General features: G+C 41.6%; 1 protein-coding gene and 2 pseudogenes across 2 annotated transcripts; 2 read left to right on the top strand and 1 right to left on the bottom strand.

The window, feature by feature from the left end:
• Positions 1–399,242: 399,242 nt before the first annotated feature.
• FAT3 (FAT atypical cadherin 3) lies at positions 399,243–1,037,733 on the top strand. Of its 2 annotated transcripts, XM_045790757.2 has the most exons (28): positions 399,243–399,562; positions 537,080–540,388; positions 698,353–698,667; positions 856,521–856,582; positions 911,251–911,565; positions 913,964–914,174; positions 923,061–923,200; positions 936,118–936,393; positions 938,847–939,057; positions 943,934–948,007; positions 951,394–951,590; positions 952,593–952,746; positions 955,055–955,288; positions 974,975–975,364; positions 977,930–978,144; positions 979,393–979,530; positions 980,439–980,582; positions 983,446–983,643; positions 986,696–987,494; positions 998,065–998,199; positions 1,000,053–1,000,210; positions 1,006,974–1,007,442; positions 1,022,198–1,022,351; positions 1,024,292–1,024,947; positions 1,028,417–1,028,530; positions 1,030,657–1,030,716; positions 1,031,276–1,031,311; positions 1,031,941–1,037,733. In XM_045790757.2, the coding sequence occupies exons 2-28, from the start codon at positions 537,097–537,099 to the stop codon at positions 1,032,561–1,032,563; spliced, it is 13,770 nt and encodes a 4,589-aa protein (XP_045646713.2). In that variant the 5' UTR covers positions 399,243–399,562; positions 537,080–537,096; the 3' UTR covers positions 1,032,564–1,037,733. The 2 variants fall into 2 exon arrangements, with proteins under 2 accessions (XP_045646713.2, XP_087724384.1); XM_087868258.1 differs by lacking the exons at positions 1,030,657–1,030,716; positions 1,031,276–1,031,311 and having other exon boundaries at positions 399,437–399,562.
• A 16,934-nt stretch (positions 1,037,734–1,054,667) lies between these two features.
• On the bottom strand, positions 1,054,668–1,057,071 carry LOC123787895 (elongation factor 1-alpha, oocyte form-like; annotated as a pseudogene).
• A 68,761-nt stretch (positions 1,057,072–1,125,832) lies between these two features.
• Positions 1,125,833–1,126,289, top strand: LOC123787896 (translationally-controlled tumor protein-like; annotated as a pseudogene).
• The last annotated feature ends 27,144 nt before the right edge of the window (positions 1,126,290–1,153,433 follow it).

Raw genomic sequence — 1,153,433 nt, 5'->3', positions numbered from 1 at the left:
TCCAGGCCTCAAATGCAGTAATACATTCCCTCAGGTAGAGAGGAGACATCAAGAACAAGGCAGACATTTCCTGTGGTGGTAACCTGTTTACCTTTTTACCTCTAAGGACCCTCAGTGAAGAGCAACCAGAATTCTGAATTTAAAAACAAATCCAAATATTCTTCTTCATATTATCCATGCTGTGATATACTCTTAGCATACGTAAAAACTGAAGAGTATCTGTGTTCACTTCTATTCAATCAATTTGTATAGCATCATAGAATGTTTTAATATTCAGTATTCAACCAAGTATGTTTTAGCTAAGATACTGTTTCTCGAGGGAAGTAGGGATATTTGGTACATTAACCACGCAGAATAAAAAATGTACTTTAAACAAATTTTAAGTTTTCTAGTAGGCACATTTTTTTACAGTAAAAGAAGTCAGTGAAATTAATTTTTACCCAATATAGCCAAAATATTATCATTTCAACATGGAATGAAATATTGATGATATCGTTTATATTTTTTGTACCAAGTTTTTGAAATTTGGTGTACACTTTACATACACGCTACAACTCAATCTGGACTAGCCACATTTCAAGGGCTCAATAGCTACAGGTGGTGGGTGGATACTGTATTGGAGGGTAGCTCCAGTGTCTTCTCAAACTAATCACTAGAAATCTCTCAGTAACCATGTACTAGTCTCTCTGATTCTCTTCTGTTCTTTGCTCATTTTCTTCTCCCTTCAGGACCATCTTTCTCTGATCTTGCTGTTCATGCTTAAAATGAATGACCCATAGAGCAAGAGTATTTAACTCTACTTAAAATCTAACCACACTCAGATGCTAACTATAATCCAAATCCCTAATTCATCAGGAAAAAAGAATCTGCTCCAGTGCCATCCATGTTGCAGCAAATGTTGAGAAATCGTTCTTTTTGATAGCTGAGTAATATTCCATTGTATATATGGACCACAACTTCTTAATACAATCATCTGTTGAAGGGCATCACGGCTCCTTCCACGATTTAGCTATTGTGGACAAAGCTGCTAGCACTGGAGGAGATAATGCTAAGTGAAATAAGTCAAGCAGAGAAAGACAATTATCATATGGTTTCTCTCATCTATGGAACATAAGAACTAGGAAGATCGGTAGGAGAAGAAAGGGATAAAGAAAGGGGGGTAATCAGAAGGGGAATGAAGCATGAGAGACTATGGACTCTGAGAAACAAACTGAGGGCTTCAGAGGGGAGGGGGGTGGGGGAATGGGATAGGCTGGTGATGGGTGGTAGGGAGGGCACGTATTGCATGGTGCACTGGGTGTTATACGCAACTAATGAATCATCGAACTTTACATCAAAAACCAGGGATATACTGTATGGTGACTAATATAATATAATAAAAAATTTAAAAAAAAAAAAGGAAAAAAGAATCTGATTACTTAACTTGCCATGTGTCCACCCCAGTTCCCATCAACTAGGAAGGACAGGAAGAGGTACAATCATCATGGTTATCAGGTTTGAAATATATAGCTCACACCTACAAGAAAGCACTAATTGACCGTTCTCTTGGGATTCCTGCCATGGCTAACATTTTCTGCAGACAGTAGCACCTACCCTTTAATAATAATTGTTAAACTAAGTCAGTGCTTGATCTTTTTTTTTTAATTGAAGACATTAATTGACAAAGTTTATGAAATTAATATCTTAAATCAGGAATCAGCAAATGTTTTGTTGTTAAGGCCAGACAGTAAATATCTTAGGCTCTGTGGGACAAAAAACAAAATTAAGGACATTATATATGTACCGTGTAACCATTTAAAAATATAACAGAACATTAAAATTGGGAGATACAGGATTCTGGTTAAGGAATGAAAAAGTCACAGGGATGAAAGGCGCAGGATGGGGAACATAGTCAATGGTATTGTAATAGCATTGCAAGGTGACAGGCAGTAGCTACATGTGCAGTGAGTACAGCATAATGTATAGAGTTGTTGGATAACTATGTTGTACACCTGAAACTAATGTAACAGTGTGTGTCAACGTGCTCCAATATAAACACAAACATACATACATTCTTAGTTCACAAGCCATGCCAAAATAGGTGACAGGCCAGATTTGCAGTGCAGGCCATAGCCTGCAGACCCTGTCCCACATAATTCTGTCCCTGTCATGAAGTGTACTAAATGATGGACCCTAGGTTTAAGTCTGATTCTTTCATCACCCTGCGAAACCTGCAACAGCCTCTAATGTTAGCAGCATGATGAATTTTAGCTCTGCTGTTCAGAAATTTAAAAGAAAGAGACCATGCCCTGATGCAGCCAAGTGATCCCCATCATTAAGTGGGCCATTCTTCCTCCTGCTGCTTTTAGGTTCCCTACAGTCTGCGCCTTCGAAGGGGCATTTGTCTCTCTCTCTCTCTCTCTCTCTCTCTCTCTCTCTCTCACACACACACACACACACACACACACACACACACACACACAGAAGGTACAGCTACTGAGGAAACGCACCTCTTAACAAGGCACGCCTGGTCACACAGATCCTGGCTTACCCCCAGGCGAGCTATAATTTTCACACTGGCAATTATCCTCACTAGCAATGAATCAAGCTACTTTCCAGGACAGGCAGGAGTACCAGAGTGTCTTCTGTATTTAGCTCCTTGTCTTAGACACATAGCTGAACCTCTCTAAGTCCATGTTCCATTATATGAAAATTAGAGTTGGAATGCCTACCCCACAGGGTGGCTATAAGGACAGAATGACTAATGTGAATAAATCCCTCAGCACCTCGCTTGCCGTACATGAAGCCTCTGAATATGCGGTGGTACTGATAATGCAGCCATGATGACAATAATGGCTGTATGACGACAGTGATGACAGTAGTCATGATTAAAGTTCAGAAAGTCAAACCAAAGAGTTTCTCCCAGGAACACATGAAGCCACTCGACATAGTCCAAGTTCCAAAGTCCTCTGCCCCATCAGCAGACATGCTAATATTTGAGCCTTACTGATATTCAGACCTGGAATTCCCACATCAGTGTCCACTGCATACATTTCCAATCATTCCCACTTCTGATATTTTAGTGAGGGACAGCATTTGCCAGCAATGTATCCCATGAAAATTTAGTTCTGTAAGCTAGACATTTTATACATACATGCGCACACACACACACACACACACACGTGCACAGGCACACCATATCAACACAACCTCTGTGGACAAATGAGTTTGGGAAATATTGAGCTAAATAAACTTAAACATGTTTCCTGAAGCAGACTTTTTAAACACTTTTACTATGATAGCAGACACTATGACTCTCTGTGAGGGAACTAAACAAAAGTATCATTTCCCAAATTTACTTGACAGAGATAGTCTTTTGTTCACTGAGCTGCTTATAGTACTAGCTTTCTTTGAAATTCCATAACAGGCATTTCTTGATCAATTAATATATGGCATGCTTTCTGCTAGAACTATTATTTCATTTGACTCTCAAAATGATCCTATGAGGTAGGTACTATTCTATACTATCAGTCCACAAAGAAGAAAACTCTCAGATAATTCATATTCCCCAAGCTCAGACAACAGACTTTAGATCTGAACCAAGTAATCTGATTCCAGAGCCTGTGCCTCTGATCCTCATCAAAGCATTGAGAAGACCACTATGTGATTTCCTACAGTCCAGATTAGGAGCTAGATAAAGGCAAATCAACAGATGAAAGTGGATGCTTTACACTCATGACAATAACTTCCAAACTCTCTCTCCTTCCTTTAAAATGGCAAACTTCTCCAAGTCCACTTTTTTGCCAGTAGAAAGCTCACCCCACTTTTGTCCTGAGCCATTACATTGAATAATACTGAATTCAGATTCTCAGAATAAATGGCTTCTATTCGGATTGCTGGCTGTCTTGTGAAGTGCCTATGGTATAAGATCATATTCTTAGAGATACAGCCCTGCTTTTAGGTACCACTCAACAGCTGTGAGACCTTAAGCATATTATAAAACTTCTCAGAGGCTCAGTTTCCCCACCTATAAATTCAGAATAATAATAGTTTTGAACAACATCTTTCTAGATATATCTCCTGAAGCAAGGAAAACAAAAGCAAAAATAAACTATTGGGACTACATTAAAAAACAAACAAACAAAAAAGCTTCCATGCAACAAAGGAAACAACCAACAAAGCTAAAAGACAACCTACAGAATGAGAGAAGATATGTACAAATGACGTATTTGATAAAGGGTTAGTATCCAAAATATATAAACAATTTATACAACTCAACACTCAAAATACAAATAATCCAATTAAAAAATGGGCAGAAGACATGAACAGACATTTCTCCAAAGATGACACATATATATGTACTGTGTAACCATTTAAAAATATTACAGGACATTAAAATTGCAGTAAAATTATGGCCAACAGACACATGAAAAAATGGTCAACATCACCCATCGTCAGGGAAATGCAAATGAAAACAACAATGAGATATCACCTCACACCTGTCAGAATGACTAAGATCAAAAACTCAAGAAACAACAAGTGTGTTGGTGAGAATGTGGAGAAAAAGGAGCATTTGTGCACTGTTGGTGAGAATGCAAACTTGTATAACCACTGTGAAAAACAGTATGGAGTTTCCTCAAAAAATTAAAAAAAAAAAAAACCTATGATCCAGTAATTTCACTGCTGGGAACTACCCAAAGAATACAAAAACACTAATTTGAAGGGATACATGCACCCCCACCATGTTTATAACAGCATTATCTACAACAGCCAAATTATGGAAAAAGCCCAAATGTCTATCAACTTATGAATGGATAAAGATGTGATACACACACACACACACACACACACACACACACACACACACACACAGAGAGAGAAATATTACGCAGCCATGAAAAAGACTGAAATCTTGCCATCTGCAAGAGCATGGTTGGATCTGGAAAGTATGATGCAAAGCAAAATACGTCAGTCAGAGAAAGACAAATACCACAAGATTTCACTTATGTTTAACTTAAGAAACAAAACAAGCAAACAAAGGGAAAAAAGAGAGAAACCAAAAAATCAAACTCTTAACTATAGAGAACAAAGAGACGGTTACCAGAGGGCAGTTGGGGGTGGCGGGTGAAACAGGTGAAGGGGATTTAGAGTACACTTATGTTGATGAGCACTGAGTAATATATGGAATTGCTGAATTATTATATTGTACACCTGGAATGAATATAACACTGTATGTTAACTACACTGTAATTAAAATTTTAAGAAAAAGAAAAGCATGCAAACTGGAGCAAGAGTGACATAGCAGGGATAAACTTAAACCTGCTCTAACTTCTTTGAAATGCACATCAATTTCTATAATTATTGGCAACAGATTACTTGTGATACAACTCTTATCCAAGACCATGAAACAATGTGTCCCAACTCAGAAGGTAAAAATCTCTGCTTGTAGAACTTGCCAGAAGAGTTAGGTGGTGATAGGAGGAGCCAATAAATTTGGAACATATTTCCCTGACTACTCATGTTGCTACCTTAATTTTACTTGGCGAAGTAATGGGTATGATTTTTCATTGTTCCCTAATGATGTTTGTATATGCAGCAAGTTAAATTGCAGCATTCAATAAATCCTATGTTCCTGTTCAAATCAAAAAGCAAATAAATACATAAATTAAACAACAAAAAAGTAAAAAAGAATAGTTTTGGGAAGTGAATGAGTATAGGCATGTAAATACTCATGGGACTTAGTAAGTTAATATTTGTATATAGTTCAGTAGAGTATCTGTTCTGTAAATAAGCTTTATGTAAGCAATAGTTAGATAAAATAAACAAATACACAAAGTCTTTAAAAGCACACAGTGACCGTTTGCTAACATTAGATATCGCTATTATCGTGTTAGGAAAATTCATAAAATCTTACCGGTTATAGATAATTAGAAAATAAAAAATTACCTTCATTAATAGAGAGTACCTGTACCCTCAAGTCTTTTGTAACTTGGTTCCTTCTGTACCAGCAAATAATTCTTTTTGTCTGGACACATCAATCATTATTAAAGCCACTGAGAACCAGGAAAGAAAGGAAAGAAACTCCCTAAACCCTGAAATAACTGCTTAAATCCTTTGTACTAAATTTTAGTATTTTGTGGAATAAGAGAATATTCTTGTCATTTACACACAAGACCATGATCTCAGTCACCCGAATTCTCACAGCTCGGCAGATGAGAAAGGGTGCATTAGAAGGCAGATGGCTATATGAGGTAAGCACACAAACCCTAGAAGTAACAGGCAGAGCTAAAAATGAAAAAGAGAAAAACAAAGCTTACTGGATTAGAACTTGATTCAATTATTAATTGCTGTAATGTTCATTTTGAGTCACTGAAAAAAAAGTCACATTATAATCTATACTTTTAAGAAAGCATGAAGTTAAATAGTATAGAAAAATATCTTCCAAAAATGGCTGAAAACATTTGGTCAAATGGTAAACTTCAGTTACACAGAAACTTCACCTTTATTACCCCAAACTGCCCTGCAATGAGATGTCACTGTATTTTATTTGGGTAATGAAATCTTACCACATCGAGAACATGGGTTTACAGTATAAGCTGTAACTTATTTGCTTATTAAATAAAAGAGTGATTAGTTATTTCATTTGTGTAAAATTCTACTTGGGCATTACCTGGAAAATAGTAAGATTTCTCTAAGCATAAACCAAATACCTGGAAAAAGGTGTGCTTATGAAACAAGGTTCATAAAAACGGTAAGTAAAAATATACTCCTGGCAATTATGTGTGGAGGCCCATTCATTAAAAATTGGAAATTTTACCAGGGTGCCTGGGTGGCTTAGTAGGTTAAGTGACCGACTCTTGGTTTCAGCTCAGGTCATGATCTCAGGGTCATGAAATCAAGCCCCGTGACCAGCTCTAGGCTTTGTGCAAAGTCCGCTTGGAACTCTCTCTCCCTCTCCCTCTGCCCTTCCCTTACACTCTCTCCCTCTCCCTCTAAAATAAATAAGTAAATCTTTAAAAATTGAAATTTAACCTTACTTGCAGGGTTCTGTAGGCTCAAATTACAATGGATTAAGTTATTGAACAATATCAAGTTGCTACACAGTGATTATAATGCATAAAGAACTTTCAAGGACACTTTTTAGCCATTATTTCACTTGATTTTTCAGATAATGATTACAATAATAATGATGTTAACAACAGCAGCTATGTGTGGAACACTACTCTACAGTTTTATATGGATTATCTCACTTATTACTTCAAAATAATCCTAAAGGTAAGTATCATTTTACCTAAGAAGAAACAGGATTAGATTAGGTAACTGGTCACCCAGCTAATTATTTGCAGAGACTACAATTCCAACATAAGCAATACATCCTAAATCACAATGCACTACTGCTTCCCAAAACTCTTTAAGTGCTGGAATGTTTTTACTATGAACATTTTTAAGAAAATTAATCTTGGAGCAGTTAAATAATTTCCAAGATTATTACTCAGCAAGTAAGCCCAGGGTCAAACAGAGGCCTTTTGACTAGTGATTCCATGCTTTTGTTCTGTCCTTTTCACCTTCCCAGTTCAAGGAAGCACGTTATGTTTTCAAATTCTTAACTCAAAAAAACCCATCCAAATAAATCCCCACAGCACAGCTATGAAACTCCAAGCAAAGTGATCTCTAGGGTTTATAGGTAAGAACTCCCTAAAAAGCCAGACGTACAGAAGTGACTTGGTCAATGACAGCTGGTGCTCTCTAGCTAAAACACCTTACTCACTCACTCTGAGGCTTTATCTCGAAGTCTGGAAGCACACTCCTTTCTACATCTGATCCCAAATCATCTCTCATGGGCAGACAATTAACATAAAAGTATCATTTACATAAGTCAGGGAGGGAAAGTGCTTGTTATTTTGAGCCTGTTCCTCCTGCTGCAAATATGTCTAAAGGAATGCCACTCCTGGAGAGGAAATTTATAGTCTGAGGACCAGTTTAGAAGTAATAGGGGGGAAAAATCTAACATAATATAAAACATAATCCTCCACCCTCTGTTCCTCTCTGAAGTCACTGGTTGACTTCCCAGCTGAATGGGATGGACAGAGCCACTGGGGGTCATTACGGCTGCTCAGGCTTTGGAATGATTCACAGCCCGTCCTCCACTTACCCACAGATCCTTATTAGACAGCCAAATAATAGACTCACAAAAAATCAAGGCGGCTGGGAAGTATGTTTCCATTTCTGTAGAGGTATTCCCCCACCATTCTATGTAATTAAGACAAAAAAGTAGGTTGTTCATTGAAAAGTCCACCGTGATATACTTCAATGTTTAATTATGACATTCATCACCACTTGCCTTTGACTAAGAGAAATCCTGCCATATTTCCAGAGGCAACTAAATCCCAAGGTTATATTAAACAATGCTTCTGGACTAGGTAAAAACAGCATGGACTCTGGCTATGTCTGGTTCGTTAAAGAGTTCTTTCTGCGGCTCAACAGCGGGAGCCGTGCACTGTGCCATTAGCAGCAACAGTGGTGCGCCGACATCGCCTGTGCGCAGCTGTGTGCGTATGCAGTAGGAAATAGAGAACCCTTTCTCTGCGAAAGCCAGAAAGGAAACAAAAGAGGCTTCCAAATGTGGTATGCTTTCCCATTTTCTCCCTCTACTCAGCTCTTCTGCAGGGCCAAGTGGGAAAGAGGGAGACACAAAATAACATTTCCAAAATTTAATAATTGTCCTGCAGATTAACCTGATTTTAAAAGTCTTTGATGACCCACTGGAAGAGAAAGAATTCTTCTATTTAAAGTGAATCCAATATTTGTAATATCATTTTTATCCTGTTAGAGTTGCTTACTATGGATTCAAAAGTTGCCTTCTGTTAACTTGTTATTTCATAGCTGTATCACTTGTTTTGATTTTAATGAAGAATTTTCACATGAAAGTTAACCCTTTACATTGTATTTCCCCTCTTAAATTGTGAAGTTTGAAGCTAATTTTACTGTGTTTGTTTTTGTTTTGTTTTGTTTTGCTTTTAGTTTCCCAAAGCATCTGTGGAGATCTTGTGTTCAGGTAACCTGGATTTGCAAGCTTTGAGGTATCCTCTGGTCATTGTAACATTGAGTGTACATTAGGGAGTACTTTAGGGAGTTCCTTTAGTTCATTTAATAATATTTCCTAAAAGTGTTATGTTAGGCACAGACAGCAGTTTTAAGCAAAGAGAACTCCTTTGCAACATTTCAACCTTAGATTATAAACTGGGTAGTGGTTCAGATCACAGTTTACTTATTTATGTGTAACATTTAGCCAAATACAAGTGCACTGTTACATGTTTATTGTATTTTTCAATAGTTAGAATGATGTGGTAGTCTGTCTCCTCCTAAAACTGAAAAAATACATATGTATCTCTGAATCAGATACTTGTTTTACTAACCAAAAGGTGAATAATCTTAAATTTAAGTAACATTTGGCCAATACTTAAATTTAAGTATCAAAAGAAGTTTACCACCCATGATCAACATTGCTTAAGACCTGAAATTTAAGGTGGATTTATAAAAACACTGAATGTAAGAGTCAGACCCTTAACTGATTGAGCCACCCAGGCACCCCCAAATATAAGTTTAATTGAATTTTTTACCATTCTTTTTCAATCCAGTTACAAATGCACAGGTTTTTATGATACAGTGTGTGTGTACACGCACACATAGATATTTAAGGCTTTTTCATCTATAGAGACTCTCAGAACTTCTCTGGACCTTGCCCTTCCTGACATCTTTTTTTTTTTTTTTCCTTTTATTTGTCAACCATCACCACACCCTTCTAATGACACCTTCATGGCTTAAATTAGCCAGAATTGGTATTTGCAGCTTGCACCAAGGACTCCTAATGGAAATAATAGTTTTATCACAATCAGTCTCAACACTCTATCCAATACATGAAATAATCCAGGATATTGTTGAAGGGAGGGGTGTGTGTGTGTGTGTGTGTGTGTGTGCGCGCGCGCATGTGTGTTACGGAAAGAGGTTGCTTTTGCGGGGGGGGGGTAGTGGTTGCTTTTTGTTTTGATATTTGACTTTTTAATGCTGACCAAATGGGATTATATTGCTTACAACCACCTGGATGTGAAGTGAGCAGCGTTACTGAATAATATTTAGTTACTGGTTAAACTTAGAGATGCGCCATATGGCTGCTCATTAATTGCTCATAATGATGTTTTAACTACAAATAATTGAAGTAACCAGGCCTTGGAGCTCTCTTAATTTATTTCCCAACCACTCTAGCCATTCTCCCTGATTCCTCTCCACATACCCACCCCACTCCTTCACTCAGCCCATTCTTCCAGGCCAGAATTTCAGCCAGCCACAGGAGGAAGCAAGTCCAAACAACTTCTATTTTCTTGCTTATCCCTTTGTAAGGTAGCTAGCCATTTACCATCTGAGAGGTCAGTCTCACAGAAGGTCTCTGAAGCCAGGATACTTAAAAGGCCAGTATTCTTTTACAAGCAGAAAGCACATGCAGAATAGACACACGAGCTAAATCCTATGCTCTGGGATCGCTGCATTCTCTCAGAAGTCATCAAAGGCTTTTGATACCAGAAAAGTAACTACGGAACCTGCTGTGTGCACACAGGCTGGGTTTTCCTTGAGAAACTGGATATTATTATCAGTATCAGGACTTTTCAACAGTGGGTCATGACCCATTAGTGGGACTTAAAAATCAATTTAGTGGATTGAAGCCAGCTTTTGTTAAATGTTACTTAAAGTTTTGGAATTAGATTCTGTTGCTCTGAAAAAGAATCCTCATTTCATTTAAGCTTCACAAAATAGGCAAAGCTGAAACAAGCAACACTCGCAAAATGCGCCATGAAGTCAATTTTGTGACCGATGCTATGGCTTACAGACATGTTAGCAATGCTGTGTGCCCTCCAGTGGTGCCTCATTCTTGGAATGATCCTGGCTGATGGGGTGATAGACTCATTTGTCCCTCTCTGCTGCTGAGAGTGAGCATGCCGTGAACACGCAAAGACAACAGTCAATCGATAATCTTCGTATATCACTATTTATATTTTTGTGCCCTGGGGTAAGTACCGGACTGCCCTTTCTAGGTATGGAGCTGCAGGTGAGTATTAGGATGATCCTTTTTTCCCAAATGAGGAAACTGAGGACCAAGGGGCTAGATAACTTGGCTAATAAGCAGCAGAGCTTAGAGACCTCTGGTCACTGCAGTGTGATACTGCTTCTTCATGGAACTGGGAAGGGGGTCAAGCCTGTGACCTTGAAGCGCAGCACCCTGTCTATTCAGCTGTGTAAAAGTGCAAATGGTCACGGCTCAAGAGCAAAATGGGGGAAAGAATGTGGATCCCAGATGGTTTTTTGCCCAGATTCTCTTCTTCCTGAGCCGATTTTTTTTTTCAGCCTCACCAAAAAGAACTGTCTTGTGCGGGGTAACTGTAATTTGATTTAGAAAGTTTTGCTGAAACTCTCTCACCTTTCTTTATTCCTTTGTGTAGTCTTCATGATTTCTAGCTCTATTGAATTTCCCGATTATCTTTTGTCTTTTAACTCCTCCATCTAATACAAAACTGGTTCGCTCCAACTTTGAGTCACACTGTTTTCACTTATTAAATCTTCCATTTTTATTTTTCCTACTGAAGGCATTTGTCTATTACAGCTTAAAAATGCCATGACTTGGAGTTAAGATGGCGGAGGAGTAGGAGACACCGTTTTCAGCCGGTCCTCCGAGTCGAGCTGGATAGGTACCAGACCAGCCTAAACAAACACGGAACCAGCCTGAGACGCAGGAAAACGCATCTGGATCTCTACAAATGAACATCTCCAGCGCTGAGTATTGAGGTACGAAGCGGGGAGCCATGAAACTGTGCATAGATATCGGAAGATAAACGGAAGGGGGAGGGAGCCGCCGCGTTCGGGTGCCGGGAAGCGGTAGCCACTTGCACGGGGGAGCGGGCGGACTCGTGGACGGCACCCGCAAAACAGCAGACTGAGACCGTGAGCCGGGAGCGCGCGCCACCAGGCATCTCGCGGAACCCCGGAATCCCGGTGCGCTCACTGGATCCAGACTGAGACCGGGAGATCCGGGAGCGCGCGCGGGCGGCTGGCGGCTGGCGGCATTAGAAACACAAAGGACAGAGACGCGCCGGCCCTGGAAGTGAGGGCTGGGACGCTGGGTGTGGGGCACACATCCCGGGACACTGCAGGGTTGAGCAGCACCAACAGAAACAGAGTTAAAGTGGCCAGAACATCAGTGGAGAACGGGCCGCAATCCCTCTGTTCTGTGACAGAGGCTGAAATTTGGCCGCTGCTGCTCTGACTCTCAGAAGAGGCACAGTAAACCGCCAGGGAAAGCCGCCAGAGAACAAAAGCCTGGAAATACCGGCTCAGGGAGTGCCCATCCCCATCCCCCCTCGCAGGGGACACGGAGACTCTACCCAAAGAGGGCTGCCTGAGTATCGGCGCGGCAGGCCCCTCCCCCAGAAGGCAGGCTGAAAAATCAAGAAGCCCACAACCCGGGCGCCTGGGTGGCGCAGTCATTGAGCGCCTGCCTTCGGCTTAGGGCGTGATCCCGGCGTTCCGGAAAGGAGTCCCTCATCGGGCTCCTCCGCTGGGAGCCTGCTTCTTCCTCTCCCACTCCCCTGCTTCTGTTCCCTCTCTCGCTGGTTGGCTGCCACATAAATAAATAAATAAAATCTTTAAAGAAGAAGCTCACATCCCTAAGATCCCTATAAAACAAGGGGCACGGCCTGGGACCCAGTCAATAATTTGGGCTCTGGACAACCCCGCAACTTCTCCTCATCAGAATGACAAGAAGGAGAAGCCCCCCCAGCAAAGAAAAGACAGTGAGTCTGTGGCCTCTGCCACAGAAATAATGGATATGGATGTAACCAAATTATCAGAAATGGAATTCAGAGTAACGATGGTCAAAATGATGAGTAGAATTGAAAAAAGTATTAACGAAAAGGTTACTGAGAATATAGAATCCCTAAGGACAGAAATGAGAGCGAATCTGACAGAAATTAAAAATTCTATTGGCCAAATGCAGGCAAAACTAGAGGCTCTGACGGCCAGGGTCACAGAAGCAGAGGAACGGGTTAGTGAATTGGAGGATGGGTTAATAGAGGAAAAAATGAAAACAGAAGATGGTCTTAAAAAAATCCACGCCCACGAATGTAGGTTACGGGAGATTACTGACTCAATGAAACGATCCAATGTTAGAATCATCGGCATCCCCGAGGGGGTGGAGAAAAACAGAGGTCTAGAAGAGATATTTGAACAAATTGTAGCTGAAAACTTCCCTAATCTAGCAAGTGAAACAAACATTCGTGTCCAAGAGGCAGAGAGGACCCCTCCCAAGCTCAACCATGACAAACCTACGCCACGTCACGTCATAGTGCAATTCGCAAATATTAGATGCAAGGATACAGTATTGAAAGCAGCCAGGGCAAAGAAATTTCTCACGTACCAAGGCAAAAGCATCAGAATTACGTCAGACCTGTCTACACAGACCTGGAATGAGAGAAAGGGTTGGGGGAGCATATTTAAAGCTCTTTCAGAGAAAAACATGCAGCCAAGGATCCTTTATCCAGCAAGGCTCTCATTCAGAATTGATGGAGAAATAAAGACATTTCAGAATCGCCAGTCACTAACCAATTTTGTAACCACAAAACCAGCCCTACAGGAGATATTACAGGGGGTTCTATAAAAGTAAAAAGGCCCCAAGAGTGATACAGAACAGAAAGTCACAGCCAATACAAACAAAGACTTTACTGGCAACATGGCAACATTAAAATCATATCTCTCAGTAATCAGTCTTAATGTAAATGGTTTGAACCATCCCATAAAACGCCACAGGGTCGCAGATTGGATAAAAAGAAATGACCCATCCATTTGCTGTCTACAAGAGACTCATTTCAAACCCAAAGATGCATTCAGACTGAGAGTAAGGGGATGGAGTACCATCTTTCACGCAAATGGACCTCAAAAGAAAGCTGGGGTAGCAATTCTCATATCAGATAAATTGGATTTTAAACTAAAGACTAGAGTTAGAGACGCAGAAGGGCACTATATTATTCTTAAGGGAAGTATTCAACAAGTGGATATGACAATTATAAATATATATGCCCCCAACAGGGGAGCAGCAAGATACACAAGCCAACTCTTAACCACAATAAAGAGACATATAAATAAAAATACATTAATAGTAGGGGACCTCAACACTCCACTATCAGAAATAGACAGAACACCCTGGCAAAAACTAAGCAAAGAATCAAAGGCTTTGAATGCCATACTCGACGAGTTGGACCTCATAGATATATATAGAACACTACACCCCAGAACCAAAGAATACTCATTCTATTCTAAGGCCCATGGAACATTCTCAAGAATAGACCATGTTCTGGGACACAAAACAGGTCTCAACCGATACCAAAAGATTGAAATTATCCCCTGCATATTCTCAGACCACAACGCTCTGAAATTGGAACTCAACCACAAGGAAAAATTTGGAAGAAACTCAAACACTTGGAGACTAAGAACCATCCTGCTCAGGAATGACTCGATAAACCAGGAAATCAAAAATCAAATTAAACAATTTATGGAGACCAATGAGAATGAAAATACAACAGTCCAAAACCTATGCGATACTGTAAAGGCAGTCCTAAGGGGGAAATACATAGCCATCCAAGCCTCACTCAAAAGAATAGAAAAATCTAAAATGCAGTTTTTACATTCTCACCTCAAGAAGCTGGAACAGCAACAGAGGGACAGGCCTAATCCACGCACCAGGAAGCAGTTGACCAAAATTAGAGCTGAAATCAATCAAGCAGAAACCAGAAGTACAGTAGAGCAGATCAACAGGACTAGGAGCTGGTTCTTTGAGAGAATCAATAAAATTGACAGACCACTGGCAAGACTTATCCAAAAGAAAAGAGAAAGGACCCAGATTATTAAAATTATGAATGAAAAAGGAGAGGTCACGACGAGCACCATTGAAATTGGAAGGATTATTAGAAATTTTTATCAACAGCTATATGCCAATAAACTAAGCAATCTGGAAGAGATGGAATCCTTCCTGGAAACCTATAAACTACCAAGATTGAAACCGGAAGAAATTGATTCCTTAAACAGGCCAATTAATTATGAAGAGATTGAGTCAGTGATAAACAACCTTCCAAATAACAAAACTCCAGGCCCAGACGGTTTTCCTGGGGAATTCTACCAAACATTCAAAGAAGAAATAATACCTATTCTCCTAAAGCTATTTCAAAAAATAGAAACAGAAGGAAAGCTACCAAACTCATTCTATGAGGCCAATATTACCTTGATCCCCAAACCAGGCAAAGACCCCCTCAAAAAGGAGAATTACAGACCGATTTCCCTAATGAATATGGACGCCAAAATCCTCAACAAGATACTTGCTAATAGAATCCAACAGTACATTAAAAGGATTATCCATCACGATCAAGTGGGATTCATACCTGGGATGCAAGTGTGGTTCAATATTCGCAAATCAATCAGAGTGATACATCATATCAACAAGAAAAGACTCAGGAACCATATGATCCTCTCAATCGATGCCGAAAAAGCATTTGACAAAATACAGCATCCTTTCCTGATTAAAACCCTTCAGAGTGTAGGAATAGAAGGTACATTTCTCAATCTCATAAAAGCCATCTATGAAAAACCTACTGCAAATATTATTCTTAATGGGGAAAAGCTGGAAGCCTTTCCCTTAAGATCAGGAACTCAACAAGGATGCCCACTCTCGCCACTATTATTCAACATAGTACTAGAAGTCCTTGCAACAGCAATCAGACGATAAAAAGAGATCAAAGGTATTCAAATTGGCAAAGAAGAAGTCAAAATGTCTCTCTTTGCAGATGACATGATACTCTATATGGAAAACCCAAAAGAAGCCACTCCCAAACTATTAGAAATTATAGAGCAATTCAGTAACGTGGCAGGATACAAAATAAATGCTCAGAAATCAGTTGCATTTCTATACACGAATAATGAGACCGAAGAAAGAGAAATTAGGGAATCCATCCCATTTACAATAGCACCAAAAACCATACGTTACCTTGGAATTAACTTAACCAGAGATGTAAAGGACCTATTTCCTAGAAACTATAAATCACTCTTGAAAGACATTGAGGAAGACATAAAAAGATGGAAAGATATTCCATGCTCATGGATCGGAAGAATTAACATAGTTAAAATGTCCATGCTACCCAGAGCAATCTACACTTTCAATGCTATCCCGATCAAAATACCAAGGACATTTTTCAAAGAACTGGAACAAACAGTCCTTAAATTTGTATGGAAACAGAAAAGACCCCGAATCTCCAAGGAACTGTTGAAAAGGAAAAACAAAGCTGGGGGCATCACAATGCCGGATTTTGAGCTGTACTACAAAGCTGTGATCACAAAGACAGCATGGTACTGGCACAAAAACAGACACATAGACCAATGGAACAGAATAGAGAGCCCAGAAATGGACCCTCGGCTCTTTGGGCAACTAATATTTGATAAAGCAGGAAAAAACATCCGGTGGGAAAAAGACAGTCTCTTCAATAAGTGGTGTTGGGAAAATTGGACAGCTACATGCAAGAGAATGAAACTTGACCACTATCTCACACCATACACAAAAATAAACTCCAAATGGATGAAAGACCTCGATGTGAGACAGGAATCCATCAAAATTCTAGAGGAGAACATAGGCAACAACCTCTACGACATCGGCCAAAGCAACCTTTTTCATGACACATCCCCAAAGGCAAGAGAAACAAAAGATAAAATGAACTTATGGGACTTCATCAAGATTAAAAATTTCTGCACATCCAAGGAAACAGTCAGAAAAACTAAGAGGCAGCCCACGGAATGGGAGAATATATTTGCAAATGACACTACAGATAAAGGACTGGTATCCAAGATCTACAAAGAACTTCTCAAACTCAATACACGAGAAACAAATAAACAAATCAAAAAATGGGCAGAAGATATGAACAGACACTTTTCCAATGAAGACATACAAATGGCTAACAGACACATGAAAAAATGTTCAAAATCATTAGCCATCAAGGAAATTCAAATCAAAACCACACTGAGATACCACCTTACGCCAGTTAGAATGGCAAAAATAGACAAGGCAAGAAACAACAATTGTTGGAGAGGATGTGGAGAAAGGGGATCCCTCCTACATTGTTGGTGGGAATGCAAGTTGGTACAGCCACTCTGGAAAACAGTGTGGAGGTCCCTTAAAAAGTTAAAAATTGAGCTACCCTATGACCCAGCCATTGCACTACTGGGTATTTACCCCAAAGATACAGACGTAGTGAAGAGAAGGGCCATATGCACCCCAATGTTCATAGCAGCAATGTCCACAATAGCTAAATTGTGGAAGGAGCCGAGATGCCCTTCAACAGATGACTGGATTAAGAAGTTGTGGTCCATATATACGATGGAATATTACTCAGCTATCAGAAAGAATGAGTTCTCAACATTTGCTACAACATGGACAGCACTGGAGGAGATAATGCTAAGTGAAATAAGTCAAGCAGAGAAAGACAACTATCATATGATTTCTCTCATCTATGGAACATAAGAACTAGGATGATCGGTAGGGGAAGAGAGGGATAAAGAAAGGGGGGGTAATCAGAAGGGGGAATGAAACATGAGAGACTATGGACTATGAGAAACAAACTGAGGACTTCAGAGGGGAGGGGGGCGGGGGAATGGGATAGACCGGTGATGGGTAGTAAGGAGGGCACGTATTGCATGGTGCACTGGGTGTTATACACAACTAATGAATCATCGAGCCTTACATCGGAAACCGGGGATGTACTGTATGGTGACTAACATAATATAATAATAATAATAATAAAAAAATCATTAAAAAAAAAAAAGAAATTTAAAACAAAAAAAACAAAACAAAACAAAACAAAAAAAAATGCCATGACTTAATGACACCTAATAGATTGAGGAAAAAATTAAATATAAACTATTGAAAACAGCTTTTAAAAAATATATATCATAAAATCACTCTCCGAGAAGGCCCTGGAGAGCAAATTAGATAGATGGCTGCAGTTCAATAAAAACAACTTTGAAATGTATTGGGACCGGGTTATTACATGCTTCTGCTGTGTACAGCCGGCGTATTTCCTCTTTACTGTAACTCGTAAGTTCAAGCTACAAATACTTCCTATTGACCTGAACTTAGTGGCACTTCAGGGTCCTTCTGTCTTGACTGCCAGCTGTTGGCAGTATCTGTTACAGGGATTTGGTAAGGCTTTAAGATGACTCAGATTTTTGTCCACATAAGCCATGTTTTACATTGGACAAGCGGATTTCATTTTATTATGTTATTAAGATCCTAGAGTGATAAGAAAACAGGAGACACAAGCAGGAGGGCAACATGACACAGGGATAATCGTTTGGGTCAGAAAGGCAAGGAGAGTCAGGTTCACATTTTTGTTTCTCGCTACAACCATCTACTTCCCACGTGGCCACTCTGTCCCCCACCTCAATGGCTCTTGCTCCCTATTTCCCTTGTCCTTCACCACTGTCTTCTGCATACTCTCCTTTCTTCCTCAATTTCATCATCCAATTGGGGCTAGGATTGAAAAATGAGATGGAAGCACTGAATAGTTCATGCGGGTCCCCATTTCAAGGTAAACATTCACTTGTTATGTAGACCCTCTCATACCACCAGCAACACTATGCTATGGTTCAAAACGTGGGACCATCTGTCAGAGAGGCCAGATAGCACTGGATACACACGCTCCAACTTTGGAATCAGATGGACTGGGTTCAAATCATATTTCCATCAATTACTAACAGTGTGACTTCAGACAGGTTATATAGCTTCTCTAAACCTCAATTATAAAATAAAAAAACAATAATAGATGTTTCATAGAGTGTATGAAAATTAAATGAGGTTAGAGATGTAAAAGTTTTAATGAATGGCATATTGTAAGGACTTGATGTATGTTATTTGAATATTGTATTACCAGCACCATCACTACTGCACCAAGCCCAAGGTAGAGCTGTGGTCACAACAGCAAATCCACTACAGGGAGGCAAGGCAGAGAGGTAGATGTAATTATGGGAAAGGCAGAGAAAGGTGGGACTCAGAGAGGAGACATGTATGGGCTGTAGGTCAGATGAGGTGGGAGATATGAGGGAGCACTCACCTAACAGGGGTTGAGAGAAAAGAGCCCTGGACATTGCAGGTCCCACACAAACTGGTGAGAGGGCTGCTGGCAAGCACAGGTGCTCTGCCTCTTGCTCAACTCAGAGAATGTAAAATGAAAGTGTTGGCTAAACACACCTCTGATGCCCCTTTCAGCAGGTGGATATCATGGCACACACTTGCGAGTGAGTTACAGTCAGTGAAGGTGTGGAGAAGCAAGAAGCAGGGGAAGAAGGACCACTGCAAGGTCGGGAAAGAAGAAAAAGGGGGCTCAATACATTGGAGGATGGGAGATGTGAGAGGTGAGAGAAATCCAGAAGAAAAATAATAAAAATTGAATGCAAGTATCCCCATTTTCTTTAATGCCAGTGCATTTGTAGAAGGAATTATCCCAGTGGGTCCATTGAGGGTAGTTCCTCAAATACCTGAAGGTATGTAAGGAACTTCCCTCGTGCTAGTAACTTCCCTCATGAAACATAAAATGGGGCGCCTGGGTGGCACAGTTGTTAAGCGTCTGCCTTCAGCTCAGGGCGTGATCCCGGTGTTCTGGGATCGAGCCCCACATCAGGCTCCTCCGCTGGTAGCCTGCTTCTTCCTCTCCCACTCCCCCTGCTTGTGTTCCCTCTCTCGCTGGCTGTCTCTGTTAAATAAATAAATAAAATTTAAAAAAAAAGAAAAAGAAAGAAACATAAAACAGTTCTGTGGGTGTTAGATATGGTATCACCCAGTGGCCTTAGGTTAAGCCCCGCCCCCCCCATTTCTGGAAAATACATTATCCCTAACCCCAATCAACCATCCTTATCTAACATTAGACTTAATTAGTTAAATTGAAATTATTAAAACTTCTAGTTAATTAAAATTTCTATATAAATACAAATAGGATTTAACACATATCGGCTGGCTGGTTCTAAAGAAGAGGCTAGCGAACAGGATTTTTAAATATTCTCCCACAAAAATAACCTTGAATAATTCTTTAGTCCCATAACATTCTGTTGAAAACTGTCTTCCTGGAGCAGTCGAATAGCAGTATTAAAACAGCAATGTGCTTAACCATTTGTCTTTTTTCCCATTTGACTTTTTCCTCTCACACACAAATAAAATGGCATTTGGAACACCTTAAAGTTTTCTTTCCTTAGCTTGCATTGTATTTTCTTATAATTGTATATACGTATATATAAACACGTTGTGTGTATGCATGTGTTCATATTTTTTAAACCACTCAACATTCATGCACTCTTCATCTGGCATCAGATATTTACAGATACACCCTTCTTGACTTTACAGACAACATGGGATCCAAACCAAATCAAAGTAGAGCACATGAACCAGGCTTAGGAAAATCATCACATCATGTGCCCTCCAGGCAATTCTGGTCCATTAACAGGCATATACTGCATTCAGATCCTCTGAGACACAATGAAAATTTTGCTTGGACATTTGGACTTGAATAGAATACTGGACTACTTGTGGTCATCTTGCCTCCATTAAAGAAAGCTTGCCAGATAAGTGACCTAACAGAGAAAACAGGCCTGAGAGATGGAGCAAGAGATGAGCTGATTCCTGTTTCTACCATTTGACCCCTAACATAAAGCTTGAATGAGGCCAGTCTTACCCTTAAATTTTTCAATATACTTTTTGCTTTAAAAAGGACTGTTAATTATATTTATGAGAGTCTATTTCTGAGCTCTCTATTCTGTTCCATTGATCTACTTGTCTATTTTTTCTCCAGTGCCACACTGTTGTGATTACTACAGCTTTAAAGCAAGTCTTGAAGTCAGGTAGTGTTAGTCCTCTAATTTTGTTATTCTCTTCAATATTGTGTCCTTGCAACTTCTGAAAGGCCTTGATTTGTGTGTGTGTGTCTGACAAAGAACAAGTGTTCTAATTATATTTGACAAAGATGCAAAGGCAATACAAGAAGTAAAGATAGTCTTTTCAACAAATGGTGCTGGAAGAACTGGACACCCACATGCATAAAAATGAATCTTAATGCAGACCTTATGCCCTTCACAGAAATTAGCTAAAATGGATTAAAAATCTTAAGTGTAAAACTGAGGACTATAAAACTCCTAGAAGATAACATAGGAGAAAACCTAGATGTCCTTGCGTATGGTAGTGACTTTTTGGATATAACACCAAAGACATGAACCATAAAGGAAAAAACTGATAAACTGGACTTTAATAGCATTAAAAATTTCTATTCTATAAAAGACACTGTTAAGAGAATGAAAAAAAGTGACAGACCAGAAGAAAATATTCATAAAAGGTATATCTAATAAAAGATTTTTATCCAAAATATACCAAAAATTCTTAAAACCTCAAGTAAGAAATTCACCAGATTAAAAAATGGACCAAAGGCATCTCACCAATGATGATATACACATTGTAAATAAATATATGAAAGGATGATCCACATCATATGTCATCAGACAAATGCAAATTATAACAATGACCTACCACTACACACCTATTAGAAGAACCAAAATCCAGGACACTGACTATATCGAATGCTGGTGAGGACGTGTTACAACAGGAACTCTCGTTCATTTACAGTGGGAAAACAAAATGGAATAGCCACTTTGGAAGACAGTTCAGTGGTTTCAAACAACTGTAAATATATTCTTATCATACAATCCAAAAAACTTGCTCTTTAGTATTTTCCCAAAGGAACTGAAAATATATGTCTACACAACAACCTGCCCACAGATATCTTTTGTAGCTTTATTCATATTTGCTGAAACTTGGAAACATTTAGGATGTTCTTCAGGAGATGAATGGATGAATAAACTATGGTACATTCAGCCAGTGTCATATTACTCAGCACTAAAAAGAAACGAGCTATCCAACCACGAAAAGGCCTGGAAGAACCTTAAATGTGTATTGCTAAGTCGAAGAAGCCAATATGAAAAGACTGTATGCTATATGATTCCAACTATATAACATTCTGGAAAATCGAAAACTATGGAGATAATAAATATGCTGGTGTTTTTCAGGGGTTACAGGGAGGGGGAAAATGAACTGGAGGAGCACAGATTTTTAGGGTAGCAAAACTACTCTGTATGATACTATAATAGTGGATACATGCCATTGTTCAAATCTATAGAATGCACAATACCTAGAGTGAACCCTCATATAAGCTAAAGACTTTGGGTGATAATGATGTGTCAAAATAGGCTCATCAATTATAACAAATGTACCACTGTGGTAGAGATATTGATGTGAGGGAAATGAGAGGTATATGGGAAATCTCTGTACCTTCTGCTCAACACAGGTTGCTGTAATTCTAAAACTTCTCTAAAAAATACATTCTATTAAAAAAAAAAGACTGTTATTTTTAAGAGATGAATATCTATACAAATGAGATAAAATGGACACATTAACCTTTATTAAATTTTCAAGTTGGAAGATATACTGAAATCTGACATTAAATCTGTGCATGCTCATACACACATGCACACACACATCCACGCACACGTACAAAGTGGGATGACTTTGAAGTTGAAAAAGCCCTGTGTAATATTTTTTATTTCAAGCATCAGTGACATTTTATTCTTTCTCACTAAAGCCTTGATGTGATCTATTCTTTTTTTCAAACTAGCTTTTCAGAGCTATTCCTATTTCTTAGCTTACCAATGACAATTACAACATTCTGAGATATTCAAAGCATGGCCCTTCCAGCACATAAAGACCTCAGGTTCCAGGAATCTAAATTTTCAGTTTGCCTTTTTATTCAACAGTCACTTTATTTTGCCAGTGATATTTCCTTTGAAAGAAACAGCTCAGACTTTATTTCTATCCAGTATTTTTAGCTAAATGTTTTTCAGGTAGATCACAGGGATAGCTAGCCTCAGATGAGAAAACTGTTCATCTTGAGGATGATCACAGGAACAATTTTCATTTTCAGAGGATTTTCTCTCCAAAATTTAGTATCTTTCTAAATAGCCTCTCTCTGGTGAATAATCCCAGCTGGTATGTCCCAATATATCTGTGAGAAAACATGCACATTTATTCAGAGTTTTGGGGTGCCCCCAAGCACCCATCCTTGGCCTTCCTTCTTTCACTGCACGTTTCTTTCTTGATAATTTCATCTATTCTCATGGCTTCAACTACCACCTAAGTGCTGATGACATGCAAATATATATACCCAGTTCACTGTCATTTTCCAATTTCAGTTCTGAAATTTCTGGGGTGTCCCAGAGGATGCAAACCATTAGCCAGACTCAGCAAGAAAAAAGAGAAAGGACCTCCAAAAAATAAAATCAGAAACAAGAGAGGAAAAGCCACAACTGACACCACCGAAATACAAAGGATTATAAAGGAATACTATGAAAAATTATGTACCAACAAATGGGACAACCTAAAGGAATGGATAAATTCATAGAAACACACAATTTTCCAAAACTTAATCAGGAAGAAATAGAAAAGCTGAACAGACCAATTACTAGTAATGAAATTAAATCAGTAATAAAAAAAGCTACCCAAAAGTCAAAGTCCAGAACCAGATAGTTTCACAGGCAAAGTCTATCAAATGTTTAAAGAAGAGTTAATACCTATTCTTCTCATACTATTCCAAAAAATAGAACAGGAAGGAAAGCTTCCAAAAACACTATATGAGGCCCACATTACCCTGATATCAAAACCAGTATCAGCCACACCACCACAAAGACACCATAAAAAAGAAAACTAACGGCCAGTATCCCTGATGAACATCGATGCAAAAATCCTCAACACAACATTAGCAAAAGCACACAACAATACATTGAAAGGATCATTCATCACAATCAAGTGGCATTTATTTCAGGGACAAAAGGAAGTTTCCAATATTCACAAGACTAAATTGATTCAAAGCTGAAGTCATCACCTTTCTAATAAAACCTCTCTCTAGGAGTCAGGCAATGTATTAGTTTTCTAGAGCTTCCATAATAAAGTACCACAATCTATGTGGCTTAAACAACAGAAATTGACTTCCTCATAGTTCTGGAGGCTGAAAGCCCAAGATCAAGGTGTTGACAAGTTTCATTTCTTCAGAGGGCTCTTTCCCTGGTTTGTAAATGGCTATCTTCTTCTGGCGTCTTCATACCAGTCTTCCCTCTTTGTGTGTCTGTTTCTTAATGAACTCTTTGTATGAGGATACAAGTCATATTGGATTTGGGTTCACCCCAACAACCTCCTTTTAACCTAATAACCTCTTTAAAGACCCTATACAGTCATATTCTCAGGTACATGGGGTTAGGACTTCAATATGCACATTTTGAGGGGATGAAATTTGACCATAACACAGAACATAATAGGATTTTTTTTTTCCTGAGTCGAATACCTGAGAGTGGTGGATCAAGGGCAGGGTGATATAGCGAGAACTATTCATTTCAGGTACACTCAATTATGGGGTGCCTTATATGGAGAGAATATAAGCATAATGATACACCTGACTAGAGGTTGATTTTTTTTAAAGATTTTATTTATTTATTTGAGGCAAAGAGAGTGAGATCACAAGCAGGGGGGAGAGGCAGAGGGAGAAGCAGACTCCCCGCTGAGCAGGGAGCCCCAATGTGGAGTCTGATGCGGGACTCCCTCCCAGGACCCTGGAATCATGACCTGAGCTGAAGGCAGAAGCTTAACCGACTGAGCCACCCAGGTGCCCCAGAAATTGATTTTTTTTTTAATCACAATGTGGTGACAAGTCTAAATAATGTCAGTGATAAAAGTCTCCTCCCTCAAAAACTTTTTCTAAGTCCTAAATAATTACCATAGTTATCCTTGAGTTTTACTAATATATGTGCAAGTTTCAAATTAGCCTATTTAATGATGTACTATAATAAACATTTTATCCTTCATGGGAATTAATCTGAGAATCTCCAGTTACACAGTTGACTCCCAACATGTGTGGATGCAGCTACACTTGTTTCTTTTGAAAGTAACTTTGAATGAAATCATGTGGTATTTGTCTTTCTCTTATTTATTTCACTTAACATGATACTCTCTAGCTCCATCCACATCATTGCAAACGGTGAGATTTCGTTCTTTCTGATGGCTGAGTAATATTTCATGTATATATACACCACATCTTCTTTATCCATTCATCAGTCGATGGACATTTGGGCTCTTTTAATAATTTGGCTATTGTTGAAATGGCTCAGAAGCATTCAAGCTCACATCAGGCACAGTGTATATCCCCATTTCCTATGATAATACATATTCTTGCATTAAAACAGTAGTTTAAAATAAACGACACTAGCAGAGTGATTGAAAAAAACAAAGCAAGACAACTTGGGTGCTTCAGTTCTTTCATTAGAATGAGATGACCAGTTCTCATTTGTGTTAAAAGTTAAAAGTATTGAAATAAATGTGAACTGGATGGTGTAATATTTTTGTTTGGAAAATGCAAACAATAAATATATAGTAAAAATACATAAAATATCTTAATGAGTTTAAATAATGACTTTAAAATTTAAATGTATTCTTTTGTGTATTGTTTTCTAAGTACAAATCAAGAAAGTAATGATGCATTAGTCATTACATGATTATTACTGAAAATGATTTTGTCACATAAGGGAAAGTTTAAAAATTATCTGCTCACATGTGTGGCAACAGTTCTAGAGATGTAACTGCCTGAGAGACATTCATGATCCATCTCTTATTCTCCTCCCCCACCATTTAATGAGCCATACATTCCTTTGGCTCTTGTCTTCGAAGCCTGTCTGATTTCTTCCTTCCTCTGTGTCCCCACTCCATTGGCCTTATTTCAAGCCCCTGCCACGTTTTGTTCAGACTAACGCAATGTTCTTCTGTTTGGTCTTCTGATCTCAAGTTTCACCATATGTAATCATTGAAGAGACGTGGCACAATGATGTTTTGCATTTCAAGGTTAGGTGAGCAATTGTTTGGAGGGCTGTGAGAGTAAATATGAGTAACTATTTAAGGTACAATAGTAATAGTTCAAGAAGGAGATGATACTCCTTTGGGCCAGGGTGGTAGCAGGTTGAGTTAGAGAGGCATGGACAATGGAAGAAATTCAAAGACCATAATCATTTTCTAAGGCTTCCATGACAAAGTACCATAGACTGAGTGTCTTAAATGACAAATTTATTTTTTCAGGTGCCTGGCAGCCAGAAGTCTGAAATCAAGGTATCAGCAGGTTTGGTTTCTGTTCAGGGCTTGTCGGTGGCTATTTTCTCCCTGTGTCTTCACACGGTCTTTACTTACATGTCCTAATTTCCTCTTCTTATAAGGACATCAGGATTAGGGCCCACCCTAATGATGTCATTTTAATTTGACTACCTCTTTAAAATCTCTATCTCCAAATATAGTCATATTCTAAGGAACTGGCAGTTAGCACTTCAACATAAAAATCTGGGGGAAGGGGGAAGCCTGGGTGGCTCAGTTGGTTTCGGCTCAGGCCATGATCTCTGGGTATGAGATCGAGCCCCACACCCAGCTCTGCACTCAGTGATGAGTCTGCTTGAGATTCTTTCCCCTTCTCTCTCCCTCCCCCTCTGCTCTTCCCCCTGCTTGCTCATGCTCTCTCTCTCTAAAATAAATAAATAAAATCTTAATTTTTTAAAAAATTTTTTAAAAATCTGGGGGCAAGAACAATTCAGCCAATGTCAGAAATACACTTCAGAAGCCTACCAGACAATAATGATTAGAAGAAGCTGTGCATGAAATGCACTTATATAGTATGTCCAGTATGCAGTGAGTTGCTCAGTAGACACCATATCAATGCCATGTGTCTCAGACATAACAAACCCCATGCAGATTTCAAATCATGTCATGCTCTCTCATATGTCCAGCCTTCTACTCAGGTTCTTCCTTCTACCTAGATTGTCCTCTGGCTCCCTCACATCCCCACCTTCACCTTCAACTTTTATTTTCCTACTGTGCTCATATTTATCATGTAAGACTCAGTTCAAGTATAACTTCCTCCTTGAAAATTTTTCCCTCTTCTCTTACCATAAAAATATATCACTCCTTCCTTTATAAATGTCTTGTAGCTGGTATGAAATACATAGTGACTAATTTCATCTGGTGGCATTGTGGCAATTATTATAAATGCCTAAATCTTCTAAATCTCCAGCTTCTCAAAGCAGAGCTTGTGTCCTTCTTACTTTACTGGTCAAAATCTAGCAACATGCCCTGTACGCATTAGTCACTCGGTGTTTGTTAGATGAAATAACATATACTAAGTGCACATATAAAGCTATTATCTACATAACAGCTTGCATCTTTGCAAAGTACTTTTATATACAAAATATTCTTTGAATAGCCCAATAAGGACAGTACAGAGGCATAGCAGTATAGTGCAGGGGACAGCTAACTTGTCTGTGAGGCCAAATTTATCCCACCATCTGCTTCTGTATGGACCCTGAGAGATTTTTTTTTTTTTTGCAGGTGGGGAGAAGGGGGCTTATATTTTTCAAAAACATTTAGTAAACTTTTTTCTTTAGAATAATTTTAGATTTACAGAAAAGTTACAAGCATATCACAAAGTGCTCCCATATTCCCCACACCTAGTTTCCCCTGTTATGAACATCTTGCATTACTATGGTATGACTGACACAACTAACATTGAAACACTATTATTAACTAAAGTCAATATTTTATTAGGATTTCTTTAGTTTTTGCCTAATGTTTTTGTTCCAGAATCCCATCCAGGATACCATATTACACTCACTCATCATGTCTCTTTAGCTCCTCTTGGCTGTAACAGTTTCTCAGACTTTTCTTGTCTTTGATGACTTTGACTATTTTGATGAATACTGGTCTGGTATTTTGTAGAATGTCTTCCAATTTGGATCCAGTGTTTTCCTCATAGCTAGATAGGGTTTACAGGTTTTGTGGAGGAAGGACATAAATGTAGAATCCCATTCTCATCACATATCTAGGGTATTGACAGGCTGGTTGCATAACTTCCACTGATGACCTTAACTTTGATCACCTGGCTGAGGTTAAAGAATGGTTTTTACATTACTAAAGGCTGGAAAAATTTAAGTGTCCATAAATAAATTTTACTGGAACCTAGTCATGTTCATTTGTTTGAATGTTGCCTATGGCTTCCTTGATACTACAATGATAGCGGTGAGAACTGCAAAACAGACTCATGGCCCAAAAAGCCAAAAATATCTATAATCTTGCCCTCTGGTAGAGTGGAAGAATAACTGGGTTGAATTGGACATACTTGGGTTCAAATCTCAGCTCTGGCATTACCACCTACGTGATGTGTGGCCAGTTGCTTAATATTTCTGAAATGTGGTTTCCTCATCTGTAAAATGGGAACATTAATGCTTATTTCAAGACTGTAATGAGGATTATAGATAATGTTTATAAATATGTCAATAATTAGTATCTATTACTCATCAGAGAGATGTTATTATCCCCCATTAAACAGAGAAAACAGATTCAGAGAGGTAGAGTGGTTTGCATACTCCCTGGAAAATGGAAAACTGGAGTGACAGCATGATTTTTTTTTTTTATAGGAGCTTCAGCAGACAGAATACCACAAGCTTTAAGCCCAGACACCTCAGTGAGACTCTAGACTCTGGGTCCTGCTAACTATGTGTCTTTGGGCAAGTTAGTCTTCCTCCCTGGGGAAGGTTGAGTTTCTTTATCTACAAAATAAGGCTAACACGTAAGATTTATTACAGAAGACTGGTGTGAAGATTAGATGAGCTAAGGTATATAAATTCACTGTCACGTAGGATAGAGTCAAGAAACATGAGTTCAATTTTTCACTACATCAACCTGCATTTATGACAATAGAAAGCCATTTGAATAGTGCTTCAAGAAAAATATTAAAAAGAAGGCAAAAACACCAAAGGTAAAAAAAAAAAACAATAGTCCTTTGCTTATCTCTTGTTTTGAATTATCTGCTTTATACATTTTTCTATGAGCCCAGACATTAGGATGACTACCATATATAAAGCATGGTGGACAGAGAAATGAACAAGACGCAGCCCCTAGTTGCTGGAGTTATGAACTTGAGTTGATCACAGGTATAAGACTGAGGATGCATACTTCCTGTGAATTAAGAAATCCATAACCAAGATATGATTATAAATACATTTCATCACGTGAGATGCTCAGCTTCTTGGAAGCACTTCACAATTCCTATTGCCCTTACCTTCTCTGAGCTCACCTCCAAACTATCCGTGTATCATGATATCATTCACACATATGCATGCTCTTGCAAATTCTTCTTTACTTCCATAAATGCTTTGGAGACAGCCCCATCATGGTTAAGAGGTTAGATTTAGAGTGCGTCCTAGAGAAGGTTTTTATTTTCTTTCTGGATCCTTCCTTGGCCTGAGTGTTGCCACCAAGACATTGCAGGGACTTCTCTTGGATGGTGTAGTCATTTTCTTTTTAGATGCTCATCAAACATTAAAAATATTTTGAAAAGAGTAATATAATAAGTAGTCCATGAAAAAATGTTTACTTTGATCAACAAAATAGGAATTCAATGAACTTTTACCTCTATCTCACTCAGTGTGCAGAGTGCATGCTTCTTTAGGACAAAGATGTGATCGGTTTCCATCTCTCTTTTATCCCCATGCCCAGAACAGATCTTGCACATAGCAAAGACTCCACAGATATTTACTAAATGATCACCTATATGGCAGCCAGAAGGAAAAGATTTCCAGTGCCCAGTGATTACTATATGACTTAATCATCATACTGTCATTTTCTTTCCCCTTTTTTCCCTTCTCTGAATATCTAGAATACATATTTTGTGTCATTCCAGATGCTCAGTGCTAGAATACAGTGATTAAGAAAATAGATACAGGCCTAACCTGTATAGATATTATGTCACATGGGAGGAAAGAGACATTTAAACGTGCATTTACAAGATAACTTGGTAAATGCTGTGATAGGAAGCATGAGGTACAAGAGACGCATCTAATGCAGACTCGGAGGTAAAGAAAAGTTTTCTAGAGGATGTGACCTAGCTGAAACATAAAGAATGAGTAGAAGTATAATCCGAAGGCAAGCTGGAACCTGCCATGGCCCACTTTACTCATGGAATCACAATCAGAGATTGTACCTAGTACAGCCCATCAACAAGTAATTAAAAATGAATTCTAATCTTTACTTACATCTCACAAAGAACATTAACATAGTCTAGTTCATTATGCACAGCACACATCTCAAAATACAGTATGCTCTCCTTCCCAATTCTGCAATCCTGCAGTAAATACAAAGCTATATAAACTTAAAAAAATAAAATAAAATCTCCCTTCAACATCAGACTCTCCATTGCTTTTATGTGCATGTGTCTCAGGCTACACTCCATTCTCCAACATAACTGCAAGACTCTCAGCAATTTCTACTTCTGAAACACCAGCAATGCTGGGTCGTTTTAGTAGATACATGACTAGTTCAGCCTGGAAAAAAGTTTGTGTTAAACTCTGCAAAATCATTCAGCTTCAAGAAGATTCACAAAGAGGACCTTTGACAAATACAGGTTTCTGGTAACCTTAAGATCATAAAACTAAACTATGAATTTCCAGAACTTATGAAAAAGCTGCATTTAAACAGAACAAAAAGTAATAACATGGAACTGAATGAACTCAGGAAAATGATGATTGGGTTTTTTTGTTTGTTTTTTTGTTTTTAAGAAAAAAGATGAGTGTTTTTAATGACTCTTGTTCAAAACATTGTTGGTTCCCCTCCCCATGTTTGCTCTTCCACATTTAAGGGAAACTTTTTCTCTTAATGATTCCTCTCTTGCTAAATGAGATTCTTAATTAATTAATTAATTACTAATTATTAAAAATAATTGCCAATTCATAAATTCCCACTATCATTATTGGAATTAGTCTTGCTAATGAAAGGTGGTAGATAATAGAGGAATAATCCAAGCAGAAGAATCATCTTGGGGCACTGAAGTATCAGTACAATAAGAGCATGGCATGTACAGTGCAGAGGGACAAGAGAGGAGATGAAGGACACAAGTAGGGTCCCTATCAGGTAGGCCATATTAACTGTGCTTTAACCAATAAACATAACTAGAGGAGATTAAGATTATTCTATTACTTTCAATTGATAAGACATTGGCCTCCTTAGTGAATGTTATCCCGTATCTTCTAACTTTATCTCATTTGTGAAAAATTTTAAATCCAAGTTGTAGAAAATTAAAAATAAATTAATAAAGTAATAAATAAATAAATAAATGTCCTTGCAGTCACTGGTAGCAACAATATCTCAGCCAGCTGTGATCAGCTGTGGCCCCCTCTGGCCTTCTGTCTCTGTTGCCTACATTCTTCTCAGCCACATTCCTTCTACACCAGCTTCTCTACTGCAGAGAACACACCTTCCATGTCTATTCCAAAGTGCCTTCAAGGAAATGTCATGACAGCTGGCAAAATGAACAAGTGTTTTACAAAAAAACTGAGCAAAATTAACCCAAATAGAAGCTACATCATTAAATAACTCAAAGGTATTTATAAATATGAAATAGCTCCTTAACAGCTTACAATGCGTGCTCAGAGTTCAATGATATCAGCCCATGGTATCTGTCTTACATGGCCCATACATCATGTCTCCCACTTATGCTTCTACTTTGATTTGTGTGTGTGTCTGTGAGCACCCCAGGTGTACTGAGGCTCTATTTCTACCAAATAGATAACCCTGGTCAAGTCTCCTAAATGTAGTTTCCTCACCTATAAAGTGCAGATAACAACATGGAAGTAAGAGCAGAGTGAAAGGATTATTGTGTAATAACTGTAGTATGTGAAATACTTGGTACAGGAATTGACTGATGAAGCCCATGATATGCTAATTTCCTTCCCTTTTCTTTTTTGACAGGTGGAAAAAGCAAAGTCAACTTTTTGTCTCTGCTTCATTCTTCAGAAAAAGAATAAATGTCTGACCTTGATTTTCACCATAGAGTATGCCAAGTGGTCTGAATGGATACTGTGCTATGGAAATGCCAACTCTTCCATGGGGCAAACTGTCACACATTTGGACAGCATACTTTAAAGGAATATATTGCCCTAAAATGCCACCTTTCACCTCCATTGTCAATTCTGAGTATCCGTTGCCCTCAGAATGAAAACATCTGTGAAGCCATTCTCATCCATCATCCATCCATCCATCCATCTTATCAGTCCATAATAAATTTGTGAGAGGCAACTGGCTGGAGTTCAGCAAAGGCAAAGCTTCACTTCGGCTCCTAAAAGGCCAGGTAGAAAGTCCAAGAAAACAGTGGGTTCTCCATTTCTCTCATCTGCTCTGTACCAGGCTATGATTCACGTCACCCAATTCACCCAATGTTGTATAAACACAAGACAAAATACTTCATAGGGATTGATCTATGTTGTAAAACATGGGTGCGACTTTGAGAGCAGATGGCAGGGAAGGACATTCTAAGTAGAGGAGATGCCGTAAACAAAGGCCTAGAGGCAGAAGAAAACACGACACTACCTTGAAACAAGGATTAGCCTAATATAGAAGATGTAGTGCAGAGCAGCTGTAAGTTTATATGGCGGGAAAAAATAGAATGGCTATTCTGAAAAAGAAAAACAAAATGAGAGAAATCAAACTACGTGATTTGAAGACTTACTATAAAGCTACAATAATTAACTCAAGATAAGACAGTAAAGCTTTGCTAATACCAAAGAGATAGACACATAGATGAACAAGAAAAAATTCAGAGTCTAGAAATATACCTATACAAATATGGCCATTTGAACTTGGACAAAAGTATAAAAATAATTCAATTGAGAAAGGATAATCTTTTCAATAAATGGTGTTGGAACAAATGGTTGTCCATATATAAAAAACGAACTTTGACCTAAACCTCACACATTTTATAAAGTTCAACTCAAATCGTAATTCTAAATGTAAAACATAAAGTTATAGGACATTTAGAAAAAAATAGGAGAAAATCTCTGAGACATGGAATTAGGTAAAGAGTTCTTAAAAATGACACAGGAAAAAAACTGATAAACTGAGCGTCACCCTAATCTAAAGCTTTTGGTCTGTCAAAGATACTTAACGAAAGAATGGCAAGATACAGACTGCAAATTACATACCCAACAATGGACTTTATCTAGAATATATAAAGAATTTTAAAAACTCAATAATAAGAAAACAAACAACCTCACCAAAAATGGGCAAAGGTCCTGAACTTTGAGAATATAAGAATGGCAAATAAGAACTCAAGAAGTTCAACATCGTAAGCCATTAGCACAATACAAATTAAACACCACTGTTGTTTTTTGATTTTAAGTAGGCTCCACACCCAGCACAGAGCCCAACATAGGGCCTGAATTTATGACCCTGAGATCAAGACCTGAACTGAGATCAAAAGTCAGATCCTCAACCAACTGAGCCACCCAGGCACCCCTAAAACCCACTGTTTTAATCACTATACCATCCCTATTAGAATGGCGAAAATAAAAATGTTAAAAATATCATGTGTTGATAAAGATGCAAAACAACTGGAACTTTCCTACATTACTGGTGAGAATGTAAATTGATACTGCAAAGTGAGGAGTGGCTGACGATTGGTAATACTATGTGTCAATACAGATGGGCCATGGGTGCCCAGATATTTGATCAAACATTATTCTGGATGTTTCTTTGAGGATGTTATTGGACAATATTAATATTTAAATTGATAGGCACTGAATAAAACAGATTGCTCTCTATAATATGAGAGGCCCTCATCCAATCAGTTGAAGGTCTTAGTAGAACAAAGACTGACCTTCTCAGAGGAAGAAGAAATACTGCCAGCAGACTGCCTTTGGATTCAAACTGCAATTCTTCCCTGCATCTCCAGTCTGCTGGCCAAGCCATTAGATTTTGGACTCACCACGTGTCTACAATCATGTGAGATGTGAGTCAAGTCTTTAAGATAGATAGACAGATAGATGATAGATAGATAGATAGATGACAGATAGATAGAAAGTAATATAAACATACACACATGTGCATACATATAAATGCATATGTTGTGCATGCACATTAATATACATATATGTGTGCATATGTATGTGGACTGCACATACATATACATATGCATGCACACACACGTTAAATGCAAAAGAATGAGCGATAAGTTTCTGAAAGTTTCCTTAAAGGAGCTGAGTGGTTAGTCACTCATTTACCCAAACCACAGATACTTTTGAGGTGACATGTGGTGCATACTCTTACCAGCCAGGGGAAATGAAATTGTCATGGAAATCAGCCTACCTTTCTGAAACTTAGAATTTAAAGCCTTAAGCTATGGGAATAAAATACCTAAAAATTATTGACATTTTCACATAACCTCATACTTGTACTTTTGCTAAGACTTTGATCCTCCACTCTTGTTCCTAAGCACCAAGAGTTAATAGGAGTCCTGCATGGCCATTAGTGAATGGGCTTACTTACATGAATAATGCAGCAGAAGAGACATTGCTGTCTTTATGTCACTCTTTCACTAAGCCAGCTGCTGGCTTTAGCTGTCATTTCCAAGGACCACAAGATCAGCGAGGATTATGTAACAGGACTTCCTGACAAATAGCACTGAGAATCAATAAAAAATGATTGGTCATTTAGCATAACATACCTTGGAACAATAGGAAGCTTCCCAATTGGTAACAGCTCGACTATGAAGCTCTGGTTTTTAATGCAGCTTGTTGAGATGTATCTCAGGAGCCATCTCTTGGATGACTGGATCTGTCATGGGTCAGAGAGACAAGGATTTACTTTAATGCCATAGACACTTGATGATGCTGTGGTGCTGTGATAACAAACAGCTGTTTGCAGCAGCTCTGCTTGCTGGCTGAACGGGCAGGCCCTTCCTTGGGTTTTGGAGTTGCTTGCTAGGTGGGCGAATACAAATTTTGAAGGGGAAGACTTTCATCTGCCTTTAAAAGTTATCAAAAACTCACTTCTTTCTTATCCTCACCTAGGCAGTGGGCTCATGAAAGTGATTTATTTTTGAACAAGAATGATAGGGATGGATAGTCTTATTTTTCCAACATTCTGTTACTCGGAGAGACTCACTATTCCCCGAGTCCACTCAGGCAGATTTTCCTAGTCTCTACTTCATTGCCAGCCTGAATGTATGAGGAAGCCCTTAGAGAGACAATGTGTTGAAATCCAAAGAGCAAAGCCTCTGGAATGAGAAACAGCTCTGACTGAATTCTGGCTCTGAGACTTACAGACACGGGAATCCTTGGGCGAGTTACTTACCCTGAGCTCAGCTGCCTCATATAAAGGAACAATGGTGATACTGCCTTATAAGGTAGTTCTGAGCCTAAAAAAAAAAAAAAAAAAAAGTATATTAAAAGTGCTGTCACATCAAAGGCACTCAACAAGTACAGATTATGATTGTTTTATTGAGGGTCATAACTGGATGATCCCAGCTTTTCCAAGTTACCTTAGGCCTGGGAGTGGTCTCAGGAAACGGGAGCATTCCTTTGTGTGGGGCATCTCCTTTCTCTTAAACAACTAGGTGAAGATATAACTGACTGCAGAAGGGTCATTCTATTTTTTCTAGATGACAAGTTTAGTGATCTGAAATGAGAAAGTGCCATTCTTATTCAAGAATTTGTTTTTTTTAATAGAATAAGTGTCCTGTTAGTTTCATTAATGAGGCTCCACTAAATTTAAGTCAATAATTTATCCATTGAGGGTTACTTTGCCTCAGACATTTGTGTTAATTTGTGAACAAGACAGATATGATCATCACCCTTATAAATCCTCAGTTTCATAAGGTTTAGATAAAAATTAGCACACAATTAAAAAATGTTGTGAAACTGGCTACAATAGACAATATGTAGAATGCTATATAAATGAAATCTCAGACCTAAGCAGAGGGTAGGGGAATAGTCACATAAAAGATAAATATGAGTTATTTATCTGTTGGGGTGGGGGGGGTCATTATTCCAGACAGAAGGAACAGCAAAGGGGGTGGAGCAACAAGAAAATGAGGAGTATTTTCTCTGCAGAGTTGAGCTGTGAGAAGATACAGCAGGGTCTTCTAACTCAGGAGCTTGGACTTCATCCTAAGAATAAAGGGAAGCCATTGGAGTGCTTTAAGCAGGGGACAGGCACAATTTGATCTGTGCTCTAGAAACCAGACCATGGTGAATGTAGGATGAAGAATGGATTCAAGGCAGCAAAGCTGAAGGCAGCAAGACAGCTAGGAGGCTGAAGCAAGCCAGGAGAGAGATGGTGTTTCACTAGAGAAATGGCAATGGGATCTTGGAATTAAAAGGGCTTCCTGGGTAATATCAATTCTCCATTGTGCATAAGTCTTAGCAAATTTTACCAGTTAAGTTAAATATTTTAATTACTTGCAAACACACTTTATGAGTTTCATTTTAACTGACAAGGCATCCTCACACAAATAGGCTCTAGCTAGGGAATCATTTATTCAAAAAATCTGAGAACTTTTTATCTTGATCAAGTCCCAATAGTTCATTTTTGCTTTTGTTTCTCTTGCTTTTGGAGACATGTCTAGCAAGAAGTTGCCACAGCCAAGATCAAAGAGGGTGCTGCCTGTGTTCTCCTCTAGGATTTTGATGGATTCCTGTCTCACATTTAGGTCTCTCATCCATTCTGAGTTTATTTTTGTGTATGGTATAAGAAAGTAGTCCAGTTTCATTCTTCTGCAAGTGGCTGTCCAATTTTCCCAACACCATTTGTTGAATAGAATTTTTTCCCTTGGATATTCTTTACTGCTTTGTTGAAAGATTAGTTGACCACAGAATTTAGGGTCCATTTCTGGGTTCTCTATTCTGTTCCACTGATCTATGAGTCTGTTTTTATGCCAGTACCATACTGTCTTAATGATTACAGCTTTTTAATAAGCTTAAAGTCTGGAACTGTGATGCCTCCAGCTTTGGTTTTCTTTTTCAACATTACTGTGGCTATTCAAAGGAAACAGTCAACAAAACTAAAAGGCAACCTATGGAATGGGAGAAGATCATTGCAAATGACTTATCAGATAAAGGACTAGTATCCAAAATCTATAAAGAATTTATCAAAGTCAACATCCAAAAAATAAAAGAATCCAGTCAAGGAATGGGCAAAAGACATGAACAGGTATTTCTCCAAAGAAGACATACCAATGGCTAACAGACACATGAAAAAATACTACACATCATTTGGCATCAGGGAAATACAAATCAAAACCACAATGAGATACCACCTCAACACCTGTCAGAATGGCTAAAATTAACAACTCAGGAAACAACAGATGTGGGTGAGGATGAGGAGAAAGGGGGACTCTCTTATACAGTTGGTGGGAATGCAAACTGGTGCAGCCACTCTGGAAAACAGTATGGAGGTTCCTCAAAAAGTTAAAAATAGAACTACCCTATGACCCAGCAATTGAACTACTACATACTTATCCAAAGGATACAAAAATAGTAATTCAAAGGGGTACATGCACCCTAATATTTATAGCAGCAATGTCGACAATAGCTAAAATATGGAAAGAGTTCAGATGTCATCAACAAATGAATGGATAAAGAAGATGGGGTATGTGTATATATGTGTGTGTGTGTGTGTGTGTGTGTGTGTATAAAGAGGGGGGAGGGAGAGGAATATTGGGTGGATAAAGAAGATGGGTATATATGTGTGTGTATACACACACACACACAGACACACACACATATAGAGAGAGAGAGGAATATTAGCCATCAAAAGAATGAAATCTTGCCATTTGCAATGATGTGGATAAAATTAGAGGGTATTAGGCCAAGCAAAGTGAGTCAGAGAAAGACAAATACCATATGATTTCACTCATATGTGGAATCTAAGAAACAAAACAGATGAACAGAGGAGAAGGGAAGGAAAAATAAAATAGGATGAAAATAGAGAGGGAGGCAAACCATAAGAGACACTGAACTCTAGGAAACAAACAGGGTTGCTGGAAGGGAGGTGGGTGGGGGAAGGGATAATTGTGTGATGGGCATTAAGGAGGACACTCGATGTAATGGGTATGGTATGCAAATGATGAATCACTAAATTCTACTCCTGAAATTAATAATACACTATATGTTAACTAAATTGAATTTTAATAAATAATTAACAAAATGAATCTGTGAGAACTGGCATACACAAAGCACTCTGGACTCACAAAGTTAAAGCTGCCACTATCACACAGGATGACTATACCAATCAGAAAAATAACAGGAATAGAAAGTAAACGTTTGCTGAGCTTTATGAAAAAGTTTTTAACTAATCTTGGTCAAATAAATGAATGAACAAATGAATCCGCGATGTTGGCTTAGGTTTGGCCTTAAAGAAAGAAGATGGGAGGGGAGTCCTGAAAGAAAGAAATAAAACGGGATATCCACATTGAGAAGACGGTGGGTGAAGATACCAAGGCAGGAAAACACCAGTGCTAAGGAGTTTGGAGCAGTGAGGACTGGGGTGGTAAAGAATGACACATGCAATGCACGTAAGAGTTGGCATGCACAAATTTTGGAGGATACAGAGTTTAAAATTCTTTTAAAAAGGTGGAAACACTGGAGGTGTCTGGGTATGAAAATAGGTCAACCAGAGCCAGACCGGTCATGTTAATTGGTTAATTTCTTCTCTTTTTCCTTTATTCTCTTTTAAATTTTTTATTAATTTTTAAAAACCCTTCACCTATTGCCCTTTTCACTCTTTATCTCTCTTTTGCACTCTCATGTCTTGCTATGCCAGTGCGTGTGTGTGCATGTGTGTGCGTGTGTGTGTGCATGCGTGTGTGCATGTGCATGTGTGTGTGCACTTGTTGTAGAGGGTTATCAGGCTCATAATACAAAATCCCTTTTAGGGAATTGATCCCTCCTTGCAAAGTCTCATGATGATTCCTTCCACCTTATACTCTTTCTTGTCTTTGCCTTTTTAAATGAATGCTTCACTTCAAACCCTTCCATGCTTTTTCTCATGCTATGTGGTTTGCGATTCTTCCTGATCAGGCTGCCTTTGTGGTCCACATGACTTCCTCCATCAGGCACAGTCTGGCATATCCTCTTCAGGGCATGCTCTCCACTCCTCATGCTTCTGCAGCCCTCTCCACAGACCAGCACTCCCAATACGGGCCTCAACCTCTGACATCTAGAGGAAAAGCCAACTTCCATGGTAGAAGTGATGTGTATAGTTCTCCCCTAACGAGAAGTAGTAAGAACTAGTAATCAATTCCTTGGGAAACCCTGGCTTTGAAGCAAAAAGAGATTGGTTTCTTTTTTTAACAAATCCCATTAGGGGATTATCCTTCTAAGAGGCAAGACAACTAACTATTCCATGTGTGGTGCTCTTTGAATTCCTCCAAATATCTCAGAAGCATCTTTAAGCAGGACTGCAATGGATTTTTCTTTGGTGAGGAATTGCACAGCAGCGGAAGGAATTTAGACTCTGCCAATAGCGCTCCCTGGATACCCAAGACCTAGTCTAGTGTAACTCTTTTGTATGGAGACTACTGGGATTGTACCTACCTGATGTCTCCACATATCAAATATTTCCTTTAAAGAGTGGAAAATCTGGCTGCAATATGAAAATGGAGTACAAGAGGGCCTTAATATTTCCTGACCCCTTTCAAATTAAGACACACACAGAGCAAAGCTTTTTGGTCTATGTACTACATCCTAGAATAGAGCTTTATAATTGCCACCAGTTCAGCCGATGCTTATAATTCACTGTGTGCCAGGCCGGGAGAATCACCGGCAATAAGGAAAGATATGGTCTCTTCTCTCATAGGCCTTATAGTCTAATACCAGAAACAAGTAAATGAAGCCACATCATAAGGACTGTGAGAAGTGCTCTGATTGCTGAGTATAATGTGCAGCAGGAGCAGAGGGAGAACACCCTTTTGTTAATAAGTACTACTGATGGCAGAGAGGCTTAGAGCACTGGGAGATAGACGGGGTCAAAATTTCAGCTCAAAAACTTCCTATCTTTGTGACCTTGGACATATTATTCAACCTCTCTGTGTCCAGGTTCTTTATCTGTAAAGTGGAGATGAGAAAATGCCTGTCTTATGAGGTAGCTGTGGGAATTATTGAGAAACTCCATGGAGAGGACGTGGCATAGGCTTGGCATAGAGACAGTGCTCAAAAAATGTCAGCTAATTTATTATGTTTATTCATGCTCCAAACACTCTATTTGTCCCACCACACCAAACCATTTCCGGGATCCCCAACACACTGTCTCCCTGCATTTTTTTTCATATCGGTTCCCTCTACCCTAATGCCCTTTTCCTCTGATGGCATGTATTAAAATCCTATCCACCTGTATTGGTTTCCTATGGTTGCTATAACAAATTAGCCCTAACAAGGTGGCTTAAAACAACGGAAATTTACTCTGTCACAGCTCTGGTGGACAGAAGTCTAAAATCAAAGGGTCAACAGAGTTTCACTCCTTCTGGAGCCTGCCAGGGACCCTCCTCCAGCTTCTGTGGCTGTCCACATTTTTTTGGCTTATGTCCACATCAATCTCTGCTTCTGTGGTCACACTGCCTCTTTCTCTTTTGTCTGTCAAATCTTCCTCTGTCTCATTCTTATGAGGATACTTATAATTGGATTGAGTAGGCCCCACCTTGATAATCCAGGGTAATCTCCTTCTCTCAAAATCTTTCACCTCATCACATCTTTTGCCATATAAGGTAATCCTCACTCTTTTAACATATAAAGTAATATACAAAGATTCTAGGGATTCGCACATGGACACATCTTTTGTAGCCAATATTCAGCTCGCTAGACCAACTCTTAACCAAATAAATGCCACTTTCTGCATGAAGCCTTCCACGATAGCCTCCAGTTCAAAGTAGTCTTTCCACAACCTGAGAATCTATAGAAATTTACTTTCACAAGTCTTAACACATTATTCCTTAGCCTTTAATAATTATTTCTCTGCAAATCAAATTTGCCCTACCAGACTTCTTGATAGTTAGACTACATACATTTAAATTTCCTTTCAACCTGAACAGTATATATTTCTTTTCTTTCAGTTCTTTGACTTTAGAGACCACAATGTTCAACTCTATATGCCTACTACCAAATTCTTCCACATATAGTAGATGGAAGTAAATCTTTGTTGATGAATGGATCACTAGATAGATGGATGTGTGTATGATTGATGTTTTCAGCTTTTGAAAGTAATGTTATTTCAGAAGCATCCAGAAGCAAATATATTGACCACAATATTTGAAAGAGTGGTTCTGTGAAAATGTAATAAAAAAGAACAGCTTTCTGACATTAGGTTGCGATTTTTGGATTCTGAATAATTTCTCTGCATATCATCCAGAACAGCAGATAATTTACCAATAGAGCATTTTCCCTTCATGTCATGTAAAATGGAAAATGCATGTTCTTCTCAGTGGCTGGCGACTCCCTTCCTCCTTGGGCAATGCCAATTAACACTCTAGGCATTGGCTTAGAGTTAGGGAAGTCCACTTCGCAGTCGGCAGGACACAAAGCCAAATCACAGGATCTGCCTGCTGCCCAGCTAGTTCTAATTATCTGTGATCATGTTGAAGCCTGGAGGGCAAATTGTAGTTATAAAGTATGTGTGGTAATAAAGGTGTCCTCGATTGGACCATCGTTTTGTAAAGTGCAAGCAGTGATTGATCTGACAGGCTAAACCACAGGCCATCTGCAGCCTGTCTAAAGGATATGCCCAGCTCGAACATCAGACTCAGGCTCCTGTCCACCTTGAGCTTTTGCCTGAGCAGCTGGAAGGAACACAGGCTCATGGTGCTGTGAACCAGCTGCACTTTCACTCATAAGCATCTCAGGTGAGCCCTGAATATGCTGATCTGTATCTACTGCTGCTTACCAAGGTCTCAGTACTCGAAAGACTGTCTCATAGCTGCCCAGCCTTTGAATTTGATCTTTTAGGTGTGGTAAATACTTCAAGAGAGAATGTGGACATACCGGGAAGGAAGAACTCACGAGACTCCATATAGACCTTGGGGGCTCCAATTCCAGAACCTTCTCTGGGCAGGCATGGGCATGAACCTGACTGCCAGGAAGCACAGAGCCAAACACAGAGTTCAAGCCTCTGTCTCTGGCCTCAGTTGATAGTCTTGGCTCTAATACCCCAACCCCTCACACTTCGGCTTTTGATTTTTTTTTTTTTTAATATCTGTTAAGTGACAGTCAATACTATATTGTACGGCTTCTCATGAAACAATTCTTTGGAAGTAGAAGGCATTTAGAAATATAAATAAATAGAAATAAAAGCAAAAAGAAATAACACAAAGCTCTTTTCAAAGGTTAAAATGTGGACAGTGTATTTTTAAAAGAAGAAAGCCTGCTAGAAAAAGAAGTAACATTGGTTTAAAAGAGGCAGATCACAGTTCAGCTCTGCCATGAACTGTGGGTCTTTAAAGAGGCCAGTCGTTTTCCCGGAGACCTGTGTCTTCTTTTGTCATTTAACAAACATATTCAAGCATCTGCTATGTACCAAGAACTGTGCTAGAAAACATCATAATAGCTGACATTTTCTGAGGATCTCCCTATGTACCAGAAATGTCTTCTACAAACATTATCTCATTTGATGTCACACCAACTCAGTGAAATCAGTGCTATCATCACCCCATCTTAAAGATGGGGGAATTTACATTAAAGAGTTTGCATGGTGGTAAGCTGTGGAGCTATAATTCAAACCAGGCTCTAGGGCTCCAGAACCCTGAGCTCATACAATGGACCACCTTCAAGGAGCCCAGGACAGACAACCACAACATTGTCTGGGGCAATATTTAGGAAAAAAAACCTGAGGAAAGGAAGCAAAAAGAATAGATTTTTGAAAACGTGTTTTGGTAACTTAGAAGAAGAGAGATTAGTGAAAAGATACAACAGAAAGGAAGGGGAAATAAAACCTATGATGACGGTGCTGAGGAGTCAATTATAAATCCCACCATAGGATGCTGAATGTTCCTCCCATATGTGTAATGACTGCCCATTTATTACTTAGATCTATGCACAAATTCCTGCGGTACCAGCAGGAAATCTCCAGAAACATTTTTGATTGCACCATAGCCCTGAATGTTAACTACGTTAACAGGAACACATCCCTAAAAATGTACTCTGCCCTTCAGAAGAGATGTTTGACAGCTTTACCTTGACTATGTGACAGTTCTCTATTCACGGTTTGCATTGGAATATTTGTACTTTTCATTGGGAACAGATGGACCATCAGTTTAACCATGAAAATGAACCCAGGCATAGCAGCCAACAGTATCGTGTCAAAAGAAGGCAAGTCCCCAGGAAGCATAGGAGGTGATGGGCGCTAAAGCTAAGGGAAGCTGCACACACAGAATATGTTTTTCTGCCCATCTGTTATTTGCTGAGAATTTCGTTATTTTAATACACAAGGCAGAAGAGTACTTTCTTTATAAACCATTCCTCATTTTTTTCAAAGATTATTTATTTATTTGAGAGAGAGAGATAAAGAGAGTGCGCAGGAGGGATAGGCAAAAGCAGGGGGAGAGAAAGTCCCAAGCAGACTCCCTGCCCAGCTGGGAGTGGAGCCCAACTCGGGGCTCGATCTCATGACACCAAGATCACAACCCAAGCCAAAGCCAAGAGTCGGTTGCTTAACCAACTGAGCCACCCAGGTGCCCCTATTCCTCGTTTTTTTAATTGACGTACCCCTGACACAATGTTACTTAGTTTCAGATATAAAACTATGCCTCATTTAAGGCCCAATGTGAACATTACCTCCACACTGCTGCCTTCTATGGCTGAAGAGTTGATTAGCCTCACCAGGGCTGTGTAACTTCTATTAAAGCACTTATGTCATTTGTTATATTTAATTATACATTTACAATCTGCCTCCCCGAATGGATTATGAACCCCTGATACATGTACACTCTCATAAAAAGAATATGGGTGTTAAAGTCAGAAAGATTCACCCAGGGTCGGAACTGGAAATTGGTAGAGCTTAGTTAGTTAACCTTTTGAGCTTTCTTTTCTTCACCTGTCAGCTGGAGATGGTGATATCTACTTATTAGAGTTCACGTCAAGAGGAATTAGGAGAATATGTGGGAAATGTTGCACATTTCTAGTTACTCAACAAAGGATAACTGTATTTTTATTATTCCTGTGTCCCTGATGCTAAGTGCCACAGAATATGTATGCCCCTAAAATGCCCATTATTAACTAAATGAGTACCACTTTCCTGTGGCTGATAGATTAATCGATATCATAAAACTACACAAAAACAAAGTGAGCATTGATGAAATTTGTCCTAAGTGGTCTTCCATGTCTTGGTGGTTCTGTTGTGTATGTCAAGGTTACCGGAATGAAATAGGAGTCCAGACCTCCCTCTCCCTTGGCATCCAATGCATTCGAAATTCTCTTCTTCTATCCTCATAGCCGTAAATTAAAGTAAGCACTCACTAGAGAGTGCCTCCAGTTCTAGGCTGCCCTGGAGCAGCACTGTGACCTTAAGCAAATTATCCAGTTTCTATCTTTAAAGGGGCAATAATAAATCTTGTTTTATAAGAATCTTATAAGGTTTGAATTTGAAAATGTGAATAAACTGCATAAAATATATTATCAATGTAAACCTTTTCTTCCTCCTTCCCCCCCTTCCCCACCCTTCTGATAAGCTGTTCTGATAAAAAAAGAAAAGACGAGAATAATTGATTCAGCCACATCAAGGTCAATGACTAACAACTAATTGTTCAAAATTTTTCCTTTTCTAGTCCCCGCCTCTTTGGTTTGCTTCTCCCCACAGCTGAGACCACTGAACTCCCACATGCATATTCAGACCTGCTCCAACTCCTAGGAGTGCCCTGCTTTCCTGCTAGGAGGATTTAAACACCTCTCTCCCAATGTGGGGTCAGAGGATGGAAGGAAAAGAAATCATTCACAAATCCACCCATCCCTCCACTCATGCCATCGTTCAGTAAACACTTAAGGAAGAGATATCATGTGCCAGGCTCTGAGCTAAGTATTGGAGACGCGAAGATACATACACAATAGTAGTAATAATAATAATAATTAATAATAACAACACAGGGCCCATGCTCTCAAGTTGCTCACCATTTAGTGAAGGAGACAGAAATAGAAGCAGACCAAGCAATGCAGCATGATGACTACAATGCAAGAGGCAAGCTACCGTGGGCAGATGCTGGAGCTGGGTCTGTGTCAGGCACAAAAACTGCAGCCCATCAGTCCCCAACCCAAGTGCTACTTCCTGTTTCTGAACTCTGTCTCACTCATGGTCTTGCACCCTGGTGCCCTGGGACGGGGTCCTACTTTGCTCTAGTCTACCTGGCTCCCGGAGACTCGAGTCTTTCCCTCATGTCCAATCCCACGATTAGGGCCCACACCGTGTTAACAGGCCGCCCTGATGTTTCGGCCCCTGCCTGGATTCTGACACTGCCTCCCTGGAGGCCTCATCAGAAGCCTGCTGGACACATCTGGGCTCTGCAGCTCTGTTAGCGTTACCTTAACATAGCCTACACACTCTCCTGCCGCACAAGGATTTCTCTCTGCGCTTTGTTTGTCTCCTCCATCCTCCCCACCAGCTCCAAACGCATCCTGACAACTTGAACTCTGAGAACCACCTACAAGGAAGGTGAGTGTTACAGCTACCGAGGCTGGGAAACAAGGACTCTTTGGGATTCTTTCCCATTACTCTCCTTTCCCTATCGGGTGATAGAAAGCATTCAGGATCAGTCATTTCTGAGTATTTGCTACATACCTGACACTGTGGTAGACACTGGGGAGATAATGGTGAGTGAACTGCACAGACGTGGGACTCCTGCAGTCACATCTATGACCCAAACCCTAGAAAGAGCTCTTCCTAAAGTTATGAGCAATGATGGACATGGAGGGGAGTAGTTAACTCCAGTGTCCTATGGCACAAGAAAAAAAAGAGAAAGAGAGAGAGAAAGAGAGAAAGAGAGAAAGAAAGAAAGAAAGAAAGAAAGAAAGAAAGAAAGAAGCTATTTTTGCAGAGGTCCCAGTATCTGCAGGTATAAAATTAAATGAGCTTCTTTCTCATCTTTACTCCCTGTTTCTTCCCCCTCTTAACTCTCTGATTCCCACATTCTCTTAGGAGAGACATATATTAAACGTAATTATACTTTACAAAACTTTCAAGAACAGCTGTGATAAGTGCTAAAAATAAAAAGTATCTACTGTATGCCTGGCATCGTGCTATATACAAAGCCCAAAGAAAGGTACATTAGAAGCAATTTCTGCCCTAAGTAGCTCACAGTATAGAAAGAAAATGCAATATAAAAAGTACCATAAAATAGAAATTATAGAACACACTATGTTCAACTGATTGATTCCACTGGAGAGTGAGATGTGGAAGGAGATTTTACATATGCCGTGAATCCAACTTGAGGAAGCAAGCCCCACATTAGATACCACTGATGTGGAATCATAGACACCTCGTCACCTGCACCTATATATCGGATTAGCAACACTCCGGACATATCTCAGTGTCAAAGCATTTCTCAAGAAAAACTGTATTTTCAAGACCTTCACATATCTATTGGAGAAGAGAGAAGTATGCAGCTCTTACCCATTTTAAAGAGCTGCCATTTGCCGGTGCGAACATTTTGCCGAGCTTCGTGCTAAGATATAGGATTGTAAATAACTCTCACAGCTGGCCTATACTGTTGCCCTTCGTATTATCCAGAGTTTTCTGATGAAGAAACTGAGTTTCAGAGACGATCCTTCACTTGCTAGATCAAGTGCCAGGCAGTGACAGAGATGGATTTAAACCCAGGTCTCTCTTCCTCCAGAGTCCCAGCTCAGTCCTGCTGCACTTTGCTGCCTTGAAAGACTTTCTCTATCCCCTCCCAGCTTTGTCTTTTGTTTAGTTTAGTGTTTCTTTGGTAGAATTTGGTGCTTTAAATTTACATTATTGCGTATTTACTCCTGCTCAGTGCTCAGCTGGGGACTCTGACCAAAGCAAAACCTCCTCTCCCAGAGGAACTTAGTCATTTAAATGGATCCCACCACCATGTAATTAGAAAACACGGCCCTACTGGTTATCAGGGGCTCCAGCCTGTCTTTCATTTGATAACTGAAACCTGTCAGGAGCACCTGTTTATTCTAGGCACTGGGGGCACAGAGTAAGAGATGGCCTGACCTCAAAGGGCTCCTACTCTAGCAGTGGGGAAAACAAGATATTAAGCTAACAGAATCATGAATGCAATGACAGGAATGTGAAGGGGGTGCTATGCAAACCCAGGTATGGGGGGCACGGGGTGGGCAGAGAAGGCTTCTTAGAAGAGAAGGCACTTGCATGGAATCCAGAAGGGTGAGGAGAAACTGGGTAAAGTTGGGGGTGTGTTGTAAGGACATTCAAGGCAGGAAGACAGCCATGTATGAGGGCCCTGAAGAGAAAGTCTCTGCTGAAAACAGGAGAACCACGCCTAGATTAGTATTAATTTTTCTAACTCGTTAGACAAGTGTTGAGCATAGGGTTAAGAAAACTGGCTTCAGCATTAGGCAGATCTGGTTTCAAATTTGGCACTCTCTGCACCTCGATTCCCTCACCTATAAAATGGGGATAATACCTATTGTGAGGAATGAAGGAAATCATGCAAAACCGCAGAGTTTAACAACGGTAAGCATTATTCATGTTGTTCCTGGCACTTCTATATCACAGGGTGACAGAGGAGACCATTACCATCCGATTAGGGACTTATATTATATGCTGTTTCAAGCCATAAAATACTATTGCAGAATCCCCCTCATAGTCTCCAAGGGAGGATATGGATCAGCGCTGTTTATGGTATGAGAGCCATAATTCTCCTGTGATCAGGCCAGACACATCTATGAACAACGCATACAGGAGCAAGCAGTAACTGACATCCAGTTTTGCTTTGTTTTCTAAGAATTGTAATGGCCTCAGCTTCCTTCCTTCCTCTCGGTGAGCTTGAGCAGAACAAAAACAGAATTTATTTCATTGTACTGCCAACACTTCATTTCATTTCCCTGGAATAATTCTCTGGGCACATCCTTGGCTGTTTCTTATTTGTCAGTCCTCTCCCAGTGCAGCTTAGGAGATCTTAGAGGAGTGAAGCCGAATCAATATTGGAGCTTTATGTGGGCCCTGGAAAAGCCCTGAATACACAGCTGAGGCCCAAAGCTGCCTTGAATGCAGCCCTGCCCCACTGAGTAGGCTTCTGACCTGGAAGTGAGGCTGGGTGGCAAAGGCTACTCCCCTGTGGTTCGCCCAAGGCCCCAGAAGAGCCCCAGATGCCTGGCATTCAGAGGTTATAAAATGGCTGTCTCATACTGACCACCGCTACTGCCATAACCCCCACCTCAACATCTGGATTTGCCCTGTCACTTACCAGCTCTGAAGTGGGAGTCAGTGGGCATGAGTTCTACAGTCTTAGCTCTGCTGTGTGACCTTAAGCAAATCATTGATTTCTCTGGTTTCAGTTTTCTTTCCTGAAAAATGGGCCAATTGGGCTAGTAAGTCTAATTCTGTGCTATTTAGAAAAAACAGAATGTTCTTGTTCAGTATTTCAACAGCAATGTACTCATTCAATAAGTTATCCATTCATTCCGGAGACATTAATTGCATACTGACTCACACCAGGCACTCTGCTGGGAATACTCCTGAAAACAGTATGTTTCATGGACTTTGCCACTCTTGCTGTCTTGTAGGCCAGTACAGACACCAACAAAATTACATAATTGCAAATGTAATGAATTAACATAAGGCAAGAAGGAAGTAAGATTTACTCTTTTCTACTCTTCTTTAAAAAGAGCAGGCTTGGAGGCTTGCATGGAGCGTTGAGCCCTATGCACAAAGGCTCATGAAGATGAAGTGGGTATGTTTAGACAGGCACAACCTGAGGAGAGTCACTGAGGTCCTAAGGAGATTTGAAACTGGCCACATGAAGAACTCGGAAGTATAGCCAGGGGAGAGAAGACCTGGTAGAGGGGATGGAAATTATTTAAAAAAAAAAAAGTCTTCAAATAATTAAAGGATTGTCATGTGGAAGAAAGATTAAACTTATTCTAGATGGTCTCACAAAGTAAAATTGTGACTAGCGACCAGAAGTTAGAGAGCAACAGATTTGGCTCACAATAAGAAATCTCACAAACTTAATATGTAAGAGAATGGTTGTTTCGGGAGGTAGTGAATTCCCTGTCACTGACAGTGTTGAAGCCAACGCCAGACAGATGACCATAAAGGCAGAGTGCACTTCACTGTAGTGAGTATCTAGACAAGGAGTCAGCAGTCCATCCACAGTGAGTGCAGGAAGGAAGGACTAATCAATAGATCAAGGCCCAGAACACATAATGGTGCTTTTCCGGGCAGGGGGTTCGAGGGGGGTGCTGAAAAAAATTACCTATACAGTTTCTCCCATTTTGAGAATCTAGAATTCTATAGATCTATGAGTCTAGTAGAAGTTTGCTGGCTGAAGAGGGACTTCAGGAGTATAAAGGAAGTTCTCATCATACAACATCTTTATCATCTGCTTGAAATTGCCAAGACTCTCAATTTCTGAACTGGTAAAATGGGACCAATGATACTTATATCATGAGGTGGGTTTTTTAAAGGCAGAAGAGAAGTTCCTAATACAGTGGGCTTAAATGAATGAATTCATGCAAAGCATTTAGAATAGTGCCTGGTAGATGTTCATTGTAGCTTTGGGTAATGGGATTTTGTTCCTTTTACTAAACTCTGGAGACCTGTAGGGGAACAGCACATTAACATGGTCATTACAGGAACCTTAGGGGGTGAGTTGGTTGGGGAAGGAGAAGGAGCGAAAGAAAGCCTGAATTCTCGAACTGATTGAACTTGAGATATCTGAAAAGTCCCAGACAAAAGAAGTGTCCCTACCATTAGAACAGATGGGGAAACTACAGGAGCTTGGGCAGAGATGAGAAATAGGAAAGAGAAAATTAAAGGCAAGTTGCCAAAGCAATCTTCTGTGTGTGGACTAAGTGGACTGAACTAATAAATACACTTGTTGACTGTGCCTCAAAGACGTCTCTCAAATCTTATTCTCTCCACTTGCAGAGCTGCTGCCCTGAGGACAGAGAGAAAAAACACAGGTTAAACCAAAGAAGCAGGAGCCAGAGCGAGCAGGCAGGGTCAACAGTAAAGGTAGGAACCTAGAATGATTTCCTGAGGGGTGAGAGAGTGCGTTGCTGCAGACCTGGGTTACACAGTGAGAAAGGAAAAAGGAAAGGTGTTAAGCTGGTTCAAACTACTGTAAAATCTTCCATTTGGTGCCACTTGCCTGCTTCCGCCCATCCTCCACACTGCTTAGGAGAATGGATTTGTAGGAAAACAAAGCTGATTATGTCTGCTTAAAACCTCCACTGAGCTCCCCCTGACTGTAGGATACACGACAGATGCCTTAGCTTGGGGCAGCCCAGTGCTACATCCCAGGCTTCATCTCCTCCCTCTTCACCTCCATCAGAGCATGCTCCCATCCATGAGGCACATCCCATTATCCGGAGCGCCGTCAGACCCTTTCTGGTCTTCCTGCCTTTACATGTTCCATTCTCTCCACCTCGGCCCATGCTTCTGCCCCCACACAAACCCATCCTCTTCTATGTTCTTCCTTCCTTAAGATTCCATTTGGGAAGCCATTTGGGAAGTCTTTGTCCAATACCTCCAGCACCTCAGCCCAACGGGAAGCCTCAGTAGAGCTTGTTTCTCCCAGAGTGCTCTTCTTCACATCTTTACAGAGTTTTTAGCATGAAATCAGAGTCTCACTCCCCCAGTTGGTAAACATACCTTCAAAGACAAGGGAGTATATAATTATATCCCAAGTGCCCAGTGTGTGCCTGGCATTTAGTAGGTGTACTCTAGATATTTGTTAAATAAACGACTGATCAAACATTCAGAGTCAACTTCTTGCAAGCAAGACTCTATATAAACAAAAATAAGACTGCTTGCATATCTGCTATAATTTGTAATCTCTCTTTTATTTGTTCTCCCTCTACCTTTTTAAATTCGTTGTACATTTGTACATTTATTTCAGCATCACTAGACACTTATTCATCTCTTTTGATTTAATTTCTCCCTCCATAGATCTACTGTGCATGGACATCTTGGCCACAGAGCCTCTCCTTCATAAATATCTGCTGGATGGTTTTACTGTTTGGATGCCGTCAACATTTTAATGGAAAATGCTTTAGAAGATGGCTCAATAAGCTGCATCATTTGCTCACACTCAAAAGGGACTGAGATGTGTCCATCAATAACAACTCCCATTGCATTAAAATATAGATTAAAACACATAAAAGTAAAATAAACTTCATTTAGACTTAATAAAATTTAATGCATTTTTCAAGAGTGCCAAATATTTTCAAAGGTGGACACTTTCAGAAAGAGCTTCCCTGACAGGAAAATGTCCCTCTGGAGGTTTGTTATTGGGATTCAGGATTGGTTAGTGACTTTGTTCTCATCATTTCATGATTTAATGTGCTAAAACTGACAGCTTTATATCTGGATTTTTCAAATGGGCAGCCGCACTCCCTCAAAGGGAGGAAAAGGCACAGACCCATCCTGGGCCTGAAGGAACATGTGTGTCTTGAGAGCCCCGTGCCTTAATTTCAAGCTGATGTTAATGAGAGAAGCAGGGCAGACGGGGGGGGGGGGGAGAAAGCAGTGCTTGTACACCATTCAGACCCAACTCACTCTCACCTAATTGAAAAGTGGAGCTGTTTCTGGCTTCCCTTAGCACACAGCCCGGATGAGCTGACATGTGGATTCCCTATTAACTGCTGCTGCCTGTGATTTCTGTGATTTAAGAGAGGAGCTGACTATGTTTTTCACCACATTAATAGCAGTGAAATGTATGATGAAGTGCCATGCTCTTTTCTAGGACCAGCTGCACTTCCAGCCAGACTCTGTGGATGGAGGCCCATGTGACCTCATGTTCCTCAACTGTCTCTCCCCCATTGACAGTGAGTGTCACGTGGCCAGCAGCTCTCTGCCCACCTGGGGCCCAATCATGATCATGACCACACTGGTGACTGCGCAGAGAGATAAGTGCAGGCTTCACAAGCCACTGGGTAGATTTTCCAGGAAGATAGAACAACTGGAATTCCTGGCCTTGCTGACTTTTCTTTTTTTCTCCTTAATGTTAGGCTGTGCAGGAAGCGTCTTCAAATCACTCCTAAGGCTTTAGAAGAACATGACTGCAGTTCTAAGAAGCATCTGAGGCCTGTCATAGCATCTGTCAGTAGTATGCCCAGGCATAACAGCATTAGGCCAGTGAAAAAATAAAGAGAAAGACAGAGAGGAGACTGCACATATTCTCAGTGGTTTTCTCACGCCGCCTCTTGTTTCTGGGTAGATCATAATGCCTTGTGACTCCAGGATGTTGCAGAAAGGTTTTGCTTTTCCTTAACGATGTGGACCTCTATAGGTACTTGACTGTACATACGAATGTATAAGCACATGTATGTACATCACTCATGCACACAGGCATAGCTTTACAGTGACATCCAAGTTAAGGAGCTTTCCAAACAGCTGTGTTGTGTTTCCCCCAGCATATTTCTGTGGGTTGGAATTACACTGTGGCATCATCTGCTTCAGTGACCACAGCCTGCATCTAACCATGAGGACCACTCAGAGATTTGACAAGTGCTACCCACACACAACCCCACTCCCTGTCCTAGTTGTTACTGTAAAACCTGAATAAGGAGATGGCATCTGAGCCCTCCTCTTCATCTTTCTTGACATTCCAGTCCCACATAATGTGAAAGATCAGGCTGAAGTTTCTAGAGAAAGGTAGGTGTGTTAATATCCTAGAGCTACCATGACAAAATAGTATAGACTGGGTGGCATAAACAATAGAAATTCATTTTCTCATAGTTCTGGAGGGTGGAAGTCCAAGATCAAGTTATTAATAGGTTTTGTTCCCCCTGAGGCCTCTCTCGCACCTTGCAGATGGCCACCTTGTCCCTGTGTCATCACACAGCCTCTTCTCTGTGTGGGCAGCCCTAGTGCCTCCACCTCTTCTTATAAGGACACAAGTCATCTGGGGCTATAGGATCCCATTCTAAAGGTCTTATTTTACCTTAATCACCTGTTTATTTTTAAGATTTTATTTATTTATTTATTAGAGAGACAGAGTGTGTGAGCATGAGTGGGGGGAGGGGCAGAGGAGGAGGGAGAGGGACAGAGAATCTCTCAAGCAGACTCCGCTAAGCATGGAACCTGATGTGGGTCTCGATCCCATGACCCTGAGATCATGACCTGAGCCAAACCAAGAGTCAGATGCTCAACCAACTGAGCCTCCCACATGCCCCCTTAATCACTTCCTTAAAGACCTTATCTCCAAATACGGTGACATTCTGGGATACTGAGGGTTGGGACTTCTACATATAAAATTTGAGAGGACATAGCTCCATCAATAATAGCAGGCCTCTTCAGTGGACTACAAATATCACCATCAAAGTTTTATTCAACTTGAGACTGCTGGCTTTTGGAAGCTCCACGTTTTGGCAATGATATGCTCTTTTAAATCATTCTATAGATACCTAGTTTAGGGCAATAGTCACTGTCTCTTGTTTGTGGACAAAAGAAAACAAAAGACCAAATTTTAAGTTTAGTTCACTTTATGTTTTGTAAGGGGAATATGCCAAGTGGCATCTTTTTTAATGAAACCATTTGGAAAGTATTGCTTGTGACTAAAATAATAATTTGAAAAGAAATGCAGGCCATCCCTAGTATGAAACTGGAGAAGCTCTCAGAGCTATATTTTTCTGACTCATTGAAATTTCTTCATCTGTTGTCCTGCCTGCTCCTTTATCCCCAATTCACCTGTGGTACTGAAGAAAATAAACTTTTAAAAAATCCTTCTGCCATTTTCTCCAATCTACCTCAGATATTCAAGGTTAGATACACGTAAGATTCTTAAATAAGTTACAAAAGACTTCTTGGAATACTCCATCACAGTAAGATATTTTCCTCCTCTGTGCCGCCTCAATCATAATAAATTAATTATCATATATTATTATTATAAAAACAAAAGCAAAGCTGCTATTGCTGAGTTACAGACACTTTGCTAAAAGCTTTATATTTCTTATCCAATTAATTCTCACAACAGCCCTATGAAACACTGTATTATCATTATTCCCATTAAAAAGATGAGAAAACTCAAGCTCTGTTCATGGTCAAATTCTTAGCTACTTGTTTTCTCCTTGTCCCGAATCTGTCCAAATCCTGATGGTCCAGCAAGTCAGTCCTCCATCCTACCATTAGATTGTTCTGGTGATGAGCCTTAAAATGGCCTAGGTCATGTTTGCTCAAAATCCTTCACTCCACTAATCCAATCAAGCCCAAGGTCCAAGCTGGTGCACCGGATTGGCATCTTCTTAACTTTCCCCATCTTCACATGCAGGAATGTCTGAAGGCTTGAGCCTTATTAGGGTAATTTTTTTTAAGTCTTGTACTAGCTGAGATCAAAAAGAATTTTGATAAATCAGGGTATTTTTCACTACATAGGTATGGAAAAATCTTGTTATTAAAAATCTAATGAACAAGAGATGTTCAGCTGGTTAAGTTTAATATATTTCGCTTTTTTAAAAAGCATCCAAATAGAGCAGATTCTTACATTAATGTCCCAATAAAAAATAGAACAGAATCTCTTACAGAGGCAGAATGTCATCAATAAAATAAAGATATTATCTATAATATTTAGAGGTCACCAGGGCCTTTTTCAAACTCTAAAGCCCTCCCAAAAGGAATTATAGTTGGTGTCCAAACCTTCTGATGTTGTCTTTCTTTGAAGACACCACTGCTCTGCTCTCCTATCACCAAGACAGCCCTCCCTGAGCATTAAGATCATTCAGGACAACCTAATTGACGCTGAACTTCTATTTGTTTACTTATTGTGTGTCTTTATTCACTTTTTCCCTTCTAACAGAAGTGATGTCATCACTCATTCTGGATCCATCTCCTTGAATCAGGGATGAAAAGTGATACTATCTTAATTATACGAAGGTATGCAGAGGGGCTCATCTCTCCATCAAAATTTCCTGCTTCCTCACACTGTCTGGTCTAAAGAAACTAGTGAAAAATGTGTGGGCATTATTAAGATCATTGAGTACATTTCAAAGCTAGAAGACTGCTTGCTAATTGGCGTTATTCAATACGTTCATCTCAATGTTGACTAAAAGTTCAGGAATAAGAACTGCAAATAAATAGGTATTTATTAAAATGGTGGGAGGAGGGAAATCACATTTCTAGCAGGTAGGAACACTGCTCAGAGATTACATATGGCAGTGTGTAAATTTACACAAACTTATAAAAATGACTTAACTGTATGTAATATAACACGAGGTGTAGGCAAGCTCAGCCAACACCAGGTGTGTGGCACATGGGAGAATATTCCATATTGCAAATAAATTCAAGTGCGTGCCCCCAGTGGAGAAAGTAGAAGTGCAGACCCCATTATTATTAATAGAATTACTTTCTGCCTCACATCAAAATATTTTTTCCACATTATCCCAGAGCTGATAGTCACAACATGCACGTTTTGTATCATTTCAGTAGATTCTCTTGTCATCTCCCACAGCTATGAAATGTCCACTCACTCAGAGTTCAATTATTAAAATGTATTTGTCAGTACTCCAGTAGCTATAAATCAATGTTAGGCACCTCAAATGGATATGTTTTTGGTTCAGGGTATGCAGCGTGAGTTTTTCTCTGTACATACAGCAGGGAGAGGGAAAGAATAGAAGGAAGTAGGCTCTACTTCCAACTGATTAGAAATATTCCCACACTAGAAAATTCCAGAAAACTAGAATTCCCACACTTACTATGTCCCAGGCACTTTTCTAGGTGCTTATGTTAATTTATTTGATCCTTGCAACAAACCAACTGGGAGTAGAATTATTATTATACTATGTTGCAGATAAAGAAAGCAAGGCACACAAAGGATTAGTAATTTTTTTAAAGATTTTATTTATTTATTTGACAGAGAGAGAGAGACAGCCAGTGAGAGAGGGAACACAAGCAGGGGGAGCGGGAAAGGAAAAAGCAGGCTCCCAGCGGAGGAGCCTGATGCGGGGCTCGATCCCAGAACGCCAGGATCACGCCCTGAGCCCAAGGCAGACGCTTAACGACTGAGCCACCCAGGTGCCCCCTTTTTGTTTTGTTTTGTTTTGTTTTGTTTTGTTTTGTTTTGTTTGTTTGTTTCAGGGCTACAGGTCTGTGACTCATCAGTCTTACACAATACACAGTGCTCACCACAACACATACCCTCCTCAATGTCCATCACCCAGCCACCCTATCCCTCCCACCCTCCTCCACTACAGCAAATCTCAGTTTGTTTCCTGTGATTAGGAGTCTCTTATGGTTTGTCTCCCTCTCTGGTTTCTTCTTGTTTCATTTTTTCCTCTCTTCCCCTATTATCCTCTACCTTGTTTCTCAAATTCCACATATCAGTGAGATCATATGATAATTGTCTTTCTCTGACTGACTCATTTCGCTTAGCATAATACCCTCTAGTTCCAGCCACATCATTGCAGATGGCAAGATTTCATTTTTTGATGGCTGCATAATATTCCAGTGTGTGTGTGTGTGTGTGTGTGTGTGTGTCATCTTCTTTATCCATTCATCTGTCCATGGACATCTGGGCTCTTTCCATATTTTAGCTATTGTGGATATTGCTGCTATAAACATTGGGGTGCATGTGCCCCTTCGAATTATTACATTTGTATCTTTGGGGTAAATACCCAGTAGTGCAATTGCTGGGTCATAGGGTAGCTCTATTTTTAACTTTTTGAGGAACCTCCATACTGTTTTCCAGAGTGACTGCACCAGCTTGCATTCCCACTAACAGGAGGGTTCTCCTTTCTCCGCCTCATCACCAACATCTGTCGTTTCCTGACATTAATTTTAGCCATTCTGACTGGTGTGTGGTAGTAACCCATTGTGGTTTAGATTTGTGTTTCCTTGATGCCTAGTGATGTTGAGCCCTTTTTCATGTGTCTGTTGGTCACCTGGATGTCTTCTTTGCAGAAATGTCATTCATGTCTTCTGCCCATTTCTTGATTGGATTATTTATTCCTAGGGTGTCGAGTTTAGTTCTTTATAGATTTTGGATGCTAGTTCTTTATCTGATATGTCATTTGCAAATATCTTCTCCAATTCTGTCAGTTCTCTTTTGGTTTTGTTGACTGTTTCCTTTGCTATGCAAAAAATTTTTATCTTGATGAACTCCCAATAGTTCATTTTTGCCCTTGCTTCCCTTGCCTTGGTGATGTGTCTAGGAAGAAGCTGCTGCAGCTGAGGTCGAAGAGATTGCTGCCTTTGTTCTCCTCAAGGATTTTGATGGATTCCTGTCTCACATTTAGGTCTTTCATCCATTTTGATTCTATCTTTGTGTACGGTGTAAGGAAATGGTCCAGTTTCATTCTTCTGCATGTGGCTGTCCAATTTTCCCAATCCCATTTGTTGAAGAGACTGACTTTTTTCCATTGGATATTCTTCCCTGCTTTGTTGAAGATTAGTTGACCATAGAGTTGAGGGTCCATTTCTGAGTTCTATATTCTGTTCCATTGATCTACGTGTCTGTCTTTGTGCCAGTACCACATTGTCTTGATGATTACAACTTTGTAATAGAGATTGAAGTCTGGAATTGTGATGCCACCAGCTTTGGTTTTCTTTTTCAACATTCCTCTGGCTATTTGGGGTCTTTACTGGTTCCATACAAATTTTAGGATTATTTTTTCCATTTCTATGAAAAAGTTGATGGTATTTTGATAGGGATTGCATCAAATCTGTAGATTGCTCTAGGTAGCATAGACATTTTAACAATATTTGTTCTTCCAATCCATGAGCATGGAACATTTTTCCATTTCTTTGTGTCTTCCTCAATTTCTTTGATGAGTATTCTTTTTTTTTAAAGATTTTATTTATTTATTCGACAGAGATAGAGACAGCCAGCGAGAGAGGTAACACAAGCAGGGGGAGTGGGAGAGGAAAAAGCAGGCTCATAGTGGAGGAGCCTGATGTGGGGCTCGATCCCATAATGCCAGGATCACGCCCTGAGCCGAGGGCAGACGCTTAACCGTTGTGCCACCCAGGCGCCCCTCGTGAGTATTCTATAGTTTTCTGAGTACAGATTCTTTGCCTCTTTGGTAAGATTTATTTGTAGGTATCTTATGGTTTTAGGTGCAATTGTAAGTGGGATTGACTCCTTAATTTCTCCTTCTTCTGTCTCCTTGTTGGTGTATAGAAATGCAACTGATTTCTGTGCATTGATTTTGTATCCTGCCACTTTACTGAATTCCTGTATGAGTTCTAGCAGTTTTGGGGTGCAATCTTTTGGGTTTTCCACATACAGTATCATATCATCTGCAAAAAGTGAGAGTTTGACTTCTACCAAAACTGAATCAGGAAGAAATAGAAAACCTGAGCAGACCCATACCAGCAAGGAAACTGAAATAGTAATCAAAAATCTCCCAACAAACAAGAGCCCAGGGCCAGATGGCTTTCCAGGGGGATTCTACCATTTAAAGGAGAATTAATACCTATTCTTCTGAAACTGTTCCAAAAAATAGAAATGGAAGGAAAACTTCCAAACTCATTTTATGAGGCCAGCATTATCTTGATCCCAAAACCAGATAAGGACCACGCCAAAAAGGAGAATTACAGACCAATATCCCTGATTAACATGGATGCAAAAATTCTCACCAAAAGACTAGCCAATAGGATCCAACAGTACATTAAAAGGATTATTCACCATGGCCGAGTGGGATTTATTCCTGGGTTGCAAGGTTGGTTCAACATCCGCAAATCAATCAGTGTGATACACTACATTAATACGAGAAAGGACAAGAACCATATGATACTCTCAATAGATGCAGAAAAAGCATTTGACAAAGTTCAGCATTCTTTCTTGATTAAAACTCTTCACAGTGAAGGGATAGAGGGTATGTACCTCAATATCATAAGAGCCATCTATGAAAAACGCCAGCGAGTATCATTCTCAATGGGGAAAACCTGAGAGCTTTTCCCCTAAGGTTAGGAACACAGCAAGGATGTCCACTATCACCACTGCTATTCAACATAGTACTAGAAGTCCTAGCCTCAGGAATCAGACAACAAAGAGAAATAAAAGGCATCCGAATCTGCAAAGGATTAGTAATTTACCAAGGTCACCCCTAATGGTAGGTGGAGCCGGGACTGAGCCTGGGTGATCTGGCTTCAGAGCTTGTGCATCAGCACTCCCATCCTATAGAAATGGCCAGGACACACCCACTACTCATCTATTTGGAGCTCCAAGTAGCACAAGAAAAACATGAGAAAACTAGTCTCACATCAGAACACCTAACGCATGTTCCCAAATCTATCATCAATTCAATGCACGGCCCTGGAAATGCCTTTTAAACTCCCTGACGAATAGTGTTGTTATGAGAACACATAATAAGGGTGAAACATACCTGCAGGGCTTTAAACACTATAAAGATACAAAGGGTCAAACTTATTGTTTGTAAAAACATAGCGTTAAGGGGAACATTTCACTCTACGTCTTCTCAAACTTCATTTATTTAGATAGTGTTGTCTTACCTCTAATATAGATACCTAATATTTTTCTGTAACTTAGTTTCTAATATTTAAATACCTTCTGAAGACCCAACATGAGGAAAAAAATCATCTAATAATCTACATCTAATTTACATAATAAGTAAATAAAAAGCAGTTATCTACATACTACCTACAACCATCTCACACACAACCAGGGGGAAAAAACTTCCAGAGATCTATTACGGAAAATATACATATATGGAAATCTTCTTATTTTCTCTTTTTTTAATTTTTTTTTCTTCTACCTTTCTTTCTTTTTTTTAAAAATTCTTTCCTTTATTCCTTCTCTTCACAAATATTTAATGAGTATGTACCATGTGCCAAGCAAGGTTCTGGAAAACTAGAGAGAATTCAAAGTAAAGTATTTCATCAAGTTCGCTTCCTACCATAAAAATAATGAACTAACAAAAACTAGCATTTAGTATGACGGCAGAGGCTCTAAAGCAAGTAAAATGAAGTAAAGAGATAGAGAAGTGGGTGTGGGGAGATCTTCTCCATCCTTTCCAGATCCCCTCTGAACCCTTTTCCACATGCTTCTTCCAGTTTGGGTTCTGCCAGTGGGAAAGGCTCTGGCAGGAGATGGCAGAGAAGAGTAAGACGGAGTTTGGGGGCGGGGGGGGGGGGGCTTGAATTCCCACTTCCTCTCTGCAAGGCCACTGGGTGGGGAAGTGGGCCTCAGTGTTCCCGACTCAGCTCTTTGCATGCTGGTCACTAGGACCTGATTGCAAAGGGAATGGGATGCTGTTTTAGATGGGGGCGGGGGGACACAAGTCCTCTTTGAGATACTGACATTTCTCCTTTGAAGCAAAGAACACTGAAAGACAGAAAATAAGATAAACATGGATTTTCAGTAACCCATAATCCAAATCAGATTTATTTCCTTCTGGATCCCTTGGATACAAAATTCAGAGAAAAGCCATCACAGAACCGAGGAGAGTGAGCTCAGGCATGCAAATTAAAGGCAAGAAAAGGGACATTGGAAATGCAGAGACATTGGAAAGTCAGAGAGAAAAGCAGCTGAGACAGAGGGAGAGTGCAGAAAGACACAGAGATGCTTCTTAACGGAAGGTCCAAGTCCTCCGTGGCCTGGTCTAAATCCTCCACTCCCAAGTTAATGAAGACCAAAGATTCCCAGGATCTGAGGATCTGGTTCATCTGGAACATACAGCTACCATATTGTTACCTGCACATTAAGCTATACTTTTGTTTTTAGTTTTCCAAGAAATGCTACTTGAAACTAAAAAAAAAAAAAAAAAAATAGTTGAGATTTTTTTGAGCTTGAAGTATTCTCCTTTCAATTCCCTTTGCTTTAGTTTCTCTTTTTCCTTAATTTTTTATGGCTGGAAGAATGTAATTAATTCAACATGGTTGCTTAGGGACATTTTCCAGGTCCTACTAGGCAAACTGTAGACATTTATTCAAAATTGGGCATAAGGAACAAAATCTCCAGTAAATAATTTATTATATTTGATATTAATTCCTCTAGATTATTTTACTTTTGTGAAAAACACATACTAGTATTCTTAATGGGAAATATTTGTAGCATCACACACTTCTGGGATAGCTTTATCACCCCACAACTTGTGCTTAGACAAGCACAAATTGGAGTTCAGCATCTCAGGGTATTATTCTGAAAATGTGCTCATTTGACAAGGTTTTTTAAGCCTTATGGACTTTACCCAGAGCACAGTAAATTGAACTTTCTAGGATGAGAGAAAAATACATTTTTTATATTACTGTTATCAGGAACCTGCCTTTTGGGAAGCCCTTCACTCTAAAATTGGTCCCCACTCATTTGACCAATCTTCTGTGGTTAATCTGAAATTTTAAAATGTATGTTTTGCTGAATTTTGATATGGCAAGGGCTCTTTATTTTTCTAAATAACCACTCTGAAAGAATGAGCTTGCAATTTAAAAACTAGTACTTATTATTTCAGAGCTTTCTAACGTATGACTCATAGGCTGAGGGCTTGCCACTCAATCACTTTTGGCTAGTGTGAACATTACCTCCCGAAAATCTACAGAAATGTTTATACATGCTATGTTAACTGTGGGCTCTTCTGAGGATTGACTGGAAATTAAATAATTTATGACTTTTTCTTTTTAGTTTGGATTCCTATAAATTAAAGCAAAAATAGAAATTGTATTTTTAGAGTAAATTAGAGTGTACTTTAAAAAATGTACAACAGCAAAAAAAAAAACCTCTTTGCCACATTTCACAATAAATAAAATATTGTTAACAAATGTGCCAGTGTTTCTCTGGGCAGTTTATATTTTATTTGGGAGTTTTCATATAAGTAAGTAATCATAGAAAATGTGGCTTTGCTAGCTCAGACTTTGGAGCTGTAATGCGCCTTAAAAACTATTTACATAAACTCTTCATTTTACTGACAAGAATACCTAGAGCTTGAAGAAAGGAGTAAATTGGCCAAGAATGGCTTAATCTCTTCTGAATTTATAGAGAGGCACCCTGGAGCCTCTCTCTCTGCCCTCCTTGAAGCTTTGATGAGGATAATTGACGTGGGTCAGGCCAGGGAGAATCACTGGCAGGAACAGCAGAGACCCTCAGGGACCAGTGAAGGAGAAGATATTATCCGAGGTGACACTCTAAGGAGATAGGACCCAGTAATTAAAGCTGTCCATTGTCCCACCTAACTTTAACAGGGTCCCAGAGCTGCAGTCACCTCTTACAATGAATCTGATTCTCTGCCTGACACTTCAGTATAGAAGCTAGTGTTTGGTTTACACTTTATAAAGCTTTCCATACAGCTGTGTTGAATGGTCACTGCACAAGAGTGTTCACCCACAGGGGCAGATAGAGACTGAAGCTTAACATTCCCATCACCCGCTCACTAAGACATGCTTTGTGGCACAGGAACATGTTGAACACTGTGGAAATACCAAGTTATGACCTCTACAAAGGGGGTGCCCTAATTCACCTATAGAAGTCGTATGAGCTGGTGGAGTCCTGGATAGATTACGATTTGGAATGTCTTGGAAAATCTACCTTTCAAGTGGGTATCTTGGCTACATGACCTTCATTAACAAAAACTCTGACTTTTTTTTTTTTTTTTAACTTACAGGAGTGAGAAAGAGGGCATCTATCCCTTCTTCTTTATGCCAATTCTTCATAAAATTTCTAAAGGAAAGTTTGGCTAGTTGGCAGAATGTACAGGGCCCTCCACTGCCATTATAAACCATCACTGTTGGATTTATAACCAGGGGCCATTTTTCATATTCCAATAATGATTATTTCTATGAGATACATATACTGTGGCATTTTCTTAAAGAAGGCATTTCTACAAATCCATGCCCTTGGACATGTTTTAATGCTTCAGTTGTGTTTTGACATTTTCATGTCTTCATTAGTGAATTCCTGCAAATCTCTTCTCCTTGAAACCACTGCCTGCCCCCACCACCTCTCTCAAGAGCCATTTGCTCACTGAAGGATTAGGGCAATTTTTATTACTCCCAACAATAAAATAATGTGATGTCTTTCTTTGTATGAACTATGAGGGCATCCATTATTCCTATGTATCCTCCCATCATGTTGAGAATTCAGTCAGTTTAATTTAATTAAAACCATTGAATCACGGAATGTTAACCCTGGAGCAGTATTTATAAAGTGACAACCACATAGGCAGGACATTATGCATTGTGCCCTCCTCTGTGGCCACCATGTACTTTCCCAATTTTCCCTTCATTTCCCACCCACTGAAGACACTCGGCAGATACTTCTAGGATGTGTGGAGTAACAGAATGAATGTATAAAATAATTACTTTTCTTTTCATCAATGGCACTTTCAAGACCCCCAGGGTGAAACTGCTCCATGAGCACTGTGGCTCCATAAAACACACCAAAGCAACAGGAAAACCCTGAAAGACTCAAATGGAGCCACATGGAGCTAGAGCCACATTCAGCTTGATCTCAAGCTCCTAAACCCCACATTTGCCTGCATACTATTTCTGCAACTGGGTTAGGGGCCCTCTGGAGCAGCTGTTGTGAATTCTGGCTACTAATCCTAGGTATCCAAAACTCTCCTTTCCATCTGCCACTCTCCCCCACAATCTAACAAACCTCATGGGTGGTCATTAATACCTGATCTCAACCTTGCTTTCCTCTATTTTCACCTCTACCAAGGTCTCCAAATCACTTATATTCCAGGCTCTTTATTACAATGTATTAGGAGGGAAAAAAAAAAAAACAACCACTCGTCAGCTAAAGCACTGATCGCAACTAGGTGAGAAGGATGATGGGAAACAATGAGGTGGGCAGAGAAAAAAATAGTAAGATCAAATTAATTCCAGATTGCTGTCTAGGATCCTTTGTATGAAATGGACATGAGATTCTGTAACACTAGAGCTCTGATTCACTTCTTTACCATAGACACTAAAGTCGTCTCTGAAGTAATAAGTGCTTTGTTGGCCTGAGGGACTTAGTACAACTGGCACACCGGCCACGAAACGCTGTGCAGGCTTTCTGAGTGATCAATCACCTCAACCAATTTTATTGATGGTTATGATGACTACCCATACTTAATCCCCCCCATACACATATATAAGAACTTTCAAGGGCAACTGTGGGGAGACAATTCCACAACGTTCTTGTAATTTCTTCTGGTCATGTAACCAATGGAGTCAGGTAGCTTCTCTACATGTCTGAGATAAACTTGCCTGCTGTAGGCTCAGCCCCTTTCCAGAGTTTCTATGCTGGGTAGAAATAAAGATCACATGTGCCCCTCCACTCCTCTACCTTCCCTCTTCCACATTAACTTAATAATCTTACTGATTACATTTTCCTTTTCATGAGGGTGTTGAGATCTCTGAGCAGGGCAGAATAATTGATTCTCTACCCTAAGTTTCGAACAAATTGAGAGATGAGTGAAAGATGGTGGTCAAAATAACCCTTTATGACTAGTAATGGCTAAAGTAGAGATGTAACCCTATGAGAGCTACATAGGCTTCTCACTACTTCACCTCAGAAGAAGTCAGACTCACTCTTCTCTACACCCTCCTCCAAGTCCCAAGCCATGCAGGTAAGATTTGCAAAATGGAAGGGCAATGAAGAACCCCTGTTCCCTATGGGCTTGTTCCCAAGGGGAGTTGATGAGCTGTGCTTTATTCTTCACATATTTCCTAATCAGATTAGGCCACTGGCCCTCCCCAGGGTGCTGAGTGAATAAAGGAGTGGAGAGAAGCCAGAAGTATTTAAGGAAAATCCCTTCTAATGTAAACCAGAGGTTGGGAAGAGGCAAATTGACCAGTGGCCAACCCTACAGACAGAAACTGATCTGTTTCTAACTTTACATTCTCATCTAGAGTGACTAGCCTATCATTTTTTGGTCTATTTGGCCCTTCCAGGAGCACTTTCTGCCATTTCTGAGATAGAGGCAGCCATGGGCAATGGTTTTATTTCCCCTTCAATAATGTTTACTTCTGAACATTCCTGGCTAATTATACCACTTGGTCAACCAAACCAGGCTGGCCAAACCTCCCACAGGAGCCACTGCAGGAACTGCCCTGAGACTACTCACTTCAATAGCCTGAAAGCTGATCCACAGCCATGGCTCAGTCTAGCCCTTCTGGCTCAGTGCATGGAACCCTATTCAGGCTGAGCAGTTAACTTGTTCAGAGCCATGCCATTGCCCAAACTGCTACTGTGGCATTAATTTCACTCCTCAGTTGAGACAGCCAGTGTATGAGCTGACACACTTAATACCTCCACTGTCTTCTGTAAAGCCCAGCTTGGTAGATGGCAGGATCACAGTGTTAAGTTCCTGGGAGTAAGGAAGAATGAGGATAAGTTAGACTGACATCCTGATCAACATGCTCAGTCTGTATCAGGTAAACACACCTATAGATGTGTTGTTAGTTATCATAGCTATTTGTGTATTATGCTATATTGTACATTTCCTTAGGGCAGGGAGTGATGTCACTTTACTTTACAGTCTCTTTTCAGTGTCTTGAGTGCTTCTTTCAAGAGAAAGGACATGGTGTGTCCTGGAGTGAACATGGGGTGGGATTCAGCTCCCCTAGCGGTTTGGGGGCTCATCCCTCCACCATCCAGAGCTTCAGCTTTCTCATTTGTAAAACAAACACATAAAAACTACCCCCATGTTTGTATGGCAAGAACTGAATGAGATTACTTATATAAAGCACTTAGCACACTACTTGGAACACAGCAGCAAAAAGCTGGACTAAATTCTTATTATGATAATCTACCATACAGCCAAAGAGGTAGCCTTCAGATTCACACTTTGGGTATTTCTAAGGCAAAAATTTTGACCAAGGAGCCAAACCATCAAAGAATAGGCTTTACTAGAAATGCCCAAGTTATAATTCATTCTTTGCCCTGTTCTCTAGTCTTGACCCTCTTTCAATGCTACTAGCCATTCAGTGGTGCCATTTTACAGTGGAAGCAGAAATAGGAGCCATGTCAATGTGAGATTTCCAGGAGGAAATAAGAGGAATAAGATTGCATAGCTTAAGAACCTACATGAAACAGGTGCTCACAATTCACTCAGTTAAAAAGTAGCAGAGCTGCGATTTGAACCCATATCTGTCTGCTCCCAAAGCATTTACTCTTCCCACCAAACCATCTGCCAGGCTAGTTAGTAGGTGTCGTTCAGATAAACAAACATGGTTTCCATGGGGAAATAAACAGAGTTCCTAAACTAATGGTAAGTCTAAGTATACTGAATAATAAACTCTTACTTCCATAATATTTTCTAAGCAGTCATGGAGTCATGGGGGGGGGGCTATCAGGAAAATGGACTGACTATAAATAAATCTTACTTCTTTTATTTCTGCCTCCTCAATATTTATTCCAACATCCTCCTCAACTGACTTCCCTGCCTCCACAACAGTACCCTTCCAAAGCATCCATATTTTAAATACTATTGTATTTTGCTACATAGTAAATGCTGAGTAAGTACATGCAGGATAAAAATCTCTACCTATTGCTTATAGCCAGCATATTTTAAATTAAAATCTTGCCTTTATTCTCTCCTTACAACATGTTGATATCTCTTCATTGCCTTTAGGTTGTTGGAACTCATTACACTCATCTGTAATCACAATGTATGTTCAAGTCATATTGAACTATTTGTATATCCTCAAACATGTTCTTCCTTAAGATCTTTGCACATGCCTATTCCTGGAATACTTTTCCCACATTCTCTTTGCTTCCTATCCATTTATTTCCCATCCATTTAATATAGAAGGAAGCCTTCTCCAAACTCTTATAAGACAAGGATAGGTAACCACGTTTTGCTTTTTTGTGAACCTCTCTGGTGGTATTTATCAACTCTATCCTCCCCTTATCTACCTATTTCCACTAAACTACAAGCATTTTAAGAGCAGCTATTCTTTCTGGTATAGGTACTTTTGTACCTTCGGCCAGCACTGACTCTAAGCTCACTAAGGGTTTGCTGAATGAACAAATAAATCAATCAGTCACTGAGCAGGGTCACAGACATGCATAAGAAAGTGGCTGGGAGAAACTGGCAGGACAGTATATGCACACTGGAGTCCAAAGTCCTAAGACTGTTCACCCTGATAGTTCCCCAGTCTTTATCATTTCACACATCCATCTCCCAGGGAACTTTTAGACCATCTGTATCAACAAGAATCAAATCAACAAGTAAGGAAATGAAATGTATTTGTTGAATTAAATTTGAATTGAACAAGTAGGAACTTTTTTTAAGTCATAGTCTTTATATTCAACACTATAGATCATTTTCTATCTAAACAATAAACTAGTAGAAATTATCTAGGAAGACATTCATTCAACAAATATTGAGTGTCTTCTCTGTTTCAGCTAGGCAATGAGGTTATAAAGGTGAATAATACACTACCTCTCTGGGCCTCAGTTTCCTCACCTTAAAATAAGGATTTTAGAAAGTACCTATCTCATAGAATTACTGTGAAGAGGAAATGAGTTGATTCATATAATTGTTTAGAATAATGGCTGGCTCAGAGTAAGCATTCAATAAATGTCAACTATGGTGAGGTGGTGATGAAGATGAGACAAGTATGATAACGAGGATGGTGCTACCACGAGCAGCTTACAGTCTCATGGGAATGACACACGTGACTGAACCACTGTTCTGCACTGTGAAAGCAGCATAGAAGAGGAATCAAAAAGGGACAACAGTATAACAAAGAGAGCAATTGGCTCTGCCTAGGGCTAGCAAAAAAGATAAAACTGATCAAAAAGGCTTCACTGAAGAAGAGACAAATCTGAGCCTTAAAGAATTAATAGGAAGCAACCTAAGGGTCCATCAACAGATATGCAGATAGAGAAGACGTGGGGTACACCTACATATATGCACACTGGAATATTACTCAGCCGCAAAAAGGAATGAGATTTTGCCATTTAAAACAACATGGGTGGAGCTAGAGGGTATTATGCTAAGTGAAATGAGTCAGACAGAGAAAGACAAATACCATATGATTTCACTTACATGTGGAATCTAAAAACAAAAAAATGAATGAAAAAAACAAAATGGAAACAGACATATAAATAGAGAACAAACTGGTGGTTGCCAGAAGGATTGGATGGAAAAAATAGAAGGGGATTAAGAGGTATAAACTTCCAGTTATAAAATAAATAAGTTCAATGGTGTAAAGTACAGCATAGGGAATATAGACAATAATGCTGTAAATTTGCATGGTGACAAATAGTAACTACACTCATGGTGAGCATTTCATAATGTATATAAATGCTGAATCACTGAGTTGTACACCAGAAGCTAATATAATATTTTATGCCAATTAAACTGTAATTTAAAAAAAAAGAATTAGAGTTTGCAGGCAGGCGAAAATCTTGTCTTCAGGTTCTTAAGGATCTCAATCCTGTTTTTAATCCTTCCTATAAGAAGGATCTTTTCCATGTATGAAGGTCTTAACAGTTGGGCAAGCTCATCAGGAGAAAGACAAACACAGAGGTACAGAAAATAAGTCTCCTCCCCACTAAGGTTTATTTGTCTATTACAATTTTTCATAAAATGATTTTAAAGTATTTCAATAAAACATGTTAATTAGGTTGAAGTCTGGATATATTTTAAAATTTAATTTTTTTAATGGCTCACCTATCAAAAAGGGATTAGCTATCTAATTATTTTCATGGCACCTATCATAGGTATCTTCTTGCTTTGACAAATGCATTCACTTTTAGGCAAAACATATGTGCCAAGAAAATTACAGTGTCTGTCAAGCATGGAGGAATCTGGAGTACACACTTTGCTATGAAAATCATACGGTGTAGAGTTTAAGAATATGGCCACTGTCCTAAGATGAAATTTGTGGGTCCTCATGGAAATGTTCTGGCTCTTTTAACTTGGTATTCACTGGTATTAAAAAATCATAGATACCAAGCCAAAGAGGGCCCCTCACTCCATGCTGTTCCCTGTTTTACTTCTAACGTGAGGATTACAATAGCGGTACTCATATCCCAGGAATGAGCTTTTCTGCTGCTACAGCAATAAACTTATTTCATCTTTAACAAGTATGGAAAGTGTGATGATCCAAATAGGTCCCCCTTTTCAAGAGGACAACTACCTCAGAGCCAGGCTTGTGAAGCTCTGTAGGTCTTAATTAGCCTCTAGTATCTTCACCCTTTCATTTGGATGTCCTCACTATCTAAAGTTTGTTCTATTGCTTTCTTTCTTTATTTTTACGATGTAAAGTCATTATAAATCCACAGCAAATAAACTAGCCAGAGATTAATACCAATGGCAACAATATAACAACAGCAGACATAAAATATACAGCTGGAATCCACCATAAACAGGCGAAACTGAGCTCCAAAGAGTGCTTCACTATTCAGTTCATAAAAGGCTGAATGCTGTCAGCTCAGCCACAGGAGGACAATCAAACTGGCTTTCCCGGACAGGCACAGCAACTCATTGATCAACTCTGTCACTTCAGAGAAAGTTAGCAAAGGGAAATAGATCTCTCTCCTTCCACTCTGGCAGTAGGAAACCAGGGAGGGCAGGGAAAGAGAGAAGAAGAGGGCATGATGTGTAAATGTTAAGGCAAAGCAGCCGGGCTTGTGGAAAACCATGGGGAAATCTCAGACGAACCTACCCTGGGATACACGGTATAATTCATCACTCACTTCATGGAACCCTGCCGCACCATCAAAGCCTGATCAGAGGTGGCTTGGTGATGCAGCTTAGAGACCAGGAGAGTCAGGACCACACTTTTAAGTTAGTAGTCAAATATGAAAATATATACTTACAGGAAAATTAGAAAGTTTATGGCAATAGGATTGTTTCGGGAAAATCTAAATACTGTGGTTGGCAAATCCACTAAATTTTCCAAACAGATTACAGTATGTATAAAAATTGCTGAGGGTAGATGCTCATTTATTTCATTCATGGATTTATTATATGTAACTATATAACTGTGTAAGTGTGTACATACACACACACACACACACACACAATGTGCTAAGACTTTTGCTAGGTACTAAGATTAAGACTTCACACAAAGCAGAATGAAAGTGTGGAAAAATAGAGATAACCTATGTGTTTTGAGATTTGTTCAGGCAAGAAGCTTGAGGGACTCTTGAAAGAGCATTTAAGCTGGATCTTAAAGCCTAAGATTTTGATAGGCAAAATGGGAGGCAACAGAATGTTTTAGAAGAAAAGCACAAGGGATGCCACAAGGCTGTGAATGTGCATTCAGGTAGGAGCAGACCAATAAAGTTTGAGATCAGGTATGCAGAAGGGGGCAGTGGAAGGTAAAAACAGAAAAGAAGGGTAGGAGCACCACATTAGGACTTTGAAATGCACCCTCTAGGCAGTGGAAACAGTTACAAGTTTGTGAAAGAGGACATGCTATGTTTTAGGATAATAGGTATGTATCAATACAAAGATCAATTACAGGAGTGAGACTGAGACTAAGATTACTTAGGAGGTCACTGTGATATCACAGAAAGAGGGATTAAAAGACAAAATAGATTGAACTAGTTTATCCATTAGATCTGGAGTTTGAGGGAGAAGAGAGTTTTAGGTCTACGCCTCTCAAACTTTGATATGTTTGTGAATCATTGGTCTTGTTAAAGTGCAGATTCTCATTCTGTAGGTCTGGGTGGGGACGAAGATTCTGTATTTCTAACAAACTGCTTGTTCGTTCATCATACTTTTGAGTAGCAAGATTTTGGACCACCCCAGGTATACTATCCTCGTGAGGCTGGCTCCATGATGTTTCATTGAATGAGATATGTTTGGATCAGGCGAAGATACTGACTCCATTACTGGGCTCTCTTGATGTGAGGCAACCCAGACAAGAGTTAGAAATTGGATTGTTGGGGCGCCTGGGTGGCACAGCGGTTAAGCGTCTGCCTTCAGCTCAGGGCGTGATCCCAGCGTTATGGGATCGAGCCCCACATCAGTCTCTTCTGCTGTGAGCCTGCTTCTTCCTCTCCCACTCCCCCTGCTTGTGTTCCCTCTCTCGCTGGCTGTCTCTATCTCTGTTGAATAAATAAAATCTTAAAAAAAAAAAAAGAAAGAAAGAAATTGGATTGTTTTAAACATGAAACTAAAGCTTGACTTAAAGAGTTGGAAATCACAGGAGGGGAAGGAAAGGACCAAATCGGAGCGGATAAGATTGTCCAGGCAGAAAGACTGGTGAAACAGGAATTAAAAACAGTGCACTAGCGGAAATCAGGAACAAAATGAGCACTAAATAATTACTCATTGATGGAATGAACGAATGTGCCTATATTTAAAAAGCAAATGGAAAATAAAGAAGGATAAACAACCAGAAAAGAGACTGAGAAGGAGCAGTAGAGAGGAGCAAGACCGCTGAGTTACAGAAGGCAAAGGAGGGAAGGCGCTTGCTGCACAGGGAAAGCTCAGCAATGCTAACTGTCAGGGAGAGCTGGCATGGTCTTACATGAGGCTGTAGTGGCCGATGTCCTGTGCCACCCAGACCTCTCCACGAATGAAGCTCTCGTGCTCCCAGCTGCTGAGAAAGTTGGCCCTGAAGACTCTCAGCTGAATCCTTTTCTGTGACCTACTTTCCTCAGAAAAGAGCAGCCCCACCCAAGTTTACCCCCCCCCCCCATAACAACTGGGCCCTGGGAGGATATATCAGCTGAGATCTTTGAGCGGCTCCTCCGAAGGGGCACCCAGCTGGTGAGAAGCTCACAGGAATCAGCTGAGGTCCTGTTGAAGCTGTAGGACAGTCCCGTTCCTCCTTCTGCCCAGGCCTGCTGCCTTCACTCCCTCCCAGGTGGTGTTTCTAAAAGCACTCCCCAGTAAAATTTCATCGCAGAGTCTGTTTCCCAGAAACCTGACCTCAGACAGATGTGGAGTTTATTCCTAGAGATTAAATTGCAGAAATCATTCATATTTGGGGCTGCATCTCCCTAGGCCTTTTCGTGAACTGCGATCTCACTCGTTCACCTCAACTGCCCTTTTGAAATTGTACCAGTTAGGTGCTGCCACCCCATATGTGCAGAACAGCCTGGCAAATGTGGGGGACATTTGCTACAATAAGGTCACATTCCCAGCTGTTGTGTCATGTCTTCCCCATCTTCTTTCATCCTCCCCCGCCTCCTTATTTTGCAGAGAGCTGTTTACGGTACAAACTCCCCCCTTCCCTGTTTCTATTATCCACCTGCTGTTGCAGAAAACTGCCTTTATCTTATGTACTCTTTAAAATGGAAGGACAAGCGGCCCACTAATTAAATTTGCAGATCAAGCTAAAATGAAAGGCATAGAAAAACCACTAAGGACCGGCAAGTAACATAAAGGAGCTGCAGAGCTTAGAAATATGGGCAGGAAATTACCAAATGAGCCTCAGCATGGAGACCTGAAAGCTAATCCAGCTGGAGGAAAGGAACCTGAAACACAGCTATTTAAATTTCCAGGGAGAAACCTGGATAGCAAAAGACCAGCAAGAAAAGGGAAAAAAAAGAACAGGAAGGTGATATTAGACACTTCAACAAAAGCTCATGGTGCAGTGAGCAGAATAAAAAACAGGGTGCATTTCTTGGCTGTATTTTAAGTCACATTACCACACATGGCTGCAAGGTGATCCCTACGTGGAGCTGCCATGTGGTAGAATGAGTCTGGCTTCAGGTGCGGGGATAATAGAGTGAAGTAAACAAACAGGGGCCATTGGAAGACAGGAACAGAAACAACCGATGGATGGGAGCAACTGAATTAGGAGAAAAGGAGATGGGTTTGATGTACGTAATCTCATCTGGTGCCGAGAGAGTAAAGATGAAGACGAGCCCAGGAACAACATGGGTCCTAATGAGGAGAAGCCTCGGCTGCAGTGTTGTTTGTTAAAATGGGACTAAGGCTGGGAGAAGAAAAGGCAGTTTTGAAAAGTTGACAAGTACTCTCAAATGGGTGGTGACCATGGCACAGTCATCTGAAGGGAGCTGTAAGAGAAGCCTTGTCGATGATGTACACTTGACCATGAAAACAACTTTTGGAGGTCGAGTCTGAGCCTAAGACCAGCTTCGGACATTCTGACAAGGTTCCATCATTGATCCGGGGAGAGTTAGTTCAGATGACATCTGGTCTCTTTTCTTATTTTTTTACTAGATTCAAGAAAAATGGCTGAACAAGTAGAACGTGTGTCTAGAAATACAGTTGATGTTTCACTAGCCTGGAAGCTCATATAGGGCTGGGACCTTGTCTCATTCATCTCTGTATCCCAAATGTTTAGTGTAACAGATACGCTTATTCACTGCTTTATGAATGAATTAATGAAGGAAAACTGGGACCAAAAAAATACATTCTTGCATGGAAGTTCCAGCCCACATTTCTGGCAGTCCACAGGCTCAGCACTTCTGGGGCTCTTTGGGAACTTTCCCCAAAGAGGTTGTATTCAAGAAAAAGATTTGTGCTTCTCTTGCTGTCCTGGGCTCAGAGTATCCTTTCTCAAGGGGTAGAAAACCCCTCAGCATAAGGTTGGGCAGGCTCCCACATTTAAAAATTAGATAGCTTCTTCCTTTCTAAAGTCCAAGTGAGAAACGGAAGAAGTTGACGGGAAGTGTTCATTAATTTATTGAAAAATGTTAGGACGCTGTATAGTTTAGCAGTTAAGAGCATGGGACTAAGAGCCAGATGGCGAGATTTCAAATTCTGTCTCTGCTACTTCCTAATTGGGTATGTCCTTTGGCAAGTTATCCAACCTCACTGCAAAACAAGAATAATAATAGTTCTTGATGAATGAGGTTGTTGTGAGGATTAAATTAAATAATCCATGTAAAGAATTTAGAAGAATGTTGATCAGTAAATCTTTCCTCTCTTGTGTGTGTGTGTGTGTGTGTGTGTGTGTGTGTGTTGAGCACTTACCATGGGCTAGGCACTCCTATACATTCTCACACACTGAAGAGACAAGGTATTAGTCAGACTCAAAGCAAGGAAGTAAGTAAATAAAAACTATAATTTCAAATAGAGATAGCTCCATGAAAAAAATAAAATGACATGAGGTTCTAGAGAATGACTCAGGTGCCATATTAGAGCAGCCAGAGAAACATTCTGAGAAAGTCTGAGCTGAGATCTGAATGACTACCAGGAGCCAACCATGTGAGGATCTGAGGCAGAGGAACACCACGTGCAGATGCTGCCTGGTGGAAACAGGCTTGTAATGTCCAAGGAAGACAGAGTGACCAGGCCTTGTGACAAGAGAGAGTATAGGTAGATGAACTCCAGGAGGTAAGCAAGGGCCAGAGCATGGGTAGAGCTTCATTACCCAAGATAATGACTTTGCATTTTTGTTTTAATGCAATGGGAAGCCAGTGGAGACCTCTGAACAGAGTGATATGATCTGATTCGAACTTTAAAAGGATCACTCTGGCTTCTGTGTACAGAGTAGACTATATGGTCCAAAAGAAGAAGCAGAAGGACCAGGTGCAGATGACTGGATATTGCAGAATCCAGATTAGAGTTAATACCATTTGAGCTAGGGTATAGCACTGGAGAGAGAAAGAATATGATAGGTTTAAATATGGTTAGAATGGAACTAACTGGACTTTCTCATGGATAAGACAGTAGGAAGTTGAAAATAGAACCTATTAATATCTTCAGTGTCCAGCACTTGATCAAGCCCAAAATATATAATTTTTTTTAAAAAAAGTTCAAAACAATGATTATATACAGTGCCTGCCTTTAATTAGTTTCCAAACTGTATTTCTCAGGATCCTGGCAGGAAACAGCATCCCACTCAGACTTTAATAAAGAAATAGTCTACAGAGGCATGAGCAAAATGAAAAGAACCAGCAAGGAGGGTGGAGAACATGGAAACTATCAAAAGTGAGAAGCCAGCACCACCTCTACATTTGAAAAGGCAAGGAGAGGAAATAATATTAACAAGGTCCAAGTAAAACCTGGAGACATGGAACTGGGCCACCCAACAGGAGGTGTAGTCCCAGAGGGACTTTTCACTGCCATGAGATGTGGCCCAGAGCACAAAGGATGTGAAAGTTGAGAGTAAATGCTTTGACCTCTCTCCTCTCACACTTTAATCTCCAGTTACTGCCTCCCATACCCAAACCCAACTGGAATGCAGACAGCAAAGAGCCTCAGTGATAATCTGAAGAGTCAGCCTCCCCAGAGTACAGAACAGGATAAAGAAAATCATAGGATGGATATGGGCGCACTGAGAGCATAGAGCAAAAGGAAAATTAAAGCATATAAACATACAAAATTGTTAAAGAAGAAAGAAAATATAATCCGGAACCAAGTATAACCTACCTTCAGGGTTTTTACACAGGCTCAACCTAGACCCAGGCACTGTCCAATTCAAATCCTTCCATGCAAAGCACCCAAGTATACAAACAGATTTCCCTTCTTCTCAATGTAGCCACTACCTGGTCTATTCCTTTGCTTCCCCTTTAAGGGTTGGGTGGGGGGGAACCATGGCTACAGAGGGTCTTTTAATATCCTTGTTGCCTCTGGGGCAAAATGCAGTTTTACTTCCAGTGACTATGGGGAAACATACAGGGGATAATACAAAATAACTAGCACAGGGAAGTTGTAAAACTCAGAGTTTTGGGATGCCTGGGTGGCTCAGTCGGTTAAGCATCTGCCTTTCACTCAGGTCATGATCACGGGGTCCTAGGATCAAGTCCCACGTCAGGCTCCCTGCTCAGTGGAAAGCCAGCTTCTTTCTCTGCCCCTCCCCACCTCATGCTGGCTCTTGTGCTCTCTCTCTCTCTCTCAAATAAATAAATAATCTTACAAAAAATCCAAGTCACAGTTCTAACTGCCATAGCCATGGGTCTATGGTGCCCAAATCCCTGTGAGACTATAAATGAAAGACCCAGGGACCTCTGTCTTTTGCTTTTGTTGTCTCTCCATTTCTCTGCTTCGACATAAAATCAGGTCAGTATCCCCCTCCCTCCCAGCCTAGATAACACATAACTCCATATTTTTTACCAAAAAATACCCACCTCATCTGACCAAAGAGCTAGAAAACCCCTATGTCAGGCTGCCATACAACTGCTGGTGGAAAACAAGTTCCCAGAACTCTCTGGGCCCCAATTCCTCTCGCCTATATCACCATCCTTATCCAAATCCACGTTTCACCCAAGGGCCTAATGCTAAGCAGCTGTGCACGTTCAGATCCCAGTCTCTGAGGAGCTCCTTGTTTTCCCATGGAATGTGACTTGCCTCATCATCTTACAGCCTGCCTCCACTTTGCCTTCTTATCACATCAGAGACTTGAGGACGCCTGTGTGCACAATAAATCAATGGCATTTTAAGCTTTCCCTGTGGCCTCAATTACTATGCATCTTGGTGCAGCTTGATGTGCTGATCATGTTTATGACTTAACCTAAATTCTTAATGCTCCATCTCAGTGCAAAGAAATGGGATTTTTTATGAAAATGTAACTTTTGGCTTAGCCCACCAGACAACAGCTGAATATGTCATGAAATCCTGTTAGAGTTTACTGCCTAGACTATAAACTCAATGAAGACACAGATCATGTCTGCCTGGAATATTACTATATTCCCTAGAGCCTATCACCATACCTGGTATACAGTTAGTGCTTAATAAATATCTGTTGAATACTGAATAGCAAATTGTTTTGCAAATGGCATTTTCTAGCACCATTACTTCCTGTGCCACCCTAAGTTCATGCGCGGGCACACACACACACATTCGCACACACTCATTCATTCTTCTTACTCATATATATAAGATGCTATCAGTGCTACTTAAAGCCATGTTTAGCTCAAGGCATCAAGAGAGTTATCAATGGAAGAAGGCAGAGAATATTTCTTTAGAAGGATAAGGCTACAAAGCTTTCCCTTGGCAATGGTCCCGGGAATGGTACAACCCCCATCCCTCTCTAGCACTGTCTCTGCGAGTCCAGTGAATCTGTGCTCTGAGAGCCCTTGCCTGTTTGCTTCCTCTCCACAATTAGGGGGACAAATTCAGTTCAGTCTCTTCATTCACTACTACCTTTGCTTCATCAAGTTTTTAATAGAGTAGGGCTTTTCCTCTGAAGGAATTCTACGATCTTTATTGGACTCTCCAGAGCAAATATCTTTATGTCTTTGTTCCAATCTTCCTCTCCCATAAACCCTTTCCTGTATCTCCTCCTTCATCCCACATCAAGGCTCATTTTGTATTTCTTTCACCTATCCCCACCCCTAGCCCCATCTTTACCTTATGGTAGATATGGTCCCTATGTAGTGATTATCTTTGCCTTGCTTAACTGCATATTTGTTTCATAACTAGACTATAAACTCCTTGAGGAAATGCTCTGTCTTTTCATCTTTATATTCCCTCACACATATGTTGCCTCCAATCAGAAATACAGTCTTCTCTTTGGTCCCAGAGCTGCTGTTTCTTTCCAGCTTTGATCTGTCAAAATAAATGTTATTTGGAAGAGGAATCTAAAAATAGAAAAAACAAAACAGTCAGGTTGAGCCCATGAAAGTAAAATGCTCCCTGAGAAGTGCACTTGCAGAGCTCTAGGTTAAATGCTATTTGAATCCTGGAGCTGGAATTCCTCTGGGAGTTCTTGCCCACCTTCCTCAGGCATTGATTGGCCAGTCTTGGCCCAACACCAAAAGCAGCATGGTCCCTGTCTCCGAGCAGCACAGCACAGCAGGCTAGTGGCTGGGCAGAGACAGCATGGATGTATTAACAGCACCCTCATATCATGGCCCATGAAGATACCATTGAACATACTGGGTGGCAAAGAAAGCATCAGATAATATTTAGAAAGAAAGAAAAAACAGAAAAGACAAACCTTGCATTTATATAAGGCTTCATATCAAAGAGTAGTTCCATTGTTACAGCCAATATTCACAATAGCTCTGTGAAGCAGGCTGGTTAGTTATTATCCCCCATTTTATAGATGAGGACACTGAGGATTAATATTTTAATTACTTGTCGAAGGTCACATAGCTATACATGATAGAGTCAAGTTTCAGAACTAGCCCTCTTGACTCCTAGACTTGAAACCACCATGCAAGTTTCAAATCTTTAGGGAAGATTTGAGAGAGGAAATGAGATTTTTCCAAAAAAAAATTCTACTTCCTAAGTAATGCAAGTAGGCAAGGAGAGTGGATATCATAGAAATGGCCCTCCACGGGGACAGAAGACTAAGAAACTTCTCATTATGAATTCCAAGGTCAGGCCTCTGAGATCCACGTTTGAGTTTGTGGTGCCACTTAAAAACAGAAGCATGTGCACCTTGTTGCTTCAAATTTTACCTGAACTGGGACTATTCCATAAACAAAAGCTGCCCCAGAACAATGGAAGGCTGTTCACAGCAGTAACCAAAATGCAGATGCCCACAGGAGAGAAGCCCTATTCTCTCCCAGACCTCGGCAGTAGAAGCCAACCAGCCACTCATTTATCTTTAATACTCTAGCGCCATAGCCCATCTGCTTCTACAAAGTAACGGATAATTTATGCAATTTCCTTATGTAAGATCTTAAAGAATGCCCAATGTAAACCTGCATATTTTCAGGCTCTGCTACTTAGGAATGTAAATTATTTACTTGTTTGCCTTTGATATGTTGTTATTAGATCTCGTTACCAACAATTGGGATTTCCTGTAAGAGAAAATTGTACATCTTTCCTATGAAGATACATTTTAATAAAGCATAAAAATTTTCAACCCTCATGGGGCGCCTGGGTGGCTCAGTCGTTAAGCATCTGCCTTTGGCTCAGGGCGTGATCCCAGCATTCTGGGATCGAGTCCCACATCAGGCTCCTCCGCCAGGAGCCTGCTTCTTCCTCTCCCACTCCCCCTGCTTGTGTTCCTTCTCTCGCTGGCTGTCTCTATCTCTGTCAAATAAATAAATAAAATCTTTTAAAAAAATGTCAACCCTCAATTATTCACACTTGTATAGGGAATACTTAAGATTCTATTCACCAGAAGAAAAAAAAAATCTATGCAGAGATATATGCCTGTATTTTGTTGCCCTGGGGAATAGCACGAACAGATTTGCATAGCCAGAGAGGTTGCTAGGTCTGAGACTTTATCCCTCTTCTTCCAATCACCTGACTTCTGGCCTTTAAAAATTGTTGTTATGTGTATGAATTTGAGATGAGGATGACAAAATCCCTCATGGTGTCAAAAGAATGCGATTTGCTAATCTGAAGTAACTGAAAGTTACTTGGACAGAATTCACATTCATTCAGGTGATAAGCTGTACAAAAGGAAACTAGGAAGACACTTTGAATTCAGAACATTGAAGAGAAATTGGTAGAAGTTTGGGAGCTTGACTAGGACACCTTAAATTAGTATTTAAACATATTTCTGAATACCAGCAGGGCCATGAGAGAATCTACTATAATTCAAAGTCTAACGATACAGAGCAGCCTAGGATTTGAGCTAGACCACCTTGCAATTATTCCACCTTCACTCATCGAATGGCAAGCATTAGGTGGATTCTATGGGGAAAAAAAACAGGATAAACAAATAAATACTTGGGCCCAGAATAAGCACACCAAAAGGTAAACTGTTACATTTGGCTGAAAGTTAAGTATCTGGAGCGAGGGGTGAGAGTCAAGCCTAGAAAGACAGGCGGGGAATGTCTCAGGAATCCTCCAGCCCCCTTCAGTCTCAGTGGTTTGCTAGACGCAATAGCAGAACTCACAAAATTTGGTGTACTCTAGATTTCAGTTTATCACATCAAAAGCATACAGATTAAAATCAGCAAATGTTAGCTAATGCATGGGGCAGAGTCCAGGACAGACAAGACAAGCTTCCAATTGTCCTCTCCCAATGGAGTCTAAGGGACAGCACTTAATTTTGTTGGCAACAATGTGTGTTGGCCAACCAGGGAAGTTCACTCAAGCCCTGATATCCATGTTTTTATTGGGGATCAGTCACACAGGCCTGGGGCACATGTCTGATGACCTTAGTATCCAGTCTGCAGCCCCTTCAGAGGTCAGACTGATAGACAACACAGCCCAAAGTGCCCACCATAAATCACACTGTTAGCACAGACTTTCTGTGCAAGGCCCCCAGATATTAAAAAAAAAACACTCTTGTCAGGCAGGATAATCTAAGGGTTTAGGGGTTATCTTCAAGAGACTGTCAAGGGCCAGTCCTTTCTTCAGAATGTACAGGGTTGAAGCACCTCAGATCAGCTTAGTTAACCCTTTACTGCACGGGGGTTAAACCATGGAGAGCTTCATGGGAAGCCTTGAATGCCAGAGAGGGAACAGACAGCTTAATCTAATAGCAGAATTTACAATGGTTAAAGGAGAAAAGGTCGAAAAACTAGAGGACCAATTTCAAAATTTTTGTCCTTATTCAAGTAAGATATCTTGAAAAAGTATGAGTTCCAAGGAGCATTTCTAAGCAGAGGAATTACATGATGACATCTATGTAAAGTTCAATCAGGCCACTATGTATAGGACTACACTAAACAAGCAAGAACAGGAAAGCTTCATTCCCAACATATTAAAACCTCAGTCAAGAAAGCATAGCAAACCCTCGCACAGCCCATTACTTGTACATAGAGATGATCCCAGCATTTGTTAAGAGGCTATGATAATTGGTCTCTTGAAATGATTTCCAACTCCATGTGTCTAATATGTCTACTAAAAATAAATGTTGTGGTAATATAATAATTTTTAAAGTAACTATTTTTCCTGATTTCTGTTTCTTTTTTTCCATTTGGCTTGTTTCACCATTCCAGCAGTCAAGCTGTTTTCAAGGACTTAGGAAATGGCTGTGATGGTCCCAAGAAGAGAGAAGAGGGAGAGAGAGAGGAGGGAGGCTCCCCTTTGTTTTTTTTTTGTTTGTTTGTTTGTTTTAAATTTTATTTACTTTTCCAGAGAGAGAGAGAGAGAGAAAGGGCACAAGTAGGGGAAACAGCACACAGAGGGAGAAGAAGGCTCCCTGCTGAGCAAGGAGCCCCAATGTGAGGCTGGATCCCAGGATTCCGAGATCATGACCTGAGCCAAAGGCAGACGTTTAACCGACTGAGCCAGGAGTCCCTCCCCTTTGATTTTTATGCATTAAAAGTTTAGGCACTTGGAAAGGTACATATATAAATACATATACATATACAAATAACTTATAATTATATATCTGCATATATAAATAATACGCAAAGATATAAAATATTTTTACATCTATAAACAAGTTAGCCTGACCCAGCCTTCACTCTCAAGGATACCCTATTGAAGGGAAAGGAAGTCAGAAAGGATAGTACAGTCATGATTCTTTGTGTGAGGAGCTCCAGAGGAGCTCTGGTAGCTGGCTTGTGCTGCAGAGGAGAACTGAGCCCCACATCCTAGAAGGATGGAAAGAAGCATGACTCCATGGTGCCTAGACAGGTTCTCATAGACAGGACTTAGAGAAACTCAGAGACTTGCCTATATCCCAAACATGGTCTAGAAGAATGACATACATGCCCCCAAGAGTGGCTGAAATGTGGTAAAGCTAGTGGCCAGACAGGAAGTTGCCATTTAAAAGCAAATAGATGTCTCTAGGAACTCCTGTTTGTACCTCTGACCAAGCCCTTGATGGAACAATAGGGGTGTCCAAGGAGGCCTGCATAATTATATAACAAAGAGAACCCAATGTGCCCTGTCTCATAATGCTTTGCTACGAAATAAACTCCCTGGGATGTAATGAAGTTCAGGGAAAATGTTAGAATTTGACCCCCAGATTAAAATTAATTTTCTATCACCCTCCAACAGAGTGGCACATTAAAGAAACTGTGGGGCTGTGGGGTTGTAGGAAAAAGTTAAGCTCTACTTCTCATACATGTTGTGGGTCTAGACCTACACTGATTCTATGGTTTCCTTACAGCTTGTAAGGCGTGTCTCAGCTGGTTTGAAGTATGCTCCCCCAGCACCCTGTGCCTGCTAGCCTCCAGCACATCCTACATAAAACTTGAAGAAGTTTTTACGAAGAAGAACATTCTGAGGGAAGGAATTAGGTCTCATATACCTATCTTCCATAGTGCCTCGCAGAGTGACTGGGACATCTGAATGGCTTAGGAAACTTGATAAATGAATACATGTTATTTTAGAAACACAACAAGTATGGGAAACTGAAGTGGGTAAAAACAAACCACAATGCTGCCCATTATGCAAAGTTATCCAATCAGGTTTCTGCCAAATTCCCAGTCAGAATTTTTTAATGCAATTTGACAGATTTGGTCAGCAAATATATGAATCAATGAGTTGTTCGAGATTTGAGTGGACACAGTCTGACAGCCAGTGATAAAGTAAACCTGACAAAGGTGGAATTTTTATTTTTATGATGTGGGAAATACATGCTAGGATGAAAAGGCCCCATTTCCATTAGAGCTTATGGAAAATAACTTCTAGGCTGCCAGGAGTTTCACTTCTGTGGTGAGATATTTCCAACTTTCTCTCCTATATATGTTAGCTTCTCATAGGTTCTAGTAGGAAAGACTTCAAACACACACACACACACACACACACACACACACACACACTTCATCACAAGGTATTAGGATAGGAGCTGTATAGAATTCATAACAATCAAAGAAGAAACATGGCAGAGGCCAAAAGAAGAAAATATATTACCCGAATTTATAAAAACAAAGTAGTGTCCAACCTATGGCTGAGGAGCAACACTCTTGGGAAAAGGAAATGAGGCAATGTTCCTTTACCATTTTGCAGACTGCTGAAAGGCAAATGTATCCTTCCAAAGTTAAATATCACTCCTTTTTTTTCCTTTGAGTCTAAATTTAACTTTAATTTCTGATCGAACTAACTGCCTGTAGAATGACAGAAATTCATTATCATGTAGAAAAGTATTTCTCTCAGTGGCATGTACCTAGGAGAGGAAGAAAATTGAACAGTCGCATGAAAACCACAGGCTCAGGTTCATGGTGAGTTCTTTGTGCACATCCCAGAGGGCTGTGATTTATTAATATATCCAAAGTTTCTCCATAATTTCTTAGATGGATATTTAGCTGAAAAAATTAAATATTGCCACAGAGTGCCATTGGAGGAATAATCGAACCAGTTCTGATTGAGTGAGTATTGAGGTGTGCACTGGGCTGAATTTTAAACAAAGCTTAAATCAGGCATTTTCCATTTTACCCTTATGACACAGGTTAAACACACCCCAAAGCTGCCCTTCCGTGCCTGCACACAGAGGTCCCTGTGGGGAGACATGACTTCTCTCATCATTTCCAACGCCCTCAGGACTCCAAACCCTGTTTCTGGCAATAATTTCTCCAGACCAAGAGTAGAAGGTATAGTTAGTTGTAAAGCCCGTCATGACATTATAGCTTTAGAAGTGCAGTGAAGGATAAGTTACTCAACCTCCTATGTGATACTGAAATCCCTTCTGTATAATTGCCAAGGAATCAGGCAGTTTCTATGCAGCTGAACAAGTAGTCCAGGCCACCTTTTAATAGGAACCACTTTTTTTTCTAACACTTACAGTTATAATGGAAACTTTATGTCATAGGTCGTTATATTTGGGGAAATCAGCTTCTGATGATGTTACAACAGCAACATCAGTATTAGCATTGGTGTTTTTAATGTGCCAAGCTCAATGCTTTTTACAAATCCAAAATTAGGTACAGAGTAAATACTTACTTATTTTATGTTATTAAATATGAGTTAGAATGCAGAAAGAAATCACAATAAATTACAAATTTGAAAAAATTACAAGTACCAAAGATATAACAAAATCCAATAAGCATAATATTTTTCTTAAATACCTTCACCACAAGTATCTATAATATGCTTATTCTTTATCTAAACTTCATTTTCTGGCTACACTCTCTTTGATCACAAAATTTTGATCATATTTATGTGACAATAATTTTATAACATCTTATATGGTGATGAGAGAGTGAGAATTTTGTCATTCCTCTAGCATGGTTGATTAAAATTTGTTTTTATAATTTATAAATTAAAAAACCTTTTTTTAAACACCTCCACAACATGTTAATGGTAACATCAACAAAATTTGTAGAATTGCTGTCATGTTTGGGAAAATCTGGATCAAGTTCCTTTCATGCATGATCTGGAAGACTCCAACCTGACTTCTGGCTCCATACATGTCAAATGTTTCTCCTCCACCACACACAAAACACATAAACTTCTTTTTTTTTTAAAGATTTTATTTATTTATTTGACAGAGAGAGACAGCCAGCGAGAGAGAGAACACAAGCAGAGGGAGTGGGAGAGGAAGAAGCAGGCTCTTAGTGAAGGAGCCTGATGTGGGGCTCGATCCCAGAATGCTGGGATCACGCCCTGAGCCGAAAACAGACGCTTAACCACTGCGCTACCCAGGCGCCCCAAAACACATAAACTTCTATCTATATTGCTAACCTGAGGACTAATTTTTCTGTCATCTGCACTGGAAAATTCTGAGACAAAAACCTTTCCTCATTCTCTCCATTCCCTCCTTCTAGGACTCCTGTTAGCTTTGCATTAGACACAAACATTCTACTTCTCTTTTCCTAATATCCACATCAAACCTGTAGGAAATTTTGGCTCTGCTCAAAAATATACCCAGGATCTCATTATTTATCTTTACTTCTGCTGCTACATCCTGGTCCAAACCACATCATATGTTTCCTAAGTTTTTGCAAGTTTCCTCACTGATTTATTTCTCCATTCTACTCCTACAGTTTATTCTCAAAACAGTAGCAAAAAGAGTCATGGTAAATATATTTTTCAGATGATATAACACCTAGTCAAAACCTTCCAATGGCTTCCCATTTCACTCAGATAAAAGCTAAAGTATTTAGAGTCCCACAGAGTCCAAAAACATCCTCCCCACTCCCAGTCCTGTCTACCTCTGTGGCTTCTTGTCGCTCCACTCTGCCCACCAGTCCACTCCCAACTCATGGACTTCCTTCTGGCTCCTCCTTCTTGCTCCTCTCTCATGCCAAGGGTGTTCCCAATCCTTTCCCTTTGCCCAGGAACCTCTTTCCCAATGTATCTGCATCACTGACTTCTCTTCTCAGGTGTCTGCTCCGATGTCAGTTCTCCGTGAGGATCTTCTTGACTACTCCACTAAAACTGCATGACCACACTGGCTCTTCATCCACACTTCCTCCCATATATCCTGCCCTATCCCAGGACAGTTACCAATATCTGAAATGCTGTGGATTTAGTTACCAAGGTTCTTTACCATCTGTCTCACTTTCCCCAGAAAGTATACACTCCAGGGAGGACAAGTTTCCCCCTCCCCTTTCAAACATGCAGAAAAACGGCATAGATGTAGATGATGCTCAGTTTACTAGTGTTTGCAAAATGAACACATGCATTCTCCATGTCTTTTAAACTCTCTTTCATATTTGTTTCCTTTTCTCTTTGTGCTCCATATTGGTTACTTTCCTCATACAAATCTCCTGTTGTATTGAATCTCTTCAGTTGTGCCTAACATGCTGTTCGGGCATAATGATTTAACATTCAGCGTTGTTTTCCAATTTTGTCTAAGTCTTTTAATAATAGCTTTGTTGAGATATAATTCCCATATCATAAAATTCATCTATATATTTTTATTTGATCAAGTTTTGCCATTTTTTCCACTCCATTTGGAATTTTTCATAGTAACCTATTTTTTCATTATGCTTTGTATTATTTCTTTTTTTTTTAAATTACTTTAAATGTAACTTTTTATAGGCCTTCATATTTTCCCATTATCTGAAATTCTTGGGTTGCTAATCCTCCAGGTCATTGTATATTGTATAGCATGTGGTTAGTGATTTTTGTTGTGAGCTTATCTTCCCTGCAGAGTCTTTCATTGTGTAGAGTCCATTTGTTCTGTGTCCCGGGAGCATCCCTACAACAGGCTTTGCATGTGCATCTGCCAAGAGCTCTAAGGCTTTCTCTGGTTCGGCACCAGACTCACATTAATCTCACAAAAGCAGTACTACAAGAACTGGAATCCGCATCCACCTATGAGGGAGCCTTGAATTTAGGATTGCTCATGGGTAACTATTGCTTTTTTCCCCATTCAGAGCCAAAAAGTCACACTTTCAACAGCTTTATTTTGGCTGGTAGAAGGTGTTTTTCTCGTCATCTTTTCATATGAGGGCAGCCTTCCCAGGACCTCAACTCTGCCTATACAAGGCTCCCTCAGGGTCTCTATACTTCCAGCTTGAGCATTTGCCTGGTTTTAAATTCCTTCTTTGTTTCTAGCATGTGAGAATTTCCACTTTTTCTTTTGAGCTCAGATTTTTTTTTTTTTGGTCATGTTGTATGCACCATTTCTATATATTTATAGTAAGGGAGTCTCTGTTAGCCCAATCCACCATATTGGAATTAAAAGATAACAGTTTAAGTATTTTTATTATTATTCATAAAAATTAGTAGAAATAAACTCCAAAAGAACTTAAAACATCAACCTCAGCATATTGAATAAGAATCAATTAAAAAATCCAGGTTCTAGAGCTAGACTACCTGACATTGAATTCCAGCTCTGCTTCAACTTGAGTAAATTTGACTATCTGTGCCTCCATTTCATCAAATTTAAAATAGGGATAATAACAGCATCTATATTTTAGGGTTTTCTGACCATTATATGATTTTGTTATGCTTAAAGAACTTAGAATAGCACCAGGAACACACAGTGAATGTTGAGGAGACTTAGTTGATATCATCATCTTCTTCATCATTATTGTATTAAGTTCTGCACATGCAATCCATCCCATATATTTTTTTGTGAGCCACTTACAGTCAGATGTCATATTCTTTTTGCCTACAAAAATGTCTGGCAAATAATTGGTATTTCTAAAATATTTGTTGAGCAAGAGTTGTTTTATTTATTTATTTATTTATTTATTTATTTATTTATTTATTATTTTTATTTTTTTAATAATTTTTATTTTGTTATATTTGTCACCATGAGCAAAATTGCTTTAAAAAAACATTTTAATCTATTCAAAATAATGACACATTTTTTTAAATCCATGCTAGTAAAAACCAAAATATTAGGGGCTGTTTATCGTTGCTCAATTCATACTATTCTAGTTCTCAGTTTTAATCATATTAAAATAATACCCTCCTAGATAAATCACTCAGACAAGTTCTATTACAAAACTAAAGAAGATTATAACTTAAAAATTCAATAACCAAGTTATTATGTGAACAACTGGTGGTAAGTATTTAAACAAATTAAATTTAACAAGAATATACACTTGATATAAACATGGCTATAAACAGAATACAGATGAAAAACTGAAAGATGTATCACATACAAATAATGTATTAATAATAATCACTATATCTAAAATCCCATGTTATACACAAAAACAAATACAAAATGGACTAAAGACCTAAATGTAAGACCTGAAACCATAAAAACCCTAGAAGAAAACAAAGGCAATAATCTCCTTGACATCAGCCTCAGCAACACTTTTCTAGACATGTCTCCTCATCCAAAAATAAACTTTTGGGACTCTATTAATCTAAAAATAATTTTATATTCTTTGTAGAATGAAAGTAACCATCAACAAAATGAAAAGGAAATCTACTGAATGGGAGAAGATATTCGCAAGTGATTCATCTGATAAGGGGTTATTATCCAAGTACACAAAGAACTTATACAACTCAACACGACAAGAACCACACAAATAATCTGGCTAAAAATGGGCAGAGGACCTGAATAGACATTTGTATGAGGAGACATGAGGAGACATCACTTTATACCTGTCAGAATGGCTAGAATCAAAAAGATAAGAAATAACAGGTGTTGGTGAGGACATGGAGAAAAAGGAACCCTTGTGAACTGTTGGTATGAATGTAAACTGGTGCAACCACTGTGGAAAATAGTATGGAGTTTCCTAAAAAAAAAAAAAAAATATATATATATATATATATATACACACATACACACACACACACATATACATGATTCAACAATTCCACTACTGGGTATTTACCCAAAGAATACAAAAACACTAATCTGAAAAGATACATACATCCCTATATTGACTGCAGTGTTGTTTACAATAGCCAAGATACGGGAGCAACCTAGGTGTTCATCTATAGATGAATGGATAAAGAAGACACAGTATACACACACACACACACACACACACACACACACACACACACGATATTACTCAGCCATAAAAAAAGAATGAGATCTTGCCATTTGCAACAACATGAATGGACCTAGAGGGTATTATGCTAAATGAAATGAGTCAGACAGAGAAAGACAAATACCATACCATTTCACTTATATGTGGAATCTAAAAAGCAAAACAAACAAACAAATGAACAAAAAACCAGAAACAGACTCATAAATACAGAGAACAAACTGGTAGTTGCCATGGCGGGGGGGAGCAAAATGGGTGAAGAGGAGTGGGAGGTACTGCCTTTCAGCTATGGAATAAGTCAAGGGAATGAGAGGTACAGCACAGGGAATATAGTCTATGGATAGATAGATAGATGATTGATAGATAGATAGATAGATAGATAGATAGATAGATAGATAGATAGATATGGAGACTATATATCTATAGTCTCTCTCTCTATATATATAATATATATATATATAATTAGTAATAAAAATTAGGAAGTGGGTAGGGGAATGGTGACAAGACTAAGACATGTAATTTTCCTCATTTTTTTAAAGAAAAGTTAAATAGACCAGACCAAAATTTTTCAAATTGTTCTGACTCTAACCCACAGTATCATACACATTTTTCATTACTCTCCAGCACAAACATATGCATCTTTCTTGTCCAACATCTTGATGTACATATATATTTGATTGTAAGATAAAATGAGTTCTTAATGTGGGCCATGGCTAAAAAGATTTGAAACACATTGCACTAAATTGGTTTTATGTCCCACTATTATGTTATGATGCACATTTTATTTTATTTTTTAAAGATTTTTTTTTTATTCAACAGAGATAGAGACAGCCAGCGAGAGAGGGAACACAAGCAGGGGGAGTGGGAGAGGAAGAAGCAGGCTCATAGCGGAGGAGCCTGATGTGGGGCTCGATCCCATAACGCCAGGATCACGCCCTGAGCCGAAGGCAGATGCTTAACCGCTGTGCCACCCAGGCGCCCCTGATGCACATTTTAAAGAACAGTAAATTGGACCTTGTGTTTTCTTGATTTTGATAATTAAAGGTATGTTGATTCAAGTGTAACTTTACAAACACATCTTTGAAGTAGAATTTTTATAAGGATGTGTAGGATGTATTTCAGTAAAAGAAATGAGTCAACAAGGAAGCATAAATATAAAGCATAAATCAAAATGTAAAAATCAAATAAAACACATTTGTTCAAAATAGGTGAAAATAGGTTAAATGCCCAAATGATAAGACAAATAATCTGTAACTAGGTTCAAATGACCTGATCATGTTCTGCTAACAACAATAACAAAAATCAACAAAAGTTTGTGATGGTCTAGTATAAACACATTAGAAAAACAAAAGAAAAAATATGGTTTAATATAGTGAAAATCAGCTCTGGTAGAATTCCAGAGAAAATTCAGTACAAAAGACAAAGGATATGTTGTACAAATTAAGAGTGCAATTCAGATTAGAAAAAAAAAATCTATACTATATATAATTAATAAGCTTTTATTACTTTTATAGGTCATTTATATAAGATGCTTTTATAAATCCTATTGTATTAGTTATCTATTGCTGATTAATTATTCCAAACTGAACAGCTTAAGCAACAAGTATTTATTATGTCATAGTTTCTGTGGGTCAGGAATTCAAGAGTAGTCAGCTAGGTGGTTTTGGCTTAAGGTCTACCCCCTAGGTTGCAGTCAAGATGCTGGTTGGGGCTGTAGTCATTTGAAGCCTTCACTGGGGCTGAGGATTGACTTCCAAGATGGCTCATCCACATGACTATGGATAGAAGGCCTCTGTGCTTTACCCTTTGAGCCTTTCTGCAGGACTGCTTGAGTGTTCTCAGAACGTGACAGCTGGCTTCCCCTAAAGAGAGCGATCTTAGAGAGAAGGAAAGGCATAAAATTGTGTTTTATGACCTAGCCTTGGAGATCATATACAATCACTTCTGCTACATTCTATCAATCACACAGAAAAAATCCTGAAACAATGTAGAAGGAGACAATGTAAAGGCATGAAATTTGGAAGCAGGAATTATTGGAGCTCCTCTTAGAGGCTGGATACCCATCCCCCCAAAAAATAAAACCCAAATTCACAAAGGCTGTTAAGTTTCAAATCATAAAGTAAAACATACAAAATAATTAAAGATAAAGAAATCACTAAAAAAAATTTTTTTTAAGAAAGAGCAGGAGGGAGGGGCAGAGGGAGAAGGAACAAGAGAATTCTTTTATTCTTTTATTTTTTTAATTTTAATTTTTTTTATTATATTATGTTAGTCACCATACAGTACATCCCTGGTTTCTGATGTAAAGTTCGATGATTCATTAGTTGCATATAACACCCAGTGCACCATGCAATACGTGCCCTCCTTAATTCTTAAGCAGGCTCCACACCCAGCGCCCTGCTGGGCTTGATCTCACCATCCTGAGATCATGACCTGAGCTGAAATCAAGAGCTGGACGCTTAACCAACGTCAAACTCACTAATAATTTTTAAAAGCAAATATCTTAAATAATATCTGCCAGATTATTAAAAAAAATTGTAAGTCTGAAAAGCCAAGTGCTGCTGAGGTTTAGGACTGACAGAACTCTTATTAAATAGCTCATAAAAGTATAAGTGACTTCAGCCACAGTGGAATTCAGAATTATCTACTAAATTTCTAAGTATCCTAAGATCTATCAAAACACCAGGGTTCATTCAGTTCTTCTGATTGCTCCATAGAACTTCTCGCTCTACCCTAGTGGACTTCTTGCACCTGAGGACTTGTCCAAGAATATTTTTAGCCACATAATTTGTAACAGTAAAAAAACAAAATAAAACAAAACAAAAAACAACTAGAAATAAGATAAGTGGTATTTGTTTATTTATCTTTGTGTATTGAACTATGATTGACTTTTAAATTTCCTTTTTATAGTTCCTTATTTCTGAAATTTACTGCTATGGAATTATATTAGAAACAAGTAAAAATCCAATGGCTATAAATAATATGAGTAAAAGGAAGACAGAGTTAAAAATAAGGGTTTGATATGAATACTTTCTGATACAATGCAGAATATATTATCCCTTAGCTTTCTGATCACATGTCGAAATGTAAGAAAAAGGTTCAAGTTTAAATCCAACTTAATAGTGCTCGGGTGGCTATAGTGACCTTGTTTAAGTGTCAACTCTGGGGATTAAAAGGCCAAATTGAAATGCAGTTTTGCGATGACCCTGGACCTAATAATGGGGTTGACACTAAATAATGAAACCTTTCCCAGAAGATACAACATTTCCAAACCCTGCAGTTCTCAGGAGCGACTTTGACTCAGACTTCCTGGAATCTAGAATATATACAGCTATTATGCCAAAAATAATTTTCAAACACCTCAATGACTTATAAAGTGTGGTACCTGAAGGCATCACACATCTGTTGCTACGGTTATGAACTGGCTGGATGGGAAACAGCGAGGTGGCTAAAATGTGTTCAGTGTTCTACTTCCCTTCTCCACACCCTCATTTCCCGTGCTTTCTCCTACACTCTCTGCTCAGTTCCACCTTTCCTTGCCATGAGCCCAAAGGGACTTAGCCAGTATGGTCTTCCTGCTTCGACTGGCTCTGGCCCAGGTCACCCCTGACGTTCCTGGCATAGACCTGGTGACTCAAGGGCTAACATCCCTTGGGCATGGCTGGTATTAATGCATGGCAGGCTCCATCCCTCTTTGGTTGCTGCAGGCCACCTTCTGGATAGGAAATGCTTCTCCTTTTAGAGGGATGATGGGCCTTCTCTCCTACTTCATGCGTTTCCACTTTCCTACAACTTCCCTAGGGATGTAAATTCTTGTTGATACATTCTTCAAAATAAATCATCGTAGAGTCTAACAGTGGATATAAACAATCAAGCCCACAATTACTGTCCATTGTGATGATCATTTAGCATAACAGCTAACATGTCCAGAGCCAATGTTCCAGGCACTGTCATAAGGGCTTTATATATACTAGTTCAGTGAAGCAATACAAAAATTTAGCATTTTGCAGGTGGGGAAACTGAGTCGCAAAAGGTCTAACATCTGAGTCTTTGCTCTTACACAGTACCTGATATTGCTAGGAGCACTGTGGAAGCACAGAGCGGGTACATTAACTCATTCCTGGGTTTCCCTCAGAAGCTCTAAGAAGACAATACAAGCAACAGAATTTGAACAGCATCTCTCACTCCATGAAACACCAGGGTTCATTCAGCTCTTTTGATTGTCTGGACAGAGACCCCTCCCTTCTCACTCACGGTAAGCTACCACCCCCACAGATGCACTCTCAAAGAAAATAATCTTCCCTTAGACAAAAAGGCTATTCTTATAGCACAAAGGTGGATGACCTGGTAGGCTCTCCAAATTAGTCCTCATTGTCCACTTATAGGAAATGGGGGAGGCAGACTTTCAATAGAAGGATATCCCACATGATAACAGTTCAAATTCCCTCACTCTCAAACAATTCTTTCATTGTGGGATATAGCTCTCTCTCCATCCTGAACATTTGAGAGTAACAACAACAATGCAGCATCAACAACAGCATCAATAATTATATTCCTCAGTTACTGAGCACTTTCTGCGTGCCAAATACCACGCACATCACATCAATGATATCTACAAATCCTCCGAATAATACAATAAATAGGCCTTGGTTATTATAATTTTACAGATGAATAATCTTAAAGAAGAGAATAAATAATTTGTTTAAAACACACAAAATATTACTCAGCCATGAGAAAGGATGAATACCTACCATATATATCAATATGGATGGAACTGGAGGGTATTATGCTAAGTGAAATAAATCAATCAGAGAAAGACAATTATCATATGGTTTCTACTCATATGTGGAATATAAGAAATAGGGCAGAGGACAATAGGGAAAGGGAGGGAAAACTGAATGGGAAGAAGTCAGAGAGGGAGACAAACCATGAGAGACCCTTGACTCCAGGAAACAAACTGAGGGCTGTGGATAGGTAGGGTGGTGGGGGGATGGGGTAACTGGGTGATGGGCATTAAGGAGGGCATGTGATGTGATGAGCACGGGGTGTTATATGCAACTAATGAATCGTTGAACATTATATAAAAAACTGATGATGTACTAGATGTTGGCTAACTGAATTTAAATTAAAAAATAAAAAAGAAAAAGAAAAAATGAGCAAGCTTAGAAGCATATGTTGTACTAAATTGGAAAATACAGTCTTAACATAAAAACTCAAAAATAAAATAAAATAAAATAAAATAAAATAAAATAAAATAAAATAAAATAAAATAAAAAATAAAATCACACAGATAGCAAATGGCAGAGCTACAATGTTATAAGGCCCATCTCCAAAGCCTGTGCTCATAACTGTTTCATATACTCCCTCCCTTTTGTCCTTTACCAACTCTGGCACTCCTTGTTTGAGAACACTGTGCCTGGGGGCCAGCAGCCTCCCACTCCAAATAAGCCCATCATTCTTGCAGACGTGAGTCCTTTGAGCCCTATGGCGCCAGTTCTGATAAATTCAAATCCCAAAAGAAGACACAAATTTACTTTGTGTAAATTGGTTCTCAAGCACTTCCCAAAGAGATGGTCATACTGGTTTCACAGTTCTTTGTGGCTTTTCACAAAGAATTTTCCCAGTTTTCCAGAACTAACAAATTGCTCAAACAAGTAAATAAATGATTCAAAGAAAAGGAGCTAATACACCTTCAAACATTGGTAAGAAACTGTGTATAGCTCTAGACGTCTATCAACTAATGTCCGGAGCTCTCAGCATTCATTATTTTACTAAGGTCCAACTCTTGGCCTTCAAGCCCATGTTCCAGGAACACTGACATATCCCCACTCACTTCAGATAGTGGGCTGTTTCTGCCATAAGTTTTTCCTGCCCCCAAAAGGATTGCTCTTCTCCCTTTTAGACATTTTCTGCCTATCTGAACCAATCCATTTTTAAGGCCCAGGTTAAATTCATCCTTCTTTATGATACCTATCCCAACCATCCCATTTGGGAAACAACTGCTTTCTATTTCACACAACCACTGAATTTTCTGTAAGCTTTACTACACTGTCACACTATGGTATGTATACTGGTTGAGAGTTATTTATAAATATGCCTCTCTCTTTTACTGTATTTTAACCTCCTTATATAAATTTCTGTGTGTGTGTCTGTGTGTGTGTGCTTGTGTGTATGGTTTTATCCAAGGACCTTCCCGTTCACAATTTCTAGCCCATAGTAGAGAGTTAAAATAGATTTGCTAAGTAAACAGAGAATGAATGAATGAATGAAATTTCTCCCTAGTAACCCTTATTAAGATTAAGATTAAGAACATAAATCTTGGGGCGCCTGGGTGGCGCAGTCGTTAAGCGTTTGCCTTCAGCTCGGCGTGATCCCGGCGTTATGGGATCGAGCCCCACATCAGGCTCCTCTGCTATGAGCCTGCTTCTTCCTCTCCCACTCCCCCTGCTTGTGTTCCCTCTCTCGCTGGCTGTCTCTATCTCTGTTAAAATAAATAAATAAAATCTTTAAAAAAAAAAAAAGAACATAAATCTTGCTTAAGGAATTGGCTAAAAGACTAAAAATTTCATCTCGAGTACACATTTAAAAAAATACACAGAGAAAGAGAAAGAGAGAAAGAGAGGTACAGATATAAATAAATATACACACTTTCTAGTCAGAGAGCAATAATAATTAATACATGATGATCGGCATATGCCAGGCACTGTTCTAAATGCTTTACCTATGTTAACTTATTTAAACCTTACAAAACCCTAAGAGATAGATACTATTATTATTTACACTGTAAAGATGAGAAAAATGAGGTACAAAGAGGTTGGTAATTTGTTCAAAATCTCAAAGCTGGAAAATGGTGAGTGAGTTGAGGCCTGCATTCTGTGCTCCTCCAGGCTTATTGCCATTGTTGATCCATAGAACACTGAATGTATGAGCATTTAGTTACTGCACTGATGAAGAGGTGAGAAACACCATTTATAGTACATTTGATTTCCCATACTTGTCACAATGGAACTGCTTGAGGCCCTTGGCTCTTTTGCTAAACTTTGTCATCCACCATCATCCAAAATAAAATACTATAAAGACTCATTATAATACTATAAGAGAGAAAAATCGCAGCAGAGTTGATAAGGAAGATACCTTAGGACACCTCTAGGTAAAAGAGACTTGTGGACAAGCCTTAGACCCTAGCATGTACAATTCAGCATCAAGAGAGCATGGGTGAACTGACTCCACTGATAAGGATATTTGCTTAAAGGTAGCAATTCTCTTTTTTTCCAGGTCTCTAAAAAATTATCAGCCTTTGGGATCTTTTAAGAACTGTTGCTTTTCAGGCCAGGAGAACCTGATTATTTAGGTCATGACCTCAGCAACCTAAAGAGAACTAGAAACTTTTAACTAAGCGTTAAATTCAGAATCAAAGAATTATAGAAGTCTAACTCCATCAGTACTTTATGAGAAGTGTTTTCCCCCCCTTTATTTTTCTTTGAGTCCCTATCATTGTCACACACACTAGCCCTCAGGCTCCCTTTCAGCATTGTGAATTAAGAGACATTCTGCTTCAGAAACATTCTGAATACACTACACAAGATAGGTTCTCACTTTTCCCAAATGTGGTAGCCTGTCTCAAAGAGGGCCCCCAATGATCCCTGCCTCATAGCATTCTCAGTCTTCTGTAGCCCTTTTCCTCCACATTGAGTGGGGCTGATTTTCGTACATCATAGGATATCATGGAAATGGTGGAATGTGACTTTCAAAGCTAGGTCATAAAAGACACTGTGGCTAACATCTTGCTCTCTTCTGGATCACTTGCTCTGGAAGAAGCTAGTTGCCATGTTGTGAGAACACTCAAGCAGCCCTATGGGGGAGGTCTATGTGGCAAAGAACTGAGGCCTTCTGCCTACAGGCAGCAAAGAACTAAGGCCTCATGCTAATAGTCAGCAAAGAACTAAGGTTTCATGCCAATTACTGTGTGAGTGAGCATTCTTGGAATTGGATTTTCTAGCCCCAGGTCAAGTCTTCAGATGCCTGTAACTCTGGCCAACATCATAACTTCAACCTCATTAGAGACCCAAGCCAGAACCACCCAGGCAAGCTATCCCTGAATTCCTGATCTAAATGTTTATTGTTTTAAGCCATTAAACTTTGAGATAATTTGTTATACAGCAATAGGTAACCAACATACAATTTTAGAACTGATGATTGATTTTGCCAATGCCTTTTTTATGCATTCTTACATTTTATCCTCCCAAGAAGTCTTAAAAGTACTGTTATAGCAAATTAAGGCTAAAAGTAATTGCAGAGCTATGAAGCGCCTGAATTGGCCTTGAACCCAGATCTGTCTGCTGCCAAAGTCCAGTTTCTTAACCATTATACTGAATCATGCAACACCCTATTTTTTTTAAATGACCAAAGTAATTCTGCCAGAACAGATGCTTATCAGTCCAGCTATTGGTCTACAAGGATCCCTCATAACAGGAAATTTAAACTTTTAGGCAGAGTATTCAGTGTTTCAAAAGATTGCCTATGGTTTTACTAGCTTATTAACTACTGTGAAAAAAATAAGTACTTAATACAGCCAACATAAAATTCATACGGTCTGTATTAGGTGCTGGGTTACTCAATAACCTTCTCTCTCCATAGTCACTATGGGACTGTTATCTGAGGAAGTCATTATTCCAATACCATACATTAAATTAGACTAGTCTTATGAGTTGAGATTCAGCTGCCAATAGGAGGGTTCTTTTTAATCACCACACTTTTTTTCTTATTTAGGCCAAAAGCAACGTCAACTGATAATCATCATAAGCAGTGTAAGATCATCCTAAGTGAGAGAGAATTATCTAGCAGGTTCACAAGACCTCCAGAAAGAATAATTTCTAGGTTTTGCATTCCTAGCTCCCTATCATTTGTCTACAGAGGTGAGGAGTCCAGCAAGTGCTGACTGACAGAGGAGCAAAGCAACTTGTCAATAACACGTGAGAGGAAACAAATGTGGTTTTAAAATACTAATGATGATGGGACACCAGGTGGCTCAGTCGGTTAGGCATTTGCCTTCGGCTCAGGTCATGATCCCGAGGTCCTGGAATCCAGGACCAAGTGGGGCTCCCTGTTCAGCAGGGTCCCTGCTTCTCCCTCTCCCTCTGCCCCTCCCTCCTTCATGCTCTCTCTCTCTCAAATAAATGAAGAAAAAAATAAATAAATAAAATACCAATGATGATGAGTAACCTTAGCTAGCCCTTTTAAGTTTATAAAATCTCTTTACATATATTTGCTTTCAGGATACTTAATATTCTGTAAGAAATTATGACAATGTCAGAGGTGATGTAAATGTCAACTATTATTATAACTATGTTCTACGGAGGAGGAAATTAAGGCTCAAGGAAATCAAGTAAGTCACTCTAAGTCACTCTAGTCACAGAACCTGGAACTCAAATCTGGGGCTTGATTTCATACCCAATGCTCTCTGCAGAGACTACTTATGTGTCAATCATTTTCGTACATGTCACTCAGATGGCTTGCCGACAGTAGACCCTCAATGTATTTTAGCGCTACTGATAATGAGATGCAGGTCATAATGCAAGGGGACCAGGAAGGGGAAGTGGGTTTTCACGGAGGCAATCCTACTGCTTGCTTTACTTCCCTCCTTCCTTCTGTGAATATTGAACAAGCAAACAAGAGATTAAAAAGTAAATGAACTGTCATGAAACTAGATTCCAGAATGATGCCCAAATAGAGACACATTTTCTCATCTGCTTTGTTTCATTTTCCTTGTTACAAATGGTGTGACTGCTTCATGGAGAATTATGCATAATAAATGGATAATGTATTATAGGCATGTGGGTCATCTTGATACTCCTTCCTGCACATTTCATTTGAATAATCAGAGTGAAAGGTGGACTATGGCAGCATGGATATCTCTGGCTGGGCCCTTCCTTTCTGATCATTCTCATTTCAGTGCAGCACGGCTTAGGTAATAAACAGCTCACAAAAGCAGTTGCTTTCATTCAGTTCAGCTATATCTGAGCCCATTAATTAAAGCAGATTCCCAGATAGTCTCATGATACTTACATGAGGACTAGGTCGCATTCTATTTTAAGAGGTAGACTGCAATTTAAATGAAGGTGAGGGTCCCTTCTTTTTCCTTCCTTCTTCCTCCCTCCTCCCCACTCCCCTTCTCCCACAAGTAGCACAGACATTGTTTAATGCCTCATTGCTAACAGTAAAACCATCTCATTCAGAGTGCTTGCTCTGGGCTTTTCCTATCAATTTGTTTACATGAGTAAAGGTTTTTTGAAGAGCTAATAAACACTTTACCTGCATTCCCTTCATAGAAAAGTAGCATCTGAGCCTAAACACAGGGACAGTCTCATAAGTCCTGTGTGTGTGTGTGTGTGTGTGCGCACGTGCACACATGTGTTGTTTTGCAACTGTACCCAAGTGTGCATCCATTTTGTTTATAAGGTTACTTACAGAGAGATTACAGCTGTTTATCTTTTCATTCTTTCTTACTTTAGAAGGTAATATTTAAATACGTGCCTTTTCTTAACAAGGGGGAAAAACACACTGTGAGAGACCTTCAATTTACATTACTTTGTGTGGATGGAAACATATACTGATAAAGAAAAAAAGCACATTTCTATGAAAATATAAGTCTAGAAGCTGGTCTGAATTGTCCAGCATCAGTATTATTTCTTACTGATTATCATATTTAAGTTCTTTCTTTCTTTCTTTCTTTCTTTCTTTCTTTCTTTCTTTCTTTCTTTCTTTCTTTCTTTTTCTGTGTTTCATAAGGTTACCTTATTCTCACTAAAACCAAATTACGCTTTTTCTCCAAGGGAATTAAGTTTTTAGAACTATGTGTTCAAACTATTAATATCCAAAGGACTCATGGTGAACCCACAACAGGCAATTCTGATATAAATTGTACTCTCCATGTAAAAATATAGTCTTCAGCTATTAAGTACAACGGATGTGGTTTCTGAGTGCATGTTTAAAATGATTTAAATGCTTCATAATATATGACTAAACTTAAATGAATACACTTAAAATACTGCAAGCACATTCATTAATTAGAGTAACCTTTAAACTTCTATTGTTAACTAGAACCCCATTTTGAAATTTGGACTAAATTTTCCACGGCTTATTATAGTTATTATAGCTTATCATTGAGATGTGATATGCTGGAATTCCATAAGCACATACAAATTGTTCAGCCCTAATTTTCTCAACGGCCAGCCTCCCTTAGTATTTTCATATATTATTATACAGCCATTATGAAAGCATAGCATTATATTGAATTTGACAAATGGTTACTTTTTAACTATAGAACTAAAACAAGACTATAACAAATGTGTTCAAACAAAATGTGTTTGTAGACACTAGCCTACATTCTGCCCTGATGGTAAAGGCAGTCAATATGTTACTATCAAAGTTAACCGGCATTTGTACTTGCAATCAAATGATGTTATGTCTATGGAATATTCTCCCATATTATTTTTCTATGTGTCAACAAATGGATATTTGAAAGGATTCTTATAGAATTAGAATTGATCATGAGCGATAAGTAGAAAATGGAAGCAGAGCTCATCACAACAAGTTCACTCCTTAATCCTCCTCACCTATTTTATCCATCTCCCTACCTACCTCCCCTCTGGTAACTATCAGTTTGTTCTCTATAGTTAAAAGTCTGTTTCTTGGTTTCTCTCTCTTTTTCCTTTGCTCATTTTTTTGTTGTTGTTTCTTAAATTCCACATACAAGTGAAATCATATGGCATTTGCCTTTCTCTCACTGATGTATTTAGCTTAGCATTATACTCTCTACCTCCATCCATGTCATTGCAAATGGCAAGATTTCATTCCTTTTTATGGCTGAATAATACTCCATTGTATATGCCACATCTTTTTTTATAACACTGTATGTTAACTATACTAGAGTTAAAATAAAATTAAATAAAAACTTTAAAAAATAAAATATAAATCATGATACTTCATGACTGAAATATTGTGACAAATAAATCAAAACTGTGAGAATTTAATGAAATCAAACAATGTATGTTAAGCACTGTACCTTGCTCCTATTAAACATAACCATTTGAAATTTTAAAAAACAAAAGAAAAGAAAAAGAAAATGGGACCAGAATCTGTGGCAGAGGGGCGCCTGGGTGGCACAGCGGTTAAGCGTCTGCCTTCGGCTCAGGGCGTGATCCTGGCGTTATGGGATCGAGCCCCACATCAGGCTCCTCCGCTATGAGCCTGCTTCTTCCTCTCCCACTCCCCCTGCTTGTATTCCCTCTCTCTCTGGCTGTCTCTAACCCGTCGAATAAATAAATAAAATCTTAAAAAAAAAAAAAAAAAGAATCTGTGGGAGAGTTCCAGAGATTGGCTTTGTGACTTCAGAACTATTCTCACTAGGGGCACCTGGGTGGCTCAGTCATTAGGCATCTGACTTCGGCTCAGGGTGTGGTCCCAGGATCCTGGGATCAAGCCCCGCATCGGGCTCCCTGCTCCACTGGGAGCCTGCTTCTTCCCCTCCCACTCTCCCTGCTTGTGTTCCCTCTCTCGCTGGCTGTCTCTCTGTCAAATAAATAAATAAAATCTTAAAAAAAAAAAAAAGAACCATTCTCACCAAACAGTAAAAGCAAAATTCACAAAGATAAGTTATTCAGGACTTTTGAAAGAACATTACAAAAGATTAGGGATCATTCGTTTGTAAAACTTCACTTGAGCTGGTTGACTTGAAATCAATACGATAATTTTACAAAAATTGTCTTTTTAAATCCTTGCATCATGTTTTTAGAAAGAGCAAGACAACTTTATAACTTTAATAAACTGAGTATCACTTAAACATTGTGTGGGGACTTTGCTTCATTAGTTACTAAGCATCTGGGCTTTAGAGTTAGCTGGACCTAGTTCACACTTGAACTCTACACACAAGGCAGTAAACCTGGAGCAGGCTATTGATTCTTTCTCAGCCTTTATTTCTTCATTATGCAGATGGGGACCCAACAAACTTCAGAGGGCTTTTCTGAGGCTTAACTAATACATGGTATACAAAGGCTCTATACAGAGTCTTGGCACCCAGTAAAATACAAAATAAAAATTATTATAATGGCAGTGAGGCTACTTACCAAATTAGAAGTGGCCCAGTCATCAACAAATATTTAAATATGCTCATTTTTATTTTATTTCATAAATAACATCACTTCAAGTACCACATGATCTGTCACAGAACTCTGAAAAGGTAACACCTAACTCATGAAGAAGTTACCCAGTATATAAAACTAAGAGATCTCCTTCTCTGAGCAGTATATGACACACAAATGCACACACACCTGCAAAGAGTAATTCCTAATTTCCTGTAAATGCATAGCTATCCCAAAAGAAAATCTTAAGAGTCTACAATCATGTTTTCATGAAGGGGGTTAAAAATTGTAGATTCTACTCTGCTAACTCATGTTTCTTACCTGCTTAAAATACAACTCAGCTGATATGTTCCAACCAGCATCGATTTCTCTTCCACCCTAAAGCTCCCTCAGAACTTAAGGTAGCTTGAGGTTATTTTTTATTGTCCTTAAATATAATAATGTTCAGAGTCAGCTCTGACTTCTAATTTTAGTCACTGGCTTGATGGTTGACTTGGGATAATTATTTAAACCATCAGAGCTTTTGTTTTCTTATTCAGAAAATGGTCATAATATTTCAAGGATTTTGTGAGAGTTAAAAAGAAATTCATTTAAAAATATGCCACTGTTCTACACACAGTGAATTATGGTCTCTTTTCTTTAATGAACAGCAATGGCTTTGCGGGGTGTCGGGTTGACCAAGCTAACCTATGTTCCTAGAATCCCCCTTCTAGTGTGTTTCCAGGTACGGTGAGCTACAAGAGATATTTTTTTCAGGGAGTCAAAGAATGGAAAGTAGCAGCCATTTTTGTGACATACATATTCTCCCGATTATTTAATCAGACTCTAGGTCCACTGTGAAAATGTTTTACTGATGTAATTAAAGTCTCTAATCAGTTGACTTTAAATTAGATTATCTTGATGGGCCTCAATCAGTTGGAAACCCTTTTGGAGACTGCTTTGCTTTCTGAGAGAGAAATAGACAGACACGCCTACCTGTGGATAACAAGCTCCAGCTTGTGTCCGTGGAGTTCAGTCTATTCATGATCGTCCCTTCCTGACTGCCTTATGGACTTTGAACTTCCCCCAAATTAATTACATAATATGAATTAAATAGAGAGAGAGAGAGAGAGAGAGATTCACTATATGTCCATATACAAAGAGTGATAGGTGTGTGTGTGTGTGTGTGTGTGTGTGTTTACACTACTGGTTCTGAACCCTGACTGATACAATATCCAATTTGATGACTATCTTTTTCATTTTATTTGGATACCACCACTGTTCCTGGTACAGAGGTGCGATGCTGAATAGAAGAAAGGAAAATTTAGATTCAAAATGGAAGAATGTCCCAAGCCAATGCCTTAGCAGTATGCAAATGTCCCAATGTCCCAATGTCTTCACAGTATGTAAACATAGCCAGTAATTTAATCTTACATGTGCAAATGTGAATGAAATTGTCGCCACATTGTCTACTGCATAATAAAGGCTCAACAAATTTTATCCCTTTCCTTCTCTCCCTTCAGCTCATAAGATTTAGGAGGAATAAAATGAACTATGGCATACATTTTACTTTATTAATTTAGGGGATACCTTTTTAGAGCTTACTATGTGCCAAGCACTGTTAAAGGGATTTACAAACATTAACTCATTTAATCTAGATATCAATCCTGTGGCATAGATACTGTAATCATTCTATAGATGAAGAAACCTCAATAGGGAGGTTAGGTAACTTGCCTAAGGTCAGGTAGGTCGCAGATTAAAACCTGGGAGGTGTGGCTTCAGAGCCAATGTGTTTGGCCAGTATGCTACAGTTTGTATGTGAAAACAACAGAAATTTCTAAAAGTATAAATACAATATAAATATAAAATATTACTGTATTAGTTTGCTTGGGCTGCTATAATAAAATACTTCACAGACTAGGTGGCCTAAACAATAGAAATCCATTTTACCATCATTTTGGAAGCTCGAAATCCAGGTTCAAGGTATCTGCAAGTACATTTTTTCCTGAGGCCTTTCTCCTTGGCTTGCAAATGGCCACCTTCTCACTGTGTCCTCACACGGTCTTTCCTCTGTGCCTGTGTACCCCGGTATCTCTCTTCGTGTCCAATTTTTTTCTTGTTATAAGGACACCCATCAGATTGGATTAGGGCCCATGCTAACAGCCTCATTTTAATTTAATTATCTCTTTAAAGGCTACATTTCCAAATACAGTCACATTCTGAAGTACTAAGGGTTAAGGCTTCAACATATGAATTTGGGGGGAACATAATTCAGCCCATAACAATTACTGTTGCTGGTATATTATTACTGCTCTAATAATAACCTGCCTACATTAGGCATTCACTAACTGTACAGTGAGAGACTGAGCAAATGAATAGATAAGTGTGGAATAGCTCTTCCTGAGCTGCACTAGGGTCTCTGATCATTCCTCTATGATCTGAATTCTGGAAAACTGTAGATCATTTTGTTATTTCCTACCTAATCAATACCATATCTTATCTGGGAAGATTTTAAGAAACTGAAGAACTGGATGTTTATTTATTTGACTTTAAATTCTGCTGCTATTACCAGCCAAAGTGCCTTTTAACCCAGTGAAAATGTGGTCCTCAGAAACCTATGAGTTTCAAAGTTGTCATAAGAGAAATTAGTGCCTTGAGGAGCCTGAGAAATTTCCTCATAAGAAAGAGAGAAGTACGGCAAAGGATAACTAAGAAGAAAGATAGCACCAGAGGGTTTTTCAAAATGTGTCTGAAGCTGGAACAATAGATAGGGGATAGGCAGGGTGGCTTGTAATTTCATTAACTGGAAGACTGTACCATTTTTACTGCTCTAAAGAAAGGAGACTCTCCTTGAGCATGGCGTTCCAAGCTTCATGTTCAAAGGATGGAACTGGCTAATTCAGCAAATGGTTCTCTGTTTTATAGGTGAGCAGCACAGGTGTAAGGACTATTTTCTCCAATATTCTAAGAATTGTTCTGCTTAACATATGGAAGAGAAACCCTGAAAGGTTATATAAGGGCCTACATGGAGGAGGAAAATGAAAGAAGCCTCCATTTACTGAGCACTTGCTATGTAGTCACTGAAATAGCTAATATTTATCACACATTTAATATTATCCAGTCACTCTGTTTTTCACAGGTTTGCTCATTTATCATCACAAGAAGCTTGTAAGGTAGATGCTATTATAATTCTCATATTACAGATGAAGAAAGGAATTTAGAGAAGTAAAATATCTTGACCAGGATATAAACAGGATTTGGACCCATGGAACATAACTCTAGAATGCCTTGCGCTTAAAGATCTTAAGACAAATGTCACCATTATCTCACTTGATAATCCCACAATACTCTCCACAAAAAACACTGCCATCATGCCAATGAAGAAACTAAGCCCAAAGAAGGCTGGATAATAATTTGCCTTCATCACACTGGAAGTAAATCACAGAGCTGGAATTCCAGGCATTTGTAACCCCAAACTCCTTTTCCAAGCATGCTTTTCTCTGTGGTTCTCTCAGGACTAGTGATTGAGAAAAATAACAGCAACATTAAAGCATCATTTCATTCTTTGGCTAAGAAAGCACTGTATCCTAAGTAAAAGGGTATTTCTGACTAGAATATTTATAAAGGTTAATGAGAAACAAAATGAACTGAAAACCAGCAGGGAAATAGTCCCAGCTGCAAATACCAAACTTATACATATCTAACTATATAAGAAAATATTCCAAGCAGAAAGTCAGATTTTTTCATCAGATGCAGGTGAATCAGCTAAGCAACATTTTTACCATTTTCTATCTGTGTTTTGAGGTTAACTGAATGTTGGCAAACTAACTCTACCTAATCAAATATTGTTACGTTATGACGTAGGTGCTCAAAAGAGGAATTGAAGACTCAACTGCCACACTGAGGAACTTCTCACAAAATCAAGAAAAATAAATCTGTGGTTTCTCTCATCTTCTCCATTAAAATTATAAGGGTGTTTTAGTTTTTTTTTTTTTTTTTTTTTTTTTTTTTTCCAGAAGGTGGAAAGGAGATAAAGAGGGATGGAGTCACTTATACCTCTTTTTAATGGAAGCAGGCTTCTGGAAAGCTGGCAGCATGCACCTGATAGAGGCCTCCTTTTCACCACATGTACTGTGTGCTCATGATTCATAAGCGAAGGCCCTGGGGGCATCTGTGAGCATCAGGTTGGGCAGCCTTGATGATCACAGTGATCACAAATCTTCAAGTTTGGGGAGGGACCAGAGTGACATAATAGCATTGATCCAAAGTGAGCAGAGAATCCAGGGCAAATTCCCTTGGCCCGCGAAACATCTCTCAACAGGTTTCAAATCACTCTCTACCTGCCATGGTTGCTGGGTTGCGTCCATCTGTTAAGCTCTCTTTTATGAAGCCAGTTCTCTCTTATACTTATACAAGGAAAATGAAAATCAGAGGCAGTCGTATAGGTCACAGAGCTGGCAACTAACAGGATTCCTTGTCTATCAGACTAATGGCATCTTCTTTGTTAGCCACATCTGCCCTAATTTATTACAGCTCCCTACTTATCAGACCCAAGACATTTCAGTGTCCTAAACACCTAAAAACACTGCCATCCAATGTCACTGTCTTTCTCCTCTTTCTCCCCTTACTTCCCTATGGCATTCATCATCCTGCCTTCCCTATTCCTGTTAATGTCAGAGACTTTATACTATGTCGTGCAGGCTCAAAATCAGAGGCAGATTCAACTCACCTCCTTGTCAAGTCCTGCTAATTCTGCTGCTACAATATCTTCAGAAATCATTCCATTCTAAGCATCCTAATTGCCAACATTAAGTTTAGGACACCATCTTCTATCTGCATTTAAACTATAACCAGGGCTTCCTAATCTCTCCCCTCTCTTCTAGCCACATTGCATTCTAATTCATCCTTCCTCAAATCTATCCTTACGTGGCATCCAGATTAACACACCATCCTTAACATGTCATCCCTAACATAACATGCCTTCCTAACATGTCATCACATCACTCTCCTGATCAAAAACTTTTTATCCAAAACTTGTCTAAGTGAGTTCTCCTGTATCCCACCTCATTTTAGAAGTCATAAATCAAATTTTCCATGAATATAATATAAGTTGGGTGTGATCTTTTTAAATTCATTAATTTTGCTTATAACTTTTAAGTGGTACATCTTATTTCTCTTAATTTTCCTATCTCCGACCCTCCTATTTGTAATTTGATATGAGGCCACATCACATTTTCTCAGCTTTTATGATATTTAATAGTTTCTTTACCCAACAGGTAATCCATAAATATTTATTTCCACTGGGTCCAACTTAATCAAATAGACCAGAATTAAAGTGTCAAGGCCTGCCTAGAGCTAAATCCTTAAATTTAACACATAACACATTATGATGCATCTGCTAACTGCTAGGCTCTGAGTGAGATGCTTAGGAAGAAGAGGGAGTAGGACACATGTATGGGTCCTGCTGTTAACCACATCCACTCCAAGGGGAAACAAGTGAGGATAAAATTATTAGACCAGGTAGACTCAAGGAAAGAAAACCAAGATGGGCCGGAAGAGAGAGACAAATCAATGTCTTGGGAAGGCAAACTGACTTTCTTTAAGCCAGCTCCCTGGTGGACTGCCTGATCCATTACGTTTTAGAGAGCTGGGAATAAATAGTATGAGAGTTCTATCTGACATTCATTTTTGAGGAAGTACACATTGCTTTTGTCTTTCCCTACAAGTTTCCTTCATGTGGACAGTGTAAAAATGGCATCCCCACTTTCAAGCTGAGCAACATGCTTTCATCACATGGGCCCTAGCAAGGAGAAATCACAGGGGGCAAACCAGTTTTCTAATGTAGGGAAACTCACCCTTAACAGGTTAATACAGTAGGAGCTCATGTGAGAGGGATAAGAAAGGGGGCACATTACAAAGGCTACAGTATCGCAAGTAATTCATATAGTTGTGTTAAAATGGAAATCGCATAAATATTAGATGTGTGCTTTTCCGGGTAAAGGCCTGCAGACCAAATTGCCAACAGGAATGAATTTTAATGACTAGTTTATAACCTCTGAGATGCTTGAAAATCTAACACAGTTGTAGTTAAAATGTAATACTATTATAGCATCAGGGCAATTAACAATTCTGCAGGGAACGTTCCCGGCCGAAAATTTAAGTTTGCCTCACATTGGGAAACTAAGCTCTTTCTGGTCATTTAAGATAGAATGTGTCTAATTTATTGATCTGTAAATGTTACCAAAATATTTGACCCCAAATATTGAATCATATTACTAAACAATTCAGTCTCTCCGTGGGATAAATGTAAATATCAACATAAAAACTGACATTTCTACTGGTTTACAGTTTCCCGTTTTTATGAACACAGTCATTTCTTTTTAAATCACTTGGGTCTTGAAAGCACAGTTAGGAAAACATTACAGACCCAAAATGCAGGTGCCAACAGAAGCGTTAGGTCACGGAATGGCTGCTTTGCAGCCTGAGCACAGCTTCATTTTCCATGTTCTAATGTGAAGTCCCTCGGTAGCACCTCCATTAAAAAGTATGGTTTGGTAATGGTTTGCTTATTAGTACGAGAGCAACTCCTGATATTATATAGACTTGTAAAGAGTTAGTCATGACTGCTCTTAGCTTTCACTAAGATCAAAAACTATATCTCATAAACCTGTGGACGATAGGGAGTGAAAAGAAAATGGCATTTAAATACCTACCTCGAAATATTCTTTTTCCTGTTCAGAGAACATGAAATCAATGCTTCATGTAAAATCAAAACTAAATTTATCCCTCAGACCCAGGGCTGACCACGTACAAAGGAAGCATACAGAGCCGTATATATATTCTTAAAATTCCAAATTTCCACCATTTAAGTTATTCTTTAGATTAAAGCAGCTTGTCTTCAAAAGGTCTCTCTTAAAATAAAATTATATTTTCTCTGGTGAGTCACCCATCTACACCCTTCTATTAGCATATTTTAATGCCAATTTTATGTCTCAGTCTTATAAGACAGAAGGACTCTAAGAGATTGACTGCAGAATAGGTAAGTCTTGTTTCAGAGCAAAGAGGCAGAAAGCAATGGGCTGGAACATGGCATGAGGGTAAACCAAGAAGGCAGTTAAAGATCAGGTTAGAACCATTAACAGTGTAAGCCCTGAGTGCAGGAGAATGCTTAAGGAAAAGTGATTTCCATGGGAATATGGGGCGCACAAACAAAATGTACCCAATTTGTAATACTGCCCAGAGGCAACCATGCTAAATTCTCCATGAAACCTTAAGAAGCCATAGGGAGTAAAATGTACATGGAATATTAGCTATAGAGTGATCTACCAGTAAAAAATGCCCCAATTAAGGTGTTTGGCATTGGTCCTAGAATCCAATGTTGGGAGAGGCAATCTGCCATGAGCTGGTCGTACTAAGAAGGCAAAATATGAATGCTCTTAAGCATTTCTCAGAATTGTTTTGCAGTGAGCAACCATGAAGGATGAAAACAGTCTCCCTCTGGGATTAAGAGCACACTGTTTACTTTTAGCTACAAGATGGTGAATTCCCCAAATTTGATGGTCCTTGGCCACAATGAAATCTGAATATATTCACAGCATCCATGTGGGTCCTTATCACAATGCCCTGGTGGGACTCGAGGGACAGGGGGAGGGCAAGAAGAACTGCCCCACCTGCTGATGTTCATGATGCTTGCTGTACCACGAGTAATAAAAAGTTCGTTGTCTCTTACCCAGCAGCCTTGTGTCTTCTCAGCATCCATTAAAACAGACTAACAAGTAGAGTTAAATCTCAGACCTCACACCTAGGAACTGCTCAACAAAAGCAGCCATTATTATTTTTAAAAGTACGCATTTCAACAACTCTAGGAGAAGACGTACTAAGGAAGAACTAAGTATACATTCCAGCAGTTGAAATTAAGGATAAAGGTTTTAAAATATAATCTTTACACTGCAGTACAGTAAAATTCGATTAAGCAATCAGTGACTAAAGATTATTCCTTCCTCCTATCAGTGTAAAAGTACAAAATCAAGTCTACCTTTACTGTCAGCTTCATGTACAGCCTTATACAATTCGGGACTCCTTATTACTCTAAAATTTTGCTTCCTTTATTAGCATAGATAGGATTTCTTACCATTCTTAGAAGTAATAAAAACAAATACTAATATGCCTCCCACTGTTCTAAATACTGTGTAATTATTAACAATTCAATGCGTATAGTATCTCTATGAGGTAAGTACTATTATTATTACCCCTATTTTACAAAGAAAATGAGGCACAAAGAGGTTAAATAACTCGCTCTAAGAAGCCAGCTGATAAACAGCAGGGCAAGGATTTGAACTCAGGTAGTCTGGCTCCAAAGACTGTGCTTTTTTTTTTTTTTAAGATTTATTTATTTACTTATTTATTTTAGAGAGAGAGTGAGAGAGAGAGAGAAAGTGAGAGAGAGTGGGGAAAAGGGAGAGAATCTTCAGGCAGACTCCCCACTGAGCACAGAGCTCAACACAGGGCTTGATCTCAGGACCCTGAGATCATGACCTGAGCCGAAACCAAGAGTCAGACACTCAATGGACTGAGTCACCCAGGCACCCAAAGACTGTGCTCTTAACTAGTGCATTATAAGTCTTTTTTTTAATTAATTAATTAATTTGTTTGTGCGAGTGATCACAGAGGGGCAGAGGCAGAGGGAGAGAGAATCTTAAACAGACTCTTCACTGAGCGCGGAGCCGGAGCCTGACCAGGCCCAATCTCACGACCCTGAGATCACAACCTGAGCCATAACCAAGAGTCAGATGCTCAACTGACTGAGCCGCACAGGTACCCCCATTATAAGTCTTTCTAGAAAAAAATTTTGTTAATTATGGGCTGAAAAAGGAAAACAGTTTTGAATACCTCTTGTGCCATTTTTATAAAATTATTTCACATAAACTTCTCCTTGCAGAGAAAATATTATCAGCATTTTTACAGATAAAGAGGACACATAATTCTGCCAAAATCACAGAAATAGGAAGCGGGAGAAATCAGAATTTGAGTTCAGCCTTCATATATTCCAAACCCTGTGTTCTTTCTATTGCACAATGGTGCCTTCAAGACATTTAAAGAAAAGGCTATGGATATAAGACAATTTTTTCCAAATGAATAATATAAGTCCTTTTTGACTTAAACCGAAATGGAAACAAATGGGAACTGTTCAAGTGACAAGGTAATCTTGTCATTAGATGCTTCCTATATTATCTGAAGGTTTTTTTTAATATGCCTGACTTTGTACAGGGGAATTCCATTCCCTGAGTATTTGCCAATCGAGTTACTGCTCTTCCATTTTAACAGGCACTTTGTTTTTAACCCCATACTTTAGCATCACATAATTGGCAGTGCACTGGATCCTGTGACTAACTCTTTATTAAGTATCTATATTATACTGGTACTTTAACCTGTCTGGGGCTCACTTAACATGACGGAATAGTGGAGCTTGAGGAGATTCCAGAAACAATTTAATCTCTCATCTTTGAGAAAGTCAGGGTCCAGAGAGGCAGCTGACCTGCCCAAGATTACACGAAGAGGTAAAGGTAGTTCTGGGTCCAGATCACTGAATCAGCTCATCACTGAGATCTCACAAGACCTCCATTCCTGTACTTCTGGGAACTTGTGAAATTCTTCATCTCCCAAAGTTTACATCCATCATAAAATCTCTCAAAATGACATCTTTTGTCCTCAACTTCTTTAAAAAAGTTTCCCAAACTAAATCAAAATATTTTTTGCAAGTATAGAAAAATGAAAACTCACATATCCAGTATCTAGAGCCACTAGCTGCTAACACTACATTTGTGCTCACTGGGCTTTGGTTTTATGTATTTACATATGAGTATGTTCGTGTACATGTGTATGTGTGTGCATGTATACATACATGTACACAAACATATTTTTGTGCATGTACAGTCAATTCATGACACTTGATATAAATGTGTTCCATAAAGTCACTGCAAACACTAAATTAGCGAATACTGAGCCATTGATCTAAAGGGAAATACAAGATTAGGTTCCTGTGAGCCTCTGGTTAAAATATTTTCATCAACCAATCAATATATAACCTTGTTTCATTTGTATTTCTGTTTAAACTTACGTTATTTGATATTATTGTAAATTCAGTAACAGTGAACTCAGAGCCAGTGGCTGTAAAACTCATGCCAGAAGGAAGTTTATCTAACATAGGTATTTTCTCCATAAGGCACAACACAGCCTTCTTGAATTCAGGAAGACTAGACAGCACTATAGTATTATGCTTGGGGGCCATTTTAAAGAGGACAAACAAAAAGCAATAAATAAATAAATAAATAAAGTGGCACTAAACATATGATAAAAATGACACTTATTTACAGTATGAGAGCTGAGACAGAGAGATGCCTTGTTGACCTCAGCTGGGCACACGCATTTCAGGATATACAAATTTTTCATCACTTGGCACATGTCTGCAAATGACCATGAAAGCACCGTTAAGTATTGGTCTTAGGGTTACAAATAAATTAACCAGTAGGCAAATTTTCAAGGATGGAATCCATGCATAATGAGGCTCAGCTGTATCTATTTAAATTAAACCACTTAAATTAAGTAGCAAACCATATGACATTTTACACTAAATACGTCAAAGCTGGTGAATTTTGCGCAGTGTAGATCTAAAGCAAAAGTTTACATCAATGCACAAAAATATTTTGAAAATTTTTATAGCCTGAGGGTTCACAAACCTCACACTGTGAGGACCATAACTATCTTTTTTTGGCCTCTTTGACCCGCCTAAGCCACAGCATACCATTCTCAAGTTCATGACCTTCCTAACAGGTAGGGCCAACTGCAGACACTATCTCAGATATTCCTGGAATGATCAACAAAACAGTTAAGTACCTCAATTATCTCTAGGTGCCAATAGCAAAGTTATCCATACGCCTATCTGCCAATGTCCTTTTTATGTCAATTTTGGATTTCATCCTTTGATATACGCTATTTCCCTGAGCTGATCCCCAGTGTCCATGGACCTGACATTTTTCACAATTGCTCTAAAACATGTCCCAGACACTGCAGCGATACTGTGGACTGCAGTAAAGCAGGAAGCAACCTTACTCTGTACCTCAGTCTTGAGCACTGTTTCTGTTTATGCTATATTGCTGACATGGCCACATGCCTCAGAAGCTAGAGCCAAAAGCAGGTACAAAGCATCAGCATTAGTTTCTAATCAAGGCTATCCTTTGGTTTAGCAAGAACTATTGATCATCCCTGGTTTCACCAGGTTTCTGTATCATCCCCCAGACATCATCGTTGAGGAGCAAGGTTGCTGATGACTGCGTGGGAATAAAACACGGAGAGGAAGCATTGATTCTGATCTAGTAAAACATGTATTTACTGAGACAGAAAGGACTTCAGGATTTTAGATTATCTGGATTCATCGTTGATGATAACAGAAGTCTCAGGGTTCTTATATGACTTCTGCTTGGTTTAGCTGATTTGGAGAAAGCTTCTGAGGGCAACTGGCACCATAACTGAAAACTATCTTTGGCTAAAGAGTTTAACAAGGAAAACTTCAAACAAAGCCACTAGCCTCTGCCTCCTCCAGCACCCTCTGGCAGTTTCCCCATTATACCATGAGCCCTTACACAGCCTGCTTTTGTACCTGAAAGTCCTTTGTGTCCCTTCATCAGCTGCCTTTCTCTTTACTCTTTGTCCGAACGACTGAACTCCTCCCAGCCACACACAAACACACACACACACACACACACACACACACACACACACACACACCGATCTCCAGTACTCCATGACCCTATGCTCCCCTCTGTCACAGCATCCTCCACCCTGGGTTGCAATCCTTTGTCCACCAGTCTGTCTCTCACACTAGACTGTGAGCCTTTTGAAGCCTGGTAATGTCCGTGTCTTATTCATCATTTAATCCTCTGTGGCTAGCACAGTACTTAGTACAGAAAAGAGCTCAAGGAATATTTGATGCATGAAAGACTGAAAAAACGAATGAGTGAATTTGAACTTTCACTCGCTCTAATTAGAAGTACCATTTGTCCCACTGGAATGTGTAACCTCTTATTTTATAAATTTGGCATTCTTTTTTTTTTTTAAGATTTTATTTATTTATTTGACAGAGATAGAGACAGCCAGCAAGAGAGGGAACACAAGCAGGGGGAGTGGGAGAGGAAGAAGCAGGCTCATAGCGGAGGAGCCTGATGTGGGGCTCGATCCCATAACGCCGGGATCACGCCCTGAGCTGAAGGCAGACGCTTAACCGCTGTGCCACCCAGGCGCCCCGTGCCACCCAGGCGCCCCTATAAATTTGGCATTCATATAATTAATTCATAAATTTGGTTTTCTTTAAATGCTTGCATATTTTCCCTATCTCCTTGGCTTTCCTCAGTTCCTCCATTCAGGAAGGAGGCTAGATATTAACTTAAGCCAGTTTATTTTTAATTATATGCAAAGTGCAACTTTCCCACATGGCCATAATGCCCCTGTAGGGCAGAGATGCTCCGAACAAGCACCGCCTCTGGGGTGCACAGGAAGACGCAGCCAGGAAATGGCTGCTAATCAACTCACACAACTTCATCACTCCTCAGCTGACTTGGAGGAGTGCTCCATGCTGACTTCTCCTCCTGGAAGGTCACATATGTCCTCTCGATCCGCCAAGCATCTGAGTGCATGTGTGCCTCTTGGGGGAAGTTGACATAGGTCCTAATGAATCAATTTGAGTGAGCGAGGTCTGGGACCCATCATTTGACTTCAGCCACACTTCATCCTTCATGAATCACAAGTGAGCTGCACCAGGTTTTTTTTTTTTTTCAAAGGAATGAAATGTTTTTAACCATTCTGAACAAATCGGTCTCACCAGGCTCCAAAGTGCTCAAACATTCAACTCACTTCTCATAATCCATAATTAAGCCCAAGACCTACTTGGAATGATAAAGAATGATATTTGTACATGCTCAGCAACATTAGCATGGGAAGAGTAAACAGGGAAATTGGATACAGCAAACTCAGCTTCTCAAGGTGAATAAACATATGGAATGATTTTTCTGGCCAAGCATTTGGAGCCAAGGGCAGTTAAAAAAACGCTGGTGACATTTGCCTGGTTTCCAGAAACTTTTAGGTGAGAATTAGATGAACTAAATAAAAATCATGTTAAAAAAATAAGTAAATTAGACCCAGAAAATAGCTGCTCTGCCATAGATTTTTCCACATACATTTTTGCAGGATGGGTTTCAATAAATAACTGATGACAGTCACCATCCTCTTGAACTTACATTTATTTGGTGACCTCCAAGTGCCAGGTGCTATGCAAGGAAACTGTATAAATGCCATCTCATGTGATTCTTCCAACAACTGTTCAAAGTAAGTGTAATTAATTCACCTTTTACAAATGAAGAAACAAGCTCAGAAAGGTAATTGACTTGCGCCTGATCAAAACTATCTGTATTACTCTGTCAAAACTTGCATGTACTTTATCAACTTTGGTTATGAATCAATCATCTTATAATTTCTAAAGATGGGAAAAGATTCTTTCAGGATGGGCAGACACCAAAACAGAGAGAATCCCTGGGAGATGTCAATATCTGAACACATTAATACATACTGAGCTTAACCACCAACACCTATAAACTAAGCATCCACCAACACCTATAAACTGACCTTTATTTGCCACCAGCTACATCTCCAGCTGAGTTCTAACTGCTCATAAAACACCTCTACTTGCATGTTTGCCCATAGCCTGGAGTATGACATCCCCAACCAGGTGACCTTCTTAGCCTCCTCATCCTGGAGAAATAGGTAATCTGTATATATAAGGATTAACCCATGAGCCAGGGTTAGGTGAAGAAAAACAGTGCACAGGGAAACAAGAATTTAAAATGTAGAGCCTACTTGTCTGCACTTGAGAAGTGCCTTTTAAAAACCTGTTGTGTTTCTGCCATGTGTCTTGAAAAAATGGCAAGTTTCCTGTATTTCCATAGTCTGACCTCCAGTACTTCTGACCTTGGAAACAACTCCTCTCTCCTGTGTATTCTAACCTCATTTCAGTTGGTGGTGTCTATTCCTACCCTAACAGGATGACCTGAGTACAGGTCCTGATTGTTCCCTCCCCAGATAGTTTGTTTTCAAGTTCTTGACTGGGGGCACCTGCGTGGCTCAGTTGGTTAAGTGTCTGCCTTGGGCTGAGGTCATGATCCTCATGTCCTTCCATCAAGCCCTGCATAAGTCTCCCTGCTCAGTGGCAAGTCTGCTTCTCCCTCTCCCTCTGCCCCCCCCCCCCCGCCCTACTTGTGCTCACTCTCTCTCTCAAGTGAATAAATAAAATAAATAAAAATAAAAAATAAAGTTCTTGACTTGCACTTCACCCATCTCCAATCAAAACAACAAAGCATTAACAACTTATTGCTATTTAGGGCTTCTTCTCTGCCAGTCAAGCTATAATCTTAATATATACGTATATATATCATAATATTTACATTTTATAGATGATGAAATCAAGATACAAATATGTCGAGTAATTTGCCCGATGTCACACACGTATGTATGAATCCAGAACTGGAACCTGCTACTCATCCTGCTCTAGAGCTCATGCTTTTAACCATTGCTCCACAACGCCTCCCATTGAGTAGAAAGACACCAAACCTAACCCCTGAAAACTGATGGCTATAATAATTATTCTTCCAGTCCCAGGCCAGAATTCTTTGAGATACTTTTGGACCACATCCCTCCTTCATCCCCTATAGCCATTTGTCATCCAGTACTATAATTCTTCCATACAAAACTTCACTTTATTCGTCATTTTCTTTCTAGCTCTTCCTAACCATCATTATTACAATACCATTCTAACTAGTCTCCCCAATTTTAGGTTTTTTTTCCTCCTGCTCCAATCCATCCTACAAATTTGCCCATTTAATCTTCTTAAAATATCATATTTATCAGATTGAAGTCTGAAGATGTATAGTTCTTAAGGAAAAGATTTAAAGGGGATATAATAGTTACTTTTAATCACTTGAAAGATTATCAAGTGAAAAAGGAATTAGTTCTACTTTGTATTTCAGAGAACAAAATCATGACGATCCAAATGGAATAGGGAGGTGAAACTTGAAAAAAAAATTAATCTTGATATGATGAAGTAATTTTTATCCTTTAAAGCCATTCAACAGTGGAACACTTTGCATATTACATTGTGATACCCCACTAATGTGTTCACTCAAGCATAGAGTAAATGACCACTTGCCAGAGATATTTGTATGCCAGGAGGTTGGATCCAATCAGCTCAAATATCTCCTACAACTTTGGGTTTTTTTGAAATTCTGTAATGAGTCCCTGTTCAAAGGCCACCAATGGCTCTCAAATTCACCTCTTACTACCCATCAACCTTGCACCTCAATACTTCCCAGCATAAGCCTCCAGTTGAGGAAAGAAAATTAGTACAGACACACCAAGCTTATCCCCCAGCTCTATGCTTTTGTTTAAGCAGGTTGACCCGCCAGAATCCCTGTCTCCACACCCTCTACCCCATCAAATCATCTTCTTTTGTTAGTAATATAATACTCCTCTTAGAATTTCACCAAGGTACATATTATCTCATTTTGTGCTTTCTCTCCCTCCCTTCATTCAAGTCCTTATTCACCCACAGAGCCTGCCTTGAAGAAAGTATTCTATACTATATATACACTAAACTATATTCTTTTCTATACTGACACCTCTTATATGAGCTCCTAATTTTGGTTTCACCAAAGAATTTAAAAGTTTGCCTGAAAGTATATTCAAATTGTTTTTAAGATTTTATTTATTTATTTGACAGAAAGAGAGAGAGCACAAGCAGGGGGAGTGGCAGACAGAGGGATAGGAAGAAACAGGCTTCCCGCTGAGCAGGGAGCCTGATGTAGGGCTCCATTTCAGGACCCTGGGATCACAACCAGAGCCAAAAGCAGACGCATAACCAACTGAGCCACCCAGGCACTCCTGTATTCAAATATGTATGTGTAAACGTTATATGTGCTATTTTCTAGTAGATGTAATTAACCTTATATTTTATTAGAAACTCAAAGAGATCTTTGTACCAAAAACATTAAGAAACTTTTTGTTTTTCTAGTCACCCTTCAAAATATATCATTTATTCTCTCTCTTTCATATTTTTCCGTTTGTATTCCGCCCTACAATTCAAGAGAATTGTAATTCTCTTGAGGATAGAGACTTTTTTTTTTTTTTGCTTGTTAACCAGCGGCTGTGAATTCTTTTATAAAGGGAGAGCATCATGTCTGTAGCCCAAGTACCTGGTACCTAGCAGATACTTTAGAAATGCTTGTGAATGAAGGCCTGAAAGAATGAATGTCATATTCCCTACTACAGCAAATTTCATTTAACTCTGGTAGCTCTCAGAATATTCTAGATTGGACCTGGAGTCTTCAAAATAATCACTTAGAAGTAGGCTTCTTGGGGTGCCTGGGTGGCGCAGTCGTTAAGCGTCTGCCTTCGGCTCAGGGCGTGATCCCGACGTTATGGGATCGAGCCCCACATCAGGCTCCTCTGCTAGGAGCCTGCTTCTTCCTCTCCCACTCCCCCTGCTTGTGTTCTCTCTCTCACTGGCTGCCTCTGTCAAATAAATAAATAAAATCTTAAAAAAAAAAAAAAGAAGTAGGCTTCTTAATTCTTACTGTACACCTGACATATATAAATATATCATTGTGTTTTGTCAAATTCATCTGCCAGATTATCTCTTTGGGACATTGTAATGTTAGAACTAACTCCACTCACTTGATTTCCTGTTTAAGTGAAGCATCTTTGATATACTTCTGATCATTATATGTCTGTCCCTCTCCTATACTTCAGTGAAAGACCCTAGACATGGAAGTATATAAAGAAGCTCAAAGGGATCTACGGTGATCACCCATGAGGACCACAGAAAGAACATCCTGGAGGCACAGCCTAGGAAAAAAAGTCATTTACCACACAATGGCTGATAGGTTCACCCTGGCTCCATTCCACTCTCATTTACTGGCTTAAAAAATAATAATAATGAAATCCAACTTGGTTCTCTATTCTTAGATAGGTGCTCAATGGAAGATCAATTACGAGGCTTGCCCTTAAGCTCCTAGGAGAGTTCTGGGCACCTATTAGTTTCATTTTTAATATGGATGATGAACTGAGGGGAAATTGGTTCCTTAACATTGTCAACGTAGCTCTGTGCTGAGTACACCATCCAACATTTTATTTTATTTTTTTTTAAAGATTTTATTTATTCATTTGACAGAGATAGAGACAGCCAGCGAGAGAGGGAACACAAGCAGGGGGAGTGGGAGAGGAAGAAGCAGGCTCATAGTGGAGGAGCCTGATGTGGGGCTCAATCCCATAATGCTGGGGTCACGCCCTGAGCCGAAGGCAGATGCTTAACCGCTGTGCCACCCAGGCGCCCCCACCATCCAACATTTTAAAGTGCACTCTCTCTTCACAGAGAACATTGAAGGCAGTGAACTCATTTTTGTAGCAATTCTTTAATAATGGTGTCTGTTATGTTAACAAGAAGAGAGAATGGCTGACTTCTGTTAAAATTTTTCTCTTTACAATAGAAACCATTCTATTTTAAGTATCTAATATTAACATTCACTGAGCACCAACAGTGAGTGGAAACTGTATTGCATATGGACACATTCTCCTTCTCAGTTGCTGTGCTATATTGGTCAACAACAGAATAATTAAGTAAGTGGCAGACTTGCAAATTGAATATATAAAAAGGCACAGACCCAGTTAAGCCTAGAAATGGTCTACAGAAAAAGCAAACTGTCTAGCATCAAAACGCACATGCTTGAGCACTGAACCCTATGCCTGGGAACCTCCTGAAATTGTTTTCTTTCTTTTCTTTTTTTTCGGCATCTGGTACTGACTTTGTAGGTAGGGACCAGACGCTTCAAAGCAATATGTGCTTATTGGTGACAAGTCAAGTCTTGTCTGTTATTTCAGAATGGTGATAAGAACAACCATCACTACTAGTAATAAACTGCATTATGCTTTCTTATGTGTTTTGTAACTCAAACCTCCCAACTCTGATGAGCTAGGGTTTGTTGCAGATGAAGAAACTGAGGTCCATTGTAACTTGCTGGGGATCACACAATGGCAAAGATGGAAATTCAACTTAGGTCTTATGATTCCAAATCCTATCCATTTCCCATAATTTTAAGGATCCTCAGAAAGCACATATTTGTTTTGAGCCCCTGTATGAGCAAGTCACTGATCTCGTACTTAGGAATGGAAAAGCATAAAATTGTATAATAAATAATGGCTCCTCTCAAGAACCTTACAATTTAGTAGGAGTAGTAAGAGAAATAAGACATGACCATCAATATCTTTGACACACGGAAGTGTGAAATAAATGACACATGAGCTTTTCAAATCAGCAGTCATGTACAATCAGAAGAAGAAGGTAGCATGTGGCAAAGGTTTCCTGGGGAAGGTGGTGGATAAACTGAACAAAATTTAGTAATGCACAGAGAAACAGGATGGAAGTATAAAACAAATAAAGTAGAAATCTCAGAAGAATGGAAAAATTTTGCCTGCTACTGTGGAAAGTTGTAAGAAACACATAAAATATAATCTCTGTGCTCAAGAACCTTACAATTAAATTAAGTAGCAAAGAACTACAAATTCAAAATAACTGAATAACAATCTAGGGCATCACATATAATAATTGAATGGTGAATTGTGTGGTGCAGGCAACAGAATACTGATGGTGCTCAGAGAACAAGCTTTGCAGGTCTTAAGTCAAGTTTGTCCATGAAGAGAAAAAGAATGAAGCAAATATTACCAAAGACAGAGAAGAGAGCATGAGAATGAGGACAGAAATGCTTTGGGGATTATTTGTTTTAATATTTGTCAGTTTCAGTGTACTCAATGCACATAGGGCTAGGTATTCATTCAGAAGTCTCAGGGACAGTCATAAAAGTGTGACTGAAGAAAAAATAGCCAAGAAACCATGGTGACTGCTAAGCCTAGAAAAATGAGGCTACACATTTGAACTGAATAAGAAAGTCCTGAAGAAACAATAGAGCTCTGTCACCAGTCGAATAACCTTGAGTAACTCTTAATCTCTGGTTCTCAGTTTTATCATCTATCAAACGGAGCATATAGTGTCCTCCTTGCCTCAATATCAAGTTTGCAGGGAGAATATCATAAGACTTACTGATTTCAATGACCACGCATCTAAGAAACTTGAAACACTGCCTACACTGCAAACAATGCCAAATGGTAGATGGAAGTGCAGAAATACTAAAATACTGCAAACCAGCCAGGCATTCTGATACATCCTGTCACTAATTCGACCACCATTGTTCTGAGAATCTTACTAGATTCCAGACATCATGCTTTTCACCAGGGATTCTAAATCAAAAGAGATCAAGTTAGAAGAATACATAGTTATAAATCTTTATGACTTTGGATTGCCAATGGTTTCTTAGATATAATACCTAAAGTACTAGCATAACATATGACATAAAAGCATAAGATAAATAGATAAAGTAGATTTCATTAAAGCTAAAAACTTGTTTTTCAAAGTACTCTACCATAAAATAACAGACAACCAAAAGAATGGAAGGAAGTGTTTGGGAGTCATCTATCTGATAAGGCCTAATATTCAGATATATAATGAACAATTATAATTCAACAACAAAATGAAAAATAACCTAATTAAAAATGAGCAAAGGATTTAAATAAACATTTCTCTATAGAAGATATACAAATAGTCAACAACATATAAAGATATTCTCAACATTATTAATCATCACAGAAATGGAAGTCAAAATCTCAGTGAGATTCATACTGCTTCATACCCACTAGGATAACTATAATCAAAAAGGTGGACAATAAAAATTATTGGTAAGAATGTGGAGATTTCGGAACCCTTATAGATTGACGGTGGGAATATAAAATGATCTAGCCATTTTGGAAAACAGTTTGGCAGTTTCTAAAAAATTTATAAACATAGGGTTATCATATGACTCAGAAATGCCGTTCTTGAGTATATGCCAAAACAAATGAAAACACATATTTACAAAAAACATGTACTCAAATGTTCTTATTAACATTATTCATAATAGCCAAAAAAGGGGGGGGGTTCACTAACTGATGAACAGATAAACAAAATGTGGAATATTCTTTAGCCATTAAAAGGAAAGAAGTACTAAAAAAAAGAATTAAGTATTTATGTTACAGTATGGAGGAACCTCGAAAATATGCTAAGTGCAAGAAGTCTGTCACAAAGGGCCACATTTTATATCATTCTGTTTACATGAAATATCCAGAATAGTCAAACCTATTGAATAAAATCATGAAATAGACACAGAATGTAAATTAGCGGAGGCACCTGGGAGGCTCAGTCAGTTAAGCAACTGTCTTTGGCTCAGGTCATGATCCCAGGGTCCTGGGATGGAGCCTTGCTCAGCGGGGACCCTGCTTCTGCCCCTCCCCCTCCTCCTCCCCTGCTTGTGCGTGCATTTTAAAAAAATAAAATAATGTAGATTAGCAGCTACCAGGGGCTGCAAGGAGGGAAATGCAAAAGGATTATTAATGGGCATGGGTTTCTTTTTTTGGGAGGGTGGAGTGGTAAAAATACTATGGAATTATATCATAGTGAGAGTTGCGTAAGTTTGTGAATATATTAAAAGCCACTGAGGTGTATACTTTCAAAGAATGAATTTAATTTATGTGAATTTTACTGCAATTTTTAAAAAAGACAGGATTCCTTCTAATTGCGGAGTTTATAACACAGTGGGAAAGAAAAAGAAACAACTGCTTACAATGCAAAACATATTCGTTTTTCAATATAACACACTTCAGTGAGTTGTGTCATACATATAGAGAGATACAAAACAATATTTAATATTTATTGAGCACTTGTTATGCTAGATATTGTTCTAAGCATTTCACATGTTACCAGCTCATTTAATCCTCATGGCAAACCTTGAGTTAAGGATTTCATTTTTCAGATAAGAAAACCAAAGTACAGAGTTGTCAAGAAACTTGCCCCAGATTATACTACATATAAATATTAGAGCTAGGCTTTGATCCCGAGAAGTCAGGCTGTAGCATCCATATTCCTAACCATGAGGCAATACCACTTTCTTAGACAATATAAGGTGTTATATGCAAGAAAAATATTAAAAAGTCTCAGTTCATGGGATCATTGAATACTGAAGTTAAAGTTTATCTAGCGCCTCCTCCTAGTTCATGCCTAAAGTCCCTATACAACACTCTGCCCAAATGATCTTTGTATCCAGCCTACATTGTATATTTCTTGGAAGAGGGAACTTAGTATGGATCCAAACAAATTATTCATCTTTGAATGGCACTGGCTATTTTGAAAGTTCTTCCTTACATTAAGATTGTATGCTTCTTAGAGGAAGAAACTCTCCATTTCTCAGGTTGCCTAGAAGCAGAGCCTGAGATGGACATTTAGATGGAAGTGATTTATTGAGTGCTCTTAGGGATGAACCTGGGAGGGAGGGAAGAGAATGGGATACAAAGTGGAAAGTATTCACACAGCAATACATTCTTGGCCATAGTCATAGGGCTAAGGCTTTCTAGAGCATAAACCACAGCACAGAGTTGTCTGCCATGAAGCACCAATCTGTCATGCACCACAGTGCTGGGGATGGATGAGTAATGTTGGGCAAGGCAGCAGAAAAGGATGGGACAGCTGCAAGCCATTAGCAGGTAACACAGCAGCTGGGGGTAGGGAGAGTGCACAGTCCAGTGAAAGGGGATCTGTGTGGGCACCGCAGTATCTCCTAGACCTCCACAGGCCTAGCAAAGTGGCTGAACCCAGTGGTTGGGACACAGGGTAGAGCCAGTTTTAAAATGTAAATTTACTTTTACGCCCCTTAAGCCACATCACTTGTCATCTCTAAGCTGGGTTCATTATCCAGAAAATGGGCATAATAATACCAACTTCATAGGAGCGTAATGAGAATCAAGAGACGTGAGAAACAAAATGTCTTCAGCACTATGCTTAGCATATAGTTAAAGCCCAAGCAATTATTACCCTAGCAAGTATATATTAAATACCCGTCGATAGGAAATTTTGTCCATTTCCTTCCAAAGTGAAGCAAAAGAAGTTGAATTACTTGTTTAACCCATCGGCAATTTCAAACCTTATCATTTCCAGCCCCTATAATATAACATCTTAGTATTTTCTCACCATAGTTTGAATTCACACAGTGAACATTTGAATTTTGTCCTATAATCTTCTTGCTATTCACTGAAGCCATCACCTCCAGAGGAACAGTCCTTTTCTCAGCTTTGCCTTTTTTGTCCTGAATTAAGTTTTCATTCTGGACTATCAGAAATCCATCAGTGTCTGAATTTTTCCATTGTGGTGTGAATACCAAAGTCGGACTGTGAATTTGTATCCTGCTGTAATAATTTCAAATGTATTCTAGGTCCAAGGGTTATTCCTGTTAAAGGCATTTTTCTAAGAATCTGGTATTTTGCCAGGAAAAGTCCTGTCGTCCAGCTGCCAAAACACATGACAACAAGCATCTGACAGAAAGCCAGTGATGGAGGCTGTTGTCCACCAGACTGGCAGCTCTGCCAATGACAGTGGAACTGGACAGACTGGAGCTTGACCCGGGCTGGGTGAAGCACTGGTGCCATATCACAACCAATACAGAACACTGTGGAGAAAGCCTTCTCAGTCATTAAGGGTGGAAAGGCCCATGCCAACAAGGAATCAGCTGCACTGTGCACAGCATTGGGGGTATATGGCCCAGCCATAAAGCTGCACTCAGAAATGCTGCAGAGATGAGGTCTAGCAAGAAAGCCTTTCTGCCAAAACATGTCCTGGCACTCCAAGGCATGTTAGGTGGCCAAATGACTTGCCATTTTACTATCCTCCCATCCCTAGCATCTTTCCAGTGTTAAATAGTCCTTCACGAGTGTTCTTCCTATGGAGGCTAGTCATGTTCTATTGTTCAAGTATTAATTCATTCATTTATTCATTCAATGAATATTCATTGAGTGCTTTGCAGGTACTAGGGATACCAGGTTGAAGATGGATATAGGATAAAAGCGACCAAAGGTAGGTGATTGAGTTTAACCCCTGACACTACAAACTCTGCCCCGCTTCTGTAATATCTGACTATTTAAAAGAGAAAATCTGGAGTAAAGCCCCTTACTTCAAATACTAAATCAATAATGGTGAAAATGTATAAGGAGAAAATGTGGGACCTTTGCAGTCCTTCTCAAATCACACAATGTAAGCAGCTGGGTATTCAACCTAGAGAAAGGCTAGGCCTGTCTCTGCTTGCACAACATAGAAAGCAGCTTGAAATGAATAAACCCTTGGTAGTGCCCATCTACACCGAAGTCATCCTGCGGAGTCAGCATCCTGTGACTCCATTTCCCACTTTGTGTAATGAGCATGCTCTCCCATGCAAGGCTAGCAGGCACCTGGGCAAAAGGAAATACTGCTATTTGCATATCTAATGGATTCGTTTCAAATTGTGTTTTTCTTGTATGTTTGAAATACCCAGCCAATAATAATGAGATGGGATGTGACAAGTAAAACTCTCCAATTTAGCAAGATTCATTTTCCAAAATCATCACAGAGCATCTGAATCATTGCCTAGCAGAGAAGAACAACATCTGGCAAACAAGCGGTGATGTATTATAATGTTTTTAGCACCATATGGCAATACGTCTTCAAAGTCACCTACAGGTTGAAATGAAAACCTATTTTATAACTACCTCAGGAAAATGAGGGGGCAAGGAATCAAGGGGTGCATTGGATTAATACTACATGGGCACCAAAAACATGTGCTGCTAAATATTAAAGTAAATGTTAACAGAGCAACATGTTATTAAGAGGCTAAAATAACAAGTTGTCTAAAGCTTTTAACCGCTGTCAAGTGCAACAAACCAGAGACATCTATTGAACCACCAGATAGTATTATGCAGGCCTAATTAAAAATGATTATTTGTGGTCAGCCTTAATTAGGATTCTTGCCCTTTGATATGAGAAATAAAATTGAGAAGTCAGTGTCAAATATGAGCTTAACTGTTCAGTGAGTGTTTTTTTCCTTAATTCTATTAGAGAAGTAGACATACAACTCTAACATTTTCTTTCCTTCTGAGAAAGGACAGTCTTGCCCACCCTCTTGGGTGGAGAGAACTGCATGAATTTTTGGAAGAATCTCTGCTCCAGCTCCTCTCCTAACCTATTCCATTGCATGCTACTATCTTCCTAAGCATGGTTGTGTTCCTCCTCATCTCAGATAACCAGGGTACCCTACATCACACCAGTTTGGGGGGTGGGAGAGGAGGTGCAGGGAGGAAAGAAGCACAAAACAAGTAAATAATAGTTCACGGTCTCCTCCCCTACCTTCCTCAAATTTCTCCTTAGAGTTGTCAAAGTCTTCAAAGAGGTACTTACACATCACCTCTCAAATTCTACCCTCAGCAACACACTGCCCTCCACCATTTTCTTCCCCTTCTCTTCTGGATCCCCAAAATGATGCTGCTGTAGGAGCCACCTAAGTCCATGACATTTTCCTTGTTCTAAATGTGGCATGTGTGATCAGTGGCTCTGGCCATTGGGTGACATGTCCAGTGGGCCCAATGGACTTCATCTTCAAGTGTCCCATCAGTCTGCTCTGTGGGCTATGACCCTGTGCTCCCTTGTGCTCCCCATACCTCATGAATTCACTCTTTCAATTTTTACCCACTGTACTATTGTCACATCTTTCCCTAGGTCTCAGGCATGACTCTGTGGAGTTGTAATACCAGAAAACACAATTGACCAATATCTCTGCACACTGATCCTGGCCCACTTCCCTTAAATCAAGCATAAAAATAATTATGATAATAATAATATTCATAATTTGTTAAACTTGTGATAGTTTCCAGGCACTCTATTAAGCACTTTACATTCATTACATCAATCATTATCTCAATCACTTAGAGAAGTTGCATAGCCTATCAGGGCTAAGAAGTCAAGGTTCAATTCCAGGTCTAACTTGGGAGTTTGTACTCATACCACTAATCCCATAGTGCCTTTCATTCCTTAACTTTCTCTTCCTTTAGAACATGTTCTTTTCCAGATAAATCTTTAGCATTCATGGAAATATATTTCTGGAATCAAAATATGGCAAGAAATGCATGAATGAATTTTGGGTGAGGAACACAGCTTAGTTTCTTAAGCTGGGACCCTCCCTGCAATATGAATGATGATTTTTACATGTGTGTTTCTTCATACTTTACAAAGTCTTACCTCACTGGTTCCTCACACCAACTCCCAGTTCTATAAGAAAACTAAATAGTTAGAGCATCCTGAGGGACGAATATCATGTGTTGAATAGAACCTGAGTGCAGGTCTTCTGAGTCCCAGTACTTTGCTTTTCTCAAGTTCTACATTGCCTCTCCTATGCCAGTGGGCAGGCAAGTTCATCCAAAACTAGATTCTCAGGCTTTATTCCCACCAGCTTCCTACATGTATCCTCCACTACAGCCAGAGTAGACCCTGCTACTCCTTTCAACTCCTTATCTTCCACCTCTGAGCCTATGCTCCTGCTTATTCCTTTTTCCTAGAATGTTCCCTGCTTCACTACAGATCCCTAATGCCACTTGGCATGAATGAAGTCTCTCATCAACTCTCTACTGTTTCAAGTTCTCCTCTTGTACTTTTTAGGATGTTGTGTGTACCTCTCAGATGATAATTCTAATTTTAGGGTTATTGTGGTTACTTCAATAGTTGTTTTATAATTTCCACCATTTTAAATTGTAAATTCCCTGAAGGAAAGCACTCAGCCTTATATTCTATACCCCCTTTGCAGTTCCTAAGAGAGGCTCCATTCCTAGAAAGAACACTTAATAGCCATTTGTTGGATTACAGTAACTTTAATTTGTGCTCCTTATTAACAGATTATAGTTATGATCAACTACTATACATTCCATTTGCAATTGAGTCTCTATATTTTCCCCCCAAACAAGGGCAATTTCAAGTTTTTCCAAGCTTTTAATTTAATCTTCCCTTAATGGAGTTTGCCTCCCAGTTGGTTCAATATATTCTCTAGAAGTCTGTCCCCTTATATTTATAACCTTGAAAAACTTTCTTTTTCCTACCTTAAAAAATCTCCTGGATTATTTATTGGGGCTGATTCATATCTAGGACATTTATATTGTTTTCTTATCAAAAGAGAATATCCTATTACACTTCAGCCAAAATATCTTCGTTTTCTTCAAGCTCCAAGTGATTTATGATGTATAATGAATGTATATTTGGGAAAATTAAAGTTTTCCTATAGATCTACCAAATGTATTGGGCATGACTATTTCATAAGTCTTGCATATCAGAAATTTTCCTACCTAATTTTGGCCTTCTACGCTGTGTTCAGTAGCAGCAGACTATGGTTCATAGCCAGGGTGACTAAATTAGCCACATGGCAGACACTTGCCCCTGTAGCAATATTTTACCACCAAAACACAGATTCACTGGTTATTCTGTTGAGAGCTTTTGGTTTGCCAATACATAGAAAGAATTTAGAGAAAGACTGTGGGGGACAAAGTACAACCTTTCAAAATCCTATAGCCAGAGTTTTTTTTTTCCTTTTAATACTTGTTGCTTTTATTTACAAGTTAATTCATGAACATGGTAAGTTATTTACACCAAAGCTATACAAAGAAAAGTGTCCTCCCCCCTCCCCATCTACCTCTCAGTCCCACACTCCAAAGACAACCATTGTTAATGTTCTTGGTAGATTCTACACTGCAGGTTTTGAAGAGAAAGTGGAGGAATTACAATCAGACTCAACAACAGTCAATCAGTAGTTATGTGTTGAGCACCCATTAGGCTCCAGGCACAATGCTAGTGCTGCTAATGGGCCCCACCCTGCTTCATAAGGTTTATAGCTATGGCCAGACAATAAGCAAGGCCTCAGCAAACAGTGTAATCAGTGTTATAATTGTAGAAGCGCCAGGTGCTAGGGGAAATCACAGGCTTCCCAGACGTGGTAAAAACTTTTATGAGGGCTCCAGTAGGGAGAATTTTGTCAGGCACAGAGAAAGGAAATAGTGATCTCTGAGAATAACCTGTGTGAAGCTAGAAGGCATGAGAATGCATGGCAAGCTTGACAAACAGAAAAATGGTCAATTTGGTTACAATTTATGTTTGAAGTAAGATGGGCAGAAAAAGAGCCTAGAAAGGAAAAAGTAAGCCAGTGGCCATTGACCAATGTCCTTGCTATTGCATTGCACCAAGAGTACTGCACATAAGATAATAAGAAAACCTAATTTTATTTTTTTTAATTAAAGATTTTTATTTATTTATTTGACAGAGATAGAGAAAGCCAGCGAGAGAGGGAACACAAGCGGGGGGGAGTGGGAGAGGAAGAAGCAGGCTTCCAGCGGAGGAGCCTGATGTGGGGCTTGATCCCAGAACACCGTGATCACGCCCTGAGCCGAAGGCAGACACTTAACGACTGAGCCACCCAGGCGCCCCGAAAACCTAATTTTAAATAGTGGCCAATTACCTGAACACCACAGTTGCCTAGTATATAAAGGAAGATAAATAAAAGCCATTTCATAGGTTGATTGAGAGAATTAAAGTCAATTACATAATTCATGCAAGTGTGCCTAGCATGGTGCCAGGTAAATACTAATAAAACCCAACAAATGTGAAAAAGAAAAAAAAAAGAATAAAAAAGAACTATTCCAAGCCATTGAAATTTCTTCTGGCACATCATCTGGGCTAGCCTCAACTGCAAAGTTCTGAACTATCAGGGCACTGATCAAGAGGGAGAATGGCCCTCTGCATCCCACACTGTGGGAAATCCCAGAGACCATATTCTCCTATCAGCAGCCTGGTTTCACTTTAAAGACTGGGCCACTTTGAAGAATGTTTAAAGTGTATTATAAAATGACACACTGCTTGCCTCTTAAGGACTGAAATTACTTATGATATTACTAATTGAACAAATGAATATACTTATGCTCATGGGGCGGGAAAAAAGTATCATCTGGAAAGCATATTAAGATCTTAGGCATATATAAATCTGCTTTCCATGCTAGAGTTATAAAACTGGCAAAGGAGTTACTTTTTAAGACTGTTTATACTGTTGCTTACTTTTGTAACCATAGGTAAACAGAAGTCCTAGCAGAAATGTTATTTTAAAATGGATTACCCTCAGAGTGACAGAGTACTCACATTCTTTAAATGGTGGTACTCAGTTTGGCATTTTTACCAAGAATTTCTATGCAGCAATTGATATGGTATAGAAGACTGAAGCATCAAGTAGTTGTGTATTTTTACTCCCTAATTACTACTTAATTTGCACTTCAAAAAAGGAGTGTGAAAAATGAAAGCTGAGTAACAATTAGGGGGTAAAAGACACGATTGTGTGATTCTGACACCCAGCACAGAATTTTGATAGTAAGGGCAAATTAGCTATGACAGTTTGGCCATCTGACCCACTTTGGGCCTAGAGCTAGAGCACTTGAAATGCCAGGAGCCATAGTTTTGAAAGACTTGGAGAGATCAGACTTGATACTGAAATATAAGACCCTATCATCAAGTCCACAGATTTCCACCAGTAGAATCCTACATAACACCTTTAAAGAATTCTGTAGTCATTATCTAGGCACACACACACACACACACACACACACACACACACACACACACAATGCAGACTTCTGTCTAATGTGGTATATCATCTCTGGCATGCTAAAAGTCACCTGGTAATTAATCTTAGCCATGCTGCAGATGATGATCCATCCATTCTTTCATTCATTCAATTTATAAACATTTCTTGGAAATGTACTAAAAATCAGGCAAAATACTAGCCCTGGAGATTCAAAGATAAGTAAGAGATGGTCCCTGACTTCAAGGAACTCAAGGTGTAGTGTACCAAGTACTACTACTAATAAAATAACAATCATCACAGAAAATAACTGTGTTAGAGCAGGGGAGGGTTAAAAATTGATCTGCTTTAGGTGTCAAATGCTCCAGATATGCTGTTGGTAGAGATATAAAAACAAATCATTATGAATGCAAATCTATGATAAATGTGTGACTCCTTTAATTAGAAAATTAAGGCCATTTCCCACCCACATTGACCAACAGAAAACAAACAGCTGATTGAAGTGAATTAAGTATTTAGTGGCTATTACAGATTCAGCAGAGCAAGGAAAAACTTGATTTATTCTTTGCGAGACAGGGTTTGGTGTTTAGGATCTTCTACTCAGCTATACAGAATTGCTTCAACTGCAACTCTTTTGACCTCTATAACCCATGGTTGAGTCCTCTACACATATGGCCACTACTGAGGGATGATGCTGCTGATTTTCAAAAGCTAAGATGAAAGGAGATGAAGAGCACCTGTCCTGGATAAGCACAGAATTATTAAAAAAAAAAAAAGCAAATATGATGTAATGAATGTCACTGCTTGTTACCCAGGCCACTAACCTGTGGCCTTTCTTTGAAATTATAAAAAGGTCTCTGACCACCAGTCAAAAATTCATGGTCGGGTGAAATCCTAAATTATACTCTAAAAAGCAGCACATTTTCCTTTAGATTAGCAAGGAAAAAAAGTCATATTTTTTCTGATTTATTTTTGCTAAATTTTCTTGGCATAATTTGGATTCCAAAAATTCCTTTGAAGTTCTTTTAGAGTCTCCTAAAGCTCTTTCCCACTTTGAATCAAAATACATCTTTTCCCAAGATGGAAGGAAATTCCTACTTCAAAAAGAAGGTTTGAAGATTCAAATCTGGCCTTCCTTCTCAGGGAAAGGCCTGGTTAGAGGGATATATACATGAGATACATTAATAACACACAACTCCTGAGTTATCCAGAGATTTGAAGTTGCAAAAAAAAAAATGATTTTATTAACCCTTTGTTACATAATTCTTTCACACTTAATCTCCCAGGGTGATGCTTACAGTTTCCTAAATGCTCATTCTATGTATCTACAGACGTGTAGTTAGTGATACATAGACAAAAAAGGAACTGCAACACAAGATATCCCTTGCATGCAGAAACTACAATGTAATTGGAAAACTGAAATATATAGATACGATATGTAAAAAATTAAAGACATTAGTGGCATATAGCCTTTTAACAGGCAGCCATCTTACAGACTGTACAGACCCCTCATTTTAAAAATAAGAAAACATAAACCAAGGGGGGGAAAGCCAATACTTTGCCCAGGGCTACACAATTAGTTCATAGCAGAGCTAAAACTGGAATAAGGTCTTCTGACTCCTTTCCCAGGACACTCTAACCTACACAGCATCTTACACTTAAAGAATAGTGATGGTTTAGGATGATATATTTCAAAGCAACCGCTAAATTAACATGCAATGTTAAAACCACACACTAGCAATAAAGAAATTCAAAGAGAAGATCATTAAATGATGAGGATAATGAAGCAAGATTATATAAAGAGATTGTCTTTGTGGTTAATCTTAAGGGAACTATTACGTGCATACTAGTTAAAGGGAGGGAGAAGAGTATTTTTGATTGGAACAATTCAATGCCATTCAGCAAAACATTTTACTGAGTGCTTCTTATATGCCAGGTAATACGCAGTGAGCTGGAAATACATAGTTAATTAAGACAATATCATTACCTGAAAATAATCTAGCAGGTAAACATGCAGTGGATCAAAATTCTGTTGAGGAAAAGTGGGATGCAAGACTACTCAGGCTATTCTGGAACCACAAAGCAGGAATAAATAAACCAGATAGACAATCAGAGCAGATGGCCTAGAAGTAGTAATTTTTGAACTAAGTTTTGAAGGACAGTGGTCTTCAGCTGGACAAAGATTGTAAGAAGGGAAGTCCTGGAAGGGGCGATACAAAGTATAAAGGCACAGAGGCATCAAAAAGCCACGCATCATTGGGAACCTTGGTGCCTGCAGCCAAGTGTCTATGCGGGGAGACAGCAGCGAGTGAGGCTGGAGGGAAACTACAAATGTGGTGATGCATAAAGGTGGCAAGGATGATCTCCAGGAGCAAACGGTCATTTGCTTGCGAATCTTTACCTATAAATGTTATTTTCCTAAGATTCTTAGATGAGTTCAAGACCTCCAAAGGTTTATGCCCAGTGGGGAGAGCGTTAGGTGGGAGGCAGAACATGAGGAGATGTGTGTGCTACCAGGCAACATTTGAACTCAAATCTGAAAAGCATGAGTTACCAAGGCATCCAAAGCAGGGAAATGGCATGATCAGATTTGTGTTTCAGAAACTTCAGTTTGACAGAAGAGTGGAACATAAACTGGCAGGGAAACAGACTGGAATCGGGAGCTCTAATCAGTAAACTGCAACAATAATCCAAGTTACCAGAGATTGGGACAGAAAGTAAAGCAGTGGCAATGCTACAGGAGACAAATGGTACAGGACTTGATGGATAAGGAAATGTAAGATATGAAGGAAAGGATGAGGAAGAGGGAAAAGAATGCATCTGGTCTAACTTCCAGTGGGAGAATGGTGTTGTCATCAACTAAAATGAGAACTTATCAGCAGACGGATAGTGTTAATGCCCCGGAAGTATCTGGGATCTTCCAAGGACTATTTCGAGTAAGAAGAGAGATCGGGGGGAGGGCCTTCTGGAACTTGCTTTAAGAGACAGAGTGATGCTGTGAGGGGAGGTGAAAAAAAGGGTTGGGAGGAAACCAGAAACAAAATACACAAAAACATAAAGGTAGGGAGGAGCAAACTGTGATGTGGAAAGAAATATTGTGAGAATAGCTTAGTTGGAGCAGAGTCTACGTGAGGGATTTGCAACAATACCTCATATAGTGGAGTCCAGTTGAAAAAAGGACTTGGAGTTTGTGTTTGATACAGAAAGCACTGTGGTGCTAGTGAGTCCATCAATTTTATTAGCAGCCATGATAATAATGTCTTTCCCTTGTGCTTTATACTATTTTGAAGTTCTTTCACATTCATTAATGTTCTCATTTGGTACTCATCATCTCTTTGAAAGAGATAGGGCAGGACTAATTATCCCTACTTTACAGATAAGGAAACCAACTCCCTGAAAAGGCTGGGTGATTAGACCTCCCTTACGTAGCAATTAAAGGCAGAACTATAACTAGAATCCTGATTTCTTTTTCCTCCATCAAGAACTCTTTCCAATTTGCAATCCTGCCCAACCTTGCACCTCTGAAGCTCAGCAGAATGCATGGGACAGTCCCAAGGAGAGGCACCTCCCCTCTGCCACTCTCCCAACTCTTCCATGGAGGTAGGAACTATGTGAAGCCATAACTCCCACTTGGCGTCTTGAGAGAAACTGAACAGAACCTCCACTCTAAGTCTATGCTCCCTTCCAGCTGCTCTGGATCCCCTCCAGAAGGGTTGAGTTAGCAGCCACTGTGCTGGTTTTCACATCCTGCCTTATAAATGGCAAACAGCCACTAAACTAGACGTGTGGTGAGCAGGTCTGTTTTAGAGATCACTTCAGGCCGACTCGCAATTCTGCCTAGTCCAATTAACAAGGTGAAAACAAAGCTTAATTCTTCAACACAATCCTGCATGGGCCAGTTAGCACAGCTCTGCCCTGTGGCCACACTCTCAGGCCAACCCCTATTTGCTCACCCTTGGTCAGAAAGGTTGATAGGTGAGGGACTGAGTGAGGGTTGTTACACACACAGAAATCCATTCCCACTACTATAAAAGAAAAGTGCATAATTTTTTTTAAAGGGTCAGAACTTTTGGAAGGAATCCAGAACTCTCTACTGTCAAGTATTTGAATCTGGAGCTAAAAGCTCTGAACTGTGCCTTTTCTATGTTGAAACCACAATGAAGTAACTCAAAATCTGGACAAGAACTCATCAATGTTCCGGTTTCTGCTGTGTGTGATTCAGGGGCTAATGAATTCAGAAAACCAAATGGATTACATTCCTGAATCTCCAATTAAACCTTCTAATGGCTTAAAACTACATGCACCAAGTCCAACTCAATTTCAAAAAACAACCAATAAAATACAACCAAAGTTTTGGATGCAAAGTAAATGAAAAATATATAAAAATAGTAGCTGGAAATGCAAGCAATCATAATCTATGTCCTGCCTAACTAGAATTGGCCAGATGGAGAAAAAGTAGAATGTGGAGAGTAGGTCCACTGAACAGGATGAATGAAGGTCTGTTCTGAGACCCACGAACAAGCAGAGGGATGAAATTCAGAGCAACAGATAAGGTTTACTTGCAAGAATGTATGGGAGAGGATCTTAAAGGAAAGAGAAGCTCATTCATGCAGGTGCCATTGGAACAGGGTAGCCGACTTCATCTTTCTCAAAAGTGAGGGTGTCTGCTACCTATAGCCTTGGTCCCACTAGGTTCCTGAGCCAAATGTAACTGGAAAAACAGTATTTTAGCAGGATCAACCCTCCAGGGGTGTCAGAAATTAATCTTGCAGTCATAGATTCACTGCTGTAAGTCAGTTTGCCTGAAGGTAAAACCTGAGCACAAAATTGCTAACTAATGCTCACAGCATTCACCAATTATGCTGGATTGGTCCAGTCTATATAACTGGGCTTCCAATTCAATTTCCTGTTTCTGATTCCAGCTTCTGTAGAGCAGAGGTATGCGAACTATGGCCCTGGCCCAAAACCTATTCTTAACCTACTTTTATAAATAAGGTTTTATAGGAACCCAGTCACATCCATTTGTTTAAGTGTTGTCATGGCTCCTTTTGTGCCATGATGAGAGTTAAGTAATTGTGTTAAAGAACATATAACCTACAAAATTTAAAATATTTATTATCTGGCACTTCGCAGAAAATTTGTTGGCCCCTGCCATAGTGATTAAAATTGTCCTAAATTTGAGAACACAGAGCAAATGCCTCAACACACTGGGGATTGCTCTTATACATACTCCCCACCAGGAGTTGGCTCCATTTCCCATCCCTCCTGTCTCTAGGTGACAGCACTAAATGGGTAGATTTCTGGAGTCAGGTCCTCGATTTAACCCTTTCAGAAAGCAAGTCCAGCCCAAATCAAGCTCGAATATACCACAAGGCACAAACTGAGCACTTCCATATCCACGGTCTGCCCAAGAAAATTCCCCTGTGCTCCATGAGGCTGACCACATCACTAAACTCTTATTCTTTCATGTTTTAGTTAAGTTTAATCCATGAGGAGCACCTATAGGAGGAGATCAAAGCAAGGGATGAAGATGAGACAAGGATATATTTTCCTGCCCTTACCAGTAGCCCTAGCAGTCAGCTATGCCCTGGAAGCAAAGGTCCCAGACTGTTCAGCTAAAGAGTCCTCTCCACAGAGCTCTCTGTCTCCAGGTTCTTCCAATCATTCCGTCCCCGAACCCCTACAGGCCTTGAGGTATTAATGGCCTCCACTATTACCAGCTCTGTGAACTGTTTTATCTCCTCTTGTCAGTTCCCCACACTGCCCATATCTTTATTAGTAGTCTTTCTATCAAACTCTTCTCAAATTAAATTTTAGGTAATTTACCTTTGGATGTTATTTTAGGGTGCTAATTTTAGGGTGCCATTTATTTCGTCTTAGGATCCTAACTGGTATAGTCATTGGGATCAGGATCCCATGAAACAGACCAAAAATATGGTATTTGGGGATGCGGTTGCTTCTATAACTGTGGAGAACATCTACAACCTCCAGCTGGGGCAACTGGGACTTGAATAATACACAACATTGGTGGCAAGAAAATTACTCATATTATCTCCAGTGGTGGTATAGGATGAAATGCAAATAGAGGGCAAGGCTTTGGGATTATCAACAATCTAGTTGCTATGCGGATCATAGACATTATGGAATCACCTGTCTTCTGCTTATGGCCCTAGACAGCCAAAAGAATAAACAGAGAAAGAAAGAAATTGAAAGCTATACAATGAAAACACCATGAGATCATAAATCTTATGGTAACACAGAAGGATTCCTTTTCCTCCTATAAGTGGACACAGAGCAGCTATGATTGATAATCCAGGGCCTAACTGTAAGACATGCAAAATAGCATTCCAATTGAGAGCTGAATTCCACCAGATCTCTTATATACTGGTTGGGGAAAAGTAGGACTCTGAGACGGAGAACTCTGAACTCCTAAATCTGTTTGAATCATTTTTATTGGCACAAGAGATCCCCTCCAACACACACCATGAAGGAACCTGATTCCCCTGCACAAACTGTTCAATCATGAAAGCTGGGACAACGATTCACCAACTGATGCCAATTTTTCTGAAGGCCCCTACACACAGCATCAATTATTACCTCCAGGTCTATATTTAAGAGCTGAATTCCAATAAAGTCCACACTGAGAAATACATGGCCTTCTATGGGTAAGACAGCCCATAAACAGAAAGACTTCTAGAACCACGCCATTCTGTATCACCATAAGCCTGGAGTTTGTGTTATGGTAGTGGATTCTAAGTTCATTAAATGACAGAAAAATTAAAGTCATGAGTGGCCCCAATTCACTGAGAGGTGTCCATTCCCCTAACATTGTCTCAAAGGTATAGGATTAGCATTAATTAACTGCTAGGTGTTCTATAGTTAATGAGATCAAAATGCCAGAACTTTCCAGGGGCACCTGAATGGCTCAGTTGGTTAATCATCTGATTCTTGATTTCAGCTCAAGCCATGATCTGGTCGTGAAATTGAGCCCCACATAGGGCTCCCCGAGGAGCATGGAGTCTGCTTGGGATTCTCTGCCCCTCCTCCCCAAATCATGCATGCACATGTGCTCACTCTCTCTGTAAAAAAAAAAGAAAGAAAAAGAAAAAAAAAAAGCCAGAACTTTCCTCATAATTTGTAGAAGAAGATGACTGTATTAATCATGTTTTCTTATTTTTTTAAAATATTTTTTCATGCTTTGACATCTAAGAGCTTTGCAGACCCAAGGAGGGACTGACCATCCCAAGATTAGGTGACTCCTAGATACAGCAAATCAGTTGCTTTCAGGCGTACCTTTGATATGCAAGCCAACTAATATAGAGGACCTACCCCCAACCACCTTCTTTATCAAACTCACACAGAAAATCAATATTCCCCTGCCCTAAATCATCCCAGTTAGGTACCTGACAACTAGGAGCTACCAGGATAGCCCAGAGCCTACAGAAAATATTCAAACTATCCAAGCCTAAGCTTACTTAGCATACCTACCCTATTTCGCCCATTTCTTCCCTTAAAAAATGCAGTGAAGGCTCTGACCATGCTTCTCCTTCACTCCTTCTGCCTCTTGTCTGACCCAGTTGCTTCCTCATGTGTCCCTACATAACATCGCATGTCTCTTCCTCTTGGGAACTGCGAGTAATAAAATCATCCTTCAAGGCAGTTTTCTCATGTCTGTCATCTGATACCTGATTAAAACAAAATCCTGGGTCCATTTCAGAACAAAGACCAAAACTTCAGGGAAAGGGAGGCAATGGGATGAAGAGTTTTGTGCTCATCCATTCCCTAAACTATATCTCATTGGATGATACAGAAGTCCTTTTTCTTATTATGAAAGATATTATTGATGGGGGGAAGGCAGTGCTAGTTTTCTGGAAGAGCTTTATGTAGTTGTCTTCTGTATACTGGAGAAGATGGTGGAGACTGCCACACTGGACAGTCCCTGACTTCAAAAGCAGCAAACCAGATGGTGGCACTTAATTCTCTGAATGAAGGTAAGTGTAATTATCACAATAAGATGAGGGAAAGTGGTGATCAGAGCATTCTGACCTCGAGGGATCTGTGGCAATGATTAACTGATCACAGGTTTCCTAGAAACAAAATAGATAAGGAGCCCCCTGAGATGTAGCTTGACACACATAGGTCTGGTGGATAGAAACCTAATTTCACTATCAGTAGTGAGGATCCAGAGCCTATGTAACAGTTTCCAGATCTAAGCCAGTTCATACACCTAGGTACATCCAACTAAGGAAAGGCTGGAGGCTTTCTTCAAGAGATGATGCCAATTACAGGTGTGGGTTTTTTTTTTTAAAGATTTTTAAATTTTGTATTTATTTGAGAGAAAGAGTGTATGAGTGGGGGAGGGGCAGAGGGAGAAGCAGACTCCCTGCTGAGCAGGGAGCCCAAAGCCGGGCTCTATCTAGGACCCTGAGATGAAGACCTGAGCCAAAGGCAAACACTTAACCTACTGAGCCACCCAGGTGTCCTTACAGGTGTGTTTTTGAATGTGAAATTTTCAGTGAATAAATCAACACAGCCTTTTAAATCTGATACGTAACTTTCAACTTAATGAATGCATTTGTTCTCATCCCCATCAGCTTTAAAAAATGATCAGAAACAATTTTCCTTCACATGGCAAGAATAACAGTACATGTTGACTATTGGCCTCAGGGCTATATCAACTTTCCTATTGCCTGTCATGTAGGTTGAAGAGAACTTTATTATATTAACAAATTACAGGGGCGCCTGGGTGGCACAGCGGTTAAGCGTCTGCCTTCGGCTCAGGGCGTGATCCCGGTGTTCTGGGATCGAGCCCCACGTCAGGCTCCTCCACTATGAGCCTGCTTCTTCCTCTCCCACTCCCCCTGCTTGTGTTCCCTCTCTCGCTGGCTGTCTCTATCTCTGTCAAATAAATAAATAAAATCTTTAAAAAAAAAAAAAAAAAAAAAAAACAAATTACAAAACATCAAGCTGGTCAATCACACCAATAGTATTATGCTAATTGGACCTGTGGAAATGACTACATACTTTCTAGGGTACAACCTGGCAATATATACCAAAAACTAAAATACTATAGGTACCTTTGATCCAGTAATCCTAAGATTTTATATTCAAATTTATATAAACACAATAATTGAGTACATACAATTAGATATACAAGCAAGATGGTTTATTGTATCACGTGGCTCAAAAGTGTGAAAAATAGAAATAACCTAAATATGCTAAAACAGAAAGTCATTTAAATAAACTATGGCATATTCATGTTCTAGAAAGCTATATAGGCATGATAAAAGAAATAGTATATATATATACTTATGGACATGGAGAAGATTTTACAATATATCAAATGGAGAAGTATGTTATAAAATAGTTTCTGTATTATGAGAGTACTTTCTCATAAAATGCTTATTTTTTTAAATCTACAAAGACACATACCAAAATATTAACAAAGGTAATTTTCAAGTGGATTATGGGTGATTTTACTTATTTCCTTCATATTTTCTACTTTAACTGATTTTTTAATAATAACTATATTTGACATTTATAATAAAAAAGTAAAACTAATTCCAAATTGGGAAAACAAAAGAGCTCCTTTCCATATGTTGAGTGATAGCTGAGAAAGGCTTGCATGCTCATCAAAGCTGAGCATGCCGAACCCCCAGAGAATTTGACCAAGCTTTTTATAATCTCCCTAGTATAAGACCTAGGTCAACATCTAGGGGTGGACTGAAATTCAGGTGATGACTGAGTCGACCCATCTGGGATGATTGGTGGCACGCAGGAGTAGGGGTGGGGGAAGGCCACTGTAAGTCCTCCCTTTACAACCCCTAAAGTATATAGTATATACTTAGGCCAATGCACCAACAAAGTGAACAGAATCATGAGGAATTGAAAATGGTGAATAAATACAAGGAAGAAAATAGATGTGTCTCTCTGACTTAATGATTCCTGATTCCCAAAGAAATGAAATGTAAAGTTGTTTCAACTTTTGTACACACTTCATTAAGATTAATTTGATCCTACTATATGACAGGCACTGTACTAGACACCAGACATAAAAAGTTGTAGAAAATAGAACTAGTCCTTACCTCCATAAAGCTTGTGACCTAGTGGCCGACAGTCTGACAAAAGGAAATTTATATGCAGGGAAAGTGAGATGGATCTAAGAGGCATAAACAAACAACACTATGTTGGGACGAGTAGCTGGAGAATGACTCCAGAGACTGGTAACATTTAGTCTGATGTCTGAAAAGTAAGTAGGAATAGCTAGTTGAAAGGAAAGAGGGTGTAGAAAGTGATGCTGGGGAATAAAAGGGGGTGAGTCTTCTAAGCAGAGGAAATTTGCAGTTATCCAGTCAAGGTCTTACTCTGCATTATGGATCTTTCTATAAGTACTTATGCTTGAATATTTTTAGCCATAGGGAATTGCTTCTTCCCAAAGTAGTCAATTCCATTTTGGACAGCTTTAGTTGTGTGAAAGTACTTCTTTAAATAGAGTCCCCACATTGCTTCTATAAATTCCATCTATTGGTCTATTTCTGCAGTTAGAAGTTGTATAGAATGAGTCAAATTACTCTTCTACATGATATTCCTTCCAATGTTTGAAGACCATTATCAAAGCCTTTGCTGGCTAGTAGTCCAACAGTTCTTTCCTCCCACTTTTTCAAGATTTAATTTCAAATTCCTCAACATCCTAGTCATTCTCCTCTAGACATTCTCTAAGATGCCAAGGTCCTTTGCAAATATTAAAAAATAAAAAATAATAGCCCAATAAATATTTATTGGTCACACACTACATGACAGGCAATTTCCTAGGCTCAAGTAAAAGCACAGGGAATCAAACAGACAGAGCCCCTTGACCTTGTGGAGCTTATATTCTAGTGAGGAAGATAGAGACACAGAGAGAAAAAGAGTAGAATATGAATACAAATATATAATATTATATTGGAATATGAAAACATACAGTATACTGGAATATGAAATACATACATATATACATAATCTTAGAATATATTCCAAAATATAAAATTCTTGGGTCAAATTGTAAGCAGGTTTTTAAGGCTTTCAGTACATTTTGCCAAATTGCCTTCCAGAATTTTTTCCCAGTTTCATTTCTCACCAGCAATATACAGGATTTCTAACTTGCCACTACCTCAGACTCCTACTTAATCATTTTAAAGTATTTCCAATGTGGCTGATGGATAATCATATCTCATTTTAATTTGCAACTTGCAACTTTTTTTCCTAAACATTTTTTTCCATTTTTTGTGAGCTGCTTATGTATATTCTTTGCCTATGAACCTAAACATTTTTTTCCATTTTTTGTGAGCTGCTTATGTATATTCTTTGCCTATCATTCTAAAAGTGTTTTTCTTTAGGTCACATACTTGTAAATGCTTAATCATGTAATTAAAATATTAACCTTTTCTCTTTCTTATATGTTAAAAATAGTTTACCATCATTTCATAATTTTTTAATGATATATTTTTGTCCAAGATGGTCCTTTTAAGCATGGGTTGTTTAGTAGTCAAATCTATCCATCATTTTCTTCATGATTTCTGGTTCTGGCCTTGATAGAGTTCTTGGAAAATTTTTTCCCCCTGTGTCAGATAAATCTTCAATTATAATTATTCCTGGTCCTTCTATGAATTTTAAACCCTAATATTTAATTAATTGTAATTTAATTAATAATGATATTTTGGTATCTATAATTTATTTTGGTGAATGGAATAAACTAGGAATCTTCAGTTTTCTCTTAGAAAAAACACTTTAATAACATATCCTCATTTGTTTTTAAATGGCATTGATCCTTCTACTATCATTCCGTCTGAACAGATCACATGTAAATCCAAAGAACTGTCCATCCTGGGCTCTCATTCCTCTCTAGCTGTTCTGAGTAGCAGCTGCCTGTGTTAGAGGAAGCATAGCTCTCTACTTTGCCAAGTGCTTCTCTAGTACACGTCTAGTCACCATTCTGGCTCCATATAGGCATAGGAGTTTGGAATTCTGTCCTAGGACATTCTCCTAATTATCAAGTCTTGTTACTCTATTAAATATCCATCTAGCACCTGTCCCCCAAATACCTACATTTCCTAAATATCTTACTGGTATTAGTAAGAATGCCAAAACCTCTGACAATAGCAACAGCAACATCTGTAAATCCAGGGAAGAGCACATCAGGTCTCAGGTCATATGGCTTGGTCTCACACAGAAGTGGATGCCCAATGTTCAAGAAGCTTCTGAACCAACGGGAAGGAGACCATTGCTGAAATGTCATGCAGGTGTCTAATTTGGTTCTACAGAATAAAGGAGAATACCACTAGATAACTATTGCAAGTTGGCAATTTTTCCTCTTGTTTATGTATCTTTCCTATGTATGTACCCAGAGGCTGCTGCTGTGATGTATTCTCTATCAGCCCAGTCACAAAAGTGGTATGCTTGATGCAGGCAAATACTTCCAAGTTCTAGGGAGAACAGAGAGACATCAAAGAAAGCTAGACTGTGGCCTACACCATGATAGTCAGCTATCGGTTATAGGGATTAAGGAAATAAACAAGGAAGTAAATGGGAAACTACCCTCTGTCTTCAGGATGAGCAGCCTAGGCACCTCACATGTTTGCTGAGCTAACAGTCATGTGAACTTGAACAGAGGCGCCTGGGTGTCAGTCAGTTAAATGTCGGACCCTTGGTTTCAGCTCAGGTCATGATCTTGGGGTCGTAAGATGGAGCCCCATGTCAAGCCCCACATTGGGCTCTGCTCTCAGTGGGGAGTCTCCTTGAGATTCTCTCCCTCTATCCCTCTCCCCGTTAGTGATCTCCCTCTTTAAAATAAATAAAATCTTTTTTAAAAAAGAATAAAATAAATGATACCCTTAGATTACAGATGCTTTAGGAAGATGCCTCCTAACAGCCAATTCTCATAAAATAGAAGCAAATCAGTTAATTATACAGTGGATGAGTGAGAAGGGGGTTGTAGAAAACCCCTTACTCAAAAATCCCTCTTTTAACTTGCCAATTGGTCACCAATTATAGCATTAAAATGCATTATCCAGGAATATCTGGTAAAGGATATAATAGTTACTATTAAGAGTCAACTTGGAGGGTGTTTTTGGATGAGATAAACATTTGAATCAGTAAACTTGGAGCAAACAGATTGCTATCCATAATGTGGGTGGTCGTCACCCAATCAGTTAAAGGACTGAATAGAACAAGAAGACTAGTCTCCCTGAGCAAGGGGGAATTCTCAAGCAGACTGCCTTCAGATTTCATCTGCACCACTGGCCATCCTGAGTCTTTACCTGCAATCCTTCAGACTGGAACTCTACCACTGGCTCTGTTGGGTCTCTAGGCTGCCAGCCAACGCTGCAGACTTGGACCCTCCAGGCTCCATAATTTCATGAGCCAGTTCTTTATAACAAATCTCTTTGTAGAGATTTATAAATATCTTCTATATTTTGTATAATAATACACACACACACACACACACACACACACACATCCCTTTGGTTCTATTTCTCTGGAGAACCATTACTAATATGGAGAATTTTTATTAAGAAAAGAAAAAAAAGTCATCATATTTCATTACCAAATTAGCTATTCAGATCTCTAAGTTCTGAAAAAAACAGCACACAAGATAAATAAGTGTAATGGATAAGACTAAAATAAAATAAAATAAAATAAAATAAAATAAAATAAAATTGGTTTGCCCTGAGTGCAGATATCTGAGCATGTGAAAGGCATCAGGGGAATGATGGGTATGGTCAAGGAAAAGGAAGACAGGGATAAAAACAAGGATACCAAAAGCAAACTATTTTATGTTCTTTTCCCAGGAGTAAAGCCTGAAGGTGGTAAATAAGCTGAAATGCCTCAGAAGCAAGCACTACTAGACTGTTCCAGGCCCAATGATAAGAGTTATTTGAGCCACAGACCAGAAATTCATAGATGTTTGGTCTGTGTTAGAGCAAGACCACTGGACAAGAATAGGATAGCTAAAGGAACCAGGGAGAGTGCTCAATCTTTATGAAATCTTATTTAAAAAAAAAATAGGAAGGAAAGGGGTAGAGAAAAATCAATACTAGGCTCTCTGGTGGTCTGAAATGCACTGAAATTATAGTAAAAAGATGGTTCTGTCATTTACCATCTGTATGACCATGGGCAAAGTACTTCTCTCGTCTACATATGATAACAGAAAAATAATTCCTACTCAAATAAATACTATAAATTAATTTATCTAACAGTACAGACTCTCAATGAACATCAGATTCCTTCCTTTTGATCCTAGTATTAAAATAGATATCATGGCATTTTCTCTCTAAAAACTGCCTGGACTAAATCTGAACAAATTTTCTCCTAGCATAAGAATAAATTCATTTGAGCCTTTCGGTAATCAAATGACTAACACATTATGCCCTTCCTACAGAAAGTACTTTGGCATAGGCCAACTCCCACAAACTCGAAGGTACCAACAAAACTAGCTGGTAGAGATTAGTTTATAAATATAAATCACTATTATCCTTCCAGTCCCCTAGGTTTTAAGTCCTACAGATCTTACCTCCACAATGTTGCCCATATCTGTCCCCCTCCCCTTTACCTCATTCCCAAACTAGTTCAGGCCTACATTACCTTCTGTGCTCAATATACCTTGATACTTGGGCTCCCAGATAAACCTTTCTATGGCATAGGTCAAATAAGGTCACAGTGCTGCTTATTCTCCTTCACTGCAAAATGGAGATAATATTAGCGCTAGCTCATGGGATTTTTGTGAGGATTAACTGAGATTATATATGTAAGTGTTCTTAAGACAGTGCCTAATTAGGACTCATGAACTCTTGGCTGTCATTTTTGTTGGTGGTATGACCAACATCATCATTGTCATTGTCATTATTATTTCTTTTACAAAGTAAACAGTAAAATAACATAGCCTTTTATTTAAAAACTTCCGAGAGCTAGTCTCAGCCTATCTTCTCGTCTGGGAAACCTGAGGCAGGGACCCACACACCCTGTAGGAGCAGCATTTGATAGAGATGTGCAGAGGAGTTCCAGGTACCCTGGAGACTCATGAAGAAGCATGTCAGGTATCAGGTAGATCAGAAAGGACACATAAGTGTCAAAGTTTCTGCACTCATACAGAATCTGAATCCCACTTACCAGTCCAGCAAAATGGGGCTGGTGGTACTATTCTGATCATGGCTCTATTATTAGATAGAAGGGGAGGTGGGGTGGCCCTCAGGGTACCTGAGCTCTTCAACACCATGACATTCTGCCTTCTGTACAAGAAGGTAATAAAGACAGGTAAACAGAAGTAGCTCTACAGCCAAACTGCCTGGAGTTGAATGTGATTTCTGTAGCTCATTATCAGTGTGGCTTTGGACAAATATTTAACCTCACTATGACTCAATTTTCCTCTTTCTAGCAGCTGGATAACAATATAAACTAGCTCACAGAGTTTTGTGAAAAATAAATGGCTTCGTACCTGTAAAGAGCATAAAGTAGTACATGGTCCATGGTCAGAGCTCAAGAATATTCAGTATTACTAGGAAGATGATAAATATCTAGAAGGGATAGAGCTGGATCCAAGAGTACATGTATTGCTGATACACTGATCATAGTATGTCTCATTCCCTTGTCAGTACTAAATGATATCAATCTTTTAATTTTTGTAAATCTGATAAGAAACAATATAACATTGTTTTAGTCACTTAGGTTGGGGTACTTTTGTATATTTATAGATGCTTCTTTTTATGTGTGTGAATTTACTGTTCAAGTTACTTATTTTTTTTTTATTTACAAAATCTCTTGCTGTCAGTTGTGCCTGTTTTCTCTCTACGAAAGTGGATGCAATGCTCATGCCCCTGTCCTGTACTTTCCCATCATTGCAGCCTGAAGAAAATGAAAGGACACAAAGACCTTCAGACTATTTTCATGCTGGTGGAACAAGACAAGTCCTCTGGCCAAGCCCAACCAAGGCTTAGAGGCTGAACTCTAGCTAGCAGTAGAATATGTGTTTAACAGACTTGTGTGTAAGCAAGGCAGCAAGACAGTGGCTGGAACCAGCCAAGAATTCTAGATCCTTGCCATGTTTTTCAGAAACACCAGTAACACCTACAAATGTGTGTCACATGTACCTAAGCAAATAAGTACTGAAAGAATAGATTCGATTCATATATCTATTTAGCCAGTTATCCATTGATTTATTTATTGAGCAAGCTTTTACCAACTGCATACTGAAATAACAGCATGGTGTTGGACATCATTCAAGAAATGAGGGAAGTATACAAATAAACCACCTGCTCTTGAAGGAAATTATAATAGTAACACAAACAGAAACGACCCATATGGGTCTCACTAAGACCTCCCATGATGGTGGCCAAGTAAGGATTCCAGAGCTTGCATTTAACTAAACTTCAGGTCATGTGTGGCAATCCTACCTTTGCGGCATGTTGTCAAGACCCCTTCAAAGGACACGAACTCTATAGAAAGAGATATTCTGAGAAAAATAAAATAAAAAATAGCCCAGATTTTTAGCTCGTGATCAGGGGACAATGAAGGCCAAACTTGTGAAAGTTCTGTGATGCCTTCCTTTTCTCTTAATTCCCCACTAGGATTATCACCTATCATTTGGCATTTCCTCCTTAGTATCTCAAATACATTTCAGACTAACCTGTCCAAAATCAGATCATTTACCAGATCTGATGGCTGCCAGCCACTATTTCTTACTACCTGGGATGGCACCACCATCCTGCCAGTCATGATACAAACAAAACAGGAGTCATCTTTGAGCCCACTCTCCCTCGGCCCCATATAATTCACTTCTAGAATAACGTTTCTCCATTCCCGCCGCCATCACCCTGTGTTTCAAGGCAACCTCCTCTCCTATCCCTCTGTTTCTTCTATTTTTATGACATTTTAATTTGTATCTCTACATCCATTCAGGCCTTTCTCTGATGTGTCCTCCATAAGAGAGTCAGAATTACCCTTTCAAAAAGCTTCCAAATGTCCAAAGCTTCCCATTGGAAGGATTAAGGAAAAACTTAGAATGGACTTCCAGACCCTGCACACCCATCACCCTGCATAACAGCCCCCTCACCTTCTACACTTGCCACGGAAGCCTTCTCTTGGTCCATCATGCCCCTGGGCCCCTCCCTCCACACCCATCCTAATTCTCTCCGATGGGCTCTGTACCTCTCTTGTTTATACTGGTCACAGTTGCCATTTTTAATTTATATGTGTAATTGTAGTATTGTCCATATCTCCAAGTAGACTGGAAGTTTCATTAAGGTAGGAACCTACTCCCCCCCTTCAGCTTTATTGACATATAATTAACATATAAAATTGTGTAGGTTTAAGGTGTACAACCTGTTATTTTGATACACTTACATACTGCAAAATGATTATCACCATAGCATTAGCTAACACCTTGATCATGTCACATAATTATCATTTCTTTTTGTGGTGAGAATGTTTAAGATGTACTCTCTTAGCAACTTGCAAGTATATAATATGGTAGTATTAACTTTAATCACTATGATGTACATTATATCCTCAGAGGGGAATATATTTCTCTGTTCACTGTTGTATATTCAGTGCCTAGCCCATGGTAGGTACTGAGAAAAAAAGTGTCACAAAAACAGATAAATGAAATAGTGAGCAAATTATGAAAGGAAATAATACTAAAATGTGCTATAACCTTTCTTATTATTTCTTTTCATTTAGAATATGCTCATATAAATTGGGGTCTGTCTTTCTCTTTAATGTTTTCCTTAGAAAGTATATAGAATTTCATGAACAATTTTTGTTATTTTTTTAAACATTTATTCCAAGCCAGTGCATATATAGTATGTGCTTTTGTTAAAAAGGAAAAAATATAAAGAGGAGTATAAAAAAATGTAAAAGTCAACCACAATCCAGTATTGAAAGATTATTAGCAGTATTTTGATATATATTTTTTTCTGTGTTTTTAAACAAAAATGAAGATATGCTACTAATTTTGTAATTTGCTTTTTCCACTTAATATATCAGAAGTATCTTTTCATTTTAACAAATAGTTTCTACAACATATTTAGTGACTATGTTGTATTATTTTACTTGACCAGGTCATAATTTGCTTTTAGAATATCACAGCATTTTTTCTTTTGCAGCTAAAAATTCTTTGTTAACAATCTTTGAAGTTAAACCTTTATGTTATGCCTTTGTTATATTAATATTTGTTAAATGAAATGCATGGTCCTGGGTAGTGAGCACTGTTTCAACAAAAGACCATACAGAAATTGAAACAGAGAAGATTATCACTCGCAGATCCTGAAAGAAGCATGTGGCATGCCCCAGTGGCCACATAAGAAGACTGAGACAGGGTATAGGCAGAGAGGCAGGATGTGGGGTACCTGTCTTTATTAGGGCCCATGGGTGAAGGCTGAGGTCTGAATTGGTAAATGCAAACCCAAAAGAGCAGGGTTCTGTTAAGCTCCACAGCGGGCTTACCGAAGTGGTACTTAAGGAGAAGGCCCTGGGAGGTGGGAGAGACTGATGATCAAAAGGGCTCTTGGGGCAGTCATATCAGGAACTTATATTTGCCCATGACTCTGTGGGCTAGGCTACAAGCTTGTACATAGGGAGGAGTGTCAGTTTGAGGCCCTCCAAGGTCACTTGGCCAAACAAAATGGATGCCGAAGCAGCACTAACATGAAGTATCTTAGCTAAACTCTTGATACCTTAGGAACACACATAAAACATTAACGTTTTCTTTGGAATAAATTCTTATATTTAGAAATGCTGGGTCAAAAGAGGTTCAAAATTTTAAGCTTTTTACATGCGCTGTCAAAGTACCCATTAAAAAGTTTGTACCAATTTAAGTCTCTACCCAAGACCGCCTGCTTCCTTGCCCCTTTGGCAACACTAGGTATCACCTGGTTTTTAAATCTCTGCCAATCTGACAGATAGATAAATATTGTTTTCGTGTTTCATTTGCATTTCTTCATTACCTGTGGTTAAACACTTTCTCATGTGTTCATTGTCCATTTGCGGTTCTTCTTTTGTGAATTAAACAGATTCTGTTCTTGATACAGGTGGGCGGTTAACAATGTGCAATACTCTAGGTGAAATCTTCGCAGGTGAAGGGGATACGGAGTTTCCATCTCCATATTCGCAATGGTTTAACACTGACTTAGATTTGCTGTGTCTGGTCACTTTAATCTCGCTTAACTTTGCATCAACTGTCACTCCTGCTACTATCTTTACATAGCTCTGGCAGTTGCACTGTACTTACTCCTTCATCTCTTACTTCTCATCTTCCACGGACTAAAATAAGTAAATACATAAACAAATTGAAAAAAAATAGAAAGATTATAATAAACTTGTTAGAATTTTGCCAAACAGCCTGTAAAATGAACTCTGGGCAGCCATCCGGCGCTCAGAGAACTTCAGCTCCTGCTCTGGGTGTTGACTGTACTACACATAATGGATAGTCCCGGTGAATCCATCTGAATGATCAAGAAACTGCTGCTTGTGCCCCTTTTTCTTTCTTGCCAATGGGAACTATCTGAGCTCTGAAGCACCACAAAACTCTGGGAAGTTTTGAGTCAACAATTGTTGGGAAATAGGCCCAATTAGAGCCAAGAAGTCCTGGGAATCCCCTGACAGCTTGTCCACGAGAACCATCTGGCCAAACCAGGGAAAATCAAAATAATTCCTCTCTGTCTTCATCATGAGCCCAGATTAGCAAAGAAGAAAAAATTTCCTTCTCAGGAGGACTTACCACTAAATTTAGTCACTGACTTTCAGACACCTTCACTGCATAAATAGGCTAAGACAGATTGTTCTGAGAGCTCCCGAAAAAGTCAGATAAACTGTAACAAATTTGAAAATGAGCCAAAATAATTAATAGAAACTGTTTCATTGCTGTCTTGTTTCTCTTCCTAATTAATATTTATGTGCACACATTCCAGAGCCGTTGCTGTTTGTTTAAGAATACACTATTGCAATATTGTTGGCTACAGCTGTTTTTGCAATAAGAATTCATTGAGCAGCCTAAAACTGACAGATTAATACCCTGGTAATTAAATTTCCTAAATGGGAGGAGCTATTTCTCTCTTCCTAAAAAATAAACGAAACAAGTATAGTAACAATTATAGGTGGAGAAATACCAAAGATCCTAAAATGGCAAAAGGAGTTTGGGGAATCAGAAAGTATGTTAAGTTTTACTCTTCAAGGAGCTGTCACGGGGTGAAGCCTTACCAGATTGTGAGGTCTTGCTCCTAGGGTAGGGTGGGGCAGGTGTCTATGGGAAAGCAAAGCCATTTGCAGGAGGCAGCATTTGTGTTGGTAGTAAATGCTGATGCCTTTACAGTGACTTTGTTATGACAGCTCTATACTGATGAATCACATCTAGTGCAGCCCCTAATCAGGAAGTTTCATTCATACCAATGGTCATGTGAGCTTGTCCCTGCAGTCAGCCAGTTTTAATGCAGTGGCAAAGAATCCAGAAGAGTCAGGAGTGCCCCCTGGAGTGCAATACCCCTACTATAGCACAGTTAAACTGTGCTTGATCCTCTGCCACCACCCAACCCCACCCCCAGCCACACATGTGGGGAATCCAGTTGTGGTTTACAGTGAAGGCACTAGAGTGACCCCAGCTCCTCCTCCAAACAAATAAACTCTCCAGTTTTCTGCTGGCAGGCTAGATTCGGCTGTAAATCTGAACCAAATTCTAGCATTTTTGTTATTTAGCATTTATATAAAACTTACTACTTTCTGGGTGCTTTGCAATCATTGATTAGTTATTAGCCAGCTTGTGATAGATGAACATGTCATTCCTAAATTATACTCTGCACCAAATAAAGCAGCATGTGTCTCTCTCCTTTCCTCCCCTCTCCCTTCCTGCCTTTCTCTCTCTTTCTATCACCCTCTCCCTCTCCCCTCAACCCCCAAACCTCCACCACCAGTCCATCCTAATCATTCAGGTCAGGGTCCTGGTCCTGTGAGAGGCTCTTCATCCTGCTAACGTGGGAGCTCTGTGACCACCTCCCTTCAGTTGCTCCCTGATGCTACACAGTAAAGTCCCTTTTCATCACCAGCTCTGTCAGTCACACTAAATTGGTAAATCATTTCTCTTGTCAGAGGTTTCAGCTTGGCCTCCCCTGCCCTCCCAGACTGATAGTTGGGAACAAATAGTGCTCTAACCGCCTGTTTATTAATAAAACATTTGCCTCCTCTAACACAAGCAGTAAGTAATTTGAAGTGACATTGCTGTTACGTTCCCAGTTATTTTTCAGTGCCGCTGAGAAATGCATATATTTATCTCTGTTTTGGGAAGCTTGAATTTTACACCTTCGGTTTTTTGTTAAAGGCACTCGTCTTCCCTTTGTAGTCTGCCTGTCTTTCTCAGCTGCCTGTTTTGGTTTATGTGATATCTATAGGTACCTGTCGCTGGGGAGACTTGAGGCAAGCCAAAGAGAAACATTGGACATTCTGAAATCCTGCCAAAGGCACTATGCCACCTTTCACTCCCTGTTCGAACAGGATTTCTTAGCACATCAAGGTGCCAAATTCTAGTCAAGGTATTATTTTGTTTTACCCTGAATGATCCTTGATCTTATTTTACTCTTTGTCTAAAAATTGGTTTAGTACCGATTACACTTGCTTACGGCAATACCAAGGGAGCCTACTGGCTCCAAACGCCTCCTCTGGGCTCAGCATGACTGGTCTCAGTACTGCGTCAGGTACAACCCACCTTTGCTCATCCATGTCCTCCTCTAGGCTTCCTACCCAGCCCCTGCCCAGCTGGGCCTAATACCAAAATTCATTACTTTTTACTGAATTGTCAGGCTATAATTTTTCCCTCTTTTGCTAGATAATGCCAAGAGTTTAATTCAGGGAAGCATTCCTGCAGTATTCCCACTGACTCCAATTAACGTGCATCCATAAGGGTCTAACTTTCTGGCATCCTAATTGCTTATGCCCAGTTTCCACTTAACTAAGCCAAAGAAACAAAACAAAGAACAAAAAACAACAACAACAAGAAATCCTTACCATAAGGGAAACTTCATCAATGCTTTCTATTTCAGGTTTTTAGCATATTGAAGCTTCTGAATGCTCTTTTCCCAGGATTGCAGACCAAAAAGATCACCCTTAAAGCAGAGATCAGTTACATCCATAATACTCCCAATAATACATGCATTAGCAATGCTGCCCACTAATTAGCCAGGACCGTACAGCAAGAGCACACCTTGTTGCTTCAACTGCATACCAAGTAAGCATCTCTTCTCCTCTGAGAAAACTGATTAACATTTATCTCCCAATTTAAGAATCTAGAATGATGTTACAAACAATTACCTCTTGAATCAATCATTATTAGTCCATTTGTTTTTGCAGTGCAACAACACCTCCAAATTCTGGTATTCTAGTATATTTATTAATTTGCTTAAAAAAATTTATTGAGTGTTCACCATTTTGGGGAATGGATTAGATGCTGGAGATAGCACAAAATATAAGAAGCAAAACTATTATGTGGTCTAATGATAAGTTTATGGAAATAGAATAAAAAAGAGGGGTGGTAGGCAGAATAATGTCCCCCAAATTATTACATCCTAATCTTGGGAACTTGTAAAGATATTATCTTACATGGCAAAAGGGACTTTGCAGATAGGATTATGAACTTTGAGGTACAGAGTTTATCTAGGGCCCAATCTACTTAACACAGGTCCTTAAAAACTGAGAACCTTTCTGAAATGTAGAGAGAAAGGGATGTGATAATGGAATCAGGGTAAGAGAGATGCTGGGTTGCCAGCTCCAAAGATGGATAAAGGGGACCACAAGCCAAGGAATGCAGGTAGTCCTTAGAAATTGGAAAAGACAAGGAAACCAATTCTCCCCAGAGCCTCCAGAAAGTCAACAAGCTCTGCAGATCCCTTAATTTTTAGCTAACTAGGGCCCAGGTTGGATTCCCGACCTAAAGTAAGATAACAAATGGTGTTGTTGTAAGCCTAAGTTTGTGTAATTTGTTACGGCAGCACTGGAAAGTAACACGGGAGTTTGTCTGTGTTAAAGTACAACTGTGCCACTCACTAGCTGTGTGATTGGAGCACATTACTTACCCTTCTTAGTGTCTCAGTTTTATTGACTATAAGAATACCTACTTTATAAATTGATGAGGAGAAAAATGGTAAGATGAAGAAGATGAGTCTTCTGCACCATGCCAGAAAGCAATGGGAATTCAGTGAACAGTTGCTGAATATACTGTTGATATGTAACTCTGAAAGTTTTTCACACCAAGTCATCAGGGTTTAATGTAACATCCTGCTGAGTAGACTGAGAACCCCACCAGATCAAAGTAGGTGGCAGAGAGGTAGAGATAACGCAGAAGTGGGAGAAGAGGACCCTACGTGAGTCCAATAGAGATTATTCAGCATTCTGCCTAATTAAATCCTGTTGTTGCTTTTCTTATTTTACTGAAGGCCCTAGGGTGTTCTGTTGCTTGAGCTAGGAGCACTAGTTTTGTGAGAGCTTCCAGTTCACATTCAGCAGCATTCCTGAGTACTCAGCATAGTTAAAGCACATATCTAGCTACATTGTGGTTAATGATTTCTTTCTATTCACGTTAATTCTGACCAACCATGGAGATGCAATGGAGGCAACATCCCAAACACAGAATTCCATAGTAAACAAAGAGTTCTGGATCTCTCAATAATCCACAAGTGTCTCCCAAGATTGGCTGACCATCTCACATAGCTACAGCAGAGATACGATGACATCGAAGTCTGAGCATGACTATGGACTACAGATTTCCAAATAACCAGAAAGCCTTTAAGCTGGCAGAGATCTTAAAAGTCTTGGGATTTAACCTCCATGAAAAAAGGGAGAGGTTCATGATTGTTCAGAGGAAACTGGTGAGTTTCTAAAAGGTGTAAGATGGTGGTAAAGGGCCTTCTCTGTGGGTAATTTGAAGGTTAATAGCTTAAACCTCAGAAACTTCGTAGCCCTTAGGTACCTATGAAAGTCATACTTTACTAAAGTTGTCCCAGATGGAATATATTACTTATTAGGAATAAGAAGTGGAACATTTAACAGGAGAAAGGTTAGAGATAATGCAGGAAGTATTTCTGAATGGTTAAGAGGTTCAGACAAGATGACATCTAAGACAACTTCCAAGGCTAAAATTTTACATATCTCTCAGCCATTTGAGCTTCTATACCCAGAAGAGAGCCAACACAAATAAAAGGTTTAACCTAGTGAGCTATTTTCTTAAGGAACAATATGCAACTCTTAAGTTGTCTTTGTAATTCTCTGCTGGTTTAATGTTAAATCCTAGAAGTAAAAGGTGGCTAACATCTGATGCCTTAGCACATGCAAAATTTCTAACAAAAATGTTTATTTCAAGCTCTGTTGGAAAGAGAGGAAAATAATCAATACTGGCCAAATAAAGCAGTACATATTTGCTGGAGAAACACTATCACACAGGCTGGAAAATAAACTGTTTAAGGGAGAATGAACAAATTTTGCTTTTTATAAGTGATATTAATTATGCAGTTCAAATGCTTTGAGCGTGTACTTTCTCCTTAGATCAAAAACCTTTGCAAACTTTGCAAACTCTCTTCTGTGACCTTCACAAAACAACTGCTCTGGAATTTCCTCTCCCTAAAGCTCCCATGCTCCCTGTATAGAAATAAAAGTCTTATAATTCCATTTCTTCCATCTCTTCTTCTCACTCCAACTTTTCATGCAATTTCCTAATCTGGAAAATCATTTCTTTTTCCTAATGGCAAGGTATTACAAATCTTTATAACCTTGCTTAAAATACGTCACTTCCAAGATTAATATAAAAATGCCTATAACTGAATTATTTGAGTTCTTAATTCTTTCTATAAATGTTAAAATGTTCATTCAAAATAGCCTATGAATAAATTATATTTAGTCAATGTATAATTCAAGTTCCAAAACTAAGAGTTTTCACTGACTCCCTTGCTTGTAATTAGACCCTTGAATATGTGTACAGGTTTGTCAGAAGGATTTCCAGGGCACCATCTTTAGAAAAATTTCCCTGTGTTCTTTTGACCCAGATCCTTTCCTCTTCTTGGTGGACACCATGGATTACCTTTGTTGCCAATAACCACTGAGGGCTTACTGCTTGGATGTACACCGCTGTCCTTGCTGGTTACCATAGCTGCCACAGTAGCCTCAGGAGAGATGATAGAGCTATTCCTTTTTTATGTGGTTCCAACTATAAAACATGCCCTTCCCCTTAATCTCACAAAAGAGAAAGGATCCTCACTCTTAATGAAGGTTAATGGATGGTGCAGGAATAAAGGGAGGGCAGCAAGTAAGACACAGAATGATTTACAACAAACTGCATGATTCCAGACAATCCCAGTGTTCCTTAAAGGGCCATCTCCCTGACGCTCATGGCTGCCTCACTGTAACCAAGTGCAGTTTCCCATCCCCATTGCCAGAAAGGCTCAGGTCATCTCTCTGGCTCGATATCTAGACCAAACTATCTCTCAGCCCCAGGAAAAGGAAAAAGCTTTTTTCTCTTATTTCATCACAAAACCTGGCTCCTGAGTCCTCACTTCCCATGTAAAAATTCACTTCCTTTTAGAGTGATTAACAATAGATATAGTTTGGTCTTTGGAACACCAAAGAAAGTCACACAATAATCTCAAATCTGTACATTTACCAAGGTATTTATTATCATGCTTTAAATTTATTATTTAAATTATTAGCCTAATGGGAAGTACGTTGCTCTAATATCCATCCAGTTCTTTTCAGACTCTCTGCATCACTGATTTAAAAAACACTGAACCTCTAATGTCATTCACATCACAAAGGGTCACCTTGATACATGAGAAAAGATCTAGGTATGACAAGGATTACCTCCGGTTTGTGACCAAACTGAGTGTAGAAATCATGTTGGGCTTCACAATTTTGCAAATGAAAGTATTAGTATACCTTTTAATAATATTAAGAGAAATTTCAAATCGTTTAAAATTACTCATCTGTACAATTTCGACTGATGTGTTTTCATGCTAAAACTCCTCAATGTAAAATTGAAATTCAAAAATTCTACGGATTGTTAGACCAAAACAAGTGACCAAAGTACAATGTTACTTTTTTGGTCATAAGACTGAATAAGTTGGCTTCTAAAATTCAGCAGATTTTTAAAGTCATTATTCAGCAGCATATATCAGAGCGAAGTGGAAAAATGGAAAGGGAGTTAATAATTTGATGACAGCCAATGGTGGACATCTTTACACAGGCTATCTCATTTAATCGTGACAAAAAACCTGAACGGTAAGTGTTATTATTCCCATTAAATGAGTAAGAAAGGTGAGACTCATAAAGCATATGCAATCTGAGCAATGTCAGGAGAGTAGTAAGTAGAAACTTAGGAATTTTTACTCAATTCTCTTTGGCTGCGGGGCCTGTGGCCTATCTTTAAAAATGGATTAACAAAAACCTAGTAAGACATGAACTTTAAATGAGATCTATGGCAGAGGGTAATGTATTTAAACTTTTTGCAAAACTATTTTTTTCGTTTGAGAAACATCCATTGTCAGGTTAGGCATAAATAACTTATGCTCCCTCGTGACTTGGTTAATACGGAATAGCCGACTGGCTCCAGCTGCCTAAAGGGTGCTGTGGGTTCTCTTCTCAAGAACAGATGAATTAATTACAAAAAATTTTAACTGTTTTATAAATCAACTCTGGTGAAAAAAGAACCCATTATTTCTAGGTGTCCTGACACTTAAGTCACTAGAATTTATAACAAATTACAAATACCACACACTTACTAAGTTACTACTTTGGCTCATAAGTCCTGCAAGGTACCTACCTGTGAGGTATATATGAATGAAATTTATGATTTGATTGTTACAAGTGAGGAATGTGTCCTTTGGTGACATTACACAGCTTCTAAGTAATGAAGCTGAGAATCAAATCAGGTTTATCTGATTCTATGTTCAGTGCACTTTACACTGTACCTTACAGAATCAGAAGTTTCAAGCACCATTTAAAATTTGATATGATTGAGAATAGAAGTTGTGTAAATGTATATATGAGAGAAAAATTTAGTCGTGAAGCTGAAGAATCAGCGTGTAGTGCTAAGTCAATGTAACATCAATAGATTTTTTTTCTAAGAATGTTTCAGGACAGAAAGGTTTGCTCGCTATTAGTTGGTGGACCCTAGAGTCATTTATCTTCTAGAAATGGGGAGGTGAGGGGGACACCAGATTGAGTAGTATGCTAAGAAACCAGAGACAAAAGAGTTATATTATTTTTTAAAAATTCAGTAATTTATTTTTCAATGCTTCTTTGCCCAGAGGTTTATGGGCAAAGATACAAAGTACTGTAATATGAAATAATAAATACTACATTCAAAAAGAGCAAAATTCTGTACAAATTTTCAAAAGAAACAGACCCACAAAATGACAACTAGGTATCCTGTGTATGCCTTAAAAGTCAACTGCATAGATTTGTTTAATATTTAAAAATAAACAGACATTTTTCGTTTTTCGGGCACTGCCCTTCTAGATCTGATTTAGAGGCTTAACTAGAGGTATCCTTCAAACAACTTGTCAGAAGGAAAAACATTTTATACATGATTTGGAAACTGATTTAGAAGTGTTAAAATTAGTTATATCCTTGACCTAGTGGTTGATGAAGGTAGAATAGAGTATATAAAACAAGGAGAAATAAAGCAAATTCTATACCAGTGTGTTTCCAATGACTGATATTAAAAGTAGATCAAAAGAGGGGCGCCTGGGTAGCGCAGTCGTTAGGCGGCTGCCTTCGGCTCAGGGTGTGATCCTGGCGTTCCAGGATCGAGTCCCACATCGGGCTCCTCCGCTGGGAGCCTGCTTCTTCCTCTCCCACTCCCCCTGCTTGTGTTCCCTCTCTCGCTGGCTGTCTCTATCTCTGTCAAATAAATAAATAAAATCTTTAAAAAAAAAAAGTAGATCAAAAGAAAAATAAACACATGTAACAGAAAATAATTAAAGGGAAAAAGCAAGAGTGGGGAAGGAAAGGATCAGTTAGTTCATATAGGTTGGCAGTTTAAAGTTTAAAACAATGTTTTTCTTTTATTTCTTTTCTTAACCATTCACAATAAGCAAAATGAAGTAAGTTTCCCTGTGATAGTGATAAAACATACTGGTAATTTCCTGGCTTGATCCTGAATTGTGCATGCAAAAATTTGTCACATAATGAAGATAATTGTGCAATGTGGAAATAAAAGAGAAAGGATCTGAATTTGGGAACACAATTCTTATCAGCTATGGAAAACTTCACTCAGTTGGTTACAAATATTTTTGAGAGCTGTGTGCCACAGAACCATATCCCTGAACATTGATTTTTTTTTTTTTACCCTTGAACTCAAGGCTAACATATAACAAAGTGGCACATGAAGTGAATTAATGTTTATGTGAATTCCTATCATCAACAATAGTACTTACTTGAAGGATTTCCCCTGCCTGCTATATTGGATTAACTAATACCAGACTTACCTCTCTGCCATGAACCAACAAAAACTGGGCAAAATATCTAAGGCTACTGTTTTCAGGCATTGGATAACGGACAACACAGTACTGTAATTCTTGAGAGAAGGGAAACAAAAGAGGTAAGCCTCATGATCTACACTGTTCTCTGCCTGGGTAGATACAATTTCCCAACCACAGCACAAAGAAGTAGAACGTAAGCGCAGCCCAGTGGTTGCTCTGAGCTGAGGAGGTGAAGATCAGACTGGTGGGCTCTTGAAGCATCAGGAAGCTACAGTACAAATTAGCACAGAGGAAGAAGTTGTGTGATAGGAGGCGAGAGAATACCATGGTTGAATGAAGGTGGAGGGACAGAGCATTGCTACAGATCCCTGGACAATGATGTGTTCAGGCTGCATATGATCAGTGTTAAGACTCTGTAAGCCTACCAGACAGTGGCTGCTATAAGGTTGATAATTGTATGGATATATTTTAAGACCGTTTCAGTCAGAGCTGAAACACCAGAATGGCCACACCTCAGAAGTAAGAACCACATTTTGGCCGGTGATGGGTATTAAGGAGAGCACGTATTGCATGGTGCACTGGCTGTTATACGCAAGTAATGAATCATGGAACTTTACATCAAAAGCTAGGGATGTACTGTATGGTGACCAACATAATATAATAAAAAATTATTATTAAAAAAAGGAACCACATTTTGGTCTATAGCTACTCTAGAACTGTCTTGACAAACACTAAACAGAGCTTCAACAGGAAAAAGGAAACCTTCCAGTAATCAGTTGTCTGTCAGAACAGAACTCATGCTCTTTTAAGGAAGACAACATACCCAAGCTCTGCACAATATCGTATCCATGATGTCCAGCATACAATTAAAAAAAAAATCTATCCATGCAAAGATGAAGGAAAATGTGATCTATAATCAAGAAAAATATCAATCAAAAGAAAAAGACTATGAAATATCCCAGATGTTATAATTAATAGATGATGACTATAAAGTAGCTATAAATATGTTGAAGGGTTAAAACACAAGGTGGTCTTTATAAGGGACTGGATAGGGAAATCTCAGCTAATAAATAGAAATTATTTTTCGAAAGCTGAAGAGACATACTAATGCTAAAAATTACAAATTCTGAAATGTTTAAATATTCACTGTTTGGCTTTAATAAATTATTAGAAATAGCAGTAGGAAGTCAATAAACTTTAAGACATATTCATAGAAATTAATCACTCTGACTGAAAAAGAAAGGAACAGGATAGAAAAAAAGGGGCCTCGTTGATCTGTGGGAAGACATCAAGGAGTTTACATATATGCAATTAGAATTCCATAATATAAGAAGAGAGAAAATGAGGTAGAAAAAAGTATTTGAAGGAGCTGCGGATGAATTTTTCCCAAATTTGGTGAAAAATATAAATGTAAAGGTTCAAAAAGTTTACCTAACTTCCACTGATATTCATATCACAGTCATATCTCTTGAAAATAAAAAATAAAGAGAAAAATCGTAAAAGCCCCAGGAGGCAAATGGCACACTATATAAAAGAGAAAAAAAAGAAAGAAAGAAAGAAAGAAAGAAAGAAAGAAAGAAAGAAAGAAAGAAAGAAAGAAAGAGAAGAAAATAGCGATGATAGAAAAGAAATAATGCAGGTCAGAAGACAAAGGAATGCTACCTTTAAATAACTGGAATTTGGGGAAGGGGAGAGGGAACAGAGGGAGGGCTAGTTCACCCAGAATTATATGTCCAGTGAACATATCCCATGAAAGAAAGAATAAAATAAAGACATTTTCAGATGAATGAAAGTTGAAAGAATGGATTGCCAACATATCTGTACCATAAGAAGTGCCAAAAGAATTTTTTCAGACTGAAAAAAAAATGACAGAGGTTGGAAAATGATCTACATAAAGGAAAGAAGAACTCAGACAAGAGTGATTTGTGCTGAAATAAAAGATTAGCATTTTTCTTGTTTTAATTTCTTTAAAAGGCAAATGACTGTCTGAAACAAAAATAACATTGTACTATGTCTTTTAATGTATGAAGAATTAAACTATATGGAAACAATAGCACAAAGGATGGGATGAGTGGAATTAAACTATTACAAGATTTATGAATGTTCATGAACGCTCATGAAATATGATTTTTGAAGAGTGAAGTGTAAAGTGTTTCAATGTAAATTTCTAAGGAGACTGTGATAATTTAAGATTTTATATTGCAATCTTTAGAAAAACTAATTTAAAAGCTAAAAACAATCCAAATAGCCTTTGATAGGTGAATGGATAAATAAACTATGATATAGTCATGTAACTGTTAGAAATTAAAAATAAATGAATTTATCCAGCCTGGATAAACTTTATAAACATTATTCCCCAAAGAAGCCAAACACATATTCTGTAAAGTCTATGGTGATAAAAATCAGATCTGTATTTGCTTGGGGAAGAGGGGAACTCGGACTCCAAAAGAACAGAAGTGGATATTCTAGGACATTGATAGGAGTGATGTTTTCACAGGTATATTAGTTTGTCAAAACTGATTATAAACTGTGCACCTAAAATCTCTGCACTTCATTAGATGCAAGCTGTATCTCCATGAAGTTGATTTAAACAAAGAACACTTTGTAATATAGAGGAAACTAGGAGAATCACAAAGGAAAAGGAAAAATTACTCATAATCCCATCACCCATAGGTAATAATTTAAATTTTGATGTATAATATTTTTGCACTCTTTTTATACAAATTTTTCACATTATAAATAGCATTCTGTGGCCTTTTCATTTTAGACTTTAGCAATGGTAAAAGTGTTTTGTATCAGTAAGTGTTCTGTTCCAGTAATTTATAAATGATTACGCAGTGTAAGCATAGCTGGATTAAAGGTTTGCACAAATGTACAAAAATCTTAAATACAGCAATGAGCATCAGAAAGACTTCCATACCAGCACTGTCACTTAAAAGGGGGGGGGGGCTTCTTTTAGTTTCCATTATCCCTTTGTATTGTTGAGCTCTCATTCCCACTGAAGATTAAACATTAAATCTGCCAAGTGTAACTATTGATATCTTCCTATCTAAAACACTCACTTCCAGGTAATTCCTTTGTCTCTCAGGGTTTCTCCCATCTTGGGTTTCTCCTTCCTAAGATGGTATCTCAACGCAATGATGGCATTCTGGTAGCATTACGTGAGGGGCATCTGGGTTTCATGATGTCTTTCAGATGCTTGCGGTATTCATTCACTAGAGCACAGCTTAGACTGGTCACTAGTTGCCCTTCACTAGTATCTGCGTCAGTATGGCTGGTACCGTCTGACCTTTTGGGAGTCATGTTATGGCCCACTGCCAGTGACTGTAAACCTTGCCCTTAGCTCCACTCTCAATCACATCATTGTACCCTTCTAGTCCTAAATCTCAAATTCTTAAATTCCATTGGTCTTCTTAGCATAACTACATCTTGCTTAAAAAGCCTGAGAATTCTCAGCTGTTCATTCTGCTTTATGCTAGAGTGTTCATGACACTGTGAGATTTCCTCAGCCCTGCGTGCTTTGGCACCTCCCATAGTCATTATTGTTTTATCATTCTGATGGCATGTTGGAAAAGGACTGTGTTGATGGGAATGCCTCTAAGAAGTTTTCATCCTTCCCAGACAATGCCAGAGGATTTAGGATACCAGCCCTGATGTTCTTTGAATTCCCCAAATTTACAAATGTTTCTTCCTCCACTACAAGGATTCGACTACAAAGGGGGGGGGGGGAAGCCCTAACATTTGCTTCTCTACTTTTGACCTCTTCTTCTCTCTTTTAGCTTTATACTACCCACCTGCAATTCCAGGAAGCAAATTTCCCTTTAATAGGTGGCAGAAATCTCCTTTATATCACATCCTCCTCTCAGTTTTTCTTTGATTTTATTTATAGTCAACCTTATAGGCATTGGTTTTTCATATATAAAATCCTATCCGAGTTGAAAGTCTAGCTACTAATTTTAAAATAGAATTGTTTGAAACGTAAAGCAATGATTTCTTATGTCTCTGTTTTCTTCAAAGGGGCCATAAGCACAACCTGAAGGCATATGGAGGAAGGGTAGGGGCAGAAAGAGCCTAGAAGAGAAAATGCATTTGGTCATACGCCAAACAGCATCTGGCTTTAAGTATTCCATTGTTTTCACGTACCAAAATGTGTTTAACCAATCTCCAAATGTTGGACGTGTCAGTTTCTACCCATTTTTAAAAAATTATTATTAAGTTCAAAAAGGGAATTTTAAGAGGACTAGAAACCAAGACTTCTAGAGAGAAGATATAAAGATTAGGTAGGAGAAAAAGCCTGTGCCAGCTCAGCCCCCTTTCTCTTCCAGATGACTTACTGTCCTTACTATTGGAGCCTTGGTTTGCAGCACAATTAAGAATTCAGGGTAGAAATGTGTTCATTCCAGATTCCATCAGAACCTCCTCTAATGAGCTCATGAGTGTTCCTGATGTGTGCCCACTTCCTCATACAAGGCCTGAAATATCTTGGCAGCTTAAGTCAGCGGTTTTCTATCTAGGAAAAAAATAAATAAATATGCTATCCATGATGACTTACTATTTTTAATAAACTAAATGTCAGGCATGGAACTGATAGGCATTTTTGAAAGCATTTCAATCATTTATACTTCTCTTATTGAAAATCTAATTTCTATTGAACACACTCTTCCCCCAATCACCACACCTAATCCATCACCAAGTCCTATAAGCTCTACTTTCAAACTCCTTCTCAAATCTTGTCCAGGGATCTTCATATTCATTTCTTCCCTGAACTTTTGCAAAGCCTGATGACAACTTTTATTCTTACCCACTATAACCTTTCACATAGCAGCCAATCATCTTTTCAAACATAAAGTAGATGACTCTCCTCTTCTGCTTAAATGTGTTGTACTCTGAATAAAGTCCAAACACCTATAGTCTGTAAAACAGTAGGTGATCTGGCTCCTGCCTAGCTCACTTTATCTCGTTTCCTTTGCACATGTTACCCTGAAGCCAAATAGGATTTCTTTGTGCTTCTTGAAGAATCCAGGCTCCACCCTGCCTCTGAGACTTTATAATTGCTTTCCCCTCTGCCTACAAACCTCTTTTCCACACTCTCAAATATAGTAGACTCCTTCCTGTCCACAGGTCTTAACTATCACCTACTCAAGACAAGCCCTTCCTCACCAAAATCTAATTAAAGACTCCTCAAAAAGCTATCTTGTCACTCTCACACTGACCACCATTTGAAGTATTCTTATTGGTTTTATTGTTTATTGTTTTACACCTGATTCCAACAGAGATTTTTAAGGTCTTTGAGGAAATAAATTTTGACGTACTCACTCCTGTATCCCTAATGCTGAGTCACAACTCAAAGTACAAAGATATTTAATAAATATGCGTTTAATGAATATATGAATCACTTTGCTGTGAATCTCAAACCCTCATGATTCTCACAGCCTGGGAACATATTAGAAACGTAATTCCTGTACCCCACCTCACCCAGATCTATGGAATTTGAAATCCTGGTGTGGCCCAGCCATTTGTGTTTTAACAAGCCCCGCAGTCACAATTTTTTTTTATTGTCCCCATTTTACAGGTAAAGAAACTAAAAAAGGTTGAGTTAATAAGTGATAGATCTAGATGCTAACTCTAATGTCCTAAACCTTACCATCAAACCATGCTTCCCTACAGTTCAGGAATTTAAATAACAAGAGAATGAAATTTTTGCCTTCAGGGTCAGTACAATGAGTCAATAATGGTAGAACTGGGTGAAAATGACTTTTTTTTTTTAATGATATGTTAGTCACCATACAGTATATCATTAGTTTTTGATGTAGTGTTCCATGATTCATTATTTGCGTATAACACCCAGTGCTCCATGCAATACGTGCCCTCCTTAATACCCATCACCGGGCTAGCCCATCCCCCCAACCCCCTCCCCTCTAAAACCCTCAGTTTGTTTCCCGGAGTCCATAGTCTCTCATAGTTCATCTCCCCCTCTGTTTTCCCCCACTTCATTTATCCCTTCCTTCTCAGGATCTCCCTGCTATTCTTTATGTTCCACAAATAAGTGAAACCATATGATAATTGTCTTTCTCTGCTTATTTCACTTAGCATAATCTCCTCTAGTCCCGTCCATGTTACTGCAAATGTTGGGTAGTTGTTCTTTCTGATGGCTGAGTAATATTCCATTGTATATATGGACCACATCTTCTTTATCCATTCGTCTGTTGAAGGGCATCTCGGCTCCTTCCACAGTTTGGCTATTATGGACAATGCTGCTATGAACATTGGGGTGCATATGGCCCCTCTCTTCACTACATCTGTATCTTTGGGGTAAATACCCAGTAGTGCAATTGCTGGATCATAGGGTGGCTCTATTTTTAATTTTTTAAGGAACCTCCACACTGTTTCCCAAAGTGGCTCTACCAACTTGCATTCCCACCAACAGTGTAAGAGGGTTCCCCTTTCTCCACATCCTCTCCAACATTTGTTGTTTCTTGCCTTGTCCATTTTTGCCATTCTAACTGGTATAAGGTGGTATCTCAATGCAGTTTTGATTTGAATTTCCCTGACGGCTAATGATATTGAACAATTTTTCATAGGTCTGTTAGCCATTCGTACGTCTTCATCGGAAAAGTGTCTGTTTATATCTTCTGCCCATTTTCTTATTTGATTATTTGTTTCTTGGGTACTGAGTTTGAGAAGTTCTTTATAGATACAAGTTCTAAAAGAACACGGAGGCAAGACACTAGAGCTCTGCCTGGAGTGGTAGGGAAAGCTTCTATTCCAAATTCCATTTCAGGTGTGCCTTTCATAATAAGTGAGAATAAGCTAAATAGAAAATGAATGGCATGGGTGAATCCAGCTACCAGGGAGTGGGGTTTGGGGTGAATGGGCAAAGGAGAAAGGGTAAGTTTGAAACACTACAGAGATGGGGCACCTGGGTGGTTCAGTCAGTTAAGTGGCTGACCCTTGATTTTGGCTCAGGTCATGATCTCAGGGTCACGAGATCAAGCCCCACGTGGGGTTCTGCACTTGGATGGGCAGGGAGTCTGCTCGTCTCTTGCCTTCTGTCCCTCCCCCCAGGCTCCCTCTCTCTCTCTCCCTCCCCCTTCACTGTCTCTCTTAAAAAAAAGGAAAAGAAAAGAAAAAGAAAAAAAGAAAAAGAAAGACAAAGAAAAAGAGAAGAAGAAAGAAAAAGAAAAAGACTACAGAGGTAGCCAGAGCCTATATAGTCCCAACTTATTTTAGCCAGCTTAGGCTGCCATACACATACACAATACCATAGACTTAGCTGGCTTAAACAACAGACTTTTTTTTTTACCCCCCTGAGAAATGGAAGCTAGAAACCTGAGATCAAAGTGTTGGCATAGTAGGTTTCATTTTGAACAAGATACAGTGTCTCTTCTTACAAGGACATCAATCTTACTAAATTAAGGCCCCACCCTTGTGACCGTATTTAATTTTATTTATTTAATCTTGAAGATCTTTTATTTATTTAATCTTAAAGATTTATTTATTTATTTAATCTCAAAGATCTTAAAGATCCTATCTTCAAATACCTTCACACTGGGAGTTAGGGCTTCAGTATATGAACTGCGAAGGACAAAATTTGATTCCTAGTACCTTACTACAGAGTTTGTCTTTCACCCTAAACGAAATAAGGCATTGTTGAAAGATTTTAATAAAAGGGTGATGACCAACAGTCCTCTTCTTATTCCTTCCCACCCAGGACATAACATTTGCATATTTTGAAGAGTAATTCAGTATAATTCCAAAGAAAAGGCAAGTCAGCAATGCAGTCAAGGGCACTCTTACCCAACTGGAGGGTGAAGCAAACTTCTCTCCACCTGTCAGCAGCATCTTCAGTCACTTGAATTCTGCTTTGGCTCCTCTATAAAATTTTTATTGTGCCCTGCTCCTAATTGGGATCTGTGTGTTATTTTGGCATTAAGATTGAATTAAATATCATTTCACATGCACACACAAAAAAACCTGACAAGTGATGATAAAGGGAAAGCTACCATCATAAATTATCTGGCACATGTATGATAGGGCAGATACAGGGAGCTGACTTTTCCAAATGGATTGAGTTCCAGATTCAGAGTTTTTGCCTTGCAGCCATGGAATGATATTTTGAAATGTACATGCATAGAGAATTACATGTCCTGGGGCGCCTGGATGGCACAGTGGTTAAGCGTCTGCCTTCGGCTCAGGGCGTGATCCCGGCGTTCTGGGATCGAGCCCCACATCAGGCTCCTGCACTATGAGCCTGCTTCTTCCTCTCCCACTCCCCCTGCTTGTGTTCCCTCTCTCGCTGGCTGTCTCTATCTCTGTCAAATAAATAAATAAAATCTTAAAAAAAAAAAGAATTACATGTCCTTTGCAAATAATTTGACATATACTTGAGTTTGTATATATAGCAAAACCTGGAAGTGCTTATTCCTAGTTCTTAATATTCAGCCTACATAAGAAGTATTTCATCAGCATATGTTGTATGCTCCCTAAATTAAAGAAATATCACATTATCTATACAATGGCTTGAAAAGAATCTGGAAAAACATTATACACACAAAGGTTTTTAATAGGCATTTCTATACTCAACGTAGTCTTTATAGATCACAGATCTCTTTAATGCACTGTGATTATGGGGCTATGCAAGTTGAGAAGAGGAACCATATCATTGGACAGTATGAACATCTAATTTATGGAGATTTAATTCAGTTGTAAAGAGAAAGCAATGAAAGACATTAATGAGCTCTGATACTCAGGACTACATTGCAAACTATAACACAAGCATGGAACTACATAAAATTAAAACTAGTTTAGCCTCTAAACACTGAAAAATGTATGGTTCATCAAGGGCCATTCTCTTCCAAAGGAAGTTCTTCAGGTTCATGTTGGGTTTCAATGAAGCATGCTCCCAAACTGAATAGCATGAAGTTAAAATCAATTTGCATGTGGACATTCCTGGGAATTTGCTATGAAAAATTGCTTAGTCTCTTGCACTGTTTTTTATGCCATCTACACAGCTTGGTACATTGAGCAAATATACACTCACTGAAAAATATCGTGAGCGAAAATTACCGATTTTCAAATGATTTTCACATAATTACATGCGGGATATACTAACTGAAGAAAACTGCTTTCCCCCCTTAAAATTAACATGAATATAGCACTGGTTTAAAGAAGAAAAAATAATAATAAGCCTGCTGAGACAGGCTCAAAAGACTGACTATTTCCAAGGTAGGAAATAAAGACAGTGCAAGTTCAAGAACAAGCAGGCCACCTTTACTTTCCTGTCAGGGTTTTGTTGTTGTTGTTGTTGTTGTTTATCAGTCTTAAAGCTTCAGTTTTTTTGTTTTTGTTTTTTGTTTTTTTCTATCACCTTACCTTAACCTTCTTTTGTCTCCATAAGTTTCTAAGAATAAGAGCTACAATATTAGTAGCATGGATTAAAATTGAATGAGAACTTGCTATTGTGCCAACTCTGTGCTAAGCTCATCTAGTCCTTAAAACAACCCAAAGAAGTTGGTGCTAATATTTTGGTATTTAACTGAACCTAAGATGCCGTAAATTAATGTATGTGCCTCTACACTGGACCCAGTTGTGTTCTTCATCAGATATGCTCAGTCTTACCTTCCTCCCAAGCCTAGGCTGTTTGTCCTGCTTCCAGGTCCACTGACATCTCCAGCAGTTGCCTGGTTATAAAGATGTGACTACCTAAGCCTAGTGGGGCAGGCGGCCCAGAAAGCAAATCAGTTTTCCAATATGCAGACATTCAGCTTCAGCATGGCCTCCTTCATGTCCACTGTGGTGTGGCCTCCATAGCTCCAGCACTCAAGTCCAATCCACTCAGATCCCTGCAAGCTCTCTTTTCCCCAGTGGACACATCAGATAACAAACCCCAGGCATGGGGGCAATTAAATCAAACTTTGACCAGTGAAAAACAGGACAGAGGAAGGAAATTATTCACCATTCCCCCACACATATCAAAATTCTGTGAGACACAGTGGCTCCACATGGCTTTTCGAGTCACATCCTTTCTGACCTAGAACTATCTGGGTGTTTTGTGAAGCTGTAGTCAGCATGGTAACGGATCCCCTATTTTTGCTTTTACTTATCTCCTTTCCTGACTCACTTTCTTTTCTCTCATACTCTCTGGGACTGCAATCTACACCTTTCACCTCCCCCCCGCAACCCAAAAGAAAATATATACTTTTGACCTCAGGCTCTGTTTTCTAGGATACTCTAGCTGATAGAACTGGACAGGTTACTGATTGTAAGGTGCTTTCTGAGTTCAGAGATGTTAACACAAACTAATGCTTACACAGTGACTCTCAGGCTGTGTTCTGAGCACCTTCTATATAATCAATTGTTTTACTTCTCACAGTCTCCCACTGAGGTAGGTACAATTATCCTACTTAATAGGTAAGGTAACTGATGCTCAGAGTTTATGTAACTTTCCTGAGATCACAAAAAAAGTAATGAATCCAGAAAAGAACTCTGTTCTTTCTGATGCCAACGCATAGGCCTTTCGTCACTATACTACACTTCTACGCCTGCCCATTTCCGCTATAGAGCTGCGCTGGTTTATCTATGAGAGAAAGTGTCAGGTCTAGCTATTAATCACCTCTCTTGTTTTAAAGATATTTCTAAAAATGTATGATACTGAGCTCATCCTTCTCTTCTTAAAATCCCATTATCTTTAGCAAAGCCATTTCTCTCTATTTCATTACACTCAAACCTTTCCCTTCTGAGCACTTTTAGCAATCACCATGTACTGTCACATAGTATCATTTAGAAGAAAGAATTTAAATTTATGGAGTGCTTACTAGGTATGAGGCAGTGTATGAGCATATAGACACATCACAAAATTAATTGCAAGAAAAATCTTTCATTGCAGACACTGCTATTCCATTTACAGATAAGAAAGTGAATCTTGGAGAGGTTAAATAACTTGCTACAATCAGAGTATTTAATAAACACTAGCAATTTCCATTGGTCAGCTCATCATTTTACCACTTTCTCTTTTTTTTTTTCCAGAGTAAAAAACCCAGGTTTTCTATTTTACTATATTCACCACAGTGTCTAGTACAACATTAACATCATCTATGTGAAAGACACTCAACAAATGGCAATAAATGAATGCAATGCAAGTATGCCATTAAATACAGCAGTGAAGGGGAAGAAAAGTGATTTTACTGCAATGGTGATTCTCCTACCAACATATTGGGGGGGCTCTATTGTTTTTAAATTATCTAAAACTCAATCTCAGTGGTCACCTTTCTTGAATAAATAGAAATTCTTAAAGAGATTCAGTATATAATTGCCTCATTATCTTTTACCTTCCTATGAAAACTTTGTTCAGAATTCTAACACTTAAGGGGCGCCTGGATAGCGCAGTCGTTAAGCGTCTGCCATCGGCTCAGGGCGTGATCCCGGCGTTCTGGGATCGAGTCCCACATCGGGCTCCTCCGCTGGGAGCCTGCCTCTTCCTCTCCCACTCCCCTGCTGTGTTCCCTCTCTCGCTGTCTATCTCTCTGTCAAATAAATAAATAAAATCTTTAAAAAAAAATTCTAACACTTAAATATAGCAATCCTTTAGACTTTGGAGAACAATTTCTACATTTGTTATTGCACGTGTACATACTAGAAATGGCCCAATAAATAATTGTTTATAAACAACCCATTATCAAAAACAATCTGCGGATGTCAGGGTACAGCTGATAAATGAATTACCTGGTTCTTTTTAGTCAAATCAGAATTTGTGCTCTCAACTTTCTAAATCCAGTCATTAATTCCTTAAGACAGGCAAGAGCACTAGATCAACACACCCTTTGGTCTTGGCCACAAATGCAAAATCCTAAATCTCTTCTACTACCAACTGGCACTCAGATGTGTATGCAATGTTGGTGGGCTCATGTTGAGCCTTCTACAGAAGCTGCTCTTTTCTTACCCAGAAGAACGTTATTTCTTCACATCTAATTAGTAGGGAAATGGAAATGACTTACTTCAGAAAAGATGGATCCGCTTTCTTTTATTTCATTTTTGTTAACTATGAAGTCATTTTTACCTCATTAACTGCTGTATGTGGCTGTGGAATGAGATGTCTCAGAAATAAAACCCCACACTCTGCAGGGCTTTCCCCAAAAAACGAACAGTATTTCCAACACTACAGAAAAATCCAGGGTAGGTGGGCTTCATAAATTAAGGAAAGGGGAATAGTAGAATAAGAATAATAGTTTTAAAAAAAAAGATATGAGATTTAGATCTCAAATAATGTGGTACTTGACTTATTCCCCATCGCCGATAGCATAAGCTTATTTTTCTTGCCCCTTATGAATCCAGATCTAATTTATCATCCACTAGCAAGATTCCAAGGTCTTTTTTTAGAATCAGTACTTTCCAGGTTTTTCTAATCCATTTAATATCAGTATTGCACCTTATTTTGCCCCATAAGTATCAAATTGCATTTGCCAAAACTGAATCCCATTCTATCAATTTCTACTCTTGTTACTGACCTCTTCAGGTTCCTTCATAAGACTTTTCCATATAGAGCCCCCACTGCACTTCAGCACAAAGCCCCTGTCCTTTCTGATGCACTACAATGTATATGATAAACAGGAACTGTGTATAATAGGAAATATAATAGTCATTCAGCCTCCATACACTCACTAAAGTAATTCAGGTCCCTGGTCACACATCACACATACAGAAATCCATGCCAGGCTATTTTCTTCAGAAGGTATGCATGGGTATGCACCCTGGAATGAATTCTCTGCCAAACCACGGGATTATAAGAAATTGCAGCTCTCAATAACAATTACTGACCTTGCAGACACATTTAGCTGAAAAAAACAAAATGACTTTATTATAAGTTCCCAAATCCTAAAATTAAATATTCTATTAAGCCTTCCAATTCAAGTCTCAATTATCACTCAACATTCTAAGCTTGGATACAAATAAGCATTGGCTTAAATATTTCCTTCCCAACCCACACCACATATTAACTATATAACCCCCATATAAACCAAATGATGCAGTGACTACAATAATCTGTAAGCATAATAGAATTATTTCGGTGATCTGACAGGCTGGTACTCTACAAGAGCCCTAGTCACAGTAATTGATGCTGAATCTTCCAGTTATAGAAATGTATATATCCACTCTGAGTTAATTTTCTAGGTGTTAATAATGATATTAAGTACAGGACATATTTCACGACTATCAGGCACCTCAATAGATGGAGAATAGAGACCACCACTTACATGAAAAAGAACAGTATTAGGATTCAGGAAATGTGGAATGTTTCCACCCCTGACATGAACTTCCTACCTTGCTGAGAAAGTTAACACTTCTCTGGGCTGCATGATCACTAGTAATTACAAAATGGGGCTAGATCATTATAAAAACAGACAACAGTGTGGAATTCTATAACATACTTTCTATCTACTGATATCCACAATAACTTAGTAATACCAGATAACTAATTTTTCATGCACATAACCAGTGAGAAACAAAAGTAACTTCAGAAATGTAGGTCTATGCCTTTTATTAAAAACTTTTTTGGCTTTTTGATAAACCAAATTTATAATGGTAAATAATACCAATCTTATAACCACAGAGTAATGAGCCCTTGTTATATAGAAATAAATCTTGAATTCGACACGTTTCTACTGGTGAAACTTTTCATGTAAAACTCTTACTGTACTTGCTCTTACAGGGGACATGCTAAACAAGAATACATATACTGTGTATATGCATCTAGCTCATTTTAGTTAATGACAACAAAAATACTCTAATTATACAATCTGTGAACGAATAAAATGAAATAAATTAACCTATAAGATTCATATTATATTCTATTTTTTAAAGATTTTATTAATTTATTTGACAGAAAGAGAGACAGGGAGAGAGCACAAGCAGGGGGAGCAGCAGAGGGAGAGGGAGAAGCAGACTCCCCGCTTCACTAAGCAGGGAGCCCAATGTGTGGCTCAATCTCAGGACCCTGGGATCACAACCTAAGTCAAAGGCAGACACCTAACCAACTGAGCCATCCAGGTGCCCCTCATATTTATTCTAAAGTTCTAGTATATTATGCTAACAATTACAACCTATCATATTTCAAATTGATCCACTGTATAGTCCCTTAACAGAATAATACCAAAAGAGACGAAAGAATATTTGGTAGAGAGAGACAACATCCGGCTGTTATTCTAGACCTTCAAAGTAGACTCACTGGAAGCAGATCAACTTGGATGTGATCTACTTGTGTTTCCAGGTTGTGTGGACAGACAGGCAAATCTAATGGTTGCCAGTGGAGAATAGTGCTGCACGAGGGATAACCTCTTGTAGAGTGGACTCTTGGGGAGCTTTGTCCTTACTTTCCACAAGAGGGCAAGGACAGGGTACTGACCTATGGCCTTCCTCCTGGAACCCTTTTCTACACCTGACCTCTTACTGGAGAACCAGAGCCTGTGCCGATTGCTCCCCTCTGACATGGGAGGGTTGAATCAAAGGAAGCTGTTGAGCTTCTGCCTGCATGAGTAGCAGTATCAAGACAACCTCTGCCTTGCTCTTGTGGAAGACTTGCTACCTCAGGATGGATCTAGTCCAACCAGAGGCAGGTGATCAACACTGGGCACTGGACCCTTCGTACCTATATCCTGATAGCCTGATGCTGCTTCTCCTTCCTTGGAAGTCTGGTCATCCAGAAGATTCCTAGTGTTCCTCTCAGGCCTCTGCCAAATGTGCCATTTGGAATACCAAGAATGGAACAATATTTTTCAGTGCCTTTACATCCTCTTTCAACCAATTTTTGAATGATGTATGTATTTGGGGGATGTTCTCAAAGTTTCTCTGCTGACAGCTATAATCCCAATATCATGACCTTTCCCTCCTGAGAAATCAGAACGATCTGATAACTGAATGATGCTTCTGAATTTTCCTGAAATAATTTCTAGCAGAATTTTATAAGTGTACGGGTCCTCACAAGCACTTAATGATGTTTCCTCTCCTTTAGAAAGATTCTCGGTAAATTGAGTGTGAGATACACATTTGTTTGTCTTGATGCAGTAGGACTTGGTGTTCCTTCTGGAGCTTTTACCTCTCCCTTTCTAACTGGGTGTTTTCTAACTGAAGCCAATATTTCTGGCTTGGAAATTTTTCATATGATGTTTTAGTAGATCAATTATTTCAGCTATTTCAGTTAATTTCTTATGCATTTGGTTACCTTTACTCCAAGATGTCATAAGTAAGTATGTAACTCCACCACATTCAAAACTCCCTAAATTATCCTGTAAGAGATCTTCTTTAGATGCCTTCAATATATCTTATTCCAAGTTCCCATGATTCATGTTGTATTCCCCCAAAATAGAGCCACTCATCTCTTTCTCTACTATTAGGAACTTGCTCCATAGGTAGGTAGGGTTTTCTGAAGCTTTTCCCTCCTCTTCAATAAGTTTTCCTGCTCTTCACTTCCATTTCTGAAGTGCTTATGAAAGCACCTTTATGTTTCTCTGAACATTAGAAATTTCTTCCAAAGCCTCTGTTAGCGCTGTCCAAATCACTTCTCCCTTTCTCTGATGGATTTTAAGGGATATTTTGTTTGCAAACACTTGATGTTGATTTTGCTTTATTGAGTCTTCTGAAGGCTGAGTCTTACCTGCAATGTCAGTTACCAGCCAAACTTGTTGCAAACATTTAGATTTCTCTTCTTTCCATCCTTTCTTATAAGAATTTATTTTAAGACAAAGTAAAGAGGTTTAGCTTTTAAGCTCTTTACTCATGGTCTCTATGTTTGCTAGTACCGAGACTTGGTTCTCAGTCAAACTTCTAGTACAGTTAGTTGATTTAATGTCTTCGAATTCTTTTTCAGTGTGGCTAAGTGTATCAAAAATTTGTTGTTTTTCCTTTAGAAGGGCAGACTCCAGTGGCCAGTTCTTTGTCCTTTAAGCACAAAACCTCCACTGTGACTATAAGAGCCACCATCTTCCATAGCATTCTCTGCAGGTCTGGGCCTGGACTAAGACACCTGGGCAGTGCCATTACCACCGAGCAGAGGGGCTCCTGAATCAGTATCTCAGCCCTCAGTGGATCTTCTGAGCCTCTCAAGGTCACTGCTAAGTCATCTCAGTTTACCAGGATCCTGTGGTTAGAACCGACGACAGACTGCTATGGTAAGTATTCTTCCCAGAGCCTCTTTATTGCCTATCTACCAGAACAGACTTCAGTGAAGGTGAGTGAGGGGACAGGACAGACAAAAGCAGTGCTTATCATGTCTTCTTCTCATCCTACTTCACAAAGAGTGTGATCTATCCCACAACTCAGGGATATGGACTAGGCTCTGTGAGCCAGAGGGGACAGCCTACGGCTCTGGCCATCTAAGGCCCTTTTTGGCTGTCTCAAGAACAGAGGAAGTCAATGTCTTTTTATAACTGTCACTCTTCTAGGTCACTGGTTGGGAAGCTCCATGGTGGAGAATTTGTAGGTCCCCAACACTAGCCACTACTCTTCTTTCTCTCCAATATACTTTTTATTCTGTAGCCTTGAAGACATAACCTAGTCCATGATGATCAGAGAAGACTCCTCCTTGGTTTATGTCTGGCTTGCATCGAATTTGTTTGGGAAACAGTTTAAGAGGTTATAAAGAGTCCTACAAGAGATTTCAACACACCTCCCTGATTTTAGCTTCAAAAAATAAGGAAGAAATAATCAGAATTTTCAAATATATTGCCTTTTCCCTCTAATAGACTTTATATTTTTTAGAATAGTTTCAGGTTCATAGCAATACTGAACAGAAGACACAGAGATTTCCCACATACTCTCTGCTTCCATACACACATTGCTTCTCTATTATCAACATCCCCCACCAAAGTAGTACATTTGTTACAGTTGATGAACCTACAGTGACACACCAGAATCACCCAAAGTCCACAGTTTAAGGTTCACTCTTGGTATTGTACATTCTATGGGTTTGGACAAATATATAATGACATGTACCATTATAATACCATAGCAAGTAGTTTCACTGCCCTAAAAAATCCTCTGTGCTCTGCAGATTCATTCCTTCCTCTTCACAACCCCTGGCAACTACTGATCTTTTACTGTCTTCACAGTTTTGCCTTTTTTTCAAAATGTCATATCATTGGAATCATATAGTATGTAGCCTTTTCGCATTAGTTATTTTGCTTGGTAATATGCATTTAAGTTTCCTCCATGTCTTTTCATGGTTTGACAGTTCATTTTATTCAGTGAAGAATAATATTCCATTGTCTGAATGTATTACAGTTTATTTATCCATTCACCTACTGAAGGACATCTTAGTTGCTTCCAAGTTTGGGCAGTTACGAATAAAGCTACTAATAAACATCCATGTGCAGGTTTTTGTTTGGACATAGTCTATTGCCTTTTTACAGATGAGGCATGGAAGCCTTAGAGAGGGCATGTGACTTGCCTAAGACCACCTGGGTGTTAGGGAGTAAGAACAGAATCTGTATGCACATCTGGTCCCCAGGCCTCTGCTCAGTCAGGTAATGACTCGCTATCAGCTGTGTGAAAATGGGGAAAGAGCAATTAATACTTCATAATGCTTACCTGGTTGCTTCTTACAGGGCTTGTTCCAGAACTTAACAAGAAAAGCAGATTCTAAACTAAATTCAAGCACCAGGCCACAAGACTAGCTTAGAAAATATGTGGCCCAAGTGTAGAAGAAACTGCATTTACTGAAATGTAGAGTCCCTGAATCAGAATACCAGCTCCATACCCTTGCACCCCTCAGTCTGCTCACTTATAAAATGGGAATATTATGAAAGGCACCTGGCATGTGATTGAACTTAACTTCTATCCATCATTCATTTTTATCTAGATGGAATCTGCACACAATGAAATACATTTTAACAGTAGCTCTCATCCTCGGTCACACATGAGAATCACCATGGGAGACTTTAAAAATTGCTGATACCCAACACCAGAGATTCATATTTGATTGACTTGGGGTGTGGCCTGGGCACTGGTATTTTTTAAAAGCTTCCCAGATAATTCTAAGGTGCAGCCAATGTTGAGACTATAGTACGTTAAAAGCTAGTATTAATGAGCACTTGCAGATGCTAAACATTGTCACATTAGAAAGCATTTAATCCTCACAATGCTACATGGCAAGTGCTACTATTTTACTCAAAAAGAAATTGAGACTCAAAAAAATAATTTTTCCAAAGTCATGAAGCTATAAAATGAGATTGTAGAGATTTGAATATGGGTCTCTGCCTTTAAAGACCAAGCTGGCAGCCACGAGCTAATGACGTCCACAGGGTCCACAGGTCATTCTTATTATACTGCATGGCACTTCCTTGCTCCTCTCAAAGTTAGACCCACTTCTATGAATTGTTAGCACCATACCCACAGTACAATGTCAACACTCATCCCACTTTGTTCCTAAAAGGCGTTAAGCCAAATAGATTAAAATCCCAAGCCAGCTCAGAGTTGGAGGTGACAAAATTCTCAGGTATTTCACTAGCAGAGACCCAAACAGACTAGATTTCTCCCTAGTCTTCCCAGACTGTACTTGCCAATCACCGTTGTCCACCACTTCATTCCTCTTTCAACCATACCACCCATTGAATCAATCAAAAATTACCATTTGGAATCACTCATTGTCATTCCAAATATATTTGGCAAGAGGAAGGGCAAGGGGAAGGGAATTGGTGGCAAATAAGACTGAATGACAATCACCATGTCAGACTCAGAACCAGGAGGCAACTGGATTAATGTCCAACGCTGGCAAGAAGCTGAGGGTAGAAAACACATTGCCTGACGGTATGCAATAGGTCCCCATTATTTCTAGTACCTGTCACTAAGCATCTGAGTCTCCCCAGCCCAGTTCACTCTAGTTCTTATCCATTGTCTAATGCAAACGTGGTCAGAGAAAAAAATTTTAAGGACTCAGCTACATTCAGAAAACTTCTCCCTGAGCTTCATCTCAGAAGGTTCTCTCTATATTTCTGTGTCTTTACTCCCCATCATAAAACTAAATTAAAAACTTGCTAAGAGACAAAGGGCTACATCAAAAACCTTAAGGCAGTTATGCAGGACAGTAAGGCCTGGATTACCTGGCTTCCTGCTCATTAATATTTGTATCCATCAACAGGAGGGAGAAGGAAAACCCTGATCCATGAGAGCACTGAACCCACTGGAAGACTGACATTCTTTAGCGACTTTTATTGGGGAAGAGAGTGTAATTTAGCGAAATAATCTTTATCTTTGTCATTAGGAAATGTTGGTATGCATTCCAGCTGACTTTATGTTAGTCCTGTGAGCTTGGACAAGTCACTTACTAGGCCTTGGCCTCCTCATATAAATTAAAGATAAAATAACTTCCTACCAGAATTATTGGGAAGAGAAAATAGACTAAAGTATAAGAAGATTCTTGTAAAACACTTGCCATCATAAAGATTAGCTGGCGGTCTCCTGTTGCCGGAGAGACTCATTACCTGTAGTTAAATTAAAAATCTCTACCGCTAGTCACCCTGAAGCAAGCAACAGAGATGCCCAATTGAGAAGCAGCTCGACACAAATCAATGCTGACTATTTAAAGCATCTACCCTAGTGACTTTTGCTTTGGGGCTCTGTTTGAAAGCACTGTATGTTTTCTCATGCATATGCCATGTTTCCTGGGGTCCAAAATCCTATGGGCTCTTTGTTGTTTCTCAGTTTCAACCACTCTCTGTGTTGCTTCCTGGGACTCCTCCAAAAATAAATCTTACATATGCTATATATCTTTTTAAATTCACATCATACAATTCCAAACATACTGTCAAAAACTCGTAAAACATCATCTAGCCATTTTATATGCTGTGGCAATTGTCAAAGATATAATAAAATTAACTTCAATTATGTAGACATTTAGTTTTAATATATTTTAATTGATTATCTATTTTGTGTCAGCCATTATGATATGTGCTAGGAATACAGCAAGACATAGTTTCCATCCTCAGGGGCTCCCAATATAGTCAGTGCTGTAAGATGTAAGAGTTTTAAACACTAACTACCCTTACAATAGCTCACCTTAATTTCTTAATTTGATTTCTGTTTTTAGTGATTAGCCTCTAGGCTTGAAGGATATTGTCCATGAAAGACAGAGGTTTTGTGTTGCTTTGACCCTGTTCCCTTGGGGGCTAGAAAACTCATTTCACCTCTCTTTCCAGTTTACCATCTGTGCAGCGGTAAGATGATCAAGTACTGAAATGACGTTATGTTGATCAGGTTAATGAGATTTGCAGTATTGGACCATGCATGTACCTTCATTAAAGAAACTTGAAATGAATATCCATTCTAATATAGCCATAGCTCCAGTCCCCGTTGATGGCTCTGGGTGACATGTGAAAGGCAAAAGTGAAGAACCTTTACTTAGGAGACTACTGACAAATAATGGCATATCTTTATGAAACCTAATAACTTTGGATTGGCCTCTATGCCAAGAAAGCACTACAAAAGAATCATAGTGTGCTAGAACACGGCTTCAGAGAAGCCAAATGCCTAATTTTGCCATCTCATCTCTTTTTATCATTTTCACTTACAATTCATTAGCAAATCCTGTTTCATCTACATACATAAATACATATATATCTATTTATGTATGTAGATGAATATGTATGTACATATATATATATGTATATATCTCCAGAATCCAGTCACTTCTCACCAACACTCTGAGCTAGACCCACCTTGGTTGACTGCAGAGTCTCCCAACAAAACTTTGGCTTCTGCCCTTCCTCATTATAGCCTATTTGCAACACAGATCTTCTTTTAAAATATGAGTTGGATTATATCGTTCCTCTGATAAAAAACTTCTAACGTCTTTCCATATCACTCCAGTGTCTTTTCATATCACTATTAAATGTCAAAAACCCTTGAAATAAACAGAAGGGGGAATGAACCATGAGAGACTATGGACTCTGGGAAACAAACTGAGGGCTTCACAGGGGAGGGAGGTGGGGGATTGGGATAGGCCAGTGATGGGTATTAAGGAAGGCACATATTGCATGGAGCACTGGGTGTTATACGCAAATAATAAATCATGGAACACTACATCAAAAAAAAAAAGTTTTCAAGGCCTTCAGTCAGTGTTTCTCAATGAGGGTGGTAATGCAATGAAGGGGGCCTTTTATAAAATTCTCCAGGGGAATTTTACTGTTCCCACGAGTAGCACTCTCCTCATCTAGGGAGCAGGGCAGGACTGGTAGATGTTTTGCCATGCATAGCACAGTGACGAATCTCCTTGCCTCCTAGATGACTTTCTGGTGTCCTTGCTCAACACTATACCTCACTTCATTTGGAACTTTATCAAGAATTGTTCTTTTCATGAAATCCTGTCATCAGTGACAATGTCACTCATGATAGTTGAGTTACCATATCACATTTGTATCAGTCTACATTTTTATGTCATGTTTGTGGTGATTCTGACTAAAGGTGAAGCATTTGATGACTTCATTATGTCTTCTAGTGTAATCATACACTAGGGTTTACATGTATTTTTAGAAATTTCTCATATATTTTACCCTTAGGAAATAACATGAGTTTTTAAAAATTATATGTATAAGTAGGTCATATTATCTATGGATTTAGTTTCAGGAAAGTATAGAAGGAAAGTACAGAAGGTATTACAAAACATTTTCTATGGTATGAGCCACTGGGTCTGACAGGTTTGCTTTACATAATCTGGCCTATGTCACTTCTGAGGTCCCCAAGGGCCTGTCACCTCCATCTCCACTAGCTTCCTTATTAGTAATCCAAGCAGAGTATCATCTCAGGGACTTTTCCTGGTTTTTCTTTCTGCTTAAAATGTTCTCCCCTCATATGCGTGCATGGCTCTCCATCTGAGTTACTTCCAGTCTCTGCATAAATCTCACCTGAGCAGTAAGGACTTCCCAGTGCTTTCTTCCTTCCCTTATCTTACTTCTGCAAAGCACTTATCATCCCAACTGACAGTATCTATGTTTTACTTGTATATGTATTAGCTTATGATCTGTCTCTGCCAATTGGAGTATAAGCTACCAAAAGGTAAGGCCTTTTATTCCATCAGTGCCTAGGCCTGTGCCCTGAACATCATGAGTACTCAATATGTGTTTGTAGACTAAATGAATGGTTCATTTTAATTTAAAATGCTAGTTTAAAACATAAAATTTTTAATTTTTAGGAGTCTTATTTTTTTGCTTAATCATCTTTTCTTACAGCATCCTGTTTTTGTTTCATGAATGCAATATATTTTCATGACTTTTCAAAGATTAATGGTAATTTTCATTTGTTTTTTAATATTTTATTCTTCCTAAATTTTCTTTTTTTTTTTTTTAAGATTTTATTTATTCAGCAGAGATAGAGAGCCAGCAAGAGAGGGAACACAAGCAGGGGGAGTGTGAGAGGAAGATGCAGGCTCCCAGCGGAGGAGCCTGATGTGGGGCTCGATCCCATAACACCGGGATCACGCCCTGAGCCGAAGGCAGACGATGAACCGCTGTGCCACCCAGGCGCCCCTAAATTTTCTATTAGTTCAAACCTTCCTCTCATCACCTATGTATCTTTATTCATTCATTCATTCATTTATTTACTATCTTAATCTCCTCATTTCATGTTAGAGACTTCCTCAAATGCCTTGCCAGACTACATTTTTCTGAGTGGGACACAAAAATGCTAACTGGAGGTTCTGGGGGAGGATGGAAAGCAAGGCCTGTCAACTGGTATATGTCAGTGGGAGGTGATCAGGTGGCCAGCTCCCTTCTCAATGGGGATGGCCAAAGGTCTGCTAGTCTTTTCACTGTGGCAGTCCCAGTTCTCCAGGGAAGTTTTCTCTCAACTCTTCCTGAGAAGTATCAGCCTGGTTACTAAGTTCTAGAACAGGGTGCTGCTCAACAAGACTTGCATTAGTCCATCTATTTGCTAGCCCAGGTCCCTGCTCCCCAGTTCTTCATGCATGCTATTCTCTCTAGCCTCTCTGGTTCCATTCCAGTCCAAGCAGTAGCTTATTCTGGGTAGGGAATGAACATCTAGGGATCTAATTGTTCTTTAAAAAGACTTTCAAGCAAATCCCATTTCCAACAAGTCTCCCAGACACACACCCACAAATACCCACACACTTTATCCTTAACTTGTTTCTGGTGGCTCCAATTCCAGGACCTTACTGAAGTTTGTGAAGTAAATCAAAGGGTTTCCCATTGGTGCCACAGTCTGTAGACATTTACCTCTAACTTTCCTCTGTGCCATAGATATATAGAGTTCCACTGAGGATGATGTTTATGTTTTGCCTTTAGCTCTCCTTACTTTGGGTGTAATTTAAGAGTAGAGGAAAAACGTGGAAAGTTCATTATTCAACTATTTTAAAATCATTTATTTCTGTAATGATTTATAATAGCACAAAGTTTTTTGTTTTAATTTTTATCTAATCAAATCTCTACTTCCCTTGTCTTTTTCACTGGTCTAATAGTTTCCGAGTGCCCAATATGTGTCAAGCAATGATTAGGGTAACAGCAGTAAGCCAGATAGACAGACATAGGCTCTGCTGTTACATAAGCTATAGTGCACTAAGGTGACAGACACTAACTTGCAGTTATATGTGTGAGGATGTTATTGAAGGAAAATTTCAGAATGCCATGCAATCCTACAGAAAAGGTGTTTAAGATTACATAACATATAAGAAATGAAGGTTAAACTGGCTTATTAAGAAATGTTTTGGGTTGAGGGATGGAGGTGAGCATGGAGAAGAGAAACAGAACACACAGATAAAGTAATAACAAAGTCAAGTCCAGCAGGTAAGACAGAGCACAGCATATTCAGAGAACTGAAAGGACTCCCTTAGAACAGAAACACGGAGTGGGGAGGGAGAGTGATTCTGGGTAACAACAGAGAATTAGGCAGAGACCAGAGAATCTCTCAAGCTGAATTAAAAATTTAAGACTTTGATCTAAGGGCAATGGATTTTGGTTATTTGGTTAGTATTTGGTTATATTTGCTATCTGTGTATGGATTTAATATTTAATATTTAAATCTTAATCCATAGGGATTGAATTTTTCCACAGGCTTTGAAAAGGGGGTAAATGTTAATTTTCTTTTCAAAACAGCTACTTTCCCAACACAACTTATTACAGTCTGTTCTTTGTTAATTTGCGATGCCATCTTTATCATATATAAAGCTGCTCTATAAACTAAAGCTGCCTCTGAATTGTTTATTCTGTTCATTGATCTATCTAACTATTCTTTCACTGACATCTCAACCTTTAAACTATTTGGCTTTATAACACCTCTTCATATTGAGAGAGTAAGTTTCCCTGAATTAGACTCCCATACAGCTCTGATTTGAATTAGAAAATTCTTATTTGAAAAAAAAAATTACAAATTTTCATACTGTCACTAGAATACCTTGGATCTAAATATAAAGTAAAATTCTATCCCAGTGTGTACAATTACAGAAAATGTAGCTACATTATACACTTCAGAATCATCTCGTTATTAGACAAGAGCAGCAAGAGCAAATACTTATTCAACATTACCACTGTGCCAAGCGTTCTATATGCATCAGCCTAGGTATCTAGTCCTCTTAGTGCTTGGTATCCTTCATATGGTCCCAGTCAACTCTGTTTAGAGACAAATACTTTAATTGTCCCCATTTTGCAGTTGAGGAAGGCTTAGATGGGTAACTTCACCTACTTATGGTTACTTGGCCAAGAGGAAATAGAGCCACATAATTTTTCTGCTTTACCATTTATCTAATATATAACAAGTATTAATTGTCCTTACCCTATACTCCCAGAGCAATCTGTACAAATTTCTACCACTGTCTTTATAGCACTCGTGCAATTGTATTTGTTCATCTGTCCTGACACATGAGAATGCAGGCTACTTATTTACGTCTATGCCCCAGTGCCTAACACAGTGATACCAACTTCAGTGGAACAAATAAACACTTGTTCATTGAATTAACTGTTTACCATTGCTTAAACTGTATCAGAAAACTAAGAAGATGTGAATGAAAGTCAAGGACAGGCATAACGAACAGCAAGAAAAAACAAAATTTAAATCTTCTACACAATCTAATCATACTTAATACTAAATGGCCTAACGCCAGTGATTCTGGTTTCAACCCCACTTCTGCTTTATCTTATGGAAGGTAAGGAATGAACATTAGCTCCAGAGAGAAGCTTCTTGGGGCCAGTGTAGATGTGCTCTAAGGACCAAACCCTAGGAGCAAAAGGAAACCTCCTGTGACAGCTTTGTGCTGACCAATACTAAGAATGTTCTGTGATTGGCAGCTGCAGACTTGAAGTTTATCTAAGTTTAAATCCTGGGTAACTATATATCCTTCATGAATTAGCTGGTGCCCTACACAGCTGTGACCCACAATGAAAAAGGAACTTATTATCTTCAGTTTAGATGTGTCGGTTATATTAGTTTCAGTGGCTTTTTATAAAATTTCCAACTCCTGGCAATCATAGATACTTTATCTTCTCCTCAGGGCCCATAATTATCCTATTAAAACCAATTATGAGTTTTAGTATCTCAGGAAATCTCCATCAGCTCAATAAATGTTTAAGAGGAAACTCAAAGCTGACACCATATTTTTTATTTCTAAGAACATTTCAGATCAGAAAAACAATCCAACAAGCTTTCTTTTGGGAGAGATCTCATCCTCTCATGCTACAGAGAAATGCATTTGTTCATTTCTTATACGTTAAAGGTATACTGAGCACTTACCATGTCCAATTAATGTGTGGTGCACAATGAGTGATACTTATATAAATAGACAATACCCCCGCAGGTGGGTGCTTATAATCCACAGGAAAATGAAAATGCAAAAATATTTAAATTATAATGTGATAAGGAATTTTATAAAAGATGAATCAAGTTCTACAAAAGAACAGAGGAAGAACAGATTCAAATGGTCTTGGTTGGGATGGATGAAGGCTTCATGGAGAAGGTCCACTATGAGATGCCTATAAAGGATGGATGAAAGTTTGGCTAGCAGACATAAGAAGAAAATGTCTATTGAATATGTTCTAACATCTAGACACTACCTATATATAATAGTATAACAGTAATAGCTAATTGTTATTGAAGAGATTCCATGTGCCATACACTGTGCTAAGGGCTTTACGTGCATTATTTCATTTAACCCTCAAACAATACCTTATGAAAAATATTTTCATTTAACAAATAAATGCTTTTTGAATACCTACCATGTGTTAGGTATTGCTCTCATTATTAATATTACTCTCAAAGGTGAATAAGTTGAGGTGTAGAGATCAGTAGACCTGGGATTTGAACCCACATGATCTGCAGTCTCGTAGCAGAGTACTATATAACCTCCCACAGTGAAGTGTTCTAAAGTCAGGCTGTCCAATACAGTAGACACTAGCCACATGTGACTACTGAGCACTTAAAATCTGGCTTGTCTGAATTGAAATGTACCACAAGTGGAAAATATATACATCTTGTTGAAGACTTCATTTTCTTTAAAATGTAAAATATCTTTAATAATTTGCTATATCACCTACATATAAAAATGATAATTTGGGAGTATTGGCTTAAGTATGTTATTAAAATTAGTTTGATCTGGTTTTCTGGTTTTAATTAATGAGGCTACTAGAAAACTACATATTACAAAATTTGGCTGACATTATAGTTTTATCGGACTGCTCTGGGGATTACAAAGGTGAGTAGAAAGATGCCCTCAAGGTGACTGCATTGCAGTCTAGTGGGGGAGATGGGGCTGTGTTTACAAAGTAGCACAATGCAAGGCATGTGATAACTGCCAAAGGAGGACATGGATACTGTTTCTTAAGAGTTTACAGAAGACAAAAATTTCTTCTGACTAGGATAATTAGATATCTTCACTGGTTTGGTTACAACTGAATTTACACAAAATTCCAAATCTGAATATTTTCTCTAACCCACAGGATACCATGGAAATGTGAAGAACTGCTAAAGCCCAAAAGAAACCTCTAAGTGTGATTTCTGATGGCTCAATCAACTACCTACATCGAGAGTGAGAATATAATAGATCAACAAAATCCACGGCAGCTCCAGAACTCAATTAGCTCAGAACTGCTTAGTAAGCAGCAGAGTTCCTTCATCAAGTAAACATTTCTTAAGCTCCTGTCTAATGCCGAGACTAAGATATTAGATTCCACTCATAGTTAACTTACTGGATCCCTTTTGCCTTCGCTACTCACACATTACAGATGTGGTTAGGCAGAGAACTGACCAAAAGGTAGACAACTGGGTGTGAGTGGGGAAAGCAAGAGTCCTATGAGATCCACAAGTTAGTAAGTAGCCTCTGAATTAATTAGATCAACATAGCTCCATTGGGATTTCACTGGTTTTTCATTTTTGATTAATTTGAAAAATCATCTAATTTATGAACCGGCAGGATGTTCTGAAAGATAAACAAAGCTGTCTGCAATTTGAATTTCTCCTGACTTTGTCCAGCTCCAATTTCACATTTACCTCATTCTCTCAATTGTTATGGACTACTTGCTCTTTGACAACTTGAAGAACCAGATGTGCTTCAAACCAAGAGGCCAAATTCTTCTCCTGAGAATTCTCCTCCCTGGGAATTCCTATAAAAAGTGCTATAAAAAGTGAATCTTCCTGGCAGCATTTTGAAGGCGAGCTCTTTGCTCCACATGGCATCAAGTTACCTGGACCATTCAGCATTTATGGTTCTGGAGTTGTAACTTTCAAATGCAAATGTGATACAAGCAAGACTCCTTGACACATGAGAACATATTGAGATGTCATTGTAATTACGTAGGATGTAGACCTGGCCAGCAAGCCAGGACTATGTGCATGCAGGGGTAGTTTGCTTCAAGCCAGTTCTTCTCTCTCCTCAACTCCCGAAGGCCTAGCCAAGAATTGAGACAAACCGCAGTTGTGTGAGCACCTTCCTGGAATTGCAAACACTGACAACAAATTCTCCAGTGTGTGAGCCAATGCTAAGTCCCTGACATATAGTAGGCGTGCTTTTGACTTTAATTCTTACAGTGCTGCTAACTAGACATCATTCATTCTCATTTTAAAAATTAGGAAACTGGGGTACAGAATGTTGGCTAAGTTACTTGTCCAGAGTAGAACAAAGTTTCAAAGACAGCCTTATCTGAACCCACGTCCATGCTCCCAACTGTGGGACACAGTTCTTACCATAATATTTTCTATTTAACGGTGTATGAATGAATGCATCCTGTCCATCACTCCACAAAGTATTTGATATAACTGGGCAAATCAAGACATGACTGTTAGCTATCTGTAAAACGGGTTAATGATAACAGTCCCATCACAACATATGGTTGTTAAGTGGTCAAGTGTGCTTCTTTCTACACGTTTTATTTTGCCTAGTTATTCTCCATTTCCTTCAACAGAGTTTTAGAAATGGCTTGACAAGCTATCTAACTGCTCTAGGCCTCCATTTTCCATCTTCGAATAACACTAGCCTTGTGCTAGCACATGGGGTTGATGGAATGAAATAATGGATCTGAAAACTCTTTACTGCTAGGTGCTATACCAATATGACTTTTCAAGTAAGCACTGCAGCTGAGGAAGAGTTTAAGAATCAAGGGTTTTATTTTATTTCTTCTCTTCACTCATAAGAGAGTAAAGTGAAGACAAATAAAACACTTCATTCCCTTGTTCTAACTTTTAGTTACCCACAAACTTGGGATGTACTTCTTTTAATTAATTCATCATGTTTCCATTGTTCACAACTTCAAGAGTCAAAAAACTGAACAACAACAACAAATAGCAGAATTCATTTCAGAACCTGCTATCTGGAAGAATCTTTCTGGAAAGATAGGTGGATACTGAGTGGTCAGCTTTGGGGATACTTAATAACAATCCCCAAGGTGTCATTTTCTGAACAGCTCCATTCTGTGAATAAGGTCAGAGAGTAAAGTGAAGCCCTCACAGGTAAATATTGAACCAGGTGTTAAAACGCCACCAGACACCATACATAAATAGCAGCTGCTGGAAGGAATGTGGAGATCTCATCACCTGGCAACAGCTCGGATTAAGGCTTCCTCATGAGAGATGGTGGGAGAAGGAGGAAGAAGAAAAATCAAACATCCATGGTGTGTGGCCAGGCCTCCATGTCTGCACATCAAACTTACCTCAAAAATGCAAAAGGGATTACTGAGGGACTGTTAGAAAATAGAAAGACCAGGGAAAGGGATTCTTCTGGAACAGGAAGTCGGAATGGAGTCAGTCTAGACTCTTCTGCAATTCTGATCTTCCTGTAAATGTTTGATGATCCAGAAATGCCAAATGGGGAACTCTGTACTGACATGGCTCAGCTTTTTGTTCTATAAAGTTTGTGCCAGTCACCATGTATGAGAGAAGAGAAGGAAGCTAGCACCTGAGTACCAACCATAGAACCATGTTCTATGTCATGTGCTAGGTAATTAGTTCCCAATATCTCACTTCATTCTTCCAAGAGTAACACAATTACTTCCAAGTTACATAGGGGGAGACTGAGGCTCAGAATGATGCTCAAGTTATGTAACTAGTAATTGATCAAATCAGGATTCAATTCAGGTATCTGTTATTCTAAACCCCATACTTTTTTTGCTTTACCAAATCCAACACTGTCCCAGCCGTAATTATTTCTAATGAAACTTGCCCCATTCCTGCTCACCCACCATGAAGCACATGGTACTCCAACTAGACTTGGCTAGTTTGAACCAAATTAAGCCATGAATCCTGCTCCCTAAAGATTTTCACTGGTAATACTCAATGCTCCATTTACTTTCTCTCTCTCTCTTCTCCCCCCTCTTTGGTACCCAACCAGAATTTAAAGTAGAACTTCTTAAACTTTATGTGGCCACACAGATTAGTGCTTGAAAGGGTTACTGAAAGCAAATAGTCCAAATCTTCTAATGTTACAGATTAGGAAACAGAGTCACTGAGGGATTAAGAGTATTTGCTTAAAGTCACATAGTAGTGAAGATAATAACAGAATCCAGGCCTATGTCGGTTTCAGGATATCTTGAGATTCTGAGTCTTGTAATCAAAGAGTTATAGAAACAAATAGAATATACATATATTTCAACCAGACAATGTTATGTTTATTGTTTCCATCTAAATGGGTGACAACATAGAGCAAACATGTATAATAACAAGGAAAGGTCTAGAATTTAAAGCTAGATATCTGGATTTAAAACTTTTATTCATTTGCTTTGTGATTCAACCCTAGAAACTTTGGTTTCCTTATCTACAAAACGGGAATATTAATCCCCACGTTAAGGATTTTGAGGATTTAATGAAACAACATAGGTAAAATATCTGGCACAGCCTGGTACATAGTAGCCATGCAAAAAGAATTCAGTTTTTCCCCTCACTTCTTACAAATTTAAGAAAAAAACAAAAAGCAGTAATAGCACTGTTGCAGCATTTAATAACTTATTTTTTTCAGCACACTTAAATCCTAGAATTGTGGGTCACACTTGAAAGAAACAAAAAACTCAAAACAATGTTAGACATCTAAACAAAACATACAATCTGATCACTACTGTAGCATAAAAAATTCATATAAAAACATCCACAGTTACCACATTATTTACTCCTGTTGCCATATGACCATCAGCACCATGTCCCCATATGAGTACAACTTTTACTGTCCTAACTATGCTCATCACACACCCACAACACCAAGTTCTCACGTGATTCAGTCAACACTACTTTTCTTTGGCACAGCTTGGCCTCATACTCTTCCTCTTACCTTTTTCTTGCAAAAAATTTCCACTTAATCCTATACCGTATTCCCTGACTCCCTAAAACAGTATATATAGTCAAGTGTAGCAAAAATCAATGTGTATTAATTCAAATGTGGCCATACAACTATGAAAGCAACCTGGTACATGGCTAGGACCAGCCTGTTACTGGGCTTAGTTTGCTACTGGGCTCCAGATAGATCAAAGTCCAAGTCTGGAGTTCCCTGCTCTTCCACTCCCAAATCCTGCTGTCTGAGTCCTAGGTACCTAGGCTAGAAGCCAAGAAATGCACCTCTTTCCTCTTACTACTTTTCTTCAAAATGAATAAGAATGTGTTGTATGATTAAAAAAAAAAAGTACTTCAAGACTAAAGCCTTCTCAGGACACATGTTAGGAATTAAGATTCAAGATTTGGGTTTTTTTATTATTATTATATGGATTATATCTCCAATTTAACACTGTCTTCTTCAATCGGAATCACTGCATTTGACTCACAGCAAGTGTCAGGCCACTCTTTCTTTTCTAGGATATTAGTTCAAAACTGTCTGTGCTGATAATGACAGGAAATTGTCTCCAACTGTGTGTGCTTTGTCTGTTGGTTTTAATTGAGTGTATACTGAACAAATACTCATTGTCACTAAACTAATTCTGCTCAATCTTTCCGGCGTTTTCAGCAGGGAGAATGAGGACCAAAAAAAAGAGGGGGAGCAGAAGGAGGAAAGAAGGCAGGAAGATAGAGAGACAGAAAGAGGAAGGAAGGAAGGAAGGAAGGAAGGAAGGAAGGAAGGAAGGAAGGAAGGAAGGAAGGAAGGAAGGAAGGAAAGGGAGGGGAGGGAGGGAAGAGGGAGGGAGGGAGGGAGGAAGGATTTCACACACTAAGACCCACAAAATGCTGGATGTCATCAGGAAAGACAGTAAAAAAATGGAAAGCATGGTCCCACACTTTATACAGGTGACTACAGGTCACTTTATAGAGACATGGTTTCTTCTCTGGCTCTGCCTCACCTGTGCCCATCCTCCTGGGGCCACTGAGGTCAATCCTCAGAAACTCTAGGCCAGGGAACTCAGCAATAAGGTGGGTCACTGTGAACTCTCTAATCCTACATCATAGTTCCAATTACTGGGCTTCTTTCTTCTCCCCCTGATGAACCCCCACTCTTGCCTTCTAATTCTAGAATTTAGATTCATATCACTTTCCATGGTTAAATCCCTACCTTTTCTTGATTACCACCCAATATACCATTCTTCTAGAACAAAGTTATTATTATGAACTAAACATCATGAAAACTAAGCCTTTCTTATTTCATTTAAATCCTTACAGAATTCATTCAATATAAGTGTAATTATAAAAAGGAAACTGAAGAGGGGGTAACTCATCTAGTGTCATGCTACAGTAGTAAGGGGAGAATAGAATTTGACGTTATTTTTCACTCCAGAACCTATTCGTTTAAACTAAGCACTATAATGTCTCCCTTATTCTTGCCTTGCAGACACTCATAATCTAGCAGTGCATGGAGATAAGAAAATAAGTAACAGTGGTACATGATGACACATACATGCTACATTAACTTAGGAAGGAGCAATCCATTCTTCCTGGGGAAGGGGGAGACTTTATTTTTATGATGAGTCTAAAAAAAAGAGGAGGAAGAAGCATGAGGATGAGCATTCAAGAAAAAAGAAATGCACAAATGGCCAGTAGTAGTTTATGGTTAGAATTAAGGTGTTTGGTAGGAATAAGACAACAGAAGAAGATAAAAGGTTACTGGAGACTGATTAGGGAAGAATGTGAATTCACACTAATAAGTCAGGACGTTGTCCTAGAATGATCATTCAATAAAAATTACCTTTTCCCATAGTTCAGAGAAGGAATGAGAGCTGAGAGAAACCAGAAACAGATAGGCCATAATTACAGTCCAGACTCAGCTGATGGAGCCTGATCCAGGTCTGCATGGCAGGTGGGAGGAGGGACAATCTGGAGGCAGGATTGAAAGTTCTATACCTGATGGCCAATTGGGTTATGAGGCTTGAGAGTAAAGGATGAGTTGAAAATCTCAGTTTAGGCAATAGTTTCAGGATGCTCATTATCCTCAAACTAAGGTATACATCTTGAAGCATTAAAAAGTACAATTAGACCAATGTTAGAAAATACTTAACAGTACAGTATGTTTATAAAATGGGTAAGATCATGAGCAGGTAGTCTAAAATACTACTTCTCAAATTTTAATGTGCATACAAGTGAAAGGAATTTTATTAAAATGTGTATTCTGGTTGAGTAGGCCTGGTTGAGGCCCAAGAACCTGCATCTCTAACTAGCTCCCAATGACGCTGATGCTGAGGTTGGTCCACAGACCACGCTTTGAATAGCAAGGGTTTTAAAATGCAAAAAGGAGATTTTTGAGATGTTTTTAGACAGATGGCTATTATTACAGATGACTATGTAATAGATCAATAAAGAAAACTGGAAGATTTGAGGGTGCGTGGGCGGGGGGGGAAGGGGCAAGATGCATCTTTTTTTGCCAGTGCTGCATGAAGGCCAGCCATGCCTTCAACGAGTGTCCTGAGTGCTGCTTTTGCAGAGGCCACAGGGACTCTGGATGTCTTGGCAGCTCTCCTGGGAAGTCTTTTCAATGTGTGAGATGGAAAGAATGAGACCCACGTAACTGCCGAGTTACTTCCATCACAGCCAAGAACATTCACCTTCTATAGAGTAAAGGTTTCCCTGGCTTCTTCCTTTGCCAAGACTCAAATACTCATACTGGAGATGGAGATGAAAACATTTTGCAGTCAGCTCCTTAAAGAATGCTGAAAATACACACAAGGGAGCTTTGTCCAAAAGTAAATAATTATTGTTTGGCAAGTGTTTACAGCGGTGGATGGGACAATACATAAGTCCTGTTCTCTCTTTACCAAAAACTGCCTGCCAGCTTTTAACTTGCAGGTGTGTTGTTGCTTGTTTCAGTTTTAATCTAGTTTCATAATGAAGGTATTCAACAAAATCACTTTTTAAGAAATGCATGCTAACTTCCACCCAGTGAATTTACTGCTGTTTCTATAAAATTAAACTCCAAGTATTAAAAGTAACTTTAAAGGTCAGCTGAGACTGCCAGTGGTTCTATGCTGATATCCAACTAAATGATCAACTACCTTCTGCTTGAACACTTCCAGCGCTGGATGGCTCGCCACCATTCAGAGATTTCAGTACACCTGAGAGCTCTGCTGGACAATTCTAACTTTCATTTATTAGTCCTAGTTCTACTTTGTAGAGTCACAAAAAAAAATGTAACCTCTCTTTCAAATAATAGTTATTCAAATATTGAAGACAACTATCACAGGCCAACAGAATACACAGCTGTCCAGGTCAAAAATCATTAATTCTTCTGTTCCTCATGTAAAATGAATTCAGATCTTTTCTCCATATGATTACCTGTACTCTAAAAGTACTTTAGTTTTCCTCTTAAACTGTGGTGTTCTCAATCAAAGGGAGAACCCCAAATGAGACTCAGAATAGCGTAAACTAAAATGTGCCCTTAACATCCTTTATACTAGTTACTTCTTTCCACCTTAGGGCATTCTAAGATCATATGAACAAGGCAGAAACAGAAAGAGACTATGGATATTGTGAAAGAAGGGTGTGAGTTCAACGATCTAGTTCCAACTCTTACTAGCTGTGTAAGCAAGTTATTTAACTTCTCTAAGTTTAAAATTTAAATTTACAAAATGGCAAAGATTACACTTAAAAATTAAAGATGGACATGAGATTTACAAATAAATATATGCATGGTGCCTAATGATAAATGCCTGGCACACAGTAGACATTCGATAAACTATAAATATTATTATTAATTTTGGTGTTTTGGTGAGGCATGTCAATCTATATTCCATTTATAATCTCCTGAAGATACTTAAATGCTTTTACATATCACATTTTACTAGCACAACTATTTTATTGTGAAACCAGGAACATAAATTTGCCTTTACCTATTTACCTTTATTTCTTCCAAACATTTATCTATTATTTCAGTCACCTGAATTCTTTATGGATGACAATTCTAGGATAAAGTACTTTAGCTAATATTTTTCTCAACTTTGAACTATATAAAATTCTGATTATTAACTGAACGGCATGTCACTGTTTAAAATGCTTTCAAAGAATGCAAGAACTTGTTTAAAAAGGAACACTACATCAAAAGCTAATGATGTACTGTATGGTGATTAACATATCATCATAATAAAAAATAAATAAAATTTAAAAATAAATATAACAAAAAAAACACATGGCATTGTTTAAAATGTAAAAAACAAACAAAAACTACACACACAAACACAAGGTTGAAGGAAGAGTCCTATGCCTCTAGAAATATCCTTCAGATAAACACTGACCCTTTGAAACTAGAGTCTAGGTAGGAGACTGTGACATCATAATGAAATCCAAACATGTATCATATATACCTAACCCACCAAAGAAAGAAATGATTCTACCATGGATGATTTACTTTTGGTGAACCCATGAAGTCTAATAATAATCATGGCTTCCTTTTCTAAATGCTTAGAACATCTCCCCCTTTTCTTTAAAGATTCTGTCTTGAACAGTTTTAGATTCATAGCAAAATTAAGAGGAAAGTACAGAGTTTTCCCACATACCTCCTGTCCTGATAGCCTCCCTCATTATCAATATCCCCAACCAGGGTGGTACATTTGTTACAACTATTGTTTGTAACAACTTATAATTGATACATCCTAATAACTGAAAGTCCTTAGTTTTCCTCAGGATTCACTCTTGGTGGTGTACATTCTATGGATTTGGACAAACGTAAACGTATGATGACATGTATCTACCAGTGCAGTATCATACAGAGTATTTTACTGCACTAGAATTCTTCCATGCTCCACCTATGCATCCCTTCCCTCTCCTCAGCCCCTGGCAACCACTGACCTTTTTACTGTCTCCACAGTTTCAGCATTTCCAGAATCTCATATGGTTGGAATTAAATAGCAGGTAGCCTTTTCACATTGGTTTCTTTTGCTTAGTGATATGAATTTTAGTTTCCTCCAAGCCTTTTAATGACTTGATAGTCCATTTCTTTTTAGCACAGAATAATATCCCATTGTCTGGATCTACCACAGTATTTTGGTCCATTTACCTACAACATGTCTTCCCAATAATCCCTTTACAATTCTTGCCCAAAATTGAAAAAAAAAAGTCTCTGTCACTAACATGAAACTGAGGGATGATAAGAAAAAAATTACTTCACATACCACTTTCACAGAACGTCTAGTTAAAATAGGGAAGTATTTTCAAATATACACTACAGAGAAAATTATTCCAGGAAGATGTTCCATTTGACAGTTTGGAAATGGCTAAAAACATGAGAATGTCTTGGAGATTTTAAATTAAAAAGGCCTACTAAAGACTCTAAGAATTCTTACAGAAAAAAATTTCAATTTGTTGAAACGGAAAGTTCCTCAATATATTTAGTCACGAAATTATTCTCCTTAGGTCACAGACGGAAATATCCCTTAAAACTTCTTTAAATCAAAGATACTGAGGAATAAATCTCCCTCATACAATAAAAGAGGGCTATTTTAAGTATAAAGTTTGATTAGTTCTGACAAATATATGCACTCATGTGTAAGCACCGCCACAATTAAAGACAGAAAATATTTGGATCACCTAAAAAAATTGTCTTATGCCCCTTTACTCAGCCTCTGAAAGAACCACAACTTCAGGCAACTATTGATTAGATTTCCTTTTTCCAGAATTCCATGTAAAAGAAATCATATGGTATATACTCTTTTGTTTCTGGTGTCTCTACTCAGCATAATGTTTTAAAGATTCAGTCATGATTTTATATATACTGGTAGCTCATTCCTTACTTTGCTGCTGAATAACCTTTAGTATTTCATCAGATGGATATCCTGGAATTTGTTTATCCATTCACCTCTAAATAGACATTTACTTTGTTTGCATTTTTAGCTTTAATTTATTTCTACTTTCAGCTCTGCCCATTTTTGCATCATGTATTTTGAAGCTCTATTATTAGATGTATTGAAATGTTAGGTGTGAATGATGATTTAACCTCTTAATCATTAGGAAAATTCCCTCATCATCATGGTAATATTCTCTATTTTGAAGAATACTTTGTCTGATACTACTATGGCTATTCCTACTCTCCTTCGATTACTTTTATTTATTTTTAAGCCATCTATGGATTCATATTTAAGTGTTATTGCAGATAGTATATTTTTTATGCAGTCTGATAATCTCTGCTTTTAAATGTTATGTTTATACAACATATAGTTAATGTATGTTTATACATCTAGTTAATGTAATTATCAATATGATTGATTTCAATCCAATGTTATTTGTTTTCCATTTATCCCTTCTTTTTTTACTCCTTTGTTTTCTGTCCTCTTTGGATTAAGTGAACCTTTTTATGATTCTATTTTATCTCTGCTATTAGTTTATTAGCTCTATATGCCCTTTTTTTTTTTTTTTAGTGGGTGTTCCAGAGTTTACATTTACATCCCTAGCTTATCAAATAATTTGTCACTTCACATAATATGGTAAAATTTTAATCTCCCCATCCGGCTGTTCTGTGTGTTATTATTGTCACATATTTTATTTTTATTCATGTTATAAACCCTATGATATACTGTGTTTGGTTTTTTTTGCAGTAAACAGTGAATTATCTTTTTAAGAAAAAGAAGAAGAATCCCTAATATTTACTATTTCTGTTGTCTTTTGTTTTTTTTCTATAGATCTATGCTTCCATCTGGTATTATTTTCCATCTGTCCGAAGAACTTCCTTTAATATTTTTTATAGTGCAGGTCTGCCAACAGTGGATTCTCTCAGCTCTGGTTGTCTGAAAAAGTTTTTTATTTTGTCCTCATTTTTGAAATATAGTTTCATCGGATATAGATTTCTAGGTTGAAATTGTTTTTTCCTTAATAGCTTTAAAAATGTCTTTCTATTGTTTTCTGGCTTCCTTTGTTTTGGATAGGTGGTGTGAATACATTCTTATCTTTTCTTTTCCTCTATGTAATTTGTCTTTGTTTGGGTTTCTGGACTCCTGATGGGAGTCCACTGAAATTCTGGATTTGTGTGTTTATAGTTTTCATCAAATAATGGAAATATTTTCAACTGTTTTTCTCTAATATTCTTTTCTACACCCTCCTCCTTGAATTTCAATTACCCATTAACAAAGTTAAATGCCTTGGTACTGTTTAACAGATTACTGGGTCCCTCTTAAATTTTTAATTCTTTTTCTCTCTATGCTATCTTTTGGATTTTTGTTGTTGTTGTTGTTACTGACTTCCAGTTCAGCAATCTTTTCTTCTGTAGAATCTAATCTTTTATTAAGTCCATCCAGTGAAGTTTTCATTTCACAACTCAGCAAGACACCATGTTGTGCCTGACTTCTCCCTCCCTATGCTATGGCTCCTAAATTGCCCCTAGGCAGGAAGCCGAAGCAATCACAGGATACCCCTCGTGTGTTCCCCTTCCCTCAGGAGGCACAGCCTGCAAAGCCTCTTTCTTGTCCAATGGATGAATATAATTGTTTCACGGATTTTACCCAATGTTCTAGCTGTTTACAGTGGAATGGCAAGTCCCATATCAGTTTCTCCTTCATGGCCAGTAGCAAAATCTCATCCTGTGCAATTTTGGGAAATGCTAAACTAGAAAATTTATGTGGATACTTTAGGCCTGTTTTTATATTTCTGAGTCATTACTCTCCAATAATTTATTAAGAGAATGATAATTAATTCATAAGAATTTAAAAATGAGAAGTCTCTAACTTAAATTGGTATTTAATAGCCAGAAGACAAATTGCATGCATATCATTTGAGGAGGAAAAAGCTTAAATTAAGTCAGAATATTTTAAGTACAACTGATTCAGGACACACAATGAGTAATATTATATTGTGTTTAATTTATCAGAAATTCTTACTTCTATATTAAAGAAATGGCTCTTTCTTAGTTCCAAAATTAAAATACTAAAACAGGTATCAAAAAGATCATCCAATATTAGAACTAGAAGGAAATTATGCACAATACCTTCCAAACCTCACACTTTACAGCTTTGGAGTGTAGAGTCAGAGAAGTTAAATCACTTTTTCATTCACCCAAAGAATGCAGCTTGTTATTGGAATTGCCGATAATACCTGATCCCCAGTCTCATGTACCACACAGGATTTATTCCTTCCTCCCTCAAAATTTAGAGTGTGCTGAAATATATAGTGCTGTAAAACTAATCAATATAAACAAATAGTTTGTTATCTTTCTAAAAATTAGAATTATTTTTCAATTATCCTTAGTCTATTATCATTAAACTTTTAATTAAGCAAATACTAGATTAAATTCTACTACATCATCTTTTGTAAACAATTATTGCTTTTACAAAAATCAAGCAGCCAAATTATGGTGCAAAGGAAGTGAGAGATATATTTTTTAAAAACCATTTGTTTCCCCTGCCCACTCTTTAGCACTATATGCTATTACATTGAGTTAAAGTCCTAGAAAATAGTTATTATTTGAGCCCATGGGGAATTTGCAAGGAATTACATTTTTTATCAAGAATCATATGTCCTTATAAAATATCTGATCTCTTCAAGAGGTCCCTTAAGGTTTTATTTTTACAATCTTACTTAGCAAGCATTTAAGCAAATAATTCATCTGACTGAGTTGTCTACATAGTTGAATTAAATCTTGGCAAGCTTGTGTTAGATTAAATAATGACCTAAATGATGTTCAAACAATTCCGAATTAGCTTTCATAAAATAAGCTTATAATTCCCTTCAATTATTACTAACACTCTATTACCTCACCTGCTTGAAAAATGGACATTGAGTTTAAAAAAGAGGAGGTGCCATAGTAAATGTAAGCTAAAAAGTGACCCACAGCTTTTGATCCCCAAAACACTTCCCACTGGTTTTACCAATGCTCCATTTCAGTCTTTCCCTCTAGTCCAGCATTAACTGAAAAACCACTGTTAAAATGCATGTTTGAGACAAAACACATAGCTCAAGTTTGTTATCAGATGGAAAAAGCAGAGTATCAAGCTCAGAGGAAATGAGTTTCCAAATATGCATTTATACATTTTAGTCAGTAGATAATTACTGAGTACCTACTACATGCCACACATTGTGCTAGGAAATACATTAATGTTCAAGCTATAGCGATGATTAGTAATCTATATTATCTGTCCATTTGTCTGTTTAGTTGTTGCCTGTTTCCCCCACTCACCATCAGTAAACACTGGAATGGAAACTCAATCCACACTCTGTAAATCTTGCTCATCATTATATCCCTTGCCACTATATTGGTTTCTGCCATATAGGAGGCAATCAATATTTGTTGATTGATTAAATGAGTGGCACTTCCCTGTCCTCACCAGAGTCCAGTGTTAGGGAGATAGTTGAGCAAGTTGATAACACAAGACACAGTTCAGGCAAGGGAGTGGTTAGAAATTTTCAGAATGTTTTACTACGATCTATCAGTATTCTATGATTCTGAATTTTCTGGATCTTCATGTAAATACTAAAGGAGAATTATTAATTTATATACATATATCAATTTATAATTTTAGTGGTTTTTTCCAGATCTCTATTCCATCCTATTGTCACAGTAATAAATATGCCAGAACAGACATTAGAATCTCAGAACCCAAGAATTAGAGGGGAAAGGAGAAGGAATAAGAGCAATCTGGATGGAATCAGGCCCCGGGCAATCCCTCCTCTTACTTTGGGTCCACCTCGAGGGCAGACTCACCAGTGTGTTCCTTCTCAAGAAAAAAAAATCCAAATTCAAAAGAATTAGTGAATAACACAGATTTTATGGACTATTTCTTAGGAAATCAGAAGAGAAAGTTACACCACATCAAAACATCGTTACCATCACTATTTAATACCTCTTCCCTCTCCCAAAGTACTTCCTCATCCTTGTTCAGCCTCTAGAATATACCCTCTCTGTTGTACCAAGCCATTTCTCACCCTCAATTTGCATGTCCCACTAAACAAAGCAGAGGTCACCAACAAACACCTGTGTTCCTTGGTCATGCCCTTCAAGGACATCAAGTCATCTGGCACACAAGCATACTTTGGGTGCATGGATAAGTTCGATCTGTGTTTATACTTCTTCTAAAGAATGTTTCAAAATAATAGTACGTCTACTTTTTAGCTAAGGAAACTAAGGCTTAGAGAGTATAGGTAACTTGGCTAAAATGGGATAAGGCAAACAGCAGTATAAATTCAAAACCACATGTACCTGTCTCCAAATTCTGTGCTACCTGTTAGTTTCTACATGCTTCATAATAATGGCTACCCTTAATTGAACACCTGCCTGTGTGAAGCACTTGTGTTACACATTTCATCCATATCATGTAATTTAGTCCTCACCCTGACCCAACTATGAGTAATGTTATTATCCCCATTTTACAAATGAGAAATCTGAGGCTCAGCAAAGATAAGGCACTTGCCCAAGCTCACAGAGCAAGAAAGTAGTAAAGGGAAGATACAATCAGATATATTTGACTCCTTCATTTCGTTACATTCCAAGATACCACACTGTTGAAAGAGAACATAGTGATACCCCAGTTCAACATTCTACATCAATATAGTGAGTCCCTTTGCAGGCATTAATGAAAGATAATTTTCTATGTAACCCTTAACAGTGAAAAGGAGCTCACTATTCCATGATCAGGACCACTTCTAAGGAGGAAATAAGTTGCAATAAGAAACTTACTTCTTTTGAGGGACCTCCACACTGTTTTCCAATGTGGCTGTACCAACTTGCATTCCCACCAACAGTGTAAGAGTGTTCCCCTTTCTCCACATCCTCTCCAACATTTGTTGTTTCTTGCCTTGTCAAATTTTGCCATTCTAACTGGTGTAAGGTAGGTATCTCAAGGTGGTTTTGATTTGAATTTCCCCTGATGGCTAATGATTTTGAACATTTTTTCATGTGTCTGTTAGACATTTGTATGTCTTCATTGGAAAAGTGTCTGTTCCATATCTTCTGCCCATTTTTTGATTTGATTATTTGTTTCTCGTGTATTGAGTTTGAGAAGTTCTTTATAGATCTTGGATACCAGTCTTTAATCTGTAGTGTCATTTGCAAATATCTTCTCCCATTCCGTGGGCTGCCTCTTAGTTTTTCTGACTGTTTCTTTGGCTGTGCAGAAGCGTTTTATCTTGATGAAGTACCACAAGTTCATTTTTTCTTTTGGTTCTCTTGCCTTTGGAGATGTGTCATGCAAAAAGTTAAAAACAGAGATACCCTATGATTCAGCAATTGCACTACTGGGTATTTACCCCAAAGATACAGATATAGTGAAGAGAAGGGCCATATGCACCCCAATGTTCATAGCAGCATTGTCCACAATAGCTAAATTGTGGAAGGAGCCGAGATGCCCTTCAACAGACGAATGGATTGAGAAGATGTGGTCCATATATACAATGGAATATTACTCAGCCATCAGAAAGAATGATTACCCAACATTTGAAGCAACATGAACGGGACTGGAGGAGATTATGCTAAGTGAAATAAGTCAAGCAGAGGAAGACAGTTATTATATGGTTTCACTCATTTATGGAACATAAGAAATAGGAAGAACAGTAGGAGAATGAAGAGGGGGTAAACAGAAGGGGGAATGAACCATGAGAGACTGTGGACTCTGGGAAACAAACTGAGGGCTTCAGAGGGGAAGGGGGTGGGGGACTGGGATAGGCCGGTGATGGGTATTAAGGAGGGCACATATTGCATGGAGCACTGGGTGTTATACACAAACAATGAATCATGGAACACTGCATCAAAAACTAAAGATGTACTGTATGGTGACATAACATAATAAAAAATTTAAAAAAGAAAAAGAAAAAAACTTACTTGTTTTGAATCAAAGGCTGCCCTTCTTTATTTTTTTTAATGATTTTTTATTATATTATTTTAGTCACCATACAGTACATCCCCGGTTTCCGATGTAAGGCTCAATGACTCATTAGTTGTGTATAACACCCAGTGCACCATGCAATACGTGCCCTCCTTACTACCCATCACCGGTCTATGCCCTTCTTTAAACTTACGGATTCTATCGTTCTGTTCTAAAGAGAGATAAATAATTTTCTCTAGCTCTCTTTCACAGCATAGCTCTTCCAGTATTCCATTCATTTTCAACTACTTAGAGTGTACTCACCATAGCTATAGGGTGTGCTCAATGCTGTGAATATAATGGTGAGAACAAAGACACAGTCTCTTATAGCTCACTGATTTAAGCAGACACTAATAACATAATTATGCAAATTGATATATAACTGCAAAATGTGATAAGTAACATGGGGAAAAATACAGGAGCTTATGAAAGTGTATTCTAAGGTGCCTTAGTGCAACTGGGTTAAAATGGGTGTTCTGAAAGAACTCCCTGAAAAGGAGATATTTAAGAATAAGAATAAGAATTAGAATAAGCAGGAATTAACAGAGCAAAGATAATTAAGGAGTGAAGCAAGGCAATGAGATTTAGTACAGAGAACAGTATACAAGTCATTGTGGCTAGAGGAAGCATAGGACCTTCCAATAATGACAGGAAGGTCAGTGAGTCTGAACCCAGGGAGTAACGGAGAGGATCAATGAAGTTAAGGCTGGAGAGAAATACAGGATCCAGTTCATACATGAAAGTCTATATACACAGCAGCAATAATTTTGATCTTCAGTAACAACAAGTACATTTGACACACAGATCCTGGTTTCTAATACCATTCTCCAATAAAGGGAACCAAGACTTCCTGGAGAAAGAATTAGAACAGGAAATATATTAGGTGAACCAGTAGCAAAATGTAGTGCCAGAAAGTAAGGAAGTGCTCAAAATAAACAAACAAACATACAGAAGACGATGGATGGATGTCAAAGGGGCACAGGAGCCAAATGAAAGAGCTTCTTTTTTTTTTTTTTAAAGATTTTATTTATTCGACAGAGATAGAGACAGCCAGCGAGAGAGGGAACACAAGCAGGGGGAGTGGGAGAGGAAGAAGCAGGCTCATAGCAGAGGAGCCTGATGTGGGGCTCGATCCCATAACGCCAGGATCACGCCGCCAAAGGCAGACGCTTAACTGCTGTGCCACCCAGGCGCCCCCAAATGAAAGAGCTTCTAATGGCCAAACCTGAAACAATTTGAGCAAAACATTAAAGTAGCATTGGATTATAACCCAAAGTATAAAATAAATATTCATGAGCCCATGCTGTTATAAATAAATAACTTAATAAATACATAAGTGGCAGAGAATAGACACATCTCCCTGTGCAGAAGAATTCCAAATAACTTATGTATATACTTTGCCCTCATGGAAGTAGATCATGACTCCCATTCCTTAAGAGTGAGCTGAACATAGTTAGGAAACTATCGGGGAATGGGGGGGAGGGAAAAGAAGAAATTTACGGAGTAGAAACCTGACAAACACTACCTCAGCAAGGTGATCAGGATCAACACTGACAGACATAGGACACACTAATGGCATGTACCCTTGATATGATGTGTTGAGAATGGAACTTAACTTCTGTGGTCTTCCTTGCAAAACCCATATCCCCACTCTAAACACACACACACAAATCAGATAAATCCCAAAGGTGGGATAGTATACAAAATACCTGACCAGTAGCCCCCACAAATGTCAGGGTCATTAAAAACAAGGAAAGTCATTAAAAACTGTCATAGCCAAGAGAAACTTAAAGAAACAGGATAATTAAATGTACTGTGGTATCCTGCGTAGAATCCTGAAACAGAAAAAAACAAAAAAAAAAACAAAAAAGGACGTAAGATACAAATGAAGGAAATATGAATAAAGTATGGACTTTAGTTAATAATAATGTATCATAATCAGTTCAGAATTGTGACAAATGTAACATACTAATGTAAGATGTTAGTAATAGGGGGAATTTGATGTGAGTATATGAAAACTCAGTATAATCTTTTCAATGTCTGAAAATTTAAAACTATTCAAAAATAATAAAATGTTTTTAAAAAACAGGAAGGAAGGAAGGAAGGAAGGAAGGAAGGAAGGAAGGAAGGAAGGAAGGAAGGAAGGAAGGGGAGAGAAGAAAAGAGAAGAGAAGAGAAGAGAAGAGAAGAGAAGAGAAGAGAAGAGAAGAGAAGGAAAAAAAAGGAAAGCAAAGCAAAGAAAGGGGGAGAAAAAGACCTTTATCTGACATCACAAGCCTGGTCTATGGTACAATCAGGACTGTGGCTTAAGAGTATTTGCATAAAATCACTCTGTAGTAGAAGAAAGATGTCCACATGTCTCTCTAATCTTGCCAGCTCCCTGAGCAACCTCAATGTCCCTGTAAATGATCCTCTTAAAAGCATCCTAGTTTCACAATTCATGAATTTGCTGAACTTCAAAGATCTCCCCCTCCACTTCATGCTGGCCAACCACACACGCCCCTATGAGACAGAAAATGTTTGCTGTAAATACCCCAAACATCCTACGCTTCTACTTCTCCTACTCTCTGAACCCAACCTCCACCACCATGGTAAATTCCTAGTTCTTGTCACTTCCCTGTCATTCCATTCTATCAACTCTCTTCCCACGCTGTGCGCCTCTCCAGAGGTTGCCCAGGCCCCAAGACCCCCCTTTTCCTGCAAATATTCAGCATCACCTCAGATTATCTTATGCTCTTAGCACTCAGCAACTGCTGCTTCCCCAGGCCCCAGGCAGCTGATCTTCCAGTCCTGCTCCCAGAATGCTCAGAGCTATCGACAAAAATCACAGTATTCAGTGGACTGGCTCCAGAATAATAAGATCCCATCTCCACTGGAATCCTAATGGGGTCCACTGATCTCTTTTCTTTTCCCTGAATGGTCTTGTATCAAGTGCTCTCAACTGGCTTCCTAGACCGTTTCCATTTGATTTGAGTCCTTAGCTTACACTCTTCCTCCTTCATTTTCTCAAATAGAATTGCCTCCTGCCTGAGGATATGGTGGCCATCAAACTCTAACTTCCTCAGCTTCCCTCTCCCTGTCCTAGGAGGAACACCCTCCTTAACTCCCATCCTTACCACTTTGTCACCCTCACCCTGACAACACGCTTCCTTCTCTCCACCTTCTTCTCATTTTTCCCAAAAGACCACCTGTCAGAGATCTTTACTGTACCACCTCCAACCTTGTATAGAATCCCTCTCATTTCCTGAGGGGCCTTATCGCCTTAATTACTTTCTCTCTCTTCCTCTCATGACTTCCATGTCCACTTCTTCTTCCTGGCCATCAAACATTCCCCCATCCTACAAACAAGTTTTGCTTAACCTGTATTTGATTGTCAAACAACAATACTGCATTCATTAATCACTTGTAAATTATTCTACTTGACAGCCAAGTTTTTTTCAAAATGTGAGCTGAGGCAAAGAAAAAATACAATAAAGTGCTTCACTGGCAGTGAAACTATGGGCATTACTACTAGTCAAGATGCTCTCCAGATGTCAAGACAGTTTTCATTTTCTATGGTTCTCTAATTCATCTCTCATTTTCTCTCTCTAGAACCTCTGGACAGAGATTCTAACAGAGCTTACTTCATCCTTCTATTGTACTAGGTTGTTGTTGGCTTGCCTAAAATTTTCTTGAGGGAAGATTTCACGTTTTATATATCTTTAACATAGTGTTTTGTGAATAATAGGTATTAATTAATTTTTATTAATTTAATTCCTGAAAACCTTTGAGGCTGCTCTTTTCCTTGTTAAGAAGTTTAAAGAAATAAAAATAAGGAACACAGCCTTAGGGCCTAGATGGTATGGAAAATGATCCCTGCAATTTATTTGATATAGATTCTACATGCTGCCAAGGTAGGTCCTTGAGAGCAAGGCCTATTTTGATGTACATTTTGTACAGTGCCTATGTCAATGGGAATTGATGGTGAATAAATTGAAGGTGAAAGCAATGTGACTAATGGATACAGTGAGGAACCAGACTCCTATCATCTATTATCAGCTCTAGAATTACATAGATAGCCTTTAGCCTCTAACATGGGGGCTCTGAAAGTTAAATTCTTCAGCGTTAGAATAAGACATAATACCTGTACACCCAGCTGATTTCCAAAGGGTTTTGCTTAGTGTAATGGCCACAAAAGAACAAAGTATTGCTCTTTACTGAGCAGAATTAATCAATAGCCCAGTATTCCAGACAGGTCCATACGAATATGACAAAAACACATTCCATCCATTCTTCTAGGTTCCTTCAATCCAAATAGTTGTATTTGTACTCCTCCTTAATTAGAGTTGCTGGGACTTCATAGTTGCTTAATTAAATTGAAGGAATAGAAATTCTGTGATGCCTTTAGGAAAGTGATTCCAATTATAGGGCCAATCTGTCAGTAAGAGTTAAAAGGCCAAAACATTTTTAATAGCAAAGTTTCAGGGAACAAAGGGTGAATCTAATAAGTAGGAGGCATACTTAGTAATTAGTCTTGCTATTAGCTAAGTTTTATAGAAACTGCTCATAGTCTTTGACTTAAAAACTGTGGATGCAAGGCATGGGTATATAATTCAGCAATCTAAGTTCAGATGGCTTGAGTAGCCATTTGGCCTCCATTAGTAACAATACCATACTGAAGTCTCAGCTTTGCCTTTGCTGTGACAGATCAGACATCAAGCATCAGTAGTAGTTAGGTCAGGTGGGGGGGCCCATACTGTTGAGCTCATGCATATTCCCCATCTATGCCACCCTGACTACTCTGTCATTGACCCATTATGAATTTTGGGTGGCTGAGGACAGAAGCTGGCTGGCATTACCAAGAAATGTCACAATATTGACCTTGTTTTTCAACATTTCCTAAGTGATATATGTTCTCTGTATTAGTAATTGACTGCTGCATAACAAATTATCCCAAAACTTAATAATTTAAAACAATACACATTTGTTATTCCAGCTCCTGTAAGTTAGGTGTGGACACTGCTTATACGGGTCCTCTGTGTCATGTATGGGTCCTCTGCAACAAAGTGTCTGCCAGAGCAGCAATCTAATCTGAAGGCACAAATAGGAAAGGATCTGCTTCCAAGCTCCATTGGTTGTTGAAAGGACTCAATACCTTGCAGTCATCATACTGAAGGTCTGAATTCTTTGTTGACTGTTGGTTAGAGACTGCCTTCAGTTTCTGACACATGGGCCTTCCCCCTATGGTGGTTTGCTTCATCAAAACCAGCAAGATAGGGAGAAACTGCTAGCAAGATGGAAGTACTTTTCTTACATGACATAATCTGCAAGTGACATTGCATCATCTTTGCCACAACATATTGGCTAGCTGTAGTAACCAGGCTAGCCCACAGTAAGAGAAGGGGATTATACAGGACATGGATAATAGGAGACAGATATCACTGGGGCCATCTTAGAATCTGCTTGCCACAATCTCCAGTAAGTATTTTCATGAAACACAAAGATCCACATATTTTGTGCCCACTCCTATAGGTCTGTTCACTCACTTCTTCCCTAGACCTGCCTGACTCTTATCGTTCTATATTGCTATTTCCAGGCTACTGACGACCAGCCGAGTCATTAGCTATTTCCCAGGAATAGGTATGGTATTATCCTTACCTCTGACCACTCTCAACAGAGTGTTGATGACCAGGTAATTTTGAAGCTCTACTCACTAAGAGGATTTCCCTTCATGACTCTCTTTCACCTCTGAGTGGGGGCAGAGCACTCTATTTTTAACATATACCAAACATACTAAGAGCTAACTTATTCATGAACCAGGCCCAAATTTTGTTTTGGACTTTTTGTTCTTAGTTTTAAAAATACACTTATTGAGGGGCGCCTGGGTGGCACAGAGGTTAAGCCTCTGCCTTCGGCTCAGGGCATGATCCCGGCGTTATGGGATCGAGCCCCACATCAGGCTCCTCCGCTATGAGCCTGCATCTTCCTCTCCCACTCCCCCTGCTTGTGTTCCCTCTCTCGCTGGCTGTTTCTATCTCTGTTGAATGAATAAATAAATAAAATCTTAAAAAAAAAATACACTTATTGCTTTATTCCTGATTGCAAATAATATGTCAATTGTGAAAATATGGAAAATAAGGCTAAAACAATGGAAATATTACTTGTGACACTGCAATTTAGAGATAATCATGCCTGTGTATATACATATACAAATACATAAATATTTATTACACGTATTTGCAAATACGTAGATACACATACACACATTACATATACATGTTATTGGATCTGGTATTTGATTGGACTGATACAGCTGCTGTTTCATGGACACAGGCAGAAGACCTAACTCCCGGAACAAAGACAAAGAACTTTATTACACAGGGCAAGGAATAATGTATAAAGCCCAGATATTTTACTTTTACTTCAGGCCATAGAGAGCCTGCCAGGCTATAGGTATAAACTCAGGGAAAGATGTCAGCACAACAGACGTAGGCAATTTGGGATTCTGTGTTCCTATTCACGTAAGTTACCACACCTTCCAGACCTGCTTAGGACTGAGTACTAATTATCATTTCTATCATATAATGGATTGTCACTTTACCTACCCAAACTCATGACTTGTTCTGACAATACTCTTAACAGGCAACTCCAGCTGCATGGCCACTTAACATCTGGTGATCAAGCACTTAGTCTCTGTTAAGACCCAACAGCACAGCAGGAACCACATTTTGAGCAGTGATCAGTTCTTGCCATAGATGACATGATCTTGCTCTAGAATTCAGCAGTATGTGCTGACTTTCAACTCAGGCCTTGAGAGATTCCACTCAGCTTTCTCATCTAAGGCTGATTATTTTATTTTTTTTCAGTCCAAAAGCTTGGAGCTGTCTTCTATTTCTCTCTTTCACAGCCCAGTGTATTTTTTAATGTTTTTTTAATTATATTATGTTAGTCACCATACAGTACATCCCCGGTTTCTGATGTAAAGTTCGCTGATTCATTAGTTGCGTATAACACCCAGTGCACCACGCATTACGTGCCCTCCTTACTACCCATCACCGGTCTATCCCATTCCCCCACCCCCCTCCCCTCTGTAGCCCTCAGTTTGTTTCTCATAGTCCATAGTCTCTCATGCTTCATTCCCCCTTCTGATTACCCCCCTTTCTTTATCCCTTTCGTCCCCTACCGATCTTCCTAGTTCTTATGTTCCATAGATGAGAGAAATCATATGACAATTGTCTTTCTCTGCTTGACTTATTTCACTTAGCATTATCTCCTCCAGTGCCGTCCATGTTGTAGCAAATGTTGAGAACTCATTCTTTCTGATAGCTGAGTAATATTCCATTGTATATATGGACCACAACTTCTTAATCCAGTCATCTGTTGAAGGGCATCTCGGCTCCTTCCACGATTTAGCTATTGTGGACATTGCTGCTATGAACATTGGGGTGCATATGGCCCTTCTCTTCACTACGTCTGTCTCTTTGGGGTAAATACCCAGTAGTGCAATGGCTGGGTCATAGGGTAGCTCAAGTTTTAACTTTTTAAGGGACCTCCACACTGTTTTCCAGAGTGGCTGTACCAACTTGCATTCCCACCAACAATGTAGGAGGGTCCCCTTTCTCCACATCCTCTCCAACAATTGTTGTTTCTTGCCTTGTCTATTTTTGCCATTCTAACTGGCGTAAGGTGGTATCTCAGTGTGGTTTTGATTTGAATTTCCTTGATGGCTAATGATTTTGAACATTTTTTCATGTGTCTGTTAGCCATTTGTATGTCATCATTGGAAAAGTGTCTGTTCATATCTTCTGCCCATTTTTTGATTTGTTTATTTGTTTCGCGCATACTGAGTTTGAGAAGTTCTTTGTAGATCTTGGATACCAGTTCTTTATCTGTAGCATCATTTGAAAATATCATCTCCCATTCTGTGGGCTGCCTCTTAGTTTTTTTGACTGTTTCCTTGGCTGCACAGAAGCTTTTAATCTTGATGTAGTCCCACAAGTTCATTTTATCTTTTGTTTCTCTTGCCTTTGGAGATGTGTCATGAAAAAGGTTGCTTTGGCCGATGTCGTAGAGGTGCTGCCTATGTTCTCCTCTAGGATTTTGATGGATTCCTGTCTCATATCAAGGTCTTTCGTCCATTTGGAGTTTATCTTTGTGTACGGTGCGAGAGAGTGGTCAAGTTTCATTCTTTTGCATGTAGCTGTCCAATTTTCCCAGCACCATTTATTGAAGAGACTGTCTTTTTTCCACTGGATGTTTTTTCCTGCATTGTCAAAGATTAGTTGCCCAAAGAGCTGAGGGTCCATTTCTGGGTTCTCTATTCTGTTCCATTGGTCTATGTGTCTGTTTTTGTGCCAGTACCATGCTGTCTTTGTGATCACAGCTTTGTAGTACAGCTCGATATTCGGCATTGTGATGCCCCCAGCTTTGTTTTTCCTTTTCAACAGTTCCTTGGAGATTTGGGGCCTTTTCTGTTTCCATAAAAATTTAAGGACTATTTGTTCCAGTTCTTTGAATAATGTCCTCGGTATTTTGATCGGGATAGTACTGAAAGTATAGATTGCTCTGGGTAGCATGGACATTTTAACTATGTTAATTCTTCCGATCCATGAGCATGGAATATCTTTCCATCTTTTTGTGTCTTTCTCAATGTCTTTCAAGAGTGATTTATAGTTTCTAGAATATAGGTCCTTTACGTCTCTGGTTAAGTTAATTCCAAGGTAACGTATGGTTTCTGGTGCTATTGTAAATGGGATGGATTCCCTAATTTCTCTTTCTTCAGTCTCGTTATTCGTGTATAGAAATGCAACTGATTTCTGAGCATTGATTTTGTATCCCGCCACATTACTGAATTGCTCTATAACTTCTAATAGTTTGGGCGTGGATTCTTTTGGGTTTTCCATATAGAGTATCATGTCATCTGCGAAGAGAGACATTTTGACTTCTTCTTTGCTGATTTGGATACCTTTTATCCCTTTTTCTTGTCTGACTGCTGTTGCAAGGACTTCTAGTACTATGTTGAATAATAGTGGCGAGAGTGGTCATCCTTGTCGTGTTCCTGATCTTAAGGGAAAGGCTAAGGCTGATACTTTTAGCATCACTGGATCTAAAAGGCAGAACTGCTCTTACCTTGTTGGAAAGTCATCTGTTGCTCTGGGTCTGACTCAAAACTGACAGCCTTCTGAGTCACTTCATAAATGGGTTGGAACAGTATTTTCAAGTATGGCATATGCTGTTTCTAAAGCCCAAAAATGCTATAAGCTTTAAACTTCTGGGGAAGATGATGGAGTAATAGGCCCCTAAGTTCACATTGTTCCATGGATACATTTAGATAATAGCCACATCAGTGTAAAAACACTAGAAAATGACCCAAAGACTGGCAGAATGAACTCTCCACAGCTAAAGGTAGAGAAGAGGCCACATCCTAGAGGGTAGGAAGGGCAGACATGCAGTCAGAAGCTAGACAGACCACCAGGACTGTGCCTGGGAGTAAGAAATGCTGTAGGCATGGATAGGGGAGAAAAACATACTCTCACACCAGGGAGCCTGCAAAAAATTTGGCCTTGAAAACCAGCGGGGCTGAAATCTTGAGTTCTTACAATCAGCAGGGCTTAAAACCTAGAACTTTAAAAATCAGCAGACTCATGGGAAAGCTGGGAAGGAAACAGAAAACTCATCCCTGCCCTTAAGGAGACAGCACAATAAATAGTCTTACAGAGATACAGCATAAAAACAGTTTTTTAAAAAATATCTGGGGAAGACAGCAGGGAGATTTGTTTACTAATCTCAGAGCTCTCATGCTAGAAGGGCACAGGTTGTTGGGAGACTTCTCTAGGAACAAAGATGCTGCCAGGCGTCATTATCCCCCCGCCACCCCAAGCCTAGACACATGGACACCTGTAGGAACCAACACAGTGCCAACCCCCTAACTAACTCGCTAACAGCTCTCCTTACCCCCATGTTCTCCTGTGGACAAACTCCCTCCAGCCAGGTCTCAGTTCCAGGTTCCATCCCACACAAAGATTGCTAATATCAGGCATCCAACCCCTGCATGCTTCTGTGGATCCACCCCTCCCCAACCCAGCCTACCTTGGCAGCTCCAGGTCCCCTCCCTCCACCTCAGACGTTGTTGGAGCAGCATGCCCCACCCAACATATTCTTCTGCAGTTCTGTGCTACTACATCTCTGGGGAATACCTGGTCTGACTCAAGCCCAAGGAGGCCCCAGACTGACCCACTAACAACACAGGGACAAAATCCTGCTCAAAACAGACAAAGAGAGCCATTGCTGATGACTGGACTGAAGGCAGAAGTGGCTCAGCCACAATAGCAGTGCACATATAACACACACAGGAGACTCCCATGAAGTGTCAGGTTTTGGTGAAGAGAGGACATTGCACTATAGGGCACTGATGGACCTCCTCTTCATAAGACCACTACTTTCAAGAGCAGGAAACATAGCTGACTTTTCTAACAAATAGAAACAAACAGAGTTAGACAAAATGGGTAGACAGAGAAATATGTCCCAAATGAAAGAACAGGACAAAAATAGAGCAAGGGAGCTAAACAAAATGGAGATAAGTATCATGCCTGATAGAAATTTAAAGTAATGGTCATAAAAAATACGTAAGTAAGTAAGTAAGTAAGTAAGTAAGTAAATAAATAAATAAATAAATAAATAAGAAAGTAATAAGTAATGGTCATAAAGATACTCACTGGACTTGAGAAAAAGAGTGGAGGACCTAATTGAGACCCTTAATGATGAGACAGAATACATAAAAAAGAACTAATCAGAGATGACGAACTCAATAAATGAAATTAAAAATACACTAAATGGAATAACTAGTACACTACAGGAAGCAAAAGAATAGATCAGTGAACTAGAAAACAATCAGTCTGAAGAGGAGAAATAAAAACTTAATAATAAATGAAAGTAGACTTAGGGAGCTTAGCAACACCATCAAGCATAATAACATTCATATCATAGGGATCCCAGAAAAGAGACAAAAGAGGCCAGAAAATTTATTTGAAGAAATAATAGCTGAAAACTTCCTGAATATGGGAAAAGGAACAGAAATCTAGATCCAGGAGACACAGAGACCCTCTAACAAAATCAGCCCAAGGAGGTCCACAGTAAGACACAAAGGAATTAAAATTGCAAATATAGTGATAAAGAGAATTTTTAAAGTAGCAAGAGAAAGAAAACAATTACATACAAGGGAAACCCCATAAGGCTATATGCTGATTTTTTCAGAAGAAACTTTGCAGGCCAGAAGACAGTGGCATGAATAGCTAAATCACGGAAGGAGCCAATATGCCCTTCAACAGATGACTGGATTAAGAAGATGTGGTCCATATATACAATGGAATATTATTCAGCCATCAAAAAGAACGATTTCTCAACATTTGCTGCAACATGGACAGGACTGGAGGAGATAATGCTAAGTGAAATAAGTCAAGCAGAGAAAGACAATTATTATATGGTTTCACTCATTTATGGAACATAAGAAGTAGGAAGGTCGGTAGGAGAAGAAAGGGAAGAAGGGGGGGTAAAGAGAAGGGGGAATGAACGATGAGAGACTATGGACTCTGGGAAACAAACTGAGGACTTCAGAGGGGAGGGGGTAGGGGAATGGGATAGGCTGGTGATGGGTATTAAGGATGGCACGTATTGCATGGTGCACTGGGTGTTATACGCAAACAATGAATCATGGAACTTTACATCAAAAACTAGGGATGTACTGTATGGTGACTAACATAATATAATTAAAAAATATTATTAAAAAAAAAAAAGAAGGAGACAGTGGCATGATACACTCAAAGTGGTGAAAGGAAAAAACTAAAAACTTGCAGCCAAGAATAGTCTATCCAGCAAGGCTATCAGTCAGAATAGATGGAGGGATAAACAGTTTCCCAGACAAACAAAAGTTAAAGGAATTCATGACCATTAAAACAAACCTAAAAGAAATGTTAAAGGGGACTCTTTGAGTGGAAAGTAAGTCGATCATAATTAGGAGTAAGAAAAGTAGGAAACACAAAAGCAGTACATTCATAAAAATCAGTCAAGATATACACAAAATAAAAAGATGTAAAGTATGATACTGTAACCTAAAACGATAGGGGGAAAGGAGTAAAGAATGGGTTCAAATGTAAGCAACCATCAACTTAATACAGACTGCTAAATGCAGAATATGTTACATACAAACCTAATGGTAACCACAAATCAAAAACCAGTAATAGAAGAATAAAGAGAAAGGAAGCCAAGTATGTCACTAAAGAAAGCCAACAAACTGAGAGAGGAGAGCAAGACAAGAAAGGTACAGAGAAGAACTACAAAAACAATCATAAAACAAGTTAACAAAATGGCAATAAGGACATAACTATCAATAATTACTTTCAGTGTAGATGTACAAAATGCTCCAATCAAAAGACAGGGTGATGGAATGGATAAAAAAGTAAGACCAATCTATATATAGACCTAAAGACACAAGCAAGTTGAAAACAAAGGGACAGAAAAGCAGTTATCATGCGAATGGAGGTGAAAAGAAACCTAGAGTAGCAATACTTATACAAACTAGCATTTGAAACAAAGACTGTAACAAGAGACAAAGAAAGACACTTTATCATCATGAAGGGAACAATTCAACAAGAAGTTATAGCAATTTTAAATATTTACCCACCCAACATGGGAGCACCCAAATGTATAAGGCAGCTAATAACAAACACTAAGGCACCAATTTATAAGCAATACAATAATACTAGAGGACTGTAACACCCCACTTAGATCAATGGATAGATTGTGCAAACAGAAAATCAACAAGGAAACAGTGGCTTTGAATGACACACTGAACCAGACAGATTTAACAGATATATTCAAAATATTCTATCCTACAGCACAACACAAATTTTTCTGGAAGTGCACATGGAACATTCTCTAGAAAAGATTACATATTAGGCCACAAAATAAGTCTCAATATATTCAAAAAGATCAAAGTCATACCTTGCATCTTTTCTGACCACAAAGCTATGAAACTAAAAATAAGCTACAGAAAAAAAAAAAAAATCAGGAAACACCAAATACACAAAGGTTAAATAACATGCTACTAAATAATGAATGGGTCAACCAACAAATCAAAGAAGAAATCAAAAATACATGGAAACACATGAAAATGAAAATATAATGGTCCAAAATCTTTGGGATGCAGCAAAAGTGGTTCTAAAAGAGTTTATAGCAATACAGGCCTACTTCAAGAAGCAAGAAAATACTCAAATATACAACTTAAATTTATGCCTAAAGGTGTCAGGAAAAGAACAGACAAAACCCAAAAGCAGGAAAGGGCAGAAAATAATAAAGATTAGAGCAGAAATAAACAAAATAGAAACTAAAAAAAAAAAAAAAAAAGAAAGAAAAAGAAGAAAAAAGAAAAAAAAGAAAGAGAAAGAAAGGAAAAGAAAAGAAGAACAATAGAATAGATCAATGAAACCAGGAGCTGGCTCTTTGAAAAAGATCAACAAAATCAATAAGATTTTAATCAGAATCATAAAAAGAGAGAGAGAGAGAGGACTCAAACAAAATCAGAAATGAAAGAAGATAAATAATAACTGACACCACAGAAATACAAAGGATTAGAAGAGAATATTATGAAAAATTACATGCTAATAAAATAAATAAAACCTACAAGAAATGGATAAATTCCTAGAAACATATAACCTCATAAAACTAAATTAGGAAGAAACAGAAAATTGGAACAAATGGATTACCAGCAATAAATTGAATCAGTAATCAAAAAACTCACAAAAAACAAAAGTCCAGGACCAGAGAGCTTCACGAGTAAATTCTGCCAAACATTTAAGGAACAGTTAATACCTATTCTCAAACTATTCCAAAAAATAGAAGAGGGAGAGAAGCATCAGAATTCATTCTATGAGGCCAGCACTACCCTGATACTGAAACCAGATAAGGACACTACAAAAAAAAAAAAAAAAAATACAGGCCAATAGCTCTGATGAACACAGATGTAAAAATCCTCAACAAAATATTAGCAAACTGAATCCAACAATACATTTTAAAAAAATCATTCACCACAGTCAAGTGGGATTTATTCCTGTTATGCAAGCATGGTTCAATATTTACACATCAGTCAATATGATACATCACATCAACAAAAAAAAGGATAAAAACCATATGATCATTTCAATAGATGCAGAAAAAGCATTTGACCAAGTACACTATCCATTCATGATAAAAATTCTCAACAAAGTAAGTTTAGAAAGAACATACCTGAACATAATAAACGCCATATGTGAAAAAGCTAACATCATACTCAATGGTGAAAAACGGAGCCTTTAACCTAAGGTCAAGAACAAAAAAAAGATGCCCACTCTTACCAGTTTTATTCCACGTAATACTAGAAGTCTAACCACAGCAATCAGACAACAAAAAGAAACAAAAGGCATCCAAATTGATAAGGAAAAAGTAAAACATTCACTATTTTGCAGATGACATGATATATATAGAAAACCCTAAAGAGTTCACCAAAAAACTACCATGACGGATAAATTAATTCAGTAAGGTCACTGGATACAATATCAACATACAGAAATCTGTTACATTTTTATACATCAATAATCAACCAGCAGAAAGGGAAACTAAGAAAACAATCCCATTTATAACTATAACAAAAATAATAAAATATTTACGAATACACTTAACCAATGAGGTGAAAGATCTATACTCTGTAAACTATAAAACACTGATGAAAGAAACTGAAAGCAACACAAACAAATGGAAAGACGTTCCATGGTCATGGATTGGAAAAACAAGCAACGTGAAAATGTCCCTACTACCCAAAGCAACCTACAGATTTCATGCAATCCCTATCATAATAGCAACAACATTTTTCATAGAACTAGAACAAATAATCCCAAAATTTGTATGGAACCACAAAAGAACCCAAGTAGCCAAAGCAATCTTGAAAAAGAAGAACGAAACTGGAGATACCACAATCCCAGATTTCAAGATACCCTACACAAAGCTATAGTAATCAAAATAGTATGGTACTGGCACAAAATAGACACATAGATCAACAGAACAGAATAAAGAGTCCAGAAGTAAACCCACAATTATATAGTCAATTAATCTTTGACCAAGGAGGCAAGAATATGCAATGAAAATAAGACAGACTCTTCAACAAATGGTGCTGGGAAAACTGGACAACAACATGCAAAAAAGAATGAAACTGGACCAGTTTTTTTACATTGTACACAAAAATAAGCTCAAAATGGATTAAAGACCCAAATCTGAGACCTGAAACCATAAAGATCCTAAGAGACAGCACAGGCATAATTTCTCTGACATCAGCTGTAGCAATGTTTTTCTAGATATGTCCCCTGAGGGAAGGGAAGCAAAAGCAAAAATAAACTACTGGGACTATATCAAAATAAAAAGGAAAGAGTAATCAAAGCTAAAAGATAATCTCCTGACTGGGAGAAGATATTTGCAAATGACATATCTGATGAAAATTTATAGTGTCCAAAATATCTAAAGAACTTATAAAACGTACAAAAAAAACAAAACAAAACAAAAACAATAAAAAATGGGCAGAAGACGTGAACAGACATTTCTCCAAAGAAGACATACAGTTGACCAAAAGACACATGTTAAGATTCTCAACATCACTCATCACCAGGGAAATGCAAATCAAAACCATGATGAGCTATCACCTCACAACTGTCAGAATAGCTAAAATCAAAAACATAAGAAACAGCAAGTGTTGATGAGGATGTAGAGAAAAAGGAACACTTGTGCACCGTTAGTGGGAATGGCAATGGTGAAGCCACTGTGGAAAATAGGAAAATGGAGGTTCCTCGAAATGTTAAAAAATGGAACTACCATGTGGTCCAGTAATTCCACTACTGGTTACTCATCCAAGGAATATGAAAAAAGTAATTCAAAAAGACATATGTACCCCTATGTTTACTGCAACATTATTTACAATAGCCAAATTATGGAAGCATCACAAGTGTCCACCAATAGATGCATAAGATGAAGCAATAACTTTATCTTTAAAAAGATGTCTTGATTTGCCTTAGACTACTTTATCATTGTGCAGGTCTCTGAAAGATCATAAAGTTTACTTTCTACTCTCTGGTTCCTTACATGGGAATTCGTACTGCTTGCTACTTCCTACTCACCAAGTCAGATTAACGTGATGTCATCAATATAGTAGACTGCCATGATGTTGGGTGGAATGAACAGGAATAGTAAGTACCAAAGGACTAGATAGTCTCTAGTCCTAAGCCACTTTAGTTAGAGAGAAGGGAAATATAAAAATCAAACAACCATAAATTTTATGTTGTTCTTATCAACTTTACTGTAGGAGCCAAAAAAAAAAAAAAAAAAGAGTTTAGAGAAAGGCAAGAGCATTATAAGTCAGATGCTTGGCTGTCACCAACACTTAGACCCAGAATTATACACAGGCTAAAACACAGATGGATGTGTTGATTATTCATATATGCTATGTATACAATCCAAAGAGTTTCCATATCAGTTGGAAGACCTGGTATCACATAGCCATTTAGAAATCCACATAGAGGCTTTGTCATCTTCAATACATGCTTTCCTAGGTCTCCTCAGAATTTGATATGCCATTAGAGGAAATTGTTTCATGTGCAAGTTTGATGAATCTGGAAGTGGCACACATCTTCTCAAATTCTTTTGGCTGGGACTCAGTCACATAGCTATACCTAACCACAATCAAGACCGAAAAACATATTCTAGCCACAGGACTGATTACATAATTAACAGGACACTGTTCAAAATGAAAATGAGGGAATTCCTGTTCAAAAAGCAGGGGGAAAAAGTGCTGTTAAAGATGCTAAATATAGGGGGGAGGAGTTAAGATGGCGGAGGAGTAGGAGACACCGTTTTCAGCCGGTCCTCCGAGTCGAGCTGGATAGGTACCAGACCAGCCTAAACAACCACGGAACCAGCCTGAGACGCAGGAAGACGCATCTGGATCTCTACAAATGAACATCTCCAGCGCTGAGTATTGAGGTACGAAGCGGGGAGCCATGAAACTGTGCACAGATATCGGAAGATAAACGGAAGGGGGAGGGAGCCGCCGTGTTCGGGCGCCGGGAAGTGGTAGCCACTTGCACGGGAGAGCACGCGGGGCTCGCGGACGGCACCCGCAAAACAGCAGACTGAGACCGTGAGCCGGGAGCGCGCCCCACCAGGCATCTCGCGGAACACCGGAATCCCGGTGCGCTCACTGGATCCAGACTGAGACCGGGAGATCCGGGAGCGCGCGTGGGGCGGCTGGCGGCTGGCGGCTGGCGGCGTTAGAAACACAAAGGACAGAGACGCGCCGGCCCTGGAAGTGAGGGCTGGGACGCCGGGTGTGGGGCGCACATCCCGGACGCTGCAGGGTTGAGCAGCACCAACAGAAACAGAGTTAAAGTGGCCAGAACATTAGTAAAGAACAGGCCGCAATCCCTCTGTTCTGTGACAGAGGCTGAAATTTGGCCGCTGCTGCTCTGACTCTCAGAAGAGGCAGAGCAAACCGCCAGGGAAAGCCGCCAGAGAACAAAAGCCTGGAAAAACCGGCTCAGGGAGTGCCCATCCCCATCCCCCCTCGCAGGGGACGCCGAGACTCTACCCAAACATGGCTGCCTGAGTATCGGCGCGGCAGGCCCCTCCCCCAGAACACAGAAGGCAGGCTGAAAAATCAAGAAGCCCACAACCCGGGTGCCTGGGTGGCACAGTCATTGAGCGCCTGCCTTCGGCTTAGGGCGTGATCCCGGCGTTCCGGAAAGGAGTCCCTCATCGGGCTCCTCCGCTGGGAGCCTGCTTCTTCCTCTCCCACTCCCCTGCTTCTATTCCCTCTCTCGCTGGTTGGCTGCCACATAAATAAATAAATAAAATCTTTAAAGAAGAAGCTCACATCCCTAAGATCCCTATAAAACAAGGGGCACGGCCTGGGACCCAGTCAATAATTTGGGCTCTGGAAACCCCGCAACCTCTCTTCATCAGAATGACAAGAAGGAGAAGCCCCCCCCAGCAAAGAAAAGACAGTGATTCTGTGGCCTCTGCCACAGAAATAATGGATATGGATGTAACCAAATTATCAGAAATGGAATTCAGAGTAACGATGGTCAAAATGATGAGTAGAATTGAAAAAACTATTAACGAAAAGGTTACTGAGAATATAGAATCCCTAAGGACAGAAATGAGAGCGAATCTGACAGAAATTAAAAATTCTATGAGCCAAATGCAGGCAAAACTAGAGGCTCTGACGGCCAGGGTTGCAGAAGCAGAGGAACGGGTTAGTGAATTGGAGGATGGGTTAATAGAGGAAAAAATGAAAATAGAAGATGGTCTTAAAAAAATCCAGCCCACGAATGTAGGTTACGGGAGATTACTGACTCCATGAAACGATCCAATGTTAGAATCATCGGCATCCCCGAGGGGGTGGAGAAAAACAGAGGTCTAGAAGAGATATTTGAACAAATTGTAGCTGAAAACTTCCCTAATCTAGCAAGGGAAACAAACATTCGTGTCCAAGAGGCAGAGAGGACCCCTCCCAAGCTCAACCATGACAAACCTACGCCACGTCACGTCATAGTGCAATTTGCAAATATTAGATGCAAGGATACAGTATTGAAAGCGGCCAGGGCAAAGAAATTTCTCACGTACCAAGGCAAAAGCATCAGAATTACGTCAGACCTGTCTACACAGACCTGGAATGAGAGAAAGGGTTGGGGGAGCATATTTAAAGCTCTTTCAGAGAAAAACATGCAGCCAAGGATCCTTTATCCAGCAAGGCTCTCATTCAGAATTGATGGAGAAATAAAGACATTTCAGAATCTCCAGTCACTAACCAATTTTGTAACCACGAAACCAGCCCTACAGGAGATATTACGGGGGGTTCTATAAAAGTAAAAAGGCCCCAAGAGTGATACAGAACAGAAAGTCACAGCCAATACAAACAAAGACTTTACTGGCAACATGGCAACATTAAAATCATATCTCTCAGTAATCAGTCTTAATGTAAATGGTTTGAACCATCCCATAAAGCGCCACAGGGTTGCAGATTGGATAAAAAGAAATGACCCATCCATTTGCTGTCTACAAGAGACTCATTTCAAACCCAAAGATGCATTCAGACTGAGAGTAAGGGGATGGAGTACCATCTTTCATGCAAATGGACCTCAAAAGAAAGCTGGGGTAGCAATTCTCATATCAGATAAATTGGATTTTAAACTACAGACTATAGTTAGAGATGCAGAAGGGCACTATATTATTCTTAAGGGAAGTATTCAACAAGTGGATATGACAATTATAAATATATATGCCCCCAACAGGGGAGCAGCAAGATACACAAGCCAACTCTTAACCAGAATAAAGAGACATATAAATAAAAATACATTAATTGTAGGGGACCTCAACATTCCACTATCAGAAATAGACAGAACACCCTGGCAAAAACTAAGCAAAGAATCAAAGGCTTTGAATGCCATACTCGACGAGTTGGACCTCATAGATATATATAGAACACTACACCCCAGAACCAAAGAATACTCATTCTATTCTAATGCCCATGGAACATTCTCAAGAATAGACCATGTTCTGGGACACAAAACAGGTCTCAACCGATACCAAAAGATTGAAATTATCCCCTGCATATTCTCAGACCACAACGCTCTGAAATTGGAACTCAACCACAAGGAAAAATTTGGAAGAAACTCAAACACTTGGAGACTAAGAACCATCCTGCTCAGGAATGACTCGATAAACCAGGAAATCAAAAATCAAATAAAACAATTTATGGAGACCAATGAGAATGAAAATACAACAGTCCAAAACCTATGGGATACTGCAAAGGCAGTCCTAAGGGGGAAATACATAGCCATCCAAGCCTCACTCAAAAGAATAGAAAAATCTAAAATGCAGTTTTTATATTCTCACCTCAAGAAGCTGGAACAGCAACAGAGGGACAGGCCTAATCCACGCACGAGGAAGCAGTTGACCAAAATTAGAGCTGAAATCAATCAAGCAGAAACCAGAAGTACAGTAGAGCAGATCAACAGGACTAGAAGCTGGTTCTTTGAGAGAATCAATAAAATTGACAGACCACTGGCAAGACTTATCCAAAAGAAAAGAGAAAGGACCCAGATTATTAAAATTATGAATGAAAAAGGAGAGGTCACGATGAGCACCATTGAAATTGGAAGGATTATTAGAAATTTTTATCAACAGCTATATGCCAATAAACTAAGCAATCTGGAAGAGATGGAATCCTTCCTGGAAACCTATAAACTACCAAGATTGAAACCGGAAGAAATTGATTCCTTAAAACAGGCCAATTAATTATGAAGAAATTGAGTCAGTGATAAACAACCTTCCAAATAACAAAACTCCAGGCCCGGACGGTTTTCCTGGGGAATTCTACCAAACATTCAAAGAAGAAATAATACCTATTCTCCTAAAGCTATTTCAAAAAATAGAAACAGAAGGAAAGCTACCAAACTCATTCTATGAGGCCAATATTACCTTGATCCCCAAACCAGGCAAAGACCCCATCAAAAAGGAGAATTACAGACCGATTTCCCTAATGAATATGGACGCCAAAATCCTCAACAAGATACTCGCTAATAGAATCCAACAGTACATTAAAAGGATTATCCATCACGATCAAGTGGGATTCATACCTGGGATGCAAGTGTGGTTCAATATTCGCAAATCAATCAGCGTGATACATCATATCAACAAGAAAAGACTCAGGAACCATATGATCCTCTCAATCGATGCCGAAAAAGCATTTGACAAAATACAGCATCCTTTCCTGATTAAAACCCTTCAGAGTGTAGGAATAGAAGGTACATTTCTCAATCTCATAAAAGCCATCTATGAAAAGCCTACTGCAAATATTATTCTCAATGGGGAAAAGCTGGAAGCCTTTCCCTTAAGATCAGGAACTCGACAAGGATGCCCACTCTCGCCACTATTATTCAACATAGTACTAGAAGTCCTTGCAACAGCAATCAGACGACAAAAAGGGATCAAAGGTATTCAAATTGGCAAAGAAGAAGTCAAAATGTCTCTCTTTGCAGATGACATGATACTCTATATGGAAAACCCAAAAGAAGCCACTCCCAAATTATTAGAAGTTATAGAGCAATTCAGTAACGTGTTAGGATACAAAATAAATGCTCAGAAATCAGTTGCATTTCTATACACGAATAACGAGACCGAAGAAAGAGAAATTAGGGAATCCATCCCATTTACAATAGCACCAAAAACCATACGTTACCTTGGAATTAACTTAACCAGAGACGTAAAGGACCTTTATTCTAGAAACTATAAATCACTCTTGAAAGACATTGAGGAAGACATAAAAAGATGGAAAGATATTCCATGCTCATGGATCGGAAGAATTAACATAGTTAAAATGTCCATGCTACCCAGAGCAATCTACACTTTCAATGCTATCCCGATCAAAATACCAAGGACATTTTTCAAAGAACTGGAACAAACAGTCCTTAAATTTGTATGGAAACAGAAAAGGCCCCGAATCTCCAAGGAACTGTTGAAAAGGAAAAACAAAGCTGGGGGCATCACAATGCCGGATTTCGAGCTGTACTACAAAGCTGTGATCACAAAGACAGCATGGTACTGGCACAAAAACAGACACATAGACCAATGGAACAGAATAGAGAGCCCAGAAATGGACCCTCGGCTCTTTGGGCAACTAATATTTGATAAAGCAGGAAAAAACATCCGGTGGGAAAAAGACAGTCTCTTCAATAAATGGTGCTGGGAAAATTGGACAGCTACATGCAAGAGAATGAAACTTGACCACTATCTCACACCATACACAAAAATAAACTCCAAATGGATGAAAGACCTCGATGTGAGACAGGAATCCATCAAAATTCTAGAGGAGAACATAGGCAACAACCTCTACGACATCGGCCAAAGCAACCTTTTTCATGACACATCCCCAAAGGCAAGAGAAACAAAAGATAAAATGAATTTATGGGACTTCATCAAGATTAAAAGTTTCTGCACATCCAAGGAAACAGTCAGAAAAACTAAGAGGCAGCCCACGGAATGGGAGAATATATTTGCAAATGACACTACAGATAAAGGACTGGTATCCAAGATCTACAAAGAACTTCTCAAACTCAATACACGAGAAACAAATAAACAAATCAAAAAATGGGCAGAAGATATGAACAGACACTTTTCCAATGAAGACATACAAATGGCTAACAGACACATGAAAAAATGTTCAAAATCATTAGCCATCAAGGAAATTCAAATCAAAACCACACTGAGATACCACCTTACGCCAGTTAGAATGGCAAAAATAGACAAGGCAAGAAACAACAATTGTTGGAGAGGATGTGGAGAAAGGGGATCCCTCCTACATTGTTGGTGGGAATGCAAGTTGGTACAGCCACTCTGGAAAACAGTGTGGAGGTCCCTTAAAAAGTTAAAAATTGAGCTACCCTATGATCCAGCCATTGCACTACTGGGTATTTACCCCAAAGATACAGATGTAGTGAAGAGAAGGGCCATATGCACCCCAATGTTCATAGCAGCAATGTCCACAATAGCTAAATCGTGGAAGGAGCCGAGATGCCCTTCAACAGATGACTGGATTAAGAAGTTGTGGTCCATATATACAATGGAATATTACTCAGCTATCAGAAAGAATGAGTTCTCAACATTTGCTACAACATGGACAGCACTGGAGGAGATAATGCTAAGTGAAATAAGTCAAGCAGAGAAAGACAACTATCATATGATTTCTCTCATCTATGGAACATAAGAACTAGGATGATCGGTAGGGGAAGAAAGGGATAAAGAAAGGGGGGGTAATCAGAAGGGGGAATGAAACATGAGAGACTATGGACTATGAGAAACAAACTGAGGACTTCAGAGGGGAGGAGGGTGGGGGAATGGGATAGACCAGTGATGGGTAATAAGGAGGGCACGTATTGCATGGTGCACTGGGTGTTATACACAACTAATGAATCATCGAGCCTTACATCGGAAACCGGGGATGTACTGTATGGTGACTAACATAATATAATAAAAAATCATTTAAAAAAAAATTAATAAAGATGCTAAATATAAACTTTTAACTTTTTGATACAGTCTCTGTCTCAATTTACCATGGTGTTTTTTTATTTCATATTGAATGTCATTCTAAGAGCTAACATTTTAGATTATTAGCCTGAACTTTGCTATTCATCTTTGTGTTGTGCATCTTTTGATGCAAATATGAGTATTTAATTCATATGTCGAATCACTAAACTTCACAATTGCTTTTTATAGCTTACGTAAGAATGCATATTTTGTTCTTAGCAGAACAATGGAAACAGTGTGTAAAACAAACTCAAGTATTTCAATTTCACTTCTTGATACATTCTGCCAACACTCTACCTTCAGCTTACTGGTGAGTTAGGAAGAACCAAAAGGAAAAGTCACTCTGGGTCACCCTATCTTTCCTCTCCTTTTACATCATCATTTTCATATACGTGGTTGGCTAACATAAGGAAGTAAGATGAGTAAGAAATGATAGCATAGTGTTTCTTTCCATTTATGCTTCTTAGGACATCACCACCTTCTGCTTTCAAAGCAAGTTCAGGTTCAAAGGGTGTCCCAAGGTGGCCTCTCAAGGTTGTCAGTGACCCCGTTCCCTTAGTCACAGGCGTAACACATTTGTCTTATACTTGCTCTGAGTCTCACTGAACTCCCACACATGGTGGGTGCACCAGAATTCTGTGCTTTATGAGGCAACACAAACACTATACGCAACTGGGTCAGTAAGGGGCCATGGATGTGCGTTATTGTGTGTAGCTCCCCGGCACATCTGCATGCTCTATTATCCCAGTGGACTTCATCTACGATTACAGGGTCAAGAATAAAATTACTAAGAAACTGGCGGATGGTGACAACCAAGCATTAAACCAATCACCGAGCCCTGTGAGCATGGTGCCCAGTGAAACTTCAAAGATTGCACACTCATGAAGCCAGCCCTGCCTGCATACCGAGAAAGACGTTAAGAAGAATTTAGTTTTCTGAAACAAAATTTTGTGAAAGAGTTAATGCTTGAGAAAATCTAGGTGCATAAACAGTATAGTTTCTGCGGTTCATTTATTTGCTGTTTACAATTATGAGAGTCGTATACCAATATGCATGCCTAATATATACAGGTGTCAGAACTTTGCAGTTTTGTCTTTTTTTCTAATCTATATGTAACCAGTCTCAAAAAAAACCTCAGTAAATCTTAAAGAAGTGACATTTAGCCTAATCAAACCTAACTGCAGACATGAAATATTACTCCTTTCTATAACATCTATAACATCACTAATGGTTCTATCCATTGTTGACAATTCCAAGCATTGGAGAACTTGTTTATTCTCAGGCATTCCATTTGCAGAAAGTCCTCAACAAAGCAAATCTGCATCAAATCAAGTGATATAAAAATATTAGACTGCATATTTTCATGGCATAAAGCACTGTCCATTATAAAATTTGACTAAGGAAATATTATATTTAGGAACCATCTAGGCAATAATATTGTTGGGAGCATAAAAATATTGTCTTCCATTCATGATTACTGATAGACAATTTGATAATTTCCCAATGAGGAAATATCCTAGCCAGCAGACAGCTGGGGACAGGCAAATGAGCCCGCAAAGCCTGTGGTCTCTAGGATGTCATGTCTTCCATTTTGATGCGCTGGTGAGAGACAATATGAGCAGTAGAAAATGAACAGTGTAGAGTTTAAAAACATCTAAATTCAAATCTCAGTTACACAATTTGTCCCAGGTCTCATTAACTACATGAAGGTAAAGTAGACACTTAAGATCTCTGTCTCTGTTTTCTCATCTGGAAACTAAGAATAGCTACTTCACAGGAATGGTAAGAGAATTGGACAAATCAGATGAGCTGATACACATCAGTGTCCTTTATATAAAATAAGGTGCTATACAAATATAGATACTGTTATACCTTCTAGTACTTAAAGTATATAAGTGAATGTAAATTATCAGCTGGAGCTGAGAGAGTAATTGACTAAAAGCAAACCAAGATATATGAAAAATGAAGGAAAAAGCGAATGAGAGAAATAAATACCGTTAGAGAAGAAAATGTTCTGCCTTCTGCATTGAAGAGTAACATCTTTATACCCAATTTAATGCTACATGTTATCAAAAAAAAATTTTAAGTAAGAAGCAGTAGAAAAACTGATCCTAACCTTACCAAGTGCTTCCTATTACAATATGGAGGCAGAAGACCTGGTGGCCTTACTATTTACCTGACTTATTCTGGGTTTTTTTGTTAAGGATATGGCCAATTTGAGGTTCATTTTTCCCCATCTGTAAAATGGGAATGATAAATCTCTATCTTCCCAAACTGCTGATGAAAATTAACTGAGAAAGCATCTGTGAAAATATACTATGAATATGTGAGCTGTTAGTGTGATTCAGCTCACAGATGGGCTGGTACAAATATTGATAGGATAACAATTCACAGGCTCCACCAGGGGCTGCAGTTATGCTACTACCTATTGATATTTGAAGCATGAACAAGGGAGCAGCAGAGCGATAATCAGGATGAAGAATCTTTGGGAAACTGTATTTATTTCTCTGTAGAAATTACAATTAAGACTTTAGCTCAAGGAGAGACAGTGAGATCTGATGCCATCAGGCTATGTTCCAGAGTTTCGGATTCCCCTTACACACTTGGAACTCGTAATTTCTATTTGACAAATATGGCTATAAACCTGAAACAGGACAAACATAATTAAAGACCAAATGACTGTTCTTTAATGAGAAACAAGCTCCTTTTTAACTCCAACAGCCTTGAGTGTCGCAGTATGGCTCAAGGAGTTTAACATGGAAATACAATTCAGTGGAGAAATGGTGACTTCAATAGAAGCTTTATCACTCTTTAGGTTCCTTTTAAATCTCTCTCTTTTTTTTAAGATTTTATTTATTTATTTGACAGAGATAGAGAGAGGGAACACAAGCAGGGGGAGTGGGAGAGGAAGAAGCAGGCTCATAGCGGAGGAGCCTGATGTGGGCTCGATCCCATAATGCCGGGATCACGCACTGAGCCGAAGGCAGACGCTTAACCGCTGTGCCACCCAGGTACCCCTTTAAATCTAATTCTTAAACCTCGGTTGCTCCCCAAGAATGGGATGGTGATAACAACAAATTCACAGTACATGAACTCTTGGATTGTTTATTTGTTTGCTTGTTTATATGTTTATTGTGTTTGTTTGCTGCATAACATGCTCCCTTTCCCTGGAAAGAGCACACCTATTTCCTTGGGTAGAACTGACTCTTTGATTCTCTGTAGTCTTGGTGAATCTTAAATAAAGTTAATATTTCTTTCTTGAAGGGAAGGTTGGGTGGTTCATGATTCAAGCTTCGCCAATAAGACACTCAGCGTAAAGACAAAGGACTCAAAAAGATGGCTGACCTGACTCATTCTGCAGTGTTATCTGATGAGACTGTGATTAACTCATGTTACCTGATTTCCCAAGAGCTCCTTGTTTACAAACCCTTCTCACTGTGATTCCTCGAATATCCCTTTGGTTCTGTGAGATGACTCATACATTTTCATTAAACAACCTCTGTTTCAATTAGCTAGAATGGGTTTCTGTTGCCAGACACCAAAACTAAAACAAACACCCCAAAATAAGCAAAAACAAAAAAATGCCATGATACCCCAACTTTGTGGTGCTCAGAGGAAATTATGTCAGTCAACTATAAGACTTTGTGGAAACAACTGCTGTTGATTTATTTTCCACTGTGCCTTTAACCAAGGAGACAATTTGAAAGTAAACCTGCCCATCTTTATAAGGCAGAAACTCCTTTATAAGGCAGAAACTGTTCTTCAGTCTCACATAGGAAAGAGCATTTCTTGGTGGCATTTAGACCTGCCACAAACAGAAATTTTGGTGTAGTCCAATTTATCTATTTTTTTGTTATTGTCTCATTGTGCTTTTAATGTCATATCCAAGAAATCCTTGCTAAATCCATTGTCATGAAGATTTTTCCTGTTTTTTTTCTAAGATTTCTGTAGTTTTAAGTCTTACATTTAGGTCTCTGATTCACTTCAAGTTAGGTCACAATTAGAAATTTAAACACTATTATTCAAGAAATCTTGACCTCACTTAGTGGAAGTTCTAACCAAAGTAGTTTAAGAAGTCAAAATCCCTGAATAGGAGCAAATACTGGCAATTCAGGTAGTCCTTCAGGCGCAGTGTATGGAAAACTATGGGTTTGTTAAAGTGTGGTTTGGATACCATTCCACTTTCTTTATAACAACACTCTTGGTCCTTCCATCACTCAAGGCCAGTCCTCCTCCATGTCCTTCAAGATCCTGCTCCCTTCAGACTTCGAACCAACCACCACCAAGGTGTGTGCTGGGAAAGAGAGCTGCCCTTTATGGAGTACCTGCTGTGTGCCAGAAACTACTGTATTATCTCATTTCACAGCATAAGAAAAAAAGTTTGCCCTTATCTGCTCAAGATATGGCTCCATTTAGGGGCTCCTTGGGTGGCTCAGCTGGTTAAGTGGCTGACTTTGGCTCAGATCATGATCTCAGGGTCCTGGGATCAAGACCCATGTTGGGATCTGTGCTCAGGAGGGAGTCTGCTCCTCCCTCTCCCTTTGCCCCTCCCCTGTTCATGTGTGCTCTCTCTCAAATAAATAAAAATATCTTTTAAAAACAAAATGATATGGCTCCATCTGCACTCAAATGAGGAATTCAAAGACGAAAAACCTTTCAAATCCATGTATGCCTTCACTCATTTGTTCATTTACTCTTGTTTTCTGATAACTACTGAGCACCAACTATGCACCAGGCATCATGCTAAGATCTGTAAATATGGCTATAAACAAGTCTACAAAGAATTCAATGCAAGTGATTCATTAAATAACTTCAAAGAAATCACGGAGAATGGTAGGTTCCTATTTGACATTTGGGAGCAAGCAACTCCTCAGCCAAAAAATCTTGGATCTATACATCACCGGATCCTATTCAGGAGGCCATTCCACATTCTTCTTAGATCACTTACAATACATAGAATCAGATTTGAAGCCACAGTGTTTGGAATTTTGATCAGATGAGAGACCAGCTGGTATAAGCATAGGCAGGAGAAATGATACCACACTGTCCCCTGTGGAATCTAGTGACAATTCAATAATGTCTCATTCTCACCCTCTCTCACTCATCAAAAGATGACTGCCCATTAAAATCCAATAAAAACAAATACAGAAGTTCATTTCTTTGCTAACTTCAAAGAGAGCCACAGATGTTACTAATTTCCCACAATTTTGCCACCCTGACTTTGTCCTGCACATTTCCCAGTTATAATCTCCGGCATTGTAAGAATATGTCCTGATCCCTGTATTTTAAAGCACATGTACATTTACAATGAAGATCGCATACGGTTTCATGAAAATTTTTGCCTAAGATAGAGGATGAAAACTGCCCTTTATTGAGGTTTAAAAAAAATTTTTTTGTTGTTCTTGCCCCTCTGTTTCCTTCTATTGTGGTGAGTTTTTGAGGTTTTGGTTTTGGTTTGCTGAGGGTTTTTCTCAAAAATTTCATAGTCCACCTACAGGAGGTGGTGTCCTTCAGCATTTCCCATATGCCGATCCTCCGTCAACTTAGGACAAAAATTAACACTGAACCAGATGACTCCTTTTTATCAGAAAGTGAGCTACACTTTAAGCCTAACTGCTGTCAACTTCACTGGGAAGGGGAGGTAGAGGTCTGTGAAGAAAGGTTTCTTAGAGACAATGAAAGACATCTAAAGTGGATCAACAGGACAGGCGCACCCATACCTCCTGTTTTCTGACACGAACAGACACTTTAGCAGCACAATAGTTTATATTCACAAGATGTCAGGCTATTGAAAGAGTTCTTCAGACTTCTGGAAATATCCCTCTAATGAGAAATTAAAGCTGAAAGAGTGATAGTATCAGAGAGATTTTTTTTCTCTCTACTTTCTTTTGTTTGAGAAACAAAATCCCTGAATACTCTTTTGTGATTGGACTTATTGACCATTTCTGCAGGCTTGGGGGAATTGCTTTACATGACTATTTAGAAGACTCAATTCAGGTGGGGAAGGTTGCGACCTGTCAGCTAACCCATCCTCCCTCAGGGAGAGTTCAAAAGGAAGAAGAGAGTGAACACTGATACGCAGCACTTAGGAAGTGCTGTTTACCTGGGTTCAGAGGTTGCTTTACCTTGATGATACCTATTTTTGTTTATTCAGCAACTGCCCTCCACAAGCACCTGGTCAAGCATTGACCCAACTAAGATTTCAGCTCCTAAATCATAAAAAAGAGGCAGAAAGCAAAGGTAGGTAGAGAAAGATGAGAACAGGTGAATCCAGTTTACCTGATCATCCAGGAATCCTAGGTAAGCCATGGAGAGCCCCCCGCCCCCCTTGTCTGCTTCCCCAAGACGCAAGACATATAAATGACCCAGTGTGGAAATACAGCAATTCAAAATTCAACTTACTTTTCTTCCAAGTAGTTAAGCAAGCTACCATGCAGGAGCCTGATTTGCGGAAATCTAACACATTACAACTCAAATTCATGTATGCCCTCAGAATACATTTAAGATTCTGAGGCTTCTTGTCTATGACCTAGTGTCTGGGGCCTCCTCTGTGACCGGCAGAGATCCTGACTGTCTCATCCATCATGTGTCCCCATACCTGGCACTGTGCCTAAAACACAGTAGAGTCTTGATAAGTGTGTGATGAATGAAGGAAAGAAAAAGGGAAAATAAAATAAAGCCAAAATCATTATCAAATGTGCTATATGTCACTTACTTCTATTAGGATTCTGGGGTTTTTTTATGTTTTGACTTTCCATTTTGTCTAACTTGATAAACTGGGAGTTCAGACGTTAAGAGGTTTTTCTCTGTTTTGATTTTTAGATTAGGGCTGAGGGCAGATATCATAAATTTTTGTCCCCCCTGCTGTTAGTCTCCAGCAGGACTTCCAGGCTTTTCTCTGTTCCTCTATGTTATCACTTCTCTCTCCCCCAACAATGTAAATAGGCCCATGTTTCCAAGAAGAAAAACCTTATATAGGAGCACAGCCATCAGCCCCTATTAGGCAAACCCCTCCATGGGCCAAAGCAGTAACAGAACACAAGAGATGTTCTGGTCATCTCTCTTCTTCCCCTGCTTCTGCACTCTGGGGCCTCACATGCTCTTACAAGCCTAGGAGAATAAGGCAAGCACGAGAGCCTGCTTCCCCTTTTTCTCATTCCAAGTCCCCTACCTTTCTCCTCCCTCCTCCACTGTTTCATGCTCTTTACTTTCTTTCTCTTTCTTGTTCCTGCCCAGTGTGACTGCATTTGTCTCCTTGTTCACAGACACTCCTCTCGTTCCAGGGGCTAGGAAGCACAGGCTTGTTCAGAGTTGTCTTTCCAGATCTCTGTTGTTCACCTCTCCTAAGTTGTTTCCCCCATTCAGATCAAAGCATGGGCAAATTATGTGGCTATCGTCATGATGAAATTGGGATTTTCTTAAACCTCTGCTTCACAAAAATCTTTGCCCATCAAGCGGTCATGACAGTATGTTCTCCTCCTAACTAGCTCAACATTCTATCGTTCGGTCCCTGAAGCAACAATGTAAAAGATCATTATAGAAAGATCCATGCAATTTGTGATGGAAGGATGGACTACTTAATAGATTGGTTCATTGTCAACCAATGTAGTATAATGATAAATAGAATGGACTATGGAGTCAGACTGCCTGAGTTTGAATCCCAGATCTTTATTTATTAGCATTTCTGAGCATGATACTTCTGTTTCTCAGGTTCATCATCTGTAAAAGATATCTAAAATACCTAACCTACAGGGTTGTTGTGATTATTAAAAAAGTATAGATAGATAGATGACTGGTAGATAAATAGATAATAAAAAGGAATACTCCTTAACATTTGGAAGCTGGCCTGGCACTCATAGCTAAGCTTTGTTTTTCTCCTGTTGGACATAAAAAGTCTCACAGAATACTCACTTCAGACAAAGTTACTCTCAGACCATGATAAAGAAAGACAAAGCAAAGCTGCTAAGAACAGACAAAAACAAGGTCACTGTGCTGCCCATAAAATGCAAAAAAAATTCCCCCACCACAAGCCTTGGGTAAAATGAGTAACTGCTACTTCTTTACCAATGACAGCTTTATTCTGGCTCTAATCTCCACTCTCCAAAGATAAGATTTAATGAGATACTAGATCATAAAATTGCCCCTGCTTTTTGACAGCATTCAATTTAGCAGAAATTCCTGCTCCCTTAGTCCTTCCCCCAAATCTCTTAATTGGATCCTAAATCCTTTTCTTCTACCACCCTAGTATTGAGACACCCTACTGTTCCCTTCTCATGTTTTCATGTGTTCTCCCTTTTGGCAACTAGTAATAAACTCAACTTGTTCAACTTCTGGTGTTCCTGGGGTCTTTGGCTGAAGGGCACTGATGATAGATGGATGTGAGAGAGAGAGAAGGATAGTGCCTGTTCGGCCTGCTGGGCATATCACAGAGAGTGTTTTAAAGTCTTTCCTAGCATTATTATTATACATACCTTGAGAATATTAAGTACAGGACAGGGAAATCATGTGCGACATAAGAACCAAGAAGGAGATCCAGAAGGTCAGGCCTATCAATCAAATAATAAGAATAAAGCATGTATCTATGATGGAAAATCAGTCCCAAGACAATGAGACAACTGGGGAAGTGCCAAAGAGCTCAAAGGCATTTGTGGTCAGTAAACAAGGCATATTAGGAGTGTTAACATGGTGCCTGGCACATAGAAAAAGTATGCAACAATATAGCTATTTTTCCATCATCTTCATCAAATGCCCAGGAAACCACTTGGAAATAAGATGTTTGCTCTCTGTTTATATGGTGTGAGTCCATGAAGGACAAGAACACCCTTTGTACCCTGAAATACCACAAGACTAAGTACCTAGAGGTTCTACTTTCAGAAAGCTCTTAGCATTCCTGTGTGTAACCGGAAAGCACAAATATGTTTTTGCACAGCAATCATATCACCGTCATTTGGCATTCTGTGGTATGGCCCATGACAGACATTTGCAGTGTAAATTCGAGTCACATCCCAGCAATTTTGCTATCACTCTTACTGTAAAGTCACCTTGCAGGTTTCCTCTTCGAGGCTGTGCTTATTTTTCAACTTTATTACTAAGCTGATTTGTTTTCCATTTGCTTATTGATGGATTTTGCTGTTAACCAGAAATATTTGTTCAGTGGCGAGTAGCTAGTCCAGGGAATCTTTACAGGACAAACCTTACCAGCTGGCACGAATAACAGGCAAAACTAATGTGGATCCAGCTCACATTGTTCATTCCACAGCCTGTGTTCCAGGCACTTATCAATTTATTCCACTGATAAGAATGGCAAGCTCACAACAAAGTCACAGGGAGTAGAAAACAATATATCTGTGTCCATTATTTATTCATGCCCAAGTCACATGGATGAAAAATACTAACCATTAACACCAAACAGCAATCTTTTATGATAATTGTGCCATTGCTTTCTTTACCATTCATTCCACAGTGTGCTGCATGCAGCAAACAAAGGGTAGTTTGGTGATTAGTTCTTAGTGACTCCTCCTCCAGAGCATAGGCAAGGAGATCAGAGCAGAGTTTCTGACTTCTAATGTCAATACTGTCGGAATCAAATATACACACAGTGTAACTTACTTCACACTAGTTCCCAGGGTTAACAGAAAAAAAATCTACTACTTCACATCCCTCCAAAAAATACTAACTGTTAATATTTTAATGTATTGTAAATATTTTTGAATGTCTGTAGTTTGTTTCACACACACATTTATATAAACATATGTATGGATCGATATGTCTAATTGTAGTCTCAACATATATACAATTTTAAGAAAAAAAATTTTCCCCATCTAGCATATTTTGGCCATATCTTCCAAGTGTTTGACTGGAAGCTCAGGGAATACCCCTGTTATACCCATAATTTTTTTTTTAATTTTGCTCTTTCTTCATATGTTTATTCCTCTTATTGTATAAAAAAAATGCCATAGAATTTTACTGCACCTTTTTCATAATATGTTATATCCCCAAAATACATGTAGCTTTACTTTTTTTAAAGTAGATTTCATCCTCACATCAGCGATAGATCCTGTTTCTCAAAAGACATTTCTTAACAACGTTAGGGAAAAAATCATTCACATAATTGCCTACACAGCAGTAGAAATTTCAATATGAAATCTTGCACTTCCGTGTGTGCCACTGTTTAAAGGAGGAGAGCACTGGCTAAATCTCCACATAGGTAGGCAAGACCTGCAGAGACCCTGTGAGGGACACATGGAGAATCACTTGTATCAATAAGGTAGAGATCACAGTGGGAAAAAATGTGCACAGAACTGGAGGGAGAAGGGTTTAAGGAAAAAGGTGGAACTGGAGAAAAATTTCTCAAAAAGAAATCCAACAACCTAAAGGAACATTGTAGCTTGTTATACAGGTTCCCATGACTGGAAAGGATTAGAAAAGTTTTTCTGTATAATGAGGGGGCAATTAGAGTGAGTTTAAGGCAGCCTTGTTATTTATGATTGAGCAAGGTCAACGTGATTAAGTCTCTTCCATTATTTATAAGTTTGTATGTAATTACTATAAATTCTAGGTGTTTTGTATATTATAAAAGAACTCGTGGTAATGTTATTTTAGATCTTCTTGATGTGTGCATCTGTTCCCCCCAAAATTTCAGTCATTAAACCAAAAATATACACAGTATGCTTTGACACTAATCAAGAGAAAGAGCAAAATAATTTTTGGCATACCAAAATTTTTTGAAAAGTCTATAGGATAGTGAAAAGCCTAGTCACTTTCATTCTCTATCTTTGCTTATGGAAAACAGTTTTTTAAACATTTTTTTAAAGATTTTATTTATTTGAGAGAGAGCGAGAGAGCACAAGCAGGGGGGAGAGGGAGAAGCAGTCTCCCTGCGGAGCCCCAGGAAACCCAATGTGGGGCTCCATCCCAGGACCCTGGGATCATGACCTAAGCCAAAGGCTGACACTTAACTGACTGAGCCACCCAGGCACCCCTTATGGAAAACAATTTTTAAAAGCACTTTACACATCACATTCTTGGCTTGAATCTTCTTCTGAAATATCTCCTTTGGTGACCACTTATAATTAAACACACAACTCTTATGATTATTGTCAATGTTCGCATGTCAATGAGTCCATTGTTAAATCAGCTATAGCCCTGAAATGTAGGCATGAACGATGAAGGAGCCCTCTCCTCTAAATTTGCATGACTAACATATCCACTTTGATGGGAGAGTTAGCTTATAGCATCTGTTTCAGACACATGAAAATTCAATTAAACTATCAGCTATCAGAATTACAGTGGAGCAAATATCAACATAGGAAACCATGACCTAATTATATTATGAATTTTAAACCAGAGATAAAAGCTACATTCCAAGTTAGTCACATTGACTGACTCATTTCCCAGAAAGCTAACAAATACTTTTAAAATAAAATATTCTCTGGAAATATAGGCAAAGGAGAACCTTCTCTTATGTATTACTAATTTTTATCAGACCCCTTTAAAATATAATTTATTAATAACAAAAATTAAGTTTTATTCAAAAAAGATCAGATGTTGGGGCAAGAGACAGGAGACTAAATTGGAAGACAGAGCGCCATGGTTTCTACAGTTTTGCCCTGGGTAGTAAGAAGGACATTGAACCAAGATTTTCACAGCCTTCGAACTCTATTCACACTTGCCCTCTGACTACAAAGGAGAGGAGATGTGCTATTGAGTGTGAGGGACAGAGCCAGTTCAGAGAAACGGTAGATCCTAGTGTGAGGGAAACTACCCAGGCAAAGCTAAAGCTATCCAGCTACTTAGCTAAAGCTAAAGCTATGACACCATATTGGGAGTTTCTTCCATTGGAACTGAGCTAAGGAGGTAAAAAGAGGTCACCTGCCACTTTTCCTATTTAAATTATACATGTAGTTTGGTCACAGAGGTATGCAGCCAACACTGGGAGGTGAAAGCCTAACAGCAAGACAGAGCACCAGAGGCTGGCCACCATGGTCACTGAATATACCAACTAGGGTCTTACCTACTAAGTCTCAGACATGGCACCCTCTCATCTTCCCGGACCTACAGTACTTAGGATTCTATCTTCTTTACTGATTGATGCTAAAAATTGTTTAGTTTCTTACTAAACAAACGACTAAAGTAGTTAACTAAGGACAAAAGATTTTAAGAAGTGACAACACAAGTTTCAAGCAGATATGACTCGCATTCAGAATGAATCGAGCAATAAAACCATGAGTCTTACTACTGCACACAGACATCTTATGTACCCAGTGTTCCAGCCACACTGGACATTTTACATTGCTCAAGCACATATGCTTGTCTCTACCTCCAAGCCTTTACTCATGCTGGCTACTGGTTCTTTGCCAGATGTGCTACTGTGCCTCTTGGCCACCTGATCCATTCCCAAACTTACTTTAATATTTTTTCTTACTTATTTAAATTTTAATTAACATACAGTGCAATATTGGTTTCTAGAGTAGAATTCAGTGATTCACCACTTCCATGCAACACTCAGTGTTCATCATAACAAGTGCCCCCTCCTTAATACCCATCAGCCATCTAGCTCTTCCCCCACCCATCTCTCCCATTAACCCTCAGTTTGCTTTCTATTGCTAAGAGTCACTTATTGCTTGTTTCTCTCTCTCCTTTTTTTCTTTTCCCCCGTCCCATATGTTCATCTTTTTCTTAAATTCCACGTGTGAGTGAGATCATATGGTATTTCTCTTTCTCTGAATGACTTATTTCACTTAGCATAACACACTCTACCTCCAACCATGTCATTGCAAATGGCAAGATTTCATTCTTTTTGATGGATGAGTAATATTCCATTGTGTATAAAAACCACATCTTCTTTATCCACTCATCAGCTAACGGAATTTGGGTTCTCTCCATAGTTTGGCTGTCGTTGATAATGCTGCTATAAAAATGCCAGGATGTGTGTACCCCTTCGTATCTGCATTTTTGTATCCTTTGGGTAAATACCCAGTAGTGCAATTGCTAGGTTGTAGGGTAGTTCTGTTTTTAACTTTTTGAGGAACCTCCAAACTGTTTTCCAGAGTGGCTACACCAGTTTGCATTCCCACCAACAGTGCACCAATCTTGCTTTAATATCAAATTCAAGTGTCTACCAGCACATCATTAACTCCTCTATGCTCCCAGAGCATTTTCACAGTCAAACTATATCACAGCCCCTAGTATACAATATTCTTACATATATGTGTCCTTGGACTTTGTTGATTATGAATTCAATGACAAAAGAGACCTAAGAAAGGTAAATTAATTCATTTAATAAAGTCCTCAACCAAAGTATCTTTAACTGCTCTGGCCTTTAAGTAAGGTAGGAGTACCTGGGGGGAGAAAAAGGACTTATTTCTATTTCCTTGCCTAGACCCTTTTCTTGAGAATGAGGATATCATGTTTCCTTGCTGGAATGGGAGCAAATAACAGGATAGTCCATTATACAAACTGGACACACGTAGGGGAGAAACCACAGTTAATACCCACAGAGGTACTCATGTGTTCAGTTCACTTCCAAGAACTCCACACAATGGAGATGAGGCTGCAGACTAATTCCAGTTTTTCACTCTGGGCAGTTAATTAGAGTTATAATAGACAGGGACTGATATATATAACAATAATCTAAGGATGAAGTCCCAGCTCAGGGTCAAACAAAATCATTTAACTGTGATCACAGCACACAGAACTAATAAAAGTGTGTGCCTATTTCAGAACTATTATAAAAACTAACGAAAACTTATAGCAGTTATCCATTTCTGTAACAGACCATATTGTCCTCTCTAGGATGTATAAGCCATTAAGAGTTGAGCTGACAGAACAAAGCAGTTAGTTACCAGATTTCAATGGAAATAGAATAGTGAAAGTGAGAGAACTATAATCTTCATGGAGACACTGATTTTTTTTCTGCCTATATGTTCATGGCAAATCCTATTTGAAATAAGATCCCTAAAGCCAGCAAGCTTGTAGGTGGGTTGTGGGACTCTTAGCAATCATTCAAGTCCATATGCTTCCTCACTGCTGCTCATGTACATTGTATTTTTGTTACTAGGATTTTTTTTTTTCATTGAAGGAAAAGTGACTCTAGTTCCATGGAATTTTTAATATGTAAAAACCCAGAAAAAGGATCATTAAGAATTGGGTCAGAAGTTCCTTTAAACATATTATATCCTATATTTATCATGTATATCTCTGATTACAGAGAGTTGTCTACACTCTCAGTCTACAATCCCTTTCCTCTCACTCTCTCTTAAACCCACTCAAGATCTTGATCTGTCCTCTTCCATTCTTCTCAAAGTAACCAATGACCTCCATGTTTCCATATTTAGTGGTCAATTCTCAGTCTTCATCTTACAGATTTACCAGCCATTTTAGACACAGCTGATCACTTTCTCCTCCTTGATATACTTCCTTCACCTTACTTCCTGAACACCACTCTCTCCTAGTGTTCCTTCTCCTTTATTGGTCTCTCCTTCTCGTTCTCCTTTCTGGCTACTCCTCCTCACCAGCCTTTATCACTGGAGTACTCCAAGTGTTTATTAGTCTTTACTCCTCTTCCCCTCCCTATTTACTCTCATTCCTTTAGTGATCTTACCTAGTCTCAGAGCTCTATTTACTACTTGCATGCCAGTGAGTCTCAAGCATGCACAAACACTGTAACCATAGCACAAACTTCTTTCCCAAAGTCCCAGACTCATCTATCCCCTGCCTACTCAACATCTCCCTTACATATGTCTAATAAAAATGTCAAACTTCACATGACTACGGCTGAATCTCTGATCTTCTCCCCAAAATCTATTTTATCTCCAGCCTTCTCTCTCCTTGTTGTTAGCAATGCCATCTGTCCATTTGCTCAGGCCAGAACTTAGAGGCATCTTTGACTGATTTCTTTCTCTGGCTCCCACATGCAATTAATCAGCCAATCTTTTTGGCTCTACCTTCAGAATATTAATCCAGAGAACCAAATATTCCAGAAATATCTATGGCGAAAAAGCATAGTTCATAGTAGGGAAATATAATTTAAGCATCACTCCATGCCCATGGTCACATGGATTTCTATATCATGTAATGAACCTAGTAAACAAACTGCAATGTCACCTGAAACTATTGTTTCTGAGTTTCTTCTCTGAACATACAAAACAAAATTAAATTTGGCTTAATTTCTGCTTTATTTTTTTTCTAAATATCTTTCTCCACAGATGCTAATGTCCCACAGCTAGTTCATTACTAGAAATTGACTATTTTTTTCTCCCAGAAGAGCATAATACTATTCATTTGGCACTCCAGAGAACCTATTAATACAATCTAAGGTATGTGAAGATAATCAAGGGCATACCATTTTTAGTTTAGTGTACCTGCATGGTAATTAGCAAGAAAGAAATCATTCATTTGTTTCCATCTCTTACTATTGATGTATTTCTTCTTTCTCTCTTATTTCCTGTTTTCTCTGTATGTATAAAACACATTTTTCATCAGACAGGGGTAAAAAGTTGAAAACAGCGTATAGTAAAAATTCATTTCCACACTCTAATCCATTCAACCAACATATACAATATGCCAGGCTTTGCTAGGCACTGATGATTCGACAGTGGTCAAGGCAGATGTAGCTTCTGTCCCTCAGTAAAACTTAGTCTAGGGACAGTTACAGACGAGAAAATTTACTATTTACTACAGTTTAAGATCTACTGAGATAGGTGAGGAAAAGAGTGTCACAGGAACACTGAATTGAGGATGTCAGCAAAGGCCACTTAGAGAAAGCAACCTGCAAGGTATGCTCTAAAGGATAAGTAGGAAGAGCCAGTGTGTGGGGGAGGAGACAGTATTGTTCTAAGGACAAGAAATATCATATGAAAAGATGCAGAGGTGAAAGGTCATCTTAAACACCCTGGAAGTTCAGAGAGTTTGAAGAAGTGGTAAGGAAAAGAAGAAAACTGGGGCCAATTCTAAGAGAGGGCAAAGGGCCTACACTTGATAGAGAAATCGTCTTAGTCTGCTCAGGCCGCTGTAACAAAGCTACCAGAGACTGGGGGCCTTAAACAAGAAGCACCTATTTCTGAAGGCATCTGCAGATTTGGTGTCAGTGAGGGCCGGCTTCCTGTTTCAGAGACTACCATCTTCCCTCTGTGCCCTCATGTGGAAGAAGGGGCAAAGAAGCTCTCTGGAGTTCCTTTTATAAGGTCACTAATTCTATTCATATGGGCTCCACCCTCATGACCACTTCCCAGAGGCCCTAGCTCCAAATATCACCACCTTGGGGTTAGGATTTCAACATATGAATTTAGGGGGAACATGAATATTCAGTCCCTGAAAGAAACCTGAAGCCTGAAAGTGAACAACCCAGTGTGTGCTTCAGAAAGATCACTCTCATGACACTGCAGAAGACACTAATAGAGGGACAAGATCAGAAGCAGGAAAACAGGCAACAGCTAACGTAATCTTGGAGAGAAACGATGGTGGTCTGAAGGAAAAGAATGAGAAGAGGAATGGAGGTAACAGACAAGAGAGATCCTACAAGTTTGGATAATTGCCAAATAGAAGTTTGGCTGTACAGGAGATCTTAAATTCTAGCACATTCACTCAGCAGCACTTGTTGAGCATCTATTATCAAAGCATGCAAACCATTATCTGGAAACTAAGACCCAAGGAAATTAATTAAATTAATTAAGGTCACACAGATAATTACTAGTATAATAGAGTCTAATATAGGTCTTACAGTCCAGTGATTACAACACAATGTTTTATATGTAAGAATGCTCCAGTTATCTCAATAAAGTGAATTTGTATCTATCCATCTAAAATGCTACAAAAGCAAGGTTATGAACTACAATGTTTAAAGGGAGCTTAATTCTGATCCTTACAATTCACATTTTAGAAATGTAACTTGGTTGAGCACATTCTCTCAAAGAGTTTAAGTCCCTTTGAAATAGGTTTGTATATACAATTGTCTCTCCAACCAAGAAGAGCCTAATACTGTTTGCCAGAGACTGCCTCCAGCCATACCACTCAATTTGGTACAGCCATTAGCAGACAAATTTATCATATACATTAACCTGCTGCCTTGAATGGAAGGTTACTGAAATAATGACTAGGAGTATCAAAATCATGAATAAAATATGGGAATTGGGATTGCAAGTTATAAAGTTCTCTTATCAAGTCTGCAGACTAAAAGCGCTCTCAGCGGTGGTGCTCCCACCTTGGGTGACATAGATGAATAATGACACTGATTTAAAAAAGGAGAGAAGAGCAGATTAGCACGTTGGTAGAATTTTGTTGGCGTTGTTATCAGTTGGATCCAAATAAAATGTGTTAATTTTTCTGTGTTTTCTCAGAGTTCAGTTGTGAAAATGGAGGTGACTAATTGAACAGAAGATAAGAAAAAAGTGAAGATAAAATAGGTCTTTTCAAGAGACAGAAGTGTGGCAAGTGAAAAGAGAGGATATTTTGGTTGAAATCAAATTCTTCTTTGGGCCAAGATATATTTTGGTTTTACTCAGAGGCAGCGAGGTATGGAAAATGCAATGTAATTTGTTGGGATAACATGTAGTGGGTGGAGAAGAAGGTGGAATACTGCCCTGTAGAAAGAGGGGATGCTAAGTTTAACATACAGAATATATGTTTGGACTCCTGGGTTTAATTATCTAGATAAGCCTTGATGAAGCTGTAAGTATTTTTGAACAATTCTGCCAAATATCTCCAAGTTCAGTCATATTTTAAACACTACAGAGAAGCTACCCAATTTTAAAAGGCACCGAATCTCACTGAAGGCATTCAAAGTAAGCTGACTCTGACTGACCCTTGCCAAGAACCTCACTGAGGTTCCATACACAGAAGATTTGCTCAAGATCAACCTGACCTCCTGAGCAGTTCTGTAGTGCTTCACCTGGGAGTCACGTCTTTTCTTTGCAAGTAAGTCCTGGGTAAATTTCTACTTACAGAGGAAGCAAAAATTCACCTATTCATTACTTATTTTGCATGTGAGACTATTCATCTTTGAATTGGGATCTTTGTACTTAGTAAAGAAAAGAATCAGGCAGGTAAAATAATCACATGCATAAAATAGCAAGAAAGAATTTTTATTTTACTCTAGGGAATTAACTGCTTGCAAGCACTTTAAAAGCACCCATTTGTACATTAACGTAAGAATGTCAGAGTGGTCAGTCAACTCAAAGAAAAATGTCCAGTCTCACTCCTCATTAAATCACTAAGAATAGACAGTAAAAAAAAAAAAAAAGAAAATACTTGCTCCTTCTGACATCTACCTAAAAGTTGATGGACTAGGAAAAAAAAATATCTTCTCCCATTCCGTGGGTTGCCTCTTAGTTTTTTTGACTGTTTCCTTGGCTGTGCAGAAGCTTTTTATCTTGATGAAATCCCACAAGTTCATTTTTTCTTTTGTTTCTCTTGCCTTCGGAGATGTGTCATGAAAAAAGTTGCTGTGGCCGATGTCAAAGAGGTTGCAGCCTATGTTCTCCTCTAGGATTTTGATGGATTCCTGTCTCACATCGAGGTCTTTCATCCATTTGGAGTTTATCTTTGTGTATGGTTTGAGAGAATAGTCAAGTTTCATTCTTTTGCATGTAGCTGTCCAATTTTCCCAGCACCATTTATTGAAGAGACTGTCTTTTTTCCACTGGATGTTTTTTCCTGCTTTGTCAAAGATTACTTGCCAAAAGAGCCGAGGGTCCATTTCTGGGTTCTCCATTCTGTTCCATTGGTCTATGTGTCTGTTTTTGTGCCAGTACCATGCTGTCTTGGTGATCACAGCTTTGTAGTATAGCTTGAAATCCGGCAACGTGATGCCCCCAGCTTTGTTTTTCCTTTTCAACAATTCCCTGGCGATTCGGGGCCTTTTCTGGTTCCACACAAATTTAAGGGCTGTTTGTTCCAGTTCTTTGAAAAATGTCATTGGTATTTTAATCGGGATGGCATTGAAAGTGTAGATTGCTCTGGGTAGCATAGACATTTTAACTATATTCATTCATCTGATCCATGAGCATGGAATATTTTTCCATCTTTTTGTGTCTTCCTCAATGTCTTTCAAGAGTGATCTGTAGTTTCTAGAATATGGATCCTTTACCTCTCTGGTTAAGTTAATTCCAAGGTAACATATGGTTTTTGGTGCTATTGTAAATGGGATGGATTCCCTAATTTCTCTTTCTTCAGTCTAATTGTTCGTGTATAGAAATGCAACTGATTTCTGAGCATAGATTTTGTATCCTGCCACATTACTGAATTGCTCTAAACGTTCTAGTAATTTGGGGGTGGAGTCTTTTGGGTTTTCCATATAGAGTATCATGTCATCTGCAAAAAGGCAGCTCACAGAATGGGAGAAGATATTTGCAAATGACACTACAGATAAAAGACTGGTATCCAAGATCTATAAAGAACTTCTCAAACTCAGTACATGAAAAACAAATAATCAAATCAAAAAATGGGCAGAAGATATGAACAGACACTTTTCCAATAAAGTCATACAAATGGCTAACAGACACATGAAAAAATGTTCAAAATCATTAGCCATCAGGGAAATTCAAATCAAAACCACATTGAGATACCACGTCACACCAGTTAGAATGGCAAAAATGGACAAGACAAGAAATAACAAATGTTGGAGAGGATGTGGAGAAAGGAGATCCCTCTTACACTGTTGGTGGGAATGCAAGTTGGTACAGCCACTTTGGGAAACAGTGTGGAGGTTCCTTAAAAAATTAAAAATAGAGCCACCCTATGATCCAGCAATTACACTACTGGGTATTTACCCCAAAGATACAGATGCAGTGAAGAGAGGGGCCATATGCACCCCAATGTTCATAGCAGCATTGTCCACAATAGCCAAACTGTGGAAGGAGCCAAGATGCCCTTCAACAGACGAATGGATAAAGAAGATGTGGTCCATATATACAATGGAGTATTACTCAGTCATCAGAAAGAACAATTACCCAACATTTGCAGCAACATGGACGGGACTGGAGGAGATTATGCTAAGTGAAAGAAGTCAAGCAAAGAAAGACAATTATCATATGGTTTCACTCATTTATGGAACACAAGAAATAGCAGGAAGATCGGTAGGAGAAGGAAGGGAAGAAAGAAGAGGGGGTAAACAGAAGGGGGAATGAACCATGAGAGACTGTGGACTCTGGGAAACAAACTGAGGGCTTCAGAGGGGGTGGGGGATTGGGATAGGCTGGTGATGGGTATTAAGGAGGGCACATATTGCATGGAGCACTGGGTGTTATACACAAATAATGAATCATGGAACATTGCATCAAAAACTGGGGATGTACTGTATGGTGACTAATATAAAAAAATAAAAATTATAAAAACAAACAAAAACTAAGGATGTACTGTATGGTGACTAACATAACATAATAAAAAATTAAACTAAGGCTGTACTATATGGTGACTAACATAACATAATAAAAATTATTATAAAAAATAAAGCTCTGAAGTGAAAAATAATAATAATAAATTATTATTTTAAAAAAGTCCTAGCTAGTTTTCTAATTCAGTAAGAATTTCTTTCATCCCTTTAAGAGTCCTATTATATTTTCATCCATAACTCATCATTTAACTATTTCCCTTAATCCTTCCAGCAACCCTAAAAAAAATACAGATTAAATATCTTCAGGCTGAAAAACCAGATAGTTTCATCTGGGAATTTATTCATTTGACTACTATTTATTTGTCTGGTTTGCTGGAGGTCACACAATGAATAGTTAAAATTGTTGCCAGATCTGGTTTTGGAGTCAGACTTGTGTTAGAATCTCCCTGGTTTACTAACTTGGTGAATTGAGCAAACTTTCTAAATCCTTTGAGACTCAATTTGATCATCTGTAAAATGGGTAATAATAATTACCTACTGCATACTGGGTGAGAAAATGTATGTAAATAGTTCTGGTAGTGGCCTTCAGGGGGGGATTCTAGGAGCCCTTCCATTTATTGCATCCCAAGAGGAAGGAGACCCACTGTTGTTAGATCAGTTTTTACAACATCTTTTTGGCACTGAGCCATTGAGTGGAGGCACTTAGAATTAAATGATCCTTCTTCCTAGTTTGACATCATTCTCTTCTTTATTCTCCCGTTGTATCTGAGTGGGAAGGATACCCAGGGTTTACTTGTTCTTATTATTATTCTCTCCTCCCTCCTTCTCTCTCTCTCCCTCCCTCTCGCTCTCCTTCCCTGCTCTTCTCTCTCCCCCTTTTCCTCACTGCCTCCCTCCCTCTCCCTCTCTCTCCCCCTCCCTCCTCCCTCTCCCCTTTCTTCCCTCTCTCTCTGTCTCTCTCATTCTCTCCCTCCCTCCCTCCCACCACCATCCCATTCTCCTGCATGCTGCAAGGGTGAGGGTATGAGCCCAAGCCAGTTCAGCTCTGGGAGCTGGGGATGCCAACCCTCTTGATTTGTCTCTACCACCACTTCCTGTGCCTGCCTAATTTGTTTTGGATGTTCTTTCCTCCCACTAATGAGAAATACAGAAAGCTCTGGCTTGGGCTTGGGGAAAGAAACAGCCCTCTTTATGGTTCAGCCCAATATATTGGACCAAAGTCCTGAGTAATAAAGGGTTAGTGTGCCCTGCTTTGACTTCTTTGTACATGGACCTTCCTCAGAGACTTTACACCAAGGAAGCAAGGCTAAACCAAAGCTGAAGTCATGTAATCCTTAGTGTTTGGCCAGAGATCACCATAATAACCTTCACAATTATTTCACTATCTGTTACAATTATTAATCCACTATTCGTCTCCTATTCTTAAGTTCTTTGATATGGGGTGAAACTCAGGAATTTAGCTTATCTACATATTTTATGATTTTAATGACTGCTCTCATAGGAAAATGTATAAAAAATTAATTTTAAATTCTTCTTTCTTATTATCAAATAATTTACAATGTAGAACATATTAAGGAAGGATTTTCTCTGTATAATTGCATGTCATCAGAAATAATAATACTGTATTTTTATAATAGATATTCAGACTTTCACTTATTTTCCCTAGTTAATCCTAAATAATGTATTGACTCATGGATTCTTCTTTGACTTATACTCATTTTAATCACAGTCTCTGTTTTCTTATCCCAAAAGCAGGAATAATGGAAGAGTGCTTATTTCCTGGCACTTGGAATTCACTAGATAAGAAAAAAAAATGCTGTGTTTGGATAAGATGCTTTACAGTAAGTTTAATGTGACTGAATGAGGCATGAAGAAACAGTCATACACTTAGACCTTGAGTAAACAAAATAATACAGACATTTCAGTTAAAATTACCTTCTCATTAAAGATACTCTGCTGACATAGCTCTGTTCCAATTGTGGCAAACTTGATTTTATAATCAAGAATTAGACTTATGGGTTTTCCCAGCAAGCTGCAAGATTTCATAGTATCACTTTTAGCTGTATAATCAAATGGCTATAACCCAAGACAGTCAAGCAGTTTTAAAAGGCATCCTTTATACAAAGTCTTTCTAAATTATTATTTTTAAAAAGATAACAGCTCTGAAAATAAAAGACTCAAGAGATAAGATCTAATCTGATGGTGAAGAGATTCAAATGTCTTCATAAAAATAAAGTCACTGACGTACTTGGCATATAGCAGTGGTATTCTGAGATCGAGATACCCTTTAATTTAACAAGCATTTATTAAGTGCCTAAACATTGCAGGCCAGAACTGAACTAGACTCGAGAGATACAAGAACCAATTGGCCATGACTTCTGCCCTCCAGAACGCCCAGTGTGGTGGGCAAGGTTGAAGGTGCACAATACACTGTCCCACACCTGAGGATGGAGGGTAAACTGTGCCCAGTTCAGGAGGATTTTTTATACCATGAGTCACATGTTTCCAAAAATGCTTTCTAGGTAGTAAAATAACTGATGTAAAACTGAGGATTACTTGAGGTGTGGGGAACAAACATTTATATAATTTATCTCATTTCATTCTCCCAGAAAAACCTCAGAGGCAGAATTGTTATAACCTTCTATAGAGGAAGTAATAGAGACTCCATGGCTAAAAAACTGCCCCTCATCACCTGCTAATATGTGGCAGGCCCAGGATGCTTGCCAGATACATCTGATTTCAAAAGCTCAGTTCCTTCTGTTGTACCGCGTGGCTCCCCTTTAATGGTATGAATATCAAGCTGTGTCTGAACAGTGTCTGAGCTTCTGGGAAGGAGAACTCTGGGTCCTGCTTCAGAGGATAGACACAGTAAGTTGATCAAATTGGCTACAAAAGAAAAGACAGTCAAGTGGCTTGAGTGACTCAAAACCTTAATACAGGACCATGTCTTACAAGGTATATGAAAGAAGTTGGCGGCTAACAGATGGACCACATGCACTAACTTGCCATCCTTCCTTGCCCAAAGTGTGGTAACACACTGAAGTAGCTCTAATTACACAAAGGGGTACAGCAATGGCAATCACACTTGTGCATAAGATTGCCCATCACATGAGTCACAACAGATGAAAAGGTGGTGACACACTGCATCTCAACTGCTAGCTCTATGTACAAGTCCAGGGTCTGTGCCTGGTTCACTGGTGTCAGCTCAGCACCTAACACAGTGTCTTCACACAACAGAGTTTCAATACTAGTTGAAGAAATGAATGAAGGAATAAATGAATGACAGCAGCATGCAAAAACCCATATACCGCAACGCAAATTATAAGTCAGGTCTTTCCTTCTCAGTCTGATGATCTGAGGCCACAGGGTAGGAGAAGCTCCTATTTTTACGTCCCGGGAACAACCACAGTTTTCCAGGTGAATTCAGTATCTTCATATAATTTCCCCAGGGCTCAGCTGCAGCACCTGTTCAAAGGGCAGCCTTGATGCCTGCCTCAAAATTTAAATGCCCAGTGGCCCTGAGTATGTTCTGCAAGCTCATCTGGGTTTTATTAGAAGGAGTCACTGCTTTCTGTCTACAGATCAGTGCAGATGAATAAATGATGTAGTGCATTAGTGCAGAGATTCAGAACCTCCATCAGCACATGCTATCTCTCCGCCCCATCAATTCCTAAGCATCAATCTAACTGTCATGGTGAAGAAGCAGAGGACCCACCCGATGCGAAAGAGAATGGGGGGAGCAGTAAGGGAAAGGTGACAGGCAGGGTGTGTATGTGTGGGGAGAAATGTGTGTGTGTGCATTGGGGAGTGTTAGTCTCAATGTGTTCAAGAGAGTTAAAAAGGAAAAAATAAACATGGCAGAAATGTAGTGCGATATAGGAGAAGCATGGACTTCGGTGACACCTCTAACATTTACTTTGTCACATGACCTTGGATAGGCTTAAGTGAACTTATCTGTGAAACAGATCGACTGCACATACCTTCATGGCTTATGGTAATATTTAATGGAGAGAATCACACAAATCTAATGACAAAGTGCTTGGCACTTCACAAACACTAGTGACTTTCCTTTTTCTCCCTGCTGAAAGGGGAAACATCCCTTGCTAGTATGCTCCTTAATTTGGGAGCCTTCTCCTCTCCATTCACCTAGAGCCATTTTTGCCATTACCTAGTCATTAAGAACTGCATTAACAACCCAAACAACCAGGGTGACTTTTCTGGTGAGCTGTTAGAGACATTGCCCATCCTGTCTTGACTGTATCAGAGATACTGAAAAAAAAGAACCCATAAAGCAATGTCATTATCATTTAGACTGTCAGAGTACTTTTGTGTGACACTGGTCATGATAGAAGTGGCTTCCAGGAATGGAGTACAGATGAGGGAGGTAGAATTCCACAGGAATAGGGAATGTGGAATTTGGAGTCAGAACCCCTCTAAAATTTTACTCCACTACCTTCTAACTATATGACTCCGGAAAACTGATTTTACTTCTTTAAGCTTTGGTTATAATATCTATTATATGGGAATAATGATAGTACATGTTTTGCAGAGTTGTTGTGAAGATTAACTGAGATGCTTATGCAAAATAGCAGTTAGTGTAACACCTGGCCTGTGGTAAGCACTCAACACTTGTTCATTTTTATTGGTATACAGCTGATGCTATATGGAGACTTCTCTAACGCAATCCTTTCTTCCCAGTGCAGTTGAGGCAACTGAAATTCAGAGAAGTAGAGGAAGTATCCTAGGTTCTCACACTACCTTAATTTCTTTATTGATTGCACATTCCTCCATAAGAAATTTTGTCCAATCTGCCTAGAGCAGGGAGGCCCCTGCAGTGTGGACAGAGAGCTGGACGAGGAACCGTTGAGAGACAGTTTAAGCAGTGGTTACTCCACATATCAGCTGCACAAAGGGGCAATTCACTTCACCACTCTGTAAATGAGGAGGGTTGACAAGGTGTTTTCTAAGGTCACTCCTGGCTCTGACACATGGATTCCATGTGACAGGCTTGGAGACAGAGAAGCACACGCATCTCATGGGACCTCAGTGGGCCTAACCGATAGTGATGACATTACTGGGATCATCACCCTGCTTCTTGACTTTTCCGTTCACAAGGATGGCCCTGTCATCCCTCTTTCCACAGGGAACTGAATGAGGTTCTCATTATAATTCAACTTCCTCATCTGGAAAAGTATACTCCCAAACACCAATCACGTTTCCATATGTACAAAGAATAATTCATCTCCTCTTTTTGCTTCCTTTGATTTGTCATCTTCAGTCTGGGTTGTCACAAGGTAGACTTCCTTGAATATTTTCAGGCCATATCCACTAAAAATGATCACAAGAGTCAGGGGTTGTAAATACTGAAATCATAAATAACATTTTGAATCCTAATTCTAAGGGCAGACTTGAATTGTACTGTTTCTGGGAAAGGGTTCCCACAATTATACTGAAATGAAATGTGTAAAAATAGTATTTGAGAAATTTGGTTAAATTAGAATACTGATAATTTCATTGCACTGGCACAAATACATTTATTGCCTTGCAGTATTTAACGTGTATTGATGCCTTGCTGTGTCAGGAACGGTGCTAAGAACTTCATAGGACCTATCTCATTTAATCCTTAGAGCATCCTGAGGATACTAGAATTATAATTAACTCCACTTTACAAACAGGAAAAGTGAGGCTTACACTGATAGAGGAAGAAAATCTCTAAGATCACAAAGAGATAACTTGGGCCAAGTTTTGAACCCAGGCCTGTCAGATTCTAAAGGCCAGGTTCTAAATGTTTGAACTACTCTGCTTCCATCTATAGTCATTCATATTTTTATAAAGTTTCAACAACAGTGAGCATGAGATTCTGTTTTTTTGCTTAATATTTTCATAAACATTTTCTGGAAGCACTTGAATTCATATTTAAAAATAAAAATAACAAACAACATCAACATTGCCAGACACTGTACTAACTGCCTTACCATCATCACTCTCTTATTTGACCTTCAAAATCATCCTGTAAGGTAAGGAATTATGAATGTCCCCATTTTATAGATAAAGGAACAAGCTCCGGGAGGTTAAACAACTTGCCATGGTCATAGCACTTAGACATAGCAGAGCCACAATTTAAGCTCAGATCTGCCTGACTGTAGAGCCCCAGCTCTTAACTAAAGCAATACACTGAATAACATTCTGATAACACTAAAACATTCTCAGTTTTCTAAAAGGTGCAGAGACAGCAAGAAGTAACAGGACTCCCTCCAGAAGTGGTATTTCTTTCCAATTTAACCTGTCATTCTGAGCTTCCAATAAAGGCCTAGGACCTCTGCAAACCACAGACAAGATGACAAGAAGCTCTCGTTAGAAAGGGGCTTGTGATGGAAACCACCCAAGGCACCGCTTCAAACAACAATAAGGCCACTGATAACTGTCCCCATGGAAGCCCCCTGGAACTCAAGAGGAAGGTACAGAGAGTGATTCCTTCAGTTTGGCTCCTCAATGATGCCATCTGGTACGAGGCAAAAGCTGCCCGCCAAGGAATTCCACGTGGTCTTTCCATACATACCAATTCTCTCCATTGACAGAGATGGTCTTCCCATCACTTTTTCCAGCAGTTTAACAGAAGAAAAAAGTCAACAAATGCCCACTGATGAAGTCTTGAGCTCCATAGACAATGTTTGTGAAAGAAATTATAAGGAAAGCTCATGAAGTTATAGAAGTGGGCTTCAATCTCTATTATACCACTTCCTACGCACGTCACTTCACCCTTTGAATATCAGGTCTGTCATCTATAAGTCTGGGCAATAACGCCCCTCTCAAGACTGTGCAGGGATTGAGATAATCTACACAAGACAGCTGGAACACTCTTTTCCCATGATACACAAAGAACACAAATTTTCGGCCCTCCTGCCACAGCCACCCTTCCTCATGAACATGCATCCCTGAAGTCAGAAGACAGTCTAGGCCGAAAGACCACAAAAGCTGACTCATAGCCTTGAAGGCTGCTGAGCTATCCAGTGGTACTATACAAGCTATACATTTTAATGGCAAGAAGTACAGCCATATTCTTTGTAAAATCATTGGTTTAGAGACTCTTGTCCAGCCCCTATTAATTTTCTTGTGCAGACGATAAAACAGAAGAGAGCTTGATAGTGCCAAGGCTTCAGACAGCAAAAGCTGAAAGGCAAACTCCCTCTCAGCTGAATTCACTTACACACAGATTATGCTTAAACACAGGTCATTATGCAGGCTGAGATAAGATTTCCAGATGTGCACATTTGGGAGACCAATCCTGTGTGTTGGAAGACTGAAGTGAACTGTGTTTTCACTGATGATGAATGATCTCTTCACCCATGGAATAACTCACACGGAAGATAGGGACGAGCATGTCTGGTCACCAAAGGGCTAATCCCTAGTTTTTAGGCACATGTGAGGCTTCTTTCTTGGCTAAGGCAAGACCCTCATCCATCAATGGAGGGAAATCTGTGTTCTTTAATACTTGAAGTTACTTCTGAAGCTTGGAATGCAGGATGGTGGGATGGCTAGGATTCTGCATCGGACCCTAGTGTTCCCTCCCCTTGTGTAGACTCTGACTGTTTCAAGGAACAAAACACTACCCTTTATCTCCTCTGCTACTTTTTATCCCACTAATAAAACTGGAGTTGTAATCGTGATACCTGTGTCTAATTATAGCAAGGGCTAGGATTATGTAGCACAGTTCATCCATGAAGGTAAAAGCATTTTTCAAAATAGAGTTCAGCCATTCTCTCAAGCTTCTTCCACTCTCATAAGCCAATTCCTGAATGTTAAAATTATTTGAACAGGCACAGAGCATGGTGCATTAATAAATGATCAAAGGGTGTGCATTTTCTAATGTCCCTTTGGCCTCAATAAAGAAATTGGCAAATATTCCATTAACCACAACCCATGAAGTCATTTTTTAAACTTGAAATATATTTCCCCCATCTCATGCTGGAGGTGGGTCACCAGGATAGCTTAGTTTATGCATTTGAAAAGTGGATCCTTAAAGAAAAAGGTTGAGATGGATTATTTATGAACATGTGTAAATTATGTAGTGATTTCATTGAGATTTCTGGGACTTCTATGAAGTGGAATGTCCCCTGTGGTGGCCACATCTCATTTAAGCCATCCATTTCATCTTTTCCTCCACTTCAGAGATTTCCCATATTTTACATTTCACTTTGAAACAATAGCTCATTTGAAATGTAATTTAGAAATATATTTATTATTATGTGTTCTGTGTAGCACAAAATGTTGCTTTGTATATATAAGAGAACCCCACACAACAGGCACAAAGAAAAAGGAAGTTGTACTTAGGAGTCATCATTCATTTATGATAAGATAGGCGGGGACTGGGGGGGGGAGAATAACAATACCAAACAAAATCACAATAGGAAGAACAGTGAGAAAACTCAGAAAATAATAGCCATAAAAACTGTATGTGGCATCATTTTCTAGATGCTTTAAGACACTTTCTCATCTTCCACAAAGGTCAGAGTATTATTAGTTCCATTTTATGGGTAAAACCTTAAGGACCATAAAGTCACAAGTCTTACCAATCCTACATAAATGAATCACTTGCAAATTAGCACCAGAAGTCTGCAAAACAAAGTATTATTTTCATCTCAGCTGCAGAACAGGAAGACAAGAAATCATTGCGTCCCTTTTTTTTTTGTCAGTATTCCAACCCACACATCCACATAAACAAGAGAACATTTTAAAATATATTTGTATGGTTAATCTCCATACTTAATAAATGTATATAAGTACCCTATCACACAAATATCTATATAGATAATACAGAAAAAATATGTGTGTAAAATTTTCATTACAATTTTTGGAAATGACTCCAATATTTAACAGTAAAGGATTATATCCACATAATAAAATACCAAGTAAAAAATTAAAAATAACATTAGAGCCAAATCTTTATTAACACGGAAAATGTTTTTCTTATATTGCTAAGAGAAAAATAAAACAGGCTTCAAACAGTGCTTAAATTGTAGTATTTTTATAAAGAAAAACTATGGAAAATCCTGAGTGATCATACACTAAACTTTAATAGTACTTATCTTTGGTGGTAGAATTATAGCTGATTTTTGTTTCCTTTGTAAATCTCCAGGTTTTCTAATATTATCGTATTGAGCTTTACTATAGTTGTAATTAGAGAAAAATTGCAAACCACATTTTGTGAAGTTGTCACACCCAGTAGTACTTATTCATTAAAGGAATATATGGATTCTGGGTACTCTCCTCTAGAATTTGACAAATTTTGCACCAGGTTAAATACACATTTTGATGCTTTAATCATCAAGTTCAAAATGGGAATATCACATCGGAAAAAGTCCTCTTAATTGTCAAAACACGCATGGATTCTAACATGAACATGTAATGAGGATTTAACTCTCGTTCTATAACTCAAAAGAATTGTGACCTGAAACATATGAGGAGACACAGCATAAGGTTTTGAGGTTATCACTCAATGTCTAAGTTGAATCAATAGTTTAGTTTAATTCAACCAATATTTACTGAATACACAATATATGCCACACACTCCGCTGGGTGAAAGGAAAACAAACATGAATAAGACATAGTCCTTGAAACTCACAGGCCAGGGTAGAAGGCTGTATATACTACAGGAAAGAAAAAGACACTGTGTTAAATCAGAAAACAGGCATTCAAATCATACCAGGGATTGAGAGACAAAGAAGATTCCCTGAAGGATATGATGCTGAACTGAAGAATCAGTAGAAAATGAAGTAGGTAAAGAGAAAATGGAAGATCACTCCAGGCATAGGGGGCTGCACAAGAAAAAAGGAGAGAGAGAGGGAATTGTTTAAAAAGACAAACATCTGAGTCCTGCTAGAACATAACTCATGATGCAGAGAGTGATGGGGATGTAGCCTGGACAAGTAGGCAAAGGCCAGATCTTGTAGTTACTTGGTTATGTAAGAGAAGGAGGGGCTTGGGACAGATGGTGAGATTTGGGATGACTTTCAATAACCTGACTTGGGTACGTGGTTCAGTGAAACCTCTCGCTGAGATAAGAATAACAAAGTAATAATAGTGTACATTTCTTGAGATCTAAATATCTGCCAGGACCTGTGCTAAATGCATTTACATATGACTCACTGAACCCTCACAAGCTTATGAGCCAGGGTGATGCTGAGATGTTAGGAGGTAGTGACTAGAGGCAGGTGAACAGGCTGTGTGGGAGGAGAAGACACTGAAATCAGGTTTAAACATGTTGAGTTCAAAGTAAATACAGAGCCTCCAGATGGAAAGGCCCATCATCAGGAGGAAGCCGAAGTCTTACACTGAGAAAAGAAATTAGGGGCAAAGATTAGATTTGAGAATAATTTGTATATAAGGATTCCTTAAAAACCATGTTCAAGTTGTTGCTAATGTGGGTGAAATTCGTAGCATGAAAGAAGGTGTGTTATAGACAGAAGCCTCGGGTGAAATAACGTTAGAGGGATGTGGAAGACAATTTTTTAAGGACACTGCAAAGGAAGAGTCAATGAGTTGGGGGAGAGAAGGTATCAAAAAAACAAGGCAAAGGCAGTTCTGAGAAGATTAGTACAAAGTTCCAATTCCAACAAGAGTTCAGGTAAGATAAGGACCAAAATATGCCCATTAAATCTGACAACATGAATTCATCGTTGACTACACTGTCAGTGTAGGAAGGATGGAAGCCACACTGTTGATGACTGAGGATTCGAAGGGAAAGGAGGAGGTGAGGCCAAGGAGCATAGAGACTCACTCTACTAAGATGTTTGCATAAGAAACAGGAGAGTGAGATAAACCAGTAAGGTAGGATAGTAGTAGCAGGGGTTTTGCTCCTTTGTCTTAACTGGGCTGGGCAGAACACTGAGAAAAGGTTCTAGTTGGAGAGAAGGAGCTAATCTAAAGGCAGAGAGTAGAAGCTGAAGGAAGGAAATAATTTTTTAATAGACTTAATTTTTGGAGCTGTTTTGGCCTCAGAGCAATATCGAGCAGAAGGTACAGATATTTCCCACATATAGAATGTTTCCCCCTCTATCAAAATCCTGAGCCAAAGTGGTATATTTGTTACAAGTGATGAATCTATCACCCAAAGTCCATTGTTTACATTCGGGTTTACTCTTTGCATTGTACATTATATGGGTTTTGACAAATATATAATGAGATATATCCACCATTATAAGATTATACAAAGTAGTTTCACTGTCCTAAAAATTCTCTGAGCTCCACCTATTCATCACTTTCTCCTCCGTGACCCCATGCAACCACTGCTTCTTTTACTATCTCTATAATTGTACCATTTCCAGAATGTCATATGGTTAGATTCATGAAGTACATAGGCTTTTCAGACTGCTCCTTTCACTTAATAATATGCACTTAAAGTTCTTCCATGTCTTTTCATGGCTTGATAACTTATTTCTTTTCAGTGATAAATATATTCCATTGGCTGGATGTACCACAGTTTATTAACCCATTTACCTTTTGTAGAACATTTTGCTTGCTTTCAGGTTTTGGCAATTATGAATAAATCTGCAATTAACATTTGTGTGGACATACATTTTCAACCCATTTGAGTCAAGGAGTACAACTGCTGGATCATATGGTAAGAAAGAAACTTTTGTAAGAAACTGCCAAACTGGGGGCACCTGGGTGGCTCAGTCAGTTAAGCGTCTGCCTTCGGCTCAGGTCATGATCCTGGAGTCCCAGGATTGAGCCCCACATTGGGCTCCCTGCTCAGGGGGAGTCTGCTTCTCCCTCTGGCCCTCCTCTGTCTCATGCAGTCTATCTCTCAAATAAATAAATAAAATCTTTAAAAAGAAAAAAAGAAGAAGAAAGAATCTGCCAAACTGTCTTCCAAAGTGGCTGTACTATCTTTGCATTCCCACTAACAATGAATGAGACTTTCTAGGAAACAAATATTAGTGAAATTCAGTGGCATTAATGCAACCACATTTTTGTTCAACCATCACCAACTATTATCTAGTTTCTAAATTTTTCATCACCCTGAACACAAACACTGCACCCATTAAGCAATAACTTCCCATTTCCCTGCCCTAAGTCCCTAGTAAATCTGGATCTACTTTCTGTCTCTATGAATTTGCTTCTTCTAGATATTTTATATTTAGAAATCTACACACAACATTTGTCCTTCTGTGGCTAGCTCATTTCACTTAGCACAGTGTTTTTAAGGTTCATCCATGCTGCAACATATACTAGAACTTCATTTCTTTTTATGGCTGAACAATGCTCCATGGTATGGATATGCCAATTTAGTTTGTTAGTTCATCTGTTGAATGGACACTTGGGTTGTTTCCACCTTTCCGCTATTGCGAATAACGCTGCAATGAACATTCCTATACAAGTATCCGGTTTTAAATTCTTGTGATATATATACATAAGAGTGGAATTGCTGGGTCACGTGATAATCTTACGTTTAACTATCTGAGGACCCACCAACCTATTTTGTATTGAGGCTGCAACACTTTACATTCCCACAAGGCAGCCAAATTTTGAAATACAAGCAGGTATTATGCAGGTGAAAAATGAGTAGGAGGACATTCCTTATAAAAGTAGATTTCAGTGTAAAGCCACAAAGGTGAAAGGAAGTAGGACATTCTTGGAAACACATGGCATTCAATACAGACGATCACTACCAGGTAACAGTTACGGAATGGCTGTAGAAAAAGGCAAAGAGCACTCATTAACAGTGCTGTGCTCTTACTAAGGAACTTAAATTGTTTCCACAGAGTAAATAAGATATTTTGAAGAATGTGTGCTTTAGAAATAGTATTTTGTCAATAGAGAATTGTAGAGACCAGGGGAAAACCTAGAATGTAGACAGATAGACTTTATGAATACCAGATCCCGTGGGCTTAAAGATTACTTAAAAAAAGAAAAAAGAAGAGACCTCTCCATCGTAATTTTCTAAAGCCCATAACGTGTGTAAATAAATTTGTTATATTATTTCCTAACCACAGCATGTTATTCTAATCGCTAATAGTCTAAGGAAAGAATCAAGAAATCAACAAGTCAACAAATCAACTCTCTCATGAACCCTATGATCTTTAAAAAACAGAAATTTTCTGAGGCCAAAATAATAACTAAAATCATAAATATGTATTGCTACATCAAGTCAATAATCCAGGGTTCGTTAATGAGGTTGGACCTAAAGTGGTGAAGATGACTTAAAGTGGAGGTAAAGATGGAAAGGAATGGACATATTGATTAACATTATATAAAATTAGCAAAAAAGAAGAGAAATATGGAATGGGCAACATGGTTCCTAAACACCTGATAATACCCTTCATTAAGGGAAGGGAAACAGAATAAAGAGAAGAGCTGAAGGTGGAGCTGGACCAAGAACTGAGTGTTGGTTCATATGTGATTAGTTTACATCTTACTTGGGATTTCCAATGACAGCTATGCATGACTAGATTTCAGGAAACATTATGAACAAAAGATGCTGGGAATTATTAGAGTAAAGTTTGATAAATCTACTACTAGCCCTATAAATGGTAGAACAAAAATTCAAAGACAGATGGATTTGACTCTAAATGTTATATACTTCCTTCCAAACATTCTTACTCCCAGTCATGCTATCATGACCAAGAGTAACTCTTAGCCTGATTAAATCACTTACAAAATATACATAAATGGCAAAAGAGAAGACAACATAAATGAGAATCCTGAGGAACATCAACATTTAAGACTGAGTGGAGGAAATACAGAAAAGACAAAACCAGGAAGATGTGGTTTTACAAACACGAAGTGCTTTAGGGTTTCACTAAGAACTCTTGCCACAGAAAGCGATATTAGGATTGAGAAGTCTCTCTTGATGGAGACCGCTGTGACCTGGGGAGGGCCTTTTCCACAGAGAACAGGGATGAAAGGCAGATTGAGGAATACATGAGGGGGGGAAGACAACTTAGAAGTGAAGGGGAAGGGGTGCCTAGGTGGCTCAGTCAGTTGAACATCTGCCTTTGGCTCAGGTCATGATGCCATGGTCCTAGGATTGAGTCCTGCATCGGGCTCCTTGCTCAGAGGGGAGTCTGCTTCTCCCTTTGCTGGCTGCTCCCCCTGCTTGTGCTCTCTCCTTCTGTCAAATAAATAAATAAAATATTTTTTTAAAAAAGAAGTGACGGGAAAGAGAGAAGGCAAGATATAGAGAATTAGCAAAATAAGGTAAAGGAAGGAGTTTCTTATGATTTTGTTTTATATTCACAGAGGGACAGGAGTTTTTTACTAAGAGAAAGAGTGGCAGAAGTTGGAGAAACAGACCAGAGGAATAAGTGATGAATTGAGTCTCTGGGGAGAAAAAGGGGCCAGAACACAAATGGGAGAGTTAGCCTCCACTTCTTGGAGTCCCCTCCCATCTACCAATATGAGAACGAGATAGAGGGGAGGAGACAAATAAGACTCTTCCCTACAAACAAGTTAGCTGCCTCTAATGTTAACATGGATTGTACTACATTCACCAGACCCTGTGGGCTTAAAGATTACTTAAAAAAGAGAAAAAGGAGAGACCTTAGCATTACAATCCTCTAAAGCCCATAACATGTGTAAATAAATTTGTTAAATTATTCCCTAACCACAGCATGTTATTCTAATTGCTAATAGTCTAAGGAAAGAATCAAGAAGTCAACAAGTCAACATATCAACTCTCTCATGAACCCTGCTGATCTTTAAAAAAAGACATTTTCTGAGGCCAAAACAATAATTAAAATCATAAATATGTATTGCTACATCAAGTCAAACAATTGGAAAATACAAACTCATTAAGAATATTTTAATCATCTCATTACTTCTGTGTCATAGTTGTATATAAATAATTTTAATTGTTCTACAGTTTATGTGAAACATTTGAAAAGACAAATTGTTTTTTTGTGTCTTTTTCCCCCAAGGCAAAGCAGAACCTGACTGAAACAGGGGTACTTCCTATGGGATAAACCTTTCTCAAGGAAATAGGATATGGAAAGGCATATGGATGTGGTGACATTTTAGTTTAATTATTGAGACCACTGTACAAACAACTGTTGTGAATAACAAAACAAGTCTAATTCCAGGTTGCTATAAACACAGAAATGAAAATCTCATCCACAGATGATACCTCTAATACATGATGCTGAAAGTGGCCTTGGAGATTCACTTGTAGTTACCCGCACCTCACGGTCACCAGCCTCTGGGAAAGGGGTGGGAAACAGACGCATTTATCTGAATTGCATCAGCAATCAAGGGAATGGATGGAGGCATACACACATCATCTCTCTCCATCTCTCCTCTCCCTCCTCGCTGCCCTGCTCTAGGCTGGTGATCTTCAGTCTTTGTTTCCAACCTCAAATACAGGAAAAAGGAGTAAGCTTTCCAAAATGACAAATATTCACTCCGAGTTTTAGTCTTTAGCTTTACAATGTACTGCATAATGTTGCACCACTGGCCTCAGGCCTGGTGCGACAAGATGTATTTTCAGAGTTGGTGGGCAGCAGGCATAATGGGAACAGGGCCTTGCTTCACATTCACCAGAGAAACAAGCAAGACACCTCTCTTTTGGTGAACCCAAAAGTGTCACTGCCACAAATCAGCAGAAACTCTCAGCCGATGCAGAGTAAGGCAAGTATTCATAGAAGACGAGTGGTTGATATTTCACTGTGCACACTGCAAGCCCAGATAAAGGCTTCCTGCTTTCATTTATTTTTTTTAATTCCAATCTTCTCAGCAGCCCAAGACTCTTTAACAAATATGCATATTTTACATTTGCTTTTTATAGACTTAGAGAATAAATTCTATGTACATTAATAACATATTTGGCCACTGCTTCCCACCCCATCTCACCAACCATGCCTTTGCTGAGAAGCCAACAGAAAGGCTAACCTAACCCCTGACCAGCACAGGGAAAGTTGTTTTGCATAGAAAAAATATGTCCAAGAATTAAAAATCACCACATTCTAAGGCAAAAAAACCAGAAGGTGATAAAGAAGGATTTTAGCTTCAAATGGCAAAACGAAAAGTGCATGTGTCAGGTGGGCAGCAAAGGAACAATTTTTATTGCATACCCAAAGTTGTTGAAGCCCCTGATGGTAGAGATGACAGTTCCCTTCAAAGATGCTTGTAAGCCCCCCTTTCGCAGAAGGCTAGCCTTCCTGTCCACCCTCTCAGTGCCAGCTCACCCTCCCTCCTATGGTCAGAGGACCTCACTCATCAACCTGAGACAACCTCCCCAGCCAGCGCTCATCATTCCTGAGACAGCGCAGAGTCACCGTTAGTCCAGCATTTTCCAGAACACTGAAAGAACAGCCAGAGGAAACCTGAACCGTGTCCAACACTTGTTCATGCAGTCAGTCAGCCAGTCAGCAGACAATTCACCTGAAAACATGTATTATCATTACGTGCTTGGCACTGTGCTGAAGCGTGGTGAGAAACACAGACACAACTGCTCCCCTGACAGGGCTTACAGTTGAGTGGGATCAACAGGTACTGATCTAGTGAAATAATTCAGGAGCTTTGAGTGCTCAAGACTGTGGGCTCTACTTCCATCTGGAATGGAGTCCATGTGGGGATCGTAAGCAAACCTAGCTCTGAATAAGCTAAATTTGAACTAAGATCTCAACAAGGAATAGGAGTGTTGCAGGATGAGTGCCCCCAGGCAGAGGAAAGTGAGTCTGGAAAAGCCTTGAGGTAGGAAGGAGCGTGGGACAGTGAAGGAACTGACCCAAAGGACTGGAGAGCAGAAAGGCAGAAAGGAATCCAGAGCAGACACTCAGTCAATGTTCCCAGTGAACAGATAACGGATGAGTGAACACATGAATGAATAGGTGTCCAGTTACATAAGTATCCAGCATTCCAGCCATTCATTCACACAAAGATACTCAAGCATATTCCACTTGTTTAGTCCTTTTGACTTCTTCCAGTCTAGTTTTTTAAAACTCAAGTTTAGGGATGCCTGGGTGGCTCAGTCGATTAAGCGTGTGCCTTCGGCTCGGCTCATGATCCCAGGATCCTGGGACAGAGTCCCGCATAAGGTCCTTGCTCAGCGGGGTGCCTGCTTCTCCCTCTGCCTACCGCTCCCCCTGCTTGTGCTCATTCTCTCTCTTTCCGATAAGTAAATAAAATCTTTAATAAAATAAAATTCAAGTTTAAATTAGGAAGTGGAAAAATTAGAAAGGGGGGGAAGAGACTTCCTCTCCAATGTCTTCAAACTGAGCCATGAACCTTCCTGTATTACCACCGTCACACTACAGGACAGCAGTGTGCCAGGCACCTTGTTTGGGGTTTTTATCTATATTATATTATTTAATCCATACAACAACCCTACAAGGTAGCTATTGTTCCTCCTAATTTTTAAAATAAGGAACAGAAAGATTTAGTTACCTTACCGAAGTCCTGAAATCTACGCCTATGCTCTAACCTTTATACCAGTGATTCTCATCCAGGGTACATTTTGCCCTCAGGGGAATATTTGACAATGTCTGGAGACACTTTTGGCTATTGCAACTTGGGGGGAGGGTACTATTGACATCTAGTGAGTAGAGGCCCAAGATGCTGATAAACGCCCTATAATGCATAGGGCAGGCACTTACAACAAAGAATTATCAGATCCAAAATATCAATACTGCTAAAATTGAAGAACTTTGCTTTACACCATTTTGCCTTTGAAAAAAATATATATAGTTTTTGCATCTCAACTGATGCACTTCTCAGCACCTGTAGGGAATTGTAAAACCATTAAATGGGGCTTTCTGACAAATTGTTTACTCTTTCCAGGAGTGAATACAGCACATGGCACATGCTCAGTTATCATATATGCTTATTGTTATTGAAGTCAGGTAGTACAAATATGATAAAGGGAGTCACTGACGTCCACTGGAGAAAGAATATGGGAAATAATTCCAAGGCCAAGTGGCATGCAGTAGTCCAAGGCCTTGCCTCACACTCTGGCACGGACCTTTTCTCTTTATAATCAGATTGCCTATAAACGTTCATAAAGGGGACCTTGTCAAGACAGAATAAAGAAAGCCAGGATGGTAAGATTTAAAATCCTCAAAATGTGATCGATTTTTCAAAATTACAATTATAGTTGGGTTCCTGGGTGGCTCAGTCAGTTAAGCATCTGCCTTCGGCTCAGGTCACAATCCTAGTGTCCTGGGATAGAGTCCCGCATGGGGCTCCCTGCTCAGTGCGGAATCTGCTTCTCCTTCTGCCTCTCCCCCTGCTCGTTCTCTCTCTCTCTCTCACAAAAATAAATACATAAAATCTTTTAAAAAAGTAAAAATAAAAATACAACTATAGCAACAACATGGTCTCCAGAGCAGAATAAACTTCTTCATCTACACTGGAGATTAAAAAGATATTATGTAAAATGGCACAGCCACTTTGAAAAGTGGTTTGTCAGTTTCTCAAGAGGCTAAACAGAGTCATGTGACCCAGTCCTTCCACGCCTAGGTATATACCCAAGAGAACTGAAAACATATGTTCACACAAAAGCCTGTACATAAATGTTCACAGCAGCACTATTCAAGTAACCAAAGAGTGGAGGTGGACCCAGATTTCTGCAACTGATCAATGATTTTTTAATGTGGTCTATCCATACAATGAAATATTTTCAGCCATATAAAGTGAAAATGTACCATATACGCAACAACATTGATGAATCTTGAAATCATTATGCTAATCGAAAAAAGCCAGACCAGATAGGCCATACATTGTACAACACCATTTACATGCAATGTCCAGAATTAAGTAAGTCCACAGAGACAGAAAGTAGATTCATGAGTGCTAAGGGCTGGGGCAGAGGGAATGAGGAGTGAATGCAAAGAGGAATGTGTTTCTTTTTGGGGGGTAATGAAAATGTCCTAAAATTAGGTAGTGCTGATGGTTGCACAACTTTGTAAATATACCAGAAAACACCGAATCATACACCTTAAAGGGATTTCATGGTATGCAAATCATAACTCAGTAAAGCTATTATTAAAAAAAAGACATTTAAAGTATTTTACTTCCTGGGGCGCCTGGGTAGCGCAGTCGTTAAAGCGTCTGCCTTCGGCTCAGGGCGTGATCCCGGCACGCCGGGATCGAGTCCCACATCGGGCTCCTCTGCTGTGAGCCTGCTTCTTCCTCTCCCACTCCCCCTGCTGTGTTCCCTCTCTCGCTGGCTGTCTCTCTGTCACATAAATAAATAAAATCTTTAAAAAAATAAAAAAAAAATAAATAAATAAAGTATTTTACTTCCTTCAGTGATGGGGTCCACTATTATTGATGTTGTTCTTGGTACTGTATCTTGAAAGTATTATTGATTATCTTTGAATAGGTAATTGAGTGACTACAAATTCACTTAGAGATTTTGTGACAAGAGGGTATGGCTTCTTAGGGCGACTTTGCCTGCCCACTTAGGCTCGGAAAGATTTCTCTTAGGTATTCGTTTGCTTTCCTCAAGAGGCCACATCTTTAGCAATATCACCCATTATGAACTTTCCTGGAGATGTCACAGGATCAGACTGGACAGAACTGAAAGCTTTTTAAAAAGGGAAGGCCTTATGTTATTTAATCAAATATCTCTAATGTTTTCCTTGCAATTTTTTAAACTCTACCTACAGTGAGAGTACCTGTTTTCTTTTCTTTCTACATCAATGCTCAAATCCTTTCAGGATTACCAGGAAAACTGTATTTTGAAAAAAACACATATACTGTCAATTTCAAACTAACTCTAATCTCCTGATGTTCCCATCCTAGTTTTCATTAACTACATCAGTGGGGAGAGCTTTAAAGATTAAAATTCGAAGGACACTAGGAACTTTCTAACCTTCACCCTTGCTCAGGAACTAGAGTCTTTGCTTCATCCTCTACCTCACATACTCATCAGCCAAAACCTGCCAGGAAGGGAAGAAAGAGGAAAAAGACCCTTTGATTTCCTCAAGGTCCTTTTTTGAGCCCAGGATGTCCAGTTCTTTAACCCAATTCAGAAGAAAAAGGAAAGACAAGCACAGATAGGTAAGTGGATTCTAAGATTTTAATTGACTTCCACAGCCAAAATAATGACTACAGGTAGAGACCAGGGACAATGGATTTTGCAGACCCTTCGGCAGCTCCATGATACCACCTGGAGCTCTAAAGTGTTTATCACACCAGTGGTCTCAGTGATGTCTGCACATGTAGAGGCTCATGGGACATAAGGTCTTCTTTTCATGAAAATACAGAATCTCATAGTTGTGAGAAACCTAAGTAAGAAGTTTTGTATTTCTTCTCCACAAGTAATTATCTAACCCTCACTTGCATAGCACCATTAATGAGAAGCTCACTACATGGAAAATAATAATTTGAACTTCATTCCCTATTTCAGGATTAATGCAACCAAAATGAAGAGCATGTTCTAGGCTAGACCAAAGTTGTAGTTTTATCTCTTACCATGTAATTAATATTACGATTATTTTTCCCCTGACTCCCTTTCTGTCATTATTCCCATCCTCCCTCTCAGCAAAGCATCATGGATCAGATAGAAAAGACAGAAATGCTGTGTTAGCCCCTCTTCCCACCTCAAGCCCTGAATTCAAGTGCCCAAACAATAGAGCAGGGCAGCTGGTTAGCAAACACTAAGGAGTACCACACAGCCTTAAGGGGGGAGTTTGCTACCATCTAAAATTTATCCAAGAGGGACACCTGGATGGCTCAGCCAGTTCAGCATCTGACTCTTGGTTTTGGCTCAGGTCATGATCTCAGGGTTGTGAGACTGAGCACCACGTCAGGCTCTGTGTTCAGTGGGGAGTCTGTTTGAGATTCTCTCCCTCTGTCCCTCCCCCACTCTGAAATAAATAAAATCTTTAAAATATATCCAAGAAACAGAAGGCACCAGGCTCTGACTGCCTGATGGTTTGAGTGGCATGATTCAGAAGCCTGAGAGCAATCCAGCCTTTGCCCTTGAGAGGAGGTCTTAAGGAAATGTGGGGCAAAGCATGTGTGAGCACCCAGAGAAGACCCCGAGCTATGACACGGCATATTACTGTGTTTCAGGATTTCGTTTAGATTTGGGGAGAGGGAGATTATTTCCTTAATTATACCTTATATTAAATGATCCTAAACTGGTTGAGTGGAAGGAAAGAAAGGAGAAATCAATCCCATTTTTACTGAGAAACTACAATATAACAGGCCTGGTGCCAGACATATCACTAATTCATTCCTCGCAAAAGCAATGACTAAACCTAGAGGTGGAACTGAAGTCTGGGCACTGAGCCAAAACCCAAGAATCTGCTTAGTTACTGAAGTGCTTTCCAGTGCTCACTGTCCCCAGAGGGACCAGTCAGACCAACTGGTGTCAGCTACCCCCTGGCTCCTAGAGGTCTCTTGTCTTAAAGCCACTACCAGCAAAGTGACTTATGCAAGCAACCTAACAAGAGCCCTAATTCTGAGATGAAGAAATCCAAGAGGAATTCCTTCTACATGCTTGTAACACCAAAATGAAGCTCAGAACCCCAAATCAGCCACTCCATGAAACCAGCAAAATAAGCACCACATCAAGAGTCACTATTCTGTCCCTGGGAATCTATGCTCTCTACACCATTCAGTTACTATTTATTGAGTCCTACAATGTGTCAGGTATTGTGATACAAATGGAGCATTTAATGATCAATAAAAATTAGTTTGTGCCTTAAGGAATTCAGACTCTTTTAAGGAGATATGAACACACAGCTAGCTCTCTGGGTTGAGATCTTGCTGAGGGTTGTAACAGAATGAAAGTGGGGTGGTAAGGCAACCTAAAGGATGGACAGATTTAATCCCTACTGAAACATCCAGAATAGCTTCCCAGATCTGGACATTAAGAAGGCCAAAGATTGTAAAGCAGTGCAGAACATTCCCTGTAGACGAGAGAGCACAAGAAAGGCACAGAAATATATAGTATGTGCTAAAAATCATGTGGATGACTTAATTAGAAAGGGCATGTCATGCTAAAATGTTTAGCCTTGATTCATGAGGGAATGAAAAGCCAGCAAAGTTCTTAAATAGCATCTTGACATGATCAACACTATATTCAAAGGTAATAAGCCAGGAAAACTAGGGAGGGCTTAACAGAGGAGGTGACTTTTCAGCTGGGTCTTGAATACTATTTCAGAAAATAAGAACATTAATAAAAAGAAAGGCAAAGCCCCTTCCCTCAGAGATAAGTAAAGACATAAAGGCAGCAGAGCCCAGGGTACATTCTAACAACATCCTGTAATCTAGTTTAACCAGGTTTTAGATGGTACACATGACAGGAGGGATAGAAGCAGAGCATGAAACACCTTGAAAACAAAAGCAAAGTGTTTATTTAGAATTTCTCAAGAGATGCTGAAAAGCTACCAGTGTTTTTGCTTGGATTTTGTTGATTAAAGTTTTGATTAATGAGACTGAAACTGGCAGCCAGAGACAGGAAAGTTTAGAGAAAGACAATGGAAGAGAGGAGATCAAGGGAATGTCATAAACAATGGCTAACTTTTATTGAACACATAATTACTGTTATGTGCATTGTTTCATTCAACATTCACCTATGAGGTCAAAGCTTATTTGATCTGAGTTAAGGAACTAAGCATTTGAGAGAATGACTAAATTTTACTATGGCTCACAGCTAGAAAATAGCAGAGCTGGAGCACAATCCCATTCCATCTGAAATTGTATCTCCAGTACTTAGGATAGCTCCTGACATATGGTAAGGATCTAATAAAAAATGGGTGCTGACTTGTTGACCCATCTCAACTCTGAGGCCTAGATTCAATACTATCTATTCAAAAAGTTTTTCAGGTCGAAACTGATACATTTTTTGGCATCCCAAGTCTATAGATTATATTCATTTAGAAGTATGTCCTGCTCCAAGTTTGGAATGGGGAGGCAGGAAATGCATTTCATTTATCCTTGTATTTCTCACAAGATGCCTAGCACACTCTCTACCCAGAGCAAAAGACCTGATAAATATAGAATGAATGGATGGATGGATGAAGGAGTGAGTAGCATTTGCTAAGTGGTCTACTCTCTATTTTGGCACAGGTAAATTTCAGTGACTTTTCATGAAACACCCAAAGCATACAATTGACTCAGGGTTCTCAATCAGATAATTTCTCCCATCTTCTTTTCTGATGAGAATCTTTATTGGTTGTGACTTAATTTAATCATTGCATTCATATTCTCTTTATAGAAGCCCAGAGGCTCTAAGGTGGTAGGTTCCCTTTAATTAAATTTAATCAAATAATAATGATCTTTAATTTCCTAAAATCGGGATCATTGAGCATACAAGAGGAGGAGGCCTTATTTAATGCAATTTTATGATGATGTTCTTATTTCTGTGTTAAAGGAAACATGGATGGACTAGGTATCCTCACTGAGAGATTTAGTGGAACTGGGAAGTCTATTTAAAAATAACTCTCACATCAGCATGTTCAACTCACTAAAATTTCAGCATCATTATCTTATTTCTTTGGGTCAGCAAGAGCTCCCTTTCAAAATGCAAATGACTCATCAATGAAAGCAAAACCTTAAGTGATCCCTTGCATCTCTTTTATCTTTTCTGTGCAGGGAAAAAGCATACTAATATTTGTAGGCCACCATCTACACATCAGGCATTGTACTACGCACTCTACACACATTACTTCATTTAGTATTCACAACTCTGTGAAATATTTCTTTATTTACAGATGAGAAACTCAAAATCCAAAAGAGATAAGCAGTTGGACAAAATCAAACAGGAAATACTAGAGCTGGGATTCTGAATTTGGTATTTCTGATTCAATAGCTCTTTCTACTTTTTTATGCTGCCGCATCTTTGAGAAAATGGAGTTGTAAGAGGAAAGGGGGTACATGACATTGTAATACAGGAATGGTATGGCATACCTAAGTGTGTGGCAGGGCTATGACAGGAGACTGAACTGCCAGTGGGCATCTGGGGGATCGAGGCGATTCCAAGAGAAAGGGGAGTGGTCACCAAACTCATTGGCCACAGAATGCTCTAGACCAAGTGACTACAGGATGGCTTATGGGTAGTTAATTTGGAAGATGATGCTTGCTGACAAATGCCATTTCTTACATATACAATAAATCATATATTAGAAAAATGCATATACTTAGGTACTGTCTTCTCTCCACTTAACTTCTGTTTTTAAACCCATACATTGAGAGATTTTCCCAAGTTGTTAACATGTTTGCACACCAACCATTATGAAGTGTTTATGGGGAAAAAAAAAAACTTTAGAAATTCGCAGTGTGGATTATGAAGGCAGAATTGAAAGTCTCCAGCCATATGAAAAATTCACCAGCCTTTTGATCTGATTTGGAATCACAGACCTCTGAACTTGTTTCTGAATGATATGTGACATTTGGTCTGAGTCTCACAGATCAAACATGCCCCAGAAAAGACTGGCTTTGGTAAAACACACATAATGTTATAGCTATGTATTGAACTTTAATTCCTTTAATAGAGATGCGTTACATCAGTCTGCATTTTTGCCAAATGCAATTTCTTGGTGGCTTCTCACCTTCAATTTTAGAAAAAGTCACTTTGAGAAAAACTGTGATTTTATATTTTTTGGTGCAAATTAATTCTTCACTCTTAATTTTTATGCCTAGCAATAACTGCAAGATTTTGTGGGGGAGAGGGATTGTTAAGAAAAATAAAACAAAATACACAAATTTATAGGGAAAGGAAAACCTAGATAAAACCAAATATAATTTCATCCCTGACTCATATTTTACATCTGAACAGATTGCCTCTACTCAAGTGCTCCTGCAACATACCCCGATGAGTGGGAGATGGCTCTATTGAAACACATACATCTTTTTGTGGCAAATGCACTGTGAGTTGTTGCTTATAGAGACACCACAGGATCAATATTGCAGGGCACCCCAGTGTGCTACATTATTGTTAACATCCTGCTGGCTGGAATTCAGATTTCCATTTAATTGTGTTCTTATTTAAAATGTCTACTGCACCTGCAGCTGACTTGATCAGTATTAGCTATTTGCCCGGTGTCATGTACATTTATGAACAATGAAAACTTTAGAAAAAATGCCAGCAAAGATACACAGATCATAAATCACAAGATGATAACATCTCACATGAAAAGAAAGTCTCTGAGAAAACAGCCCCAGTGATGTAAATATTGAATTTACCAGCCATGCCATATCCCTACGGAGGCTGGACAATAGGCTGTTTCTTAAATGGCAAAAGGGATGAGCTCTCTTCTTTATCTGTATTCACTTTTCCTTTTATTTCATTCCTGGGAAAGAGAAATGCCAGAGGAGAAGCTTAAAACAGATTAGACTGTGAGTACTGTATATAGGCTATTACATCATAACTGTCTTTGAAAACTCTCAAACAGCTGACCTGTTTATATTACAAGACAGGGTCAATTTCCATTCTAGCGACTCTTTTGAAGTTTGTGAATACTAATGCTCTCCCCAGAATGCTGGCTTTAGAATAAGAGCAATTGAACCATTCAGCCTTCTCTGATGCAATCTTTTTGCAGCTAGATAGGATTCTATACATGGATTTCATTGAGCCACACAGCTTGGCATGATCAAAAGCTTTTCTGGAGCCATCAGTAAATGATGTTTCAAATAATAAAGTCACAATGATGCCTACAGTTTCCACTCTAGTCACTGAGGCTGTATGTATGGGTATAGATGTGTGTGCATGTATGTAACAACAAAGCCACAGTTTTGCTTCTGTTGGAATGCAGAATGATTAAACATCAAAATGAAACAACAGGGTCATTTTCATAGTAAATGTCTGAGAAAGCAAGAAAGGGCCCTATAGCCACATAGAGTACTAAAGAAACTGCTGTAGCTTTGGTGTGAGCAGGACATGGATTTGACTTCCATTGCCACATCTTTCCATCAATGGTAACTCAAGCAATTTATTTGACCTAGGCCTCTGATGCCTTATTTCTAAAATGTGGATGACATCATCAACCTCACAAGGTCATAAGGTAGAATGAATTTACATACAGCAACAACAACAATAATAGTGATTAATACTCATTAATACTCAGGCACTCAACACTCTATGTGCATCATCTCAAACCAATCTTCGTAATAGTATCATGAAGTAGGCACCATATTTATCCCATTCCATATATTAAGAATCTGAGACTTACAAATAAGATTTGTTGGGTGTCTGGGTGGTTCATTTGGCTAAGCAGCTGACTCTTGATTTAGGCTCAGGCAGGGTCATGAGATGGAGCCCCACATCGGGCTCCACGCTGAGCATGGAACCTGCTTAAGATTCTCTTTTTTTCCCTCTCCCTCTATCTCTTCCCACCCAACTCTCGGTCTCAGTCTACCTCTCTAATAAATTAAGTAAGTAAGTAAGATTTGTAGAGATGAATAAAAGACCTTCAATACATACCAATTCCTCTTAAGACAAATCAGATGAGTAAGTTACGACTTTTTATCTGAACAGATGCAAGTCAGTGCATACTTTTAATGGAAAGACTATTCTAATCAACATTTTATCTCTGAATACTAGCAACAGAAGAGACCTTAAATTTTGTGGAGTCTAACACCTCATACCCTAAAGTAGGAACTCAAACATCAGCATCAACTGGTCACCATACTGGTCACCATCTTTAGCACCACGAAGATCAGCCCCACAAACCAGTCTGGTTCCATGTTTGGACAGTGCTCCTTGCTACAAAGAATTTTCACCTACTTCCCTTTATAATCCATCGCCCTCCGGAGCTAAACATTGACCCTTCAAATAATGAAAAGTAGTTCCTTATTTTCTCTAACCCTTCATCAGGCTGAGCATCCCCAGCTCCTCAACTGTTTCTCCTCAACAGTCTCTTCACAATCCTAAACTGCTCTGATTTGTCAATAACCCCCTGAAAATATGACAACCAAATTCTAGTCTCAATATAAACTGCACTCTCTGGGTACTTCAACTTAAAGTAGTTTGTAAGAGTAGTTAGTTTACTGATTTATAAAGGAAAGATATCAACTCCTCTTTGTTTGCCACAATCTGTGTAGAAAATCAGATTCCAGATATTCTTCTCTTCATAACTCAGCCTTCTATTGAAGATGTTACCGCTACTTGCACTTGCACTAGAGAGACCATGCTAGTCAAAGGGAGGCAAATTATGAATTATTTAAATTTTATTTAAATACTTTCCGAGTTTAATCTTCTTCAGCCAGCTGGGCACCAAATGCTTGATAGCTTCAGTTTTGTACTGGCAGGTGAATCAGACACAGAGTTTTCCAATGGAAATACTGACTCTAAAAGCGTAATCACTGAAATTATAATTTGCTCCCTTTAGGGCAGGAAGGGGACCTGAATTAAAGACATATCTTCCTGCAAAGTAAGGGATTCATTTTTTATGGCAATGGTCTCAGGGTTCAAATTGATTAAAATTTTATAGCATTTTTTTCTTTCACTTTGATATAGTAAGAGAATGCTCCAGCTCTATTGTTATCTGGCCACATTACTTTGGGCAACACTACATGTCAATTCCTCATCTGTAAAATGGGTATAATATTTATCTAATCAAGTTTGCTCTGATGATTAAATAAAATACACTATATAAGCATACAAAGGTTTTAATATAATTACCACTGAAAAGGATAATGGGCAGGGGTGGTGGAAACAGGTGGCAAGAGGAAGAAATTAATACTCAGAAGAGGACCTGCCCCTTTCTTTGGGAAAAGTCATGAAATTAATTTTTACTTAACAATGAACTACATCTCTGTGGTTGTTTTCACCTACATCCCTCCAATGAATGTCAAAAGAGTCCTATGACATATGTAGGTCAAGATCCATTATTACCACACTGGACACATAAGGAAAGAGAGATTGAGGGAGGGTGGGTACCAAACCTCCAAGATCATGCAACCCAATGAAACAAAGCTCAACTAGAAAGATTTCCTAACTCCAGAAAGAGCCACAGAGTAGAAAGAGCACAGTCTGTCTACATACCTGGTTTGCCACATATGAGCTGTGTGTCCTGAGATAAGCTACTTGCTAACCTTGTTTACATTCCATAAAATACTGATAAATACTACCTTTCCCAGTCAGGGTACTCCAGAGAAACACAACCAACAGGTTATGAAGATGCAGGGGGTGGGGAGGGTGTGGACATGCGTGTGTGTTGAGAGAATGAGAGAGAGAGATTTATTTTAATGAATAGGCTCACACAACTGTGGGGGCCTGCAAGTCCTAATCTACAGGGTAGGGCAGTGGACTGGAAAACCAAGTAGGATTCCTATATTATTCTTGGGGCAGAATTTCTTCATCTCCAGGAAACCTCGGTTTTGCTCTTAAAGCATTCAATTGATTGAATGTGTTCCACTCACATTATTGAGGGGAATCTCCTTTACTTAAAGTAACTGATTGTAGATGATAAGCACATCTACAGAATTCCTTCACAGTAACATCTAGACTAGTATCTGACCAAACAATTGGGCACCAAATCCTAGCCAAAATGACACATAAAACTGGTTCTCATGCTACTTTACAGAGTTTTTGTTAGCTTTAGAAGAAAAACTGTGCATCATAAGCTCTCAAGATTGGCACAGGGCAATCTGGGAATCAAGGGGGTGCTTAATTCAGACAGAGGGTATCAGGACAGAATTTTCAAAAGAAGACAAGCTTCAGTAGGCCCATTCACCTCTTCCCAAAGTCTAGTCAAGAATGAACCCAGGTATATGAGGCCCGGGGTTTCTACAATTTAGATGCCCTTCTTTAGTAGCTACAAAAGTGACTATTTACAATGAGAAAAATAATCACAATCATTACAAATTTAAAGCAAGTCAGAACAATTTGGTCAACATGGAAGCATACCTTCTTTGTTGTCTTATATTTACTTACTAAAGAATGAAGAAAAGCAAATTAAAAGTTCATAAAATATAAAAGGAAAGCAAATAAGATAAGCACTGAAATCAATAAAAACTGTTTTGACATGGAGAAGAAAATTGAAAATTTATTTTTTTCAGATCATACCCAAGGCAATAATTTATTAAGAAAAAGAGATGAATTTTGAATAGCAGCAATAAACAGACTTCTGGGTTGTTTCATAATCCAATTAATGAAGAGGAGTGAATCATATGAAAACATTGGCAAAAGATTTTAATTTCCTGCTGATTTAATACTTAAATAACAAAACTATCATGCTTTTTTTCTGGATTTTTTAATGCTTGAGATATTTTTCAGCTTTTAGTCATTTGTGCCTAAAATTGTATATATTGCATTATTAAGAACCTTTCCAATAGGAGAGGCCTCCTCTTTTGGCTGGGTATCATTGAGAACAGAATCCTCTATTTATAATTTCATATGGCTCATGTTTAGAAGAGTTTTCTACAGACCAGCTCCTGGTTCATGGCTTCCATGCCTATTAAGCCTTGCTTCTTTTCCACTCCCCATGTACTTCCAGTGGTGGATGCTGGGTATTTGGGGTGTGCTCTTACAAGACCACTTATAGTTCTGAGATTTGGTTTCATGACACCAGTTGAATCAGCACTGTGGCAGCAAGAGAATTCCTGGGAACTGTTTCCACACCAGGGTGACTAGCAATAACTTGGCTTTATAGAGAATTAACTGTGAACCCCATATATATGACCAACTAAATTCAAACCAAAAGTATCCTCAACTTAACCTCCTCTTAACAAGATATCAAAAATGTCATGGCCTCTCCAACATCACTGGACAAGAGGGGAAGAAAGATGAGGGGAATCTGGAGCAGAAATACTTTTGGTTAAAGTATCTAAAAGGATACAAATGCTTTTAGTTAAAATACCTTACTTTTCAAAATTCTATTATATGTAGGATAGTATATAAAAACTGGAACACCTGTGGAGTCCCAGGTGCTTTGATTAGAAGGCTGTCAGGACAGTTTTTTTAAGTGTTGCCTTGTCTTTCATTTTGTTTAAAACTTTTAACCCTAATCGTTTTGTCAATAAATAAAATATTTATTGAGTGCCTACTCATTGCCCAAAACTGATCTGGTTGCAAGAGGTACAGAGTGAGTAATAACAGTCCCTGACTTCATAGGTCTATAAAAGGTGTACTGCAACCAGGTGATTGCAACCAGGCCCTTGAAATTCAAGGGCTCTGAAGCTTAAGCTTCATTAGTTCAATGTAAATCAGCCTATGGATAGTGCAATAATGTTTTGGTTTTTTTCCAAATAGAGAATAGTTTTGAGACGTGTATGGCATCTCTGTATCACGCATTAGCTGGCATCTTAGTCCCCGTCCTTGTTCTTCATATACAGGTAGGCCTCCCTCCTAACTGAGCTCTAAATCTCATGAAGTCAGGGACTGGTACTGCTCACTCTGTACACTCTGTACTTCTTACAACTAGATTGTTTGGGCAATGAGTAGGCACTCAGTAAATATTTTATTTATTAACAAAGTGATTAGGGTTAAAAGTTTTAAACAAAATGAAAGACAAGGCAACACTTAAAACAACTGTCATGACAGCCTTTTAATCAAAGCATCTGGGGCTCCACAGGTGTTCCAGTTTTTATAGCTGCAAACAATTCACTCCAAAACTTAGCAGCTTAAAAAAAAATAATCATTTATGTTCACTCAAGGTTTCTATGGGCTGGGAATCTGGTGCAGTCAGATGGTTGCTGGGGCTGGGGTCATCTCAAAGACTTCATACACGTGTCTGGAACCTGGGCTGGAAGAACCCAACAGGTGGGGCTGAAACAGCTACAGCAACTTGGGCATCTTTCTTCCTCTCCCTTTCCCTCTCCACGTCTCTTCCTGTCTCTGTGTCTCCCTCTCATGCACACTCCTGCTCCCTCTCTGGTTTCTCTGCATAAGTTCCCCAGCAGGCGGCTGGTAGGGAGCTGGACTTGTTAATGTCAGCCTATGCTCTCAAGGAGCATGTCACAAGAAGGAGAACTGGGGGGAGCCATTTTGCCTTCTATGACCCAGTCTTGGAAAACATGGAGCATTACTTCTGTTGCATTCAATTGGCTGAGGCAGTTACAAAGTTTCCCCCCAGCTTTAAGGCAGTGGGAACATAGATTCAAGGTCCTTACATGGGGCATATTAATGTCAGGCATATTAGTTCTAAGTAGATCATCTGGGATAAGAAATACGTTGGTGCGGCCATCATAGGAAATGTAATCTGCACTACAGGACAGAGAGGTTTCTAAATTTACAAGCATTTTTTTTACATAATAGAAATGCTTTATGATCTTACTAATAGCTACTAGCTACCAGCTACTGTTCTTTTTATGCCAGAACACTAGGTGCCCCTATAAGGAAATAAAGCATTGCACATAAACATTGGAATGGCCTTGTCTTCAGGATGCCCATTGGTAGATGATGACGTGTCTCATATGACATATGTGATTTATTGTGGTTTTATAAGTGTATTCTAGAATTCCACACAGCAGCTCTATCTCTCTGTTACCACCACTATTCAATACAGGGTGGCCAAGTTTAATATTAATACACCACAGCTATATACTGTATGTTTGTGTCTCCTCCAAATTCATATGTTAGAATCCAATCTCCTACGTGATTAGGAGATGTACTAGGAGGTGGGCTGTTTGGAGATGAGTATGTTACAAGGCTGAGGCTTCATGAATGATTAGTGCCCGTCTGGAGACCCTAGAAAGCTCCCTTGACTCTCCTCCCATTTGAGCACACGGTGAGAAGACAGACGTCTACGAACCAGGAAACAGGCCCTCACAATAACAAACCTATCAGACACTTGATCTTGGACTTCTCAGCCTCCAGAATGGTGTGCAGTTTATAAGCCACCCAGTCTATTGGTATTTTGTTGTGGCAGCTCAAACTAAGACAGTCCCTCTATTCTACTTCACTCTCTGAGGATATAATAGGTACATCCTATGGACTTCCTCAGATTCCTGGACTCCGGGCTCCTTTGTTGTCACCGGATACTGCTGTAGCAAAAACAAGTATGCAGATCTGGGAGATTCTGCCTCCACAAGCTGATGAGCCTCATTCCTCTAGTTGCTAACTCCTCCCACCACTTCTTTTCAGACTCCAATAAACTGCCATGCAACAGGATACGGGATCTGACTTTTGGAGTGGCTGCCAAAGTTAATTCCCTGTGGGACAAATTGTGACCAATTGCAGACAGGATACAGAAGGGAACCAGCAGATAAATTCCCTCTTCCTTCATCCCACTGATGGTCAGTTTGGAAGCACAGTATTATTTCTCTGGAGAAATTCTGCAAGGCCAAACTGGTGCACCTGCCATGGGACTGACTGCATCTCTAGATCATGCTGTAGCAGCTGTCAGAGTACTGGGTCCTGTTACACTAATTCCTTTTCTTACCTGCTACATTTCCTTCTTCACTCTCAATGCCCTGGAATGACATCTCCCAAATAAAACAGAGCAACTAATTCTTTACCCAGGCTCTGTATTTTAAAGTACCTAGGCTAAGACTGAAACCAATCACATTATCATTATCATCTTCATTTTAAATACAAGGAAAATAAGATTCATAGAATTTTCCAATATCTCATGGCTGAGTGAAAAACAGTATTTGAAATAAGGATTTTTAAAAAGATTTATTTATCTTGAGAGAGAGAGAGCATGCACACAAGTGGGGGGAGGGGCAGAGGGAGAGGGACACAGAGAATCCCAAGCAAACTCCCCGACAAGCGTGGAGCCCAGCACAGGCTCAATCTCACAACCCCGAGATCATGACCTAAGCCAAAACCAAGATTAGCCAACTGAGCCACCCAGGCAACCCTGAAATTGGATTTTTCCTCAACTACGAAGTTCACATTTTTTTTTTTCTTTTCCACCATGTTACTTTTTCAAGAAGTATAGGATGTAGGAAACCTGGAAAACAGGGCTGTAGTCCTAACTGCACTGGTAGATTAGAAAAACACTGAAAATTAGAAAATATAATAAAAATTATTAAATAATAATAACAGATAATTTGTTGAGTCTTTACTATATGCCAGACTTAGTTCGAATTAATTTATATGTAATTTCTTTAATTACAGAAATTCCTTTATGATTTAAGTACTATCATCATCACTGCTTTATAGGTAAGGAAACTAAGGCACAGAGGTTTACTACCAAAGGTTCCACAGATACTAAGTGACAGAGTCTTTGCCTCAGTCTTCCTATCTGTCAAATGTAGACATAACTCCTCTCATGCCTACCTCACAGTGCTTTCATCAAAACTGATAATGAAATAAAAATGCTGGGCAGGCTGGGGCACCAGGTGGTTCAGTCAGTTAAGCATCTACCTTCGGCTAGGACCATGATCCCAGGGTCCTGGGATCAAGTCCTGCACCAGGCTCCCTGCTCTGCGGGGAGCCTGCTTCTCCCTCTCCCTTTGTCCCTGCCCCTGCTCATGCTCACTCTCTCTCTCTCTCTTTTTCTCCCTCTCCTTCAAATAAATAAATAAAATCTTTAAAAAATGCTTGGAAAAATACAAATATGAAGAATCTTTGATACATCTGTCCTTTTGATAAAGGGAGTAAAAGACCAATGTACATACCGTGTCATAAAGCACGTTCTAAAGTGTGATCTTCAGCCAACAACAGGCCCTACCAGGGGTGCCTCCCTGGCTCAGTCAGTAGAGCATGCAACTCCTGATCTCTGGGTTATAAGTTCGAGCCCCATGTTGGGGTAGAGATTACTTAAAAATAAAATCTTTAAAAGAAACAAAACAAAACAAAAACAGTCTTTACCAATTAGAGCCACATTCCCCCAGCAGGCATCAGCCAGGAGTCCACGTTCCAGTGAGGAAAGGGTCTCTGCTCTCCCTCCTGTCTTCAGATCTCAGTCACATACATAGAGACTTCTGTTCCTTCTCTGAGTTCAGCATACCCATTTCCTACCGATTTCTGCTTATTCCAAAGATCACATTATACCAATAAAGGTCACTTAGAAGGAATCATAAATCACCCCCGATCCCATCACCCTAGGAGATTAGCTAGTTTTGTAGGTCTGATATCCCTTTGTTCTTATGCATGAACATTTTTTACACAGTTGTAACTATGGTACGGGAAAAAATAGTTTTATTTTACTTAACATTATAAGATAATTTTTAACATATCTCTAAAGAATCACTGTTAACAAGATTAAGCAGTTACTAGAATAGAATTCCATCCGTAAATATAGTCCATTTTCACTATGAATCAGCCCTGAGAGTACATCACTGCCTAATCAACCTCATCCTAAATTTCTATGAGGGCAGGGACCGTATCTGTCTTGTTCATCTATGCTTTAATAAATCATCTGAAAGCATTTGCCACTCAAAAGTTCCCTTCCCTATATCTCAGAAATTGCTCAAAATCCCATTACATAGCATTTTACATGGAATTTCCCTATCAGCTGCATCACCCAAGAGCACAAAGCAGAATGCTCCATACACATTAGAAGTAAATATCATGGGCTGATTGAAAAGAAATTAACTTTGAAATCACTGCTTAATTATATTCTGCAACTCCATGATCTGGCTTTGTTAGCAGTTACTATAGTTTCCTTCTAAGACCTGAAAATGTATGGAGTGCCTGGATGGCTCAGTTGGTTAAGTGTCTGCCTTCTTTCGGCTCAGGTCATGATCCCAGGGTCCTGGGATGGAGGCCCACATTGGACTCCCTGCTCAGTGGGGAGTTCTCTCTCTCCCTCATGCTGTCTCAAATAAATAAAATCTTTAAAAAAATAAAAATTGAAAATAAAAACTGAAAATGTTACATTCAAATAGCATGTAAATTGTTAAGCTCTGAGGGCAGAGACTGTTTCTTTGCTCTAAAATCTATCCAGTATTAGTATTGCTCCTGCTTTTCTTTGTTTAATCAATGTTTGCATGGAGTAACTTTTCCATCTTGCCCTTTTAACTTACCTATGTTATTATATTTGACATGAATTTCTTGTAGGCAGTGTATTGTTGGGTCATGTTTTTTAACCACTCTGGCAATTTTTGTCTTTTAATTTAATTAAGTTTAAACTATTCACATTCATTACTGATATGGTAGAGTTTAAGTCCACCATTTTTTTCCTTTGTTTTCTGTTTGTTTCTTCCATTCCTTATTCTTGTTACCATTTTTTACCGTCCTATGGGTTATTCAAACTTTTTTTTAGGATTCCATCTTGATTCATTTTTAGTGTTTTGGGTTTTTCTGTCTTGTTTTTTTATTTTTTATTTTTTTCATTTTTAGTGTTTTTGAGTATATCACCTGGTTTAGTTTTCCTAGTGGCTGTTTTAGGTATTACAATATACATACATAATTTCTCTTGGTCTACCGGTATCCACATTTTACCACTTCAAGTGACACACAGAAATCTATTTTCATAGAGGTCTCTTTACATTTCTTCCTTGTTAAATATAATTGTTTTAAGTGTTTCCTCTGAATACATTGAGAACTACAACAGATGTTTATAATTTTTACTTCAATCATCAAATACCATTTAAGAAAATCTCATGAGGATAGTCTATTATATTCTTGTCTATCTGCACCCATTCTGATGTTCTTTTTTTCTTTCTGAGGCTCCCAACCTTTTTCTGCTATCATATTCTTTCTGTTTAGAGAACTCCCTTTAGCCATTCTTCAAAGAGAGGTTTTCTAGCAACAAATTCTGTTTTCCTTCATCCAAAAATGTCTTTCTTTCCCCCTTCCTTCCTAGAGGATATTTTCACTGAATACAGAACTCATGCTTGACAGTTCTTTTCTTTCAGTACTTGAAGACTGTTGCACTACCTCCTTCTGGCTTTCGTGGCTCCAAACAAGTAATCTACTGTCATTCTAATTGGTGCTCCCTTTTAAGTAATGAATGCAGCATTTTTCTCTGTGGCTTTCAAATTCTGTCTCTATTTTTCGAAGTTTAATTATGATGCTCTTTTGCATAGATTTCTTTGAATTTATCCTATTTGAGGGTTGCTCACCTTGAACCTATAGGTTTGTGTCTTTTGCCAAACTCAGGAAATTTTCACCCATTATTTCATTAAATACTTCTTTAATACCACTCTTTCCTCTGCTGGAACTCCATGATATGGATACTAGCAGTTTTGTTATTACACCACAGGTTCCCTGACACTGCTCATTTTCATTCAGTCAACTTTCTCTCTTCAGATTAGGTAAATCCTATTGAGCTATCTTCAAGTTCATGGATTCTCTTCTGTCATCCCCATTTGACTTTCTGAACCCATCCAGTGATTTTTTTTTTTAATTTCAGTTATTGTATTTTCAGCTCTCTAATTTCCATTTGGTTCTTTTTTTTTTATAAGATTTATTTCTTTGCTGAGATTTTCTATTTTCTTCATATATTTCAAGATAATTGTAGAGACTTTTTTTAATTGAAGTATGGTTGGCACATAATGCTACATTCATTTCAGGTATACAACACAGTGATTAGACAACTCTATATGTTATATTATGCTTACCACAAGGGCAGGTACTATCTGCCACCATACACTATTATAGGACCACTGACTACATTCCCTATGTTGAACTTCCATCTCCATGACTTATTTATTCCATAACTAGAAGCCTGTACCTCCCACTCCCCTTCACCCTTTTTGTCCATCTCCTCATCCTCTTCCCCGTTGACAACTATGGATTTGTTCTCTGTTTCTGCTTTTTGTTTGTTTATTTGTTTGTTGAAGATTTTTTGATGGCTGCTTTAAAACACTTGTCAGGTGGGTGCCTAGGTGGCTCAGTCAGTTAAGCATCCGACTCTTGATTTCAGCTCATATCATGATCTCAGGGTGGTGAGATTGACATCTACATCAGTCAGGCTCCATGCCTACTTAAGATTCTCTCTCTTCCTACAGACCTACACTATATCACGTCATAGTGCAATTCGTAAATATTAGATACAAGGATACAGTATTGAAAGGGGCCGAGGGAAGAAAATCCTTACGTACAGAGGGAAAAATATCAGGATAACGTCAGACCTGTCTACAGAGACCTGGAAGGCTAGGAAGGGTTGGCAGGGGATTTTCAAAGCTCTATCTGAAAAGAACATTCAGCCAAGGATCCTTTATCCAGCAAGACTGTCATTCAGAATTGATGGAGAGATAAGGACCTTCCAGGATCGGCAGAAACTGAAGGAATTTGTAACCACCAAACCAGCCCTACAGGAGATATTAAGGGGGGTTCTATAAAAGAAAAAAGGCCCCAAGAGTGATACAGAACAGAAAGTCACAATCTATAGAAACAAAGACTTCACAGGAAACATGAAATCATTAAAATAATCTCTCTCAATAATCATTCTCAATGTGAATGGCCTAAATGCTCCCATAAAACACCACAGATTGAATAAAAGACATGACCCATCCATTTGCTGTCTACAAGAGACTCATTTTGAACCTAAAGATACATCCAGACTGAAAGTGAAGGGATGGAAAACCATTTTTCATGCCAATGGACCTCAAAAGAAAGCTGGGGTAGCAATTCTCATATCAGATAGATTGGATTTTAAACTAAAGACTGTAGTCAGTGATACAGAAGGACACTATATTATTCTTAAAGGATGTATCAAACAAGTGGATATGACAAATATAAATATCTATGCCCCAAACAGGGGAGCAGCTAGATATATAAGCCAACTCTTAACCAGAATAAAGAGACATATAGATAGTAATACATTAGTAGAAGGGGACCTCAACACTCTGCTCTCAGCAATAGACAGAGCACCTAAAGCAGAAAATGAACAAAGAAACAAGAGCTTTGAATGACATACTGGACCAGATGGACCTCATAGATAGATAGATAGATAGATAGATAGATATAGAACACCACACCCCAGAACAACAGAATATTCATTCTTTCGAGTGCACATGGAACTTTCTCCAGAATAGACCATATACTGGGTCACAAAACAGGTCTTAACCAATACCAAAAGACTGAGATTATTCCCTGCATATTCTCGGACCACAATGCTTTGAAATTGGAACTCAATAACAAGGAAAAATTTGGAAGAAACTCAAACACTTGGAAACAAAGAACCATCATGCTCAAAAATGATTGGGTAAACCAGGAAATTAAAAATCAGTTTAAACAATTTCTGGAGACCAATAAGAATGAAAACACATTGGTCCAAAAGCTGTGGGACACTGCAAAGGTAGTCCTAAGGGGAAAATACATAGATATCCAAGCCTCACTCAAAAGAATAGAAAAATCTAAAATGCAGTTTTTATATTCTCACCTCAAGAAGCTGGAGCTGGAACAGAAGAATAGGCCTAACCCACGCACGAGAAGGCAGGTGATCAAGATTAGAGCAGAGGGGCGCCTGGGTGGCATAGCGGTTAAGCGTCTGCCTTCGGCTCAGGGCATAATCCCGCCATCATGGGATCGAGCCCCACATCGGGCTCTTCTGCTATAAGCCTGATTCTTCCTCTCCCACTCCCCCTGCTTGTGTTCCCTCTCTCACTGGCTGTCTCTATCTCTGTCAAATAAATAAATAAAATCTTAAAAAAAAAATGATTAGAGCAGAGATCAATGAACTAGAAACCAGGAGCACAATAGAGCAGATCAAGAGAACTGAAGCTGGTTCTTTGAAAGAATAAATAAGATCGATAAGCCACTGGTCAGACTTATTCAAAAGAATAGAGAAAGGACCCAAATTAATAAAATTATGAATGAAAGGGGAGAGATCACAACCAACACCAATGAAATAGGAAGGATCATTAGAAACTTTTATCAACAGCTTTATGCCAATAAATTAAACAACCTGGAAGAAATGGATGCCTTCCTGGAAACCTATAAACTACCAAGACTGAAACAGGAAGAAACTGATTATTTAAACAGACCGATTAATTATGAAGAGATTGAAGCAGTGATCAAAAATCTCCCCAAAAACAAGAGTCCAGGGCCTGATGGATTCCCTGGGGAATTCTACCAAACATTCAAAGAAGAAATAATACCTATTCTCCTGAAGCTGTTTCAAAAAATAGAATCAGAAGGAAAACTACCAAACTCATTCTATGAGGCCAGTATTACCTTGATCCCCAAACCAGGCAAAGACCCCATCAAAAAGGAGAATTACAGACCGATTTCCCAAATGAATATGGACACCAAAATTCTCAACAAGATCCTAGCTAATAGGATCCAAAAGTACATTAAAAGGATTATCCATCAAGACCAAGTGGGATTCATCCCTGGGATGTAAGGGTGGTTCAAAATACGCAAATCGATCAATGTGATAGATCATATCAACAAGAAAAGAGTCAAGAACCATATGATCCTCTCAATTGATGCAGAAAAAGCATTTGACAAAATACAGCATCCTTTCCTGATTAAAACCCTTCAGAGTGTAGGGATAGAGAGTACATTCCTCAATCTCATAAAAACCATCTATGAAAAGCCTACAGCAAATCTCATTCTCAATGGGGAAAAGCTGAAAGCCTTTCCCTTAAGATCAGGAACACGACAAGGATGCCCACTCTCGCCATTATTATTCAACATAGTACTAGAAGTCCTTGCAACAGCAATCAGACAACAAAAGGGGATAAAAGGTATCCAAATCGGCAAAGAAGTCAAAATGTCTCTCTTCGTAGATGACATGATACTCTATATTGAAAACCCAAAAGACCTCACCCCCAAACTACTAGAACTTATAGAACAATTCAGTAATGTGGTGGGATACAAAATCAATACTCAGAAATCAGTTGTATTTCTATACATGAACAATGAGACTGAAGAAAGAGAAATTAGGGAATCCATCCCATTTACAATAGCACCAAAAATCATACATTATCTTGGAATTAACGTAACCAGAGACGTAAAGAATCTATATTCTAGAAACTATAAATCACTCTTGAAAGACATTGGGGAAGACACAAAAAGATGGAAAAACATTCCATGCTCATGGATCGGAAGAATTAACATAGTTAAAATGTCCATGCTACCCAGAGCAATCTACACTTTCAATGCTATCCCGATTAAAATACCAATGACATTTTTCAAAGAACTGGAACAAACAGCCCTTAAATTTGTGTGGAACCAGAAAAGGCCCTGAATCGCCAGGGAATTGTTGAAAAGGAAAAACAAAGCTGGGGGCATCACGTTCCTGGATTTCAAGCTATACTACAAAGCTGTGATCACCAAGACAGCATGGTACTGGCACAAAAAATGACACATAGACCAATGGAACAGAATGGAGAACACAGAAATGGACCCTCGGCTCTTTGGGCAACTAATCTTTGACAAAGCAGGAAAAAACATCCAGTGGGAAAAAGACAGTCTCTTCAATAAATGGTGCTGGGAAAATTGGACAGCTACATGCAAAAGAAAGAAACTTGACCACTCTCTCACACCATACACAAAGATAAACTCCAAATGGATGAAAGACCTCGATGTGAGAGAGGAATCCATCAAAATCCTAGAGGAGAACATAGCACGCAACCTCTTTGACATCAGCCACAGCAACTTTTTTCATGACACATCTCCGAAGGCAAGAGAAACAAAAGAAAAAATGAACTTGTGGGACTTCATCAAGATAAAAAGCTTCTGCACAGCCAAGGAAACAGTCAAAAACACTAAGAGGCAGCTCACGGAATGAGAGAAGATATTTGCAAATAACACTACAGATAAAAGACTGGTATCCAAGATCTACAAAGAACTTCTCAAACTCAATATGCGAGAAACAAATAAACAAATCATAAAATGGGCAGAAGATATGAACAGACACTTTTCCAATGATGACATACAAATGGCTAATAGACACATGAAAAAATGTTCAAAATCATTAGCCATCAGGGAAATACAAATCAAAACCACATTGAGATACCACCTTACGCCACTTAGAATGGCAAAACCTGGCAAGGCAGGAAACAACAATTGCTGGAGAGGATGTGGAGAAAGGGGATCCCTCTTACACTGTTGGTGGGAATGCAAGTTGGTACAGCCACTTTGGGAAACAGTGTGGAGGTCCCTTAAAAAGTTAAAACTTGAGCTACCCTATGATCTAGCAATTGCACTACTGCGTATTTACCCCAAAGAGACAGACGTAGTGAAGAGAAAGGCCATATGCACCCCAATGTTCATAGCAGCATTGTCCACAATAGCTAAATCGTGGAAGGAGCCGAGATGCCCTTCAACAGATGACTGGATTAAGATGTGGTCCATATATACAATGGAATATTACTCAGCCATCAGAAGGAACGATTACACAACATTTGCAGCAACATGGATGGGACTGAAGGAGATTATGCTAAGTGAAATAAGTCAAGCAGAGAAAGACAGTTATATGGTTTCACTCATTTATGGAACATAAGAAATAGGAAGATCGGTAGGAGAAGGAAGGGAAGAATGAAGGGGGGGTAAATAGAAAGGGGAATGAACCATGGGAGACTATGGACTCTGGGAAACAAACTGAGGGCTTCAGAGGGGAGGGTGGTGGGGGACTGGGATAGGCCGGTGATGGGTATTAAGGAGGGCATATATTGCATGGTGCACTGGGTGTTATATGCAAGTAATGAATCATGGAACATTGCATCAAAAACTGGGGATGTACTGTATGGTGACTAATATAACAAAATAAATATTATTTTTAAAAAAAGATTCTCTCTCTTCCTTTCCTTCTGCCCCCCCCCATGTGCACTCTCTCTCTCTAAAAATATAAATAAATAAAATAAAATACTTATCAAGTAATTCTGACATCTGATTCATCTTGGTATTAGTGTCTGTTGAGTATCTTTTCTCATTCATGCGGTGATTTTTCTGGTTCTTGGTACGACAAGTGATTTTCTATTGTATTCTGACATATTAGCTATTATATTTAGGACTCTGGATCCTATTTAACCTTTTTTTTTTTTTTTTTGGTACTCAGTACCTTTATTAAGGTGCAGCATGAGAACCAAATGGGCCCCGCCAATACCATCAAAGCAAAAGACGGGCACTGACTCACAATGCCCCATAACAAACCGGTGGAACAAACATTCAGCTCCCCCTTAGTCTCTGCTGACTCTTTTCCTTAAAAAATGATGTATTAATAGTCAACTGCCTTACTGTCTCCAAGTGGGAGTAATGATTAAGTCCCATCTTGGGCCTTGCCGCCACCAAGTAGGGGTAAGCAGAGGACTCACTCATACTTTGTTGCTGCAGAGTAGGGGTAGAGGCTCAGCTCCTCAATGGGTCCCACCGACATCAGGTGGGGAATAGGGGAGAATCAAGTCCTTACTACCCTCAACTTACACCACCTCATTCAGTGTCATTGATGCCATATAGGGGTAGGGGCTCAGCTCAGCGATAGATCCAATGACACCAATCTGGTGGGAGAACCAGAGTCCTGCCTGGTTCTGCTGGTTGGGGGATGGAAGAGCAGCTGCCCACTCAGTCCACCAATACCATCTGGTGAGGAAGATAGAGTACTTCCACCTGCTTCTGCCAAGCAAAGAATGGAAGAAATGGTCTCTGCTCCACTCAGCTAGTGAGAAATTGGTGCACGGTATCTGCTTTCACAGGGAAGGGGCTAAGAGGTAGAATGAAAGACCAGCTCCTCTCTGGCAGGCTGAAACTATGAGGAAGGAGTAGTAAGTATGGTTTTTCTGTTGCTGTTTGACTGGAATAAGGTGGGTACTGCTAAAAAGATTTCCTACTTCTAGGCCACCTTTTCCCAGTCTTTTGCCTAGGAGAAGAGGCCTTGCTTGGAGATTGTAGCACCCTGTTGAGGATACATTGGGGGCACTAAGGAAACCCAGGGAACTTACCATAATGTCATTCCTCAAGTCCTAATGTCCCTAGGCAGCCCATCTTCTTCTTTCCACTTTGAGAGTCTTCCTGACCTTGTTTGTTATGTTATGGCCAGAGTTTTTAGTTGTAAGAGGGAGGACCTAGGAGGAATGAGGTTACTTCACCTTGACAGAAGGTCACCTTCCCTACAGTATTTCAGGTATGGATTCTCTCAGTCCTAAGTTCACATTCTACATCTGCCACTTAGTAGCTTGGGCAAGATCTTAAAACTCTTTAAGATTTATTATCTTTGAAATGGATAATTTAATCATTCCTGTTGGAAGTAAATGGTCTTCCCCAATTCTGATGTTTCTTTCTGTATCAAAGTAGATTCATTAACATGTCGGTCCTTGCTTCTCTCCCCAGTTTCTTTTATGGCAGGCAAGGAGGGTGACCCACCTGATTGGTGAGTTTGGAAGGAGAGACTGAACATGTATACTGAACTTCTAAATTATTCTAACTTATCTATGCAGGTGGCAGCAGCACTGGATGGGGGAATGTCTCACAGGAAGGATGGGAGAGGACTGCACGTCTCCACTGGGCATCTCACATCCCAGGAGAGAGAAGCGTGGGCTCTGTATTCTCAGTGTCATTAAAGTGGGTCATAAACTTCTGTCTCTATTTCATTGTAAGATTCTTGAAACTAGCAAGGAATATTCAATAAATACCTCTCAAACACTGACCAAGGGCCAGTGTGTTGCTAAACAAAGACAAATGACAAGATGCCTGCCTTCAAGAAGCACATTGACTACTTGGGAAATTGGAAATATAAATAGTAACAAGCAAATAACCTCTTAAGTGCTATACCAGAACTAAGAAAATATGGTGAATTGAAACAAAAGTGTGGAGCACGTGTAAGCTTTCACAAACACGGTCTAATTAACATAATATCAGGGGAAAAAAAAAACCTGGGGCGTTAATCATAGTAATAACCACAATAGTATACACTAACACTTACTGGGTACCTACCATGATAAAGTGCTGAGGGCTTTCATGTATTATCTCCTTAATTATCAGAGTAATCCTTTAAAGAACATACTTCCCTACCTTCATTTATGGCAGAAGAAACTAAAGCTACTCAGGATCACACAAGTAGTTAATGTTGAGTTCACCAACCTCAAAGCCTATAATCCTAACCAATAGAAGACAATGCCCACTCCATAAATGAAAAAATTAAGGCTTAATTTTATTTCATTCTACATTTCCAGCACTTTACAGCATGCATGGCAAACACGAAGCACTCAATAACTACTAGGCGATAAAAATAAGATAGGAAGGGGAAAAGAAAGGAAGCTCTTTGACTTAGGGAAAAAAAATCATCCATCAGAAAAGCAGAAAGATATATTCCTGTGGCTTGTGGTAGTGGTAGGACTGTTGTCGCCAGGAAGCAGTCATTGAAGGGCAATATATTTGTAAACATTTGAAGTTCTGATTTATCTTAAACAGGGCAGCCTGAATACACAGCTGTATTCATTCCTATATATTTGTTTGGTCTATAAATAATAGCATTGTGGTGACGGTCCAGAGGCTACTCAGAGAAAGCGCTCCTGGGTGACTTATCTCACCCCAAACATCCCAGGCTTCTGAGACCAGGTCTGCATCATAAAGCAAAGGCTTTCCATTCCAGCTGACCTTACCCAGATAGTCAGGGGAACACAGACAACACAGGTCAGAAGAATGACCAAAGAGTTAGAAAATAGAAACAATGGTCAGTACCTGATTATCATTTTTTAAAAAAGCATTTTAACTCCACGAAGTCATATTTTCTATTTCTTCAAGACCATTATGAATTTGAATTGTTAACACCAATTAGAATTAATTTTACCTCTCAAAGAAAATATAATAACACTTTCATTATTTCTCACGGCCTTCTTGTACCATACCCTATATAAGTGTATTCTGGCATGTGTCTGTCTGACGTTCTAAATATACACACTTTATGGGCAAAGGCATGTTGGTTTTTAATTTTTATTTATTTCTTCATCCTTAGTTTCTTGCATAATAAAGATATAAAAAAGCCCATGAAAACTCTCAGTAAATGACTGAGAAATTGATAAGTTACGTAATATTTAAGTATTCCATTTTTCTTCATGTTACCAAATCTAAAGTATTTAGAGATTGAGTATTTTAGTCAAAAGAAAAAATAGGATTTAACCTGTTGCCAGCTCCTCCCTGCTGCTCCTACCCCAATCCATCCAATCTTCTCTACCGACTTCCTGTTCATCTTCTTAAGCAGATTGGGCTGCTTATTTTCTAAAGCTGTACTTTGTAGTACAGTAGCCTCTAGTCACAAATGTCTGTGTACATTTAAACTAGTTACCATTTAATCAACGATTCAATATTTCCCTCCTATTTGCTTCATTTAAGTGGCCAATAGCCTCATGGGGCTAATGGTCACTATACAGACAGCACAGATAGAGAACATTTCCATTCTCACTGAAAGTTCTCTTGGATAGTGCTATTTGAAAGACCTCCTTCTGCCCCCAGCTCTTAAGGCAACACCTTTATCAAGAGTCGGATTCAAGCTTCCCCCATCTATATTTTAAAATGCACACATACATGACTGCTGGGGTTTCTCAGAATAATCTGGAGGCAGGCACAGAGGTGGTAGGAAATGTCTAGGGGACTACTGGTAAAGAAGTAGACTGATGAAAGTGTCTAGAATGTGACTATGCCCCACATGAGAATCAGCTCCCTAGGACCTGTGCCATTTGAGCAATTACATGTCCAGGGTTACATGATTTGCATTCTGATGGGATTGAGGGGGTCAGGTCACAAAACAGTGCGTCTCTCTATTCTTCTCCTAGGATGTGAGGGATTGTGTGTGAATCATTTATATGCTCCCCATAAATATTTATAGAAGATAATATATATGTATGATGTATATATATATATTTACTCTATGCATATGGTTAAAATTCATCTACATTAGACTTGAAAGACCTAATGTTTGCCATATAGAACAACTGTTATGCAACTAGAAATCATTCTGAAGGAACAAGAACAGGGAGGATGTCTTCGCCGAGGCAGAGTAGCCAGGGGTGTGCAGCTAGTGAGCAATATGCCTTTTCTCCAGCCATTTTTTTTCATCCAGCCACTGCTGATGCAGAGATTCGTTGCTGTGACACTGTTGAGTCCTTCTATGTACTTCATCGGGGGATCTCTCTGATTGTCAGGCTGCTCCCTCCTACCCATTCCCATTGTAAGAATGAACCATACCACTTTTTTTTTCAACCAATTTATATTTTTTTTAAAGATTTTTTTTTATTATTTATTTGAGAGAAAGAGTCAGAGAGAGCACAAGCAGGGAGCAGAGAGAGGGAGAAGCAGACTCCCTGCTGAGCAGGGAGCCCAACGCAAGGCTCAATCCCAGGACCCCAGATCATGACCTGAGCTGAAGGCAGATGCTTAACTTACTGAGCTACCCAAGTGCCCCATCAACCTATTTAAATACCAGTGTAATAAGGAAAAAACTCTTTATTGAAATAGGTTGATTTTCAATGTGATTTTTATCTGCCTCAAATGGAAACCTTGCTTCATTATTATTATTTTATTGAATGCTTATGGTCTACTAGGCTTCCTCTATCCTTTAGCTTATTTGATCATGACAATGCTGTACATGAGCAGTACCAGTAACATACCCATTTTAGAGATGAGGTTATTAAAGCTGAGATAAGTTAAGCTCTTTTGAAAGATCATATAGCAGTAAGTTTTAAGACTCTGGTTCAATATGAAGCATATCATTTCAAAGAAGCTGGGAAAGTGGGTGCATTAGGATGGAGGGAAGAAAATCTGGTGTTGTATATCTTAATGATTTATGTTTGCAGCAGAACTGCCACTGTCTAGGGACACTTGTCTATGTGGAAAGGCCATTCGTGCTCTAAACTTGACACTCACTCAGTAGTACACATTCCTGCTCTGTTATTTCCCTGTGGACATGTTCATTTTCCAACAAGTCTTCCTTTTCAGATCTAAAACTGGGATTGTACACAGTAGCAGGGCAGGACATTAGGTTTTTAGATTGGTGAATTCCCTCTGCACTTCACTTAATTTCCTCAGCTTTCATTTTCACATCCCTGGAAAGAGGCACTCACAAATATCCAGACAGAGCAACCAAGCACTGAACCACCTCTGGTTTCAGATAAGATTATTCACAAAGACAAAAGCCTGGAACATTTAACAAATGCAAGTGTAAGCAGCGTAAGCAGCCAGTTCAGTCTACCAGGGGCAGGGAAAATAGATTGCAGTGTCAACTTAATCAATGGTTCATCGCTGTACTTTTTCAGTGCTTGAACCTTATTAGGATTGAGGTTGCATTGCTCAGCTGAAAATCAATCTGGAATTTTTCAAACAGCTGCAAACTGTAGAAATACAATTGCAAATAATTTGATGATTTTTCCAAGCACCTTGGGAAAATCCACACAGAACTAAGTGGGGCTGGTACATGGATGTGCCTCTGGCTGAGGCAAAGGGATGAGGAAGCCAGCACAATGCATGTTGGGGTTCCAAATCCAGGGCAAATTGATTGAACTCATGTTTGACATCAGTTTTGAAGATGCAGTGACTGAACACAGCAGTATGAATGTCAGACTTCACAATACAGAAACTGACTCCAGGCTAAGGCTGGAATAACAGAGCATATACAAGAATTGTAGAGTTTCTATTTGGGCCTAACCTAACATTTAGAAATGGCTTCAGGGATGATATGGATTACCAGGACAAAGGAAAAAAAGAGAAGGGACACTGATAGATAAGCCGACCTAAAAAAGGGATGGAATAGTCTTAGCAAACCTAACCAGGCCACAGGATGTATACACTTATGTGTCTAGCTATAGTTAGCTTGCAGCTGAATATATGACAACAATGCTGAATGCAGACATTAGGAAAAGGGTTTCTGAAGTTTTCGGATACAGAGAATCCCAGAATGGTTAATAGGCTATAAGTATAAAAAGAGAAATACTTGCATTGTGGTTAAGAACATGAACCTTCATTTAAGTGAGATCTGAGTTAAATTCCACTCCACCATTTAGTATAGGTCCTGGTGAGGGACGCAACCTCCTCGAGTCTCAGTTTCATAGCTGTTAACAATGCTAACACTTCCCACCTCTCAGGCTTGTTGAAAAGATAAAATGAAATCATTAAATGTCTAGTACCACAACCAGCATGTAATGCATGGTCCTAAAAGGTAGAAGTTGATGCTATTATTGTGAGGAAGAGAAAAAATACAATTTTAGACCAGGTCATTGTTATGGGTTGAACTGTGCCCCCCCCCAAAACAAATATACATTGAACTCCTAACCTCTGGTATCTGTGAATGTGATCTTATTTGTAAATAGGGTCTTTGCAGATAAAATCAAATACATGAGATCATTAATGTGGGCCCTAATCCAGTATCACTGGAGTCCTTACGACAGGAGAAGAAACAGAGACAGACGTGTACAGAGGAAAGACAGTAAAGAGAAACACAGAGAGAAGATGACCATGTGAAGCTGGAGACAGAGATGGAATTATGCAGTCCCTGCGGATGCTGGAAGAGGCAAAGAAGGTTCATCCCATAGAGGTTTTAGAGGGAGCAGAGACCAGCTAATACTTTGATTTCAGACTTCTGGCCTCTAGAATTGTGAGAGATTAAGTTTCTATTAGCTTAAGTCACCTGTTTTGTGGCACTTTGTTATGGCAGCTACAAGAAACTAATACAGTCATGATTCATACCCAAGAAGAGTCTATTTGGCTGGTATTTTATTAACTGTGAGTCTTAACTAACTAGAGATGCTTTGGTTCAGTAGGAAAGTTCACAATAATTTAGAAAGACTACAAAGTTTTAAATGTTGCAATTTTATGAACAAGTTTGTAATTTTCGATATAGTTATAAGTTTAAAAACATTGCGTTAGTTGGTTCAGGCTATCAAAACAAAATAGTAGAGTGGCTTAAACAACAGAAATTTATTTTCTCACAGTTGTGGAGGCTAGAAGTCTGAGATCAGGGTGCAAATATGGTCAGGTTCTGGTTGACTCTTCCTGGCATATAGATGGCCACCTTCTCGCTGTCCTCACATGATCTTTTCTTGGTGCTATGTAAGAGAAAGAGCAAGCTCTCTGGTGCCTCTTCTTACAAGGCCACTAATCCCATCAGACCAGGGCCTCATCCTCATGACCTCATCTAACCCTAATTGTCTTTCAGTGGCCCTGTCTCCAAATAAATACCATTGTATTGGGGGTTAGGTCTTCAATATATGAATTCAGTAGAGGACATAAATATTTACTTCATAACATATGTATTGAACTAGCAAGCTCTATATTATTCACTTTCTCTCTCAAATATATCATGAGCTCAGATTAACGCATTATGGGAGAGAGGGGACAGAATACTCCCAGTGATTAGTAAGGCATAGTCTCTGCCCTCAAGAATCTTACAGACTATTGGAAGAGAGAGATTATCAACAGCACATTTCAATATAATATGGTAGGTGCAGTGCTGGAGGTGGGCCTGTGGGGCAGCAGCAGAAGTTCAGAGAAATCTTCTTGCAGGAGACACCTGAATTCAGAGAAGAAGCTGTGTTTCATTCCATTTCATCCACGGAAAGCATAGCATATCGCAATCAATACAATTAGTATTTAATAAATACTTGTTGAAGAAGTAAATGAAAGAATAAATGAAAGAGTAAATGAAATTACCATTACCTAGAACACCAAATTCCTTACCACCGAGGATGGTATGTTAGAATTTCATTATAAAATTCTAAAATGTGGGATGCCTCAGTGGCTCACATGGTTAGGTATCTGCCTTTGGCTCAGGTCATGATCTCAGGGTCCTGGGATCAAGCCCTGAGTTGGCTCCCTGCTCAGTGGGGAGTCTGCTTCTCCCTCTCCCTCTGTCCCTCACCCTGCTTGTATGCATTCTCTCTCTCAAATAAATAAATAAAATCAATAAAGAAAAGAAAGGAAAAGAAAGAGAAAGAAAGAAAGAAAGAAAGAAAGAAAGAAAGAAAGAAAGAAAGAAAGAAAGAAAGAAGAAATAAATTAATTCTAAAATGTAAGTTGAAGTACTGCATAGGAAAAAACATTGAACTAGGAATCTAAAGAATAAGTTTTATTCCTCACTGCCTTACAGTAGCCCTGCAACCTTGGCTAAGAGCCTGAGGAAGAATGCATCTGAGAGCAAAGGGTTTCATCCAGTCCCTTTTAGCTCTAAAACTATGATTCTGGGATTCCCTTCTTGGATTTCATCTCAGGAACATTATTAATAACATCAGGAGTGATAAAAGTAACTCCTTACTCTCTGTAAGGTGAAAAAGGACCCAATGATCCAAATAATAGCCACAGGATGTTTGTTGAATTAAAATAGTAAGTAGTATAATGCAAAGGTGCCAATGGGTTTAATTCATTCATTTGAAAGTATTTATTCAAGTACTATTAAGTATCAGGCTAGGTACAAGGTAATGATGTACTGAAATAAATGTGAGTATACATATATATTAATATTATATATATAGATATATAAATTTTTTAATACTAAAATCTATTTCTTCTGAGCAACTTTCTAAAAGGCTTTTTAAACTTTTCAACCTGACTGCTCTGTTGCCACAATCTCATGTTAGCAGTACTCTGTGGAAAGGAATTTCCCCTAATGCTTTTAGTGCTTGGCTCTTGTATCTGAAACATGAGGTTACTGTAATTGACAAAAGCCAAAAAGAGCTTCATAAAAAGCAGCCTTTTTTATTCCCTTTAGAATTTGGAAAATCTTAACGAAATTTCATTCACTTCCATTTTGGGGGGAAGTAAGAATATTTTTTAATTCTTCCTGAAGTCAAGTCCATCCCAGTATCAATCCAGGATCCCTTCCCAGACTTTCCTACACCCTAAAGAGATAATGCCCTAGCCTCAGGTTCCAAAGAATCATAGAATGTTAGTGACAGAGTGACCACAGGGCTGATTTAATCCAACGCCTTCATTTTGCAGATAAAGACCTAGAGGAATGAAATGATTACCCAAGGTATTAAGCTATTGACTTTGTGAGGTTGAGACTATCACCCAAGTCTCCTGACTTTAAGCTACAATTGCTCCACTAAACCATGCAATTGCCCTGTTTCTTTTTTGTCCTTCACATGCCTTAGCTCATAGGTATGGGCATCTGAGAACTCTGTCATGCATTCAACTGGTTTCTATCTGTTTAGATCAAGGGCCAGAAAACTTTTTCTGTAAAGGGCCATCTAGTAAACACTTTAGGCTTGAAGGCTATACGGTCTCTGTAGCAACTACTCAACTCTCACTACAGTACAAAAGCAGCCTTCATGGAAGGCTGGAATGGAATATGGAATATTCCATAGACAATATGGAAACAAGAGTGCCTGTATTCCAATAAAACTTTGTTTACAAAAACAGCCAGTGATCTGGATTTGGCCAGTGGACCATAGTTTACCAAACTCTGGTCTAGATAGATGTGTTTTCCCTACTCCTGATCTTAGAAGCCTACTTCCTCTGATTATCAGGGTGAGAATGAAAGATATCATCTTTCTTCCCTTATTGTAAAAAGAAGATCTTGTGAATTTTATACATTAATTCTACAGAATTAATGAATACTTACTTTATGGGAAAAGAACAAGGGGTAAAATAAGCTCTAATAATAATAATAAGGTATGATATCTATTGAGAATCTATTATGTCCCAGTACTTTTATGTATAGACTTCTCGTCATCCTTACAAAACCCCATGTTACTGCTAAGAAAACTAAGGCCCAGGAAGAGTAGGAAACTCATCCAAGGACATAAAAAAAGTTGTAGAAAGAGGATTTGAATCCAGGCATGCTATGGCTCTTATCACTGTCACCTTCTGACTTCCTGAAATTTTGGGGGATCTGGTCTCTTGTTACAAAGGAAGCATAGTTCTAACCAAGGTCTGTGTTGTCTTCACTTAGTAGCAGGGATTCCCCCCATCTATTCCTCTACGTCTGCTCTCTTGTTTGGCAATAATTTGTATTCTCCAGAGATAGCTGTGTATGACGTGAGTTGTTGAACCAAAAGAAAGTATAGTGATATATTAGTCAAGGTTTCAAAAAAGAAAAAAGGTTAAAAGCCAAAGTACAGATCTTTCAAAAACATGTATCAATCAGTCTTTCAGTTTTTCAGTATGTGTGATTTGCCCACTCACTCTGACCAGCACAGTGCTAGGCACTGCTGTTCATGCAAGCAAGATTTTGGAGCCCTGAGATTAAGCTGTTTAGCTGAGAGAACTTGGGCCAACTGTGGTCCTTAAATTCCACTTTAGTAAAATGAGGGAGTTTTATGTGACACTCACCAAGGCTTAGATGGTCTACTTAATGAGTCTACAAGGAAGGTAAAGTGCCACACAAGCAGCTCTCAGGGTTCGACAATTCTTTAAAGAACTACTTCTGCTCCATAAGGTTCATGTGAAGGATGTTTCTGGGGACCAAAATTTAACTAGGAGCACTGACTTGATACAAAGATATGCAACTGCATATTTCTGTGAGCACACATATGTACATGTTTGTCCAATACTATAATGCAATGTTAAGAACCCAGGCTTGGGTGTCAAACAACCCTGGTATCCTATTTTGATTTTATCACTTATTAATTTCATGGGACCCTGCAAAGAGAGGGTTGAAGTAGACTGGACAACAGGTCTTCTCAAGTTAAAATATAAGAAGGGAGAGAAATAGAGTTGAGGGCATTGGAAACTCCATGGAGTAATAAATCAAAACACTGGTGACTAGAGGGGAGATGTTAGATACAAATAAATAAAAAAAAGGAAATGAAATGAGTAGGAAGACAGTGAGCTCTCTATCCATGGAAGGACTCAAATAGCCTCTGGACATCCACATTTTGAAAATTATTAAAAAAGGAATTTAGTTAGCAGATAACAGTACAATCAGATAGCCTCCAAGACTCCTTCTGACTCTGAAATGCTGTGACCCTAGGATGTATGAAAGGGATTTGTTTGCTTATCCTCTGTTAAGTGCACAAGTAGTCTAAGGATCCTTTGGGTTTAGCTTCCACTCTCCTGGAGTATCATGAAGAGCACTTAGCCTAGCCTTTCAGCATTCCCAAAGGGCACTTTCTTCCTTCCTTAGAGCCCAGACAGCCCCTCATGTTATTTCTTTGTTCAGCATGTATGAAGTGACCTCGAATTCACTATTTTTATAAGCAAGATAGACTGAAAGCTGTCTAAGCGGCTCCTTGGAGTTCCCAATTCAACGTTCCCTAACTTCATGGTCGCAATCCACAAAAGCTTACATTGCTACTTAGTTTTCCCGTGACTAATCAGAACCATCAGTGGAATGAGCTGCCTCTACAAGGTCTGGGTAGTTGGATTAAATACTCTTCCATTGGTTTAATGAAATGGTTTAACAAACCATACTGTTGCACTTTCTAAATCACAGGCACAGTGTAAACCACTGGAAATACAGGAGCCACTTGCCATTAGCTCTTCCTACACCTAGTTCCCAGCATTAGTGTTGTGACTGATAATACCTTGTGTCTGGATCTCTGTGTAGGTGATGCCATCCCTGAAAGCAACAGAGAGAAGCATCACTGCTGGAGCCAAGTGTAATGAGATGAAATGGGATGCACTATCAGCAGTAAAATTACACAAGATGATGTCCTCTCCAACAGGTGCATCTCTGTTTCTGACTTTTTTTTTTTATCTGCTTTGAGAGCCTTAGCAATAAACTGTCCAAGAATGTCTATGTCCAAGCTTTTGGCATGTCCTTAGCAATCACTGAACTCTGTTTTAGAGCCTGCCCATTCCTCCCTACAGATCATCTGACTAAGCATCCAACTCAAAATTCTCCAGAAAGCCTGTGGGGCCAACCTCCAGTTATCATATCCTCTGACTTACCTCCCAGTAAATTCTCTTTACTTGCACAAAATCTGTAAAACATAAGAAAGGAAGTCATTGTATTCAGCTATGTGCAGGCATGTGGGCATGGGCAGTACAGAATTTTTCCAAATGTTTTCTGGCAAACACCTGATAATCCGCCACCTCCGTGATGTTGGCAGCTGAGAACACAGGTAGTGGCTTCCCTACCTGAACATAAGTGTGTTCTGAAATCCAACAGCAGCCCTCCTAATGGTTCCCCAGTCCTTCCAGGTCATGTAAACCTCTCTCTGGGACAAAACTACAGATCCTAGCAGAGCTCATCTAAACTATGACGAGGCGCAGTCTTGAAGGAAGTTAAGTACCAGGAAGGACAGCAAAGCAAGAACTCAAGTATGGGCAATGATACTGGGATACAGTGACCATTCGAAGTGGTCAGAGCAGAACAATGCCTAATAGAAAGAAACCTTCAAAATACGAAATGTGATGACATGCTCTAGCAGTTTCTTAGCTATCCCTCTTTAAACCATCCCGGAATAAAACCAGGATTGTTCTCAGAGACCAGTGAGGAAATAAACTTTGAAGTGGGTGTCAGGAGGCCTCAGTTTTGGACTGCATAAAACTGAAAACACAGAAATTACTTTGTTATTACCACGGCTTGCTTTATTCTTTTCCCGTATCTTTTAACCATTGTGTTGTACAAAAAGCCATGGCTACAAAAGAAATGAGGAATGAAAGCTATAGGGTGTGTTATATAAGGTTCCCTAAAAATTTCTTCAAGGGATTTATTCAGGAAGCATTCTCAGGAGAAGGGGTGAGTGAAGGGGAAAAAGCCAAATGGTTTCATCTAGAGACTAGCTTCATTTGTCACAGGAAAGCTCTGGAGAACAATGTTGCACCACAAAGTTAGCTCCACCTTGCAGCATGTGGGATTGCCTTTATATGACCATGCCAGTGAGACTTCTGCCCCAAAAGAGGGAAGGAGGGATAGCCTCCGAGGTGAAGTGCTCCATGTTAGTCTAAGGCAATTCTCCAAAGAAGGGGATAGCTGTGAACTATTTCCAGCCAACAATCTCAGCAGGTGGGTTATGGGTACCCTTGAGGATTAAAAATATCTGGGCAAGGCCCCACCTGTATTCACTTCAGTTTACTGCTTACAGAACTTAAAACCACTTGTTTCCTACATAAGTTCACTTCTTCTGAGTATAGCTTCTAGAATTCTCATGTGTCTCAATTTCTTGGAGAATTTACAGGAAGATGGCGACTTGGGATGAACTACATCCCCTGCTGCTGCCACTGCTGCTGATGCATAACTGATACTCATCAGTCCTAACTTATAAACTCTGTGTTAGATTTCCCTCCCCTTGGGCCACACTGCTACTAGTCTAGATGGCTTGTCTGAGGGATCACCACAAATTCTCATCCCTAGGGGTCTGAAACCCTGGTTACTATGCTCCTACTAGACAATGGTTGCTCTATGTGTTAACTTGAAATTACAAGTGGGCATGAAAGTACAAGAGATGCTTAAGTGGACTATCTCTATGTTAGACATAGTCCTCCTCGCCTTCATTATGTATGAGTAATCCTACTACCTCATGACAATCAGGGTTAAATACCTCTGCCACTAGGGTGACTCCTTTCTTTGGCTGATGGGCAACTAGCTTGAGGATCCCTAGGTGTCCATATGGCAGCCATAACTTTAGCTTAGGAGTATTCTTACTACATCGCCTGGTGGAAACAATCCCCTCTGGCACCTAAGACCTCTAGGCCCCCAGAGCCTAATTTTGCAGAAAAGGTTTGCAAAAATTCCACAAATGGCTTACAGGGAGTCAAAATGAATGGTGCCATTTCTACTTCCACTCTTTGGTTCTCAGGCCCATGTATTCTACCAGTTGGGAACATAATATCCTATAATGCTTAATGGTTTAAGATATATACTGATAGCACTCCATCTTTGCATGGCGTCTTCTCAAAGCTGGTGCTTCAGCTGTGACAGCAAGAGCTTATTTTCATTGTTCTACTAAGCTGTAATCTTCTGGATGGTACAGTATGAGGTGAGAGCAATGGATGCCACAGCCATGTGCTGCTTATTTCCAAGCTTTTGCAAGCCATCCCAGCATTCAGGGTCCTTCCCAAGGAACAAAATCCTATGTCACAAGAGACTGTTCCCAATACAGATAAACTCTCCCTTATCTAACTTTATATTCTACTCCCCATGACCTAGCATTGATTCACTCACCGATATACTCTCCAGCTCCTGCCAGTATATGTTAGCCCAGTCCTGCAGTTATTTCCACACACAGTTCTATCCTGTCTCAGCAGGAAGGTTAGGTTTTGTTGCAATTTGACCTTAACTGTGCACATGGGACCAGAGGAGGTAAGACAGATCCCAACGTGTCTTATAAGTCTCCTGCCTCCTTTGAAGCCTCTCATAGTCTTCAAGCAAGAGGGCAAGGTGGCAGCACTCTGTCTCCAGAAGCTACTTCTGCCAGCCCAGAGGGTTCCAGGGAATTTGGCAACTCTGGGTTCCTAAGTGCATCTTACCAGCTATTCCCATCCCAGTCTCACAATCTCACTCATTCCCTATGAGGGCCTTGATTTTGGCATAGAAGACTTGCCTCAGCCGAGATTTCAGGCCTCTCTGAAGTTCTGCCCTCTTCTGAGTAAGTATTATTCCTGACCCTCAGCTGTGCTTCCCCTCTAGCTGTTGGAGATAAGACTCTTTTCAAAAACTTCCAACAAAATTCCCTGCCTCTCACTTGGCTTTAAATTGTTGATAGCTACATCTCAGACTGTCATTTTCTCTCTTGAGTGAACTAATGATGCTAAGAACAGCTACCTACTTCCACAGTCTTTGGATTACTATTTCCCTGCACATCTCAAATGTCCAATACAATGCATCGGCTAAAGCAACTCTTCCACATCTATCCCAACTCCAGTTCAACTCAGGCGAATATCTTAGCAACCACACTGCTACCCATGGCAGGTACTATCTAGACCCCACTTACCACCAGTGACAGGGGTCCTCATTGCCATCCAGCCAGTGAGGGATCCAACTCCAGAATCCTATCCCAGGCCCATATACAGTACAAACTGCCTCAGGTCCAGAAGCAGAGCCCAAGAGCAAAGATAGGAGTGCTCTCAAAAGAAGAGCAAGGGAAGCAGGGCCAGGAATAGGACAATTGCGAAGCAAGAATGTAATCACAGCTAAAGAGAAGCATAGATCTGATCCCATAGGCACATTCTGGAACACAAACTGCACCACAGAAGCAATCCTACCCTGAGGCAAGTGGCCCAGCCTCTTAAGCACCCATGCCAGTCTATTCCTGTCTGCAGTGTGCAGTAGGTACACAGGGGAGCACACAGCAATTGCAGATTACATTTAGCCAATGATACTTCTCTAGGGAGAGAAAAGCTATAAATGGTAATCAGCCAACCCTCACAGCAGCTGGGGAATGAGTGTGGGGAACGAAGTAAAGGGGATCTAGGCTGGGCCCAAAGGCATCCACTACACAGGCAGGTAGAATTCTGCTCAAGAAAATGTGAACACTTCTAATTGAATTATTTAGTTATTAATTAATTCATTTTTAAAATTTAATGAGCAGTCACCAGTATGGGGTGAATTCCTTATCACTAGAGAGGTATGATCTGAGCTAGCTGGTCATTTGGAACTGGTGAGGCATCAGTCCACTGGGTTTTGAGGTCCCTTCCACATCTGAGATGCTATTATTGCTCTTCAGTGGTGAGAAAAGGAGTTAGGAAAATGAATGAGGGAAAAAGAGAGGCTGAAAGAAGAAAAAAACAAAAAAAAACCAAGGCCCTAGAGAAGCGGGTACTTGGCTGGAACCACTGACCATGGACAAGTTTGGGGTGCTTGTGAACCCCTGAATTTGTTTGTGAAATACTGTATGAATGGGAGTGTGCTTTTTGCTAGGAAAATAGTCTAGCTTTCCATCATATTCTCCAAAGGGTCTATGCTATAAACAGAATTAAGTGAGAGAGAAAGGGCCCTTCTCAGAGAAGCAGAAATCCCTCACTGGGAACTCCCTAACATATCCATGGCTGAGTTTTCCTTGTACTGTTTTGAAAATGTATTAATTGAATTTCTATAAGAGGAGACTGAAATCAAAACACCAGAGAATAAAGACTGTACCTGATATTCTTCCATATAGCTTACAAGTTTTCGACTAACATTTTGCAGGGCTAGTCCCCCGATGGAAAAAAAGAAACCAAAGTAACTGAAGAAAACTCATTTGTGCTAAACTAAAATGAGGCCATTCCTGGTGACTGTCACAACCCTATCGTAACCCAAGCCTTTGCCACATATATTTTGACTCTGACTCTAGTGAGAGAAAGTTCAAGTTTGGCAGGAATATTACAAGGAGAACAAGGAGGAATCACTTCAGAGGCAAGACAAGTCCTACTGTGGAGATAACGAATTTCTCTGGAATCCAATAAACCTCGACTCCGTGTCGACAGCTCACAAAAACAGGAAAAGGCACGCAGTCCTTGTTACTCGCTGAGCAGTCCCATTTCACGATTCAGCGGTGAGGATGGGTCTGACCTGCAGGACATGCCCTTATGTGATTTTTATTATGACAACACTGATTCGCTCTATTGAATAGACTCATGGAAGGGATTTTATGGTTTATCTAAACGACTTCCTCATTTTACCAATTAACAAGCTGAGGCCCAGAGCAGAGAAGTGTCATGCTTGACAGTGGCAAAGGTGAACCTAGCCCCAGATAATACTGCACAGAAAAAAGAGCTGAGATTCTTAAGCTAGGTTGCCTCGGGCCAAATCCAGACTCTGCCGCTTACTTGCTGACCTGCGGCAGGCCAGGTAACCTCCCAGTTTACTCATCTGTAAAAGGGGTATCATGTTATTGCAGATGTAACAAGTTAGTTCTTAAAATTGCTCTGCACAAACCTGGTATATGGTGAAGGCATAGTTAACATTATTAGCCTTATTGTTATCATTTAAACAAAAGTCACCTGGCTCCGAATCCAGCATTCTGCTCAATAAAGAACACAAGATTCAAATTCTGAATATTTCATCTACTAAATGGGGCATTTTGGACATATGCCCTAACCTTTCTGTGGATTCATTCCCTTATCTGGAAAGTAACAACAGCAGCATACCCATGGAAAAGAACTGTATGAGGACAAAGCAAAATAATGAGCGTAAAGCACCTCACATTTAAGAAACACCCCACTTCCCATGACCCTTTCCCTGAAAGCCTTTCATTCAGAACTTCATATTGTGAGAGAAGAGGGTAAATGGTAAGAACTCACAGAAAATTAATGATTATATTATTTTTATACAGGGTATTCACTTTTACCTGTATCATCGTCATTATCCTCAATCCAAAACTGTGTCTACTATCAACCGAATTTTAGATGAGGAAAACAGTGTCAGGAGACTTAAGGAACTTCCTCAAGTCTGCAATGTCAAGATGCACTAGAGTCAGGAGTCCCAGGCTGCAGAGCTCTGGCCAGTCCACTCCCCTACACAGGGGTAATGGGGAGTTAGCATCACATCCTCAAGACCTGCTCTGCGCTAGGCTGTGAGGGAATACAAACAAAGGGAGAGGACTGAGAATTATCATTATTGGGTGCTCCTATATCCAGCTTCACCAGTGATATCCCATTTAGGAAGACATGATGTCCTATGAGCCTGGAAACCAGCTCCAAGAAGACAGTACAATGTCTCATTGTCTTGTGTTTCAATTCAGCATTGTTTGATTTTTTTTAATACTAAGGAAAGCCAGTGAAGAGGCTCCAAGCTCTGTCCACGTGGATGTTGACTCAGTCACCATCCCTCAAACAATTTTATTAAGTAAACCTTGGGATGAGGAATGAACAGCCAAAATCAATTGGAGTTGCAGAGTCCACATAGGCTATCTGCACAAATATTAAAATGCCTTGAATCCAAAGAGTGGTGTCTAGAATTCACTGGCCACCAGTCCAGAAACCACGAGCTAGAACCACCAGCACCCACATAGATCCAGCTGTGGGCAATTTGGGCTTAGAAAATCAGCTTATCTGAACTGTGAAAATGTTGCTAATTTAGTCATTTCTTGAAGAAACCACAGTTGTTATAACTGTGATTAGGCTGACATGCTCCTAGTGAGCTCCTTTCATATCTGTGTCTACATATTGCCAACACAGCATTTTCAAAAGTAAAAAATAATTATACCCAGATCACTGGTGATAATTTTAGCTATATACATCCACATAAATGACTTATTACCATATTATAATAATTAGTACGTGCATGTTACCTTTCCAAAGGACATTCAAATGTTTTATTTTATCCTCACAACTCGGGACGTGGGCTTGAATTATTATTCCCAATTTATAGATGAGAACGCAGAGAAATTCAGTGATTTTACCCAAGATTACATAGCTGAAAATTCAGGTAGTCCTGAGTGTCTTTACCTAAAAGCTAGCTAGTATGCTAAGAGACCAGATGTTAATGCTCAAACATCAGTTTGCTCACCTTTAAAATGGGGGAAGTAATAGTACCTAAATCATAATACCATGAGGATTAAATGAGATCGTTCATGTAAATCACTTAGAATGGTATCCGAAACATTATAAGGACTCACTAAATTCTAAGTGTATTATTAATATTTCATAGATGTAGCAATGGGCTCAAAAAGCACTAAGGTTCAAGTCCTGACATAATACTTTCTAACTGCATGAGTTTGGGAAGTGCCTAAATATAATATGTTAAATAGGGTTATGTTATTCTTGCCCTACCATATTCACAGGATGCATGACATAATGTAAGTAGAAATGCTTTGAAATTTGCAAGTGCTATGAAAACATCCGAAGTTATTATGTCAGCGCAATAAAAACTCTTGAGGCAGCAGAAAAATACTAGTTAACAAATATTGACTCCTTGCACACTTGCCAGACACTGTGCTCAGTGCTTATAAGCTGAGTCCCTTATCATTCTCACAAAGACCTCAAAGGGCAGGTATTAACATCCCCATCCAATGGACGAATATGCCAAGGCTCAAAGCAATGAAGTAATTTTCCCAGAGTCAATCAACAGTAAGTGATGGATGGGATAGGACCTAAAATGAAATCCAGATCCTGAGCTTCAGCTGCTAAGCACTATACTGAAAAGATGAGCGAGTGAGCTTTATAATAGTGAAGAAAGGTCCCACAATAAAAGAAGAGCATACTTGTATAAATGCAAGGCTCATTTACAATGTATCAATGAAACTGAGTAGATGGGCTTTGCCTGGCCCTGAATGCATTATCAGAAAATAATAAACTACATTTAGCTAATAATTTTGTCATCTTCACATATGGACATTCTCCCCATTTGGGTGTTCTACTAGGGAATCCCAAAGTGATTTCTAAATAATTCTACCTAAGTATCTGTACCTCTTTCAACTAGAATCCACCACTTGAAAGAAAATGAAAACAAGAAAATATCTAAAGACAGTGACTCTCTCCCCCTCCGACCAGGGTATTCTAGGGAAGAAAATTAAAATGCCACTTCAATGGGGAAAAAATTTGAATATTTAATCTTGGGTATTTCAATCTGTTCTTCTGGAACTTGGCAGTATTACAAATTTATTGGCATGTTTTTTTAAGGAAAATACTGTGGGAGGTCCGATTGGATTTATTTTTATATAGCCATACCCCTACCAACCGTATTTAGAAGAGGCCAATCTTGAGGGATGTTTATTTTTTAAAACTCAAAAACAAATCAGAGTGTTTTTTCCTCCTTTAAAAAAAAAAAGTTTTCAATGCATTTTAATAAGGCTCAAACTGTCTTCCTGTGAGTTTCCCTCAAGTTATCCATTTTTAATTGTCTTCAGATCTTGGCACCTTGACGCCATGGATAGGAATTGTGGCTCTGTTCTGCCAGTCACTCCCACCCCCTTCCTTGTATGCTCACTGAAATAAGCTTAGCAGCCATCTGCATCTCCGTGTGGAGGCAGGCTGAATGTCAGCCCTCCCGCAGGCTCTACACAGAAGAGAATTCCAGAAGACCTGCTGGTCTCGCACCCAAACTGCCGTGCCCTTGCCTTGCTGTCTTTTCCTATTAATATTTCAGCACTTGGGTTGCATGGGCTTGGGAAGCCCTTTTGTCTCAGTAGGGAGCAGAAGACAAGCTCCATAGAGGATCTTTTTCCCGCAGACAGTTTGAGAATGAATATTTAGGTCCGACTAAAGAGCAGCCTCCATTACTGACTTTTTGGTAGGCTAGAGAAACTAGATATTCATGCTAAAATTTAAGAAAGTTGGAGGAGAAAAGTAAGGTTGGGCTGAAAGTTGAGTAGTAGGGAAGGATGGATAAGGGAGAGAGGATATGATAAAGAAAGAGGTTAAGGGAGAAACAGCTGAGAAAGAAGGGAGAAATAAAGGAAGACAAAAAGATGTAGGGACTATGCCTAGTGTTGAACTTGAAATCATAAGTTAATCTATAATAGGAAAGAGGGATTGAGAAGAAGGGAGATGGAGAGAAGAAGAGAAAAATAAAGATACCTGTAATGCCTACTATGTCCCAAGCATGTGTTTGGGGCTTTCATATTCACTCTCTCATTTGCTCTTTACCACAATCTTATCTGGTAGGTATAAAGAAAACTAAACTCAGAATGATTATGAAAGTTGTCTAAACTTTCAAAGCTAATAGTAAAATCCAATCCTCACTGGTCATTACATCATCAAACAAACATTTGTTGAGTAGTACCTTATGAAGAGATGCCATACGCTATGCCAGTTCTCCAAGTAAGTGATGTAGAGTTTCTGCTCTCCAGAACCTCACAATAAATTATAGCAGATTTAGGGGCACCTGAGTGGCACAGTCAGTTGAGCGTCTAACTCTTGGTTTTGGCTCGGGTCTTGATCTCGGGGTCGTGAGATCGAGCCCCGGGTCAGGCACTGTGCTCAGAAGGAGTCTGCTTGAGACTCTCTCTCCCCCCCCACCCCTTCCTTTTTCTCTCTAAAATAAATAAATCTTTTAAAAAATTATAACAGATCTATTTGACAATAAGATGGAGTCTAGCCTCACAGTTTAGAAAAATCCATATTATAGAAACCAGTCTCTGAGTTTCAGAATAAAATAAGGAGTTCAGTCTACATTAGCTAGAATGTCTCTTAATTCTTTACACTGTTGATGGAAGTTGCTTGGATGTAGGACTCATGTGTTACTCAGCTTTCTCTCAATCTAGAGATATCTTACTGAGCTCAATGCTTCCCAGAGCTATTAGGGTCAGTTTTGAAAACACCTAGGGCAAACATCAGCAAGATGATGGGCTAGGAGGCCCCAATCCTTGCCTCTCCTACAAAAACAACCAAAAAAATAACTAAACCACAAACTGACAAAAAATAACTTTGGGAAAGCTCTGGACTATAATGAAGAAGCGGCAACTAATCTTTGATAAAGCAGGGAAAAACATCCGGTGGAAAAAAGACAGTCTCTTCAATAAATGGTGCTGGGAAAATTGGACAGCTACATGCAAAAGAAAGAAACTTGACCACTCTCTCACACCATACACAAAAATAAACTCCAAATGGTTGAAAGACCTCAATGTGAGACAGGAATCCATCAAAATCCTAGAGGAGAACATAGGCAGCAACCTCTACGACATCGGCCAAAGCAACCTTTTTCATGACACATCTCCAAAGGCAAGAGAAACAAAAGATAAAATGAACCTGTGGGACTTCATCAAGATAAAAAGCTTCTGCACAGCCAAGGAAACAGTAAAAAAAAAACTAAGAGGCAGCCCATGGAATGGGAGAATATATTTGCAAATGACACTACAGATAAAAGACTGGTATCCAAGACCTAAAAAGAAGTTCTCAAACTCAATACACGAGAAACAAATAAACAAATCAAAAAATGGGCAGAAGATATGAACAGACACTTTTCCAATGAAGACATACAAATGGCTAACAGACACATGAAAAAATGTTCAAAATCATTAGCCATCAGGGAAATTCAAATCAAAACCACACTGAGATACCACCTTACACCAGTTAGAACGGCAAAAATTGACAAGGCAAGAAACAACAATTGCTGGAGAGGCTGTGGAGAAAGGGGATCCCTCCTACATTGTTGATGGGAATGCAAGTTGGTACTGCCACTCTGGAAAACAGTGTGGAGGTCCCTTAAAAAGTTAAAAATTGAGCCACCCTATGACCCAGCCATTGCACTACTGGGTATTTACCCCAAAGAGACAGACGTAGTGAAGAGAAGGGCCATATGCACCCCAATGTTCATAGCAGCATTGTCCGCAATAGCCAAAGCGTGGGAGGAACCGAGATGCCCTTCAACAGATGACTGGATTAAGAAGTTGTGGTCCATATATACAATGGAGTATTACTCAGCTATCAGAAAGAACGAATTCTCAACATTTGCTGCAACATGGACGGCACTGGAGGAGATAATGCTAAGTGAAATAAGTCAAGCAGAGAAAGACAATTATCATATGATTTCTCTCATCTATGGAACATAAGAAATAGGAAGATCGGTAGGGGAAGAAAAAGATAAAGAAAGGGCGGGTAATTAGAAGGGGGAATGAAGCATGAGAGACTATGGACTATGAGAAACAAACTGAGGGCTACAGAGGGGAGGGGGGTGGGGGAATGGGATAGGCTGGTGATGGGTAGTAAGGAGGGCACGTATTGCATGGTGCACTGGGTGTTATACGCAACTAATGAATCATCGAACTTTACATCGGAAACCGGGGATGTACTGTATGGTGACTAACATAATATAATAAAAAAAATTAAAAAAAAAAAAAGAAATCCTGCAAAGCTCAAACACTAAGGACGGCTGCATGTATAAGCACAGAAAACATTTTACCTGCATCACCCTAGCCCTGAGTCCACAGCAGCTCAGTGCCCAGATAGATTTCCTCAGGGAGATTTAATCCCAAAAGGAAAAGGAGAGCAGGAGAAACACAGCAAGCCCCATCACCACTGTGAACGCTTGTAGCCTTTGCTACTGAGGACCCCCCCAGTCTTCACCAATGCAGAATCCGGCTGACAGAGCTGCCCAGAGTCCCCCTCCCTTCATCTCCTCCCCAGGGCTGGAGTTGCAGCTATAGTGAGACCTGCTCCCAGAGACTCTAGTTGCTGCAGCGACCCACTCTCCAGGATCAGGACACCACAGCACCTCGCCATCTACAGGACCAGAGCTGTCACTGCTCAGCAGCCTACCCTCTGAATACTAAGTCAAGAACTTTAACCTGCCAAAAGTAGGTCCAAACCGCCCCTGCTCTGTACCCTGTCCTCTGAGTGCTGACATGAGGCTTCCATGGGCCATTGCCAGGGCCACGCTGAGGCTATTCTGTGACTGCCCCTTGGGTCCTAAGTCACAGCTTTGATACAGAATACCAGGCTGCATGGCTGCAGTTCAGTGCCCCACCCTGAGTTCTAAGTTGCAGCTATGACCCATCATCCCAGGGAAAGCTGCCATTGACCTGTGCCCCACCCCCTGGCCGCTGCTTTGAACCTCCATCATAAAGACTGTGCTGCTTTGCTGGTGCTCTGTGCCCAACTCACTGGGTCTTAAGTTGTGGCATTAACCCACTCTCACTGAGGTGTGCTATTCCGGCTTTGTGTTCATCTTCCTAGGCCCTGAATTGACGCTTGGCCTAGCATCCATGGCATGTGCTGTTACTGCTCTGGGCCCCACTTTCTGAGTCTTGAGTTGGGGCTTTGGCCAGTTTCACTAGGGCCACATTGCTGCTGCTCTGCACTCTGCCCACAGGCCTGAGCCACCACTGCACCCTGTCATTCCAGGGTCCACACTGCTGCTGTACCTTTCCCCCAGAGTCTGAGTCACTGCAGAAAGCACTAAAGACACAGACCCCAGTTCCCAGGAGATCTGCACGTGCCTGCACCTCTGGCACCAGCACCACCACTGCAGCAAGTGTAACCGTACCCCAGGTCCCAGGCACTACGGTAGTTCCAAATGTGCCTGATCCCAGGATCATGGCTCCACTGCTACTCTGAGTGCTAGCAACCAGACGTGGCACCAAGAGACATGCCCAAAGCTAGAACTTCCTCCCATGGGCAATAAAGAAGAACAGGAGGACCCAGCAGCCTTCACCACTGAGGACACCAATGGCCTTAGGCTGCCACTGCTACTTACAAGACCTCCACAGTCTTGGCCACTAAAGACACCATCGTCTTTGTCAACACTGACCTCAGCTGATAGAGCTACATGGAGGCAATGCTGCTCTGAACCAGAAACACTGCACCCTACCCAGCCAGCCTCCCCACAGCCACTTTCAGGTGAAAATCTTTTCCCACTAAAGCCAATCCAAGAAGGAAGAGGTGACTGCCCCTCAACTGTGCAGACATCAACACAAAGTCACTAGAAATATAAAAATGTGTGAAAAAAAAATAATAATAAGACACCCCCAAAAGAACAAAATAATTTTCTAGTAACTAACCCCAAAGAAATAGAGACCTGTGAGTTACCTCAAAAAGAATTCAAAATACTTATTTTATGGAAAACAGAAAATCTGGACATGAAGAATATAATAAATGAAAGTAAAAATGCAACAGAGAGCTTCAACAGTAGGCTCAATCTAACAGAAGAAAAACTCTACAAGCTTGAAGACAGATATCTTGAGATCACCCAGTCAGAGGAGAAAAAAGAAATAAGAATGAAAAAGAGTGAAGAAAACCTACATGGATTATGGGACACCATCAAAAGAAATTATATTTGCATTATGGAAGTCCCAGAAGGAAGAGAAGGAAAAAGGGTCAGAAAACTTACTTTAAAAAATCTGATACGGCCTTCTAGATACAGGAAGCTCAACAATTCAAAAAAAAAAAAAAAATTCAACCCAAAGAGATCTTCACTGAGACACATTATAATTAAACTCAAAAATCAAAGACTAAGACAATTTTGAAAGCAGTAAGAGGGAAAAAAAGACTCATCAAGTACAAAGGAACCCCAATAAGGCTATCAGCAGATTTCTTAGCAGAAACCTCATGGGCCAGAAGAGAGTAGGATAATATACTCAAACTGCTCAAAGAAAAAACTGTCAACCTAGAATACTTTAACCAGCAAAGTTGTCCTTTAGAAATAGAGAGAGAGAAAGACTCTCAAGACAAAGTTGAGGAAATTTATCACTACTAGACCCGCTTGACAAGAAATACTAAAAGTTCTTTAAATTGAAATGAAGGGACACTAATTAGTAACATAAAACATATGAAAGCATAAAATTCGCTGATAAAGGTAAATACTGAAATTAAAAATACTCTAGTACTGCAATGGTGGTGTGTAAAACACTTTGAACTCTAGCATATAAGTAAAATGACAGAATAGTTAAAAATAACTAAAATTGGTATATTTTGTTCATGGACACACAATATAAAAAGATGTAAATTGTGACATCAACAACATAAATGTGGGGAGTGGGCATGTAAATGCATAGAGCTTTTGAACAGAATTGAAGTTAAGTTGTTATCAGCTTAAAATAGCTCATGACTGTAAAATGTATTACTAAAGCCTCATGATAACTATGAAGCAAAAATCTATTAGATACACAAATGAAAAAGAAAAAAGAATAAAAGTAGACCGCTAATGAAAACAAAATCATCAATACATAAAGATAGCAAAAGAGGAAGAAAGGAACCAAAGGAACTACAAAACAATCAGAAAACAATAAAATCGTGATAGTAAGTGTTCGCCTATCAGTAATCCCCCTAAATGTAAATTGTTTAAATTCTCCAATTAAAAGATATAGAGCGGGTGAATGGATAAAAGAAAAATGAATAAAAATAAAAGACCCAACTATATGCTACCTACAAAAGACTTGCTTAAGCTGTAAGAATATTCACAAGGCTAAAAGTGAAGAGATGGAAAAAATATATTTCATTCAAATGGAAGCCAAAAGAGAACATGCAGAGCTACAGTTATATCAGACAAAATAGGCTTTAAGTCAAAAGCTGTAACAAGAGACAAATTTCACTATATAACAACAATGGGGTCAATTCATCAAGAGTATATAATAAATATAAATATATAGCACCTAAAGATACTAAACAGATCTGAAGGCAGAAATAGACAGCAATGCAATTATAGTAGAGGACTTCAACACCACACTTTCAACAATGAGTAGACTGTCCAGACAGAAAAATCAACAAGGGAAGAGTGGACTTGAATAACACCAAACGGACCTAACAGACATACAGAACGTTCCAACCAACAGTAGCAAAATACACACTCTTTTCAAGAACATCCAAAACACTTTCAAGGTCACAAAATAAGTCTTAACAAATTTACAAAGATTAAAATCAGATCAAGCATCCTTTCTGACCACACTGGCATGGCATTAGAAATCAATAACTGGAAGAGGGCTAAAAAATCACGAATATGTGGAAATTAAACAGCATGCTTCTGAACAACCAATGGGCCAAAAAGAAATGAAAAGGGACATCAAAAATAACTCGAAACAAACATATATGGAAGCACAGATACTAAAATTTATGGGATGCAGCAAAAGCATTTCTAAGACGAAAATTTACAGTAATTAGCCTACATTAAGAAAGAAGAACGGTCTCAAATAATCTAACCTTATACCTCAAGTAACTAGGAAAAGAACAAACTAAGCCCAAAGTTAACAAAGGGGAGGAAAAATTAAGATTAGAGTAGAAATAAATTAAACAAATTATATAAGGACTAGAAAGACAATAGAAAAGATCAAGAAAAATCAGAGGTTTTTTAAAGATTTATTTATTTGAGAGGGAGAGCACAAGGAAGGTAGGGAAGAGAGGAGGGAGAGAGAAATCCCAGGCTCGATCTCATGACCTGGAGATCACGACCAAGAGTCAGACGCTTAATCAACTGTGTCACCCAGGTGCCCCTCAGTTTTTATTAAAGATAAACAAATATGATAAACTTTTATCTAGACTAAGAAATAGAGATGAATCAAATTAATAAAATTATAGCAAAAGAGGAGACATTACAACTGATAGCAGAATCAAGGGTTATAAGATACCACTGTAAAAAAAAATAAATAATGCCAAAAAGTTAGCTAATTTAAAGAAGTAGATAAGTTCCTAGGGACATACAACTTAACGAGACGGAATCATGAAGTAATAGAAAATCTGAATAGACCAATACCTAGGAGATTGAATCAGTAATCGAAACTCTCTGAACAAATAAAAGTCCAGGACCAGATGCCTTCACTGATGGATTCTACTAAACATTTAAAGAAGAATTAATACTACCCCTCTTCCAAAATATCAAAGAGAAAGGAATACTTCCACTCTCTTTTTAGAAAGTCAGCATTAACTTTATAAGAAAACCAGACAAGGACACTACAAGAAAAGAAAATTAAAAGCCAATATACCTGATGAACATATATGCAAAAATCTTCAACAAAATGCTAGGAAATCAAATGCAAGAGCTTCTAGAGCATATCAAAAGGAAGATACGCCTTGATCAAGTGGGACTTAACCCTGGGTCACAAGGGTGGTTCAACATATGCAAATCAATAAATGTGATTTACCACATTAACAGATTGAAGGAAAAAAATCATATGATCATGTTAATAGATGCAGCATTTGACAAGAAAAAAAAAGGTATTTGACAAAATTGAACACTGCTTCATGATAAAAAACAATCAACAAATTAGGTATAGAAGAAATGTATCTCACCACAATGAAGACTATATATGACAAACCTATAGTTAACATCATGCTCTCCGGTGAAAAGTTAAAAACCTTTCCTCTCAGATCAAGAAAAGATAGGGATGCCCACTTTTGCCACTTCTATTCAACAGAGTACTGGAAGTTCTAGACACAGAAATTATATAAGGAAAAGAGAGAAAAGGCATCCAACTGGAAGGAAAGAAATAAAATTATCTGTTTACAGATGATATGATCCAATATATAGAAAACCCCAAAGACTCTACCCCCCCAAAAAAACCCTATTAGAACTAATAATTCAGTACAATTGCAGGACACAAAATTATCATACAAAACTCAGTTGTGTTTCTATACATCAACAATGAACTACATGAAAAAGAAATTCAGAAAGTAATCACATTAACAATAGCACCAAAAATAATAAAATACTTAGGAACACATTTAACCATGAAGGTAAAAGATCTGAACCCTAAAAACTGTAAGATGTTGAGGAAAGAAATTGAAGACACAAATAAATGGAAGGTTATCTTGTGTTTAGATTGGAAGAATTAATACTGATAAAATGTCTATACTACCAAATAAATTTATAAATTGAATGTAATCTCTATCAAAATCCTAATGGCATTTTTCACAGAGATAGAAAAACTATCCTAAAATTTCTATGGACCTTAAAAGGTCTTGAATAGCCAAAGCAATCTTGAGAAAGAGAAACAAATCTTGAAGGATCACAATTCCTGATTTCAAACTGTATTATAAAGCTATAGTAACCAAGACAGTAGGTACAGGCACAAAAACAGAAACATAGACAAGTAAAACAAAATAGAGAGCCTGGAAATAAACTCACTCATATATGGTCAACTAGCCTTTGACACGGGTACCAAGAATACACCTTGGGTAAAGGATAGTCTCTTAAATAAATGGTATTAGGGAAGCTGGAAATACACATGCAAAAGAATGAAGCTAGACAGCTATCTTACACCATTCACAAGAACTTACTCAAAATGGACTAAAAACTTAAATGTAACGTCTGAAAACATAAAAATTCTAGAAGAAAACAGAGGGGAAAAGCTGCTTGATATCGCTCTTGGCAATAATTTCCTAGGTAAGACACCAAAAGCACAGGCAACGAAGTTAAAATAAACATGTAGGACTACACCAAACTAAAGAGCTTCTGTACAGCAAAGGAAACCATCAACAAAATGAAAAGGCAACCTACAGTTTGCAAACCATATACCTGATAAGGGGTTAATGTCCAAAATACATAAAGTGCTCATACAACTCTCAAAGGGATACAACCACACCAATGTTTATAGCAGCATTATCTATAATAGCCAAATTACGGAAAGAGCCCAAATGTCCATCAACTGACGAATTGATAAAGAAGAGGTAGTATATAGGGCACCTGGGTGGCTCAGACAGTTAAGCGTCTGCCTTCAGCTCAGGTCATGATCCCAGGGTCCTGGGATTGAGCCCCATATCAGGCTCCCTGTTCAGCAGAGAGCCTGCTTCTCTCTCCCCCTCTGCCACTCCTCCTGCTTGTGTGCACTCTCTCTCTCTGTCAAATAAATAAATAAAATCTTTAAAAAAAGAAAAAGAAGAAGAAGAGGTGGTATATATACAATAGAATATTACTTAGCCACAAAAAAGAATGAAATCCCGCCATTTGCAATGATGTGGATGGAACCAGCAGTGTAATACTAAGCAGAATAAGTCAATCAGAGAAAGATAAATACCATATGACTTCACTCAAAAGAAATGAACATAGGAGGAAAAAAAAAAAAAGGCAAACCAAGAAACAGACTCTTAATTATAGAGAACAAACTGATGGTTACCAGAGGGGAGGCGTGTGGGGATGGGTTAAACATCCCCAAGTGATAGGGATTGACAAGGGCACTTGTTGTGATGACCACAGGGTGTTGTATGGGTGTGTTGAATCACTAAATTCTACACATGAAACAAATATTACACTGTATGTCAACTAAGTGGAATTTAAATAAAAACTTAATTTAAAAAAAAAAAAGGAACTCAAGGGTTCCTGGGTGGCTCAGTTGGTTAAGCGTCTGACTCTTGATTTTGACTCAGGTCATGATCTCAGGGTTATTAGATTGAGCCCCAAGTGTAGCTCTGCACTGGGCATGGAGCCCAGTTAAGATTCACTCTCTACCTCTCCCTCTGCCCCTCCCCACTCTAAAAAGAAGAACTCATACAACTCAATAGAAAAAAATCAAATAATCCATTTTTTTAAAGAATTTATTTATTTATATGAGGGAAAGAGAGCAAAAGTAGAAGGGAGGGGCAGAGAGAGAAGCAGACTCCCCACTGAGCAGGAAGCCCAACATGGGGCTCCATCCCAGGGCCCCAAGATCACAACCTGAGCTGAATGCAGATGTTCAACTGACTGAGCCACTCAGGCGCCCTGCAAAAATAATCCATTTTAAATGGGCAAAGAACCTGAATAGATATTTTCCCAAAGAAGACATACAGATGGCCAACAGCTAAATGAAAAGGTGTTCAACATCACTAATTATCAGGGAAATCCAAATCAAAACCACATAAGATATTAGTTCATACCTATCAGTATGGCTATCATCAAAAAGACAAGAGATGACCAATGTTGACAAGAATGTGGGGAAAAAGGTACCCCTGTATACTGTTTCTGGGAATGTAAATTGGTATAGCCATTACAGAAAACAATATGATAGTTCTTTAGAAAATTAAAAATAGAACAACCCCACTCCTGGGTATATATCTCAAGGAAATGAAATCAGTATCCTGAAAAGATTATCCGCACTCCCATGTTTACTGCATCATTAGTCACAATAGCCAAAATATTGAAACAACCTTAATGCCCTTCAACAGATAAGTAGATAAAGAAAAAAACGGATGAAAGAATGGGTAAAATGGCATATTATTCAGCCACAAGACAGAAGGAAATTCTAACACTTGCTACAACATGGGTAAAAGTGGAGGGCATTATGCTAAGTAAGATAAGCTAGACAGAGAAAGAAAAATACTGTATGGTTATCACATATATGTGGGATCTACCAAAAAAAAAAAAAAAGCGAATTTCATAGAGACAGCAAATAGAACAGTGGCTGCCAGGGGCTGGGGGGATGGGGAAATTGGAAACATAGGTTAAAAGTTATAAACTTCCAGTTATAAGAATAAATCCTGAGGCTCTAATGTACAACATCCTGACTACAGTTAATCATACTATGTTGTATATTTGAAAATTGCTGAGAGGAGTAGATCTTAAGTGTTCTTACCATAAACAACAATAGAAAAAGTTAACCATGTGAGGTAATAGAAGTATTAATTATCTTGACCTTCGTAATCAACACAGTGAATATGTATATCAAATCATCATGTTGTATACCCTAAATACATAATATTATGTTTGTCAGTTATACCTCAATAAAGTTGGAAAAACAGAAATTTTTTAAAAGAATAGGAATTGAGTTGAGCTACAAAAAAAAAAAAAAAAGAGAGAGAGATCTATCTCATGCAAAAAGGAAGAAAAGACCAAGGGCCAAAGTATTGCAGGCAGAAGGAAGAACCACAAGCACAAAACTTTAAGACTTGTCATGTGCTAGAAAAGACAGAAGTCTGGAATGGCTGAATTTAAGAAAAGGGAAGAATCAGAAGGGTAAGCGTGGATTGTAAATTGTAGCAAGGATTCTAGATTTCATGCTAAGTGCAATAAGAAGCCATGCAGAGTTTTAAGCAGGAAAATGATGTGATCTCATTATGTGTTCCAAGAATGGTTTAAGGCAGGTGGGGAGAAGGGTAGACAGAGGAAGTGAGAGACCAGTTAGCTGACCGATTCAGTAGTCCGACTGATAAAAGATGATAGCTGGGACTGGTAGTGCCAACAGAGACGATGAGAAGTTCAGATAAAGAACACAGTGCAGTGGCATAGTCAGTGGGACTGTCTCATCAATTAGATGTGGTAGGGAGGGCAGAGCAGAGAAATGGGAGATGATTGCTCTGTCTCTGGTTTGAGCAGTACAGTGCAAAGTGATGTATTTACTAAGACCGGGAGGAGAAGGTAAGAAACATAAGTTTTCATTAAGTTGTTGGCACATAACAATAATAGTTCTCTCTTGGATGTTTTAGTTTGAGGTGCATTAATTAAATACACTAGTGGAGATGTCTAATAGAAGTTGGACATATAAGTTAAAATTTAATGGAGAAACTGGGGCAAGAGGCACAAATTTTCAGCACATACAGGGAGAAGCATAAATAGATAAAAGAAGTGGTCCAAGATCTAAGCCAGGAGGTATTTCAACATAAAATAGGCCAAACAGAGAAGAGGGAATAACCTCAAAAGTTAGGAAGGAATGACCTATGAGGTACGAAGAAAATTAAGAGTGTGATGTCAGGAAAGCCAAGAAAAGAGAGTGTCTCTATAGGAAGGGTCAGATGAGTTATATACTGCTGAGAATTCCTGTAAAATGAGAACAAGAGGTAGCTATTGAATTTGGCCAGATAGAGGTCACTGGTGATATTGAAAAGAGCGGTTTCTATGGAGTGTTTGGTATGGAAGCCTAATTAGAATAGTTTGAGGAAGGAAACAGAGAAGAATGAGAGGCACTACATGACTCTTTTGAGAAGTTCTGCTTTGAAAGGGAGCAGAGAAATGGGGCAGATTTTAGAGATGGACCTCAATCAAGAGAGTAGGCTTTTCTCCACTCATAATGTGGAAAGCCTAAAGTTAGGTTTCCCTGAGATAAGAATTCATGTATGAGTAATTTATTTATTTTCTAAAGATTTATTTATTAATTTGAGAGACAGAGAGAGAGAGAGAGAGAGCGTGCGCACGAGCAGGGGGAAGGAGCAGAGGGAGGAAGAAGCAGACTTCCCACCGAGCAGGAAGGCCAACACAGGCTCAGTCCCAAGATCCCAAGATCATGACCTGAGCCAAAGGCAGACGCTCAACCCACTGAGTCTCCCAGGCGTCCCATGTATGAGAAATTTATGAAGACAGCGTCCCCTATGATACTAGTAAGGGAATGGGAGAAACAAAATGGGGACAGGTCCAGCAAAGGTGGGATCTCTGACAAGGTCCTGCTGGAAGCAGCTTCAGCCCAATGCATCAGGGGAGCTGTGTGGTGTAAGGTACCTTCAGAGCTCCCCAGACCTGAAGCAGGGGATGCTGGGCTCTCACAATCACCCCCCACGATCTGCCCCCTCCTCACACTGGATAAATTCCAAGCATTTCTGGATTTCTGAGAAGACATTAGAAGTCAAAGAGCAGGGAAGTGAGTGGGGAGCTCACCAAAATAGAAAGAGAGAGAGACAGAGACATGGGAAGGAAGGAAGGAAGGAAGGAAGGAAGGAAGGAAGGAAGGAAGGAAGGAAGGAAGGAAAGCTGAGAAGTGCACCATCTAAGAGATGGCTGTCCTCTCCTGAAAGAAGTTTCAGTGGAGACCTGACATAGACTCTGTGGAAACCTGTTTCTGTTTTGCAGCAAGGATTCCAAAGATATTTACTGAGCATCTACTACATGCTTGTCATGAGTCCTCAGAGTTGATTTGCAGGCAAGGATAGAGTCAGGGGCCTTTCTGCAATAAGCCGTGTGGTTTCCATAATGGACATAGACTTATCATATACAATCCAAAGACAAAAACTTGTAAGTATTGCAGGGCTTTACTCACGCTTTCAATACCCATTCAACAATCATATTTTTTTCAACCTCAAGCCCTGAGTACTTACCTGGAGTTCAGTAGAAAGCTGATTGTTTTCTTCCTGCCTCTGACCAGAAATAAAGATTTTGCAATGCAAACTCTGATGACAGTTTAGTCTTTGGCATGAGCAAGATAATGGATTTCTCTGCTCCTACTGTTCTATTGATGGAAGCAGAATATAGCTAACACTCACAACTTGCAGGAAAAAGACAAGGGGATTACACAGGCCGTTTTCATATACTCTCCAGCTCTAAATACATATTCAGTCCCCAGAATTGTCCATCCTGTTTGTTGCTGAGACTACAGAGACAAATAAGACACAGCTCCAGCCTCTGATAGGCTGAACAAAATCCAAAGAAACAGAGGGTATCATCAAATATCAATCTAAAATTATGTGAATCCATCTCCATTTCTCTTCTATCCTGATAGTATTGCTCAGCTCGGTAAATTAGCATTTACTCTGAGCCATATTGTGATATAAAAATTCCTTATTGTCACATTTTGATACTTCCTTCCTCCTCCATAGCCAAGACTTTTGTTATATTTTAAAATCTCATTTTCCTTAAACAGGCTCATCAAGCTGACAATGCAAGAGCAGTAATAAGCCCCAGAACAGTTTGAGCCTACCTTGAGACCCAACTCCATAAATATACCTGGTTTCTAGGGTACCTCAGATTCAGAGTGTTTTCTGAGCATGTGCAGAGCCCTCCTCCTTTGTAAGTTTCTGGACAGAGTTAGCCTGGAGGCAGCCTTATAGGACGAGGCATTTCATTGCATTGAGGTGTATAAACGTCGTTAGATAGAAGGACCAGTCCACTGTCTACTTAGAATTCTTTCAAGGAGAAACATTACCGCACTTTGGTCAAAGCTAAAACACAAAGGCTCTTTCAACCCACAAACATCATGGAGTTCTGTTGGTAACACTGTGATGTGTCATGCCCCTCCCCAACTTCAGAACTCAGGCACACATAGCCCTACTGTCAGAGCACTGGCAACTATATTTGTTTCCCAGGTCTGCTGTAACAAAGCACCACACACTAGGCAGCTTAAGTAACAGAAATGTATTGTCTCAAAGTTCTGGAGTGTGGAAGTTCAAAATCAAGGTGTGTGCAGACAGGTTCCCTCTGAGGGCTGTGAGGGAAGATCTGGTCCTGGCCTCTGGTAGCCTAGCTTATGGTACTCTCAGGCATTCCTTGGTTTGCAGATGGCAATCTTTCTGGGCCTTCACATTGTCTTCTCTCTACACATGTCTATGTCTGTGTCAAAATGCCCTCCTTTTTATAGGGACACAGTCATATTGGATTAAAACCCACCTTAATCATCTCATCTTAACTTGATCAGTTTGATCCTTTCCGAAAAGAGACTTGTTTTCAAATAAGGGGTAAAGATGTCAACAACTTCTGGAGGGACACAATTCCACCATAACAGCAACTGAGAGCTTGCCATTAAAATCCCTCCTGAGATTGCCCTCAGCTGAAGAATGGGACCTCTCCCAAGTCATGCTGCCTTCCCTATTTCAACCTATACCTGGACTGATCAATGCAGGGAATAAAAAAGCCTGAATCCCCTGCCCCAATTCAGGACAACTGCAGGGTTATCCAAGCTCCAAAACTCACTGTAACATCGGCATAGATCTCTGCCTGGCCCTTCTTCCTTCACTTCCCCTACAGCCATTAAACTGGAAAATACATCCCAATAAACTCCCTGCATGCAAATAGCCAAATCAGAGTCCACTTCCAGGTCATACCACTTGTAGCAGGGGCCTCTCTGAGCCCACCATGTGTGCCCAGTGCTGGGGAATCACAGACAAGATAAAGCACTGCCCTCCGAGACTTTAATATAAGAATATGTTATAAGGAATAGAAAGAAAGGCTTACCTCAAACACATCCTGCCTTTGGGACCACCACTCTCTATTTTGTGATTTATCTCCCTTATCTGTTTCTCTCCCAAATCTCAGACAATGGTCACACTCTTCTCATGAATTGTGCTTCTGGAAGAAAAAAACAAAGAGGAAAAACGATTGTTTATTAAGAACTGTGAGCTAGACGTTTTGCATATTCAATCACATTGAATTCTCTCAACAACCCTGTACCTTTACATTACAAATGGAGAAGCTGAGATTCTAGGAGCACCGATAATGGCCCAGCTCATCTGGCTTGGAGTAGATTTAGCAAGGAAGGAAATTCAGGGGCTTCTGATTTCAAAGCCTGTGCTCTTTCTACCACACCAGTGGTTCCCAGACTTACATTTCACAGGTCAGTAAATTAAAAACAAACAAAAAATTGGCAAACAGAAATAGAGCTAGCAACTTCAGATATTGCCAAAAACATGAAATGTAGAAACTTCAGTCTACTATCACCACCATTTCATAATAAAAGAGACATTGCAACACAGAAAAATTTGCAATGACTGAATCTCAAAATGGAAGATCAGCACTTACAAGTAAATCAATTTAGCTGCGTGGAAAATACACTGCCCTTCATTTTTTTCACTTCGCTAAAAATTTGTGAAATTTTTGTCAAGAACAGGTACAAATCTTGAATTGAAGAAAAAAAGAACTTAGTAATCATTTCTAATAGTTCTGGATTTTGTTCATACTGAAGTGAAAATAACCTCTCTAGGTTACTTAGCAAAATATTTTGAGTGTTTCAGAAGATGTATCTAACCTAGCTTTGATGTGATCAAACATAACTACGGACTACCTGGGAATGCTACATTTGAAGAAACAAAGCAAAAGCAAAAGGAAATCATATATTATAACTTGGCTATTTCTCCCCAGGTCTCAGATCTCCCTCAGAACTCAAGAGCTGGCAAGGGTCCAGTTTCCAATCAGAAGATTTTCCTTTGGCCCTATCTATTCACATTTGAATGCTGAAGTTATATTCAACAATTTTCATTCTGCCATCAGTTACCTCTGACGGAACAATAATTAAAATTCACATGTTAGTAACTGAAAGCTTATAACATGCCAGCTCAGGGTTTGAAATACATATGTTCTATAATGCTTGCTGCACATGCTTTCTAATTATTTGGAAGAAGTGTAATGAACTAACAGATTCAGCAGTAGCCACAAATGGGTCTTGTGCAGAAACACTGGCCTGCATTTACAAGCATTCTTCATCTAGAGTGCTCTCACAGCACCTCATAGATGGCATAAGAATCAGCCGCCCACCAGCAGATGCCTCAAGGGTGAAAACCCTTGTGTCTGAGGTTTTAGCAGGGCAGAGAGCACACTGCAGCATTACATGGGATGAGGCCCTAATTCCCCAAGTATTACAGATTTAGAACTGACGTGAGGTATTTCGTTTGAAGAACAGAAGTATTTTAAGAAGGCTGAGTGCAATTTTGAAGTGGCAATCATTCCTTACAGGCAGCTTGTCATAGTGGAAAGAATGAAGTCTCAGGAGTTCATCAGAGCTAAGCATGAATCCCAGCTCCACTATTTATCCATCTGAGTGACCCCGAACACAACCTGATTCCTCTTTATAAAAGTGGGAGTGATAATGGTACCTTCCCACGAGCTTGCTGTAAAAATCCAATGGAAGATTGCACTCAATTTTACATGATAGTCATTGTTCTATTTTATCTATAAAATGGAGGTATCATCAAAGTATTGTGAAAATAAAAATAAACAGGTAATGAGGAGGTACCATGTGCTGGGGAATGTGCACACTGCTTTACACATATGATCTCATTGTACCCTAAGGATAAAAATATCATTTTAACACATGAAGAAACTGGAATCCCTGAATCAGAAAGTGACATGTCCAAGGCTACTGGGCAGTTAATAAGTAACAGATGATAGTACATAGTACCCAAATTTGTAGCGTTTAAGTGTACAGTTGGGCCAAACGGTATTTAGTTGATCTCTTTAGAGAATGACTTGGGATGCCCATCTCATCTCTCTACACCAATTTATATCTCTGGCAAATTATTCTGAGTGGATCAAAGTGAAAGTACACACTCTACCCTTAAAATTCGCCCTCTCCAGAATAACTCCAATTCCATTCAACGCACCAAACCATTATGGAGCTTGTGCAGAGTGCAAAGACTGTTCCAGGCACCTCAGGCACACCAGTGTTTTTGAGATGCAGGTCCAGGGCTGTCTTATAACAAGCCCACAATCACAGCTAATTAACAAAAGGTCAGACTGAGCTAAGCATTATAAAAGAAGTATTAGCAAAATTTTATGGACTCAAAGGAAAAGCAATTAATTCTGCTTGGGAGGAGAGGGAAATGCAGAGTGGAAGGCGCATTTGAGTAAGCCTCAGAGATAGTACCCTCTCTAAGCCATCCCTGGTAGGAATCATCCCTTTGGGTGAAGCAGTGCCCTCTTCTAAAATGCAAACCCCTCTTCCTGGAGGAGGAAGGTATTACATCACTTACACAGTCATTTTTTCAGATCATTTTCAGCTGTGTCAGCAGGCTCTGACACTGTCAGCACACAGGGCCCTCAGAGGAATGGAGCACCAGGACAGAAAGTTAGGAAACCACACGGAGGTGAGAGGCACAGTGGGTAACCCTTCAGCTACTTCGCCAACGTGGAGGACTATTCGCATGGACCAAATGACCACCACTTTCTTCGCAGGGGCACAACACCCTTCCCAAAAGTAAAGGGCTGAAATATCAGAAGCCAGGATATATGTTAGATACGGGATAGGACATTTCCAAACAGCATCTAAGTTTTCAGTTCTAGAGTCAGTTTATAGGAGCTTAACTGGCAAGAGACTGCGACAATGCATTGTTTGGGGTCTTCTCAGATCTCTTTAGCATCTTGTTGCATAGGAAATTCACTTCAATTTCAGAGGGTGACCAACATATCCAGACGAAGGAAGATAATTTTTTATTTAAATAAATCTACCTGAAGCTATAATAGTATCATAGAAAATACGAGTTGGAAGCCAAACAGGTGTGGGAATCCATTTCCTAGAGCTAAACCTTACAGATTCCTAGCTGTCTGACCTCATAAATTCGCCTGCCTAAGCTCCAGTTTCTCATCTGTAATAAGGTTGATATAAAATAACATGCAACACTAGAATATAAGTCATATGAGGCAGAGATTCTTCTCTTTTTTTTCTTCAGTGCTGCATCTCGGTGTCTAGAATATTGCCCAGAATTTACTAAATGAACAAATCAATACTAATATTCACTCAAAACCTACTTGTGCTAGCTATTGTTCTAGTAACTGAATTCCTATAAATAATAAATGAGATGATATCCACAAAGCATTAGGTATGCTAAAGAAATGTTGTTTCTCTTTATGATATCTCAAACAAGAGCAGTGAAGAAGGGAAGACAGAATCCACCCAAGCATTAGTGCCTGGCCCTACACGCTCACTGATGTTCTGAACTGATATGGAGGAGATTCTCACCCTGATGCCTACCATTTGATTTCACCAGCTGCTGCCCTTTATCAACAGCTGAAAATCCTTAGATCTTCCTGATTCGAGCCCTACCACACTTGAAAATCAAAGTGAGCCTTACTTAAAGCAAATTCTAAAGTCTTTCCCATAAAAGGCTCACCTTGAAATAGAACTGATTTCCTGCCAAAGCCTATTTTGAACAGACATATATTTTAAGCTCCTCAGGTATGTCTTTAAGTCTCCAGCATTCAGAAAGGCATTTAGCAGTGTTTTGTACACAGCAAGTGCTCAGTGAGTGGACTGTTTCTTAAATGAAAGAGAGAGAAGACAGAAGAGGAGCAAAACATACAGCATGAGGGGTGATGGGGAGAAAAAGACAGAGATGAGGGAGAAGGAAAGACAGGAAGGAAGGATCTTACCCTTGCTCCTGTGCCTATCTGTCCATTTAAGCACTGCTCAGGGCAGATTTTGAAGCTCAGTGCATAGAAGAATCACTCAGAAACTTGATGAAAATGCAGGTTCCTGCCCCCACTCCCCAATATTCTAAATCAGTAGGGCCCTAAGAATATGCATTTTAACAGATGTCCCCAGTCATTTTTTTTTTTAAGATTTATTTATTTACTTGAAAGACAGAGAGCATGAGCAGGAGAGGGAGAGAGAATTCAAGCAGTCTCCACATTGAGCACAGAGCCAGAAGCGGGGCTCCATCTCACGACCCTGAGATCTCCACCTGAGCTGAAACCGAGAGTCAGATGCTTAACTGATGGAGCCACCAGGCATCTCTCCCCATCATTTCTGATGCAAATTGTACCACTCAGGCTGAATTCAAAAACCTCAGGAATATGGGGCGCCTGGGTGGCACAGTCGTTAAGCATCTGCCTTTGGTTCAGGCGTGATCCCGGTGTTCTGGGATTGAGCCCCACATCAGGCTCCTCCGCTGGGAGCCTGCCTCTTCATCTCCCACTCCCCCTGTTTGTGTTCCCTCTCTCTCTCTCTCTCTCTCTCTCTCTCTCGCTGGCTGTCTGTCAAATAAATAAATAAAATCTTAAAAAAAAAAGAAAACCCTCAGGAATAAGGAAGGGAGGGGCTATTTTCTTTAAAATCTCACCACTGTAAAGAACAGAGTTAAAACATTGCTATTATCACTAAGCTACACTCTTGCTAAACATTACAAAGTGTTCTCCACTGCCAGTAAGATAAAATTTTAGAAAGGCACTCCATAATCTGGTTCCCACTTACTTTGCTAACTGATCCCTTTCCTCATGCATTTATCGTTCATTGCAAGCAAAGAATTTGTGCATTATCCCAAGCACACTATATACATCACCTCTACATCTATGGTAGAATATTTAAAAATGGTCAAATAATTTCCACAACCTGGAGTGACCTAACACTTACAATTTCTTCCAACCCCAGGATCCATGGCAACTGACACTTTTCGGACAGCTTCTGAAAGCCTGTCTCCTGAGGCCTTAGGGCCAGACTGTCAAGGCTTCTGGCAAGTCTGTGAGTTCCTAAAAGTCTTCGAATAAATTCTCTTTTGTTCAAATTATTGAGAGCAATATTGTTGATCTAAATCAAAGAACCCTAACTCATACATATTCTTCCCTTTAACCTGTACTTTTTGTACCTTTCACTGGGCATTTTACATATACTGCCTTATCCCATTAATTTTTCATACAACTCCGAATTTTTCTGCAAATAAATGCAAGGTCTTTTGGAACAGAGACTGCATGTTATAATTCTTTATGTGCCCCACTAAAGGCCTAGGATAGTGTCTTGAATAAAACATCTGTGGTTTGGTCGGGTAATTGACTACCCCCCAGAGGTACAAAGTCACCTTTCTGGCCTTCGCATAAAGTGTTCCTAACATTCTGACATCAAACTAGTTCTGGAATTTTCCAAATCATTAGTAATCCTTTGCCAAGCCAATCTAAACTGTGATAGACAGGAAGCATTCCTGTCTGTAACATTTCCCTGGTGCTGTTGCTTAATAAGGATTGCAGCCCTGTGAACATCTGCTTAAAAACAAAAACAAAATTCCTCTTGGGTAACTTGATTTCTGATCTTCATCAAGATGTCTTGGACTCCGGCACTCACAGGAGCATTAGCAAGCCCCACACTATAATTACAGAATGCAAACCAACCCTTTCCCCTCTGTTCAAGAGGTAATGGGTGGGCTTTGAGTCCCACACCCTCTCAGCGGCTCTCCAGGCTCCGTTCTTTTTCCCTTTTCTTTCTGATTATTCAAAATATGTACTCTTCTGTACCAAGAGTACAGAATGTGTACCAAGGCTGCTTCTCATGAGTGAAAGAATACTGTTAAGTCAAATGAATTTATTGTGAATGCTGCCTTTCTAATTTCCACATGGAAAGCACACAAAAACACACTATATAAATAAAATGTTGTTGATTTGCCCTTTGCAATACGGATAGTCCCCAACTTATGATGGTTCGACTTCAAAATTTTTCAACTTTACAGTGGTACAAAGTGATACGCATTCAGTAGAAACAGTAGTTCTACTTTTGAATTTTGCTATTTTCCCAGGCCAGCAATATGTAGGACAATTCTCTCTCTTAATGCTGGGCAATAGCAGGAAGCTGCAGCTCCCAGTTAGCCCTGTGACCACAAAGGTAAACAACTAATATATTTATAACTATTCTGTACCCATACATTCTGTTTTCCACTTTCAGTATGGTATTGAATAAATTACATGAGATAGTCAACACTATGATAAAGTACACTTTGTGTTAGATGATTTTTGCCCACCTGTAAGATAAAGTGAGTGTTCCAAGCACATTTAAGGTAAGCTATGTGAAGCTATGCTGTTCAGTAGATTAGGTGTATTAAATGTATGTTCGACTTATGATATTTTCAGCTTATGATGGGTTTATTGGGATATAACCTCACCATAAATCAAGGAAGATCTGTAATTTCATGTATTACTTAAAAAGCTACTTCTTATGTAATTTCATACATACTTTAAAAGTACCCATTCCTTAAAAGAAACTGATATTTGGAGAGGAAATGGTGAAAGGATTTGAATTTAAGCAATTGTTTTGGAATACTGTCCATATAGCCAAAAGCTTACGATCTTTCTTTGCAGAGACTCAGGAATACATCGAGCAGATACACAGAGATCTTTGAGTCTTGGAATACACTCTCAACCATGTTTTAGTATTTTTCCGTGTAAGAATAATCTCCTTTCCTCCCACTTTTAGTCACTTCATCCTTTAGTCCTGGGAACCCAAAAGAATGGGGGTATATATGCAAATACTAGTAACCTTCAAGATTGGACTTAATTTTTTGACAAGAAAAATGTGCTCAAGCCTGAAGCAATCTCAGGGATATTTTCCACTTTCAGGTGACATTTCTTCTCTGAAAACCTAAGAGAATTCAGCCTGAGGTTACATTAAGAATAAACAAATTATCTTATAAAGATCTTAATGCTAAAACTCAGACAGTGAGTGACACAATTTAGACTTCATATGAAGTCTGTCTCTATCAAGAATTCCTTAGACAACCAAGTACTACATTTAGAGCTCTTATTCTCTCCAACACAATTGAAAGTGTCACATGTACAAGAAAGCCAAAGTTTTTTAAAATCCTAAGAAAAACAATGTGACAATGTCTTGTCTTCAACTTCTTCAGCTGAATACCTCACTGCTTATTACTATTATTATTTATAATAAGCATTTCTGTGCCACTACAATATTCACAGTACTCCTTATAGGCATTCTATCTAAAAGCTGCTACTCAACCCCTACATGAGATGAATTGGTTATATCCCGGTTTTAACAATAAATCAAAGACCTCAAGTAAATAAGTAATCTACTCCTTCTGAAATTCTTTTACTTAGCAGAAATCAAAACTCATATTTTTATCACACGTTAATATTCTAAAAACTTTACGTAGATAAAAGAACAAAAAATTTCCACCAATACTGGGATAATGAGTTTTCTGCAAATGATCCTGAAAGGTAGTCTCAGAAGTGTAGAGCTTTAATTTCTTTGCAATTTTATCAAAGGAAACAAATATTAACCTTGTATTCACGTTTAATTTAACCTTCTTCAAGCATCTGCCAGAAACTTCCTTGGAAATGCTGGGGTTTAGTCTACAAACTGGGATATCTAAAGTCATGTGTGACAGAAATTTTATTTTATTAAGAACAAGGGAATATTCTTGCTATGAAACCAACTGCCCTGCCAATGTATCACCAAAATACAGCCACCAGCCACAGATGGTAGGTCAGTAATGTATGGGATGCAATTTTCAAACTAGTAAATTTATCAATTGCATATTCCTAATGAAGCTCCCAATGCTAAGAGCAGAACTGCTGGGTTATTTTCCCCTCTCATAGTTCATAGTTCATTGAAACAAAAGACTTTGGAGAGGAGCTTGGGAAGATGGTGGAATAGGAGGACCCTAAGCTCACCTGATACCCACATTTACAACTAGATTATCACTCACATCCATGTAAATGAACTGGAAAGCAATCCAAATCCTGGCAGGACAAACTCCACAATTAAGTGTAGAGAAAAAGCCACATCTGAGAGGTTAGGAAAGGCAGAAAGAGTGGTTGGGAGCTGCCCGCAGAGGGAGAGAGCTGAAAGCACAGAGAAAGGAAGGAAATGGTCGACTGGGCCAGGGAAATCACCCAGGGAAGATGAATCCCCATAACATCTGGCTTTGAAAACCAGAGGGGATAAATTCCATGAGTTTGTATAAGGAGTGGGACAAGGACCTGGAGTTTTAAAAGTCAGCTACTCAGCCCTGGGTGAGCCAAGAAGGTAAGTGACAATTGGGTCCCCACCCTTAAAGAGACAGCAACCCATGGAGAGGCAACATACAAAGGACAGTTTGCACACCTGGGGCAAATGGGAGGAAGATCTGTTTATGACGATTTTGGAGCACTTTGGGGGTCTTCTCCCAGAACAAGGGAACTAGGTGGCAGGCGCCATTCTTCTCCCCTGCCACCCAGCATAAATACTGAGCCACGTGCAGAAGGCAGCACGACACAGGCACTTGCTATCTGACCTGTGGGCAGTGCACCCTGCCCACGTATTCTCCCAAGAACCTTCCCACTCTAAGCCTGATGGGCTTAGCCCTAGGCTGAGCACAGATTTTGCTAATGCCATGTTCCCATACACCCTGCCCAGCCACTGTACACATGACCCCAGCTGCCAAACGCTGTGACCCCAGCCATAGCACTCCTGACCTAGGAGTAGTGGCTTAGGGCAATTTTGCTGAAAGCCCCCTCAGGGCTAGCCTGCCTGGGCCTCACTAACACCACAGAACAAGCAGAGCCCACAATAGGCAGAGAGTAAGTGAAGATGTCTGGACTGAAAGAAAAAAGTGACTCAAACACAATAGCAGGACACAAGCAACACACCTAGAAGACTCTACTGAAGTGCCAGGTTCTGGTGAACAGGGAATACTGCCCTGCAAGGCACCCCAGGATCTTTTCTTCATAAAGCCACTACTCTCAAAAGCAGAAGACATAGCTGACCTTCTTAACAAAGAAAAAGACACAGAGAGATAGTCAGAATGAGGAGACAGAGAAATATATCCCAAATGAAAGAATGGGACAAAATGCCCAATAGAGAATTTAATTTTCTGGACTTCAGGAAAGGGTGGGACCCTTACAAAGAGATAAAAACATATTAATGAGAGAGCTCAATAAAATGAATTTAAAAATGCAACAGATGACATAGATGTAGGCTACAGGGAAAAGAGGAAAGTATAAGGGACCTAGAGGATAGACTAATGGAAAGGAATCCAGTTGAAGAGCTGAGAGACAAACAAGCACTACATAATGAGAATGGACTTGGAGAACTCAGGAACACCACCAAGCATAATAACATTCTCATTATATAAGTCCCAGAAGGAGAAGAGACAGAAACAGAAAAGGAAAATGTATTTGAAGAAATAATAGTTAAAAACTTCCCAAATCTGGGAAGGGAAACAGAGAGCCAGATTTAGGAAGCATGGACAACCCCCAACAAATTCAATTCAAGAAGGTCCACACCAAGACACAGAGTAATTAAAATGGCACTACCTCGACACAGACAGTCTCTCCTTTGCTGTCCTTCCTGCCACTCCCTCGTGATGTATTCAATTTAAAAAACAAATTAAATAAATAAAATAATAAAATGGCCCAAAAAAGAACTGATAAAGCAAGAATTTGAAAGGTTGCAAGAAAAGAGAAGGCAGTTACATACAAGGGAAATTCCATAACCCTATCAGGTGATTTTTCAGCAGAAACCTTGCAGGCCAGAAGGGAGTAGAATGATATATTCAAAGTGCTGAAAAGGAAAATCTGCAGCCAAGAATACTCTATCAAGCAAGGTTATCATTCAGAATAGAAGGAGAGCTAAAGAGCTTCCCAGGGGGGAAAAAAGTTAAAGACTTCATAATCACTAAACCAGCCCTACAAGAAATGTTAAGGGGGACTCTGTGAGTAGAAAACAAAAACCATAAGTAAGATTCTGTGAGTGGAAAACGAAACCTTAAGTAAGAGAAAGAAAATTAGGAAGCACACACACACAAAAAGTATATCTGTAAAAATCAGTCAAGAGAAGCACAAAATAAAAGGATGTAAAAGATGATATCAATGTCTGAACTGTGGAAGGGACAGGAGTAAAGAAGGCGTTCAAAATTAAGCAACCATCAGCTTTACATAGACTGCTATATGCAGAGATTACAAATAAACTGAATGGTAACCACAAATCAAAAATCAGTAATAGATATGCAAAAAGTAGAGTTAAGAAATCCAAGTATTTCACTAAAGAAAGTCAACTAATCATGAGAAAAGTGAACAGGGAAGAAAGGAAGAGAGAAATACAAAATCACTATAAAAAATGGAACAAAATGGCAATAAGGACATACATATAAATAATTACTTTGAATGTAAAGGAACTAAATGCTACAATCAAAAGACAGAGGATGACAGAATAGATTAAAAAATACAGATAAGACCCACGTATATGTTGCCTGTAAGAGACTCATTTCAGATGTAGAGACACAGGCAGACCAAAAGTGAAGGGATGGAGAAACATTTGTCATGCAAATGGAAGTGAAAAGAAATCCAGAGTAGCAATTCTTTTATCAGACAAAATAGACCTTAAAACAAAGACTGTAACAAGGGACAAAGAAGGACACTATGTAATCATATATGGTATATAATCCAACAAGAAGATATAACAACTGTAAATGTTTGTACACCCAACATGGGAGCACCTCCAAAAATAAAGCAGCTGATAACAAATATAAAGGAATTAATTGATAGTCATACAATAATACTAGAGAACTTTAACACCCCATTAACATCAATGGATAGATCATGCAAACAGAAAATCAACAAGGAAACAGTGGCTTTGAATGACACATTGGACCAGATGGATTTAACAGATATATTTAGAACATTCCATCCTAAAACAGAATATGTATTCTTTTCAAGTGCACATGGAATATTCACCAGAACAGACCACATTTTAGGCCACAAAACAAGTGCCAACAAATTAAAAAAGACTGAAGTTATACTGTGCATCTTTCAGACCATAAGGCTATGAAACTAGAAGTCAACCACAAGAATAAACCTGGAAAGGACACAAATACATGGAGGTTAAATAACATGCTACTCAAACGATGAATAGGCCAACCAAGAAATAAACAACAAAATCCAAACAATGCATGGAGACCAGTGAAAATGAAAACACAGCAGTCCAAAATCTTTGGGGTACAGCAAAAGCTATTCTAAGAGCAAAGTTAATAACAATATAGGCCTATCTAAAGAAGTTAAAAAAATCTCAAATATAACCTAATCTTACATCTAAAGGAAATAAAAAAAAGAACAACATGGGGCGCCTGGGTGGCACAGCGGTTAAGCGTCTGCCTTCGGCTCAGGGCGTGGTCCCAGCGTTGTGGGATCGAGCCCCACATCAGGCTCTTCCGCTATGAGCCTGCTTCTTCCTCTCCCACTCCCCCTGCTTGTGTTCCCTCTCTCACTGGCTGTCTCTATCTCTGTCGAATAAATAAAATCTTAAAAAAAAACAAAAACAAAAACAAAACCTAAAAGCAGTAGAAGGAAAAAAGAAATATTAGAGGAGAAATAAATAAGAGAGAAACTAAAAAAACAGGTCAATAAAACCAGGAGCTGATTCTCTGGAAAGATTAACAAAATCAATAAACCTTTAGCCAGACTCCTGAAAGAAAGAAAAAGAAAAGAAAAGAAAAGAAAAGAAAAGAAAAGAAAAGAAAAGAAAAGAAGAAGAAGAAGAAGGAAGGAAGGAAGGAAGGAAGGAAGGAAGGAAGGAAGGAAGAAAGAAAGAAAGAAAGCAAAGAAAACAAGTGAGAGAGGACTCATATGAACAAAATCAGAGATGAAAAGGGAGAAATTACAACTGGCACCACTGAAATACTAAGACTTTTAGACAATATTATGAAAAATGATATGCCAACAAATTGGAAAACCTAGGAGAAATGGATAAATTCCAGAGACACATAATGTCTCAAAACTGAACCAGGAAGAAATAAAAAATTTGAACAGACTGATTACCAGCAATGAAATTGAATCAGTAATCAAAAAACTCCCAACAAACAAAAATCCAGGACCAGATGGATTCCCAGGTGAATGCTACCAAACATTTAAAGAATAGTTAATACCTATTTTTCTCAAAGTATTCCAAAAATTAGAAAAGGAAAGAAATTTTCCAAATTTATTCAATAAATCCAGCATTACCCTAATACCAAAATCAGATAAAGACACTTCAAAAAAAAAAGAGAGAGAGAGAGAGAGAGAACTATAGGCCAATATCTCTGATGAACATAGATGCAAAAATCCTCAACACAATATTAGCAAACTAAATCCAACTCTACATTAAAAAATCATTCATTGTGATAAAGTGGGATTTATCCCTGGGATGCAAGTGTGATTCAATATTTGCAAGTCAATTAATGTGATACACCACATCAATAAAAGATGGTGTGGCAGGTGGCTCAGTTAGTTAAGTGTCCGACTCTTGATTCTAGCTCAAGTCATGATATCAGGGTCATGGGATTGAGCCCTACATTGGGCTCCACACTCCGCAGAAAGTCTGCTTGAGATTCTTTCTCTCTCTCTATCTCCTCTGCCCCGCCCCCCTGCTCACACGCTCTAAATAAATAAATAAAATCTTAAAAAAAAAAAGGAAGAGATAGAAACCATAGGATCATTTCAATAGACACAAAAAAAGCATTTGACCAAGTACAACATCCACTCATGATAAAAGCCCTCAACAAAGTAGGATTAGAGGGAACATACCTCAACATTTTAAGGCCATATATGAAAATCCCACAGCTAACATCATACTCGGTGGTGAAAAACTAAGAGACTTTACTCTAAGGTCAGGAATAAGACAGGGATGTCCACTCTCACCACTATTATTTAACATAGCACTGGAGGTCCTAGCCACAACAATCAGACAAAAGGAAGGAATAAATGGTATCCAAACTAGTAAAATTTTCAGTGTGCCCAGGTGGCTCAGTTGGCTAAGCATCTGATTCTTGATTTCAACTCAAGTCATGATCTCAGGATCATGAAATCGAGCCCCACATTGAACTCCATGCTCAGTAGGGAGTCTGCTTCTTTCCCTCTTCTTCTCCCTCTCCCCTCTCCCTGCTCTCTGTCTCTCTCTCTCTCAAATAAATAGATAAATCTTTCACCAAAAAAAAAAAAAAAAAGGAAGTAAAACTTTCACTATTTGTGGATGACATGATACTATATAGAGAAAACCCTAAAGGGTCTACCAAAAAACTACTAGGACTAATAAATGAATTCAATAAGGTTGCAGGATACAAAATTGAGAAATGTGTGGCATTTTTATATATTAGTAATGAAGCAACAGAAAGAGAAATTAAGAGAGCAATCCCAGCTACAATTGCACCAAAGATACTAAAATACCTAAGAATAAACTTAACCAAAGAGGTGAGAGACCTGTACTCTGAAAACTAAAACACTGATGAAAGATATTGAAAAACGAGTGATGACTGGATGGTTTGGTTGATTCAGCGTCCGCCTTTGGCTCAAGTCATGATTCTGGTGTCCTGTGATCGAGTCCCTCATCAGGCTCCTTGCTCACTGGGGAGCCTGCTTCTCCCTCTGCCTGGCCTGTCTGCCACTCCCCCTGCTAGTGTTCTCGCTCTCTCTCTCTGACAAAAAAATAAATTAAATCTTTTTAAAAAAAAAGATATTGAAAAAACAACACAAACAACTAGAAAGATATTCATGCTCATTTATTGGAAGAACAAATACTGTTAAAATGTTTATATTATCCAAAGCAACCTATAGATTTAATGCAACAACATTTTTAAAAATAGGAACAATACTTTTCACAGAATGAGAGCAAACAATCCTAAAATATGCATGGAACCACAGAAGACCCCAAATAGCCTAACAACCTTGAAAAACAAAAACAAAGATGGAGGTATTATTCCAGGTTTCAAATTATACTACAAAGCTACAGTAATCAAAACAGTATGGCACTGGCACAAAAATAGGCATATAGATCAATGAAATGGAATAGAAAGCTCAGAAATAAACCCACATTTATATGATCAATTAATCTCTGACAAAGGAGGAAATAATATACAATGGGAAAAATAAAGCCTCTTCACCAAATGATGTTGGGAAAACTGGACAGCGACATACAAAAAAAATGAAATTGGATCACTGGCTTACACCATACACAAAGATAAATTCAAAATGGATTAAACACCTAAGTGTGAAACCTGAAACCATAAAAATCGTAGAAGAGAGCACAAGCAATAATCTCTCCAACACTGGACATAGCCACTTTTCTCTAGAAGCAAGGAATGAAACTAAAAGCGGTCTACTGAATGGGAGAAGATATATGCAAATCACATATCTGATAAAGGGTTACTATCCAAAATATGTAAAGAACTTAAAAACTCAACATCAAAAAAACAAATAATGCAATTAAAAATGGGCAGAAGACATGAACATACATTTCTCCAAAGAAGAAATACAGATGGCCATCAGACACATGAAAAGATGCTCAACATCACTCATAATTAGGGAAATGCAAATCAAAACTACAATGAGATATCACTTCACACCTGTCAGAATGACTAAAATCAAAAACACAAGAAACAAGGTTGAAGAAAATGTGGAAAAATAGGAACCCTCATGCACTGTTGAGAGAAGTGTAAACTGCTATAGCCACTGTGAAAACTAGTATGGAGCTTCCTCAAAAAGTTAAAAATGGAACTACCCTGTGATGCAGTAATCACACTATTTTATTCAAAAAAATACCCAAATTTACCCAAAAAATACAAAAACACTAATTCAAAGGGATACATGTACCTCTATGCTTATTGCAGCATTATTTACAATAGCCAACACATGGAAGCAGTCCAATTGTCCATCAATACATGAATGGATAAAGAAGTTGTGATATATATATACATATATACCATGGAATATTATTTAGCCATAAAAAAGTAAATCTAGCCATTTACGTGGGCATTGATGGAGCTAGAATATCATACTAAGTGAAATAAGTCAGTCAGAGAAAGACAAATACCATATGCTTTCACTCCTATGTGGAATTTAAGAAACAAAACCAATGAGCAAGGGGAAAAAAGGGGGGAGAGATTGAGAGAGAGACAAACCAAAAACCAAACTCTTTCCTATAGAGAGCAAACTGATGGTTATCAGAGGGGAAGTGGGTGGGGGGATGAATGAAACTGGTGAAGGAGAATAAGTGTACACTTATCTTAATGAGCACTGAGTAATATACGGAATTGTTGAATCACTATATTGTACACATGGAATGAATATAACACTGTATGTTAACTATACTGGAATTAAAATAAGAAACAATAAAAGTGAAAAAATAAACAAACACAAAAGAGAGAAAGGAAAAGAAAAGAAGCCTTGTTTTGGACATCTCTTGCCATGATGGTGAGCACTTTTCTCTAGCAACAGGTCATATATTAAGCATTTACACTGTGTATGGCTTACAGACAGTGCTAAATTAATTGACAGATAGTTAAAGATGAATAGAATCACAGAAAGTCTACTGTACTAAATTGAGTTATTTACAATCTTTTCTGTTGTCTCTAATTTACCCATTTCATGCCATGTAAGCAATATACCAAGTATATTCGGGGTTGTTAACAATAACAGAAGATGTACCAGCTCCATGGGCCCCCATGTTTCGAGTCCTATTTCCAGCATAGAAGATCAGGGCCACCCCATGGCCACACTGCTCACTGCACAACTCAAGGGAACATTCCAATGGTCACCGATAGGAATGGCCCTTCCTATAGGCTCACCATATGGTAACCCTATAAAACTCTTCCTTTTAAGCATAAGGCCCACTGGGTAGATACTGCTTAAAGCCTATGTAGCTTTGACGATCCCTTCTAGACTAGGGTTCAGTTGTGCTGTCTGGCTTTTCCTGGGGAAAAATAGAGATGTAGTGTTAGGTCTCTGGGGATCATCCGAATGAATGTAATGACAACTGTGAATGTCAGTTCCAGGCTGTGACAAGGGCTTAGAGCTTCAGAGGACTCATTCACCACCTCCTGACTTAACACCCCTTTCCCCAAGGCTATTAGCTCAGATATAGGGGCCTTCCCCTTACTTTTGTCTCCTCCAAAACCTGGGCAAAAGGTTAGGTAGGGTCTTACTACTATTAGCTCAACTGCTCCGTCTCACTAACTAAAGAAATATAATAAGCTAAACATTATTCTGGTTAGGTCATGCTGACCACCAATATGAATAAATCTGAGAGGTTTTTCTCTCCTATTCATCTGAAGTCAAGGCACACTATTTGAACCCTAAATATAGTATTTATGACTTCTGTTATTCTTTGTTTCTAAAGAAAGATTATAAGAATATGTTATAAGGAAATTCTCAATATACAGACTGATACTTATATCGCTTTTTCTCACCCTCTAAGTTTAAATACTTGCAAACAGAACTTCAAAAATATTCAATAAAGGTTTTATATAACACTATATAGGACACATTTGCTCGTCTCGTAAATAATGAATACTATTGTAAGTGCCAGGGAAATAAAGATGAACAAGACAGACAAAGCCACTGCCCTCAAGCTGCTAATAGTTTGTCTCTAGGATTTTAAAAGAAGTAAAAGATTTTTCCAACCTGCCTGCTTCCTATACGGAAAACCCATCTTATTCATTGTTAGTCCCATAGGAGAAGCTCAGCGATGGTTAATTGATGATAAAGAATATCAGTCCCTCCTGAAACTGGACTCAGTACAGCAGAAATGTCATTATTTAAATGTGGCCTACATTTTTCCATCTTTTCATATCAAAGTGACACTTTGTTTCAGCACACCAGCTGCAAGGTGCACACAGGTTAGCTTACTAAATGTGTAAGTAAACATGAGCTACTCAGCATGCAGAAGATGTGGATGCTGATGTTTATTTGCCTGTTCTTTCTGGGTGGCATTACAGTCCCATACAGAAGGAAAAACAAAGAAGTCTGGATTGTACTGTAGACAAACATGAGCCTAGAAATAATGAGCAACTGATCATCCATCTACAACATTAATCCTAGGACTTCAAGTTACTTAGGTAAAAACTGGGGGCCTCCTTTGGGCTTCGTTGTGGAGCCCCAACAGTCTCAGATCCCAGATATTTCTGACTCAGAGGTCTATTATAGCTTAAGATATTGCTCAGTAAGTTTTAGCTTCATGTATTGGAAATTCCCCTAGGCCTTCCAATAGGACTCCAGGAGTTGAAATTTGTTAAAGTCCAACTGTTCTGTTAAAATCACCAAGGATGGCTTATTTCTATGGCCAAATATGCTATGCTCCAATAGCACTTATCTTCTCAATATACCATGCCCTCTTATAATTCAGGACACATTTGAGGTTTATTAAACCCATCCCACCACCACCACTACGAATCCAAAATACACACACACATACACACACACACACACACACACACACACACACATACACATACACACTTTTCTTCCTGTGGAAAATTCTTAATTATCTTTAAGGGCTCAGACCAAGTATGTGCTCTTCTGTGTCAATGTCCTATGGGCAGAATTCCTATATCATGCTGTTCATAATTCCATTTTAAAATTTAACATATTATATGTTAAAATAAATATTTACATCCAGGTTCCCCAACTAATCAATGAATTCCTCAAGGATAGAAACTGAAACCTATCTAACTTCTTGCTATAAAGCCTCACAGGGTGATAAGAACACAGTAAGTGCTTAATACTGAATAAATAAAAACATGGTTGCATGGAACAAACGTACCCCATCCTAGATTATTTCGTAGCCCCACCACCCATGGGTCCCTTATCAGGACAACCATCCTCAAGTGGAGCCAGTGTGCTTTGGATTTAAAGTTAATCCTTAAAAGGACACTCTGAGGACATCTAACCTTCTATGGGTTTAGGGATGTCAGGAGAAGCCATAAGTTTTTTTGAATTACAACAGAGAGAGAGAGAGAGATTCCAAGAAGCTCTGGAGCTTTGAGGAAATATCTGTGGATTTAAAGCAAAAGAAATATCCCATCCCTGGCACAACCTCAAGTACCAAGAGCTGACTTTTCTTAATGAAGTGTTAACAAAGTGTCAGCACAGACCAGAACACTGCTGATTTGCATACTCCTTGGTTAATAGTGTTAAAACAGGATTGCATGGATGTTAATTTCTGTTTATGTTAAAGAACTAAAATGCCTGTTAAGATTATTGATTCTTTTTTGAGACTCTTTGTACAGAATAGTCTGGTAAATTAAAAGTGGATTCATTTGATCACTCAGGGATAGTTACAATTCTAATTTTCAAACATAATGCATTTCTTCACTGTATCCAGAAAGTGAAAGGTTGGATGGCCTTGAGTTTTACAGACAACTTCTTGGTCCTGAAAATTTGAGATTTAGTGTAACTAGAGAAAGAGTATTTAGTGTACTAGAGAAAAAGATTTAGTGTACTAGAGAAAGACTTCAGGCACTAGACCCAAAATCACTAAACCCAATCATTCACTCTTAACCACAGAAATATTGGGAATAAGGCATAAGTGCTAATGACCATATTGCAACATTGTTTTTTAAAATACAGTATAATTACCTTCTAAAACATGTTCCATCAACAAAATAGCTTAAATATAAATACAAATTTGTAAAGTTATATATATTAATTTAAAATATAAATATTTATGTTACATAAACCCATTTTATAGTATATTTAATATTGATATCTTATACATTTAAGTATTTAAATATATATCAAATTTATTATTTATAAATATATACTTATATATTAATATATATTAAATCATGTATTCATTTAATATGTAAATATATAATATATATAAATACACACTAAATATATGCATATAAAACAATATAAATGAGGTTCTTCTCATAATTTGAAACTATATATTGATGATAAATACAAATTCATATCTGCATTTCATTTTCCTCCTGTTAATATTACACCCATATATTCACCTGGAACTTCAAACTTACTAACTCAACAACCACAAAACTGTACTTTTCAATCTTCTTTCTCCTCCTCCTAAAGCCCTCTCCCTGTTCACATCAATAGCTACCCAGTGAACCAGCAACACTTTTCCATTTCCCACTCCTCCCCACATTGCAATGAATTACTAAATAATTCCAACTTGACCTCCCAAATATTTCCCAGAGGATGCCTTTTATTCTGTTCCTACAACTATTTCCCTGGTTTAAACCCTCATCCTCTCTCTTCTGAATCACACACACAACTCCTAAACATTATTTCTCTCTAGAATCTGTCCTCCAATCAACCAGTTACCACCACGGTTTCTCTAAAATTCCAAGGTACTTGTATGACAGGGTCAAGCTCCTTAACACGGAGGGAAGGAGCAGGGATGCTTACCTCTCAACGCCACCTCCAGGAGCTCCGTGTCTTACCCTGCATTCCAAAACACCAAGTACTCCTTTACACAGAGCATGACCTGCTCTTAGCATAAGTGTTTGTTGTTTTGTTTGGATAAACTTCTGGGGCCTTTCCTCAGAATCCTTTCCCCATCTTAGCCTTCGAGATTTTAAGACCGACTCAGACGTCTTCACCATAAAGCCTTCTCTCGTCTCGAAGGTATTGATTACCCTGTATTTAGATCTCGCATTGTTCTTGTCCCATTACTGTTTCCTGGTTTTGTCTGTTGTGGGGGGAGGTCACAGAGAGGGCAGGACTGTCGCGGACCCCGGAACAGGACCAGGCACAGGGCCGGCTCCTCGCCCCCTCGCCCCCTCCCCTGCCCTCGGGATGTCCGTTCCGCTCACAGTTCCCGCGGCCGGAGCCATTTTCCAGGGCACAGCCTTCAGACAGCAGTGTGCTGTTGAGACCAACTGGACGGACACGTGACTCAACCCCATTAAAGCTTCTTTATAAACTTTTAAGATTCTTGTGGGCAGGCAGAGATCGACTCATCTTGCCGCTGCCCAAGACCAGCCTGATAAGTAAGTTCCTTACTTATTAAACCTGCCAGGTACCTACTGACCTGGAGTGGCCTGCCTCTTCCTTTAGCCCGTCCTTGCCCTCGGTGCGGTGCGCAGGACTGGTTTGCAAACTAACAACGGGTGAGTTAGTCGGGTGGAAGAAATGAGCCTTGGGGAAGAGGTATCTGCGGAGGAAACCCCAGGCTGGCCTTCGACCTCTGTGTGGGCAGGGGTGGCCCGGATGCTGGGTTCTGTGGACCACCACGTGACACCCGGAAACCGCCGCCGGGTTGAATGCGCTGGTTTGAGGGCGTGCTCCGAGCGCGCAGCCGCAGAGAAGGGAAGCACGTGGCGGCCACGGTGGGGGCAGTTTGGCGGGCTCTTTGTGCCCAAGAGGCTGGAACTGGGGTTAGAAAGTCGGTAGAGCTGAGGTTAGATTAGAACTGCAGCTGTCCACCTCTCTGCTGGCTCTGGGCCTGGCCGGCAAGCCGGGAGAGCAGGATCATCTGCTGGAGAATTTAGTGTGTGTTTTCGCAGAGCTAGGAGGGCGTAAACTGCCGTGGATTAAGGCGTGTGCGCTTGGTACAAGGCTTGAGTGAGCCGCAAAGAGGAAGAATCCCTGGGGAAGTGAGGAGAACCAAGGGAAGGGTATTGTGGTGATTGACAGTGATGCTGACGAAGCACCCTGTGCCATTAGACCCCTAATACAAAGGCTAATTTGAAATAGCAATTACCCTTGACTTTTTTTTTATGTTATGCTAGTCACCATACAGTACAGCCTTGGTTTTTGATGTAGTGTTTCATGATTCATTGTTTGCCTATAACGCCCAGTGCTCCATGCAATATGTGCCCTCCTTAATACCCATCACTGGTCTGTCCCAATCCCCCACTCCTTCCCCTCCAAAGACCTGAGTTTGTTTCCCAGAGTCCATAGTCTCTCGTGGTTCATTCCCCCTTCTGTTTACCACCCCCCCTTCATTCTTCCCTTCCTTCTCCTACCCTTGACTTCTAATAAGAGAGAAATAGACCCCAAAACTCCTAGGAGATTTGCATTGTTTCCCTGTCCCCAGAATATGTAAATCTTATCTTGTCTTTGAAATGTAAACACCCAGGAGTAAACGCACTGCCCTAGGTTGCCTGCGACTGGACAGCTCCATGAAGGCAGGAACTGTGTTTGTTGTTTACATCCCCTTAATCTAATACATGTTCTGGCAGATGGCTGATGACTGAATGAATGAAGACATTCTTGTTCACTTCTAACCTCTCCAAAAAAAAAAAAAGATTTTCTTTATTTATTTTGACAGAAAGATTGCACAAGCAGGGGAAGGAGCGGAGGGAAAAGGAGAAGCAGACTCCAGGCTGAGCAGGGAGCCCGGGAGCCTGGGATCATGACCTGAGCGGAAGGCAGCCACTTCACCGATGAGCCACCCAGGCGCCACTCCTAACTTCTCTAAGAAAGTTTTTCAGTTCTTAGGTGGGAGTGACTACGCTAAAGTTCTCTGACATGTTCTTGCTTCCTTCTTTTCAACGCTGTTCATTTAATTCACCTGTTCTCATATGATACCTTTCCCTTCCCCCTTTTTGTATGGTTTTTAAAACTAATTCCACAAGTTAACAACTTCAGGATGGTCTCTGTTATCTCTTTTTCATTAGCTCTACACACGGCTGTACTTAATCTTCTACTGGATCAGTCCGTGTAATGCAAGAACATATGGCTCACCTCGCTAATACATACCTGGTGAAACTACTTGCTTTAATTTTCTCTCTCTGTTCAGTTGTGGAGGGAGAGGACCAAACACACATTCTGGGCTTTCTGATATAACTTCCGACTTTAATACTACATGAGAAATCTCCCCCACAGAGCAGAAATAATTACCTCTACCTTATTTCTTGTATTCCTTTAGTATATGAGGAGCTGTAACACCACAATGAACCAGATAGAATCCTGCCTTCAAGGGGTGTGTAGATTTGTGAAGAAATAAGACAAGAAACCAGACAACTACAGCTCAATTGTGGAAGATGTTGTAACTCACACCAGAGAGTTACTTTCTGACCTGGGGTCCCAAGGGCAGGGAGCTGAGGTGCCCAACTACACCAGACGTGGAACTCCACCATTCCAGTGCTGTTCTCCGCCTCGTGCCCGAGACAGAGGTGCCTGTCAGCGCCCTGGCAGCCATCACCAGCAGGTGTGTTTTGGCCCTCCAACCACAAAGCAAAACAAGCAAGGTGCAGGCACCGCCTTAATGAGATTGTCTGTTAAGAGGGTGTTTAGTTCTTGGGATAGAATTTTAGGCTACTCAAACGGGAGGCACCCCTTCAAACTCTTAAATGTACTTACTTCGAAAAATGTCAGAGTTATTAGGCCCTGGGTGAACTCAGTGCATAGCTCAGAACAATAGCTCCCCTCTCTAAGAATCACGAAAGTGGTGACGATCGAGCCATGCCTCAGAAAATAGCAGGCTAGCTTTCTTAAGTGTGTTAACCAACTAGTGTGGCAGTTAATAAAACCTTGAAGCTGGAGCTTAGAAGCCTTCGATGGGGATGGAGAACTTAGTAAACATTTATTCATGCCTTTATGTATTTATTCATTCGATAAACACTTATGGGGAAACTACTGTGTGTTGGGAAATGTACTAGGACATAGAGAGACAGTCATGAATAAGGCATAACCCCTACCATCAAAGGGCTTACCATTTAGAAATTCAAGTAACCTTCTGTGCACAGAATACCATGGAAATGGGGGAGGGGCAGTTAACCCAGGTTTGAGGGATCATGGAAAGCTCCTTGGTCAAGTCAGCTTCTACACTTGATCTTGAAGGAATTAGAAGAAGACTTAGGATCCTATCTTGCATTTGCCCTTGTGTAACTCAGACTTTTGTGGCACACCCCTCTGCATTAACTCTGTACTGTAGAGAGTTCTGGTGATCCTCTCCTGAGATAAATGGGGTAGTATCATAAAGGCACAGAACGGAGCTTGATGTCATTGGCTCACAAGTGTGATAGTGTTGCTAAATGAACACCAGTCCTAACTGCGGTGTTTACAGATTAAATAAAAATACGCAAATGCTTTATTCATGCAAACTGATTCTTGAAGATATTCTACATTACGACCACAGACCTCTTCTCTAAACTGCTGAGGCATAAAGTCTTTGTTTCACCTCTGGAAATCTGCATCTACTTGTGCCTGGTTGAGTGAATCTGGAACAACAGAGAATGAGATTACTTATCAATAGCCTTACTGATTGGTTCTGGAATGGAAAGGCATTGGCATGGACATACTTCATGTTTTTCTATAGGTGGGTTTTAATGTTATTTTTTTTTTTTTTTGGCTTTTAGTCACAGCTTAAAGATCAGGCATGCACATTTAAAAATACTTCTCTCAACAGCTGCCAGTGTTCCCAGCACAAAATCTTTATGTAACCTTTTCAGTCAATATATTTATGAACATATTCTGTTTGTGATGGACCTTTAAATTGTTGAGACTAAACATTAATCAAAATTTTTCAAAAGGGATGCCTAACAAAGTGTTTACTTGGGTTACCCCAAGGGAATAGTTTTGAGTGAGGATGAGCTCCATTTTTCACTTTGAACATTTCAGAAGTGAGGGTTTCTTTTTTGTAATGCAAAATACAATAAAGATGGAGGCTCTAACTGCCAAATTGTGATTCTATGATGAGACCCAGGAGAATATGATATATTTCCATGCCTGAGAAATTTTCTCTTACAAAAGACAGATAATGATAAAGAAATACTAACATTAACTAAGAGTCCAGGTGCAACATTGGATTGAAAATTAGGCTCATGTGTTATTGCCATAATCCCCCTTTGCTGTGGGTGTCAGAGGAACAGCACATGGAAGCTGCAACATTGTCAGTAAAGCAATCTTAAAAATAAGTGAGCAGATATTGTACAAACATCAGCTTAATCTCCCAAGCAAACGCCACCTGCACAGACATCACTCCATTGATGAGTCAAACATGTGAACTTCCAAGGCACATTCTGTTCTCCAAATCTTAGAATTATGGCCTCTTAAAAGAGGAACCATAAAAACACATGAAATATTTGTAAGAACAACATAAATAATGTGAAATCGATTTTTTTTTTCCCACAATCAAGTCCACTCTACATGACTGGGCCAAAGTCCTTGAAAACATATATTGCTATCAGGGAAACTTGCTGAGTCGGTGGAAATACACATCCAAAATGGGACTTTGTAACATGAAACAAGATTATTGACAATTTAATCTGTAATGGATTGCATCAGAAGAAATGGTAGAAGCAATGTGCTGAAGTAGAATCATGATTACGTTGTTTCATAGCTTACGTAGTGCGTACTACTGTAAACAACTCTAGCCGAGGGAATGAGACTGAAAGTTCTAGTAATGCCCATGTTGCTAACTGCAGACAGGAAAGACACTTCACCTCTGTTATACAAGGATGACACTTGCCCTTGTGCATTATACAGCACAGAACTTGAGGAATGCAACCAAGGATTTCCAGCAAATACTTGAGAAAAAGTCAGAGCTCTTTTATAAGGGAAATAGCATCCCCACCTAAAAATACTCCTTCTTCCCAACCTTCTATGGGTTGGTCCTCTGACTTAGCAAAAATATAAGTAAAGTTCTTGCCTTTCATAACATAATGATGACTCTGCCTCCCTCATGTCTAGTGTCTAAAGCATAAAGGTTTCACATTAGCCAGTATCGTGGAATAGCTGCACCAGGTAGTTGTCAGGGAGCTCAATCATGAATTATCTGTGAGCCAGCACCTGCCAACAGCTGGCTTAAGACCTCTGATATTTGAAAAAAACAGTCTAATGCACATGCTACATACTCTTTCTCCCAGATCCCAAGCTTGCTGCATTTTAACTTAGACCATCAAGAAGCAATGTACTTGGACCAAATTATCTCAGTTCTCTGTAGAAATGCCTTTACTGATTGATGATGCAAGGTTTTGCCCTGAGCCTTTACACAGGGTCGATATGAAAACTGTCTCATCGGTATTTCTGTTGTTTTTGTAAAGCTGTAGCCAGGCAGTGTCCACTGTGCTTGCAAATATCAGTTTTAAAAGGCCCCACAGAAATTCACCTCATTTAACTTAAGTAAAGGTTTGTTTCTGTCTGTAAATGTGTACACTTTCATTTGTTTGTAGTGAACATTAAAGAGCTAATGAGGTTTCCTTTTAGAGCTAAATTCAGACATACCTTAGAAATTAACTCACCCTGGGTTTATGGCACTGTTTGGTGGGGGGGGGGGGGGTGGTGGTTAGATAGCATTTCTTCTGTTCTAGTCATCAGCTCTCCATTTTACATGATATTTAACTTGGAAGTCGCTTTCTATCTTTTTCAAATTTTGAAGGCACACAGCTGAGGGTAAATAGAGAAAGAACCACAATTCACTGAACATTTACTCTGTGCCAGGTAGTTACGTGTATAACCTTAGGTGATATTCAGTAACACCATATTCTCTTTTAAAGATGAAGTTCAGGTATCAAATAACATAATCAATGTGACAAACCAGTAATAATGGAGCTGATATTTGAACCCAGATCTTTTCTGTGTTTGTCCAAAGTACATGCCCCTATTTAGGACTCTACTGTATATTTATTAAACAGTAACTTTTAAAAGAAGCTTATTTTGAGCGTGATTATTAAGTTAATTAATTAAGTACCTATTCTCCTTTGCAATACTGTTGTGAGGGCAAAATAAAATTAAAGCATGAAAGTACTTTGAAAGAATTTTAAAATGGTACACAAATGTGAAATGTTTTCTTATCTCTTACTCCATTATACTGATCATTGTAAGATTTGAATCACTATATTGAAACCTAAGGGTTGTGTTTCTAAGTATGCCACTCTAAATCTTGAGTGCTCCACTGTTTACTACAGTTGACCCTTGAACAACATAGGTTTGAATCGTGCAGGTCACTTATATATGGATTTTTTTCTTTTTAAGATTTTATTTATTTGAGAGAGTGACAAAGAGAGAGACAAGCAGAGGGGAAGTGGAGTGGGAGAGGGAGAAGCAGACTCCCATTGAACAGGGAACCCAATGAGGGACTCAATCCCAGGACCCTGGGATCATGACCTGAGCCAAAGCCAGACGCTTAACCAACTGAGCCACCCAGGCGCCCCCATGGATTTTTTTTTCCCCAATAAGTAGAATACTGTATATGTATTTTCCTTATGATTTTCTTAATGATATTTTCTTTTCTCTAGCTTATTTTTTTGTAAGAATACTATATGTGATACATATAACATACAAAATATGTGTTTAATTGACTGTCTATGTTATTGGTAAGGCTTCTGGTCAACAGTAGGCTATTAGTAGATAAGTTCTGGGAGTCATGAATTATATGTGGATTTTCAACTGCAAGGGGGGTTGGCACTTCTCACCCCTATATTGCTCAAGAGTCAACTGTAGTATTCAACAATGATTTTTAATCAAGTGGAAAGTTGAAAAGAGCTTTGACAAAAGTCCCTCAGATGTAAAATACTTTACTGAAATTCATTAACAAATGACATTTTAAATTAAACTTCAGCTCATAAAATTCCTATTCTGGTAAAGAAATCATTCTTCTACTGTCCATATAGCACCTTCCTATAACCCATATGAAACCATCCATTTGAAAATCCTACAGGGGTCCTCTGACCTGCAAATAGCTATTTCAAAGAAGAGATGTAGAGATACTATTTTTTTCCTATGTCCTAAGAAACAGCCTCAGAATTTGTGAAATGATCCGCCATGTCTACACACAAGTAAGAACAGTCCATTCATTCTTTACCCCAGTCCAAATCCTCAGCTGATAAAGTACAGCCTCATCATGCTTGATCTTATTTCATCCATGCCTCTCTCTCCTTTTCTCATTTTAGCACTTTATCCTTCCAGAAAATGACTTTTGCTGTTTCAACTCTGGATACTAATTATATTTTTCATTTTTTGTGTTAGTACTCCTTCCTTTGGCTTCTCAGTAAGAAAATATTTTAAAACATAGTATTACAAACCATGAATATTTTTCTAAGCATCAACTGCAAGTACAACACAAGGAAAACATCACTATATTGGGAAGATTCTGGTGCTGTTTGATTATTAAGAAGGTAAACAACTCAGAAAGTAGACCATAGGACTGGGTGATATTTAAGTAAAGCTAATTCCTTCAGTGAGACTTTTAGCAAACTACAGACAAAATATTTTCTCTATCTTATTTTTAATTTAATGAATTACAAGTGTATCCTCACCTAACTCTTGCCCATACTTGATCACCACTGGTGGTTGGGGTATATATTTTTGTCTTACTTTTATTTGTATTTTTAGAGATCCTAGGACATCTGCAAAATCAGGTATTATGGGATGAGATGTGTCACAGAAGCTTCTGGTGCTCTATAAATTATAAATATAAACGAAATAATAATAACTATGGCCCTTAAACCAGGGTAACAAAGACAATTCTAGGCAGTTACTGACACTCTGTTAGAGCAGTGGTAGAAGAAAATTTGGGGTTGCAGAGTGTCAAGTGAAGTCTAGTGCTGACCTGGTGCATTAGCATTAGGTGAGACTATAGAAAGAAACTTGGCAGGATTTTTCTGTAAAAGGTCAGATAGCCTCTCTTACAACTACTCAACTCTGCCATTGCAGCATGAGAGAAGCCACAGACAATAAAATAAATAAGTCTGGCTTTGTTCCAATAAAACTTTATTTACAGAAACATTCAGCGGACCAAATTTGGCTCCCGAGGCCATGGTTTGATGATTCACTCTCTAGAGTATAAATGACACCACAGAATTGCCTGTCTCCTTCTCCCCACCTCAGAGGCAAGGAGTTTGGCCTTTTGTCTCTGTATTGTCAATCATCAGCTGTGGAGCTGGAGTAGGGGTGCTGCCTAACCCCCTGAGACAAGGTGGTTCCCATCAACTAGGACAGTAATTCCCGAACTTCACACCGAATCAGAATCACATGGTGTTCCAGAGAACACACGTTTCTGGGCCCTACACATAGAGTGTCTGATTCAATAGTTCTAGACTAGAGTCTGAGAATTTGCATCTGTAGCAAGTTTCCCAGTGAGGTTAATGCTACTTTTCTTGGGAACCACTCTTTAGGATCATGAACTTCAGACATTTCTTCAGAGGTAGGGCAGTTGTGAACCTTTTGCAAACAACACTCTGAACAGCTAGAGGCCTGATGCACTGACCTAGTGGAAGGTATCTCAGTAGGGCATCAACAGCATCTGGTACAATACTTTGACAAGTTTGCATCAGGAAAGATACAGACTTTTTAAGATGTACTTCTAAATAAGGAAATGTTTACTGATGACCATTCACTTTTTGATGAGGCTGTTCATTCTTGAACTGTCTTTGGCTAACCAATTCTGATCCAGCTAATTCTTGAGACTAGGTTCTATCCATCTGGGTGTTTTACTTATTTATATGTGTTTTCTACCATGTGTTCATTCATTAGTATTGGTTGGCATACTAATCTTTGTTAAATTCTAATCTCAAGAGCACAGACCATGTTTTCTCCTAATTTTATAGCTATCAAGGGGAGAGAATGCTATGCATTTCATGGCTGCTTTAAATCAATATTTCCCTAGGGAAAACAAAACTCAGAGCATATAGAAAATAAGGGTTTCTTTATTTAATTCCTCTCATGACTTCTTATTCTTAACCTATATTTCTGTTATCATAAAATATATTCCCAGACAATTGACATTAAGAGTATAAACACTGACTCTCTCTCTCTGAATTTGTCCTCATACATATTACGGCCCAAGTATTAATGCCTTCCCATGAGTACTCTAATTCTGGCTCGTAGATTCATTGCCAGGAGACCAAAGCTGAAAGAAAAATCTTAATTTGTGCCTTATGAAATAAGTTCTCTGAAGCACATTGGTTTGAGAGCAAAGAATAGATCACTGAACTGTGTGTATCATGAACTGTGTATCTAAATCTTGACTTTACCTTTCTTACTATCCTTGAAGACAAAGTAGAGAAATAAGGCTTGGTGTTACAACTAGTTAACTACTTAAGCAGTTTCTAAGTCTACCTAAAGGATAATACTTAATGAAGTTATTTCAACCTCAAGTCTTCAAATAATAACACAAAAACACAGTAGGCTGGGGAGTGACTACTGACTTACGATGCTGAATAGAATGTGGGATATTGTAGTCTATTGGACAAAGCCACACAAACTACAGTAGTAAGTCCAGCCAAAATATTTTAAGGAACACCGAGGGTCAAAAATCAAACAAAGGAAACTAATAATATCAAGAGAAAAAGAGCTGGGTCATAATCCACAGATGAAGCCATGATCCAAACAAAAAACCCAGCGGAATTAGAATTCAAGAAGTCATAAAGAAAGAAAAGATAGACATAGGTGATGACCAAAAGAAAATAGGATAAGTGCTAGTGACACACGTAGCTTTTCTTTATTGTCCAGAAGGTATGAGGGCCTAAATGAAAAATCAAGGAGAAGGCATTATTTGTCAGGTTGAACATTGGCATATATACTTTATGATCCAGCAGCTCCATATACAGATGTATAAGCTAGAGAAACTTACCAAGGTGACCAACAGGTATGAATAAGAGTGTTCAAAGCAAGGTTATTCATAAAAATAAATAACTAGAAACAACCCAAATGCCTATTTACAGGAAAATAGATAAATTATGCTATGTTCACATAATGGAATATTATACATCAGGGGAAATAAATGACCTGCAGCTCCATGCAATAACATAAATGAATCCTAAAAATATAATACTGAGTGAAGAAAGCATATAAATCCTGCTTCCACTTAAGCTAAGAACATTAAGAGAATGTTCTTCTGGTCCTGATAATAATAAAATATACAAAATCATAACTTTTCTTGAACCCATCAGGGAGCTGAGGTCATATGGCAGCCACAAGAACTGAATTTCAAAAAGAGGCAAGCCCCTCCAAGGAGAAATAAGAATGGAAATTATTTTACCTTTGCCAGAGCATGAGAGAAACAGGGAGCCACTCCAGAAGAAGGTAAGAATAAATTAGCTAAAATATTAACAAATTCCTAAAGGCCAAGTATGGGCAGTATATAACTTTAGAATGAGTAATAATTTAAAAAAATAATAATCTGCTTGGGTTAAGGCACAAAACCATCCACTTCCCTGGACCCATCTTTTATGAAAAGTAAAACCCCTAAACCACTTAGGGAAGAACAGAAAAGCCTTCTGCTCTTCAGGGTCTCAAGGGAAGAAGCAGAACCAAAACCCATCTGCCTCTGAAGGAAGAATATGACACTTCCCTTCCTGGCACCAGAAACCTTCCTGGTGAAGAGCAGAAACAAAGTTGTCCTCCCTAGGAGAAAGAAAAGAAAATCTCATATCCAGGGTCCTGCACCCATACACAGCAGAAGTCTGCTACGTTAGGGGAGGGTGAGGAAACCATTCTGCCTAATACCTGCCACAGACACAAGACAGAGTCTGGTTGCCATGGTGGAATTGGCAGGCATACTAAAATTACCCTATCCTGAAAGCCCAGGCACATAGGTCCTGGCTAAAGATGAGACTGGCCCAAGAAAACCAAAATATCCCCTGGTCCCACGAAAAAACCTAGCAACAAGTAACAAGCGATAGCAATCTACCCCTGAGGAAAGGAAAAAGCATGGAAAGAGAATCTTATAATGTAAGCATATAGGGACTTCTAAATGCTGAAGGTAGCACTGAGGCACAGGGAATAACCCTCTAGAACTCCAGGCCACGCCGTAAGGTGAAGGTAATGGCTGTCGATTGCTGGAGGAACTTGAAGCCTATGGTACACTAACAGTAACTATAGTAACCGTATAACAGAAACCCAGTTGAACTAGAGCCTAGATTGACTCAACCCCCAAAACTAACAGTCTGAGAAGATGCAAGTCCATTTCCAGGAATAAATGCTATTTACTCCAGTCTCTATTGTCTACAAATGATGTAGCACATTCAATCAAAAATTATGAGGAGCACCTGGTTGGCTCAGTTGATAGATCATGTGACTCTTGATCTCGGGGTTGTGAGGCCCACACTGGGTGTAGAGATTACTTAAAAATAAAGAAAAATCTGAAAAAGAAATTATGAGCCAGACCCAGAAAATAAGGGGAAAAAAAACTATTGTCAAGAGACAAAGTAATAAATAGAATCAAATTAGAGAAAATTCAGGTGTTAGAACTTGAAGACAGCAACTTTAATTATGATTAATATGCTGAAGGACCTAACAGAAAAGATTGACAACACACATTTAAAAATGGGGTATTGTAGCAAAGAGGTGGAAACCATTAAAAATATTAAATAGGGGTGCCCCAGTGGTTCAGTCCATTAAGCCTCTGTCCCTTGATTTTGGCTCAGGTCATGATCTCAGGGTCATGAGATCAAGCCCCATGTGTGGCTCCATGCTGGACATGGAGCCTGCTTATGATTCTCTCTATCCCTCTCCTTCTGCCCTTATACCCCTCCCTCTCTGGAAAAAAAAAAGCTACAAATAAAAACTTGATGTCAGAGATAATTTGTTCAACAGACATATCAGTAGACTGCATATGGCTGAGGGAAGAATCAGTGAAGTTTGAGATAGGTCAATAGAAATTAGCCAAACTTAAAGACAAAGATGAGAGAGAGAGAATCAGAACAGAGCATGTAGGAGCTATGGTACAATATCAAATAGTCTGACATATATGTAGTTGGAGCTCTAGAATGAGAAGAGCAGACCCATCAGAAACATTCTGACCTGGAGGAAGATAGAACAGCATAATTAAAGCACTGAAAGAAAAAATTTGTCACTCCAGAATTCTATACTCAACAAAGTTATCCATCAAAAAGGAAGGCAAAACAAAGACTTTTTCAGAAAAACAAAACCATCAGAAATGGTAAAAAATGAGAAAAAATATAAAGTTTTTTTTCTTATTTTTAATCACTTTTAATATATATATTGTCTAAGGCATAAAGAGTAACAATATATTGGATGGTTTGCATCTGAGAACCAAAATGTATGACAGCAATAGCACAAAGGGTGGAGGAAAGAAATTGTTATAAGGTTCATACGCTCCACATGAAGTAATATAATATTATGTGAAGATACACTATAATGAGTTAAAGACATATTGTAAAACTTAGAGTAATCACCAAAAATATTATTAAGGTGATTTAACTAAAAAACCAAGTGGAAGTGAAGTATAATCCAAAAAAATGTTCAATTAACACAAAAGGAGTCAGGAAATCAGAAAAAAGGGAACAAAGAATAGATTGGACAAATAGAAAGTAAGATAGTATATTCAAATTAAACCATGCCAATAATTATAGAAAATGTAAATTGTCTGAATGCTCTAATTCGGGAATGATAATGCACAAAAAATTAACTACAATGTGATAGCATTTTTATAAGCCTCAAAAATGAGCAAAACTAAACGATACCATTCCTAAGGATGTATTTATATGTATGCATATTTAAAATATGAGTAATAAAATTCGCAATAGAGATTACTTATAGAAAATGATCGAGAACACAGAGTTTGAAGGAAGAACAGCAGCTTCACTGATATGGTAAGGTTCTGGTTCTTAAGTTGGGTGTTGAGTATACGTTTACTATGCTTTGATAGTCACATATGCATTCCTATATTTTGGCATGTGTGTTAAATAAAATACTTTATAACAGAAGGTTGTATAAAGAACCAAATATAGAAAGGGACCTCAAAGTAAGGTAGACTGATTTTGAAAAAACAAAGAAAGGGTTTCTAGAACTATACTGAAGTAAGAGATCCCATAAAAATTTAGTTCAACAACAATTTTTTTGAGCATATATTCCATCTACAAGGTGCTGAGCTATGCAGTGGATATAAAATTATGAATAAGACATCATTCCCAACTTTTTTCTTTTTTAAGATTTTATTTATTTATTTGACAAAGAGAGAGACAGCCAGCGAGAGACGGAACACAAGCAGGGGGAGTGGGAGAGGAAGAAGCAGGCTCCCAGCAGGGAGCCCGATGTGGGGCTTGATCCCAGAACGCAGGGATCACGCCCTGAGCCGAAGGCAGACGCTTAACCACTGCGCCACCCAGGCGCCCCATTCCCAACTTTTGACAATTTACAGCATAATAGAGGAGTTGATTGGCAAATCTCTATCTGAAAATAATTTGTTGTTTGAATTTGCCTGAAAATAACCCAGTGGTTGGACACAAAGAGGGAGTCAGTGAAGATACAGATGAGATAAGATTGGTAATGAGTTGATAACTTTTGAAGCTCTGTGATAGGTACGGGGTGTTCATCAATAAATTTTTCCACATCTATGTATGTTCAAAATTTCTCCTAATAAGAGGTGGTTTTGTTCTTTTTGCTTTACAAAAACTATCTGGTTCCATACTTTTACATTAAAAATAAGATGAGGAATTGGTGAACTTTTTGATCAACAGTGAAAAAACAAGTTGACAGTTTCATGATTCCAATGTTCTTGACAGGCTAGAATAGGCTAAATAAAAGAAGAAAAAAATACAATAGAGATTCAAGAAAAAGAAATAAAAGGCATATGCACTGGAAAGGAAGATATAAAACTGTCTCTACTTGCAATCGACATAATTGTCTATGTAAAAAATCTTGAAGCTTTAAAAAAAAGCTGTTAACTAGTGCATAGCAAGGTTGAAGAATACAATTCTGACACTATCTACCCAGAGATACCATCAGACCCCACAGATGGAGGGGTTGGTCCTACAAGACTGCCCCAGGCCTGCACTTTACATACAAGTCCCAGTCCATGTTGGCTCCAGGTCCCAATACTTCAGACCCACTGACTATAAATAAGAGATTCACAAGACACTCTCCTCAAGTTTGATTTATTTACTAGAGTGGTTTGCAGAACTCGAAGAAACGTTTTACTTACTAGAAATATGAGATTAGAGAAGGCTATCACTCAGAAGGCCAGATGCAAGAGATGCATAGGGCAAGGTGTGGGGCATGAGGATCTCTTGCCCTCTCCAGGTGTGACACTCTCCCAGCACCTCGCTAGGTTCACCAACCCAGGAGATCTCTAAGCCCAGACCTTTTGGACTTTTATCAAGGCTTCATTACACAGTCCTAATAGATTAAATAATTGGCCATTGGCAACTGATTGAACCTCCAGGCCCTCTCCCTCCCTGAAGGCCTGAGGGGTGGGACTGAAAATTCCAACTCTCTAAATCTTCTGCTGGTTCCTTTGGTGACCAGCCCCCATCCTCAGTTGACCTAGGGGCATTCCAAAAGCCACCTCATTAACATAACAAAAGAAACCTTTATCTTTCTCAACACTTAAGAAATTCCAAGGATTGGGGGAGCTGTGAGCCAAGAACTGGAGTAGAAAACCCAATATATCTGAGAAATATATTTTAGTCATCTAGATGACCATATATATATTTCTTATAAATCACAGTATAGAAGTCAAGACAGTCTGATGGAGAGAGGACAGACATAGTATAAATAAACGAAACAGAAGAGTCCAGAAATAGAAACACAAGCATAGTATCAATTTTTCATGAAGATGCAAAGGCAATTCAGTGGAGAAAGGAAAGTCATTTCAACAAATGGTTCTAAGATAATTGGATAACAATGGGGGGAAATTGGATAAAAATGTGTTATTTTTTAAAGGAACCTCAATCCCTACTTCTCACTCTATACAAAAATTAATTCAAAATGGATCATGACCTACAGGTCAAACCTAAAACTATAAAATTTCTAAAAGAAAACAGAAAGGAAAATCTTTGCATTTTTGAGTTAAACATTAATTTATTAGATATAACCCCAAAGCACAATCCATAAAAGAAAATATTTGACAAACTGGACTTCATCAAAATTAAGAACATTTACTCTTCAAAAGACAGTATCAGGAGAATGAAAAGACAAGCCACAGGAAGGGGGACGATGCTTGCGAATCACATTTCTAATAAAGAGCATTATATAAAGAACTCTCAAAATTCAATAATAAATGGGGGAGATATTTGAATAGACACTTCATCAAAGGAGATTTAAGGATTTCAACAAAGTACATGTAAAGATGCTTAATATCAATAGTCACTAGAGAAAAGCAAAGTAAAACCACAGTGAGATACAACTATATACCTATTAAAATCAAATCTAATTTTAAAAAAATCTGACAATATCAAGTGCTGACAGGACGGAGAGCAACTGGAACTCTCATACATTGCAGGGAGAAGTGCAAAATAGTACAGCTACTTCTTGGAAACATTTTGGCAATTCCTTATAAATTCAACATACGTTTAACAAGTAACGTAGAAATCCCACTACCAGATATTTCCCCAAGTGAATGAAAACCTAGGTTCAAACAAAAGATGGTCAAAAATGTTTGTAGCATGTGGCAATCTGTAATTGCCAAAATCTAGAAATAGCACAAGTGTCTCTCAATTGAGGAAGGGATAAACGTGATTGTAGTATATCTGTATGATGGAATAATAGCAATGGAAAGGAACAAACACCTGATACATGCAATAAGATATAACTGAATTTCCAATGCATTCTATTGAATGAAAGAAGCCATAGTCAAAAGCCTGAATGATTTCATTGAAATGACATTCTTGCAAAGGCAAAACTATAGAGACAGAAAACAGAGCAGTGGTTGCCAGAGGTGGGAGTGGGAGACTGGTTGTTTACAAAACTGCTCTGGAGAATATTTTGGAGCAATATAACTTTTCTTTATCTTGACTGTGGTACTGGTTACATGCCTATATAAATTTGTCAAAACTTGCAGAACTGTACCGTAAAAAGAGCAAATATTACTATATGTAAATTATGCCTAAATTTTAATGGAAAAAATTCTGCTCCCAAAATATAATAGGGATAACTACAAAATATTTTGATTCACAAAATTCATAAATACAAAAATGAGGAAGATATGGTTTAATGTACACCCATGTAGAAAAGTACAAGAAATAACTATAAATTCAATATGAATAAATACCTTGGCATGGTTGACCAAAAGTCATTTAACTCTTTTTTTAAAAGATATTTTATTTATTTGAGAGAGAGAGAGAGAGAGAGCGGCGCAAGCAAGGGGAGCTGCAGGCAGAAGGAGAAGAAGAAGCAGACTCCCTGCTGAGCAGGGAGCCTGATGTGGGCTCTGTCATGACCTGAGCTGAAAGCAGATGCTTAACCTACTGAGTCACCCAGGCATCCCAAAAGTCATTTAACTCTTAACAGATGCATAGAATTCAAAATAAGGCAGGGCGTAGTACCCTGTTATTCTGTACCACTGAGATTCTTCTGGGGCAAAAATTCCAATCTGGGCCCAGGCAGTAGGAGGGATAGGAACCAAGTACCACTTTCTATAATTGAATGATCTTTTTCCAAACAGTGTGAATTCACTTTCACTCTGTTCAGGTAGAGAACACTGAGATCAATTTTGAAGTGACTTATTAAGTCATAACTTTAGGAATTTTTCCTCCCTCCCCTCCAAAAGAATATCAATAAAGCACCTAGTCTGGGCCAAGGATTGTAGAGTCATGGTAATATGGCAGTAAACAGATAGATGTGTTTCTAGCTTAGCAAAGACCTAGTTAAAGTTATGAAACTAAGCACTTTTTTCTCCGAATTGCAAAAGCTATAGCTAGGAAAGTAGAAATGCTGAGAACAATACTCCCTGTCTTATTTTAATTATGTCCCGGGAAACTCTCAGGTAGCCATGATCATGAGAAGGTAGCAAAATCTAATTGACTGCCTATGCCTAGAATTCAGTTCCGTTTTGTTCTGTTTTGTTTCATTTTTGTGTCTTGGATACTAAATCTGGACTTCTCAGCATGGTTGCTTGTTACCTTACCTTAAAGTCCTCTCAATTAGTAATTGAAATGATGTGAGTACAAAGACCAGACACAAGCAGTTCCTCATACCTCTGTTTTTACTAAGCCTCATGTGCACTTGGTTTATGGAACACAAAACCAATAATGGCTTTGTCCTATAGTTTTAACACTCTATCTGAGACCTTTTTGCACTCTATGACAGGTTTGTCATATTGCGTATTGATATATTTTGTATTCCAAGCCATAACTTTCTTTTGCGTATCTCCTTAAGCAATTACGTGCATGCTCTCCTTAAATAATTTCTTAATCAGGTGCCTGGGTGGCTCAGTCGGTTAAGGGTCTGCCTTTGGCTCGGGTCATGATCCCGGAATCCTGGGGCAGAGCCACACATGGGGGGCTCCTTGTTCTGCAGGGAGCCTCCCTCTTCCTGCCCTTCCTTTCGTGCTCTCTTGCTATCTCTCTCTCTCTCAAATAAATAAATATTCTTAATCATTCACAGTTTATTGACTCAGTTACTAAGTACCTCACCTGCATTTACCAAGCATCTACTGTGTGTCACTCAACACACACTGTTGGGTGTTAGAGGAACAAAAATGGTCATTTATAATTACTTTAATTTCATTTGTCTTTTATCGCTGTCTCTGACCAAAGCAAAATGCATCATAGATTTTTTATTCTAACTGAAAGCTTTATTAGTGTATTTAGTACACACAAATCTCACAGTCTACACACAAAACTGAAATGGCTTGTTCCTAATTTTTTCTTGTTGAAAATATACTTTGATTTAAAAACACCTTCTCGGAGCACCTGGGTGGCTCAGTCGCTTAAGTGTCTGCCTTTGGCTCAGGTCATGATCTCAGGGTCCTGGAATCGAGCCCTGCTCAGCTGGAGTCTGCTTCTCTCTCTCCCTCTCACCCTTCACACCCCACTCATGCACACGCTCTCTCTCTCTCAAATAAATAAAATCTTTAAAAAATAAATAAGTAGGGGCGCCTGGGTGGCACAGCGGTTAAGCGTCTGCCTTCGGCTCAGGGCGTGATCCCGGCGTTCCGGGATCGAGTCCCACATCAGGCTCCTCCGCTATGAGCCTGCTTCTTCCTCTCCCACTCCCCCTGCTTGTGTTCCCTCTCTCGCTGGCTGTCTCTATCTCTGTCGAATAAATAAATAAAATCTTTTAAAAAAATAAATAAATAAATAAATAAATAAATAAATAAGTAAAATCACCTTCTCCATGAAGGTTTCTCCAATTCTGTTAAGTTCAGGATGACCTCTCCCACCTGTGTTCCTTAAGAATATTTTACCATTTGTCTTTCACTTACAACATATTATGTCTATCTCTTACTGTATATCTTTGTGTGTACCTTTTGAAGTTTTTTTATTTTATTAAGTATCAAGAAAATATAACTATATGTTAATAATCATATAAAAATGATAAAATGGGTAACACAAAAGGAATCATCATGAAGAGCAATAGTCTCTGTTTCCCTTATCTTGCTGGATAGCACCCCCCCACACAACTGTCCCACTCTCTAAATATAACTGCTTTTTTAGTAATTTGTAGATACTAGCACTTATAGATATAAGCTATTTTACTTTTTGTTATAAACTTAAGGTATTATATCTTGGTTCCTGCTATAAAAGAATAGATTTCAACTTCCTTACCTTGTTTTCCATATTCTTAGTCCCCTCCCAATTTTTTTTTTTACAATCTTGTTTCACCATCTTCGCAAAGTGCACCTTGAATCTAACTTATGTACAACAAAGATATTAATGCCCCTACCTCTAGCTCCACCTTTCCTCCCTCCCAAGGAAATTGCTTCTACTATCAAAATCAAGTTGACTCACTAGCGTTTTACCCCCTTTATTATTAATTCAGGCAATACCTTTTCTTTCCTTCATATTTGGACAAGGACTTCTGATACAACTTTTTGTTTAATTTTTTCGGATATTTCTAATTGCCTTTCTTTTTCTTCTTGACAAACTAATATTATTATTTCACTATATTGCCAATTTTTCAGCCCTCTGATAATTCTCTCTACTGCCTATAATCTGTTCCATTTCTTTCTCATGAGAATTTTCTAGTAAAGCCTTCAGCTGCCTTTGGAGATTTACAACAGTTGTTTTTTTAGACTTTTGCACAAGTAATCATTATGGATATATTTTAATCATATTCTTGGTTTAGTCGCACAATTCTTGAACTCTTATCTTTTTTCTTGGTCATCACCAAAATTTCACTAGAGTTCCATTCTTAGAAAGGGTGCATAGAAAGGGAGTGGGAAGGGTACAATCTTTGAATGAAATGAAATGTTTTCATTTTGCCCTCAAAATAGATTGACTGGGAATGGAATTCTATATTCAAAATAGTTTTCTCTTAGAAAAATATTTAAGCGTCATTCTGTTATCATCTGTCAGTCAATGTTGCTAAAGAAAGTTTCTGCTCATTGGCCTGTTATTTCTTTGTAGATAACTGTTGTTGTTTTCTCTACAGAAGCTTTAAAGTACACTTATTTTTCCTTGATATTTTGAAACTTCATGATGATTTAGCTCAGTTTATCGGTCAGGATCCCCATAAGAATGGATGACTATTGATCTGCAATCTTGGGGGTTCCTCATGGCAAATCTGAAAGTGCCCTCACAAATGGTGGGCAAGGAGAAACCCAAGAAAGAAGGAGAAAACTCCAGATTGGTAGGTAGCATGTTTAATAAGCAAGGAAACATATAGAGGATGCTTGTCTTAGGCACTCAAAAGACAAGTAGATTTCTGCACCTACCTGCCGGAATCTTAGAAATTTATGTAGGGCCTTTACTGGGTTTAGTCACATATACCATCCACATGGCCTCAACAACACATAACTCTCTCAAGGCTGCATCTTTGAAAATAGCTCAAGCTATGGGAACTGTGGGAGAAATATAAGTTTCAAGGACAGAGGAATGGGTGAGGATCTTCTGTTTCTTGAGTCATATCCTCTTGATGACCTCCTCAAACAATGGCATATTCCAATGAATAATAGTGTTCAGGAGGATTTAATATGGAGGATATTTACAAAGGTGTTTGGGGTGGGAGGTGTAGGAGAACCACTCAGGAGAGTGTCAGACATAACTCAAGATTAGTAATTGCAGATCTGTTACCACTCCTATGCGCAAAGAGACAGGGAAAGACAGGATTGCCGGGGAGTCATACAGAAGACCATCTTGACAGCAGCAGTGACTTGAGTTTGAGGTGCACAATCAGCCTTCTGAGACTCCTCAGAGGGACCTGCGGGAGTAAACACCCTAAGCCCATCCTTTTGCCTCCTTCCCATCTCTATGTAGGACTCTTGATGGCCAAAGTCACTCAAAGGCCCAGGGTTTGGGAAACAGATGATATTATCTATCATGTCAGAAAATGGTAAATGTGGACAGTGAACGTAGAGAGCAAAGAAAAAGTAGCCTGCACCCCAAGTACCATGCTTTTCATTTCTCTCGCCCGGTACCATATGGGTTCTTTCAATCAAAAGACTTGCCTCAACTCTGGGAAGTTGTGTTCTACCGTTTCGTTTCTTTTATAACCTCCTCCTCTCCTTATTTTTCCCTTTGCTTTTTGAACACTTCATTTTCTCTTTCTTCAATACTTCACTTTTTGTTATCATCACCAAACTGTAAACTTCTTGAGGGCAGAATCCACGAATTACTTTCCTTTCTGTCTCCTATAGCATCCAGCACAGTAGCTTGAATGTGAATGGCACTGGGAAAATGAGTTCTCAATTGAATTAAGTCTAAACAATTCTCAGTTTCAGCATTTGTTGCTGTACAATGTTTAATTGGAAGAATCTAGAAGAGAAAGGCTTGTAGCAGCATTTCCTTTCCTTTCACTGCTGTAGTTCCGCTTTGATATCCACACCGATACAGAAAAAAAACCCAAAGGATTTTGTTAAATTTCTTTAATTAGGATGAGGAATTACTGTATATTCTATTTACTGACTTAAAATGTACAAAACATTAAAACATTTAGCTCTTTAATAAAGAGGTGGTAAACAAACAGTAATGACCAACAAGTTATTGAATTTACGTTTAATTTTCAATACACTGGAATTTTTTAAAAGACGCTATTGAGTTTCTGTGTTACAGTTTTAGGTAGCATAGTGCAATCCATGGGTAGAATCATTTATCATCACTTTTTTGTTGTTGTTTAAAATTTTGAGTTTTTCAATGACAAGAGATGTTTAGATTGCAGTCATGTTGTTTTGTCAGAGGACAATGGACTGTATAAATTCTCACACTCCTTGGAGTTAGACCAACTCCAACCCAAGGTTTGTATTCCAACTCCACCACCCACCAGCTGAGTGAATATGGGCATATTATTACCTACAAACTTCACATTCCTTACTCACAAAATAATGCTTAGATTATTAGGACAATTAATTGAGATAATTCTGAAAATACCTTACTGCCAGTCACCATGCCAGGAAGATCTGTCCTCACACATTTCACAGTCTACTGAAAAGGACAGACAATTAAGTAAGAAATTATTTAAGCTAAAAAATAAAAAATGAAAAAATAAAAAAATGTGATGAGCACTGGGTGTTATATGCCATTGATGAATTGTTCAACTCTATGTCTGAAACTAATGATGTATTATATTTTGGCTAACTGAATTTACATAAAATAAATAAATAAACTTTTAAAATCTATAGAAAGTTCTAGGTTGGGGAATTCTAGGGATATATGGGAGCAGAAGATAAGGGAATCTTATTTTCATGGGGATAGAATGTATAATAATATGACAAGTAGAATATGTCAGGAAAAGTGTATTAAAGGTAGATGGAACCTAATGTGTCTGGCATGCCGTGGTTGCTCAAAACATGGTAGCAAATATTATTCAAACACTTGGTATAGTCCCAGGTACAAGTGTACCCAGTAGATGTACTGAATGGCACTCAGAGGCAATGAAGGAGCTCCTGCCCTCCAGCTGGGCAGTCAGTACCCCATTCGATGGGGTTTGTTCTTCCCTGCCATTAGATGAAATCTAGGCAGTCTCCATAACTTGTTCACTCCCCCTTAAATAATATGTATATACATACATACATATTACATACACTGGTTACTAGCAGTCCAAAAAATAGTCTTGTTTCAGTAATTAATATGTCTGTTTCAGTATGATTAAGTCATCCAAAATGAAAACTTCTCTCCTCCTCATCCAGGAGGTTGGGTGTTGGCTCACCACCTAGGGAGTTCCGGGGTAAAACTGGAAACCAAGCTGCCCCCGTACATGTAGGGCCAGGAGACACCAAAGAAAGAGGCAGGCCACTCCAGACTGATAAGTGACAGGTTCCATATCAAGAGAACTTACTTAGGAACCTTGTCCTGGGCAGCTGCAAGATAAGTAGGTCTCCACACCTGCCAGCCAGAATCTTAAAAGTTTATGTAGAGACCTTAAGGGACTTCAGACAGCTATCCCATCCAGAGGAGCTCAACAGCACATGGCTCTTGCAAGTCCTTCAAAATGGTTCCAGTTGTGGAATGGTGGGTGGAGCGTACATTCCAGGGACGGGGGAGGAAGGAGGAACCTCTCATTGCCAGGGCCAACTCAAAGATCAATTGGTGGTCATGACCTCTTGATAACCTCCTCCAGCGATGAGGTAAGCTCCTTCTTACTATCCCACGTCTTTTCTATCAGTCCTGGGCTTCACATGCTCTTCCAAGTCAAAAGGCAAGGAAGAGAAAAGAGGTAAGGAGCAGGGAAGGTGTTATTCCCTGACATTACCAATCTATCTTTGGGTTCCTCTGGATTTGTTGCAAGCCTCAAACTAAGTCTCTTTGGGCTTGGCAGAAGTTGAGACATTTTTTCTGGATTTTTTGCAGACAGTGTCATTGCTGGGATCTTTCACAGTTCTCACAACTGAAGCAAATGGCTCATCTGCCTGTTCCATTAAAATCCCCTCATCTGAGAGATCTACGCTGTATAGACTCTCCCTTTCGAGGACACATCACTCTTCCTTCTTAAAGTCATTTCAGTACAGCTCTGGGTGGATTTTATCTCTTACTGTCCCACATCTGCTCATCAAGCAATCCTCACCCATCCTTTTGCTTATACAACTGAACAAACCACACAGCTGCCTCTCCTCACTCTGCTATGAGCCAAGTAACCAATGATAGCCTCATAACTGTAGGCCTTTTTAGGCTTGACCTAGGCCCTACAGAAGACACAGGTCAATTTCTCTGCATGGTTTCCTTGAACCAACTTCCACTCAACTTGGGGTGAGTGTGGATAGAGTGGGGGGTGATATAAGAGAAAATGCCTCAATGCTGGAACGATTTTTCCTCGTACATTCTCTAGCTGCTACCTTTTCATTCTTCTGAAGGTGTGTTGATTCAAAGGTTATACAACTGGAGTTTGACAACTCTTTTGCAAATCCTGAACAGGTGACCTGGTACTTCACTCCATTATAGAAATATAATGCACCTGCTTCCACCTGCTGATTTGGGGCCTCAGTCTAAACTGAGGCAGAAATGGTCCTTTTCAAATGTCCTGCAATGCATAGTAGAGACTCAGTTAAATGATTGTCTGGCAGCAATTTGGGTGGGAGAAATTCTCAATACAAGATAAGCAGACACTATGACATAAAGTGACAGGAAGATAAAAGTGTAGTAAGGCACAGAAAATAAGTATTTCAAAAAACCCTGTTGGGGGAAGACTTGAGATAACAACAGAATGACGACACTGACCTTAGTAAATAAAATAATAACAGTTACTAGTTATTAAGGGTTTAGTCTATGCCAAGCCCAGTGAGAAACACTTTATAAACAGGATTCTTTCAATCCTCAAGCAACCCTATATATTAAATATTATTGTCTCTACAGTTCACATAAGCAAACCAAGGCTGAGAGAGGTCAAGTAACTTTTCCAAGGACACACCTCCATGCTGTTATGTGTAGTTTGTTGACATCTATCTACTTAAGCATACATATTGGATGCCCTCCTGAAGTTCCCCATAAAGAACATTTCAAGATATTATTAAAGGGAAGACTGCCTTTGTGAGACCTAAATGACAATCACAGTCAGGGTTCTGGAGCCCAGAGTGCACAGGTCAGGGTAGAAGCACCAGTAACCAGAGAGTAACTAAATCAGGTCTATCCATTTTTGAGGTGTCACCCTGCAAAAGGACTTTTATTTTTAGACAAGAAACTGAAAGTATCCTCATAACTTATTCAGAGGCCTCATAACTCAGATCATCCAAGATCTAACTTCAATATATGTTAAATCACTTATAACCAGTTTTTTCCCCACTTATGACATGATTTAACCCCTAGCCTCTTTCAAGGTTTAAGCAAAAGCCTTTTTTAATAAGTAGGGGGAAAAAATCACGTACATGAAACTTACAAGCTTCTAATCATTTTACACCAATAACTAGCTCGTCCTTGAAGAATTTCATAATGTAGTGTTTCCAGAGGTTCTTTGTGACTTGACAGAAACTCTTTGAATTTTCCTTCTTTCTTCCCCTTGGTAGTTTCCAAGGCTCTTTTGTTTCTCGCATATCTTGTTGCCTATCAGATATATTCTTTAATTTGCTCTCTGAAACTTTAAATTTACTTTTTATGTTAGTCACCAGAAAATATGCAGAGATTAACCTCATCTTACCACACTTTGCAGTACTGAATATGTTTAAATAAATTAAAACACACACACACACACACACACACACACACACACACACACACACACTGAAGCCTTAATCCTCCAAGGCCAGGTATCCGCCAGTCCCTGCAGTGGGCGCCTCGACTCCTCTCCTCTGAAATAGGAATGGCTCCATCCACCTAATGACTCAAACTGCTCCATCAAGTCACCTCCACACCAAAGGACATCTCAGATGTCTCCACTTACCTCTATCATCACAGAAAACCCCCTGGTTCAAACCACCAGCATCTTCCCAACCTTCAAAGTGATTCCTTCACTTTTGTCCTTGCCCCATCCAATCCATTCTCTAAATAACAGCCATAAAGATCTATTAAAAATGTAAACTGCATTCCGTGCACCGAGATTTAGAACCTTCAAAGGCTTCCTATTACACTCAGAATAAAATCTAATCTTCTTTAAATTGCCTACAAGACCCTATATGCTCTTGCCTCTGTTAATCCCTCCAATCATATGCCGACCTTTCCACCCAGCTTTTATCCCCATTTCTGTGTTTGGTGTAATGTTTCTCTCCCCCACTAGACTGTGTGTTGCAAGAAGGGGGACCATAATGGTTTTATGCGTCATTGATTATTTGCCTGTACCAAAACACCTCATGTAGGTTCTCCACAATTTATTAAATGAATAAATAAACTTAAGTAAAAATCGCTATAATCAATAGGAAGTATTCTATTATATGCAGCCAGTAAAATGGAAATTACAAACACAATAGGGAAATGTTTACAACATATTATGTGGGAAAAGCAGAATAAGAAACATATAAAATACAGTTGTACATAACATTTACAGCATGATTAACATGATATTTACAACATGTATATATTGTACATATATATAATATTTATAATATGATTGAGCCCATTAGAACACAGAGTAGACTTGCATACTTTTAAAAACAATCCTGGTTTTACAGAGAGAGAGAGAGATCTAACTAAAAAATTATAAGAAGGGTCTGCCTTCTGAGGTAGAAACTAGAGTTTGTCTTTGGAGCAGATGATTCCTTTGTTTGGAAGGAAATTTTTTGGTGGCCCTTTGGTTACACTGAGTGAAGCAAAAATCCTTCCCTGAAATAGGAAGATATGTGGAACTTAACTGCTCTGCATAATAATGAGTTCGCCTTTGATGTATGTACAGGTGCATCTCTGTGGATTGCCTTTCCTTTTCGAAAAACCTCCTGAGACTCCCCTCCCCTCCTCCTCTTTGGGTAGCAGTGAGAAGGAGGGTCTTTCTAAGATGCTGGAACATGAACTGTGTAGAAACATGGCCCAGGAAATATTGTGCTGAAGGCAGCTCATGACAGTGTCTAAGACCCAGTTGTTACATTTTCAGGGATTTTGTGAGATCATTGATAAATGCAGACATTATTAAAAATTCATTATGTAATCTGACAAATTTTGCTAAAAACAAAGGTAACAAATATTCAAAACTCACCACTTCCTGTTTTATTATATTGTACATCACTTACGCTCTTCAAGTTACTTACATCTCTCTCTTTTTTTGAAGATTTATTTATTTATTTTTAGAAAGCGAGAGGGGGTGGGGGCAGGGACAAAGGGAGAGAGAATCTCTAGCAGACTCGGGGCCGAGCGCAGAACCCCAAGCAGTACTCCATCCCAGGATACTGGGATCATGACCTGAGCTGAAACCAAGAGTCGGACACTTAACTGACTGCACCACCCAGGCACCCCTACTAACATTACATCTCTTGTATCAGGAGGGTAGAAATACTGTACAACGGGATGCTCCTGTGTAACTCTTCTGAACTCCATTTTTGATGATGTCATGTTGATAGCTTGAAATCAGCCACGGAAATGGGAAAGAAAACAGGGCTTAAATTATTATTTTGTTGACTTTCTAGACTTAAGAAAGTGATACAAAAAAATGTTAAAATTCCAGATTAAACTTAAAATCGTATCATGTCTGTAGCTGTTACATTGTGAATAGCAGAAAACACTCCTGAAAGTGGAATGAATAAAGCTCTGACATGTTTTCATTGTTACACTTTTGCTATAGTCCTTTATGTAAACCAAAATATCAACCAGCATTTATTACAGAACCACGCTTTTTTGTTGATCGCAGCCATATGTTTTCTAGGGCCACAAAAGTTCTGCAAAAATCAATGGAATCATTCTGTAGGAATCAATTGCTATATGGGATTTACTATAAAAATGATTGTATATTTTATTATGGTAAATTGTGTTACACATCCTTTATATCAGTAAAGTTAATGATAAATTTATTATATATATTATATATATATATTATATAGAGAGAGATATATAGAGATATATAGATATATATAGTGTATTTATACACTTTTTTTTTTTCCTGGAGAGCCGGTTGTGGAACCAGCACATCACTGGGTTTAGGCCACTTCTGTAGCAGAATGGAATTTGTGAAACCCTAAGCATTCTTTGGGAAACACAGAAACTTCTGAGGAGACCCTAACAACACACTGCCCTTCCTCCAACAGAGATGAGAACCCCAGCTATTGGTATTTGGGGATTAAAGGTACAAGTAATTCCTGAAGCCTGAGACTATCTGGTACACTTGTGTTACCTTTACATAAAATGTATATGCATATAGACAGGGATTAGGGAGTAATTAGAATCATAAAATATAGAATGGTGGGTTTCTCCTTTACTTTAAATGTTTCTTAATTATCTTGAAAATATAGGAAGCATAATAAATACATGATTTTAAAGATAATCGGTTGGCTCAGAGAATTAAGAAATATGCAAATCCAGAAGATTTGAGGTCTAGCTCTTAACCTGTAACTAATATGGGCTACATAGTTTGGCCTCACTGATTCTCTTTCTCATCTCCAAGGAGTAAAGCAGCAATCTGGCTCACCAGGTAGCTATGAGGAATAGGCAATGCAATAGCTTGTCACCATAGTTTCTTAAAAGAATGATACACGGAGCAAAGACACTCTATATTATAGAAATATCTAGAGGTAAAGCTAAACACTTAAATCTATTATGTTTCCTTGGTGCTCAGTTGACAGTCTTTATCAAATCTGATGCTTTGAAATATCTATGATCTGTCTCTGGACAATCCTTCATTAATTCTCCTTAGTGTCATCTCTGCCATTAACGTCAAAAGTAAGAAATGCATTCTAATGAGACTGTTAATTATAGAAAGTGCTATTATTTCCTAACTTGGCAACCTTATAAATCAAATGTTTTGTACTCTATAGCAACAAAGATACAAATCTGTTCATTTTATGAGGCCAAAAGTAACAAGCAAAATCTCCAGAAGTGACACCAGGGGATGTGAGCGAGCCCTATCACTGCTCTGAGAAATCCCGAAGATCTCTCCTAGTATAAGGACACTTGATTTCTCGCCTACAATCTTTACGTAAAATAAATTGGTGGCAGTGTTTTAAAATAACTGCAGTGCTAGATGAGGATAGTGTCAAATTGACATACCTATAGGTAAAGGAAGGTTGCAACTCACCAGGGAAACTGTTATTTCTCTTAATAAGCAGCCTTTTACCCTCTCATTATTTTTGGTACCTCTAATTGGTGTCAAAATGAGATCAATATCACATCCTTACCTCACAGGACTCTTATCCGGGTTAAATGATATATGGAATGCTTAGAACAGTACACAATACACACTATAGAGATGTTGCTTTATTATTATTATTATTATTATTATTATTATTATTATTATTATTACCCGTGTTAGCTATGAAAATTTGATGTCAGCTCTGTACCACCTGGTATCTTCCCAAATTACATTTTTACTCTCTATCTTACAACTTTATGGCAGGCCATCTTCCCTAGCTGTGTTATCTTCTCTGACTTCTTTCTTGTTGCTTCATCCAGATTTCTCCAGGATTCGCCGGACACCTCATAGAAATTAGAAACAGATACTTAGCCCACTAGTGGTATCCAGGCAGCAGATCTTCCAGGATTTTGTACAGTTAGATTTTTCTAAAGCCCAACAGATCTGTCATGAGTGTTTCTCAAGTTCTTGTCTAATGGTCACCTAGAAATTGTTATTCCTGATAACTTACTGTTCCTTATTTTGTTTCCTTCTTCATTCTTCTTAATACTAAATATACACTGTTATTTCTACTTGGTGTATTTTTAGAACAAATGGCCAATTGTTTTATAATTGTGGAATTAAAAATGGAAGAATCTGACAGATTGAGAAGTTGAGGCTCTCACTGGAAGTTGTGCGTGGCATTGCAGACCTTCCACTGGGAATCTCTCTCACCTCTCTACCACTTTGTCACTTATACTCGAGTAATGAGCACCTCTGTATTGTTGCTATTTTTATCTCTCTACCCTGCCCACTTAGGAGTGGTCAGGTGACACAGGCTGTCAAAGCATCCCATCACTCTGGACATTGTCATGGTCCGAGGGTGGACATGGGACCAAAACAGAGCTGATGGTGTGTCCTCTGAAGATTGATAGGATGCGAAGGGAGGAGATCACCCTCTTGTCTATGGGATCCCTAGCAGAGAGGATGGTTCGGAGCTAGAGTCCTCTTCCTCGCCATGTGGAGAAAGCCTCGCCAAGGAATTCAGTAACTTCTAATTAAATGAAGAAACGATCATTTGTTACATTGGTAGTATATGCAAGGCACTGTGCCTGGTACTTCAACCATATTATCTTATTCAGTCTTTGTAACCACCCTTTGAGATGAATATTATCTTTTCATTTGTAGATGAGATATTTCAGATTCAGAAAAGTTACCTGCCCAAAACCAAATTACCAGTAATTGGCAGATCAAGAATGAAAAGGACTCTTTCCATCATACCACAAGATGATCTACAATCTCCATAAAAGTGAAAATTGTCCAGCAGCTGGAGCAGCCTTCTTTTCCCCAACAAAGAAGATGGGTGTTCCTGTGGCGAGAACAGAATTGGGGAAAGACCAACTCTAGCCCTCTCGCTGCCTTGAAGAGATGAAGTACTGGCTTGAAATGTGCCCACTCCTCAGCTGGGACGAGAACTGCTGCCGTCTAATCACTAGGCTGTGTCACCAGATACACATGTAGGGGGAGGAGAGCCTAAAGGTTGGATTTCAAAGCAAATCCAGGCCGGTGCATGTTCCCTCTGTCTCTCAGCCTGTTCCCTCTAGAGCTGCCAAGGCTGTGGTCCAGACAGCCACGTGGATGAAAAAACAGTGACACCAAGAGACTGTGACAGATGCCATGATGGAATTACAACACTCTTTAGGGTATCCCATGAAGTTGAGCACTCTTCCTCCTAATGTCATTCTCTTGGATTAGGTTTTCCTGAGGTAAAATGAGTGAATTCTCCTCTAATGAATTCTTCAAAATGTAGAACTAAAACATCATCCCCTCTACACGTGCGTGTGCACACATATGCACACGCACACACACACAGAGCTCTCTTTCTCCTGTCTTTTGTTCCCCTTTCTTTGCTTGGTGATAGAAATTCTTCCAGACATTGCTTCGTCAAAGATCCTACTTGTGCTTCCCGGCTTCCTCAGAGTATTGCTGAAGACATGCACCTGGAGCAAACCAGTGGAAAACTTTGCCTGTCCCTGTCCCCAGCTGCATGCAAGCCCTGATCGTGGAGCGCGGCTGCAGTTTACGCTAGATATTTCTTCCAAAGGAAAGGGCCATTCCTTTTCTTCTGCTCAGAATGCTCCTTCCGAAAGCACTTTCCACAGGGAGTTTCTCTAAGCCTCTCTCACCTATTCAGTTTTGTCCCGGTCCAACACAACTCATTCTAAAGGTCTCCTCCTGGCCTCATGGTATTGAGGGCTTCCTTCTATTGCCATTCAAGGTTCAGTGAAGAATGTGCAAGCAGTGCAGTTTGCAGGCTGCCCGTGGCCGCTCCAGCCCGATGCTGCCCCTGTAACTACTCTTGCCTAGAAACTCCTCACTTTACAGCAGTAATCGAGCATTCGCCACAGGCCAGCTACTGTGTTAAGTAGAGCACGCCATCTCGGAGGAACCTCCGAGCAGTCCTAGCTGATAGTTATCATTTGCAGATTAGGGCTCCGTGGTTATAAAAGAGAAGCATCTTAGTCAAGGTCACAGAGCAAGTGACACTGTTTGGCTTCAAACCTCAGTCTGTCTGATTCCAAAGCCTGTATGTTTTTTTTTCTTTTTATTTCTTTATTTAACCTGTGCATCTTATTGCTTCCCATGGGAAATACTGGAAATTTGATACTAGAAGCCCTGAACTAAAATCTCTGTTCAACTATGTATTTGCACTGTGGATTTGGATTTCATTCACCCTCTCGGACTCACCATTAACTTCCTGTAGCACCAGCAGTTCTCGGAGTCTGCCATGTCCTGTTGTCTGCTCCTTCTGCCTGGAGTGCCCCCCCATCCACTCCATGCTTAGCGAAGAACTACCTGCCCTCCAGCCTTTAGCCCTGATTTCCTCTAGGCTGGATTATCTCCACCTCACAGCTCTGTATGTCTCCATGCTCACCTCTGTCAGGTGCCCCATCAGAATGCACGTAAATGTCTCCTCCCCTGGATGATGTCCACATTGATTTTATACCAGCATCCTATCAGTAAGCCATGTTTTGATGTAGATAGATAGATAGATAGATAGATAGATAGATAGATAGATATAGATATAGATATAGATATAGATATAGATATAGATATAGATATAGATATATAGATATATACATTTGCAGGGGTGCCTGCATGGCTCAGTTGGTTAAGAGGCTGGCTCGTGATTGCAGCTCAGATCATGATCTCGGGGTCCTGAGACTGAGCCCCAGATCAGGCTCTGCGCTCAGTGGAGAGTCTGCTTGAGATTCTCTCTCTCCCTCTGTCCCTCCCCACCCCCACATGCTTTCTTTCTCTCTCTCTCTCAAATAAATAAATCTTTTAAAAAATCATTTGCAGTAATATCTTTCTGATGTATCTTGTAAAATCATACAGGAAATACAAAGCTGTAATATGAAAAGCAAATTTTAATGATGTGCTCAGTATCTTGATAATTATCATACCTTCAGACTACCAATTTGCTAATAGTTTAAGACACACTGTATCCTTGGGGCAAAGTTCATCATTAAGAGAGTGGAAGTAAATCAATATTTCAAATAGTCATCTCGATATATTTTTATGTGGCTTCTCAACAGACCAGATCAGTTTGGCGTTGTTTGTACTTCCTAACCTGGCTGAGAAGAAAAATGTCTGCCTTGCCGGTTTTTACTGTTTGCTTATGTTTGTGTTATTAGTATTATCTTCAATCCATTCTTTCTTTGAAGGGATCTCTTTCAGCCATTTCTCCATTTTGTGAGAGTTAGACAGTCAAAAATCCACTTAACAGACACCCATTTGACACAGTAAATGGACGGGACGGTAAATAAGCAAGGAAAGAACCCCTCCTGACAGGTTGCAGAACTACGGCTCTTCCCACAACCCACTCCCGACTGAGGGCCCAGGGAGAGTCCAGCCAGCAACTGCGACAGCCTGGTGCATGTCCTCCTTCAGATTAAAAAGTGATAATAAACACCTGCCCCCACCTTCAGAGGACTACTGCTCTGAACAAGTTCCTGGAGGGCAAAGGCCATGTTTTCTTCAGTTCAATCAGGATTATTATTATTTAGATAATAATAAACAGCTAAATACGATTACCTTTGTTAGTTAATCTGCACGAGAAAACTAAAAGGTGGATATTGTTATTACTCCCAATTTATAGAGAAGATACTGAGACACTGAAAAGTTAATTAACTTGGTGAAAGTCACACCCTTAGCAAGTGATAGATTAGAGCTTCCAATCTCATCTTATTCTTAACAATTTTATTCTGCCTCATCTATGCATGTGTGTGTGTGATATAACATCTTATATATTACATATATTGTATATAATGTCTTACATATTATCTATGTATATATCCATCTGTACAACCTTCTATACACCTATCAATCCATCTACTCACTTATTCACTCATTCAACAAATAATTATTCAGCACCAAGCAGGGACAAGGCATTATTTTAGGTGCCAAGGATACACCAGTGAATAAAGGAAATATCACTGCCCTTCCTGGGGGAAGACAGACAATACATTTAATACATAATTAATTCTATAGTGTTTTCAAAGGAGACAAATGCAGTAGGGAAAAAAATCAGGGTAATAGGGATTTCAGATTATTATGGAGGTGTAATTTTAGATAGGGTAGTTAGGGAAGGCCTCACTGACAAGGAGCATTTGAACAGAGACTAGAAGGAGTTGAGTGAGTGAGCCACAGGATATTTCACGGAAAGCATTCTGGGTGGAGGGAGCAGCCAGAAGTGCTGAGACAGGAGCATGACCAGAACGCCTGCGGAGCGGTGGAGTCCCCATGGCTGCAGCATGATGAGTGTGGGATGCAGGGTCCTGGACCCCTAAAGACATCCCAGAAACCTGTAAGTATGTCACCTTGCACAGCAAAAGCGATTTTGCAGATGTGATTTTTTTTAAGATTTTATTCATTTATTTGAGAGAGAGAGACAGCCAGCGAGAGAGGGAATACAAGCACAGGGAGTGGGAGAGGAAGAGGCAGGCTCCCAGCGGAGAAGCCCAATGTGGGGCTCGATCCCAGAACACCAAGATCACACCCGAAGGCAGACGCTTAATGACTAAGCCACCTAGGCACCCTGATATGTGATTAAGTTAAGTTACTTTGAGATTGGGAGATGATTCTGAGTTAGCCAGGTGGACCCAGTGTAATAACAAGGGTCCTTAAAAGGGAAAAAGGGAGGCCAGAGAGTTAAGAAGGAGATGTAGAAGGACCTGATTCAAGATATGTGGCAGCCAAGTCACCTGGGTGGCACAGTTGGTTGAGCATCTGCCTTGGGCTCCAGTCATGATCCCAGGGTCCTGGGATCCGGCCGTGGATCAGGCTCCCTGCTTAGTGGGGAGTCTGCTTCTCCCTCTCCATCTCCTCCTGCTCCTGTTCTCTCTCTCTCTCTCTCTCAGATAAATAAATTTTGAAAAAAAAAATGTGGGCAGCCTCAGAAGCTGGAAGAGGCAAAGAATGGATTCGAGGGCCTCTAGAAGGAAGGTGGCCCTGCTCATGCTGTGATTTTAGCCGAGGGAGACCTCGGACCTCCAGAACTGTAAAATAATTTGTATTGTTGAAGCCATGAAATTTGTGGTAATTTGTTAGAACAGCAACAGGAAACTAATAAAGTGAGGAAGGCGGAGAGCAGTAAATGAGGTCAAAGAAATAACTAGGGTCAGATCATGTAGGGCCATTTAGGCCATTCTAGAAATTTTAGCTTTTACTCCAAGTAAGAAGATGACCATCGAAAGCTTTCAGCACAGAAGGTACAAGATCTGAATTACATTTTAAAGAATCCTTATGTCTGGGGCGCCTGGGTGGCTCAATCGTTAAGCGTCTGCTTTGGCTCAGGGCGTGATCCCAGGGTCCTGGGATCGAGCCCCACATCAGGCTCCCTGCTCAATGGGAGAGCCTGCTCCTTCCTCTCCCACTCCTCCCGCTTGTGTTCCCTCTCTCGCTGGCTGTTTCTCTGTCAAAGAAATAAATAAAAAAATCTTAAAGAATCCTTATGTCTGATTTTGCAAGAAAGACTAAGGAAGAAAGAGCCTGAAGGGCAGCGTGGGAGGAAGGATGGCTAAACTGGAAACAAGAGACCCATCAGGAGACTACTGAAATAATTCAGACAATAAATGATGGTAGCTTGTCCCAGGGTGGTAAGAGTGAAGAAGATGAGAAGTAATCATGTATTGGAAATATTTTTAAGATAAAACCCAAAGGATCTGCTAATGGATTGGCCATGGGATGTGGAATACAAGAAGGAATCAAAGACAATTTCAAGGTTTGGACTGAGCCACTGAAGGGATGGAGTTGCCGTTAATAAGCTGAAGAATACCTTAGGCAAAGTTTCGAGGTGGGACTGGTAGTGGTGCAGTGAAGATCGGGAATTCATTTCTGGATATATGCAATTTCTCATTTGCAGTAGGCAGTTGGAACTTTATACGTTTATATTTACCATGATTCTTGATATAACTGAAATCATTCTTATCATCTTCCAGTTTTTATAATTTTTATGCACCATCTTTTTCCTTTGTTGTTCTTATTTAGCTATTCTGCCTTCTGTTTGAAGTGATAGATGTTTCTACATCCTTTTATTTTTTTTTAAGGATTTTATTTATTTATATATGTATTTATGTATTTCTTTATGTGGAGAGTAAGCATGCAAGTGGGGGGGGGCAGAGGGAGAGGGAGAATCTCAAGCTGACTCTGCTGAGCAGGGAGTCCAACACCGGGCTGGATCCCAGGACCCCTAGGTCATGACCTGAGCCAAAATCAAGAGTTGGAGGCTCAGCCAACTTACTGAGCCTTCCAGGCACCCCCTACGTCCTTTTAAAAATTTTCCTGTTGGCATGGATGGTGTGGAAGCTCTACATTAGAATTTATTCTTTACTGTCTACCTCAAAATTTTAACGTTTATTTCTAAACACTTCTAAGAATGTCTTAGTATTTCTGTCTCCCAAAGAACTTGAGGACCTGGCTAATTTTTATGTTTTAACTATGTACTGAAGATCTTCTCTCGTCTTGCCACTACTCACCTTTCTTACTGTAGTTACCTAGAGTTTTCGCTTTGAAATTTAAAAAATAACAAAATCAGTTATAGTAAAACTTATTAATTTATCAATGTCTTTGTTCACCAGTGTTTCTGGCTTTTCATTTCTTCACTCTAGTTTCATTTTTCTTCTTTCTGGGGTGTCTTTTCAATGAGAGACTGGGAGTAATAAACACATAGTCTTTTTATATTTGGACAGATCTCTTTTTTCCTTGTATTCTTAAATGGTAGTTTATCTGGGTATATATCATTCAAAGTACACTTCAGATCTGAGGGCTCCTGTCATTTTTCTGTTACAGAAAATTTCTCCCCATTGTCTCTCCAAATATTGCCTGTAAGGCACATCTCCAGTTGCTCCTTTCCCGTCTGGCACCATTCCATTACACAACAGGGATTGATGACCTGGAGTTACAGAACACAGACGATTTTCCTCCATTCTCTCCAGTCCCTTTTTCTGAAATTTCTATTAGACATATATATTTTTTAAGATTTTATTTTTAAGCAATTTCTACACCCCACATGGGGCTTGAACTCATGACCTTGAGATCAAGGATTGCATGCTGCACCAACTGAGCCAGCCAGGTGCCCCTCTATTAGACATATTTTGGAGGTTCCTGATCTATCCTCTATCTTCCTTATATGTTTTCTTTTATTAATTTATTATTATTAGGAATGTCATACATACAAAAGAATATTATAATGTGTACATTGTATACAGGTATAATTTATTGGTACTCATGTATTAAATAATCTGCTTGAAAAAAATAAGACAGGGGCTCCTGGGTGGCACAGTTGGTTAAGCATCTGACTCCTGGTTTTGGCTTGGTTCGTGATCTCAAGGTCATGGGATCGAGCCCCGCCTTGGGCTCAGCGCTCAGTGTGGAGTCAGCTTGAGATGTTCTCTCCTTCTCCCTCTGCTCCTCCCACTTGTGCTCTCTTTCTCTCAATCTCTCAAATAAATAAATCTTCAAAAAAAAAAAAAGCATACACCTTTAAAACCTATTATAGCCTTTCCCAATGTTATTCCTATCTCCCACAAGAAGTAAACTAGGATTCTGAATTTTGTATATACAAGTTCTTGGTTTTTCTTTACAGTTTTACTATGGATTTATTTATATACCCCTAAAATAGTTTTGCACATTTCAAAAATGCATACAGATGGTATACCCTATGTAGTATTCTTCTCTATCTTGCTTTTTCTTTTACTTAATATAATTATTTTGACAAGTCTTCACGGTGATGAGTCTATCTTTAGTTCACTCACTATTGTATAATATTTCATTATATAAATACATCACAATTTATCCATCTTCCCTTCAATGTACATTTGGATCATACGCTATGGCAAACATTGCTGCTGTATTATTGTGGTGAACATGTGAGGGGGTTTTTCTAAGGTATATATGCCCTAGAATTAAAATATCACACCAGCAGTGCATTAGAATTCCAGTGACCTATATCCTCACCCACATTGGGTATCATAAGCCATTTTAATTTTTGCTAATATGACAGGTGTGAAATCACATATTTTTCATTTTCCTGAATTACTGATGAGGTTGACATATCTTCATACACACGTTCTTCATAGGTTTCTTCTTTTGCGGAGCCGGTTCATGACTTTTGCTTATGTTTCTGCTGAGTGGTTGTGGTTTTCTTATTGATTTGTGTGAATTCTTTATGCGGTCTCAATTTTAAACCTTTGTGGATTTGTTGCTCATACTGTCTCCCAGTTCATGACTATTCTTTTCACTTTTTCAATGCTGTCTTTAAATTTTAAAAATAAGCTTTTAATTTCAATATTTTTTTATTCTCATTTTACTGGCTACTCTGTCCAGAATGGCATCTTTTTTCTATTCCATGTTCTTAAAAGAATGCCTATTTTACTATAAAGTACAATATTTGCTGTAAATTATTTTCATATCCACTTATTTTTGTTTTTTTTAAAGATTTTATTTTATTTGACAGAGATAGAGACAGCCAGCGAGAGAGGGAACACAAGCAGGGGGAGTGGGAGAGGAAGAAGCAGGCTCCTAGTGGAGGAGCCTGATGTGGGGCTCGATCCCATAACGCTGGGATCACGCCTTGAGCCGAAGGCAGACGCTTAACCGCTGTGCCACCCAGGCGCCCCTATTTTTGTTTTATTTCTACTGTGCTTTAAAAATATCTTCCTGATCTTTTCTTCATAATAAGGATATTCTTTCATTTGCTCCCTTAAAAACAATGAACATACTTATATAACCTTTATTCAAATTCTTCTGTCACTCCTATTTATTCTGTGGTAAATCCCTCCTCTGTTTGTGGACTTTTGGGAAGTCCTTCTTATTTGTCTGTTTATTTTAAATGTATTTTAGATGTTTCTGTAACTCTCTCCCTCTTTTTCTCCCTCTCCTTCTTCTACATCCTTTCTTGTTCCTAATCCTTCTCTCTCTCCTCTGCTTCCCACGTCTCCCTGTCAAACCTTTGAATTTGTTTTTGCTCAACCTTTTGCAGGACTGGTAGCCAACTTGACTCCATTCTTGGTCCTGCAGCTGGGACAATGTCTTCCAGCTTCCACAGCTCTGTAGCTGCATATAAATTCCAGCCTAGCAGGCAGGTGACATACCTTTTCCATGATATTTCCCCTTTGGGAGAGGTACCCCTGCCACTGATTTCAAGCAGTGAGCCTGGCTCAGGTCTCCACCTCTTCGAGAAACATTTTCAATCCAGCCATCCTGCATAAACTGGACTCCTGGCTGACCCTGCCGATTTCTGAACCGGAGGCCAGGAGGCCAACAGGACATCCTCTCAGCTTCGCTCCCCTTAGCTTTACTTTTCACTTATTTCATTTCTGGTGTATGGGGAGACTTACTCTGTTTTATTTATTTATTTTTTTTAAGATATTTATTTATTTATTTATTTATTTATTTATTTATTTATTTATTTTAGAGAGAGAGTGATTGAGCAGGGGGAGGAGCAGAGAGGGAGGAAGAGGGAGGGGGAAAGAATCCCAAGCAGACTCTGCTCTTGAGTATGGAGCCCAACATGGGGCTGCATCTCACGACCCTGAGATCATGACCTGAGCCGAAACTAAGAATCAGAGCTTAACCAACTGAGCCACCGGGGGTACCCGACACTTACCTTGTTTTAAAGCACAAAAATCTCTCTAAAAATTTCTCATTCTATGTTTTTCTTTCTATCTGGGGGGGGGGAAGGTAGTATTTAAATGCACAATTTACAACATTACCCTGACATAAGTTCTCTTATCTTCGGATTCCCAGTAATGAGCACAGCTCCTGGCCGAGTGATTGATGCAGTCAACGCAGACATGCATGACTCCGATCGAGGAGAAAATAACGCCTACCATACAGGACTGTCTTGAGGCTTAAAAGTAGTCGGCTCTGACTCTTGCCTTTGGTTTTCGTATTTTTCAGCTAGCTTTATACCGTCTGAGTTAGTACCCTGAGGAATGTCTTATTGTTAGACAGGAGTTTGTGGGAGGAAAAAGATTGCACAGAACCTTCCTAATCTGAGCTGGCTTCTGCCTGAGGGCAGATTTTGGGAGAGGAGTTAAGTATCTTCATAACTGGGAGGGAGGAGTGAGCACCAGACGTATAAAGAAAGTCGCCTGGCTCTGGGATGGGAGAAGGCGGTGTGGGAAGGCTAAAGCCAGATCTTCTGGGCTAGCAGAAAGTGAGATGTACTGGGTGAAAGAATGCACAAAAGTATAATCCTAAGCCGGTGATGTGGGGGTAAGCAATCAGGAGACTTACCTAACCTCCCTGTGGTCTGCTCTACCCATACATAAATCAGGAGAGAGAAAGCATGTGCTGCCCACAACCCATAGCACACGTTAAAGGGTTGGCTGAGACTATCCATGAAGCATTTTCAGCTTCCTGGAGGGAAAAAGGGCAGCACAGGGTATATTAATTTTTAAGTGTTTTTATATTAATATTATTAGTAAGAGCTTCAAAATATTATTTTTATGAGCCCTTCTGATTTAGAGGTGTTTATGATATATGCTTTACAATTCGGTTATTTATATTGCTTTTCTTTAATTTTATTTTTCTCATATGTAATTTAAAGAATTTAATGGGAGAACTTGGTTAGGAAAGGCACTAAAACTCACATTCTCTTTTTTACACACAGTAAAACTTAATCCTCCAGGGGTAAATATATTTTAAATATATTTGTATTCACCGTAAGGCAAAGCTCTGTTTGTCTCTACTCTGTCTTTGAGCCTGAGAAGAGTCGCTGTCTAGGAGGTGCTTGGGGGGTGGCTGTTCTGAGGAGAGGCTGACCCAGGGCTATAAGAACAGCAGTGCTGAGCACCTGGCATACCTGCCAACCTGTTGCTCAATCTAGGTATGTTGCCAGAATATCTCTTCTAATAAATAAAAATAAATGTGTACATGCAGGAACCAGACGCTATGGAAATAATCTTGCTCAGTATGAAGAGGGTTTTCATGAACTGCCGTTTTCAAGAACAAGAATTTGCCTCTGAACGGGCTTTAATAATGGATATTGAAATAGTTCTAAAGACGAAAGGAAGGTGAGTGTGTTTGAATACTCACAGAAAGATGTATTTCCTAATGTGAGGTGACAGGTATGAAATGAGACCACAAAATTGTTGGCATTTATAAATATATTATTTATATTCTTTCCTGAATCCAGGTACCATACTGTGATTTTTATCCAACAGTTAAAAAGCTGTGAACCCTGGTAAATTTAACCAAGAGTTATTATACTTCCATCATTACAAAAAGAGACCCCTTTTATTGCTTGAGTTAAGGGTCTGTCCACTGTCATTTTCACCCTGTTTTCTATAAGTTTTTCATCTATAAAATTGTATAAAGGGTTGAACTTGACATAAATTCTTCAGAGATGTAGGGTTTGCACCAATTTTTTTCTGCCCCTTAATCACTTTCACGTATTTTACTGTGATTACCTCAGAGTAAGCCAGTGTGCTCTGAAGATCAGAATGTTCTACTCACTTGCCTGTGTTGCAACAGAGGCAACATTCCCGTTCTGGCTTGAATTATTAGTTGAGTAGGCCTAAAGCAGGGAAGCTGGCATTTAAGAATGCCTACCATACACCACGCTTTTCCAGGTTGTGCTTATCCTTTGATCTTTACAACTGCCTTACGAAGTGGGAAGCACCGTCTCCATCTTTATAAATAAGGAAACATGGGCTCAGAGCAGTGGAAGAACTTGCCCAAGGTCACACAATTGATAGGACGGAAATTCCAAGCCTGGTCTTCTTGACTTCAAAGACCCCACAAAATCTTCATTCTCCAAAATGAGGGCTCTGAGTGGGGTGGTTAGAAGGAGGCGTTGAGCTGTCTTTGTTCTTTTCCTTTCTGTTACGAACTTCCAAAGACAAACAGCAGATGCTCAGTGTGTGGACTTGAACCAGAAGTACACTCGAACTCACAGCTTTGCCGTGGGGAGAGTTGGACTCTCCTTGAGAAAGAGCATAAGTAGCCCCTTTCTAGCCTCCTGTCAGTCCAGTTCGCCAGCCCCGTGGACTGCCCTCTCCCCACAAAAGCAGTGTCCTCTTACCACCATCCAGGTGTCCCCCTGGCCACCTCTTAGGTTTTTATTCTCAAAGGAAAGCCTCATTCTTTAAACCTCTGTGGTCAGTCAGCAGATAGTTACCAAAGGTCTATACCAGCTAGGAACCATAGTAGAAAAGGAAGATGTAAGGAGAAATAGCACATAGTTCCTGTCCTCCAGGAGTTTACAGTCTTGGAAGCATCCAAACAGGTAGTTAACTACAAGGTGACACATACCTTAGGAGAGCCATGACGCAAGGAAAAATGAGAACACAGAAGAATGAGAAATGAACTCTTCCTGTGGTATTTGGACCAGGCTTCTCAGACAAGACGAGCTTTCTATTGAGTTATGAAAGTTGAATAAGAAGTTAAATAGCTGAAAAAGAGAAAGGAGACAATTCCCCAACAGAGGAGCTGTATGGATAAGGGCAGAGAGGAGTAAAGGGGCGGGGAGTGCTGTGGCTGAGACAGACAGTGGGCGACAGAGCAGTGGAGCGTATTGGTTTCCTGTGACTGTCCTAATGAAGTACCAAACACTGGGCGGCCTCCAAACACCGAAATGCCTCATCTCACAGTGCGGAAGCTCCAAGTCTGAAATCAAGGTGTTACCAGGGTGACACTCTGTAGTCTCCAGGGGAGGATCTCTCCTTGCATCTCCCTAGCTTCTGGGGGTTGCAGGTAACCCCTGTGTTCCTTAACACATCATTCCTTCAGCCCAGTCACATGGCCATCTTCTTCCTTGTGTCTTCACATCGTCTCCCTCTCTGTATCCAAATTCCCCCTTTTTATAAGGACATCAGTCATTTTGGGTTACGATCTACCCTAATGATTTTATTTTCACTTGATTACTATTGTAAAGACGCTATTTCTAAATAAATGTACGTTCTGAAGTCCTAGGGGGTTAGGACTTCAACATATATTTGGGGGGGGGGGGATCCGAGTTAATCCACAACGTAGAGTTAAGGCTAGAAAAGGAGGTTGGGAACTATTGCAAAGAATCATTCATTCAATGAACATTGTCAGTCATATACCATGTGCTAAACAGTTTGCTAGAGAAAAAATAGTTCTTGTCCACAGATGCTCAGTTATTTGAGCTATGATGCAATCAGCTTAGAGTGTAGAATCTCAAAGAGCAGTGTATCATTCAGCTATTGCTCTGTCATTGATGACTCTAAACTTGGTGGCTTAAAGTAAGAATCACTAATTATTGATTATACATCTGTGGGTCACCTGGGGGTCAGCTGATCTAGTCTGCATTCACTTGGGGAGGCTCTGTTTCAAGTATCTCTCATCTTTCTTGGATCAGTGGGCCAGTTGGAACTTGCTCTTCTCATGACAAGGGTGTGGAACAAATGGAAATAAACAAGGACTTTACTTCCATTCATGCATCAATGGTCCCAGCAAGATTTATGGCTGAGCTCGAAGCTTAGAGGGAACAACTATAAAGTCACATGGCAAGGGAAGCAAATATAGAAAAGGTGAAGAATTGAGGCCAATTTACCATATAAACTTTGTAGTCAAATAGACCTTGAGGTCATGTTTGATGGATGGATGGAGATTAGATAGATGGATAGATGGAGAAATAGATAGGTAGGTAGGTAAATAGATAGATATAAGCTAGTACATATATCCACTTTACTTCCTTCTAACAACTTGCTTCTGTAGAGTGTCTGATGTCAAATTCTCTCCTTTCTTTACTCCTTGTCCTTTTAATCTGCTGTTTATTTGTTGTCAAAGAAGTAAAAATCTGACATTTAATATAAGATTGTAAGGACTGATAATGGTATAATATTTTCCCAGGAATACACCGAGGGACTCTGTCTAATCTGGGTGGTGGATATTACTTAATCCATCACAGCAAGGTAATGATGGTAGAATTTCAGGCATCTGTGACAGATTGGGGGTTAAGCATAATCTTCTCGCTGTCCTACACAGGCAGTCACCTACTTTACCTGTATGTAAAGCAATTATGATGCTAAGGATACAAAACAGTCCCTGTAGTTGTTTCTCCTTATCAGTCATCACCAATGGAGGGTGATGCTAAGGGCTGCCAGGAAGCCTTATAGAAATGGTGATTAAATCTAGACTTCGGGACCACGTCCACCTCTGTGCTCTGACAACATCTTTATGCTGTCAGGACTCACTCAGTGCTCTTGCCCGTCATTATTGTCATTAATATCATCCTCCCACTAGTAAACGTGTACTCAGCCTCACTGCCATGGCAGCTTCCACAGACCTGAAGTGTGAAGCCATTTCTGGGCTTCCACTGATAATCGAATTACAGCATAAGCCATACCAACTCTTGATCTGTGAAAAAGACAAGGATCTGGATGCCACTGTGCTTTATCAGGCAGAAACACACATTTGCTTTTATGGAAAAAAAAATTTTAAAAGAAGGAGTAAATGACTTTTTATGTTCGCCTCTAATAACTGTAATTTTTTCCTCTAATTTTAAAAGTAAAGCATGGTTGGGGCGCCTGGGTGGCACAGCGGTTAAGCGTCTGCCTTCGGCTCAGGGCGTGATCCCAGCATTATGGGATCGAGCCCCACATCAGGCTCCTCCGCTATGAGCCTGCTTCTTCCTCTCCCATTCCCCCTGCTTGTGTTCCCTCTCTCGCTGGCTGTCTCTATCTGTGTTAAATAAATAAATAAAATCTTTTAAAAAAAAAAAAAGTAAAGCATGGTCCTAGAGAATTGGGAAAATTCCAGAAAGACGTTAAAAAAGAAAAAGACCATCCATAATACCACTGCCTGGAGATAATCACAGTTAACATGTTAGTGGGTTTTTTTCATGTTATTCTTACATATACATAAATACATATTTTACATCAAATTAGATTACAGAGAACAGAAGCATTACTTTTATTCATCCTTAATATTGTGGGCATTAACCCAGATCATTCTCATTAAATATTCTTGAGGAACATGATTTTTATGCATCTATGCTAGTCCAACAAATAAATTGATACCTTTTCACTTTAACATTTCTGGTTATCACATTTGCTATCCATGAGTCAAAAAATACAGGCTTCATTTTGAGGCTATTCATTGCTAAGATGTTAACCTTCCATTCTCAGTGTTTGCCATAACCTGTGTCCCCCAGAAAGGAGAGCCTGTGGCAGACAGTATGTGTGCTATTTATTTATTGGAATCACAATTCCAAGAAAGAAAGAATTGGGGGTGGGGGTGTGGAGAGGGGGCCAAGGCGAGAGAAGCAAGCAAAGAAGGAGAGCCCACACAAAATGCATTATCAAACTGGTCCCCACAGTGTTGTACAGGAAACTGGAAAGACAGAAAGAAGAGACTTTATCCACAGGTACCCATCTCCCGTTGGACAAAGATATACAACACAGTGTTAATTCTCCTGCATTTCAGGGTTGCACACACATGGACACCAGGTGGAGTGCCTTGTCATCGGCAAGACACTGGCAAGACCCAGCCTGCTCGGGTTGGGTCTGCATGAAGTTGTGGGAGCTGGTGCAGAGGGGCAGCTGGAAAAGAGACAGGCAGATCTCAAGTGATGCAGAAGAGGGGTCTGCTACAGTAACTCACCTACTCTGTGTTTGCAGCTTAATGACTATTTAAAACACAAACCAAGATATAAAGAAAACCCCAATAAATGTTTAAAAGAAATATTTTACTGTTAGTCTTAGAATGTTAGGAGATGAAGGGCAGGGGGAAAAAACCAGAGAAGAGGGTTTTGTGTATCACATCCTAGTAGGGCATTCATAGCCGCCTGCCATTCCTTTCCTTCAAAATCCTCCTAAAAATAACCGCTCTGGGATGCCTTTCTTTATTTATTCTCCCTGAATAAGCACTGTTTGCCTGGTGCTCCCTTGGCATTTTTGCACTGTCTTCATATTGCAGTCATGACAATATTGTAGGATGGATTCTCAGTTTAACAGGGTAGAAATTCCCAAGTATGACTGTTCAGGCTTTTATATTTATGTATGTACTCAAAACTGTGAAGTAATCTAAAACAGAATTTTAGAGCTAGGGGCACTTCATTTCAATACATAAATAGTATCAAATCCCCATCCTGTAAATAGCAACATTTGGGGCAGTTCTGTGGGCAAGGAGATAAATTTGATACAGCAGTGGGGCTGGGAATAAGGTAGCACAAATATACAAATGTTTTATCCAACAAATACTGTTTGATCACCTACTCATTCATATTAAGTACGAGCAAGATATACACAAGAATCAGGTACAACCCTCTATTTCAAATGTTTTACAGTTGAAAAAAGAGCATTCTCTGCATTTGTTATGAACTCAAAGTGCTCCTTAATTGATATTAATTAATTAGATGTTTATAGTAAATAACCCTGAGGAATGGAGGGTAAGCCTTGGAGCTCTGGATTAAGAGAGATGTCGTTTCAACTTTTTTTTTTCCCCCAGTGGTAGGGGGTTGGCAGGTAGGCCAAGCCTCACTCCACTCATGTAGGAAGGAAAATAGGGATAATATGAACTTCGTTGGGTTGCCAAGAGAATAAAATATGTAAAGCACTCAGTACATTGCCAAACGTATAGTAATTCAATGAATGTTAACTTTATATTGTTTTGATTTCACATTGAATTTAAATGCATTGTTCAGGATTTTATGCCATACCCAAGACTAGAACTCTTGCGTTCTGCTTCCCAGTCTAGCGATATTTCCTCTGAGATATAGCCGCGAAGAGTATGGATCCTGACTCCAGTCTTTCAACCCTAGCATCTAGCACAACAGTCTGCATGTAATGGATAGTCAGTAAATACTGTTGAATAAGGAACTGGCAGCAGACTCCAAGTCAAATTATAGAGTTGCTAATGTATAATAAAAATAAAATGTATTTCAGTGCTTTGCTTGGCATTGCTTTGGAGAATATTAAAGATACCAAACATAGTTTGTTCTCTTGGTCAACCATCTGGTGACAAAAACTGTAGGTGCTCAGATCATGAACAAATCCTTCAAGGACACGTTTGGCTTGAGCGGAGTGGGCCTGAGCCCAGAGATGTTGAGGAGATAATTCCAGTTCTCATCATCTAATCAGGTGGAAAGCAGGAAGTGATGGGAGTGGCAGAGGGAAGCAAAGGCTTTTTGCTTTGGGCTAAGGAAAGGCCCATGGCTGACTCCAGAGCCCAGACATCTGGGAAGGGGAGCAGTTCCTGGATCACTAGGGTCTGACTCAGGGGATCTGCAGCAAACATGGTATATCCATGCAGGTGGGAAAGGTGCAAGTTATTGAAATCCAGCCCACCTGGAGAAGGACAGGTGCTTCTCTGAGAAGGAGCCAGTGGGATGGAATCCATGTCCTGAAATGTTTACTTGTGCTTATTCTCTGGCAAATAGTTCTGGAAAAACATACTGTTGGAATTTTTCTATTTCATAACCTGAGTATTGCTACAGTGGACTTCCTAGTCACCATTTGTTGAGTAGCTACTGTATGCCTCGGATTATATACATTACCCCATTTAATCCTCTCAATTCTCTTACTTCCATGGAGCCCTGGAGCTCAGGGTAGGGAATTTGTTTGTTTTGCTCATCATTATATCCCCAGTGCCTAAGATAGTGCCTGAAAAGTAGCTTCTCAATAGTTTTTGCTGAATTATAAAAAGAATAGAGAAAATTATCCAAACCTACAGCTCAGAAGGGTTAAGTGACTTGCACATACTAGGAAATGGGGTGTGTGTGTGTGTGCAGAGACCGGAACCCAGACCCATCAGATCGCAAGTCCTGCCCTCCCAGCCACTCTTACTGGTTTCCCTGTCTTCCTGTTTCAAAGCAGATTGCATCCTGCCACCATTAGTGCCCTAAACACTATCTTCATCTTGTCACTTCTCAACTAAAAATCCTCAGTGTCTCTCAGCCGCCTTAAGATGATTTTTCAGACTCCCTTGCCTAGCATCCCAGGATCTTTAAAATCTGATCTTCATGTTATTTCCCACAGTAAAGTTCAAGCCCAGAATTCTCACTATCGCTGGAACAGGGCTTATGCATTTGTGTCCTCGATCTTACTCCCTTTCTATTGGAAATTACCAATTCATCCTGCCCACCTCTCTGGATCCCCTCCTACTCTTTAGGAAAAATACAGTTGTAACTTTTCAGTCAGAAGCTTTTCTGACTATCTCAGTATGCAATAATTTCTCATTAGGTATCCTACTCTCTAGGCAGTTAGATAATGCTCCTTATGATTCCCAGTCTTTGCTATATACCTAAGTCTCTACGACTCAACTCTCCTTCTATTGAGAGCAAGGAACATGGCCAGAAGCAAGCAAAACAAACACTGTGTCTAGCACATAGGGATTATTGGTTGAATGCTTAATGCAACTATTTTAGGTTACACTAGCTAGGTGACATACATTTAATATATACTTATATGTATATGCACATAACATATATATACACACACACATAACATTTATATATATGAGGTTATTGATTTAGAACAAAAAAGGGCTAACTCTCATATCTCGATACAGTAAAATATCCCTTCCCTTTCCTCTTTCTTTGTCTCCTCATCCTTTTCTGTTGGGAGGGTCCTTTTGTGTCCGTCTGGCAGAGCAGAGACTGTCAATGTTGGAAGCTAGCACGCCGGGTCAGAGACAAAAGTGAGACAAATGTGGGGTCACATCAGCCTTGAGGCTGGACTGGAGTTCAAAGATCCTGGCCAAGATTTCAAGCTAGCTCCCTGTGAGAACTGTGGACTTTCTGAGTGGCAGATTTTACTGCAAGGTTACCGCTGATGCAGTTTCTCAGGGACTTCAACAGGGACATGACGGAATGCCACTCAACGTGCCAGCCAAGTCGGAGACTGGCATGGTGAAAAGCAAGGTTTAGAAAAGACTGTTATTTATGCACCCTTGTTAATGCAAAACCACAGTGATGCTCTTCTTATTCTCAAGATGGGAGGATCATTCAGACTAAATACCACTGTTTCTTCCAAGTTAATCAGTTGTTAGGGAAATGCTAACAAATCTGGCTAACTATGTGCCGCCTTAGAGTGGTGGTAGGGAGAGGCTCTCTCCTTCCTGCACTGCGCATGCAAGCACAACAGATGAAAAGCTGCCCAAGTCCCTTCTCAGGAGGGCCATTTCTAACCCTTCTGGGGTAAGAGAATGATTTGTGCTGAGCACTGGCTCGGCAGCAGCAGCTGTTCCTATTCCCAGAGGAATCCAGTCGCTCCAAGGGGGAAAAAAAATACCACTGGGAACAACCCCCTGAAGACTGTTCAGGAAGCAGACCAGGGCCCGACACCATGGGAAACAGAGACACACACCTGAGCTCCTAATAGCTGCTCTGGAAGTGCTGTTCAATTAGTCGTTCACTTAAAAAAAAAAATGGTTTCCTTTTCTCTGAACAGTAAAAGCAAGTTAGGGACCTAGGGATACTCTGACAGCGAAAGCCCCTCTGGAGAGGAAGCTGGTATAGGTAGTACACTGCATTCAGTTATTGCGACTTATGTGCTTGGGCCCAGTGAAGGGGACTAGATAGCAAGCAGGATGCAAGCTCTTTGAGGCAGGAGCTATGTCCTGTTAACCTCTAAGCCCTCCGCTTCTGGAACATTACAGACACTCAGGGGTGTTTATGGAATGCACTTACGCTTGCACAGGTCAATAAATGGGCTAATAAATGAACAAAAGTAGTTGTCTTTTTCTATCTTGGTTCTTGAATAGTAGCCCAAGATTATCAGAATATTGTTACAAATCCTCTACTGTAACACTCAAATTTACCATAATTAAAACTTAATGTTTCCTGAATTCTCTATAGCTTCCAAATACTCTAACCATAATGGACTAAAGCATACATGTTTACTCAGAGTTTTGAAATAAAACATGCTGCTCCCCGCTGAAAAAAAAACAAAAACACAAAAAACACTACAGAAGCAATTACGATGTGACCTCTGAGTGTTCTTTGTCAACATCAAGACTGGGCTGGCTTCCTTGATGTGACCACTCATAAAAAACGATCTGCGCTACTAACTTCAGGAGCTGGAGGATGCTCGACAGATTTGCGGGAGATTGTCACACTGCTCTGGCCTCTCCGCTGGCTTCCAGGAGCAGCGCTCCAATACCTTGTAATGCCATTACTGTCACTCCCCAACAAGCTCAGAAATATGTACTGAGAAATGAAATTTTCTTCAGACATTCCTTCATCTAAGCCTCCCAACTCAGAAAGATAGAAGGTTCTACCAAGCGAGTCAATTTTGTCTTAAAGGCAAATAAAAAGTTATTGGCATGAGGTTTCAAATATCTCAGGGAAAGTAATACCTGTAGCATGGCTGAAAAAGAAAAAGAAAAAAAAAATTCAAACAAAAAAGGCTACTGGCTTTAGGCGCAACTTGAAGAAAATGAAAGTACTTTCCCTGTAACTCCTTAAGCATTCTCTCATTTCTGGAGGTGCCCTAATCCGGGTCGGTAATCTGATTACTTCTTAAAACCAAAAGGATTACTTGTAATCGCTTGCCTCAAAATTCCCGTCTAAAGGCTTCAGAAATCGTGTGCGCCTGCGACTACGATGGCAACAACATACGTACGGCGAACAGACTTAACTTCCAGTTCACATCCATGCACAGCTGCACTTGAGGCGAAGGGAAAGTCAAAGCTGCTGAGGCAACAGGCAGGCGACCCTGCCCCGCTTCTCCTAGTGCGTGTGATTCTACCGGTGGGCGAACGCACCCACCGTGCACTCAGACTGCGCGGCGAAGCGCTTCCTTCTATCAGTCACACGCCAGATCTCAGTGGCACGAAATCCTATGAACCCGCGTGTAGAAAAGAAACCCGTGAGACAGTGAAGTATGATGCAGACACTGATCCTCTTCCCTCCCCTTGTGGTTAATTTCCCCTGCCTGGCAGGTCTCTGGTTGGCTTCAGCTGGAGGGGAATAGGCTAGAACACTTTTCGGATCCTGTGGATGGTTTTACCACCAGCTGTGCTTACCTAAGCAAAATGAATTGGTTAATTGAAGCAATTACCTGGCAATTCAAGCCCAAATACCTCCCCGGGAGAAGCAAAGGAGGATCATTTGGAGTTTTTGCCAAATTAGGCTAACAGAATACATCCTGAAAACCGACTGAAAGGTTGAGTTAAAGGGGTGTGACACTTCTGTCTTTGGGGGACACAATACCAGGCTTCACATGGACTTACTCTGAACTATGAGCACATGTGTACATGTTAAGAGTGAGGAAGATCTATATACTGGAATTAAAAATTAAAAAAAAATTTAAAAGGTACACCTGAAACTAATATAACACTATATGTTAACTATACTGGAATTTACATTTTAAAAATTAAAAAAAAAAAAGAGTGAGGAAAATCTAGGTTAGCAGTTCCCAAATTTTAACAAGCATCAGAATCACCAGTAGAGTTTGTTAAAACTCAAATTGTTGGGCTCCACCTCCAGAATTACTGGTTCACTAGGTCTAGCGTAGGGCCTGGGAAGGTGCAATTTTAACGATTTTATTTATTTGAGAGCAAGCGAGCGGGAGCAGGGGGAGGGGCAGAGGGACAAGCAGACTCCCTGCTGAGTGTGGAGCCTAATGCAGGGCTCGATCCCAGAACCCCAAGATCATGACCTGAGCCAAAGTCAGACACTTAAACGACTGAGCCACCCACGTGCCCCATAATGTGCATTTCTAACAAATTCCCAGTTGATGCAAATGCTCGTGGTCCAAGCACCACATTTTGGGAACAACTAAGTTAGTCTTCTCTATCTCTCACTCTTTCTCTCAAGAAGATGAAAACAATGGGAGGCTTCCAATGGCAAATTACATTTCCTCCCATCCCTTGAAAATCCATACTACTACTAAGATGTATTTGTTCACTCAACAAGTGTTTTGTTGAGCATCCACCGTGTGATGCTTATCTTGGCGATACAGAGATAAAGACCAGTCTTTATCCTTAAAGGGGCTCCCAGTCCGATGGAGAGATGGACACAGCCAGATGAAGATGAGGATGAGGCAGTGTGAGCAGTGATACCATGGAAGTAAAGACCGGGAGCCACTGGGAACACAGAAACTCCACCTGGACAGGAGGTCGTCTGCTCCTCTGCACACAGTAGGTTTTCAGTGTATGAATGCACGGCTTCTAATCAGCCATTAGATAGATACTCTATAGTGACCCAATCTGCCCAATGGAAAATTTACTGAAGAAGTAGCTCGTTTCAAATTGACTCCTGAATCGGAGCCAAAGGAAAAGAACTTTAATCACCACAAATCTGGTTTGAATTTAGGCTGGCAGATTTTGAAATGAAAAAAAAAAAAAGAAACCTGAATCCTATTATCAACTCCTTGAACGTGCTACTTCCTCATAATCAGTAGCTTTTTCACTTTACTGAAAAGCAACTGTATTGGGGAAGTAGTTATTTTCGGGTGAACAAAGTTATCAGGTATGAAAATAGATGCTGTTCTTCCAGCTTCCTTTGACAACAGCCCTGGGCAGCAAGGTGCTGCTCACAGTGGCATTTTTGTTATGCAAAATAGTCTGATGAAGCTCATTTTTGAAAAACTACACTCACATTCATGGCTAACATGTGGCCTGGTTAATGGAATAGGTACTAGCTTGTTTCGCTAAAGTATAAAAAAAAAATAAGGGTAAATAGATCTTTTCATGGATTCAAAATGAAAAAGTTGGGGGGTGTTTATGTTCCTTCATTTAGGACAATATGCCAATATCTATTTTTAATAATAGTTTGCTGATTCGATTAAGACCAAGTTAAAAAAATCAATTGCTATAAGTTGTTCACCAGCCTCTTAGAAAGGCTTTGTCCTTTGGTTTAGGGGGCTCCTTAGTTTAGATGGATTTCTTTTTAAGTTTCATTTCTTCATTAGTCAAAGAATAAAGTAGAAGACCACATACTTCTTCCTTTTAGCAAGTAGACAAAACTCTCCATTCTGGGCCAAGACGACTTTTTGAAGGTATACTAGGGAAGTAAGTAAAGACAGTAATAGTAAGCCGCTGTGACATGTAAGCAAATTAAAAGACAGTGAGGCAGATAAACTACTTTCCTAACTCTAAGATTTTTATGGAACTTACAATAAATGATTACCTCCCTTTTATATTACATAGCAACTTAACCTTTGATTGGTAAAGGAACGTCCTAATTTACAAACAAGTAATGTTCTAAAAGTCTGTAAGCCAGTTGTTTCAAACTCGAATGCTTTTCCCACAGAAATGTGTTATAAATTGTGGTCTACCCAGATTAGCCCTCATGAGCATATTCATTCACAATTTATCTACTGTACTGAAATGTAGGGGCAGATAATACGTACCCATAATGTAGAAATAATTTTAAAAGCTGCGATTTTGAATAAAAAACTCTAAGGTTTCATCTCAGGATACTCGAGGAAACGAAGGTGTCATAGAGGTCAAAAGGGTAGATGAAAACATTTGGTGAAGATGTTCAAGTGGGATCCTGAAACTATTAATACTTTAGTATTTGATGACGTTTGTCACTTAAAAGATTACGTCAAAACATGGATCTGGTGCAGCATTAAATATCCTGTTTACAGGTCGGCCACGGCGAGTGTTAAACTTTAGCTCAGTATAGTTTATAAATACACTTTACCGAGAGAGGAATGAAAAGTCCTCTTTTCTGATGTGGTTGTGATCATAGAACAAACAACTTGAAGCATTCATTTGTAGCCCTTCTCTCTGTTGCATTTCTTGATATGATCATCTGGTAAATGGTGACTTCTCCACTGATCTACAGACCCAAGAGGGCAGATACCTAGATATCTTATAAGATTTTGCTAACCATTGTATCCCCAGCACTTGGCAGAAAGCTGCTTGAGAGTATTTTTTGAATGAATGAATAAGAAAAAAAAAGGATTGGCCTAAAGAATATAGAATTGTGTTAAAAATATAGATGTTTTAAAAATGAGTGTCTGAAATTACATTTATTATTAATCTCTGTGTAGCCAAGGGGGGGGGAGAGTCATAGCCAAAGATTGGGGTATAAAAATAAATTTCCCCAAGGATGAGAACAGTTGGTAAGATAGTTTATTTGGTGAAAATCAAGTAGTTAGGTCTGTCCAAGCACGTTTAGTTGTTGTTTCAAAATAAGGGGGATTGGGATCCATCAGCCTTTAGGATAGTTAAGAGGCAAAGAAGGCCCCATGCAGGTGTAATCAGTGGTGTGCATACCAATGGCAGAGCAGTAGAAGTCCACACAGTGTGCAGGTAATAGGTTGGGTGGAAGCATTATCTGTAGAGAATTAAAAAAGAAAATTTAAGAAGAAAAGTCAGTCTGCTTTTTAGTATTACTATATACCTGCAATTCTAAAAAACATCAGTGATAAAAATATTCTTCTGTAATAAGATCTTTTCCGGTCTAAGTACTAAAAAATCCTGCAGTTACTGTTGTTTTAATTTAGTTACTGTTGAATTTTTATTATTTATTTATTTACTTACTTATTTTTAAAGATTTTATTTATGTATTTGTCAGAGAAAGAGAGAGAGAGAGAGAGCACAAGCAGGGAGAGCAGCAGGCAGAGGGAGAAGCAGGCTCCTACTGAGCAAGGAGCCTGATGCGGGGCTCCATCCCAGGACGCTGAGATCATGACCTCAGCTGAAGGCAGATGCTTAACCGACTGAGCCACCCAGGTGTCCCCAATGTTGTGTTTTTAATTATTTATCTTTACTAAGCTTTGTAGTTTAAGTGGAGGTTGATTCAGAGAACTTCTAGTTGCATACTGGGTCCCCAACAAAGGTGGCTTTGCCTACAAATGCTTGTTTTAAGAGTGAGTTCTTAAGAGTTTGGGATTATCCAAGTTCACTTCAGGAACCCCTGCAGTTTTACATATTCCTTCCTTTAAATAGCAGATTTTGAAAAGCAGTGTTAACACAGTAAGTAACAACTTGAAGAAATAGAACTTGAGTTCTGGGCTAAAGTTTTTCATGCACAATATTTTCCTTAATCTGGATTCTATGGAGGGGACTTCAGAAGCACTCAGAACCTACTGAAACAGATGCAAAAATGTGTGTGTGTGTGTGTGTGTGTGTGTGTGTGTGTGTGTGTGTGTGTATTTTTAACAAGAGGTTCCATAAGTTTCATCAAAGAGGTCTGTGACCCCAAAAACATTAAGAGCCACAGGGACAAAGTATATCCAATGTATCTTTTACATTCTTCCATATTTTATAATGAGGAGGAATGAGCAGAAACATTTTTCTATGAAAATATTTGAGTTACAATTATAGTCATATTTGAAGTATATGGTATATGTCATCTTCATTATACAATGTCATTTTGCAAAAGGTGAATTTGAAATCTAAGGAGGTTTAAAAAGATGAGCAAAAAAGGATGAATAAATGTTTCCATCCACTATGTATACCTGTATCCATACATATGTACAGATATAATGGAGTGCATGATACTGAATATCTGGAACATCATCATCTTGCTGTATTTGAATAAAAGTCTGCCCTGTAACTATGTGGGTAAGAAAATGTCATATCAGGGGCGCCTGGATGGCACAGCGGTTAAGCGTCTCCCTTCGGCTCAGGGCATGATCCCGGCGTTATGGGATCGAGCCCCACATCAGGCTCCTCTGCTGTGAGCCTGCTTCTTCCTCTCCCATTCCCCCTGCTTGTGTTCCCTCTCTCGCTGGCTGTCTCTATCTCTGTCGAATAAATAAATAAAATCTTTAAAAAAAAAAAAGAAAATGTCATATCAGATCTGGGATTAGAATCATAAAATTTTAGCATGGAAGGGATAGTGGTAGAGTCTGAAACTTTGTTCTTGCTTCTAGCACTGACTTTAAGCTCAGAAGATATAAAATAGTTGCTTTATGATTTGTCTTTAAAAGAATAATAATAGTTGAGCTGCATTAGGTGCTTACTATGTGTTGGACACATGCTTTTATGAATTATCTTATTTATCCTTAAAATAATCTTACCGGATAGATCCCATTATAGGTCCTATATTACATATAAGGAACTGAGACTTAGGGAAGATGACTTAGCCCAGATAAAACAGGTCGAAGGTGGAAAATGAGAATTCTAACTCAGTCTCCCTCCCTCCAGGGCCGGCTCACTTACTGACCACCTTAAACTGACTTCCTGTTACAGCATCACTTGATTTGATCTGTTTTCAAAAATTTGTGTTACCAGAGTTCTTGACAGCACCTACCCTTTGATTAAATACTTTCAGTGAGGGAAATTCTACCACTTTCCTCAAGAGCCCACTGCGGAAACAAACTCTTCTGTAAAGGAAACCATTACTGAATGTTTGCGGAAGGTTAACAGTAAAGTAGGCATTGCCTCCAATATCGCACTAGACAATGGCTTCCCAGATCGTGGACTTGATGAACACAAAAACAAAATGATTGGGATTAACAAGAACAAATCTGGGCAGGATGTAAGTGATCACAAAGAGGAGCGTGTGTGTGTGTGTGTGTGTGTGTGTGCGTGTGTGCGTGTGCGTGTGCGTGTGTGTGTATGCGTGCTATAGGGCGTTTTGAAAAATCATTTGACTGTTCATTGATGTAACTATTTTTTTTCTTGATATAAATATTTTGGATTGGTGGCAGTAGCCAGGTGTTCAGCCTGGGGGTGCCAGAAAGTAGAGCCTGTCTGACACAAGGACTTATTGAACATACTTCACTGGGGAGTGTGGTGATCCCAGGGATGGAACAAGCCGAGGATGAAGAATCAGTACAAGGATGTGTTATCAAGCTGGTCGCTGATTTAGGTGACCGGCTGCTTAATTCAGCAAGACCATCTACGGAGCGCTATGTTACACATTTCAGAATCCTTTGTCAGAAGATAAAAAGGGGAACATTTATCCATGGGCCCCCATATCCCACTAGGCAAAGATTCACCACAGACTGTTTAATCTCTCATGTTTCTTTGTGGGTTTTAGTCTACACCGAAACTTCAACCAAGGAGCCTCTGGATGGAGGAGAGATGCAGGAGAGGCCTAGAGTGAGGCACTGTCAGATTGTAACTGTGTGAAGCTGGCTGGAGCCCACTTAGAACTGATTGCTCTTGCAGTGCCTAAAATAGACAGGTAGGCTCCGAGGATTTGAAATGGTACATGGGAGGTGCGAGATAGAAAGTAACAGTATTTTTTCATAGATTCAGTTTTTCATTTGCTGGCCTCCTTTCCTATACGGACTTTAATGTCCTGTATATCCTATTCACTGGGTCTAGCAGAAGAGTCTCCAGCTTTCATTATCTGTTCATTCTCGTGATGAATATTCATTGAGCGTGTCAGGCCTTGTGTAGGGAACTGGGGATAGAAATATAAATATGATAAAGAGATTCTCTGCTGTCACAAAGCCTACTGCATTACCAAGTCTGTGCCTACCACAGTCCTAGCACACAGTAGGCATTTTAAGGGAAGAAAATAGTCTTCTAATGCAATCAGTATTAAATGAGTATGAAGTACTCTGGATGGCTTAAATGACCAGAGGGATGTCCCACTAGACAAACCACTCTATCATCCTTGCAGGAAATCTCTTACCCACTGGCTATAATGGCTTATGTCTGCCCTGGGAGTAAAGCCTGTTTACTTTATTATCAATGTACTGCCTTGGGAGAGGGGAGGCTGAAATTTAGACAGATTTCTGTACTTATTTGTAAGGTGCCTCCTAGGCATAAGAGGACAGTCTGGGGAGCTGGAATCCAGGAGCATCACCAGCAGCAGCAGCAGCAGCAGAGGCCACACCTACACACACCTGGCAGTCTTCCCAGGCAGAAGGTGGAAGATGCCCTGTCTCGTTGCCAGCGCTCTTTCCTTGAGCATCCCACTGGCCAAACAACCACCAGCTGACTTTACCCAAAATGCCTGGTTTCAGGAGCCAACTTGTTTCAGCATTTCCACAGAAGCACTCAGGTGGGAAATACATTGATTCATTAACATCTCTGATACACAGTTAGCTGCGTCCTGTTGTCAGAGGAAAATGCCATGCCAGAGACATATTTATATGATGATAGTTTTCAGTGCCTTCGGAAGATGCTGAAATAAAAATGAAATCAGGATAAAATTATTCACATGATCACACTTTGGAGGGCAGGTAAGTCTTCCTAGCCTTGAGAGTGGTTTCCCTCACTGGAGACCCATCTTCTGGCCTTCTGTGACAATGAGGCCCGAGGTTACATCATGCTGATTACCTCTGAATTATCTGATGTATGGGGAGCTGTCAGGGTTCTTTAGTATTCACATTAAACTCTCAGGACAGGGTGACCAGAGCTTGCCAGTGCTTTATGGAGCAGTCTAGGCAGCCAGGCTGCGGGAGGCTTTCAAGGGGAGCTTTCCACCTGTGGGGAGGAGTGGGGCCACTGTGTGGTGGCACCGGGGCAGAGGCCCCAGACTGGGAGCTGGAAGGGCAGACAGATAAACTCAGTTGGCTCTTCAAAGGGCTCGGTCTAGTGAGGGAGCACAAAGCCCCCCAGTAACAACCCCCACCTCGCACCCCAGAGAGAATTTCATGGTTCAAAAAGAGTAAGGATTTCTTCTGGAGAATAGATGTGCAGGCCCAGGGCGCCTCTCCCCAGGGTGCCAGTGGTAGAGTGGGGGAGAAAGCTCCTGGGAGAGAGCATCTGAGGCCACGCGCCGGCTTGTGTGCTGCTTTACGGGACAGATGTGCGTTGCTGTGTGTGGGGGAGTAGGTGGGGGAGGCGAGGCGGGTGCTAAGACTGCCTCTCTGCTTTCTGAGGAAGAAAGGCGGAAGTGCGAGGATACACAGAGCTGGGGGCGGGGGGGGGGGTGGAACCAGTGTAGGCTCCGCTGCATCAGAGTGTGGACGTGTGGGTGTGGCCTGCGAGTACTAGGAGGGGTGCAGGCGCAGAAGTTACTGGAACAGGAGTATGACAGGTTGGAGCTGCAACTCAAGCCGCAAATGAATCATTCATTCTCTTCAGAGACCTCTCCTTCATTTCTATAAAAATGTTTAATACCATTTGGGGTCAGAGAAGGAAAGAAGAAAATGCACCCCGTTATCTTTTTAGTAGAATACCACCTCCCCTCCACGGGGAATCAGATGACCCCAGGATTCAAACATGTTGAGAGTAGTACGTAGGAGCCCTGTTTGGGAAGCACTTTTGGAATCTAGGCGCAACGTGTGATGGTTTAGTCTTCACGCTACGAACTAACCTTGGGATATTAGCTAAGCCATTTTAACCTCGACGTGCCTCAATTTCCTCATCTGCCCTCGGAGAGTAACGTGAACTTGATCTCTGCGCGGGGCAGTGGTGCTGATCCAACTGAAATTGGTGTGTGTGCGCTCCCTGAAGCCGGCACCGCGCTCTAGGCGAGGCAGGAAGGCACCGCGGTGTTATCCTCGAGCCCCGAGAGACTGGTGGGGGAAGACTCGAGCTCTAAAATTAGTCCAGCTTCCAGGCCCGGCGCCGGGAGCGCCCTCCAGCTCGCCGCGCCTCTCCCACAACCCCCTCCCCGCCCGCCTCCTCTCCCCCCGCCCGGCGCTCCGAGATGAGAGTCAGCCGGGACGCCGAGGCTTCTCTCCCCCTCGCCCTTTTCGCTCGCGGTTTGGGAGGAGGAGACAGCGAGAGAAAAGCGAGGGGGGCGACGAGAGAGGGGCTTGGCTGTGCGTCGGCGTCGGCTGTGATGGGGAGCTGGGAGCAGCCAGGCGGCGAGCAGTAGCGGCGGCGGCGGCAGCACGGAGCAGACACGAGAGCCGGCCCTGCTCCCGGCAGGCTGCGCTGTGATCTGGGCTGCGGATTGGGATCTCGCGCCCCGTCCCCCTCCTCCCGCTGCCGTTCTCCTCCTCCCGGCTCCCCTCCTCCGCCTGCGAGCCTCCGAACGGCGAGCGCCTCTGCCCGCGGCTCCAGTCCCGGAGAGCGCGCGGCGGGCACTGCGGCGGCGGCGGCGGCGGCCGGGTGGTCGGCTCCTCCTGGGCTGGAGCGCTCGGAGAGGAAGACCGCGGAGACAGCGCCTGGTGGAGCCGTGGATCACCGGCGAAGGCAAGGGTGCGTGGGGATTTTAGCGTGATTATTTGGCTGCCGGGTGCACCGGATGAAGCGCGCCTCCAGGAGCACAGCTCCAGCTGCCGGTGCAAATGGGCTGCGAGGTGGGCTCAGGGAAGCGAGAGCCGGCGGAGCGCGTGGGGAAACTTTTCACCTTGTAAAGTTCCTGCCTCGGCACGGCTCCGAGCCGCCGCCGCTGCCGCCGCCGCCAGGAGGGAAGAGAGGCTCGGTCCTGCGGCAGCAGCCGGGAGGTTGGCATGGAGAGTTGGCCAAGTTTGAGGCTGAGGATTTGGGGAGGGCCGCGAGGAGGCTTGGGTATCCGGGCACCTATCCCTGGGTCCCTCAAGCCCCGGACGCCGGTTGCAGGTGGATGAGAGGATCCAGGCGGCTAGCGTGTTTGGTAGCCGGTGCCTGTCGGGTGCAGCGGGGATGTTCAGATGCCGATGGATGCACTTGGGCGACCTGGAGGCGCAAGTTGGGTGGTTGCTTGGCGAGGCGCAGGGCGGAGCAGGGGGGCCAGATCCACTTTAGCCGGGGAGGGGAAGGGGTTTCTGGACTGTCTGCAGGTCAGCGCCACGCTTGACTCCGGCTTGCGGGGATCACCGGCAGGGTGAAATGTTCTGAGAGGCAGTGCCTCTCGGACTGGGGCGACAGCTTTTAACAGAGTGCCGGGGAGGGAGGATTTTTCCTTCTTCTACAGGGAGAAGGAAGCAGAGCGTCTAGGGAGAGTGCATGATTTTTGGCGGGCCGGCTTGCACGCGTGAAGGTTGCTTGTCTTTGAAAAGAAAGCAGCGCGGGTCTGACCGCCCCGGGGGTGCGTTGCCTCCCTCTCTGTGTCGGGAGGCGGGAACGCGAGGGCGCGCCAGCTCTGCGTTGGGGGCCCCTTCCCGGGCGGGTGTGGATGGACCCCCTAGCCGGGACGAGTGTGGGTGCGGGGCCGGGGTCGGGGTCTGAGGGGAGCGGCCCGGAGGCAGCGGAGACCGCCGGGACCGTCCTCGCGCGGCGCTCCATGCGCGCCAGGATTTCGCCAGTGGGGGTCGCTGAGCTAAAGTGCATCCGGCCCCGGGGCGTGCGCGAGGCTGCGAGCCCGGGTATTTTTAGCGGTGCTGTGGTCTAGTCCTCCCTCCCCTCTCCCACTGACTTTTGTCGCGCGTGCTTTCCGAGATGGTTAAACATTGACCTGGATTAAGGCTTCGCGGAAAGCAACTTTTATTGTGCACTTTCCCTGCTCCGCTGTCGTGGGCGGCGGCGCGCTTGGGGCTGGGATGAGGGGGTGGCGGGAGTTTGGCCGCGAGCTGAGGGAGCCTCTAGGGTAGCCTGCGACAAGAGGAAAGGGGGGCACCCCCGGGATGTGTGTGTGTGTGTGTGTGTGGTGGTGGTGGTGGTGATGATGGCATCCTGCGGCTGCAGCTCCTTATAATAATGGGGGCCAACCGGGCAGCGGAAGGGGTCCCTGAATGGATGTGAGGAGAGCGAGGCTGCGGTGACCGGGCGAGATCGCCCTGGGGGGCTAGGAGAGGCTCCCGGGCGGGAGAGGCGCCAGCGGCCCGGAGCGTGGGCGGTCGGCGGCGGTGGTCGGTGGCGGCGGCGGGTGGCGGCTGGCCTACTCGGCCCGCCTGGGCCCCCGGCCCCGTCTCGCCGCCGCCGCGCGCCCACTGGGACTCCGCTTCGGGTTCGGGCGAACCTGCGGCAGCCGCGGCGGGAGGGAGGGAAGCGCGGACCGCGCAAATGATTGAAGAGTCTTTTCTCCTCCTCAACCCTCCTCCCGCTCTTCCCCGCCCCCAGACTCCGGCGCGTTTGTTTTCCAAGTTGGATCCCACTTCCATTTACAAGTGTCAGACAAACCCGCACGAACCTCCCCCACTCACCCCGGCCCCAGCCTGGCGGGAGAGGGGGCGGAGGGCGAGCTGTCTGCGCGGCGCCCGGGGCTGTTCGACGCTCCCACCCAGGGCTCGACCAGCCCGGGTTCACTTCGGTAGGTCCTTGTTTAAAAAGATAACACGTAAACAAACAACGAAACCCAGACCGCTCCTGGCCACTTTGTATTCCGCCGCTTTTCTCTAGCTAGCTTCGGACGTATTAATTTTCTGGCCCCAACGCTTGTCTTTTCAAAGGCGAGTCGCGGGCGGTGGGAGGAAGGGGGGCGGGGGAGCAGGCCGACCAGTTCATCACGGTGGATTTGTGCTCCTGGCTTTGTTGCTAGGATTAGATTCTCCGATTGCGCCCGGGCCGAGTTAAAATACGTGCAGAGGCTGAGAACCGGCCAGAAAGACTGCAGACGACTTTGCCTGGAATCCAGGCGGCAAGTTCAGGTGGTGGAACGGGGAAGCCCGCCATCTAGGAATTGAGGACTTGAGGTGCCCCCTTGTCAGTGTCGACTAAGGAGAGCCCAGATTTTGTCTCTACCTTCAGGCGCTGAATTTAACTCTTAACGTTTACCGAACGCTTGAATGCTGTTCTGGTTTGTGACGTGAAGATTAGAATCTGAGAAGGCAAGGAAGGGAGGGGATGGAGGAGGAAGAAGGAGAGAGAAGAGATTGAGAGATGGAGATTCTGCAGAATCTGGGAATTGTACAGAGGCAACTGCTCCTGCTTTTCTCTTTCTTTCTCTTTCTTTCTTTCTTTCTTTCTTTCTTTCTTTCTTTCTTTCTTTCTTTCTTTCTTTCTTTCTTTCAAGTTCTTATTCCTAAATTGGAGCAGTTGAGCAGTGAGAGAATAAAGAACAGCCAAGAAAACCAGGGCGCCAAGAGACAAAGACAAAAAAATGCATAATAACTTGAGCGCTTTGATGTGCTTTTTTTTTTTCCTAATAGGGTTGAAGTGGGGGAAGGGTTCTTAACATTTTACAAGGAGAAAAGTTGTCTCTTAGAATTAAACCGAATGCTGATATTTAATCATGAATCCGTGTGGTTGCCTTTTGGGAACTTGGACAATGAATAGTGCTGGGGCCAGTTTCTATGCACAGTGCACTGGGATGAGAAAGTTCCCAGAACTGTCCAGTTATAATGTCTTCATATCTTAACCACACAGAGAACTCCACATGAAAGGCAGCTGGCTCAGAGATCAGAAATCAGTGGCTGCTGGGCTGGCTCCATCTCTTGTGGCTGCAGGATTTTCACAGCCAGGGATTGTTGACCAGTGACTGGCTATCAGCATCCCCGCCCTGCTTTTTCTTCCCCCTGCATTTTATTTATTTTGGTTCCTGGCAGAGCCATTTTGGGAATTTTTTTAAATAGTCAGGACCCAGTCTATTTGTTAACTAGCAATTACAGTTGTGCTGAGCTACTCAAAAATGAAATGAGTAGCAATAAGCAGAGTGGCTGCCCACTGACCTGTATGCTATATGGTTATTTTGCCAGCTCACAGCTTTTTATAAAGCAGCTCTTCAGGCTGCTCGCAGAAGAACATTTTGATGTGTCAGGTTATGTTATCCTTGCTTTCTTCATATGTTGCAGAATGACCTGCTGTAATCTGGTTGATGAATTATGTCACAAAGAAGTAGGCAATTACGAGTGAGGAGAGGATATTTAGTCATTACCAGCTGGCCCGAGCAGTGCTCCCAGTGGCTGTTCTGTTATACTATATTTATAGCTCATAATGCAAATAGGACCAAGGTGGTTTTATCTTACCCTTGGTGGAGTTGGGTGTGGCATTCATTGATAACCCACACCTATCAGGTTAACTGGTGGGTGGGGTTTTCCCTCTGGGGCTAGAGGCAAAGGATAATATTGGGGGTGTTTGGTTTCTTCCATTGTGGGTCATTCTTAGGCTTTTTTCCCTGGGCTGGTGGAGCATTGAGTGGGGATCGTCTGATGGGATCAGGTGGGCTGGGCCATTCGGATTGATTTCCTTTGATTGCTGGGGAAGGACTATTGATGAACCCTTGTCTTTGCTGATTGTGACAAACACCAGGGAGGAATGGAAATTTAAAAGAAAGGGATCTGACAGACCTAGAGGGAGGGCCATGTCTGCTGCCTAATTCTGTCCTGCAGAGAAGAGATCCCCTGAGTTCCATAGATGTTAAAGGCAGAAATGCACCCCCTGTATATATTGCCTTGCTTATTGATAAAGTTTTCTGAAATACTTTTCAATCTGTAGTTGTTGCATATGTCATTTTGGGAATCCTTCTACCCAATTGTGGGGGTTGGGTTTGTGTTTCATAAGTTTGTCCTCTTGAGGTTGACCACAGTGCCTGCTGCCTAAGAGGCACAAAATAGATACTTGTGGCTTACGTGACTTCCTGGATGAAGACCTTGAGGGTAAATAGATCTTTTCTCTGTTTTGGCCAATTTGATTCTACAGGCTTCTCAAACACTGATTTTCTGTCAGTTGAAGAGTATCTGCTCCTCTAATAAGCTCTTGTCTTTCTTTGTTTATGTTGCCTCCCTTTCCCCAAATTTCTAAGACTAATTTTAGGACAGCTTGCCTTTCCTTAAAGAAACAAAAATGAAAAGATTCAGCTGAATGCCACAGATTGAATTTATTGAGAACATATTTGACACTTGTCTGGCGGCTTTCAGCCAGTTTCTGGTCGACCAAAATAGTCTGTCAGTTACATGTAACAGTGACAAATGACCATTCTAGTCTCTCTGGATTGGACTGGTACTCCTAGGTTAGTCTTAATTTTAGCTTGTTCTAGGATTGAGATATATTTGTATTAAGTAGAAAGGGTAAAAATTTGAGAGTGGATTTACTGGCCTGATGATGGTCAGAGAAAATAGAGCACAAATTTCAAAGCCTAACGATCAAACCCTTCATATAATGGAAGTGTGTTGTTTCCTTCACTGGGTAGATATGTATGAATAGGAGACCTGGGAGGAGGCCTGGGGAGGGTTGTAGGATTGTCCTCCCTTTGGTGATGTTTTATGTGAATGTGGCCTTGTCTGGACAGAAAAGTTGTGTAGGCGACCTTGAGAAGGATCCTTGAGCAGATTTTAGTCTTTCACCTTTCTGAACTTACAGGCTTTCAAGACCGTGGATTTTAGCCTCCATTTAATAAAAGAAATTTGTTTAATTAACTCTTGCCCTTGTGTGTCTTAAATTTTACCCCTTTGTGTTTATTCTGTAAAGTCACATGGAATTTAAAGTCATTTCCTTTATTTTTGTTTAAGAAAAGCTTCACTTTTTTCTTTTTCTTATTTTTCCTTGTTTCTTTTATCTCTTTAAAAAATTCATTTTTAAATTTCTTTTAAATTTCTTTTCGGTAATATTTACTCAGCCTACCTCCCTTTGCAAGGCAGTGGGCAGAATTCAGATATAGCCTTTGTCAAAGTAAAATATATCCTTTGCTTCTGTGTACTATTCTGTTGGGAAGATGAGAGCTACCCTAATGTGTGCAAACTAGAAGTCAACACATGGCCATATTTGTTAATTGACAAGAGTACAAGGGAGAGATTAATAGGAGCAAAGGTGAACTTTTAGGAGGACTATAGAGTGAATATAATCCAATTTAGTAATTCTTAGTGAAACCTTATATAGGCAAGATATTACAGCATTAATTCTTTAATTTCTTTAGGACAGGGCTTCTTTCCTGGAAGAACATAATCACAGAACAGGCCACATAGGCTATTGGAATGTTATTCAGTATTTTGGGAAGATACCAGAATTTATTCAGGCCGTTTTTTTCATTATCCTTTTGTCCCTCCACCCCCAACTTGGAAGAGGACCCTTCCGTGTTTTAATCGTGTCTGGGAGCCTACCTGCAGGTGCATGCGTGTATCCCCCCTTCCTCCCTGAAATATACACACCCTGTCTTTCTAGTGGTTATATCAACAATTCTGGAATTTTTTTAGTTGACTGTTGGCAATACTTAAAAAGTATTGTTGTAAATAGACTACTCTTTAGTAGACCCTTTAAAGAATCATTCATTTTTGCTGTGTTCATAAACTTTAATGGGTTGTTTATGGCACCACCTATTATTATTTACCATTAACTCCTTGAGGTGTCTCACACCACCCAAGGCTCCCAAAAGTGGTCCTAAAGCAGTTCTCAGCCTTAACTGCACCTTGAAATCACCCAAAAGCTTTTAAAACAACCCATGCAACAAGTTGCATCCAGACCATTTAAATCCAAATCTCCAGGCGGAGGATCCAGGCATCAGTATCTTTTAAAGCCTCCCAGCAGATGTCATTAGGTAGCCGGGCCTGAGAAGCACCGCTACAAAGGTTGTGCATCAGGTATGGAGTTTGAGTCCTGGCCAAAGCTCCCAGACCTCAGGCAATCTGAATGGAAACCTGGAGCACTTGCGCTCTGCATTCTCCTGCTGTGAAGGTAGCGCCTGGGAATTTATAGGGAGTACAAGATGAGCTGGCCTGGCTGCGAACGAGGTAGCTAGGAGGCTCATGGCTTCCATCCTCCTGCGTTTTTGGGTTCTCAGTTTCCCAGTCGGTTAGCATTCCTTCTGTTTCCTAATGTCAGTTTATTTTCCATTTTACTGAACTTTGCCTTAGTTCCTTCTCCTGATAGCAATCACAGCTGGTCCAGGTGCTGATAAATGAAATTTCGAAGGCTTCAAACATCTCCAGGAATAAAAATTCTTCCCCTTTCCATATTGGACTCTTGCTCTGGGGTCTCTTTTCATGTGCTTCTGAATTCAGGGAATGAATTCAGTGTAATCCATCAATATTTGCTCAATTCTCTTTTTATTTGTAGGGGTTACAAGAGATGTGTTGCATATCAAAATGAGTCATGTTCTCAAGGAGCTTATAGTCTAGTTGTGGCTAGAGATGTGTGCACTTCAGGGAAAAAAATCACAGCTTGCTGGAGGTTGAAGGAACCTACTAGTTTGGCAGGCATGCTTCTGGCACGTGCTTAAGAAGCAACTTCATTCTTACAGGCTGATGTACTGGAATATTCTTAGCTCCCTGTTTTCCTCTGAAGCTTAGTTATGAATTAGCTTTGGCATAGAGAACTCTGAGGTGTTCTGTCCTTTGGGAATTCAACATTCATGTCTCTTGCTTGCTTTATAACACACACACATACATACACACACATATATATATATGTTATACTTACATATATATACTTTATAAAGTAAATAGTATGCATGGTAATGCTGGCTTCCAGAATGTGTGTGAGAAGGCTCTAACTTTTACCGTGGATGTTCACCATGACTTGCTGATATTTGTACTTTGCAGAGCAGTTGCAAATGATATTTCAGTTATTCTTTATTCCTTTTCTTTTTTTTTTGAGATGTTGGAGATAAGCCCAGCTGTTGAATGAGGCACAGATATGAAAGGTTAACTGGAAGTTTAATTGTAACTTCAGGACTTCAACTAAATTAAATTCCAAACAATCTGATAAAAATTATAGCCTTTCAGTACTGTGGAAGGTTAAAAAGTGAACACGTTGGAGCAGTGATTACATTTCACGTTTTGAAATAAACCTCAAATTATTAATGCTAGGAAATATCATTGAACATTACTTAACACTTGTAAACATCTGAAAGCATGCCAGATAATACAGATTAAATCTAGTGACAGATGTGGCTAATGATAGTATAAATGTCATTTTTTTTCTATCAGATAAACATGGCATACGTGTGTGTGCGCGTGTGTGTTCTTCAAAAGTGGAATGAGACTGCGTCTTGCAAGGAGTGGTAGAGGGGTAAGTTGGTCTTTTCTGAAACCTAGACCATCTATTGCAAATGACATTTTGTTGATTTTTTTTTTCAAAGTCTAAGTATATGACTAATATTTCGAGCATCTGAAAAAAATATTTGGAGCATTAAAATCTGTGTCTAAGGCTGCAGTTTAAGATTCTGTGTCTGGCTCTAAGTGGTGGCTACATGATGGCGGTTGGTGCTGCGGTTGAGGGGTGTGTTGTGTGATTCACGTGATTGTGGTCCCATGCCAGGCCAGGGTTTGTAGCTACGGTTTTGTAAGTTTGGCCTGGCTGTAGAGAGCCCCACTAGGGAGAAGTGTACACAAGAAAGTGGTCCAGGTGCAGACAGATGACCTTAATGTTGCTAGAGTTATGGACAAAGTGGGGTGTGAATCTTTTCCACATTTCAAAGGAAAGTTTCAAAATAACAATTTCAATGAGATGAATCAGAATTCAGAAGTGTGTAGTAATCTCCTTTGAGAATTTGGTACCTATCTGATAGGACTGTAAAGGCATTTCAGAATGTCAATTAAATGGAAAAATATGCCTGGAATTGAATATAATTAAGAAATGTTGAAGTCTGGTGTCTACATATTCAGACACTGTATTAGATGGTTTAATTAGTGAACCAGGATTTGGATTTATTGACAGAAGGTCTCTTTCTCATGGCATGTTTCACTCATTAAAAGCTCATAATGTCTTGGATCTTTCTAGCTGTTGGAACTTGATCATTTGCCATTTTGTGCTTCTTGACTTCAGTGATGTGTGCTTTTTTTTTGACTTTGCAACTGATGAGGATAATTTTGCTTCTCTCATTGATGGCCATCCCCATGGAGTGAGCCCATGATATTTCCTAACATTATGAAGTATCACCAAAACATCAGGCAGGGCTTTGTAACCTCTGAAAAATAAGTATGGGGAAGTGAAATTCATGGTGGAATTTTTGCTCTAGTAGTTTAAAAGTAATTTGTGAGGTTAATTTCTTCTTTGTAACTGTCAGCCCTATATTGTATTTATCTGAAATCTGCATTTCTCAGTGTCCTTTTCAGTTTTATGGTTGATGGGTTAGTGATGTAAATCCTTTTGACTCCAGATTGTTGCCATGGGAAAGTTTCCAGTCATATAAGAGAAATTCTTTTTTTTTTTTTTTTAAGTTTTATTTACTTATTTATTTGTCAGAGAAAGAGAGAGAGAGAGAGAGAGCAAACGCACAAGCAGGGAGAAAAACAGGCAGAGGGAGAAGCAGGCTCCCGGCTGAGCAGGGAGCCCAATGTGGGACTCAATCCAGGACCCTGGGATCATGACCTGAGCCGAAGGTAGACCAACTGAGCCACCCAGGCATCCGGAGACTGAGAAATACTTTTCTTTTTAAATATCCTTGTTGCGGCATAGATTTCTTTTTGAACTGCGTTTGATGGTTATAAATGCTCGAAAGTGCCACAATTAGTAAAGAAATAAATTGGGAATTTTGACAAGTGAAGATGCGAGAAGCACGGCTCACCAAATCCTTGAGGATTTGTCATCACTTGTTTACAATTTAAATTTTAGCTCTCTCTTGCAACGGTGTTAATGTAAACAGCTAGTTTTGTAAGATTTCTTAATTCCTCATCTTCATAAGTATGTTTCTTGAGGAGCTGTCTAAAATAATCTACCATTCTATCTTTCCTAGAGACGTAGCAGATCATTCGAGCCTGGGTGAAGTAAGTACACATTATACTGTTAGTCTTTCCGAGGCCCTACGTTGGTTCTTCAAATCCATGCCGTTGTTGGCGAAAGTGTACTGAGTGCTCTAATGACCTTGGGCTGATTTTGCATGAAAACATATTAAACAAATGTGGTGCCTGACCCTTGAAAAGTTAGCTTTCTCGACTGCATGATGTTTACCTAGGTAGGTCCAGAAAAGGACAGAAGGCATGTGTGCCCTAAGTCAGAAAGATGACACAAGCAATCTTTTATTGAGTTGAAGTGACCTCATCTGCTTGGAAGTGCCTGGATTAACAATGAGACTCTTAATACCTCATTTACGTTCAGAGGACAGCTACTACTATGAAGGAATTATGCAATGCAGGCAATTGTTTGGGAAAAGTAAGGTGAAAACATATATAGCCAGATCAATTTCCTAGAGCTTCCTAAATTATCCAATAATTAGATAATCTTCTTTTACTTTGGAAGTGTGGAGTTCGTATGTGTAATTATTTATATGCGTCGCTTTATTCCCAAGTTTTATTCAGCAGTGCATAGTCTGTTTGATTTACACTCTGTATATTTCTGTTAAATAGGTAGGATTAGTAACATATTCTACTTCCTCTTCAAAGAGAGAGAGGGAGATACAGGTATTTTATGAGATATGCCATTTTCACACAGCTCATCAGTGGTTATTATAATAATCAAAGTGAATAAGCCTAGATTGCTCTTGTACAATAGATAACGTTTTTAAACATGAGCGTAAATCACATTTTTCAAAGCAAATCACATTTTAAATGCATTCAATTAGGGAAAACTCACTATTTAAGCAGATCCTGGGGCACATTCTTTTCTAAAGAATATTTTGTTTCTCCTTAATTTGTCTGTTTTTTAACTTTAAATTTTCGTATATCCGGTTTCTCAGAGAAAGACAAGATGGTACGCATCTGGGAAATATATTTTATTTTCAAATATGTGACGGTCTGAAAGTTAGAGCGCAACCTTTTCCTTCAGCACTGCTTTGAGGAGAAGCATCAGAGGGGAAGCGGGAGGGGCAAGTTGGAGTGGGACTGGAGTTAGGAGAGAAAAGTCCAGCTCATTTATGGAGTGGTTGCAGAAATGGGAAAGCTGAAGAGTTTCTGGGGCAGCGGGCTTAGGCCAGTCCTATCCAGAATCACACCTCTGACCATATCAGCTCTATGTGAAGATACTGAATAAGGCTCTCTCCTGTTCCCAGACTTGGGACCGTCCAGAGAAGTGGACGTGATCGCTCAGAGCTTCTCACCTGTTATAGGGCCCCTTCCTACTTTTTGCTCTCCGTAGTGGCTGCTGGCCCCTCTATATGTGTCCACCCTGCCCAACCCCTGTGGTCACTAGTTGGAGCCCTATGCCATCCTGCAGGTTTGCCTCAACCTTACCTCCTGTATTGCTTTTCCACATTGCTGCACTCATGTCCCCACTACAGTGCGTATCACTGTTGCAGCACCTAATATCATCTGCCTTGTACTTAACCTGTGCTGGTGCCTCTTCCCCCCTAGAGACCATCGCTCCCAGGGCTCAGAAGCATTACATTAACCTTTACTCCTCCACTCTTATCATTGCTGGATCTTAGCAGTGTTTAAATATTTAAAACGGAATGACCATATCTGTTGATGTTCAACTTGAATAGTGTATCATTGACCTTCACAGTGCAACATCCATGGCCAAATATTAAAACCTATCTCTGAGGTACTGGGGCTGCATTATGATTCTGATATTGGTGGGATATAGTGTATTTGAAGTCCACATTTTCTAGTCCAAGGAAAGATCCTCCGGGCATAGACACACCCAGGTTCTTGATTGGCTGACCTGTCAGAGCTGTGGCTCCTTGTAAGTTTTCAAGGAGTGTGGCGAATACACCAAAAAGGCATCGTAGACACACCCAAGTGTCTGGTTACCTTGGAGGTGCACCACTTTGCTTTCGAGGAGGTCCTGGTAGAGGAATTTGTACCTAAGGATACAGCCGCATAGAAATTAATGTTCACAGTCAAAGGTAAAATACACTGGAAGGTGGGAGCACACTTCAGTGCTGAGTTTTTTCTGTCTCCAGAAAGCAGAGAATACATATGTACCTAACGATGTTGTTATTACGAGGATCTTTGGAGTCTTTCTAATTTACATTTAAAAATCAAATCATTTGTAAACACGTGTGCCGTAACTGTTGTTACACTAGCGTATAATTAACACACCATCCCAGTGTATACTGAGGCATGGAGGTTCCCACGGGTACTGCTTACTCAGTTCTGACCTTTGTGGGCAAGAGAATCTTGCTTTAAAGCCTTGGATTTACAGTGTCAGGCACATAGTGTGTAAGAATGAATGTATGAGATTACCTGGCTGATAGTCATAGATTAGATTAAAATGTAAGTCTTGTAAAATTCCAAATTCCTACTTTTTTTTTTCAATTATATTGCAATAAAGCATTATTTGAGGGGCAGGCTGGTAAAATCAGCATGTGAACAGGTGTGTGTGTTGGGAATGTCGTATTGCAAAAAATGCTCAATAACTTTCTTGAATGAATGGAAATTGGGTAAAGGCTGTGTCTGTCTTTTAGACACTTTGTCATTCTGTGAGCTTAACAAACAAAATCTCATTAACACCAAATCCATGGAAACATGAGAAGTGGGTAATGCTCTTAATTTCTTATTAAGTGATTTGTGTTTATTTGAAAATTGGCTTGAAGGTACACTGAACATAATTCATAATATTGGATTTAGATGGGTCTAGATACCTGAATCTTCTCTGTACGTAGAATGTGCTCTCACAGTTCAGTATTGGAATAGAGGGTGAGAAGAGTGATATCTTATTTCTGGAAGGATTTGCTGAAATGAGGAGACGATGAATTAGACTTTGGAGATCCTTTTCTTGTGCTCCTGTGTCTTTTAGGTTTGTGTCATTATTCCAGGCCTTTATTTCTCCAGTCACACTTCGTACGTGTCTACAAGCAGATGAGAGAGAGCGAGGGCACTTAGGGGCTGGTAGAGGCAAATGTGAATCCCGTTTTTTCCCTATTAACTCATGAGGCCTGCTGGGTAGCAGCAGGCATTACCAGACATTTAATTGTGTGCTAGGTAAGGCTGGCACAGCTCCAGCATCATGGTGGGGCAAGAATTACACTAATCAGCTGGGATATACTGCATATATTGATTAGAGTTGGATTTTGTTATGCAAAAAAAAAAAATCCTTATAAATAGTGGGAAAGTAATTGAGAGTAATTAAAAAGGCAGAGAGTTAATTCACAGTTCTTTAGATGAAAAGGCATTTTGATCCTTTGCTTCCATGCAGATTTCCGGGCAGGCTGGAGCAGTCTGAGTGCTGAGTCTAAATGGTGTGATCGCTGTTACCACTGAACTGGAAAGACAGTAAATGGGCAGGCTGCAGAGATGAATCACTGGTGACCAAGTTCCAGCAGTTTCTTCTTGGTTGCTCTTTGCTGCTGGAAGCCTTCTTTGTTTGGGTCTGGGGGCTTTTCATTTCTTTTTCTTGGCCTCACTAATAGCTTTTGGTTATTATTAATATCCCTGATGGGAACTGAATTGGGACCCCGGTGTCCTAATGAACGCTGGTGAGAGCATTAAACTACGCTGGAATTACCTGGGATACCAGCGTGTTTTGTCATTGCTCCTCCTTCTCCCAACTGAGAAGGCTCTGCAGCCATTCGCTGTCATGGAAAACACTTGTGTGAAATGACCTGGAATGGTGTATTTTCACACTCTTTTCTTGCCTCCTGAGCCCTTTCACTCGTAGATGGCGTCTGCCACAAAGTAGATGCTTAATGAGTATTTGCCAAATGGGTAAACGAATAAGATGTATAGGTTTTCAATGCTGGACTGATTTAGTATCTTTTTATTTTCTTACTTTTATTCATTTTTACTATTATTTATTTAAATTATTATTATTATTAATTTTAGAGAGAGAGAGCACGAGTGGGAGAGGCAAAGGAGAGGGAGAGGAGACTCTCAAGCAGACTCCACAGTGAGTGCTGAGTCTCACGGGGCTCGATCTCACAACCCTGAGATCATGATCTGAGCTGAAACCAAGAGTCAGACGCTGAACTGACTGCACCAACCAGGGGCCCCTGATTTCACATCTTTGAGAAATTGTAGGTGATGGCTGGTGGAGTTCCAAGCATCATTGTGACCTGAGATCCTACATAACCAGTAGGAAAGGGGGAATGGCGGGGGGAGAAGAAAATGACTCCGATTTGTTGAGCATCTACTGCATCTGGCTCTTTGTATATATACTTTGGTTCCAGCATCCACTGTATTCTAGGAGGTGGCTGTTAGCATCATTCTTTCTTTTTTTTTTTTTAATTTTTTAAAGATTTTATTTATTTATTTGACAGAGAGAGAGAAGAAATAGGGGCAGTGTCAGGCAGAGTGAGAGGGAGAAGGCTCCCCCCTGAGCAGGGAGCCCAATGCAGGGCTCCATCCCAGGACCCTGGGATCTTGACCTGAGCTGAAGGCAGGTGCTGAACCGACTGAGCCACTCACGTGCTCCAGCATCATTATTTCATAGGTAGCAAAGATATGGCTAGAAGTTGAACCAAGGTCATGGACCTCAGTTGGCAGGACTGGGATTTGAATCCACAGCTCTTCTCTACAACCAGAACTTCTTAAATGTAGCCACACAAATCCTTGTACCAAGAGAGGAGGATGGTCTCATACTCTCAGAGCTTGGTGGTGCAGCGCAAAAATATTCCATGGTATCAGTCAGATTTCTTTGAGGGCTGAGTGTTTTTTCTAAAGCTTTATGTGACTTTTATAGTCTATTCATAATGTTTATTTAAACATGAAATAATATTTTAAATTACTTAGTGATCAGTATATTTCAGTTTTCTCCCCAAAATTAAAATTGACCCACTGGGGTGGCACAGTCGGTTCAGCATCTGATTCTTGGCTTCAGCTCAGGTTGTGATCTCAGGGTCCTGGGATTGAGCCCCACGTCAGGCTCTGCCCTCAGCGTGGAGTCTGCTTGAGATTCTCTCTCCCCCTCTTCCTCTGCCCCTCCCGCTCATGCTGTCTTTCTCTCTAAAATAAATAAAGCCTTTAAAAAAATAAGTAAAACCGACACATCTAAAAGTTGCCCCAACCATATCCTCTGGGACATCTTTAGAATTTCTGTGTAGAGAAAACCAGAGGTGGCAACTGGCTTGGAAGAGAGACTGGGGCACCTATTTTGAAGTTTTGTTTTCATAGCAAGTGTAATTTTTTTTACGGAGATTGTATGCTTATTTGTCATGGCCTGACCTGTTAGAGATGGGGAAGGTCCGGTGCAAACTCTGCATGATTTTGTCCTGTTTATTCAGACGCTTTGAGGACCACTGATGTAACTGCTGTTAATCCAAGTTTGAGAAGTGGGCACAGAGCCGTACTGCCCCGCATCCTTTGGATAATCATAAGGACAATGACAAATACCTGCACAGGTTAACAATGACGGGCTGTTTTATTATCCCAGTTTTACTGTATGGATAATCAAATTTATGGGAGAAACTTGAAAAAAAGAAAATGTGGATAAAGAATCCTAAAAAACAGAACACTCCCAAACTTCCTGCTGGTCAGTAGGCATTGAATTGATAGAATTGATAGACTTTTGAAAAGAAATTAGTGTCAGTATTAGTAATAGTAACTTGGGTTTGTTTATTACAATTTCTTTATATGTCTTTATATTTGTTAATAACAACTAATAGTGATAAGAGGTTTGCATATATTTTCTCATTTATCCCCCAACAACTCTCTGAGGCAAGTACTATTATTATCTCTACTTTCCAGATGAAGAAATTGAGGCACAAAGCTGGTAAGTGACTTGTCCAAGGTTACATGGTTCAGGAGGTGTCAGAGTCAGGATTCTAATTTGGCTTTGTCTGACTTTACAACCTGTGCTCCTTATGCCTCTGCTCACCCAACAGCTATTTCTCTCCTTTAGTGGAGGCCTGAGTTCCTGGCCTGTCCCCAGCCTTACTCATAGTTACCGTAACACCATAGTGATCTTGCTGGAAGCATGCAGGCTGCTCCAGACTACACGGCCCCTGAAAACACCTGCCTGTACATGGCAAACTTGAGTATGCACCCAGGTCAGCAGGAAGCACATTGAGTGCATCCAGAGTCAGGGCAACAGTATGGATGCTCGCTCTTGGAAATAACTTTTCCCTTCCAGGTGAGTCTGATAACACAAAAGGAAATGGAAATGTTAACCAGTGCCCAGTCATTGTGGGTTACTGCACCCTGCTGGAGTCATTTACCACTTGCTGGAAATAATTTTAGCATAGTGGGGTTGTTCTGAGTTCTGTCATGTTACTTCTGGGAGTGGGCTGTCAGATGCCTGGTGACAGTCCTGCAGCTCTCCAATGCTGTGTTTGCACAGGACAGGTTGGATCAAGAAGCCGGAAATCTGCTCTTTTCTGATTTTGGCTTCTCAGCTGAATGTAAATAAAAAGATGGAAGATAAAATGTAGAAAATTGTATTAGCATGATTAGGGGTCTTATTTGCATAAAAGAGTCTTTGAATCACAATTACCCTCTGGCTTTGGACCCTGCTTTTCTTGCCTTTCCTATTATCCGGTCCAAGGTCATTACTAAAAGGCTTCCTGTTTCATGGAAGAAGACTTACTGAAATATTAATTTCATTGCCCGAAGTAGATTCGTATGGTCTGGTGAATAACTTGAGGTTGTGTCAGAATCACAAAATAAGAGAGTTATTTTTTATGCCTTCGGAAAGGTGGTTCAGGGATTTGAGTAACAGGCAGCTAAAACTTCATTTTCCTTTGTGACAGAAATGAGTAAAAATCTCTATGTTCTTTGGTAATTACGGCAGGAAAACAACTGTAACTGGGTAAGTTGTTTGTTCAAGGCATTGTGGAGGAGATTTTTTTTGTTTTATTTTTTTTTCATTTAATTGTACTGTGACTGGGTTTGAATTTGATGCATAAGACTCTGGGAGAGAAATGAATTTATGACATTTGAAGCTTAGAAGTAGTCTCCTTTAAAAAAAATATAGATAGACCTTGAGTATTCATGATTTTGTTGAATGCCTTTTCATTTTGTAAGTGCTTCATTACAAAAGCTTGATTTCAATGCCGTTTTCCCGTTGTTCTCTTTGCGGCCTTAGCTGTATGTGTAATTTAATCCAGTATATTAAAAAGAGAAGTTGCATTCCTCAATGGTAAAGGAAAAAATCCCCCAGTCTCCCTTAGTATTAGCTAATGATAATAATACTTGCAAGCACAATTCCTGAAAACAAAATAAGACAAAACAAAAACAAATGCCAAACTGTAACTGAAGGCTTTCTCATCATTATAGGCAACAGCCTGAGGCTGTAACAGATACACTTTGGAGAGTTTGGCTCATTTTATTGATGTTTTGTCTGTTGTGAGCAGACATACATTATTCTGGCCCAAGTAACATGTATTAGTTGACGAAAGCCAGCAACTTACTTACCTGGTCTCACTTCTGAAATATCCTTGAAAGTTACTATTTTACTGTTTTGTTTTTGTTTGTTTCCCAGCTGGTTTTGCTCCCAGAGTGACTTAGTAGCTCTTTGCATAGCTACTTTCCAGTCTGTTTTATAATCTATACTTGTTCCGCCTTCCCTGCGTCCTCCCCTGTGCCTGAATTGCTGGAATCATTTCTGTTTTACTTTAAAAAGCAGTTTGCTTCATGTCACAACAAAATAAAGCATGGATTAGAAACAGCATTGCAGTTTCAGACTTAATGCCTTTGTGACATCTCATTGCTATGCAAATAAGATTCAAGGAGGTCATCCCTTTAGCAGTTGCTCTAGCCCTGGTATCTACTTGATATTCGTTGGCCAAACTTACTAAGCATTCATTACAGAGCTAGCCTAGGTGTTTAACTCTTGGCTGGCTTTGAACCTGCTATTCAGAGGCTGCTGAGCTGAACAGTTCCTCCTTCAGTGGATGTCTTCATTTTAGGGACCTCCTTGCTTCTCCCTTCTGCCTCTGGGCACCGGGGGACCTCAGGAAACCCAGTACTTCTGTTTGCAAGATATACTTGTTTGTATGCTAAGACGCGTTGGAAAAGCTCATTTGTGCTGTGTTTCCTTTGCTCTATCTCAAGTATTTTTATCATTGCTAAATACTGTATTTTTAGATAGATGTTTTATTCACTTGCATCTGTGTCAAGTTCTTGCAAATATTTCATAGAAAATGTAGGTCTGTGCTGCTAAGTGTTCAGGTAATACTTATTTTAAAATTAATTGTCTGCAATTCAAATTTGATTTCATCTGATTTCACAGCTGTGTTAATAGTAAGTAGTTACTGAAGGTGGAGGAACCTGATTTTAATTCAGTAAGAACCAACTACCTTTAATGAGTACAGATTATTGCTGGTATTTCATTTGCTTGGTTAAAGGATTTCTTTTTAACTCACTAGTCTGTTAGGTATTTTTTTAATGTGGTTATAAAAATACCCATTTTTTAAATAATTACTGTTACGAATGAGCCTTTTGCAGTTTGAGCAACTGGCCATATTTAAACGGTTAACTCACTGAGTAATTGTTCTTTTAGTGACTATTTCAGTACAGCGGATTTTCTTTGCACACCCGCCGCTACAGTGCTGTTTAGACGCTGAGTTTGTTCTGTGATTTTGGCTAAAATAAGTACTAACTCAAAGAAAACACACCTTACACTTGGTGTAGAGGCTTGGCGACTGTGGAGAAGAACATTCATCCTACACATTAAGAATTGAAATGATGGCTTTGCTAGAAGGGGGAATTCGAGCAACTTTGTGTTTTAATACTGAGAATTCTAGAATGAGGGCTTGACTCCTTTCAAGGATTAAGAAGGTATCTCTGGATTAAGGTATGGAATCAAATATAAATCTTTTTAAAAGATGCTACTTTGGCCCTTTTATAAACCAGCGCCTGACTAGAAGCGCCTTATCTGACTGCCTGCGGGCGTGAAGCACTGCTCAGACTTCTGATAATGACGGGTTATCTTGAATTGTGCTGAGAGAGGCGTTACTTACTCCTTATGATTTGGATCAAGGGCAGGGGGAAACTATGAGTAGTTAAAATGGTGGAAAGATATTTTCTGAAGGGCCAGTTAAGTGCAGCTTCCGAGTGAAGGCTTCGAACCACACTTGTGTGGTTCCCCACGTCTTGTCCTGTTCTTTACGGGCTCATAAATATTCATGGGGACCCTGTTACCCTGTGACATCTTGCGGGCTGCTGGCAGGGTCAAGGAGATAAATACAACACCGCTCTTGACCTCAGGGAACTGAAGGTGTGGGGATGAGGTAAGGCCTGCTGGTAACCGCTGTGCAGTAGAAAGTGCCGTTGCTGCAGTGAATGTGCTCTGTGGGTTTGGGTGTGGAAGTGTCTTTCTGAGTCTTCCAGTCACTTCTGTGAAAGCAGGACTCTCCGATCGATGCTGGTGCACCCCTGCACCGGAGCTGAGGGTGGCTCATTACCCAGTAATTTACCACTTGAAGAGTCAAGGTTCTCCACTTGATGCTTCTGATCTATGCTGGCAATTCTTATTTATTCGAGGAACAAGTAGAAGGAAATGCCATTTTATCTAGTAGGTGTGTTCTGAGAAACTGGATGTGTAGTTTTTAGAGGTGTGCTTTTAAAAAGAAAATTGCAATGAGATCTCTTGCCTTCAAGAAGCCCTACAAGTTATACCTGCATAAAAAAACAAATGTAATTTATGAGTTGCAAATTTGGGTTTACTAGAACAATGTTGAGAATTTAAAATCAGGGGACAATTGTATTCAATTTGCAGATTATCTTGGTGCCTGGCAGCTGCCTCTTCTCTGTTGTCTTCCTTTTTCCACCTAAACCAGATGTTGAGTGCAGGTCTTGTTGCATTGAAATCAACAGTACTGATTAAAATGAGAAGACGAGACAAAGTGAAGGAGTATGTATTAGCTAAAATGAGAGAAAGTCTGAATTTCATTTGTCTCTGCTGTCATTGTTTTCCATTTCCACAGCTGATTCCATGGACTGCGTTCAAGCGTGGGTGACTTATAATAGCAGTAAGTTTTCTTTCGGGGCTTTTGGAGAAAGTTTTCAGCATGCGTTCGCTCAGAGTGAGATGGAAATGTTCTTTGCTGGAAACGTTGATTAAAAAAAAAAAGGCCTATGTTTTAAGAAATTGTCTTTTTTTTTCTAATTAGAAACTTTCAGAATTTTTTTTTAAATTAAAATTAAATCAGACATTTTGCATCCCACCCAATTCATTGTTTTAAAAATCCACTTTCTTGTTACAAAGAATACCAGTTAATAGAATGCTTTAGTCTCACTGTTGTCATCAGACTTCACAAACCCAACATGCAAGAGTTCTTCCTGGCTTGTTAATGGGGTAAAATGCTACCAGATGAGCCTCAGGGTTTGGTTTGTGGTCTGGACCATAAGGCAAGGACTTCAATTTTAGATCTGGATTCCAAACCATGAACTTTTCACTGGGTATCATTTTTTAAACAATGGACCCAATTTTTATTAACATACCTTAAAATAGTAAACTTCAGCTATGTGACTGCTCATTATATATAAACAATTGATAAAGATCAAAGTTGAGAGAAATGAGCATCTAAGTATATTTAATGTCTTTCTTATCATTCTGTTGTGATTCATATCGCAATCTGTTTCTCATACACACAGTTGATTAGAATGTTCCTCTCTGCCTTACAACTTTTGCCTCCACTTGAGGGTCAGAATCCCCTTTTCTGGGTATTTAGAAGAGGCTTTTGAAGTAGCTTAGCCCCAAAAGACTTTGCAGCTGTTAACTGACATGGGAAGAGGGGAGAGAGAGTTTTGAAATGTGAGATTTTGAGGTTATCATATTGTTCTGCATTGTGTTTATATCATTGGCGCCCTGAATGAACGCTGTGCTACTTTGGGGTAAGAACTCTTTCATGTTCACTTTATGGCCTGTGTGGCATTCCTAGGTTGAGTAAATAAAAATACAGATCTCCAGTGAAATTTGAATTGTGGATAAACAGTGAACACTACTTCAGTATAAGTATGCCCCAAATATTGCATAGGACACATTTTTATCTGGCAACTCGACTCCTGCTCAGTTTGCAGCTTGTCCTATAGAGGGTGTTGAGAAAGTGTTTGTTGAATGAGGAGAGAAGGAGCCTCTGGGTGGAAATATACAGTAGTTGAAAATACTAATTGAGAGCACAGTGAAGCTTAATTCAAGAGTCACCATCACATGCATAGGTGGTACTTTTTTTTTTAAAGATTTTATTTATTTGACAGAGAGCAAGAGCAGGGGGAGGAGCAAGGGGAGAGGGAGAAGCAGACTCCCCGCTGAGCAGGGAGCCTGATGCAGGGCTCTGTCCTAGGACCCTGGGATCATGACCTGAGCTGAAGGTAGACACTTAACCATCTGAGCTGCCCAGGTGCCCACATGGGTGGTACTTGAAGCCCTGGAGAATATCCCGTGTCATCATGTGGACCAGTGGTTCTATTTTTTTTTTTTTAAGATTTATTTATTTATTTGAGAGAGAGAGCAAGAGCAAGAGAGTGTGAGTGCAGGAAGGAGCAGAGGGAGAGAATCTTAAGCAGACACCCCACTGAGCACGGAGCCCGATCCTGGGCTCGATCTCAAGACCCATGAGATCATGACCTGAGCTGAAACCAAGAGTTGAATGCTTAACCGAGCCACCCAGGCGCCCCCAGACTAGTGGTTCTTAAACTGCAGTTGAACATCAGTCACTTGGAGGGTTTGTAAAACATAGATTCCTGTGTTTCCCTCCATTATTTCTCATTTATTAGACTTCCGGTGGAGCTCAAAGACTACGTTTCTAACACAGTCCCAGGTACTGTCAATGCTGCTGCTGGTCTGGGTCCACACTTTGGGAGTCACTGTGTAGACTCTCTACAGAGGGCCCAGCAAATGTTTTATGGAAAGGACCAGATGGTAAGTATTTGAGGCTGTGCAGGGCATACCATCTCTGTCACAACTATTCACTCAATTCTGCCTTGATAGCTTGAAAACAGCCATAGGAGGATATGTGAATGAATGGGATGCAGGTATGTTTCAACAAAATTTTATTTACAAAAACATGCGACTGGCCCTGTTTGGCCCATAGGCCAGCTATGGTTTGCAACCCCTGCCGTAGGGTGAGAAAAGGCTAGAGTTGAGGTTGTCTAGTTTTAAGACTTGGGCAGAGAAGAAGGAACCAGAGAAAGAGCAGTCTGAGCAATGGTGGGCCACCCAGAGGAGGGCAGTACCCCCAAAGCCAAGGAATCCGATTTGTAAGAATGAAAGCATGAGTCACTCTCACCCACTGTTGGCGGGGCCATTGCGGATGCAGGAATGGATGGCTGCTGTAAAAGGCCATTGGATTTGGCCGTTAGGATGTGATGCTGACTGTGGAGCAGTGGAGGGGGATGCCTGCCAGAAGGGGCTGAGGCGAAGGAAGAGGTGGCGGCTGCAAATTTTGAATACTCTTTCAGCAAGTTTGGCAATGAAGGAAAGGACGGGTTGGGGTTGAAGCCTAAGGAGAAAGTTGGAAAGTGGGGTCTGGGGAGGTTTTGTCTTGTTTTGTTTTTAATGAGGATAGAGGAAAACAAATCTGTTTATGGGCAGAGAGGAACAGGCCAGTAGAAAAGAAACTGGCCCGCACACACACCATCCCCTAAGAAAATGGTGCCCCAGGAGTTGTGCAGCTTGCACTGAAAAAGGATCAGAGGCAAATACAGGAGAGGGGGCAGAATTCATGAAGAAAAAGTTCTCACAAGACACAGGATGGGAAGGGGTGAAGATAGCCTGCAGGGATTGCACGTTGGACAGCGAAAGGGGAAGTCCTCCCAAGACAGGAGTGGCTGAGGGTCCCTCCATTCAGAGGAGGGGAGGTCAGGGAGTTCCCGGAGGACTGCCTCTGTTCCCTTGGGGAAGGTGGAAGCGAGGCTGGAGTGAAGAGATGGCGACGAAGTAGGGATCTTAAGGAAGTCGGTGAAGGCTTCGAGCAGGCGATGAGGTGGAGTGTGTCAAAGCTAAGAACCAAGCTTGCCAGGCAGCTCGGAGGAACGTGCTGGGGTCGAATCTCGCCCGTCGGGGCACATGTGTGTCCCGTTATGAGGAACTCTCCCGTGGTCCGGAGCAGCATGGCAACTGTAGAAGGCAAAACAGACGGACGGGTGATGCAGAATTACAGACTGCCCAGACAGACGGGTCAGAAGGACATGGAACGATAGAATTTCAGATGCCCGTGGAAGGGAATGTTGAGAAAGACTAAGTGTGGGAGAGAACGAAGCGAGTGTGGTCCGTGTATCACACGGAGTCTTGGGAAAGATGAAGGACAAGTTTAGAGAGCGGCGTAAGGGGGTTAGAGAAGATTGGAAATTATTAGAGATGTTGGTATTTTGTAGTGATTTCAGAGATGGGGCCATTCCAAGGAATGACAGAGAGCTAGGCTGTGGCTGTGGAATTAGGCTCTGAGGAAGAGTTGAAGGCAGTGTTGTCTGGCATTGAGGGGAGTCTGTTGGGGAGGTTAGCAGATTGGACCTCAGGGTCACATGAGATGATGGCAGGAGAGGGGAAAGCTCTTGCCAAGGCAGAGGAGACCTAATCCTCCACCTGCCTTAACCTTTGCTACCTGGCTGAGCCTTGAAACCTTGTCTTCTCATCTGATTTTTTCAGGGCTGCTCCTCCTTGCTCATTTTTGTCTGCTCTGCCCTTGCTGGGTGTGACAGTCCTCTTTCTGTGATTACTGAAGCAATTCACCACACATTTACACTCTCTCTTTCCTCATTTTTTTCTTTTTAAAAAAGATTTTATTTATTTATTTGACAGAGAGAGAAAGAGCACAGGCAGGGGGAGCAGCAGGCAGAGGGAGAGGGAGAAGCAGGTCCCCCCCCCCCCCCCCCCGCAGCAGGGAGCCCGGTGCAGGACTGGATCCCAGGACCCGGGGATCATGACCTGAGCCGAAGGCAGATGCTTAACTGACTGAGAGACCCAGGCTCCTCTCTTTCCTCATTTTTTCTACCTGGCAGAAACGTGAAGAAAGATTTCAGACACATAGGGTACCTCTCTGTTGGTAACTTGAACTTCTGTGACTGTCCATTCTAAATCAGAAGGGAGTCATTTCGGGTTTCTTCTATACAAGAGAGAGCAAGCCTTCCTCTCTACCAAGGATTACTAGTTGTTAGGCGTAGTTGGTAACTTCAGTCTATATTGTGGACTGTAAGTTGATATTGTGGCAGACTTCTTTGAGGAAGCCTGTCTGTCATAAAATATTTGGACTCACGTGCCTTTTTATATTCATGCTTCTGATTTCAGAGTCTTCCAAATACAAACTGGATTCCTTTCTATTAAAATATTCAAGCTCATGTAGATGATGACTTTATTAAATGAAATAAGAATAACATTTGAGTGAAAATGTAAGAAGAGTTTACAACAAATGGTTAAAATGGCTTCACCATAGAGGATCCATGCTTCAAAGGGATTATCTCCCCATTCCTCCAATCCTTCCTTCCTTTCCTCTCTCCCTCTTACTGTACGATCATATTCTTTTACCTACAGAAAAGAGGACTAGGTTTTAGATTTGTCTTTGAAGCTTTCCTTTTCTTTTTCTTTTTCTTTTTCTTTTTTTTTACAGGAATGGCTTGATTTATATCTCATACGCTCATGTATCAGTTGGAAAAAATCAGTGAAAATGAATTGGAAGAGTGTGTCATTTTTTGTATTTGAATCAACACATCTCACACTAGATTTCATATCTCATGCAGATGGCATTACTCTCTGCATATTTTCCCTCCAGTTTGGAATTGCCAAAGGAAAGATGTAAATATGAAAGGTAATGGATGTTGGAGAAAGATTATTAGAATACCTGTCAGATGTTATGAATACCCTATCTGTTTTGCTGGAATGTATACAAATTTACCTTTTGACTAAATCTGTGCAGAAAAGTTTACCATGTACTTGACACCCATCAGTATTTTGAGAACTAAAATATTAAAATAAATTTAAACTCATTTTTAAAAAAACTCTAGTCCAGCTTTGTTTATATTGTCATTGTGTGAAATAATAGGCATTGGTTAACCAACTGAGCTACCCAGGCACCCCATGAAATAATAGGTATTGGTAAAAGAGAAACAGCTGATGGGGTAGACTTGGCAGTCAGACATAGGCTCTCAAACCTTAATGCATGACAATGACGTTTCCACGTACATTTTGGTAAGGCGTATAGCGTGGTATTTAAATACCCTGTAGTAGATAGACAGTTTCCAAGAGGCAGAGTGAATTTCAGTAACATAACTACATTAATGATCCTGAAAAGAGACAAGAATCATGGATTGTTAGGGCTGGAGGAAACTTTAGAGTGAATCTGATTTAATCTCTCTCTTTTTTTTTTTTATACATGAACTGAGGTACAGAGAAGAGGGCAAATGGATTGCCCAGGATCAGTTAGGGACCTAGTGAGGGGCTAGAATCCAGGGTTCAAAAATCCGATTTCTGTGCCCTATTACCAGTTGGCCATCTAGATTTACACACTTCAGCGGTTTCAGCATCTAAGGCTGTATTTTAAGGTTGTAGTGGGCATTTTGGAAGACTTATTTGTGGCTTAAAAGTAAGTTAAAGTGCTTGCATTTTGCTTGTGAAAAACGGAAACATTTTGACAGCTGCGTCACTTTGGAAACAAACATCATCACCTCGGGTGAACTTGCAGGGAGTAGTTTAGATAAAAATGATGAACTGAGGGGGGAATGGGAGATTGTAACAAGGCAGCCGGTGTTTGTAAGTACAGACCCAGCACCTGTGACTTAGAAGTGAACGCGCAGACAGGCACATGCAATCTGAGATGTGTCTCTCACTCATCAATCAGTGTTTATCAGAATTGGAGGTCTTAGTAAGTGAACTGAATGCTTTCAATCCAGGCATGCCAGTAATTGCCATCGACCAAGCGTTCTGTCACACCTGCCTGCTTTTCTTTCTTTTTCTCTTTACTTCATTACATATTGATTGACTTCTTGGGTTTTACAAGTTCATAAATCACCTTCTTTTAAGAGGCTTTTGGCTTTTATGTGTGTAGACTGAGAGTACTGGAAAGGATGGATACTCGAATCACAGTAACAAAGAACTTCATCTTCCCTCCTTCAGCTTCGTATGCAAGAGTGAAGCATCAAAAGACAGTGTCCTTATGATGAAACAGATTTGAGAGCAGTGCAAACACCTTATAAAAACCTGGGGTGCTAGCAGCGAGCTCTCCTGGCTTTGATGGCAACTCTTGTCTTGCACGCATGGAAGTCAATGGAGAGGGCTGGAGAGACTTTACAACCCGGAAGTGGTTTTAATATTCATTACATAATGACACGCCACCTTTGCAAATTATGGCAGGTTATTACCCAATTGCAAATCTATAATCCTGATACAGAATAGAACAGATTCTCATCTGTCTTGCAGGGGTACCTTTAGTATTGCCTGCAGTAGAATGATAGATGCGTTGACATCTGTGATTAGTTCTGTGCCTAAAATTTTCTGAATACATAAATCTTAGGACATGAAGTTTTGTTATCATTATTTCCGTGAAAAGTTCATGGTTGGGGTATGTGGGTGGCTCAGTTAGTTAAGCATCTGCCTTCAGCTGAGGTCATGATCTCAGGGTCCTGGGACCAAGCCCCACTTCGGGCTCTCTGCTCAGTGGGGAGACTGCTTCTCCCTCTGCCCTTCCCCCTGCTCTTGTGCCTTCTCTCTCTCTCTCTCAAATAAATAAATAAAATCTTAAAAAGAAAAGAAAAGAAAAGAAAAAGTTCATTGTTTTCTGTGCTATAGACATTCTAAATTCGTGGGTCCCGATATGTTCATTTCTTATTGTTTTGGGATACAAACTGATATGTACTCTATTTTTAGTATCTAAGTGTTTTTGGTTATAATATAAACCAGTTGTATGACATTTTAAATTCTTGTTTTATAGATGAATCCTGAAACATTTGTTTTTTTCCTGTTTACAAAGCAGACTTATATATGAACGCTGAAGGGATGGTTTTCTATTTTTGACATCTAAGCATTTTTTATTATAATGTAAACCAGTTATATGAGACTTTTTTTGGCAAGACCTATGCAGTTATACAATATTAATGCCCATTGTCCTCTTAAATAACAAGTAAATCAACTTTGTAGGTTGGTAAGTCTAGCATTAGCAACAAAAAATCATTTTCCAAGAAGTTTTTAACAGTTGATTCAATTTGGAGCTATTCAGTCATTCCTTTCTGAATTAATTTAATTTCTGACAGCCAGTTTAATACATCAAAAGGGAAAAAGAAAGAAAAACTGCATTTGAGGATGTCTGTAATTAATAGAGCTGATTTCTGAAGAACTCCAGACTCCTAAACCCTTACATGTGAGAAGTGGCTTATTCTGAAGGGACAGTGCTTTAAAAGAACACAAGAATTGAAGCTTGCGGAGAGGGTCTCCGAACCAATTTCCACTTTGGTGATTCAGAGCCGTTTCTTACCTGTTCCTGTGAGGATGAGGCAGGAGGAGGACTGGAACGGCTCTGGGAGTAGCTGTCATTTCTCAACACAGTTTGCAAACAGAATTTACAGGCATACGTGTGTCTTTTGCACTAGTTTAGAAAAGTGACATTAACTTTCACAATGTTGCTACAGAAAGTCAAATCAAACAAAGTGGTGGGATAAAGATAGCCATATTTACTGTGGATCAGTCAATTTCTACAGTGCATGTGGTGTTCTCTTGAGACAGTTTTAGTAAACACACAGATCTAGAGAAATTCCCGTTCAATCACAATCTCAGAAAACATCAATACTTGTTGAGAGCCAGTACCGCGAGAGTACTGCATAGATGGTCTCGTGAGCTTCCTCACCTCTGGCTTCTGATGTAGGTACAGGTGAGCGGCCTGAGCCTGAGCGAGGCTAAGTAATTGTTGATGGTTACACACATCAGAAGTAATGGAACCCCCACGTATGTTGGAGATTATAGTTTTCCTTTAACACCTGGGGTATGTGTCATGTTACACTAATTGAATTCATAGAATGATTTGTCTTAATTTCTTTAGGAACATTTATTTTTGTAAAGATTTTATTTATTTATTTGAGAGAGAAAAAGAGTGAGAGAGCACAAGCAGGGGGAGCGGCAGAGGGAGAGGGAGAAGCAGACTCCCTGCTGAGCAGGGAGTCTGTTGTGGGGCTCTCTGGGGCTCTCTGGGGCTCCATGTGGGGCTCGATGCCAGGACCCTGGGGTCATGACCTGATCAGAAGGCAGACACTTAACCAACTGAGCCACCCAGGGCCCCCTCTTTAGGAACATTTAGAATGTTACATTTAGACAAAAAAGCAGGTGCTTAGTTCTTAACAAACAATGAAAATCAGTTGACAAAATGTTGAACTAAAATTACCTCATGATGATCTGATTGTAGATTTTCCACAACCAGATATTTTTCCTATTCTATTTTCCTTACCTCTTATTTCTCTAGTAATGTGCTTAAGGAATTCATATTTATTTTGGTACTAATTGAAGGAGAAATCTAATTTAAAAAAGATAAATCTGCTGTGTTAAGGCCCACAAAATATATTTAATAATTGTAAATTACTTTTTTCATCAGTTTGTTGAATAATTAAGAAATGAGTGCCTACTCTGTGCCAGGCTTTTTCAAGCAGCAAGAGATACGCGGGAGACAAAGATAGGCAAGGGTCTGCCCTCATGAAAATTATGTTTGGGGGGAAGATAGCTAATAAGCCTTTTTAAAAATTTATCCCTTTTTTAATTCTCTGTGACATAGAAAGTCCCTGCGAACCAACTGATGGGTTGAAAGTATATTGGTTTACTTGGAAAACCATATATTCTCTCCTATCTTGCTTTAACAAACTGGAATGTTCTTTTTTTTTTTTTTTTTAAAGATTTTATTATTTATTTGACAGAGATAGAGACAGCCAGTGAGAGAGGGAACACAAGCAGGGTGAGTGGGAGAGGAAGAAGCAGGCTCCCAGCAGAGGAGCCTGATGTGGGGCTCGATCGCAGAACGCCAGGATCACGCCCTGAGCCGAAGGCAGACGCTTAACCGCTGTGCCACCCAGGCGCCCCCAAACTGGAATGTTCTACACAAGTAACTCACTGGTTACTTTTAAAAATGTGATTAGGTTGTCTGGGGTTGTATATTAGTCCATTTTCAACCATTATCACTTTATGAAGTATTAAGGCTCTCCTTGGCCCTATCAGAAATGTGTAAAGGGATCAGAAGCCACTTGGCTGGGTTGAGCTTCTGGAGAGGCCCAGGGAGCCAAGAACCAAGTATCAGGAGAAGCATGAAGCACCAGGGGGAAGGATGAGGAAGATAAATGTAACTGCTCTGTCTCAGATCAGCTTTGTTGCCCAATCCTTGGGACTGAGAGCTCTTCCTCCTAAGTTGTGTATCCGTATCAGTGTTGGGTGAGTGAAATGGACTGAAATCGTGTAGCTTCAGCTGCCCTTGGGACCATCTCAACCATACAAGCCAACTGTGTTGCCCCAAAGTAACACGCTCAAACAGCAGCGGAGTGAGGACTGGAACATTATGACCACTTTTCAGGAATCCTGTGCTTATGGATGGCTCTTCTTTGAGGGGACATCAAGGAGAGAACAGTCGTCCTCTCAGTCGTGCCAGCTGAACACCTAAATGAATTTACTTGGCCACAAACTCTGCACTGGGACCATGTGTCATTTCCTTTCCTTCCTACTGGTGTTTCTTGACTCTATCCACTTTAGTCTCTAAGGGTCTCATGCTAGCGAAAGCTGCTTCCTGTGCTGTGACTCCCCAACCTGGCTGTGCCTTGGGATCAGGGCAGCTGTAATATACAGATTCCTAGGTCCTGCTGACTTAGGCCACTTATGTGGCAAAGAAGCAGCAAGTGAGTGCTGGTAAAACTTCCTCCAGTAGCAATCTGTAGTAATTATCTCAGAACTCCAAACCATGAATCTGCTGGAAGGACATCTCCTCACTCCCCACCCGCTCCTGTCCTGTAGAGCTCTCGGTAGGAAAGAGTAAGTCGACAATATCCATGTTGCTCTTCCCAGGGACCTGACCGTCACTCTGAGATCAGCAGTCAAACCTAAGTACCTCTATCTCCTTCTGTAATTACGGCTGTACTTTCCTTCTACTGCTGCTGTTTTGCCTGGATCAAGCAGTGTTCTGCAGAACCAGGGCTCGTTGTAGACTCTCTCACCTCTCCCCCACTGCCCTGGGAGCAGCCTTGCGGTGTATCTTTTCTTCTCTGGAGACAGTATGGGGAGGCTCAGAACAGGACCTTCACAAGTTTGGCCAAGTTTCTCGCTGTAATGCTGAAGCTGGTTCTCCCTGTTCCCTGTTGCCAACTGGGTCTGAGAAATATATGCACTCATAGGGAGCAAAACTTGTCCATCATATGAGAATAGGGCTGTATTCCTCTCCTCCCTCATCCCTTGGACAGCTTCTGCTTCCCTTCCCTGTCTCCTACTAAAGCATTTCAGATTTGGTCCTTCCTCTTTTTTCGGGTGTCTTGTTAGTTGATCTGTCTTTTCCTTGGTATATTTAAACATGTTAGGCAAAACATTAACTTCACAGTTGACAACATTGTCCTTCATTCTTATTTGTTCTTCCTGCTTATTTCCTTACTTTCTGCTCTGAGTTTTTCCTCTTTGGAATGGGACTCATTTGCCAAGGGTACCTAGGACGTATTTATTGGCTCTTTGGAAAGGAAACCCCCTGGAAAGCTTAAGGATAATTATTCAGTACTTGGGATTTATAGAGTATTTCTTTACAGTAACTCAGGTTTCTTTAAATATGAAGTAATTCTGTTCTTAGACCAAATTGTAACCATGATTTAGCCATATTTTCCCTCCCAGTTCTTTTTTAAGAGGCCTCCCTTTGTGAGGGATTTGTTTACTGCAGAGATGTCCATTGTAGTGGTCCAGGCTGACAGCAGATTCATTGAATTATAGAATCTCAAATTGGGAGAGTTTTAGAAAAGATTCCCGGTCTTCGACTATTGATGGAGTCTCGACTGAAAAGATCACATTGCAAATTCCTAGATCACTTTGAGATTTAATTCATTTGGGTATGGATACTTGAACTAATTCAAATCAGGTATTAGTAATTCTTTCATCTTTAAAGCACTGACATCTTTTCTTGACATCGAGATCCTCCATGGAAGCTCTAGATTTGAAATAGATAAAAACGATGCTTCTCTGGTTGCAGGGGGAAAGGGCTCTGTTCTCTGGTGGGCTCTAAATTAAGGGTCCTTATGTTATTCCCTTGTCCTTTCTATCTGGTATATCATGCTTCTTTTTTTTTTTCTTTTTTTAAAGATTGTATTTATTTATTGGAGAGAGAGAGAGAGAGAGAGCGCACAAGCTGGGGAGGGGTAGAGGGAGAGGGATGAGCAGACTCCTCGCTGAGTGCGGGGGTTGACATGGGACTTGATTCCAGGATCCTGGGATCATCACCCGAGCTGAAGTGAGACACTTAACCAACTGACCCACCTAGCTGTCCCTGATACTGTGCTTCCTGCCAAGAGATGGAAGGTAGAGGCAAGTAGAAATCCGGTGACTCTGCCTTCTCTCTGTCATCTCTTAAAGCTATACTGCACTGTCCACACCAAGGGCCCTATTCTCCATATCCAAATAGGGGCAGTGAGACAAGGTTAAAGAAATGTTGATATCCTGAGAAATCTCACAGAAGGATCCAAGAGGCTGAGTTTTATTTTATTCACCAGACTGCTACTAAGATAGAACATTTTATTAATGCATTTTAGAAAGATCTTAAAGGACAAAAGTGTAGAAAAAGAAATTTCAAATAATTAAGTTCCTATTGGGTAGAAATATTAACCCTTGTCATGGAGCATTTGAGAAAAATAAGGCATTCCTATATTTAAATTTTTTTTTATTTTTTTTATTATATTAGTCACTATACAGTATATCCCCAGTTTCCAATGTAAAGTTCGATGATTCATTAGTTGCGTTATATTTAAAAATTTATATGTGAGAAACTTTTAAATTGTTACACAGGGAGGACTCTTAGGGAAACTCCAAACCAATGTTAGATGCCAGACTAGAAGGCAGAGGACCAGCTTGAGACTTTAGGGCTGGGGGAAGTATTTTATGACATGTTACCGTATTGAAATTTTATAGGAACTTACTCAATTTCTAGGCATATACAGACAGCCAGGGAGAGGTGGAAGGAAGGTTGGCATTTGGAAACTTTATTGGTAGCCATCTTGTATTATTAAAAAAAATAAGCAGTTGGCTGTACAGTTTCACTGGGCAGGACTCGGGAATCCACATGTTATAGAAACAGCTAGTGGCCCCTTTGCATTTATAGATCCCACAGCTAAGGTTAACCTTGGCTATTGGCCCCGTCAACAACAGTCTGGCCCTCCAGACTGGGATGGGTCCCTTGCTATGTCCTTTCACAGGGTCTTCCAAGAAATGATCCTGACTTTATTTAACTAATTACTTACATCATTTTTAATTGTAAGGTATTCTTTAGTAAATTTTATTTAATTATTTGGATAATTTTTAATTTTAGTATTTTTAAAATAAACGTTTCTCATTAGCTTTATAAGCACCTTGTGGGCAGTTACATTGTTTGTCTTCTTCATTACCAGATTCCTACTACCTCACACAGTTCCTGCCATAAAGTAGGGATCAATTAGAAAGCATATTGAAAGAAGGAAGGAAGGAAGGAAGGCTGAAACCATCAGAGTTTTACATGTTTGTCGGTGAGATGGAGCTGTTGTGGGTACTTGGAGGTGAAGGAGGGAGTCTAGTGGAGTAATTAAATACATGCTGCCCTGGGTTGAGTCTGGCTCAGCAACTCCCCGACTCTTAGGAAATTGGGAATTTACTTAACCTTTCTGTGCCTTAATGTCCTTCTCTGTAAACGGGTGATAATAATAGCACCTACCTTTAGGAATTTTATGACTATGAATTAGACGTCTGGCACATAGTGGGTGTTCAACATGTAAGAAGTGAGGTAAGTATGAATGAAACCCCTCTAAGACTAAGTGAAGGAGAAATTTCACTGCCAGAAAATTTTGCACTGTCACCAATTAGAAACAAGGCCTTTGCTATGAGAAAGATACCAGGAGTGGGTAAAACCAGAGAAGCATGCATTGCCGAAGTAATTGAAATGTAGAGGTGACATCTACTCCATTACAGCAGAGGGAATCAAGTAAAAATAGAAAGTAATTGAGCTCTGATGTAAATATTATTATCGGACATTGCTCTAAAAAATACAAAAATCTATCATTCTCTTCTGGATCTTGATGTGTGATACTGGGTACATTTTGTTGTTGAGCCTAAATGACATGCCTAAATGTTGGTGGTTTTTGTTTTTTTTTTTAAGATTTTATTTATTTATTTGACACAGAGACAGCCAGTGAGAGAGACAGCCAGTGAGAGAGAGACAAGCAGGGGGAGTGGGAGAGGAAGAAGCAGGCTCCAGCAGAGGAGCCTGATGTGGGGCTCGATCCCAGAATGCTGGGATCACCCCCTGAGCCAAAGGCAGACGCTTAGCGACTGAGCCACCCAGGCGCCCGATGGTGGTTTTGTTTCACCTTTCTCCATTCTACTTTGAAAGAATTTGGCATCCATTTGTTGGCATAGCAAATAGATCCCTCACGGAGCAAGGCATCTTGCTTCAGGAAGAATGTGGGTGCCTGGTAGGGACTACTCTAGGAAGAGTGCACATTTAATTCACACATACTGTTAAAATGTTCATGGTGTCTCTTAGCTACAGAGGGAATCCTTTAAATGTTTGGAATTTATAGTTAGGGAATTTACAAGTAAGCAAGATTATAAATGACTCATTTGTAAGCTTTATATAAAGCCTGGGTGGCTCAGTCAGTTAAGCATCTGCTTTCAGCTCAGGTCATGATCCCAGGGTTGTGGGATCGAGCCCCACATGGGGCTCCCTGCTCAGTGTGGAGTCTGCTTCTCCCTCTCCCTCTGCCCCTCCCCCCACTCATGCTTGCTTGTGCATGCGAGTGCTCGCTGTCTCTCAAATAAATAAATAAAATCTTTTAAACAAAAAGCATTTGGGGTCCTAAGATAAAAGATGTCCTCCACATCTAAGGTTGTTAATATTATAAACAAATGAGGAGATAAAGAAATAAAAAGGAATGAGGAATAAGAAAACTCAGTACCAAATTAAAAAACAAAACCCGAAAAACAACAAAACAACAACCCAGGCATCATTTGGCATGTGTAAATCAAGTCTTTTCTAAATGTAAGGTACTGTGGTTCTATTTGGGTTAATAGTAATTTAAGTGCATATATTACCATTAACATTTACTATGGATTTTCTGTGGACCACAGGATGCTTTGTGCAAAGCATTTTTAGATGTGTTGTGCCAAGATCATTAGAGTTCTATGAAGTAGGTATTATTATGTCTATTTTATGGTTGAGAAACAGGTTTAGAGACATCACTTAATTTGGGATTATAAAAGCTAATAAATTGTGGCGTTAGGATTGGAACCCAGATCTGCCGTGATCCCAGGACTGCGCTCTTGACTACGAGTAAGCTGTAAATCATACAGTCTCAGCCTTCGGACAATGTGGATTCCTTGTAACACTAGCAATGTGTCCTAGTTTGGTAAGGTTGCTCGTCTACCTTATTAATTGTTTGAGAATTTCAGAAGTTGGTAGCCTGCATTTTGACCATTCTGGTGGTGGAGAGGAATTCCAAATGAAAACCTTGTGCCCCAGCTCAGAAGTTGTGACTTCTGAAACTGACAATACTAAAGTTCCCACATGTTGAGCCTTGCTGGGGAGAACACCTATGGTGAGATTAACTCAGAAATGCATACAAACCTGATGGGGTCTTTTCCACTTGTGCCTAGGGTTGTTTTGCCCTCTTGCAAAAAGCAGGGATCCTGGTTTTCATAGCTGCTTGCAATTTCAGCTCAGGTCTTGTTATAAGGTTTACATTTAAAGCTTTCCAGTGGCACCAGGTTCAGGCTACGTTTGAAAGTGGCAGTGGGGGAGGCAACTTTAACATTTCCCCAGGGAAGTGGACTGGAAAATTGCTGGAGAGTGAACTGTAGGGAACAGTCTTGAATTGGTCTCTTGGGTTGATCCTAATTACCTAATGGATTTTCCATCTCTCGAAATTTTAGGAAGGAAAAAAATTTCCTTTAAAAAATAATGACAAAAAAAGTGAAACCTACAACCTCTTCCATTTCTCCTTAGGACTGTAACCTCCTACCCTCCTGTCTAGCCTTAGAAGAATGGGTGTGTGGAGGAATAGAGACAAGTGAGGAAAGACACATGGAAGAGAAATCAGATTGATGTGTGATTGAAAACTCACAAATTACGTATCCCCATTTCCCCCCTCTAAATCATTGCTGAATGCTGAGATTCAGCTCCTTTCAGGCTTGCTTTGGGTGCAGCTGGAACTATATTTTAATGAACAATATAACCTAATTATGATTGAGCATTTTATTTTTCCGTGGGCTGTAAAGGTATCTGTTGAGTGGCTTCTCTGTTTGCATATCACGGTTTCCTGGTCAAAGGGGCCCATTATGTAATCAGTTTTCACCCAGAACACCCCCACCCTCCACCCCCACCTTACTTAGAAATTGCATGTGGAACCAGGAACATTAAAGCCAGCCCCCTCACCCCATCCCCCCAAGATATTCCCAATACTATTTCTATTTTAATGGTTTTTTTTTTGTTTTGTTTTTTTATTATTCGGGTTGCCCCAGGATGACAAAGTGTCTCCTTGCTCTTCTGCTTCTCTGGCTTTTATTATTACTGGCTGATGTGTGTAAGTAAGACTGTGCTTGGCTACAGAAATAAATGTGTTCTAATAGAGGAAACCAGGCTCGGGGATCCCAAATGCATTCACTGGAGCAGTACTTATAGGTGCTTGCTGTGTGCCTGATGTTGTGTTGAGTCTAAGATGGACCCACGGTGAAACAAGGAATGACTCACTGCTTTCTTGTTTGGGAGGAATAAGTCGTTTATAGAAGAAACAAAAACACCAGGTATACTATGGCAAGAGCTGTAAGGGATCAAAAATGCTATGAAATTCGGACAAGGGAGATTTCACCCTGGCTTGAGGGATCACGGGAGAGATCATTTGAATTAGCTCCAGTCTTGGCTGTGCCAGGTTCGGCTCTTCCAGCTGGGCACAGCAGCATGAGCAGAGGCCCAGGACTGGGGAGCACAGAGGTGACTGGCAAGGGACTGTGCATGGTTTCATTTGATTGGAGTGTTGGTTGTGTGAAGGATGGCAGTAGGGGGGAAAATTGGAGCCAGATTTTGAAGAGTCCTGGATGTCGTAGAGGGAAACTTGGACTTGATTCATTAGGCAGAGGAGCTTCACTGAAAAAATGTGAACATTTTGGCATCATTATGAGAACCGTGATTAGTGTAGAGTTATCTGGAGGTAGTGCAATGTGAACTGTGGAGTGGAAGGACATGGGGGCAGAAGGAAACAGACCCCGAAAAGCAGGTGGGTTAGGATGAGGATACTAGGGGATGGACCTAGAGCAGGTGAGATGGAGATGGGGACCAGAGAACAAGGACATTTGGAGGGGGAGCCAACAGTTGAAGCACTGGTGAGATGTTGGGGAGGAGAATTAGAGTCTGGATGACAAAGAGAAAGATGGCCATGTTGACAAAATTAGGTGAGAAAGGGGGAATGCAATTGAGATGTGTGGGCGCGTGGTTGGGGGATGTTGGGCAGGAATGACTCCCTCTTAGCTATGTAATCTTGGGCAAGCAGCTTCACCCCTCTGAGCATGCTTCCACATCGGTAAAATGTATCTTTAATTCTTATGACTCACTATTCCAAATATTATTTAAGAAAAGTAGAGAATAGAATTGTTCTCAGAAAGTAAGAAAAGGGAAGGACAGGAAATACAATATGGAAATCTTCTGAACTTTCTGCTGCTGCCTAAGATTTAGACTCTTGACATTTAAAGTGGAAAAATACAATTCAAATGAATGACAGAAGGGTATGTTAATTAGTTAGTGAAGAGGAAGTTCTCCCCTTTGACACTTAAGATGGCAATAATTTGGGTGGTGCCTGCACTGGCCACGTTTATAATCAAGGCTGATTGTTCAATGGGTAATAAATAGGAAGTGGGTTGAAATTTCTAAAGAGACCACACTAATGGCCATGTAATGAATATTACAAGCTATAAAAAGAGAACTATAGGTCCTATTCCTGTCTTACCTTTATATATGGTAGATGATACAAGAAGATGTTGACCTTGGAGTGGGGGTATAGGTGTGTTTAGTGTTCAAAACTCAGCACTTCAGGAGGAACTGAAGTCTTTCTCTACGTATGATAACTTGCAAATAATCTTCTGGTGTTGAAATGATTTGATATTTTGCTGAGTTTAAATAAATTGGAAAGGAACCAGACCTATCATTGAAAACTAATGGACTGAGCTGTCCTAAATGCTAGAGGAGACCTAAATGGCCTGCCCAGTCTTTCAGGGAGAAGGTTTTCGGTGTGCTTTCATCTCCTCTTCCTTGGGCTATTTTTTCACGTAAGGGATAGAGAGCAGAAGATGTGGTCAGGGTGTTTCTAAGGTGGGGCTGCAGTTTGCCTTCAAGTCTTTCGAAGATAAGACAGTTTGACTTACCAGGGATAGGATCTATTACACCGCAAGCCTCTGCTATTTTTGAGGCAGGAAAGTGAAGTTGTAGAGCTTTGAACAGCCGTCATGCAGAATTCTGAGCACTCGTTTTATAAAATCTGTCAGTGTGACCAGGTTTCTTGGGCAGGTGCAGCCTTTGGCTATAGCCTCTTTCCCTGCTACCCATCTTCTTCAGTTTTGTTTCCTGTTAGGAAGGTTCCACATTTAGCAGCTTAGAAGTGGTGTGTGTGTGTGTGTGTTTTAAGAATATTCACTTATGTGCTTGAACTCAGTCTCCTATTTGTCTTCCAGGAGTCACATACCAAAAAAAAAAAAAAAAAATTAGGGCTCTGGAAATTTTGCCCTATAGGGAAAAGGAAGAGCAGAAATCCTTATCAGCTTTCTTCTTTGGTTATAAAAGTGGTAAGGCATGAAATTGGAACAGATGGCATAAAAATAGCCAGACTTATCTCCTTTAGTTGAATTTGGCTGACAATTATAGAAAAAAAATCTTTGTAAACTCCCCTTTCGATAGTTCTTTCAGGGTCGTTAAGGCCCTGTGGGCAAATGTATCAGTGTAGCAAGCTCTCATCTAGGTATGTTACAGGAAATAGGCCATAAACTCATTCAGGACCTAGCTTCTAGATCAGCAAGGCTATTTAATGTATCTCTAATAAATAGATGGTAAAGTTAATATATCACCTGCTCCCTTATCTGTCCTGAAGTTCAGACAGTGTAGTTATCATCTTAGGTTGTACCTGAAGGGGTAGATACAATAGATGGCCTATCTTTGATAAAGTAGACTCTAGAATACCCTTTAACAGAAGAGTAGAGAAGATTTGAGAATTGCAAGCTGAGTATGCCAACATGTAGGACATCAGATAGACAGCAAAATAACTTAAGTAGTGGGTATCCTATTCGCTTTTTGTCTGCACATATTAAGTAGTATGAATAGCTGGGAAAAAATTGTTATATCATTATCTGTGGGTAGTGTGGTGATAGTTTATTATAGGGCAGAGTTACTGAAAGAGGAAGAGCTGTATCATTACTCATATTAAAAAATGCTGTGACAGTGAACTACTTCAGATGAGTGTTGTTTCCATAAATCATCTCAAATCCCTGTACTCAGGGGATTTTTGAAAAGATAGTATTTTCAGAGACAAAATTATTTCAATTTCTTCATGGGAGGAATTTCAGAATGTAAGAAGGAATTCACCCAAGCATTTAATGAGTTCATATCATTAAATTGGAAAGGTAAGGAGGAATATGCCCAATATAAAGGTATCTTAAAGCACCTCCCCCCACCCTCGGGCCTCAGACCTCTGGGTAATTGGAGTGTATGATAGACCTTTATGTTTGGAGACTGAAGGAAAAATAACTGGATTTCTCTCTATATTTTGGGTATTAAAATGACCTCCTACCTATAAGGGTTGAGAATTGTTCTCTAAGGTGAGGTATTTTAAGAACAAACTTCCGTTTGCTCTCACTCTTTTTGTCTTTTAATTTGGCTATTTTCTTATTTGTGAAATTTATCTTAGAGTCTTAATATGTGACATTTTATCCCAGCTCAGAATAGCACAGGTGAGTGATAGCCCCTGATTGGACCCAGTTCAGTGCAACACAGAACCTAAGAGCCTTGTAGCTTCCAAATGTTTGTGCTATTCCAGTCCCTTGGTGGCTACATAACTTATATATTAATACCTGGTTCCTCAAGATATTTCTTTCTAAAAGCGGAAAAATGCTGCAACTAAGAGTTAAGTGCAGTGTACTCTGAATCTCCAAACCATTAACTCTTTGACCTGCTCTAGCGGGCTGGATGCTGAGACATTTTAGCCATTCCTTTTATTAAAGATTCTTCAATTAATGCCTTCTAATTCATATCCAGTTACATTTATTCTTTCCCCCCCTCACTGAATCTCAGGTTTTCTTTATTCCTATATTGCTTCTTTAATATACATTGACTTTTTTCTTCACTTTTTTTTTAAATTAAAAAAAAATTTTTAATGCCTGTCTCCAGAAGAGTAAATGGACTCAGGCATTAATTTGCTTCCATGTGACCTAAAGAGACTTGGACGAAGGCCACCATATTAGATTAGCTTTTGCTTACCAGAGGCATCTGAAATGATGGAATAATGATAAGAACCTTCTGAGATGGAACATTTAATTGGAAATTCTACTATTGAGCAGATTATAAAATAGGAGGCCTCTTTAGCTGACTTCTTTCAGTAATAACTGCTCATGGGTGGTTTTAATAGCCTTCAGATTTCCTTGTCTTTCCTTCTCTTATGTTTTCCTGAAAATAGGTGTCACAAAGTAGTTTCAATGAGTCTTTTGAGTACTGGATAAGAAGAACAAGTGTACACCTACTTGTACTTGAATTCAAAGGAGTTGCTTGACTTACCAAGTTCTTTCCATCAGCTGATGAAACCTTAGCTCAGAATTTGGAGAATCCAATACTTGAATGGTTGTGAGATACTTATAAGGCATTCTTGGCATGGAACTTGTCAGAGCTCAGAAAAGGTCATGAGACCCTTTACTGATACATCCAGGGTCTCAGGAAATCAGACAAATCTCTTTCCCCATCCAGTGGAATTTTTGCCAGTCCTTTATGAGTAGGGCAGAGCATGATATGTTTTAAATAATTTAGTGAAAGAATTAAAACAAGTTTTATTTTTTATAATTATTTGGGAATTTATTCCATATCTTTCTTGACAAAATGAGATGATTCCACATGGGACTGTGATAAGACCAGGATGAGAAAACATCCCCAGAAAAAGGGTTGGGGTGGCAATATCTATGTCTCTGAAGCTATCACACCTGGCCAAAATGCAAGTGATTCTAAATGCTAATGAAGGATGATTACCTGTTCTGCCCTACAAAGAACAGAATAATAGAAGTATAGAGAAACACAGACAGTTACTGTGGTCAGAGTAGCTACTGAAATGCAGGTGTTCCTCTTTAGGCCCTTGTACCCCTGGAGTGACATCTTTTATCTTCCTCTTCTTTTCCTTCTTAATTCTCCTTACTTTGTAGCTGGTGACTCTGCCCCACAGTGTTCACTATAATAAATGGAGTATTGGTCACATGTACTTGGGAAGCCTCCATGGCCTTGTACCCAGTATTCCCAGCACTTAGATTTGGGTTCTGCCCATCGTTTTCTTTATCAGTTCATTTAACTTGGTCTTCCTCAGTGTTTTTGGGTCATATAAGAGTCTGGAATTATTTAATATATATATGAAATTGATATCTTGAAAAATATTTCATATCATCAGTATTGTGGTAGCAAAAACTGTATCACTGCATATAAAGATTTTAAGGGTCTGCAAAAAACTGTTTAGTCTTCCTTGAAAATTTCCTTCATCAGGTCTGCACATGTTGTGAAGATTGGATCTGCTAAGTAAAATTCCATGTATTTTGAAATGTTGTGTGATAAGTGTCGTATTGGAATATAAGTATAGATGCATGTTATAATTTTAATTTTTAAATCTAAATACTTCAAAGTGAACAAATTGTGCAGCATTTCCCCAGTGTGTCATCTGTTAGCATTGATCATATCGTATTGCTTTTAGTCTTCTCTCTTTTTTTTTTTTCATCTTCACAACTTTTCTGGTGCCATCTCTCAGGCCCCCAAGAGTAGGGGTCTGTATCCGGCTCTTAGGATGAAAGAAAGCAGACATTGACTGAACAACCACTGTGTTCTAGGTGTTGTGCTAGCAGGCAGTGCTCAGGGAAGTGCAGCAAGGCAGGTATCAGCACATCCATTTTACAGATCAAGAAACTGAGGGGCAGAGTGGTTAAGTCCTAGAGCACATAGTTAGGTCTGAGCTACTTACCCATCACTGCCAAGCCCACAGCCTCATTTAGATTTTACCATTATGCCTCTCTACCTTGTGTATTCGACGTCTCATTTTGTTGACTTTGGCTAATTTCATTATAGAAATAATAAATAATAGAAACCAGTAGCCAAATACCTTGGTATTTTCCCTGTTTCATGACAAGCCAAGGGATATTATAGTAATGTTGATATTTACTGCAGATTTGAATGTGGAACAACTTGAGACTTATATTTTGAGCCTTTTTTTTTTAAATTGAAGTATAATTGACATACAGTATTATATTAGCTTCAAGTGTACAACATAGTGATTTGATATTTATATATATTGTGAAACGACCACCGTAATACCATCTGTCACCATACAAAGTTAGTACAGTATTATTGTCTGCCCTGTGCTGTGTATTACATCCCCATGACTTACTTATTTTATAACTGGAAATTTTTACCTCTTGATCCCCTTCACCCATTTTGCCCACCCCCCATAACCCCCTTCTCTGGCAATCACCAGTCTGTTCTCTGTATCTATGAGTCTGGTTTTCTTTTCTTTTCTTTTTTTTTTTTAGATTCTACAAATAAATGAAATCATATGGTATCTGTATTTCTCTGTCTGACTTATTTTACTTACCCTCAAGTCCATCTATGTCATTGTAAATAGTAAGATTTCATTTCTTTTTTATGGCTGAGTAATATTCCATTGCATATATATAAACTGCGTATACATACCACATCTTCTTTATCCAGTTATCTCTTTTAAGACTTATTTATTTGAGAGAGTGAGAGGATGAGCATGAGTGAGAGGGGCAGAGGGAGAGGGAGAGAGAATCTCCAGAAGACACCATGCTGAGTGGGGAACCTGACGTGGGGATTGATCTTACGACCCTGATGTCATGACCTGAGCTAAAACTTAGGTAGGATGCTTACCCTACTGTGCCCCCCAGGCACTCCATCCAGTCATCTCTTGAGAGACACTTAAGTTATGGAAATATCTTGGCTATTATAAATCATGCTGCAGTAAACATAGGGGTGCATGTATCTTTTGGGGTTGTTGTTTTGTTTTCTTTGCATAAATACCCAGAAGTGGAAATGCTGGATCATTTGGCAGTTCTCTTTAAGTTTTTGAGGAACCACCATGCTGTTTCCCATAGTGGCTGCACTAAGAGTGCAAGAGGGTTTCTTTCCCCCATGTCCTAGCCAACAGTTATTTCTAAGCCGTGTTTTCTTGTTATATGTGTTTCAGGATAGTGGGGCTTACTGTATTGGTTTCTAAGTAGGAATAGAACATGAATATGGCCATCTGTAGTGTAAATGCAACGTGTATTGAAATGGTTAAATTGTAGAAACCAATCTTGGGTTGTTTTAAGGACATTGAAGTCCTCTCTGCCCCTTGCCCTGTAAAACAAACTGTGCATTTAGAAGGAGCTTAACTAGTAATCCAGCATGACCACTATCACATACCATACACTTACTGTGGGTGAATCCAGGTTGCTATGACAGTAGAAATATTTTTTATTTTCTCCTTTTTAGAGTATAAACGCATGAAACTTGAATCATGCTTATGTTTGCATTTTTTATTTATCTTTTCTGACTTCATGTTAGAAAGGCAAAGACATGAGAAAGACAGTAACTGTACTTCTTCAGAGTCCTATAATTCTCTCCCTTTCACTCCTGGCTCCTAATGGTGGTCCTGGCGCTCAGTGTGGCTGTCGCTAGGCTATGCTGACATCTTAAGGGCAGTTTTGGAGAGAGATCAGACGTCTCTCCTTACTATTATTATTCAAATATTATCATGTGTTTATTTCAACTTGGATTTGAAACCTCAGTCTCCTTGAGTAAAGAGGATTCAGTGTCAGAGATATTCCATGGTCACCTTTTAGATGGTTGGGACTGAATTCTGTGAATAGTTTGTGGCGATCTTTCTTGGCATTCAGTAAAGACAAAAAAAAGTAGAAGACCTGAGAAACAAAACAAACAAAACAAAACAAAACAACTGCTCAGCCAAGAGTCTAGAAATTACTATGGGGTCCCTGGAGGTTTTTATCTCAGGGTCCCTTCTTTGAGACCCACAGTGTGTGGAGATGACCACTCAAGAGTCAGAGAGCTATAGATGGTTCAGCAAGTTGTGGGTTGTCCAGGAGCCAAAACCCCATATTTATTTGAAAGATGGAAAACATAACTGCCTTCTGCTCCACCAGGCTAACAACAAAAACTGTTAGAGATTAAATAGAAACAACTCTGCCTTGTGCTTTCATATACCCTCTCCCTCCACTACACTCTCTCTTCTTTTTCTCCTTCCTTCTTGGCCCTCCCATATTGACTGAGCGTGAGGCACTGTATTGGGCATTACAGATAAAATGGTGAATGGGGTGGACCTTTTTCTCTGCCTTCATAGGGCCCCAGTCTCATGGGGAAGAAAGGTGAGTAAACAGGAGATTACAACCTCTACTGAGATTTTTCAGAGAGGGCAAGGGCAGCACCACCTCTGGGGAATACTTCTGGTGCTGGGAAGACTTCCTTGGGAATGGCTAAGGTTGGGGGCAGGGCAGGAGGCTCCAGCATCACTTTTGCTCTCCTCCCTCCTTCCTTCCCCTTTCCCTCCATCAATTCTTCTTGTTTTCTGGGATTAACTTTAGCAGTTGTCCCAGCTGAAATTACGGTTTCAATAACTACCTTTTATTATTAAACATAAGACACAGTTTGTAATATTCTCCTCCAAATCTTTAACTTGGAAGGAGATTTATCTCAGGTTCTAAACATCTCTTTTAAAGAAATACTGACTAGTTTTTCATTAAGAGAAAGGGGTCATAAATAAGCTACATTTCTTTTCAAAATTCATCAAAGTAGCTCCCTGAGCAATTCACGCTGTTTATTTCATTCTCTAGTTTGGGAACCTGGCCTCACAATGAAAAATTATGTCCAAATATCCTTGAAACTGTATTTTCTCTTTAGTATGGGCAGGAGCTAAAGAAGTGTCTTCAGGACCAAAATGCTATTTATTCCCTGTTTGACACGTACAAATCCTCCTTGTTAAAATGTCATTAGGGAGGCATATTGAGCTGTGTGGCCTTGGTTGATAGGTACTTTTCAGCTTTTATCACTGTCTGTGTCAGAAAATTAAGTACAATCTAGGGTGCTTTCACTTCTTTATTAACTCTAGTGGTTATATTTTATATTAGGGAATATAGTACAACTCTTTGCCTTGGAGAATTGCATGTCCCTTTCCACTCCAACGACTTCAGCTCTGTCTGGTGGTTTTGGCTGAAAAAGGCATTTTGCCCACCCTCTGGGATAGCGGGAATTGTTCTCCAAGACTCACCTCATTTCTGTTTCATAGAGGGAATGTATCTTCTGTTTGTTGAGTGATTCTTTGCGAGAAGTTTTATGGAGACACCATTTGAAAATTTGGGTTTGCTTTTTGGGTGCCTCTTCTGGATTTTACGTGATGATTTTCATTCTCTGTGATTCACGTTCATAATTCTCTGTTAATGCTGGCCCATTGCCCACAGAGTTGTATTCCATGAACAAATGGTCCATCAGCATGTGTCTGCGTGCTGCCCTGTGCTGATAAAAATCTGCTGTGAGAACTTTGGACTTTGCCCCTGCCCTACTCAGGTGTCGGAAGGGCATTGAAAGGCTGCCTGATACCGCCATGCCTGTCACCCACAACTGCTCTCTCAATTCCCACCATTCTGACTGTTTATACCAACTCATTTATTGTGGACTGGAAAAGAAATCTTGGCATCTGTGAGTTTATCATATTACTTGTTATTCAGGAAGGAAGAAATGGGACAAAAAAACAAATTCAGGTGTTTTTTTTTTTTTTTTTGTATGCACCTATACTTCTCAAAGATGAAAACAGTGTACATATTGTCATTGTGGGGACATTCCTTCACATTTGTGAAGAATTTCTACGTAAATGCTGAAATCTCCTACCAGAAATCTAATTAGTTAATTAGTTCTAATGAGTTAACCTTACATATAAGAAGAAATGGTGGATTTATTTTGAGTGAGGACAGGAGAATGAGAACACAGAACTTGTAGGTCTCCCTCAGCAGCTTGGAAGGTGCACGGAATTTGGAGATGGTCCCTGGGCTGAGAGGGGCAGCTTGGGAACCATTGCTTTTAGGAATGAACAACCAGGGGCACCTGGGTGGCACAGCGGTTAAGCATCTGCCTTCGGCTCAGGGCGTGATCCCTGTGTTATGGGATCGAGCCCCACAGCAGGCTCCTCCGCTATGAGCCTGCTTCTTCCTCTCCCACTCCCTCTGCTTGTGTTCCCTCTCTTGCTGGCTGTCTCTATCTCTGTCGAATAAATAAATAAAATCTTAAAAAAAAAAAGAAAAAGGAATGAACAACCAAAGGGTTTGAATGCATGGAAAAAAGCAGTGATGGTGATGGGAAACGATCCCAAAGGACTAGATCTACCAGTTAGACCTCTCTCCTGCTGTCCATTTTTTATATCTTCTGATTAAGTGGCTAAAACATAGTTTTACCTAGAAGTATATTAAAAGAAAGTTAAAAGGTCATGTTTAATTCTGACACTTCTCAACAGAAGCCATTGCTTAACATGACTTGTTTGGAGATATTCCTTTTTGAAGCTAGCATCCTAAAATTCTTAAGTAATCTGAGTCTGTGAAAATCCTTTTTGAAACTGCGCATGCATATGTCCTTTGCAGAATGACATATATGAGCATTTATTTGTTAGGATCTGGGGAGCTGGGTCTTCAGATTCAATGAGGTAGCACTTTCTGCAGTTGCTTAAATGACTGAAAGTTGAGTTTCTTCTTCCTTCGGTGTACATTATTACCATTACAGGCTTTTAGAGTATAAAGGAAGTTAAGTTATCTGCCCTAGGGGCGCCTGGGTGGCACAGCGGTTAAGCGTCTGCCTTCGGCTCAGGGCGTGATCCTGGCGTTGTGGGATCGAGCCCCACATCAGGCTCTTCCACTATGAGCCTGTTTCTTCCTCTCCCACTCCCCCTGCTTGTGTTCCCTCTCTCGCTGGCTGTCTCTCTGTCGAATAAATAAAATAAAATCTTTAAAAAAAAAAAAGTTATCTGCCCTAAATCCCTCATTAAAAATAAACAACACACACACACACACAGACACACAGACACACACACACACACACACACACACACACAGAGTAATCAGTTCAGAGAAAGAAAGGGAAGAGGAAGAAATCCTGGTACAAGCTCTATGCTAATCACTTTCAGATCATTAACTTATTTAATCCTAGCCCTGAGTGATAGTTTTATCCCATTTCACATGTGGGGAAACTACATTCAGAGAGGTTAAGGAGCTTGCCCAGGGAACCACAGAATCAGGCAGAGGTGAGTTTTTAAGTTTAGATCTGTCTAATGCCAATGCTCATGCTCTTTCTACTACCCAAGTTAAGGCCATTTGGCTAGTTAGTGATAAAGAGAAGGGACTAGAACCTGGGTCTCTTACTCCCCTAAACAGTGATCTTTTCAGTACATCATACTACTTAACTTGGAAAAGTTTGAACATATATGCCAATTGTAAAAGAGATTCATATAGAATTCCTTTTCTTGATTTCTTAAAAAGTAAAAATGATTTTCCTTGAGACTATAATTTCACTATTCCCTCTCCCCTTTGTAAAAAAGTTTGGTTCTTTGCATAGAAGCTAATTGAACTTTCAGACCCATCACTAACTCAATTTTAATCTCTGGTCACTCTTCTGTGTATATTTCTTTTCCGTTCAGATGGTAAGTATGTATTTGCGGTTACCCTGATTAATGTGTTACATATTTCCCCAGGCATTCACAGAGAATTGACTAAAATATAAGTTACCCTTGGCTTCAGAAACTTCTGGCATTTAGAAACATGCACAAACTATACCCCTTGGTGAATAGTGTTCCAACTTACAATTTTCTTCCTTTTAAGGAAGGGGGGCAGTGGAGAAGAAAGGGAAGACATTTTTTAAGGGAGATTTTGGTTACAGTAAAGAGGGACTGTGGTTTGAAAACATTATTTTTTTCTATGTTGGCCTTTTACTCTGCATGGGAAAAATTAAAAAATGGTTGTATTCAGGTGTTTTTAACATGATGAGCTGGAATGGGAAGCAGAATCAGATCTTTTTTTCCTCTTCATCTCACAGCAAAAATACCACCATATCTTAAATTGCCTTGGGTCAGAACACTGTTTGTTGAATTATTCAACAGTTTGAACTGGTAGAATTAGAGGATTCATTAGACTGAAGGTCATAAGTTAAGTTAAAAACATTTCCTTATCGTTATGCTGTGACTCGCAATGTTGACAGATTCCAGAGGGCCGTGGGAGCTGAGAGATGTGTGGTCTTAATGAGCGAGGCGCACTCTTCCGCCTGGCCGGTTAGCCCCCATCCACGCTGAGGTGCCCTGAATTCAAATCATTTCAGTCTCTGTCCAGATCTGTAGGCACGTGTGTACTGGGTAAGACCTCTTCTCATTCTTTTCACAGAATATTTAGAAATTATCCGTTGATGTATTTTTGTTTTCTTGATTTTATCCACATCCCATGAAAACGTGAATCTGGGCCATATCATTTGAACAAACAGAACTTGGTGCTCTTCAGTTAATCTTTGGGTTATTTGTCAGAAGAGCCCGTGGTGTGAAATCATAGGATGGAAACTAGATGAAGTGGATTTCTTGTTAGACGTGATGGCAAAAGGAGGGATAGCAGTACTGTGTTCATGCAGAGGACCAAGTGCTCTTGGGTAATAAAATATTTACCCACCTTCTTCCTAATTCATGTGTATATTGAGGGCACTTAGTGTTGAGTATGGTCATATCAGCAATGGAGGAGATGATTTTCAGAAAAAAAAAAAAGCCCATGAAGGAACTCTGTTCTCTTGACCCCGAAGTACTCCCTGGGCCCCATTTCCCCCTCCCATTTGGCAGCCCAGCAGGGACATTGGGCCTCGGGAGTGTTCTACCCCACATCCTCTAATGCCACTGGAGAATGAAGATTTTATTTATTTATTTGAGAGAGAGAACGAGCATGGGACAGCACAAGCAGGGAGAGGGGGAGGGACAGAGGGAGAAGCAGGCTGCCCGTTGAGCAGGGACCCCCACCGTGGGGCTCTCAGAGGGGCTCAATCCCAGGATCCCAGGGACTCGACCCCAGCTGAGAGCTGACGCCCAACTGACTGAGCCACCCAGGTGCCCCGAAGTCCACTTCTTTTAACATGTGTTAAAAGTTAAGTTATTATTGGTTTGGACACTTCAGAAATAATTGATGGTGGAGCCATCTGAGGAATAAGATGTTCACTTACTACTTAGGCTGTGGCCACTTTTTTCTCCATTAAGGCTCTTTTTCTCCAGGTGATTGATGACATCTTGTTGATTCTAAGCTGCCACGGGGTTGGGATTTCTCAGCAGCATTTGGTATAGATGACCACTTCCTTCATCTTGAAACACTTTGGTTTCTGGTCTTCAGTTACTTTATCCTGACCTGGTTTCCTTCCACCTTACTGGCCATTCTGAGAAGGCCTTTATTCTGTTCTTTACTGAACCTCCTACCCACCTGTAAATATTGAGGGTATCTCAGGGCTTAAACTCGGATCCTCTTCTCTCTTTGTCTTCATTCTCTTACCTTACCCTTACTGATATCATTTAGTCCATTGGTTTTAATACCATCTATAGGTTAATTACTCTTAAGTGTATGTATGTAATTGACCTCCAACTGGATGTTTGAGGGGTATCATATACACACATGTCTAAAGAGAACAAATGTTCTCTCCATCACCATCCTGAAACCCGCTTTCACTCGTCTTTCCAATCTCCATAAATGATACCATCATCCACCCACTTTCTCAGGCTGAAACGCTAGGTGTCATCCTCAATTTCTCTCTTTTCCTCATTTCCCATATGTAACACATTAGCAAGTCCTGTCTGTTTTACTTCCAAAATATATCCCAAAGCTAACTACTTCTTTTTTTTTTTTTTAGGATTTTATTTATTTATTTGACAGAGAGAGAGACAGCCAGCGAGAGAGGGAACACAGCAGGGGGAGTGGGAGAGGAAGAAGCAGGCTCATAGCGGAGGAGCCTGATGTGGGGCTCGATCCCATAACGCCGGGATCACGCCCTGAGCCGAAGGCAGACGCTTAACCGCTGTGCCACCCAGGCGCCCCCCAAAGCTAACTACTTCTTAACATCTCTGGCGTGACAAGCCTTGTTCAAGCCATCTGTGTCTCTGTCCTGGACAGCTGCAGTGGCTCCAGTCCAGGCGTGGACTACCTGCCTCCTGTCTTGACCTTTTATAGTCCGTCTTCCATCCTGAGCCGTAGTGCTTATCAGCCACATTATTCTCTTGCTTAAAGCCTTCCAGTGGCTTCCTGTTGATACCAGTCTAAAATTTAAACTCCTTACCATAGCCTTGAGGTTCCATGTGACCTGGTCCCTGTTAATCTCTGATTTCATCTCCCTCCACTGTACCTTTGGTTATAGTGACACACTGGTCTTCTGTCTGTACCTTAAACCTCCCAAATATCCTACCCCATGCCCTTTGTCTCTGCTGATGCTTCTGCTTCAGCTAGTGTCCTTAGGATGGTCCTATTTCCTTTTCTTCACATACATTTCAATACTTTCAATGATCATGTTTAGATATTCTACTCTGTCTTTCATCACAAGAACTTCCTGTCCTTGGGGACAGGGAATCTGTCTGTTGTATTCAGTGCTGTACCCTCAGGGCCAGAACAGTGCTTGGCATATAGTAGCTGCTCAGTAAACACTGGGGGTCTATATTCGCCTCTTTGTTTTTTATAGCTCTTTTGATTTATCCTTTAAAGAGAGAGGTAACAGTTCCCTTTGATATGCTGGGCTGAGTGAATTGCATTTGCCCCATTCATCTGAAAAAACTATTTTGCTGGATCCCATTAATCTTTTTAATATAACTTGGCTTTTTCTGTCTTCCTCTAGGGTACCCATTTTGGAAGTAGATTTACTTTATGTTGCAAACCTGTTGTCCCATTTTTTAACCCATGAGTGACAACTCTTGGGAGAAGTATACACTGATTCCTTTCACTTCTCTCTTGGGTTGGGAGCGGTTTACTATGAGACTGCATCTGTTTCATTATATGGCTGTAGGAGAATTTAGATCAGCTCTCCCAAGCAGTTATTGTCCTCTACCTTACTTCTCCGGGGTTGCAGGAGGAAAAATCTGTGGCTTATTCATCAAAGAGAACTCTTTTATTGATCTAAATTCCCGCACATGCCAGATGTGGAGGTGATGATGGGAAGGAGCAATGAAGCCACTGAAAAGGCATTAGAGGGGAAATTGGCGGGGAGGTTGCTATTGTTCATTGTGCTTTGCTTCTATGGGAGTCCCACCTGGTTGCAGATCAACAAGCAGCATAGAAATCTAGTAGGTAAGTTTGTGCCAACTTTCTGGTTAAGGATTCTCTGTTCCAGCATAAACTTTGCATTCCCGTGGCATGACTCAACTACTTTCTGAGTCCCTAATACACGTGTGACATTTTGTGAGTTATTGAGTAGTGGTGGAGATGGTGATTGGGAAGATGAATGAGACATGGACCATGTGCTCAAGGAGCCCTTAATTAATAAATATGAAAATAACCAACATAAGAGGCAGAATCAAATTTAGGCCAGAAGAAAGACAGAAGCACAAGGCAGTGGGTGTTTAAGGAGTGTATGTGTGTGGGATCCCATGTAGGGTAGAGGGGGGATGGGAGAGAATGAAGAGGGAGCGCCGCATGGAAGACAGGTTATTTGAGGTGCAGATGTCCTATGGGGTTGGATAACCCAGGGAAAATGTGCTCCAAGTGACTGATGTGAAAGAGAGGGCTATCCCCAGGCCTCCTTCACTTCTGTCCTGGTCCATGACCTTGGACAACCTTATTAAGGAAAGGATGGCCAAGGAAGCCTGCTAGACCTTTTGTAAAAGTAAGGTCTGCTGAGCCAAATAAACCATTCATCTGCAAACCTGCTCTCTGACTGCCAGACAGAAATCTGACTCGTACCTTGTGCAGTGTTGTGTTTGTCACAGGGAAATCGGGGGAAGCCAACCCCACGGGTTCATCACATTTTCACACCTCACCTTCTATTGACAAGCCATTGCTTGGTGCGCCCTGTACCATGATGTATCTCATATATATATTTTAAATTGACCTTCTGTTTTACTTAAATAAATCCCATCCCAAACAATAGTATCTGTTGAAATCATGAGTCTGATGTCCAATGTTGTATTTTCCCAAATTGTGTACTACCTCCATTTACCTCATGTATTTTATGCTGTTCTTTTATATTAATGTGTTTTATTTGTTTATAGAGAATTTGTATCTTTTGCCTTTGAAATCATTTCTGCTTTTGGAGAAAAATAAAATTACTTCTTCAGCATCTTTGTAGCAGTCCTATTAAGACCTTCTCCTTCATCTCCCTCCCAGCTGATCCCCCACCCCCAGCTTCCAGATTCTGTAACATTCTGAGCCTGCAGGGATTGTAGAGGACATAATAAAAAGGATCTTGGGTATTTTAGGATTTGAAGTGCAATGAAAGGAAATTACCGACACACTCAATCGCCATTTAATGGGAGATGGTGATATCGATCTGGTAATGTTTCTTGCGGTCCTAGTTGTAATAACTGTATAATATCATACACTTTATCAAAATAATTTAAAAGCCAGCAAATGAAGTTGTTATGGAGCCTCTGTGTAAAATGAAATGAAAGTCAGAGGGTCTAGAAGATGGTGAAGGAGGAAGAATAGAAAGGCCTATAGGACAAAATTAGGGGAGGACTATAAAGCTCTATAACCCGAAGAGATTTCTGAGGATTAATAAATGCTTACATGGAGCTCTGAGTCTCTTGGACCCTGTTTTTCTACAGAGGGCAAAAAACAATGTCTTCATTCCCTCATTTGCTTTAGCCATTATTATCTTTCTGAGCTGACGGAAGTTAGCGCACAAAGTTGCTTGATTTGTAGAATATGATTATGTTTATTAGAACATTTCTGTATAATAAACTGACTTTATGAGGGGTCTGCTATCAGCAGGTTGCAAGTTAGTGCATAGCTCAACACATTGGTTTTTATAGCCCATAATGAAATGTCTACTGTTATCAAAAGTTTAATGAAAATTATGATGGTATTTCTCAGCTTCCTTATTAAAAAATCAGGTCTCAGTATTTCTAAAACTTTCATTATTACTTTAATCAGTTGTACTCCCATTATCTTTCTTGGGCACTAAAATTCTTGAAATTTCACATTTCTTTTAATATCCTTTTTTCACATACATAATCTAGATCATGATTATAGATAGAGAAATGGTTGAGCATAATTAAGATTTGTCTTTCTTTTTTTGGAAGATAAGCATAAGGTGGAAAAAACACTCTCCCTGCTTTCCTTTACCCGCCTATGACTACTGCCCTTCCCTTCACTTCTGACACCAGATGTGTGGGTTTTCCACACATCAGGTCATTCTCTGACACCAAGCTGGGTGTCTTACAATTTAATTTGTATAGGTTGAAGGACTCAGTCCCACAAGACAGTCCACTCTTCAGATGCCATTTATAAGTGTCAGGTTGTCATCAGGGTTCCCATGACCTCCTCCTTGAGTTCCATAATTTGTTAGAATGATTCAGAGAACTCAGGAAACTATGTACTTAGGTTTACTGGTTTGTTAGATAATAAAGGATATAAAGGGTACAGATGAACATCCAGGTAGAGAGGATGCATGGGTAGGGTTGTGGGAAGGGACGTGGAGCTTCTGTGCCCTTTCTGGGTACACCATCTTCCCAGCACTTCCCTCTGTATTCACCAAGCTGGAAGCTCTCCGAACCCCATGCTTTGGGGATTTTTATGGAGGCTTCATCATGTAAGCGTGTTGAATTATTAACTAGTCTCCAGTCTTTCTCCCATTCCTGGAGGGTGGGGGTGAGGGGTGGTAAATTTCAAGCTTCTAATCATGGCGTGGTTTCTTTGGTGACCAGCCAGAAGCCATCTAGGAACCCACCAAGATTTGCCTCATTAGAACAAAAGACACCCCATCACCCAGGAAATTATAAAGGATTTAGGAGTTCTGTGTCAGGAACCGGGGCCCAAGACCAAATATTAGAACCAAAGATTCTTAGTGTTCTGATCACTTGGGAAATTAGACGGGTTGTAGGAGCTCTGTGCCAGGGACCAGTGGCAGAGACCAATATATGTATTTTCTTTTATTTCACAAAGCAGCTCTTTTTGTTATTACTGTAATAATACTGTTAAAACCTTGGATTTGGTCTTCAATTAAAATTGTCTAATAACTTGGAGGGTCACTAATGTTTGATTTTGCATTATTGATACAAAGGGGGTTTTCTAAGAAATTAAATAGTATTGTAAGTAATGAAATAGATTGCAAATATTAGGTTTAAAGTGAGAGACCAGATTTTTGAGCACTTCAGAAACATTAATTTACCTGACCACTTCAGGTTTATTTTCAAATCTCATCTTCTATGAATATGACATGTCAGTTATAAAGCATTCTTAAATAATTAAACCATACTGGACTGGTTCTTCTAGAAAATATTTTGGCTAAGAGTGGACATACATTTTAAAAAATATTTTACACTTAGTGAAAAGCTTTATGTTATTTCATTATATTTCTGTGCTTTCTTTACCAGTTTAGGGACAGAACTATGTAGTATATTGATCTTAATATCATTGTAACAGTCTAATTTTACTCATTTCTTTAAACCCGGAGGAAAACTGAATTCTTGACCTTTTCTGTGACTCTGTGAGCACCCACATTTGTCTAGCCTTTCTTATATGTTTATCTTGCTGTGCTATTTGCTTTTATGTGTGTTCAAAAAGAATTTTTCACAGCTGCTGGAAGCCCTTAGACCCATATGAAAGAACAATGACTTTGTGAATGGAGATTGTTAAGAGACATCTTTCAAACAGGGGCCCATTTGCACACACATGTTACTTCCATACCTTAATTATGTATGTCAGGTATTTCATGCAATATGCATAAACACAGCAACAGTAAGAGGGAAATTATGCTACAGGATGGGCCATGATTTCTAAGCCCTAGCTGCCCCAGTCTTCTGGGCAACACCCTGCATGCAGGAGCCTCTCCATCTTTCCATCTGTCCAGGAAGGGTGCTATAATCCTAGACCAAACCCTCCTCTCCTTCTCATTCTGAATTAGGATCATCGTTCTCCCCACGACTTACCTTCTTCCTTTCTTCCTAGCATTTCATCCATGAAACTTCTCACCTTCAGACACTTTCAACATTTAACTTTCTTTTTTTTTTTTTAAAGGTCTATTTATTTATTTTAGAGAGAGAGTGAGCCAGTGTGGGGGGGGAGGGGCAAAGGGAGAGAGAGAATCCCAAGCAAACTCCCTGCTAAGCAAGGAGCCTGATGTAGGGCTCCATCCCAGGCCTTGAGATCATTACCTGAACCAAAATCAAGAGCCAGACGCTTAACCGACTGAGCCACCTAGGTGCCCCTCAACATTTAACTTCCTCACCATATCAGATTCAAACTCCTATGTTTGGATTTCAAATGCTGCCATAATTGACCTCATCTCTGTATTCAATCTTTTATTCCCCTTTAATGCCTATGGGCCTCCCTTTTCATCTCTGGTTCCATTGATTGGCAGACATACCATGCTTTTTCTTTCCATAATATTTAGTTATGACTCCCTTTCTCCACCTTTTCCAGACTATATTTCCTTATTCTTCTTCACTTTATCAAAAGCTATTTGTCCTCCAAAGTCCAACTTGATTCCTACCTTCACCTTGTATCCCAAATCACTGCTTTCCCTCACTTTGGAAAACAGCACCTCTGTGCCACCAATTTAATATTTTATCTACTAATTCATTGGTTTACTTTTCAGGAGCACATGTGTTACATAAAATAAGAAATATCTCTAAATGTTCATTTTGATGATAATGATTCTTAAAATTGAGATTTATGTGCATTTATGCTTATTAATCACAACCTTTTGTAGAATTTCCTAATGCCAGTTTTTTACTAATATTCTTAACCTATATAATGAAGGAGTTGGATTGGGTGTCTCATCTTTAGAATATTTTCAGGATTAAAATTTCAACCAAATTTAGGAGTGCATAGTTTGTCATATGTTTATAATGTCATATGTATGTGATACATATAAAGTAGCTGTGTTTTCAAAAAAAACCCCAGTAACAAACTGTAGAAATGATCCCTGAAAGAACCCCATATCTCATTAAGTCAAGTTTTGAATGCAAAAAGGAGGCAACTTTGCTGTCCTATGATGGAATGTTTTTTTCTGCTAAATTGTAGTTCTCTGTGCTCAAATCTGCATAGGCAGCTAGACCTGAACAAAAATGTTTTCTTTAGCTCAGACTGTTTAACAAAAGAATATCTAAAACACTATAATCATTTTTATTTCTATCAACATTATCAATTAACCTAGTAGTACATTTTTATCAAAGTAGTCACAAAATTGTAACATCATAGAAAGAGCAGAGAGTGACTTTGAAAATCAATTCTAATCAGAATTTTAGCATACTTAAGACCCTAAGTCAGCATTTCGCTTTGGTCTGTGTGATAGATTAGACTATTGCTGAAAATATTCACTCCCTTACCTCATCTCCAAAGAAGTGTATTTTCTCAGTCTGGGATCCCAGACTTGTCCATGTGACTTCTTTTGACCTCAAGGTTGGTGGTGTCTGCTCCCTGTCCTTGAGGACTAATATGGTCATGTGACTTCCTTTGGCCAGTGGGATATTAGCATTCACGATGTGTCAAGAAGGGGCTTGTAAGGTGTCCTATGCTTTGCCGTTGCCATGAGCAGAACTTCTCCTTGAATAGAGACTTCCTGTTGGTTCCTGGGTGCCTGAAAAGGTATGTGTAGAGCAGACCCGGCCCAATCTGCAATAAGAAATCAGGCTTAGCTGATGCACAGCTTGAATCGGGTGCTCCCCTGTCTTGATCAAAGCTAACTTGGGTACTCATGTGCATGAGAATAAGATGCTTATTACTGTATGTCCTTGGATTTGGGTGGTTTGTTATGTAGCATTATTACAGCCATAACTAACTAATCAGTCTCATAGGACAACTACATTTGTTATTAAACAATTTCTATTTGTGGCAGAAACGTTCTTAACTATAAGCCATTCCTTTCTGGGTTCACAGACAATCCTTCCCACTGTGGAACAGTCAGACTGATGCTCATGGCTCCTTGATTGTCTGCAGCTGGGAGCTTACTCTTTTGGTGTGCCCACATCTGCTCCCACTGGCTGTTAGGTGCTTATAAGAAAAAAATTAGGTTCTGCTCAAACTTGCTGATACCAGTTGGACTTAAATATTTTAATGACATATTATGTAAATTAGTGTTATATGTCTGTGTAAAGATAGTTGTTTCTGGGAAACTAAGTGAAAAATGCTGGGGAAAAGATAGTTTCTAAAATATTTCTGTCCAGTTAGGAAGGTGAGATAACTGTATGAAAACGGAAAAAAATTGTAACATCTAGAAGTTGTTGTGTGAGTTTAAATTACATTAAAGAATGCCTGACGGGCAATCGTAAGGCATGACCTATGTGTGCTGTATATAAGAGCTGAAACAGGCATTGGACCTTGTCAAATGATTGGTGAATACGCATATTTATGTATTTTATGTTAAAACTACATGTTGAAGGCATTAATTTTTACTTTAATTCACCTTTTTGATTAATTGACTAACTATTGGATTAAAGAGCAGCTTTGTTTGGCATATTCCATTGGAGTTCACCCCCTATAAAAAAAGTTGGGACATTCATAAAGTATTTTGACTATATCCCTCATGTTTGTGTTTCACTGTAACCCTGATAAGTCTAATATGTAGGTTAGCGTATATTTGGATGTTCTGCACATTTAGAATTTGCAAGGTTTCTTTGGATTTCCCATATTCAGTTTTAAGGGTCATATTTTTTTGGTTGTTAAATCTAGAGATACTCGTATCATCTGAGTAATGGAAGTGGGTGGACAATTTTATATATATAAAAATATATAATATAAATAAATATTAATTAATAATATTATATATAATATATAATTTATATTCGCTATATATTCTCCATGAAGTACATGTACATGTGTATATATATATATATACATGTACACTCATGTATATACCTCATAAAGTTTATGTATCTATATATACATATTTTCCTTATATAAGCAAATTATAAGCAACTGTGGAAATAGATGGAAGAATAAAAACAAAGTGTGACTCAACTCTTTAGTTTTGAATCCTGTTTGCACAAAGTTAATTTGCAATATGCAGTGATTCATGTTGGGTCCCCAAAGCCACAAGTGCCAATTACAAAGATACAGAGAGAGAGTGAGGGGCTTTTTCTGGAGACCAGCCCATCTCAGGAGACTGTCTACCTCCAGTATGAGAAGTATAGTAGTGTTTGTTGATTAAGTGTGCCCTGCTTACTCCTGCATGTTTCCATCATGAGTGGCTTCCTCTCCTCTGTAGTGGGTACTGTTGGATCCTAAGAACCACTGGAATGCCGGGAGAAGAGGAAAGGAAAGCAATAGGTCTGAATTAGGACATGCGTGTACCAGGTAGATGAAATCCTAGCATGAGTAGTGTAGTGGTGGGTCCAAAGAAAAGTAATAACATCTAAAATCATACTGCTATATCTTACGTAAGACTTTATAAGCCCTTTATACTGTGCATAAGATGACCTTAGGGCATGCACGTTTGTCTAAATACCCATCAGGGCCCACCTGCTTCCTGTCCTTGGTGTGACCTGCCCCAGTGTGTGGCTCAACCTCTCCCTTCACTAAACCACTGCTGAGGCCATCATGCTCTCCATGGGTGCACAACGGGCAAGTGTAGGTCCATTTAGAGACAAGACTTTAAGGTACTGAGGACATATCCTCTGTCAGAAGTAAGCAGGAACACTGATAAATGTTGAGCTTTTTGGGGAGAACCTAAAGAACATATTTGACATGAAGGGCATGTGGATTCCCTCCATCTCAATCCATCTCAAATGGGAAGAGTCAATGATAGTTCTTCCTGATAGGGGTACTTCACTGTCTTTGAAACCAGTCACCACATTTTGTACATTCAAGCAGTTTGATGTCCTTTGTATGTATCCCTTTTTGTACATTACTGTCACCTTACTTTGGGCCATGCTTACTTTGCAGGGGCTCTCAAGGACGTCTTTTCTGCTTCAGTGTATCCCCATCTGTCATTGCCATAAGTGTGGCCTCTCTAAATCACAAATTTGATTATGCTCCTCTTTTCCTTAAAATATTTCAGAGTTTCTCATAACTAACTCCGTGATGGAGTCAAATCCCTGCAATTCAGCCTCCAAGACTATTTATGATTTGGTTCTTGTCCATCTCTTGAGCTTCATCTTGGTTCAGCCACTCCCTCACCCCAAAGTACACACCCCTTTGGTCTAACCTCACCAAATTACTTGAAATTCCTGGAAGCTGTCATGCTATTCCCTGCCCATGAATCTTCATCCATACTATTCTTTGTGCCAACATTGCCCTCACTTTCCTATTAGTTTACTTCTATTTGTTCTTCAAAACTCAAGCCTGTTGAAAATATGCATGTTCTCTTTGACCTAATAAGTCCACTTCTAAGAGTTTCTTTTAACAAAACAAATGTTTATCTATACATGTATTTATTACAACTGTTTATAATAGCAAAAATACTGTATTTGAAGCAACTTAAATATCCAATAGCAGAGAAATGGCTTAGTAAATACAATGCAATATTGCATAGCCATTAGATTTATATTTTCATAGATTTTTATAACGTAAGAGAAGATCTATAAGATAATATTAAATTAAAAGCACATGAATCACAAACACATGTATATGTATTCTCATTTATGCATTTTAGTGTTTATTATATTTCATAAGGAAGAGAAAAAAGAGATAGCAAAATATCACTAGAAAGAGGGCTCCCTGGCTGGCTCAGTTGGTAGAGCATGCGACTCTTTATCTCGGGGTCGTGAGTTCAAGCCTTGCATACTTACGAAAAAAGAAAAGAAAATCACTAGCAGGAAATAATCTTAAAATTAATAGAAGCTTTTTGGGTGGTAGGATTATTTTATTTTTTCTTTGTATTATAATTTTTTATGTTTTCCAAGTTTCCACAAGGGTATGTGTATTTTATAATCAAGAAACCATTTCTAATTAGATACATGCAAATGGGTTCAGGGATTCCCCCCACCTGGGAATCTTCCCTGAACCACCAATTGGGAGGCATTTCTTCAAAAGGCATAAGTCTTAAATGACTTTTTTTCAGTGCCCAGCACAATAACTGTTCTGTGGTGAGTGCTTAATCAAAGGTAAATGAATCAATAAATGAGAAATGAAGCCTCTTCTGGAGTTAGGTAGACACTCTAATCACTCACTGGGCTGCAGTGTGATAACAGGAGACCCCGGGGAGCCCTGAGACCTGGGAGAAGGGGTTGCATGTCTGGATCATTCCTTTTCCTAGAACTTAAACTAGCGTCTTTATATTCAAGGGTCCTACTCTTCAAATCCCCATTCCCACCCTCTGACCAGTATAAACTGTGTCCCTTCTTTCAGGTCTGTTTCAGATGTCATCAGCTTGAAGTTCTTCCTGATGTCTCTCCTCTAATGAGATATTTTAAGTCTCTTTGGCAAGACTCCTTGTCTTTTGCCGTGTATTAGTTATTTTTGCCCATACCTTCTCTGTTACAAGACTTGAAGGATCCTCAAGGATAGGAAGCATGTCTTGTTTAGATTTCAGTATTTAACAGTGCCTGATGCTATTTTTGCACATAGCTGGTACTCTGTAAATGATCGTTACCTTGTATCACCAATTCTGCCTTACAAATTTTTCTCACTTGGGATTCCCTGACCAGTCAATTTAAAATCGAAAATTTTTCTTTGCCCTGGAACTGCACATGTCTTAGATCTGGTTTTTATTTTAATTTTATTTTGCTGTATAGTGGTCATCATCACTATCTGATATACTAAATAGTTTATTTTATTTTTTTTTTTATTATAACCTCCAGTAGATAGCAGAGATGAGTATTAGTTTGGTTAACACTGTAAACTCAGAGCCTATGACTGTGCCTGGCTCATAGAAGGTATCCAGTAAATATTTGTGGAATAAATAGTTGAAGGATAAATAAGTTCACTTCTGTAACTTCAACAAGCAGGTACTAAATGCTTACTATTTGTAAAGGACGACAAAAAGAACTTCAGATAACTCAAAGATGACAGAACATGGCTTCTCATCCACAGAATTATTTTTCAGTCTCATATAAGAGGAAATATCACAGACAGGATGCAGCATGAACTTTGGTATGTGCAATGATAAGATGATTGACAGTGTCCAGGGGGTGTGTGAGGAATAAAAGACTTGACTCCCACTAGCTTTATGTGTAATGGCTTCTTGGAGGCTGTCAAACATGAGTTGAGTCTTGAAACATGGATAAGATCTGGAGAATGGTAGAGAAAATGGTGGACATGTGGATGGCCACAGTGAGAAAAGCAGGAGATGAAGAAATGAATTTTGCATACAGTAAAGAGGTCATTTGCCGTACTTGTAAAGAAGGGATGACAAAGGAAGCAGTTTGGAATTTTACTTAAACTCACATGCATCCCTGTGGATGTTGAGCAAGTCAATGTTGTCAAGTCTTGGGAAAGGTAATTTGTAGTGAGGAAGAACTGAGTCGGGGGAGGTATGGAGAGCAGAGGTCGCTTGGGAATCTACTGAAATCCACCTACTGTCGACTGATCAGGGGCTGGGTTTGGTGGCTGTGGGTATTATATTCGTGGATCTTGAGAGCTTACCATGTCAAGTGCTGCAAAGATAGAACCAGTAGAACTCCGCTTCTTACTCTGTTTCTTCATTTGTAAAACAAGAATAGTAATTCTGTTTGGCCTACTCTAATGAGGCTGTTTAGAAAATATAAATTAATCCTTGTTCAACATTAACTTTTGCTGCGAATGTAGGTAATCTCAGCACTGGACGGAACTTCAAATAACCAGCTCTGTCTTTTACGCATTGCATTTACCTGAAATTTACAATCTGATTTCCCTTCTACAAAATAAGCCGGTCAACATGCCTATTCTTGTTTTACGGATGAGAAGACTAAGGTATAGAGGCTGAATGGTTTCTCCATACTCATGTAACAGTTAAGTTGTGGGGCCAGTCCTGGAACATGGTCTTTGGAATCCTACTCGTGTGCAAATTCCAGTTCAGTGCTCAGTCTGCAACCCAGACCCATTCTGTGGGAAATCATCTCGGTGTTATTGCCCCAGAAAAGATTGTACCACTAACCATTTTATTCCTATTAAAACCGAATCAAATCTGAGACTTACTTATCAGTAGCAAGCTTTGCCCCTGAGTTGAGAGGCAGGCAGGTTTTCTACTTGACGTGTAGTCTGAAGTATTATGAAGTTCATCAGTCAAAATTTTTGACACAAAACCGCCACCTCAAGCATTAAACCTTAAATCATTTTCTAAAACATCCTTGGTGCTGTGACAGGCAGGTAAGCCTGGTTCTATCAGGACACCGGCTCTGTAGCTCCTCCTTGATTCTCTACTCATTAGTTTTCATGGTTTGGGTTTCACAGACTTTTTCGCCAGCAGTTCAGTGAATGCCCAAAAGAGTTGAATCCAGTTTCTTTTGCAGCTTTTACAGTTAATGATGGCCTGTTCACTCGAATAAGCTTCTGGTCTAACCTTCCATTCAGGAACAGCTAAGTGAAGTACTTCTCCTACCCCTTGTCATTGAGATTGGAATCCTGGTGCTTTCTGGAAGTTTCTGTTAAAATCACATTGTATAAAGTGAGAGCCACAAGGTGAATTTGGTATGTCATTCATTCGTCCATGCCTTTATTCCTTTATTTCAGAGTGTTTATTGGGCTAGTTCACCTGGAGGGGCAGGAACTAGATATGGACCTTGCCCTAAAGTAGCTCGAAGACTAGAAGGCGTGATAAGACCTCTTCCTTGAAGCCTCTACTGACCCATCCGAGCACATGGTCTTGGGACACAAAAGGTTTTTTGGGACTCTATGAAATCTCTCACCCTCCTGTATTGCATTTCTATACTTCCATGTCTCTGGGAGTGCCCTGATGGCTTGGAGCAAATTCTATTTATTTATCTCTATCTCCCTAGTACCAAACACAGCACAGGATAGGTGTTTATTAGCTGTGTGGGGGTAAATAAGTAAATAGGAAAGGTAAATACAGGATGACTCTGGGAGGTTGGTAGAGGAGGTAGCATTTGAGCTGGCTTTGAAGAATAGACATGGGAAAGGGCGGAGGAAGGCCTCACAGCAGTGGATGCAGCATATCAATGATATGGAAATGTGAAAGCATAAAACCTCTGTGATTCCAGAAGTGATTCCTTTTGCATGGACTGTGGGGTGCACAAAAGTAAGATCATGGAAATAATGCTGGAAAAAGAGGTTGGGGTCTGATACGGGTTTTGCAGAGGAGGCCATGAATAGGCCGTGATGTTGCTTGCTGCTCACGGGCCTTTGCACCACCTGTAAAGATTCCATCTCTTGGGTTTTAAGGTAAAGAAAGGTAAGGGGAAGAATGGGAATATCATGTTATGAGGACTCGAGCCTGGAAAATTCTTCCCGTAGCTCAGGATTGGGTATGGCTAAGATGGGAAGATAGCCAGGGCTCTTGGAATGGACCCATCTTACCCTAGGGTTTTGTGTGTTGTTTTCAGTTGTTAATCACGGGGCACGCTGTGTTTGAACAAACCTGTATTGGACTTTTTTAGATGAACTTTGCAGAGGCCGAGTGCTAGGAGGACTTCATTGCTCCATCCCTTAGCTCTTTGCACGCGCTTTCAGCATAGTCGTCCTAGCAATGCCTGCAGGTCAGTCTTCCCCACAGATGGCTGCAACTGGCTGATGCTCCTTCGTTTCCCCAGATGGAGTGCGGTGCTGGCGCATGGACGAACCTCTAGAAATATCATCCGAGTGGAACTGAACTGCTGAAATATAGCCAAAGATAGTATTACTCGCCTTGGGGACGTCAGAAATAGGAGATCTCGTCTAGATTAGAGTTAGATGCTCATAGCCCATGGGTGATAGAATTTTCTATTAGGAAAATAACGTTACAGGTATTATCCTCCTGGTTTCTTTATGCAGTGGGAATGGGAGGGAGCAGAAGCAGGAGGGCAGTGGACTCTCATCGAGTTAGAGGGTTTCTCTGGGACACAAATTAGGGAATGTTCAGGAAAGTTGAGGTTGCCTGGTGAAGTCAGAGATAGATGGAAGACATTTTTAATAGGGTAGGAATGGGAGAGTGTAGAATATTTCAGACAGCTCTGTGGGCTCTGTGTATGAGTTGCACGTGCAGAGCTAAGATTACAACTTCTGGAAACACATCCGGTCTGTTTTTCCAGTTATGCATGTGCACACTGTTATCTGTTAACATGGTGGTATTATTATTATTATTATTATTGTTATTTTGCCAAATGGTTAGGCCTTCTAGGATGGACGTTAATTGGCTGTGCTGCCTAAGCTTTTATGTGTAGTGGGTTGTGAGGAGTTAAGATACCGGGTAGAAGTAAGACACATTGCAGATTGAGAAGCGCTGACCATGTTCTGCTCAGAGGGTCACCCCCTTCTTAAAGCTCCAGTGCAGCTCATTTGAGGTATTTACTCAAGTGGCTGATCGTCTGTGTGACATCTGGGGACAGGCAGTTAAGTCTCCTCTGTTTTTATGAAATCATCTATCTTAGACAAATCTGAAATTATTTCCTTTATACTTAGGGGAAAGCAGTCATCTTGGCAGAAGAGTCCTATCTGGTTCTGTTGTGCATGTCAGTGTTTTATCTCCTAGAAGAGTCATTTGCATATTTAAAATTCAGTGCCAAAATTAAGAAAACAATCTTTTTAATCACTTATGTATTTTTGTATGTGTGTTTAATTGAGGCAATAGAGGGTGGAAATGGCTGCATAACTTATTTGGGGGATTCTATGTTTTGTTCTAGAATGTTCCACCTTGCTTCCCTTCCCCTCCTCGGAGGATAATGGGTGTGGTGTGCAGGATGGCAGGCAGTGGGTAAACAGCTTGGCAGCACTCTTAAGTGCCACTGCTAATGCTCTTCCCCAAGATGAGAGTGTTGGCAAAAATCACTGCTTAACAACAGCGTGACTCCCCTCCTCTCCCCGGAGACTGACTGCTTCCCTTTGCCGTTGGCTCAGGGCTTTAGATCAGAGACAGTTCCTAATGGGAAACTCTCCCCAGTTTTGGCAGTGGGGATACACATCGCTGGTGATGCTTTGTCATTCCAGCAGCTGATTTATTGTAGAGATTCAGTATGCGGTGTCTGTGGATTGGAAAAATTCAGGGTTCAAGACTGTTTTATCGACTTCTAGGCAGGCAATCACTGCCAGTTGACAGGATCAGCCCAGGGTTTTTGATTATTCTAAATCTCATGTCGCAGAAGCCTGGATAATCTAGCAGTGAGTAATGAATGTGAATGCCCAGATCCTGGAAATAGCTTTGAGAAACCTTCCCCTGTACACACAGAGGGAACTTATTACTCCATTTGCTCCTGGACTCCTTTGTGTAATCAGCAAATAGTTCCTGGAGTGGAATGGGTCATGTTATTCAAATATGGAATGTGTCTTGGGGTAGCTGTTTTCCTGAATGACCACACGTGAATTAGCAACAGTCTGTGAAAAGTAGTTCATTTCGAAAAGCCTCCCTATTCCCTTGTCTTAATAATACGTAAAACACTTAGGACCTGGTTATGAGCATTTTACTGTAGTAATAGCATGGGAGAAAAAAAATCAGCCATTTTTTGGTTATGCACTAAGCTCATTTGCCTTTTGCTGTGAAGGCTTGTGGCATCTGTTCTAGAGAAGCTGCTCCTGGTGGTTTGGACCGCATTAGGGGGTGTAGCCTGAAGAATTCAGTGAATCAGACTGTGACTTCAAGTTGGCTCGCTACTCCCTCTTGAGCAAAAGACAATATGTGAAGAATTCTGATTACAGCTCAGATCTTCGGCTTTAAGAAGTTGCCCTTTGAGCTTGCTCTGTAAATACTGATTAGTTGCAAACCTTCAATTTTGGTCCTTCACCACCCAGAATGGTGCCTGGGTAGTGAAGAAAAGTGCTTTTCCCACTGCAGAAGCACCTTAAACAGCAGATTCTTTTGCAGGGAGACCAAAATAGGTTTCCTATTGTTTGAATGGGTGTTTTAAGTGCTTTGCAGGTGTATCTTAGAGAATGGAGGTATTTATTTTTAATGAGAAGAACTGAGAATAAAAACAATCACAGCCTTGGAGAATTGCAGATCAAAGCTTTTTTCATTATAAAACAAATGAAGGCCTCCATCCTAGAAGCTAGTAAATTCATTAATTTTTAATAGAGGAATAGGCTATAAATGGTAATTTAATTCTTTGGGGAGAAGATCATTTAAGTGGTGTTTAAAAATCTACATACTTCGGTGGTTTAGAGTGAAAACCTGCTGTGATATCTTAGGTGGTAAATGTATAGTGTGGTGGAGAAACTTGTTCAGAAACACTAAGGGTCCTTTATAACTGTTCTCTTTCTACTCTGTGTACAGTATAATATGGTGTACTAGAGCCATATTTAGCTCTTATTTTGGCCCTGGGTTTCCTATCTTGCTGTTTGAATCGGAAATGCCTCTGTCAAGAAGGAGAGTTGTGTGCAGAAATAATAAGCCAGTCCTAAACCTTCCAAATCTCCTATTTTTGCATTGTTTTCAAATTGGCCAAGATCTCTCTTCACCCTTCCAAATACTTGTTCTCCTGTCGAAGCGATCCTCGTGCCTTCTTTCTTTTAATCTTCCCACCAGCAGCCATGATACTTATTTAAGAAGGGAGCCCTGCTCTCCATGAGTTGCCTTGCTGAATTGAGTTTTCTGAGCTGCTGGTTTTTGCGACCATTGACTCACACTCTCAGCTTCTCCAGCATTGTGGGGCCGGCTTGGAAAGAGTTCGTTGGCTCAGAAGTCCCATGTGCGCCAGGGGGCAGTGGAATTGGGGGCATTTGTGCAAGTAGCCTGACCGTGGAGCCATTTGGCAGGCACAGAGGAGCTGCAGAGCAAATGAGGTTGTCTGAGATAGAGACGCGTGCATGCAAGCATGCATTTGTAAAGCAGAAGTCACTGCTGGGCTGAGAAATGCCTTTTGGGAAATGAGATGAATTGCAAAGTCAAAGAAGTGTTGGGGTAGAGGAGGCCCTGAGATCCTCCAGTTCTGTCCCCTGTTTTGGAGATGAGGACACAGTGGCCTAGAGTGATGAGGGCATCCCTGGAGCCTAGAGCTAATCAGTACCCACGTCCACTTCTTGCATCTCCTGTCCTTTAGCTCTGTGTGCTGCCTTATGTACTCATTTCCTCGTCTTAAATCTTTCCTGGAACAAGGCGGCGCATAAAGAAGTGAATGAATTCATGCATTCTGTGTTTTAACGTGTTCATTCTTATCAATCTGTTTGTTTATCTGTATTATAAATCTGCATATGTTTGCCTATCTTGCTTGCCTTCCCTTCTCTACCCGTCAAATTTGGAGTCGCATGAAGACGAGAACCTTGTTTAAACAAAAACAAACCTACAGCGTCTAAGATTCCATCACGTGCCTGTGAATTCTCGAAAACATGTTCCTAGGGAATGAGTATCATAAATCAGATATTTGCATTTTTTTATTTTCCAGGTTTGCTGGACCACACGGGGCTAGCTCTTTGGCGAAGGGTCGTGGGTGTTCCATGTTACTGCCTCCTTTTCTGTTCCTTGGGAATGTGCTGACACACATCTCAGAACTACTAGAGCCTGACCGATAATCTGATAATCTGCTGTGGGCCTCAGCCCTGCTCTCGGGCTCAGGAGTCAGAGGGCCAGGTCAGGCCCCGAGGCAGGGGTGCAGGGCTGTGGCAACAATCACCCATTACACGCCTCGGGTCTGCCCAAGAGCCTGCGTTCTCTAAATGATCTCTTTGGTGGTTTTAGTCACACAGGTTGGCTGGCAGTCTGGAAACTTCCAGTGTTTGAAGGGTTAATCCAGCAGGTCTGACTCCCGTGCTTGTCAAGGTCCCTTTTCCCTGCCTCTTACCTGTGTTTTGTTCCAGGCTCAGGTTTGGGGACCCATTTCTGGCCCTCTCGATTCGGAGTGGAAATTGCTCTTGCACTATCTCTCTCTTGCATCATTCTCTGCTTTCTGTTACTTCCTAATGGCGTGCATGTGTGTTGTAATCCTTCTCATCGTTAAGAAACATCCTTCATTTGATTTCTCTTCTCCCTGCAGACAGTGCCTCATTTTATGCTCCCCTTTTCAGTAAAACTCCTTGAAAGCGTTGCTTATCCTTATTTCCCTCACTTCCTTTCCATCTAGGTTCTCCTAGCTCCAAGCCAGTCAGGTTTTTGTCCTCATCACTCCATTGGAAAACTATTCTTGGCTGTGTCATCAGTGGCCCTCCTTGCCATATGCAGTGGTCAGAACTCAGCCCTCTTTGTTTGAGCTGTCAGCAGCATTCGACACCACCGATCATTCCGTCTCTCTTCCGGGAGACACATTCTTCATTGAAGGACATACTGGTTTTCCTTTCCAATACCCTGCACGGTCCTTCTCAGCCTTCCTGGCTGCTGTCTCCTGGTCCGCCTTCTCACTGACCGTGGGATTGCCCTGGGATCAGTTCTCGAACATCTTCTCTTCTAAAACAAGACTCGCTCACATAGATCTCCTCCAGAGTTGCAGCCTCTCCCTCATGCTCCAGACTCGTCTACTCAGCGGTTTATTTGACATTCAGATGGTCTTGATAGGGCATCTGCATCTTCATGTGCTCAGGAAGGGTCTCAGGTCTTCACCCCACACACTTGCTTCTGCCATCTTTCTTGTCTCATCTCAGTGATGGTACTGCTGGGAGTCTCCATGGTATAGACATATTACAGTATATTGTGAATGATAGTTAATCGTATATAATTGTAATATATTACGCATATAATTAACTGGTTTCTTTGATTCAGCATTTCTTTGCTGTGATCTATTTTTGACACTTCACTCACTAATACTGCGAACCATTGGTCTGATCCTAACTTTTCTCTGCACAGAACACTAATGACTTCCTACCTAACTTCACGAAGACTCTGCAGAATCTGGTCCCTTGTTTTTCTCCGACTTTATCTGTAGTATCCTCTAGCTTCTTGACTCTTGCCACGCTGCCCTCATTCTTGTTCCTTGAGCCCACCAGCCTGTTCCCCCTGGAGGCCCCTTTGTTACTTGCAGCCTGGTGTGCTCTTCCCCCTTACCTCCTTCAGGTATTTATTCATGTGTGGCTTTCTCAGTGACAACTTACGTGAAAGGCCTATCGAAAATTGTCACCTGGCCACAGCGTTGCCTATCACCTTTTACTGCCCTCTTTCCATACTCCTTATTATCATGTATTTTTGGCTTTTATCTTCATTTCTTTTCATCTCCCTCTACTAGAATGGAAACCCCTTGGGGGCAAAGATTATCATCTGTTGTTTGTCTGAGCCTGTATCTCTAGCTCTTTAATGGTTCTTGACCTATAATAAGCCATCAGTACACGAATAAATGAGTGAAAGCTTTCCAGCAAAATCTGCCTTTTCATGGCCCAACGGTTCTGTTTTCTGTGGTTGTTAGTATTTAATGAGAGATATTCCAAGCTTACCAGCAGAAGGAATGGATTTAGTTTATATGGCTTTCTTCCGCTGCACACCAGCCACCTCGGAACACCAATGTGATTTCTCTTGTGTAACTAATCAGAGAATTTTCACGTAATTACTGTAGTGACCTTATAAATACTCACTTGAGAGGCTTGGACTTGCAAAGATAGATGAGAAGCTGGATGCCCCTTAGCTGTCTTTTTAAGGAAGCGTAGCAAAAATATCTAACATTTCCTGGGCTTTTACTCTGGGTTATGCTTTGCTAAATGCTTTTGATTATCTGTCTGTGTCTCTCTCACACACACATACACATACACACACACCTGCGAGGTAGGTGAGTGTTTTCTCCATTTTGTACACGAAGACCCTGAATTTTAAAGGTGTAATAACTCATCAAGTCCAAAGGTTACTAGGTGGTGAAGTCAGGAGGTGTCTGAACCACTGCGCTGTGTTGGAGGGAATAACCCTTCAGGCGTTCACTGAGGGAATCTCCTTTCTCACCAGGTGGGTGCTTCTGTGTTTTTATGGGGGCCTCGTGCTTGCACTTGGGAAATCAGTTCCAGCCAGGAGGGTAGAGAGGGGTAGGATGGTATGTAACCCTTCCTCAAGGGTTAGGACAGTATCCAATTCATACCCTCAGCTTTGGGGCCCAGCTCTGTGCTTCAGGCTGGGGGCGAGGGGGAGGAACATTAGCTAGATAGAAACCCAGATGGAAAAAGGAACCTAGAGTCTCTGTCTTTCCTGGACAGGGATATAGGGGGTGCATACTTCCTCTGTCTGGACAAAGAAATTTGGTCTAAATGCATATTCCGCTTTGATGGCCAAAGTTATTTCTGCTTCCCTAGATCTGAACCACAGAGAAAACCCCAGTGTATTCTGATCACAAAATCGGAGGATTTCAGAGCTGAAATGGATTTTAGAGATCTCATAGCACTTCTCTTCCCATGTGTGCTCCAGCCGTGAAGAAGGCCTGCAAGCTCTCCACCATGTGGTTTTCTTCCTCACCCTGGGCCTTGGCATGCTCTGTTCCCTCTCCTGTCTAATTTTCCTTTAGTGTTCCATGGCAAACTCAGTTTGCACTTTAAGATTCAGCCTGGGAGAGAGAATATAATTGAAAATTTGCAATTACTTTTTCAGAGTAAGTAAGGACAGTTAGCAGTATCGTGGTTTGCTTTTACATTTGCAGTTTATTCCCCGAAACAAAATATCAATTTGCATAAGTAATACTCTGTGGATGCTATCTGTCATAGGAAAGTTTGGTGCAACTTTTAATCCCTCTTATTTATTACAAGGCAGAATTTAACCATGGATGTGAAACCCCGACAAGTCTATTTATTATGCGTATCGATGGCCTGTAATTAAGGCACAGCCTGTTGGTTAAACATATTCTTACATTAATAATAAACAGAAGAATAATTTTTAAAATATGCCAAGTGTGTATTTTTAGCATAAGTATGTGACTATATCATATGGATTTATCGATATTATCCTTAGGGAGAAGAGGGGGTTAGGTTATTTTCTAAAGAATCCAGATGTCCAGAACTGCATTTTCCCTCAAATTTAAACATACCTCCAGTGGTAGTTTTAAAGCTGGAGCTGTTGAACATGACCGTGGGGATGGTAAGTGAGGTGAGACAGCTGCTTTTGTCTGTGAGGAAACTTAATTTGTGTGACACTTGCCTTCTGTCTTCTAGAAAATTAGCATGCATCGTTTTAAAACACAGAATGGAGATGCTGCAGTGTTTATTAAGCAAATACAGTTTATGTCCGTGCATATCTGTGTGGCTGTGTGTAAAAGGTTATAGACCGTACTACATATGGCAAATATCTACGCACCTGAGATGACACTTTTATTTAAAGGGGATGTGTAAGTGGCGGGAGGTGGGCAGTAGGAAGGAAGGGACCCAACATTTATTGAGAGCTTCCTGTATGCCTGACAGTGGGTTGGATGCATGCTTAGTGCACAAGGGGGCATTTTCCTCTGAACTCTGAAATGAAAGGTATTTTAAGAAGGGCAGAGGGATGGGGTTGGGAGATCCCGAACGCTTCCAGGTAAAATCAGCTGCCAGTGACCTGAACTGATGGAGGAGAACAGCAATTTCGGAACTGTGGCAGGTGATTTCCCAGGACCTTTGTGGTTTTCTGAGAGAGGGCGGGAGTGGAAAGCAGAGATGAGGGTAAGGACATGGAGGAGAGGTGAGGGTTCACTGTCTTCTCTGTTCTTGCAGGAGGGAAGGGTCAGCTGGGAGGTTGCTAGGCAGGATGTCAGTCTTTTCCTTGAGAAAGTCAACAGATTTTACCTTGTGTTTTTTTTTTTTCTTTCTTTCTTTCTTTCTTTCTTTCTTTCTTTCTTTCTTTCTTTCTTTCTTTCTTTCTCTTATTTCAAAAGTAATTCAATCATTTGTTGAACATTCAGAGACTATAAAGCAGATTATAATTATCCCCATCACCACCTGACCCTGACATAACTACTGTTACCATTTTGAAGTGGAGACTCAAATGTTGCATAAATGATTTTTTTCTTATCAAATTTGAATATACAGTATATACCCTTTTACCTTAACATATTAGCTATCCGTTTTCTTAATTGAGCAATTAAAAAATAATGGCCAGAGAGTGATAACCCTGAAATGGTGAACTACGTCGTTCCTGACTTCATTCCCTATCTCAAGAAGAGCTAATAACTTTTCAGGAATGTGATACCAGGAATGTGAGAGGCTCCTAGAGCATGGGGGGGGGGGTGAGGCTAAAGCACCCCCTGGACTGCAGATACCCAGACAGACTGCATTAGGAGGGTAAGAGAGGCAGCTTCACATTGACCACATTGCTCGTCCTGCAGACCAGTGCAGCGCCACACAAAGAGATGTTCCCCGAGCCTCTGGCTCCTCCCGTGGGAAAAAAGAACCTGGGGCGGGGCAGGGGGGACAAAAGGCCCCTGCCCTCCAGCATTGGGTTTGCTTTGTGGGAGCCACTACTCTGATCCTGCGCCATGGAGATTGCAGGGGAATCTTCAGGAACAACCACTGGCAATCTGACTGTGACAGAGAAGGGGTGGGGGGGAGCAGGGGGATGGCACTGATAACAACGAGCATGTGGGTCTTGGCAAATGGGGTTCATACTTAAAGTACCCAAATAGTCATCCCAACCAGTTGTTTTGCTCATCTGCAGAACCAAGTTGGGGACTCACTCTGATCAAGAAACTTGGTGGGGTGCAGATCTGCCTGATTCTGATCCTTGAATAAGTTTTGCCAGCCCTGCAACCTGGTTTGTCCACACCCAGACAAGGAGCTGAATCATAGCCCTACCCCCTGTGGAGAGTGTCTTCCAGCCCCATCTTCCAGCCGCATCTTTCACCAGAAAAGCTGGTGACAACTGGAAGGAAGCTGTGTGGCCTGGTGATGATCCAGCCAAGAGGTGGGTGGGCAGAACTGATCACCCCAAAGCCAAGTTGATATCAGGCATGGTGGGTCGCTGGGCTATGCCCAAGTAAGGGGATTAATTCATAGCCTTGACTGTGGGTAGCTCCCATCCCCTTCCAGCCAGAGAGACTGTTTGGAAAATTGCAACTAGCCTGGTGTGGCCCCTCTGTTCTCCTCCCAGGCAGAGAAGCTGAGACTTAGCCCTATCCTCTATAAAGAGTGTCTTCCAGCTGCATCTGACCAGGAGGGCTGATGACAACTCCTGGAAGCTGAGCAGCCTGGCAGTGCTTGAGCCCAGAGAAGGACTGGTAGAGTCAATAGTTTGCAAAGCAAAGCCAGTGACCGTGTTCAGCCAAGGAACATGGGGTCTGAATTGGTTTTATGAGCTCTGGGTCCCATCGTGTTGCCTGCCAGGCCAGGGAAGCTAATTCACAGACCTAACTATTGCTGACTATAGTACCCAGTTCCAACCATCTAGTAAGCCTGACCAGAGAATCCATCCTACTGCAGAGCCCATCTTACAGCCTCACTTGGGTAGGGAACCAAGCTGGCAGTCCTATCCAACCAGCTGTTCTCAGCCAGGTGTGCACTCCCCCAACCCCATCCTCAGAGTTCAAACCATTGCATCACCCCAAAATAGACCTTAGTAGCATGTTCTGCCTATCCAAGGGTATTACCAACAAACACACTGAGAAACCCAAAACAAGTTGACTGGTGAAAAATTGTCTCTGCCAAAGCAAACCTGTAAAGTCTGAAAGAGGAGTCCAATTACTCATATGCACAAATGTCAACATAAGGAATCAATGATCACAGAAAATTAGGTAAATATGACACCACCAAAGGAAACTAATAAAGCTCCAATCACTGATCATAAAGAAATGGAATGAGACAAAGAATTCAAAATAGTCCTCTAAAGGAAGTTTAATGAACTACAAGAAAACACAGATAACCAATTGAAATTTGGAAAACAATGCATGAACAAAACAAGAAGTTTGACAAGGAAATAGGAACCGTCAAGTAAACACTAGCACAAATCCTAGTGTTGAAAGATACAGTAAGTGAACCGAAGGATGCAATAGAGTTTTAAAGGTAGACCCTACTATGCAGAAAAAGAATTGGTGACCTGGAGGGTAAGACATTAGAAAACCCTCAGAGGAACTCATTACACTCAGCAGACCAAAAAAGTGAAAAAACCTCTGGGATTATGGGACACAATAAAAAGAAACAATATTTGCCTTATGGGAATTGCAGAAAGAGAAGAAAAAGAAGAGGGACAGAAATTATATGTAACGTAATAATGGCTGAGTCTGGGGAGAAAAGTGGACATCTATGTCTAGGAGGTCTGAAGGATGCCAAATAGATTGAGCCCAAATTAGGACACATTATAATTCAATAGTCAAAAGTCAAAGACAAAGAATTTTAAGACCAGCAAGAGAAAAGAGAGAAGTTATATATAAGGGAATCTCCATAAAAATACTGGTGGATTTCTCAACAGAAACTTTTCAGGCCAGGAGAGAATGGGATGACATTCAGAATATTGAAAGAAAGTAACTGTCAACTATTCAATACCTGGTGAAGCTGTCTTTCAGAAATGAAGGAGGGACAAAGACTCCCAAACAAACAGAAGCTGAGGAAGTTCATTACCACTAGACCTGCCTTAGAAGAAATGCTAAAGTGGAAGTAAAAGAGCACTAGCTAACATAAAAATATTTTAAAAGTAGCATAAATCTCATTGGTAACGTTAAATGTATAGTCAGAGTTAGATTCTGCAACATGGCGATAGTGGTGCATAATTTATTTACAACTCTAGTTCAAAAGTTAAAAAAAAAATAACAAAAATAACCATAACCCAATAATCTGTTGCTAGATACACAAGGTAAAAAACATGTAAATTTTAATAGCAGCAACCCAAAACATGAGGAGGCGGAGAAGTGAAAGTGGAAAGTTTATGAATTGTCTTAAAGTTAAGTTGTCATCAGTTTAAAATAGGTGTTATAAGTTCAAGATATTTTATGCAAGCTCTGTGGCTTTCTCAGAAGGGAAAATTCTGTAGTAATTGCACAAAAACTATGATAGAGAAGTCAAAGCATACTGATACCCAAAGACATCAAAACACACAAAAATTACAGCAGGATAAGAAACAAAGAATGATGGATCTACCGAACAACCAGAAAAAATTAACACAATGGCAACAGTAAGTCATTAACTATCAATAATCACTTTAAACATAAAAAATTAAATTCCAACAATATTCTGCCTACAGGGGACTCACTTTAGCCTTAAGACACACATAGAGTGAGAGTAAAGGGATGGAAAAAGACATTTTAAACAAGTGGTAACCAAAGAAAAGCAGGGGTAGCTATACTTATGTCAGACAAAATAGACTTTAAACTAAAAGTGGTAAAAAGAGACAAAGATTATCATATAATGATATAGTGGTCAATACATCAAGAAGATACAGCATTTGTAAATGTTTATGGACCCAACATCAGAACACCTAAATATATAAAGCAAAAACTTTAAAAAGAGAAATAAGCAGTAATACAATAATAGTTTGGAACTCTAATACCCTACTCTCAACAATACATGGATAATCCAGACAGCAAATCAGTAAGGAAACAGTGGATTTGAACAACACTGTAGACCAAATGGACCTAACATACATATACATCACATTCTATGTAGCAGCAGAATACACATTCTTCTCATGTGCACATGGAATATTTTCTAGGATATCATATGTTAGACCACAAAACAAGTTTTAGCAAATTCAAAAGAATATTGAAATCATATCAAGTGTCTTCTCTGACTGCAATGGCATAAAACTAAAAATCAAAAACAAGAGGAAAACCAGAAAATTCACCAATACGTGGAAGTTAAACAGTACTCTTCTGAACAACCCATGGATCAAAGAAGCTAAAGTAGAAATAAAAGTGTTTCTTGAAACAAACAAAAATGTAAGTATAACATACCAGAACTTATGGGATGCAGCAAAAGCAGTTTTTAAGGGAAAGTTCATAGTAATAAATGCCTACATTAAGAAGCAAGGAAAAATGCCAAATAAATGACCTAAATGTATACCTTAGGAACTAGAAAAAGAAGAGTAAACAGCCCAAAGTTATCATAAGAAAGGAAATAATACAGATTAGAGCAGAAATAAATGAAATAGAGAATAGAAAGACAATATAAAAGATTAACAAAACTAAGAGTCTTTGAAAGGGTAAACAAAATTGACAAACCCTTAGCTATGCTAACCAAAAGAAAAGGAGAAGGGGCCCAAATCAGCAAAATTATAAATGAAAATGAGACATTACAATTGATACCACAAAAATTCAAAAGATCATAAGAGGCTACGCTGAACAACTATATGACAACAAACTAGACAGCCTAGAAGAAATGGAAAAATTCTTAGACATGCAACTACCAAGACTGAATCAGAAAGAAATAGAAAATAAGATTAGACTGATTATTAGGAGAATGAGTCAGTAATTAACAATCTCCTAATGAACAAAAGCCCAGGACCAGATGGCTTCATTGATTAATTTTACCAAACATTTGAAGAATTAACACCAATCCTTCTCAAACTCATCAAAAAAATCAAGAAGGGAACACTCCCAAACTCATTTTCCAAGGCCAGCATTATCTGATAACAAAATCAGAAAAGGACATTTGTAGAAAAGAAAACTATAGGCTAATATTCCTGATGAGTATAGATGCAAATTTCTCAACAAAATACTAGGAGACTAAATTCAGCACATTAAATGATCATTCACTGTGTGTTACGTGGGGTTTATTCTGGAATATGAAGATGGATCAACATACATAAAACAGTCAGTATGATACATCACATTAATAGAGTGAAAGAAAAGAATCCTATGGTTATCCCAATAGATACAGTAAAAAACATTTGATAAAATTCAACATCCATTCCTGATAAAAACAAATTGTATGTAGAAAGAATATATCTCAACATAATAAAAGGCACATATGACAAACCCACAGCTAACATCATTGTCAATGTTGAAAGGTTGAAAGCTTTTCCTCTAAGATCGGGAGCAAGAGAGGGTACTCGTTCTCACCATTCCTATTCAGCATAGTACTGGAAGTCCTAGCTAGAACAATCAGGTACAAAAAAGAAATGAAATGTATCAGAATTGGAAAGGAAGAAGTAAAATTGCCTCTATTTGTAGATGGCATGACTTTATATATAGAAAACCTTAAAGACTCAACCAAAAAAAAAACAAAAAAAAAAAACCAAAAAACAAAAACCCAAAACTGTTTAATCTATTCAATGAATTGAACAAAGTTTTAGGGTACAAAATTAGCATAACAAAAATAAGTAACACAAACAGTGAATTTTCTGGAAAAGAAAGAAAGAAATTCATACCATTTACAATAGCATCAAAAACAATAAAACACTCAGGAATAAGTTAAACTAAGGAAGTGAAAGATCTCTACTCTGGAATATATAAGACGATGATGAAAGAAATCAAAGAAAGCACATATAAATGAAAGTATCCTCTGTTCCTGGATTTGAAGAATTTATATTGTTATAACATCAGTACTACCAAAAGCCCTGTAGATTCAATACAATCCCTATCCAGATTCCAGTGATGATTTTTAAAGAAGGACAAACACTCTTAGAATTTATATGGAACCACAAAAGACCCTGAATCACCAAAGAAATCATGAGAAAGAAGAACAAAGCAGGAGGCACCACACTTCCTGATTTCAGACTATACTACAAAGCTTCAGTCATCAAAACAGTATGATACTGGGGAAAAAAACCAAAACAAACAAACAAAAAAACCCAGGTAGACTCATGCAGTAGAATGGAGAGCCCAGAAATAAACTAAAGGATATAAGGTCAACTAGTCTGTTATACCACTCACCAAAATTAACTCAAAATGGATTAGAGAATTAAATGTAAGGCCTGAAACCATGAAAACTTTTAGAAGAAAGTGGAAGAATAAAGCTTGACATTTGGCTTGGTAATGATAACTATAGTTAACATTGCTCTATGATATATAGGGAAGTTATTAAGAAAGTAAAGCCTGTGAGTTCTTATAACAAGGAGAAAATTTCTTTCCATCTTAATTTTCTTTTTATTTATTTCTTTCATATTTTTTATTAAATTTCTTTTTATTTAATATTTCTTTTATATATGAGAAGATGGATGTTAGCTGAACCCATTATGACAATTTCACAATAAATGTAAATCAAATCTTCATGCTCTATGTCTTAAAATTATAACGTGATCTATGTCAAATGTTTCTCAATAAAATGTGAAAAAAATGAACCTTGTTAATAAACCATTTACGGTCCTTCTTGGGAAAAAAAAATGTCTGTGTGGGTAGAGAGAGGCCTCAAGAAGAGGTGGTCATGGCCCTTGGAGACTGAGTGTCAAGGCACATAGGAAAGGGCCATTGGCGTGTTTATAGCAATAATGCCATACAGCCCTGCGTTCATAGCTCTTTAATCCTTCAGAGGGTCTCTGATTCTTGTAGTGTCACTAAGAGTAAATAAAGGAGGTTCTTTCTTGTCCATCTTGGAGATGAGGAGATGAGGTACTGGGCTATAGCCACTTACTTCTAAGTACACAGTTGGATGGAGATCCAGATTTCCAATGAAGTGGCTTTTCCCACCACATTATTAAGTTCATCAATTTCTTGCTGTCTTAATCAGCTTGAGCTGCCATAACAAAATACCGTAGACAACAGAAATTAGTTTTCTCACGGGTCTGGAAGCTAGAAGTCAAGATGAAAGTTTGAGGTAAATCAGTTTCTGGCGAGAGCCATTTCCTTGCTTGCCGATGGCTGCCTCTCCCTGTGTCCTCACATGGCCTTTCCTTGATGAGTGTACATGGAGAGGACATAGGGTTGAGGGGAGGAAAGTTGTGAGTTCTCTAGTGTCTCTTCTTATAAGAACACTAATTCTGCTGGATCAGGGCCCCACCATTATGATCTCATTTAATGTTAATTACTTCCTTAGAGGCTCCGTCTCCAAATACGGCCACCCTGAGTTTTAAGACTCCAGTGTATGAATTTGAGGAAATACAACATTCATTCCATGACACTTGTTGAACAAACATTAGGTACCCACTGCTGTTGTACAAAGGGGTCACAAGGAAAAAAAATTGGAAGGCACAGTGTCCATGAGCAATTGCTGTATCGTGTTATAGTGGAATTAAGTGTGAACCCACATAGGAGTATATATTTGGTAGAGTATCCATTGGAAGTGACATGTGAATTACACCTTGAGAGACAAGTAGATCTTGGTCAGAAGAAGGTAATCAAGGGTTGATTGTATGTTGCTATCTACCTCTAGCATAAAGAAATAGAGCTTAGTTTTATTTTGCCTCTTCCTTCATATTTTAATCCTATTTAACATCATCTTGCTGGATTAATATGAATTTTTTTGTCATGCAAATCCTCTACCTTATTCACCCCCTCCCCCAATTTTGGAAAGGTGGAATATGAGTAAATAAAATGCAGAGCCTGGAGTCAGGTGGTCATTGTGATCTTAATTCCATTCATGTACTCCTGTCTGTTTCTTTCTTCTAAGTTGAAATATTTAGTAGAGCTTCCATAATCTCCATCAATCCGTATTTATCTCTTGTAGTGTAGTTTGCTTGCTGTATTCAGTGGCCATAGTCATGGTTTCTTCTCTCAAGGTCTTTCTGATCATCTTGTTAGAAGCAAAGCTGAAATCTCAGTTTGTTAGGACATCAACTGGAAATTTTCTGTAAAATGCATTTCCCGTGTCACTGTCTCATTTAGTCATTCAACTCACATTTACTGAGCATTTACTACTTGACATAAACTCTTCTAGATGGAACTAGTGGGTACAAGGCAGAATAAAAGGATTCTTCACCTGTATATGTGTGTAGGCTAGCACAGGAACAGAAAATACTGTTCCACTCATGCACAAACTCGGTTCAAGGCTGCTAGGAACGCCTGTGTTAATAGTTTCTAAGGTTGCATTGAGACTTGGCCAGGAGGTTGCTGGATTAGTGGGGCCACTATGGGCCAGGGCCGGGAGTTTAGTAGTGGACAGTCGCGTTGCATATTTGCCATCCTGTGCTGGGAAATATCTAAAAATAGTTCTTTCACTGAATTATGGATGCAGAGCCAAGAAAATGTAGGGGTGCATGAATGGCTCAGTTGGTTAAGCATTTGCCTTCTGCTCAGGTCATGATCTCAGGGTCCTGGGAGCGAGCCCCACATCAGCCTCCCTGCTCAGCAGAGAGTCTGCTTCTCCCTCTCCCTCTGATCCTTCTCCCCACGTGTGCTCTCTCTCTCTCGCTCAAATAAATAAATAAAATCTTAAAAAAAAAAAAAAGTAAATGTCTCCTCTCAGTTGGAAAAAGAAGTCTCCCATTATGATCAATTATTTTATGTTTACATTTTGGTTAGAAATACATTTTAGTCTTCTGAAAAGTTTTACTTCTATTGCTTTTTCTCCCCTTCCTCTTTAAATTTCAGGTTACAGTTGGGAAATTGTTCTCTTCTTGAGAGAGCAATCCATTGTCAGCAGGGATATATATTAATGTATTCCACAAAAGCATGAGATAAAGCCAGATGTTCTGCTGACTGTGGAATGAAGGGGCCTCAAACCCTTGACTTTTTTCTTGTAACACAATAATTACTATTCTTGGATGCACAATATAATCACTTTAGATAATTTAAAAAACTTATATCCTCCCCCAGACTGGGACATTCTGGGGCACCCAGAGATGAGATTCTAAAGTGCAGGCAAGCTTGAGAGCCACCATCCTACCAGATCAAGTTCAGCATCCACCGGGTTTTGGTTGCTTTGATATTGGTCTGGTGCAGTTGCTCCTGGCAAATGGTGGGGATAGGACATAAGGAGTAGAGGGAGGAGGCCATGTTAGTGGTTTTTCCTGGTTCAGTGGTCAAGGACAAACTCAGAGTATATAAGTGTAGTTGAGATATTTTCATCTGGCTAGACCCACAATTTTGAAAGTGTCCCTTTGAGTTAAAAAGTCAGAATTGTATTTCTAATTTCCATGCAGTCTTTGGGAAGCAGTACAAAGTTGTGCCTAAGAGCATGTGGTTAAGACCATAGGGGCGCCTGGGTGGGTTAGTCCTTAAGTGTCTGCCTTCGGTTTGGGGCGTGATCCTGGAGTTCTGGGATCGAGCCCCACGTCAGGCTCTTCCACTGGGAGCCTGCTTCTTCCTCTCCCACTCCTCCTGCTTGTGTTCCCTCTCTTGCTGGCTGTCTCTCTGTCAAATAAATAAATAAATAATCTAAAAAAAAAAGTAATTGTTTAAAAAAAAAACAGCATAGGCTTTGGATTTGGAAAGAAGTTAATTCAAATCCTGACTTTTATACTCATCAGGTGTGTGGCCTAAGCACACACATTAAGTTACTTAATGTTATTCTGGCTTAGTTTCTACATCTAAAAAATGGTGGAATAATACATGTGTTTAAGGATTGTATAACGGTTAAATGAGACTCTGCTCCTATCACTTTACTGTACTGAATACAGAGGGAGGGCTCACTAAAGATTGGTTGTCATGATAGTTACATATCTAGTGTGAGCATCAACCGTAGGCCTTGGACCGTGAGTACCACCACAGCACTAGCAATGCTGGGGTACTACAATCGATCTAATGGCCTAGGAGTAGAAAGCAAGTTCAAGAACCTGCTAGTGGTTAAGTGCACATCAGGTTGGACTTGTCGTAGGCCATGTATTTAATAGGCCTTTCACAATCAGTGGAATAAATGGATGAAATATTTAATAGATGTTTCAAAGCCCAGAACGAAATGGAGGTGATCTCAGTGATTAACCTTCCTTTTCCACCTCGTCACTGACCTCCCTGTTTGTTAGGATGGTGCGTGAAGGGACGGCTCCATTGCACATGCTGCTCTGAGTAATGACAGTCCCAATCCCTGGAAAGAAGGCAGCACCTGGAAAGGACTCACTTCTTTCCTGGATTTGAATGTGCTTTCTGTGTTAAATATTTAGACCACTCTTTGACACAGAGCAGTGAGTATTAAGTGATCTCTAGATTTTGTTTTAGTAACTAAAGACTCTGTGTGCATCAGAATTACCCAGACTTCAAATAGGCAGCAAAATTGGAGCTTGACTTTTAGTAATCTTGCTTCTGCCCTGTCCTCTAGAAGTAGGTGAAGCAAAGTATCAGGAGCAATGGAAGTCTGGATGGTCTGCAGCACTGGAATAGTAGTTGACTGGATGTTGTTCATCATTGGTAAATCCTCCTCCATGAAGCTCTCCTTGATTCCTGTCCTTCAAACAGATGCAAGAGCTTGTCTCCTCTGAATTCGCATGATGTTTTGCTGACATTCTGATGTAAATGTTTCTTTTAGTGAAAGTCTTTATGTACGTATTTCTACAAGCTTCTTACAGGAGAGGCTTTGTATTATTTTTGTATCTCCCTTAACATCTAATATGGAACTTTTTACATAGTAAATACTCAGTGTTTGTCAGCTAAAGAGGTCTATGCTTTGGACACAATCACAAGAGATGAATGTGTACCATCAAGACTCATGACTACAGTCCTGTCCAATGAATGACAACTGTTATTTATTCTTCAGATATTTAATGGCAATACTGACAATGAGACCTTTTAGATTCCTTTTAAGAGTCTTTGATATGTTACTTTTTTTTTTTTAAGATTTTATTTATTTATTTAACATAGAGACACCCAGCGAGAGAGGGAGCACAAGCAGGGGGAGTGGGAGAGGAAGAAGCAGGCTCCCAGCGGAGGAGCCTGATGCGGGGCTCGATCCCAGAATGCTGGGATCACGCCCTGAGCCGAAGGCAGATGCTTAACGACTGCGCCACCCAGGTGCCCCTGATATGTTACTTTTTAAATGTCCATTCTCTAGAAGAAACTATGGCCAAGAGCAGTGGAGAGTGTACACTGTTATTTCCTTCCTTCCAAATTCACAACCGCTATATTTGGGTGCATTTGCAAACATACTGTTTTCTGTGTTCTGCTGGTGTTTGAGTGTAGTTATCATTTAGAATTCTTCCACCTGCTTCCAGATGTCAAAGGGGGGAGGTGTATTGCTCTTGAGAGCTCATCAATTCTGCTTCAGTGGACTCTGGAAAGATGCATGATGTAAATTTTCTTTTGAAATCTTAAATTGTTCACAATCTGTGGCAATGCTTGCTTTATTTGAATATGTTGGGACGATGGGATGGCAGTAATTTCAGTTAGAAATTCTGTCCAGCAGAAGCTGGACATAAAAAAATGAGCATATGCCTGCCTGGTGGTAAGCTCTTTTTGGAAGAATAAGCTTGTTTTTGTGTGCACAACAAGGAAATGGGGGTGGTGAAGACATCCAGGATAAGACAAGTGGTGATTGACAGCCCAGCTGGTGGAGATGGGTAATTGGAAATTCATGGCACATAAATCTCCCAACACTTATCTTGAAGCACAGGAAGAGAGGAGATCTGAGCATGGGAACGTTTAACTCTTTCAAAAGGATCTAATAATGTAGCAGATCTTTAAGTTCTTCATTTTAACTTTAATTAAATTATGGTTTTCTGTCTTGGAGAGATAAATGCGTTCTGCTTAAGGAAATGACTCTGTGTAGTAAATGGGAATCTGGAGAACTGTTGGAGAAGTTCCTCATTTGTTAGTTGACTTAGAATACACACCCCCTTCACACGGGTCCTCTTCCTTTAGGGAGCAATTGTTTCTTCCTCTCTTGATGGGTTTCTGGTTTCTCTGTGTATGGCGATGTCTCCTTTATGTGTCACCGCTTTCTAATTTCCAAACTGGTGTTTTATAAAATGAGGTTGTATTAGATCATTAACAAGTAACATGGATTAAAAATAGCATAGTGTAAGGGACATTTGCCATACTTGTTGAAGTCTCATGCTTTTTCTGATGATTTGATTTTTGGTTCAACGTCTTTGAGCTGGACAGCTACTTTTCATTATCTTCCTCATGATAACTCATTAGTCTATTAAAAGATAGTGATTAAGTTACCTCTTCTAATTTTCTTTTTCTAAGTCAGACAACCCCATGTAGCATACATGATTAAATTCTTTTAATCCCAACAAAGTGGAGTGTTTTCGATTTGTCAGAGTATGAGTGAGATTGGCAATCTCAGAGTGTCCACTTTGCATCTGAACTTACTCCTTTCTGTAAGTGGGATGGGTCTTTGAAAAGAATGAATCTATTTTATCAGCTGGGCTTCTGCTGTCTCTGCTCCATTTTTGTTAAGACACTTATCTAATCTTAGTGTCTTGTATGCTTGAAGATGTGTGGCCACATCTGTGTTATTTCTGGCTGGCAAAGTGTTGCAACTTTTGCAATGCCAGAGTTCCTGCTGTTGAACAGAGCTACACTGTAGGGGGCCAGCTCTCTAGATGACTTCTAAGCTTCCATGCACATACTGCCCTGACATGTGGCTGGGCCTAAAAAGGGAATAAAGATTAGATAGGTACACTTGGGTACATAGACAGAAATGAGAGTAGTTATAATGGTGGGGTACAGAATGGGTTAATTAATCTGAGGGAATGCACTGAGTCTTGGAAGTGTTTACTTGTGTTAGGTATCCTTGGAAATACCCAAGAAGGACAAACTATGGTCCCTGATGACCTGAAGCCAGGAAACCAAGGTTATCGTCAGCTCTTCTAGGAGCCAACCTAGTTACCTGGATTGAACTAGATTTTTAAGATGAGTTGGGAAAAGGTTGGACTAGATAATAAAGTATAGTAGGGACAAAAATGCCATAAACTTTCTTGCCCTTTCCCAAGGCTACTAAGGCTACTTTATGATTCTGATGTGTGAAGAATATGTGATTCCCATAATGCTCCTTGCTGTGCACAGAGGAAGAAGACAATAGATACATATGGATTGACTGATTCAGTGTGGAATGAGGTAATAGCAGGGGAGGGAGGGGGTGGGTAACAAGGAATGGGTGAAGACTTATATTTGACAATCACAGCAGGAAACCTTTAGCAGAAGTGATTATCAAGCTTTTAAAACCATGTTTCATGTCTTAAAAAGCACTGTAATTAATAAATGTCTCCTCAGTGAAGGAAACAAAAAGCCACATCTTCGTTGAAACAACATCAGCAGCAGCAGCTGTCAGCTCTACCAGTAGAGGTTTGTATGGGAAGGCTTCTGGGTTCAGTGGTAGGTTAAGTTCATTTTTGTCATCCTTAAGGTTTGTTGTGAATTTGATGGCCCCCATACCTACAGAAGGAAGTCCAAATCCATAGCCTGGCCCATTTCAACCTTCACAAACTATCATTACCCTGTCTTTCTACTCCTCATCCCATTCATTCAACAGATATTAACTGACTCTATGTGCTAGGCCTTGTGCAAGCAGCAGATTCAAAGAGATTAAGTCCTGTTGTCAGTGAATGAATATTCTAACAGTGGAGGAAAACATGAAACAAATCCATACGATTAATGCTGAAATAAGAGTGATTTCTACAGGGTGCAAATGTGGTTCATAGACATGTCATACATTTTCAAGTTCCTTTGCTCATTGTATCTCCTAAGCTCAGAATGTTATTTCCCTTGCAGCAAAATCCAGCTTTTCGATCAAGTCCACACTCAAGTCCAAAAGTGACATTTTAGAAATTGTCATGGACTCTTGCCATTGGTGTTTGTGTGGGAGTTTGGGTGTGCACTTGCTGTGTCACTGGGTCAGTGTTCAGTGTTCAGTTACATGTGGGGGCTTCCAAGGCAGAGGATTTGTCTTGTTCATTTTTGTGAGGAGTAGGAGCCTAATGAGAGTTTGCAGGGGTGCAGGCAGGCTGTTGTGGCGGACTTGGCAATTGCTGTGCCCTCTGTCTAGAATACTTCTTCCTAACGCTTTTAATTAATGACTCAGTCTCAGAAAGGCCTTTGACTTCTTTACCTAAAATAGAGCCTTCTTGGGGTGCCTGGGTGGCTCAATTGGTTAAGTGTCCGATTCTTGATTTCAGCTCAGGTCATGATCTCAGGGTCGTGGGACTAAGCCTCTCATCGGGTTCCGTGCTCAGCGTGGAGTCTGCTTGAGACTCTCTCTCTCCTTCTCCCCCTTTCTCTGCTCTCTGTCTCTCTCAAATAAATAAATAAATCCTTAAAATAAAAGCTTTGTCTTCATCCAAGTTTCTCTTTATCACTTTGTCAGCTATGTTGTTTCATAGCATGCATTGCTGTGTGGAAACTATCTCTTATTTGCTTTTTTCTTTTGCTACTAAATGTCCGCTCTCTAAGAGCAGGGATCTTGTTTGTCTGGTTCACTGCTGGGTTACTTGCACCCAGAACAGTGACAGAGCCTTAGAAAGGCTTCAGTATGTATTTGTGTAATACATGAAAGACATTTCGTTTCCTTTTTACCTGGTTTGTGTTTCAGGTCAAGCATATGTTTTTATTATTAAAAAATGAGCTCTTCACAGTTTTTCATAGTGTTTTATTCTCTCTCTGGGCTTGAATTCTTCTGCTTCCTTGAAGATAATGGTGGCCATATGATGTTTTCTCTTTGGCCACATTCAGCTCTGTGCCACTGACCTTTTGTGGAGTTTTTCTCAGCAGGTGCCCCACAGAAAATGAGTTCTTTTTGAATCATGGCGGCCTTAACCCTCCCCTCCAGTGCTTTTGGTGGCTGGCAGCCTGGTGTCAAGGTTGGATTTCTTGAATGCCTTTGTCTTTCTCAGCTGTTTATCTCCATTAAGTCAGCTGGCTAACCCTGATATATGAATTACATTTGAGAGGGAGTCCTTTCCTCAAGGACTGCTGACTGCTTCTTAGGGAATAAAGACATGGAGTTGAGGAGAGAGGATGGGTAGATGGCAAAGGGAGAGAGAAGACTATAGTGGATAAGCATGTGCCTGGGAAATCCTGGGGTTCCAACCACTTGAGTGGTTGTGAGTGCAGTGTAGTGAGTGCAGAGGTCTTTGCCCCAGTTCTGGGTCTGCATCTCTCTGCCAACCAGTCATCCTTACTTCGACCACCCTCTTCTATGTAGTCTAGAGATGGGCAGTGGGGTAAGGGGTACGGAACTAGCTTTGCTGGATGCTGAGTCCAGCGCCACGCTTCAGTGGGGTCAGTTGTACCTTCTGTTCTCAGCCTTGGGACTCAGCAACTTAACAAGCCAGTTATGCTATTGTTATTGTATCCCTATGCTGAGAGAACTTATAATGTGTGGTGATTACAGGGGAACAGGGAATCACAACGATTAAAATGTCACATGTCATAACTGGATCATCTTTGTGTGCCTCATCTATGTTGTGTGTGTGTGTGTGTGTGTGTGTGTGTGTGTGCACATGTATTTTAGGTTAAGCAGTAAGTACAAGAATCCACAAAATCCCCCACCTCTTTCCATTGAGCCTGAAGAAGCGCGAAATCCTTCAGTCTACAGCCAACTCTGTGGAACCTCCTAGAATTCCACTGGCATTCTCTAGTATCTGCTTTGGGGATGGAGATGCACGCACACGTACACAGACACACAGGTTTGTACATACCATAATCCTCTCAGCGTAAGCAAATATGGCGGCCTTGTTTTTCACTGGTGATCATTAGCATACGTGGTACAAACTGCCTAACAGAAGACCAGAGTATTTTTCTGTGAAGTTTTAAAATACTGTTGGATAGTATTCAAATCTCCTGGTGGTTTTATGTCACAGACACCGAAATTCTAAGGAAGAAATGGCCTTTGTCTGTAGCATGGCTACGTAATGAACTCGAGTAGCATTGAGTCAGCTGAAAAACTTGGGCAGTTTATTGTGTAGATGTAAATTATAATTATCTACCTAGCCTTTTCTCATGGTAAGCTTGTTATTGAAAAGGTTGTTTCATTTCCTAAGTTTTTTTTTTTTCTTTCAGTCTTGGCACCATTTATGTGTATATTAAGTTTAATTTAGGGAAAAGAAGAAAAAAATGCTGAAGCCAATTGGTAGAAATCACCCCTTTGTGGACTATCATCTAACCTCTATAGTAGGTGTGGAAGGTGCTGCATTTACAAACAGTCTCTACATTTCTAAACAGTTTTTTTAAGCTGGCAGGAAAATCCAAACAGAGCTCATAGACCTACTTTGAATGAGAAATAGTCTCAAGTTGGAATTTATTATTATAATCACTGTTTTTATTAATCATTTAACAATTGTATAGTGTTGATTAATTTTCCCGCAGCGTTATGTTAATAAGATTTCAGGGAAAGGAAAGAAGTCATTTCATGTATGTGGGTTTAGTTTAATTCTATTCACCAAAATGGTATTTACTTAATAAGAACTATGGAAATAAGCACAGATTTGGGCTTTGTCATCCTCTGTGTTAGTGCAGAGCTAATGAACAGAACGGGTGCTTGTGCAAAAATAGGTTGGTAGATGCAGGGTTATGAGTCACAGGGGTGTGTCCTGGCCTCATTAGAGTGTTTGTGGTTTGGATCAAAGATGTTTAGCTTCTACCATAGTGTGATGTGTCCATGGGCGCTTGGTCGAAGTGAATTAATGAGGAGGATTGAGAGCCCTGTGTAATTTTAAATTCGTGCTGATTCTTACTGCACAGATAAGGAAACCCCTTTAAGTGGAAATCAGTTTACTGAGGAATTTATTTATAAATGGGAAAGTAAAAATGTAGTTTTAAACTAGAATTGATCTGTTGGTGCTAGTTTTTAAATCGTTGTGTTGTTTCGTGTTCCATTTCCCCCCTCTATTGCATGATGATGGGGGATTTTTGTTTACTTATTTTTAACCTACTTATCAGAATGAAGATCTAGATCTCTTATACCAGCCCTTGTGCATATGTTTTGCGAGGATCTTAAAATAACTGTTATCTGGGGGCTGCCTGTGTGGCTCAGTTGGTTAAGCGGCTGACTCTTAGTTTCGGCTCAGGTCATGATCCCATGGGAGTCCCTCTCGGTACTCAGTGGGGAGTCTGCTTGAAGATTCTCTCCTTCTGCCCCTCCCCCCAATCTCTCCTTTTCTCTCTCTCTCTCAACTAAATAAATCCCCCAAAAAAATAAGTATCATCTGGATATTTAGTGTTTTGAGGGTCTAACATAGTCTTGATCACTCTAGGATTTGAAGAATTGAGTTCTACACATTGAACCAAGTGGTAGGCATTGCTTAAGTTATTTTGCTCTTACAGAGTCCAGATAGTCTTTGAAAATCTGTCCGTAAAAACAAATTTAAGAATACTGAATGTGTTATTTAACTCAAAGTTCCAGTAATAGAGCTTAGGTGCTGTACTACCTTTCTAATTTTTTTTTCCTTTATGAAATATTTATAGTTTGGGTTGGTAGGCAGAGGAACAATGGTATCCTAACAGGGAGTGGTTTGGATTTACCTTATCACACAATCATTTCATTTTGGATGAAAATTTCACACCTTTTGGTGCAAACCTTGAGTAAATGTTGACAGCCCATTATAGTATAGTTTTAGAGGGTTTCAGATTCCAATAATAAATAATAAATAAATAATAAATATAGATTTCTTTTTAGCAATTGTGTGGTTATGTAAAGATTTCAATTGAAAGCCCATGGGATTTGAGGGTATACTCTGGTGTTTTAGTGATTTTAAAGGGTGTTTGTAGAGTATTTACCTGGGAAGTAAGGGAGCTGTGCAATGTGGCTTTCCAGCCATCTCTCATCTTTTTCTCATAAGACATTTTCCCTCCTTAATCCTCTCCAGTTGGTTTTCTGGCCCTCTGAGGCATGCCTGCTTGAGGAGTCTGCCTCAGTACACGTGTCCATCAGTGCTCAGAAGGGGTCCAGGTAGCTCCTTTGTTGGTCTCCAGCTTTCTTCCTGCATAATAAATCAGGATTTCATTTATTGGGAGGTCAATTCCAGAATGACTTCTCTGGGAAGTGACTGAACCCATGTTTTGCTTCTTAGTCCCCTTCTTGCCCTTTCTATCAGAGTGTGATAGAGGCCCCAAGCCTCCGGGCCTATCCCTCTGCTTTACACATGTGGGAAGAAAGGATTGGTGAGGACTTGGGCACCGGCTGAGAACGTGCCCTGATCTTAATAACAGCATGGCCATCTCTTTCTAGAGTGAGTATCTACCCTCCTCTCATAGAATTTCCCCTTGGCTGAGTTTATTTATACTCATGTAGTTTGCATGACTGAAATTTCAGTCTCCAGCTATTATGTTAGATCAGTTGTCCCTCCTGTTTGGAGATGCAAAGGGGCAAAGTGTCTAGGATCTGGGTCCTGCCTGTGATCTGGACACACTACAGTGGGAAAGATGAGGTCTGTCCTGTTCGAACTAGGAGAACATTATGTGAAGAATGAAAGTTAAGAGGACAGCCTCAGTCTGAGACTTTCATTGACTTGGAAGGGGCGGGGTGAAGCAGGGCCCAGAGGATGCAGGGACATGGAGGTCACAAGTGCCCAGAGAGCTGATCAGCACCTATGAGCTGTCAGTAGTGGCTGTCCTGTGGGTCCTTTTGTCAGGGCAGAAGCATCATGCTGATCCTTTCAATGGGTCAGACCAACCCACGCATGACACCTAAATGCAGTGAGGGTTTCCGAATTCAATTCTGGACCAGAAAAAAGACATAAATGGTACATACTGGCTACTGCTTAATAGACATTTGTAAAAAAAAGTTATCCATTTGTTTCAAAAGTTCACTCATTATAAACCATAGTTGCTACAGGGAAACTGATGACATTTCTCTGTCCTGTTGTTCGTTGTGCCCTCATTCTTACTGCAGTAGAGCTCCTGAAGAATCTTGAAATGCCACCAAAATGTTGAAAGAGAAGGGTTCAGAATTTTCACATCATCAAAAAATCAGTTGGCCCAGACAGGTGCTCTTTTATAGTTAAACCGACTGTGTTGATTTGGGGGTAACTTAATTTTTATATATATTTTTTCTTCTAAAAGTCCCTATTCTAGAAGGGACAGTTCCTTCTTACGGTAGCATTGAAATTAATAAATGTAGAAGGAATAATGGAAAAAGAAAATCTCCATTTAGCAAATACCACAGCAGTGACTGTCATAGGCAAGAATCATCAATGGGTGCTAAAATTCATGGATGAAAGTATGGTGAGAAACAGTATATTTGCATAGTCCCAAACTATCTCCCCACAAGAAATGTCTAAGTCAAAGAGCGAAAAGAGTTAATTGTTTAGTGGAGAAACCTAGTAACTATCACTTTAACCAAATGATCAGAGCTAATCTCACCAGTAATGGGACTCGTCAATATCATACACCTCTTGACATGTTGCAGGAGAAAGAAGAACATCACTTCTATGACATTCTTTCCGAAAATGCACATCCTGAATTAATCATGAGAAGACATAGATAAACCCAAATTGAGAGCCCCACAAAGTACCTAGCTAGTACTCTCCAATAACAAGGTCATGAAAAACAAAGAAGGTAGAGGAAATGTCCCAGACTGCAGGAGACTAAGGAGACCTGACAACTAAAGGCATGGGTTCTTGAACGGGAGTCTGGACCAGCAAAAGGACACACCTGGGATAGTTGGTAAAAAATGAGTAGTTCATTGATTAGTTCATACTACAGCATCAGTGTTAATTTCCTGGAATTGACATATGGCTGTATAAGATGTCAGCATCTGGAAAAGCTGTATGACAAGTGTATGCAAACTCTTTAAACTAGTTTTTCACCTGTTTTTTTAACCTTGAAATTATTTTTTTAAAAAAAAGCAAAATTCTCCTTTCTTTAAGAGAACTTAAGCTTCACTGGATTAATGGATTCATTAACTCCCTCCTATCTGGTCTCTGCACACACGTAGTCACCTTGCTGAGAAAATAAAAGCATGTGGACACTTCCCTTTGATGTTATTATTTTGAATATTCAGACTCCATTAGTTTAGCTTCTCAAAAGCGCACTTATTGCAACCAGTAAGAAAAGGTACAGCTCCATTGTGAGCCGAAGGAATTGCCAGCTTTCCCCAAGACCTGGGTCTTCCCACCCTTGAGGTGCTATTAAGGAGGGCATCGATTCAATTCAAGTTATTGAATCTTACGCGTCAGACCCCTTCACTCTCAGGGGCTTCTTCCAAGCTCTCTACTTAGTTTTGAGTTCATAATTTCATATTCTTTTTTAAAGAGAGCCCTCCAAATGGCTTAAGCCTCAGGCGCCACGGTATACCTAGATTACTTCTACTTAATGGGAATATTTTGCCCGAGGCAGTGCCTTATAAGACAACATAGCCCATTTACGTGCTGGCTTCTATTTCAAAACAGCAAAGAAGAAAACATCAAGCAGAAGCTAGAATAGAATATTTCCAAAGTTTCCTTTTGTTTGATTGGGCTCACTACCTGGCCAGGCTAAATTACAATCAAATAAAACCAAAGTAAATGCAAGCAGAAAGCATCCTCGTAAGCAGCCCGAGATGGAGCGTGTGTAGTCAGAAGACCAGCGTTGCCACATCTAAAAGGGTCAACTGTGCAGAGAAGCACCCTTTGGGACACTTGGAAGCAACATCGCTTAAACTGTGACTTACGCTGCAGCTGTAAACATGCCTAGGACTTGAACTGCCTCCCCCAGCTAGGCCACCAGCTCACCCCTCTGCGTTGTCTCTCTCAGATAAGCTAACAGCCCAAGGTTCTTTCGCCTTCGATTTTAAAGTACCAGACCTCACAAGAAGAGTCCAATTATTCGTATGCCGAAATCTGTGTTAAATAAAATACAGGATCAAGCCAAGGAGCATGAAATTTGGAGTTGGTGTTGACAGCCCCTCATTCCTATCACTTATTAATTTTATTTCCCTCCTCAGCTTGTGTCATTGCCTATAAATTATTTAAACACAGGTTTTCATATTCTGTGATTTAACTCTTTAAGACCTTTTGTAACACAGGGGAATTAAGGATCTCTTTCTCTATGAACAGTTTAAATTGAGCTTATTCTTATGGAAATGTGATCTTTAGTAATTTTATTAGAGGATTTTTTTTTGGCTAGTTGTAAATCTACCTATTCCAACCCTGAATTTATCATGGACATTTTATTTTTCTGGTCACGCACTTCTGAAATCAGAAGTTTGGAGTTATAACACGAGAAACAAGACACTCATTTTGAAGTTGACCTCTTGTTGCCAGACTTTCACAGTTTTTTCTGTGTGTGTGAGTATGTATGTGTGTGTGTTTGGAAAGTTTTACCACCATCTCTTTCTTTCACAAGTTGGTTGAATTTGTTTCCAGAGTAAGCAGAAGACAGAATGTAGAAGTGGTTTGAAATAAAAAATTAAACTAGTTGCACCAGAAAGAAAATACGGTTAAATGAAGAGCTACCAGGGTGGAAACCCAACTAAGAATGGTTCCCCCCCTTTTTTAATGAAATAATTAAATCTAGCAATGTCGTTTTTGATATTATTTTATCTCTGGGCTTTGAAACACACACACACACACACACACACACACACACACACACACACACACACACCCAGTTGTTTGATAATAAAATGAGATGTGAACTAGAGAGAATACCATTTTTAAGAAAGACGTGCTGTGAAAGTTAGCGGGGGAAACCAAATCAGGTTTACCACATAAGATTCTCCAAAATGTGTATGGTGAGTCAAGTGCCAGAACACCAGAATTATGTTAGGAAGATCCCAGCAATCATGAAAGTCCCTTGTGAGTTAAAGCTTAGAAAACCTCACAGGAGAAAAGCCTGCTGGCCATGAAAGACCCGAGGATACAGGAGAGATGATTTCATTGACTTCAAGCTCTATTATACTTAAGGTTTTGAGATAATGTTCAACCAAGTCATCGTGCCCTTCTCTGTGCTCACTTCATGTCTGATCCGCGTGTGGCTCCCGCCACCCCTAGCCTCCCCAATTTGGCTGTCACTCTACAGAGAAAATAAAAAAGCAGCAGACCCAGTTTCCTGGCTGTTTTATTTTATGGAGATGCTAAAAGGCAGCTTATTTCATATTGATCATACCAGCGAGCTAGCCAAGTATGGTGTTAATTGGGTCCTCTGGAATTCCAAACCCCTGGGACCCAAAGCTTTCTAGGAAGGAGGGGGAAAAAACCCACAAGCTGCATAAAAATGAAATCCAGGAGCCCACAATGTCCCAATTGCTGGTGATTTGGCCGGCTCATTTTGTATCCAGTCGCTTATTTCAATTAGCTTGTTTTGTGTTATGTTTCCCCACACCCCCCTTCCCTGCAAAGCCGTGAAGCCTTGTTTTGAAAACTGCTGCCCCAGAGTGCACTGGTTTGGCTGTCCTGTCCTCATTGTTCTAATGCTCATTCCATATGTGGGTCACATACTAGCGCTCTCCCCCACACCCCTCCACCTCCCTCCTATCCCTCCAGCCACCTCCCCTTCCCTTCCCTGTCCATGCGTTGGCTCTCTGACTTTCATTCTCCTTTCCCCCCTCCCAATCTCTCTCTCCCTCTCTCTCCCTGTCTCTCTCTCCCTCTCAAACACACACACACACACACACACACACACACACACACACACACACACTTTTCTCCTCTCAAGAGGCAGAGGTAGGGGCCAGATTCTTTCAGGAGCTTTGCAGGCAGAGCCATTGAAACTTAAAAAGCTAGTTGCTGTGCATTTAGTTTATGGCAAACAGCACTTCACCTTCGTGAAAGTAATTACTCTGTTCCTTTCCCTTTTCCCCTCTTCCCACCCCTTGCTCTTTTCCCCTCTCTTTTTCCAGGACAAAGGTTTTTAAGGAACTAAGATTACTGCTTCCTTCTGCCCTCTCTTGTTACCGTGGCAGCCAGTGTCTCAGACAGTGAAGGATGGAGCAGGCAGGCTGGGGTTTTATGCACAGTTGTTTGGGGGCTGCAGAAGGAGTCCACTGAGAAATGTGCATTGCAGGCATGCCTGCTGAGTTTATTATGCTGGTTATCTGTCACTTATTCTGACTAAAAGGTAAGGGCTTCTGTAATTTGCTGCTGCAGAGAATTGGTACATTGTTCTGTTTCTAAGGCCTTCAACTAATTGGCTCTTGAGAGAAGATTGGAATGAGAGTTTTTGCTTGACTTCTGTAGCTTATCCTATTAGATCTCTCTGATTTTTTGAATGTCTTAAGGAAAAATAATTTTGGCAATCTTATGGCTGTTGATGGAATGTCTGTTTACATGTCTTCAAGGAAAAAAACACAACTTTTGATTCCATGATGTTTCTTTCTTTTCATTTAAAACTTCTAATTTACCAATGAAAAGATGTGGTATATATGTGGTCAATATTTTCAGTGCTTTCTCTAAACTTTGGGTATAGGAGTTATATCATCCCAAGCAAGATAAGAATATTTTAATTCAGCAGATTGCGTTTTTACCAATTAAAAATTATAGTGCATTTGAGTAGTCAGAGTAAAGAAAGTTTGAGACTATTTAGATGAGCAGTAACATTTACACGGATTGGTCAGTTACTCCAGCATTGATAAATACATATTGATAAATATAAATCACCATTTATACCTCCTATCTTATGTATGTTTAGAGGAAACTTTCTGCATCTCTTCAGAATAATGACTGAACTACAGGCAAAAGAAACTTAGTACTAAGAACTACATAAAAGTATATAGACCTTATTTTTTTAAGATTTATTTATTTTACTTTAGAGAGGGAGGGAGGGGCAGAAGGAGAGGGAGAAAGAGGATCCCATGCAGATTTCCTGTTGATTAGGGAGCCTGATGAGGGGCTTGATCTCAGTACCCTGAGATTCATGATCTGACCTGAAATCAAGAGTCGGACACTCAGCCTACTGAGCCACCTAGACACCCCCCAAAAGTATGTAGACCTTAAGTTTATGTTTTTAAACTTACCTACTTAAAGTAATTGAAACTAGAATATCAGTTGCCTGTTATCTCTGGGAGAAACTTACCTTTGGTTAAGAAGCATAATTTGAAAAACAGATTGTACATCACTATGGAATTTATACAGTTGGAAACCAGCTGAGCTTTATTGAAAAAAAAAAAAAGATTACACCTGATTTTCTTAAGCAGTGGTAATTCATGAAGACTGCATGGTAGGAGTGTAGGAGGTATTTTATTGGAGATGGAAGATCCCTTTAATGGTATTTTCCTTTATGGCTGCTGCTCAGGGCATGCGGTGTGTTGGGATCTGGTTCTGTTTATCAGTTTGTTCCATGAGCCATACATGAGGGAAAGGTGTATGTCTGGATACCCAAATTAAGTCAGCTTTTTCTATTTATTACTTTATACAATTTGGGTCAAAGAGCGTGGGGGAAATGTTTCTTCCAAAAGGACGTATGGATCCATCTGCTTCAACAACCTAGTGATATTAACAAAACAAACTGGATTTTTTTCGGTGATTCGTCATTGAGAAGAGACGAAAAGTAATGGGGATACTGAGGAAAGATGGTATCTGTGAAGGGAAGAAGCTTTATTTCTTTGATCCAGACTCAAAGGTTCTTACTGAGTAGGTAGAGTAGGGCCTAGATTTTAGGGTCTGTTTCCCTCCCACAGATATCCCTCACCCCCCTTCCCTATTATCCAGTGCCTGATTATATCCCCTTGGTTTCTTTATGTGTCAGCAGGATGGCTTTCCATTCCTTTCAGAATCAGTAGGAGATATCTCAGATGAGCACATAGTCAGCAAGACCTTGAAAGTTTTCCCTCCCCTGTTTTATCCCACGCTTCTCCTTCTTAATACAAAGAAAAATAAACAAGGAAAGAAAAACACACCAGGTGCTTCTTCATAGGCAATTTCTCTTCTCTCCCAACTTTTCAAACTTTCCAAAATTTCAATTCGATTTATCCCTTACATAAAATGTGATACATTTTCATGTGTTGAATCGGTGACTGTCAACCATGGGGTGTTCAAAGGATTCACCTGTGAAGTATTTAAATAATGCAGGCTCTAGGGAGTTTGTTCTGGAAGTCTGTATCCATCCCTGGTACATGGTAGATCTTCAGTAATGGTCGCTGAATGTTAATTACTAAAATGTTTTCCAAGTAGATTCTAACAGGCCACATTGAATAAGACACTGCAAAATCTTTTCCTCTTCCTCTTTAGTTGAAATCGGAGAGGGGCACTTCCTGATGTCTATGCTTCCTCCTTGTATATTGAGAAAAACAGGGCTTCTTTTGAAAAGATGGGCTTCTTTTGCAGATGTTTTCAAAACTCTGAAAGTAAATGAATCACCCTTAATAAGGCTAGTAGGGCCCTTTAACCATTTTCCACTACCCAGACAAATAGTCCTGTAGCAGTGATACTCATGACAGCACTCTTAGAAATTACTGTGTACCCCAATGCTATCAAAGCTTCTCTCTCCTGTATCTTCTCTACCTTAGATGGAGTCTTGAAAAATTATTAGTCCCTAAGCTATAGGAGCAAGACCTTTATTTATTTATTTATTTATATTTTTTAGAAGATTTTATTTATTTATTAGAGAGAGAGAGCTAGAGAGCTAGAGAGCACCAGCAGGGGGAGCGGGAGAGGGAGAAGTAGGCTCCCTGCTGAGCAGGGAGTCTGACAGGGGTCTTGATCCCAGAATTCCGGGATCATGACCTGAGCCGACGGCAGACACTTAACCGACTGAGTCATCCAGGTGTCCCAGGAGCAAGACCTTTAAAAAAGAGAGAGTTCAGTACCCCTATGTTTATTGCAGCATTATTTACAATAACCAAGATACAGAAGCAACCCAAATATCCATTGATAGATGAATGGATAAAGACAATATGATATATATGATGGAGTATTATGCAACCATACAAAGAATGAGCTCTTTCCATTTTAACTACATGAATGGACCTAGAGAGTATTATGCTAAATTAAGTAAGTCAGATAGTGAAAGACAAATATATGATATTACTTATATATGGCATCTTTTTTTTAGATTTTTAAAATTTATTTATTTTAGAGAGATTGAGAGAGAGAGTGAGTAGGAACAAGGGGAGGGGCAGAGGCAGAGGGAGAGGGAGAGAGAGAACCTCAAACAGACTCCACACTGAATACAGAGCCTGATGCAGGGCTTGATCTCACAACCCCGAGATCATGACCTGAGCCAAAATTGAGTTGGACACTTAACCGACTGAGCCACCTACATGCCCCTTATATGTGGAATCTAAAAAACAAAACAAAATAAACATGCACACACACAAAAAAACAAACCCAGAAACAGACTCATAAATACAGAGAACAAACTGGTGGTTGCCAGAAGGAAGGAGGATTGAGGAATGGACGAAATAGGTGAAGGGAGTTAAGAGGTACAAACTTCCAGTTATAAAACAAGTAAGTCTAACGGGGGCGGGGGGAGGTACAGCATAGGGAATATAAACAATAATACTTCAATGTTGTATGGTGACAGATGATAACTCTGCTTAGGGTGAGTATTGTGTAATGTATAAATTGTCTAATCATTGTATTGTACCATGAAACTAATACACTGTCAACTATACTTCCTTAATAAAAAAATAAAGAATACATTTTTTTAAAAAGAAAATTCAAACAAAATACTCTTAATATTACCTGTAATATAAGGACTTGAATTAGAATAGATGGTCCTTAAATCATTCCTAGATTTCTGATCTCTGAATTTTAGTCTTTATTTCTTTTACAAGTTTGACCAACTTTCAGCAGAGTCAGTCCTGCTATAACACTTGTTTTGCAAATGAGAGTTTTTATTATATATGTGTTTCTCGAGAAACATTAGATGAATGCAGAAAAGTGCAGCCAGCTGAAAACCGCTTAGGACTAACCCCAAATGCACATGTGTACACATCCCAGTCACTTACATACTTCATTTATCTGTGTGTTATGAAGCGCACCTATCTTCATTTGGTGTTAACAACTTTGATATCAGATCACCCTCGTACCATGCTTCACAAGAACTCGCAATGTGCATCCCTGTTTTCACCCAATTCTAGGCAAACTCTAGGTTTTTTAATGCAGTTAAGTGCCATACTGATTGTAGTTCTGACGTATATCTTAACCATTTAGCACGTATAAAACTGCTACTGTTTTTATTAAGCTCCTGCTTTAAAAAAAAACATTATCGGTATCCTTTTGGAGTGCTGTACCCCTAACCACATGTTTCCCATAACCCTATGGTTTTAATGCACGATTTGCATAGCATAGAGATTTTTAGGAACACATATGTTTTGTTGTAGCTGAGCTGGCTGTAATGGATCTTGGCATGATAAAACTCTCAGAGGCAGGGTGCAGAGGACATGTAGCATGGCCTAACATTGTTTTCTGTGAATGTTGTCAGCTTAGCGTGCTTCTTCCTACTTTGCATTTTTCGAGTGGCTCTGTAGGATTGCCTTGGAATAGACAACTTCGGAGGTTAGAACTTCAACATGTGAATTTGGGGAGCACACAGTCCCTAACTATATGTTTAAGAATAAACATGGGTTTGGGGTACCTGGTGGCTCAGTCAGTTAAGCATCTGACTGTTGATTTTGGCTCAGGTCATGATCTCAGGGTTGCGAGATTGAGCCCTGAGATGGGCTCTCTGCTGGACGTGGAGTCTGCTTGGGGATTCTCTCTCTCCTTCTAACTTGGCCCTTCCCCTGCCTCCCTCTATTTAAAAAGAAAAAAAAAAAAAAAAAGGATGAACATGGGTTAAGTATGCATAATGTTCAAGGCACCCGCCAAGTGAATAAGTTCTGAGCGTCATCGTCTGACCTTCCCTAACTACCGCCATGTGCCCAGGAAGCTTTCACCTGGCTGCACTTTGAAGGGACGAGTTCTAATGAAGGAGCTAGAGAGGAGCTCCATTTACAACTTGGGACAAAAGATTCTGGCCACATGGCCTGACAGATAACACAGCTAGAAACCAGCGGGGCACCCTAGGACAGCTCAACCCCAGTTCAGCTCTAAACTCCACCCCATCATGTTCCATTCTCTGGAGGACTTACGCAGTGTTCGAGAGGGCACATTCAGTGGTGAAATAAACATCATCCCAGCAGGGAGCAGCAAGAGGATATCCAGAACAGCATCAGGCTGGAACTGCTTTGGCCGAAAGTCAGAACCCTGAGGATAATCAGAAACAAAAACCCAAACTCCAGTTCCTAGGCCCCCAATAAGCAGACACTAAGAACAAACAAGCTTGCGGTATTTAGTACCTCTCTATCTCCTTTTCCTTCTGCCAGACCAGACCAGCATTCTTCCTGGTTTTGGCTCAGGTCATGATCTCACGGTTTTAAGATCGAGCCCTGAATTCGGCTCCATGCTCAACAGGGAGTCTGCTTGTCCCTCTCTGTCTGTTCCTCCCCTGCTCAATCACATGCTCGTGCTCTCTAATAAATAAGTAAGTAAGTAAGTAAGTAAATAAAATCTTCAAAAAGAAAAAAAAAGATCTCATTGTAACAATATTTCCTGAGTTAAGAGTTTGTGAACTTTATACTTGAAAATAATTTCTGTGAGATATTAACTCCTTGGTCAACATTTTTTTCATTGACTGTCTTAAACATAATACTCTATTTTGATCTGTAACGAAGCATTGCTGTCAAAGAGCCTACTGATAACCTCATTTTCTTTTGTTTATAATTCACTGCTATTCCTGCCTAAATATCCCCTTCCTGAAATTTTTCTTTCTTGTTCTTAAAGGCCAGTAATTTTTTTCAAAATAGGTATTGAAATAGGCTTTTCTAGGTCAATATTCTCATATGAAGCATGTGGTATGCTCTTTTATTATGTAGTTTCATTTTTTAAAAATTTTTATTTCAGGATTATTTCTTGCAATTATATTTTTAGTACTAGTTACATTTCTTTTTTCGTTTTATTTCTTTTATATTATTTTTTTACAGTTTTGTATTAGTTCTGGGTGTACAGTATGGTGATTCAACAATTCCATACATCACCCAGTGCTCATCACAATAAATACACTCCTAATCTCCATCACCTATTTCAACCCTTCCACCTCCCCCTGGTAACCCTCAGTTTGCTCTCTATAATTAAGAGTCTGTTTCTTGGTTTGTCTCTCTCTTTTTTCCCATTGCTCATTTGTTTTGTTTCTGAAATTCCACATATGAGTGACATCACATGGTATTTGTCTTTCTCTGATTGAGTTATTTAGCTTAGCATTGTACTCTTAGTTCCATCCATGTGATTGCAAATGGCAAGATTTCATTCTTTTTTATGGCTGAATCATATGCCATTGTGGAGATATACGTGTGTGTGTGTGTATTTATATATATGCATCATCTTCTTTATCCATTTATCTGTCAAGGGACACTTGGGGTGCTTCCGTATCTTGGCTATTGTATATAATGGTACAATAAACATAGAGGTGCATGTATCCCTTTGAATTAGTATTTTTGTATTTGGTTAAATACTCAGTAGTGCAATTCCTGGATTGTAGGGTAACTCTGTTTTTAACTTCTTGAGGAACCTTCATACTGTTTTCCACAGTGGCTGCACCAGTTTGCATTCCCACCAACAATGCATGAGGGTTCCTTTTTCTCCACATCCTTGCCAACACCTGTTGTTTCTTGTGTTGTTGATTTTAGCCATTTTGACATGCGTGAGGTGATATCTCATTGTCGTTTTAATTTGCATTTACCTGATGATGAGTGATGTTGAGCATCTTTTCATGTTATCTTCTGGCCACCTGTATTTCTTCTTTGGAGAAATGTCTGTTAATATCTTCTGCCCATTTTAATAGGATTAATTGTTTTTTGGGTGTTGAGACAAGTTCTTTATGTTTTGGATACTAACCCTTTATTGGCTATGTCATTTGCAAATATCTTCTCTTATTCAGTAGGTTGCCTTTTAGTTTTGTTGATTGTTTCCTTCATTGTACAGAAGCTTTTTATTTTGATGTCGTCCCAGTAGTTTATTTTTGCTTTTGTTTGTCTTACCTCAGGAGACATTTCTAGAAAAAAGTTGTTTCGGTTAGTTTCAAAGAGGTTACTACCTGTGCTCTCTTCTAGGATTTTCATGGTTTCTTGTCTCACGTTTAGATCTTTAATCCATTTTGAATTTCTTGTTGTGTATGGTGTAATAAAGTGGTCCAGTTCCTGTCTTTTGCATGTTCTGTCCGGTTTTCCCAGCATCATTTGTTGAAGAGACTGCCTTTTCCCATTGGATATTCTTTCCTACTTCGTTGAAGATTAATTGACCATATAGTTGTGGGCTAATTGATGGGTTTTCTATTCTGTTCTATGGATGTGTCTATTTTTGTGCCAGTGCCGTACTGTTTTGATTACTACACCTTTGTAATATGTATAATGTTACTTTTAAATTTAAATTCTAGGCAAATTGTTATTTTTCTTATAAATTTAAAGTGAATTAAACAGTATATATTACTTATTAATGGGGAAAGGTTGAGATTTGTCTTTATACATAATGAATATATTATTAATATTGTATTAAATGAACTTTACCATAAAATCTTTAATAATATATTGATCTCAAATGAATGCTTTATTTTAAATCCCTTGTCATATACCATGCAAAGAGGATGAAATGACTACAGGATTTCCTAAGGGGTTTCCAGTGATTATACATGATGGTGTAAAAAGGGTTTCTGAGTAAAAAATGAATACACAATGCTAGGCTGAAAGATTCCTGAAGGCCCCTCTGTAGAGCCTACAGTTCTCAGTTATCTCTTGAACAGAGCAGATTTAGAAATACAAAAATGGATAGGAAGAAAAGATTACTTAGGAAGTGTAAACAAGACACTCCACTGGAGCTCAGTCAGTAAGTACAGAAGGCCTCATTTAGCTGAAAAAGAGTGAGGTTTCAGTTCTCAGACACAGTCTGCATCGTAAGATAACATGCTTGTTGGCAGCAGCAGAACTGTTGGTTTTTGAAGAAATATATACAAAATACATATTTATTAGTCACTTTGATTAAAAACAAAACTAATCTAAATGTCTGTTTTTCTATTCACAATGGTCCTCTTAATGTCTTGCCAAAAATATGCCCCCGCTCTCCATGCTTAGCAAGTTGAATCGGAGGTGGTTTACATCTTGAGTACTTCACAATTAACTGCTTTGGTTAGTCTTGGCAAATTACATAACCAAATTGTTGATCTGTTTTCTAATGGCTCTGCAAAATGAGGCTGAAAAAATGCATACAAAGTAAATTGCCACTGGAATTGCAGGGTACCCACGTTCTCTTTGTGTTGAGGAGGGAAGTGATTACATCCCTCTTTGGAATCATTCTATTTCAATAAACTTTTTGATCATAGGTCCGATTAGAGGTTAGTACGTGGGACCTATATGCTGCTGTGTGCTGAGCTGAGTAAACTACTTAATAGCGTCATTGGAGCTTTCCGGCAATGATTTCCCACATTTCAGTCTTTCTCCACTCTGGAACAAGGCTCCTTGGAGAAGGGAGACCCAGGGTTTAATCTGAATGAAGACGGAATTAACCAGTCATCATTCCGAGTAATCCTAGGACACAGGGAAGATAGAGCTGTGCTCCCACAAAGGTAGCAGTTGAGGAATTGGGACTTCAGTACCAAAGATTCTGGAGCTAAGCAGGTGGGGAGGGAGGAAGGCAGGAAGGAAAGAAGGAAGGATAGATGGATTAAGAAAACTAAGAGCTTGCGAATTCAAAAAGCTTCCCTCTTCTTCCTCTACACAGGGGACGCAGAGATTCAGGTAAACTCTTTCTCTCCTGTAGTTGTGTTCTTTTGTTCTAAGGAATGTAATGGTTATTTATTTATTTCCTTAAATTTAAGTTCTTTCATTTTGCCTGCTACAGCTGAGTGACCTCAGGCTATTTAGCTTGAAAACCAAAGGATTTGGTCGTTTGAAAAGCATTAGCATCAGAAAGGAAGGTTGCCTGGTGTGCTGGTGAAGGTAACCTTGCAGAAAGAGGCTGAGCTGGTGGTGAGAGCGTTTCGCAGTGCTGGAGAGTGTTTGTTTCATTGTTGAGCAATAAATCAATAAAGCCATGCTCTCCAGTATTGCTGCATATGAAGTTCTCTTTCTTGGTTTGGAGTAAAGTCTTTTGCAAGTGCCTGTGGCTTCTTCATGGTTGTCAGTAAATGGATACCTTCTACTTCTGTAGTAATCACAACTTTTTCAAACTTTTCCTATCTTCAGACTCCCTATGGGATTCATAGGGTGTGTAGGGGATGTGGTGGAAGAAAGAGTTCGGGCCAGAGGCAGGAGACTGGCCTTTGAGTACAATCACTATTCTTAATGGACTGTTCTTGAGTAGTTCCCCTTCCCTATGTGACCTCACCCTTATTAAGCTTTAAAATATGGTGCCTTGATTGTAATAGCCCTCACTTTTCTGTTTGCGTTTATTAAGTACGAAAGCTCCTGCCTGTGATGGAAGTTGGCCTCAGGTGACTGGAGGGAAAGAGTTATTTCAAGTCATCTGTCACTGCTGGAATGCTTTTTCATTAACAGCAGTTGTTTGCCTTTACCTGGAAAATACTTTGCAAACCCCAACTCATATAGGATCCTAGAGTATAGAAGAATCACCGTATTGGGCACTGATTTCTAGAATGGGCAAACCGAGATCCAGACAGGTAGCACGGCAGCCTTAATGTCTCATCCTGTAGTGACCTGCTGCTGAGGTAGGAAGCAGTCTCCTCTTTGAGGTTGCAGAATAAAACTTAGCATTTCCCCAGGAATGATGACCTGGCCTTCTGTGCCTCCACTCTTTGTCCTTTCCCCACTCCCCTCCTCCTTTTCCTTTCACTTGGTCATTTATAAGCATTCTCCCAATTTCGCAGCTCTAATAACATTATGAGTATTGTTCTTTTTTTTTTTTTTTAAAGATTTTATTTATTTATTTGACAGAGATAGAGACAGCCAGCAAGGGAGGGAACACAAGCAGGGGGAGTGGGAGAGGAAGAAGCAGGCTCATAGCGGAGGAGCCTGATGTGGGGCTCGATCCCAGAACGCCAGGATCACACCCTGAGCCGAAGGCAGACACTTAACCGCTGTGCCACCCAGGCGCCCCTATGAGTATTGTTCTTAACAGTGGTGGTGTATTTTGAAAATAAGGGGTATATGGAGAGAGGAAGACATGGAGAGAGTTTTAATCCAGTGAGATTTGTATTTCAGGGTATATATAATTCTAAGAGAAGATTCCTCATTTTTTTTTCCATGTGGTTTATTTTAGCCCTAATTATCTATTTTCCCTTTGCTCCTCAGACTCCTGGTAGACAAGCTCCCTGAAGAAAAAGTCCAGCTTATGGAGAGAAATTCCTTTGCTCAGAGAATGAAGAGATTGTAGTTTCCTGGAGTTGAGAGATCCATAAAGTAGCATTATTTTTCTTTCTTTATTTTTTTATAAAAGGTTTTATTTATTATTTATTTGACAGAGAAAGAAAGAGAGAGAGAATGCACACAATCAGGGAGGAAGGGCAGAGGGAGAGGGAGAAGCAGAGTCCCCACTGAGCAGGGAGCCTGATGTGGGACTGGATCCCAGAACCCTGGGATCATGACCTGAGCTGAAGGCAGATGCAGACAGAGCCACCCAGGCGCCCAAAGCATTATTTTTCATACAGGTATTCAACACCAGTGACCAATGCATGGATCTTTCCTGAATGAATACAAGCTCTGGGATGTCTCAGTGGAGTCTCAGTGTTGGGGGACACCGTTGGGGGATCTGGTAGTTTCAAATCTCGATTAGCCAGGAAAACAGTACTGTGGTGAAAGCAGGCCAAGGAGGTGGATGCTGGTCCCTGCAACCACCTCCCCAGCAAGTGCGTGGGATCAGTGTGGCATTCCTTAACTCACTCATCTGATCCCCATGGTTTGTGGAGCTCTATGCTGGCTCTCTCCCACAACTGGAGGCGCTGCATCAGTCAACAAAACGGACCTCCTCTTCTCTTGGGACTTCGTTCTAGCGGGAGAACTTTGGTCACTTGCATATATATATATACACACACACACACACACACACACACACACACACACACACACAGAGTCTAAAACAGGATGTACTCTAAATGGTTACTGAACACCTCGATGAAAAGCACTGGGCAAGGAAAACAGGATCTCTGTCCCCCATGTTATCAGCATGTTTCACAAATAAGGGGTAGAGGATCAAAAAAGCCATCCTCTGGGTATGTGTTAGTTTTCCTTCTACTTCCTTGATGGGGTATAATTGGTTAATAATTTGGAATGGGTCAGGGTGGCAAGTAGTGAACCATACATGTTCAACAGGTGACATGAAATGATGGGAAAACTATGAAGTCCTCGTCCTCGTACATTTTGTTGTTGTTGTTGCCTGAGATTTTAGGCAATGAGGAACCGTTTGTGCTTTAACTCACGCTGTTTAAAAAAGTCTTTGTAAACTGCTTTAATCCTGTGTTCAGTAAGTGTAATAGTGTGAATCGTCATTTTAACAGCTCCAGCAACAAACATTGATTCATTTCATACCCTGTGCAAAGTGTTGCTGATACAAAAATAACAAAGAAACAATCCCTAGCCCTAAGGGCTTATAATAGGAGGGTTTGGAAGTATTGTGGAAATCTGCTTCTGAAAGTCTTTTTTTTTTTTTTTTTGGCATAGTTCTGTAGGTGTAGGAGATAGGGAAACTGAGCTCTGAATATGAACCACCCAGGTTGTATCCAGGGCATCCTGCAGTAGATTTCTACTATAAACATGTAACTATTGTCACTTATCATTTCTAATCAAGTTTCTATAAAAATGAGATTCTGAGAATATGAGGGTTATGGAAACACTGGATTTGCTTATATTAGTGTTTTCTGAACTTTATTCAGTGGGAGAATGTTGACAGTTTTGGGGAGGGAGAGAAAGTGGGAGGAGAGAAGGCTTTTCCACATCAAGTGAGTTTGGCAAACATTGGGCCAAAGGAAGGAAGCAGGAGTTTTAATGTGTGATTTTCCATAATCTTTAATTTGCTGATATGCATTGTGAATCTCTAACATGGGTTTTAGCAGTAGTTTCCAAATCTGGCATCTTAATCACAAATTCCCAAGCTCCACAGACTCACTGAATCATAATTTGGGGAGGTAGGAACTGGGGATTTTCACTTAAAACACATTTGGGAGACTACCTTTAGGCAGGGAATTCCTCTGTTCCAAGAGTGGTTTGAGGCAACTTTGAAGTGCAGGATGCAGCCCTCCCCAGCTTATTTAATACCAGAACTCCTTTTATCCAAGAAATACACGTTGACATTTATGGAACTAACAGTTTAGAAAATGCTGGCCCATGCATTCTCTTACTAAAGGCTGAAAGAAAAAAAGGAACCTTTGCAAGTTTGTTGGTTTGGGACTTTCCTTTGAGTTGTGTGTTTCGCTTGTAGTGGTGGTTCTGATAGCACTAAAGATCAAGCCCGTTTTCGGAACCCTCATTGATGGGTTATTTATTATTTTTTCAAGTGGTACCTATTTCATTATATTATCCTTAGACTTGTTTTGTTTTGTTTTACAAGAGACATTCCCATAGAGGTTGAATGCAACACGTTGTAGTAAACTTTGTTCTGTCCTCTCACTTTGCTAGGGCATAATTCATTTATAAAAACCAAGCCCCCAGAGATAGGACACTTGGTAATTAAGGAGTATTCGCTAGTCTTTTTTTTTTTTTTTAAAGATTTTATTTATTTATTTAATACAGATAGAGACAGCCTGCGAGAGAGGGAACACAAGCAGGGGGAGTGGGAGAGGAAGAAGCAGGCTCATAGCGGAGGAGCCTGATGTGGGGCTCGATCCCATAACGCTGGGATCACGCCCTGAGCCGAAGGCAGACGCTTAACCGCTGTGCCACCCAGCCGCCCCTCGCTAGTCTTGGCATTAAATAAATGCGTCTTCAAAGAGAAGAGAGAGTGGAGTATCTCATTCTTAAAAAATTCTTGATTGTTTTGGGACTAGATTCTAGATCGTTAATTTATTATGCTGCGGGGGTTACAGTGGCACAATTAAAGTGATAAGAGTAGACAAATATAACATGAAAAATACTAGTCCTGAAAAGAAGATAATTTTTCTGAAAAAAAAAAGAAGTGGGATAGCCCTCCACAGAGGTTTACTTTCGCTTCCTACACGCCTGATGTGATGTCATGTTTGAGATGGTGGCTCTGGAGCGCGTTGCTCCCTGCAAACTTCTGGGTGCTGTGTGGACAGCCGCCGCGGCACGGGGTGTGGCTGTGTGTGGAGTGGTGCTGAGAAGCTCCAGTGGTCCCCCTCGTCACAGGCATTAGGATCAGACTAAACCTAAGTACAACCTGCTTTTCATTTTGAGTGATCGTCTGTGTGGGAAACTTTTTAGTAAACCCACATTAGAGTTTCGGTTCACTTCCTCCCAAGACACTGTAAACCAGATTACCACTTTTGTTCAAGAGACTGGACCTCTGAGATTATAGGTGGATGAAAGGGCTGTGAAAATTTCTGTACAGTCATCAGAAACCTTAATTGCTAACGTGCGGATTCAGGCTAAATGTAGGCCTTGTCTTCAGGCCCAAGGAAACCACGGGAATGTCAGATAATACGGTGCAGTAAGAGTACATGTACGGTGGCCTCTAACCTGTGTCGCGATGATTATAATGGATCTAAAGATCCTCTGAAGGAAAGACCAATTATCTCCGACAGTCCTGCAGGCTGGATCTCTGGGTAGGTTAGACGGAGGCCCGCACTGAAGACTGCCACCAGGAATTTGAAGATGATACTCGCAGAGATATTTTAGGAACCAGGACCTTTAATCTGATAACATTTAAAACCCATTTCAAGCATGTTAGGTAAATTATGTCAAGGCTCTGGGGAGGTGTCTCTGGCATCTGAACGTTGTCTGGGGATTGTTGTCTGACATTTGGGGCAGGTGAGAGTCCTACACCGCGTGAAGTCATTAAGGTACGGTGATGACAGGCTTGACTTGATCCTTCCTGATTTGCCTGCCAGCCTTGACAGCTCCAAACAGTTGTAGGGACCTGAAGACACTTCTTCTCTGGCTCCTTGTAGCACAAACAGTGGAAATACCCTGCTCCCTGTGGCTGACGCTGCATGAAAGACATTTTTGCTGAGGAAAGGTGGAAGGCCCTCAGGTTGATGGCTGCACTTGTTAGAAGCCTGGGCCCTATTATCCATGACTCCCTAGGTGTACAGAATGGGTATAATTCCTTTACTTTTTCTTCTTCTTTTTTTCCTTCCTCTTTTTACTTGTGCTTTAATTGAAGGCAAACATTTATCTCATTCTGACAGGTAACTCCGTATCTTAGCTCTCATTTGACATGTGGCTAAAATGGTGCTTTTGGAATGCAGGACTATGGTGTGTCTGCAGCAGCTCGAGTCACATAGATTAAGGGTCATTCTTTATTTGTGGGGATGTGGACATTTCTTCTGTGCATGCCTAAGCCATTGTAACTTAGGGTCTGGCTTCCAAGCCATATCCATAGTTGGCAAAATAGTTCATTTATTTATTTAAAAATTTTTAAAAGATTTATTTATTTCAGAGAGAGAGTGTGTGCGCGCACTCGCGGAGAGGCAGAGGAAGAGGGAGATGGGAGAATGCTGGAGCAGACTCCTCACTGAGTGCACAGCCAAATTTGGGGCTCAGTCCCAGGACCCTGAGATCATGACCTGAGCTGAAATCAAGAGCCAGCTGCTTAACTGACTGAGCCACCCAGGAGCCCTGGCAAAACAGTTTAAAACAGACGGTGCTTCTCGAATGGGCAACATAATATCACTCTGATCACTGAGCACAGGGGTCACACAGGGTCCATTGTAACTATGTGATTTAGAACAAGTAATTTAGCTTCTAAGCCTCAGTTTCCCCCTCGGCCCATCTGAGAAAGCTGGCTAGTTAAACCTACCCTATAGGGTTAGCTGAAGATGGAATGAGACAGTGATTTAAAACACCAGTGTCAGATATATAATAAGTACTTTATAAATGATACCATAATTAATTATTGGAATTAACTGTACTAACTAACATAAAGTGTGTATATTTTCTATCTTCTTGGAGAAGAGGGGTCTTTTATTGACAGCCTTTGTGGTAAATGATACGGATATGAACGTAGACTAGAATTTCTGAATTAATGCATCTGCTCTCAGGAAATTGTCCTGTGTTGCTGGCTATGACTGAAAACAGAATAAAGAGGGGCCCTGGGTGACTCAGTCGGCCAAGCGTCTGCCTTTCGGCTCAGGTCCAGATCCTGATCCTGGGATCTCCCTGCTCAGTGGGGAGTCTGCTTCTCCCTTTCCCTCTGATCCTCTCTCCTGCTAGTGCTCTCACTGGCCCTCTCTCTCTCTCTCTCTCAAATGAATAAATAAAAAAATCTTAAAAAAAAAAGAAACAGAATAAAAAGATTGGCACTTGTCACATAAGCAAGGTTTAAATTACCAGAGTGCTCACATTCTTAAGTCTTTGATATTCCTTAACTTCTCTTTTTTACTTTGGCTCTATTATTAGAGTCCTTTTCCTCCTTAGTTACATATAATATATTTTATATATTTATATATAAATATTTTATATATTTATATAGTATATATTATACATTATACATTTATGCCTCATTTTGTAAGAAGATAGAAAATGTTTGTATTGCTTAGAAATGCATTTGGCAACGAATAATAGAAAATGCAGTTACGACATCTTAAGCAGATAGAGATTTCTCATTCTACTTTAACAATTGTCCAGAGATGGGAAGTTGCTACTTTTGATTCAGGGCCTCAGCAGTATTAGGGCTAATGTTTCTGTGATTTTTGTACATTTCCCTCATTTTTTCTCCCACACAGTTGAAAATGGCTACTGCATTCCAGATACCACAGCCCCATTCAAGGCAGGAGGAAGGAAAGCAGAGGGAAGGGCCATGCTTTCTGTTACCTCGTATCTGAAAAACAGAAAATTTCCCACCTTCCCCTCTGTCATCCATATTTCTGCTAGTTTCGTTGGCCTAAACCGAATCACATCTGCTGCAGAGGGGAACAACAGTTATCACCAGCTGGGGCTATGCACACACTATCGAAAGATATATAGTGGTATTTAAGTAGCAGTAGGATAATGAGTATTGAGTAGTTAAAAATAGTCACAATATTGTAGACCCCAGCTTAGTTTTTGTGCAGACTGCCTTCTGAATTAGAGAAAGTAAACGCCAGGGGAAATGGCTGATCCCAGTCTTTCCAGCCTTCCCTCATGTGAATTGAACATGCTTAATGTCTGTATTATTTATTTGGTGTGATGGGCAAAAAGGAAACGTTTGAACCAGCGAATTGCCTTGCCCCAGTCTCCATCCTTGGCCTCAGGATGGTTTCTCTTGCCTTCATCACATCTGTCAGGGTGGCTATAGTTGGTGCACCCCTCCCCACCTTCCCCCCTACTCTTACTTCATCAGAAACTGGAACCTTATTTCCTCTTGGCTTATTTACTCCCAAGACTCACTTAGAAATAGGGACCTATATTGACTCAATTAATATCTAGATTCATGAGTCAAAGTTGAATAATTCTCTAATATTTTTATGGACTAAAGCTTTCTTCAAATCTGCATGTACTAGCCCCAGTACAAAGTAGCTGCTTTATTATCCTGATACTGCATTTGAAAAGCAAACTGGAAGTTCACTTTCCTTGATTCAGTCATTGTTCAAGTTGAAATAGGCCTCACCAAAACTTGCAGATATCCTTTGTGCAGTGCAGATAGCTTTCCAATAATATTTATGTAAAGATACGGAGTTGCTTTTGCTTATCATGCAGCTTGCTACTGACTTTTTCTTTTCCGCATAAAAAGAAAAAAAATAAGACTTCTGTAGGCTTCCTATTAAAAGGCACCTAGGCTGAATGGAAGATTTCCTTTTATTAGCATTTTTTTCTACTTGCAAAGCCAGGAGTCAAAAGCACAGAATCAGAGAATTCAAGTTTCTTTATAGTTGAAGCAGAGGGAAGCAGGGAATGGACAGAAATAGGTCACATTGTGTTTGCAAGACCAACACAATGAGGAATTTCTTGGAGTGGTCAGACTTTGATGGATTCTTCTTTGGGGGAAGAATGTTTTGGAAAAGTCAGAAGCCAAGATATGTAATGTATGGCAGCCTACAAAACACTTGTTTTCCCAGTAAAAGGAAATTATTTGGAATTTTTAAAAATCACTTGTCAAAAAGAGCCAAGTGGCTTTCCCCAATATATTAGAAGGTGGGTTGAACATGTCTCTGTAATCGCACGCAGCCCTTGAGTGATTTTCAGCCATCACGAGCTCCCACCTGCTCAGGACAGGGAAACAGCAGCCGTGTCCTCAGCCCAGAGCTTCGGGTCCTAGCCACCGGTTTTGCCAGCTACTTTACCCAGCCATTTGGCAGTGACTGAGGAAGTCACTGCACCTGGAAGTTTTCACCAATAAAACAATGGGGCTGTTCTGTCTCTTCAGCTTCTAAAACCAGGGTTTGCTTTCTCTGTGGGATGTGAGGTTTCAGGATAATCTGGGAATTCTTGGGTTATTGCTCTGGCCCTAAACAGATAGTAAAAACAGGGAGAGAAACAGTGGAAGCTTCCTTGGGTCCCTTGTCTCTACCTTTCTTTTCTTCTTTCCCACAGGAGGATAGGGCAGTACCTGGGAAGGCATGATTCTCAATCTTCCATAGTCTCAGTGTGCCATGGCCTCCGTTCCTGTCTTGTTCTTGCTGTTTCTCTATCTGGGATTTAGGACATTGTTCCCTCTCCCTTTCTTCTCAGGTCTGCCCAGAGATGAAGGGCTTTGAACTCCTTTAACGCACCCAGGCATGCCCTCCTGCTGTGAAATGCCACTCCCCCGCCCCTTCCAGCTTCACTCTCTGGACACAAAGCCAAAGTCAGCTAGCTGCCAGATTATTTGATGAAAGTGGTGGACGTTAGGTTGTCAGATGGTGCTGAACTTGAGCAGGGGTATTTACCTTTTATTTATTTATTTTTTAAAGATTTTATTTATTTATTTCTTTATTTGAGGGCAAGAGAGAGAGCAAGCAGGGGGGTGAGGGGTAGAAGGAGAGGGATGGGGAGAAGCAGAGTCTCTGCTGAGTAGGGAGCGGGATATGGGGCTCAATCCCAGGACCCCAAGATCATGACCTGAGCAGAAGGCAGACGCTTAACTGACTGAGCCATCAAGGCACCCCAGTATTTGCCTTTTATTTATTTATTTATTTATTTATTTATTTGACAGAGAAAGAGACAGCCAGCGAGAGAGGAAACACAAGCAGGGGGAGTGGGAGAGAAAGAAGCAGGCTTCCAGCAGAGGAGCCTGATGTGGGACTCGATCCCAGAACGCCAGGATCACGCCCTGAGCCGAAGGCAGACGCTTAAGGACTGTGCTACCCAGGCGCCCCCAGTATTTGCCTTTTTAAAGAGCCTCATGTTTCCCTGAAAAGGATCTCCAGTTGGGATATTTGGAAGAAATGAGAATAATACCCTGTAGTATAATGCTAAGTGAAATAAGTCGGTCAGAGAAAGACTAATACTGTGTGATTTCACTCAGATGTGAAATTTAAGAAACAAAACAAAGGGAAAAGAGACAACCCCCCCCCCCCAGATTCTTAACTGTAGAGAACAAACTGATGGATGGGGGGATGGGTGAAATAGAAGATAGGGATTCAGAGTACATTTATCGTGATGAGCACTGAGTAATGTATAGAATTGTTGAGTCACTGTATTGTACACCCGAGCCTAATATTACACTGTATGTTAATTATACTTGAATTATAAAAAAAGGAAAAGAGTTAATGCTTTGTCCACTGCAAAGCCTTTCACATTCATCATCACTTTTATCATAATCCTCATACCCCTTTGGGATTTTATCTATTTCATTTTAACCATTGAGACTCAGAGAAGTTAAGCAGAAATTGTTCAAAGTCATCTGGCTACAAAGTGAAAAATCAAGAACTTGCACCAAGTCTTCCCATCTAGGGCTCTGGTTTCTGTAGGAGCCACCTCTTCACATGCTCTACTTCCTACTCCTCATCTTCTTTTTCCCTGTTGAGTCAAGCGTACTAACCCCAGGACCACTATGAATTTCATAGATGTACTGACTTTAGAAGATGACTACTGACTTAGACTTGGCTCAACTATATGTAGGCTCAGCTTGGCAGCTGTAAAATATCTGTGACCATCTGCCTTTTTTGGCTTTCCCCATCTTTTAAAAGTGGATTCAGTGAAGACAGGTGTAGAACTGTACGGCGGAGAGAAGTGAGGATATCTTATACCATGACCTGGTTAGTTGTCCACCTGCTGACAGTATTTAACGTGACAAAGGACAGTTCGGTGTGGTGGTGCAGGACCAGCACCTGTCTTCATGCTTTAGAAGACTGTGTTTAAATCACCAGGTCATAAATGACAATTCTTCATTCTTCAAATAGTATTCTTCAAACAATTCTTTATTCTTCAAACAACAGAGAATAGAAAATAAAATGTAAAATCTCTTTCTTATCCTATTTGGGTCCCTCTCTTTTGGGTTACTTTTGAGTGCATAATCTTCTGGATCTTTTTCTCTACCATGCAGATGTATGTATGTATATACATATTTTAAATAACAAATTCTTGTTGCTTTAAAAAAAAAAAACTTCCCCTGTTGGTAAAACGAGACTTACTTGATTCTTCTTAATGGGTACCTGATGTTCATTGGATGCACTTACCAAAAGGCATTTACCTTTTCTTTACTGAAGAACATTTAGGCTGTCTTCGGTTCATCACTATTATAAATAATCTTGTAAAAATATTATGAGGGACGCCTGGGTGGCTCAGTCAGTTAAGTGTCCAACACTTGGTGTCGGCTCAGGTCATGATCTGTGGTAGTGAGATCAAGCCCTGTGTTGGGCTCCATGCTCGGCATGGAGTCTGCTTGAGATTCTCTCTCCCTTTCCATCTGCCTCTCTAGCTCGTGATCGCTCTCTCTAAAATAAATAAATCTTTAAAGAATAAAAGTATGAAAGTATTTATGTAGGTATCGAAGAAGTGAAATTGCAGGGTCAAAGACTATGTCCCATTAAAATTTTAATAAGAGCTGCTCAGTTATCCTCCAAAACTATCATTTTTCTACTAGCAGTGTTTGAGTGTGCCCAATTCCCCTCACTGTCACCAGCACTGAGGTGTATGAGCCTGTTTCGCTTTTGCCAATTTTATAAACAAAAATAGGCTCACTCTTCAATATATGTTTTCCTGGTCATGTGAAGGTTGTACATCTCTTTTATAGGTTTTTTTTTTTTTTAAGATATTTGTTTTCCTCTTAGTGGTAAGAGTTCTTCCTTAGTCTTAATTTTATTTATAGCATCTTTTGCTGCTCAGAGGATTTGAATTTTTATGTGGTCAAATATGTTCACCTTTTTTTTTTTTTTTTATGGCTTCTAAGCATTGAATCATCTTTAAGGAAGATTTCTCCCTGCCAAGGTGATAGATAAAGTATTTTTTCTAAGACTTTTGAAGTTTTTGTTTTTTAAACTTTTGTTTGTTAGATTCCTGATTCATGTATGACTCTAGGGAGACTTCTAATTTAACTCTGAAGTGCTATAACAGGACTATTTTAGGGAAGAAACTAAGATACAAAATTCACCAGAAAACCAAGTGAACTCCTGGTGGCCCAGGATCTGGAGAACCATTCAAGGGGGAGTTGGGGATCCAAATTGCCCAGTGCTGGAATCCCCTGATACTAGCTCCCCACTGAGATCTCAAGAAGCTGTAGACTATATGCTGCCCCTATTTTAAATCCATCAAGGCATATTTTTGTACTAGTCCATGGGTTTCGTGATTAAAGGGAGATAAGTCAGTTATTTGAATTGGTTCCTTTGAAGACAGTGCAAAAGAACAGCCTTCATGGCCAAGAAGATGCTTGCCAGAGGAAACTCTTTGAGATGAAAGAGAAAGTTGAGTGGAGTACTGCATTTAGGCTGGGTTGCAGAATTTCTATTTCATTTCACATGGAAGAGAATCCCTCCAATAAGTAGATGCATTGTTGACCATGCAGAATGGGAAGCCAGCTGAATTCATGGAAAATGTGTACAAGTAATGTGAGTGCCTAGTTGCTTAGGGAACATACATAGACGACTGGCTTAGAGGATTGTTTGTAGAGGTAATGGGGTCAGGAAGAAATTCACGTGTCAGGAGTTTATCCTCAGCAGGGCTTTCTTAAAAGTACAGAAACCAGATCTTAGGTTAGGATGGTGGGCTGCAAAGTAGTTGAAGGTCATTTGTGATATTTTGATCTATTTTGAGTCCCGTTCTCCTTGAGATACCTTTAGATCCATGAAAGAGAACAGAAAAGGATATTGGGATGTGATAGACGTGGTCATCCCAAAGGTCAGAGGTGAGCAGGGAGAAACCCGAGACTGTCACCTTGCCTCTGTTGGAGTGGAACAGCCACACACGGATGTGTGGTACGTCACAAAAGGGCACGCAAAAGTTTTCTTAAGTGAAATTTCCCAAGATTAAATTTTCACTTAACCAATTATGATGTGAACTAAAATCTTTGAAGAGAACGTAACTTCCTTCATGAATTAATGCTTGTCTTTTCTGTCTTGAAGCATAGTGGAGTTATTTTGTTTGGTGTCTATAATAATTGTGGCCATTCTGAGGCAAGAACCCGGGATGGTGAGTCCTTGCTCAGGGCCCAATGGGCTCACTGATTTGCCCAAGTCACTTAACCTCTCCTGAGCCTCAGCTTCCCCACCTTAAAAGGAGAAATAATACCAGCTTCAGAGAGTTGCTGTGGAGAAACAGCTGGAAATCCCTGTGCAGAGGGAGAGGTTATAAAACATAGCTAGGCTGTAAATGGCTGTGAACTGTTTTTGGACATCCTTCTGATACAGGTCAGGTTTCTTCTCATGTCAGTAAAATATTTCTCTTGACTCATTGCACCCTGAAGCATTTGACATTATAAATACATTTTAAAGACACGTGACATTAGAAGGGAAATTTGAATTGTCTGTTCTGTGCTGTGGAGGAGGGTGTGGTGAATTCAGCTTTCTAGGGCCAAGTTCCCATTGTCTACTTTTGTTTATCCTTCAGTGTCCAGCTGGCTTAGTGTGTGTCCATAGAGGACACTGAAGAGAGGTTTAGTGAAGGTCACAGAGCATCACTACACTCTGCTCCAGATTCTACCCGCAACAGGAGAGTTGAGGTATAGGTATCCCTGTTGGAGCTCAAATGAAAATGCTAGAATTCCAGAGAGATTGTCAAGTAGTCTCCCACCATCTCTCATTTGGGGAGATGAAGGGCTAGTTAGGGACAGTCCTAGAGCATCCGTCCACACGTTGGTGCAGTCTCAGCAACTTACCACAAAGGCCTGTGACTCTTCGTCTGCTCCAGAGCCTGCATTTCCAAACACTAGACCTTGGAGAACTATGGGAAATAGGATCTTTGCAGGCAGTTTCTGAATGGGTACTAGTCTTTTTGCTTTCATACATCCTTAAGAATTATTCGTACCTAACACAATCTTGACAGTTAAAACTTCAAGCCATCTGAGCCCTTGAGGATTCAGGGAGTTGCTGGGGATGGAAAACTGCCTGTTTGCTAACTTGTTTTAACTTCAGCCTCGGGAAGTTGGGGGCCAGACTGAATTCTTCCTGCTGTGCTTCTGTTGCTGGGCACCTATCTTTCTTTGTTTCTTGTCTGAGACAGTAAACAGAGGGTAATGGTTGCACAAGCATCCAGTTCTTTGTGATAGCCTGGGAGCTTCATGCAAGGAGTTCTCAACAGGTTGCAAAAGGGAGACTATTGTTGAATGCAAAAAAAACCCACCCAAACCCCACAAAAAAACAAAAAAACCCAAACACACAGAAAAGCAAAACAAAAAAACCCACAAAAAACAAATAAAGAACAACAACAAAATAAACCCTATGAAAAACAAAAACCTTTCCGGTTCCAGCTTGTTAGTTTTTTCCAACCCTTTGTGAGCCTTACCTATCAGTGAGTCGGAACCTTGACCGTTTCTGCAGTAATTAAACTGCTGGGTAGGATTGAAACTTGTACGCTTGGTGATTTTGTAGGCAGTTCTCACCTGTACTTAATAAACTTCAGCTTCATTTGAACATATTTTTCACAATTGCTAGACATCAGACATGTTCTGAAAGTCATACATTAGAATAGCTTTGTACTTTAAGTGTTTTAGAGCAAAGGTTGAAAATTCTCGGCATGAGAAGAAAACTAACAGCCAAACCCAAAAGCAGTTGTCATGCAGTGGAAGGAGAACTGAAGGAGGAAACAGTTGAAGATCTGAATTCTTTTCCTAGAGACTACTTAGGACCTTCCGCTGCCCCAAACATGGAAAAATTATGGTGTACTTCCTGTCTGTAAAGCGCAATAGAATGCAGTTTTCCGGAAATCTCACAAGACTCCATGTATGTTGAAATTAAAATGAGTATTTCTAGATTGTATGATTGCACAACTGGGCATGAATTCATGGAAGCCGCTCTCTCCCCTTCTCTGCTTTGTTGATGTCCTGATAATTGCCAGTCGGCCTGTGGGGGAATCTACAGCTGTCTTGGCTCTGTTGCCCTCTGGCTTTTGACTCTGGGCAAGACATTTCTCTTGTCCTTGGCTTCCTTATCGGTACAATGCCAGAGAGCTTATGCATTAAATTGTAGGGTGTTTTCGGATACATGATTTCATAATAGTTCCGTGAGATAGGTGAAGAGAATAAAATCAAAGAGTAGAGAAATCTTTTTTTTTTTTTTTAATTGAGGTATGATTGACCTCTAACATTGCATTAGTTTCAGGTGTACAACATGATGATTTGATGATTTGTGTACACTGTGAACTGATCACCAGAAGTCTAGTTACCGTCAGTAACTATACAGTTTCAATTTTTTTTTGCTTATGATGAGAACTTTTAGGATTTACTCTCCGGGCAACTTTAAGGTATGCACTACAGTATTTTTTTTTTTTTTTTAAAGATTTTATTTATTTATTTGACAGAGAGAGACAGCCAGTGAGAGAGGGAACACAAGCAGGGGGAGTGGGAGAGGAAGAAGCAGGCTCCTAGCGGAGGAGCCTGTTGTGGGGCTCGATCCTATAACGCCGGGATCACACCCTGAGTCGACGGCAGACGCTTAACCGCTGTGCCACCCAGGTGCCCCAGCTACAGTATTTTTGACTGTACTCATCATGCTGTTACATACCTGTGACTTACTTATTTTATAATTAGAAGTTTGTACCTCTTGATCCCCCTTCACTATTGTGCCCAGTCCCCATCCTTCCTCTGCTTTAGCAACTGCCGTTCTGTTCTCTCTACCTGTGAGTTTTATTTTAGTTTATTTGTTCATTTGTTTTGTTCCTTGGATTCCAAATATATGGTGTTTGTCTTTCTCTGTCTGACTCATTTTACTTAGTGTAATTCCCTCAACGTCCATCCATGTTGTCACAGATGACAAAATTTCATTCTTTTTTTTTATGGCTGAGTAGTATTCCACTGTGTGTGTGTGTGTATCACATCTTTTTTATCCATTCATTCATCAGTGGACACTTATGTTGTTCCCATAGCTTGGCTATTATGATAATGAAGCAGTGAGCATAATGAACATATCTTTTTGAATTAGTGTTTTCATTTTCAGAACTGCCAGATTACATAGTTCTATTTTTAATTTTTTGAAGAACCACCTTACTGTTTCCCATTGTGGCTGCACCAATTTACATTCCCACCAACAGTGCAAAAGGATCCTGTTTTCTCCACATCCTTGCCAACACTTGTGATTTCTTGTCTTTTTGATGATAGCCCTTCTAACAGGTGTGAGGTGGTATCTCACTGTGGTTTTGAGTTGCGTTTCCTGGTGATTAGCGATGTTGAACATCTTTTTCCGTACTTACTGGGCAGCTGTATGTCTTCTTTGGAAAAACGTTTAGTTAGGTCCCCTGCCTCTTTTTTAATCGGATTATTTTGCTGTTGAGTTTTCCAGTTCTTATGTATTTCGGTTATTAACCCCTTACCATATGTATGATTTGCAAATGTTTTCTTTGACTCAGTAGGTTGCCTTTTAATTTTGTTGATGGTTTTCTTTGCTGTGCAGAAGGTTTTTAGTTTGATGTAGAGAACACAGGCAATTAACTTGACGTTGGTCTTGGTGATGATTTTTTTGGACCTGGCTCCAAAAACAAAGGCAACAAAAGCAAAAATAAACAAATGAGACTTGAAATGTGTTGTCCGGGGTCACAAGACGAGCAGGAGTACAACTTACATTTACTTTCCAAGTTCAGTTTCTTCAGCTCCACTGCTTTCCTGGGGTTTATGATAAGTAGTAAGGACATGACATTGGGTAATGGACAAAACTATGCAAATAAATGGAATACTTTAAGCCTCATTGTTATTTATTTGAGTAAATATTCATTTGAATGTTGCTATTATGCCTCCAAATGTGTAATTGTTTTATTATTGAGCACATTAGCACTTTTGGAAGGAAGGCTTTAAATATCTGATAAACATAGCAAATACTGAATAATGTGAAGTATTTTAATGAGTTTCCATTGACTTTAGTTTGCAAATTATGGTAATGTGGTAAAGGAAGGGATTTCTTGTTAGGGGGACTGACGGGAGTACAGCGGGTGCACGCGCGAGTGCGTGCATGCACGTGTGTGTGTGTAAAACATCTACAGCTACATTTACCAGCTCCTCAGATGTTGTTACTGAACACCATACACAGTTGTGTAAATAAATGTTAAGAAATAAAGCCTGTAATAAAGTACTTTTTCATGTCAAATAAAATGTATACTTAGCAGTGCTATTTGAGATAAGTTTTCAGCCTGTCTCGAGATGTCGTAGATCATGAGTAATTTAACATTATTTAGCACTCCTGTTGCACAGTTAAACATTATCTATGGTTGAATGGATAATGAAATGCAGTGCACATAAGGTATGTTGTCTTTCTTCCCTTTTTTTCTAAATGAGAGTTCCGCCGAAACCTCTCTAAGATATTAAAAGTCCTTCTCTGATCTGAATAAATATTTTCTTTTCAGGCAGGCCATATATTATAGTTTGTTTAACAAAATAAAAGCTTGTGGCAGAGGCATATGAAATGCAGAAAATGATAAAATAGCAGTGGACATTGCCCCCCAGGGCAGGTGCAGAGTGTTACTTTAGCAGTAAACCCCTCCTTATTAAAGTCTCTGTCACAGGGCTTTAGAAGCAGCTGATGTTCTTTTGAACCAAAGTGGCTGTAAAAATTACATCCTCACTTCTCTGCCTTCATCACAGGCTGAGATCCCCCCGTAGCGAGACGCTAACTTTCTTGTTTTCGGCTTCGTAAAATTCATAATACGATGAATACTAAGGGAATGAAAAACTGAATTTGAACTGTGCTTTAAAAAAATGGAATTTTCTACCCTTTATTTTTCAGACTCAATCATTTTTTAATTAGAGGATTAAATATAGTATTGAAATATAACAAGGGGATTGATAAATGGAAAAATAATACATTAAGCAATAACGTATATAGAAAATACTAAAGGTGAGATGAATTAACTTGACTAAAGGCCATTATCTTTTCTTAAGCTGACCTTTTCCTAGTTTGTTGTCCCATATCAGACCTCCCTGCCTCTTATCTACCTGTCCCCTCAATTATATCTCATAAGTGTTACCTACAAAGCTGTAATTTTCCTGACGCGGCCCATCCATCATGAAGCTTCCATGGTCAACAAAATAGGGCAGGGAGTGGGTTCCAGAATTGCCCCTGAACAAAGTTCATGGTCTTCAGTTTGATATTTAAGATTTAGAGACCTACCTTTAAAGCTTTATATACGTCTTTCCTCATTGTATCCTCGTGTTCCCTCCAGGCCGGCTGCTTGGGTCCCTGATTCAGTAGCCGCACGCTTTCCTACATCTGTGTTTTTGCTTCCTTTGTTTCCTCTGGAGTTGGGACCAAAAAGATTCCAATCAGTCATTAGAATTCTTTCTGCCTTCTGTGAGCTACCTCGGATGAGTATATCATACCATGATGGGTGAGAGAGCCTGGGCTTTGAAGTTAGGCACACCCAGGTTGGAATTGTAGCTGTCCTAAGTGAGTGAAAACATGGGCAAGACCCTTGAACTCTTGAAACCTTAGTTTCCTTATCTGTAAAATGAACGTAGTGATACTTCATGAATTTATTGTAAGAATTAAATAAAATAATTTATGTAGAGCATATATGACCACAGTGCCTGGCATTTATTACACACTCAGTAAGATATTATTAAACTAGCCTCCTCTTCCATGATGTTTCTGTTTTCCTACACCCACACAGCAATTAGTGCCCCCTCTGCAGTCCCCTTACCCACTGTATCCTTACTCTGTATCACTTGCCATGTTCTATTCCTTTTGTGCCTTCAAGTTTGTCTATTCTAGGTGTTTCACAAATGTTGTTGAATTAAGTTGAGCTGCTGCACCAGTGTACTTAATAACAGTGGGGTTTAAATTATTATTAAAAAACGAGGAATTTTAGATAATTAATGATCCTTGGTCATGCCCCCAACTCAAGAATCATATATTTACAGTATAATAACTGCAAATCAAGCTGAAAATAAACAGAAGTGAGGGCCAGATACTTAAATTAGAAATAGGCGGGAGGTCTGTAGAGGTCAACTAGCTGATGGGAAGTCATTCAAGGTGGAAACATGTCAAGGGTGTTTGGACTTTGGCATCACTGGTCAGAGCTGCACCCTTTTGAAAGTCACAAGGTTTATTGTTCCCAGCGATTTCTCTGTGTTTTAGATTCTCATTAAATCATATGGGCAGTGTTAACTTTCTATTAACCATAGCCGTTGGCGTACCGGAATCACTGATATTCTGTTAGAAGAGTCAAGCTATCAAGTAAGGAGGCAGGTGCCTGTGACCAGGAGAAGGTGTCCTGAGTGCTCAGCGTTTGGCTGTCACTCTGCACCTCTCCTCCTTCTCTTTATCTGGATGTAGTTTCCCTCCAAATTCCCTTACCCGGTGGGAAGATTAGAGCCCCAAGTCCTAGAACATAATCAGAATTTTCCAGATTCCCACCTTGAAGCATCAAAGACGAGGAAAGCCATGAAAGTATCTTTCCAACTTTGTGATCAAACGATCACCCCCCTACTTCTACCTCATAAATGTATGTCCTCATGTAACGGTATTTTTTTCTCCACTGAGGCAGCAGCCAGATAGTTTTGAAGACAGGACAAGATGTCAGGAGTACTCCCCAGTTATATTTCACACACTTGAGCTATAAAGCATTAATACTCTTCCTAAAGGATCTCTTTAATCATGACCCTTTCCTGGTCCCTTTGTCCCTCAAAAACAGCGAAAAGGGAAAAAGCTTTCTAATTTTGCCCCCAGTTAAGTAGATTACAATTGGTAAGAGACTGAGGTTGAAAGTTGAGTTTCTTAGCAAAGTAGTTGACCAGGATTCCAGTATTTACACATTGCCTTTTCTTCTCCTTTTGAGTGACATCCTGCAGACCGGATGGAGAGTCGTAAGTTGAAGTAACACCATTTTATTTGGTAGATAGTGAGAACTGTCTTATGGATGCCCTATGACCTTGTCAGGACCCACTTTTAGCAGGATTCATTTTACACCCCAGCAGAAGAGGCTCCTCTGTTACCCATGATTTTCTTTCTCTCTTCGTTTTTTGATTTCAGTTATCTGTAGAGGGATTCCAGCGAGTGCTCTTGATAAAAGTGTGATTCTTTCTGTGAGTTAGGAGGGCACAGCCTATGTTCAAATAATGCCATTCATCTCTAGCTTATAATTCTTTCCTTGGTAGAATATGAAAACACCACCTTGAGGAGAAAAGATAGTGGCTTCCATTATGGAAAGACTTTGAAACTGCCCCAGGCGAGCATTTGTGAAACCTGTTCAGAGCTCCTCTCTTCTGTCAGTGAAGAGCTGACTCAGATAAGAATTGGTCACAATTAAATTAGGCTTATGTGAGGGAATGTCAAGCTGGAGGGACTGCCTTGTATGTTCACCATTGATTAGACCTGTGGAAATTCTTATCCTGAAGGGACTGTGTGCCAGGGTCTTGATGAACTCTGCATATATTAGAAAGGAGAAGCGCTTACCAGGGTAGAAGTCTGATGATGCCGCAGTGGGAGCATTAGACACAAAGCCATCTCTGTCATCTGCTTACTTCCAATATCCCCGAGAGTTACCTTTAGCCCATTTCCTCCCACCCTGTGTGCTGAGTCCATCCCTGGTTGATCTACATACTTGTTTTTGTTATAAAAAAAAAAGAAAAAAGGCAAAAAGTCCCCGAATGTCTCCCTCCCTACTCAGACATTGAATGTATGCAAAATTCCCAAATGACTTGAAATTGAAGGTTCACTCCTTGAAGTTTTTATTTAGGTTTAAGTAGTTGATTATGGTTTCCTTGACTGGCAGGGGAGTTTTGAAATCGATCGGATGATGGACAGAAGGTGATGTATTGGAGTTATTGTGTACTTCCTGGAGCCTGAGTAAGGTAATTGGTCACAGTTATGTAGTCTGCAAAAACTGCTCCGTCACCCTCCAAAACACTCGTGGCTTCGCTGAAAATCTCAAAGGTTCTGCATTCTATGCCACTATATAAATCTGATATAAAAAAACCAAAAGCCCTGACCTTGAAGAAGGCCAATGTTTTTTTTTTAATATTTTATTTTAAATTGTGATAAATAACATGTAACATAAAATTTACCATTTTATCCATTTTTAAGTGTAGTGTTCAGTAGTGTTCAGTAGTGTTAAGTTCAGTAATGTTCAGTATATTCACACTGTTTTCCAACTGTAGACTAATGCTTTGGGGGTGGTCCTAGTGCAGAATCCAGTGGACGCACTGTACCATGTAACTTGTGAATATGTGATAGAAAAAAAGTGGTTTGGAAATGAAATTAAAGTTGAATCAATGGAGAAGGAAGAAGTAGCTAGAGCAAGAAAACCATTCCAAAATCTCCTCCAAAATGAGACAGACACAAAGTTTCCAAAGAGGATTGATATGTGTTGAATCATACGGGAAATGTGCCATATAATCTGTACATGAGCTGTGAAGGGCAAAACTACACAAATTTATTCATTTGCCTCACTTTTACTTAGTGGAGGGATTATGATGATTTAGACCAGAGCTGATTTTTTTTTTTTTTTTTTGCCATTTTTTATAAAGTCAAATAACCAGGGCGCCTGGGTGGGTCAGTCGGTTGCACGTCTGACTCTTGATTGCAGCTCAGGTCATGATCTCAGGGTCCTGGAATCGAGCCCTGCATCTGGCTCTGCACTCAGCAGGGAGTCTGCTTGAGATTTGCTCTCTCCCTCTCCCTCTGTCCCTCCCCTGCTCACATTTTCTCTCTCTCTCTCTCTCTCAAATAAATAAATCTTTAAGAAAATAAAATAAAATAACCAGTAACTATTTAGTTGCAAGCCCAAATAATCTTAAACTGCCAAAAAACATTTTCTGGTTGCTTCCTAGTGATGTATTGTATCCAAGTAAACTCTTGAGTGGGAGAGGTAGGGTCATAAAGTCTATGGCTTTCATTGAAGATTTTATGAGAATATGGTAAATAAGCATTCTCTTTGTACTTCCACAAACTTATTTTAAAATATAAAAGTATTATAACTATTGCTTTTGGTCTGGAGCTTGGATTCTCGCCCTGGCTCTGTTATCAGCTAGCCCCTGGGATGAGTGCTGAGTCCTGAGGACCATCATTCCACCATCCGTGGTAAGGCTGCTGAACTTGTGAATGAAATCCCTTCCTCTTCATTTCCCTAACTCTGGAAACATCAACCTTCAAGCCGCCGGAGGTAACACAGCAGTGCACGAGCTCTGGCAACGGGGTGAGCACTCCTTCTGCATTGACTAGTATTCCTATTCCCCGATTCAACAAGTATTGGTTGAAGGACTAGCTTTTGATCTTGCAGATTACATGCGAGGCAAAGGGTAGGTTGATGCCTAAAATTCTGGTTGGGGATATCTAGTCATTTTTCACTAATCATATCATTTGTACTTTCACCTAAAAACACAGAAGAAATGGAAGAATGGCACTGTTACTCTTGTGAGCCTGAGAACTATCATCTTTTTATTTATTTATTTATTTATTTATTTATTTATTTATTTATTTGAGAGAGAGAGCCAGAGCAGGTACAGGGGAGAGGGGCAGAGTGAGAAGCAGGCTCCATGCTGAGCAGGGAGGAGGATGCGGGTCTCCATCCCAGGATCCTGAGATCATGACCTGAGCCAAAGGCAGACACTTAACTACCTGAGCCACCCAGGTGTCCCAACATCTTTCCTTTTGATGTGAAAGACAGAAGTTCTTGGAAACAGTGGTGTAACCTAGTGGATTCTTGAGGCTCAGAAGTTAAAGTGCTTGGTATGCAGACTTTTCTGTTGCTAAATTCTTTGTGAATAATGTTTACTCTTGTCTGTTAGCATTTACTAATAACACATGGACACTGAAAAGCAAACTTCTGGGCTTATGGTTGTAATGGCGAAATGACATTTGCTCATAATGGTCAAATCACTAGGGCTTCTTTCTTTAGTTAAAAAAAAAAAAAAAAAAAAGGAAGTGGGAAAGGCCTGCTAAGCACAGCAGTAGAAATCTGCTCTGAAGGAAAATGCAGATCTGAACCCCTTAGGTGGAATGGTTTGGTAAAGGTTAAACAAACCTTCTCTCACTCTTGTGGGACTTTAAAGTAAATTTCATCTACATTCTTGTCAGCTTCCCTGTACAGCTGTCCCTAAACATCTGCTGTGAGTGCTCAGAATGGCTGCTTCCCCCTTTCACAGTTTACATATGCTTGTGTAAACTATTTATTTGTAATACATAATTAGTGGCAAAGTATACTTGGTCCTTAACTACATATACTCAGGGGTGGACTAGAGAAAGCTCTGTGTACGTGGAATGAGGGGACTTGTTTTAAGGCTTGTCGGAGTAACAATCACATTTACTTTCCAGCAGCTGTGGATATTAAGGGGTGTTTAAAAATCTGCTTAGGTTCTCGTAGCTTGTGGCACAACTGTGGGAGCTGTGCTTGTTCTCTCGATCCAGGGCGGGGTATGATAGCCCTGTCTTGTACACCAGGCTGCAGAGGAAAATGATTCCCCCCCAAAGCCATGGAAAAGGTGAGACTGTTCAAATACTTGGGAGGCTGTGGTCTTAGTAGCCATGCAGAGAAAATTATGTAAACCTCTAGAGAGGTGGCCCTCTACTGACCTGGAAAGATCAATCTTTCAGGGTCTTGATTGTGTTGGCAGAATAAATGCTTCCGTAAAGAGTGAGATCCAAGTCAGGGTGGTGGAAAACTGGAGAACATTAGTCCTTGGGAGCAAACAGGGATTCTAGCTGTCAGGGTGACTGATGGCCTTGCCACACGTGAATACTTCCTGGAGAAATCAGGTCACGTGGCTCTACCACTGAAAGGTGAAGGTTTCTTCATTCTGTTTCGGATGGGGAGCTCAGAATGTAGCCAGGTTCATATTGTGGGGATGGAAGCCATCCCAGCCCGAGTGGAGGGGAGCCCAATTCTTAGCACCAAAATACCCACCGCTGATCTCTCTGGGGCTTATCTGGGGACCATCTCGGTGGCAGCAGAGGGACTCTGTGCAGTGTCTCTGCTGTGAACCATGCTCCTTGGGAAACATTTGTTTCTACATACTTGGGTCTACCCTTCTTGAAAGAATTGCCCTAGTTCCTGTAATCTAGCCACAAACTCAGCACTATTGACATTTTAGGCCAGATAATTCTTAGCTTGGGAGGCTGTCTCGTGCCTTGGAGGATGTTTACCAGCATCCGACCTGCCTGTACGCACTAGATGCCAGTAGTCACCCTCTCCTTATCGTGACAACAAAATATCTGCAGACATTGGCAAATGTCCTCTGTTAAGGACAGTTGGAAATCACTGCTTTAATTCTACACTTTCTTGGGGTGTCCTAAGACATTTATAGTCCATCCAGAGCAAATTATTTATCGGGCGCTCACTGTATGCCAAGCAGTACATTTGGTGTGGAGAGACAATGGTGACCATAGGAGACAGTCCCTTCCTTCAGATAGTTTATACTCAAGTTGAGGTAACAGATATTAATCGAATAGTCTTGCTAAAATATAATTAAAATGGTAATAAGCTACAAAGGAAATGTTCTGGGTGCCGTAAGGACATATCACAAGAGGCCACAGCTAGTCTTGGGGATCAGAGACACGTGCCCCGAAGGATACAGAAACTGGGGTTACTGATCATGTGCATGCGATTCCAAGAGGGGGAACCAGGAATGGGATGAGAGCAGAACTCAGGTGTAACAGCCCGAGGAGAGTACCTGATATGTTCTGCCCGGAACTGAAAAAAGGCTAGTGTGGCTGGAAAGCGGAGTGGTTAGAGATGATAGGCAAGCAGTCAGGGCCAAGCTTGGCAGAACCTTCTCCCTGTTGACAGTTTTGGTCTTTGTTGTCCAGAGGGCGTAGGGAAGATGTTGCAACGTCTCAGCGGGGGTAGGAGATTGCCAGGTTTTAGGAATGTGAAGGGCTGGTTGTAGCAGAATGCTGTGGAGGGGCAAGCGTGATGTGTCGGGCCAGTCAGGAGGTTGACGCTGTAGGGTTCCTGTCCTCTCGTCATAGACAGACAGCGCCTGGACCGTAGTGACACCCTCCTTTCCTCATTGGCCATGAAATTTAATCGACTCCACCTCCAGAAAGCCCTGGATTTGAACTCACGGAGTTCTTATATATTCATTTTCTTGTTGAACTAGTACATTTGACTGCTTTCTCAGGTCTGGCTTTCAGTTTCAAAAATGGTATCAGGATTCCAAGAAGGAGGGTGGGGGAGGACCTCAGGAAACCACCTCATTAGCCACACCCAGAACGCTGGGTCTGTCACAACTACAGTGCTGAGTAGTTAGTAGTCACAGAGTTGCAGAAAGTACTTCACTATCTCAGGCCAAGCTTACTTGATCAGCCTGATTGTCTGGGTGGTTTTGGCGGGTATTCTCCAAAGATAGGCTCTGCCCTTGGCCTTTGCCTTTCCTCTGTGGCAGCCCCTCTGGAGCCCAGAGCTCTTGTCAGGCTCTGATGCACTGAGTGGTCTCCCACTTAATCCATTTATGGCTGCTTTGGGAGAGGAAGTCTGGCCCGAACCTAGTAGAGAGGGCTCAGGATGGTAATGCTGAGAATTACTAACTAGGCCCTTGGAGGGTGTTCGATCACTGCTTCATCCTCTATATACAGAAATGTCTCCAGATGTCTTTTGCCCCTCTCAAGAAATATGTTTTCCTAAGTGAACATCCAGACCCCACTGATGCCGGATTCTGTAGCCTTGACTTTTTACCGGAGATGGAGAGTAGCTGATGCTCACCTGTTCTCGTTGCCCTGTTCTCAGGAATAGACCTTTGTGTATCCCCCTGTGGGATTGAACCTGCGACCCTGGTCTCATTAGCACGGGATACTAATCCAGGCCACGTCGGCATAAACCCATCCGTCAATAATAAATAGCCGTAAAGGGGAGTGTGGGAGAACTGAAGGAACCAAATTTGCGTTTTGCCTTGTTTGCTAAGACATAGCTGTCAGCGATGGCGACGTGAGGAGACGTGACCGACAAGATTTCTGGGCTGTCAGCAAACTTCCAGGCTGCATTTCTTGACCCACTTGTGAGCTCTTTGAAATCCTGGCACGCTTATTGTTGCCTGGTCCCAAATAATCTTCTTTGCCTCCTCCTATAATATAATTCCTACCTCTCTCCAGAGTGTGTTCCTCTTCCGTATGTCAGGCTGTTTTGTTATCTCTCCTCCTTTTTGAGTTTACCAGGATTGCTGCCTGAGACACTTTTTTCAGGTCTCACCAATTTCCTGATATGTTGTTTCCTTATTTCTTGCACACTTATTCCTTGTATTCTCTCTTCCCCATCCTTATCTGCCCGTTGCCCGGCCTTCATGAGGCGACACATCAGTATTAGCCTGTTGTCCAAGCTCCGTGTGCATCTCTTTCCTCATTAGGTTCATTTCGCAATTCTGTATTGTATACAGTATACAGGGCTCAGTACTACTGCCTTTCCTTCTGGGGAGACATTCAGCCAAACACAGAGACATTTCTGGAACTGCTGTCTGGAGCTTGTGGTCTACTTTGTCCAGAGTAAGACCTGGTCCCATGTGTAACCTTGGAGAAATTTGGAATTGAATTATATTCTCCCAAAAGTCATCTGCAGTCTCCAGGATGTTTTGTCGTTTATCACATCTTCCTTTGGCCGTTCGGATCTTTCAGAAAAGGGAAACCGATACCTCCTTTCCCTCATTTAGGTCCTGGAGCTCTGTGTAACCCCCCCCCCCCCAGCCCTTTCACAGACGTATTCACTTCCTCTTGCCCTGACATTACCACCACTTACCATGGCAGGAAAGGGATGTGCTGAGGGTAGCTCCCCCATATTCTGCTTTCCTGACTCCCGATTTTACTTTGTAGAATACCCTTTACCTTGAAGGAGAATCACTTTTTTTTTTTTTTTATTTGACAGAGATAGAGACAGCCAGCGAGAGAGGGAACACAAGCAGGGGGAGTGGGAGAGGAAGAAGCAGGCTCATAGTGGAAGAGCCTGATGTGGGGCTCGATCCCATAACGCCGGGATCACGCCCTGAGCCCAAGGCAGATGCTTAACCGCTGTGCCACCCAGGCGCCCCAAGGAGAATCACTTTTAAAGGAGAACGGCCATCAGGATGGCTAAAAGGATGTTAACATTTGGAAATAGGGCAGGCCGCAGGGACTTAGCACAGCAGTAAATGTGGATTTTATCAGAATGTTGCAAGCAGAGGGCAGCTTTTCCTCTCACCTGCATTCTGCCCTCCTAACTCTTGAACAGAACACTGTTTAAAGACGTTGTTCTGTTTAAAGTGTTTGGATTCTATTCTCTGTCAGGCAGTTATTCCATAGTAAATGCTGTTATTTGAAAAAGGTTTTTTTTCCCTTGCTTTTCTTTTTCTTTCCTTTTTTTTTTTTCTTTAAAGAAATCTTGAGCATAGGTGAATACTAATGTATTTACCCTTTGGTTTCTGTCAGCAAGGCCCACCAGAGAAAAATTGAAATCATGCATTTTTCTGGAACATTTTCTTAGACAGCCAAGCATAGGAGCAAATTATATCCTCTCCATACATTTTTTTTTTCTTTTACCCCGTGACAAATTTCTTTCTCCAGAGGGAGAAATGATTTTTTAAAAGGCTTGAACAACATGCTAATCTTTCCTTCTGATAGCCCCTGGTTGAATTACCCCTGAATTTGAAGCATTTACTGATGAAATGATACTTGACATTAACCAGTGTTGTATGGAAATATTTCTAGCACCTGGGGAGAAAATAAAGGAGGGTATTCATAACACTGCCGCTGTGTGGCTGAATCTTCCATTTTTCTCAGAACCACCGTGCATTACACTTGCTTCATGCTGATTGACTTTTCTCCTGAGAGATACTTTTAGACAATAGAAAGATTTGCACCACTGGAAAAAATTAGAATTTACAGTATTATAATAATGAAAAAGATTGGGTTTGGGTAATGGTCTGCTTGGCTGGTTGGCAGAACCAACCGGAGGCCTGGGTTTGGAAATTTTGTCCTTGTTTAGACTGACAGGAGGTGATATCATATCCTTGTAAAGCTCTGCTTAGACTTGGGGCTCAAGGAGACAAGCAGGATTTTCCAGGGAGGAGTGAAATATGAACGTTGTTTTAGGTTTTACGTCTCAAGAGTATTTTGGATTTGGCAAACTGCTTTTCCCCCGTGGACTTTAGTGAAAATAGATAACAAAAACTATGAGACTATGCGGGTGATGATTTAACATTGATAAGGCTCTTTCCCTCATGCCAGTCTTTGTTATTTATAGTTTTTGAAACTTCTGTTTTTCTTAAAGATTTTATTGTTGAGTAATCTCTATACCCAACGTGGGGCCCGAACTCACGACCCCAAGATCAAGAGTTGCACGTTCCACCGACCAAGTCAGCCAGGCACCCGTTTGTTTTTCTTTTTAATGAGAAAAGAGAAGAGCATAGCCAGCTACGGAACAGTTGTCTCATTCTTCAGCTGAAACACGGAGATGTGTTTATATAACAAGTGTTGAAGCCATTTCTTCAGGGATAACTCCCAGCTTAGTTGAAATGAGAATCCATACCCAGTGATACGGTGTAGGAAGAATAATGAACTCGTCTGAAGAATCCTGAGATTACATCCCACCTCCGAAGCTTTCCAGGCAGCTCTTTGACCTGTCTGGGCCACAGTGTCTAGCTTGGATTCAATCAGTGTCTCCCCAGCTGTATTCCAGAAAACACTCTTTCTTCTCCCACAGGTGGCTGTTATGTAGGTGGGGGGATGGGGAGGAAATTCGTGATGAAATAGATTTTAGAAGTTGTGCATGTTATCAGACACCTTAGAATCACAGTTCACATAGTGTTTTTGTGTGTGCAAGAGGTATTCACTGAATCCTGACCGTGTGCCAGGGAACTATGCTTCTGCTACTGGAGATACACAGCAGACACCATGCTTTCATAAGGAGAAAGCAAAGCAGGGTAAATTATTAGAGGCAACTAAGGACAGGAGCGGGGGAATGTTTATTTTGGAGCATACGAAAGGCTCCAAGAAGTTCTAAAGTAACAAAGCTGTTTATCTTTATTCAACCTGCATTTCCTAAAATGTTGTTTCCGTTGCATACCTATTGCTATGTCATAAAGTAATGTGCCGTGGGACACAGTTTGGGAAATGGTGGGCTAGCTATTTACCCAGGGTCCGTAAGTTTTATAATCATAATTCCTGATTTGTCCAATGATTCATTTAGCTCTTGTCTCTGGAGCATGTGTTCCAGTGGATGCTGACCAGACAAATTTTACTCCACAAACGTTCATCAAATTGTTGCCTTTTCCAAGCACTTTGTTAGATAGATACTGTAAGAAGAGGAAATAAGGGAGATTATTGTCCAGTATGTAGTTTAAAAACACACACAAGTAACTTTAATACAAGGAAGAAAGTGCTATCAGAGAGGGGCATATAGATAAAATATAGATGAGTTCAGAGTGGTTTTCAGAGTATGGTTGTGCCAGGACTAGCATCTCCTGGGAACTTGATGGAATTATAAATTCTCCACCAACTGATCCAGAAACTCTAGGTGGAGCTCAGCCCTACCATGATTCTGATGTTCTCTAAAGCTTAGGAGTCACAGCTTAAGAACCGGAGCTGACTTTGGGGGCACCTGGGTGGCTCAGTTGGTTGAGCGACCAACTCTTGATTTCAGCTCAGGTCATGATCTCAGGGTGGTGTGTGGGGCTCTGTGCTCAGCTCGGAGTCCACTTGAGATTCTCTCCTCCCTCTCCCTCTCCCTCTCCCTCTCCCTCTGCTCCTCACCCAACTCACATTCTTTCTCTCTCTCTCTAAAATAAATGAATAAAATCTTAAAAAAAAAAAAAAAAGGACTGGAGCTCACTTTTGAATGGGAATCTCTGGGATTGCTTCATAGAGCAGGTGACATTTTAGTTCAATCTAAGAAGATGAATAAAATCCGTAGAGATGAACAAGTAGAGACCCATATTCTTAAATGAGGCGGCAGCAGTGGGTCACATTCACAGGAGAGACCTGAGGTCCAGTTTTAGCTTTTTTACCGGTAAGCCGTGTGACCCTGTCCCAATCACTTAACCTTTCCCAATGTGGTCCCTCCACTTTAAAACTAGGGTGTTGGGCTAGACAATTTTACAGTCCTTTAGACTGTGAAACCCAGTGAGTTTACATGGCCCTGGTTCAGTATATCATAGAGAATCTGAATAATGACATGACGTGAATCATCTGTGACCTGAGCGCCTAGTATATTATCCTCTGCACTGTCTAGCTACAGTGGTTTGTATTAAGAAAACTACAGAGTAAACACTTTTTCTTCCCTTCAGGCAGCCATTAGCGTCAGCCAGAGAGTAAAACTTTATTCCCAGAGGTGTCATACAGACAGTCTATAACTGATCTCACGAGCAAGGACCCGGAACATTAAGTAGTACCACGAGGACGGTAATTCGAGCAGTATCAGAATAGGCTGCTCTGGAAGACGGGGTTTGGCCGTATCTGGCCGTGCGGGGACTCATCACGGCAAGGAGAAATCCTGCCAGAACGCCTCAGCAAGTAAATGCCAGGTCTGAGGAGTACTCCTAACGCAGCTCCAGTTTCCTGAGTTGTAACGTACCCGTGTAGGCGTTGGAGTCGGTTACAGAGGTGCGGCCACAGCGCTTGACCCAGGCCAGGAGGCACACGCCTTCTCTGGCACTGACCCCAGCCCAGGGTGGGCGTCTGGGGTCTGTGAAAGGATGGCTTTCTTATTAGGGCTGGGCTACCCCAGGGATGGTCTACCTCTTGACCCTTTATCCTTAGCTCATTTTCCATTTGTTTTCCATTTTGGATCCCTTTTTCTGAACGCCTTCGTAATTGTAATGTCAGTTAATATTTATGGAATGTTTGCTGTGTCCCAGACACACTTGTAAGCCTGTTACATGACAGTGGGAGCTCTTCTAATCCCTAAGCTGAGACTGAAAAAGGTTTAAGTATTAGCCCAATGTCACCCAGCCAGTCAGTGAGAAAGCCTGGATTCAAGTCCGGTTTCTCTGACCTTGGGGTCTGCTGTAGTAATCATTTGCTTTCCATAAAGAAAAGACATCTTTTCCTTTACCTTGCATGGGCCTTTTGCTCTTGGGAAAGGAAGAGTCAGAGGAGATTGTAAACCCTGCCCTCCCTATCTCCTGACTCACAGATTTTGTCTTCTCTAAAAACTGCCTTAGTTAAGGATAATAGCTAACAATTGTAAACTTAGCATGTGACATGAACTGTTTTAAGTGCTTTCTTTTTATTAACTCAAATCTTTTTTTGGTAGGCACTATCATTCCCATTTGTGAGCAAAAGAAACTGAGGCACAGAGAGGTTAAATAACCTGCCCGACGTAACACAGCTAGGAAATGGCAGAGCTGGGATTCAAACCCAGGCAGTCAGGTGCCGGAGCATGTGTCCTGGAATCACTGTGCATACAGCCGGTGTGTTAGCTTCTGACTCAGTCACCACACAGCTTCTAACACAAGTGGTCTTCATCAAGGATGCCAGGGAAGGGGAGGCCCTTCAGAGACCAACTTTGTTTATTGTTTTACAGCCTATCATAGCACATTTCCCAAGCACCCTCTCTGTGTGCCAGTAAAACCCTTTCAAAATATACAAGATAAGAAGAGATGGGGTGGTGGGGTGCCTGGGTGGCTCAGTCGTTAAGCATCTGCCTTTGGCTCAGGGCATGATCCTGGCCTTCTGGGATTGAGCCCCACATCAGGCTTCTCCACTGGGAGCCTGCTTCTTCCTCTTCTACTCCCCCTGCTTGTGTTCCCTCTCTCGCTGGCTGTCTCTCTCTCTGTCAAATAAATAAATAAAATCTAAAAAAAAAAAAAAGAAGAGGTGGGGTGAAAATAGAATGTTCTTGCAAGATGCCTTTTCTAGTGTTCAGAAATCCCAGCGATTTAAGGAGGCCCATTTAATGATGGCAGAAAACAGCTTCCCCAGGTTACCTGAGCAAGCAGAGGCACTCTGCTGAGTCCAGGCTCTCCCAGAGAGGTGGCCTTTGTAAGAACTGTGAGCTGCCCCAGAGGTCACTCGAATGTATTCATTCCTGGAAAGAAGACTCTGCATGCCCTTTGGAGTCTCAGGCTAAGATCCAGTCTTTCTCAGAGCTCACAGGACAGGATGGGGGGGCGGGGGGAGGCACAGTCAACTGCTCTGAAAAATAAATGTCTCCAAGATTGATGGCTTGATGATTTCTTTGGAGATTATATCAAAAATATTGATTATGTTACTAAGTCGTAGAAAATAGGCTCTGAGGTTGGGAACTAAGTGCTTTGTTTAAAATAATCCAGAAGCAGTAGAATAAATCAGTGTGCAGAGCATCTGAAACACCATAACTATCATATTGGCTTCACAAATAGCTTGGCTTCAGTGTGGAAAAGCACACTACTTTTTTTTTTTTTTAATAGCTTAACAGTTGTCTTAGCATGCTAAAAAAAGAGGAAGCCAAAATCATATTCTGGTGTTTACTTTGCAGAATTTTACAGAATTCCTCACTTTCAGCACTCATTTATTTTCTAAATCAATGGAGAAAACTGCAGGTTTTAAAAATAGTTGGAGCCAGATAGGACTTTTTTTTTCCCCCAAAATAAAGATACCGAAACTCGATGACATATTTTGGTCTCCACAACTGAAGCTGACAAGCTTAGTCCTGCTCAGGATTTTGGAGTTAAATCCAAATTTCTGTACACAACAATACTGTCCCATTTCAGCGTGGTTTGTAGTGTTTTTCTACTTGCATGTAAGACCACTGACTCTGTTTTATAAGGAAAAAAAATTGCAGCAGTGTATCCTGCTGAAAGAAAAACTCAGTATGCAAACATTCCAACTTTCAAAGAGTTAAATCGAATGATGATTTTTCATATTATGACAGCGTTCTGTGCTGTGAAGGATTCATTGGAAGGGTTTCTAGAAGTAAATGTCCCTCCGGGCACTTAAATGTTTACTTACAGTTAACAACTTAGAGAAGGGAGTAGCACCGGGGAGATTAACAAGGTGTCAGAAGGCGAAGATCCCTGCAAAGTGATGATAAACCACAGCCCTAAAATTGTTACATAACTCAAAGAAAAGCTAATTCAGTTGACACACATTTCCATGTGGTATCAGCTCTGACCTGGGGGTCCTGAACCTGGTATTAGTGAGTCTCTTTATCCTTATGGGTCTCGGTGTCCTCATCTGTAAACTCAGGAGATCAAACCAGATGATCTTTGAGGCTTGAGTTCATATAACTTCTTGATTCTGTTTTCAGAAGTGAGATGGGCGTATTTTCTGGGATTTGGAAACTGACATGTTAAAGGCCTCTGGGCCCCTGGTTACATCAGTGCGTTTATGTCCTGTGTGTCCCCTGCGTGGGAGGCGTGGTGCTGGGTGCTGGTAATAGATCGATGCACAGACGCAGCTCCTCTCTTCAGTCAGGGTCGAAAATGGGGATGTGAGATGGACTAAGAAAAGTTTGTTTGAGCTGAAATTACCATCAGGGCTGTTTTCTTCCCTGATGACCACAGAATCCAGACTCCGTTGGCAACGTATCAACAAAACCATGCTTGTAGGCTGTGCCCTTGGCATAGAAGAGCTAGTGGGAAATAAGGCGGAAACTGCATTTGTATTTCCCTGGAGATGCTGGGAGTAACCCCAGTTTTCTACGTTGAGAGACTATCCATGGCCTCTGGTCATTTCCTGTAAGAGCGTTGTCTCATTCCGTTATGTTCATAGTGAACCTAAAAATACCTCCTCTACTTTGGAGCATTCTCAGATGATGAAATAAGAGTCTATTGAGTTATACATGGTATTAATAAAGCTTCTGCTGGTTTACGTCTGCGATCCCTAAGGAGGGCTCTGTCACTCGCCTGTATCAGCCAAGGGTGCTCCACAAAGAGGCAGCACTAAATGCACTGGCCCCGTGGGGCTCTCCGTTCTCCGGGGCAGGATTTTTGAGCCTCCGACTCGCTGCTTCGCACACTTACCATGTGAGCCGCTTCCTAAGGACGGACAGCCAAAGCAGTTGCATGTGAAATTAACTTCTTTCCTTTTATTAAAAGTTATCTCATCTTTCCACTTTTCATTTGTACCATCTATTCTGCTTATGAAATCCCTATATTAAACTGTACTCTTTCTACTTGCTACTCCCGTTTCCTGAGTTGCTTCAACAGATGACAGCAGCAAGGCATATTTCATCTTCCGTGGAACCAAGCAAATGCGTGCCCAGAAATCGGCTTCAGAGTCCTCTGTAAGGCAGAGTTGGAAAAAAGAAATGAGAAAGCCTTGGGGGGGTGTGCAGAGGGCTTGTGTTCTAATCCCGACTCTGCTACTAGGAAAATGAAGTTGTCTAATCTCATCTACTAAAAGTGTATAATAACACGTGCCTTGCCAACTCTGGGTATGAAAGTGTTTTATGAACTACAAAAGCAATTGATAATATTTTAAGATGTTAAACTTTCGTAAGAGATTTTTCAGCTGATAGCTGGTAATTGGAGCTAGTTTAAAACCAGAAAGGAGATAACCTCGTAGAGATGCCATAAATTTATCATACAGTGACTAGTTCGATGGAATTAGATCATGTCATGTGTGCTTCTAGGGGGCTTGAATTCTCAGCCTCATGATTTTGAATTGTGTATAAATCATGGTCAGTTTTAAAGTCAGCACAACAAAAGTTGATGCTAATGCCTTATAAGTGTTTCCTTAAAAGTTCATAGTTATAAAGGTAATTATATAACCATGGATGAACAATGTTACTTGAAAAAATATTAGAAAAGCAAATAATCCCCCAGATCCCACAACACAGTTAATCCTTTTTAAATGTAAAATTGAAGTTGTGCACTGAAATGTGTAAGTAATAATACAATCATAACCACCCATACTGTTTTATGATCTTTTTTCCACTCAGCATTACATCTTACCACATTTCAAAATGTACATTTTAGAAATAATTATTTTAATGGCTGCATCGTATTTCACTTTATGAATGCACTGCAAATTATTTGACTCTCGATTGATAGGCAGCTAGTATCTTTTCAATTCTTTTGTCTTTTAAACGGTACCTTAAATGTACACTTTTTTTATTTTTCTTAAAGATTTTATTTATTTATTTGACAGAGAGAGACAGCCAGCGAGAGAGGGAATACAAGCAGGGGGAGTGGGAGAGGAAGAAGCAGGCTCCCAGTGAAGAAGCCTGATGTGAGGCTCGATCCCAGAACACTGGGATCACGCCCTGAGCTGAAGGCAGACATTTAACGACTGCGCCACCCAGGCGCCCCTAAATGTACACTTCTAAAAGTAAATATCTAATTGCTTCCACTGGGTAACTGCCTAGAAGGTAATTCTAAGTGAAAGGTAGATGCATTTTTTTTAAGGCTTCTAAGTACATAATTCTAAATTGACCTTCAGAATGCAAGAAATCTTGTACCGATGAACAATTTCAGCAACAGTATTAAAGTGTGATTTAAAGAACTCAAACAATTTTAAATCCTAGTGAGTTCTCTTAATTTTTTTTTTCTCGTATTGACATTTTGGTAAGAAGATTTTATAATGAAGTTTTTAAAAAGCACTGTTTTATCACATCGAGTTCCTACACCTTCTGCCACTTTCCTGTAGGTTAATTCATCTTTTCTCTCTCTTCCCCCCCCCCTTCCAGGATGGAGGTATGATACGATGGATGTAACTATGGGATACTGTGTGGGTACACGGCCTCCCCCTTCTTGCCTCATCCTCCTGCTTCTCAAGCTTCTGGCCACGGTGTCCCAGGGGCTGCCGGGGACCGGGCCCCTTGGCTTCCACTTCACGCACCCCGTGTACAATGCTACCGTGTGTGAGAACTCAGCCGCAAGGACCTACGTCCACAGCCAGGGTAGAATGGGCATCACCTTAATAGACCTGTCCTGGGATGTCAAATACAGAATTGTATCTGGAGACGAGGAAGGCTTCTTCAAAGCAGAGGAAGTCATCATTGCAGACTTCTGTTTCCTCCGAATAAGAACTAAAGGTGGCAATTCGGCCATATTGAATCGGGAGATTCAGGACAATTATTTATTGATAGTAAAAGGTTCTGTCAGAGGGGAGGATCTGGAAGCATGGACCAAAGTGAACATACAGGTTTTAGATATGAATGATCTGCGACCCTTGTTTTCACCCACAACGTACTCTGTTACAATAGCAGAAAGCACACCTTTAAGGACTAGTGTTGCCCAGGTGACCGCCACAGACGCCGATATCGGCTCCAATGGAGAATTCTACTACTACTTTAAAAACAAAGTTGATCTCTTTTCAGTTCACCCCACAAGTGGTGTCATCTCTTTAAGTGGGCGGTTAAATTATGATGAAAAAAATAGGTACGATCTGGAGATTTTGGCTGTGGACCGGGGGATGAAACTCTATGGAAACAACGGAGTGAGCAGTACTGCGAAGCTTTATGTTCACATTGAACGTGTAAATGAACACGCCCCAACTCTCCATGTGGTCACTCACGTTCCTTTCTCGCTGGACAAAGAGCCGACGTATGCGGTGGTGACAGTCGATGACCTAGATGAGGGGGCCAATGGAGAGATTGAGTCTGTTTCCATTGTGGCTGGGGACCCTCTAGATCAGTTCTTCCTGGCTAAGGAAGGCAGGTGGATGAACGAGTACAAGATTAAGGAGAGAAAGAAGGTCGACTGGGGGAGTTTTCCTTATGGCTACAATCTCACTCTTCAAGCAAAAGACAAGGGGTCACCTCAGAAATTTTCAGCAGCGAAGATCGTCCACATTGCCAACCCCCAAAGAGACACCGTCCCAGTTAAATTTGAAAAAGAAATGTATGATGTGAGCATTAGTGAATTCTCCCCTCCTGGTGTCGTGGTTGCTATAGTAAAATTAAGTCCCGAACCGCTAGATGTGGAATACAAATTATCTCCCGGTGAGGATGCACAGTACTTCAAAATTAATCCTCGGTCAGGTCTGATTGTCACAGCACAGCCCCTGAATACTATTAAGAAGGAGGTTTATAAGCTGGGAGTGACAAACAAGGAAGGAGATTTGAAAGCACAAGTTACCGTTGGGATAGAAGATGCGAATGACCATACCCCAGAATTTCAGCAGCCACTGTATGATGCTTTTGTGAATGAAAGTGTCCCAGTGGGCACAAGTGTTCTGATGGTTTCAGCGTCCGATAAGGATAAAGGAGAAAATGGGTACATCACCTATAGTATTGCCAGTCTGAATTTGTTACCATTCGCCATTAACCAGTTTACAGGTGTTATTAGCACAACTGAAGAATTGGATTTTGAATCCTCCCCAGAAACTTACAGGTTCATCGTAAGAGCCTCTGACTGGGGTTCGCCATACCGCCATGAAAGTGAAGTAAATGTGACTATTCGAATAGGAAATGTCAATGACAACAGCCCTCTCTTTGAGAAAGTGGCTTGCCAGGGAGTTATTTCCTATGACTTTCCAGTTGGGGGTCATATCACAGCTGTTTCAGCAATTGATATTGATGAACTTGAACTTGTAAAGTACAAAATCATCTCTGGAAATGAACTTGGTTTCTTTTATTTAAACCCAGACTCTGGTGTTTTACAGCTTAAAAAGTCACTGATGAATTCTGGAATCAAAAATGGTAATTTTGCCCTCAGGATTACAGCAACCGATGGAGAGAATTTTGCCGACCCCATGTCTGTGAACATTTCAGTCCTACATGGGAAGGTGTCTTCAAAGAGTTTCAGTTGCAGAGAAACTCGTGTGGCTCAAAAGCTGGCAGAGAAACTACTCATTAAGGCAAAAGCAAATGGGAAACTGAATCTGGAAGATGGATTTCTTGACTTTTATTCAGTTAATAGGCAAGGACCACATTTTGACAAGTCATTTCCTTCTGATGTGGCTGTGAAGGAGAATCTGCCCGTTGGGGCCAACATCCTGAAGATCAAAGCCTATGATGCCGACTCTGGCTTTAATGGGAAGGTGCTATTTACAATATCTGATGGGAATACGGACAGTTGCTTTAATATTGATATGGAGACTGGGCAGCTTAAAGTCCTTCTGCCAATGGACCGAGAGCACACGGACCTCTATCTCCTTAATATCACCATCTATGACTTAGGTAACCCACAAAAATTTTCATGGAGGTTGCTGACCATCAATGTGGAGGATGCTAATGACAACAGCCCAGTTTTTCTGCAAGACAGTTACTCAGTTAACATTCTCGAAAGTTCAAGTATTGGCACTGAGATAATTCAAGTGGAAGCCAGAGACAAAGACTTGGGTTCTAATGGTGAAGTGACTTACTCAGTGTTGACGGATACACAGCAGTTTGCTATCAACAGCTCAACTGGAATTGTCTATGTAGCCGACCAATTGGACCGGGAATCTAAAGCGAACTACTCTTTAAAAATAGAAGCCAGAGACAGGGCAGAAAGTGGCCAGCAGCTGTTTTCGGTTGTCACTCTTAAGGTTTTTTTGGATGATGTCAATGACTGTTCCCCAGCTTTCATTCCCAGTAGCTATAGTGTGAAGGTTCTTGAAGATCTCCCCGTTGGCACTGTCATTGCTTGGCTGGAGACCCATGATCCGGATCTTGGGCTAGGGGGTCAAGTGCGCTATTCTTTGGTCAATGACTATAATGGGAGATTTGAAATAGATAAAGCAAGTGGTGCCATTCGCTTGAGCAAAGAGCTGGACTATGAAAAGCAGCAATTCTATAACCTCACGGTTCGGGCCAAAGACAAAGGGCGACCGGTCTCTCTGTCATCTGTTTCCTTTGTTGAGGTGGAGGTAGTCGATGTCAACGAAAACCTCCATACTCCCTACTTCCCAGACTTTGCTGTGGTTGGATCTGTACAAGAAAACTCACGCATCGGAACAAGTGTACTGCAGGTGGCTGCCCAAGATGACGACTCTGGGAGGGATGGAGAGATCCAGTACTCCATCAGGGACGGCAGTGGTCTCGGAAGGTTCAATATAGATGACGAGAGCGGTAAGTTTACTAGTTTGTGCCAGAGTGTTGTTTCCCATCTCATGAGTTGTAACGTTGGAGAAGTAAAGGAATCTTCTCCCACTGAAACAGAATGACAGATGAGTTTGCATTTGGTGCAGAGATGAGTCAAGTGAAAGCTTTTCGTCAGAACGTGTTGGTTTGTAAGAAGACATGTTGATAAGTGGTTCTAACCATGGTTTTCAATAGGAGTCTTGTTTCCTGTTTGCTTTCTTGTTCAGCACCCTTACCAGGTTATCTTTTGATAAGCATAAGTAATTTTCACCTCTGTCGATTGCACTTCTGACCTTCACTAAATTAAGGGCTCTGATAAAGTAAATTACATTTGAATTGGCTTTAAATTAGAAGTGTGAAATGGATTTTCAAATGGGTCTTATACTAACTGATTTTTCCCTTCCCAGCAAAGCTTTGCTGAAGTGGTTTGGTAGCAGTTGCTTGGTCTTTCGTGTTTCACAGGCACATCTGGCCTTTGAACGACAGGGATTTGCACTGGAGATACTTGGTTAATATGCGGCAGTGTGCTTCTACAAATGTTTTCATGAGAGGCTAGAGGGGGCATGTTGTGGATTTTACTCATAAAAAATGGATTTTAAGATTTTATTCATGAGAATTGATTGTTTTATAGAAACATTTTCAAATATGGGACAAATCGCCCCAATATTTTCATTGTCCCCCACGTATTTATTCTTTTCCTCATAGATACAGATACGCGCGCACACACACACACGTTTTTCTATTCTTGTTATTGTTATTTGTCTTTAAACAGACATGTGCCCAGACATGTGCACGTGTGTGTGTGTGTGTGTGTGTGTGTGTGTGTGTGTGTGTTCCTTGATTAGCACTGTGCGTTTTCTACAGATTGTAGTCATCGCAAGACAGGGGCTGTGTCTTCTCTATTCTCAAGTAAATGGTAATATTAGCTATTCACAGTTTTCAAGGTACATTTATATATATCAACTCATTTTTTGCAACACTCACAGGGTACTTTGTTCCCAGTAATGATAATGATGATTAAAGCAGGTAGTGTGTATGGGAGTGTTATTATAGTGGTGGAAAAAGGACTTGAGAAATAGGATTAACTACTGGATAGAAGTTACAAAACTGTATGTACCATCACAAATTTAAACTGTAATTTTTATATACACGGCTCTAATTATGGCCAGTGTAAATTGTAAAATTGGTCTCCATAGCCATAATGAAGGAAAAGATAAATGTCAAGGAAATTAGGTTCTGATCTAGCCACACACACTCTATTTTATTAAGTATCATTTTTCATTCCAAGTGGAATATATTTTCATCTTTGAAATACAAAGTGAGAAGGGAAGTATGTTTACTGAGTGTCTACTCTGTGCTAAACTTTGCTACCACTAATGACCTCATGGAGTCGTTAAGGTGGGGACCACACCATATGAAGGATTTTATAGTAGGCTCTTGTTCAAAGATCCCAACTGCCCCATGAGGTAGAACTAATAATCATCAAGTCGTGAACTGATATGCAGAGAAGAGAGATAACTTGGAGCCTCGTTTCATGCTCAGCTCCAAGTAACTGCAGTATAGTACCCCGTCTGTCACCTGAAGACACGTATGGGCTTCCTCCTGTTTCCAGATATACTTGAATTTGGTGTTGATCTAAGATCTATTAGGCAATAAGTGTTAAACAGTTTTCAAAGTCCTTATAGCCCTGGGTCCATTGACCGATGGCACTGGCCATTAGTTGCCCTTCCTTTTTCCTCTTCGTCTCATTGTTTGTGGCTCTCCAGTGAGAGAGCTTCTCCTAGGAACTCAGGTGGTTGTGGGTGAGGTAGGCCAGACAGGAAGGTGTCAGGGGAATCGTTAGCCACTGCTCCCTAGAGGACTGCATCAGCCACGCCGAGCTATTTTTATTTGGAAGTTTCATGTTGGTGTAGCTTGGTGCAGAGACGAGCAGGAGCAATTTGGTGAGAGTGGCCTAGATTTTCCTAATTTGTACCATGTTATTTTGTTCTCATCTTGGGTGTGATTTCAGAAAATGTGTGTATAGTTTCATCAGATGACATAGCTTTCCTTATAATTCTTGATGCCAAGAGTTTGGTATCCTTTGCCTCTGTTAAACAAAAACAAAAACCAACTCACTGCTCTTTGTTCTTTTAGATTCTGGACTGTATAAAGTACATTTTGCTATGGATGATAATAACGCCACTTACATTTTGACATTGCTTTGTGACTTAAAATGCTCATTCTGATAAGCATTAACCCTTTTAGGTTAAAGCGTAGCTAAGTGAGTTGAGTGAGGTCACACACTTACATATCATGTTTACCTTCTCTTGGAAAGCAAGACTATTTTTTCTCTAGGTACATTAGAGGACTGGATGTTGAAATTTTTTATGAGGTTTAGAATTTCCATATAATATCCTTAACCATCTTACATCCTCCCCTCTCACCTTCTGTATATTTTAATTGGCCAGCCCAGGAAACTGATGAGGAATGATTGCCAGGACTTGTGCCAGCGGGATGCTGGGATTGAGGAGAATTTTGGCAAATGTATGTCCAACAGGAGAAGCCATCACCATGGTGCTGTTGGGTTTGCATTACTGCGGAAGCATCCATCAGCTCTTTGCCTCCAAGTGCGAAAAATCATGGCTTGACCTGCTGGCAGAATGAATGGCTGTTTAGCCCTGCAGCTGTTACTGAGTCTCAAGTCCAGACACTGTTGTCTTCGTTTGGTCCTTTGGCATGGAATGGACTAAACTTGTTTTGTTTTGTTTTGTTTTTGTCTTTCAAGAACTTTTAAGTCAGCTGCCAAAGTTTATTTAATGGCTTGCATTGTCTAGTGGTTCTCAAACTTAGGAGTGCACATGAATCAGCTGGAGAGTTTGTCAACAAATGCAGATTCCTGGGCCCTTTTCCCCAAGAGCCCGAGTCACTAGGTGTGGGGCAGGAGCCCCAGGGGGATCTTCGTTTAAGCTCTCCAAGCATTCCTTCTATTTGTGGCTTGGAAACACCAGCCTGAATTTACTTGGGCTCCTTAGAGAATGCCTACCAGATTGTATCTTTGCTGTAAAGTCCTTTTCCTTATTCTTTTGAAAGGCAGGAAATTGAGCTCATATTTTAGATAAATTTCTTTTCTAGTCAAGTTTTACAATCCAAATAAATCTTCTATTATTCATTAGTGGTGATAGTTTTCTGAATGCCTTCCCGATGAATCAAAAATCTATTTCTATGTTTCAGTAATCGCAGTGCTCCTGTTTTGTGAAACTGCATAGGCTGGGAGTAGTTGATCCATTTAGTAGTTTTATGTTCTTTATTTTTTTTGGGGGCGGGTGCTCAGCGAACAAAACCTTACCTTTGAAATTTTTTTACCATGCACAGGCATTTAATAAATGTTTAATAATGTTCACAGTAAATGGATTAACTGGGAGGCCCCCAGCTACAGTGGATTTGATCACAATTTAAATTACTAGTCTGGAAGATGCAATTTAATAATTTTTCCTTCACAAAGAATGCATTCTTATTCTCTGACACAACAGGAATTCATATTCTTGACTACTCAGAAGTTTTAGAAGGTTTAGAAAGAGCATGTTGTATTTTTTTAAACTGTGATTTTCTGTTAGAGTCTTTTGTAAGCTGCAAACTTGAGCAATGATTTTATTGTTTTATTTACCTGAAGTTAAAGAAATATTTTACTTGGGATAAACAGCTTCTAGTTCAGCATATTCATTGTGGATAATTGGTAAGGTATTTTGGCTGTGCGTTACTGCTAATTATATTACTTCTTTCATTTACCAAGTATAGGTTTTGTGCCAGGCACTGTGCGAGGTGCTTGGCTCATGATTTTTCTAATTGTCACAAGAATCCAGCAAGTAGGCTTTCCCGAGGCTTGTTCAATCAGGGTCACGTATCTGGGAGTTGTCCGAGCTGGGACTGGAACTGAGTGCAGTGGACTCCAAATCTCATGTGAGCTCCCCCCTTTGCTACCCTAGCATGCTGCAGTGACTTTGTTAAGCATGTGTGGTATTTCTGCATAACAGACAACCACAAAATCTCGTGGCTTATGGAAACAGTTTTTCTCCTTGCTCCCAAGTCCGGGGCAGCAGTTGAAGCAGCAACGGTGGATTGAAGTGTATAGCCTGCCCCACAGGCCTACCCATCCCAGGACCCAGGCGAAGGAGTACCCCCTGTCTGGGACATGATACTGTTCTCCAGGTAGAGGTCAGAAGCTCAGGAGGGCTGATGGAAGTGTGCTGTGCCTCTTAAAACTCCTGCTCAGACCTGGCCCACGTTCCGTTAGCAGAAGTGGGCAATGGGGACAAGCTCAACTTTGAGCTGGGGCAGAGAATATTTCTCTTACAGAGGAATGGTGAGGAGTGAAGAATTCCTGCATACTAATACCACCTGGCAGAGCGTACATTTATACTTCCTTTCTTTAAATTGAAGCTGCGGCCAGCATTTCTCCAGCATATGTGAGCCTAGAATGCTCTCCTGATTCCACATGTTCCTCACCACTGTCTTATAATCTAATGTTAATTGTGTACTCCCTGTGCATAGGGCCAGGGCTGGGCACTAGTGACCCAGAGAGCTACAGGTATAAGACTTCTGCCTTCCATGGTGGGAAGTTTCCTGGGCCACCCAACAGGTCAGAAGGCAGCTGCAGGTGGTGATGCTGGTGGCAATGGTGGCAATGGTTACCATTCACTGAGCGCTGTCTGTGTGCCAATTTCTGTGCAAAATGCTTTCTACCCATGTCTCGTTCTAGTGTCGCAGGAGATGGGCACAGCGTGTGTCCTTTTTTTTTTTTCCCCCACACATCTGGTGTCTTAGGAGAGAAAGCTCACATGCACAACACATGTGCATTTATATTTACCTTTCTATAAATTGCAGCTGCAGCCAGCATTTCTCCAACACATGTGAGCATAGGATGCTCTCTTTATTCCAAATGTTTTGGTACAATCTGCAGAGGCTTAGGAGACCTAACATGTATTTGGGTTCACACAGACACCCAAAAGAGGCATCTCACACTTTCTAAACACTGTAAAGCTAATTATTATTTTCAGTGAACATACTGTTCCAACAATAAATGAATATAACTTTATAATTGTGCTCAGTATCTGTACTAGCTCTCTCCCATCTACCTCTCCAGAACCACTTTCCACCCATCTTTCTGCTTTGTGTCCAGGTGCCTGAATTCCTTGGCCCGTGTGCTCCTTTATTCTCTGACATCTGTCAGTTCTGCCACTGGGGATGGCGAGAAGAAGAGAATTAGGTCAGGGTATTTATCCCTTTGATTCATTCCACAGTGGTTACTGTGGTCTGGCTGTATCCTCTTAGGGGTAGAAACAGCTCCCCAGTGTTACCAGTCCTGGAGTATTGCATCATTTTCTCTAAACCCTACCTACACCTTTGTAAATAGCCTGTTTATTACATGCTTTTCAATGACCCAGTTGGGAGTGTGCTGTCTCTTCTCTGAGGACCCTGACTGATAAAATACTCTTTATGTAAGTATTTCTAAAACAGATTTTAAATATATTTAAAAAATATTTCGAAGGCTGATGTTTTCCAGCAAATCCTGTTAGGACCAATTTCTATGGTGCTGCCCTGTGTGTTGGCACATTCCACCAGAGGCTGGGAGGAAGAGTCGAGAGATCATAATTACCCATGCTTTCATTTTGCAAAGAAAGAAAGTGAAACCAGGGGACTTTGTGTCCCTGCCTAGTGTATACTTTCCATGTATTGTCTACAATGAGAAGATAATTTTTCCCTTGCCAAAGACCCTCTCCCACCACACAGGGGAAGAAGAGGGATTTGACTGGATGATGTGGTACCAGGATCTGTCGAGCTCTCAAATGTTGTGATGTACCTTGATCTTCTACAGAGAGAGGGCACATTTCAGCTACTGGCCAAGGAAAGAATAAAGTCCTACAACTGAGTAGCTTTTATTAGTTCAACTGAAGGGTTGTTTACTAGCGCTAGTGCTAAGTCCAGTATTCTTTTATCTGTAGTCTTTAATCATCAGAGAGTCAAGAGGAGTTTCCCTCCTAGAAAACTAGGAACAGGAAAATCTGTATTGTGAGAAAAATGAGGAGCTTTCTGTCATTGCAGAAACTGTTAGTGCTAGCCTAGGTATTTAAAGAGATGGGTGATTCCCATAGTAGCACATCTTTTACACAACGTAATAATACACAAGCTTCTTTTTTCTTATATTCAGAGATGTCAGAAATCCTATTTTGTCTTATGGATGGCTGTTAATCATTCCAGCTTCATTCCTCCAAACTTGCCTCTTAACTCCTCTTTGACAAGCTGAGGAGTAAGACAGATGTTTTTTGGAGGTTTTGGTGCAATTCCTGACAATTCCAGACTAAAAGGTGTTTTCCATCCTCATTCTTTTCCAAGGTGATATTTTTACCTCCACCTATCTAAGTCAAAAGAGACTCACTGAATTTTGGCCCAAGCTTGCCCTTAAAATTTCTGTTTGGGACCAGAGGAATGAAGGAATGATCAAGTGACAGGAAACTTTTCTTGGCCCTGGATTTTTAACTTTAGCTCTAGACTTTGGATTATAATTATTTAAGGGAAAAATAATGTTTCCCAGAGGAGCCCTGAACACTGCACAACATTCAGATGAACTTAGTAGTTATCACGTAAGCCAGGTGGGAGAGAGGATTAGAAGCTTCTGGAAAATAATGAACAGCATGCTTTTATGATTCCTTTCAGCAGGTGCCTTCTTCTTGACCTTTTCTTAACTGTTGGCTGAAGGCAATTTAGGTTTTAGTAGAGGATTGTTGGTCCAAATCTGTAATTATGTCTGCGTTGTGTATCAAGTTTGAGCTGCTATTATCCCTGTGCAACTAGTAAATGATAAAATAATGACCACCATGAAGAGGAAATACAAATAGTGTGGCAAGCCAACAACCTGAAAACTTGTGTGGTTCTTTTCTCTGAAACCCATCTTCCTTTTATATCAATAAGGGAAGTTTTCAGTGGCTTACCTGGCCCGTCGTGTCACAATCCCCAATGCCGAGTGATACTGAATTGGTTTTATTTCTTTGGTTAACAGAGAGCAAGACCTCAGAGGTCCAGTAAGCAGAGGTTGCAAAGACTATCAAATGATTACTTCATCTATTAGCGGTTCTGATTTCGGATAGCTTGCATCTCATTTCAATCTTCTAAAAAATGTTTTTGCAGGTGTTTTGTGTGCACGTTGAAGGATACTGTCATTTATTGTTACATTTTAAAGAATTATAGGGTTCGATAAATATTTATGTGATGCCACTACATTCACAATGTTTCACTGAAAAGAAAATGAAATGAAAATGAAAATGGCCTGTAGTCTGTATTTTTCGCTTGCTGGTTCTTATAAAAGCATGTCTTATCGACAGACAGAATCTACAAGGAGTTGTGTGTAGGATTCAATTCAATTTATATTAAATTCTGGGCACCGGTATACGAATTATTGAATATAATAGGAGTCTCCAATTTTCTCTTTGGATGTTGGAGGATTTAGTGGCTCCTCTAGGGCCACTCTCTGTGATTAAATTCACATTTTCATTTGCATAACATAGTTAATATTCTAGTTGCTTTTAAAAAGCAGTATGTTGGTGAGAATAATACTGAGCTAAAATAACATATTGAATATGAAATATCTTGCATCAAAAAGTGAATAAAAGTTGAAGGAATTAAGCTGAAAGATTAAGGTGTCACACACACACACACACACACACACACACACACACACACTAAAAGATATCATGGTGAAAATATAAAGCCATTGTGGTTTACCCCCAACATCTATAAAATAGAGCTTAAATAATTTTCATAGTTTTTATCTCCACTTGCTTCCTGAAAAGTCTGCCTCTTCTCCCTCCATTTTCCTTCCTTTTTTCTTGCCATCTCTTTTCTTCCCTCATTCCCACATTTGCAGTTCACTGATTTCCTGTAGGCAGGGTACTTTGCACTAGAAAGGATGCACAGATGATTAAGTCAAGGGCTAGCAGTGGAGACAGAAAAGCATGTAATTACAAACTGCGTGATGCATAAGTGACACAAAGTAAGTGAGTGCCTTGTGCTCACCATTCATCATGTTTATTGTGGCCTCAGCATCACCCTTTGGCATTGTGGGATGATTTTTACAAATTCCAATTGGAGACAAGACAGTATGAGAGATAACCAGAGCATTAAAGTGAGTTGATGATGATATATAAGCCAGGCTTAATTGTCAAGGAATATCTAATCCCAGAAACAGATCCAGGTTTTGTGAGGCTTGAAGTACATACCTTGTATCATCTTGGGGTGCCTGCTTTGAGAAAAGAGGATACAAATTTATGACTACAAAATTACTGTATTTGTTTGAACTGAGGAAGGAAATCATAGCAACTCTTAAGTTTAAAAGTCAACAAACACCACAAATATCACAAAACTCAGAAAAATAATATATTTTGTTGATTAAATTCCTGACCCACCTCTCTAATACTTTCTTTCCCTTACATTTTTTGGTTTCTTTTTTGGTTTGATTGCCTCTTCACGGGATAACAATTTTGCAATTGTTTCTACAGAAAGTACAGAAAGATTATTTCATTTTTCTCCAGTGCTGGTTGATTGAAATTAGTTTTTTATTGTTGAGAGTTTAGACATGTTACTCTGTGGTTGTGGCTTGTTATTGGTAATGCTATGTAAATATTATACATTGCTGTCAAATTTGAAAACAATCTCTATTGAGTTTTTTTCCTATAAACTATAACAGACATCTTTGCTGCTAATACTGCTACTTGTCTGTGCTCTGTAAACTAAAAGAGTCCAGTAATTTCCATTTTAGGGAAATACTCTAATCAACAACAACAAAAAATCATGGTGTGTTTATAATTTGTATGCTGCATTTCGAGAGAGAACTTCATTTTGACTCTAGAGGCAAGAACCAAGTCTTCCAGTTACGAGTGTAGATATCTAATGATTGGGGAATTTTCCCCAGACTAGCTTCTGGCTGCATACATTCGAGCTTGGTTTCTCCTCTCTGCCCCTCCACCCCGCCCGGCCATAATTGTCATCATAAACCTGACCACCACAGGATATGTTCATATAATGATACAAGTTCTAGTCTTTTCATGTCCATGCTACAATGCTGGATCTCTCAGTCCAGTCGGTAGTAAGAATGCTTTTGGAAGCCATTCCTGCACTTGAGATGGCTAACAACAATTTGTCTATGGCTGGATTTGATGGAGAACCATGTAAATATATGCCACTGAATGCAAACTAAATGTATCCTTAACTCAATTCTGCCTTATGCCTACAGCCGTTCCACCTGATGATGCAAAACGTAATAGAGGAGAAGTTGGAGGGGTAAGAGAAAGAAGTTTTAAATTATTGTCGTTGAAATATATTCCTTTTGCAAAAAAATATATAAAAATGTATAACCACGTAAACATCACTAGGGTCTTCCCTGGGGCTTGGAAGGTAGTCTGATAGCTTCATGTTGAATTGGCATCTGCCTAGCGCTGCTAGTAAGTGAACATTTTTTTCTGAGAGAAGTAAGTCTCCCAGGTCAGTGGGGAGAGTGACTGAGCTGGCCCCTGCCTCAAAGCCTAGTCCTTGATTTGAAGACTGGTGCCTGAGACACCTGCACCAGGTTTAAGGTCATTATCCCTCTTGGGTATTATTGAACCAGCAGACAGACAGTGCAAAGGATACAAGATCTCGGTTGCATGTGAATGGATCCGGCTCCCTATCTCGAGGAGGTGCTCTGGAAGCTCATTAGCCAAAGCAGCACTTGAAGACTAAGAAATCTGCAAGGTCAAGAAGCTTACTGCCTTGGGCTCACTGCGTTTTTGGAGCAGCTGGCTGGTAAGAGAATTGCATTGTTCCTTGGGCCCACTCTCCTTTATAACACCCATTTAGGAATTCAACAGTAAGATACACCAGGATCCGGAAACAGATAAAAAGGGCCTTTGAGAGCTGTCCTAGTAACTGTTGGCGTTCTTTCATTTAGACTCATTATCTGTACCCTAAAATCATGACTTGGGGATTTCCCCTAAATCTTGAGAGATTTTGCTGAACCATCATGTCCACATTATTATTAAAATTTATTATAGATAATCTAATTTATGACTATTCTAATGAATATATCAGTAGCGCATCTCCCAGTAATTTCCCTGCCCATGGGCTGCTGGCATTGGTAAGATGTTTCTGATTTCATGGACTGGAACCTGATAAAGCCCTCTAATTATTAAAAATACACATTGACTTGAGGTCAGCTTTGATAGAGCATTCTACCCTCGGGAGATCATATATCAGACTCGAGCCTGTATGAGACCCTGAGATCCTAAACGAAGTCGTGAATATGGAGCATAAAGTTCAAGTCTTCTCCTGAAAGGTCACACCTGCCCTCATGCAGATCACACATCTCTCCCCAGACCTGGGTAGAGTTAATCTGTTCTTTTCTCACCTTTTCAGGACACTTCTAAAGGAATGTTTATCACATGGCTAAACTGAATGAGCTTGGAAAGGAAAACAGTGATTCGGTTTAGGATAACAATTTCATGAAACATTGTTCTCATTGCGAAAAATGCAGTTGTAGTCCTATCTGTCTGTAGTTTTAGCCTAGAGGGCAAATAATCAGGATTGAAGTGCGTGAGAATTGCGTTTATGGGTCACTAAATTCTTGTGTTTCTGAAGTAGGATAGCGCAGGCACTCAAGGGTGTTCATACTAAGTCAGAATTCTATATTCCACAGTCACGTGCCACGACTGCAAAATGTATAGCAATACCTGGCTAATTGAGAACTTCATAATTCAAGAACTAAGATGGAAGCAAAAATTGCTGTTGGGGGCCTTGTAAATAGCCTTTAAAAAGAATTTGCACTGACATACCTGAACTCTTGTTTTTTCCCCAGACCTTATTTACTTTTACTTTGCACATAATTCTAATAAGCTGGACTTCCCAATACCTATCCTACAGTATTTTAGTAATTGCAAAGCAGAGATATTGATATAAAAAAGGCTTAATAACAACAGTGATAAGTAACTCCGTTACCCTGTCTATGATCAGACAGCGAGAGGAATAAGTAGGTAACTCACATTGTGTGTTTGTCATATGCCAAGCATTAAATAAGTATTAAGTCATTTACTTCTCTCAAGGATTCCATGAGGTGGGTACCCCGACTATCCACATCTTATGGATGAGGAAACAAAAGCTAGATTTTAAAAGACTGTCCAAGGTTTCATAGCCCTGGTAGAGCAATGAGGCAGGCCAGCACCAGAGTCTGAGCTCTTAATCACTACACTTCAGACACTCTCTGGATGAACAGCCCTAAGTGTCTCCTTAAGGGCTGGAACCCAGAGGGAGCCCATCGCTTCATTACTGCGCGGTGTAATAGCTCATCATTATAGATGAGCCCCAATCATTGTAGAGGCCCAGGTTCCCTAGAAAACAGAGCCTGGGGCGAAAGTTACAGTGCCGGCTAATGTTTTATTAAGGGTGTGATCCCAGGGGAATGGGTGTTGGAGGGGAGGAAGGAAGCCAGGCCTAAAGGAAGGGAGACCAAATATAAATCGGTACATTATTAAATTGGCTAGAGCTTCACAACAAAACCCAGCATGTTTCTCAGTCTTCCTGTGTGTCTCCAGGGAGGCCACTCAGGAACGCTGCATCTTGGGGTTGGAGGGGAGGTTGAGCTGTCCTTCTGTTGGCTCTTTCCCATTTTTGACCCCTTATTGATCAGCTTTGCCACCTGGGGTGTTAACTCCTCCACTCTCCTGGGTTGTGCTTGGTGTGCCTGGGCAACTGGGAGAGCCAGGACTTTGTTGGCACAGTCTCTCTTACCTGTTCGTGCTCTGGGGGGGGGGGGGGGGATTTGGGGGGGTGCTCATGTTTCTGTTGTAGCAGCAGACATTCCTGTCAGGAAGCTAGGGAACAAATTTGAGGCCAGAGGGTAGTGGAGCGGGCTGGGCTGAGCGAATCTTGGCACTGGATCTGGGCAGAGAAGTTCAGCGTATTGCGGTAAGTTGTTTCATCAAAACCACAAAAGCTAAACAAAGCAAAACTCCGCCCATGAAACTGTGACGCCTCCCTAGGCAGATGCTCTGCTCCGTAGAAAACTCAGCTGCACAGAATGACACATTGCCCAAAGGCTCTGATTTGTCAAGGCATTGTGATTCCTGTTCCTCTGGCCCCTGGCCTGCGTAGAAGTACAAGCGGAAAGTGCCCGCACTTTGTAGTCTTCGACTGATGTGAGCAAAACGTCTTTTTAGTACCTCTCCTTTCTTGGGAGCCTGGGATATCTGAGTGCTGTTTGATCAAATGCGTGTGCATGAATTCCTGGGCTGGAAATGCAGAGGGAGGTAGAAGAGGAGCTGGAGGTAGGGGTTTTCTGAGAGTTTTGTGTGCGGAGCTGACTTTCCCATCTTCATTCCTTGTCACAGAGTAATAATCACCTTCCTTCTCCTCCTCGGCACCATCCCCACTATCATCGCACACTCAAGGAGAGTCTGCTTTCTGCTAGGTGCTCTGCAGGCCGCTTCCCTGTACTTGAGTTCACTCAATCCTTGCAGCAAACTTATGAGGCAGGTACTGTTATTATCCCAGATTTATGAGTGCGGGAACTGAAGTTTAGAGAGGTTAAATAACTTGCCCAATTGCACAGAGCTTGTAAGTAACAGAGCCAAGGCTTCAACTCGCATTGCTTTACTCCACAGCCCTTGCTCTTGTCCTGACCATACGTTGCTCCTTGGGCCTGCGTGTTTGGGCCCTCCCAGAAAAATGCCACCCTCACCCCACTCTGTGCATCCCATTTTCTCATGTGTCTTTGTTGCTAGGAGCTTAAGGGGGAATATCTGCAGTATACAATCATTTATTATAATATACGTTGTACACTGTATTATGTAACATATAATGAACATATTATATAGACTAAGTAAATGTATTCAATATAACAAATACACAATATATAATACAGTTTATAATATAAAATAATATATCTAACAATATAGTAGTATGTATGTTACATATATTTTATGTTATATATTTGATATTATATAATATGTCATATGTTACGTTATATCACATATATTATATATATTGAGCACCAACTATGTGCCAGGCATTGTTCCAGGGCACTGAATTAGACCAGTGAGCCAAATGGAAAAGAGTCCTTTTCTTTGTAATATTCTATTGGGGAGGTAGACAATAGTCAAGATAGGTATAATGTGTAATATGTTAGATGGGTTTAAGCGCTAAGCAGAAAAATAATGCAAGTAAGGGAGAAAGAAAGTGTCAGAGGTGGCAGTAGATTCCAAAGAATGCATCGCCTAGATGACCTCTAGATAAGGTGCTGAAGGAATTTCAGATTTGTAAACGGGTTATTTCAACGTGGAGGAGGCAATAAAAATGGGGAGCAAACTTGGTTGATTGCCACAGACTCTGGTCAGTACTCTTTGTGGTGAACAAAACCTCTATGAACTAACTGTAGGAAGAATATAATATAAAACACACAATTATTATCAATGCAGATTGTTAAACGCAAAGTCTCATGCTTAAGAGTATTTTCCAGTTAATCAACAGGCATAATATAAGTGTACGCCATCTCAAATTTCCTTTAATTCCAGTATGCCTACCCCATAAGAGGAACAACTTCTTTTGCTGCCCCTCCTCTTATTAATTATACTTACTTCCCATCTTCCTTCTGGAATCCCATTTTTCTGAATACTGTTTGTGGCAATTGTACGATTGTTATCGTCAGCTGTATTGCCTTTAAACCTATTGGACTAAGCGTCTGCTGTGTCAGGTGTGATGTCCCAGCTGCCGAGCACAGAGGTCGGTCCATTGCTCTGTGGACTTCCATTCTAATGGGGAGGATAAGGCATGCAGGTAGGGAAAGTGGAAATACATACACGTCCTATATGTAAATTATTGATTTTCAAGGAATTACAGTCATTTAATATACTTTCTGTTAAATTATAATTGAACTGGATTCTCTTTTAGAAGTCTAGCTACCTTGGAGTTTATTTAAACTAAGAGGGAAAGGTCATAGTGTTTGTATGCAGTACATACTTGGTGCTTTAACAGTTGTGATGAATAGCAAGAAATTATGCAGTGCTGTACTTGTGACCCGTACTAAACATCGGCATTTTGGATTGTACCTAACTTAAAGAAATGTCTCAAATCCTTTTTGAAATACTGTAGTAGCCAATACATAGAGGCACGCCCTAGGTAAGCATAGGAATGCCATTTAGAAAAGAAAGAGAAATACCATCACACTTGGAAAGACTCAATCATTTTGTAAATGACAGAGCTTGGAGATCATGGTTTCCCTTATCTTCTGAGGATGAGGGTCACCTTGACGAGTATCCTTCCCCACCCAATCTGTCCTGCACCTGGATACATGTGTGCATGCCCTTCTCAGTGGCCAAAGGAGTGGGGGGGCTTGAACTGGATTTTTAAAAACTCTTTCGGGTACCTGGGTGGCCCAGTCGGTTAAGCGTCTGAGTCTTGGTTTTGGCTCAGGTTGTGAGATCAGGGTCATGAGATCAGCCCTGAATTGGGAGGTCCCTGTGTACTCAGTGTGGAGTCTGCTTGAGATTCTCTTTCCCTCTCTCTCTGCCCCCCCACTTGTGTGCTCTCAAATAAATATATAAATCTTTTTTTTAATGTTTCTTAATTATATTATGTTAGTCACCATACAGTACATCCCTGGTTTCTGATGTAAAGTTTGATGATTCATTAGTTGCGTATAACACCAGTGCACCATGCAATACGTGCCCTCCTTACTACCCATCACCAGTCTATCCCATTACCCCACCCCCCACCCCTCTGAAGCCCTCAGTTTGTTTCTCATAGTCCATAGTCTCTCATGCTTCATTCCCCCTTCTGATTACCCCCCTCTTTCTTTATCCCTTTCTTCCCCTACTGATCTTCCTAGTTCTTATGTTCCATACATGAGAGAAATCATATGATAATTGTCTTTCTCTGCTTGACTTATTTCACTTAGCATTATCTCCTCCAGTGCCGTCCATGTTGCAGCAAATGTTGCGAACTCGTTCTTTCTGATAGCTGAGTAATATTCCATTGTTTTTATATGGACCACAACTTCTTAATCCAGTTATCTGTTGAAGGGCATCTCGGCTCCTTTCACGATTTAGCTATTGTGGACAATGCTGCTATGAACATTGGGGTGCATATGGCCCTTCTCTTCACTACGTCTGTATCTTTCAATGCTATCCCGACTTTCAATGCTATCCCGATCAAAATACCAATGACATTTAGAGTATAGAGTATCATGTCATCTGCGAAGAGAGACATTTTGACTTCTTCTTTGACGATTTGGATACCTTTTATCCCTTTTTGTTGTCTGATTGCTGTTGCAAGGACTTCTAGTACTATGTTGAATAATAATGGCGAGAGTGGGCATCCTTGTCGTGTTCCTGATCTTAAGGGAAAGGCTTCCAGCTTTTCCCCACTGAGAATGTGATTTGCTGTAGGCTTTTCATAGATGGTTTTTATGAGATTGAGGAATGTACCCTCTATCCCTACACTCTGAAGGGTTTTAATCAGGAAAGGATGCTATATTTTGTCAAATGCTTTTTCTGCATCGAGAGGATCATATGGTTCTTGACTCTTTTCTTGTTGATATGATGTATCACGCTGATTGATTTGCGAATGTTGAACCACGCTTGCATCCCAGGGATGAATCCCACTTGGTCATGATGGATAACCCTTTTAATGTATTGTTGGATTCTATTAGCCAGGATCTTGTTGAGGATTTTGGCGTCCATATTCATTTGGGAAATCGGTCTGTAATTCTCCTTTTTGATGGGGTCTTTGCCTGGTTTGGGGATCAAGGTAATATTGGCCTCATAGAATGAGTTTGGTTGCTTTCCTTCTGTTTCTATTTTTTGAAATAGCTTTAGGAGAATAGGTATTATTTCTTCTTTGAATGTTTGGTAGAATTCCCCAGGAAAACTGTCCGGGCCTGGAGTTTTGTTATTTGGAAGGTTGTTTATCACTGACTCAATCTCTTCATAATTAATTGGCCTGTTTAAAAAATCAATTTCTTCCTCTTTCAGTCTTGGTAGTTTATGGGTTTCCAGGAAGGCCTCCATCTCTTCCAGATTGCTTAGTTTATTTGCATAAAGCTGTTGATAAAAGTTTCTAATTATCCTTCCTATTTCATTGGTGTTGGTTGTGATCTCTCCCCTTTCATTCATAATTTTATTAATTTGGGTCCTTTATTCTTTTGGATAAGTCTTGCCAGTGGTCTGTCAATTTTATTGATTCTCTCAAAGAACCAGCTTTTAATTCTGTTGATCTGCTCTACTGTACTCCTGGTTTCTAATTCATTGATTTCTGCTCTAATCTTGGTCAACTGCTTCCTTGTGTGTGGATTAGGCCTGTCCCTCTGTTACTATTCCAGCTTCTTGAGGTGAGAATATAAAAACTGCATTTTAGATTTTTCTATTCTTTTGAGTGAGGCTTGGATGGCTATGTATTTCCCCCTTAGGACTGCCTTTGCAGTATCCCATAGGTTTTGGACCATTGTGTTTTCATTCTTGTTGGTCTCCATAAATTGTTTAAATTGATTTTTGATTTCCTGGTTTATCAAGTATTCCTGAGCAGGATGGTTCTTAGTCTCCAAGTGTTTGAGTTTCTTCCAAATTTTTCCTTGTGGTTGAGTTCCAATTTCAGAGCGTTGTGGTCTGAGAATATGCAGGGAATAATTTCAGTCTTTTGGTATCAGTTGAGACCTGTTTTGTGACCCAGAACATGATCTATTCTTGGGAATGTTCCATGGGCATTAGAATAGAATGAGTATTCTTTGGTTCTGGGGTGTAGTGTTCTATATATATATATATATATATATCTATGAGGTCCAACTCGTCGAGTATGGCATTCAAAGCTCTTGTTTCTTTGCTGATTTCTTGCTTAGGTGATCTGTCTATTGCTGATAGTGGAGTGTTGAGGTCTCCTACTATTAGTGTATTTTTATCTAATATGTCTCTTTATTGTGGTTAAGAGTTGGCTTGTGTATCTTGCTGCTCCCCTGTTGGGGGCATATATATTTATAATTGTCATATCCACTTGTTGGATACATCCTTTAAGAATAATATAGTGCCCTTCTGTGTCTCTAACTATAGTCTTTAGTTTAAAATCCAATCTGTCTGATATAAGAATTGCTACCCCAGCTTTCTTTTGAGGTCCATTGGCGTGCAAGATGGTATTCCATCCCTTTACTTTCAGTCTGAATGTATCTTTGGGTTCAAAATGAGTCTCTGGTAGATAGCAAATGAATGGGTCATGTCTTTTTATCCAATCTGCAACCCTGTGGTGTTTTATGGGAGCATTTAGGCCGTTTACATTGAGACTGATTATTGGGAGATATGATTTTAATGATGCCATGTTGCCAGTAAAGTCTTTGTTTCTATAGGTTGTGACTTTCTGTTCTGTATCACTCTTGGGGCCTTTTTACTTTTATAGAACCCCCCTTAATATCTCCTGTAGGGCTGATTTCGTGGTTACGAAATTGGTAATGACTGTTGATTCTGGAAGGTCTTTATTTCTCCATCTTTATTTCTCCATCAATTCTGAATGACAGCCTTGATGGATAAAGGATCCTTGGCTGCATGTTTTTCTCTGAAAGAGCTTTAAAAATGCCCCCCCAACCCTTTCTCTCATTCCAGGTCTGTGTAGACAGGTCTGACATAATTCCGATACCTTTGCCTTGGTACGTGAGAAATTTCTTTGCCCTGGCCGCTTTCAATACTGTATCCTTGGATCTAATATTTTCGAAATGCACTATGACGTGATGTGGCGTAGGTTTGTTGTGGTTGAGCTTGGGAGGGGTCCTCTCTGACTCTTGGACACGAATATTTGTTTCCCTCGCTAGATTAGGGAAGTTTTCAGCTACAGTTTGTTCAAATATCTCTTCTAGACCTCTGTTTTTCTCCACCCCCTTGGGGATGCTGATGATTCTGACATTGGAACGTTTCATTGAGTCAGTAATCTCCCGTAACCTACATTCCTGAGCATGGATTTTTTTGAGTCCAGATTCTATTTTAGCTTTCTCTTCTACTAACCCATCCTCCAATTCGCTGATACGTTCTTCTGCCCCATTCACCCTGGCCGTCAGAGCCTCTAGTTTTGACTGCATTTGGCTCATAGAGCTCTCATTTCCACCCTTAGAGATTCTATATTCTCATTAACATTTTCGTTAATACTTTTTTCAAGTCTACACATCATCTTGACCATTGTTGCTCTGAATTCCATTTCTGATAATTTGGTTATATCCATATCCATTAGTTCTGTGGCAAAGGCCATAGACTCACTGTCTTTTCTTTGCTGGGGTGGATTTCTCCTTCTCGTCATTCTGATGAGGAGAGGGTGCGGGGTTGTCCAGAGCCCAAATTATTGACCAGGACCCAGGCCGTGCACCCTTGTTTTATAGGGATCTTAGGGGTGTGGGCTTCTTGATTTTTCAGCCTGCCTTCTGTGTTCTGGGGGAGGGGCCTGCCCCGCTGATAGTCAGGCAACCCTGTTTGGGTGGAGTCTCCGTGTCCCCTGCGAGGGGGGATGGAGATGGGCACGCTGTGAGCCGGTATTTCCAGGCTTTTGTTCTCTGGCGGCTTTCCCTGGCGGTTTGCTGTGCCTCTTCTGAGAGTCAGAGCAGCAGCGGTTGAATCTCAGCCTCTGTCACAGAACAGAGGGATCGTGGACCGTTCTCCACTGATGTTCTGGCCACTTTAACTCTGTTTCTGTTGGTGCTGCTCAAGCCTGCAGCGCCCGGGATGTGCGCCCCACACCCGGCGTCCCAGCCCTCACTTCCAGGGCCGGCGCGTCTCTGTCCTTTGTGTTTCTAAGACCGCCAGCCGCCCCCGCCCCCCGCGTTCTCTGGAGCTCCTGGTCTCAGTCTGGTCGCGCGGCGTGTTCCCCGGCTCACGGTCTCAGTCTGTTCTCTCGCGGGTGCCGACTGTGAGTCCGCCCGCTCCCCCGTGCAGGTGGCCCGCCAGCCACCAGCCGCCCCGCGCGCGCTCCGGGAGCTCCCGGTCTCAGTCTGGATCCAGTGAGCACACCGGGATTCCAATCCCGGAGTTCCCCGAGATGCCTGATGGCGCGCGCTCCTTGCTCACCGGTCTCAGTCTGTTCTCTCTGGTGCCCTCGGCGAGTCTGCCCCGCTCCCCCGTGCAGGTGGCTACCGTTTCCCGGTGCCCGAAGGTGGCGGCTCCCTCCCCCTTCCGTTTATCTTCCGATATCTGTGCGCGGTTTCACGGCTCCCCGCTTCGTACCTCAATACTCAGCGCTGGAGATGTTCATTTGTAGAGATCCAGATGTATCTTCCGGCGTCTCGGGCTGATTCCGTGGATGTTCAGGCTGGTCTGGTACCTATCCAACTCGACTCAGTGGACCGGCTGAAAAAGGGGTCCCCTACTCCTCCGCCATCTTAACTCTCTCAAATAAATATATAAATCTTTAAAAAAATAATAAAAACTCCTTGATGATTCTTTGGGGCACAGTTAGCCCAGTGCCCTGAGTTGACAATCAAGGAAGGTGAGACTTACTAAGATAAGTGACTTTTCCACGGCCCACAGCTGGTCAAGGAACCTTGAACTCAGGACTTGTAAGCATGAGTCCTGTTCTGTTCAAAGCTATCTTAATGATTCACAAGATGTTTTTGATGTTTTGGGTTGTCATCATTAACCATATTTATTACTGAAAGATATGATTACTAGCTTGGCCGTAAGAAAGATCGCTTTTTACTAGAATGGCTGATGTCAGAGTTGACTATGTGTACATTTCATACATGGGAGGTTTTTAGATGACCGTCCCTTATGGCGTTTTACAACTGAGTATTTTACTTCCTGTTGTTTACTGACCTGAAAACATCATACCCCACATTTGAAGGAAAGATGAAAGTGCACTTTTTTAAAATCCCACATCCCCCGTTTTTAGTCACAGAACTCTTTAAATTAAGTCATTAGCATATGCAAACACTCCTTTTCCCAAAGTGGTTTTTCTACTCTGCAATTATTATGTTGTTTTGGGTAAGATAAATAAACCCAACATTAAAACATTAGACACTGAAATGAGAAACAGTAGCATTGCCATTATAAAATATTAGGGAGCTATTAAAAACACGAGCAAATACAAACCCCCTCCCTGTGGCTCCTGGCAGGCGTGTTGAGCAAAGTGATGCCCTCTGGTACTCTCGCTTCCACGTGTGAACTCTGGGATGTTGGAAATTCTCTGCTGGAAATGACTAGCCAGGCCACTTAGCCAGGGGTGGGTGGGACAGAGAGGCTTCTGCATTCTTTTGTTCTGTTCAAAACAATGCAGTTTTCTCCAGCTGTGAGGTCAAATTTCAAGTCCTTTTGTAAACTTAAATTGTCTGCTTTGTCTAATACTGTTCCAGGCAGTTCTGTTTTCAGGCACACAGACAGATCGACAGTGTGGAAGCAGCCCATGTGGGGAACATGCATGTGGGGTTGGCTCTTGGGCAAGAAGTGAATCCTCCTGGGGACCTCGGGTGCTAACGTAACATGCAGAGCTTGGTAACCAGGTTTGAGTACATGGCCTGAAGATTTCTCTCTGTTGCCGGGGAGTATTTCCTGGTTGGCACATGGGATTCTTAATAAAGAGTTTGGAAACACCAGCTTTGCTGTGTTTTGGCTTCTCACCAGAAGGTGAATAAAGATGAGGAGTTTTTTCTCTCTCTCAGATGGATTCCAGAATCTCTCATTTTGGATAGTAAAGTGTATTTTTGTTTGCTTGGGTGTTTGTTGTTACTGTTTTCTGTCTTTTAGTGTTTCTGAGTTGCTCTGACTTGGCACCTCCTGAACAGACATATGAACCCCAAATAATTGTACTGAGAAATGCAGAAATTATTGAGCAAGAGGCTATTGGATTTCCATAAGTAAGCAAATATATCCTAAGAGCTCATGGGTGAAAATTGCTTTTTATTTAATGAGTCATTTTTATTGGAAGTTAATGATTATGTCCAGGCCATAAATACAGTGTAAATTCCCTTCAGTGGACATTAAAAAGACGACATTCAATTGGAAGCCACTCTAAAGGCTTCAGAATATTGAGGTTACAAAATTTCAAGCTTGTGCATTCTGCACCCTATGAATATGAGGAAATGGATGAAACCCAGCGAGAGCTCACATGCAGGAACAGATGTTTATGACCTTGCAACAGCAACTTGGAGAGCGCACATAGTGGTATAATGGTTAAGAGTTTTAAAAGGCTTGCCGCATGTGTCATCTTATTTTATTGTTACAGGCACCCTCTGAGTCATCTGCCCTCTCCCCATTTTGCAAATGAGAAAACCGGCACAGGGGGTTGTAGGGATTTGCCCAAATACCTCATCTTTCCAGCGTATCAGACTGCCTCTTCTTGTGTTTATGAATGTGTGATTTTTCAGACTAGCGAGTTGAGCAATTTGTCTTCAAAGTCTGGATATATTTTTCTTTCAGGAATATTCGTCCAGGAACAAGAGTTATTGCCGGTAGTTACACTTGCTTGTTTATAGAGGATGATTTTTAAAAATTCATCTGTGTTCCGCGTATAGCTGGGAAATAAAAACTGTTGTCCAGTTATTTGAAATCACACTTAGACTATGCATTCTGCATATATTCTGTCTATATTAAGATTCCATTCAGCTGTTCAGAGAGCAAATGGTAGAACTTTTCCAGCTGACATTCATGCTACCAGTGTATCTAAATGGCTGTTTCCAACTAGCTCTGTGCAATCCGCTGGGTTTGTTAGAATTGCTGTGCGTGCCCGAGATGTGGGTGTGTAGGTCGTGCTATTTACACCCTGGCGGTACTTTTTTGTTCAATGTTGGCTGCATATTTGTCTTACTCCTGCTCCTTGAAGGCAGGATATATTTCTCTAAATAAATAGGCACCGTTGTGTCCTGTGCCTTTCTGGGTCAGAGTTTGACATAGGAACCTGCTCAGTAGGTACTTTTTTGAAAGGAGGAAGAGAAGGAAGGGCCAGCTGTGTAATCCACATGCCACTCTCTGTCTCTCTCTGTCCCATTCCTTTCCAGAGGTTGGCTTAGATGGAGACATGTTTCCTGGCCATCAGCTATGCCTCTGAGCATGTGGAGATTTGTTCCATAACCTTCTTTGTTCTTCTGTGGTTCAAAGCTTTGAATAATGTATGTGTAGACAAAGGAAATTGAGACACTGATGATCTATGAGGAGCTTTCATCAAATACCGGAGTTTGAGGTTTATATTTTTCCCAGCCATTTAAGGTAATGACAAAAATATTGATAATAGCTTACATTTAAAAAATATACTTGATTTTCAATAATTTTCAGTACATCTCATTGACCCCGTAGTAAGTAGCTTATGGCTTCTTTCTTCCTGCCCTACCAGAGCCAACAAAATGTCTGCAGAGCTACCTATCACTTTCTTATAAATACGATCATCTCAGATTTCCAGTGTTTTCTTATTATTTTAAAGATCAACTTATTTATTTTAGAGTGAGTGAGAGGGAGAGATTGTGCAGACTCATGGGTGTGGGGCAGAGGGAGGGAATCCCCAAGCAGACTCCCTGCTGAGCACGGAGTCAACATCAGGGCTCTATCTCACAAGCCATGAGATCATGACCTGAGCCAAAACGAAGAGTCAGATTAACTGACTGAGCCACCCAGGTGCCCTTCCAGTGTTTTCTTGTCACCTAGCTTGTTGTTCTTTTACAGTGTGTTTAATACTCTCGTGGTCCATTCTTAGGCTGACTCTTTATATTTCTATTTTCTGATGGACTTTGTCCTCAACATAATTTTTTAAAATTATCTTTCTCCTCTTCTATCTTTCAGTCAAGCCCCATAAACTTCTTAATGGTAAGGTCAGCTCACCAAGCAACTCATCCAGCAGGTGCTGCCTTCCAGATCCTGTTTGGAACTTTGGGTTCGTTTCAGGCAACAGTTTTCCATATAAGGTGTTCCATGCTATTTTGAATGTGTCAAGGGCCTCCAATTTCACTCCTCTCTTAAAGATGTTGTGAATGTATTAATCTTCAATTCCTTCAATTTCTATTTTATATACATTGACCTCTTTTGGTATTTCTTTGCAAAAGTACTTTAGTATTTTTCCAGGTTAGGTCTTTGGCATTGTCACCTCCCTACTGCCCTCCCATCCATATGCTTTCTTTTGTCTTTTTTTTTTTAAAGACTTTTATTAATTTATTTGACAGAGAGACAGTGAGAGAGGGAACACAAGCAGGGAGACTGTGAGAGGGAGAAGCAGGCTTCCCGCTGATCAGGGAGCCCGATGCAGGGCTCGATTTCAGGACTCTGGGGTCATGACCTGAGCTGAAGCCTGACACTTAATGACTGAGCCACCCAGGCGCCCCCATATGCTTTCTGTAGGCAACACTTTTTTGGCTACTTTAAAAATATTCTATCCTCAGGGCGCCTGGGTGGCTCAGTGAGTTACGTGTCTGACTCTTGATTTCAGCTCGGGTCATGGTCTCAGGGTTGTGAGATAGAGCCCTGCATTGGGTTCAGCATGGAATCTGCTCAGGATTCCCTCTTTGGCCGCCCCCTGCATGTGCTCTCTCTAAAATAAATAAAATCTTAAAAAACTATAGTCTATCTTCTCTTTCATTCAATTTTCTTGTTCACTAAGAAATGTTCTTTCTTCTTGAGAAAGCATAGTTGTAAAGCTTGCTCCACAACTGATTAATTGATACTAAATGAATTATTTTATATACAGCACGGAGCACAACGTTTCTATTCCTTCTCTATTTCAGCTTTCTCAGTGCAAAAGGAATGTAACGGGCATTACTGGTGATCGGTAGCACCTGCCTCTATACTGTGAGACATTCATAAATGTAAACACAGAAGCATTCAGTTATCCAACATTGGTGCATGGCTTCATTTTTCTTCTAGCAGGTAGCACACACTACTTTTGATGGAGTTACCCTGGCAGGTGGAGCCAGGAAGCAGGTCCCCATGAGCAGGAAATCATCTCTTTTGTACGTATCAGGCAGTTTTAAGACTATTTGGTGGTAATCCAGACCAAGGGGGATTATTCTGTCTTTGCCTTTGTCAAAATCACTTTGCTGGACTGTAGATGAGAAAAAAATCCTGAAACTTTGGACTGGTACTGTTTATTTTCTGATAGCTGGGAGACTCTTATGAATAAATAAGAGCAATATTTACAGGTTAGCTCTTGGCTTTGGTGTCCACATCTGTTCATATTCAGGGCCAGAATCTTCACCGATGTGATCAAAATATTCTAAGAACTAAAGAAAAAAAAATCAAACTCTTTTCATTTAAGTTTGAACTCTATGTTTGTTACTGTTTGAGAATTGCTTAAATGACTAGAACAGGGTCTTTGGAGTGTAAGAACATGCCCTTCTTAGTTCTATCCATATGAGAAAGAAACTCAAGGAGAATCAGACCAGGTTCTGGAAGATTGATGTCCTAGCGTGGGGCTGTGAGGTTAGGTGAGGTTGAAGGCCAGCTTAAAGGGGCAGGTTAGGTCATTAACTGGAAGAACATTTAGAGAAAGTAACTGTGAGAGAGACAAGAGGGGTAGTGCTATCGCTTGATTTTGTTTTTGGGTTGGAATTCCATCATGTAATCAGAATCTCGCGTGTGTGTAGGTGTGTCTGTGTGTGTGTTTAAGGAAGCTGGTTTCAGGTGAGGTTCTGTCCGCAAATGGTGTTAAATTTTATAACTAGGATTATGTGTGGGAAATATTAAATTTAAAAACAAGTGTGAATGCACCTGTGTCTCATCTTCAAAATCCCCATTTGTGGTTAACGTTTGATATTTACGGTGCGTCTTGCTAACGGCTACAACGAACAGTTTGGGGCTGGTACGTGAACATTCCACTTGCTCTGTGGCCCTCAGTGTTTGGTGGTCCTTAATTGGTCTGTATGTCCCTGTCTTCCTCCTCCAGCCAGACTTGGCCGTTTGCTTGATCTGTCAACTGTACTTTATACAGCTGTTTCTTTTTTGTTTGTTTGTTGAGCACCCCAAAGGAACTCATGTTGTGTGTGTATGCTCCATCATGGCAGCTGCTGCCCATGTGACCTTCACAGCCACCCTATGAGGCATAATTATTCCCACTTCAGAGACAAGGAGACACAGCATAACTTAGCTCTCTTCATAATGCTGAGACCAAACCCAGATCCCTTCACGCTTAGGCCAACTCTCTTTTGAGGGAGAACCTCTTGGCGGTGTGTCAGTCTTTGTTCTAGCAGCTAGAATTCTTCCGTAGGTTGGGAAAGATACAGAGTCACCTTTTCACGAGTGGCACTCCAGCACAGAGCCCCACTGCACGCTCTCCTGCTCCTAGCCGACTTCTTGCTGTCAGTGAGCTGCATCACTAAGGATGTTGTCCTTAGGGCAATCTTGGAATTTTCCTTTTTTGTTTTTTGTGTTGTTGAGATGAAATTCACACAACAGAATATTAACTGTTTAAAAGTGCTCAGTTCACAGCTGTACATTCAACATTGTGGGTGTATTAGCACACACCTACCCCCTCTGTCGAGTTCCGAGCTCCCCGTTCCCCCTTCTCCCCAGCACCTGGCAACCACTGGTCTATTTTCTATCTTCTGTTTTTGCTTTTTATAAGCATAGAGGACAGCCATAGTAAAGAATGGGATGCAACGTGATTCAATTACCCCAATGTTAAAAGAGAAGGTGGGATCTTCGGGACTGGGATTTCTTCTATGTTATCATAAATCCAGGGGGTAAGTTTCAAGAATAAAACCTCATTTTGATTTATCTTCCCTTTTGTAGTAAAAGAAAGATGTTAATTTTCTAAAGCACCTTTGATCTGACTTTTAAGAAGTAAACCCATATATTTTTGTTCAAGCAGATAGGCAGCTAGCTGAAAGATAAATAATTGATGAACTATTTTTTTTTTCATTTTAAAATTATAAATTTCTTTTGGTGAATCCTAGTGACAGTCTGGGAAATTTATGGATTAATCTCCCATTTTAAGCATCCCATTCCATTTTTTTTTTCTTTAAGGGAAATATTTTCATTGAATGTTCATTATGGGAAGATGAGTGTAGCAGGCATTAAAAAGAGAAGGAAGGAAACATGAGATGCTGTCTTTTTCTCAAACATTGGAGTCTGTGTCCTTTCAGGAGACTTTATGCTTTATGAGTTTTTGTTGCTTCTTCATTGTAGTATTAGTTACATTCAGAGGGCCAGATCTCATAAAATGCCAGAATATCAAGGAGAAAGTTGAGCTCTTTGGCTCAAATCAATTGAAAATTACGTTAGGAGACAGGAGACTTCACAAAAATGTCTCATGTGAAGGAGCAGGAGCTGGGTTTTCCTTTGATTACAGATTTTAATATCAACTTCCAGTATTTAATAGTAAAAAGACATGGCTTCACATGTATTTTTAATGTCCTCAAGTTTGAAAGTTGCATGAGTCTTAAACTGGCCCTTACAGGTGGATTTCAGAGCTGGTATTGAAAATATACAAATCACTGGAACTCTTAGTGGTGGGTCGGCTGGAGTATCTTTTCAGGAATAAGCAATATTCCCATTGTTCTTTGTTCCGTATTTTCTCCAGTTTTCATTTGGTAAATCTGATTGGTATTAAAGTGACAGAGCTCATGTAGTCAGCTGTTCAGGTGCTCTGTCCCAGAGGGGCACCTTCTCCTTTACGGAAGGGAGACCAGTATGAGCTCCTGCCTCACAGCGGGGACCCCGAAAGTTTGAACTGCCACTTTCCTCCATTCTACCTGGGTGTCACTTGGCTTTAATCCTTCTGCCACCACCCAGAAGCCTGTCAACTTCCAGCGTAAATTTATTTTAAGAGCCACTCCTTGATCTTTTCCATTTTAACAACAACAACAACAACAAAGTACTTTCTGGAGGGTTTTTCCTTCTTCAGGTTTTGCTAATCTCCAGATAGCCGTAGTCTGATGGTCTTTTTCGTGTGTGTATCCAGAAGGATGTTCAATGGACACACCAAATTACAGGTTGGGATTTCCTATTTCAATTGACTGTTCTGGTTCGGAGTTTCTTAGAGTGATCTGCCGTGAGTCAGCAGGTATGCAGGGTTTGGGGGACAAGCATTTGCATTTTAAACTCTGATACTGGTGATGTACACACCACATGTTGAGAAACACCACCTGAGCCCTACTGAAGTCATTTTGGGCCTAGCTTTGCCATCCAGCATATTTGTCGTCCCTCCTAGTTTTGAGTCATGTAAAAATTTGGTGAGATGTCCGTGACCTAATCCCAGTCATTAGGAAAAATGTTGACAGATAAAGACTAAATTCAGAGCCCTGAGGCAAGCCACTGGAGACTTCTCTTTGGGTTGACACTGCCTTATGTGTACTGAAATTCAATCAGTTTTAAACCCCCTTTTCCTGGCTTGTCATTCAGCCCACATTTTCCCTGTCTCGTCCTCTGGGATCTCATGAGAGATTTTATCAAATGCCTTGCTGACAGCCAGCTATGCTAGATATACAGAATTCCCCCAATCCACCAGTTTAGCAAACACATTTAAAAGGGAAAGAAGAAAAGAGAAGGGAAAATAAAATGTTTAAAAAGGAAAAGAAAAATAAGATTAATTTAGCAAGCTATCCCTTGTCCTGTTGATCCAAAGATGCAGATTTGAACCAGAAATTTGTTTTGGGTGTTTCATCTGGAACACTCAGATTGTAAGCTACTTTCTAGGCATCGCTATAGCCTGACACACGCACGTGCGTCTTACAGAGAGGTTCCCCCTCCTGAGAGGAACCGGCGCAGATCTAAGTGGGACGAGTCATTAAGGCCAGCCTCCTCTTTGTGTGATGGCAGGCGGCGGGTGGGCGTCTTTAACCCTGCAGCCCTTATTCTTGGGAAGGGTACAGAGATGGACACTTCCCTGAAAACATCTCGGAACACTTCAAACTGGCCATTCCTCACTTTTTCTTATCTGAATGCTCCCGCCTCCCATTATTGCTAAACGGCCCTGATACTTCATCTGTGTCTCCGTCCTGCATCAGGGAGGGAACAGGTAGAGGGTTGCTGCCAGAAAGAAAAAGAGACATTCCTGGAGCGCATTGGAATGACAAAATTCTATTTCTCAGAGAATTAATTCCTAGAAAAAGGAAAGAGGGGAGCAGGAATACATGTGTCTCAGAATTCTGACCATGAAACCGCAGCAAAGAACTTTGACTCACAACTGGTTTAAACTATGCCTCCCCGAGCCCCAACCCCTTGATGTGGTGATTCATAGTAAAAATCCGAAGGAAGCCGAATTTAAACACACACAGAAGCTGGAGAACCAGGTATCTGGGAGACTGTGCACCCCTGCTATCCCTCAAAAATTGAGGGTTCAAAAGCACTGCCCTTCTGATGTATAGATTTTTTAAAGCGGGGAAAGCAAATTAATGATATTCAAAAGGAATTTCAAGTGGACTCATCAGCGCAGTGGAAGAGACTGGGAGCTGTTTATAGATGTGCTCATGTAGAAAAACCCGCGTTGGCTTTGTCTGGAAGAAGGAATTGGGCGACGAGGGGGGGTCCTCTTCGCTAGCTAATTAAAACAGACTTATCTGTAAATTTAGTTATTCATAAAGCTTGCTTCTACCAAGCTGCTGTTTCTCTAATAGGATGGGAAGGCTGGGTTTCTGGAAATGTGGGTCAGCCATGTGATGGAGTGACCCAGATTCCTGCAGACACCCGGAAGACAGAGCAGAGAGAGGGACTGCCAGCTCCAGGCTGCACAGCCCAGCGTGGGGTACACCTAGCGCCGACTCTGTGTGTGTGCTGGCAGCAGAGCTGGACCCCGAATATTTTCTCTTGGAAATCGTGTAATAATTTCCTCCTAAGAAAGCAGCACCAATCACCAAGTCTTCCTGTTTATTCTTGATCACGTCTCCTTCTAAGTTCATGAAGAGATCTTGTAAGCATTTAAATTATGGGGGCATCTTCATTGGCTGTGGCTGTAGCTAGGAGAGCTGGCAGCACAGGGAGGGGGCTCGTGTCCCCGAGTGTCCATCAGTGGACAGTCTGGAAGTGGACTCATGCTGATTTTAGACAGCTCATCGCATTAGCGTTTTATTATCTCTCTGCACATTTTCTCTATAATGTAGCAACTGTTTTCACTGCATGGCCGCCAAATTTTCTGTTGTTGTAAATTATGTTCAGGATTGCATGCCTCGATGTGGAAAAACTAGAAAACATGAATAAGCAAAAAAAAAAAAAAAAGGAAAATTCGAAAGTGAGAAAAGAAAACTCATTCTTATGGCTACCGCTCAGAGATAAACATTCTCATTATTTTGAGGCAATGAGCAAGAAGATAGTTTTGTTTTGTTTAGTGGTTAAAAAAAGGGGCTCTGCCCCGGGTGTTGTATGGAAGTGTTGACTCACTCTGTTGTACAGCTGAAACTAGTATCACACAGTATGTTAACTAACTGGAATTAATTAGTTTATTTTTTTAAAGATTTTATTTATTCATTTGAGAGAGAGAGACAGAGACAGAGAGAGCACAAGCAGGGGAAGAGGCAGAGGGAGAAACACACCCCGCTGAGCTGTGAGCCCGATGCGGGGCTCCATCCCAGGACCTGGAGATCACGACCTGAGCCGAAGGCAGACGCTTAACTATTTGAACCACCCAGGCACCCCACTAACTGGAATTTAAATAAAAACTTTTTAAAAAGGCTCTGCCACTTCTCAGCTGTGGGATTTGGGAAAATTAATGATGTCTCAGTATCTCAGTTTCTTCTTTGATAAAATAGGGATGGCTTCCTCAGGAGAATGCCTTGAGGCACTTAAAAGACTTTGAATGTAGCGAACACTGAATGTTGGAGAAGAGATTGAACGAATGCTTAGGTAGAATTTTTCCCATGTGGTAGGAAGTCGTTTGTTTGTGGACCTGGTCTCTAGCCGATTGCCGACCACAGCACTGTAAACATGGAGCTTGCCTCAACCCTGTGCCTGCACAGTTAAGTACTGCGTAAGTGTTAGTTATTAGTACTGACTGGCACATTTCTAGTTTTATTAGGTAATTGTTGAATGAGTAGATGAGAAGAAAGAGATTTGTGAAACAAATAAATTGTGAGCCACTTGGTGTCCAGTTTGAGGGGAGAGCTGTCTGGGGGCTGCTGTGTTTGGGAAGTTTCCTTGTCGTGTTCAGTGAGTTGAAGAGCTCCCATTACAGCCTGATTATTAGATCAGGAACCAGATCTGGAACCACTGCGTTCCATCACAGAGTGGTAAATTCATTCAACCTTTTCATTTTCTTTTTCAACAAGCATTTTCCGAGTGCTTACTGAGTGGCAGGAACGATGTCAGATTCAGCAGATCCAAAGACCTTGGCAGAGGACACAGTCTTATTAGGGAGATCTGTGATTCAAAGGAGAATTATAATGTAGCATGATGTATGCTGTTAGCCAACAATGCCCGGGGTGTGGGAGCTGGTGTGTGTATGGGTGTGTACACGTTCAAACGTGTGTGTGTGTGTGTGTGTGTGTGTGTGTGTGTCTTGGAGGGAGCAGTATCAGAGCATCCTTTCCCGAAGAAGGTCCTGTTGGAGCCAAGTCCCATCCAGGCCCTGAGTTTTAGCTTCACGTGGTAGGTGGGGCTCATGACAAACCAAGGACACAAGATGAGCGTCTGCAGTGATCGAGGAGAGTGAGAAAGCTGGGAAGGTGAGTAGTCCTCCTTAGTTCAGCAGGACTAGAGCTGTAAAGTGAGGAAGAGTATGGGCCTTCAGTTTAATTCTGAGTGGGGTTGGTAGCCATTGGATGATTTTTTTAAAGATTTTTATTCATTTATTTGACAGAGAGAGAGAGCACAAGCAGGGGAGAGGCAGGCAGAAGGCGAGGGAGAAGCAGGCTTCCCGCTGAGCAAGGAGCCAGACATGGGACTCGATCCCAGGACCCCGGGATCACGACCTGAGCCAAAGGCAGATGCCCAACGCACTGAGCCACCCAGGCGCCCCGCCATTGGATGATTTTTAAACAGAGAGTGACATGATCAGAGCTACATTTTAGAAAACTAGCCCAAAGCCATATTTGTATGGACTGGAGTCAGGAAGACTAGTTGTAGGAAATCCAGACAGAGGGGCTATAGGAAGGGTGGCGTGAAGGAACTGGCTTGCAAGGTTTTAAGGAAGCAGAATTCATAGACACATCCATTGGATGTATCTATGTTGGGGGGCAGGGAGAGTGGTGGGGGGGATTAAGAAGGAACTAATGATGGTTCTCAACATTTGACTTGTTCGGTGTGCATGGAATGATGAGACCTTTTATTTAGATTAAAAATATGGGACAAAGGCCAAGTTTAAGGTGGGACCATAATGTCCCAGTGGATTGTGATGAGCCTCTGACGCACCGGTTAGGGCTTCTGAAGAGGAGCAGCCTAGTGGAGGAACTACTGTGGAGGCCGTGCTAGAGAGCACAGATTTCGTCGCGCAGATTATCTTCTTCTAGTTGGATCAGTATATTATCTCGTGATTCTTCCTCATTAAGTAGCTTCGGGAGTTACCAGCTTACATTAAGTTCTGTCTTCTTAGAGTAATTGTCCTGTCAATAAAGAACCATGGTACACTGTCCTTGTTTTAAGTACAGTACAAAGATCTTTTCTGGGGAAGGGAATTAATCTGAGCAACTAATTTTCATTTTTTGGGCTTTTTGCCAGGCTATTTGAGGCAGCTTTTTAGAAGCAGAGAGAAATAGATTAGCCCTGACTACAGTTTTTGATGCTTTGGCTCCAAGCTGTTAAAGTAATGAAACTTTTATGGTTTTGTGGACGTGTCACAATTATTTATCTGTTTTTTGAGAGTCAAGGAAATACCAATTCTTAGAGGGAACTGTGCTCTCCCCTTGTAGCTGCTGGACCGGGAGCTGCCCTTTACCCCCCACACTTGGTCAGGTCATTTTAATACACTCTTCAGGGCAGTTGTTTCCTGTTCTCCTGACCATCTCCGAGCAGGGGAAGGTCATACTTACTGCCCATCTGCTTTATGGTGCTCTGTGCCTCTGTTCAAGATAGTTTCTGGAAGAGAAAATGATAGGGAAGCGATATTGAGAAAAACGAAGATAGGGCTAGATTTTATTTCTTAACTATTAGAAAGTTACATATTTTGGATATTTCAGGTATGGTAGGATACAGAACTGGGTTCATCTGTCAACAGCATTTATTCAGGACTTCATATTGTGTACCAGCTTTTGGGGTAAGTCTCCTGGTCGGGGGTATGTAAAATATGTATGTGTGTCTGTCAGATCCTAGGACCCGGTGGTCCTGACCTGAAGAAGCTTATTAATTTCCTGGGGGACATGGGTTTCCAAACAAATAAATGCAAAGCAATGATAAAAGTACTGGAATGGAAGTATATTCACAGTAGTTTGGGAGTTTGGGGCATAACTGCCTGGAAAATGCTAAGAAATTCGTCACAGCAAGAATGCTATTTGTGCAGTCCACATGCTCGTTTACCTCGTTTGAACCAAATGGCAAACTTGTTGAAGGTCATGTCCCTTTCCCTGAACTGGACTCTCCTTGTATTTTATCTGTGCTTTTTAGAATGCATTGGCTGCTTTGGTCTGTATTGTATTTTTTAGTCATGAGTCTTTTCTCCTGCACTATCCCAGAGCCTCTTCAGGGCAAGATTCCTATCTGTTCAACTTTCTATTCCCTGCCATGCCCAGCAAGTGCACAGTAACACACAAAATTTTTCATTTTATTCTCAGATTGGCACTGTGTCACAGACATTATTATTAGTCCCATTTTTATAGATAAGAAAATTAAAATCCAGAGGGTTGAAAACTTTTCTCAAGGTGCCTTAGTTTGGGCTCTCATAACAAAATACCATGGACTGGGTGGCTTAAACAAGAGTTTATTTTCTCACCATTCTGGAAGCTGGAAATCTGAGATCAGGGTGCCAGGATGATCGGGTTCAGGTGAGAGCCCTCTTTCTGGTTTGTCTTCTCTGTGTGTTCTCACATGGCCGGGTGGGGGAGGGTGAGAGACAGGAAGTAAGCTTTCCCCTGTGTTTTAGACCCCTAGCACCTATTTCCATCTTGGTGGCTCCACCCTCATGAACTAATTAATTAATCTCCTAACGTCTCATCTCCAGATACCATCCATTGGGGATTAGGGTGTCAGCATATGATTTTGGGAGGACATAGTCCATAGCACAAAGGTCACACAGCTAGTTAAGTGAAAGGCAAGACCAAATCTAGATCTTCTGGCTTTAACTCAGGCTCTTTTCACTAAACCACCCCATTCAATGGCATCGCCATACTCGGAGAGAGGTGTGCGACTATCCTTGTGGAAGCTCTGTGAACAGTGGGCCAACACACGTAGGAGCTCGTACTGTCTTGGCTTGGGTTTCATAGAATCTGAAGTCAGGGAGGTTATTTGAGGGGAGCAAAGAGTGCTGGTGGGAGAGGGAAGAAATTCAAGAAAGGCGGGTAGCCAGTAAAGGACCTTTGATCACAGTGAATAACTAGGGCTGATTCTGAAGAGAAACTCTGGGAAATGGTATAAACACATTTCAGAACTATTCTGTTCAAGGGGCGAGGGAGTTAAGGTATTGAGGTGCCATGTTCATTCACTCATTAGTTGGGGGCTGCTGGGGGATGGGAGAGATTAATTGCCTGGCTCATTGAGTCTGCCATGACGTGGGCATAATGGCCTTCATTAGTTCCAGAAAAAACCCTGAGACCCAGAGATGTAGCAGGAAGTCATCCGAAGCATTCTGAGATGGCCAAGTCACTTGGCGGGGGGGGGGGGGGGGGGGGGGGAGGGGGGTACTGTCAGTATCTGTTAGGCCTGCCCCTTTCCTTGCATGGATCCAAGCTCATAGATATGTTTCTTAGGCACTTGGTTTTTTACATAAGGGATATAACAGTAATGGCTACTGTACCCTGTCCTGAAATTGGACTGAACACTCATAACCAACCCCAGTAATTCTCACAACTTCACAAAGCAGGTTATTCCCATTCTTATTTCACACACACAAAAAAAGTGAGAAAATAGTGGATGAACTTAAAGTCTAGCTTAGGAGAGAAGGCTTACGTGCAAGGGAAGTAAAATAAAAATAGATTTAAATAATAAAGATTCATGATATTAGATATACCTCAAGGCAGAACATGCTCAATTGTTAAATGCATGGTACATAATAAAAACTACTGTTTATGGACTGTCACGGATGTGACAGTCTTGATGAGGCACTGTAATAATTTACTCCTCACACCAGCAGTTAGAAGTGACTACTATTACTTTTCCCTTTTCCTGATGATGAAATCAGCACAGAGAAGTTAAATGCCAATGATCACATATTAGTAAGGGTCAGAGCAAATGTCAAGTCTGTTTGTTTCCAGTGTTTATTCTCTTAAATACTATGGAATTACAGCAGTGTAACACCCTGAGATTTTAAACTTTTGAGTTTTTCTTTTTCACCCTAATATCTGGTTTTTCTGACCAGCTGGTGGTCTTCACATTGCTTTGTGGAAAATTAGGGGCATTCTAGGCAGGGGGCAGAGTAAGCAGGAGGTACGTTCATAGAAAAGCAAAGAAAGCAAAGGCAAAAAATGCTATATATATATATATTTTTTTTCCCCCAAAATAGATTTTTGAAGTCCACATCAAAAATGACAGTTTTAAAAGCAAAGTTTTTGATCTTAAGAGCTACGTTTTGTTGGGAGAAGAAAAGCCTCCTGAGAATAAAAAAAGAAGGTCTCTGAAAAGCTAGCCCTAGCGTTTATGCCATGAAAATAGATCGGAAAGAGGCTGGATGGAGATTTCGGAGTGTTCCTTCCCCGCTCAGTCCTCCCAAGACCCGCCAAGGCTCCATGAGCTTGTAGAGGAGGAGAGTGCGTTGGGACTTGAGCAGGGAGGAGGGGTGTGGGGCCTGCAGTGATGGGGCTAGACCTAGGCTAGACTACAAAGAAAGAAGCAGAGCCAAGCGTGGAAGAGTGTGCCAAGCACCAGCCATGGCCATCTTTGGGAGCCAAGCCCAAACCTCTTTCACCTTTGGAATGGGCCCCATCTGTCATGTGTATCATAGAGCCCTGGGGGCTGCTTACCACTGCTTCTCAGGCCTTCACTAATGGCTCAAATGCATGCTGCTTATTGGTCATCCACTAGAATCAGTATTGCCTCCCTGTGTCCTGAGATTCCTTGAGCCTTGATTTGAACCACCCAGTTTGGATATTCCCATTTTTTTTTTTTAAGATTTTATTTATTTATTTATTTGACAGAGATTGAGACAGCGAGAGGGAACACAAGTAGGGGGAGTGGGAGAGGGAGAAGCAGGCTTCCTGCTGAGCAAGGAGCCTGATGCGGGGCTTGATCCCAGGACCCTGGGATCATGACCTGAGCTGAAGGCAGACACGTAACGACTGAGCCACCCAGGCGCCCCTGGATAGTCCCACTTTTAAGACCCAAGGTAGTCAAAACCTCACAAAGGAAACCTAGTTCTTACCTGGGGAGGACTGATTGTATTTCAAAAGAAGTGAGGGATACTCGAAGATGGCTTCTGGGAGCAGGCAAGACGAAAGCAGGACCTCGAAGGATGGGTAGGAGCCAGGAGGACTAATGGGTTCAGGGGAGCTTGTGAGGAAGTAGAACAGATCAAGGCTGTTGAAGCCATGGCCTTCACAAAGCATAATTAGTGCTGTGGAAGTATTTAAATCCTATAGTTCTAGGTTGGGGCTAGAATCTGGCATAGGGAGTCTTAAATGTGAGATTAGAGTTTAGACTTAAGCTTGTGGGCACTGGGGAGCCATTGAAGCTAGGTTGTGGTTGTTTTTTGAGCTTTTTAATGGCCTGATGAGACCCTTTACTAAGCATTTTACACAGACATATGGCTCACTTGATATTAAAAAAAACAATTCCAGAGTCTTCGTAATTGGCCTAAGGCTGCATTTCCAAGAAGAGGTAGAACCGAACAGATTTGAATCCTGGGTTTGTCTGCATGAGACAAAGTCTTACGCCTTTCCAACTCTATCAACCCCTCCGCCACCCTTGGTAGTGCTTGACTCACAAGTAGTCAGAGTCCAGACTCTCTTCCAAGGGGACAGGCCGTTGAGGATCCCAGTGTGCTCCTGTAGCTCCTGTGAATGTGAGTTCTCAACACTCCTGTCCCCCAGAAGTTATTCTGTTCAGGTTATTCCTACGTTGTGTGGCCCCTTATTCTTCTCATTTCTATTTTGCCTGAAAACTGAAATCGATGCCAGTCACCCATAAGCCTTGGCCCCAGGGCCGTGGGCATATAGCTCTTTATCTGGACATTGTAGTTTCTGGATCTGTGCTTTGTGAAAGAGTGTGTTACTTTCTCTTATTGCTTCTTCAGAGAAACTTAGTTCCAGTAGAGGACAATTTGAATGCTTACCTGTAAGGTCTTTTATTTGTATGTGGTTCAGATCCGTATTCTGTCAGCTCATTAATTTGTCTACTTCTTGTTCAGTTAATGACAAATGTGGACAGTGCAAATGTTTGACATTCAAAACAGACAGCTCGGCAGTTTCGTGCTTTTAGATCATTTACCGACTCCAACTTGGAGATTTATCTAAATTAGCATGACGGTGGTTGCCTTTTCTCGTACTTGTATCTGTCCTTTCTGGAGTTTTCCTTGGCCCCTCAGGGTTAGGAACGGGATCCCTTAACATCAACAGTCTTTGAGATTAACAGGACAAGTGTGCTAGTACTCTTTCCATAGACGAGGAATACACAGTACACAGAAGGTACATTGCTGTTCAGTGGAGTGGGGATGGTTCCATGGAATGCCCAGCTGTGTCCATTCCATTGGCTTTCAACATCCTGCTCAAGTTGGAAGTAACTCAGACTTCTACCATCAGATAATCCTACTCTTTCTCCCTCCTCCCCCACTTCTCTTTTTCCTTCTCTCTCTCTCTCTCTCTCTCTCACACACACACACACACACACACACACACACATGCACATTATATTGCAGCCAAATTGAACCATGTTAATTTTCCACAATGTTCCATATATTTTTTTTACCTCTAAGCATATGCAGATGTTGCTATTATTGTTGTTATTAATAATAGTAACAGTAGTGATGACAGGGATGACTATCAATTATTGAGTCCTAAGTTCTTTACTCACATTTTCTCATGGAGTATTATTATTTTCCCATCTAAGAAACAGAAAGCTAAGGCTTAGAGCATTTGATGAAGTAGAACAAATTTCTGATTCTAATACTGTTCTCCCTGCCTCGGCTCTGCTTCTCCCTCGTCAACTGGGTAACCACAGTTTATCTTGGGGACTCCATGTACTGCCTCTACCTCCCTGCCCCCACCACACACACACAGTGTCTTTACACCAGCCTCGACCCTACTGTAGATGATGCCTGTGGCGCAGTGTTGGCCGGCGTCTCTGGCTCACTCCTCTACTACAGTCAGGGACCACGTCCGTCTTGGTTGGTATTGTGTTTCCAGGCTCAGTCTAGGGCCAGATTGTCCTTGCTCAGTAAAGGTGGAATGAAAATGAAAACGACTGGGCAGATAAGGAAGCAGAAAGCTCCGCAACACCCTTCAGCTAATTTGAAGTTGTGACTCTTGAAGCCTCCTCCCTTCCAGCCCGGAGAGGGTGGTCAATAAATATTTGTTGACTGACTAAATGAGTCTGATGAGGATAAATCTGAGCAATTTGTGACCAGAGCTTTTGGGACCTCGGAGGCTGCCAGGGAGACCAGGGGGCTCTGATCCCATCTCTCCTTTGCCAACAGGCCGTCTTTTCTTTGACCGTGAGTTCGGTGGAAAGCTGGTGGTGACTTCCTGTTGTCTGAGTGGAACTTAAATATCAGAGCTGTGTAAGTGAAGACCGAAATAGTTCTGCAGTTGCCGCTCCCTTTTCAGCTGGGTTTCTACCATGAGAGCCAGACGAAAGAGACCTCTGGAAGGCAGAGCTCCCCTGATCGGTGTGTGCGTGCATGCACGTGCAGGCCCTCTTGTGTGTGCGGGTGTCTGTTCACACTCTTGTGTGTTTGTCTGTGGGACCAAGGAGGGTTCTGTTTTGCCACCAGCCTCTCAGGGAAAAGGCACTGCTGTCATCACAGTGAAACATGCGGCATCAAAGCACCAGCGGCAATTATGCCACCATTTGGATGTCTGTGCTATGGCAGCATCTGCTGATGCTTCGAGACTCTTCTGCCAGCATTTCGCCTGCCAAACCACCCAAACCATATGTTCTCATCACCAGTAATACCCGCATCCCCAAGCCTTTTAGGGGTGAGACATCGTAGGTCAATGACCGACATCTCGGTCGGAATAAGCACAGCTTGTGCTTGGCTTGGGTAACTGAGGGGAGGGGATGCCTTGCCATTTTGATTTCAGAAATAATAGGTTTTAAAAATAATGTGGAATTTACTTCCGATTCACAATAATTGACAATGTAATTAATGGATTAATTAATTACAAAGAGTGCAGTATTTTTCCAAGGCCTAATCTACTGGCCCCTTGTCGTGAGAAGCATCATTAAACAGAATAGCATTGAAGGACTTTGCTTGGAAGCAGTTGTTTTCCTAAGTGGCAGAAAGCATTTCTTAACTTCCAGGTGGGGAAGATTCCACTTCCCATCAGCACTAACGCATGAGTTTTATGTGCTACTGACTTGTTATCTTGCAATATTTCAAGAATTCCTCTTGGCTGCTTTCTAGTTGTTTTGGATGTGTATGTTTTATTTTCCACCCCATCTTCCTCCTAAAAAAAAATGATGAGCCTGTTAAGAGTGTGGGCTACAGGGGCGCCTGGGTGGCTCAGCCGTTAAGCGTCTGCCTTCGGCTCAGGGTGTGATCCCAGCGTTCTGGGATCGAGCCCCACATCAGGCTCCTCCGCTATGAGCCTGCTTCTTCCTCTCCCACTCCCCCTGCATGTGTTCCCTCTCTCGCTGTCTGTCTGTCTGTCACATAAATAAATAAAATCTTAAAAAAAAAGAGTGTGGGCTACATATTTTCTTGCTTTCCACTCCTAGAAGCCCACATAGCATTGGGCTGAGGGTACCCAATAAGTCACTGAAAGAGTAACATTGACAGATAAGATTCATTTGGGAGGCATTAGGATCTGGTTAAGTCACCAACAGATTATAAACATTTAAACTTTTATGGAATGATCTACATGTAAAAGGTATTAAAGCAGAAAACTTTTTATTCAGATTTGATGGACAGTCCTTCCAGTTTCTTGGACAGTCTGCGATTAATAGGAAAAGAAAGTTTTATTCTTTAATCTCTATGACACAGAGTATTTGTAACTACCTATACAGATGAAGGCTGTAGGACTCTTTGTTTATTTGGCTGTTGGAATCTTTAAAAGTCATGAAAAGTTTTTTAGTGTTTTTCTACTTGTCCTCAATTTTTAAAATTAAAACACAACAAATATATCTCTAGCATTCAGCTCCCATTAGGGCACGGATGTTTGTGTTTTGTCTTTCTGGCACACTCATTGGCTAGAAGGGTGCTGTCTGGCACGTGGTAGGTATTGAATATTTGCTGGATGCCTGACTGAAGCCCAAATCCCTTCTAAAACCAGTTGAGAGTGGTATAAATAACATTTTTTTTGGTTTAATGCTATTGATAAAAATATTGTCAATAGTACTGAGTACTTTTTCTCTATAATTTCTCTAGATATATCCTCTTTTTATCCTTTACCAACTTCTTGTTTTGTCTTTTTTTAAAATAAGACTTAGAGTTTAAAGACACCCTTGACGAGGTGCCTTGGTGGCTCAGTCGTTAAGCGTCTGCCTTCGGCTCAAGGCATGATCCCAGGGTTCTGGGATCGAGCCCCATGTCAGGCTTCTACGCTGGGAGCCTGCTTCTTCCTCTCCCACTCCCCCTGCTTGTGTTCCCTCTCCCGCTGGCTGTCTCTCTCTCTGTCAAATAAATAAATAAAATCTTTAAAAAAAAAAAAATAGACACCCTTGAACCATTTGCTAGTACTGACATCAGCGAGCACTTAGAGTCCCAGCTATCACATCGTGGGTGCTCGGTGAGTATTCGTTGGAACATTGCAGCCTGACTGACCGACTGTCAGTTCTCTTGTATGGACACCTTTTTGCTCATTAGTATTTAGAAAGCAAGACTATACGCAAGCAGGCCCAGGCCTTTGATGCTAGCTTTACGTCTTACCATTGCTTGCTAAGAGTCCTAGATTCCCGCTTCACCACATTTCTCACTGTCCTACAAAGATGCCCTTTATTCATGCCTTCTTTTTCCTTCTCCTTTGCTTTCTTATGACCCAGATTCAGCATCACCTTCGCTGGTCCTGGGCATCCTTGAATCCTTGTTCCTCCTTCAGTGGTAATATTTAACCAACTGTCTGGTAGTATATACTCCCTTGTATGTCTCTTCTTTTAGGTATCATGCCTGGGCATCCCAGGGACCTGGCTTTTTCGCCTTTGTAGTCTTCCCTGTTTTCCTTCCCTGACAGCCATCCCACCCTGACACGTAGTCAGTCCCGGCCCATTGAAGACACTGTCAAGTTTATAGGAGAAAGCGATGCTAGCTTTCTTCACGTACAGGGGTCACTTTAAACTGGAGTTGCATGTAATAAATCCCCGGGGAACACAGCACATCCCAAGCCATGCGTTTTACAGTTACCATCTCATTGAATTCTCAAATACCCTGTGACATGAGGATGATCGCAAATCCACTTGGTTTCTGAGGAACTAGAGACACTGGAGCTACTGAGGAGAATGTTGGAGCATGAGTGGTTACTTATCTAAACCCTTGTCACCCCACTTGCTCTGCCACCTTGCTGTCTCATAGACAGGTATTATATATGGGCCAGAGGGGCAGAATTTAAAAGCCCATCTGCGTGTTTTCATTCAACCTGGCAAGGGGAGATCCAGTTCCCATGCAGGGATAGAGCACAGAGTGGCTTAACCAGTGAGGACTGGGTACTGGGGTGTGGTATGAATTGGCTCCCTCTCCCAGCCCAGAGCGAACAACCAGGGGACCCCGTGGAAATCCCGTCCTTAGATGAGAACTGCAGCATGAGGAACTCATGCCAGCATTCTTCATCTCAGCATCCTGTTCTTAGTAACAGAATAAGCCATTTGGTTTCATTGTGTTGTCCCTTTGACACGTTTACTGACTACACACATTTACAAATAAATGGGATTTGTTAATAATGCAGTTTTTCTTACTTAATGTATCATATGATCCTCTATAACAGGAATTTTGTGCCCTTTACCTTGTGTCATGATACGCATTCCAATAGCAAGGCTAACACTACTAACAAAGTGCTTTTGGTTTGGCTTCTGTTAAAGAAAAAAAAAATTAACTGGGATTTTTGGGATTTGGGCATTAAACAATACATTTGCCCAGATGTTAAAAGTTAGTTTCCAAGGGATGGGGAGATCTTGTTTATGATATGTGAAGGAAGCTTAAAGGGAATTAGTTTAATTGTGTAAGAATATTAAGCAATCTTCTGCCGTCTGCTGTCAACAGCACATGGGTCCCTGAAGGTCTGCTTTTCCATTACCCTGATTTTCTCCCTGCCTGGATGGAGTTCCCACTGTCATTAACACGCCTCACGTAGTTTTTTTTGAAGCTTGGGCTGGGTTAAATCATCTTACTTATGCAAAGTGGATTGGCTAAAACCTTTTCCCCAAATACCTGCTGTCCCCAAAGGGCTATTTTTGTTGTCTCTCGCAGGAGGCACATGGCCGGTCTCACACACTGTGTCATCCTATCATCAGCTACTCTGTCTAATTGTGCCGCTCTTTCCACCTTTCTTCCCAGAAAAGCCCATCTTGTTCAGGAACCGCCCTCCCTCCCCCATCCCGCAGACACTCCACCTCTCTTCTCTCTGCCCAGAGTATTTTGTTTTGCCTGCCTCCTGTCTTAAGGGGATGGCCGGGATAGATAGCAGTGGCAGTCAATTTGCCTGTGTTAGGGAACGCTGTGTCACAGACTGCTTTTGACCACAAGCCACAGTAGGAATTAAGTTTACATTGTGACCCAGAATACACACCCACACCTACACCCACACCCACCCCGCAGAGGTTTTCACAAAACAGTACTGTATTAGGTTCCTGGAGGTGCTGTAACAGTGTGCCAAAAACTGGGTGGCTTAAAATAATAGAAATATATTGTCTCATGGTTCTGGATGTCAGAAGTCTGAGATCAGGGTTGGCTTGGGCTGTGTTCTCTCTGATGACTCCAGGGGAGAGTCTTTCCTTGCTTTCACCTAGCTTCTGGTGTCTTGTAGCTTGTAGACGCATCACTCCAGTTCATAGCGGTCCTTTCCCTTGTGTCTTCTCATCATCTTCCCTCTGCTGATCTGTCCCTGTGTCAGATTTCCCTTTCTTTGTAAGGACACCAGTTATACTAGATGAAGGCTCACCTTATAGCTTCATTTTAACTTGACTACCTCTGGAATGGCATTAAATCCAAATAAGGTCACATTCTGAGGTATTCAGTGGGGGATACCCCCAATTAGCCCCCATACCATTTTGGGGAGTCATGATTCAATTAATAACAAATACTAACCTTTAAATAATACTCCAATGTCTATTCCATCCTCTCATTAAAAAATGTTGATTGTGTCTCAGTTGATTTCATGGCAGTTTGAAAATACTGTTTAGGACAAAAGTTCTGAATTTGAACCATGTCTTCTCTGATTTTTAGTTTTCTCATTTAAAAATAGATATTATAATCCCTACTTTCCAGGCTTGTAGTGAGAATTAAGAAGAAAATATGAAAAGGTACTTGGTAAGTTAAACTTAGTTAAACTAAGTTAAACTTAGTAACAACAAAGTAAAAGTGAACAGGAAATTTCAAGCAGTACCTTTTAATCTGTTCAGTGAAACTGCACAGAATTTTTAAAAATTATTTTTAGCGGGGGCGGGGAGTACGTCGGGGTGGAGGGAGAGGGAGAGAGAGAATCTTAAGCAGCCTCCATGCCCAGCATGGAGCCCAACATCGGGCTCCATCTCACAACCCTGAGATCATGACCTGAGCTGAAATCAAGAGTTGGACACTTAACTGACTGAGCCACTGAGGCGCCCCTGCATAGAATTCTCTCTCTCTTTTTTTTTAAGATTTTATTTATTTATTTGACAGAGAGAGAGGCAGCGAGAGAGGGAACACAAGCAGGGGGAGTGGGAGAGGGAGAAGCAGGCTTCCCGCTGAGCAGGAAGCCTGATGCAGGGCTTGATCCCAGAACATTGGGATCATGACCTGAGCTGAAGGCAGACGCTTAATGACTGAGCCACCCAGGCACCCTGCATAGAATTCTTTATATCTAAATGAAATGGATGAAAGTCTTGAAAATATAACAGATTACTAAAATTGACCCAAGAAGAAATAGAAATCCTGATACAAAAGGATTTATAGCTCTAGCTCTGACATGTGGAAGTTGTTATTCCCAACATTACAACAAAAAAACCTCGGGAGAAACTGGAAAAATTGATATTCTTGAGATCTGGTTACCTGGCACAGAAACCACCAGGTGTTGTAACTGGGAGGCAATTTTTAATTGGAATTTTGACAAATTGCTGGAAACTGGATGCAGACAAGTGGGAGATTGAAAACCGCCTGGGGATGATGGTCTAAGTGGGTGCCTACACTTTCACAAGTTTTACACCGGGAATCTCACCAGGTGCTCACGGAGAGGATCCAAGAAAACTCCCCTCATGGCCCTGGTCATGAAATCTTCTCAGATTCTTCTCCCTAACAAAGGCCTCATCTCCAGGAGGGGAAGACTTCTCCAGAGGGCGATTCTGAAACCTTATCCCAGATGAGGGAATCGAGCTCAGCCCCACTGAAGCTGCATCCAGCCTTCCTGTTTTACCTAAGGGGAAAATCAGTAAGTAGAAGCCATGGTCAACAGGGGAGAGAGTTTCAAGGAAATGGGTTACCTTTTTAGAAACAAAGTTAGAAACAGTTAGAAACAAACTTTTTAGAAACAATGTTAGAACAAAACACTGCTAAGTCACACCCTGAGACACAGGCCACTAAGACTAGGACTTAATTAGTAAGATTTGAGAACACCCCATCCCTCACACTATTCCACCACACTACCAAGCCTCCAATAATAATAACAGTGGAGTGCGGCTGAAAAACTGCACAACACAGAGTGTCTCTGAGAAGCAGAAAAAAAGGAAGCCCCAAAGCCAAGAGGGGAGGAACAAAGAAGCCCACTACAGGAATTTGAAGCCTCGGGAGCCAATAGCCACAACAAGCATTAAGCACAGCTCATCTCCTAGCCAGGTTAATATAAATTATCTCACTAAAGGCGCCTGTTTACTTCAGTACATATTATACTGTACAATGTGTCTGGCTTTCAGTAAGAAATCACACACACACACACACACACACACACACACACACACACACACACACAGTTTGAAGAGACAGAGGAGTCATCAGAACCAGACCCACATATGACAGATTCTCCAGTGAGCAGAGAATTTAAAATAACTATGGTTAATATGTTAAAGGTTCTGATGAAAAAGTAGACACATGTAAGCTCATGTGTATAATATAAGCAGAGAAGTGGAAACTCTAAGGAAGAATCAAAAGGAAATGATAGGAATAAAACAGCCAGTAACAGAAATAAAGAATGCCTTTGATAGATTCAGGTATATGAAACATAACCAAGAAAAAGGAATCACTGAACCTGAAAATAAGTCAATAAAACTTCTAAAACTGAAATGTAAAGAGAAAAAAGAATTAGAAAAAAGAATGATAATGAGAATGTCCAAAAACTGTGGGACCATATAAAAGATGTAACATATCTTTTAAGAGAAGAATAAGACAGAAGTATTTGAAGTAATAATGGTTGAAAAATTTCCAAAATTAATGACAGACAAAAAACCACAGACCCAGGAAACTCAGAGAATACTAAGGAGGATAAATACCAAATTAAAACCAAACCAACCAATCAAAGAAACAAATAAACAAAATACCAAAATCCTGTACCTCCACAGGTCATATTCAAACTGCAGGAAACCAGAGACAGTGAGTGAAAATCTTGAAGAAGGTTAGGGTGGGAGGGAACATCAGGAAGTAGAACCAGAAGTTAAAACTCTTCCAGTCTCTTCCCACCTCCAACCTTGCCTCCTTCATTAACAAGTTATCAGACCCATGTTTTACATGCAAGTTTACCTGTCTTTCAAGATATATATGTCATATTTTATGTAGTTTTCCAGGAAATGAAGAAAGGAGGGAGGGAAGTGAAGGAAAGTATACAATTTGCTTTTTTTTTTCTTTTTCTTTTTTTTTTTTTTTTTTGAGACAGAGAGAGAGTGAGAGTGTGTATGCTGCAAGTGGGAGAGGAGCAGAGGAAGGAGGAGAGAGAGAATCTCAAGCAGACTTCCTGCTGAGCACCAAGTGGAATGTGGGGCTCTATCCCAGGACCCTGAGATCATGTCTTGAGCTGAAATCAAGAGTTGGATGCTTAACTGACTGAGCCACCCAGGTGCCCCCACAATTTGTTTTATAAGGCTAACCTTTTTACCAAAACTGGATGAGGACAGGATAAAAAAACTGCAGGCAGTTCCCACTTGTAAATATAAATGTGAAAATCTTAAACAAAATATTAGTGACTGAATCCAACAGCGTAATTGGAAACAAAACAAAACAGTATGTCTAAGCAGGATTTCTCCTCGCAGATAGTTCAACATTAAGAAATATGTCAATTAAAAAGACCGATTTACAGATTGAAGAAAAGAGCATCATGCCTTCCCATGATGCTCTGGTTAGTTAAATAGTTTGCTCAGTCACATAGCTATTAATTGGTGGTAGTGCAGTTTCAACTGGCCTCCTCCAAAGCCTGGGCTCTTACCACTGTTCTGTCTCTGAAGAGAGACAGGAAAAGGTGAGCATGGGGAACAAAGAAAGTAGTAATGGCAACAAGTGGAAAAAGACTATGGTCGCTGAGCAGAATGTCTCATTACATTGATCTCCTTTTTGGGTTTTTGTTTCTTTTTATTTTATGCAATCTCTAAATTTCCACCGTCTGTGTCTTCTTAAATTATTCCATTCCTCAGTTCCTCACTGTTAAACTGGGTTCCCTGAGCCAGTCTTACTCCCTCTTCTCCGTTCCAAAGGGTTGCCCTTTGGAACACAGAAAAGGCTCCCAGACTAAGCAAGTCAAATACAAAACATTGCAACATGTGATTGTCATGTGTATATTACAGACCGTAATTACAGTAGGAGTTTAGAGATGGAAGTTGGAGATATGGTCTAGGAAGACAGAATAAAGGAGTGAGATTTGAACTAGACCTTAAAATTGAGTGTTTCCGTTTGCAGAGGTAGAGTTCATGTATAAGGGTGCTCGAGGTCAGGACCACAGCAGTATTCAAAGCCTGGAGGTGGGAATTTGTATGTCTTGCTTAGTCTGCTCCAGGTGGAGAGAAAAGTTTGTATTGAGGAGTTGTGGAAGATAAGTTTGTAATGGATTTTATACTACAAAGAAAAACGAGTAAAAGTATTGAAACTTTCATCTGTGAATTTATTCCTTCCTTCCTTCATTTGGCAAATATGGATCATCTCTTCTATGCCAGTCCTTGTGCTCCCATCCAGAGTACAAGTGTTAGAAGAACATGGTTCCTGTGTTTTAAGGAGCTTTGCAACTTGAAAGACAGATGTGTCTATAATAAAACACACTGTGACAGGTGCTATCCTGGTGGAATGTATGACCAGGGATGGGAGGCCCAGGAGAAGGAGTTATTCATTCTGTCAGGCAAGAGGAAGAATAGCAAAGAGCTGAGAGAATGTAATCCCATGTGAACTACCCTGGATAACTAGATGATCCATCTTTGTTAAATCCTTAGCACTATTTCTCACGGAGCGCTCGGTGGTTGTTGGGGGTCTTCCATCTGTGTTTGGTTAAAGCCTGATACCACTGTGTGTGGGTCATGGCATCAGAACCCAATATGGCAGCTGCATGAAGCTGGCTGACTTGCAGTTGTTCCCAAACATGTCTTATTTACTGCCCCTTTCTGTGTTTTTCTTCATGGCCATTTCTCTCCCAGCAGAGCTTTCCTGTTGACAGACAGGTGTACGGGTTTCTTTTGTTTTCCTTATGGCGGGTGCCTTCCTGATGCCTCCCCTTGATGCTCTAGAGAAACAGGGGGTGCACCGGGGAGCGCTGTTGGCACAGTCCCTGCTGTAATGTGAAATACGTTGTGGCCAGCCTCTCTCAAGTCCTTATCCAACCGACGAGGTCTGTTATTTGGCCAGCACTTGCTATATAACGTGAGCTCATCAGATATTCTTTTGAGTGGGATCTAAGGATTGCATCCGAATGAGGCTCCCATTTATACATTAAGATCCACTCCTCGATTGGAGCACTTTTAGAAAAGTATATGTTGGAGGGGTAGAGAAAGTAGGGAATGGCAGTGGCTAGAAATGTTTTATCCTTAGGTAATTTGCAGAGATTTAAAATTTGCTCTGACCAGTGACAGTTTGCTCTTTTTTGTTTGGGGCTTTTCCCAGTTTCCTAGTTAAACATATGAATGTTTTGAAAGTTTGAATATTTCAAGAAATATTCTTGAAATCTGAAACATGCCTTGTTATTGTAAAAGCTAAAAAGAGAAAGCTTCATTCCCTTGGTTCACGAGTACGCGTTGCTTGATTTATATTGTGCTTCTTACAGCGCCTTCCTAGTCTCTGCTGTGAACTCCATTTTTGGTTTTTAATCTGGCAGCAGTGGAATCTTAAAAGGATTCTCTTACCATTCGAGCCATATAGTCTGTGACCATAGATTGACTTCGTCTTAATATTTCTATGGAGATTGTCTTGTTCCTTGAGAAATAAACCGTTTTAGGAATCAGTAGTGTAGAAAACTGAAGCTATTTTATTCCTGGTTTCCTTGTGTTACCCCAGTCCCTGATAAAAGCATATTTTAGTAGCAGTGTGTACACTTTCTTTCTAATTGGGTTTTTAGCACCTAAGGGATCCTTAAAAATTCCTTTGTAACTAATTGTTCCCTTTCTCAAATAAGGACCCGAGTGCCTCTGACATTATAGTAAGCAAGGGAACAGCATCTCATTTCCCCAAACATAATCTGATTTCCTTGCTTCGTGAACCTGATTAGTTTGCTGGCCCCAAAGCTGTACAGGCTGCCGTAGACGTCCAGACTTGTCTCCAAAGGGAAAGATAACTTCCGTGGAGTCCTTCCAAGCATGTGCTCCGTGTGAGCCTGGCCTGGAGGAACACTTGGATTTCAGCCCCTTTCCAGGAACCAGAAGTAGCACATCATAGTAGATCCCCCATGTGGGTTCCAGGTGTCTCTAGAATCGCAGTGACTGAGATATCGAATGGGGATTACGCAGCGGCATCCGTCTAGGCAGCGGCAGACTTCCGCAGGCTTGTGCCTTTTACCTGACCACCCTGCGGAGCCTGGAGACGCCTCTGGGTCTTCATCCCATTGTCACGTGACTCTGTAAAGTTTCTTCTAATATCTTAGAAGGCTCGACTCCTGGAGACAAGCAGAGGAAGGGGCTATGAAGGCTCAACGTTTTGAAGTCAACAATTATTCCGGGTGCCAGAGACCAGTCTCATGGGTACTGTCTCTGCTCAAGCCTAAGCCTGGTGGTTTTATTTGATAGAAAAATTATTTAGGAGATATCGCAAGAGAGGAGGAGAGGCAGATTGTGTGTTTGAGAGAGAAAGAGGCGGTGGGGATCGGCTAGTGACATGTAAGTGATATTTTTTGAAAAAATGTGTTCATTCATTCCCCACTGGTGACGGATGGAGCGAATATCAAGTGCGGGTGGTATGGCTGGAGATGGGGAGACAGGGGTGAGAAGAAATAATGCTCACACGTTATTACTTCATAAGTCTCCAAAACATCTAGATCTCTGCCTAGCACATAGTAGGTATTCGATAAATATTTATTGAGGGGAAAGCATGAATAAATATTAAGAATAAATTTCCCTGATGTCAGCAGTGTGTTTTTCAGTGCTTGTACCTTAGCTTTCGTTCCTATGTTTGGTGTAGTTTGCCTGCATAATCCTTGGTTGATTTGAGAGGAAATGCCCTTGATTAGAGACATATAACAAGTCAGGACTGATCAGATTGAAATCTAATGTAGGCACCTAATTTAATGAGGAGGGAAAAAATTACCCAAACAAGAGCATGTGTAATTATGCTAAATTTCATGACTTCGGGGTCATAAATGGATTTTTCTTGATGTTCGTCTGACACGAATTAATTCCAGTTGTTGCTGACTGTTAAGCAGCGGCTTGTAGAGCCCTTTATAATAAGAGGGCATTAATTCCTGTTAAATTATGATGAGCCTCCTGCAGAATCATACATTTTATTCATATGGATGCCGCTAATAAGGAGACAATGAAAGACCAGGAGGATCAGAAGGAGGCCGTTGCTGCAGAAATCGGGGGGGAAGGAACCTTTTTAACCCATGAGGCAAGGTGGCGGGGAAGAACTTTGGAATGGTTGTCTTAGTCAGCTTGGGCTGCTGTAAGGAGATGTCATAGACTGTGGGCTGAAACAACAGACATGTATTTTCTCACAGTTCTTAGGGCTGGAAAGTCAAGATCAAGGTTTCAGCAGCATTGAGTTTCTATGAGAGCTCCCTTCCTGGCTTGGAGTCCTCACGTGACCTTTCTTCTAAGCAGAGAGAGAGACAGAGAGAGAGAGAGCGCTCACATCTCATTTCCACACCAACACCATTAGAACAGGGCCCCACCCCGATGACCTCATTTAATCTTAATTACCTCCTTAGAGGCTTCGTCTCCAAATACAGTCACACTGGCGATTAGGACTTCAACAAAGGAATTTTGGGGACCCAGTTCAGTCCACAGCAGTAGGATAGCTTCAGGTTTGTACTCTGGTTCTTGTGTGCGTAGCTTCTTTTTGCCTCTGACCAGTTGCATAGGCTCCCGGAGGCTTATTCCCCTATTAAATACCATGAGAATGAAAATCACAGCCCGAGTTGGGGAGATGACAGTGAATTAAAGGAGTGCATGGAAGACCTCGCCCAGGGCCCATAGCGACCAGTCACCAGCCCTCCACCTTCTCCCTTACCCTGCGATGCCCACTCGGATCTTGTCCTTTGTCTGGGCAGGCTGGGTTCCAGGTTTGCAGGCACATTTTAGGGTTGAGGTCCCTCTCAGTGATTAATGGATCATAGTCCAGGAGAGCAGAAAATGTTCAGAAGCATGGATCCAATATGGAATGTGGGAGGAAGTGGTGATGTTGAGAAAATGAGACGATGAGCAAGCACGTTAACTCTGATGGAAATTATGGAATCGTGATGCTACGGAAGGCATTTTTAATGATTCGAGTAAATGAGAGAGTGACCTTAATTCCATTCTTTCAAATTATGGGATTAGGCGAAGGGCTCTCTTTGATGAGAAAATAAAATGGAATAGTTTTCAGCAGAATTCCGTTTTAAAATTATGCTCATCTTTAAATATTTTTCTTTAATAATCCTGTCAACTGTTAATGAATTAAACATTATGTGTAGAAGTGTTGTTTTTATTTCCTGCACTGCAAATAAGTCTCCTGAGAAAAGATTCAGCATCTTCTCTGGGCTTTCTTCTTGTGGTATTTCAAATTAAATTCCTATGACCAAGTGTTATATATAATTCTTATTCATGATTTGAGCATGGATGTTAATAAATGTCACTGCAGTATATTTGCTTTCTTTATTAACCTGAATTAACGAGGTTTTCATATATATACATATATATGTAATGTATACATCACGACCATCTGAATCCTGACACTTTTAAAGAGATAAGCCTATTTTTTTGCCTTTTCTTTGTGTTGAAGAAAAGAATTTCGTCATGTGTTTTCCCAGCTGCCTTCTAATACCTTTGTAGTTGTTCGTTAAATATGCTGTTTATGCAAACTGAGGGCCTCAGAGGGGAGGGGGGTGGGGGAATGGGATAGACTGGTGATGGGTAGTAAGGAGGGCACGTATTGCATGGTGCACTGGGTGTTATACGCAACTAATGAATCATCGAGCTTTACATCGGAAACCGGGGATGTACTGTATGGTGACTAACATAATATAATAAAAAATCATTAAAAAAATATGCTGTTTATGGGGGCACCTGGGTGGCACAGTGGTTAAGCGGCTGCCTTCGGCTCTGGGCGTGACCCCGGCGTTATGGGATCGAGCCCCGCATCAGGCTCCTCCGCTATGAGCCTGCTTCTTCCTCTCCCACTCCCCCTGCTTGTGTTCCCTCTCTCGCTGGCTGCCTCTATCTCTGTTGAATAAATAAAATCTTTAAAAAAAAATATGCTGTTTATATGCTGTGTATCAAGCCCTCTCATGAGGTAGTATCAGTCCTCTACTAGTTTATTTGTCACTTTTCCTCAGCTCAGCGGATGATGCTTCTTTCATTCATTCAGCCTGTGGAGTAGTTGTCAGTTGGTGTATTCAGTGTGTCAGGAGGGAGGAAAGTAAGCTGTGCTTTAAAATGCTGTCAAATTATTATCATTTTTTTTTCGGTCCCAGTCCTTGTATTTGGTATTCAAAAGAAACCCTTTATTTTAGGGCATTGAGTACAAAATTAGATCAGTTCCATAAGATCATGACCGTATTTCACAATTATGAGCCAGTGTGAGTGCCGGGTGGTGCTCGTGGCTTCGAGTCACTCCTTGTTGTAGTTTTTAGATACACTGTACTCGTAGTTTTGTATTTTCTTTTGTGTTTCGTCAGCCTCAGATGGCGTTTTATACCGGCAGTTGGGATAACAGATCTTTAAGTTTCCTGAATAGAGTGTAGTGGAATGGACATAATCTTTCTGACTGCTAAATCGTGCTGGAGCGTTGGTTTATCTACTCATTGGTCGGAAGGGGTAACAAAGAGCGTGCATTGTTTGCTTCTAGAAAAAGAAAAAAAATTGTGCGGAATAAACAAGGGTGGAGAAGTAAGGAATAATAATTTTTAAAAGGTCTACTTTTTAGATTTCTTTTTCTTGAGGATCTTTTTCAGAATATGACCATACCTGCTCTGTGGAAAGTGGTCAGTGATTTCTTTTTTTAATCATCGGATGTGCTGCAGGTGTGGGATTCCACAAATCTAGAAATCCTTTGTACTGTTGACTGACCTGGATTTCTCACCTGCATGCAAATTCCATTATCTCGCCTTTTTTAAAAAATTTATTTTACTTTATTATTTTTTTTAACTACGTTCAGTTAGGCACTGTACAGTACATCATTAGTTTTTGATGTAGTGTTCAGTGATTCATTAGTTGTGCATAACACCCAGTGCTCATCACCACACATGCCCTCCTTAGTACCCATCACCCTGTTACCCCAACCCTGCACCCTCCTCCCCACTGAAACCCTCATTATCTGGCCTTTTAAAAGTTTGCCGCACTTGAAGTTTTTTTTTAATGGTGTGTGTGTGAATAATCCCTCTGGGACTAGTTTGGGGGGCGAGTGGAGCTCCCCCAGTGCTTTGGAGGCATCTGAGGGACAATGCTGTCCCAGAGCTGGGCATACAATCTGACATTTACCTTTGTTGAGTCACCTTGAGTTAACCTGAAGTCCAAGAGACATTCCCCCATTTTTCTTTTCCCTTAGGGGGTCCTTGTTTTTACTATTGTGCAAATTCTTGTGGCTTTTTTTTTTTTTTTTTTTTTTGCTTTTAGTTCTTAGCCAACAAGTAAGCTTGGTAGCTGATGGGAAGGAGGGGTGAGTTTTACTGAATAATTTTCCAGATCAGTTTCTGGCCCAGTGCGATTTCAGACATGCCAGGTCCTTTATTTGCTCATTGACCTCACTGGCCTCCCTGCCAGAATCAGGCAAAATAAACAATAAATAAAAAATATGGCTCTTTTCCTGCCATTTTCTTGGAATATAGTCTTGGGGACATAAGCCAAAACTCTTCTCTAATGAGGAAAAATAAACCTTATGGGAAGGAAATTTTCATACATCACACTAGATTTTTTTCCTTGATTTCGAACATTAGGTACAGTTGGTATATGTGACAATTTCACATGCATCGATGAGCAGCAGGTCTTAAAGCTGTGGGGTCGTTTAGGCAAAGAAACAGGATAAAGAAATATGTAAGAAATGATGAAGGCGGTGCCAACGTGTGGGCAAGTTGCAATGACTCACTTTTAAGGGAACACGTTAAGGATGGTCTTTCCTAAGCACTGCATGTTACGGGCATTGTGCTAGGCACCCTAGAGACCTCAAGGTTGCATCAGACCCAAGTCTACTAGGAAAGTACGTAAAATGCTGTGGTATAGGAACAGTGACAAATGCCCTGAGAAGTACAGATGCATTTTTACAAGAATTAAGAGTAGGGAGCGATGGTGTCTGGGTCATTGCTTCTGAAAATGTGTCTGCAGACGGGCTGCTTGCCGGAAATGCAGTTTCACAGGTCCCACAGGAACTATTATGGGCTGGGGCCCAATAATCTGTATTTTGGTAAGTCCTTCAGGTGATACTGATGCCCACAAAAATTTGAGAAATAGCAGTTCTGCTCAGCATAGAAAGAGAGAATAAAGGGGTTCTTGGGGGAGGAGCAAAAAGAATATGAGTAGGCACTGATGGAAGGTGAAGTTTGACAGTCCCTTCAGCTGCCTCCACGTTTAGTGCCTCCAACTCTTAGAAAGATTTATCTTCTATTGGATCTAGATTCCTCATGCTTTTCCACAAATGCTCTTTCCTCTCTTTTCCTTCTCAGTGGAAGAGTGAATCATGGTGATCATATTTTGTATGATAGCCTTTGCTATTTTTCAAGGAGAATATTAAGTTCCCCACTGTCTTTTCTTCCTCAGGCTAATTAATCCTTATTCTTCAGCCTCTTCTCTTACCTTCCAGTGCTTTCATCATTTTCATTGCTCTTGTCTGGGCTTTCCCCCAATTTTCCGTATTTCTCCAAGGTTACAAAGACCCAACTTGCACTGGTGCTGTGTTGAGGGCTTTGCCTCTCTCTCCAGGCAGAGTGAATGGGTATTTTAGCCCCTACATGTTCTTTCCTTTATGAGAATTTACCTAGAGAAGTCGCAGAGTGTAGGGTAGTATATTGAACGTAGTGTCCGTGGACTCATGGGGGACTGGAGATTGTTCACATGGAATTCTTAGATCCATATAGGTACCAGCCATTGTCTGGAGACTCAGTAACTATAACGATTCCCACATAAATGCATTTCTTTCTGTTTCTTGATGTACTTAACTAGAATAGGGACTAAAATTCAAAATCTGTTGTTTTATCTTCTTGTGTTTTCTTAACAGAGTAAAAGTCCAACTGTCCCCGTGGGAATCTATGCAATTTTTAATGTCAACAAAGAGCCCTGTTGTGTTTAAAAACACATTTTTTGGGGCAATAGGCCAGTCAGTGAGCATGATAGCCTGTCCTCACCTGTACAAGAGGGGAGAAAAGTATCTGTCTTTCATGATATTGATTGTAATGGTAAAGTGGTTACTGTATGTATAAGACCATAGTAGGTGTTTAGCAAATGGTAGTTATTATTTGTTTGTATTAACTTTTGTCTCGAATGTGCCTTTTAATCCAGCATGATTCATTGTTCAGCTAGCCCTAAGCGTATGTAGATAGTAACTGTCAAATGGGGCCACATTTTTCTCCAACTTCATGTCTGTGTTCTCATCACTTTCTTGTGTTTAAGTTTCTGTGGGTAGCAAGGTGGAGGAAAGGGTCTTTTCTGAGAGTTAACTCAGTTCTAAGTTGGCCTTCCCCATGCTGTATCTTGCCGTAAGGGGCCCCTTCATACTCCACTGGATGTCTAGAATTGCTGTTTCCCTCTTGAACTAAAAGCAGTGAAAGAGAAATAGTATGGGTTGGATTTGCTGAATAGCACAAAGTTGAAAGTTTAAGACACTTTTATATCTAATCATTGGACTTGTTGCCAAGAACATTATTTCCATATATGTTGACAACCAGTGGAGGGAAATTTCTGACCCAGAAGTCTTAAACGTGTTGAAGACTAAATGTTTTTAGTAGAATGAGGTGAAGTTGTGGCCGGTCATGAAGGAGATGCCATTTTCTTGGTCCAGTCTCCCTGTCACTGTGGGATCTGTGTGTGTGTGCTGGTAATGTTGGCATCCATTGTCCTTTCAGCTGTCACTGTAGAAACAGATGACACCACACCTGCTTTCTCTGTCTGCCTCACATTTTGTGTGAGAAGGTCTGAGAATGGCCTTGCATGCATGCTTTTTTGATGAGTGACTGCCCAGTTAGTGATGCTCGCTTCTTATGATTTCTTCCTGTTCTGTGTGCTGGAATGCATTGCCTATTTTTGTCATTTCTCTTTGTCTTCCACCTGTAGGCTTTGCATTGAGTTATTTTGCTTACAACAGAATTCACCCATCTAAGAACAAGCTGGGAGAGCTTGTCATTCCCCTGCCCTCAATTCACGAGAAGGGAACTAAGACCTCTTAGGAAATCAAGACTGCCCTGGAAACTAGTGAACAAGAGAGACTCCTTGGGTTTGGGGATCTGGCCAATACACGATACTTGAAATTGATTAGAAAGGTGGAGGGTACCTGGGTGGCTCAGTAGGTTAAGTGTTGGACCTTCTAGGGGCACCTGGATGGCTCAGTCAGCTAAACATCTGACTCTTGATTTCGGCTCAGGTCATGATCTCAGGGTTTTAGGCTCCTGAGTTGGACTTTGGGCTCCGATCTCAGCATGGAGTCTGTTTGTCCCTCTCCCTCTGCTCCTTCCCCCCACACACGTTCTCTTTCTCAAATAAATAAATGAATAAATACAGTCTTTTAAAAAAAAGGAAAAGAGTGGAACCTGGGTGGCTCAGTTGGTTAAGCATCTGCCTTTGGCTCAGGTCATGATCCTGGAGTCCCGGGACTGAGCCCCACATTAGACTCCCTCCGCTTCTCCCTCTGCCCCTAACCTGGCTCATGCTCTCTCTCACCCACTTTCTCTCTCAAATAAATAAATGAAATCTTAAAAATAAAGTTAGACCTTCTAGATGATTTCCCTTTTGTCAAGGCCTGGGACTGGTGGCTTTACATTGCAAAATAAAATAGTTCCTTTCATATAATCTTATTTTAACTTTAGCTGGTCTTCTCTAATTCTGCCTTTTTAAAACATTACATAAGTTTTGTATTTCTCTGCTACCTCTTGGCCTGTGAGAAATACAACACATTGGCTTAGATGATTTTCTTTCTTGGAAACATGCTTGACAAAGCTGCATATAATAAAAGCACAATTTTCTCAGCAGGAGAACAAACCACACTGCCCTCTTGCAACTGGGCTTTAAAAATATCCAAAGAATACACTTAGATAAATTTGGCCTGTATTTTAATATTTTTGCAGTGACGTCTTTGCTTCAGAACATTCCCAGTTGAAAAATACAAAACTTTCTTTTCCTGATGTGCTGGGGAAAAACTAGATTTTCCTGCCAATTTCAGCGTGAATAACTGTGGTGCCTGTTTAACTTGTTCTCTTTGTGAGTTACAAGCCTAGAAGAATGCTGCCATTTCACGATTTAGAATGCGTTCTCATTTGATCGAATTTATGCAGCAGTGAGTGCTGACGACGTTCCACAGATGGATCAGCCTCTCGGTTTGTTCCATGCCTTGGGTTCTGCGTTCCTCGATGGTTGTGTGTTCTCGGCATGTCCGAAGCCGAATGGGTATAGAGTCCGAATGCTTGGAGTGGGAACACATGCCCCAGGCCATTAGTTAATCTGTCCTCTTGCATCACCAGCTGAGCAGAATTGCATTTTATTTATCTCATGTTGGCCACAGTTTTAGGAGAATGAAGTCTCGCTAGACCGTATTCTACCTCCGTGCTTCAAATATCAATGACCGTGGTTTAGGAAGAAGCTGTCGTGGTTGAAAACAAGAACACCTGCATTGTCAGAAATAAACAAAGGTGTCACCAGATGTAAGTCCGCATGCCAGCAGATGGTTCAGAGCATCTGATGTCTAATAGTAACTTTGGGGGTCCCCTGGTACCATTGGCTTTTGCAAGGTCCAGACTGCCCCTGGAATGTACTTCGTGATAGCCTGTACTACTCGGAAGGTGAGAAAGAGTGTGAATAACCATATGGGTAAGTATACTCATCTTCTAGTATCGAGTTTTTGTTTTGTTTTGAACCTTGTTCTTTAAAATTCAGAGCAAACCGTCTGCCTCAGACAGGATTCCTTAAAACCTTATTTTTTAAGCTTTCCATGTTAACATTAATGATAATTAATTTACATGACATTCAAATTAGTGTTTCTTACACGTTTCTCTAATTGGGAAAGTGGATACGCTGCATTTTCTTAAGGATATATCAAAAGAGCAAAGCCACCTGGATCCGATTAATTCTAAATTTTGTTAGTGCTTTTTTTTTTTTAAAGATTTTTATTTATTTATTTGACAAAGACAGAGAGAGAGAGAGAGCACACAAGCAGGGGGAGCAGCAGAGGGAGAAAGAGAAGCAGGCTCTCTGCTGAGCAGGAAGCTGGAAGTGGGACTGATCACAAAACACTGGGATCATGACCTGAGCCAAAGGCAGACGCTTAACCAGCTGAGCCACCGAGGCACCCCGATTAGTGGTTTTTTTTTTTTTTAAGATTTTATTTAATTATTTGAGAGAGAGTGCACAAGCAGGAGGAGGGAAAGAGGGAATGGAAGAAGCTGACTGTCTCCTGAGCAGGGAGCCTGATGGGAGGCTCGAAGAGGTGCTCGATCCCAGGACCCCAGGATCATGACCTGAGCTGAAGGCAGATGCTTAACTCATTGAGCCACCCAGGTGCCCCGTAAACATCGATAGTGCTTTATCCACTACACAACGCTGCCTTGGCTCGAGATGAAAACAGTTCACATACAAAGCTGTCCCTAGTCCCTAGAAAGCAGTTAACATTTTAGCAACCCACCGAGGAATTTTGCCTTTTGGATGAGATTTTAGTGGGGCATGAGGTCGCCTGTGAAATGCCCTTGTTTATTAGGTCCCAGTTCAGAGGGAAAATACCCAGAAAATAACAAGACTCTCCTGCTGGCTCCTCCAACGTCCTTCACAGGTGCGGATCTGTCCACATCCTACTGAGAAAGATTGATGTGGCCGAGCTTCGGTTGGAGCAGAGGATGATACCAGGACAGCTGCTGGAGGTTAGGCAGTGTCCTGGGGAACTTGGCCAAGGCAGCTTGGATGTGTGCCTTGGAAAATACCAGCCATGCAGAACAGTCTTGGGGCTGGCGCAAAAGGATGGAGGATAAAAAGGATATTGAGGCAATTGCTTGATTCCATACGTTAAGAAGTGACCTTCTGGTCATTATTGCTTTTGTATGACCTGCTGTTTTGATAGTTCTTAAGAATCCATCACGGTTTTGTTGTGGTTGTTCAGTTCTTCCTTTACAAATGCTAACCTATTATGAAAGTTATTCTAAATCATAGCTGTGGGGAAGAGTTCAGTGTCAGCTTATAACAGGGTTGTGTTTCTCCCTAGATAAGTGAACCCATTCTAGGGATTCGATTTTGAATTGCACCTTCTCAAAGTCACCATAAAAATATTTATGTATTTTTACCTCTTTGGTGCTATGCTGATTCTGGGGATACCAAAATGTGAAGAAATGCACTCTGTTCTCCTAGAATGGACCATGAAGTAGGAAGATCGATAGGTAAGCCAGCACTATACTCCTACGGTAAAATAGTACAATGCAATAAAATGCAAAAGTGTGGTGAGTGAGGGTAGCCTCAGAAATGCATAAGGTGAGCAATTAGCATGGAGGGAGGTCATGGTTAACTTTCCTGAGGGAATGTGTGAACCAGGGATGTCTTAGAGAGGAAGTGATACCTGAAGTGATTTGACAGGTGGATAGGAATTCACCATGAGGGAAAGAGCTGTGTAAGGGAGAACTTGCTGGTCAGACCCACAGCGTGAGCGAAGTTGTGTAGATGGGGTTATCATGAAGCTCAGTCTTAATTCACTCTTTTTTAAAAAAAGATTTATTTATTTATTTGAGAGAGCAAGAAGGAGAGAACGTGAGTGCGGGGAGGGGCAAAGGAAATGGGAGAGAGAGAATCTCAAGCAGGCTCTGCTGAGCGCAGAGCTCCACGTGGGGCTTGATCCCAGGACTCTGAGATCATGACCTGAGCTGAAATCCAGTTGACTGCTTAACCGACTGAGCCACACAGGTGCCCTTTAAATTACTCTTGATGGAGAAGAATTGACTAACAGGATATTTTAAAATAATAAAAAAAAGGAAGAGAATGATTTTAATGATAATGGTGTGCAATTCCATTTATGCTTCCTGCTGACGTTAAACTTGGTAAGAACTTTTTTTTTTATTTTAAGAGAGAAAACAATAGCAGGTTTAGCAGGTGCATGGTGAATACTGATTTCACGGGCGCCTGGGGAATTCTGAAGTGGAAAGTGTGGCCTCCTTTTAGTCAGACCCTGACTGGGGTCATCGTCTTAAGCATGTCGCCTGCCTCTTGATCAAAATGAGCTGTTTGTACGTATAGTATCTAAATTCTCTTCCAAATCTGATTTCATCACCTATCAAAACACCTCTTAATAAATTTTGACACATAAGAGAGAATAATTCATGTGTCTGGGAAATTCCCTCCTACGGGATAACTGAGGTATTATTCCATATCACTTCGTAAATCCATCACTTAGCAAATGTATTATATGCATATATATATATGCATATATATAATCTCATAGCCCAAGGAAGCCAGCTTTTACTAGGCTAGAGGAGATATTGATTTTAAAAGTAATAATAGTAATAATAATAGTAATATTACAGTATAACAATAGTTGCAATAGTAATAATAGTAATAGTTACAATGGTAACAACAAACATCCCTGAAAGAGTTCAACAACCTGCCCCTCCACCAAAAAGAGAAAACCTTTCCATGCTAATACGACCAGCCATCCCTTAGCCTCTGTGCCTTGCTGCAGTCCTCACAGTCTCTCTCCATGCGTGGTTCTGCATACCAAGTCATCAGTAAGCCATGAGCATCTTTGGCATAAACACAACTTAGAGCAAGTCAGCCTCCCTGTGCCTGAAGGTTCCCCAGGACCCATCTGAAGTGCTCATTGACCTTGCTGCCCTGGGGAGCTCTCCAGCCAAGAGTGCTCATCCCTGTCTGCCAATGACAGATGCAGAATGTAGTTTGCTTTGGGAATTTGGTTATGTTCTTTTTTGAATCAAATTTCTGGTCAAACAGCTGTTTTGTTTCTGTTTTTTAAATGGACCTAACTTTGCTGGGAATTGCCTCCATGGTACAGGTGCCTTACAAGATAGAGCACTTCCCTCACAGTGCTGTCAGTCTTTGCCAAACAAAGACGTGCCCATTGTGGTTTTTAGGACATCACTGGGCCTGGAGAGAAAACTGTTTTTGTAATATCTGGACCTATTGGCCAAACATCAATCTAGTTTTTAAAAATTACCAACAAAGCAAGTGTTGGTAAAGCAAGCCTCTTTCAGAAGACGCTTTGGCCTTTCTCACCAGACTCCTGGCATATTCACTGAATGAAAGAGAGCTCTCGGATAAGGCTTCTTGTTCCCCTACCTCCAATTAATAGCCTACCTAAATTATTAGCGCTCTCCACGGAAGCTCCTTTGGAAACCAGACCATTTTTGTGACCTCTGGGTTTCATTTTCCTTATGTAAGCATTCTAGTTATAAAACAGCTTTCGTGAAAACTTCACGTTTTTAATGCTATTAAATTTTCTTGTGTTTCTTGGTGTTGTGGTCAGGTATTATTTTCATCTCTACGTAGCATTCTTACAAGTTTCAGGGTCTTTCACATTTCTAAATAGACCTGGCTTCCAGGGAAACTTTGTAATAGGTTGCAGGTGATGGGCACTTATACTGACCTACAGTAGAGGTCCAGGAAATTCATGAGGCCCCAGTTTTTGTTAATCCCATTATAAGGGTGCCTGAAGCAGAGAGTTTGGGGCTAGAAAACACCGGAAGATTGCCATGAAGATTAATTATAAGATATAAAGCAGAGATAGGAGGAGTGTATTATATTTCTTTAAAACTTGAATTTCTTTAATCCTTAGGTGGCTTGGGATAGTGCTTATCTTCTTGTTTGGATTAGCAAACAAATGGAGGAATTTTGAATTTCTGTGTTCTGCCTTTTCAATAACTGTATTTGTGATTGGTGTTACTGTTGTAGATTTGTTCATCTCCAACTGTATACCCGTCACTAAAGCCAGGGCCCCTGAGCAGTCTTAAATGAGGAAAGTGACAATCTGGAGCTTAGTGAGTCAATTTTAGTGGCACTCTTTTTAATTTATTTGAAAGACTTCATTCCATCCCTCTGGCTAAATGACAGAATCACATGTTGGCTCAAGGAATACTTTCCTCTTAGAGTCTTTAAGGAAGGGGGAAACTTGGTTTACAAGAAAGATCATTCCCTTAATGGTGTCTGAGGCAGGAAAAACATGGAGAAACATGGAAAGTTCATTTAGATTTTAAACCCATTCTGATTTCTGGAGTTGATTGTAAGCTCAGGGGTGGACAAAGTCCAATCTGTGGGCTGGCTGCCTGATTCTGTAAAGTTGCAGTGGGACACAGCATTTGCCATTCAAGAGTAGACATGAGTAGTTTCTACAGAAACTATGTGAATCATAAAATCTAAAATACTTATTATTTGACCTTTGGCAAAGAGTTTGCCAACTCCTGTCTTAGAGTATTGCTAGTGCTCAATATTTATTAGGATAATTTAGCTGATAATTGTAAGTTGTAAAGAGAAGGGGTCTTGTCCATAAGTCCATACATTATATTTGCTGCTTTCTCAAAAAGCTTTTGAACTTTTTTTGACCACTCAAAAAGGATGCAATGTTAGAAAAGGCTGAACCAAGATTGCGTGTGTGTAGCTATGCCCAGCCTGAGGTCACGGACACATCATAGAGCCCCTCTTCTTGTCGCTCACCCAGTTTTGTATCAAGTAGGATTTCACATCTAAGTTCTGGTCCTGGAGGGTTCAGCAGTTCCAGAAGATGTGGCTAGAATAAGCTCTGATCTATCTTCCTGCTTTTTGATGGGGCGAGGGGGTAGGGAGAACTATAACTAAATCCTTACTAATAATTTAAATTCTACGAATTCCAGGACTTTGGCATCTTGATTCAGTAAATCTTTCCTGTCTTTTCTTTTTTTAAACAAGGGAAAAATACACAAACAGATTAAAGTGCACTTACAAACCCAGCTGGCTTGTTTCTATGCTCCCAAAGGAGCACTTGATTTCCAATTACACTATTTTTTCCTTTTTATCAAATTGCTAAGAAACAGTAACTCAATTGATTTAAACGATTTCTATCACACATAGCCTTTAAGACAAGTAATCGGTTTTATTATGCTCAGTCATAACGATGGTATTTTACTTCTATGAATTGTGTTTTCAGCAGTGCTCGTAAAATACCCAGTTTGACTTCGTTTATTAACTTTCTCATTTTCCACTAACTGATGTTTTCCTGTCTTCGATCATTTTCCTGCCTGTTGATATTGCATAACTCAATAGAAATGTGCCTTTCAAAAGAACACACAAAATATGCTTTGAGGTTTGGATAAGCTGGTTTTATCTGAGTATATCTGGAAGAATAATTCTTCAGTTTTTGTTTGTCAGCATTCACCTCTTACGTTGTAACTTGAATATCATTTTGAATTTAATTGTATTAATTCTCGTGGCTTGCTCTTTAATAATTTTTTATTGCTGAGAGCTGAGCCACTTAAAAAGAAAACATTTTATTTTCCATATTTTAGATAGGGAGATATGATTCAGTTTGCATTCATTCGGCTCTTGTTGTCTATAAACTTAATTAGAAAAAACATGTCTGGTCCTATATTAATAAGTTTCAGTGTGATGCATAATTCTCTGGTGAGCCCCTTCCAGTCTGTTGCTGGAGCAGTCTCAGCCTGCGTAAGGCATCTGCATTATTTTTTTAAAGCTTCCTCCTGTTTTATTGGCAAGTGACCATGTGTATGGTAATTGAGCAATTGTGTGCTTACATGGGTTTATGGAATTTGCATCCGCAACTTTTGGAGATCTGAGATTTTTGTCTCTAAACAGACTTGAAGAGGAAGCTTTCTGAAACGCCGTCTTTTGGTTGAAAATAGATTTTGCATTTCATTGAGTGACAGTCTACCTCAAAACACTGAAGATGTATTTCCTTTTTCTCTTGGCCATCTCTTGTGTTTTTGTGCCCTTGAAGGTGAGGCTTCCATTTGTAAGGGGGGTGGTGAGTGAAACACGGATGAGAGGGGAAGTATTCCCTGAGCCCCCAAGCAGAGGGCCCATGGCGAGCCAAGCCCCCACAAGCATCATGGGAGCTCCCCGCTTCCCTTTTCCGAATATAGCTGCTGTTTTGTCCTCCCTGTTTGACAAATGAAGGTCCTGAGTTCAGAGGGTGAATGGACCTTTGTCTGAGTCACCCCGCAAGTGTGACAGGTCGACGTTTTGAAGGCAGATCTACCAGACACCCAAGGCCTTGAGCTGTTTCTGTGCTCCTTGCCCACCTGTAGCAAACCGTTACATCATGTTTTCTTTGGGTGCTCTGGTCACATTTGATTGTGCCATCAGGAGAGCTACCTAGTTCTCTTTCATAGCCTCTTTTCATAGCGATATTTCCTCCTTGTTTGAGTTCCAGCCCATTCATTCGTGAGCTCCACTGTGCTGTCTCCTGCCCCGCCCCCTCGCAATGTCCAGTCCTATTCTCCCCACTGTGCCTCACTTGTGCTACCCTGGCCTTCCTTCACTTTCTCAGTAAGAACAACTTTTTTTTTGTTTTTGGACAGAGAGAGAGCAGGGAGGGGCAGAGGGAGTCGAGTGTGGGGCTCAAACCCAGGACCCTGAGATCATGACCAGAGCCGAAATCAAGAGTCGGAAACTCAACCACCTGAGCCACCCTGGTGGCCCTCAGTGAGAACGACTTTTGAGGGGAAAGTGCTTATATCAAACTTGGGCCCCCTGGGCTCGAGCCAAATCCCATCTTGAAGCTGTGGAATCTGTCCAGTCCCTGGCAGCATCTGGAAGGGCCTGTGAAGGGAATGGGGTTTGAGTGGGGCTATGAGGAGGAGAACCTCAGCAGGACACATGGAGGGTGGGGAGAAGGCCGGCCAGAGGCTCTAGGCAGGAGGTTAGGGAGTGGGGGCAAAGGCATGTGTATGAACGTTGGGCACAGGAGGATGAGGAGTGAGAGAGAGGAAAAGGCTGAAAAGGAGGCTGACCTTGGGCTCTATGGAGCCTGCAAGACAAATGTGGGATTGGAGTTTCTTCTGTTTGCAGCTGAGAGCTGCAGGGACTTAGTGGCAGGAGAAGTTGTGCCTTGCCTGTACCTGGACGTTATGGGTCATCCTGCCAGGGAAGAAAGTGGGGACTGGAGGAGAGTGAAGCTAGAGGCAGCACGACCCAGTGGGATGCTGGTGTGGCTCATTCTCCCTCTTCTCTGTGTGTAGGAGTCCTCAGAAACTAGAGATGCACAACAGGAAAAGACTAGAATTATATTCCTGTATAATGTCTTTATGTCTACTGCTGGTTCATTGACACTGAGGAGAATTACTACCAAAGACTGTATGGAGTACACAGGAAAATCTCTGATCCACAAGCCTCTCCCTTTCCCCTCCCTCTCACCTGTGTGTCCTGAGACAGGAATGGACACTGCAGGCCCTTCAGCCCCAGATTCCCCTAAGCCAGTTCCTTTCAAACTGAGTGATGCTCTCATCCATGGATCATGCAGTGAAATTCATGGGTTGCAGATAGCATTGGAAATGACACATTATAAAATAGAAAACAGCCCATGGTATTGCACATATTAAGGTCGGTTTTGTGACGTGAAGTATACTTCTTATTGTGTGTTTTCCCAGAAGTTAGAAAAACAGCATTGTAAGTGAAAGGAGCTTATGACTCTGGAATACCATAAATCTGTCTTTAACTCTGCATGTAAAGTGATCATGTAATTTAACAGCACAACCAGGACACATTTCAGAGGGAAAGAGGTGGCTCTTAATTACATGAAACAACAGGTATACCAGGACTGCCTCAAGTTACTAAGAAGTATGGTCACTCTTCCTATATTAGCCAGGGTTCTCTAGAGAAACAGAACCAATGATATATATATATATCTCTATATACCTATATATATAGAGAGATATATATCCCACTCCCATTGAGCAAGAAAGAAAGAGATATTCATTTTTTTAAAAGATTGGTTGATTGATTGATTGATTGATTTTTAGAGGGGGGCAGGGAGGGGCAGAGGGAGAGAATCTCAAGCAGACTCCCCGCTGAGCACAGAGCCTGATGCAGGGCTCAATCTCACAACCCCGAGATCATGATCTAAGCTGAAACCAAGAGTCAGATGCCTGCCTAACCGACTGAGCCACCCAGGTGACCCAAGGAGATATTCATTTTAAGGAATTAATTCTCATGAATGTGGGGCTTGCAAGTCTGAAATCCGTAAAGCAGGCCGGCAACAGGCTAGAGATTCAGGTTAAGAGTTGATGCTGCTGTCTTGAATCCAAATTCTGCTGCAGGGCAGCAGGCTGGAAACTCAGGCAGGGTTTCTGTGTCGCCGACTTGAAGGAAATTCCTCCTTGGCGAAACCTCAGCCTTTGCTTATAAGGCCTTCGATGGATTGAATGAGGTCCACACACATATGGAGGGTAATCTGCTTTACTCAAAGTTTATTGGTTTAACTGTTTATCCCATTTAAAAAAATACTTTCACAGCAACGTTTAGACTGGTGTTTACCGGTCAACTGCCCACTGTAACTTAGCCAAATTGTCATATGAAGTTAACCATCACACACTTAAGGTGGACAGGTGGGGGATGAGCACAGGTACAGAACTTTCTTTGGTGTCCAGACTGTGCTGAGGCTGGGCACTTTGTCAGGACTTCTGCTGTGCTGTTTACTTTAATTCCTAGTTATTAGCAGTGAGTTTGTTGAATATTGTCCTTGTGACCTTGTGGCTTCTTAAAACAATTTAAAAAAAAGTCTCACATCTCGCATTGTTAATTTCGATAGCTTTTTAAACTAGATGTGAGTTATATGTAAATGTATTTAAAGCTGTTTGAGTATTTTATGAAATGTTTTTATGAAATATTTTATGAAATGTTTGGAAAAGAATGTTCCTGAATAGCTTGTCTGCTGGGGACACAGTTTATCTTACAGAAATTGCCATAGAATATTTAATTTTTTAAAGATTTTATTTACATATTTGAGAGAGAGAGAGTGTGTGTGTGAGATAGAGAACATTAGCATGGGGAGGGGCAGAGGGAGAAGCAGACTCCCTGCTGAGCAGGGAGCCAGACTCAGGGCTGGATCCCAGGACCCTGAGATCATGACCTGAGTGGAAGGCAGATGCTTAACTGACTGAGCCACGCAGGCGTCCTGCCACAAGAGTACTTACAAGTATTCAGCAACTTGCCATTTCTCTTGCTCCCGGTTAAACTGGCAAGGGTCTGCATAGTGCCCAGGGAGTTTGTGAAAGCTCTGATTCTTACACGGTGGCAGGGACTAACTGCTAGGCAGCTTTTCCCTATTTTAGCCTGCCACAGAGTAGCTGGTAAAAGCTTCAAAGAAACTGGGCCTGGGTAGGGTCTTCGAAGAGGAGAATGAATTCCGCACGTTTCCATACAAAAAAAAAAAAGAAAAAAAAAAAAAGAAAGTCAAGGTGAAACTTTTGTCCTTTTGCCTTAGCTGACCTGATCGTCAACGTAGTACTTGAATTCCTTAAGTTTTGCATTTTTTTTCTAGTTTTAGAAAGATTGCTTGCCAATTATAGAAAATTGGGAAGCTATTGAAGAAATATGAAGGTGGAGAAGAAGTTGAAAATCATGACTCTGATCATACTGCAGTGTGGTCATTCACTTTTGAGTGTTTTCCTTCCGTCTTTTTTCTAAGAATGTATTTAAGATTCATTGATGGCATACTTCTCTTGTGTTTTTGTCAGGTGACTTAATAGGGTAACTCTTTCCAATGACAATAAGTGCCTTATAAACATTATGTTGATAGCCTGTATAATATTGTGTCGTATGGGCATGTCACACTTCAGTTGTGTAGAGTGCTTCCCTGTTGGACCTTCAAGTTCTGTTCTAAGTATTTCCCATTGTCAGAAATAACACCGCAGCAAGCAGCTTTGTGAATGATGCTTTCCTGTGTTTTTGATTTTTAAAAAGATCTTTTTCTGGTTGCTTTCAAATCTTAGGAATATAGCGTTACTACTGGGCCCTGCTTGTTTTGGGTCCTGAGGTTGGCCAGAGAAGACCCAACTCTGAAGACCTTGGAGACCTTCAAGGAAGGCTGAGCTACTTTTAAGTGGCAACGAAAAGCTACTTCTGAAGGGAAGCCGTTAACTTGGGTGGAGAGGGTTGAACTTCAGAGGAGAGGCCCTATCCGTCTTAGAGTATCTCACCTCACAGTGGATTAATGGAGGCTGGCGAGTCCAGCACTCAGAGAACTCATAGTCCAGGAAAGTAAGGTACAGTGCAGCGGAATTGTCTTGCTGGGGGAGCTCATGGACCTCACTGGCAGCACATCATCAATGTGATGTTTAGCAAGGAGGACGAAGGGGGACCATAGATCTCTTAGAATCTTATGTACATGTCTGATTTTTTTTTTTAGAGATTTTATTGATTTATTTGACAGAGAGAGAGAGCAAGCAAGCACAAGTGGGGGAGGGACAGAGGGAAAGGGAGAAGCAGGCTCCCCACTGAGCAGGGAGCCCAATGCCGGGCTCAATCCCAGAATCCCGGGATCATGAGCTGAGCAGAAGGCAGATGCTTAACCAACTGAGCTACCTGGGTGCCCCTGGACATACCTATTTATATCATTTCTGTTGACAGCAACGTACCATAAGGGCTCATATCTAACATAGTTCTTCCTACTCTTTAAAATGAACGAGTGGTGAAGGTAATCTTCAGCAGCAGCTAGTCTGGAGAACCCTCAGTTGGCCTTATTTCTTTACCAGATGTGGTCAGACAAGCTTGTATTACTGCTCTAGAAGCCCGTGATTCTGATGCAATGTGGGGAGACCCTGAGTAAGATTCAAGGACTTGGAATCCCACCCACCTCCCCCTCCTCCTGCTGCTGCTTCTTTGTCTTGAGGTGTAACTGACATATAACATTAGTTTTAGGTGTACAAAACAATGATTCTATATTTATATATATTACAAACTGATTACCTATGTTGAATTAGCATGAATCTCTCCTGCTTCTGCTATTCTAGAGACTTTGTCCCATTCTGGAGACTTTGATGCTGGTTCATAGCACTGGTTCTAGAACTAGGCAGATTTCGACTTCAGATCAGCCTGTATTACTGACTAGCTGCGTAACACAAGCTGGTTGATGCCCTGGGACTGTCTGCTCCTCTGTCACACGGAGGTGTAACATTTACTTCTCAGAGTTGTTTTGAGGGTTCTAGAAACATAATGTACGTCTAGCAGTTCACACATTACTTGGCATATTGCTGAGTATTCATTAAATGAAGCTGTTTGTATTTTTATTAATGCATGGCCCAAATGATTTCTAAATCAGTGCCACAGTGGGTGGCTCTTCCCCAGTGTCTGGAGTGTGACTGGTACTGATACTAGAAACATAAGAAACAGGCGCATGGGTGGCTCAGTCCATTAAGCATCCGACTCTTGGTTTCTGTTCAGGTTGTGATCTCAGGGTCATGATCTCAGGAACGTGAGATCGAGTCCTCCCCGGTCAGCTCTGCGCTCAGTGGGGAGTCTGCTTGAGATTCTCTCTCTCTTCCCCTCTGCTTCCTCCCTCTAAAATAAATAAATAAATCTTTAAGAATCACAAGAAATAGCCAAAGGTGAAAACACAGCTCTTAAGGACTTTATTCTTTAGGGCTTTCTTTCCCTTCCTATATTATTTGTATTTTCATGATCTACTTTGTGTCTACTACTGTGGTGTGCGCTGGGGATTTAAAGTTGAATTAAACACGATTTCTGACCTCATGTCATTTTTGCAGTCCAGTGGTTCCCAGATTACTAACCTAGAAATGCATAAATTAAAGCAATCTGATGATGTTCTTATTCACCTGTGATGTGCCCTAACTATTCACGGTTCTGAAGGGCTCTTTATCCTCCCTTTAATAGTCAAAGTTATCTTAGCTTTGACAAGCATCCCTCTCGAAAGAATGAGTAGTTCCCACCTTGCAGAGTGCAGACACGGTCCGTCAGCTTAGCCTAACTTCAAGGACCTGGCTCTTCGTAGCCCGGTTTCTAGGTACTTGAGTGACTGGGTTGGCATCAGGCACCACTCTTCTTATGGGCAAGGTGAACATCTGCTTCTCACATCTTGGAGCAAGGTCCCATCAAGAGAAGCTTCTGGCGTGATGCCCTGAGCCAGCTTTGAGGCCCATCTGTTCCGTTTTGGCCTCTGAGTTCCCAATTTCTGACGGATCCACTTTGATATTCAGCTTCCTGGTCCGTGTTGCTTTGCTTTCTGAGCACAGCAGCCCTCAAAAGAAAAAAAAAATCAAGAGAAGGCATATTTTTGCACTTGCTATGGAAGCCTCTGGAAGCTTCAGTCCTGCATGAAAAGTAGTTTTATGACACTAGTTTCCCGATGCTATTTTCGGTCCTGCCTTTGCATTTTTGGTTAATATTTATGCTGCCATTTTCGTCATTGGATCGATCACTGAGAAGTAGTAATGGCAATGGCATTTATTCGGAGTGTTGTGATTTTTCATCCTGTCTCCAGTGAACTTGGAGGACAAAATCTTATTTATTTAAGTGATGTTCTGAGCAGGCAGCAAATAAACTCTCATCCTTATTTTGAGGGATGCAAAGGACTTAAACTGAGATGCATGAAATATGAAATATTGAAGAAACTCTTAAAATCTCGTAGCATATTAGAATTGAAAATACGTTCACGGTTATTTAACCTACTTTCACTCATTTTTTTTAAAGATTTCATTTATTTATTTGAGAGAGAGAGAGAGAGAATGATAGAGCATGAGCGGGGGAGGGGAGACTGAGGGAGAGGGAGAACCTGATTCCCCTGCTGAGCATTAGGGAGCCTCAGGGGATCACACCAGCATCAAGGGCAGCAGCTTAACTGCCTGAGCCACCCAGGCTCCCCCTACTTCACTCATTTTCACAGCGAGACAACTTAAAGCCAAGTTGGAAGTTTTGTCTAGTTGTGAACTATGTAGTGATTAGCTGGAGGCAGAAGGAGTGAGTTTGAATCCAGCTCCCCATCTTACTAACTGTGTGACCTTGGGCAGAGTTATTTTACCTCTCCAAGCTTCGTATTCCTCATCTATATGAAAGGGGGAATTATCTCCATGTAGCTCACGGCGCTGTTGTCAAGTTAAGTAAGATGTGCTTGCCACTGCTTAGTGCCCCGTGGTAAACGTTAGCTGTTCCGGTGATAGAACATGGAGAAGGGGGGCGCCTGGGTGGCACAGCGGTTAAGTGTCTGCCTTCGGCTCAGGGCGTGATCCCGGCGTTGTGGGATCGAGCCCCACCTCAGGCTCTTCCACTATGAGCCTGCTTCTTCCTCTCCCACTCCCCCTGCTTGTGTTCCCTCTCTCGCTGGCTGTCTCTATCTCTGTCGAATAAATAAATAAAATCTTAAAAAAAAAAAAAAAAAGAACATGGAGAAGGGCAGGAGCAAATCCACTCTGTGAAAAAGAACACATTTTCAACAGGTGTTAGTGGTGGGTGAGGATATGCCAGGAAGGAAGGACACAGAGGCCGGGATCTGGGGGTCTTAATGGGAACATCGGGCGTCATCCAGCTTGGCTCTGCGGTGTGGGCCTGCATGCAAGAAGGGGGAGGTAACCTCTTACAAACTAGTGTAAACCTGACCGCGGACAATCCTGGATGCCAGGATGTGAAATTTAAACTTCAGTGATTAGTCTGGGGAAAAGGAGGAGGCTGCTGGCTGGCTTTAATTGATGTGCATGTGAGAGTGAGACAGACAGACACGCAGACAGGAGATTAGACCAAGGCTGAGGGAGAGTAATAGGGCGATGATGTACAGGAGGGGGAGGTTTTCGTTTTAAAAAGGGGAATTATGATTGCAATCTGGCAGTCTATGTTGAAAACTTAAAAATGTGCCTTCCTTTGGCCTGGCAATTCTAATTTTAGAAAAGTATGCAGAAACAATGGTTTAAAACTAACAACCTAAATATCTGATAATAGGGGTTGGGTTAAATACTGATGCATCTATATAATTTAATATGATCTATCCAGTAACAATGGTGTCATTTATCAACATAGATCACCCAAGATAGTGCTGAAGTAATTCGGAACGTATAAAATATTAGGTTAGTGTGATCTCATTTTAAAAATATATATGTGTGTGTGTAAAGGCCTATGCCTTCCTTCAGTCATCCAGACAGGATCTAAACCCAGGTGAAAACAGTGGTCGTCTTGGGTGGTTGTGTCATAGGTGACTTTTTTCTTTAATAGTAAAATATACGTAACCTAAAATTTACCAGTTAGCCGTTTTTAAGTGTACAGCTCTGTGGCAGTGAGTATATTCATGCTATTGTACAAGCGTCTCCATTTTCCTTATAGCCTGTTTTTCGTATTCTTAATACTTTTACGTGTTGTTTGAATTTTTAAATTTTGTAGCCGAAACACAATTTTAGTTTAAAAATGCAAAGCAAGGACTTGAGACAAGCTAGGATATTATTGTTGTGACGCAGAGATCATATCCTGACTCAGGATCACATGGTTGGGATAGAAAGGAAGTGCAGGAACTGAGAAGGCCACGTTGTCCTAATGATTTCATTTACAGTGTTTTATCACCGTGGGTTAGACGGTGCTTTTCCCCGAGATAAACTCGGGCTGCCGAGTTCGTGGTAATGGGACTGAGGAGCGATTGAGGACTTGCAGGCTTCTGGTGTGAACCAGGGGATGTAGCACCGTGGAAAGTGTGGCTAAACCACCAGATCCATAACCAAGCTGGTGGGTACACAGTCATACCAACTTCAGGAGACCAAGAGACCCAAATTGGTTAAGGTTATGTATATGACGAAAACACAGATAGAGGTAGACGTCCTTGCGTTGGCATGTGACTGGCTGTGGGAGAGCATTTCTTGGTTTTAACATTAAGAATCTCAACGTCAGGGGCGCCTCGGTGCTCAGTCAGTTAAGCAGCCAACTCTTGATTTCAGCCAAGGTCATGATCTCGGGGTCTTGGGATCGAGCCCCACGTTGAACTCCGCACTTAGTGAAGAGTTGCCAAGAGTATTCTCCCTCCCCTCTGTCCCTCCTCCCACTTGTGTGCACTCTCTCTCTCTCTAAAATAAATAAATTTTAAAAAATAAATAAATCTTTGAAAAAAAAGAATCTCAACATCAGTTTCATGCTGTATAATTAGATTCTCTGATGTCCAAATTCCTTCACTTACAGGAACCTTTGTTGCACAAACATTGACAAAAAGTCTCAAAGTAACAAAACATAAAACTATTTTAGTTTCGGCTGCATTTCTCCCCAGAAACTGAATCCTACTCCTCTGTATCTAAATGGAGTCTGCATGATATGGATGTAGGAGGAGATATGATCTCTATCCAGATGCTCTAGGAATAAACCCTCCTGCAAGCCTTTCTTCTCCTCCTTCTCACACATCCCTGGCAAATTATCTTAGACAAATAATGGTTGGGAATTGGGTGGACCATTGACAAGTTATGAATGTCATGTTATGGAGGGACATATACAAAGATCTCGCGTGAGTATCAGTTGGCATCTCGGAATGAAACTAACACTCATGAGATTCCTATAACATGCCAGATACCGCGTACATGATATAATTATTTTTTTAAAAAGAATAAGTCAATTTATCTCAACTAAAAAAACAAAACCAAGAACAGTTCACTTATTTCCCCCTTCCCCTACCTCCTGCCTCTGGCAACCACCACTCCACTCTCCGATCTGTTAGCGTTAGTTAGTTAGTTTTAGGTTCCATATATAAAAGAGATCATACAGTATTTGTCTTCCTCTGTCTTTCTTATTTCATTTATCGTAATGCCCTCCAGGCCCATCCATATTGTTGCAAATGGCAAGCATTCATTCTTTTTTATGACCGAATCATATTCCATTATATATATATATGTCACAATTTATTAACCCATTCATCCATTAATGGACACTTAGGTTGTTTCTGTGTCATGGCTATTGGAAATAAGGCTGCAGTGAACATGGGGGTGCATATATCTTTTTGAGTTAGTGTGTTCATTTTTTTCAGATAAATACCAGTGGAATGGCTGTATCATGTAGTAGTTCAATTTTTAATTTTTTGAGGTACCTCTATACTGTTTTCCTTTATCGCTGCACTAATTGACATTACCACCAACATTGCACTACGGTTCCCCTTTCTCCACATCTTCAGTAACACTGGTTATTGTCTTTTTTGATACTAGCCATTCTGACTGGTGTAAAGTGATATTTCCATGTGGTTTTGATTTGCATTTCCCTGTTGATTAACAGTATAGAGCATCTTTTCATGTACTTGTTGATCCCTCTGTACATCTTTTTGGAAAAAACGTCTATTCAGATCTTCTGCCCATTTTTTAATTGGATTGTCTTTTTTGCTATTGAGTTATATGAGTTATTTATATATTTTGGTTATTAGCTCCTTATCAAATTTTCTTCCATTCATTAAGTTGCCTTTTAATTTTGTTAGTGGTTTCTTTTGCTGTGCAGAATCTTTTGAGTTTGGTACGGTCCTACTTGTTTAGTTTTGCTTTTGTTACTTTTGGTTTTGGTGTCAGATTCAAAAAAATCATCACCAAGACCTATGTCAAGGAGCTTACTGCCTATGTTTTTGTATAACTGTTTTATGGTTTCAGGTCTTGCATTCACGTCTTGAACCTGATTGGAGTTCATTTTTCTGTGTAGTATAAAGTACTGGTCCAGTTTCATTCTGTTGCATGTGGCTGTTTAATTTTCCCAACACTATTTACTGAAGAGACTCTCCTTTCACTATTGTATATTCTTGGCTCCTTTGTCATAAATTTATTGGCCATGTATGTGTGGTTTTATTTCTGGGATGTTTATTTGTTCCACTGATCTGTCTGCTTGTTGTTAGGCCAGTACCATACTGTTTTAATTACTAGAGCTTTGTGATACAGTTTGAAATCAGGAAATGTGATGCTTCTAGCTTATTCTTCTTTCTCAAGATTACTTTAGCTATTCAGGGTCTTTAACGGTTCCATACAAATTTTAAGATTAATTGTTCTATGTCTGTGGAATAAAGGGAATTTAGGTAAGGGTCACATTGACTCCTTGGTTACTTTGGGTAGTGTGGACATTTTAACAATATTAATTCTTACACTCCGTGAATATAGAATTTATTTCTGTCTTCTTCAATTAGTTTCTTTACTATCTTGTCATTGTCAATATACAGGGTTTTTACCAACAGAATTTTGTGTATATTGATTTTGTATCCTATAATGTTACCAAATTTGTTTATTAGTTCTAACAGTTTTTGGTGGAGTCTTTAGGATTTGTATATATAATATCATGTCATCTGCAAATAATGACAGCTTTACTTCTTCCTTTCCAATTTGGGTGTTTTTTTTTTTTTTTCTTGCCTAATTGCTCTGGCTAGGACTTCTAATACTATGTTTAATAAAAATGGCAACAGTGGATAACCTTGTCTTGTTCCTGAACTTGGGGGAATAGCTTTCAACATTTTATCATTGAGTATATTGTTAGCTAAGAGTTTGTCATATATGACCTTTATTATGTTGATATATGTTCCCTCTACACCTGCTTTGTTGAGAGTTTTTATTATAAATAGTGTTGAATTTTGACAAATGCTTTTTATGCATCTATTGGGATGATGATATGGTTTATGATTTTTTTTAATGTGGTGTATCACATTTACTGATTTTCAGATGTTGACTCATACTTGCATTGCTGGAATGAATCCCAGTTTACCTTGGTGAATGATCCTTTTAATGTATTGTTGAATGCACTTTGCATTCATTTGAGGATTTTTTTAAATCTATGTTCATCAGGAATACTGGCCTATAATTTTCTTTTCTTGTAGCATCCTTGTCTGGATTTGTTATCAGAGTAATGCTGGTGTTGTAAAATGAATTTGGAAGACTTCCCACTTTTCTGTTCCTTGGAAGAGTTTGAGAAGGGCTGGTATTAATAATTCTTTAAATGTTTGGTAGAATTCACAGTGAAGCTGTCTGTTTCCAGACTTCTGTTCATTGGGAGGTTTTTGATTACTGATTCAATCCCATTACCAGTAATTGTTCTGTTCAGATTTTCTATTGCATCATGATTCAGTCTTGGTAGGTTGTATGTTCTAGGAATTTATTAATATCTTCTAGGTTGTCCAATCTGTTGACATATAATTCTTCACAGCAGTCTCTTATGATCCTCTGTATTTCTGTAGTATCAGTTATAACATCTCCTTTTTCAGTTTTAATTTTATTTATTTGAGTCCTCTCTCTTTTTTTTATTGGTGAGTCTAGCTAGAGGTTTGTCGATTCTATCTTTCCAAAGAACCAGCTGTTCGTTTCACTGATCTTTTCTTGTTTTAGTCTTTATTTCATTTATTTCTGCTCTAATCTTTGTTATTTCCTTCCTTCTATTAACTTTGGGCTTTGTTTTTTCTTCCTTTCTAGTCCCTTGAAGTATGAGGTTAGGTTGTTTACTTGAGACTTTCCTTGTTTCTAGGCATGGATCTGTATGAGCTTCCCTCTTAGAACTGCTTTTGCTGCATCCCATAAATTGTGGTATGTTACATTTCCATTTTTATTTTTCTTAAGGTATTTTTTTCATTTCTCTTTTGATTTATTCTTTGAACCATTGGTTGTTCAGTAGCATGTTGTTTAATCCCTACATATTTGTGAATTCTCCAGTTTTCTTCATGTAATTAGTTTCTGGTTTCATACCATTTTGGTCAGAAAAGATGCTTGATATGATTTCAGTCCTCTTAAATTTAAGACTTGTTTTGTAGCCTAATATATGATCTATCTTAAATAATTTTCCATGTGCACTTGAGAAGAATGTGTATTCTGTAGCTTTAGGATAGAATATTCTGTAAATATTTTTTAAGTCCCTTTGGTCTAACATGTCCTTTAAGGTCAATGTTTCCGTATTGATTTTCTGTCTGGGTGATCTATCCATCGATGTAAGTGTATTTTTTTTTTAAAATTCTCTGTAACAGGCAGCCTCCAGTGCCTCTGATCCAAAACTAAGAGAATTGAGAGCATTTTAGCATTTTTCTCTCATCTGCTCTGCCGTATTAGGTGTATTCATTCCAAAATATTAAAGCCAGAGCGCCCTATAATATAAGAAAATAACTCCATAAGGAAGAGTCTTTCAATAAGAAACACATGGTTTTATTTAGGGACATTTCTAAAGTCCACCTTTGTTCAACAGACAATGAATGCTTACCACATGGAAGCACATTTGCTCTATTGGAGGTGAGAACAGAGATGACAGGGTGTCTACCCTCCGGGAGCTCATAATTTAGTTCCTGGATTGTAGTCAAAGTAAATATACATGTAAACATTTTCACATGGGATGTGCTGGAGTGTACTGTTGAAAGGTACACATTTCTGGAGTTGGGTGGAGTTCTTCCTGGTGAATGTCTTAAGAGTATTGGTAGCGGTGAGCCTGGCCTTGAGCCTTGAAGGGTGGGTAACTTTGATAAAGGTGGATATGCCTGAGAGATACATTCTGGATGGAGAGAATGGCCCCAAAATGCAGAACTGGAGATGTACAGCATGGTGTTTAGATAATGTCATGTCTTGGGTTCCCCTAGAAGCAAAATGGAGGCAAGGATTTGAATGCAGGTTGTTTATTAGAGAGTGATCCTGGGGAACATTACGGGGAAGGTGAGGAAGTGAGGTTGGGAAGGGAAGTAAGGCAGTAAAGGTTGTATTATGAAGCCAGTAACCTCGGTGGGCCAGAGAGTTTAGCCCCATGGAGGGAGCTCTGGGAAATAGTTTGCAAAGACCTCAGATTTATCTCACCTGAGGGCCAAGGACCTGGAACCCATGTCCATACGCCCCAAACCGTCATTAGTTGAGAGCAGCTTTCAGGGGCCCTGATGCTGGCCCTTTCAGCTTGCCCTGCAAGGTGGAGTGTGCTTCTGTGACTAGAATAAAAAAATTCTGAGGCACCGTGTGGTGTTTGTAATTATAACCTTCAGTGTGTAGAGAAGAAAGAGAATAGAATGTTGACATGCTTCCATTACATTAGTAGTCAGTGGTGGAGATGTCCACTGACCAAACTAAGGACAGAGAGAGACACAATAGAGTGCCATCAGTGTCTTGGGAGTCAATAGGAGGGAGAGTGTCAATAAGGAGAGAAAGTCAAAAGGAAAGTAATATTTTACCAAAGGATAGTAATCGTTGGCTTTCAATCCCCAAACTGTCCAAATATGTGATAACCTGAGTGGTATAGAGGAATAGGCTTGCTCTGTAAGTTGGTTCCAGTTCTGACTCTGTTCCTATCTAGCTGTGTGATCTAACCCCTTCTGCTGCTCAGAAAGGTGCTGTCACCTTTCCGGATCTCAGCCTCCTGTTGTGTTGAGGGAGGTGGTTATTTCCAATCTCTCCCAGCGCTAAGATGCAATTTGTATGGATTCAAAGATGTGGTGTGACTCCTACCTCACTACTTGTCGTTTATTAAGTTCCTAAGCGTATTGCATGTTAAACAGAGAAGTAATCTAATTTCACAGTTAAATAAAGAGCTAATTTAAATTACTTTTGAAATTAAAGTGTTCATAGATGTTCATAGAATAAATTTGCTCGGTCTAATAAATGAACTCTCAAGCATTCCTCCCCACCCCCACCCGTCCTGTGATCATCTACTTTGTATCTTCTCTGTCTGCCCCTAGTTTTCCACCACATTTTGGACTCTAGAACTATTTTTATTTAGTGTTGGTTTACTTTTATCTGTGGCTGTTTTGGCAGCAGGAATTATATCCATTTACCTGACAGAGGGTTTTACGTGGAGCATGTGTTTGAAAGATTAATATAAGCAGTTGCTTCTGAAACAATTTAATCTTGCTTTCCATAGTAATGAAAAATGAATAATCAAGAGCAGTAAATTATGTCTGGAAGATAATAAATACTTCTTAAAGCATTTTAGCATTGACTGTGAATTGTGGCTGACCCCCACATTGGGAGGGGTGAATATGACCAATTGGGATTCCACAGTGGGTGCGGGCCTTTAATATCAGTCTTCAGCTGCTTGAGTGATTTCATTGCTCCCCGAGAAGCCAGAGAATCTGCTGTCTGTCCCACTGATTTAAAACTAGAAGTGGCATCTCATGCCAATTAGGGGCATCTGTGTTTAAGCCGCCATGAAACAGTCTTTGTCTCTTTCTGTCCCTTGACCATCACATAGACTCAAGTGGACCTGGGTTAGGATTTGAAATATAAGTAGTAACAACCAAATTAATTCTAGATCCAGACACCATAGGCAGGGAAACTCCTCCGGACATATCTTATCCACAACCTCATCAATTTCCAGGGTATGGATACAAAACTTGGCCAAACTCTAGAAAGATCCCTCAGAAGCTTACTTTACCTACAACTTCCCACCTGCAGGCACCTTCATGACACAGGGGTTACTTGACAAATGAGATGTGTTGAAAGTTAGTGACTGTACCTCTTTCATTAGGCATTCTATGAGGTATTGACATCCGGAAAGAAATGACTGCCTTCTTTCAGACGCAGATCCTAGGAAACGTATTTTCACATCTGTAGTATTCAGATTGCTGTGTGTAATGCCACCCAAAATAGTAAATAAATAAGACAAATTCATCTATACTCTCGCTGTCTTGATGAAACTTAAGATTTACTTGGCAAATATAGAGGATGTGCTTTACCTAGCTGCGGTCAGACAGAGATGCACTGAGTTTCCGGCAGCGCTGATGGCAAGGGGAAAGAGGCCTGACTGTGGGCAAGCTTCTTCACTCTGTACATCCACCTGCGTGTAATGGGTCTTAGCACGTTTCTCTCCGCCTGCAGCTCTGGTGCCGGGGGCGGCCATATATTCACACCACTGAACCAAAAAGCAAGATGCACCCCCTTTTCTGATGAAGCTCGTCAGGCACTTGAACGTGTCTCGTGTAGTCAAAAGATACCCAAGCTGCCTCTTTAAAAGTCCTAAGGTTCAGTTTTTCCCAGATGCTACCTTTTAGCTGAGATACTGGAACTGAGATGCGCGACCTCACTGAGCATCAGCACCTTTTAAAATGGAGATGACACTTTCTTTCTTTCCTATTTTCAAAAAATATTTCTAGTCACAAATGAAAGAGTGATATATGTCAATGCCCTTTGAGAACTTTATGGCTTTTTTTTTTTTTAACATGTATTTATTTATTTATTTGACAGAGACAGCCAGCGAGAGAGGGAACACAAGCAGGGGGAGTGGGAGAGGAAGAAGCAGGCTCCCAGCAGAGGAGCCTGATGTGGGGCTCGATCCCGGAACGCCATGATCAGGCCCTGAGCCGAAGGCAGACGCTTAATGACTACGCTACCCAGGCGCCCCTTTATGGCGTTTGTAAACACAAATAAGGGGCTGGGTCTTGACGGACCTGTCAGAAGTTGATTCCTTCCATGTGTCCTTTCATGTGTCCGTTTTGGTTTTATTGTAATTGCAAACATTACTATTTAAAAGGCTTCAGCAAGAAATATTTTCACGTCTTGTATGTTTGCACGAGTTTATGTTTTCAAACCCGAGATGTAATTCTGAAATACCCTTCATCAGTGAGAGGCAAATCACGTGAGCAAACCAGTCTTTTGACAGAGGAGAGGTTCTTTCTAGTTTATTGTTTCTAAAAATAAGCTTTCCTAATTTGGCACAGCTGTTGGGAAGCAGTGCTGGGATGTCAGTAGCCAAAAGTCCCCAAGTGCACGCTACGTGCACTGTATGGTCAAATGTTTGCAGAGCTACTGAGAAAATTCCTGGCATATGTGTTTTGTTCTAACAACTTAACACAGCGTGCTTTTTTTATTTTGTTTTTATAGAAATGTTCAGGTTCTCCTGGAGTCTTTTGAACTGTTGCCAGTTTATGATTTAAGCCCTTGACTTGGCCCTGAGAATAGAAGTTGAAAACCAAAGATGAATAGCCATGTGGACTCCTACACATGAGAGCTGTCCAGTTAATATTTCAAGCCACCAAGGCCAGGCTAGCAGAAAGCATGTATTTTATTTTCATTCTCAAACATTACATTTTGAGATATTTCCAGAAGGGCTTTTGTGAGAAATCAATTCATTTTATGTGGGCAGATGGCTATCTCTCAATGAGCTCCTTATTCTTAATCCCTTGTTCCAGGGGCCTCTGGGTGTCTGAGTTGGTTAAGTGTCTGCCTTTGGCTCAAGTCATGATCACAGGGTCCTGGGATCGAGCCCCGCATCGGGCTTCCTGCTGAGCACGGAGTCTGCTTCTCCCTCTCCCTCTGCCCCTCTCTTTGCTCTTGTTCTTGCTCTGGCTCTCTCTCTCTCTCTCTCAAATAAATTAATTAATTAAATCTTTAAAAAAAATAATCCCTTGTTCCAAAGTGTCATACTGATGGTGGTATAAGAAGAAGAATGAGCAGAAGGAGAAAAAGGAGGAGTTAGGAATTGTTTATTCTATCATATTTTACGAAGTGATTTTGTGTGTTAATATCTAATTTCTGTGTTTCCTCAAAACACTTAAAACACCTCAGTGAGATCATTGATTTCATACGTGAGGAAATATAGCTTTTTTTAAAAAAAAGATTTTATTTTTTATTTACTTTATTTGAGAGGAGAGCAGGGGACAGGGCAGAGGGAGAGGGAGAGCATCTCAAGCAGGCTCCCCGCTGAGCACAGAGCCTGATGTGGGATTCGATCTCACAACCCTGAGGTCATGACCTGAGTGGAAACTGAGAGTTGGACACTCAGCCAACTGAGCCACCTGGGCTCCCCACATAGTTTTTTTTAAAGACACAATTTCCTATGCATCATATAACTTAAAAGTGACAGAGCTAGAACTCGAACTTCTGATTCAAAGTCGACATTTTTTTCTACCAAACAGTTGATTTCTTATCTGCATTCATTGCTCTACATGTAAAATATGGAGCTTACAATGTGAGTTCATGTTTGCAAAAAAGCTTGAACCAGTGTCCTATACAGCGTGGGTGCTATATTGAAATTCAATAAATAGATGAAATAAAATTTTTGTCATGAGAAGAAAGAATGAAGCATAGCTAATTGTTAGTGTCCATCTCAAACATAGAGGGAAAATGTCCTCCAAGGTCCCAAGGAGAAAAATACTTTAATGTATTAATGAATATTGTTGGGAAAAATAATGCAAATTATAGTTTGTGTTATTTCTTAGAATCCCACTGATTTTTAAGAATGGATGACTCAGTTTTACAGAGGTTAGAGAAGAATGCTCCGTGTATCTTACTATGATAGCTGTCAATGAACAAGCCCTTTCCTTTCTCAAAGATACTTTGACAGGAAATTGGCAGAAACTACACAATGGAAATGTAATGACTGCACCCTTTTAATGGCTTCTGTCTTAGAAAGAAAAGGTTCTAACACTTTGATGGCACACAATGTAATTTCAAAAGTCACAACCTTTTATGGGCTGAATTCTGCTCCCCCCCCTCCCATTCATAAGTTGAAGTCCTAACCTCTAGTATCTCAAAATGTAACTGTATTGGGAGATAAGGTTTTTAGAGCTAATTAAATTAAAACAGGGCGTTGGGATGGTCCCAGTACAAACTGGACGTTGTCTTTATATAAAGGGGAAATTTAGACCCAGATGCACATAAAGGAAAGACAGTGTGAAGACACAGGGGGAGGAGACCATCCAGAAGTAAAGGAGAAAGGCTTCAGAAGAAACCAGTGGTGCTGACACATTGATCTGGGACTGCCCAGCTTCCAGAACCGTGAGAAAAGAAAATGTATGTGGAAGCCAGTCTGTGATACTCTGCTGTAGCAGCTCTGGTAAACTAATATGCTGTTTTATGTCAGTGGCTCTCACATGTGGCTGCATTTTAGAATTACTTTCCTCTTTTGGACAATATGAATGCTCAGGACACCATCTCAGAGCAGTAGCGTCAGAATTACTGGGAACGGGAACCGGATGGCTGTGTTTTTCAAAACATTGCAGGAAATTCTAGTAACATTTAAGTTGAGAACCGCTGATGTACATTGTCTTCCCAGAAGAGTTCCCAACTGGTTCCTTTCAGGGAGGGAAAGCAATCTTTCATCTACTGTCTGGGTAGCTGAAGCTCCTTATTCACAGAGTAAAGGAAGACATCCCACATGGGCCAGTAATGGTCCACCCTGGTTGATCCTTAGAATTCATCTGAGTATGTATTTAAAATTTCATAGAAATTCTTTTTTTTTTTTCAAAGCGTTTATGTATTTGAGAGAGAGTAAGAGAAAAAAAGCACAAGCAGGGGGGAAGGGCAGAGGAAGAGGTTGAGAAGCAGACTCGCCACCAAACAGGGAGCCCAATGTGGAGCTGAATCCCAAGACCCCGAGATCATGACTTGAGCTGAAGGCAGACGCTTAACTGACTTAGCCACCTAGGTGCCCCCAAATTTCATAGAAATTCTAATTTGTAAGTATGATTCATAAGTAGTGTTTGGATTTCTGGGACAGGGGACGGGAGTGTTTAAGTCTATCTGTAAGTCATTCTGATGATAACCTTGCGTTGAGAATAGTCTCACGTTTGTTTTTATGCATACGTGTGTGTGTGTGTGTGTGTGTGTGTGTGTGTGTGTGTGTATGTAATATTATCTTAAATAAGGAAAATTACCTATAATGCCACCAACTAGGAGCTCGTTCATAATTCTGCTCTGTGATTGTTTCCTCGGGTCTTTTTCCTTCATTAGACATTTCAAGATGAGAGTGTTAAGGATACTGGGAATGATTTTCACAAATAGAGGTGGAATTTCATGGTTTGGTGTTTTGTAGTAATGACCTTAGGTTAATCAGTATTTTCTCTTTTCAAAACCTGCTGTTAGGGTAAAAGGTCTGATGCCAACAAATTACGGGGTTCACAATTGAAGTGTGAATTGAACTTCTAATTCATTTGTTTGCTAATCATTCCTCCTTATGAATACACTAATCAGCCTCTTTGGGGAATTCACCTGTGCAGTCATATATACGTGCAACATTTTGTGGACCTGAAGTTAGTGATCCCCAGCCCAACAAGTTAAGATCAGGTTAGAAGAAAAAAAATAGGGAAGTCAAAGTCAATGTTAAAATAATAACTGACATGTGTCAGGAATAATACTAAATGCTTATATTCATAATCTTAAAACATCCCCGTGTGATGTGCCCCTATCCCTACTTCACAGATGAGGAAATTGAAGCCGGGTCAGAGATGTTGGATAACTCCCCAGAGTCCCTGGGCCAGGAAGTGGCAGAATCATTTTGACTTCAGAGCCCATGCTCTTAATAAGTGATTCTTCTCTACTGACCCTGAACTTACCCGGCATCTCCTCCCTGAGCCCTTTTCTAAATTTTTTTTTATACTCTTTCGTACCTACTTCTAGCAAGGTTGATTTTTAGGTTTCCTAACCAATATCAAGTTAGAACAAGCTTCCCGATCAAAATACCAAAGCCAGAAATTATATTAGATATTAGATTAAAATATATATTTTTAGGGTAATTGGTCCCTTTCCACAGTTCTCTTGTTTTTACTTACAAAAAAGTAATACACTATGATTTCCCTGACTATAGTGCGTTTTGTAATAATCTTCTCATATATAATCTCATGTATAAAATTATAAAGGTACCCACATGTCCATTGACTGTAGTCATAATCTCATCCCGACACAAAAGCTCTTCTTCTTTTGCCTCTTATCTTCTCGTCTTTGACCTCCTGGAGTTTTCGTATCATTGCAGATTAGCATATATACTTTTCGTATTCAGTTTTTTACATAGCTCCAAGTAGTTCCAGGTAGTCATACACCTAAATATCTGCACAGGGTCCCCCGAGTTGATATATCCGGATTTACGGTCTTATGTCTTGGCCCTGTCAATGCTTGCTATCTCTTAAAATCACTTAGATTGCAAGCTTTCCAGAGTTGATTGCCCTGCTAAAATTCTTCGCTCAATCTGCAGAGCTTGGCATACTGCAAAACAAATTTGGTAGCCAGTAAACATTGAAAGTAACTTAATAATTGTTATTAAAACATCCTCTAACTAACTGGAAACACACACGCACGCACATACATGCTTTATGTATATATGTATATATGTATATACATGTATAGGTAGTGGTTTCAAGCACATGTTGCAGAATTATGCTGATTTGGACCAATATCCTTGCTCCTCTACGATTCACTCCCCGAGTCACTACAGGGGAATTTGCTCAACTTTTTTGAGTTCCAGTTTTCTTTTCTCTAAAGTGAGGACAAGAATACCTACTTGGAGGGGCGCCTGGGTGGCTCAGTCGTTAAGCGTCTGCCTTTGGCTCAGGGCGTGATCCCAGCGTTCTGGGATCGAGCCCCACATCAGGCTTCTCCGCTGGGAGCCTGCTTCTTCCTTTCCCACTCCCCCTGCTTGTGTTCCCTCTCTCGCTGGCTGTCTCTCTCTGTCAAATAAATAAATAAAATCTTTAAAAAAAAAAAAAGAATACCTACTTGGAGGTAGAGATCAGATGGCAAAATAAAGGTGGTGCCAAGCTGGCCCGCGAAATGCCCAGGAACGGCTCAACAGTGTCGTAATGCAAATTTGATTCACCGCAATCTAAAATACAGTCAGTGTCCGAAGCAGGGCAACCACATGTGTATGAGAGTCTTCCAATGAGAGTCTGGTCCCATTGGGAAAGTGACAGAAGCGCTCTTGTGTTAGTGAATCTGGGTGAGGTTTCCTTGTCTACGTCACCAGAATGAGTGTGTTTATATAAGGATGTCCATCTACTGCCGTGAGCCAGGACCACTAGTCAGGGATGTGGAAATGTTTCGGGAGGAAAAGTGGAAGGAAAAGCACCAGAAAGGCTTCTTTCATCCAAGGCTAATCCTGTGAGCAGTAGGAGGGGAGGATGTTCCGTCCTTCCTACAGCAATTTTACCTTTGCTCAAGGGTGGATAGGATATAAAATTTTGCAAACCCAGTGACTGAAAGGCAGGATTCAGATGCAGGTTCGCATCAACTCGAAGCTGTAAAAGTTCATTCTAGAGTTGGGGGAGGGCTTGTGGAAGGGGATCGATGAAGTCATTCTGGGACCACATGCCCTGGGTTTGACTCCTGCCTCAGCCACTTAGTTGTATGACCTTGGACAAGTCCTTTTGCTTTTCTGCGGCCAATTCCTTTAAATGTAAAGCGGGGATAAAAATAGCACTTACCTTCCAGGGTTGTCGGGAAGATTAAGTAAAATAATTGATGAAACTGCTTAGGACAGTATATGGCAGGGAAAAAAAGCATTCACTAAATATTAGCTATTATAATCTACATACCTTCGGAGGGCTGAATGGTCACTTTTGTTCTTGCCAAGACTCTTTCTTTTCCTTTCTTTTTTTTTTTTTTTTTCATGATTGCACCTGGATTTATGTGCATTTTCATTTAAGAGGCTTCTGATTTTCTGGGGGCAGGTAAATGTATGACATTATGAATGATAAGTCCTGAGCCCATTCTGTTATCAAATTAGAGTTGTGGGCACAGTTGCTTTATGTATTAGGAATTGTTTATCATTCTTACTGAACTTTAAGAGGCCAAATCTGTACTCTGAGAGGCCTGGGTAGCAAAGAACACATTTGCAGGCAGAATAAAGTTCCAAACAGTCCCCACACTTCCGAGATTAGTTCTTAGCAAAGGTGTTTGCTCCGGATTTCAATTGCATTTCTTGTTCTCTGTGATAAATTCATCTAACCACAGCTGGAGTTTGGGGCAGTTCTGGACTCCCTCCACCTTCATTAATTTCTTGTCCTTGCTGCCTGCTGAAAGTGCTCTGGCAAAACACAGCTACGCTTTCATGCTTCCTTTCTCTCTCCTCTTTTGCATTCAGAGTCTCAGGGATTTGACTTGTCACTAAGCCCAGTGTAGAGCCACTGATCTCTGAATTCTGCTAAGTTTTTCACGCTGGTACTCCAGCATGTACTACAAGGCTCACAGATGTTGCTATCCAGGTAGTTCCCAGGGCAGCGTGGGGCTGCTCAGGCAGCCTCCTCTCGAATCTGGAGATGTGTGAGGCCGGCCGGCACACTGGTGCTGCGCCCACTCGGGTCACCTGTTCAGCCGGGAGTACAAGATTCCGTTCGGCCAACATGTAGTGAGGTTTTTGCACTGGATGGGACCTAATGCTAGATGGCTTCACGTGCCTCCTCGTTTAGCCGTACAACATCCTGATCCCTATTTTGCAGACTGTTGAGGCTGCCTGAGGGAGACCCACGAAGAGCATTGTTCCTCTCAGCCTGAGTTCTGAACAATCTGAGAAAGAAAGCAAAAGAGCCAACGTGGAGGCCAAAACATCATCTTCATTGTGGAGATGCGAAGTTGGCAGGTGTAAGACAGTGTCAGAGCCAAACGAGCTTGCGAAGGTCACATCCCAGAATTAGGCAGATGGGCACAGCAGTTACAATATCAGTGGGAGCCTCCTCACCTGCTCCCTGGCCGCCAGCCACGTCTGAGCTCTGGGCCGGGCAGTCGAAATGGGCTTCCCTGCGGGCAGCTTATTCCCGAGAGGAGGAAGTGTAGAGCTGAATGGAGCGTGCCTAGTTATTCTCCCCATATGTACTAAGCCAGTGAATCAACCCTCCTGAAGCTGAATGGAATGAGTCAGGTGTTGGAGAGCGGCCAGGAGTTTGTTTACGGAAAATATGTCTTGATGAAAAGCAGTGTGGAGGAAAGTTCGGATGAGGAAACAGGAGCACAGAGAAACCCAGTAACCTGCAAAAATCTTCAACAGCTCCATGGCAGTGGAGCTGAAATTTGAATATGGTTTTTGCACTCTTCCACCGTAGACAGAGTGAGAGCTTTTCTCCAAATGAAAACTTAGAATTTTCACCAAGGAAAGAGCCGTGAAAGGTCTATCCTCTAGAGTCCAAAATAAGATTTTACATAAACTATCCAAAAATGATAGGTAGGATTTTTCTCCCTTAGGTTTGCTAAAACCTCTGTACTTTTGTTAACTCTTTGTTGGAAGTTGCGGTGGCTTCGTCTTTCACAGTAGGGGTCACTTTCTTCTCACGAAGATACCCTGGCCGCTGGACTTCTTCCTCCCGAAGCGGACTCTGACCTGGTGACGCCAGAGCCCGCGTCCCGAAAAGCTTGCTTTCGGACCACGGACTATATGGAATCCAGCTTCCTTCCCCATGCCTTGTCTTGCCCATCGTAATGACCTCCTTAGCCAGAGGCGAATGCTGCCCCAGCACCAAGGGGCGGCGACAACTCTCTGTTCGCTTCCCGCCTGCCCTGATGTACTCAGCATTGCCAGGCCGGCAGAGGGCCTGCTCACCATCTCGAGGGCTTGGCTTTTTTTGTTTGTTTGTGGGGTTTTTTGGGGTTTTTGGTTTGTTTTTGTTTGTGGGTTTTTTGGTTTTTTTTGTTTATCTGTTTGTTTTGACAGAGACGGTGCACATGTGCATGGGGTGGGGGGGGCGGGGGAAGAGGAGCAGAGGGAGAGGGAGAGGGAGTCTTACGCAGGCTCTGTACCCAGTGTGGAGCCTGACGTGGGGCCTGATGTCACGACCCTGAGATCATGACCTGAGCCGAAATCCAGAGTTGGATGCTTAGCTGACTGAGCCACCCACTTGTCCCTTGAGGCCTTGTTTCTAAAACAAACTCCTTCAAAATGTGATTATCATGATGTTTAATATTTAAAAGTTTTAACTGCATTTTTAAACTTTTGGAATCGGGTGGCTGAATGGCATTTTCTTTAAGGACCGCGTGCATAGCTCCCTGCAGGCTTGGGACCTGACTCTCAAATTGTATTCATATTCAGACTTTGGCTTCCTTGTGGCTGTGTGTGTGCTTGGGAGGGTGTGCGTGGAGGGATTTATGGGTGCAATCCTGCTAGGAGGTTCCCTGGAAGATTGTTCTGAATGAGATACACCGAGGTCCTGAAGGAGATGTGCTTTCACAGCCTCTGGTTCCCATGCACAACTTACGAACCATGCACGGCTGGAAACAATTAGCAGCTGCAAGATTTGGGAAGTAAGGAGGAAAGAGGTAAATCTTGTACCCAGAGTCAGACACGGGAATTTGGAATGGTGTCTTCTTCCTGTGAATCAGAGGTTGTATTCCTGAAGCCATGAAATCCCAAACTCTACTTACCTCTTAGGAAATGATTTTAGGAATTGAAAATATCCTTTGCCTTCGTGGTTCTGATAAGCCGATAACATACATTTTATAGGTTATGTTCTCGAAATATTTATTAACGAGATAGATTTACGTTGTCTAGAAACTGGTCCTTCAGTATGGCCCATTTCAATTGTAATATCAAAAATCCTTTAAACTTGGGCTTTCTCAAGAACCCGAGAAGTTTTAAAATAGAATCCCAATCCCTGCTGGTCAGTGTCTTGAAATTTACCCTGCAAATAGTTTTCTCAGCAATTGTAGAACAGCTTTTATTTAAAATTCTACAAAGCACTTTGCTTCTCACCTTTTTCTCTTTCCTGTCCTCACGGGTGAAACCCCAGTGGATAAGCAGGAAGGTTTAAGTGGTTTTCAAAGAGACTTTGTCAGCCCTGGCCTGTCAGGAAGAAGCTGTAGCTTTGAGGGGCTCCGGAAAGAGAGTGGCCCTCCCCTAATGTGGCGAAGAAGTGTTTCCTATTTATGGCCAGGTTCATTGTCCCGGTCACTCTGGGGGAGCTTGTCCTAAGCAATTAAATTCGGGCGGCGAAGCTGGTAAACGTTCAGCACAGCATCGTGGATAAGGTTGTAACCAGGCTTCCGTAACACGTCCTGCCTCTGATTCCCTCGAGCTAGCGTTATTCTTTGGACTGTCAAACCAGCACCTTTGGATAGGTCTGTGACCTTGAAAATTAGAATAATTAAGTTTCCTCTGCACAGCGGGACTTGATATGCGTAATTAACAGCAGCCAGCAGTCCCTGGAGACCAAATTTATGAACGGCATTAAAGGAGGAAGAAGGAAACCTTTTTGAATGAGGGGAAGTGAACATTAGTTATGTTACCTACATGCACATAGGTGTTTCTCTGAAATTTAGTAATGCATTTTCCCTTTATTTTTCTTGGTAGCACACATCATATGAAAGAGAGGGAAAGTGAATAATTGGCAACCGAATTAATGAACGGAGGCAGGAACTGAAAAACTCTAGGGGAGAAAAAAGTTAGTTGCAGGCTACAGGAACTTTTTTGCAACAAAAACAATTTTTAGACCATGGTCATTGTGTGTTTGCCTTTTATGTTCCTAACCTGGGTCCGCGCCCAGCATGAACTGGTCACAAGTACATGCCTAAGAACTGTGCAACAAATGTTTTTGAGTGTCTCTCTCTCTCTTTTTTTAAGATTATTTATTTATTTATTTGAGAGTGAGTGAGAGAGCACCAGCAGGGGGTGGGGGGCAGAGGGAGAGGGAGAAGCAGGGAGCCTGATGTGGGGCTCGATCCCAGGACCCTGAGATAATAACCCGAGCTGAAGGCAGATGCTTAACTGACTGAGCCACCCAGGTGTCCCTGTTGAATGTATCTCTTTTTAATCACTTTGTCAAACAATTCTGAATTATTTATAGCACTGTTTTCTCTAAAATTGACTTTTAAGTATACATAGATAGGAAAGCTGACATACAGAGAGAGACAGAGGGAGAGGGGCAGCAAGGGAGGGAGGAAGGGCAGGAGAGAAGCAGGTAGGACAACTCATTCTTTTAACCTATTGGTTGCTCTGAGTATGGGTGTTTGCTTTCAGCCAATGGAAGTTAAAAGATCAGACAGTAGATATACTCGCAGCCAACGAACATTAGCATTCCATCTATAAATACTGTCTGCTGTTGAGCTCTTGTAATGGTGTGTTCCTCCTCTGGATTCGTTCTAGTCCTTATTTCATTTTGCAACTGATGCCAAAACGTATGCAAGTGATAGTGTCTGACTGTTCGTGAAGATAAGGAGTATCCTTCTGACTGGAAAAACATGGATTTTAGAGTGACTTCAGACACCCCCCAAGTAAATGATTCAGGCAGGCAGTAGTAAGACCAACAGGCGATTAGAGATTACTAGAACTCCTTTGCCATTGTGAAAAGCATCATAAACACCTTTGCCACTGAGGAGGGGTGGATCAGTAACTTTAGAGTGGTAGCTGGTAAAGAAAATGGCAGAGAAGAGATTTTCTGGAAAGCACGGAAGGATTACTCAAGTACTGTGATGGGAACACATATCCACAGTGACAGTGCTCTAATGACCTTGTATACCGTGATTCAGTTAGTGCTAAATGGAACAGGCACATATTCTTTGGAAGAAATGACGAAAAGGAGGACAGGATGATTAACTGTCTGGAAACATCCATCATGGCAACCCTACATCGATAATCCGTATTTTTGTTATTGATCTCTGCCCATGACCACTCACATCGTTGCCGATTAGCTCCTCTTCTCCTCTCCCAGAAAGAATTGGCATTGAGAGGATTTGAATGTTAAAAAATTGCCCAAAAGATGTTGTGAGGCCTGGGCTCAGTGAATAGGTTATAGTAAGAAACATGATCGCTCAAATGCTGCTCCTCATACCTTCACTAGTAAAACCTAATGGTGTAAGTTAAGTGTTGGTCATGTGCCATTATGTACTATGTACAGTATCCATTAGGCCAGGCCGATGGTCGCCCCTTTCTTTGGGTCTTTTTGTTGTGCTAGTCATATTCCAGATTCTCTGGTCCTGAACGGAACACTCATCTTTTTGTACCTCTGCAGATTCCACAGTAAGAGTAGAGCCATTTCCCCAAACTTCTTCTGGGGGAAAAAAAAAAAGTTCTATAAGCGGCTCAACTAACTAACTAACTAACCAAATGACTAACTACATGAAAGCAATATGATCAAATGAGTCTGGGAAACACTGACTGCTCATCTTTGAGAATCGGATTCCACATAAACATAGAGTAGTAGCTCTGAGAAGTCCTGGACTAAAGAAATTTGCTTTATTTAAACTGAAGTTTTGACTAACTGTATTCAATATGATCAAAACTAGATATATCAATAGCTAATGTTTATTGAGGGACTCTGTTGGCCGAGACATTATTTTATTGCCTGCCCCTATCAACTGTCTTAAGTAACACGGGAAACCATCAAATGCCCATTGAAGGGTACATGTATGACTGTGGATCTCATGGTCTAACGTGCCACTGTCCAATAGATAGATAATGCTAACCACATCTGTGATTGTAAATTTTCTAGTGAAAAGGGTAAAAAAAAAAAAACCCAGGTGAAAATAATTTTAGTAATATATTTTATTAACCCACTGTATCTGAAGTATAAAAGTTATTAATAAAATAGATTATATATCTTTTCAAAGTCCAGAACATACTTTGCACTTAAAACGTACTGCAATTCATACTAGCTCCATTTCAAGAACTCTAGTAGCCATATGTGACCAGGGGCTACTATTCTGAACCATGCAGGTCCATGCAAAGATGACTCAAGGGAAAGTCTCATCCGCCTTTCCTTCCAGAAGTGTAATGCAGTCAGTTCTCATTTCATCCCAACAGCGTCATCTGGAATTAGCCCAGCCTCTGTGAATTGGTTGGTAAGACATTTCGGCACACACCACGTATATTTCTTTGGTATTTCTGTTTCGTTCAGCTCCAGTGTCAAGTTTGCTTAATGGGGAGGGAACACAATTGTCTTCATGATTTAGTGAAAGTCGACAGGAAGGCATCCGGAAACCTAATTTAACCTTATCAGAATAAAATTTCATTTTATTTAGGGTAGGCCCTTGAGTTGACTTTCTGTGTGTTGGAACCCGGGTAGTATGTGGATATGGTTACCAAAAAAAAAAAAAAAAAAAAAAGAAAAAGATTGAGACTTATTAGATGAACATCGAACTGATCTTCGAGGGCCAGAGAAATTTCAAATACAGTGTACTTAGAATAGGTAATTGTGTATGTCTTGATTAGGAAATGGGCAATAATAGTAATGTTCAACATCTCCACATGCCAAGGCCTATTTAATATGCATCATCTTTTAATCCTTACCATTCCATGAATTGCTTCACTGTATGGTTGAGGAAAATAAGACTTTAGAAGTCTAGGAAAATTTGACTAAGTTTCCACAGTTGTCAGCTTTGTTTTAATACTGGAGCCCATGCTCTTACAGAGCACGGGATTCCCATGTGCCTCTGCATCCAAGAATCCACAACCTTCTGGGATCAGCCGACATTGGGCACAGTCAGGGTGGGATGGCTGTAGACTAACCATTAAAGGAGAGCGAGCCCTTTGGGGGACTCTCTCGGAATACCCTTGCCAGTAGGATGGGGTTCAAATGCTTTCTTCGTTTTTGTGAGTATAGCATTGCTATTTTAAAATTGGGGGATAGTTTGAAACTAGTCCTGGAAGATTAAAAGTATTCTCTAGGTGTAGCTTCAGTTTATCCAAGCCTTGCAATTTCAACATGATGACTCTCTCTGTTCCCAGAAATTGTAGCTCTGACAAGCTCCGGCTGCAGTCACTTCATTAATCTGACTCTAGCAGGACACCTGTTCACTACTGTGCTGTGTCGGCTGATATCATGCGCTAGTTATGCTGTTAATTCATGGGCTGATGTCTTCCAGACTCCCTCAAGTCTTCCTGTAGGTAGTGATCTGGGAAATCAAATCAAGGAGGCAAGGAAAACATTGACAATTGTCTTGCTTCTGCTAGCTTGGTTACATGACATGTTTTGGGGGAGGGGGAAGAATACCATTTGGTGAATATGGTCCTTTTCACTGGGCCACTCCTTAGCAGGAATTCTCTTACTTGAATGGTAGTATTAAACATGAACTCTTTTTTTTTTTTTAAGATTTTTATTTATTTATTTGACAGAGAGAGACAGCCAGTAAGAGAGGGAACACAAGCAGGGGGAGTGGGAGAGGAAGAAGCAGGCTTCCAGCGTAGGAGCCTGATGTGGGGCTCGATCCCAGAGCACCGGGATCGCGTCCTGAGCCGAAGGCAGACGCTTAATGACTGCGCCACCCAGGCGCCCCGAAACATGAACTCTTGAGTGAGATTTAACATGACCTAAGTCTAACCCACTCCTTCCTTTGGGGTCTTGAACCTCTCAGAGTCTACTTGCATGATAGAATAATAATAATAGAGCAGCATCATAAGATGCAAACTCTTACCCCAATAACTACTCAACAAATTTATTACCTTCTTTTACTGTCATTTAGTAAATATGTATCGATGCCTGCTTTTTACTCACAAATGTGGAAAAGCTTCTTGAAGAACATGGTACTCTAGTTCAGCTTTCTGTGTCAGGAATAAGAAAGTCAATAGAGTTATGATAGAAGGGTGTTCCAGATGGGGGAGAAAGCTCCATGTGTGGTCTGGTGTGGTTTGGAACTTTGAGGCTTGAGAATCTGCAGATGAGATTTTTGTTTTTCGGTTCAATGTGACATTGTGATTTCTGAAGGACCTAGACTAGAATCTTGGCTCTACTACTTCTTAAGTGAGCAATTTTGAGCAAGTTACTTGACCACTTGGCTTCTTCACCTACAAAAGTGCAGATGACAGTATCTATTTCATAGGGTCACTGTGAGGAATAAACAAATACAGCATATCAAACACCTAAACTAGTACCTGGCTCATGGTAAGTGCTCAGGGCTAATTCGCTACTGCTTATAATAATCATATCACTACTTTTGGAATTTCTAGTTTCACTGGAGAAACAGACTTATTAGCACATGAAATAATAGATAAGGTATGACTTATTGCCGCATATGTGATATAACTGGTCAAAACCAGTGATTTCCAACCTTTTGACCCTAAAATATCTTATCATTCCTTCCCCTAATAACAGTTAAAAAACAAAGAAAGCAAAAACATCAAAAACTTTAATTTTTTTCTTATAAAAGCAATGAAAGGACATTGTAGATAAATTATAAAATATAGATAAGCAAAGTGGGGGGGGATGAGACCCATAGTGACACATTCAGAGCTAAGTGTGTTTACTGTCTTGATATATGTAGCTTTTCATATCTTTGTCTTCGTGTATGCATACATCGATTTTCTAAAAATGGAATTACGCTATCCGTATTGTCAGTAACCATTATTGTACTTGAATTTGTGAGTGTTTTGTCTACTAATAAATATCTCTGAACGATAATTTTTTGAATGACTAAATACTGCTCTATTTTATGGATGCACCATAATTCATTCATCAATCCCCACTGCTCTACATGTAGGTGCTTGTGTGTGTGTGTGTGTGTGTGTGTACGATGATGATGATGATGATGATGATACTGTCTTATACCTACATGGATGCAGCTTGTTACAGTGTTTTGCTTGACATATGGTGCTGAGTAAAGACAATGATCATGGGCCTGTTGCTGGGAGCTAAGGGCCAAGGTGGAACTGTCATCTGCTTCTTGAGCAGAGAAGGATTCAAGAGCAAGGCAGTCCCAAGCAGCAAATTTAAGAATGGAAGGCAGAAGGAATAGAAAATATGTCGTAGAAGAGAACAGAGCCTTCAGGTCCTATAGATGAAGACCAGAAGGAACCTACGCTAGCAGACAGGCCTGTTCCACTGTGTCAGTCCCCTGAGCCCCTTTCCCTTTGGGTCTATGAACAAGCTCTTCCCTACTTGGTCAGAGAAGAGCCAACAGCTCTGTGAGCTGGCATGGCTAGAAAGCAGGTATTGTGAGTGATACGTACAAACAGGGCAAGAGGAAATATAAGTGCTTCCGATGGGAGAATAGCATGTCCGTTCTGGTGTGGCTTGGACCCGTGAGCTCTGAGAAGCTGCTAGTAGGACTTCATGGTTGCGATCACTCTGGAGAGCTTCTGCTAGCTGCCTGTGAGCGGCTTGGGAAAGAGGACCCTGGCCCACCAAGGTTGCCCAGAGAGATGGGGTAGAAAAGCCAATCAGTGAACATCGGTGCATCTCCTTGCCTTAAAAAAAGTTCATCTAAAATTACCTTATCCAAATCAGTCTTATCTCCCAGAGTAAGACTGTTTAATGTATTTATACATTAAAATGAACAGCTGAAACATCTCAGGCCACTGGGTCAGAAGTAAGCCAGCAGTCCACCTGCCTCTACCTGCCCAGTGGCTGAGATAAAAAGCATCACCTTCCTCTTCAAAGCTTCCTACTGATGACCAGAAGAAAATCTCTGGTTTTTTTTCCCAACACAGCACCTATTATTAGGTGGTTTCCAATTTCTTTTTCTTCTCTTGTAAGCAGTGCTATGATGAGACTGTCATATTCCAGCTCAGTTGTTTTTAAATATTTTAACTAATGGAATTTTATTGTATTTTTTGCCCTGGGGACTTGAAGCAGTAGGTAGAACCATGCAGGGCTGACTGATAAATAATAAATGCCCTAATGCCCATTAATCTATATTTAGAAGCAGTGTTTCCCTCGCTCTTTCTAGGTTCTGACATTTACTTGTACTTTAGCCCCTGTGTACATAGGTTTATACAGCTCCATTTTCCATGGAAACATTTTCTTTAAATTTCCAGACCCATAAACATATATTTTTCTCTGCCATTTACTCAACAGGGAAGAATGTTCATTTAAGAATGAGGTCCCCCGCTTGTTTCCTGTAATTTGTCATGAAACTTTGAGAAACCCAGTGCTGTGAGCTGAGCTGCACTCCTTGTCTCTGCCCCGCTCCTTCCCGGCCACAGCGGAGTGACCTTTTGTCTTCATTTATGTCCCTCACCTGCTAGGCTTCCCAAGTGGCGTGGACCATCGTGACTGTCATTTTAAGGATGGCTGGCTTTGCATTGGCTTCTCTAATGATGTTTGACATGGTATACTTTTAGAGTGTGTGATAGACTGCCGAGAGAAATGGCAAGAGGCAGCATCATTTTGCATGGTCTTGAGGCGGAGCAGACTGTGAGACAGAGCGGTGCCCCGTCCCATAGAGAACGCGGGAGTCCTTGCTCTGATGCCAGGGTTTAGCCTGGAGCCTTCATTCAACAAGATTCATCAGCCGCCACAGTACCTGCCTTCCAGGGCTCCAACACTCGCACTTGACTGTGGTTTGCTAAATTTGAATTTAGACAAAATTTGCACCTGCCTTTTATCATGTGTTAAGACAGTCAGTTCTGCTTCCCCGTATCCAAAAGGCATCCACTGACAACTTTGAAATGCACAGTCCTGTGTTACAATCCTTTGACCCTTCCTGCACCCCGGTCTGCTGACAGGCAGTCCTTTAGCAGTATAAGGATTGTGTGAGAGGGCAGCCCAGAAAGGCAGGCTGGGGGCCTGAATGAGGCGGTGCTCGTGCCTGCGAGTGGGTAGGATGGATATGTTGAAACTTCCGAGAGCCTACTGGAGCCATTTCAGAGACCTGGAGAGCTTAGTGCATTCCCAGGCTCTGGGGCCTTCCAGGACCCCACAGTGGCACCTGTACTGCTCACAAGGTCACAGAGCATGGAGTGATGGAAAGGGAGGAGCAGCTTTCCCTGCTGGCTCAGCTCCTTGCTAGCTGTGCAGCGTGGTTAAATCTGAACACGTCTCTGAGCCTTAGAGTATTTTGGTCGGCCCTATTATGGTAGTAATCCTCTGTGTTTGCCCATGTTCCGGGCTGTTGTCAGCTTCCATTAAGTAAGCTCCTCACGTTCTCCGAAACTCTCTGACTTCACTGTCTATGCCTGGAGCAGAAGAGGTGCTCGAAGCATTTGATGATTGAGTGAATGTAAACTACTACGTGGATGATTTGGGTCAAACCTGTTCGAATTCGAGCAGATGTCGTCTCGTTCACTTCCCGCTCCTTGGAGGACAGAACAGTTGCCTCACTGGCTTCACTGGGGGAACAGGCAGCAGGGGTTTGATGTCACCATGACTCTATCTGGCCAAACATCAAACCCACGTTTCTCTGGAGATCAAGAACGGGAATCTCGCTGTTGGAGGGCATGACGCGTTTTTGCCGTTGCTTCAAATGCGGGTTGATCTTTAACTTTGCACGCCTTGTCTGCATGCCTGGAGCCCCTTCAAAGTGTAATATTGAGCAAGAGAAGCTATGGTTGGTGCAAGGCAAAGAAAAAATATGTTTTCCTTTGTTTTGTCTTTAACCCAGGGTTTATTGCTGCCAGAGACCTATTTATTAGCCAGTTTTAAAAAGCAGCTGTTCTCTGTCTTCTTATTCCCTCCGATGATGCCTGCTTTGGATATTTGAGCACAGCTTAATTTTAGCAGCGCTCTGTAAAAATGAGTCCTGGGAAATAGATTTTGTATCTCTATCAGAGGTTGGAGAAACGGAAGCATAAATATTGAATCCACATATTAAAGAGAGGGCAGATAATTAAGCTCTCGCCTGGTCCCTGGCAGCTTGTTGATGTGTTTTTATTTTCTAGTGAATGAGTGATGTTTTTCAAAGCGAGGTGCCATGTGGGAAATCAGATCTCTGCTGAAGCATAGCAGTGATCCCTGCATTGTCATGTTCTGCACAGGTCCGGCTCTAACCCACGGGCAGGCGGCAGGGCTGGACTAATTACACAGCTGTCAGAATCCCACAAATGAATGGACCGGGAGGGCTGCTTTCTAATCTGTGACAGTGTTTGTTGCTTTGGATTTCACTTTTCCAACAGTAGTGTTTTCACAGGCAAGAGAGCATCCATATGCGATTGGAAAGTTTCTGAAAACAGCATTAGAAAGTATATTTGTACATGCGTGTGGCCCAACAATGCAGAGCTTGCTCCCAGCCGAAAGACACCATGGCTGGTAAGACAAATAGAGGAAATTTAGAATCATGCTGAAAGGCAGCGACCTTTATACCCTGCAGAAACGTCCTCATTCCTACACGCACAACTCGTGCGCCCCGTACCTCTGTGCTCATTAGATGCATGTTACGGATGTCATCTAGCTAAGGTATCTGTTATGTGGTAGACGTACAATGGGAAGCTTTATGATAGAGGACGTTTGTCTGTGAGTAGGGAAGGGCACTCCACTCCTGATAAGCCATCACCCACTGCCCTGCAGATATGCGGTGACGTCATCAAGAGACCAAATAGGAGATCCTTTTTGTTCTGAGCTGTACAAACCAGGGAAATGTTTGAAGGGCCATACTGTGCTAGCCATATAGGAGCCTGTGGCTAAAGGAAAAACCAGCAAGACTGACCCTATCCTTAGTTAGAATTTGATCTTTTATCATGGATTGCAAAAATTATTAAATGTTGCATTATGATATTATCTATCGAGGAGATTATGGTTTTTATTTTATTTATTTATTTATTTATTTATTTATTTATTTATTTATTTATTTATTTATTTATTGTATCCTCTGCAGTTTTGTACCTGGGACACCTTACTTTGCACCTTACTTGCCTCACCCTTTCCGGCTCCTCAGAGGGTTCTTTGCATTTGTCTGTAAGGTGAGAGGACAGAGATAGGAGCATCATCCGCCTGTCCCTGCTGCCTAGCACACTCTCTTCTGCTCCGCACTAAGCCTGGTTATGTGATATAACTGAATCATATATAGTCCCCACAGTCATGGAGTTAATGGCCTGGAAGTAATGATAGGCAAAATCAGATTAAACATATTTATAAAATCAGAGTAAACACATTTATAAAAAATAGTGTAAACACGTTTATAATTTTTTTTATTATTACAAAATGCAAAACACCATTAGAAAACAAGCACCTTACGGGGCACTTGGGTGGCTCGGTCAGTTGAGCGTCCCACTCTTGGTTTTGGCTCAGGTCATGACCTCAGGATTGAGGGATCGAGCCCCGCGTTGGTCTCTGTGTTCAGCACAGAGTCTGCTAGAGATTGTGTCTCCCTCGTCCTCTGCTCTTCCCTCTGCTCATGCTCGCTCTCTGTCTCTCAAATAAATAAATAAAATCTTAAAAAAGAATAACAAGCCCATTATGATGAAGTGAAAATGCATGGGAGGAGAACCTTCCTCAGAGTGGTTAGAAACAGTCTCGTGAAGGAGCTGGCATTCACCTTGACACATACAGAAGCCGTCCGCAAGACAAGGTGGGGAAGAGAACTCCAAGCAAAGGACACTGTGTGGTGTGTGGGTGAAGAGCCAAAGTTAGGGGGGAGAAAAGGTTGTTTCAATGAGCAGATGGTTGCAAGTGGGCAGGGGTGTAGTGAAGGAGGTGGTGCACAAGACAGGGGCCGAGTCAGGAGTGGGGGCCAGGTTATGGAGGCCTTTGAAGGGTGAGCTCGGAAGTCTAGGGAGGGGACTGATGGAGTACAGAAGCCATCTTCTCTGAGTGGCTTTCCCTCTCCCACTTACCACCTCGGTGAGTCTACAGCTCCCCCGATCATTACAGTGTAGTGAACACTTGTTTGTGTCTTTAAATCCCCTTCTAGTTAGAAAAGTCCACAAGGACAAAAAGTGGGTCTTGACTGTTCACTTGTATTTCCTGTGCCTGGCATGGAGTTCAATAAATATTGTGACATAAACTAATCCGTAGTGCCATGGCGGTAACAATAAATCAACCTGGCTGGGAAAAAAGAAGGGGGATGCCTTGATGATACCCTCACCCTTTTAGACTGACGCAATCTGCCCCAAAAGAGATTTGGGGGCTCAAGAATGCTCCTTGCTGTATGACTGGGACCAGAATCCCATACTCTGCATAGCGAGTGTTTTTATACTGTATATGTTTTCTTAGTTAATCTTCTTTCCCTGGGCTTATAAAGAAAATGCCAGCTCATCTCAGCTTTAGGGAGATTTTATCTGGAGTGTTAAGGCAGACTCATCATCCTTCTGTGTTTAGAAATGGCAGGGGAAGGTGAAAGCAAAGTGAACAAACACCAAGGGGAAGACAACCCACGGAAAGCAGGAGGCTACTTACAGAGCCTCCACAAAACAGAGCTTCCTCCCTTTTTCTTCATCGAGAAAACCCAGGACGCTTGATGAATACCTTGCCAGTCATGCCTTTGCTCATGCTGGAAAGTTCACAATCTAAATTATTCATTCGCTTTCAAGTGTTAACATCCTGGGCAGTGACTGATTCTCCTTTGTTAATGCTTTTCATTAGGAATTGTGTTTTATAGCCAGGGCATGGAAACAACCTTAGTGTCTGTTGATCGGAAACGACCGATTGGTAAAGAAAATGTATATATACAGAAAATACATATATACAATGGAATATTATTCATCCATTAAAAAGAAGCAGAGAAAGACAATTATCATATGATTTCTCTCATCTATGGAACATAAGAACTAGGAAGATCGGTAGGGGAAGAAAGGGATAAAGAAGGGGGGGGTAATCAGAAGGGGGAATGAAGCATGAGAGACTATGGACTCTGAGAAACAAACTGAGGGCTTCAGAGGGGAGGGGGGTGGGGGAATGGGATAGACCGGTGATGGGTAGTAAGGAGGGCACGTATTGCATGGTGCGCTGGGTGTTACACGCAACTAATGAATCATCGAACTTTACATCAGAAACTAGGGATGTACCGTTTGGTGACTAACATAATATAATAAAAAAAATTAAAAAAAAAAAAAGAAGGAAATCCTGGCATTGGTGACAATGTGGATAGACCTTAAGGGCATATGTTAAGTGAAATAAGTCAAACATAGGAAAATAAATACTGTGTGATCTCACTTATATATGAAATCTAAAAACACAAACTCATAGAAACAGAGAGGAGGTTGGTGGTCCCCAGGGGCTATGGGGTGGGGGAAATGGAGAGATGCTGGTCAAAGGGTACAAACTTCTGGTTTTAAAATCAGCTAGTTTTGAGGATCTAATGCACAGCACGTAACTATATTTAACAATACCGTATTGTGTACTAAAACTTCTCACCACACACACACACACACACACACACACACACACACACAAATATATGCAGTGGGGATGTATTAACTAACCTCATTGTGGTGATCATTTCACAATATATAACGTAGATCAGATCATCGTGTTGTACACCTCAACGTTCCACGATGCTACATTGCAGTGAAACCTCCGTAAAGCTGGAAGAAGAAAGAATTGTGCTTTAGGAATTGAAATTGTGACAAATTGTAAGAGGTTAAAAGACTGTTTGTCTTATTCCCTGGTCAGCAGAACTTCTAACACTTCATGTCCTCTTTTGTCTCAGAGAGAAATACTGCTATCCTGCGGCCAAATCTTTTGTCCAGTTGGCACTTTTTATGCCCATTCTTTTTTCCTTCTACAAGCGCATGTTGGTGTCTGCTGCGGGCTGAGAACTGTGCATCCTATGGCCTGCGTGCCGAGGCCCCATCCCTGCTGGTTCATGGGGTGACGGAGGGTGTTCCGAGGTGCTCTTGAGAAGCCTGGTAGCGTGAGAAGTTTATTTTTCATGAGTATTTTGGGAAGCTTCACAGTGGAGCAGATCTTTGTGCCAGCACTGAAAAGATCCCTAACAATTGTGTAAGACTGACCAAATTTATGTACTGTTTGTGAAGTATAGTGTCCGGAATAGATAATGTGGCACAGTGGTTAAGAGTCCTGGTTCCAGGGGCACCTGTGTGGTTCGGTCAGTTGAGTGTCTAACTCTTGGTCTCAGCTCAGGTTGTCATCTCAGGGTTGTGATGTCAAGCCCGAGTCTGGCTCCACACTCAGCAGGGAGTCTGCTCAAGATTTTCTCTGTTCCTCTCCCTCTGCCCCACCGCACTTCTCGATCACTCTCTCTCTTTCTAAAAATAAATAAATAAATCTTAAAAAAAAAAAAAAAAGAGTCCTGGTTCTGGAACAAAATGGCCTATATACAGTTTCTAGCTCTGCTAACTGACAGGATGTGTAATCTCTCAGAAGACTCTGAATCCCCCCAAATTCAGGTTCCTTATCTTTAAAGTGGGGATAATACTAGAAGCTACCTCATAGAGTTCCTATGAAAATACATGAAATGGCCTGTGTAAAGCTCTTAGGGTAGTAACTGGCAATTAATGTGTTCAATAAATGGTAGTTACTTTTATTAGTGTCAGAATTAACTTGGGGATTTTGTTAAAATATACCAGCTCTTAGGTCCCAGAGAGATTCACTCCATCAGCTTTTCTGGGTAATTTCTAGAATCTGTATTTCCAACAAGCAGCCCAGGTTACTCCTACACAGACCATTGGTAGCCATGTCTGTACTGGAGTTTGTCAACTCCAGGACTTTCCAGTTAGAAAAACAGGGGCTCAAAGTATAGTTTTCAACCCCTTCCTGTCTGAGTCACTTTGGACAATGGCCTAAATTTTGTGGCCCTTGTTTCCTAACTTGTAAGAAAAGATAATAAGTACCAGGGTTTTGGTGAAGCCACACGATGAGTGTCACATACTTAGCACATAGTAAGTGCTCAGTAAAGCATGGCCGCTGGTCTCACAAGTGTGCGCTACTTGTTAGATGCTGGGGACATGAAGACAATAGTCATCTTCAAGTTTCCAATTAGAGGTATAAAGGGGGTGCCTGGGTGTCTCAGTCGGTTAAGCATCGGCTCTAGGCTCAGGTCATGATCTCAGGGTCCTGGGATTGAGTCCCACATCGGGCTGCCTCCTCAGTGGGGAGTCTGCTTCTCCCTCTCCCTCTGCCTGCTCGTGCTGTCTTTCTCTGAAATAAATAATAAATAAAATCTTTAAAAAATTTATAAAGGATGACTAGCGCTTTAATGAACAATTAACACCCAGTAGTTGAAGGGTGTAAGAGTTGGAAGGATATTTAAAAATCACCTAGCCCCATGTGGTGGAGGGATTACTCCTTTAACACTCTCTGCGAGTGGTGGTTATCTAAATGGCACCCAGCTCTGTCACGAGGGCTGTCTCTTAAAGCAAGCCAAAGCCTGCCTCGTCATGTATTGTAATTATTGATTCTTACATATAGGTTTCTCTGGGTCTCTGCAGAGTAAGTCACATCCTTGGTTGAAGCGGCCATCTTGAAATGTCTGAAGAAGATATACTGTTCCCTCTGATTTTAATTTCCCAAGTCAGTATCCCCAGCTACCCCAGCCGTTTCTCATATAGGATGATTTGGCAATTCCCTCATGTCTGCATTCTGCTCCCATTAGCAGGAATACCTTCACCCAGGAGGGAAGCTCAGGGAACAGCTATCAAGGCATGGATGCCCAGCCTAAGTACATGTAGAGCCTATTGAAAGGCCTATGTGGGAACTACTTCTCATAGAAGTATACCATTGCATCTGATAATCATGGAGTGACCACTAATGCTAGAGTGGATGAATACGATTATTGTGGAATAGATGTGAATAGATGTGAAAAGATGAATAGGAAAAATAGATGCTTCTGAACAGTTCTTAGAACATCCCTGAGCCTCAATCTAAGACTCTAATTTCTGCTGAAAGTGATTTCTTTGGGATGTTGAAATATCTGTAGCATAGAAAGCTCATCTGACTTTGTTCTACTCATAACAAATGAAAACGCTCTGGGACCTGTTTGAGAGGACAATGCCATTTAAACCCTGAGAGCTAATGAGAAGGCCAAAGCATACATTTGATAAGCTTTGTCATCTTTTTGTCTGCAGATCATAGACCTTGCATTTTAATTTACTATACATAATGCTTTCTTAATGAGTTCCAGTGGATGGCCATTGAAACATACTGGAGCAGCTGCCGATTTGATTAAGGCGGGGGTGGGGAAGAGTATTGGGGGAAGCATTTATTTGATTTACGTGATACGCAGTTAGGGTAACTAATATTTGCAGCCTGGGTACAATAACAGCAAGGAAAAAAAAATCTTCAGTATTACTGTGGACAGGAGAAAGGTGCTAAATCAATTTATTTTTCCGATACGTGTGAAAACTACTAATTGCAAGCTAATGGAATTGCATTTTAAATGTTGAGTGTCTTGCTAGAATACAGTTTACTTTATGCCAGGAAGTTCAGAGTAAGCCAATGCAATTATCAGAATTATTTTTAAAGTGAAAATTGAATTGAGGCATCCTAGTACTGATTTGGGCCATGTTATAAAGCATTGCCTTCAAAAATAAATTGTGGCTTGGTGGAAGAGGAGAGAAAGGTTTGGAGATAACTCCTAAGAGTAAACCATGAACGATCAAGGTCGCAGATGTAATCGCTGTGGTCCCAAGCACTAGTTATAGGGCGTTAGTGTTAGTAAGTGCTGGGAAGCACTTTCATATGTATCGCCTCATTTAATTCTGTTAACACATCTGTACAGCAGGTTTTTATTGTTTTAATCTTCCAGATGACAAAACTGAGGCTTTACTAGCTTCATTAATTTATCTAAGGTAGGAATCATCACATGATTTTTTTTTTAAGATTTTATTTATTTATTTGACAGAGAGAGAGACAGCCAGCGAGAGAGGGAACACAAGCAGGGGGAGTGGGAGAGGAAGAAGCAGGCTCCCAGCGGAGGAGCCTGATGTGGGGCTTGATCCCATAACGCCGGGATCACGCCCTGAGCCGAAGGCAGATGCTTAACCGCTGTGCCACCCAGGCGCCCCATCAAACCATGATTTGAACTGATTTTCTGACTCTAAATTTCTTTTTTAGGGATAATAATAACTGTTCTTGGAACATTATTGTCTCAAGAAAAAAAAAGGCATGTTATGAAAGTATTTGTTAAATTGTAGAGTACTATCCATATAGGTATACAGGATGATTATTACTGTTATCAATTATTTAGTTAAGCCAGAGGGTGAGAAAGGAAAATGGAAAACAAGCAGTCAAAAAGCTGAAATTGAGGGGTTTATATAAATACGAAGAAAATGTTTCTGGATCTGTTTTTAGAGTATCCCTTGGTTCTGAAACCATGATTTAAATCTGTCACTTCTGCAGCCAGCATTTCTCACCGTACCCCCCTTGTGACTGTCCACTTGGCCTGGCCAAAGTGCCATGTCTTTGACTTCTTCCTTAATGTCTTTTGACATGTATAGTCTAATGCATAGTGTAACGCACACCCATGCACACTGGGGACCTTTTAATTATCTCCTTTCTTCCATTAATCCTTCCCTTCCTTGGGTTAATCAGAAGAGTTATGATCCCAACTTCAGTCCCTGCTCTATATAAAGATGCAAACTCATATGACAACCCACTCACCCGTCCTTATTGCCTCTATCCCTTGGCTGGTAAATAATTTAGTTCATCATGTCTGTGTCATGTGCCCAGAATGAGCCGTTCACTTGATACGTGTTGGTGCGGGCCAACCTTACCACCATGCCCTCTAATCTGGAGGCAATGGCATCACCATTTTTGAACATTTGCCTGAGATCTCACTGTTTCTCCAACCCTAGGATGAAAGCATTAATTTCTTTCTCTTTCCCTGTTGGAAGAAAAGAATATACAAATGTTAACACAGGCTCATTGTCCTGTATCAAAACCCTTGGGGTCAGAATTCAGAATACTCAACAATTTTTAAAATGCAGTAGGGTGGAGGCATATACTGTAACATATGCATGACATCCTCAGCAGGGTCTAGGGCAGTAGTTTGTAATCAAATACTTTAATATTTCAGCGGCTAAACATATGGAGAAGCACTCTGGTGGCCTGAGTATAATAGCCTCACATTGGGCCAGGTTGGGTTTAATCGTTAAATGCTTTCTGCTTGGACCAGGTTTTGCAGTTAAATGAGTTTTCAGAGCTTTGGGGATTTTCAAACTGTGGATAGATCAGAGATTGTGCCCTGTAATAACAGAAAAGTCACTATATAAAGTCACTCTCCATGCCATTGTGCCTTGTTATAGAAATTTGACTTTTCTTTTTTTTTGTAATATTTTTTATTATATTATGTTAGTTACCATACAGTATATCCCTAGTTTTTGATGTAAAGAAATTTGACTTTTCTAACCAGAAAACAGTACATACTTTCTTAAATGCACCGAGTTAGAATATGGTTAGTCTAGTTGGGTGCTTTGTAAACTTCATAGAAGTCTTAGAATGTCCTGTCTATACACCTTTTCTTACAGTATCTATGATGCACTGGCTCTCGGTATATTCAAAAGAGGTATAGCATAATCACCCTCCCCTTTTTGTCTAAGCAACTGGGGAAGGGTCGGCACAAAGGCAAAAATGTTTTGGAGATTGTGAGGGGTTTTAGAGGCTTTGTGCCAATATTTATATATCATTTTTCTCCTCCGATCATTTATTTTTCCTGGATGTGAGGCCACAGCCAAACTACCAAGGTGGCTTATTTCAAAGTCATTTTCAAATATATTCCAAGTTTTAACACTGAATAGTAATTTCTCAGCATGGTTTCCTTGTCTATTAGGGTCATAGCTTAACGGACCAGAGGGCCAATCAAGGTCATTGTATATGTTAGTGATGATTAAAAGAGAAAAGGCAGGCATGTGGGATCTTGATTGTTTCACTGAAAAACCCCAAATTGTTCAGGAACTCATAAATTAGCCCTGTTTAATGTTTATAAAGATAATTAGGGAAAGATTGCTTCAAAGTAATAACTGTTATAAAAATGAGCCCTTTTTAAAACCCTGATTTATAAAGCACTTATTTGCCTTCAAGAATTTTGGGGGCTGATTTATAAGCTGATTCACCATCTGTCTCTTCTTGGCAAAACAGGAAAAATGGTTGGATACTATTTTAGGAGCTAGATTAAAATATTAATTGTATATTTTACATGAACAAGAAATAGGAGGAGGCAGTAGTTTTGCCTTTGACTATGGGTGACTCCTTTTTATAAAGTATCTTCTAAATTGCTGTACTTTGTGATTAGTTAAGATGAAAAATACACTCTAAATAGGAAAAGTAAAGCTTGAAAATGAATGGTGTTGTTAATAAGATTTTTTTTTAAAGATTTATTTATTTTTATTGGAGAGATGGTGGGGAGAGGCAGAGGAAGAGAGAAAGAGAGAGAATCCTCAAGCAGACTCCCTGCTGAGTGCAGAGCCCAGTGAGGGGCCTGACCTGGGGCCCGATCCCAGAACCCTGAGATCATGACCTGAACCAAAATCAAGAGCCAGAAGCTCAACCAACTGAGCCACCCAGGCGCCCCTGCTAGTGAGGTTTTAACCAAAGCGTTTAGAGTTTCATTCAGTTTACACACTGTAGCGATTGAATATCTGGGGCTATTATCTGATGATGGTCCAGTTCTAGATGCAGAAGAAACTTCTGCATTCCCCGGGATTAGTATTTTCCATTGATTGAGGGCCTCCGTCATGCTGCATGGCTTATTTTTACAGTCTCTAAAGGCCCAGTAGCCATGCAGGGTTGAGATTGTGTTATATCGCCATGCTGATAAGCAGGAAATTGAGGATGAAGGGGCTGAGGATTGTGCCCAAGACTCTACCCAGCTCTGACTCTGAGGGATATTCTCTCTCTTCTGTTCTACACTTGACCTTGATTCTTTGAAAAATTCGGATAACTATAAGCAAATATTTTATAAGCTAAAAACAGTTACACCAGTGGCCTAGACCATCAGACTTTGGGATCAGGGTGTTTTGAAATCAGTCTCTCGTTCTGAGTTGATGTCTTTTACCATCAGCTACATAAAATATGTTCATTTTCTAACCGTCAGAATTCAGTTCTGACTATATTTTCCACTTAAATCTGTCTTGACTCTCCTTAAACCATCCTGAAATGTAAGCATAGACACAGAAACCATATGCCTACTCCATGACTGGGGTACAAATTGCCTTTCCCATTCCTTGTCTGTTTGTCTTAACTGTCTCATCTGTCTTACTTAGATTGTAAGCCCTTCGGGAAACACTGAGCCCTGCTGTGTATGGAACCACAGAACTTCTCGGGTTATTATTTTCCATTAGGTGAGACAGCAGTGATCCAAGAGTGATCATTTTCCGTGGGTTTGGCTGAAATGTCTGGCCTTGAGAAAACAAGTCCTGCATACATGTACACACCCTTCTTATTTGTAGCTTTCAGTGGCCCTTGTAATCTGGTGCTTTTCAAATTTGGTCTCTTAGATCAATTTTCCTCCTGAGAGCCTAATTCTGAGAGAATCTCCACTGTACTTACAGGCATAGCTTTTTAAAAAGTATTTCATATGCTTCATAGAAATTTTAGAGAAAAATATAGGAATAAAAAGAAGGAAATATAATCCCATAAACTAGCGTAACTTCACTATCATAGTTTTCCTGAAGAATATTTTTGCAGCCTGCTTTTTTCACTTAATATACTTTTGACATTCTTCTATACATTAAACATTCTTCTATAAATGCTGGTTTTAATGTCTGTATAGCAGTCTACTTTCCGGGTATGCCAATCCCTTGTTTCTGTTGGAGAATTTCATATTTTTTTCTTTTCGTATCTGTTATTTAAGTATACGGCTTGTCGTGTTTGTTAGTATAAACAATGCTTTGCTGAACATCTTTGGAGCCTAAATCTTTTAACCTACTTTTATTCCTTTCTTAGCTTTAATCCATTGAGTGTGATATTTGATCAAGGGGCATGTTCAGTCTAAAAGCCTTAGTCCATAGCAATAATTTGTTTTCTATAATTTTTTTAGCAAAGGATCAGTATCAACATGTAAAAAGAAATTCTACAAAAAACAGTCCAATGGAAAAATTGGCAAATGTCTTGACTAAGCATTTTACAGAACAGTAAACCAGAATGTGCAGTAAACATGACAAGATGCTCACCTTTAGTCGTAATCAGGGGAACAAATTAAAACTACAAGAACGATTTCACACCCATAAGGTTGGCAGAAATTAAATTGGCTTTCATCAAGTGGTTTTGAGGCTGTAAAGAAACTCATGCACTGTTGTGCAGGGTGTCAACTGCTTCAACTTTGGAGAACAATTCATGAAGATCTCCTAAAGGGGAGTAGAAGATACACTTAGGCTAATCAGTACTGGAGCAGATTCTCCTGAAAGTGCATGCAAGTTTATTGCAGTGTTGCTTTTCATAGCAAGAAGCTGGAAACCTCTTCAAAGTGCATCTCCGGAAGAATGGATGAGCACAGTGTAGCATATTCACGCGGTTGAATGCTCTAGTTCTGTGACATGAATAAGCCAAGGCTACATCTATCAGTACAAATCTTAAAAAAAGCATGTTTCAAAAAAGCCCGCTTTTTGTACTTCATGTATATCATTTGAGTAATACTTAAAACATACAGAAATTATTTTATGTTATTTTTGGAGATATTCACATGGAGTACATATATCAAGAAGCACACATGAAAATGAGAAATTCACAGTAGTGACGTACGGAGGGAAACGGAGTGGAACGTCTGCATGTGGCTTTCAGTTCTATCCGTGAAGTTGTAGCTAAATGAGCAGCACGCAGTGTACGCTGTATCATTCCTCTACATTTTTTAGTGTTCCTGAATGTAAATGAACAGTTTTACTTCCCCCAGCACAAGTGATTATCCACTCCTCCTACTCTTCTTGCACCAACCACCCCAGAGCTGATGGCAATTTGGCAACATGGTCTCCATCGCTTATTTGGAATATTTTCTACCAGTCATGATAGGTTTGACCTCATTGTAGATACACAAAAGCTAGTTGAGTTTGCCTGATGCCAACCACCGGGCATTTTGAAGATATTGGAAGAGTCGGGGTATTTTCTAAGGCAGTAGAACATTTTTTTTCACTGTTAAAGCTGCGTGGCCCTGCGAGACTCCCAAATTGTGTCTGGCCAAGCTAATAATTCAAGTCAGTGCACGTTTCTGAATATCTACGGTAAAGTCCTGTGAAGAGCCTAGATGATGGTCAGCGACTTAGCTTGCCCTCAGAGGCCTGTCGCCATCCACGCCCTCCCCGCACTCCCACCCAGCTCGCAAGCTCTACAGGGCCTATTGTGTGGTTTTGAGAAGGCCGCTCCCTCTTCTGTGCGTGGGTCACTTCCAGTTGGTTCTTCTGCACGCTTGGAATTTTCTTCTTTTATCTATTCGGCAAACCCTACTTATCCTTGACGATTTAGCTGAAATGCAAATTCCTGGCGAAAGTCTTCCCTGATCCCCAGTGTCTCCTGAGTGTTCCTGAGTCCCCATGCATATCACCGTCTGCACACTTTGTCCCTCACTCGTGACTCTTGGCGTGTGTATCTATCTCCCTAATTAGGCTTATAAGCTTCTTAGAGTCAGAGACTATGTTCCTCGTGTTTGTGTACTTAATTGGCGCAGTACTTACCATAAAGCAGGTGCTCAGTAAATGTTTGTTAACTTAATTGGAATTAGCAGTAATCTCAGTTGTGTGTGCGAGAGAAAAGGAGGATATGCCCAGGAGCGACAGAGAAAAGAAAAAGAAGGGGGCGATTAAATCAGCCAGCCACCATCTTATTATATTTTCATCACTTTTGTGTATCTTTTGCATTTCACCTTTTCCCATTGGGATCCTTTCTTAGTGGATTACAATTATTCTGGAGTTTTATCCACTCGTTTGTAGTATTGGAATGTCACCCAATTTAATGCCCCCCTCCGCACATTTAATAAGCACATCTTTGATTCTTTCAACTTAGGCCTCTGTATAGGCAGAAATAGGTGGTATTTTAGGACTTATTCCTGCATCTCCAAGTGCTTGTGAGATATTTGCTCTCATTGTTTTTTTTCTGAGGTTAGCAACTCACTCCTGAAGCCAGAATCCCAGTAATGATGCATTTTATGCCTCCTCCAGGAGACGAAGAGGGCTTTGGTCAGCAAGCCCCCTCACAGACACAACATTATGTGAACTTAGGGTCTGGCAAGAAATTCGGAATGGTTTTTTTCATACAGAGGAAGAATATATGCCATTTCTGCTGTCCTAGTCCAGAGTGATATATGGGTCCTTTGTGGGCTTTATGGACAGATTCTGCCTTCCTTGATCAGAACTCCTAAGCGAATGGGTTCCGTATGCTGAGAACACGGGTGAGTGGGCAAGGTGTCACCCCCGTCCTCCAGGTGCTCAGAGTGGTGTGGCTGGGGCCAGAGGCCTTAGGCATGGGGTCAGGATGTGACGCGTGTCTCCGTGGGAAGAGGAGACTCTGGATGCCTAGGGCAGCATGACTGCTGGAAACCAGGGACCCTAGGAAGGCTTTCTGAGGCAGAAGTCAGAAATTGAAGCTAAAACCTAAGGTCTGAGTGGGGAGTTGTCAACTGAAGCAGTGAAGAGTGTTTCTTTCGATTTAGGTAGTGCCAAGGGTACAGATATCAGATGACTCCTAGGCTGGTGACAAAAGATGGTTAAGAAGCTGGAAGGAGGGGGAAATGCCAGAAATGCCTAAAAATGTGCTCTTGTGTCTTCATGATGTGTTGTTCCTCACTGATTCAATTCTTCGTTGGTTCTCTGTAGAACAGCACAAACAGTCATGTCATCACTGTGACCTGCACTGGGAACATTGCCCTCCCTGGACGTCCACTGGTCTTAAATCATTTTCCCTTTTCCATCCCCGACTCAAAACAGATGGCTGTTTTAGGTCTTATCATTGTGGGTCTGGACTCAAGGCTATTTTTGTATGTGTCTGTCTCACCATTTTCATGGCAAGGTCCTTGAATGTGGAGATTGTGTCTCTCCTCTAGTTTCTGGGATACTCACTCCTGTCTCTATGGAGATTCTGGGATTCTCTGCATCTCTTTGAGCCTTGTGATGTTTTTAGTGACCTCTCCCAAGCCATTTTGTTCATCTCTTGGCAGAGAACTCCATCTACCAGTAGCACTCTGCTGGCTATTTTGTGTGGGCTGTCTATTTTTTGTCTTTGGGTCACTGATGAACAATAGACATGGACATACCCTAGGATGCCTCTTTGGACTCTTTTTCTTTATGGGGAGCCCAGGGTCAGAGGGATGGTGAAAGAGCTCAGAGAGAACCTACATTTATACATTTGAAAAGCTGGCTATATGCCCACACAGAGACAAAGCCTGACAGTTTTTAGTTCCTAACTTTACAAAATACTGACAGTCTTTGTTGGTTTTCCAGCAGTCACTTGTTGACCAGAGGAAGGAAAACAAGGAAACCAAAAACCTTAGCATAACAAAAAGTATATGAGAATATCCCAAATTCTTTAAAGTTTTCATTATCATTAATTTACTTCTTTATGCCAGTGCATTTGAAGCGTGTTATTTAAAGTCTAATGTTATGAGCTGGAATCCTCATTGTCAAATATAGAATGAAATTTATTTTTAGGGAGTCACCTCCCTACAAATCCTTATAAAGAGCCTTTATTGAGAGAGCAGGTCATAAAATCAAGTGAAAAGGAAGAAATTAAAGACCAAAGGTTAATGTGGAGCAAAGGAGGAAGGTTAAGTGATTTATGAGACAGCTCAAGTGAGAGAAATCAACTCCCTTTCAAGGTTCACATGTCGAATGGAGGCACCAGCTGCCAGCAGTGAGTTAGTGAGTGAGTGTATACAAGTGTGTGCGTGTATACAAGTGTGTGCGCACGCTCACATGTGGGGGGGGGGGGAGGGGCGAGGGTTCCAGGACTGGACGACTGGCCAGTAAAGAGGTGTCTAAAAAGTAGTGAGCATATCACTTGGAAACCAAGTAACAAGGAGGCAGGCAGCCTTTACCCTCTTGTGTGTTGGCTAGAGAACCATCCTTTTGTTGAAGTCACTTGACCAGTTCAGCTGAAGGCCATTGATCAGATGGCAGTCTCTGTCAGAGTGAAGATGGCTCTCGTTTGTGTAAACTCTGGGTCTGAGCCATTCATCGAAGCCATCTGAGTACATTTGGGTCATGAGCAAAATGACATAAAAGTCAACTCTGCCTGTGTGCTCCAGAGACTCTTACGGCACAGGCAGAATGAGGGTCTGGAATTATGGAATCTATCAGCAGAGCGACACATAGACCGCACATTCCATACCTATAAGCATGCAGAATGCACAAAACAAGGGAGTAACACGAAATACTGTAGGAAGTGGACAGCAGGTGATTCCCATTGAGTGGCACGAAGGACATGGACGTACACAGACTCTATCAAAACACACTGAGTGGGCTTTGCGGTAGGTGCTGAGCTCTGTGAGAATGAAACCTAACCCCTGCCCTCCTGAAGCCCATAAGCTTTATGAGCTAGGACGCCCAAAGAGCTTGGGGTGGGTCGCCTGGGTGATGCAGTCGGTTAAGCAATGGACTCTTGATTTGGCTCAGATCATGATCTCAGGGTCCTGAGATCGAGCCCCACGTCAGCCTCCATGCTTAGTGCAGAGTCTGCTTGAGATTATCTCTTCCTCTCCCTCTGGCCTTCCTGCTCGTGCGCGCTCTCTCCCAAGTAAATAAATCTTAAGGGAAAAAAAAGAGCTTGTGGTATTGAGAAGGAAAAGTCACACTTGCTAAAATGTGCCAGTATTCTGAGTACTGGGCATTGGAGGATCAAGTTGAAGAAAGTGGTACAGAAGGGCTAAAAACTAATTAAATTCATTCTGGAAAATTATAGGAAATTGCCCATTTCAAGTATATTTGCTGTGACCTTCTCCTCTACTTGTTTATTTCTTCTGCCACCTCGACCACCACTTGAGGCCTTTTGTGTAACCAGTTATTTAATTTTGTTCAGACTGCCAGCAGCCAAAGGTGGTAATGTAAAACGTAAATGGTGTACTTTAATTGCACTGAAAATTCCTCCATATGCTACCTTTTTTGTTTCCTGAATACCTGATGGAAAGTTCATTGATGAACTTTATTAGTGAATCCAAAGGGACCATAATTGATCTTTCGTTTATTATTTTTAATTGAGACTGTCTGACAGCTTTATTTAAAATACTTCCCCACAGAAGAGAGTGGGGATTTCTATGGTAACTTGAGACTATCTGTCCTGTATAGCAGATGACAATGGAGATTTAGCTATCTGGGGTTTCATGTGTGAAGTGTATTTTTGTCCTGCTTTACGTAGGTGACAAATGTAACATTCTAAAAATATAAACTGTCAGACTTTTAGTTCAGGGTATTCCAATATAAAGGTCCAAAACAAGATGCAATCTAATCCCCAAATAAGAGTGTGCCTCTTTTTCTGGGTAATTCTTGTAGCTATCCTTTTGTAAGCACTTGCTCTTACATACATCTTTACTTTAAATGTTCTACTTTAGTTTAAATGTTCTTACCTTGAGCTTATTTATTATCTCACTGGAATCACCTGCTCTCTCACTCCTTAAATCTATATCTCCTCTAGCACTTACTGTGTGTTAGTGTATACTGATTTCTTTTATTGTCTGTGTTTGGGCTTGGATGGGGGCTTCCTGAAGACAGAAAATGTGTTATTCAGCTTTGTAGCTCTTATACTTAACACAGCTGGTGCCAGACCCCAGAGCAGATGCCCAGTAAATGTGGAAGTTGAATTTGTTCAAGGTTCACTGAGTTTTTCTATGTCTGTATTAGAACAGGAGGTCGGTTAGACAGCTCAGGGTATGCAAGTCACAATCGGCCTTGACCTTGGGTAACTTACAAGCGCATGCTCTGGGAGGTCTGTCAAAATGGCAGCGTGGCATGGGTCTGTGAAACCATGTGGCTCATTAGAAGTCAGTAATACTGTCCCTGGTAATAGCCTTTAGTACAGAAACCAGAAGGGCTCGTATACCTATGAATAAGTTAGCAAGGCACATTACTTTCTTGAAGTTGTCCTTGGGGGAAAAATTACAGTGTAGAAAAGTTGTTTAAGGCAGCTAACTACAGGTTAAACACTGGCTATGTGAAGCCAGGCAAGCATCTTAAAAATAAAATGCTTTCTTAGGCCTGGAAAATACTATTCAAAATAGTTATGTATTCAAGTTACTTATTTCAAAGAGAACATTTTGGGCTAGTAACCATCACCTGGGATCTCTCTAGAACCAGCTCTTCTCTTGATGCTAAAATTTCCACAGATGACAAAATCATTTACCCAATTACCCAGACTCGACATACTAGCATCCTTTTCTTCTCTTAAAAAAAAGAAAAAAACTTACTAAAATGTCTTATTTAGTCCAGTGCCAAATTCTGTACATTTCAGTTCTGCATGTGGCTTGGTATTCATCTCTTTCTTCCAGTTCTACCATTGTTGTCCTTTGGCTCAGCTGGTCCTAGTGACTACCTGTTTATTATTGCCTACACCATGAATCCTAACCTCCCTGCTCAGGAGTGGCCTGTAACTCTGGAGTGCTACATATAATAACTGAGGCTTCATGGGAATGTCTGCTAACTTCCCACTCTGGAAGGCTGACGCCGCCACAGGTGTGAGGCTTGGAGAGGGGACACAGGGTGGAGGAAGGTATAACGGACTCTCCCCACAGTTGAAGAGGGAGCCAAAAGTCATATGTTTCTAAAGTTGTGTGCAATGCTTTTAACTTCTTGAGTATGCTTTTATGATTGCTATCACATTCTTTTCACTTCCTCCACCCCCACCCCCAAACATTTGTTGAGCACTTACTGTGTGCCAGGCCTTCGGGAGACAGACATCAAAGAAATCTGAGCTTGAATTGTAGAAAAGTTAGAGGTGCTTTGGAAGGATATAAAGAGTATATCTTACCTTATGTTGCTCACGCACAGCGTCAGGGAAGCCTTCTGTTGGAAAAAGGCTAGTGTGTCTGAAGTCTGAGGGCGATGGGTATGAAGTGTGACAGGTAATTGGTGGATGGCCTTTCAGGTCTTTTGAAAGGAATTAGGATGTCACCCAAATATGTTAATGATTTTGTTCCCTCAAGCACCTCTTGAGATAAACATTAAAAAAGACTACAATTCCTATTTTATAGGTTTTATAAATGACCGCAATGTAGCTAAGATGTTCAGTGTCTTGCCCAAGGTCATGGTATACTCCACAAAGTTTTAGAATGCTCCCACTTTCAACCCATTCATTCATTCGTTCACTCTCATTTGGCATTATGTGTTTTGGCCTCTGGTGTAAGGCCTACAACTCAGGCTCAGTATTACGTGCTGCACCCATAACGTCTGGTAAAATCAAGAAGACCTTGAATGGCCTCACTTTAAGTTCCCATCCTATTCTGTTCATACTGATAAGGTCCCCTGGTCAGACAGTCACCCCCCTCCCCCTTACCAAAGGGACCAGACACTGTTGCTGCTTATCTCTGCCAACCTGCCGAATTGTTCAAATAAGCCAGTCACGTTGTGCCGTGAGAAGTGGGACAGTCCACCCTCTCGGTGCTACAAAGCCTGCCTTCCACAGCTGTTCCCTGTGTTCCCAAGAACAGCCCCATGTGGCTCTGCGTGGTACGCAGTATCTCCTCTCCTGGGCTGTGAGTTCATGTGAGTAATGATACTGTCTGTCTCATCTGTCCAGTATTGAGTGTCCTGTACCAGCCATGTCCATGACAGTAAGGTAGGAATTCTTCCCTTCCCAACATGGTGACGAGGAGGCCATAGGAACAATGCCGGAAACACAAATTTTGAAGGGAGTAAGTTTAAAGAGTGGATATATTTTGGCATCAACTGCATCTGCATACCTTGCATGAAGAAACAAACCAATATTAGAATTTTTGCTCTGGAATTAAGGAAGGCATTTGCATCAAAGGACTCCCACTACCAAAATGGCACGGGTGAGTTGTTTGTGTTGTTGTTGTTTGAATGCCACCCCCAAGGTGAAGGGCAAGAGGAACAACTGAATTTATGTTCTGGGTCCCTGCTTAGTTCAGGTGAAACAGACTTTCTACTTTCTGCAAAGATTACCAGCAAAAGGTACCCAGTCCACCATGCATCCCGTTTCCGCAGCATTCTGTGATGTAGGTGGTTTTTCTTGGGAGATCAGAAAGGCTCCAGGGTCAGGTCAAAGGAAGCAATGCACATTTTATTGTGACTATAAGTGAATGTAAGTGCCTGGTTATAAGCACAAGGGGAGCCAACCAGTTGTTGATTTTGACTTTAATAAAATACTTTCATTGAATGCTGCATAACCGAAACATAAATAAATAAGCCATGTGGAGTGAAATTATGACTTCCTGGATGACGCACTAAGGGGAGATATTTAAGGAGTTCCTGAAAACATTTGCTGTTGAGTGGATCTTAGGGAAGCTGCTAAACTCCTCTCCCATCCTGTCCCTTTTGTTCATTCAGATCAGTGACAAGACACTGTCGCACACTTAGGAGTTTCTACTTTGACAAAGGTGACTAAGGGTGCCTTAGGGATAAGAAGCTGAAGTGATGATCGGGAAGCAAGACCTAGATGCTCAGTATAATCTTTGCTTCATTTTAGCATTTGTTAAATTGATGTCCCAGCTGTGAGCATAGGGAAAACAACAACAACAACAACAAATTATTCCAATCAGTTAAACTGGAGTCATGTTGTTTCTACCCTTTGCTCATCTAAATAAAATATCTGGGCACTGATGATATTTAAATTATATATCTAGTTTGAAAAATTATGTTTGTGTAGAATATTTACCTCTTCGACTTATATATTGGGATCCTACTGACGTTTTAGGCTTTGCATTATAGCTTTAGAAATCAAATCCCAAAGCTGTAAAAAAACAAAACAAAAAAAAAAACAAACAAAACAAAAACCAACCAGAGCATAAACTACAAGGTGATAGGAAGCTTATACATTCAAGAGAATAGTATTTACCTATTTTAGTGCATTTGTGCTAAATCCAGTTTATTTTATTTAGAAAATTTTTTGAAGAGCGTTTCTAATTGGATTTCCGGTGGATTTTGGCTTGTTCACTTGGTATGATTCTAGGACTACTACAGAGTAATGCCATCCTAGTTCTAATCAGTTCTCCTGATTGTAAGGGGCAAAGTGACTAATGAAATGAGTTGTGTCAACCTCTAAAATATAAGTGTCCCATGCTTGCAGCTCTGGTCCTCTTGATTACTGCACCCTTTTGATTTCTCTCCTTTGTGAGATTTCAGAGCACAGGAGGCTTTAAGTTGCTGACTAGGAAGTAAAAAAAAACACCAGGTATTGGATTCTAGTGCCCAGTGGAACACCATGTAGGAATCGGACTCTTGGGAATTAGACTGTGAAGAAAAAGCTCAGCCATCTCAAAATCTGCCACTTGAAAATAATAGTGAAAATAATTATTATAAATAATTTGTTAAAACACACAAATGTGCAAAGCATAATTTTTACTTTATTTCGTTCCACGGACTTACCAACTTTTAATTACTTGAGGCCTATATTTTTCAGATTTAAAAATTAATGTTATTTAGAGAAATGGGATGATACTCTGAGTATTATTGAACTAGGTCTTTTTTTAATCTAAATTCAATTAATTAACATATAAGGTATTATTAGTTTCAGGGGTAGAGTTCAGTGATTCATCAGTTGTATATAACACCCAGTGCTCATTATATCATGTGCCCTCCTTAATGCCCATCACCCAGTTACCCCATCCCCCCACGCCCCTCCCCTCCATCAAGTCTCAGTTTGTTTCCTATGATTAAGAGTCTCTTGGGGTGCCTGGGTGGCGCAGTCATTAAGCGTCTGCCTTCGGCTCAGGGCGTGATCCCAGCGTTCCGGGATCGAGCCCCACGTCAGGCTCCTCTACTAAAAGCCTGCTTCTTCCTCTCCCACTCCCCCTGCTTGTGTTCCCTTTCTCACTGGCTATCTCTGTCAAATAAATACATAAAAAATCTTAAAAAAACAAAAAAATTATGATTAAGAGTCTCTTATGGTTTGTCTCCCTCTCTGATTTCATCTTGTTTTATTTTTCCTCCCCTTACCTTATGATCCCATTTTCTTTCTTAAATTCCATATATAAGTGAGATCATACGATAATTCTTTCCCTGATTGACTTATTTCACTTAGCATAATACCTTTTAGTTCCATCCCCATGGTTGTGAATGATAAGATTTCAGTTTTTGATGACTGAGTAGTAATCCATTCTATGTATACATATATATATACATATATATATATATACACAGATGAATAAAGATGTATATATATGTATATATACATATGTGTGTGTGTGTGTGTGTGTGTGTGTGTGTATATATATATAGACATCTGGGCTCTTTCCATAGTTTGGCTATTGTGGACATTGCTGCTATAAACATTGGGGTGCAGGTGCCCCTTCAGATCACTACATTTTTATCTTTGGGGTAAATACCTAGTAGTGCAATTGCTGGGTTGTCAGTAACTCTATTTTCAAGTTTTTGAGGAACCTCCATACTGTCTCCCAGAGTGGCTGCACCAGCTTGCATTCCCACCAGCAATGTGAGAGGGTTCCCCTTTCTCCAAATCCTTGCCAACATCTGTCATGACGTTGGTCTTTTTACTTAATTACACATTTGGATGTTTGCCGTGGCCGTGCACACAGATAGATCTCATGCATTTTAAAACAGTAACAGTGCCATAAACCCTGCTTTTGTTAGTGAACATTTGATGGTTTTCCATGTTTCATAATTTCCAACATTATTACAGAGGGTAAGTCTTTTCCACCTAAGAGTGTATTTCTGTGCATTAAGATTCTTAGAGTGGGTATTTTAAATCTAATAATAATAGCAGAGCTATTGGCAACTTTGGGGTCCTTACCATGCGACAGTCATTCTGCTGGGAATGTACAGTATTCCCTTCTAATCCTTATGACAACACTATTAAGCAGGTTCTTTTTTGTTTCCCCATTTTATAGCTGAGGAAACCAAGTGGTACAGAGATTAAGTAGCTCCCCAAAGTTATGTAGCAAACAAGAAACAGAATCTAGACTTGAACCCAGGTCTTTCTGATTTTACAGTCCATCATCACTGTCCTTCTGCCCCCTGTGGCCATGTCTATATCAAGTGTAACTCCCTCTGTCCAAATGCATTCTCTTTTCTCAGCTGGTGCTTCTGCTCCAGATTCCTCTCTGCTCTGCTATTCTGGTGGCCTGGTATAGAAATCTCCAAGACCTCTCCTTTCTCCCTCCTATGTGGAGACAAGCCAGAAGTAACCACTTCTCTCATTTGCTCCTTCCTGAACTCCGTATTGGGCTCCGTTGCTGAGATTGCATTCCTGGGAGAAGACACAGCCTACCTAGTTCTGAGAGAGGGAGAAAGGAGAGTTTCCTCTGGGTTTCCTGGATTTATAATGCCTTTGCTGTTAGCCAACAGATTCCAGCTGACCAGCAGTCTCTGGATCAGTTACAAAGAGCAGCTGTCATCATAAAACGGTTGGGGGGTGTGGGGAGGAAAGATGCATTACTGCATGTACAATACGGAAAGAGTCATGGATACTCTTTGGTGCTTTGAATTACACTGATATAACCAGGTAGTGGGGGCAGCCAAGTAAATGAACTGGGAGATGCTGGCACGTCATTTGGCAAAATTCATATTGCAGAAATAACCAGCATCCAGTGCTGATACTTAGACAAGCTACATGAACAGAAAATACAGTATTTGAATGACTTCTGGGCCTCGTGTGGGAGGAGTACATTTGGCTGGAAATTTTCTGTATGTGCATCAGAACCCAGCTCCTTCTTAGTCTTTCCCCCACTTCCAGCAGCAAATGCTTCTTCTATCTTTCATTTTCTTTTATTAGTTCTAAACAACGTTGTTCTCTAACTTTTATTTTTTTGGCTCACTGTCTGTTAGACTGCAAGGTCTGTGTGGGTATGAATCCTATCTCATTTATCTTTTATCTTCACCGATGTTTTCCTCCACAATATTTGCTTCCTTTCTTCCATTCAAGTCTTTTACACACCTTCTCTGTGTCAAGCACATCATGCCCGTAGAGGGGCAGTGATGTGTATGGAAGATACTGCTGCTTCTCTCACCAACTCATAATCTGATAGGAAGTTTTCTTCTAGGAAAACCTAGACTCTTGCATAGTATCTGACACAGGGAAGGAACTCAATAAATGCTTATTTATTTGTTACATATTTACTGATTAGGAAGCTGACTGTCCTGGTTATTACCTGGCTTGTCTGCTCAGTCATAGAACGTGGGTTGCCATTGTCTGTCGTCATGATGCAGTTTCCAGCTGATGTGCCCAGTTAAGGCCACTATTATTGCTGTATGCTAAGAGGAGGGTGGTATGCCACATGTCATAATCTGTGCTAGTGATCCTAATAATTAGCTTGCAAGACAGGTAGTTGGTCAGGGGCCATACATCGTTCCTTCACTGAATGAATTTTCTAAAAGATTATCTTTTGTCCCAAGGTATGTGTTCTTGGAACAGAGCCCCCAAACTGGCCCTGTGTCTAGGCTACATAAATTATAAAAAGAAGTCTTGTCACTTCACAAGTTCTATTGTGGTATTTTCCCTTATAGCAGTTTTTTTGTTTTCCTTTGTTTTAGATTTTATTTACTTTCTTATGCTTCGAGCTGTTATCACAAAGTAGTTCCTCAGATTGGGCACCATTCACCCATGTCTGGGAGTTTCACTAGTGTTAACCTGTATAAGGAAGAGAGAAACCTCTGGAAGACACTGCTCAAAGGATGTTGTCGACGAGGGCGCCTGCTCGCACTGGGTGCATAACTACAGGGATCGCATGCAACTCACCCGGAAATAGACTTGGAAGAAAAGGAAAATCACTTGAGAACAATGGAATATAGCCTTCATTCAGCATCCTCAGAGAAAGAAAAACAACAATTTAAAATGCTGGATGATAGAAGCTGATAATAAAACAGCATCCATTTTATCTTATGTAAATTATTGAACTACAGAAAAAGAAATCAAGTCATTTAATCTAAACCCTACAGCTTATTGGTTGTAAGTTCTATTAGAAGACTGAGTCATTCTTGCTATCTCTTTGCAGAGCAATAACTGTAAATTTCACCCTATATGTTCTCGTCTACATTGCTTCTCCAGCTAATAACCACCGTTAATAATATTCTGAAATCAGACACCCGGGTTGCTAGACTGTAGCTGTAGCTTGTCTATAGGTGAACAGAATTTATTTGTTCATAAAGAAGTTAATTGGACAAGTAATTTTTGAGAAATGTCTTTGGAAATGGGTGTGCGTTAAAAGGGAATGAGTGAGTGTTTACATATATATTTATACAACCTAGCAGTTTATTCCATATGCAATTTTTGGAAACCAGATTTACAGGTTAAAAAATATAGAACTAAGCTTATATGTGGGCCCCTCTAAGGAAAAAACAGATAATTTTAAAGCTCAATTGACTTCAAATAAAACAATCCTTCAAATTAAAAAGAAGCTTGCAGGTGTCATGAGTGGTCGATCATGTAATGAAAACAGCGCATTTTAACTCCTTGGAATCCTAGTGTTAGGTTATATGTGTGCCCACTATTTACTCTCTGGAAACTGTGGCATGTAGTAGTCATTAAATAAACATTGAAGACTGAAGAAATTGACTTGTCTCCCCACCACCCCAGCTGCTCATTGGGAAATTTCATTTTGGAAGACATAAGGGAGGCTGGAGCATCCCAAGTGCCCTGAGAAAAGTCCAGAAAAGAGAATGCCAAATAATGCTGCCCTGGAGACAGAAAAGGCCCAAACTAAAGCTGTAGTTAGACATGTGAACTAATTGGACCACATATTGATAAACTGGCTTATTTTAATCATCTTAATGAGGACACCAAATCCAATAAATTGCACAGAAATGAAAGAGCTTAAACACCAAATTAGCGTCTGAACAGCTAATTCTATGGCCATGCATGTGTTATGTGAACGAAAACATTTGTCCCCATCCTGCCACTCCCCTCCCCCGCATAAGCACACAAATTCGTATGTGTGAAACAACCACAAGTCCCCTGGGAATTCTCATCAGCTGCTGGAGCAAACCAGAAAGTCACAGTAATAGTTCTCAATTATGAAGAATAAAATACCAGCTTTTATGTGCCCTAAGAATTGCACTGTTTTAAAATAATCATTAATGAATTGATGAAAGGACTTCTGATTGCGTAACTGGCTAATTGCAGCCTTATCAAAACTCTGGATCTGTTCTTAGATTTGTACTGCTCATGAATAGTTAATTCTGAACATATTCTGCATGCAGGGACTAGAAAAGGTAAGGCTCTTAGCCCTGATTTCACATACTGTAGCTGTGCGTGAACAAAGGTGTTTTTAGGTTGATACTGTACACTGTAGGTAGGAGATATGGGAAAGATATGATAATTTCCATGAATTCCTCTAAGGACTCATATGTGAAATAGAGGAGAGTCTGCTGTTTTTTTGGTAGACTCATCTTTGTTTTGCTTTAATTTGCTCTCAGAATAAAACACTCCAGAATTGTCCTTTGGGGGGCTGTTACTATGGATTGGTTAGTTACTTTATTGACTGTGTATTAACATTCTCTGAACTACGTGTTCTGCCTGTTTCTTTACTAAATTATACTTTCCAACCTAGGCAGATGGTGGTGCCTGTTTTGGAGGGACATTTTGCTGTGCTTTTTTTTTTTTTTTTTTACGCATGAGTCTGCTACTTTTGGGAGCTATGCTCTTCTCCTATTTCAGTCGTCAGTAATTAGAGATCATATTACAAAATACAGGGAAAATAATAGAGAATTTGGTTTCATTCATTCATTTATTCTATAGGCATTTATTAAGCCCTTTATTTGTACTAGATTCTGTAATCAAGTGTCATTAAAAAAAAAAAATCCCACATATTCTGTCTTTCCTCTTTGCCCTACCGAAATAACATGACCTGGACTCTAGAACCAATAACTGTAGGCTTGGTATCCTCCAGAAGTTTCGTCCTGTCTTCTTCTGTTGTATCTTCATCCCTATTCTCTGAGTTTTTGTTTTGCCTTTGTAAAGTCCATTCACATGATTTTCCTAGACAAACTTTCTTTACACAAAGATGAGCCCTGACCTTTACCTTGAAGAGTGCAGAGAACTAGAGGAAGATTTGACATTAGTTTTCCTGTATATTCTACCAAGATCTTGCTCCGGTGTCCAGCTCCCTTCTGATTCCTACTGGCACGCATTCTCTTAAGTGCAGAGTTCTTCCCAGATGTTGGGGAGCGTAACCTTGACTGGAGAAGAGGAAGGGGACAAGAGAGAACAGAGGAGAGAGAAGGGTGGGGAATAAAAGAGTCATTGCCTCTTTCCAGAAGAAGTTTATCCTCCCCTTACCCAGGACAGTAAGATATGGTCCATTCTTGAAAGGAGTTTTTATTCTAGTGCGGAAGATTGAAAAGTGAGTCCACAATTACAGTATTGTGTGAGAAGTGCCAAAAACATAAGTTTCCATAGATTGGGATCCCTACTTAGTAAGTGTTTAAAAACTTCCCTTAGGGTGTTTGTAATGACTCAGTTTAATTTGTTTCATATTTTGTATTTCAAAGGAGGCAAATATAGTTACTGGGGCCCTGGAGGGTATACCAACCATTCAGGAATTTCCATATGGAGGATGGTTTTCTAGCAAATGAAAGGAGGCTTGTGGTGGCACACTTCCAATACTAGAGGAGACTAAAAACACAACAGCAACAACTAAACAACAAAAAAAGCAACTCATAATCTCAGTGTTGCCATTACTATTCTAGGTATCAGAGAAAAAATACATCCTTCTCAAAAGCAAGATTTTTTTAACTATAATATTGGAATTCTTGAATTAAGAGTCATTTATATTATATGCTCTAATCTCATTTTACAAAAGCGACTGAATCCCACAGATGTTCGTAGCAGTAGCCTACATTTATTGAGCACATTCTCTGTGTCAGACATCCAGACATAGTTTATACTGATAATCACATAACTCGTATAGAACCCTAAATTCTAAGAAGTAGTTTCCATGAGAATGCCATGATACACATTAAGTAGCTGAAGCTGTGTGAGGTTCAATAACTTGCCCAAGGTCACACAATCTAGAAAGTGGCTGACACTTGAACCTGGGTCTTGACGGCTCCAAAGCCCCGGCTCATGACCACACTGCTAATCCGCACAATGTAATACAACCACTAGAGCTCCTCATTTCTTTGGTCTTGCCTCCTAAATGTCTCTCAAATCCATAATCTGAACTAGTGGTTCTTAAACTTGAGTATGCAGCACAGTTATCTGGAAGACTTGTTGAAACACAGAGTACAGGGTCTGTGTGGACTGACTCTAACGTGGTCCCCCACAATCCTTGCCTCCTGGTGTTCATACCTTGATATAATCCTCTCCCTTTGTGCAAGGGATCTGTGACTTGCTTCTAACCAGTAGAATATGACAATGATGATGGGGTGTCACTTCCATGATTATGGTACCTTATGTAAAACTCTGTCCTGCTAACATATTTGCTCCAGAGACGCTGCTGGCCTGATGAAGTAAGCAGCCATGTTGAGCAAGCTCATGTGACAAGGAACTGTGGGTAGCCTCTAGGAGCTGCAGGTGCCATGCAGGACCTGGAAGCAACCTCCAGGTAATAGCTAGCAAGAAGCTGGGGCCCTCAGTTTTACAGTCACAAGTAAATTAATTCTGCTAACAAACTCAGTGAGCTTTCTGGCAGATTTTCCCCACTTGAGCCTCCAGATGAGAACACAGCCTGTCCAACACTTTGATTGCGACTTTATGAGACCCTGAGCAGAGGACCCACCTAGCAGTGCTGAGACTCCTGACCCATGGGAACTACAAAACAATAAATATAAGCTGCATTAAGATGCTAAGCTTATGGCGGTTTTTCCATAGCAATAGATAACTAACTAATACATCCCTTGAGTTTCTGATTCAGTAGGTTTGGGATAAGCCCTGAGAATTTGAATTTATAAGAACCTCTCTGGGGTCAGTCATGCTGCTGGTTCAGAGACTGCGCTTTGAGAATCATTGGCCCAGACCCTAGACAATTGCATTATATCCAACTTGTTTTCATATGCCCTCTGAACCTCTCTGCTCCATTTTCCACACTGCAGCCAGAGAAGTTCTTACATCATAAATCATATTACTGCTGTCTGAAAGCCTTTCAGTAACTTCCCACAGCTGTAAGATAGAGACTCAAATGCTCTGCTCCTGCAGCCCCTCAAGCCCATCTCCCTGCATTCCCTCACTCAACCCCCAAGCACAGGGGCCTCCTCTCCTTTGCCTCTTTTCCCCACTCTGCATCGAACCACTCCATTCCCACAGATTAACTCTGTGCTGTCTTTCGACAGACTAATACTCACCTTCAGCTCAAGTGTTCCCTCCTCAGCAAATCCTTCTCTGACCTCAGGCTGGATGACGAGTTTCTGTAACATGTTGACTTGGGGGTTTAAAGTATGGGTTTTGAACTCCATCTCAGCTCCACATTGAATCTCAGCTCCACCATTTATCATCTCTGGAACCCTGGACAGACTAACCTCTCTCTATCTCCACTTCCTCAACACTAAAGGGCAACACTATGAGTGTAGCTGCTCCAAATGAAGAAAATTAATACTTTCTACATTAAAACGAGGGGTGGTAGTAGTTTACTTCATTAAGTTGGAAGAATCAAATGATTTTAATGCATAGAACCATGTTGAGCACCTAGTATGCTTTCAATAAATGGTGACAGTAGCTGCTTTTTGTTATTACTGTTGTGATTTCTTATAGAACCGCATGCCTTTACTTCACTACTTAAAATTTTGCATTTGGTAATGTGAATGTCCATCGCCCCTTCTAGATTATAAGCTTCATGAAAGTAGGAACCACTCTTGCTTCTCCTTTCAGCCCCTGGGCTTCATGCGGTACCTGCTACAGCATGTACAGTCAGAAGATACAGTGTCTCTTTGATGAATGAATGAATGGTAATGGGTCAGGACCCCAGTCCAGGAGGCCTAGTCCCAGATCAACAGGTGCTCTTTCCACTTGGGTGGAATGCAGTTTGTAATGTATTTCCATCTCTAATTGTACCATTCCTTGAGCCCCAGCCTTCACCCACTGGGTTGTGGTGAGCTCATATGGAAAGTCTGTTAGGCTTGTCCTTGATCTTGGGTTCCACTGGACTCTGTGCCATCAGGTATAATTGACTTTTGTCATGGAGCTTAGAGAAGAGGTAGTCCTGAATAATTATGCTTGGGTTAAAAACATGAGCATCTTCAGTTCTTGAGATTTTCCTTCTTTCTTCAATGCCTTCTAAAGTTGTAACATGCACCGGGTGCTAAGAGGATATCATCGCTCTAAACTAAACTGTATTAGTGTCTCTCTGAGGTCGAGTACTGTGTGTCCAGAACTTGGCTCCTCTTCATCAGGGCTGCTCAGAGTCCTGGAACATACATTTCATACCACAGTTCTCTTTGCGGTGTGCTGGAGGGTAACCCCAATCTATTCTTGATTCCAAAAAGAGAAATGCATTTTGTAGATGTTTTACTTTATCCTGAGAGCAACCAAAGAGCTGGCCCAGAAAACTAGTCTGCAAGGTTCTCTGGAGACGTTCTCCCTCCCTACCCCATTTCATTAACCTTTCTCCTGAAACTACTTTTGCATGTCTGGGTTTAATTAAGAGTTTTTGCATGCAAAACTGGAAAAGCCCATCTCTCCCCTTGGTTTATTCCTTCATCTGATTTGGGTTGAACATATACATTTTTTGAGAATTAATTATAATTGCTTTTGACAAAAGAAATAGCTCTTTTTTATGTCTTCAAATCCTTAATGCCGGCTTATATGCAACTAATGATGATAGCCGTCGACATAATCAGTTCTAATGGTCTCCACTGTCTACCTAGTTTTTGCATATAAGAATGTAATTTAAATTTCAGAAAGGCTGGGCTGAATGGCTCTTTGTTCTGTGTTTAAAACATTACTGCAGTGTTCATTGGAAAGAGGTCTGTTATTGCAAACTCAATTTGAGTCTCTACTTTCCAGCTCTGGGAACGTGGGGAGATTCTTCTGGTCCCCTAGGCTGACTCTTCCCCTTTCAGGTAACACTGCCCTGAGCAATGAGGGCCACTGAAAGATACCACGTGTGTGAGCAGACTTTATAAACTGTGAAGTGTTCTTTATACTGTGATTATTATTTCTAATTCACATCATCCTCACAGGGATTTTTTGAATTTCCTTGAATTCAGAAAAGAAAGCTCAATTTTTATTACCGATTTTTAAAATCCAATAGTAACCCTTTACAGCCCTTTGGCTCTTAGAATTTACCAAGCATTTTCTCACACATTAACCCATTCCTAACCTTCGGGTGGAAGGAGAAAGGAGAAAGGGGTTCTTGCTAGGCAGCTTGACATATATAGTTCACTTAATCCAGAAACCTTGTGAGAAAGCCAACACTAGCTCCACATTTTAGGTAAGGAAACTTAAGATCAGGGTTATATAGCTTGAACTCGGGTCTCTATCATGAATTGTTCTCTTGCCCTTAGGCATAGTTCTCTTGTGTGAAAAAGGTTATAAATAATACAGGACGGGGCCTTGAGTTTGCCAGAGTGGACCACTCACTGTACAAATTCTGCTTTTTAGATCTTAACCTTCACTTATACTAGCAGAGAAACATGGAACTAAGAAAGTACCTCCAAGAATTTATTACTCAACGGGTGGCCTGGCTGGCTCAGTTGGTAGAGCATGTGACTTTTGATCTTGGGGTTGTAAGTTTGAACTCCATGTTGGGTGTAGAGATTACTTAAAAAAAATAATAATAATAATAATTTCTTGCTCTACTTAGATCGAAGGCTGAGCCAAGGTAACCAAGATGCAGAACTAGCCCGAGGATAGACCAGCTGAGTGGTTCTCAACTGGTGATGATTGCCCCTGCTCCTGCTTCAACATTTGACTATATCTGGAGACATCTTTTATTGTTACAACTGGCCAGATGCCATTGACAGCTAAGTGGTTATAGAACATAGATGCCACCAAACACTGCAATGTGTAGAACTCTCCTGCCTTTCACAACAAAGATTTATATGGCCCCAAATGTCAATAGTGCCAAGTCTGAGAAACCTTACTCTAGCTGGAGGAGTCAGGGAAGGCTTCCTGGAAGAGGTGACACCAGAGCTGGGGTTTAAACGAAATTAAAACTTCTACAGGCATACAAGGGAAGGGAAGGGCATTCCAAACAAGTGGTGTGGCATTTGCATAAGTACAGAGGCCTGAAGTTGTGCCTCATATGTAGGAATATTTTTGTTCTTTGGAATTTTTGTAGCCTTTCTGGGAGAAGTAGCAGGGTGACATTAGAGCAATGTGCTAAGTTCTTTTTTTCCAACAGTAATTCACATTGAGAGTTGGACTGTAAACTTATCTCATTCCCCAGAATAATTCTTTCTGCCAGACAGCCTGTTAATATCATCACCAGTTCTTAAGAGGATCATGAAGAGATTACTCTCCAGTAATGATACAGACAGATAATCAAGCCCAATCTCAGGTCTTCACGGACCTGTGCTTGTTGCCTCTTGGCGGGTGTCCGTAAGAATTAAATCACATGTAGGTGAACACTTGAACACCTGCGTGGAACACTTCTTTCCTTGCTTTTCTATCCATGGCCCCCGTACAGTGTCTCCCGCATGGTCTAAGGGCCAGAGAAATATGATGGGGCAGCGGGCAGAAGTGGTTCTCAGACTGTTCTTATGTAGTAATAGATGGCTGTGGGTCTCTAGCCAATGCAATTTGCTAGCCTTATGTGCTTTTGAACACACGCACGGACATGCGCACCACAGAAGATTTGCCTCCTTTGTATTATACCACAGCTTCAGTTTGGTTAAAATCAGTTCTTTTCAATGTATTCATTAACCGTGTGTGTGCATGCATGTGTGGGCATGGGCTGGCAGACCTCGGTTCGAATCCTGGCTTTGGCTTTTGCTTGCTGTGTGACTTCCGACCCATGCCTTTACCTCTCTAAGCTCCAACTTCCATGTCTCTAAAATGGACATCATAGCACTTAGCAAAGTTGTATTCAAGATTAGAGATAGGATACAAGCATCTAAAACAGTGATGGTAGATATGCTGAATAAATATTAGCTTTATTATTACTGCTGTTATGACAATGGTGATGACAGTGTCACAGTACTGGAATCTGTGGTGTGGAGGACATGAAGGTTGTTAAGACGCTTTCCTGTCCTTTGGTGCTCATGGTGAAGACACCCCCTCCCCAGCCCACCCGAGGTGTTGTTATTAAGTAATCCCGCCCTCTCGGTCCTGTAACAACCAACCCTGCGGCCACAGCGGTAAGACTGAGCTTTGTGACCTTGGGTAAGTTATTTAACTTCTCTGAGCATCACTGAGTGATTTGCAAGAACTAAATAAAATAAAACATTTAAAATTCTTGGCACACAGTAGACAGAGAACAAATGCTGGTTCCCTTCTCCCTGAGGCAGTCATCATCAAGATGTTCTGTGGATTTTACTGCTGGCAAAAACAAATGAGGTTAAATAAAAGTCAGGGGTGAAAATAAGGGGAATTACAGAGTTTTTGTTTTCTTTGGCTTTGTTTTCTTTAAGTTTTGCAAAATATTCAGAGATTCTTCTCCCCCTTAACCTTCAGTGGATTTCAGATGACTTGTCATTCTCCAAGGTGAAATTTATTTTTCTGCTTTGATCTCTAGACATCCCTAGACATTTCTCATAGTTGACTTTGACCTTGGATGGGGATGTCTCAACTTTGTCTGCTCCAATCCTGGTTATGCCCCCTCCAATCCCAGCTTGAACTCCTAGAATTTCTTCTCTGGCTCAGTCACTTCTGCCCTGGCCTGTGGGTGTCTGCTTGCACTAGACGCCCAGGAGAGGGACAGAATTTTCCTGTTTATGCCCAGAGCTCCAGCCCTTTGGCTCCTGGCCTTATTGTGAGCTGTAGATACTGTCCTGGCACTTTACTGAGGTTGTATAGTTTCCTGCCTCAAGCCCTGAGAGATCCCCTGGAGTTCAGGTCTCTTAAGTAAGCTTCTTCCCAGTCTTTTATTTCTTCATGCACCCTACACTGCTTCCTGTTCCTTGATATGCAACTGCTAACTTTCATTCTTATTGCATTGTCCTTCCACCTACCAGGATGTCACTTCCAAGCCTCAACCCAAGAGAACTTTGCTCCCTCCTCTAATCATAGTGTTGGCGATCATCTTTATTGTAATACTTACATTGCCTTGATAGTTTCATGTGTGTCCCCAGCAAAGTTTTGAGTTCTTAGGGCACAGGGGCCCTGGAAAATGAATCTTCATTGAATCCAGGGCAACTAATACAATGTAAGCATAGAGTGGATGTGTCTCAATGCATATGGTTAAGGAAGCAGGGAGGGAAGCAAGAAGGCATTGCAAACATGCTGAAGAATAATGGCAGGAATGGGACTATGAGTAGATCCCTCAGACTTCATGGTCTTGGTGCCACTGGGAACTGACCATATGGGAAGTAAAGATCCCAGGAAGTCCAGGATTTTCAGAGGCTGAGCCAGAATCAGCCGTAGACTGGGACAGTGGCCTCATGGAAGGAGTAGGAGCCACACAGACCTGGGGGCCGATCTTCATTCCAACACTCAGTAGCTCTGTGATCTCTTGCAGATGGCTTCAGTTCCCTGATGCTCAACTTCAGTTTGGGTAGCAGCATGGTTGGTATCTTCTATTTAGAGACAGTGCGTTTGGCTCGTAGTAGACACTCCATGAATTGTCCTTATGAACATATCCAGTGTGTGAGTGACTTGAGTGTCCCCTGCAGTATCTGTTGCGTCGTCTGAGGATGCTGTATCTGCCCTGTGGTTGCCATTAGTGTGCCAAGCGTTGTGGTGTCCACTTTCCGTACATTTTCTCATTTAATGTTTTCCTCAGTCATCTTGTAAGATGAGAGGTTCTCTTGTCGTACATATTATACAGATGAAGAAACTGGGAATTGGAGAAAGTAAGTGACTTGCCCAGTATTTCCCATCATAAGTAATTGAGATTTAAAGCCAGCCAGTCCTACTGCAGAGGACTGTGTTCCTCACCACCATCCTCTAGCTTCTCTTCCAGCATTATCAGGAAGCACCTATGTGTTTTTGTGAAGCTGTCCTGACTCTGGAAGCCTTAACAGAACATGTGGAAAATACAATTTCTATATTTAAAAAGTCTATATTTCAGGTTCCCAAATCTCCTCAGCAATGGACCACAGGGCCAGGTAATTCTAATACATTAATAACCCTAATACATAAATTATATGCTTAAATAATGAGACCACTTAGCATAATTTCAGAGCAGCATAAAAACTGGTATCGGGAATGGATTTTTGATGTCTTTCTTTGAAGTTCTCAGGTTTAAAAGAAATTGTGCTGTTTTTCAACGAAAAAAATCAACAGTCTAGGTTTTTTTTCTTTCTTCTTCTTCTTCTTCTTCTTTTTTTTTTTTTTTTACTAATCCGTAACCTCTTCAAGGATAGGTAGCATGTTCTGTTTAAAAATAAATCATTGTCTAGCAAATTGTACTTTCCAAAGTGCTTTTGTACACTTATCTCATTTGATTCTCCTAGCAACCCAGCAAGGTAGGCAGGGCAGAGGACATTCTTCTGCACGGATAGATGAGGTCCGGAGGCTCTTATTGCAGGAAGTTATCCTAGGTCACACAAGTAATTGGTGATGGAGCTGGGGCTGGAATCCAGGTCTTTGGCTCAGTGTGCGTCTTCTCCCAAATGCCTGTTTCAGTGAGATCAGACAGCTGCAACAATTTGTACACAATGAAATCTTCAACAAATGTTGGCTGGCTGATTTGGCTCGAAACAATTGAAGATATTTTTTACTATGATTTCCATTGTTTCTCTAAAGTAGCTGAGGAATGCATTATCTGTAGTTTGCCTGTGTGCAGGAAAGGAGAAAGCAAACCATTGATCAGTCTTGAAAGTTGTTTCTTCAGACATCTGAAAAGTTTTCAGAGCAGGGAAGTTTGCTGTTTCTGTCGAGGGCACTTTCCTGATGCCACTGTATCACAGACTTGCCTCTCCTTAGTTATCATGGGAATAATTTCCCTGTAGCTGGTACAGTGGAGTCCAGCCTCATATTGGAGAGGACGCCCAACTGACCCCAAGGACTTCCGAGACATAACACCCGCTAAAAGGTTCTGACAGAGTAAAAAGTAAGTGCACAGTATACTGTTTTTTTCAGATCCTTGATGGAATAATTTAACAGAGGGGCGCCTGAGTGGCTCAGTCGGTTCAGCTTCTGCTTTGGGCTCAAGTCATGATCCCAGAGTCCTGGGATCGAGCCCCGTGTTGGGCTTCCTGTTCAGCAGGGAGTCTGCTCCTCCCTCTCCCTCTGCCTCTCCCCTTAATTGTGCTCTGTCTCTCTGTCTTTTTTGCTTTCAAATGAATGAATAAAAAAAAATCTTAAATGAATAATTTAACAGAGCTCTTTGTAGTGCAAGCCACGTGAGCTAGGGATGATTTGGTCAAAAGAACTTAGCTATTTGAACCCAAATTAGCTGGTTTAAATGAGTTCAAGAGACATTTCCAAGTTTTTTGGTGGCTTTTTTTTGGTGGTGGAGGGTTAATGTATAAAATCTTCATTAGATGGCTTTCTCTGGTGTTGGGCTATCCAAAAGATGAGCACGGACAATTTTCTGTGCAAAAATTTGGGGATGTCAATGGATTACATGTGTGGTGCAGAGTATGGGTGAAGGTTTGGATTAGGGTCACTCCGCCATCATGTACCCACGCTGTCAGCTGTCAGCTGTCCCATCTCTCAAATGGATATTTAATAAAAGCCAATGGATTTTACAGCATAAGTAGCCTTTTGCTTAAAGAATATTCAGGCTGAATTGAGATTCTGCTCATGATTCTATCCCGGTGCCTGGCACACAGTAGTCAGTAAATTTCTGTTGCATGAAGTCACTGTAGTGTTGTAGTCCCTCGCCTTCTGCTCCCCCTGCCTCTCCACTTCACCTGTGCTGCCCCCTGCCCACGTTTTAACACTGGTACTCTCCATTACAAGCATGCCATCCTTCCTACTGCTTCTTAGAAAGCCTCTTCTTCTGCTGCCCATCTCCTACTTGGTGATCTTATTCATACTATGAACCCAGCTCACACATTTTTCCTCTGTGAGAGCTTCTGTGACACCTATTAGAGTTCACAACGTGCCTCTCTTTGTGTCTCCCTTTCCCGGGGAACACACGTCCATGGTCATAACGGACACACCTCACTTTCATATACCTGTAGTGGTGTTGCCACGCAGCGTGGGGAGACTTTGGGCCATGATGTGTCCCAGCCCATCCCAGAGTTGTCTCCAGAGGCTCTTGGTCTCGTCACGAGAAAGAATTCAAGGACAGACACAGCGCGGTGGACGAGTAGCACTAGAAGGAAAGTTTATTAAAATTCAAGTACACTCTTGGGATGGGAGGGCAGGTGAGCTCCAGGGAGAGATGGGCCCCCTAAGGTTTGGGTTTCCATCTTTTATTGACAAGTGTTAACAAGGGAGTGAAACATTCGTTACCTGAGGCAGGGATTTCTTGGAAGTAAGGTTACAAGCTTTCTTTTCCTTATTTGGTCAAGGGTTTCCTATAATGGCACCCTCATGGAGGAGATTTTAGTATGTTAATGTAGTATCCAGAAGGAATAATGTGAACTTTGGCCTACTTTTTCGGCCATCTTGGGCCTGTCTGGGTTGATCTGGTTTCTTGTGGTTTCCTTGTGGAGTGCTGCCAGGACAGGCCTCTAACTTCCTCATAGTTGGCCGTGACTCCCCACTGCTGGCCTCCAGGTGTCCTGCTAGACCCTAGCTCACTGCCTCCTCTAACAGTAGGTCTGCCTTCTCTGAGGCTGTTGTCCCCAGTGCAGGGCCTCTGTCTTCCTCACACTGGAGTGCTCTTTCTGGCAGTGGTGGGCACACAGTAGACACTTACTCACTCCTGGTTGGGTTGAAGGAAGGACGGAAGGAACACTGTACTTAGCCCAGAGGTATTAGACTTGCAAACAACTTTATGGAAAGAGGAAGAGGATCCAGTTTTTTAAATTCCAAATGTTGAATTTGAAGAGACCCTCCTGCACTGTTGGAGAGAGTCTGCAGAGAGCACTGAAGGCAAAACACTCCAGAGCTGGGAAACGTTAAAGACTCTGCCTGACATTCACAGTGATAATCGTAAAAGTGATTCATATCTACTCCATATTCCATACCGTCCACAGTGATTATTTTTACCCTTAGCATGCCACCGGCTGGCCCTTGTTCCGCTTCCTTGCTTGGTTTGGGCATGTTCTGCACCGAGCCTGACTTCGGTGGTAGCCTTCAGTCGCATTTGCCTAGACTCTGTCTGGAATTCCATAGCCTAGTTTGGGTCTCTCTTGTACTTGTTTTCATAAGTCCCCGGGCTGCTTCTTTCATAATGAACTAAGTGTGTTTCTAAGGTCACACTTCATTGCACTTTGCCACAGCGGCAAGCTTAGTTTCTCCACAGCCCCCCTCCCCCCCAAGCCCCCTTTCCCCCAGCCTTTTCACTGCATCAGAGGAGGGACCACAGGGGGCTCTCTGCTGCCTGGCACTGAGGTCTGAGAGCGTTTTTGTTAGATAAATGAATCTGTATCGGGAGGGCTATTTTTACAGAGAGTATTCAAATCCCTGTTAATGTCCATGCATTTTAAATACCACCAGGAGGTGCCTAGTGCAGAGCTTTGGTTGGAAAAAAAAGATTATTGTAGCATGGAAAATTTTACACAAAGAAAAACTAAAGTGGATGTATCTTTTGCATGTACATTTCTCTCTTAACTCCCCTGTGAGGTGGGTGCCATTCTCATTTCAATTTCATGAGGGAGGCAACTGAGGAGGCTCTGGAGAAACTTAGTCGTTGGCTGGAGGTCACACGGCTGGTTAATGACAGCGTCAGACCTTGACCCAAGTCTGTCTCCAGATTTTATGATATGACATCATCCGGTAATTATTGAGGTGATACAGCTTAAATTGGTCAGAAACCATCGATCAATAGGACAAGGATACTATATAAAGGAATTCAGTTTGTGGTCATTTTTGAAAGGTCTTACTTAAAAGCAAAAGGTGGAATAAAGTTGTTTTTTTTTTTAAGTTTCCTCTCTCTCTCCTGCTCTGCAATTCGATACAGTTTTGCCTGACTTATGATCCTGAATACAGGTAGTGTGCCTATCAAGGAGACTATTCTATGGTAAAACACACATGAGCACAGGCGAATCTGGTTTTGAGATCCATTTTAATACTTTGAAGTTCATTCCACAGCTGTTCATGAAGAGGCTTTGTTGTGCAGGGAACAGTTTGCCAAGTCCCGGCGGCACAGCTGTGCAGCAGGAAAGGACAGACCTCCTTCTGCCCTCAAAGGACTTGCCCTCTAGCATTTTCCTTACCGTACATGAAAAACCTGCTGGTAAGAAAATACCATTAGACTTCCCATGTTTATAGAGTGCGGTCATCTGTGCTATTCTTCCTGTGCTGTTTTGGTATCATTCAGTCAGCAAACATTTGTTGAAGACACTGTCTTCTTGACACGCAAAAATGATGACTCCATGACCTGTGACCTTGAGTAGATACGTTCAAAGTAAAATTGCTAGAGAGTGTGTGAGCGCTGTAAAGTGGTATGCAAATTTATTTGGGGGGTTGAGTGGATGGAGTTACAAATTCTGCTGGGGGGGAGGCAGGACAGGAATTGGGAAAGTCCCCAAATGGTGTCCCCAATCATTTAAGTTCATTTTCAGAGCGATAGCTCAGGGCCATATATTTTACCATGTTATATGAAATGCAACTGTCATCTACTCTTCCGATGTTAATTTTACATGATAACTAAGTGAAATCTTGGTAAATGATACCCAGCAGAGTATATACCTTTAGTATTCATGGATTTAACATCCATGGTTTTGAGTATTCAAGAACTCTTTTAAGGATTCTTGATATGAGCAGTTCCTAATTCTGCTGAGACTCTGCTTTTAATCAGATTACCTGTCTTTGGAAAGCTTCGTGGAAGCAAAGGATTTGTAGAATGAGTAAGTCTAGCTGACTGCGCAGCCATCACACCTGAACTTGGCTTCGTTGTTCTCCATATAATCATTTTTGTAAAAGAGTTATTTATTTATTTATTAGCGAGAGAGTGCACGCGTGCAGGGGGGAGGGGCAGAGGGAGAGAGAATCTCAAGCAGACTCCCCGCTGAGCAGGGAGCCCAGCTCAGGGCTTGATCTCATGGCCCTGAAGGCAGAGACCTGAGCTGAAACTGAGTTGGTCACTTACCCGCCTGAGCCACCCAGGCACCCGTCTCCATGTGACCTTGAGTCATCCTGTACACTATTAGCAAAGCCTTGATTGATTTGTTGGAAAATGGCCATCATTTGAAATATTCAATCTTGAGAAATTTAGAAATGTAGCTAAGTTGTGTTAGAAGAGGATGCACGAGAAATGTCTCCTCTTGGAAAAGTGATAGCATGGAACTAGAAGAGCCTATAAGAGCATCTGAGACTTGGGATACTAATGCAGTGTATCCATTCCCTTCACATTATAATGTCAGGAGGCCAAAAGATATAGAAATGTTTGATGTTAGATTGGTTCTGTCCTAACTAATATGCTATAACAGGGTTAATAACATTGTAAAATTCAAAATACTTTTCAGCTTCCTTGGGCTTTCAAATTCCACACTACATCCACGTACTGAGAAAGTACCTATAATGTAGTAAATGTTCCATATATATTTGTTGTCTGGAATTAAGAAGTCTTATGGACATGAAAATGCTAATGAACACTCATCAAACACGTTCCATATTTATTTTTTTCCTTAAAGGATTAATTCCCAGAGATTTTTATTGGGCTACATAGCATGACTTTAGATGAAGTTATGATATAATTTAGTTTAATTTGAGGTATCTTACTATCTATAAGGTATTTGTTTTCTTCTAGCAATGTATTTGTGTTGGAGATTTGAAATGCCTGTATCTATTAGGACAGCGTTGAATTTCTAAAATGCTGGCCAACATGACTAGGCTGATTGTAAAAGAAATTTGGAGGAAAAATATGATGAAATGTTTCAAAATAGTGACATCTGTTAGCTCACATTCAGTGACTACTGTGCATTTTTCCTTTATGTTTTTCTCTCTCTCTCTCTCCCTGAAACTATCCTTCCCTCAAGTTTCCCCCTTATCAGAACAAAGTAGTAAGAGGTAATTTTTTCAAGCCAGATGTGACAGAACACGCATCAGCATTCAGGAATGAGGTCTTTGCAATGGGTAATAGTGTAATCGGTTTTGCCAGCAGCAGGATGTACAATCCTATTAGAGGTGGGGAGAAGGAAAAGTATCACCTTAATTTACCTCTAGGCAATAGAGCAATAACTTGGGGTGCCTAGGGCTGCCTGTGTAAAGATACTTTAATCATATAGTAAAAACATTTTTAGTCTGCTCTCTGCTTTAGATGAGGGAAGACTCTCCCAAGTTAATAAATGAAATTCATTTAGCATACAGTCTGGCAATGATGATATGCTATTTTTAATCTTTGTCAACATTAAATCTGTTAGAGAAATGTAGCAGACTAGAATGAGATCAGTTTCCCCCCTCTGTTCCCTTTACAAATTGGACTGCGGCCTTTGGATGGGGCTGATAGGGCACAAAAAGGAATTGCTCCAAAAGGAAGGGGAGTCGGGGCTTCACTCCACAACCTTGAGACAGAAGCTGCTTTCTATTGTCTTGTACCTTTGGGACGGAACTCATTATAGTAACCATCAAAGTAGAAAGTCTTCAGCTGGGGGTATTTCTCATGTTTGCTTTCTGGCTATATGGGGAATGTGATCTTTAATTAGTTCAGGATATAAAATATTGCAGAGAATTTCCCAGGCACACTCTGCTTTGTCGTCTAGGTCAGCAAATGCAATTCTGTTTTAATTGTGGCTGAGCTATTGTCTTAGACTGGTATTCCTAGAGTGCCTTTTACCAATTAATGGTAATATACTACTGGGAAATCATGTTGCCTTGTGGAAAACCGTAAATAGCAATGCGCTAATAGGCTGTCTATTAATAGTAATACAAAGTCAAGGACCTAATGCCATTAAATGGCGGTATTCCTGTGTGAAAGCCTTCTAGTAACTACTGTAAGGAATGTCACCCATCAGTTGCATGTGTGCGTGTGTATCTGTGTGTGCACATGCGTGTTTTCTTCCGGTCTCTTTCTCTCTTCTTTGTGTTTCTGTTGGGCTCTTTTCTACTATGAATTTCTATTTTCTGTCAACTCCATGACTGATTGGGTTCAGGGAAGCAACATGTGCCAGTCGTTGCCTTTGAACCTGCACTTCAGATGTGTGGCGTTTTATTTCCTCTCCTGCCTCTTGGCTTATCATCAATTCTAGCAGTGAATTTTGACATGTGCAAATTAATAATCATTTGGTCAAAATGAATATGGTGACCTTTGTGCCCACACAGTGTTCTAAAAGGAGAAGGATGTGGTGCTCATGAACTCGAGGAGTTTACAATTTAATGAGAGAAGCAAAAAGGTATGCTTTTGTGTGTATGTATATTTTTCCGTCTTTCATAGTCCATCAACTTATTATAGTCTAGTGTAACCACATGCTTTTTACATTTGCATGTGATATACTCCTGAGAATAATAGTTAATTTTATGAAGGCAGAATTAAGAATTGAAGTGACCTCTGGAAAGCTGAGCCAAGAGCAAGGCAAGAAAATATTACAGGGATAAAAATAAAACTTTAATTGAGGTCCAAAAATGTGATTATAGAAATGCAGGATGGAAAGATTGGCCCAGCAGTTCATTTGAAAAAAAAATGCCTTGATGTTTTAGGGACCAAAACCTGGAGGTGAAGCAGAGTGTGAAGTAGTTTGTTTCCAAGAAGCCTGATGCACTCTGAGGACAGTGATAGACAAGTATGGGTTTTAAATGAATCGTTTTTCCAATACTCTGTCTGAACAGGCCACACGCATCAGGGATATTCCATTAGGGGAAATGTTCGGACTGAGTACCATCCAGGAGAAAATGAACAACAATATGGGAAGAAATGGGTAAGAGCCATCTGACGAGAGTGAGGTCCAAAGACAACTCAGAATGTTGACTCCAAAAAAGAAAAGGGAGAAAAAAGATAAATCCATTCATTGTTTTTTGAATTGTGGAGCAGCAGAAACTGAATACATAATCTATGCTGTTTCAAGGGGTCAAAGTGCAGGCAGGCAACTAGAGGGGCCGACTTCTAAAAAGAACCTAACAATCTCATCTGCCTATTGATAGAGCAGAAAGGCTTGGGAAGTAGGGACCTCGTGGGGTTTGCGCCTTCAGCCCAGACCAAAAGGATGCTGAAAGTTGAGGCCTGCCACAGACGGATGCTCGCGTTTGACCATGATGATATGCCTCCCATGTTAACGTTCTCAAGACATGCCCGATGCTTATCAGTAATGTGACCATGAAAAAGTCACTTATACTTCAAACCCGTTTCTTCATCTTTAAAATAGATTTAATACAGTGCCGTAAGTACAGTGTAATAAGCACCAAATAAAAGGTAGCTGTTATTGTTCTCACCTTACAAACCAACTCTTCCTTTTTTGCTTTAGTCTGAGAAGTGAGCTGGAGATCAGCTGGTGGGGGACGCCCGGGTGGCTCAGTCGGTTAAGCATCTGCCTTCGGCTTGGGTCAAGGTCCCAGGGGATTGAGCCCCACTTTGGGCTCCCTGCTCAGAGGGAAGCCTGCTTCTCCCTCCCTCTGCCCCACCGGCTGCTTTTGCGTGGTCTCTCTCTCTCTCTCTCAAATAAATAAATAAAATCTTAAAAAAAAAAAAAGACCTGATTAATCCTGATTAATTTCTCAGCTGAATGTCAAGAAGTTTGAATCAGAAAGTGGGGCAACAACAAAAAAGTTCCAATCTACTTTGCTTAGTTATGCCCATAGGACTTGGAAAGTAATATTTGATTCTTATATTTAAGAAAATTCCTGATTATAATATTCATGTTGCCTTATAAAACAACAGTAACAATTTTCAAACAATAACATTAGCAACAATAGTGGCTAACATTTAGTGCTTATTATGTACCAGGCACTATGCTAAAGCATTTCACCAGTAGATAATTAGTGTTCCCTATATTGTCATTATAACAGGTGAATTAAACACAGGATCTTCTTTAAGCCTCAAGTAACTTTATGAGATGCCATCCCTGTTACATAGATAAGGAAACAGGTAGAGAAGTTGTTACTTACACAAGGGCACATCACTAATAAATGTCAGAAATAAAATCAGGATTTTTCACCTGAATTTTCACTGTGCTTCCTGAGTTCAGCAGCTGTTTCCCACCTTTTTTGGCCATAAGCCTCAGTAAGAAATACATTTTGTATCATAGCACGCAGCACTCTCTCTCATTCTCTCACACACTGGTCCCACAAAGCACCGTTTATCCTTATTACACACACCCCATTCTGATTTTCCTATTTTGTTGCATTTCTTTTTGAAAAATGCACAGGTCAGACCTATTAAATTGATTTTACATCTTACTAAGTGATCCTTACTAACTGTAATTTAAAAAATAACGCGCACTTGTTCTTTCTCTTCCTGTAGGAATAAAAATTCTGTGCATTTGGATAAATTATAGTACTCATGTATGTAAAAGGATTTACTTCCTACTCTTTGAGATGGTCCCATGAAACGGTGTCATTTCCTGACAGCCGAGGTTATGGTGAAGGAGAAGCACATTATATGAATCATGTTGTCCAGATGAATTACCGCTGTCATCTGAATTAAAACAGATACGTTGTTCCAAATCAGAGTCCTAAGTGACTTGAACATTTCCATCGGAGATTGTGAATTATTATGTAATGGAAGCTAAATAGTTGTAGTTTTTCATTTTAAAACAGCCATAGCTGTCAGGTCCAGATCATACACAAAAGCCAAGTTGTGCCATGAAAAATACCGTGTGAGGGCCAGAGAGCCGCACAGATTCCATGAACAAGCCAGACTTCTTGGGAGGTCAGTGCTCAGACCCAGGCACAGAGGGAACAGGTCTCACTTATTTTTGTGATTTTTTTCCCATCCATCTCTTTTGGATGCTTCCCAGTGACGATGCCTGCTTGTTTAAGGGGCATTTGAAACCTTTCTGGTCTCTGCTGAGGGCTTGGCTCTGATAGCAGAAACAGAAGTAAGGTATTCCAAAGGTCCATGGGTTGTGAACAACTGTTACTTAGGACTTTAATATTGGTTCTCTGCAGGAAATCATGCAAATGGCTGATTAGCTTTACGCAATAAAATAAAACATTTTTATAGCTGATTTTAAAATCATATGTTGGCCACGTCTTTGAAGCATTCCTTTAACTGGCTAGGAATAAGAATATTACATTTTTGCCTTTCTTCCTTGCTCTATTTCTTTTAGTACAAGAACATCCTCGCGGGCTCTACAGTCTTCATGACAAGATTTACGTGGGGGCCCCTGGATGGCTCAGTTGGTTAAGTGTCTAACTCTTGATTTTGGTTCAGGTTTCCATCTCAGGGTCATGGGATCAGGCCCCACGTAGGGCTCTTTGCTGGGTGTGGAGCCTGCTTGGGATTCTCTCTCTCCCTCTCCCTTCCCTTCCCCTCTCCTTTGCTTAAAAATAAATAAATAAATAAATAAATAAATAAAAAATAAAAAGATTTACCTGTGGCATGTTGCCTGGCAGGACATTTCTGTGAATGGCTGCAATTCAGGAACGTTTTCCTTTCATCCAACACACATTTGCTGAAAGACGATGCGTCGGTTAAGTGTGTCAGGGACAGAAAGTAGAGAAGATGCAGAAGACACTGGCCCCCTTTAAGACACTGCCAGCCGCCTGGCTGGCTCGGATGGTAGAGCATGCAACTCTTTATCTTGGGGTCGTCATGAGCTCGAGCCCCACATTGCATATGGAGTTTACTTTCAAAAATTATAAAAAAAAAAAAAAAGACTCACAGAGGTGTCAACCATTTAAAGAAACCTGCAAAAGAGTGTGTTAAATTCCATAATCGTGGTAGATATTAACATAGTGTGAAATAGCGGCCACATCTGTTCGGGAGGTTGATCGCCTCACAGAGCAGGACGTGCTCAATTCGCGTCTTAGAGGTGGGGAAGGGTGGTGATTCCAGGCAGAGGGAACAACACAGAGCCATTTGGGGCTGTCTGGAGTATCCAGGTAGTGAGACAGGGAGTGGAAGGAGTCCAGCGTGAAGAGAGGCATGGACGCATTGTGGAGATGGCCGTGGTGGAGCTTGTCCAGGTCCCCTCGCTACCTCGTTTGAACCGAGTCCGGACGCTGAGCACCATCTGATCGTTCTCAGGCCAGGTTTTCTGCAGAGACTGACTGGTACTCCCTCTGCGATTGTTCTTGCACTTGCTGAGACTTTCTGTTGGAGGCTGAGCAGACAGCCCACTGGTTCATGACTTTGGGTGTCTGTTTCCATTTCTGGTCCCAGCTCCTGTGCGTGCAGCAGATGCATTTCGAGGAGCCAAAGCTGAAAGTGTACAGCACTGCTGTCTCTGGGCCCTCTCTGCAGTGGGGCGAGGTTGCAGATCTCCATCCACTGCAGCTTATGGGTTCTGTGAATACTGTGCCAACTGGGGAGAAGCTTAGATTTTCTCAGCTGGGCCTCCTGCTATTTTAATTAAACTTTGCTTTTAGCAGCTTTTCCTGTTTCCACTCTCCTGGGGCTAACTAGATACTTTTTTTTTTTTTTTTTTTTTTGGCTTTTCAACTCATTGCCACATGTTGGACACTGTTAATGGATGTAACAAATTATAATCATTCTCGGCTGGGCTCTTCCTGCACAGTCATCAGAACTCCATTGGAGGTAGAAACACCATGCACTCATTGAACAAATATTTATTGTTCATGTACTATGTCTACAAGCCGTCGGGTGCTCTGTAGGTGCTGGGGTCTGTTGAGTAAGACAGGCAGGATCCTCTCTGCCTTGGGGAATATTACAGTTTAGTGGGGGAGATAGGACGTTAGCCCTATAATCAAGATCACATATGATGAAACCCACTGCTCAGAAATACTTTTGTGGCTATAGAGCATGCCACATTTTGAGATTTTGAGCAGACGCTGGTCAGAACTAACCCTTAAATGAAAAATTCCCCATGCAACCTACAGTTTGGAATGATCTCCTGAAACTCCAGGCTATTCCTGCATTCTCTTTTATTTATTTTTTTAATTTTTTAAATAATAATATTTGTTATTATGTTAGTCACCATACAGTACATCCCTAGTTTTTGATGTAAAGTTCCATGATTCATTACTTGAGTGTAACACCCAGTGCACCATGCAATACGTGCCCTCCTTAATACCCATCACCAGCCTATCCCATCCCCTCCTCCCCCGAAGCCTTCAGTTTGTTTCCCAGAGTCCATAGTCTCTCGTGGTTCATCCCCCCTTCTGTTTGCATTATCTTTTAACACCGCCTTTCCTGTGTTGTTCCTTTCTGTTGCAACCTTCCATAGGTACTTGGAATTTCATCTCTGTTGGTCCTGAAGTGTAGACGCATGAAAGGAGGAAGGGTGGATATAGCAATGTCCTTGGAGAACCCAGGAGCCATCCTTTCTGGACACCTTCCCTCTTTTCTCTTTCATCCTAGTTTATCCATATTATCTGACCAAGAAGCTATCCTAAGTTTAAGCTAAAACTGTTTATGTTGAGTGATACCTTCCAGATGCCAGTCTCATACATTTTTATTGTAGCAAAACAACTTTCCTTTAGATATTGGATATTTATCAATAATGTACATACACTGTCTATAGCTATCACCAGAACTCTTCATTCAACCATTCGCACACATTTTAAACTGTATGCTGATATAATATAATACTATACTTTTCATATTGTCTTGAATTTCAGTAGTAATACAGATACCACATTATGGCTCCCTTTTTTGGAGTTCCTAAAATAGTTGTTTCTGACTCGAATGCATATTACTTGCGTCACATCATGGGCCGTGTCTCAATTAATGCTCTTACTAAGGGGAGAAAATTCGACATGATTTTTCGTCTCCGTCTTGAGGAAACGGCACAGTAATTTGTCCACGAATCTCAGTAATTTGTCCTAAAACTAACATTTACCTGTATTGCTATTTACAGATGTGCTGTACAAATGTGCTAAGCACATTTAAACACAGACATTTGGTGAGAGCTATCCTGTCTGCAGCCTGAAAGTGCAACAAAACAGTCTCGCGGCGGTTTTTCCCCTTCTTTTTTACTTTCTTAGTGCAAGTCAACAGCTCCCCATCGCCCCAGAATGCCAGCCTTGTGCATATGCGCCCTGAATTTAAGGGCTGTGACTAGATGAGGATTTGTCTTTTGTTTTCTTGTCAAAGCTTGGGCTAACAGAGTGAGTTAGTATTTGTCTGTCTTGTCAGTGCCTCTGGTACTGTCCGCAGAGCGAGTGGGCACATTTCATCTCAATTACGAATAGAAGATGAATACAGGGTAGCGTGCGTGTGTCAGAGGTTAGAGCCATTTAATAGGATGAAATGCGAATGAAAATTGGAAAACAATCCAAGATATCTATAGAAGATGAGAAAGGGAGAAACTCAATTAGAGAAAACCATACACTTTCCTCCTTCTGGGCCCTGGTTTCTTTGCCCTATTGTAGTTGCTTATTTGGTTTTAAATGGGAAAGCAAAGAGTTTATTGTTTCCATTGTGAAGAAAGGTAAGGTGGTTTCAGGGATTTCATTCATGTGCTCTCTCTAACCTAATCAGCCTAACTTAATTACCTACGTAGGGCATTGTCTGCGTGATTTTGACAACACTGGTCAAAGGAAAAAGCAATTTTGTGAGATTTAACCTGAAAGGGTGAAAGAGAACAGAAGTTCTGGAAGGTGCTTTTCCCATGATAAACTTGTACACACTTGTCATAATAAATGCGAGTATGGGTTTGTAGCTCACAAATAGGAAAAACAACAATACTAAACTCAGACCCAGATCCATGTTTCTTTGTTTGGAGTGCGTTTCCCTTTTATCACCTAGCATGTGTTTTAGCCAAGGGAATAAATTCAGCTATTTTGGTATAAGATGTGCAGTTATCTGTGTAACTTCAGTAAAAATATCTTCTTGGTAAACATCAAATCAGCTGTGAAAGTCAGGAGTGCACTCACTGAAGGAAAGAATCGGTGAGCTGTATGCTTTCATTATTGTATTAGGAGGTTCTGCAGGCTGCTGCTCCTTCTGGGGTGGTAGGTACGAGATTTCTGTCTGGCTGCCTGCCTCTTTCCTCAGTTTTTATATTCTCATATGGGAGAAATCAAAAATAAATAAATAAATAAATAAATAAATAAATAAATAAATAAATAAATAAGAAAGTGTTCTCTTTGACTTGGAGAAAAGTTCCCCCAAAAGGAAAATGTCTACAAAGCTTTTGCATAAAAGGGGAGAAATTCCAGTGGACCCATCCCATTTTAAAAAGTGGACTTTGTACCACCCTTCGTTGCTTCCAGAGTAAGCGCGTGGACTCGTGGATCCGTGAGGGCACACAGGCTCTCCACAGCTCAGCTTGACGTAGGGAGTCTTTCTGGAGTCTAATTTTTTGAAGGTAAAAAGCCTTTTCCAAACAAAACTCAAATTCCCTGTGCAAATGAAGGCTCATGGGAGCTAGTCTTCTCAAAGACCCCCCATACTCTTTGTGCTGAGTTAGAGCTAGTGGTAAATAAGTCTAAATATTGGATTAAAGTATGACCAGCATCTGGCCGCACCTCCACCTGAAAACGTTCTTACTCAAAGAGCGAAAGGTTGTGTTCTGACATTTCATTGAAAAATCCCATAGCACTTTTCAAGGCTGAAGAATTTGAATTTGTGGACAAATTGTAATTTAATTAAAGTTATGCCTTAATTTGTCTTTTCAGCCGAATTTTCAGCGCCATCTCTCTGTCGTGGTGTTTTGTCTCACCACGATAACATGGCATTTTGTCATTGACTCAAATGATTAGAATACAATGAGGAGTGGTTTAAAGATTTTTATTTACGAGGTCTACTGTTATCTCCATACATGGAAAATAGCAGTGTTTTTATTTTTTTATTCTTCTCCACAATAATAGAAATCTTGTAAAGATTTAACTGAAGATGTGGACCAGAAACTGCTCGTGGGAGTATACTTGGTAGAAACTTTCTGGAAGGCAGTTGATTTAAATGCTTCAAAAACATATATATGCTTCGTCCCATCAGCTCTACTTTCAGGAATTTATCCTAAAAAATAATTGAAAAAAGATAGAGTTACAAGGTTATTCATCTATGCATGAATTATTAGTGAAAAACAAAATACGACCCAACAAATGACCTACCAAGGGGGCTTCACTGAGTAAAGGATTAACATCATAAGGGCATTTCAACAAATATTTTTTGAGCATCTAGTGTGTACTAGGGTATGCGACAGTGATGTAACAGAAAATTCTCACACCTAGGGAACTTACATTTTCTTGTGTTTGCGGCCTACTGGCAAGTGGGCATTACTGCTACATAGTCATTAAAAGCCAGTCACGTGGAACTGCAGTTACTGATGTGGAAAGATGTTCAGTAAACAGTGGTTAGTGAGGATCGACAATTACAGAGAAATATGCTGCTTTAATGTGACAATAATACAGAACGGAGGTAATGCACCAAGGGTATTGATAGTTACTGTCTGTAGGCCATTGAAGAATGTGTGGGATTTTTAAGAATTTATTTATATTGTCTAATTTCTTCCTTAATGAAGTCTTATTTTTTTTTAAAACATAAAGATTGACCTAATTACCAAATATGAATGCTCCCAAACTTCCTGCTAGGCCAAAGATCCTTCCTCCCTTCTTTCCTGCCTCCCTTCCTGCCTCCTCCATTCCTATGGATCCCTCTATCCATCTACCTCCCTACCTGTCATCCGTCAGGGAAACATAAGGACAGAAAAGAACTTCACTTCCCCTCGGATACCTATTCTTCTGTTGGCCTACCATTGTTAGCAGAAAATAGTTCTAGATAAATAACCCAAATCCTTTGTACTGAAGTTTGTGCTTCTTTCTTCTAGAGGAATAGGAACTAGCTAATTGCTGCCCTTCACATAAATATAATAACCTCCATGCTTTCAGACACTTAACAAAACTACTTTCGGACTTTATTTCCTAGATTGTCTGAGAGCATTTTAGATTTCAGCCTGCCTTCCTAGTCAACCGGGAGGATCTGGATCATTGCACTGGGTGCGGTGGTTATGCCAATTAGCACAGACCACAGAAAGAGTTTGAGGCAGGGAATAATCTGGGTTACAGAAAGGAAAAAACAAAACAAAACAAACAGAAACCAAAAAACAAATGCAAGCTGACGGTTGCTCACAGCCTGGTACTCTGTCTGCTCCCTGTTTTCCAGCTGCTGGTGCCTGGTGCCGGCTACCCAGCCCAGAGTTACTGTGAAGAGAGAACAGGAATACATTTTGAGTCTATTAAAAACTGGTTCCCAAATGTGTGTGTGTGTTTTTTTTTTTTTCAAATCAAGTACCAAGCATGAGCCTCCAGAACTTCATGGCCAGGAAGACTTTCAAGCTTTTGCAGCCAAGTTTTAGAATTCCTGAGTTCCAAACAGACAAGGAGAGCTGTCCATTTTCATTAACTCCAAATAAAAGCCTGAATTCAGCCTGCAGCCCTTTGCCTTAGTCTTAGGAGCTGCTCTCCAGCTTCCAGGCTTGGGAAAGAACATGGGGTGAGGGCTGCTTGCATTGCCGTACATAATTGTTCCCAACAACTGTGTTGTGGGTTTTTCTTCTCCTCCTGCAAAGATGAAAGATGTCTAATCAATAGGAGTCGGCGGGAAGAGGAGGGAACAGAGTAGAACAAAAGTGTCCAGGGTGGATGCGAATCCGTGGACGAGAGCCCACGGAGAGGGAGCGCCTGGCTGGTGTTTTATCTAGGAGCCCGAGGCTTTGATTCTGACTGCCTGCAGCGTGGACTGGGGAGCAGAGCAGCATTGAAGTGCGTGATGAAATCAACTGATGTCTTCATCGAGCTTTGCTTTTTGCTTCAAATCTTGAGGATATTAACATGACACCATCTGCATTCTAGGTAGCAAAGGGACAACCCCAAACTGGATGTAGGTTCTAAGAAAATTTGTCTTTTAAAAAAGAATTTCGGAATCAGTTGATATCAATTATTCTACGTATGCGTTAGAGAAGTCTCGATGACAAACCCAATCTATTCCCATTTCATTTTGCCCACTCATCACAGGGTAGCAAAAATCTAGTCGCCTCAGGTTTTGTTCGTTGCTGTGTTTGTAATGTAGGTATTTTTCAGGGTGCTTGTCTAGATATCCCAACTTTGCCCGCATTTGCCAAATGGTATGATGCTATCCTTCATTTCCTTACTCAACATTTATAGTGCTCCCTAGGATAAAGGGACAAGAAAAGGTGCTAACGAAGAGGCAAATCGGGTAAGTCCCAGCCCTGGCCGTCTGAGGGTGAGGGGGTTTTCTCTGAGTCTGAACATTCCTTGAAAGGTGAGGAACAGAAGGTCTTTTTGTGGAGGCAGGGACCAAAGGGGCAGCACGCATGTGCAGATGTACACAAAAGCAGAGGAGCGATGGCCTTTCAAGGAAGACTCAGTCCTCCAATTCGCCTGGTCTCAAACCAATCCATCATCCGAGAATCTTCTGAGAAGACGTAAACATGGATTCTGAATAATACATTGCCGCAACTTTTAGAAATTGAGGAAAGTAATGAAACCGTTGAATTTCCTATTACCAAAGAGCTGATACCAACCCACTGTGAGGAGCACAGGGACATGGAATTGCCTTCTTTTTCATGATAATGGGACACATGTGGATAGATCAGTGGGCAGCTTCTGTAATGAAAAGAGTGTTTGACTCCTATTCCGTGCTCTAGATTCCAGGCCTGACTTTGCCACATGATTAGCTGGGAGATTCACTTAAAATCCCCAATTTACAAAGGACATTAAAGTATATGTTTAAATATATTATATATCAAGTGTGTGATATAGAGGGTTATAAAGTATATGCACGTATACTATGTCCACACGAAAAATGTATTCAAAGCATGTAAGCATCGAAGTTAAGATTCTCTCCACTCACAATTTCTCTGTTCATCGTGTCTCGTCCCATTTCAGCTCATTGCAGTTGTGCTGTATATTTCAGACTGGTAGCAATTATAGATATAACCATGGGAGTGCATTGAGTGACCCTGGCTGGACCTATGAGGATAAAATCCCCATTCTTCCTTGATTATTACTACGCTCTGCTCAGAACAATGATCCCTGGTAAGGCATTAAGAGGCTTCTCAAGTCCAGGAATGAATAGGAACAGAAAGGAAAATAGTATCTGTGTGATCCTGTTCCAGGCAAGCAAGGGTTGGATAAAAGTGGTTATGGATCCCATGAAGGAAGTCCATGTGTGCCCAGAAATAACTCTAGTGAGAGTCTGATTCTTGAAGCAATAAGCAATTTAAAAATACCTTTAGATGCTAATAAGGGAGGCTGGCTGAAGGGTGTATGAGAACTCCCTGGACATTTCCTTGCACCTTCCTGTGAATAGATCATTACTGCAAAATAAAAAGTTAAAAGTTTTCAATGCATTGAGAGCTGGCAGTTAATATTTTGACTAATTAAAATAATAATTAAACATATATGCACAAATAGACTCTGTTAAGGACATCTACAATGAATATGCTGTCAGGGTTTTTTTTTTTTTTAAGATTTATGTATTTGAGAGAGAGAGAGAGCACATGAGTGGGGGGAGGGGCAGAGAGAGAGAGACTCCTCAAGCAGACTCCCCGGGGAGGGCAGAGCTAGATGCAGGGCCTAACCCACGGCTCAGTCCCAGGACTCTGAGATCATGACCTGAGCTGAAACCATGAGTTGGCCACTTAACCAACTGAGACATCCAGGGGTTTTTTTTGTTTTTATTTTTTAAACTGCCTCAGAATCTATATTACTTACCTTGGTAAGGGTATTTTTATCATGTGATAAGCTCACCACCCCCAGAGCATTCCCTGAACCATTTGACCATTGTTTTAGAGCTTGGGGTGTTAGGGTGTCATTCCTTTGGGGCAAGATGTCATTTGAGACCTATGCTGTGGCGTGTGGGGGACATGGCTGGAAAGTCAATAGAATGAGTAACCCAGCCTGTAACGGTCACCTGATTATGAACAGCTACACTCAGTTTTTCCTTTCATATCAAGTATTGAGAGCTTTTTCTAATATTTGTGACTAAAAAGGAACAATTAGAGTTAACATGTGCTTCATGCTGGGGTTAACTAATTCTAGTCTAAGCTGTACATGGTTCTGTAGCAATTAATTACTGTTTGTGTTTCCGTCTATACAATTAAATATTAATTTGCCCAAAGAATTCCAGTCCTCCATTGCCTTTATTATACAGCAAATAAAGATGAAATGGAAAGAAAAAATTTATAAGCATAAGCATATCTCAAAAATAAAAAAAACATTTAAAAATCCCACCTGTATTTTTTTAAAGATTTGATTAATTTTATTTGAGAGAAAGAGATAGTGAGCACGGAGGGGCAGGGCAGAGGGAGAGGGAAAGAATCTCAAGCAGTCTGAGCTCAGAACCTGACACCGAGCTCAATCTCACAACCGAGATCATAACCTGAGCCAAAATCAAGAGTGTTAAGCTTAAGCAACTGAACCATCCAGGCACCCCTCAACTGTATTTTTAAAGACTTTTTTAAATGATGTTTTCATAAATGTCAGCATAAAATGCGAGCATCTCAATTGCATCTACTTGGAGCATTTCCAGGGTAGACGAAAACATGAGGGATAAGATGTGTTCCCATTTGGAATATTTTACCTGAGTCCTTTCCACTGAGTCCTTTCCACTACCTGGAACACGCTAAAAGCTCACTGTGGATGGTTATTCTTCTAAATAAGATTTATTAATCACCCATTTCTACCCCCACTCGATATACATTTGTGAATGGACAGAACTCCATGTCCTCTTGATTTAGAGGCAGAGATGGGGAGGAAGAAAGGACCAGAAGCCTACATGATACATGAGGAAAGAATTCTTAGACTGGAGAGGAAAAACCCTGGAAAGAGAGGGTCATCTTCTACTATCTGAAGACCTATCACAGGTGAATGGTGGTTTGCAGTCTTGTTCTGGTTTATTCTGGGATGTGAGCAGGGGTGCAGGTAGAAAGAGCATTCAAAACTAGATGGGACTTTTGCCTCCGTGTGAAGAACTTCCTATTACCTGAAACTCCCTAGTAAACAATGAAAGCCCTGTTACCAGATTCCAAGCAGGGGTTCGGTGTTGGGTCAGATATGTTGTGGGAAGGCTGTTTTCACTAGTGGTCAGTAATACCTAGTGGTCTTTGAAGTCCCTTTTGGGTCTGATCAAGTGAGACTGACTTAAGTCCTCAGTAGGTAAACTAACTTACTGTTGATTTGGTGTCAGGGAGTAAGTGCCTTCACGGACAGATATTTATTGTGTGCCTACTATATGCCAGGCACTGGGGTGGGCAGAGAGACTATACAGCAGGTAAGCAACCAGATAGAGACTCTACTTAGTATAGAGCCTGTTTTCTGTAATGGGCAGATGGAAGGAGGCTCCTTTCTGGAGATCAGTACTTCAGAACTGTGTTAGCTAATGGACTAACAATATGCATATTTTTATACATCAAAACAGACTCTCTTTGTGAGAATCAATACTGTTTTTTTTAAATATTCTAAAAGGATAGACCAAGAAGCATTTATGATTTTTTTTACAATCAATACGGAGAAGTCAAATAGAAAAGTATAATATTAACTTAATATTGTTTGCTCAATTAATAACTCTGAGGGGAAAAATGTTTGGGCGTGAAATACCATGTGGATTTGATCTCTATATGAATTAAGAAGACAATATAATGTTTTGGTTAACAACTGGTCTCGAGTTTGACAGACCAAAGTTGGAGGACTAGATTTTCTATTTACTGGCTGAGTGACCACTGGCAAGTAACTTAACCTAAATATGCTTCCTTATCTGTAATAAGGGGATAAAAATAGTAACGACTTCATGAGTGCTTGGCACTAGTAAACAGTTGCGGAATGAATGAAAGCATTTAGAAATGCTAGTAAAGAATGCATTTATTGTACTTGTCTTAGTACCAGGCACACCATGGTTAAATAGTGATGGGTATGGAGGTGTTGCTTGTGATGACAGCGGTTGTGAAACTGTTCCTATTTGGAGATAATCTGATCATCTATATAGAAAACTCTGTGGAATTTGTAAAAACTCTGGTTACAACTAATAAGTGAGTTTAACAAGGCTGCAGGATGTAAGATCAACATAAAAAATCAATCATATTTTATATACAAACAACAAACAATTGAAATTGAAATTAAAATAATAATATCATTACAATAGCAATAAAAAATATGAAATGCCCAGGGATAAATTTGGCAAGACACGTACAAGTTCTCTATACTGGAACTATAAAGCATTGTTTAGAAAAATAAAAGAAGACATATATAAATGGAGAGCTACGCCATTTTCATGGATCAATGGACTCAAAGTTGTTAAGATGTCAGTTCTTTCCAAAATGATCTATAGAGTTAACACAATCCCAGTTAAAATGCTAATAGGTATTTCTAAATTTTATATGGACTCTAAAGCTGATTCTTCAGTTCATTTGGAAACACAAAGGATCTGGAATAGCCTAGACAACTTTGAAATAAATAGAAAAGCAAAATTGCAAGAGTTACACTTCCTCATTTCAAGACTTCTTTTGAAGCTACATTAATTAAGGCAATGTGATATTGATGCAAACATAGCAAAGTAGATTGATGGAACAGAATGGAGAGTCCAGACATAGACTCATACGTACATGATCAATTGATTTTGGACAAAGATGCAAAGGCAGTTCAGTGGAGGAAAGATCATCTTTTCAGCAAATGGCGTTGGAACCATGAAAATCTACATACAAAAAAAAAAAAATCTTCGATCCGTACCTTTCACCATATACAAGCATTTATAGAAAACTGATCATAGATGTAAATACAAAACGTAAGACTATTAAATTATAGAAGAAAATGTAGGAGAAAATCTTTGTGACCTTGGATTAGGCACTGACTTCTTACATGCACCAAAAGCATGATATATAAAAGAAAAATTTTAAAATTGGATATTATTAAAATTAAAAATTTCTGTTCTTCAAAAGCTATAATTAAGAGAATGAAAAGACAAGCTGCAGCCTGGAAGAAAATATTTACAAATCACATGTCTGATAAAGGATTTTTAGCTATATGTAAAGAACTCTTTAATCTCAGTAATCAGAAAACAAACCTCAGTCTGAAAATGGATTAACAATCTGAACATGTAACCGAACAAGACATGCAGATTGAAAACCAGCACTTTTAAAGATGCTCAGCATCATCAGGTGGATGCAAATTAGAACTACAAGCTACCGCTACATTGCATTAGAATGTCTAAAATTAAGGCAACTGACCATGCCAACTATGCCACAAGGGAGGATGTATAGCAACTGCAATGTTCCATATTGACTGCTAGTGGGAATGTAAAATGGTGCACTCATATACCTGCCATGTAATATAGCCATTCTACTCATTGGTGATTATTCAAGACTAATGACAGTACTTATGCATAAAACTTGCATATAACTGTTCTTCGAAGTTTTATTTGTAATATCTGAAAACAGAAAGCAGCCGAAATGCCCATCAAGTCAATGGTTGAAACAAATATACTCAATGGAATACTACTCAAAAATAAAGAGGAATGATACATTGAGGGGGAGGGTGTGTATATGTGTGTGTGTGTATCCCAACACGGATGGATCCCAAAATAATTATTCTGAGTGAAAGAAGCCATTCAAAAGAGTACATACTGCATGATTCCATTTCCATAAAATTCTAGTAAATGCACATCGATCTGTTGTGAAAGAAAGCTAATCCAGTTGCCTGGATGTAGGGAGAATTGGGAACATTTTAATTGGGATTAAAAACGGGAAGGACAATACTTTGGGGGATGATGATTATGTTCGTTATCTTGATTGTGGCAATGGTTTCATGGGTATCAAGACCTACTGAATTGTTTACTTTTCATATGTGTAGTTCACTGTTGGTCAGTTAGAGCTCAATTTTTAAAAAGTAATGTGTGATGATTGTCACAGCACTAAGGGGTCACGACATGGTTTTGGTGATCTTTGGGCAACCTCCAAAGTGAGTTTTTGCTTAATAGAAAAGGTCATGTGGGTTTACATTTTTAGTTATGACCATATAGGTCATAATTAGCTATGAGAGCATAGTAGGAAGGAAGGAAATGTTGTCACTGGGCATTGGTTATATTAGTTTGATTAATATGGAGCCTTGGATGAACCTTAGAGTGATTGCTAACACATGCTTTAGTTTTGTCCTCACAGTTTTGGACCATGAGACTGATATCTGAACACTATGTTCCAAGATACTCATTCGTACTTCTAGTTAGTGAGTAAATATAGCCACAGACATTTTATTTTAATGAGAAAGAATTCTAATTTTCAGGGACATGTCTGATCCTTTATTTAAAAATAGAGTAAAATTCCACTCATATATTTTAATTGGCATTAGTGGATGCCTTTCATCCAAGGACTTCTCAAAATCATTTAATGTCCAAAGCCTGTAATATACTGTCTTCCAGTTTGACAGGTGCAAGAAAAGGGAATTAAGTGACTTCCAGGGATCACAAAGCAATTCTGCAAATCTGTGTGTGTGTGTGTGTGTGTGTGTGTGTGTGTGTGTGTGTGTGTACGCACATGCACACATGCTCATGGGGGCATGTGAGTGCAATGAGTGCTTGCATGGTAGACGGTCAGGCAAGGTTTAAACAAAGATGACCCAACTTCTTTGATTTGGTTGCTTATTATGTTATGCTCTCTTTTTAGTGGACTTATTTTGCTGTTTCCTGAATAGGCCAGTTATTGTCACGTAAGGGTATGTCATGAGCAAGTCACAAAGACAGTGCAGGAATGCCACACGACCAGAGAGGAGAAAAAAATAACACAGTAGTCCATCCCAGACTTCTTTCCTCTCAGAATTGTCCCTTGCTTAGGAATGTGGCGACTCTTTACAAGGCTTTTGGTGTTGCTTTGATTCACAGTGATAGAACATACACTCAACATCTACTGTGTTGCAAGTATTTTGCTAAGCTCTTGACATATATTTAATGACATGATCACCGCAACACTGAGATAAAACTAGGCTAGCTTCATTTAAACACCTTGTCCAAGTAATGGCGTCTGGATTTGAAATTGGGGCATTTAGGCAGACAGAATTAAGTTCCTTTACAATTAGCCATGTGACCTTGGGCAAGTTACCTACTCACATTGAGACTTAATGGCTCATCCGTAGAAGAGAATTATAAAGCTCATATTATAGAGAGTTCTGTTGCACATTATAAATGCTCGGTCAGTGCTATTTCACTTGCCTCCCACCCTCTTCTACTGGGTTCTTTGCCCTTCCTACTGTATCAGTCCAAACCAGATGTGACTGAGTCCTCCTGGCTATTGGACGTTTAGTTTTTCCCTCAGAGCTGATTTCATTAGAGATCTGGCTTCTCAGCAAGACTCTGAGTCCCTTGAAGACAGAGATCTTCTCTCAGCTCTTTACTATTCCTGCAGCATCCAGCACAAGGACCAGTAGATGCTTATGAATTGAATTGACAGGTCTCATGCAAGATGTGCTTCCCAGCATCTCTAGAGCATTATTCGCAACCCATACCCTGCATCCCAGATCCTGCCAGTCTACTCTTTGTCTTCATTCCAGAAACTGCTTGGTTTCATGTCACTTGACCATCCTCTGATGTGAAGAGCTCTAATTCCCCTGGGTGGCAGTGCCACCCATGTCTGTATGGTGGCTCATGGCTTTTACTGCTGAGTATTCCAGAAAACTGGGTATGATGTCTGTGATTTTCCTGAGTCCTGTGGATGTGCTCTCACCTGACTAGGTCTCTGGCCCTCCAGCCTCTCTAGACTTTAATGTCATGTTGACATTCTACCGTGTCTCAGCCCAGTTTTAAGGGTGTCTATTACTCATTTGGTCAATGGACACATAGCAGTAAGTTTTTAATCACTTTGTTTTGCTCTTCCTGTTTTTCTTCCTACCCTACTATCTGCTATCTATTCTTCTTCTTCTTTTTTTAAGATTTTATTTATTTATTTGACAGAGACAGGCAGCGAGAGAGGGAACACAAGCAGGGGGAGTGGGAGAAGAAGAAGCAGGCTCATAGCGGAGGAGCCTGATGCGGGGCTCGATCCCATAACGCCGGGATCACGCCCTGAGCCGAAGGCAGACACTTAACCGCTGTGCCACCCAGGCGCCCCTGCTATCTATTCTTCTAACGCTGTATTGGCATCTCTGCTTTGACTTCTAGATAACACCTGTGGATCTACAAGAAACCCATCATATTTTACATATTTCCATTGAGAATATTTAAGACTGTCTTCTGTTGGGGAGCCCGGCTGGCTCAGTCGGTAAAGCATGTGGCTCCTGATCTCGGGGTTGTATAGTTTGAGCCGCATGTTGGGTGTAGAGATTATTTAAAATTAAAATCTTTAAAAAAGAAAAAAAGATTATCTTTTGTCCCATTGCATAACACTGTGCAGGGTTCTTTGCTGGATTACTTTAGAGCTGGAACTTCACCATCAGTTGGTTCCTTCCCTTAGAATATTCGCCATTCTGAATTTGAGGCAACTTTGAGTATCCTAGCCTGTTTCTGGATAGATAATGCCCTCCTCCCTTCCAGTTGCTGTACTTGGCATTTTGCTTATCCAGGGTCTGTAGGCCAAACTATGTGCCTAATACAGTCTAAAGTCTGATGGGAATGCAGAGGATAGAGAATTCAGTCCAGAAATGGAGAGCTATTTTTTTAATTTTTCCATGGGTGTTTTTTGGGGTATAAGGATTTAAACAAATTGCATGCGTTCCACAAGTATCCTGACTCCTGTAAGAGATTTTATAAGCTAAGCCCAAGTTTTCCCACCGCAGTGAAAATGCGTAGGAGCTCCTGCAGCAAGTTTCTGTAGCCTGGGGTGTTTTGGGTGAGCGCTGTGAAGATATTCTAGAGCTGTGTGTTTTCTCTCTGGCTTTTCTGGCGGACATCAGATTTCCTGGTTGGCACTTGTTTCGGCCGTGAAATGGGAAAAGTGAAGGGAGGAGATCAGGCATTTTTCTGCTCCTAATTTAAAATGATTGTCCATGAGTAGCTCTCAGAGTGGCTCAGCATTTATTTAGAGCCCTCTGTAGGGTTCTTGATGGGGTAAAGATCATTCAGAAACCATGTTGGTATGGCTTCTTCTATCATTCTTTTGGAATAACTATGACATTGGATTTTCAGGGAAACACTGTGAAGGAAGCTTACATCTCTGCATGCAAAATGTTTTCCAACCTAACTGGCAAAAGAACATTTGAAAGGTCTTTTTCATTTTTGTGAATGAACAAATAAAATAATTTACCGTAGGAGAGCTTTCTTTTGCATATGAAATGAACTCAATATCAGGTCACATGGAGATACTGACCTGACATTGCCCTGATTTCCCATGCGTCTTGGGAAGTGTTTTGACCTCTGTCCTACTCTCTTCCCATTGCTCCCTGTTGTCTTCTGTGTATGTGTATGTGTACATGTGTTGAGGTATGTCTTTTCCCCAAAATTCAAATAAAGTATTTGTGAATGTCATTAGACTTCTTAAATGGTAAGAGAGCTATTTAATATGGTTTTCAGAAAATAATTTTCTTACGTAAAGAAAAACATCTTAATTGAATTTGTATTAAGGATTTTTTTTATATGCCAAGATTACTTAGCACAACCCCCCTGAATTGAGGACAATTACTTAATGTCTTCCAGTTTTGCTGTAGCAGTCATGTTCTCTCTGCTTTTCTTTCAGGAGTCATCTCCACTGCAGACATTCTTGACCGAGAGACAACTGGGTCCTACTGGCTGACCGTGTATGCCACAGACCGGGGCGTTGTTCCACTTTATTCCACTATTGAGGTCTACATTGAAATTGAAGATGTGAATGACAATGCCCCCCTGACCTCGGAACCTATTTATTATCCTGTTGTCATGGAAAACTCTCCAAAGGATGTATCTGTCATTCAGATCCAGGCTGAGGATCCCGACTCCAGTTCCAATGAGAAACTGACATACAGGATTACAAGTGGGAATCCCCAGAATTTTTTTGCCATCAATACCAAAACAGGTAAGGGAATGCTCACATGACTTTTTTCGTTGGTTGTCCAGCTTTTAAATCCATCAGCCTGACACCTGCTTATTTATATTATTTTATTTTTTCCCTGACTTATTTTATGGTGTGGAGGACAACATTCTTTTTTTTTTTTTTTTTTTTTTTCCTGGGGTAGTTTCTGAAAAGGTGAGCATTCTACGTGGTATATTCTGATTGGAATGTTTTAACTTCAGCTGAACCAAGGTGAAGTGATCTAATAGAAATTAGAAGCTTTCCCAGAAAGCTTTAGATTTGCTTTTCTCATAATAATAATAAAAGTGGTTCCCAAGCCATTCTTTGTCTTTCTTGAGAAGGGAGTAACCTGGCCGATGCTGGGTTCTGTGGGTAAGATGGCTTTGTGACACCTGTATTTCTAGGAGCTTCTCCTTTGCTTGACCATCTAGCTTATTGTAAATGATCTCCTTTAAGCCTTAAATTTAAGGCCCAGATTTTTTGTGATTCCTATAGTATCCTTGAGTATAGTGTCAACGTTTAGAAGGACTTCCAGTGTCTTGATTTTTACATAAAATGTACCACCTTTAAATTTTCAGGTCTTTTGCTTAAAAAACTTTCTAGAGATTGTACTGACAATTTGTTGGGTAAGGCTCAAAAGGGGCAGGTGTGGAGTTTGGTAGATTGTATTCCGAGACAGGTACATACATTGGAAGATCTCAGAGGTTCCTTGCTTTCTTGTGACTTGCCTTGTTTAGATCTGAACAAGCGAGTCAAACCATCAGTGAGAGTTGTGATAGTTAGAGTTTGAATTAATTGAAAGTTAGAAAAATGCAAAAAAGATGCTATTGCTGTTTCACCCTGGGCAAGTGAATCGACAAGTTAGGTTAGTTGATATTTGCTGGTGTGGACATACTCAGTTTTCGTAACAAACTACTGATGGAGTTGATAGTTATTTCTCCTTCCGTGTTTGTTAAAGAGGAAACATACAGCTGACCGCATGTATTTTATAAATGTCAGATTCCTATGAACATACTTGAGAGAGAATGCCATGTTTTTTGGAAATAATTGATTTTCTCTAATTATAAGTGGGTCAGTCATCTTGCTAGGCAGGGTCTCATGTGCTAACAGTGTTGAATCAGGATTTCACTTGCATTTTGTTATTAGACAAAGAGTGGTCGTCTTTTATCAGTGTCTGACTGAAACCTGCTGGAACTTGAAAGAGAAGAATCAGAGATCTGGAGGTTAGCTCAACCTTTCAGAGCCGTGTTACATAGGGGAAACTGCTTGAGGACCCTGAGGGACCGCTCACCTGTGCTAGAAACCCCTCCTGATTCACTTTCTCACTGGAACTAAGGGCTCTGGAATATGGTGACAGAGAAACGAATTCAGGTACTTTACAAAGGAGAGAGAGAGAAAAAGAGGGGGGGGAGAGAAAAAGAGAGAGAGCGAGAGAGAGAAAGAGAGGACACAGACCCCCCCCGCCAAATGTCATAGTAAAGACTTTGAGGACACAGATGTCTTCACATTTCACAGTCCCTGGGGAATAGGAAACACCCCTAGTCACCTGCAGCCTTCTTTGTAATTCCATCGCCACTTGAGTCATTCAGAGTGAGCCCATCACCTTCTTTTTGAGAAGTTAAAAGACATTACAGAAGGACATTTTCAACTCTTCTCTCTCTCCTCTGATGACTGCAAATATTTTAGAATGAAGTCACAGGGAAGGATTTGGGTTGGATGTGAAGAACGTAGGCTGTATATTATATGCAGAGAAGAACATGTCACTAAAGCTCATGTCACTAAAGTTGTCTTTTAGGCAGATTTTAGAAGTTTCCATGAATTTTCAGAAACTCTTGTATTGTCGCAATTTAGCCTATAATGCATAATAAGAGCTTTAATTATATTTATAATTTCCCTGTTCTTGCCATAGATTTTAAAAAGCCATTTGTGCCAGGAATGGGATTTTAGACTTATTTTTCTAATTGTTTAAAAAAAATATAGAGCATTACTTTGTAATTCTCAAGCACATGATAAGAAAACACTGGATTTTATTGACTCACTTACTCACTTACCATTTATTATTGTGCCTACCAGTTTCCAAACAAAATCTAGTAACAGTTATAAACTTAAGATTTGGTCTAAACCTTCCTGGGACCCAAAGGTACATGAAATTAACAAAATAACTCACGTTTATTACACAGTGAAAGAGTACGATAATTGATTATGGTGGGGGAATTTCACTCAACATGGCCTTGGTGAGAGTGATGGTCAGGGAGTGCTTCATGGAGGAGGTAACATTTGGGATTAGAAGTCCTGGTTTTTAAGTCGCTGTGTTTTACTTCCTCGCTGGGAAACACCACTGACCACACCAGGGGGAAACATAAACCCAATCAGACGCTCCTGACCTCACCAGTTTTTGCGAACTTGGAAAAATTGTGGAACCTCTCTGAAATTTTTAGTTTTTACTGAGCCAGGATTGTTGCAAGGAACATAGGAGTCCTCTGTGAAATGCTTAGCACAGTGCCTGGAACATTGAAACCGCAACAAGAGGTGATACCCCATCCTGACTGCCTTACCTCCAATTGCAGACACATCATTCACTCTTCTTGGACCTCGCGTTCTTATCTGTAAAATGAAAATGACATTACGTACTTCATTGGGGGGTTACCCATGAAGACTGAAAGTTGTGATGTGTTTGAAAGTTGTTGATAAATTCCAAAGCTCTGAAAGAATCATGTTATCACTCTACTTCTTTCTATGGAGATTCACAGAACTGCAAGCCTGGGGTAATTCTTGTGAAGATTGTTGCTCTCATATAATGCTGCCTATGGAGCAATCTTTAGCTAGCTCTACAAACTCTCTACAGGGACACTTAATGTTTTAGCATTTCTTCCTGTCTTTCTAAAGCCATTTGTCCGAAATGGTTATGTTAATGTAACATTTTTTAGTAAGGAAGTGGGAGATGCACCCAACCAGTATATTTATTAAAGATCTTAGCTTTAGATTTTTTTTCAACTGGATGTAGACTCTAGTAAACTGACCTTTCATTCCTTCCTTTGTGGTAGAGCTGAAATTTATGGAGTTTTGTTTTGGCAATGTGCTCCATAATAAACAAGATTTAAATGATTAATGCATGCTCAAATAATGTCAGTGCTTATGGTCCACAGCTTGCAGCAGATAACAGATGTCCCAGACCCAAGAAGGGAGAGAAATTTCTCTGTTGAACAGTGTTCTCTACCCAAAATGCCATTTTTTTCCCTACCAGACCTAAAACCACATAAAATCAATAGTCTGGGGACCTTCTCCAATAATTTCTGTGGCTTAAGAGTAAAAACAAAAACTGTACCTCTGAGGTCCTTTCTGACCTGTACAGAGAACCCTTGATTAACTCCAGTCTGAGCAGTTGAATTCCATTCAGTGCAGCATCTTTGTGGATGTCTGCCTCCGCTCGTGAGTAACCGGAGCCCTACCCATGCATTCTGAGCCGGAGTCACCCAGTGGGCTGGTATTCACTTGCCTCTTTGGGTGAACAGGTACTCAAAATGCTTGCTTCCAGCCCTTGTAACAAAATCCAAGCTGGCCATGGATTAGTCATCCAGGCTCAATTGGGGAACAGGTGTGAGAAGTTCCTCTAGGGTTTTAGAATGTTTATTTTAGTTGTATCTATAGCATGGGAACCACTTAGCAGAGCGCAGGCATGCCAGCATTTAATAGAGCACTCAGTAGATGTTAGCTGTTGTTGCTGCTATTACCCATCATCCTGGAGTCCCCTCTAGAATAAGGTTTCTGTAAGTTGCACGCATAGTCTTCAGAGCACTGTCTTTGGAGGAAGGTGTACTTGAAAGGCAGCAGTGTTTTTCCTCACCACATGGTGTATAGCCCTGGAACCTTCCATTCAGGTTTATAATGTATATTATGCACTATTGTCTACCACTGCTGTTTTAGACCCCAGGTGTTGTAGGACGGCAGGCAGAACAGAAGCATGAGATAGTTTCTGCTTTCAGGGCATTTATTCTCATGGGAAAAATAGGACATACAAGGTACTTTTAGCAAAGAGTGTAAGGCAGCTTATAAGAAATAAGTGGTCAAACTCCGTGGAATATAAGCTGTGAACAGGGTAATATGTCAGAGGGGGGCTGGGGCAAGGACTTCCCAAATCTGAAGTGGGCCCTGAAGAATGGGTCCATCTGCAGAGAGAGTGAGCCAGAAAACTACCCAGGGAATATAAACAAGTTCAGCTGACCTTGAAAGCCCATCTGCTGCTACTTAAGCTAGTTTGAGAGGCATTATACCATTAGGAAAGGAATTTTAAAAGACTCATAAATGTCTGGAGTGTTGGAAGATATTAGAAGTAACAAATATGTGTATCTCTTCTCTTTCATGGGTTTTTTGTGTGTTTTTTTTGTTTGTTTTGGTTTGTTTTTTTTTGTGGGGTTTTTTTGTGATTTTGGATTTTTAAAAGTCTTGGATTGTATCTCTTTCCTTTGAGAGGCCAACTTAAAATAATATTTTCAGAGGGGACAATACATACATAATTTCCCTTTGCCTCTGTTAAACATACAACCAGGATTGGCATACGCTGCATTGAGAGCCCGTGTCTGTGAAAGTGATCCTTGCTTCTTCTACAGCTTCTGCTGGTCGATTATTTAAGGCATAGGCTTTCTGAATTCCTTCCTGCAATTGTGATGTCTCCATTTGACCCACGCTTTGGTCACTGGCATCTCCACCTGTGTTTGAGTGGTGACGAAGCTGAACTCTCTTTTACTTTCTGTGAACATCTTGGGATAAACCTGACCAATAGATGCTTTATGTGTGGGTAGACCAGCTGCCCTGCCCACCCGGTGGGTGGAGAGGCAGAGATCCTCTTCAAATGTGTGTCTGTTGCAGGGACATCTCAAATTCTACCCTCATCTATTGGTATCTTTGGATTTAGACATTTTTTCCCTATTATAATGGGAGGGATAGCTTATTAGAATACTGGATGTCCTCTGTTTTTTAATCAACTCCAGATACTATTAACATGCCTTTTGGTGAATGGTAGAAGACGTAGTGTTTGGTCAGCAGGAAGGGTAACAGAAGGAAAAGTTGAGACCACACTTCAGCATGATAATAATCACCTGGTGGTCTTATTAGGCGGCAGATTGCTGAGGTGGAGCCTGATAACTTACATTTCTAGCAAGTTCCAGGGGAGGCTGATGTTGCTTCCCCAGAGAGCCTCGTTAGCAAGGCTCTAGACTTTAGTACCCCCAGGAAACGAAAGAGGGAGGTAACACGGTGCTGAGACAAGCAGCTGAGGACAAGGTAGCCCACCTTATAATTTATCCATGCACTCTTCCCTCACAGTGCGGGAGTTTTGAGGTGTGACTATGAATTCAAAGTGCTCTCTTTACCCATCCCCAAAATCATCTCTCATAACCTTGCTTATACTTTGTGTTTTATGAAGTGGAGACAAATGAAAATCCAGTCACTTTAATCATCCATGAGGAAAACATCACTGATTCCTAAGACTGTGGTTAATAAAAATCTGGGTTATGTAATGTTTGGATGCACTTGTATTATATCCAAATATGTGGAAAGAAGGGGAAGCTGTTACTAAGTGAAGGTCAGGTCTACTTTAATGAATAAGCAAACATTGATATTAGTATGTCATCATAAAAAAGGGTTAGTTCGTAAGATAGCGGTACTCACGAATAATTTCGTATCTTCAGTAACCTAATCCTTACGTTGATGCACAGCCCTGTTTGGTGGTAATCTGCTTAGGAAACTACCTTTTCCTGGAAACCAGAAGGAAGCCTTGTTTGTATCAAACCAGAGCTTAAAAAGAAAAAACACACAAGGTGAGGGACAAGGGTACAAATATTGGTGCTTTTTCTTCAGCATGAACACTGTGGAAACCTCTTGTTACCGTCTCTTATTCCTTATTCCTTCCTAATGGAAAGCTAAATTCTCCTGAATGGGTAGAAATGGCCGCTAGATGATGAGCCGATATTCATAAGTACAGGCACAAAGCAGATAATGTAGCGAATGAGTATGTATGAAACTGTAAATCACCCTCGCTCCTTCTTTCAGCCATGAAAGGAGGCCTTGTCCTATAGAACATTAAATTGTGTTCGTTTAATCCAACAAGTCCAGTAGAACAAATCGGGCTCATGCAGATTTATCACTGGGGGGTTATTTAAATTCAGCAGTGACCTTTGCATCCCCGTGAGTGTGCTCCAAATGAACAAGGACAAAGGGAACTTTTCTGCACTGTCATTATGTTCCCGGGGAGGCTGTGGGTTTCCCTGTTTGATCAACTCACGACTCTGGCCTGGAGACATGGGGGTGGGCTTCTGAGGGGGCAGAGGGCTTGGCCATCGCAAGGGAGATTATGCTCCTTCCTGTTGTGGCCTGTGGCTCTCCTTCCTGTGGCTCGAAATTGTCTGCATTGCTGGTTATGATTATAAATGCTAATTTCAGAGTTTCTCAACCTCAGTACTATTAACATTTTGGACTGGACAGTCTCATGGTGGGGGCTGCCCTATGCATTACTGAGTAGGAGAAGAGTCGTGACAGTCAAAATACCTCCTGGTATTGTTGAATGTCTCCTGGGGGTAAAATTACCTTCGTTGAAAACCAGTGAATGAATATGGAATATTTTGTAGGACTCTTTTCCATATGGGCCTTACCAAAGCATCCTGTACAAAACGAATGACTGGCTATGAAGGTGTGATGGTATTGTTAACCAAAAAAAAAAAAAAAAAAAAGAAAGAAAGAAAAATGTGTGCATGTCTACCTATATCTACATATATAGATATATATGCATACATATGTGTATCAATAATAAAACGAACTAAAACAAAAATGGGAAGAAATCTAGAGCTGCTTAGCACTTCCCTGTGACTCTAGGTTCTTTGTATTTTAAAGGCTCTGTGAATACTTGAAATCCAATCCATCAGGAAAAGAAGAACAAAGTAATAACAAAACTTCAAACAGAATGAATGTAGGTAAAGTTATCCTCTTCCCTTCTCTTAGTATTTGGAGAGGATTTGGCTGTAACGGAATTGTCATTAGAGTCAGTGTTGAACAGCATTCTTCGGAAGATGGCATGAATAGATTATTTTTGAGGGTTCCCAGGTTTATTCCCTTGAAATGCTTACATAGCTCCAAATCCTGTTTCTGCTTAATGTCAGCCTTCTGATGGATAAATACAGGGTTTGTTCCTTCCCTGGAATAAAGGTGGTTGAAAAAGAAAAAAAAAAATCCTTTTGACCTCCACTGAGGATTCTGTAGTCATGTACTTAGATGAAGGCTCTCTGAGGTCGTTGGCATCCCTAGTAAGTATGCAGTGTTCATTCACAAGCCCCAACCGACTGGTAGATTTGTGGGGACTTAGACCAGTGCCCAGCTCACCATCTTTAGATGCTACATAGGATTGGAAAGACTTAGCCAAGTGGGAACTGGTGACCCCATCAGTAACAGGAAGGAAATCCTTGAACCCCACCCCCAAATTAAGTCAAGTTGCAATGGACAGGACTGCTAGTTAGGCAACAGTATGTGTTTCTACCCATTTATGAGATTCAGATCTTTGCATTAATACAACTATTACTTGGAAAAAAGATTTTATAATGACAGTCAGGAATGGGGAATTTTGGCAAAAGGGAGAAAGGACTGAGCAGGCACCCCTGGAAGGAAGGGAATGATGCCACCGCCTGGCTGGGGACCCACCAGCTGTGTAGGTGGCTCAGAGCTGCCTCCCAAGGGACAGGATGCTGGTCATTCCATGTGGCTGGTGCTCAGCCTTCCGTGCTGCTCCCCTGTCCTGCTAACCCACCGAGGAGGGGTGGGGAGGAGGGGTGGTGCTCCTAGATATCTAGCCTGCCCCTGGGCTCAGCTGCTGGCATAGCTGCTGCTGAAAATTACTGAGAATTATTTGGGAGGGTGTAAATAAAGCAGATGATGCAGTTGTGTGTGTATATATATATATATATATATATATATATATATATATATATATTAAAAAGAGATTGATTAAGGTCATAAATTTCTCTTTTATTTCTTCTATCTGGGCATTAATTCCACAGCATTAATTTACTGCATTGGTTTATTACTTTCTTCTGTTCTGAGAGAAACAGTGAATTTTAATTGAAACCACTGCTTGCTTCTCTACATTCTTCCCTGCGATTATTAGGGAGACCCCTGGATACTGCCTGGGCCTGTGCCTTTCTCTCCCAGGTATGGCAGGAAGGTGGGAAGAGGAACCTTCACCCAGAGCATAGGGCTGCTCTGTGCCCCAGCCATGCTGGTGTTTTCTCCTTTAGCTTGCACTGCAATCCTGGAAAGAAAATGGAGCTCTGGGCTCCCAGGCAATTAGTCAGGGTCACCCAGCTGGTTGGCGCAGAGCTAGGGTTTGTCTGATTAATGAACCCTAATGCTAAAGACAAAGGCTATCTGATTTGAAAAAATGGGAGCAAATTCAGTAAACACTTTAATGAGCCTAGAACTTTGGATCTGGGAAATTTTTCAGATGATTGTATAGACACTGTCAAAACTGGTGTACTGCGGGTTGAATTGTGCCCCCCCCCACCACCAAAGGTGTTGAAGTCCTAATTTCCCTGTACTCATGAATGGGATCTTATTTGGAAATAGGGTCTTTGTAGATATAATCAAGTTAAAATTCGTCATACTGGATTAAGGTGGACCCTCATTCAGTACCTAGTGTCCTTATTAGGAGAGGAAAATCTGGACACAGAGACACTAATGCAGAAGACAGCCATGTGAAGATGGCGATGTAGGAGTAATGATGCCACAAACCAAGTGATGTCAAGGACTTCCGGCAACCACCGGAAACTAGGGAAAGACAAGGAAGGATCCCTGCCTAGAGCCTTCAGAGGGAGCATAACCCTGCCTACACCCTGATCTTGGACTTCCAGCTTCCAGAGCTGTAGGTGAATAAATTTCTACTGTTTAAAGCCATCCAGTTCGTGGCACTTTGCTACAACAGCCCTAGGAAACTACTATAACATACAGTCTCTAGGTACGGATGGGAACATTGAGCTCTCCTAAGGGGGCGAGGCTAGTACACAGACCCAAGGGTCAGGGATTCCTACTGCAGTACTCTGCTTACTAGACCAAATGTTAAGCTTTCCAGCAATTTTTATGCTAGTCAAGCTTGGCTTTAGTTAGATAGTTTGTTTTTGGTTTGCTTTGCAGTACTTGTGACCTAGTTAAGTTTATTTGGGTAGTTCTGAAAGAGATAGGGGTTTTGATGAGACTGGTGTGACATTACATCACTCTAAGCATTTCAGGACTTCTGGAAGATCATCTTGTGATGATGCTTACATGCTCCTTGGAGCCCGTGGGACCGCCTGGAAGTTACTGTTGACTGGCATTCAGTGTCCCTCACAAATCGGGATATCATCAGTCTATTCATTTTGTCATTTCTCAGTCTTTTAAAGCTGTTTCTCTGGAAGCGTGGTTCTTTCAAAGCACTGAAAGTTTCCACGTGCAAAGTTACTACCAGATGAAATGTAGTCTCACCATTAACCTTGAGAGCTGGAAGTCCAGTTTTAGTATGGTTACTACTTTATATTCTGGTCTTGTCATTTTCTGTCATCTTTGTATGATTTCGTTCCTAGCTTCTTGACATTCTTACAAAATGGTATATGTGTTCCAGAAATCTATAAATTTTATTCACCTAGAGGTGGATTATTCTAGGAAAGCACATGGAAGTCTAACAAAATTCTGAAACCAACATGTACTAAGTTATTGATAGCAGTCTTATTAGGTTGTAACAAACTGACAGATGTTTGTTGAGCACTTCACCATGCGTAGTCAGAGTTAGGCTTCACTATAATGCTGGGGAGGAGAGAAGCCAAGTGGAGTGGTGCTCAAGAGCCTGGACACTGGAATCAGATGTCTTTGCGTCTGAATCCTAGCTCAGCCACTTCTTAGCAACGTGATGTTGGGCGAGTTATATAACCTCTCTGAGCTTCAGTTTCCTTGTCTGTGAAAGTGGGAGTATTTCTAGCAACTAATGAATTGGCTTGCCACCAAGATTAAATGAGTTAATATATGTAAAGTAGTTTAAAAAGTACTTAGCATGTAGTAAGCTCTCAATAAACGTTGAATGATGTTGTTTTCATGCATAGAGTTTTTTAGCTAAGTCGTCATGCACCTTGTATGATGAAGTCCTTAGGCAGTGGTATTTTTTCAAGTACAGATAATGCTTTACCTATAGATTCAGTAAGTTTTCATCTTGTGAGGCTGTGTCTCTCTGCCCTGTTGACTTCCATATATGTGACTATCAAACTTGTGGCTGAAAAGTGGGCTGCGATGGGGCTCTCTTAAGCTCCTAGAAGCCTCTCTCCCTATTTTAGATATGTCTACTTTCCAAAAATAAAATAGAAAGATACCTTGGAAAAAGCACGAGTCGCAGTAGTTGGGTTATCCAGATTTTTGCCCAGCCGTTGCCATTAACTCCTCTTATAACAAGTTTACCGCATGCTAGAGGCCTCAGAATCCTCACTTATAAATCAAAGAGTTGGAATAAGCGTCAAAAGCATCAACACCTGACTCACGTGCCGATACTGTTTTTTCCCATCACAGACATCATTAATCGATGATAACAGCCCTTTGTATAATGCCCACACTTGGCATCCATTTCAACCTAACACTGATGGGGACCTGGTATGAGAAAGGATATTTATTTGCTGTTGAGTTCCCTGAAACCGTCTCTACCTCTAACTAAGTCCTGGAGTCTATCGAGGTCCATGGCACTGTAGAGAAGGAAAGGGGGTGCTAATGGGGGAGACTGTATAGAAATAATTACCCAGGACTTGGTGACTCTGAGAACTTGAGAGGTGAAGATAGTCTTCACAGAGTAGATACGTTGTTGTAATTAACTTTGGAGATATCCGACCACCCTACCACATCAACCCTTTTCTCTGAGCATTAACCCGCAGTCCTTCTTTCCTTGACACTAGGATCAAGATTCTCTCTTCCATGAGTTTGTTGTCGGGATTCAGACATAATCTCTGGTTGTGGTGGACTTGAGAACTGTAGGTGAATCTGTCCCTCCAAAATTCATGTTGAAATGAAATCCCCAAAGTGATGGCATTTGAATGTGGGGCCTTTGGGAAATCATTAAGTCACCAGGGTGGAGCCCTTCCCTCAGGAATAGGCTTGACCGCCTTGTAAAAGAGACTGGAGAGAGATTCCTCTCCCTTTCTGCCCCACAAGGACACTGCTGGAAGATGCAGTCTTTAACCGAGGAAGTGGGCCCTTCACTAGACACTGAATATGCTGGCATCTTGACCTTGGACTTCCAGACTCCAGAGCTAGGAGAAATAAAAGTCCGTTGCTTATAAGCCACCCAGTCTATGGTATTTTGTTGTAACAGCCTGAATGGACTAAGACGGTGGCTGTGTGCATGAAACAGCTGAGACACAGACAGACAGATTGGCTCTGATAGGCTTGATCCTGAAGACTTTCCAATGGCTGGTTCTGGCGTAAGTGAGACTCAGCTATGCTCTTTGCCCTTAGGTGTTCTAACATACCTTGTAGTAATAACACATAATTCTGCAATCAAAGCTTGAAATGGGTTTCTCTTTATGCAAAAAGGGCCATAAGAAGCTGTTGCTGTAGAAAGCCAGTCAGGAGAGAGGCTCAGAAGGAAGAAATGTTCTCTAATGATGGTTGCTGCAGAAAGGTTGAAACCTAGAAGAGGCCTGTAGATTTGGTCAGTAGGAGGGAGATCAGTGAAAGGTATTTGTCTTTATAAGACACCTTATTGCTGGGATTTTTCATCTACATTGGCCTGAACACTGACCATCACTTTTTCTCTCTCATTTATGAAATTCTGTGGGTCGTGACCTAAAATATTTGTGGCCTCCAGCATGTGCTTGGATTAAGCCTTGTCTCTCTTTATTAATAGTTCTGAGAAACATATTTACTGTTTTAAATTTTAGCTATAGGATTCCATAGGAAAATTGGCCAACAATTCTGTTAAAAGTGAATTATACTATTTTAGACAACTCTGCTTATCCTTAACCTACTGAACGGGATGTGCATAGGAACCACTTGTCCTCTAGGAATTCACTCTGTGAAATTCACTCAGTACACCCATGAGAAGCGTGGATTACTTCTAGGTTGGAACCCCATCTCATTCCCATACCAACCATATGGCAGTGGACAGGTTTTTAACTTCTTATGGCTCAGGCTCCCCATCAGTAAAATGGGGATACTAACTGAGTTGTGAGGATTAAATTGGTTAATGTGTTTTATAAAGCATTTAGCTTAGTCTTGTCAGTATGAAGTGTTTAACAAATATTAACTACTATAGTTATTAACTATAATTTAAAGCATTCAAAATTATTTCCTTTCAACAGAATTTACTTTCTTAAAATTTGGTGAAGAATATATCCGATTGAATGTGTTGGAGGTCTCAGATATATATTACATGTTTGCATTTCATGAGTGCCTACTATATACCGGGTACTGTGCTAAGCAGAGAGCATCCAGGGCTGGTAACACAAGGACCCTACCCTTTAAGATCGCATTGTCCAGAATCATGTCACCATCAACTATTTTTTATTGCTATTGTCACACCGCTTTAAAATGAAGAGATTAAGTAAATAATATTAAGGTTCTTTATGGGACTTTTTTCTGGCAATAATAAATGGTTATAGTATTTATTGGTTGTTTTGGGAAGGAAAACATCTGAGAACATGAGTGAGGAGATGTAAAATAAATCCATCACATGAGAAACAGACTATTACAGGCTGACAATGCCGAGCCTTTGCCAGTGCACAATTTTAAATATGGTGCCATTGCAGTTAAGCAAGACAAATCCAATTTTACCTCCTACCACTTAAGTTAATTTCTCTTCTCTGTAAAATTTCCCATTTTATAAAGACTTGCTTCATCTTGGCTATGTACATACAAAATTGTTCATTTTTTACTTAGTTAAATTGTTTTCTGTCAGAGTGAGAAATGCTTTCCTCTTGAAGAAATGATGTTCATGCACGGGAAATAGGAATATTTATTAAAATGGTTTATTACAAAACTAGATTTAGACATATTTCTATAATTTTTGTATTTAAGTAGTTTTAGTGCCCAGTGAAATGGCTTTCAGTGTAACGTGGGCTTTGACAGTGAGAGTCTCCAAGTCTCACTCTTAGAGTTTAATCAAATAGAGTTGGTGGGTTTATATTTACACCCATATGTTTAAAAATATTGGAAATGTTTTCAGTGGCTCTCCATTAATGCATTGCTGGGTTATAATGACTAGTGAATGACTTAAATTATCCTGGGCTTTCATCTTTCTCTGATTTAATAAGCCTTTATGGATTTTGGATTCTGCACATCGGCATGGGAGGAGCATAAGGAAATAGGAAGCTTCTCAGACCTAGAAGAACAAACAGGCTGTTTACAAGACAAAAACACTTCAACAAAGCCAAAACCTGGGTCGAGGGTGAATCCTGAGCTTGTCATTGAAGGTGCATGTTGAAATTGTAATGATAACTGGTACCTCCCGAGATGCAGGAATTAGACACGAGTGCTTTTCCCAGATAACTGAAATTCAATATTTTAAGTGCCAAAACAACAGTTTAAAAAAGCACCTATATTTCTGTGCCACTTTCCGTAGTGGATTATCTGTGTCTTTCACTTTTCCAGCCTAGCATGCTAAGCACGATGATACACGCCGGTCTGGCATCATAGGCCACAACCACTGCAGTCATATAGGACCTGTGCTCAGAAGGGCCACCTGCTTGGTTTAATGCTCTGCTGTCATTGTCTGGAAATTCGTAATAATTTTTTGAACAAGGGGCTTGGCATTTTCATTTTGCACTGGGCTCTGCAAATTATGTTGCCTGTCATGGATACAGGGTTTCCATTTGGACTGTTAATTACTGTCTGGGGCCATCAAATGCAGTCCTGTGTGGGTCTCCTTACTTGCGCTCAGCTTGCCAGCTCTCACTTCTGTTATCAGGACTCCTCTCTCTTCCAGGGCTCTGCCTTCTAATTTGCCGCTTCTTATCCGCTGAGACATCATATAAATAAGGTATTAGAATAGTAAGTAGGTTGAGAACCAGTAGGCTCTGAAGGGTGACCTTGAAGGCTCCTCCCACGGAGGGAAAGTGCCACAGCGTTGGTTGCCAGGCTTTGTAGCATTTTTTTTCTGGGGTCCTATGCTCGTTTTCTCTTATTCTGCACTGACTGTGTTGGTAAAGAGGCTGTCTCTGTATAAACACCAGGCGGCAGGGGTCCGGGGGTCCGGGGGGGGGGATGCAGATCTGACCCATTTCCCTTAAGGGAACATTGCTGTAAACAAACTATTTAAAAAGCCCACTTTTTTTTTTTTAATTAATCATTAGACAGTAAGAAGGTAAGTGAAATTTCTTTTGGTAAGATTCCTGTGACGTAATTCATATTAGCTGTGAAGGTTTTATCGTTGACCATTTAGAGAGCCTTTTGGATTCCAATAATTTGTATCCCTTCAAATTGTTCATGTATTTTCAAGGTCATGTTCCCACTGGGCGTCCCCTCGTCCTGAAAGAAACCATGGCATACCCTTGGTCACCGTGGCTAGGTTTTCTCTACAATTGCGCAGCTTCATTTTTCACTATCTCCTTAGACTCCTATCAGCTAAATAAAGTGGACGTTTGCTCTGCAGTGACATTTATTTATTTACTTACTTACTTACTTACTTACTTATTTATTTATCTGATGTACTTTTCTGCCTTCCAGCATCCAGGCTTCCTGCAGCAAAAGGAAGCAAAACCAAGTAAATGTTTTGTTACTTCTTAGGCCATTCATAGTATAGGAATGTCCTGGCATTTGTATTCAAAGAAAATAAGATTCTTCAGAGTGGGGAAAAGTTTGTTACTAACTCATCATCTATTTACTTATTCATGTATTCAGCATTTGGGGTTGTTTCTTGAGCACTTACTGTGTGCCAGGCACTAAGACAGGCGCTTGGGTACAGTGGGGAATAAGGCAATTATTATTCGTTGCAAGAACAATGCTTTCCACACAGGAATGCTCTAAGGAAAGAAAGAAAGAAAGAAAGAAAGGATGAATGAATGAATGAATGAATGAATGAATACGTGCTTTGGATAATGTATGTCACTTATCGATGCTGCACAGGGATTTCTGAATTCCTTTTGTAACAAAAAAGCGCTTACAGCTTTCTGAAATCCAAACATGCCTGAAATTTTCCTGACTAGTTGCTTTTGTTTAAACTCCCATTTGACATTTGAACCATTTTCAAAATGTCATCTCTGGATCTACTTGCCTCTGAGGAATTAAAACAGATTTTATATTGACATAGTCTGCAAGTTGTCAGAATGTACACAGTACTGGAAATTTCCTAAGTGTTCATAAAGGAAAATGAAGGGGTCATTATTCGCTTTTTAAATCAGTTTATCCTAAGTTATGAAAGCACTTTGGGTATGACAGCATCAATTCTGGGCCAAGTTACTTCACATCAACGGAAATGGTTAAAGGTGTGGGCATGGTTAAAACAATGTCACAGTGACCTGCTACCACCTTGCCGCTGTCCTTCTATGATGTTTGGTATTAATGTAATTTGATTTGTGGGGGAGAAAGCAGGCAATTATTGGCGAAATGCCTTCTATTTTCATAAACAGGAAAAATACGGGAGTTGATCTTTGCTAATAGATATCAGAATAATAATTACAATCATAATCTTAGTTTATGTGATACTTGGCAATATTAAAACTCTCACGTACTTTATCTGTGATAGCTCTAGAATAACATCTTTTACAAGCTGAAAGTCTACCTAGGGAACCTGTAGAAAAGTTCCCTAGAATTAGAATTTTGTAACCTCGGAATGAGACACAAGAGGCAAATCGAGGTTATGAAACTACCCTGTTTAGATCCTTTGTTTTAAGGAAGGCCAACCATTGTATTGATAGTTAAAATAAAGGAAGGGGTCAAAGTAGGGCCAGATGTCTATAAACCTTATTCAGAACAAAATTTTTGAAGTAGTGGGTTGTGTGCTTATGAATTCAGTCTGTATTATAAACTCGTCATCAATAAATTCAACATTCTCTGGTCTTTAGTGAATTGATGATATCGTGTCTGGTCTTATGTATTAATTACAAACTAATTGATTCAACAAACATGTGTGAAAAACTCTGCATCAGGTCCCGGGCTAGGTGCTGGGAGGACAAGAGCAGGAAGACATCGTATGTCAAGGTAGGCGGGGTCTGTCCGTCACAGCTCGCTTCCTGTGAACTTTCGGTACAGCTTTTGAGGTACCTCATCTCATTTTTTTTATTCACACTGAGCAAATGCCTCCTTACCCTTTATGGCTTTAATATCCCCTGCACCCTAGGTTCTTTGTCAAGACAAGAAGGATCATAAGCCAATATTATGATGTACTCGGAGAGCCTCCTCTGTGTGTGAACCCCATTGTAGCCCTTTTTTGAGGAGAAGAATCTCACATGGTTCTGTTTCAGGGTACACAGTGCCCAGTTAAACATTAAAATGTACACATTCCTCCAAGGATGCTGGTGGGGAGACGCAGGGTTTCTTTTCAAAAATAAATGTGGAGCCATCAATCTGTTATAAGTGTCAGTCAAACATTACAAGGACAGATGGTGCCTGTCATCATCTGACCTGCCTCCCCCAACTTAGGAAGTAAATCGCATTGTGAGAGCTAGACTTTTAAGAGTCTCGCCCTTAGTAGAGGTGCTTGGAGGCCCGTCCTCAACCAGGAAAGCTTTTAGGATTGGCAAAGACTCCGGGTGCTCCCAGGGCACAGTACTGTCCTGTTAGTGCAGGAGGGACTAACCAGCTGTGTCAGCACTCGGGGAGCTCCTGGTCAGGAGCGGATGGCCATTCGCGTAGTTAGGCTCTCCTGACTGGTTTTGAGACTGATACGTGCCACATACTTGGTTACCAAGATCCTAACCAGTGTTCACAACTGTCAGAGGCATGCACTATAATGAATGTTTAGAGTTCCACAGATACTCAAAGAAGTTGGGTCTCACTCTGGCAAAGCCCAAGTTCTTCCCTCAACTGTTTAGGACAGGTCCGATCTGCTCGCTCTTTGCCCCTTTCACATCTCACTCTTCACCACCCCCCTTATGTCAGCTGAGCCCTGGGGCACATTCTGGGCCTTGGCTCCTGCTGGTTCTGCTGCCTGGAACGCTCTTCCCCTCTTTCCCCATGTGACTGGATTGCTAGCTCCCTTCGGGGCCTTCCTTGTGTGTCACCCTCCCACACAGCCTTTCCTGGTCGCCCTGTATGCTACTGCAATTCCCCGTTCTTTGGTGCTCCTGTCTTGCTTTAGTTCTCTCTTTAGCACTGATCCCTACCTAACAAAGTATATCTGTGATTGTTTATTTTTCTGGCTCTTTATTTCCCCCGCTAGAATGGAATCTCCATGAAGACAGGAATTTTGTCTTTTGTTGTATATTCTTCCTTGAACAGGGACTGGCAAGTAATAGGAATTTAGCCAGTATTCATTGAACAAATACATGAATGGATGGATGAACTAGTGAAAGAATCAATTTGCCAGAATTCTCCCTCAGAGATTACTGGCAATGGCGTCCAAATTTGACTCATTCTGTCTAGAAGCTATATATTAACATTCCAAACCAAGAGGCCAAGGCATGGGTAAGACTATGAACTGAGATTCAGTCTTGAACATCGTGTAGCTGTTAGCAAGTTGGTCAGGGAGAGAAATACAAGGTACGCACAAAGGTGTGGGAGCAGAGGCAGCCAGGCACGTGCTTTTCTCTGCTGTCTTGGGTTGCTTTGGGAATTTGCCTTGCCAGGCCTCTGTATAAAGACGGCCCGCTCAGTCATGGGCATTCCATCGCCATAGAGCAAAGCCATTACAGAGCCAGCTCTGGACGTGTTGTGGCTTAGAAAATAACCTTTCCATCTTGAGATTAGAACTGATAGTTGAATGGGACCAGGCATTTCCCAAATTAAGATTTCCATCCTGGGAACATTCACAGCTCTACTTAGAGAAATTGTTTTTTTTTTTTTCCACTCCTCTTTCCATGTGCCTGTTAGATTTCTCCATACGTTGTTTATAATAACTTTTCTCTGTGGTTGGAGATAACAGATTTTTGCTTTTAATTCAAGAAATGTCATCTGCTGTAATGTTGTGCAACAAGATACTTTCCAAATTTCAAAGTGAAGAGTGTGTTGTCGGATTGTGTTTTTGCATGGGAAACCCTAGCCGTGGTTGAAAGTACCCCAGGAGCTGTGGTGTGCAGAGCCTCGGCCCTTCCATCCTTGTCAGTGTGTGTAAGTGAATGTAAAGGGTTTTCTTTCTTTTTTTTTTTTTGTCATTTTAATTTAAATTCAGAAGGAGTCTATTTGTATGGTAATCATAAGCTAAGGAAAACAGTGTTTCATTCCTCTCTGGGATTTGTTTTCTGACATCTTCACATTCTCTAGTACTTTAACCTGGCAACAGCATATTAACAGCAATTCATTCTCCGTATTTTAACATGTAGAACAGTACCCGGAAGATGAATACATGATGAAGAGAAGGAACTCAGAAGAGATGTTGAGGCCATAATTAATTTTGCTTTCAGACACCATATGCTCGTGCTTTCTGATCTTAACTGAAATTAGAGTCACCGTAGAGTTTTCAATATTAAGAAAAAAAATGATTGTACACAGGGAGGCACAAATAGCATTGCCCTTCTTTTAAAGATTCACATTTCGACAGGAGGATACAAATGATATTCTCATTGTTTGGGTTCATTATTTTTCCACAAAGATTTTTAAGGGGGTAGTTCTCTGTGAGCACCGTCGGGAAGGGCTCCCTTCACTAACTGCTTGTCTGGCATGCCCTGAACTGAAGAAAGACAGATAGTTAGAGAGACTTCTCTCCCAATTCAGGTGATTACTGGATGTTCTTGTCTTAAGTGAGAGAGTCGCGGGCACTTGGGTTAGATCCTCAGTCACGCGAAATGACACTGACTTGTTCACAAAACCATCGCAATTAGATTAATTTCCCTGGATGATCCTGGTACATGAGGTGATTCAGCTAATACCTGAAGGTTTCCTCAGATCAGAGGTCCGGTGCTCAGAAGTCTACATGGGCAGACAGCTAATGTAGAGGAGTGAAATGGGCCCTAGTCAAAGGGCCGTGTGGAAAATAGGACATTGGCTATGCAGGTAGTTTTCTCTTCAACCACCAAAGATGGCCAAGTGGACATTCCCTCCCTATTTTAAAAGGGGGCTACTGCTGTTTAATCCCAAAGGATGACTGAGTCCAGAACGTTGTTCTGGAATGGCCAGATCTCTTCCTTCAAGAGAGGCTACAAATTACTGTTTTCATGCAAAATCCCCTGATGGTTACAGGGTGTTAGTTCAAACCTAAAAGCAGCAATCCTTTGCACCAGCCCAATGAAACATGCATATGGCATTAACGTTTGCAGGGCTCAGATCAAGAACAAATAGAAGCCACATACAAGTATAAATATTAAGAAATAAGAAGTCAAGGTAACAAAACTCTTAATAAAATGTGGTCCATCCTCCACTCCGACAAATATTCAAATCTGAAAGGCCAGATTTGAAACTAGAGTTCTCTAAGTCCTGAAAGTACCAGATGAGGCGAGTGGGGAGGGCAGGCCCTGCCTACCCCCACTACTCCTGCCCAGCTTCTCTTCACACCCCCTGCTCTCTCCCATATGCATGTGTGTGGACATTCTAGGCCTCGTGGCCAAGCTCTGGTCTCCTACTCCCCCACCCTCCACCCCTCTGTGAACAACTTCCCCTTAACCAGTCCCCAGTCTTGAGCTCTGGGCAGGCAAGGCCTGTCCTAGAGAGAATGGATCCAGCAAAGACAATCACTAGAAACAGGCCAAGTGGTCAGCAGAGAATTCCAGAATGTCTAGAGCTGGTGCTTGGTCTAGAATCTCGACTTTAGAATGTGTGTGGATGGCCATGCGCAGACACCAAGTGGGCACGCCCCCTTGACTCCTCGGTCTACCAGTCTCGTAGGGAGAGGCACAGCAGAAGGAGGGCCAAGGGTGTCTTCTGCATTGTTGTGGGGGAGGCCTTGGTGGCTGGGATCAAAGGGAGTGTTAGGGCCCTTGATTTATAGACTATTTGCTCCCGATGAGATCTTAGAGATCACCGTATGAGTCCCGTGCTATGAGGGACAGTGCATGTTCCTCTCGAATCACAGGGTTTTTTTAGTTAGACATTTCGGATATATCTGAATCTAATCCCATGTCCAAACACTTGTGAATCCGTGATATGTAACTCAGCCCCGGTTTGCTCCTCAGGAAAATGGAGATGAAATACATTTTATTCTGGCATACCAAGGGCTTTTCTAATCGATGGTGGTTATGACCTTCGGGTATCAGTTCATCCTAACAGAACACCCACCCTGGGGAATACAGATTTCGTGGAACTCCCTCTCGGTTACAGTTGTTTGCTTACGCTCTTCTGGTTAAATACAAGGACGATCTTAGCCTGCCTTTCTAGTTCTTGAATTATCTTTTGCTTTTCCATCAGAAAAAGAACAACAGAGGAAGGGAATTACCATGACAATGTTGTTTAAACTTGAAAAAGTTCACGTCTTCTCTCTGAATCTGATGGTGATAACTTCAGTTTTTAGGGTCTTTATTTTCAAAGCTATGTGTAATTTCTAAAATTAATTTGTTCACAAGACATGGCCGGTAGATTCTTGCCTAAATTTCCCTGGAAACTTATACTCAGGTAACTTTTTGGAATCACTTCAGTAAGAGTTTTTTTCAAAGACAGGGTTTTTGTTTTTTGTTTTGTTTTGTTTTTGTTTTTGTTTTTAAGATTTATTTATTTATTTATTAGACAGAGAGAGACAGCCAGCGAGAGAGGGAACACAAGCAGGGGGAGTGGGAGAGGAAGAAGCAGGCTCCTAGTGGAGGAGCCTGATGTGGGGCTCGATCCCATAATGCCGGGATCACGCCCTGAGCCGAAGGCAGACGCTTAATGACTGCGCCACCCAGGCGCCCCTGTTTTTGTTTTTGTTTTTGTTTTAGGAAGGAAGGAGAGAAGAGAAGGAGAAAAGGTTTCTTTACTAAAAGGGAAATATTTTAAGCGCAATTTAAACCAAAGCTTTTCTTAAAGTGTAAGATGGGCTACTTGTGTGTAGAATTTAGAATTTATTACTGAAGTGAGAGAAATTGGCATTGGCAGCTTCCATTGACCAACAACAATGGCCAGTGAGTGTTGGCATCAAGCTTATATTCTCTTTTATGTAGTATATTAAGTCAATTGCTTAAAAAGGAAAGTCTGGCTAATTAGCCTGCCAAGATCATAATGCTAACTGTCTGGTTCTAAGGCTGTATCCTCCTGAAAACCCCATTAGAGAATACTTCTTGTATGTGCAGAATAGTCGTAAAGGCCTAAAAATGTCATCATTGCCTTTTCATCTCGGAAAAGTAATAGATATTATTGGTTACCCACTTCCTCATAGACTCATTCACATTTTTCTTATCCTTAAGCATTGTTCCCCTATCAGGACATTTTGATTTAGGACATGCAATGCACCATACTTTGATACAAGCAGGAGATCTAGTTGTATATAAGAATATTTCAAACCAAGAAACCTGTTCAAAATGTTTTTTGCTTCTTTAATTGTAGAGAAACCATTTAGTTTTATTATATTAGAGATTAAGAATTTTTCACCCACCATCCGCCTATCATTGGAGTACCATTCTCTCTTCGTCAGTTACATGGCTCCAGTGGGTTGGAAGATGGATTATGTTGTGGATCTCAGATAATGGGAGACGGAGATGTATGAGACTGTTGTGATTTGGGGATTTAATGAAAGTATAGGTTGATGACCGTGATGATGATGGTACGGCAATTTATATTTGGTGTATCTTTGCCAAGCGTACTTAACAGCAGTCATTTCAGACGCACAATAGCACACTCCAGTTTGTGATATTAGTATTATCATTCTCAGTTTATCACTGAAGAAAATAATGTTCCGGAATCTACCTCACCAGAGTCACTGAGCTCGTAAACAGCAGGATCAGGACTCAAGGTCAGATTCACTGCCTCCAGAGTCTGTGCTTTTTGTCCAATACACCATGGACAGACAGATAAATGACAGCCAACGTTTTTTAGTAATAAGAACTGCTTTACACATATGCTCTCATTTCATTTAATTCCAACAAGCCAGAGAAGGGTATTATGATTAGCTGCTTTTTATAGATGAGGACACTGAACCTCAGGGAGTTTTACAAACGTGCCCAAATCATACAGCTTATAAATTCAAGAGTTGGGATATACTCCAGAGCCTCTAGATTGCTTTGCCTTTTGACCAGAAAGTGGAAAAACCTTCAAGAATTAAAAGCCAATTTTTGTTTTAAATCGCTTTCGAGGGTATTTAGTGGATAACACTAGGGAATTAAGCCATAAGAGAGATGCCAAAGTGTTTGTATTTGAGCTCACCAAACCCAAATTTCCCAATGGGTCCTTTTATCTAGTTGTGCGAGCTATTGTGCGGTCGGTGTGTGACCACCCAGCTTAAATAAATAGACTGCCCGCCAAGCAAGACGAGCCAGTAGACTGCATGCTGTGGTTTTGTAATTGTTCAGTGATGAGAGTGGGTAAGTATTAATAGTATTTTATGATTCATTTTTCGGAGGATCTGTCTATCTATCTACACACACACATACTGGCTAAAGATTCAGGAAGTTTTTCAGGAAAATTTTCATGGGTGTCCTCTTTCTCATGTTGCTCTCATGTGATTTCTCTGCATTAAGCAGTGATGACCACTGGGAGTATCGGCCCAATCTGCTTCCCTGCTGACCTGAGTTGCCTCTCCGCAGAGTCCCTGCTAAGACAGAAATTCACAAACAATAGGTGGCCATTGCCAGCAATTTTGAACACAGCAGTCCTGGTCCTTGGCAGTAGTAACCAGCAATTGGCAAGCGATTACCCAAATCCCCTGCCAAGAGAAAGCTAGGACTTTTGCAATTACCTTGTTCCTTTCACCTGGTTGCCACATTTCTCTCTTTTAAAAAAGTAGGCTTTGTGTGTGCAAGTATGTTACTTTGTATCTTTCATGCTGTAACTGTCCTTGGCACAGGCAGATTTGGGTCTTTACAGATGCTTAGAAAAAGGAGTGCCCTTCCATATCAAAATGCAGTTCTTTCCTTGGGTATGAGATTTGATTTGGGAGTCCTTGCTTTTTGATATTTTATTGGTGCCTTAATTGAAAATGATAAGAAGATAGATTGTCTATGTGGGTCCGTGCTGTGTATCAACATGTTGAGTGGTAAATCATACTTGATTTTTCCTTGTAGTTCAAGCACAGAATTAAAGGTATTCAGAGCTTATGTAACATAGCCTTCCCATGTCATGGAGAAGGAAACTGAGATACACAAAGTTTAATTGGTCCCCTAAAAGTCATGACCCTAATTTAATTCACTGGTTGTTCATTGACTCCCTGCTATGTGTGGAAGGGAGTAGCATCAAGGCAATAAAAAATTAAAAATATTTTGCATGTGGTATACCTATATACATTCAGGACATAAATAATAGCATAAATCTGGGTTTAATTAAGAAATATTATGATGGGGCTCCTGGGTGGCTCAGTTGGTTAAGCAACTGCCTTCGGCTCAGGTCATGATCCTGGGGTCCTGGGATGGAGTCCCACATCGGGCTCCCCCTGCTCTGCAGGGAGCCTGCTTCTTCCTGTCCCTCTGCCTGCCACTCCCCTGCTTGTGCACTCTCTCTCTCTGTCAAATAAATAAACAAATAAACAAACAAATAAATAAATAAATAACATCTTCCAAAAAAAAGAAGAAAGAAATATTATGATGAATAATAGTTAATTTAATTGAGAAAAGGAGAGCTCATGGTCTGAGAGACCACGGGAGGTCTAGAACCTGAGCTCATTCCATCATTTGTTAATTCACGAAGAGGTACCAAATGCTTGCCATGTGCCAGGCACTTCCCAGATTTGGGGTTACCCAGCCAAAAGGTACCTGTGGTTGCTGCTGTTATGTAGCTCGAGGTCCAGAGGGGCACACAGCTAGATGGGGAGAAACAGCACAGTGTGATGGGTGCTCTGACAAGACAGGGTTCTGTACAACTGCAGGGTTGGGGGGCAGTGAATCCAGATTCCAGGGGGCTGGGGATGAGTTGTGTATAAACCGATGGAGGTGTGATGGAAGATGTTCTAGGAGAGAGCCAGCAGAGAGAGAAAGAGCATGAAATGTCTGGGGAAGAGCTATGTGTTGGACACTGTGCTAAACCCTTTCCATACGGTATCCGTTTTAATTCTCACAACAATGTTAAGTGGTATGTGTATGGTTAACTGAAGTCAACTGACTTGCCCAAGGTTACATGGCCCACGGATGGAGGAGCAAGATGCTGTCTTCAGTCTGCATGATGTAGAGTTGTACCCTTAATAAATCCCTATGGAAAAGGCTTTTAGCGAACATTTGAAATAAGGTTTTAAACATGGCTTGATATGATGATGTGTCTAAGACTCATCTTGGGGTATCCAAGACCCTAGATGATCCAGGAGACAGTTGTTTTGGCCCCAACTGGAGAGCACCCTTGAGCACTGGTAGCCTCTGCTTGCCCTTCTGACCTCCCTTGCTGGCATTTCAGCTAAGCTGCTTCTATAGTGCTGAGGTCTGTACCCATCCTCCTTGATTGCTTGCCACCTGCCCCATGATCCAGCGTTTCTTTCCTGCTCTTTTCCCGCTCGCTGAGCTACCACTTTGATCTGACCTCTGCCCCTTCCCGCTCTGGGAAGTGTACCAGCCTCCATCTTTGTACCCCACCTGGCCTCCAGATTCTCAAATTCCAAGGCACAGAGAGCGTTGAACCTCAGACAAAGTATGTTTTCCTGTCCACTCATTATTCACTATCTGTGTCTCCAACTGAATCGTCGGGGACAGGGCCAAGCCCCAGTGGTTTCTACAGACCGAATGGAGGCCAGCTTCAGGAAATGTCTGGGGTCCGTCTGGGGGTCACCCTCTGAAAGGACCTGTAGTCAAAATACAAGGTTCAAATTTGTGTTCATTGAGATTTTCCAATCACTCTACTGTAGGAAAACTGTTCTGTCGATACCAACCCCCTAAAACATGGGATCCAATTCTCCCCTGCCATCCATATTTAAACAAGGATCCTATTCCTTTGGTTTCCTTCCACCTGACCTGTTTGATTACTGCAACTTGTCTAGGTGATCTTTGTCCTTTCCTGTGTGTGTGTGTGTGTGTGTGTGTGTGTGTGTGTGTGTGTGTGTGTTCTCAGCAGCAAACTTCTCAACCTCTCCGCTTTAATTTAGATAAACATAATTTTCAAAGACCCTGCAGTCCAGCCTCCCATATTTTTCCATATTTTACAATGACTGCCCGATATTGCGGAAGCAAGGCTGGCTGGGCATTTTTCTTTTACAGTTTTGTACTATGTCGGCACACTCAAGGAAACCATTACTTAGTGAAACTGCTACGCTTGGTCATGTTATTACAGGAAGCACATTATGGGCTCATTGTTTTGACAGTGAGGCATCTTTGAACTAAAAGTTTAAATTACTCATGCAGCTAAGGTGTGTTGTTCATTAATACTTCTCAGGTGTTCCTTGTTTCAAAGTTTAGGATTTTTCTTAAACTCTATCGAGTCAGAATAGAACCGGACAAATTTAGTGAGGTATAAGAGAAGCTGTTTTTGCTTCTCAGGGCAAATCATATTTTGTCTAAGTGTAGCCTCCCTGCCTTTGGTATGCGCAAAGAAATTAATTTGACTGTTTATGATGTTATTTAATTTTCAATAATTATTCAAGCATATATAACTGCAGACATCTATGTAGTAGGCAGATGGATCAGCAATTGTGCATGTAATTAGAAATAACCCTTGAAATACAAAAGTAGATTTTAATATTCAGCATCTAAAGAATTGCTAACATTACAAATTGCCCATACCCTGGGGTTGTAGTCAGTGATGTAAAAATTTAAATATAAAAATTTAAATGAAAATTTCAGCCTCCTCAGCACTAAGCAGTTATTGAATTATAGTAGAAAATCATAGCAAAACCACTTAAAGGAACACTCTTTCTTTCTTTAACATAAAAATGTGACGTGTTTGTAACTAATTAAAACAAGTAATTTTAAATAATTTTTTTAGCAAGGCACACGCTCAACTGGAAGAAATCAAATTTAAGAATCGCATTAGTAAATACCAGCTCACTTTAAGATTCTTTTTTTAAAAGATTTTATTTTTAAGTAATCTCTACACCCAACATGGGGCTCGAATTTACAACCCTGAGATTAAGAGTCATGCGTTGTACCAACTGAGCCAGCTGGTGCCCCTCCTTCTAAAATGAAAGGCAGAACTCTCATTTATTCTTGCCAATAAATATAAGGAATGCACTTCATTTCTTGTTGAGAGAGAGGGAGAAACAGAATCATATGGTGAAATAAGCTCAGGTTTTAGATGAATGGGTTCTGGATTCAAATTCAGGGTCTGCTATTTATGATGAATAACTTAGAGTAAATCCCTTAATCTCGAAGTCTCAGGATCTGTTAGTATTTTGCTGCACTGGCTACTGTTTTCTTTTAACAATATATAACGTGGTACTTAACACCCTCCTAATGGCTTTTTTTCTTTTTAAAGATTTTGTTTATTTATTTATTTATTAGAGAGAGAGAACATGTGCATGAGTGGGGAAAGAGGCAGAGGGAGAGACAAGCCGACTTCCTGCTGAGCAGGGAGCCCAACACTGGGCTCAATCCCAGGACCCCTAACCGACTGAGTCACCCAGGCACCCCCACTCTTAATGTCTTAATAAAAGTTTACTGATAAAGAAAAGAAGAATTGGAAACATGGGCGGGCATAAAAGAAGATGGAAACAGGGAGAGAAAGAAATAGAAAAAAAAAGTCTTCAATTACCACTTTATGGCTTTTTATAATATTATTGCTAAAAATTAACATTCCTGCTGTACTTTTGCAGCTATGAGCATCACCTCTTTATACTTAGGTCAAAGACTGTATCTTGCTCATGTGCCAGATATTTTCCACCTTTTATTTTTGTAATAATAATAATGTTTGTGGACTTCCTACTTTGTGCCAAGAGCTTTGTGAATTTACAAAGATGAATGAGACACAAGTACTGACTTCAAAGAACTGAGAATTTGAAGAGGTTGATTCTTCCAGAAAGAAGGAATTCACGGCAGGAATACTCTGAGAGTTACCAGGCATCCATTCAGCTTTAAAATGTGGGAAGGCTGATATTACACATGAAAACCAGAGGTTTATGTGCAAAACAATGAATGAAGCTGGGCTTTTTGCCACCCGAGGAGCAGATCTAAGCCCTCGAGGGACACTGATGGAGACACTGAGGACATCAATTCTAGAATCCACCATTTCCTTACTGTTGTGAAAGGCAGGGTGTGATAGGATTTGGTTCAGGAAGGAAAGGAAGTGGAGGATTTGGCAGCATTGTCTACGTCAAACCCATAGCTAGAAGAGGCAGTACGGTGCGAGCAGAAGGAAGCAACCACTGGCTTAGTGAACAATATCAGTGCTCATCTACAGCCTAACTCTAATTCCACCTCCACTGAATGTAATCTACAAGTCCAGAAGGATGTCCTCCTAGGCCCTGTCAGCCCTTATATTTCCTATGGCCCTAGTGTGCTGGTTACAAGGTAAGGAAGTCCCCTTTCCTCAAGAGGAACCATGTGCTGTATGTGTCATGGTGTATTTTTGCTGGCTGTGTGTACTTCCACGGCTGACACGAGAAAGAGTGAAACATCTTCTCTGAACTTTCTGATTTGGTATGTCTGTTGCACAGAGGCTCATAATTGAGGGGAATGATGCCACTGGGAGGTTATAGAGCTGGTAGCACCTTTTCATTCATTCACTTGGCCATGCTAATTCACTAGTATCTTAGAAAGAGAGTATCTGATAACCAGAGGTATGTTTTCAATTGTATGATCATAACAAAAGCTTTGAGACTAAATAATTATCATTTTAATTTTTTCCCATGATTTCTAGAAGTAGTTGTTTCTTTATATTGAAAATTTGCAGATACCACCCACCCAGACACATTGTCTCTACCTGGAAAACAAGACAGCTTGATGAGATGATTTTGAGATTCTGTGATTGTCACTACCACAATGAAACAGGGCTTTTACTGCTGCATTAAAGATTTAAGTAGCTGAGTGTGAAATGAAAAAAATGGGTTTCCTTTGGTTATAGTTGGAATAATATTCTAGCTCAACTTTACATTGAAAATAACTTGAACTGCATGCCATAAAATTAGTTTTAAATGGAAATGGAAAGCTGTGGTTGTTTGAAGATGTTTTCCTTTATTATTAAGCCAAGTGCCTTCTGGGATAACAGTTTGTGTACCTTTAACTCCTGGGACAAATTTGTTTTTTCTTTAAGGCTTGTATTGCTTTGTTCATTCAGGCGTGTCTAGGCCACCTGCTGGTCAGTTCATTCTCAGCTAACACCCAGAGCCCAGTGGAGCAGGGAAGCTGCTCCCTTATCGCTGGCCCTTTGTGCCTTGTGTTCTGAGCAGAAAGGGAGAGCAGTGGCCTGTGTTGACTAATCCTGGCAGCCTCTCGTCCTCCTCAAGGCTGGTCCAGAGCGTAACTCAGCTCAGTCATTGGCAGAGTCAGCAGTATTCACAGATTCATTTGAGAAGTTTATGCCATTTTGTGTTTTTAATCAAAAGCTCACAAACACACATAAATTGCCACACCCCTAAAACCCAACATTTTATCATCCTTTTCTATAGCCTGTTGGTTAACAATTTGCGCTTTGTGTGGACAACCTGGTTCTGCTACTACTGGCTTGAGACCAGGCAAGTTAAACAGAAACGCTGAGAGCCTCAGTCTGCTCGTTTAACAATGAGGTTAATAATAATATTGTCCATGCTGGGTTATGGTGAGGATTAAGTGGGGTAATGCATCAGTAGTGATTAATTCGACACCTGGGATGTAATAAATATTAAACAAATGTTAGCTATGATTATTGCTGTTTTTATGAGTTTAGCCATAGGCAGCTCAGCTTACTGGAGAGGACTTCACTTTTCTGGAAACCATCTCATGTAGAGGTTATTCTCCCATACTCCATAACATAGAGGAGGATTGAAGGTAACTTGTATTCAGTCTTTTGCCCAAAACAGCCTTTTTTTTTTTTTTTAGCTGTTGTCTCAGCCTCACAGATGTTTTCTTACAAATCGTGCGCTGTATACCTAGCTTACTATCATCTTCTCTATCCTTGCCCCCACCATTACTCTCAGGGCCTACAATATCTTCATGGATGATAATAGAAAGTTCATCATTTCAAATGAAAACACTCCTCTATTCTTTTTAGCTCATTCACATGGCAGAGCTAATGTGTTCTCATCAAGTCCTACCCCTGAAACTGAATTCTCTTAATCCTTGGGTCTGCTTTCTCTGTTCACATGCCTTCCTACTCTGTGAAAAGCTGTGGTGGTTTATTACTTAATTCATCTTTTCATCTTCTAATTCCAAAACCAAATAAACAAAAGTAAAGTATGGAGGCCATACAGAGAGCCTGGTGCTCTCCAAGGTGCTGAAACACTACAAGGAACAATATGATTATTCCATGAACACACTGTTTCCATGTCCAATTTTTCAATTTATAACTCTGATTCACTGAAGCTGTCAGTTTTGTCTGCTACTTTTAGGCTTCCAAGCCCCATTAGGGGAAGGGAAAATTCAGAGAGTTGCTAATAAGCTCCATTACAGATCATTATTCACAAATGCCCAGTGCTTGGCACCATCAGAGCACTCACCTCGCACTGAATTGTAACTTTCTATTTACTTATCTGTCTCCCAACTAAACTCAGAGCTCCATATACTGTTTCATATGTCTCTGTGCCCCTGAGCCAAATCTGGCTTAAAGTAGGGATTCAATTAATATTTGTTGAATTCATGCCAATTAATGCATTCCTCACTTTCAACTTTGTAACTAGTCTCTAACAGCTGCTTGGCAAATCCATTTTTTTCCTTTTCTTATTTTTCTTTTACTCTCTTTCACATTCCTCCTCGTTTGCTTTCAGACTTTTCCACTGCCCTGCACTCTGCACTCCTCCATCTCAATTTCTACAGAGGAGTGTGGCTCATATTTTATCAAGGGCGTTTATATCACTTATGGGAGTTCCCTCAATGTTCCTTTAAGTTGCTTCTACCTGTACTGCACCCCATTGCCACTTACTATGAGATGCAGTGGGAGGGATTGTGAGGTCCTTTCTCCCAGGACTCCCTTCTACCTATGCGTTCTGATGTGCTTAGGTCAGTATTATAGACAACTGATGGATCACTAAACTCTACCTCTGAAACTAATAATACACTATATGTTAATCAATTGAGTTTAAATATGAGAAAAGGAAATTTGTTTCATTTAACTGTTTGATTTACTTCCCAAGTTGCTGTCCAGAGTATTGACCTTAAAGCAACTAAAGTTGGCACTGTGGGTTCGCACTTTGAATCTCTGCATCTTCACTGCCTGGTTTGGGCCTTGTGACCAGCGCTTAAGCCAGAAGTCTGTCCTGACTTCTCTCCTGTTTAACCCCAGTTCCCTTATCTCCACTGCCCTAAACTTGCCAAAATGGGATTGGTTCATTCTTGATCAACTCCAGGGTTGATGTCAGGCCTACCCTGAATCCAGCTGTGGTGTGGTGAAAGTCTGCAGCTCTCTGCCCCAGTCAGACTGCAGAAAACCTTTGTAAATTCCTGAGCTGTGCAGGGGGTGATAAAACTTGTGCTTTGGTAAGGCCAACCTGTTTGGAAGGGAAGAAAATAGAATCATATGATGCCTTAAGAGGGCTTGAAATCTTGGCCTCTGATGTGTTAAGAACCTAGAAATGTTCTGAATTTAATGCAGAAAATAAAAAAGCTTATCCTCTATTCCTGAGGGGTGACTTATTTTGGGGTGAAGATTCTCCAGGATTGCCTTTGACAAAATGTGAAAGTTTCATAGGCCTGAAGGCTCTTACCACATATTTTATGGGCCTTATTTTGGAATGGCTTCTTTTATTTGGCCAGGGTAGATGTCTCATGCTATCATATCAAGCATTTGCTGCCGGCCTCCAGCTTGTGAGAAATTTTTTAAGATATGAAGCCTCCCGTAAAGTGCTATCATTCTCTAAGACAGGCCTGGGCTTGCAGGGGTATGCATAAGACTTGGATCTCTGGAAGAGAGGGAGATATTCTCTGTCCTTTCAGAGGCACCGGTTGTCAGGGTGCTTATTCCAGGAAGCATAATTACTAACCACTGATAGGAATTTATTTTAATAACTCCAGAAAATGTTTGTTTAGGTAAGAGGGAATTTTCTTTTCCTGGAGATAAGCTCTTGACTAACCAGCATTAAATTACATTTCAAATGGTGTCTCAGAAGCCAAAGTGTGAATGCAGTGTGATGGGTTCATATGTGCAAGTGCTGTGTGTGTGCGTGTTGTGTGTGTGTCTAAGCTGCTAAGTGCTTAAACCTGCTTTTGTATTTTGAGGGTTATTTCTAGGAGAAGATGAGCCTGTCCAATTTATCTCTGGCACTGAGCAAGCCCTATTTGTCTCTGGCATGAAACAGGCTTAGATCATCTGGTGCCGTCTCTGGTTATCACGCTACTCAGCAGGGGTAATTTGTTTTGTTTTATTTCTGTCCCAAAAGGTAATTAATAATACAGGGACAAAATTGTCTGTGTGGTGTTTTTATATTTTTGATTACCCAAGGAAGAATTTTTTAGGAGGCTTTCCAAATAGCTGCTTTGCACCTGGCTGGAAATCTCCTCTCCTCGATGACAAAGAGCTAACTTTTGGAACCCTTCCAGTGTCTATTCCTTCACCTTCCCACACCTCCAAGCCCCATTTAATGTGGGTCAAGGAGGATTTCAGGGAGCATTAAAACACATATCAGAGAGTAGTCTTTGGTGCATAGTAACAGTGAATCAGAGTCTTCATTTCCTAGCACAATTTTCTGGCTTCTGCCAGTGATTAAAAGAAATCTTTCAGAATGGGCCTGCATGCTAGATGTTGTGCTCCGTTCTTTCCATTCAGCTTAGTTAATCTCCCTAACAATACTAGGGAAGTCACTTCTGTTGTTGTGCACAGTCAGTGTTTTGGATGTATTCGCAGAGTCACCCAACTATCACCATGATCAATTTTAGTACATTTACATCACCTCAAGAAGAAACCCTGTACCTTGTAGCTATCACCCCCCACCCCCCATCCCTTCGTGCCCCCACCTCTAAGCAACAACTGACCTACTTCCTGTCTCTATGTATTTGTGTATTCTGGACATTTCATTTAAGTTAAATCATATCATGTATGGTCTTTTGTGATGAACTTCTTTCACTGAGCATAATGTTTTCAAGGTTCATTAATGTCATTTGTACCGGCATTTTGTTTCTTTTTTGGCTGAATATTATATGCATACACTACATTTTGTGTATCCATTCGTCAATGGATGAACATTTATGTTGCTCTGGCCATTCTGAACAATGCTACTCTCGATGTACATATTTTTGCATCAATATATAATATTTTTACTCTCTTGAGAATATACCTAGGAGTGGAATTGCTAGGTCATATGGTTACTCTATATTGAACTCCTTGAAGAACGCCCTATTCTTTGTCAAAATGGCTGCACCATTTCACATTCCCACCAGCAGTGTGTGTAAGTGCCAATATCTCCACATCCTCGTCAATACTTATTAGTATTGTTTTGTTTTTAGCCATCCAGCTGGGTATTAAGTGGTATCTCATTGTGGTTTTGATTTACATTTGTTTAATGGCTAATGGTGTTGAGCATCTTCTCATGTGCTACTTGCCTATTTGTATATCTTCTTTAGAGATGGTTATTCAGGCCCTTTGCCCACTTTATTGGTGTCATATCTAAGAACCCCATTGCCAAATCCAAGGTCGCAAAAATTTACTCCTATGCTTTCCTACTTACTTTTATTGCTTTAAAACATATTTTTTGATGGGGTATATGACCTGGTTCTGGAATACTGGAATTTGCTTTAAAATACTGTTCTGCTATACATGACCATAGAAACTTCTGTTCTCCAACTTTGGCCTTGGGCTTTCTAAAAGTCTCTTTGCTCCCAGGCAGACATCACTTTTGTTCTTTATATGGGCCAGGAGTCCTCTGGTTGGGGCTTTGGCTGCTGTTCATTGGTCCATTTGTGAATGAGTTATGTATTTTAGCTTCTGTGTTTTATCTATGTTTATGTTGTTTGTGTGTTTGCCATTATTCTACGCTCTCACAGATGGGCCTTACGTTATAAAAACTTTTGCAGAAATATGAGAGTATTTACTGCAAAAAGTTTTCATGCTTTAAAAATTCTGAAAGAAGCTTTTAGAAAAGGAAGAATACCTATCAATGTGCTACCTTCTTATATTGTCAACTTTTTTGACGGAATACTTAAAAGGTGATTTAAGACTAGTTAGGCAGCACTTATCAGTAGGAAAGAAAATTTCTCTTTCAGTTCCTTAATAGCCTGAGGTACTTGTAAGGAAAATTCTCCCAAGTTTCACAGAGGTTTTTGTCACTGTAGTACCCTAGTGTATATAGTGTGGCTGACACTTTTATAGCTATACTCCTTCGTATTGACAGGTTTTCAGATCCTTCTATTTCGTGTTTGTGTCCATCATGACACTTTATCTGCCTTATATTTATTAATAATGTTATCTGCCTTATGTATTAATAATGTTTTGAGAGCTCTTTGAAGGAAAGTGTGGCATCTACACAGGGAAAGTCAATTATTTATTTGTTTAATATTCACAAAATTTCACCAAAATCTGTACAGTTTAAAGTATCTTAGAGTATTGGAATATATTTCTTCCCATGTAGGACTTTATCCAACTCCATAAAAGATCTTGTCTTTCAGAGTTCCCATAACTTTGTTCTTTGGTTTTCTCAGAGGGAGTAGTAAATTTGTTTCCAATTGGCATCAACCATTTGATAATTTTAAATATCTCTTGCCCATGAGGAAAGAGTATTTGGGGATGCTGATTTCATAGTGTCTATATTCATTCACTAAGTTGGGTCATTAAATCCCCTGTTCAGGGTAGTTGTCACCTTCTACCCATCTTCCCTGTCATCTGCATGCTTTCACCTCCCCCTAGCAGTTTCAGCTGGTCCCTACCTGGATATGTTTACCTATGATTATTACTTTTCAGCCTTTTGTCGGCTAACATTACATATATGAGTTAGTTCTTGGATATTTATATTCATATGGAATGTATATATATGGCTGCATCCTATATGAGATAAATATACACTGCCTGCTCTCTCAGTTACTCCAGTGCGATACTGAGTCTAAACTGAGAGAATTCCTGTGAACAGCTTTGATGCCTGAACGATACCTGGAAAGAGCTTGAAGAATGGGTCTTCTGCCTCTAGTTTCTTATAGGTTCTGTCTCTGCTGTCTTCCACCCATAGATCCTTCTCTCCCAAGTCCAATGTCATCTGCAGAGTAATTGCCCAGAAGGCATTTTCTGATGGGTTTCTTGGAGTTTACTTTATTCTCTGAATATAAGAATAATCCTCTGTTCATAATACTGGCTCTAGAGAAGCAACAGAAAATCTGTGAGACAGAGGGAGGGACTGGAAGTAATCATCATGAGTTACTAACATGATGGTCTTCTAAGTTTTGATCATGTACTCCTCTCAGTAAATGTTTGGAGCAGGCACCCCAGTATTTTGTGATTGGCTGAAAACATGTCTACCACCTTCAAAAACTAAAGGGTTAACCAAATTCATTGTTTTCTTTTATTATTAACAGTAACAGAAGTCTCAGTATTCTCTGAGTTTCAGCCAAGAGATATGAGCAAGGATAGGCATCATGATAAATTACTAATTTTAACTGAGAAATTGAAGAAATTCTTGAGACTGACTTACCCTCAACCTAACCTACTCTGAAATGCAGCTTAAAATTCAGCCCATTTGGTCAATACAAAATATTATTAAATGTCTACGTGGCCATTTGTCACTATTCTTGGCACTGAGAATACAGCAAGGAACAAATAAATACGGTATCTGTCCTTAGGCAAATCAGCCAGTTAGTACTGGAGCAACAGGGTGGGGCAAGCAAAATGCATTTTGTAATTTCCAAATGCATTTATTTTAATGCCCCCCACGATCAGAAGAATTTACCTTATTTTGTTTTAAAGATTTATTTATTTATTTTAGAGGTGGGGAGGGACAGAGGGAGAGAGAGAATCTCAAGCACATTCCCCATTGAGCATGGAGCCCGATGCAGGACTCGTTCCCCGGACCCCAAGATCATGACCTGAGCTGGAATCAAAGAGTTGAATGCTTCACTGACTGCGGCACCCAGGCACCCCAGATCAGAAGAATTGAAATTTTACTGATATTTAATATGCAGATTAACCTTGGCACCACTCCCTATGCACGAGTAGGGTGAAGACCTGCCAGGAGTAGTGGTCACAGCATCCTGAAGGCATCCTGGGATGCTGAGGAAGTGGACTATGGTGCAGTTTTTATATTGTGCATATGCTTTAGAGCAAGCCAAAAATGTATGTGAGGATGCTTAGTTTGGATTAATGCCAGCGATGCAAAGCACAGAAAATGTGTCCATTGCAGGCCCACATACACAAAACTATAACAGAATCTTAGGACGGTCTGATCCTTGCAACCAGACTGAGGATAACGTAGTCCTTAAAGCCCTGAGTCGCTGTCCCATGCTAACAGGATATCATCTATGCTCCTTGGCCTGGTGTCCAGGAAACTTCACCCTCTGGCCTCTGCCTGCTTTTTAGTCTTGTTAGCTATTTTTTTACACTTGTACATGGCTTGAATGTCATCCTCACCCTGTTGGCCTGAAGGTTTCCGTGTTGTCCTTCAAAACTCTGTGGAAAGATTGTCGCCTCTGTAACATCATCTCAGACACTTCAGACCATTCCTCACACTGTGCTCTGACCTCCAGCAGGATCTCCACCCAGAGGCCTGTCAACCTTAAGTCCCTGTATTCTAGGGATCTTTTTTTCCCCCCTTGCTCAACTGTGAACGAGTGGTGCCAGCCTCTTCACAGGAAAACTAACGTAGTCTTGCTTGGGGAGGCATTCCGGAGATAGCCTGATTTTCAAGAGTTAAAAGGTCTTTCTAACTCCCCCGAGTGTGTCTTCCCCATCAGCTGTCACTTCGCTGAAGTTCACTGAGCAGATATCCAAGCCCTCTGTTTGCAAATAAAGTAGAAGCTTCTGATGGATGCAGTACAGTCAGGAGCTAAGGGAGGGTGGAGTGGTGGGGGATGCTAGTCAGTCTGGGAAGGATCTTAGCTCTCCCTCTTAACTACTCTGTGATCTTATGTTTCTTAACTTCTATATGCCTCAGTTTCCTTTTCTGTAAAATGAACATAACAAGCGTACCTATTTTATAGTACTTTATTTGGGAGGAGGAATGTGATATGAAAGGCAAAGCTCTTAGAACATTCAATAAATGTAACTACTATTTTTAAAAAGATTTTACTTATTTATTTGAGAGAGAGAGAGAGAGCACATGTGGGGGAAGGGGCAGATGGAGAAACAGGCTACCCACTGAACAGGGAACCCCACCTGGGACTCAATCCCAACCCTAGCCGTAGGGAGACGCTTAACGGACTGAGTCACCCAGGCGCCCCTAACTGTAACTACTATTGTTAAAATGCAAAGTCTAAGCCAGTCTACCTAGCAGTCAAAGTGTAAATGACATAGCATTTATGTCAGTATGTTCTTGCTTGTTTTAAATAAAGAGGGATGGAATGTCAACCACAAGAAGAAGAGTAAAGAAATGTGAGACTGGGACCCCAAAAACATGGTTGCCCCCATTTTCCTGTTGTACCGGTGGGAAGTTTAGCTAAAACGCCGCTGCTCATGTAACATTTGTTGTCACAGTTGTTGTGATGGTTAACTTTGCTATTGTCTTCCTGAGAAATTTAGTGGACACATCCGTGCTCAATTAAAGTCCCCCCTTTCATTTGATCATTTTGCGTATTTAATAAAGCTAGAATGCTCGCTGCTTCATCAGGAGCCTGGTGTATGCTGTGGGAATCACAGGCCTTTACCATCTCAGTGGTTCATCGCAGTAATTGGTTGGAAAAGTGATTTCCAACAGCTCCTGCTTTCTGGAGCCATGACTAAGCATTTCATCTCACCACGGGCCTCCCCAGCAGCTCTGTGATGTGCTTTTGCTGTCTTTTGTCTGACTATATATGTTCCTTTAATGTCGCCAACAGCCAGGTATCTGAAATCCGTCATTTCAGTTGGTGATAGTCGTGTGGTTGGGGTGTCCTTATCGGGTGTTTTGGCATCATGTAGTAAAATTGGGTTCTGGACAAAGTGAATTTGAGTAAAGGACAAAGTGAATTTGCAGTAGTTGGCTGGAGTTAAAAAGTGTAATTGATTTAAGTTGCATTCACTCGTTAGCCCCGTGTTCACTGGCAGCACTTTTCAGCTTCTGCCATGTAATCATAAACATAGATGCAGGTGTTGTATCTCTCCTCTAGATTGTAAGCTCCCCTGTAGGCAGGCTGGATCCTTGGTCAGCCTCAGCCTTGAACATAAAACAGTTTCAGCGTATATTACCCCTCCATAAATGTCTGATGATGGACTCCATGAGCGTGGTGTGGTGTTGGATAGTAATTAGTGATTTATCTTGGGAAATTTTCATAAAGTTTTGATTATGAAACTTGGCAAGCACGCACAAAAGGAAAGAGAATAATACAATGAACTCCTGTATACCCATCATCCAGCATCAGCAGCCATCAACCCTTGGCTAATCTGGTTTTATCTATAGCCCTAGCATTCCTTTCTCCCATCAGACTATTTTGCAGAAAGCATATAGGAAAGATTCTGACACTTATGTGCAGATAATTTAGTAAATTAAATAAACACACAACTTATTTTGCATTGTCAGCTTTCAAGGGATATTTGCCAGGAGCAAGCTCCGTGTGGCATTTTAATGGCACTGATTCATGGAGGCACAATTCCTATCTATTTGATCCCTGTTTGACCAGACAGAACCAGTCTTTTCCAGGGTTTCTCAGGATTCTCATTGTTGAAGAGCTAGTGGGATTCAACGACCAGCAAGGTATAATTTCAGTGTCAGAGCCTGGAAGCTCATTAATTTGTTCATTCATTCATTCTCTGAGTGTTTAATAAAGATTGTTGATTTATAATTATTCTGTGCCAAGGGCTGTACCGGGTGCTCAGATTTAAAAGCAAGCTTCCTAGCCCTTTCTAAAACTCTGTAGCTAGAAAATTAGATCTTTTGGATTCTATCAAGAAAGCCTAGACGGGAAGACTGAAAGGAGGGGAAAGAGATAATGACCTGGAGCAGAGAAAAGGGAACTGGATGAACAAGCTAGGGTGTGGTTGGAAGGAGGCTCCCGAAGGATTCCCTCTGCTGTTCCTTAAGGATGAGGCGTCCCCTGTGCTGCTCAGTTCTGGGACACAGGCAGTCAGGGCTAAGAGGCACAGATGGCCAGTGGCTCTGACAGTCACTGACAAGGGCCAGCCACTGCCCGCAGGACCTGTACCCAAAACCTAACTAACCATCAGCAGGTGCCTTGCTACTCTAAAGGAGTTCAGCTCAGCCTGCGGAGCCTGAAAATAAAGGTTACCCTTTCATAGAGTGAATAACACCACTATTCAGTAGCATCTTGTTCCTCTTTGCACTTTTCAACACGACTTAAGATAAATTTTGTGAAATATCACGTTTGAAATTTGAATATGTGATACTGTTGCAAATTGGAATATGTGATACTGTTGCAAACTCCCTCACATGTCTTTCAGCCCAGCTTGGTCAGAATAGCACATTGCCCCTGTCATCCCTCCCACCTCCATTTCTCTCTCTTCTTCTCCTTCAGTACCTAGCTCTTCTTTTCAGGTCCTTGGTTTTCTTTCTCTAAATCTCGCTTTTCTTTTGTTGCTCCTTCCCCATTTTAAGTTGCTTCCACATTTAATTTCTTTCTTTTCTCTCACCGTCCCTCTTCCTGTTTTCTCCTGGCTTTTATCTTGGGTGACTGTATGAACACATTCAGGGATGAGCATTTTTGCATGTCTGAAAATGTCTGAAAATGTCAGCATTGCCTGTCATATATTTGGGGTGGAAGGAGAGCTTGAAGTCTCAGCCTTAAATTGATGCTTGGCTCTTACGGCCCTAAGAGGTACCTGACCATAAATTCTCTTGTTCGTTCAGCATTGACTGAGTGTCTCCTGTGTCCCTGGCACTGGAGACTCGTACGGATGGTATGAAGGATACACAGCCCCTACCCTACGGGGCTCACCACCCAGTGCATCCTGTGGTGAAACAGCATGCCCCCCAAAGACATCATTCATTGTAAAATTTAAATTGAACGCTCATCCTGGAAGTCTGCAATTTTAAGGATATTATTTACTTAAGTTACTGTATCATTCTATCAACAAGTTTCATGGGTAATTTTTATGGGCCAAAAGCTGATAGATTCTGAAATGAGATTCAGCCTGAAGCCAGTCAGGATGAAATGATAACCCTGAGCATCTGACGATGAAAATAAAATGAAATAAAGCCCTACAGACAGTTCCGCATTTTCTCATCCACGCACTAAATATCAAGGGATATTTTCAAGAGTACAGCTCTCTGTGCTGCTAGAGCAGAGTATTAAAATCTGACCATGGTTTTTAAAAATCTGTCAATATCGCAACCTTAATAATACAGTTAAATGAACGACAGCATGTGGCAACACATCGTTATAAGTACTGACATGTCAGGAGAGGTCTAAAAATTAAAGATCTCACAGGAACGAAAGACTTAAAATGACTGTGTACATTGAGGTGCTTTTAACTAGTTAACTAGTAATTGAAGTAGTTAATTGCTGAATGGGTGGGTTGTCCTTGTTCAGCCTATTCTGTTACCATGACAACAGAACTCTTCATCTTCACTAATATACATTGAGTTCTCAGTACCTATAATTTAAACATTCAATTTTCTCATGAGTTAACCGATAAGCATGCAGTGTCTTGCTAACCTAATTAAGAAACTGATGCCATGTAAAAGTGTCTGTAATGTAGTGAAAAAGAAAAGGCAGGTTGTTGAAAATTAATTCATGTCAAAATTGAGAAATGCCATGACTTGGTTTTGGCAACAATGAATCGTACAAATTGAAGCTATTTTATCTTCTTCTGTCTTTTATTCCAGTTCCTTTAACTTTTCCCCACCTTCTCTGTAGCTTAACTGTGTTAATTATTATGTTCCAGGACCTATGCAGCTAGTAAAGTTACAGACATGAAAAAGAACGCCCCCATTTGTCATCAGCCCACAGACTCGTGGGGAAGCAGCAGCCCCAACCCTAGCTGGGTCATTGATGTTTAAACACCTGTGCTGTGGGGGATCCCTGAAGGAGTGGCTAACTCTGCCTCTCCTCCCTGACCCCTCAGGGTGACTATACTGGTAGTGGTAAACAGAAGTTTCCCAAAGAGATTACACCTTATCCTAGCAGGGAGATTCTCCAGGACTCCTGGAAATATCCCTCTGCTTTCTGTTTACTGGAAGTGAACACCGAGAGCCACAGTCATTACTGGTTGTTGTGGATTGCATAGTAGTCCCCAAAAAGATATGTCCAAGTCCTAACCCCTGATACCTCCAAATGTGACTTTATTTGGGGATAGAGATTTTGCAGATATAATTAAATTAAGGACTTTGAGATGAGATCATCCTGGATTTACGGTGGGCTCTAAGTCCAGCGGAATATTCTTAAGAAAGATAGAAAAGGAGAAAGCACAGAAACATCCAGAGAGAAGGCCATGTGAAGACAGAGGCAGAGACTGAAGTTGATGCAGTGCCAAGCCCGTGAATGCCACGGGCTGCCAGCAGCCGCCGGAAGGTAGGAGAGAGGCACAGAACAAATTCTCCCTCACAGCCTCCAAAGGAAACCAACCCCGCCCACACCTTGATTTTGGAACTTAGCCTCTGGATCTGTGAGAGAATACATTTCTGTTGATTTAAGCCTCTAAGTTTGTGGTACCAGGTCACAGCAGCCCCAGGAAATGAACACACGGGTCAATTAAAAAAGCTAATAAAGAAAATTGAAATCATCTGCAATGGACGTTCTCTGTGCAGCCATGACATAAATGGCACATTCCTCTCAAGGCAATTTTAATAAAAGAGCAAACGCTTGTTTACAAGGCTGACGTGCCTCGAGATATCCCAAGGGCCTTTGGAGGAAAGAGAGTTTGATTTATGTCTCCGTGGGGGTTGACAATGGTGTGGCAGTGGGGGAGGCCGGCTGTCACAGAGCATCGCCTACACCTGTTTCAAAGTGTTACGGTCTCAGACGACCAAAGTGGAACCGAAATATCAGAGAGGACACTGTCTTAACAGAGAAACGGGGGATAAAATCCCACTCCAAACTCCCCATTCCCACCTCAGAGTTCAAGGAGAATTTGAAATGCATTCACGGTGCATGCCAGAGATGACAGAAGTTTCTGCTCCCGTGATGATGTGCCCCTCAATCTCTCCGTGGCCTCTAAGTGTCTTCCGCTGGCCGTGGGCTCAAATGGAACGAGTCCTTGGCCTGGTCAGCCTGTCATTGGTGCCTCTGAACCTGGAGTTTAACTTTGCAGGGCTTCGCTGCTTTGTCAATAAAATGGGGATTATAATGCCCACCCCAGGGAATGCTGCTCACCAGCCTACGTAACAGGAGGGGAAGGCAGCCATATTTCTCCTCAACGGTTGACTTGTTTTTTTCTAATACAACCTGTAAATCTTGAAGCAGATCTCTTTCCCTCTTACTCTAATGGGTTTGAGACTGAGCCAGTCACGGCGAGCTCATAGTAAATGTGCCGGCTCTTTGGCGTCCCCCTCTTTGTGTCCTGTGCCTCGTGTACTGTTTTTAGCATCGAGGGCTAGGGTTTGTGGAGCATTGCTTCATTTGGGGCACTCTGCTAGGTAGTTAATATATATTCTTGATTTTATATCTTCTAGCAGCCCGGAGTGGGGAAGTGATGCTCTTGTCGTCATCTCCACTTTGGAGAAGAGGCAACAGGCTTTGTGCGTTTTCTGTCATTAACTCCAGATCCCACCCCCATGAAGGGAATGGAGTTGCTGGCCTGCCCTCGGGTTCCAGTCTGGTGGCTTCAGCCCACGAGCTTCCAGCCACACAGAACAGATGATGACGATGATGATGATGATGCTACGACTTGCTTTTTAAAAACTGGCCTATCGTTGCTATCTTTGTACCTTGATGTTTCTCATCTATTAATTATTTCCACTGTTGTTTTCCATGTACATCTTTGAGCTCCTTTTGAATTTTGAGGGACAACATATAAGACTAATACAGGTGATGTAACGATTACTTGAGATAATACAGGGCAGCTCTAACCCAGTTTCTAGCACATTAAAGGCACATGATAAATGCTATTCCTTTGGTTTCCCATTCCGTGCCTCCCTTTCCCCCCGTTCAGTTTCTTCTTCACTTCTCAGGCAACAGGATACATTGATTTGATTGCAAATGATGTGGCAGAAACAATAATAATAATGACACATTGTGTGTGAGTCTGTAATTAGATGTCCTAAAATGAATCAAATTTACATTTAAGACTATTTCTGTATTTTGTCTCTCATACAACTTACTTATCTAAATATAAAATACAAAAGGCCCTTCTAAAGACCTTGCAAAAGAATTTTTTTTTTTTTTGAGTGTAGGTGGAGGGGTTTTCTCTTTGGCAGTATTAACATTTCTCTTCCATTGTTAGGCCTCAGTTTCCAGTCTATAAAATGGGGTTGATAATAACTACTCCACAGAGTTGTTATTACAATCCAGTGCTAAGAGCATATGCTAACTCCTTGCTTGGTGCTTCTAAATAGTACAGTTTTATAAACAATATGGGTAAACCTTACTTGCCTCTGTCCTTCTCTGAGAGTTTCTCCTACCCTTCCACTCCTCCTCCTCCGCAACAATTAAACACGGCGATTAAAGAAAATTAAAGAATTAATTGTTTTTTAATTCAAATAAGCAGAAGGAAGAAGGCTTTTCTTCAGGACTATTAGCAGGTTTTTGAGACGAGAAGTGAAAACTTAAAGTTGGAATAAAAGAAAGATACTTAAAAGAATCCGAGATCTTGCCTTTTAGGTTGTACTAAAATGGGCCATACTTAGTTTGAGGTTTACGTACTAATTACTTTAGTCTAATAATTAGCTGTCATAAAATGAATTATTAATTGGGATTTTAAAAATGTACGCTGATCCTAAGTACCATGTCTGCCAATGTAGGTAATTGCTTAGACCTGGCATTAGATCCCGCAGCTCATGCAAATTAGCAGGAGTAGTTTCTAACAGAAGGACTTGAGGTCCTGAAGTGGTGAGGAGGGAGGCAGCTCTCTTCCCAGGTGGCAGCTTTGTCACAGAGCTGCAGCCACTCCTCTGTGACTGGGGACTCCCTACAGCTAATTCCTGGAGAATATTTAGTTACCCGGTTAGGATCAGTTACTTGTTGGTCTCAACCGTATAGTGACCTTGCCTCCTGCGGTGAGTTCTTGGGGACATTTGTACAAACAGGTGGATTGTATCACTAGTAAATTTATAAATCTTCAGCCCGAGAGGAGAGGTCATATTTCTGTGTTACAGGTCACATGTGTATTCTCAAGAAGGATGGAGTCACTGTTCTTAGGTCAGGGAAGTACAGTTTGCAGAACACTTTTAGGCCATTGGGATAGTCCATCCAAATTCTAGCCTCTGCGATCGAATGCTAAAAATTGCAGATTTGGGCAAAGCACAAGAAGTTTACATACTCTGAGGACTACCTCCTCGGACAGTTGGCAGTAACTTCAAAAGTTCCAGTCAGTTGAGTCTTTGTCATGTGGAGAAAGGAGAAAAATGGGGAAAAGTACACCTTTCTGCACAGGGTTAAAAAAAAAAAAGCTTAAAAAAAAATAAAAGCTTTTTTCTGTAACATAGATTTTGCTTTTGATAACCACCCAGAAGAAAAAGAAGCAGTACACTCATTACAATAAATTTTTTAACTTCCTCAAGAAAGAGAGGGTGCTTTAGAAAAAAATTAATATCGTGGCACAAAAATTAATTTTAATATTAATAGAAATTAATATCGTGGAACAAAAATTAATATTCCTGGAGGCGGGCTGCCTCAAGCTCAACAAAGAAATTCATAGGGCATCAGAATATTGGGAGATAACCAGTCATTTACAAAGGAAAACGCAGATCTATTTGCAATATACAGTTTTTTCTTTTTGTGATAGCATTTTTGGCTTGTTTTATTTCCTTCAGTTGTGTCTTGTGGGAAAGCTGGAGAGAAAGAAATTGAGATTTAGAGAGAGAGAAGAGAGAACACAGAACTAGAGAACACACACTGAAAATTAAACCTCTCCCAAATAATGTATGTGTTAGAAATTAAGCCAACAGATGCTGACGGTAACACTTAGAGGATACAGAGGATGATGGGACAAATAGCTAGTTTGCAAACTCTAAGCTTTGCATTTAAAAATTACGTGCAGGCTAATAAACTATTGACTCAGAGATGCCGAAATCGTTGCCAGAAAATAACGATTTGAATATTAAATGTCAGGGATAAGAAAACAATGGTAATTTGACCAACACCGACTAGTCGCAGCTGTTCACAGGATTACGTCACCAACATGACAAGTAGTATTCATAGAATTACTCGGTTCTCATTATTAACAGATTTTGTGTGCGCTAACTTTAATCATACAGTGCATTAACCATTCAAAGGTTTGAGGGTGGTTGAGGCTTATTGGTAGGGATAAATCCTGCATCCAGTTGGGAAGTGTTGATAGGTACTCCCTGATTTGCCCTGTGGGTCACAGATTGTTATCAAGACTGTTTTGCAAAACAAAAACCCAGAAAACAGAAGTGATGGAAGTCACACATCTAAGAAGTGTTGACCAGTGTCTTTAGATTACAGACCACGTGGGCTTTCCACCAGGCAATGTTGCCTGCAACAGTATTTCCTATTTTGATAATGGACTGCAAATTTGAGAGAGTTATTACACAGTGCTATCCTCCAACTGCATTAGGCAAGAGAGCCCCGGGATATGCACCCCAATTCTTGCCCCTGTTTTAGCAGTCTGTCAAACCTTAATCACGTAATCTTCTGAGGCCTCACTTTCCCTGTTTATAAAATAAGGAGTAATAAAACCTTCCATCTCTCAAGGATGAGTGTTATAAGGACACATTAGATCACTTACGAGAGAAGCTTTATGTTCTTTAGAGGAAAAGTACATGGTGAAGTAACATTTTTCACTGTAATCGTCTAATATGTCATAAAAACCAATGCTGGAAAGGTAATTAAGTATGTGGCTTTGACAGAAGAGTTGAAAGGAATGAAAAACTGATGAAAATAAAAATAGTTATCTTGGTGACTGGAGCGGTTATTACCTTATAAGGGCATTTCTGAGCCCTGGGTTCCCTAAGACAGTTCTTTATTAAAAACCCGATGAGTATCTGTAGTTCCATTAATTGTGTTGCAGGCTAAAATCCAGACTAATCTGGGAGTCAGATTTGTAACCTACAGATCAATGCTCTGGTCTTATTAAATTGCTATGTCGGGACCCTACAACAAATGAAATATTTGGAAAAGGTCAGGAATAGATCAGTGAAAATGATTCCCGAATGAGGAAGCAGAAGATTCTTAGGGAAAGGTTGGAAGGAGAGAATAAAACAGAAGACAAGGCTGAAGGATGAGAGAAATATGAGAGGCAGATGGTGATGGGAGGACAGAATGAAAAGAAATTGGTGTAAATTATGACCAGAGGATTATAGCTAGTGCCCAGGGGAAAGCCCAGTGCCTCTGAACGTTGTAAGCTACTGGAATGTACTATTGATTGAATTCATGGAATCTATTTTTTTTTTCTGGAGATGTATTTAATAATAGACCACCTTTCCATCTCAGCACATTGCCAGAGAATATGGATAAGAGGGTACGTTCTATCATGGAGTGTGGTTATGCACTAAGATAATTAAATTTGGGGCCAGAGTGCTTCTGTACGTGGATTCTGTCACTAGAAGAGCTGCAGGATTTCAGGACCCCAATCAAATACTACTCAGCATTAATTAAGTAAAGATCTATGCTCCATTTTCAAAAAAAGATAATACAGTTACTCTTTCTCATAACTACAGAATTCTGACTACATTAGCAATGGCTCCAGAAAAGTCCCCCTGTGATAAACACCTGTTATGGAAAGATACTGGGGACTGGTTGTATGGTATCATTTTATGAAATAACTTTGTACATCATATGGCAAAGAGTTTTGGATGCCGCCTTTGAAAATCATCACAAGTTTATAAAAAGCAGTAATTATATAATCTCAGAATATTTCAATATAATTAATATGCTTTAAATGCACCCATAGTTAGGGTAAACAAATAATTTGGCATAGACTAGACTATTACATAAGCATAATTATTCAGGGTACATTATATGCCCAATAACTGCTTGAATTGCTTGAGGCATTTGAAGCAGCCTGGGTTGTAATCTTGTTTTTGTTATTTTTGTTAAGTTAGCATGGAAAAATATATATATAAACTTCATGCTTGTGTTAAGAAAAAGATTAGATCAGGCTGAATAATGACTCATCGCTCTCACTGAGGTTTCTGCTTCTCTTCTTAGCTCTAGTTTTGTCTTTCTAGCCAATTCCAGAGCATCCTTACTTAGATGCCTCAGTATATCCTGAAATGTGCCATTTCATCCACGGACACTACCATGACTTTTTGATGTCACCTTTGTTTGAAATGCCCTTCCCCCAGCGCCAGCTGCACCGATTAAAATCTTTTTAAGATTTTACTCCATCTTTCAGATCTACCTCAAAAAACCTTTCTCTAGTTTCCTCCTCACCCCCAACTTGGTTAAGAGTTTCCTGCCTTGGGTGCATCCATGGTTCGTAGCTCATGCCCTCTCCTGGCCTTATCAGAATCTGGCTCTTGATTGTTCTCGATCTTACCCTCAGTCTTTCTCCTTATGATCTGGAGCATTTGGAAGGCATCAATGTCTTACTTATCCTTGCCTTCTCTGCAAAGCCGGGAACATTATCTTGTACATAATGGGTCACTGCCTATCTGTTCAATCTACTTCTCCTCCTGCTTCCTCTTTACCCACTGTCTCTACAGTCTGTTCTTTATGCCTTCGAACTGGGTGTCTTCTGGCCATTCTCACTTTTACAATTGTGCTCTAGGCTTCTCTTGGTGATTCACAGATGGATTCCTGCCCCAGTTACCTCAGCTGAGCATGTTTGGATTCCCTGGCAGTCTCGCCCTCCTGCTAAATTTTGGGAACCCATCAAAACCCCACAGATACAATTTAGTAGCTCAGGGAACTTTTCCAACCATTGCCTCCTTCACTCCATTCCATCTTCCCGCGTTTGTTTTGAGGTTCCTAGTTGCTAACCTGTTTCCACACGCTTCGGCTTGGCCCCACCAGCTGATTCCGTCATGTCATTGCTGTTGCCGGACCGCTCTTGGCTGTGGTTTCTATTTCAGTTCTGCCCTGCAACTGCTCTTGGCTCTACTTCCCCTGCATTTGTTTCAGCCCAAGTGCAAGTCACCATCCAGCATTCCCCAGGTCCTAGCAGGGGCACCGAGGTTGACTGTCCTTCTTACAGGAAGGGGAATTATGTCCTCCACAGACCTAGCAATCAGCTCCTTACACGTCAGCATCCAAAACCCTGTATAACCAGCTCTCACCCTATCTGTGGAAGCTTCTCTGCCATGTCCTGTCAAATAGCCCCCTCCTCTCAGCTGGGCTGTTCTGGTGACCCTTGAGGATGGCAGCCTCATTACCCCTTGGGGCAGTAGCTTACACTGAGATGGTCTTGAACACCCTAGAACACTCTCCTCCTTACTCTCCCTTTTTCATAACAATTCTTTTAGGACTCAATTCCAGCTCTCTCTATGATTTTTTGTCCAGCAATTCAGGCCATCTGATTTTCCCCCATTCTCACCCACACATCGCATTTATGATTTTGGCCTTGACTGACTTGTCATCCTATGTTTGTTCCAGGAATGGGTATCACATCTTACCAGCTCGTTTATGAAGTCTCCCAAGGGAGAGATGATGCACTGAACTCTCATTTGCCATTGTACCTTCTTCATGATACTAGATGTTCTGCATGAATTATTTATCTTAAACTACACCACTAGGGTTGCCAGATAAAATACAGGATACAAATATTAAAATCTGTAATATACTAAATGACTATCTCAAATATTATTTGTTGTTTATCTGATATTCAATTTTAACCGAGAACCCTGTATTCTAGTTTGCTAAATCTAGCAACCCTGTACACACATGCCTAAAAGATCAGTATTTATCAAATCCATTATTTAGTAAATGAGGAAATTGAGGCTCAGTGACATTTACTAATTTGCCCAGAGCTAGATTTCAGGTGAAATCTGTTGGCTACAAAGGCATGTGTTCTTTAAGTGTTATTCTTAGCTTAGTAAATGGGAAGTAATATGATGGTGCATAAAATGACATGACACCCTTCAGGATAACCTAGATTCCACTTTGCTTTAAAGGAATGAATTATATAAGCTCTGAATCATCTTCAGATCTTCTGTTGCAAAGAATACAGGCCTATTCAGTAGTTGGAAAATTAATTTCTCTAAATATTATTTTAAACGTTGGAATGGACCTCTTGTGAGCATGAAAGCAAAACCTCGGTCCAAAACTTAGCCGCAAGAGGTACCATAGAAAGCAGTGGAGATAAAATATATTGTTTATAACAAGGCACCTTTTAAATACTCTCTAACAATTTTGTGTTTCACTTAATATATTTCCTATAAATATCGGTTTCCTTATTAGACTGTTATTACAGTGAAATCACGTTAGCACTTTGCAAGATATTTTTTTAAAAACCACCCATCTCCTACAGTTACATTATATTAAATTTAATTCTGGTCCCCCTGTCTAAAAGAAAATATCTTTGCATTTAGTGGGTCTAATTACCATTACATAGACCTTTCCCATTAATGGAGGGGACTTAGAACATTCCCCTTAAATAGAGAAACTCTTTTCTCTGTTAACAAAGAAGAACAAGGGAAAAGTCGAGGGAGCTTTACAGGATAGTCTTCTCCTTTCTTTGTCTTTCCCTCTTTTCTGTTGACTGAAAGGCAGGCATTTGGTGGAAGGCTTTGCTCTGGGCTGGTCTACAGAACGGGGGATCGGGAGCCCTTGAAACTAAGATACTCATATATTAGCTCAGGTGTGACCAATCTAAGACGACGCTGATCTGACACGTAGTCTGCCTTTGGGCTCTTTAACAAAAATGAAGACTGTAAATGATACGTCTTGATGGCCTTCTTCGTCCTCTTCTGAGTCTTTCTCCCTTCTTTGCCCCTCTTCTTGTCAGCAGTTCTGGTGATGACCTTTGGTTTGGAAAGTTACCCAATTTACCCAGACCTGTCTCTAAAGCTCCAAAAGGACCTCATGGACTGTACAAACTCAGACCACACCCCATTATCACTGTCATCAGACATATTTGAAGCTGATATTCTGTTTCATTTGTCTGAAATTTTAATTAATCCCAGGCAGTTCAGCACCTGAAGTCTCCCCCTCCCTCCCTCCCTCCTTCCTTCCTCCCTCTTCTTTCTTTCTCTTTCTTCTCTTCTCTTTTCATTTTCACTGGAGCGAATTTTGGAACTGAGGTTACCTGACACTACTTGCCTACAGAATATGGTTTCAAACAGCATACTGAAAACCAGAGAGTCAGTAGATGAAATATTTTAATTGAGACATCAAGGTTAGACAAAGTTCTTACTAGTATGAGGCAACGAAAAATGCAATTCTTATTAGGATCACCCTTAGATAAAAAAGGGTTTGAATTCCGGCTCTGCCCCATGCTATCTGGGTGGCCTCAGGCAATTTTTATAAACTCTTTGGTTCTCCTTTTCCTTGTCTAAAAAATTATGATGCAATGCAGCTGCCTTTCTGGAGTTCTGAGAATATTAAAGGAAATTATATGGCTCGGTGAGTTTTGCCTCTCATAAATAATAGCTATCATTATTGTATTCATTATGTGGCATGCCATTCACCTCAGCAGCCACAGCTTCATCTCCTCCCTCCCAGGACCCAGCTACGTTTACTTTCACGACATTGGTGATCATGGTGGTGGTGGTCCTTGGATTCTGCAAAGACCCAATCTTTGTATTTTCAATCATTTTAAAAAATTGATTTAACTGTGATTTGTGGAATTTATTGTTGTCATTTTTATGGTAGAGAAAGCCCTTTTGCCACTTGACGTGTAGCTAAGTCTAGTTCTGAAGGCTAAGCAATACATTTAGGGGCTTTTTTGCCTCATCATTTTATCTCCTGAATGTGTTTGTCCTAGTCTGCTTGGGCTGCTCTAATGGAATACAATGAACTGGGTGACTTATAAACAACAGATATTTATTTCTCACAGTTGGAGGAAAAAAAAATATGGGAGTTCCAAGATCATGGGGCCAGTGGATTCAGTGTCCGGTGAGAGCCCATTTCTTCTTAGGCAGCCATCTTCTCGCCTCAAACTCACAAAGCTTCTCTCGTATCTCTTCCTATTGGGTCACTAATCCCTTTCATAAGACTCTGCCCACATGACCTAATTGCCAACCAGACTGAATACCAACACACTGAGGGGGTAGGTTTCAACATACGAATTTAGGGAGCACACAGACATTCAGTCAGTAGCAGGCCCTGAGCGCATCTGGAGAGCAGAAGATGAGAGCGTATGCTGGGTTAGTGTTCTATTCTGTGGGCATGCTGGTGCCATGGCTTTGTGAAGCAGTTTTGTCCAGGAATATAAACTAGAAGCTGAAACAGGTCTTCAACAAGCTGCCGGCATGGTGGTGATGATGGTAAAAAGGGAAATGTTAGAAAGGCGTGGGAACATATGTCTTTGATAGTCCGTGATCCTCACAGAGGTGTGTGTGGTAACTGTTTATAAATTAGACTATTTCTCTAGGGACCACTTCATTTTTTAAACATGCTGAGGAATAGTTTCAGTAGATCGGGGGAGGAAAAAAAGACCGCTTGGAAAACTAAGTCATTATCTCAGCTGGAGGACGGTATTTTGCCTTGAGCTGTGTTGTGAATCGTCTGTGGAATTTACTTAGATTATTTGAGCTAGAGATTTGTAATTTGAAATGATGCTCCTTTGTATTTATGTGGAGGTTTTCCATCTTAGGAATGCTCACTGTTGAAATAGACCTTATCCTGTACAAAAGACAATGATGCAAATGGTAAGAGCAGTCATTGACAGGGAAGTTATTGGGAGGGTGATTAATAGTAGCAAATCTTTGATAACCAAGATAAGCCAGACTCTGTCTCTATGGACATTCTATAGACATGAGAGTTTGGAGAACAAGGAGTTAGGGATGGATAGGATAATGAGTTTCATTTCCAGGGTCTCAAATTCTGGTGACTGTAAATTTAATTTTGCACTGTCTTTCCCTGGTTCTCATCAGCAGCACTCTTGCCAGGACATCTTACAGTAGGAAGCTTGGTGGAACTACTTTGTGTCTAAAAACGGTTGTCTCACAGTGAGTGATGTCTTTTATAGTACTACTTAAGGACAGAAATTATGAACTTCTGTAGATAAGTAATAAAATCGTCAGTGTTCAATTGTTCTTACAAAGTGCCAGATACTGTTCTAAAAGCTTTACATATATAACACATCAGTCTTCTAAAATAGGTCCATGATTTGTGTTTTAAGGATAAGGAAAAACAGAGGCTCAAAGAGGCAAAGTTAATTGCCCACATTTTTATAGCTAATAAGTAGCAAATTCAAAATTCAAGCCCAGGAAAGTTGATTCCAGAGCCCATGCTCTTAGTCAGTATTCTGTGCTGCCTCTTTTCTCTTCCTCAACTTCTTCTTTATTCTTTTCCTTTTCTTCCCCCATTAAATGCACCATTCCTACTGCTACAATTTTTTTTCTTCCTTCTTTCCTTTTTTCCTTTTTTCCTTCCCTCCTTCCTTTTTCCTTCCTTCCTTCTTTCCTCCCTCCCTCCTTCCCTCCCTCTTTTTCTCCTTTCTATTTCAGTTAAAAACAAGCAGGCCTCTGTGAAGGGAGGTGACTGGGTGGGGCTGAGCTCACTCAAGGAAGGTTCCTGAGCCAGATGCCCCACAGGGATCAAAGACGGAAGGAGGAAGGAGCTGAGAAAATCAGTGGTTGGTCAAGTCAGTAGTAGATGAGGTTGGTGATGTATTGGGTTATTGAACAAATAAGTAAGTGGATAATGGAAGCCAGTTTTGTTTTGTGTTGTTGTTTGTTTCTTTTGGTTTTGTTTTTTTACTGTCAGAGGAGAAGATGTTGCAAATAAGAGAAGAAGAGGGCTAGACTGACTATGATGTTGGGTTGCAGTGAGAGGTATCAGTACGTTTTCAAGGTATATAGTTACTTATAGAAATAAATACAGATGCAAGGATGTGTATATGTATATTTGTCCAGATATTTCTTAGTTCTGTCCAGTAAAAAACAACTTGGGAGGAGGAACATCTCTGTAGCACTAAGCATACCAGAGCCCAGCCTACATCATCAAAAAGGATAAGGTCACGAAGGTCAGGAAGGACTGAAGAATGTCTTCCTGATTGAAGAAGACGAAGGAGTCATGGCCAGGAAGTGCCACATGTAATCCTGGATTGGATCCTTTTACTGTAAAGGAAATAATTAGGACAACTAGTCAAATTTGAATGGGGTCTCTAAATGAAGGATATGGGAGAGTTCTTTGTATTCTTTTTGCTGCTCTTCTGTAAATTAGAAATAATTTTGAAATAAAAATTGAAAGAAGGAAAGCAAGTATAATGGCCAGGATAATAGTTGTTACTTTCTAGTTCTTTAGGTCAGTAAATTTAAAATTTTGGATCTTAACCAAGTCCCCAGAATCAGAGATTATTAAACTCCACTAATTGTGGATTACAAAGAGTTTCTGTTAATTAAAAATAACGAGTCCGAAAATGGCAATATTTTTATATGCTCTTTTTTGGGCATATACTTTGATTCACTGAAATATCATGCTTTTAAGAAATGGGCTGCATTTCAGCAACTTCTTTCCCTGAATCGCTTTTGTAAAAACATGTTTCTTAATGATACTAACCAGAGAATTTTTAGAACAGAGGCTCCAGGTAATTAAGGGAAAGGTATTTTCCTTGTCTTAGAATACTTTCAAATATAAGAGGTATGGCAGAAGTAAATTGTACTAAGCTACACAACTGATTTCCTATTAGTATATGTTTACCTGGATTTGTAGCGACGAGAATCTTACAACTGATTCTCTTTTCTTTACTTCACTTTCTTCCAGAGATGGGAAAATACCAACGTGATATTTTCTAAGGATCTTTTTATTTGATGTTAAATTGGGCTCACTTTTACAATCCTCTCAAATTCAAGTGAATTCATTAAATTATATTTAGGATCCTCAAGACAGGGGCCTTGATCTGCAGAGAGTGGAATGTTTAATTATACTAAACTGGTTATTGTAGAATTTTATTACAGCAGATCCATGTGTCACCTTTTCCATTGTATCCAAAGCCAGGGTGGTTCTGTTGTCTTTTTAAATTTTTTTGCTATTTAAAAATTTATTTTATTTTATTATTTTATTTTATTTTATTTTATTTTATTTTATTATTTTATTTTGGAGAGGGGAAGTGAGCAAGAGCAGGGGAGGCAGAGGGAGAGAGAGAATCTTAAGCAGGCTCCATGCCCAGTGCAGACAGAGCCCAACACAGAGCTCAGTCTCACCACGCTGAGATCATGACCTGAGCTGAAGTCAAGAGTCAGACCCTCAACCAACTGAACCACCCAGACACCCTAATTTCTTATTAAAAAGGTGCTGTGATATCATCTTTGTAAACTAATCTGTTTTTATTTTCCCTTTAGTAGAATAAGTTCCTAGAAAGAGAGCTGCAGGTCAAAGAAATGCACATGTTTGAGGCCTTTGATAAATGTTGCAAAATTATTTGTAGTCATGCAAACTAAAATACCCCTATTGAGGTTAGCTATTCTATGTTTTCAATATCAAAAATGCTTAAGTGTAGCATATTTAACTGACTGAAATAAAACCTTGATTTTGAATGTTCCATTATGTTCTTAGAATGGGGAGTCTGGTGACCCAGATCACATCACGGTGCTAGAGAACAGAACTCCTCATTCCTGGGGAGGCTTCAGAGAAGTTGGGAGTGTAGGCTCTGACCCCTGAAGAGGGCCCCGGAGGGCTCATGTGGATTTGATTCTCCTTCATTTAAGAAACACTTGGCACTTCTTGCCAATTATTTGCTTTTTTGCTCTTTTAGTTATAGGCCAAAAATTAGAGGCCAAAGTGCCCCCTTTCCATTTTAAGCCTTTACCTCGCTCTCTCTAAAGCCGAATCTCCATAAGGGACAAATTTCTCTTTTCCCCGACATTGGAATTGGAGCAGGGTTGGCCAGCAGCACTGACTAACAACCCTCCACTTACTCAAAGTCTGTTGTAAAATCCCTCGCTACTTCTCTGAGTCACCTGAGATTTCCAGGACTTTTGGCAGTCGGCTTCCCACTTTGCTTCATCCTCAAGAGCATGACCATCGAGGTCTAAGGATCTCCGTGTTCTGATCTTCTCCAGTAGATCTGTACTCGAGACTTAGAGAACATGCATATGGTCCACAGTAGCGTCCTTTTTTTCACTATTTACCTTGAGTCCATTTTTAGAATAAAATGTTTCTAAGGCTGGCCTCCGTTGCTATTTTTTAATGTCATTTTCAAACAAGTCTCTTAATTCCTTTTTAAGACTCACAGATTTTTCATTTGCTTTTTTGCCACAAGATGCTGTTCCAGGACAAAGATGAAATGTTTTCTTTTTCCAGTAACTTGCTAGTGCGGTACATCCATTAAGTCCAGTTACACATGTACTATTGTTATTGGCAGTGACCTCATTGATTAATTACAGGCTGACCCTCTTGACAACTTCCTACTGATTTTACTTCCTGAGTGATTAGTTCCAATGTTGCTTATGCAGTTGGGGTGAAGGAGGCTTACAGTAACAGTCCTGCTTTGGAACACTTTCTGCTCTACCAACATTAATTAACAAAGCCCTTCATTGAGGAACATGGGTATGTATTCTGTCACAGATGAAAAGGTTTAAGAGACGTGTTCCAGACCATTCAGCAAGTCACTGGTCCCCATCAGATGGATGGGAAAGAAATCAGTTATTCTTTTTTTCAACATCTACCAGATGAGTTTGGGTGAAGATAGACGAAGATCTACAGAAGAATAAATAGTATTTGGCGCATTTCCCATAAAACATGACCATACCTTGGTCTCCGTTCTGAGTCCCGATGGAAAGACTAAATGCAGCTACCTTCCAATAGTTCTAGAGCAATACATATTAGGGAGTTAATGAGGAATTATATTAGTTAGGATACAAATTAAGCTGTCATAACAAAGAAACTCCCAATGCAGTGGCATAAGGAAGACAGAGGATTTCTCTTTAATGTAACGGGGTTGAGGTGACAGTCCAGGTAGATGGGGTGGCTCTGTTCCGCGTAATACATCATGAACTAGGAACTTTCTGTCTTATGACCCACCATCTCCGTGGGTATATGATTTATCTCCATGGTTAAAGCAAAGTCTTAGGCATGTCTATGTTCCAGCTCACAGAAAAAGGAAAGACAGGAACTCCAGGACATACGGCTTGACTTTTTTTTAACATTGGGGATGACCTGGAATTTGCCTCCCACAGGGCTGCCCTTGCCATATCCAGTGGCGAAGGAGGCTGAGAAATGTATGTGGTTTCCAGCTGAGTGGCCGTGATTTTCCATTACTGTGGAAGAGGAAAAGAGATAGTTGTGGACAGTGGCAGTCCCCACCACAGATTCGTTTCCTAGAGCACTTCTCCTTGACCATTGAAAGTTTTGTCAAAGTCCTATAACTAGCGCTTATAGGCACCCCATATGTTTTCACTGGATGAGTTGATTCAGGTATGAAGAAGTATGGCAAATTCCTGTCTCTAGATACCAAGTCCTGACCCTCCCCGGCCATGTGCAAACACACATCATCGAGGCACAATTTCTACTAATTTATTCGTGTTGCTTACTTAAGCCTAAACCTGCTCACTTGCTCAGCAAAGTGGTTATATATTTGCTTTATCCGAGTAAGCTTATCTTTTCAAATGACTTTTGGTGGTTTCTCTCTCTCTCTGGTCACATAAACGTGTTCCTTCCCCTCCGATCTCAGTAACAAAGATGTGACACGTATAACTGAAGCCTAATTGAGGCTATTCATATTGTGACGCTGCTGTCTACTTCTATATCAAGCACCGTTTGTCATAAAAAAGGATGCTTAAATACAGGAAATCAATCTTGTACCATCAGCAAGCCCATGGAATACCAGCCTGCTACCTCAGACCAGTATAAATGGATACCTAGATGCTCCTGTCTATCCCAAATTAAATTCCAGATGGTTTTTAAGTTGGAACAAACTTCTCTCCCTATGGAACCTCACCTTTTCCTTCATCATGGTGTTTTGGTGCCATTTAATATCATTTCACCACGTATTCTTTACACAGCTGCAATGATTCAGGTGTTATGTATGATTCCAGTGTTTCGACATGAAGGCCGCCACATAAAGAATTTGTTTTTAATTCAGGGAATTTACCCATAGTGGTATAATCAGAATATAAACAATGTACTGTAGGAGTATGAAGGAGGGACAGACTAGTTCAAAGTGAGAAAGTGGCAGAGGCTTCTTGGGAGGAAGATTTGAACTTGACCTTTAAACCTCAGAGGAGCACGGATAGTAAGTAGGTCACTGCAGGCTTATTCGCACTGAGTATATGCTGGGCATGGTATGCAGATGTCGAGGTTAAAAAAAAGAGAGAATTTTTTTTTTCTTTTTCCCTATGTCCTTTCTTTTCCTACATCTTTTAATGACAATCCTTCTCTCCATCTCCATTTCTACGAGGAGCTAGGATTTTGACACAGAGCCTAAGTACGCTTCATTGGTTACAAGGGAGCATGGGCTAGAAATTGGGAAGGAATGAACACAACCCAATTTGAGAGGCTGTTTTTAGGCAACAGGCTTGAGTGATGGAGGGCGGTGAGGGCCCACAGTGACCCCCTGGCTGAATACAGACAGGCCCATCAGGCGACCCACCTCAAAATATCCAGAGGCCCTAACTGACCAATGGGCTACTTACCACCAGGCACAGGTACCAACAGAGGGAGAATTCCATATGTCCTCATGCCTCCTCATCTTCCCCTGTTAAAAACAGCCTCCTTGCAGACAGTCTCTGCTTTGCTGTCCTGCCCCCTGTTCCCTTGTGCTTTATCCAGTGAACTTCTATCTCCTTTGTTCTGCCTCAGGTGAATTCTTTCACCACCTGAACTGCCAGCTTCCACCTGACTGTTGCCCCACATTTGGGGCTCCCATCCAACCAGAGTGACACCCCACCATTTCCACTACTAGACAGATGATTCCACCACAAGCCCAACTGAGCTGACCGCTGTGTGTGTTCTAAATCAGATAAAAAAGAACGGAAGCGAAAGGCCTGTACGTTTTATGGTGGAGTCTCCAAAATGCTAATTCAAATTCAGGACCCTTTGAAAGAATTCTGTTACCAAGCCAAATGTGAATTTACCTGCTGGGAGGAACAAAACAACAAAAACTCACTGAAGTACTTGAGATGGGCTGCTGGCTTTGAAAATGTTGTTTGGGCAACTTCAGATCCTCTTAGGCTGAAGTTCAATATCCCTCATCTCTGAAATGAGTCCCAAAATGATTGATGGTTCCTCACAGGCCCTTCTGCTTGCGCAAATGGGCTTCTGCATTGGGTTGGTTTCCATAGCACAGGAACTTCTAGAAACAGAGCACTATCAGAGAGGAACATTCCAGGAGAGGTGGTTTTGGAAATATTCAGGAGCACTGTGGAACGTATTTGTGCGTTTCCAACAATCCAAAGAATCCATTAGCTTAACATCAATAACCGCATCACCGCAACAGAAGCAGAGCGGCGGGGACACTAAGCGTGTTAATGACGTCACTCTTCATCTCCTTATTTCACCTATAAAGTTAGCTTCTCAGAATTTAAATGCCTACTGCCGTTTCACTATTGCAGAGACTAGAAGGAATACCAAGTCAATTTTTGCTACACTGTAAGCATACCAGCTATTTTACAAAGTTCCTGATAGGGGCTTAAAATATTTTTAGTCCTAAAAAGGCATAGAGTTTTATCATTTTAGCCGCAGGCTGAATAGCAAGCATCTAGCTTCTGACATATGAACTGTTGCAAAGGAAAATGAACATTTTCTCTCCGTGTTTCTTTGGACTTGTCTTGTTTCGACAGTAGTTAAACTGAAGGAGGGTGCATGATCTGGTCATTTATTCAGCATTGTTTCTTAGGCTTTGGGGACATGGAGTAAATAAGATACAGCCCCTGCCTTCAAGTCCTTTATAGTGTTGTGGTCAAGGAATGTGTATCATTTTTAAGCTTGTCTAGTTACTAACTCTTTCACAGACAACAATATTGCCGGCAACAGATCAGGAATATTATAATTCTGTTTTTTAAAGAATAGCTATATTTCAAACATTCGTTGTATTTATGGGACAATTGAACATTTGGCTACTGATAGATATTTGATGGTGTTAAGGAAGTCCATGTCTTTAGATATTATTGATATCCTTTTTATTTGTTTCTGTGGACTTTATTTTTTTAATTGTGGCAAAATACAGAAACATAAATGTCACCATCTTAAACATTTTTAAGTGTAGAGTTCAGGAGTGCTAAGTGCATTCACATTGCTTGGCACCAGTGTCTAGGACTCTTCTCATGAGAAACTGAAATGTTATACCCACAGGCAGGTCTCGATTGCTTTCTCCCCCAGGCCCTCAGCGACCACTATTTTACTTTCTGTCTCTATATATTTGACTGTTCTAGGTACCTCATATAAGTGGAATCACACAGTGTTTGTCTTTTATGACAGGCTTATTTCACATAGCATCACGTACTCAAAATTTATCCATACTATAGTGTCAGAGTGTAGAGTTAGAATTGCCTTCCTCTCTACGGCTGAGTAGTATTCCACCATCTGTGCATACCACATTTTATCTGTTCATGTGTCTATTGACACCCGGGGTGTTTCCACCTTTTGGCTATTGTGAATAATGCTGCTATGAACATGGGTGTACAAATATCTCTTTGAAACCCTGCTTTCAATTATTTTAGGTATATACCCAGGAGTGGGACTTGCAGATCATATGGCAAATCTATTTTCAATTTTTTTGAAGAAATACCATACTGTTTTCTATAGCAGCTGTAACCATTTTATATTTCCAGTAACAGTACACAAGGGGTCCGGTTTCTCCACATCCTTGCCAATAGTTGTTATTTTCTGTTTTCTTTCTTTTTTTTTTTTTTTTTTGTAGTAGCCATCCTAACGGGTGTGAGGTGGTCTAATTTGATTTTAATTAGCCATTTAGCAAATGTTTATGGGGTGCCTACTGGGCAAAAGACCCTGGGCTGGGTCGTCTGGAGCTCTGAGAATGTTTCCTTTACAGTCAGTTGACTGATTCACAGTTACCTAGTGGCAGCTGCCAACAGTCGGGGACATTGTGTACCTTCTTCATTCTAGAACATTCTAGAAGGGTAACTAACACAAGGTTAAGGGTCGGCAACACTGACCCTGATGCAAGAACTAACACCCCATCTCAAGACTTCGTGGGAAAAGAGTCCTAAGATTATGAGTCGATTCAACTTAAACTGCCTTTACTCATCTCTTACTGGAACACATAACATATGATTTGATTACCTGGAGGGGACAGAAAAGCCTACTGGAGCAAAAAATGATACCCAGGTATGATAGGTTTTGTTGTAAAGCATTGTTTCAGTCATACGTGTTCCCACTTGCAGGTTGTGATGTCAGAAACAGAAGGTCCCTACTCGAGCCGCACGCACACCCTTGACAAAAACAGGAGGAACAGGAGCCCCTTTCCCTGACTCTCTTCACCTATTTTTAAGCAGTGCTGTGTGTCACAGTGAGGGATCAGCACTAGAGCCAGAAAGAGTGTAGAGGCAGGAGTCAAGGAGCTGGGGGGTTGGGGGGAGTGTGCTCTGTGGGAACTTCCAGATGCCGATCATTTCATTGTCCATCTGCGTAAGAGAATGCTCTCATAGTCTTCCTTGTTCCCTAGGTGTGCGGAACATGAAACCAAGGCCACTGTTCACCTCTGTGTACTAATTCCCTTTATACCTTAGTCATCCTTCACTTAGTCAGTGGGCCAGGCTTGTAGTGAACCTGTCTTTTCAATACTTAGTATGGGTCAGGCACTGTGCTGGGCACGGATGATATGGTCCTGAAAAAGATAACAGTGTCTGAAGTCATGATGGCACTTAGGGTCTGCTGGTGTCTATGGATTACTCATAAGGAAGAACCTCTTAGTTGAAAGATACCTATACATTTTGCAGTAGTACCCCAGATTGCTTTACTGTAAAACCCAGCCCCCTTTTTCCCCACCCTTGATATTTGCTGCCAAAATCCACAGCATGCTTCAGAACACTTTCTATTTCAGTAGTGCTTCTAAATGGGTGTGAGGGGAATTGCTTACAGGAAGAAAAAATACATATATATATACATATATATATATATATATGTATGTATATATGTATGTATTAGTGTTCACTTAAAGTATAACAGAAAAAGCATCCATATTAAAGTACTCATTCATGTATTTATACATGAATATATTTATGAATAATAAATTTATTTCTTTGGAGCTAGGAGTAAAAGTCATTTTGATGTCCACATGTACCCCACATAACCCATGTGGGCTCTTTAATTTCACTCCCCCATTCCCTTGTAAGATGAACCCTTCTCCTTGGCAGGAAGGATGGGACTTGACAGGAATGTGAACCTCTTGGTTGAATCTGATTTTAACAGCACATGAGCTCAGAAGAGGGCGGTGAAGGCAGAGTCCCTGGTGGTGCAAGTAATGAGCCAATGTCCCCATTGAGGCTCCTCTGAGAAGCTTCCATTCCCCAGCCTGTGTGTCCTCTTTGGCTTCACCTTAGATTGAATTTCTGAGAAGGCTGGAATCTGTTGAATTGAGTACAGGGATGTGGGCAACTGAACAAAAAGTGTTTTATTTATTTCCTGACAGACTTTTAACAGGCTGTGGTTATAATGGGATAGAAATGCATTCTGTCCACAACACAAATTGCTTTTCTTCCCGAACATTATAGTGGTACTTCCTGGCCCAGGATTTCCATGGTTGTTGAATTTGGTCTCTCTTTTGTTGGTTTGTGAACTAAGAAAGAAAAGAACAAGACCTTTGTAACCCAAATAACAAAGTTATAATTAAGTCCTTTATAAAGGCAAGCTTATTCCCACATCTGATTCCAAGGTACAGGACATACTTTCTCATTAGGGGGCATTTTAAGCACTGGTAGTGTACCAGGCATTAGAAAGAATAAATAAATATGACCTCATTCATAGGAAGCTTCGCCCTGAGATGGACACTTTGTGGACATACAGGCATATTCTCAACTGCTGTTAATGTTATAAAGTAACATTGCTGGTCGGAACCCCTAGACTAACTCCCCCACCCCCACTATCGTGTTCTCATGCTTGAGATCCACATTCCCGGGACCTGGAGGGGAAATCAACACTCACTTTTTATTGATTAGCCCAGAAAAAGAGAGAGCAGTGAACAGTGTTTGTGTATGTGGCCCAGGAAAAACTGAGGGATCAGGGTGGTGGGGAGTTCATTGGTGTGAGAAAGCTGATGAGAGTGATGTTTCTCAGGTCATCCTTCTCAATACACAATTCCCATAAAGCAACCATCTTCTTTAAAACTTCATGGGGCGAGCCTGGCCATGTTAGGTCAGTACATGGTTTGTGAGGCCTTCCCCCTCGAGGGACCTGAAGAACCAACCTGCATCTCCCTCCCCACTCCCACCGCCAAATCTCACTTTCTGAGGAACACCAGTAGCCGCTCTAGAATTGTGATATAGGATGCGTTTGGGGGAGCAGTCAGATTGGTAGGGACTCCAGGGACTTGCCTTGGGACACATTTTTAGAAACCAACACAATGTTCAGATTGCAGTACCTTTGAGGCGACTCGGGGGGCTGATGGAAGTTGTGGGCACCATGCTTTGGTGAAGCGTTCTTCTGAACTGAGTGGTCTGTGGATACCGTACCTCAGCATACCAAGCCACCACCCATTTCCTCTCGATGAGAGAGATCGCCATCTTGCTGTTGACCCTCTCGTGCACAGTGCAAGAGAGCGAGCCCTGGGTGTTTTGAGAATGAGCTTCTTTCTCTATTTTATGAAGTCTGATATTGTGCTCTTTGGTATCTAATGATAAGAACAGCAAATTTGTTTTCCTCCCAACTTCTTAGTGGTCATGATTGTCAAAAACAACCTACATCAGGCCTCAAAGCTGTCAGGAATCTAGCTTGACACTTAACCACGGGCTCCTGGCGTCCTGTCCCCCCTTCCCAGTAAGGCCAACTGAGTTCTCATGAGCCTGATCATAGTCACCCTGTAGTTCTCTCCTCATGCACCCACCCTGTGTTGTTAAGATTTTGTGAGTTTTTTTCCCACCATTCCTCCCCTTTGTCACTTGAATGACCAGCCTTGACATTTGTGTGGATTTTGCTCCCTTCACTTTTTAGCTTGGCTCTTCTTTTCCTACCTGTGCCTATTCCTTACTTCCCTCTGTCCCTTCCATCACCTTCTACAACCTCCTCAACATTCTTTCTCCTTCAGCCTGTCTCATTGCATCCTCTTGGATATACTGCTGGTTTACAGAGTGTTCTCATAAATGAGCTTGTCTGGGGTCACATATACCTGGGTCATTTATGGGTCATGTTCTGGTTAAAAATAGACTCTAGAGGGGGTCTGATAGCTATTTCAAGCTATAGCTTAACCCATAACCTTTACATGATGACCCATCAGATGTTTTTGAAGTGAATAAATACCCCCTTTTTTCTTGTTAACATTTTATTGAGAACCTACAAGTAACAGGCAACGTATAAGGTGTCATTATTTCCATTTTACAGCTGAAGAAACTGAGACTCCAAGTTTAAATCTTTGTCCTAGACTTGCACTAGTGGTGAGGGGAAGTGCCATGATTTAAACTCTGCCCTTTATGGCTTTAGCCAAGCCTTACCATTTGTGTTATGGAGGCCCCTTCATGGTTGGAGAATTCTTGGTTTTTAGAAGCCTGTTGACTATTTCTCAAGCAACCTTCCTTAACTGCTTAGTTGCATGGGAAATAAGAGCAAAGAGTTTGGCATATTCTTTGCCTCCCCGGGAGATTGACGAAAATGTTGACTCAAAGTGTATTCTGAGAAATGTAGGCTTTTCATCCAAAGTAGCTCCTATTATATATTATTGATAACAGGATACAAAGCTAAATGACCCAGGGATGCATGACTACTCTCAAGTTTATAACCAAGTCCAACGTGCCAGACTGATAGGAATCAAAAGCAGAAAGGCCTTTGGGAAAATGTTTGAAATATTAAAGCAAAAAAAGAAAAATCCATCAGTAACCCATGGGAATAAAAATGGCCTCATTCATTTAAACATTTGTATTTTATTTGGAGTTTCGTAAGAGAACAATCTCTGCAGGAAAACTTTTTCTTAGAAGCTCATAGTTGGAGAACAACTTGGCAAATCCATACTGAAGAATCAGATAGGGGGAAAATAATCACGCATGTGAACTTGTGGTCTAAAGGCTAGATAGCACTTTCCTTTTTCAAATGGATTTCTTAGGTTTCAGAAAAACGTGGTTTTTTCTGTGCCGTGTAGGTGTTCACATAGAAATCATTTGTATAATAGGGCACCTGGGTGGCTCAGTTGGTTAAGCATCTGACTCTTGGCTTCGGCTCAGGTCATGATCTCGGGGCGGTGAGATCGAGCCCTGCGTCTGGCTCCATGCTCAACACGGAGTCTGCTTGGGCTTCTCTCTGCCTCTGCCTTCCACTGCACCCACTCTTTCTCTCTCTAAAATAAATAAATAGGGGCGCTTGGGTGGCGCAGCGGTTAAGCGTCTGCCTTCGGCTCAGGGCGTGATCCCGGTGTTATGGGATCGAGCCCCACATCAGGCTCCTCCGCTAGGAGCCTACTTCTTCCTCTCCCACTCCCCCTGCTTGTGTTCCCTCTCTTGCTGGCTGTCTCTATCTCTGTCGAATAAATAAATAAAATCTTTTTAAAAAAAATAAAAAATAAAATAAATAAATCTTTTAAAAAATCATCTGCATAATGAGATCTATAGAACTTACTTTTGTGCACCATGTTTAAGTTTCCACAGGGATTTGAGGCATTATCTGAGCTTCACACAACTCTGTGAAGAAGAGACAATGGATGTACTTATTTCCACGTTATTGCTGAGAACACTGAGGCCCAGAAAGTTGATGTGATTCATGACATCCAGCTAGAAAGAGCCAGGAAGTATAGAAGCCAGACCTTACAAGGTATTATGGTGTAATGGTTACGCTGAAGGACCTTGGAATTACACAGTCTGGAGTGGAGCTTGGCTCCTGTCTTTACCATTGGCTGACCTTAAGACTAAGCTTTATCCCTCAGTTTCTTCCTCTATGTGCGATATCGATGATGATGGTGAGAGACAAGACCTAATACAACTATTCTTAGGTGAGTTGAGAATCGGAAAGTACTCAGCACAGTCCCTAACACAAAATACACAACAAACATCTGCTCCTCTTACAGTGGTTTTTGACTCCTAACTCTGTGCTCTTTCCTCCATACCTTCCTGCCTGTGCTTACTCTGTAAGATCCTTCTGAGAATAAGACATTCCCTCTGGACTGCTTCATATCTAGAGATGAGAATAGTCCTCTGCTATTTCTCACCTCTCTGCTTGGTGTTACTATCCAGGGAGTTCATTTCTTGCCCAAGGGAATCCCAAGAAGAAACATTTAGTATAAAGTTCAGAAGTTCCAATCACCAAGCATCAGCCCAGTAAATACCAGACCAAACAGTTGTCCCCTAGCAACATGAACTGTTGATTGCAGGAATTAAATTTAACGTTCTAGGCCAGTTTCCCAAATAAATAGTTCCATCAGTAAAAAATCACGTGTCCAGGCCTATGCTAAGCATACAACATAAGAATGCCTTATTTATTTGACCTCACTGAGAAAGAAGTACCCCATGCAAAGGGGAGAAATCTAGGCAACCAAAATCTATCCCTTTAAGTGCTTATTCCTCAAAGAACTTTCTTTGATTATAAACTTTTCCAGGATATATGATACTTTCCTGAGCCCTTTAAAACTAATCATGATGATTAAGCACATGAAGGATCACACTTTGCTGTGACAAAGTAGCTGTCATGACACTTTAGGCATGCTTGCAGTAGGTAGGACGTGGGCCCTGACCAGGAACTGCTGTCCCCCTATGCATGGTCGTGCCTTTAACTTCTTATGCCTACTTTTTTCTTTCTTTTCTTTTCTTTCTTTCTTTTCTTTTTTTTTTTTTTTCCAGTAGGCTCCATGCCCAGCGTGGAGTCCAATGCAGGGCTTGAACTTATTTTTGACCCTGAAATCAAGACCTGAGCTGAGATCAAGAATCAGACACTTAACCAGCTGAGCCACCCAGGCACCCCACTTCTTGTTTTTTACCTCTATTCTTAATTATCACCTCTTGTTGTCAGAATCTGCCGAGCTGCTGGAATTGTTCCTAAAGTAAGAATATGCTGGAGCTTGGTGAGGCCCAGGCAGCCTGTCTTCCAACTTAAGTGCATGAATTTCTGATTCCACCTGACTTACCCTGCATTTGAGATGGTCAAGGTTGCTGCTCTCAAGGGAGTAAAAGCCAGTTGGGGAGAGAAGACATATTTCTACAGCTGAAATTGGACAAATATGTTTATATTTTGATAGTAAGTATAATAGGTATTCAGATTAAGTGAACCCATTGGAGAAAGCTTTGTAGAATAAGGTCAATCTAAGCTAGACCCCAAAGAACCACTTTGAGTGGTATACTCACTCTTGTGCTCACTCATTCATTCATCCCTTCAATAACCATGGAGTGCCTATTAGGGGCAAGCTGGTATTGTGGTGCAGAAGACATAATAAAGAAGTCAGGCAAGGTTTCTGTTCTCATGGAACATATACGTAAGAATAGTAAGACAATAGACAAATACACAAAAAAGAAACAAGCATATCAGAGGGGCATAGTTGCTGGAAACAAATAGGGTAGACAACTAGGAAAGAGAATCATAGGTGAGGGCCTCACGGGCTACTTTAAGAAAGGTGGCTGGGAAAGGTGAAGAGCAGAGGTGAAGTTCTAACTGAAACTTGGATGGTCAGAAGGAGCAGACCGTGGGAAGAACAGAAACACAGAATTCCAGTGGAGGGAACAGAGAAGCAAAGGCCTTGAGGGTGAAACAAACCTAGCAATGTTCAGGACCAGAGTGCCAGCTGCTGAAACAGGAGACGGGGAGGGGAGGGATGTCCAGAGCGCATAGGGGTTTAGGTTTTTTATAAATGCAGCAAGAAGCCAGAAGGTTTTACGTGGGGAGAGAGGCAAACCAACTGTTTTGGAAAAAGGTTGCCTGGTTGCGGTGGGGAGAAGAAGGTGGAGATGGGGGTAGGAGTCGAGATGTGTGTAAAGACAAGCAAGGCCATTCCAAGCAGGCATCTTCAAGGAAAAAAGCATAGAAAGCATAGAAGGTATGAGGTGTGTGGGTGTGTGTGTGAGAGAGAGAGAGAGAAAGGGTGAGTTGTGGGCAGATAGTCTGAGAAGAATGGCAAAAAATATAAAGTTGGAGGGCGGGACATCAGCGTGTGGAATCTTGGAATGGAATCTGTTGCATGTGGAATGAACTCTGTGGCTCACAGGGCTACATGTCTCTGGTTAGCCTTCTGCACAACAGCGAAGGGTTGGTCTTCACACCGTTAGCACCAAGACTGGAGTGCCTCTGAAAGTCCACATAAAAGAAATACCACTGCCCCCAGTTTGTCATTCCAAACTAAGCCAGCTATTAAACTCTGCTGGCATGTGATTATGGGGCTTTGGAAGATGAACCTGGGCCGAATCCAGCCAGGTATTTCGAACACACTTGATTCTGCATCTCCCTCAGCAAGAGCAACAGCTTACACCTCCTGAGCTCACGCTCTGTACGAGGCACAGCCCGGTGTGCTTATGTGTAGTGTTTTGTTGAATATTCACATCCGCTTTTATCCTGGTTTCGCTGATGAGATGAGACAGTACAGTCAGCGAGTTAGCTTGTTCAAGGTGACACATAATGAGAAGTGTGTCAGGACTGGAACCCAGCCAGCTTGACTTCTGAGTCCACGCTAGTCACCACTCCACCTCCCTCTGGCCTCGTGGGCTGATGGCCTGTTTCTGGGGTACTATTTAGGGATACAAATGTAGATAAAGCATGTGGCAAATCCAAGAGGTGCACACGGGGCCACGGAGTGCTCTCGTAAAGGGCTCGCTGTGCAGTTCAACCCCCATCTGCTTGTTTTTCTCCGTTTTTTTTTTTTTTTTAAGATTTATTTATATATCAGAGAGAGAGCACAAGCAGGAGGGGCAGAAGGAAAGGGAGAGAGAATCTCAAGCAGACTCCGCACCGAGCATGGAGCCTGACTCAGGGCTGGATCTCAGGACCCTGAAACCGAAACCGACAGTCAGACACTTAACCAACTGCACCACCTAGCCACCTAGGCGCCCTAGTTGTGGTTTTTGTTTTGTTTTGTTTTTTAAAGATTAATTTACTTATTTTAGACAGAGAGAGAGAGAGAACGTGAGCGGGAGTTTCTCTCATTGCTTAACAGCTACTGTAATCCACGCCAGCCCCAACGTGGCTTCTTCCTGAATGAAGTGTGATAGCTGTTTGTTGTTGGGTTTATTTAAAAAAAAAAAAAAAGACTATAGAGCAAGCTTTCTGAACCCTTGAACAAAAGGTTCAGTAGACCCAGGGTTGGGGAATTTTAATTTCATTTATTTGTTGGCACTGCCAGGTATCAGCCAAAAAATAAAATTATCCTTGTAGCTCTTACCTGCTTTTCAACAAAGATTTAATAGCCTTGTGCTCTAAGGAAAAGTTCACATTGCAAAGACTTCATTACTTTCAGTGTGCGTACTGTGAGAGGGGGTGATACATCATGAACCCGAACTTTGCTAATCAGACTAAATGTACAGAAGTCATGTTGCAGGGGCTTGTGTTGTCTCAATAATTCCCGAAATGAGGGTAAGCTTCACTGAGCTTCCAAGTCATCAGTGAGTATTGCCGGCTCTCCCCAGCTCTCTGCTGCTGCCAGTCTGCCCGTGTGATAACTATATGCTTGTCACCTGCTGTCCTGGGAAAAACATTTCCAGGACTGCACAGTTCAAAGTAACTTCTGCTTCCTTCCTAATGACTCCATTGTATATGAAGGAGTTAGGCCAAGAGCCCCCAACTCATCAGGCCCTAAACGACAGGGAAATAATGAACTGTGGGTGTTCATCTGCTGTTCTCAAGGTTATTTCCTTGGTCATTTCAGGAAAAGGCTTTTGCTTTTTATTAGAGCTCCATGAGATAAACCTGTGCCTCACTTTCAACAAGGAGTTGGAATTTCAGAAGTTCCACGTTTCTTATGAAGGTATAGATTGAATTTAAATCATTAGAGATTTGGTTTGAAAACTTTTGGCTTTTCCCCTCGGAGCCCTCACTGGGGTCTGCTACGGTCCCATTGATCTCTCCGCGCACCCCGGTCTTGCTTCATCTTTGGATTGTCACAACAACTAAGAGCACGCTTGGGACGTAGTATGTACCTACTACATGTTTGTGAATTGAACACCTTCGAGCAGTTCACCAGCACTTAAATGACTGGGATTGGATATATCGTACCCAAAAGTGACGCAGTTTATGCTTTCAACATACATTTTTCTTCCAGACTTTTAGCTATGCTGAGATGTCTGTTTTCACAGGGACTGGATTCTTAGATTCTGCCTCCTGAAAACAAACCAAGATACATATTTCATTTCTTCCTTAATGCTCAGTCTAAAGCACCTTCCCAACCACTTACATTTAAAATGCTGTGATATGCATCAGAATTTTCCTGTGTGGAAGACAGCAACACAGTTTTCATTTACAAAAAATGGATGTCATGTACGTATTTCCCTGAGGTTGCCCTCAGTATTTGTGTATGCTCAGGGTTCTGCTTTGTCCTGTGAGTGTGCCCATCAACTGTACTGATGAGTTTCCAATATTCCCACCAGAGTATATGTCCCAGAGAACCACTGCTGAATAGATAGTAAAATGTTCAAAAAATGCTTTGTAAAAACACAAGTATTAATATATATGGACCAGTTTGCTGGTTAAGGATTATTTTCTTCATTTTTATTATGACTTTGTGCTTGAGGAGTGCAGAATAACCGTATAAACTTAATTATATTTAATTATACTTTAATATCTTCTACACCTACCGTACTAGGCTGGGAATAATGAAGAAACCAATGACGCAAGAATTGTCCTATTTGCAAGTGAATAGTTTATAATCTTCCCTGGGTGGCCTCCAGTCCCACGGTCTTTCCGCTAAGCCAAACCATGCTGTACTTCATAACCACATTGCTGTTCCAAGAAGGAAATTTCCTTCCATGACTTAAACCTGATGTGGGGATTCTGGCGTTCACTGCCCTGAGGTAACTGGCCCCTATATACATACATATATACCCATCCTACATCATCTCACTCTGCTCCCCTGCACCCCGCACTGGCAAGGCACCCCCATTCCCCAGACAAGCTGAGGAAATGCTGAGGTGCGGTATGGTTGGAGCAGAGGGTTCAGGGTCAGGCTGGTCGGGGATCACATCCGGGCTATGTTATTCCTAGCCGAGTGCCCGTGAACAAGTTATTTAAACATTTCGAGCTCGGTTCTCCTCATCTGTAAATGCAGAGCCTCCTATGCGATGTCTATGAAGACGGAAATGACGTAAGCATGTAAAGCAGTGAACAGCGCCTGGCCCACCGTCCATGCCTGGCGTCTAAAGCTCCAGCTCGTGAACCTTCCCCAGCGCCTCCAGCGTCATGAGTATGTTCTCCCTGCAGCGCCCTCCCACACTCAGCATCTGAGTCACGGACTTCCTCACAGGCAAGAAGCCTGAGTTTTGTCTTCTTTTGAATTCCCACATGCCACCCCATCTGATAGACAAGAGGGACTCGACAGATACTTACAGACTCTTATCTAAGTGACAAAAGCGATCCTACCTCTTCCTGCCAGGGATATGAATCAGCAGCATGTGTGTCGAAGGAGGCCATTCTGGAGGACCTGTCGCCGTGCTGCTCTGACCGCTGGGGTAGGCTCTGCAGTGACTGGGGTCCTGGGGCCTCAGCCCAGGACTGACCAGGCACTGACTCTTACCAGCCGTGGGCGTGGCCCTGCAAAGCTGTGATCAACAGGACAGGTGCAGCTTCTGCCCTCAGACAGGTTATATCATCTGGGGGAAAGGTGCTTCAATATACACGTATTAACGTATATATTGAGTAAAAGAAGAGGGTGCCTTAAGAAAGAATAAGGGGAGGGGCGCCTGGGTGGCTCAGTTGTTAAGTGTCTGCCTTCAGCTCAGGGCATGATCCCGGCATTCTGCGATCGAGCCCCACATCGGGCTCCTCCACTAGGAGCCTGCTTCTTCCTCTCCCACTCCCCTTGCTTGTGTTCCCTCTCTCACTGGCTGTCTCTCTCTCTGTCAAATAAATAAATAAAATCTTAAAAAAAAAAAAGAAAGAAGCAAGGAAAGAATAAGGGGAGAGGGGACAAGTATGGTTTGGAAATTCAAGCAAATCCTCTCTGAATGGTACAAAGGCAGACGAACCGCTGAAGTGACTTAGAGGTTACTTGGTGTACTCTGGTCACATCACAAAAATTAAACCTCAGAGTAAGGCAACCAAAGAGCTACTATTATGCCCCTTTCGCAAATGAGAAAACTGAAACTGTAAGGAGAGTCATTCTTACTGAAGTCAACCTCTGTGAAGTGGCAGAGTCTGGACTGCCACCGGGAGTGTCCCCAGCCCTGGGCCCATGGGTCAGTGATCAGTCTGTCATGCTCCTTGCCAGGGCGAGTGAAGGCAGTAGCTTGCTGGCAAGTATGGGTTTCTGGAATGGCTGACCACCAGGGAAGCAGGCTGGAGTGGGGCACATGGGAAATCCAGTGAGCCCTGAGTGTCATCCTTAACCAAGGACTCCTGTTCTGTCCCCACTTACAAGCTGAGTGAGTTAGTCCTGTGATGAGGCTTCTGTTTTCTCCCCTCATTAGGCTGTCAACCACTGGTGACTGATCCCCAGTCCTCCACTCCCTCCTGTTGACTTCTTTCTGTAAAGTCAAGAAAGCATCACCAGCTTCTCCGTCAAACCAGTTGTACAATTTCTGTGAGGGCCATGTTCGCGTCTCCTAATTCTGTCCCAGGGTTTCCTAATGAGGTTTTAATTTTTAAAAATTACCAAGCGGAAAATTCTGTTCTCATCTGTTCCTTCTCATCTGGCTCGAACCGCATCATCCCTCCTCCTCCCAGGACCAGAGTGCAACCCACCTGTCCTTGCAGGAGAATGGAAACTTCTGGAGGTCAGAGACCTGGCACCCCATAGAGCCCAGGAGCTGGACATGGCCTAGAAGTTTGGCAGACAGGAGAGGTGGTCTGCTTTGGGCTGCTTCTGCCCTCCCAGCTCTTCCTTCCAGCTCAGGGATGAGCAAACATTTGCTGAAGATGGTAATAGCAATAATGCAAGCACCTCCATTCATTGAGTGCATTCTGTTAGCTGCTTTCTGGCATGGTTTCATTGAAGCCTCGCCACACTTTTCTGAAGTTGCTATGATTAAATCACATTTTAGAGTTAAGGGCACTGAGTCTCAAGGGGTCAGCTGATTTGCTCATGACTCAAACTTGGCTCTATCTGAATCCAAGCCTGGTTCTCAGTCAGTTTTTGTGGGCTTTGGAGCGGACAGGGTGGGAAGTACCCACCCATCCATACCTCACTGTAATTTCTTATCATTTGGGGCACCGTGGGTACCCCTTCCCAACCAGATGGTGAAGCTGGGAGAATGGATGGTATAGCAGCAACCCCACCACGTTGATATTACAGAGCAACCCTAGCAGCTTCCTATGTCTTCATCCTCTCTGTTCCAAGCCACCCTGCCATTAGCAATGAAGAGGTGACACCCAACCATCACATTGCACTGATGTCCTTAATTTTTGCCTGTGTAGTCTGTCGCAATGTTATGTTTCTCTGTTGGTTGAGAGATTTCAGGGAAGAGCCCAGTTTGTATTTTTGGTAGAAGTGAATTTTCTGTGATGTTAGGAATTTTCGTTGGTGATCAGTAAAAGTACTCAGCGGGATTTGCCTGGAGATATTTTCCAACAGAACCCCGTTCTTTCTCTTGCACTCTCTCACCTCTTCCTGCTGCACTCTGGTGAGCAGGGCAGCGTGGCTGCTGACAGAGGACTCAGAAAGGCAGGGAAAATGACTTGCCCCAACTCATACAACGGGCTGACTGACTTGTTATCCATTTGATCAAAGAAACATGGCAGCAATTACATTGATTTTTTTAAAATTAACTTCTAGAGAACATTTAATATAACATTTGCTTAATAACAGAAAACTTTTGTCTCTTCAGGAACTTTATCTGTTTCCCCCCCTACTATTTTGCAACCAACTTTGAAGCAAATGTTTAGGAATTTCTTGTATATATGATGGGATAATTACTGCTTTGCTATTCGATCTGAAAACAAATTAACCAAGCAGAACTAGATTTTAAACATGTATTTAAACATGTAAGATAAACAATTCAGATGTCGAGAATCCTTTTGAATACCACGTGATTAGAACTGTCCTCATATTTCATGTACTATACATTATTATAATCTTGTCTTTGCACGTGAGTCACATTATTTAGTCAAAAAATTATTACCAGTTCCTTATTTACCTTTAAAGTGGAAAAGGCAACAGTTTACTTTTCTTGCTAATTCATTTTTGAGGCATGATATATACCTACGCCTGAACATGAGTATGTGTTTGGTCACCCTTAATATTACTGGCCTCCACTCTCTATAGCTCTGTCCAATTTCCTTTATCCTGATAAGACTTTGGACCCACATCTCTCATATCTACCCAAATTTCCTTAGATATGTTGGTCAAGTAAACAGAGTGCTGTCCATTTTTGAACACATATTTTTTTCACCCTAAAATGAAATACCATGACATTGAACATCACCATTGAGGTTTTAAGGGGTGCTCAGGAAATTAAAAGGTGGGATCCCTGCAGGAACCGTAAGATAATGGTCCATGGGTGATAAGTATAACAAATTTCTACATCCATCTGAAAGAGCTGAGTCATCACTGGCTTTTTGCTGTGAACAAATACCAATTCCCTGACCTTAAAATCTTCAAATGTTAAGTTAATGCATTTTATTTCCATTCCCAGTGAGTTGTTTGAGGCAGTATTACACACACGGGTTCTGATGGGTTTTATATTACCATTATATTGATACTTGCCAACGCTCAGTTAATTTACTTTTCATTTTCTACTCCTTTCGGAATGATATGCTGTTGGTTGTTACTTTTCAATCTTGTGTTCACGCTTTCATATTGCAATTACTCAGCTTTTAATAGAAAACTAAATGGAAAAATCCTGCTTGGGTGTGAAATATGTGAATTTGCAGGTTACATATTTTCTGCCTGTTTCTTCTCCTTTTATCATCCCTCAAAACTTCTCCAGCCTATCCCCTGTCTTCCGGCAGCATAATGAAACAGGATATAGCTTTTAGAATGGGCTAGCTGATTGCACAGTAGTATTCCTGGGTAATTATGTCTATAACAATCAGAGAATTAAAAAGAACCTGGTAGTGAGATAATGTTCTCCATGAAAATACAGTCCTGAGTTCAGCAATTAAAAAAGCCTCCTATCCAAACCCGGCAGTGTTTCAGGAGAGCAGTCAATGCCTAGGGAACAGCATCGCTGCCAGGGAGCGTGGAAGTAATCTTAGAGAGCCAGCCAGCCAGGCAGGAAACGTTTGAGAACCTCCCCTTTGCGGGAGCCTGGTGGAAAGATGGGAAGCCAACTGTTGCCATGGCCCCCGCTTCATGGCACAGAACAAGGAAGGGAGACTATTAAGATAAATGGGAACCTTTCCCAGAGATACTTCCTGATTTTTCATTTTTGTGTCTGCGGGTTTATGAATGCCACTGTTTATGAACACGGCTGTTTTGTTTTGCATACATTTGGAATGCTGTGTCCTTGAGCACTGACTGAGCAAGGAAGTCCTTGCTTTCCCACTGATATCTATTCGCGATTGCTGAATTATTAACCGTGGGCTGTTGTGCACTCAGAACTCCTACGCACTGTGTGCACCTCTCTCCCCACCATGTCTCTCCGCCTCTTCCAGAGCAGAAATAAAGTTGGAAGTAATTCCCTGATGATAGCAAAGCACGTACGGAGGCACAAAATGGGGGGGGGGGGGGGGAGAGTTTCCAGTTAATAATTAGTGTCAAGGTGGGTTAAAGCCGTATGTATTTGCTTTCTGTGAGTGAGAATGTGTATGTTTGGTGTGTTGCACATGCATTTATAAACTCTGTTTTTAATGTGCACTCCACAAATCCCTGGTTGAATCTAAATTTGGATTTGCTTTATGAATTCATGAAACACAAGTGCACCAAAAGCTCATTATGGCTCAGGTACTGTCAAAGCTGAATGAAGTGGTGAGCAAAACAATATATTTTCATATCAAAGCTTGTTTGGGGATTAAAAAAACTAGAGATTAGATGTACAAGTGAAAACCAATAGTTATCAAGGCTGCAAATAAAATATTGTCCATCTTGTGAATAAAAGACACACCAGAAGGATAGAGTGTGTGTGTGTGTGTGTGTGTGTGTGTGCGTGTTTACAATCTAAGCACATCTTTTCCTAGTGATACCTTTTTCAGTTGCGCTGTTACAAAGGGACCTGGAAGCTAGTTCATTTGTTATCAGTCTGTAGGTTCAGGCACTGGGTAATTGACATTGAACTACTTAAAATTGGCAGACTAAAGTTGGCCCCTAGTGAAAGAAAGAAGTATTTATTAAGTTTGAAACTGTCAATAATTCTAGAAATAAATTCCCGTTCATTCTTATTTTTCCATATTAATAGTGCACAAAGCATTTTAAAGCAGATTCTTTTTGAATTTCTTTTCTTCATGTAATATAAACTCTAGTAAGTCAATGTTAAGTGAAAATTTGAGGTAATTTCATTGTGATTGAACTGACCTTTACGATCGCACTGGCATGAAGGATTGCTGACTAAATTGTTACACTGAGTTAGTAGTAAAGACTACATGAGAAGGGGTGTTTCAGGCACCCTTTCAGGAAGTATTTACTCAGCAGCTGCTCTGTGTACAGCCCTTTGTCAGGCAGATTCTTCCTAAGGATGTTCTCTTTTAAATTTTGTTTTAGATACTAATGGGATTCTGTAAAGTAATTCTAATGAGTTCTGTCTAGTCCGTAAAACAAGTTTGTGCTATCTCTGAAAACACTCTGGTTACATTTACTTATGCTGTAATAGATATTTGAAAAGCATTAAGCTATGCTCCTTTAAAAATATTCTGAAGTCCAATCATTTCTGTATTTCAGACTAGGATTTGGGCACAACTTCTCTTTTTCGTCTATTTAGTGTCTTTTACATTTTTTTCCTTTTACACTACAGCCTTCAGATCTTCCTCTTTTTATCCATGAAATCTCAGTGGAAGTGTCTCGCCCTCAGGAAAGTGTTCTCTGGCATCTCAGGTCAGGTGGGGTTTCCCTCTTCATCATCTCAAAGCATCCTAGATTTCTTTATAGCACTTAGCATAATGGAAATTACATAGTTAAAGGTATTTCTTTAGTGCTCCCTCCCCTCCATCCTAAAAGCTTCACAGGAAAAGGACCATGTTTATTTTGCTCACTGACAGCACCTGCTACATAGTAGGCCCCTAATGGATACTTATGGGGGGAATAAATGTGCAAAGACAGCGTGGGCTTCATTTCTCTGTCTCCTTCACACAAGATGTTCTTGTCTGAACACAATGAGTGGGAGAGTTCTTTCAAATCCAGAATTAAGAGTGGATTAAATCACATTTACTTCCTTTCTTTGAATCTCCAATATGTCCGATTCTGCTGGACTTTTTTTTTTTTTTTTTGCTTCTGATCTTTAATAGATTTTTTTCTTAATTCAAGGAAAAACTAGTAACCATAAACAAAACTATGGAGTGACTGCCTTCTTTCTGCTTTTTGATATATTCCCATAGGGTAGGAATAATTTGGAGAGGGAAGAGATCACATTGCAATGGTCTCAACACAGGTTATTCAGGAAATATTGTGAAGGGGCCCCGAAAGCCAAACATTTGTACCCCTTGTAGCAGAGAAGTTCTGAGGAATTGGTTGAGACTGTGAGAACGCCTGAGGAGCACATTTGCTCTCACTGTGTGACCTTCAACATGTTTCTTAACTTTCTTATGTCTCAGTTTCCTTATCTCCAAAATGGGGGAAAACAATAGGGCCTACTTAATAGGGTTGTTAAAGGATGAAAAGAGATAATATCTGAAAAGTGCTTAATTAACACAATACTGGGCCCATTGGAACAATCAAAAAATATTAGCTGTGTTGTTTCCAGCTATACAGAGTACTCCGAGAGTGAGAGCATCTCCACCTCTTTCTTTCCTTGTTTTACTTATTACAGGGTTCTTCCGTACAAAACCATTTCAATTTTATAATGAACATTTATTTTCTTTGTCCCAGAAGAACCATAAAAATGACAACTGGTTACTTATCTCCCTGCCCCACCCCCACAAAAAAGCCTCCGTTTTGCAAATGGACTCTGGGTCCACACCTAAAAAAATGACAGTGGCAAGAAGCGATTTTACAAAAGTTTTGCCAGTGGAACTGTTGCACAATCAGAGGAATGGGAGAACGTTGGAGACTGACAGGGCTTTGAGTGCTGCTGGGTAACGGGAATATGGACACAGCAGGAAAAGAAGAACAGGAAGAAATGAGAGCAGGGCGTTCTCTTATCTGAATAAAGCCAAGATTTAGATGCAATTCTGTCAGAAGGCCTGCCTTAATGTGGGGCATTGAATTGATAGAGATTCATTGAAGAGAAATGGCACAGTTTGCATTCCCACCAACAGTGCAGGAGGGTTCCTTTATCTCTGCATCCTCGCCAACACTCGTTTCTTATATTGTTGATTTTAGCCATTGTGATGGGTGTGAGGTGATATCTCATTGTGGTTTTGATTTGCATTTCCCTGATAATGAGTGATGTTGAGCATCTATTCATGTTTCTACTGTCCATCTTCATTTTTTCTTTAGAGAAATGGTCTATTTATGTCTTCTGTCCATTTTTAATTGAATTATCTGTTTTTGAGGTGTTGAGATATATGTTTTTTATGTATTTTGGAAACTAAGCTTTATTGGCTATGTCATTTGCAAATATCTTCTCTCACTCACTAAGTTGTCTTTTAGTTTTGTTAGCTGTTTCCTTTGCTGTGTAACAGCATTTTATTTTGATGTAGTACCAATAGTTTATTCTTGTTTTTGTTTCTCTTGCCTCAGGAGGCATATAAAGAAAGATGTTATTACAGCTGATGTCAGAGATAACACTGCTGTCTTCTAGGATTTTTATGGTTTCAGGTCTCACATTTAGTACCTTAATCCATTTTGTGTTTCCCTTTGTGTATGGTATAAGGAAGTGGTCAAGTTTCATACTTTTGCATATACCCATCCAGTTTTTCCAACACCATTCATTTAAGGAACTATTTCCCATTGCATATTCTTGCCTCCTTTGTCAAAGATTAATTGACCATATAATCATGGGTTGATATCTGGACTCTCTATTCTGTTCCATTGACCGTTTTTGAGCCAGTACCATACTGTTCTGATTACTACAGCTTTATGATGTAACTTGAAATCTGGGATTGTGATACCTCCCATTTTGTTTTTCTTTTTCAAGATTGCTTTGGCTATTCAAAGTCTTTTGTAGTTCCATACAAATTTTAGGATTGTTTGTTCTAGTTCTGTGAAAAACGTTGTTGGTATTTTGATAGAGATTGCATTCAATCTATAGATTGCTTTGGATAGTGTGGACGTTTTAGAAATATTTGTTTTTTCAATCCGTGAGCATGGAGTATCCTTTCATTTGTTGGTGTCATCTTCAATTTCTTTCCTCAGTGTTTTATAGTTTTCACAGTACAGGTCTTTCACCACCTAAGTTAAGTTAATTCTTAGGTATTCTTTTTCGGGCAAATGTTATCTTAATTTCTCTTTCAGCTGCTTCATTAGTAGTATACAGAAATGCAGTGGATTTCTGTATATTGACTTTTGTGTACTGCATCCTTCCTGAATCCACTTATCAGTTCTAGTAGGTTTTTGGTGGAGTCTTTAGGGTTTTCTGATATATAGTATCATGTCAACTACAAATAGTGAATGTTTTACTTACTCCTTACCAATCTGGGTGCCCTTTATTTCTTTTGGTTGTCTGATTGCTGTGGCTAGGACTTTCAGTACTATGTGGATTAAAACTGGTGAGAGTGGACATCCTTCTCTTGTTCCTGATCTTAAAGGAAAAATTCTCAGGTTTTCTGCCATCAAGTATGATGTTAGCTGTGGGTTTTTCATATATGGCTTTTATTATGTTGAGGTATGTTCTCTCGAAACCTACTTTGTTAAAGGTTTTTATCATGAATGGATACTGTACCTTGTCAATTCCTTTTTCTATGTCTGTTGAAATGATCATATGGTTTTTATTCTTTCCACATTGATGCGATGTATAATGTTGATTGATTTGCAAATATTGAAACACCCTTGCATCTCAGGAATGAATTCCACTGGATTGGGGTGAATGATTTTTTTAGTGTATAGTTAGATTTACTTTAGTAATATTTTGTTGAGGATTTTTGCATCTGTGTTTATCAGAGATATTGGTCTGTAATTCTCCTTTATAGTGGGGTCTTTGGTTTTGGTATCAGGGGAATGCTGGCCTCATAGAATGAATTTGGAAGCTTTTCTTCCTATTCTAAATTTTTGAAATAGTTTCCAAAGAATAAATATTAACTTTTTAAATCTTTGATAGAATTCTCCTGTGAAGGCGACTGGACATTTTTTTGTTCAGAGCTTTTTGATTACTGATTCAATTTCATTGCTGCTAATAAGTCTCTTCAAGTTTTCTATTTCTTCCTAATTCAGTTTTGGGAGGTTATGTGTGTCTAGGAATTATCTATTTCTTCTAGATTGCCCAATTTGTTGGCATATAATTTTTTAATAATATTCTCTTAAAATCCTTTGTATTTCTATGATGTCAGTTGTTATTTCTCCTTTTTTTCTGATTTTATTTGACTCTTCTCTCTCTTTCTCTCTGTCCCTCTCCCACTCCCTCTTCCTCTCTCTATCTTTTATGAATCTGGCTAAAGGTTTTTCATTTTTGCTGATCTTTATGAAGAACCAGCTCCTGGTTTCATTGATCTATCCTGTGTTTTTTGTTTTTTGTTTTTTTTAGTTTCTGAATCATTTATTTCTGCTCTAATCTTTATTAAGTCTTTCCTTCTACTTCTTTTGTGTTTTGTTTGTTTTCTTTTACTAGCTCCTTTAGGTGTAAGATTAGGTTGTTTGAGATTTTTCTTGCTTCTTGAGGTAGACCTATATTGCTATAAAGTTCCCCCTTAGAACTATTTTTGCTGCATTCCAAAGATTTTGGACCGTTGTGTTTTCATTTTAATTTGTCTGTATGTATTTTGTGATTTCCTCTTTGATTTCTTGGTTGACCCACTCATTATTTAGTAGCACGTTATTTAACCTCCATGTATTTGTGGGTTTTTTTCCAGATTTTTCTTGTGGCTTATTTCTAGTTTTGTAGTATCGTGGTCAGAATAGATGTATCATATGACTTCGATCTTTTTGAATTTGTTGAGAAGATTTGTGGCCTAGTATGTAACCTGTTCTGGAGAATGCCTCATGTGCTTTTGAATGTGTATTCTGCTGTTTTAGAATGGAATGTTCTGAGTGTATCTGTTAGAACCATCTGGTCCAGGGTCATTCAAAGCCACTGTTTCCTTGTTGATTGTCTGTTTGGATGATCTGTCCATTGATGTAAGTGAGCTGTAAAGTCCCCTACTATTATTGTATTACTATTAATTACTTCCTTTATGTTTGTTATTAGTTATTTTATACATTTGGGTGCTCCCGTGTTGTTTCTATAAATATTTACAATTGTTATATCTTTTTGTTGGATTGTTCCCTTTATGATATAGCGTCCTTCTTTGTCTCTTGTTATAGTCTTTTTTTCAAAGTCTGTTTTATCAGATATAAGTATTACTACTCCAGCTTTCTTTTCACATTCATTTGCATGATAAATGTTTTTCCAACCCTTCGCTTTCAATCTGCATGTGTCTTTAGGTCTGAAATGAGTGTCTTGTAGGCAGCATATAGATGAGTTTTATTTTTTTGTCTATTCTGTCACACTGTGCCTTTTGATTGCAATGTTTAGTGTATTTATATTTAAAATAATTATTGATAGGTATATACTTATTGCCATTTGTTACTTGTCGTATGGTTGTTTTTGTAGCTCCTCCCTGACCTTTCTTCATTTATTCTTTTCTCTCACGATTAGTTGGTTTTCTTTAGTGATATACTTAGACTCCTTTCTCTGTATTTTTTGCATATCAATTACTGATTCTTGATTTGTGCTTATCATTCGGTCTATATATTACATCTTCAGCATATAGCAGTCTGTATTAAGTGATTGGTGCTTCAATTGGAACCCATTCTTTACTCCTCTCCCCCTCACATTTTAGATGTATGGTGTCATACTTTACATCTTTTTATTTTGTGAATTTTTAATTGATTTTTACAGTTATGCTTATTTTTACTGCTTTTGTGTTTCCTACTTTTCTTATTCCTACTTATGGTCTTTCCTTTCTATGCAAAGAGTCCCTTTTAATATTTTTTTGTAGGCCTGGTTTAATCGTCATGAACTCCTTTAACTTTAGTTTATCAGGGAAATTTTTTTTTCTCCTATTCTGAATGATAGTCTTGCTGGACAGAATATTCTTGGCTGCATTTTTTATATTTCAGCACTTGGAGTATATCATGCCACTTTCTTCTTGGCCTGCAGAGTTTCTGCTGAAAAATAAGCTGATAGCCTTATGGGGTTTTCTTGTATATAACTGTTTCCCTTGCTGCTTTTAAAACTTCTCTCTTTATCACCACTTTTTGCCATTTTAATTACCATATGTCTTGGTGTGGAACTCCTTGGATTGATTTTGTTGGGGGTTCTTTGTGTCTCCTGCATCTGGCTTTCTGTTTCCTTCCCCAGATTCAGGAGGTTTTCAGATATTATTTCTTAAAATAAATGTTCTGCCCTCTCTTTCTCTTCTCTTTCTAGGACCCCTGCCATGTAAATGTAATGTAAAATATAAATGTAAAATCTGTGGTGGAGTCACTGAGTTCCCTAAGTCTATCTTCATTTTTAATTTTTTTCTCTCTCCTGTTCAGCTTGATTGCTTTCCATTACTCTCTTCCCCAGATCATTGATTCATTTTGCTTCTTCTAGTCTACTATTTATTCCATCTAATGTATTTTTCATTTCATTTATTGAGTTTTCATCTCTATTTGGTTCTTTTTTATGTGTTCTATCTCTTTGTTAAGGGTCTCATTCATGTCTTTTCTCAAGTCCAGTAAGTATCTCTATGACCATTATTTTAAATTCTCTATCAGGCATCTACTTATCTCCTTTTCATTTAGCTCTCTTGCTGTGATTTTGTCCCATTCTTTCATTTGGGACATATCCCTCTGTCTCCTCATTTGGGCTAACTCTCTGTGTTCCTGTCTGTTAGGAAAGTCAGCCATGTCTCCTATACTTGAAAGTAGTGTCCTTATGAAAAAGAGGTCCTTTAGTGCCCTGCAGTGCGTGTCCCCTGTTCACCAGAGAGATCACACTTCAGAGAGATCTCCTATGTGTGTGGTATGCATCCTGCTTTTGTGGCTGAGTTGCTTTTGCCTTCAGTCCAGTCACCTGCAGTGATTCTCCTTCCCTCTTATGTGCAGGGTTTGGTCCCTGTGCTGTTTCTTTGGCAGTCTGGGACCACTTGGGCTCAAGTGGAGTCAGACCAGGTATTTGCCAGTGGTACAGTAACACTGAATGCAGGGAGCTTTCCCTATTTTGTCCCCTGAGAAGCTCTCATGGGTGGGTGGGACCTGCAGTCAGACAGCTTTCTGCCCCCAGCCCACTCTGGGGCCACAGTCTGACTTGTATGTGTTGTTATCTTTCCCTTTGTGTGTGGTGAGAGTCACTTTGCAGTGGTGCTGGCCACTGTTACGGCTGCTTGCACACTGCCAGGGTTGTGGTACTGCTTGGGATGGGCTCAGAGCAAGAGTGTACTGGAGGAGGTGGATCTGCAGAAGCACACAGAGTGGGGGAGATCTCAGGATGTTAGGAATGTTGAGCTGATCTGTTGTGGGAGGAGAGCTGGAGCTGAGGCCTGGCTGGAGGGGGTGTGTCCACAGGAGAATGTGAGGGCAGGGCTGTGATTCAGCAGTTTAGGTAAGGAGTGTCCATATAGGCCATGTGCTTAGGCTGGGGGGTGGGGAAAAGAAATGGTGCTGCCAGCTCCTTTGTTTCTGGAGAAGTCTCTTAGGGATCCCTGCCCCTCTGGCACAGGCTGTGAGATTAGTAAATAAATCTCCCTCCTCTATGCCGCAGGCATTTTATAAAGTGCTGCTTCTATGCTATAAGTCCCCAGGGCTGTTTGTTGGGCTCCTTTTAATGGTGGGGACTCAGCTTCCTCTTGCCCTCTGGGCTCTTCCTGAGCTGAGCTTGCTCATTTTTAAAGGTCCAGGTTTTAAGTTTGCTGGTTTTAAGAACTCCTGGAATTTGGCCTGTCTGGTTTTCAAAGCCGAATGTTATGGGGATTTGTCTTTTCTGTGTGGCCTCCCCAGTGTAAGAAGCTGTTTCTCTCCCCTCTCCCCACCCAAGGCATCCCTCCCTCTCCTGGACAGTCTGGTAGTCCATTTAGTCCCCAACCACATTTCTACTCTTCCTGCCTTCCTCTATGCCACATCTTCTCTACATTTAGCTGTAGAGGATCTGTTTGAGAGTCTTTAGGTCTTTTTCTGGGTTATTTTTGCTGATGTGCGTGTTATGTAGTTGTGTCCGCAAGACGAGTTGAGGTTAATGTACTCCTAACCCTAGGTCCCTAGGACCCCCCCCACTCCGTCTTGACACTTTTGCTGAAAATCAGTTGGGCATAAGTGTAAGGGTTTATTTCTAGGCTCTTGATTCTATTCCATAGAAGTGAAACTCTATCCTAATGATAGTACCACACTGTTTTAATTACTGTAGTAAGCTTCGTAGTAAACGTTGAAATCAGCAACTGACTTATCCAGCTCTGTCCTTTTTCTTCAAGATTGTGTTGGGTTTTTGTCCCTTGCATTTCCATATAAATTTTAAGATCAGCTTGTTAATTTCTAAAAAAAAAAAAGAAAAGAAAAGAAAAAAGAAATAAGCCAGGTGGCATTTTGGTAAGTACTGTTGAATCTTTATTTGTGGAGTATTGCCATCTTAACAGTATTTAGTCTTCTGATCTATGAACAAGGTATGTATCTTTCCAGGGAAGGGGGTGGGGGAATGGGATGGACTGGTGATGGGTAGTGAGGAGGGCACGTGTTGCATGGTGCACTGGGTGTTTTACGCAACTAATGAAGCATCGAGCTGTACTTCGGAAACCAGGGATGTACTGTATGGTAACTAACATAATATAATAAAAAAAAACATTAAAATAAAAAAAATTTTTAAAAAGTAAAGAATTAGTGCTCCCCCCCCAAAAAAGATATGTATCTTTCCATTTGTCTTCTTTAATTTATTTCAACAATATTTTGTAGTTTTTAGAGTACAAGTCATACATTTATTTGTTAAATTAATTCCTATGTATTTCATTCTTTTTGATGCTACTGTAGATGGAATTACTTTCTTAATTTCATTGTTGGATTGTTCATTTGCAGTGCATATAAAGAGAATTGGTTTGTTTGTTTGTTTGTTTGTTTGTTTTGTTTTGGTATATTGATCTTATACCCTGCAACCTTGCTGAACTCATTAGCACTAATGTTTCTTTGTGGATTCCTTAAGGTTATCTATAAATAAGATCATGTCATTTACAAATAGACATAGTTTTACTTCTTCTTTTCCAACCTTGATGTCTTTATTTCTTTTTCTTGGCTAATTGCTCTGGCTAGAACATCCAGTACAAAGTTTAGTTGAAGTGGCAAAGCATATGTCCTTGTCTTGCTCCTGAACTTAGACAGAAAGCATCTAGTCTTTCACCATTAAGAATTATGTTAAATGGGGCATTTTTATAGATGCCGTTTATCAAGTGGAGGAAGTCTTCTATTCCTCATTTGTTTAGTGTTTTATTTATAAAGGGTTTTTTATAGCCTATTAAGATGGTCCTGTGATTTTTTTTTAATCTATTGACATAGAGTATTAATTAATTAATTATTAAATGTTAAACCAACCTTGTATTCCTGGCATAAATTTAAGTTGGACATGTTGCATAATCCCTTTTATATTTTGCTGGATTCACTTCACTAGTATTTTGTTGAGAATTTTTGCATATATATTCATAAAAGAGGTAGGTAAGTAATTTCTTAATGATGGTCTGGTATCAGGGTAATACTACCCTCATTGAATAAATTGGGAAGTGTTCTCTTCTCCCATATTTTTTGGAAGAGTTTATGAAGAATTGGTATTAGTCATTTTTAAATGTTGGTAGAATTCATCAGTGGAGCAATTGGAACTTGGGCTTTTATTTATTGGGAGATTATTTTTTTTTAAGTATTATTATTATTAATTCAATCTTTATAATTGTTATAGGTCTGTTTGGTTTGCCTGTTTCCTCTTGTGCCAGTTTTGGTAGTTTCCTTCAAGGAATTTTTGTTTGTTTGTTTGTTCTAAGTTACTCATTTGAGGGAATTTTTTTTTTTTAATTTTGGAAATTTTTTTGGAAATCTTCAAAATTTTCTTTTATAATCCCTTTTGTTTTTGTAAGGCCAATAGTAATGTGCTCTCCCATTTCATGCCTGAATTTTGTAATTTGAGCCTTCTTTCTTCTTGTTCTTGGTCAGTCTAGCTAATGGTTTGCCCATTTTGTTGATCTTTTCAACAAACAATTTTTTTTCTCTATTTTGTTAATTTCCATTATTATCTCTGTTGTTTCCTTCCTTCTGGTTTTAGGCTTAGTTTGCTCTTCTTCTAGCTCGTTAAGGTAGGAATTTTAGGTTATTAGTCCATACAGCTATAAATTCCCCTTTAAGGCACTCCTTAGCTGTATCTCGTACATTTTGGTATGTTATGCTTTTGTTCTCATTTATCTCAAAGTATATCTTCCCTGTGATTTTTTCACTTATAGAAGGAGTTCCAAAATTTCCTTCTATTATCATTTTCTAATTTCATTCCATTTTGGTGAGAGAACGTATTTTGCATGATTCTAATATTTTTAAATTTATCAAGTTTTGTATGGCTGATCCCAAAGAATGTTCCATGTGTTCTAGAAATCTGTTGCTGAGTATTATATAGGTGTCTCTTTGATCTACTTGCTTTATAGTGTTGTTCAAGTCTTCTGTTTCCTTGTTGATCTTTTGCCTAGTTGCTCCATGGAGTATGTGCTTTAACATAGAAATCTCAATAGTATAAGTTTCATACTGACTTATGGCCCACATTTTAGACTGTTTTACTTTTCTCTCTAGTAGCTTCCTGTAGCAAAACTCTTAGCTTTTTTTTTTAACCAAATTTCAATTAGACCATCTCCTAAGGTAATTAGGGAAAAATTTAGTCATTTTATTTTACTCAGGACACTCTCATATAGCTTTATTCCCAATTATTTATAAAATTTGTTTTTGTGACTTACATTTTTAATTGAAGATTGTCTATTAGTTTTATTGCCATCAAAGACTCTCTTATTTGCCTTTTGTTTTGTTTTGTTTGTTTTGTTTGTTTTGGTTTTTCTTTCCATCACTGCCTTACTCATTTTGGGCTGCTGTATGCTGTAACAGTACCATAAACTGGATGGCTGAAACAACAAACACTTATTTCTCATTGTTCTGGAGGCTGGAAAGTCTAAGATCGAGGTGCTGACAGATTCAGTGTGTGGTGAAAGGCCTCTTTTGGCTTGCAGATAGCCATCTTCTCATTGTATCCTCACAATGTAGACAATAGAGAGAGAGGAAACAGGCTCTCATGTGTCTCTTTTTATAAGGGCACTAATCCCACCATGAGGGTTCCATGTTCATAACCTCATCATCTCCCAAAGGCTCCATCTCCAAAGATCACATTGGGGATTAGGGTTTCAACATAGGCATTTTAGGGGGGGGATGGATACAAATGTACAGTTGATAACAATTACCATCCCAAATCAAGGCCTTATCTTAAAAACTACTTTCTGATTTGGCTCCAAAATTTAAGTCTGCCTTTTATCCCTAACAGAACGCCTCCTTCCCATCATCCAGAGAATGCATTTACATATGCTGTAGGTCCATCAGGGAAGCAAGAGTATCCAAACAAAGAGAAATGGAAAGAGCAGAAAAACTCTTTGTCTCATGCAAGATGTCAGAAGAAAAGAAAAGTTAGTGTTAAGATCTTTGAAAAACAACTATTTCCCAATGGATTAAGTCACCAGCACTTCTTGCTCATCCGTCAGGCTTGTATTTCATTCCCAAATCCTCCTCCTTGAGATGCTGAAGCTCATTCAACCAGATAAATTCTTTTGGGGAGATGGAGAGAATCAAGTGTCCCACGAAGACTTCTGGCAAAAGCTTCACTGTGTGATCTGGCTCGCTCCTCCAGATGCCGCTGCAACATCATTAGTTTCCAGCGCACATGGAGCTCGTGACTATCTTCTTTCTTTCATCATTAATGATCAGGATTGTTCCTCTACTTGTATCCTTCTAATCCATGCTATTCTGTGACTGTTGTGACTCCAAAAGTCTGTTCTTTGAGTTGCTTGAGTTCGTATAAGAATGGTATTAAATCTGTATGAGCATATACTGAAAGCCAACCCGAATGAATAGTCAGTGTTGTTCCTCGCAGTTTGATCTGCAGAGCCCCTGGGAGGCTTGTTTAAAAATCGGATTCTGGCACCGTAGCTCTGGCTTGTGCGTGGCCCAGGAATCTGCATTTTAACAACCCACATAATTCTAAGGTATTGAAATTTTAGATCCACGGATTTAAGGACTTGTTGAGGAAGTACTCTGTTGTAAGTAACAATTATGTCCTTCTCAGGAGCTCCTGGTTAGTTTTCTGCCAGCACCTTAGAAAATCTGGTAGAACTTAAGTATGAAAGAGTTCCTGAGTTTGGCGTCTCGTATGAAGGCAGTTATCTTTTGGACTAAATGTTATTTATTGCTTGTAGACAGTATTCCCCAAGCTTCCCTGCTGAGCAGTTCTCTGGAGGTGGCAGAGTGTGCAACACATCAAGTGTTTACACAAGCAAACAGAGAGACAGAGGGTGAGATCGTTGTTGAGGGAGATTTGATCGTGAATCCGTCTTGCTGCTTCCCCGGTCTTGACTCCTGGGAGCATTTGAGGTTTTCCTTTGTGATAAGAAGCAGGCCTGCTGTGTGTATTTATACATCAACCTTCGAGTGGAAGCATCACACATCAGAAGTTACGCGTGACCTGTTTTCCTGAGATTTAGGAAGAAGTAGTGAACAATCAGCTAAAAGAAGAGGAGGGAGGGCTTCTTGAGAGCGGGGTCACATAGAGTTCTCATTCAAGCCCTCCTAGTTTCAGAGTGAAGCCACAGAGGTTAATAAAAAAGAGTTTAAATCTTCTGCCTGAAATTAGGCTCTTCTTCCCCGGTGCTCCCTGTTAAGAACTTTGGCAGCAAAAGCATGTCTGCCTCTGCTGTGTGAATAGCTTCCTCCGAAAGAATTATGTTCGTGGTCCTGGGTGGTTCTGTGATCTGTGGGACACTGACCAGGTGCTCCCCAATAACGGCCTCCCAGCCAGATTGGATTCAAGGCACTTCCCATAACAAGGCTGTCCCAGGGAGCCTGAGTATCTTTAACTACTCGCTCTTGAAAGCTTTGGTGTTCAGCCCCGCCATCATCTTAAAAACTTAGAAAAGACCCCAAACACAATCTGTTCTGTCATGCTGACCCTCCATGGTTCCATGTAGCAGCCCAATTAAATATTGCAGAGAAGGAAGTATGCTTCCCCCGTGATCTGTGAGCTTACTGAAGATGAGGATCTTGTCTTATTCATTTTAGTATTTTTAATCTTCCCCATACCACCTGCCTTCCTCACTCCTGCCCCCTCCAGTGCCTTAATGTACAACATACAGCAGGACTCACAGTACATATGTGCTGGTTAGAATCGCACTGAACGGACTTAAATCAGATTGGTCTTAATTAGTCTTAAGTCAGGTGGATTAGCAGAGGATATGTGAACTCGAGTTTTTTGTTATGTATACTGTAAGAGAATGAGAATACGCTACATCGATGTTGTATAAGGGTAAAATAATATATCATTTTTTTACTGCTTTATAAAGCATACAAAAGTGTGGTGGGGGGAGAAAGATACTGTGATTATTTTGGAATTATAACATTGAGAATGTTGTAGAATTAATATCACCTGCTTTTAAGTATTGAAACTTCTACCCTATGGATCAGATATGTATGAAGCTCTTACTATGTGCCCAGCACCGTGCTACGTAAAGAAGGATACAAAGGAACACAAGACATGCCCCCTGCTCCTAAATCGTTCACAAGTAAGACCCTATTACTGTACAATCTAGTAAGTCTTCTGACAGAGCCAGGCACAGGTGCTATGGGAACAGTTTGGGATAGGAACTAAGCCCAACTGGGGTCAGAGAAAACTTCCCAAAGAAGTCCTTGGAAGTGATGATATGTGGCTGGGGTTGGGCATGATTTTGTTAGGTGTGGAACAAGGGGAAGGGTGTTCCCTGTAGAGAGAGCAACATAAACAAATACATGGAGGTGGGTGAGCGTGGCAGGTTTAGGAAACCAGGTAAGGCTGGACCCGTGGATTTGAGGGAGGGAAAATTAACCAGATGAATGTCTAGGAGAAGTTGTCTGAGTCAGATCCTGACTCTGGCATGCAGAGTATAGGCTAAGCACACTTTCTCTATCCTGATGCCAGGAGGTAAGCATTGAAGGTTGAGAAACAGATTCGTGTTATAGAAAGACCACCTTGGCAACAGAGAGAATTGGAAGACGGTGAGATTTGGAGGCCAGCCGACCAGCTGGAGGCTGTGGTGGTGATCCACATAAAAGATGATGTGGTCTGAACCGAAGTCTGACAAGGGGTAGAGGAAAGTGACCGGAGTCTGAAAATCTCTCTTTCTCTCTCTCTCTCTCACTGGTACTCTGTTGTACGTAACAATTCTCTCCTTATCATTAGCCCCTAATAGTTAGTGCGTGCATGAGCGAGTGCTAGAGAGAGGAAATGTCAGTGTCTGGCTTGGTGAGTGTTTTAGTTTGCTAAGACTGCTGTAAAAAGTACCACAAACTGGATGATTTAAAAAGAAATTTATTGTCTGGTAGTTCTGGAGGCTAGAAGTCTGAAACCAAGGAGTCAGCAGGGCTGTGAGGGAAATATCTGTCCGAAGCCTCTCTCCGTGGTGTGTAGTTGGCCGTCTTCCCTTTTTGTCCCTTCACATGGTCTTTCCTCTATGGATATCTGTTTATGTATCCAAATTTCTCTCTTTTTTAAGAACATCAATCTTACTGGGTTAGGGGCCACCCTAATGACCTCACTTTAACCTGATAACCTCTGCAAAGACCCTACCTCAAAATAAGATCACATTTTGAAGTACTAGGTGTTGGAACTCCACCATATTTTCTTGGTGGACACAATTCAACCCATAACAGTGGACGTGAGGCCATGCACTGAGAATGCAGAAGGAGATTAGGTGAGAGCCAGGGTAAGAGGATGAAATTGGTCTCATGCAATGCTGCCCATGCCCCATTGTCTTATTTATGATAGGACGGTAGCCACAGAAGCCACTTGCTTTTGTGACTTTTACTTTGTGCCTATGCAGCGTCTTTGTATCTGTGTTTATCTGGCTTTATTGGCTTAGTCTTCTGACAGTGCCTAAGGGAGTGGTGCTGTGGAGAAACCACACGCTGTCCGGCTTACACATGGGCTGTCAGATTCTATGGCGTTGGAGACATTCTTGGATGACATTAATCCATGTTTCAAATCCCCCCTCCTCAGGATAGTGGCTGTCATTGCTGAGAATGACACCTGAGCCCAGTAAAACCAGCCTCTAGAAGCTCTCCGCAATCTTATTGTCAGCTGGAGCCCCCAGCAAAACCCAGACCGATAGCCCAGAGAGCAACGATGTTGCTGTCAAATTTAGCAGCCAAATATACTCAGACACCACACTGATTCTTTCTTTTCCCCAGTGTTGTCATTGGCTATGGTCATTTGATGCTCTATGGGGCAAGGTAGGGTGGGTAGATTGTCAGCCCCTAAGTCAGTAAAGCAAGTATCTGTCCTTCAGTTATTTTGGGGTTTGTTTTATTTTAAAGCAGGATACTCGGTATCGCCCAAATACGGAGGCATGCTTAGCTAACCCCAGGCCTGCGATTCCTCTCCTCTGTCACTTGAAAACATTGGGACCTGCCGAAGGCAGAGATAAATTGTGACCCAAAGAGGAGAATCACGTCGGGCAGAGAGACTGCCTGGGTTTAATTAAAGTGCTGAAATTGATGAGCATTGTAAGTGACTTGCCAAATTACCTGACAAAATGATTTCCACAGATAACTCCTCGTTTTCAGAAAAATTCAAGAAAGTAGTCAGAGCCTTGAAGTGAACCAAACAAATGACATCCTAATAGAGGATTAGCTGGAAGATGCCTGAGGTTTGGAAAATGACCAAGTATTACTCTGGATAATTCCTTTTATGATAGCCCCTGGAGCAGCCCCCAAGCCTGAATTGGACGTATCTAAGGTAGTTTTTCTCCACAGCTGAAAAAAAAGGCACCGGTATCATCCTTGCCTTAGTTATTGTTACTGAGAGTTCATTTTAAAGCAAGACAATTGAGATCGTAGTTTCAAAAGTTGAGATTTAATGTGGTAGCCTGGTTTAATTCCCTGAGTTGATCAGGGAATTTAGAAAAAAAAAACATCCTAGGACTTTTTAGGAGAGGTCCCCCCAAAAAGAGCCTATGTGTATCTTTTTTTTGGATAGGCAGAGTTTTTAGATCAAGGAAAAGGGAGTTTGACATTGTCATGGCATATCCCATTGTTTTGGTTCTTCAGAAAAAGAACCTTAGGCTTTCCTTAATGAGTTCATTTGCCAGATGACTTCTGTTTCTCATACTTGCTTGGGTCCTTTATTGGGCCGATTATTAGACCCCAGAAGACACTAAAGTTTCTCATACATGGCAGCTTCCGAATGAATGGGGAATAGTTCTGGAACTTTCTCTTGATGGAGAAATGAAGTGAGTTTTCATGAGGAGCTGGGGTGATTATGAAGAGGTTTGGGTTTTCTCCCCAGCCCAAAAAAGCGCTAGGGTTAGAGAGTATGGAGGAAATGGGACGGTTCTCGCAGGGCTGTCACGGCAGATCTCTTCCACACCATGGGCTCTGCCACTTATTAAGGTGGCTTATTGTACTTCTCATGAACTGTGCATGGTACTTGTTCTGGTACAGAGGGCGCCCCGTCACTAATGCTCTCCATCCAGGTAACAGTTATTTGATATGACTATGCTTTTAGTTCACCCAGCGACAGATACATAAGAAGAAAATGAGTGAATTTTACTAATGAAGCTGCAACATTGTTAAAATAGGCACAGACTTCCTCACCCTGTGAATTCTAATCAGCCTGCAAATCCCCATTTATTAGTGATAGGTAATCTACTGATGTCTTACTTTTTAAAGGTCCTCAGAGAAAATTGAATGTTGTCGAATCATTGGGGTCTTCTTTGATACGCGTGTTAACTCATGTTAACATTAATCAGTGCTCATCACAGATTAAGGAGAGAAACCTCATTATATAAAGATTGGTAAGGAAGGGCACCTGGGTGGCTCAGTCGTCGGTTAAGCATTGGACTCTTGATTTTGGCTCAGGTCACGGCCTCAGCGTCATGGGATCAAGCCCCGCGTCCGCCCTGGGAATCTGCCTGTCCCTCTCCCTCTGCTCTTCCCCACTCCCCATCATATGCTCATGTTCTCTCTCTCTCTCTCTCTCTCTCTCAAATAAATAAGTAAATAAAATCTTTTAAAAAATAAAATACATAAAATAAAATAAAGATTGGTAAGGAAAACACACACAGTGATTTCAGTGGCCCTTGATGAGCAAATAAAGTCAGCGGCTTGCTTCAGAAGGGAAGGATCTCTTGCTTCCTAGACGACAAATACAACCTGAGAAGGACAACTCTGAGATGGGCTGGGGAGGGCTGGGAAGAGGCAGCTGCCCCCTCTGAACCTCTCCTGGATTGCAGTTAGCGGAGTGGAAGACAGTCCTTTGTGAAACTGCTCCCTGGGATTTAAACTTCTATCATAGAAAATGGCTCGTAAATCTCTAGGAATTTATAGTTGAAAGGGCTGAAGAAAGGGGAAGGAAGAAGAGCTAGAGATGCCCACGTAGGAAAATAATTTATCAACAATAAATAACAAGGATTAGGTCACGTTCTTCCTCATTTGATTGTTGACTGGGATAGTTCACCCATTGGACGCCCAGGGCACAGCGTGGTGTCTGCACATAGTAGGTCATCAGCAGTGGGCTTTTAACTTCGGGTAATGCGAATGTGCCCTGGGTCATTGGCATGTTTAGCAAATGGCCCCTAAAATTGGGGTTTAAATAAGTCGTGGAATGTAAATTTTATCATATGTTCACTAGGGAACTTACTATTTCAAAGGAATCTAGCTCGGTTCTCTTCAGAAGGGGATTTTTATAATGCTAATTACCTATTCATAATTTATCTAGCTTATTAAGTTTGGCTGCTGTTCTTTGGCGTTTTCTTTAAGTGAAGCAAGCCTGAAAGCATCCTAATATCTTGCTCCATTCACATTTGCCCTCTTTTGTGAGCAGCTGTGATGATATGTGATGACTGACTTCAAGAAAAATGCTTCTGCCCTCCTCTCTTGAAACATTAAACTAGGGGAAGCTTTTCTTCCAGCGATTATTCTCACAGGTTGAATGTTCTTTAAATTGCAATTGACAGAGTGCTTAGTGAAATGCTATATTTAGGAACTATTGTGTACCTATGTCTATTGTCTGTGTTTCCATCTCTTTTCCACAAGGCGGTGTTTCCATGGAAAAAGTGCATTTGTTGCTTAGGAGATTGTCCACTCTTGTCTTCTTGCTTATCTTTCCCATTTAATCCCAGACAGGTTTGTAATATCATTCACGGTTGCTGTGGAGACTATTATGATGTCATGTGTGTGGAGCTATTATTTAAAGTGGTGACTTAGCAGCCCGATCTTCTGAAACAAGGAAGGCGAATGTATGTTTGCGTGTACACACACACACACACACACTCTCTCTCTCTCTCTCTCTCTACTGCAGAGGTCTTCCTCGAAATGATTCTATCAAAGACTTTTTGAAGGGAATAGTGCATCAGGTTTTCTTTTCATAATTTAGTCGAACTTCTACTCTGCTCTCAGACAGCTTGGCTTCTCAATCATTCAGGATTAAAATAGTGACAAGAGGAAGGATGTACAACTTTTCTTACATAAGACGCTACTAAAACTGCAGCACTCTGTAGCAGATCCAATTAATTTGTAGCATACACCCACATCTCTCCCTACAAGCTGGTCATTCTTTATTCATCAGTGTAGCTGGAAATGAATCGAGATGTGGTAGCAGTGGGAGAATTCAGTTACTCATAACTCTGCTAGAAATTTCATTCTCCTAAAGGGAAAATGAAAGGAGAAAGGACTAACATTTTATTGAGTTCTTACTATGTGATAAGCAGTTCACATGCCCAGGATCTTCTGCTGCTTCTCTCCTGGCACCATGACCTCTCCTTCCTCTCCCCCGACACCAGCCTATAAAGAAGCTCAAGTGTCTCTCGTGTTGACCCCTGCTTCCCACTCCTATCTAAATCAGACCCCCGCCCTGTCTCGCTCATTCTGTTTGGTGCTATGTGTCTTGAAAGAATAGTCTACTGTTCCCAACCAACCTTTACATCAGACACCAGGGGAACCTGTTAAAATATGGATTCCTAGGTTCCCCTTCAGAGTTTTTGATTCAAAAGATCCAGAGTGTGGCTCAGATATCTGGTTTCCTTTTTAGCAAGCTCCCTGGGTAATTCTGCTGTGCTGTCGGGTATTGGAACACTCATCTTTTCTCATTGCCTCTTATCCCCTCTCTTCCTGTTCACTCATCAGCTCTCCTCCATCTGGCTTTCATCCCTCTCATGTCAGCAAAAGTTTTTTGTTGTTTTTTTTTTTTTTTGCCAGCATCACCATGGTGCTTCTCAACTGCTGAGCTCAGTGGCATGGTAGCCTGCCGTGAAACGCGGGGCATGGTGGGCCTCTCCCACTATGGAACTTTCTCCCCATTTGGTGCCTGTGACCCTGTTCTTGCTCAGTAACCCCTCCTGCTTCTCTGAGAATTCCTTCTTGGTATCCTTTGTGGATTCTGATTCCTCATCTTATCCTTAAGTGTTGTTGTTGCTGATGTTGTTTTTCCCAGGATAGTATGCTCAGCCTTCTAATCTTGTTTCCCTACAGATGCTGAGCAGTTTCATCCATTCTTATGGCTTAAGAACCAGCTATGTTGCTGTATCTCTGACCTGGCCATCTCCTCCTAAGCTTCAGATTCACAGACACCTTTATGTCCTGGACACTTATGTCCCAAGGCCTTGTAAGCCCCTTATATTCAGCTTGTTCAATCCTGAACCCATTGTCTTCCTCACTAAACCTTCCACAGCATGTTTTCTCCCAGGTGAGATCCCACTGTCAATCAAGACAAAAATTTGAACTCGCCCTTATATAATTTTTCTTACTCCCAACATTAAACATTACCAAATTATTGCAATTTTTGTCCACATATGCGTGTGTGTGTGTGTTTCCTCCAGACTTCAACCCTTTATTATCCCTGTGACAATCTCCTAACAAGTTCTCTCAGTTATCTAGCAGGAATTTATGTTCTCACTACCCCCGTTGGATGGTTAGCTCCATGAAGTTAGAAAATATGGCTTCTTCATGCTCTATTCTCAGCATCTAGCTGAATGCCTGGCAGGTGATCAATAGGGTGAGAAAAATGAAAGCATGAGCCTTCCAGCACACAGCTTCTTTGGAAATTCTTACTTACAGATCAAACTTATATATAAAGCAATGAGCTTGAGGGCTAGAGTGTTTATACCCCAGTTGCCAGCAACCAGGTTGGTATTGGTATTAAGTCAAGAATTTTGCAATTTATTTCCCTCCTTTAGGTCTTCAGCACCAAACTAGGTCAGCTGGAATCTTTCCCTCACACTGAAAGAGCCAGCTATTTCGTCGAAAAGTGATCAAGTTCACTTTAGAGAAAGTGTGGATTCATTGCTGCCACTCTCCACTTTACAGTGAGTTACTCAGTTTCCTATGTTCTCTCCTGCCCTATTCAGATTAGTAGTGAATTACAGGCCTGGTCAGTGTGGCTTGGGTCTTCTCTGTCGCAAAGGGTCAGGATGGCAGTCTCCTCAGTGAGTCTCTGATTTCCCTGTTGGATCTTTCACAAAGTAGGAATACTTGCTGTAATAAAACATTATTGAAAAATTAAAAGCTGTCATTCCATTTTCCCCCCATACATCACGCATGGGCAGAAAGCAGAGCTCGGGCAGGAGGCACTCACCCAATCCACTGATAACTTGGGAGCGCTGAGAGCTTCCATCTTCTTTTTCGACATTATGGAAGCCACTCGGCTTCCCTCTGACTCTGTGTCACCATCGGTAAAACCTGCTGGGTTTTTTTCTTCTTTCTTCTTTCTGTCTTCACTGGATAGCTGTGTTATGTACAAAAGCATTTGTAGTTTCTTGGAGGAAATATGTCAGCCAGAATAAGTGATGTTTAGGATAGCCATAGGTGATAGGTGACATTTGAAAGTCTATGTTTACAGCTACTGTTTTTAGGATTCTATTTGCAGTATTTTTCTTGGCTTCAGCCACTCCCTATGAAAGATCATCAACATGGAACATCTGTGAAGACTTGTAAGATAGTTTGCAGCATTACCTGCCATGTCGTAAATATAACCATTCTAGCAAGACCTTGACTATCCATGCTAATGAGGACTAGGCATGGTATAGATAATTTAAACCTACAGATAATATAAAAATCTTGAGTCACTCAGTGTTATCTATTTTTTCCTGCTGTCAAATCGGCAGTCATTTGAATTTCACATTCTATTCCTTCCCAGTACGCTTTCATGAAAGGCGCTAATGAGAGGCAAAATGGCCAAGAGGCAGGCGGGTTACTGGGGAAGGAGCTGTAGCTGGGGGACGAGCTGAGGCAACAACTGGATAATCAGCTCCTGAAAATCAGCTTCAAAAAGCATTATTAAACTCGTCTTGACTGCTCCTGAAAGCTAGGCAGTCGCTTCTGTTGGGCAAGGCATTAACTGAGGCCTCCTCAGAGCCAGGCTGTGTTCAGGGGCACACGGAGGAGAGAAGTCGAGGACGTAAACAAGACATACACAAAACCGTACACAAATTCCTATAATGGAAGTCAGCCCCCGATCAGTGTCATAAGGGAGTTTCATGTGTTACCGGTTCAGAGGCAGGAGGCAGAGAAGCCTTGACAGGATTTCACCTTCTGGCCTGTAAATTTATTCTTCCAAATTTCACTGTGGATGTGTAATCAGAGGTTAATTCCTATTCTGGGCCTAAGATCAGAAAGCAAGTGCCTGTCTTATTCCTCAGCCGTGGGAGAAACACATGTCTTAGAGCACGTGGTAGCGCTCGCCTGCTAAGTAGGTACACTTGGCTTGCACGGCCTCTGAGCCAGTGTCTCATGCTTCAGGGCACATGACCGCTCCTCCTCTCCACACTCTTCCTTATATTGCACCTGCTGCCTTTACTGATAGTAATTAACTGAAACCTTTGTTTTACAATTTATAGTTAATAAGTTGTATATATTCCTGCTTATTTTCTTTCTTTCTCTGATACTTTATGACACAGTTGTGGCTTGACTGAGTGTCACCAGCTCTATACATAAGTAGCTTCACAAACAAAAGGAACTTTTCACTCATAAGAGGATGACAATTGAGGGGGTTTTAATCCCTCGTCGGTCAAGAGTTTTTAATATAAAAGAGAGTTTCCCCTGGTTGGATAGAAGGGAGTCGTGGCTCCATATGGTCTCAGACAGCCATTTTTTGTCTGATGAGTGTTTCTAGATAATAGATCAATGTGATGGTTGTATTTTCTAGGCCAAGATAAGCCAAATAGGTTTTCAGAGAGTGACTTTAAATGCATTCTCTGTTTTCCAGCATCCTAGAAATCAGGATAATGCCCCTGTGAACTCCGCAAATGTCAATGACTGAGTGGAGGGTCAACGTAGTCTGTAGAACGTTGGATGATTCCACGGTGTGTCATTCTTTCTCTATGTGCTCAGATTTGGGAGACTGACATGGGGAAAGGAGAACAAAAAGTTTAATTTAGGCATAAGGATGAAAGGCAATGAACAGCTCCCCCCTTTAAAGAATACATTGGTCAGCAAACCATGTTCTGTCAGGCGTTTGCTCATCCTGCTGCTTATTAGGCTTGGAGGTAGAAGAGGAAATATATCACTTGATAAATAGGAGTTTTATCTGCCGATCTCCTTTCCAGTGGTGTTTTCCCAAAGAGATCTTCAATGCGCAAGGTTAAAAATGGAGTAAACTTGAACATGTCAGGGTTCAATTGGGTTCATCCTCTGCCTGTAGGGGTCACTATTTTTACTCCCAAGATAGATTTATCTTTGTCTGTATATACGGAGTACTATGCCAGGTGCTGTGAATACAGGCATTAAATGGACTGTTCCTTCTCTCAAGGAGCTTGGACTAAAACAAAGACGGGTATAAGAGCGGGTAATGATCATGGTATACCCATAACTTTTTATTCCTTCTGCAAAGGAATTGAGGCCCTCTGTCCCCTGCTTGCTAGAATATTGTGTTATCAACAGCCATCTTCCTGACCATGGCAGCCCTGCACCGTCCAGGACAGATTTGGAAATGCAGAGATCCTAGTAGTAATAAAGTCTTAAATGGATAGCATTTCAATACAACAGAGTCCTGGATAAGAGCTGGCATAACAGACTTTGTTTTGTTTCTGACCTACCACTATTTTCTTCCTGCCATTCTGGACTCCTGCCTATTTCTTGCACCTCCTGAGAGCTCAAGCCCCCCTTTATGATCTATTTTCCTACCTCATAATCCTCATGGTCAGGCAACAAACTTGTACGGTCAAGGACTCTCTCCATTATATCTCATTTAAATCTCTATCAGTATTGTAGCTTATGCCTATTTTCTCCTGGCTGGCCCCCCATAGCAGTATCGTACAGATACTTGCTGGTCAGAATTCTGTGTTGTATCTCTTCCTGTATTGAAGATCAGTAGTCGTCTCCATCTTCTGTCAGCTATACAATCCGTGTTCCTTTGATCTTTCCGCATAAGTTTCATTTCTAATCCTCGACTTCTGTACTGCTCATCGACTCCAGGGAGTAGAGTTGCAGGGCTTTCCAGGGCCTCAGCAAGCCAGGGGAGATCTTTCCCAGTCCTTCTTCAGCTGGGGCCAGTTATGCAACTCCCCAAGGACCTGGCACCCCACACAGAACGGGAATGAGATGAGCGGCATTGTGGACTAGATGTGTGTGCCTCCCAAACCCATATGTTGGCATCCTACCTTCCAGTGTGACACAATGAACATAGAACCTTGATCTGGTAGGATTAATACCCTGATCAGAGGAGACCCCAGAGAGCTCGCGCTCTCTCCAGTCACAGACACTGGAGAAAGGCCGTGTGAGGATACAGCGAGAAGACAACCATCTGCAAGCCAAGACGAGAGTCCTCACCAGAAACGGACCATGCCAGCACCTTGATCTCAGACCTCCAGCATCCAGAACTATGAGAAAATAAATGTCTGTTGTTTAAGCCATCCAGTCTGCGGTCCTTTTATGGCAGCCCGATCGGGCAGATACAGGCACTTCTAGGGCATCGTTGTGCCTCACGTCTGTGCCTCGACCCTCACAGAGTTTGTTTCCAAGTGAGCCTACCGTGATGCTTAGATTTCTTCTCCCTGTCATTCTGACCCACTTCCCCGGCAGACTACTGAAGATAAGATCTTCAGCAGGACATTTTCATGTCATTGCTATTGAGGAATCCATCACATAGAAGAGTTCGTTGAACCAGGCTTTTACTAGATGCTGCCGTTAGTTTTCTACTGGAATTGGCTTAATCTGAAGTAACTTCGCATGTATTTCATAGTAAGCCATATCATGAGGGCATTCTACTTTATTATTAAAATATCAGGAATCACTGTCTGATGAGTCTTCAGCATTATGTTTTAATTATATATGGAGAAAAAGTGTCAGGGTGTAATTTAAAAAAATTATTTAAATTGACTTTGAAGCACCTTCCAGCCATTTGTTCAACAGTTAAATTCCCCAGAATGCCTGCTGTTTTCGCTCTAATTTTTGACATTATTATCTTTCTAGAAACAGAGCTGCTATTTAACTCAGCTAGTACTGAACAGAAACTGATTATTCTCTTTTGATGTAACTGGAGTAACTTAGATATTTACAGTCTTTTGTGTTAAGGGAAGATTAAAGCGTCAGAGAAAAGTGTTCTGTCTCACAGCTCAAAATAAATATTTCAATATGAAGTGGCTATAATTTTGTTTGGAAAAGTGTATTGGGTCACTGGGTGTTTGGTAAGAAAACCTTAGAGACAGATGTTAAACGGTTCCTACAGGACTCTTTGTTCTTAAAAGATGCAAAGGCATCCTTTGACTTTGGTCATGATACATGATTGAGCAGCAGAAGGTGAAGCTAAGTTATAACCAGAGACTCTTCTTTTTATAAATCCGAGGCTTGTCATTACCTTATCCATAATCCATATTCCTGTCAGAGTTCTTCAGAAATTACCATTCCTTTTCGTCATCACGTCTTCTTAAAGCACTTACTGCATCAGGGACAACTTTGGCTTGAGAGGTTCAGGTAGAATTTAGACAATTAGATCATCCTAAGTATTAGGCAGTGAGTCTTAGCAGCTCTCCCAAGCATTCTTGGGCACGTACGAGTTTCTGAGAAACGAACATCCAACAATAAAGGTGAAATCGATGAGTTATAAATAATAATAATAATAAAGCCAGCAAGATTCACACAGCTCTTGGGCTTTCTAACGATAGCACAATTTGGAATTCACGGAAGACTGTGCTTGAACCGGATGGACTTCAGGCTTCTGAACTCTTCCTTTTGTGTAGGTGAAGGGTGCAAACTGGGTTGCTCATGAGCCTGTTTCTGTCGAAGGAACCACAATGACAGTCCAACTGTATCCCTTTCGTTCTTCAAATGTCTTACTGACCATTCCTGAGTAAAATTAAGTTATCTTGACTACAGATATCAGGTTCACCCAGGACTTCAGTGGTGGTCCCGTCTAACCTCTCTACTTGGGCATCTGGCTGTCACAGCAAACTCAACATATGCCAGCCTGTTCACATTTTCTCCTCAGAACGATTTCTGCAACCTGGCCATTTCTGTCAACATTCAAAGGATCTCTCATTCAACTATAGCAAACCCTTACCGAGTCCACATACTCAGTGCCAGGTGTTATGTTGGGAGAGTCAGGACCAAAGTGAGAAAAATGATAGGGCACCAGGATATATGAAAAGGGAAAGACATTCCCTGCTCTGGTGAAGCTGACGGCCTGTTGAGTAGGTGGTGTGAGTCATGGAATGATCGGTCAAACAACTAACGTTCCACTGAATCCCAGTTTAAGACAAAATACCGAACTTCTTGCATATCCTTTCTTCTTAAAACACCATGCAAATCTATTGTCCTATCATCTTAGAAGAGAATAAAGACATTAGTATCACTAACAACAAAATAAAGACCATGTACCCTGCCTCCTATCTTGCTGGAAAGATTGTTACTTTCTCTCACTTTTGCAATGAATCATTGCAAAGAATAATGATAACTATATGATATCTCCGTCATTAATGGCACAGAGTCACCAATGCTTTTCTCACAGCAGGGCTTGACAAATAACAACACAATTTTCATGTTCACTGGGTAGCCGAGTAACTTACAGTCTGGCATCAGCATATGTTGTTAAGCGCCGTGAGAGCTGTAGGCATTTGTGAGTGTTCACCTCCATGTGGTTATGAAAATCTCCCAAGAAAACAAGAGCAAGGTAACTGTGAATAATGGGGTTTATCTTACCTTGCTGAGCTTCTGAATATTTTCTATACCGTGGAAATAATTCAAACTCTATCATGTGTCTGGATAACGGTATCTCCTTATTGTACATGGAGCTTTTGTTTTTAATATAAATGAACTAGCGTGTCAGGTATATGAAGCAACTGGAAATGAATGCGACTCTGAGCAAAAACTGCAATTTTTTAAAAAAAAGCTGCATGTTAGAGGAATATTACATCTTTTCCCCTTTAATACACTGCAAGTTCCTCCTTCAGGAGACGGGTAGTGTTGAGGTGTGGGAAGCCCATGTGCTTCATGTGATGTTTGGCACATCTCGTGGCACAGATCACAGTCATGTGAAAATAGGAATCTCATCATATTTTCCTGACTTCAGTTTGCAATAGGTATCACTAAAATGCTTTTCTAAAAAGTTGAGAGGTACTCATCTGACTGGGTGATAGGGTGGCTATTTACATATTAAATTTAAGCTACATTAAATAATAAGGACAGCAAATAGGTATGTATATGCAAGTGTTTACATGATCCTGAACTCCTTTGTCTTTTCATGATCTCCTGAACATGATCTTGACCTCAATGCAGTAAGGTAATCAGAATCCTAATATAGAACTTTGGTTCTTCTTTTTTTTTTTAAATAATAATTTTTTATTATGTTATGTTAGTCTCCATACAGTATATCCTTAGTTTTTGATGTAGTGTTCCATGATTCATTATTTGTGTATAACCCCAGTGCACCATGCAATATGTGGTTCTTGAGCATTCTTTACTCTTGTTTCCATGTCAGTTTGCCTGTGCTAAGATCTCAAGTGTACCCCATTGTGACAGCCTTCATAACATCTCTGTGATTCTACCTTTACCTCTAACTGAATGGAGTAAGTTATGTCTTGTCGAAGTTTGGACTTCATGGAATTCATATTTTATAAATAAGGAAAGCAATGTTCTGCACTGTGGTATATAAATCCAAGCGAACATGAGTTCTGAAGTCTGGTTTCTTCCACCTCTTCGTACACGTTTGGACCGACTGTTGACTTTGCAGTTGAATTGGAAACCTGTTTACATGCACCGCAGCAAACGTCAGTATCACTGACAGTTTTCAGAAGTCATGAAGACATTCTGATGTGAATTTTGCTTTCCTGGATTATATACATGAAGGAGTAAGGGAAACTTAGCCAATTGTGTACAACATAGCTGGTTTCCAATACTCCTTAATTCTTCACCCAAAAGTTCAACCCGATACACTTAAACAACTCAATGATGATTGGTCCGGTAGTGACATTAGTATGTTTCAGACTATAATGGTACTTGCTTATTGATTCATTATTAATCTCTTAGACCCCCAACTAGTAGGACATAAGCCATGTCAAACTGAGAAGATGCAGATCTCATACTCCCAAGCACAATATTTTATTCCCCCTGTACCCGTATTTTCTTCAGATTATCTCATTAATTAGTCATTGTAACATAAGTATATTTATGCTAATTGCCTGAAGCACAGAGTGCCTTCCTGATGAAATCCCCTCTTGTTCTAGAATCCACCCTCTAACCCTTTCCTAATAGGTGAATCAGCATATGCGCAGGAGGGGGAGACATAGTAACAGCAGTGCCCTCACAGGATCTCAGGAGCTTCTGATTTAGTATCTGCTACTCTAGAGCGAGATTCCCTGACATTGTCTTTAATGTTTCCCCCATTCTCCTTGTGTTGGGGAACAAACGAACCTAGTTGCTCTGATCTAATAAATTCTACTCTAAGGATTGTGAATACGCAGAATGATGGATAGGCCTCTTCCTGCAGCTCGGACGGTACCACAGCATCCTGTAGCTCTGCCAATAGCTCTGCAGTGTGGTTGTGAAAAAGCCAGTATCACTTCTTGGTGCTGGGAAAACTGGACAGCAACATGCTAAAGAGAGAAACTGGACCACTTCATTACACCATACAAAAGATAAATTCAAAATGCGTTAAAGATCTAAATGTGAAACCTGAAATTGTAAAAATCCTAGAAGAGAACACAGGCAGTAACCTTTTTGACATTGGCCATAGCAGCTTTTCTCTAGTTATGTCTCCTGAAGCAAGGAAAGTAAAAGCTAAAATAAACTCCTGGGACTACATCAAAATAAAAAGCTTCTGTAGAGCAAAGAAAACAGTCAACAAAACTAAAAGACAGGCTACAGAATGGGAGAAGATATTTGCAGATGACATATCCAATGAAGGGTTAGTATCCAAAATGTATAAACAAGTTATGCAACTCAACACCCAAAAGGCCAATAATCTGATTAAAAGTGGGCAGAAGACATGAATAGATACTTCTTTAAAGAAGACATACAAATGCCAACAGACACATGAAAAGATGCTCAGCATCACCCATCATCAGGGAAATGCAAATCAAAACTACAATGAGATATCACCTCACATCTATCAGAATAGCTAAAATCTTTAAAAATACAACAAACAACAAGAGATGGCGAGGATGTGGAGAAAAAGGAACCCTCATGCACTGTTTGTGGGGATGCAAACTTGTGCAGCTACTTTGGAAAACAGTATGGAGGCTTCTCAAGAAGTTAAAAATAGAACTGTTCTATGATCCAGCAGTCATTCTACTATTTACACAAAGAATACAAAAACACTAATTCAAAGGAATATATGCACCCCTCTTTATTGCAGCATTATTTACAATAGCCAAGATATGGAAGTAGCCCAAGTATCCATCAACTGATGAATGGACAAATACACACACACACACACACACACACACACACACACACATATACAAGAGAATATTATTCAGCCATGGAATAGAATGAAAGCTTACCATTTGCAATGCCACAGATGGAGTTAGAGAGTATAATGCGAAGCAAAATAAATCAGGGAAAGACAAATACCATATGATTTCACTCATATGTGGAATATAAGAAACAAAACAAACAGGCAGAGGGACAAAAAAAGAGAGGGGAAGGCAAGCCAAGAAACAGACTCTTAAGTATAGAGAACAAACTGGTGGTTACCAGAGGGGAAGTGGGTGGGGGATGGGTGAAATAGGCGATGGGGATTAAGGAGGGCACTTGCTGTGATGAGCACTGGGTGATGTATGGAAGGGCTGAACACTATATTGCACACCTGAAGTGAATATAACACTGTATGTTAACTAACTGGAATTTAAAACAATTTTAAAAATTTAAATCAACATCACTTCTCTTTCTCCTTTCTTTCTCCTCCTCCCCGTCTCCCTCCCTCTCCCTCTTCCTCTCCCTCCCTAACCCACCTGGCCTTGCCACTCTGCCAGGAACCATTTGATGTCAAGGCATGGTACCTGATGATACACCTGAGTATAGAAATAACCTTGCAACAGAACTGTCTAAGAGTTGTGTGAATATTCTCTACCAGAAAGGAGCATGAATTTGAGGGCCTTGGAGGTGGAGGGTTGTGGGGGGACTTATGCTTCTGAGTATATTATACTCTTCAGTTCTCTACCAGCCAGTGATGGTGTTTATTTACAGGTAGATTCTGTTGCTGTTGAGAATTACCACTTTGCCTCACGAGCTACATGGGTTTTACTCTTCACCATTTTATAAGTGTGTTTTCTTGAGTGGAAGTTTTATCATCTCGGAAAGGACCTGGCTACACTGAGACTCATAAGTTTGGCATTGGAAGCTTCCATGGCCAGTGCCAAGAGAGACTCCCAAACATGCCTGCACATTCCACTTCCATATCCCTACTTCTTGGAATGTCCATCCCATCACTCCCCCTGTCCCAACCCTCTTCATCTCTTTAATACCTCTCCAATACCTCCTGGAAGTCTTCATTTTAGTATTGTGATTTTTTTTTTTTTTTTGGTCCTTTTCTGTCTTCAAATAAATTCGGACAGGGAGTTTGGAGAGGCCACATCAGGGTACCCAAGGGAATTCTGTAACAGATTTTAAGTTCCACCTGCCCACAGGCCTGCTATGTACTTCTTAGGGTCAGGAGCTTTGAAGCCTAACAGCTGAGGGGCAGAGGCCTATCACTCCTACCTGTTATAACCAATGCCAGCGTGGGTGAGTCTCTTTATCCCACTAAATGTGACATTTGCTTCGGTATCTGAAAAACAGATATAAGGATACATTCCTTGTGGGAATTCTACTTGGACTTGTTTGTTTCTTTTTTTTTAATTTTATTTATTTATTTGACAGAGAGAGACAGCCAGCAAGAGAGGGAACACAAGCAGGGGGAACGGGAGAGGAAGAAGCAGGCTTCCAGCGGAGGAGCCTGATGTGGGGCTCGATCCCAGAGCACTGAGATCACACCCTGAGCTGAAGGCAGACGCTTAATGACTGCGCCACCCAGGCGCCCCTCTATTTGGACTTGTTAAACAAGATACAGACACAAATGGTTTCTTCTGGTGCCAGGATCATAGTAAATGCTCAGTGATTATTAATTATAACCATTATGTCTATTTATTTTATTGTTATTTGTAGAACAGGTTAGAAATAGATAAGAAAGTTTTACTCTAAATTCATTCTCATATAAAATAACGACATAGGATAGCAAAATAGTTGATTTGAACCATTACTCTGTGTTTCATGCCACATCTCTTTTTGAATACTGAGCATACTGCACCTTTGCATTTGAATGTATATTTTATTAATATAGCTAGCTCAAATTCTTTTAGGTAACCTAAGCTAGTTAGGTGTTTAATGATTATTTCTGAATGAAAGATAACCCTATATTATTTTCTTTCTACTCCATTCCCATTTTAGAGGCCCAGTGTAATTAGTTGTTTTCCCCTACGTAAGCCACAGCTGTAGAATGTGGTTGGTCAGTGGGGCACAACCTCTTCTTTTTCAGCCCCTCACGCAAGCCAGGATGTTGAGGGAATTTATATCCTATGTGATAAACCAACACTTTCACCATGTAATACACACATATACTACATAGACAGACAAAGATAGAGATATAAATATAGATGAAACATATACATGTTATAAACATACTATATTAGTTTCCAAGGACTGCTGTAACAAATTATCACACATCTGATGGTTTAAAGCACGAGAAATTTACTCTCTCACAGTTCTAAAGGCCGGAGGTCTAAAATCAGGGTGCGGTAGGACCATGTTCTCTCTGAAGGCTCTAGCAGAGAATTCTCCCTTGCTTCCTTCAGCTTCTGGTGGCTCCCAGAGCTCCTTGGCTTGTGGCTGCGTCACTCTGATCTCTGCCCCCATTCTCAGATGGCCTTCCCTTCTGTAGTTCACGTCTCCCTCTACCTTTTCCTTGTGTGGACACCTGTTGTTGGACTTAGGGTTCAAATAAGCCAGGATATCTCGTCTCAAGATCTTTAATTATAGTTGCAAAGATTCTCTTCCCAAATGAGGTCCCCTGGATAGATTTTGAGGGGTAAGATAGGGACTTAACTTTTGGGGAGCCAGCCTTCAACCTACTCTACACGCTTTCTAACCCATTCTGCATACCTGTTATAACCATTCTGTTACTCTGTCATTTGTGTCAACATTATTACTACAATGTTGAAGCACAAACAGGATGATAGCTGTTAAGTTGGCTGAAAAAATGTCTCAACATACCGATTACTACTAAGATGCTGAGATCTGAAAAACATGGGGTTGAAGAAGATCACAAAACACACTCTTCGAATCCTTGGAGGAAGATTGAATTCTTATGAAAGGCACTGGTCCAGCTGGGACCACATGTCTGTCCTCCCGAACGGGAGCAGTTCTAGAAAGGCCTGAGAGGCATAGATCGGACACGGGGGCCTGGAGTCTGCCTTTGTGACTTGCCCTTGTGAAACCTCAGGAACCTATCTGAGGCAGCCGTAAATGCAGGGAGAGAAAAGTTTCCCGCCAGATCTGGCCTGGCCGTAAACCTCGTCTTCTTTCCCATCTTCACCATGCATCATGATTGCCCTTGGGCCTCTGAGGACCCCAACTCAAGGATGCCCTCGTGCAGGAGCAAGGCCACCTGCCCCTTTAGTTATTTTCAGCAAAGCCCAGCACGTGGACAGGGTTTATCACCATCAGGACACAGAGCTGGTACAATTTGATACTTGAACCTCCAGTGCAAAACTGGACTGTAATCTCCATGGTTGTCCGGGGCCCCACACAGACCCCTGGCTGGCAGGAAGCCCCCTGCTCAGTGGATGTTAGGCTATTTGGATTTCATTCTAAGCAGAGAATTGCACCTATATTTAAATCGGCAAGAAATGCTGATCGTATTGCTGAGATGGTTGCTATTATTTTTTCCCTTTTCATTCACATCTTTAAACCAGGGGCACGCGGGGAAGCAGTACTGCCTCTTTGAGAACTGGCTGAATGTGTCCGGATAGCCTTGGACTGTGGCTTCTATCACCTCACTCCTTGGGACACAGCAGACTTCGTCATGCCCCGCACTTCCTTCTGGAACCTACCCTGGGGAACCTACCCTGCCAGTGAGCCAGAACAAGGCTTACCCTCGATGCCTGGAGTTCCAGGGATATTTCCATCCTGGGAACTCTTAAGAACACTCTCCTCCCCCTTTACAGAGGAGAACAAAACCCACCTGAGAGTCTGATGGGGAGAGGGACAAAAGTAACCCTAACTCTTTGCCAGGCTTTGCACCTGTGTATTATCAATTCCATCCTCCTCGTGGCCCTGGGAGGTGGTACGAATCACATGATGTCAGCGGCAGGGTGTTCACGATTTACTACCAATTGCTACCTACCCTTAGGTATGATTACCTGTGAGGAAGCCAAGTCCCAGAGAGGTTAAGTGACCCGATGAAGCTCTTCTGGGTCAGGCTGAGACTTGAACCTGTGCTTGCCAACTGAAATTCTTTGCTCTTTCTGCTAGATCAGGTTGCAGGTAATGAATGCAGACGTGTTGGGCCTGCCCTGACTCGGATTCCTGGGCTCTGGACCTTCAACCTCATAAGCAGGAGGGACATTTAAGATGTTAAACAGTCTAAGTTGGCAAAAAACCCTCCAGCGAGCTGCCTCGGCACCCAAACTTCTATTCAGAGGCTTTAGCAAAAGCCCCCATTAGACGGTGCAGTGGCTGGAAAATCCGGGTTTATAGAGCAAAGACCTGAGTGTGCGTCCTGCTTAGGCTTCATACTTGCTGTATGGCTTTGGGCATGTCCCCCAGTGCCTCCCATTGGTCTTGTGCATCCGTAAAATTAGAAGAATACCACCTGCCATGCTTCCAACAGGAGGGATGATGGGGGTATAGATACAAGGTAAACATTGCTGGACACATGTTAAAGTGCTATTATAAGGAGTTGCATGAACTCATGGAGTCCCATGCATCACAAATCCCCTAACCATGATCACAACTGTGAGCACACCGGGCTGGCCCAGAAGCCCAAGACGCAGCGAGCATCCCACTGCTGTGCACACACCCTTCCGAGCCATCAGCCCTGCTCCGTGCACTCTGGCTCTGGCATGGTGTTGGGCTGGGTCTCAACCCTCCACGCCTTTTACGGTGGGAACTGGATGACAGGGTCTTTAAGGCCAATGTTTGATTGACACCCGAGCTTGCATAAATCATCTTACACAGGGCATAGCACTAAGTCGATGCCTAGGAACTATTTGTTGAATGAATGGAAGCATGAATGCATGCCTCCGAGTTTCTTGTCAGGGAGCTGTGAGGTCCTGGCGAGCCTGTCAGGGAGGAAAGCGTGCTGACCTTGCAGCCATCCTTGTCAGTGCCTGGGCGCCTGAGCTGCTGCCTGCCAGGTCAGCCCAGGGCGGTCTCCGGGGTGGAGGGCCATGGCAGCAGCCTCAGAGCCTTCCTTCTGTCAGGGGCACCTCTGAAGCCTGTGTTGTCAGCTAGCATGCCTCTGTAGGAAAGTGCCTCCCCAGTGCCAAGCACCCACCTCACCTTCAGTTTATCATCTGGATTTTTCCCTCTGTCAACTATTTTTGGATTTTGCCCTCTGGACCAGTCATCATCATGCTACCTTTAGAGATGTCAGCCAAACATTCTGCGTATTCTTGACCCTCCTCGCTGGGAGCTGTTGCAGAAGAGGTAATTCCGGACACCTGTCACTGTCCATGTTTTGTCCTGTCAAGGAAGACACACGGATCCCCCGATAACCTCTAATCCTTGGCCTTGCGCCCGAAAGAAAATGATCGCTTCCTAACACCCCTTCTCACGGACCTCTCACTGGAGATAGAGTTTGATGAATTCTCTGTTATGAGTTTGCCGGCTCGCGATTACGTCTCCTTCGCCCTGCAGTGCAGAGATGTTGTTACCATGTGACTTGGCTGTCCCGAGGCCAAAAATCCAATAAAGATGACATAGCAGCCTTGTTATGCACGCCGCTACGTTCCCAGAGCCCAGGACTGCACTCCGGGGGTAGAGTCGGAAGTTAATTGCGATGGCTGCCACATTGCATCTTGCAGAGAACCCTTTCTCCAACATGCGTGACCAGGTACGCCTCCACGTCGAAGTTCTTCTCTTTTGCTGTGCCAAGCATAAGTGGAAATATAAAGTCTCAGGGAACAGGGACTTTATTCTTGATTGGAGTGAAAATGTGACAGAAACAGGACTCTCGCCGAGAAAGCGCGTCGGTGGGTGTCAGCACTTTCCTCGAACAGAGTGATCCATTTTTTAAAAAATGTTTTTTATCATCCTCCTGCACTTTATTTACTTTAGTCCATGTGAAGAAGTTTTCCGAGTAGATGGCAAAGAACAATTCTTAAAATGTGTGAATACCAAATGTAAGATAAAAAACATAATTGCAGTTTAGACTTCAGATTTATTTGAAAAGGGGATAATGATAGTAATTACCCAGTTTGAGTTTTGTAGAAGGCTAATTAGATCCCCAAAGCATTTGTATGCACAAGGAAAACCATAAATACAAAAGACCATCTGGTCCTTATCAGCTTACAACACTAACACTGTCTGTAATTATTTTTTCTATATTGTTTTGATGTTGACATTTTATGGAGCAATACGTTCTACCCTGGTTAGGGAATAACCTACGTTTCTGAAAACCTGGGGCTTTGCCCCCTTTTTCCTAATAGAAGTTTTAGGACTGCACAGGCAAAAGAGCCACTGCTTTGGAGACACAGGTAAACATCCTTTCGTTATACCCATTGTTCCAGAAATGTGTTGTTTATAAACTTCTCTGGCTTATCTGACTTGTCTTATTCGTAACTTAGGCTTCCAGATACTTGGATTCGGTTAAGTTTTCTTGTTGTTGTTGTTTTGTTTTAGGTAAAATTGAGAATGACACATTTAGCTGGGTTGTGCGAACTCAGAAGTACAGAATTCATTAGTCACTTTCTATAGTTAGCCCTGTCCCTGGCAATTTGGATATTACAAAAGTAATGTTATTTGGTTTTTATGTCCAGTGCCCATCTTCCCCACTAGAATGTCAGCTTCAAAGGGGCAGAGATTTTGTCTTATTCATTTTACTGTATCTCCAGCTCTACAGTAGTGCCCGGTACATGATAGATACTCCAAGGTGATTTATTGAAATAAACGGAGTAGCATATACAATTCTAGCCTCAGGATGATTACGATTTGCTATCATTTGTTACATAATTAACCACCCCCAAAATTAAGTGGCTTAGAACAACTAACATTGCATGAGATCTCAGAATTTTGTTGGCGAGGAATTTGGGCGGGACTCACCTGGGAATGAATGAGTGTTGGTGGAACACACTTGGTGGTGTCCAGGGTACAGACAAACTGATCTAGAGGGTCCAAGACAGCTTCATCATATGCCTAGTCCTTGACAGAGATGGGTTGAAGGCTGGGATCAACTGGGACTATTGATCAGAACACCGACCTCACCTTTCCATGTGGCTTAGGCTGCCCACAGAACGGCAACTCCGAGTTCCAAGAGGGCAAAACAGAAGTTGCTAGGTGTCTGAGGGGATAGGCCTGGAATAGGCATAGCGTCATTTCCACCATATTTTTGTCTTTTAAGCACGTTGCTAAGGCCAGTTCAGATTCAATGAGAGGTTAATTTAACTCCTCCTCTCAGTGACGGAAGTAGCAAAAATAATCATGGCCATCTTTAATGTACCGTACCATCTAACTGAAGAGAAAGGCACGCTAAATGAACAACCTTAAAGCAATATTTAGACAAGAATGGCAAGTCTCCTATGTGTAACTCTCACATGGCTGCAGAGTAAGAAAATCTGCATGCTGAAGGAAGGCTTTGTGGAAGTCACGCATGAGTTTTGAACTGAGCCTGGAAGAAAGGATAAGATTTCAAAACCTGAAGCTAATGGAAGGGAGGGTATTCTCAGAAAAGGATTTTTTGCTTAAATAGGGAAGTATTGTCAGGATTGTCAACAGTGATGGCATTTGTTGATCGGGCAGCTGTTGGCTTGCAGTAAATTAGAGATAAAACGACATGACCATCACCATTTTTGGGGAACGCACTGTTGGAAGCAGTATATACAATTTCCAATTGCAGTTCCTGTGAAATGCTGATTGCATTTCTCCTTATAGAATCCCTTGCTGACAGTTATCTTTCAGAATCATGCTAAGAATAGGCTTCGTTAGATCTGTTCTGCTTTCCTTCTTCTGATAAGAACAAGGACAATTCCTGTTTTCTTTTTCCTGTTGGCTTCTGGGAGGCTTAGACCCCAAACTGAAACTCAGGCAATTATGTCGAACCATCCATTTGGCATTTTTGCAGCACCTCCTTGTCTTTGATTCTAGTGTTCTAATTCTCCTCCTGTTTTGCTAGCTCATTGTATGAAGTTTTTGCTTTAATCTATCTCAAAAACGGTCCACAAAATAAATTCAGCAAACATTTACTAAGCGCTTATGCTAATCCTCAGAGTTAAAAAAAAGATATATAAATAATTATGAACCAATGACATAGATCCTTATTTAAAAAGAATTGGCATAGTTACATAGTTTAGGGATCCAGGAGGATGTTAAAAACAATACTAGCTTGGAGGAATGGAGGTCATTTTCAATGAGGTCATTTCTTAAAATAAGAGGAACAAGGTGAGTTGTGGTCACCTGAGTTCTTGCATGCTAGACTGAAGAGCCTGTCTTCAATGGAAAACTGAAAAAAACCTTGACATCAATAGGACAAAGTATTTCAAATTGATACAACATGTGCTTTTCTCAGGGGTTGAATTTTTCATGGATATTTTCTTCTAAATTGTTTCCTCATTCAGAGAGTAGGTCAGAATTCTTATAACATTTTTCAGTTCATCGGTATTTAGCACTGAGGGCCCAGCATAAACAGCCACGTCTGCCGGGGGGTCTGGGAGACACCAGGAGCAGCAGGACGCATGCTGTCCTTCCAGCAGGCTCATTGCAGAGCTGGGGGGACAGCCCTGTAGCCTATCGAGCTGTATCTCCCCCATCCTGTTTCTGGATCTTACTTCCTCTGGCTTTCTTTTTTTTTTTTTTTTTTAAGATTTTATTTATTTATTCGACAGAGATAGAGACAGCCAGCGAGAGAGGGAACACAAGCAGGGGGAGTGGGAGAGAAAGAAGCAGGCTCATAGCGGAAGAGCCTGATGTGGGGCTCGATCCCATAACGCCGGGATCACGCCCTGAGCCGAAGACAGACGCTTAACCGCTGTGCCACCCAGGCGCCCCTTCCTCTGGCTTTCTAAACAACGCGCACAGGAAATCGTAGACATTTGTTGTAGGTTGGATGGGGAAGTAGACTGCTCCAGCATGAGCAGGGGTTCGTAATGTTACATGTACAGAACAGGAAATTACTAAATGAAATGATAACGTGCTTATTTCCTATGCTGTACGTTCACCCAGGGAAAAAGTATGCCCAGTCGTATTTCACTGGTACTCCTGAATTTCGGTAGGTTACTTTCCCCTCCCAGGCATAGAGTGGCCTGAACCTCCCCGTTCAGTAGAAATTCACCTGGCCGCGTGCCAGGAGGAGGAAAGTGGTCAAGAGAACGGGGGGGATATTAGAGGTAGAGAAGGCATTTCTATCTTCATTCTCATGGTTTGGCCTGCCATACTGTATTCTGGTGAGTGGAGTAGTGAGGGGGTAAGGCAATAGGAAAATCCCTTCTGGGTTGTAGAGTAAACAGCCGATGAAGCAAGTAGCCATATGTTAGTTCAGAGGAATGTGACTTTCTGCAAAGAAGGTACAGGAAGATGGTTCCTTGAAGAGTAACTGTGGTCAGTGACACCACTGAAAACCAGACAAGGCACTTCAATAGCATTACACATGGGTGACATCTTTGACCACTCTCAACTATGGCCTCCAGCCCATGCTGTAGTGTGCTGTGCGGCCCCTTTGGGGTTGAGAGAGCCTTCCTCCTGCTTCCAGGAGGCCTGGCAGCTGATGACCCTCAATTGATTCCAGCCCTGGGAAGAGTCTTAGCTGTAGAAAGCCACCTCATCCTCCAGGGACAGTCCCCATCCAGGGGTGCCCCTCCAGGACGAACAACTCTGCAGGTTCATCCTATCTCCAGAGCTGTCTCTGGATCAGCAGAGATTTCTGTTGCATTTCTGTTCCTCCATCTGCCTAATCCTGCTCCTGTCATAGCCCCACGACTCTTGATCCCACCATGCTCCCCAATGAACTTTCTACACGCCGCTCTTTATCTTGGTCTGCTTCCTGGGGGAGCTGAGCCCAAAACATGGGCTGTCTTCAAAATGGTGTCCCCCAACCAGGATCCAGCAAACAATGGTAAAGCCTATGCTTGGTGCCAGGGACTCACGGCAGGCATGAAGATACACATTTCAATGAGGCCTGGGGCAACTGCACTGTCTGAAGCTGTCAAGAAACAGCCAGGAATTCTGCAAGCATCTCGGGGTGACTTCCTCCGGAAATGAACCATGGCTCTCCTTTCCTTCTGTCTCCCGTCCCTTTTCTCAGCAGTCCTGTTCTGAGTCTCTCCACTTCTATTTGTCTTTATAATTCAGCTTCATGTACCTGCCCAGTGAGGCATAAATGGTGATATTTGTCTTTCATATCTAGTGTGTGGAAAAGTGTCTGAACACATGATGAAACAGGTCTCACTCTGGATTGTGATGAAGACGGGCGTTTCTCACTAATTAGAAAGAATATAGGATCGCTGGATCTATTGATTTCCATTAACTTGTGCAGAGTTATGAGTCTTAAAATGGAAGTCCACAGCTATAGATACCTTAGGATAGTGTTTTATAGCAAGCAAGACTCTAGAGAGTGCCATAAAAATCAGCTTTTGATGCTCGTCAGAGGGTTTATGGCTTAAAAAATTGCTTGTGCTTTCTCTGCAAATGTTCCCCAGTCATACTTTGCAATACCGGCCTGATTGAGGCAGAGGCTACTACTGAGTTTAATGCAGAGCTCTAGAACTCTCCTAAAATTGGCTGTTTTCTTCCTTCACTCCGCTTTTCTTTTAGCTGTTGTTGAAGAATTATCTCCTTGTGCTACTGCCAGGAGCTTCCCGTTCTGGACATCCATCACCCATGTTTTGGAAAGATCCTCTCCAAAGCCACAAGGCAGGCATTAGCATCTTGGCTGAGTGCTTTGTTAGATCCTCATCTCAGAGGGCTACACAGATTGCATGTGATGCAAGGTACATCCAAAAATGGAAGACGGGCCTTGAAATGTCCCAGTAAAGCCAGGTTGGTCTGTCTTAGATACGTCTTAATGTGAGAGATCTAGATATTAGATGGTTAGAGATCAAATTAAAATCATGGGTTCTTTCTTCATTATCTTACTGCATTTATTCGTCAAGCATTTGTTGAACACCCACTTTGTATCATCATAAATATATATGCCTCCTTTCCTTGTCTTTCCCTCTTCTTTCTCCCTTCTTCCTTCATTTCCACAGCACATAAATGAGGAGGAAGTCAGGCCCTTCCAAAGAGACTTCTAGATTCTTATCTTTGTTTTTGGAGAAGAGCAGTTTTATTAGTTCGCCGAGGAGAGATCAAACATTAGGGACCTAGTGACCAGATCCATAAGGAGCTGATAAAAGTCATTTTCTGTCATTACAACTGAGTGTATACTTTTCTAATGTGCCAGAAGCTGGTGTCTGCCCTTCCTCCCAGGTATCAAAAGGCTGCTAGGAAACAGAGAAGGGGCACCGGATGATCTTGAGAGATATTTGTTCCAGCCTCTAGTGGAAACTAATGAACTATTCCTTTTACTTTACGAGAGCCTAACTTTGTGTTGACTTGGGTCTTCCAGATACTGTGTTTGTGTGCCATGTGCTGGGGACCTCCTGAGCAGTGTTCTTTTGTCCAGGCTCCCCACACACCTCTCTTCTTCTGTTTGCACTCATTACAAATTGCCCTTCGTGTTTCAGTGGACAGCTATTGCTAAGTCCGTGTACTGTTATTTATTGATTATGTGTGGAATAGTGGTTCATGAACATGAGGACTTCAGAATCAGACAGCCCTAGGTAGTGAATACACTGGTAAGATCTGGATCTCTCTCTCTCTCTCTCTCTCTCTCTCTCTCTCTCACACACACACACACACACACACACACACAGAGGAAGCTCTGATTTGTAGTGTTTGCTCATTTCCACGGTGTCAGTACTCCCCCCATGGGCACATTCGTGCTACCAAAATGAAATCACTCGACACAGAACTGGGAAAAGAGGAGAGTAGTTGTTTCTCATGAGGGATCCAACCCTTGCCAACCCTGGGGAACATTACTTATCCTCTCTAATTCTCAGCTTCCTCACGTGTGACATGGAGGCGGTATGAAAATTTTGCCCAAAAGGGTTATTGTGAGATTCGCTGATAATTCATATACAGAACTTAACTTAGGATGGGAATGTCCTAATCATCCGGTGAGGGATCCCTAGTCAACTAGGTCCACTGGGCCCCTTAACCTCATCAGTATCCAGCTCTCTTTCTGGAATAGGCATTCCTTCTGCAGAACTTTCCAGTGTAAACCAACCCAGTTCATGGTGTCGGTCTCAACTGAGAAAAGGGACTGACCTCCTGCGGCTGAGGGGAGACACTTAGCAAGTGGGGCTGGCAGCCCTACTCACCTCCTACAGCTCCATCGTCCCGTTTAATAACCAACTCTTGGTTATTAAATGATTGCTCTTCACGAAAGAGTATACGGTGCTAGATAATGTGAGGAGAAATACCTGAGCAGGTCTCGACCTCGCTCAGTTTACAGCCTCGTGGAGGGAGGCAGACGTGTACAAGCAGCACAGAATCGGGAAGCCAGCTGGGCTGAGGTAAGTCAGCACTCTCAGTGCTGCGGAATGATTCCTCCAAGAGGACTGCCGGGCTTGGTCAACCCACCCATCTTCAGAGACAGGCAAAATGTGGAATACCCTTTGCCAGTGTGTGAGTCCCGCCTCCGTGTGGAGTGGAGGCTCCACTCTTCTAATCTCACAGTCCAGGGCTGTGTATTGCTTCAGACTAGAGACTAGGCGGTGTCTTTTAGTGTGAGTGGAGACCGTTGTTTTCGTTCAGAATCGAACCACACGCCCCTGACTCCACAGAGTTCCATCCCAGCCCATTGCCATCAAGACTTGCACTCCAACTACTCCGAAATGATGCTGACGATGAGAGCAGATGCCTCTCCAGAGAGTAGCTGGCTCCCTCCGCATTTCTGGCTTTCCCAGGCTCTCCTCCGGTCTGTTCACCTCTGTGTTGTGCGGGGCAAAGAACATCTGGCAGGTCAGCACGTGTCTCCCTTAGGCCGTGCCAAAGCTGTCCTTGTCAGCTTTTTCCTGCCCCAACTCTTGAATTCTGAGATAACAAACATTGTACCTGACATTCAGGGGATGCTTTGGTGTGAGAAATGGAAATCGATCACCTGCATCATCTATCTGACCATTTGAATGGTCTGTCTTCCTGTCTGGACGTTAAGGGAGCTCGCTGTGGTTTGCCCAGTCCCCAAGGAAAGCGGTCATTCATGAATTAATGAATGAACACGGGGACTCTCTGCGGCCACTGCAGCAGTCACGTGAGGAAGGTGCTGTCGGGACGCCTCTCACATGCCCAGTAAACCCAGGCTCTCGATCCTCCCCGACGCTCGCGAGGTTCCACAGTGTCTGCAGGGGCCAAGCCAGGGTGGCCTTACTGCCCAGCCCTGCTCCCAAGGCCTGTGCGCTCGCTCACCTCCCAGTCTGCCTCCTCTGGCTGCTCAGCTCCAGCCCAAGCGGATTTGCATTCTCATCAAAGCCATCATCCATACACAGACATTCACCTGTCTAGTTAGGGAGGTCAGAATTCAAATTAACTTAATTTTTAAATATTTAATTGCACTGTGCTCGTAATGATTGTGCTTTCAAGAATTTACTAAGCCGCTTTGAAGAAAGAACTTATGCAAAACTCTGGCCCACATTTTCCGATAAAACCCGTCCCATGTCTCTCAGAGCTACGAACAGGGCTTTGATTAAAACTCAGAAATGATGAGCCTACCTGGGATAAAGAACCTCCAAATGTGAGGCTTTTCCTGTTCTCTCCCGGTTCCCCAAGAGCCTGTCTTTTTCACATGAAAGTTTCCCTTTGCTTTCACTGCTCCTCAGAAACAGAAAAGAAAAAAAGGGGGTGGGGATCTGAAGGCACTTGGCTGAGAAATGAGAGCTGTTCTCTTGTATATATGTGTATGGGTGTAATGACTTTGCATCTTCCATTTAACGAGAAGAGTTGGGAAAATGCTCCCTGAAGTGCCACTACCCCCTCTGGCCCGGACTCCTACCTCATTTCCCGTGCTATTCCTGTCCTATATTTGGGCTCATAGGCCGCTCGCAATCCCCTTCTCTATTTGTCATAAAGTGTGGGTGTGTGTATATGTCCTTCAGGATCCTATTAAATTGTTCCTCCTTCACGAAGCTTATTCTCATCCCCAAGCCAGATTTTACTGACCCTGCTTCTGTGGCCCAGTGGCCCTCATCTGCTGCCTTGTGGTATTAGCAATGGGGGCTTAGCTCACTTCCCGAACACCACTTAAGCTGGTGGGTAAGCTCGTTGGAGGCAGGAGCCCTGAATCAGCTATGCAACTCACCTCCCCACCAATATGATGTTTGTATATGTATCAGTGCTCAATAGAGCTATCAGATCAGATCTCTGCTTTCCAAAAATGCACTGAAACCTAAATGTGTTGGGCAGCATCCAGAAGTCCTCTCCTAAAGCCATCGATTGCTTTGACAGTATTAAAAAGCGATGGGGTCTGGTTCACAATAGATCCTGAATCATTACATTAGTCACTGTCTCTGTATACTGTGCTGGAAAGTCCAGTTCCTTGTTATTCCTTCTTGCTGTGAACAAACCTAACGAATTACATCTCCTCTTCTTGGCTGCCAAAGTATGGGCCTAATTAGCATTAAGTCGTCAGTGAATTTTAAATATATCCACTTTCTTTTTTATTTTTCACTAAAATAGATTATTTGTGCTGCCTCTAAAACAGGCCCCTGGTGGCCTTAGAAAAATGACTCCTACACAGAATGCCCACCACTACTCAAAGCTTTCTATAAATCTCATGGAGATATTGGAGTATTTCTAAGCCTTTTGATATTTTGTGTTTAAAATTGCTTATAGATTACTAAATTATTCCATTTTAAGCCATCACGTCTTTCTTTTCCTGTGGTGTATTTTCAAATTAGTTAGGGTAGCTTTCCTTGCCAATGATGGCAGAAATCCACTTACTTAAGGAACTGTAGATATTATACCCTCTGTAGCGTTCAGGAGATAAACTGATAAGGAATGCACTTGTTACGTATTCCCTTCAGAATCCCAACCGACCAGAAGGACAGCAGCAGTATCCGTGTCATTAAGCTATTTCTATCCAGCACCTGGAACAACTTCTGGTTCTTTGTAGATACTCAATAAATATGGGATGAACGAATGAAGGAATCAATGAAGGAGTACTGGCTCTATTACTTGGTGCCCATGGCTATATTGCTTTCTTCTGCTACATTTGTTTCTTTATCTATAAATAGGGTTGTTGTCAGGACAAAGTGTAATAGTTGTACAAACCTCTTAGCAAAATAAGCAGTAATAAATGTTTGTTATTTCTGCTGTTATTTCTCAAAGCATTTTTTTCTCATCATTCCATCTGTCTACTCTAGTTCGTTCGGGCTCAGCTGTCATGTTAGGTGGGAAATGCTCTCTCCAGACTCTGACTTCCCAGAGTGTTTGCCTTGAACATGACATTTACCTCTCTGCCTCGCATTCGGCTACTCAGCATTCTTTAAGTGCCCACCAGGTACTGAGCACTGTGCTGGGTGCAAAGGTATTTATTTGTATAGGTTATTATTTGCTCTCTTTCTGAAGCTCGACTGAAAGCTCCTTGAAAGTAGGTCAGATTCAGCACTCTAACCTCTCATTGCCCAGCATTACACCTTGCATTTAGTTCTCATCTCATATACATGAAATTAATAGATGGATGAGGGAATCACTTTAACTGAATCGTAAGGAACTAGATGCACTTAATCTATTCCCTCCTGTCCGTCACTGCATTTCTTGGGAACTCAGGAGGCATTGGGCTGTGAGATGCTTGAAATCTTTGCCCATGCACTGGCAAAGGCCCATAGACCTCTGAAGTTTGGGTTTATGAGCCCCTGGAATTGAGTTGTTTGACCCCACATTTGATTCAAGCCATTTGCTCTGTTCCCTTTGACAAACGTTTCTACTGGGAACTATGATCGCTAGATCATCTTGGGTATAGAAACGAAATTATGGTGTTCAGTGGTATGATGATGGAGCTTGGTTGTTAAATTTCCCTTTGTCTCAGCTGTAGTACACAGAGAACCAACTGCTGATGATTTTGCTTTGTTCTATTAAAATCCAGACTAGTGACCTGGTAGCTCAGAAGTGATTCCTTGCCTGAGCTAGGTCCATCAGCCTCCAACATATAGATGCCTTCTTTTTTACTTTATCTTTGCACCTTGCATGCATGCATTTTTTTTCCTACATAGTTGTTTTTATAACCCAAGCCATGTGTTCATTGCATATAGCCCCTATTTTTGATGTCATGACACAACCAAATCACCAGATACTGACATAAAATTCCCGTTATGATGGCTTAGACCACCATTAAGTCTGCTATGTTTTGCCATCCTGATAATGGATTCTCAAGTTTAAATTTACTTTCTAATTCAGAGCAATCATAGTTTTGCTAATTACTTTAAATGGTTTCTGTGTAAGAAATACTTAGCATTAATGGCATTCTTTGGATTTGTAAGAGTGAGTTACAGTCATTAATTAGCCAATTAATACAGCATCCCTGGGTGGAAGACTTTATTAGCCTGGATTCCATTTTAAAGATGGAGGAACTGAAACAGATTGACTCAGATTTGCCCCTTGGAGCTCTGTCATTTACCATTTATTTCTCTGCCCTCTCTTCCACTGCTTAGTTTACCACATGTTCCCTCCTCCTAAACACCTGGCTTACAGATTGCAGTGTGTGTGTGTGTGTGTGTGTGTGTGTGTGTGTGTGTGTGTGTAGTGGGACAGAGAGAAAGGTAGGGAATAACTATGGCACAAAAGAAAATTTGATGACCACCAAGAATAAAGTTAGAGAAGACCATGCCCTAGGAGAGAAGATGGGTTGAAACAAGAGCTCATATTTCCACAGGGAAGTCACATTGTTAAGCCTTTTTCAGATCTCTTTGGGTAAAGGCATGTCTGTTTCCCAGTGGCATCACCGAAAAACCCACTACCACCCCCAGAATGGGATTGGGCTGATTCTTTTTGGCCATCCCCAAAATACATCTTCTGTAGTACCTCCAGTTATATTCCTAATAAACAGAGTGAGCAAATTTTGCTGAGTAAAGGTAATCCCGAAAGGATAAATTTATTCATCTAATGTTTCTTGAGTAATAGTTTAGATGGTAAAAGTTCAGTAGGCAACATTTGATTATCATTTGCACTGTGGGCACACAGAAAGGAAATGTGGGTGTGACCCTGGGCTTTAAGGTTTATGGTGAGTTTATGGTGAGGGCTGTGAAATCAACATCCAGAGTACAGAAAAGCCCCTTCACTGGCACTATGAGAGGAGACGTCTTCACGGTTACAAATGACGGCGGGAAGTTGGAATGTGCTGTGGAATTCGCACATCTTCTTTGAAGCCTTCCCAGATGAATTTCATAGCATTTTGTCATTGAACCAAAGAGTAGAAGACATATTTATCAAATTTTCAGAGGGTACAAGGATAAAAGGGAAAGCAAATACTTCTGAATATTGCATCAGCGTTCTCGGACAGCAAGAAGAGGCTGATGATATCTAAATTAGTAGAAAGCAGATTCAAATTCAGCTCTTGGCTCTAAAGCTTGTACGCTGTTAGGCCTGATAAATCCATCACAAAGGATATGATATTCCCAGCACATTTTTAGTGGTCAGACAATATCTGAAACTTTATGTCCATTCCTAGAGCTGTCAATTAGAAATGTAATATGAGCTCTATATATAATTTGAAAATTTGTATTAACTACATTAAAAAGGTAAAAATAAACAGACAAAATTAATTTAATAATAAAGTAATAATTAATAATTTTATTTAATATGCATAAAACACAAGTTTGATATATAGTGTATACAAAAATACTAATGAGTTCTTTTATGTTCTTTTTCATGCTAAATCTTCAAAATTCAATGTGCATTTTACATTGGTGGCAAATCTCAATTTCAGTGCTGTTTTCATCAGAAATGCTTCAACTCTATTTAGATTTCATAAAATTTACAGTGGAAAAAAAATAGATTCATGTATCCGAGTTGTTCCAAACATATTTAAAAGTTTTCCCAAAATGGAATCAAGTGGCAGTTTTTAAATTTAAGTGGAAACTATTTAAAATTGAGTGGAATTTAAAAGTCCACTCCTCAACTGCACTGGCCACATGTCACGTGCTCAGTAGCCACATGAGGATGGTGGCCAGCATATTGGACAGAGAGGGCTAGATGCATAATCCTTTCCAGCGTGGGCATCAGGATGAGGTGAGGTCTTAATCAGGAACAGAAGGCAGAGCAGAGGGAGTTGTTTGGCATCCGTCAGGGACACAGTGGAAGGAAACTGAATTAAATGACTGCTACCTTGCTCCGGGTTCATCCAGTTTGGCAGAGCCCCCATCCACTGGTCCTCACTTCCTGCCTTCCCAGAAGCATTGCCTCAGTGCTAAGTGAGTAAAACGGGGCCCGAGCATGTTACTATGCCACTTGTCTTCTCCAGTTCCTCTCTAAAAGTAGACATGAGGGACGCCTGAGTGGCTCAGCTGTTAAGCGTCTGCCTTTGACTCAGGTCATGATCCCAGAGTCCTGGGATCGAGCCCTGCGTCAGGCTCCCTGCTCAGTGGGAAGCCTGCTTCTCCCTCTCACACTCCCCCTGCTTGTGTTCCCTCTCTCGCTGTCTCTCTCTGTCAAATAAATAAATAAAATCTTTTAAAAAAATTAAAAAAAAATAAAAGTAGACATGATTATCACTCCTCAAGGACCCATTGCATTTTCTGAATAGATAAACCCTCTTCTGGAGAGACAGCCGGCTAGATCTGTTCCCTCAGCTGAGCCTGTACCTTGCTCAGTGAGTTGTGAGCATCTTGTAGGTAAAGGGGCTAAGAGTTGTTGTTGCCTTCATTGTCTTGGCCGTTGTCCTCATCCTCCTCCTCTTCTTTTTTTTTTTTTTAAGATTTTATTTATTTATTTGACAGAGAGAGAGACAGCCAGCGAGAGAGGGAACACAAGCAGGGGGAGTGGGAGCGGAAGAAGCAGGCTCCCAGAGAAGAAACCTGATGCGGGGCTCAATCCCAAAACGCTGGGATCACGCCCTGAGCTGAAGGCAGACGCTTAAGGACTGCGCCACCCAGGCGCCCCATCATCCTCCGCCTCTTCCTCCTCCTCCTCATGATCATCAATGCTGCCATCTTCCCTTTCTCTGTTTCAGTCCATCAGGCCCTCACTCTCCAACTGGAACTCCTACAACTATGGAGTTGATGAAAAAGAGAAAAGAAACTACAAGGTATTAGGCATTCTTACATAACCCTCACAGAGGGAAGGCTCGTTAGCTCCCCCCTCCCTCTTTTCAAACAGTTAAGAAAACTGACATTCACAGAGGGGAACTGGCTCACCCAAGATCACACAGCAGGGCTCATATTAACTCCAAGAGGGGCCTGACTCCCAAGTCCATGCCATTTCTGCTATTCATCCCTATTGGAGAACAGCTCTCAGGGAAAGTAATATATCCAGTCATCACTGTCACACAATTGGGTGGCGGGTTGAGTTTCTACTCCCAAATGAGGGTGTGGTCATTAGACTGACGTAGCTGACGGCAAAACTTACCCTACCACCCCTTTGTTACAAAGTCATGCCCTTGAGCATCAAATAAGGATTCTGCTTTCACTTTCTCTTCCTAAGAATGCTCACAAATATTATCTCATGGTTATCGTCATCGTCTCCTCGTAATCACCCCAATTTTGCTGATGAAAAATTCAGGAACTTTCTGAGAGGACAGTCAAGTGTTAGTGCGGAACATTAGTTTCCAGAGAAATACCATCTCAGGAGGGTTGCTTGCTGCCTAGGTTCAGACTCCCTATTGTTAAGTCAGGAGCATAACAGAAAAAAAGTGTGAAGCTGATGGTAGAAGATGGCCTTGTTCCCAAAACGTGAGTGACGAGTGCTGATTGACAGTGATGAAGACACACTGCAGGGAGTAGCCGAGCCGGAGAGATAATGGAGCCCCTGCCAAGCACACTCCGAAATCTCACCGTGGACCTCCTGGGTATGTGGACACGAACCCTGTGCACATGCTGCTCTTACATAGTAACTGGTTGAGGAACTGGAACATTCTAGGTGGAAAAAAAAAATCAGAAGCAGCTGTCAAGACATAGAGCCCTTTCTTGGGGCTTTCACTCAAGCCACACGTGGAGAGTGTGGTCGTACTTTCCAGGCAGCATATGGAAAAGACAGGAGAGGAAAATGAAACAAGGCTTTGTGTAGCAGTGATATGCACCACTTAAGACTGGTTTTTTGTTTTTGTTTTCTGTTTTTTGTTTTTGTTTTTGTCTGATAAACTGTAGGGAGCTCCACAAAGGTATAGCATACTGTAATAAAATCCCAAAGAACTCATTGGATTTCTACTGCTATTTATTTATTTTATTTTTACAAAGTGTTTTAGCACCCAACCTAAGTGTAGATTGCTGATTTGAAATAGATGAACATTTGTGTTTGGAGGTGAGGGGGTAGGGTTTATAAAGATGTCTTTAAATCCATGAAAGAGATGATCTCCTAAATTAACGTTATAGCCCTGACTGAATAAAGATACCCAGAGCAGGGGCGCCTGGGTGGCACAGCGGTTAAGCATCTGCCTTCGGCTCAGGGCGTGATCCCGGCGTTATGGGATTGAGCCCCACATCAGGCTCCTCCGCTATGAGCCTGCTTCTTCCTCTCCCACTCCCCCTGCTTGTGTTCCCTCTCTCGCTGGCTGTCTCTCTCTCTGTCAAATAAATAAATAAAATCTTTAAAAAAAAAAAAAGATACCCAGAGCATTTCATTTTCTTTGACATCTTACGAGGTGGCAGGGGCTAGGTCAGCAGTGGCAGCAGCCAACAGAAGTGAGTGATGGGATAAGGCCTACTTTGAGGTTCAGAGCAGAGGTCTGTCCGTGTAGATGTCCAAAAACGATAACCGGTCCTACAGCCAAGAACGTCATGCTTGCCCCAGACTGCATCCCACCTGCTAATGGAATCATGTTTTAAGCATGACAGAGGGGTGTCCCTTGGTAGTCACTTTTTGAGAGTGATGGTAGTTACCGCGAGTTCGTGTTATGTGAGAGAAGGGGGAATGAGAAGTATGGGTCTCTCATGCTGTGATTTCAGTTGTGGTCTTCAACCATGGATTTAGCCTTTTGTTGCTCTGGGTTCTGCGGGAGGAGACAAAGGTAAATAGCAAAGTCAGCTGTCACTGACCTCATGGGGTGAAAGGCTTTCATCATACAGCTTTCACCTAAAATTTGCTCCGAAATCATAAGCACATAAAATATATCTTGTTCTAGATTATGTCTTAAACAGCAACAGCTGTCTTCACAGTGGGGCTTCATACACATTTAGGTCCAGTGGCAAAAAGGGTAGTATCAACTGGTAAAAGTTAATCTTTTAAAAAATGTGATTCTCCCTCTCTATCTCCACATCTGTATTTTAATCCAGGTCCTTCATTATGTAAGTACTTGATAATGAAGCGGAAACAGTCATGGGATTGAGCCAGAGAAATATGCTGAGTGGTGTGGGAAGTGCCTGGGAGCTGGTAAGCTATTCAGACAGAACTTCTCCAAGTTCACATTCAGTACACGATGAGATCCTAGTCAAGGGTATGAAGAAACATTCATGGAATAAATTTGATGAAATGTGGTCACATTAAGGGGACAGAAAGGTGTGTGGTCTTTTGAACCTTAGTCATGGTCCATAATGTGTCCGGAACTGCCCTGCAGCTCTGAGGGGAGATGCTGTTACCATATGTGGTAAAGCCTTGAAATGAACACAATTCCAAGATCCACATCCTGCCTGCAAGGACCCCCTAGAGCCATGAAGACAGTTTCACACATGGATTCCGCGGCATAATGGATGGGCATGAAAGTGTGTGGTTGGCAAGGCTCCTACGATGCACTGGTGTCTTCTTTTTCCTTTCTTTTTTAGAGCATGCTGACACATGTCCACTCAAATAAATAAATGTTCCCATCTCCACTCTGTTTGGAAGCATCGAGAAATTCACATGGGGGGAAAGCTCATTTGTCTTTAGAAATGGAAAAAGTGAATGTCTCAGAACTGGAGAGAGGGGAGAGGCATTTTACAATTGATCAATAAATCAGCATCTAATTTTTTACTAAAATAAGCCCTGGCTATTTATATAATCCAGTGGGAGATTGTGAGAAAGGAATTAGAAGGAGAGATACAAAGGATCTTTGTATTTTGTTTGACAGCCGGAAGATCTTCAAGCAGATGTAGGATGCATGCCTTACACATCTGTGAGTGTGGGTGATTATTATACAGAAAAGTGGCTCTCTTGGTAGCCAGGAAGACGATCTGTGTTTCTCTTACCCCTGTATTGATGTTATTAGTGCTGTTACTGTGATTTTCAGAGTGACATTAACATGTCTGACCAGTATCAATATAAAAGGAGCTATATTTTATGAGCATAATCTAAGAGCCTGTCTATTCATGTTGACATTAGAATCCAAGTTGCTAGTGTCTTGTCAACAAACGTGGAGTGGGAAGGGCATCGTATGCCAGGAGCCATTACCAGGAGCAGGTGCAAGTGTGGTATCAGCCTTGCAAACAGCGGAAACTAGAGGCAAGCAGTCGGGGGGGTAGAGTGCATCTCCCTACTTATTTCTGCATCCCTAACTTTTGGGTGGTGAGAGAATTCACAAAGAAGAAGCTGCCTCTACTCTGAAGTCCCCTCCTGTTTAACCCGATTCCTTCCTAGAGTAATTCCTTTATATTTAGAGGTCGAGTTGTGTTGTCCTCCTGGAAAGATCGTAAACTGTTGACAGCTGAGGTTACAGCCTGAATTTACCCGTAGTCAGGGTTTGCAGAGGCTTGTGTTTTCATGCAAGTAGCAATAATCATTTTTTAAAAAGTGTAATGAGTCCAGAAACAGGAAAACCTCACAATTAAGTTGCCGAAGAAAACACATGTCCCCTCTTCACGTGCTCTGCCTGCGGAAGTCTTGATCCACGGGCTTGGCAGGAGGGGTCGTGACAAGTAGAAAAGTTGGATGACACCAGAAAAGAAGGAAGGTCTAATCTGTGCCATTTTATCAGCTCACTAAGTCATTTGTCATGTTTCATCACATCACCCTGAGTTCTCTGTTCCTCGCTGGGGCCCAAGTAATCAGCCCTGAAGCTTTTAGCATCTGAGGTGATGGCGAGACTGTGTACCCAGGATCGGAGCGAGGATGTTATATGCTCTAAGCCCAAGGAGAGCGCCATTTCCACTCAGCCTGCCTTTCTTTAGTCTGTCCTCTAGGGATGGTCCTGCTCCAGATAAACCCCCAGTGCAGCACAGGACAGTGACATATGAAGATGGTGATGGGGCAGGCTGGAGGAGGTAGGAGCTGCATGTCCTGGGAACCCAAAGGAGGAGGTTGTTTATCATTGAGGGCGTACCACTGGGGGAACACTTAAGGCCAAGATGGAATTTGGGCTGAAACGTGTAATGCGTCAGATTTCAACCAGAGGCGTGAATGTGGGCAGGAAGGGAATGCCAAGCTGAGGAAGTGGCAGCCAATACTTAAGGATGTGTTCAGGAAGAGATGCATGGTTTACTTGGCTTGAGCATCCAGAGTGAGGGTGCTAGGATGGAAAGAGAGGTCGAGGCTAGACCACAGTGGCCGAAGAAGGCCTGGATGAGGAGTCTCCGCTGGATTCTATGAACAGTGGAGGAGCTAAAAGGAGTTAGTGCAGGAGAGGGACAGACCTTCAGTTCACAGAGAACAGTTGCTGGTGGACTCCCAGATACACCCCCCCCCACCATTCCCCTTCTCTGTTGAGTTTGAGACCCAAATATCCAACTGCCTCTGAGTAGCCCTACCTGGATTTCTCATGAAAATCTTGCATCCAGCATATCCAGAAGTTTTGACCAATCTAAACTTAATGCTCCTTTTTGAGAAACAGCACATCTACCCACTCAGTTGTTCAAACTAAAAGAAAATAAAAATCACATCATCCCTAAGTGTCCTGTCTTCCACTTCCCACATCAAACCCGTCATCACATCTGTTAGATGCTCACTCCCACTTCGTGAATCTGTTCGTTTCCTCTTTCTTACTCATTGCCACCCCGCTGCCTTAACGCAGGCCCGCATCAGCCAATTCAGTTTTACTTTTTGGGGTTTTTTTTTCCCTCCCCAGTCCTGGCTTTGTGTGGTTGCTAGTTATTGTTTGAAAACAGAGATAAGCTCACATAACTTGGAGATTCTAAAATGACTGTTGGCTCTCCGTTACCAGAGGACAAAATCATGCTTCGTAGGGTATCAGAAAGAGCCAGCCCAGTGTGGCCTCCTCTACCTCTTCTCCTGCCAAGCCTGATACCTCTAATCAACCCACCCCCCGCCAGCAAACACACATGTCTGACCTTGTGTTTTCCATATGCACATGCTTGTTTTCATCTTATGCTTCTATATAAAATGCTTGCTGAGCATGGCGTAGCCTTCCCTGCTTGGCATGCTCTTACCCATCCTTCAAAACCCAACTGGATCCTTCCCTTTGTTTCCTCTTGACAGTGATTCCTTCACTGCTCTGTGCTCCAGTGGTGTGTAGTGCACAGAGTGGATAGTTTGGCATTTTAAATCTGTTGCATTTTAACAAACTAATTTTCCATATCTGTCTCTCCCACCAGGCTGTGAGCTGCTTTTCGGTAGTGACTCAGTCTGAGTGATATTAGTTCTCCTTTTGTCGTCTAATACGCAGGAGACACTAATCAGTGTATGTGGAATGAATGAGGGCAGGGACGACCATAGTCAGAATCTTGGTGTGTGATTGATTATTGATGTCGCGTCTCCTAACTAGGCTCTCAAATCTCCTTGAAATTTACTTTATAAATTTTTCTGTAAAATGAATTGAATCAAACATCTCACACTTTGGGGGTGCCTGAGTGGCACAGTTGTTTGGGCACCTGACTCTTGATTTTGGCTCAGGTCTTGGTCTCAGGGTCATGGCATTGAGCCCCACGTTGGGCTCTGGGCTCAGCGGGGAGTCTGCCAGAGATTCTCTCTCCCTCTGTCCCCCGACTCGTGGTCCCCCCACGAGGACTATTTACTTTAGAGAGAGAGAACATAAATAAATAAATAAATAAATAAATAAATAAATAAATAAATAAATAAATAAATAAAATAAATCCTTTTTATAAATAAATAAATAAATAAAATAAATCCTTTTTAAAAATCTCACACATTGTCTGCACTTGGTGAATGTGTCATTCCCACCAACATGCACACGTGCGCACACATTTTTGAGAGATAATTTCTATTTCTCTAAAGAATAACAATTGACCAATCTAGCTTATGAAAGAGAACATGACATATGTAATGAATTTGATATATATTTCCATCCCAGAATTTTAAACGTTAGATTGACTTTTGAGCCCTTAGGAAAGTATCTTTCTTATATGAAATATTCAAATATTTGAATGTTTACCTATTTGCTTGCCATTTGAAGTGACCATTTTTTTTAATTCCTGTTCCTCTAGTTAGTGTTCTTTCCCCAACCCTTCCCACTACTGCCTTCACTCCCAGCGAGGGTGGATTGGTTATTTGTTTTGAATCTTGTTTGCAGTCTTAGATTTAATGAAGAAGGAACCGTTTGCATTTGGTCATATTTTTGGTCTGAAATTTCTATCCTAAAATCCCCAGCAAGGAGTCGCATTTGTCTCATTTGTCATCCATGACAGTTGCCATGCTCATTTGTGCTCAGACTCTTCCAAGAGCTTGTTAGGTCATTTTTACCCAATTATGTTCTACAGTCAAAATCATTTTAATACTGTGACACAGAAGAGCTAAAAGAGTCTCTGTTTGCTTCAGAAATAAATTAAGATTCTCCCTGAACCTCCCGCGAATACATGTTGGCATTTGGTTTGAATGCCGTGGCCCCGCCGTACCTGACCTCACATCATCGCCGTTGTGCTGTTGCCAGAGAGGAATGGTTGACCAGATGCGTCTCACGACGTGATGTTGTCAAGTACAGGAGAATGACTCCAGTAAAAATAACAGATTTTTGAAAATTTAACAAGTACCAGCTGTAGTTAGGTTCATCTGGTTCTACTGACAGCAAGTTTTCTCTTTTTAATTAATAAAAAGAGGAAAGAAATACCCCAAATAGGAAAGGCTAGTGATAGCAGTAGATACGTTTCTCAAAGAGCTCCTGAGACAGTTCTCGTAACTTGTCCGACCTGAATTGTAGCAGAAGTGGTATCATCTCAGTTGTTGGTCCCTGAAACCCTAAAAATTAAGAGAACGACCAGAGATCAGTCAAGCATGAGCTCAGTTTTCCTCACTTCCTGGTGTGAGCTGCAAATTCCTGGGGTGACAGTCCGTAGGCACATATTCTCCTTTCTGACTCGTTATGGCCCTTCGTCCTGTTCTTCTCCACCAGGCTGCCCTGAGAACCTCCCATTCATGCAGTTGTATGGCCCCGATCTCATGAAGATGCTGGCGGTTTCTGTGGTGGGAAGATGCCCGTTGTTCTAATTGGGCTTCCTTTTCTTCCACTTCAAAATCACTTGCACTCCAAGCTTATCTTTTACCTTTTAGCACTTTATTCTAAAACACCTTCTCTGCCTCATTTGATGCAAGTTTTATGACATTGCCTTTTGGCAACTTGCTGCTAAAAAGAGGCTCAAAAAAAAAAGTTGAGTTATGAAGATAGTAAAAATAGTGAACCGGGAACATCAAGGTTGAGAGGAGTCTGGGAAAAACATCTGTGTATGATGATGTAATCGATAAACATGTTAATTTGGCAAGAAATAGATAAGACTCGGGGGATTAATTTGTCCATATTTTATTTCTGATCCATAGTTAAAGATGAATCTGAAGGTCATTCAAGGTATATCCTTAAAGGGTAGGTTGCTAGTGTACATTGTTCTGCTAAAGCTAGAGATAGCAGCATGACAAAGCACTGAGGGGAGGAGGAGAAAGGTAGGAGAGCTGAATGATAGTCCAGCCTTATCGTTGACTGCAGTAAGCATGCAGAAGGGGAAGGAGCCTGGAGCTGGAGCACAGAGGTCATCCTGGGTCAGCCCAGAAGTCGCACACATCCCATGTGCTCCTGTTCCATGGCCACACTCAGCTACAGAGGAAGCTGAGATGTCTAGCCCAGCTCCGTGCCTGGGGAAGAAGAGGAGAGCAGCTAGGGTAAGCAGCTAGCCATTGCCAACACAGGACCGGGGCCAAGACACATCATCTCTGGGCTTCAGTTCACGTACCTGTAAGATGAAGGGGTGATGTCTAAGCTTCTGCTTGTAACTCTAACATCTGTGATGCCAACTCAGTGGCAAATCTGATCCTGCTGTGCCATTTGCAGGTAATTCTTAGCGGAATTTTCCAACATTTAAATTAAAAAAAAATACAAAGAAGAAGAAAAACTGGTGAGAAGCAGGGTAACAACACTTCTATTAAAAGGAAATCTGACCTTTTTCCTATTCCCAACATGTGGGATGAGGTGGGCTTTTCATGCTCTTCCCTCCAACCCCTTCTGCCCTTTCCCCTCTTCTACTTAACTCCAGCAGCCTTGTAAACAAACACAGCAGAAACAGAAAACCAAGAGGACGGCAGCACATCACCGTCACCCCTCCCCTCCAAGGTAATTCTGAATGCCGGCCAGCTCCCTTTAGGATGGAGGCCAGGCATTTTGGCAGATCCCTTTGGAATTTTGAAGCCCGAGTGCTGACAGTTGAGACCTTAGTGAATGGGCCCGCAGAGGAGCCAGTGCTGATTAACGACGCACACACAAGCTGCCCAAAGAATGTTGGCTCTTGCTGGGGCGGTGATGTCATCCCTAGCAACAGGTGGCAGCCCTCTTTCTGTGAGCGCTCCTTGAGAAGGTCCTAGTGTTCCCAGTCATGAATGAAGAACAATAAGGCGACCACAGGGTTAACTGCCACTTTCACTTGCTCTTTTGTGGAGTTGGGGCCTTTCCCATAGAAATGTCATTGGCTCGAACTGATTTCTTTTTTTCTACTGCCCAAATGTCAGACACTCATATAAAAGTGGATCATGAGTAACTTTCGCCACCGAGGCCTTTTCAATAGCAGCATAGTGATGTGTGTGCTTTCCTTGTGCAAATAGAAGTGAACCCGCCTCTGGGAAGGGTAGTGGGACGTGAGCCTGCCTTGGGCTCCCCATTAGAAAAGATCATCAGGGCACCATGAGACCTGCATTGATTGCTGGGCTGGTATTTTGCCTTTTTGTCTCTTCTGGTTTGGGAGCACAGCGTGTCTTCATGACTGGGTGGCAGGGCAACAGAGTTAAAAGAACTCCCTTGGAGTTCTAGAAAGTCACCAAAAGGGACTTCCTCATAGTAACCTGTATTAAGATTGGAGTTGGCTGAAGATGACCTAAGTGGATAGCTGTCAATCCTGTTACACCGGAGCCTTTTACAAATGTGCATTCTTAGTAGCTTCCACATACTCAGAAAGACCCAAGGAAGAGTAAGATGTGATCCTTGCTCACAGAAGATTTGGTATGTCTGGGATTTTGTGTGTAGGCCCGGGAATCTCTATATTTATAGTGTTCCAGGTGGTTCTCATTCACACTGGCCTCAGCAAGTGGTCTGGGCCTCCTGGGTAGAAATGGAGATTGTGGTCGGGATGGAAAATACCATGGGCCTTGGACTCACACAATGAAGGTTTGAATCTGGACTCTACCGCCTGCAAGCTGCGGGACCCTATCGAGTCATCCAGCTTTCCTGAACGTGGCTTGCCATTATCTATAAACAAGGAAAATAATCCCTTCCTTGGGGATCATTAGGAGGTTTAGAATATATGTGTGGTGAGCCCCTAGCCCTGTGCCTGATGTAGTGTAAATTGCTTAGTAAGTAAGTCTGTCTTTACACGAGGCCTATTTCTTCAATCTCTTCTCTGTAAAATGGGAGGGTTGGACCCCATGACTTCTAAGCACCTTCTAAGCTTTAACATTCCATGGTGCTCCTCTGGCACTGGTGTCAACTTTCAGAAGAGGTTGTGTCCAAGGAGCATGAAACATTCCCCAGCATGGGAAGGCATCCCTTGGCTAGAGTGAAATGTGGAAGACATGAACCAAATAGGGCAGTGAGACATCAGCACCAAAGGCTATCTGTGTACTGACATAATTGTCTTCAGTAACTTTAATTTATAAGATTTTAGGGGGTCCTGTAAAATGTCCTTGGCTTTCCAAGACACCTTTTACAGTACCAACAACCATGATTTATCTAGATCCTTTGTCAGCTTTCTTACGGTTTCACTCTATTCTGTGCCATGAGATAACGAGTCTAAGTTGACTCTTCCTAAATCAAGTAATCCTTTCTTTTACTTATTGTAGAACTCGTTCTTTCATGCTTCGGAGTTTGAGCTCGGTTTCAGACAGACATATGTGATCTCACATAGCCACTCAATACACTGAGCATCTGGAGTGTTGACCACAAAATCTACATTGGCCAGATGTTGTATAAATTAAGTGAAATAACTTGTGTCCCGTCCTCTGCAAGCACATTGTGTCAGGGAGCTCAACACACGACAGTCCCCTTCCTAACTTCACAGGCAAGCCCATGTTTATTGTGACTATACAGGTTTTGGGCACACCTGTTTTTGTACCTGTTGCTCCCAGACCTAGTCTGTCCTACACAGAATTTACACTTTGGACTCATGGATCACCATTCCTCAGGACTGAACCTGTCTTTGTCATGGCCCACGTGAGCAAGTAGCCCATTTGTCCATTCTGGATGAGGGTAAGATGGTGAGCCTTCTTACAGAGAGGCTGGTGGCAAAATGACAATGTTGAGAGCATGTGCTTTAGAGACAAGCAAGACCCATCGCTTATTGGCTACCGGCCTTAGGGCAAATCATTAACTCTGTTCCCGACCCATAAGGCGGGAATAATCATGCCGGCCTTGCGGTGTGATGGTAGGTTACATAAGAGCGTGTAAATGAATTGCAAGGCAGCTGGCACTACTGTCGTTCAAAAAGGCAGTATGGGCTATAGACAGAAAATGGATCAGAAGTCAGAGATTCGATTTTACTGACACCTGGCCACGTGACTATCGAGGCGCCATTTAACCCCTCTGTATCTGTTCTCTCAGCTGGTAAAAGGCATAATCACTCTTCTCATGGGGTACCATAGTGGCGTTTTCTGGCTAAAAGGAAATAACATTAAAGTGGTGTCAGTATTCTTATTAATGCTCTAATTATTCTTTTAGGCATTGCCCAGAGGTGGCTTTTGTTCCTAATGACGTGGCATCTGCTTTATAGACATGCTCTCAAGGCATGGGCAGTCTCCAGTTTATCTTCAATGAATATGTTTGTGATAGGGACATTTTAGTCATTTTGGTTGAAATAACTGCTTTCCATCCTGGAGCATTCCGTAAATCGACTTCCCATTCACAAATTTCCTTTGACTCGATGCTGATCAGTACCAACACCAGCGGCTCCCCTGCGCTGTTAGTCAAAACCACTGTGCAGCCTTTTCTAGATACGGATCTGCAAATGCTTGGCATGTTTCTTTATTAATGAAACACGGCAAATCGCATCCTTTTAGAGGATACTTGAATTACCTCTGGGAGGAAGTACTTTGTTAATGAGCCGAACTGCCTCGCCTAGGAGGATGAGTTGTGTTGACATATCAGATATCCTTTTGAGCCAGCGTGCCCGAGTGCCTGGGAATTGGGGCCAGACAGTGTTTCATGACACAGGTTTCCTGAATTCCATCGCCTCAAAGTTTCTGTAGCAAAGTGGGAACTGGATTATTTACACCGTGATAACATCTGCAGAAGAAATGGCTTGGATTTCAAAAGAGAAAATGCGTTTTTATAAATGGGTCACACCTGTGGCAGGCGAGCGAGACAGGTTAGGGTGCACAAAGTGTCTGGACTCAGAAACACTCCGTGTCTAGTCGGAGCTTACTCATAGGACAACAGGAAGGATCAGGAAGCCTCCAGATCCCATCCTGATGATCAATCATGTCACTCTCTTCCTCAGAAACCCTTAAGTAGCTTTCCATTGCTGTAAAAGTAAATTATTAAAAAAAAAAAACAAAAAAACCCTAAACTCAGCACACAAAGTCCCCGCCTGGCCCTTCAGCCTTATCCCAGCCCATTAGTCATTGGCTCACTCTTCTGAAGCCACACTGGCCTTCTTTGATTTACACCAATTCAGCAAGCTCTCCCCACTGCCCCCCTCCTTCCCCCAGCTTGTTACCACATGCTCCTTACTACCTAGGATGTTTTCTCCCTACTCAGGTTGACTTAACTGTGCCCATCCTCCGAGCTCACCTGTAAGGCTTCACTCAAACTGACCTTCTTTCCTTGTACACTCCTACTGAAATTCGGTCCTCTTTTATCCATTTTAATGCACTCACTGGTTTTCCTTCATAGTTTCCAATCCTGAGTTTCTGTGCTTTTCCAATCCTGTATTTGTGTGTTTCCAATCCTCTATTTAATGCGTGTCTTTCCTACTAGACTGTATTTTCTCTGAGGACAGGAATTGTTAACGGTTTTGCTCTTCATTATATCCCTTTTGTATCTGAGTAAAGTGCTTATAGCAATAGTGGCCTATTTTAGTAACTCTTGGAATGAATGAATGAATGAATGAATGAATGAATGAGGTGTTTGGCAGGGTTAACTGTGAAGCAAACAGGAGGAAATATATAGGGGTGCTCTCTTATCCCCAGACTTATCATCCATCTACTCATGTTCACTTGACCTGGTGTCATTCTTCTATTTCAGAGACCCTTTTTAGAGTCAGGCTTTCCATCCACTTGGTCTACAACCTGCACATTGTTAGATGGAAAATCTAACAGACACATCTTTATAGCAGAAATAGATTTTACAATGTTTCCTAACATTGGAAACCTTGAAGTAAGTAAATACTGCAAAGACTGCCCTTTGTTTTAAATAGTTGTGATTTATGATGGATGGAAAGTCTCTGGCCACCGTGTTATTGTTTAGTCCCCAACGACAGACATACCTACAAGCCAAGCCGGAGGTCCCGTGTCAGTATTAATTAAAATAACAAACAAACAAAAAACGCCAGCCAGCACAGCTGTTCCCATGTCTTTGCCTTTGTGTGATCTACCAGATATTCAGACTGGGGAGCTTGTTAAGAGGAAGATGATCACAATGGAACATGGTCTGAAATCCTTGAATCAAAGTAAGGAACTGGAGCATAAGGATTATTCTTGAAAGACAAAGGAGAAATCCAGTGTTTGTCATTAAGTATTCAAAGAGGCCTATGTAGAACAGAAGATTTTCCTGTGTTGTGCTGGAGGGCCAAATGAAGAGAACATGATAGGGGTATGCAGTTCAGTCACTACAAGAAGGAACTTATGGCCCCTTTGTGGATTCAGAAGTGAAGAGTGACCTGTCATAAAGCTGTGAGAATAATTCAGGTAGAGATTCGTTGACGTCTGGCAGGGATACAGCAAAAAGTATTCATGTATTGATTTTGAGATGAGCTCCAAAGGTCTTTCTAGCTTGAGGAGTTGATAATTCTTATTCTGCGTGTGATTATTATTAAAAACCATCCATTAGTTTGATTTAGCTTTGGATTTAAGTTAATTTAGGACTTAGGATCAGAAGGTCAGGCTAATTTTCTAAACTAATTTAAAAGGGGGCTTAAATTGAATTAGATTATTTCTTCAGTTTTATGTAAACAGCACATATTCAGTACTCTGCAAGCAAGTCATAACCTAAAAAGCTTTTTCCAAGTGTCATTTTTATTTGTATTTTTACTGTTAAGTATTCGATTATGTTCAGTTAAGCAAACGCTAATGAATACCTACTATGTGCGTTCATCCTAGTAACCTTTATTGCACGGGCCAGATTGTATTAAATAATGAGAACATAGACCTTGTCATTAGGAACTCATGGTCAAGTTCATACAAGTATGTCAGCAGTAACAATCCCTGTGCTAAGTGCTATAACAGATATTTGCCCAGGGCACTGTGTGTGTGCAAAGATCAGTATAGAAGCCACCCTGTGTGAGAATACAGCATTAGGGAAGCTTGCAAGTAGAGGTGAACTGCTCGGGACCCAGATGAAAAGAAGGATGAGACATGTTTTTTGAGTTTTCAATTAAATTGGTATTTTTGTCCAGAAGATGCCTAAATGTTCACAAGGTACTATGTTAGTTCTTTGTGTTGGACTGTCACCTTCCTTCCTGAGCTGTGATGTGATCACTATATATTATCTTTCAACCTACCCTGGACTCCAGTCTTGCAATAAAAAGAAATTCTCAGGAATCTGGGATGGGCGTGGCCCCAAATCTGAAGATTGCTATGAAACCAGGGGCGTGAGGAGCACCCCTTGACTTCTCTCAGACTCTTCTACACTTGCCAATAGAAACACTTCCTGTTGTCCAGAGGGGATGCGGGCTGTGATGGGAGGATTGGCGAGGAACTTGGAGATGTAGAGCATAGAGCACCTGACACTGGTGTGCCCAAGGACTGTGAGCTCCTGAGATTTAGAACAAGGAAAGAAAGGATGAGATTTACTGGTGTGTGCTGTGGTGCACAGGGAAATGCGGATCTTAGTGCAAAAACATTGCAAACCTGGAGTCAATATGTGACCTCTCTCTCCTTTCTCCTTTACCCACCCCAACAGTGCCTCTTGGTTCTGAATTGGGTTACTCTACCTTGCTTCTTAAAGGCACAAATAGATCTTGGGGGGGGGGGGGAATATATATATATATATATATATATATATATATATTAAGGGTAGGGTTTTGGAAGGAGCAAGATAAATAAGTTATGTTCGTTAAGATGTCTTTATAATTAGCCGCTCCCTCTGGGAGGTTTTATTCCTTTTTCTCCTCTGAAACTGGCCTTCTCTTGACTCAAGTTTTCTTATAATTTTAATGGTATAAGAACGCTTGTTACCTTCACAATATAAAGAGGTGACCTGAGAATTTATTTCCTACAGCTTGAGTAGTCAAGAAATGCAATTCTCAGGCAGGAAGCCTGAATGGTACTCTCTTTGTGATCTTTGAGAAACACTTATCCATTTGCTCTACTGAGAAGCCAAATGAGCAGTGAGAAAAACTCATCGTCTTAGGTTCAGAGGGAATCTCATCTGTTCAGTTGGAGAAAGGAAGCAGTTCCTAAATGCAGAGTTAGGTCATTTGAGAATGTGCTCCTTGCGTTTGTATAGTGGTGAACTTCTCAGTACAGAATAAGGACCTCAAGTCCATCTCAACAGCACTTAAACTTAGAACTCAATGGGTGGCAATTAGGAGAAATTTAAAGCATACCTGGGAGGCTCCAAAAGTAAATATTTCTCGGGGCAGATGTGTTATAGCTGAATTAACTGGGTGTTTGTGCAACTGCAATGAATCGGAGAGATAACAGTCTTTATTGCCTGTAGATGTAGCCTGTGATTTCAAAATACAAGTGGTGTTAAATGTTCCCAGTAGAGGTTCAGGCAGTTTGCTGAGCAAACCATTGCTGCTGCCAGGTTATAATCATACTGCCTTGGGTTATTTGTCCAATTCTAAGTAATGAGGTTCCCATCACCCTCCATTTGAGGTGTGTTTATCTTACGAGAACTTGGGTCAAATTGAACTTAAATTTCACTTGATCGTTTTCTGCTAAGAACCATTCTTAGAGGAGGAAAGCAAGATTCATTTCTCTCATATCATTCCTTGTTTAAAGTTTTTGCCAGAGAAAAACAAATGATCTCCCCCTTTAGGTTGATTGGGCAATTCGTGGTGATGCCTTCAGCCTCTCACTTGCACTGGTGAGAAAGCTGCAAAGAGGATATCCTGCTGCTGTCTGATCTTTTCTGTTTTCATCCTGAGACCACTTGACAAGAGCAGCCTTTTGCGAGATTCCTTACAGGTTATAATAACAGGAGCTGGGGCGATGAGGGTAGAGATTGAGGCCACAGCGGCCAGAAGAAAGAAATAGGGAGTGCCTGTAGAGCAGTGAGTAACAAATATATGTACTGGCTTACAATAACTGTTACCTTTGCTGTAATACAATGCATTTCACCAAGATAAAAATTCTACTACAACTAGGAATGGTTTTGTTTTGGTCCCACCAAGGCCAGGATGGTGCAGGGATTCACACAGGCTCATCCCCTACAATGCTCCAACCCTCATGCTACATGTATGATTTATATGTATGATCATAATTTATAATTCTAATAATCATATTAAGGTGGTATTCTTCCCCACCTAACAGACGAGGAAAGAGAATCTGTCCAATGTCCCATGGAAAGCAAACAACAAAGCTTGGGCTGGAATCCAGTCTGTCTGATTCTGGTCATTTTAATGTAGGTCTGGTTGAGGTCAACATGATTGCCATGATGGCATTTCACACTCAGACACATGAAACAGCAGGCATTGCACCCAAAGGGTCACATATGAAAAATTCCTGAGGGTAGCAATCCCTCGTGCATAGCCTGAAAGCATTTAACACAGTCAGTACATTTTGTCGAATCAATGAATGGGATGAAATTTAAACTGGGTTTTGAAATGGGCAAGGTTGAGAAGTAGGTGTCAGTCAAATCATGACTGTCTAATTGTGGAACGGTTGGAGAGTTTATCATTACACATGCTTTTTTATTTACATCTCTATACTGAGGCCTAAAATATGAGCGACTCTCATCATGGTCCTATTTTTGGTAAAGTACTACTTTTTATTTTTTGAAATATCTCTTTCAAAGTTGTCCTCTCATTTTCATTCATTCTCTCCACTGGTGTCTGTGAAAGCATTATGTCAAGGCACAGGAGAGTGAAGGCTAGAAAAAGTCTGGGATCTGATCACAAAAGGCTCTGGGCACCAGGTCGAACTGGGATTTCACTCAGTAGGCTACTACAGCGTGGTGCTAGGGTAGCCGTGAACGGTGATAAATGGATGAGCCACGTAGTTGGATAGCTACTGTTACCCCGATGCAGGTGTGGACACGGAGTCCCAGAGTGGTTTTGTGACCTGCATAAGGCCACAGGGTATCTAAGGGGACAAACTGACATAGAGCCTCGTTCTCCGGAGTCTGGAGCTTTCTCCACTACCTTCAGCTGCCATCTTTCTTACCAAATGCCACAAATGCCTTGCCACAAAACAGGGACAGGGTAAAAGAAAAGAGATAGCTGGAAACTTCTGCCTCTTGACTTGCCACAAAAGAGCCTCATTTATCCAGGTGGAAGAATACAACTGAGCAAAAGGGATATGGGAGCAAGAGATGCTTGCCCTGAGGAGCAGAGAGCTGTTCTCATGATCTCATTTGCAAGAGATTGAAATCAGCTCTGAGATTTGAATTCAGTCCATTGACTCAAATAAGATTAGATCTCTTAACCTTCACCTAACCTCTTTGGTCTGATGGTAGAAGTGACATCCATCTCCCTGGAATTTCCTGCCAGCAGGGCACTGACCTCCATGCATTGCCATGCAACCAAACCTCTAACTGACCCTCCCTGTATTTAAAGCTCCTGGGTTTTAAACAAAGCCTAGAGAAGTCTAAGGTTTTCCTGAACTCCCATATATTCCAAGCTCTAGTTTTCAAATTAACAAATGAATTATGTAGTAGTTACAGGTAATTAGGTGAAATTATAAAAGTGAAATATACTTAACAATGACATGAAAGGATACTTGTTGCATGGCAGGGGCCTTGGTGTGCATCTCATTTCATATTCACAGTGGTCCCCTGAGACCACAGGAGCCTTCCTAGTTTACGTGCAAGGAAGTTGGAGTCACCCGCTCAAGATTATTCAGCTGGGAAGTGCGGAGGCTTGGAAAAAAACCTGGATCTTCCTTGACTGTTCTTCTAGACTCGTTCCCAGATGGAGGGCTTCCAAAAACTTGTAGTCATAGAGTCAAAAGCAATACTGAAAACGTTTAGTGTGAAAATTATAAAAAAAAAACAAAAAGCATGCAAATATTTAAATACAAGGACAGGAGGACTTCGACAGTGTTTATAAGTATTTTGCATAAAGTCGTTCCTACTTCCATTAAACAGTCATTTGTTGAGGGCCTACTATGTGCCAGGTGCTCTTTAGGTACCATAGATATGGTAGGTGCATATGAAGCTCCTCTATTTGTAAGGCTTACATTCTACAGAAGGAGGTAGACAATCTGTAAATGAGCACATAAGCAAACAGGATAATTTCAGACAAATAGGGTTAGAAGAACATAAAACCAAAAGGGACAGACTTTCAGCAGGGTGACCAGAGAGGGGAAGTATTCTCTCTCAAGAGGGGCTATTTGAACTGAGGTCTATGTGATAAAGAAAGGATCAACCATACAGATATGGGAGTGGGGTGCATGGAAAAGGATGTTGCCAAGGGAAGGCCAAGGACAAAGGCCTAAAGCAGAAGTAAGCTTTACATGCTCCAGGAAAAGAAAAAATTGCAGAATGCTAGAATCTGGTGATAAATATCAATACTTTGGTGAATTGTCACAAAGACAGCATGGTACTGGCACAAAAACAGACACATAGACCAATGGAACAGAATAGAGAGCCCAGAAATGGACCCTCAGCTCTTTGGGCAACTAATATTTGATAAAGCAGGAAAAAACATCCGGTGGGAAAAAGACAGTCTCTTCAATAAATGGTGCTGGGAAAATTGGACAGCTACATGCAAAAGAATGAAACTTGACCACTATCTCACACCATACACAAAAATAAACTCCAAATGGATGAAAGACCTCGATGTGAGACAGGAATCCATCAAAATTCTAGAGGAGAACATAGGCAACAACCTCTACGACATCGGCCAAAGCAACCTTTTTCATGATACATCCCCAAAGGCAAGAGAAACAAAAGACAAAATGAATTTATGGGACTTCATCAAGATTAAAAGTTTCTGCACAGCCAAGGAAACAGTCAGAAAAACTAAGAGGCAGCCCACGGAATGGGAGAAGATATTTGCAAATGACACCACAGATAAAGGACTGGTATCCAAGATCTACAAAGAACTTCTCAAACTCAATACACGAGAAACAAATAAACAAATCAAAAAATGGGCAGAAGATATGAACAGACACTTTTCCAATGAAGACATACAAATGGCTAACAGACACATGAAAAAATGTTCAAAATCATTAGCCATCAAGGAAATTCAAATCAAAACCACACTGAGATACCACCTTACGCCAGTTAGAATGGCAAAAATAGACAAGGCAAGAAACAACAATTGTTGGAGAGGATGTGGAGAAAGGGGATCCCTCCTACATTGTTGGTGGGAATGCAAGTTGGTACAGCCACTCTGGAAAACCGTGTGGAGGTCCCTTAAAAAGTTAAAAATTGAGCTACCCTATGATCCAGCCATTGCACTACTGGGTGTTTACCCCAAAGATACAGACGTAGTGAAGAGAAGGGCCATATGCACCCCAATGTTCATAGCAGCAATGTCCACAATAGCTAAATCGTGGAAGGAGCCGAGATGCCCTGCAACAAATGACTGGATTAAGAAGTTGTGGTCCATATATACAATGGAATATTACTCAGCAATCAGAAAGAATGAGTTCTCAACATTTGCTACAACATGGACGGCACTGGAGGAGATAATGCTTAGTGAAATAAGTCAAGCAGAGAAAGACAACTATCATATGATTTCTCTCATCTATGGAACATAAGAACTAGAATGATCAGTAGGGGAAGAAAGGGATAAAGAAAGGGGGGTAATCAGAAGGGGGAATGAAACATGAGAGACTATGGACTATGAGAAACAAACTGAGGGCTACAGAGGGGAGGGGGGTGGGGGAATGGGATAGACCGGTGATGGGTAGTAAGGAGGGCACATATTGCATGGTGCACTGGGTGTTATACACAACTAATGAATCATCGAGCCTTACATCGAAAACCGGGGATGTACTGTATGGTGACTAACATAATATAATAAAAAATCATTAAAAAAAATACTTTGGTGAATTGAATTGAATTTGTAAAGTACAAAGATTTTCAAAAGAAAGATTAGCAAGAGGAGAGCTGGAGGAGGACATAACCTATGGAGAGAAGAAGAGCTCAGAGAAGAACTAGGAAATCCAAATGGTGGAGGTCTTGGCAGATTTTTTAAGAGAAGCATGGCGCTTGGATTCCTTTAGGATCACCTTCAGTTGATGGGGGAGTCATTGGCATTTAACTGGATTGATCCTACAACAGCTCAATGGCTTAAACCAAAAACACTGTCCACACATCAAATTTGCATTTTTCTGAAGCAGTATTGCAGTGGGAAGGTTTGACGTGGCCCCAGGCCCACTGGGAACTGAGAAGCAAGTAGAGACTCTTACCTGAAGATGCCTTTCTGGTGAATGAAATACTCAGTGGGAGATGGAATAAAATGTGGAGAATGAGAAAGCCATTCTTGTGCTTTTTCAAATATTTTAGTTAAATGATGAGTAATTTTAAATGAAGATCAAATCGAATAGGAAGAGGAGTCTTGTATCCTCGTGAAAAGAATAAGGATTCTGGAAGCAGACAGTTGGATCAAGTTTCAAATCTTTCTCATTAGCTGTGTAACTCTAGCAAATTTTCCTGGTCTTTCTAAGACTCAGTCTCTTCCATCTGAAGGACTGGGGTGATAATAGTCTTTAGCAATTTGATAAAAGAAATTTGGAGTTTTGTGGAAGATAAAATGAAGTGTTGCCTGTAAAGTGCTCAGTGTACCCCTGGTTGCATAGAGAATAATCAGAAAATGGTATCAGTTGTTAGCTAAGTCAGGGAGAAGCTGAGGGGAGTGTTTAGAAATGTGTGCTTACGTGAGGAAGACAAAAAGAAGTCATAAAGCAGTTCTGAGTGTTTTTGAACGGGGCTAGTACCTAGTCAGAGCTAAGCACTGTGAAATCTGACAAGGTGCTGTCCCTCTCTGTGCCTCAGTTTCCCCATCTACCAGCCAACGTGCATGCCAGGGCAAGATAGCAAACGCTCTGTCATGAATCCAGCCTTGAAGATCTGTTTGGTAAGATAGTCCCAGACACTGTTGTGATCTAAAACTAGGGTGATCGATCATCCTGGTTTGCCCAACACTGAGGATCCTATGGAACACGGAGCTAGGATTTCCAGCGCTACAATGGGCCAATCTCTGGCAAACTGGGAAGGTTGCTCACCATACAGAAGTGTCTTTTCCAAGAGGAAGCAAAGGGAGAGGTGAGGAAAGGCTCTGTTTCAGAGGTACCTGACTAGCGTTCGTCTAGCTTCCCCTGCCTGTTTCTGTGTGGGCTCAGGTGCTTGCTTGTCACGTGGCTTTGGTCTCTGTATTGTGAGACTTATAGGAATGGAGAGTGGACTGTGGCCACTGGCATCTGTAGTGCTCTTTCATGACGTGGAAAAATGAAAAACACTTCCATGCTAATAAGAGAGCACCTTGTGGGGCTGCGTGTCCCTGGGGGAAGGGCATCATAAATCACACAAAATTCCAAAGTTTCCCCTAAGGCCTCTTGAAGTAACTTTGGGACTGAACTGTAGTCCTTTTTGACTGTGTGCTGGCCCCGTCACACCAGAATATGGTGAAAAGCCCTCCTTCTTCTTGTCCACCCGACGTACTTCTCATTCCAAACCAAGAGACCCCATCCTGGGAAGCCTCTCCTTGTACCCCCAGGGGGTGTTCAAGGCACACCCCTCTGTGTCCCTTACCTTTTCGTGTAATTCTACCTGAGTCTTTAACCGCTTGGCTGTAATCATGTATTCCCTGCCCGCTCCCTGTTTACCCCCAGCCTTCTCTGAAGGCAGGTACATTGGCGCCAAGCCAGCAATGGGAACAGACTGTCTGTACCTCATGTCAGAGTAAAAACCCAGAGCCCAGAATGGCTGCTGAGACTGTGCAATGCGTCCTGCGTGCTCTCCTGTCCTCTGCTTTGGTTCGTTAACGCAAAGCCTTCCTACAATTTTCTTTTCCATGGGAAAAATGAAACCTTTTAATATAATTTCAGAACGTAGTCTCTCTAGTTTGAGCCCCAGATTCTCTAGTGCTAGGACACCAGTGTGACTCAAAAGAATTAAAATTGCAGCAAAACTAAATAATCTTGTGGAATGGATGCTAACAGGCACCGGTTCCATGACATGTAGCATCGAAATGTACAAGTACTAATTATCCACTAATTACAACCACAGTAGAATTGAGCTCATTTTCACTGAGAAAGGACTGACACAGTGTTGTGAATGGCTTAAAAATCTACTCTCAGACTCTGTAGGCAGAGCCATTTGTTTAGAAGATACTGAATTTCTCAGAGTGCCAACAAAGAAGATGACATTTTCTTTTAATCTGGGTGGCATGTTTATTTGGCTAGTGGGTTTTTAAATGGGTCCCTCTTGTGTACCCACCCATTACAAACCGTTAGCCCCAAGACCAAACACAAAACTGCTAAAAATGTGGAGGAAACATTTGCAGCTCTGCTGACTTCATGGGAGGGCTTGGGGGTCAACGTTGGGATGCCAAGAAAAGGAGGAGGGAAAGACAGAGAGACCTGAGCGTAAGTGCCCAGCACACCCACCAGCAGCTGCAGCCCTTATTTTTCAGTTTGCCAGGGTCAGCCATCTCTCTCTCATCCCTGAAGTAGGAGGAAAACTTCAACAAGCTTCTGCCACCTCTCCTAAGGGAACCAGTAAAGGAAAACCAAGCAAATAATTACAGTGTGCTGGTTAAGGGCACAAATTTAGGAGTTCCCCAGAGCTGGTCACTTGGTCATGTAGCTCTCAATAAATGATACGTATTTATGTTGATTTTCTGGATAAACATGGAATAAATGAGATCTAGAGACAGATTCCGCAATGGTCTTCAAGGCCGCCCGCCTCCCCCACCTCGCTATACCAACCCCTGTCCCACAAGCCAGTATTTACTGCCCTTTGATTTTTCCCCAGCCATGCTTTTTCAATGATTTTCTCAGAACGAGAAGCCAAAATGGCCACCTAAGTCACCCTTGTGATAAGACATGACGGAGGTACCCCTTAGCACACTCCTCACCAGATTATTGGTTGCATGTTGGAAGAATTAATTCATCAGATTCTAGCCGGGAGTGTGATCCTACAAGGCCCTTTGACTTGTCCTGCATTTTGATATTCACTGCGGAGCGCCTTGTGGACCTAGAGAAGTCAGAGGCTGGCTGCTTTTTGCAACCCCCACTTCCTATTTCTCACCCCCACATACATACTTGTAATGTTCTTTGGGAAGTGAAACATGGGCTGAGCCCTCTCTGACAGCCAGTGAGCAACCCTACTTACATGTGACAGATTCTTGGATAAATAACATAATTTAGTTAAACAAAGAGTAAAGGCAAAAGAGAAATAAAATACATATTAGAAAGACTCAAGAAAAACTCATTAGCATTGGCAATCTGCCATTTCCCCCCATTAACCTCAATTAACCGCACAGACTGCAGACTCTGACATATGATACAAAAAAAAAAAAAAACATGGCTGTATGAACTTGTAACATTTTGTGTTAAAAACCCAAAATAATAATTATCACAGCACATAATTCCATTTTGAATTTATTTAGAAGCTTTTTCCAAAAGACATGGGAGGTTTTACAAGCTGTAATAGAAATGCTGAGTGATCATTCCCATAGATACGGGCCATCACCTGCTTTGGGTGGTGTATGTGTGGTTGCATTCACACACACGTCCATACACATTTTCAATAGTATAGTTAGTTCATCCAATAGACTAATATTGATTGATCCCCACCCATACGCCAGACACTTTGCTAGGCATAGGAGATACAAAGATTAGCCTAGGTTCCTATATTCTTTTAATGAACATTCAATGAATGAAAACACGGTTGCCCTGGAGAGGTCATAGTCCATGGAGGGAGACAAACATATAAACAGAATACAAAGTGATAAAGCTATAATGCAATTATTTATAAAGTTCTCTATAAAAGACCATAAGGAGTGTACAACTCTCACTGATTTGATACAGCAGTTTTTCCCACAGAGTTCTAAAAGATTCTAACCTCTCCTTTATTTCCACTTATATTTATAAAGGGAAAAAAATACTGTGTGTTACTCCTAGTGAGGAAAAGGGGATTGCTCCCCCATCAAATCACTGCCATGTTACAGAGGAAGAAAAGGAAACACACAACATTTTTAGACTTGCACAAAGTTGCTGCATTTATAAATGATTAAGCATGAATTTCATCATTCTTAAGAGAGGTGGTACTTCTTCCCAAGGCACAGAAAGACCATGAAACTCCATTAATTCAGACTCTTGTTGAAGAGGATTTTACAGCAGTTGAAAATGCAGATTCTAGAATATTTCAGGAAACACATGCTTACTGCTTTCAAATCAACACATAAGGTTAATGCAACTATTAAAGTGTTACCAAACAAAAGAGCTGGTTGGACGGACTCTAATGAATAGTTACATAGGCTATTTGCAATTAGAACATCAAAATGGAGGTTGTTAAAATTAAAAGCGCTTTGCAGATGGTTTGTCTTAAGTACATTAAATATTCCCCTGGGACCTTTCCACCCTATTAATTTACCTAGGTAGTACAAAGGTAAACTTCAACCAGCCCCAGAACTATTACAAATTCTCAGATAGATGGGATGAAAAATAATGAGGTTTTACAGTGTATATATAAGTTTAGGACAAAAGGGAAGGATTGAATTATGTGGAAATTAACTGGAAAACGTGTGATCTAAAAAGGGGGGAGGGTTGTCAGTCTTCTGATAACATTCAAAGCTCTCCATAACGAGCGATATTTTTCCCAGGTTTTTCTTAAATTGAGTTGCAAAACATTGCTCCTGCCCAAGACCTTGTGTAGATCACAGAGCAAAGATGATCTTAGACAACGGCGTGCCTACGAAGCGCGAATGTGTTTCCAAGACTTTACACATCGTCTGAGTAATTTGCACTTTCCCAACCTTCTGATTTTATCTGTCACGTGAAAACAGATGTAGAAACAAATTATTTGCAGTGAAATCATTTCTAAAGGGGAGTGCAGTGGTGGTTTTCACACCTCTGGAGTGTGTGGGAATTAAAGAACTTCATAGTGTTCATTTGAATAAGGAGAAGGAAACTTAACTCTCACAGACTTGGTTATTACATTTTCAAACATTGTCGGAGGTGACGCATCTGAAAACAATAAGGTGTCTCTCTTGGATGTAATTATAAATAGCATCCCAGTGCTGTTAGGGCTTTTAATAAAAATAAAAGTTAATGCACTGCTTTTTATAGATGGTACTTCTGTTCTTTCAACAGCCTTGCTAAGTGCAAGGCGCTGTGCCAAGTATTTCATCTGTACTGTTTGCTCCCCAGAGCTTGGGAGGGAGTTCGATCTATCCCCATTTCAGAGACCATAAGACTTAGATCAGAGAAGTTGTATAACCTGTCCTTGGTCACACAGCTAAGAAATCAGAGAACCAGGATTTAAAACCACCGGATGTTTTTTCCTGCTTTATCAAAGATTAGTTGCCCAAAGAGCCGAGGGTCCATTTCTGGGTTCTCTATTCTGTTCCATTGGTCTATGTGTCTGTTTTTGTGCCAGTACCATGTAGGATTTAAAATCAGACTTACCTTTCTCATTAATCTGTCTCATGCCTGGCTATAAACTTGCTACTTCAACGTTTTCCATCTTCTCTGTCTGTTGGAATCTTGTTCACCATTTACGGCCCAGTACAAATTCAACATTCAATTTATTCCCTTAAATTTTCCCGTCGCAAGATTTCATCTTTCCTTCTTTGGGGTACTTGGACTTGTCCAGGGTATATTAGATCACATCTTGTATCATCGCTATTTGCATATGTGTCTGTCTCCCTCACTGGATGCTATGGGGACAAACATAAAGGCTTATTGTTGTATCCTTTTCTCTCTTCCTAATGTGCCTTGTATTCAAATATGCTTTTGTGGTTAAGAGATAGCATGGAGGGGGTGTTTACCTGTGCTACCCGAGGACCAGATGGAGCCAATAGAGGCATAACACAGTACAAGAAAGCTGCCAGAAAAAAGTCAAACTGTGGCTGAGATAAACCATTATATCAGGGATAGATACAAGGCATGTGTCCCATCTAAAATCAGAATAAACCTGGCAACCATGGGGTTTAGTCCTTTGCTGGGTGGATTCAAAATAGAACTTTGTAGAATTCAGGAGCCCCTGGGTGGCTCAGTCAGTTAAGCGTGTGCCTTCTGCTCAGGTCATGATCTCAGGGTCCTGGGATCGAGCCTCGCATCAGACTCCTCGGCAGGGAGTCTGCTTCTCCTTCTCCCCCACCCCTACCCCCGCTCAGGCTCTCACTCTCTCTCTCTCTCTCTCTCTCTCAGATAAATAAATTAAATATTTTTTTAAAAAGAACTTTGTAGAATTCAGTTGAGGACACACAGAAGACTATGTGCCAGGGACCCCTTTAAATTCTTTTGTATTTTAAAATGGAGTATTTTTCATTGGGGGAGAACTAGACCATTCGGATAAGCCAAAAGAAATCAATTACCTTAGCCTCATCACCCAGCAACAACAACTGTCTGTATAGATTCTCACTCTTGGCTGAATTTTGGAATCACCTGGAGCTCTTTAAAAGTCTCTGTGCTCTGACCTCTGCCCATCCCAAATAATTCAGAACTTCTGGATGTGGGACCGTGGCATCAGTGTATGTTGATGCTCCCCACGTGATTCCAAAGCACAGCCAAGTGTGAAAAGCAGCCGTGGTCTAGAACCAGGCTTCTCAAAATGTTGTGTACATACGATCCCCTAGGTGGGGGAGGAGCCCGCAGTTTTGCACATGCCGCTGGCTCCTAGGTGACGCTGATGATGCTAACCCATGCCGCACTCTGATCAGCAAGTATGTGTAATACCTTCTCGATAAAATGTAACACTGTGCGGACGAAGGACTTCTGGTGGATAAGTTTTTGGACAAGTTACTCCAGCCACTTAAGCTGTAAGCATCAGTTTCCTTATCTGTCAGGTGACATCGTGAGTAGTAGGAATTTCACAATTTTTGTGGCCCAGATGTTTAGACATATTTGAGGGGAAGTCTCAAGATGGGAAGGAAGCACGACTAGAGCCTGGAACACATATGATACAACAGGCATGATTTTTGGAGCTCATAATAAGAGTTACATTATTTGAGCATTTAATATGTGCCAGGAACCAAACTAAGCATTTTAAATCAATTATTTAATTTAAGAAGCCTCATTTTACCGATAAGCTGCTGGTCAGAGAAGCTAAGTAACTTGCTGAATACCATGCAGTTGCCTGTGGGCGGGACTGAGAGGCGAGACCAGACAGTCTAATGCCGGAGGCTGAGTGCCAGTCAGTGCACTGCTAACCAGTTCCCCATCATGCTTCCCGGACTAGATCATCTGGGAGACCCATCCATATAGTGTCACTTAGATTTCCAGCCACTACTTCTTCCTTATTTTGGTCATCTGATATTCAGAATTATGCAAAGAAAAATCTTGGCAGAAAACATAAGGGGGACATGTGCGCCATATTGCACATCTGAGCACACACGTCAGTGGTATGTTAATGGCACCTAACATGGCATCATTTCATACAACATCCTTAATATTGGTTCACCATCTGTAGCTTATGTTCTCTGAAGAAATCTAATATGGCATTCAAGGGTTAGCTAGATCCCCTAGAGACTTCTTCAGGTACATAAATCCTTCTTCATCTAGGCCACACCAGAAGGCAGAGCCAGAGGGCTGTGTGAGATTAGGAGGGAGAGCCATGGGGATTGGTGATGGGGAGAGAAACTCAGGGAAGAACAGATGGGACTGGTAAGTACCCAGGTATTCTGGCAAAAGTAGACTCATACACAGCATCTTTGGTCCTCTGTGTGTGTGTGTGTGTGTGTGTGCATGCTTATGTGGGTGTGTGTGGCAGGAACACATGGTACAGGAGAGAATTATTCAGAGAAGAGGTCTTTGGAATATTCTCCACCAAACAACATCTTCATTATTCCTCCCTCATTGGCCACTATCTTATCCTTCACCCTGATGACAAGTTACCTTGACCCCGATCCCCTAATCGATCTTGTCCATAGTGAGTAGTACAGCAAGGGAGCAGGGCTTGCTCGAACCTCAGAACTCTCCCTCCGAGCTGTGGGCAACTCCATCTGTCAATGGGGCCTGAAGTGACGGTACAAGGGTGTGTGCCAGCCTCAGCACTCCTCCTGCACAAGCTGGCTCTTTCCCCTGTGCTACCTGGAGCAGCTACAGCGTCCTATATCCAAGGGGGAAAGTGTTTCTGGCAGAAGAATCCTGCCTGCACTTTCCCTACTGCTCAGGCAGACTTGAGAAATGCCATCCATTGGCTTGCAAAGAAAGCAAATGACACTTATCTGTAACAGAAAACCACCAGCTCTGAACCACGTGTGACCCACAGGGTCTTCATCCTTGCTTCAGGATGCATCCTCACTTACACAGTTCTAAAGCTTCTACTGGCATCTTCGAAGTCACTGTCTATAAAGAAAAGTTGAGGTTGCAGGATAAAGCTCCATCAGTGATTTCCCTGTCAGATTTTCTTAAGAAAATTTAATAGAAGCACTGTGTATTCAGTCAAGCAACTCCAAATCTTTACATCTCAGGAAACAGCTCTTACTTGAGAAACTTGTCTGCTGGAGCCAGTTTCCAGACCCTTTTTTTAACCCCATCATAACCGATGCTTTAGCTCTTGTGTATTTTTTATTTCTGGTGGTTCTTGTCTTTTTAAAGAAATATTGTTCAGGGGCACTCAAGTGACTCAGTCAGTTAAGTGTCCGACTCTTGAATTTGACTCAAGTCATGATCTCAGGGTCATGAGATGGAGCCCCGTGTCGGTCTCTGTGCTCAGCGGGGAGTCTGCTCATCATGATCTCAGGGTCATGAGATCGAGCCCCGTGTCGGTCTCTGCGCTCAGCGGGGAGTCTGCTCATCATGATATCAGGGTCATGAGATGGAGCCCCGTGTCGGTCTCTGTGCTCAGCAGGGAGTCTGCTCATCATGATCTCAGGGTCATGAGATCGAGCCCCGTGTCGGTCTCTGCGCTCAGCGGGGAGTCTGCTTGAGCTTCTTTCTCTCCCACTCCCACTGCCCCTCCCCACCACACTCTCTCCCACTCTCTCTCTCTCAAATACATAAATAAATCTTAAAAAAAAGAAATATTGTTTGTTATAGAACACATATTATCTGGTTCTTTCTTTAAAACAAACTTAATAGATGCCTTCACTCCAACTTTAATTTTTCCTATCAAAATCTTTGCATTTGAATTTGCATTTGCGCTGAAATTTGCACTTATTGTGTGTCCACTTCATTCTCCAAAGTCAGTGCACAGCCTTATGTCCGCATGTAAATAGGCGGGCGACACTTGAAGGCTTCTGATGGGCTGAATTGAACTGATGAGCTGAAATGGAAGTTCTAGAAGTTGGGATCTTATGGAAGAGAAAATAAACATGAGAATAACTAAAGGTTTTTTTTTTTTCACTTAAAAACACACACTCGTAGTTAACAGATATTTTTGTTTTCCTCCTTTTGAGAGACACGTGTGTGCTTAAGTGTTGATTTTGTGCAGTGAATGAAAACCATCAACAAAACAAAAAAGCAATCTACTGAATGAGAGAAGATATTTGCAAATGATATCTCCAATAAGGGGTTGATACTCAAAATGTATGAAGATTTTTTGGATAAATAAAAAACAGAACGCAGCCCCTCTTGTTCCTGCCTGGGTGACGCACCCACATCCTGCTCAGCCGGGGCTTAGGTCCACCAAGAAGAAAGTGAGGTCAGTGAGAGATCAGAGAATGATCTCCTTTTAATGTTTTTATATTATTGTAGACTCCTTACACTGAAAAGAGACTTAGAACATTCCCAGGTAAGGAAACAGGCCTAGGGAAACCATGTCATTGCCTGGAAACTCATACCCAATAACTGACAGGACTGAGGCCAGGACCCAGGTCTCCGGGCTCCCAGGCAGGGGCTTTGCCACCACTGCACATACTCATCTGCTAGGGAGACAGTGAAGAGGCTTCAGAATTAGCGTCCCTGGTAGGAATGATGGCTTAATCGCTGGTGACCTTGGGCAACTTATTTAAGTCAATTTCTTCCTATAAATGGAGTCAGAATAGTTCTCGTCTCTTGTAACTGTGAGATTCAATGCGAGCATGTATGTGAACTGTTTAGTACAGTGGCGGCCACATAGCACTCAGCAAATGTGGGATACTATAATATGACCATTTTCCCACCTTTCTGCATAAATTAGATAGAAACCAGGATGTGGAAGACTGTGGAAACAGCCACAAAGCCTCTGTGCATAACATTAAAGATTAAAAAGCTATCATCAGCAGCTAAAAAATAAAAAAAAATAAAAGCCTGTCAGCAATTGTACTAAACACCTCCAACGTTCAGCATGAAAGGGAATTCCAAAAATTGGGAAGACCTTGAAATTACTCAAGGAATGAAATAGAGCGTTCAGGTCACTCTAATTCCCATGGTTTAGGACCACTGTGGCCACTCTGTGTAAAACAGCACTGAGCATCTGGAAGGTTCATTCAAGCGAATTTTGCTTTAAGGTGCTAGCTTCTGTGTTAAGTACCAAGAACATGAGGTGAATAAGATCTGTGTTTTACTCCTTTATTGGATCATATTAGGAACAATTCGCTAACAAACAGAGCCACATATTGGGTGCCGTGATAGTAGTATTTACATGTTTAACAACTGTGACAGGTGCTGCTCTCGGTTCCTGAGGTCAAAATCTCTGCCTTCCTGAAACTGTGGTCTAGAGGGGGATCCTGACCACAGATGGGTTACCTGAAACACGCTAGAGGGAAAGTCAGAGAAGGCTTCATCAAGAGGCACCGTGTGAACTGTCTGGAAGGACGGGGAGGGGTTTACCAGACAGCTGGGGGCAGGCATGGAAAAGTGGAGAGCAGAGGAAATGAAGATGAGAAAGACAAAGTACTAATTGTAGTTCACAGGGCTGATAATTCTAGTTGTATTTTTTTGATACTGAACTCAGCTTCCAGCAGTCTTGGAAAATTATGCTGAAGCAGCTAAGACCTGCATTGCTTCAAGTAGCACTTAAAGAAAATGTGAACGTCACGGCAGTTAGATTACACAGCTGCGACCCAGGACACCCACAGGGAGAAAGAGCCAGGGAAAGATGTCATCTCACAAGTATGGCTTCTCTGACCATAACTACTTAGAACCCTCTAAGTTCTCTTTTGAACAGGCAGTGCATTTTCGTGCTCAGGCTCTTTGTCAGAGAGACTGTGAGAGTCCTCCGTCTCCACAACAAAAAATCACAACTAGTCATTTTTAAAGTAATTGCATGGTTCCAGCCATATGCTCTCCCCCCTTCACTTTAGTGAGTATCATTCACTTAGGACTGGCGTAATTCCCCTCCTAAATTGGAGGTTTGCATATGTAATTATATCAAATGATGTGTTTGTTTATATCTCCAAACCACATTCAAAAGCTTGCCTATGATTTATCTTTGAAATTCAATTTCATCATGTCAGTCCCCAATTTACTGTGCCCAATGGGTCTTCAGTTACGTGTGTGACATACACGCCTCTCTCCTGCAGAGATTACACAGTGGGGTTGCATTCCCCGGTGATGCATCAGAAGAGCTGGAGAGAGAGAGGGTGCTCTGTTCTATCCTCTCCCCTCTTCTAAGGCCCGGCTACATTCAGGTACAACAGAGTTGTTGAAAATGAAGACGCATGCAGCATTGGCTATTTTGGTGAATTCCTCTGGACTGGGAGGATGGCTCGCTGCGTTCCTCTCTGACTGAAAAACGGTGCTGCTAAGTGCCAGAGCTCATCCAAGTATGTCTCTTGGTGTAGCTGGTCCCATCTTGATAACAAGGATTATTTCCTAGTACAAATAACTGCCAGTTGTGGCTTTAACCCAAAAAAACATTATGTTCATTACCCAAAAAACTCCCCGTGGACAATTCATCCCAACCCGTCTTCATGCCTGATTCCTAAACTAACTTATCCGTCCTTTCTTTCATTTATTTTTAAATGTCTGTCTTCTCCAAACATGAGGGGCTTGTTAAAATCTAAAAGGCAGAGTTTATGATCTCCTCCTGATTTTTAAACAGCTTTACTGACATGTAATTTACATGCAATGACATTCACCCATTTGAAGTATACAATTCAGTGGTTCTCAGAATACATATGGGATTGTGTGACCATCACCACAATCTGTAATTTTAGAGCATGTTCATCACCCTGGAAGAAACCTTGTCTCCACGAACATCATTTCCTGTCCTCCACCCCACCTCATCTGATTTCCTACCGATTCTCACTTTTGACTTAGATTTTTTTTTTACCTGCCTTTTACCTTCTATCTGTGAAAATAAAGATAATGGAAACACAAAGAACTGAAACCTACAGAGGTTTTCCTGCCTTTTGTCCAGGACCAGAGACTGCTTGGCTTTCTCACAGCTCCAGGTTCACTGTTGTGTATGTTTCAGACTTTTCAGGAAGGCTGTTTCTTTCTCGGTTGGCTGATAAATATGTGAAAAACACATCCTGGTGACAGGATGCCGATGACAGGGAAGCCACACTGCTCTCCCAGTCCCACATAAGCATTGTGCAAATAAGTGGCTTTCCTTACAAAAAAAAAAAAAAGAAAGAAAGAAAGAAATCACCCTAAGACAAATCAGGAGAGAAAGCCTGACCTCTTCCCTGTGGATGGCACGTCCCAGGGGGCCACGGCTGCCTGACCCAGTGAGGAGGGCCTGATGTGACACAAGTGTCCTAGGGGGGACAGAGGGCAAAGGGCTCCTGGTCTTTTGTGCCTGGAAGAGCAGCAGGCAACCAGCACAGTGAAGGCTGACAGCCCTTTCATCCATGTATAGCCTCCCTCTAACTAGTGTTTCTCATTCCCATTGTGACCTTTCACAGAGGAAGCCCCCTGAAGAGGTGGTGAGGTTCGCGAAAGCCTCCCTTTCCTTTCTGAGAAGACAGTTACTTCTTACTTGGAAAGTGCCATTGTGACATGTGACCTTGTTGGATAGAACGGCCTGGAAATGAAGGCATCAGATTTGTGTGTGAGATGCCCCTTGGTGTCGCCACACTGACCTTTAGTCAGTACGAACCAGAGAGCTGGGCCCCCCCCTTTATTCCTCCTTTATCACCTCAGCCACCAGGGCACTCACACCACCTCTGTCTCCCCCTCATTCATCCCTGACCCCCCTGTGCACACTGAGCCAGATGCTAAAGCAGCTCGATGCGTTTCATTCCTGGATGTGGCTGGGCAGAAAAATTAACGTCAGTAAAAAGTCATACCGAGATTCACCAAAGGAGAGTGAAATGGCACAGAGCCTCCTTTGAGAATCAGAGAACCCCAGACACTTGGACACAGTAAATGAGCGATGGAGCGGGCACAGGATCTGAGTTGTTGAGGTTCCCCGGAGGGGTTCTGATGGGCCGCTAGGGAAGAGAAGTTACTGATTGTCCCCCTTGAAACTCTTGATACCGGTCTTCTCTCCGGAACCTCAGACGGTAGCTGATCCGTATCCCAGGAGTGCCTCGCGCCGCGCCATTCAGACAGAGGCTCTCAGTAAGTGGCTTCAAATGCATATGAGAAGCATGCACCCCAGTCCACCCACAGATACTCTCCTGGCACGCAGAAGAGTACCTTCCCGAACAAACACATTCTAAGTCTGTGGCAAAACTGAAGATTAGAATATAAATTCTCTCTTCTACGGCAACTTTTGTCAACTGAGCATTAATGAAGTTCCTATTCTTTGTTGTAGGCCAGTGGCTACGAGGGCAGCAGGGCTTCAGGATGAAAAGGCAGACCCTTCCCATGAAGGAACTCTGTCAACTCGTCTAGTGGGGCCATACACACACGTGAACAATGGATTATAGCACAGAGCAAAGAACAATGATGGAGGCATACACTGGTTGTGTTGGGACACACCAGATGGGCACCTAATCCTGGAAGACAGGTCACCTCTCTAACATCTGAGCTTAATTTGAATCATCTGTAGGTGAAGCAGTGAGGTGGGGCAGCTTCCAGAAAGAATTCATGGAAAGACAGATCATTTGCGCAGTGGGAACACAGCTTTCCCTCCCATGGGGAGTGTGGACAGATGAGAGTGAAGGGGAGTGGGGCCAATTTGTTAAGAGCCATGCTACCCCCAGTGGGATTTTATTTTGAAGGCCATTTCACCTCCTGGGGTCTTTTCTTGGCTTTCTCTAAAATCCATGTGCTCCCACCCACCACGTACGTGTGAACTGTAAGCTGGAGGTCATGAGTTCCTCAGCAGATCTTGGTAAAATGCCTTTTCCATACTTCCCATACCTCACTAGTGTGGGGAGCGAGCTTTATATGTGATTTTCTCTGCTCTTTTCTGTCCATCAGCACAAGTTGCAAAAACAGCCTAATCCATAGTCTCTTGTCTTCAGGGACAGTGTGCATCAAGAAATGGGATATAAATTTGACTTCCTAATTGCCATTTGACAATAATAATAATAAAACCTACAAAAGACAAATTGGTGCAATAAAGCTGGGCAGCCTTGAAGGTTGTGTCTTCTCATTGCCTTTTCTTTGTCTTTATGCTCAAAGGAGCGATTCGTGCACGGGAAACACCATTCGAAGGAAAGATACAGAGATATTTCCCATGTGGAGCTGATTTTGTGTAAAGGTTTCAACACAGAAAACAAAATGATAAAATTACAGTGGGAGGCCTTCGGTTATATAAGTTATTAAATTTGAAATAATTATGTGTACGAGTAGCTGTTACAGAAGTAACCTTCTTTGTCAAGGGTAACAGAAAATGACACCAGCATTAAAACGTTAAATAAGAAAGTGCTATTTCATAGCCTGATTCTGATCAGCGTCAACAACCTATTAGTGTTCAAGAACTCTGAAATCTTTAATGAGGCTCTTACTGTAGAATTTCAGTCATATGCAAATGAATCATTGAAATTCCTCATTATTAGGAAAACAGTGGTTCCTCGGTGAGTTTCTATATCCCCAGAGTGATTACGGTACCTAACTGAGGTATGCAGAGCTAGAACAAATTTTTCAGGTTTTCTTTGTAAATTTTATTTTGTTTTAAGGATAATTCAGAGAGCATCCTGACGGTCACTGGGGATTGGAATGTTACTGTTCCCTATCAATTTTTGCTTTTCCTTTAACTGGATTTGCTTCCCGTGCTCAGTAAGCCACTTGCCCCAGATATTTAAAAGTCAAATATTCTCATTTCTACGCAGGTCTGATTACAACAACCTCAAGGAAATTGGATCGAGAACAGCAGGCAGAACATTTTCTAGAGGTAAGTGCATAGAGGGAACTAGCATTCATTAAAACTGACTTTCACTAAACTTCTTTAACCTTCAATGTAGATTAGAACTTTAATATATTTGAACTGTGGATTCCGAAGTGAAGATGTCTCTCTTGGGCTGATCGGTTCTGAAGGTGGAGATTTCTGGTGCATTCGTCCCAACACGCTCCTGTGGGCCGAGCAGGGGTGGCAGAGCAGCCTTTGCCTTCCTCTGAACACAGGCAGATGCGGCAACATCTCTGCCTTGACTTCAGGCCCCTTTGTCAATCATCAGAAAAGAAGGTTCAGGAGCAGAGCCCTGGGAGCCTCCAGGGCCTGGGATGTGAAGAGAGCAAGAGCCAAAGTGCTGTGATCAGAGCAAAGTACATCATTTGTGAAGACGCGTGTTGCTTTGCTTCTCATTTCTTTTCTGGGGAGAGGGTGGAGGAAGAGAAGCCTGCTAGTTGATTCACTGCCCGAGACGACTGTTTCTGAAACCATAAAATGTACTCCTATAATTCATTAAGACAGAAACAGCAGCAGTATAAACTGTAAGAGTGTTATTTCTGGAGGGAAAAAAAAACACACCATAAGGCAAAAGATGAGAAAATAGATATGAAAGAGCTTCGTGGAACGTTCTTTCTATACATATCGAGTATCTTTATTGGGAGCTTGAAGTCTGGGTGGTATGTATGGCACTGGGATTTCAGCGTGATAGTCTGATATGGAACAGATGACAATGCTTGGAAGTTAGGGCTTTGTTAAGGTTTTATCACACATCCGCGCTTCTAAAACGGTCTGTTAGTCCCTAAGAATCACTCACTGGAATCTGCAGGTCCTACACACACACACACACACACACACACACACACACACACACACACACTCTTCGAATCTCTTCTGGTATTTTCCTTTAAATCAGTTCACCAGCAAGGATTTATTTACTAATCCCTGGACTAGGAAGTGGTGCCTAAAATCCTGGAGCAGCCCTGCCACGATTAGCTTCAATGGCTAAAAGCTGTTTAATTGCCCTGGACCTCAGTTTCCCCTACTGCGAAATGTGGCAAATAATTACTCCTCCATATACCTCAAAGGATTGCTATTAGGATCAACCCTTATATTTTATATCAAAGTACTTTTAAAACTCTTAAAGCATTATACATAATAAAGGATTATTATTATTATCATGCAGCACTGTGATAATCCTTTTAAAGCATTGCTATCATCTCATAAAGATGAAAGACTCCAGGCTGCCAAAAAAATAATTGTTGTAATTCTTTTTTTTCAAAATCATACTACTGGGCTGCAGTTCGTATCTGGTCCGGAATTAGAGTACATTTGCCAGAATAGTAACACCTTATATTATATTTATGTGCTCCTTTTCTTTGCAACAGAGGCCAGGACTCCTGGGGATGTGATCTCAGATAGTTGAACCCATTACCTGCCCGTGGGGAAAAGGAGGGCATCTCATTAGCTGGGGGATCTGCCCAAGATCCCTTACTGCCTTGTCCCTGGAAAGAAAGGGTGGTGTCTTGGGGGGGTGGAGGTTGGTGCAGAGTGTGACTCTAGGGAAGAGTGTTTTCCAGGCATTTGAATTTACTTCCCAGAAGAATCCTTAACAGTTTTGCATCCTTTACAGACTTAACACAAATACTGACCAAATAGTTCCATCCTGTAGGGTCACACCGATGGATCTGGCACATCATTTCTCAGCACCTGGGATTAATCTGCCTGGGAAGTAGTGTCATAAAGCCTCTAGCCGCCTCTTAGAATTGTTGGGAGAAATATGTGTCTAACACCCGGTCCGGAATGTGGCACTAAGTAGGTGCTCAGTAAAGTGTAGCCGTACCTGTTGCTGTTTTAATTATCCTATAGTGTCATAATGCCCAAACCTCCCGAATGTTTGACTTCATCTCCACGCTCCAGGACAGAGAGTAGCTCGAAGGCAGCTGGCGTGTAGAAAGGAGCCTCAGACGTCAGCCGCTGGATGTGGCCTGGGTCCCAGGGTCTGCCCTGAGTGCTGGGGATACAGAGTAAACAGGAAGGGGCAGGGGGCATGTAATAAACGAATAAAAGCCTTAAGTTCAGATACAGGCTCTCCGAGGCCACTCAAAGAAGTTTCCATGATAGTGGCTGAAAGTGGGGGTGGTAGGCAACATCCAATAGACTGGTCAGGAGAGCCTCTTTGAGTGGGTGACGTTTGGTGACGTGAAGCCAAGATTCTGTTCAAGGTCAGTGTGATCACCTAGGCCAGTGTGATTAAGGGTTTAAAGGTAGGCGTGGGTAAAGATGGTAGGAAATAAAGTTGCAGGAGGCAAACAGGGCTGTAGTAAGGATGACGCATTTTTTCGTGAGTGCAGTGGAAAGCTAGTAAGCCTGAGTGACATGATATGCTTGCCAGTATAAGCTTCTCAGCTGAGCAGAAATGGGCTGGGGCAGGGCACAGGTAGCAGGGAGACTCTGGGGGGCTTCTAGAGGGATCCATGTGAGACGTGATGATGGGTTCGGATGAAGGTTGTTAAAAAAAAAAAATAACCCAAGAAGACAGTTAAGGTTCTAGAAACAAACTTAGCCGCTTCACAAAGCAGACTGCGTCCACTCGGTGGCTGCAAAGTGGGGTGCAAGGCAGAAGGCTTTCACAGGGTGAAGAGTAAAGAAGAAAGAAGAGAACAATTAAATATATCTGACTGGCTGAGGCCACACAGCCAACCTCGCCTGGTGTGAGAAAGAACAAAGAAGTAAGGATAGAGCCCAGAGTTGGCTTGGTGTTTGGGGATTGGCTGACTGGATGTCCTTTGGTTCTGGTCAAGCAGAGGGTTTACAGAGGCAAGGAAGTTAGCTAAGTTTCCATTTGCTGATGTGGCCCCTGAGATAGCAGTGTTTCCGTGTTGGACCTAGAAATTTATTTCAACCAGGGTGAAGGCAGTGGGTCAAAGGGAAGGGTCTGATACAAACCCCATCATGATTCTGGCCCACGGGCAGCACGCTGGCATTTCTGAATTCTCAGAGTGGAGATTTTAAACATCCTGGGTCAGCCGAACCAATCCAACTGGCCCCAAGCACCCACCAACGCTCTGCCCGTCTCCCAGGATCCCTATCATCTGTGCTCTTTCTTTTAGTCACCTCTGTGGCTGAGGTTTTCAAACACCAGCTAATCTCAGTCTCCCTCTCTGTCTCGCTCAGTCTCTCCATCTCCCTTTATCTCTCTCGCATGCACACTCTTGCTCTCACTTTCTAAATCGTAGCAGTTCTTCAGCACGCTGTGTTTTTCCTACATAACTTGGCTGTGATGGTTTCAATGACATTCATTTCTTTTTTTCTGGATGGATCATGGAAAGGGTACTGCTTTAACTGAGTCCTCCCAAAACAGAGCAAAATAATACCATTCAGAGTGCAGAATAGAGTTCTCTGCTGTACACGGATTTTTGTAACTGCTAATACATCGTGTGAGTTTAAAGTGCTGGGTGTGGGTAATTAACCTCCTGGAGAGCCTTTAATTGCCAAGATAACCCTATGTTCCTCTTAAACTCATATTAACCTTCTGGCTCTATTTCGTATCTCTCCTTCCCAATAAAACAAAATTGACTTTTCTTGAAAGGACCCATTTAGAGGCTGACCTAGCAGGTACACTTCTGAGTGCGTAACCAGGAGGGCATTAATGATTTGTTTCTAGTTTGCTATCCCCATGACAGAAGGCACTTGAATTGTATACTGCTGGTACTCTGCCTGTACGTTGAATTAAGATACTTAGCTTGACCAGGTTTGGGCCGTAAGGGTTTTTGAGTTTGTAAGCGTTCACCTTCCATCTCTGACTATAAGAGGACCGTTGTCACCAGAACCAAAGGATTTGCTGAAGAAAGAGCAGCAAAGAACTGTAGAAACATTCACAAGTACAACTTGTTCTTCTTTGGTGAATTCTAAGTGTTCACTCTTGCCTAATTTGAAGTCTGTTATGTGTAAACTTTGGAGTGGTCTTCTCTCCCTACCATAAAATGCAAAAATATGGGATTTTTAGCTCACTTATTCAAAGTCATATACATTCCTTGATAGCCTTTTATGTTTGTAGCAGAAGTGGAAGGCTAATTCGGGGAAATAGATGCAGGAAGTTGATAGTGAATGCATAAACTAAATAGTTAATGTTTCAGCTTAGCGGTTATGACTTTAGCCCTAATTATCTCACTATCAGAGAAGACAGCTGCAAAAAGGGAATCAGTGCAGGGAATAAACACAGGGATCATTGACCCCTTTTCCACATCTGTAAGGTGGGGATAGCAATCCCTAACACAGACTTGGTGTGAAGAGTTATGGGATGACAGGTGAAAAGTGCTCAGGACGCTGACTCTCAGACAGCAAGTGTTCCGTGAATGGTGGTGGCTGTTGTCAGTTCTCTGTCTTACTTCTCTCTGTCTTTGGAGTGTCTGTTCTAGTACCTGGTAAACAGGAGACACTCAAAAAGTGTCCTGTGAATGAGTGACTACTCTAAGAGGCCTTTATTCTACCCTGGATGCGGTAGGACAGCAGTTTAGGACACCATGAAGTGCATGGGCTTGGAGACAGAAATAATGGAATACGTTGCTTCTTTCCATCTCCTTGCCAAGTTAACTTTGACCCCCCATTTCCTTATCTGTAAAGCAGGGATCAATGATCCTTACCTCATCAATGAGCCATACAGAGGGCCCGGCACACATAGACACTGCTAAACCATTGTCTGTCCCTCCCTCTTTCCCGTCCCCTCCCTTCTCCCCTTGTCCTCGACAAACATCTTGTCAATTCCCTTTCTTTTTCAGTCCTGGCCCCAGTATTTTGAATAGCTTATAGCAGTTCAATTATTCTTAAAAGATATAGGCACTTAAATAATCCTATAGTTCCGGCTTAATTATGTGTGAATCTTTATCTTGCGTGCTGATAGAGTATTATTTGCCTCCCTTTTGATCTTGAAATGCTTCTCTGTTCAGGGCTGGATGGTTCTGATAAAAGTCTTCCAAAGAGAACAGAGAGCGTGATTTTATTTGCAAATCAAAAAAGATGACAAGGCCCAGTAACCAGCATAAAGACAGGGGATGGGAAATTATGGGGTGTGTGTGTGTGTGTGTGTGTGTGTGTGTGTGTGTAACTTGAAGTAGCCCAGAGAACGTGGCGAGATTTTAGAGTGCAGTTGGTATACATAACAAAGCACATAACAGAGGGACACGCTAGTGCTGTAAGAATGTAAATTATTTACTATCTGTCCCTTTGGCATATCGTCCATTGTCCTCTGTAAGGTACATCTCATATGACTGTTTTTTCTTCCTGCTTGAAATTCTCATCCCTTTTTTTTTATAGTCTTATTTTCCGAGGGAAAAAAACACTGTCCTTTGGTAAGTCTTTGTAACATTTCCTCTTGCCTTGGGATGCAAATTGATTTCTTCGGTGAGTGCACATCCTTAGTGGTTTCTTCCTTTGGTAAGCCTCTGCTCTTGAAATGATGGTAATTTCTAGTGGGGAAGAATTGCAGGCCTATTTCAACCCATTAAGCAGTCCATAGTTTGATGATTTAACTACGAGAGAAATGAAAGTTTCTCTCTTTAGGTTCTTCTTTCTGCCACCTTCAAGAAACTTTGCAGAAAGTACCAACAGGCCTTCAAAAAAGATGGTCTATCCGGGCACGAGAACAGCGCTTGTGGCCAATATGGCCTCGGAGGGAGAGCCGGTCCTCACTTCTGTTTCTTCCTGTGTTGTACCGACTTTGACAGAGTTAATGGAAACTAGCTGTTTTTTCTTCCTGTCTTTAAAGCTTTATTACATGCTGATTCTGGGCCTGGCGTCAGGTGAGACACCAAGCTTCTGTTACTAGAGTGAGTGTGTTTTGCCCACTGATTATTTTTTTCTTCGCCTTTCACAGTGAGGGCATTAGAGTCTAACCTGCTGTTTATTCATGAGCTACTGTAGTTAGCTGCTGTCTTGTTATCAAGGGACTGGTTTTCATTCATATCATCCAGACACTTCTCCCGCATTATACAGATGCAGAAACTGAGACTTAGGAAAGACAAGAGAGAGCCAAGGTCACACAATCCCTTCATAGTAGTGTCCAGGAGAGGTCTTCTTCTCCTCATAGAACAGTGTGGCCCTACACATCCATCCGCACGTTGACATGTGGCCAATGGAATCATCTTTTCCCACTCTTGGTTCACAGCAGATTTACCCAGATGTCAGGTCAGCCCACCCTTAAGTGTCAGCATATATGTGTATGAAATGAGGAGACTTTCTCTTAGACTCTTTGGTTATCCGTTTACCACTCCCTCAGCTGCTCCTCTGTGCCCGCTCCCCTGCCCTTCACCGCCTGCCCAGCTCTGGACAGAGGTTGGCCCTGTTGGCTAACGCCCCAAGGTCAAGGACCAAGTGCCCCTGAGAAGATGTTGTGGCCGCACTGTGCATGCCAGCTTGGACACCAGCGGAAGAATAGACCAGGTGTTACAGGCTGAATTGCCTGTGTTGAAAGTCATATGTTGAAGTCCTAAACCCCAGGACCTCAGAAGGTGACTGTATTTGGAGTCTTTAAAGAGGTAATTAATTAAAATGAGGCCATGAGTGTGGGCCCTAATCCAGTATGACTGGTGTCCTTATAAGAAAAGGAAATTTGGTTGCAGACTCATTCAGAGGGAATCTCATGTGAAGACACAGAGAGAAGACAGTCATCTACAAGCCAGGGAGCGAGGCTTCGTAAGGAACCAGCCCTGTCAACAGCTTGACCTCAGATTTCTAGCTTCCAGAATTGTGAGAAAACAAATGTCTATTGGGTAAGCCATCCATCCAGCCTGTTGTCATTTGTCATGGCCGCCCGAGCTCACTACTGCAGTAGGCGGACTTCATTCACGGGCCCACCCCTGCCCCTTTCTCCTCATACCACCCCCTCACAAGGCTATAGAAACACGTCCAACTTTATTTACTGAGGGATGGGGCAACTGCAAACACAGTGTAGCAGGAAAAAACCTCCACCTAAATCTGGTTATTTCCATGTTCCACACACCACAACTGTGAGTGAGAAGTATCCCCAAGTTAAAATTCTTCACACAAGTCTCCCTCAGGGCGTGCACTGGTTTCTAACTGCTTCTCTTCCCTCAAGTGCTTTCTTTTCTGAGGGCCTGTTTCCTCCACTCTCTGCAGTGAGGGTTTCCAGCCCATCTTTCCCAAAAATCCTGGGATTTCTTGGCTGGGAATCCTTGGCTCAGGAACAAAACCCTTCCCTTCAGATTTTTCTAAATCAGTGTCATTCTTATGTTTTAAATAATGCCCAAGAGTGCTTAAGCAGGCTGGCCGGGGGGGCCTTCGGCACTGCCACTCCAGGTAATTGAGGAGGACTGGGGGTGGTGGTCACGATGGTGGTGGTGGTGGTGTTCATGGTGGTGGTGGTAATTGTGATGTCATGGTGGCGGTGGCAGTCCTGGAGTGGTGGTGATGGTGGTGGTGGTGGTAGTGGCTGGTATGTGTGCACGTGTACCTGTGTGTGGGAACATGTGCGTATGAGGTAGGAGCAAGGATTGCCATTCCACTGCTGCGAAACAGTCCAGGTTGGTGTGAGCTGTCAAGAACGATGTCTTGTGAGATTTTCCCAGCAGTGTGAACTGCATGTATGTATATATATATCACTTTATTTTCCCAGCTGACCAAATAGTAAATATTGAATCAGACACACACAAATTTTTCCAAGCAAATATTAATTCTCAGGGATAGTTTGCTCCAAACAGAAATTGCAAGAGAGCCCTGGGCTGGTAATTCAGAGGAACAACATGGATATGGGTGGGGGTGCAGAGGAGGAAATACGGCGGGTCTCACCTGCCCCTTCTGCAGAGGCTCAGCCAGTGGCGAATGTGGAAGGAGGCAGGCCCAGTTTCATCAGAAAGTCTTATTATTTCCAAAACAAAGCAAAACAAAAAACCCCAAATCAGATTTATGTGTCAAATGTCCCTATACTAACGTTGATACCTCCATTTTTTTTAATACCGTAATGAGCCAATGAGTTCCTGTTTTACAACATTTGATAGGAGGGAAGATTTTGTTTCTTATCGCCTCATAGTGTGTAATCCTCTCACAGTAGAGTAATTTACATATATTGTAAATTGCAGTTTGTTTCTCGTCGTCTCTTTGTCCCACATTTTTTTCACAATGCGCCCTTTGGAACCCCACGAAATATAAGAAATGAGCCCAGGGCTGTGTCTGAAGAGACCCTGTTGAGGTTTGGAAATGCTGTCATGTGAGGACCTGGTTAGGATCTCGGCTGAGGGCCTCCTTCCCACCCTGTCTCCATCTGAACCAAGGAAGGGAAGCGTTGCTTTGGCTCCTTGGATGACATAGAGTCATGAAGGCGTCATGCGTGCTTTGTCTGCCCTGGCAGTTTTGTGCTGCTTAGCTCTGCTTGTCTGTGTTCCTGGCTAGCCTCCCCGTGAAGGATCTGCAGTCACTTCTGTACGCTGGGAGAGTTGTCTGGAATGAGTCCTTGATTCTATAAATAGCCACCTCTAATTTATCGGTTTGTGAAAGATGGCGTTTGTTTTCTTTCTCCTTAAATCTGAACACTAATTAGTAGAGCAACAGTAAATGAAACCTGTTCCCTTGGACCTGGAAAGGTCCTTCCATCCAGCGGCCCCGCCTGGAGATGGAAATGAGCCGGCTTTTGCTGGCTGCTGGCTGCGGGCTGGCGGTGCTGGCGGGCAGATATTTGCCCCAGGCGGGTCACAGGTTGTGAGCTGGGCACACAGGCTGCGGGGAGCTGAGGCTCTGCTTCTGTTTTCACTTGTGAATGGTTTCTGAACATGGTGCTATGTGGCTGCTTCCTTCCTGGGCAAGTGCTGATTGGGTCCTGGGGGAGAGGGGAGGGGTGGGGGAGAACCTCTCACCCCGCGGGACTGGTGTCACATCCCTTCTCGGAGAAGAGGTCCAGACTCCTTGCAGGGCTCTGCACAATCATGAGTACTCCCCACTGCGAATCCCACATTCCAGAAGCCCAGGCTGACTTCTCCCCCTAGTGCAGTGATGATAAATTGACCCTCTGCCCTGGGCTTCCGCAGCCCCTTCTCTCTCATTTTCCCTTGTGTTACTTTCCCAGTTTATTTTGTGCAGCCCACTCTCTGAGCCACAGAATGATCTGTCCAGTCTGATTTCGTTTGGGCCCTTCAGAAATCATCCAAGCTCGTGCCTGACGCCAGATGCGTATGACCCAGTTGAGCACGTTAAGTCTGTCTGTGGGAAAATAAAAATATAATGACAGTAGGTTCAGAACATGAGATTCCAACTCAAGTGCCTCTGTTAATAAAAAGGAAAAACTACTCTGGCGTGCTTCCTGCTGGCCGCAGACAGCTTTGTTCGAGGGAGCTCTGGTGGCAGGACCTTCTGACGACTTGCTTGGGTGGCAGATTGGGGCTACCAACCTCATCTACTTTGTGGCAAGACCGTTTTAGGGAAATGCTGAGAGGTATTGTCAGCAGAATGCAGGTCACTGTGAGGAAGGTCAGTGGCGGCAGTCCCGGATGTCAGAACCAAGGAACATGGGTTGGTGCGTGAGGGCAAATACCATGGGTTCCTTTGAAATTGAGAAAACCTGTCGTCAATTTGGTTATTTCGTCTGTGGGGATGTAGCCCTGTATGTATTTTTACAGATTTTCCGTCTGACTTAGAAATAAAACCTGTCTCATAAAACAATGTCCTTTGTACTGCAGACGTAGATAGAGACAGTTTAAGCACAGGATTGCATACATATTCCACATGGTAAGTGTTTAATGTATGTCAGCTATTACGAGAAGCTAAAGATTTTTCCTTGGGATTCCTGAAGTGGGCTTCTTACGGAAGAATTCAGAACACACAATGTGTTGTATTATGCATTGTATTTTGAATTTTTCTCATAGCTGTTTGAATATGCTTATGGTTCTCTAATGAGATAGCATCTATAAGTGCAGCTAGCATAGCTCCTGGTACCCGGTATGCACTCGAGAGAGTACTGATTCCTTCCTTCCTTTTCTGGAGAGCCCAAAGCTTCAGAGATTTCTTGTCTTCTGTTTGCCAGTATCCATTTAAATGGGTTGTGACCAAGTAAGTTGGAACGGCTCATTCTCCTAAGACAGGCTGAATGAGGAGTCAACCATGGGTCTGGCCCAGGCATGAAGAAGGCCATTGAGCCTCTCCTGGAGGCCCTGCAGTCTCCCTGGCTTTCTGAGTCAGCATCGGAGAGGAAACTGAGGCATCCACACTCATGTGGCAGAGCTGTAGCGTTCCCACGGATCCAAGGACTCAATAAAGTGTTCGTCCTTGAGACTAGCATGGGACAGATGGCTCGGTTCTCCAGTTAGCTATCTCTAGGCCACCCAAGCTTTCCCCAGAATTATAACCTTTTGAAGGCTTTAAATTGGGTTTAGTTGCTAATGAGTAAGTGTGTTTAATATTCAAACACAAATTGGGATTTTTTTTTTTTTCTGTTTTATTCAGATGTCAACACCTCCGTTGTAGGAAATAGTAAACTGGTCATGAGACGTCAAGAAGACACACAGTTGACAGATACCATAATTCAAAAGTCATTGCCCTTAGACATTTCAAGCTCTGTCCCTCCTTAGGCCACCCTCAACTCATTAGCAGGCTCAGGATGAGCTCCCCGGAGAGTCTGCATCTTTTCCCTGCCTGGCCTTCCCTTTGGTGAAGGTCTGTCGTAGGCTGGAGGGCCTCAGCTGAGGACTGTTGCTCTTTGTACTCCCACCATCTACAACAATATCTGGGACATCATAGCCACTCTGTGAATGGGCTGAACTTTCAGTTGAAGGCTACAGGTAACCCACAAACCAGATAATCCATGCTTACCAGGTTACAGTGATCTCTACTGCCCAGAAAGTCATGGAAAGTCCACGCCTAAGCAAGAGGTGGGCAGGCTCCTTCCATGCCAGCCAGCATGCAGGAAGGGGAAGGGCTTCACCCCACTGCATTCCCGTCCCTACAGAGGCCCCCCCTGGCCAACCCCCGTGTGCTCACAGCCTAAAAGCAGTTCCTAAATCACATTTACCTACCTGAAATCTATCATCCTCGGTAAGCCGTAAATATATAATTCAGAAGGAAGATCATAGATTTTTCATAAGGTGCCCTGTTATAATTCCTGGCATGCCACTATGCACTTTTAAAGATGCTGATAAATCTTAAAATTGGATGTGGGGCTAAGCTCCGTGCTAATGTATACTTTGCTGTTACAGAATTGAGATAACCCCTACTTCTAGGACACTACTTTCAAATAAAATTTTAAAAATTCAATATTTTTAAAAATGTATGACTGCTCATTAGTAGCCCTCTTAAAAAGCTTTATGAAGGCGTTCTAAAATAGACAGTTAGCACCTTCAGAGCAAGGGGCTTCTGACCAATCACACCCTGTGTTCTTCTAACTTTCTCCATATAGTGAGGGGCCGCATTTTTTCTTGTCTTATTTTGTAACTGAATGCTGTGAAAGCAACTGTTGCTCTCCCTTGGCTTACCAAATAAATGACGGAATTTTTCTCTTCTTGGTGTGGGGACAGCCTCTTTGCCACTTGAGAGTAAGTTTGGCAAAGTCTCGCCTTTACATTTTCCATCATTACCATTCGAAGACCTCAGATCTCTTCTCATTAGGTGAAAGCAAAGGCAGGAAGTCTGCGGTTAAAGTAAGGCAACATTATAGCCTTTGCAGCAGAGGAACAAGGCTGCGGCAGACACTCTGGTGGAATGCGGGAGTTAGAGATGCTCTCAGTTAGTTTCAGCTAGAGAATAGGATGGGGTTTTTATTTAGCATTTTTACAACAGGAGATGTAGTTCTGTCTCCATCAGCAGTAGCCAGGACATGCTTGCCCCACGTTGGAATGAAGAATTACAAATCTCTCTGTGCAAGGCCGTGACAGACCCATGATGTGTTTCTTGATACATGCACAAAACCATTTACCCATCTTCAAAAGTGATGCTTCCAGGAGCAACTCATTTAAAAGTTCCTGTCATATCACAAGGACATCAGTATGTAAGGAAGAATGAACTCAATGTCTAATGGTTTAAAGCATGTATATATGCACCTCAGTGAAAGGAAGAAAATGAGGGTCTATTTTAAGATTCTTCTTTTAGAAACTAAATAGAGCCTGTAATAGAATTTTTTAAATATAGTTATTTCTAATTATAGAATAATTAGAAACATGTAACTATGATGTACCAGACGCATGTAATGTATAATACATATTCACTGTAAAACAGAGAGAGAGACGGGGAGGAAGGGAGGGTGCCGGAGAGGAAGAGAGAGAGAAAGATAGACATAAAGATATGCAGAACAGAAGAAGAATCTCACACTCATAATTTACCCAAGCCATGATGGTCCCTTTTTACATTTTGGAATATGAACTTTCAGAACATTTTTTGCATTTATGTATATTTGAGATCATATAATCCCATATAAAATCTGTCAGATTGAAATAACACTCTACATATTGTTTTGCAACCTCCTTTTTGCATTTTTCAATTTATTATGGGCATTTTTCTATATTCCATGTGTTGTTATTAATTTCCTTGTTGCTTGTGTGAGATTGCATTAAACAGCAGTCTGTGGTTGGTTTTTAATGACCTCAAGTAATGGACCGTCCATTGCTTTGTCTGGAAGACTGCGTGGCTACAGCCCAGCCCCCTAGCTCCCCCGTCCATACTTCTGTAAGTGAGCTTGGTGCTCACTTTCAGGCAGACCTGCACTTACCTCCCTCTGCCTGTAGATCAACTGGAAAAAACAAAACAAAACAAAACAAAAGCCCCGTCCATGATCTGATGTCATTTAGCAGATATCACTTCACGCACTTGACCGGACTAGACAAAATATGAACAGAAATCCTTCCTTTGGCTGGAGTTGTGATCTCCTACCTTAGAGCATTCACTTACTGAAGAAAAAATTAAACAATGTAAGAAAATTTTCACATAAATATCTCTGAAACACTTGGAAAAAGACTGCTGCATATGAACTCATGTCATTTGGAAAATGACATCAGAAGCCCGATCATGAAACCTCAGTATGGAATCGTACACATCTGAACACTTTCCCCACACATACGAACTTTCCTCCCTTGCCCTGCGGATTAATATTCCACCTTCCAACACTTCCTCACTGAAAGCAAGATGATACATCGTAAGCATCTTTTCACAAAGGTGCAAGCAAATCCCACAGAATCATGAAATGTCAGCATTAAATAGCACCTCGGAAATCGTCTGCTGGGTGATGGACTATTTAAGTCCCCAGTTAAAGACCTCGGCAAACATTTGCCAAATGTGGGCACGCAGGCAACATTCACACTCGGCATAGCTGTCTGCATTCTCCACTGGTGACAAAGTGCGGGGTAAAAAGAGGGAAAGGATCCAAAACAAACTAGCTCCGGCTTGACATGTCTTTGAGGGGGCACATACGCCTTCCCGTGTTGAAAAGCAGACTCCCATCAGATGTGCACACAGACCCAGTGGAACAAGGGCAGCCCTTCCCCATCGCACAGCAGATCCAGCTTGGAGCCGTTCAGTAAAAGGGGCTCTGGAAAGACTCCAGCGTGCATGCCAAGAACCAGTCAGCTCTGTCCTCAGAGAGACTCCATTTTCAGACAACCTTGAAATGTGGTGGCTGGTAAGAGAGAGCAGGAAAAACAATCTGCTTCACTGAAGTATCCCATTCTGAGGGTAAAAATGTAAATAAATATATAATCAACGAATATACATCTGTTGGAGTAGGAGGTCCTTAACGACTGTTTGTGGTTTTGTCCTGACACGGAGGTTATACTTACTAGACTCACAGTAAGTCCTGGCTGGATTGGATTGAAAAAATGTTCTTGCCCCCCTCTTTGTTGTGGTTAGACAGAGGAAGGAGAAGAGGACTCCCAAGTCAGTTACAGTGAGTTCTTATCCAGGAGGACCTTTAGTTATAACATAAGGCTCACGTCTAGCTATTTCCAGCAACATAATATGTAACGTTAGACATCTGACAATGGCAAGACCAGTCCAGAAACTGTACAGGGAGGTACCGTGTATGAGGCTGCCTGTTGGGAAGACAAATGTATCTGGCTCATTTGTCTCTACACAGTTCAACTTCATTATGTTGTCCACGATAGGGTCACTTGTCCCAGAAGGACAGAACGCGTTAGACTCTGGTTGCTTAATAAACGATATTATCTGGTGACGCCTCCGTTTCCAAAGGCCAGACAGAGCGTACGAGGTTGCCATCAGCAGCACTCTGACCAGTGTGTGTATGACATGAGAGGCTGCTTACCTCACGCAGGTGTTCGGGCATAAGCTCCAAAAGCAGGTAAAGAAGGCAAGTCAGGGAAAAGCAGCTGCCGGAAGCGATAGGTAAGGCCCAGAGATGGACACCTAGGATCAGGCCTGAAAGGTGGAGCTTTGAGAAGGGCGCTGCCCTTGACTGCCACAACTGAGGTTTAAAGCGAGAGTTCAAAACCACAAGAAGGATAAGCAAAGGCAAAGCATTGTTCCCACTGCTTTTCTGTTCTTTCCTTGATTGTCATACATTTCAATGGCATCCAGATGTTCCATTATTTTAGCTACCAACTTGGGAAATTACGTTATAGTTACTTTCAAAGTTGTCAGAACACTAAACTCAACAATGACAGTTTATAACCCGTTTTCTCTAAAGTGCTTAATTTTTTTCTTATAACCCTGATGGGCTGGCATTTAAATAAAAGAAGTCAGGATTCTGAAATTCAATTAGTTTCTGTATATGCAGAGTTATTCTTTGTGCTTATCCACATGCATACTGGCTCGTGCACATACATACTGGGTATATTGTACTTGAACTCTTCCTCCATTTAGGTCTAGATTCACTACAAATGGGAAATTTGCTTCGTGCCTCAATGTTGAATTGTTGTGCTCTTTAATTTTTGACGAAACTATTTAAATTCTTTCGGGCATTCAGAGCTGTGCATTTTTTTCCCCAGAAAACTGAAGACTAGTTAAAAAGAGTAATGTTATTAATTTTGAAAATGCATATTCCCTAGCTGAATAAAAACACAATGGTATGTATATGATATTTTACAACTGATTTATTTAAGATTTCTCAGAAAACGCCATTTGTAATTTCCAGTCGCAAGGGGATGAAGTTCTTCAGTGTAATGCCTGCAGCATTCTTATGGTAATTTTGAAATTGGGAGACTTGGCCACATTCATAAATGGTAACTGTAGAAAATCGGCCACTTTCAAATCCAACAAAAGCATAGAGAACCTTGAGGATACTTTTGAAAAGAGGAGACTATTTCTAACAAGTCTAGTTACACTGTCTGTTCCTAAAGCAGATGAATGGGAGAGTTCTTATAAGAGTATTGCTGTTGCTTTTTTATATCGGCCACTTGTATTATCTGTCCCTACAGTACTTAGCACCCTGTTGAACTCAATAAATATGCAGTGGTGATAATATTATTGCTCAGAACTCATTTAGCGCTTTCACATCTTTTAAGTGTCACAATGTTCTGCCTACTAGGTGCAGGGAATTTTAATTTAATGCTCATTCTGAGGCTTAAAGCTTGGAAGTGTAATGACCCATGTGAGATAATCCTCCATTCCAGCAGGACAGCTTTGGAGCAAAGCCATTGGGTTGTCCAAGAATTCATTAAAAAGCAGAGAAATCTTACTTCCCACACTAAAATTCAGGGGCTCAGTGTACTGGCTTTTCCAATCTCTACCTTCCAAGCCATCCACATAATTCCTCGACAGACCAAAAAAAAGAAAAAGAGAGAGAGAAATAGAGAAAATATAAATATATCTATGATAGTTACGTAGCTCTGACCAACTTCAATCAAGCTGTGCCCATGGCAGAGGTTGAAACAGAAGTCAAATGGAGCTGGAATGAGCTTATTTTTTATCAGGACAACCAAGTTTGTCCCTCAGCCTAATTCAGCTATTACTAGACTTTGGAATATTTGACAGTTTCCACATATTTTTTTCCTATGAAATTGCATTTCCTTTAGGCTCAATAGAAACTATCCACAGATAGTTTTGATACCAATAATATCCTTCATGTCTGACACGGTACTTGATATCTAATAAGCATCCTGGATCTCTTTAGTTGAATAAATGAATGAATGAATGTATGAATGAATGAATGAACAAACATAAAGAGAAGTTCCCAGCTGTTCTACAAATCCTGGTCTTGGTTATTTTATTGCTTCTTTAAAAGGAGAAAACTGTTGCGGTTTCCTGACAAAACCCTTAATGTTTTCTTGTATCTCATTTGAGGCTCAATGCCTACTTTTTAGAAATCTACTTTATCAATAAATGCAATAAAATGCTCTGAGAATATCTAAATAGATAATAAATCTACCTAAGTTATCATTCGTGAGAATATACAAATATTTGGTGTGAGATTTGTGTAACAGCCCATGGTTAACACAAATAAGTAACTAGAGATACCTATGTGCGCATGCATACACACACACACATGAGTACTTACAACACATGCAACATGGTAATGACACCCAAGGTTGCCCTAAAGCCGTTGCGGGACACCAGACTAGCACATTAAGCAGTAATTAACTGTAGGGAAGTACATAATAAAATTCCATGCCTAATTGTGAGAAACAACATATATGTCCTTTAAGAGTTAAGGGCTGGATTTATCAGGAAGGACATCATGGAAGACAAGAGACTTGGCCTGGGCTTTGGCTCAGACGGGAGCAATGTAAAAGAAGAGAACATGCATGATCCACATGCAGACGTAGAGTGGGATGCATATGGCACCCTTGGCTGGCTGTGACAAGAGCAGCCTGCCAAGGGAAGTAGGATCTGGAGAGCAGTGGATCGGGGAGACTGAAGTGTAGTAGTGTTGACTAGAAACGTGAGGAAGTACAGAGCAATGAAAGGTTTCTGAGCAGAGTGACGACATGATACAGTTGTATACAAAGATAACTGATCTGGCAAAAGGGGTCTTTTTTTTTTTAAGATTTTTTATTTATTTATTTGACAGAGAGAGAGACAGCCAGCGAGAGAGGGAACACAAGCAGGGGGAGTGGGAGAGGAAGAAGCAGGCTCCCAGCGGAGCAGGGAGCCCGATGCAGGGCTTATCCCAGGACCCTGGGATCATGACCTGAGCCAAAGGCAGACACTTAACTACTGAGCCACCCATGCGCCCCTAAAAGAGGTCTTTGGAATAAGAAAGAGACTGAGATCAGGCCAGCCAGTTGGGAGGTGGATCCAGGTGTAAGGGAATTGCTACCCAATCACAGGTGGGGTATCAGGAAGATAAAAGAGACATGGGAACACAGGCAAAACTTGGGAACCAAGTGGGAGACTGAGGGGAAGAACCAGGGTAGTTATTTCCCACAGTTGTCAAAAACTGGTATTCAGTAGCAAACCCGTAGAAATATCGTTAAGTGTAGCTGGCTTCATCCATGTTTCTTCCCTTTAGATGAAGTAACATGCCATCATGCTAGCTGCTGCCTGCTTGGTTAGCCCCTTCTTATTCACCATCAGATATGACCTCAGGCTTGATCTACTCTTGTCTTGTGCAAAGAGAAGATTTTCATAAGCATTTTCTGAAAAAAAAAATAGAGATAAGTTCCTTCTTTTTTATTGTAAATTTACATGTATTTCAGCTTTACTCATTTCCATAAGTTCTTGACTCTGTGCAACTGCAGTGTTTCAAGCACAGATGAGTTTGACTTAGGGTCCAAGTGTTTTAATTTTCTTCTTCACTGCATGTGTACTTGGGCTTTGACCCTGAGGTATAGACAGTTCACTCACCACAGCCACTTTGTCTGATGAACCTGTCATCCCAACTGAATCACGGTCATGTAGAGATGGAATCTAGAGAGAGATTCATTGAAGGAAGGGAGAGAAGTTTCCCTTTTGTAACTATAGTATTGGTCTAATATTGTATCGGAGAAGAGAAACCAATGGTGCGTTTGCTTAATTGGAAGAAGGCCATTACTATAGGCTGGAAAGAGCCTGGGTGTAAGTTCCAGCAGACTGGGGTCTGAATCAAGATTCTGCCATATATTTGCTGAATGATCTAGAGCAAATTCATATTCTATGATAGTATCTGTATCCTCGGCTTCATGCGGGGATAATAACAGCCACCCTGTCGGCTTGTTGTAAGGGCCGTGTAGAAAGCCTATGTAGAGAGAATAGCAAAGAGCAATATATCAACTATTCTTAGTTTCCTTCTTCTTTAAGGCAAAAATCCCTGCACATTTCAATGTCCCTCATACCTAGCACAGTCCTAGGACAGTCAGTAAGTATTTTTGCTCAGTGGATACAAAAGCAGAAGGGCATCTTGAGGACTTGAAAGAGCAGCAGTATCCATAATCAAATATCCCTATTTGCCTTCCAACGAGGAAACCTAATTCAGCATTTCAACTACGTGCAGCCATATAATTGTGGGTGTATGCATTGCACTTCTAAAGGTGAGCCGTCTTATCCCATCTCACAGGTCTGTCAGGAGGCTCATGATGACGCACCCTCCTACAGATCAGGGGGCTAATTATGTTATTAGAGTGTCAGAATTATCTGGAATGGCTCTGTCACCCACCTAACAAGAGAAGTAAGTTTGATATTGCTGTGTTCAAAATGCCTGGAAAATGTGAATGATGTATGAGATGATGTATGAACATATATGGAAGATTTTTTTCAAAATGTTTTATGACAGACTTTTTTCTTTTACTCCTGTGCTTTAACTGTTACACTGTTCTTTGGCTTAAAATTGGTTTTAGGTCACTTCTGCTATAATTCCTTCAGTGCCTGGGATAGACAAGTTCTGTGCTCTGTGTGATAGGGACAGAAGGTGAATAAGACTTGGTGCACTGGGACCCCCAGCTCTCATCTCTTGCAGAGTAGGAGAGCCCTCTATCAGGACAAAATTACCAGTCATGATAGTCCCCAAAAGATTTTCTACTCGCATTATTAGGAAAGGGGTAAACTAGGCAGTGCCAAAATGGATTCAGCTAGATGGTCATGGTAGATTGTAAAAATGGCCACAGTTGTTAGCAGTTCCTTTTTGTCAAGAAGTGGAGGTTTGGCTTGGTGACTTGCTGGGATCAAAAGCATCCAGCAGAATTGGTGTGCAGTTTCTGAGCCTAGCCCCAAGAGATGTTGCTTCTGTTCTTACTGTGTTTGTATGTCCTGAACTTTGCTTGTTTTAGTGATGTGATCACTCCTCAGAGGCCAGATGGACCTTCTATCCAAACTTTGGTTTGAACGTCCACTCATGATGCCACACACACACCAAGAGGGTATGAAAGGATTTATTACTTGAGTAATGCACTTTCTGGGGAGAACAGGATGAACTCCCAAGCTGGTTCAAAAATGGCTTGAGAAAGTTAGGGAAAAGAGACTGGTTTGGAGTTATATGGTGGTTGGGGCTGGGGTGAGCTCTTCTGTCCTGGAGCTGAGCAAGCATGATCTGAACTTGACAGCACCAAAGGCAGGAGTACCTGAGCTTTCTTATCAGCTTGCCTGGATGTGGAGCAGATGGGGAAGAGAGTGGAGCCTGAAAGCTGTCAGAAGTCAAACTGAAAAATGGAATCACATTCTTTATTCCTCTTTACCGCAGATGTCCTCACAGCACTTCACACCTGAAATTATTTTTCCTTTGTAATTTACTTTTATTATTCCTATATCTACCCTCTACAGATTATAAACTGAGTAATGGCTAGGACCAAGTCTGTATTGTTCTCCACTAAATCTTACTGCCTCTAGATAGGTGCTTGACATATAGTAGATGCTCAATAAATATTTGTGTCTGAATGAACTTCTTTAAGTGAACATTAGTTTCTCTGCATCCAATCCTGATGCTTAGAATCTTATCAGAGAACAGTTGTACCTCAGGTATTTTTAATGATCTTAAGTTTGAATATCCTGCTCTGCATCTCTGGGAAGTTGATACCCCCAAAGGGTTGGTTAAGAAATGTTAGTCTTTGGTTCTTCTCTATGCTTTGAGCTATATCCTTGTATCGAGTCAGGTTGCCAGAACACCACATACCTGGATCGGGTTACTCCAGCTTCCCGTGGAAATATTTTTACAGCATTACATTCTTGGAATGTTATGTTGTTATGTTACACAGCCATAACCACCTGTCACTGAATATTTTGTAAAAGTGCTGCCCAGAACACTGCCCTCCAAGTTATTTACTATTTCCTAGAAAAGACCTTTGCAGCAGGATCTCAGAGTTTACCACTGGGGCTAAGGGGCATCTCCTCTATTACATGAGAAGTTTAGGCATCTGTTATAAAACTCGCTGCTGTGCTGGTGGTAGTAACTCCCCTTAACCTAGATTTCCTCATAATATTATCCCTACCATGCTCATACCCCCAGCTCTTGTCTTTGTACCTTTCTATCATCATATATATAATGTATATAACATATGTATAATATATATCATATATATAATAAATGGACACTTACTCTGGAGACGTACTGGACAAAAGTCCAAGGAAGATTTTACTTTCTTTTGCCATTCCTCTGTGTCAGGGAGCTGAGTGCAATGCTGTTAGGTCAATCCATTGTGGTGGAAGTGAGATTCACCCTTCCATCTCCCGTAGCACATTTCAAGCGGTCGATAAATGTTTGCTGCATTACTCTGCCTTGAGGTTTTGTCCATTCCATAGGGGATTCATTAACGTCATTGATGGCCAGAATGTATAGAATGTAGGGATCTAGAATTTAAAATACATCCATGTTCCAGAGATCTTTCAGAGGCTATCTTTCGAGTAGAATAGATGTTGATGTTCATCTGTGTCCTCTCACTACTGAACATAGTGCCTGACTCTTAGGCCCTAAAAGCTGTTGTGGAGTCATTATTTATTGACCATCAGGAGCACTTTAATATCTTTGAAACTTTGGGATTGGTTCTCTTCTTTTACCTACAGCTTGATACACTGAAAATGAAATAAGAACTCACTGTTAATGTAGTTGTTGTGGTTGTGGTTGTGGTTGTTAAAGATTTTATTTCTTTACTTGAGAGAGAGAGCGCACACACAGGCGCACATGACCAGGGGTTGGGAGCAGCAGGCAGAGGGAGAGAGAGAAGCAGACGTCCCACTGAGTAGGGAGCCCAATGTGGGACTCAATCCCAGGACCCTGAGATCATGACCTGAGCCGAAGGCAGATGCTTAACCGACTGAGCCACCCAGGTGCCCCTAATGTGGTTGTTTTAACCAATAATTTAAAATGTGTGGAAAATATAATTCAGTTAGCCTTTTCTTTAGGAAGTAGATGGGTACACATACAATGAACTATCGAGATAATGTCCATAAAATGATTCTATTTGCCTGCTATTTCTTACCATATAGGTGGAGATACGTTTTCATTAAAAACACGTCTTAAGATGCTGGACTGTGAAGCATTTGGTGAAGGAGGGCTCGTGGTTTGGCAGGATTGCAGTCTGAAGTGGGGGGAGTGGTAGAAGCGTCCCTGACACTTTGACAATCTGCAGCACATCCCCCACTCTGCTCCTGTGCCCCTTTTCCTTCATCCCCATTTCTAGATTCCACACCCCAGCTTCTGGAGCCTCACTCTTCTCCGTCTTTGCAGCAATTTCAAGTGTCTTAATAGCCATCTAAATTTGCTTAAATTTTTTGCATTGAATAAAACTGAATTAAACTATACCAACCTTGAAATTCAAAATCTGCTAAATAAGTTCTTTAAAGCAAATATTTAAACTCAACATTTGTTATCCTCTCAGGATTTCTGTGTGAGAGTCCGGGATTCTAAATGCTATGGCATTGCTTAGTAACGAGACCTGCGTGTGTTGCAATGTGGGCTAATTGGGCTAAGGCAGGAAATACATTAGCACAAATGAAGTGGGATGTTAAAGTATCTTATCAGCTATTAATGACAGAAAAATATGAACTAAAAAGCCAAGTCCCTCTTTGGGGAATGAAAATACTCAAAATTAGAATTTGGTGATCGCACAACTCTGTAAATACACTAAAAACCATTTCACGGCACCCTTGAAACAAGTGAACTCAATGCATATAAATTATATCTCAGTAAATCTGATTTTTTAAAAAGCTATGTCCCAGTAGAGGAATGAAATAATGCTTTTAAAAAAAGGTTTTATTTATTTATTTGAGGGAGCAAGGGGCAGAGGGAGAGAGAATCCTGAAGCAGGCTCCCTGCTCAGCGGGGAGTCTGATATGGGGCTCCATTCCAGGACCCCCGAGATCATGACCTGAACCCAAAATCAAGAGTCAACTGTTTAACCAACTGAGCCACCCAGGAGCCCCTGAAATAATGCTCTGATTTATATATACATATTTTACATTCATATATTTACATACATATAATTTACATATAGGTCATCAGTGAGCGCAATAAACCTTCAGTTGAAACAACTGGTAATTGCAACATTAAAGGTGTAAACATCACCTGCCCAAGGAATTTGCTTAAATTTGTGTCTTGTCTTTGGCCGTGGCTGTTATCTTAGGACATACAAACACTGCATCCTTGATGCTCATGCCGATGGGGAGCTGCTCCTGGAGAACCAAAGGTATAAAATGTAAATCATAATTGCATCAGTTACCTATTTCCCTGTAACAAAACTTAGTGACTTAAACCAATGACCGACTTATTTGGCTCACAATGTTTTGCATAGCTGGGTTGTTCTACTTGTCTGGGCTGGCTCATTTGATCTCCGCCTGGCTTTTTTCAAAGGTTGTGGCCAGGAGATGAGAAGACTGGTTGACCTAGGGTAGATTCATTCACGTGTCTAGCAGTTGACAGGCTGGCATCTCAGGTGCTCGATGCTCGGTGCTCAGTTCTCCTCCACATGGCCTTTCATCCTTGAGCTAGGTCACATAGTGATCTCAGAATTTAAGTGTAGCAAGGGCAGAAAACACAAAGCGTCTTGAGGCTCAGGATCAGAACTTACACAGTGTCACTGCCACTGCATTTTATTGGTCAAATCAAGTCACCAAATGTCTTAGGTTGAACTGCTACAATGAAGTGTCATAGGCTGGTTATAAAGTCCAAGATCAAGGTGCCAATGTGGTTGGGATCTGGTGGGAGCCCTCTTCCAGGGTGCAGACTGCCAATTTCTCATTCTACCTTCACATAAAGGAAATGGAGACAACTAGCTCTCTGGGCTCCTCTTATAAGGTCACTAATTCCATTCATGAGTTCTCCACCCTAAAGACCTCCCAAAGGCCCCACATCCTAATACCATCACAAGGGGGTTAGATTTCAACATATGAATTTAGGAGGACACAAACATTCAGTCTAGAACACTGAGCCAGCCCAACTACAAAAGGTAGGGAAATAGGGTTCACCTCTTGACATAAGGAGCTACAATGTTTTGGGGCCATTTTTACAATCTGCCATCATAAGCGATATAGCTGAATCTAGTTTGGTGCTATCCAGTTTACCCGATCTATTTTAATTAAAGTAAGTCTCATGATAAAGATGATTTGGCCCTGAGTATTGTTAAAATACAGTCATAATATTACACATGTATTAAATTTTGGATTAATCACCCCACTGGAAGTGGCAGTAATAACAGCAGCTATTGCTAACATTGTTTACATTTTGCCTTTGAGATTTGCCACCGATTTATCTAACAGGGTTTCTTTGTGTTCCTAAATTGCGTATCATTAAATAGGAGCCTAAAGCCAGAGGAGCAAGGGGAATTCAAGATGTGATTAAAATTATGCTGTGGTTAGTACACATTGGTTATTGAGGATTGACTGCATTATGATTTATGTTCCGATTCTAGTCATTTGCCAGCTAGAACTTTTCTCTCAGCAATGTGAAAAGTTAAGGAGTAGTTCCAGAGCATTCACATGAATACAAGAAGAAACACAAGACAACAGTGGGAAATAATATCCTAAGCCCTATTGACTAATGTCAGAAAAGAAATTAATAAAATCTCATCATAAGGCAAGTCAGCAGCAGGTAGTAGGAAATTGTCAAATACAATCTCACAACCTTGTTAAAGATTGTTGTCCACTTGTCCCCGAGAGAGGACATCTGTAGGTGAAGAGCAGAGTGCCTGGGTCTAGCCAGAAAAACCACTCAGCTCCACAAATGTTTGACGTTAGGTACATCAGAACCAAAGACCTGTGTCCACATCCACTGACATGTTCTAGGGTCAAACTGAAAATTCTCTTCGTTGAAGTTTGAGTCTCAGGAAAATCCATCCTCCAACTACTTAAAATAGAGCATTCAATTTTGGGTTTTGGTTTTTATTTATTTGTTTATTTATTTATTTATTTATTTGAGGGAGAGAGAGAGCAGGAGCTCGGGGAGGGGCAGAGAGAGAGGAAAGAAAGCAGACTTCCCACTGAGTGCAGAGCCCAAAATCATGTCCTGAGCCAAAATCAAGACCAGTTAACTGACTGAGCCACCCAGGTGCCCCATTCAAGTATAGTGTTCAGTTTGATTTCCTATCCCTAGGCATCCATTTTTTATAACCACAGCTCCCAGTGTAATGGTGTCAAATGCCTGCTTGCAAGCTATATGATAAAGAGGGAAGAATATTTTTTAAAAAGAGCCGCCTTCTTTCCGAAAAATTTTTAACTGATTTTACAGTTATGGAAGTCTAGTATTTCAAAAGGTATCTCAAAGGCCATTTTCTTTTTATAATCTGTTACCTCAGATATGGTTGTGATCTTTTCTAATAAAAGCAGTAGGCAAGTTTCTAAGTAGCATGTTAATTTAGGATTATAAAAAGCTTTTTTTTTTTCAAAACAGAGATCCCTTTTCTGTGCCCTAATCTTCAAGTTAATAGATGTATATAGAGACTTCTTTTCAGCATGTCTGTCTCCTGAGTCAAGAGTGCAATTGTGGGCAACCCTCTCGGGTCCCCTCCCTCCTTGGGAGCTTTGTACTATCACTTTGCTTTCGCTCAGTAAACCTTGCTTTTAAGTCACTTCAACAAATTTACTAAATTTACTACAAATATACTGAAATACCAACTGTATAGTTTACAGAACTTCACATTGGATGGAATTGTTGTAACAGCTATGACAAATTCTAGGAAGTTCTAGTCCAGAGTTTTTCTCTTCTATATCCAGGACTTTAAGGATATTTAATTTCTAAAACACCAGGGTTACAGGTAGTTTAATTTTCTTATAAACATATTTTATAGTCACAACCACAATTTCAAGATGATCGTAGTTTCCCATATAATCATCATAAATATGAATTTGACCATCTCAATAGGAAATGGTGACATTTTGGCTACTTATTGTTAGAAATACAAATCTTCAGCTGATTTACCCTTTGAATAATTGGTAAAAGAATGATGAAATGCTTAACATTTGAAATATTTTTAATGACAGTGGAGGGAAGATACTCAGATGCCCAGAACAACCTCTTGACACATGATATGATAAAATTTAACAAGTGAGTTGCCAGAAGCACAAAATTAGAACTGATAATTCATTCTGGTTGAAAATAGAAGAATTGTTAAACTCTGAAATAATAGAAAATGACATTCAAAAACAACTGAAGAACTCTAGAATGTCTAAAGCCATTTCCTCTCAAATGATAAGCTCATTTGTTATTATCTAGCAACTGGGATATATAATAAATGGAATGTGTGAACTCGGTAGCAGTGGGCAGACAGATTCAACATGAAAAGTAAAAACCGTCCAATGCAGTAGAAAGGAATAAGGATGGGATTACTCAAAGTATCAGGACACTATCAAATTTATCTTCATGGTAAATCTATTCAGTGGAAGTCTAAATCATGCTGGTTCTAAACTCTCAATAAAATGAGCACTCAGTAGGGATGCCTGGGTGGCTCAGTCAGTTACGCGTCTGACTTTGGCTCAGGTCAGGATCTCAGGGTCCTGGGATGGGGTCCTGCGGCAGGCTCCCCACTCAGCCGACAGTGTGCTTCTCCCTCTCCCTCTGCCCCTCCCCCTGTTCATGCTCTCTCTGTTTCTCAAATAAATAAAATAAAATAAAATAAAAAGAACATTCACAAAAATGCCGCTCAAGTCAAAATGTTAAAAATAGTCATCGACGCAACTAAGAATCATCAAACTTTATATCGGAAACTGGGGATGTACTGTAAGATGACTAACATAATATAATAAAAAATCATTTAAAAAATAGTCATGGAATAAGTGTTACACAAATAATTATTTAGCTAGAATTTAAAAAGTGTTGTTGTTGTTGTTGGTTTTTTTAAGTCAGGGTGTGTAATGAGAGGACTATAGAGGAAGCCGCCCTGGTTACTAGAACTTTTTATTTTTAATTGGCTTGCAATTAGAAATTCTGTAAAATAGGAAATGTAGTCTCTGCCTGCTGAAACAGACCACAGGCCCAGAGTCGAGCGTCATCATCATGTCAGGTGTCACAGGTGGTGGGTTGGGCAGGAGCGGGCACAGGCCAAGGGCCAAGAGGGGCTGGCTTTCTTTAAAGTCTCCAGTGTTCATCTTGTGCAGGGGCCCTTTCAGGGGTCTTCTCACATGCCTGAGAGATGATCTTGCCCTTAAAGTGACATTCTAGACTTCCCACATGTATCTGTCTTTGGCCTCATCTGTGGCTCCTAGCTTCTCTCTGTCTGCCGTTTGCTGTTCTATGAGTACTCACCATCACCCCCACTGAGGCTGCTCTCCCACTGTCCTTTCCTTGTCCTCCCTGTTTTTATTCTTGATCTTCGCTGTGTATCACCTAGTGCACTTCTCCAGGTTCTCAGCCTTTGAGAGAACATGCTGGCTAGACACAGCATTGCCATGCCTCTAGACAGGAGGATTGAACCCCTAAAATTCATTAAATGTAGCCTTTGGGTCTCTGACACTTTCCAGGGAGTGCTTTCATGTTACCACAGTGTTCTAGAGCTTTTATTCCCAGGTAATGTTTTTTAGAAATCTAAGGATTGTCAGACTCTAGCTTTGAGGACACCAACATTTGACCTTAACTAATACTAGAAGACAAGTTATCCATATCATTAAGAGAAGTCTTGGGGTGCCTGGGTGGCCGAGTCGAGTGGGCGACTAACTCTTGATTTTGGCTCAGGTCATGATCTTGGGGTAGTGGAATTAAGCCCCGAGTAGGACTCCGCACTCAGCACAGAGTCTGCTGGAGACTCTCTCTCTCCCACTGTACTCCCCCCACTTGCACTCTCTCTCTCTCAAAATAAATAAATAAAATCTTTAAAAAAAAAAGAGTAGTCTTGAGTATTTAGGATTTGTTGGGAGAAAAGAGAAATGAAAGACCAGAGATAAAATTGTATGTACAGTGTGATTAAGACATACCTATCTAGGGGCGCCTGGGTGGCACAGCGGTTGGGCGTCTGCCTTCGGCTCAGGGCGTGATCCTGGTGTTGTGGGATCGAGCCCCACATCGGGCTCCTCCGCTGTGAGCCTGCTTCTTCCTCTCCCACTCCCCCTGCTTGTGTTCCCTCTCTCGCTGGCTGTCTCTATCTCTGTCGAATAAATAAATAAAATCTTTTAAAAAAAAAAAGACATACCTATCTATAAATAGCTATGTTAAAAAAAAAAAAAAACCTCCTAGTCAAAGTCATTGAGAGGAAAAATATTTTTATTGGATATGGAAATGTGTGTGAGAAAACTAATTGATGGTTTGCTTTCCAGTTGTTCTCAAGCCTGGAAATATTTCCAAAGCATGGGGTAGATCACTGGTTCTCAACCAGATTCAGGAGACATATTTTGGTTGTCACCATACTGAAGGGTGGGGGGAAATGGAGGGGATGGATATCTAGTGGCTAGAGGCTAGGAATGCTGCTAAACATCCCCAAATACACAGGATAGCCTCCCCACAACGAAGAGTTACAGAGCTCAGATGTCAACACTGCCCACATGAAGAAACGCAGGCAGAGGTCAGCAGCCCCCAGCTTTCATCTCTATCTTGCGGATGTTCCCAGGTCTTTTCTCACTGAAGGGCAAAGAGAGGCAGGCTTTACAACATGTGCATTTAGACCAGGGGGCCCAGCATTATTCCAGTGATCCAGATTCACTCTTACTTCTTGGCAACCTTCGCATAGCAAAGGGCTTTCATATCATCCCCAACCAATCTAGGGTAACAAAAGTGGTTTGCTCTCTCTCTGCTGGCTCAAGGATTTCTGTGAGCCCTTAGCTTCAGCTTTTGGGGGGAGCAAAGCATCAAGTGCAGTAAGAAGACCCCCAAGAGTACAGTTGGTTGCTCCTTCGTCTGTATCCTCTCTTTATATCTCTAGTTGAATAGAGGTTTGCTTTTTTATGTATATAATTTAAAGGTGGCATTTTTGTCTCCTCCATAAATTAAATTAGGGCATAATGCCAGTGCCTAGCATAATGACAGCACATAAAAATCACATAATAAATATTTGTTGAATGGATGACTTTAATTGTATTGTTCAGAGTTTTGTATACAAGTTATAGATCATAAATTCTAGTTGCCTATAGTTTCCTGTCACCTTCCTCAGAATTATTCTGTCTTCTGAATTCAATTTTACTTTTTCCAGTGGTTTCATTTTTGTCATCTGGGATCTATTTTTCACCCAGTTAGTCCATTCATCAATTTACTAATTATTTCTTGTGATAGGTGCTGGCAGCATTGCCAGAAAGGTACAAGAGACCTGTCTTTCGGGAATGTGGAAGCAAGATTCGAGTAAAGACAATATATAATTCAGTTACACAGAGAATATCTGGATACTACAGGAATCTATTCACCGAAAGACTAAAACAGAATTTGAATCACAGAGGAAGAGTTTGTGGAAGTGAAATGACTCAGTCTACACTCCTGAAAGGGGGGTGGGATTGGAACAGGTGTCTTTTAGTCCATCAGTCACTCACTCACTCGTTCGGGAAGCATGTTTTGAGTGTCTGCCATGTGTCTAGAGATACACAGATGAATAAAAGAACTCATGATTTAGTGAGGAAAAAATGGACAGTAAACAAACCTCCCAGGATAGTTTGATAAGTTCCATCCAAGGGGTTACAAAGCAGGTTTGCTTGACTGGTGGAAAAGTGATGAAGGACAGCTTCCCAGAGGAGAAGACCACTGAATTTATTGTTCACAATGATTGGAAGTCAGCCCCAGGAAGAAACTGAGCAGAGTGTTCCCGACATAAAAAACAGCAGGTTTGGGGCACCTGGGTGGCTCAGCCCATTAAGCGTCTGCCTTTGGCTCAGGTCATGATCTCGGGGTTCTGGGATCAAGCCCTGCATCTGGGTTTCCTACCCAGCGAGGAGTATCCTTCTCCCTCTCCCTCTGCTCCTCTCCCCGATTGTGCTCTCTTTTGCTCTCTCAAATAAATAAATAAATAAATAAATAAATAAATAAATAAAATCTTAAAAAAAAAAAACAGCAGTTTTTTGAGCAGTAAGTAGTTGACTGGAACCTAGAAGAGAGACGTGAGGTGCAGAAAAGGACGGGGACAATGGGAACACAAGAGTAGCAAAGAGAGGAGCAAAGCTGTATGTGAACAGGCTCTGTGGGCCAATGAGTTATCATACAGCTGGGAGCCACTGGAAGAAACAGACTGCTTGGTAAACACTTAGTAGTTGAATAAATAATTCTGTGTTCCAGAAAGTTTGGGATGAAGACTCAGGTGAATTTGGCGTATTCTGGGGTTATTGGCCCTGGGCTCATGTTTGAAAGTTCGGGAAGCCATTTTGAATAAGTAGCAGAGATTATACTGTAACGTAATTTGGTGGTTGTGGTGGCCTCTTAGCTGGAAAGTGATATGACACTTTAGCACCATGTGTGTGATGTCCTCCGTGAAGCACGGATGTGGAGCTTGAAGAATGGATAGGTGATTGCTATTTACTTATCAAACCGTAGACCGGTGCGGGGAGAGCAACAGAAACAAATGAAGGGACAGGTAGCAGTCTTCCCTGGAAGGAAGAACTGACAGAATGAAGAGGAGAAGGGGGCACCTACACGTCGCTCTCAGCTTAGGTGAATGAGAGCATGGTGGTTCCTGGGTGAGAAAAGCAGACAGGGGTTGGTTTGAGAGAGAGGCCAGTGAGTTGAGTTTGATGCATTATGTTTTAGAAGCAAGGGAGCCGAAAAAGCAAAACTTCCCATTTGGCCCTGGGATGTACGTGGTAAAATTATGTGCAAGAAATTGAAGCTGGAGGTATGGCTTAAGAACCATCAAATCATAGATGATTGTTTCAAGAGTAAGTAAACGCTTCTTCCTGTTCTTTATGTCAGTTTTTGAAAGAAGTTTTTCTAGCATTCAAAAGCTGCTTTAGGCTGGCATTTGATTAACAGAGCAACACTTGTAAATGTCCTTTCCGTAAGCGCTTCCACCTTGTGTAAACCCCTCGTGATAAATTGACACCTTTAGGAGCTGCGTGAAATGTTCGAGCCCCAAAGCCCTCCCTGAGCATCTGATGTTTTAATGCATAGGGGAACGTCACTAGTTTAATTGTTGTGAGAGCTCTTAGTAACTGGTCCCTGTGTAGGGGAGTCAACCTGCCTCTTCTGAAAAAAGGACAATTTCTGGTGGGGAGAGAGAAGCACGCTGAGGTTCCCTTTGGTGTCACTTATGTCGGTGGGACCCTCATATATTTGAGAGCCTTATATGGATTAGACACTGGGTTAAACACTGGGGATACGGCAAGTTCTTACCAGACCAAGGCAAGCAGGCAGTCACAATGGGCACGGATAAGGGCTCAAAGAGAGGTCTGAGCCAAAGGCCGTAGAAGCACCAGAGGAAGCAGAAGCCACCCTTGTCCAGGGAAGTGGGGTAGAAAAACCAATCACTTGAACTGACCCTGAAGGCTAAGTAACATGTGCTTTAGCAGTTGAAAGAGATACTGTCAGCTGGGGCCGAAAGCACATGCTTAGCATCTGGTCTCTGCCAGGCACTGCTTGGGCACTGAGGGTGTAGCTAAGATGAGATAGTCACAGTGCCTGTCTTCATGTCGCTTGGGTTGAAGTACAATGAGATGAACAGGAAATATGTTAAGAAGTAGAACAGTGTAGAGGCACCTGGGTGGCTCAGTGGGTTAAGCATCTGCCTTTGGCTCAGTCATGATCCCAGGGTCCTGGGATCAAGCCCCACATCGGGCTCCTTGCTCAGTGGAGAATCTGCTTGTCCCTCTGCCCCTCCCCCTGCTCGTGTGCTCACTCCTGCTCTCTCTCAAATAAATAAATAAATAAAATCTTAAAAAAAAAATAGAACAGTGTGTTGGAGTGACCAGGGGAGTTGCTTTAGCAAATGTAGTCAGCAAATGGCCTCCCTGAGGACGTCCTATCTGAGTTAAGACCTAAATGAGATGAAGAAGGCAGGTAGGAGAGAAGATTTACAAGCTGAAGCAATGCTAAGTACAAAGGCTGCAACCAGACTGAACTTGGTATGTTTCAGGGGAAAAAGAAAATGATGGCCACGGTGAGTGGCCAGAACCAAGTAAATGGATAAGACAACAGCAAATGATGGAGCTGGGGAAATGGTAGAGGACTGGCAGTGTATGTAGAGGCCTTAGAAGACATGGTGTAGAAAAACTCTGTATTATACTCCAAATGTAATGGGAAGGCAGTAAAGGATTTTACACTGGGAATTGGCACACTATAGAAAGATCCCAGGCTGGGGATCCAAAGCTCTGGGAGTCATTACTCCATGGATAAGTTTTGAAGCCTTGAGACAAAGTATGTAGATAGAATAGAGGAAAGAGGTAAAAGCTTTGGGCAGTCCATCACCTTTTTTTTTTTTAAGATTTTATTTATTTGAGAGAGAGAGAGAGAGAAAGCATGAGCAGGGGGAGGGGCAGAGGGAGAGGGAGAAACAGACTCCCCGCTGAGTGCAGAGGCACAGAACCCAATGCAGGGCTCCATCCTAAGACCTCGAGATTATGACCTAAAACCAAAGTCTGATGCCTAACCGACTGAGCCACCCAGGCGGCCCTGGATAGTCCAACATCTTCATAAGACTGCAGTGGTGGAGGTAGTGAAGGCAGAAGGAGAACACGTGAGCAGTGCCTTGGAAGCCCAAAGAGGACAGTGTGGTCGGAGGTGTCAGAAGTCGTGAGAAGTCAAGGAAGATGAAGACAGAACTGACCACTGGCTTTGGCTAGTATAGGGCATTGGTGACATTGATGATATCTGTTAACTTGGAATGGTGGCAACAAAAGCCCAGTTAAATAGTGGGGGCTGGGGTGGGAGAGTTAGGAAGTAGAGGTAACAAATAGACCAACTTTTTCAAGGGGTTTTGCTAGGAAGGAGAGTGAACAAATGAGACAATGACAACACAACAGCAAAAAGGTTTGAGTTAAGGACGGTTTTTGTTTGGTTTTGTTTTTTTAAGGTGTCTACTATGAAGGCATATTTTTGTTTCTAAGTGAATGATCCAGTATGGAAGGAGTTAACATTGGTGCTCCAGGAGAAAGAAGAGGAAATTGCAGGAGCAAAGCTCTTGAGTGGGTGGGAGGGGAGTCCAAGCTGAGGAAGAAGGGACGGATAGTGAGCATGGGCAGAGGACCCGTGGATGTGGGCTCATGAGTCACGGGGCTGTTTGAGCAGGAGTACGCAGAAAGCCATCTGGGGGAGGAGGTGATAATCACACAGGAGGTGATAATTATGTTTGAAATTGAGATTCAGAGGTGTTGCAGTTATTGGTGATGTCTAATCTGGGTTTATCTATCACAAATTAAATCTAGGCTATATCTAAGTGTACATCGTGAACTTATTTATCTAACTTGGTTGATAGTGTCGTGATTGACAAAATATTCATTCAGCACAGATATGGTAGTTTCATTGCATACAAATTCCTGAAAATCATAGTAGTCATAGAGGTTGTGGTTCAGGAACAGCAACACTTGGTATAAGAGAGTTCTGAGGCAGAACACTTGAGCTGGGGAAAAGAGCAGGTAAACAACAATGGGATACACCCTACATACCTATCAGAATGACTAAAATCCAAAACACTGACACGAGTGTTTTTTGGTGAGGGCATGGAGCAACAGGAACTCTCGTTCATTGATGGTGGGAATGCAATATAGGACAGCCGCTTGGGAGACAGTTCGGAAGCTTCTTACAAAATTAAACATAGGATCCAGCAATTATACTTCTTAGTATTTACCCAAATGAGTTGAAAACTTATGGCCACACAAAAACCTGCACGCAGGTATTTATGGCAGCTTTATTCATAATTGCCCCAACTTTGAAGTAATCAATATCTCCTTCAATAGGTAACTGGATAAACTGCAGTATATCCAGATGATGGAATATTATTTAGAGATAAAAAGAAATGAGGTAACAAGTCACAAAAACAGATGGAGGAAACTTAAAAGCACATTGCCAAGTGTAAGAAGCCAGTCTGAAGAGGCTATATGCTGTATGATTCTAACTATAGGACATTCTAGAAAAGGCAAAACTTTGCGGACAGAAAATGTTCAGCGATTGCCAGGATCTTGCAGGGAGGGAGAGAGGGATGGGTAGGTAGAGCACAGGGACTTTTTAGGGCAGTGAGACTCAACTATATAATACTGTAACAGTGGACACATGTCATTATTCATATGTCAATGCATAAAATACACAACATGAAGAGTGAACTCTAATGGAAACTAGGGACTTTAGTTAATAGTAATATACCAATATTGTTGTATCACGTGTAACAAATGCACCACAATAATAAAAGATACAAATAATAGGAGAAACTGGGGGGAAGGAATATGTGAGAACTGTACTTTTCTGTAAACCTAACATTACTGTAAAAAAAAGTAAAGGCTACTATTTTTTTTTTCTAAAGCAACACGTTCATTTCCTTGGAACGTTGAAAGTACTCAAAAATGAAAAAAAAAATGTTTCCCAGGTAGGCAAGGAGAAAAAAGAATAAGGTGTGTTTATTGCACAAAGAAGGAATAAGCTATGGGGACAAAATCCAAGAGGAAGAGCAGTCACGGTGCTCAGGTTTGCTGGGCGATCACGCTGAAAATGGTGGCAAGCGAATGATCATATTTGCTTTACAAAATGTTCCCTGAGCCTGCGATGGGGAGTACGGATTACAGCCAGAGCAAGACCAAACTAAAACAGACAAGTCAGGAGGCTATGGCCCTGGTCTAGAAGAGAATGAAGGGGATCTGAACTAAGGTAGGGAGGTGCCTTTGAGCTAGATTTTGATGGTAGAATTAAAAGAACCTGGTGCCTGATGGAATGTGTGAATAACCAGGCAAGGATTCTAGAATGTCACCATTGAGGGATTCCCAGTTTGACTTGGGGCATGCATGTCAGACCTCACCCTACTGCTGGATTTTTCCAGCACACCGCGCTCTCCTAGATTGTTTGCTTGACACTTTGGGAAGTAGCATTAACACTGTCAGGTCACTAGGGGGCTAATCATAGCCATTTTTACGGTTGTAAAACTGAATTGCAGTTCTGAGAATAATCACTGCAGTTGGCACGGGTTCTTCCTTGGAAGAGGATCCACTCTTATAAGGACAAAGCCATTTGCATTAAGACCATTCCATGAGGTCATTATCATCAAAAACATTATATATATAGCTTTTCCTCTCAGATTCTTAGCCACCCACCCCAGAGGTCCACTGAATACTAAATCCCCTCTTCATTCCAGAGGTTGTGTGTTAAACCAGTGGAGATATGAATGAATGATTAGAAGGATGTATGGATGGGCATAGATAGACAGTTAAATTGAGATAGACAGATGGAAATTAATAATAGCAGTTAGTGCTCTGTTTCCATAGACATGTTAACAATTTTATTGTTAACTGTATTGGAAATTGTAAACTGGAAATTGTAAAAATAATAAATAAATTTTTTTAATTTTAAAATATTTCTAAAGGAAAATGATTTAGTAAAAAGTGAACTTATGTTTATTTATTTTTTTAAAGATTTTATGTATTACTTGAGAGTGAGTGGGCATGAGCAGGAGGAGTGGCAGAGGGAGAGGGAGAAGCAGACTCCCCATCTAGTGGGGAGCCCCACTCTGGGCTTGATCCCAGGACCCCAAGATCATGACCTGAGCCAAAGTCAGATGCTTAACTGACTGAGCCATCCAGACACCCCTGACCTTACATTTATTAAACACCAGCTACATGCAAGGTACTGTTTTAGATGCTTACATACACTACTAGAGTCACAGTTCTTGGCTACACCAATTTACATTCCCACCAACAGTGCAAAAGCATTCCCTTCTCTCCACACCCTTGCCAACACTTGTAATCTCTTGTCTTTTTGATGGTAGCCATTCCAGCAGGCATGGCGCGATAGCTCATTCTGGTTCTGATTTGCGTTTTCCTGGTGATTAGTGAGCACCTTTTATGCACCTGTTGGCCATTTGGGTATTTTCTCTGGAAATAGTGTATTATATCCTTGAAAGTTGCTGAGAGACTAAATCTTAAATGTCCTCACCTCAAAAAAGAAATGGTAATCATGTAATGTGACGGGGGAGTGGGCTTAAGCTATGGTGATAATCATTTTGCAATGTGGGGAAAGGCTCCTGAGAGCAGAGGATCTTGCACCTTTGTGTCCCCAGTGCCTACCGAGAAAGTAATTGGTGCCCCCAAAAATATTTGCTGAATAATGAACACGATATTTCATTAATTCTAGAAAACTTTCTGGGAGGTGATGTTGCTCTTCCCGTTCAACAGCCATAGATATTGAAGCATAATTTAATTTGCCAAAGGGTGGTGCAGCTCGGATGTAGTGGGAATACTTGGAATGGAACACAAGCCCACATGACCCAGAAGCATTGTTCTCTTTCTCCAACATGGCTCTTTGAAGGTACTGAGTGATCCCACCGAACGCTTCTGCACAGTTCCCTGATTGGGGACAGAGTTACTCTTTCAGGTCATGGAGAAGCCTCATCACTTTTTGGCCGCCGACTTGTCTGTGCTGACTCCGACGTTTCCTGTCTCCATCTGGAGCTGCCATTCGAGAGGCACCAGCACGGAGCCTGAGCTGAGGCGGCCCCAGCCCTCCCGCTTCGTGAAATGAACAAGATAGTGACTTTCCTGAGCCCAGCCTGGCAAGTTGCTCACCAAGCCCGCAGAACACACCATCACTCCTCACCCACGGGCCAGCAGACTGCATTCAGATATCCATGAAAGTGGTTCCCATTGAGTCAATGGAACCCCATTACACTGCAGAAGAGTGAAATGGAGTAGAAGAATGGCATTTGGAGGCAGAATTGTTAAGTAATAGAAAATAAATCATGCCAATTGACCCTTTAGGGGTCTAGATTGCTAAAGGAACAAATTCATTTTGAGACACCTACACCTTTGTCTCTGAATCACTGCTAGAGATTATTAGCATTGTCCTACCAAAACAGAAAGTGTCCTCTCCAGAAAGTGCCCAGGCCTCATTTAACTACTGATATTGTAGAAATTTTGCCTTTATGAAGAGACTCATGCATATAGCAATACCATCCCCTTTCGAAAAGGAAAGATTCCCAGTGTTTGAGCTATAACGTCCCATTTATTTAAAAGATCTGTCACTCAGATGCAATTTCAGTCACTCCTAGGGTGGTCTTTTATTTTTTCCTTCTTTCCTCTGTGTAAAACAGAGATTCGATCCCCCCACCCCTGCCTGTGTCATCGATGTCTTTAAAAAGCTGGAACCTGACTCTGATTACAAACCTTTGTTGCCATAAAGAGACAACAAAATGTGGTTAAGGAAGAAGAAAGAGCCTTAACTATGAATTCTTTTCCTCTGATGGCTTATTGTTTTTCTCTTATACCTTTCCAAAAAGGTGGCAAAGTGACATCCACTTACAGGGTATTTAATTGCAACTTTCCAAAGACTGAAGCTGCAATTCCTCACCGAATTCTCTGTCACAATTCAAAATGTTTGGAAAAGCAGAAGATGAAGTGTACTGTCAGCAGAGGGGGAAGAAATTGGAATTTTGAGTAATCCGCGGGGTCTACTGATTACACTCTGTAACAAAGAGGATAGACCAGCCCGTGATTTTAGTCTCTGATTTCCATTCAGCTGGGGTCCTTTCATTACAAACAGGGTTTCTATCTGGGAGCCACAGTCCTGGTGGTCTAAAGAAGAGCAAAGGGCATTTTGTTCCTTTCTAATGTGGCAGTGTTAGAGGCAAGCAATTTGATTCTAATCCCTACAAACAGCAATGCAAAGGCAGGTTAAGGACCTCATGCGAAGCATCTTCCTCAACCACCATTAAAGCATATGTACACGCCTCCATCAGTGTGTGTAGGAAAATTTATTCATAAAGGAACACATGAGATAGTCATGTGAATAACAAAAGTGGGTGAACCAGCCATTAGATAAGAATTTACTTGGTTGGCTTAATTTTTACATAGAATTACGTTACTAAGCAGTCCGAATTCCCAGTCCATCTCAGTCAGCTTTTTAAAATTCCGTGGAATTAGTTACTGAAGTTTGGGAAGAATAAACTCGCGGTCAGAATGCGCACTAGTCACATAACTCACATAACTGAAGTCCAGGAGCCCTGCAGGTTAGGAATTGCTCAGCTGTGTAACAATGCCGACACCCCGTGCTTCCGCCCGGCTGTCCTCGGTGTCAGGTCACCCAGAAGCCGGCATCCCCTTGGTTCTAAGAAGGCTAAGAGAAGCCCTGGAACTACGTGCTCCCTTGTTCACATCAACACAGGATGAGGGGAAGGGGCAGAGGTGCGGAGAATAAGTGGCAAATAAACCTGGTATCCTATAAACCCATAAAAAAGATGTGTAAAATCTATTGTGAGAAATACAGGTCCTAAGGATAAGCAGAACCTTGAGAAATCCTCTGGGCAGCCCTCCAAAACAACACAAATACGTCACTCCAGATAGATTTAAAACATCCCATTTTTATGAGGATGAATTCCATAATCACCTTATAAAACGAGAAATCAATGATACAGAATCCTTTTTCAGGACTTTGATTTTCCAAAAGTAAAGGGTGTTCCTTTAAAACACCAGGTTCTCCAGGACACTTGGTGGCATTTAAAATGACACCATAGCATCGATGATGGCATCAGAAATTTTTAGACTGAGGATTTTGGTACACAGCCCACACATAGAGCTCTTCCCACTTCTGTTATCCCTTCCTTATTTGTAAGCATGCCTGTTACCTCTTCTATGTGGGGGCAGAGACCATGTTTTCAGTCATATTCCTCCCTCTCTCCCCCACAGTGCTTTCACATGGCAGGTCCCCAAGAAGTAATTATTGAACACAAAATACATATTTCAGGGCACCTGGGTGGCTCAGTCAGTTAAGCGTCTGGTTTCGGCTCAGGTCATGATCCCAGGGTCATGGGTTGGAGTCCCGCATCGGGCTCCGTGCCCAGTGGGGAGCCTGCTTCTCCCTCTGCCCTTCCCCCTACTTGTGATCTCTCTCTCTCTCTCTTTCTCAAATAAATAAATGAAATCTTTAAAAAAATACATGTATTTCAGATTGAGACTAGTGAACTCAAAGTATTCTGCTATAAACAATATGATACATTCATATATGAAGACATGATAATCCCTCACTGTTAGCTGGTTTTTCCAAGGAGTGTCTCTGAACTTGAGCTCATGCCCTCTGAGTCTAGGAGGGTGTGGGAGCATTAGCCTGGATTTTACAAAGTGCTATCTATGTCATTTGAGACCATATTGTCACTACAAGCTGAGTGACTGTAGGAAAAGCTTTTGACCTTGTTGGGTCTTCCATCAGCTATCAGATGGGATTAACCCTGCTTGACCAGCTTCCCTCGTCAATTTGTTGGGAGCATCAAATGAGATCACAGATATGAAAGTGCTCTGAAGGCGTGGCATGAATGAGGTGGCCTCAATATTATTATTGAAATGTGTTAGGAGCCCAGAATATGAAGGGTCCCTGTCACCCTATAGTTTTCAGTAATTGATCACCCCTGATGGCAGACCCATAAACTCAAAAGCACTGAGAAAGAGCACTAGGACTGGAGCTGGCCTGAGGATCCGAAGTGTGTCGGGAGCAGCTGGATGATGGCACAAAGGTCTGTCCACACTGAGCCTGCCCTGATGGCAGTGGTGAGTCCTGGGCCCCTGACCATTGGATTTCAAAACCAAAAAGGACCAGAACCTGGATAACAGCCATACATCATCGCCAGGGAGGCTTCAGCTGCTGCCAACACAATTACCTGATGTCTCATGTGATTTTTTATTTGTATCATTTCTAGAGATTTCTGGGGAAGGCTGTCAGCCTATATGTTTTGGTAATGGGCCTATTCATTGGAGCATGGAAACCAATAACTCTTTATGATCAATAGAAATCCTCATCGCCTTTAAGCCTATTCAAAAATCATTTTTATCATAAGGTTTCTGTGGAGTTTTTCATTCTGGTAAAAATCTACTCAGTTTGGAAGCTTTATAAGCTGGTTCTTTTACTGTCATGGAAGGCTTCCTAGGACATTCTCCATATGTTTTAGTGAATTATTGTTTCTTACATTGGTCGACTGTTGGAATCCCTGATGTACTCCTTTGACAAAACCAGAAGGAAAAGAAAGATGCTCATTCACTAGGTTACATGTTAAAATCTGGAATGAGGTTTTTCAGGATGATTGGAGCAAATAACTCAACCTTCCCTGAGTGTGTGTTGTGCTAAATCTTGCCAAGTGCTTCGCAATCTCTGCTTCCTCTCACACGTTGAAACATGGTTTGGGAATATTTCTCCCCAAGAGCTTTTGCCATAAAGTCAAAATAGTTTCCACTGCCCACTAACTAGAGTCTTACAAAGAGATAGTCATAAGTCATCACTCACTTTTTTCCAGGGCTCCCCACCAGGGATCTCTTTCACACATAGGTGCTCATGGGCCTGATCTTCTGAGAGGAAAGTTTTGGGAGAAGAGGGGGGCGGGGGAGAGGAAGGAAGGAAGGAAAGAAGGAAGGAAGGAAGGAAGGAAGGAAGGAAGGAAGGAAGGAAGGAAGGAAGGAAGGGAGGGAGGGAGGGAGGGAGGGAGGGAGGAAGGAAGGAAGGAAGGAAGGAAGGAAGGAAGGAAGGAAGGAAGGAAGGAAGGAAGGAAGGAAGGAAAGGAGGGAGGAGGGATGGAGAGAGAAGGGGGGAAGGGAAGGGAGGGAGAACTGTCCCAGCAAGGTTATGCCCTGGTTCATAAAATAAGCAGGGAGGGTATATCTGTTAAGCAAGGGGATGACTCTGGCCTGTGTGAATATAAAACATAGTAGGGAGTCAAATTTGATCATCATAATCATACTCTGAGAATAAAAATTCAAGATTGTAGAGTGACATCTGTAAAAACTACTGTATCACATTTTCACCTAGCAGAGAAACTGAGTACTTATGGAAGGTCTTTCATTTCAAATGACTTTTCAATATTTTTGTCTGCGCAAAACAACTATTTCTAGAGTTTATAGAAGCACAACTTGAGTTATACATTTTTAATTGACTCCTGGGGCAGTGTGACTCTCATTTATCTTCCATGATTTAACACATCTAATCTATTTTGTTTTTGACGTGGGCAGAAAGTTCACGAGCCACTGTTTTTACATTACTTAGCCTTGGTGGTGAGGGCTGCCTCTGGGGCATGATGATGAAAATATTCTTGCTGAGCCCTCTGCCTCCAGTGTTGAAAAAGTAAAAAGTGAAGAATCATTTTAAATGGAATTTAAATAGATGAGTGTTGACTGGGAGCAGAGTGCAAGTTTTAGGCTTTTATTGTTTCTAATTATTCTTGCAGGTGATTATTCATTGTCTTAAGTTATTGGATTTCCGAGTCTCTTTGATCTCAGGGTCAAAAGATAATTTGGCTTTTTTTTTTTCTCCCTTTATTTCTGGGAGAAGAGTTTTAAAAGAAAAAAAAAGTAAATGCTTAAAAAAGAAAACTGTCACATTTTTTTTATTTTGCACCCGTCCTTCAAATATTCAAGACTTTCTAACTAAAGGGGTCCTAGAGCACCCATGTCGCTGCTTTTTTAATTCTTTACTACATTATTAACGTTTCCAGGGCTTCATTTGATGGGTAGAATCTATGTTTTATTTTTCTGGTGGGTTTCCTTTTCTGGATACAGTATGGGATTATTTCATTGCTAATGTTTGTCATATCTGGGTTTCCATATCTTGGCAGTTTACTTTTCCCTACATTGCTTTCATCCATCCCATTCTAGGTCCTGAGAATGGAAAGAACATTCCTGTCCTCAGGGAACTCACAGTTTTCAGGCGGTTTGATAGAAATGAGCATAAATTCTGAAGCAGAATATAGTTTAGACCTGGGACTGGGTGGATATGTTTACATTCTCCTGGAAGGCAAGAACTGGGTGAATATTAGTACACGTCTGATAAATTTGCTGAATATGGATACATCATAAATACTTCCTAAATATTGCATATTGACCATTACATTCATCCTCAAGTTTGTCTTTCTGAATCTATGTAAGTCTACCGAATTGATCTTTATTTAGAACTTACGTATACTCCGTTTTGCCTGGTGAAAGTAATTAAGACACTTTAAGTATCTAAGATGACCCATCTTTCTCTTTTAGTAGCTGTATCCTGAGACAGGTTTCCCCAGGGATTTGATTTTATTATGTGCAAAGAACAAACCCTACCTGTTGTGTGATTAATACAAGAGTACACAGGATTTTTAATAGCTCTGTTAATGGGATAATGAATAATGTTTGTTTCTAACCAACGGGATATCTACCTAATTTATCCTAATTTATTAGCAATCTAAGATCCTTACTATGACTCAAAATTAAAATAACATGCTGTTAGAAGTAGGAAAGCAAAGCAGGATAAATAATTCCTTCACCAATTCAGAGCTGTATTCTTGATGCTTCTTGTGAAAACCTAAGGGAACTAATGTTAGTTTAACATTTATTATGTATCAGGACATCGTGCCCAGTGCTGCCAATATAGTGATTGATGTGACATCGTCTTCAACCCCAGGGAGCTTACAAGCTCGTTCGATGCAAGGGTGTTAAAGAGGACAGACATAATAATTAGATATGTGATCAGTGAGATGTTAGTATATGAATAAAGACAAGAGAATCCCAAAAGGAAGGATTCTGAACGTGGTCTCTGAGAAGATGTCATAAAGGAACAGACATTTGCATCTGGCCTGGGAGGATTTTATAAGAATTATAAGAATAAGGGAATAAAGGGGATTCTATGCAGTGGGAATCCCAATCGAAGGTGAAAGGGCACTGAAGGACCTGTCCAATGTTGGAAGAAGAAGTAGGCTGTGAGCTTCCCGAGAGAAGGGAGCCCATGTTGCTCACCATTGTATATCCAGTGCCTAAAACGTGGCACATTATAAAGCACTGAGATGTGTATGTTGAATTAAGTGATCTGATTGTGATTAAAACTTCAGGTATAGACTGGACAGAAACTAGAGGCTGAGAGTAGCCCAGCGAACAGGCTGTATCACTACTAAAGAATCTTGCAGGTTAACCCTGAGGAGTGGGGGCTTTATCTTGTAATTTAGCACTTCCCAAAGTATGTTCCTTAAAATATCAAATCTAAAAGATGTTAATAAGCATCACTCAACAAAAGGGTCTTGTTGTCACATAAGCTTGGGAAAGACTGATTTAAACAAAATTAAACCAGCTTCTTGGCTTTTGCTTTACTCTGATTTATGTGCATTGTAAAACCCCAAGAAAGATCTATCTACAGTGTTCTTCAGACTTCTGGGATCCTGGACCCTCTTTTTTTAAGGCAAACACATTGCAGGACTGATGTTCTCCATGACACATTTTATAAGGTTTGCTTTAAGCAGTGAGCAGCCAATGAAGTCCTCTCAGCAGGGGACTGACATCATCTGAATTTCCTATTCGAAGATTCTTCAGTCTTCTAAAGAATGGACTGAGTTAAGGCAAGACCAGAGGCAGGGATACCAGGTTGAAGACCGGCATGACGGTTTGGGCAGGAGAGAATGAGAGCCTGACCCCAAGAAGAGAGAAGAAAGAACCAAGAGATACAACTGACCCTTCAGAGGTAGAATTGTCAGGGCTGCCGTTAGAATTACACAGGTGGTGCCCTGCTCAGGGACCCCTGGCCGAGCAGGTCACAGAGCACCGAAGCCTGTCCACACTCTGTTACTAAGCTCTGCATCCCAGCACAGAGCGGCCTCCATCCTGAGGAAACCCACCTGTATCTGATTCACAGCTGGCAGAGTCCCCCGTTAATGACTGATGAGATGTGGGAGGAGGGCCAGAGAAGTGCTCGAGATGACTCATATTTGTTGTCTGAATGACTGTACGGTGAAAGATGCCTTCATTTTTTTTTTGAAACTTCCTTTGATTTTTATAAAATCATAGTACCTGAAACATCATACCCAGAGTAGGAATGATATATGTGCAGTTCTGCTTGCCCTGAACGGTCTCTGCCAAGAAGCACAGTTTTATCCCGGCCACACATTAAAATATACATCCTATTGTTGCAGAAAGATTTTTACCAAGACCTTGAACCAAAGGTTACAAGCTCAGATGTCTGCAGAGCCCACTCCGGCATCATAAATGAGTGAGGGATAGCAGGCTGAGTGTTTGCATACGAAGCTTACAGGAACGTACTTCACTTACAAAAATAAATATGCTCTCTTCCATTTGTCTTTGAATATGCAGCCTTCTCCATCTATCTTTTATAACTATTTTTGGTAAGAATATGGATAGTGAGAAGTATTGCTCCATTCCAAGAAAAATGTCTGCACGATATTGTTGATGAATGACAGCTGACATGGCTGAGGCATCAGGAACACGAGAGAGGGGTGGGCCAGTCCTTCTGAGTTTTCAGGAGAAGCTGGGAATTTGATTTTTTTTTATTTTATTTATTTATTCGACAGGATAGAGACAGCCAGCGAGAGAGGGAACACAAGCAGGGGGAGTGGGAGAGGAAGAAGCAGGCTCATAGCGGAGGAGCCTGATGTGGGGCTCGATCCCATAACGCCGGGATCACGCCCTGAGCCGAAGGCAGACGCTTAACCCCTGTGCCACCCAGGCGCCCCTGGGAATTTGAATTTTTATGTGAAACCTCTCTAGTTATAAATGTTGGCAGAAATTTTTTTACTACACTGCATGGGCCCAGGCAAAGCCTATCTCTTTGTCACCAATTTTTTCGTGACTTTTACCTTAGTCTGTGTGTACTCTCATCTGTACCCATGGGCCTACATTTTTTTAAATTGATAGATTTAAAATGCATATCTTGGGTAGATGAGGTGCTGCTATACAAGCCCCTGTTGAATTACTGAATGAGAGGAGCAAAGATTTTTCCTGAACTAATAATTAGAACAGTGTCTTTATGTTTTGTGTTGTCTTGATTGTGGGAAGAGTGACCAAAAATCTGGTGTCTGATGGACGTGTTAGTGTTGAAATCCAAAAAGCATCATCAGCTAAAGGCATGAGAGTCTGCCGGGAGAGATGTAACATAAAGTGTGAGGTCCGGTGCTGGGAAACAGGGGAGACTACCGATATACACTTCACATTGTAATTCATACCTGGTGGATTCTGTTTCACAGAGAGGGGGAATGTGGAACAGTGTATGGACTAAGGCCTTGATGTCAGGGGAATTGCGAAATAGTACAGGGGGATTTAGTCCTGGGGCTAATATGATGTCACAGCTTAGTTCATAGCAGAACTTTTTTAATGGCCCACATGTGAGCACATAGATTGGACCCATCTGTTTGAAAGGGGGAGTTAGCACATGTGTGGTAATCACCATCATTCTAAAGAAACTTTGAGGAGGTGTTTAGTTCCTGCTGATCGGGAAGATTATTATCAAGCAAGTTTTATGAATAGAAAATGATGAGCAGATGAGCCTGGAAGGAAATGGAAATGTGATGAGATTAGTAGCTGATGTGTACCTCTCTGCAGGGAAAAAAGCTTTAAGAGATGTCAGGCTGGGAAATACTTTATTTCTTGAAGTGCAAAGAAGAGATTTGGACAAAGCTATATAATCTTAGCAGCCACTGCCAAAGTGAATTGGTCAAGGATCTTTCTAAAAAATCTGCTATTTAGAAATTGCTGGGTCTAAACATGTCAATGAAAAGGTACCTTCATTGTCTGAGATTCAAGTTTCCCACATTCATCCAACCAACAAATATTTATTGAGGACCCACCCACTATGTGCTAGTGTGGGCCAGGCCCTGGAGTGGCTGACAGACTTGTGGGAATCCACGCCCTGCAGAAGACAGACCACAAGTGCTTACAAGGGGTCTCTGGGTAGATCGTGAGCAGATTTATCCTAGAGCTCCCCAATAATGTGACATCTTGGGCAAAGAGAGAGATGGCAAAAATGAATGGCATGATTCAGTGGCCCCAAGACCTAGGTTCCATGGATCATGGCGCCCCTCTGGTTTGTGCTTTTAACTTTTCAGGACAAATGAACTTTCTAGAAGATAGTTTAAAGTAAACTCTCATCAGATTAATATCATCTGTTCCCCCAAAAATTGCTAATCCTAACACTTAGGGAATAGATTTTCTTGTTTCCATGCCTTTGTAAACAGCCTTCCTTATATGGACGGGAATGCACCCCATTCTCTTCAGAAAGCTGCCTGTGCCTCCTAGATTGACCTCTTCCCAGCCATTGCCTACATGCCTGCCTTTCCTACAGCCTTCCTCCCTTTCTTTTCTTACCTCCCTCACTCCGTACTTCCTTTTCTCTCCTTTCCTGTTTCCTTCCTCTCATCTCTTCCTTCTTCCCTTGTTTCCTTTCATTCCTTGTTCCTTCCTTTTTCTTATTTCAAATGAAGACTTTTCCTGTATAAAAGAAACCAATCCTGTATAAAAGAAACCAATCCACAAAGGTATTCAACCCAGTAAGTATACACCCCTGAAATATCTAACTTACTGGAAACTGGAAAGAGCAGGGACACCAGTCTTCCACAGTCCAGAGGATATGTCCCTCAACTGTACCTAGGAGGCAGCAGCACGGGCTGGGTCAGGCAGGATGGTGAGTGACTGGAGCACCTACCCATCTCCAGGTGATTTCTTAATGCCAACTAATAGGTCAGATCAGAGAAATCACATGTAATAAAACCGAGGGCAGGTGGTTTAAAGCTGGCTTTTTATGTCTCTCCCTCCATGGAAAATATGGGTGATAGTACAGGTTAATTTTAGCTCAATGATTTTACTTTTCAGAAGGTTTATCTTCAAGAGCTGTTCCTCCTTCGAGACCTACCCTTTAATTTAGTGTTTGTACATAGTTTTGTTTCCAGAAATGGCAGGAAGCACTTGTCTTCCCAGCAGTGCAGTTATCTGAGGCCATGAGCAGACAGGTTTGAATTCCAGCCCCCACGTTAATATCAGCCCCAGAGTATACTTGGAGAAGGTCATTTCTCCATTTCTCCACTTGTGGGGAGGAGATAAAGTTGTTTTCAACTTCTCTGCTGTCTTGAGAGGATTAAGTTTTTAATGTTTGTGAAACATTTTGAAGATAAAAAGTAAACAGAACGTCTACTCTAAACACATTTCTTCTTTTTTTAAAAGCGTGTAGCATTCTGAAAAATACCGAAATTAAAACCTCCACAATATTGAAATCACACAGCTGAGAAGTTATGAACACTAGGCGTCATTTGAAGCTCAAAAGGCAGCTTGGATTTCTGGAGCCAATGTCTTAGAAAGATTAAGGTTATTGCCAGTAATATGATGTTGGTCTAAGAAGCTCATCTGTCTAGACCTGTTTCCTCATCTGTAAAGCAGGTGGAATGAACCAGAATGATGTCTAAATTCCCACTGACTCGTGAGTTCTCTTAATGTCTAGTGACTCTGTGCTTTGCTGAGTACAAAGGTAAAAGACAGGCAGTTTTCCTTTACTCTGAGGTTCTTCAGTGCACGTGAGAATGTCAGGGAAAAGAAAATACTCAATAGTGGGTCCCCTTCCATCGGTTTGCCTACCCGTGTGATGACCAAGAATAGAGACATAAAGGGTAAGAGCATTGCTATCCACAACTGGTCTTGTGAGAAAAGAGTGAGAATAGATAGGCATCCTCACTGGAATTAACTATCAAGAGCTGTAACATCTAAAACCCTACGCATAGAGAGTGTGTCCTTTGGATCCAGTGACCTCCCTAAGCATATTGTTTTAAAATGCAATCAGAGCCAAGAGAAGGGTCACATTATTAGTAATTGATTACATGGCTTCGTAACCTTTGTCCCATTATGGTGCACACAGAAGATGATAATATCTGTAGCGGACTTTTAGGTAAAGAGAAAGCCTAACCCCAGCCAGAGACGACCAGCCCAGGGGGTCCAGCTATATGAGGTCACACTCATCTGCCCAAGAGTTAGGAGGTTCAGTCCACAGCACATCTGAAACCTACTTGTCACCTGTGGTTGGAAGCTCTGCCTTAGTTTAAATGGCTTTATCTTTAGATTTCTTCCTCGCACAAACCTATTAGCTAGTTCCTGAGACTTTTGTTAATGAGATGGAGGAGGGAAACATAAATCTCCTTTGAGCTTTGTCTTCTGCCTTAGAAGAGTATCAGGTGCAAAAATAGCTCCTAGAAATCAGGAAACTCAGAATAAGGACACAAAGTACTCGGGAAGAAGAAGGGGCGTTGCCAGGACGGGGAGAAATTATGTGGCAGCCACGTGTGACTGAAAAAACACGTGGTATTTGGGGTGTGATCAGCCTAGACTGTGGCAGACGGATTGGTAGTAAAAGCGCTCCATCTCGGAAGTACTGAGGCCACGTCCCACCTGCAGGGTGAAGAGTAAACTGTGGACGTCTTGCTAGGATGTGCTGAGGTCACTGGAAGGCTAAGTTCCAACGGCATTCAGGGGAAGGTGAATGTGACCAAAGCCACGAGTTGAGGCAAACATTTAGGGGACAGCAGCAGAGGGTAGTGGTTGGGGGCACAGACCCTGGACCAGGTGGAATCCACTTTACTTCCCCTTTCCCTGCCTGTTTCTAACCTGTAGTCGGGGGATCATCCCCCTACCTTTCTTCCCCCGGGGCTGATGTGAAGACAAATGGGTTAGTATCTGTTAAGCACTTGGAAGAGTGCCTGCGTGGAGTAAATTCACTGAGCACCAGATAAATAAGAGATAACAGGGAAGCTGAAGCGCCCCCCCCCCCCCGCCAACTTCCTTTAACGGGGAGGAGGGGAGAGCAGAGTTTGAGCGGGAACTGACGATGCAGAAGCATAAGAAAATAGCAGGAGAAGATAGAGCTGCGCTGAAGAAGTTTGGGTCTCAAGTCAGAGAGCTGAAAGAAGTCGCAGCTGCCGCCCAAGACCTGGTGGCAGTTTTTCAGCAATTGAGAACAGGAAAGGTGCCAAAAGACCGAAACCCGTCAAAGATGGTCCCAGTTTTCAAAGGAGGGAAAAGCTTGCTTCTAGAAGCACCGCTCCGAGCTTGCTGTTGATCCGGAGCCATGTTTAGGGAGGGAGTTTGAAACAGATGGTTAACAGATGCTTCTGCATAGGCCGTGCAGGGTGGGGAAAAGAGCAGGAGCTGTGACGCCAAACTGACTTGGGTGCGAACCTGTGTTTTGTCACTTACTGGTTGAGTGGCCTTGCAAAAATTCCTTACTTAGCTTCTGAGCCCTACGGTCTGTCTCTAGCCGTAGAATAGCAGTGGCAATGTCTGCCAGGTTCCTGGGAATAGAGTGACGATGAGAATCACCACTCAGGGGACCCAGCAGAGCAGGCCTGCAGTCAGTGGTAGCGGTAACCGCAGATGCAGAGCATAAGGTTTACAACAGAGGTCAGCAAGTTTTTTTATGCAGAGAGCCACACAGTAAGTATTTTAGGCTTTGTGACCCATGTGGTCTATGCCTCAACCACTGGACTCTGTCTTTAGGGCAGGAAAGCAGCTCCAGGTCATATGTTAATGAGTGGGCGTGGCTGCATCTCAATAAAACTATTTACAAAAACAAGCGGCCACGTTTTGGCCAAAGGACTATAGTTTGCAGATGCCTGATTTAGAACCAAACTGCCAGGGTTAAAGCAACCTCTTCCATTTAGGAGCACTGCGACCTAGGACAAGTTCTGAAATTCAATTTCTTTATGGAATAGGTGTAATCATAGTACCTATCTCATGAGACTGTGGGAGCAATTAAAGGAGTTAAAGGAAATAACGAAAGGAACCCAGCCACCATGCTGCAAGGAAGCATAGACTCGGTCCCAGCCAGTGGCTATTCTCAACCAACAGACGTGTCCGGTGACTGCAGACCCAGCTCCCTGGGACAGCAATTGCATGAGAGACCCCAAGTAAGAACTTCTCCCATTCAGCCCCTGAAACCGGGAGAGATAATAAAAACATTATGGGTTATTTAAGCCACTTAGTTTTGGGTTACACAGGAGTAGATAACTGGGACAAGGTGCAAGAGGAATTTGATTTTTTCTGTGTAGTTATAAAAAGTAAAACCAGTCTATGGGAAACGACAGGCAATCTGGGCTAATGACAGGCAGGTGGATTCAGGTGCAGTATTAAAGAGCTTTGAGAACATCGAACCCGTCAAACAACCAATGGGCTGCTTCCCAAGGCAGTGAGTGTATCTTATTGAAAACATCTAAACTGAGGCCAGATGATTGCAGGTCCAGAATATGACAGAAGATTTGGGGTATGGGGGAAGGGTGAATTTAGTATGAATCCAGGTTTTTGTTGGGTGGTTTGTAGGTTGGTGTATCTCCCAATTTGCCTCCAAAAGAGTTTTATAACTACAAGGCACTGGATGAATATTTCATTTATTAAACGAGTATTTGCTGAATGCTTACTGTATCTGCTGTCGTAGGTGCCAGGAATACATCGGTGAACAAAACAGACGAAAGCCAATGCTCCGTGGCGTTCATATTCTACTAGAGGAAGACGTGCAATAAATAAGACTATGTGCTAAATACGTGTCCGATAATGATAAAATGTTAAGGATAAATATAAAGTATAGGAAGGGGGATATGTAATCCCTGAAGAGAGGTTTACAAAGCTAAGTGTAATGGTCTGGAAATAGCCATTTACGATGAATTAATGGTTAAGGAGAATGCCAGAATTGAACTCTCCATTTTAGAAATATTTAATATATTTTCAGATACTCTCAATAATCCCTGGGGACAAGGCAGTGGACAAGACACCAGGTCTCTGCACTCAGGGAGCACCCATGCTTATAGTCTAGTACAGGGAGAGAGACCATAAATATAAATAAGTCAGGAGGGGCGCCTGGGTGGCGCAGTCGTTAAGCGTCTGCCTTTGGCTCAGGGCGTGATCCCGGTGTCCCGGAATCGAGTCCCACATTGGGCTCCTCCGCTGGGAGCCTGCTTCTTCCTCTCCCACTCCCCTGCTGTGTTCCCTCTCTCACTGGCTGTCTCTCTGTCACATAAATAAATAAAATCTTTAAAAAAAAATTAAATAAATAATAAATAAATACATCAGGAAATTTCAGTGAGGAAGAAGCGTGGCCTCCACCAGCTGCCATAACTCCAGAATTCTCCGTGTCCATCCATTTTTGGTCTTATAAAGATTTTGCCTCTTCCAGGAATAGACGTATAAACACATTCCTCTTTGTGGGTTTATCGTTATAATCCACTGGGTCATGTTGATTTCCTCTGGTTCTGCCTGATAGTCACAGACCCCAAAGACACCACAGAAAAATGAAATGGGCTGTACTGTACTCTCAGCAGAACTGCTCAAGTTGTGGTTCCTTTTGTTAGGCACTAGCTGTAAGCACCTCAAGAAATTAATCTTTCAGGCTTTGATTAATTGCCAAACCACTGATTATTGATCATAGATGAGAACAGAATATCCAGGTTAGGATGGCTGTGTATTCCCTTGTCCCATTGTGGCGAGCAAGAAGGGATAGTTTCTAAACAATAGCTAATTCATCGTTAATGAAAAATGATGCGGAGGAGGAGATGGTGGGGATCTATCTCAGCTGGTTTTGCTGCAATCTCCGGCGCTGCTACTCCTTTCCCATAGAGACTAATTCCAGCTGGTGGGTTGAGGCCTAAGTCTAAAAATCTGATGGATTCATTAATGATTGATATTCCAGGTACAAACATAGCTGGACACATGAGTGGGTCTAGAGAAACAAAAATGGAAATGAAGACTCTGAGGTCAGAAATGACGTAGTTCAGTTCAGCAGGCATTTATTGAGAGCACACTAGGTTCCAGAAAAGATGAAAAAGTCAAGGTCCCTGCTGCTGAGTAGCTCACAGTGTGTTGAAAGAGCCAAACACATAAACAGATCACTTCAGCAGATTGTAGATAAGTGTCTGCGATGGCTCGCACAGTTTGGGGAGTGGCTAGAAATTATTATGAGTAATCATGGGATCGGAAGTGTTCTCCGTGATGTCAGGTGGGCATGAACCCCATAGTGCAGGATGAACATTGTACTAGCTGTCTAATCCCCACTCATAGACTCCTGAAGCAAGAAGCACTTAGGGATTATATGTTATCAGTCTCTTAATTTCCTACAGATAAAGACACAGAGACTCTTCAGTGTCTGATGTTCTCTCCACTTATTATCATAGGGAGGAGTTTGGGGTAAATTAATTCTTAATTTCATTTAACAACATTTATTTGACACTATGGGCTGTACCAGGTACCGGAACATAACAATAAGTAAGAGACAATCCCTGATCTACGGTCGTTCTGGAAGGTTTGAGCGGAGACCAGCAAGCATACAGACATTTCGAAATGCAGATGATAATTAGTGTCCTGGAGTTATGCACACAGTGGAGTGGGAACATGGTGAGGGCGCCTTCATCTGTCCACAGGAGGCAGGATTAACTTCGGAGAATGAGTGTTTGACTTGAAGCTTCTCACATGAGTCAGGTGTATTCCCAAGAGAAGGCATTCCATGGAGACAAACAGCTGTACAGTGGAATGGAGGTGTAAGAACATGACACACTCAGAACCTCCCAGGCTTACAGTGTAACTGGGCGTGGAGGCTGGAAAGGGGTGGATAAGGCACAGCGATGGATAAATCTGGTCAGACCCTTGTCCTCAGGGAGCCCGGGAAGGGTGTTATACAAGGTCGGTGACATGATCAGATTTTTAAGGAGGAAATACCTTTACAGCAAAGATGAAGGTTGGAGGCAGGGAGGCTCCCGTAGCTCCGAACGAGATGCAGGGGAGGCCTGTCCTGGGGCAGTGTGACAGAGAGGGTGCCTCCGAGTTTGGTTGGATGTGGATGGTGAGAACAGGGGCTCTAGGTAGATGCCCGGGGTTCTGGGACAGACCAGTGTGTGACTAAGTGGGCGTGTCCTTTATAGAGAATCAACGTAGGAGAAGGGGGAGGTTTGGAGATAAGGATTTCAGTCGGTGACATGGATAAGATGGAGGCGTCACAGGCCGGAAGGCAGGAACGGCAGCTGGGGGCTCTGTTGTAAAAAGGGCCTTAAACGGTCTATGCTGCTTTTATAAGGTGAGACTGCTTTGGCTAAAGAGATTGCCCAAGTAGGACCTGAGTTAGAGTCTAATTCAGTAAATAAGCGTTTGTGGCACGTGTTCTGCCTGCGTGGCTTGACACGGGAGTGGGAGCAGCGAAGAGACTGGGCGAAGTCTGTTTTTGCCCTTACACAGCTTCTCAGCTTAGACGAGGAATCGTGTGTTTGATTACTTTCCACAAGAGTAAGCGCTACAAAAGAGAAGTACGGGGTAATGTAAAGCATGGGCTGCAGGAGGGGGGCGAGGTGGGCCTGGCACTTGGTCTGTGGGCTCCAAGAAGGCACCCCTGAAGAAATGGCATTTCCACTGGACCTCAAGGATGAGGAGACAAGACCCAGGAGAGAGGGCAGGATGTGCAAAACCCTGGCGGGAAGAGTTGTTGCTTGCTCGAGGACCGGAGGATGCCTGTGTGGCCTGAGAGAGCAAGACAGCAGGGCGCTTGGGGTGCGGTGGAGCCGTGGGGGACCCGGCTCCCCAGCACGCCTGTGCGGCTGCCACCGGTCCCTGCTAAGTGACACCTGACGGACCTGGGTGTGTAAATCCAGCTCTACTCCAAAAGAAAGCATTTGTTTTTTAAGATTTTATTTATTTATTTGAGAGAGAGAGAGAGAGAGAGAGAGAGAGAGACAGCACAAGAGGGGTGAGGGACAGAGGGAGAAGCAGACTCGACCCAGGGTTTGAGCCCCGGGACTCTGAGATCGTGACCCAAGCTGACTGAGTCACCCGGGTGCCGCCCAAAGAAAGCATTTTTACAGCAGCAGGATCTTCGAGCGAGTGGTGAACCCGCAGCCCAGAGGGTCTCTCCTTTGCTTGGCAGCCACGTGGCCAAGGGTCCCATCTCAGAGCCCACTGTGGGGCATTTCTTGAGAAGTGATGGGAGGTGATTTTGTCCACACTGAAGACAGTGAGCGTTGTTTGGATTCAGAAAGAGGCTGTTGAAGGAGAAAAGAGAGGCAGGGAAGTGGAGCGGCCAAGAAATCAATGTGTTTTGGTCAACACAGCTCACCTGGGAGTATACCATTTTACTTCGGCAGCAACAGCAGAACGTGCCTTAGCATGTCCGGGAAAATCTCAGGAGTCAAAATCCAGCCCTGGCACATATTGGCCCTGACGTGTTTCTTTTGTGAAACATAACAAACCAATTGGGAAAATAACTTCAGAAGGAAACTTGATTGATTTCTCAAAGAAAGCAAGAACTCCTATGAAAATTTATCTTAAGTCTATTAAAGCCATTCTCCTAGGCGGCTTGTAAGAGAAACTAAACTACATTGCAGTTCCATTTTGCAAAGAGCCTTTAATTTGTTTTCCCAGAGTTTTGGCCTTTGTTGCCATTATTCCTGTCAGGTTGCTTTATTAGGTGAAAAACTGGATGACCAGGTGCTGTAATTCACTGTTGTTTTTCTCCTTTTGGTGCTGAGTATGTCTTTATGTTCCTTCTAGCCTCCAAATATATATTTTGTAGTAATAAGCTGCCTTATTCCAGGTAATGATTTAAAGATGAAATACACACTCTTCCAGGTTTGTGGTCAAACAGAACATTAAGAAATGCCAAAGACTTAATAATACCTGGCTTTAGCACTTGGTAACAAGGGGACCTCTGAGCCTCTGTTTACTCATCTGTAAAATGGGAACAAATAAACCTCCACTTAGTGAAGAGGGTATTTTGGAAAGTGAACGATACAACGCATGGAAAAGTGCTTTAAAAGTGGTGTCACCCTCTGCATGCAGAAGTATTTCTATGATAGTAATTATTAGCACTGTGATCAAGAGGATTATCCACACTAAGATTCAAAGACTTCATGTCTGCCATGCAGATTCTTTAGAGACCTCCTCTTCATTTCTCTCCTCTCTCAGTTCTTCTAGACACTCGTAAGGATAGCACCTCAGAGATGGGGAAGAAGTGTCCATCCCTCCTCGAGTTTCCCAGGGTGGGGGGAATTATTTTGTTACTGTTAAAAATGTATGATAACTATCAAATGTACTTACAATGAGCCATCAAAATTATGAAGCATATATCTCGGTTTTCCTTTTGTGTGGTGGCAATGTAAAATTCACACATTTCACATGAAAATAGAAAGGAAAAGAAAATGAATACTGAAAGAATTTAGATGGTGATATCACTGTCCAAAAATTAGAAGAAATGCCCATTGGTTAACGTATCATAATGATTATATTGGTTTTTGTGTCTGTGGAGGGGCATACTCTATGCCCACTAAATTTACATAAGCTAGTACATTTTGTAAAGCCGATCCTATTTTTCTCCCCCTCTCCACGCCACAGCACAATGAGAGCTCTGCCTCCCTCCTACACTTTCACCAATGATTTCCATTTACTGGATGTCGGGCATTCCCTGCTTTTACAGATGAACTATGGAAAGTTATACATTGACCATGAACTACAGGAATAAGAAAAGTTGAGATGCCCTAAGGCACAGAATAGGCCTTTCGTGGGGCAGGCAGAGGGAGGAGTGGCAAGAAAAGTTTTCTCCATTCTGATTGCAAAATGCTTTCTCTCTTGAAACTCAGGTGACTGTGACAGATGGCGGTCCCTCTCCAAAACAGTCCACCGTTTGGGTGGTGGTGCAGGTTTTGGATGAAAATGACAATAAACCCCAGTTCCCAGAGAAGGTCTACCAGATCAAGCTGCCAGAACGCGACCGAAAAAAGAGGGGAGAACCCATTTATAGGGCTTTTGCATTTGACAGAGATGAAGGCCCCAATGCAGAAATCTCCTACAGTATCGTGGATGGAAATGATGACGGAAAGTTTTTTATTGACCCTAAAACTGGCATGGTTTCTTCCAGAAAGCAGTTTACAGCAGGGAGTTATGACATCCTAACGGTAAGATTTTTCTGCACTTCAGTAACATTCATGGGGGTGGGGGGGTGTTACTTTCTTACTCATGTATATTCATTTGAGTAATAAATCTTTAGAGTAATAAGTACAGCCACACAGCTGTGGAAGGCTACTTTCTGTTTCAGTGATATTTTTAAATAATGAGACCATTTCTTTTGGTTGTGTCCTATCAGCAAACCTCCTCCATTCCCAGTATGCAGCCTGCCCCATCACATACTCAACCACACCTCCTGCAGCCTTAAATCATTTCAGGGTACTCAGCATAGATGAAAACTGAGGGTAGGAGAATACCAGAGTAACATACCCACCACCTAACATATCCTTCACTGTGTCCCCGAGACTTCCCAAGGAAAACAACTCTTGTAATTGTCGACAGTGTGATAGGACATGAATTTAGCTATGAAAATTGTGAGACACAAATCTTAGCTATGTTTATTCTGCATAAGCTGCAAAAGTGAAAAAACTCAAGAAAAAGATGACTCCATTTTTCATTGTTGGAGAATTAAAAAACAAAAACAGAAACACATGAGCACTACCCCAAATAGAGACTTAAAATGCCCATATCTAAAGTGCCAGCCTACTCCCACCACCGCCAAGCACTTTAGAAAGCTAGCACCTATGCCAGAAAGGGCATTGGTCATCCTTACAAGTGATGGGCACTTGCCAGGGTTCCAACAACTGTCAAAAATCGGCGCCATCTGCTCTCCTCTTAGTATGCAGCCTTCTCTGCTGTATACAGTCAGTCCTGTATTATTTTAAAGGATAGTCTAAGTCCCTTGATTTGTCTTTTCATTCTTACGGTCTGGACTTGGGTTTCTTTCCCTACTCAATAACATATACAGAACAGTGGGTAGAGAAAAGAAAATAATAATTAAAAAAAACTGGCCCTGTTTCTACCATTAGCAGCTCTGATGTAATATGTGCTACTATAGTTGTGTGACAGTGGGAGTCTTTGAGGACTGGGTGGACGGACGGACTATAGTGGATACCGTTTGTGCCCCAGCCGGATCCCCTTTACCAGGCTGGTGCAGCTATGCCCCAACTGCACTGAGTGTTGGTTGCTAAGGGCTCACATCTGCCCTCTTCTGGAGGGAATCATCCTTGGCTGAACTTCTTGACCGAGGAGGTTCCACACTCCCACCCCAGGCCAGCAGCCCATAGCCAATGACTAACTGACACGAAAGGCCAACCCCTTGCCTCCAGGTGGGTCCAACCCAGCAGTGCAATTGAGGATTCAGAACTTCCCCATGGAATCAGGCTGAGGTTAAGCCTCAGCTGAGACCACACCCTTATTGACCTTCTTTCTCCTGTTCATCTTGCTTCATTCAGTCCCTTTCTCCTGAGAACACTTCCCCCACCCCCAAAATGATTTGTACTCAAATCCCTGTCTCAAACTCTGCTCCTAGGAAACCTGACCTAAGACATGTATCTTCAAGGGTCTTCCATCTCACAGGAATTTTCTGGGACAAAGTGGTCTTCACGATCACATAGCATTTGGGTGGTGTGAGATGTCACTATTTTTAAAGGCTATCACAATTAGCCATGCACTTATTCATGTTATTTTTAAGATGTGATATTTTAAAATCCTTTTTTTTATATTGATTTTTAAAAATTTTCTGTCAGTGGTTTTTACTTGTTGAACTTGAACCATCATTGAAGTCCAGGACAACATAGCAGTTCACCCCGTGCAACTGAGTGTGGAGACGTGCTTTCTTCAGTTCTTATGTAAGACCACAGAGGAGAGTAATTAGTACCCTCCTCCCCATCCCGCTGTCTCCTGGAGCCCGTGCTTTCACCAGGAGAGTTCTTTGCCCCTTCAGAGTTGGCATAACTGAGGGGCTTCCAAGGCAGTTAGAGCAAGGCTGCTGCCTTTCCAGCACCTATCCCATCACCCTCCTCGGATTCTGAGTGAACACGGTGCTTTCCCCAGAATAAAGCAGAAGGAAGGAGCTGCACAACGCAACCACACACACTCTCATTATTCACACTTAAGGATTCACAGTGCGCTTTACTCCCTTTTAAGCATCACCAACAGAGGTATAAGGAATCAAATTAGCTATTCCTACTCATGGGACTATCAGTCATGCCCATAAAACACTGAATGGTAAGTGCCACCCTTGTTTTCCAGGTTTTCCCCATCTGTAAAGTTGGTGGTGGTTCAGGTCACCTTCCAGTGAATGTGGTATGGGACCCCCGCCACATGACTCAGTTGTGTCCCCCGATTCCTGAGCACATTCTCCCCAGGTCTCCGCTCTTCCTTCCCTTTGCTGACACTGTGATGAGGATGGATTCTTGGGCCAACAACAGAGGAGTGACAGACCCAAATTTCCACAGGGATCTGAGCTCTAAGACCTCTTTCTGTGTTCTCTCCATGTGTGAGTAGATAAAGGCAGTGGACAATGGGCGCCCACAGAAATCCTCCACGGCCCGCCTCCACATTGAATGGATTAAGAAACCACCCCCTTCACCTATACCGCTGACTTTTGACGAGCCGTTTTATAACTTCACAGTCATGGAAAGCGATAGAGTCACCGAGATTGTGGGGGTGGTGTCTGTGCAGCCAGCTAACACCCCTCTGTGGTTTGACATAGTTGGTAAGTTCGAGTCCTCCAGAGCAGTACTGGGCAATGTAATCACTGACTGGAGTAACTAGCAAAAACAAAAAACAAAAAACAAAAACAAAAAACAAAAAAATATTTAAAAAATTAAAAAACAACCCACTAATGATTAGTGCTAAGATGAAAAGATGTATAGTGCTGGAATGCGAAAGAGCCAGTAAGATGAATAATCGACCTGTGCTTTCGTTCCAACTCTGTAGCTAAGCTGAACAGAAAGTGCTCTCTGGCTGGATTTTCCATAGTACGTTATTTACTGCAATCTTAATGTCTTTCTGTGTGTCATTTAAATTCTATTGTCGCACTTGGCTAATCTCATTTCTAAATGTATTGATGGTACTAGACTTGCTGTCCTTCATTTCTCTCTTTTTCTTCACCTTTTTTCTGCATTCTGTTCTTTTTTTTTTTTCTGCTCCCGACTGCCCTGCTTCAAGGTGGCAAGCATGCTCGAGAGATGTTCTATATTCTACAGACAGCTTGTGGGCAGAACTGTTCAACAGAAGGTACCCTTAGTGCAAACACATTTGCTAAAATACAGCTATCCAATCTGCCTTTTACGGGTTTTTTTTAAGCAAATTAAATTACATCTTTCATAACTGCCTGTGACAGGCTCGAGTGCAGCCCACAGATTTCATACGATGCCTCTAACTATTGCGTTACTCGAATCCACTGACTCCTTTGTTTGGGGTTTGATGGGGTTTGGATTGGGGGGAGGGGTTGTTTTGATTTACTTAAATTTTTTTTTCTTTGCTTTTGAGGTAGATGGGCTTTTGGTGGTTTTGTTTTTATCATTTTGTAGGGTGGGTTATGTAATGGGGCCTTTTCCAATTGAAAAATAAATTAAAATTTATCCCAACACCTCTGTTTTGCAGCAGTAGTGCCGTTCATAGACCAAAAATCTCCACCAGGAGGGTCCCTGGCTGCTATCCACAAAAGGAAAGGCAGGAAATGGAACCTAGATATATAGCCAGTGAGCGCTTCCTAGGAGAACGGAATAGAGAAAGCAGATGGGAGCATGCAGGACAGACCTTGGGAGCCAACCTTTACATTCCTTGAAAGCAAGCAAGCAAGCACAGCAGGCTGCAAAAGGAGAGGGCAAACCAGCACCCCTGCCCCCACACATACACAGGCAGGGAGAGGAGGTGCAGGGCAAATAACAAAATAGGCTGTAGCTCAGATGAGAGAGTGGGGAGAGTGTGCCAACCCTGGACCTGACACTGGGTTGAGCTGCAGCTGACTTCCCATGGTTCTTTGTGGAAGGCCGGGAATCCAGAGACCTGGTCTGCAGGAATCATTTCCTTCTGTATGTCCCTGCCTGGATCAGATGGGCAAGAACCTACCCCTCTTCCCAGGAATGGCTCGATCTGGAGAAAGCATTTAGAACATTCCACATCTGTTTTAATGAGGCACAGAGAAAGAATGCCCCCTGGCCTCCAATCAAACCCCGGTAGAAGGTCCTCTGAATGGGCGTGTTTTCTGCATATTTCATTTGCTGGAATGCCGGTAGAATGTCTTTGTTTTACTTGGTTGGCATTAATCACACCCTCCCTGTACGTGGCCATCCTCATTCCGTGCTTTCAACTCCTTCTTCATCTCCACTTAAAACATTTGAAATGGAACCTCTTCTGATCCGTGAAAGATGTCTTCGAGTCTGTATCTTCTCTGTAGTTTTCAGCCCATTACATTTTTATCTGACACAGCTTCTTTCTTAGCAAAACAGAGGGTGGCACGCGTGCGTCACCTCCTTGTCTGTGCTATCCCCTTTGGTGGTTCCTTCACTGCCATCCCCAGTCGGAGTCGTAGAAAACGCATCTCACTTTCTACATGTGTCCCTGGTGCCAGGCCTCCAGGGGCATGTGCAACAGTGATTTCTTTTAAATAGCCCAGGGGCACCTGGGTGGCTCAGTCGGTTAAGTGTCCGACTCTTGGTTTCAGCTCAGGTCGTGATCTCAAGCTTGTGGGATCGAACCCCACATCGAGCTCTGCACACAGCACAGAGTCTACTTAAGATTCTCTTCTCCTTCTGCCCCCCCCATTCTCTCTCACTCTCTCTAAAATAAATAAATAAATCTTTTTAAAAAATAAGCAAATAAATAGCCCAGAGAAGAGTGCAGTCAAACCCCAGAGGGCAGCAGGGCTCCTGGCGTGCTGTCCTGAGCTGTGGGAGGACTTGCTGTCTCTCATCAGGGACCGGTTTATCTCCCTCCTCCCTGACACTCCAGTTTGCAAGCTCGCCTACACCCAGCAGCACTGCTTCTCACCCGTGTGTGATCCATGCATGCAACCTCCTGTCCCGTGGCACGTCCCACTACCTCCCCCTGCCCCAGGAAGCACTCATTTGTACCCACTTCAAAAATCCTCCAAGCACACCTTTCTCTGATGCTCAGTCTGACCAGCCATTTGACCCCAGATATCCAAGTCAGTTTGCAATTCCTCAGCATTCCTGCATGTGTGTGTGTGTGTGTGTGTGTGTGTGTGTGTGTGTGTGATCGTATGTAGATAAGCATGCCTGGCAATGCTGCATGTAACCTTACTTGCATGTTTTCATGTTAGCATTATTAGTACTATTGTGTATTTTCATTTGTATTGGTCCAGCCTCCATTCTTAACCCTTAAGGTCAAGGCCTTTGTCTCCTCATTCCTTCCTCCTGCCCATGCTTCTGTTGATTGCTTCAGGGTGAGTGGAATAAACAGTGGTAACCAATGGAGATGCTCCAGGCAGCCAATGCATTAACCCTACTAACACCTCTTGAGACCAACCAAGAGTCAGCGTGACCTACCACTGTATTCCCAGCCATAGCAACCATAGCACCTTTGACAAAATGAGAACTAGTCCAAGAAGAGAGGGGCAGTTTACAGATGACAGCTCTTCCTGGATGGAATCCCTCAGGCTGCTCCAAATACATATCCAGGAATCATTATCAACAGCATAGCACCAGTTTTCATGTTTCTCCACCTTTGTGTTTCTAAATGCTGCACTCTTCCTAATCCTCTTGGTGTCAGTGCATGTCAGTGCATGTCAGTGCATAGTTCTCTTAATGAAGACCTACAGCATTGTCCCTCTAGTCTAGATGTTTCCATCACAGAGATTTCACTGTAGATCTGGTAACATCTAGCTGAGCTTCTCCTACAAATTGAACTTACTGGGCTCGATGCCCAAACAGAACATAATTTCATTTCCATCCCCACATCCAGCAGACAACATCTTGAAACACTGACTCTGTTTCACCGCAGAAGTTAAATCTTTTCCCCAGGTGCTGGGGTTGTTCTCAATATGGATCAGTATGGTCCCCCTTCCACCAAATCTCCCTTTCGAGAATCCTTCTAATCGAACAGAGTCATTCTTTTTTTCAATCTGCTGGCAATGTCTTTCCCCTTCTCTAAAAATTTATTGTTTTCCTTATCATATTCAGATGTTTCCTTCTCACTTTCAAGACTTCTTGTTTAGTTATCTTTGGCCATCCACACTCTCCTCTCTTCCCTTTTGTAACTGAGCATCTTCCTTGGCCAAGCTAACTCAGAGGGAAAAGATAGGGAACAGTGCTTCCCAATGCTTAAGAAACTTGGCAGTATACTATAATCGAATGCTGGCGTATACCGTCAGCGTGGATCTGAAATGAGATCTCAGGTTTAGTTGCTGTCTTGCTTAGGTAAATACTCTGTGACTCTTCCAAGGGAGTCAAAACTTGGTTCCGTTACAGACGTAGGGCATTTAAATACCTATACAAACATTCCAGGTTACAGTGCATACAGCATCCTGGCCTAGCACTCTACAGTTTACAGACGCTATAACATGAATTCTCATTAGGTAAGCAGAAATGGTGTTTCTGCATGCCTTTTCCCCTGGAAGTATAGTCTCCTTATTTCCATATTTCCAGATCTACCCGATTCTTGTTTAACTGCATTCCTTTTCCTCCCACTGTAGTATAAATTCACAAAAACTGTAGCAAGCAAGATCTCGTTCCCAAGTCTGGACCCCTGTACCATGGATCTGCCAGTCACTTTCCTGTTCCTCCAAAGAGACCACGACTACAATATTATGTAGCGAGACCCTCTTCAGCTTCTAGAAACAGAAGCCCTACTTGTAACCCAGTTAAGAAAGCTGTAATTAAAAGGAAACATAATAAAGTTCAGCTGTTCTGTGTTTAAACAGCCCAATGCACAGCATGTTCCTTCTCTGTGTTAAAAGGGAAAGAAAATGAAGGAAACAAAAATAACCCATAATCCTTTGTGGCTTTATCACATATCTTCACACTTCTCAGGAGACTATGATTCAACCCAGCAGCTCCTTGATTTACATTCTTTTTAATGTGCACGCAATCTGGTTTGCAGCTCATTCCCCATATCTTTATCCCAATGGCAAATATTTGTATTGTAAAGACCACCATTATTACACACTTCAAACCATTCCTCTTCACCCACAGTTTGATGGTGGACGCTGCCATCCACTTTTCTGGCTTTTTACTTGATACTTCGGTTAGAAAAATGGTTTTTCTCGTAGATAGTAAGCACTTGCAGTATTTTTGCTTACTTTCCTTGAAAACGATTCTCTGATGGTGCAAGCTAGCACATAGGTCCAGCTCTAGCCGAAAGACATGTCCGTGTTGCAGGTACATAAAGATCACATTGGCTCCTAGGGGCTCATAGGTTCCTACAGACTTTGGATTCTGGGCTGCTTCTGTTGCATAAGCTTACACCTGTCCTTCTCAAACCTTGTCCCCAAGTGGAGCCATCGCTTAGGGTTGGATCAAGTGGACAAGTGAAACTCTTTGGTAGCACTAGCAGCAGGCCTGGTCTCTGACTATAGATTGAGTCTTTTCTAATCAGGTGGCCATGTTTCTTTATCACAAAACTCTTTCCCAGCCCTCCTGAGAGAAGCCATGTCTGTGTACCATCTCTAACACACCTACGCATCCATTAGAGTGGCATTTGCTCAAAGACATTCAATTGACATCAAATATTTCATTTCTCCTCTTCTGCACTCTGTCCCTAATTTGATCCCCAAAAGCCTTCCCTTTTCTGCATAGCAGCAATACAGAGCAAGGAGCACATCTGAAGAGGTTTCAGGGAAATAATAAAAAGCCTAAAAAAATACCTTGCACATCACTTGTTTTAAGAAAATGAATTTTAAACCAGATTCTAGAAGGGATTTTCCTTCCTACCACTGTTTCCTGACCTCTACCCAGCATCTCCTGCCTTCCATGTAAATATCCTTTTCAGCCCCATGTTGTGCTTGCTTCATTCCAAGACAGAAAATTATTCGTTTTCAAACCGTGATCAGCGTTTAGCATTTTTCCTTAAGTTCGATGTGCATGCTGAACTTGAATGAACAGCTTGTGAACGACTCCCTTAGTTCATTCAGATTCAGCAGCTCGGTGTTTTGGAAGCTTCTCCCATAACACTTCCCCCTTGGTGACTACGAGACTTTGGTTGGTGTTTTTACGATTACACCCGGAGTGGAACAGAATCATATGCTAGGGGAGGGGCCTGGAAGCTTCTCTAAAGGGGAAGCAGTGGGGTACTCACCTTTGGATCTCCTTAAAGAAAGACTTGATCAGATCACACTCCAGGGCCCTGCTGCCCAGCATATTCAAACTGTAGCTGCTGGCTTCCAGTATTTTCACTCCTGTCCCATTTTGGAAGCTTTTTAGGACATTCCGACCTGTTAGGTTTAACTTGAGAATCTGATAGAAATCCACCCCTCCTCTTCTGCTCTTCGTTTACTCTATTACACCCGTCCTGACCAAAAATGGTCACAGAGCAACGTCCCTGACATAAACTATCTGTTATGTGGGCTGTTCACAACCTCGCTTGTAACCATCTCTGCCGCGCACCCCCAGCAGCAACGCTCAGGCTGTGACTTTTCTAATTCCCCACTTGGTTGACACTCAGACCAGCTCGCCAATGTCCTCCCCCGCCCCCACCTTTTGTTGAGCCCCACGCTGCTGCCCTAGCACACTCTGGCTTTGCATGTTGTGTTACTGGCTCTGAGGAAGCACATCTTGTTGAAACAGAATGCTGCTAGCGAAAATGGACCCCTTCCATTCGATAGACTCACCCCAGATGAATTGGACATGGTTTCCTATGAAATGAAATCACCTTTCAGGCTAAAAGGGAGCCTGAGAAATGAGCCCTGTGGGAGAGATACGGAGTCGTTTATGAAATGGGATGCCTAAGTGGGAGGTTATTAAATTGCGCGAGGGTTGATGGTGAACTGCTGGTCTAGGTTCTGTGTCCCTTGTCAGAAATTCATTTTAAAACCGAGGGAAGATTGTGGGAAACTTGTTTCACATGAAATCTTGGTTTAACTAGGAGCACATGCCCTGGAAACAACGATCGGAGGCTGCTTACCATATCGATGGACTGAGAGACACTTCACATACGGTGTCGCACACTCCCCTTGACCTGCTTTCCATTTGTCTATCTCCCCACCCCTTTGGAGGTTTCTAGTCCAGATATTGGAAACAGTAACGGTGGATGAGGGAGATACACACACACAGACACACACGCACGTGCAGGAAGGGAGAGAACTATAAAAAAATCAAACCATAAAAGTTGCCAAAAATGTGTTTTCATATGAAAAATGACTAATAAGAAAACACAGTCTATATGCTATTTGTAAAATATGTAAATTTTTTGCCACTCTGCCCATGAAATGATTATGTATTTCAGCACAGGGCCCTGAGGAAAATGGGAGTCTCAGGCCGTGAGAGAGAACACATAGGATTGCCCCATTTAAACGGGAATTGAAACTGAAAATCTTTGCTTGCATGTTCTCTACATTTCACTTTCATTAATCTTTAAACGGGAGCAAACCCAAGTTTTATAATTTGCATAACTTCTATTTTGCCTTGACCTACAAATTTCCACCTTCTGAAATAATTGACATTGAAAGATGACCTTTTCCTATATCCTAACCCTGTCTTCCCCACCAAAAAAATAATGTGAACACATTAGTTAAGAAAGTAAACAACCTGGTTAGGAAAACATTCGAAAAATGATTTTAAATGTGATTTAAAATATGAAGTAACACCCACCGAAAACAGCACAGGAAATGGCATTCTACCCTTCCACACAGGTCTGACGTCTTTTATGTCCTTTCTTTGAAACTTTCCATGGCGAAGTTTCTTTTCAGAATGTACCAGTTGATAGCAAATGATTTTTCTTTGCTCAGTAGGATGGTGATTCAAGGTGCTTGAGTCAGCCTTACATTTTATTTCATGTGGTTATCAACAGGAAGCACTCCCTTTGAAAGAGACACCTTGACCCGAGGCTTGCTTCCCTGTTCAGCCCACTTTCTGCCCCTTTCTCCTTCTCCTGTTCTTCAAAAGATTTTTTTTTTTTTGGAGTTAACATTAAGTGCTCCTCAGTAAATCAATTAAAGATATTAATTGGAAGATGAGTCTCTTTTTAGATGAAATCTTTGAAAAATATATCATCTCCAAGTAATTCTGTGGTCCCCCTGTATCTCCATAACTTTAATTAAATGTCAAGGGCAATTATGTTCTCTCTAGCAATTAAATAATCTTAAGTGTATATGACAGCTGCAAGCAATAAGTATTTGAAATATATATGACCAGGGTTTTTTTTTTTTAAGTAAACCGTATGATTTATTTTGTGTCACTGTATACCACATTCTACTAATTCAGGTAAAATTCTCCTTTCCCTCAAGTCATTCACTCATTTGTAATGGTAATACCATAGAAATTATATATGGTGTTGTTCACTGATCAGCAAAATGAAATGCAAAGTATGGTGAACATAAGAGAAGCCAAGATTTCTTTTCTAAAATATGAAATTCAGTGAATGCATTGCCCTATGTGCTGTAGCTAAATAAAATTACTGTCCAAGCACAAAATTAATTGACATCATGGAATTTCAGACTAAAATAAATAGAGCTTGTGAGCATGTACTGATATTTAATTAAAATCAGTCCAGCATTTGTACCATTATCTTCTCTCCCTGTTAAAAAGGAAAAAAAAAACAAACTTTCACTTTGGGAAAGATCATAAACCACATTTTATTTCACAGAGATGGGAACAGCTACAGTAATTTCAAAATAACCTGTGTTGTCTTGGTACATGATACTTGGTCAGACAGAGTGGGGAGGAAAGTTTTTTAAACTTTCGTACTGATTGCTTTATGGGTGATGTCACATCAACTGATGTGCTCTTCTACTTCGTTCCAGATTTCATTTTGTAAATCTCCCATAAACTTGCTACCTTTTTGGGAGAAAAATAATTCACACTGTCAAGATGGCAAAAAAAAACAAAATTTTTTTCTATAAACATCCCAACTTGCAGAAACAGAATTTTTGATATGAAACCCAATTTTTTTCTGCTTTTTCTTATTTTCTAGTATTACACTTTTGTTTCTGACATCTATTAGAGGGAACCTGAACTCTACCAACCAAATGTTTACCATCAATCCTAGAATAGATTTAAGAATGTCTACACATTTTTGTTAATAATTGGACTATTTGTTTACTTAGAGTTTAATCTATTTTAGAAAAGCAGAAAGGTCTACAAATTCTTAGCAGAATAACCACAAGGGGCAGGAGGGCTTTAAGTTTTCTAAATATTTTACTGAGTCAGTTTATGCTTTACTTCTTGAACATTAGTGCTGAGGTTTTTCTTTGCAATACATTCTTTTTTGTGACATTTGTTATGCATTGTGGAGGCTGTGTTTGGAAATATAAATTAAGTTGGAAATAAAGAGGTCCCATTTAAGATGTACAAAACTGAGCCATAGGGATGCCTGTGAAAAAATATTTCTATATAAGGGCTCCCTTTAAAGCTATATACTTCAATAGATGTAATAACTTCTCAGATATGCTAATTTCATGTTGTTTTTGTGAAATCATCAGGGGGGAATTTTGACAGCTCTTTTGACGCAGAGAAGGGTGTTGGGACAATTGTCATTGCAAAGCCTTTGGATGCAGAACAGAGGTCCATCTATAATATGAGTGTGGAAGTCACCGATGGGACAAATGTTGCTGTCACTCAGGTAAGATGTCAAATTACTAAAGGGTGAGAATGCCCAACAATCTGCTAATGTCAATGGTGAAAGTGATTACAGAATGTGTTGGAAGTAGTAAATGATGTCCATGGATTTCTACTGTTTTTTTTTTTAAAGCATTTGAGAGAATAACCTAGGAAAAGGATTCTATCAATGATATTGTATAACTTAGCTGTGACTGTTCACGCATGGAAGAGTGATATGTATTCGCTTCCTGATCGTTGACTGTAGATTTATCTCTTTGACAACAAAGTCACCTTTCCTTGAATTTACAAAGAAGAGGACGTGTATATTGTCTGAGTCAACACACCATTATATGTTTCACCTTTTCACCTGTCACTCTCAGAGATAGAGCTAGACGCACCTAGGAGTCCAAGTTCATTTCACAGACTCAGATGAGTAGTATGTCCAAGGTCACTCATTAAGTCACCCAGCCTTCATTAAGAACAAGGACTGAGATTTAGGGCCCTGCGTCCCACCTCTCCTTCTAGCCTCTATGCCAGTGGTCCTTCATCCTGGCTGCACAGTGGAAGCCCCTGGTCATGGGGCCCGGGGTGTTAAAACCACTGAGACCCCACCCGCAGAGGTCCTACATGATTCTAACTAACAAGCAGCCAGGGGTGGGGACCGTTGCTTGGACTCTGGCATGTGAGTGTTGATGAAAGGGCATTGATCGTTGACTGTCCAGAAAGTCTCTGGATGAGACTAACACAGTCTTAGATAGCAATAGGGGGCAGATTTACCCGAAATATGAGAAGGTTTTTGTTGTTGTTGTTGTTGTTTTCTATTTTAGGATGGGCACACAAGCTTGTCCTATACCTTTCCATTCTCCCTACTTTTCCCTCCTGTTCTCATGACCCCAGAAGCCATCACTCATCAATCACGGTCCTTTTTCCCTCTCAGCTCAAATGTGCCCTGAGACTCTTCAACACAACGTTTCAGGACGTGAAGATGAAATTGTTGCCAACCCCAAAGTTAGCAAGTGTTGATTTGTTTAAAACATGATGTAAGCTCTTGTAACTATATAGGTTTAAAGAGGAGAGGGGAGGATTATTTCATGTGCTGCCTCTTAGTTTGAAGTAGTTTCAAAAGTACAATGAGACTTTCTCCTTTGAGGCTGTGCACAATCACAAAATGGTGGAATTTTAAAGAAACAGTAGGGTTTGTTTCTACTTTTACTTCTTTACTTTTTGCTTTTGCTTACTTTTTCTTTTCCTTTTCATTCAAATAAACTGAAACCCAGAAGGGGGACATCATGTGCATGAGACAAGGCAGCCAGTGTGTGATGAGTCCTGATCCTTCGACCCATGTCCTCTCCTAGGATGACTCTACAGCCCTAACTACCTGCAAGAGGCCCATTTACACCTGTTGCACTGGTGTAACTATTAATAGTTATCCCATTCACTCTTAAAATTGCCCCAGTTGGGACAATAAATCATACTTAAATCTGTACTGCTTCGGGGGATTTTCAAGACTAAAATACAGACTCCTGGAAAGGACACCATGGTTGAGATCCTACGGGACGCGCACCATCTAAAAGCAAGCCCCAAAGACTAATACAAAACAACCCACTTGCAGTATTACTAAGTCTTTATTGCTCATTCGCTTTTGGAGTTGGCCATTTCTTAGCCTAGCCAACCTCCACTTTTTAGCACCACTTAAAAACACAAGATGTATTTGAGTAAAATACAAAGAAAGCGTGGAGCCATATTCATTTCCATACTTTTCTCCAGGGACTTATAACAAGTGGATGAAACGGTAAGTCAGTGTGCCCAGAATGTTATAGATACACACGAAATATGTTTACAGTGAGTGAATGAATAGTAAGTGGGACATAGTCAGCAGGGCCTACATTGCAGCTATGCTGGATCTTCAAAGCACACAACTGATTCATGTTAACCGAAAAAAAATTATCAATGAAACTTTTCTTTTAGACTTTCATTAAGACCAGATGAGAAATCACTTACCAGCATGTATTCCACAAGTATTTCTTGGGTTCATACCATGTGCTAGGAGCTATGCTAGATGCCTGAGGTCACAGTGATTCAGAGTTTTAAAACCGGATGACTGATATGCACGCACTCTTGAAAAATTAACTTGAAAGCATATATTATAAGACTTTGAATGTACACATTGTTCAGGTCCTACTTTGGTTGATTTTAGTTCAGACTAACGTACAGTTAGACTTATCTCCAGAGCAGATGGGAAGAGTGGGAGAATTGGGGGTGAACTTGGAGGTTTCCTTTGGCAAGGCCAAGCTAAGTAGGTTAATGAAGGATAGCAAGAGATTTTCTTGCCAAAAGCTTCCAAGTCACTCTGTATCTCCAGGAGCATGAGCTTCTCAAGAAGTGAGAGCTAACCATTTCCAAAGTATAAACTTGTGTGTCATCATTATTACCCCCAGCAAACCATTACTCTGTCCATAAGGCTGTGCTCGGGCCTGAATTACCACCCCCCACCCCCTGCCAGCCTCTGTCAATCCAGGCCTCTGCTCACATTTGCCACAGCTCCTCTGACTGTGAAGACAGAAGCTGTTCTCTCAATTAGTCAAAGCCCTCAGTATCAAGGACGTTATTATAAAAAATGTTTTGGTTAAGAAAAGGCATTCTAGATTTCTTTTAGAAATCACTAAAGCACGCTCCAACCCATGACCCTAGGCAACGTAATGATTCCACCATCAAACAGATACCCTTCACCATATAACTAAATAAATGGTTTGTAGCCCCAAAACACCTGCTCAGTTTTCCTTTGGGAACTTTTCTCTACTTTGTTCCTTTGGAATCATAAACCATCTATGACAAGGGCTTCAAATCAGCCAGAAACAACATGTTGAATTTCATTTCACAAATGTCAAATAAATCAGAGCCTCGGGGATCTCTGTGTCTACATGAAAACCCTTCCTTCATCCTCATTTTTGTTCTGTTGTCCCAACTTGTAGGATTCTTGTGCCTCAGAGCTACAATATCTGGTGGCAAATAAACATCCTTTTCCTTAGTGAGATTCCCTAGCGTGAGTACAGACTATAAAAGGTCCTGCGGATTTCCGGTTCTGAAGATTCAGATGTACTAAATGAGCATGTGAGCAGATGCTTTTCTCCAGCTGGCGTAGGAAGAGAGGCAGCAGAAGGGAATGTCAGAGATTCCAAATGTGAGGTGATTTGAAACCTCATCGCCAGTTCAGGTACGGAGGGGGCAACCTGGCAAGAAATTCGTGTAGCCTTGAGGTGCTGAGAGGGGCTCCAGCTGGTAGCCTGCAAGGAAACGGGGACCTCAGACCTCTCACCTCAAGGATCTAAATTTGGTTAACAACCTGAATGAGCCTGGGGCTGACTCACCCCCAGAACTTCCAGAAAGGAACACATTCCCACTGACCCCTTGATTTTGGCTTCGTGAGACTCTTAGGTGGAGAACACAAGTGAGCCACACTGTACGCAAGCTTCTGACTTACGGAGCTGGGAGATAACAAATGGGTGTTGTTGTAAACCAAGTTTTGGTCATTTGTTATGTCAGAAATGGGAAACTGTTGGCATCTTCATTTTACAGAAAAAGAAGTTGAGACAAAATAAGGTTATGTAACTTGAGTAGATTAGGGATCGAAGGTGGGTAGCTGGATTCTAGAATGTGCTTTCTCAACTCCTGCCCTGTGCTGCCGCCTCTCAAAACCAAGGGGAAATGTTTGCTACTTTTTCCCAAGGCAGGAAGAGAAGCCCACCTGGCTCTAGTAGTTATGAGGGAGACACTTTTTAAGACTGCTGCCCGGGGAACATAGCGCCCCCTGTGGCCGTTAGAATGTCTCATAGCCAGCCATACATGCTGGGGGAAGAGCAAAGTACCCCAGTCTCATCAGTGCTCAGCCGGATGACTTTATGCGCTTCAAGGGCACACATTACCAAGGATGAGAAATTACAGGTTTTAACAACTTTCCCCATACATCTATCAAACCCCTATGAGCTACTGTGCCTTCATAGCAAATTTAAATAAATCTAGAACATGGCTCTTCCAAAGGACCAATGGATGGAAATACATAGTAATATATAATGCCTGATCTTTGCATAATGAGACCTAACCAGGCTTCTTTCTTGTTTTATTTTCCTGTCTTACTGGGAATAGTTAAATCAAGTATTATCACTACACTCATTTTTCTAGTGAGAAACTGGCACACAGGTGGGTTGGGTGGCGACCCAGGATGTACACAGGTAAAGAGATCCAAACCCACTTTTTCCTTTTCAAGATCGGAGAGATCCCAGAAACTTTCCCCTACACATCTATATATACAGAATGTATGATTCATTAGAGGAAGCATTTGGTATAAAGGAAGGAGCACTGACCTTGAATCAGGTGACCCGAGTTCAAGTCATTACTTAACCAGTTCCTGTCTGTGTTACCACGAAAAGTAGCTCTGTCTCTGTGAGACTTGACTTCTGTAGGATGGGGATAACGCCTTCCATACTTCATGGGTTATTATAAGAATAAAATAAGATCTTTTGAGATATCTTGAGCTCTGTGATGCGCTGGACACATGCAGCTTTTATTATTAGTCTCATCCTCAGCTTAAAATTGGAATAATATACCTGATAACTACAAAATACTGTGTGTGTGCCTTTCATTGTTATTCATGAAAGACAGCAGAGATATTCATGCCCAAATAATAATCTAAAAATTACATTGATTTGATTCAGGGACTCGTGTGATACATGCTTTTGTGATTTTAATATGCTTTTCTTATTCAGGTCTAGCTTTGATTTATAAAGATATGAAAATCAGCTTGTATCTGTATGTTCCACAGCCAAACCTGAGATTAAAAATCTCTTTCAGATAATCTCCAAACTTCTTCAGCCCCACAAAAGCAGTTAATTGAGTTAATGAGCTGCAGAGGTTTTCTGCCAAAGAGTGTATGCATGGGAGCTGAGAGGTCTGGGACCTGCATTCCTCAGGTTACCCTTGCCCTCCACAGCCATGAGAACTCCATTCTTTTGTCTCTAAGGGATGTGTTGGGAGTTCCTACCTGGCCTCCTTCCTCAAAAAGCAGACTTTGTCTTGAAGATTTGGACTTCGTCTTATCCTTTCCCTCCACCTTACACATGCTTAAAGGCAGGTGAGGGTAGGAACGTATCACTTTAGCAAAAGCTGCTCCATGAGTCCCCAGGAATTCCCAAGGGATACATTCTTTGTCAAGGGTCTTCGTTTATTTCTTTAGAGTTATCTCCCTCTTAGTAGGTGAAAAGGGAAGTAGCCACAAGCGCCCTTGTATATTTACATTAGGAAAATGCTGGAACTAGTACAATATATAGAGATAAAATAAAGCAGCAAGGCAACTCTAAGGTGGGACTTCCTGTTTAAAAAAATAATGATGATAAAACTTCACTGTATGTCATAGATTTGTGCCTAACAACTTATGAATAAATCAATTTTGGAAAATGAATTCCAATTTTCAAGGCAGCAGGGAACTTTCTATTTAGAATAATCCTATGATTAATGTTCCTGAAATGACAACGGTCATGTCAATTATCTCTTGTGTCAGGTAGGATTTCTGTATAGCAAGGCATATAATATTTGTTTGGGGCGCCTGGGTAGCTCAGTCGTTAAGCGTCTGCCTTCGGCTCAGGGCGTGATCCCGGAGTTCTGGGATCGAGCCCCACATCAGGCTCCTCTGCTGGAAGCCTGCTTCTTCCTCTCCCACTCCCCCTGCTTGTGTTCCCTCTCTCACTGGCTATCTCTCTCTCTGTCAAATAAATAAATAAAAAATCTTAAAAAAAATATTTGCCCACATAATTGTTCACATACATGTTAGGTGCATTTATAATTAATGTGTATATAATTGAAGTACATATGGAAATGGTATAATGGAATGAGTGTAGAATTTGGCTCCATATGACCTAGTTTAGGTCTGGCCTTGCTATTGGAACTTTGGGCACACCCCTTAACTTCTCCGATTCTCATTTTTCCCACTGATACACTGGAGACCGTAAAGTTTAAGAAACATATATGATATGGATTTATACATTGTTAAATAAACACAAACCAGCATGACTTTTTCTACTTGTACCTTCAAAAACAAAACTTGTAAGCCTGGGGAAAATACAAGGGGCATTACCCTTGACATCACAGCCATAGAATATTTCAAGTACGGTTTCGAAATGCCAACAGAGGCAGGACAGAGTTTCCGTAATTTAGGACTTAATTGGTTCCAATAAAAGACAGAGGCCTTACCCCCTAACACACCCCGTGGACGCTTCATTCCATGAGCCTTTGTAAAGCCAGGCTTTGGCATCTACCCAGACTTGGCTTCGATGAGCCTGCTAAACCCAGTGTTTGTGGTGGGCAGCATTGAACCCACTCTGAAGAGACTTCCTACATTCAGGTTTCCTCCTGCTTTGATTCCATTGTACTTCCTTCGGCCTTTCAATTACCATTTTGAGCACAACATCTTTGAGAGTTACTTTGCTTTTTTTGTTAGTTCAGGAGCTCACAAATGGCCCCAACTGTGGGAAATAAAAAGCAAATGAGGAAAAGGAAGTCTTTTACAGAGAAACACTTGTTCTGACTGTAGATTAGGCTCAAGACAAAAGCAAGCAGAAAGAGGCAAGCTTTTCAGGAGCACATCAACTTTGAAACTTCGTGAAGGTCAGGGCAGCCCTGCTGGCTGGGAAGGCTTTTTATCCCGTTAATATAACTGCTTCTGCGAACACAAATATTTTAACATCTTGACTAAGTTAACTTGAACTTTTTAAAAGAAAGAATTGGCGATCAAAGAATCTAGTAGGACCTACCAAATACAGTGAAGATTAAAAACAATACCTAAAACTCGGGCACACATCTCAGCCCCTTCTTTTTTTTAACCATAAACTCTAGGCAAATCTTGTTCCTGTGTCAAACTCACTCTTTGGGCAAGTCTTCCTGGCACAGAGGTCATAGCACTGCCCTTTGCTCTTCCTCAGAAAAGCACATATGCACCAAAGTGAGTGACAGTGAGCTGTTTATAAGAAGAGCCATGGTCTGACCACACTTATTTTAAAAAGTAAATAATTTTCTAGAATGCAGCCAAATGCCTGCATATTACTTAAAGGAGAATTGGTCAAGCTTTCCCTTTAGGCAGTAGTAAGACAAGAAGGTCACCATCTTCACTACTCTTTAACATTGGGTTATAAATACTAGCCACTGCAAATAAGTGAGATAAGGCAATTTGTGTTATAAAAATCTATAAAGAAGAAGGTAAAACAAATGTAATTCTTCAACATGGACTTCCTGGGGTTTGTACATTTTGGATATATGAGTTTGGGTGCTTTTTTTTTTTTTTCCTTGAGAGGGAGAGTGTTTGCATGCCCATGCAAGAGCTGGAGGCAGGGCACGGGCAGAAAGGAAGGAAGAAGAGAGAGAATCCCAAGCAGGCTCCACACCCAGCACGGAGCCGGACATGTGCCTGGATCCCACAACCAGCCAAAATCAAGAGTGCGACACTTAACTGACTGAGCCACACAGGCACCCCCAGGTGCTTTTAATAATTAAGATAGTCCCCAAATTCAAGAAAACTCAACCAAAATAAAGGAGCTTTTTTTTAATTACTATAAAAATATAAGGAAATAGATCATCATTGATCTAGTTGCTGTTACTATTTTTATTATTACTACAATGTCTAATTGTTTTATCGTTGTCATTGTTAAATTATGCTATTAATATTATGATCATCATCATCTTCTTTATAATCATCATTTTACCTGGATCATGGCCTAAAAGAATAAAATCTGTGGTATCACCTATGTCTAAACTCTGTGTACCAGATACTAAATATTTAACTGTGACATCTATTGAGTGCCTGCAAAGTGTCCAGCCCTGAGCTAGATACTGGGTATACCTTGACGATCTCTGAAATTTATCCCTAATCCCAGAATCAATGCTCTCAGCACCCTTGTGTTCATTCCCTGACATGCGCAGAGCAGCAAGATATTTCCCTGCTACTGTTGAACAAGGTGATGCTCCCTCCACCTTCTTGTCTCAGCTCTCCTACGATATACAAGTGTCCTGTTCGCGATCTATTTAGTGCTACATTTTTTTTGCATTTTTGTGTTCTTTGTTAGTAATCTCACAGTTTGAAAGACCCCGGAATGTAGTACTGAAGTGCAATCCAGTATTCCCAAGTGCAAGAAGGACGTGATGTGCCTTACAGAGAAAATATGTGTATTCGATGATCTTTATTCAGGCATGACTTAAGTGCTGCTGGCTGGAGATTCTCTCCCTCTTCTCCCTCTGCCTTCCCCTGCGCATGTGCGTGTACTCTCTCTCTCCCTCTCTCAAATAAATAAATAAATAAATAAATCTTAAAAAAAAAAAAAAACGACCTATATGAGGTAAACTAAAACATCCCTGAAAAATGAAACCATTGATCTGAACAAATGAAAAAAGACAAACTATGTCCTCGGATAGGAAGATTCCATCATAAAGGATCAGTTCTCCTATAGTTAACCTATACTTTTGCCACAGTGCAATTTAAAATGCTATCAATTTTTTGTCAGGTGCTATACCAGTTGATTATAAAATTCATTTTGAAGAACAACAAGCAAGCATAGCCTGGAAAACCCTAAAAAAAAAAACAAAGAAAATGCCTAACTTTTCTAATTAAGACATACTGTAAAGCCTTTGTAATTGAAACATTTTTATATTGACATATGAAAAGACAAATAAACCAATGGAACACAATAGAAAATCCAGAAATACACCATTTACGTATGTAACTTTAGCATACAATAAAAGCCTCTCAAATCAGTGGGGAATTGATGGTCTTGTACAAAGTGGCATTAAAATAAAGGGAAAGCCATGTGGAAAAAAAACCTGGATCTATTCCTCACATAATACAGGAAAAATTCCAAATGGAGTAGAGATGTAAATGTAAGAAAAGGAACCATGTATTTAAAAATGAGTGTATTCACCTATAACCTGGAAATGGAGAAAATGTTCTAAACTATGACTCAGCGTCCAGAAACAATAAGGGAAAAGATTGATGTATTCAATTCCATGAAAATAAAAATAAATGCTTTTGCATGTCAAACAAACAAACAAAAAATCACCATAGCAAAATAAAGTTAAATGACAAAATCGAAAACATATTTGCAATTTATATCACCATGCTTCCAAAAATAAAGAAGGAAAAGGCCATCTAAACCATAAAAGAATGAACTGATTTAAATAATTTTCACAGAAAAAGAAATGCAAATGACTCTTAAACATATGAAAAGATGTTCATCCTCACTCATAATAAGAGAAAGGCAAATCACAAGTACACTGAAATGCTATTTTTTATCTATCAGATTGACAAAAAATACAAAAGTTTGAGTGCATACTCTGTTGGCAAAGCTGTGGAAGACAGCCATTCTTATATCTCGCTATGGGAATACAAAGTAATAAAACTTTCGGGAAGCGGAATATGGAAATAGCTAACAAAACTATATAAGCACTTATCCTTTGATCCAGCACTCACAATTCTAATATAATATAAAAGACCTGGGCATAAGGCTATCTTTGCTCATTCTTTCTGAGAGTGAAAATTAGAAACATCTTATGTGAACATCAATAGAGGAATGCTTGAATTAACTGTGATCCATTTACCCATTGAACGAGTATCTCTATACTGTTGTGGGTTGATCTTCAGAATATGATAATGCAGAGTTTCTCAACAGTGACACTATTGATGTTTTGGGTCAGATAGTCCTTTGCCGTGAGTGACAATCCTGTGCATTGTAAGATGTTTAGAAGCATCCCTGCCCCCCACCCATTAGATTCCAGGAACACCCCAACTCCCAGTTGTGACAATGAAAAATATCTCCAGATATTGCCAAATATCCCCTTCGGGACAAAGTCATCCTTAATTGAGAATTATTGATATGATGTTAAGTGGCATGGCATGTCAGGGTGGGGGGGTTACGGTAGGGAACATGTATACATTATGTTTATATTAACAAAAAAGATGGATAAAATGTAATGTTAATCTTTTAAAAATCATTACCTGGGGGTACCTGGGTGGCTCAGTCGATTAAGTGATCGACTCTTGGTGTTGGCTCAGGTCATGATCTCAAGGTCATGAGATCGAGCCCCATATCGGGCTCCATGCTCAGTGCAGAGTCGGCTTGAGATTCTCTCTCCCTCTACCTGTGCCCCCCCCACACACACCCTTTCTCTCTCTCTCTCTCTTTCAAATAAATAAATAAATCTTTAAAATAAAATCATTACCTGTAAGAAAAGAAGGGAATAGAATGAAGGGGAAAGAGATAGAAGCTGAACTACTTTAATTAAACCTTTTTTGTAAATTTGATGTTGGTACTTTTGCATATAATATAAAACAAATATTAAAACAAATTTGAAATTTGAAAGTAAATGGAAGCAGATGAACGTATATGTGTTGGTAGCACAGCTACATAGAGAAGAACTCTTCTGTGACTTTAAACATACTGATGTGACTGTATATTGCTAGTGGAATAAATCAAGGACCAAAGTATTAAAAATAATATTAAATTGCTTTTTAATGATCATAGTTGTAATATAATTGCAATACCAATATTGTATTGTAATTCTGAGACTCATGTGTGTGTATTTCATATAAAAGAGTGAATAATTTTGATGATGTCATTGAGCATGAGAAATTTCAGCATGGGGTTTCAGCGTGGAATACAGATATAAAAAGAATGAGATTTAGTAAAAAAAACATGATGCCCTAATTCTGAATTGGAAGTGTCAGTATGAACTCATGAAATGATTATTAACAACAAAAAAACCTTTGCTGATTCCATCCACTGAAAAAAAGCTAAACACAATAGCAAATCCAATAGCAATGATCATTCCTGGCACCAGTTTCTAGCTAAAAAGAAATCAATGCTTTCTGGAGAGAGAAATGGATATTATAAGACTGAGTCAGAAAATGTACAAGGTGACCCTGGAAAAAATCACCAGCAGCAATTATTAGAAAGCAAAGAAGCTATCAAAGACTATAAGAATTGTGTCAGAAGGTCTCAAGAGCCAACTTGAAGAGGCTCCCACTGGCCAAAGAAGGGCCATTTGTGCATCAGTAAGTATAGTACCTGCAATGGACAGAACCATATCAGCTGTGATTAAATTCATAAGCTCATACTGATGCTTAAAAAAATACTTCATTGTTCAATTTAGGAGGAGCTGGAGAACCAAGTTGTTCTTTTGAAATAGTAAAGAAAGGGAAAGAATGAAGTATTCATTATGACTTCACTACATGAATTGTCTTTCAGAGTAACTACATAATTGGAGGGAAGTTCCTTTTTAGGTACTCTTAGTTTACAAATGTGGAATAAATCATAGAATTAAAACATTACCATTTTACATTTTTAATAAACAAATGTTATCTATGTACTGATCATCAGTGATTGCTAATACCACATAGCGAGGGTGAGAACTAGACAGTATTTATATCCAGAGGGAAATATACTGTCTCACCCATTAGAGATATTTGTTTGTCAAAAAAAAAAAAAAAAAAAGGAAGAGAAAGGAAATTGAATGTGAATCTGATCAAGTCTCCTAGATCAAACTACCAGTTTATAAGAAATACAGGAAGCAGAGGGACATGAAGAGCAAAACCAAGGGCAAGCAATAAGCAAAATATGGGCTGCGGCACCTAAAGAGAAAACGGTACAGTTTGTTTACCACCCCCAGCAACAACATAAAAATTGCAAGGAAATAAAATGAGACGGAAGGAGAACCTATAAATGAAAAGATAATTAAAGGACATACCAACCAAATGTAATGTTTGGACCTCATTTGCATGTCCTGATTTTTTTAATATGTTTCTTTTTATAAACATACATCACACCCTAAAAAATACAGAAATATGAACACCCTGAATATTTAATATTAAGGACTTATTGTTTTCGTTGTTTAGGTGCAGTAGTGGTAGTGTGTATGTGTGTGTGTTTATCGTAAGGGTCCTTACCTTTTAGAGGTACATACTGAAATGTTGGGATTTGCTTCAAACTAAAATGGGGAGCAGATGGGGATGAATGGCTACATATATAAAACAAGATTATCCATAAATTGGTCACTGTCAAAGATGAGCTATGAATAAGTGAGGGTTCATTATGTATTACTATTACTTATTTATATCTGCCTGAAATGTTTTATAAGAAAATGCCTTAGAAAAGAAAACAACCTGGGTACCTGGGTGCCTTAATCAGTTAAGTGTCTGCCTTCGGCTCAGGGTATAATCCCAGAGTTCTGGGATTGAGCCTGCTTCTTCTCCCTCTCCGACTCCCTCTGCTTGTGCTTTCTCTCTCTCTCTGTCAAATAAATAAATAAAATCTTTTTTAAAAAAAAGACGGAAAGAAAACAACTTGGGAACGTCATATTTCCGCCATCATCAGTACCATGTTCTTCACTAGACATCTCCCACCTGAAGGAGAGCCACCGTGTGGGGCCCGTGCAGTTGAGCTCTGATTGCTCTGAGGATCCCACACCTGTGTCCATGCCTCCCTCTCCTCTACATTTTTGTTACTCTTCCCATCCGGTCACAGCTTCCACGTTGCATCCACTCTAAGGAGCTCATAACAGAACTTAAGATAATAGAAACATACCAAACTAAGGTCATCTTGTGATCTCTTACATTTATGCCTCAGATAGTCCTGTGTATTAGCACCCCCAGGGGGCTGTCTCAGCTGTTCAATTAATAGTGAGAATATTGATTCACTCCTAGTTTATGTTCCCGCTAACGTGAACTACTGGTTTATTGTCACCCTCTAATTACAGAGTGTTTTCATACGAGATCTCCCTACATATTGAGATGGCTACTGGAAGCTGGGCTCCAAGGACGCGCAGGGAGGAGAGGGGGAGGGGGCCTCTTGGTTAGCGATGAGCGAATTGGCATTCTCCGTCATCACTCTTGTCTTCGTTTAACTGTAGGTATTTATCAAAGTGCTGGATAATAATGATAACGGCCCAGAATTCTCTCAGCCGAATTACGACGTCACGATCTCCGAGGACGTGCTCCCAGATACAGAGATCTTGCAGATCGAAGCCACAGACAGAGACGAGAAACACAAGCTGAGCTACAGCGTCCACAGCAGCATGGACTCGGCCAGCATGAGGAAATTCCGGATTGACGCCGGCACTGGCGTGCTCTACACTGCCGAGAGGCTGGACCACGAGGCCCAGGACAAGCACGTCCTCAACGTCATGGTAGGACCACGCAGCGAATTCGCTCTCCTGACACAGTCTGTGACCATTCAAGACACGCTCCTTGGTCTTCAGAAGTACGGGGCCCTTAAATGTTCTAAGTAGGAGTAAATTTGGTCTCCTCACAGCAGGGTTGCCTTCGTGTCTGCCTTCTTACTTCCGTGAGGAACACTGCTATTGTTCCAGAGTGATCCGATATTTTTGCCAGACCGAAATAGTAGATGAGTTCTGCAGACAGTGGCTGCTGACAGGCTGACTTGGGAGGGAAGGAACAGGCCATGTTTCGGTAAATTTCCCAGGCTATGACATTGGTTCGCATCCAGAAGATTCTGTGGAAAAGTTTAAAAGAAGGTCCTTGAGAAGTTAATCACAAGGATAATCAGTTACTCAGAATATGCAGGGCTCAGTCCTTGGAAGCATTTAGAGGATTGCTTTATTACTCACTGCCCTGGCGTTGGACCTAGTAGTAAATACTGCCACGGAAAACAGATCTCAAAACACACCGAAGCCTGCAGAGAGTGTTCGTGAAGTTTGAGTTTGGGTTCATGGGACCTCCAAATTATGTGGAAGTTGCTTTCATTTTAAAGTGGAGTTTTCCTAGTTCACATAATTGGCAAGTAGGGATTAATAAGAAACAGTCTTGATTAGTTTATGGCCTCAAATCTGTCCCTCTGGCCACCCAAGAACCCTGGGGGCAATTGCACAGCCCCTGCTTAACAGACCCCTCGAGTTTGTTAGGACACAGACTAAATCTTGGGTACTGATTGCTTTTAAAACACATTAAGATGCTCCAGTTTCCTAGCAGCTGTGATGTTCTGCGAAATGCTACTCTTCCTTCTTCCCAAGTCTGGAAACCCTCCTGGGCCAGAGGAAGCTCCAGGGCCATGCCCTTGGTTTCCAGCTGAGACCCCCTGGGTGGGGGGAGGTAGAGGGACTCAATAGGGACCATCAGACCCACCCTCATTCATTCAACAGATATTTCTCCAGCACCTACTGGAGAATGTACCAAGCCCCATTCTAGGCACTGAGGATACAAAAGAGACCGAGCGCCTGTATCCTTGGACACTGCACTGGAACAGACCTAGGTCTCAGTCGTCCCAAGTACAGAGTTCAGCTTGGTCCCTGGGTGTGGCAGGCCAGTCTGCAGGCGGGAAGATTGAGCACCTTCACCCAGTTGCTTTTGCATGCGTTTATTCAGGGGCAGAAACCTTATGCCAAGGGCTAACTCCATTCTCACGACTCAACTCATTTCTGTTCATTCTTTCCTTAACAAACCCAACATTCAGTCTGGTCACCCTGTATCATTCATCATTGCTGTAATTGATTATTTAGAGCAAACATGTCCTTTATGCTGCCTTTCTCCGAGCTAAGCCATTTTAGTCATTTTGCTTATTCCTTCTAGGTACTATTTCTGGAAAGCCCTTTCCCTTTGATGGCTCTCCTCAGTCTATTTTCAAATTTCTCCACATCTCTCTGAAGTTATGGAGTCTAAAATTGAACAAATGCAAAGCACACATTTGATTAGCGCTACATAAAATTACAGCAAAATCATGTGAGGGTTAAAGAATTGATCATTTGCAAGCTTCTGGCACGTGCAAACCAGGGGACACTTTAAAGCGGTCAGGCCAGGTTGCTCAGGGAAGTCACAAGGAGGGGTCTGGCATTAGAAACTAAGGTTTGGTTCATCTTCCTCGGAATCAGGGTTCTCTCTCAGTCCTGGGACTTTGCCCTGGGTGGCTCTCCTTGCCTGAAACATGCAGCCCACGCCACCCTTGACCATTACTACTTATCTTTGTTACCTCTTCCAAGAAGCCGAGTGCTGGGTTAGCCGCTTCTTACTCCTCACTCCCTTTCTGGCACTCGCCGCCAGGCCTCCTACCTGTTTGCTTGTTTCTATCCCCCACTCACCTGTTCGAGTCTGGAGGGCAAGGACCGGGTCCAAATCACTGTTGAACCTCCAGAGCAAAGGCAGGACTCGACAGATAACAGGTGACAATAAATGTTTGTTGAACGCATGAAGAGATGGCAATGGCTGCTTTGCATTTATGAATTCCTTCGCTACACATTTTAGTTTCCCCTTCAGGGGAGCGTCCATCCCCCATTCCATTAGCAGCTGTCTACACAAATGAGGGGGGAGCGGCTGTGGGTGGTGGTGCAGAGGAAAGTACTGTGCTCGTGTGCCCTGTCGGGCAGCTCCACGAACACAGACTGAACACAACCATAGGCCAGTCATCGTGCTGAGCAGCAGAACGGACGTGGGCCCCGACTCTCAGTTTGTCCACCAGTAGTGTCCTCATTCGGTAGCACCATCCGTTACTGAGCACCTCCCCTGTGCCTGGGACCACATCGAGCACTTTGTGTGAGTGACGTCATTTTCTGTTTGCCACAGACATAGCCGTGTGAGTTCCTTGCAAATGAAGATTTTAGTCCTACCGCTTCTTGTATTTTGCCTAAAGGTCAGAGATCAGGAGTTTCCTTATCGAAGAAACTTGGCCCGAGTCATTGTGAATGTGGAAGATGCTAATGATCACAGTCCTTACTTTACCAACCCGCTGTACGAAGCATCTGTGTTTGAATCGGCTGCTCTGGGATCAGCTATTCTGCAAGTGACGGCTCTGGACAAAGACAAAGGGGAAAACGCAGAACTCATATATACTATAGAAGCAGGTGAGAGCTGTTGTACGGATTGCAACCTAATGCATGGCCTTTGACCCTCAGCAGTGTTTATCACCAGGTGAAATATCACCTAGATACGGCTCTGAAAGCATTGTTTGGCCAAGCAACTGCCCTATTTGCATGATGGTGCTCTATAAAGTTCTTGGCACTTTTGGTAACACGTTTTCCATCACTGACGATAAGGGAAGAGTTCCCTTTATTGTGTTGGTCTCCAATTTTTCTGGAACGGAGGAGAGAGAAGAAGCGCGTGGTAAACTCAGTGGCTTTTACCGATGGGTCAACAAGCCATGGCCTCAGACTAAAATAGCCAAAGTCTCTCTTCTCTTGAGGGCTACCAGGCTGCTCAGTGAATTAAATCCTACATGTCTTTGTTTACTTGTCCATGGGCGAGCTGTGGGCTTCACAAATATCTATACCCCCACGGTTAGCACAAATGCACTTCCCTGGAGGTGACGGGGAGTAGCAGAGTGGGTGGGAGATACTGAACCGCCTGCGTAAGCAGACAGATGAAGACATACAGGCTCATGTTCTGTTCAATTTGAGATTTTTAAAATCAATGTTGACATCTCTAAGGCCAGACCGTACTTCACTGATGGTTTGAAGACGGACAGGAAGAAAACATTTATGACAGAAGAGATGATTGTCCAAGCGGGAGATAGGACTGTGAACCTAACAGTTACAAATATCCCTAATCTGCTGTATTTTCCCTTCCCCTCTTCTGTCTTTTTTTTGAATATTCAAGCCACATATTTCCAAAATGTTCTGCAACATTATGTCTGTCGTGCATAACGCCAAATGCTGTCTCCTTTCATGCCAGCTCTGGAAAGTTTCTTTCCCAGGATTTAAATGTGGAGCATTTTTGTGAGTGGTTGAATTAAAATATGAATGCTAGAATGACAGTTTTTACTTCTTTTTACAAAAGCCGCTGCGACGAATGATACTCTAAAACTATTTCCTGTGTTAGGCACCCACATTTTATAGGAGTCGAAGCTAAGCTCTATACAAATAAAATAATAAGATGAAGAAATAAAAGACATTAGTTCATAAGAGCCAGGGGCCCCAAGCGACTTCACCTGTTTCTTTTCTAGATATTTATGGAATTTTCTTCTAACCTAAAGCCAGCATTTGTTTTTTAAGTGCTATTTTGCATCTGTTGTTTACCACAGGAAATCTTAATTATTTAATTATATAATCCTTATTTTTCTAGTTCCACGAATAATGTGGGGAAGCTTCTTTTTAAAAACACAACTATTTAAATAATGTCACAGAAAGTGTCGCCTGATTCAACAACTCTTTAGACTCCTTATACGGTTTTTTCCCTAATCTTATGTGCATTTTTCTTTTCCCAGTATTCATCCACGCACCTACATTTTTCCATATCACTGTTGGTCATTTAGGTAGGGAGTTCTATTTCTGTTTTTTTACTTAACATTTTCTAAGCATTGTCTATGGCATCTACTTGCTTTTTGTATTTGTCCTTAAGGCTACTACTTACACTCTCCTAGCCAGGCAGATAACTTCTAAACCAATTTGGAGGTCCCAAGGAGTCACATGAAAGCCATTTCCCATCCTGCTGACAAGACCACTTTCCTTACCTTTCAACAGCCACACGCTGTAGCCCGGTGCTGTGGGTGGACAAGGGATTCCGTAGTTCTTTTAACCGCTGACTAAAAACAGAAAAGTTATTTTCTTAAAACACCTTTTATATAGGGGCACCTGGGTGGTACAGCAGTTAAGCGTCTGCCTTCCGCTCAGGGCATGATCCCGGCGTTCTGGGATCGAGCCCCACGTCAGGATTCTCCGCTAGGAGCCTGCTTCTTCCTCTCCCACTCCCCCTGCTTGTGTTCCCTCTCTCGCTGGCTGTCTCTATCTCTGTCGAATAAATAAATAAAAAATCTTAAAAAAAAAACCACACCTTTTATATAGAAAACTTGAATTTCCAGAAACCAGAAAGGATCGGTATCTCAAAAAACGAGCTTTGATTGTGTGAGAAGCTGATGAGGATTTCAGTGTGTGCACTGTAAGTCGCAAGTGGTCATGGGGCTCCTTCGTGGACAGACAGACCTCCGCCAGCCCTGGACTGCTCCTGGCCAAGCCAGTTCTTTCCAGATCCTAGTAGGAGAGAGGGAGGACGCAGATGCTGCAACACTGTGAAGCAAATGACAGGGGGTCGTGTAAAGTGTACGTTTTACGTAGGTTCTCTTCCAAACCCCAGGTAAGCAAGGTTTTCCTCTGCTTCCTGTGGGCCATATGTTTCCTAGCCCCTGCCTGGCTTCTGAAGTAGCTATGGAAGCTTTTATCTGGGCCCAAAGAACTAAGTGGAATTGGAGTGCAGAGCTTCAGTTCCTATATTCGGTTCAGGTTTCTGTTTGGTGTCACAACGGCTCATGAGCGGCTCCAGAACAGGCGAGACAAGGACGAAGAATTGAGTTATGATGGGGGCCTCTTGGATCCCAAGGTGTATACAGATAGAGAACTAAAAATCTTTTTTTAGATCTACCTCTCCTCTCAATCATTTAATACATATTTCTTGAACACCTTCTTTGTGCCAGGACTGGGCTATGTGCCAGATAAATCATGATATGTAAGATAAGCACAGCTTTTGCTTTGCTGCCAAAAGTCTACCAGAAGCTGTAGATTCCAAGGAAACAAGCAGAGGTTAGTTTCCGAGGATCCAAGGATAGCCAGAGAGAATAAGCAGGAAGTGGAGTCTAAGAAAATGGGCAGGGAGTATGTTGAAGAGGGAAAGAGGCAGAGCGCCCCCTTTCGAACTTCTCTACAAGCACAGCATCCCGGAGTGGTGTGACAGGCAGGTGAGCGGCTGTGGGACAGCAGGGTTATGAAGTTCTGTTGGAGACCAGAAGCTGGATCCCCTTCGTCCCTACTATATATATTCTTCCGGGCACGAAGGAATGTGCTGGGTCTGCAGTGAGGGAGGATTTGGCTGGAGGTTCCACGGCGGGACTCCACAATCAAGGAACACAGAGACACTTGACTCTCTTGCATTCATCACTTGGGGTTGCCTGTTGGCGACCGTTATCCTACAATCTCTACATTTCCCTCCTTGGAGATGCTGACATGAAATGATTCCTGCCTCCCTGTGAGGGTCTATGAATCAAACATTGAACTCACTCTCGATTCCATTATTTATTCACAATTTGCAAGCTTGCTCATGAGATCGTTGAACTTCACGTTGACCTCACAAAGCACTCATGTTTAGGTGGCAAGGAAAAAAATCATGCTGACACCAAAGATGACATTGTTCAATACTCACATTTGGGGGCTGGAATCAAATTCTTTACTTCTTTATTAAATGAATTCTTGGGGGCGCCTGGGTGGCTCAGTCAGTTAAGCAGCTGACTCTTGATTTCGACTCAGGTCATGGTCTCAGGGTCGTGGAATTGAGCCCTCATTGGGCTCCACGTTCAGCCCTAAGTCTGCTTGAGCATTGTCTCTCTCTCTCTCTCTCTCTGTCTTTCTCTCCCTCTCCCTCTGCCCCTCCCCTGTGTATGCTCTCGCTCTCTAAAATAAATAAATAAATCTTTTGTAAAAATAAAATAAATTAATCATTTAAAAATAAGCAGATTTTATAGGAACATGAGTTTTTTATTCTCAGACATGGAGACGTTTGTTAACTAAATACATAGTAAGAAGTATGTATACAGCGGTAGCTGCTGCACATTGCAGGAGACACACGTCAGTGGCTGTCAGTGCAGGAGGCTGTCTTAACAGTAATGACACTGAAACTGTCTCTACGTCTGCCATATTGCAGTACTTCAAGCAGAAAGAAAAATGCAGATATAACTGAATGACCAAAATTTTTAACTTTGTTTTCAAAGAATCTAGACAGGCAAGCATGTGTGTTCTTTGAGAAGTATCAGAAAGCCTGATGAGAGAAGCAAAAAGCAACTTGGGGAAGGAGTCGGCTTTACACTGTCCACTACTTTTCAGCCAGGTTCTTTACGTTCTTCAAGTCTTGTGTTCCCCATTCTTTACTCCTCGCTTATTATCCTCATCCTCAGCAGTCTCAGATTTCACACCACTGCGTATTTCAGAGGCGAGGCTCTAAACTTCTGGGGTGTCGTGGTTCACAGCCCTTCCCATTCCAGATACATCAAAGTGGGGTGCCAGTTCCTCGGTTTCAGAAGGATGATGCCTCCGGTTTTTGGTTCTAAGGCTGGTTCAGATGATCAGCAGTTTGCTACTTCACCGGAAACTTCTCTAGTACTTAGCGAATGGGATGGTTACAGATTGGAGGGGACTGCCTTATAATTTTTATGATGTCCAGTTTTAAGTCTGTGTATGCACATGTCTCTTTTGGGGGTGAGGGAGCAAACAACAGAAGGTGGTCAGAAAGTATCCTCACAACTTACAGAGCAAATGGTGACTTGAGTAGAATTCTGCAGGCCTGAACAAAAGACCCCCCTCACCAAAGTAGTGTTTGGAGGGAAGTCTGTTTTGTAGGGTGAAATGTAGCAAAGCCTACCTTTGGGATAATCTGTGGTATAATGTTCTGAAACAGCTCCTACAACCATCTTTCCCATAACATAGAACACAGAATATGGCCCTGGTTTAAGTAAGAATACCTTTTTAACAGTGGCATTGTACACAATCTTGTGGTGGTGGTGGTGTTAATGTGGATTAAGAGGATACTGACCTGAAATTCACAATTTTACTGAAAACCTCACTTCAGTTGCTTTTGAATACCCCTAAAAGAGAAGTCTTCCATTCTATTTCAGAATGAGATGGAACAAATACAAATAATTACTTTCAACTTGCCATGTTGCAGCAAAGTGGCCTTGAGATGAAGAATTAATCTTCAAAACATGACGTGTAACTCATTTCTCCATTTATCTCTGTATTGTAGGGAACACTGGGAACACATTTAAGATTGAACCAGTCCTGGGCATCATCACTGTTTCCAAAGAACCAGACATGACGACAACGGGTCAGTTTGTACTGTCAGTCAGAGTCACGGATCAGGGTTCCCCTCCAATGTCTGCCACTGCAATTGTGCGCATTTCTGTTACCATGTCTGATAATTCTCACCCCAAGTTCACTCACAAAGACTACCAAGCTGAAGTAAATGAAAATGTTGATATTGGCACATCAGTCATTCTAATCTCTGCCATCAGTCAATCTACCCTCATTTATGAAGTCAAAGATGGAAACATTGATGGGATCTTTACTATAAATCCATATTCTGGAGTCATCACCACCCGGAAAGCACTGGATTACGAGCGTACTTCCTCCTATCAGCTCATCGTTCAGGCCACTAACATGGCAGGCATGGCTTCCAACGTCACAGTCAATATTCAGATTGTTGATGAAAACGATAATGCCCCAGTTTTTCTCTTTTCTCAATATTCAGGCAGCCTGAGTGAGGCTGCCCCAGTCAATAGCATTGTCAGGAGCTTGGATAACAGCCCACTGGTGATTCGAGCCACTGATGCTGACAGCAACCGGAATGCTCTGCTGGTATATCAGATTGTGGAGTCCACGGCCAAGAAGTTCTTCACAGTAGACTCCAGTACAGGTGCAATCAGAACAATTGCCAACCTGGACCATGAAACTATTGCCCATTTCCATTTCCATGTCCATGTGAGAGACAGTGGCAGCCCCCAGCTGACGGCAGAGAGTCCCGTTGAAGTCAACATAGAGGTAACCGATGTGAATGATAACCCTCCCGTTTTCACCCAGGCTGTGTTTGAGACTGTCTTACTTCTACCCACCTATGTTGGAGTGGAGGTTCTGAAAGTTAGTGCCACAGATCCTGACTCTGAGGTACCCCCGGAACTGACATATAGCCTCATGGAAGGCAGCTTGGATCATTTTTTAATTGACTCAAATAGTGGAGTGCTCACCATAAAAAACAACAACCTCTCCAAAGATCACTACATGTTGATAGCTAAAGTGTCCGATGGGAAGTTCTACAGTACGTCCATGGTCACCATCCTGGTTAAAGAAGCCATGGATAGTGGCCTCCACTTCACACAAAGCTTTTACTCGACCTCAATCTCAGAGAACAACACTAACATAACCAAAGTTGCTATTGTCAATGCCATTGGAAATCGCCTTAATGAGCCCTTAAAATACAGCATCTTAAACCCAGGAAATAAGTTCAAGATAAAATCTACCTCAGGGGTCATTCAGACCACTGGAGTCCCCTTTGACCGTGAAGAACAAGAGTTATACGAGCTGGTGGTGGAAGCCAGCCGTGAGCTGGACCATCTGCGTGTGGCTAGAGTGGTGGTCAGGGTTAACATTGAAGATATCAATGACAATTCTCCGGTCTTTGTGGGCCTCCCTTACTATGCTGCTGTGCAAGTTGATGCTGAGCCCGGGACTCTGATTTACCAGGTGACAGCCATTGACAAAGATAAAGGTGCAAATGGGGAAGTGACCTACATCCTACAGGATGACTATGGCCACTTCGAGATTAACCCTAATTCAGGGAATGTTATTTTAAAAGAAGCATTCAACTCTGACTTGTCCAACATTGAGTATGGAGTCACTGTCCTAGCCAAAGATGGTGGAAAACCCTCTTTATCCACATCTGTAGAACTTCCCATCACAATTGTCAACAAAGCGATGCCCGTGTTTGATAAGCCCTTTTATACAGCATCGGTCAACGAAGACATCAGAATGGATACCCCCATCCTAAGCATCAATGCCACCAGTCCAGAAGGCCAAGGCATCATATATATCATTATTGATGGGGATCTTTATAAACAGTTTAACGTTGACTTTGACACTGGGGTCTTAAAAGTCGTTAGTCCTTTGGATTATGAAATTACGTCTGTTTACAAGTTGACAGTAAGAGCCAGTGATGCTCTTACTGGTGCTAGAGCTGAAGTCACCGTTGACTTGCTAGTTAATGATGTAAATGACAACCCTCCTATTTTCGATCAACCCACATACAATACAACATTGTCAGAAGCATCTCTCATTGGAACACCTGTTTTGCAAGTTGTCTCTACTGATGCAGACTCGGAAAACAATAAATTGGTACATTATCAGATTGTCCAGGATACTTACAACAGCACAGATTATTTTCACATAGATAGCGCAAGTGGCTTGATCCTGACGGCGCGCATGCTGGACCACGAGTTAGTGCAACACTGTATTTTGAAAGTCAGAGCAACAGATAATGGCTTCCCATCATTGAGCAGTGAGGTCCTGGTTCATATCTATATCTCAGACATAAATGACAACCCTCCCGTTTTTAATCAGCTCATTTATGAATCGTATGTGAGTGAATTAGCCCCCCGGGGCCATTTTGTAACCTGCGTTCAAGCCTCTGATGCGGACAGCTCTGATTTTGACCGCTTGGAATATAGCATTTTATCTGGGAATGACCGGACGAGCTTTTTGATGGACAGTAAGAGTGGCGTCATCACCCTGTCCAACCACCGGAAGCAGCGGATGGACCCTCTGTACAGTCTCAATGTGTCAGTCTCTGATGGGTTGTTCACTAGCACTGCACAGGTGCATATCAGGGTACTCGGGGCTAACCTGTACAGCCCTGCCTTTTCCCAAAGCACCTACGTAGCTGAGGTGAGAGAGAATGCAGCTGCTGGGACAAAGGTCATTCACGTTCGAGCTACGGATGGGGATCCCGGGACATATGGGCAGATCAGCTACACCATCATCAATGACTTTGCCAAGGATCGATTCCTCATAGACAGCAATGGACAAGTCATCACAACGGAAAGGCTTGACCGGGAAAACCCTCTGGAAGGAGACATTAGTATTTTTTTGAGGGCCCTCGATGGAGGAGGGAGAACGACTTTTTGCACCGTGAGAGTAATTGTTGTGGATGAAAATGACAATGCTCCCCAGTTCATGACAGTGGAATACAGAGCCAGTGTCAGGGCAGATGTTGGAAGGGGCCACTTGGTCACTCAGGTTCAAGCCGTGGATCCAGATGATGGAGCAAATTCAAGGATTACTTATTCTCTGTATAGCGAGGCCTCGGTCTCGGTGGCTGACCTCCTAGAAATTGATCCTGACAATGGCTGGATGGTCACTAAGGGCAATTTTAACCAGCTGAGAAACACAGTGCTGTCATTCTTTGTCAAAGCAGTGGATGGGGGCATTCCAGTAAAGCATTCCCTCATTCCTGTCTATATTCATGTCTTGCCCCCTGAAACATTCTTACCTTCATTCACCCAGTCTCAGTATTCTTTTGCTGTTTCAGAAGATACAGCCATTGGGAGCACAGTGGATACCCTGAGGATTTTGCCCAGTCAGAATGTCAGGTTCAGCACAGTTAATGGGGAACGGCCAGAAAATAACAAAGGGGGTGTCTTCATCATAGAGCAGGAAACAGGCACAATCAAGCTTGACAAACGCCTTGATCATGAAGTCAGCCCAGCATTCCACTTTAAAGTAGCAGCCACTATACCCCTGGACAAGGTCGACATTGTGTTTACTGTGGATGTAGATATCAAGGTGCTGGACTTGAATGACAACAAGCCAGTCTTTGAAACTTCCAGCTACGAGACGATCATAATGGAAGGGATGCCTGTGGGCACCAAACTCACACAGGTGAGAGCCATCGACATGGATTGGGGAGCCAATGGGCAGGTCACTTACTCCCTGCACTCAGATTCCCAGCCTGAAAAGGTAATGGAAGCCTTCAACATTGACAGCAACACAGGCTGGATCAGCACCTTGAAGGACCTGGATCATGAGACAGATCCCACCTTCACCTTCTCTGTGGTGGCCTCCGACCTCGGAGAGGCCTTCTCTCTTTCGTCCACGGCTTTGGTCTCTGTCAAGGTGACGGACATAAACGACAATGCACCAGTCTTTGCCCACGAGGTGTACCGAGGGAATGTGAAAGAGAGCGACCCTCCTGGCGAGGTGGTAGCCATTCTCAGCACATGGGACAGAGACACTTCCGACATTAATCGCCAAGTGAGCTACCATATTACAGGTAAGTCAGCCACCCTTGGCTTTCACTCTGTGTGCTCTGCTTTCTCAAGAAAGGTGGGAAGTGGCAGGAGGTAAGAGTCGGAGAGAATGAGGGAGATGAGATGGGGGTTGAAAGTAATAAAAGCTCTCTAGGGCTGAGTAGAAGATCTCTGTGTAGGCACGGTTTTTCAGTTGTTGGTTGTTGCTAACTCAGCCTTAGTATGGAGTTCATTCCTTTGCCTATGACAGATTACCCAGATTGGTACCCAGTCCTTGAGCCACTGTATCACTTAAAAAGGAGTCCAGCCAACTATCTCGGTTGAAGAAATGAAAATAACAGCTTGGTGGGGGAGGCATATATTTTTAACTCTATTCCTACTTCTTATATTGGTAAGAAAAATAAATAGCTGGGGCGCCCGGGTGGCTAGTCGGTGAAGCAACTGCCTTCAGCTCAGGGCATGATTTCAGGGTCCTGGGATCGAGCCCTGCATCAGGCTTCCTGCTCAGGGGGGAGTCTGCTTCTCCCTCTTCATCTGCCCCTTTCCCCCCTCAAAACTTAAAAATAAGTTTTAAATAAATAAATATATAGCTGATCCCAGTCAGCTTGACTTACAAGTTTCGCCTGGTAGTGAAAATTCGTATGCATGCATGCATACACACCTGTACCAATTAAAGGGCATGGTTTGACCTTTTACTAAAAATCTCAAGTTATAACTCTAAAGCAAAGGGTATTTCTCCCAATAACTCAGTTTTCTTGGATCCCTTTTTCGTCTTTCCAGATAGTAAGTAGTGGTTCAGTGGAAAAGCCAAAATAGACCAAGGAAGTCACCCAGACTGGACCAAAGAAATGTCACTCTCTGAGGGCCAGAGAATTTCATGTTGGTGTCACTCATCAGGGGTAGCTTCCTGGGGGTGACTGGCTTTAAACTGCAAGTGGGAAGGTTGGTGGGACAGGAGCACTCTTCCTAAAAACGATTTAAGGGCTTTAAAACTAATATTTTGATGTTGTGACATTCAAAGGCGGAACATAAGCAAAGTGCCAGAAGATTTTAAAGAATCCATCAATACTTGTAGTCAGGTGGCCTCCCTTTAGAAAAACTACATTATTCAAAGTGAAAAATGAATTAATTAGAATGCTCTCAGGACACAGAATCTGCTTGAGTACGTTAGTGGGAAAGTTAATTAATCACTGCAGAATAAGATCTACAGGAGAGCATATGCGTCAGTGCTTGGGAGCGCCACTCTTCTGCATTTCTCCTCTCCTGTTTCTGCATGGAGCTGTTTTCCTGATGGTGTTTTCTGTTTAAACTCTGTATGCATTTGCGCATTATCTGATGCCTTCCCTTTTTTTCATTAAAATGTATATTTCTGCGGAAAAAACATGAGCGATAGTGGCAAGGGAAGAAAAGTGAGTAAAGCCTCACATCTATTTGCATTCAGTTTCAGACAAAAAGCTTTTTAGACATTCTGAGGGATACTTTTCTATTGGAAAGGCTTGCTGAATGTTCGGCTTTAATTATTTATACTTTGTCTCTGAATTGTCAATGGATGATTTAAAGGGACCCTCCCATCAACTTTACCAAAGTAATGAGAACAGAGTAGCTTAAAGCTACTGTTACTATTAGCAGTGCCAACCACCAACTGATTTTAATTAGATTTAACTTTTGCTCTTGATGTAACACAACTTGGCTGTGCTGCCGCAGTTTAACAAAGGACCATTAATCATTTTATTTAACAAAAGATGTGGGCCTGCACTGAAAGCATTTAATAGAGAGGTTAAACTTGTGCATGCTAAAGTAATATTCAACTGAAGCATAACTGAATCCTAGCCAGTGGTGGAGGAAAGCGATATCCCAGGGAGGACCCTGCCTCGCCAGCGCAGGATTCTCAACTTCAACACTATTGACATTTGGGACTGGATGAGTCTTCGTTGTAGGTGGCCATTCCGTGCATTGTTCGATGGATGACTGGCGGACTCTGGCCTCTACCCAAGAGACTCTAGTAGCACCAACCCCACCCCCGGTGCGACATTCAAAAATATCTCCAGATATTGACAAATGCCCCAACTGGGGGGCCGGCGGGGTGTACAGCCACTCCCAGCTGAGAACCACTGCCCTAGAGGAATGTGCAGCCCTCATCATTTCCGCACCGTCTGCCCCCAGTATGGTCCATTTATCCCATGGCTGTCCCCCACGGCTGGGGCCCCTGGACGGACCCCACCCTCACGCTTTAGAAGTGAAAATACAGCCTGGCACTAAAATTCCCCTACCTCCCCCTCAGTCCCTCTGGCCGGACCCGAGTCTTCGCCCTCTGCTCTTTGTAGGAAGTTGAGATGGCTCCGCCTTTTCAAGGGAGCGGCAGCCAGTATGCAGCATGCTTTCCTTATTTATTTGTTTAGGGTCGGTCTTCCCACTAGAATGTGAGCTCCACCCCAGAAGGAGGGATTTGTGTCCGTTTTGTCCGCTGCTTCAGCCCTACTGCCTGGAACAGTGCTGGGCCCAGAGCAGGTGGTAGATACTTGTTGAATGCCCAACGAAACGGTGATGATCTAACCGGATTCCAGGCTTCTTGCCAGGTGTCTTGTCTAGTCTTCCGCCATGTTAGAAGTGACGTTGTTTCCCTCTTCAGGATTAGAAGGTCAAGGCAGCCCTCTTCTCCCCTCCTCTTCCCGTCTTGTCCATGCAGCTTTTGTCTCCAGGTAATGTAATGATGTGGGGAAGTAATATTGCCAGTTTCATATCATAAAAAGCTGTTCTACTTTATCTCTTCTCCTTTTCTTCTGCTATCACCAGCTTCAGTCTGATAAATTTCATCTAATTGCATGCTTATCTTTGAACTGCTCATTTTGTGACCCCTCATTAGGGCCATTTAATACTGATGGGTCTGCACTGTCGTGCAAACTTTTCTCCCCCAAATCCCCGTGCCTGTACAGCACACAGCTGTATGAGAGAGCCTTCATTAAAAGATTCCTTAATAGAACTGACTGCCTTCCCTTGATTGCATAATCAGCAGCTAATGAAATTGTCTTGGTAACAAGAGCTATAGTGTATTACATGCTCTCTTGAGACAAAGTGGAAAGACAATTGTATCATCCCGGGAAGAGGATTGATTGTTCGCAGTTTGAATTTGATTGTCCTTCAGGGGAACTAAACAAGAGATCATCTCCAGCTTCTCTAAGTGCATTCTGTTCTCTTGGAAAGTTACTGTTTTACGTTCCTCACAAGCCAAGCATATAAATATCATGCTTTGTTGCAAAGAAAATCAGAAAGAAGTGACTATCAATTTTTTCTCGGTTGTGTAAATGATACAGTCGGAGGACCAGCGGGATGACCCCACACGGGCCTCTCGCTGGAGGTGTAGATCAAAGCTTTTCATTGCACATCTTCAAAAATGCTTTTTTCACTACAGGAGGGAACCCCCGAGGAAGGTTTGCCCTGGGCCTGGTGCAGAGTGAATGGAAGGTCTATGTGAAGAGACCTTTAGATAGAGAAGAACAAGACATCTACTTCCTCAATATCACTGCCACCGATGGGCTTTTTGTCACACAGGCCGTGGTGGAAGTGACCGTCAGTGATGTGAATGACAATAGCCCAGTGTGCGAGCAGGTGAGATTTGCAGATACATCTCGTGTATATGGCTGCTTTTTACTCTGCCCTTCTAAAATTAAATCAAAACCCATTTCATCTTTCTCCTTCGGGCCAGGCTCCTTTCTGCTCTTCTCTCCTTAAATTAGTGAGCTCCATTTAGATGCAAGAGGATAGGAAAATCATAGGTAGCAAGTTCAGGTACCTAATTTTGCCCACCTGCCAAAAAACAAAAACAAAACAGTAAGTCTTAAAATTAAATAATATTTAAGAAATCATAAAGGACCTTAGGACTTATTCTGTCAAAATCACTGATTTCATAAAAAGAAAAATGGACCACTCAAAAGCATAAATTGTTTTTTTGATAAGTTTACATCGCTGGTTAGTGCCATGTTCATAATGAACCCAGGTCTCCAGGCAACTCGCTAAGTAGCTTGTCCATCTCAATACAAAACATGACAGCCAGTGCAAGGTGCCAGTAGCAAATTTTATTTTCTTCCTTACTGAAATTAAATCACTGTTAATTTACCTTTTCCTTACCATGTGGACCAAGAGATAATATTGGTATTCTGTAGCTTAGAAAAGTGTTGCAAATAGATTGAATCTATCAAAGTAATGCCAGATGTGAGTAGGGGATCTTTAAAGAGTGGAAGGGTCCCAAGGACTCACTGGTGCTTAACAGAAAAGAGGGTCATTATCAACACGTGATGCACGTCATGGTTCCACAGAGGTGGGACCTTTGTCTGTTTCCTTCACCATTGTACTCCTGTCACCTAAATAGTACCTAGTGCCTACAGGGACTCAATCAGTATTTTTGGAATGAATGAGATTGGCCGGGGGGTGGGGCAGGGCAAGAGACATACCGTGTTTCTTCATATATTGTAAGATGGTTCTGTCGTGAAGGGAAAAATAGCCAGAGCTAAATTATATGAACGTGTTTTTAAATAAATCATTTATAATGCGAAATATGGCAGTTGCCTCACAAACACTAATGACTTCAGTACCTTTCTTTACCTTTGCCAGGTTGCATATACAGCATTATTTCCCGAAGACATTTCATCAAATAAAATCATCCTGAAAGTCAGTGCCAAGGATGCCGACATTGGATCCAATGGAGATATACGATACTCACTCTACGGATCTGGAAATGATGAATTTTTTCTAGATCCAGAAAGTGGTAAGGTGAAATGTATTCTTTGGGTAAATGCCATTGTTCATCCATGAGAGAAGTTAAACTCTCATGTGGTCTCATCACTAGTGGGTAGTTAGTGTACAAGAGCCTCGGTATGATAGCCTGCTCTCTAGGACTCTGAGAAATACTAGTCACATGTGTCTGAAGAGGGGTAGTCTGGAGCACACGAACTGTATTTGGCCTGTAAAATTTGCCTTTACTTACATTTATTAGCATCAAGTAATCAGACGTGTCTTTTTGGTTCTCCTGTTTTTCGTATCTGTGAATATAAGATCTGTAAAGAATATAGAGTTACATCACAAACGGAAGTTGCAAACCAGACAGCAGTGCGTAGGAAGGAGAGTTTTTCTCTCTGGAAATCCCTTTTGGGTCCCTTCCCAATGCTTATTAATACACTTATCTGGTTTTTATAAAATATTCCTGCCTAGTTTCTCCAAAGCTATGAGCCCTCGGTTTAGCCTTTATATTCAGGCAAAATGTATAAGGTCAAAGGTTACGTATGCTAAAGGCAGATGCCCACATTGAAAGCCAGAGCTAATGGAGAAGACATTTCTTATGGAGGTGAATTATTTCCGTGTTGCGTACTGGATGGTTCATCCAATGGCAATTTTTAAATGAAGTGTAAAGACCGAATAATTTGCATATTTCCAATGTTGTGTTTGGTCCTAATGAATAATAACTAACTATTGAGTCTCCAAAGATGATGGCTCCTCCCTGCCCCTCTCCCGTGTCAGCTGGGTCCTACTGGGAAGCACTTAGCTACACAGAAATATACTACTTGGCTCCATAGACCTAGCAATTATTTATTCAATAGCTAACATTCATTGAGGAGCTAGTAGACATAAAAGCACTTTATGGGATATTCGTGGTAGGCTGCAAGATGAGTAAAACAAGCCATGCCCGCAGGATGTTGTAAGCCAGCAGGGAAGACAGACCAGTAAGCTGCTAATAAATAATAATAATAATAATAATAATAATAATAATAATAATAATAATAATAAAAGGCAGAATGAAATGAGTGCCCAGGAAGGGTATCAGAGGAGTTATATCTGGGCACAGAGGAAAAAGGAGCTAATACTCTGATGAAGGGGAAGAGGAAACTGTTTTAAAGAAGAGCTGACATTTGAACCGTGGCAGATTTTAGTAGCAAAAGCAGGGCCGTGTGGACCGCAGGGACAGCAGGAGCAGAAAGCACAGCGCAGCCGAGGAGGGCCGTGTTCAACACTGTCACTGGGGAGAAGAGCTGTGGAATGGCTGGTGATGGGAGAACGAACTGCAGGCCGATCGTGAGTGCAGGCCCCACTGAAAAACCCCTGGGGGCTTCTGAGCAGGCGAAGGAAATGGTCCGGGCTGTGTTTGAGAACTGGCCGCGGCAAGGAGGCCATAGAAGGAAATGCTTTATAAGCATAGGTGGCTTGGTCTGAAGAATGTCTACTAATTGTATTTAAGAATAATAATATTTCATGAGTCATACTTTTCACCAAGTCACATCTATTCAGGTCTGTCACTGCTGGTTGCTGTTGTCTGTTGACATGGAAACACCCCCAGGAATCTCCATACAGCACCAGTGCAGCTGTTCCAGTGGTTCCAACACAGACATGACTTCCCTCCTCACCTTGCTCAATTCCTGCTGAGCCAAACTCCTCAAGTAGTCCCCCGCCAGGATCCTCCCCAGAAACCCTAGGCCCTTCTATAGCCTGCAAGTCAGGTTTACCCTGGCACAATAGAATTCCCTTCAGACCTTTTTCTGCTAAAGCCAGCCTCTGCTTTCATCGTTTTCCTCTAAAAGATGGGGTAAAAAGATGTTGAGTCTCTGGAAGCAGAGAGACTGCCCCTTCTGGGTCTGTGGATTATTGACATGACTGACCATTGGAGAACTAAGGATACTTGTCCATTCTTTATGCTTTTTCTGGAGATCAAGCGGTATGTCTCTGGATTTCTGCTTGATCTCCAGAAAAAGGATAGAGAATGGACAAGTACCTTGGTGCTTCAGGTCTTCAGAGGTTTAGAAGGGCATGGAGCCTTCCAAGGTCGCCAAGAGAAGGAAGTCCTGAAACCAGATATTTCACAGTGGGATTAATTTCAAGGCCACACAGTTGATTTATTGTTGCATCGAGAATCCCATAAAATTTCCCCTGATGCTTAGCATTGAATTTGCTCTGTTTTTCAAAGTATAAGGCACTTGAACCAAATGTTATTGGTCCTTCCTGTGTTGGGGATTCTTTATGTACTTGATTCTCTGCTCTTCAAAGAAAGAGGGTGTTTTGAAAAGCCAGGCCATTTATTTTCACAGGTGAGTTAAAAACCTCGGCTCTTCTGGACCGGGAAAGGGTCCCTATGTACAGCCTGATTGCCAGGGCCACTGACGGAGGTGGCAGGTTCTGCCAATCCGACATCCACCTGATCCTGGAGGACGTGAACGATAACCCGCCTGTGTTTTCTTCCGACCACTACAATGCCTGTGTCTATGAGAACACAGCCACCAAGGCTCTGTTGACCAGAGTTCAAGCCGTGGATCCTGATGTTGGTAAGTCAGTTGCACTGATGGGATGCCTCCCTATTTCATGCCCTTGCCGAATCTTCACCTTTCCTTGGGTGTCACCAACCCACCTAGGTCCTTCAGTATGAGAACATGCGCACTAAACCAATGACCACATGTCAGCCCTTCCGCTGATACACTTCACGTGCGTGAGAGAACTCTGCAAGATGTCCTCCCCCTTCCTTCTAGGGTTTAAAGAAGCGATACAATGAATTTCCTTGCCTTTTAACAGAGTTTGGGGTTTGTTTATTCTTTCTTAACCTTTAGAATAAAAATAATAGCTTTCTTACTTGCCCATTCCTTCTGAACGTAGTTAAAATGCTGTATCATGTGGCAAGGAGAATTCATTTCCATTTCTATAAAGAATTGCATCACATGCTTCAGCTGAAATATGACAATCTCGATTTATGGGAGTGCCCCATAGTGCAAAGAACAATTACTAAATGGGCTGCCAGTCCAATGTCAATTTTTTTTAACTGCCATTTTCCGTAGTCTTTTGGTCACATAGATCCTGACGTTACTAGGCAGAGCGAGGGTGGTAGAATTAAGAAGGAATTCAAACTAAAAGTTGCTAATAAAGTTTGTGTTCAAATCCACTTTGCATAATGAGATGGTGAGTTAGAAAAGGCTGGAGTTAATTGCTAGGTAGTCCTTTTGAGAATGCATAAGTTATCGAGGTGACTGCATGATGGAATGTAAATACAAAAGGGCATATAGACAGCCTCTTGGTTGTGCATTTTAAGAGCTGTAAATCAGAGGACTAGAGAATGATGGGGTGTGTCTGCTATGCTAAACAGACCTTTATATAATTCAGTGTCTTATTGCTTAATTCTGAATTGAAAGAAAAATTATTGGACTAATGGAAAAGTAAATACATGATAATTAGTTGAAAACAAACGTAGAGCCTGGGGTCTCTGCATATTTCCCCTTCAAGAAATTAGTAGCTACTTTAAATTATTGCTCTTATCTCATTAGCATAATTTTCCAGGCTGAGAACCAACCCTTTAAAAGTCTGCATATTATGTAAAGCTTGGTAAAAAAACAGTGAGCAGGAAAAGACTCATTTATTGATTTACAATTATGGAATACCTACAGATACTCTTTTTTTCCTTTGCAATGATATTTCAAGTTCCTTCCAAAACAATGCCTCAGGAACCCCCAGGTTCATGTATGTCCCTGATCTTGGTCCACTGCTGTCTTGTACAAATATTCTTTTTTAAAGGAGCATTAGAAAACATTCGCTGGGGGTGCCCGTGTGGCTCAGTCAGTTAAGTGTCTGCCTTCAGCTCAGATCATGATCCTGAAGTCCTGTGATCAAGCCCCGGGTCGGGCTTCCTGCTAAATGAGAATCCTACTTCTCCCTCTCCCTCTGCTGCTCCCCATGCTTGTGCTCTCTTTCTCTCTCTCTCTCTCAAGTAAAATAAAGAAAATCTTTAGGAAGGAAGGAAGGAAGAAAGAAAAAGAAAACATTCTCTGGACTCTTTTTAGCAGGGGCAAAAAACAGAAATTATGCAAATAAATCTTTTTATAATTTAAATTTGAGGATGTGTAATTGACCCATAGATGAAATTTAGAGATTAATTTCTTATTTAAATTAAATTAAATTAAATTAAATTAAAATCCTAATTTTAAAAAATTGAAATTTTTCTACTCACTTCCTTCATGAAGGAGTTGGGTCAGCTCTGTCTACGAGAGATTGAAGACAGAAGGAGCCTGATTAGTGCACACGGTGTTGTGGCCAGTGGAGGGTGGGGGGATGTGACTGGCTCACAGACATGGCTTGTGGTGAAGAACAGGCAGTTAGCTCCATCCTCCTTTTCACTTCTTCTGAGTCAGCTGTCCAGGTTGGGAGTTGGGAAAGAAGGGATGACGAGACTCTGGGCCTTTAGCTGGGCAGAGATGACAAAGCCTTGAAAGGACCAAAACCAGAATACTGCTCTCATCAGCACCTGCCTCTGCTCATTTGTACTTGTTAGCCAAAGACTTACGTTCAGAGCTTTAAGTAGACACAGAGGCCGTGAGTGCTGCTCATATCCAGTGCATCCCCAGGCCATCGTGTCTGTCTCAGAAAAATCCCAGCATAGGATATCAGGTCCTGGTTCCTTTTCTCAGTTTTTATACAACTCATTCAGCTTTAAAAAAATGAAAGAACTAAGAGAGCTGGGAAGAACCAATGAACACATGAAAATGCAAACTAGACACCCGACCATGTCCGGGGCACCGTGCTGAGGAAGAGGGTGTGACGGTCCTGGCCAGACCTTGCGGGCATCAGTCTGAGCTCTCATCAAACAAACATCCTCCAGAGTCCCTGGGCATCAGTGAGTGGTGGCCTACTCCGTTTTCATTAGCGGCCCAATCAGAACATTTCCTTTCTCGGGAATACCATTGCTTGGTCTTTCGTAAGGGACCACAGAGGATCATGAACTGCATACTGAGATTACCAGCACGTCAAGGGGGCAATTCATCTTGGGGCCAGATTGAACCTGTGCTCTAAAGCTGAGTTTGCACTCGTCATTAGACTGAATCGGCCCTCTTGTGTCTTTAGTTTGGCTTACATGGTCTTCCAAAAGTTTGATTTAGTTGTCAATTAAGTCAGGGGATTTTTATTCAAAGTTTCAATTTCTGGTGTTTTATTAAAACAGCAACAGCCCTCAGAAGACTCAGCAGTTTCAGGTACACAGTCCCGCAGTGGCAGGAGCTGAAGAGGCAGCAGCTGCCTTTTTTGATAACCGCCAGCGCTCACACACCCTGTTTCCAGCCGCTTCGCTTATTTATGTTACTGCCTGACCCTCTGGGCCCCTTTGGGACAGGAAAATAGCTGATTTTTTTAAAAAAAAATTTTTATTTTGAATTAATAATAGGTTCACAGGTAGTTGAAAAAAAAATGTGCAGAAAGTCACATGTACCTTGCACTCCACACTTTCCCCCAGTGAGGACATCTTGTGTAACTGTAGTACAGTATCCAGTTTGGGGTGTGTGTGTGTGTGTAGTTCTATACAATTTTATCACTTGTGTGGCTCATGTAACCACCATCACAGAGCTCCCTCCTGCCACCCCATCATAGCCACACCGACCTCCTCCTGGCACTTCCTTCCCAATCTCTAACCCCCAGCAACCACTAATCTCCTATCTATAATTTTATTATTTCAAAAACATTATTTAAGAGGAATTCTATAGTTTATCATTTTTTGAGATTGGGTTTTTTGCTAAACAAAGATCCATCCCCGCTATCCTTACACCAATTGGTTTTTGATCCTAGCAAAGAATATTGGCTCCATTTGTGTAGATGACAGGGCTCTTTGGTTCATGAAACTTCTTTTGTTAAGCATATCCCTTTACCAGAAGTTATAAGTGATTTCATCACCATTTAGCTACAGCATATACTAAGTCACTATAAATTACAAAGAAAAGACAAGGCAATATTCCTCTGAAATCTGATTCCATAACTTCATGAATTCAAAGCTCTTATAAGGACTTGCTAAACTTTCATATACTGACTTTCTAATTTGAAAAAATATTACTGCTCTTAGCCAAACACCTCTTTCCTATGCTGAATTCGTTGTTCATAATAAAACCACACTAATGTTAAGAGTCACTGCCTAAATTAGGAACAAAATCAAAACAGAGGAGGACAAGATAAATTCAACACCCATTTTATGAGCTCTAAGAAATAACATGGCAACTGTCTAGATTTTAGGACTAAAGTCTTAGTCTTTCTGTAAAATGGAAATATCCACAATCCCATAAACTAATGACATGACTTTATGACCTAACATGCTTAAACATGTAATCCTTTGAGTAAAGATTAGGGGACCTTTTGTTGTACTATCTCTTTGGGGTTAATATCTTACTATTTAGTCTACCTCTTATAGGTAGGATTTGTGCCCAGCTTCCTAATTTTGAAGGTTTTCTAAGCCAGCAAAGGAAATACGCAGAGATGAAGATCAGAACTAAAGTCTGTGACCATTTTAGGCAAAGTTATATGAAAATAAAATGTAAACATGCTCTGCAAAATATGCTATAGCTCATGATTTATTGAGAGGACCATTTCCAGATATTTGAGATGCAAGAGGACATATTTTTCCTCTTATGGACCAGGGACATAAAGCAAGGAAATGTTCTTATAAGCAACTCATTTACTTCTTTCCTATAAAATATTTTCTGCAAGGTTTGGAACTTCTTTCAGGGATTTCAGAGAAACTTGGGGGCTCATAACACACATTACAATTATTTTCCATTCAATTTAACAGAAATTTAGTGAGTAGCTAGGTAGAAGACACTACAGAAAGAACTGCAATATTCTCAAAGATGAGGAATGTGTGGTGACAGGCCTCAGGTCATCTGCAGCAGTGAAGAACATGAAGCAGAAACACACAGACCTTTAACAAAAGGCAGAGCTCCCAGAATGAATAGGATTTCAACAGGCAGAGGTAAGGCATTCAGGAAGACAGGAACCTTGAGGATAAAGTTGTAAAGCTGGGAACATGTGGACCCAACTCAATAATTGGGAGAGTATCATGTCATCCAGGATGGAAAGAAGTAAATGAGATGAGAAAAGTTGTCTGGGCCTGACTGTGGTGGTTCACACAGGCCAGGAATTATGTACTTAAACCAATAAGTGGAAAAGAGCCACTGAGCACTTTTGAGAAAAGAGCTCATCAATTCTGGGTTTGGGAAATGCTAATCTGATAGAAGCCTCTAAAATGAGGGTGAGGAAAGCTCCCAGGAGGGTATTGAAAAGGGCCAAAATTAGAGTGGTAGCTTTGGGATTTAAAAGGAAGGAGCATGGCCATCACCCCAAGCGGCTCCCGTGAGGTAGGGGGAAAGGGGGAGGGGTGGAAGGGGAGCGGCCTTGCCTACCAGCACACCTGCAGAAGCCATGGCTGGACCTCTCAGCCAGTCACACCAGTGCACCCACAGCTGTCACAGCCCAACCACACAATCCACATAGGGGACACCCCTGGAGTGCCTGGTTCTGAGGACCAGTGGGGACCCTCTACATAAGACCACTCCTTCAAGACTGGGAGACACAGCTGATCCACCTAACATAAAAACGAACACAGAGAGGGGTACCTGGGTGGCTCAGTTGGTTAACTGTCTGCCTTCTGCTCAGGTCATGATCTCACGGTCCTGGGATCAAGCCCTGCATCAGGGTCCCTGCTCAGCAAGGAGTCTGCTTCTCCCTTTCTCACTGCACCCCCCCAACTCATGCTCTTTCTCTCTCTCAAATAAATAAATAAAATCTTAAAAAAAGAAGAAGAAGAACAAGAGAACAGGCAAAATGAGATGGCAGGGAATATGTTCCAAATGAAAGAATAAAACAAAACCACAGAATTAAAAGAAACAGAGATAAGCAATATACCTAATAAAGAGTTCAAAGTAATGGTCAAAAAGATCCTCGCTGGACTGAAGAGTGGATGAACAGAGTGAGACCTTTAACAAAGAAATAGAAAATATAAAAAAGAACAGTAAAAGTTGAAGAATACAATAACTGAAATGAAAAATACTCTAGAGGGAATCAACAGCAGATTAGATGATGCAGAGGAATGGATCGGTGAGCTATAAGACAGGGTAATGGAAAGCACCCAAGTAGAACAGCCAAAAAGAAAAAAAGAATTTTAAAGAATTAGGATAGTTTAAGCAACCTCTGGGACAACATCAAGCATGTTGCATATAACATTTGCATTATAGGGGACTCAGAAGGAGAAGAGACAGAGAAAGGGGTAGAAAAGTGATTTGAAGAAATAATAGCTAAAAACTTCTCTAACCTAGCTAAGGAAACAGACATCCAGGTCCAGGAGACACAGAAAGCCCCCAACAAGATGAGCCCAAAGAGGTCCACACCATCACACATAATAATTAAAATGTGTAGGGAGTTTGCTTCAAGGGCTAGAAGAAACATGAGAGGAATTCACCCAGAAATGAGGAGGAGCAATGCTTCACTGACTGAGGGCTCTGTAGGTCATGCATTACGTTACTGAGTTGGTGCAACTGGTAGAGTAAATTAATAGAAGATACAGAAAGTCTCTCTCAGAGTCTTCCAGAATGATGCCTTTCCCTCTAAAGTGAACACTTAGGTCCTCAATTAACCGAGAACAGAAAAGAGAGAGAGAAAAGTGATCTTGTGGCAGAATTTCCCCATTTTGACCTAAATGTTTGTATTGCCACAGCCCTTAGAATTCTTAATTTTGCACTGTCATTCACTGTAATAATGTAAACTTGCTGTCCATGTTGGGGGTTCATTTTCTGAGTATTTAATGAGGGAGTTGGTATCATGATTCCTGTGCTGTGCTCTCATGGAGCAGATACCAGAATGAACTTGGTTTTCCAAAGCACCAGAGCATCAGAGGAAATGAATGTCTGCCCCACTATCTTGGAGCATTATTTGCTCTGAGAGGGTAGCTCCTTATGAAGAAGCAGGAGATTATTTATCTGAGAGTAATGTTCATAAATATAACCCATGAGGGTTGTTAAACAGAGATCTTTCAAACCAAACCACATTACATGAATCTCTCTAGTTGGTTTTTTATCTCTTCTGACAGCCTAGCCTTGTGTATGTGCTGCTTCCTGAGAGCCCTGAAAAGGGACTTGGGAAGAAAAGCGAAGAGAGGAGATAAGTTCTCAGCAAAGTGTTGTGGGTTAGGTGCTGGAACTGTGACAGAAAAGCACACTGAGATCTCTGGGCTAGTGGGTTCCTGCATCTTCATGGGACAAACTCTAAGGGAGTGTCATTCACACCAATCTATAAGGACTTCACTGAGTAGTCATATGGCCTTTCCTTGGTGTGTGCAGTAGAGAAAGAGTTCTGTCTTCCTCTTCTTATAGACTATGAATCTTATAAAATTAGGACCCCATCCTATGACTTCATTTAACTTAATATCTCCTAAAAGCCCCAACTCCAGATACAGTCACATAAGGGTTAGGGCATCAACATATGAATTTGGGGGAGACACAATTCAGTGCTTAGCCCTCTGTCACTCTCCTTTGGATCACTCACTTAGGGGAAGAGAGCTATGAAATTGTGAGGCAGGACTGTGAGAGGCCCACATGACAAGGGACTGAGTACCTATTAGAAACTAGATGAGGGAGCTTGAAAGTGGACCCTCTCCTCCATTTGAGCCTTCAGATGAAGCTGCAGCCCCACTCAACAGAGAAAGCTTGGGCCATAGCCAGCCAGCTAAGTCATGCCTGGATTCCTGCCCCCACAGAACCCATGAGATCCTAAATATTTGTTGTTTCATGCTAAGTTATGAGGTAACTTGGCATGGAGCAATAGAGAACTAGCACATTAACGCAACTGTACAGGCCTTCTGAATTCTGTCCACATATCCTTAAGAATCCCCTGCCACAGCCATTATCCTTCCACAGGCTCCACTCTGTGAGGAAAAGGGGCTCTCATGCAGGGCAGTGGCAATTAAAACAGGGCCCTCCCTCAAGGAGGAGTAGTTCATCCAAGCTGGGAATATGCTGCTTTGATGTGGCAGGGTGAGTGGTGATGCCAGAGCATTGGCTGCTCCTTGTTGCTGTTCTCATGGCTTCCTGGATTCTCTCTGGGGCAGTGGGCCCACTGCTGTAGACCATACCCTCGTAGATCTTGGGATATTACACTGGAAAGGCTCTGAAACAAAATCCAGTCAAAACCTTTCTTTTCCCGAGGAAGAAACTGTGGCCCCTAGATAAAGACACTTCTCCAAGATGACTTTCTTAGTGGCGGAGTGAGATCTAAAAGGAGGGTATCCTGACGTCTCAGTCCAAGGCTCTTTTCTGTCTTCTAGTAATTTCTACCAGAAGATGATTCAAGAGGGATTCAATTCTGATTCAGCCTGTCCGCTCTTAAGTACCATTTTTCTATGTCTTTCCTAATGCCTTAAAGCTTGTCACCTCTAAGCTGCATAGGTCAGTGAGTTAGTGTGGTTTTTTCCCCCCAAAGCTCTGTTATTCTCTGAAGTATTAAATCTTTGAAGGTGGCTGAGGGAATATTAAAATTTTCATAAAAATTAAATAATCCCCCTAAAGACTTCAAGACGTAAGCCATTTCTGGAGCATTTTGTGGCTGAAACCCTTTGTCTCTTGGGGATATCAAAAAATATAATGTAATGCTTAAAGCCTTTCTCCAGAGAGCCCCAAACACTGACACATATAATCTTATTATGGCAGAAGAGCTGTTGATATTCTCACCTCAGATGGAGAAACTGAGGTTCAAAAAGTTAGGCTGCTCCTCTCAAGCCATCTGGTAAATGGAGGGTGGTCCTGAGCAAAGGTTTCCCTGGCCCCATAAACCCCCGAATTCTTGACCTCCCTCCAGCATCAGGACACCTTCTGCAGCACCTGTGGCTTGATGGCGGACTGTGGCACCCCATGCCCTCCTTGTCATATTTGCCTGTTACTTTGGGAAGCAACATCCTACAGTGGCTTTGGGAGGAGACCAGATTAAATACTCCAGTTCCAGGAACCTCTACTAACTGTCTAACCTTAAATAAGTTCTCCGACCCTTTCAAAATCCACTTCCTCCCTGGAAAAAATGGAGATACAAATTCCTTGTTCTCCCACCAGACCGTGAGCTCTTAGAGGGCTGGGACACCAGCCACCAGTACGTGCGCCATACTGCCAAGTTGTTGGGAGAACAACGTTAGACATTCCATGTTAACTCCTAATGTCATATCTAGTGCATATGTGGGTTCCTTCTGCCAGGGGCTTTCATTCACAGACTCCCTCGTGGAGGAAGCCTCGGATGCTGGAAATTACTCTCTCCATGTCCACTGGGGAGAATATGAGTGCATTCTGTCACACAGGGCTTAATTTGGGAACATGCAATGACCCTCTATGCCTAAGAAATTAGGATCCCTACAAACTACCCCCTCCCAAATTTCAGGATCCAATGCCAGAGAAAAAACAATGCACAAGAATCAGACAAACTGGCTACCAGCCTGGCTGTGCGTTAGAATCCCTATGAGAGCTTTTTAATGTAAACAGACAAAAATAAACGCAAACAGGCGAGTGCTGCATCTCCAAAATCTGATTCAGAAAGTCTGGGATAGAGCTCGATATGCATTTTTTCCCCTCTTTTTGACTGTAATGTCTTGCCTCGTTTAGAAGCCTTTGCATTTGCCACATATCAGTTGTTATTGTTATTATGCTTTTTAAAATCCAGTTTCTTCCAGGGGCGCCTGGGTGGCTCAGTCAGTGAAGTATCCAACTCCTGACTTCAGCTCAGGGTCATGGGAACATGAGATGGGATCGAGCCCTGTGTCAGGAGCCTGTGCACATGGGGCGCCTGGGTGGCTCAGTCGTTAAGCATCTGCCTTCAGCTCAAGGCGTGATCCTGGAGTTCTGGGATCGAGCCCCACATCAGGCTCTTCCACTGGAAGCCTGCTTCTTCCTCTCCCACTTCCCCTGCTTGTGTTCCCTCTCTTACTGGCTGTCTCTCTCTCTGTCAAATGAATAAATAAAATCTTTAAAAAAAAATTTAAAAATTAAAAAAAAGGAGCCTGTGCGCAGAGCCTGCTTAAGATTCTCTCTCTCTCTCCCTCTCCCTCTGCCTCTCCACCCACTCCCGCTCACAGATGCTCTCTCTCTCTAAAAAAAATAAATGAATAAATAATAAAATAAAATCCAATTTCTTCCAAGTAGGGAGTCAAAACAAATGAAACAGCTAATTCCTTCCAGAAAAGAAGATCTTAGTGAAGGGTTTTAGCACCGGACCGTATGGGCAGGGAATTCTGATTTCTGACCGTTGATGGCAGTGAGTCATTCCCATGAGCTCCCCCATTCACACACTGCTTCTCTCCTGGGTGCCACAGGTTGGTTAACAGGCCTCCCAGCGCCTCCGTGAGTCAGTCCTGACCCAGCATGCAGCAGTGCGGAGGACGGGCTGACGGGAGTGCTGGTGTCCCTGCGAATTTCCACCTACCCCTGGGCATTGTGTGCAGACACCACAGACCCCCCACTTTGGATCCCCGCCTCTGCGGGGTATGTTGAGGCTCAGTGGAGCATTCATCAGCTTTGCCACAAGATACTCACTATCCTTTCACCTTGTGAAGCCTTGACAGGCGCGATTATGTTGTCCATCATCTGTGCGGAGCTCTTTAAATGACTTCTTGCATGTTACAAAACGCTTCCCACTCGGACAGCCTCTTCATCCGGCTCCTCCAGTCTTCCTTCTCCTCTCTGCTACTTCATCCCTTAGCTGACACCCAGCTTTTCATTCACTCTAGCTCTAACTGTTTATAACAGCTTTGGTAATCTGCTAGTGGTTCTGAAAATAGACAGCTTTAGCTCCTGCCCTTCTAAACTTCTCATTTAGTAATTAATACCCTTTGCCCTTCTCCAAACACCCAGTATCATCATTCTTTACTTCACATGTGTTTGAGTCACCGAAATGCCCCTTCTTCTCATCACTTTTCTACTTGGTACTCCTGACAACTCCTATCTTCCCTTCATGATTCAACTGAGTCATTTTCTTCCCTGGGAAATGTCCCTCTGCCGTCCCTCTCCGATCATCGACTAGATCCACGTTTGTCTCTGGGAGACGTTGAGGGGCTGTGATTCCTCTGTGGATTCCCAGTGTCTGCCATGTGGCAGGAGTCCTGGGAGGGTTTATCGGATGGAAGTGACTTATTGGATAGATGGATGATTGATCCAGTGGTCATACATAATGACCCACTTAGGAAATGTTTTTAGTATTATCGCTGGGTAGTCCATCATAGAAGTTCCATGCACCAATAAAGACGGAGTTTTGAGTCCTTTGATGAATTCGTTTACCTGCACTTGACTCTCCCAGGCTTAGCAAAGTGCCAAGCCATAGATGGGAGGGAGGGTTTGTGTCCAGGTGAGCTGCAGCCTTGGAGGTATCATGGAAGGTGGTGTCGCGCACCGGCAGGGCTGGCCATCTGGGACTGCAGCCTTTGCAGGTGTATGGCCCCTTTGCTTAGAAGGGCCCCATGTTGGTTTAATGCTCTGCTGGGGCTATGCTGAACTTCGCAACTCTTTTTAAAACAAGGGACCCTGCATTTTTATCTTTCACAGAACCTCATAATCATATTGCCAGTGCTGCCCAGCGGGGCTGCTGCCAGCCCAACTGGTGAGTCCCCAGGAAGTCTATGATATTGTCAGGATCTCCCCAGCTCTGTACTGGGGCTGCCTTCTGTCTTCTTTGAGGATTCCAAAAGCTCCAGCATTCCTGACCCCGGAGTCGGTATTTTGCCTCGGGGAATGTGCCAGGGTTAGTCATCACCCAATGAAAAACTTGTAAAACACACTTAAAATGGGAATAATCAGAGAGTCTATTTAAAGTCTAACTTGAAAAGTAATTGCAATTCTATGGACCTCCTAATGGCAACTTTCTTTTATTTTCTATCATCTGAAGCCCTATTTTAAAGATAGAAAAAAGTGGTCAGTTTGAGCTCTTTGACTGTGACGGGATTTTACTTGCCTCCCACAGACAATGAGAGGAGTTTTGAGGTTAACCATTTTCTTCTACAGCTGAATTTAAGGATACCAAATAGTTCAAAACAATGTATCACTTGAAATAACTTTATAATGAAACCTTGACAAAAAAAAAATATATTTTCTGAGTAAAGCCAGTGTCTTTAGGAGCACAAGAAAAAAAATGAGGAATGGAAATACCCATAAAAAGAATGCTTATACAATATATGAGTATCCTTTTCTACAATTACTTCACATGGCATGTGTGCTGAGAATTACACTGGCCTGGGAAATAACTCGGAAATTTGACTGCTCTCCAAAATTGGTAATAAATTTTCCATTACATGATTTTTTTAATAGTCCTTTTACTTGCTAGAAACGTGAGCTGTATCTACTGTATAAAACCTAGAAAGACAGGCAAAAGGAAAAACAAGTCAATTCCAACCACTGTTGGTATTTTGATGAATTCTCTTCTACTTTTTCCTTTATAAAAATGAACTCATAAACTAGACATTGTTTTGTAACCTCCTTTTTTCACTGGCTCACAAATAGATTTCTGTGTCACTGTATATTCTTTTACACGTTTTTTTGGTGACATATATAGTATCCTGTGATATGAATGCACTGTAACATATTCAACCAGTCCTTATTCTTGGAAAATTGGGTAGTTACCAATTTTATTCACAAATGCAAATATCCATTTAGCAATTGTTTTTCACATGTCTGTGACTGTTTTAGGTATATTTTTAAAGACTTTATTTATTTATTTATTTATTTATTTATTTATTTATTTATTTTAGAGAGAGATGGTGTGTGTGTGCGCGTATGTGCACGAAAGCGAGCACGGGGAGGGGCAGAGAGAGAGAGAATCTCAAGCAGACTCAGCTCCCCGCTGAGTGTAAAGCCCGACACAGGGCTTGATCTCCCCACCCTGAGATCATACCCTGAGCTGAAATCAAGAGTTGGATGCTTAGCTGACTGAGCCACCCAGGCACCCCTTATGTACATTTTTAATATTAAATCTTCCCAGCTTCTCTGCGTTGCACCCTTTTGGGGTTCTTCAGTCCTTTAATACATGCATTTGCAGTGGGCATGTATGTGCAGTGTTCATGTCACCTGCGTGTGTGGTGTTAGTTCATACTCTTGCTCTGGTCCCCTAGCTGCCTCTGTAGTTCCGTGTTCATTGCTTCCTGACTGTGTGCAGGGCCCTGGACTCAGCATTGAGCTATAGAAATCACAAGACACAGTCCCTCTGCCTAAAAGCTACATTAATCAAGTGGAAGAGAGGACATAACTAATGATACTGTAAAAATCCTGTTAAGGGAGCACAGAGAAAGGAGTAACGGGGGAAATGAAGGAAGCTGTCCAGAGGAGAACCTACAAAGAATATGCAGGATTTTGACAAGGGAAGGAGGGGAAGAGAATGTTCTGAGTAAAAGGACAAGCATGAGCAGAGGCCTGGAGGGGTAAGTGTGCACGGAGTCTGCAGGGGTAGCCGGGATAGACAGCACACGATGGAAGCAGGAGATGATGCTCAAAGGGTGGGCTGGGACCAGAGGGCAAAGGACTGGAAGGCCATCCTCAAACGTCTCTACCTCTGACTGTAAGTTGTGAGCAGTCAGGGCGCCTGGGTGGCTCAGTCAGTGAAGTGTCTGCCTTCGGCTCAGGTCATGATCCCCGGGTCCTGGGATCGAGTTCCACATTGGTCTCCCTGTAAGCGGGAAGCCTGCTTCTCCGTCTCCTCCCTGCTCATGCTTTCTCTCACAGCTCTATCTGCCTCTCTCTCTCTCTCTCAAATAAATAAATAAAATCTTTAAATTAAAAAAATTTTTTTTTAAGGAGGTGATAATTCAGTGACTATCTTGAGCAGCTGAGGCAAACTGGGTGCAGAGTTTTAGGAGCTGACCTCTGATTAGATTTGGCCAGGGGAGGATAGCCTCTGAGGCGGTTTGCCATCAGGAGTCTCTTGCAAGGGTCTAGGTGAGAGTGGGGGGCGGGGGCACGGCACCTGGTGGCGAGACCTGGCCACAAAACATTGAGAGACGTCCCCAAGGCAGAATCAAAATAACACTCCATTCTGATTCAGGTGGGAGACAGAATTTGAAGGAAGCTATGCAGGAAACTCTAAACCATCTAGTTTAAATGATTTCTCATCAAGTTGTTAAACTCCTAAGTTTAGAGATGGTGTCCTTTGGACTCCCCTTCCCCTCAGTGCAGTGCCCAGAGTAGTCAAACCTGTGGCACTTGACAAAACCTGATGAAATGGAAGGGTCATGTCCAGTGTCTCCTGTGAGAAAGACAGAGCCCTTGCACTTCTCAGAAGTAACCACTGTCTTTTAAGGATAAAGCCGTTAGAAAAGAATGAGATGACGTACTCAAGAACCACAGCTTTGTTTATCATTTTTCTTCAAAGGATAATCCTTCTAGCTTAAATAAGAGCGTGCCTTAGTCACCAAGCCTGGGCCATAAAGACTGGGAAAACTAAATATACTTGTGGAATTTCTGGCACTGATGAATAGGCATTAACGAGAGCAGGAAAAGTGTTGGTTCAAAACCAAGTTATTAGATTGCCTGGGATGTGGGATCAGGGGACTGCCGAACTGGGACATGAAGGAACTTTCAGGGGTGATTGAAATGCTCTAGATGCCAGTGAGAGCCATGGTTCCATGGGGGTGTACATTTGTCAGAGTTTATGAGCTGGACGCTTAAAATGTGTTCCTGTGACGATACATAAATTATGACACCTCAGTCTAGCAATAAAGTTGATGAAAACAATAAGTGACGAGAACCAAAATTAAGAACATTACTAGAGTCTGATTGTTGAGATCGTTTCAGATCATTTCTTCCCCAGCTATCTATTCCTTAGGAATTCAAATCCCTTTATAAGAGCCAGTTATAGGAATTTAGCAGCGCCCCCATTTTTACTGGGCCACCTCGAGGCCAGATGCTGTGCAGTTGCTGGAGGGTATGAGCGTGACCAGCACAGACAAGGCTCTGACAGAGTCCTAGCAGCTGCCGACCTAAAACCTCAAAGCAAGTGTAACAGAGCTCATGCAGTTTCCTTAAGCTTCAAGAGCGTGATGTTAGGAGGAGGGCAGAAAACACTTTTTGCAGGTTACAAAAATCTCAGTTTACTTGCTGCGTTGACAGTTCTTGCCATTCAGTTTTGGAGCTGATTCTAACACCTTTAACAACCTGAAACATAAAGCTGAGTTCTGCTGACACTGGGTTAGATCCCTGGGAATGATCCTACAGTGAGCGTTATTTCTCACGGACATAATAAAGCCTTGCTCTAAGCTGTCTAGGTGAACTCTGCACACTTAAGTGAACGGTAGGAATGGCTGCACTGAGTTTTCTTCCCATCCAGAAGATTCCAGGAGCTCATGATGATGAGGCTTACTTTGGACTTTGGTGATGAAGCCGACATATGCCCAAGCCTGGCAACTTAATGAGCATTTTGAGGGTGGGGGATGATCTCTTGGAAATAGGAATGAAATTAGCTCTCTTGGTTTAATTTGGAAATGAAGCACAGTTTGGAAGATCGTCTTGGGCCTCAACTGACCTGGGTTCTGTCATTTTAAAAATGAAGAGACCTGAGACCCAGGGAAGAAGTGACCTGTCCAAGTGTACTTGTATAGTTTGGGCAAACCGGGGGCCAGAGGCAAGGTCTCCTGTCTTCCAATGACCCCATTGCCTTCATTTGAAAGCATTCACCACTTTGACTTTTATGTGCTGTCCCACACCCAAAAGGTCCATCTTTCCATTTGGCTGAATTGGGAGAAACCTAACCTCCAGTTAGATGCCTTCCAAGGAAGGGAAAATAGATGCCCTTGGACACCCCCCCAACCCCCCCCCCCCCCAGTTTCCCAGCATTTCCAGACTGGGAATTTTTATGTGCTATTTCTTCCCTCCAACCCCACCCCACAAAATGCCACTACCTCTTACTTCGTTTGAGCAAATCGGGATTTTAATCATTCTCTTCTTACTTGACTTTAATCCTCAGAAGACCTGCCTGCTCCATTTGCCACAGTTAACGTGCAGAAACTTCCCTTGCAATGGAAGTCGTACTTCTCTTGGTAGCCTGTCATTTCAGCATTTTGAGAAGCTAAGTAGCTCCGTCCTCATTAAATTAGGCTCAAATTGGAGAAGAGAATTACATACTTAAAAACACAGACACAAAATGATGGATTAATGTTATGCCTTAATATAACACATGGTGACATGTAGTAAGAGCATTAGACCAATTAGCAAGCAAGTTTTCTAATCGGGTTCCTCTTTTCTGCTGGGGAATGTAGCAAAGGGATGGTGATTTGAAGGATGGCATTTATCATACGCCTTTGGGTAAAAAGTGACCTCTTTAGTGACATGACCTGCGTTCATTTAACAAAGATAGCACCATCCCCTGGTAACACAGCAAAGATCCGAGTGCTATACCGAAAGTACTGCCTCCAAATTGTCCTTCACCTGTCTGACTTGATTTCTAGAAATCATGGGAATCCATTGCAAATGGGTCTAAACGGGAATTTTAATATATTCCAAAAATATATTCTGCTCTTTTCTTGAGAGCTACCAAATCATAAGTGATGCCATTTAGCAGGTTTGTTGGTTTGAGTTATTTTTTCCCCTCCCCCTTTTCTGGTCTCACTTCCCTATCGGTCCGATTGGTAACAGAAAGAAGGAAACAATAAATCTCCCAGTTCCTCCTGGTGTGAATGCCCAAGATACTGTCAGCAGCAAAATGTATGGGAAGTGGGGGGAGTTTGGGTCAGCAACTTGGTGGGGGGGAAAGGAGGGGATGGTTTTCTGCTGTGGTAAAGCAGAAAAACCCTGTCACCGAATTTAAATTAACAGAATCTGCCCGGAGGGGAGCCGTGGTCTTTGTGTGGCTGATTAATGTCAGCCTTGTAAGCGCGGTGCTCTGACAACAGGGCTAGCCCGCTGAGCAGGAAGCTCAGAGAACACAGCATCTCCTGCCTTGGGATGGGAGCGAAGCCGGCTGCCTCCGAATAGGGCTGGAAGAGAAAGCCGCAGACGGGGAACATAGGTGATAGTTTTAATTAGATTTCAGCTGTCTGTCCCGGTGAAGGAAACACAAGGCAGCCACGAGAGGCACCTTCCCTTCAGGCCTTGCTGCCACAGAGAGCAGCGGTGTGCGGATCCAGCCCCTTCCTCTCCTCACTCAGCTCGCCCGAGTGCCACTGCTGTCAGAACAGTGAGTCACAGATGCCCTTCCTCCCAAACGATCTCCAGGTCTGAAGAAGCAGCATGTCTGGGAGCAGACCTCTGGAAACCCTGAGAGGGATTTGCGTAGGGAACACAGGACTTTGTCCCTCGTGCTTACCTAAGAATGCAGGTGACAGCAGGCAAATCCGTCAGTCCTTGGTTTATGCCTCAGCGAAGTGGGTCTTAGAGTTGTCAACAGATGCTCAGATGAAAGACCCTGCACGAATTTCCTGCCCCAGCTTATCATTGGTAAGAGTGGTGTTCCCGATGCTGGGCGTGGAAGTCAAATCCGCTGGCGATGTGTGGGATTTGAAAAGCTGTGTGGTGTGTTTTTGTCAGTTGCCGGTGTGTTTCCATAGATCTGTGTGTGTGACTTTGAGAGGTGTCCTGAGCGCAGCTAATCGTCAAAGCAGCTTCTGGGACACACAACCAGCTCAGGCACCCAGGCAGGCTTACCGCAACCCTGTGTAGATTCAACCCCGGAAATATGGAAGGTTTTAGTCTTGGAGCCACCCTACAGAGAGCCAGAAAGCATCCCTGAAACCTCTCCTATGGGGCCTTATTTCAAGGAGCAGCAAAGGAAGAGGCAAGCCTTCTTGTTTTTAATCCCTGCACCAATACAATCAGAAGTTGATGTTTATCTATCACAGCGTAGTTGTTTCGAAAGAGAAATAAAAGTAAATGATAAAACTTTGGAAAAAATGGACTCTCTGGAATGGAACCAAGAACAAGCTCTCAGTGTTGACCTTTTGGTTAAAGCCACATAATGCAATTTATGTCATTCCCTCCAGATATATGATTTTATTGGTTTGCTGGGAATTTTGGCTTAAGGGAAATTACACATTGGGGGAGTAAAGTGTTTAACTCTTATTACTGCCAAATGTCTGACCCCATGGTGAGGTGTTATAGTGGAAGACAACACAGACTGAGGCTCTCCCCTCTAAGAGCTTACATTCTAGCAGCCCGTGATTCGCAAGAGGCATTTTCAGATGGCGGTCCTAACTAAAGACCCTTGGTTCAGGACTGTCTTCTTTAAGAGCATTTAGGATCAAAATAATGCTTTTTCAGCCTACAAAGTTGTTACATTTTGCCTCTTATAAATCTTAACACCTGCTGGGTCTGGGGCGCGTAAACCATTTTGAAGTGCTAAGATCCTCTGATGAAAAGAGTTAAATCAGTCTTCAGAACCAGAAGTCAATCTGATCATCATTCGCTGATTTGCTGGTTGTTGGTAGACATTTCCTGGCTGATATGTTTTAGCTTTTATGTATATAAAGGTAAAATGGTATTTTGCTAAGTAAGTGCATTTCTTTAAATCACAGAGCTAGAGGTCACCCGCCTAGTAGAGCTTCTCCCTTCTTTGATGGAGTGCTCCAGGCTCACTGGCCACTGGATTTCTTTCTTCTCTTTACATTCCCTTATGGCCTTACCCATTCTCATGGCGCTGCATGGCGCCTGAGTGCAGGCAGCCCTCACATTCATAGCTCCAGTGTGGACCTCTCCTCTGATCTCCAGCCTCCTGCACTAGCTCCCTACTCGAATCTCCACTTACGTATAAAAATGCCCATCTCGGGGCGCCTGGGTGGCGCAGTCGTTAAGCGTCTGCCTTCAGCTCAGGGCGTGATCCCGGCATTCTGGGATCGAGCCCCACATCAGGCTCCTCCACTGGGAGCCTGCTTCTTCCTCTCCCACTCCCCCTGCTTGTGTTCCCTCTCTCGCTGGCTTGTCTCTCTGTCAAATAAATAAATAAAATCTTTAAAAAAAAATGCCCATCTCGAATTTAATGTGTCCAAAATGGGGCTCCTGGCCTGTCATCCAAATCCTTGTCCTCCTGCCGTCCTCTCCATCCCAGCTGATGGCAGCTCCCTCTTTTCAGCCGCTCAGGCCCACACCTGAGTCATCCCGGGATCTTCTCTTTCTCTCACACCCTGTATCCTGCCAGCCCCACCAACAGAAAACAGTCTTTTCTCACCACCTGCATGTTCAGAACAGGCGAACACCAACCCCTTCCCACCACTTCAGGGGCCGCCGCCCGAGCACGCCACCCCTGCCACGTGCTCCTGCGGGAGTCGACCAGCTGTCTCAGCTTCCTCGCTCGCTGCTCATCCTGCTCTTTGCCACCTGCAGCCTGAGTGATCCTGTTACAGTCTGAGTCCCGTGTCATGACTGCCCACCGCAGAGCTCTCGCTTCCCACCTCAGCACCACAACCCCACGCGTTCTGCTCCCCAACCTGCTGTCGCCTGGAAACCATCTTCCACTTCACTCTTCCTGACTGTGGTCACAAGGGGCTTCTCGACAGTGCCCTCAAACACACCCGAGGGGCTTCTACCTCTATTCTTGTGGGTCCCTCTGCCTGCGCTGTTCTCCCCCCAGACACCTGCGCTGTTCATTCCCTCCCCTCCTTTGGGTTTTTATTCAAATGTCAAGGCCTTCCTTGACCACCTTATTTAAAGTTACCACCCTTCCCTTCAGCTCCCACACTCTCTCTCCCTCCAGTACTTCCATCCCCCTGCTTCAACTTTATTTTTCTTCCCTTTTGCCCCCAATATGTCATTGATTTTACTGATTCTTTATTGTTTGTTAATTTCTTATTTACTCCCACTAAGAGTAATAATTTCCTCAAAAAATGTTTAAGTCTTGTCCATTGCTAAAATCTCTAGCACCTAGAGTAGTGGCTCATCGACTCCAGATACACATTTATTGAAATAATGGATTAATTTTCTTTCTCTTCCTGTGGCACATCTTTACCCACATATCTATTGACATCTTAGAGTTTTTCTTAAAAGACAGGTGGGGTTCTTTAATATGTGAAGAATACCCAACTATTTATGATATTTCTTGCCAATATTTCACATTTCCTTACCATTTAATTTAGTTGCATATTTTTTAAAATTCTGTAGGACCACAGCTATTGGTTTATGTCATTACTGTTCTTCATGCAGCCCCCGAGGTCAGCAGAGCTGTAATAATCTAGCGCAGAGCGTCAAGCCACGCTCTTGTCACCAACCTTCTTGCGTCTCCTGCAGGCATCAACAGGAAGGTGGTGTACTCCCTGGCGGACTCTGCCGATGGGTTCTTCTCCATCGACAGCTCATCAGGCATCATCATCCTGGAGCAGCCCCTGGACCGAGAGCAGCAGCCCTCCTACAACATCAGCGTCCAGGCCACTGACCAGAGCCCCGGACAGGCTCTGTCCTCTCTTGCCACGGTCACCATCACCGTCCTGGACATTAACGACAACCCCCCTGTGTTCGAGAGGAGGGACTACCTGGTGACCGTGCCTGAGGACACCTCCCCAGGCACCCAAGTGCTTGCTGTTTTTGCCACCAGCAAAGATATTGGCACGAACGCTGAGATTACATATCTCATCCGGTCTGGGAATGAACAAGGGCGATTTAGAATCAACCCAAAGACAGGTGGGTACATGGCAACCCACTTAGAACTCACGGCTTCCATACCATGTAACTGCTGTCTGGGTGGGCTCTCTTTCCTCCTCCTCCCTCCCTCCCCCTGGAAGCACATCTTCTCATGGCCCGGCCTGCGTGCCACCCGAGGGGCCCTCTGGCACTCTGCTTCTGTGGATGCTCCCTGCCAAGTGTTAAGCCCCTAGCGGTGGGCTCATTCGGCAAATACTTGACCTCTGTGCGGGCTCCAGGATGTCTTAGAGGAAGGCTCGGGAGCAGCGAGGTGGCTCAAGGATGAGGACAGGAGTAGTATTTGCATACTGAGCATAAGGGTTTGTTTCTTTCTCTTTTCTGTTTTTCTTTGTTTCATTTTATGTTGTTTTATCTGGATCATGCATTTATGCGTGTGGAAGTGCTCCTAGAGATTAGCATGCACTTGTCCCTGTCCATGCTCAGACTGCCACTCTCTGGTCACCTACCAAAGGAGACAATGAGAAGTGGTGTGCGCAGCGGTGACACACAGGCCTCATCAAGTCCGCACCCCGGTCAGCTGGAACCAGCGCTGTGTTTGGGCCCCGTCCACTACTCCTGGGTCAGAACACTGCTGTGCCTCACCACGCTCTTTGCGGGTGAGGGATGGTATGGCATCACGTAGGGAAAGCAAGTCTAGAAAGAAATCAAGAGAACAGAAGAGAACCCTAGGGCTTTCTTTTCCCGAGGGAGTTAACTATTGGGGGCCCTTTGGGTCATAAAGATGGTGATAAAATAAAGATGGTAATTCAAGAAACAAGTTTGGATATTCTTTGAAGAGTATTCACTATGTATTTTATAGTGTTTGCATTAATGTTTTCAAAGCACTTCCATGGATTTTCTCATTCGTTTACCTATTCCCTTAAAAATAGTCAAAGTCAAAGCAGGCCCATTTTTCAGATAAGAAAAGTTAAGTCTCTCCCACTTCCTGTCCATTGGAGGCAATTCCCTCATCACACAAGGAAAATGCTCTTGTTGAGCAAGGTGGCAAAGGAGTTCGGATAGTTCAGTAAACATGAACAGTAAACTGCCGTAATTAGCAACATTTATTTAACATGGTGAAACACTAGATTCCTATTAAACTGTTGGTTATTTCTCTCCTTTTCCATATGAGAAAAACAGAGCTTCGAAGGGGTTAAGTAAGTTCTCCAATGCCCACTGGGAGTCAATGGGGGATCCAGGATTTGAGCCCAGATCTTCCTGGTTCTGGAATATATGTTTTCACCTCTTAGAGCACTGCTCTGCTGGCATGGGGGGGGGTGTGCAAAAAGGGAAGGAGATACAGTCCCTGCCCTTAGGTTTAGGAAGGTGAAAATATTGATGGAAGAATTGCATTAGCCGCTTCTCCCAGCAGTAACTCTGTTTATTAAGGTCGTTACTTTAAATTAAAATGTATGGGGTTTCCGTCATTTAAATACATGTTAGCCTTGGTCTATCTAGTTACAGCCATTGTATATGAACGCCTTGGGGAAATGGTTAAGTGCTGTTTAAATTTGGCACCGGATAACAAGACTGGGATACAAAATAAAACACCAAGGGTGGTAATTGCTAAGAAAACTTAATTATGGGGAGAAAGAGACTCGTGTAATAGGTATGACTTCAGTATCTCACCTTAAATAGAAGGGCAGCGTTAGTAGCTGGGGAAGGTGCCAGTCTGGAGGTGAATGGATGTGACATACTGACCTTGGGCCTAATGACTGCTTTCCAGTGGGGAGAGAGGCGAATGCCCTTGAGAACTGCTCTGCAGGAAAGACCATGACCAGTTTCCAACTGCAGAGTGCAGGATTGGGTCACCTCACCAGAAAGGGATAGAATGGGAGGGAGAAACACTCACGGAGCCCCTTCTAGGGGTGGCACCCAGCTAGGGGCTTTCACTCGTTCTATTTGCTTAACTTAAATCGCGTTGTGACATGGACACTACGTCTGTTCTGTAGTCACTAAACTCACACTTACTATTTGACCACTAACCCCAGGTATTTCCTTTTCATGAGGTCACAGTACCTTGAGCCGTCTGAGCTCTTTGCCCTCTTTGTGCTGTAATAGTGTTAGATAAGCCCATTATAACTTGGCCAGGCACGTTAGTGGTTAATTGAATTCAGTGAAGTCTGCAGGTATTCACTTGCCAATGGGGGGGGGGGTGTCATGCAATCACATCCATGCATCTCAGCTCATTCTCTGTCTGCCTGTATCCAATTAAGGGATCATCGGGAGACACTTATCAGGGAAGCTTGTTTCTGTCCCTTCTCCCTAGCGGCATATGGGTGAATAACGCCAGAGAGTTTCAGGCTGCTTGAGAGAAGTTCAGAAACTATTGTGGAAACCGTCAAAGACTTTATTTCTTCAGTGTTGCATCTGATGGATGGCTGTGTTTTAACCGACAGCATTAATCAGACTCTGAGATGATTTCCGCGGGGTATTAAATAAACAAATTCCTGAATATCTAAAATTCTTGGCTGGAGATGATATTATAAATATTCCCATGATTATGGAACTGCTGACCAGTGTTTTTTCCTAATCAAATCTAAAACTTCCCATTCTTCTCCAAAGGGGGTATTTCTGTCTCTGAAGTCCTGGACTATGAATTATGCAAAAAGTTTTTCCTGGTGGTGGAAGCCAAAGATGGAGGCACACCAGCTCTCAGTGCGGTGGCCACCGTCAGCATCAACCTCACGGATGTGAATGACAACCCTCCCAGGTTCAGCCAGAATGTCTACAGTGCTGTCATCAGTGAAGATGCCTTGGTCGGAGACTCTGTCATTTTGGTAGGTGCCAGTGGGAGGTCCAGATGTCTGGGACTCAAATTCCTAAAAAGAGTGAAAAAGTGCGCAAAGTCTATCGTGGATTCTCCTCACATTTTCACTTTGCAGGGTCTTTTTGTCCCCAAGAACTCTAGTCAGTCACCAATCTTTCAATTGCTCCTTCTCCTGTTGTGCACTGGAAGGGTCTGGTAAATTCATTTCTATCAAGGTGTAAGGACCAATAATTACTTTCTTCCTGGGAGTGTATGTTTTTCAAGAAAACAAAACAGATCACGGACTACATTTCTAATGATAGCTCTCACTGGTTTCTGACCTTAGATAATAAGTTATTAGGCAGCTAAAGATGAAATAAATCCATCCCCTCTCCACCCCACACATGCACACACACGCACGCACGGACGCACAGAGAGTAGGGCAGCTATATGTGGGAGTAAGATTAAGATTGATGGGCTGCTCTTAGAGGAGCTCTTTCTGGAAGGAATTTTTTTCTAATACCAGTAGGACCAAGTCATGTGTTAGGAGAACACAGGTGCTCTCAGACTTACAAATTACGTTTTGGAAACAATCAGTCCCACCCTTACCATCATCACCATCCCTACTGGACAGGTCCCTTCTATCCGTCCTTATCTCTGGCTTCTGCAGCAACAGGGGTGGGTTGTAGGTATGCATTCTCTACATGCTAGGGGTGGACTGCCCAGGCCCTCTCTCCTTCCTGGCCATGACAAGGCTACTTGCACACATAGAAATCCCAATATCCCCAAAATGGAGCAGCAGACAGTGGGGCAGTGTGTTTGCCATGTGGGAAAGGGAACTCCCTTGGGCTTCCTTAACATGGAAATGCATAGATTTAGAGAATGTCTGACTCAGTGGTGAAGACCATTGTTTTGCAGAATTGGGGAAGAAAATCACCAAACTATCCCTATCAGTTAGCTTTGGCTCTATCCTTACTGGCTCGAGGCCTGAGGTGTAAGTGCCTATCATGCCTAATAAGCATTGGACTGTAGACAGACAAAAATTATTGGAAAGAAAGTGGCAGCTCTCGTGATGGTGCCTCCCTCCTTCAGCCAAGCCATCAGCTCTTCCAATGGGGGATTATCGTGGGCATAGGAGCACAGCGCCTAAGAAAACTGTCAGAGCTGTGCCCGTTTGTAAGACCTGAGACCCTAAGAATAAACCTTTTCTCTATCTCCTATGTCATGTCTTTTTCTTTTTTCTTTTCTTTTTTTTTTTTTTTGCTCGTGTCCCATGAAGCTAGTAGCAGAAGATGCAGATAGCCAGCCCAATGGACAGATTTGTTTTTCCATTGTGAACGGAGATCGGGACAATGAATTTGCTGTGGAGCCTGTCCTAGGACTTGTAAAGGTTAAGAAGAAATTAGACCGGGAACGGGTAAGCTAGTCGAGGCCAGCTCCCCTCTCATCCACGCCCATCCGTTCCAATACAGGCTCTCTTAGTAAATGTAGGAAGATTCTCCATTCCAAATAACAACAGTAAATAGGGTGGGCTGAAATACAGCATGACATATTTGGGTTATGCCTTAGAAAGAATTTTCTGCCAATAGATACTGGTGGTTTCTTATTTATGGGTGTTTTAAAGAAATACCAAAGATGTGTCTTTCTGGATGCTTTGAATTTCGGTCCTTCCTAAAGCGAGGAGGCAAGAAAGTACCTTCAGCATCGGGATCCTGTGGTCCTGATCGCATCGGCAGCTTTAGCCCTAGGTGAGCCAAGACAAAAGGATCATCTGAAGGTATTTAGGTCAGAAAGAATGATCCAGAAAACTCCTCCCCTGCCAAGGTTAAGCTAAGTTTCTAAACATTGTGTCTTTTGACTAAAAATATATGTCTTCAGAATGAAATTAAATATGGGAAAAGATGTCACTGGAGTGGTACGTCCCAAAGGATCAGAATGAGAAGTAAGATCAGGGTGACCACTGTTGTGCTTGAACAAAGGCTGAGAGCTGCAGTTCTAGCCAAGCATAGTTTTGCCCCCTCCAGGGGACCCTTGGCAATGTTTGGGGACAGTTTGGGTTGTCCCAAATGGGCAGAAAGTGACATGGGCTCCTAGTGGGGTAGAGACCAGGCATGCCGCTAAGGGCACAAGTCAGCCCCCAGCAGCCAAGAATGACCTCAGGCCCTCATGTCAGGGGTGCCGAGGTCGAGAAACCCCGGTCTAGAGAACCAAGGGTGAAGGCAGCTGATCTCCCGCAGAGCATGGCCAAGCCCGCAGCTCCTCTGAGCGGGCCCATGGGAAGGAAAGGCTGCCCTTCTTTACTGTCGGCCCTTTGTGCTTTGCCAGGTGTCTGGATACTCCCTGCTTGTCCAGGCTGTAGACAGCGGCATTCCTGCCATGTCGTCGACGGCCACGGTCAACATTGACATTTCTGACGTGAACGACAACAGCCCGGTCTTTACGCCTGCTAACTACACCGCTGTGATCCAGGTGAGCAATTCTCACCTGCCTGGCACGGGGCCTTACGCACTCAGCCTTCTTCCTCTGCTATGCTCTACTCATTTTGTTCATTTTTTCCCCTTGATATCAATTCATCCCGTCGTGAGGCTGGGATGAAAAGAGCCTGACTCTTCCACAATAGCTGAACTGATAGCCGTTGGTGAGCGCTGTTGCCGATGGGGTTCTTTCAAGTGCCGGGCACTTTGCATGCACCGCCTGTCCCCACCACAGCCCAGTGACGTGGGCGGGGGAGGCAACCCCCACTTTACGGTGAGGGAGCCGAGGGCCTGATGGGTTCAGTAGCTCACCCACGATCTTGCAGCTGGTAAGTGGCGGTCAGGATTTGAACTCAGGTCAGTCTTCTGCAGAAACCACCCTCTTTCTACCACAGCACCAGGCTGCCTTTCCTCCACTCCGTGCTGTCCCGGCAGCGGAGGGAGATTGCTACAAACTGTCTCATCTCTCCAAGACAGATTGGGCATCAGGAAAGAGCTGCTACTCATTAAAATCAATCTTCCATAAGGACAATTTGTTTAGCACTTTAAATCCACCTGCTCCTTAAAATTACCCTGCAGGATGGAGTAGCTTACTGCTGGTAGTCTGCTCGGGGCGGGGGTGGGGGGGGGGCGGCGGTGGCGGTTGGAGGGAGGGAAGGACTCTTCTTCCCATCCATTTTTTACTCAAAAGATGTTTCATGAGCTCGGTGCTAGGGGCAGAGCTTCTTCCTCTTCCCAACTCTGGGAGGGTCAGGGAATCCAGTGTAGGAGTGCTGTGGGCGACGAGGAGCTCAAGGCCACGGGGATTGATGCACGTGTTGTGGGGGGCCTCAGAGAGTCCCGAGAACCAGCTCTTGCGTGATCCAGTTTGGCCTCAGAATCACCTCCCATGGGGTCTGCAGGCTTTGTGGATAGAAGGTGAGAGGAGAGGGAGCCAGGGCTTGAGGGAGCTCTCTGGAATAACATCAAGACTTGGAGTCAGGCGTCCACAGCCAGCCCCCGCCTCCACTGCGAGGTCCAGGAGTCCGGCCGAGAGGGGAGGCAGGCTCCTAAAGCAGGCAGTCGCTCTGTTTCTCACCTCCCACTTTGTCAGCGAAATCCGACTCCTTCACCGGTGGTATTTCAGCTTCCTCTCCTCTCTGCTCTTTCCAGCACTCCTGCCTTCTTCTCCCTCTCCGGCTTCCACCAGGCTTCCCCCGGGGGTCTGCCCCTTCCTGCATTTTCCTTTCTCGAAGATCCCTCTCCTCCCGGTCCTACGGTGGCACTCTCCGCCTCGCACAGCCTCTGCGCGCTCGCCCCAAAACGAAATGGGCTTTGCCTCCTCAACATTCGGTTTTATGACACACATCGATCAGCTTGACAGACTGTTTTCACATGCACCACAGGAAGTCAGCAGTGGAAGAAACAAGAATCACAGCCATGAGCCGTGACCCTGGCTCCTATCAGCGCTGGGGCCTGTCTCCATTCTCTCTCCCCCTTCCTTCTCAGATGCTGACCCCTGGGGCACACATTCTCTCTCTCTCTCTCCCTCTCTCTCTCCCTCTCTCCCCAGTGGAGGAAATGGCCTTTATAAAGTGAGCAAACAAATCAATAAATCTTCCGTTTTGTGTGGTGCTGAGTACGTTGTCACCGTGAAATAGTAAATCTACGCTGGGCTCAGGCGGTACCGTGGCTGATGCCAGGGGGAACCGGGGTCTGGTTCTTGATGACCAAAAGGCCACTGGAGAGAGGAGCAAAATAAGAGGTCTTTGAGGTCCTTCTCTCTTTCTCCTTCAAGGAGTGTTCCTCGCTTTTTCCACCCCAGGATAATTTCCTTATTCCAACACATGGTTTTCATAAGACGAATTCGGCACTTAGAGTTTGAGTGTGCCTGCCCCGTGCGTGACTCCCGTCCGCACAGGAGTGTATCGTGGTCTCCATCTCTGTGACCCAGACTTATTTAATGCTGAATCGATGTCATCACAAGGCCTGACTAATGAAACTGACTTCAGGCCCAAGCTGTGGTCTTGCTGAAGTCTAAACAGAGCGGGGCAGGAAAAGCAATGCCTGAGCTACAGAGAATTGAATTTGGCGTTATCAGAGTGAGGAGAACCTTCGACCCAAGAAGGAGTGACAAAGAGCTTTGTGTTTCTATTTGGGGGAAAAAGCAGAGAGGTTCTGCAAAATAATGCTTGAATGATAACATCAGGGTTTCCAAAAATTCTGACGACTTTCAGGATTTTTGTTCTCTTCCTTCTCAGTTTGGGAAATAGTCCACCCCCTTTCCCTTTCCTCGAAAACATAGCAAAACTGTGTTCTGAGGGGTGAGGTGTAAAGGCCCACTTTCCACCTGGCATATGCCTTTGTGTATTTACTGGGAAGTTGCCAGGATGTCTCCCCACCCTCACCCCAGAAAGTTCGATGTTGTGACACTGTGTCACAGTGTTGGGCCTCAGCATGATTGTGTTGTGACGGGTGTGACGAAGGGCCTTCCCATCCCGAAAGGTTGATGTTTTCTTGGCCTGAGAGGGTTTCCGACCTACTTACAAAAGGCTGGTGAACACGCTGTATTCCCAGAGCCGTTTAGGCGAAGTCAGGGCCTTTCCAACCAGTGAAGGACCAGACAGAGCCGGCGGCAGGCTGGGAGGGCCTTGCATGCTCACCTGCAGCTCATTGTCTCACGGGGCAGTCATAGGGAGGCAGCCAAGGATGCCGAACACGACGCTTACAGACGCCAGCATATTTTCAGAAGACAAGATAATATCACAGGGAATCCCTTCTGCTGAAAGCCCTGTTTTCTAGCCGGTAATGATGGGGTTTTTTTCCATGCGAAGAGAGGTGTAATTTTATCTTCCTTTTTAATATCTTCTTTTATGCAGGAAAATAAACCGGTAGGCACCAGCATCTTGCAGCTGGTGGTGACAGACAGAGACTCCTTCCACAATGGGCCTCCCTTCTCCTTCTCAATTTTGTCGGGAAACGAAGAGGAGGAGTTCGTCTTGGACCCGCACGGGATCCTGCGGTCAGCCGTGGTCTTCCGGCACACGGAGTCCCCGGAGTACGTGCTGTGTGTTCAGGTACGGCCCCGTCCTCCGTCCACATCAGGCCGCCTTTCCCTTGTGCTGCTTTCTGTGCCGCCCGTTGGATGGGTTTTCTTTGTTGAGCGAGTCAACATAATTCATTACCGTGCAGGAATGTTCCCTTTTAATCTCAAATTCAATTTCACACCAATAAAAGCGGTCTCTTTGTGTGAAATTGAACAGGAAGGAAGGGAAGCGTCATTGTTCAGAAGGGACATTCCCGTAGGCTGTACCAGATACACGGTCGCTGGCCTGATATCTACATTCTCCAAATTCCTGGGGTTCTGACTGACCCTCAGGGACAACTCATTGGTCAAGGCTTGCTGCTCTATACCGAGTAGAAGTTGCCACATTACTCCACCTGTCAAAGCTACCAATCTTCGTCCTAATGTGATTGAGGCATGTCTCTGCTTCTGAAGAGAAGTTTGGTGAGTTTTCCAGGGAGGCAGGAGGAAGCCAAGCCCTCGGGTGGCCATGGCCTCCCAACATCTCAGCTTCCTCAAGATCCATGGCCTGTGTAACGTGAAATAGGACAAAGAGGCAAAAGTGGCAGGTATGGAAAGGGTGTGGCTAGGAGCAGGAAATGAGTTCCTGGGAATTAATTTTGCCTGCACCAACATTTGGGTCCCATCTGTAAAACCAAGTGACTTTTTTTACTCATAGTTGCCACAGAGGGTAACCCAAAGTCATTATTAATGGTAGCAATAATTACAATAATTATTATCTATATTTGTATAGCATTTCATTGTGTTCATTATTTCTTTGGGTGAGTTATGGCTTACTCTGCTCCAAGAAACCTTCCAGATTAATGACTTTTGGCTCTGAGCATGTCAGTGAATGCTCCAGTTGCCTCGCACTCCTCCAACAATACCATGTAAATAATTTTGTCGCGGTATAGGTACCAAGAGCAAGGAGAGATGCTTAGCGCCTTCTCCCAGAAGCTGGTACAGTTCCTTGCCTGCCCTCTTGGACTGTCAGAGAGTAGATTCTGCATCTCAGACTTTGGAAACACCACAGAGAGCTTTCTCGTCCTCATCCCTAAGGTTACACTACCACCGAGGGCCGAGTTTCTGCCATCATAAGGTCCCTGCGTGCATCAGTGACATTTCCTTTGCCCTTGTCCCCCTTTATCCTGAACCACCTCCTACACTCACTGTTGCAGGAGCCTTCTGAGTGACGCCTCTGGCCTCAGCCTCATTCTTTTCTGATACCTCCCTCCGGCCCTCCCATTAATCATTCCACTTTGTTATGTCAGTGCCCTAAGCCAGGGGTCGACCAGCTACAGCCCCGGGACCACATCTTGCCCTCAGCCTGTTTCTATACAGAAAATTTTACTGGAACACAGCCTTGCCCAGTTGTTTACATTTGCTCTGGCTGCTTCCACACTGGAAACATAGTTGATTAGTTGATAGAGACCGTATAACCCCAAAGCCTAAAGCGATTTCTTAATCCAGCCCTTTACAGAACAGATGTACCAGCTGCTGTCCCGAGCTAAAGCCTCGGTGGCTCCCCAGCGCCTGAAGACTTGGGGTCTGCAGGCTGAACTCCAGCCGCATACTCTCCGATTCTGAATTTTGGGGTCCTTCGGCAGACATGGTTCTCCAGTCCCACTCAGTCCACAGGCCCACTAATCTGTCACCTCACACCCAGAGGCTTCAGCCTTTCTGTCTCCTCTCTGCGCTCCGAACTTTGAGTGAGCAACCTCTGGCCTATGAAGTCCACACTCATCACTGTCCTTCGAGGCCCTCCACGGTTTGACTTCCAGTTCAACCTAATTTGCTATCGTTCTCTCCTCCTACATGACTTTTCCCTGTCAGCCTCTCTGGATTCTATAGTTGATCACGTTAACTCTGATGTACTAAGTACTTCCGGGGTCAGCACTTTGCAATCACCGTGTCTTTTAATCCCCACCGTACCAGAATCCTACAAAGTAGGTACTACTGTTACACACAGATGGAAGGTACAAAAATCGAAGTTCAGAAACGTTAAGTCACTTCCTCAAGACGTACAGTGAGTGGCAGAGTCGAGATTCAAACTCAGGTCTGCGTGATGCCCAGGTCCCTGCTTTTATGCTGGACTCCACATATGAGGACGTATCTCCTCACATCCCATCTGACCTGCGAGGCCCGCCGAGTCCCTCCATCCTCAGACACCTCCTCTGGGGACCCAGTCCGTGGGAATCTGCCCCTCTCGGAAGCTCTACGGCACTGCCTACTCCCATGTTGCCTGTGGCAGGTGTTCAGAGAACATCCTCAGTCAGAGTGCTTCTTCCATCAATTCTTTTTTTTTTTTTTTAAGATTTTGTTTATTTGAGAGAGAGAACAGAGCAAGAGAGAGAGAGCACATGAGTCGGGTGGAGGCGCAGAGAGAGAGGGAGAAGCACACTCCCTGCTGAGCAGGAAACCCAACATGGGGCTCGATCCCAGGACCCTGAGATTGTGACCTGAGCCGAAGACAGATACTTACCCGACTGAGCCACCCAGCCTCCTCTATCAGTTCTTATATATAGAAGGAAGACAAAGTTTTTCTCAGGCTACCTATTCTTCCCTTTTCTGCATCCCATTTTTTAGTCTAAACCTTAATATTGTCTAATTCACACCTCATGGTATTTCTTGAATGTACAGAAAGGTGTTCTCTGTCTGGCCCAATCCAAAGGAAAAAATGCAAAGGGAACAAAGACTGCTCCTTCCAGTGAGAACGCCACTTTATGTGTGACATTCCCTAGTGGCTTCTGTTCAAAATGAAAACCAGGCCAGCATGTTGTAGGCGTGTCAGATCTCATAGCACCCTCTGTCCCCCTTCCTGTTCACCCCCAACGGCTAGATTGTGTGGACACGTTTTATCATCCATAACCAAGTGTACATGTGGGGAACAAAGGTGATAAATCACTCCAGTGCACGTCTTCAGCATTTTGCTGAACAGTAGCCGGGGATGGAGGAAGAAGCAACTGAGGGTAAAGGAATACATGTCTTCTCTCTGAGTTCTGTTGGTTTTAAAATGATTCCGCTTTTTCTTAGTTCCTTGCCTTTCTCGCTCTCCAATGTTTTAGGCAAAAGACTCGGGCAAACCCCAGCAAGTCTCTCACTCCTACATCCGTGTGCGGGTCATCGAGGAAAGCATCCACAAGCCCACAGCCATCCCCCTGGAGATTTATATTGTCACCATGGAGGATGATTTTCCCGGTGGGGTCATTGGGAAGATCCATGCCACGGATCAAGACATGTATGATGTGCTCACGTTTGCCCTGAAGTCGGAGCAGAAAAGCTTGTTCAAAGTGAACAGTCACGATGGGAAGATCATCGCCCTGGGGGGCCTGGACAGCGGCAAGTACGTGCTGAACGTGTCGGTGAGTGACGGCCGCTTCCAGGTGCCCATCGACGTGGTCGTGCACGTGGAGCAGCTGGTGCATGAGATGCTGCAGAACACCGTCACCATCCGCTTTGAGAACGTGTCCCCCGAGGACTTCGTGGGGCTTCACATGCACGGCTTCCGGCGCACCCTGCGGAACGCCGTCCTCACCCAGAAGCAGGACAACCTGCGCATCATCAGCATCCAGCCCGTGGCGGGCACCAACCAGCTGGACATGCTGTTTGCAGTGGAAATGCACAGCGGCGAGTTCTACAAGCCCGCCTACCTGATCCAGAAGCTGTCCAATGCCAGGAGACATCTGGAGAATGTCATGCGCATCTCAGCCATCCTGGAGAAAAACTGCTCGGGGCTGGACTGTCAGGAGCAGCACTGCGAGCAGGGCTTGTCCCTGGACTCCCACGCGCTCATGACCTACAGCACGGCGCGCATCAGCTTCGTGTGCCCGCGTTTCTACAGGAACGTGCGCTGCACCTGTAACGGTGAGTGTGGTTGGGAGTTTCCCTCGCGCCTCCCGGGATCTGAGTAGACCGGGCTGCCCTTCCTGAGAAGCATGCGTTCATTCATTCGCTCATTCAGCAAAATGTTTACTGACCACCTACAATGGGCCAAGCCGCCATGAGAGATGCCAAGCTGTGGGGTAAGCAAGACCAGGCGAGCCCCTCCTCCCGTGGAGCGCACAGCTTACTGTGCGTCTCTTGAGTATCACGCACCAGCAGGCTAGCAGGAGCCCATGCGTTAAGGATCGCTTGAGGAAGCAGGAAATCCTGCAAGAGGACCCATCAAGAGGGACCCCCTCCTGACAGCTTGGGATAAAGGATAAGTAGGAACCAGACATGTGGGAACAGGTAGGGGAGGAAGAACATTCCAGTCCAGGTGGCAGCCTGTATGAGGAAGGGGTTCAGAGCAGGAGAAAAGCCCACACGAGTGGCAGAGATGTTCTGTCACTGGAAGTGGGGGCATGATGACAGATGAGACCTTGTGAGTGGGCCCAGGGTTCACACAAGGGCCATTAGCCAGGATGAAAATTGTAGAAATTGTCCCAAGGCAGGAGGAGCCGTAGAGGGCTGATGTGATGTGAAGAAGTGACAGCATCAGTTCTGTCTTTCACAAAGAGCGTGCCCGCTACAGAGGGGACTGGATTAGCCAGAGCCAGGCCAGAGGCAGGCCAACAAGTTAGGGAGCTATTGCTGAGGGTAAGGGCAGTTCAATTTGCTTCAGTGAAAAACGGGCCATAAAGGAGCGCAGCCAAGGGAAGGATTCAGCCCTCAGAGCAGAGGAGATGGAATGGCTCGAGTTTGTTGATGTAACTAGAGTCCCTCAACCTTGACCTTTCCTGGTCAGGGGCCATAGCTGCCCAGAGTCCCATGCCCGCAGTGGTCAGTGAGAAGTATTGCTCTCTGCCTCTTTTCCTCTCTGACACGCGGAGCCATAAATTCACTGCCCTCTTCTAAGAAAATTGCACCCGGAGTTTTTCTAGCCAGTGTGAACTTGGCCCACAGGGACCGTGGCCAGAGAGAGGCCATTTGTAAAACATCCCTTTAGGTAATTGGGGACAGGCAGGGCCCCTGGCCTCTTTCCCTTATAGAAAGTTCTTGGTTGCAGTTTGGAAAATAAGCTCATCAGAACAGGGCTCCTGAGGTCACTGCTCCCCCCAAGAGACATTCTGAGAGCCTCTGAGCAGCCCAGAAAGTGCTCGCCACTCAGCCTGTGGTACCAGTGAATTCTGTTTTCATCAGGTAGATGCAGTGATGTCTGACCTGTTGAATATGTAAATTAGCTCCAGAGTAACTCAAAGCATGCAGCCTAGACGCGATGCATTTCTGGCAGATGCCCCCAACATGCAGGATTTATGAGTGCCAGCTGTCCGGGCTTTACCTCGATTTCCTTTGTAGGCAAACTGATTTATGCGCCAAAGCTCTGCTAGGGCCTTCCTGCGGTGATTCACAGCAGGGTTCAAAGGAGGTTCACTACAGGACGGGGCAGACCCTGCAGGAGAAACTAAACCAGCTAATTAATCCTTGTGCTCTGAGAACTCATTCCAGTCCACAGGAGTCAGTGGCGGCAGCAACGTGCCAGGCACTGAAGATTCACCATGGAAAACACACCGCCCCTGCCCGTAGCAGCTGGCTCTTGTGAGGTCAGCTTGCAAGCGCCTGTTTGCAATAATGATGTTATGATCAACGCTCGGGAGGAGAACGGACAGGATCCCTGCTATGGCCAGAGGGAAGCTTTCTGTGACATTTCTATACCACAGACTGTCTGTGTCCTGGGTCTTGAGGGATGAGTATGAGTTCATCAGGAAGAGGGCCGACCTGGCAGAATTTCTTGAAAGAAGGAATTCAGAGGGGTGATTTTTTGTTGTGGAGAGGGAGGGTTTTGTTTTTTTTTTTAAGATTTTATTTATTTGACAGAGACCGAGAGGGAACACAAGCAGAGCAAGGAGCCCAACGTGGGGCTCGATCTCAGGCCCCTGGGATCATGACCTGAGCTGAAGGCAAATGCTTACCCAACTGAGCCATCCAGGCGTCCCTGCCAGAAGCTTTTGTGATTCTACCCCCAGACACCCCACGAAGAGGGCTTCTTGTACATGTAGATTCAGGCTCATCTCGGAGCCTCTTCTCACCTTCAAGTCACTCTTGTAGTTAAGCTGTACAATAAAATACTGGATTTTAGTAATGAAAAGACTTGGAAAGGTCATCTGGCCCCGTCCCGTCTTCAGCAGGTGATGAACGGTCATCTGCATCTGATGAATGTGGTAGCTCTGTGCCCTGCCCGGGCTGTATGGCTTGTGAGGGTGGCATGTGGATTCAATTACGGCTCTTCTTGGGCCCTTCTAATTATCTGCATCTTAAGAACAGGGCCTCTTCCATTTCTTACACGTGAATCATGACCCAGTGCTACCTGCTTTGTAAGAATACTCAGATAGGGGGCGCCTGGGTGGCTCAGTCGGTTAGGCGACTGCCTTCGGCTCAGGTCATGATCCTGGAGTCCTGGAATGGAGCCCCACATCGGGCTCCCTGTTCAGCAGGGGAGTCTGCTTCTCCCTCTGACCCTCCCCCCTCTTGTGCTCTCTCTCTTTCAAATAAATAAATAAAATCTTTAAAAAAAGATTTAAAAAAAAAAAAGAATACTCAGATAGCCCCATTTCCCCCAGCAGACTGCTGACCAGCCTCACAGCACCATCACAGGGCAGCAGAGGGGCTCTCAGACACCAACATGCATGCATGGGGCCTACCAGAAGTGCCCATTGCCAGCCCCACACTCAAATACAACAGTAGGGTTCAGGTGGAGCCTAGGGGTCTATATACGTAGCCCGGGGTGATTCTAATGGGCGGTTAGGAAAGCAAATTTAGAGAAATCTACAGCAAGATAAAATAGGAAAGATTTCCTGCAGGTTCAGGGGCAAACTCTTAGTTAGAAATAGAAATAGCTCTCACTTCTTCTCAAGTGTCCTCTAATGAAAATACAGTGAGGAACTGTTAAGGAAAGCATTAGGCATTTTAGGCATTTTCTCATTTATTGGATGGAGAGGTAATTGAATTCAGTGAATGCTCCCCTTAAAACACACACACACACACACACACACACACACACACACACGTGCACAGAACTGGTATTGACTGCTCCTCGGTTTATCCTGGGAGCTTGGCAGATACAATAAATGGACTTTTCCACCACTTGGTGGAATAATTACGATGATAAATAGAGGTAGCTGCCTATTCTGGACTGTGTAGCAATATTTATACAGATCTAGCCTCAATATGCTCCTCCCCACTTCCAACTCCTCTTTCTCTCCCGCACAGTTTTTGGGTCCAATTAATAAAATTAGCATCTTGTACCAAAACGCTGAGTTGCTTTGACAAAAAATGAAAGCAGACTTGAAGTTTAGTGCCAAATAGGCTCATTAAATTCCAGCCACCGTCGAGCATCATGCTTGAACAGAACTTTAAGAGATACAAAGTTGTGATGTCATGAGATGACTCCTGGTAGACTTCACAAGTTTAATGAACGTCAGCACTTCAGGAAGGAAGCCTGATGCCAGTTTAAATGAACAGGAAATGATGGATGCCCTGTGGGCTGTCCCTGATGCTCTGTCCTCTTGCAGCCCCACAGGGCTGTGCTAATTGTCCATTTTTTTAAAATGCCATTGACTTTTCAAAAGTCTGATATAGGGATGCCTGAGTGGCTCAGTTGGTTAAGAGTCTTCCTTCTGCTTAGGTCATGATCCCAGGGTCTGGGATCGAGTCCTGCATCAGGCTCCCTGCCCAATGGGGAGCCTATTTCTCCTTCTGCCAGCCGCTCCCCCTGCTTGTGCTCTCCCTCTCTCCCTCTCTCTCTGACAAAAATTCAATAAAGTCTATAAAAAAACAAAAAAATCTGGTATAAAAATCTATCAAAAAGGAGCCAGTTGTGCAGGAGAATGGACTCCCTAGGAGACCATCAGAATTTAAGACAGGGAGTGGATGGCGGTGACAGCCAGAGTTCCGAATACGGTGATGGGATCATTGGCCATGGGGGACGCATGGCGGTGACCAGGCAGAGTGAGCAATAGCAGTCCTGCTCTCAACCGTGGCATATGGCGCTGTCACAAGTATTTGCTCGGGGAGGGGAGAGCAACACTGCAGCACATCACGGAGGGTGATGCCCGCTGAGTTAGATCTGAAAGGATGCCTAGAGAGCACGAGAGCCAAGGCATGGAGGGGAGAAGCAGGGACAAGTGTAACAACTAATTTTTATTGAGTGGTGACCAGTCACTGCATTGTTTTTCCAACATACGTAATTGCATTTAACCCTTCTAATAACCATAAAGGCACGGTATCATTAACCTTCCTCAAAAGTTAAGGAAACTAAGACGAGAAGATCAGCAGACTTGCTCAAAGTCGCAGAGCTATGCGAAGGGCCCAGCCGTGATTCACAGCGGGCAGCCGCAAGCATGGCGCCCTCTTACTTCCACGCCCATTCGAAAGGAACTTCAAAGTATCCAATCTCAACCTCCCACCCACGACAGACATCCCGTTAACTAGATTCCTGGCACTAATTTCGCCGTCTCACAACCTCGCAAGATGGACCTGAGATGATCTTCTCCCTTCTAGTGCCTCAAAGTCCACCTCCTCGTAATGTCGCCCAGCTCCATCCATTAGAACCACCCAGAACCTGACCTTTCTGACTCCTTCTATACAAGCTGCCCTCCAGATATTAATGGGCAGTTGTTGTGACCCCTTGAAGCTTCTTTTCCTAGGCAAACTGCAGAAGTTCCTTTGCTCCTTGGCTGCAAACAAACAGAAGCTATAAACAGTTGTAGGTGGTGTAGTTAGGGCACAGAGGAGGCACAAAGGAGGGAGTCCTCGGTCCTATCAGGGGAGTTCGTGAAAGGCATTGGAAGCAGTGAAGCTTGTCCTACTGGGTCTTTGCCAGGCAGGGATGCACTGTCAGCACAGAGAGCAGTGAAGAGAAAGACCCCGAGATTTGGGGCATCCTTTTGTCTGCTCATTCGCTCAGCAGTGATGTGAATACTTTGCCAGGCCCTGGGCAGGGTGCTGGAGGTATAGTGGTAAGTGAGGCTGCCATGGTCCCCATCCTCATGGAGCACAAGCCAGCATCATGCACTGAACAAAGGACAGGGATGGTGAGGAATCAGGACAGTCCTGGGGAGGAATACCGGGAGACAGGTAAATGGAATCCGTGATAGGCAGTCATGGTAATGCACTTCTTTTATTTTTTTTTAAGATTTTATTTACTTGAGAGACAGAGCCTGAGAGAGAGAGAGATCACGAGCAGGGGAGAGAGGTAGAGAGAGAAGCACACTACCCACTGAGCAGGGAGCCCGATGCAGGACTCGATCCCAGAACCCTGGGATCATGACCTGAGCCATCCAGGGGCCCCATAACGCACTTCTAATAAACACAATAAAATAAAATGACGAAGGCTTCTGTGAGGCAGTAAGACACTTAAAACTTAGCCTTGATGAGTTTTTAAAAAGCAGAGAAAAATCTGAGATTGGGTTTGCCTTGGGCTGGGGTTTGTTAAGGCTAACACTCCGAGAAGAAAGCCGCAGTCCCCATCCCAGTGGTTTCAAATACCCTTCAGTGTGTGAATCTTAACCAGGCTCCCCCTGCAAACTGGGAAGTTTTCATTTTATATTCATAACAGCTATGTGTCTGCAGAGCCCTCGTCTCCAATACACACAAGTCCCAAAATGCCAGGGGGAGTGGAGAGGTGTCTACCCCGGTGGTGACATCAGCTTCGCAGCGCGCGGATCTTCCCTTATATACCCCACCCACACAGCCGCCCAGAGAGGATGTGTTTGATGAAATTTAAGCAAAATCATCCAGAAAATATGGCTGAGCCAAGCAAACACCATTCCAGATGATTCTGTGCTTGTGGGAGAACTATAAGAGACCACTTCAAACCCAAGAGGTCTCTGGAGAATATGTTTTAAAACTTATGCAGGCCAAGAATTGAGAGGAAAGCTTACTGGCTCGTGCAGCTTTTGCTAAGACGTGGCATCTTGGCAAAGTGTGTGAATTCAGGGTGTAGGATATTTACCGTTAGTTATCGGATCCACAGTGTAATTCGGAAGAAACGTACATCAAGAGGTTGATTCAGCTCAAAGGGATGGTGATAATAATAACAGGTAGACGCTGATGTGTTCGCTCAAGGCGTATACTTCATCCCTGGGGCTGCGGGAATTCTGGGGAGACGAGGGGACGAGCCACACATGTGGCAGCGAGACGCTCCAGAGACCCCAGGAGGATCACCATTCTGCTCGGTGTAGGTTCCAAAGCTCTGAAGCTTCTGTTCCAGTGAGTTGCACGTTGTCAGCTCTGCAGAAAGTGACCTAAATTTCCACCTGAGCGACGCTTCAGAACGTGGAAAGCTTCTTTGGGAGAAGAGCCACATCGTGTGCACCTTTCTCCTGTGTGAGGCTGTGTACAAGGTTCTGCCCGCGACCAGGTGGCCAAGGGGCTGAGCCCACAGGGCTGGCACGCTGATGGAGAAAACGCTGCAGGCCTTAACTAGTACCACCCAGCCACACGGCGTCTCCTGTCGTCTATCAGCTTACGAATTGTGAATTTGACCCCAGAAAGACGGCAAGAAAACGATTGCACTTGAGTTCAGGTTTCTGCCACGAGGCTGAGTCAAATTAGTGTCTCCAGTTTTGAGACCTTGTAATGATTTGTTTTTACTTCAAGTTTTTCCCTTTAAAAAGTGCCTTCACGGACACCTGGGTGGCTTAGTCAGTTAAGCGTCTGCCTTTGGCTCAGGTCATGATCCCAGGGTCCTGGGACCAACTCCCACATCGGGCTCGCTGCTCAGCAGGGAGCCTGCTTCTCCTTCTGCCTGCTGCTCCCCCTCCTTGTGTGCACGCTCTCTCTCTCTCTCTCACACACACACACACACAAATAAATAATAAATAAAACCTTTTAAAAAGTAAAAATTGCTTTCACCTACATTAGCCCATTTAGTCCTCACAACTCTATGAACAGTTATTATCCTCGTTTTTCAGAAAAAGAAATTGAGGCTCGGAGAAGTTAAGTGACCTGTTCAGAGCCACACAGTACATGAGTGGAATAACCGGTCGGAGCCGAGCTCCAGGCCTGCTGCTTGTGGCTGCAGATCCTTTCCTGTTATGCTGCACGGACTTCTTGAGGGGACCTGGGCGTGGGGAGCAGAGCTCTCTCTGCCTGCTTCGTGCTCACAGAGTTGCTAAAAACATCCGATCCTTCTATCCTGCCACAATAAATGGCATCGGTGGGTGTGATAAAGTGGGCCCCTTCTCCCTTCGTGCTGACTCTGGCACCAAACCGATGGATGCCTGCAGGCGCGGAATGTGTAAGCCTCGAGCCTCCACCCCCCGCGCTGTCACTGATCACAGCGAAGTTAATTAAACCTGGATTATTTAATAATACTTAATAAAATAAACTTCCTCCCAGAGGCCAATGGGACCTGACACTGTTGTCTCGTAACTATTACTATGATAAGGCACCGTCCGCGGCCAGAAAGAGGGTCTTTCAGACTCACAATAGTAGTGTCTGTACCTCCATGAGAGGGGGTGATATAAACATGGGATTTCTAAAAACAAGTGAACCCCTTGGCATCCATTTAAAGCATACTGGGTTTCAGGTTGCTAGAGAACGTAGGGCTTTGGCTGGAAAGAGGCTTATCATCCCCAGGAAAGTGTCCCTGGGACCCAAACATCTGGGTGTATCTGAGGTCGAGAACACATTGTTCAGCATTGGCGTACAAAGGTCAAGTCCCTCTAACAATACACATGTCAGAAAGGACCTAATATCTTATTTTAATTGATGGGGAAGGAAGAACTACAGTATTGTACATGGGGGATATTCAGTTTGGGGAAAACTGAGCCAAAGGCAGACTTCGTAGCCAGAAGTCTTTCTCTATTCGTAATAGACTGCAGTGTGCGCACATGCTCACATCTGTCCCCAGCTAGGGAGAACGTTACGTTTTACACCTTCTTATGTGGTCCATATATACAATGGAATATTACTCAGCCATCAGAAAGAACGATTACCCAACATTTGCAGCAACATGGACGGCACTGGAGGAGATAATGCTAAGTGAAGTAAGTCAAGCAGAGAAAGACAATTATCATATGGTTTCACTCATTTGTGGAACATAAGAAATAGCAGGGAGATGGGTAGGAGAAGGAAGGCAAGAATGAAGAGGGGGTAAACAGAAGGGGGAATGAACCATGAGAGACTATGGACTCTGGGAAACAAACTGAGGGCTTCAGAGGGGAGGGGAGTGGGGGATTGGGATAGGCTGGTGATGGGTAGTAAGGAGGGCACGTATTGCATGGTGCACTGGGTGTTATACGCAAATAACGAGTCATGGAATGTTGCATCAAAAACTGGGTATGTACTGTATGGTGACTAATATAACAAAATAAGTATTATAAAAAATATAAATAAATAAATAAAATGCCCCCTTCTTCAGTGAGGATTCTGACGTTCTCCCAGGAAACGCAATTGTCCCTTCTCTGGTTGCACTCACAGACTGCCATCAAGGCGATACCTTATTGTATCGTCCTCGTGTGTTTGCTGCTTGTTTCCCGGAGGGAGGAAGAGGTGGCATTGTTTCCTTTCATCTTTGTATGTCCAGGCTTTGGGCGCCTGGGTGGCTCAGTCGGTTAAGTGCCTGCCTTCGGCTCAGGTCATGATCCCAAGGTCCAGGGATCCAGCCCCGAGACGGGCTCCCTGCTCAGCAGGGAGTCTGCTTCTCCCTCTCTCCCTCTCTCCCTCTCTCCCTCTCTCCCTCCCCCTCTCTCTTTCTCTCTTTCTCTTTCTTTCAAATAAATAAATAAATAATCTATATGTCCAGGCTTATCACTTCTTGGGCCCTAAGAAAAATTATTTGCTGAATGAATGCACCAAAAATTATTTTAAAACTGGTTATCAAAAGCGCTTTGAAGGAGATCATAAGGTGGTAGAACGGCTGTTTTAAGTTGCATAAATATTGATAAATACATGGCAGGAGTAAAGATTTCTTGCAACAAAAATAGGAAGATGTATTTTGGGGCACTTATGTCTTTCAGAACCATTTGTAGAGATCATTCCAAATTTTCAGTTGAAAATCCCTGCATCTTCTAAGACTTTGTAAGCTGGATCATCGCCAAGAGTATCTTTTATGGCTGAGCTCTAAACCGGTGGAAAATAGGATTTATGAGTTCTGAGTTTGCTGGTGCTACTTATATTGCTCTTCTCAAGGATTACACTTTCTCCTGGACAAAGAAATGACAAAGAAATGACTATATAATGGGACAATAGGCTTAATGATGAGGAAAGAGTTAGGATGGAAGGGAGTTTGGTAATGGGTCAGATCCTCCTGAGGAAGGAAGCTGCTGATTCCCGCATGTCCTTGGTTGGCAGAAGAGGTGCTCCTTTAGGCCACCACTAACCCAGTTGTGGGCGATTTTTCATTCGTGTCTCCTTTCCTATAGTCCTTTTACCACTTAAACTCTCACTACATTGAGGGGCGCCTGGGTGGCACAGCGGTTAAGCGTCTGCCTTCGGCTCAGGGCATGATCCCGGCGTTATGGGATCGAGCCCCACATCAGGCTCCTCCGCTATGAGCCTGCTTCTTCCTCTCCCACTCCCCCTGCTTGTGTTCCCTCTCTCGCTGGCTGTCTCTATCTCCGTCAAATAAATAAATAAAATATTAAAAAAAAAAAAACTCTCACTACATTGAAAGTGGCCTACTCGCATTTGAAATACCCAAGACTTCTGAATCGTGCAGTTCCTTCGCTGGACCTGCATTGGCCTTCACCACGGTTCAGAAATGACTCACTTGGGTCCTGAATTTTGCCTCAATCAGTTAATCTGCTTTCCAGGATTTTTCTTTCTGAAGGATTAACCTTTCATCGCACCCTGCCGTGAGCATCGAACAGGTAGCAAGAAAACCTGCCTTTGCCGGCAATAATTCAACTGTTTTTGATAGGCAGTAGGGCACCTTATAGCTAATCGATACAAGAGTGGGTAGCAGAAGGGATTAGGAAACAATGGGAGTTGTGCTTGCATGACTTAGAATTAGTCATACTTTTCTTTAGAAACGTCTTTTTCTTTCCCCTCTGAAAACAACAGCTAACATCTTCCGAAGTCTGCTCTCGACGTTTTTCAGGGCAGGAAAGAAAAAGGGTGTAGGACAAATGGAAACTCCAGCAATGCATTCGGGTAGCACCATATGCAGAACCCCACTCCAGTAAATACAACCAGAGCACGTGCAGTGTGATCTTTTTTCAGCTAACGTTGGTCCAGTTACAACCTTGGCATATCTGAACCGAAGAGAAAGCGCTCCGTGTATTCTTCGCAGCCAACCTACTTCAGGCTGGCAGTGAGCTTTTGGCCAATGCGGGGACATCTGATGGGCGCTCACACCAGGTGAAGCCTATTCGGGTGCTCCTGCTTCTGGGTGGCCCCTTTGTCTCTCAGCCCATAGCCTCTAGAGCCCAGCTCTGGAACCCTCCCAGCACCCCCTAGAATGTAAGGTGATTCTCTGCGTACTGATCATGTGTGTTTCCTTTTGTCACAGGAGGACTGTGCCCAGGGTCCAACGACCCTTGCATGGAGAAGCCATGTCCAGGGGACATGCAGTGTGTCGGTTACGAAGCCAGCAGGAGACCGTACCTCTGCCAGTGTCCCCCGGGGAAGCTCGGAGAGTGCTCAGGTGCAGAGTGGGGTGGAATTCTGAGGGTCTGGATTCATATTTCTGAATCACTTGCCCTTGAGTAAAGGACACAGACCTAGTTTTCCCGAAAGGCATTTCTGTCTGCAAGCCACATTTACCTTCAGAATGGACCACAGCTAACACCCGCCCTCACATGTTCTTGGGACTTATTACAGCTTCAGCCTGTGCTCAGGAAACATGCGGTGACCGTGGACTCCTTGTATAACAGGAAGACCACACATGGGTTTTCAATGGTGTCGCATGGATGTTAAGAGTGTGAAATGGAAAATAGAAGGCCATCGGTTAGGCAGGGGAGTCAGAGTACCCGTGGCATGGCCTCTGATGGTCAGAGGTCTGCACAACCCAGAGCCACAAAACAGAGCTCACCAGAAGGTACAGCTGAGCCAGTGCAGTTGACCTTCCATAGGCGAGCCCAGCCCAGAGCACCACGTGAGCAGACTCTTCGGCTGGAGCTGTGTAACATGCTACATGTTCTCGAAAGGAGAGGTGCTCACCTCTGTGTCCTAAAGGAAAGAAAAAAGGAAAAGAAAGAAATGTATTTATGCTATTTCGATCCAAACGATCCTGTTTCCGACCCTCCCTCAATTGCAATACTTTGATTCGCCTATTCCCTGTCACATCTAAACTCTAGAAGGGTATTCATTTTTGGTACCAAGAGAACTCTTTTTGGTAGAGGATGTATTTAAAATACAGGTGCACTGATACCCTTCTTGGAATCCAAGAAATATGTATGAAGTGGTGATTACAGCAGCAACTGTAGGGGGAATACAAAACAATGAAGCTTACTATACAGCAAGGCACTCTGCTAAGCATGGGGTTCTAGAAACTCAGCCTCTGCAAAGAGAAGCCCTGTTCTCAAACATGGAAGCCAAAGCTCTTGCACAGGTGATTTCAAGAACAGAGCTGCCCGTGAAGTGAAGACATCACCGGCACACTTGCCTTTGAAGTCACCCAGGGCTTAGAGTTGAAAGATACTTAGGCTGGCCCTACCCCTCACCCACCCTGTGCACACAGCAGGTGGTATGTCGGGCTGACGTCAAAGCCAACAAGTCTCGTGACTTTAGATGTCACTTTCTGCCCGTCTCCCTTCCTTTTTTCTGTGTAGAAAACTTGTGATTGTCCATGATTTTCATCCATTGGGTATATTTTCACACTTGCCACCTCCCACCCCAGCAAGACAGCTTTTCAGCATCATTTTGCTCATTAGAACATAAAGCTGGATTCAGTACAAAAGAGGGTGAATTCAGGACGCGGCGATGTGGTAGGACTGCAGATTCTGAAAAGGCTAGCCTTGAAGTTCATGGTCAGAAAGTAGAATTGTGACGACCCATGAGCAAGACATGAACTTCCTTCTTTCAGCCTTAGTGCAAATGACATCACTTGGCTATTTGACACTAAGATACTCGGGGATGATGGCTACTCTTTGCAAATGGCCTTATCTTTTCCTTGTTTCATGGAGTGGAGAGGTTTTGAGTGTCTGAGTGACTGGGGGTGGGCAGGAAGTGTGTATCTGTGAACAGTGCTCATTTTAGAAAATGGGCATTGAGACTCTGAGAAAATTCAGGTTATAGAACTTACCAAGTTTTCCCTGGCATGAGACCACTGAGATATTTTGGTAGCTGATGAATTAATATTTTTTGCACTTCGGAATTAGAATGTGGCCTGAAGTGGAGAGAACCCGTTTTTAATCAAAAGCGGCTTCTCCTCAATGCCTTCATCAATTTCCCACAGTCTTTCATCAGCTTGCTTGGTGGTTGTTGGGTGATTTCACGTGTCCCTGACCGTTTCTGGATGTTCCCAATACATATGTCTTCTCCTAATGGTCTTTTCAGGGCACACTTCTCTCAGCTTTGCTGGAAACAGTTACATCAAATACCGGCTGTCTGAAAATAGCAAAGAAGAGGACTTCCGGCTAGCTCTGCGCCTGCGAACCCTCCAAAGCAACGGGATTATAATGTACACCAGAGCAAATCCCTGCATAATTCTGAAGGTAATTAAAATGGGTTATCTTTTCCTGCAGTCAGTTCTCATGCTAATATTTTGGCTCTCGGATTGGGGCCCGAAATCTTTTTTTGTCTTTTAAGTTCAGAAGACCAGAAACTGGCTTGAGGGCAAAGAGGGGCCGCCGCAGTACTGGGAAGTGTGCCAACACCCCATTTCCTTTTATACGTTCAGCTTCAGAATTGGCTCTTCGGGTACTGGGGCATCTCTCTCTAGAGTGGGTTCAAGGGCTGCCCTCCTTGGAGCTGTAATCATGCAACAGTTCATTAGAATGCTCTTGCTAATCAATTCCACGGCAGGGGTGGTCCTTTAAAAAGATTGGCTGTGTCCTCCTCTCCCTCGCGGGCCTATCCCCACTGACCCCTGAAGGTGACTTCTGTTCTCACTCGGGGAGGAAGTTGGAGATCTAGGGTAGAGGCCATTCCATACGCCCTGTCGTGGCCCCCAGTGGCCCACTTGTGCAATCGCTACTAGCCTCAGAAACGCTCCGAAGCAGCCAGGTCTCCTTGAGAGCAAGGCTGGCATTTGTATGCAGCTCAGAGTTTCCGGTGCCATCGTGAATCCAGTGACAACACGAACACTAACGGCTTTATGCGCCGCATTTGTTTTTTATTATAAAGTTAATATAATACATTTATTATATACGATCAGCCCCATCTGATCCAGGAGCAAACAGAGACTCAGAAAGGTTGAGTTAGTTACACAGGGTTGGCCAGCTCACAAGCGCCCAGGCCTGGACCCGCATTCCTGTCTCTCTCACTGCGTGCTGTCCCCTGGCTCTCAGCCCTGCTGCTACCATCATTTCATCGAAAGTCACATTTGGGGCATCTGTAGACCCGAGGAAGGCTTCCAGCACGGGAGAGAAGGGAGAGAAGGAGGGAGATGTTTAACCTGACGCTGTTCTCCCATTCCCACCAGGTTCCTGTACCAGCCCGTTGTAAGTGCTTGTAAGTGCGTTCAGAGGCAGACACAGTCTGACCAGTAGGAAGTGCCCATACAAGTGGAAATGACTGGCAATTTTTTCCTTCCTAGGGATCTATCATTGAGCTTAATTGGGGTCATGGTGGGCCTTTATAGCTTCTGTTCTTTGATTGTTTGATAGGTCACATCCAAGTCAATGAGGTGACCTGGGCTTTCATCCTGGAGGGAGAGAAGGATGTAGGACATTAAATGCCCACGGCTTTTCTTATCACACAGACTTGTACTCACTGGCTTCTGGTACTGCCAGGGGCCATGGTGGCCAGAGGGAGGCAGAGGGCAGTTGGGGTTTAAAACTTCCATGGGGACTCTCCCGCTACCCACACTCATTCAACTCAAAGAGTCATTTCAGCTCTGGGAAAGAAAACAGGAGAAGCTCTGGAGGCACGGTTGTAGCCAACAGTGAATTCAAATCAGATCTTCATGGTGGGAGAAGACACAGGCAAAGACCTAAGTCCTGTCTTTCTAACCTCCCAGCCCCTGAAGCCGGCTGCCCTGGGTAGGCGGATCACTCCCTACATAGCCCTGAGAGGTGGGGTTTTGTGTACTCGCTGGGAAGGGCTCTGGCCCTTCACAGTTACTGGCTCCAGGGGCTCAGCCGAAGTGTCACCGACCTCTCTCTCCTCCTTCAAGCTCAAACGCTGGGACTGCTGCTTGCAGAACATCCTGATGAGGCAAACACTTTCTGCTAGCAATTCTCTTCTATAGCCTTACATTTGAGAGAGAACAAAACTACTGGGCCTGAATGGCCGGATCCTAAAACGGAGCTTGTCATTTGACACTTCGCTGGCAAAGGTCTAAAACGCACAGGTCCCTGGGGATGGGAAAGAAGAATAATTAAACCTTTTAGGCGGCTCTGGCTCCAAAGGTATATTGTATTTCACGAAACAAGTGTGTTTCTGAAAGTTGTGTAAATTGAATCTCTGTAAATGGGATTCTAATAAACGCTGGATGGTTGCTATTTGAAGGAACCCCTCCATTAATCCCTTTGTGATGTGAATAATCGCCCCCAATCTGTCTGTTCGGTGCGTTTGCTTTTCATATGTTGAGTTTGCTTAAAGCAGGACACAGCTGCACTGAACTATTGCAGATATCCTCCTACAGTCGCCAGGAATAGCCACTTAGGGGATTTGAATCTGTTTGCTTACCATTTCCAGCTCACGCAAGATTTAATTTCATTGGCTGTAGGTATAGTATGGGCCTTGTACTCAGGTTCAACGATACACTGAAATGCTTTGTTTAAGTTGCACCTCCTGGTTGTTTATATTTTCCCAGTTAGAGCACATTCTCTAAAAAGTAGTTGAGACAATCAATAGGGGTGAAGGGCACCCCTTGAAGACAGTTGAAGAACTGCTTGGGACCTCAAGGATTGAAAATGTTCATGGACAAGGAGCACCACTGTTTCTTAATAGCCATGAAGGCGCTCATTCTTCTGTTGACCATGCTTACCCTGTCTTCTTCCAGAAGAGATTTCAGGCTTACCATAAACACCAAAATGCAATAAGATTGGGGCACCATTAAGATGAAAATAAAAGGTTAAAACCCAACCAAGGAAGTGGGGAAGGGCAGAATATCATCATTGAAAAATCTAGACCAAGGATTGCCATATCAGTTGAACATAAACCATGACTCTGAATTTTCTGTCAGCCAAACCAAGAATAAAAATAGTGGGAGAGGTTCTGTGGCTCCTCTCAAACCTGTAAAAGAAACTTGTCAGATCACCAGGAGAGATTTATAACTTTTTCTCTGTATTCGTCTTTTGGGTCCCATCTTATAGCAAAAGCACAAGAAGTCCTTGCTTGTTAATCTAGAAATGTCATTATTTCATGTTGTGGGGAAGTTAGAGATGACACATGGCTTCATTTCGATGATTCTCGGACGCAGCTAACTTAAACCCCAGGAATAAAAGGAAGATGGTCAGGGAAAGCTCCTTTGGTTTATAAAACAGCCCACTTGGAATGGCCAGATCTTTCTGACATAGAAAAGTAACAAGGAAGCCCCCACAAGATTCCAGAGTTTCAAGGATCTGGGTATGAGTATCACTGAGAAGTGAGTTAAATAATAATTGCAGGATGATAATAATAAGATACCTAAAAGTTTACAAAGTACTTTACAAAATACATGTGTGTATTTTTATACTCTCCGGTGCCTAGAGAAGAGTGCTTCCTTTTTTGCCTGTTAGAAAACAGGTTCAGAGAGAATGGGTGGGCTTGTCCAAACATAACTAGTCAGTAGTGGCTCTGACCCTCTGACAGAGGCAAGAAGGTCAGGAATGCTACAGGTGTTTATCAAAAGAAGAGGTTTGGACGGCTGGGATGATCATTTATTTATTCATTTAAGGTATTTTTTTAAGATTTTATTTATTTGAGAGAGAGAGAGAGAGCACGAGGGAGGGAAGGGCAGATGGAGAGGGAAAAGCAGACTCCCCAGTGAGCAGGGAGCCCTGTGTGGGACTTGATCCCAGGACCCCAGGATCACGACCTGAGCCAAAGGCAGACCTTTAACCGAGTGAGCCATCTAGACATCCCTAAGGCATATCTTTTGAGCCAGATAACTATTGATGGCAGCCTTGGAAACAGGTTTTCAAAAAGTTCCCTTTACAAAGAATAGTTGATAACCCTCTTACAGGTTGGGGGGCATGAGTGCACTTGCTAGAACCACACGCCAGGGATCTGAAGCAGCAAGACTGTGCCATCGTTTTTTCACTCAAAATCCTTACTTTTTCACTCAAAATCCTACTTTCCTACAAAATGACTTATAGCTCTGATCTCTTGTCTTCTAAGCCCCATGCCGCTCAAGATCCGGGTTAAAGCACATCGCTGATCTCCAACAAAACTGAGGACCTAAATATCTCGTAACATTAGAGCCCTGCTCGCAGAATTATGCATTTCATTGAACAAATTGCCTACCCGCCTCTCCCAACCCAGCACATCATTTCAGATCATTGCTGCAGACTTTTTTTTTAACAGTTTCATGCACAGCACAATTTCTATTAATAGCTTGCCCTCTGGCTTGAGAAAGCTTTGTCCACTTAAAAGAGAGATCCTTTCACACTGGGTCTACCCTATTCTGGAGACAGAGAAAAACTAAAAATGATCAGAGCATGAGTTTCCAGTGTGAATGGACTCAGACACGAAAGTAGTCTCTTCTCTACCCGGCATAATATGCTTGTGACATAGGAAAAGAGGAACTTTTGCAAAGTTGCCTCTGACATCAGCACTCTGGTGTGTCACCTAGACAAGGCTCATAATTCCAAACTCCTAGAATTTTGAGGGCACAAATCACTTTTGTTGTCCAAAGGCACCAGGCTTCCTATTCATTCAGCAGGTTGCTACTGTTACTTTTCTCAACAGCAAAGCAAAGTGAACGGTACTCGCTGTTACTATGGGATCGCTTTATGTTCCTTAGTTACGGAACTTCAATGTACGTGAGTACATTAGAGCTACATCGGTTCTCCCAGATGAATTTGCAACTTGGTTATTATCCCAAGAGGTAGGGAGTGGGCTTGGAGAGGGGAATGGACCGAGGAATCTATTAATTGCATACATCCTTTTACCAAGCCTTTGATGAATCACACCCTCACCATCTCACTATCTTCCTTGATAGTCTGGGGATAGCGCTTTGTAGCCACGGAGCAGAACAGCAGATGGACTGTGCCAGAGGAAGTCCCCAAAGTCGCATTTGATCATTTTATTACTTACATTGAAATAAAAATATGGATATTACCCAGGAGTTGTTCCCGAGCAAGTCTGCTGGTATGATTTACAATATCCATTCAGTCCATTTTGTGGAACTAAAAAAATGACTGAGGCAACAGCATAGATCACCTAGGAAAGCTCTCTGAAAAAAACATAAATCTTTGCCTCCGGCCTCTTCACATGGATACATTTGCACTTCGGAGTGCAGTGTGTATGTACTGCGTACGAGGCAGCTAACCATTCTGCAGTGGACACGGGCTCCTCGTAAAATGGGCCACAGCAACGATCTCCACTCTCCACGTAAGGGGGTCTCAAGCCCAGAGAGGCCGGCCCGTTCTGTCAGGTCGCCTGGGTGTGGCACCCCAAAACCTGAGTTAGAGTCCTCATTCATACGTCCCCAGGGCTCTGCCTGGTTCACACAGCCCCTTGCCTTCCATGTCTGCATGCTCCCATGGCTTAACTTTATACACAGGAAGAGAAGGTGCTAGAGAATCCCCAGAGGCAGAAATGCGAGTCCCGGAGGATTAGTTGTCTGTGGGACATACTGAAGCATAGGTAGAGAAATACTCCATCCGTGAGAATGAGTGATACTGTGACAAAGCCCTATCAGGTCGCCCTAAATCAAACGCATGTTGGAAAGAGTGGGTCAGTCTGTTTCTATGAATTCGTTTGACATTTATACCTCCTTCGCTCGCAGAGACTTGGACAGTCTGCCTTCCCTTCCCTTCCCCTTCCCTCTCTCTGCCCAGATTCTGGCACAAGACCACCAATGTCAGCAGATCCTAAATGAAGGCCTGCTGCACTTGCATGACTCAGATGTTGGCCCCCACGAGACCCCTTTGCTGGGTCATACAAAAAGGCCAGCAAAGTACCTTTTGTTTCACAGTCTCTGGCTGTGAATCCTTTCAGGGCCCAGTATTGGTTTGTTGGCAGGACAGGGATCCAGCATCATTCCCTGGATCCTCAAGCCACCTTGTGTTTCTGAGAAACGAAGATGAGGGTAGACCCCAGGGGATTCAAAAGCCAGCCCGTCTCCCCAGCAACAGTCGAACCTGGGTCTCCATGGAGGACCAGTCCCTGGCCGACAGGTCCTGGCCAGCCACCATCACTCAACAACACACACTTTCTGAGTTTTCTGTCCCCCTGTGGTTCGTTAGCCTCCCGGAACGGACTTGGATGCCCTCCCTGCCCCAGTACAATCAAAGCAGGCGGGTCTCTGTTGTAGCTGACCCTGGACTGGGAGCTGGGAGCATCTACGAGACATGAACAGTTATCCAGAAAAGTCCTTCTGGGGGGCCGGATGTCATTAAAGATACATAGCTATATTCTAAGCAAATGGCCAGGCCCTGAGCGCTCTGTGGGATAATCTTAACCTAAGTGATAAGCAGCTGTCCTAAAGAATTGTTTTAAGAATATGCTAGTGTTTCATAGAGAAGGGTTTTAAAATCCTAAGTATATATGAAGGTGGGAAGTAAGAGCTCTTTTATTTCTACCTGGCCTCTTTTTCCCCCTCTAGCACACTCACGCACACTTACTTGGGGAGTATGTATGTATTTCTGTGCTTCTCTGATTTATGGCCATCTGCCCCACCCCTAAAACATAAGCCCCCTGAGGTCAGAGATAGTAACTCTTTTTGCTCACAGTGGTCTCCATGGTACCTAGAACACTGCTTTGCACATAGTAGATGTTCAATAAATATTTGTAAATAAATACTGAGTTCACAGAAATCATTCCTGTGGTGGGAATAACGAAGGAGGGTGCAGAGCGTGAACAGACCCCGAAACAAGATACTGCTGTGCCCTTTCAAAGGGCAAAGATCCAAAGAATAGGAACATTCTTAAATATAATTGTGGATCTGTGCAGCTGTGCTCATGTTACTAATTACAAGATCTGTGACATTTCAGGCACGCGTTTGCATGGCACATAATGGGGAGAGATCAAGCCACACCAGGCTGAGGACTGGCTCAAAAGCAAGTCCATCCTAGAGGCTTCCCGCTGCTGGGGAGGGAACAGGGTGTCGGGCATATATTGCCAGACACATGCTGAAAAGCGCCCCGGTGCTCTTTCCCCACACAGATCGTGGATGGCAAGCTGTGGTTCCAGCTGGACTGCGGCAATGGCCCGGGGATCTTGGGCATCTCGGGCCGCGCCGTCAACGATGGGAGCTGGCACTCGGTCTTCCTGGAGCTCAACCGCAATTTCACCAGCCTGTCCCTGGACGACAGCTACGTGGAGCGGCGCAGGGCGCCCCTCTACTTCCAGACGCTGAGCACAGAGAGCGCCATCTACTTCGGGGCGCTGGTGCAGGCGGATAGCGTCCGCAGCCTGACCGACACGCGGGTCACGCAGGTGCTGAGCGGCTTCCAGGGCTGCCTGGACTCGGTGGTGCTGAACAGCAAGGAGCTCCCGCTGCAGAACAAGCGCAGCAGCTTCGCTGAGGTGGTGGGCCTGACCGAGCTGAAGCTGGGCTGCGTGCTCTACCCCGACGCCTGCGAGCGCAGCCCGTGCCAGCACGGGGGCAGCTGCGCCGGCCTGCCCTCCGGGGGTGAGTGCACCGCGCCCGGGCACCTGCAGGGCGGGGGCTCGGGGAGGAAGAGGGGCTGGATCAACCAGCGAGGGACTGGCTTTTACAGGCTTCACCCACTCGGGTGCTTTCCCTGAGAGGAGTATTCACCGCAAATGCTGGCCGAGCTTCCTACTCCCCTTTAGAAAGGTCCTGGAGCTTGACAGTTACAGAAGTGTCCAGTTTAACCAGTCCTCTCGCAGCAAGTCACCGGCACAGGGCGGTGACCTCAGGAGGGCAGAGATGCTGTCAAGGCGGCCCCCTTCCCGTCCCCCCCACCACACCCTTCCAGGCCTGGGGAGGAATAGGACCCCCTTTTAGGCATCAGCCCTCTTGAGCTGCCTGTGTGTCACTGCAGAATGATTGCTGGCAGTCTGAATCATGGTGTCCCCACACAGTCCTTTGTCACACAGACATGTAACTTCACTAGAAGCTAAAGGGAGGGGAGAGTTGAACCCACCACTCCAGGAATGGAAATACAGTGGAGATGCTTTGGAGCATGCTTTTAAAACGTGCACATTAAAAATAAATCCAGTGACAATTCCATAAAGGGGTAGAAACTCAGGAATAAAGAGAGGGCAATTTACATGAAATCTCAGGACAGATAAACAGTCAATGAGAGCGCGATGATTTACGCCAATAAATTTTTTCCCCAAACGTATATCATGAAGAAGAAAGAAAGAACAAGGTAGGCGAAAAAAGCGGGGGAAGGGAATAGAGGATTTCTATTGTTTGAGGCAAAAGCCAAGATCATCTAAGTCCTGGGAGTCTGGAAATGAAAGAATCCCTGACTTCCCCAGATGCGGTCTGTGTGCTAACATAAACTAGGTCAGGCACTCCGCTAGTAGAAGGCTCTGCTGCCTTCCGACAGCCCAGCCACTGATCACACTTGAGCCCCTTTGCAGAGTCTCTCAGCAGTGGCGTGATTAGCAAATTTAAACCTTCCTCACAAATCACTTAGAGATTCTGCTGTGCGCATTACCATCTAATGTTCGTGAAGCCCAACTCCAAATTTAGAGTCCATTTTATTATTAGAATGTTATAAACTGTCCCTGAAATGATGCACTGCTGAAATACAGACACCATAGTTATTTAGACTTGCATATGTTACTGCCACAATGAGGGCCAAGTGCCCTGGGGGGAAATTTCTGCCGTCTCGATTTAAGAAATCTATTTGCTGTTTTTACTGTCTCAGCAGTATATGTAAATAAAGGGTTGTTATGGTGCCATAATTCCCGAATGATGGGCAGTAACTATACTTCAGTGGTTCTATAAACCAGCCCATTATGACAAGTCATGGCCAGTTTTTCACCAGGCAAAACAATTCTGCTAGTGTGAGCCATCCACGATATATAAAAGGAGCATGTAATTAAATTGGGTTGAAATAGAACACCACTCCATGTCAAATGCTGGGTACATAGCCACAAATTGTAACATACTTTTAACGATGGCAGGACATTGTTTTTGCTGGCAAAGCTATGGGCTTCCACGATGGGCTATCTTTAAAATAATAATAACAATAATAATCACCGTATTAAGGAAAAAGACAGGGAATCTTGCTCTTCGGCGTGCATTTCAATGTTTTTTAATTGCCTGAAATCCATGAGCAGAATTTTCAGTGCAGGTATGTTCATTAAGCGAGTGTGACTCATATCAGCATGGCAATTTTCCCCTACTTGTTTTTTATCTCATTTGGTTTAACCAGATTTCAGCACTGAGGACGCGCCTGCTGTGTACTTCTCAAATGGCCTCAAGAACTTGCTTTCCTCTCCCCAGAGGCCCAACCTGGCTTACAGGTTGCATTCTCTTTCATACTCTCCTTTGTCCTCTGTCCCCCACTTCCCCCTCTGATTGGGTTTGGGACTGGGATTCCACAAAAGGTCCTCTCTCTTCCAAGACGATAGAGCCTTCCATCAGTTCAAATGTCTCCTTTGTGCCTGGAGGCTCATGTTTTCCTAAAACAAAGTATCTTTCCACATCTCCATCTACACAGCCCCCTTCTCTCGAGCCTACTCTTTCTTTTGAGTTGAGGAGGCCCAATGGTTCTGACTTCAGCGACCCCCAGGGCATGATCCAGATGGGGCAATCTGGGGGTCTCATGCACAACAGTACTGAACTTAGGGCCAGCAAACTCCTCACCACCTGCCAGGAAATCCACGAACTGGGTTTCTGTTGCTTCCCTAGGAAATCAAAGGCACAGAATTCCTCCTCTGATGTATGAGGAGGTATCTACCTGCTCCTGGCTATGAGGACTAAGACCTCAGCTCCTAAAAAAGAGGAGAGGGAATCCATTTTCTTGCCACCATTATCTGTTAATATAAGAGGAATTTTTGCTAGGCCCCTGTATCCTCTCTGCGAATGCCCAAAATTAGGGGATAAAAGCAAGGAAAGAAACAACCAATAATTTGGCCTTTAACTCCTATCTGTGAAACTAATTATAAGGTTATTTAAAAGAAAGGAAAAATCATCCTAGTTGTGAGGGATGGTTTAAAAAGAACAATAAGACTCGGTCATTAGTGAAAGAATATTCATGCCTTGAAGAATGCCCTCTGGCTGCAGGGGTGTCTAATCACAGAGAGAGAGTCTTGCTTCCCCAGATCAGAGGCTGGGATGCGGGCAGTATTCAAGAGGAGAATAGGGCTAGGGAAGGTAGAGTGAGGTGCTTCCAGTGTGCCTTGATGCAAAGGAGAATGCTGGTGACAAAAGATCTGAACATCTTGCTGCTGTTTGAACCCTGTGCTGGGTGTCGCTTTAAATTTCCAGAACACGTATTTGAGTATAATCACCCCCTTGACCACTGAAGAATGCTGGAATCTTGGTCATCGGCTCTCCTGGGGACAGGCTTCATTCTCAAATTGCGGCTATCCTAGCTCATTGCTCCAGAGCATTTGGAGTTTTGAAAGCAGGCAACCCACAGCAAGAGGCATTCTATTTCAAAGAAGCAGGATTCTGCTCTAACCACCTCCAAACCGAATCAAAACCCTTGGCATGAAGCGGCAAGGGAGCCGCGTCTGCTAGCTCAGAATGACATGGTCAGCGGGTTTGACCAGTGTTATGACTCTAGCTGTCCCGAGAACAAGCCATGGGAACCCCAGGGGAGTTAGAGCCCAGAATGCTAACTTGTAATAAGAGTGTAAATATGATTCTAAATCAACCACAGAGGGAAGGCTCTCTCTTGTTAAAGCCTTGAAATTATATGTATTTCATAAACATGAACTGGAAATACCAACCACCGTGGAGAAGAAACGGCCTCGTCCCATTCTGACCCCTGCATTTCCAGACCCCGTGGGGCAGGGAGCAGCCCACGAGCACCCACAATCTGGATAAGGAGTCCTCAGTCCTCCCTGCCTTCTCCTGCTCAGCTCAAGCCCATTACTGGAAAAACCTAGTTGAAACAAAGCTGTAATTTGCCAAAGTCAATGCCACGAGCCAGGCAGTCACCAGGCCAGAAATAGCCATTCTGTCAGCTCTGCGTGAGACTAGAAGCCTAACCCTTCAAATGAAAACTTGGTAAACTTGTAAATGCTTAGGAGTTAACCACTGATTAGACTCTTTCAAGTGCTTACCTTGTAAATGCTTAAGCACTGTGACAAGTCTCACAGTACGCTGGGATCAGTACGAGTCTTCCCTTCCCCCACCCCCATTTTACAGATTAAAAACACAAGCCAGAGAGCTTAAGTACCAAGCCCAGGGTCACACAGCTAGTACAGTGGGGAAGCCGGGATTTGATCCAGGTTTGTAGAACCCCCTCCTCCAGCCTGTGCTCTTGAAACCCTTGTTACTTAAAGTGTGTTCCAGGAGGCAACAGCATCGGCATCACTGCAAATGTTAGGAATGTAGCATCTTAGATCCCACCCCAAACCCACTGAATCCAAGTCTGTATTTTAATAAGATCTCTAGGTGATAGACCGATATCTTTCTCTGTCTCTGAACTGCCCTGAAATCTAAGGAAACTAGTTCTTTCGTTTGTTTGTTTTCACGTAACGTATACAGTGGTTCTCAATCTCGAAGAGGCATCTGCATCACCTGAGGACCTTATTAAAATGAAACCTTGTTATAGAAGGGTCTCTCAATTCTTAAAGGGAAAAGGAGAATCTCTATACTTGCCTCCATCATTCGCCAACCATGTCCAAGGAACCTTCTGCTGGATCACTGAGTCATAGTCACAAATTGCTAAACTTACTACCAAGAAAAATTTCTCAGTGAAAGTTTAGGGGGAAAAAAAAAACACCCCAACCTACAAATCGGAATCTCAGAATCTGCAAGGAGGGGGAATTCAGACATCTCTGCTTTTAACAAGCCTCCAAGGTAATTCTATGTGCATCTGAGTTTGCGAACCAGAACCACCGACCTTTGGGAATGCCAGTAAGCTCTGTGTTTGCAGGAACGTGAGTCGGTGATTTCCAGGAAGGGTAAGCAGACATTGGATGTTCAGGAAGTGAATGTCAGGTGCACGGCCTGCTTTTGTTGTCACTGTTTTAGTGTAAAACTTGAACTTTGTTCCACAGACAGTCAGGAGTTTGAGACCCCCCCAAGCTCCCCTCCCAAGGGAAAATGATAGCATCTACCTACTCCCTCTAAGTAAGTTGCACGCAACAGCGAGGTCTTGGATGTTGCCAAGAGTTGGGCATAGAAGTGTTTCAACAAAGCTGCCCGAGATACTTTGGGTGATGTTTTACTGAGTATTTTGCATCCCTAACTGCTAAGGGTCTAGATAAACTTGGGCCTTCAAACTTGAAGTTTGAAACTTTAAGTAAATTTTGGAGTCCCATTGCTGTCTCTGTGACCAATGGATTCCATTGTGTGGCCTTCCTCCCCTCACAGCTGGCTTAAGGGAATTGAACAGGGTTCCTGTGTAAGCTCAGCCCACTGGCCCACTGAGCAAAGTGGGACAGAGAAGGGAGGAGCCAGACTCCCACTGGATACACTGTCGCCATCATTTTTTTAAAATATTTTATTTTTAAGCAATTTCTTCACCCAACGTGGGCCTCCAACTCACAACCTTGAGATCAAGGCTCGCAGGCTCTACTGACTGAGCCAGCCAGGCACCCTTACTGTGGACTAATTTGCCTGAGCTTTGCAGCTTATGGGGAAAATTTTTTTTTTCCGGGTGACTTTCTTCTAAATACTGAGGTACCTTGTTTTTGGTACTTTGGAAAAAACCTATGGTAACAGCATTAGTGATATAGATAGTGCTAAAAAGAAAGAAAGAAAGAAAGAAAGAAAGAAAGAAAGAAAGAAAGAAAGAAAGAAAGAAAGAAAGAAAGAAAGAAAGAAAGAAAGAAAGGAAGGAAGAAAGAAAAGAAAGAAAAGAAAAGAAAAGAAAAGAAAGAAAAATAGAAAGAAAAAAAACCCAAACCCTCAAAACTCTAAAGCAGTCAGGTTATATGCAAACACAAAAGAACATGCTAGAAGGTGAGAATTTACTGTGTGTCGTTAACACATTGCATGTTTCCAGATCCTCAAAGAAAATGCTAAAGGCTCAGCCCAAGGTACAGTGTAGGAAATGTGAGCAGGTTGTCCTAGGGAAAGTTACAGGTCTCACCTTCAAAGGTCGTTCTGCACCCTGCTTGGTGAAAGACGGGAAGTCATGACAGAGGCCATGCTCTGCAGCCGAGCTCACCCTACTTGTGACCAGCATCTCCTGCGGTAATGGGCCCACCAGTTTTCTCATATGTATTAAGATTCACACAGGCTAGACGTTTCAGGATTTCCCAAGATTCAGCCTAAAAGTCAGAGTCAGAAACTCCCATGGCTTGCAGTCGTTTGGTTGATGGGCGACACAGAAACGAAGCTGATTTCGGAATCCATAATAATTACAATAATTACAACAATAAAGCACCTAATGTTTGTGTGCTACATTGTGGCTGATGAATCCAAAAGCCTTATTATTCTCTATGAAGTGGGTATTAGTGAGGCTCAATTACCAGATAAAAATAGGGAGGTTCCTGGAGGCCAGGCGGCTCGGCTGTGATCAGACCCGGCTGGTGGGCAACAGCCAGAACTTAAAAGGACCCAGGACCTCCCTGACACCTCACAGCTGCCTCCCCGGATCATGTGAGCTCTTGGAGTCTCTAAATGAAATCCATAACCCAGCAAGCGTAGTGGTTGATGCTGACTTCAGATCCCAAATGCCAGTTCATATTTGTTATTACTTCCACCTTTGTGCACCAGGCTGATGTCGCCTTATCAAGGCAGCCAAACCTGATCAGAATTGTGTCACCTACACTGGGGAGCAGGGCCGAGGGTTGAGGCCATTACCTGGATGAATCAGCTTGGAAAACGACTAATAAATCAAAGGAGTAAGATAGAAATGATCTTGATTATTTGCTTATCCAGCCCAAATTCACTCTGTAATTGCTTAAACCGTTTCTATTTTTTGCATTTAATAGGTTTTGCAGTCTTCTTTGAACAAGGAAAGGAGGGGGCATTTTAAGTTCGTCCGGGTGCAGATTTCAAAGCCATCTGCATCTGCTATAACTAGAAGGATTGTAAACAAGAGCACAGCTTTGAGACAAGGCTTAAAAATATACTTCTCACTTTGCCAGGATTCCAGGGGAGAGAAGCTATAACAGTATTATTTTTTTTAGCATGTATCTCAATGCTAAGAATATGATTGTCTTTTTTCAACCTGGGAACTGTTTTAAATGGTGTCTGCCACTTATTGACTATGTAACTTTAGGCAAACCATCTTATTTAAGCTTCAGTTCCCTTATTTCTAAAATAACTGTGACAACACTACTTACAACATAGGGTCGTTGTCAAGAATTAAATGAGATAATGCATAGAACGTTCTTTGCATTTTCCTTAGTGCATAATAAGCTGTTGTTCTTTTTTAAATTTTTTAAAAAGATTTATTTATTTGAGGGAGAGAGAGAGAGCCCAGTGGGAGGGGTGGAGGGAGAGGGAGAGAGACAGTGAAGCAGATTCTGAGCTAAGCGCAAAATCCGACACAGGGCTTGATCTCACAACCCTGAGATCATGACCTGATCTGAAACCAAGAGTCAACTGCTTAACTGACTGTGCCACCCAGGCGCCCCTACGCTGTTGTTCTTGCCAATAATTTCCTCTTCCCCTAACCTCAAAAAAAAAAAAAAACCTACTCTTTTAATAACACTTGGATATTACCCACTGCATTTAATTTTTCTTTCACATTTACAAAGTGTTAAGATATTATTTGTGGTCAGATAATGCCTGGATAGCTCTTGAAATTCTGTTTCCATGATTTGTGTGTGTGTGTGTGTGTGTGTGTGTGTGTGTGTGTGTGTGTGTGTGTTTTAAGATTTTATTTATTTGAGAGAGAGAGAGAGAGAGCCCACAAGCAGGGCTGGACAGAGGGAGAAGCAGACTCCCACTGAGCAAGGGAGCCCCCTGACATGGGGCTGGATCGTGGGACTCCAGAATCATGACCTGAGCTGAAGGCAGACGCTTAACCAACTGAGCCACCCAGGTGCCCCCCTTGATTTGTGTTTTAGACAACATATGATAATGCTTGGGAAGAACAGAAACTTTGATGCCAGTATCTTATTATTTAATGATTATCTGGCTCCCACAGGGGTGTCTGATGTTGACCATCTTCCTTATCTCCTTAGCTCCCTGGAGCATTGTGGGGTCTAAGTACAATCCCCTCCTCATTCCTAGCAAGTGATACGTTCCTGCTCACTGATGAGTTTCAATGCCAATACCATCTTGTAGAAATGTTTGAGAATCTGAAAGCCTGGATTCAAGCTCAAATTCAATCACTTACCAGTTATACGTACTCGAACGAGCCACTAATGCTTCCAACCCCCATGGAGTTGAGATGTTAATGGGGCTTTTCATTTTTCCTTCATAGGATTATTGCAGTCCTTCATAAAATGACTCAGAGTGATTTTAAACCACTACAGCATTAGATCCCTTAGTATCACTGTGGCCTTGATATTGATATCAATATTCTAAAATTATTAATAATAACGCCCAGGCTAGGAGAATGAGATCATAAAGAAAACTTTGCGATAACAGGTGACTCTTGATCAACAAACCTCTTTCACAGTAGATTTCACTCCTCTTTCATTTAAAGAAAAATCTGGGATAGGCCAGTGATGGGTAGTAAGGAGGGCATGTATTGCATGGTGCACTGGGTGTTATACGAAAGTAATGAATCATGGAATTTTACATCAAACACTAGAGATGTACTGTATGGTGACTAACATAATAAAAAATATTATTATAAAAAATATTTAACAATAAAAAATAAAGAAAGAAAGAAAAATAAAGAAAAATCTGACCACTTTAAAATAAGATCCAGTCGCTTTTCCCTCTCACTGTGTTAACATAAAAACTCCAAATTTAAACATAAAAACCCCCAATTTAAAGTTCTACAAGCAATATTTTTTCCAAACATTCTCTGCCTCCTTTGCTCCGTGGGTTTGAGATCGTGAGAATAGATACTAGACAGCTTCCTTCTGTCTTTGGATAAGCAGAGAATCCAGAAAGAGGGTGTAATGAAGTACAGTTGTTAAAAATACAGTTCGGGAGGATATTGAACAATTTAGGGTCTCTGGGGCCAGATCCACCCTAGCCTCATGACTGCAAATCAGTAATCAACTTCTCTATACCCTAGTTTCCTCGTCTAGAAAATGGGAGTAACAGTCGTACCTCTGACAGAGGCTTGTTTTCAGAATTAGAAGAGTTAGTACAGGTGAAGTGCTTAGAAGTGTTTCCGGCATGGGACAAGTGTCATGCATGTGTCAGCTGCCATCTTCGTCGTCTACATCATCATCTTCAAAATGGATAGCCCGTTTTCTCAGGTGCAGAACAGAGCTCCTCCATCAGGCATGGTTTGCTCCAGCCTAGATCCAAAGTCCCTGCTCTGGGCTCCTGCCACACCCTGTGCCTGCTATCATGGTGGTTTTGTAGCTGCCTCTGCATTTCTAGGTGCTGTATTTCTGTCTTTGTATCCCCAGGGCCTGTCACAGTCCCTCTTCTAGGGTGTGCTGGGAACCAGCTCTCTAAAAATCGAAGCCCCAGTTTGTAGTGTTTGTTGATTTCTGTGATGTAAGTACTCCCGCCATGGCTCATATCAGGCTACCAGTGGTTTTATAACTGGCCTGCCAAATTCCCGGATATTTAACAGTCGGTGCTCACACCCCTGTGAGCTGGCTGCAGCCCACCGCTGCCGATGGCTTAGGCACTCAGTCAGTGAATAGGTTAATCAGTCAGGCCGGCAGCTGCATCAGGTAACACTAGCTATCCCACAAAAGATAATGAAAATGACAAAATGCAGAAGGAAATGTGTGGGAGTAAAATAGTGCACTAGAGGTATTGCCTCATTTTAAATTCTGATTTTCCAAGGCACCGAGACATCAAATCAAAGAAATCAAACCCATGACCTTAGTTAGAATCCAGTTTCCATGATAGTAATTCAAATGTCCCTTATTTCCAGACAGGCCTTCCTTGTGCCTCCCTTCCCCCCAGCGTCTTCTGCTATGGCTTTATTTGGGAAATTGTCTGGAAGCTTGCCAAATGCGAGCTGGAGAAGGGGAATCTTACCTGCTCTGACCCACCTTGCCTTAGATTACCCCTTCCCGGCTTCCCTCCCACCTCATCACTGATGTGCCTTCAAGTCCTCTCCTGTGGTTGTATCGCCTCTCCCTTTGGTCAAGAAGGGAATCTAAAAAAATAAAAATAATAAATAAATAAATAAATAAATAAATAAATAAATAAATAAATAGAAGGGAATCTAATTCATGCTCAAAAGTTACTCTACCTCTAAATGGCATGCTTTTCTGGCCAAGAACTAGCCAGGTGACACAAAGAAGCATTTTCCCCAGTTCTAACTGCTTTCATCAATTCTATTCGATTCCATTAAGGTAAGCAGCTTCCCAAATTGGAAGAAAACAGCTCCAAGTCAGCATAATTTAAAGCAAGCATACCTCAGTCTCCTGCATCCTGTCCACAGACATCAGGCTGGCCGCCTTTCAACACAGTTTGCATCAACAATGGTCTTTCCATAAGAGTTAGTTCCCTGGTGGTTCATTGTTGGTGCATTCTAGAGCACCGCGTCTCTCTCGGAGCCTCAATCTCTGGCCCTTTGTGTTTCTTGGTGCTGCGGAGGCTGGCACCACAAGGCCCCCTCCTTTTGTGAATTTAAAGAGTTCTCTCTTCCTCCTGCACCTGCCTCCCGAAGGTGAGTCTTTCTTTCCCTGTACCGATGAACAGCCAGCCATAATATCCCCCTACGCATGAGAGATGTCTGTAGTGTGGGTTGAGTACACACAAATGAGCACATACACTATTTCAATCTATAGATTTTTTAACTATGCTCTGCCTTTAGAAATCAATCTATAGGGGCACCTGGCTGGCTCAGCAGGAAGAGCATGTGACTCTTGATCTCCAAGGTCATGAGTTCAAGCCCCATGTTGGGTGTAGAGATTACAAAAATAAATAAATAAATAAATAAATAAATAAATAAGCAAATATATAAACTTAAAAAACTCGATCTATAAAATCCCAGCATCAGTCACTGGGGAGTTGAGATTAGCCCAAGAACATTTCAACTGAAAGTGAGAATGGGTCCTTACAGCATTTACAAAAGATCCTAAGTGAGGAAAGTCTCATTGGTCACTTCTGGGTAATAGTGGCAGCTCACTGTCACAATCCCACTGCCGCATGAGTAAAGGCATTTTCATAAGCCATAAGCCTATAGGAGTGAGGGGACATGAGAAGGAGACAGCACCGACCGAGGCTGGAGGTGGGAGGCAAACGAACAGGTAGTAAGGAAGAGAAGTGAAGCTTCGAGGGGCTTAGGTGTTGACCAGTAGAAGGGAATCTGGGAACTGAATCCCCAAAAGGCTCAGGAACTGGAGGCATTAGTCACTTCTAAAAGGGGAAGAGATGGGACAAAGGGCTTAAAATAAGAATTGGTCAAAGGTCTGTTTGAGAGGCAGTCAGAACACTAGATTCCCACCTTCTCTCTGCATGGCCAGGTAAACACGCCCCCCCCCACCCTGGCAGAGCCTGCAGGTGATGAGGGATTGCAGGGGTGAGAGAACAGGGAGCGCCTGGCTCTGCCCTGCACTTAGTCAGCCCTGGGGTGTGTAGAAGTGAATCTCGTGTCTTCATTGGATGCTGAGACCCACAATCAACGCTCCTCTACCAGCACCCGATCCCCTGAATGTTACAAACCTGGCCTTCACTCTCCCTCTGGGCAGCTGATAAGGGTCATTAGTGGGGAAATTTACCAACCCAGTGGTACTGAAACAGAGTATCACAGTTGACAAACCCCACTCATGGGCTCAGAGCTTCTCATCAGATTTCTAATTTCCTACTGCCCCACTCTGCAAACAGGGCTGATAAGGAAGGATTGCCAGGCAAGGTAGGAAATCCTCTAATTTGGAATATAAAGAATGTATTAAGCTTCTCCAGAGAAACAGAGCCAATAGGATGGATAGATAGATGATAGATAGATAGATAGATAGATAGATAGATAGATAGATAGATAATAGATAGATAGATAGATAGATAGATAGATAGATAATAGATAGATAGATAATAGATAGATAGATAGATAGATAGATAGATAGATAGATAGATAGATGATAGATAGATAATAGATAGATAATAGATAGATAGATGATAGATAGATAGATGATAAATAGATAGATAGATAGATAATAGATAGATAGATAGATAGATAATAGATAGATAGATAGATAGATGATAGATAGATAATAGATAATAGATAGATAGATGATAGATAGATAGATAGATAGATAGATAGATAGATAGATAGATGATAGATAGATAATAGATAGATAGATAGATAGATAGATAGATAGATAGATAGATAGATAATAGATAGATAGGTAGATGATAGATAGATAATAGATAGATAGATAGATAGATAGATAGATAGATAGATAGATAGATAGATAGATAGATGATAGATAGATAGATGATAGGTTTTAAGGAGTTGACTCATACAATTGTGGGGCTGGCAAGTCAGCTATTTATGGGGAGGCTGGAAATTCATGTATGTTGTAGTCTTAAATTTGAAATTACGGAGTAGGCCAGCAGGCTGCAAACTCAGGCAAAGTTTCTATGTTGCTGCAGAATTCCTCCTTCTTAAGGCCATCAAGTGAATGAATAAGGTCCACCCATATCATGGAGGGTAATCTGCTCTGCTTCAAGTCAGCTGATTGTGTAAATCACATCCACAGATACCCTCACAGCATCATCTGGACTGGTGTTTGTCCAACGGTTGGACACCATAGCCTGATCAAATTGACACATAAAATTCACCATCGCAGAGGCCAAAGCAAAGAGACAGAAAAAACAACCTGGAGAAAACTAAGCAGGGAGAAAACTTCATAAAAATATTAATATCCTCAGAGAGATAAGAGAAGATATTGTAACCACAAAACGTGAGCAGGACACTGTTGTTTAAACACACACACATGCACACACGCACGCACACACATGCACACACACATGCACACGAATTCTTAGTGAACAAAAAAGAGCCCTTGGAAAATGACAACATAAATGAAAATCTCAGTAGAAGTTTCAGAAGATGAGAATCTCTCAGAAAGTATGGGGGAAAAAAACTCACAGAGTAGTAATATAAGAAAAATAATTAGAGGAAGGTCCAGGAGATCTGAGATCCAAATCATAAAACTGCCATAAAGACAGAACAGGGAAAACAAAGGAATGGAAATCATCAATGAAATAATTAAATTTTCCGAGCAAGTTAAAGGACAAGAATTTCCAGAGTGTCCAATGCTGGTTGAAATAAGCCCAGACGAAAGCATATCATGGTGAGATCTCAGAAAACTGGGGGCCAAGAGAAGACCCTCCACATTGTTGGAGAGGAAAAAAAAAACCAGGTCACATACAAACTTCAGGAACCAAAAGGCCTTGGATATCTCAAAGGCCACACGGAAAGAATTGCTCAGAATTCTGGACACAGCCTACCAAAGAGGGGTAGGGTGAAGTAAAGACACGTCCAGCTCTGCAAGGTCTCACCACATTGACCTGCAAACCCTTTCTCAGAAGCGACTGTCGAATGGATCCTAAGGAAATAGAGAGTAAGCCAAGAAATGAGGAAGACGGGATACCAAAAACACTAGATTCAACCCAGGAGAGCAGAGAGGACAATCCCACGGACAGCTGCCCCACAGCAGGATGAGGGCACTATTCAGGGTGTAGCCAGTCAGAAGGCCGTAGAGGAAAGATTTCTCCAGGGTATGAAAACAGAGAACACCAGGCAAAACAGTGACACTCAGAGAGACCAAGTCCATGAAGAGTTTGGTGTTTAATTAAAATAAGTACAGTTGACCCTTGAAGAATGTGGGAGTCAGGGAGGCCGACACCCTGCACAGCCGAAAATCTGTGTATACCTTTGACTCCCCAAAACTTAACCCTCAAGGATAGCCCACTATTGACCAGAAGCCTTACCGGTAACATAAACAGTCGATTAATACATATTGTGTATGATCTGCATATTATATACTGTATTCTTAAAATAGAGTAAGCTAGAGAAAAGAAAATGTTATTAAGAAAATCACAGTGAGGGGTGCCTGGGTGGCTCAGTCGTTAAGCATCTGCCTTCGGCTCAGGGCATGATCCCGGAGTTCTGGGATCGAACCCCACATCAGGCTCCTCCGTTGGAAGCCTGCTTCTTCCTCTCCCACTCCCCCTGCTTGTGTTCCCTCTCTCGCTGGCTGTCTCTCCCTCTGTCAAATAAATAAATAAAATCTTAAAAAAAAAGAAAAAAATCATAGGGAAGAGAAAATACACTTACAATAGCAAACTGTAAAAAAAGTCTTGCATAAGTGACCCTGGGCGGTTCAAACCCATGTTGTTCAAAGGTCAGCTTTGCTGTTCAGTGGGATGTAGGGCTCCTGTTGTACCAAAAAAGGACTTAGAGAACTCTCTGACTCTTTACTATGTGCATTACACCTTTAATAGGAAAAGGAATTTTAAATTGTTTTCAAGTAGGGAAAAAGAAAACCCTTACTAATTATTCATCCCTTCCATCTCTGAGAGGTAAATAATGCCATTGTCCTCTTAGAATCTTACCTACTCCGATATTGAATATTCTTTGCAGTAAGAATGCTGCTACCTGTTTCCTCGTGATGGGTTCATGAGTAGGGAATGGTGACAAAGATGTGAGGTCCAGATCCAAGTACAGGAGCTGGGTGAAGGCTGGGATTCTTCCTTTTCCCTGTGCACTGTCAAACTAAGGCTCATTTAGGTTGATACATATCCGCATATTGTCCTCCCCTCACTTCCTCTCCAGGCAGGGATTGAGGTTCTCAGCTAAGGAGAGAAAGGATATAGGGGTGAGAGTGGGGTTCAGGAAAGGAATTAACGTGGTGCCTATGCTAAACTGCTCCCCCATAGAAGCATCCTGCCTTCCACGTAGGAGTGTGCTGGGGAAAGCGTCTTCTCCCCGTCTTGGCCTCTGCTCTCGGAGTCTGTTCCTTGGGTGTCTCTTAGCAGTCTCACTCGCATTTAGGCATGTGGTTAATTAGGTGCATCTTTATGGATTAGCAGGGGATCCAAACCGTTCCTTGGCATCTTTGTGGCAAATGTGTCCCAAGTTCGAAATAACCAATTTGATAATGATTTTTGGAATCTGGGCCCCGCCAAAGATTTGGTTTAGGAGGAATCAGGAGGGCGCATCACGGCTGAGTCCCTGCACTGTGAGCATTGCCAAAGGCACTGTGGCTCATGAGAACCTCTGTCTCCCTAGGCTATCAGTGCACCTGTCTCTCACAGTTCACCGGGAGAAACTGTGAGTCGGAGATCACAGCTTGCTTCCCAAACCCCTGCCAGAACGGAGGCTCGTGCGACCCGATAGGGAACACTTTCATCTGTAATTGCAAAGCTGGGCTCACTGGAGTCACGTAAGTCAGATTGTGCAACCCGTCTTTCTCTCCTCTGCTTCTTATTGCTAAGAAAGCAAAACGGTAAACAACTAATGGGAATAAAAGATTTACCATGAGTGGAACAGGCAAAGGGTTAATATCTTTACAAAAAGAGGGCTTACAAATGACTTACATGTTACCGAGGATTATCTCTGGGTAATGGGGTTATTGGTAATTTATACTTTTTTTTTAACTTTCTACTTCTCTATATTTGCAAATTTTTACATAATTACTATGTGTTCTATAGTTAGGAAAACAGTTCTTTTAGAGAAAATCATCTATGACCCTTATATTTCCAGTATAATTCTGAGGCAGACGTACCACCCATTTCCCCAGAACTCATTAACTGGACTCTACCACCTAACGTTTTACGATCATTCTGAGAAACTAAAGCCTACCTTTTCTTTGCAAACCCTTTCTCCCCCAAGAAATGAGGGAAATTAAAGTGTTAGCCAAATGGAAAGGGACTGTTTTAAGCTCTTAGCAAAACGCCACTTCCAACCATCCTGGATCGTTTGAGAAGTATATATATGTAATCTCAAGCAAGTGATATTCTAATTACAGATCAGCCTTATGTATTCATTAAAGCAAATCTCCCGAGGACTTTACCGGGAAATACTTCGCGGACTTTGAATCGTTGGATGTAATTTAAAGTAATAAAGCTGCATTTATTTTTAAATACTCTGTGATTCTAATTTCCGAATGACCTGGCCTCAATCTGTTCAAATTAGGGACGTTTGACTACATTTTAAAAGGTGGATTACCAAAGATATAAGTGATCGCTCCTTTTAAATGAACGCGTCAGAGCAATTGAAGTAGAGAAAAGTGAAGAAGAAAGAAGGTCTATGTTCTCACGTACTGTTAAACTAAGAAAGAATAAGACTTAAATGTTTGCCTTATAATTATACTTAATGTGAGTCATGGATTGCTTTAAAGAGAATAAAATTGATTTAATTATTTTTCATTAGAATGCTTTAATCATTCTTTCCTGATAATCTGCATTAGTATTAACCTTTATTGTAAGCACAGAATCTGTAAGATACATAGATCCGCAGCCCTCCACCTACCCACTTACTCTATTACCCCGCCCTGCGCGCGCGCGCGCGCGCACACACACACACACACACACACACACACACACACACACAGTTCCCAGAGAGACCAAAAATTACAGGAACTGTTGGAGGAAAATGTCAGAACCAAAGATTTCCTCCTCTTGGGAAAGCCTATATAAGGTATAAGTTCACTGCTTTTTCTCTGCCATTTTCCAATCCCAGAAGCTCAGAGAATGAAAAGGGTTAAGGATAAATTAGTGGCAAACTAATTTGGTGGCAAAACCGGCCAAAACTGCTCTGAGACTACTTCTAGTCTTTATTTCTCTGATTTAGTATGAATATCCATATGTTTTATTATAGAAGCACTGGTACAGTTTGATTTGGGGTCCTATGGCAGCGCCAGTTGGCGCAGTGGGGCGGGTATGTTACAGAAGGGGAAAGAGGCGTACTGTATACGACGTCTCTAAAATTGCAAAACTTTAAACCCTGAAATGCACCCGGCCCTGAGGATTTGGAGACCAGTTCCTCTCCAACAGCATCTGTTCTCTCTCTTCCCTCTTCTTCCCTTCCCTCCCACCAGTCTTTGTCCTACTCCCCTCTGGAGGGGGGTCAGACTCTCTGGGAGCCATCCATTTGGTTGGGAGAAGTATCTCAACTCACCATGACAACTCGGGCCACCTGCCGAGGTGCCCTCCCCCCCACCCCCCCCCCCAACACACACACAGTAGCGCGCGCACTCACACCATCACTCTATCTTTGTCACGCTTCACGTGCCCTTGGGGCGCTGTGTTTTCTTGTAAACGCCGTCGTGGGTGGCGTTGTGGGGCCTGCTGTCTGAGAGGGGCTTTGTGTTTTGTCGCAAAGGTGTGAAGAGGACGTCAACGAGTGCGAGCGGGAGGAGTGTGAGAACGGGGGCTCCTGCGTCAATGTGTTCGGCTCCTTCGTGTGCAACTGCACGCCGGGCTACGTGGGCCAATACTGTGGGCTGCGCCCCGTGGTCGTGCCCAACATCCAGGCCGGCCACTCCTACGTGGGCAAGGAGGAGCTCATAGGCATCGCCGTGGTCCTTTTCGTCATCTTCATCCTCGTCATCCTCTTCATCGTCTTCCGCAAGAAGGTCTTCCGCAAGAACTACTCGCGCAACAACATCACGCTGGTGCAGGACCCCGCCACGGCCGCCCTGCTCAACAAGAGCAACGGCATCCCGTTCCGGAACCTGCGCGGCGGCGGGGATGGCCGCAACGTCTACCAGGAGGTGGGGCCCCCACAGGTGCCCGTGCGCCCCATGGCCTACACGCCGTGCTTCCAGAGCGACTCCAGGAGCAACCTGGATAAGATCGTGGACGGGCTTGGGGGCGAGCACCAGGAGATGACCACGTTCCACCCCGAGTCCCCGCGAATCCTGACGGCCAGGCGCGGTGTGGTCGTGTGCAGCGTGGCCCCCAACCTGCCTGCCGTATCGCCCTGCCGCTCGGACTGCGATTCCATCCGGAAGAATGGCTGGGACGCAGGAACTGACAGTGAGTAGGAGGCCGTAGTGTGTTTGCTTGTGTCTTTAGTGTCGCTGGGGAGCTGTGGTGTGCCTGGCGCTGCGGAAGGAAATCGGGGAAAGGAGAGAGAACCCACCTAAGAAGGGCACTCCTTGTGACGTGTTCTGGCATTGAATGTCCGGAAAAATCGCTCTGGTTCTTATCCCCATTTACAGGTGGGGAGAATGAAGCTCCGAGAGGATGCGTCAGGGGTCCAAGGTCGCAGAGCTAGGCAGAAGCAGCAGAACGGGTGGGCCAATCCAGAGCTGCCAGCTCTAGAAACCCATGCTTTCCTCACAATAGCACACCATCAGTAGTAATCCAAGCAGGGTGGCAACAGAAGTGATATACAGAGAGCGTGTTCCAGAAGAAGGTCAGAAGAAGAGAGTCTAGACTTAGGGTGAAGACTTAAAGGAGCAGAGGGATATTTGAGTTGGATCATGGTGGAGTAGGTCTGGGGAAAGGCGGAGGGACCCACACAATCGGAAGACAAGCAAGACATTCTGTGTGGCTGGAACACAGGGTTCATGAACCTTAAGGCAAGAAAAGTCCAGTCCAGATAGTGGTATTTCCCTTTCCTTTAGGCCTCATGCAGCAGTATTCTAGCCAAAGAGCTACAGGTGCAAAGGCCCTGTGGTGGGAAAGACTTTGACATGTTGAAGGACAGAGAGGAGGACAAGGTAGTTGGAGATTGGTGAACAACAAGGAAAAGTGAATGCGTTTTAATGGCAACATAAGTGCAGGTTTTTAAGCAGGGGAGTGGCATGATCGAATTTACATTTTTAAAAGATGGCTCTAACTGATCCCTGGAGAACAGACTAAAAAGGACCAAAGAGGAAAGAAAGCAAAGACCAGTTGGCTAGCTTCCATGAACATCTAATTGAGCAATGGTGATTGCTTTCCCTGTCCTAACACCAGTCAGGATGAAGCTAAGGCAGACTCTGTTGTAAGCTGTGACTTTTCATCAAGCCGAATGGCTTTATATTTCAGAAGCAGAGCTGCCCTGGTTGCAGGAGTTTCCAAAGGCTGGGGTTTTAGTACTATGATGCATGTTGGAGTAGGGGTTTGGGGGGAGGCTGCTTTCAAATGGAGCTGGATGAGCAGAGAAGGTGAAGGTCATCTTTGTGGAGAAAGGGGGAATTTCTCCTGTGTCTTCAAGCATAAGTAAGATTTAGGAAACTATTGGAGAGGGCCTTCCGGAAGCAGGAAGCAGCTTGATGAGGGTAGGGGGCACATGAGGGCTACCTGACAGGTTCTGTTTTTCAGGAGAAAGAGGAGGCTAGAGATGAAAGTTTGGACATTATCTGGATGCACAATGGTTGAATCTTGGGGGAGGGGGGTTAAGCTCACCGAGGGAGCAAGAAAAAAAAAGGATGACCAGACTGGGCCTCCAAAAGAACTTGGAGATGCCTACATGTGGGAGGTGGGCAGAACGTAGAGGCCAAGAAGGGAGACAAACAGTTGCCAACAAAGAGAGCAGGGACAGAGGACAGGGCAGGTATGCAGAAGCCAAGACTATCAATAAGGTTAGTGGGGTTGAGTACTGTAAGACTGTCGGGAAGGACACGGGCTTAAAAAAAAAGAAAAGAAACAGTACTGTGCTTCACACCTAGAAGATTTCTGGTCATCTGAAGAGTGTTTCAGTGACTGGTCAAGACAGAATCCAGAATGCAAATGTTAAGGACAAAGAGATTTGGGGAGACAACAGAAGCAGCAGATGAATGTTTGCTGTGTGTTGGACCTTCTTAAATCTTCCTGGCTGCCCATGTGGGCACCCAAGTGGAGGAGATGGGTGAGATAGCAGCTTAAGAGCAAGTAGCTGGTAAAAGGAGGGGTGAGGACCAGAACATGGCCCATCAAGGTCCAGAGCCTGTGCTCTTACCAACACTGCTCTTGGGGGCCTTAGCAGGAGGGAGGGAGAGGGATGTACAGGGAGAGGACCGCTGATGACAGAGGAGGTTTCTGTTCTTTTCTGGGACCGCCCCAACCATGCTATCTGCCGAGTCTGTCTTTCTGCAGACACTCTTGTAAGTTGTTGCCCTTGGATTTTCACCATAATGCGTTCCCTGTCTAATGATGTGTACAGTTAGACTTTGCTAAAGCCTTGCCAATCCACCAGCTCTTAGAAAGGCTCTTTTTTTTTAGCAATGAAAAAAGAGAGGGCTGAAAAAGTGAAGTGAAGAAAGGAGTTCTATGCACGGCGTTCACCGGGGTAGATCATTTGTTGTTTCCTTCCTAGTGTTCCGGTCTAAGCCCGGCCCTCACCTGGTGCTTTTCTGAGACACATCGTGGTTTTAGCAGCGTGGCCGTTGGGAGGTGAACTCCTCTCAGGCGTCTCTCCTGCTTAGATCAGTTGTGTATCCAGCTCATCGACCCGCTGTGGCTTCGGCATCTGACAGCAGATGCCGGAGCCACAGTGCCCGATGCCGATCTCACCCTTTGTGGAAGAAACAGTGATTTCCACCGTCACAAAGAGGAACAACTGTTCCCTTAATCACAAGTCCCCGTCTCTTCCTCCCATCATGTTACGTGATGATTTGAAGCTTTTCCCGGTGATCCTTTCCTCCACTCGCTTCATAATGTGACAGCTTTATTTCCAGAATCTACCTCAGACCAAAACTCACATTTCCCCCCAAAGTATTGTTGTGTTTTTATTGAGTGGATTTCTTTCTTTGTTAAGCAAGGCAGAGTCAGCTGGCGAGTCAATCTCTAGGCGACTAATTCATTTTTTTACTTGACAACTTCAAGATATGGCTTGTTTTTATTGCTTCCTTTAGTCCATAAAATAAGAAAATAGCCCTGCAGAGTGTGTGTGTGTGTGTGTGTGTGTGTGTGTGTGTGTGTGTTGTTCAGGCTGTCTTTGCATAGCCAAAAGGAGGAAGTGGGTAGATAAGGACACGTCCACACCACTGACTGCCCTTCTACCACACAGAACACTGTCATTGCCAAAAATGGTGTGACACTGCCCTCTAGACGGCAAGGCTAAGAACTCCACTCGTTCCCCAGAGATGGAAGTTGGGATGAATGTAATGGCATTCTTGCCTATAAAATATTTATACCCCAATTTTATAAGTAATCTCATTTAACCTGGTGTTGACACCACGTCGGTTCATGTAAATGATTTAAATTAAGTCTGAATGGCAAAGAGCAACCCAGCCACTTCATCCAGCCTTCAGTCTTCACTTAGTCGCCTCACTTTGAGGAGGGAACAGCTCCTTTCGGCTGTCAGCTATTTGGAAGCTCATTTACCATGGGTTAAGGGTTTCGAATCCATAATGTAAATCACTTGATTGACAGACCTTTGCCCCCAGTGGCACAATCAATTTTCTATTGTGGAGCTAAATTATTTTCTCGAAGCAAATGAAAGAGCTCTGAGAAGTGAACTCTGGGGGCGGGAGGGCTAGACATATGCACAAGGTAACCGGTGTCATTTCTGTTTTCTCTCTGGCTGTCCGCAAAGACAAAGGGGTTGATGATCCCGGAGAAGTGACCTGCTTTGCAGGCAGTAATAAAGGCAGCAACTCTGAGGTTCAGTCCCTGAGCTCCTTCCAGTCGGATTCTGGCGACGACAATGGTAAGCACTCGGCAGCTGTGTTCCCCCTGACTCCTGTGCTGGCAGTCAGTGGGTGGGAAGAGGGTGATGGGACCGGTTCTCTTTCCTGGCCTGATCGTGGACTTCGGAGTGTGTTCTCTGGCTTTTTGGCTGGCCCCCTTGTTGGGTGTCTTCACTAGAGGAGCACCTGCTGAGCTCGCCCTGTGGGCAGGCCAGGGCTCCGTGTCAGAGGTGGACGAAGTTCCCTGACCTGCAATAATGCATCCTCCTTGATTTTTCTCATGCTGGAACCACCTCATCCCAAATGATGCTCTCTAGACAACTGTCATTAATTTCTTTTTTTATTTTTACTACTGGTGATCTCTTCACCCTTTACTGTATATCCAACCTCCCTCCCATCACTAGAAATTCTTTTAGAGGTAAGACCTCCTTCCCCTAGAAGCGGCATCATCATTCAGCTGAAGTCCCCTTCTGAGCATCTGGGGTCATGGGCCTTTGGAGAATCTATGAATACTGTGACTGGATCCACTCCTTAGAAAAATGCACATAGACCTAAAATGTGGCATGCAATTCCTCTGGCTCCTGGACTTCATTGACATTCCCAAGCTGCTACCAGCAACTCCGGTGAACTTGTCCTTATGGAGAGGGTGCTAAATGCTGGACTGGGTTTTCTGAGGTGAGGAACCAGCTCTGGAGGATGGGTTGGTCTCCCCAGGGCAGGAGGTAGAGCAGAAATGGTCACAAAACAGTGAGAGTTTACTATATAGGGGTGAATCAAGAATCATTTCCAGTAGTCATCCATGGAGACAGCATTCCCTTGTCAATACCTTATTTCATTTCTCCATATATAAGCCATTGGCAAAAATGGAATATGTATCAATTAATGTAATCATACAATCCCTCAGTGCATGTCGAGTTTCTCCTACGTGCTGAACCCTGTGCTGACTATTTTGTACCCAGAAGTCCAAAACGAAAATGATAGTCTTTGCCCCCCCAGGTAAATAGAGGAACAGATGAGCTCCAAGGCCATAGAAGCAATCACGGAAGTAAAATAGTCTACTTTCACCACCCTCTTCCCCAAATCTCTTCCACCCCAGTACCCAACATTCCAGAGAGGTGCAGAGCCTACTTGTATCTGACTGCTGGGGTAACAGACCACCTAACAGTGGCTTTTTTCTGACCGTTCTCAGAATGGTCCAGAGCTGTTTGCCGCAATGCTTACGCCATCCCCCCTCCCCAACCAGAAGAAAAGCTGTTGCGGCTTGGCATTTCATATAGAAGCCCCCGAGAACAGAGTTTCCGCTCGGGGCAGAGCACTGGCAATGTTACCTGGCTGACTATTCTCACGGGCTCTGCTACGTGTGACCTTAAGCTCACACATTTGACCTTCCATGCTTAACCTTTCTGGGTGGGTCCTGATGAAAGTGGGTGGTGTTAGGAATTTTCAACAAATGAATTTTAGGCCTGATCACCTCTCCACAAGCTGCTGGTATCGGGTGCTAACCCATATGGAGCACAGCATTCTCCTTCCCGGAGTCTAACTATTTCAGAGGCCGGATATGGACTTCCGTCTGTGCTTTACCGATAGAAGCTGGGCCTTGGGTTTGTTCTAGGCTATCAGTGGCCACACTCATGGGAGTGGGAAGCCATCCGTCCTGCAAAGGTGATCCTGGAATTTGGTTTGGAGCGGCATGGCTGACCGACAAATAATTATCCGTGGGAATAGCGAGGTCTTCCCCTGAGAGCCTTTGGGAGCTCTTAATGAGGAATTAGCCTGAGCTTGCCGGGCTAGAGAGGTGCAGAGCCTACTTGTATCTGACTGCTGGGGTAACAGACCTTCCTAGATTGATTTCACTGGGCCATGAGCTGTGAATGTATGACCCAGCACTCCCTGCCGATCATGCCTTTCCGAGGACTGGCCCCAGGTTTGCTGCCGTGGCCCTTCTGTTCCAAGTATCCCCAGGACCCCCAGATAAAAGCGTTCACCAGAGCGCCGCCGATGGGCAGACTGGGGAGGCTCTGGGTGTTTGCATGCTCTGCCTTTGGTGTTGCCATTGTTGTGCAGAGAAGTTCTCTTATATCTGAAATACATGACTAACCAGAAACTGTCCTTCCCTTCCCCTCTGTCTTCTTTTCCCGGCTACAAGCATCCATTGTGACTGTCATTCAGCTTGTCAACAATGTAGTTGACACTTTAGAGAATGAAGGTATTTACTTTTTCCTTCCATGGCATTTCTTTGCGTGAAGAGTTATCCGTTTGGAAATACAGCTTCCTTGTTGCGTTGATCGGGGGTTGCTTTTAACCAGCTGGCAACCAGGGGACACCAGCTGTCTCTCTAGGGGTTGAAGTGAATTTTACAAGTTTGAAGGAAAAAAAAAATCTAGCTCATAAGTTGTTAAATAGCTGGGGTACTCTTTTTTTATAAAAGCCCTTCTAAGAGAAGAGTACCCAATCAGTTGGAATCCAGACTACTACTAAATTCATTCTTCTATCAACATGTATGTACTGAGCACCTATTATGAGCTGGAAATACTTAAGAAAGCATTCAAAGCTATAATCTTATGGGGATTGATTTTCATCAGGTAGCTTTTATTAGTGACTTAGTACAATTAGGGCCAGGTACAGATGGGATTTCTCTTTTTATACCCCAAAGAACAAGGAGGAGAAAGAGGAGCATGTGTTTTTAAGTCATCTAAAATGTTCTGTTTTACCCTCTTCGCATGACTGAGATTATCAGGTTTATCTCTCACTTTGTATTTAAACAGTGTCTATCATGGATCAAGGACAGAACTACAACCGAGGTGACTCTGCCACAACCCCAGCATAACATTTACTTCCGTGTTTTCAATTGCTGAGTTCGTTCGTACCCTGTCCCTCTCCCTCCGTCCTTTCTGGGTTTCTTCGATCTGCATTTTGCATGTTCCAGGTGTCTTGTGTGCCTGGCATTGGAAGTGAAAGTCCCACCAGCACCCCTCCCCCAGCCTCCCCACTGCGTGTGTCATTCATCCATTTGCAGCACATCTCCCTGCCTTCTGGGGACCACAGTATGGCCCATACCCCCCTCTCTCCAGGAGCATGCTGCCAGCCTGGCTCTACATTTAGCATATAGAAAGGAAGAGGGACTAGCGGGGAGGGGGTGCTGGAACTGGGTTTATTCCGCATGCCCTGGCTGGCCATCCCTTCTGGCGTGGCTGGGCGGGAGGCTCTGCCACAGCCAGGCACCCTCTCCCAGAGTCGCCATCGCCTCATTCTCCCGGGCACCAGAGCATGGCTGGTCCCTGAGAGAGCCCTCTAAGAGCATGCACGTGACCCTGGCATCTAGGGTCTCTTGGATGTTAATTGCATGACAGGTGCCCCATCCGCTCCTTTTTCGAGCCCTGCCCCAGCTCCAGTCTGGAGGAAATTGACTGTCACGGCTTTTCTCCCACAGCCTATCACTGGGACACCTCTGACTGGATGCCCGGGGCCCGCCTTTCGGACATAGAGGAAGTGCCCAACTATGAGAACCAGGAGGGAGGGTCTGCACACCAGGGTAGCACGCGGGAGCTGGAGAGCGATTACTACCTGGGCGGCTATGACATCGACAGCGAGTACCCACCCCCCCACGAAGAGGAGTTCCTGAACCAGGACCAGCTGCCCCCTCCCCTGCCGGAGGACTTCCCAGACCAGTACGAGGCCCTGCCGCCCTCCCAGCCTGTGTCGCTGGCCAGCACACTGAGCCCCGATTGCAGGAGGAGGCCCCAGTTCCACCCCAGCCAGTACCTCCCTCCCCACCCATTCCCCAACGACACGGATTTGGTGGGCCCGCCAGCCACCTGTGAATTTAGTACTTTTGCCGTGAGCATGAACCAGGGCGCAGAGACGGCAGGCCCCACCGACAGCGTGTCTCTATCCTTGCACAATTCCAGAGGCACCTCGTCCTCGGATGTGTCCGCCAGCTGCGGCTTTGACGATTCCGAAGCAGCCATGAGTGACTACGAGAGCGTGGGAGAGCTCAGCCTCGCCAGCCTGCACATTCCCTTCATCGAGACACAGCACCAGACCCAGGTGTAGACAGCGCACCTGCCCAGGGCCCTTGGTGCTGTCCGTGGCTGAACTGCGGGAAGGAGGCTGTCTGGGCTCGCGTCTGCACAGCCAGTGGCCCAAAGGAAACACGGACTTGCCCCCCGGGAACTTCTTGGCAAGTCCTGCTGTCACGGGCAAGCTCCTCTCCGGCTGGGTGAAAGCGAAAGGCTCCAATTGTTTCTCAGAGGTGAAGGATAGCCTTGCAGTAGGTACCTGCGTTCACGGCCAAGACCGGGCACCGAGTTTCTCCAGGGGGAATAAACCCCACCTGCTAGGTTACGCAGCCCATCTTGTATGGCTATGTGCAGTATTGGGACCCGGGAAGGGTTACGCGGCAGAGCCGGCAGTATTAATAACTGGCAACGAGCAAAGACGCATTGTTGCATGTCATTTTGAGCCAATGGGGGGGAGGGGATGAAAACAGTAGTTACGATGGTTGGAAAGTTAGTCTCTTAGGCGAAAGAAAAGAGAAACAAATATTATTAAAAAAAAACAAACAAACAAGAAAATGGGCTGAAGCCTTTAAAATCAACTCTATTTTTCTTTAATAAGCTGTCCAGTTTTCAGCTATAAAATTAGGTTTGGGTAACATTGTTTGTATGCTTAGTTATTTTTGTTTGTTTGTGTTAAGCATCCAATATAATATAGCTGGGCTTTATGATCTTTGAGAAAAGTATCAATGGAAGGAATGGGAGGATATTTGGGCTCGCTTTTGTGGGTTGGGGAGAAAGTTAACGTTGTTCAGACATTAGAAAGAATGTGATTATCTGTTTTTGTGTTTTCTAGTATTTACTAGCTGTAGCTACAATTTTAATATTACTGAAGAAATTGGCTTTTGTTCTGAGAATCAGGGAAGAAAAAGAAAAAAAAAGTTGTATTTTGGCCCATTGTTCTCTACAATGAGAGGAATTTAGAGGTTTAAGCAGAATTCAAATTCAGGGGGCCAAAAAGGGAAATATACTTTCAAAGTTTTCAGCTGGGTAATCACAATTCTTGATAATGCAGATAAAATCTAAGTGTTATCTTACATCGGTAGTATCATCACTATAAATGCAATTATGTTTGAAAAAAGAAGAAAGTAGAGTAGTTCTCGTGTATCAATTATAATAGTGTGTGTGTCTGGGCCATTGTACAAATATTTGCTTGCACTCAATAAGGCTGCTCTTGAGGAAAACTAACGTGAAGGTTTTAGGACATGGACTGTGTTGAAAAATCCTGCCAGCGAGGCAGACCTTCCAATTTCTCTGATCTCTACAGTGTTAGAGAAACACCAAATGCCATATTTTGCTCTGGTTCACTTAACTTTATTTTGGTACTGCCATTTATAGTGACTTAAAACAAAACTGTGCTTTTGAAAAAATAATATTTTGTTATAGTTTTCCAGAACGAAACTCTTATTTGAAAGATGTGTAATGTTTAATTACACCCCAGGGTTCTCCTCTCTCCTGATGTGTGAGCTTTGGCCAAGAGTTTCCCAAACTGGCAGGAGAATCATTTCACCGGAAATACGATACCCCAGTCCTCGAAGCAGAGACTTACCACGTTGAGTGACTCTCCTCTTTGGCTTCAATGAGATGACGGCTGCGTGCACAGTGGCCATGGTAAATAAATGCATATTTGCACTATCTGCTTCATGAGCAAATCTCGGTGTCCACGGTTTCTGGTGACATATGGCATTGGTGTGTCGGCTATTCTGTCCTGAATCTGTGTATCATCCACTCAGACATATTTTTTAGTTGCTCCTGTTGTGTTTAGTCCACTGCTTTGTAGGAGTCAGTGTTTCTGAAGCTCATTGGAAAAAGAAAAAAATTCCTTTTCATTCCCAAGCTTCGTGAGTTCAGGATACACGTCACAGGTTTTCCAGCTTTTCCCCTCTCCCCGTCTCTTGGTAGGACCTCCTCGTGGAAGCATTATCCGCACTGTGGTCTTGAAATAAATGAAATTTCACCGAGGCTGCTTTTGAGAAGAGAGTCTCTGGTATTTTTCTTATGTAAGAAGCACATTTGCAAAAATCACAGAGAAAATGATGAACTAATGGTCCAGAATAGAATCGCTGCTACACTTTTAATAATGCAATGACATAAAAACCATCAAAGTAAAACCAACAATTCATTTCTTGCCCCCAGGAAATATTAGAACGAGATTAATGCCAGTGAGTCACTGCTGCTTACACAGCATCTCCTCGAGGGAGAATGCCTGACTGACACGGTAATGAAGGAATAAATAGACCCTAATGCAGTTGTGAAGTCACCCAGGAAAATTGTGCCCACTCTTTTTGCTCTGACCTACATAAAATACCCCTCTCTTCAGCATATCTTCCCCTGATTTTCTGCAGAAAAGCTCTGCAGCTCAATGTGTACCAGACAGGCGTGTGTTATGTTTTGACTCGTTACCTTTAAACACATGGTATCTTTCCACTTTGGGGATAGCTGGTTTTCCCTGTAGGTTACAAAACGGTTTGCAGGCAGGCCAGCGTGGAACTGGGTGGGGTCACCACTGATCCAAAGAGCTAGAAGGGTCCTTAAGATCTGCTTATCTAATCCCCTTTTTTTTAATAAAAGAGGAAACATAGCCAGAGAGGGGATGGCACTTGCCCAAGCTCACGCAGGAAGTGAAATAGCTTAACAGGGACTAGAACCCATCATTTGGCCAATATGCTTTCTATATAACGTTGTTCACCCCTAAACTTCCTGGGACATGGTATCTGCCTGCTTCTGCTGGACCTTCTGACCTCCCACATTCCCACTTTGGAATATGCTAGAAAAGAGAATTCATGGAGATTATTCCTCTGGAAACCTTAGGATCTCAAGTTTCCTCGCAGCCCCCCCAGGAAGGACGCAGTTTCAGAATTCACACATTTTTTTGGACACTGATCAAAATGCTGCTTTTACCAAATGAATGTTTTCTAAAATGAGGACGGAATGATAATTACGGAAGGGAACTCAGACCAGGCATCAATTATAGTGAAACTTTGATTATAATGTTACCTACTGGATGCAGTTTTGTTTTTCTGTTTTCCCCCCTCCCGGTCCTGGTGTTTGTTCCTCTCCCCTCTGCCGTGATGAACCACATGGAAAATATGTAAGCCAATAAGTGTCTTGCCCTTTTTTCTATCATGTAAGTGCTACCTCCTGGGAGCCATTTTCCATAGCCTGTTGTGGGCACTTTACCTGTATTACACACGTTCTCGTAAGGTTGAGAGTGCATGGACTGGACGGTTGATGTTTGTCATGTAGCGAGCAGAGGCTATGGGGCTATAAAAGATGAATAAAGTAGGTGTTCATTTGCTTGCTTCTGCAAGCATTTTGCTGCTGAGTTCCATTCCATGCCAGCTTGCCGTTTACTCATGTCCTGCCCATTCGTGAAATGTCGTTGTAGAAGACTTCGTGGGAAGAGCGGGTCAAGTCTATGCATCTGAGGTTTACCCTATCAGACAATCAGTCGGAAGGCCTGGAAAGGGCATTTAGGGCGCATTCCTGGAACTTATCTGGAACTGCCCTTGGGAATCACTAGCACAGCCCGGAAAAGAAGCAAGTAAAATATATATACCACCGGCCAACGCCTACTTACTTCCCAACCCCTCTCCCCCACCCACTGCCCTCACTAATGCTGTGTCTACGCAATCAAAGTCAGGGGAATTGAGAAAAGAGATTACCGCAGGGAATCACGCAAGACCCAGAAAACACTTCCCTGTGAACGATTCAGGAAGATCTAGTGTTCATTTTGCATGGGCTGCCGGGATCATTGGTCTGGTTTCTTCACACTTCTGCCCTCCCAGTGCACAGATACTGCTAAAAGTAGTTAGGCTTGCATGTTGTATGTTTTTCGTTTCAAACCATGAGAAATGGAGATTTGAAGAGGCGCTGCTTCAGAGTTCTCGTTTTGTGTGGTCTGTGAGAAGGCGGTTACGTGTTTATGCTGGTGTTTGTCCCGCGACATTCAACTGCACATTTTTCTGGTGCAAATCCACAGCGGCTTTAAGCTCTGGTTGCATAATTCTAGGGTTTAAAGTCACCATTTGTGGGTTTGGCATCAGTTAAGACTTAGCCAGCTGGCTAAGAGGTAGGAAAAGAGTAAGATTTCCTTTCCTTATGTAATAATGAAAAGCAATAATTACAAGTATGTAATATTACACAAAGGCCATAATTAGTCTCTTCCAGTGTTGAAGATGCACTAGAGAATCGTACAGTCCATTCGAAGCGTGTTTGGACCCATTGGTATGGACCGTAGCACCCTTCCGGCAAACAAATGCCGGAGTTGCTACTAGGTAACAACTTTCTGAGCCCGTACTACTGCATTTCGGGAGGTGACAAACGTGTTCAGGAAACGGTAGCACTGTATCAGAGAGATTGTCTTGTAAATTGACCTGTTACAAACAGGCTGGTTTGTAAAAGATGTATGTTTTGGTGTTTAAAATGTTTATAAAATTGTATATAATGGTTTCAATTTTCCAGGCTTTTTGTAGATACTGTATTTGATGCCTATCAGGATGCTTTAATTTGGGGGGTCGAGTATAATTCTAAGTCACCCGTGCTGTTGGTCTGCAAACTTTTGAGGTAACTCCATGCACGTACACACACACACACACAGGATTTTAGATTTGAAAAGGATGTTTTTTAATCATTTCAAAATGTACTGTAATCTTTTTTGGGTTCTACTGTTTTCATTTAATTTTCTCTGTTTCCAAGAAAATGTTTGTATTGACATTTTTTTAAAACAAGTGTGTTTTGCCCAGTTACTAAGTACCTGATTTTTATGCCATTTCAGATTCAGATGAAGTATGTCGTTTCTTTACACACACACACACACACACATACACACACACACGTGAACTCCCCTAAACTTGCACACACACCACACACCAAACCTTATGCAAAGGGGAAAGCTAACACTTCAAGTGGATCTTGTCCCTTACAGAAATGGGTTGTTTCTGCATATATTGCTGTTGGCAGTATTCAGTCTTGTGTTCTTTTTCTAAAAAAAAAAAAAAAAAAAAAAAAAAAAAAGGAAAGAAAAGAAAAGAAAAAAGAAAGAAAAACAACAACAACAAAAAGACAGCCAAAAAAAAACAAAAACAAAAACCAACAGTGTACAGGTTTGTAATTGCCAAAATTTGATGGTTAAAACAAGTTTTCAAGTAAAAAGAAAAAAAATGAAACTAGCAACTGTGTTGACCCTTTTTAAGTGTTTTCTTTCATTCGCCTCCAGTTAATCGCTCCTGTGGAACTTGGGCGGTCCTATCTTTGCAGGGGATGGTGATTTCTCCAGAGATTTCTTGCCTCCAGAAAGACTTCCATTGGTTCTGGTGCACATGCGTTGGAATCCCCAGTAGCTTCTTACTGGGCACGTACCCTGTAGGGATTTGCCCTGATGAGAATGAAGACGGTCTTGGAGGCTTGGAAAAACACGGGCCGTGGAGCCCCCCATCTCTGCAGAAATACCTCCTAAACACCTCCCCATGCCCCTAGGCAGCTTCTCCAGTACTGGCCTCCCCAAACAAAAACAAAAACAAAAAATCCTAAAGTTTGGAACACAATTAGCGCTTGAGCTTTCCTCCAGAAAGCTCTAGAAAATGTTCCGTACCGTGTGAACGTCAAAATACATACAGAAGTTGGGGTGGGGAACAATATGATATTTTGAAGAGGCAGTGATGTTGCAAGAAGCTTGAGACCAGAAGGATTCCAGAAGGGCAACTTGCCTTGGTGGGGGAGGGCCGGCCGGCTGGCAGAACAGCCCTGAGCCCCAGCAGCAAAAAGGCCCCTTCCCTGTGCAGTCCCGTGGGCCACTAGAGTGGACCCTGCCTGAGCCTTCTGCGGAACTGCCTGCCCCACCCTCACCAGGATCCTGGAGCCATCTGCAGAACGGGCCCTGGCGAGGCATTCGGTGTCTCCTTAGTGGGCTGGCGGAGCTGGGTGTCCTGTGATCCTCTGGTTACCAGTCCCCCCAGCAGGTAAACGCTAAACAACTGGGTAAAAGGGAGCACCGGGGCGCCTGGGTGGCACAGTCCTTAAGCATCTGCCTTTGGCTCAGGGCGTGGTCCCGGCATTCTGGGATCGAGCCCCACATCAGGCTCCTCCGCTGGGAGCCTGCTTCTTCCTCTCCTGCTCCCCCTGCTTGTGTTCCCTCTCTCGCTGGCTGTCTCTCACTCTCAAATAAATAAATAAAATCTTTAAAAAAAAAAAGAAAGAAAGGGAGCACCAACTGAGTGCATTAGGCATACTCCTACCATGGCTGATTTCAACCTACTCACGTAATGTAAAGGGCTCACAGATTCCTGAAAGTCTAGCCAACCGTGGCTCTGGCAAGGCAGTCTGAGCCAACTGCCGCTCTGGCTCCCCGACCAGACCCTGAGCTACTGGAGAGCCCAGTCATGTCTTCATTGTCTTTGGGCCCCAGGTTCCCAGTACAGTACCGGCCCTCCGCTAAACGTTCGTGATTGAAAATTTCATCAGTGATGTCTCCCACTAAATCCCCTGGACCTCAGCAATCCTCCCTCATTTTGCTGAATTTGGTAACTGCAATGAGAAGGATTTCCTGAGAGATGCGTGTTGAAAATGCTCCAAGTCTCCTGCTTTTCAACCCAATGGCACAGTGATGGGGTCATGAATTGAGCACCAGGAAAATATTCACGTCCGTGCCTTTCATGTGGAGGCCCTTAGGAGAAAGAGAATTTGTTTACCTCTCCATCTGTGCCTCAAACATGACGGAGCAATCCAGAGATGTCACTGAAGAAATAGCACTGGTCTGTTCTGTTGGGGAAACTTAAAAAGAAAAAGACTTTTCCCGTCTGTCTTTATTCTCTGCTGGTTCTTTGAGGTAAAAGGGTCAGTTCCTAGCTTGGACATAGGTCTCCATGGAAAGGTCACTTCTTTTTCTGTGCCTGGGCCATGGGTCCCCAGCACCACTCCCAGTTTTGATGATCCCCTAGAACCCAGGACTCAGCATATAGTTGTACCATGGCTGTGAAATATTGCCAACCAGGGGAGCTCCTTAGATACTCAGTGTCCAGGGTTTTATTGGAAGCTGGTGTCACCTGCGGCCTCTGCCTGGGATGTACCGAAATACCAGACTCCCCGAAAGAATGCAGGTCCTCGGCATAAATGATACCAAAATGGCGGGAGCCCCTCCCAAAGTTCCAATCCCAGACACAAGCCAAGGGCCCACCTGGTAAGAAGGGCTCTCAGAGGATAGCGTCAGACCTGCCAGTCCCTGCAGAATACCTCTGAAATTTCTTTTTTTTAATTAAATTTAATTTATTTATTTGAAAGAGAAAGAGTGAGAGAGAGAGAGAGCACAAGATGGGGGAAGGTCAGAGGGAGAAGCAGACTACCAACTGAGCAGGGAGCTCGATGTAGGACTTGATCCTGGGACTCTGAGTTCATGACCTGAGCCAAAGGCAATCATTTAACCAACAGAGCCACCCAGCGCCCCTGAAATTTCTACCAAACGGACACTGCTTTGTTTCTCCAAACTCACAGCAATTAATAATTTCCATTTTTCACGGGACCCTCCATGTGGTCTGCACAGTACTGCTCTTCAAATCATTACCCGGCCTTCTTCTTGGAAACAAAGAATTGAACCAACGTAAATTCACCCACAACATCCTGGGTGCACGCAAGCCGGTCATTAGAATGATGCTATTCGACAGTGATTTGAGCAAAAATTATCACCACCAGTCACTAGCTTTGGGTAACTGCTAGTTTGGGTGCACAGCAGGGCAGTTTTCCTACCTCCATCTTCATCTTAAAGCATTTTGGCCCGTTTCTCAAAATTCTTCCATTTTTGTCTCCACTCTATTTTTTTTTTTTTTAAGTAGGCTGCCCTTGCATTGTGGGGCTTGAACTCATGACCCTGAGATCAAGAGTCATATGCTCTGCTGACTAAGCCAGCCAGGTACCCCTTGTGTCCATTCTTGTACTTGCTAAATTCTAATGAATTTTTAGCCAATTATGCTTATTTCATACTGTCATTAGTAAGATTTGGAACAGCCTAAATATTTAACAATAAATGATAACTTGGAACAAACTGGCACAAAAATTAAAACAGCCTAACAAGCCAAGCAGGAATAACTGGCTTAAAAATAGAAAAGTCTAGAACATTTTTTTAGTGTTCCTTTAATCGTTTGGACCGCCAACCTGCCTGCCTTCCTTCCTTCTTCCCTCCCTCCCTCCCTTCCTCATTTTCTCTTACTCCAAACCAGTGCAAGATCACTACAAATAAGAAAATGAAGATAGGGAAAAGGTCATAAATAAACCCTATATATGTCTCCAAAAACAGTCAATTATTATATTGGACTATATTCTTTCAGGCCATTCTATATAGATACCCATCGATATGCTTTTTAAAGGGGAATCTTTATGAATATAATTTTGGGGATTTTAAAAAAATACTACTCCAAGTAATAGATGACCGCTTTCTCATGAAAAGACAGAAACAATACAAAGGCATCCAAAGCAAGGCATTTAAGGTCCCTTCACTTCACAACTGACATTCCCACATCTCTTCTACCTTCAAAATAGCATTTCTTTAAATATGTCGGGGGCATTTTTTAACACTTTATATGCAAATTATCCTCTATTAAATGCCCTTTTGTGATCTTCCCTGATGATTTCCTTTTTACATTTTCTGATCTGGCAACCCTCTGTTGGCCCATCGATTCTACGAGATTCAAGCACCTTTCCCCTGTCACCTTCTCTGGTTTCAGGAAATCCTGCATTGTTTGCAAACGCGCCCTTCTGTTTTGTGCCCTTACTGCCCAGCACTGAACTGGCAGTAAGCTTAGGGGACCCGCAATCAGCTAGAGCCAAAGCAGCACAGACTTCAACTCCAGTGCCAAACACGAAGAGACACAGGAATAGAGAATTTACAGTTTATTGGTGAATATTTTCTTAGCCTGAATACCTTCCCCGTTCAACCTCCTCATGGTGGAAGATTCAGATGATGCAGACTCTCTGTGTATATACAAATATATATATGTAGGTGGGAGGAAGTGACATAATGGGATCCGATTGTCCCGAAACTTGCTCTGTTTGCCTAACAATCTATCTTAGACATCTTCCTGGTTAGTGCTATATTCTTAATGGCTGTGTTGTTTTCCACGTGATGGTCATTCCATCACTTATTTAAACACGCCCTTCTTGACGGACTGTTTTGCTATTTGGATACTACAGATAATGCTCCCATGTACATCCCTGTGCCAATGTGCACATGTGTTAGTATTTCTAAAGGATAGATTTCTGGAAGCAGAATTTTTAAGTCAAAGAGTATGTCCCTTTTTAAGTCTGAGTATTTCTCCTATTTTAATTGCCTTCAAAATGGTTTCACCAAATAATAATCCTATCAATAGTTACACATAGTATGTGGACAACTATATAACTCACTCTGTCCACCAAGTCCATGGAGCTGGCTACATGTTCCAGAAGCCATACTGCTGCTCTAGATTCTCAGGAGATCCTAGTTGGCAACTGCTATGGCAGGTTGCCACCACCATGAGAACTGACCTTCTAAGTCTCCACTTACACAGACACTGTCTGTGTGCTACTCACCTGTGGGGCAGGGCTCACAAAGGAGGGCCAGACAGCTGGCTGGTAGAACCATCAAGAACTCATTCTCTCGGAGACATTAAATGTCCAGCTCGCAGGCCCTACATTTGGACAAGATTGTCCAGGAAAGATGGACATTACCAAGAAAAACATAAGCAGACTCTATAGAGATTGAACGCTGAGGGTCTTATAACAACAGGTCAAGTCTGAATGATCATTATTCCACAACTGTTAGCCTTGAAATTGTTTATCTCTGTGCTGTAGAAAAACTCAAAGGAATCCTTAAAACATGAATTTCCATATGAGTTTTCATCAGTTGAAAACAAAGAAGGACCAATGAGAGGAACCATAAGGTAACGCTTTGGAGGCTGTGCAGTTAGGGTCTACCTCGTTGCTCTGCAAATTGTGGTCCACAGACCAGCAGCATCGATTTCACCAGAGAGTATGCTAGAAATACAGCATCCCAGACCCACTGAGTCAGAATCTGCACGTTAACAAGTTCTCCAGGCAATTCATACGTATGCACATTAATGTCTGGGAAGCCCAGCCAGATTCTTGACTTGGACTCTGATACATGCTAGCAGCGTGAACTTGACTGAGTTACTTCATCGCTCCTTACTTCAGCTGCATGATCTAGAAGGTAGGTATGTTACAAGAAAACAGTCATGCAGTGCATGCAAAGAGCTTAGTACAGTGTCTGAAAATAATAAGTACTCAAAGGGTAGCCACATATTATTTTTCCTAATTTTCATCCAGGTTCCACTGTGCAGAAGGGGCTTTAATCATTTCCAGGGGTCCCATCTCATCTGGCTACTGGAGAAACAGTTCAGTTCATAATGATTAAAAATATTGATAAAAAAGAAAAATCCTTTGAGTTCAAGCTCAGGTGTTCTCTGGAGTCATGCTTTCTGAGAACACTCTCCGGCGCATGATCGAGCATCTTGTTTAAATAAATGTGTTTCGCGCAGATAGGAGGGGCGGGGCTTTGATGCGGCCGCCTATCGCTGCCAAGGTTCATCGTCCCTCTAGTCCTGGCTTTTCCTGATGAAGCTGAGTCCCTGATCAATGCCAGGTCCTGCTTCCTGGGGCAGAGATTTTAAGGCTGTATCATTTCTGTGACCCAGAAAGAAATGGCATTTAATTGGGTCACAAAGGAATTCGGTGACAGGTGACGAGATCTTGGTGTGGGGGAAGGCCAACGGTGGGCATGCTTGTTCTCAATGGTAGGAAATTGACTCTGAGAAGAATGAGATTAAAATGACCAAAAGGGCAGCAACTTCAGGGACGAAACTGAAAGGCTGTGATAAGATGTACCGTGTAAATAATTCACCTAGCACAGAGAAAGGCTCAGGCTCGGAGCACAAAGGGACTTTTTCACATCCCAGAATATAATTAATTAAGAATTCAGGATAGAAGGTAATTAGAGGAACGGTAACCTGGAGGCATGCTGCTGAATTATTCTGATCATTTTTAACGAGACAATTTAACTTTCCCACCATGTGGCATAGATTTTAAGTTTGGGTAATGTGAAGAGTAGTGTTCATACAGTGCAGTTAGCCAGTTAAACTATTTCTTTTGATTTTGATTGTTCAGCAAAAATCAGGATCACATGATTGAATCTAAATCATGGAAATGATTGTCAGAGCTGGAAGATACTTGAGAGAAAAATGTCCAAATTACAGTTGAGTCTTCTGTCCTAGCACTAAGCTGCCCATGTTGCTCCCTTTATAGTGTGTGTGTGTGTGTGTGTGTGTGTGTGTGTGTGTGTGTGTGAATCTATTGCATTATTTGATGTTATGTTCTGGGGCAAGGAGGACGAATAAATTATTCCTATATACAATGGAGGCGATGTCAAGCTACCAACAAATTACACTCACTTTCTTTGACAGGACGAGGCTGTCAACACTTTTTAGTCTCCAATTAGTACTCATAGAATTAAAAGTGAAGAGCACATTTCCTTTTTGATGAACCCAGCATTGATAGAAGATGTGCTGCAATCCGTTGCACTCGAATTACCCATTTTTCACATTATTTCAGGCATTGCTTATTTAAATATTTCCAAGTGCACTTGTGATGCTTTATATCAACACATTAATTATTCAGTGTGCACTTTCAGGCAATTACAGTGATCTCCCAAATATCCATTGCCTCATTTTGTACCTATAAAATCCCTCCTTTAATTGTGCTATCAAGATTTCCGAGGGCCTCACCCAAAGCCTAGTTTTGGTTTCAGAGAGACTGGGTTTGACTCTCTCTATTGTGGATTGAGTTGTATTCCCTAAAAAGATATGTTAAAGTCCTAGCCTTGGGGTGCCTGGGTGGCTCAGTCGTTTGAGCATCCGACTCTTGATTTTGGCTTAGGTCATGATCTTGTCATCCCAGGATCAAGCCCTGTATCAGGCTACACGGTCAGTGGGGAGTCTGCTTGAGATTCTCTCTCTCCCCCTCCTCAACCCTCCCCTGCCTACTCCCCGCCCCCTCTCTAATAAATAAATCTTAAAAAAAAAAAAAGTCCTAGCCTTGGGAGCCTATGAATGTGACCTTATTTGGAGATAGGGTCATTGCTGATTTAAGTTAGTTAAAACGAAGTGACACTGGATTAGGGTGGCCCCAATCCAACATAACTATTGTCTTTATAAGAAGAAGAGGACACACACACACACACACACACACACACACACGGGAGAATGCCATGTAAAGGTAGAGACAGATTGAAGGGTCGGGTCTCAGGCCAAGGAACCCCAGGGATTGTCATAACCACCAGAAACTAGGAGAGAGGGTCGGAACAGATCTTCGCTCAGAAACTCCAGGAGAAACCAACCCTGCTGACACTCAGATTTTGAAATTGATGTTAACAAATCGACTACTTTACAGAGCTGGGGTGGTGGTTTTGCGAGAAGCCTCCTGCAGGTGCAAATAGTTGAAGTGTTGCCACATGCTGCTTCTAGCGTCAGTTCAAGGAGGCCTTGGTGTGAGAAGCCCAGTAGAGATAAACAACCCTGTCCTCCTCAGACAAAAAGACCTCATCCATTTCTCCATTTGGATTGACGCTTTTTGACTGACAAGCCACAAAAACAATACTACATAAGCTCTAAAGAAGAGGAGCTAAAACTAAGAGGAGAATTCACCATCCTTCTACCACCCTAGTGATTTCTGTTTTTATTTTCCATTTATTTTATTTTCCATTATTACTTTACAAGAATACAGTCATTCATTTGCATAATTTTTCACAGCTGTAATCACAGTATTGACATTATATTTATATTCCAATCCTATTCTTTCATTCTGTGTAGTTAGGTATTTTCCTTGCTTTTACAAGTCATCATATTTAAGTTGGAATGATTTGCTTTTTTTATATTTGAGGGCCGTGGATGAGTTCAAGGCAGATGGAGCTTCTTCTAAGCCTGGAGAGCTGATGGGGGAGGAGGTGGGAATCCTTCACCTGCTAAGGCTGGCATCAAGGATGACCCCTTTGCCCTGGATATCCCCAGAGGGTGGGCCTGTCCACCAGGAAGGGGGTCTTGTGTTAGAGAATGAAAGGCCTTGGAAGACCTGGAGGCCAGGGACTGGTCCCCTGCTGGTCACAAGGAATGGGTGCTTTCCAAAATGTCATACCTTGCTCTCCAGAGGCAGTTGCTGTCCTGTGAAGACTTTCTTGAAGCTACTTTTGCTGAGAAAGCACAGCACAGTCTTGGGTTTTTGGTTTATTTGGGGTGGTGGAAGGACGTTATGGAGCTCCAAAACACCCCCTAAGTCACCCCTTGGTGTGCCCTCTAATCACCTGCGTAGCCTTTGGGGCTGCTTGGAAGAACCACCCCTTTGCTGGGAGTGCCACTAGACCACGAACCCACATGCTCCTTCTATTAGTCAGGGCTATCCAGAGAAACAGAACCAACAGGATATGTGTGTGTGTGTGTGTGTGTGTGTGTGTGTGTGTGTGTGTGTAGAGAGAGAGAGAGAAATTGATTTTAAGGAATTGGCTCATGTAGCTATGGAGGTTTAGTAGATCCAAAGTCTTATGAGGTGGGGGTAGGATAGGCCAGGAGTCTGGAGACTCAGGGAAGAGTTTCTGTTCAAGTCCAAATGCCATGTGCTGGCAGAATTCCTTCTTGCTCTGGGGAAATCCGTCTTTGCTTAATTAAGGCCTTCAACTGGTTAGATGAGACCCACCCATCTCATGGAGGGCAATCCATTTTACTCAAAGTCCACCTATTTAAATGTTAATCGCATCCAAAAACACCTTTAGAAAATAATATTTGAGGGGCGCCTGCCTGGCTTAGTTGGTAAAGCATGCAACTCTTGATCTCGGGGTTGTGAGTTTGAGCCCCACAGTGGGTGTAGAGATTACTTAAAAATAAAATCCTTAAAAAAAAGAAAATAATATTAGACCAAAGTAATGTTTGACCAAATATATTTTATGTTAATGATAAAAGTATTCTATACATGTTTTAAATCAGAAGACAAAGAAGAAAGCTAAAATCTTTCCGATCCCCAACATACATCCCAGATATATAATAATATATAATAATAGTCCCAAATATAATAATCTGATGCATATCCTTCCAACCTTTTTTCTACAATGATACGTAAATGTGTAAAATTTGTTGTGCAAATATGGGGTCCAACTGTACATGCTCTTCTGAAACTTGCCTTTTCCATTTCATGGCGGTCCCTGGACATGTTCCCGTCATCAGCACATTCTTTTAGCAGCTGCATACTATCTTGCTATATGGAAGCACCCTAATTTACTTAGCAGTCCTCTTATTGATGGGTATTTTGCATTATTTGCAGTTTGGGACTATCACAAACAACACTGCCGTGTGTATTGTTGAACACATCTTAGCAAACCTGTGCAAGTATATTGTACAATAAAGATCTAATAGTGAAAAAGTTATATCAAAGGTTATACCCCTTTTAGATATTGCTGGATATTGTCAAATTAATAGATGCTTAAGAAGCATTCATTGAGTTGATTTGAAAAGACTCAGAGTTCTAAGGCAAAGACCAGCAGAGAAGGAAGAAGAGAGAAAAGGAAAGGGAAGGAAAGAAGAGAGATTAGGAAAGATGGTAGACAGTGTTTTGATACCAGTTGCACTTGGCTGAGCTGGTGAGACAACACATCGTGTCCATGATGTGAGCTCCGAGAAGACAGGGCTGTTTTGTCCTTGATACAACCCAACCGACCCTGATGAAAAGAAGATGCCGGATAGATAAACGGTACAAAAAAACCCAAGACCCATCATGTTTAAGGGAAATACGATATGAAAAGTATATTGCACGTCTTAGGCACTCAGTACGTGGTAGCAGCTTTTGTAATAACAGATACAGAACTATGCTGTCACTAAGTATTGGAATAGTGAGTAAACCCCAGTGTGCTGCCTGCAGAGCCAGTGACCGCCCATTGCCCCGTATGGGGTGTCCTTGGCTGAGAGACATCAACCAGAAAAAGTGGGATTCAGCTTGTATGCTTGGCTGGAAATTCACACAAGGACAAGGTCAAGTACCTGAGAACAGTATATTTTGGAGGAAGCCAGGCAAGGGATCCTGAAAGACTTGAGTGTGGCCTCGGGCTCCATTTTTGTGACTGACGCTCTGGTTGCTAGCTTTATGTGGCCTCGAGGGAGGCACGCAAATGTTTTCTTCCGTACAATTTCCTCTTACCGTGCACACGCCAGTTTCCATCATGGTATTGAAAGAAAGTGGCACGAACGCTGTGCAGGCTCTGCCACACACCCTGTAGCTGTGGCAATCACACCATTTTGGATAATTGTCTTGTAATTGCTGCTGTGATTTAAAATCTAATGCTATCCTCCAATTGTTCTGATGTCTTTTCATGAATAATGCAATCGTCCCGGGAGCCCTCTGCCAGTTTCTCATTTAGATTGGCCCTGTGTTTGAGTTATGCACCATTGTCTTACACACCATTGTCTCACAAAGCTAATGTGGCAGAGACAATACAGGGAATAATTAGGACTTGGCTAATTATGGGAAATGGGAATGTGAGTGAGTAAGGTATGAAGTTTTTCCTCTGAAAATATTTCCAGCCCCCAATTGGCCTATGGGCAGATTTCTCTCGGAGGGTCTTGAGTCTACAGCTTTCTCCGAATGCTGGACATTCTTGCTCTGTCTGATAGGGTAAGGTCTTTCTTTTCAGAACAGAAGGCAAACAGATTTTTCCGTAGGGTGACTTCTCTCAGTTGAATTGTGTTGTCATCAGCAAACGCAAACAGTTCTGTAACCATGAGCTGGTGCCTCTCCCTACGAGGCCAAAATACCAATTGTTTAAATGAATGGGCAATGACAGCTTGTATTTCTGTTTCTGGAATCTGGGCCTTGGTTTAATAGAACCAGAAGAAATCGATTCTGTGTTCAGACAAATGACAATAGAGTCATTTTAGAATTTCAGTTTAGCTTCTACCCTGGGAAGGGACCATCTCAATCTGGTAGAGTCTTGATCATTTATTTCCATGTCAGTGACGTGACACCCTCACGGCTAGGCCCTCTGAGCCCTAATGAAAGTGGCGGAGTCCCCTGACCACCTAGGTGCGAAAGGCACTATCAGGTCACGTCTAGCCCTGTGGAGTCTTTTGCATTAGGGCCCAACTTCAGTGTCTGCGTCAGCTCAAAGCCTGCATTTCTCGTTTAGAGGAAAGGCATTCACATGGGCACTTTATGGCTCCCCGCTGCCCTCATCTCATCAAGGCCTGCCTGTCTTGGCATTCCCAATCTGCATGCCCGCCATACTGTCCTCCTGCTCCCTTCCGGGCCTTAGTACATGCTTTTCTTTACAGGTTAGTATTTCCAAGAAGTGTTTTTGATTCCTCCAGCTCTGTTGTTGCTCCCTTGCGTTCTTCCATAGCCTTCTGAGGTTAGCCGTATCAGATTCCTCGCATGATATTATAGAGTTCTATTTACTGACCTTCCTTGCCAGACTAACTGTTCCATCCAACTCAAACATGTCTGTCATCAAGGAACATCTGGTAAAAGACAAGATGAATAAAGAGTGACTCCCTGTCCTCCCAGCCTTAGTAGGTGAGGTGAGCAGGGTTTCCAGGTGATTCTGCAGGATCCAGAGCGACCAGCTACAGCCCAGGCTGCTGAGTGGCTGGGCCCAGTGAGCTCTGGGTGTCAGGCCAGAAGAAGCCCCCGTCACGCACTCACAGACCACCCAGGGAGTAGGTTGGGAGCTGCAGAGCCCCCCCGAATGGGCCTGGGGAGATGGGCTTTCATGCTCCCGGAAGAGAAGAATCTGACAGAGGAACAAACTGAAAAGTGGGAGCCAGGGTGTCTCCCTGTGTGTCTGAGACCATTGGGTCAGCTCTGCAGCCTGGAGCTGCCAGGAACAGAGACCAGTGTGGGGTGCAGTAGGCTTCCACCTGACGGTGATCTAGAGACAGCGAGGAAACTCCCCAGCACTGATATTCCCCTAGAGGGAAAGCTGCTGCCAGCAAAGCGAGTCAGGATTTCCTCGGAAGTGGGTGGGGACCCTGAATCAGGCAACGTCACCTACCAGGAAAGAGTGGGCCCAAGGACTTCAGGCGTGTTCTGATGTGATCTGTGGTCTATAGGACAGTTTTATTCTACACAGTAGAGGGCGTTGTTTAATATCTGAAGTCCCCTAATTGGAAGACACCCTCTAGAGGTGGTTCCTTACTGTCTGAAAGAGTACTGGGAAGCCCCCAGAGGGGCGGAGGTGATGTGGGTGGGGGGTGGGATGGCTGTCACCAGGAGCCTAGGGGAAGCTTCAACCTTCTTTATCTCCCATTAGCACCAGGGGGCCTGTTTGTTGTAAGGGATCTTAGTAAAGATTTTTCAGTGAAATGAGTCTAGTTGATGCCTATAGCGTATGAGCTATTATTACCTGGGTACCTTCCTGGTTGAACAGGGCAGCCCAGAAACCTCCACCATTTGAAGTAGCAGCCAGGGCCTCAGGACTCCATCCTACATGGAGTCGTTTTCAGGGGACCCTGTCCCCCACTAGAAGCCTCTCTGGAGCCCACCACCAGACGCCATCCGCTCCTTGTGTGCAAGCTGCTTGTCGGAGATCTCAAGGACAGATGGCTGAGACTTCAAACTGCACAGCGGTCATGCCTGTTCCAGGCCTGCCAACGAAGTATGTGGGCGAGAATTCCACCTGCAGCTTGCCTCACTGTACCCACCTGTCTCAGGGGTGGGCGCAGGGAGATCTAACAAGGGGACGCCTCCCATACGTGCCAACAAAGAGCCTCATCATTGTGCCTGAGCGAGGTGCCTCAGATCCCTTTGCAACACTGTGTTAAGGACTAAATGAGGGGGCCCTAGACCAGCAGGAATATTTCTGAGGTCAAATGCCAGAGCTCTTACATACCAGTGTGAACTGCTGCAGCCAGGCTCAGGTGCAAAACCTCAGCTGATTCTGGCGGCTCTTGGCGGTGCTGCATAGAAATGCTCTCGGAGTTTCTAATGAGACAAGATTCCCTTTCCCACGGCCACATTTCCTCCCACCTCGGTGAGGAATTACTGAGCAGAGAACACAGCACTTGGGAGGGTTAATAATGACATTTTTAGTTTTCTTTCCAAATTGAATTTTTCAAATTGAATTTTTCAAGGCATTCTTAAGAAACAAGCCTCACAACCATGATTATTGTTGAGAATGAAGAGTAAATTGGCATTCACAGTCATTCACTGACTTCAACAAACATGTGGACGCTCATTCATTCACTATTCAACAAATATTTATCGAGTACATATCAGGGACCCAGACACTGCAAAGTTACAACTCCAGTTCCCTGAGCACTTGAAGCAAAGCTGTGGTTGTGATTTATAGAATTCATAGGAAAGTGTTCTGAGGACGAAAGGGACTAGTCACTTTGCAAGGTTGCAGGAGGGGTGGGGAGGGAGAAGCAGGCGATCTGCATTCTCTCCCCACCACGGTTTCTGAACAAGCCTGCCTCCCCAAGCCAGGGAGGGTAGCCTTTGATGACACTGACAGGCTTGGTCCAGTCCCATCAGGAAGATTTGTGCTGACAACAGCTGGAACTTGACAGCTTCCCCAGCCTCACAGACAGCTGAGTTTCTTGATGCCCGATGCGGTGACAGCTCTGAGATGCCATCCTGCTATTATTTCTAGGTTTGGGCAGGGTCTGGGACTTCCCTGGATATCTGCACTTGAGAGGGAGCCAACTCGACCGGCATCGACAGCCCATGTTATTGATCAGTGAGAAGAGGCCACCACACACCTAGTCTAAATCTTGGACAACAAAGTCTTAGGAAAGCACAGGAAGTGATATTCCCAACCTGGCTTCAGAAAGGACTCTACGGGAAGAAGTAAAACCTTCACTGTTTGCACATGACACGATACTGTACATAGAAAACCCTCAAGACTCCACCAATGAACTACTAGAACTGATCAATGAATTCAGTAAGGTCACAGGATACAAAATCAGTACATAGAAATCTGTTGCATTTCTATACACTAATAGTGAAGCAGCAGAAAGAGAAATCAGTAAACCAATTCCATTATAATTACAACAAAAATAATAAAATACTTCCGAATAAATTTAACCAAGGAGGTGAAAGACCTGTACTCTGAAAACTATAAAACATTAATGAAAGAAATTGAAGATGACACAAACAAATGGAAAGATATTCCATGCTCATGGATTAGTAGAGCAAATGCTGTTCAAATGTCTATACTACCCAAAGCAACCTACAGATTTAATGCAATCCCTATCAAAGTACCAATAGCATTTTTCACAGAACTAGAACAAATAATCCTAAAATTTGTATGGAACCAAAGACCCTGAATATCCAAAGCAATCTTGAAAAAGAAGAACACTGAGGTATCACAATCCCAGATTTCAAGACACACTGCAAAAAAACAGTATGCTACTGACAAAAAAATGGACACACAGATCAACATAACAGGATAGAAAGCCCAGAAATAAACCCATGCTTCTATGGTCAATTAATCTTCCACAAAGGAGGCAAGAATACGCTATAGGAGAAAGACAGTCTCCTCAACAAATGGCATTGGGAAAACTGGACGGCAACATGCAGAAGAATGAACTGAACCACCATACACAAAAATAAACTCAAAATGGGTTAAAGACCTAAATGTGAGACGTAAAACCATAGAAGAGAGAATAGGCAGTAACTTCTCTGACATCAACCCTAGCAACTTCTTTCTAGATACGTCTCCTGAGGCAAGGAAAACAAATGTAAAAATAAGCTATCGAGATTCATCAAAATAAAAAGCTTCTGCACAGCAAAGGAAACAATCAACAAAACTATAAAAGACAACCTAGGGACTGGGAGAAGATATTTGCAAATGCCATATCAGATAAAGAGTTAATATCCAAAATATATAAAAAACTTATACAACTCAACACCAAAGAACAAATAATGCAATTAAAAAATGGGCAGAAGACATGAACTGACATTTCTTCAAAGACAACCAGATGGCCAAGAGACACATGAAAAGATGCTCACCATCACTCATCATCAGGGAAATGCAAATCAAAACCACAATGAGATATCCTACCACCTCACACCTGTCAGATGGCTAAAATAAGAAACACAAGAAACAGCAAGTGTGAGTGAGGATGGGAGAAGTAAGAACCCTCATGCACTGCTGGTGGGAATGCAAACGTGTGCAATCCCTGTAGAAAACGGTATGGATGTTTCCCCCAAAATTAAAAATAGAACTACTATATGATCCAGTAATTCCAGTACCAGATATTTACCCAAGGAATACGAAAACACTAACTCAAAAAGATACCTGCACCCTATGTTTATTGAAGCATTATTTACAATAGCCAGACTATGGAAGCAGCCCAACTGTCCATCAAGTGATGAATGGATAAAGAAGATATGACATATACACATATACACAATGGAACATTATTCAGCCATAAAAAATAATGAAATCTTGCCCCATGCAGCAACATGGATGGATGTAGAGTTTAATGCTAAGTGAAGTAATTCCATCAGAGAAGGTAAACACCATATGATTTCACTCATATATGAAATTTAAGAAACAAAACAAACCAAGAAGAGACAAACCAAGAAACAGATTCTAAACTATAGAGAACAAACTGATGGTTACCAGAGGGGAAGGGGGTGGGGATGGGGGAAATAGCTGAAGAGGATTGATAGTAAATTTACTGTGACGACCGCTTCAACAGAAGTATTGAATCATACTGTACACCTGAAATTTAACACGGTATGTCAACTATACCAGAATTAAAAAAAGACTCCACAGTCCTCCCAGGCCCTGACACATTTTAAGTGTGAGACTAATGATTTTCCCAAGAGAATTGATTGCAATCATGCAGCTGATGATTTCCCTCCAGCAGGCAGGGTCCATATGCCTGTCCTAGCTCCTCCCAGCAGATGGTGATGGGCAAGGGATTCCTGCTTCCATGTTGTAAGGACTCTCTTGATTACTTGAGCCTCTCCCTTCTCTCCTTCTCTCCACACCAGCATCTTAGTTGGCAATCCGCCCCCACCTCTCACAGAAGCTCCACCATTCCAGCTCCTCAGGCCCCAGACCCAGATATCAGCTTTGACTTCTACATACCTCGCATGCAATCTTTAGCAACGCATCTGTTTGTAAAGATTTTTGGAACTTCTACAAAATATTCAGAACTTCTCACTTCCACTCCACAACTACCCCCTGGTCCAAGTCACCACCTTGCTAGGATTGTTGGAATAGCCTCTACTGCGTTGTATCTTTCATGGTCTCCTCCCCACCCTACCATTATCTTGGCTTACTTGATGTATCTATCACTTGACGTTTGCCTCTACCTCTAAGGAGCTTAAGTCCATGGGGTGAGAACAGCATCCCGCACGTGGTAAGTGCCGGTATTTGATAAATGGACAAAGAACACACCACCAGCAGTGGACCTGACTCCCCGTGTATGTTGAATGAGCATATAATTTAGCTTACGGTCCATGAGGTGTTATCCTGTTCCATGTAAAAGTTAGGAAACAAAGGCCAGAGTTTTATCTGTTCACTCCTCATGCTCTGGGCATGTTAATCTGACCCAGACTACCATGTTAGGCAGCAGCTTGAGCCCAAGCTTCCAAGTGAGCCACTTGGAGTTTCCACCCCACTCTTGGCTGAGTGATCTTGACATGTCCTATCAGGGTCTGGAAAATAGAGCACCTAGCAGCAGGAACCACACAGTAACCCACTGGCAATACTGAGATCCTGTCCTGCATCATTGTAAGTAAACTTTTCACATCCCAGAACAATTCAGCTTCCCCAGAGGGAGGACAGGCCAGAAGTGACAAGGTTTGAGGGAAATGAGAAAGGATGGGCTAGAGCCAAGTGGCTGAGAATGAGGCAGAGGACCTGGAATCATCTTCACAAGTCAGGGCATAAGCGCTTTGAGGCCAATGGGCCTTAAATCATAGTTCATTCGCATACCTAAAGGTTCCCTGTTTACCTCTTTGGAAGAAACAAGTAACCAGGACAACTGTGTTAGTTTTTATTAATCTTATTCAGTAAATACATAAAATTCTAAGTTATTTTTATAGTGGAAGATTGCTGTAGAAACTGCATGCTTCACTTCTTGCTGGCCTTTACCGCTGACTTGGTGACCTTGCCGGCCATAGATGACTTCTTATCCACCGCCTTAATAACTCCCACAGCCACTGTTTGTCTCATGTCCCACACCGCAAAGTGGCCTAGAAGAGGGAGAAAGGAGGAGGAGGTTTCTGGAAAGTGGTACAGAAGGAAATCCCTTAGCCCGTGCCTCGCCCAGAGGAGAGAATGCTTTCTTCTCTGGTGACTCAGTAGCAACCCCTGGCTCACCTAGAGGTGGGTACTCCGAGAACGTCTCTACACACATGGCCTTGCTGGGGACCATCTGCACAATGGCTGCGTCCCCGGACTTCAGGGCCCTGGGGTTATCCTCTAGCTTCTTGCCTGAGCGCCGGTCAATCTTTTCCCTCAGTTGAGCAAACTGGCAGGAGATGTGGGCTGTATGGCAGTCCAGCACGGGGCTATAGCCAGCATGGATCTGCCCCAGGTGATTTAAGACAATCACCTGTGCTAGAAAGCTGTGAGACTTCTAGAGTGCTAGAAAGCAGCCTGCATGGGGGGTTCGTTCTTGCTGTCTCCTGTCACGAATCCACGGTGAATGTCCTTTATGGACACATTCTTCACATTGAAGCCCACGTTGTCACCGGGCAGGGCTCGGGCAGGGCCTCATGATGCATCTCCACAGGCTTGACCTCTGTGGTGAGGTTCGTGGGGGCAAAGGTGACCACCATCCCTGGCTTCAGGAAGCCTGTCTCCACGCGGCCCACAGGCACGGTGCCAATGCCTGTCCGGGAGAAGTCAGAGTTGTCCCATACACCTGTTCCCCTGGAGAAGTGACTTCTCGGGAAGTCCCTTGGTTCTGCATTCAAGGACAAAGGGCCACCTACAGACCCGGCATGAAGCACCAAATGTACCGGGAACTATTGAAACAACCTATTGTGTAAGTTGGAAATGCTGGGTGCTTTGCACTTTGAAACCTAGCTAGAAGCTGTGGATTCCAAGTCAGGATCTGAACCCTGGTGCCAGACACCAGAGCTCCTTCCTAACTTCCTTATTCCGGAGTTCCGGAGTGGACAGTCTCCCCTCCGCCCCACCCAGCCCTCTCACCTCCAATCTTGTACACATCCTGCACGGGGAGCCTCAGGGGCTTGTTGACTGGGCGAGTGGGCGGCAGGATGGCGTCCAGAGCTTCCAGCAGAGTCACCCCGGTGGCATTTCCCTCCTTGCGCTCCACCTTCCCGCCCTTGAACCAGGGCATCTGAGGGGATGCAGAGCACAGCTGAGTCTGGGCAACGGTGCATGGCACGCCCCCTCCAGGACCCACGGCACCCGCCCACGCAGCGCGCACTCACGTTGCTGCTGGGCTCCAGCATGTTGTCACCGTGCCAGCCTGAGATGGGCACGAAGGCCACGGCAGCCGGGTTGTAGCCGATCTTCTTGACGTAGGCGCTCACTTCCTTGGTGATCTCCTGGAAGCGCGCGGCGCTGTAGGCGGGCTCGGTGGAGTCCATCTTGTTGATGGCCACTATGAGCGGCTTCACGCCCAGCGTGTAGGCCAGCAGCGCGTGCTCGCGGGTCTGCCCGTTCTTGGAGATGCCGGCTTCAAACTCGCCCTCCCCGCCCGCCACCAGGAGCACGGCGCAGTCGGCCTGCGGACGGGACGAGGGGCTGGGGCGAGGGGCCACGGACAGGACCGCAAGCTGGCCTGCGCTTGGGGCAGGCCCAGATCTGCTTGTAAAGCTGAGGACCCCGCCCCAGAAACTTACAAAGACCGCCCACTGGGACTCACTGACGCCCCACGCACCGCACCGCCCCACCCCGCCCCGGAGTCCTGCCTCCCATTGAAACTCTCATCTAATCCCACAAATGAGCTTTTAGTCCTTCCTGGAGCCCACGGAGGCCGCTGGGGGCAGACTGCCCTACCTGGGACGTGCCAGTGATCATGTTCTTAATGAAGTCCCTGTGGTCTGGGGCATCAATGATGGTGATATAATATTTGCCAGTCTCAAACTTCCATAGGGAGATGTCGATGATGGTGCCACGCTCTCACTCCACCTTCAGCTTGTCCAGCACCCAGGCATATTTGAAGGAGCCCTTGCCCATCTTGGGAGAGGTAGAGGGGTAGAATGCGTGGATGCCAAGCAGACGAGTTTACTAGAGCCAACTTCAGGGAACCTTGACTTGCAGCGTGCACCCTGCTTTCTGCACTCTGCAACTAGACACACCCCAAACGGGGACAGACCCCAACCCCTGCCACGCCTAGCCGCAGTGGGTGCCTTACCTCAGCTGCCTCCTTCTCGAACTTCTCAATGGTTCTCTTATCAATACCCCCACACTTGTAGATGAGGTGCCCAGTGGTAGCGGACTTGCCGGAGTCCACATGGCCGATGACAACAATATTGATATGGGTCTTCTCTTTGCCCATGGCTGAAGCTTCACGAGTCACCTGTGGACAGACAGTGGGAGTGCGTGAGGCCAAAGCATTCCAAGCCTGCCTCCTTCCTTTATTTCCCTCCACACTGCTTGGGTCCAGCACCCCTTTCCACCTAGCCCAGAATCCAGGACATGGCAGGCATACACTTAACAGTAACACTGACCTGCCCAGGCTCACACACTGGGACTAGTCCCAGGGTCCTGATGGGTATTTCCAAGCAGTCCTAGCTCATCCTTCCCCCTATGTGAGCCTTCCCCAGAATACCAAGTCTCAGCCAGTCTCCACCCTTCCAATCCCCCCTCCCTCTGGCTCACTTCTACTGCAAAAGACCCTGACGCTCTGTAGTTTGCAGCTAGTGCCCTTAAGTCCTCACCTTCAAGAAAAAGACGCAAACTTGATCCAAGGACCAGTAAGAACTACAGAAGTTGTGAAGAGAGAGAACTTCTTGCCTCTCGCTTTTATAAAGCGAGCCCTGGACCCTCCTTCTGGTTCCCACCAAATCTGAAATCAGAGCCAACTGGTTAGGAAATGCCACTCTGTAACCCCAGACCCAATTTGGGAGACTTCTGTCTTGATTGATGGGTATTTGGATGAAGAGAGGATGGGTGAGGCTCACTTAAGGCTTTTTAAAGTAGACTTGCTGGGCGTGTGGAATGGGAGGAGGGAAGGACTGGATAGGAGGAAAGAATATAGAATAAGTGTGCACAGCACCAGACTTTGGGCAGGTGCTCCCTCAAGACTAAGGTGCAGAGTAGTTATGGCCATTCATTCATTCATTCATTCAGCATTTATTGAGGAATACAGCACCCAACAGTGTGCAGGAGGATGAAGACCCCCAAATGGGTGTCCTCCAAGTCAGCAGTCCAGAATCGCTTAAAGAGAGAGCTGCTTGGAGTGAGTTGAGACTGGCTGTGACTGTTTGGAGCCTTCTCTGAGGCCAAGTATGTCCTCACCCTTCTCCTGGAAAGTCCTTGGCAGAGCTCAGTCACACACAGTAAATGCTCACTCCTTACCCCAGCCCCTTGCCCCTGCTCCTGCTTGGGCCCAGGAGGACGGGAGGCCTGTGAGGAGTCTGGACTTCCAGGGTTCCTGGTCCCACTTAGGCCCACCTCCCTGAGTACTGCCCACTTCGCATTTTTTAAGTCACCATTTTCCACCTTTGCTCCTACAGAACCAAGAAACTAGAATGTCCAAGAAGTGAGGTCCTTAGGAAACATCGAGATCTTCCCTGTCCCAATTTTGCAGAAGCATCTAAGGTCTAAGGTGATAAAATGCTTCTCCAAAGATTCAGCCACTCCTTGTTCAGCACTATCAGTATATTTTCCTCATCTGCTCACCTTCTAGAAGAAAAGAGGCAGAGCTCTAGAGTCCATTTATCCATTCCACTAACATCGAGGAGTAACCACTGCTTGGCTTTGCCCTGGGAGCTATAGATGCAAATATGAATGATACGTCCCCCTGTCTTTGCATGTCTGAGGGGCTCACACTCTGATAAGGGAGACGGATCACAAGAAGCTCTTTCAATGTAAGGGTACAGGATTAGGAGTGCCATCAGTGGGGCCGGCTGGTTTAGGAGAGTCCCAGGCACGTGGGGAGGTGAGGACTGCTTCATAGAGGAGAGACTTTATCAGGTCTTAGGCAGTGAGCATGTCAGGGCCCACGGCTGGGGGCGGGGGGTGGGGGTTGTTAGGGAGGTGGGGAGGGTAGTGGGGAGGGTGACTTGCCAGGCAGAGGAATCCGCTGAGCACAGGCCTGCGCTCCATTTGCCCAGAGGGCCAGGAATGGGTTGGAGAAAATGGTAGCTAAAGAGAGGAAGAGGGAAAGATCATTATGCATTAACTCTTCAGCATTTAATTTTCCTAAACTGTAAATCTAATTATGTAATCCCCCTGCTTAAATCTCTTGATTACTCTTTATTGCCCTCCGGGGGACAATTACCCGCTCATTACATGAGACTGAGCCTGGAGGCAGGGGGCCTCTTAGGAGGCTAACGCAGGAGTCCTGGAGGGAGATGGTGGGGCCCTCACCAAGCCGAGCAGGGGATGTGCACTTGATGGAAGTGGAAAGGGGATCAGAAGCGAGGGAGGGAGACCAGGAGGGCTCCTGGGGGCACTTGCCGTCAGGTTGGGGAGCGCAACTTGGTCAATGTCTTCTCCCTCCTCCCAGAGTCAGGCTCAAACCCTGGAAACAGCTCCAGGAGGACTGTTCTGTGAGCTCTAAGGAGTCGGAGTCTAGACCCCTCCCTGACGCTGCAGCCCATGCACAGATGCGATTGCACTGATCACTCCCTGAGTGAAATTCCCCAGGTTTAACATGAAACCGTAATGACATCTCATTTCGGCTTCCTGGAAGTAGCACAGAGGCAAATTCAGCATGACAAGACAAGTTCACTTCCGAGTCAGGCCTGAGGCTGAATCCTGCCTTCCCCCTACTCGAGCTAGGTGAACTGAGCTTCAGTTTCCTTATCTGTGAAGTGGGGAACATAGCTGCCTCCTGCTCCTTGGGAGCAGTACGTGAGATCCCCTGCACCGTGCCTGGAGCGGGGCAAGTGATGAGTAACGGGTACCTTCTAGCGTCCTGTCTTCCTCTCCCCGTCTTGTGTGGCCAGACTCCCCTGACTGAAGGGAAAGCACTCCTACAGAGACAAAATGATTTACCCAAGGTCACAGAATACATTAATGAAGAAACAGGATGACACCTCTCAGTCTCTGGGCTTCCAGGCTTCTTCTGAGCCAGCCTGTCTCCTCATTAAGAATTATTGTTACATTCTTCCATTTGAGCCACTTACATAGTATCTCTGTGGTCTTGGCTGACTCAGAACTGGAGGAATAATCAGAATTAAGAGGTTTTCTGACTTTGAAATAAGCTGAAGGGTAAGTGTTCCTGATAAAATGACTTCTCCTGCCTAGTGTAATTGGCCGTTGCTAGGGGAAATATCCCCATTATTTACAAATTTGAAGGGACCCGGCAATTCATTATCAGTTTATTGGAAATGGTATTTACAATTCATAAACACAAAGTCATTAGAGTTTCTGGACTGGGACGGTCACGAATTAGAAATGAATCTATAGCAGCTATCACGCAGGCTTCAGACGGGATGAAATAAAATCATTTAGATTGACAAGCGCAATGCGGTGAGGAGCCGCTAAGACAAATGAGGTTACAGGGTCAAGATGCGCTTGCTGGGCAACTGCATAAACACAAGGAGAGGTGACTTTGGGGAACACCATGCGGAGAGGGTTAATTCCTAAAGGACTAGAAGATGTCTCCAATTTTGGCTATGAGGTAAATACATTTATTAATTAATTTATCTCTCCAGATAACTATTAACCAAAGCCCCTTGGTCTCTATAGCTCCTGAGCGGAGATATAGCTATCAGATTCCCCTACTCTGGGCGCCTGACTGGCTCATCTGTTAAGCGCCTGCCTTCGGGTCAGGTCATGATCTCAGGGTCCTGGGATCGAACCCCACGTTGGGCTCCCTGCTTAGCAAGAGAGTCTGCTTCTCCCTCTCCCTCTGCCTAATGCTCCCCTTGCTTGCACTCTCTGTCTGTCAAATAAATACATAAAATCTTTAAAAAACAACAGAAAAGATTCCCCTACTTTGTCCAAGTTTCTAGACACAGAATGCATTGCAGACATAGTCCAAGTCTGTGCATGGCGCCGGTATATTGACAAACAAATGAAATAAACCAGAGTTAGTGGTGGGGAGCTTTAAAGATCAAAGTTAAACACCTAATACCGACAAGTCAGAAGAGCCACCAGCAGTTTGATTTCAGTGGGCCGTGGAATTAGATCTAATTTGAATGAAGTGGGTTCACCTCATGGTCCATCTATCTTCTGTGTCCCTGGTAGGTATAAAGCCATTCTCTTTGGGGGAAGTTTTGGTTAGATTATGGGTGTCTTCCATGAAGAATTAGGTTGAGGCGAATATGGGGAAGACTGCTTTTCTGATTCCTTCTACTGACCAACCTCCTGGTATTCTAATTTATAAAATGGGATCTTCCCACCTTCACAATTGTTTTGACTTAGTTCAGCCCAGTTTTCAAGGTGTGTGAACAAGAAGATAAAGCCAACTTGTTCCCAGGGTCTGATCGTCTGAACAAAGAGGTATCTAGTTGACAGACCTGCAGAAATAGGAAATCAAATCCTGAGTAGGAAGGACTTACTTCTTTACAATGAATATTTATAAAACGCTCTTTCTGTGGCAGTCTTGAAATAGGAGATAGACCTTGATTATCTGCTCCCACTGAGTCAGCAGTTTCGGCCCCCACCACGCCCAGGAGCTGAAGTCAGAGCCCTAGAGGAAACAAAGCACTTAATGTTGTGGTGACTCTAATTTGGTGATCTTTCTGCTCAAATAACTCTTGCTCAATCTGGAACAGAGACAAAGTAAGAGGGTCCTTTCCTTTATGTCCCAGAACTCGACAGCTTCAGGGGAACACGGCAGTGTGGGATGTTCTGGCCAAGCCCCAGTAAAGTGGAGAGCTTTTCCTGTGAACTATCTAAGCACCATTCATTAAACAAAAATTGCCTGAGCACTTTGTGCTACTGAACCCCCACCCCAGGGCTGTGGATGGGTATTTTTGCCAAACCTTCCTTTTACTATTCACAGAAGTAAAACAAATTGTCCAAACCACGTGACTAGTATGTAGGTGGAAGTGTGGAGGCGTGGGGGTACGACATTTAAACTGATGTGTGTTCCCTTTTAAAAACACCATTCTTACTCCAGCCGGGACCTGCTGCCTCTCTAGAAGTTCCCTAAGCATTATTCTAGTACAGCACCTTCACCTTAGATGTGGAAACTGAGGCTCAGGGCAAGGGTGTTTCAATCTGATTTGAGACCATAAACATTTCTGTGCCAGGCACTGAGCAAGGAGGATCCATGCTTCTAGGAAATCCCAGGCCAGCTAAGGTGATGCACTCCCACCCACACTCCATAGGCTCTGCAGTACAGAGGTCTGTCCACAGGAAGGGGGAGCACAAGCCTTCAGGAGACCCTGCCGATTCACTTAACCATAGGTGCCTCGACCGAGCAAGCATCCATCCAACAAAGGAAGCCCCTGGTGATATTTACATGACTGTTTTCCTCGCCTGGTGCTCTAGAGGTAGCATCTCTTTCTGCCAGGACTGCAGTTAATTTTAAGGCTCCCAATCTCTATTCACATTGGATCATGGGCCAGATAGGAGTATAAATCCAAAAGTGAATGGATTTTGAACTTCAGCCCAGAAGCAGGGCAGGGCCCAGGATGGTGACTAAAACTGTCAAGGATGCCCCTCCCCCAGCCCCAGGGTCTGCTCACAGAAGCATCTCTCAGGGGAAGAACTGGGGCTAAGAAGAGTCTCCTTTCCTCTGTTTTAACTGGATAGAGAAGGAAGTAGGACGAGGTAAGGGTGGTAGTAGGTGGTGGTGGAAGAGGATGCCAAGGACACAGTTAAAGTTAAATGTCCCACGGATTTTCCTTTTGAAAACAGCAAGTGTCTGGGACGTCAGTAGAGGGAAGTCAGCATAGAATTGCCCATTCATTCATTTATTCATTCATCCAAGTAGCAATGGGAAAGTATGTATTTCTAGTTCTACCTTTTTTCATTGTAAAGCATAGGATACAGGGAAAATCAGTTTGTAGATAACCCATATTTTTGAGCACCCTTCCTTCCTTTGATTCTAGAAATTTCAGTTCAGTTTCTGCCTTTCATTTATCACTGTGTGACTTTCCATAAGCCACCGATACTCTGAATCGAGGGCTCTTCACCTGTAGAACAGGACTGATAACCCTTCCTGCCCTGTCCTTCTACCAGTCCTTGGAGAATCAGATATGGGGTTGGAAGTGAATCCATGGGCTCCATGAAGGACCCCCGGAGCAGCTATAATCAAAGTAAGTAGAGACCGAGAGCTTTGAAATGAACTCTGTTGTGCTGGCAAAAACAGACATTACACCCAGAGCACTGGGGGAGAAAAGTGATTATGTAAATAGGACCAGGGACTTCCTTTATTTGATGAATGCTCAGGGATCATGACAGACTTACTCACCGCTGTTTCCAAGATGCCATTCACAGTGATTTGCATAAAGGCCATTAATGAAGGATCAATGAAGTGCTCAGAATGTCCGTTCAGTGTCCATACATTGATTAATATTTAAAACACCTATGTATCTGAACTCATGCTGTTAGCCCAGGAACACATGCATGTTTTATGAATACTTTGGTTTGCTTTTGAAATAACTTTTATTTGGTCTACAGGAAGAGAATAAGATATAGGGGGGGAAAATTAGAAGGTATAACAAGGTGCTCCTTCTTCTGGGATGCTTTTAAGGCAAGTACGCTGCTCACCCTCGCCTCTCGCACACATGTATCTATCCAAGCCAAATGCCACTGCTTCCGGGTTGACAATACATAGGGTGAACAATTAAAATATTATCTGGAGAAATGTCAGATTCCACTGCACAGTGCTTGATAATTTAACCAATATTTAGCATTTATGGATAACACACATACTTGCAAATCGTTTTACAATCATTTTATGGTTGCTCTGTGAGAGCTAATGAAAGCAAAACAACTTTAAATGGAGCTACTCAAAGGGACAAAGTTGTTGTGCCAATAATGTGCTATATAAATGCAGACCATCAGGATCTGTGGCATAGTGAAAATTGCTTATATTATTTTTCATGAGACCAGCATGTAAATGTTATAATAGTTCCTTGATTTAGAGATCACTTTTCTCCCCCAAAAGATAAGCATACCTCGCCATGTAATGTTTAACAGATCTTCCCAGCTCCCGCGGATCAGTAAATCCATTCATTTACTAATCCCTTCAATCAGATCCCATAGCAATGCCTAGCTCCTGATAGGTCCTCAGTGTTTAACAACCAAACGAATGAATCAGGTGGCATTTAACAAGGTCCATAAACATTGGTAGCCTTCATGCAGAGAATGAGGGTAGGGAGATGGTCATGAAGAAAATATCAAGGTCACAGCATTTGATGACACACTGAGGAAGGCAGAAGACTTGGCAAGGGCTAAGGTTAGGGAGACAAGTTGAGGCTACCATCAGCGCATGGCGAAAAATCTATTTTTCTAACCCTCAGAAAGTGAAACTGGAAGAGAAGAAAAGGATGAGAAAATTCACTGGTAATTGGTGAGGTTAATGTTCTGGAGAAGTAACCCCAACTGAGCAATAATCCGTATATTTTAAGTGCCTGAGAAGCCAATAAAAATGTAATCTTGGGAGAATCGCGTCTCCATTAGCTCAGATAGAGCGGCAGCCTTGTCAGTGGTGTGAAGAGAGAAATCCTTTTTTTAGAGTCTACAGAAATCTGGTTTTACAGAAAGAAAACTCATCGTGGTGTTCACCACATACATTTGGTTGGGGAACCCATTTTTAGAAGCACGCTATTAACCACTCATGGAACCAATGTGCTGAGGAATGTGTTTTGGAAAATGCTGGTTCAGAGGGGAGGGGGGTGGGGGAATGGAATGGGCTGGTGATGGGTAGTAAAGGGCACATATTGCATGGTGCACTGGGTGTTATATGCAACTAATGAATCATCGAACTTTACATCAGAAACCAGGGATGTACTGTACGGTGACTAACATAATATAATAAAAAAACATTAAAATAAAAAAAAAGGAAAAAAAAAGAAAATGCTGGTTTAGAGCATAAAGAAACAGGACAGAAGAGCGACCCCACAGTGGTCATATTTCTCATAAGAAACAAATCAAATTGCCCTCTGCTCATGCTTGCTCTCTCTCTCTCTCAAATTAATAAATAAAATCTTAAAAAGAAATAAAGAAAAAAATCACTCTCCTGTTTATCTTTGGCGTTTAATCACAGGAGATGTCCCCCCAGACCCTGAATCCCTAGATTTCTGAATACCATGTATAGCCTATCATTTCTTCTATAAAACATAATGAGAATATAACTGGAACATTCAAATGACCCCTTTAGTCCTCAGTGATTCTATTGATAGGAGAATAAAGTCTTTTTATTAAAGCTATTGCTGCCATTTTTTCACACCATGAAAACACGAAACAGCACCCACAGGACTGTTGGACTCCTGTGGACTAATGGATGGACGGACGTGTGAGTCCCATGCATCGCTCGGCCTCCTGGGGTCTAGACTGGGAAGACCAAAGACTTAATAATTCCCGCAGATTATGATGATGATTGAACAAAGCAAGAGCCTGACTGTAAACTGCAGAGATCATCACGATAGTTGCCACCCCCTGGGACTTGGCTGCCTACAGAATAGCAGGAGTCACTAAGGGTATGTGTTGCCCTTCTGATACAGTTTTGAGCACTTTCCACGTATTGCTTCATTTTATCCTCACTATAGCCCTACGAGCTGGGTACTGTTATAATATCCCTATTTCACAGCTGAAGCGACTGAGGTACAGAAGTCCCATTGAAATACTGGTTTCCTGGCACAATGCAAGGGCGTCTCCTTAACCCCGGGTCTTTACGGTAGAGGTAGAATTTCTTCTTGGCCTAGGAGAGAACTTTGGATATTTTCAGTCATAATGGATGGGCCAGGACTCTAAGCAAAAAGAGCTTCAAAAGACCCTTTGAGCTTGAAATTAATGTCACCAAGTCAACTTTGGAAACTTTCTCAGTAGTCCTCTGCCCTCTAATACTTTTATCAATTCGTGGCACAGAACTGGCAAAATGATTTCTTTTTTCGTTTCTTTTTAAAGATTTTATGTATTTATTTGTCAGAGAGAGAGAGCGTGCACAAGCTGGGAGAGCCATAGGCAAAGGAGGGAGGCTCCCCGCTGAGCAAGGCGCCCAATGCAGGGCTTGGTCCCAGCACCCTGGGATCATGACCTGAGCCGAAGGCAGATGCTTAACCAACTGAGCCACCCAGGCACCTGACAAAATGATTTCAAGTTCAAGGTCATAACAAAAGAAGAAGAAAATGCCTTGGCGATAGTGGGAGAAAAAAGGAAGTTTTAAATGAATATGCAAAAATAAAGCAGTATTTAAAAAACCTAAAGGAAAGGGATAAGGGGACTTAGCTAGTACTTTACAGTGACGTGGGAAAAGGGTGAGATGCACTTTGGCTTCAAGATAGTGGGGCAGAATTGTTAGAAGTTAGGAGGTACTGGACAGGCTGAGTCAAAACTTCACGCTACTATCTCCTAGCTCAATGACTTTGAACCAGAACTTCATAAGCCTTGCTTTGGACCGTAAAGTTGAAACAATACTGTTATCTACCCCCTTACATTTGCTTTGATGCTTTCATGGAAGAATCCATAGAATGGTGTCTAGCATATATTAAACTCTCAGCAAATGATAGTTTTACTATGCCTCCGTCTCAACAAATCTGAGAACATGTCTGGAAAGGCAAGGTGTCTGTGCCAAGGAGTAGATCGGGTTCAGTCGTCCTTTTCAGCTCAGCCAGTTTCCAACCATTTTAGTTTGGTTTGGTTTGGTTTTAGCAAATGTGCTAAACGTTTACCATGTGTTGGGAACTTTCACAAGACATCATTTCACTCAATCGTCATTACTAGTAAATGGCAATTGTGTTGAGAGGTTAAATGTTTTATCTCACTTTATTTTCATATCAACCGTATGAAATATGAGTTTGTAAATTCGGAAGTGGAAGAGCAGGTTGGGAGCAGAAGAGGAAAAGAGAACTGACGTTGCTTGAGTGTCAGTTACAGAATTCAAAAGGGGTTTCCCATTTTTTGCTATCCTGTACCGCAGAGAGTAACACTGAAAAAGAAAACATTTTGTCATGCAAAAATATTGATCTAAATTCTTAATTAACATTGACACTGCCTGAAACTAGTCAGTATTCCTCTAGTGGTTTCTGAATGTCCCATGGGGAGGGTGTATATCATTCTGATACTGAGCCTGACCATGGCAATGGCCCCATTTTCCTCCCACACAAAGGAGACCATGAGCATCTACTCAAAATACGTACCTGGAGATGTAATATTCCGGGAGCTCCACAACCTGGAGTCTATGCCCAGTCCTTCCTTCCTTCTCTTTCCCCCATGCTAGTTCTCTCACTCCCCAACCTTGACCTGACTTAGCCTGGCCCTGAGGTCCTTGGAACTGCTGCTGGCAATCCTCTGGCTGGGGAGTAGAAAGGGGATTCTCTGCTTTCACTTTGGGATTTGGGCTTTCCCGGTCTAACAATGGAAATCTATGCGGGTGGGACTAGAGCATTTAGAGAGGGTCAGTATTCTTACCGATGGAACTTGACAGTGTGTGAAAAACTCATCTTTAAGGAGCTCTGATTTATTTTGCCAGCCAGGCCCCTTGATGATGTGATTAGTAAATGAAAATCCAATACCTTTCTTTACAGTGAGTTGGTCTTCGTCTTAGCTCTGCCTTCCTGTACGGGCACAAGAGGACATAATGAATGTAGAAATTGGACAGAATGCTTCCCTGCGAGGCAATTCGTCGTCCCGCTGACAAAACTCCAACTTTAGTCCCTTATCGTTTCTCACCCATTGCAAAGGCAACTCAGCATTACGGAGTGTGGCTCTGACACCCACAGATCCAGGCTCAGACTCCAAGAGTCCCAGGGGGTTGATAATGAAGGGGAGGCACAGGACTGCTTGAGAACTCATCTCTAGCTTTCCCACCTACTAGCTGTGTGACCTTGGGCAAGTCACTTAACTTTTCTGAGTCTCAATTTCCTCATCTGTAAAATGAGGATGATAACAGTACCTATCTCTTAGGATTGTGAATATCATATGAATTAATCCACATAAAGGGCTTAGAACAGTGCTTGAACAGAAGTGCCCCCAAAATGTCCACTATTGTGTTTACTTCTACTTATCATTGAGCTATAGGAAAGAAGCATCCAACTCAGAGCTGCCTTCAGAAAAAAATCTGTCACCCTTCATGGACAGACTTTACTTGACAGCTAGGTCTTCACTTTAAGTAAATAAAATGCATTCGCTATTGAGGGGTAGATTTACAAGAACTGTCCACATATTTTTCTTCTGGTCACTCGATGTGGTGAATGCTGAGATCCGGGAATAAAATCTATTCATTTATCTATTCATTCAATAAATACTAATTATCAGGCTCTGGGCTAGAGTGCAAATAGAGGTTCTTATGGCATGTGTCTAAATATTTAACAATTCTAAATCAAGGTCACAAGCCATTACATAAAATGGGCTTTCCCATTTGGAAAATTCGCTTTCAAGATGACCTAGAAAGCCAGGTTTGAGTTCAGAATTCTTGGAATTCTCAAAGTTCTGTGCCCAAATGTGTCAGTGCAAGGACAGCTGACTCTGGCCCCCGCCATGACCTGACACCTCCTCTCCCCACCCAGGTTCAGTTCTTCTCCCTGCGTCCTCACGCACAAGCATGTGGAAACCCTAGCTTGCACGTCCCAGATGCACACTGAACTTCACCCACCCCAGGCTGCTCACCCTGATGACATCACCCCCCCCTTGTGAGCAGAGACCCAGGAAAGGGGTGCATGTAGACAATGGAAGTGAATTCTGGACCATTGGGGTAGAAAACTCCAGGGTCCTGGGCATCTAGAAGGAGAGCGTAGTCTTGGGCAAATAATTCCCTTGGCCTGGTAGACTCCTTATCCTGTGGAAAGAGGCATCGCTGGAGGAGGGCAGGAGCCCATGCCAAGCAGGAGCCTCTTGTTTGCATCGAAGAACACTGCCCTCGACACTGGAGATGCCACGGTGAGAAGACAGACATGGTATGGAGCAGATAATATGAACAAATGTTAAACAACTACTTAAATAAATAATTACTCCAATTGTGACGATGCCATGAAAAAGAAATCCAAGGTGCTGTGAGCATGTGGAGAGAGAGCTCTGACCTCCTCTGGGGTTTGTGGGAGGTTTTCCTGGGAAAGCTCCGTGAGCTGAGGGCTGGAGGATGTGGACAGTATAGAGGGTATGAGAGAGTCTTCCGGGCAAAGGAAGGATCATGTGCAAACACCCTGTGGTGGGAAGGAAGTGAAGAGGGTTCATACATCTGGAGGGCAGAGAAAGATGGAGGAGGAATGGCAAAAGACTGGAGATGTAGGAAGGGCTGAGACACTTTAGGGTATGAGAGGATTTTTGTTTGTAAGGACTTATCGAGGAGCAGTGGGAAGGCATGTAAGGATTTGAAGCAGGACATGATTTGATGGGGTGGGGGTGGGCAAGGGCGCACGTTGTGAGCCATTTGGGAGGCTGATGCAAACCCATTGCTGCCTTCAGGAGGATAGAGAGAGAAGTGGATGGCTCCAAGGTATGGAGCTAAGTGAATGTGGAAGTAAAGCCGGGAAAACATCCAAGATGAATTTCAAGTGTCCTGCTTTGCAACTGGGTGGGTGGTGCGTGGCTAGTGGAGCAAGCCATGTCAAGTGTGAGGTGACAGTGAGAAACCAGGTGGAGGGGTGCCCGGGTGACTCGTGGGTCATTAAGCATCTGCCTTTGGCTCAGCTCATGATCCCAGGGTCCTGGGATGGAGCCCTGCATCAGGCTCCCTGCTCGGCGGGAAGCCTGCTTCTCCCTCTCCCACTTCCCCTGCTGGTGTTCCCTCTCTCACTGTGTCTCTCTCTGTCCAATAAATAAATAAAATCTTTAAAAAAAAAAAAAAAAAGCAGGTGGAGACATGGAGGAGATGGGGGTCCCCTAAGTGACACCTAAGGAGATGATGCCTGGGTTGGACCTGTCGGTGGATAGAAGGCAGTGGAGCCATGGGAGGAGACGGGGGTCCCCTAAGTGACACCTCACTACAGGACTCTCTCCTCAAGGAGAAGAGGCCAGGGTTGGCTGAGCCTGGAAAGTTCTACAATGCCCTGTTGGACTCCATGACTTCTCATCCTTTTACCTCCACTATCAGGGTCCAAGCAGCCATCATCTCCACTCCAACAAGGCAGTCAGAGTGATCCTTTTAGAACACATGAGATCATGTCTCTCCTTGGCTCAAAACCCCCTAACAGTCCCAAGCTCACTCAGAGAGAAAGCCAAAGTCCTTCGTGGACCACAGGGTCCACACTTCCTCCGCCCATTATCACTCTCACCCACTGGTCGGCTGCTCATCCTTATTCGGCATCAGCGTGTTTACACTGGATGTTCCTTCCGTCTGAAATGCTGTTCTCTCAGCTATCGTGTGGCTCGCCTCCTTAGATCCATGTCACCTCCTCCGTGAAGCAACTCTGATCACCCTGTGTAATCCCAGCTCACCGCTAGCACTCTCCGTGTACCTTCCTACTAGACTGCAAGCTCTGTGAGGGCAGAGATTTTTATCTTTTTATTCATTACTGCGGTTTTCCCAGCGCCTAAAAGAGTCCCTGGCACGTACTTGGTCTTCAGTACAATTAGTTGAATGAAAATAAAAATGAATGAAAAAAATTAAAACATAAAGGGAAGCTGAGATGTATCCGGCATTTAAGAACAATGATGCCCAGTACAAGATATTTCAAAAAGTGAGTGAGGGATCTGCTTCCACCGAAGCTGAAATAAAGTGATGACTGAAATGTGATCTTTACATTCCTACATGACCTCAATTTCCTTATCGATTTAGAGAAAATGATCCATGATCTTCTTCTGCTTTTACATTTTATAACTCTGTTGGGCCCATGCAAGTATCAGAACAATGATGTGGGCTCCCTATAGCATCTTAAGGTAACTGAGAGATTCGTTTGGTTCCAGAGAGAAATTCCATTAGACACAGGGCTTTTGTCTTTTTTTCCCAACCTCTCTAGGAAACAACAACACATTATTTTATGAACTAAAAAAAATCAGCCTAAGAATCTTTGCAGTTTATATTTGGGAATGGTGTGTGGGTATTGGCCTCCATGGGTGGCCCCAGGGATTTGAGGTTTCCAGTGGAGGATACCCTACTCCCTGTTGGAGCACAGTGAAAAGATGACCGGGTCTGGAGTCACAATCTGGATTCAAATCCTAGATCTTCCACTTGGGGAAGAGAAGTCATGCTGATGGAGGGGACCTTCTCCAATCCTCTGCTTCCCTAACTGAGAGGACAATAATATGGCCAGTCACCTATACACGGATACTTACTGGGATCCTTAATAGTCTCTGAGTCAGTCACTACTGTGGGTGTATCTTATATTAAGCCAGATCATCTTCACCACGCTCTGAGAGGATTCTACTTTCTTCCTTCCTTGACAATTGAGGAAACTGAGGCACAAAGATATTCAATAACTTGTCCAAGGCCACCCAGCTAGTAAGAGCTGAGCCATTCTGCCAAACTATGGGAGAGCCCAAATGTCCATCGACTGATGAATGGATAAAGAAGAGGTGGTACACACACACACACACACACACACACACACACACACTGGAATATTACTCGGTCATCAAAAAGAATGAAATCTTGCCATTTTTTTTTAAAGATTTTATTTCTTTATTTGACAGAGAGAGAGACAGCCAGTGAGGGAGGGAACACAAGCAGGGGGAGTGGGAGAGGAAGAAACAGGCTTCCAGCAGGGAGCCTGATGTGGGGCTCGATCCCAGGACCCTGGGATCATGCCCTGAGCCGAAGGCAGAGGCCTAATGACTGAACCACTCAGGTGCCCCTGAAATCTTGCCATTTGCAATGACATGGATGGAGCTAGAGTGTATTATGCTAAATGAAATAAATCAGTCAGAGAAAGACAAATACCATATGATCTCACTCATGTGGAATTTAGGAAACAAAACAGATGAACATATGAGAAGGAAAAAAAAAGAGAGAGAGGGAGGCAAACCATAAGAGACTCAATGATAGAGAACAAACTGAGGGTTACTGAGGGGAGGTATGTGGGGGATGCTAGATTGGTGATGGATATTAAGGAGGGTACTTGCTATGGGGTACCTGGCTGGCTCAGTTCCTTAAGCATCGACTCTTGATTTCAGTTCAGGTCATGATCTCAGGGTTGTGAGATCCAGCCCCATGTCAGGCTCTGCTGGGCATGAAGGCTGCTTAAGATTCTTTCTCTCCCTCTCCCTCTGCCCCTCCCCCCACTCACATGCTCTCTCTCTCTCTTAAATAAATAAATAAATCTTTAAAAAAATTAAAGGAGGGCACTTGTTATAATGAGCACTGTGTATTATATGTAAGTGATGAATCACTAAATTCTACTCTTGAAACCAATATTACACCAAATGTTAACTAACTAGAAGAATTTTTAAATAAACTTTTGACTAACTAAAAGAATTTTTAAATAAAAATTTGACTAACTAAAAGAATTTTTAAATAAAAATTTGAAGAAAAAAAAAAGTCGAGCCAGTCTGAATACAGAACTGGTGTGCTCACCTACCCACCGCAGCAGCCTCCAGCCACCAGAGAGATTTACCACATATTGTGGACTACCCACCTTATAATAATTATACTTAATTATCCCAATGACCTGCAACATCATAATCACATCTTTCTCGCGTGAGCCTGCAGACGTTCTCAAAGGCTGTTACTCGTGCAAGAGCACAGAGCCGCTTGGTGGCAGAGCTGGGTGGATGCTGAGGTTCATGGCTTCCAAAGCCTGCTCTCTCTTCCTTCCACATCAAGGTGTCCTGTCAAAGTAAAGTAGCACAGGGAAATGCTTGGCAACTTGCAAAACAGTCTACCCACAATGACAAGGGTATTAACCTTCTCAGAAGTGCTGGCTCTCATCAGAGCTCACAGGGTGCCATTGCCTTATGGATAAGAAAACTGTTTCAGGGGCGCCTGGGTGGCACAGCGGTTAAGCGTGTGCCTTCGGCTCAGGGCGTGATCCCGGCGTTATGGGATCGAGCCCCACATCGGGCTCCTCCGCTATGAGCCTGCTTCTTCCTCTCCCACTCCCCCTGCTTGTGTTCCCTCTTTCGCTGGCTGTCTCTATCTCTGTCAAATAAATAAATAAAATCTTAAAAAAAAAAAAAAAAAAGAAAACTGTTTCAGAGCAGTGAGTTCATTTGCTAAGATCACATAGGAACCAGGAGAGCTGGGATTGGAAGCAGTGAGTCCCGCCCCATGCTGGTGACCATGGTCTCCGTGTCCCTCACCCAGGGTATCTGTAGGTTCAGGGGTAATGGCTAAGGTGCTCCGCATAAAAATGCTGTATCCTTCTACAGAGTTGGTTTTATTCAGAGGTTCGGGTAAAATATCATGCTTGTGTTAAACATAGTGATGTTAGCACACTGGCATGCAGCTTCCAGAAGTGTTTATGATAAAACACGGAACTTCAACAAAACAATGTTGCCTTTGCTGCTGCAGCTTAGGACCATCCCCCAGGCCCTCAGGGACATAGTCCTCTCAGCCGGTAGGGGTACTTGGGAAGTTTGAGAAGCTCCTCCTACATCACGCACCAGGATCCGAGGGACAAAATGCAGAAAACAGCAGGGGCATTTGTATTTTCCCGGCGTTTTTGGACTGGTGGAGGAGCTGATTGCATAGACGTGAATGAAGCTGCTCCGGACATGAGGTGAGATGCAGAAGTGTCTTATCATTGTATGTTGTGTGTGTGTTTTGCCCCCTGTAGACACTGTTTTGTATGTAGTGTCATTGGTGGCTCTGGGGCTCTGGTGAGAGCCGCTTTCTTCCAGCCTCCCGAGCCTCACCGCATGTATTTCCCTTCTCTACCACTGGGGGTCAGAAATACCCACGATAATGCTCCATCTCTGTTTAAGCAAGCAGAGAAGTTACCTTTCCGCTGAAACAAGGTCCTTCTGCTTCTTCGTTAAAGGAAGGGCTAAGGGCCCTGCGGGTCCGGTGGGTGGGGCTGGGATGCGGAGGGGAACTAACTAGGAGGCGGAGCTTGAAGCCACCGGGCTGGAGCTTGGATCCTCCCTGGGCAGCTGCCACCTGCCACCTGATGACCACTTGGGGATATTGAAAAAGCACCTGTAGGCCAGTGGAAAGAACTGCACACGCGATGTTAACCACATCTCCTTCGCCCTCAGGCTAAATAGCTTCCCTATGCGCTGCTAATGGGCAGCCCAGGGTTAAGAACTGGCTTAGGATGAGGCCATATTTTAGAGGCAAATAGACTTAAAAACAGGGAGTAAGAAAAGGTTTAGGAAATCCACGTCTATGGCCAAAGGGTAAGTGACTGAACCGTGGGAATCCTTTATTTACTGGACCTTTCTCCTCCACTAGGCTGGGACCTCAGTGTTCTTGCCTCTGTATGCCCAGTGCCCAGTGTAGCTCCTGGACACTGGTAGGCTCACAGTGAGTGCTAGAAAGAAGTAGGGAGGGAATGGAGGAAGGACAGGAGACAGAAAGGAAAGAAAGGAAGGACGGTAAGACGATGTTTGTGGAAGATGGCCCCCAGTGAGTTCCATCTTCTGCTGCCCATGACTTTGCATAACCCCCCACACCCTGAGTGTGGGCTAGTCCTAGTGACTCACTTCTAATAAACAGAATATGGAAAAAGGGGTGCCTGGGTGGTTCAGTTGCTTAAGCATCCAACTCTTGATTCTGGCTCAGGTCATGATCTTAGGGTCATGAGACTGAGCCCCAAGTCGGGCTCCACGCTCAACAGAGAATCTGCTTGAGATTCTCTCTCTCCCTTTGCCCCTCTGCGCCTTCTAAAATAAATAAATAAACCTAAAAAAAATGAATAGGGAAAAAGTGATGGGGAGTCAACTTCCAAGATTAGGTACCAAAAGGCTGTCACTTCTGTCTGAAGCAGTTTTTCTTGCTCTCTGACCCTTTTGCTTTGAAGGAGACAAGCTTCCAGGTTGTGGGCTGCTCCACAGGAAGGACCGGGTGGCCAGGAGCCGCGTCTCTGACCACAGCCGAAGAACTGAGTTCTGTCAACAAGCCAGTGTGTGAGCTTGGAAGCGGGGCTTCCCCCATGAGCCTTGATGGGACTGCAGCCCCAGCCGGGACCTCTGCCGCAGCCTGGTGAGAAACCCCAAGTCGGAGACACCCAGCTTATCATGCTGGACTCCTTCCTGCCCGGCAGAAACTGTGACATAATCAATGTTTGTTATTTTAAGATGTCAATTTTATGATAAAATCGTGAGGCAGCAACAGGTAGCTAACAGAGAAGTGGGTACCTAAACAATGGGCTGTGACTGTAACAAATTCCTAGAGAAGTAGAAAGGCAGTGGATGGAGCCTGGAAGGATTTGAGAGAAATCGCAGATTGCCTTGAGAGCCGACTTTTTGTAGAAATCTGAGCTTCGAGGTCACTGCTCTTAATTACTATACTTCCATGCCTCTCAAGAAATGCAGAGACTGCACACATGCGAGAATCTTCATGCACATATTTGTGTTTGTCTTCAACAATCCTGGAGAAGTTAATTGCTTCTTATGTTTTTAAACACGTGCATGCTATCATTGTAATTATCCGACAGACACTTAGGCTTCTTTTATATGCCATGCACCACGCCAGGCCCTGGCAAGACGTAGGTGAATAAAATCATTTTTTGCTCTTGAGAACATAGTCTAGTCAGGTGTTTTTGCTTTCATTTTTTGTTTTAAAATGGGGCCCCATGTTGAGAAGTCCTTGCGTCTGAGGGCTACATGTGTTCCTTGCACTGATAGCAATGATCATTCCAGAAGGTCTGTGCCCTTTAAGATGTGAGAGATTTGAGTCAAGTGCACACACACAAGCTCTTTTCTTAGTAACCGTCTTCTCCTTTTAAGAGCCTTAACATAATGTAATATCATCACAGCATGATCGGCTCTGAGCGATACGTTGAAGACGTCTTGTTGGAACAGATTCACTGAAAAGCGTCTGATGGGCTTCTGTGACGCCATTGGACTCAAGGGCCGTTCACTAACCATGCAAACCCCGCAAGAAAGAGAACCAGGCTGAGAGCCCGAAAAAGGGGGTTAAGTCTTGTCTTTGCTTTTGACTGAGTGACGTTGGGCTAATCACTTGGATATCTTGTACTTCGGAGAATCAGTAATAATGGAGAAACATGCCAGCAGGGTTCTTGCGAATATGACTACAATATAGGTGAAAATGCCTTGATGAATGTTTTGTTCCTCACGTGTGGGTTGATAATCTTGCAATATAATGGAGATCGAATTATAATTTCCCTTCTTTTTTTCCCGGCAACAATTTCCTGTGTTCTGACAACCTTCGCACAAGTATTTCAGAGAAAAGCACCATTAACCCTCAAAATGTTTTAGATTTAGCATTAACCTTATAAAATGTATAAAAGCAAATGAAATGCCTCTTGCCCATTTTTCCCTGGAGGACCCAGCTAGGCACATTTTCACTTCCTTCACGTGACATCTTCCTGTCCTCTTTCCCCACCTTCCTCTGTCTGTCCTCCCTTTCTTCCCCTGAAAAAGAGGGGGACTAAGACCCATTTGGCCAAGTAAGACAGGTAGTTTATATGATTAGCAAGGCAAAAAAGAAAAAAACCACTTTCATACTCTGGTGTTGGAACTCCAAATTGGCACAGTCTTCTAAGAGGACCAGGTGGCTATATTTCAAAATTTTTAAAATACGTGCCCTTTGACCCCATAAAGTCCACTTCCAGGAATTATTTCTACAAGAATTACAAGCCTACATGTATATTTTATATAAACAGAGATGATCAGTATTGTTTAAAATATGAAAAATTGGGGGCACCTGGGTGGCTCAGTTGGTTAAGCAACTGCCTTCGGCTCAGGTCATGATTCTGGAGTCCCAGGATGGAGTCCTGCATCAGGCTCCCTGCTCAGCAGGGAGTCTGCTTCTCCCTCTGACCACTCCCTCTCATGCTCTCTCTCTCTCACACTCTCTGTCTCAAAAAAATAAATAAATATCTTAAAAATTAAATAAAATACGAAAAATTGGAAAAAATATAAATGCCATAAGGTGTTGATTATGGTATACTGATACCATTGACTGCTATGTAGCCATTCAAAAGTATCTCATAGATCTATCTATACATGTACTGGCATGGAAAGATCTCAAAGACGTTATAAGCAAGAAAACAAATTTACTGATTCATTTTACTCATAGAACAAATATTTACTGAGCACTTATATTTCAAACTCTGATATCAATGCAAGAAATACGGCAGTGAGCAATTCAGACAAAATTCCTGCCCTCATGGGGTTTGCATTATAGTTGAAGATTAATGTTTAAAATATGACTCCAGGAGCATCTGGGTGACTCAGTCATGAGCATCCGACTCTTGGTTTTAACTCAGGTCATGATCTTAGGGTCGTGGGATCTAGCCTTGTGTCGGGTTCCATGCTGGGTGCGGAGCCTGCTTAAGATTCTCTCTCCCTCTACCCCTCCCCCCACACTCTTGCACACTCTCTTTCTCAAAAAATAAAATAAAATAAAATAAAATAATAAAATAAAATAAAATAAAATAAAATAAAATAAAATAAAATAAAATAAAATGTGACCCGTTTAGGTTAGAAAGAACCATACATGGATATGTTTCTGAATGAGTTGGAAATGACACGAGGGATATAAAGATGAATCTGACTTGGTTCCTACTCTTGTGGCTTTCAGTGGGTAGGAAGGATGTTCTTAACTCAGAGACAGGGACATGGGGAGAGGATGGGCACAGCCTGTGTGCCTGAGTCCAGGGAAGTATGCTGGGACATAAGGGGGAAGTGCGATCAGGCAGTACTGGACCGGCAGAAAGAGTACTAGATGATTCTCTTTCTCTTTTATGACAGAGAGTATACAATCATTGATGATATATTATCATACTATCAGTAACCCAAAGAGTTCTGCAACCCCATGGCTGCATGATAATTCAGCAATTCTATACATTACTCAGTGCTCAGCATGAGAAGAGTACTCTTAATCCCCTTCGCCTGTTTCACCCATCCCCCCACCCACTTCCTCTCTGGTCACCATCTGTTTGTTCTCTATAGTTAAGAGTCTGTGTTTTGGTTTGTCTCTTTTTTTTCCCTTTGTTCGTTTGTTTTGTTTCTCAAGTTCCACATATGAGTGAAATCATATGGTATTTGTCCTTCTCTGACAACTTATTTTGCTTAGCATAATACTCTCTAGGTCCATTCATATTGTTGCAAATGGCAAGATTTCATCCCTTTTTATAGCTCAATAATATCCCATTGTTCTCTCTCTCTCTCTCTCTTTATCTATCTAGATGGATCCAGATAGATAGATAGATATCGATAGATTGATAATCACTTCTTCTTTATCCATTCATCAGTTGATGGACACTTGGGCTGCTTCCATACCTTGGCTATTGTAAATAGTGCTGCAATAAACCCAGGGGTGCATATGTATCTTTTCGAATTAGTGTTTTCATATTCTTTGGGTAAGCAGGGCAATTACTGGATTATATGGCAGTTTTTTTTTTTAAGATTTTATTTATTTATTTGAGAGCAACAGACAGAGATGGCGACAGAGAGCACAAGCAGGGAGGAGAGGGAGAAGCAGGCTCACCGCGGAGCAGGGAGCCCGATGTGGGGCTCAATCCCAGGACCCTGAGATCATGACCTGAGCCAAAGCCAGACGCTTAACAGACTGTGCCACCCAGGAGCCCATATATGGTAGTTCTATTTTCAATTTTTTGAGGAACCTCCACGCTGTTTTCCACAGTGGCTGCACCAGTTTGCATTCCCACCAACAGTGCATGAGGGTTCCTTTTTCTCCACATCCTCACCAACACCTATTGTTTCCTGTGTTTTTGATTTCAGCTGTTCCGACAGGTGTGAGGTGATATCTCACTGTGGTTTTGACTTGCATTTCCCTGATGATATGCATCATCTGTTGAGCAACTGTTCATATGTCCATTGGCCATCTGGATGTCTTCTCTGGACAAATGTCTGCTCATGTCTTCAGCCCATTTTTAAATTGCATTATTTGTTTTTTGGATGTTGAGTTGTATAAGTTCTTTATATATTTTGGATATCAACTCTTTATCTGATAAGACATTTGCAAATATCTTCTCCCATTCCATAGGTTGTCTTTCAGTTTTGTTGATTATTTCCTTTGCTGTGCAGAAGCTTTTTTTTTTTAAATGTAGTCCCAATAATTTATTTTCACTTTTGTTTCCCTTGTCTCAGGAGACATAGCTAGAAAAATGTTGTTATGGTCAATGTCAGAGAAATTACTGCTTGTGCTCTCTTCTGTGATTTTTATGGTTTCAGGTCTCACATTTAGGTCCTTAATCCATTTTGAGTTTATTTATGTGTAGGATGTAAGAAAGTGGTCCAGTTTCATTCTTCTGTGTGTTACTGTCCAGTTTTCCCAACACCATTTGTTGATGAGACTCTTTTCCCATTGCATATTCTTGCCTCCTTTGTTGAAGATTAATTAACCATATAAGTGTGGGTTTATTTCTGGACTTTTTATTCTGTTCCATTGGTCTGTGTCTATTTTTGTGCCAGTACCATACTGTTTTGATTACTACAGCTTTGTAGCATATCTTGAGATCTGGGATTGTGACATGTCCAGTTTTGTTCTTCTTTTCAAGATTGCTTTTGCTACTCAGAGTCTTTTGTGGTTCCCTACAAATTTTAGGATTCTTTGCTCTAGTTCTGTGAAAATTGTTGTTGGTATTTTGATAGGGATTGCATTCAATCTGTAGCTTGCTTCCTTCCCATTATCTCTTTATTCTGTAGGGCACTGGATTCTTGTTCAAACTGTCACTTACTAGCTCTTTAACTTCTGGTCTTTGAGTCTCGGTTTCTTTGACTGTAAAGTGAAGAGAAAAATTTCTGCCTTAAAGGGCCTTGAGGATCAAATCAAATGACACAGGTGAGAGATATTTCCCATCTATAAAACAGCGTGAAAATATAAAATAAGCTTATTACTAATAAGGGGCCAGATTGAGGAACCCAGTTTTCAAGTAGATTTTCAACATGCTTTAGAAAGAGCTCTCTGGTAGGGTGTAAAACATGCTCTAAGAGATGGGAGGCTGGAATGAAGAGACCAGTCTGGGTTGTTGCAGGGGTGGAGGTAAGCGTTGATGAAGGGCGTTGGCAATGGGGATGGATAGAAGGGATCCCCACGTGAGAGGGGGTGTGGAGAAGAAGACAGCTGTGATGACCTTGAAGTTGTAGTCTGAGTGACTGGGAAGAAAGCATGACATGAACCAAGATGAGTAATTTGTTTATGTGTTTATCAATGTTTATTGAGTGCCTGTTTTTTCCCAGGCATTGGTCTGGGGGCCTGGGCCACATCCATGAATGCTACACCTAAGTTCCCCGTTCTCATGTGCATACATTCTGGAGGGGGATCGTGACTCTTTGCCACCTGCCAAAATGAGGTGTCCATAGCCCAACCAAGGATGAGCTTGAGTTGACATGATCTGAAATGCAGACAGTGTGTGTCTGTCTACATGAAAGAGAATTTGTGTCTAGGACAGGTCTCTGAAAATGTTGTAAGAATTTTTTTCTTTTGTACTTTTCATTATGGAAAATTTCAAACATGTATAGGTGTAGAAACACTAGTATAATGAACTCCCGTGTATCACTCAACTTTAATAATGATCAACTTACAGCAAATTCATTAACACTCCCACAATTTCCTTCCCCAATTGCCCTGCCCTCATTTATTTTATTTTATTTATTTATTTAAAAAAATATTTTATTTATTTGTCAGACAGAGAAAGAGAGCACATGCAGGGGGAGTGGCAGGCAGAGGGAGAAGCAGGCTCCCCACTGAGCAAGGAGCCCCATGCAGGACTCAATCCCAGCACCCTGGGATCATGACCTGAGCCGAAGGCAGATGCTTAACCAACTGAGTCACCCAGGCGTCCCTGCCCTCATTTATTTTAAAGCAATTTTCAGATATTGTATCTTTTCATTAGTATTAAGTATTTTAATATGTAACTCTAAAAAATCAAGACTTAAGATACATAACCATCATACCATTGTTACACCTAGAAAAATGAAAACTGGGGCGCCTGGGTGGCACAACGGTTAAGCGTCTGCCTTCGGCTCAGGGCGTGATCCCAGCGTTCTGGGATCAAGCCCCACATCAGGCTCCTCCGCTATGAGCCTGCTTCTTCCTCTCCCACTCCCCCTGCTTGTGTTCCCTCTCTCGCTGGCTGTCTCTATCTCTGTCGAATAAATAAATAAAATCTTTAAAAAAAAAGAAAAGAAAAGAAAAATGAAAACTGGCAGGTGCATGGTGGGTGGTCAGCAGAAACTTTATGCTGAGAATATGTCTTCTTTTCAGGTGAGAAGGGAGACCTACTTAGGTAAGACCCTCAACATCACGTCTGACCTGGTTGCTCCAAGGTTTGGATTCTAGAAACATTTTATGTGTGCCATGGGGATCTGTAACCTTACTGGCTGTACTTTTCCATACCTGTGGAATGTGGGTCTGGACACTTGGTGCAGGAGCCAGCCCGTGCTGCTGAGTTGGTTATCTTGTGAGCCTGGCACATGGCAGACTCACAAGGCTGGATCCTGAGGAGATGTTTTTGAACTCAGGGTGGGCCACCTATCTCGGTGCGCTCCCAAAGGTGAGAAAGGGGGAAGTCCAGCGGAGGGGTCTGGAAATCTGGTTTTGCGCCTCTCTTCCCCACCGGCTGTCAAGTGCTGGGCAGGCCAAGTCATCTCCAGTGACTTGAGAGCGTTCCTGTCTCTGCATCTGAGGATGAAATGAGATATATATGTGACAGCCCTTGAAAATGTAACAATAATATCCCAAATTTACTTAGTGCTAACTTCTGAGCCAGACACTATCTTGCTTCATTTCATCCTCACAATACCTTTGTGATTTAAGCATTATTATCCCTATTTTGCACACAAGGGAACTAAGTAGCAGGGAGGTTAGGCACCTGGCCTGGGGTCACACATCTAGTAATCTGGCTTCAGCGTTAACTACCATATTGTATATCTCAGAGACGTTATTACCAGGAAGACAGTCACGGTCAAGAGGAATTAGACAAACCCCCTTCTTAGCTCTCTGGCCTTGGGAAAGTTAGTTAATGTCTCTGTGCCAGTTTCCTCAACTGTAAAACATGGATCGTGAATTTATCTACCTTAGAGGATTGTTTCCAGGTAATGCAGAGGGGTTGCAGAGGGGGTGGTAACACATTATCCAGATGTGCTCAACGAGCAACGGTTATTACTAGATGAAGCCTGGCCCGGGGTCATGGGTGCAGAAGGAAAAAGAAGAGGCGTGGTAGAGAGTGCCCACGGGAGGTCTGGGGACCCCACAAGAGAACCAACTTCGTTTTGCTTCCTCCCAACGGTGAAGTAGGTCCTGGATGCCAGGACGCTCCTGTGGGCAGGAATGGAGGCTGGGACGGATGGGCCATGGGTGTGTTGGATGAGACCGCTGGCAGTGAATCCTCAGGGACTTCAGCCAATGCTCATCTACTGCTGTGATGTCCAGGGGCCTGGACGAAGTCGTCTCCTCTGTGGGTAGACCATGTCGCACGTCCAACCACCCACACCTTCCATGAAGGATTGGAGGGAGTCAACCACCCTACCGCTGGGTGGCAACGCTCCGCCTCCTGCCCGATGGCACAGGGGATGACAGGCCCTTACGGACAGGCTGGCTTTCTGTGATCAGTCTACACCTTCCTCAGTGACTCACAAAGCTTGTCGGGGCCAAAGATACAGACATTCCCACAGGGCATTATTAAGAAGTTCTCCTCCAAGCAGAGCAACAGACTCAAATCTACAATAAGAAGCTTCAGCGTGGCTGGGGACATTAGTGTGGGGACCAGGCCAGGCCAGGTCCTGGCAAGTTAACTTGGCTAGAAAAAAAAATAGCTCTAGTTAAACAACCACAAGGAGAACCTAGAATGGCTCAGTCATGCTTAAAATTCTGCCCTAGGAGTGCCTGGGTGGCTCAGGTGGTTAAGCGTCTGACTCTTGATTTCAGCTTAGGTCATGATCTCCGGGTTGTGAGATCAAGCCCGGCAATGGGCTCTATGCTGGGTGTGGAGCCTGCTTAAGATTCTCTCTCTCCCTCTGCCCCTCCCCCACTCCCTCTCCAAAAAAATGAACTAACTAAATAAATAAATATAAAATAAAATAAATAAAATTCTGCTCTAGGCTGAGTTTATTACTCATTGGCCTTAAAGACAAAAGTACAACATTTTTGACTGAAGTCCTTGTGGGCTGATAACAGCCAGTCTCAGGGGAAGAAGCCTGGGCTGATACCAGCATCTCTGCAACACACTGGGTAGTCTTGGTAATGAACGTGCTCCTGAGAGGCAGGCGCTGGTTACACATGCCATCCAGCTGAGGCTCCAGGACCACGTGGTAGTACCCTCTCTACTCCAAGGGACGGAGTGCCCATTGGCCCCTGGACCAGACTGTTCTGGCCAGAGCCTCCCTTCCTAAATAGCTTGTCTTTGGACTGATTTCCCTATGACTGGGTCCCCTTGTCCCCAGGTTTTAAAAACAAGCACTAAGATTCCAAAATAAATTTCCTTCTGTACAAGTTAAAACCATCACAACATTGGTGCAGCTCTTACCCCTGAATCTTTCTGCATATGATTTGCAGCTTATAATTATGTAACTTTACTAGGAAAGTATACTGTTCTGGTGAACTGTAAACCATCAACAAAAAACTTCTAATAAAGCAAAAAATCAAACTATTTTAACTGTATATGTGTGTGTATGTATATACATATATATGTATATACATATATACATAGTATAACTGTATATTTTGCGATAGATGTTTTGATATATATAAATTCTCCCCCTAAATAATCTGTTCTGGACAGTGGATGATAATAAAAAAGCACTGGACTAGTGGTCAGCAGATTCTGAGGGAAGGGTCAGCCCTTTCTGCTTGAAATTGAACTGTTAGGTTAGATTCAAGTCTGAAATAACCAGGGCAGTAACTCTCACTCTGAGGTTTCCCCTGAAGGGAATGAAAAAATCAGAAAAGGTAAAGATCATGCAACCCGGGGTAGAGAGAATTTGAGGCTGTGACCCTGCTTGGCCCTGCTAGATCCCTGGGTCCCCTACTGGTCTCTGCATGATGGGTAACAGGAGGAAGATTGCCCAGAAGATAGGGGTTTTTATTGTTTTGTTTATTTTACACTCTTTTTTTGCACAACATCCCTCTTTCCAGACGATTCTTCATTTCAGGATAAGATTAGGGCAGCTTCCTGATGCTAGGCAGTGGTATATCTTCTAAGTGGTCTATGTAAAACCCATCTTTTTCGAAACCGACAGAACCATTTTCTCCCAGGGTTCAACCTGCCCAATGTCATCAAGCTTTCCCATCCTTCTCTTGAGGTGGAGAAGAGTCCAGAGGTTTTAATATTCCCTGATGCCGGAGCAAGACTGGACCCAGTGTTGGAATCAGCCTCAATCCTAATTTTAGCTCCTAGATCCACCAGCCAGGCAACCTGAGGCAGATTTCTTAACCCCTCTGAGTCTCAGTTCCTTCACAGTGCACAGCGATAGTATCCATCTCCTAGACATGGGAGGGTTAAATGAGAAATCCAGATGTCTCGTGTGTCTAGCACACTGTAAACTCTCCCTATTAGCTGTGGCTGCTATCGTTAGTGTGTATGGTGTTATGAAAAGGGCAAGGGGTTGCTTTAGTCATGTGGCATGATTGCATTCTTTGTCTATTTCATACTAAGGGAGTAAAAGCCATTATACATTCAATAAAAGAAATGGATTCTGTTAGACAGCTGGTTTACATCTCGTCTTGGCCACTCAGCCATCAACCTTGGCAAGCGACTTATCTCCGAGAGAGCCTCTTCATCTCTTTTCCAGCTGGACTAATCATACCTGCCTCCCGGGTCTCACTGAGCTGTTGAAAGGGGACACTAGATGGCCCTGTGTAAAGTGGTTTGGAAAAGGTTTCAAGTACTACCCAGATTGAAAGGTATTATTGTTGGGCTGTGAGAAGCTCAGCTTCTGTGAGCGTATTTTGATTCGCATATGGACTTGGGGGCTGGTGTAAGGGACACCAGTCCTGCTCATTTTTGTAACACTAGAACTCTCCGTAGGTGTTCAACATGTCGATTTATTTTTTTGAGAAACCAGCTAGGAATCTTGAACCTCTCTCCTTTGTCTCTTTCCCCTTCTTTCTCCAGGGTTTGATTTTTCCTCCCATTTAGCTTCATTTCACTGTTGGCAGCCACTGTGGGTTTCGCCTATTGTGAAAAGAATCTGCTCATGTTAGAGGCGGTCAGCCTGGAACACTGAAGCAATCACCACTCTTCTACGCTTGGAGGAGTCAGTGTGGGAACTGCTTTCTGCGCAGACGTCCGCTCTGCATTGGAAGGGCAGCCTGCTGAGGAGGGCAGAGCACAGATGTCTGACAAACCCCTCAACAGACTTCACCACACGGGGACAAGTCCAGAGTCCTCGATTCCTGGCTTTGGTGCCTACCTGGACCAGTTCCTGCCCACTTCTCCAGCCCAGTCTAGTCTCTTGGCCCTGAGTTCACTCTTTCTGGGATGTCTTCTCAGTTTCTCCAATGGGATACCCTCTCTCTGAAATCGGGGCACTCCCCTCTATCACCATGGGTGTCTAGCTCCAGCCTCTTCACCATCGGGATTTTTCTCTCTGGGTTTGCTTTAGTTGGTCTTGTTGCTGGTGGCATGGATTCTGTTTTGGCTGAGGCTGTATGAATCCTGGGGGCATTTTCACTCTCCCTGGCAACAGCGCTCCTTCTTCCCCTTCTCTCCCCCTTTTAAGTAGACTATTTTTTAGAGCAATTTTAGGTTCATAGCAAAATAGAGGGGAAAGTACAAAGAGTTCCCATACATGGCCTGCATATGCATGACCTCCCCCGTTATCAATATCCGCCCCCTCCCCAGAGTGGTACATTTGTTGCAATTGATGAACTTACACCGACACATTGTCATCCCACAAAGCCATGGTTTACATTAGGGTTCACTCTTGGTGTTGTATGAGTTTGAACAAATGTATAATGACACCAATTCACCACTAGAGAATCTTGCAGAGTCATTTCACTGCCCTAAACATTCTTTGTGCTCTGTGTATATCTCTCTCTCTCTCTATCTCCCCTAATCCCCGGCAACCACTGATCTTTTTACTGTCTCCATAGTTTTGCCTTTTCCAGAATATTATATAATTGGAATCATATCATATGTAGACTTTTAGGTTGACTTCTTTCACTTAGGAATATGCAGTTAACGTTCTTCTGTGTCTTTTTGTGGCTTGATGTCTCATTTCTTTTTGGTGAGGAATAATATTCCATTGTCTGGATTACCAAAGTTTATTTATCCATTAACCTACTGAAGGATATCTTGGTTGCTTCCAATTTTTGGAAATTATGAATAAAGCTGCTATAAACATCCATGTGTAGGTTTTAGTACGGAGATAACTTTTCAACTCCTTTGGTAAATACCAAGAAGTGGGATTGATGTATCAGATGGCAATAGTGTGCTTAGTTTTGTAAGAAACCAAAGTGTCTTCCAAAGTCGCACTACCATTCCCCTGCCCTTTTAAGTCACAGCCTGGTCCGCGTAGTCAGAGAGCAGCCCAATTCCTGGTGCCCAAAGATCCGAGATACACTGTTGTGGATGTGTGCACAACCACATCCCAGGGCAGCTTCCTCTGGTTTGTACTCAATTAACCAAATGTGTGTTATTGGTGTGCTGAACGGGGGCAATTTATCTTGTACCCGACTCACCTGCTTTTACAAAGGCCACTGAAAGCCACAGAAGTACCACTATGCTTGCTACACGTGCATATGTAAGAACAAGGAAGGTTATCCCTTCTTTGAAAACAGCCCGTGACATTTTCACACCATCCTGCTGTCTCTCCTCTTCTTTCCTGCATCCCTCTCAAAAACTGGCTGGTCATTCCCCTCCATTCACTAGAAGTTGCCCCCTGACTCAGTTTCCCTTTTCCCTCACCACCACAGTACCCATGAGTGGGCTTCTCAGTTCCTTGACCTTTGCGTTTCCAACGAACTTTCCCTCATCTTCCTCCAGCCACCCACTCCCATCATCCCGCTCAGAGCCCTCACTTCAACAGAGTCTGCACTCCTAAGAAATCTCAAACACGTTTCAAAGAAGTCACTCTCTCACTATCACAACCTATTTGTTCAAATTCACCCACCACAATTCTTTGAATTCAGCTCCCCCCCCCCGCCCCCGCCAGGATCCCTTGATCCCATCTTTATCTCATGGACCATCAGCCCCCTCTTGTTTTCTCAGCATCTCTCATTTAATGTAGATCTTAGCGTCCATCTTCCCATCATGCCTCACACTTCCTTCTGTTATTTACTCCTCACTGGCAAACCCCAATTTTGGCTGAAGATCCCTCTGACTCCTCAGTCCCCGTCCTGAGCAGATCCAAGTTGCTGACTGACAACCACCCCATGAGGCTGACTGGCTTCATTTAAAGCCACGATCTGAAGCGGCTCAGGGGTACTCGCTCTCCTGACAAATCTGCCACGGATCCTAGTTAGTGTACCTATTTTCTGAAATGACATTTCATATCTTCTCCTGTCTTCACACCTCCCATGTTCTTTCCCCCAATTCCAGCTAATGAGGTAGCCTCAAATTCCTGGAGATTAGAGCAGCCAGAAGGCAGCTCCCTCATTTGCTCACACCAATCTAGAGACACTTCAGAATCTGTCCCTGGCTTCTGCTTCCCTTCTACCATACGGGTGAAGCCTCTCCTTGCTAACAATAATAGTCCTTCCTTGGGCTCGGGATGGGCTCACTTCTCAAGGGGTTTGTTCCCCAACTATCACATCCTTCTCCGGAATCATCACTCCCTCTCCACTGCACTCTTCCTTTCTGTTTTTGTTCTGTGGGGTCTGTGATAGGATGGAAGTGGGACAGTATAACTTACATGAAATACACATATCATATTTACATAAAATAACATGCAACTAACACCCCAGAAATTTACTTTGCGCCCTGTCCTGGTCCATCTTCACCCCCACAGGCAACCATTGTTCTAATTTTCTATCACTGTAGATTAATTTTTCCCATTTTTTGACTTCATATAAATGAATTGTGTAGTATGCACTCTTTTGTGTCTGGCTTCGTTTGTTCAATGTAGTGTTTTTTTGAGATTAATCCATGTTGTGTCGATCAGTAGATTTTATTGCTGAGTGGTATTCCACGTAGGAATATACTACAATTTGTTTACCCATTCATGAATATTTGGGGGGTTTCCAGGATTGGGCTACTATCAATAAGGCTGTTCTGGACATTCTGGCACAAGTCTTTTTTGTGGACATATGTTTCATTTTTATCTCATTTCTGGTTGTAAGATGGTGTGTTTAACTCTGTAAGAAGCTACCCAACAGCTCCTTAAAGTGGCTGTACCATTTTGCGTTCTCGTGAAAGCAATGTATCCAGTTGCTTCACCTCCTCCTCCAATTTAAAATTGTCCGTCATTTTGACTTTAGTGGTTCTAGTGACATGAAAGGTGCAGGACAGTGCTTGGCATGAAATTCGCCCTCAGAAGAGGTGAGCTGTGGCTGTTATCAGAGCAAGTGCTCAAACATTTTAAATAAAGGGCATTAAGTTCCTTCTTTCGGGTAGTCATATTTCACTCTTCTTTTTGTTCAAAAGCCCTCCAAAGCCACATTATAATAACCCCCGGTACTGACCACACATCTATTTAAGTATTGGCATATTTAAATAGATGTTCATAGATCAATAGATGTCTTGGTTTTATGAAAAAGACAAGGCAGAGACATCAGTAGTGTCTCCCAGGATAAACAAGTGCTCAACAAATAGGAGGGGTTTGCTTTTCTCCTGCAGCTGCCAGGAGTGTAACCCTCTACCCTACTTTGCCCTGGGATCTGTCCCCATACCCTGGGGACTATGTTCTCTTTGGAGCTGAGCAGCCCCCGTGGGGGCCTCAAACCTTGCCCTTCTGACAACAGGTCGGCAGATCCCCACCACCAGCACCTTCTCCAGTCCCTGAACTGGGTGTCCCTTCCTGGGCACAGCTTCTCTTGGGGGTGGAGGGGAGGAGGGAATCTGGGATCTGGGAGCAGAGGTGCGCTCAGGAATTGAGGCCTAAGCTAGGCCAGGCACGTTCTGGGCTCTGGGTCTCAGCTGCTCCTGAGCCAGCCCCCGAGGGAGGGAGAGAGAGGGATGCGCTCCTTTTGGCAACACCTGCACCCCAAGTGGTCCTCCCATTCTTACATTTTTCACTGCCCCCTGCCCACGCTTAATTACTTCCTCTAAGTCCCTCCCTACTGACCAGGGCACATTTGGGGGCGGCAAGACCTGCCAGGCTCCACCCCGCGCTCCCTGCGGCGACAGCGCGTGGCGCGGTGGTCAGCGCGCGTCGCGGGACGGTCCACGATGCTGGAGAACTGCTCCTTCTCCAAATGCTGCGAGCCGGGCGAGCTGGCGGTGCCCCCGGGCTAGCTGGGGACGGACAGCACGCGGCCCTCCGGGTCGGCGCGTCCTCCCTGGCTGGCGCCCGCTCTGTCTCCCGCGCTCCTCGTCACCACCGCGGTGGACGTCGTGGGCGACCTCTTGCTCATCCTCTCGGTGCTCGGGAACCGCAAGCTCCGGAACGCGGGTGAGCGTCGCGCCCGCTGCTGGGGGGACCCTTCCCTGGCGTCCGGTCCTGATCCTGACCCCGCCATCGGTCCCGGGCGCCCCGTTCCCTTTTCTCTAACCTTGTCCCCAGGTTGGGTCCTGAGCTCAAAAGTTAGGGGGAGTTGCTGCCTTTCCCCGACGTGCGGCTCTGGCGCCCGTCTCTCCCGCTGCGGGGGGCGGGGTGGGGGCGCTCGGCGCATCTGTGCTGGCGTGAATTGAGCCAAGTTTTTCTTGCGCGCTTTTTGGCGGGGCGCGGGCGATGTGGGAACCCACGCGGCTGGAGGCCTCGATCATTCAGGGCGCTCCAGTTTGTGCGGGTCCAGAGGGTGCCCCTATCTGGCCACAGGAATCTCAGGATCTTTAACTCCTTTCTCCGTCCCCCTGCAGTGGGTGCTGAGAGGGTGAAGCAGCCGGGGAATTTTGTGTCAGAAACTTAGCTCCAGGTCATCCGAAGACCCATTACCCACCAGGAGAGCGGATGCAGAAACCTGCCGGCTCTCCTTGGGTGGAGCTGCAGTGCTTTGGGATAACCTGGTCTTTTCTGAAGACGGGGAATTCGTGGGATTAAATGAAGATTAAAACAATGATTTGGCAAATAGTGTTGCAATCCCCAAAAGTATTTTCCCTCTTTCTGTGCACTCTCATTTCAATTTTTCCATTCCTCAGGTCTGCAAGGGAACAAAAGCAGGGGGAGGGAATCTCTGACCCTGAGAGGTCATTGGAGCATGCTGACCATTCCAGCCTGGGAAGCTCCATGCCCTGTTCCTCAATTTGTAATTTCCTGTTTGGGCCTTAGGGGCAACTCAAATCTGAGAGTGAATTACAATGAAAAGACAACAGCAGAAAGCCGGGTGTGTCCACACTTTTCTGAGGAGCCAGACCATTCAGAAAGGCTGATTGTAGTAAATGGGTATATATACTTTGTGTGGCTCTCTGACTCCAGTATATTTATCTACAGAACAAACAAAAAATAAAAATACGAGCTTCTGTTCGTAATATGGGAGACAACACTATCAAGTAGAAACAAGCTTTCTAACTCCGTCATGTCAGTAGCGGTGGTTAGTGCCATCTGGAATACCTTTTTCAAGATGTTGTCATGTCCTTTGACTAAAAGCTTATACGTTAGGAAAGAGCGGGTTCGGGTGAGTGGCAGGTTGTATTTGATATTTTGGTTGCACCGTCCCTTTGCAGAAGCCACCAACGTGCCCCTCCAGCACAGACGCAGGAAGGAGGCAGGGCTGGGCCTCCAGGTTCTAACACCCAGCTGCTTCTCTCCCTGACTGACCGGGTGGGGTGGGCTATGGTTCCCTGGTCAGTAATTTGGGCTGCCTGCGGTCGGTTGGAGAGGTGGCTGAGGGGGGTGAGTGCCTTTTACCTGAGGCAGACAAGCATCTTCTCCCCTCCTCCATCCCAAGGAGGCTGGCCTCTTCTGTGCTCCTCACCGGGCTCACAGAAACCTTACGGATTTGGGAGCGTGGCCCGGGTGGGTACTGAGCATACGATTGCTGGCCCATCCCCGGTTCTATCTGCTACAGCCCAGCACCAGAAACAAATGCTTACACTGTAGCGAAATGACATTAACTCCTCACACGTTGGTGGCTGCTCCAGCCATGGAATTTAGCCAGTTTTTATTCGACCATTGGCTTTATTGGTAACGTTCATGAAAAATCTACTATTGACTTCCGTTAAACCTTGGCAGAGTGAGATTTCAAAAGGTGCTTAAAAACTGACAGCACTTGGAATTTGCACTTATTCCTCTAGGAATCAAGTCTCTCTACTGAGAGTTTAGAGTGACTTTAAGAAACCCTCATCTCAGACCATGGACTCTAGGAAACAAACCGAGGGTTACAGGGGGGAGGGGGTGGGGGAGCGGGGTGACGAGGTGATGGGTATTAAGGAGGGCACGTGTGGTGATGAGCACTGGGTGTTATATGCAACTAATGAATCATTGAACACGACATCAAAAACTAATGATGTACTATATGCTGGCTAATTGAACACACAAAAAAGGAAACCGTCATCTCAGACCTTTCTGTAATTAAGTCTGGTTCCTTATTTCATTGCTACTAAGAAGATAAGACTGTGGTGATGAGAACACTTCCAGGTCCCATAACCAAGGCACACAGCCCACATTAAGATCACAGACCTTTCTGAGCAGACGTCACTATCCTTCGCTTGACTATTACAAATGCAGGTCCTCTTGTCATCCGTAACGGGTGATGCTGATAGCTGGGTGAGTGGTTAGATGAATCATCCTTTTTTCCGGACTACCCTGTCTGTAGGTCCTGTTGCTGCATGTGTTGGGTTGACTTTTTCAGAGATGGCACTAGAGAATGGGAGGGAGGGATGAAGGGAAGGTGGGAGCCAGATTTAGGGCATTGACACAACTTGGAAGGTAAGACCAGGTGTGTGTTTAACTCTGTAGTGTGTGCTTCCTGGGGACCTGTCCTATTTAGGGCTCTCCTGACAGTATCTGAGGACATTTCCTGTGCCTGCCAGGCCACACTTGCCCCGGTCTAGACTTAGCCAATAGTAATCTCTGTGTTTTTGCTTTTTATCTCTTCCCTTCCCTGCTTTTGTAAAACCTTCCCCCATCAAGTTCTTTCTCTTTCTTCTGTGTTTTCAGTGTTTGTCTCTTTTCCTTTAGCCCACACACACAGGCACGCGCACACACAGGCACACACACACAAAGGTCTCTGGCGTTTAAAAAAAAAAAAAAATCTTCCCTTGATTTTATGTCTGGTTTTTTTTAAGATCTTATTTATTTATTTATTTATTTGAGAGAGAGAGAGAGAGCACTAGCTAGGGAGCACAGGGCAGCAGCAGGTAGAGAGGGAGATGGGGAGGGGGAGAGAGGGAGAGAGGTGAGGGAAAAGCAGACTACCCGCTTATCAGGGAGCCCGACTCAGGGCTTGATCCCAGGACCCCGAAATCACAACCAGAGTGGAAGGCAGACACTTAACTGACTGAGCCACCCAGGTGCCCCAATTTTATGCCTGTTTCTGAGTTCATCACTATTCTCGTCTTCCCTTCACAGCCAGACATCAGTTTCCATGCACTGACCACCTCCTTGCTTCTCATTTCCTCCTCAGCGCTCTGAGGACTGGCCTCCGAAATGCCCCTGTGTGCAGTGTGTGGCCCTCAGGCTCACTCCCTCCTTGAAACGTTTCATTTCTTTGGTTAACCTGATGCTAGACTTTGGATCTCCTTCTTTTCCTCTCCCAGACACCTGATCCCTGGGCGTCATTCCTGATTCCTTCATTCCCCAAGTCCCTGGGATTTTTATCTTCTAATATTTCTCAATATTCCCCTTTCCTGCCCTCTCTCCTCTCACTGACCTATTTTACATGCTCACCATCTCTCTCTTTTTTTAAAGATTATTTGACAGAGAGAGAGAGCACAAGCAGGGGGGAGCAGCAGAGGCAGAGGGGAGAAGCAGACTCCCCGCTGAGCAGGGAGCCTGACGCTGGACTCGATCCCAGGACCCTGGAATCAGGACCTGAGCCAAAGTCACATGCTTAACCAACTGAGCCACCCAGGCGTCCCCATGCTCACCATCTCTGGAACAAACTATGTCCATAGTGTGCAGACAGCTTTCCCCACTCCCTCTTCCAGCGTCTGTTCCCACTGGCGGAGTCCTGCTGTCTGTGGCTGCCCTCTGTCTGTACAGCACTGGACTCAGAGCGCTGCTCACACAGCCCTTCTCCGACGAGCCCGCCTAACGTGACAGCCTGGTCCCCCTCCTGTCATCCTGCTTGTGAGCCGCTGCCACTTCCACGCGGTCTTGGCTCCTATGCATGGCCTCATCTTGGGGAGCTCCCTGCCTCTCCTTTGCTGGTGAACGTCTCCTCCAGACCCCTTCCTCAACTGCCCTCTAAGGTTGTGGACGTGGCTTATTAATACCAAGAAGGGCGTGGGGACCGTCCCCCTCCTCCAGCTTCTGCGCGCCCTCCCCAGACAGCACCCACTTCACCATGCTGTTGTCCATGTCCCTCTCTCCCCACAGGGCCGCGAATCTGTTGAGAGCTGAGACTTTCATTCCCTTTCTGTCCACAGAGCCAAATACAGAGTAAGAAATAAATACCTGTCTGTTGAAACAAATTGAAAATGGACAAGACACCAGGAAAGCAGTGGGACAGAAGGAATAAATTTTGCGTCACGAGGTGGGACAGACTCAGTCACAGCACTCAGCACTGCTCATGCCATCAGTGGCGTTCTTATGGAACCAAATGGCTTCCAGCACGAAAAGCCCACGGTACACCTCTCTCTTGTCCTTGAAGGCTGACTGGCACCATCCGCACAGAGGTGTGCCTGCTCCCATTGCTCCCCTGCGGCTAGCAGTCTCCAGCTCCGTCAGGCCTCCCCCAAACTGTGCCTCCCTGCCTCCTTCGGGAGTTTGCCCCCTACAGGTCTGGTCTGGGTTGCCCCCCTTTGAGCCGCCTATGGAATGTGAGCCTCCCGCCCTTCCCTTCTCCATCCAGACAGTTGACCATACAGAAGAGAGCTGAGGGAAACATGTCCTTACTCTAAGGTCGAGATGATCTCCGTTAGCAGAGGGGAAAGCCCAAACACTATCAGGTATTCCTGGCCCGTGGGCACAGGGACTGATTCCCCAGGAAGTCGGGGACGTGTTTCGAGTGAGTGTCTGTGAAACCCTTTCTAGGACAGCAGGTGATATGTAAAGAGAAAGGCTATGACATACTTGACAGTGAGACTGCCCAGGAGAATTTGGTTGCTGAACACACAGGGCCTGGTCCAGAGTCTGCCCTGTCCTCCAGGCACCCAGGGGTGCTCGGTCTGCACCATCTTTTGTCCGGAAACAGCCACTGCATTGCAGGCTTCCTGATGGGAATTTTCAGCCTGGCAGGGGTTTTGCACCCCCAGTCAGGTTGGAGCAGAGCCCACCTTCTCCCCCCACTTGCTGATTGAGGGTGTAAATGATGAATGAATAGATAGACCAGCCCCGGATAAAGGCTCTTGGAAGGCTTGGAGGAAATACTTAATGGATCCCCAGTCCCTGCACTCCAGGCGTTGCAGGGTAAGGTGGAACCCACTTCATCTGGGTTTTATCCTACCACCGACCACTCATGAAGATGCCGTTTGGTGACAGGTGTCTTTTGACCCGCTCAGCCTGCGGGGTTTGGCGTGCTTGTTATCAGCGGCAGACCAAACTGACTAAGTTGGACCCCCTCCCTGATGTGGCTTGAGCTCTCCAACTTCAGTTTCTGGTCTGAATACTTTCTTATCTCTTCACCAAGCAAAGACGAACACATTTTAAATCCCATAATTACGTCTTTAGCTGAACAATCAGGAAAGCTCATAATCCTCTTCAATTCCTCCCGCGTCGCTCTCAGTAGCCCAAAGGTATGAAGACTTTCGTGTTTGACTGCCTTTTTTTTCAGAAATTGGGGGTCTGTATTTAGCATGATATATCACAAAACTCTGATACCAGTGCCACGATTTAAAATACTTCTCGTTGAAAGAGTAGAATTTAGGGAGTTGAGAAGTAGAGTCCCCAGTGTTTAGGGATTTCTACCCTAGAGGTAACATCCTACCTTCTTCACTGTCCTCCCCGCGCTGTGACCTCTCCTATCTTATCTCCCAGGGATTGTAGACCAACGTTCAGAGTCTCTTTTTTGTTCTTTAGACACAACCAATAATATAAAAGCAGCAGTAATAAAAAATAGCTAATATTCCTATGTGCTTACTATGTGCCGGATAAAATCTCTCCCATTTAGAAGAAAGAGAAAAGAAAAAAGACTCAGTACAACCCCACCCCCCCCCCCCCATCAAAGGGATAGATCCCTTTGCAAGCACCATTCCATTTCTTTCTTCTCTCCAAGCTAAAGCCAGTTGGGAGAGCAACCTACTGTACAAAAGTTTACCCTCCAACACTGGACAGAACCGTGCCCTTGCTAATATCACTCCTGACCTCTTAACTGCGGAGTGAAATCGGCACGCCTTCCAGTTCTTTCTCGCTTTGGTAGATGACTAAGAAACTCTACACCATTGCCCTTGACATTTCTTTTTCCAGATTTCCTCCTGTTTCTCCTCTTTCTCTGTTACGGCCATGGGCAATTCACATAATCTTAGTGCCAGTTTCTTGAAATGGAAATCACATGATCAACCCTCAAGGATTCTTGTGAGAAACAATTCAGTCAATTTAAGTAAAGGCACATTATAAACTTTAAGGTGCTAAACCAATTGTGGTTTTGTTGTTAGTGTTAAGTGTAATCGAGGTAATAAAATGCTCCCGTAAGAGTCTATAAATGCTCTCTGGTGATGATTATGGACGGCTATTTTGTACTAGGCATCTCATTCAGTTTTTAAAAAAATAGATACTTACGCTCTTAAGTAGGTTCTCTTCGTTTAAGTGGTTGAAATACCCCCACCCTGTTTTTGTTTACACGATTAGCTTGCTTTGCAGGCCTTTTTGTTTTTAATTAAAGCAAAGTTACATTTCAGCTCGGCCCGTATGTGATTCATCCACACTCTCTAAGATTTTCATAAATAATGTGATTTTAAGTGGAAAACAATCTCTGCCCTCAAGGAATTTGGGAATCAAATTAGGAGTTTACTTTAATATAAAAGTGCCTTGTTTTAGTATTTGTAAGGAAATCAAGCTTTTAACAAACGATCTGCCTCGTGATTTCCAGTGCTCACCTCGAGAAAGCAACTGATAAAAATATTTCACTTTCATTTAGAGACTACTGGTATTTCCCATACCCTTCCTTTCCCATACAAATCATTTTTGAGGACAACAGCCGTTCTAGGAAGGAAGCAGACTGGTGGCAAGGGTCTTTGTGATTTTGTTCAGCCCCTTGGTGAATTTCCCGCCTGGCCACCCCATCCCCAGGCCATCTTAGCTCTTCCTCACTGTTCCCTATCCTGGCCTCCCTCCTAGTTCTCAGCACACTGAAGGGCTGGCTGGCTGCTGTTTCCCTGTCTGTTGACTCAACAGCCCTGTTGGCATATCATCAGCGGGGGCTCTGTGTTTGATGCATCCCTGTGGCCTGCCCAGACAGACAGGGTGGGCACTCAGTAAGTGTATTGCGTGTTTGAATAGGTAAAGGATGGAAGAAGACCCCAAGGCACAAGAAATTCAACCCTGTAGAAATGTTAGCTTATCTGTTGAATTCCTGATTTTAACTTTTGCACATCTTGTTTTTATTTGTTTAATTGACTCCTCTGAGACCACGAGATCTGTAAGGTGGGGGATATGCCTCTCTTGCTCAGCATGCTTCCCTTGGCGCTGGCAAAGCAGAGCTAGTCACTAGTAGATACTCAGAAATATTTGTTGAGGAAAGGACTCCGTGACTATCTATTTCTACACTGGCTTTTAGGTCAATGACCAAGGACAATTTAAATTCAACAAAATCTTTCTGGATCTGCTGGGTGGGCACAGGGAGGAGGGGCAAGGGATGGAGGTGGCTTGACCTTCTGGAATTCTCCTATCCAATGAAGACTAGATCACTCAAGGGTTTCGTGCTTATTCCCCCCGCCCCCCCCCCCCCCGCCCTGCCCCCGGGGGCTACCAAATCCTTCTTAGATTTCCTGGAAAAAAGGAAAGAGGAAGCAAGGAGGGAGGGGACTGTGATGGTTGTCTGGGTGGAGGGATATGCTTTGCGTATGAATGTTGAAAGGGAATTCCATATTAGTGAACAAAGGCCTGTTGTTGAAGGCTGTCTCCACGAATACACCCTGTCTGGTAGAGGCAGATGGAAATAAGCCACGCCAGGACTTGTGATATGAATATTCATTAGATGCCTGCGCAGAGCGGGATAAGCAGTGCTGTGCACATCCTGATGGATTTCTCACCTGTCTCTGGAAGAAATGGATAGAGAACCACATCTCCCTTGACTACCATCCAGATAGGACCTGGCTTCTTACAGATGGGAGACAGAGGAAGAATTTTATTTGCCTAATTTGGAATGGTGTCAAGAAATCTGGGAGACAGTATGATGTCTGGGCAGACGAACCTATAGCAGGAACTGGTTGATTTCAGCCTTTTAGAACAGCCGGAGTAATAGGGGAGAGTAATTGAATCACTCTCTACGTGGAGTTGAATGTGTTCTTCCCACTATTTACAAGCTGTTTGCCAGCCTCTGGGGCATTATTAGGGGATGAGCCACATTAACACGGCGGAGCTTGACTGGCTTTGGGGGGAAACAGCTGGCTGGGCTGGCACCAGCTCCCAGCAGCCCTTGACTTTCCCCGCACGTGCCTGAAAGTGCCAAAAGCTTGTTTGCTGCTCAACCAGGAGCCCAGAGAGCCCTGCCGGGACCAATATTCCTGCGTTGGAAAGAGGTGATTTTCTTCGCAGAAACAACCAAGTGGAACGTGTGTAAAGAAAAGGAAGGAGGGCCCCAAAGAACAGTCATGGAGAAAGACGTGCAGGAACTTGCCCAACTTCAAAGTGGCAGAACTGAGATTACCCGGGTCATCCCACCTTCCAGTACCACCTCCCAATGTCAAAAAGACACTTATAGCTCTGGGAAGAGACAGGGCTCCTGATCCAGCTGAGAACATGAATTTTGAGAGAGGAAAGACCTCGCTGTCCTGATTCCGGGTGAGGTCTGCGTGGGAGAGTCAGAGACTGACATCCACCAGTGGAGATAGCAAACAAGACTGAGAATTAAATGGAAAAGCGGGACACTCCCTGCACTCCTCGAGCAGGTCCTCAGATGTGTGTTTCTTGCCTCAATGTACCAGGCAGAAAGAATGTGAGGGGGCTTTACCCCACTAAGTAAATGGATCCCTAACATAGTTGAATGGGAAGGAATCCAGCAGTGCAACCCGAGGCGGTCCTCGTCCTTTACTCCCCATCTCTACATGAATGTCTTGAGAGACAGGAGAGCTTACCACCTTGTAAGCACTTTAATTGTCCAAACGAAGCTGCCTGTGGGTCTTCCACGTTCCCACCCCCACATGGAGCACATCCTGAGGAATCTTCTCTGAAGTGTGCTGAATGAATGTGTGTGGGAACAGGCGAGGGCTGGAGGCAGCCTCTTCTCTGCCTTGTGGGTTTATAACTATAATTGTGGAATCTACCTCACCTGAAGGTCTGACGGGGGTGGACCCCCAGCCGGGTGGCTCTGAGCCTCCCTTTTTCTCTACCCCCTTGAAGCCAGACCACAACCTGGCCTCTCCGTTTGCTGCATCTTTTGCGCTCTTTCCGTCTGCCTGATGCTTTTGCACCCGGTGAGGTGGTCACATCAGCTTCTGCAGCATGCAGAGCACGCCCATGGTGGCGGTGGGGCCAGTGTCCTTGCGTCCTTGGGGAGGCCTCCTGCAGAGCATTCCATGTGCCCTCTGTGTCCAGCCGCTCTAGCGGGGGCAGCGCACACTTCACCGTGTGACAGAGGCCAGAAGACTTGGAAGATGACGGCGGCGGGTGCCTCCTGCATGTCTCAGGGCCTCTGCCGGCTGGAAAGGATGCCAGCTTCTGAGCATGTCGTAGGTGCTCAAACTGTACCCTTGGTGAATGGACGAGCAGCGCTGGGGACGGAGCTTCGCATGCTCGAAGAGTCAGTGTTTGTTTTAGAATCCAAATGCTTTAGAAATAGAGACATGGGGTTTCTAAATTTGGCTTTAGCCCCATCTCTTCCCTAGGATCCTGGCCCAGAACATGCCTGCAGCATATTAACCAATGGACGTTGTGGTTTCCAGAGGCTCTCTCTCTGGCTACTGGGGCTCTCTCTGGCTAGAGTACACTCCGTTCAGAGGAGGAAGGCAGTTCAGAAAGCTGGAGACAGTGCAGGAGACACAGCGAGGCCACTGGAGGCTGGGAGAGTCTGCAGGACCAGGTGTCTGCCGACATGGCAGCCTGGCTGTGAACACAGGCCGCAGACGAGGCAGGCCGGGGTGCCAGAACATACGGCTCCTACTCCCAAACCTTTCTTCGATCCCACCTGCAAAATGCAATCCACATTTAGAAAACTGAAGTAAAGACACTTAGCAAGTAGCCTGTTGACCAGCACGGGAGAAGGCGCAAGTGAGACTGTCAGAGACGCTTGTAGGCAGCTGTCGGTATTGGCGGGGAGGGAGCTAGGGGAGCCGCTTTCCTGATTCTCAGATGCTTCTCCTTTAGAATCCTTGCCGGGGCGACGATGACACAAAGCTCCTGAGCACCTGTGCTTTACGGTGAAAACAGTTGTCGTTCAGTGAGGCCTCATTGTTCTCATCTGTAGAATGGGAATAGCGATTCCTACTTTATACTAGAGCTGCGGGGATCAGATAATGGTGCCAAGTCCTGGGGGCGCTATGGGGGCTCATGAACGACGACTGTTTTCACCGTAAAGCGCAGGTGCTCAGGAGCTTTGCGTCATTGTGACCAAGCTGCGCCCCAAGCCCAGCGACGTCCAGAGCTTTGTTCATGGTGTTTGTGATCTTCACTCTCTGCTGGGCCCCGCTGAACGGCATTGGCCTTGCTGTGGCCATTGACCCAGAAGAAATAGCTCCGCAGGTCCCGGAGGGGCTCTTTGTGCCCAACTACTTCCCGGCTTATTTCACCAGCTCCCTTAATGCCATGGTCTGTGGGCTCCTGAACTAGGACAAGAAGATTGTCTCGGCCCTCTGGAACCCTTGGCACTACGTTCAGGATGCTTCCAAGGACAGCCAAGCTCCACCTGTGGGAATGCCCATCACCCCGCCCGGTTAGACACTCTCTAGCCAGGATCACCGGCTGGGCACCAGATTCATGAAACAGTAGGAGGAGATCTGTTCCAAGGGTGAGATCGGGCAGCCTGCTGGGCTATGCCGCCCTGTTGACGTGACGGCACACAGCTTGTAGAACTTCATCTTGTGAACAGGAAGCCCGTCAGCACCATGGGTTCAGCCTGGTCAGGGGAGGCCTACAGTGAGCACAGTACCGGCCCTGGCAGACACTCTGTTAGTGCGCTGGGGGCTTGCCTCACCCGTCAGCCAAGGGAGGACAGAATGAGGACAGGCTGGGGCAGAAGAAGCCAATGACTTCCTATGAGCGGCTCTCTCCTCCTGCTTTGGCCTCCTTGCTGCTTTTTCTCTCTTCTGCAAAGGGCAGTAGGAATGGATAGCTTCCTGTTGGCAAGTGTGAAAGGACGAGCTCTTTAGTGCTGGGAGCTAGGTAGCTCTGCGGGAACTGCAGGGGGCTGGCATGGTGCAGAGGGTATGTGTTCCCAATACTCTCTCCCACTGACCCTCCCTACACACGCATACACATGCACACACACACACACACACACATGCCACCACCACGGCCACACTATACACATACCTCACACACACACACACACACACACACACTCCTCAGGTGTCTGGAGCACGAAGTCTGCCTGGCTTCTGCACCATGTTCAAGCTGTGTGACTTGGGAGAGGCCCCTGACCTCTGTCCTCCTCCATTGACTCACCTTGCAATGGAGATCATGCCAGTGCCTGCCTCCCAGGGCCGTTGTGAGGATTCGCTGGGATAATGCAGCGGAGGAGCTGAGGACAGTGCCAGACCCGCGGCTAGACCTCGGTAGTCACTAACTATATTATTACTCCTACTACACAGCATGAAAGATAATCTTGAAGGAGAGAAGGGGTGACGCGCAAAGACAGGAAGTGGAGGGAAGTGAGTGGGGAAGGTGTGTGTGGAGGTAGGGGAAGGGCATGTATACCCACACGCTTTGTATTTGCAGGCGCCTCTGGTCTTCATTCAACACCAACAGATTTAGCTTCCTTCAGCTCCACAAACATGGCTGACTAGTCTGTAACCAGCTCCAGCAGGAGAAACAAAAGGCACGTTGCCTGCAGTCTTGGAGGTCACAGCCTGTTAATGAATAGTACCGGCTGACACCGGGTGTCTGCTTTGTACCAGGCACTGTGGGACATGCTTGATATGCACTAACTCATGTCATCCTTAAAAAACTCTTTGAAAGAGGATCTTTATCTATATTTGTAGTAAGAAACTAAAACTCCAAGAAGTGAAATGATTTCCTGAGTTCACGGAGCCCAAGTCCGTCTGGCGGCAGCACCCCATTTCTGCCCCCGACCCCACACCTTAGAATGCATGGCAGGATTAAAGTGGGGTAGAGTGAGTACCCCGAATACATAGGGAGACCGGGAGGTTCCTCAGCCAGCCGGCTGCTTTGCAGAGCCAAGAGCCCGGTCCTGACTTCTTAGCGTTATTCTGGAGGCTCTCCCTCCCCCTGTCATTTGAGGAGTTAGGTTGGGTGCTGCGCCTAGTCCCCTGGTCACCTGGTCACCTGGGAGCTTGTTAAACATGCAGGTGCTCTTGGCTCCACCGAGAACATTTTGAGTGTGGAGACCCAGGGAGGGGCCTGGGAATCTGATTCTGACCCTGGAGACCCTCAACCCAACTGTTAGGAATGCAGGTGTTGCAGCCCCGCTTGCCTGCCTTTTGGGGTCCCGTTGCTGGGTGTGGAGAGTCCGGTCCAGGAAGCCTCCCAGTTCAGACCGCAGCCTGCGAGAGAAACACAAGAGACCTGCTTCTCCCTGAGCTTCAGCCACTCTTCCTGGTTCTGTGCAGAGCCTGAGCTCATCAGGTCAGGCGCGTGTTTGCTGTCTGTTCTCTCTGCCTCCTCCCCCCAGACACCAACTAGAGGGATTTGCCTTTTCATTCTTGGCTCAGAAGCAATGGGGTGTTCCCCACCGCTCCCCTTATTTCCATCTGTTAACTCGGAGCTGAGTGCGTGGTAAAGGCTCAGTATATATGGACTGAAGAAACAAAAGCTCTCTTCAGGGTGCTGGACCCAGAGGTATGAACTGATTTGCCTGTTCTGACAGTTCACTAACGGAGACCTTTTCTTGTTTCCATAGGTCTGGGCAATGATCCAGGAAGCAACAGAATGAAAGGGCATAAGGAGAACTCTGGACGCCAGGCCGCGTATATGCTTCTACGGAACGGCCTCAAGCTGCAGGCCCTGATTTTAAATAAAGACGATTTTGCTGCAGTATTGTGGGAGCTCTATCCGTCCTCTACTTCCTCTCTCTGTATCTATTAGAGAACTTGATTTGTAATGAAAAATCTTCCCACAACGATAACTTCCCACAAAGATAACCACATATTTAACTTGTGAATTTTATCAAACATTTAAGAAAGAAATAATACTGACTTTACACACACTCAGAAAACAGAGGAAGAAAAAACACTTCTCAATGTATTTTGTGAAATCAGCATAACCCTTCTTTATAGCTTTGCAATGTCATTTAAACGAAAGAAAAATTACACATAAAAAAAGAAAAATTATGTTCCTCACAAACAAAGATGCAAAAATCTGTAACGATATATTAGCAGATTGATTCCAAAAATATACAAAAAGGATTCTGCATCATGACCAAGGTGGGGGAGGGGGTTCCCTGGGAATATAAGTTTAATTTTACATTTGAAAATCGAGCAGTGTAATTGATTGATTGATTGATTGATTGATTGATCGAGGGAGCATGAGCTGGGGGTGGGGAGGGGCACAGAGAGAAGGAGAGAATCCCAAGCAGGCTCTGTGTCAAGCGTGGGGCTTGAGTTCACAACCCTGAGATCATGACCTGAGCCGAAATTAGGAGTGACATGCTTAATCAGCTGAACCAGCCAGGCACCCCTGTAACTTATAATTTTAACAGAATAAAGAGAGAAAAATTATTTCAATATATGCAAAAAAAATCATTTTACACCATTCAACATTCATTCATGATAAAAAAATCTTTTTGGAAAACTAGGAATAGGAAGAAATTTCCTCAGTCTGGTGAAGAGTGTCTCTGAAAAGCCTACAAATGATAGCATATTTAATGGTTAAATCATGAATGTTTTTTCCCTGAGATGAAAAAAAGATGTTTGCTCTCACCATTTCTTTCAGTATTTTACTGGAAGCCCTAGCATTATAATAAGTTAAGAAAAAGAAACAAAGGACACATGTTGTAAAAACAAAACAAAACAAAAGTAAAACTCTTCATTCTCAGATTACGTGATCCTGTATGTAGAAAACCCTATAAACTCTTAACAACAACAACAACAAAGCTACCAGAATTAGCAAGTGAATTTAGTAAGGTCACAGGACGTAGGGTAAATTTTTAAAAATCTATAGCTTTTCTGTAATACTAGTAATAATAAATTTAAAATAAAACCTAAAAATAATACCAATACCACAAAAATAACCAAATACAGGATTAATCAACCAAAAGATGTACAAAGCCTCTCCAGTGAGCACTACAAACGACTGTAGAGAGAAATTAAAGAAGACCAAAATCAGTGAAGAGCAATACCATGTCATGGATTAGAAAAATATTATTAAAATACCTATTTACCAATCAAAATTCTAGCAAGATTTTTTTGAAGATACTGGCAATCTGTTTATAAAACTTATATACGAATGCAGGTGATGCGGAATAACCAAAATAATCTTAAAAACGAACTAAGTTGGAAAACTAACAAGATCTATTTCAAGATGTATTATAAAGCTACATTAATAGAGGCAGTGTGGTTTTGGCATAAGTATAAGCAAATAAATCAATAGTACAGACTAGAATCAAGAGATAAACCCATACATATATGGGCAATTGATTTGTGTGTGTGTGTGTGTTTTAATATTTTTTTATTATATTATGTTAGTCACCATACAGTACATCCCTGGTTTTTGATGTAAAGTTGGATGATTCATTAGTTGCGTATGACACCCAGTGCACCGTGTAATACGTGTCCTCCCTACCATCCATCACCAGCCTATCCCATTCCCCAACCCCCCTCCCCTCTGAAGCCCTCAGTTTGTTTTTCAGAGTCCATAGTCTCTCATGCAATTGATTTTTAACAAAACCATCAAGTCAGTTCAATGGGAAAGTAGACTAGTTTGGGGCATCTGGGTGGTTCACTTGGTTAAGTGTCCAACTCTTGGTTTTGGCTCACATCATGTTCTCAGGGTTGTGAGATTGAGCCCCATGTCAGGCTCCACGCTCAGCAGAACGTCTGCTTGAGATTCTCTCCCTCTCCCTCTGCCCCCCCCCCCCGCTCTCGCTCCCTCTAAAATAAATAAACAAATCTTTAAAAAAATAATTTAGGAAAGTAGACTAGTTTTAATAAATGGTGCTGGGAAAACTGGATATCAAAAGGGGGGGACAACTCTCTTCAATCCCTCCCTTACTCCATACTCAAAAATAATTCAAAATAGATTATAGCCTTAAACGTATAAGCCATAATAATAAATATTCTAGAAGATTACACAAGAGAATGTCTTCATGCTCTCGTAGTAAGCAAACATTTCTTAGCTGAGGTATAAACTAAACATAGTCTTCATCTCGGTACATTAGACCTTATCAAAATTAAAATTTTCTGTTCATCAAAAGATATTATTTAAAAATAAACAGATTAAGAATGATATCCACAATGCATATATCTAACAGAGGAGTTGTATCCAGAATACATAAGGAACACATACAATTCAACAAAAACAAAATGAACAACTCAATAAAAAAACAAAGAAAAGAAACTAATGAATCTTGACTTAAACTTCATTACTTATATAAAAATTAAGTCAAAAGTGATCACAGATTTAAATGTATAATGTAAAACTATTTTTAGAAAAACAGGAAATATTTGAGATGTAGGATTAAGTAAGTGTTCTTAGACTTGACAACAAAAGGCACAGTCCATAAAAGAAAAAAATGGGTTAATTGGACCTCATCAAAATGAAAAAGTTTTGCCTGTAAAAGACCCTGTTAAGAGTATAAAAAGACAAGCTACAGAATGGGAGAAAATATTTGCAAATCACATATCTGACAAAGAACTAGTATCTAGAACATAGATAAAGAATTTTCAAAACTCAACAGCAAAAGCCTAAACATTTCAATTAAAACATAGGGAAAAAAACCCCAGAAACTTCACTGAGGAGGATATACAGATGGCAAATAAGCACATGAGAAAATGTTCAACATCATTAGCCCTTAGAGAAATGAAACTAAAGCCACAATTACATATCACCATGTATCTATCAGAATAGTTAAAATAAAAAACAGTTAACACCAAATGTCGGTGAATGTGTAGAGAAACTGGATCCCATACGCACTGCTAGTGGGAATGTAAAACGATACCGCCACTCTGGGAACCAGTGTGCAGTTCCTTATAAACTAGCCATGCAATGACCTTAGGACCCGGCCAAAACCCTGTACATGAATGATCATTCATTCAGCTTTGCTCATAAGAGTGAAAAGCTGTAAACAGCCAATATGTCTTTCAGTGAGTAAATGATTAAACAAACTGTGGTACATTCAACACCATGGAATGCCCCTTACCCAAAAAAAGGAACAAACTATCAATACAAGCAACAATTTGGATGAATCTCCAGGGAATTATGTTGAGTGGAAAAAAAATCCCCAAAGGTTATATACCGTATGATTCCATTTCTGTAACATTTTTTAAATGACAAATTTTACAATGGAGAGAGATTCGTGGCTGCAGAGTTTCGGGATGGGTGGATACGGTGATGAGGGATCCTCGTGATGATGGAACTGTTCTGGGTGTGGACTGTGACAGTGGATGCAGGAACCCATGCATGTTTTAAAATCATGTATAGCTAACACGTACACACAAATGAATATATGGACAGGGCAGAAAGCCTGAATGTGCTGGGAGGACTGTAGCAATGTCGGCAGCTGGCTGTGATATCGTACTATATTTTTACAAGATGTGACCGTGGGGTGCACTAGGTAAAAGGTACACACGGTGCCTGTATTCTTTCCTACAACTGCATGTAAATCTACAATTATCTCAAAATAAAAAGTTTACCTAAAAAATGACCAAAAGATCTGGTCACTTTGTAAAAGAAGATACATAAATGGCCTATAAAAACAAGAAAAAATGTTGGGTATCATTAACCATCACGGACATGTAAATTTAAACCATAATTACGTCAAATTTTACGCTTTTTAGAATGGCTAAAATTAAAAGACCTAAAAATATCTAATGTCAACAAGGAAGTAGAACTCCTGAAACTCTCATACATTGAGGACAGAGTGTAAAATTAAATTTTAGAGAACCATTTGACCATTTCTTGTAATTGTCCATTATTGCACATCGCTTTTATTTTTTATTATAATTGGTCTTATGACTCAGCTATTCTACTCCTAGGTATTCATGCAAAATAAATGAAAACATGTGTCTGTACAAAGACTTGCACACAAATGTTTATAGCAGCTTTATTTACAATTACCAAAAATTTCATAACCCGAATGCTCATTAATGGAAAAATGCATGAGCAAGTGACAGGTTTTGTATTTTTCTAAATGGTCCCCTAAGAAGGTACATGTTTATTCTAGTACGATCCTACGGTTCCAAACAAATTGGGAGTTCCTTTGGGAAACTATAGCACTTTTTATTTTGGTGTACATTTTCAAAGGTATACATTTCTGTCTTTTGATGATAGATTTAAATCTTAGAAGTGAGAAAAATCATTCAAAGAGAAACTGGGTGTATCTGTTTGTTAAAAGAAGAGGCATAATTATCAATCCTTGCTGCACATTAACAGCACCTGAGAAGTTAGAGAAAGCTGTGAGTGCCCAGCCATGCTTACTTAATGCTTTGCAGTAAGATAGTTACTGGTTTTGGTTTGTTTTTTAAATCTTAATCTTTTTTTTTTTTTAAGATTTTATTTATTTGAGAGAGAGAGAACACAAGCAGGGCTAGGGGAGAGGCAGAGGGAGAAGCAAACTCCCCGCTGAACGGGCAGCCAGACGCAGGGTTTGATCCCAGGACCCCAAAATTATGACCCGAGCTGAAGGCAGATGCTTAACTGACTGAGCCACCCAGGCACCCCTGGTTTGGGTTTTATTTTTTATTTTATTTTATTTTATTTTAAAGATTTTATTTATTTATTTGACAGAGACAGCCAGCGAGAGAGGGAACACAAGCAGGGGGAGTGCGAGAGGAAGAAGCAGGCTCCCAGCGGAAGAGCCTGATGTGGGACTCGATCCCAGAACAACGGGATCATGCCCTGAGCCAAAGGCAGACGCTTAATGACTGCGCCACCCAGGTGCCCCCCTGGTTTGGGTTTTAAAGCTCCTGGTGAATCTGATGCAGACAGAGTTGAAACTAAGGCTGGAATTGAGGTTGATTTTCTTATGCAATTTATAGACTGACTTCTAAAGGCAGATCCCAGAAAGGAATTTCCACACATCCCTGGGACCACAGGGTTGTCAGAACCCGTATCTGGTGTCTCAAGAGGACCATGGTGAAGAATAACGCACATTTCAATGTCTGCATCTTAGAGCATTTCCTGAGAAATGTTTGCCTATTTATTTATAGACACAGCAGAGGGACAGTAGATGTAAAAGATCTACTGACTGGCCTAATTTCCTTAGCAAATAAGTTCAAGTGGTTAAATATAAAATTTTCAAAAATGCATTTCTGTATTTCTAAGGAGACTTAGTAATAACAATTCTTTGTTTTTCCAGTTTGGGGCAATGAAAAAGACTGTAACTAGTAATACGGTTCTCTGTTTCTCCTCTTTGGGAAATCTCATGGGGACAAGTTGTAATCTGAAATCTGAGAAATGATCTGAAATATACCCGTAGATCATCAGTGCCGTTTATCTTATAGCAGCAAGTATAAGCTTGGAGATTGACAAGCCACTTGAAATGCTTTTGGATGAGGCCGAACTGTGCATGGTGGCTGACCCCACGAGTTTTCATGGGGTCAACAGAGAGCCTGGCTAAGTGAAAGAGTCTGCCAATGACCCCAGTGACCTACTTCGGGTAGCCAGTGTGCACAGCCAAACAACAGGCCAGGCCAGAGGGAGGGATGGAGGCGTTGATCTGCCACGTACCAAGTCAGCTGCACTCAGCTATTCTCTCACGGGCTGCCTTACCTGGGCTTGAAGGAGGACACGCAGACGGGGGTCACATGTGGTCCCTGCACTCTGAGCAGCTCACCGTCCTGGGGGAGGGACTTCAACACCAGGAGAAAACTCTTCTTTTCTAGGCTTTCCTGCTAGACTGCTGATAATTTTGCTCTCTACCACAGAGGGTCAGTGATGGTGGAGCAGAGCATGGGAGGACCACAGTGATAGTTACAAAGTCAATTACCAGTGCTTGAGTGCTCTCAGCAAGGCAGATCCTGTGGGAAGGCTTTAAACCGCTCCTACCTTTATTATTTCCATGGGGTAGGTGTTATTATGGCCATTTTATTGATGAAGAAATGGAAGCTCAAGTAACTTGCTTAATGTCTACATGGATCCACCCTAACTGACTTCACATGGGAGAATCTGGGATTCTCTCCAAGCCTCGGTTTCCCCACCTATAAAACAGAACAACTACATCTGCCCAATACCGCAGGTGCTGGTGTAAGACCAGACTGATTAGCCTTGCACCTGTTACGACGTAGCAGGTGACTCCTGAGAAGAAAGCCTGTGTCGTGGGAAGCCCCATTGTATAAACGTCTCATTGTGTACCTATTTCCCTTATCCTAGATCCTACTAGAAACATGCCCCAGGCACTGCACTGGGTGCTCTGTGCACGTCGTGGGGACCCTGCCTGGGTGGAGGGCAGGTTTGGACGTGCTGCTGGGGGAGAGCAGGGGACAGCACATCACCAGTCTCCAGATTCCTTATTTTGCACAGGCACCCTGTTCTTAACGAAAGCTTGGGCATAAACAGACAAAGATTGATGGATTGCTACATGATGGAAGCGAGGGAGCATCAGGGGATGACGAACCTTGAGGGAAAAACCATCGAAAGCGAGTACAACGGGCCAGACACCGTGGGACAGACTCAGCAAGAATGCCTGAGAGCCCGTGACAGAAAGGACAGGAACCAGCCCTGGATCTTCTTGGCCTCGTGGTGGCAGCAGGCTACACATGTCTTAAGACTTGAGCAAGATAAATAAGCACAAACCTGCCCAGAGCTCTCTTGCCTTGTTGCATTTCACTCTGTTGTCACAGACCCCCCTACCTCCTCCACACTGTCACTGTAACAACCACATCCTATGACAAGGGACGGAGCCATCATCGGGAAAGACGGAAGAACCAGGCGTACCCAGTGACACTCCGGTTCATCTTAGCTTCGAATTTGCAGTCTCAGTCTCTTTCTGTGAGCTACCGTATCTTGAGATGGATGATACCAGCTTCCAGCAGGGTCTGGGCTTTCTTTTACATGTTTCAACCAGATCAGGGGTGTTTCTTTGATCCTCTCCAAATATTAACTGATCAACTTGATATTAAGTGAATATAAAACATCAATTTGGATAAAGACAAAGGTGAAAATTTCTAAGACAATAGGAAATGCATGTATTTTTTTCCAGTCCATAAGGAAATGCAGAGGGACAGTGGGTGTGTCCCAGGGGAAATAGGGACAAACTCTTTCTAAGCATCTTGGCTTCCAGACCTCTGCTGTGTAAGTGGGGAACACCCCCACCCCCCATCCGATTATAGCCCCTTTCAGGAGTACTTGAAGAGTACTGTTTACCTCACCAGTTACCCCGTATCAGTCAATGCCATTGAGTGGAACTGGTTAGACCTAAAGCAGGTTTTAGGCCTCAAAAGGATGGATGACCCCTCTCAAAATTTTAGTCAGGGAGAAGATTAAGTTGGATGGACTATAAAACATAGCCCAGATTAAAGTCTCCTTTATTTTAATGACTCAGAAAAATCTTTCCAGGAATTTATTTGTAAGCCACTTTTATTGCCCAGCTTTCTGTTCATGTACATACTCTGCTGGTTGGTTTACACCATTATCAATAAAAATGTCTTAATAGGCTATCAGAGTATGTATAGATTAGTTATTTCGCCTTTTAAAATAACGAATAATTATCAATGTGGCTTGAAGGGAAAACAACATGGCTTCTTAACCCATTACATGATGTGTGAACAACTCTCTATCCATCTACAGATACATGTGTAGATATGCTGTATACATAGATACATCATTTTATACATAGATATATCACTATATCTATTATCTATCTATCTTCTTTCTATCATCTATCTATCTATCTATCTATCTATCTATCTATCTATCTATCTATCTATCATCTATCTCACAATAGCCCGGATGTTGCGACAACCTGTTGAATGTCTCCATGGTTCTAATCTCACCCCCTTCTAATCTATTTTCCAAACTTCAACCAAAGTGATTTTTTCAAAGTGTAAAAATGGTACTTTCATTTTCCTGTGAAAATAATTCTTGTGTCTCTTTACATTGTTGAAGTTCAAAAGCCCTTCATGATTTTTTTCTTTGTTTTTCTCTCCAGCGGCATCATCCACTGCTGCATCCCACTCTTTTTCTCTCCTCCAGCCCCCAGGAGCCCTTGCCATTACCTCAGTGCTCCAGTGGCCTGTGCCTGTGTCCGTGCTGGCTCTGCTGGATCACCTGGCCTACCTTCGGCCACCAGGTGACCTCATGCTCACTCTTTAGGACCCAGCTATGTATCCATGCCCCTTCCCTGGGCCATCCACCCTCACTTTGGGTCATCACTCTATCTGGTATTTACCTTCATCATACCTTTTAAACCAACACTTGTTCATATCTCTTTGTCCCCTAATGAGGCCGTAAAGTGTTTGGGAACAGGATCTGTGTCTAGTTTTGTCTTTCCCGTGCTTAATACAGTATACATGGTATATAGGAAGTGTGCAATACATGTAAGCCAAATGAATGAATGAAAGGAACTCTTGAAGATCTTTTGATAAACTCTAGGGCATCTGGAGAATAAATTGTTTAAGTTGTCCTCAAATTTTAGATTCACATAACTTATTTTCTTTATGCTCTACTTAGATTAGTATAGATCCCAAAGGACCAGTGTGAAGGAAAGACACTTTCAAATACTCTTTTAAAAAAATTTTCGCAGAGCACTAAACTTGTATTCATTAGTATGATACAAATATAAATGAAGGCAACCTTAATAGCTCTTAATACAGCATGAACCATTTAATCTTGGGTTCACATAAAGCTCACTGCAGTTATACGGAAGTAGATCCGTGGACCAGAAACAAGTCCAAAGACAGAGTCATATATATTTAGAATTTAGAATACAAAATCTGTTATTACAAATTAGTAAGGAAACAATGTATTTAATAAATTGTACTTGGATAGTTATCTCTTCATTTTGGAGAATTTGAAGTAAGATCCCTTACTCACACCATATACAAATATGAATTACAGAACTAAACATACCACAAAACTACGAAGTCTAGAGGAAATAAAGAACATTTTTATAATTTGGGGGTGGGGACAGCTTTTCTAAAGAATGGTATGAAATCCCGAAGCCTTAAATGAAGATTGACAGATTTACCTACATAAAAATTTAAAGCCACTACTTGGCAAAATATATTATGAATAAAGTTTTAAAAAGCAAACAACAGGGGCGCCTGGGTGGCTCAGTCGTTAAGCATCTGCCTTTGGCTCAGGGCGTGATCCCAGGGTCCTGGGAGCCTGCTTCTTCCTCTCCCACTCCCCCTGCCTGTGTTCCCTCTCTCGCTGGCTGTCTCTCTCCCCGTCAAATAAATAAATAAAATCTTTAAAAATAAATAAAAAGCAAACAACAGATTAGGAGAAAATATTTGCAATACCTTAAAAAAGTAATAATATCGAAATTATGGTTTATAAAAAACTTACAAAATAAAAATATAAAAATAAAAGGTCAAATAGGCATAATGCACAGAGGAAGAAATAGAAATGACTGTTAAACATTTGAAAAAAAATATTCAACCAAAAATTTTAAAAAATGCCAAAGTGATATCATTTTTCACCCACTAGATTGGTGAACTGATAAAAGATTGAAGGAATTCAATATCAGTGAGGATATGAACACTGCCATTCACTATTGTAGAAATGCAAGTTTTTATAAAATATTTGTAAAATAATTTTTTTAGTCCTTATCAAAATTTTACACCTGTATAGCTAACAATTTAACTTGCGGAAATATCTGTACCATTTGACATAGTAATATATAATGTTTGTAGTGCTGAAAAATTGGATCCAGTTTAAGGATATATCAGCAGAATCATGGTTACATAGAAAGCAGTACATAGAAATAATGGGATACTGTGCTGGTGTTCATGGATTGTTACATAGGGCTAATTGAGAAACAACAGATTGAAGATCCCCCCATATCTTGTATTTACATATGTTCATCAATTTATTAATCTGTATATACATAATACATGGTCTGCAGATACACTTACCTAACTTTTACCTTTGGGGAAAGGGATGGACTGTGATTGTAGGGAGAGACCCTCCATGTTTTACTTTGTCTACTCATTCATTGTCTTTTTTTCCAACTCGAACATGTCTTATTTGGGGAGAATAACAGTTAAAGATAAAAAATTTTTGTAAGTGTACCTCTAGCTAGGACTCTTGTCATCTATCATGATATCACTGAACATAGATGGCCTAACCACAGCAAAAGAAGATGGACTGAACAGGGTGTGGATGAACTCTGAAGCTGTTCGTGCTGAGGAGGGGCAGGGCAAGGCAAACATTGTTGCATTAGGATTGGGAAGAAGTACACCCAACACCTAGAACCAGGTGTTCAGGGACAATGGTGAGAGATACAGGTCAAGGCCAACAGCCAGTGTCCACGGTCTCAGATATTTATAGGATATCCTCTCCCCAGGTGGCAGACTAGGAAAGGACCCTGGAATGTGGCTGGCCCCAGGAATCAGAGGCCTAGCCAAAAGCCTGGAGTGCAGGGGGTGGGCCTCAGGCCCTAGGGTGGAGCCATGGCAAATCACAAGAGCAAAGGAGAACCTTCAAAGTACACATTAACCTGAGTCAGAAGGGGTGACAAAGCCACAGCTCTGGACCCATAAAGAGAAAGGCAGACCCCAGTATCAGAACAGTGGTAAGCTATCCATTCACATAAAATATGACCACTGACCAGCGTAGGGGGCAAAGCCAGACCTACATCTTGGTAAGAAGACTGTGGAGTGGGCAAACAGGCCAGTGTTGGTGCCATTCCAGGTAACTGAGAAAGTACTGCGGACCTTGGCCTCTTAGCTGGCTCTCCAAAGCTGTACAATCAGGATGTGTTGGTCTAGATTGGGGATCAAAAACAGGACTCCATAGCACAATCTGAAGAAATATTAGAACTAGTGCTGACTCAAATGGAAGATTTCTAGAACTTCTGATAAATACTCCTCAGAAAAAGCTTATTTTGAGGGTCATTAGGCATTGAGAGACTGGTCACACATCTCCATGTTAGGTCTAAGCCCATCGATCTTGATGGTTCTCTCTCCCGAACTTTCTGGAAACCAGTATCTACCTGTAATTGATGGAGTAGCAAGCAAAAGGAAGAGACACCAGTGTTGTCTTAGATTTATGACCTCTTTTTTCACTCAAGGTAAGAACTCCAGAATGCAGAATACTATATTCTTATCTGATGCACGGGACTAGATTAAATGTTGAACTACATGATAGATGAAGCTGAATTAATTAATGTCGGCCCTCATATAAATTGCTTATGATGAGAAACAATGAAATTAAGGAAAGTAGATGTGATACATCATCATTCCTCTTCATTTAATCCAGCTGAGAGGTGGGCCAGAGGAAGATGCATCGCATAAATGAGAAAAATGGGCAGAGCTGGTAATACATTTACATTCATTTCTTTTTCAGAGTTGTCAAGAGTTGTTCCCATGAACCTTAAATTCATATTTAGTGTACAAACAAGCTCCACACTTTCATTTAAAAGCAATCTGGCTTGTTCTGTCTGGCAATAATATAACCCTTTATTTTAGCAACACAAATTTGCATGGAAAATCAGGGGAAGTCTTCAATGGCTGAAATATTAAAACATTAACACCTTTACAGTTAAGTTCTGGATGGAATGAACTCCCTTGAACTTGGCACACATGACAACAGAGAATTTGGTATTCTTCCAACTTGGAATCACCCAAGTATGTCGGAGAGGAGAAATTCCTTCAGATTGCAAAAATCTAGTTTGCTAATTTTGTTACCAATAGATATGCAACTGAAGTATTTTTCAAATTCATTAAACAAGTACATACCTGCCAGGCTTGGTGGGGGTTGAGGACACCAGGGTGAGTAAGTCAAGATTCTGGTCCTAGAGAGATTCATGGTCAGGGAGATAAGACACCTGAATAGAGAATGTGGAAGGTACAGCAACCGAGCAAGATCAAAGTGCTGTGGGAGCATTTCATAAGCTTGTGGGAACTGTAGATGTCCCCCCAGAAACAATGCTTTCGGGCAGTGCTCAGATTAGATAGAAGGTCACAGAGGGAGAAGGGTGTGTGAGGCAGACAGAAATGCAAACGAAAGGAGTAGAGGTCTGGAATGCATAGTCTGATTCTATGCCTATCAGGTTGTCAACATTTAAAAAATGTATATGATACTGTGTGGGTAACAGTATTGGAAACAAGCCCTTTCAGGTCTGCTGGTTGCAGTAGAGGCTGGTCCGAGCCCTGGTCAGGACAATTGGGCAGATTGCTCATGATCACAAATGCACCTGTGCATAACCTAGTAATTCCTCGTTTAGGAAGTTCTATCAACTCCTCATTTAGGAAGTTGTCCCAGAGATACACTCATCTTCGTGCAAACTGTAGTAGGTCAGTCACTGTAGCGTAGTTTGCGCTAGCCGATTATTGGAAGGAGTTGAAGTGTATGTCACGGAGGACCGGGCAAATGAACTTCAGTAGAATCTCACAGTGCAACGCTGTGGCATCATGAAGGAACGAGAAGGCTCCTTGTAATCTGGTTGGAATGAGCTGCAAGATCTATTATCAAGGAAAATCACAGCTCTGAAGAGCAGGTATGGAAGACTACCATTTGTGTAAATAAAGTGTATAAATGGAAACCTTCAGTAATATATGCAAAAAACGTCTCTGAAAAGGCACAAGAAAGTTGTACAGGTGTTGTCTCAGAGGAGAGAAACTGGAAGGTGGGTTACTTTTTTCTTTTTTTCTTTTTGTGCTGAGAACCGTTAAGATCTACCCTCTCAGCGAATTTCATGTGTGTAAAACAGGACTGGTAATTATAGTCACATTTTCTATATGCTAGATCTGCAGAACTTATTCACTGTGTATAACTGAAACTCTGTACTGTATGGCCCCATTTCCCCCTCCCCCTTAGCCCTGGCAACCACCATTCTACTCCTATTTCTACGAGCTTGACTATTTTACGTTCCGCATAAAAGTGAGATCATGCAGTATTTGTATCTGTATCTAGCTTACTTCACCTGGCTTTAGAAGCCCACCCAACACTTCCTGGTGCCTGTGGGACAGTGCTTGGCCCATTTCCGGCCACAGTAGGCTCACAATAAATCCCTCTCCCTCCTTCCTTTTCCTTTCCTCTTTCTACTCTGTCCTGGCTTAGCTGGATAATAGGGCGTTCACTGAGGCAGGCTTGAAGAGGGGGGCATTTACCTCCATGCCGCCCGGCGATTTTCCAAGCCCTTTTGCTATATGAGAAAAGGCAGTTAAAAAATGAGACCCATTGTTTTAATTATCTGTTCACCAGGGGACGCATTTCCACAGTTTCATGCATCCCAGAGGGAGGGCTCATGAATCAATATGGCAGAGAGAAAACAAGGTGAAAATGGAATTGAATGTGAGAGGCTACCCAGAAGTGCCCTCAGATTAGCTTAGGCAATTCCATTTAGCACGGCCCTCGCCGTCAGCGAAATATCATTCCTCCATACTTCACTTCCTTCCGGGAATGACTAAGTGGGTGAGCAAGGCTCAAGTTGTCATGCAAGCAGTTTATCATCATGGTAGGAGAGAGGAAAATTTGGTTTAGACTGCAGCACGCTTTCTAAGGAACCAAGGACACTGGAGACTTTGACTGTCAGGAGGCTTGTGGCGGGAGGACCTGAGGACAGCAGGACCCGAGGCCCCCAAGGCCAAACCGAGAGGGGAATGGGAGGGCAGGGGAGTCCCAGGGACTTACTCATTTATTCTGGTAGAAAGTAGTATTTTGGTTTCTACATTTTTATAAATTAGAAAGTGCCCTCCTATTCTGTTTTTTTTTTTTTTCTCTTTTTGGTTTGTTCTTTCATTTATCCAACACATATTCGTTAAATGCCTATTATTTGTTCCACATTGTGTAAGGCAGTCAGAACACAGAGAAGAATAAGACAGTTTCTGTCCTCAAGGGGCTCATCCCTTTGCATTCCCTTTCCCTCCTCCCTATTGAACTTGTGTTCTTCCGTTCAGAATGTCCATTAGTATCACCATCAAATGTGTGTTCACACAGGACACACATGCATAGCTGTTGTCGCTAAAAGACTCATAGTGTAAAACTGTAATAAAACCTTCTATTTTTCTCTGGAGAAATCATCCCAGGCCTCGACATGTGATAATAGTGAATCCAAGACTTGGTATGTGAACCAGACTACCTGAACTAAGTGGCCAACGTTAGCATGACCAATAACGGACCAAACCGACAGGATGCAGCTCTTGGTATAATCCAGTGGGAAATACGCATTATCTGCATCGAGTTGAGTAGGAAACAATCAGATGAACCCGGAACCTGGGCATCCTATAAGACAACTGGCCTGGCCTTTTCAAACACGTCAATGTCAAGTGTGGTAGCTACCTTCCAAGATGGCTCCATAATGATCCTAGCCTCTTGATCACACCCTTGTGTAGTGCCCTCCCACACTGACTAGGGTATTGCAGAATTAACTGTGTGGCTTCTGAGGCTAGGTCATAAAGGACACTGTGGCTTCTGCCTTGTACCTTCCTGGATCAGTTGCTCTGGAGGAAGGTAATCATCATGACCTCAGAAGGACACAAATATTCCTACTGCTGAGGAACTCTCCTGCCAGCAGCTAGAACCGTTTTGTTAGCCATGTGAGTAAGCCACCCCCAGCCTCAAACAAGCCTTCAGATAACTCATATAACCTCATGACAGACCCCAAATCAGAACTGCACACCTAAGCCGTTCTCAAATTCCTAACCCACAGCAACAATGACATAATAAATATTTAGAGATGTTTTCAGGCACTTAGTTTGGTGGTTATACAGCAATTCATTATTTCATTAGACAACAATAGATGGCTAATACATCATGAAAGAAAATAAAAGGCAAAAGGATGATTCTAGATTAAAGGAGAACTAAAGGAACATGACAACCAAGGGTAAAGTATTGCTTTTCAGTGAATCCTGGAAGTGGGGGCACAGCTAACAGGATTTTTATTTGGAGGATGATTGGGGAAATTTGGATAACATTTTTGAATCAATGTTAAAGCTTCTGGGTGTGATAATGGCATTGTGGTTAAGGGGGTTAGGAGAGGCAAGCTGGACTAGTCGGGTGAAATGTCATGTTTGTAGGATTTAATACTTTTCAACATAAATTTATGGAAAAAGATAAAGCAAATGTGATTTAATGAATTTTGGTGAAGGTTATGTGTTTATTATTCTATTCCTTTGGAGTTTTTTATACTTTTTTTTTAAAAGATTTTATTTATTTGAGAGAAAGAGATAGAGAATGAGCAGAAGGAGAGGCAGAGGGAGAAGGAGAAGCAGTCTCCCCACTGAGCATAGAGCCCAATGCGGGGCTCCATCCCAGGACCCTGGGATCATGACCTGAGCCACAGGCAGACGCTCAACCAACTGAGCCACCCAGGTGCCCCTACTTTGGGTTTTTTTTTATAAATTTGAATATTTTTAAAATAAAAAATTAGAAGGAAATGTGCATGCAACTTGAGCCAATAGTTACCTTCCAGGGATTTATTCTAGGGATGTAACTAGAGATAAACACAAAGATATAACTACAAAAATTTTTTAATTTAGTATTTATTTATTTATAATTAATTTATTTATTTTAAAGATTTTATTTATTTATTTGTCAGAGACAGCGAGCAAGAGCAGGAGAGCGCGAGCAAGTACAAGCAGGGGGAGCAGCAGGCAGAGGGAGAAGCAGGCTCCTCACTGAGCAAGGAGCCTGATGGGGGACTCGATCCCAGGACCTGGGGATCATGACCTGAGCCAAAGGCAGACACTTCACCAACTGAGCCACCCAGGCGTCCCTACAAGAATTGTTTTAAAGGACTTATTTATTTATTTCAGAGAGAGACAGAGAGAACACAGGGGGTAGGAGCAAAAGGAGAGGGAGAGAGAATCTCACACAGACAGCACACTGAGCACAGAGCCAGACATTTCTTGATCTCACGACCCTGAAATCACAACCTGACCCAAAACCTAGAGACTGATGCTTAACCAACTGCAGTACCCAAGTGCCCCATTTGTCTTCAAGAACTACAAGAATTTTTATCATCTCTTTTATAGTAGTCAAAATGCAATTTTTACATGGATATTTTTGTGCTATTCTTTATATTTTTAGATCTATTTTATATATGCCACCCAAATTATAAAATTCAATTGTCAACTATCTAAATATTGAACCAATAGAAGAATCTTTAGTTACATCAATACTATGGAAAACTACTTCACCATCGAAAATGATGTTGGAAATGAATATTATTGGTATTCTTTAAACACTAAGTCAAGTGGATAAAAAGCACATAATAAATCAGCAGGAGTAGCATGATCTTATTTTTAGAAAATATGTGTGTAGAATAAGGATAATTCCACAAGAAATTCCACCAAGGGGCTATTCCTGGGTCATCGAATATGAGCTATTTTTTCCTTCTTTTTACTTGTCTGCATTTCCCAATTTTTTTCAACGAATATGCACTGACTTTGTTATAAGGGGGGGGGAAGGGTTATTGTTTTGAAAAGATGGGAGTGCTGTTTCATTTTGGTATGCAAACTGGCTGCTACCTGCAGCAGCCCCTGGCCAAGAGCCTACGCTAAGGATATAATAGGAAAACATGTTTATGACCCCACGGGCTTTAGCGTATATGTCAGAGCACGAGCAGTTGGGAACGCCGGGCTTGCTCAGGGTGGAACGCTGCTCTTCCCGAAATCCCCTCAAATATCGAACAGCCAGGATCGCCTGGTCTGCTAAAGGGTGGACCGCCGCCCCAACTGAGACCTGATTGCTCCTGACAATAGCCCTCGGGGTCCATAGATACATGTTTAAGAATAGGCCTCACTTGCTGAATGTTACATCGTCTACTCCCGTGACCTTCCCCATGACGTTCACTAGGATCACGAGACTTCCCTGGATTGTATTTGATTGTTTACCGCCAATAAATACGCGAGGCTGCAGCTGTTCGTGGCGGTCGCACGCTTTGCAGCTGTCCCCTGCACCCACGCTCTCTTTTGCAGCTAACCTGTCTGTGTCTCGTCCTTCTCCCGAATCACACCGCACTCCGCGGGCGGTGTCGCGGCAGCTACCCTCACAAGAAAAATCGGGTTAACCTCATTCATGTCAAGGACATGAAGTATAGACTAGACATAAAGAGAACCTTGGTGCGGTTAAAAAGAAAAGCCCAGTTTCCCCAACAAATTAACCTACAAGTGAGACCTAACCAACACTAATGAGCAGAATTTCTTCTGCATAGTTGAGCTGGACAGTCCAATCCAAAGGTGACCCTTCAGTCCTTCCTGTGCCCTTGCTGCAGACACTGCTGGGTTTCAAGGTTCCCTTTTGGAAGCCCCTAGCGGGGTTCCTAAGATTCCCCCCACTTTCACTCCCTCCGTAGCTGCTCCAGGAAGGCCCCCATCCCAGCGTCCACTCTCCTGGACCCCGGTGATCCCTGGCTCCCGCAGGCAGGAGGCTCCTCCTGCTTTTGCCCGCTGCCCTTGTCAGTGCCGTTGGCCTTCACCGCTGCCACTGCCCTCTCCCAAAGATCACAGGGCCCTCTTTCCCCTTCCTCAGAAAGGAAAGAAATCACTGTCCCCACGGCTCATCCTCAACCCTCTCAGTCACAGCAGCTACTTCTCAGCTGCTTAGCCCAGGAGCTGAGGCGAGAAGGACTCCGAGCCACAGACCTGCAGGCTGATGCTGAGATGCACCCACAGCAGCTGGGAGGAAAGCACGGAAACCTCACAGCATCCCTCACTGTGCCCGTTCCGTGGGGAACTTGCCTTTTTTTTTTTTTTTAAGATTTTATTTACTTATTTGAGAGAAAGAGAGAGCAAGAGAGCATGTGCCGGGGGAAGCAGCAGGCTCCTACTGAGCAGGGAGCCCAGGACCCTGAGATCATGACCTGTGCGGGAGGCAGACGCTTCACCCACTGAGCCACCCAGGCGCCCAGGAACTTGCCTTTTGATTCTAAATTGTGCCCCACTTTCCAGCCCCTGAAGACACATACAAATGCCCTGGTGCTAACCTCGACCTCACATGTTCAGCTCAGGCCCAGTGGCTTTACATGTGTCTTCACATCCACTTCTTGCGTGATTATCGTGACTCGCGTGAGGTCAGGCACCCCCGTGTGAGAGAGGAGGCACTGGGCTCAGCAAGTGACGGCCTTGGCGACGGGCCCCTGCTCCCACGAGGCTGCCCCTGTAGGAGGTGCCTGGGCTTTCCAGACGGACCCGGCTGCCAATCCAGACTTTGCCACTTACTCGCCACTGGGCATGGGGTAAGTTATTTAATTTTCCGAGTCTCGTAGTCTCCTTAGCTGTGAAATCAAGATAAAAGTACTTAGCTAATTGGTTTTGATGAAGATTAGCAGAGAAGACTAGATGGCTCCGCAAATTTTCATTTTCACCCCTCAGTTCAGAGCTCTTCTGGTCACACTCTGCAGGGTCTCTTCGCAGAAACATCCCCGCCCCTTCCAGCCGGGGAGTCACACTCTCACTGCTGATGAGCTGTGCTAATGGCAGAGCAGTTCACTGCTGGGAGACGCCCGCGCAGCTTGCGCTCCTACGGGGGCCCCTCAGCTCTAGCAGGAGCATATGCTGCCGCGGCTCGCTCCCCGCGGAGGTCACCTGCAAGCCGGGGCCAGCTGCGCCGCCCGCTAGGGAGCCGATGCCAAGCTGTGGCGTGACAAGAGCCGAGGCGAGGCTGACTTTGAAGGTGGCGGGCACAGGCCTGTCATCCTCCAGACAGCAGTTGAAGACAAGCGGGGATCTAGTAGGTTCTCTGTGTCGCTCAGGTCCCGGAATACCGTTCACCCCGCCATGACGTGACTGTGCGTTTGCATTAATCACCCGGGGGAGTTCAGAAAGACCATCCACTCAGTGCGTGGGGGTCCTGGGAGGTGTGTGAGGAGGCCCTCCCGTGGTGCTGACAGTGGGATGGGCAGGGGGTGGGAGGGCCTGGCAAGGGGACCCATCCCCCAAGGTTTGCCCCCTCTCCCTTCCTGGGTGGTGAGGGGGCGGGGAGGCTGCTGGCTGGGCCTACAATGACCCAGGTCTGGCTTCACCTGGCCTGTGGAACAGCATGCGGGATGGAAGGCAACCACTGATGTGGCCTTCTAGGGGCTTCTGGCTCGGAGCCTAGCTAGCAGTCTGGGCCTAAGCCGTGAATCGATGAGAATGGGTGAGGGGTTAAAAAGCAAGCAGGTGGGGAATGTCAGAGAACCCCCATGTGATAGCACAATGGGTAGAGGGAAGAGGAGCTGGGAGACATGGAGCCAGAATTCAGGAATGCGCAGTAACTTTCTAAGGGATGTCTGCGGCCACTGGCAAGACGGAGCCACCACCAGTTGAGGAACAAAAAGAAAGAGCGTTATTTATTTTTATGCTCCTGTTTGGTGCCTGATACATGGGGGCTACTCGCCAAATTCTGTTGAGTGAAGGGATGTCTAGTGAGCCACAGAATCAACTTGAGTTTCTCCTGAGACCTGGTGGGACTCTTTGTCCCTCCTAGCCTCTGCAGGCATAAAGAAAGACATTCAAGAGATTATTTTATTCTTTTCTTTATGCACTGGGGGTTGTCGTTAGTCTCCCCAGGAAAAAGCAGAATCTAAAATCCCTAGTCCTCACAAAGAATTAGCTCTACTTCTTTAAAGAGGGCCAGAATTTTCCTCAGATACGCTCAAAGCAGTGAAGAGACGATTTAGGAAAAATAAACTACTTCCTATTTGTTGGCCAGGGGGGCTGTAAAGTATGTGTAGGATTGTGGACTCAACCCCTGGAATGTTGCCATGCCGTGACTGCTAGAGTAGAAAAACCACCGGCTCGTGTTGTTGGGGCGGTGCAAGGTCACACAATGACACAGGGGGGTTGTTTTGTCTACAAGTTCCCAGTTTCCTCGTAGGATCTGCTTTGGCTAAAAGGCGTGTGCAACATGAACTGTCAGAGTCCGGTGCATACAGGTTTGTAGAGAGAGTATTCCCACAGCTTCTCCTCCCTGGACTATTGCAATTCATTTTGTTCATTCATTCTTTATTTGTTCGAACCAAATTCAAAATTATAAAATAAAACCTTGCATTATAAAAAAAAATCTTGAGTTATTTTATTAGACCCGATTCACCTCCAGCCTGCCGAATCTTTTCTGATCTTAATTATGCAATAAATAAGTCAACATTTATTGGGTGTCTACTCCATGCCAGGTACTCTGTGGATCGCCTTTAACTTCATAACAAGCCCGAAGGTAAGTATTATTCACATCTTCATTTTATAGGCTATGAAACTAAGGCTCACAATGGCTCTCCCAAAATGACACGCTAGGGGTAGAGATTGACACGAGTATATTTCACTCCCAGCCCATGCCTTGTCCCGAGTATAATACCCTGCACTAGCCACTTTGATGAGGATGCCTTGGAGGTCCTCACTCAAGCCACTAATGGAGATACCGAGCCTGGGGCCAGGGCCTGGGACTGAGCATAAGCCCTGCTACTCGGAAGCTTCCTCTGGGTCATGTTCTTGGCCTAGTGGCAGTCTGAACCTCCCTGGTGCTTTGCTCTTCCTACAGATTTCTCCATGTTGAGCAGAAAGGTGTCATGGCACTTCATGTAGGGTCTTGACCTAACAGAGGTACCTCTACCCCTACCCTCCTTATCTATTGGTTCAACCTAACTCCTTTGTTAAAGAAGGACATTGGATTTGTCCACCATGACTTGTTACTTAAAGAAACCATGCTGAAACCTATCATCAGGTTTCCTCTTCCAAGTTTATACCCCCTGTGTCCCTTTCTCTTCCTTGTTTTGTTTTACTAAGGATTTGAGGTGTCTTACAGGGAAAACCTACAACATAATGTAAAGCACAAATAAGCACTATGAAACAGGGCCAAGGAGTTTTAAATCAGAATAGGAGGACTGACCTGGGGCAGAAAATAAAATCCAATTATGCAGACTGTAAAGGTTTTCATAGTTGATACGGTTGAGCCCAAAGCTATTTGAGACATGACAAAATTCTTATCACAATGGGGGAAAAAGCTCATGCTGGGTACTCAGGAGGAAAAAAGCCTTGTTTAGTATTTAGTTTCATAAGAAAATATTCACATCCTGTTTTGTTAAGAGTCCTAAAAGCAAATATGCTCACCTTCAACTCTTTCCAGAATCTTGCTCGGAATTCATCTCATCCATACCTGTCCGAGGCTTGCATAATCCACTTTCTTTCTCTGCATAAAAAGTGGAATTAATCCATCTGGTTTCTAGTACTTTCAACAACTTTTACAAGTCTCCGAGGAGGCTTCAGGTGCTACTTAAAATCACAGGGGAAAGTTCTAGAAGAAAAAAAGACACGGACTCTTCTTACTGAAAAGGATTATATATGCATGGGCTACGCATCCGTCCTACAAATCTGAGCACCTACTATATGTGGAATTCAATGATAAGCCTAGACTTTGAATCAGTCTTTAAAAATATTAAGGGAAATTATGTTACCATGATATTTTATAGAGACAATTATTTATTGCTTAAATTGAAACCATTGCAAGCTCTACTTCTCTTTCAATTGTGAAATGTAACACCTACAAAGCCGGACATAAAGTGTACTTGCATGACCGAGTTATAATTATAGGGCAAATATCCGTGTAACTACCACTCTAGTTAAGAAAAAAAAAAAATCTCGTCAATGCTCTAGAAGCTCTCCTCCTGCCCATTCTCTGTCACAAACGTCTCCACCCAAAAAGTTAACTACTACATTAAATTATTTAATAATCATTTCTTTACTTTTATCATTTTATGACCAATGTGTGTAACCTGAACACCATTATTTAGTTTTGCCTACTTTGACTCTATGAAGGCGTCATACTGCGTGTCATCTTCCATGCCATTGATCATCCACGTATCTTGGTTTACATGTGCCCATACCTTGCTAGAGAATACGGCTGGGAGTGGAGCCGTGGGGTCTTAGGTTTATGTGCATCTTCAAATTTACTGAATTGTATCCAGTTGTTGTTCAAAGTGGTGGTGCCAGTTTATACTCCCTGTCCTCTGGCCACTGTCTGGTGGCATAAGATATTTTAATGTTGCCAATCAGGAGGCTATGCCATGTTATCTCCTTAAGTTGCATTTCCCTAATGACTCATATGTTGAAGGGTAAGCATGTATTGTGCATTTGGGTCTTCTCTTTTGCAAAGTACCTATTGAGGATTTTTATCTAGTCTTCTCCTGGGTTGTTGTTTATCTAGTCGTATTGATTTGTAGGCGTTTGCCATATATTCTGCATTCTAGTGTGTTATTGGTTTTATGTGATAAGAATATCTTTTTCCTCTCTGTGGCTCGCCTTTTTATTCTCTTTACAGTGTGTTGTTGCTGTTGTTTTGTGGGTTTTTTGTCTGGTTTCGTTGTTGTTGTTATTTTTTAAGTTCTCCATTTAATGTAGTCCCATTTATCAAACTTTTCTTTTTTTGTTACTTTTATCACCTCTTGAAAGAGTCATCCTATATTCTTTAGAATCTTGCCTTCCCCACGGAATTGACTTTGTGTATGGTATAAGACAGGAATGCAACTCCATTGTTATCCATATACAATATCTTATTGTTGTCTCAGCACCGTTTATTGTAAAGACTGACCTTGCTCCATGAACCCACAGTATCTGTTCTGCAGTGTCAATGCTTCTCTGCCCACATATTAATAGATTTATTTCAGAGCTCTTTACTCTGTTTCACTGATCTACTTAACTGTCCCTGCACTAAATCACATTTTCTTAAATATTGTAGCTTTAAAGTGAGCCTTGATTTCTGGCAGACCAAATTCTCTATACTATTCTTGACAATTTGGGGCTCTTAGCAATTTCCATAAAAATCTTAGAATCCTCTTCTTGAATCCTACAAAAATCTGGTTAGGCCTTTGGAATTACAAAAATGTCTAGAAAAATTTGTGGAAAAATTTACTATGTAACAATACTAAGTCTTTGCGTGTATGATTTTTCAATTTATTTAGGTTTGTTTTCATTTCTTCAGTAACATTCATTTTTTCCTCTGTAAGTTTTTGAACATAATTTACTTGGTTTTTTTTTTCAAGGTACTTCATATTTCTGAGGGAGGAAAACCAGAAAATTCTGCTCTATGGTGTCCTTTGCCCCTGGGACTGGCACAGGTGACCCAGGCCACCCACCAGCTTCACTTACATGAGATTTTAATTTAGAAGTGAACAACTTGAGCTTTTTTTCCTGCTCGTTCCCCTCTCCCCCCCGGTGCCATTCGGGCTGCACTGCACTTGCTCAGAGCTCCTGGCTCCCACTAAGATAGTGCCACATCTCTTTCTCATCTCCAAGATCTGGGAGATGGTGGATGGGCTGTGCCTCGAGGTGGAGGGGAAGATGGTCAGTAGGACAGAGGGTAACACCGATGACTCGTTCACTGGTGGACATACCTCCGCTGAAGGCCAGGAGAGCAAAGGTACCGAGAGCACAGTCATCACTGGTGTTGATACTGTCATGAACCATCACTTGTGGGAAATGAGCGTCACAAAAGAAGTCTACAAGAAGTACGTCGAAGATTACGTGAAATCAAACAAAGGCAAACTTGAGGAACAGAGGCCAGAAAGAGTAAAACCTTCTATGACAGGGACTGCAGAACACATCAGCAGACCCTTGCTAATTTCAAAACCACCAGTTCTTTGTTGGTGAAAACACGAATCCAGATGGCATGGTTGCTCTGCTGGACTATCATAGGATGGTGTGACCCCATAGATGATTTTCTTTAAGGGTGGTTTAGAAATGGAAAAATGTTAACAAATTTGGCTATGACTTTGGTTGTATCACCTGTCGTCATAACTGGCTGCTGTTCTTCATCCACACAGCACCAGGACTTAGACAAATGGGACCGATGTCCTCTTGAGCTCTTCACTTGTTTTGACCTTGATTTATTTGAAGCGGAGACACTGTTTTTAAGAAAAAAAAAATACAAACATTTCAGGTAGGTTGTCTAAAAATAAAATGCACTTAAACTCATTTGAGAGATTGCCTCTTAGTTTAACATATATTTAAATCCATCCTGGGTAGTGTCCTGGTGAAGCTAGAGCCTAGCTGGAGATGACTGCTAGGAAGCAGAAGACTGCCTGCAGATATGTTCTACGGTGAAAATTTCTGGATCTGAAGTATAAAACACAAGAACCACAAGTCTTCATTCTGAGTTCAACTAAATGGAAAGACCATGCTCATAGCTGGGCCAACATTTGAAGTGGATTCCTTACACATGTCATCACCTAGAAACAGAAGTAGTTAACTCTGGAGGAGATTACCAAACGAATAAAGAGACACTAATACGGTGGGGGGGGGGGGAAGGAAGTGAACAACTTGAGGCAAGGGGCCCCATGTGGGAAATGAGGGGCTGGAGGAAGGGCTGTGGCAGAGGGCGGCACATGGTCGAGTTTCAGAGCAGAACTGGCATCAGTGGGGCAGTGGTGGTTGAATTCCTTTCTCTTTCAGGGTGGTCTGCTGCTTGTTCTTGGAAACTTACCGTCAGCATGAGTCACCCCAGTCTCTGGAGTCACTTCTGTTGTTGGTAACTAACACCCTGATCCTACGGTAAATGGAATATTTTTTAAGATGTCATTTTCTAGGGGCGCCTGGGTGGCCCAGTCAGTTAAGCGTCTGCCTTCAGCTCAGGTCATGATTCCAGGGTCCTGGGATAGAGCTCTGCATTGGGCTCCCTGCTCTGCGGGGAGCCCGCTTCTCCCTCTGCTTCTGCTTGCTGCTCCCTCTGCTTGTGCTCTCCTTCTGTCAAATAAATAAATAAAATCTTTTAAACAAATGTCATTTTCTAAAGTTTTCTTGCTAACATGTAGAAATGTAGCTCACTCTTCTATATTAATTTTTTTTAATTTGACCTTTCTAAATTTTTTTTTATCATTGTCAATAGATTTCATTGAGATTTTCAATAAATAGATACATTATCTTCAAATAACAGCAATTTTATTTCTTTCCAATCTTTATACTCTCTCCTCCCTTCTCCTCCTCCTCCTCCTCCTCTTCTTCCTTTTTTCACCCTCCCCCTCTCTTCTCTTTTTTCTTTAACTATTATATAGAATTTGCACCTGGAATCATCAAGGCTTGAGTTTTTGTGTGGGAAATTTTTGCTACGCGATTCAATTTGTTAAATTATTTTCACTCCACCCAAATGTTTTACTTCTTGTCAGTTTTGATAAATTGCCTTTCTCTAGAAATTTGTCTTATATCATATAAAATTTACTGTCCTAAAATTATTCATAGTATTTTCTCATTATATTTTAATATCTGTGGTAATATATCTATTACTATTATTTGTTATTTGTACCTTCTCTGTTTTTTAAATTGAGATATAATTAACATACAACATTATATTAATTTAGGTATACAACATAATGATTCGATATTTGTGTATACTGTGAAATGATCACCACAATTAGTCTAGTTGACACCCACAATCCACATAGTCACAAGTTTTTTTCTTGTGATGAGAACTTGTGGTGAGATCTACTTTCTTAGCAACTTTTAAATATACAATACACTCTGGAAAACAGTGTGGAGGTCCCTTAAAAAGTTAAAAATTGAGCTACCCTATGACCCAGCCATTGCACTACTGGGTGTTTACCCCAAAGATACAGACGTAGTGAAGAGAAGGACCATATGCACCCCAATGTTCATAGCAGCAATGTCCACAATAGCTAAATCGTGGAAGGAGCCGAGATGCCTTTCAACAGATGACTGGATTAAGAAGTTGTGGTCCATATATACAATGGAATATTACTCAGCTATCAGAAAGAACGAGTTCTCAACATTTGCTGCAACATGGACGGCACTGGAGGAGATAATGCTTCGTGAAATAAGTCAAGCAGAGAAAGACAATTATCATATGATTTCTCTCCTCTATGGAACATAAGAACTAGGATGATCGGTAGGGGAAGAAAGGGATAAAGAAAGTGGGGGGTAATCAGAAGGGGGAATGAAGCACGGGAGACTATGGACTCTGAGAAACAAACTGAGGGCTTCAGAGGGGAGGGGGGTGGGGGACTGGGATAGGCCGGTGATGGGTAGTAAGGAGGGCACGTATTGCATGGTGCACTGGGTGTTATACGCAACTAATGAATCATCGAACTTTACATCAAAAACAAGGGATGTACTGTATGGTGACTAACATAATATAATAAAAAAAATTATTATAATAAAAAAGGTCAGTATTAGCCTAAAAAAAATAAATAAATAAAATATACACAATATAGTATTATTAACTACAGTCACCATGTTGTACATTACAGCCCCACGATTTATCTTACAGCTGGAAGTTTGTACTTTTTGACCCCCTTTAGTCATTTTGCCTACCCCCCAGCCACCAATCTATTCTTTGTATCTATGAGTTTGGGATTTTGTTTGTTTTTAGATTTCACATATAAGTGAAGAACATATGTTATTTGTCTTTCTCTGTCTGACTCACTTCACTCGGCCTAACACCCTTACAGTCCATCCATGTTTTTACGAATGGCAAGATTTCCTTCTTTTGTACCTTCTCTCTTTTTTACTTTATGAATCTCTTTAGGAATTTGTCAGTTCTACTAGTTTTACAAAGAATCTTTCTGTTATATGTGTGCTTTCTATTTTACTAGAATTTTTACTGTCTCCTTTTAAAATTTCTTTGGTTTTACTTTGCTGTCTGAAAGCTCAGATCTTTAATTTTTCAGCTTCCCTTCTTTTCTGAAATACACAGGAAAAGGATAAATTTTCCTTTGAGTCTTTTTTTAGCTGCATCTCAAGTTTGATATGTTGTATTCTGTTAATTTTCAGTGTAAAATATTTTCTAATTTCTGTTATGATTTCTTCTTTGACTCACGACTTTTATGAAATATCTACAATTAGAAGGAAAGTTGGCCTACATAATCCTTTGCCCATATTATATGCCATTTTTAAAGCCTTCTGATATCTAACAAGTATTAGTTCTCTCTCTCTTAATTAAAATATCCCTGTCTCACCAATAGTCCCAGGGTGTTGAAAAGCAAATTGTTGGTTCTCCAAGATATTTTGTTATTTAGATACAAAAATTTCATTTACTTTCATAGGACTACAAACCTTAGCCATGTATTCATTATAACTACAAAACATCATTATATCATCTACCGTCTGGAACCCACGCTCAGTGTGTGTCCACACTAGTAACATGTGAACAGCTTAATTCAATAGAATTTTTCTTTTCATTCATGGGGGGGTGTCTCCTTTCTGCCAATCAAGGGCATTGGTATCAAAACATTTATTTTAGGGGAACCTTATTTGTTTACTTTCATTGTTGAACGTATTTGTTAAAGAAAATTGATTTTGCTCACAAGTCTTAAATGCACTCACTAAGTTTACTAGTAATTAACTCACTATTTTACATAGACTGAGTGGTTTCTTCCATTAGCAAGAAAACATCAGATTCCAGTGAAGATTTTTCTCTCTGCATCCTGCTTGTAATAAAGAGCGCCTCCAGCAATTTCAGTTCAAAGACAATATGAAGATTCTCTCTTCCCCAAGAAGGAGATACAGAATTGAACAAGACAGGGAAGGCTCCTGATCTTATAGAGCCGACATCCTCAAGTGAGCGCTGGCAAACTGCAGGCTGCAGGCCACGTCTACTCTCTGTGCCCTTGTTGGCTGTCTGGACATCCATGCACAGCGTGACCTTGGAAGCCACATATGAAAATGGCATCTCTCTGCCTGGGCCATTGATTGACAGACAGTCGACATCCCCCATGAATAAAAAGAAAAATTCTATTGAATTAAGCTGTACATATTTTAGGAGTGTAGACACTGAGCGTGGGTTCCAGATGGTAGATGACATAATGATACACTGGGTAGGACAAATGCAGGGGCGGGGGGCAGCAGCAAGCAACAGGTTTTGGGGAAGAAAAATGAACAGGTGTGAGACACTGGAACTGGTAGACAACAGATGGACCTGGCTGGAGCTCAGGTGAGAGTTCCTGGCTGGGGAGGCTAGATCTGGGGTTGTCATTATTATAAAGGTCATCGAAGCTGTTGGTAAATGGGAAGGCCCACAAAGCAGGTGGATGTTTCTCTTCCCTCTAGATACAGAGCAGATGGGCAGAGTCCTATTGTGGTGTCCTGGTCTTTAATTCTGAGAATGTTATGTATTTTGAAAAATGCTTTTTGCTGCCCTATGAACTCTACTAGAAGGTACCTATCTCCGATGGAAATGTGGGGTGACTCTTCCCTTTCATTACCAGCCTCTGAGCACGCAGGTGACTCACATCACAGCTAGTGAGTACTAATGAGAACAGCTGCCTTCAAACACTAGGAGATGCAGAAACCAGCAATTAGCTTCACGGCCTGGCGGAGAGAGGAAGTCAAGCCGGGAGTCAGACAAACTTCTGAAGATATTCTTCCCAGTGGGGCCGGGGGAGTGGGGGATTTCTGCTGTTAGGCTGTTGGGATGAGTGACACTGTTAGGGAAACACATTTTTCTGACTGATATAAGGTTAACCTGCAAATGAATTTATACTATACTGTTAGTACTGAAGTATTTTAAAATAAATTACCCTATAGAAGACATGCTGGATTTTTTCAAAGTATAACATTTCACAAAGTCAAACTCAAAGTTTACACTGCTGACCTTTGATGATTCTGCATACAGCTGGCAATACAAACATGTACCTCCCTGTTCCCACACCACTTAAAAATTAAAATGTTCCAAAAAGGGGAGAATGAGACAACCCAACAAAACATTCCATCGGCACACATATTGGTCATTTTAGACGTGATTTTAGAATGAAAGGCCTTGGAACTATAGATCCTGGCATAGAAATCCACCAATTCCATCAACAAGGTTATTGTGGGAAGGATTAAAATAATTCCCAAAAGACTCTGCTACCCTCTGTACTGTTTTTATCAACTTTGGGAGGGAGAAGGAGGAGTAACTTTTATTAATATGTTTTGTCAACAGTATAAAGGGGTAACTTGTCAGCATGTGAGCCTAGCATCCTTTGATTCAAGAAATAATGGATTAAGGTTTGCCAGCACTCTCATGGACAGAGTAGTTCCAAAAGTATGTCCTGTTAACCACTTACTAAGGGAATGACCTTGTTATCAGGATGATACGTTGTATTAACAGTCAGATAGTGTAATGTTGGGGTCCCCTGCAGTATTTAAAAAAGAAGCTTTCTGAGTGGGCTCTATCTCTGGACCTCACAGTGCAACTCCAATAGAATTCAAGTCTTCAGAAAGAAAACAGAAGCCAAACAGATCCCTGGGAATGGGGATGGTGATCTTATTCGAGGATATTAGAATGAGGGGCATGTTGCTGGCTTGAAACTGCTTGGATGCTTCCTTATTCCTCAGACCACAGTAAGAGAGTCCTTTCCTGACAACCTAGCCAAGATTCACAAAGATAGGGTAACTAACCTGGTTTTTAGAAAGAGAGATGTGCCTCTCAATTTTTTTTTAAGATTTACTTATTTATTATTTGGGGGTGGGGTGGGTGGTAGGGGCAGAGGAAGAGGGAGGGAGAGAATCTCAAGCATACTCCCCACTGAGCATGGAGTCTGATGCAGGGCTCGATCTCATGACCCTGAGATCATGACCTGAGCCAAAATCAAGAGTTGGATGCCCAACAGACTGAGCCACCCAGGGGCCCTTGTGCCTCTCAACTTAGGTTTCATGTTTGCCTTCCTTGGGCTACCTTGAGACCAATCCTTTTCTCTCTACTTTAGAGGCCACGTGCCCATCTCGTGATCCCACCACATCATCCTGTTTGATTCCTGAACCTCACCAGCCAGCAATTGGAAGCAAACTTTTTAAAAAAGATTCTATGTATTTATTTTTAAAGAGAGAGAGAGTGCGGGAGCAGGGAGATGGGCTGAAGGGGAAGGAGAGAGAGAGAATCTCAAGCAGGCTCTTTGCTCAGCATGGAGCCCCCTGCAGGGCTTTATCCCATGAGTCCGAGATCATGACCTGGGCTGAAATCAAGAGCCGGATGCTTAACTGACTGAGCCGCCCAGGAGCCCATGAAGCAAACATGGGAGGGAATATGGGGTAATTCTTACATGTTTGGATAATGCATGGTGGGAAACGGTGAGAGGTTGGCTTGTTGTACTTTTTCACCCTGACTATACCTACTACACAAGGTACATGAAAATATTTTATTTTTGAGGTTCAGTAGGTAAATATGTTCGAAATCAGTTATGTATACTTTTTTTAAAGAAAACGTGCTTTTTGAGAAATATTCCTGTCTTCTATACAGTGGTGATGGTTAGTGTATGAATATAATTTATGCAAAGCTATAATAAAAATGGGGAAATGGGTGCCAATACCACCTCTAACCCCCCTGAGGTGCCCAAAAATGTGCAAATGATAAGCCTGCTAAGAGTTGGAAATTGTGACACAAACATGTGTTATTGGAAATTTTAATATTACAAATATGTATATATAACATATGTACATATATATGACATATGTATGTGGATTGCAATATCTGTGTACTATGGCTGAAAGTAAAATAAGAAACGAAGAACCAAAAATCCCCAGACACTCTACTGTTAACATAGCATGCTCTCACCCATCTTGAAGGAAGTGGTTAGATGCTTACAACAGCAGAAATGAAGTTAGAAATACAGATTATTGAGAATATGGCATGGGTACCTGCGTGGCTCAGTCGGTTAAGCGTCTGCCTTTGGCTCAGGTCGTGATGCCGCATCCCAGGATCGAGTCCTGCATCAGGCTCCCTGCTCAGGGAGGAGTCTGCTTCTCCTTCTGCCTCGCCCCCTCTTGTGTGCAGGCTCTCTTTCTCTCTCTCTCTTTAATAAATAAATAACATCTTAAAAAAAAAAAGAACGTGGCAGTGTCTGGGAAGTGTGTGGCCAAGAGCCCCGAGGATTTGGTTGGGGCACAGCTGGTGGCTATTTTATTTTTTGTTCCCCTAGAGCCCTGAGCTCCCAGAACAAAGAGGGTGTCTCTGAATCACACAGATCATTCCTCAAACGGATACAGCCTGCAGCCACACCAGCGGCCAGAGGCGGGCCAGCCTTCCTAAGATACCCTGGGGACCAGCTCTGTGCAGACAATGCATCTGAAATCCAGAGACCTGAGAACAGGCAGGGAGTCCAAAGCAGCTGAGAGTAATGATGGGGAGGCTTAAAAGATTTTTGTTCTTAAAGAGACGGAGAATTCCTATGTGACGTTTTCATAGTGTTGAATATAATCACGAATTCCTTTCCCCAAACCAGACACTATCTGTTACAGAACCCCGCTGGGAGTTTGCAGACTGGTCGGCAGAACTGAGCCTGGAGGTTTAGACCCAGCTCCGATTGTCAGGAGAAGTTCAACAGCCACGTCCTCACGCAAGCCAGAAATGCCGTGAGACTCCTCGAAGCAGACTGACATGACCTCACTGGTTTTAGATTGTGAGGTATCATGAGGCTGGTAAAGAGCCAGAGGCAAAGGCGCAGAGAAATTTTCAATCTGTTCTTTGTCCTTGATTCATCAAATGATCAGCACCTTGTGAATTTTCATCACTCGGAGGCTCACATGTACTTTTGCCGCTGCTCTTAACGCAACTTCCAGAGAAAAGAAGACGCTGCCGCTATCCCGGCAGGGGCACGTCTCAAGGTCCTGGGGTCTCCCTTTCAGAGAGTGACACAGCAGAGAGGTGGGGAGGTATTTGACGAACATTTGGATGTGGCTTCCACATAACCATGGTGAAGGGGAACACTTCGTTTCTGGGGGTGTCAGCGATGCCCCAAATGGTTTTGGTAATTTTATACTCTGATCATTAGAACAGAATGACAAATATGGGGGTGTTTGGGGGTTGACTTAGATCTGTGGCCAATGCTGTGTGATTTATAAAAATAAACCCCAGGGGCTCAGTCCGTGAACTATCCGACTCTTGGTTTTGGCTCAGGTCGTGATCTCAGGGTGGTGAGATCGGCCCCCACGTCGAGCCCCGTGTCAGGCTCTGTGCTCAGCTGTGGAGTCTGCTTGAGATTCTCTCTCCCTCTCCTTCTGCCCCTCCCGCTCGTGCATTCTAAATAAATATATAAATAAATAAATATTTAAAAAATCTTTTTCAGAAAAAAAGAATAAACACCAATGTGATCCAAACATATTCTTCTAGCAGCGTGAGGAGTGGCTTACCCTGCTCCCTTACCTGAGCTCTTTCAGAAAAGCACGTGGAAAGACGACAGCACATAGCTAAGGTTACAAGAAAAGACACTGAGGGGTCCGTGCATCTGATGTGTTTCCTCAAAGAAATATGAATGTGAGGCTTTGTTATGGAATCATGGAAGGTTGTTTTGAAGGGTAAATATCTGTGTTTTCCCCCAAAATACTTAGAATGTACACAAGAACCCAGGCTGCATGTCTCCTATTAAATCAGGCAACACACGTGTTCAAAATCAAGGGAGAATTTGGGGACTGATTTTAATAATATTTAAACAAATTTACCACTGCTGATTTTCAAGACTACTTCTCACCCGCAACTCAAGCCTCAGGGTGAGTACATTACCGCAGGTGGCCGCTCGGTGAGAAAGCCTCTGAGTTCCGGGCTTCCCGAGAAGATGGACAAGGCCGCCATGCTAAGAAAATGTTTCAGAATCAGAAATCTATAGGCCCACGACAGCTATGAAATAGCAGAGCTCAAGCAGATGGCATTAGTGGACAGAGCAGAGCTTTTGCCGTGGAATGGAGAGAATAAATTGCTTGATCCATACTCAGAGTTAGGGCACCTCTGTAAGAACGCTCAGCTTCCGAATAGGGCTGATAGTCTGCATTGTAAAGAACTCCGTCCGACAGTTCACACGTCTCTTTTCAAATACATACACAGTGAGCACGACCCGCTCGGGAGGCACGTCATCGTCTCTCTGTTCTACTGGCTTCTGTGCGTGTGGCAGAGCCGTTCTAACTGTTAAGATACACACTGACTCTGAGACCCCTGGATGGCCACCTCTGCCGGAAGCATCAGTCCGTGATGATCGAGCAGTGAGGTTTGGGCCCTCCAGTAGGACATTTCCACGTGTCCCCCTGCTGCAGTGGGAGCTGCAATCACAGGAGCCAGGGTGGCCCGTGAGCATGATGGATATTCTCCTGCAGGGCTGCCACCCCGGCGTCAGGGGTGAGCACAGTACTATGGTTGGAGGAACCTGTGGGATGACTTACACCAGGGCTGTGGTCAGTAATTACATTCTCTAGCAGACTCCCTTCAGCACGGGCCTTCTGGAGCAGCAGGACTCCAGAGCCCAAGCGCTCCTCTTTGGGGAGCAAGGTCGGGGGGCAGGTAGCCGACACCACAGTTCGAAGTCTAGAGAGATCGTGTCTATTCCAACAGCACACGTTTATATTACTTATAGGAAGAGGATGAAATACACACAGGGATTAATTATGACCATTGTGCAGATACTGAAAAACATAGTTTGATCTGAAAAAGATGAAATTGTATTCACTCTCCATGGATATGTTTTTCTGCCCTGCTCTTGGGAAGGGGTAGAAGGCTAATATTTGTGCTCTACCCTTCTATGTACATAAAGCCATAGAGAGTTCTTGGTGTACTGTAGGATGCTGCTGGAGAAAATGCAGTGCTTGAGGGACAGATACAGCTCCTGAATTTGTGAAGTTTGGCAATTTAAAGGCATTGCCACCGAGCTTTGTGATGAATGTGTTCACCACCTCCACCATAAGCAAGGAGGCACTAGTGTCCCAGCTGGGGTGAGATTATCAGACTTTAAATACAATACATTGAGGACTGTTGCTTCAGAGAGTATTTGCATTGAACCCCCCGCAGATTAATAAGATTGATGCTGGAGGGGTAAATTTGAACCATGGTCCCAGCCTTCCAATACCACTTGAGTGAGATGTCTGGGAGCTTGCCACGATCAGTGTTCACCTCCTTAGACGATCTCCTTTTGAAAGTTCAGAAGTGTTGGAAGGATGGCAAACCCCCCACACGGACTAGAGCAAACATCTTCAGGGCCTGCTGTCATGAATTCCAGAGCACGCAGCTTTGGCAGGTGTGGCCCTGAGATCTTCGGCATCTTGGAGGAGGACCCATCTCCAGGTACTTACTCAGAAGAACACTGTAGTGAATTGCCGCCTGGGCAGCACACTCGGGGATGATTTCTGCAGGCCCCAAGTATTACAGCTCGAAGACATGACAGTGCTCGAAACAGTGGCATCACGCGGGGCCCTGGGAAGAGCGGCGAAGTTAATTTCGACAGGTGAAAGGACTCCAGGTTTAATTATTGCAAAAAGGGAAGACGAACCCTCGAGTTGGCTGTGCAGCACTAGGCCATCATTTCTGCTGGAGACTGTGTGGGATAAGGGAAAAAGTGGAAAAGAAATGGCAAAGTGGCCCCGTGCGTGATCATTAATGACTTGAAAGCTTGTCTTTGTGGCCGCCAAGACCTTTCACAGGCAGTGATAAACTAGCTAGTCCCTTTAAATCTGGGAAAAGCTCTGTGTGGGTGTGAGAGAGAGAGAGAGAAAACTAGTGGAACAGAGAGTCAAGATGTTATCAGGAATTTCTTAGAAACTTGTTTGGAGCTGGCTGTCTTTATACAGTGAGTAGCCCACTCTTTCCCACTCATCTGATCTATGGAGGCCTTCCCTTAATATTAACTGAAGCAAGGCAGGGGCTCTGGGAGCAGGTTGGTGAGGACAATAGTGAAGGTCAAAAAAGGCCTCACCAAAATGTCATGCCCGCTATTGTCACAGTCCTTAAACTTACTCTGAATAAATTCTGACCAGGGCAAGAAAAACTACACTGTCCATATAATTACAACATACATAGTTCTTTTTATTGTCTGCCTGAGGTGAATTACAGATACCTACAGAAGCCAGATAGATGTACTCCATCCATGTGTGTTTCCTTCTGGAAGCTTCCACGGTGCTGCCCAGTTGTCTCTGCAGAGGCCTCTGGGTGAAGTTGATGCAACTGAGTCTCCTTGACATATGGAGTGCTTAACAAAGTCCCGCTGAAAGCAGATGTCCTCACCCAGTTGGCTGCTTCTGAGCATCTCAAGGAAGTGCTCCTTCGGGAAAGGTGCACAGAGGGTAATCCTGCAGCAATCTGTGGCCACACACGTCCACACCATGCAGCTTCGGCCCTGTCCAGTCCTACTGAGGTTACTGACGTGGGCATCCCCCACACAGAGCAAAACCACAAGTAATCCAGTTCGCATCATCTCGGGGATTGCCCTGGAGACACTGAAGGAGAAAATACTTCTATCAACCCAAACCAGATCTGCATTTTATTTTTTTTAAAGATTTCATTCATTTATTTGATAGAGAGAGCAAAGCAGGGGGAGGGGCAGAAGGCAGAGGGAGAAGCAGACCCCCCGCTGAGCAGGAAGCCGCAAGTGGGGACTCCATCCCAGGATCCTGGCATCGTGACCTGAGCTGAAGGCACTTAAACCAGCTGAGCCACCCAGATCAGTATTTTAAACAAAGGCAGGTGCTGATTGTAAGTATAATAAATAAGATTCCTTATATGTTAGCATATTCTTTATTTCTCTGGTTCTGAGAATTCTGACCAGTTGTTAGTGGAATACAACAAGAAGTTGTATCTGAATTGCCATCAGATGGAACAAATGAAGACTATACTTCTACCTCCCTTTCAGAGGAAAACCTCATGATTATTTTTGCCTACCGCCTAGACATGTGCTGGTCAGGGCAGTAATCACTCACCACATGGGGCCACTGGGTCCTTGAAATGTGGCTGGTCCAAGGTGAGATGAGATAGAAGTGTAAATGGCCCGTGAAATTTCAAAAATAGAGCTTTTTTGAAGTATAAAACACCCCACTAATGAATTTTTATATTTATTATATGCTCAACTACTATTTTTGGTATATTTATTAATTAAACCATATCATTATGCCTAGTCACCTGTTGCTTTTTGCTTTTAAGAAATGTTTTCTTCTTTTTGCTTTTAAAATATGACTCTCAGCTAACATTAAATTACATCTATTACTTGCATTTGTATCTCGTATTAAATTTTACTGCAGAGCACCAATGAAGAAATGTCATCCTGCTCCAATAAAATAGCCAGGGGAAGATACAGTCCGCAGCCGGGCTCTCAAACCCACTCGGGTCTAACAGCGTGGTCAAGAAGAGGAGAGGCTTCGGCTCCTCTTTGCCAGGGGCCGGCGAACCTCCCGCGCAGCTTTGCATGGCAGAAGCACCACACCGGGACAGCACGAGCAGAAACATCAGACAATGTGAACTAAAGTTGCAGAGAACCCCCCGTGCTCCTGCTGAATTAGATGCAACATCGTAAGCGACATGAGCAAAGTAAGCTGTGAGGGCAGGGGGGGCTCCGGGAGTGCATCGGGCACGTTATCACTGACCTGGATTTCTTTGCCATGCAACCTGGCACAGGCAGGCACCTGCCCAAGGTGGGGACATTTCCATATGGCTTTATCATCCCACAAATTCCATTGTTTATCCTGAGGAAACCCACAGGCATGGAGGGACGTGCAGCTTCCCAAACATGCTTGTCTAGTCAATTTGGAGAATTAAGTGCCTTCGGTGGCTCAGTCGGTTGAGCGTGTCTTTAGCTCAGGTCATGATCCTGGAGTCCCAGGATCAAGCCCCATGTCAGGCTCCCTGTGTGGTGGGGAGTCTGCTTCTCCCTCTCCCCCTGCTCCTTCTCTCACTCTCTTAAATAAATAAGTCTTTAAAAAAAAGTAAAAAGAAAAAAGAATGATTCTAGTGTGGAATGAGTACAGGTGCTAATATAAGAAAAGCCTACATTTTACCAAAGGAAGGAGAGAATCTTTATTCAACCCGGTTTTCTTTTTTTAAACGAAGTGAAATACATTTCTTAGTTTATTAACAAGGGGGAATGTATGAGCTTGGGAAGAGGGTGAAAAATCACCTGTACGGGAAATACAAATGAAATGCCACAAGTCAGTTTATGACTGACGGAGTATAATCTCCTTTACCACCACGCTTGATGGAACCCCTGTCTGGAGATCTGTATCTGTAAAGAGCAGAAGATTGGCAGTCGTAGTCCACTCTTGCACCAAAACCACTTGTTTGATATATAAATAAATAACCATCCTGCTATCTAGACAGAGGAAGATGGAATATATTTTTACATTTTGGGTAAGAGATAATCCCTGCCAATGTTAGTATGAGAAATCAACACTTTTAAGAACAACTATGAGGTGGCCACATGTTACAGATTGTGAAATATTCCTATTCTGAAATGTTAATGGTATTTTACTTGAACACAGATTATGAAGACTTTTGGGAAGGTATTACTTAGGCAAGTGTCTAAAAAGTAAAAAAAAAAAACAAATTTATCAGTTGCTTTACAGAAATGAGCTTGCGGGGGGCCAAAATTTGCAATAATTTTAATATTAAAAAACTAATCATAACATATCAAGTGTAAAAAAATCCATAAACCCTAATGACCCTCAACAAAGGGGGGAGGAATAAGATAAAACTCTCCTTTACAAAGTTAATGAATATGAAAGGAACAATGAAATTAGAATCAGTAGTTTCCTGCCTCCATTATAATAACTGATTCAGGCAAGCATCCGCAACAGTTGTGAAAACTAGTAGGTGAAATTTGGTTGGGGAATAGCATATTTGCATGGTGCCGAAGTATCAGCCCACAGATTCCTCGCTAACGTAAAGATGAAAACATGTCTTTGTAATGAAGGAATCTGATGATTGCCCCCTTCATCAAATGATAAAGCTTACATCACTAATCACGGGATGCCATGACATCCCAGTCATGCAACATAAAAGTATAAAATATGAAGAATACAACACCATCTATGACGTATTCTGGCCAAAAATGTTTATATCCAATCAAGCTTAGAACTATACTATCCAATACTCACCACATGTGGCTACTGAACAATTGAGATGAGGCTGGTCTGAATTGAGATGTGCTGTAAATATAAAATACTGGATTTTGAAGACTTTATACAAGATAATGGTATAAAATATCTCATATTGGGGCACCTGGGTGGCTCAGTCTGTTAAACGTCTGCCTTCGGCTCGGGTCATGATCTCAGGTCCTGGGATTGAGCCCCGCATCAAGTCTCTGGGCTCAGGGGGGAGTCTGCTTCTCCTCTACCTTTCCCCCTGCTCATGATCTCTCTCTCTCTCTCTCATCCTCTCTTTCTCAAATAAATAAATAAAATCTTTAAAAAAAATAAAGTATCTCTTATTGATTACATGTCAAAATGATAACATTTTGAAACACCAGGTAAAATGAAACATTATTAAAATTAATGCCACCTGTTTTGTTTTGCTTTTTAAAGGAGTAGCCTTAAAGTTTTCACAGTTGTACCAAATTTCAATACTTCAAGAGTCTTACCAGATTAAAAATAGAAAAAATTGACATTCGCGTCACTCTCAACTGTCCTGGGCATGGATGATCACTGGAATTAAGGGACAGCTCAGTAAAGGTGCCTTAAGGGTGGCAACCGTTGCTTTGGCTGATAGCTTGGGCTCACATTTAATTAAGAGATGGAGTTATTGATCAGGCCCACAGAACCTCCTCCATTAAAATCTTCCTAATTTACAAGCCAGGAAGAACAGATCCTCATTGCAATAAACCTTAATCATTGCCAGTGACATACAGTTCAAGAGGGGAGGGTCAGATCTTCCTGGCAGTCGTACTTTGTCACAGATGTTTTCCTCAATGCACATATGTGTGCACTATCTCCAAGAGGTCGTTCTGACTTGGTTCATTTGTTGAGCATTTAAAAACTATTGTCACTATTTGTGATGTGTGTGTATGTGTGTGCAAAGCATCCTGAGAAAAATCCATGGCGTGATGGTGTGGCACTCTGTGGGAATTCTCTACAGCTTGCTGTCACCTTTTTCTTTTGGTGATGCATTGTTTGTTTGAGGGTGTTTTTTCCTTTTTATAAGGTTCCCTTTCACATTCTGTAGAAGTCCCTCCCCTTTTGATCAACTTCTTGAAGGGATACAGTCTTTCAGCATTCCTCAGTCCCACACCCACAGCCATACTTTCTAACTGTCCTCCTGTGAGGCCAAAATATAACATGCCTTTCAAAGAGATACAACCTTTCAAAATAAGCCTCAAGTTCCTTCCCCATCTTTGCCCCAGTCACCCCTGAGTTTCCATGAAGTTGTATTCATTCCGAACCAACATAAGTCCTCTCTCACCTTGCTACAGTTTTCAATTCCTGTCCTCCTTTTAGGAAACCATCTGATTCTCTGAAATATTCCCATCTCTCTGGAGTCACAGGTTCACCTTCACAATGGGAATGAGAAAAAGACACTTCTTCTATTCCACATTGACGTGGGACTCCTAGCCAGTGCAGTAAGGCAAGGAAATATACACACGGTGTAAAGATTATGAAGGGAGAAGGAAATCTTTCATTATCACAGATGAAATGATTCTTTATAAAAATCCAAAAAATATATATCATTAGACAAGTTATCAGAATTAAGTAGGGATTTTAGCACAGTCATTGAACACGGGAGAGTATATAAAACTTAATTGTTTTTCTACGTACCAGCAATGAGTGGTTGGAGAATGAAAATACTATTTATAATAGCATTGAAACCCACCAAATAATTAGGAATAAATCTAATGAAAGATATGCAATACCACTGGACTGCAAACTATTGACCAATACTGAGAGAAATTTCCATTTCTAACTCAGTGGAGAGATTCCCTCAAAAAAGGGGGTAGGGATAAGATAAGGCTCTTCTTTACAGATATAAAGTTAATGAATGTAGAAGAAATAATGGAATTGAGGCGCCTGGGTGACTCAGCTGATTAAGTGTCTGACTCGATTCAGCTCAGGTCATGATCTTAAGGCTCTGTGCTGGGCATGGAGCCTGCTTAAGATTCTCTCTCTCCCTCTCACTCTCCCTCTGCCCCTCCCCGTCCCAGCTTTCTCTACCTCTCTAAAAAAAAAGAAGAAGAAATGGAATTAGAGCCAATAATTTCCAGCCTCCATTACAATAATTGATACAGGCAAGCATCAGCAATGGTTATTAAAATGAGTAGGTGAACTTTGGTTGGGGAACAAGATATTTGCATGGTGCCAAAGTATCAGCAGTGGGAGGATTCAATATTGTTAAGTTATTAATTATCTTCAAATTGATCTATAGATTCAATACAACCTCGTCAAAATCCCAGCAGGTATTTTATTGAAAATTTAAGAGTTGATTCTAAAGTATTTACCGAGGGGCCCCTGGCTGGCTCAGTTGGTAGAGCATGCAACTCTTGATCTCGGGATAGTGAATTCAAGTCCCGCATTGGCCATGGAGGTTACTTTAGAAAAATAAAAATTAAGTATTTATGGAGATGCAGAGATCTAGAATTGCTAAGAATTCTTTGGAAAAAAAAAAAGAACAAAGAAACCTAAAAGACTTACCTACCAGCTTCCAAAGCTCATTATAAAGCTATAATAATTAACACGGTATGTATTGATGTGAGGATAAAAAAATTAGGCCAGTAGAATAGAAGAGAGAGTTCAGAAACAAAACTATCCTTATGTAGTCACTTTATAATAAAGATATTACAGCAATTCAGGAGAAAAGTGTGGTCCTTGAAATAAATGTTCCTGAATCTTTGATCTATTCTTTACACTGTATACAAACATTAATTTCATATGGTTCATAGTCCTAAATTCTAAAAGTAAAACAATAAAAATTTTAGAAGAAAATAATTTTGTGACCTTGGAGTAGAAAAAAGTTTCTTAAATAATACATAAGAGTACTAACCGCAGAAGAAAAGATTTATTTATTAATGGAACTTCATTAAAATTAGGGATTTCTGTTTCTTAAAAATCCCTACTAAAGTGAAAAGACATGATGAGGGATAGAAACAGAAAAGTGTTCACCTTTGGTCCAGAAGGCTGATCTATAGCCTGCATAGTTTCCAGAAGGATCAAATAGGTGCTGATTGCTACATTCCTAAAGGGTCTCATGGCTGCCTGTACATCTCACCCATAGTTAATACCAAGCTGAATGGTAAGCACCAGAAAAATCTTGAGAAAGTAATTTTATGAGTAGAAATTCAAAGACATTTATGATCTAATACCCCCTGCATGTCCCTCCCCCTTGAGCACTAAGTATATAGCTACCAGCCTCCCACAGCCGAAGTGCAGCTCTTTCTGCCCACAGGTCCTGTCCCCATGCTACTTAAATAGACTTACTAAGCTGCACCGTAAAGCCTCTCAAGAATTCTTTCTTGAGGGGCACCTGCGTGGCTCAATTGTTAAGCATCTGCCTTCGGCTCAGGTCATGATCTTGGCGTTCTGGGATTGTGCCCTGCATCTGAGATCGAGCCCCGCATCGGGCTCCCTGCTCAGGGGGGAGTCTGCTTCTCCCTCTCCCATTCCCCCTGCTTGTGTTCCCTCTCTTGCTGCCTCTCTCTCTGTCAAAGAAATAAAATCTAAAAAAAAAAAAAAGAACTCTTTCTTGACAGTCACCCTTAATGGTCCTGCAATAGGCAAGCCACTTACTTGGATCATGATATCCAACCAAAGACTTATCTCGAGAATACATAAAGAACTTCTACAAGTCGATAAGGAAAAGACACACACCTCCATATAAAAAATGAGCAAAGATTAAGCTCTTCAGAGAAGGGGTATCCAAATGGCCAATAAACATGAAAAGAGACTCAGCTTCATGACTTTTCAGAGAAATGCAAATTAAAATCACAACAAGATACAACCACACATCCACCACAATAACTAAAACTAAACACACACACACACAGACACACACACACACAAAACCCAAAAAACAAAAAATCTGAGAGTTTCAATTATGGATGAAGATATAGAGCAACCAGAACATTTGTATTTCCCCAAACTGGAAACAATACAAATGTCCATCACTGGGAAAAAGGATAATTGTGTATATTCATTGTATGGAATACTACATAGGAAAAAACAAAGAGGGACCACACACGAGTTGGATGAATTTCACAAACACTATGTTGGATGAAACAAGCCAAACACAAAAGAACATGCAATCTGATTCCATTTATATGAGGTTCAAGAACAGATGAAATTAATAAAAGCTTGTAGCAGACAGAATAATGGTACTGCATGCAGGAGTGGGGGCACTGACTAGGAAAACAACGGTGGGATTTTATAGAGTGCTGAAAATGTTTTATGTCTTGATCTAGATGGTGGTTATATGGGTATTTACACATGGAATAATTTAATAAGCTACACACTTAAGATTAGTGCATTTTACTGTATTATTTGTACCTGTGATACAAAATAGTTTTTGTTAAAAAAGCAATAAAATTCTACATAGTGGAGTTGGTCCTACTAAAGGAAATTTTTGCAAATATAAAAACATTTTATTTTATTTTATTTTAAAGATTCTATTTATTTATTTGACAGAGAGACAGCCAGCGAGAGAGGGAACACAAGCAGGGGGAGTGGGAGAGGAAGAAGCAGGCTACCAGCGGAGGAGCCTGATGTGGGGCTCGATCCCAGGATTGTGGGATCACGCCCTGAGCCAAAGGCAGACGCTTAACGACTGAGCCACCCAGGCGCCCCGCAAATATAAAAATGTTTTAAAGATTGCCTTTATTTTGCCGTAATTCTCCAGCAACAGAATTCTTCTAAGTCAGAACAAACTCATTTGTTTTTAAAACAAACCTCAGCCTCACGGCCATCTAATTGGGGTATTTCCTGAAGAGAAGGAGACTGGAAGTTGTTTACACAATCAGCTTTTGTCTTAAAGATCCTGTTTTCGTTGTGGCCTAAAAGCTATGGCTAATACCACCTGTAGCCTTCTGGCTTTTTCCCTTTATTTTTCCTTTACTTCTTGCTAGCAGAAACTCAGTTTCGCTCAGCGTCCACCAGTTCTCCACCTGACTTCTGGGAAGGGGATCCCATTCCTAGGGAAATGCTGATCCTGCGAACTATGGCACCTCCCATTCCATAGGTAGGGTCCTGTGTAGGGGTGAGCGTGTGACCCAGTTCGGTTCCATCACGTGCAAGGAGAGATCTGCTGTGTGTGTGTGTGTGTGTGTGTGTGTGTGCTCGTGTGAGCACGTTGGAGAGGTGCTTCTGGGATTTCTTGTTCCTAAGGGGAGACTCCAGAGGGAGGAAGTTCATTTTCACCTCTGGATGCTGTTTCTAGGATTGCGGCTTGGAGCTGTTAGTAGCAAACTCCGTGAGAAGCAGTCCCAATGGAAAGCTGATGTGGATAATGTCGATGAAAGGTTTCTGGGCCCTTTACAACCTTAAAGTTTGTGTCATGCCTCCTGTTCTACCTCTGGACTCTGCTAAAGTGACTGAGGGTCTTTTGTTCCTTGCAGCCAAAGATGTCCTAGCAGACTCCGAGACCTAGCTGCCCTTCAAGATTAGTCACTCTAGATGTTCGTTGTTCGATTCCAGCCAAACTAGCCATTTTAAGTGCCTCGAACATTTTTATTCCCACTTTCACCTCAGGACCTTTGTATGTGCTCTGGCCTTTGCTTGGAATATTCTCCACCCTCCCTTTTACTACTCAGTACCCACTTGTCCATCAGATATCAGCCCACACATCATTTCTTCAGAGAAAGATCCCTGATTCCTCAGACGAAGATCCCTGATTCCTCAGACCAGGTCAGAATCCCTCTTCTCCTGTTGCCTCCCACTCTGTATAGTCCTTCATACCCCTTCTCTTGGTCTAAATTTTGAGACTGGAGATTTCATTTCAAAACATAAGAGCTTTGTTCAGGCTGTAGTTGTGCATATAAAGGACTGTGTCCTATGGGTGAACCATAAGGTATCCAGCAAAATACTCTTTTCATGTTCGACCTGTTTCCTCACCCTAAAATTGTTCCAAGTATTACTGAAGGCCTGAGACAATTCTGGTCAGTGGCCTCACAGACACTGAGCCAATCATCTCGAGTGCACCTGATACCATTACAGGAATCACAGTGTGGCGGAGTGTGTGTTCTGTCGGCAGGCCGACATGACTTCTTTACAGCCTGGAGCCCTTGTGCCAAGATTCCCCAGACTTGGGCATCTTCCTGGAGGCTCACGCCAGACCTCCCCCAAAAGGACGGCTGAGGCACCACTTGGTGGGATTAGCAACCCAAGCGTTGTTTGCTGATTACAGGCCATAGGCCAATGGACGGAACCAGCACTTTGACAGAACCCCAGGAGGGGCTCCTCTGCACAGCTAAGAGGGCAGCTCCATGAGTCCCCTGAAACAGGCAGGACAGCATTTTTCTATCTTTTCGACTTGCTACACGACTTCCTCCCTTCCGTAATTGTCACCTCTGTCCTACTTCAGCTGCCTTCAGCTACAGCTCTGTTTTCTCCTGAAATTGTCCTCTATCATCTCGAACTGCATTTCCTTCCTAATTAACCACAACTTCTGGTCTGCCCATACTTTGGTTCTCTTCCTCCCTCACAACACTCAGAGGCCCCCAGGGAACTGGTCTGCCTTCCCCCATCTGACAGCTCCCTCGGACGGTGCAGCCTTCTCCTTCCCCTGCACCCCTGCCTGTGAGGTCTGTGGATCAGCACGTACTGCTGACGTGCGACCTGTTGAGGGAGACTCGTTTGCGGATCTAAAAGAACATAAAAATACATACAAATCCATATATGTAGCTGGTGGTGATGGTTGCAGGATGATACGAACGTACGTGATAGCACTCAACTGTACACCTAAAAATGGTTAAGAGAATACATTTTATGTTAAATGTATTTTGCAACAATAAAAAAATGAAAAGAAATAGCATGTTATGAAAGTACATAACAGACGGGAAGAGAGAAAACGTTTACAAATTGTGTTTGTTTTTAAGATGCTTTTGATGACAAGTAAATAAAACCAAACTTCGGATGGCCTTAAAAAATAAATAAAAATAAAAACTACATCACAAAAAGTAAATGCACCATTCAGTTCTTTCTTAAAGCGGTCACACTGGTTTCGTGTGCGGAGAGTTTCGCACTGTGGCTCCCGGGTGGCTGGGTGTCCTCCCTGTGGAACGGAACGCAGAGGCTTGGAGGGCTGGGTTTGGAAGCCCAAGGGGCACTGGCGAGTCCACCCGGCGAGCAGGAATTTCATTCTGCCCGAAGACGAAGACGAAAAAAGAAGCTGTGCGGAAACCTGCGCTGGGGGTCAGCCCGCCTTCAGCCGTCGGAATGTCGGCGGACGCTGCGGGTCAGGAGCAATGCCAGAATATGTATTCCCGGCCTGTCTTTGGTGAAAAGGACGGTATGAGCAAATTATATTAATTTCCTTGTTGGTGCCCACAGTCTGCAGTTCAGTCCTTTTTAGAAGAAAGAAATTGTTGCTGTATTTACAAACGCAGAAAGTGTTCTTGCCTCTGGAATCCCAGAGGCTATTATTAAAATGATAAATTCCCAGCCTGGTAAAGTAAAATGATACTCTGGGTCAGGATAAGGGATGTCTTTTCTGAATAATGCATGACACAAACTTGTTTACTTCCGTCTCTGGTACCAAGACTGTCTTTTTCTTCCTGGGTTTAAGCATTGCCTGTTCTCTGGGGAAGCCTTCGCCCTACGATCGGAAAGATACTTTTAATTCGATACTTTCTTGGGTCCTGTGGTTCCCTTGAGCAATTGGCCTTTGTACCAAGAACTCCCCAGGACCCCGAACAGGCAAGGGGACAAGGAGACAAGTTCAGTGCCCAGCCCTGCCCAGGGCCTGTCCTTACACTGCTCTCTGCCCCTCTCTGGGCTTGCTCGTTCTGAGGCAGAATGGTAGTGATGATCCTTACTGGGCCTGCCTCACGGGCCGCTCGCTGGGGGAAGGGTGGTGAGTGTGGGATGCAGTGCGGATGACAGGTACTCCGCTATTCCTACAGCACCAGCTCACTGCCCATGGGCTGCTTCGAATACCCAGGAGCTGCTTTGTATGGAACCAAGATACAGTGTTCTCAGCTCCTTTTGGCCGTTAGATAAAGGGCTCCAGGGCCCCTTCTGCTGCCATTCGGCCCGCTTAAACCCCTGCAAGGGCAACCACGGCAAGCCACGACTGCGTGACAGATGCTGGGGGAATACGTGGCTCCTGCACTCAAGGAGCGTAGAGCTTTGCTGAGGAACGAAGATACACGTACATGAAACGTTCTCGGCAGGTGGAATCGGGTTAAGGTCTTTGTCTGGTGTATTAGTTTGCTAGGGCTGCCATGACAAAGTACCACGGACTGGGGGATTTAAACCAGAGAAACTTACTTTCTCACAACTCATTTTGTGACCTCATTTTAACTGAATCACATCTTTAAAGACTTGCGCACAACCCATTTTGTGACCTCATTTTAACTGAATCACATCTTTAAAGACTCCAAACGCAGTCACTCTCTGAGGTCCTGGAGGTGAGGAGTGCAACATAAAAATTCTGGGGGGAGGGGGGTACACGATTCATCCTATAACACCCGGCTTCTAAATGTTACAGAATCTATAAAGAAATGGTCTATTTGCATCTTCCTGGTATGTCTAACAGGCATCTGAACCTAACTTACCTAAACCGAGCCCCTGCTCTTCTGGCCCGCCTCCCAATTTCTGCTCATCTGTTCATCTCTCTTTTTCCTGTAAGTGGTACAACTCACCGCCAGTCACTGTTCTCTTGGTGGAACTGATTACATCTGAAATTGTGGTTTTATTTTCTTATATGCTTTTTGCGAATGCCTGATGCATAGTAGGCACTCAACACATATTTACTTGAATAAATCGTCAAAATAGTTATATAGCTAGTCCTGCACGGAGAGGGAGATTTCTGTGGGCTAGGAAACAATGGTAGGGTCCATGCAGGGGTGTGCTGGATGGAGCTGGCTTAAACCAGCCCACAAGAGACAATTGTCTAATTTTCAGTTGTTAAATGCAGCCATTATTAAAAATTAAGCTAAAGAAAGTTACAGCTCAACTACACTGAAAAAAAGGTAATACATACTTGGCTCATCATTTCTTAATTCTTTCACCTTCTTTGACTATTATCTATGCTCTTGAGATTGCCTAATTTTATTGTATCTGATGATAGGAATAATTTAACTGTGTGCTACTACTGCTCTCTTCCAACTCTTCATTTCATAGACTGAAATTGGCCGTAGTGGGAATATTTACTCAGTAAACGCCACAAATCGGTTTGCCTGCTTGCGTGTGTGTGTGTGTGTGTGTGTGCGCGTGTGTGTTGGTAGGAACTGAGGGAAGATGAGGAATGGAACCACACTGGCAGGGCCTGCAGTACTAGCCTCGGGGGTCTGGATTTGGATTCTATAAGCAATGAAACACCACCAGGAAATTTTGGGTAGGCATGTGATGTGATAAAGCAAATAGTAGATGTGGAGTGACTAGCCAAAGAATGGAACGAAGGGGGTACTTTTAGTACAGAAAACACTATCATAGCTCCTTCTGTGCGTTACCAAGTCCGTGAAGAATCTACACAATCGTTGGGAAAGTGTGAGCTGGAGGTGCTCACCAGGGAGGAGAATTAGTCTTTCAGCTAAAACTTCTCCAGATCTCTGTGAACAGAATGAAATCAAACTAAGGCTGCATTTAGGCTATAGACTAAGACCTCCTTCTCCGTGAATAGAGAAAACTCATGGAAAACCAGAGCCAAGATGTGGAGCAATCAGTTTGATAAAAAGTTCACCGTGATGAACTGTATCCACAAGAGAAAAGTCACCATGACTTCTACTGCCAATAAACCTGCTAATATACCCCCTCCACTGACCTGAAGAGGTGAGCAGTTGTAGTTGTCAGTGTGTTTACTGGGGACAGGGAGGTGTGTGTGTGTGTTTCTTTCCACAGTTGAAGCTCATTAGCAGCAGCTGAAAGTAATTAGAGGGCTAATTAAAACAGAGTAATGAGGTAACTGAGCACAAATGGTATGGTACTTATTGTTACCCATTCAATGGTGCTCTTTGTGTCTCATCTGTGATTAGGGAAGAGCATGTACTCTACGAAACACAAAGGAGTTCTACCATGTTTATTATGAAAACATCACAATGATGCACCCAGAAAGAAAAGGTTGAAAGAAGAAGGTAAACTTGCTGCCTCTCCCTTTCCATAAAGTGAATAAATCCAACAATGGGAGTGGTATCTGGGCCCTAATGGCCAATCTTCCCTTTTTGATATGAAGACAGGCAGATATGGAAAGATAACAAACAAGTTAAATGAGAACGGGAGAACACAAAGACCTTGAAAATGACATGAATGTATTTGTGAAAGGAAAAAGAAAATATAAAGCTTTAATAAGCAACATGAATGCCTTTGTCCAGAAGCACATATTCAATTTGAATAATGAGAGAAGTAAAACTTTTCTTCATTATTTTTCACTTGAGCCCATTTGGCAATATTGCCTGGTAAAAAGTGATTATATTGCAAATATTGCTTTTCTGAAAATGATGAGAGGAGCAGAGAAAATTACCCCATCAGTCTGAATTTCAAAACAAGTGTTCACATATACACTTCTATAAAAACCTGCCCCACAATTTGATGGTGATGGTGAACAGGATGTCCCTATTGAAATTTCCAAGGAAATGTATAGACTATGACCTAAATACAGAAACCCACCTGTTGTAAGTCTCCTTCAAAACCACTGAATACATTACAAATAGGGAACTCTGAGTGATAGAAATACCAACAATAATCTCACTTGAGTTTAGCAGAATATGCCCAATAATTATTCTAACCACAGGGTGTCTTGAGTCTTGAACATTTTAAGAACTTCATACATTGTCTTGACAATCAGAGAAATCCCTGGTGAATGGTTAGTTTGAGCTGCGTAACCTAGTCCAGACGATCTGATAGATTAGAAAGATTGTCATATGCTCTCCACTCTCGTCACACTCCCTACCTCTTATTCGGCCCCAGCTGTCTTCCCTGTGGCTGTCAGTAAAAGCTTTGTCACATCTCAGTCTGGTCAGGACACAGCTCTCTGGTTGCTTCCTATTCCTTGACAATGGTCAGCCAGTGGGCACGCAAAGCTCTCTCTCACTTGGCCCCTCTCTCAGATTATCTCTGATGTCTGCCCTCCTGCATCTTTTGCCCACCCAGAGTTAAACTACAGCACGCTGCAGTTTTTGAAAGAACTTTGTTCTTTCATGCTTTTGCACACCTAATACTCTGTTCAGAAAGGCTTCTCCCTTGCTTTTTCCCACACAAACCCCTACTTGAGCTATAAGACTCAGCTCAAGTAACATCTCTTTAAGTTTGTCCTTATTTTACTCTCTCTCTGGTCTGAATCCTCAAACACCTAATTCTCTCCTTGTTTTTTCTGTCTCTACCACAAAACTATCAGAGACTTGAGATCTTTGAACATTCAGCAAATATTTGAGCACCTACTATCAGCCAGGAATTACTCCAGATGCTGAGGATACAGCCATGAACAAAGTAAATCCCTGTCCTCATGGAATCTCCGTTTTAGCTGGGAAAGGCAGGTTAAAACAAACAACTACATAGTGTTTCCTAACATTAGTAAAAAAGATCTGGGAACTTTAGATTCTGAAAAGAGGCAAGATAAAACCTTCAAATTTTATACCATGAATTAATTTAAGGACACCTTTTCTAATGACCTTTTTTTCACTGCAAGGAAACCTAAGGCAAAGAGATGTGCATGGACTGGTTCAAGGAAAGTCACATGGTTTATTGGAAGCAGAGCCGGATCCTCAACCCCATTCCTGACTCCTGGTTGAGAATTGTCTCAATTCTTCTAAAACATGACAACACTCAGGCAACTCACTTATAGTAGAGCCTTGACTGTGATCAGGATCTCTTTTTTTTTTTTTCAGTTTTATTGAGATATAATTGACATATCACATTGTGTCTGTTTAAGACATACAACATGTCGGTACCTACGTGTTGTAAAGGGATGACCACCGTGGCATTAGCTAACACCTTTATCATGTCACGTTATTACCATTTCTTTTTTGTGGTGACAACATTGCATATCTATTCTTTTAGGAACTTTCAAGTATATGATACAGGATTATGAACTACAAGGACCGTGCTCTACATTAGATCCCCAGAACCCATTCATCATATAGCTAGAAGTTTGTACTCTTTGACCAAAATCTCCCTATTCCCCCACCACTCCCCAGCCTTTGGTGACCACCATTCTAATCTCTATTTCTGTCATCTCAGCTTGTTTAGATTCCACATATAATTCCTACCATGGTATTTGTCTTTGTCTGCCTGACATGTTTCAGTTAGCATAATGCTCTTAAAGTCTCTCTATGTTGTTGCAAATGGCAAGATTACCTTCTTTCTCGTGACTGAATAATATTCCATTGTGTGTGTGTATGTGTGTGTGTGTGTGTGTGTGTGTGTGTATGGCATATATGGCATCTTCTTTATCCATTCATCCATTGATGGACACTTAGGTTGTTTCCGTATCTTGGCTATTGTGAATAACACAGCACTGAACACCGGGGTACAGATAAAATCAACTCAAAGTGAATTAAAGACTTGAATGTAAGACCTGAAACAATAAAACTCCTAGAAGAAAACACAGGGAATAATCTCCTTGACACTGGCCTTGGCAATGATTTTTTGCATGTGACACCAAAAGCAAAGGCAATGAAAGCAAAAATAAACAAGTGAGACTAAATCTGTTTAATACCGACTGTGTAAGGTTACTTGCATGAGTTCAAGTATGGAGTCCAAAGCCCAGCTGATTTGCCAAGCTATGGCTTAGGCAGAACGATGGGCTTCCTGTTAAGGCCACTGCTCTAGAAAGTCGCCTAGTTTTTGGAGGAGAAACGAAATCTAGACGGCAGTACCCTGAAATGTAGCTGCATCTGCCGTGTGGCTCAGCCTCGTCACCGGAGCTTTTTCTGACCGCAGGGATGGTTGTGTGACGCGATGAGTGACATGACGGGTAAGTCTGGGCTAGATCCTGCAGGGACGTCTTCTTCCTCATAATCATGACAGGTGGTTGTGCGAGATTTCTGGTAGAAAAGCAACCTGAATGGAGATTATACTTGGCATTCTCTCTCTGAGTCCC

The sequence above is a fragment of the Ursus americanus genome, chromosome 16 (assembly GCF_024610735.1).
Source record: "Ursus americanus isolate L20-20 chromosome 16, mUrsAme1.1.p, whole genome shotgun sequence".
In the NCBI taxonomy this organism is placed as follows: domain Eukaryota; kingdom Metazoa; phylum Chordata; class Mammalia; order Carnivora; family Ursidae; genus Ursus; species Ursus americanus.
Note: the sequence above shows the minus strand (reverse complement) of the source record. Positions and strands in the feature narration are given on the sequence as shown.

Excerpts from the sequence above, each read along its gene's own strand:
- FAT3 (XM_045790757.2), top strand. The coding sequence starts at position 537,097 with ATGGATGTAACTATGGGATACTGTGTGGGTACACGGCCTCCCCCTTCT. Across the intron at positions 923,201-936,117 it reads CAAATGTTGCTGTCACTCAG|GTATTTATCAAAGTGCTGGA; the intron begins GTAAGATGTCAA and ends GTTTAACTGTAG. Across the intron at positions 936,394-938,846 it reads AGCACGTCCTCAACGTCATG|GTCAGAGATCAGGAGTTTCC; the intron begins GTAGGACCACGC and ends TTTTGCCTAAAG.